Source organism: Ochlerotatus camptorhynchus, unplaced genomic scaffold (assembly GCF_037179485.1).
Source record: "Ochlerotatus camptorhynchus isolate MF236.1 unplaced genomic scaffold, CSIRO-AGI_Acam_v1.1 ptg000020l, whole genome shotgun sequence".
Lineage (NCBI taxonomy): Eukaryota > Metazoa > Arthropoda > Insecta > Diptera > Culicidae > Ochlerotatus > Ochlerotatus camptorhynchus.
Genome location: NW_027040512.1, coordinates 16,342 through 997,495, shown reverse-complemented (window position 1 = coordinate 997,495; position 981,154 = coordinate 16,342). Strand labels below are relative to the sequence as shown.

The 981,154-nt window shown below is 39.8% G+C and overlaps 18 protein-coding genes and 1 long non-coding RNA gene across 23 annotated transcripts; 9 read left to right on the top strand and 10 right to left on the bottom strand.

The window, feature by feature from the left end:
* Positions 1–61,965: 61,965 nt before the first annotated feature.
* LOC135703295 (26S proteasome non-ATPase regulatory subunit 10-like) lies at positions 61,966–62,535 on the bottom strand. Its single transcript, XM_065224477.1, has one exon. The coding sequence runs from the start codon at positions 62,533–62,535 to the stop codon at positions 61,966–61,968; it is 570 nt and encodes a 189-aa protein (XP_065080549.1).
* A 1,084-nt stretch (positions 62,536–63,619) lies between these two features.
* Positions 63,620–81,047, bottom strand: LOC135703270 (uncharacterized). Its single transcript, XR_010517739.1, has 3 exons — positions 80,879–81,047; positions 80,656–80,814; positions 63,620–65,351 (listed from the first exon to the last, which is right to left on the bottom strand). It is a non-coding gene; the product is annotated as an uncharacterized LOC135703270 (long non-coding RNA).
* Positions 81,048–140,201: 59,154 nt separating this feature from the next.
* Positions 140,202–140,907, top strand: mRpS24 (mitochondrial ribosomal protein S24). Its single transcript, XM_065224280.1, has 3 exons — positions 140,202–140,289; positions 140,368–140,548; positions 140,608–140,907. The coding sequence occupies exons 1-3, from the start codon at positions 140,263–140,265 to the stop codon at positions 140,895–140,897; spliced, it is 498 nt and encodes a 165-aa protein (XP_065080352.1). The 5' UTR covers positions 140,202–140,262; the 3' UTR covers positions 140,898–140,907.
* A 17,131-nt stretch (positions 140,908–158,038) lies between these two features.
* twin (CCR4-NOT transcription complex subunit 6-like twin) lies at positions 158,039–662,098 on the bottom strand. Its single transcript, XM_065224368.1, has 7 exons — positions 661,141–662,098; positions 652,040–652,592; positions 651,797–651,972; positions 175,798–175,866; positions 160,008–160,114; positions 159,731–159,936; positions 158,039–159,669 (listed from the first exon to the last, which is right to left on the bottom strand). The coding sequence occupies exons 2-7, from the start codon at positions 652,342–652,344 to the stop codon at positions 158,889–158,891; spliced, it is 1,644 nt and encodes a 547-aa protein (XP_065080440.1). The 5' UTR covers positions 652,345–652,592; positions 661,141–662,098; the 3' UTR covers positions 158,039–158,888.
* Positions 470,443–927,850, top strand: Gs2 (glutamine synthetase 2). The gene is made up of 6 exons (XM_065224379.1): positions 470,443–470,454; positions 893,446–893,477; positions 911,264–911,445; positions 926,477–927,009; positions 927,070–927,313; positions 927,384–927,850. Exons 3-6 carry the CDS (start codon positions 911,265–911,267, stop codon positions 927,530–927,532), a joined length of 1,107 nt encoding a protein of 368 aa, XP_065080451.1. The 5' UTR covers positions 470,443–470,454; positions 893,446–893,477; position 911,264; the 3' UTR covers positions 927,533–927,850.
* On the top strand, positions 665,447–668,570 carry IleRS-m (Isoleucyl-tRNA synthetase, mitochondrial). The gene is made up of 3 exons (XM_065224266.1): positions 665,447–665,671; positions 665,738–668,009; positions 668,070–668,570. Exons 1-3 carry the CDS (start codon positions 665,498–665,500, stop codon positions 668,510–668,512), a joined length of 2,889 nt encoding a protein of 962 aa, XP_065080338.1. The 5' UTR covers positions 665,447–665,497; the 3' UTR covers positions 668,513–668,570.
* LOC135703232 (zinc finger protein 37-like) lies at positions 676,167–678,281 on the top strand. The gene is made up of 3 exons (XM_065224357.1): positions 676,167–676,404; positions 676,475–676,629; positions 676,693–678,281. Exons 1-3 carry the CDS (start codon positions 676,270–676,272, stop codon positions 678,119–678,121), a joined length of 1,719 nt encoding a protein of 572 aa, XP_065080429.1. The 5' UTR covers positions 676,167–676,269; the 3' UTR covers positions 678,122–678,281.
* LOC135703287 (zinc finger protein 761-like) lies at positions 678,460–680,377 on the bottom strand. The gene is made up of 3 exons (XM_065224465.1): positions 680,102–680,377; positions 679,900–680,045; positions 678,460–679,834 (listed from the first exon to the last, which is right to left on the bottom strand). The coding sequence occupies exons 1-3, from the start codon at positions 680,234–680,236 to the stop codon at positions 678,460–678,462; spliced, it is 1,656 nt and encodes a 551-aa protein (XP_065080537.1). The 5' UTR covers positions 680,237–680,377.
* On the bottom strand, positions 697,478–700,009 carry eIF3d1 (eukaryotic translation initiation factor 3 subunit d1). The gene is made up of 4 exons (XM_065224305.1): positions 699,803–700,009; positions 699,564–699,683; positions 699,339–699,486; positions 697,478–699,277 (listed from the first exon to the last, which is right to left on the bottom strand). The coding sequence occupies exons 1-4, from the start codon at positions 699,879–699,881 to the stop codon at positions 697,678–697,680; spliced, it is 1,947 nt and encodes a 648-aa protein (XP_065080377.1). The 5' UTR covers positions 699,882–700,009; the 3' UTR covers positions 697,478–697,677.
* On the top strand, positions 716,604–732,777 carry peng (Pumilio and CPL domain-containing protein penguin). The gene is made up of 5 exons (XM_065224346.1): positions 716,604–717,099; positions 717,162–718,267; positions 718,328–718,527; positions 732,253–732,426; positions 732,498–732,777. The coding sequence occupies exons 1-5, from the start codon at positions 716,699–716,701 to the stop codon at positions 732,669–732,671; spliced, it is 2,055 nt and encodes a 684-aa protein (XP_065080418.1). The 5' UTR covers positions 716,604–716,698; the 3' UTR covers positions 732,672–732,777.
* dod (dodo) lies at positions 732,853–733,686 on the bottom strand. Its single transcript, XM_065224392.1, has 3 exons — positions 733,465–733,686; positions 733,286–733,359; positions 732,853–733,214 (listed from the first exon to the last, which is right to left on the bottom strand). The coding sequence occupies exons 1-3, from the start codon at positions 733,523–733,525 to the stop codon at positions 732,870–732,872; spliced, it is 480 nt and encodes a 159-aa protein (XP_065080464.1). The 5' UTR covers positions 733,526–733,686; the 3' UTR covers positions 732,853–732,869.
* Positions 737,935–853,183, top strand: Evi5 (ecotropic viral integration site 5). Of its 5 annotated transcripts, none has more exons than XR_010517734.1 (12): positions 737,935–739,027; positions 825,798–827,812; positions 827,874–828,038; positions 828,104–828,298; positions 828,368–828,526; positions 828,591–828,827; positions 828,999–829,022; positions 838,286–838,459; positions 838,519–839,109; positions 839,386–839,484; positions 840,012–840,441; positions 852,321–852,405. XR_010517734.1 is itself a non-coding variant. In XM_065224316.1 (12 exons), exons 3-12 carry the CDS (start codon positions 827,183–827,185, stop codon positions 852,537–852,539), a joined length of 2,493 nt encoding a protein of 830 aa, XP_065080388.1. In that variant the 5' UTR covers positions 737,935–738,383; positions 738,658–739,027; positions 825,798–827,182; the 3' UTR covers positions 852,540–853,183. The 5 variants fall into 5 exon arrangements, 3 of the variants coding, with proteins under 3 accessions (XP_065080388.1, XP_065080394.1, XP_065080407.1); XM_065224316.1 differs by lacking the exon at positions 840,012–840,441 and having other exon boundaries at positions 737,935–738,383; positions 738,658–739,027; positions 852,321–853,183; XR_010517735.1 differs by lacking the exon at positions 828,999–829,022.
* Positions 835,180–837,307, top strand: l(2)34Fd (lethal (2) 34Fd). Its single transcript, XM_065224256.1, has one exon. It carries the CDS (start codon positions 835,259–835,261, stop codon positions 837,305–837,307), a length of 2,049 nt encoding a protein of 682 aa, XP_065080328.1. The 5' UTR covers positions 835,180–835,258.
* On the bottom strand, positions 915,061–920,372 carry LOC135703170 (uncharacterized). Its single transcript, XM_065224294.1, has 8 exons — positions 920,315–920,372; positions 917,466–917,704; positions 917,138–917,283; positions 916,995–917,085; positions 916,072–916,257; positions 915,848–916,009; positions 915,542–915,787; positions 915,061–915,336 (listed from the first exon to the last, which is right to left on the bottom strand). Exons 1-8 carry the CDS (start codon positions 920,370–920,372, stop codon positions 915,061–915,063), a joined length of 1,404 nt encoding a protein of 467 aa, XP_065080366.1.
* A 15,917-nt stretch (positions 927,851–943,767) lies between the features above and the next one.
* parvin (beta-parvin) lies at positions 943,768–945,907 on the bottom strand. The gene is made up of 5 exons (XM_065224244.1): positions 945,750–945,907; positions 945,008–945,369; positions 944,761–944,945; positions 944,341–944,696; positions 943,768–944,281 (listed from the first exon to the last, which is right to left on the bottom strand). The coding sequence occupies exons 1-5, from the start codon at positions 945,868–945,870 to the stop codon at positions 944,205–944,207; spliced, it is 1,101 nt and encodes a 366-aa protein (XP_065080316.1). The 5' UTR covers positions 945,871–945,907; the 3' UTR covers positions 943,768–944,204.
* Positions 945,908–947,319: 1,412 nt separating this feature from the next.
* On the top strand, positions 947,320–949,004 carry LOC135703129 (uncharacterized). Its single transcript, XM_065224234.1, has 2 exons — positions 947,320–947,517; positions 947,583–949,004. The coding sequence occupies exons 1-2, from the start codon at positions 947,383–947,385 to the stop codon at positions 948,831–948,833; spliced, it is 1,386 nt and encodes a 461-aa protein (XP_065080306.1). The 5' UTR covers positions 947,320–947,382; the 3' UTR covers positions 948,834–949,004.
* Positions 949,005–960,194: 11,190 nt separating this feature from the next.
* Dbp80 (putative ATP-dependent RNA helicase Dbp80) lies at positions 960,195–962,634 on the bottom strand. The gene is made up of 5 exons (XM_065224223.1): positions 962,357–962,634; positions 962,045–962,277; positions 961,119–961,977; positions 960,780–961,056; positions 960,195–960,713 (listed from the first exon to the last, which is right to left on the bottom strand). Exons 1-5 carry the CDS (start codon positions 962,426–962,428, stop codon positions 960,574–960,576), a joined length of 1,581 nt encoding a protein of 526 aa, XP_065080295.1. The 5' UTR covers positions 962,429–962,634; the 3' UTR covers positions 960,195–960,573.
* Positions 962,635–975,777: 13,143 nt separating this feature from the next.
* LOC135703113 (uncharacterized) lies at positions 975,778–977,191 on the top strand. Its single transcript, XM_065224218.1, has 3 exons — positions 975,778–975,849; positions 975,923–977,050; positions 977,127–977,191. The coding sequence occupies exons 1-2, from the start codon at positions 975,842–975,844 to the stop codon at positions 976,773–976,775; spliced, it is 861 nt and encodes a 286-aa protein (XP_065080290.1). The 5' UTR covers positions 975,778–975,841; the 3' UTR covers positions 976,776–977,050; positions 977,127–977,191.
* Positions 977,192–977,381: 190 nt separating this feature from the next.
* LOC135703104 (GDNF-inducible zinc finger protein 1-like) lies at positions 977,382–978,546 on the bottom strand. The gene is made up of 2 exons (XM_065224211.1): positions 978,490–978,546; positions 977,382–978,426 (listed from the first exon to the last, which is right to left on the bottom strand). The coding sequence occupies exons 1-2, from the start codon at positions 978,510–978,512 to the stop codon at positions 977,472–977,474; spliced, it is 978 nt and encodes a 325-aa protein (XP_065080283.1). The 5' UTR covers positions 978,513–978,546; the 3' UTR covers positions 977,382–977,471.
* Positions 978,547–981,154: the final 2,608 nt, after the last annotated feature.

Sequence of the window (981,154 nt, the reverse complement as noted above, 5' to 3'; positions counted from 1 at the left end):
GCTTCCATTCGTGAAAACTCTTTTGAAGCAACTAGCTTCTAGGTGGTCCTTCCTTGCATTGATCATATCCTTTGATGGATAATTTTCCGAATGAGGTCGGGGATATGATCTCTGTTCTTCAGTGGAACTGTAGAAGTCTTATACCGAAACTTGACACATTCAAATTTTTAGTTCACAACTCACTTTGTGATGCATTTGAGCGGTTCCACGAACAAGTGGGAAATTTTTCCAGTTTTTATTTTTTGTATTTTTTGATTTGCATGAAACCTTGCATACAAGTTTTTGGGGAAGAAAAACGCCGTTTTGCATACTTGGTTCGCCATTTTGAATCTAGCCTTACTCATGAGAAGGGCCTATGAAAAATGCACATGATATCTTCAAAAAATTGTATCTCGGAAACGGTTTGTCCGATTGGTTTGGTGCCTTGGGCGAAGTTTTAGACAATTGTTGGTGTTATATGGAAGAAATATGCACGGTAGAAAAAAAAGTTTGGTATTTGTGTTTTGAACTAGAATATAAATTTTCCCTTTAAAGCGACATGTCAATATTTTTTTTATTATCCTTATGTTATAGCTGATTAAAAATGCTATCTAATGCACAGTAGGTTGTTCTGGAGAAAAATAGGTTACGATGAAAAAAAATGTTTTTTAAAAAAAATACAATTTTCAAAAAAGCTATTAAGAAAAGTCAAAAAAGTTTGTCACCCTAATTTTATGAAAGTACATCAAATTTGCAAACAAAAAGTACTTCGGTAACATTTTTCTAAGATGCACCGTTTAGAAGATATTACTGATTTAATATTGTTTTTTTTTTTGATAACTTAATAAGTTTTGGCCCTTTTCGGATGTACTCCGTATTTTTCCAGTTTCAAAAGTATTTTTTTCGGAAAGATTGGAAAATTTTGAGTTAAAATGACACTGACAGCTTAAAGATTCGAGTGAAATTCTCTGCCTTAAAAGTATTTTGAAAAACAAGTTACAAAATCCCACTATCATGAACAATGATTTCTTCAAATGATTTTTGGTGCGTTGTGCTGAAAACGTGCTAACAAGTATTAGATACAGGTAATCAGATACCAGTTAGCTGTACTACGTACAGTTGGTGATTGTAAACATGGTCTTTGTTGGAACTAGTCCACCATGGCCACGCTGGCCATAACGAGGCTAGCTCCGTCGTTGACCGTTCCTTAATAATAAATAAAAAGAACGGAGTAGTCACCTTCCATCAAACTAGAGGGCTGCTGACTGATACCTCAATCAACAACCGCCGCACTCTTTATTCATTCCAGGTATATACAATTTACAATCTTCTTCAATAACAATATACCTACGCCAGCAAATCTACCTCGCTCCAACTCTCCAAACTCGTACCTGAAGGTTCGACGATACCTGTGCGTTCAACTCTACCTATCTTACAACAGTCTTTACCCGGCATTCTATGATTTCTACCCGTGAGCTGTATAATAATGTCTGACTCGGTTCTGAATTCATCCAGTATCTACTAGGGAAAACCAAACAGTAAATGCAGAAAGGTTGCTAGTAGCATAGTGATTATAGTCATTTCAGCTCATAATCCTGTGTTTTTGAACGAGATCCAGTGTTGTTTGATAACATAATAATTGTAAAGGAAAGTGTAACACGTTTTGGTGCAAAGGTAAGTTTTAAATACACATTTTAATTATATGTTTTGTGATATTTTCGTACAAAACTAACAATTGGAAAATATTTTCTATGTTACAGATTACAAAATGAGTAAAATAAGATGTATTCGCCCATTCAAAGACATTAAGTGTTCGAAAGAGCTGCGATATCTCACGGATGGTATCATCCAAAAACTAAAATCAATTGGAGTTTCCAAGGTATCCACACTGAACACCAAGGATTTTCGTGTTTGTTCGTCTTGCCGTCTACATATTGATTCAAGAGCTCACCTCACCCAAAACGAGGAACAAAGCGTAGCCGGCGGCTCAAGGATGCCAACTGTTGAAAGTTTGGTCACGATACCATCAGAGTAAGTAAGGCTAGATTCAAAATGGCGAACCAAGTATGCAAAACGGCGTTTTTCTTCCCCAAAAACTTGTATGCAAGGTTTCATGCAAATCAAAAAAGATGAAAATTACTCGTTGCTTTAATGATATGGAACCGCTCATTTGCTCTTTGTGAAACATGGCTTTCTTCAGACACCGATCTCCCTTTCCACGATTTTAACATTATTCGCCTTGATCGAGCAGATTCGTATGGAGGGGTGCTTCTCGGGATTAATAAGCTCCATTCCTTTCATAGAATCGATCTGCCTTCCGTGACAGGCATTGAAGTTGTCGCATGTCAGGTAAATATTCGAGGTAAAAGCCTCAGTATTGCCTCAGTATATCTTCCTCCAAGAACTGCGATTTCTCGCCAAGGTCTCTCAGATATCTGCTCAGCTTTATCTGAGCCTCGGTTGATCTTAGGAGATTTTAACTCCCACGGTACAGGCTGGGGGGAACTGTACGATGACAACCGCTCAACCCTGATATACGACCTTTGCGATAACTTCAATATGACAATCGACTGGCAAAAATTCGCGTCCGCGGTTCTCGGTGGTACTGATTCGGTTGAGATACTCCCTCCGCTGGATGAGTACTCCTTTTTATCGCGACTTATCGTTGACTGCGCTCTTGAAGCACAGACGAAACGCGTTCCGGGTGTTTTCGTTCGCAAACGACCTCTCACTCCGTGGTGGGATAAGGATTGCACCGACGCGAACAGCGAGAAGTCCGCCGCGTTTAAACGCTTCCGCAAACACGGTAAGGTCGGGGATTTTGAGCGGTACACCGACCTCGAGAAAACTTTTAAGGGCTTGATTAAAGCCAAAAAACGCGGTTACTGGCGTCGGTTCGTCGATAGTTTGTCGAGAGAGACTTCCATGAGAACACTCTGGAATGTCGGCAGGAGAATACGAAACGCGTCATCACCGGTCAACGAAGACAAGGAGTACTCAGACAGTTGGATATTCAGCTTCGCGCAGAAAGTTTGCCCGGATTCGGTGTCGGTTCAAACCAACGTTCGTGATAGTCCGTCGGGTAGTAACGAAATAGATTCTCCGTTTTCGATGGTGGAATTCTCACTTGCTCTCCTCTCATGTAACAACTCAGCTCCAGGAATGGATAGAATCAAGTTCAACTTGCTCAAAAATCTCCCAGACGTCGCGAAGAGACGCTTGTTGAACTTATTCAATCAATTTCTGGAGCACAACATTGTTCCGGATAATTGGAGGCAAGTAAGAGTTATCGCCATTCGAAAACCCGGTAAACCCGCGTCGGATTATAACTCGTACCGTCCCATCGCGATGCTGTCCTGTATACGGAAATTGTTGGAGAAAATGATTCTTTTTCGTCTAGACAAATGGGTCGAGTCGAATGGTTTACTTTCAGATACGCAATTTGGATTTCGGAGAGGCAAAGGAACGAGCGACTGTCTTGCGTTACTTTCAACTGAAATTCAACTGGCCAATGCGCAAAAACAGCAAATGTTTTCAGTTTTCTTGAACATTAAGGGGGCTTTTGATTCTGTTTGTATCGATGTCCTTTCGGATAAACTCCACGATAGTGGGCTTTCACCAATTATGAACAACTATTTGAGCAACTTGTTGTCTGAGAAATATATGAGCTTTTCTCATGGAAACTCGACAACTTCACGAATTAGTTACATGGGTCTCCCCCAGGGCTCATGTTTAAGCCCCCTTCTTTATAATTTTTACGTTAAAGACATTGATGGTTGTCTTGATGAAAATTGCTCGCTAAGGCAGCTTGCAGATGACGGCGTTGTGTCCGTTATAGGACCAAGTGCACCGGACCTGCAAGGACCATTGCAAGATACCTTAGACAATTTGTCTACTTGGGCTATGAAGCTGGGTATCGAATTCTCTCCGGAGAAAACTGAGTTGGTTGTTTTTTCTAGGAAGCATCATCCTGCACAGTTACAGCTTCAACTAAAGGGTAGAACAATCACTCAAAGTATATCTTTCAAGTAGTTCGCAGTCCGCATCGTGCTCTCTTGCCGTGCGGATCTATTTGCTTTTTGCTTAAGGAAGTGTTACTACTACCTAAAGCTACAACAAATTTAAACAGCACTTTTCAGTGCTCAACCTGTAAAAATTTTCTACCTTGTTCAACTCCTCTTATTCCTCTTCGATCCTTGTTTGGACCCTACCCGAGGTAATCCTTCTTGGATATCGATTTGGAAAATTCCTCTTCGATCCTTCAGATTCTTATAGTAATCTGCTTGGAAGTCGATTTGGATAAAAAATTTACTGCCGCCATGGCGCCTAAACGCAAAAGAAAGGGGCAAACTCTTGACCCCCCTTCTGAAGAAATTAATTTGAGCAATCAATTTGATTTGCTCACGGATGATGAGAATGATCCATCATCCAGGAAAAATTCTAATAAACTTTCCCGGCTTAATGCCAAGAAGGAAAAGATTCCCCCTATTGTTATAACTACTTCAGATTTCCATGCTCTTCGCATGGAACTTTTGAATTTCGTGAAAGTTAAGTTTTCACTACAAATTGGACGTCGGGGTGAATGCCGTGTATTGACTGAAACCTTGGACGGATTTAAATGTCTTCTCAAGTATCTTACTGAGAAGAAGCACAATTTTTTTACTTACGACACCAAAACTGAACGTGTGTTCAAGGTTGTCATGAAAGGACTGCCCAGTGGTGAATCCCTGGATCAGATCAAAGATGAACTAGCAAAATTATTTGGAGTTGTGCCACTCCAAGTAATCAAAATGAAAATGAAATCCCGTCCTGGCGATTCGCGCAACGGGATTTGTAATGATTTTTATTTAGTTCACTTCAATTCTAGTGAACTAAACAACCTTAAGGCCTTAGAAAAAGTTAGCCTTATGCTCCATGTCCGAGTGAAGTGGGAACACTTCAGGAAGACTGGAGGAAATTTCCAAAACCTCACTCAGTGCCGTAAGTGCCAGGGATGGGGTCACGGAACTAAAAATTGCTACATGCCAGCTAAATGCATGAATTGAGGTGATTCCTCTCACGCAAAGGACGACTGTCCTGTGAAGGAAGATCCTAAGAAATTTAAATGTTCAAATTGTGGTGAAAACCACAAATCCAATTTTTGGGAATGTAAGACTCGCAAAGCGATCCTACAATCTCGTTCTAACCGACAGGTAGGAAACGCTCCACGTTTCCGACCAGGTACAAATTCCTCTGCTGTTAACAACGGTCAGCGAGGAACAAATTCTACATTCGTACCCGTAGGTACAAATATCACCCCTGCTTCAAATGTTTCATCTGTACCTACTCCTCTCGCTGCTAACAATGTTCCTATGCGGCTATTGCAGCGGGTAGAAATCAAAATACTAACCAACGTTCTAACGGAAATTTTGACAATTTTGACTTAGGAAGCATTACTGCCCCTAAAATGGAATTTTTACAGAAATCATTAATTGACATGATTTCTGATATGCTTAAATCTAACTCCATGTTTGATGCTATTCAAACTGGAGTAAAATTTGCTAATAATATTGTCATGACTTTAAAATTCAGTAATGGATTTTAAAGCATTAAACATTTTAAATCGGAATGCTCGATCTCTTAAAGATAATGAAGACGAGCTATTTAATTTTTTGAGAGTTCATAACGTGCATATTGCCGTTATAACTGAAACGTTCCTTAAACCTGACCATAAAGTTAAGAAGGACGCAAATTACTTGATTTATAGAAATGATCGTCTTGATGGACCCTGTGGTGGCGTTGCCATCATTATTCATAGACGAATCAAGCATAAAATTCTTTCTTCATTTGAAACCAAAGTTTTTGAAACTTTGGGAGTTTCTGTTGAAACAAAATTTGGACAACTTACGTTTATAGCTGCCTATTTGCCATTCCAATGCGTAGGCCAGCAAAAGAATTTTCTCAAGGGTGACCTTCAGAAACTTACCCGTCATAGGTCTAAATTCTTCATTATTGGTGATTTTAATGCAAAACACCGCTCATGGAATAATGCTCAAAGCAATTCCAATGGTAATATTCTGTTTGATGATTGTTCTGCAGGTTATTACACTATTCAATATCCAAACAGCCCAACATGCTTTTCTTCAGGAAGAAATCCCTCAACTATTGATTTGGTCTTAACTGATTCATGTCATCTTTGTAGCCAATTGGTTACCCATGCTGACTTCGGTTCTGATCACCTTCCAGTAACTTTTGAAATATCCCAAGAAATAATTTCTAATCCCAACAGCTTTACTTTCAATTACCATAGGGCTGATTGGGAGCAATATCGAACATTTATGGAATATAACTTCGATCCAAACATTCCTTTGCAAACCAAAGATGAAATTAATTATGCTCTTGAATCACTGACTACTTCTATAGTTGAAGCAAGAGCTGCCTCAGTACCAAAATGCGAGGTTAAATTCGATTCAATTATAATAGACGATGATCTTCAGCTCTTGATCCGTCTTAAAAATGTCCGTAGGAGACAATTTCAAAGAACACGCGATCCTGCCATGAATGTTATCTGGCGGGATTTGCAAAAACAAATTAAAAAGCGATTCTCTGCCCTGAGGAACAAAACTTTTGAAAATAATGTTTCTAAATTAGACCCGAGTTTCAAACCCTTTTGGAAACTCACAAAAATTTTGAAAAAAACCTCAAAAGCCAATTCCAGCGCTTAAAGAAGGTGGTAAAATTTTGATCACAAATTTGGAAAAAGCTCAGAAACTTGCTAAGCAATTCGAGAGTTCCCATAATTTCAGTTGGGGTCTTACTAGTCCTATTGAGAATCAGGTTGCTCGGGATTTTCGGAATATTTTCTCTCGGGAAAATATTTTTGTAGATTCCTGGGGGACTGATTTGGACGAAGTAAGGTCTATAACTAAAAAAATTCAAAATATGAAAGCTCCAGGTGATGATGGAATTTTCTATATCCTCATCAAAAAACTCCCAGAGAGTACCTTGTCTTTCCTGGTAAAATTATTTAACAGATGTTTCCATTTGGCATACTTTCCTGATAAATGGAAAAATGCAAAAGTTGTTCCAATTTTGAAGCCGGATAAAAATCCAGCTGAAGCTTCTAGCTACCGTCCAATAAGTTTGCTTTCTTCAATAAGTAAACTTTTTGAAAAAATAATTTTGAATAGAATGATGCTTCACATCAATACGAACTCAATTTTTGCAGATGAGCAGTTTGGATTTCGCCATGGGCATTCAACTACTCATCAACTCTTGAGAGTTACCAATTAAATTCGTTCAAACAAATCTGAAGGCCACTCAACTGGAGTTGCTGCTTTAGACATAATAAAAAGCATTCGACAGTGTTTGGCATGAAGGTTTGATTGCTAAATTGAAAAAGTTTAATTTTCCACTTTACATTATGAAATTAGCTCAAAATTATTTAACTGACAGAACTCTGCAGGTAAATTATCAAAATTCCAAATCTGATCGACTACCTGTTAGGGCAGGAGTTCCTCAGGGTAGCATTCTTGGGCCTATATTGTATAACATTTTCACTTCGGACCTCCCTGATTTGCCTCAGGGTTGCCACAAATCTTTGTTCGCTGATGACACAGGCATTTCCGCTAAAGGAAGAAGTCTTCGTGTTATTTGCAGCAGACTGCAGAAAAGTTTAGATATTTTCTCTTCTTATTTACAAAAATGGACGATTTCTCCCAAAGCTTCCAAAACTCAACTTATAATATTTCCACACAAGCCTAGAGCTTCGTTTTTGAAACCTAGTAGTAGTCACATAGTCACTATGAACAGAGTTCCAATTTCCTGGTCAAACCAAGTGAAATATCTTGGATTAATACTTGACCATAAATTAACTTTTAAAGATCACATTGAGGGCATTCAAGCCAAATGTAACAAATATATAAAATGTTTGTATCCTCTTATTAACAGGAAATCCAAACTTTGCCTGACGAATAAACTTCTAATATTTAAACAAGTTTTTAGACCGACCATGCTTTACGCTGTGCCAATATGGTCAAGTTGTTGCACTACCAGGAAAAAAGCACTTCAAATGATTCAGAACAAAATTCTGAAGATGATTTTGAAGTTGCCTCCCTGGTACAGTACTACCGAAGTACATAGAATTTCGAATGTTGAGACTTTAGTACAAATGTCCAACAAAATAATTAATAATTTCCGGCAAAAATCGTTACAATCCTCAATTGCAACGATTAATTCCCTTAATACTTAGATAAGATTTAGTTTTAGTTATTTAGTTTTAAGCTATCAATTGTTATACTGACATGCAGGTTTAAAAAACCTGTTTAAAATACTGAATTGTCAAGACACGAACAATGTAAAAACACTTAGATATATATCATAACAATTAAGGCTGGTAAGTTACTGTAGTAACTGGAGCACCTAGGTTAAAATGAAATGTAATTTATTTTGAATTTGGAACAAATAAAGAGTTAAAACAAAAAAAAAATATCTTTCAAGTATTTAGGTGTCTGGTTTGATTCCAAATGTACATGGGGAAAACATATTGCGTATCTAAAACAAAAATGCCAACAAAGAATCAATTTTCTTCGTACAATTACCGGAACTTGGTGGGGAGCACACCCGGAAGATCTGATCAGGTTGTACCGAACAACCATCTTGTCGGTTCTAGAGTACGGTAGCTTCTGCTTTCAATCCGCGGCGAAAACACATATCTTGAAGCTGCAACGAGTTCAATACCGTTGCCTCCGAATCGCGCTTGGCTGTATGCACTCGACGCATACGATGAGCCTCGAAGTACTCGCGGGTGTTCTCCCACTGACAGATCGTTTCGCTGAGCTGTCTTTCCGGTTTCTCATCCGTTGTGAAGTACTGAATCCTTTGGTAATAGAACACTTTGAGAAGCTGCTCGACCAAAATCCTCAAACAAGATTCATGAGTTTGTACTATGAGTACATGACGCTGGAGGTTGGTCCTTCTTCATTAATCTCCAATCGTGATTGCTTTCAAGCCTTCTATAGTTCCTCTGTAAATTTTGATCTGACCATGATGCAAGAAATCCATGGAATACCAGATCACCATCGGTCGATGGTTGTTCCCTCAATTTTTGCAATCAAGTACCACCATGTAAGTAACGATAAAAGATTTTTCACAGATGGGTCAACCATAAATGCTTCCACTGGATTTGGTGTATTTAATCAATTTCATAGCGCCTATTTTAAACTGCAGAAACCATGCTCAGTATACGTTGCGGAACTCGCAGCTATATTTTACGCAGTAGAGCGAATTGCCTCACTACCTTCTGACCATTATTTCATTTTTACGGATAGTCTTAGCTCATTGGAGGCTATTCGTTCAATGAGGCCGATGAAGCACTCCTCGTATTTCCTGCCTGAAATACGATCTAAACTGAGTGCTTTATCTAACTGCTCCTATACTATCACCTTAGCTTGGGTCCCATCTCATTGCTCAATTCCGGGTAATGAGAAAGCGGACTCATTGGCTAAGGTGGGCGCTATGGAAGGCGATATTTTTGAGCGACAAATCGCCTTCAACGAATTTTTCTCCATTGCTCGCCAGCAAGTCCTCATCAGTTGGCAACAAAAATGGAATGATGGTGCATTGGGAAGATGGTTACATTCTATTCTCCCACAGGTGTCGAACAAACCATGGTTCAAAGGGTTGGACATGAGCCGCGACTTTATACGCGTTATATCAAGGCTTATGTCCAATCACTGCTCGTTAGACTCGCACTTCTATCGAATTGGGCTCTCAGGCAGCAATTTATGTGCGTGTGGCAGTGGTTATCACGATATCGAGCATGTTGTTTGGTCGTGTACCTTACACCGTGTTGCCAGATCTGAGTTATCCACATCCCTCAGGGCCCGAGGAAAACAACCCGCGATACCCGTTAGAGATGTCTTGGTGAGCCGAGACCTTGACTATTTGAATTTAATTTATGTGTTTTTAAAACGGATAGATTTGAGGATTTAGAAGTTAGTGTCATCTTGTGTTCTCCCAAGTTGTTAGCTACCCATCGGTGTACCCCCATGTTTGTCTTTTTCATCAGAGTGTCGCCTAGTTCGAGATCAAGAGCACGTTGCTCTCCAAACCTTGTGTTCACAATCCCTACCCTGCCATCCATTTGTTACAATTTGTTACCCCTAACCTCGAGATAGCCGCGAGTAATCGGCCCCCGCTTTACTAACGTTAGTTTTAAGTAATTCTGTTATCTAAACAATGAATATCGGCTCCGCAAAGCTACAGCAAATGAGCCTGGAAAAATAAACGAATTATTAAAAAAAAAAGACATCATCACCTTCAAAGAGGAAATACAGATATTCCATATTTGGTGTCAAAAAAGCCTGCTACAATTAAATATAAAAAATGTAACTTAATTACCATTAGTAGAAAACGAATCCTACCCGATATAACAATCACCAGATCGTAGAAAAGTGTGATAGAGTCAGGGATCTAGGTGTTAATTTGGACTCAAAACTTGCTTTCACCGATCATTATAATACAATTATTAACAGAGCTAACAACATGTTTGGTTTCATAAAACGTTTCTGCTATAACTTTCAAGATCCGTATACGACAAAAACATTGTACATTGCTTATGTAAAGTCGATATTAGAATAGTGCAGCATAGTTTGATTTCCTTTTTCAATCACACATGAAGAAAGAATAGAGTCCGTTCAAAAGCAGTTTCTATTGTATGCACTCCGCAAGTTAGGTTGGACTGTATTTCCTCTGCCATCTTACACAGCTCGGTGTATGCTAATAAATATCCAAACATTAAAAGAGCGTCGTGAATTTGATATGATTTCTTTCGTAAACGATATCGTATCACATCGCATTGATTCTATAGAACTATTGTCATCCTTAAATTTATATACACCATCTAGGCATTTACGAAATAGAAATATATTTGCTACAAATCATCATCGTACGAATTATGTCAAATTTGGAACCTTGAACTGCGATAACATTGACTTTACAATGACAAAACCCAAATTAGAGCAATATTTTAATTCCTCGCATAACGTCAGCCAGAAATAATTTTTCTTTTAACTTGTTTTCAAGACATATTGTAAAATATATATACAAATACAAAATTGTTAAAATAGCACTTAAGACAAAAATTGTAAAACGGTCCACACTGATTGACGACCAATAAAATAAAATAAAAATTAAAAACTTGGGATTACATTTGAAATGCAGTAAAAATCCAAATTACTGAAAGAATGCTTTGTGCAACATCAAACTAACAGAAAAAAAGGTTTTCTCAGCTTAATATGAAGCGTACGGATTCGATGACTTTTTGTGCCTGCTTGTTATCTAGCAAGATAAACAAGAGATAGTGTTGAATGGAATTCGGAATGTACCGAGTGCAGACCCGAACCTTCTAATCAGTGTTTGATAGAAAAATATAAATTCATTTCTTAGAAAATGTTATCAGTAGGCTAAAATTCCCCGTAGTATAATCATTAATGCCTTAGGTGTAACTAGGATGTTGGGCTAAGGGGAGGCACACAGTAGTCGGAGATGGCAAAATCACAAAATTAATTGATTTAATCATATCGTCCGGCCATTTTCCAAAGATAAAAATTCCCATATAGAAATTGAGAGAAGTGGGAATAATTCGCTTTCGGTGCATATTCAGGTAAAAAAAAAGTGAACGACAACCTAAATTAATTAGTCAGGGACTTTTTCGTTCAGTTTTTCTCTGAATTATTGTTAAACAAGCTACAATTTATGAAGAGCTTTGCGTGGGTTGGTTTATTTCCATTAAATTCCGTTATAATTGCTTATCTTTTGACAGATACGCGTATTTCGTCTACTACTTGCAGACTTCATCAGTGCCAAGTACTCAACACCATTAAATAAAAATTATTTTTCCCCATACAGTTTACAGCAGGTGCTTTACTTCCAGTCCCCAGAGAGCCAAACAATTCTATTTCTTAACATGCCATTTATTTTGATGACACTCTATTCGTGGTTTCCCTTTTATAGACTTCAATATTGAGTACCTGACACTGCAAAAGTAGTAGTAGTAGTAAAATTTACGTTTTTGCAGGTTTTTTTTTATGTTTTGACATTTGGTTTTACATTTAAATTGGTTAGCCTTTGGATCTTCATCTTTGTTCTAGTTAAACGGTTATTCTAATGTGATGATTGCGTTTAGCGATAATATACAGGAAAACCCTTTTAAGGGCTTGATTCCGATTGAATTTAAAAATTTGATAACCTACCTACTTGAGCACAGGAACCTACCTAACTACTTGAACTAGGTTGCCAAATCACAAATGATCTGGTGGTTTGATCGCATAAGTCGACTCTGAACCTTTCCAGCGTGGACGTCTTTCGCTCCTCGAGTGTTTGAAGACCGGCCAGGTGGTGAATCTCAGAATTACGGGTTCGCAGTGTACTGTTAAGTGCACCCCACACGACAGAAGTTTTGTCAATGTTTCCATCAATAATTTCATGTCAATATTTTCTACAATATTTTCGGGGGTTCATCAATACAGGGTCGCTCCTCACTAGCATTTATGTATCCGATGGAATATTGCGAGTCAAATCACAACCACCTTGACAAAAGTTGCCAAGAAACAGGCACCATCTGCTGCTGTATTCAAACAGAAGGAGAAAATGAGGGGAAATATTGAAACATGAAATCAAACTTTTCTAATTTTACGTCAATATGTTCATCAATATTTCCGTCGTCAATATTTGTATCAATATGATTGTCAATACTTTAAGCAGAGCGTAAAATTATTGACTGCCTAGGCTGAGTGTGAAAGCACGGCACTATTCAATCCATTGCTCTGTGCAGACCGTTTGTACCAAACGGTAAAGGACGAGGCAATGAAAGAGCCTACAAAAACATTCAGTCCTTCACGAGCAGGCGACGCATACCGCTTGCCTTCGCTCACACAGCATGTCTTCTTCTTCTTCTTTCCTTTATTTAACGTCGGTCTCTGTTCCGCAATCTAGTGCCAATCACCGACGGACATCGATTGCCATCCATTGACGGCAATCGAATGTGCAGGACCAGGAAGGTAGCTTCCACACCTGCGTAGGATATCGCACCCATTCAACACACATGGGCCGGGACCAACGGGTTTACTTCCCTTCCGAAGGAAGACGTGACCAGAGATTTTTATGCCTCAGAAAAATCCCACCGACCTCGGCTGGGATTGAACCCAGACCCATTGGGGTGTTAGAAAGCAGTCACGCTTACCACTACACCACCGGACCGGCCAAGACATACACAGCATGTAATTGAGTCATTTTTCCATGGAAAATGTACGCTCAGTCATTCAAAACAAATATTGGGTACCATCAATGCAGAATAAACGTGTTTACTGAGCTACTGACTGAGTGCTCGGCTGGCAGTGACTCGTTTACGTCTCAATCATTCAGACTCTCACGAGGTAGTGAATGATGAAGCAAATGGCAGTTCATATTCATATCAAAATGACTCAATAAACCTGACTGTTTTGCGCACTGCTGTTAAGGATCATTCTGAGGATCTGAAAGCACCTCTGATGCTTTAGGTGGTGGAACTTAGCACAACTCTCCCAGATTGGAATACCATACTCAATAGCCGGCAGAATGATCTGCTTGTGGACAGCGAGCTTGTTTTTGAGGGACAAGGTGGACTTCCTGTTTATCAGAGGGTAGAGCAACCTGATCAAGATGTTACACTTGGTGGATGTCTTGTCTACATGGGATCGGACGGAATAGCAATTTGCTATCGAGGGTGGGACCAAGGTAGACTACTTCACTCGACCATTCAATGGGAGTGCTATCAAGATGGACCTTGACGTTAGCAGATGGAACAAGCCGAGGTGAATTTGAGTGTGGAAACAGAATGGTTCCAGCTCTTCAAATAGTCGGACAGAACATCCAAGTCTGATTGTAGTTTATTTGCCAGAGCACGGATCACTCGACCCTTATAGATTATGGAGGTGTCATCTGCGAACATTGAGAGGATACCACCACCCGGCAGGAAAGGAACGTCTGACGTGAATGATGATTAAATAGGATAGGCCCAAGCAGGCTACCCTGAGGGACCCCTGCATCAACGTTGAACGTATCAGAGGGGGCATTGCTCAAGTAGACCTGGAATGATCTTCCCGACAAGTAGTTTTTGATGATCTTCACGAGGTAGATCGGAAAGTTGTATCGATGCAGCTTGTACACTAGACCATCATGCCAGATATTGTCAAACGCCTTCTCAACGTCATCCTGGGATTGAACCCAGGCTTGCTGGGGTGAAAGGTAATGACGCTTACCACTACACCACCGGCACCGCTAATTTGCTTAATTTTCCTGCCATAATTCTTTTTTAAATTTGTCAATAAGACAAAATGCATAATATGATGCGATATCTACTTTTCAATTGACATTAATTCTTTTATTTGACATCGAATTGTCTAGGTCAACATTGTAACCTCATTTACTTGGGATTACATTAGAAATGCAGTAAAAATCCAAAATTTCTGAAAGAATGCTTTGTGCAAAAACAAGCTAACAAAAGAAAAATGTTCGCTCAGCTGAATATGAAGCCTACCGATTCGATGATTCAGAACTGACTTTTGGTGCCTTCTTGTTATCTAGCAAGATAAACAAGAGATAGTGTTGAATGGAATTCGGAATGTACCGAGTGCAGACCCGATCCTTCTAATCAGTGTTTGATAGAAATATATAAGTTCATTTCTTAGAAAATTTTATCAGTAGGCTAAAATTCCCCGTAGTATAATCATTAATGCCTTAGGTGTAACTAGGATGTTGGGCTAAGGGGAGGCACACAGCCCAAGTAACAAATCTAGAGCTGCTTGGCTATATTCAAAATTTATAAAGGTTTTATTGCAGCTGCAACCATTACCTACAGCTTTATCACGGTCATATACAATGCAAGTCATGAAACATTCTTATAGCTATCTACAAAACCCCTATAAAGCTAATTAAAAAACCAACTGATGCTTATGCTATTTTCACTTATGAAAGGTTTTATGATTGCTTTGAAGTATACAAAAAAGTAAAATGAATTGCCCTTATAAAACCAAAAAATAAATCCTTTCGTTGCTTTATAAGTAAGCGCAATAAAACTAGTTGGCCATGAAACAGTTATTTTAAAACAATTATAAGCATTCAGTTGCGACTTGTCAGAAATGTAAATAGCTGGTTTATTTTTACAACATAGAAAAGAATTAAAACTTTCCGGTACTTCCAAGCGGAGCGCAAAGAAAATCAACAAAATTGCTAGCATGAGCATGAAAACATTTCGTGTATACGTATACGCGACGTAGTGTGCGTAAGAAAAACGTCAGCAATCTCCATGATTCTTCCGTTCTCGCTCGCATATACATGGGGTGACACGGTCGAATCTTGGTCGAAATGGTGACAGTCCTAGGGCAAAAAGGTTGAAATCACGCATAACTTTTCATAAAGATTAATGTACCATTACAAACTAAATGTTTGTAAAATTCATCGGTTGCACCCGTAGAATAGGAATATACATTTGCCCTCAAATAAAAAAAATGAATTCAAGCTGAACATTGCATTAGGTCCTAAGTAATATTGACAGATTCGCTTCGTCAACTTTCTCTTTGCATCCCCACGGTCATGTAAAGACATTCCCAGGTATTTTCAGCACATAAATCGATAAAAGAAGCTTTTATCTAGCATCCAATACGACAAATACATCAAGAAACGGTTCTGTGAATAAGTTATTAACTAAAGAGAAAGTCGACGAAGAGAATCGATCAATGTTACTTAGGACCTAATGCAAAGTTCAGCTTGAATTGCTCTTGTAAAAAGAAAATAGTTCTCGTAATAAAATCATGCATTATGCTTTTCTGTTCTGCTTTCATCCCATGCACACTGGGCCAGGAAACTCCGAAACGAAGCATTTCCGCGAGTTAGTGTCTTCGGCAAAATTTCTCGTCATAATAAGGACCATCTATTGACATAAACAAAAAGTTCAAAACTCTTCCGCAAAGATGGTGTCACAATCTAACTTCTTTCTCTGACGTTTTGGAAACTTGATGTCTTCGGCAAAGTTGTTTATCTTGACAAAATGAACAGCTCTTTCAATGACGTTAAATTTCCACAGTCTACTGGTTCCAAGTTATATGGAGTTAAAGAAAAAAATGTCGAAAATATGGTTTTTTTCTGTTTCGGTTTTTTTGCTTACAGCTTTATAATGTTATATTTTTCTCTTATGCAAATACATTAAATAAATAGCTTTTGTGAAGAAACATACTGGATTAAGTTTCAAATTTCAAAGATATTGTTGAAAATACGAGAAAATAAACATAATTTTTGAACATTAATATCTCCTAAAGCGCAAAAAATCGCAACCTGACATTTTCAGCAAAAATTAAGCAATACTCGATAAACAATATATCAAAATTTTAGAGAGGTATATTTTGGTGTTTTGTAGATTTCTTCATTTTAATGGAACATTATTTTTTTCTATAACTTTTTTAATGCATTAAAATGGCGTTTTGAAGACTTGACGACTTTGGCAAAATTGTTTATCTTGATAAAATAAACAACTCTTCTTAAGACGTTAAAACTTCACAGCCTACTGTTTTCGAGGTAAATTCATTTAAACAATATATTTAAAATTAAAACACTTATTTTCACATTTTTTCTGTAATTTCACATAACTCGAAAACAGTAGGCTGTGAAGTTTTAACGTATTTAGAAAAGTTGTTTATTTTATCAAGATAACCAACTTTGACAAAGTCGTGAAGTCTTCGAAGCACAAATTCAAAAAAGTTATAGAAAAAAATCAAAAAAGTTATAGAAAAAAATCATGTTCCACTAAAATGAAGAAATCTAAAAAAAAACACCAAAATATACCTCTCTCAAATTTTGATATTTTGTTTATCGAGTATTGCTTAATTTTTGCTGAAAATGTCAGGTTGCTATTTTTTGCGCTTTAAGAGATATTAATGTTCAAAAATTGTGTTTTTTTTCTCGTTTTTTCAACAATATCTTTGAAATTTGAAGCTTAATCCAGCATGTTTCTTCACAAAAGCTATTTATTTAATGTATTTGCATAAGAGAAAAATAAAACATTATAAAGCTGTGAGCAAAAAAACCGAAACAGAAAAAAAACCATATTTTCGACATTTTTTTCTTTAACTCCATATAACTTGGAACCAGTAGACTGTGGAAATTTAACGTCTTTGAAAGAGCTGTTCATTTTGTCAAGATAAACAACTTTGCCGAAGACATCAAGTCTCCAAAACGACAGAGAAAGAAGTTAGATTGTGGCACCATCTTTGCGGAAGAGTTTTGAACTATTTGTTTATGTCAATAGATGGTCCTTATTATGACGAGAAATTTTGCCCAAGACACCAAGTCGCGGAAATGCTTCGTTTCGGAGTTATTAATTTTGCTCCGCTAGGTTGCATTCCTGACCCAGTGTGCAATGTAAGCATTAGACATTTTAAGAAAATGCGCTTGGTGTTTTTCTTGTCTGCTGTCCTCTGTCGCCATATTGTCATTATGAAAATGCCATTAGCCTTGGAATAAAATCCAAGGCTAATAAATAAAATATAAATAAGAGATCTGAAATGATTTCCAGTGTGCATTGGTATGAATTTATGTATTGAGATCAATTTTCTGTAAAATTAAGGTAATTCCATCAAATTCATTTGATTTCTGAAACAATCTTTTTTGTTAACTTGAATTATTTTGGAGGCGCATTTATTTAACGCTCATATTATCTCAATATACACGATAACATTTCAAGCGCATATGTTTTGGAACTTCTAAAAAGTAATATATTGTCTTTAATATTTTCACTAATTTCGCCATGAAACAAAATTGATTGCATGGTGATCTTGACACCAACACTCAAACCTATTTTTACCGCTAAAGATTTCCATTTGGAAAAAAACAAGTTTCAGCAGAACAGAACAACAACAAGCTAGTTTATGGCGGTTGCTTTGAATTAAATTGGCTTTATAACTGATTTTCACCAAAGCGTAATAAAACTGCTTGGATACAATATTACTCTTATAGAAGCTATGAGAACCTTTTGTAGAGTATGAGGCTTCCTGACAAAAGGTTTTAAGAAAGCTTTATTGTTATTCTCAAACATGCTTTATAAACCTTATCAAGAGTGGTCCACTAAGCTGTATGACGATCTTATAGCGGTTATCAAAAGGTTGTGCTGGAGCTATTAATTTTATTGGCGGTTTTATGAAATTGATCTCAATAACCACTAATAGAGTGCAATAAAACAAGAAATGCTACTTGGGAGTGGTCGGAGATGGCAAAATCACAAAATTAATTGAATTGTTAGCTAAAGTCGCTGCGCTTCGGGTGCAATGACATAAAAGGGATATCGACTTATTACCACTACCTGCTTCTCTCCCTTCAACTCTTTATTTTTTAACTCTTTTCACTTAAGATTACATTTTATTTTAAGCTAGGCTACTACTACCAGCCTTAATTGTTATGACTTATAGCTTAGTGAGTTTACATTGTTCCTGTTTTAGCAATTCAGTATCTTGAACAGATTTTATAAACCTGCATAGCAGTATAACAATTGACATCTTAAAACTTGAAGCTTAATCTTATCTTAATTTAAAGGGAATTAATTAATTAAGGAGGATTTCAAGGATTTTTTCCAGAAGATAATAATTATTTTGTTGGACATTTGTTCTAAAGTCTCAACATTCGAAATTCTATGTACATCGGTAGTACTGTACCAGGACCAGGGAGGTAACTTCAAAATCATGTTCAGTACTTTGTTCTGAATCAATTGAAGTGCTTTTTTTCCTGGTAGTGCAACAACTAGACCATATTGGCACAGTGCCGAACGAAGTAGTCTTCTCTCTTCTCCACTGGACTTGGTCCTGAGTCAATCGCTTCCAGTCGCCACGAACGTTTAGCAACCTGATGTCCTCCTCAACTGCAAAAAGCCAACGTGTGCGACGTCTACCCCGGAGTCGACGACCTCTACCGGGTTCTCTGCTGAATATAATCTGTATTTGTCGTTCTTCCGGCATCCCAGCACACCGCCCAGCGCACCATAGTATGCCGTGTTTTATAAGCTTCACTATATCAGTACCGTTATACACTTGGTTCAACCCGTGATTCAGGCGACGCCGCCAGATGCCATTTTCTTACGCTCGAAGACACCAAATGCTCTCCGGTCAGTCTCCTTTAACGTCCACGATTCATGGCCGTAGAGGGCCACCGGTAGTATCAGCGTCTTATACAAAGAAAAATTTCATTTCGTTTGTAAGCTACGGGACTTTAGTTGGTTACGTAATCCGTAAAGGCCCTGTTTGCAGCTGCAATACGTCTCTTCACCTCGCGGGTAACATCATTATCACATGTCACTAGTGTTCCAAAATACACACATTCTTACACTACCTCAAATTGTTCACCATCTAACACCACTTCCCTACCAAAACCACTATTGCTGCCACGCTGACTACCGGCTACCATGTACTGAGTTTTGGAAGAACTCTACTTCATTCGACCATTCAATGGGAGTGCTATCAAGATGGACCTTGACGTTAGTAGACGGAACAATCCGAAGTGAATTCGAGTGTGTAAACAGAATGGTTTGTGTTTTAACAGCATTGATACAAATCATCCAGCTCTTGAAATAGTCGGACAGAACATCCAGGCCTGATTGTACTTTACTCGCCAGAGCACGGATCACTCGACCCTTATAGATAATGGAGGTGTCATCTGCGAACATTGAGAGGATACCACCACCCGGCAGGAAAGGAACGTCTGACGTGAATGATGATTAAACAGGATAGGCCCAAGCAGGCTACCCTGAAGGACCCGCCTGCATCAACGTTGAACGTATCAGAGGGGGCATTGCTCAAGTAGACCTGGAATGATCTTCCCGACAAGTAGTTTTTGATGATCTTCACGAGGTAGATCGGAAAGTTGTATCGATGCAGCTTGTACACTAGGCCTTCTCGACGTCCAACAATGCCATGGCAGATGTATTGGAAACGGACTTGTTCCGCTTGATGATGTTAGTAATCCGTGCGAGTTGGTGGATTGCTGTTTGAGAAAGATGTTATTATCATTTGAAAACACCGACAGACGGCTGAGTATCAACTTTTCGAATAGCTTCGAGATGGAGGACAAGAGGCTGATGGGGCGATAGCTTTTGGCACTGGTAGGATCTTTGCCAGGCTTGTGTATTCAAATCACTTTGGCTAACTTCCAGCATGCTGGGAAGTAGCCAAGCTCCGAACATTTGTTGAAGATAACGGTAAGATGGTTGAAGAGGTCAATACTCAAGTTTTTCAACTCAAGGTTGACTACACCTACACTACACTGCAAAACATGTATGGTACCTCTATATTTGTATTTTTATTAACATCCGTAGTCCCTCCTTTTTTACATATTGTTGTGTTAAATGGGATCGGTTCCAGCACTTGGTTCGACACCGCCGTCGACTACGAAGTACATCCGGACGCCCCCCAAGACGTTGACCAATGCCTGCGTTCCTTGGAGGAGGCGATATCCCGAGCCAGGGAACAACACGTGCCAGTATCTAGACAGGTGAGCAATACTCTGAACCATCACACTTAGAAATACCTAAATTTACACGTGACGGAATCCATCTTTGACATAAAGAATGAGACGTAAACAAACATGTCATGTAAAATTAAGTGCTCCGAGACTGAAAACTTCGAAAGTACGTTTGATTGAGCTGAATTTCGTGTCTATTATGACTCAATTTTATGTCAAAATTGACGCACGTATATGTCAGTCTCAGAGCACTTAAATTTAAATCAATTTTTCTAAGTGTGTTGATATTCCCACTAAAAATCTTATCAGACTCCGTAACACCATGCGTAGGCAGTACCAACGCACTGGACTGCCTGGACCGTCTAACAAAAATTATCCAAGCCAGCATGGTGGACCTCAGAAATGAGGACTTCAGTAGCAAGATGAGCTCTCTCCCAGATTGTGCTAAGCCCTGCTGGAAGCTAACCAAGAGAAGGCGGAAGTTAAAGGTCAAAACTTCGTCAGCTCTCATAATCTCGGGCTGAACATGCCTAGTCCATTCGATACTGCAGTTACGGTAAATGCAACCAACCTCCATCGAATTCCCCACAACTTTCCTGTGGAATCCGAGGTTACGGCTGACGAACTGTTGGCCTATACTAAATCATCTAAAAATAAGAAGACTACCCAACTAACAATTTTAGCTGCAGATTAGCTTATACAGCCACAAATTGGCTTATACAGCTAATTTTTGCCTGTATAAGCTAGTCTGCAGCTAAAATTGTTTATTGGGTACTGGCTACTTCCGCTCGTGCTAAAGTCATCCCCATTCGGAAACCTGGGAAAGATCCATCCTCTCCTTCAAGCTACTAACCCATCAGCCTTCTCTCGGGGTTATGCAAGCTGCAGGGTTCGAAAGAGCAGTCTACCATCGACTCCTGGCATCTGCTAAGGAAAACAACTCGTTGCTCGAGGAGCAGTTTGGCTTCCCTAAAGGTTGCTCGACGGTTCACCAGCTGACTCGAGTAACAAACATTCTCAAACGAAACAAGTCTGTATCTAAAACATCTGCCATGGCATTGTTTGACGTTGAAAAAGCGTTCGACAATGTTTGGCATGATGGCCTGGTCTACAAATTGCGGTCTTCCAATCTTCCTAGTGAAGATAATTAAAAATTACCTCTCGGACAGAACATTCAGAGTCTCTCTCAATGGCATCACATCGGATGCTTTCCACATCGGTGCCGGTGTCCCACAGGGAAGCATCCTTGGCCCCATCTTGTTCAAACTGTTAACCTCCGATATGCCGGCTCTCCCTGATGGTGGATCGCTGTCTCTGTTCGCAGATGACACATCCATCTTCTTTAAGGGTAGAGTCATCGAAACTCTGACCGCCAAACTTCAGAGAGGCCTAAATGTCCTGTCAGAATATTTCAACAGCTGGAAGATCCGTTTCAACGCAGCAAAGACCCAGGTCATCACCTTTCCTCATTCCAAATCACCCAGACTTGTTCCGTCTAAGAATAATAACATCAACTTGAACGGCACAGTGATGGAATGGTCAATAGAGGTAGTGTACCGACAACAAGCTGCTTTTTAGGGAACACATTGACAAAACAAAAACCAAATGTAACATCCTGATGAGGTCCTTATATCCACTCATCACCAGGAGATCCACTCTGTCCCTGGAAAACAAACTTGCTGTCTATAAGTAAATAATCCGGTATGCCCATCTGAGAGAGTAGCGCAAACTCCCATCACCTTATATTACAAAGGGTTCCAAACAAGTTTTTGAGTATGATCCTCAACAGTGCTCTACGAATGAGGAACTCTGAGGTCCATTGCCTGGCTGGCCTTCAGACGCTGGAGTTACGGAGAACAGCTACCATCCATAAGTTCGGAAATTGCTGTAGATAATCCGATAAGCTGATCATTATGAATCTGGCACGTTTGGTTAACCTTTAGATTAAGTAGGTAGGTTATCAAATTTTTAAATTCAAACGAAAACAAGCCCTTAAAAAGGTATCCTGTAAATTAGCGCTAAATGTAATCATCACATTAGAATAACCAATTAACTAGAACAAAGATGAAAAGCCAAAGGCTAACAAATTTTACTACTTTTGCACTGCACTGTCTTGGGCTGGTGTGCAAGCTGCAACGATACAATTTTCTGATTTTCTTAGCGAAAATCATTAAACATTATTTGTTGGCCAGATCATTTCAGGTCTCGCTGTACAATACCACCTCTGACACATTCAATGTTAATGCTGGTGTACCAAAAGGCAGCATCCTTGGCCCTATTCTTTTTAACATCTTCATATCCGACATGCCCATCCTTCCTGGTGGTGGAAAGCTGTCTCTGTTTGCAGATGACACTGCTCTCATCTACAAGGGTCGCGTCATCAGAGCTCTCACCAATCATCTTCAGCAAGGCCTGGATGTTCTGGCTGACTATTTTAACAACTGGAAAATTTGTATCAATGCGGCGAAGGCCAAGTCCATCATATATCCTCATTCTAAATGCCCTAGACTAGTTTCGCCTGATGATGTGAAGGTTCGCTTAGGAGGCTCTGCTACTGAATGGTCCAGGAGGTAATCTATCTTGGTCTCACTATAGACAGCAATCTTATCTTCCTGATCAGGCAATTGTATCCACTCATCAACAGAAAATCCAAACTGAGCCTGAGGAACAAGCTTGCTGTTTTCAAGAAAATCATCCAACCAGTAATTGAGTATGGGCTCCCTGTCTGGGAATCTTGATCTCGATCACACAAGCTCAGACTTCAGAGAATCCAAAACAAGATTCTGAAAATGATTTTGAATCTACGTCCCTGGACCAGAACTATTGATGTGCATGATATTGCTGATATGGAATTCCTCGAAACTAGATTTCAGAATGTCATCCAGTCCTTCCGTTCGAAAGTCTCCCAAGCCTGAGCGTGAGCATGCAATCTTCAGAAACCAAGTTTAATTCCCAAATATTTCTTATTCTATTTTATTTTTATTTTTTATTGTACTTATACTAACCTCGAATCACCACGAGTAAATGGTAAAGTCTTTTACTAACACTACAATCAGCAGGTCTCCTCATATAATGAATGCAGAAGCTTGATAAAATGATTAATTAAAATATTCATATATAGCTTGAGTTTAAAGAAATTAAGTGACTCAAATCAAAGTTCTTTGTATTTTGTTATATTTTACTATTTATATAATTATTTATTTGACATGTATAAAATCTCATTACATACTATATTTACATTGGATATGGGACGGGAGGGAGCATAAGAGCATCATTGAAGTTGCAATTGGAGTGGAGTGTAGGAAGGAATGTACACTATCATTTTCTTTATCCTACGATTCGTGTGCATTCTACTCCAACAGTTACGCCCTTCTCAAACAAACCATCCCGTGGAAAGTTTAACTAGTATTTCAAATTTCGTTATTCGTTTTGTTGGATCATAATGTTTGGAAGGAGATTCTCTTATTCCCGCGGGTTTCGCATAAGTGTCTCTGCTTACGGGTCCGCTCAACCCATTTTGGCCCTTCATACAGCAATATGTTGAATTCAGACAGATAACGAAATTTGATCTTTCTGTTAAAAACGAACACTGCGCAATATAAAATTAAAAAAAATCCAATGATATTCAGGAAATATTCCTTTAAATTGAAAGTTTATGAGCCAATAACCCAGATCAATTTCCATATGGTATTTTCAAGACAGCGATAAGTAATGATACTGTGTCTTGACTAACAAAGGCGATGTCGGTAAAGAAGATAAACGAATGTGGGTCTTATTGAAAAAGGTACCATTAAGGACCCACCGGAATGAAAAAATCAGAAACCTGACTTCATTGCACGTTTGTGCATGAATTTCAAAAATCATGATTCTCATTGTAATAAGATATAGTCTATTCCCTAAATTGATACCTAAGGTTAATTTGAGCCCAAATTCATGGCTATCTGCCCACTCATGCAAAAGAAACTCTCTGGAGAAAACTAGTGAAAGTTATTTTTTTTTATTTTATATGGGGAAACCATACCCCGCTTCCTTGTAACGGTCATAAAACCATAATGGCTCAAAGGATCACCTAATTCCCTATTCTATACCATAAGTTTTAATCGATTATTAAATGTTCGAGCATATTCGCAAAGAATTTTGAGAAACTCACGAATGAATTTCAAATATGAATTTATAAAAATCATAGCCATAATGGCAACCATGCGGCAACATAGATTTGTTGCTTGCACAATGTGCTTACCATAAGATTTAGGTCTAAATAAATATTTATTCCCAGTTTGAAAAATATGCTGCACATATTCATATATATTTGATACCCTTTCTATTGAAATACTGTTAGAATACTCAAAACTAATTTTAGAAACATTATGTATCAATGAAAAGTTGAAGTAATGTTTCTTATTGAAACGTAATAATTTTGACCATTCATTTTTCCGATTATGTAATGTGCACATTTTATTGCTTCACCGTTAGACAAAACATTTGTAGTGTTCACAATACACAAATATGTCACTCGAACATGTATATGCAAAACTCTAAACTAAAAACATACATGCAGGCGTTTCGGAAGGACTGTTGCTTTCGGCACTATTTTCCTTTTATCCTTAGATACTAACTCGTTGATCAGTTGAAAATGATAAGAAAAGTGATTATAGTATGCCTTGATTTGTCTCTATATCAATATGCAGCAAAATACTGATTTTTAATATTTCAGGAGGGCATTGATTCAGTGGTCACCTCACCCTGTGGATGATCCGTATCATCCGTAAAAAGTATTACTTTATAGTTTTATTGTAGTATGCCAGGATTAGTCTCTATATCAAAAGGTAATGTAGCAAACTGCTGATTTTCCATATAGTAGCTGGTAATTGACTCTGAGTGGTCACCGGAATTTTATATTTAGATTGTGGTATGCCTTCATTTGCTTCTATAACTGTAGCAAAATGAAGATTTCTGATTTATCAGCTAGTCATAAACTCTGAGTGGTCACCGGATGGTCCCTTGGAAGAACCGGAACATCGGTAAATTAAATATTTCTTATTTTTTATTAGAGTATGCCTTTATTTAAATTTTGATTGTTTCAAATTCAAATTTGATTACATTTCATTCTAATCTAGGTGCTTCAGCTACTACAGTAAGTTACCAACATTAATTATTATGATATATATCAAAGTGTGTTTACATTGTTCCTGCTTTGGACATTCATTATTTTAAACAGGTTTCTTGTACCTGCATGTAAGTCTAACAATTGTCATCTAAAAATTAAAATCCAAAATTAAATCTTATCTAAGTATAAAGGGAATTAATCGTTGCAATTGAGGATTGCAACGATTTTCGCCTGAAATTATTAATTATTTTGTTGGACATTTGTTCCAAAGTCTCAACATTCGAAATTCTATGTACTTCGGTAGTAATGTACCAGGCAGGTAACTTCAAAACCATCTTCAGAACTTTTTTTCTGAGTCCTTGGAAGTGCTTTTTTCCTATTAGTGCAACAACTAGACCATATTGGCACAGCATAAAGCATGGCTGGTCTAAAAACTTGTGTAAATATTAGAAGTTTATTCGTCAGGCAAAGTTTAGACTTCCTGTTTATAAGAGGATACAAACATTTTATATATTTGTTACATTTGGCTTGAATGCCCTCAATATGATCTTTAAAAGTTAATTAAAAAAACAAGTCCAATATATTTCACTTGGTTTGACCAGTAAATTAGAACTCCGTTCATAGTGACTATGTGACTACTACTAGGTTTCAAAAAGGAAGCTCTAGGCTTGGAAATATTATAAGTTGAGTTTTGGAAGCGTTGGGAGAAATCTTCCATTTTTGTAAATAAGAAGAGAAAATATCTAAACTTTTCTGCAGTCTGCTGCAAATAACACGAAGACTTCTTCCTTTAGCGGAAATGCCTGTGTCATCAGCGAACAAAGATTTGTGTCAACCCTGAGGCAAATCAGGGAGGTCCGAAGTAAAAATGTTATACAATTTAGGCCCAAGTATGCTACCCTGAGGAACTTCTGCTCTAACAGGTAGTCGATTAGATTTGGAATTTTAATAATTTACCTGCAGAGTTCTGTCAATTAAATAATTTTGAACTAATTTCATAATATAAAGTGGAAAATTTTTAATTAATTTTTCAATTTAGCAAGCAAACCTTCAAGCCAAACACTGTCGAATGCTTTTTCTATGTCTAGATGAGTAACTCCAATTGAGCAGCCTTCAGATTTGTTTGAACGAATTAAATTGGTAACTCTTAAGAGTTAATGAGTAGTGGAATGCCCATGGCGAAATCCAAACTGCTCATTTGCAAAAAATTGAGTTCGTATTGATGTGAAGCATCATTCTATTCAAAATTATCTTTTCAAAAAGTTTACTTATTGAAGAAAGTAAACTTATTGGATGATATCTAGAAGCTTCAGCTGGATTTTTATCCGGCTTCAAAATTGGAACAACTTTTGCATTTTTCCATTTATCAGGAAAGTATGCCAAATGGAAACATCTGTTAAATAATTTTACCAAGAAAGACAGTTTTTTTGGTGAGGATTTAAAAAATTCCATCATCACCTGGAGCTTTCATATTATGAAACTTTTTAGTTATAGATCTTACTTCGTCCAAATCAGTAAAAAAAAAATCATCCCCCAGGAATCATCAAAAAAAATTTCCCGTGAGAAAATATTCAGATAATCCCGAGTAAACTGATTCTAAATAGGACTAGTAAGACCCAAACTGAAATTATGGGAACTCTCGAATTGCTTAGCAAGTTTCTGAGCTTTTTCCGAATTTGTGATCAAAATGTTACCACCTTCTTTAAGCACTGGAATAGGCTTTTGAGGTTTTTTCAAAATGTTTGTGAGCTTCCAAAAGGGTTTGCAACTCGGGTCTAATTTCGAAACATCATTTTCAAAGTTTTGTTCCTCAGGGTAGATAATCGCTTTTTAATTTGTTTTTGCAAATCCCGCCAGACAACTTTCATGGCGGATCGCGTGTTCTTTGATATTATCTCCTACGAACATTTTCAAAACGGATCAATAGCTGAAGATCGTCATCTATTATAATTGACTTGAATTTAACCTCGCATTTTGGTACTGAGGCAGCTCTTGCTTCAACTATAGAAGTAGTCAAAGATTTAAGAGCATTATTAATACCAATTGGTATTAATACTAATTGGTTCGCAAAGGAATATTTGTATCAAAGTTATATTCCATAAATGTTCGATAGAGGTCCCAATCAGCTCTATGGTAATTGAAAGTAGATCTGTTGGGATTAGAAATTATTTCTTGGGATATTTCAAAAGTTACTGGAAGGTGATCAGAACCGAGGTCAGCATGGGTAACCAATTGGCTACAAAGATGACATGAATCAGTTAAGACCAAATCAATAGTACAGGGATTTCTTCCTGAAGAAAAGCATGTTGGGCTGTTTGGATATTGAATAGTGTAATTACCTGCAGAACAATCATCAAACAGAATATTACCATTGGAATTGCTTTGTGCATTATTCCATGAGCGGTGTTTTGTATTAAAATCACCAATAATGATGAATTTAGACTTATGACGGGTAAGTTTCTGAAGGTCACCCTTGAGAAAATTCTTTTGCTGGCCTACGCATTGGAATGGCAAATAGGCAGCTATAAACGTAAGTTGTCCAAATTTTGTTTCAACAGAAACTCCCAAAGTTTCAAAAACTTTGGTTTCAAATGAAGAAAGAATTTTATGTCTATATACGTCTATGAACAATGATAGCAACGTCACCACCGGCTCCGTCAAGACGATCATTTCTATAAATGAAATAATTTGCGTTCCTTTTAACCTTATGGTCAGGTTTAAGGAACGTTTCAGTTATAACGGCGATATGCACGTTATGAACTCTCAAAAAGTTAAATAGCTCGTCTTCATTATCTTTAAGAGATCGAGCATTCCAATTTAATATATTTCATAACTTAAAATCCACTTTCGGGTTGGAAATGTTCTCGACTTCCCTGGGCATAGAGTATCATTGTGCTTGCCACACAATATACAAATTCATGCATTGGTATTGGCATCGAAAGCTCTCAATTAATAACTGTGGAAGTGCATTTAGAACACTAAGTTGAGAGCACGCAATAAGTTAATATGCGCTAAGCAATAAGCTTGAAATGCGAACAAGAAGAAGAAGAACTTAAAATCCATTACTGAATTTCAATGTCATGAAAATATTGCTTGAAAATTTAACTACAGGTTGAATAGCACCAAACATGGAGTTAGTTTTTAGCATATCCTTAATCATGTCGATTAATGATTTTTTGCAAAAATTCCATTTTGGGAGCAGTAATGCTACCTTAGTCAAAATCATCCAAATTTTCGTTAGAATTAAGGCGATTAGAAATTTGATTTCGATTTCCACCCGGTGCAATAGCAGCATAAGTAGCTCCATTTCCTTGCTGAACATTGTTAGAATTTGAAATAGGGGAGCTATTTCTACCTTTGGGTACGAATGTAGAATTTGTTCCTCGCTGACCATTGTTAACAGCAGAGAAATTAGTGACAGGTCGTAAACGTGGAACATTTCCTACCTGTCACTTAGAACGAGATTGTAGGATCGCTTTACGAGTCTTACATTCCCAAAAATTGGATTTGTGGTTTTCACCACAATTTGCATATTTAAATTTCTTAGGATCTTCCTTCATGTGAGAGGAATCACCACAATTCATGTATTTAGCAGGCATGTAACAATTTTTAGTTCCGTGACCCAATCCCTGACATTTAAGGCACTGGGTGAGGTTTTGAAAATTTCCTATAGTCTTCCTGAAGTGTTCCCACTTCACTTGGACTTGGAGCATAAGGCTAGCTTTTTCTAAGGCCTTAAGGTTGTTCAGTTCACTAGACTTGAAGTGGACTAAATAAAAATTATTAGAAATCCCGTTGCACGAATCGTCAGGACGGGATTTCATTTTCATTTTGATTACTTGAAGTGGCTCACGTCCAAGTAATTTTTTCAACATATCTTTGATCTGATCCAGTGATTCACCACTGGGCAGACCATTCAAGACAACCTTGAACAGACGTTTAGTTTTGGTGTCGTATGTAAAAAAAAATGTGATGCTTCTCAGTAAGATACTTGAGAAGACTTTTGAATCCGTCCAAAGTTTCAGCCAATACGCGACAATCACCCCGACGACCAATTTGGAGTGAAAATTTGAATTTAACGATATTTTCTTTTTTATTTTATGCAATTTTTTAGCAAGACACAATTCTTGGAAAACAAAAATAATTTCTGGAAAATTGTTTTTCCAGTTCTTTGTATGTTTCCTCCATAGTGAAAATTTGTATGGGAAATTAGTATTTTTATTTATTGCTGAAATAATTTCCTTCCTTTTCATAATGACGCAGTTATAAAGCAAGATCAAGGAGGCTGCTGGTTTCAATTCCTGGGATGTTCTTGGTATGTTTCGGGTTAAAACATTTCTCGACTTCCCTGGGCATAGAGCATGATTGTACTTGCCACACAATTATATTAATGCATAAATGGTACAGACCTCGATAGTTCTCAATTAACAATTGTGGATGTGCTCAAAGAACACGGTGTAATGTAGGGACGCAATAAAAAAGCCAAAGAAGAGAATCATAAAATCAGAAAAATTGAACTGAAAGTTTGCAAGCTGTTAGAGAGCATTTAAATTAATTTTTAAGAATTTGAATAGCTAAAAAAAAAGGTTATACCTGTTTTTCTGTGTGATCATCGTAAAAACTAATATTCATGTTTTTTTTTCTGAATTGCTGAGATAAATAACTTATAATTTCACTTCAACAGTTTCTTCCTACGATGTTTAGTTCCAAAGGTATGAATTTTCAAAGTTCGTGTTATCCGGGAAAATCTAAAAACTTCAACTTAAATTTTCTGGGAAAATTAACCACCCCTAACTTTTTTGATTTTTTTTTTTGTTTTAATAATCATAAACTGTAACTGTTGGCAAAATTTCATAAGATTCTGATACCCTTTGGAAAGAAAATCCATTATAGTTTTTAGTGTTTCTTTATTAATTATATTGTTTTTACATTGTGTTACTATAAGTTTTATTGTATTAAAATATTACCATAAAACTTATTGTTTAAATATATACATATCGCACGAGTGAAATGTCTGATTATCTACAACAAATGCTTCGTATTGGTCTCTTGCATTATAAAATAAATTTTTTATACATTTATCAAATAATTTCATATAAATGTTACGAAATAACATATAAATTTAGATCAATATTTGCCAATGAATCGCATAAAATAAATAGAAGTTTCATTGATAAAATTATATTTATGAGTTACTGTATGTATGGTAGAAACAGTTTTCAAAAGTTTCCCGGCTCTATAAATTTACAATTAATTGATTGTTAGCTGTACGTTTTATAATACGTTAACAATTTAGCCCATAAACTGTATCAAGTTTTGTAAATATCCGGGTTGAAACCAGCCTCATTAAGCATCGTCTTGCTTTATAGTTATATTTCCCAAATACCCCCAAATCCCAAATAATAGAATTATTCCATAAATGGTACTCTGAAGATGTCGTTAAGTTAAATAACCATACACATTTTATTGGGGCACTTTTATGTATTGATCAGATTGATAATCCAGTATTAGCGTACACCCAAAAATGGGGAAAACAAAAACGAAAATAAAAAATAAAACAAATTACCTTCCATGATCCACACAAAAACAACAAAGGACACACAACTAACAAGTTATTTCTCACCGTTCTCTCAAATATAGTCCAATTTATTGCTGGTAAAAGTACCGTAAAACATGGTAACATTGATTCTAAATATTTTTGCAGCATTGTATGTTTTCCAAATTTTATATTTTTAAAACATGTACTCAGGTTTCTAGAGTCAATTCGTTAGTAATATGTTTAACGGAAATTATTGCATTCGCACTATTGTTTTAGTCTTGTGACCGACCTCAATATTTTGACTAGGGGTTACTTTGATAATGCTCCAAAATCATAAACATAAAATACACGATTTAATAGATTAATTTAATGTTTTTATTACTATATGTTGTTCATTCTCACAAATATCATTAATAATGTATTGAATTATTTATTGATTTCACTCCATATAACTTCCCTATTGACGATGCAGTGGTCCATTTGCTACTTGATCAACATTATAATCATGAATTTTTGGCATAATTTTAAATAATACCGCATTCAGGAGTGAACAGCACCTTTTAAAATCAAATCGTTTTAAATTCATATATACGTAAAAATTTATCACTGGGTGTATATATCAAAATATGACAGGCCTGCTGGGGTGAGAGGTAATCACGCTTACCACTAAACCACCGGCGCCGTTACGCTGCACATATTTATGAAGATTTGATGCCCTTTCTATTGAAATATTGTTTGAATACTCAAAACTAGTTTTAAAAAATGAAAAGCCGAAAAAAATATTTATAGAAACTTTATCATTACGACCATTCATTTATTCGATTATATAATGAGCACACTTTGTTGCTTCACGGTTAGACAAAACATTTGTAGTGTTCACAATACACAAATATGTCACTCGAACATGTATATGCAAAACTAAACTAAAAATCATACATGCAGGCGTTTCGGAAGGACTGTTTGTTACTTTCGGCACTATTTTCCTTTTATCCTTAGATACTGACTCGTTGATCAATTGAAAATGATAAGAAAAGTGTTTTAATCTTTATTTTAGAGATTTTTAGCCCAAGGCTAGTTCATCTCTAATCCGTAAAACTTATTACTTTATAGTTTTATTGTAGTATGCCTTGATTTGTCTATATATCAATATGTCATGTAGCAAAATACTGATTGTTAAAATATCAGGTGGTCACAGACTCACCGAATGGTCCTAGGAACATCCATAAAATTAAATACTTTCTGTATTTGGTTGTGATCATTATGCAATGTAGTAAAGCACTGAATTTATATTCATCAGCTGGTATTAGACTCTGAGTGGTAGATTAGATTGTAGTATGCGTTGATTTGTATCTGTAACTGAAAAGTATAAAAATGTTGATTTTTGAGCTGGTCATACAGAGTGGTCACCGGATGGTCTCCTGGAAGATCCGGATCATCCTGAAAATTAAATACTTATTGTATTGGATTGCAGTACACCACAATTCGTCTCTTTGTAAATAAGAATGTAGCAAAATTTTAAATTTTTAAACATTAGCTGGTCATAGCTTCTGACTGGTCACCTGATGCTCTCTTTCAGTGATATTTGGGTTGGAATATATTTAATTTTTCAAACGTGGTTTTCAGTATTTTTATGACCAACAGAACCCTCAAAATTTTAATTTTTATTGAAATTTTAATGGACCATCTGCACTTATATTTGGGATTAAATAAATTTAATATCAGACAGCGAAAGTTTTGAAATTGTGGGTGTTAGCATTTTGCAAATTGTGGTTCTTAGCACAATTCAAAAATTGGTGCGGTCTGAAATCATTTTTTTTTTTTATTTAGATGCAAGAGGACGCAGGCATGTTTTCTACAAATTTAATGGCTTTTCTGATCAAAATCCAAATTCAAGTGGAACTGAAGGGAAACATTTTCATGAACAGAAATTGGGTTTTGAATGAAAAAAAAACTGATTTTGACATTTTTTTTTGTGCTCAGCACGGAAAACAAAATCGGCGTAAAATAAATCCAAGAAAAAACAAACATTTTTCCTCACGAATTAAATTATGAATGCTGTAAAGAAAAATTGTATGAGGCTCTCGGGCTGTGTGCCGAACTGAAATAAGGTATACTGAAATGGAGCCGCACCCATCAACCAAAAGAATTTCCAAAGTATCCATGTACCATAGAGCAGGTATATGATCTTCGAAATGTCTTTGGAAACATCCCTGATAAACGTACATTTGCGGGAATTTCTAAAATAAATGGTTGGATTTTTTTGATTGTTAGCGGTTTTCAGAATTATAATTAACTAATCAAACATATCCAGATACCACAGTGCAGGTCTATGATGTTGGAAAAAAAACTCATAATCCTTCTTTCTTGCGAGAATATCTAAGAGTCATGATTTAATTTATTGAACAATTAGAGATCATCGGAATGATTACAAATCAATCAGGAAAATAACCAAAATATTCAGAGACCATAGTGCTGGATCTTCTGAAGGTCTTTGTAAAAATAAATCCTGATCAACCTACTCTTGGGAGACTTTCTAATATACATTGATTGATTTATTGAACAATTAGAGGTCTTCCGACTATTAAGTAACTAACCATAAAAATCAAGACGCCATAGTGCAGGTATATAACCTTCTTAAGTTCTTTGGAACAATTTCTGATCAACCTACTTTCTTGCGAGAATAGAAAATAAGATTAAGATACAAGATTTGATTTATTGAGCAATTAGAGATGTATAGAGTAATTACTAATCAACCAGTGCAGTAGAATTACCATGATAATAAGAGAACATAACACTGGTCTATGGTCTTTTAAAGGTCTTTGTAAAATTTATGATCATCAACTCTTGGGAGAATTTCATAATTTATAAATAACCTACTTGCATGCGAGAATATTTAAGAGAATATATATTGAACAATTAGAGATCTTCAGAATAATTAGGGTGGAACACTTCTTCGGCTTGGTGCTGGTCTATGATATTCTGAAAGTCTTTGGAAACATTCTTGATCAACCAACTTTTGCGAGAGAGTGAGAGAGATATTAGATTAGATTAGAGGTCTTAAGAATAATAAGTAAATAACCAGAAATATAAAAAAATACCATAGTGCAGGTCTATGATCTTCTAAAGTTCTTTAGAATATAACCTTTTTTCTTGCGAGAATGTTCTTTTTCTTCGCATTTCAAGCTTATTGCATATTGCATATTAGCTTATTGCGTTCTCTCAACTTAGTTTTTTAGATGCACTTCCACAGTTATTAATTGAGAGCTTTCGATGCCTGTACCATTTTCGCATTAGTATAATTTTGTGTACCATCATACTCTATGCCAAGGGAAGTCAAGAAATTTTCCAACTCGAAACATTCTTAGATCGGACCGGGAAATGGAACCAAGCCACCTCCAGCATGGTCTTGCTTTGTATTGCACTTTTACTGTCTGAGCTTAGGGAGGCCCGTTTCGAGAATATCTTAGTGTCATTATTTGATTTATTGAAGAATAATAGATCTATGGAATGAAAACCAAATAACCAGAAAAATTGCCAACATATTCAGAGACCATCAAAATATCCAGAGACCAGGCCAATGAATTTCTGAAGGTCTTTGGGAAAAATTCTGATCAACCTTCTCTTGGTGGATTTTCTTACAGTCCTGGTGTGATTTATTGAGAAATTAGAGGTTTTCAGAATAATTAATAACACTTGGAATATCCATAGACCTTAGTGCAGATAGATGCAGATCAGGAAGTTCTTTGTAATAATTTTGATCAATTTTCTTTGATGCTAGTATATCTAAGAGTCAACATTTTATTTATTGAACAATAAGAAATCTCGAGAATATATACCTAAACATCCAGGTCCATGATTTTCTGAAGGTCTTTGAAACAATTCCTGTTCAATTTATTCCAGATATAAGGAGGAATCATCAATCCATCAACCAGGAGAATTTACAAAATATTTAAAGACCATAGAGCAGGTGTATGATCTTTTGAAGGTCTTTAGATGCATTTCCTTCCTTTAGATGCAGATCAACCTACTCTTGCGAGAATTTCCAAGAGACATGACTGGATTTATTGAAAAATTAGAGTTCTTCATAACTTACTAACCATAAATAACCAGAGACCTAGTACATGTTTATGATCTTCTGATGTTCATTGTAATAATAATTGCGGATCAACCTACTTTCTTGCGAGACTAGGGATTGTTCAAGTTATAGAATGAAGACTGGTAGTGCCCCAATTTTTTTTTATTTGACTACTTAGTTTAATGCTTTCATCGGCAAGTTTTAAACTCTTCTTATAAGCAACATAGCAACAATAATATACTATATTTTGCAGAATGCAGGTTTATGATAATCTGAAGTTCTTTAAAAAAAATGTTGATCAACCTTTATCCTTGCAAGAATATCTAAGAGCCATAATATCATTCAGGCTTGCAGCCATTCGTTTGCTATAAAACAAATGTTTTTTTTTCGGATTTATGGAGTCATTACATCATATGATATGATGTATGATGTAATGATATTATGATATTTTGCACATACGAGAAACAAGATGAGTTTGTAAAGTATGTGTTTTACACATGAAACCTGTCAATTTTGCTTTCAGAGATTCATAATTTGATAATCAATGATTATTAATTATTCATGAAGAGTGAATATTCACCGATCATAAAATTGCTGATTGTGACTCTCTAAAAGCATGATTGAAAATATTCATGCGCCAAATATATAAATTACAACTTCTTCTTGTTAGTTACAAGCATAAAATCAATTGATTTCACAATGCTGAAAAACCAGTTTTTATAGAAAACGAATGGCCACAACCCTGGTAAATATGCTCTCTTCATGAAGAATGAATGTTCAACGATCATAAAATTGTGCCTCTCTGAAAGTGAAACTGACAGGTTTCATGTGTCAACCACTTATTAAACAATCTCTTCTTTTAACTGACAAGTGCAAAATATCTTCTGAAGATTTAATGATTTCATAACACCCACAATTTTTTTTTTATAGGAAATTAATAACAAAACCTTAGCCAATATGTTACTACAAAGCCACCTAGTTATTGTTTACATGGTTTTCTGAAATATACAGATCGATCACTTCCTCCATATGGTTTACCAGCCATTATCCATTGACCATGCCTGTCACGTCAGAATCAGGAAATGGGATATTAATCAATATGATATTATAACATCCAATCTCTTATGTAAAACATGGTTCATAAGAATTATCGCATAACCTTAATATGTCTGTATCTGTATAAAGGTATGAATTTTGAAACTTGAATCCCCCATCAGCCATAATATTCACCCATCACTAAATTCCCAATATATGTTTTACCCCCGAATGTATATGCAAATATGTTAGTGCAACATGTAGATAATCGCACTACATGTCGCAATACATTTCCTTGATGCCAGATGATTTTTTTTACAAATTCACCAATTTTCTCATTCCGGTGGAGCCTTAAACAAAATAAAAAAGCACTAAAAACAGCTGTTTGAGCAATATATATGTCACAAAAGAGCACTAGAAAATGCACTATAAAGGTAAAAAAATACCCAAAAAGCACAATGAATGTCCCAGGGAAAATTTCAAAAACGCTCACCAAAAAATAAGAAATGAGCAAGAAACGTATGAAATTAGCACCTTGAAAAATAAATTGTATAATAATTTATTAAGTATAATTAGTAATTTTATAGGCCATGAAGGTCACTAAGAACGAAAACAATATCTTTTGAAAACCTGCAAATCTTCATCGAACCACAGACAAACAGACATTACACTCTTCTTTTTTTTAATTCGCCTATAAGGAAAAATGTATAATATGATGCGAAGGAAACTGTACTTTTCAATTGGCATTAATTATTTTATTTGACATTGAATTGTCTAGGTCACAATTAAAGTAGCTCATTTACTTGGGATTACATTTGAAATGCAGTAAAAAGCCAAATTACTGAAAGAATGCTTTGTGCAAAAACAAGCTAACAAAAAAAAAATGTTCGCTCAGCTGAATATGAAGGCTATCGATTCGATGATTCAGAACTGACTTTTTGTGCCTTCTTGTTATCTTGCAAGATAATCACTATCTTGAATGGGATTTGGAATGAATCGAAACCTTTTAATCAGTGTTTGGTAGAAAAAATATAAATTCATTTCTTAGAACATGTTATCAGTAGGCTCAAATTCCTGGTAGTATAATCATTAATGTCTTAGGTGTAACTAGGATGTTGGGCTAAGGGGAGGCACACAGTGGTCGGAGATGGCAAAATCACGAATTTAATTGAATTGTTAGCTAAAGTCGCTGAGCTGCGGGTGCAATGAAATAAAAGGGATATCGACTAACTGCTTCTCTAACAAGGATTTTAAATGGTTGATTTCATATAATTATAACAGTCGCGTTGCGAGTGGGATAAAAAAAAATATTTATTTCACAATCACTTAAGTTAAATTAAAACTGAACTGTTCACTTAGAATTCTAACTAACAACTGAGTGCATTCTTCGTTTGGAGTGAATCCAGTTGAACTATGGACTGAACTATTGTAAAGTGCTATGGCTAACAGTATGATTTCTTTTGTATCTAGGTTTGGGAACTTGTGCTTATTCGTGTTTATTATTTCAATGATTGTAGAGTGGGTTCGTTCTACTTGACCATTACTTTCTGATGATGATGCGTATTTTAATGCTGTGCCTATGCTGTCTAGATAGCTTTTTAGTTGAATGGATCTAAAAGTTGTTTCATGATCAGTGATGATTTCTGCTGGAATTCCGAAAGAACTAAAATACTGTGCCAGGGCATTCTTGACATCTATTAGATTTTTCGTTTCGATATAGATCATTTGAGCATGTTTGCTAAAAGAATCCACTAGAGACAAGAAACTATTTTTATCTATTGCAAAAATATCCATATGAATTCTATCCATTGGTTTGTTAGTTATTGGCCTAGATAGACCTTTATATTATAAGGTTTTCGCTCATATTTGTGTGAATTGCAAATTTGGCATGTGTTAATAAAACTTTTAATTTTTGAATGCATTTTTGGAAAGAAATGGCTTCTTTTTATTTGGTTTTCAACTTCTATTATGCCTCTATGAGCCCTTTCGTGTTCTCTAGCCAATATGCTGTTTTGTAAATTTTCTAATTTTACATCTTCCACTTGGAATTGAGAGAAAACGAACTGAGAGGAGTTGTTAAAATGTTTTTAAAATACTTCCTGAATTAAGTTGATTATGGATTCTGGTGCCTTTATTGCACATTTTTTATTATTGTGGAAACGTTTCAAGGCGTCTAAGATAGAGTCTTCGTCAAACTGTTTTTGGCATATGGTTGCCCTATGATAGTTTGTGAAAGGAGTTTCAGTAATCGTCGTTTCAATGTTTGCGATTTTAAATATTATTTGATACCTAAAATAATTTACTGGTCTTTCTGTAAAATGAATGAAATAGTCGTCAGATGTATTAGCGGAATGTATCGTTTGAGAGTCGGAAGTTTCGTCGGCGTCTACGTCCTCTGCAAGTGCAGGGTTGTCTTCGTTAGGATCAATTTCTTCTCTTGAGTTGCTGTGTGTATCTGGAATTGAAACATTTTCGTTATTATTGATTATTACGGAATGTTGCGTCTCCTTATTGGTTGTGGACTTCATTAGGTAATTTGACGTATCTGAAATTGAAATGTTTTCGTTATTAATGATGTCATTATCAATTTTCCTGCTGAGTGCATCAGCTACCACGTTAGTTTTTCCTTGGCGATATTGGACGTTATAATCAAAGTTTTCTAGGTCAAGCCGCCATCTCAGGATTTTTGAATTTTTCATGGAGTTTTTTATGAAGGTTAGTGGCTTGGGATCGGTCATTAGAGTGAATTTATTACCATATAGGTAAGCTCGGTATTTATCCACTGCCCACATAATTGCAAGGGCCTTTTTTTCTGTTGTGGAGTAACTTACCTCCGTTTTGTTAAGCGTTCTGCTGCTAAAAGCAATAGGTTTCTCCACATTGTTTTGTATCTGAGATAAAACTGCGCCTAACGCGTAGTTACTGGCGTCAGTGGTTAATATAAAGGGATGGGTAAAATCCGGATACGTAAGAATCTGATCGGATGTTATAATTTTCTTTAACCTCTCGAACCCTTTTTTGTATTCTTCGTCATTATAATTAATTTGTCCGTCTTTCTTCAAGTACTTCGTAAGGGGTTTGGCTAATTTTGCGTAATCCTTTATAAAGCGCCTGTAGTAGCCGGTAAGTCCCAGAAATTGTTTAATTTCTTTTTGGGTAGTTGGAATTTTCCAATCGAGGATTTTTTTTATTTTGTTAGGGTCTGGCTTTATCCCTTGAGGTGTAATAACGTGTCCTAGAAACTCTGTTTCTCTTCTCAAAAATTCACATTTATCAAGCTGTATTTTGAGATTGAATTCAGAGAGCCTTTTTAGTACTTTACCTACATTTTCTAAATGGTTTTTTAGATTGTATCCGATGATAATATTATCATCCAAATACACGTAGCATATCACGCCAATGAAATCTTGTAATATTTATATTATTCATCGCACGCTGGAATGTCGCTGGTGCGTTTTTTAGACCAAAGGGCATCCTTGTAAATTCGAAGTGGCCTTGGTCCGTTGAAAAAGCTGTCTTGAGTTTGTGTTTAGGGTCCATTTCGATTTGGTGAAACCCAGCTTTTAGGTCAAGCGTAGTGAAATATTCTGATTTTCCTAGCCTGTCTAAGATTTCCTCAATTTGTGGAATTGGGAATTTGTCATCTATCGTCTTCTCATTGAGTTTACGATAGTCGATGACAACTCTCACTTTTCGTTTCCCTGATGCATCAGGCTTCTTGGGAACGACCCATATGGGAGATGAAAATGGGCTTGTAGGAGGGCTAATTATGACGTTTTGTAGCATTTCATTAATTTGTTCGTCCACATCCTTTTTAAAATGGTGTGGGTATTTATAAGATTTCGAATACGTAGGTTTATCGTCCTTGGTTGGTATTGCATGTTTTATGGCTGTTGTAGCTGTAAGTTTTTCGCCGGTTTTTAATAGCACTTCCTGGTTGTTCAAAATAGTTTTAGTTAGTTCCTGTTTTTCTAATTCTGCTAGATGTTCCATTCTGATTAAGCTCATTATTGTTTCTTCGTTTAATTCGGTATTATCTGTTATTGGTATGGGGGTAAGGGTTTCAACATTATTTACTTTTATATTTAATTCTCCGCTCATAGTTGGTAGTTTGGGTATGTTGGTGAGGATTTTCACGGTTGTTTTATTATTTTGAGATCTATAAAGCCCCGGTTCTATTATTGATGATTTATTAAGTTTTTGGAATGTTGGTACTAGCCAATCGCCGTCTGATGTTGTATTAATTTCGAGTTGATAAGAATGCAATTTTTGGCTGGAAAATATTTTTTGTATGGTATGTCAATGTTGCCAATTTCTAATACCTCCTTTTGAACGTCAATTTTTGCTTTATTTTTGGCTAAAAATTGGGAGCCAATAATTCCGTCAAAAAATTCGTGAAGTTTTATTCCATAGTATGTTTGAGTGGGAAGGTTAGGTCCAATGAGGTTCGCTTTCCCTTTTTTATTGATATTGTGATTTCCAGAAATATTTTTAATTTTTGTGTTTTTGCTCGGTCTGCTATTTGTAAGGATACCTGGACGGATGACATTCTTGTTCGCACCTGTATCTATTAATAGTTTTATAATTTGGTTTGTTTTAGTATTCTGGCTAGCAATGTATGGGAGTTAATTTAGGTTGGAATCTGGTTTGCTGGCGCCCAACAAAAATTTAAATCGATGTTTTCTTCTTCATTTTCGGAGTCTGAAGATTTTTCATCGTCTGTAAGTTCGGTATTGTTAATTTGTTTTTTATTGAGGGTTAATCTAGATCTTGTTGAGCCAAGCTCCATAGGTTGCGAAGAATCACCATTGTTTTCTGAACGCTCTGGTTTGTTCTTGAAGTCTTGTTGGTTTGATAATTGTTGATGTGTTTTCGAATATTTGTTATCATAATTTTTGTTTTCAGACTTCAACTCTCTGTTGGGTTGGAATCTGGTCTGTTTAAAATTGTCCATGTTAGAAGCTGTGTTCTCCTTGCTTCTGAATTTGCATACGAAAGCGTATGTTGCTTCCATGTCCTCTGGGCCTGCTGCTTGGGCATACCCAAAGTATGGTTCTTTTAGCCCTGCGAGGAAGGCTGCTAGGGCGTCTTCCTCTATGAATGCATTGATCGCATCCCAATTATTTTTATATTTTGGTTTTTGTTTTGCAAGGGATTTTATGTTTTGTACTACCTCCTTGCATCGATTATAATATTTATGGACTGACATGTTGTCCGTCATTTTAGTTTGGCACAGTTGGCTTTTGTAATATGTGAGCTTTTGACGGTCGCCTAAGGCATTTGTCAAAATCTCCTTGACATTTTTGGAAGTTTTGAGGATTTCCAGCGAGGCAAACAATGTCCTTCGCCTTTCCTTCGATGTTATCAATAATGGCTGTGGTGAATATTGAAAATTGACAGTCCGATACTAGATCTCTAAACACATTAAGTGTATTTTCTGCTGTTGTCAGTCACGCAGAAAGTTGTTTGCGATTTCCATCAAAGCGTGGAATTGCTTTGATTGGGTCGGGGATTTTAAATAAATCCTCCATATTCCCCGTTGCTTGAGGTTGCAGCGGTGTAGCGGTGTTACTCGTACCTGTGCCGTTTTGTTATAAGGTATCGAGTGTAACTTGTTGTTGATTTTGTGTATTCTTCATAGCCTCCAGCACTGCTGCAAGGCTGCTAATTTAAGCGGCAAGCTGATACATGTTATTTTTTTTCGTCTCGTTCTTATTGTCTAAAGGCAAAGAAGTCAACTACGGAATGTCTGATTTTAAGGGTACGTGTGCGTACTCTTCTGAACAGTCGGATGAGGTGTCCTCTTCTTCTTCCGAATGCTGTACAGTTAATTTGAATAGCTCCCTTGCTTTTCTCAGGACAGACTTTTCTTTTGAAATTTTCGGCATTCACAGATTGATTTTTTAAATTGATTCGTGGGTTCTATCTTGTAGTTACCCAACGATATATAAAAAAGTTACACCTATCTTATAGTATGTCACTCTTCTACCTGGGAAGCCTATCTTGTAGTACTTCCAAGGGACGTAAGTTACACTTTTCTGCGAATTTATTGCGGTTTACTGTGAGCACCTATCTTGTAGTATGCTTTACAAGTTCACTGAAGCGAAAAAAAAGCAAAGAAAGTGAAGATTACTTACGATTTTTTGATGGTTCCGGGCAGACGATGCTGGTGCTCCAGGTGTAGTATGGCGGGGGATCATCGACTCCTAAAACGACGGTTTTCAACACAACCTTTGGTGTCGCGGATGCTTTCACTTCAAATAATTACTAGCGGTCACTAATATTCTTATCTTCAGTGATTGCGGGGTCGCTTCTATGAACGGTATTAATCATTCACTTTTTCACTGATTTTCCACACTTTCACTCAGCCCGTTCCCGTAGGCTGCGCCAATTATAACAGTCGCGTTGAGAGTTGGATAAAAAAATATTTATTTCACAATTTGTTACATCAAATCACTAAAGTTAAATCAAAACTGAACTGTTCACTTAGAATTCTAACTAACAACTGACTGCATTCTTTCCTACTGGTCATACTTATGCCCTACTTATGCTGATCATGCATTAATTCCTGCTGACGTCCTGTTTCTCGATGAACCTTGCTCGATGCTGTTGCTATCCGATTGTCGCGTGGTGTTTGCCTGTTGAATTGATGATTCCGCGGTTTCACATGGAAGGGTGTTCCATGATTATATATTTTAAACAAACAAAAATTGCAATCGAATAAAACCAATAAAAAGTAATGTTTATTTCTTGATTAATAAACACAATTAGCAGGTACATCAGGGCAGAGTAGGATCGCACCATTTAACTCGTAAGTTTTCAAGAAACATCGGTACCTAACGTACACTGTATTCATAATCTGCTGTAAATTGGATTTGATGGCTGCAGAACCCGGACTGTTCTCGAACACCGGATTATTCATCGAGTACGCAGCAGCTTGAGATGGATTTCCTCCGGCCGCGGCAGCACTGTTTCTATCTGAAGCGATTTCCTTCCACACGGATTCGACATAATTCCCGGATTGATTCGGATGCTGCTGTTGCTGTTTGCTCCACCGCCTTCGTCACCTTTTTGCACGTTAACCGAGAATGCTCCGGACTTTTGCTGCCGGCAGGCCCCCTTGGTAGCGTTCTGTGACGTAGTAGATTGTAGGAAACTTTGAGAAAAGCTGTTGAAAATTGTGCTTTTAGTGGTGCCAAGCAGACTTACATCCTTTTTTGAGCTCCAATTCGTCCGGTTTCTGTACGGGTAGAGAGCTACGTAAGTGGCAGGTAGTTGGGGATGTGGATAGTAATCTAACATCATTGGCAGCGTACGAGCTCTGATAGTTAGCATATCGGATCGATTGGACTGTGGTAGATGGTCGGAAGAAGATCTCGCCGCCGTGATTGGTGTATGTGTTGATAGCTGTTATTGTCTCTTCACGTCGGAAGTGTTGAGAATCTCGGTGGAATGGCTGGAAGGGAAATCGTTAGTTCTAGTTCCGTTCGAATAACGCAATTCGCAATACTTATTAAGTTTCCCACAGGATGGTTTGTTAAGAAGGGTCCGTCAATCTCACTGAAACTGAAACTTTTGATGACCATGGCTTCACTAACATGTTTCGCACTATTTCTGCTATGCTCTTCTATCATCCAGAACAACAAACGTATCAATGAATGTGTTTGCCGTCGAGTTATTAACGAAACAGAAAGTCGATGAAAAGAATCACTTGCATCCCTGCTTCCAAGTTTGGTTACAAGATTACAACCAGGGTTGCTTCCACTCACTTGCTATAAAAAAATGATTTCCTGAATTTTGAAATCATTGGATGTTATAATGATATTGTGTACTTGTTAGATACAAGAAGAGGTTGAAAGGCAAGTGTTTGACTCATAAAACCTGTCAATTTCGCTACCAGAGTGTTACAATCAGCGATCTTATGATTCATGAGCGTTCACTCAGAGTGAGCGCTCGCGAGTCATAAAATCGCTGATTGTGACTACCTGAAAGTGAATTTGACAGGTTTCATGTGTCAAACACTTGCCTTTCAACCTCTTCAAGTACAAAATATGATTATAACACCTAATGATTTTAAAATTCTGAAAATCATGTTTTTATAGCAAGTGAGTGGAAGCAAGCCTAATAACAACTTTGTGTGGTCCCTCCCTTTGGCTAGTTTTTGCACCTTGCTGTTCGTGGGCGGGCTTAATTTCATGCTTTATAGTGGAGTGTTGGAGACGGTAGGTTTATGGCTACTAAGCTTCCCCTCTCTGATAAACCACTGCATGAGAGAACCAAAGATCTAGTCTAGCAGTGATAGTATCACACTTGTTACTCCTTTAATTGAGAGCCGCGTCGTAGTACGCTTACGTATAGGCCCTGACGTTGGGTGTGATACTGGCGGGTTTTGCCGCAAATCACTCTTATTTTATTTATTTTTAAGCAGATAGATTTATTTGGGTTTGCAAAGGAATTATACTATTAAAATATTTCAGAAAGTGCCCAACGGTGCTCCTTCTATTTGCGTGAAAAGCTTTCATTGTTGTTTTCATTGAAGTATTACTCAGGAAACAATGTTAAACATCATTTTTGTACATGGTATTGTAACTAATCTTATATGTGCTTCAGTTTTGATTTGGGATAAGTGTTTGAACCATGGACCCAAAGGATAAGGACCTCCTTCACGCGATTTTTTTTTGGTTCACCTAGCTGTTTTTTTTTTAGTGTACCTGGTGCACCCGGTACTAGAGCAAAAGACAGCAATTTGTACCAGAACAGGTGTCAAAAGTGACACAGACAGCACAACTGCCAGCAAAAGCGCCAGCAAAAAAAAGCGCGGTACCCGCTGCCGCCCAGAAGGAAAAATGTTAGCGTTAGACCAACGTTAGACGTGACCATGATGATCGATCTGCATGACTCGGGTCAAATTATGCTCGGGCTACATGACTCGAGTCGGCTTTAGCTCGACTCGAGTGTGTTCGCAGCTCTGTAAGTCTTAACTAGAAATCCATCTGGGGATTTCTACTCTTTACTCCTATGGTTAAATCCCATAAGAAAACGTCAGTCTGTGCGAAAACATTGCGGACATCGTACTATCCTTGCACTCAACTGAAAATGCTCATAAGAATCTGACAATCTCTGACAATAGAAGATGATTTTCTACGGTGCCGTCAACACCAATTAGTTTGCTTCGTAGTTTCCCGTGAGTACTTCCTTTTTTCCCTCGGTTGTTTTCCGTAAAATTTGTTCGGAACCAAAATCGCGTAAATCCAGCTTAAATTTGTTCGCCGAAATGTTGTGAATATCGTAAACAGCGACAAGGAACGAGGGTGATAGTTAGTAGATCGGAATCGTGAAAAAGCTGGGGGTTAGTCGGGAAAAAAGATTCGGAAAATGTTGCCCTCTGTTGAAGAAGGGAAGAAAAAAAGTGCCATGATTTTGTTTCAACCACAACGACGGAATAAAGGATAATGAATCTGTTCCAGATTTTACCGGCCCTGGCATTGATCGCGTTGTTGGTAGACACGGCATTGGCTACCAGAAATGGACCAACCGTTGCAGCTGGTTTAGTTACGGACGATGCGTCGGTGAGCAGGCAGAATCAAGAGCAACAGCAGCAGCAGCAATCGATGTCCTAGCCCCAGTCAGAAATGAAATTATGTCCACGCATGTTCCAGCATGTCTTCGTTGGATATGTTCCAAAGGATGAGTGAGGGTTGCATTGCGAGGGAAAAGGAAAACAGCCTCCCGAACAACGACGGATGGAATCAGCGGGAAATCGTATCTGTTGCTGAGGATTGCTTTGAATTCAGTAATTTTATGTGTATTTTACTCCAGCAGAGACAGTGATGCTCACCAACTGTTAGCTAGCAGCCAGTGGATGGCTTGTTGATAGTTTATCGATTAGTTAAGGTTGCTTACGTTTGGGTTGAGCACATCAGATGGGTTTAATTTTGCTTGAAAGCAGTTGATTGTGTGTCCACTATCAGTGCTACCATGTTGAATTATGTATTTTTATTATTTATATAGAGGATATTTTTATTGATTAGCATCCAGTATGTTAGCATCCCCAGTCCCAATGGGGATTCCGTAGACGGATCCCGATGGGGATTCCGTAGATGGATCCCGATGGGGATTGCGTAGACGGATCCCGATGGGGATTCTGTAGCCGGATCGCGATAGGGAATCGAGGTTCTTGGAAGTTATTGAGATAGGGAATCCAAAACCTATCCAAAGGGGTAGGATCCAGGGTTCCGATTACGAATTCAAAGCCAGATCCCGATCCCGATACCGATAGTTCTTGGGAACGTCTTGGAGCTCTGTCAAGAAGTTCAGAGTTCTTTGAATAACTTAATTTTAATTTAACATAAACTAAACATTAACTTAATATGAAAATAAATGTAGCTTAACTTTGACTTAATTTTATCTTAAAAATAACTTCCAAGAAGTTGATGCCGATAGGGATCATTCCGGCGATAATGCCTACTGCTTCCGACGAGATTATTCTGTACGCACTGTGTATAGGCGTATGCGTATGTGTGTGTTTTAATATTTTTGTAACAGTTTGCTATTTTTTAGTTCATCAACAATCCAAAGCCTGATCCTGATCAGGAATTCGAATCTGGATCCCGATAAGGGATTCGAATCCGTATCCCGTTAGCGAATCCGAAGCCAGATCCCGAAAGTTAAATTCATGTTGGTGTAAAGTTAAAGTTAAATTAAATTAAAATTAGTTAGTTAAAGTTTTTTAAAAGATAAAATCAAGTTGAGTTTCAATAAAGATAAAGTTAAGTTAAAGTTAATATATTATTTAGTAAAGGTTAGGATAAGGCTAAGTTAAAGATATGTTAAAACTAAGTTATTTTAAAGTTAAGTGGAAGTTATGTTAATGCTTATGTGTCTTTGACTTAGAGTCAATTTAATTAATTAGTTTAAGTTAAGTTAAGGATATGTTAAAGTTAACTTAAAGCCATGTTAAAGTTAAGCTAAAGCCATGTTAAAGTTAAGTTGACGTTAAGTTAGATTTATATTAAACTAGCTGAGTGTGCCCGGTCTTGCTCGGGATTCAATATTAGCTTGAGTTTATGCGCCGATTAAAAAAAAAGCATGCTATATTGTACGTAGCCCCCCCCCCCCCTATTATCTAAGGGGCTACCCCCTATGATTATCTCATTATACACCCACACTCGCCCCAACATGCCTAATTTGGTTCCATTTGTTTGATTAGTTCTCGAGTTATGCAGAAATTTCTGTTTCATTTGTATGGGAGCCCCCCCTTACAGAAGGGGGAGGGGTCTCGAACCATCATAAGAACCTTCCACGGCCCCAAAAACCCTTTTATACAAATTTTCACACCAATCGGTTCAGTAGACAGAAATTCATTTTTATATATATAGATAGATTAATTAGATAAGGTTTAGTTAAATTTATGTAAAAATTAAGTAAAAGTGAAGTATATTTTATGTTAAATTAATTAGGTAAGGTTTAACTATGTTATGTTAAAGTTAATTCAATGTTAAGGTAAATTAATGAGTTGAAGTTTTATAAAACTAAATTAATGTTTATTTAAAGATAAACTCAAGTTAAGTCAAAATAAAAACGAAGTTATATAATAAATTAGTTTAAAGTTAAGTAAAAGTCAAATTAAAGATAAGTTAAAGTTAAGTTGAAGTAAAGTTAAAGTTAAGTTGAAGTAAAGTTAAAGTTAAGTCAAAGTAAAGTTAGTTTTATTTTAAATGAACTAGATAAGAGTTTGTTGGAGTCATTTGAGGATTGGAGCAAACGGAACTTACTGGAACTGTGTGTAACGAAATGCAACACTATTTCGTTTTCCAGAAAACGTCATCCGATCATCTTCCACTATCGTCTTGCTGGTCATGATCTAGAACGGCTGAATCAGGTTAGAGACCTTGGTGTGATATTGGACTCTGAACTTAACCTCCGGACACATTATGCTGATGTGATTTCAAAAGCGAATAGGCAGCTTGGATTTATCTTTAAACTTGCCGATGGATTCCGTGACCCTCTGTGTCTGAAATCACTGTACTGCGCCTTGGTTCGCTCGATCCTTGAATCTGCTGTAATAGTTTGGTGTCCGTACAGCAGTATATGGGTTGACCGTATAGAATCGGTTCAAAGAAAATTTGTGCGCCTAGCTCTTCGTTATCTACCTTGGCGTGAACATCTAAATCTACCTCCCTACGAACATCGATGCATGCTGTTAGGAATTGAAACACTGGAGAAACGAAGGTCTAACATGCAAGCGGTTTTTGTCGCCAAAGTATTAACTAGTGAGGTTGATGCACCTGCCATTCTTGCCGATATCAACGTTTATGTACCTGAACGCCCCCTTCGTCGGCGTAACTTCCTGCATTTGGCATCCCGCAACAGTCGATACGGGCAACACGACCCAATACGGTTCATGGCCTCTCGCTTCAATGATGTATCTGAGCTTTTCGACTTTGAAGCTTCTGCAGCTACTTTTCAACGCCGCCTAAGTAATCGAATGTAAAGCTGTTATGTGCATGGATTGATTATGAGCAGGTGAGTGACTGTCCATCCCCTGATGACTGTATGAATTGTGCTACCTGTTTTCATTTTTGTTTCCGGTTGCTTTCGACCCTTCCACGAGGACTTGACAATCAATGACGATGCTGCACTGTTGCTGACACACTTTTATGACACTGACCGCATTTTAACGTTTTTAATTTACACTGTAGTAATTATTGTATTTTGCATTGTTTTTGCTGTGAACTGTGTAATTGTTAATGTTTAGTTTCTGTTTCTATGTACTTAATTTAAGAAAAGAAACAGGGTTTTTATGCCAATTTGAGTTCACCATGACTCAATTTGGCTTTTCCCTGTCCAACTTCATTAAGACAACCTTGTCAGATGGAGGAATACAAATAAACAAATAAACAAATTTAAATTTATGTTAAAATAAAGTTAAAGTTTTGTTAGTTTTATGTTATGTTTAGCGTTACTTAAATTTACGTTAAATTTAATTCAAGTTTATGGTTAATTAATGAGTTGAAGTTAAATAAAACTAAATAAATGTTTATTTAAAGATAAATTCAGTTTAAGTTATAATAAAATCAAAGTAAAGTAAGTAATAAGTTTAAAGTAAAGTCAGAGTAACGTAAACGTAAAGTTAAAATTGAGTTGAAGTTAAGTTGAAGTTAAGTTAGAGTTAAGTTAAAGTTAAGTTAAAGTTAAGTTAAAGTTAAGTTAAAGTTAAGTTAAAGTTAGATTAAATTTAAGTTAAAGTTAAGTTAAAGTTAAGTTAAAGTTAAGTTAAAGTTAAGTTAAAGTTAAGTTAAAGTTAAGTTAAAGTTAAGTTAAAGTTAAGTTAAAGTTAAGTTAAAGTTAAGTTAAAGATAAGTTAAAGTTAAGTTAAAGTTAAATTTAAGTTAGTTTTATGATAAATTAATTAGATAAATTTTATTAAAGCTATGTTAAAATTAAGTTAGAGTTAAGTAAAAGTAAAGTTATAGTTAAGTTAAAGTTAAGTTAAAGCTAAGTTTTGTTAAGTTAAAATTAAGTTAAAGCTTAGTTTAAGTTAGGTTAAAGTTAAGTTAAAGTTATGTTAAAGTTAGGTTAAAGTTAAGTTAAAGTTAAGTTAAAGTTGAGTTAAAGTAGAGGTAAAGTTAAGTTAAAGTTAAGTTAAAGTTAAGTTAAAGATAAAGTTAAGTTAAAGTTAAGTTAAAGTTAAATTTAAGTTAATTTTATTATAAATTAATAAGATAAATTTTATTAAAGCTATGTTAAAATTAAGTTAAAGTTAAGTAAAAGTAAAGTTATCGTTAAGTTAAAGTTAAGTTTTGTTAAGTTAAAGTTAAGTTAAAGCTTAGTTAAAGTTAGGTTAAAGTTAAGTTAAAGTTATGTTAAAATTAAGTTAAAGTTAAGTAAAAGTAGAGTAGAGCATAATTTGACCCGAGTCATGCAGATCGATCATCATGGTCACGTCTAACGTTGGTCTAACGCTAACATTTTTCCTTCTGGGCGGCAGCGGGTACCGCGCTTTTTTTTTGCTGGCGCTTTTGCTGGCAGTTGTGCTGTCTGTGTCACTTTTGACACCTGTTCTGGTACAAATTGCTGTCTTTTGCTCTAGTACCGGGTGCACCAGGAACACTAAAAAATAACAGCTAGGTGAACCAAAAAAAAATCGCGTGAAGGAGGTCCTTACCCTTTGGTTCCATGGTTTTACTGTTGGTTTTACCGTCGAGAAATTTGTTAGCGTTAAATTTTTATTTTTCCTTTCTCTTACATTTACTGTCTATATAACGTAAAATAAGTTTGTCATAATAAACTAGAGAAAACCTACTCTTTTTTGTAAGAACGGCTACTTTAGTGCCATAGATAAGTGCTGGAGCTAATACTGTTTTATATACACTCAGGTCTTTTTTTACACGGGGGATACGTACCGTGTAAAAAAAAACCGTGTAAAAAAAACCTACGAGATTTTTATTTTTCGCATGCTTAAATGTTTTTAAAAAATCGGATTTTGCTGCCATTTGTAATTAAAGCATGATATGGTCCATATAGACATATATTAAAAATTTCTGTATTTACACCAAAAATTGTGATTTTTTTTTAAGTATGTCATTCGATTACCTATAGCTTGAAACGGATAATTTGATTGGATTCAAGTCGATAGGTTGTATCGTTGTCGAGAAATCGTTAAAAACGTACCGTGTAAATCGTGGAAAACCGTGTAAAAAAAAACCATGTAAAAAAAACCGCGTAGAAAAAAACCGTGTAAAAAAAGACTTCAGTGTATAGTCTTCCTCAACTCCCAACTCGGATGAAAGTGTTTACAAAAATCTACTATGTACCATTCAGCTAGTTTTCAAGGCATTCCTACACCTGTCTCTATTAGTTAATTTTCTATTCAGTTGTGCTGTTAGACATACTCCAAGGTATTTAATGCGGTCCTTAAACCTAAATGTTTTTCCATTTAATGTAACCTGTTCTGGGGGAGTTTTGCTTTATTGTTGGGATATCTAAACATAATCTGGCGTTTATCCTAATTTATACTCAAGCCTACTTTCTGCAACTCTTTTGTGATGATTTTCAATACTGCCTCCATCTTTCTTAAGTTCCTAGCAATAATCAATAAGTAATCAGCAAACGCCAAAATCAAAGGAAGTACTAAACAGCCAAAGTCTAAAAGTTTTAATTCAGGAATTTCTTTCGAAACATTGGTCAAACCTTCCTGCGTCGAATAATGAAAGAGGGCAGCCTTGCTTAATGCCTTTACCACGTTTAACTTCCTCAGAGTATTGAAATTCCCAAAATACCCTAGTAATTTCGTCTTTAACGCACATCAGAATTCTGTCCACTATTCTTGAGGGAGCATCTAAGCCTTGAAGAATATCCTTAACTGTATCGAAAGTTTTTCTTATATCTAGTGCTAAGACTATCAGGTCGTTACCGTTATTCCAATGCTCTTCTTGTGATCATCAGTTGATCTTTTCGTTGTGAAGGCAGCTTGATGCTGGCTCTCCCGCAAATTTCATGAACTGCTTAGCAATCCATTTTACATAAATTTGATATGCAACATTACACAACGATATGCTTCTGAAATGATCTGCCTCCGTTGCTCCTGCCTTCTTTGGTATAGGGATTTGTGTTGTCCTGTACCATTCTTCTGGCATCTTATTCTCTATGTAGATCTTCGTCCGTGCCTTTCATAAACTCCATAAAAACTCGATCTGATCCTGCTGATTTTCCGTTGCATGAAAACTGAATGGTCAGTGCTGGTCAGTGGATTTGGGAGTGGTACTTGATCATGTTCTGTACACAGTTCTATCTCTGGACCTTCGCTTTCCTTTGGTATATTTCCCCATGTTTTTGAAGTGATCTGTGCAACCTTTCTCTTTTTCTGCTTCGCAAATCCTTTCAAAGAGTTGTATGCTTGTCTTAGTCTCTGACATACATCAAAATCGTTCAAATTTCTAAAAAAAATCCATTATTTCCTTCTCCTTGTGTTTCTTAACAGCTTGATTGTATTAGTGCCTACAATTACCTAGCTTGTACTTATAATTCAAAACAACAAAGTTCTTGATGCTGCCTTCTTCATCCTATAAGCTAAGTCTTCGTGACACTCTTCTACTGTGTTCCTATTAGTATCAGTTTTTGAAGCTATCTTTTGCAGCTCATCTGGATGTTTTTTAAATTTCCTGTATCTTTAATAACTCTGTTAATTTTTGTAGTTTTGAGATCTTTAAGAGTATTTTTTGTCTTTTCTTTTTGACTAGTATAAGCCCTACAATGATCATTTTATGATCAGGTTTTATGTGAGTCCAAGCTCCTTTAATAAACCTTATTTTGAATGTCGTTACTTGTGGGCCTTTTGACTTTCTTTGTTGGTGCTCCCCACGTTATGTTAGTGTTGAAGCCTATCTTAGAAGAAACATTCTTCAGACTTGCCATGTGCAAAAACATTTTAAATATAATCGTTATCCACTTTTTGTTTTTTATCCGTATAATTTCAACTCGGATGTTTCCGCTTTAAATATCATCCGGATAGTGGATAATGGATAATGGATAGAGATAAATTTGATAACCGCGCCCAAAATCAGTTTCGTGGATTAACCACTCTTCCAGAAGACCGTTCCGTTGTCTCCATGATCCATATATAGGTAAATAATAATAATATAATAATATTATATTAATAATTAATAATATAATATTAATAAATAATAAGTTTGTAAACTTATAACAATGTTGACTATGTTTAACAAGTAAGCTTTTCCATTTATTTATTTAGTTATTTATTTGCACAGAATTCCTATTATACAATTTTCACATTTAATTATATTGCATGAACGTTCGTTTTTTACAATTAAATTCATAAATGTATTCACCGCCAAGGAACGTATATAGTATATAGTTACACTTGTCATACAAAAACCAACTTGTATGTTCCCGATACGTTCAGCTAATTCACTCCATTTGACCCGAATACGCTACCTTTTCGTTAAAGTCCGGGGTTCGAATCCGAACCGTTCTCTCTTATAAAAGAATAACCGAAAATAGATTGGAGCAAGATAGTACACTGTATACTGAAATAAAATGTTCCATTTGCAAAATAAAAGCTTTTTAAGATTGCACTCGTATACCTCACCGTGTAAAATTTTGAAACCATCATCACTCTCATAGTTCTTCTATTCTCCACGAGTGCCAACTTTGATTTGCCAATTCGAGGGTTCGATTGGGAATTTCCGCACCATATCAGTCCGGAGTGCAATGTGCAACACCACCACCGTTTGAATAGGCTGCTACTTTGCCGACCTCACTCCGACAAAGGGATGTTTCTGTGCCGACACGGATGAAGCAGCGACGACAATGACTACCGTGAGCAAATAAACGCATGCGAATCTCCACACACACGAACACATGAGCTAGAAAAAACTTAGCAAGTTAGGCTAGCCACTGCTAGAACCAGATCAGGATACCGCACACACGTTTAGGGAGAGCTTGCAAACAAACGAACAAATTGGCAAATCAAAGTTGGCACTCGTGGAGAATAGAAGAACTATGAGAGTGATGATTGTTTCAAAATTTTCCACGGAGAGGTATACGAGTGCAATCTTAAAATGCTTTTATTTTGAAAATGGAACGTTGAATTTAAATCTGGTTGTTGCTACAGTTGTAGAAAAGCTGAAATCTATGCATACACCTAAAAATCTGAAAAGAAATTAATTTTTCTATATTATATATCTACTGAGTAGTCCTTAAGTTTTCTACTAACGTAGCATCAACCAAATTTAAATAAAATGCTCAATTTGCAAAATAACGGCATTTTAAGATTGAACTCGTATACCTCACCGTGTAAAATTTTGAAACCATCATCACTTTCATAGTTCATCTATTCTCCACGAGTGCCAACTTTGATTTGCCAATGGGAAAGGAACAAGTGTCATGAATAAACCTAGGTTAGGAACACGAATAAATCATGAATGATTTCCGTTATTTAGCCATAAAATTAATGTTGTTTTCGTAAAGTAAAAGCTTTCTCCATAATTGTTGGTTGTTGGTTAGATTCTTCATGTTTTGGTCGTTCTATTTTGCGTTATTTTTTGTTGCAGTTGAATTTACTCCAGGTTGGACTGCCTGGAAAAACAGTCTCCGCACCCACGTGTCAGGATCGGGGGAGGAAATCTGAAAGGGAAAGTTCCTCCAGTGATGATAAATGTGAGTGGGGTTTTTGTGTTACGGTAGAACGACGGTTAACTTCAACTTTCGCTTAAGACCGTTGGAAGCGGCCTCTGTTTGTGAGGATCTCAATCCCTCATGGAATTTCAGTCTGCTGAATCGCTCTTAAACTAAATTTCGGTCTCTTCAATTCATAAACCCGCCCTGAGGTTGGGTTTCTTGCCGGGCAAATCAAACCTTGACGAGTGGTCCTCTTCGGAGGTGCGCTTAAGCCACTCGTTTTAGAGACAGGAAGCGTATTCGGTGGTCGAGATCTCGCAGGCTGCGATGCGTGCGTTACAATGTGATAATGAGCGCATTCACTCGACCCCTGCATCCGGCCAATGCCCATGAATAACCCAGTGTAGCTTTTCCCAGTCTCTTGAGCTAGAATTCATGGATTTTCTTTCGGAACAAACGAAATCTTTTCTGATTGTAATGTTTATTTAATAATCTTCCCTCCTGTACATTGGTGACAACATGTTCTGATTGTTTGATCTTTGATGCTCGCGATCATAATTCTACCTTCATATGCTGCCTGCCACAAAAACCCGGCCGCTCTTATGTTAGCTTAAAAATTATTTGAATACCTACGGATCGTTCGCTGTGCGCTCCATTAATCGAGTATATATCAGACATCACCAATTATCAGGACATTAACTGTCGGGAGGCATAGCAACACTATACCATTAAAAAGCTAGCAATAATAAATTGAAAAACAACCGTTTTGTTGGTTAATAATAATTAAAATTGACTTCTTTGTTTTTATTGCTCACTTTTTATTTATTTTTGTGTGCTTATTTTTAGTTTTTCATTGCTTCTTTTAGAGTTTTAATTGGAAACTCATCAACTTTTCATGGATCATTCAAGGTTTTTTATTGCTCAAACATACATTTTCTATTTTTTGTAAGAATTTTCTGTTGCAACTTTTCATTTATCTGTTGTTTATTTATTTATAATATTTATTGTTTTTTATTTTCTATTGCTACTTTCCACTTGTCTATTGCTCATTTTCAAAGTTAATTGCTCCTGACCAAGGTTTTCTGGTAGTTATGAACATTTTAAGTGCAAGATGTGCATTTTTTAGCTGTCGTTTATATTTATGCCTTGCTTATTCCAAGTCCCAGTTCTTCAAATATTGTCTACGCTCTTAATCATAAAATTTATCTGAGTACCCAAATTTAAAAGAGCTTGTGATCTTAAAATCAGCATAAAGTTTAGGATCCTAATTTATATTTATTAGAGATCTGAAAACAGATTAGGATTAAGATGTATTTGATAAACTGTAAAATATTAACAAAATTAAAATTCAAGATCATTTCATGCATTCAATATCCATTCTCAAATAAAAATCCTGAAAATTTCACAAAGTTACATTTGCAAGAAAAACTAATTTCAATCTTTCACTTTTGAAAATTCGCCCTAATGACTACAAGAACGTAAAAATGTATATCTTCATTAGGGTGCCAATGAATGTATGGGAAAAAATGACCCATGTGCAAAATGTTTATGGCCTCGTAAAAAGACCCTGTGCGATATTTGGGCTCAATCGGACGTGATTTTAGGTGGCGCAAAATTGTTATTTTCTTTTGCTATTCGGCCTGGAACTGTTTGTAATGATGAATGATATTTTAATCTAGGTTTAAAGCTTTAGATTGATCCTGAGTCACTCGGTGAAATAAACGAAGCGCTTTTTTACGTGGGTATTACAAAGTTTTATTCGATGTATCATCACCGGTCACATAAATAACGCTTTGAACAATATGAGAAAACGATCTGCAACGGCATCATTTTTGTGTCGAGTCAACTCTCAGCTTGATTTTTTGCACGTTGTGAATAGTCTCACAATATCAAAGGAGCTTGTAAAATCAAATATCAAGCATGATATTTTGTTCCAATATCACGCATGATGTTTAGAGCGTATGAGAGCGGAAAAATATCATTTGATTGATGATTTTACCAACACTGCACGGAACTAATCAATTTGTTGCGTTCCTATTTTTTTTTTTTTTTTGTAACTCTTTATTTGTTCCAAATTCAAAATAAATTACATTTCATTTTTAACCTAGGTGCTCCAGTTACTGCAGTAACGTACCAGCCTTAATTGTTATGATATATATCTAAGTGTTTTTACATTGTTCATGTCTTGGCAATTAAGTATTTTAAACAGGTTTTTTAACCTGCATGTCAGTATAACAATTGATATCTTAAAACTAAAAACTAAAACTAAATCTTATCTAAGTATAAAGGGAATTAATCGTTGCAATTGAGGATTGCAACGATTTTCGCCTGAAATTATTAATTATTTTGTTGGACATTTGTTCTAAAGTCTCAACATTCGAAATTCTATGTACCTCGGTAGTACTGTACCAGGGAGGCAACTTCAAAATCATTTTCAGAACTTTGTTCTGAATCCTTTGAAGTGCTTTTTTCCTGGTAGTGCAACAACTAGACCATATTGGCACAGCGTAAAGCATGGCCGGTCTAAAAACTTGTTTAAATATTAGAAGTTTATTCGTCAGGCAAAGTTTGGATATCCTGTTTATAAGAGGATACAAACATTTAATATATTTGTTACATTTAGCTTGAATGCCCTCAATGTGATCTTTAAAAGTTAATTTTTGGTCAAGTATTAATCCAAGATATTTCACTTGGTTTGACCAGGAAATTGGAACTCTGTTCATAGTGACTATGTGACTACTACTAGGTTTCAAAAACGAAGCTCTAGGCTTGTGTGGAAATATTATAAGTTGAGTTTTGGAAGCGTTGGGAGAAATCTTCCATTTTTGTAAATAAGAAGAGAAAATATCTAAACTTTTCTGCAGTCTGCTGCAAATAACACGAAGACTTCTTCCTTTAGCGGAAATGCCTGTGTCATCAGCGAACAAAGATTTGTGGCAACCCTGAGGCAAATCAGGGAGGTCCGAAGTGAAAATGTTATACAATATAGGCCCAAGAATGCTACCCTGAGGAACTCCTGCTCTAACAGGTAGTCGATTAGATTTGGAATTTTGAAAATTTACCTGCAGAGTTCTGTCAGTTAAATAATTTTGAACTAATTTCATTATATAAAGTGTAAAATTAAACTTTTTCAATTTAGCAATCAAACCTTCATGCCAAACACTGTCGAATGCTTTTTCTATGTCTAGAAGAGCAACTCCAGTTGAGTGGTCTTCCGATTTGTTTGAACGAATTAAATTGGTAACTCTTAAGAGTTGATGAGTAGTTGAATGCCCATGGCGAAATCCAAACTGCTCATCTGCAAAAATTGAGTTCGTATTGATGTGAAGCATCATTCTATTCAAAACTATCTTTTCAAAAAGTTTACTTATTGAATAAAGCAAACTTATTGGGCGGTAGCTAGAAGCTTCAGCTGGATTTTTATCCGGCTTCAAAATTGGAACAACTTTTGCATTTTTCCATTTATCAGGAAAGTATGCCAAATGGAAACATCTGTTAAATAATTTTACCAAGAAAGACTCTGGGAGTTTTTTGATGAGGATATAGAAAATTCCATCATCACCTGGAGCTTGCATATTTTGAAACTTTTTAGTTATAGACCTTACTTCGTCCAAATCAGTCCCCCGGGAATCATCAAAAATATTTTCCCGAGAGAAAATATTCAGAAAATCCCCAGCAACCTGATTCTCAATAGGACTAGTAAGACCCAAACTTAAATTATGGGAACTCTCGAATTGCTTAGCAAGTTTCTGAGCTTTTTCCAAATTTGTGATCAAAATTTTACCACCTTCTTTAAGGGCTGGAATTGGCTTTTGAGGTTTTTTCAAAATTTTTGTGAGTTTCCAAAAGGTTTTGGAACTCGGGTCTAATTTAGAAACATTATTTTCAAAAGTTTTGTTCCTCAGGGCAGAGAATCGCTTTTTAATTTGTTTTTGCAAATCCCGCCAGATAACCTTCATGGCAGGATCGCGTGTTCTTTGATATTGTCTCCTACGGAAATTTTTAAAACGGATCAAGAGCTGAAGATCGTCGTCTATTATAATTGAATCGAATTTAACCTCGCATTTTGGTACTGAGGCAGCTCTTGCTTCAACTATAGAAGTAGTCAGAGATTCAAGAGCATAATTAATTTCATCTTTGGTTTGCAAAGGAATGTTTAGATCGAAGTTATATTCCATAAATGTTCGATATCGCTCCCAATCAGCTCTATAGTAATTGAAAGTAGAGCTGTTGGGATTACAAATTATTTCTTGGGATATTTCAAAAGTTACTGGAAGGTGATCAGAACCGAAGTCAGCATGGGTAACCAGTTGGCTACAAAGTTGACATGAATCAGTTAAGACCAAATCAATAGTGGAGGGATTTCTTGCAGAAGAAAAGCATGTTGGGCTGTTTGGATATTGAATAGTGTAATAACCTGCAGAACAATCATCAAACAGAATATTACCATTGGAATTGCTTTGAGCATTATTCCATGAGCGGTGTTTTGCATTAAAATCACCAATAATGACGGGTAAGTTTCTGGAGGTCACCCTTGAGAAAATTCTTTTTCTGGCCTACGCATTGGATTGGCAAATAGGCAGCTAAAAACGTAAGTTGTCCAAATTTTGTTTCAACAGAAACTCCCAAAGTTTCAAAAACTTTGGTTTCAAATGAAGAAAGAATTTTATGCTTGATTCGTCTATGAATAATGATGGCAACGCCACCACAGGGTCCATCAAGACGATCATTTCTATAAATCAAGTAATTTGCGTCCTTCTTAACCTTATGGTCAGGTTTAAGGAACGTTTCAGTTATAACGGCAATATGCACGTTATGAACTCTCAAAAAATTAAATAGCTCGTCTTCATTATCTTTAAGAGATTTAGTATTCCAATTTACAATATTTAATGCTTTAAAATCCATTACTGAATTTTAAAGTCATGACAATATTATTTGCAAATTTTACTCCAGTTTGAATAGCATCAAACATGGAGTTAGATTTAAGCATATCAGACATCATGTCAATTAATGATTTCTGTAAAAATTCCATTTTAGGGGCAGTAATGCTTCCTAAGTCAAAATTGTCAAAATTTCCGTTAGAACGTTGGTTAGTATTTTGATTTCTACCCGCTGCAATAGCAGCATAGGTAGCTCCATTAACTCGCTGAACATTGTTAGCAGCGAGGGGAGTAGGTACAGATGAAAAATTTGAAGCAGGGGTGATATTTGTACCTACGGGTACGAATGTAGAATTTGTTCCTCGCTGACCGTTGTTAACAGCAGAGGAATTTGTACCTGGTCGGAAACGTGGAGCGTTTCTTACCTGTCGGTTAGAACGAGATTGTAGGATCGCTTTGCGAGTCTTACATTCCCAAAAATTGGATTTGTGGTTTTCACCACAATTTGAACATTTAAATTTCTTCGGATCTTCCTTCATAGGACAGTCGTCCTTTGCGTGAGAGGAATCACCACAATTCATGCATTTAGCTGGCATGTAGCAATTTTTAGTTCCGTGACCCCATCCCTGGCACTTATGGCACTGAGTGAGGTTTTGAAAATTTCCTCCAGTCTTCCTGAAGTGTTCCCACTTCACTCGGACATGGAGCATTAGGCTAGCTTTTTCTAAGGCCTTAAGGTTGTTTAGTTCACTAGACTTGAAGTGAACTAAATAAAAATCATTAGAAATCCCGTTGTGCGAATCGCCAGGACGGGATTTCATTTTCATTTTGATTACTTGGAGTGGCACAACTCCAAGTAATTTTGCCAGTTCATCTTTGATCTGATCCAGGGATTCACCACTGGGCAGTCCTTTCATGACAACCTTGAACACACGTTCAGTTTTGGTGTCGTAAGTAAAAAATTTGTGCTTCTTCTCTGTAAGATACTTGAGAAGACATTTAAATCCGTCCAAGGTTTCAGCCAATACACGGCATTCACCCCGACGTCCAATTTGTAGAGAAAACTTAACTTTCACGAAGTTCAAAAGTTCCATGCGAAGAGCATGGAAATCGGAAGTGGTTATCACAATAGGGGGAATATTTTCCTTCTTGGCATTAAGCCGGGAAAGTTTACTAGAATTTTTCTTGGATGATGGATCATTCTCATCATCCGTGAGCAAATCAAATTGATTACTCAAATTAATTTCATCAGAAGGGAGGTCAAGAGTTTGCCCCTTTCTTTTGCGTTTAGGCGCCATGGCAGCAGTAAATTTTTATCCAAATCGACTTCCAAGCAGATTACTATAAGAATCTGAAGAATCGAAGAGGAATTTTCCAAATCGATATCCAAGAAGGATTACCTCGGGTAGGGTCCAAACAAGGATTGAAGAGGAATAAAGTTGAACAAGGTAGAAATTTTACAGATTGAGCACTGAAAAGTGCTGTTTAAATTTGTTGTAGCTTTAGGTAGTAGTAACACTTCCTTCAGCAAAAAGCAAATAGATCCGCACGGCAAGAGAGCACGATGCGGACTGTTTGCGTTCCTAAAATACTGATTAACGAATCAGGGGTGTCAATCAATAATGAACTGACTTTCGAAACTCGTTCTCTTCCACAACCCAACCATTTTCCTCTTCATCCGTTATAGCAAAGTAGTTCAGAATTTACTTACCTGGCGGCAGCTTTTGCATACAGTGTTTTTAAATTTTAATTCAATGAAAATATTGGATTATTTTCAAATTGGATATTTTGATGTGCAGTTATTCCAATTATAATGGACTTCTCTTTTTGAAAGGCATGCTTGTTGTTGGCTGGTTGGGAGCAGGGTTGCTTCCACTCACTTGCTATAAAAAAATGTTTTTCTTAATTATAAAATCGTTAGATATTATTATGATATTTAGTACTTGTAAGTTGAAATAAGAGGTTGCAAAGTATGTGTTTGACACATGAAACCTGTCAATATTGCTTTCAGTGCGTTACAATCAGCGATTTTATGATTCGTGAGCGTTCACTCAGAGTGAGCGCTCGTGAGTCGTAAAATCACTTATTGTGACTATCTGAAAGCGAATTTGACAGGTTTTATGTGTCAAATACTTGCCTTTCAATATATTCTTGTATCTAACTAGTACAAAATATCATTATAACATCTAATGATTCCAAAAATTTTAAAATCATTTTTTTATAGCAAGTGAGTGGAAGCAAGCCTGGTTGGGAGTGGATTCTGTCTGCTCCAAAACTCGTCTACCGAGAGACTGGAGGGAGATCTTCATACATACCTCGCGAATGCTTCTCGTTGACGAGCTGAGCTGAATGTAGGTGTTGATTATGCTCTGCTAAGAGTTTTCAAGATACCTCGCGAATGCTTCTCGTTGACGGGCTGAGAGTACGTGTGGATCCTACTCCTGCGGTAGTCTAGTCAAGCCCTGAAGACCTCTAAAGGTCGATTTTCTTGGATAGGTTCGTGACTATTGTTGTTTGTTCGTTGGTTATTGTGAAAAAGTGAAATATGAGTTTGATAAATTTGTTTTTTTTTATTTCACTGTATTTAAACGAAATTCCAAGACACACAGTGGAGAGGTGTTCTTTATTCTTCATCCTGATAAAGTTCAACCATTTCTAGATGCCCATTTTTACTTGCATAGTGGAGATGTGTTTAATTGTTTTCATCTTGATGATCAACGATGGCAGATCGATGGCGGAGACGATTAACAATATCTAGATGCCCACTTTCCTTTGCATAGTCGAGAGGTGTTCTGTTTTCTTCATCCCGATTATCAACGATGGCAGATCGAGCGAGGAGAAGTTCAACAATATCTAGATGCCCACTTTCACTTGCATAGTGGAGAGGTGTTCTTTTTCCTTCATCCTGATGATCCACGTTAGCAGATCGTTTGAGAAGATGTTCAACAATTTTTGCATGCCCACATTCACTTGCATAGTGGAGAGGAGTTTTATCAGTTTCATCTTGGTGATCAATGATGGCAAACCGATCGAGGAGAAGTTTAACAATACCTAGATGCCCACTTTCACTTGCATAGTGAAGAGGTGTTCTTTTTTCTTCATCCTGATGATCCACGGTGGCAGATCGATCGAGGAGGAGTTTAACAATATCTAAATGACCACTTTCACTTGCATAGTGTAGAGGTGTTTGTTTATATTCGTCCTGATGATCCACGTTGGCAGATTTATTGATGATAAGTTTAGCAATTTCTAGATGCTGCATTATAATTGCATACTGGAGAGGTGATATTTTGTTTTTATCCTGAAGATCTACGTTGGCAGATCGATCGAGGAGAACTTTAACAATATCTAGATGTCCCCTGTTAATAGCAATGTGCAGCGAACTTCTATCAGTCCATTCATCAAAATATAATTCATGAACCATGGCCATCAAATTCGCATCTATGCCATAATCAAGTAGAAATAAAACCATCTTATAATGACCAGCACGCGTCGCAGTGTGTAATAATGATCCGTGTTCTTTGTATGTTTCAGTTTTGTAATCATACTTTTGTAGTAGCCCCTTTACTACGTTTAAAGCATTTGCTTCACATGCCCAGAATGCAACCTCAGGTTTTGCTTTACAAATATAGCTCAGAACAATCATTTGCTCTGATTGTTTTGAAAACTGTTCTTCAGTTAGCATAAAGAAAAATCTTCGAACTGTTTCATGATCACGAAGTGTTTCGTACAAAATTTCTTTGCATTTTTGGATATGATCAAATAGATACGTTGCAACGAAAAATTCAGCATAGGATCGGTGTACGAATCTAAGATTGCCTTTGGAAATATTAAATAGAGGAGAGTACTCTTTTCCGTCTTTGATTCGGTTTTGGAGTAGGTTGTACTGACTTTTGTGTTTACCCGATTTGATTATTTCCTTATGTTCATCCACAAAAATCTCGTGCCAAGCAGCTATTTGATGCTCAATATTAAAGGTTTCCCACAAAGAGAGCTCTTCCTCATCACTTAGCACGTCGATAATTTTGTAAGCATCTTGGTTTCTTTTTTTCTTCCATTTGATTTGAAACGAAAATTCTACAAACTTTTTAAACAATGAGAGAACATTAAATTTTTCTTTCGGGAAAATATCTTGTGCACGTTTATCTGGAACAGTTTTTAAATATTGTTGGAAATCATCAGAATATACTTCCGCCAACAATCGAATTATAAGTGGAATACCAAAGAATTCAGAGTCATAGCTTTTTATGTCCGAGTTGAATTTTTCGAGCAATTGAGTTGAATAAATTTTAAATTCCATTGAATCATCGGAAGCTTCCCATGAATTTTTCAAAACCATAATTTGTTCATCATTTTCAAAGGGAAACAATCTGATTGCCCTTGCTCTAAATTCTGTTTCAAGAATATCTTTGACATGATATCTACCACTTACAATCACTCGAATATTCTCGTTTGACAAAAATTGCCTAAATACGGCGATTGCCTCGTTATGAAAAGTGATCTCATCGAACCCATCAAACAGGATTAGAGTTCGATTTGCGTTGCTTTCTAGATTGTTTTTCAAAATTGTCAAGCTGGTTTCTGAAAGAGCCGATTGCAGAATTTTGTAAACCTCTTCTAAGTTTTCACAGCCTGCTTCGAGCCTTTCCTTTAAGTCTTTCAAATATATCAAGAACACATCAATATCGGATTTCTTTTGAACTTCGAAGGCAATGTATTGGAGGATAGTTGTTTTTCCCATACCAGGCTCTCCAATGAAGAGAGAAAAATTATTTAGTTGGTTGTGTATTAATTGTTTGATGAAATCATGGTCGCTAACAATGAGATTGTAATCAATTAATTTTCTTACTATGTACGAGCTTCCAATATATTTACGTTGTGATAATTTACGACTCAGTTCCCTGGTTATTTCTTCGACACAAGAACGTCCCTCCTTATAAGATAAGTAACTCTTTTCTGGCTGATTCTTTTCGGTATCCTTGTAACTTTTAGAATTGATCCACTTTTTAAAACATTCATCAAATTTATTGAAATGTTGTTTTAATTTTACTTTGCCAAGATGGTCCGGTGGAATCCAATCTCTCATCCATGAGCGAAGATCATTGCCAATCGTTCTTATTAGATCACTTGGTTGGTTTACACAGAAAGTTAGATGCTGAAAGAACTTGCTCACGCTATGTTTAGTTAAATACGTTGGTAGTTTAGTGTCCCTAGATTTACCTTTCATAAATAATGTAATCGCTTCATTTTTTGCCTTCTTTTTCTCGCCAATCTCCTTTAGTAGCTCATTGCACAACCAATCATCCTTTCTGGTTGAGACAATATCTTTGAGCTTTAGATTTTCATTTGAAACTTCCATGATCTTCTGCAACGGTGTTTTGTAGTAGATTAGTAAGTCCGAAACTTTTCCACTTTTGAAGAGTTCAATGATCGCATCCCTAATGGCATGTAGTTCGGTGTTCATCAACTTCAGTAAATCTTCAATTTTATCCTTTTTTGGTCTGAATCTTTTGTAGCAATCGTCCGATTCAGCAAATTTCATTATTGGGTTCACTTCACTTTGTTCACAGACCTCGATGTCCACCAACTCTCTAAGCTGACTATTTCTATCGGCTAATGATTTATTGGTTAGTCTATTGTCTAATGATTTATTGGTTATGCTATCGTCTAATGATTTATTGGTAAGGATAAAAAATCGCATCTTGAACTCCTTGAACTCATCTTTTTGAATAACGTCTAAATACGACTGTATGTACTTGATAATAGCAAAATCACCCTTACACGTATTTGGGAACAAATCGATGAACAATATTGGATTTGAACCATCTGAGCTGTCATTGTGTTTGGCTTGGAACAACCACACTTCCTTCGGTTCTTCAAAAAATATGACCACATCATCGAATTTTCCAGCGTCCTTCATTTCAGAGGCCAGTTTGAATTCAGATTTCCGCAAAGATGCTCGCTCAAACAGCGCAAATGCTAAATCTTCTTCGTATTTGTTGCCATGATTGCCAGTATTGCCACCCCATGCATAGCTGCCTCTGACGACTGTTTCCTTGGTGGGCTCCATTATTTTTCCTAAAAAAAAGCACAATCTATTAGTAACATTAATCATTAGTATTTCATGTCTATTCATTGAAACAAATCTGAAGGCTACTCAACTGGAGTTACTCTTCTAGACATAGGAAAAGCATTCGACAGTGTTTGGCATGATAAAGTTTATTTTTCCACTCTATATTAGGAAATTAATTCAAAATGATTTAACTGACAGAACTCTTTAGGTAATTTATCAAAATTCCAAATCTGAACAAATGCCTGTTATAGCAGGAGTTTCTCAATGTAGGATTCTCGGGCCTACATTGTATAACATTTTCACTTCGGACTTCCCTGGTTTGCCTCAGGGATGCCACAAATCTTTGCTCGTCGATGATACAAGCATTTCCGCTAAAGGAAGAAGTATTCGTGTTATTTGCAGCAGACTGCAGAAAAGTTAAGATATTTTCTCTTCTTATTAACAAAAATGGACGCTTCCAAAACTCATCTTATAATATTCCCACATAAGCTGAGAGCCTTCTTTTTGAAACCTACACAGTTCGAAAAAGTAGTGTAAATATCTGTTCAATATGATGCACATAAATGGAGCGTCACATATCATATAAGTTTACATTTTATATCATGTAAAGCTCTGACACATTTCATGCAGTGTAGCAAATACTGTATACAAAAGCCCATCTTTGTAAACAACATTGCTTACAAGTTGCTCGGTTGTGTGAAATGAAATACAAGTTTACGAGAATGAATGTTTACATGACAATTAAAATTCAGAATTTGTATCTGTGTAGTAGTAGTCCCATAGTCAATATGAACGGAGTTCCAATTTCTTGGTCTAACCATGTGAAATGCAACTTGAACATAAATAACTTTTAAAGATCACATTAAGGAGGACATCCATGCCAAATGTAAGAAATATATAAAATGTTTGTATCCTCTGATAAACCGAAAATCCAAACTCTGCCTGAAGAATAAACTTCTAATATTTAAACAGGTTTTTCGTTAGACCAGGACAAAAACACCTCAAAGGATTCAGAATAAAGCTCTTAAGATGATTTTGAAGTTGCCTTCATGATACAGTACTACCGAGATACCTAGAATTGATTGGCAATCCTCAATTGCAATGATTAATTCCCTTTACATTTAAATAAGATTTAGTTTTAGTTTTAGTATTTTAAGATGTCCATTGTTATACTGACATGCATGTTTAGAAAACCTGTTTAAAATACTGAATTGCCACAGCAGGAACAATGTAAACACACTTAGCTATATATTATAACAATTAAGGCTGGTAAGTTACTGTAGTAGCTGGAGCACCTAGATGAAAATGAAAAGTAATAAAAGAGTTAAAACATAAAAATTGATGGTTCATGTCATTTTTGATAAGAGGGAAAATGCAAACCGTCGATTAATTTCAGAGTGCCTTATTAATATTTGTTTGGCGGCGATGAGGACGATGATGGCGTGACTCTTAGAGTGTGAGAATGAATATAAGGAATAATTCCACAGGTTTGGTGTAATTTTAGGGAAGAAAGGTGCTCAGCGATCCAATAAAGGAAATCGTTGAAGTTTCTTTTCTCGAAAAATCTAACGGCAACTCCTAGGATTATCAGAGCAACAAACAAAATTTAAATAAGATTAGTTGAGATTCGCATTTATGATCAAACAAACCTAGTTTTCTAGATTGCGTTTTCAAAATGTGTCAAAACATGATTAGGGTAAGTGTACCAGTTTTGACCAAAGACGAATTTCGCACCAACTCGTCACCAAGTTTTCTGGATTAATTAGGACTATAATTTGGTGGATACGAATAGTTCAAGTTTTGGGCGCAAAGATGGGACAGCGATACAAACTTTTTAATTTCGTTAGATAGAGGTTTGATTTTTTTTGCAGCTAATAGTTTTTCGCCATGCCATGTAAAAATCCTAATTGTAATTGAAATGTAGTTGAAATATAAAAAATCAGTTTAAAATCAACTTTCATCGAAACGACCAATCCATTTTTTTTTATATAATTACTTTATTTGTACAGGCTCAATCGAATAAACTTTACAGAGCCGAGTTATCCTTTGCGTTATACATTATTACTGTCTTATATTTAAGGTAAAAGGAACTGGACCGAGTACTCGCGGTTGTCTCGAGGTTAGTGGAGATTTACAATTTTTTGGATGAGAAAAGGGAAGAAGGAGGTTTGAAATGTGGTTAACGATACAACTATTTAATTAATCCTAAAGCATGAAATTATTTTTATTCATCTTGAAAACAAACATTGAAAAAAAAACCACACGTACAAACTAAACACAAGGTTAATCAAACTTACAATCTAAGGTTAATATCCTTAAACTAAACATATATGAGTTTCATAAACTCCAGATCGCATCAAGCCAAAATATCACGAACTGGAACATTAGGTTGGCACCAGACTTCCAAAAAGTACAGCCTCCTCGCGACAGTTGGTTTATACCTGAATTGACTGTTGCTTTGTGTGCTTTACTACCGCTTGCTACCGTACGTTCAGATCTGAATTCGAAGTGTATTGGCAACAGCGCACGCACGAACGAATGAAAGCTGTATTAGAACAGTCGCATCTATACCCGCTTTGCTAAAATCATCGTGCTTGGAACGTAGTGAACCGAATGGGCTGTATTTATACATTTCTTTATGACCAGGTTCTCAATGTTTCTGTCGTCATAACAGCCTTCACAAACCGACGACATCCCTCAGCTTACCCAAGTGGCTGTCACGAGACATTATATACAATTAATATACGGCAGTAGAGTATGGAAGAAACCCAGAAGAATGATCCCGAACAGATATGTCGGCCCGATGTCGGATCAATGTAAGGTCAATTTACGGTTGACGTCGGCCAAATGTCGGGTCGATGTCGGGTCAATTATGTGTTTATGTCGGGTCAATGTCGGGTCAACATCGGGTTGGGGTTTGGTAGAAGTCAGGTTGGTGTCGGGTAGGCTTATATTTTTCGCCGGAGACCGTGCGTTTTAAAAAAAAAATCGGATGAAAATTTTGCAATGGGCAGCACGAACGTGATATCAACCGAACGAGCTCCGGCGCCACACTGGTAGTGTAGTAGCAGTCTTACGACACACAAACAAAATTTCAAAGCCAGCAGCAACGAATCGGCAGTTTGACGGACTGCTTGTTGTATGTAGTTACGAGGCACGTTACGAATGACCATCCGAGGCTGTCATAGCCGAACGAACAAAATACATGACTAAGAACGAGCTGTCGTGTACTGCACAAGACGGCAACGTTGCATGTCGTATAACAGCCTCACTGTGGGCTGTCGCTTATAGCTCAATCTCAAGGCTGTCGTAGGAAAAAGAAAGCGACAGCCGTTGGAATACTGTCATGAGGCGGTACTTTTTGTATGCCTGGTTGTCACCTCGAGCCCGAAGGGAATCATAAAAATGTGATCTGACTCCACGATACTCCTGTAGCATACCATGTTTCCATATCATGTTCTTACTTACTTACTTAAGTGTCCTGAGCGCCATCCCTGGCGCAAAGGGCCAACGTGAAAGATCTCCATCCTGGGCGATTGTTTGCTTTCGCCTTGACCTGGGCCCAGGTCAAATTCCGGTCGACTTGCTTAATCTCCTTGTTTAGGCTTCGCCGCCATGAGCCCCTGGGTCTGCCTCTGCTGCGATGTCCGGCTGGATTCCAATCCAGCGCTTGTTTGCAGATTTCATTTCCGCTCTTCCGTAGAGTGTGGCCAACCCACCTCCACTTACGTTCCCGAATTTCTGTCGATATCGGCTTCTGGTGACACCGTCGATGGAGCTCGGCATTCGAAATCCAGTTGTGAGGCCGCCAAGCACGAATTATATACCGCAGGCATCGGTTGATGAACACCTGCAGCTTCTGTGTGATCTCCGCTGATACGCACCATGTTTCGCTAGCGTACAGCAGTACAGATTTCACGTTAGAGTTGAAAATTCGGATCTTCGTGCGGAGACTAATCTGATTTGACTTCCAGATGTTTCGTAAACTCGCAAAAGCAGCCCTTGCCTTCTTGATCCGTGCACCTATGTCACTCTTGGTTCCGCCATCCGACGCTATCTGGCTGCCAAGATATTGGAAACTTTCAACCTTCTCCACTTCCTGACCAGCTACCGTAAAATTGGATGGATTTCCCGTGTTGATATCCAACGATTTAGTCTTGCTGACGTTGATGTTGAGACCTGCCGCTGAGGAGCGTTCGGCGAGATCGTCGAGCTTACTCTTCATGTCAGAACGCCGTTGTGATACTAAAGCAACGTCATCCGCCAAATCTAAGTCGTTTAGATGCTCCATTGTAATAGGCTGCCAGAGCAACCCACGGTTCGGCACACGGTCGATCGCACCAACCATTATCTCGTCGATTACGATGAGGAACAGTAGCGGTGATAGAATACATCCTTGCCTCACTCCAGCGACTACCCGAATAGGGTCAGATAGGGCTCCGTTGTGCAGCACCCTGCACGTGAAAGCCTCATACTGAGCTTCGATGAGGTTGACGATTTTATCCGGAACTCCCTTGCGCCTTAGGGCGCCCCACAGGTTTTTGTGGTTGAGTCGGTCGAAAGCTTTTTCGTAGTCAATGAAAACCAAGTAAAGGGACTCTTGGAATTCGTTGACCTGCTCCAAGATTATGCGGAGCGAGACAATATGGTCCACACAGGATCTTCCAGCACGGAATCCCGCCTGCTGCCGTCGGAGAGTCGCGTCGATCTTCTCCTGTATCCGGTTGAGGATAACTTTGCATAGAACTTTGAGAACACAACACAGTAACATAATGCCACGCCAGTTATCGCATACAGTTGGGTCCCCCTTCTTTGGGACCTTCACTAAGACGCCCTGCATCCAGTCAGCCGGAAAAGTCGCGGTGTCCCAGATATTGCAGAATAGTTGATGCAACATTTGTGCAGATAGCATGGGGTCAGCTTTGAGCATCTCTGCTGATATGCGATCGACCCCGGGAGCCTTGTTGGATTTCATGGTTCGGATAGCAGCTTCGATCTCCGGTAGGGATGGCGCCTCAGAATTGACGCGAGTGATGCGTCGCACTCTTGGCGGTTCATACCGAGATGTTGATGGCTGGTTGACCGACGAAACTTGTAGAAGCTGTTCGAAGTGTTCAAACCAGCGTTTCAGCTGATCAGTGGGGTCGGTGAGCAACTGACCAGTCGCGTCCTTCACTGGCATCCTAGGATTCATCCTTGCTCCACTCAGGCGTCGTGAGATATCGTAGAGGAGACGGATATCGCCTGTTGCTGCGGCTTTCTCACCTTCATCGGCTAGGGAGTCCACCCACGCTCGCTTATCCCGCCTACACGAGCGCTTCACTTCCTTCTCGAGAGCCGAATACAGTTGGCGGGCCTGGTTCTTCGCTCCTCTGGTTCTCGCCCGCTCTATCGCGGCTTTTGCATTTCTCCGCTCCTCTATCTTCCTCCAGGTGTCATCCGTGATCCACTCCTTTCTCTGAGCGCGCAGCTCGCCCAGGTTGTTTTCACTCGTTTCAGTAAAGGCATCCTTGATCGCCGTCCATTGCTCTTCTACGCTGCCACCATCAGGAATATCCGCAGCTCTGGTCTCCAGTTCCTCGACGAATGACCTTTTTACTGCTGGATCTTCCAATCGGCGTGTGTTGAATCGCCGTCCGAGCCGCTCCTCCCGCCGCTGGACAAGCGCGATACGAAGGCGGATCTCTCCAACGAGGAGATGGTGGTCAGACGCGATGTCGGCACTGCGTTTGTTCCGAACGTCAAGAAGGCTCCTTCTCCATTTTCGGCTGATGCAGATGTGGTCGATTTGATTTTCGGTATGTCCATCACGGGAAACCCACGTGACTTTGTGCACTGGTCGATGGGGGAAGAGCGAACCCCCGATCACCATGTCGTTATTGCCACAAAACTCTGCCAACAGCTCACCGTTTTCGCTCATTTCGCCAAGACCATGGCGCCCCATGACACGCTCATAATCCGTGTTGTCGGAGCCGATCTTCGCATTGAAGTCGCCGATGTAGATCTTGATGTCACCTCTCGGAATTTTATCCACGACTGCATTCAGTTGACTGTAAAAGTTCTCTTTGTCCTGTAACTCGGCAGCATCGGTTGGCGCATAACATTGGATTATGGTTAGGTTACGAACCCGCGTTCTGAATCTGGCAACGATTATCCTCTCATTGATAGGTTCCCACTTGATGAGCGCCGCATTTGCTTGGGCGCTAAGCAGGAAACCAACTCCACGGTGGCGGGGAGCGTTTTCACCTCGAATACCAGAATAGAGTAGTACCTGTCCCGACGGCAGCTTGTGTTCTCCAAAGTTTGGCCAACGGACTTCGCTTAGTCCCAGGATTTCGAGCTTCATGCGTCGAGCCTCGCTGGCGAGTTGTGCCAGCTTCCCCTGTTGGGCTAGCGTTAGTACATTCCATGTTCCAATTCTTGTCCGTTGTTTTGCGCTAAAAGTCGTTGCCGTAATATCAGTCCGTGATCTTTCTCTATTGGTTTCTGTAACAGTTGTAAAGTTTCGGGGACAGTAGGTAGTTAGCCTAAGGTCTCCTATCCGCCGTGATGGGGCTGCCATCTTGGGTATAGCTTTCGGGGATAAGCATTTCTTGTTTCAGCCGCTGGATGCCAGGCAGACGCTGTTTGAGCCGCACCTCCATGGTGAACAGACGCTCAGGCCGTGTAGGCCGAACCCGCTAGGGGCCCCCTTCCCTGTCAGCATATGACCAAAGCTCCCACCGGGGTTGGTTACCCGATCTTCGCTAAGGTTGCTCATATCCCAGGAGACACCACGAGGAGGTAGGGATAGGAGTTACTGGGTAAGAGGCTAATGGACCACTAATGGGGTCTATTTTATCCTTCAAGTACTCGCGGTACTGGTGGTACGCATTACCCAGTCGTTTGCCCCGCTGGCCAATGGCCAGCGGTGATGAAAAGAATATGATACTTTTACATCATCCCCCATATCATGTTCGAAGATCATAAATTAGAGATCTTGACGTTTTCTAACGGAACAATCATGCAGCTCAATTTAAGAATGTTCCCACGCGCATGTTGGATGCGCTTTCTTCACATTCATTCAAGTGTCATGTAACAATTCCATGAACTCATTTGGACCACAATGTTCCGTAGCTAATAAATTCCTTTAGGTGACATGAAACATTTCTAAGAACTAATCTTTTACACTCATCGATTTCCATGCCACACAAATGTTTGCAACTTGAGCAATGCGCTTGTTTTCTTCAATAACAGCATGACTCATTTACGATCCCTTGTATTCATATTTCATGCCACTCAGAACGCTAAGCAATTATGTTCTCTCTTTCACACAACTTATTTATTTCAAAGCAGTCAATACGAACACACCCTTCGATATGACTTTGTATACGTATTGGTAATTGTCTTTACGATTTACATTCTCCTGATTGGTAAATTAGTAAATTGTTGTTCCTAGCTTCTCCCACCATATACAGATAAAGCATAATGAGAAATAACGAGGTACTAGAATTAAGAAGTGTCCTTCTCCATAAGAATGACAATAAACGGTTTACTTTCCCAACCACGAATCGAATCGCATCTTCAATGGTGAGAAAAGAACGAAGCCCAAACTCCGCACAAGACCAAAGGATATGATCAGCGTCCTGGTAACCTTGTCCACATTCACAGAGATTGCTGTCTCCCAACCCCACACGGAACAAGTGAGCGTTCAGACAATAGTGATTGGACATGAGACGAGACATCACGCGTATGAAGTTTCGACCCAAGTCCAACCCTTTGAACCATGCAAACTTCGACATTTCAGGGATAATTGAATGTAGCCATCGTCCCAAGCTCCCTTCACTCCATTGATGTTGCCAGCTAACGAGCGACTGCTGACGATAAATAGAGAAAAATTCACTATAGGCGATTTGTCGATCATAAATGTCGCCTTCCATAGCGCCCACCTTCGCAAGTGAATCCGCCTTCTCATTGCCCAAAATTGAGCAATGCGAAGGGACCCACGCGAAAGTGATGATGAAAAAGCGCACGGAAAAGTACTAAGCAGTTCTCGTATTTTCAAGAGAAAATACGAGAAGTGCAGAACTGAGACTATCCGTAAAAATAAAGTAGTGGTCTGGAAGAAGTGAAGCAATAGTTTCCAAAGTGTAGTGAATTGCTGCCAGTTCAGCCACATACACAGAACAAGGAGCTATGAAATTCATTAAATACACCAAAACCAGCGGACTCCTCTATTAGAGATCCATCTATGAAAAACGTTCTTGCAGAATCAACATGGCCAAACTTTGCAGCGTATAATGACGGAGCAATCATAGGACGATGATGCTCTGGAATTCCGTGGCTTTCCTGCGTCATAGATAAATCAAAATTCACTGAATTGCCGAAATCGGAGAAGACTACACGATAGGGAATATTTCTTGAAGGGCTGACATCCTGTGTTAAATATAGGTAGTACAAAGTCATAAAACATGTTTGAGGATTTAGCTCCAGAAGCTTCTCAAAGTTTTCGATCACCAGTGGGTTCATAATTTCACAACGGGTGAGGAGCCTCAGAGATAACTCTGAAAAACGGACGGATAGTGGCAACATGCCCGCCAGCACTTCGAGACTCATAGTATAAGTCGAGTGCATGCATCCTAACGCGATACGAAGACAACGATACTGGATCCGTTCTAGCTTGATGATGTGGGTTTTAGCTGCCGACTGGAAACAAAAACTACCGTACTCTAAAACCGATAAAATCGTTGTCCGGTACAACGTCAGAAGATCTTGTGGATGGGCTCCCCACCACGTTCCGGTAATTGATCGAAGGAAATTGATCCTTAGTTGGCATTTTCGTCTCAGATACTCAATGTGGGATCTCCAGGTGCATTTTGAATCGAACCAGACCCCAAGATATTTAAAAGACATGGAATGAGTGATCGGTTTACCCAAAAGTTGAAGCTTCGGTTGTGCTGGGCTATGCTTCCTAGAAAAAATGACCAACTCAGTTTTCTCCGTGGAGAATTCGATACCTAGCTGAATAGCCCAAGTAGAAAAATTGTTCAAGGTATCCTGTAAGGGTCCTTGCAGGTCAACCTCTTTTGGCCCTGTGATAGACACTACCCCAAGTAACACTTGCAACATCTTGCATGAAAAATAAAAAAAATTCCAGTTGTAAATAAGTTATATATTAATTGCTTCTAAAACATCCTGTTTTAGACGCGACAAGCACTTGTTATCTTGAAGTTATAATTTGATATTGCCTGTCTCAATTACCAGTTTATAACACATTTATAACTGATTGTGTTTGGTGAAAACTGGCTAGCCTTATATACAACATGTTTTCATATTATGTCATTATTAGAAACATGAATACATCTGAGATATAATTTATTTATAACATGTTATTAATTAGTTATATTTCAGTTGTACTCATGTTTCCAAAAATGACATATGAAAACCTGTTGTATATATGGCTAGCAAGTATTCATCAAACACAATCAGTTATAAAAGTGTTATAAATAGGCTATTGAGAGTTTCCATACCTAATTATAACTTCAATATACGATACAAGTAATGTTCTTGTTTGTCGTGTTATAAACATGATTTGATAACAATTATGAAATTTCTCAATGCATTCTACAAACTGCACTACAATATGGCTGACCAATGAAGCAATGTATAGAATGAAAAAATCATTTAATTTGTGCTTCCAGCATCACATGTACGTTTTGTAACAGAGAAAAGCAAGATAATTGAAAAAGAAAGTTGATATTATATTTGTTTTTGTTTTTTGCAATGTTGGGGAATTTTATCCAGGATTTTTTATGCAATTCAATTTATTATTTTAAGCTTTTTCTAAGAGCCAATGAGTTTTTTAGAAGTAGAATGTATAGATTTACCATAAACTTGTAACCGCATAAATGTTTGCAGTACGGAATCTCAGTTTAGACACTTTATTCGCACGATAAAATTCCTCAGAAGAATAAGTTGTGTAAATTGATGATAAACAAATTCCATTCGTAGGAAGGATGAAATTAATTTACAACATGTTCAATATGTTATATATCCCATATCCCACCTCTTGCGCTTTTTTCGGTATAAATAAGTTGTATATAAGTGACTAGACGTAAATGTTTACCGCTGATATTGTCATAAATAAGTTTTGTAAACCCGTTTATGACAAATTGTGTTGCTTGGAACGCCGTCATCTGCAAGTTGTCTCAACGTGCAATTGTCACTAAGACAATTGTCAATTTCTCTAACGTAAAAATTGTACAAAAGTGGGCTTAAACATGAGCCTTGAGGGAAACCCATGTAGCTAAATCGAAAAGCTGTAGAGTTTCCATGAGAAAAGCTCATATGTTTTTCTGACAGCAAATTGTACAAAAAATTATTCATTGTCTCCATTAACGTGGAGTTTCTCTGAAAGAACTTCAACGGATACTGAATCAAAAGCCCCTTGAATCCAAGAACACAGAAGCCATTTGCTCTTTCTTAGCAAAAGCCAACTGAATTTCCGAGGAAAGCAACGCGAGACAGTCGTTCGTTCCCTTACCCCTACGGAAACCAAATTGAGTATCTGAAAGAAGGTGGCTCGTCTCAACCCATTTGTCGAGGCGAAAAAGGATCATTTTCTCCATCAATTTCCGAATGCACGACAGCATCGCGATGGGCCGATACGAATTGTGATCCGACGCGGGTTTATCAGGCTTTTTAATGGCTATCACCCTTACTCGTCTCCAATCGTCGGGAACAATATTGAGCTCCAAGAACTGATTGTACAAGTTCAACATGCGCCTCTTAGCGACGTCAGGGAGGTTTTTCATTTTGGTGCTGAGGCAGCTCTTGCTTCAACTATGGAAGTTGTTAGAGATTCAAGGGGATAATTAATTTCATCTTTGGTTTGCAAAGGAATGTTTGCATCGAAGTTATCTTCCATAAATGTTCGATACTGCTCCCAATCAGCTCTATGGTAATTGAAAGTAGAGCTGTTGGGATTACAAATTATTTCTTAGGATATTTTAAAAGCTACTGGAAGGTGATCAGAACCGAAGTCAGCATGAGTAACCAATTGGCTACAAAGTTGACATGAATCAGTTAAGACCAAATCAATAGTTGAGGGATTTCTTGCTGAAATAAAAGCATGTTGGGCTGTTTGGATATTGAATAGTGTAATAACCTGCAGAACAATCATCAAACAGAATATTACCATTGGAATTGCTTTGAGTATTATGAGCGGTGTTTTGTATTAAAATCACCAATAATGATGAATTTAGACCTATGACGGGTAAGTTTCTGGAGGTCACCCTTGAGAAAATTCTTTTGCTGTTCTACGAATTTGAATGGCAAATAGGTAGCTATAAACATAAGTTGTCCAAATTTTGTTTCAACAGAAACTCCCAAAGTTCCAAAAACTTTGGTTTCAAATGAAGAAAGAATTTTATGTTTGATTCGTCTATGTACAATGATGGTAACGCCACAGGCTATAAATGAAATATTTTGCGTAACTTTTAACCTTATGGTCAGGTTTAAGGACCGTTTCAGTTATAACGGAAATATGCACGTTATGAACTCTCAAAAAGTTAAATAACTCGTCTTCATTATCTTTAAGAGATCGAGCATTCTAATTTAAAATATTTAATGCTTTAAAATCCATTACTGAATTTCAAAGTCATTATAAAATTGTTTGCAAATTTTACTCCAGTTTGAATAGCATCAAACATGAAGTTAGATTTGAGCATATCAGTAATCATGTCAATTAATGATTTCTGCAAAAATTCCATTTTAGGAGCAGTAATGCTTCCTAAGTCAAAATTTTTAAAATTTTCGTTAGAATTGCGTTGGTTAGTATTTTGATTTCTACCCGCTGCAATGGCAGCATAGGTAGCTCCATTAACTCGCTGAACATTGTTAGCAGCAATGGTATAGATGAAAAATTTGAAGCAGGGGTGATATATACGAATGTAGAATTTGTTCCTCGCTGACCGTTATTAACCGCAGAGTAATAAGTAAATGTTCGGAAACGTGGAGCGTTTTCTACCTGTCACTGAGAACGAGATTTAGGATCGCTTTGCGAGTCTTACATTCTCAAAAATTGGATTTGTGATTTTCACCACAATTTGAACACTTGAATTTCTTCGGATCTTCCTTCACAGGACAGTCGTCCATTGCGTGAGAGGAATCACCACAATTCATGCATTTAGCTGGCATGTAGCAACTTTTAGTTCCTGGACCCATCCCTGGCACTTATGGCACTGGGTGAGGTTTTGGAAAGTTCTTCTAGTCTTCCTGAAGTGTTCCCACTTCACTCGGACATGGAGCATAAGGCTAGCATTTTCCCAGCCCTTAAGGTTGTTTAGTTCACTAAACTTGAAGTGAACTAAATAAAAATCAATGGAAATCCCGTTGCGCGAATTGCCAGGACGGGATTTCATTTTCATTTTGATTACTTGGAGTGGCACAACTCCATGTAGTATTTTACCAGTTCATCTTTGATCTGATCCAGGGATTCACCACTGGCAGTCCTTTTATGACAACCTTGAAAACAAGTTCAGTTTTTGTGTCGTAAATAAAAAAAATGTGCTGCTTCTCAGTAAGATACTTGAGAAGACATTTAAATCCGTTTAAGATTTCAGCCAATACACGGCATTCACCCCGACGTCCAATTTGTAGTGGAAACTTTACTTTCACGAAGTTCAAAAGTTCCATGCGAAGAGCATGGAAATCGGAAGTGGTTATCACAATAGGGGGAATCTTTTCCTTCTTGGAATTAAGCCGGGAAAGTTTATTAGAATTTTTTTCTGGATGATGGATCATTCTCATCATCCGTGAGCAAATCAAATTGATTGCTCAAATTAATTTCATCAGAAGGGGGATCAAGAGTTTGCCCTTTTCTTTTGCGCTTAGACGCCATGGCGGCAGTAAATTTGTATCCAGATCGAATTCCAAGCAGATTACTATAAGAATCTGAAGGGTCGTAGAGGAATTTTCCAAATCGATGTCAAAGAAGGATTACCTCGGGTAGGGTCCAAACAAGGATCGAAGAGGAATAAGAGTTGAACAAGGTAGAAAATTTATAGGTTTATTGGGCACTGAAAAGTGCTGTTAAAATTTATTGTAGCTTTAGGTAGTAGGGTAGAGAACTACTTCATAGTAATCGCCCATTTCCGTTCTATCGATCAGAAAAGATCGATAATATCAATGATTTCACCATGCACAAATCAATAATTGGTTTGTGCCGATGCGTTAGTTCATTAGCTACAACGTAAACCCTGTTAGAGCGCATTATATGAATATTAACGCTCATTGTTCTCAAAACAAAAGAAGCGCTCCAAGCGAATCCCCTTTTCCTATGTTTATCCGTAGGACGAAGGAAATATAATGGCGTTTCAATGCGTTAGGTCGGAATTGAAACTCATAGAACGAATTTAGAATCAAGAAGCAGTATTAGATTTTAAACAATATCTCAACAATTTGTGACTCTTTATCAAATCCAACGGTACGTATGGAAAGGTGAATAAATTTAGAAATCATCTTTGACAAAAATATTCCATTTTTCGTTCAAACTCGTTCAAAAAAGAGAGATAAAGCGTGGGTTGTGCTTAGTATGACGGAAATTAAATCAAAACCCCTAGTATCACTTCCTTCAGCAAAAAGCAAATAGATCCGTCCTAAATTGAAACGCCATTAGATTTTCTTCGTCCTACGGATAAACGTAGAATAAGGGGAATAGCTATGAGCGCTTCTTATTTTTTGAGAACAATGAGTGTAAATTTTCATAAAATGCGCTCTAATGGGATTTATGATGTAGCTAATGAACTAACGCATCGGAACAAACCTATTATTGACTTTTTTTTCCTTTGGTTTGTTTTTTCCGTCGATCTTGTTTTCCGTGCTGAGCACCAATGCTACCGACGTGCCAGGAAGGCAGCTCCCACACCTGGACCCTACCTATCGACCCATCAAACTCATGAACCGGAGACCAACGGCTTTACTTCCCATCCGAAGGAAGGCGTGATCAGAGATGTTATGCCTCAGAACATCCCGGCGGCGCTGACTGGGATTGAACCCAGGACAGTTGGGGTGAGAGGTAATCACGCTTACCACTACACCACCGGCGCTGTTCTATTATTGACTTGTGCATGATGAAATCATTGATATGATTGATATTTTATGATAGATAGAACGGAAATGGGCGATTACGAGGAAGTAGTGCTCTACCCTACTTGTAGCGTGAGTAAATTTTTCGTCGATTTTTCTCATATTCGAAAAGATTTATGAGGCTCGGAAAATTTTACTCAGTCTACAAGTAAACGACGTTTTCTAGAGTTTGAGTAATTTAATATTAAATTTGAGTCGATCTTATATGCCATGTAGTGTGGAAATCCGTAAATTACTTAGTACTGGCCTTTTGCACGCCAGCAGCGGGAGAAGGAGCATATGTTAGTGAGAAATTCAACTTTCCACCACCTTAATATGGAGAAATTGACAATCAAAAGAGCGATTTACAAGCATATTAATACGATTCTAAACACTTCGTGCTAAAAAAAATGTTGATGAATAAGAATCAGGGTTTGATTTTTCCCGATCGGAATTATGGTTCCGAAGATATAAACAAAAATGAGAATTCCAGATTGCACTGGGAAATTCGCAAAAGATTGATATATCAAAAACTCATCATGCGACACCTCAAATCACATTAAAATTTTACTATAACATCAATGGTGAACATATTCAGACCCAATGATCACAATGGCAAAGAAAGATGTACCAGGTACCCCCGGAAAGTGGACAAATTCTGACAAGCGCCGAAATGCATCGTACGGTACCTCAAATCACATGCTACTCAATTAGTGAAAGAATTTATTTTGATTTTCCATAAAACCTCATTGAAATTTATTTATTTGACTCCAAGGTCACCCAGGGGTCATATCGGTTGTAAAAAAATGTTACATGCAGTTGAATGTAGACCAAAAACAATAGAAAAATCCCTGACAATGTATGGTTTTTTCATCTTGTTAAAACAAATTTGTGACATAGGGGAAATGGATGTAATTTCGGCCTAAATGCCCCTAATTTGGGCCCATACATAAATTCAGCATTCGAATAAATTTTCAATAGCAACCAAAAATATCCATTAGTACCGCCCCAATGACGCAATAATCTAGATAAAATTGATAAATATTAGATTTTTAGCGATGGGCCCAATATTAGATCCATGGGCCCAATATTAGAGCTATTCCCCCTCCTTCGTTTTTGTTTAATATTTTTTTGGATTTCCCCCTTAAGGTCACACACGCTGATTGGGCCGCTACGCATGATTAAATTTTAAATTTAACTTACGTGAACGTGGTACGTAATGGTGAGCGGTGGAGCGACTTGAACTCGGACCAGCGGTATTGACAATTGTCGGGCTATCGGTGGCTGAACTTGGCCCAGATTCGGATCGACTCAGACCAACAGTCGATGGTGGCGCAGCAGATTGATTTGAACCATCTGAGTCTATAAACAAATGATACAAATAATAAAATAAACGTGGTTCTAAAATACAACTGTATACACTTACGGGAGCCGCCTGCATGATGATAGTCAGATTGTGAAGTTGATTGTGGAGTAACGGATTGACTTGGACCACCGGTAGATTGACTTGGACCACCGGTGGATTGAATCGGATCATCGATGGATTGATTCTGACCAGCGGTTTTGGATAAAGCATCGGAACCAGCAGTGCCTACACAAATTTAATGCTTAGACTCAGAAATTAAACAAACATAACTTATAGCTTACCTGATTCTTCGGAAAATTCGCTCTCTTCGATTTTTCTCCTTTTTATCATCATTTTTACGACTCTTAGTCAGGTACAAAACGGCGAAAATGGCTATTTTGAAAACTGCATTCGGTGGTTGAATAAAAAGATGGAATAGGATGAAAACAAACCGTCAAATCGTATGGAAAAAAATTAAATGTTCGTATGGGACACAACATGGAAGCACATTGACAGGTCTCTAACTATGACCGTCTATAACAGTGACAGCTCGTTCGTGTGGTGGATTTGAAAACGCGCGAATTTCTAATGCGTGAAGATGTCAAACAGTGTAACCAAATAAATTTAAAAAATTCCCTTGATTACAAAAGACTGTAAATATCTGTGAAAAAACTAAAAAGTCTGCAAATGTCTGTAACAAAAAAAAAAATGTCTGTGAAAAATAAAAGTCTGTAAATTCACAGACATGTCTGTAAATCTGGCATCTCTAGCCCCAAGTACATCGTTGAACGTACCCCATTCTAGTCAAAATTTTAGTACTACAGGGTGATTCAGAATAACTATCACCGATTTCACAAATATGCAATTCTCAATGGGTAAAATGGGTATATGTTCAAGTATTTTTGTTTTAAAGTGTGAACAAATATCAGCTTGTATTGATAATAGGATTTGAAATTTCATTCGTTTTTGATTTCAAGCAGCCATGAACGTGAAAATGAAGCATGTTATAAATCTGTATAATTTTGTGTGTTATCTTTTAGAAACTGAAATCTCTTCGAAAGAATTAAACATTTATTTTTCACATCGTTAAAGAAGTAAAAAGCGACCATGCGTGGAAAATCTGTTCAATATCAGAGCTTAGACCCATCGCCAGGACTCCAAAAGTGCTGGAACTAAAACGTGCGTGCCAGCCGTGGTTCATTTTCGAGACAAAAGTGGCTGGTAATTAAAAGTAAAGGGAGAGAGATTTGAATTAAAGTATGCTTACTTGAAGGTTATATATGTAGTATATCTGGAATATACTGATATCTAAAATTCATGCAAGCGTTCAATCGTTATGAACATTTTTAAAAGTGACAGTTATTCCGAATCACCCTGTACACTATGTTTGTTTTGATTCGCTATGAAATTTTGACAAATAAAATGAGGGGGTTCGTGGAATTTTCTATGCTTCGAGGGGTGCATCGATTAGCTTGGAACCGAAGAAAGTACCAGAGCTGAGCCAAAAAGTTGAGCACGTTTCTTCGGAACCTTCTGGTCTTAGAGTTGCCTCTATGGTACTACTATGGTAATATAAGAATATTGATTCATGTCAACTTTGTAGCCAATTGGTTACCCATGCTGACTTCAGTTCTGATCACCTTCCAGTAGCTTTTGAAATATCCCAAGAAATAATTTGTAATCCCAACAGCTCTACTTTCAATTACCAAAGAGCTGATTGGGAGCAATATCGAACATTTATGGAATATAACTTCGATTCCAACATTCCTTTGCAAACCAAAGATGAAATTAATTATGCTCTTGAATCTCTGACTACTTCTATAGTTGAAGCAAGAGGTGCCTCAGTACCAAAATGCGAGGTTAAATTCGATTCAATTATAATAGACGACAATCTTCAGCTCTTGATCCGTCTTAAAAATGTCCGTAGGAGACAATATCAAAGAACACGCGATCCTGCCATGAATGTTATCTGGCGGGATTTGCAAAAACAAATTAAAAAGCGATTATCTGCCCTGAGGAACAAAACTTTTGAAAATAATGATTCTAAATTAAACCCTTTTGGAAATTCACAAAAAATTTTAAAAAACCTCAAAAGCCTATTCCAGCGCTTAAAGAAGGTGGTAAAATTTTGATCACAAATTTGGAAAAAGCTCAGAAACTTGCTAAGCAATTCGGGAAAATATTTTTGATGATTCCTGGGGGACTGATTTGGACGAAGTAAGGTCTATAACTAAAAAGTTTCAAAATATGAATGCTCCAGGTAATGATGGAATTTTCTATATCCTCATCAAAAAACTCCCAGAGAGTACCTTGTCTTTCTTGGTAAAATTATGTAACCATTGTTTCCATTTGGCATACTTTCCTGATAAATGGAAAAATGCAGAAGTTGTTCCAATTTTAAAGGCGGATAAAAATCCAGCTGAAGCTTCTAGCTACCGTCCAATAAGTTTGCTTTATTCAATAAGTTAACTGTTTGAAAAAATAATTTTAAATAGAATGATACTTCACATCAATGCGAACTCAATTTTTGCAGATGAGCAGTTTGGATTTCGCCATGGGCATTCAACTCTTAAGAGTTACCAATTTAATTCGTTCAAACAAATCTGAAGGCTGCTCAACTGGAGTTGCTCTTCTAGACATAGAAAAAGCATTCGACAGTGTTTGGCATGAAGGTTTGATTGCTAAATTGAAAAAGTTAAATTTTCCACTTTACATTATGAAATTAGTTCAGAATTATTTAACTGACAAAACTCTGCAGGTAAATTATCAAAATTCCAAATCTAATCGACTACCTGTTAGAGCAGGAGTTCCTCAGGGTAGCATTCTTGGGCCTATATTGTATAACATTTTCACTTCGGACCTCCCTGATTTGCCTCAGGGTTGCCACAAATCTTTGTTCGCTGATGACACAGGCATTTCCGCTAAAAGGAAGAAGTCTTCGTGTTATTTGCAGCAGACTGCAGAAAAGCTTAGATATTTTCTCTTCTTATTTACAAAAATTGATGATTTCTCCCAACGCTTCCAAAACTCAACTTATAATATTCCCTCATAAGCCCAGAGCTTCCTTTTTGAAACCTAATAGTAGTCGCATAGTCACTTTGAACGTAGTTCCAATTTCTTGGTCAAGTCAAGTGAAATATCTTAAATTAGTACTTGATCAAAGATTAAATTTTGAAGATCACATTGAGGACATCCATGCCAAATATAACAAATAAATAAAATGTTTGTATCCTCTCATAAACCGAAAATCCAAACTCAACCTGAATAATAAACTTTTAATATTCATCTCGATATTCATACAGGTTTTTAGTTATACCAGAAAAAAAAACACCTCAAATGATTCAGAATAAAACTCCGAAGATGACTTTGAAGTTGCCTTCGTGGAACAGTTCTCCCGAGGTACATAGAATTTCGAAAGTTGAGACTTTAGAACAAATGTCCAACAAAATAATTAATCATTTCAGGCAAAAATCGTTGCACTCCTCAATTGCAACGATGAATTCCCTTTATACTTAGATAAGATTAAGTTTTCGTTTTTAGTTTTAAGATGTCAAGATGTTAAGCGTCTGTTCACCATGGAAGTGCAGCTCAAAACGGCGTCTGTTCTCCATGTTAGGAGCGACTGATCAATGTCCTAGTGCCAGCGTGGGACTCTAAACAGAGCTGTGCACGATGGTCCCCCGGCGAGACAGGGGGTTGGGGCAGGCCGAACAAGCCACCCTGGAAAAACATAAAGTTGCAAATACCGAAGAAAGAAATACGGATCGGAACAATCAGCTCATACCTACGCGAAGAAATAAGGACTACGATTGGAAACTCGGAACATGGAACTGCAAATCGCTCGGCTAGGTTAATCTATGACGAGCTTCAACCACGCAACTTCGAAGTCGTAGCACTGCAGGAACTTTGCTGGACGTGACAAAAGGTATGGAAAAGCGGGCATCCATCGGCTACTTTCTACCAGAGCTGTGGCACCACCAACGAGCTGGGAACCGACTTTGTAGTGCTGGGTAAGATGCGCCAACGTGTGATTGGTTGGCAGCCAATCAACGCGAGGCCGTTTCTTCAACTACAGCATCATCAACGTGCACTGTCCACACGAAGGGAGACCCGACGACGAGAAAGAAGCGCTCTATGCGAAGCTGGAGCAGGTGTACGACGGCAGGTAGGACGGGAAGTAATGTACAGACCAAACAGACTGCATGCCGTATCGAACAACAACGGCCAACGATGCGTGAAATTTGCCCCCTTTTCGAGGTATGGTAGTCCGAAGTACATTTTCCCCCGCAAGGATATCCACAAAGCCAACTGGAGATGACCTGACCAACACACAGAAAACCAAATCGATCACGTTCTAATCGAGGAGAAATTCTTCGCCAACGCAGTGCGAACATAGATTCGGACCACTACCGAGTTGCAGTATGCATGCACTCAAAACTCTCGACGGTTCATAACACCCGTCAAAGTCGAATGTTGCGACCCAACATTGAGCAATTACGGGACGCCGAAGTTGCCCAGGACTACGCGCAGCAGCTGGAAGTTACATGACCCACGGTAGAACAGCTTGGCGCAGCTACTCTTGAAGATGGCTGGAGGAACATACGTTCCGCCATAGGTAGTACTGCTGCAACGGTACTAAGTACTGCGATCCCGGACCGAAGAAATGACTGGTTTGACGGCGAATGCAAACTGTTAGTAGAGGAGAAGAATGCAGCACGGGCGAGAATGCTGCAACACCGCACGAGATTGAATGTGGAGCGATACAGACAAAACTCGGTTTTCCGAAGGAAGAAGCGTCAGCAGGAAGACCGAGATCGCGAAGCGATGGAAGATCTGGAAGTTCTACGAGAAGCTAAATAGTTGCGGAAAAGCTACGTGCCGCAAGCCGATATGTGCAAGGACTTGGACGGTAACCTTCTCACGAACGAGTGTGAGGTGATTGAGAGGTGGAAGCAGTACTATGACGAGCACCTCAACGGTGAAGCAGCAGAAAACGAAGGTGGCACGGCAACAGACCTTGGAGCACGCGCAGAAGACGACAGGCTACCGACCCCTGATCTTCAAGAAGTTGAGAAGGAGATCGGTCGGCTGAAAAACAACAAAGCATCTGGTGTAGATCAACTACCAAGTAAGCTATTAAAATACGGCGGTGAAGCAGCTAGAGCGCTGCACTGGGTAATTGTCAACATTTGGGAGGAAGAGATATTACCGGAAGAGTGGATGGAAGGTGTCGTATGCCCAATCTACATAAAGGGTGACAAGTTGGATTGCTGCAACTACCGCGGGATCACACTACTGTGCGCCGCCTACAAGGTACTCTCGCAAATTCTATGCCGCCGCCTGTCACCATTTGCAAGAGAGTTCGTGGGGCAATACCAGGCGGGATTCATGGGGGCCCGCGCTACCACGGACCAAATTTTCGCGATTCGGCAGGTTCTGCAGAAATGCCGCGAATACAACGTGCTCACACATCATTTGTTCATCGATTTCAAATCCGCTTACGACACAATCGATCGAGATCACCTATGGCAGATTATGCACGGGTACGGATTTCCGGATAAACTGACGCGATTGGTCAAGGCGCCGATGGATCGAGTGATGTGCGTTGTTCAAGTATCGGGGACACTTTCGAGTACCTTTGAATCTCGAAGGGGGTTACGGCAAGGTGATGGACTTTTGTGTCTGCTAGTCAACAAGAAGTTAGAAGGTGTGATCAAAAGAGCTGGGATAGACACGAGTGGCATGATCTTCAGAAAGTCCATCCAGCTTCTTGGCTTCGCCGATGATTTCGACATCATGGCACGGAAACTAACATCAGACTGAAGGCTGAAACTAGGCGGATTGGACTTGCCATCAACGCATCAAAGACAAAATACAGAAAACAATTATAGCATCCCACCCCGAGTTCAGATTGACGGTAATGAAATCGAGGTGGTCGATGAGTTCGTGTATTTGGGCTCACTGGTGACCACCGAAAATGGTACCAGCAGAGAAATTCAAAGACGCATTATGGTAGAGAATCGTGCCTACTTTGGACTCCGAAGGACGCTCCGGTCTAATAAAATTAGCCGCCGCACGAAGTTGACTGTCTACAAGACGCTGATTAGACCGGTGGTTCATTTACGGTGGAGTGCAGATGGATGACGGAACGTGGAGGAGGCGTATTCACATTAGACCTGTGCGCCGGTGCTTTAATCGGCGGTGTGGAATTCATTTTTGCCTCGGCGGCGGTGGCGTGATGGCGTGACGCCGTGGAATTTGGTCAGTGGCGGCAGCGGTGGCGTACATCGGCATATAACTATGCTGGCTGTCAAATTGTCACACATCAAACTTTCATTTAGTCTAGTCTAGTCTAGTCTAGTCTACACATACACAATTGTCACACATCAAACTTTCATTTAAACCAAAATGTTGTATTTCTGTATATGTACCGTTGGAAACTTTTAACTTATTTTTGGATGAAAATCATAGCAACCTGCGCTGCCTTCGATGCTGTCATTTGTGTGTGCTCCGTCGCATTCGTTCATGCTCCATTATTGCATTCGATTGATCGTTAGGTTATTTTCACTCAATGGATTATTGATCAGAATTACTCAAAATTTAGTGTTCATCATTAATTTAATTTTACCTAGCCGCACACGGATAGAAATTTCCTTATACCTTTTGGCAAATTTCTATTGCTGATTATTCATAAAATGTATAAGTCAACTAATAAGCAGGCGCCTTGTAAAAAGTTAATGAAGATCATGTGTCAAATGAAATGTATAAGCGGTGACACATACCTTTTATGCATTCTTATTCGACCTATGTGGTTTGTCTTATGGAATGTATAAGGTTGATGTTTTGGCAAAAATGTATAAGTGAAACACATGAATAAAATAATTGATTTTCGTTTCGTGCATGGAAGCCACATGATGAGTGAAAGTGAACTAAATTTTTATATTAACTTCAAAGTACCCATTATTGTGTAAAAATACCCATTTTAAAGAAAAGTGGCTTAACTCATTAAATTAGCAATTTTTTTACCGATTAATGAGTATCTGCATCACTTACTACACAATTACTCATGACTGGGTAAAATATCCTCATAAATTGGTAGAAAAAAACTACTATTATTTTCTTCGAAAATGACCTATTTTTACTTATTAATGGGTACTTTCAAGTTAGCGTGTTGGGTACCTCGTTCCCCAGCAACATGTGTCAAATGTAAGCAATGCATTTAAACGTCGGTTATTCCCGAATTGCAACATGAACACTCAAACTAACTATATCATCTGATAGAGCAAATTATCTCTCAGATGCTGGAGTCGGTTTGCCAGATTGAATCTATATTCACGAGAAATCAACGCTTAAAGTCATTGTTTACATTTGGTAAATATGCCTTTTTTATATGTTTCTCTAGTTACTAGCTTTCTCTATCATACTTCAAAACCATAATAGGTCCTAACAAAAACGATAAAGTTGAGTGTTGTGGAGCCCAATCTGAGTAAGCCTACTTGTCGGATTGAAAACAATTTAGAACCAAATCGACTACGGTTATGCATCTTGATGTCATTTGTGACAACTGTCAAACTTGCCACTTCCGCCCACATTGCGTTTGGGCCTTTACTCTATTCCATGCGCTAGATGACAGCGAGGTTAGAACAAAAAAGCGTACAAATTAAGAACGGTCAGATTACCAGGGATCCACGGTACTGCTGAAAATTTGACAGCTAAGGAACTACCGAATGCGAAGCTACCAGCTAGAAGTTCCCATGTAAAATTGCAGGTTTTATCACGGTTTTATAGCATTCTACAAGTCTAAATCATGGTCTACAGAACCCTCATAAAACCAAAATTGTTTCTTGGGTTGGTAAGTATATTTTAAACTGTTGAACTTTAAAAATCTTTTTAATTTTCAACAGTAGTGAATTTCCGGCCAATGTTTATAATTGGTTGTGAACCAATTTACAAAAATCATTCAAAAGCACATCTATGATTAAGCATTTGATAAGATATCCCTATTGCATTGTTGAATTCCATTTCGAAAACTCATGATTAATAGAGCTTACACGGTAATTAGCGTAAACACATTAATGTGTAAAATTTAACACATTCCGTGAAAAAACGCCTGGTCGATTTCCCAAGTGTTGACAGACGAGTGGTGAAGACACAGGCCTAATAATCGCAACGTTCATGGTTCGAGCCCCTCAGTCTGTTTCCTTTTTTATTTTTTTGATCATCATTCATTCCAGTCAATCAAGTAATTTCTATCGATCCAAGCGCTTTGATGCGAGTACTTAAAATTAATTATATGATTTGAGTAGTAGCTATGCTGAAGATCCGAGAGATGTCGCCCCTTCATTGGTAGGAAAATCATGTTTGCATTGTTGTGCATCATATCTCATAAAGACGATAATGAATAAATTTTCATACATTTCCAAATGATTTCCTATCATTCCCATACATTCAAAAGTGCAGTCACAGCCCTCTGGATGTGGATGATGTCAAAAACAACAAAACATTATTAATTGAGTACATGGGACATTACTTACTTTTGGCTTCCCACACTTTAGTACCTATTTGGGTGGAATAAACTTTTATCCCTTGATTTGTTTTCCGTACTGAGTACCAATGCTACCAACGCCAGAGAAGCAGCTCCCACACCAACCCTTCGTGATCAGATATTTTATACCTCAGAAAATCCCGGCGGCGCTTGAGATATAAACTTAATTTTGGGTATTTTCTTTCTTACCATATGAGTAAAGTTTTACTCTACTGTGAGTTATTTTTGATAGCCTTGTTACGCTCAATTTACTTTGTACTACACAGAAAAAAAAAGTTGTTGAATATTACCTCCAAACAGCTGCACAGAGGTCATTCCGCCGGTTGTGTAATATTACGTTGTACGATGTACATCGATTTTGCGAACAAAATTACATCTATTGATGTAATATTGTATCTGATTTTTGCTATTACATCATTATTGCATACATCAGCTTGAATTACGTTGATCGATATTACATTTTATATGGCTGTGTAGTCACCTTTTGCGTCACTAGAGCCGCTAGTATCGGGAAAAATCGTGTCTTGGGGATAATAGAAGAGTGAACCATACTGTTAATTTATAATATTTGGAGATAGCATTGATCCTGAATTGAAGGGTTTTTAATGTAACTCATGCTAAAAAAAAACAATGAAACCGATACTAAAAAAACAACTGATAAGTGTAGTTTGAACTATTTGACATGGTAATGGAGCATGTCGTTTCAAATTTTGTAAATTTAATTATCTGCTTTTGCATAACATTTGTATGAAAAGACGATAGAAAATTCACTGATGAACTTTGCTACATTTATTGCATGGTGGTCTAAGAACAAACTTAATATTTATTTATTTTCTCATCTAACATCCAATTAGACCACTGCGCCACCCCGCCACGCCGCCGCCAATGAAATTGAACTGAAGCCGCCGAATAAATTTATGTCACGCCGACGAAAAATCCGTAGCACCTTTTCGGTAAAATGCATCTTTAACGCGTTGAAATTAGAACTTGTGTGCGATTGTCATTTAGTTTTTTGACATATGTTTGCACTTTCTCGATCTAGCGCACAGGAATGAATCATTCGGATCGGATTTACATAAAGGTGAATAAGTGGTGAATAAGTGAGTTTGCAGGTCCTAGTTGTGCGGGATTCTACGTATATCCGAAATACATCTTCAAATACATAAACAAAAAGTTATATACGTGGTCATTCAAATATGTATCAGAGTAATACAAGCATATCATTTATCGCTGTCAACATATTAATAACGTGTAATGCTTAATAAATGAAAGAATTCCTAGGGCCCATTAAAATGTTACGTAATGCAACAGATTGCTTTTTTATACTATGTAGGGGTGGATAACGTACTTTTCCTATACTTAATAAAAGGATTGTAGCACTTTGCCATACGACTCCACCAACAAGCACTTGACATTTTTTTCCTCTGTTCGGGACCTAGCACCACTGCGTGCAGTAATTTGATCTATTATAGTATATCCCGTGTCCTTAGTCAAGGTCAAACTTCACTACTTCAAACCTAGGGAACAACGAATAGAAGATTAGGAAAAATATAGATGAAGACTAAGTAACTCATTTTTTCCTTGTTTCAAGATCCTCGGTGGACAAAAGCCGTGTCTTGTCACTATCAACAAGGCATAAAAGTAACAAGGACTAAGATGTGTTCCTTGGATTACTGAAAAATCCTGTCCCCCTAGTTTGAAGTAGTCAGGACTAGGAATCGGTGGTAGATCTTACATCCCGTAACGTACAACGAAAAGATGATCTACCCACGTTACGGGGCAGCACTTGACATACTTTTCTAAACAAATTCCTCATGCTCGGCCAATGAGAACGACTCAAAATTGAGTTAGAGTTACTCATATTTGAGTTCAGGTTACTCAAATTCACGAAAACGTAGGTCACTCATAGAATGAGTAAATTTTCCGACGCTTTTCCGAGGAAAACTTCTTGAATATGAAGTCTGTATACTAGTGCATCTGTGTACAATTATGTCAATTTTTCGCCATATTTGATTTTTTTATTTTAATATCGCGGTGTTGTCAACAAACTACGTAACATTACGTCAGATTATTGAGGAAAACGTCCTCTTTTAGTTTTATTATCTGAAACTCATATTGTGGAAACTGAAGCTTTTGATCAGTATAGTATTCCGGGATATATTGTTGCTGCTTGTTTATCACATTCTAGACACATTGGCGATGTTGCTATTTATGTCAAAGAATCAGTTCAATTCAACCTTTGTACGAACGAAGTTATTGATGGCAACTGGTTCTTGGGTATTACAGTTGTGCGTGGCATGAAGATGGGTAATTATGGTGTTTTGCATCATTCTCCCAGTTCTACTGACCAGCGTTTTGTTGAAGTTTATTCCCCGTTCACATTACAGCCTATATCACGTAATATAGGCTGTCTTGCAATGAGCACTTATACATAGGATTTCCAGTGAAAACAAGATGTATGAGTGCTCATTGCAAGACAGCATATATCACGTGATATACGCTGTAATGTGAACGGGGTATTCAGAGAACTGGTGCGAGATATTCCTTGATTCTAGTAAATTAAATATATTAGCTGGTGATTTTAATATTAGTTGGCGTGATAAATCTAATTCGAATCCTTTGAAGCGTTTAGATGATTTCTCAATTCAAAGTAAACGGAAGATGAATATACGCGTATTTCCAGGCACAGTAGAACTTTAATTGACCACATTTATTCCATAATATCAATAACAACGATGAATTGGTAAAATTAAACCGCTGGCTGTTTTAAAACTTGTTGAGAGGAGCGTGGATTTTCCATTCGCGGCCGGTAGCTCAGATGAATCTACAGCTGTTCTTAATAACGCTTTAAAAACGTGTACCAATCAACTAGTTGAGCAGAAGTTTTTTGTTTCTTTTAAAAACTCGAACAGCTGGTACAATTTGGATCTTTTGCGTCTAAAAAAGGGATAAATGGTACAACAAGTGTTGCAATAAGTATTAACAATCGACAACGAAAAATTCGTTGAGAATATGTTCAGAGGAAGATTGTTCAGCATCAAAACAACAGCAAAGAATTATGGAAAAAAATTAAATCTTTATTAAAACCTAGTAATTTCAAACCGCGGTCCATAACATTTAATAGCTGTTTTCTTGGATCTTAAACGCGCATTTGAAACAATTTCTAGGCTCTTATTGTTAAGACCAATCAAGCGCTTTGGAATTACGAGTACTGCATATAAATGGGTTGAAAGCTATTTGTGTGACAGGACTCAACGGACTGTTTTTAATGATTCTCGTGGGGAATATCCATGGAGTGCCCCAGGGAAGTGTATTAGGGCCCCTGTTATTTATTATGTATATTAATGACTTGTGACGTGCTTTACGATTTTGGGACATTAATCTTTTTACAGATGATACTGTGTTATTCATTGCAGCTAAGGATTTAGATGATGCCGTTTTATACTTGAATGAAGATTTGCGTTCTTTAAGTAGATGGTTGAAGTATAAGTAGTTGAAATTGAATACAAGTAAAACTATAGTTATGGTAATTACGCGGAATCGATTAAATGAGAACGTCTCTGTTGAAATTGGCGTGATTATTGATCACAAACTGAAGTTCAACTCCGCGAATTCTTTGTCGACTAAAAAACCATTTAACTATTACCAATAAAATATAGCTATACAAATCAATCATCTCTCCGCATCTAGACTTTTACCCTTCCATTTTATTTCTGGCCAATGAAACACAAATATCGAGATTACAGCGCTTGCAGGATAAAATAATGCGTTTGATTTTGAGATGTAATAGATTCACTTCCTCAACTTTGATGCTAGATGCCTCACAATGGTTGTCGGGGAAGCAAAGAATGGTATATTTGACTGTGGTGTTCATTTTTAAAGTAAAGGGTGATACGGTCAAAATTTGGTCAATATCAACTTGACGTATTTCTTTCAATTTTGCATTTAAAAAACCTGAACACCCCTCATTTTGAAGGTGTGTGTGTGTAGAATGTTGTTCCTATTTTGATTTTGGAATTCACTCTTCAGTTGTCAAAATGCCGTCCAAGCAAGAAGAGCAGCGTATCAAAATTTTGCTCGCGCATCGCGAAAATCCGAGCTACTCGCACGCAAAGTTGGCAAAATCGCTAAAAGTTGCCAAATCAACCGTTACAAATGTAATTAAAGTGTTTGGGGAACGTTTGTCGACAGCCAGGAAGTCTGGATCGGGGGGAAATCGAAAACCGGAAGCCGCTGAGACGACAAAGAGAGTTACCGGTAGTTTCAAGCGAAACCCTAACCTCTCTCTCCGAGATGCCGCAAATAAGCTGGGTGTATCGTCTACAACCGTGCATCGAGCCAAAAAACGAGCCGGACTATCGACTTACAAGAAGGTAGTGACTCCAAATCGCGATGATAAACAAAATACGACGGCCAAAGCGCGATCCCGGAGGCTGTACACGACGATGCTGACGAAGTTTGACTGCGTGGTAATGGACGACGAAACCTACGTCAAAGCCGACTACAAGCAGCTTCCGGGACAGGAGTTTTATACGGCAAAAGGAAGGGGAAAGGTAGCAGATGTTTTCAAGCACATGAAACTGTCAAAGTTCGCAAAGAAATATCTGGTTTGGCAAGCCATCTGTACCTGTGGCTTGAAAAGCAGCATTTTCATAGCTTCCGGGACTGTCAACCAAGAAATTTACGTGAAAGAGTGTTTGAATAAACGTCTGCTGCCTTTCCTGAAGAAACACGGTTGTTCCGTACTGTTTTGGCCGGATTTGGCATCTTGCCATTACGGTAAAAAGGCCATGGAGTGGTACGCCGCCAACAACGTGCAGGTGGTTCCCAAGAACAAGAACCCTCCCAACACGCCAGAGCTCCGCCCAATTGAGAAATACTGGGCTATTGTCAAGCGGAACCTAAAGAAGACCAAAAAACTGCTAAGGGCGAGCAGCAGTTCAAGGCAAACTGGCTTTCTGCGGCGAAGAAGGTGGACAAGGTGGCTGTACAAAATCTGATGGCAGGGGTCAAGCGTAAGGCCCGGCAATTCGGATTTGGAAAAGCGGAAGCCTAACTGAATATTTTTCCTGAATTTTATACTAATTGAACTTGAAAAAGAAATTTAATTTGATTTTTTAAATAAACGATTTCACCGATTTACACGCGTTTTCCCTTGACCAAATTTTGACCGTATCACCCTTTAGTTGACGGTTTGTTGCCTCGATATTTGTGTGATCGAATTGAAAGAGGAAGTGACTTTCATAGATATAATACTAGAAACGCGGTTGAAATAAGAACACCACATTTCTTGACTTGTGCTTCACAAAATTAATTATATTATAAAGGAATAAATGTTTTCAATTCGATGTCTAGACATATCAAACGTTCAGCTACACTTGCAGAATTTGCATTTCACACATTAAAATTGTGTTTTGAACAGTTATTCAGTGATTTTTTTTTTATGAATTGACAAATTATGTATCTTGACGAAGTTATCTCTAACGGATTATTTTATATGGATAGCTGTCATAATGACTTTTTAATAATTAAACAAAAACTATTTGTATTCGCCACGATGGTGATGATGGATTTTGAATATTTGATTTAATAGTAGTAGATTAATTTTAAAAAGTAGTCTGCAAAAGTATGAGCCTAGCGTGCGTTTTACGGATATAGAGGACTGAGTTTAAAATCTGATGAAAATAAATGCAATTTTGAAGCTTATTTGGAAGATGCCTTGAGTTAGTAGTAAGTTTGCTGGCGAATTTTGGTGGTTCGTGAACATTCCAAACATTGCTTTTCCTTTTTATTTAACGTCGGTCTCTGTTCCGCAATCTAGTGCCAATCACCGACGGACATCGATTGCCATCCATTGACGGCAATCGAATGTGCAGGAAGGCAGCTTCCACACTTGCGTAAGATATCGCACCCATTCATCAACACACATGGGCCGGGACCAACGGATTAACTTCCCTTCCGAAGGAAGACGTGACCAGAGATTTTTATGCCTCAGAAAAATCCCACCGACCTCGGCTGGGATTGAACCCAGACCCATCGGGGTGTTAGAAAGCAGTCACGCTTACCACATTCCAAACATTGCTGAAAATTATGATAGCATCAGATTGCGGGGGGTTAGCGGTGCCGGTGGTGTAGTGGAAAGCGTGATTACCTCCCACCCCAGCAGGCCTGGGTTCAATCCCAGTCGGCGCCACCAGGATGTTCTGAGGTATAACATCTCCGATCACGCCTTCCTTCGGAAAGGAAGTAAAGCCATTGGTCCCCGGTTCATGAGTTGATGGGTCGATAGGTAGGGTCCAGGTGTGAGAATTGCCTCCGGCTTCGATAGCATTGGTGCTCAGCACAGAAAACAAGATCGACGGAAAACAAATCAAGCATATTGCGGGATTAATAGTGTAATAGGGTGCTTTGTTTATTGTTCATTAGCTCTTGATCGCTTGTAATACATATGATTATTTTAGGTGGACAAAAAGGCGAACTTTGAGGTGGACGCCTGAGCTTTTCCAAATTTATATCACTGTAAAACAGCTGTAAACTATAGAAAGAATTTATATCTGTAACTGTAACCAGTTAAATTTTGTTTGCTAACCTGGAAAAAATGTCATATTTAATTATCTTAAAGATTAATCGTCCTCCTTAAACCTTTGTAGAGGCATGAGATGGGACCATCATCATCATCAGAAGTTTTTCCCGGGAAAGTGTCGGAAAATTTACTCATACTATGACGCCACCGCCGACAGAAAATAACATATCACCCGCCGCCGAAAATATTTTGATCGACGCACAGGTCTAGACTTGGAACTGGTTCCAACCTAGATAATAAACAAATTCGCTAATAGTAATGAGTACAATTGGCAAAACTTAAAAGTGTGCCAACATGTGCCCTACGTGCCGAAAAGTGTGCTATGCTGTGTTTCGGCACAGTGTGCAGAGTTGATTGCCTCTTGTATTTTCTTAAACTTTGCCAAAGATTTATCTTGAATATGAAATATTTAAATAAAAATAATGTTTGATTGGGGATAAATCATTGATCTGTCAATTTCAAAAGAAAAGAAACTTTCCCGAAGACAACACTAGTCAAAAATGCACGATTCACGAGATAATGACGTTTGCCCGTCTTTTCACAGTTCTGGACCACTGTGTGGCGGTGTTCAAATACAGTACGCAGTGCCGTGTTGTGTTTGGACATGCCTGAATTGAAACTTAGACCATCATTAGTGGAGCGATGCCACCTCATTGACGATTTTGAAATTTGAATACTTTGTCCTCTTGAAGTTCTCCATATGTGAATAATATACGATGATAAATTATGAATATGGTTACTCATGAAGTACTCGAAAATGTCGAGTTGACATTCTCAAGATCAGGAATAATTCACTCACAGAGGGTCATTGCCACCTCGTTGATAATTTTGCCATTCTAATCCTTCGTTCTTATGAAGTTCACGATATGCAAATATTTGCAATATCGCCTACATGAGATCTTAAAATTCTTATGCTTCCTCCTCATGATGTTATTGACATTCTTATTTCAGGAATATCTCGCTTCCAGAGGACCATACACACTTAGAAATAATTAATTTTACACGTGACGGAATCCATCTTTGACCTAAAAGATGAGACATAAACAAACATGTCATGTAATATTAAGTACTCCGAGACTGAAAAGTTCGTTGCTCGACGAAAAGTACGTTTGATTGAGCTATATTTCACGTCTGTTATGCCTTAAATTTATGTCAAAATTGACGCTCGTATATGTCACTCTCAGAGCACCTAAATTTACAAGCATTTTTCTAAGTGTGTAGCCAAATCATTGATATTTTTGAATTTCTAATAATTCGTCCTTACGAAGTTCTCTTGCTTATCCAATGCAATATCGCCCTTATGTAGGATTTTTGTCATACAGATAATTTCTAAATTATATTGCTTCAGCCTGGTGAAGCTCTCGATTTGCACATCTTTTGAAATTGCGACTTACCTGTTATTATTTTACAATCACTCGTTCGTCAATGATCCTGCAGAGCAAAAATAAAAATTAATATCACGTCAAAGAGGATGCAGTACAACCGTGGTGATAAGGTGAAAAGAGAATTAAGTGATGAATCGTCTACATCTAAAATACAGATATTTTTCTTTTCACAAAAAAAAACATCGTAGCATCGATAAAATAGCAGCGCATGCCGATTTTCATACAAAATTGTCAACTTTGACATTATGTAACTTATGATCAATTGAGCTGAAACGTTCACCAAAGAACTACAAATATGTTCAATTTCATGATTACAAAATATTAAATTTTTGGAAGCACCTGCCGGAAAGTGAGACCCAGGTACAGTTGTTTAAAATAATAGCAGTAGTAATAATTTTCATTTCAGCTAAATTTTGAGATTTTAAATTTTATATTTCTCAAAATTCTAACAATCCCCACCCAATTAACATATGTACATAATAGCATAATAGACATAATAATTAAAAAATTTAAAGATATTTGCAGCACCCAAATTTTCAAATAAAAAACTGCTTTTATTTTGATCAATTTTACCTGCTGTCTCACTTTCCGGCAGGTGCTTCCAAAGCTTTAATATTTTGTAATCGTAATTGTGGTTGACTATTTTCACTTTTCACCATAAAATTCTCCGTCGGATGACATTTTTCCCATGATTTTGAAAAATATGCGTTTGAAATTAGTAAACTGAGTAAAAATGACAAAAAATCACTCAGTCCAGGAGTAGTACCAATAGAATGAGAGTATCCAATCTTTACTTTTCCCATATTTGAGACTTTTTCCTGGAAAACCCTATCGCTAAGATCTTGCACTTTTTACGAATAGTAAACTGAATTCAAATTTGCGCTGATTTCATTGGCCGTGTAGTAAAAAAAGGCGTAGCCTGTCGTAAAAAAAAAAGAAGACCAAACACAAAAATCGCAAAATGCCTACCTTCACTTATCTCGGCACGCTAGTATACAGCGTGTGGATGGTGGTGACGACGATCTTCGTAAGCTAATGATGGTGACGTGGCTGTGAACGGCTGCTTGAATCACCAACAAAACCTTGATCACTTTTAATCACTATTAATGTATTTCTTGAACCAAAAATTGAACCAGCTTGGCCCAATGCTCGACTGAGAATGAATGTGAACTAGTTGTAAAACGTAAATTAATATTAAAAAGACCAGATCAGCTAATCTATTGATATCAGCAGCAAGCAGACGGGCCAGATAAGCGAATCAATTGATAACAGCAGCAAGCAGTAGCAACAGCTTCGCCCAAGGTGGATAACCAGTGCTGTGTTCCTAAAATTTGAGCTAAGTAGTCGCACCCACCTGCACCCTTAAAATTTAAATTTGCGGATGTTGTTGAGCTTCCGGACGACGGTCCCATGGCTATCTAAGTACATGTTTATGTCACGACCACAAATTCATTCTTATATTACAGTTCCTAATTTTTTGAAAAAAAAACTGCGGAGCTCTAGGATCAGTTTCATTGATTGACCTCTTTTACTGATGTTTTGGACTTACCAGAGGATGGCACCATGGCCATTTGGGTCCATGTTTATGTCATGACCCCAAATTCTTTCTTATATCGCAGTTCCACATGCTTTCGAAAAAAAAACCGTGGAGCTCTAGGATCAGTTCCACACATTGACCACTTCGGTTTTTTCGGATCTTCCGGAGGACGGTTCGATGGCCATCTGAGTCCTTGATTATTTCACGATCCCAAATTCATTGTAATATCACAGATCTTACATTTTCAAGAAAACCACGGAGCTCTAGGATCAGTTTCGTGAATTTTCCACTTTCACGAATGTTTCGGATCTTCTGGAGGACGATCTCATAGCCATCAAGGTCCATGTTTATGTCACGATCCCAAATTAATTCTATCATCTCAGTTCTTAGTGTTTTTCAAAAACTGTGGAGCTCTAGGATCAGTTTCATGGATTGACCACTTTTATGGATGTTCCGGATCTTCCGGAGGACGGTCCTATGGACATCCAGGTTCATGTTTATGTCACAACCCCAAATTACTTCTATCATCACAGTTCCTAATGTTTATAAAAAAACGCGGAGTTTTAGGATCAGGATCGTGGATTTACTACTTTTACGGATGTTCCGGATTTTCGCTGGACGGTCCAATGGCCATCTGGGTCCATTACCCAAATTCATTCTTATATCACAGATCCTAATGTTAAAAAAAACGCGGAGCTCTAGGATCAGTCTCCAGGATCCATATATAGGAACCATGACTGTTTTCTGGCTAATTGTGAACATTTGTGCCCATTAATCTAAATTACAGATCTTGCGCCACTTGCAAAACCCTACAAACACACTTTTCAAAAAAACGTGTAACAACTCTTTTCGCTTTTTAAAAAAGTAGTCGACTCTATTTTCAATATTTTTGCAATCAAAATCATCTTCATACCCTAGGAATTCTAATGGTACCACAATTTTTGAAATTCATTAAGAAATGGCTGAGTTTTGCCATTGCAAACTTGCCGTTACACGTTTTTCGGAGGCATCGTATTCGGAGTGTTAATAGGCCATACGTTTACTGTTTCAGTTCCAGGTTTTTACGTTTATATCAGGGTCTTGTTCTAGACTTTCCTAAGAACTCGTGACATTACTACCGAAAGTGTTAAATCAGTTCAGAAAATTTAACACTTTCTGAAGTGAGTCTACCCAACAATCAATTAGAGTTGATCAACAGCTGAATAAGCTATTTTTTAGCTGAAGGAGCATGTTTTTACATGGATAAGCTCTTATTCAACGCCCGATGTTTGTTGGATATCTTTGAGTGGTTCAACATTTTCCCTACTGAATTCAAGCTTTTCTGAAGTTATTAAATATTTTATGAGCCGAATACACGGATGCAGTGTTTGCAATTTTTCCGAAGTGATTCAAAACTTTTGTAAAGTTCAGTACTGTTCGAAGTTATTCTGTAAGTGCTATTTTTTCTGAAATGGTACAGTACTTTCCAAAGTGATCCTAAGCTTTTCTCAAGTTTTTCAACACTTTCTGAAGTGATTCTGAACTTTTCCAAAGTGATTCCAAACTTTCCTAATTTAATGTAATGTCAGTATAGACAGATCTCGTTTTTGGAAACGTAACTACAGTGCACTCTTTATAACTCGAGTTATATAATTATCGAGTTATAGAATAACAATCCCATTCAAAAGTCGCAATCGCAGTAGCCATGACACTCATTTTTATTATGGTTATATAACTCGGTATCGAGTTAGTGGACATCGAGTTGTGGAGAGTTGACTGTGCTTCATCTACGTTGCCAAAATCGAGACCTTTTTCGATGTGTCACAATTGAGTGACATAGCGATAAGAATCAATACTCCCTTAAGGGAATCCTGTTGAAAAACTATTAAAAAAAATCGTGGAAGTGAGGAGGAGCCAGCACTGTTAATGTGAGATCACCAGTTTTTACACAATACAGATGCATGCTAGTCCAACGCATCGTTTGTTGCTTCTCTGTCAGGTAATCTGGTAATAACGGAGTAGCAACCGCGAGCAGTTAATCATTCTCATGCTCAATTATGTCTGTACTATCTGAAGTGATTCAGCACTTTCGGAAGTTATTTTGCAGTAATTCATTACTGCCGGCGCCGGTGGTAAGCGTGACTGCTTTCTAACACCCCGATGGGTTTGGGTTCAATCCCAGCCGAGGTCGGTGGGATTTTTCTGAGGCATAAAAATCTCTGGTCACGTCTCCCTTCGGAAGGGAAGTTAAGCCGTTGGTCCCGGCCCATGTGTGTTGTGAATGGGTGCGATATCCTACGCAGGTGTGGAAGCTGCCTTCCTGCACATTCGATTGCCGTCAATGGATGGCAATCGATGTCCGTCGGTGATTTGGCAGAGACCGACGTTAAATAAAGGAAAGAAAGAAGAGTAATTCATTACTTTTCAAACTGATTCCGAGATTTTTTAAAGTGTTTAAATACTTTCAGAAGAGATTTGGAACGTTTTTTTAAGTGATTATGTGCTCCTCAAGAGAGAATTGAAGTACTTTCTGAAGTTTTGTGAAGTTGTTTAGTTCTTTCCGGAATTATTTAGTTAAGTCATTTAATACTATCCGAAGAATTTCAGAGCTTTTCTGAAGTGATTCATTACTTTCAGAATTGATTCCAAACTGTTAAAAAGTGATTCAATTTTTTCTGAAGTGATTCAGTACTTTCGGAAGTGATTAAAAACTATCTGGAATGATTCAGTACTTTTGGAGTGATTCCAAACATTTCTGAAGTGATTCAGTACCTTCTGAAATGATTCATTGCTTTCCGAAGTGATTATGGACATTCTGAAGTCATTCAATATTTAAAAAGTGATTCTGAACGTTCCTGAAGTGATGTTCCATTCCTAAGTCATTCAATTATTTTCAAAGTGAACTTTCCGCAATGTTTCCGTACTTTCCAAAGTGATTTCGAATATTTATCAAGTGTTTCCGGTCTTTTCTGAAGTAATTCAGTACTGAGTCCAAACTTTTCTGAAGTGATCTCGAACTTTTCATAAGTTATTAAGTGCTCTCTGAAAACATTCAGTACTTTCCGACAAAAAAAAATACTTTCAGTGTATATTTATTTTTCGAGTTTCGCAAATTCATTTGGGTATGGATACTCGCTTTGCTAGATTTTATTATGTTGTAGAATATCACCTTGTTCTTTTGCAGAATGTTCACATAAATTGGTACTAGACTACGGCATTCCAGGTCCTTGAAATCTGATCAGCCAGTTTCAGTTGTTGAAAACGGATTTGGCAACTCACTAGGTAAGCTGCCTGTAATCTGATTGTCTTGTTCCAGTCTTGTACCATTTTCAGTGGGTCGTTATCCAACATTGTTCCGATGTGCCCAGCCCTTTTGTAGTCGCCAGATTTTTGCATTCGATCTAAATTTCTCAACTTACAAACCTGCTGCAATGATACTTAACGATTCAATTCTTTTCTACAGTGATTCAACAATTTCCGGGCTAAATCCAATCTTTTCAAAATTGGTTTAATATTTTTAGAAGTGAGACCAAATCAGAAACGATTCTGGAAATTCCTAATTGAGGAGACATTTTTTAAAGCAGATTCAAAACTGAGGCTGAACTTTTTTGAAGTGAGTTCAAACTTTCGAATAAGTCATCAAAATTTTTCTAACTGAGTCTAAATTTTTCTGTTATGTTATTCAATCCTTTTAAAGTTGTCAAAGCTTTCCTGAAGTGATTCAGCATATCCCGAATCCAAGTTTTAAAGAATTGATTTCGCATTTTCTGAAGTTTGGGAGACAACATTAGCTGATTTAATCCCTTTCCTAAAAGAATCCAAGGTTTCCTGCATTAATTCAACTTTCCCCGAACTGAAACCAAACTTGTCAGAGCGGGTTTGACGTTTTCCTAAGTGAGTTCCAGATTTGGCAAGGACACAATCTTGCTTAGGTCATCTAGCTTTCCTAAAAGTGTAGAAAGTTTTCCGAAGTGAACTGACACTTATTTCAGCTTCAATTTTCCAAATGGAGTCAAACCTTTTGTGAAGTGTTTTAATACCTTCCTTAGGGAATCGAAACTTTTTAGTTGAGTGATTGAATTATATTCAAGTTAGTTTGAGCTTTCCTGAATTGATTAAACTAATTTTTAACGTAGATTCCGCTCCCCTAGGCCCCTTCCTCGTTATTGTGAGATTCACAAGCTATGAAAATTAGGCTGAGGTTTTCAAGAATAGACCTTCGTGTGTTCATACCTGATGAAGCAAGCACAATTGTTAAGAAAATTGAGTTTACATTCACAAAAGTACCTATTTTTATAGAAATTGGGGCTTCTAGATCATCCAAGTTGGATTTTGGCTCCGTCCTTTGAAAAACAGACCTTTGTGAGTTCATACGTGATGGTAGATTTGTTTGATGCCAGGTTGGATTTCGGTTCAATCGTTTGAAATTTTTGCTTGGATTTTATGGAATGGAACTTGCTGAATACCGGAACGACGAACCTGGTTAATATTCACAAAAGAAGGTATTTTCATAGAAAATTTATTTTTTTGTTTTGCCGAACTGGATTTTGGCTCCTATCTTTGAAAAATAGGCTTGAGTTGTGTAGAATAGAAGTTGCTGAATGCATACGTAAGGGTTGAATTTACCAAATTTTTGAGAATACCGAGTTTAAATTCTCAAAAGTACGTATTTTAATAAATACTTTTATTTTCTGTTCTGCCAAGTTGAATGTTGGCTTCGATCTTTAAAAATAGACTTAGATTTTATAGAATGGACCTTGCTTAATCCAAACGTGATGGTACATTTTTTGAAGCATGCACAATTTTTTAGAAAATTTGATTTGAATTCTCAAAAGTACGTATATTTATAGAAATTTTGGTTTCTTGTTCAGCCAAGTTGAATGTCATCATTTGAAAAATAGGCGTGGATTTTACAGAATTGATGAATCCATACGTATTTTCATAGAAATTTGGTTTTTCAGTTCTGCTAAATTGCATTTCGGCTCATATATTTGAAAAATAGGCTTGTGTTTTATAGAATGGACCTTGCTGAATTCATAGGTGATTAATATTTTTTTTAAGCACACACAAAGCCAGGTGTAAATTGATAGAACTACGTATTTTTGTTAAAATTTGGTTGTTATGTTCAGCCAGGATAGATTTGGCCTCCTTCCTTTGAATATTACGCTTGAATTTTATTGAATAGACCTTCCTGAATCTATACCATGCGAAGGAAACTCTACTTTGCAATTGATATTAATTCTTTTATTTGACATTGAATTGTCCTGGTCAAAATTAAAGTAGCTCATTTACTTGAAATTACATTTGAAATACAGTAAAAAGCCAAATTACTGAAAGAATGCTTTGTGCAAAAACAGGCTAACAGAAAAAAAAGCTGAATATGAAGCCTATCGATTCGATGATTCAGAACTGACTTTTTGTGCCTGCTTTTTATCTAGCAAGATAAACAAGAGATAGTGTTAGCGGCGCCGGTGGTGTAGTGGTAAGCGTGATTGCCTCTCACCCCAAAAGGCCTGGGTTCAATCCCAGTCGGCGCCGCCGGGATATGTTCTGAGGCATAACATCTCTGATCACGCCTCCCTTTGGAAGGGAAGTAAAGCCGTTGGTCCGCGGTTCATGAGTTGATGGGTCGATAGGTAGGGTCCAGGTGTGGGAACTGCCTTCCTGGCGTCGGTAGCACGGAAAACAAGATCGACGGAAAAAAAATCAAGGAAAAAAAAAAGAGATAGTGTTGAATGGAATTTGGAATGTACCGAGTGCAGACCCGAACATTCTAATCAGTGTTTGATAAAAAATATTAATTCATTTCTTAGAACATGTTATCAGTAGGCTTAAATTCCTCGTGGTATAATCATTAATGCCTTAGGTGTAACTAGGATGTTGGGCTAAGGGGATGCTCACAGTGGTCGGAGATGGCAAAATCACAAAATTAATTGATTTAATCATATCGTCCGGCCATTTTCCAAAGATAAAAATCCCCATATAGAAATTGAGAGAAGTGGGAATAATTCGCTTTCGGTGCATATACAGGTAAAAAGAGTGAACGACAACCTAAATAAATTAGTCAGGGATTTTGTCGTTCAGTTTTTTCTCGGAAATTATTGTTAAACAAGCTAAAATAAAATAAAATAAAAGATTTTTCTCCATACAGTCTTACCAGTGATTACCTACCTACTTGAGCACAGGAGTCTACCTAACTACTTGAACTAGGCTGCCAAATCACGAATGATCTGGGGTTTGATCGCATACAGTCGACTCTGAACCTTTCCAGCGTGGACGTATTTTGCTCCTCGAGTGTTTGAAGACCGGCAAGGTGGTGAATCTCAGAATTACGAGTTCGCGGTGTACTGTTAAGGATCTTTCTGAGGATCTTGTTTTGGATCCTCTGATGCTTTAGGTGGTGGAACTTAGCACAACTCTCCTAGATTGGAATACCATACTCAATAGCCGGCAGAATGATCTGCTTGTGGACAGCAAGCTTGTTTTTGAGGGATATGGGGGACTTCCTGTTTATCAGAGGGTAGAGCAACATGATCAAGATGTTACACTTGATGGATGTCTTGTCTACATGGGATCGGAATAGCAATTTGCTATCGAGGGTGAGACCAAAGTAGACTACTTCTTGTAGTGATCAAGACAGACCAACAATAACAAACCAAGTTAATTTTGACAATTGAATAGTCAGAATTCGAAGGTCCGAGTCAGCTGTCAAAAATACATAGAATATGGATATGAGCCGACGTTAATAAGAAACATTACAACGTCACAATGGAGATTTAGGTACATATACGGTTGATATGATCTATGTAAGTTTTTCGAAAACTGGGTATGAATATTCGCTACAGTACTCGCATGTATATTTATATACCGATAGAAAATAAATACTATTACAATGTTGAGATTTGATTGGATTATCATTAGATTTAATCGTGTGATGGTTTCTACATATTATTTCAAGAGCAAATTTTCATTATGTCGTAAGTAACATTCGCACCGATCCGAGAAAAATAAAGTTTTGTTTTGATGACCGAAAAGTTATTCCTATTTCCAATTAAACACATATAATCTCATAGTGATAGCAATGTTTAACATATTAAGCCGGGTTTTAATCATACAAATGCAAATCGCTAGCATTCATGCTAAAAAATACCTGTTTTTGAGTCAAAAGATATTATACGTCGTTTGGTGGCCCCTATTGTTACTTGAGTCAAAGTGTATTTACCAGGATATACGGGAGAATTATCAATTACGTCTCCTTACGTGCAGCCCATTCATCATTTTAGGACCACCGAAATCATCTAAGCAACAAACAGTTCTATTTATTCACTTTAATATTGAGAAATCGAAACGACGAACGTACACTTTTCACTGGTTTATCTGTGCTGTTACTTAAGGCAAACGGCATCTCCATAGAAATCGGGTGACTTAAGTAATATCGAAAACTATTTTGATCGGAAGGTGATTACGTCAAAAAGCAATTTGACTGGTAAATAATTTTAAAAATGGGATGTGATCCTATATTCAGACAGTATATTAGTGTAATAGCAGAAGCATCGATTGACACTGATAGCTCGACTTTGTTTACCTTTGTTACATTCGACGTAATGAAAATTTGCTCTTGATGTATAAGCTATTTATTTATATACGAATGTAAATTGATAGAAAAAAACATTATATTCAACGAATAATAAAATAGCAATAATAATTGATATTTCATTCAAGTTAGATCGATCTATAATAATAATAACAATATTAAAAAAAACATTAATAATATTAATAATACAAATATGACATTTCTTTAAAATACAATCAGTGTATATTTTATCTGAGTGTAGTTCCATGGTTTCGAACGCAAACGAGCGATGAAAAAGAAACGCAAAGTAAACGGAAGTGAAGGGGATCTTGAATGTGTGTTTGGAGGAGAAAAACTGTAGGGAGCTCAGGCGTCATTCTGTGAACTAGTCTTGTGGAAGCAAGTCGAGCTTTTAATGTGGAAAAAAAAATCGAGGATACGACATGGCGTGGTCGGCAGGTAAGTAGGAACAACGGTATGGTTCAACAAAATTGAACTGTAGAGTGGAATCTAGAGTATAATTTGAGAAATAATTGTGTAGAGCGAACAGGTCTCTACGAAAATCAAATATAAAAATAAAACAAAAAAATAGAGCGAGCAGGTCTCTAAATATATGAATCTGCAGCGAGCAGGTCTCCAGATCAAAAAAAGAAAAATAATAATAGAGCGAGCAGGACTCTATGGGTTATACATTTGCTAGAGCGAGCAGGTCTCTAAATATAAATCTCATCTGGAGCGAGCAATGTTGGGCAAAGCTTAAAAAAAAATGGAGCGGGCAGTTCTCTATAAGAATAAAAAAAGAAAATAAAATAAAATTAAGTTAGACGATTGTGTGAAGACAAGTTTAGTAAAAGATATATTTTGTCGTTTTCCTACTTGCGTATAGGAAAATATGTACGAGCACCGAAGGAAAAAGTGGACGCACAGGATTCACAAGATTTAGTTAAAGAGTTGGCTGATGAAAGGGCTAAAAGTGCAGATCTGGCTGATGCATTAGAGCAATCTCGTAGGGAAAATGAACTCCAGCCGGTCATAATGGAACTAACAACGGCAACACTCCGAACCGCGTTCTTGAACTGTTCGACCAGAATCGGTTCAGCAGTACTCGTCACATGGCATCCACTTCCAGCTTGGAAGAATCCAAATTAATTTCTTCTATGAACCAACTTTCGGTGGCGTCTATCAACGTTCCAGAATGCAAAGCATCGGATGGTGATGAAATTCATCGTCACTACGAAATTTGGAAGGACTTGCTCGTTGACTCTCTAAAATTGGCAGGAATTGAGGATGAGCCTACTATGTTCACGGTTTTCAAGGTAAATATTAATTATTTGCTGTAAGGGATTTGATAAATGTACAAATTCGCAGGTGGACGCTCCATTAATATTATTATTATTACTGTCATATAAGAAATAACTTAGAATGTACCGTTTTTTTAAAGGTGAAAGCCGGGCAACGTCTGCTCGAGATTTTCAGAAACACGAAATCTCATGCTGAAGCTACGAATCCCGATTCAGCACCATTTTCTAATGCTATGCATCGTCTGAAGACCTATTTTGGTTCTGGATCGGATGTGATGCTGATGAGACGTAGGCTAGCACTTTTGACACAGAAACCTGATGAGTCTGATCTAAATTTCATTACAAGAGTTGGCTCAACAGCACGTCTATGCGAGTTTGACAAAGGAAAAGAATTCGAGGAAGTAGTGGCTACAGTTGCTGAGCATGCCAGAAACCGGGATGTGCGAACCACAGCTTTAAAAATGCTCAGTCGTAAGGCTAGCTTCACGGATCTTGTAGATAAAATTCGTGGAATAGAAGCGATCAGGCTCAACGAAGAATTTGTTATGCAGAAACATGGAAAGCAGACACAGGCGTTGATTGCACCAGTCCGATCATCACCTAACTGGGATTCAGGTCGTCAACAACGAACCATGGAATACTATGATTCTCGTGGAAGTATGCATCCACGCGGCTATCCGTCTCGTCGAGGTAGTTGGCGTGCTCCGAGAGGTAGGCAGTCATACATCAGAGGAGGTCTAGGGGGAGATCCTCATGTTTCTCCACAGAGTGGTGAAAGATGTTAGCGTTGTTATAGCGTGTATCATTCGGCAAACAACTGTACCGTTAAAGATAAAATTTGCAACGGTTGTGGACGTGTTGGTCATATCCACCGGGCCTGTCGTTCTCGGAAAACATTCAAACGACCAGCCCAGGAATACTTGGAAGCACCTTCAACCAAGATTGCATTTGTTGAGAAGACAGAGGAAGCTAGGGAAGAAGAAGAAGAAAAGGTAAGCGAGAATACAGATGATTGATTCCTGTATAACTGAGTTTGAATATGAGACAAAAGAGAATCTGCACAAGAAGAAAACAAAATTTACTTAAATTTTGATTTTGTTTACGAATGATCTTTAGAGAGAACCATGTAATTCATACTGAAACTGAAATAACAATAAAAATAATGATAATAATAATAAACAAACAAATCATTCCTAGTTGAACACTCAGTCGGTTAACAACGTCCCGGTCTCAGTCACGCGGCATCTAGTTTTTTTCGGTGTTTTTTCCGCCCGAGCGGTTTTTTCACCCCCCATTGGGTGCCCCAAGTGACCAGTGTGCAACAGAGGAAGTGTAATTCCATGGGCCGAGCCCCTTGGAGTTGCCATCCAGCTTTAGTTCACCCCGGTAATCCATCCGGTCGTCAAGCCATCATCGTGCCGACCCACCAACACCAATCATCACCACCACCAGCAGCAAACGGACCATCTAGCTGCAACGGCTGATAGGTTGTTTACAACCGGCATAAGTATTAGACAATACATTTTGCAAGTCCATTGCCTCCCTATTGTAGTTTAATTTTGCCTCGTGGCGCGTGACTCTGTCTCTCACCCCCAGTAGGGGAGTATGGGTCATAGTGAGACAACTTTTTGCAAGTAGATATAAGTTTTTTTTTTTTTTTTTTTTTTCGATTTTTTTTTTCTTTTTGATTTGTTCGTACGTCGGGCAAAAAATTTAATTACTAGTAATTAAAATTAATTAATTAGTGAAGGTTTTAAATTTTTTTTCCTTCTTAAGTGGTTGCGCACCGCTTTTGCACAACACTTATGGCATCTTCCGATGCCTACGTTACGCGAACCAGATACTATGAACCGTCTTCGAAAGGACCATGGGTTGTCTTTTTTCGGCCCAAAAATAAACCTTTGAAAACTCTCGACATAACGAGAGATTTGCTGCGTAAGTATCCGGGAATCTTGGTACACAAAGAAAGATTCAACAAACTGCGTGTAGAAGCACCGACTTATGATGTGGCAAACAAAATTGCTGATCACGAGCTTTTTAGTGTTGAGTATAACATCTACATCCCTTCTCGAGATGTGGAGATAGAAGGCGTGGTCTCCGACGCGAGTCTGACTGTCGAGGACTTGAAACATGCCTCGGGAACTTTTAAAAACTCGACATTCGCTACCGCGCTAGTGAAGATACTGGATGTAAGGCAACTGCATTCAGCATCTTTGCTAGACGGTAAAAAAGTTTATCAACATTCAGACTCGTTCCGGGTGACTTTCGCTGGTTCAGTTCTCCCAAACTTCGTTAAAATTGATGGTGCTTTTTTTCCCGTGCGGCTTTTTGTACAGAGGGTATATAATTGTACCAACTGCAAAAGGCTGGGACACTCGGCCAGCCATTCCGGCAACAAAACTCGTTCTGGCAAATGTGGTGAAAACCACAAAGAGGATTCTTGCCACAAAGAATCAGTAAAATGCGCTTACTGTGGCGAGAATCCTCACCCCTTGCAGGAGTGCCCGATGTACAAGCAGCACTCCGATAAAGTGCAGCGTTCAATCTCTGGACGCTCCAAGCAGACATATGCTCAAATGTTGAAGGCTGCATCAGCCGTCCAAGATGCAAACCAATTTTCGATTTTGTCAGCTGAAGAATCGGACTCTGACTCATCGGATGAAGGTGATTCTACGGTGGTACACGCACCTTCAAAAATGGACGGATCCTCAAAAAGAAAATGCCCCTCCCCGAAAGTGCGCCGTAAGAAAACTAAAGTCACCTCCAGAAGATTGCCAAATTCCCAGGGTAATGGGGATGAAAAAACAAAACCGAAGGCTCCTGCTGATCCAATCCCTGGATGCAGCAAGAATTTTCCGCCATTACCCAACAAAGATAAAAAAAATAAAAAAAGCTGCTCCTCAAACTTCTCAAAAGAAATCCAAGTCCGAACGAGGTTTGCTAGCTTTTTCGGACATTGTGGAATTCATATTAAACATGTTCAACATACAAGACCCTCTAAGAAGCTTAGTTTCTGCCTTGCTTCCAACGTTAGAATCATATCTTAAGCAATTGACTGTTTCATGGCCCCTCCTTGCATCAATCATATCTTTCGATGGATAATTCGTCGAACGAGGTTGAAGATATGATCACTGTGCTACAGTGGAACTACGGTAGTCTAGTGCCTAAACTAGACTCGTTCAAATTTTTACTTCACAATTCTGATTGTGATATATTTGCTCTCTGTGAAACATGGCTTTCTTCCGATAAAGAACTCAACTTCCACGATTTTAACATTATTCGCCTGGATAGAGACGATTCTTATGGAGGAGTACTTTTAGGGATCAAAAAGTGCTACCCTTTCTACAAAATTTCCCTTCCTGCTCTATCAGGCGTCGAAATCGTCGCTTGCCAAATAAATGTGAAGAACAAACACCTTTGCATAGCTTCAGTTTATGTTCCACCAAGAACCTCCATTAGCCGTAGTCAACTCTGGAATCTAGTTTCGATTCTTCCATCCCCAGTATTAATTCTGGGTGATATGAACTCCCATGGTACTGGGCGGGGCGATCTATATGACGACAATAGAGCGGCTATTTTTTACGATTTATGTGACGATTTCAATTTGACTATTTTGAACACTGGTGAAGCGACACGTATAGCAAAACCTCCGGCTCGAGAAAGCCGACTCGACCTATCTTTGTGTTCAAGATCGCTATCATTGGATTGTCAGTGGAAGGTTATCAATGATCCCCATGGTAGCGATCATTTGCCAATCATCATTTCAATAAAGTGTGGCCCTCACTCTGCAGAACCATCTCGGGTTCCATTTGATCTTACAAGGAACATCGACTGGCAGAAATATGCAACGGCGGTGACAATCGGTGTCGAATCAATAGATGCGCTTCCACCATTGGAAGAATATCGATTCCTAGCCGATTTGATTTACAAAAGCTCACTGGAAGCACAAAAAATAAAAGTTTCAAGTGCACCCTTTAAAAGGAGACCAGCCACACCTGGTTGGGACGAAGAATGCACAAAATTGTATGTAGAAAAATCTGATGCTTTCAAAGCTTTTCGTAGACACAAAACCTCCACTTACTTCGAGGAATATTCAAAGCTTGAGACCAGGCATGGAAAATCATTTGCATTCATTTCGTACATTCATTTACATTCATTTGCCTCTAACTTTTTTCTTCAACAGCACTCCGCAAAATGATGTATAGAGCTTTTGTAGGTTTTGTTATCAACTACAACTTTTGTTAACAAGTCAAATCCGTATCTCTTATGCATGACGAAGCAGAGCGAACAGAAGCCACCACTATTTTTCAGTGAATGTATTTTACATTCACTGAAAAACAGTAACAAGTTCTGCCCGCTCTAGTTCGTGATGCATAAGAGATACAGATTTGAGTTGTGAGCAAAATATGTAGCTAATAACAAAACCTACTAAAGCTCTGCACATCATTTTGCGGAATGCTGTTGATGAAAAAAGTTAGAGGCAAATGAATGTAAATGAATGTATGAAATGAATGCAAATGATTTTCCATGCCTGCTTGAGACAAAGCTGAAACAATTAATCAAAGCAAAAAAACGCGGTTATTGGCGCAATTTCGTCGAGGGACTCTCACGAGAAACCTCAATGAACACCTTGTGGAGGGTGGCTCGCAACATGCGTAACCGCTCATCTTTCAATGAGAGTGAAGAATACTCCAACCGATGGATATTCGATTTCGCTAAAAAGGTCTGTCCGGACTCAGTTCCAGCACAAAATATTCTTCGAGAAGCGTCTCCTAGCGGCGGCTCTCTGGATAGACCATTCACAATGCTGGATTTCTCTATGGCTCTTCTTTCATCGAACAACTCCTCACCGGGAAGCGATATGATTAAATTCAATCTTCTGAAAAATCTCCCAGATATCGCTAAAAGACGCTTGCTAGATTTATTCAATTCCTTGCTAGAAAACAACATTGTACCGCCTGAATGGAGACAGGTCAAAGTAATAGCCATTAAAAAACCTGGCAAATCAGCGTCTGACCATAACTCATACCGTCCGATTGCTATGCTTTCGTGCAGATATTCAACTGGCCTTTGCGCACAAGGAGCAATTGGCTTCAGTATTCTTGGACATTAAGGGGGCTTTTGATTCAGTTTCCATTGAAATTCTGTCAGACAATCTGCACAGATGTGGACTTTCTGGAATTTTAAATAATTTCTTGTACAATTTGTTGTCAGAAAAGCAAATGAACTTTTCTCTTGGACAACTGACAACTTCCAGAATTAGTTACATGGGCCTGCCCCAAGGCTAATGTCTCAGCCCTCTTCTTTATAACTTTTATGTCAAAGATATCGACAACTGTTTGGCAGAACAATGCACGCTAAGACAACTTGCAGATGACGGTGTGGTTTCCGTAAGAGGTCCACATGCCGTGGACTTGCAAGGACCATTGCAAAATTCCTTAGATAACTTGTCTTCTTGGGCTATGAATCTAGGGATCGAATTCTCACCGCAGAAAACTGAACTGGTAGTGTTTACTCGAAAGCGGTACCCAGCCCAAATGCAGCTTAATCTTTTGGGCAGAAACATTACCCAATCATTGTCTTTCAAGTACCTTGGGGTCTGGTTTGATTCAAAGTGCACTTGGAATGCCCATATTACGTATTTGAAGCAAAAATGTCAGCAGAGGATCAACTTTCTCCGTTCAATTTGCGGCACATGGTGGGGTGCTCATCCGGGAGACCTCATAACGCTTTATAAAACAACTATTCTCTCTGTTCTAGAGTACGGCTCTTTCTGCTTTCTCTCGGCAAGAAAATGTCACCTAATAAAATTGGAACGAATTCAATATCGTTGTCTGCGTATTGCTCTAGGCTGTATGCACTCAACGCATAACATGAGTCTCGAGGTTCTGGCAGGAGTAACACCCCTCCAGAACCGTTTCTGGGAGCTCTCTCTCAGAATACTAATCAAATGCGGAGTGACGAACACACTTATAATTGCTAATTTTGAAGAAATTCTTGGGCTGAACACACAATCTCGATTTATGAGAATCTACCACCACTACATATCATCAGATATGTGTCTTCCTTGTTATACTCCAGACCGTGTTCACTTCACCAATCGCAGTTCCTCAATTGAATATGATCTGACCATGAAACAAGCAACTCATGGGATTCCCGATCAACTTCGACCTATTATTATTCCGCGTATTTTTACTGAAAAGTACCAACAAGTCAATTGCATGAAAAGATATTTTACAGACGGGTCCCGTCTCAATGGATCCAATGGCTTCGGTGTCTTCAATGAAAACTCTAGCGCCTTCCGCAAACTTCAGGAACCTTGTTCCGTTTTTGTTGCTGAGCTGGCAGCAATCAACTTCGCATTGGGGATGATTTCCAACATGCCCGCAGACCATTACTTCATCTTCACGGATAGTCTCAGTTCGATTGAGGCTATTCGGTCGATGAAACAAGGTAGGCACTCATCTTATTTCCTTTCAAAGGTAAGGGAGCAGATGTGTGTGCTGGTCGAAAGATCATATATGATTACCTTTGTATGGGTCCCCTCACATTGCTCAATCCCAGGCAATGAGAAGGCGGACTCTCTCGCAAAGGTGGGCGCGCAGGAAGGCGAATTGTATGACAGGCAAATTTCACACGATGAATTTTACCATTTAGTGCGTCAGAGTACCTTTTCGAGTTGGCAAACCGATTGGGACACTGGAAATCTTGGACGGTGGTTACATTCAATTATTCCTAATGTTTCTTCGAGAGCGTGGTTTAAAGGCTTGGGCTTAAGTCGTGACTTCATTCGCGTGATGAGTAGACTTATGTCCAACCACTACTCGCTAGATGCTCATCTCAATAGAATAAACCTCGTGGACAGCAACATCTGTCGGTGTGGAAACGGTTACGATGACATCGAACACGCTGTTTGGCAATGTACGGATAATGACGCCGCCAGAGAGCGACTTTTGAATACCCTCGAGGCCCAAGGAAGACAACCCTATGTTCCTATCAGAGACGTGTTGGCAACCCGCGATCTCTGCTATATGCAGTCCGTTTATGTTTTTCTTCAAATGTCTAGTATAAGAATTTAATTCCTTTTGTCTTTTGTCTCTCTTTATTAGTTTTTGTTTGTCTTGTCCCCCCGTCTCGATGAGTCTCATCGTCGCCCACTGGTCACCATAGCCGGTCGAACTCCGGACGAAGCCAGAACAGCACTACCGTTCATACTGGCGACAACGCTCTGATGAGACAACAAAACCCTACCCCAAGCTCCTCCCCTGATCCTATCCTTCGAAAATGTACCCTTCTAACCTCGAGTAAGCCGCGAGTAATCGGCCCAACTCCTACTAGACATAGAATTAAGGAAATTTTGTTACACACAGTGAACAATGAATTATCGGCTCCGTAAAGCTAACGCGATTGAGCCTTCCAAATAAACGAACTAGATAAAAAAAAATAAACAAACAAACGATAACATTACAATTATATGCATATGTATCACAGGAAATGAATCCAGTCCGAGCAATCCTAACAGAAGAAACTTCTTGTCAGCCATCTACGAGTAAATCGAATTCAATGCCGTTGATGCGTAGAGTGAAATCAGATCTTTCTGATGCATCTCCTATCCAAGTTGGAAACGCCGAGTTTGTTGGTCCGTCAGATGCATCGGCGAACAAGAATCCCGTTACTGAAAGTATTGGTACCGTGAGTATTAGAAGATTTGATTAATAGTTTACCTAATATTGAATTGCTTTATTTTTTGTGTATCAGCTTCAATGTTCATTTAAAAACTCAGTTGTTTCGGTCTCGCATGTATGGAATAAATCATCTGACGAAGGAACCATCATTGGTGTGGTTGCTGGATTGCGTTGCCCCTTCTTAATTGATTCCGGAGCACAGGTCAATACTTTCACCGAGGATATGTTCTGCAAGCTGATGTTGGTACCTAAATATAAGAGTGGAGTATTCTATGTGAGGAATCAAACTGATAGACCTCTAAAGGCGTATGGTTCTGTTGGAGATATCAAAGTATCTGAAACATTCCATGCGTTTTTATACGTGTCAGACAATAGACCAACATTCCTGGAAAAATTTTATGTGGTCAAAGAAGCTCGTGCCCTTTTGGGTAGAACAAGAGCTTCAAGGTACAGTATTTTAATGCTCGGTTTGAAAGTTCCTGTTGAATCACAGAATTTCGATGTCAGGAATGCGCGGTACGCTGGTGGGATAGCAGCTATTTCCCCGAATGAATTTTTCCCTAAATTCAATGTTCCTCCGGTTAAGATTCACTACGATAAGTCGAAACCCCCATGCCGAAATATTTTCCTTAATATTCCGTTGGCAGCAAAACCTTTGGTTGAAAAACGGATTCAGGGACTGTTCAATGCGAGTAGAGCAGATGATTTTTTATATATTTTAACATCAATCCAAAAATATGTTACCCAAAAACCATGTTAAAAAGTTCAGTTCATACCCTTTTTAGTTTTTACCCTAATGGGTTATTTTGTAACAAGATTTGACGGTTATAACAATACTTGTTATATTCTTGATAGTACGTAGAAGATTTCTTGTTATATTTTTTGTTATTTTAACTACTAACGGTACATGTTTTATAACAGACCATGTTACGAATAATTTTATATCTTAGTAACACAGTGTGTATTATTTCTGATACTTCCTTCTGATCGAGGGGGGCGACACATCTAAATCTCAATTTTAGATGCTCGAAAAATCTCATACTAGCGAATCAATCTTCGAAAAATCTTCTTGCATTTTTCGCATACATTTGCATCGCGCATCAGTTTTTTGCAGGAAATCTTCAGAATCGTCATCAATCTTCTTTCTATCTACTCAGCGTGCAAGCAGCTAGCCACAGCACAACACAATCTTTCCTGCAGCGTAGATAGAGTGGTCCCCCTCGCTTCTGATCGGGTTTGCTTAAGTTTCCATAAATGCGAAGGAACTCTACTTTTCAATTGACATTAATTCTTTTATTTGACATTGAATTGTCTAGGTCAAAATTAAAGTAGGGGAATTTACGTATTCTCGTCAATCTAAGCAGCTTCCGCACTTCTATTAGCTTTTTCTCAGTGTCACGCACACATATGACGTGTCTGTTTGTTTACATTCATCTGCTTCTAGCTATTCTATTCATTTCAATCAACAAACCTGTCCAAAACGGTTTGAAAACGTTTTCAAGGCGCACTAAACTTCTCAGGTGAGTGTGACTATTCTAGATAAACATTTCAAAAGGTCCTATCTGCATTGATCGATTCTCTTCATCGACTTTCTCTTTCGTTAATAATTCAGCTGCAAAACCTTTCCCTTTTGTATTTGACGTTTTGAATGCTAGATAAGAACAACCTTAATGAAACTATGTAGGGAAATTAGCGCGAAATCTGTTTGCTTAGCAGTGATTATCAAAAGAGAAATTCGATGAAGAGAATCACTCAAAGCAGATAGGACCATTTGAAATGTTCATCGAGTATTGTCGGCAGCCTCTTTTACTTCGGCAACCTTTCTGTTTAAACTGCGTGTAAACCAGCTGTTCTATGATCGGCAACTCGAAATCAGCCGTATTTTGATGTGCTTATGTTTCTTTTGAAGAAACACCTGGCATAACAGGTTTGCTCAGTCGTAAAAATGTATTAGGATGGAAGCTGAACGACTAAGGAATCGTTTAAATACATTCAGCGAAGTGTTTTAGTGAGAAAATACATCGAAATTAACGCTTAAATTGTGGTTGCCGAAAACAGTCGATGGCTGCCGAAGCCATTATTTACCCTAGCTAATTTACTTGAGATTACATTTGAAATGCAGTAAAAAGCCAAATTGCTGAAAGAATGCTTTGTGCAAAAACAAGCTAACAGAAAAACGGTTCGCTCAGCTGAATATGAAGCCTATCGATTCGATGATTCAGAACTGACTTTTTGTGCCTGCCTTTTTATCTAGCAAGATAAACAAGAGATAGTGTTCAATGGAATTTGGAATAAAACGAAACCTTTTAATCAGTTTTTGATAAAAAAAATATAAATTAATTCCTTAGAAAATGTTATCAGTAGGCTAAAATTCCCCGTAGTATAATCATAGAGGTAACTCTAAGACTAGAAGGTCCCCAAAAAGTCAACTTTTTAGCTCAGCTCTCGTACTCTCTTCGATTTCAAGCTAATCGAGTCACCCCTCGAAACATAGGAAAAACCAATAACCCCTCATTTTATCTGTCAAACTTTCATAGCGAATCAAACAAACATTGCGTAGTACTAGAATTTCGACTAGAATGGGGTACGTTAATCGATTTGCTTGGGACCAATAGGCTAGTCAAGTAGTGAGCCAATTTAAAATCGTTAGTTTCGTATTGATTGTTGGTATAATCATTACTGCCTTAGGTGTAACTAGGATGTTGGGCTAAGGGGAGGCACACAGTGGTCGGAGATGGCAAAATCACGAACTTAATTGAATTGTTAGCTCAAGTCGCTGCGCTGCGGGTGCAATGAAATAAAAGGGATAACGACTTATTACCACTACCTGCTTCTCCCCCTTCCGCTCTTTATTTTTAACTCTTTTGTGGTTCCAAATTCAAATTAAATTACATTTTATGTTAAGCTAGGCTACTACTACCAGCCTTAATTGTTATGACTTATATCTAAGTGAGTTTACATTGTTCCTGTTTCGGCAATTCAGTATTTTGAACAGATTTTATAAACTTGCATATCAGTATAACAATTGACGTCTTAAAGTTTAAAACTTAATCTTATCTTAATTTAAAGGGAATTAATTAATTGAAGATGATTACAAGGATTTTTTCCAGAAAATAATAATTATTTTGTTGGACATTTGTTCTAAAGTCTCAACATTCGAAATTCTATGTACTTCGGTAGTACCATAGAAGTAACTCTAAGACTAGAAGGTCCCGAAGAAACTTGTTCAACTTTTTGGCTCAGCTCTGGTATCTCTTCGGTCCCAAGCTAATCGATGCACCCCTCGAAACATGGGAAAATCCACGAGCCCCTCATTTTATCTGTTAAACTTTCATAGCGAATCAAAACAAACATAGTGTAGTACTAGAATTTCAACTAGAATAGGGTACGTTAATCGATTTGCTTGGGACCATAGGCTAGTCAAGTAGTGAGCCAATTTAAAATCGTTAGTTTCCACCGGTTGGCAGCCCTAATAAAAATTGTATGGTTAATTTGCTTAACGACGTGTTCTGGGTATCATCCAAACCATTTGTGGAATAGTTCAATGATTTGGGTTATCGTTCGTTTATGGTTATTTTTTATTAGGGAGTACTGTACCAGGGAGGTAACTTCAAAACCATCTTCAGAACTTTGTTCTGAATCAATTGAAGTGCTTTTTTCCTAGTAGTGCAATAACTAGACCATATTGGCACAGCGCCGAACGAAGTAGTATTCTCTCTTCTCCACTGGACTCGGTCCTGAGCCAATCGCTTCCAGTCGCCACGAACGTTTAGCGACCTGATGTCCTCGTCAACTGCAAAAAGCCAACGTGTGCGAGGTCTACCCCGGAGTCGAGGACCTCTACCGGGTTCTCTGCTGAATATAATCTTTACTTGTCGATCTTCCGGCATCCCAGCACACCGTCCAGCGCTCCGTAGTCTGCCGTGTTTTATAAGATTCTCTATATCAGTACCGTTATACACTTGGTACAACCCGTGATTCATGCGACGCCGTCAGATGCCAGTTTCTTACGCTCGAAGACACCAAATGCTCTCCGGTCGGTCTCCTTTAACATCCACGATTCATGGCCGTAGAGGACCACCGGAAGTATCAGCGTCTTATTCACAGCAAATTTCAATTCGTTTGCAAGCTACGGGACTTTAGCTGATTACGTAATCCGTAAAAGGCCCTGTTTGCAGCTGCAATATGTCTCTTCACCTCGCGGGTAACATCATTATCACATGTCACTAGTATTCCAAGATACACAAATTCTTCCACTACCTCAAATTGTTCACCATATAACACCAATTCACTACCAAAACCACTATAGGGAGCTGTACTTTTTTGACATCTGGCAGTGGTTTGTTTACATGGACTTAGAAAAAAAGTTTAAAAAATTTATTATTTTTTTTTTAGATTTATTGGAGGGGAATATTTTTCAAACGAACATAGTCGGATATCATATCTTTTAATTCTTTTTATTTAAACCCTCAAATCCACTTGAATTTACTTTACGGTTTAGCGACTTTGCAGTCAATTTAATTGTTTATAGGAAAGTTTGAACATACTGAGAGGTAAGCACATATCATCGGCAAGAGACATGTGTGTGAGAAAATTTGCGAAAAAATCTAAGGGCACCGGTGGGATTCGAACCCACAATTCCCATTCAGTACACGGGTGCATTGCCAATTATACAACGGTGGACCTATGGTCTACGGATGTATTTGGCTAATGACATTTGAGTTTTGAATCCGTTCCCCACCCTAGTCTTTTTGCGCAAGCGTTCTCTGATACATACCTCTCAGTATGTTCAAACTTTCCTATAAACAATTAAATTGACTGCAAAGTCGCTAAACCGTAAATCAAAAAGTAAAAGTAATTGATGTTCATCAACTACGGCCCGGTGGTCGGAGGTGAGGCCGGCAGCTCAAAATGTTATATTCATACTGCACTGGACATATTTCAGCATGTAAGATGTACAACAAAAATGAGCTGTGTTTGTTCACATCGACTGATACTGAGTGGTTGCGGTACAAGCACATATCGTCGATAATAGACGATTGTTGTGTATCAGAGAACGCTTGTGCAAAAAGACTAGGGTGGGGAACGGATTCGAAACTCAAATGTCATAAGCCAAATACATCCGTAGACCATAGGTCCACCGTTGTATAATTGGCAATGCACCCGTGTACTGAATGGGAATTGTGGGTTCGAATCCCACCGGTGCCCTTAGATTTTTTCGCAAATTTTCTCACACACATGTCTCTTACCGATGATATGTGCTTACCTCTCAACTTTCCTATAAACACTTGAATTTACTAACAAACAAAGGTAAACAAACCACTACTGGATGTCAAATTGATGAATTCGGGTGCATCGCGTTCATTCGTGACGTCAGCGTGCAGCATCCTATTGCTGCCACGCTGACTACACGGGAAAAAATCCGATTCCAGTTTCATGAATAAAATCATGAAATGAAAAAATCCCATGAAATCGTAACAATGATTCATGATTTCGTCATGGAAATTTATGGTTCCATAATGCAGTGGAATCAAGACCGCTACAAGCGTTACACGTACTTGGCGAACCGTGTTCATAAACCGCACTATATAGGTATCTCTTATACGCCTGTTGTCTTCCAACTGATACAAGTACTAATAGTCTAGTGGTGAAAGTATGGGTTTAATTGTCTCAAGGTTCTTGGTTCGAATCCAGTTTGATGCTTTATTTTATTCTTTTTGCATTTTTTGGTTAAAAGTTAAACCCATGATTTCAACTCGGATGATTCATGATTTTGGGAATGTTTGCTGCGTTACGCAAAAGTTGCTCATGATATCATGAATATTATTCATGGTGTATTTTCCTAACATGAAAATACGCTGTGTTCATGAAATCATGAGTCATTTTTCTCATTTCGAAGATCGGATTTTTTCCCGTGTACCGGCTACCATGTACTTCGTTTTGGAAGAACTTACACTGGCGTGCATAGGGTGGGACAAGATGGGGCAATTGCCCTCTTTTATAAATAAGATTTTGATTTCCACATTTACAAAATTATGATATAAAATAACTGGATTTCTTGATAACTTGATTGGAAGGTGAAATAACTTCATTTCATACTATAAGGGCACTGAAAACCTTTTATTGCGTCAATTCATGATGAGATGGTGCCTGAAAATTGCACCCCAATGGTGCCTGAAGGGACAAACTTCAATGAAATTTATTGGTCAAAAAATTGTCTCACAGTGGTGCATACCAAAAAATTCTGGTGTAATTTTTTTTTTTTTCAAGCTGTTTCATGGAGGGTTAAAAGAAGAAGGTACATCTACAAGGTTGAATCCTTTGTGGTGGTAAAGCGAAGAAAAAGATTGTTATTGAATATTTCTGGTGTAAAAATATCATCAAGGTTGTGCATGGAGGGACTAATCAAAATGAATAACTCTGGTGGAAAAATTGAATAACGCTCAATTTGCTGAAAATTTGTGGTGGAAAGTTTGCAACACTGTGGTGAATGTAGAAGCAAGGTTTATTCATTTTACTGGTGCTTAATTTGCATCGTTCTGATGAAAGCAAGCTTCATTGAAAATTTATGGTGAATGAAAAGGCAAGAAAGCTTAACCACAAAGGTGCATGGTTAAACATACTTCACTGACAATTTTTGGTGTACCGTTCTGATGAATGGAGGAGCAGGCTTTATTGAAAATTTCTGGTACAAAATTTGCATCGCTCTGATAAATGAAATGAACAGAAAATTTCTAGTCTAGTCTAGTCTAGTCTAGTCTACACATACACAGCCAGTACTTGAAAGAATCCTGGAAAATGATACATCTATCATTTTTCTTGTCATTATTAATGCCTGCTGCACATCAAGGATGTGAAACAAACAATAAAGCGGCCAGGCCTACTGTGTAGCGTTTAGTTAATTTTTGTGGAAGTGAATGTTTACCATGTCTACTTAATAAGTATAGACAGTGGTTAACATTTAATCCACAGGTAATCAAAGAGCGGGGACATACCGTACCAACCGCTCCGTATGCAGGATTTGAAAATAGGCTATATAAATCGTTGGGAGTGACAGAGCTAAGAAAGTTAATGTACACTCCTTGGTTGTCCAATCTCCTGGGATGGAACACAGGTATTTACCCCTTGTGTTCGAGCGTACAGTCCTCCCTCCGTACAAGCGTGGACGGCACCGCCAACCCACTGCCATCCCTCAATCGATCCAGCCGACCTCAGTCGAAGGACAACAGAGAGCGGTGTGCGGACGTAACCTATACGGAGGGAATGCTGTATTCGCCTAGGTTATAGCGCCCTTGCTCGCTACCATTTTCTTCTAGCGGTTGGGACCTGAGCACTAACTCTTGTCCTAGCCCTATATGGCATATGGTTATAGCGCCATTACTCGCTTTCTGAAAAGAGAAGAAGGGAAGGGAAGGAGAGGAAAAGGACTTGGGAAAAGGAAATGCGGAATTCCTTTCCTCATTAGTATTTGTATCGTCAACTTTTATGAAAACCATATAAATCATTTTTCCTTGGTCAGAGGTATTATTACGACATTTGAATAAGATTGTCTTATCATTTGTTATTCAAAATTTAATGTTATAATGATCAACATAGCTTTGGATCATCCAATATAAATCGGTAACACTGTCCTGCAACCGATGATTTTTCTAATCCGAAAACTAAAAGTTACGAAAAAGCACTTAGGCCTTCATTAAGTTCCACTTTCACGCGATGTTCAATGTTTCGCGGTTTGCTCTTTACGCATTGTTCAGGCTATCATAACAAGCTATGACCGACGTGACGATTGCTTAAGCCCTGGTTAAACAAGTAAACAAGTTATTAAAATGAAATTACGTTCCAGAAAGCAATCAACAATGTATCTTAAACCGGATCAAGCGTGCGCCCTATTTTTCTTAACATTCTGACGCGTTCCGCCCAATATCTATCAATTACGTTTTTCTACAATAGTAGCCTGGGATAAATCCTAATTCGACCGACACGTGTTTGTTGAAAAATTATATTCTGCCTAATATCAGTAGTCAGTAGTCATTAGGAAACCTGTGACTATATTACTTCACGGGGCGAAGGGCGTTGTTGTTAGTAACAAGTATGAATTAGATTTGAATTCATTTTGGAAAATAATGCGATCTTTAAAAACACCGTATCGTTTTGCCCGAATTATATCATTAACGGTTTTCTATAATACAGACCCAGGATTGATCAACTCAATAATGCAAATAGGCTTGAGTGCTAACCCATAATCTTCTGCTCAGTAAGCAAAAACGCCTACAATAGGACTACAATAGATCAATTTACTGGTCGCAGTAGTGTTTGGTCCCGAACAGAGAAGCAAAAACGCTACGAAAGACGATATTTGAAGTTCTGATAAAAAGCTATTTGAATAAAATGACGTTTCCGAAAGCAGTTAACAATGCTTTTCAAACCAGAGTTCTATCTGTAACGATTTTCTAAAATAACGGCCTGGGATAGATATATAATATCTTAATATATTTTCCTCCCTCTTTTCCCAGGCTCAAGCATCTGTTTGAATATCCTACCCTAGCTAAGGAGCTGTTCATAAGCTACGTAGACCGATTTTTAGAGGTTTTAGACCCTCCCCCTCTCCCAACGTAGACAATCGACCATACATTTTTTGAAAATTTGTATGGACCGTAGACATTTGTTAACACCCCCTCCCCCTGTAAAGAGTCTACGTAGTTTATGAACAGCCCCTAAGTATATGAAAAAAAAAACAATTAAACATGAGTGAACTCACCAATTTAGTTGACTGCTGGATGCAACTTGTCCGTAAACTTCACGTGGAATTCAAAACCTTTGCTGCACATGATTCGACACACTGAATTTTCACCACAACATTCGTAAAATTAGTGAAAGGAAGCCGCAGTAAAAACAAAACACGTCAGTTTTACAGCGCGACCTGCTTCGATCAATGAAATGAACAGAAAATTTCTGGTGAAAAACTTGCACTGGTCTGGTAAATGAAGGCATAAGCTTTATTTAAAATTAAGCTATATTGAACATTTCTGGTGGAAAATCTGCACCGTTCTGGTGAATGGATGGGCAAGCTTTTCGGAAAATGTTTGGTCTTAAATTTGCACCATTCTGTTGAAGAGAGAAACAAACTTTACTTATAATTTTTGATGTAAAATTTTCACCATTCTGATGATTGGAGGGAAGCTACTTTATTGAAAATTTATGAATAAAAATCTGAAAATAGGGGCAAAATCTGCAAAATTCTGATGATAGGAAAAGCAAGCTATATTGTAAATGTCTAGTGGAAAATGTTTTTATTGAAAATGTCTGGTGAAAGATTTGCAACAATTTGCTGCGTTCCATGGGCAAGCTGAATTGAAAATTTCTGATCTAAAAATTGCACAGTTCTGGTGAATGGAGGGGCAAGCTTTATTGAACATTTCTGGTATAAAAACTACAACGTTTTGGTGAATGGACGGACAGCTTAAACTTGACTTCCGAAAAGAACCTCAAGCGTATTGAATTCTGAGGCCAGTTTCAAAGGATTTCTGGGGAGTATTTCAAGAAAATTCTGCGAATAATTACTAGTGAATCCTGCAGATAGTTCTAAGATAATTCCGAAAAGAATACCAAGAAAATTAAATTTTGAGTGACATTCCAAAGGGATTTTGAGGGAAATTTCAAGGGAGTACCGATAAATCCTAGCTCATTCCGGGAATAGTTTCTGGATAATACTGAGGAAATTCTTTTCACACTCTAAGATCGAGGTGTGCTCTGCTTCTGGACGGACGCGAAAAATTTCCGAGTGTCAAATTTACGGTTTTAGTTTTTCTTGGCGTTTTCTAATTTTAGTGCAAGAAAGTGAAAGTGATCGGTTGGAAATGCATTCGAAAGTGTTTTCGTTTATCATAATCCTTTTCATCAGAACTTTTATTAGGCGATTGGCAATCTGGTCCGATGATTCTGATTGGAGACAGTCTTTCAATTATTGCACAGCAAAAAAAGTTGTTGAATATTACATCGAAACTGATGCAACCAGGTCAATCCATCGGTTGTGTAATATCACGTTGTACGATGTACATCGATTTTGCGAACAAAATTACATCCATTGATGTAATATTGTATCTGCTTTTTGCTATTACATCATTATTTCATACATCAGCTTGAATTACGTTGATCGATATTACATTTTTTTTTGCTGTGTGGCTTCACGTTCAAACCATCGTTCATTTGGTGAGTTCGTTCCTGTTTATTTGTTCACTTGTTTCAATACCATCTATCAGTTTTCTACAATTTTGTCTTGGACATCTTTTCGAAGAGCCACGTTCATGCTGTAATTTGTCGAGCGCACAATTTTCACATGTTGAGATCGAGTGGGAACGTCAAGATAGTCATCTAAGTGCTTTTGTTTCTGGTTTTAGACGTTTGATGTCTTGTAACCAGTTGGTTACAATCCGTGGATTTTCGTTTGTATAAGTTGTTGTTGTTTGGAAAATTCACGTTTTGTTAAACCTAAAACAGTAGACACACACAAGAGCGAGAGGGTTTGTGCCGCTGCAAACAACAACGTAACGTTACTGAAGGGAGGAATATCTTGGCTTTAAAATAACAATGGATGCGCAAATTGGATGATGAATAGCTAGCCATCTTAGATTTGAAAGATTGGGGAGAAGTAATCAGGCGTCCGTGTAGACTGGTATCGTGAAGTGTAGTGCATATTTAATACCCTCCTCCCCCTTGTGGGGGTTTGGGCTGGAAAGCCTACCTCCGTTCAGGACCTCTTGTGCTTTTGTACATTTTGTACACCTCGTACCGTAAACAAAACGGTTTTACACGGCTCAGCTCGGAAGTCAAGATGGCTTCCGAGCCTAATAGTAAATGATCCTCGATCGTCCGTCAGGGACGATTCCCTCAGGCCGGTGGCCTTAATTGCCAAGGAGGGTCCCGTCTCAGCTCGACCAAGGTGGCCATGCCACGGTCAGCCGATTTTGTCAACGACGGAAGACGCCTGCCAGCCAAACGAGCCAGCAACGCCTGCTGAGCCGTATGTGGCTGATGAACGCCACCAGATCCGCCATTCTCCCAAAGCTGCAACAACACTGTCACACAGATCCCGCTGCAGCAGTGAGTACAGTGCAAATTTTAAACCCTCGCATACACGCCACATATATGTAAAAACCCACACCCACACGTCACAGAATAGGGCAAGTAAATGTGTTATAAAATGTGAATATTCCTGTGTTTCATACTTTGTCCGCGGAGCCCCTTCGAATACCCAGTAACATGCCGGCCCTGCGACACAGTTCAGGGGTCTCATGCTACTGAGCTAGTCACCCGGGAGTGTCTGGTCATGCCATAGTCACAGTCTTCAGTGATGTTTTTGTACTTTAAGGTTCTACAAATGGTCATTATTTTGTTTACTTCTTCTTTTTGAAATATTCTTCGATCATCATTTTCTAAATGTATTGGTAAAATTCATTGAAAGTGCATGTCCCCACGCCATTTTTCATAAATATCAACTGGTCTGGTGAGGAAAACTTAACCATCTCTTTTCTTCTTTCATTTCAATACAACAGCAAATGTGATGTCACACTATCTAGTGGATAAGAATGTAGCAGACAAAACATAAGCACTGCCAGACTGCGCTGTATGCAAGTTTGTTTACACCCCTGAGCGGGAAAGTGTATAACAGGCTACGTGCACTGCTGCCATTAACGCTGTTAGTGTTGAATTCAATCTTCTGTGACTTTTTTTAATTGGACCGGTAAAATGTTTAAAATAGTCATTTATGTTTTATTTAATCAGTTTTTGATATTTATCCACCATTAAATACATCCACTCTTCTATGTTAATAAGGCAGACTTCGTCATTAATTGTTTTAATAAACTTAAATTCATTGCTAGAGGCAATACATTTGGCACCGCTGTTTCAATGATACTTTCACGATTGCTAGCTAGGATTGGGCGATCTTCAGAGAAAGATCGATCTTGACGGATCGATCTTATATTTGGCTCTAGAATCGATCCACTGATTAAATCGGTACCAAAGAATCGATCTTTGGTAGATCGATCTTTTGATTTTTTTTTTTATAATACGCTTCACGCTAAGATAAGATTACCTAAAATTAGGTTTTAATTTCACCTAAAATTAGGTTTTGATACTAATACCCAGAATATATGTAAAATTTACCGATAAATAACGTTACTTTTTATTTATATTATGAGTAAAGAGCGTTTTCAAATATTTACTTTATTTTTTACCTAAAATTAGGTGAAAATTTAGTCAATATGCAACGAGCAGCAACGCTGATGGCAAGTGTTTGTGTGAATTGTAGTGAAAGTTACCAAAGTTATGTGAAGACGAGTGTGAAGAATTTTTGAATGAAACCGAAATTCAAATAATTCAATTAAATTTCAACGACGACTTATACGAATAGTGAGTATAATTACCTATTAATAATCCTAAGCAAATAACAAAAAATGACTAGTGCTGCAAACAAAAACTAACCTCACTTATGTGTTCGAACCAGAGTTTGTACGCAAGACTATCAAATCATGGTAAAATATTTTTTTTTTTGCTTATATTATCCAATTCTAGCTATCAGAGGTCAATCCCACCTCAGCATCCCGCAGGCACCCGTCGTGTCTTCTTGCTGGCATCTCAAGTGCTTGTTCCTGTATCTGCTGCTGCAATCCTTCCGGAAAGGTACTCGAGTTGTCGACGGCTTGCGAAAACCAGCCAGGAAAGCAGAGTGGTCGATCAGTGATATTCATGACCAAACGACCGTTAATCAAAAATCACAATTAAAATGTATTTTGCAACGATTTTGAATATACTTGCGTGTTTTTATAATTCTGAGTGGGTACAAAATGCAACATCAAATCCGAAAAATATCTTAAACATAGCATCTGCAGCGCTCGAGATTGCATTGCAGAAAACAATAATACAGAAAAAAAACGTAATTTTCGGTAAAAAGTAACGTTACAAAATAGGTAATTATTAACGTTAACGATTCTCAACCATCAATACCTAATTTAAGGTAATCGATGTTTACCGATTATTTAGGTATGTGCACTTTTGTTCGATTATCGTTATTTTTTACCGACTTTTAGGTATTCCTGTCTTAGCGTGTTGATTACATTGGTACACCAAGAAATTCTTTCCTTTATTGGCAAATCAAAGTTGGCTCTCGTGGAGAATAGAAGAACTATGAAAGTGATGATGGTTTCAAAATTTTCCACGGGGAAGTATACGAGTGCAATCTTAAAATGCTTTTATTTTGTGAATGGAGCATTTTATTTAAATCTGGTAAGTGCTACGTTAGTAGAAAACTTCAGGACTACTCAATAGACATATAATACAGAAAACATAATTTCTTTTCAGATTTTTAGGTGTAAACATACACTTCCGCTTTTCTACCACTGTAGCAGTAACCAGATTTAAATAAAATGCTCCAATTGGCAAATCAAAGTTGGCACTCGTGGAGAATAGAAGAACTATGAGAGTGATGATTGTTTCAAAATTTTCCACGGAGAGGTATACGAGTGCAATCTTAAAATGCTTTTATTTTGAAAATGGAACGTTGAATTTAAATCTAGTTGTTGCTACAGTTGTAGAAAAGCTGAAATCTATGCATACACCTAAAAATCTGAAAAGAAATTAATTTTTCTATATTATATATCTACTGAGTAGTCCTTAAGTTTTCTACTAACGTAGCATCAACCAAATTTAAATAAAATGCTCAATTTGCAAAATAACGGCATTTTAAGATTGAACTCGTATACCTCACCGTGTAAAATTTTGAAACCATCATCACTTTCATAGTTCATCTATTCTCCACGAGTGCCAACTTTGATTTGCCAATAACGAGCAAACGAAAACAAAAAGGAAATGAACGTCACACTTGCTCACTGTCAATCTGTGTGTCAATTTAGTTCGGTTGTCAACAAAGTACACGGAGAAACAGAATGATACATTAATGATTTAAATTTAATCATTTTCGAGAAAAACGGGACAGCTCAGAATAAGGATAAATTTTTACCATATTTGTGTAGTTTTGAATCATTAATGATTAATAAATCAAAATGTATCATTAGGGGTATTAACTATGCGCATTGTAAACATATACACTATCGTAAAAATACCAGGGTCAATTGGAGTGTAATGGAAGTTTACACATTTACGAAGGTGTATACGTTTACGATGCGCTTTGTGAATACCCCTATTCTGTTTCTCCGTGTAAACAAAATGTGACGGCAAGGAGCAATGAGCACAGGAAGGAGGTAATACAAACCTTCAAATTTTGTTGTATCCGTAAATATTGGAAACGCAAATAGTGACGTCATTGTAATCCAGCTAATAACATTCGGAGCGATGCTGATGTTGATGTTATGTTCGATAAATTTACGTGTGAGTAAATCGTTTTTTCGATGTAAATACACCTTTAAAAAATGAAAACCTACTTTTTTAGAAGATCGAAAGACAAAATCGATTTTTTCGATCTTTTCATGGACAAAGAATCGATCCAAAAAATCGAAAATCGGAATTAAAAAGATCGATCTTCCAAAGATCGATCCAAGATCGCCCAATCCTATGCTAGCAAAGCAGTAAAGTAGAAATGGTTTTCTTTGTGATGAATTTTGTTCACCAAGAGTTTTGTGAAGCAGTTGTTTTGTATTTCGTGTATTCGATTGTACATTCAATTGTGCTATACTTCGAAGAACACAAGTAAATAAATACAGTGAATGTGTTTTACCCAGGAAATTTTCGATCTATGATCACGAAATACATGTTTTAAATTTTCGTATTCATAATATATGAATGTATGTGTAAACTAATGATGATGATTTTATGATATTTAAAAAAGAAGAAGAACAGAACATTACTTACCCTTTGTAGAACCTTAATAGAACTTCTTTGATGAAATCGGCTGCTTCATGCAGACTGAGCAATTCTGATTATAGTATCAGATTTGTTCTGTATACAGAGGGATTGGGAGGGCTTATTAGAAACATCTCACCAATAAAGTAATGATCTTCTAGTAAATTTTGCATATCATTTTATTGATATTTTATATTTTATTATTTTTGTTACAGTCAATTAGAATTAGCATACGATACAAGAGATTTAATATTACTTGCTCGTTATTGCGTTTAATAATCAATATTTATTTTACTTGCAATTACTTTTGAAAGTTTTTTTCAAGTTTTTTTTTGTGATCTGAAAATTTTCCTAGTTTGGTTAGAAGTTTCGAAGCTAATAGCACAAACGAAGTGACAGACGACTAACTGGCGAAGAAATCCATTAAAATAATGTGGTTCACTGTAATAGAATTTTCTTGGAAGCTTGTGCCATCATCCACCAGATGGGTTAGTTTTTTTGTTTTGATTTGAACAAAGTTGATTTCGTGTACAATGATTCTTTGACAGTGTGCAAAGAGTGCGTATCATTTTGTCATTTTTTTATGCATTTCAGTTTTGAGTAGAGTGAAAGAGATAGAACCAAAACATGCTAGTTCAATCCAGTAGTAGTGTTGCCATGTGGTACAATCCAGTAGTAGTGGTGTTGCCATGTGGTACACTGAAAAATTGCAATAGCAGGTTAGTCACCAAAGTTTTCGAGCCGCTCCGTCTGTCACTTCGTTTGTGCTAATAGTACGTTCAGACTACAGAGTTATAACATGTTATAACGCTATCTTGATGGTGGTTTCTGTGTTGTGATTATTTGACAACCGTTATAACATGTTATAACTCTCCAGTCTGTACAGCGTTTAACGCATGTCCATAGGCCCAATACAGGGGGTAAGTCACTCTGCCACCTTGTGACTGTGCTGATTGTGTTTCTTGTGTGTTTTTGGGTGTTTCTGTGTCGAACGAGCTGTCAAAACGTCAAGCGGCAACATACAATGTTTACTGGCAACCATGACTTCCACATCACTGAAAATGACAGATCCCCCTGCGATCGTCGTTGTTTATTGGCGTTGACGGTGACTCTGTAGCTCTTTACTCCTATGGTAAAATCCAATAAGCAAACGTCCGTGATACATGGCGGAATTTGTACTATCCTTTCACTGCACCGAAAATTTCCATAAGATTGGCGTTGACGGCACCGTCGAAAAATTTGCTCTTTCAGCAAATATAGACAGTTTCTTATGGGAATTTTCGGTGGAGTGAAAGGATAGTACAAAATCCGCCATGTTTCACGCACAGTCTGACGTTTGCTTATGGATTTTCTCATAGGAGTAAAGAGCTACAGAGTCGCCGTCAACGCCAATACTGTCGTAAAAGAAGAGACGATTTTTCGACAGTGTCATCGATGCCAATTTTTCGGAACAAAACAACGGGCAGGAGGATTCTCGAGTACTTTTTCAAATGGATGTAAGTGACTTTTGACACGATCTGAGAAAAACGGGTTTGATGTTTCATGCGGAAATGTTTAAATCTCATTTTAAAAATATTGGTTGAATTCCAATACCGTTTCCACATGCGAAACATTATTTTGACGCGCTATAATGTAGCGTTAAAATTTTACACGTTTGTTGCGTGTATCATACTGTTACTGAGAAATAATCTTCATACGCCCTTTTGCTTTCGCAACTATTACTTACGCTCCCTCAGATTCGTCGTTTTGACATTTATGTTGTGTGATACGTCAAGCCAGATAAGACTGTTTATAATTTCTAAAATCAGTTACGTCGTTAGGTTTTAGAAATTTGTGTGGCCTAAAAACATTGAAAACGGTGGACAAAAAGGTGAACAAAGTGGTGAACGCCTAAGCTTTTTCACATTTATATCACTGTGAAGTAACTGAGAAGTGTTGAGGGAATTTATACCTGTAATTGTAATCAGTTCATTTTTGCTTGCTAATCTGGTTAAAAAGTTGTACATAATTATCTTAAAGAGAAATCGTCCAGCTCAATCCTGTGTAGGGGTAAGCAGTGGGACCATCATCATCATCAACCACTCAAGTGCAGTTCAATCCTGGTCGAATTCGCCGGCAAAAATTTCGGTCAACATCCGGTTACTTCGACGACTGTCGGATTATCTTATTCGATGCTGCAATCAATAGTTTGTTATCTAAAAAAGATAAAAGGGAACACAGACTGCACTTCCAATTCCTGCTGGACACAATAAAATCTGTCAGCAAACACTCCAATCACAGACAAACAGATGAAATAAAGAACAGAGTAAATCTAGATGGACAGAGCGTAATCGCATATCTTTAGCCGACCAATTATTGTGCATTTCATTCCAAACTGAACAAGAAATATTGCAACAAATAAAAAATTGTCAAATAAAATTAAAACATGTAACAAAAGTGCGCATTTCCGTCTAATCTTATGTATTTTTGGGGTAGTCTAGTTTCAAATGCAATCAGCAATAAAACAGTATACATTCAGGTTTCGGAATCAACAGATTGTTGTGTTTAATAAAATTATGTTGGTACAGTTAATGAGCATCATTTTATTTTCTCAGCATTTTCCTTTGACATATCGCTTTCATTATGACTTATTTTTTCTTAATCTCTTTCTGGCGGATCCATGTCACCTTCGAAATCATCCACTTGATTTGATTTGGGTTTTCGACCACGTTTCGATGGAACAAGAGACTTGAGAAAGGTTTGATAAAATTCCTTGTTTTTAACGAATGGTAGCAATGATTTGAGATCTGCCAATTTGGCGTCTGGCAACATGATGGGTTCATCTTCTATAGTGTTAAGTTTGATTTGTTCAAGCTCTACGCCGAAGATGATGTTCATGTGCTTGAATTCAGCATCCCCCACATCGTGCTTGTAAAGAACAGTTCCAGGACTATTGGTAGAGTAGCGGAAGACCATGATGTCGGTAATCTTAATTGATTCCCCAGTTTCATTCTTTTTAGGAATGCAATATCGGACCGACAAATCCTTTAAGGCACAGAAATCGCGTTGCTCCATCTCATCTACGTCAAATGGGACAGATCTTCTTATGGCAGAGATGAGCACTACCCAGTCGTGCGGTGTTTCAATATCGATTGTAGTTTTTTTCTTCGCTTTTTCGATGGCAGAATGCACAGTGTCTACCTCCATATGCGAATGGCCAGTGCGCATAAACTTATGTTCGATTATAAGTTCTCTGCCATCTCTTGCAGCAAGCTCGACATAGTAGGCAAACGTAAACACTACGGTCTTATTGAGGTTCTGACCTACGCAGCGGTCGCTGTAATACGTCACGTGGCGAATAGTAAGAGGCATCTTTTTAAGATCTCTAAGAAGGCAGGAAGCCACTTCCTGAGATCCTCTTTTGGCTTTTCTTTCATCCCACAACATGCAGGTAGCTGTATTTTTGTCGAGATAGGATGAAAAGAAAGTTAAATTGTACGTATACAATTGTCTCGCATAGAAAGCCTGTCCACAGCGAAGGTGCGGTGTTGGTAATTGCTTCTGCAAGTCAAAAGATACGGTTCGATATCTTGAATCCTCTTTGGTCTGCTTCCTATCTCTGCGCTTTTCCTCGTATACGCGCTGCGCTGCTTGTTGATGCATCTCGTGAGCAGCTGTCAAGGCGATCTTTGTAGGGCTGTCCAGTTCTCCTTTGAAAGCAATCCTGTATTTTTCACACTCCCCACACACATCCACTTTGGGCTTTCTGAATGACAAGTTCTTCTCTTTGAAAATGATCCGATAGGTATCGTAATGTACGGGTATCCACGAATTGTCCCTGCTGCATTTTTCTTGGTACAACTAATACATAACCTTAATGTTGAGATCACCCGACAGATACCGCTTTTCGGAACCCTCACGAGAGTAGTGGCTGGAGTAAGCAGGAAAGCTATCAATGTGTTTTTGTATGTATTCGATGTGATCTTGGCTGACTTTTTTATTTGTGGAATTGAATGCCCGCTGATCATCTTCTGCAACGCCATGTCCAGCCATTTTTTTCGCAGCCAGATTTCTCAGCTTCCGATCCGTGATGTCAAACGATGTTATGAACATGACCTTACAAACCTTCACCATACCATTCACCCCTGGAAGCCTGTAGGACCTGGAAAAAGTACGCCTGGAGTTGACAACCTGGAAGAGGAAAACAACACTTATTATGTAATGATAATAGAAGGTACACGTGAATTGGTTGTGAAAAATGAGGATGAAATAAGGTAGAAGAGTAGTAACTGGCTAGTTTTAATTAACGACATATCATATTGTTTGAATCAGAGAGGTACAGCTACAGACAAACAGACGTAACTCTTTAAATAAATATTCCTTAAAACATATCGTCGTGGAACTCATAAGCGACATCTTGCGAGGTATTCGCGGAAATAAGTTTGCTTGCCAAGTGTCAATCAATGCTGCATACAAGTTTGATAAAATGTATAAAAACGTCAAAGTGATGAACGTTAAATGCGTGTACGATGATTACGGATAAATAGCTACGTCTGTTTGTCTGTGGTACAATTAATAACTCATATTGAGTAAGTTGGAACTGGTTACACTAGAGTGCCAGAATCAAAATCCATAAAATACTCTTATTAGATACCTGTGGACGAGCTGTTTTAGTAATAATCATATGGTTAGCAATGAATTGGTTTTGTCCGGACAAGTTGAGATCCAAAATATTTTGAAGCAGTTGTTTTCGGACAGTGTCAGGGTATTTTTCGGCACATTTCATTTTGCAATCGCATCCTTTCTTAACAGAACGTGCGGGTACTACGGTTCCATCAGGCCTAGTGTATGCCATCCCTTTCTGCCTAAGCAGTTTGTTTACCTTCCTCAACGACACTTTTTTCACTTTCGCCTCATGTAGCTCTTTTTCAAAATTATTGTGGGTTGTATTATTTGTTTCATTCTCTTTTTCTTCCAGTCCTGTCCCATTTTTCCCAAGTTCATCTGTAATTTAGAAAAAAATAACAATATTATCACACATTATAATATTCATTCCATGAAAATCAGACCATGTTCAACGGTAATTTTAGATTTTGGTTTTCCGCTTCGGCGTCTCGGTTGAAAATCATACTCATCGTCTGAATCGGGAAACTCCTCATCATCGGTATGCATGTTGCGGTATTCTTCAAAACATTCGTAAATTGAAAACTCGTTCAGTAGAATAGGGTCTCCTTCGACATCTTCTTCTTCTTCCACCTCGTAAATGTCATCAACATCACAGGCATTGTTGATGTTATCCGAATGTTTTGCGACGCGCAAGTCCATAGGTCGATAAGATAAATTCAATGAGTTGGGTTTTTGGGATATCGCAAGATCAATAGGCATGTCTGATTCAACACTAATCCTTGAAACTGACAAATCCAGAGGTGTCTCATCAACGCATAGTGCTGACGGTTTTGTGTTTTGACGTGTCGGCAACGGCGTTGATGTTGCAGCTCGCAAGATAGATTTATAGAACGACGGGGAAGATACATCACTATCCTGGTGGGAAGTTCTTGAGACGTCGGGAAGATTTCCTAGAAGGTGTATAAAATGCAAATTAAATCCCCTTAAAATGTTATTGTGATGTTAAAAATACTATTTTTTTTTTGCCAGTAGCCATACCTACCAGAAACGTTGGAAACATCGAAACCACGTTCATAAACATCATAACGCACGGGATCTGAATTACCTAGCCGCTGGAAAATGCTGGAATGTGCAGAACGGTCGGAGAAGCCACTTGCCTTTCCCTTAAATTGCTTCGTAGAGTGCAGAGGATAGGGTGAGATCCGTGATTTGGACCGATCAACAGGAGCTGGTAGCTGCAGCTTCAACGAGGATGAGGTCCAAGGCTTGGGTGGATTATCGGGAACTTGTAGTCCTGCTCTACTGACATCTGGCCATGGCATGCCAGCCCTTTCTTGATTTCGTTGAATCCAGGGCAAGGAAGAGGGGTGGTTAGTGGGATCTGATCGTAAATAGAGTAATACATTGACAATTAATTTGACATTATAAACCAAACTTAATTGAATACGAAAGAAAATACTTACTAGAATCATCGGAAAGTGCAAGACGTTTGGTGGAACTACTTCCTACCCGAACGGGCTCAACATCACTCAAAAGACTGTCAGACTTATCGGGATTGATCGAGAAAGCACTAAGCGTTTCCGATACTGCAAAAGAGGTTATGCTGGTATTTGTGTCCATGATACCCAAACAAGCTCCGGTGCTGGAAGTCGACGGCTCCATTGGTAGAGCATATCGGTGGTCATGGCCTGGATCGTGATAAGTATTCTTCACTTCGAGTTGTATGGCGGCATCTACAAAACAACATTATCACTTTAATCGTGTTTTCACAATCACAATTCCACTTACCCAGCAGCAGTTGAAAACCAGAACACTTTCCTCCTTCTATTTTCACCTTTCTCTCCATTTCTTCCTGAATAAGAAAAGAACTTATCAGCAACACTTTTCCACACGTTTTTTCCACGTTGTCACTCGCGTTTTTTTTCCACAGATGAAAAAAAAAATGGCGTATGTCGATTTGGTGCAAAGATTTTTTTATACATCACTGATGACGTTTTTGTAAGTGCGTATCTGCACTGTCAATCAATTTGACAGAAACGTCGATTTGAAACCAAAAGAGCGTATTGGCAATAATTCCAAAAAGTGTAAATAAGGATGTTAAGTCGTTTTGTAAACATTATTCAAAACACTTAAATAATCGATTATCACAAATTTAATCAAACTAGTGGGCATATTGCAAATTTTTAAATCATATACAATAAAAACCCGGTTTGTTTACATTTTGCGACTTACGTCCATTTGAAAAAGTACTCGAGGATTATTTAATCCCAAAAATACAACCGCGGTCTGTGGCCACCATCCGGTCTGTTTTCGGAGGTAAGTGTGGTAATGATTTAATCGACGTGCGAGATTTAAAGTCGAAATTGATTTTTTTTTTCTTTGTTTTCAGCTGCGTGGGCCTGCAGACCGAAGAAAATGGGAAACAGACGGATTGATGTTGCTGCCTAACGCCTCCACGATGCTGCTGCGCTGGATGGCCATGTAAAGGATGATACTGCTGATGGTGATGTGGATGGCTTGTGTTGGTCCATCAGCTGATTACCTGCCGTCTGGAACTGTAACTGTAATTTCACCGGTAGACCAGGGTCAACCCGACCACTGCCAATGATTGGAGGGAACGTTAGTACAACGTGAAGAATGCATTTAACGAGTTCAAGGGCCGTGAACATGAAAATGATTACAATATTCTACAGGGGATTAATGACTGTCTCCAAGATAGAAGTGATCCAACCTGCAACAATCGACAACACTGTCCTGGTCACATTCTTGCAATGTTCCAACAAGTAACTATGCTGCACTTTTCAAAGCCCCCCGAATCCCAACATCCCACAGGTGAGTGTCACCTTTAACGCTCTTGAACATTCCATCCTGCGATACCTATACGGTCAGATTCAGTTCACCCTTGAACCCATTTTTCTGCGGAGCGTTGTGAATGCAGCCATCATCTTTGCTTCTGTCGTGTTCCCAATCGCAACGCACCCACCGTGTCGAATATGTTCCGGCGGTCGTCAACCATCGTACTTATTGGGCCACAGTGACGACAAAAGTAATGATAGATTGGATCAGGGAAGCGTGCGAAGAAACACAGGTTAATGACCCAGCATGTGTTTCTCTTTTGAATACTTCTAGTAACTATATCTTCGAGTTCAACGAGGGGTTCCTGATCCAGATCGTATGTGAAATCAATCTTGTCGTACTTGTGTTCCCGTGGCCAGTCGTCATTTTTGTGAGGTTTTATCTCTACCATCGCCATCAGTCGATGTTTCTTCTCAATTTCTTCGTTGCGTTTCTTGTTGTCTTCGGTTTTCGTGACTCTGCACTGTGATTTCCAGGAAACAGATTTAGATAGGAATAGAGGTGGAAAGATAAAAATGGAAGTGAGATTGTAAGCTAAGCCGATATATCGATAATCGCATATCAGTCTCATATGGAAAAATCAGGCATTGAGAAAATGGCTTGGAAAATGGCCGTTGAAGTGCAATGCCCAAGTAAATATTTGAGAACATCATAGTAATTGTTTTGATAATTTTTCAAGCAAAGACCAAACAAGCCGGGTTTGGGTTTGATTCAACAGATGAGTTCTTCGCAATGAGGTAAGCATAACAGTTTTTGTCTTTAGGGCTATTTGTGATTATATTTACTATTTGTAATGGTATTAAACGGCCTAGTTATCAATAATTTTTATTTCTTAATGGAAAAGCATAAAACCGAAATTAAAAACGCAATATATTAAAATATGCTAAGGTTTCCTCAGACAAAAACCCGCTGCTTGTTGGATGGATGGATGAGGGACGGAGCTCATCGGTAAAAGCGATGTATACGTTCCTCATCATCTTCAAATATATGGCTGTTCCCATGCTTCCAGCGACGGTCTGCTTCAAATGCTGGATTAAATCCGTTGCCATCAGCTTCAGTGAAGGATCCAATTTCATTTTGTCGTTTGGGATTAAATCTGATGGATTTAATCGATGAATTCCTTTGCAGCCTTGCTGGACCATTTAATGCACAACGGTGACCGATACGACGAATTGACCTACAAGTGATGTACAATGCGATATTACATCTTTTCATACCTATTAATAGGAATTAAACGTTTTACCTAAACATATCACTTCGGGTCTAGCAAATCGTGACGTAATTTGTTAACGAGGTGTACCGTTTCTTGTATACACACTGGTTCACCGGTGAGGTCGGCGGCAAAGTGCGCCCATACACCTTACTAGCAAAGAGGCTAGGTACTCTGACCTTTCCTTCATCACCTTCAACAGTCGTGTATCTCCATCTGATGAAATGCTGACCACCGATATTCCTACTTTTTGTAGCTCGACTTAAGAAAAATATTCGGAACTACTTTAAAATAGCAATTGATAATACAGAACAGGATACAGAATATACTAACGGATTAGAAAAATGTTCCGAAATCTTTAGCCGAAGTCTGCCAAGCGCATCGGTAGCGGATTCGTGTCTGAACTGTCCATGTGAACGTTTCCCGATTTTCCTCACCGGACGGATAAACGTCTTGACCCCATGAGTTTGGATGATGTTCACTAAGTCCATTAGGCATAAAATCTCCCCCTCGATGAATTTAAATTGATGCGGTCGGCCTGCAAACCGCCCATATACGCTTTCAAGCGAGGGACCACCAGCATGCGCTTTTGCGATTACATCCTCCGCCATCTGATATCCTGGATCACATGAATAAACCAATCGTTCTAAATAATTTGGCAGGTTAGATTGGTTTGTTTACTCATTTGAGAGGTTCAGAACAATAAAAAGCAGATCATACTGTCAAAAATGAATGATAAAATCAGATCATGGATTGGTCTATTATAAACAACACATGATGTAAACATTCTTGGGAGTGGTGCCAGGATTGATGAAAAACTATCTGTTATGTGGTGGCTGCCTGTGTGACAAGGTGTTTGGAGTGTGTTTTTGTGGGTGTTAACACAAGGTGGCAGAGTGACTTACCCGGCCACAACAAACCGAGTTTACGTTCAAATATATCAAATATTTTTGTTTCAACAATATTTTTTTCTGCGTGTACAATCCACCCAGATCGGTCAAAACTGAACCTACCCAAAAATCAGTAAACTGTGTTGGGAGTGACAAGTTGACAAATGAACAACATTGACATGAATCCGATCGACATTTTTCGTTTGTCAACTTGTCACTCCCAACACAGTTTACCAGTTTACGATTGTACCCAAATTTGGGTAGTTTTGAAATAGCGTGCAGTAAAACATCCAGCCACAGGGACATCCGAACTGCACGATATCACCCAGCCCTACTTTAACAAACAGAAGCGAGCAGCGTGAGAATCGATGAAACTGAAACCAAAACAATCGATCAACAGTAATGACAGTCCTCGCTCGCTCTTTTCGCGAGATGAAAAAAATCTGAAAGCAACACCACCATGAGCATGTTACAAAACATCCGACTGGTAATTTATCTTTTTGTTAATTTTTCATTATTTTGCTATAATTTGGGTTTCTCAATAACAGTTTTTTTATGATTTTAGCTCCCCATGACGACGGCGACGCTGGCAGCTCGTCGCTCGCTGCATACGACAGCCGTCAGCGCCAAAGCCCAATCCGGCCGGTACAAAATCTCACCCAAGGGCGACCGGCCACTCACGTACGAAATGGCCAACCCGCCGCACCTGATTGCCCATCGGAAAGCGTGGAACTCTTGGAATACTTGTGGGTAATTAATGCCGGGATTTACTTGTTTTTCATAAAGATTTGTTGACACTTTGTAGCCAACCTGGAGGGTGAACTGCGGCCCTCGCAAACGATGCTGGAGGATGAGTTCATCCGGCGCTTCATGACTGGCACTTGGCACGGGCTGGTCCTGTCGGAAGTGATCATCAAACGGCAGTACAACCACGTCCGGATAGCGGCCATTCTGCGCCGGGGCATAACGCCCCGGAAGATGTACTTCCTCGTCGGGTACTGCGAGGAACTGCTGGCCTACTGGTTGCAGTGCCCGGTCACGCTCGAACTGCAAACCACCGACGACCGGAAGGATGTAGTATTCAAGTATATCTAGAGCCTGCTGGCAATAAACACATAGAACGTTGAACGAAATTAAAAGGAGACTTTCTTTCCAAATGCGCAACGGAATGGCGGTTTTAATTTTTATCATTTATTTATATTTTTTGTTTTCTTTTCATTACTTTTGTATGATTTTCTCCATCTCTCTTCTTTATCAGGGGTAAAGAAATAAATTCTATATTTCTTTTAATCCATCTAGGGGTTCCTCCATCAACTACCTGCCACCTCCTCCATTTTTCTATTACATATTCACCGTTTTTTTTTTTTTGATCTCTTGGTTTTATGTTCGCTTTCACTAAAACAGAAAAAAAAACATCATTCTGTCTGTTTTTCTAGTTTTGATTAATTACAATCATTAGTTTTCTTCATTTTAATCCTTGCTAAAATCATTGCAACTAAGGGGTTGGTTTATAATTCATTCGTTTTTTTTTTAACTGTATATCTGTTTGTGTTCGTGAGGGCATTTTACTTGTATTTGTGACAGTAACAGTTACTGTTTCAATCGACTCTATACTGTTACATGTTATGAACGGTTTCTGTTAAAGTTATTGTAAATGTAAACGAGAGAGAGATAGAGAGGTTTTTTGTTTGCAACCGGAGGCAGAAATTCAAACCAACCAAAAGTTCACCAAGTTTGCAAAGTGTTTGATAATTATGGTTGATGTGTGAGAGAGTGTTGTTCACATAGTATAAATTGGTGCGACGGAAATGCTTTGTTTTAAAACTTATCATCTGCCTATACGCACATACACACGGGCGCGCACACACACACACACACATACACGCGCGATCATCGATCATAACTTTGTTTGTATGAGTGTAAGTTACTTTTGGATGAGTTTTGCCTTTGCGTTGCTGGGGTTGCTTTCAAAAATATATAATTCTCAATCTGAGTGGGTCATTTAAGGTTTTACTCTGTTTTTTGTTTGTTGTTATATATCTTATTTCTTTACTGTATTTACTCGTTTGTAACTTGTTCTTTCTTCTGCTTATCAGCTTTATCATTTTTTTTACAAGGGTTCGTCGTAATCTGTTGCTAACTTTGTTTCGTTTTCTACAGCTCGAACAGAGATTAACCACCATGATATGATGGTGGTGATGCTATCTACAGTACCTGTAAGATTACAGCGCATTTTTTCCTCATTGAATTGTAATTTATAAGCAATTTCCACTTTTCCACTCATTTTCTGTTGTTTAAACAGGTTTAAATTATTTTAAACTCGTACAGTGTTGAACGGAATTAATTGGTTTGTTTGATGGTGAAAATCAGATGCGTTTCGCGCGTGGCGCGGTGACTTTTTAAGGGTAGTATTGTCGCGCTTATGTTAAATTCTCATTTGGTGACGGTCGAAGCGCGCCGCTCATAAGCGCGATGCAACGGATGCAACCCCGCTCATAAGGATTATACACAGGTGTGTAACTTTGATAGTATTTTATGACCGCGGCAATGGGCGCAGTCGTACGGCTATAAACAGAAAACAGGTAGGTAAGGGATTATACCATCTGATACCTGCCACACACAATACCATCTGTTTTCTGATTAAGGCCGTACGACTGTGCCCATTGATTTACCACACGACGGCTCTTTATCCAGGATTCGCTCCTCAAGCCGCTGCCATAACATACTATCAAAGTTACACACCTGTGTATAATCCTTATGGGCGTGGTTGCATCGCGCTTATGAGCGGCGCGCTTCGACCGTCACCAAATGAGAATTTAACATAAGCGTGACAATACTATAGATTAGATTTCAGGACGAAAGCACAGCTTTTCGGGAATAAGATTTTGCTCGAAAGAAAAAGGAATTCAATAAAGGGCAATAACTTCTTCTTCCTCGTCTTCATTCCTTTATTTAACGTCGGTCTCTGTTCCGCAATCTAGTGCCAATCACCGACGGACATCGATTGCCATCCTTTGTCGGCAATCGAATGTGCAGGAAGGCAGCTTCCACACCTACGTAGAATATCGCACCCATTCAACACACATGGGCCGGGATCAACGGCTTTTCTTTCCTCCTGAAGGAAGACGTGACCAGAGATTTTTATGCCTCCGGAAAATCTCACCGATCTCGGCTGGCATTGAACCCAGACCCATTGGGATGAGAAAGCAGTCAATACAATTGGAAGATTGCCGTAAAAGCTCAACGCAGATGTCTCCACTGCATGATGATGATAATGTTGACAGACTGCATATAAAATTCGTGAAAATTAGCGTTTAATCATAATTTTCATCAAGCCTGTGTAAAATCCTTCCAATATAACATTCGAATTGAAAAAGAAAACGTTTTTACGATCAGACTGATGTGCATCTTTGACTTTTCCAATTGAACTTTCATAAGATATATTCATTTCATTTCGCGGCTCCATCAATGCTGCATCGTAAATATGATGGTAAACAAAAGTAAATTGCTCAATTACTCAAAATAAAGATGATTTGTCATCTTGTTATCACTTTGAAGACCATCTAGCACCATTTTATAGTATGGTGCGTGTTGAGTAAATCAAGCTCCGGTGCGTTTTTCGTCAAAAATTGTGAGTATCAATATGTTTGCTTAAAAAAGGCCAAAATGAGCATTTATTGAATTTTGGCGTCCCATACACCCAATTCTCTATTGCCACCAGCATGATACAACCTTTCCTAAGTAAATTCACTTAATTTCCACTTCCATCTTAGTGAAAATCGCACATATTAACCATTTTCTGAAAAATGCAGCTGCGCAGGAGGTAACCTCTCCCTGTGGGTGCAAACTTGTTATGCATAATTTGCCATGAAAACATCTCTGATCCATACCAAAATAATAACAAATAGTTTTCAAACACGTTTTCTTACACGATTCAAGCAAAAGTTTCCACGGGAAATTATTAGTTTTTCTTTATGGACCGATTTGCCCCAAAAAGCGTTTATTTTGCTTGGAAAATTTGGAAACTATCCTCCTTCTAGTAGTTCTCACTTCGAAATGTAGGTGGCGAAAGCTTGGAAAAGTTTCTCTGCAAGACCACAGAGAACAGACATTGAGGCTCGAACAAAATTTCTCTAAAAACTTGTGTAAAGATTCCTATTTGACTTAAGCGCCACTAACGGCGACTTTCCCACTTAAAACCAACCCGGGGGCAACTTGACAAGTCCAGTACATTTCCAGTGTACTCCGAAAATTTGGTGCTGGTGGTTCTGTCAATCTCACAAATTTCAGAAGTGTTATCTGAATAGGGCGAATGCAGATATGTAAATAAAGTAAATAAAATACTGAACATAAAAACAGATAACCTCATCTGTTTCTTGAAACTTCAAGTTGGTGGGGAACAATGTTAATTAAACGGACGGGTGTAACAAAAGACAATCACTGAAATTTATTCGTATTAGAAGCTCATTATGAATATCTTTTGTTGAGAGACGCTTATTTTAATTTATTTTATTTATTTCTTCATGTTTGAATGAATATACGAAATGTTAGTGTTCACACAGCAAACCTGCTACTCACCGCGAATAAGAATCAATTTTGTATTTTTTTTCACCCCTCAATAGAAAGATGGGGAAGTAAACTGTTTTTAATAATACGGCTTTTTATTGCAAGTCTTCACCGCACAAGTATGCTCAGAAACATTATTCTCAAGACTGATAATATTCAAGAGCAAAATATAATAGAATCAACCAATGTGTTTTTATTTCTATTTGATTATATAAGAAAAACTTCCATCAATCTGTTCCAATTTGTTTGGATTTATTTCATTTCACCACGAAAATCATAAATCGCTCTTTTCACATGGCATTCTTGCTTGTTGCTTGACATCCACACATGGTGAAACAAAAAGTTGCCTTCCCATAGAGAAATACCATTGCGGCGGTGAAGGGCAGTCCCTTTGTTTACGTTGTGTGGCGACATCTACTATTTGCAAGTGGGTACGTGAAACTAAGATTATCTGTCACCTTGCCGGGGAGTTGCTTAAAACCCTCTTTGACAACATGATGGCGCTGGCGTTGCAAAACTTACACTAGACACTAAGTGCTGGTAGCGCCAAGTGGCTATTTTGAACAGATAATTTATCGATACTAGCGCCCAATTGATCGAAAGTGATAAATTTTTAGAGGAAATCAGGAGATGCTAGCGGTACGTAACGGCGACGTTTCCACTTAACTTTACACAAGTTTCTGATCGAACTTGAACGTCTGTTCTCTGTGGCAAGACGCCAATACGCCTTTTTAATGCACCATTAACGTAGAGTGCGCCACGCGTGTTCGAGAAGAAACGTCAACCAAACCGTGTTTTCTTCCAACGCTGCAGCACAGAGAACAGACGTCCTAGTTCGATCAGAAACTTGTGTAAAGTTAAGTGGAAACGTCGCCGTTACGTACCGCTTGCATCTCTTGATTTCCTCTATAAATTTATCACTTTCGACCAATTGGGCGCTAGTACCGATAAATTCAGTGCCAACATTTCAAAGGGGCGTAATTGCATTTGTAAACAATGGCTGTAGCCGACGATTTCTCGTGAATAAAAGCTCACTCATGAAAAATAATGACTCCAGCAGGTAGAGGAATGTTTCCTCTACCAGTTAGCATTGTCATTTTGGAGAGGTAAGATTTCATTCGCGAGAAATTGACGGCTAAAGTCATTGTTTACAAAAGCAATTACGCCCCTTTGAAATGTTGGCACTGAATTATCTGTTGAAAATTGCCACTTGGCGCTACCAGCACTTAGTGTCTAGTGTATGTTTTGCAACGCCAGCGCCATCATGTTGTCAAAGAGGGTTTTTAAGTGGGGAAGTCGCTGTTAGTGGCGCTTAAGTCAAATAGTAATCTTTACACAAGTTTTTAGTGAAATTTTGTTCGAGCCTCAATGTCTGTTCTCTGTGACTGTAGTGCCGAGATGAGTGAAAAGAACTTAATTTTGGGTACTTTTTTTCTAACTGTGTGAAGTCAAGGGGGGGAGGTGGCTGTCAAATACGAACAATCGTCGCCTACCTCGCATAACTGGTTCCAAACGTAAACAAGCCATAAGAAACCTACAGCGTTTGTTTACGTTTGGAACCAGTTTCATAAAAGATGATCAGTAGGCTGATTTGACAGCACGTCCCCCCCCCCCCCAGTGTGAAGTAGGAACATTTACGTCGCCTTTTCAACTTAACCGCTTCGTCCCGTATCTTGACACCTTGGCCACCTCTAACTGTGCATCCGTATTATCCCAGTCGATGGTTGACATCGATATCGTGACCCCGTTCCAGCGGTTGAAGATTTCGGATGCCATAAAGATGCGCTTTGATGATGTCTTTGCCGTGCTCGTTGTCCTGCGGGCGGAGTAACTCGATCACATTCTTAAGGGGGACCTTCGGTTTGGCCAGTTAGTCCGGTATCTGCTTATCCAGCTTGGGTGGCTCTGGGACATCGTCTTGGTTAGGATCTGGGATAGGATTCCACTGCTTGTTGGTTTGTTTCTTCAAAACAAAACAAACTGTACAATATTAACCGGGTTGCCATTATTCTTATAGTGAAGGTCCCAAAGAAGGAGGACCTGACTTAAAGCCCTACAGTAAAAGTATATTCATTTCATCACGTCTGTCAAAAGCTGTTCCAATCGTTCCGTCAAAATGCACCGCTTTGCTCGATTAGAATAACAGCTTTTTTCAGTTTTGTGGTGACAGTCTTCCATACTTTTACTGTAGGGCTTTAATCTGACTGTGTGTGGAACAATCGATTATCTGTCAATGCCATACACGCTATTTCAAAACTACCTAAATTTGGGTAGGATCTACCCAGATCCCTCAAAACTGAACCTACCCAAAAATGGGTAAACTGTGTTGGGAGTGACAAGTTGACAAATGAACAACGTCGATCGGATTGATGTCAATGCTCGATTACTTTTTCGAAGGGACGTATCAGCTTTTGTAAACAATGCACACAGCAAAAAAAAATGTAATATCGATCAATGTAATCCAAGCTGATGTATAAAATAATGATGTAATAGCAAAAAGCAGATACAATATTACATCATAGGATGTAATTTTGTTCGCAAAATCGATGTACACCGTACAACGTTATATTACACAACCGATGCACAATGGGGAAAAATGAACGAAAAACTACATTTTATTTTGTAGCATTTCCGAAACTCGCAGAAACAAAGATATGGTTCATATCATTTTTGTAGGTAAACAACTTGCGGGATCGAATGAAAATGGTTTCATCCTGGGGAGAATACAGGAATTTTTGCTTTTTCATCCTAAAAAAAAATTTCCCTTGAGAATAAAAAAGCAAAAAACTCACACTTCCTGTATTCTCCCCAGGATGAAACCATTTTCATTCGATCCCGCAAGTTGTTTACCTACAAAAATTATAAGAACTATATTTTTGATCCAGCGAATTTCAGTGATACACAATTAAATGTATTTTTCCGTGCATCTTTCCCCATTGTGCGATGGATTGACCTGGTTGCAGCAGTTTGGATGTAATATTCAACAACTTTTTTTTTCTGTGCATTTGATCGTCGATTTGACGTAATTGGTAGCTCGCCCACGCATGCTAACACTACCATCAGATAGGGGAAATTTCCCCCTACCTTATAGTGGTATTAGTATACACAGCAAAAAAAAAAATTGATATCACATCAAAGTGGATGCACTACAATCATGTCGAAAATTTCATGTAATTTTTATGACCACATAAATAAAAAAATGCAGTAAAAGCAGCGTAATGTCAGTTCATGCATTGTATTAATGATAATTTTGTCCTTTTTAGCAAGTAATATTACACCATATTTTCGACATGATTGTAGTGCATCAACTTTGACGTGATATCAAAATTATTTTTTTGCTGTGTACGTCGGTGAGCCACCAGTTACGCCAAACCAACGATCAAATGCATTGTTTACAAAAGCTGATACGTCATTTCGAAAAAGTAATCGAGAATGTTGTTCATTTGTTAACTTGTCACTGCCAACACAGTTTACCCATTTTTGGGTAGGTTCAGTTTTGACGGATCTGGGTGGATTCTACCCAAATTTGGGTAGTTTTGAAATAGCGTGTAGAAAAGTTATTTCAATCGAACAGAAGACCTGTCAATTGGGTAAGGTGTCGCCTCTTTACCCAATTCAGTCTCTTTACATGTTACATTCCTCGAACAAGGCTATGGACACAGAGAACTGACATTGAGGCTCGAACAAAATTTCTCTAAAAACTTGTGTAAAGATTACTATTTGACTTAAGCGCCACTAACAGCGACTTCCCCACTTAAAAACCCTCTTTGACAACATGATGGCACTGGCGTTGCAAAACATACACTAGACACTAAGTGCTGGTAGCGCCAAGTGGCAATTTTCAACAGATAATTTATCGGTACTAGCGCCCAATTGGTCGAGTGATAAATTTATAGAGGAAATCAGGAGATGCAAGCGGTACGTAACGGCGACGTTTCCACTTAACTTTACACAAGTTTCTGATCGAACTTGGACGTCTGTTCTCTGTGCTATGGATACAACACCCTTATGTGATCGCAGTCCCATCTGGTGAGTGCACATTAGACTGATGCAAAATTTGACTTTTTCGCTCCACAGTGCTTAAATGGTTTCAAATCGGGTCCTGATTAGCCTCCCAAAGTTACAACTCATTTGGTTAGAAACAGACTTCGCACAAGCCATTTGAAGTTTACATGTAAATTACTATGGGAAATCTCAACTTTTTGTTCATTGCCTTCTAGTCTTTTTCCATATTGAGCTGCGAAACAGTTCGACAGCCATTCTTATAGAAAATTTTCTCAGCTACAACTTTGCTGAAGATCGTTTCTATGTAAAACGAGACAGGAAAAGTTATTAATTATTTAAGAGATTGCTAAACTTATGACATGATCAAGCAGCTGCTCTGTAGGCAACACTGTATTTTGCAGTGTGACATAGTAGTCATGATTTTTGTGTCCTATTCAACGCCCCAGAAACACCAATGTTGCCTGCTGAGCAGTTGATTGAGCATGATCATAAGACATCAGCGCATTGAACCATTGATAACTTTCGATTCTTGCATTTAATCAAAAAGTGGTCTTCAGCTAAGTTGTAGCTGGGAAAATTTCTTACAAGTACATTTGAAAGCTTTAGAAGCAGACCGGTATGGTGAATTATTAGATAGACATGAACAAAAATCTTGGTTTTACCATAGTAATTCCCATACAAACTTCAAATGGTTTGTGCCATCTCAGTTTCTCACCAAATGGGTTCAAATTTTGAGAAGTTATTCAGGATCCGATTTGGAATCGTTTAAGTACTGTGGAGCGAAAATTTCAAATTTTGCATCACTCTAGTGCACATTGAAACTGTTGGGAGTCTCCTGCCAACTTCACCACCAGGGCTCAATAAATGACAGGTGTCAGTATGACATATGCCACCGCGGACGTTGATGATCAGCCGAGGGAAGAGGATGATCGATGTCATCATCATTATATCACCGACAAACCGACATGAAACTTAAACTTAACTCTTGATCGAGAATCCATAACGACGGATTCAAATGTGCAGCGATCCTATCTGTCAAAACCATAGAAATTTGCTATCCAGATAAAAATAATTTGCCCGGAATAGATTAGACAAGAACCAACACATACATTTTGTATGCGTGTTCGTGGCTAGGATACACACTTTTCGCGAACACGACGGCAGATGTCAGTTTTGTGCTTTGAAATCAGAAATTTGATGGTACCTTGTATGGTCATTCATGTCGGTTTGTCGGTAATTATATTGCTATAACAAGATTCTCACTTCGTTATGGGGGGAGGTTGTTCATTGAAACTTCCGGTCCGCTTCGTAGCATAGTGCATGCTAAGAGGTGCCAGGTGGTAACCCACTGATTACCTGACGATCGGCCAAATTTGGAAGACGTCTGCATTGAATTGTCTCACATTGTAATATTCCGCCCACTATATCACAATCAATTAATCATGTTTTGTTGTTTTTGACATCATACACATCCAGAGGGCCAGTCACTTTCGAATGTATGGGAATGGTAGGAAACCATTTGGAAATGTATGAAAATTTTCAGTTTTTATTCATTATCGTCTTTATGAGCAGTTTTAGATGCACAAAAATTGCACGAGTACATTACTATGGTGATAAGGTAAACACTCGTTTATTTATTTCTTTCTGTGAAAGCATGTTTAATCACAAATCGTGGATTTTCTGATATTCTCCATACTACAAAAATGATTTTCCTACCACTGAAGGGGCGACATCTCTCGGATCTTCAGTATAGCTACTACTCAAATCATATAATTAATTGCGAGTAGCTGAGCGGAATAGAGACAAGGAAAGCATTTGGTACAGGACCAAGTCTCTCCCGGCTGGTGCCAAAACAATGAACTTTTAAGCAACTGGATCAAGTTGTCATGGGTGCCCAAATGATCCTGTTGCATGGCTTGGAGCTGTTGCAATCGTGGAAAGGGGGGGGGGGGGGGGTTGGTGCTAATGTTTGATTTGTTTTTGTATATTTTCAGGTGTTAAGGTGGCTCGCTGCCTCTGGATAGTGGGTTTGACGGTGGTTCAGCAAGAATAATATTGAGACATACGGGAATGCAACAAACGTGTCAAATTAACTGCATTGGTAACGAAAACACAGAGGAGCGTACACCTGATGTCACACACTAAGGTGATGGTAATAAGGTCGGTGATAATATGACATTTACACAAAAGCGAAGATCAAATCATTTGGTCAACGTACCAAAATTCGAAACTTCGATTAAAACGTGGAATCTGTGCAGCACCTGTGGAGAACACTCAAAAGTTGCAGGTCTCATCAACCGCTGCCTGCGGTATATAACTTGTGGCTGGTGGCCTCACAAATGGATCTCAGATGTAAATGTCATCAGAAGCCGATAGCAATAGAAACGAAGTCTGCAGGCAAGCATTTGATTATGAATTAAATCCGCCAGAACATCGCAGCAAAGGCAAATACTAAGGCGACGGAGCGTCAACAAGTAAATTAAGCAAGCCGATAGGAATTTGACTTGGGCCAAGCAGCTGCCCAGAATGGAAGTCTTTCACGTTGGCCCTGTGCACCTCTGGATGTTCCCAGGTATTTGAGTACGACGACGATGGACGTTGCCCCTTGGAACGGAATGAAAGCGAACAAACTTGATGTTGCACAACAAGCCAACGTGTTTTTTTTTTTCAGCAAAACAACAACATCCTCTATCTCTCTTCTTTATTCTTTTAATCTCTTACTATCCCCTAATCGGACGCTAGTGGGACCAAAAAACCTGCTAGTGAAAGGAAAGACGTTATGCTATACGGTCTAGCATAGGCCACGACTAAATTTCCGTAGGTTCATGCCTGGCTTAAGTGCAGATCGGTAGGCAGTAGCCTGCCAGGGTGTGAACTGAGCAATAACAATAACAATATAACAAGATTCTCACTTCGTTTGGTTGCATCGATTTTCAATCATTACCACGTTATACGCATCAGAAACGCTTGAGAAAACAATTAAATCTAATGTCACATCATGATGGGCTTGTTTCTGCTTTCGAGTGAACGAGTTTCCAATATCACCACCGGCATCAGTAAGATGCAAATGCAGATACTTCCCATCGAAAAAGTAATCGAGATTTTATGATTTATGAAGCTGTTGCTCAACTTAATCTTTATAAACATAGAAGTATACATGGAAAAACGCAACGTATCGAAATCATTGCAAAACAAACGTAATCAAATATGTTGTCTTCCATGACCAACGCTGCATGCTATTGGCTGTTCAAAAATTACGTTGTAATATTGATTACTTTTCTATTTTATAACGAAGGTATTTTTCAATGACTGCAAACTGAAGCTGCCGAAGCTGAGTGATGACACCGCTCCGTGTTTTGATTTGCGCTGCACCCTACTCCGCTCAGTGGTGTGGGTTCGTACATATATGATGGTGTGCGTGTTTTCTTCCAACGCTGCAGTTCAACGTTGTACCGTCACAAACCTATTGGCGCTGTTATCTGTCTCTATGAATTCCAAAGAGTGAAGGGGGTCTGCGGTTATGCCAGACTTTGACATCGGAGGGGTGCGACACATCTACATCTCAATTTCAGATGGTCAAAAAATCTGCGAATCAATCTACAAAAAAAAAAATCCTGTTTCATCTTTTGCATCTAAATCCATCTACAAAATTTGTCCTACATTTTAGATAGAGTCGCCCCCTTGTCTAAACCTCTGGGGAATTACAGAGATCTTATGGGCAGTTCCAATAACTTCAGAGATGTAGAGAGAACTTAAAGAAAATTGTGGACCCCAAGTACCTACAAACTAAGATTTTTTTGCCGAGATGGGCACCACCGAGCAGCTCAGCATTTTATTTTGCTGGAAAATCAGCAAAAAATATGTTTGTTAGCTGAGATCTCGGCAAAATTCCCGTTTGTTAGCTGAATCTCGGCAAGTTTTTCACTGAGATCCAGCAAAATAAAATGCCGAGCTGCTCGGTGGTGCCCATCTCGGCGAAAAAATCTAAGTGTGTAGGTCTAGCTAGCTAGCTAGGAAGCTAGGTCTAGAGATCTTTGGGGAATTACAGAGATCTTATGCGCAGTTCCAATAACTTCAGGGAAGTTCCGAGAATTGCAGGATAGTACATACTTTCCGGGAAGTTTTTAGCGTAAGCGTAAGTTCCGATAAATTCAGAACAGTTCCAAGAACTTCAGGAACATTTCGAGAACCCTAAAAAAGTTTCGAGAATTTCAAAGTAGTTCAAAGATCTCCAGAGAACCTTAGAAAACTTCATTGAAAATTCTGGCACTTCAAAAAAGAGCCCAGCGAACATCAGGAAAGTTTAAAGGATTTTCATGGCAGTACCAAGAACTACCGGAGAATTCAGAGAACTTTGGGGGTACTCCGACATTATTCTGACAAGGGCAGTTAAAATACATTTCAAGCAAATTGCAGGAACTTCAAAGAAGTTCCGGGAAATTCAGGGAATATATGAAGTTCATTCAAATTTTGGAAAGCAACATACACATCAGGAAATAGTGAGAAGTTTTGAGGGAAATTTAAGAACTTGGGGCAACTCCGGCTTAGTGTTTTGCATCCATACCTAAAAAAAAAACAACTTCAAAAAGTAGCAGAACTACAGAAGAGTAAACTTCTAAAAAGTTTTGAGATTTTTGGGCAGTTTCGACTACTTCAAGGACGATCAGAGATCTTCAGAGCAGTTACATTAATTTAAGAAAAATTTCAGGAAGTTTGATGGAGTTCCAAGGAATTATGTTTACGAAAAATTAAAAATTTGTATTTTTTAGGCGAAGTTCTGCGAGCTTAAATTAACTTCAGTAAAATTACGGCGAATTTTAAAATAGTTGAATAAAAAAATGTGTTATGAAATTATGGAAAAATAAGATATTATGATGATATTTTGTATGTGTAAGTAATAAGAAAAGATTGTAAAGTTTGTGTTTTACACATCAAACCTGCAAATTTAGCTTTGACAGAGTCACAATGAGCGTTTTTCTGATCGCCTCTTCGCGAAGAGTGAAGAGCGAAGAGTGGGTGAGATAAATTACAAAATCGCTTATTGCGACTCTCATGTAGCAAAATTGGCAGGTATTATGTGTCAAACACAAACTTAACAATCTTTTCTTGTTGTTTACATAATCAAAATATTTTCATAATATCTTATTATTCCATAATTTCATAAAACATTTTTTTAGTCAAAACGAATGGAAGGCACCCTGAACTCAGGGAAGTCTAGAACACTCAAGGCAAGTTCTTTCTGGTTGTACGAACATAAGTCAGTAATTGCACGTAAATCGTACACTAACACCAACCGGTGGAAACTAACTATTTTAAATTGGCTCACTACTTGAATAGCCTATTGGTCTCAAGCAAATCAATTAACTTACCCCATTCTAGTCGAAGTTCTAGTACTACACTATGTTTGTTAAGATTCGCTATGAAAGTTTGACAGATAAAATGAGGGGTTCGTGTTTCTAGGGGTGCATCGATTAGCTTGGGACCGAAGAGAGTACCAGAGCTGAGCCAAAAAGTTGAGCACGTTTCTTCGGGACGTTCTGGTCTTAGAGTTACCTCTATGCTAACACAAAGATCAGGGGGTCCCGACGAAACATGCTTAATTTTTTGACTCAAGTAGTACCAGATCTTCAGTTCCAAATTAATATCACCCTTCGAAACATAAGAAAAATCCACGAATTCACGCTGTCAAATTAAATTATTAAGGCGAATACAAAAAACACAAACTTTGACCGGTTCTAGTACTAAAATGGAGAACGCTTATAGATATACTTGGGACCAAGTCATGTAATGAGCCAATTTTTTTTTTTCATTTGGTTTGTTTTTTTCCGTCGATCTTGTTTTCCGTGCTGAGCACCAATGCTACCGACGTGCCAGGAAGGCAGCTCCCACACCTGGACCCTACCTATCGACCCATCAACTCATGAACCGGGGACCAACGGCTTTACTTCCCATCCGAAGGAAGGCGTAATCAGAGATGTTATGCTTCAGAACATCCCGGCGGCGCCGACTGGGATTGAACCCAGGCCTGCTGGGGTGAGAGGTAATCACGCTTACCACTACACCACCGGCGCCGTTTAAAGAGCCAATTTAAAATCGTTAGTTTCGTATTGATTGTTGGGTAAATTTCAAGGACACAAAGAAGTTACAAAAAATTCAAAACTTCCAAAAAACTCAAGGGAAGGTTAAGCAATTTGAGGAAAACTGCGAGAACTTCATAGAATTCCAGAGAACGTCAGGAGATCAGAAAACTTCAGAGAAATTCCTAAAGAAAAAATGTAAAATCATTTGAAAAGAAGTTCCGTAAGCTTCAGGGGAGTTTTGAAAATTTAGAAAACGTCACGGAAGATCGTTGTAAATCTATTAATTTAAGAAAAATAGCGGGAAATTTTAAAAAAATGTTTTAAAAGCTTCAGAAATTTGATGGGAACTTCATTTGAAGTTCGGAGAACTCAGAAAAACAAGTTCCTATAGAACTTCGGGGGAGATCATAGAACCATAGAGGTAACTCTAAGACTAGTAGGTCCCGAAGAAACGTGCTCAACTTTTTGGCTCAGCTCTGGTACTATCTTCGGTCCCAAGCTAATCGATTTACCCCTCGAAACATAGGAAAATCCATTAACCCCTCATTTTATCTGTCAAAATTTCATAGTGAATCAAAACAAACATTGTGTGGTATTAGAATTTCGACTAGAATGGGATACGTTAATCGATTTGCTTGGGACCAATGGGCTAGTCAAGTAGTGAGCCAATTTAAAATCGTTAGTTTCGTATTGATTGTTGATAGAACCACAAACGAAGTGACAGACGGAGCGGCTCGAAAACTTTGGTGACGCATCTGCTAATGCAATTTTTCAGTGTACCACAAGGCAACACCACTACTACTGGATTGTGCCACATGGCAACACTACTAATGGATTGTACCACATGGCAACACTAAATGTACTAGAGTGTTTTGGTTCTATCTCTTTCACTCTACTCTAAACTGAAATGCATAAAAAAATGACAAAATGATACACTCTTTGCACACTGTCGAAGATCATATCACAAACGAAGTGACAGACGACTAACTGGCGAAGAAATCCATTAAAATAATGTGGTTCACTGTAATAGAATTTTCTTGGAAGCTTGTGCCATCATCAACCAGATGGGTTAGTTTTTTTTGTTTTGATTTGAACAAAGTTGATTTTGTGTACAATGATTCTTTGACAGTGTACAAAGAGTGTATCATTTTGTCATATTTTTATGCATTTCAGTTTTGAGTAGAGTGAAAGAGATAGAACCAAAACATTCTTGTACATTTGGTGAAAATGCTAGTACAATCCAGTAGTAGTGTTGCCATGTGGTACAATTCAGTAGTAGTGGTGTTGCCATGTGGTACACTGAAAAATTGAAATAGCAGGTTAGTCACCAAAGTTTTCGAGCCGCTCCGTCTGTCACTTCGTTTGTGGATCATATTGTACACAAAATCAACTATGTTCAAATCAAAACAAAAATACTAGCCCATCTAGTGGCTGATGGCATAAGCTTCTAAGAAAATTCTATGACTGCGAACCACATTATTTTAATTGATTTCTTCGCCAGTTAGTCGTCTGTCACTTCGTTTGTGATAGAACCTTAGGACAGTTCCATAAATTTCAGGGAAATTACAAAAAAAAAAATTAAAGAAGTTTTGAGAACTTCTTGGAGTTTTGCAGACTTCAGGCCGCTCCTAGAATTCCAGAAAAATTCCGGGAACTTCAAAGATGATACATGATCGTTAGGGAAATTGAGTGAACTTTAGGGAAGTCCATAGAAGTTCAGGGAAATTTAAAGACGTCATGGGCGTGGGAACCAGAGTTTTTTTATCGAAAACTTCGGAACAACTCCGCGGCAGTTCCATTAACTTCAGGAAAATGGTGTAGCATTTTAGAAGTTCTAAGAACTTCCAGTGCACTTCAAAAAAGTTTCTTAGCGCTTCGAGGAAGTCTAGGATTTCACTAATGTTTACAGATATTTAGGGCAATTACGTGAACTTCAGCACAGTTCCGAGAACTACGTCTCAGATAATTTTGTGGCGGCTGAAAGCAGACAAGTCTCAGTGTACGTTTGTGGGAACTAAATTGTATGTACTTGCAGATATACACCCATACTCTCGTTTTCGTTCGAACCGTATTTTCCATACAAATTTTTTTTTTTTTTTTTGTATGGAAAATACGGTTCGAACGAAAACAAGAATATGGGTGATAGACTTCTCTGGATCGGGTATCAAGATTGGGTTTGCTTGTTTTATGACAAACATCAGTTTGATCGTTTGTTTTTAAAACCTACCGCAGATTGAGGTTCGCACTGACAAAAAGTTCGGTTTCGCACTGGGTTGGAACTGGTTTCAACCCCGATAATAAACGAATTCGCTAAAAGAAATCAGTGAGTAACCGGCTATAAATGTACCATGAATTTAAAGTTGATCAAGCAGTTACCATAGCCTTGACCCGCTTTTTGGCAGCATTTAAATTTAGAGTGCATGGTGTTTGGTTTGTTTTGCTTGCATCGATCAGTCTGTCAGTCATTCCATTCAGCTTAGTTGATCAGCAGATCCTAACTTACCGCAATACTTTTCGTTTAGGGAATTGAACATATTGAGAAATATTCTTCCGCAATGCATTTCGGTCGAGTAAGGTAGGTTCCAATTCTTTTCCCCCTGCAAAGAAAGCGAAAACTGTACCGCAAACAGGTGCGGAGAAAGCCGGTTCAAGTCCAAACGCGGTTTTCAGATTAGTGAGTGAATTTCGCAGAGCTACAATGTGCTACATTCGAATTTCGGTAAAGCAACGTAGTCGTCAAGATCGTGACCATCGGACGGGCAGAGAGAGATGGAGAGATTATTGTTTTAACTCGAGAGAAACGCCCTTCACCGACCGACAATTCCGCGGGCGCAAGTTGCTGAGTCGACAGATGTAATTGTTCTTCCTGTATATTTGTGTTTTTTTTTTGGTAGCATTCATTCGATAAATTTACAAACAAAGTGTTTCAAACCTTACAGGCTAGAGCTCTCTTCCGATGATAGTAAACTTTGCCTATTCCAACAAAAATAGAAAATAATAACTAGCGCGCGCTAAGACCTAGCTATATAACCAATAAGATCCCCTTGAGTGCAGAAACGATGATGACGCAGGTGGTGAGTGAGTAGATCGGTTACAATTTCATTACAGGACTAAAATTAAAAACACAATGAGTAAAGCTTTTTTTCCCCTACTAAATAGTGCGACAAACACAACGAAAAAAAAATTAAATGATTTCTTTTCCATTTAGAAACAAACAAAAACAGCGTACTTTTCAATTATCATTCCTTTGCTTGTTTTTTATCTTTTTCTTCTTCTTCTTCTTCTTCCTGCTGCATTATTGTGAATCTCAATTTAAATGACTAACCACACACATACATTAATGCCTGTTTGTTTTCATGCCGGAAGGCTTGGCGCACCGCACCATTTTCAGTGTAGTACTAGAATGAAGCGTTCCTTTTGCTGCTGCTATTGTTGTTGTTTTTTTTTTGGCGTTGATCAGAGTTCGAGTCCCGGCTGTATTATTTTTTCGTGATAAATAAATCGATGAATGCGTGCTTGCGTGATCTGTTTAGTTTTGTTTTTGGTTGCAATTTTTTGTGACGTTTTCGTTCATTTTACGTTTGCTTTGCTTTTTTTTGGTAGGTGTACATAATTTATAAACGAGTAAAAAAAATCCTAAGTAAAAAATAAATATCACAAAACGATTCCAGTGACCAATGTGTGGATGGAAGATACACACAAACACAAAGAAAAAAAAAATACTTGTTACGGTCTCTACACATAATCTGAGCGGGATTGGTTGCACTTTTTGGTTTCCTAAAAACAATAGGCGCCCTTATGACCTTCTTAGTCTTCTTCTTCTTCTTCATCGCTTGTTCGTTCATTCATCGATTGTTCTGCGGTGTTGTTGTTTAGCTGAGATTCAAACCTCTCTGTCTTTTGTTGATGTAGTTTGATTCGATACCTAGTTATAAATTTGAGGCGGGGTGGGTTCTAGGATTTGTCGTTTGGCTTTGGGGTGTTGTTGGTTACTGATGATGGCTATTGAGGATGATCTTTCCAGTATACTTTGCCGAAGCGGCAGCAGCCTTGCCTTTCCAAACATGGTGGAAGTGAGGTGGCTGATGTTTGATTGTGTGCCACCGTAGTTGCACTGCCTTCTTGCTTGTTGCTGCTAGTGGTCATTGCCATTGTCTCATTCTTGGTCGTCAAGGTCAAATCGTTGTTCATGGTGGTGCCAGGAGGGGTGGCCCCGTGGGAGTCACCTTCCAGGCCATCCTTGATGTCGCTAGCGGTGCGGTGAGCCTTACTGTGGGTAGATTTGTTGTTGCTGTTGTTGTTGCGTCTGCTTCTACTATTACTATTACGTCTACTAGTCGCTGCTGTTGAGTGATGATGATTCTTATTGTTTTTTGTTTGTTGTGGTTGCTCGTGTTGCTGCTCTGCTGTTGCTGGTTGGGCGTGAGTTTTATTGCTACCTCCGGCCGATGAGTCCGTTGGGGGGCTGAGTACTACTCAGGTGAATAAGCTCCAGCTCTACCAGCAGCGGAAAGTGATCCGACGGTATGTGCGGATGGGGACAGCCGGCCACCTTGTTCTCCCGCAGCCAGTCGGCCGAGATCGGACCGAGCAGACCCAGTGGGATCATACCTTGCTTCGAGTAAAATACATAATCAATAATACCTTTAAAATCGAATGTATAATTTGTATATGGCATTATATCTTCACTGTACGCAGACGCTAGCTTAAAGGAATGAGTAAATTCATTTGGTGTATCACAATTTGATATACGCTGCAGGCAGGATTTGTAGCCCAGCTCCTTGAAATCTTGATGGTCCATTGATACACGTCCGGCACTGAGAAACTCGATCACCCCGGAGTCCGGCAGCGAGTTGAAGTCACCGCACAGCACCAGCTGCACGTTGTTCACATCGAACTTGTATCCCGGCCGGAAGCTGTGACCGGCCTCGTCCAGCATCGTCTTCAGCTCGTTGCTCAGCATCATCGTCTGGATGAGCTTGACGTCACAGAACTCCGGATCCCAGTGAATGTGCGCCGTACACACCAGAATTGGCTGCGAGGATGCAGTCTGCTCCGGTGGGACGCTTTCCCATGCACTTTCCTTCACTTTAAGCAGCGCCGCCAGCCCGATGTTGTCCTTGGGCATTACCCGATTAAGCATATGGTCCGACCCTTCCGAGTTCGCCATCGCAAGCTGGTTGAATTCGATCAGGCTTTCCTTAATGAGGGAGAACCTACAAAAAAAAGCCGTCCATCAATCCAAATTCCCCGAAGCCGCAAATTGCTGGCACTTACTTGGACGACCGGAAGAAGATTGCACACCCGTCGACGTACTTCCGATCCGACTCGGACATGGTCTTGGCCCGGGACTTGGGCGAGAAGATGCCCTCGTAGCCGTCGTTCTTCAGTTCCGGTTTGAAGAAGTTGAAGAACTGGTCCGTCTCGACCTCCTGCAGGCTGATGATGTCGGCCGAGTAATGCCGGATCTCGTCCAGGATTGCCTGCAGAGAATGCGAAAAAATGGGTCAATCAGCTGAAGTCAACGGGGCTACTTAGAGATAGAGGCTAATACCTTTTTTCGATACTCCCAACTCAGCGCCCAGCTGGGGCAGTAGCCGTACATCTGTCTGGTGGCGTACTTATCGCACAGCACGTTATAGCACATGACGGTGAATATGCCTGGAACGGAATGTGAATTCATAAAGGGGGAAAATATGTTAGTTTTATTTATATTGTGAAGTTGCCGAACTGGGTGCACTGAGACTGGGTTTGATTTGAGAGATGTGCTGAAGTACTAGAATATAATCAACGAGAAAAAGCGATGTCTGCGAAGAATCAGGTTTCTTGACGTTGAATTGAAATCTTCTTCGCGCGAGTCTAATGCCTTGTTCAGACTACAGAGTTATAACAACCGGTGGAAACAGGTGGAAACTAACGATTTTAAATTGGCTCACTACTTGACTAGCCTATTGGTCCCAAGCAAATCGATTAACGTACCCCATTCTAGTCGAAATTCTAGTACTACACTATGTTTGTTTACATTCGCTATGAAAGTTGGACAGATAAAATGAGGGGTCCGTGGATTTTCCTATGTTTCGAGGGGTGCATCGATTAGCTTGGGACCGAAGAGAGTACCAGACCCGCATAAACGCGAACCATAACTTGACCTTACCGAAAATGATTAAACATTGTTTATAATCCCTGCCAAACTTTAACTGAAATGGTCATGAAACTTTACATGAACGTTTGTGTGATAAGGTTTCAACCTTATGTATTATGGTTTTTTGGAAATTTACCTTACAAATAATTTTCTCCATACATTTTCGGAAAAAAAAACTATATTAGACTAGTAGGATTGGGCGATCTTAAGAGAAAGATCGATCTTGACGGATCGATCTTATGTTTGGCTCTAGAATCAATCCACTGATTAAATCGGTACCAAACTCGCACACTTGTGTAATTGTGTAATTTTCAAGTGCTTAGTTTGCTATCCTCACTTTCGCTCTAGCCAAAAATGTTGGTTTGTTATTGTTATCCTCACTTTCGGAACATCAATACTCTTGCATTAGAATGGACTTTCTATTATAAGATTAAATTAAATGATGTCGTGACGGTAAGGAGCAATGAGCACAAGACGGAGGTAGCTAAAACCGTCAAATGTTGCTGTATTCTTAAATCTCGGAAACGCAAATAGTGATGTCGTTGTAGGGAGCGATGCTGATGTTTACGTTATGTTCGCTTAATTTACCACCCAGTCTGGGGTGAGAGTAGCTCGTTTTTTCGATGTAAATACAATTACAAAATTTAACGCCTATTTTTTTGAAGATCGGAAAGTTCGAAATAAGAGATCAATGTTTTCGATCTTTTCGTGTGAACAAAGAATCGATCCAAAAAATCGGAAATCCAAGATCGCCCAATGCTAGTTCCATCCTTTTCACGAATATTCTATCACCGCTCTTTCGATTTGTTTAATATGCGTTGGGTCCCGTTTTCGTTAATTTTTTTAAGATAAATATCTGGATGGAAGATAAATTAAACATATTACGTGTAATCTTCAAGTGTTTTCACGTGATAAATGTTTTAAATATATATTTTAATTTTCCGTCACATTCCACATGAAACCTATGTTGATGTGTTTCACAAAACACGAAACTATCAAAGTCGAGTGCTCTTTCGCTTGTCCGCTTCACCGAAGCTTGAAATCAGCCCACATCGTGCTCTCTTGCCGTGCAGATCTATTTGCTTTTTGCTGAAGGAAGTGTTACTACTACCTAAAGCTACTTCCAGTTTACACAGCACTTTTCAGTGCTCAACCTGTAAAATTTCTACCTTGTTCAACTCTTATTTCTCTTCGATCCTTGGTTGAACCCTACCCGAGGTAATCCTTCTTGGATATCGATTTGGAAAATTCCTCCTCGAATCCTTCAGATTCTTATACTAATCTGCTTGGAAGTCGATTTGGATAAAAAATTACTGCCGCCATGGCGCCTAAGCGCAAAAGAAATGGGCAATCTCTTGATCCCCCTTCTGATGCAATTTATTTGAACAATCAATTAGATATGCTCACGGATGATGAGAATGATCCATCATCCAGGCTAAAATCCAGTAAACTTTCCCGGATTAATGCCAAGAAGGAAAAGGTCCCTCCTATTGTGATAACCACTTCCGATTTCTATGCTCTTCGCACGGAACTTTTGAACTTCGTTAAATTCAAGTTTTCACTTCAGATTGCCTGCCGGGGTGAATGCCGTGTATCGACAGAAATATTGGACGGATTAGAACGTCTTCTCCAGTATCTTACTGAGAAGCAGCACATTTTTTTTACTTACGACACCAAAATTGAACGTGTGATCAAGGTTGTCATGAAAGGACTGCCCAGTGCGTGGTGAATCCCTGGATCAGATCAAAGATGAACTGGCAAAATTACTACCACTCTAAGTAATCAAAATGAAAATGAAATCCCGTCCTGGCGATTCGCGCAACGGGTTTTCTAATGATTTTTATTTAGTTCACTTCAAGTCTAGTGAACTTAACAACCTTAAGGTCTTAGAAGAAGCTAGCATTTTGCTCCATGTCCGAGTGAAGTGGGAACACTTCAGGAAGACTGGAGGAAATTTCCAAAACCTCACCCAGTGCCGTAAGTGCCAGGGATGGGGTCACGGAACTAAAAATTGCTACATGCCAGCTAAATGCATGAATTGTGGTGATTTCCTAACGCAAAGGACGACTGTCATGTGAAGGAAGATCCTAAGAAATTTAAATGTTCAAATTGTGCTGAAAACCACAGCTGATCCTACAATCTCGTTCTAAGTGACAGGTAGGAAACGCTCCACGTTTCCGACCAGGTACAAATTCCTCTGCTGTTAACAACGGTCAGCGGGGAACAAATTCTACATTCGTACCCGTAGATACAAATACCACCCCTGCTTCAAATGTTTCATCTATACCTACTCCCCTCGCTGCTAACAATGTTCAGCTAGTTAATGGAGCTACCTATGCTGCTATTGCACCGGGTAGAAATCAAAATACTAACCAACGTAATTCTAACGGAAATTTTGATAATTTTGACTTAGGAAGCATTACTGCTCCTAAAATGGAATTTTTACAGAAATCATTAATGAAATGATTTCTGATATGCTTGAATCTAACTCCATGCTCAATCTCTTGAAGATAATGAAGACGAGCTATTTAACTTTTTGAGAGTTCATAACGTGCATATTGCCGTTATAAGGCTTGTCCTCGAAAAAAATTCACAATTTTTATTCGTATGTAACTTTTTTATCCGTGGGTAAAAATTGATGAAAATCTGGGTATAACTAGTTTGGAGTGAATTGTTTACATGTGCAAAATTTCATAACAATCTTTTCAGTGGTTATTGAGATGTTATCGAAACAAGAAGAAAATCACCGGAGAATTTTGCGCGCCGTCATGGAAAATCCGACGGCGACCATGACAACTGGGAATCACCCATACAACTGTGTCTCGGGTGGTAAAATCGTTTAAGGAGTCCCAGACGACCGAGCGGCGGGCTGGAAGTGGAAGAAAATCGAAGACAGCTGACCCTGTGAAGGCCCGGAAGGTGTTGGATTATTTCAAGCGTAATCCGAACCTTTCGATTCGCGACGCGGCTCTGAAGGCAAAGTGTTCCGCCTGGTTCGTTCAGCAAACCATGAAACGAGCTGGGCTTCGTGTATTCAAGGTCCGGAAGGCACCGAACCGGCGTGGTCAACAAAACACGGCGGCCAAATCCCGCGCAAGGAAGCTGTATCGAGAGTGGTTAACGAAACCGATGAGTGTGGTTATGGATGACGAAACCTACATCAAGGTAGACGCAAAACAGATACCGGGGCTGGAGTTCTACGTTGCCAAATCACGGTTTGATGTTCCGGAAGACATAAGGAAGAAGAAAGTGGACGAATTGGCCAAAAATTACTTGCTCTGGCAGGCCATATGCCAATGCGGTAGACTGAGTAAACCGTACATCACAATGGGTACCATCTACAGCGAAATTTACCGCACCGAGTGCCTCCAAAAGCGTCTGTTGCCCTTCCTGCGGTCCCACGGCGGCGAGACATTATTTTGGCCGGACCTGGCATCATGCCAAAACGCGCGATCGACGTTGGATTGGTACAGAGACAATAACGTTGTTTTTGTACCAAAAACCGCCAACCCCCCAAATTCACCAGAGATTCATCCGGTGGAAAGATTTTGGGCCATAATGAAGGCCAAAGCTCGGAAATCGTCCAAGGTGTTTAAGAACGAGCTGGAGTTGAAGAAATAATGGATAAAAGTGACCAAAAAGGTCGGCTCCACCATTGCACAAAATGTAATGAGTGGTCTTAAGGGAAAGGTGCGGGCTTTCAGCGATGGAAAGGAAATTAAATACAGTAATTATGCAGAAACATAATCCATATGTATTAGTTCATTCCCTGAAAGTTTCAAGAAAATCCGACTTAAAATAAATTTTTGGCGAACACTTTTGTCTGGTGCATTTTTTTCGAGTACAGGCCTTAACTGAAACGTTCCTTAAACCTGACCATAAGGTTAAGAGGGACGCAAATTATTTCATTTATAGAAATGATCGTCTTGATGGAGCCTGTGGTGGCGTTGCCATCAATTTTCATAGACGAATCAAGCATAAAATTCTTTCTTCATTTGAAACCAAAGTTTTTGAAACTTTGGGAGTTTCTGTTGAAACAAAATTTGGACAACTTACGTTTATAGCTGCCCTTTTTGCCATTTCAATGCGTAGGCCAGCAAAAGAATTTTCTCAAGGGTGACCTCCAGAAACTTACCCGTCATAGGTCTAAATTCTTCATTATTGGTGATTTTAATGCAAAACACCGCTCATGGAATAATGCTCAAAGCAATTCCAATGGTAATATTCTGTTTGATGATTGTTCTGCAGGTTATTACACTATTCAATATCCAAACAGCCCAACATGCTTTTCTTCTGCAAGAAATCCCTCCACTATTGATTTGGTCTTAACTGGTTTTCTTTTCACCTTCCAGTAACTTTTGAAATATCCCAAGAAATAATTGGTAATCCCAACAGCTCTACTTTCAATTACCATAGAGCTGATTGGGAGCAATATCAAACATTTATGGAATATAACTTCGATCCATACATACCTTTGCAAACCAAAGATAAAATTAATTATGCTCTTGAATCTCTGTCTACTTCTATATTTGAAACAAGAGCTGCCTCAGTTCCAAAATGCGAGGTTAAATTCGATTAAATTATAATAGATGACGATCTTCAGCTCTTGATCCGTCTTAAAAATGTCCGTAGGAGACAATATCTAGCGGGATTCGCAAAAACAAATCAAAAGGCGATTATCTGCCCTGAGGAACAAAACTTTTGAAAATAATGTTTCTAAATTAGACCCGAGTTCCAAACCCTTTTGGAAACTCACAAAATTTTTGAAAAAACCTCAAAGGCCTATTCCAGCGCTTAAAGAAGGTGGTAAAATTTTGATCACAAATTTGGAAAAAAAAAAGCTCAGAAACTTGTTAAGCAATTCGAGAGTTCCCATAATTGCAGTTTGGGTCTTACTAGTCCTATTGAGAATCAGGTTTTCTCTCGGGAAAATATTTTTGATGATTCCTGAAGGAACATCCAGAGAAAGAAGAAAGAAGCTCTTCTGGACGAAATTTGAGGAAAATTCTAAGAAAAGTTAGAGAAACATCCGGGAACTACCAAGACAAGAATTGAGAAACTTATAGTGAATATTCAAAGAAACTATTGAAAAAAAAAATCGGATGTCACATCAAAAGGAAGCCAGAAAAGTTTCGGAAAACGGAAGTAAATTCCAGAAGTAACCAGTTCTAGGGGAAGCCAGAAGAAGTTCGGAAAAACCTTCCAATAAAAGACGAAAACCTATGGCTTATGGACACACTTCCAGAAGAAGACGGAAGAAACTTCCTGGAGAGACTTCCTAAGGTAGATTGCAAGAAACTTCTGGAGATATTTGGACGCCAGAGCGCCTACGGAACAGTCAAAAGAAACAAGGACATAATTCCGGAAGAAAGAGATTTCAGGGGGATGCTCTAATGATCCAGCAAGTTTTCCTGAACATTCCAGAAATGCACTTAGGAATATTCCATAATTCCACGGAATTCCTTAAAAGTTGTTGTAATTTTCTTGAAGTTAATAATGGGCCTGTTTTAGAGTTCTCTGATCATCCTCCAAGTACTCGGAACTTCCCTGATTATAATGAGGCTACCAGAATATCTATAACCATCTTTGAAGGTATCTGGACTTTCTTGAAGATTACGAAATTTGTCAAGTTCTCTCACAATTTTCTTGAATTTATTGTATCATTAGCATTGAAGATCTCTGATAGTCCCGATTTTTTAAATTTTAATTCTTGGCGCTGCCATTAAAAAGCACGAAATTTCCCATAAAATGTTTTCGCAATGTTCTTATGTTTATGCAACTTCCCTTACGTTTCCTAAATTTGTGCCTGAGTTTCTCGGTAATCCTTTAAAATATCAGCATTTCCTTGAGATTAATTGATCTGTCCTGATGTTCACGGAGCTTCCCTAAAGTTCTCTCAATTCTCTCATACAACTGGAACTGTTCTGAAAACCATTAAATTTCCCTGAAGTTCTTTGAACTTGTGAAGTTTCCAAAATATTTCTGATGTTTTCGTAAGCTCGCTGGAGTTCGCTGGACTTTCCTGAAATTTTCGGGTTTTGGAATTTGAACAGAAGTTAATGAAACTATCTTTAGGAATTTACTCAAAAGTCTAGACTTTTCTGAAGTTTCAGAACTTCTTAAAAGTTCCTGCAGCTAGTTTTAATCCGCAATAAAAATCTGGAAACATCCCTGAAGTTCGGGGTAAGTTTGAAAAAAGAAAAACTGGTGGGAGAAGACGGAAGAACCTTTCGAGCGATGGCTGAAGCAGCTTCCTAGGAAAGCTGAAATAAGTTTTCGGGAGGAATCGAAAAATAGGTTTTAGTAAGGGGGAAGAAAATTCCAGGTGAAAGTTGAAAGAAAATTCAGGAACTAAAAAAATGAACAAAAACTTTAGGAAGTTAAATAATATTTTACAAGTATTTCACAATTCTCTAGGAATAACCGGAAAGAGACATCGACAGTTTCTTGATTCATGGGTAGCCAAAAACGGCGAAGAAATGGAAACATTAGTCAAAAGAGTATCAAGCATATGACATTTTCAAAGATGATTTTTTATAAAGAATTTTAGAGGGCTCAAAAAATTGAGTTATTCAAAAAGATACTTAAGTCTCTCACAGTAATTTTAAATAATATTATAAATAATCTTCGAAATAATATATAAATAATCTTCGAAATTCGGGCGCGGGTAGGCAATAATAATTTTGATCATTAAAAAAACGGTATAAATCGGTGTACAATTTAAGAAGGAGGAGTCTTATCTGTATATCGGTATCTAGTTCGGAAATCGGTATGAATACCGATTAATCGGTAAATCTGACAACGCTGCTTCCTTGTTACATCACCAACCTACCTTCTCGCTAAAAACATGGAAGATTTCCAACCATTCCATGAGTGGCTGCTTGTTTTTACTTCGAACATCTTAAATCGACTTTTAGGTGGCCATATGGCTCTATGATTGTTGTTTTGAGTGCCATTTGCCATATTTCGGTCATGTGGAGCCATAATCCGCGATATCCGGAACCGGTTCTACGGTGTGGCCATAAGTCTTCTGTTATTGCTTAATAGAGCTATTTATCATATAATGTCGAGTAGATGTGATTTGACATGTCGTTTGATATGTTTAACATCAAATTTAACCATTTAGAACCATCATTCTGAATATCTGGAACCTGTTGCAGGGGGGTTGTTGTTTGAGTACCATTGGTCATATTTCGTCGAGAAGATGTGATTTGAAATGTCGCTTGATATGGTTTTGAAAGATGCAAAATTTGACCATGTGGAACCATAATCCGAAACATCCGGAACCGGTTCTACTGTGACCATATGGCTCTATGGATGTCGTTTTGCATGTCATTGATCATATCGCGTCGGATAGATGTGATTGGATATGTCGCTTGAAATGTTTATGAGAGATATCATATTTGACTATGTGGGACCATTATCCGGAATATCTAGAACTGGTTCTACGGTGAACACAATGTTCCGTGGTTGTTGTTATGAGTACCATTGGTCATATTTCGTCGAGAAGATGTGATTTGATATGTCGCTTGATATGGTTATAAAAGATGTAAAATTTGACCATGAGGAACCATTATCCGGAACATCCGGAACCGGTTCTATGATGGTTGTATAGCTCTATAGATGTCGTTTTGCGTGTCATTGATCATATCTCGTCGAGTAGATGTGATTTGATATGTCGCTTGATATGGTTATGAGAGATACCAAGTATGACCATACGGAATCATAATCCGGAATATCCGAAACTGGTTCTAAGGTGGCCATATGGCTCTATGGTTGTCATTTTGAAAGCCATTAGTCATATTTCGTTGAGTAGATGTGATTTGATGTGTCGCTTGATATGGTTATGATAGATAATAAATTTGACCATATGGATCCATACCCCGGAACATCCGGAACCGATTCCAAGGTAGACATGGGGTCTTATGATTGTTCTTTATCATTTCCGGGAGCACCAAGAGAAGAAAAAAAACAATTTGTTGTCACAGTGATAGGTAAGACATATGATAGAGATTGAAAAAACACCCCCGTGCCAACACATTTTTGAATAGGGAAGAGTACCACCCAACAGATACAGTAAGAACCACTCACCGGAATGATGTGTAAAAAAAAAATTATCGGCCATGGCATCTCTGAGATACAAATCTTGGAAATTATAAATTAATCCCGGGCTTTGAAGGGTAAAATTGAATATCGATGAAAATTCTAAGAGAATCAAATTCTGAATATATAGGGGACATGGATGTAATGTCGGCCTAAATACCCCTAATTTGGGCCCATACATAAATTCAGCAATAGACTAAATTTTCAATAGCGTTCATTTAGATAAAATTGATAAACAGCAGATTTTTAGCGATGGGCCCAATCTTAGATCCATAGGCCAACATTAGAGCCATTTCCCCTAGCTAAAAAAAAGTCTTTGCAGAATTTCAAACTAGCGCCAAGAATTTCGACTGAATTTAAGGGAATTTCCGAGAGGAGTTCAAGGAGGAGTATTCAATAGAATTTTGAGCATTTTTTTTTCCACGAACAAAATAGGAATAGCATTCCGGGAGATTCTACAGAAATTTCCAATTCCAAGGAAAACTTCATGAGAATTCGTAGAAAATTTCAAGGGATTCTTGAAACGAAATTTTGAGAATAGTTTTAAAGCAAACTTGCTGACTTCTAAAGGAGATTTCTGAGAAACATTCGAAGTGAAAGTTAAGGAAAGCTAGGAAGAAAAAATTTAATCATGTTTTTGCGAGAGTGTAGGAAAATCTTGGACGATCTTGGACTTATAAAATGTTTAAAACTCTGAGACGTGGCTATTTACTTTAGATCTCAGACTTGGTTTTTGGTATCCTATATTTAAGAAATAGTTCAGAATTCTGAGCTTGAAGAAATATTCAAGATTAATCAACAAATACTCAAGATTAATTATAATATTTTGAGATACCGGACTTAGAATTTGTAATATCAGAAACTAAATTACAAGGGTATAAACAAATACATTCCAAGGCTCCAAACAACTTTCCGGTTGTTTTCGATTCCTGATTAATTACCGGTTCTCCCAGTTCAACCCGGAAAGTTAACATAACAAGGTAAAACTTTGCGTATCGACTTCAACATGAATAATTTCTTCTTCTTTTTTCTTGATTTGTTTTCCGTCGATCTAGTTTTCCGTGCTGAGCACCAATGCTACCGACGCCAGGGAGGCAGCTCCCACACCTGGACCTATCTGACCCATCAACCCATGAACCGGGGACCAACGGCTTTACTTCCCTGTCGAAGGAAGGCGTGATCAGAGATGTTATGCCTCAAAACATCCCGGCAGCGCCGACTGGGATTGAACCCAAGCCTGCTGCTGGGGTGAGAGGTAATCATGCTATTCAAAATGTCACTCAACCACAGTTCCATGCCAAATGAATTCTCCGATTTGCATAAAACTTTGTATAATTATGTTTTAAGGGCAATCATTCACATACACACTTAGAAATACCTAATTTTGCACGTGACGGAATCCATCTTTGACATGAAGGATAAGACGTAAACAAACATGTCATGTAAAATTAAGTGCTTCGAGACTGAAAAGTTCGTTACTCGACTAAAAGTACGTTTGATTGAGCTGAATTTCGCGTCTATTATGACTAAATTTTATGTCAAAATTGACGCTCGTATATGTCAGTCTCAGAGCACCTAAATTTACATGATTTTTTCTAAGTGTGTATATACAGTGGTGACCCGATTTTGTCAGCCCCCGATTTTGTCTACCCCCGATTTTGTCTACCCCCGATTTTGTCTACCCCCGATTTTGTCAGCTTTTTGACCCGATTTTGTCAGCCTATATGATTCAATTAGTTTTGGTTGAGGTGGACTGTTTTGTACAGTCGTATTCGTATTTTATTGATTGTCTAGCTCAATAATGGCATTTTTCGAGAATTAAATGTGCAGTGGTGGCAAAATCAAAGCAGGGGAAGGGGGGTTGAGGGGCTAGTTGAAAATTATGTACGTTATGCATGTGTTTTTTGTTTTCTTTTTTTATAGTAAGGTTTAGGAAAGCTTCAAGAAGCCTAGCCTGTAGTGAAGTTGGCACGGTGTGGTATCCACTAGTTGCCTAGTACAGCTCCACTAAAACCCATTCCTTACTCTCTCCTCTGCCTGGATCCCCCCGGGACCACTGTAAAGCGACTACTTCGAGGGGTGGCTGTGCTCATGCACTTGTCGTACTCTCAGCGCTAGCTGGCGTTGCTAGATCGCTGCTCTTCTCTCCATTTAGGCTGCAGCTCCGACATAATCTGCGTGACTGCCCTGCTGACGGCATTCTAAGTGTCCTCCTCTCGGCACAATCAACGACATTCTCCACGTTAAGAACGGGCATCTCCGTTCGCACCTTGGACAGTCGAAGACCACATGCTCGGGCGTTTCATCGACGTTGCCACACTCCGGACAAAGGGGTGACGCTGCGTGTCCGAACCGATGCAGGTATTTCCTGAAGCAGCCGTGGCCAGACAGGAACTGCGTTAGGTGGAAATTGACTTCTCCGTGTTTTCTGTTCACCCAGGTCTAAAGAATCGGTATTAGTCTTTGTGTCCATCTACCGTTCTCCGTCGTGTTCCACTCCTGTTGCCACACTCCACTCTCACAACTTTCCGTACTCTTCCGGCTTCTCTCCGCCTGTAGCACTCGCTGTCCTCCGCCAGGGTTATGCAGATTGGGATCATACCGGCGATAACGCATACTGCTTCCGACGAGATGGTTCTGTACGCACTCACGACTCGCATGGCTATGAGCCGGAACGTACTGCTCAGTTTCCTTTGGTTCTGCTTCGTTTCCAGCGCTGGAACCCAGGCTGGACCTCCATATCTCAGTATCGATGATGACACGCTGGCCAGAAGACGCCTCTTGCTACTGCTGGGACCAGCGTTGTTTGGCATGATTCTAGCTATCGCGTTGATAGCCTTCGAAGCCTTCTCACAGGCATATTCGACGTGGCTGTTGAAGTTTAGCCGGTCATCGATCATCACTCCCAGGTATTTTAACACACGCTTCGAGGCTATGGTGTGCTCCCCGACGGTGATTTCTGCCCGCTGTACCGCTTTACAGTTACTGACCAATAAAACTTCCGTTTTTTTTTTTTTATAGGTATCTTTATTAAGGAGACTTTTAGCCGTTGGCACTTCCGTTTTGTGGTGGGCTATCTGCAGCTTCGCTCCTTGCATCCAGTTACCAATCATGTCGATTGCCTCGGTTGACAACACCTCCACCTCTTACAGCGTCTCGTCTGTTACCGTCAAGACGACGTCGTCCGCAAAGCCAACGATCTCAACTCCTTTGGGCAGTTTCAGCGTTAGAACGCCGTTGTACATCCCATTCCAGAGCGTTGGACCAAGGATGGAGCCTTGTGGAACTCCCGCTGTGATCATAATCGATCTCAGTCCCATGTCTGTCTCGTAGACCAGAACCCGGTTCTGGAAATAACTCCTCAGGATCCTGCACAGGTAGTCAGGGACCCTCATTCCATGCAGTGCTTCGGCAATGGCCTCCCAGCTGGCGCTGTTGAACGCATTCTTGAGGTCGATCGTAATCATGGCCCAATATCGATCTCCTCTCCGCTTCTGTTTAGACGCCTTCTCAGCTCTCTCGACCACTGTCCGAATTGCATCCACCGTCGACCTCCCTTTCCGGAATCCGAACTGCCTCTCCGACAATCCGTGCTCACTCTCCGTGTATTTCGTCAGCCTGTTTAGGATGATCCTCTCCAAGAGTTTTCCGAGTGTATCCAGCAGGCATATAGGCCTGTACGATGCTGGATCCCCCGGCGGTTTTCCTGGTTTCGGCAGCAACACTAGCTTCTGTATCTTCCACCTGTCAGGGAAGTGACCCTCGTTCAGGCATTTCTGCAGCACCATCTTGCACATGTCCGGGGATGACTGGATCGCCGCTTTCAACGCTACTTTGGGGATTCCATCTGGACCGGGAGCTTTCTTCACCTTCAATCCTTTCGCCACTGCTACGAGTTCCTCGTTGGTGACTTCGATGTTATCTCTCTCTCCTTCTCCGTACGGTGTAGGTGGCCAGGTTGTTGGGTCGTGCTTTGAGAAAAGTCCTTCCACGATGACTTTCAGCTTCTCTGGGCACATTTCAGCGGGCATCGTTGGACCTCTGATCTTCGCCATCACGACTCGGTATGCGTCGCCCCAGGGTTTGGCATCAGCGTCTCGACACAGTTCGACTTGCTCTGCTTAATCTCTCGTTTAAGTGCGGTCCTGGCCGCTCGAAACACTTCTCTTCGTTCCTCTCTGTCTGCTTCCGTTCTTGCTCTCTAAACACGTCTTCTGGCTCTGAGACAACTAGCGCGGAGAGTGCTAAGTGCCTCGTTCCACCAGTAGACTGGACGCCGTCTGTTATTTGGCTCCAGTTTCCTCGGCATGGTCGTGTCACATGCTCTCACTAACGTTTCTGTCAGCTCGTCCGCATTTAGATCTGCGGGACTCCTGTCCACACGAAGTGCCTCAACGAACAGGTCCTTGTCGAAAGCCTTCGTCTTCCACTTTCGGTCACAAGTTCTAGTAGAGCCTATAGCAGAAAATGCAGAGCAAAAGAGAAGAGTGCGACAGTGGAGAGCAGAACCATTTATTTTGTGAACAATTCCTCGAATTTCGTTGCTCGAAATGTTGGTAGCGTAGTTTGGGACGATTTTTGCCCATGAGATGAAATGGTCAATTGATTATTTAACCATATTCAATAACTTTATGAAAAAAAAATGTATGTGTATGTGTGTGTGTGTGTGTGTGTGTGTGTGTGTGTGTGTGTGTGTGTGTGTGTGTGCGTGCGCGTGTGTGTGTGTGTTTATGTGTGTGTGTGTGTGTGTGTGTGTGTGTGTGTGTGTGTGTGTGTGTGTGTGTGTGTGTGTGTGTGTGTGTGTGTGTGTGTGTGTGTGTGTGTGTGTGTGTGTGTGTGTGCGTGCGCGTGTGTGTGTGTATGTCAAAATCTCTACAAATTTCATTCAGAGAATTTTAATATGGGGTCCATGGGACATATGCAAGTCTTTATTATGCACTATGTATTATTATTGTTGTCCTTACTGAAAATGCTTAACAACATATGCATTGAGTGGCCATTCAATTCTTACCTAAGTTCATTTAGCCCCCCCCCCCCCTCCCCTTCCACACCATCAATGTAAGAATGTCTTTCCTTATAAGACACTTACGAAAAGTTTGAAATTCCAGCTCCCCCCGCCCCCCTAAATGGGCTTGTATATATTGAATGATTCCTAAAACATAAATCTTGCATTATCAAACAGCATTTAAAGATATTATGTTAAAAAAATTAAGCGAAAAAAAATGTCCCGATTTTGTCAGCCCTAAATTCATCAGGGGGCTGACAAAAACGGGGCATTACTGTATTAAAATTCGACCATTTTGGATATTGTATTTTTTTAGGAGTCTTTGTAAATTTTCATTAAATTGTTGCACAAAACGTCACTTCTGACCAAAATAACGTCTGAGACAAAGTTGTAGTAAAAAATAAAGTCTTTCTGGGAAAAATATGCATTCAATTTTTTTTAGTAAAACATAAAAAAAAAAATTAAAAACTCAAATAGGGGAATTTACGTATTCTCGTCAATCTAAGCAGCGTCCACGCTTCTATTAGCATTTTCTCAGCGTCACGCACACATATGACGTGTTTGAGTGTTTACATTAATCTACTGCTAACATCTCTATCCATTCCAATCGACATAATTGTTCAAAAATGTTTGAAAGTGTTTTTACAACGCACTAAACTTCTTAGGTGAGTGTGACTATTGTCGGCAATCTCTTTTCATTTCAACTGCTTGTTAACCAGCTGTTTTACTATCGGCAACTCGAAATCAGCCACATTTTGCGGTGCGTAGACTTAATTTAAAGAATACAATCATAATCCTTTATTTTTTAACGTCGGTCTCTGTTCCGCAATCTAGTGCCAATCACCGACGGATATCGATTGCTATCCATTGACGGCAATCGAATGTGCAGGAAGGCAGCTTCCACACCTGCGTAGGATATCGCACCCATTCAAACACACATGGCCGGGACCAACGGCTTTACTTCCCTTCCGAAGGAAGACGTGACCAGAGATTTTTATGCCTCAGAAAAATCCCACCGACCTCGGCTGGGATTGAACCCAGACCCATCGGGGTGTTATAAAGCAGTCACGCTTACTACTACACCACCGGCACCGGCGTGTGACAATCATAATCATCAGTCATAAAAATGTAATCATATTGAAGCTGAAAGACTAAGGAATCGTTTGAATACATTTCGGGAAGTGTTTTGAAGGGAAAATACAGTCGACATATAAAGTTTAAATTTTGGTTGCCGAAAACAGTCAATCGGTGCCGATGCCCCCTCATTTTTTATTATTTTTTTTAAAGCTCATGAAACATGCAAATTTTTGAAATATTTAAAACCATGGACACTTGAAAATTTACAAAAATCGTTGAACAGGAACTTCAGGTAATTTTTTTAAACTTTTTGCTAGTATTCTTTTTTATGTAATTTATACAAAAGAAACAATCTTTGAGACACTCTAAATCGCCGTCTGTGCAAAAATAACATAAAAGACCTAGTTAACAAGAAGTTAAAAAATATTACCAAACGTTGATGTTCTACGATCTTTGTAAATTTTCAAGTGACCATGGTTTTAATTTTAGAGATACTTCAGTTATTAAAACTTTTGAATATTTGTTACCAAAATTACTATACTTTTCTTAACAACTTTGTCTCAGACGTCATTTTGATCAGAAGTGACGTTTTAGTGCTAAAATTTACTGCAAAAAATGCCAAAGGCCCCCTTTTTCAAATTGGCTGAATTTTTGCAAAAATGTCAACGATTGCCCATAACATATAATTATGCAAAGTTTCATGCAAAGCGGAGAAGGTCGAGTCTTATATTTTTATTTGTTTATCCTATTTGGTCTGGAATGATCATTTCAAAATATTTCAGCATTGGGCAATCATTGTTAAGACAAACTGTTTTAAGGTGAATTATGTTCTTTTTTATCGGAAGCCTTCATAAGAGCGTTACCTTAACAAACCATAGAAATCCCTTTTAACCTTCAATCGCTAACCCTTTTCACATAAACTAAGCTCTGTATGCGCGCACCGCACAAATTGCTGTCTGTTCGTCTACCAATTCATATAATAAGACTCCAATTTTATAACCATAATAAGCTACTTACATGCACCCCTGGTTCGATTTGGCCTCGCTAAAGGAATCCAGGGACGTTGCGGCGGTGGTGCTACGGTCACTGCAAAGAGAGAAAGAAAAAAACGGAATAACAATTAGCACCGATTCCACGTTTAATGTGCGATTCGATCGCCGCACATACAAATAAATGTAAACATAAAAAAATAACAATGCGCATCTGTGGATCAATTAAAATTCTTCCTTATTCTACGGATCAATGAAAATCTGTTTTACGACTTTTAACCTGAATGCGGTGTCTTCTTTACTCAGTAGCGCAGTCTCGTGACATTCACTTGTGCCAATTTACTCTCGGAAAGTGAGTGACAGGATTAAGTGAAGTCATTTGGATTTCATCACCTCTCTGTCGATACAATGATGATGGATGTTGGACGCACGCACGATCGACTGGGTTGGACTGTGGAGGTGGAGGTGAGGAAAGTGTGGAGGCTAGGCCTATTTGCATAATCAGTTTGACGTTCATACGGAGGCATATGATTTACCGGTCAATCTGGCCACAAAGTAGATCGATCGCACGCTGCTCCTCCTGCGACGGTGGTGGTCACTTTCTACATGTAGATCAGGCTAAGCAGTTGGACACACAATGACGAAGGGGTGACCTCGAAACCGAATCTATCGTTAGCTCTTGTTCCGAAGGCTTATAAATCTTTCATTTTTTTTCCTCCGTCGTCAGAGTCAGTCGCGTGGCGGAAAGGATGCAAATGTTTGTGCATAATACAATTTAAACTCTAAACCGATTCCGTCCCTTCGCGTGTCCAGGGCCAGACGCCGTGGCCACCCCCATGTTTTCACCAGACACATTGGTTCCGGATGGGATGGAGTGTGGTTAAAATTCGTTCCGGACGACTTGCCAAAAATGTGTAAATTCTGAAAACAGACCTGTTCTTCTATGTTCCAAAACATGGAACAACCACATTCGCAGCCATCTTTGCAGACTTGACTGATTATCTGTCAAATGTGCCAAGATAGATAGATTTATAAAAAAGATGCTAAATCAATCGTAAGCTCTGGAAAATATGGAACAAGTACCATTGACTTCTGAACATTAAGATTTTGTAGTAAAAAAATAAAACTGAATTGAAATGGCACAGCTCTATTTCACCCTCAATCTCCGATCTCGCCCACCGTGCCCCGGTGAAGGTGAAACCGATTTTCGAAGATAACAATCCTCGACGGCTCGGCTTTACTGCGCACCCAACCAGCCAACCAACTGAGCCTGACACAGAAGACTATTTTCGGTTCAACTTTCGCAGGAAACACAATTGATTCGCCCATCAAGTCTCTTTCTCCGGTTCTCCGTTCTGAAGGGCGGGCGACACGACGGCAGTCTCGACTCGATGAAGGAAAGTGCCACACTTTTCCCTCTCTCTCTCTCTCTCGTGCGAACGAAACGAAACTAGAGTCTAGAGCTAGAGGGAGAAGACAATTAGCGAAGGAATGGACGGACGGACGGACGGATCCAGGTCTATGCGCTCGGGTGGAGCTTTGCCCAAGAGCGCGCGCATTTAGTTGGAACTGGGGCACGCTAATAACCCCGGTAATAAATCAGCAAAAGTGCATCGCCAAGATAGGTTGCATGCCTTGCCTGTTGTTCTTGCGCGCAAGAGTAGAGGTCGCTCAGGCGTTGTTGGAGGGAGCCAGAAGGCGTTTCGAGGTCAAGCGCAGGGTTTGGGCATCAGAAATGGAATAAATTGGCCTCAAACTTGGCTTAAACAACGTTCACAAGCTTGCATGCAGGTTGTAGAAATTGATAGGAATTTTTCATAAAGTTTTGAAGAATTATTCTCGTAGTAAGATAATGCTCAAACATTTAGTTTTAAACTTCTTTAACAACGCTTAATACAATTTACATCCCGGATGAGCATGATTGAGCACCCGAGGATGAAACTCGGTTATTGCCAGTTCAGCTGTAATTACACAGAGAACCAATAGACGTTGCTTGGGACTACAAATCATCCTCAATGTGTAAATACTGGTGATCTTTAACTAGGCAATACCAGCGCCGGCCACGTGCGAATGCTGGTCAAGAAAGGAATGGGTAGGAATATGTTGACGAAATACTCGCTTTAATGAAAGCCGGGAACACCTCTGCCCTTTCACTGGGATGTTGGATAAAAGGGTTGGGTTTGCAGCAGGATTCGTTTTGGTGATGAACGGTCTTCCGCTTAGTAAGCAAAATCGGTCGCCACTAGGCTACCGAGCTCCTTATGACACGCAACAATTACGATCAAGCTTCTGGTCAACTTGTTGGTACTAGATTTCGGTCCCGGTGGCGACCTCACCGACGACAATAACAACTACTCATGACAATGATTTGTTATAGGTTTCCGGTCAACACGTCTTTCCTAAAACTCAATTGTTATTTCTTTTATGTACTCATTCCTTCACCCGAATTTTAATCTCATATTAAGGAAAAAACCGATTTACACTATAACCGAAGACTACAAATCAAGAAGACTGGCAACTGTTCCCTTCTCCCATACAAATGTCAAACGTCACTGATAACAGCGCCTCTGTCAATCAAAGGTGGAACTTTGAAGCACAACTGTTAGTGAGACTGCTCATTAACAGTGACTGTGTGTGTGACCTAATGTTACCGAAACGAATAATCATAACACGGTACTCGTTGTTGTTTTTGTTTTGCTCTACAAAATTTCACGGCAAATTGTATCCTAATCCCAGATGGTTTTCCAACTCCAAACCGAAAAACTTGTCATGGTGGATCAAGTAGAGGATTGAAACTCGGATAGCGTAGAGCACTACTTCGTCGTAATCGCCCATTTCCGTTCTATCGATCAGAAAAGATCAATAATATCAATGATTTCACCATGCACAAATCAATAAAAGGTTTGTTCCGATGCGTTAGTTCATTAGCTACAACGTAAACCCTGTTAGAGCGCATTGTATGAATATTTACGCTCATTGTTTTCAAAACAAAAGAAGTGCTCCTAGCGAAACCCCTTTTTCTACGTTTATCCGTAGGACGAAGGAAATCTAATGGCGTTTCAATGCGTTAGGACGGAATTGAAACTCATAGAACGAATTTAGAATCAAGAAGCAGTATTAGATTTTAAACAATATCTCAACAATTTGTGACTCTTTATCAAAGATGAATAAATTTAGAAGTCATCTTTGACAAAAATATTATTTTTTTTTCGTTCAAACTCGTTCAGAAAAGAGAGGTAAAGCTTGTGTTGTTGTGTTGTGCTTAGTAGGACGGAAATTAGATCAAAAGCCCTACCTAGTGCAAGTAACTTTTAATTGTGAACGAGGAACCGAAATATTGTTTATTTTGCCTGTTGGAAGCAATCAATTATAAGGCATTGGCAGCTGTTGGCACCACCTGAAGCTGCTAAAAATTCAAAGATTTCAAAAAGAAGAAAGATCTGGTACCTACATCACGATCCAACGGAAGGCGTTGCAGGATCTAATGTTGGAGAAAATGAAAATGAAAGGTTCAAGGACAATACAATCCCAAACGGTACGTATTGATAAAGAATATATCAGTGCTAACATTTGAAAACGGCGCAAAAGCCATTTGTAAACAAATGGTTTGTGGGCCCTTTACTCGCTACCCGAAGAACGCCCACGCAAACCAACAGCATCGTCAGGAAGGGGAAAATTTCCCCTACCCGATGTTGATGTTGTGTCGCGTGGGTGTACTTCAAGTAGTGAGTAAAGGGCCCACAAACCATTTGTTTACAAATGGCTTTTGTGCCGTTTTCAAATGTTAGCACTGATATTTCCATTTTAGATGTTGTCAGAACATGAAACCACTGGATAGTGGTCCTCTGTATGCTTTAACAATTCTTGGAATCGACCGACCCCTTTCAGAGAATGATAACAACAGTGTCGGATTGGCCAGTGACATTCAAATGGTCAGCGAGTACTGTGCCAAGCTGCCGAGCGTCACAACTTAACTGCTCCTGCTGTGGCCAGGTGCCAAAGCCGTGCGGAACGGGCATGCATTTTAATAATGCACCATACGAATGCCAATAAATGCATCACTAAAGGGCTTAGGAAACGTGGAAGATAATTCTGAGATAGCAAATTAATGATCGAGGAAGGTCCCACCATCATAGCCATAGTTTTGATTTTATAAAATAAATTTACTTTCGCATAAAGTAAAGAAAGAACCGTTTCACTTTTTACGACAATCATAACAAAACCAATAATTGACAGCTATTTATTTCTACCCATGTGTGTGAATGCACTCGTGAATAAACACACACCATCATACACAGGTTCCACTTTTGCTCAAAAGAGGCGTTGCCGTTACTGTCTCCTGATTGTTGGCAGAGTTGCCAGTCTTCTTGATTTGTAGTCTTCGCTATAACTCTATAATGTGAAGAAACTTGAGATTGAACCCATGATTGTTTGCTAAGTAAGCAAAATCGGTCGCTACAAGACAAACGAGCTTCTTATGTCACAAAACAGCTACGATCAAGCTCCCGTTCAATTATTATTATCCCGTGTTATTAGATTTCTGTCCGGATGGCGACAACAACAACTGCTCTTGAGAAGGATTTGATATGGCTTTCCGATCAACTCGACTGTCGTAAAACTCGAATATTGTTTCTTTTGCGTTCATCCAACCGAATTGCAATAAGCGTTATCTCATATTAAGATAAAATCCGTTCAACGTTCAAATCAACTTGCTGTTACTATTTTTCAGTCCCGACGGCGACGACAGCAAAACACTTTTCTTATAACTCGAATATTAACTCTTTTACATAGGGGAAATGACGGCTTCGGCATGCCAGACTATTTTCGGCAACCCAAATTGAAACACTATTTTCACTGGATTTTCTTACGAAAACACTTCGCTGAATGCATGCAAACGATTCTTTATGCTTTCAGCTTCAATTTGACTATATTTTTACCACTGAGAAAAAGCAATCTAGCAAGGTTTTCTTGAAATGAAACACACGCACTACAAATTGTAGCTGATTTCGAGTTGCCGATAATAGAACAGCAGATTTACATGCAGCTCAAATGGAACGGTTGCCGAAGAAAAACTGGTTGCCGACAATACTCGCTCTCACTAGAGAAGATTGGAGCTTTGTAAAAGCGTTTCAAAACAGTTTTTGACAATTCTTTCGACTGAAATTGTTAGAGCAGCTGGCAGCAAAAGATTGTAAACAAACCAATACTGCATATGTGTGCGTTCCTTAGAGAAAAAGGCTGTAGAAAGAAGGTCGCTGCTTAGGTTGCCGAGAATACGTAAATTCCCCCACTTGAATACCATCACGTTTTATCTCATCCTAAGAAAGATAGCCGATTTACACTATTATGTGTTTTTATCTACACATACATTTTGACTTCTTAGTCTTCCACAAGTTTTAATGATTGAAAGAAAAAATGGTTACCTGATCACGTCCAAGGCTTCGATCGATGCCAGCTTTGCGAATAGCATCACGGAAAAAAACGCTGCAGAAAATTTCCCATTGGGTATTTTCTCTTGCAAATTTGGGTAGAAATAGTTTAGAGTGTATTTTTTACACGGTGGGAAAGTCACGGCAAAATACGGTGGGAAAGTCACGGGCCCGGTACACCCAGATGCTGACGAAGCCTCATTGTCTCATCATGGATGATGAGACTTACGTCAATGCGGACTTCCGGCAGCTTCCTGGACTGCTGTTCTTCACCGCCCAGCACAAGTTTGATGTTCCGGAGGAAGTAAGGAGCAGAAACTTTCAAAGTTTGCCAAGAAATAGGGGAAAAGTTGGTTTCGGAAATACCTTAACCTATTATCGTCAGGGGGTAAACAAAGTCCTAGAGCACTCAAATTTGGCCAATAGTTGCTCTGAAACACAATGTATCCACATGCCAAAATTGAGCTCTCAAGGACGATAATAGGTTAAGGTATTGCCGAAGCCAACTTTTCCCCTACATGATTTGGCAAGCGATCTGCTCATGTGGCAAACGGAGTGCGCCGTTCATGACTACCGGGGAGATCTACATCAGAAGCGTCTGCTTCCTCTGTTGAACCAACACGAGGGCCCTACGATCTTCTGGCCGGATCTAGCTTTGTGCCACTATTCAAATGTTGTCATGGAGTAGTACGAAGCCAACGGTACGAAAAATACTGGGCTATTATGAAGCAGGCACTACGGAAGCATCCCAAGGAGGTCAATTCTGAGGAAGACATGAAGAAAAAGGGGGTTTCTGTACAGAAGCAGCTGCAGCCAGATCTTATACAGAACCTAAGTTAAGCGTAAGGTGCGAGCGTACGATTATGGTTTTGAAGTTGTATGAAAGAAATATTCCAAAAGCTAATAGGGGAAATGTATGTAATGTCGGCCTAAGTGTCCCTTATTTGGGCCCATACATAAATTCAGCAATCGACTAAATGTTCAATGGCAACCAAAAATATCCATTAGTACCGTCCCAATGACACGTTCATTTAGATACAATTGATAAACAGCAGATTTTTAGCGATGGGCCCAATCTTAGATCCATAGACCAACATTAGAGCCATTTCCCCTATATATTTTATTGTCTGAAAGTTTTAAAAGGATCGGTCAACTACGAAATTGTCTATAGCGTTTTTTTCGTGGTGCAATTTTTAGGGCACCCTTCATTGTAGGGCACTTATATTTTTTTTTGATTCCAAAATGGAGTCAAACATTAATTTTCAGTCTCTACCTTTGATTGTGTTGTTTTGTTTCCTTTTAATTGGAGGCGAACCAGCCTAAGGCTGAAAGCCTCCTAAATAAAGCTAAATAATAATAATGTTTCCTTTTAATTCCATTGAAAATCTTTTGACAGATACGCGTATTTCGTCTACTACTTGCAGACTTTTTTAAATAGTTCAAGCATAATTTTTCAAAAGGACGTAAGTCGCAAAAATAAACAAATCGATATTTTGCATCTAACCGAATATAAAATACATGCTTTTTCTACGAGTTAATGAAAAACAAGGTTTGAAATAGTAATGCATTATGGAAAATATATTTAATGAACGCCCTATGTGACCTTCTTTCATTGTTTTTAAAATGGTGTTGATACACCCTTTTAATGTCAACATGACTTAACTGTTAAAAAATGATGATAACACAAAAACTACAGATACGCTCACAGTGAAGCGTCGTATGTGAAAAAACAAAGCAACCACTATCAATCAGCAGATGCGTCAAGTTGTTTCTAAGTAGATACAAAATGGATTTCAACGGGATTCAGCTACTGCTATGTATGTTTTATTAAAGCGTGGGATATTTCGAAGAAGTGGAAAAAGTTCCGCAAGAAGGATTGCCTCCAAGCCTAGATCTAAACGTGCACGATGATGCTTCTAGTAGTTCTAGTAGTGATTTTTTTTTGTATAACGTTCCACTCGAGCACAGAAATACTACCAACGAAAGGAATCAAACGGCCAGAGATGTCACAAAGCAACTCTGTCCCAGATAAGTCATTTTCCTCTTCTGCTCTTCCCATTATCTTCTTTCCATTCTGATAATGATGCTTCGTGGCAACCCGATACTGGTTGTGGGTTTAATCATGTAGGATAACATCCGATTACGATGAAGTCTCTGTTTGAATCCTGCTAAAAAAAAGTTATGATAGGTTTGTTTTTGTATTTCCGGGAGCAACATGTTTATTATTTCAAATGTATTCTTTTAAAATATGCACTTTTATCTTTACTTTTAAACTGAACTTCACATACCAATCGGATCAGCGCTTTCCCAAGTAGCATTTCTTGTTTTATTGCACTCTATTAGTGGTTATTGAGATCAATTTAATAAAACCGCCAATAAAATTAATAGCTCCAGCACAACCTTTTGATAACCGCTATAAGATCGTCATACAGCTTAGTGGACCACTCTTGATAAGGTTTATAAAGCATGTTTGAGAATCACAATAAAGCTGTCTTAAAACCTTTTGTCAGGAAGCCTCATACTCTACAAAAGGTTCTCATAGCCTTTATAAGAGTAATATTGTATCCAAGCAGTTTTATTACGCTTTGGTGAAAATCAGTTATAAAGCCAATTTAATTTTTATAGGCTTCAAAGCAACCGCCATAAATTAGCTTGTTGTTGTTCTGTTCTGCTGAAACTTTTTTTCCAAATGGAAATCTTTAGCGGTAAAAATATGTTTGAGTGTTGGTGTCAAGATCACCATGGCATCAATTTTGTTTCATGGCGACATTAGTGAAAATTTTAAAGAAAATATATGTCTTTTTAGAAGTTCCAAAACATATGCGCTTGAAATGTTATCGTGTATATTGAGATAATATGAGCGTTAAATAAATGCGCCTCCAAAATAATTCAAGTTAACAAAAAAGATTGTTTCAGAAATTAAATGAATTTGATGGAATCACCTTAATTTTACAGAAAATAGATCTCAATACATAAATTCATACCAATGCACACTGGAAATCATTTCGGATCTCTTATTTAGCCATTATTTTATTGAAATTTCTTGGATTTTATTCCAAGGCTAATGGCATTTTCATAATGACAATATGGCGACAGAAGACAGCAGGCAAGAAAAACACCAAGCGCAATTTCTTAAAATGTCTAATGCTTACATTGCACACTGGGTCAGGAATGCAACCTAGCGGAGCAAAATTAATAACTCCGAAACGAAGCATTTCCGCGACTTGGTGTCTTCGGAAAAATTTCTCATCATAATAAGGACCATCTATTGACATAAACAAATAGTTCAAAACTCTTCCGCAAAGATGGTGTCACAATCTAACTTCTTTCTCTGACGTTTTGGAAACTTGATGTCTTGGGCAAAGTTGTTTATCTTGACAAAATGAACAGGTCTTTCAAAGACGTAAAATTTCCACAGTCTACTGGTTCCAAGTTATATGGAGTTAAAGAAAAAAATCTTGAAAATATGGTTTTTTTCTGTTTCGGTTTTTTTGCTTACAGCTTTATAATGTTATATTTTTCTCTTATGAAAATACATTAAGTAAATAGCTTTTGTGAAGAAACATACTGGATTAAGCTTCAAATTTCAAAGACATTGTTGAAAAAACGAGAAAAAAAAACACAATTTTGACATTTTCAGCAAAAATTAAGCAATACTCGATAAACAAAATATCAAAATTTGAGAGAGGTATATTTTGGTGTTTTGTAGATTTCTTCATTTTAGTGGAACATGTTTTTTTTTTCTATAACTTTTTTTAATGCATTGAATTTGTGTTTCGAAGACTTCACGACTTTGTCAAAGTTGGTTATCTTGATAAAATAAACAACTTTTCTTAATACGTTAAAACTTCACAGCCTACTGTTTTCGAGTTATGTGAAATAACAGAAAAAAAAATTGCTTCGTTTCGGAGTTATTAATTTTACTCCGCTAGGTTGCATTCCTGGCCCAGTGTGCATGGGATGAAAGCAGAACAGAAAAGGATAATGCATGATTTTATTACGAGAACTATTTTTTTTACAAGAGCAATTCAAGCTGAACTTTGCATTAGGTCCTAAGTAACATTGATCGATTCTCTTCGTCGACTTTCTCTTTCGTTAATAACTTATTCACAGAACCGTTTCTTGATGTGTTTGTCGTATTGGATGCTAGATAAAAGCTTCTTTTATCGATATATGTGCTGAAAATACCTGGAAATGTCTTTACATGACCGTGGGGATGCAAAGAGAAAGTTGACGAAGCGAATCTGTCAATATTACTTAGGACCTTATGCAATTTTCAGCTTGAATTAATTTTTTTATTTGAGTGCAAATGTATATTCCTATTCTACGGGTGCAACCGATGAATTTTAAAAACATTTAGAAAAGTTTTGAATGGAACATTAACCTTTATGAAAAGTTATGCGTGATTTCAACCTAGGACTGTCACCATTCCATGTATTTCGACCAAGATTCGACCGTGTCACCCCATGTATATGCGAGCGAGAACGGAAGAATCATGGAGATTGCTGACGTTTTTCTTACGCACACTACGTCGCGTATACGTATACACGAAATGTTTTCATGCTCATGCTAAAAATTTTGTTGATTTTCTTTGCGCTCCGCTTGGAAGTACCGGAAAGTTTTTATTCTTTTCTATGTTGTAAAAATAAACCACCTATTTACATTTCTGACAAGTTGCAACTGAATGCTTATAATTGTTTTAAAATAACTGTTTCATGGCCAACTAGTTTTATTGCGCTTACTTATAAAGCAACGATAGGATTTATTTTTTGGTTTTATAAGGGCAATTTATATTACTTTTTTGTATACTTCAAAGCAATCATAAAACCTTTCATAAGTGAAAATAGCATAAGCATCAGTTGGTTTTTTAATTAGCTTTATAGGGGTTTTGTAGATAGCTATAAGAATGTTTCATGACTTGCATTGTATATGACCGTCATAAAGCTGTAGGTAATGGTTGCAGCTGCAATAAAACCTTTATAAATTTTGAATATAGCCAAGCAGCTCTAGATTTGTTACTTGGGTTATTAATACGAAAAACGCAAAACGTATAATATCTGACAGCAGATAATGCGATGACCCTCTCATATCCGCTTTTCACATCGATTATTTCACAACTCTGGGTAGTTATGTAAATAAACCAACCAACCGACAATTCCTCAATGCTTTTCGAGCTGCCGACGTATCTTCACTGCAAAACAAAACCGGTGTATCTGATTTGACGTATGTGAAAACCCTTCTGTCAAATAGACGAATCATGCAGGGTGTATGTAACAATCAAGGTGTGATACCGACTAATCAATCAGGGTGTATGTGAGTTGTACAAAAGTAAAAGGTGTATGATTTTGTTTTATCAAAAGTCTTGTCCATGTTTGTAAAACTCGACATTTTTCACAATTCTCTTAAACGCAATCCCTTTATCCAACTAATAGCACAAACAGATTTAAAAAAAAAGCATTAACTTTTAAATAGCATTTAATACTCTCATATAGACATTGTTATCCAATGTTTCTAATTTCCTATCCAATGTTACATACGTCCTTTTGAAAAGTTATGCTTGAGTTCGTTTATTTACTAGGCTCAGTCGTGTGTAACACTTTGCGGAGCCAAAAATCAGTAATGTTTGAATTCACATTTCACAGCAAAAAAATTATTTAAATATCGTATAAAAGTGGATACACTTCAATCGTGTCGAAAATATGGTGTAATATTACTTGCCAAAAAGGACAAAGTTATAATTAAGAGGAAGCTTACCGGCCCGAAAATAAAAAAAAATATTTTCCGCGCGTTTTTATTTTTCTAAAATTATTGGGAAAAATATTAAAAATCCAAGAAAATCAGCTTCTTTCTTAGATTTTTGTCAAAAATTACATGTGGGTAGAAATATTTTTCCTATCTCATCTTAAAAAAATTGGACTCTCAGAAAAACCAAAAAGTCGATGTTTTGTGGTTTTTTGAGTCCAACTTTATGCCATAATGATTGTTTTTGCACGTGAATTTTTAACAATAATATGATTTTTTTAGATTTTTGATACCTTTTTTAAATGTTTTTAGAAAAATCAAAACGTAATTTTTTTTTCCGGAGCGGTGAGTTTTCCCTTAATAAAGGGTGATACGGTCAAAATTTGGTCAAGGGAAAACGCGTGTAAATCGGTGAAATCGTTTATTTAAAAAATCAAATTAAATTTCTTTTTTAAGTTCAATTAGTATAAAATTCAGGAAAAATATTCAGTTAGGCTTCCGCTTTTCCAAATCCGAATTGCCGGGCCTTACGCTTGACCCCTGCCATCAGATTTTGTACAGCCACCTTGTCCACCTTCTTCGCCGCAGAAAGCCAGTTTGCCTTGAACTGCTGCTCGCCCTTAGCAGTTTTTTTGGTCTTCTTTAGGTTCCGCTTGACAATAGCCCAGTATTTCTCAATTGGGCGGAGCTCTGGCGTGTTGGGAGGGTTCTTGTCCTTGGGAACCACCTGCACGTTGCTGGCGGCGTACCACTCCATGGCCTTTTTACCGTAATGGCAAGATGCCAAATCCGGCCAAAACAGTACGGAACAACCGTGTTTCTTCAGGAAAGGCAGCAGACGTTTATTCAAACACTCTTTCACGTAAATTTCTTGGTTGACAGTCCCGGAAGCTATGAAAATGCTGCTTTTCAAGCCACAGGTACAGATGGCTTGCCAAACCAGATATTTCTTTGCGAACTTTGACAGTTTCATGTGCTTGAAAACATCTGCTACCTTTCCCCTTCCTTTTGCCGTATAAAACTCCTGTCCCGAAAGCTGCTTGTAGTCGGCTTTGACGTAGGTTTCGTCGTCCATTACCACGCAGTCAAACTTCGTCAGCATCGTCGTGTACAGCCTCCGGGATCGCGCTTTGGCCGTCGTATTTTGTTTATCATCGCGATTTGGAGTCACTACCTTCTTGTAAGTCGATAGTCCGGCTCGTTTTTTGGCTCGATGCACGGTTGTAGACGATACACCCAGCTTATTTGCGGCATCTCGGAGAGAGAGGTTAGGGTTTCGCTTGAAACTACCGGCAACTCTCTTTGTCGTCTCAGCGGCTTCCGGTTTTCGATTTCCCCCCGATCCAGACTTCCTGGCTGTCGACAAACGTTCCCCAAACACTTTAATTACATTTGTAACGGTTGATTTGGCAACTTTTAGCGATTTTGCCAACTTTGCGTGCGAGTAGCTCGGATTTTCGCGATGCGCGAGCAAAATTTTGATACGCTGCTCTTCTTGCTTGGACGGCATTTTGACAACTGAAGAGTGAATTCCAAAATCAAAATAGGAGCAACATTCTACACACACACACCTTCAAAATGAGGGGTGTTCAGGTTTTTTAAATGCAAAATTGAAAGAAATACGTCAAGTTGATATTGACCAAATTTTGACCGTATCACCCTTTACAGTGCATGAACTGACATTACGCTGCTTTTACTGCATTAGTTTATTTGTGTGGCCATAAAAATTACATGAGATTTTCGACATGATTGAAGTCAATTCGTCCAGCAATGAAGCGGACCAGACTTCATGTCTTCAAGGCAGGCCTGATCGTACTCATAACAGCTAAAATACTACTTTTCGAAATTATTAAACTATAAGATATTATAATAATAATTTGTATATGTAAGATGCAAGAAAATGAAGTTAAGCTTGTGTATGACACATAAAACACATAAACTTTTCGGTTTTTCTGAGTCCAATTTTTTTTTCATGATGAGATAGAAATAATATTTTTACATGTAATTTTTGACAAAAATCTAAGGATTCTGATCTGAAATCTGATTTTCTTGGATTTTTGATAATTTTTCCCAATATTTTTAGAAAAATAAAGACGCAAATCTTCTGAATATTTTTTTCAATACTTCTGGATGATCAGGCATTAATAATCCAGTAATTCAAATCACGTCTCCCAGATTTTTTTTATGACACCAGGTTGCTCCAAAATAATTCCAAGGACCTTCGGGATTCAGGATTCAGCAGAGTCTCTGAATATTTTTCAAGATGTCAGGATGATCAGGCATTATTCTGAAGATCTAGAACTGCCCAAAAATTCAAATCCCGTCTCAGATATTTCTGCGCCTTTTGAGCTAAGAGAAACCCCAAAACAGGGGGCAAGAAACGGTGTGATTTTTCTGAGGCATAAAAATCTCTGGTCACGTCTTCAAGTACCATGGAGTTTTCCTTAGAATTCAGTTTAAGTTCTCCTTATAAATACGTTGAAAAGTCTCATCAAAAGTACTTTGCAGTTTTAGTCGGAACTCTCTTTGGATTCTCTTTGGAATTGTCTTGGAATGCACCACAGAATTCTCTAGTGAATTTACTTTGAATTCTACTCAGGATCATAGCGGCGCCGGTGTTGTAGTGGTAAGCGTGATTAGCAGAGGAATCGGGTGCTACTCTATTTTTTGCGGGTAAAACACACGCTGTTGCGAGGCTGCACTTTCATTTCCAAAGAGACGTGAAAGAGCATTTTAAATCGTGCAGCACATTTCATTCTTCATGTGTTGGAGAGCTGCCGCTCCAACGGTGTTAAGTCTCTTTTTCTCTCTCTCTTTGTTTCTCCGGCAGTGTACTTTCTCTGTAACTGTGCATCGTATCGTAATAGCATCAGTGCTGTTAATTTTCATATCATTCGATTGAAAATGAACTAATAAAAATATTACATCCATTCTGTGAAAAAAAAATCTCTTGTGCCCATCATTTGAAGAGCCCCTTTCTTATTCGAAGCTCATTGTCACTGTCAATTGAGTCACCCACTATCATGTGATATATGACAGTGGAGTGTGGAAGAAACCCAGCAAAATGGTCCCGATGTCGGATCAATGCAAGGCTAATTTAAGGTCGATGTCGACCCAATGTCGTGTTTTTGTCGGGTCAATTTGGGGTTTATGTCGGGTCAATGTCAGGTCAACATCGGGTTGGGGTTTGATAGAAGTCAGGTTGGTGTCGGGTTGGCTTAGATTTTTCGCCGGAATGTCGACCAGAGCTAACACTCTTGTGAAGAAAATTACACATCGATCTTAATAACATCTCTTTAGGAAAAGCATCAAAATTTGCATTTTCCTACGCTTTTGAAAACCATACCAATGCCATTCCTGCAACATATATTATATGAGTGTAAAAGTATTCTGCACCCAGCCATTTTTGTAAATCTCTAAGCCATGTCTCTCCCGATTGAAAAGTGCGACTCCCGCCATAACACCGTGCACTACTCAATTGTGCTACATATATGCAAGTAGCACCTGAGCTGTCCAACTACTCTCTCCTAAATATGAAATCTCTCTCTTCTTAGTCTCTTTCTCCTTCCAAATATAAGGGACGCGCTCCCTTATTTTAGAGTAGCACCAGTGTTTTTTGCACCACTCTGAGTTTTTAGTCGATCCCTGTTAGCAGGTCTAGGTTCAATCCCAGTCGGCGCCGCCGGGATGTTCTGAGGCATAATATCTCTGATCACGCCTTCCTTCGTTGGTCCCCGGTTCATGAGTTGATGGATCGATAGGTAGGGTTTAGGTGTGGGAGCTGCCTCCCTGGCGTCGGTAGCATTGGTGCTCAGCACGGAAAACAAGATCGACGGAAAACAAATCAAGGAAAAAAATACTCAGGATCATGATTCCTTAGGAATTCTCTTAACATTTCACCCGGAGTGTGGAGTATCTCTGAACTAATGTGAAAGGAATTCTCAGATTTTACCTAACAAATTATCCTCTGATATTTTCCTGAATTCCCTAGACATTATTCCTAGAGATCCTTAGACATTCTCATCAAATTCATTGAAATCGGAAAAACTCCATCTTCTCCGATTTGCATGAAAGTTTGCATAAGTGTGTTATGGGAAATACAGTGTATCGCAAAATTGAGCGTACACCCTAATGTATTTTTTTTTTTGAAACATTTAGGTTATTTTTTTCAAATCTTGTTTTTTCAAATAAGGTTTTTGATCTAATTTCCGTCCTACTAAGCACGACCCGCACTTTACCTCTCTTTTCTGAACGAGTTTAAACAAAAAATGGAACATTTCTGTCAAAGATGACTTCTAAATTTATTCACCTTTCCATGCGTACCGTTAGATTTGATAGTCACAAATTGTTGAAATATTGTTAAAAATCTAATACAGCTTGTTGATTCTAAATTCGTTCTACGAGTTTCAATTCCGTCCTTATGCATTGAAACGCCATTAGATTTTCTTCGTCCTACGGATAAACGTAGAAAAGGGGATTCGCTAGGAGCAATTCCTTTGTTTTGAGAACAATGAGCGTAAATATTCATACAATGCGTCTAACAGGATTTATTTTATAGCTAATGAACTAACGCATCGGAACTAACTTATTATTGATATGTGCACGGTGAAATCATTGATATGATTGATGTTTTCTGATCGATAGAACGGAAATGGGCGATTACGACGAAGTAGCGCTTTACCCTATTTATTGATTTTTCACTATAGTTTTGGACTTTATTGGAAGAACCTGTATGAAGTTAGATTTATTTTAGTAAAACGCTCGATTTTCAACTTTTTGCCTAGTGGATGAATTTTAGAAAAAAAATAGTGGAATATTAATGATCTTTATTATGACTAAAAATGAGCAAAATTAAAAAAAAAAAGTTCATTACATTTCAAGATATTAAGGTATTTTGAAAAAAAACCCGTTTTTCTCAAATAGCTCTTACTTGTAATAAACGCAACCAAATAAGCTCTATACTGTACCAATAATTCATAAATGTAAATGATTCAGCAGCCAAAAGTTCCAAAAAATGCCAAACGTAGGGGAAATGCAGGTAATGTCGGCCTAAGTGTCCCTAATTTGGACCCATACATAAATTCAGCAATCGACTAAATTTTCAATAGCAACCAAAAATATCCATTAGTAACGTCCCAATAACGCGTTCATCTAGATAAAATTGCTAAATAGCAGATTTTTAGCGATGGGCCCAATCTTAGAGCCATAGGCCAACATTAGAGACATTTCCCCTATCTCTTTAAATTGGGCTTTTACAGCTGTTTTTTTTCTTCTAAAATTTAATGACACCTGTACGCTCAATTTTGAGATACACTGTAAATCATTTTGGATTTTGTAAAATTTTATATATTTCAAAAAATTGTAGCACGGAAACGGCACTTCTGATCGAAATGACGTCTGAGACAAAGTTGAAAAGAAACACAAATTATACTGGGAAAAATATTTAAAAATTTGTTTTTAGTAATTTCATGTGAAAATTCCATAAACATGTGAAGAGTTGGATCGAAGGAGCAGTTGATTTCTGTAGTTAAGAACATGTTTACCCGTTATCAATAACTGAAATCTTTATGTAGTATTAAACCAGACTTCCTACTGAACACACGTCTTTCTCTAGAGGTTATGGGCCCAGTTACGTTCGGCCTCTGAAGTTGAAGCTAATTGATTTGAAGATTCCAGAAGTCAAGTCAAGCGCGGCGAAAGTAGGAATAGTCCAGTTTGCTGGTGAAGGATACGACATGTGGAGGTTCCGGGTCGAAACGCAGTTGTCGGCTCACGGCGTGAAGGAAATGATCACGAAGGATGTACCAGCTGACGAAGCGCAGAGGAAAGCTTTTCAAGAAAAGGACGAATAGGCGAAGGCTCTTCTAGTTGCGTAAATCGCGGATTCTCATCTGGAGTACGTGCGTGACAAGAACACTGCGAAGGAAATAAGGAACTCCCTGGCAAGCACGTTCGCGAAGAAGGGTTTTGCAGCGCAAACATACATTCGGAGGTCCTTAGCAACGCTGAAGATGGAAGAAGGAACACCGTTAAAGAACCACGTACGATATTGTCACCACGGCTATGGAGAACCTGGGAGATGATCAGTTGAAGTTGGACACGGTAAAGGCGCGTTTGCTGGCCGAAGAGCAGAAACGAATGGGAAGAGGAGACAATTCATGTGCCAATGGTGTCTCGGATGGATCAGGATCAGCGTTTGCAGCGAAGTCAGAAAGAAGCAAGGAAAAGTCCAAGTTTCAAGGAAAATGCTTTGTGTGTGGTGAACAAGGGCACAAGAAGGTTGCATATCCAAAGTTCAAAAAGCGGTATGATCGAGCTCAAGTAGCAACTGTTTCCGTAGACAGAGAAGTGGCGTTGATGATTTCCCAGAAAGCGATCTACAAGTCGAAATTGGACATTGAATTTATATTGGATTCGGGAGCAAGTCGTCACATGGCCAATGATGAGCGGTATTTTCACGAGTTCAAGGAGTTCGACAGACCGCTGGTAATTGAAAGTGCCAAGCAAGGTGAGAAACTTATTTCTAAGAAGGCACAGTGAAAGCGAAGACGTTCATGGGTGAGAACAGTCTGACATTGTCCTTGGGAAACGTCTTATTTGTGAAGAACCTCAAGTTCAATTTGCTGTCATTGTCGCGGTTGCTGAAAGCAGAAGTCCAAGTGGAATTCCAGCCGGATCGAGCAGTGTTGTCCAAAAACGGTGAAACAATAGCTGTGGCGGAACTACGCGGGAATCGATTCTACCTGACGATGCAGCGTTATACGTCAGATTCGGCCATCCTTGCGAAAGGTGATGGTTATGAGTTGCAGCTATGGCACAAACGGTTTGGTCACTTGAGCTTCAAGAATGTACGACGGCTGAAGCAGAGCGAAATGGTAGATGGAATCGGGGAAATTAAAAATGAAGGTGGATTTTGCGAGTCCTGTGCAGAGAGCAAGATGACCCGATTGCCATTCAACAAGAGTCGACCGAGCACAACAAGACCATTGGAGCGTGTTCATACGGATGTTTGTGGCCAGATAACACCGAAAACAGTAGATGGGTATCAGTACTTCGTGTCGTTTATCGATGACTATACTCATTTTGCTGTTATATATTTGATAAAACGGAAGGACCAAGTGTTTGATTTCTTCAAAGTATACGAGGCCATGGCAACGGCAAAATTCGGGAACAAGATCGCAAACTTGAGGTGTGACCTGGGAAGAGAATACTTTTCGAATGATCAGCTTGCGTACTATATGAAACAAGGAATTCAAGTTGAATCAACCGTTGGCATAACGGAGTAGCAGAGAGGTTTAACCGGACCATTGTGGAAAAAATGAGGACTATGCTAGCTGAATCTTCATAGCCTAGTCAGTAAAGGCACGGTATTACCAAGCCGGAGGCGGCGGGTTCGATTCCCGGTCCGGTCGAGGGAATCTTTCGGGTTGGAAATTTTCTCGACTTCCCTGGGCATAGAGTATCATTGTGCTTGCCACACAATATACAAATTCATGCAATACCAATACCAATTGGCATCGAAAGCTCTCAATTAATAACTGTGGAAGTGCATTTAGAACACTAAGTTGAGAGCATGCAATAAGCTAATATGCGCTAAGCAATAAGCTTGAAATGCGAATAAGAAGAAGAAGAAGCTAGCTAAATCCGGAGCACCGAAATCTATGTGGGGCGAAGCAGTATTGAATGCAGTGTACACAACAAACCGAAGTCCAACTGATGCGTTGAAACAAAACTGTACCCCGGCTGAATGTTGACACGGTGAGAAACCAGATGTTGGGAAACTGAGAGTGTTCGGATGCCAGTCTTTGCATGGGTTCCGAAACAAAGGAGGAGCAAGTTGGACCCAACCGGTTTGCGCATTGTGATGCTGGGCTACGCACCAACCGGTTATCGTCTGTGGAATCCAAAAACGAGGAAAATGTTAGATGTGAAATTCGACGAGACAAGTTTTCCGTTCAAGACACCAGAGAAATTGCTGGAGGATGAAGTAGCTTCGAAGATGGTGATTCCTGAAGTTGAAGAGATCAATACAGATGACGTGCAGCCGACGAATGAATTTGAAGATGACCATCAAGAGCTGTCCGAAGATGAGTTTGAAGATGTTGACGAAGTTGCTGACAACACTAATGAAGAAGGCGCATCGGCGCTCCCACCACACTCGAAGAATGGGAACAACTGTGAGGAGTGTGTTCCGAGGTCTAGTGATCGGGAGCGCAGGACCCCAGGTTGGTTAGCTGATTTTATTGCCCCCTATAGAGCCCTTTCTGCTGCTGATGAATCCCAACAGGTTCCGCAATGTTACGATGAGGTTGACGGTCATCTGCACGAGACGGAATGGAGGCAAGCAAAAGCTGACGAGCTAAGGTCTTTGAAGAAAAACCAAACCTGGACGTTGGTGAGGTGCCCTGATGCAGTGAAGCCTGTGCCAAGTAGATGGGTGTTCACGTTGAAGACCGATGCTGACGGGAATCCAGTGCGCTACAAGGCCCGCCTGGTTGCCAAAGGGTACATGCAGCGGAAGCACGTGGACTATGAAGAAACGTTTGCTCCAGTGGCAAAGCTTTCAACTATACGGACGATTCTGGCGATTGCGACGAACCGAAACCTGAAGATACATCAAATGGACGTAACAACGGCGTTCCTAAGCGGTGTTCTCCAGGAAAAAGTGTACATGCGTGTTCCAGAGGGGGTAAGCAGTCAACCGAATGAAGCATGCTTGTTGAAGAAATCGCTATACGGTCTCAAGCAATCACCTCGCTGTTGGAACGGTCGCTTTAATGAAGTTCTGAAGTAATGAAGGACAAGGAAATCAAATCGAAGCACTAATCCGAAAAATACTAATACGTTTCGGAATGGACGGCTGTAAACCTGCCCACACACCCCCTGAAATTAAGTTGCAGCTTCGAAAGACCACTGAAGGATGCAACTATCCGTATCGAGAACTGGTTGGCAGTCTTATGTTCCTGATGCTGGGCTCAAGACCAAAGCTGTGCTACGTCGTGGGCTATCTGGCAAGATTCCAAGATGCTGCAGAAGAGGAACACTGGAAGCATGCCAAACGAGTACTGCGTTATCTTCAAGCGACAAAAAAACCTAAGGCTGATCTTTAAGAGGAACCCGCATGAACGACCGGTCGCTGTGTTTGGATGTACTGTCGTGTGGTTGTCCAAGAAGCAGCGCACGGTAGCAATGTCATCCACAGAAGCTGAGTACATCGCATTGAGCTCATCTGTTAGCGAAACGATTTGGCTTACTGGGCTGCTATCCGATTTTTGTGAATCAAACTTGTATCCTGTACCAATCTACGAGGACAACCAAGGCGCTATAGCTATGGTAGAGAAGGAGGAGACGAAACGTGTCAAGCATACAGATGTCAAGTTTCATTTTATTCGAGAAGCGGTTGCAGACGGAAAGGTGAAACTTGAATATGTACCAACCCAGAAGCAAGAAGCGAACATTCTTACAAAGTCACTTCCAGCCCCGGCTTTAACACTTTTGAGAATGAAGATAGGATTGGAGACCATCAACTGAGAGGGGTTGAAGAGTTGGATCGAAGGAGCAGTTGATTTCTGTAGTTAAGAACTTGTTTACCTGTAATCAATAACTGAAAACTTTATGTAGTATTAAACCAGACTTCCTACTGAACACACGTCTTTCTCTAGAACATGTTATAAACCTAAGTATCCCAAAATGTGCATGTCCGATGTTTGAAACCGAAAATTAAAAAAGCGCACGAAAAATGCAAACTTTTTGACTGTTTAAAGTTGACAAAAATCGTTTAGCAAAAACTTTTGGTGAAATTTATGAACTTTTTGTTAAAACGTTTTTTCATGTAATTTATGGTCAGAAAACAATGGCATTTTAAATTATATTCTGTAGAACAATACACAAAAAAAAACATACTCACGAACAGTTGAAATTTTTACCGTAAGTTCTTTTTCTTTTTTGTCAGTTTTAAACAGGTCCATGGTTTTAAACATTCCAATGTTGGCATTTTTAAAAATTACTTTTTGAATAAAAAAATTCCAAAAACGGGCAAAAATATTTCGAGATATTTTTTTTATTTTACTTGAAATAAATAACAAGAAAATTTGTTGTTTATTTTCTCCACACCTTTGCCTCAGGCGTCATTTCGATCAGTAATGCCGTTTCCGTGCTACAATGTTTTGAAAAATTTCAAGGACGCCATGTTGAAAACTTTACTAAATCCAAAATCGCCGAATTATATCAAAAATGTGAATCATTGCCCATAACAAACAATTACGCGCAATTACTTTTCGCTGTTTTGCCTGGAGCTGCTCTAATGTACGATACAAAGATGATTAATCGTATTTAAGTTGAAAATTTGTGACATAGGGGAAATGGCTCTAATGTTGGCCTATGGATCTAAGATTGGGTCCATTGCTGAAAATCTGCTATTTATCAATTGTATCTAGATGATCGCGTCTTTGGGACGGTACTAATGGATATTTTTGATCCCTATTGAAAATTTAGTCGATTGCTGAATTTATGTATGGGCCCAAATTAGGGACATTTAGGCCGACAATACATCCATTTCCCCTATAAGATTAAACTTGAACTTCATGCGATAATTTTTGATTAATCTAAAGTCGTTTAAGGTTATTTCTGTACATTGTAATTCGAGGGCCACCCTTAGCTCAATCGGTAAAGGCACATCTACAAAGTAAGACCATTCTGGAGGTGGCTTGGTTCGATTCCCGGTTCGGTATAGGAATTTTTCGGGTTGGAAAATTTCTCGTCTTCCCTGGGCATATTTAGAGTATGATTTTACGTGCCACACAATGCAAAACATGGTACAGGCATCGGAAGCTCTCAATTAATAACTGCGGAAGTGCATCTGGAACACTAAGTTGAGAGCACACAATAATCTAATATGCGATAAACAATAAGCTTGAAATGCGATGGAGAAGAAGAATGTAATCCGACTTCTTTTTCATTTTTTTTCCTCGATTTGTTTTCCGTCGATCTTGTTTTCCGTCTGAGCACCAGGAAGGCAGCTCCCACACCTGGACCCTACATATCATCGACCATGAACCGGGGACCAACGGCTTCACTTCCCGGCGTGATCAGAGATTTTATGCATCAGAAAACCCAGGCGGCGCCGACTGGGGTTGAACCCAGGCCTTTTAGGGTGAGAGGCAATCACGCTTACCACTACACCACCGGCGCCGCTAGAATCCGACTTCTATAAATTCCTAATTTCCCACAACAGCATCAAACCTTACGCCACAAAAAGTTTTTTTTTTCTACTTTTGAAATTACCCACGTCTTTCGAAAGTCCCCTGAATCTACCCCACGAAGATTGCTGAAACCGCCGAACAACTAGACCCTTTGTCACACGACGTTCCACCTTTCTCCGAAGACACAACTATCTCTCCCATTGCTTGTTACAGTCACTTAGCCCGCGTGTGTACTGCATTCACTTTTCCACTTTGGATTAGAGAGCCCTTTGATTGACATCCGCGCGACAAATAATAGCACATTTCACGTCCGGTCTAGATTCCGTCCCCCTCTGTGCCAGGTGGGGCCAAGAGAAGCGACGATGACGAACGACAGACAACTCGTACAAAGCTCGTCTACTCTGGAAAGAACGATTTCCACCAAGCGCATTACTAACTATGTATTACAGAAACCCACTCGCTTCGTACAATCGAGTTATGGTCTCTTAATTCAATTTCCTCATCCTGCGTCCACCTCCACCGGTTATCCCCACCATGCCTTGATCTCTTGTCGCGCAAAACAATGGCAAATTTCGCTTGCAGTTTTATTGCATCGTTCGTTGCACAAATTTCGCCTCCTCGCGACATCACTAACTAAATCAATTGTCGTCATTCAAAGTGCCCATTAGAAAGGCCCCTTTCCGTACTGGACTTGTTGTTGTCGTCCGTTCACATGCCGAGGGGGGGAAGTTATTTTTATTGCCTCGCACATTTGCAAGCAATTATCGTGACAAACAATTGCGGATTTATTTAAATTTATGCTGTCACTACGTGCTCTCTTCCCGGCGTTCTTACCACCAGAGATCCGTAGGACGAATGACTGGAGAGGCTTAGAACCAACGGAATCTGCGTGATAATTTGTCGACTTGGACATCGCGAAAGGCGATGGGGGAATTAATTTTTACCTAGCAAGGATTACACGACATGCACCGATTGCATGTCGTCCGAGAACTTCCTGGGAGATTTCGGAAATGCTCAGCAGGTCTCGCTGTTGAAACCGGTACAACGATGACGACAAATGCGCACGCGTAGGTCACTAAACGGGTGAACCGTTACTACAAGGCAACTGAGGGGCGGCTGAGCAGCGACAACCGCCCATGCCATGTTCGTAGACTGCATTCAAGGCCTAGGCAGGACAGAGGCTCTCACCTCCAGTTATATTCCGGATAATTGTAAGCGTAGGTCTTTCACACTAGCGGAAAACAAATCGTTCTAGACAGCTCGGAGGCGCTCGAAAGAGTGCTGTTCTACGAAATGTTGTGGAAATGAGCACGACCAACCAATCACCACCGCACCGAACTTGAGTGGACACAATCGTTACAGCTGGTTTGAGTTAGACATGACAATGCAACTAAAACATCTGGTAAAAAGGTAAATGAATCATTAAACAATGACGATGTTCCTTATTAAGTAAAAAAAATCTCCTTAAAATAGATCGGGTTGCTCCTTAAATGATTGATCAAAATACGTTAAAAATCTTAAAATGCTCAGTAAATATTTAAAGTACGCTCCTTAAAATAGAGAAAACTGTACATTAAGCATTTGAAAATGCTCCTTAGTATGCACTGCTTTGCACCATTTTGAAGTGTAATTGTACCATATATAATCGGAAAAGCTGCTGTAGAAAGGTTAATAAGTACCATGAAATCAGCTGAAATGTTCAGCATTTTTGCACAAATGCATACAATGATTTACTGAACATTTCAGCTGATTTCATGGTTCTTATTAACCTTTCTACAGCAGCTTTTCCGATGATATATGGTACAATTACACGTCAAAATGGTGCAAAGCGGTGCGTACTAAGGAGCATTTTCAAATACTTAATGTACAGTTTTCTCTATTTTAGGGAGCGTACTTTAAATATTTACTGAGCATTTTAAGATTTTTAACGTATTTTGATCAATCATTTAAGGAGCAACCCGATCTATTTTAAGGAGATTTTTTTTACTTATTAAGGATAATTTCATCTGTTTTATTGAGCAAAAGTAGGGCTGCCAAAACATCTGAATACACGAGATTTGCGGCAGGTAACAATTTTATTACGATTAGATTTTTGGTGCGATCCATTAAAAATCGTCGCTTAATTCCAAGCCACCTTTCCCAATGCTGACCCAATCTCAAATTTCTAGAATTTAACTAAGTCAGAAATCTCCATAAATTTCACATGGTTTGTCTATGGGAAAGCTTACAAGTTTCGGGGAATGTTAGAAAATTAGGAATTATTAGGAGGATTTGGGAGGGGTTCAGAGTAATTCTTGAGACGCACAGGGAGCTGTTGTAGAGGTCTTAGAACTTTGGCGAAGTTTACTAAAGTTTGGAGGTGTTCAGGAAAGCTTCGGGAACTTGCAAAGCTGAACTTTGTAGAAAATCAGGAAGAAATTTTTGAGAACTTCTGGAAACCTTGGAAAAATTCCTAACTTTTGATAAGCAAATTAAACGAACTTAAGGAAACATTAAGCCCCCATTGAAGAGGCCCTGATCTTTTGATCAGTTCAGGAAACATCAGAGGAGTTTATGTCAGCAGATCAGAAAACTTTTGGAGACATTCAGATAATTTAGGAGAAGGTCTGATTACTTTGACGATGCTTAGTAGACTAACGGCGCCAGTGGTGTAGTGGTAAGCGTGATTACCTCTCACCCCAGCAGGGGGTTCAATCCCAGTCGGCGCCGCCGGGATGTTCTGAGGCATAACATCTCTGATCACGCCTTCCTTCGGATGGGAAGTAAAGCCGTTGGTCCCCGGTTCATGAGTTTGATGGGTCGATAGGTAGGGTCCAGGTGTGGAAGCTGCCTTCCTGGCACGTCGGTAGCATTGGTGCTCAGCACAGAAAACAAGATCGACGGAAAAAAACAAACCAAAGGAAAAAAATGCTTAGTAGACTGTGGAGATTCTAAGGGAACTTTTTAAGAAAAGCTCAGTAAGGGAAAGCTCATGTAAAATTTAGCATTTTTTGAGATGCAGAACACATTTTGCGAAAGTTCCGAAAAACTTTTAGGCCACTTGAAAGAACTTTAGGACATTTTAAGCAACTTTGGACAAATTCAAGAAACTTTGTTCGGCAAACTTTGGAGATGTTAATTCAACTTTGGAGCCGTTGAAGGAATATTTGAGAAGCTCTGGGATCGTTGGAGAATCGAGAAATAATAAGATGATGTTTTTTTTTAATTATATATATTTATTAAAATGCAGGGCTGTAACAATATTTTCTAAATTTGATCCGCGAAATTCGCGATTTCTCAAAAGAAATCCGCGACTTCATATACTAATCCGCGACAAAAAAAAACTGTTTTCATTACCTAAAAATACCATTTGTATACAGGGGGAGGTAGCTCATCGATTCTTCCGGTTCGCCTCCTAGCATCGTGCTATAAGGTACCAGGCGATAACCAGGGTAGTTAATCGATAGCTCGATGACGTCATTTCGTTGGTGTCTGCAATGGGAAATTCTCATAGCAGGCGTTGACGATGGGACGTTGTCGAGTTGTTGAATAGCAACTATCGTGGTAACTCACCGATTACCTGTCGATCCGCCAAATTTGGAAAGACGCCTGCATTGAATTATCTCATATAATAATATTCCGCCCACTATATCACAAGAAATTGCGAGTAGCTGAGTGGAATGGAGATAAGTTAAGCATTGGGTACAGGACCAAGTCTCCCCTGGGTGGTGCCAAAAGATGAGCGCAATAGAATCATCAAGTTGCCATAAGGCACGGAATGAGACTATTGCATGGCTGGGTAGTCAAAGTCTTCAATTCGTTAGTCATTTCAGGTGGATTAGAACAGGTTTAGGTTTAGGGTGGGCGTTGGCCAGATTTGGATAGGATAGGATAATCCTAAATAGGACCTAGATTATTTAATACACTAGTAACCTCAACTTCTGTCACAGTGTTTCATTGTGACTAATCAACACGCAATGGGTAAAATATCAAATTTGCGGTAAATTTGAAAAAAGGGAACTTGGAGTGTAGAGCGCACTGCCCACTGGACGATTCTGAAGCCTCACCAAGTGAGTGGGTTACGGGTTTATTTGATTGTACGTCATTTCCAAGTTATATATAGATACATTCATACCATTGGCATTTTGTATTTGAGATAAGACAGAGACAGATCGTTATTACATTTTTTTTTTGCTGTGCACTACACCACCGGAGCCAGCAAAGTTCAACAATCCATCGTTGCTTATGCCTTTGTTGTCGTTTGGAACCAGTTTTGCGAGGTAGGTGACGATTGTGCGTATTTCTCGCGTAACTTTTGAAAAGGGCCTATTTATAGCCTGAACAATACGTAAAGAGCAAATTGAAACATTGAACGTCGCGTGAAAGTGGAACTTAATGAAGGCCTAAGTACTTTTTCGTAGTTTTTAGTTTTCGGATTTGAAAGATCGTTGGTTACAGTGGCCTGCTTACTGAGCAGAAAAACGCGGTCCCAGGTTAGATTTATGGTAAAATCGCTTGTGTATCGTGTATTTTGCGAAACTCATTGTTGTCGTTGGTTCCGGATTTGAATGGATACACAAATTTGAGCAACGGTATTATGTGATATGAGGGGCTCGGTGGCCTTAGAGCAACCGTTTTTGCTTACTGAGCAGAACATCATGAGTCTAACCTCAGGCCCATCCACATTCAAGATTCGTCAATCGTTTTATTTGTTAATATGACTAAATGGTAATAACAGCAACTCGGTGATTAAAAAGGTGCTCGTCTGCCACTAGCAAACGTTTTTACTTACTGAGCAGAAGACCGTGGGTTTAGTCCCAAACTCCTTCGCGTTATATGATCGTTAGGACATCAATTCAGCTTATCGTTTACCAAAACGAACCCTGCTGCAAACCCAACCCTCTTATCCAACATCCCAGTGATTCCTCGTGGAAGTGCAGAGGTGTTCTCGGCTTCCATCAAAGCGAGTGTCATGTCAACACAATCCTTCCCATTCCTTTCTTGACCTGTGTTCGGGCGCGGCCGGCGCTGGTATTGCCTAATTTAAGATCACCAGTTTTTACACATTGAGGATGATTGCTAGTCCCAAGCATCGTCTATTGGTTCTCTGTGTAATTACAGCTGATCTGGCAGTAACAGAGTAGCAACCGTGGGCGGTCAATCAAGCTCAAGCTCAAGCTCAAGCTAAAAATACCATTTGTATACAGCTACATGGCATTTCATGCTTATTGTTTATAGCATATTAGATTTTTGCCTGCGCTCAACTTAGTGTTCTTTGAAGTACCTTCACATTTTAATTGAGAGCTTTCTATGCCTGTACCATCATATGTCCAAGGAAGTTTAGAAATTTGCCAACCCGAAAAATTAATAGACCGGACGGGAATCGAACTCAGTCGCCTCCAGCATGGACTTGCTTTGTAGCTGCGCCTTTACCGACTGAGCAAGAGGAGTATCGTATGTAACCTTTGAAAAAAAAATCAGTTATTTATGAATGTTTCTATTGAATAATACAGGCCTAGATTTGATGAAGCATTATTTAAAAAAATGCATTTTAATTTTAAATGCAAATTTTCTTGAAAGTTAACCTTTGCGTCTCTGACGTATTTTGCTGTCCTAAATGTTTTATTTAATTTGGCTCTAGTTTTCTCAATTTTTGACCGATTCGAACCAAACACCCTGCACATAATCGAGAAATTACCAGAGTTTCATAAGTCACACTTGTTGGTCACGTCGCGATTCTGTATTTACACGGATATTTCTTGGAGTCTGTCCAATGGTGAGACATTTACATGATTTTTTTATTTCTAATATGAACCTTTTCGTTGTTAAATCATAACCGAATCATATATATGTGACTTTGTGGATCATGCACGACTTATTACTATGTGTACTGGAAATTATAGGTTTTTTTTTATAATGTCTGTAGTAACGAAAAATGTCCAATCAGATTCAAAGTGTCTATGTGGATCATGCATGATCTATTTCCGAGTAATCCAGAGGTTGTAGGTGCTTCAAATCGTCCTGGAGTTCAGATAATTTGATCTACTAGATCAACCGAGATTGGGACAATGTCTTTAGTATCGAAATATTTCCAGACAGATGCACAGTGTCTATGTGGATCATGCATGAACTATTGCTAAATATACCAGATATTTTAGGTTCTCCAAATCGTTCTGGAGTTCAGATGATTTTTTTTCTACTAGATCAACCATGACTGGGATACAGTCCGTAGTATCGAAATATGTCCAAACAGATTCATAGTGGCTATATGGATAATGTTTAATTATTTCCACGTATACCAGATGACCTAGGTTCTCCAAATCGTCCTGCAGTTCAGATGATTTGTTTTACTAGATAAAAAAAGACTGAAATAATATCTGTAGTATCGAAATATCGAAATGGAAATCCTTAGGAAATATTTGGCATACACGAATATAGGTTGGCATGATCCACATTGCACATAGACACTGCAAATTTGTTTGGACGCTTCGATACTACAGATGTTGAATAAAGCTTGGGAGATCTAGTAGAAAAATAATCTGATCTCCAGAATGATTTCAGAACCTATAACATCTTGTTTACGTAGCAATAGGTCGGGCCCGATCCACATAGACACTTTGAATCTGTTTGGACATATTTCGATACTATAGACATTACTGCAGTCTTGGTTGATATAGTAGAACAAATCAACTGAACTCCAGGACGATTTGGAGAACCTAGAATATCCGGTATACATGGCAATTACCCGCATATATACGATTCGTTTATGATTTGACAACGAAAAATGCTATGTTCATATTGGAAATGAAAAACACATGAAAATGTCTCACATTGGACAGACCTCACGGAATTTCCATGTAAATCCGGTGTGACTTAAGGAATTGAGATCACTTCTCGATTATTTGCAGGGTGTTTGAACAACAAAACTTATGACAGCAAAACAATCCGGGACGGAAAGGTTACAATCAATTCCATAATTTTTGTGACAGCACATCAGTTCCTTCGCGATTTTCGCGACATCATTTAATATTTCCGCGATTTTCGCGACTGAAAGTTCAAATCCGCGACAAATCCGTGAAAATCGCGAAATCCGCGAGATTCGCGAAATCTGCGCCTGTTGTAACAGCCCTGAAAATGTTAACTTATTCACTTCTCTCGAACAATCCAGCATTAAGCAGTTTTAATCACTTAATTTTAATATTTCGATTTTCCGTAGAAGGTATTTGATTCCCACCAGGAATTCCAACTTCTCCAAGAAATTTATTCCAGCTACTCCCGGAAACTCTTTTTTATCTTTCCCCAGCTTCTGCTGACTTCTCTCGGGATTTTTTTAACTCCTTTTTTAACTCGAAACATAATTTCTACTAAGCGATTTTCACATTCAAAGGAAACTCCGAAAAATTTCACTCTGTTTCCGATAGACTAATAATCAATGAAAAACTCAAATTATGTATGGAGAATTATAGGAAAATAAATTATGCACTAAACAAAAACACACAAAAACACATTTATTAAAACACCATTCGAAATGCAGGAAAATCCTCTGTATTAGGCCCTTTCAAATGTTAGGCTAGATTTTTGTTTTAAGCACGCCCAGATTATCAAAAGGTCAAAATCTTTATGCTCATTAAGTTTCAACGGATTTTAATAAGGTTGTGCGCGTATTACTATTCGACTTTGAGTGAAACACGCTAAAAAAAAATTAGCATGAAAAAGTTGTTGTTCGAACAACTTTTTTTCCTTAAAAGCGCCCACTTTGCGATGTATGAAGAAAAGTTAGGTAATTATATTGCCTTTCATGAGAAAAAATATCAAGCAAATCTGAGGGGTACCATTTTTGGGAAAATGACTTTTAATTTTTAAATATATTTTTTTAGAGTGTAGAAACCTATTTTTTAATTTATTTAAACTTTTTTTATAAAATTTCAGATTATTTGCTAAAAGTTCGCCATACATCACTATTTTGTAGGGCTTGTCATTTTTAAGCTATATCGATTTGAAAAAAAAATCGACAAAAAACTTTGACCCTTATCAAATGTTAGGCGAGATAAATTTTGAAAAAAATAAGTACTCAAAGTTGCTTAAAATTGCTAAGTCTCCACACCCACAAAGTTTCATAAGGTTCTGAGAGGGTGCTGCCAACTCCGAAGACGAGTTGGCGTGAAATCCGTCAAGTGTCAAATTAGCTGCAAAACAGCACGTGCAAATGATAAAATTGTTTTATCAAAGTAAGTGTTCCTTGCGAGCAACGTTCCGAGCGCATTTTACGGTCGCAATGTGGTGAACAAATTCGAGGAAACTGGTTCGGTGAACGCTCAACCACCACCCGTACGTCAAGGCCTGCCGAGAATATCGCCGCTGTACGCAAAAGTGAAAATGACTGGAATACGCATGGGAAAATCTAGAACCTCTCTCGGGAAGGTCTGACATTCCCGTAGGGAACGTATTCTATTTTCGTTGAAAACGTCTTTAATCTTCATTAGAAACGTTTGGAATCCCCGTTGAGAACATTTGAATACCGTCGGGAACGTCTAGAATCGTCGTTGGGAACACCTGGAATCCCCGTTGAGAACGTCTAAAATTTTTGAAATCCCCATCGAAAACGTTTAGAATCTCAATCAGGAACCTCTGGAATCCCCTTCGAAAATATCTAGAATCCCTGGGGGAACTTCCAGAACGTCTGGAATCTAAGTTGGAAACGTCTGAACTCTCCGTTGAGAATGTCTGCAATGCACTCCGGAAATGTTTGCAATGTCCGCTGGGAACTTCTGAAATTTATGCCGGAATCGTCTGCAATCATCTTCTGAAACATCTGGAATATTCGTATGGAACGTTTGAAATCCCCATCAGGAACGTCTGAACCCTGCATCTGGAATCTCCCCCGGAAACGTCTGTAGTATGCGCTAGAAATGTCTGCAATTTCCCCAGGGAACATCAGGAACCTCCGTCGAAACGAATGGAATCTTCGTTGGGAACGTCTTAAATCCCCATCGAGAACTTTTGGAATCTCCATCAGGAACCAAAACCATGCTTGGAAAATCCGTTCAATATCAGAGCTTAGACGCAATGCCACGACTCATAATGCGCTGGAACTAAACCGTGCGTGTCAGCTGTGGTTAATTTTCGTGACAAATGTGGCTGGTGTTTAAGGTACAGGGAGAGAGATTTTGAAAGTTAAAGTTATTCCGCATCACCCTGTATTTACGACACAGTCCTTATATGGGGTTTGATCCATTCTATTGGGAGTTTAATATGCTGCGATGAAACAATCAAATTGACATTCCATTTATTCAATTACAACGTTTGATATTTTGTAGATTTTTAACTATGCGCAGGACGAGATAAAATGAATTTAAATTAATTTAAATAAGTTGCATTTGAAAGCCACAGACAATGCCATAGTTTTGCAAAATAAAGATTTGTAATATCAGGAGCACTTTAATTTCTTAAGGGGGTATTCCCAATCTTTTGCCTTTTTTCGGCCTGTTTTTCAATTATTTTTTTTAAGGAAAATGAATAGTAATGCGCCTAACTCTTTGGGATTCTTGTTAATTGAACATTAAAGTTTACAAATAAATTTTTTTCGACACAAAAAAAGACATTATTGACGTCACAAAATGGCGGCAAACAGACCCCTGTTCGCCGCAAACGCCTGGACGGGCGAAGACTTTTCTCTGGAACGGCTTCATCTGAAACAGATTTCGTGATGAAATTAATAATCTGCATAAGATTCTCTGGATCTTGCAAATTAACAAAATGGCGGCCAGATGAAAAAACAGGCGATTTTTAGCCCGCTTTTTTGCAGCTTTAAGGTGCTTCAAACAATGTTAAATGTTAATATTTTTGGCTGAAAGTGGGAGAAGCTCCAAAGAATTTAATAAGGAACAAAATGCGCAAAGATTCAAGTCAATATCTCTTATAGTTTCTGAGAAAAATCTTCGCCCGATAAAAAAAATGTGGTTTCGAGAAAAACGCGTTTAAAGTTTTGACTTTAGTTAAAACCATTTTGGGGGTTCTTACCATTAGTCAGCTATGCCTGGACACCGAATTCGCTGATCGGAAAACGGCTTGGGGGGATGAAAGTATATAGTCTAAAGTACAAAAAAACGTGAAAAAAAAAATTTGATTTTTTGTACCCCCTTAAGTTGTTTTGCTATGACAAACATTAGTAACTTTCTGAAAGGTGAACATGTTTGGAACATAATTTTGAATTTTTGATTTACGGTTTAGCGACTTTGCAGTCAGTTTAATTGTTAATGAGAATGTTTGAAAATACTGAGAGGTTTGCACATATCATCGGTAAGAGACGTGTGTGTGAGAAAATTTGCGAAAATATCTAAGGGCACCGACTGGGATTGAACCTGGGTCTGCTGGGGTGAGAGGTAATCACGCTACAGAGAACAATCTATAGAATCTTGTGGACAAACCCTAATTTTTTTTAGTATAATTTAAAAGTATTCAAAGTGTTGATTTCAAACAAATATTTAGGAGGATTCCTTTATAATTTTCGAAGAAGAAGTTCTGAGCAGAATTCCATAATTATTCTGACATGAAGTCCTTAGATATTTTTAGATGAGTTTTAGGGATTTCTGTGGAAAAGAATGCAAGTTCTAAATTAAATTCTTAAAAAATTTTAGTTTGAAACCTTCTTAAATTACCTAAGAATTTAATTTAGAACTTGCATTCTTTGTATCGTAGGAGTTGTGAAAAAGTTTAAGGAAAATTCCAACGTGATTCTGAGAAGATTAGTATGGGGATCGTAAGGAAAATGACAGATAAATTCGAAGAGAATTATTATGAGAATTCAACAAGAAACAGAGTTCTATGAGTGTTCTGGCGATACTCAAGTGCGAAAGATTAATCACAAAACTAAAAAAAATTATATGATTACTGAAAAAATGCTGATCTTTAGAAAAAAAATCTAAGCACCAAGGGGTTCCTAAAAAAATTGCGAAGGATTTCTGCTGTTTTGAATAGAGTTAAAAGAAATTTTTTAAAGGAATTTCAAAGGAATTAAAGTCTCTGAATAGGTTCATGAGAATTCTAAGAAGGATTCCAATCAAATTCTTAGAAGAGGTTTCAAGGAAATACCAAAAAGAATTCAACTGTAATTATTACGCGGAGTGTTTTCTGGTTTATTTCAGAAGAATTCTATGAAAATTCAGAGCAGAATTCCAAGTTAATTCTGGAATTCATATCATGAGAAACCCTGGAAAAGAATAGTTCAGTTTCGGCTTTTACAAATATTTGTTTCCAAAGTTCAGAATCTTCAATATTTTCTTTTAAGATCCGTGCACATTACATCTGAAATTGAAACGATAAAAATCAATTTGAAATATTGCTGAGTAATTAGATTCTAAAAACAAAGACTAAGACGGGAAACCGAAGAAAATTATGCAGCAAACAGAGCAAGACATTCATTTGGTAAAGAATTACTACGTTTTAATGGTTTCTTCTGAAATTCTGGTGTAAACATTTGTTCCTATGGTGTGATTAATTTATTTTTCCCGGTTCTCTCGTCGAATTCCCGGGTTTTTTCCCGGTTTTCCCGCTTACTTTTCAAATTCCCGGATATTTCCCGGTTTGCTGGCCACCCTGGAGTTAAATTTCTAAACTATTTATTTTGTTATTAATATAATTGAATGCAGTAGAACAAATAATCTCGTAGTCCTACGTCAACAATGCGGGTGTGCTTTGGACACAACCCTTTTCCCGTTGCCTTGAAAAGGTTTACAACAATGATATTTTGTTTCAAACTCCATTTTAAATAACTTTACACTTAGACTGCTCAGGAAGATACTTCTACTCTGATGTTTTTTATTTGAATTATAAACCTATTTAGATGAACACCTAGGTGCAATATATATTTGCTACCAACACCAAAGCCCATTGTTGAATAGGTATGCATTAAAATAAAATAGCTGTTTTAGTAAACTAACCCTATGGAATATTTTCTGTATCTACCTAACCACTATATGTCCACACAGACATCAAACAACAAATGCTTTATAATATGGTGTAGTTTATATGGAGCTGGAAGCTGAAAGTACAAGTCATTCTAGAAATGTATCGATAATGCACTCTTTAGAACCTTCTCCAGGGTGGGCCAACTAGACAGATTCTAGTCTTAATGAGGTTTTGGTGGATGTATTTGTATTTGTATTTAAAATAATTCATCTGTTCGTTGTTCCCAGACATGGTTCGGTGAAAACTTGGTTGCAGTAGCGTTGTTTTCCGAAGAGATCTGCTCGGCACACGAAAGTTCAACATCGCCAGCAGAGGCATCAGTTTCACCATTCATCAGCTTAGCAATAAGCAACGATTGCTGTACTTTCCGTCGTTGTTCCAGTGTGTCTATGCCCAACAGTGTAATAAAAGCAAAGCTATCTTGACCAGGGTTTGTTACACTTTTCGAAGTTATGCCGACAAAAATCAGCTTTAAAATAAAACCACATCACCAACGCAACATCTTAAACCCTTCCTCTCGCACGGCGCCACTGCATTGATCCATAGGAATGGATTTATCCCACTCTTGCACGGTCGCACCTAGAGAACAATCAGTCCGGGATGGGACAATAGAACGGCATTGTACCGTTTGTGAAGCTGGCCGGTGGTAGGAGGAATAAAAGTGCCTGTGCAAAGTGCCCACAAATCGGAAATTATCCCAAATTAAAACTGATAGTGGCTTGACGCATGAAGGGACCAGTCCAGGTGATCGCCAGCATTTAAGATTCACGGACCAGGTAAATAGCATTAGTTTTCCCTAATCTCTGATGACTAATACAGTCCCATCCACCACTATCTGCCGAATTAGGGACGTGCGTGACAAATTCGGAGGAATCCTGAAAATCCACCCAAATAGTTTGAATAGCCAGAGCCACTCAACGGAACAGTATTCGGAGAATTCCAATCCTACAATTGGACAGCGATCGGTTCAAGCGACCTAACGCCACCATTGGTAATACACCTTCGCATTTTCCAGTGCAGGTGTTACACTCGTGCATCGGGCAACGTTTCACTTTACGACGCACATCTACAAAAGGCTCTCAGAAGGTAAATCCAATTATAAGCGGTTATGAGAACGTCTGGCTAACGCTGTGCCACCTCAGAAGAGGGCCTTTTATTGCAGTTTCCATTTCCCGTGCAAAACCGATGCGACGACGATCGAACTAGATCGAGAGGACCCACGCGAGCCGTTCCAATCGCACCCACAGTCATCCTCGTAGTGTCTACGAATCCTGGGCGGTTGCCATTGAACGTAGCGAGCTGCGGTGCATCGAATCGGCCAAGTGCAGCGTGCAACATCCATAGGCGGGGCGATAGTATCGTGCGACTCAACGGTGCAACGTACATGGTCAGTGAGACATCACCGTGCGGCCCAAGGGTGCAACGTGCATAGCCGGTGCGACACTACGGTGTGAAGCGACATCGCAGATGCGGCAAGTTGTGGCTGTATGATACACGCTGCTACACCAGTGCAGTCAAGTGACGGAGGCTAGTGAAGCGTGCGGCAATTGCATACCGCGCACAGCAACAGCGTGGATTCAACGGTGCATCAGCGCAACAGTGACGCAGTAGATCTACGGTGCAACGAAGAACAACGACCTGGTAGAGTTCGTGCGATCAGCGATGCATCAATCTGCATGCTGGTGAGACAACATCACGGGGCCCCCAACGACAAGCGCAGTGAAGAACAAACACTGTGAGAGGAGTTTAATGTATGTATGCAAGTAGAAAATAGGAATGAGATACAACCTGTACCATTAAGCAGCAAATATTATTTTACGCTATCGTTTTGAGATTGAGTAATTTCTTTTCAATGAAATTCACTGTATTTCATTCCCGGTAATCGATTGTTAGTGCACGTTATTCACTGTTAGTGACTAGCCGACCTGAATAAGAGTTTGAGCGGTGTTTTTACACCTAAGGAACCCTTTTCTCTTATGTGGTACCGATTCCGTCATTAGCACTTTTGATTGACTTGATCGTTCAAATATTCGACAATTCTCCATTTCTAATCGGAAATTGTCACAGGTTTTATGAATGTTGTTTTATAGAAGCCTTGTAGTGCTTCATAAAACGTTAAATGTTACTTGGGGTGACTGTAATACCAATATCCATTTGATAACACATGCGGGGCTTATTGTGAGTGAAAGTGACCTCGGAATGGGCGTGACTCTCCAGACATTCTGAAATGGGTAGCAGGATCTGCAATAGAGCTACTACCTACCTAACTCCCGGACTAAAGCGGTCTGCAATCACCGTAAACGAGAAACTTCAGATGGCTTTCTTCCATAATACCACTGCCGGCCAGTGGGGGTTAGATTGAATACACACTAGACTGATGCAAAATTTGAAATTTTCGCTCCACAGTACTAAAAAGGTTCCAAATTGGGCCCTGATTAGCATCCCGAAATTTGAACTTATTTAGTGAGAAACTGACTTGGCACAAACTATTTAAAGTTTATATGGGAATTACTATGGAAAAAGCATAATTTCGACTCATATCTATCTCAAAATTCACCAGTTCAGTCTACTTTGGGACCATTCAATAATTACGTAAGCATTTAGGGGGGGGGGGTTTCAAATTTCTTACGATCTCTTATAATGGGGGGAGGGGGGGTTCATAAAAATCTTACGTAAGAAAAAGATTGTTAGTGCAGCTTTCCAAATAACAATTCTAGTATTTCCTAGAATTGCGTTTAATGTTCAATTTGCTGGTCCGTACTTCTGACAGTAATCACCATTACCCGAGCAGGAGAAAATAACTAATGAATACCTAATTCCGATCTGGTACCAAAATTTGGTATTGACCAGCATGACATAAGAGGAAAAATACCAAAGAATAATACCAAAAATAGTGGGGTTGTGTACAAGACACGACCGCAGGGTTGACGTAGACTACGTTAAGCTGTGTAGTGAAATTCTCGTGCATTTTTTCTAGATATTGATTTAAAATACAGTAGAAGTAACCTATGATTTCGGTCCTATGTACATATTTTGGATTTCCTACTTAGTAAAACTTGGTTAAATTCAGGACCTCATAAAAATGCGAATACATATTCTATTTCATTTGGTTCCTAAATTACAATCAGATATGAGTAAGGCTTTCTTCAGGTGATTCATTGAAGCGTCCAACAATGACCGTCATGATGGCTGATATTCCCTATCACTTCAAGATTTCTAGGACATAAATCTTGGACGGTTGTGACATCACTCATGAAATTGATACTCCTTGTGTACTGGACTGCAATAAACGTGAAGTTGCAGTTTCTTTGTTATAAGTTTTGTGAGAGCTGATATCTGTACTCTTGAAATTTTTCTATGGTAATGAAATTGATCCTCAGCGATTCAACTTCAAAACGCTAAAAATAAATGCACACACAAAAACGGAGTGTCTGTCAGAAATAAGTCTGCTGGAATAGCAGGTTTATGTGAAAAATTTTCCATCTGTCAAATTTAAGTAAAAATTCACCAGATGGAACACAGCCTTAATAACTTGAGCACAGGATCGTTTCTTGTTGTGTTTGTCGTATTTAGATGCTAGATAAAAACTTCTTTTATCGATATGTGTGCTGAAAATACCTGGGCCGAGTGGATTCAAGGAGAAAGTCGACGAAGAGAATCTTGTCAGTGTTACTTAGGACCTAATGCAATGTTTAGCTTGAATTGTTTCGCTTAGATGTAAACAGAAAATTGATGAAGAGAATCGAACATTACAAGTAGGTCCTTTTGAACGATCACTGTCGAATTTCAGAACCTAGTACTGAAAAAAAAACTTGACGGTACCTCTATTTATGCTAAGAGATAAGCATTCCAAGTCCCTCCTACTTGAAGAATTATGCAAAAAAACTGGGGTTGTATAAACCGTTCCATAGCATAATTTTCCAAGTAGGAGGGACTTTCATAGCTAATCTAAAAGCATAAATAATTTATCACATTTATCCTTTTTATCACCACAGAAACACCCCGTCCCCGTGTTCTTATGCAAAATAATGAATGTGCGTTCACAAAACGCACGAAATCTTAAAAAAACCGTATTAAGATATAATGAGATATAATCGTCTTTTCAAGTCGGGTCGGGGATAAGATATAATCTCATTGTACAGGTGTTCCACTAAGATGCCCACATTCATCAGGATTCATATTAAGATTTTTTTAATTCCATCAATAGATTAAAGATGTACTGAGAATTAAATGGAGGGATTTCAAGCTAAAATGTTCTGATCGCGAAATATTGACTACCAATACCAAAATTTCGCATGAAGGTCCAACCTAAAGAGCCTGAATTTATAAAGAGGCAGCTAATTTTACTTCCCAGGCTGTGTCGCAATGGGTGAGTTGAATTTAACTCGTGGTTAAAAGTGACAGATGAGTTATCGAATAACCCTGCTATACGAGCGTGGTTATTTCGGACTGACTGACTAGAAGTTAAATTTTGGTACCCGTGGCTGAGTTCTGTTTGAAAACTGATCAATTTCCGGCATTTTCGAACATTGAAAATAACTTACGAAATGTCATGTTTAACCACGAGTTAAATTTAACTCGGCAATTGGTACACAGCCCAAGAAGTATTTCTCGATTACTTTTTCGAAGGACCGTATCAGCACAAACGAAGTGACAGACGGAGCGGCTCGAAAACTTTGGTGACTAACCTGCTATTACAATTTTTCAGTGTACCACATGGCAACACCACTACTACTGGATTGTACCACATGGCAACACTACTACTGGATTGAACTAGCATTTTCACCAAATGTACTAGAATGTTTTGGTTCTATCTCTTTCACTCTACTCAAAACATAAATGCATAAAAAAATGACAAAATGATACACTCTTTGCACACTGTCAAAGAATCATTGTACACAAAATCAACTTTGTGCAAAACCAAAACAAAAATACTATCCCATCTGGTGGATGATGGCACAAGCTTCTAAGAAAATTCTATTACAGCGAACCACATTATTTTAATTGATTTCTTCGCCAGTTAGTTGTCTGTCACTTCGTTTGTGGTATCAGCTTTTGTAAACAACGCATTTGATCGTCGATTTGGCGCAACTGGTAGCTTGCCCACGCATTCTAGTACTACCATAAGTTAGGGGAAAATTTTCGTAAACTGTTAGCGGTGTTAGTATGTGGGGCGAGCTATTAGTTATGCCAATCCGACGATAAAATGCGTTGTTTACAAAAGCTGATATGTCCTTCCGAAAAGTAATCGAGATTTGTAGTTATCATTCAGGCAAGGAGCGCTTGCGCCATCGAGGTGACGCCGCTACCAGCAGCCAATGATCTCGACGGGAATGACGCGCACAGTTCGAGGTGCAAAACTCGAACTCTGCGCGCTTGACAGGAACCGCCTTCCTACTGCTGCTACTGCTGCTGCTACCTGCTTACCCGCCGTCCGAAACGAAAATGAGTTGAGGCACATTAGCAGCACTGTTTTATAACTTTTCTGTTTCAAGCAGCACGATGTGCAACCAAATTGTACTTGATTATGAGGACTGGGTTTGGGGAGAACGGTTATTTCATGAAAACAGTGATAAAATTATCACTTTTTATTTGTCCATTTTTAAAACAGTTTTTATGAAAAATTGAAAAAAAAAGTTTATTGCAACAGCTTACGAGAGGTATTTCCTATCGATTGGTGTATTCGGATTTTAATTTCATCTAAAAATGACAAAGCTTATAGCGTTCAAAAAATAACACCTTTTCGTGACGGTCGCAATTTTAGTTTTTCGATTTACCCCCAGTACCTTCCCGTAAGACGTAGTCTACGTCAAAAAAAAAACAAAATATATTTATTTTCTCACCGCAAGAAGCAATATTTGAAGAGACATCGAAGATACCTATGTAAAATTTGAATATCCTCACTTTCGCCATCAGCTTAAGCGGAATTAAGCTTACCGCCATCGCCGAAAAATTCACGATTATATTTTTCTAAAAATATTGGAAAAAGATACCGAAAATCTGTAAAAACATCAGTTTTTCTCCGCAAAATTCAAAGGAAATTGATGTATTACAAATTTTTTTTCTGTATCTAAAAAAGTTGGATATAAAATATCGAAAAATCAGATTTTTTGAATTTGTTTTGTTTTTTTTTTTTCTTTGAAATCTACGAACAAAAACGGATGTTTTTGAATTTTTGATATCTTTTTGAAAGAATTTTAGAAAAAATAAAATGCGCGTCAAGGTCGATTTCTACGGACCCGGCGGTAATCTTCCCGTTAATGGATCGTTTATTAATAATGTCATCCACTCTTCCAGTTTACCAATGCTCTAAACAATACTTCAATACTGAATACCAATACGTCAAGGACTATTACTATTATAAATCTTTTTTTTTTCCTACCTGGTATTTGATTTTCTAAAACCTTGCTCGAAACTGACTGATATCATAACAATATGGCTATTGTTTTATTGGTTACGTCGAGAGTTGCAAGTTGTTTTGGTGTGATAGAAATTGATCGATTTAAGTACATAGTTTTGTAATTTCCGTAATTTTTAAAACGTTTTTGTCTTGTTATCGTTTTTTAAACGGTATGTCTAAACAAGGGGACCTACACATCAAGCTGCAGCGGGCTTTTAAGGAAGCTCATTCGGAATTTTCAGCAGCTGTTGCACAACAAAAAGCGAATGATATTTGGCGAGAAATCAAAGAAGCCAATAAATCGTTTGACGACTTGCAAAATGCAGTCAGTATCAAAATTCAAAAATTTGATGCAATGAAACTGAGAAAACGCAGCAGTTATACGTTATTTTTCAGTAAAGTAAGTAACAACACATACATTTTAACATATCTCATTTACCTTATATTGTACGTTTATTTTAAATCAGGCTGCTTCAACTGATCTGTGAAGTTCTTTTTGTCTTTTAAATGGTTGTTTAAATAAAAAAGTGTTGTTTTGATCACCAAAAAGCCGATTCTTTCGAAATACCGATTTAAGAAAAAAACAAAGTTGGTAAGATCTTACAGGGGGGAGGGGTGGTATTGAAAAATCTTACTATGTCTTACAAGGGGGGAGGAGGGGGGTCTGAAATATTGGAAATCATGCTTACGTAATTATTGAATTGCCCCTTGGGAAAATAATAGCTGAGCTTGTTGAAAATTTTCTCAGCTACAACTTTGCTGAAGACAACATTGGTGTTTATAGGACAAATATCATATCGTAGAATATAGGACAAATATCATGGTTACTATGTCACACTGCAGAATACAGTGTTGCCCACAATACAGTTGCTTAATCTTGCCATAAGATTATCAATCTCTTAAACAATTAATAACTATTTAATTTGACGTTTGGCTGAAAAACGATGTTCTGCAAAGTTATAGCTGATAAAAATTCCCATAACAATAGAAATAGAATTTGTTAACAGTGTAAAAAAGCTAAAAGACAATGAACAAAAAGATTTGTTTTCCCATAGTAATTTCCATATAAACTTCAAATGGCTTGTGCCAAGTCAGTTTCTTATAAAATGAGTTTAAACTTTTGGAGGCTAATCAGGAACCGATGTGAAACCGTTTGAACACTGTGCAGCGAAAATTTCAAATTTTGCATCAATCTAATACACACACACACCTTGGATTTGAGGAGCGCATGTAGATCGAAATGTCTGCGCCCAAAAATCATTCTTTGGAGCTGGTTACTCATGGTGTAATCATGAGTAACCACCGTGGCCGGCCTGTCGTTTGAACTTGCCTCCGGAATCTTTTAGACTTGCCTCGAGGGATTCATTCGAACTTTGCACCTCCACACACCATTCTGTAAGGAAGTAAGGCCAGGAAAAAAACCGACGCATATTAACGAATAATTGCCATCGTCGTATAAAGCTCTCGCTCTCTGAGATTGAAATCCAAAGGCGGAAGTACTGGATCTACACGATGTGCGATCCAATGAATTCAAGATTACCATGATTCAACCTAAGCCCCTTTCACCCGACCACGTGACTCGCCAAGTCATGCCCTTACCAACTTCCGCTGAGCTAGGGCGCTAATGAGAACCCGCTCTGGCCACTTATGCACTTGTGTAATAGAAGAAATGATGAAAGTAGCTTTGAAGCATTACCGCCGCTCTGCATTTTCTGCATTGTCATCCAAAGCGCTGGCTGGATTTCAATCTTGTCAATCATCGCTAAAAAGGTTCTACGTGGAGTGTAACACTTTCCTCGTTCTACTGGAACGCCATTATACGGCGTAATTTAATTCAACCACTTGCAATGACTTTAATCTTCCAATTAACATTTTCCAGATGACAGACAGATCTCCTCCCGAGTGGTGTTGACTTTGCGTGCAGCACCGCTCGGAGGAACCGTTACTCCGGCTGAAAGTTGTTAGTCCTTGAGAGAGGCATTCTAGGCACTGTATCTGTTTGCAATAAAATGCCCCGCTACTGGTCGCCAGTCGTTTAGCGCAGTGCATAAGTCACACACTTGCGTCACACGAGACTAGAATGTCAGCTAGCAGCAGATCTCTGGAGTAGGCGTACGGATGCGTTTTAGATTGGAGATCAGTGAAAAATGATTCCTTGATCATTGATTCATTAATTATGGGGTCCGTCGTAGGACGGGGGACACTCCTTCATCCCCAGGACAGGCGAGTTCTAATTAACTCCACCTCGGTGATAAATGGCCTCCCAGCAAGATGATTGCAATCCATGAGGACGACAATGTATTTGCAAGGGACTCAACTATGCGGAGGTGCAGCAGTCCATGAACAATCACCGAACGCGATCGTTTTCTCTCACTCTATATATAGTAGGATAGGATTTAAAAAGCCGTTGATTAACTGCAACCGAACGTTTCGTGTAGAAGATCTGGAAATCTGACGCAAATGCACATTATGATGATTGCCCTGCTCGGTCGCCGCCTCAATTCCGATTTGATGTGTTGTTTCCATGCATAGAAAAAAAAAGTTTGACCCGAACAAAAATTGACATTCGTTTGTTATGATCTTGCTCCAAGAACTTATATATTGCATTCAGAATGTTTAAACGGGAACCCTTTAAAGTCACATCGTATCGGGGTGTGATACGGTTCGTTGAGCTTGTCATTACCGTGTGCCGGCCGGGGCCGGATACATGAGACGGAGACGCCACGCATCACTTCAGAACTTCAGGCGGCCCAGCAGAGTGCATCACGAACTCGGACTCGCCTAAAAAGGCATCACGAAGGGCACTCCTCACACGTAAATTATCGCGACTCTGCGCCAGCACGAGTCGCCTCGCTGACAGACAAACACAGGACAGGATAGAGGGCACTTGGGGTGTTCTATTCTTCCGCGTACGGACCTATATGATGACGATGATGGCATGATCGTCAAAATTGTAATAAAACTTGTCTCGATCGGTATTATTATTGCTGTATTATAATTCAAGCCATCGTCAATTGTCTCCGCCGTCGTCGCTGCACCGTGAGAGAGAGAGAGACTCGATTTCGTATGCACTGCCAGGCCACAACAATGGAACTATAAAAGTATGAACTGGTGCAACTCTGGTGGCGGAAAGACGAACGACGATGACGACTCTTCCAGTTTTAATGTCCTCCATTATTGAGAATTTAAATTCATCCGAATGGAGAAAGATCACGACGATGACGACGACGACGATTGATTCGTACGGAGTACAATTAGCATTCTTTTCTCCCAGCTATCATCGGCGTGGTTGGCGGGGATCGGATTTGGGTCATTGAACCGTCCCCACCCATCTAGGAAATAACACAAACACAGAAATATGGGCGTTGTTCAACAAATGCGGGCGACGGGATTGAATTGAATTGCGTTGTCAATCAGTATGTTTCCTCTTTCCTTTCAGCTTCAATCGTCGGATCAACCATGTTTAGGAGAAAATTGCAACTCAAAATCTGTCTATTTGGCGAATCAAAACATATTACAATACTGCCCATTGGTGAAAATAAATTGAATGCGAGTTATATTGAATTCGCTGAGACCGTAATTAGGAGAAGGAGGTTTGAAATATTATTTACCTTTTTGACGTAGGACTACGTCTTTGATTTCTATATGGGGGTACACTTTTTGAAAACCAAAAATGGAACATGCAACATATTAAGAAAGATTTTGAACGTTCATAACTCAGCTGCCCCTGGTCCAATTTCAATAATTTTATCACCAATCGATTAGAAATATGGCTACGCATCGATAACAATGCTTCCGAATGTTGACTTTCAACATGAAACTATTGAAAAACTGGTAAATGTCCAGCATTGTCCAAAAGGGTCGAATTAACTAACAAATCCACTAATTACCTACATGCATATGCAGTAGACTGATGCAAAATTTGAAATTTTCGCTCCACAGTGCTCAAACGGTTCCAAATTGGGTCCTGATTAGCCTCCCAAAATTTGAACTACTTTAGTAAGAAGCTGGCTTGGCGCAAACCATTTCAAGTTTATATGGGAATTACTATAGGAAAACTTATGTTTTTGTTGATATCTATCTAACAATTCACCACATCATTATGCTTTCAAAAATGATAGCAGTGACTGTGGCAAATTTTCTCAGCTACATCTTTGTTGAAAACCACTTTTCAATCAAATGTAAGGAACAAAAGTTATTAATGATTCAAATCACTGATGTCTTATGATTATGCTCATTCAACTGTTCAGCAGGCAACATTGGTGTTTCTGGTGCGAAGAATAGAGCACACATATCATGGCTACTATGTCACACTGCAGAATACAGTGTTGCTCACAGAACAGCTGCTTGATCATGCCAGAAGATTATCAATCTCTTAAACAATTAATAACTATTTAATTTGACATTTGACAGAAAAACGTTATTTCGCAAAGTTGTAGCTTAGAAAATTTTCCGTAAGAATAGTTATAGAACTTTTCAAAAAAGCAATATGGAAAATGGGTAGAAGACAATGAACAAAAAGTTTAGTTTTCCCATAGTAATTTCCATACAAACTTCGAATGGTTTGTGCCAAGTCAGTTTTTTACCAAATGAGTTTAAATTTAGGGAGGCTCATCAGGACCTGATTTGAAGCCGTTTGAGCACTGTGGAGCAAAAATTTCATATTTTGCATCAGTCTAATATGCAGCTTCTCCAGCAAAGTCGTCAGAGAGTAGTAAGTAGACGAAACAAGTCGAAGTGGCATTCGCCTCCGATCCTCGGGCGCGTGCGAATAGGGAGGATGGAATTGCGTAATATTTTGCACACTCATCGCCATACTCAGAACCACACGCTCCCAACGACCACACCACTGTGTGGTGGTGTTCGGTCGTCGAAATTAGTAGCAGCAGTAGCAGCAGTAGCAGTGCTTTCGGCGTGTGGCGTTGAAAATTGTTCTCCAGTAACAACGAAAAGCTGCCTGCAAGCAGCGAGCTGCAGAACCTAGATAAGCAACCATCAAAGGAGGAAGAAGCTGCACCGCTAAGCTATGGATCGGAATCAGTAGCTCTTCGTGAGTCGCTGCGGGTCGGTCATCTATGCCAAGCGTGTCACCCTCGCTCCAAACGACATACAGCTTGACAGCCTCATCCGTGTTGAACACCCAGCTTAGAATTACTCAACCATCACTACAAAACGGTCCTTTTCAGGGCCACCCAATATTTGTTAAAGGGAATTATTTGAACATTGGTCAAGGTCATCCGTTCAAGGCTCAAGGCTCAACCTGTCTATAGAAGGTGTGGAATTGTTGGCCTGAATATATTGGTGCAATTAGTTTTTCCTCGGCTTTCATTCCGCACGATTCGTTTCTTTCGTTTAATCAATCACCCTTGTAGTGACGTCGAAAAGGTTGTTTCAATCGGCGCTTACATATGAAATTTAATGTGGATTATAGAATTTTTTGCATGTTACCAAAATTTATGAATGGTTTGCCACTAAATGTTGAGATTTTTTTGATTATTGAATTATCACACTGTATACCATGGAAAAGCAGCCTATTTGTGAGTTTTGCCTGTTTTCAAGTAAGGAGTTATCATAAAAAAACTAATCGCCAGCTGGTATTTCCCGGCGACTTTACAAATAAATAAAATCAAACAAAATCATCATGCAGAACTAGCTAGGATTTGTTTTACTTCATATTTCACAAAATTGCTTTCGAGTGTTAAGACATCGTCTCCCGCAAAGTTTACATTTTTCCCTCTACCAACACATATATCAGGGCTAGATAGATCTCCACAGGATCTATAGAATCCACGCAATTTAAAAAAAAAAACAAAATGCACAGCATTACGAAAAGAGGTCAGGCTTCGATAAATAGCAGATAGATTTTAATTCTAAACAAGCCAAACGATTGGAAATTTATTTACCAATCTGCTAAAATGAACACTTAGTTAATTTTCAATAGGTCACAATTGAAAAATACCAAATGTCCAACTGTTGCAATGGTGATCAAAATTATCACCGAATGTCTGAAAACAGCGCATTCCCTAACACAGACTTGAAATCGAATTCGATGCGGTCCCACTGAACGGTGCTCATTCAATCACCGTAAGTGGTGGTGTCCAGTCCAGCAGCAGCAGGAGTGCTTTCAACAACACCACCAACAACAACAACAACAACAACAACAACAACAACAACAACAACAACAACAACAACAACAACAACAACAACAACAACAACAACAACAACAACAACAACAACAACAACAACAACAACAACAACAACAACAACAACAACAACAACAACAACAACAACAACAACAACAACAACAACAACAACAACAACAACAACAACAACAACAACAACAACAACAACAACAACAACAACAACAACAACAACAACAACAACAACAACAACAACAACAACAACAACAACAACAACAACAACAACAACAACAACAACAACAACAACAACAACAACAACAACAACAACAACAACAACAACAACGAAAACAACGAAAGGCTGCCTGCAAGCAGCGAGTTGCAGAGCTCATATGAGCAACCATAGCACAGAACAGAAGGGGAAGTGCAAACAATCGATGAATAAAAAAGTGGTTCGTTGTTCTGCTCAACCAGCAATGTGTTGTGGAAGCGTTCTACACGGGCTTTCTATGTGCACTCACACTATCATAGCATGCTGCCTATCTTAACTGCAGGCAGAAGATGCCTTCTACCGCTAGGTGCGCTAGTGTTCGCAAATGACAAGTGGAGCCACTTTCTGATCCGAAGTTCCACTCCTGTGAACCATAGAGAAGGAGGAAGAAGTCCCACCGCTAGGCTAGGTTCGGAATCAGTAGCTCGTCGTGCTCAGCTCAGCATTACTCAACCATCACTACAAAACGGTCCTTTTCAGGAGCACCAAAAATTTGTTAAGAGTATTATTTGGACATTTGTCAAGGTCATCAGTTCCCGCAAGCAGCTAGCTATCAAGGCTCAACCTGGTCTCTATAGAAGGTGCGGAATTGTAGGCCCGAATGTATTGGTGATATTAATCATCGTCCGACCATTTTCCAGAACACGCTGGTAGGAAGTGTTAAAAATCCATATAGAATTTGAGAGAAGTGGGAATAATTAGCTTTGGGTGTATATTCAGTCCCCAGAAAGCCAATAAAATCACATTTGTAAGAATATTAGCTCTCACGAGTTCAATCGCTCGAAGTCCCTCCTTTTTTACATATTCTGCACAAACGCCCCGCCCCATTCATATAATTCGGAAGGAAATCCTGTGAGGGGTGAATTGAATACACTTTAATACCAAAATGCACAAAACTTAAAAATTCATAAATAACAAAAAAATCAACATACTCCTTTTAAAGTCGGATAGATGAATCGAAAATACTCAAGTTGACAGTCCCTTGGATTCTCTTCATCAACTTTCTCTTTGAAATAAATACTAAAAATTTGATATGCTTACAAATAAAAAACGGAAAGAGTTAAGATAATTGATGATTGATCAATTAAAAGAACTAAATGTTCACATTTGTTCCGTCCACTAGCGGTCCTACGTCAAGCTTCCGTTCGTGCCCCTAAGCACAGACCCTTCTACTTTTTTTTAAATTAATCTACTACTATTAAATCAAATATTAAAAATCCATCATCACCATCGTGGCGAACAAAAATAGTTTTTGCAGTGCTATAATAATTATTAAAAAGCCATCCATACAAAATAATCCGTTACAGATAACTTTGTCAAGATACGTAATTTGTCAATTCATAAAAAAAATCACTGGATAACTGTTCAAACGACAGATTTAACGTGTGAAGTGCAGTGTCTTTTAAATTCTGTAAGTGTTGCTGAACGTTTGACATGTCTAGGCATCGAATTGAAAACATTTATTCCATTGAAATATAATGAATTTTGTGAAGCACAGGTCAAGAAATGTGGTGTTCTTATTTCAACCGCGTTTCTAGTATTATATCTATTAAAGTCACTTCCTCTTGCAATTCGATCACACAAATATCGAGGCAGCAAACCGTTAACTACTTTAAAAATGAACACCACAGTCAAAAATACAATTCTTTGCTTCACTTACAACCATTGTAAGGCGTCTAGCATCAAAGTTGAGGAAGTGAATCTATTACATCTCAAAATCAAACGCATTATTTTATTCTGCAAGCGCTGTAATCTCGATGAAGAAAAAAATAGAAGGGTAGAAGGTGGCAAGTGACTTTTCTTTTTGAAATTCCCGGCTTTTTCCCGGTTTTCCCGGTTCAAATCTTAAAAATTTCCCGGTTATTGACATTCAACAAAAAACGAAATTGTACGCATTTTTTTAAGCGTGGCCAACTGTAAATTAACAGTGATTATTTGTGGGAAAAATAAAAGCCAAATTACAGAAAGTGTTTTCTAAAGCTATAGGAAAAATTCAACTCTATGAGTCACTTAATGTATTCAAAACAATTTTTTGATCTTTCGAGATACTTTGATAAATCGAATTCTACCACTTTTTATGCTCGATACATCTTAGGATTTCTAAGCCCTATAATTTATTGAATGACAGAGATTAAGGTCACTGGGCCAAATGCTATATGGATTAATAGGTTATAAGACAGAATTGTGAAGAATAAGAGATTTAATAGAAAAAAATGTTTCAGAAGAATGAACTTATACAAATGAGAATTAGAGCAACTTGATAGTGCTATCGGATAAAGAAAATTTGTATTCACTCCATTGTCTATAGGGTAGATAGGGGCAATATGGTCCCCCTAAGAAAAACACATCATAACACATGAAAAACATTCATAAATGTATGATAGCTGTGATCATGTTCATGCTTTGGAATATGTTAGATAATATACAATGTTCAAAATATGGATAAAATATGATAGACTCAATAAATTATTATTATATTTGAAAAATTTCAGTTTTTGCTCCGATCAACAATCATACGGGGCAAGCAGTTCTAAATTAAATTATCTAATCTAAATTGAAGAATCCCAAGAGACAGACACAGAGTTTTTAAGAGTGTTCTGGCGATTATTTCAACCCTAGTGTGAAAGATTCATCAAAGAGCTCCAACAAAATTTATTGCAAAAAAATTGCTAATAATTAGGAAGAAATTCTTTAAAATACTCCAAGGGGTTCCTAAATAATTCCAATTTTCGAAAGATTTATGCTGTTTTGAATGGAGTTAAAAGAAAATTTTGAAAACGATTTCAATGAAATCAAAGTCTCCGAATAGGTTTAAGGGAATTCCAAACAATTTCTTAGAATTTGTTTCAAGGAAGTTCCAAAAAGAATTCAACGGTAATTATTACGCTGAGTGTTTTCTGGTTAATTTTAGAAGATTTCTATAATAATTCAGAGCAGAATTCAAGTTCATTTTGAAATTCATATCATGAGAGTTTTGAATAAAATTAAACCCGAGAAAAGAATAGTTCACCCAACAAACAATTTGAGTTTATTAACAGCTGAATAAGCAATTTTTTAGCTAAGGAAGCTTATTTCTGCCTGAATAAGGTCTTATTAAACATTCAATGTTTGTTAGGCAGTTTCAGTTTTTAAAAATATTTGTTTCTTAAGTCCAGCATCTTCAATATTTTGTTTTAAGGCCCATGCACTTTACATCTGAAATTGAATCGGAAAAATCAATTTGAAATATTGCTGAGTGATTAAATTCTAAAAACAACAAGGCGGTAATCTGAAGAAAATTATACAGAAAATAGAGAATGACATTCATTTGGTAAAAAATCACTCTGTTTTAATAGTTTATTTTGAAATTCTGTTGTGAAAATTTATTCCTATGGTATGGTTAATTTATTTTTCCCGGTTCTCTCACCCGATTCCCGGGTTTTTCCCGGTTACTTTTCAATTTCCCGGTTCGCTGGCCACCCTGAAAGTCTAGATGAGGAGAGATGATTGATTTGTATAGCTATATTTTACTGGCAATAGTTAAATCGTTTTTCAGTCAACATAGAATTCCATACTTCTTGGCAATTTTCTTGATGACATTGTCAATGTGAGAGTTGAACTTAAGTTTGTCATCAATAAGCACGCCAAGATATTTAATCTTCCGAACGCGATCAATAGTGTCATCATAAATTACAACAGAGACGTTCTCATTTACTCGATTCCGCGAAATTACCATAAATTTAGTTTTACTTGTATTCAATTTCAACTGCTTATACTTCAACCATCTACTTAGAGAACGCAAATTTTCATTCAAGTGTAAAACGGCATCATCTAAATCCTTAGCTGCAATGAATAACACAGTATCATCTGCAAAAAGATTAATGTCGCGAAACCGTAAAACACGTCGCAAGTCATTAAGATACATAATAAATAACAGGGGCCCTAATACACTTCCCTGGGGCACTCCAAGGTTATTCCCCACGGGACTGGAAACAGAATCATTAAAAACAGTCCGTTGAGTTCTGTCAGACAAATAGCTTTCAAACCATTTATATGCAGTACTCGTAATTCCAAAGCGCTTGATTGATCTTAACAATAAGGGCCTAGAACTTGTTTCAAAAGCGCTTTTTAGATAAAAAAAAAACAGCAACAATCGTATCTTTACACTCCAAATTATTTTTCCACTTCCGCTAATACGAAATTCAACGCGGTTTCACAAGAATGACCTTCCCGATATCCCGATTGTTCTGGTATCAACAAACTATTACTATTTAAATACTCCAACAGCTGATCTTTAACAACAAGTTCTAAAATTTTCTCTAATGTGTGCAACATGTTGATGGGACGAAACTCTTCGGCTTTAATCGTTGCAGCAACTTTTTGAATAGGAACCACTAAGGATTGCTGTCAAATTTGTGGCACAATATTTATTGATATATTTATCTCCACGGCCGTTTAATGGCTATTTTTCGACAATTGACCATCAATCTCGACAATTGATCTATCTCGAGATGACTGGTGATTGTTTAAAACTGCAACGAAACATAAGAAGACGGGCTTGGGAAGGGACAACGATGAGGGAACAGAAACTAAAATTGATACACAAAACACTACCACATTCTCAAACGATAGTAATTTTAAACGTCAAACTTGATGATCCGCAATACTGCTGTTGCGCAATTTAGAAGCTAGTCGCATCAAAAGTGTATTCAACATTGGAATCATCAATACAATAATGTTCCTCGTGGAGTCAGACATATTCAATATTTCGAGAATGCCATCTACAAATCCAGAAAACGTGAACATGGCCGCTTGTTGTCCTGGCTGTGGAACTGGAATAGCCTTGGAAGAAGCATTAAAATGGTATGAAACCCGGTGGAGAGGCTTTCGGAACATTACCGCTACTTCCTAGGTTCTTCAAGATGACTCGATGTTCAATACGAGAGGCCTGTTGCGTGATAATTTTAGATCGCTTCCTACGTGGAGCTTTGAAAACGAAATGACTTCCCTTGCCAACACTAGGGTCAGAGCCCTGGTCATACACTGAGGGAAGGTCCAAGGGGTTCCCGAGCAGAGAATGAAAACAAAATGGTAACTAAATTTAATATTTAGATATAAGCGTTCGTGATAACATATTTGGTCGAGTTAAAAGTAATCATTACAAAAATGAGATTTACATGATAATAAACGGTGTCCACGATGAAATTGCCACACTATGAAATTGCTCTAACTTTTTAACCGTTGGGTAGAATTTAATGAAAATTTGGGTGGATTTAGTTCATAGTGCATTATTTACATCCTGCAAGTTTTAAAGTCCTGTGATCAAAACTCGCGGAAATGGAGTCGAAAGAACAGCTCGTGCTTTATAAAATCTTGCGCATTCATCACGAGAACAAGGATCTCTCGCATCGTTCCATCGCTAAAACGTTGGGAATCGCGAATTCCACGGTGTCGCGAGTGATTAAGCGGTTCGAGGAACGGTTGACCACCGATCGGAAGCCCAGAAGTGAAGGAAAAAGTATTCCGTACAACACCAAAAATCACAACCGCGTAGTTGGGGCCTTCAACCGAAATCCGAACGCCTCCGTTAGGGATGTGGCTAAGAAGCTGCACCTAAGCCGAAGTTTGGTCCAGAAGGCCAAAACTAAGGCTGGGCTTCGAACGTTCAAGGTACAAAAGGTCCCTAATCGCGACGAGAAGCAGAACAAGTCCGCCAAAACCCGTGCCAGGAAGTTGTACCTCAACATGCTGACGAAAGTTGAATGCTGCATCATGGACGACGAAACATATGTGAAGGCCGACTTCAAACAGATCCCCGGCAACCTGTTTTTCACGGCCAAGGATAAGTTCAGCGTTCCGGAGCATGTCCGAATTTGCGAAGAAATTCCTGGTTTGGCAAGCCATCTGCACGTGCGGGAAGCGGAGTGCACCTTTCGTGACCCAGGACACGATGAACGGACAGGTGTACATAAAAGAGTGCCTCCAGAAGCGGCTGCTTCCTCTCCTGAAGGCCCACAACGTCCCAACAATCTTCTGGCCGGATTTGGCCTCATGCCACTACTCCAAGGACGTGCTGAAGTGGTATGCGGACAATAAGGTCAATTTCGTGCCGAAAATGTTCAACCCTCCCAACACTCCGGAGCTCCGCCCCATCGAGAAGTACTGGGCGATTATGAAGCAGCACCTTCTTAAACGACCTAAGGTAGTGAAGACAGTCGAGGAACTGAAGAAAGTATGGGTTTACATGCAAAAAACGGTTGATTCACAGGTTGTGCAGAATCTTATGGCCGGGGTTAAGGCCATGGTGCGGGCATTTGCGTATGGACTGTAAATAAAATACGAGTAAAATGGTAAAATGAAGTTTAATAGTTATTTCTCAATCCCTGAAAATTTAATGGCAATCGGATGAAAACTCGAATTTTGCGAATCAATTTTGTGTGTGGCAATTTCATCGTGGACACCCTTTATGAAGGATATTAAAAAGATAACAAATCCATGTATGCGTTTCGATATTAGTAATTTCGTTAATAATAAACAAAATAAGTCATCAATATGTCATTATAACCAGGGCCCAAAAAATGTCACTTTCAATCGAAAATCTTCAAGTGAAGATGAACCATCACTTTCAATTGAAAGTCACTCTGTCTTCTCTTCGAGCAGGTCCCCGTCAACATCAACAAAACCACTTTCGATCGGTTTTCATGCTGTTTGTTTTGGACTGACTCGTGTTCATTTCTTCTTTCATTCTCAAGTGAACTTACTTTTGCATTGAAGCGAAGCTGTTCGATACAAATTCGTGCAGTTTTTATGACTTTTGTTGATTGTTCACTCGGTTCATTTAAGCGTAGATCTGGGCACGTGGTTGTAAAATGGGTACTTTTTTAATCGGGGTGACGTCTAGAGATCGAAAATTGATATGCGATGCCATTTTTAAATCCAATATGGCGGCTTCCAGTTTAAGAAAAAGTGGGAAATGCTGTCACATACTTATCAATAAAGGAATTTTTGGAATCGGGATGATGTCTAGAGCAGGGCGTCACAATATCAGCTTCAATCGACCAAATCGATGCGACGAAGAGACTGCTGGCTTTCTTTTTCTGTTGAAGTCGAACAGCTTCGCAGCATTCTTGAATCTCAGTCGGCGTGCACAAACAAACGTTCAATCGCTTGTCTCTCTTTCTCCCGTCGCTCCGTTGGTATTCCTTTCAAGCTAAAAAAAATTAACGAAAACGGGACATAACGCATTTTAAACAAATTGAAAGAGCGGTGATAGAGTATTCGTGAAAGGGGATTGAAAGCCATAATGAGGTTTCGTTTAACTAGAAAATCAACATTACTTACATTGAAAGCGATGAGCAAAGCAACGACGAGAAGATCCACAGCCAGCGTTTCCTTCTAAGTGTGCTTCTTTTCCATTATCATTTCTTGCTGATAGTCTAGCTAGGCGTTATAGAAATGAAGCGTTGAACACGTTTGTATGAAAGAAACAAAACTCGAGTTCATTTTAGAGCTTCGAAAATGTAGAGCCCTGGTCTAGAGGATGAAAATCGATATCCGACGCCATTTTGAAATCGAAGCTTTAGATTTACGAAAAAGTGGAAATACAGTCAAATGCAATATTGGTATTTTTGTAATCGATATGAAGTCTACGGATCGAAAATTATTATCCGACGTCATTTCGAAATCCAAGATGGTGACTTCCGATTTCAGAACAAGTGAGAAATATTGTCAAATACCCATCAATGTAGGTATTTTTGGAATCGCGATGACGTCTAGAGGCCGGAAATCAATATCCGACGCCATTTTGAAATCCAATATGACGGCTTCCTATTTCAGAAAATATGAGAAATGGGTATTTTTAGAATCGGGGTGACGTCTGGAGATTGGAAATCAATATCCGACGCCATTTTGTAATCCATCTAATACCCATACAAACGTTTTTTTTTAGAATCCGGGTTACGTCTAGAAGCCGGAAATCGATATCCGACGCCACGGCGGCTTCCGATTTGCGGAAAAGTGTCAAATATCCTAAAATATGCACAGTTCGAAAAAGTAGTGTAAATTTCTGTTCAGTATGATGCACATAAATGGAGCGTCACATATCATATAAGTTTACATTATATATCACGTAAAGTTCTGAGACATTCCATGCAATGTAGCAAATATTGTATGCAAAAGCCCATTGTTGTAAACAACATTGTTTACAAGTTGCTTGGTTGCGTGAAATGAAACACAAGTTTACGTGAATGAATGTTTACATTACTATTTAAATTCAGATTTTTTATCTGTGTGGGTATTTTCAAGATGGGGATGAGACGTAGATGCCGAAAATTGATGTCACGCCGTCTTTAAACCTAAGATAGCGGCTTTGGTTCAGAAAAACTGTGAAATACCGATCAATGTGGGTTTTTTTAATCGGGCTGACATCTAGAAGCCAGATATCGATGTGCGACACCATCTTGGAATTCAAGATGGAAGCTTCATATTTAAGAAGAAGTGTCAAATAGCCTACAAATGGCATCGAATATCGATTTTCAGCATCTACACGTGGTCCCCGTTCCAAAAATACCCAGATCTTAGGGTATTTGACACTTTTTGTGAAACCCGACGGCCGCCATATTGGATTCCAAAATGGCATCGAATATCGATTTTCGGCATCTAAACGTTGTGCTCATTCCGAAAATACCCATATTGTAGGATATTTGGCACTTTCTGAACCCTGATGGCCGCCATATTGGATTCCAACATAGCATCGGATATCGATTTTCGGCAGCCACGCGTTGTCTCCGTTTGAAAAATCCCCTTTTTTTAACTAGTTCATTTATTTACTAGGCACAGTCATGTGTGACACTTTGAGGAGCCAAATATCAGTAATGCTTGAATTAAAATTTTAAACAGCAGTAGTTCTAGGTTAGTATTGGGTATCAATTACTCGTGGCGGGCTCGAGGTTAATGGGTAACAATTTCGATTGGAAGGAGCTAGGTAGGAAACTGGTTTCTGAAGCCTCCTTCAGAACTCTCAGACGGTTGACCAAATCCTGGCTGGGCAGTAGACTGATGCAAAATTTGACTTTTTCGCTCCACAGTGCTTAAATGGTTTCGAATCGGGTCCTTATTAGCCTCCCAAAGTTACAACTCATTTGGTTGGAAACAGACTTCGCACAAGCCATTTGAAGTTTACATGTAAATTACTATGGGAAATCTCTACTTTTTGTTCATTGCCTTCTAATCTTTTTCCATATTAAGCTACGAAACAGTTCGACAGAGCGGCGCCGGTGGTGTAGTGGTAAGCGTGATTACCTCTCACCCCAGCAGGCCTGGGTTCAATCCCAGTCGGCGCCGTCGGGATGTTCTGAGGCATAACATCTCTGATCACGCTTTCCTTCTGAAGAGAAGTAAAGCCGTTGGTCCCCGGTTCGGGAGTTGATGGGTCGATAGGTAGGGTCCAGGTGTGGGAGCTGCCTCCCTGGCGTCGGTAGCATTAGTGCTCAGCACGGAAAACAAGACCGACGGAAAACAAACCAAAGGAAAAAAAAGCAGTTAGACAGCCATTTTTATAGAAAATTTTTTCAGCTAGAACTTTACTGAAGATCGTTTCTATGTAAAACGAGATAGGAAAAAGTTATTAATTATTTAAGAGATTGGTAAACTTTTGACATGAGCAGTTGATTGAGCATGATCATAAGACATCAGTGCATTGAACCAATGATAACTTTCGATCCCTGCATTTAATCAAAAAGTGAACTTCAGCAAAGTTGTAGCTGAGAAAATTTCCTACAAGTACAATTGAAGGCCTTTGAAGCAGATCGATATGGTTGATAGATAGAATTGAACAAAAATCTTGGTTTAGCCATAGTAATTCCCATACAAACTTCAAATGTGCCATCTCAGTTTCTTACCAAATGGGTTCAAATTTTGAGAGGTTAGTCAGGATCCGATTTGGAATCGTTTAAGTATTGTGGAGCAAAAATTTCAAATTTTGCATCACTCTACTAGGCAGGGACAAATAGCACAGAAACAGAAGGATAATAAGACTGGGACACAATGGCACAATGGCCATATCTTAGGGTATTTGACACGTTTTAGGAAACTTGATGGCCGCCATTTTGGATTCCAAAATAACATCGAATATCGATTTTTCACACCTTTATGTCGTTCTCATTCCGAAAATACCCATCTTATAGTGGGATATTTGAGACTTTCCCTGACCCCGATGGCCGCCATCTTGGCCGTCCAAGAATGGCCTCGTTAATTTAATTTTCATTTAATATAAAATAAGATATTATTACTACACATAATCTGGATGCCTTCCCTATCGGCAACCTGTATTGTGCGGATACTATCCGAATACTAAAGGGTGATACGGTCAAAATTTGGTCAAGGGAAAACGCGTGTAAATCGGTGAAATCGTTTATTTAAAAAATCAAATTAAATTTCTTTTTCAAGTTCAATTAGTATAAAATTCAGGAAAAATATTCAGTTAGGCTTCCGCTTTTCCAAATCCGAATTGCCGGGCCTTACGCTTGACCCCTGCCATCAGATTTTGTACAGCCACCTTGTCCACCTTCTTCGCCGCAGAAAGCCAGTTTGCCTTGAACTGCTGCTCGCCCTTAGCAGTTTTTTTTGGTCTTCTTTAGGTTCCGCTTGACAATAGCCCAGTATTTCTCAATTGGGCGGAGCTCTGGCGTGTTGGGAGGGTTCTTGTCCTTGGGAACCACCTGCACGTTGTTGGCGGCGTACCACTCCATGGCCTTTTTACCGTAATGGCAAGATGCCAAATCCGGCCAAAACAGTACGGAACAACCGTGTTTCTTCAGGAAAGGCAGCAGACGTTTATTCAAACACTCTTTCACGTAAATTTCTTGGTTGACAGTCCCGGAAGCTATGAAAATGCTGCTTTTCAAGCCACAGGTACAGATGGCTTGCCAAACCAGATATTTCTTTGCGAACTTTGACAGTTTCATGTGCTTGAAAACATCTGCTACCTTTCCCCTTCCTTTTGCCGTATAAAACTCCTGTCCCGGAAGCTGCTTGTAGTCGGCTTTGACGTAGGTTTCGTCGTCCATTACCACGCAGTCAAACTTCGTCAGCATCGTCGTGTACAGCCTCCGGGATCGCGCTTTGGCCGTCGTATTTTGTTTATCATCGCGATTTGGAGTCACTACCTTCTTGTAAGTCGATAGTCCGGCTCGTTTTTTGGCTCGATGCACGGTTGTAGACGATACACCCAGCTTATTTGCGGCATCTCGGAGAGAGAGGTTAGGGTTTCGCTTGAAACTACCGGCAACTCTCTTTGTCGTCTCAGCGGCTTCCGGTTTTCGATTTCCCCCCGATCCAGACTTCCTGGCTGTCGACAAACGTTCCCCAAACACTTTAATTACATTTGTAACGGTTAATTTGGCAACTTTAAGCGATTTTGCCAACTTTGCGTGCGAGTAGCTCGGATTTTCGCGATGCGCGAGCAAAATTTTGATACGCTGCTCTTCTTGCTTGGACGGCATTTTGACAACTGAAGAGTGAATTCCAAAATCAAAATAGGAGCAACATTCTACACACACACACCTTCAAAATGAGGGGTGTTCAGGTTTTTTAAATGCAAAATTGAAAGAAATACGTCAAGTTGATATTGACCAAATTTTGACCGTATCACCCTTTATATTTTGATGCCTGCGTTGTCAGGTCGTGGCAAGTCGAATGAACGCCGAATTGAAGTGAAAGTGTAAAAAATGAAGGAAGCAGTTTCCGAGTCATTCATTGCGTCAATTGAAACAAGTCTTTGCTTCAAATGAAATGAACTGAAGCACTCGACGAACGAAACAAGTGATAGTCCAGTCATGTCTGAAAAGAGGAATGTTCATCGTGACTCGATAACAAGAAACACGATGACTTACACGAAAATGATATTGCTCGAAATGAAGCGATTTTGCGGAGAGTTAATTTTCTTATCTTTGTTTCGAAAATACAGAACCACGATTATAACTATCGTTGGAAAAATAAATAAAAAAAAACTAAATTGATCGACGTTTTAAAATAGCATATTTTTATTTTTTTTAAGAGGGATCGGCGCCTGATCAGAGGTCGATCCAACTTTAGCACAATCAAATCGTTCATTCAATATTTTAACCCAAAATGAGTAAATTCTATTAATTTTGGATCACAAAGAGGTCGATTTCAATTCTGCATATTCTTGTGATCACTTGGCGTGGAGTGACCCATATTTTGCAGTATATTTACCCATGCATTTTTGCGGAGTTGTCAATCTTCTTGATATGTTGTCTTCGACGTTAAGAGCCAAAAATTAGTCCGTCCGTCAGAACTGTTGAATTGCATCGCTTCGCGCATGATTCATTAATTGCCAAACTGATTTGGGCACCGAAAAATCGCTCCTTCCCAGACCGACGTTGGTCCGGTCTTTCGTAACTCCACCATCGTGTTGGCGACAAAATCCATCCGCCCGACCCGAGGAGCTTGCTTGCGCAGTGTCAAGAAGGTCACCGCTCTCGGTCTTGTAAACGCAAAAACAGAGTTTTCCCATGGACCATACCGTCGTCGTCTTGTGTCGTCGGACGGCTGCTGCGTGTTGTAAGCTCATTTCGTCAACCGAACAAAGTGGTGGCGTTGCGAAAACAAAAATCACTCTTGTAAATAAAGGCCGGACGAGTTCAAAGTGCGAAATAGAAGGGCCGCACTACTCTCTTCTGCTTCGCCTTCTGACCCGGCCGAGATGAAATCAGTTTGGGAAAATCTCGGTTTATGAAATGGAATAAGAGGTGTTGGAGTAGCTTCTCAGAGGCGTTCGGAAGCAGGTCAATAGAGTAGTAGTGATCCGCTAGAAATTATGATGTTTGTACAGACCCTTCTCCCAAAACCATGTTTCCGAGAAGTACTACCAACCTAACCCAATCAACACATCTCACTCTGCCGTCGTCGTTGTTGTTGCTACTGTTGCTGCCTACCTTTCCTCACAGCAGATTTCACCGGATCGATAAGTTGGCCTGTGCTGCGGTGTGCTACCGTGGCCTTTGGAACCTTGAATCATCTGGTTCTCACACTGACACTTGCGCAGCTGGGATTTATCCTCGTCCCGGGTTGGGCCTCTGACGTGCCGTACATGTCCCCACAGAGCACGAAATGTTTCTCAACAAAGACGACGACGACGACGACGATCTCGATGGACAGCTTATGTGCATAAATAATAACATACCTTGCCCAGTCCCCCAGTGTCGACTATAAACACAAACGGGTAGTGTAATAATTCTGAGATGAAAGTTGCATCACGATTTCCCCATGAATGAATTCGCTCTTTACCGCTGACGCTGTTGAGCCCTAAAGCCAACTGGGGGAAGTAAATCAGATCAACAAGCTTGGTGCTGCTGTGTCTCATGAAATAATTGCAATATCAACAAGATGCCACGAGGGTGCTTTAGTTTTAAATGGATCTGTCAGCGAGTCCGTCGTCGCAGAGGGAGCGAGCACCGAGGGAACATTTTCACGAACAATCCCCTCCTCATCCCCGGTGTGGCAGAATTGACCGACACTTTTCTGCAAGTCTGCCACTTGTCAAGATGCTGGTGGTTAGCCCAGTGAACTACTTGTTCCGTGTGTTGTGTTGCTTATCCACTTAACCGAGGGCGACACACGATGCGACGGCGACCAGAACGAAGGGAGTCATCGGAGGCGATCATGGACCATGTTGCCTGTTAGCTCTATTTAGTTCTAGGTTATTCCACGTTTAGAGTGCGGTTTCTATTTGCTCTGGTGAAGATTCACCGTTTCAACCTCCTCCGCCTCCGGGTGATTAAGAGGACGAACGAACATCGTGAGAAAACCAAATATGCTCTTAGGAGGATGGCTTTCCGGAACAGTCATGTATACCAAAGCTGTGACGCCTCCTGTCATTCATCCTTGAAGGTTTACGATTTGCGATGACTGGTGCTGTTGACTACACGCTCATTCATGAACTATATGATCGAGAATTTAAACCCGCTGAGGAGCATATCATTAAATGAAGAGTAGCAAATCGTGGGGATCTAGGATAGCGACATACAAACAATAATCGCTTTTCGTTACCTGTGGAGGTGAGACTGGCTCGTTCAACGGAGCCTCCACACAGGTGGGTGTTTAACGATTGTTTGGGTTCGATATCCTGACTTTCTGCGCTTGTTATGCGAGCGGTTTGGCTGCTCTCAACCTTTTTTTTTCCTCTGTTCGGGACCTAGTAATTTGATCTATTGTAGTATATCCTGTGTCCTTAGTTTAGTGCATGTCGTATCACTCCATAACTATTGAGAAATGATGATTTTTTTTCGATTTTTTTTTACAGTTGTCATTCTTGCATTTATCGCAAGGATTCGACTCTAATTGAAAGGTCCCGCTATTTATACCCTTCGGAGTGATGGAAACCCTCCAAAGGCGCGTCAGTCAAAGTTGGATTCCTTAACAATAAAATTAAGGAATGCATCAGAACCCTAGTCTTAACCACTTCAAACTAGGGAACAACGAATTCAAGATTAAGAATCACATAGATGAAAACTAACTAACTCATTTTTTCCTTGTTTCAAGATCATCCTCGGTGGACAAAGCCGAGTCTTGTCACTATCAACAAGGCATAAAAAGTAACAAGGACTAAGATGTGTTCCTTTGATTACGGTGGTAGATCGTACATCCCATAACGTACCACGAAAAGGTGATCTACCCACGTTACGGGGTAATGCTCTCAACTTAGTTTTACTCGAAGCACTTTCACAAGAGCTTTCGATGCCAACCAATGTATGAATTGGTATATTGCGTGGCATTGAAAATGTGATTGAGATAACTCGAGAATGACAAATCAAGAACAACATGTGAAAAGGGCATACAAGCTTTTTGTAAACAAACCTTCTTATGCCCTTTTCTCGCCACCCACATGACACTCACGCAAACTATCAACATCGCCGGATAGAGGAAACTTTCCTCTTCCCGATGATGTTGTTGCTTTGCGTGGGTGACCCTCGGTTGGTGAGAAAAGGGTATATAAAGGTTTGTTTACAAAAAGCTTGTATGCCCTTTTCACATGTGGCTCTTGAAATAAAGTAAAATATGCCAATTGAGTCCGGGATTTTCGGTACTGGAGAGCTCCCGAATTCGAAGCAAATTAGATTCAATTGACATATTTCATCACATCATCACATTTGGATGTTTTAAACTTTTTATATTTGAATTAAAAACAATACTAGGGTAGAGCACTACTTTGGCCTAATCGCCCATTATGGGCCTATTGAGCATAAAACATCTAACAAATCCATTGTTTCAGAGTTAACAAGTCAATGATGCGTTTGGTACGATACTTTAGTTCAAAAGCTAGCCAATGAGAACGCGTGATATGAATGTTTACACCGACTTTTCTCAACAACAAAAGAAGCGCTCCGACCCAACGAAAAGCAGATTGTGCCCTCCGCGTCTCTATTATTTTACGGTCATTTTCCGAGCCGAATTTTTCGCCGAGTGCATACAGAAGCAAGAACAATATTGTACAAAGAAAAAAAAGAGAAAAATTGTTTTATTTCAATATAGAAGTAATAATTTAGTGGATAAGTGCGCGAATGAAGTAATTGCGTCGGGTGTGCGGAAAAGGAGTGGAAGATTGTTAAACCATTTTTTTTCTTTGAATTGGTCGAGAGTGTCCGCACTCCCTCCCGCAGTAACGAGTGATTGGTGTGTCGTGTGTGAGTTAGAGCGAGAGCGACGAATCGAGAAAAAAGTAAGCTCCCCGCACAATGATGATGTTCTATATGCGCGCTGTACGGCGGCTGCTCCCCAAAAAGTTCGAATTTATTCAGGCGGCAGCGGCAGCAAAGTGTGTGAGCGCGCGCGCTTGCATTAGTGTGTGTGGATAATCGTCAGAGAAAAGAAGAGTGAGGAAAAGCATCGGGGCGGACAGAAAAAAAGTTTGACATTTTCTACGGCCTGCTTGATGAGGGTGCGGCGGCGGTGGCGACTTGCTCGTTGCTCCGGCAGATAGCTAGCAAGTAGAAGCGGTTTTCGGTGGACTTCGTGTCGCTCGTTCGTTCGTTTAGCTGCCCGCTCCTTCTCTCGCACACAATATACGCACACCGAAAAGTGAGGAAGGGAGAAAGATAAGCATCACGAATGCGCTCCCGGATGTATTGATTTGGTGAGTATGTTCCAGTTGAAGATGTCTGCTTTTGTGGGCAGTGCGTTTGGTTGTCGGTTTGGTGTGGTTGGTGGCTCGCCCGCGCGCTGTGGCGCCGCCATCAGGTAGGGGAAAATTTCTCCTATCTGATGGTGGTGTTGGCATGCGTGGGCGGGATGCTGGTTGCGCCGGATTGACGATGGGATGCATTGTTTGCGGGAGTGGATGCGTTCCTTCTGGGGAGTATTCGAGATTTATGTATGTTCATCGTTCATCGTTTCATTTGTCAGAGTGATGACCACGGTCGCATGATGCATGTTCCTCGGCTTTTTACGGTTAGGTGTATACGAATAATTCACTATGATTTTATTTCCATCTTGATATAGTTTGAGTTTGAATACATCCTAGGTCCTATTATATTATTATTAAATATTCATTGATAAATATTTATAACAGGGTCAAAACACAACTGGAAGAAGCAACGTAACATCATTTAATTTTCTCTAATGTATGTTTAACGTTTATATGACAGTGAAATTAACCATTTAATTTTTCCTTTCCAGGAGAGAAAGTTACATAACTTATTGATATATTTATTTGCATAATTGTAAATACTTATTTAATCAAATTCTGAATATGAGTGATGAGGAAGCTTATTGTGTTCGCGAGCCCTCCGTTTAGGCTGGACGCATTGATTTAAATCTTTAAGTTTATTTTCAGCTCTTCGACATTTTTAGATTAATATTATAATGATTCACTATTTTCAGCCTTCGTTCAGGAAAATACAAAAAAAAAACATTGGAATGCATGATAACAATTGCATAAAAACTGTTAACTGTCCAAATAACCTCGATTTTTCTGACTATTGATGCATTATGAAAGTTTACCAATATTTTAAAAAAGCATTCCATATTGCGTTAAGAAATTCCATGGTGCATAATAGGGTGTTTGTTTCAATTACAATAAAATATCAGAAGTTGAAATCAGTTGAATGTATTGAGGTTAACTGAAGTCGAGCTTATTTGTATTTTGTAATACTTGTTTATTTAACCTTATTTTATATATTGCATGACTAGTAAATTAGTTTTATTTCACATTTTTAAAATCTCATTATATCACTATATAACTATCATTATATAACTATCATTATATAACTATAATTTTCATTTCTAGAAAAAGTTGTCCTATAGATCCTGAAGGACCAGAAGGTGTATCAAATAGCTTATCATTGTTATTTACTTTTTATTTTATTATAATATTATATGAATTTGGCCGGTTCCTTTTGGTGCAGCTCCACTTGGTTATTTGGCTGAGATCATTCCTTTTTATTTATTTATACAGTAACCCCTCCCTATCGTTTAAACATCAATTCAGCTTATCGTTTACCAAAACGAACCTTGCTGCAAACCCTACCCTCTTACCCAACATCCCAGTGACTCCTCGTAGAAGTGCAGAGGATTTCTCGGCTTCCATCAAAGCGAGTGTCACGTCAATACATTCCTACCCATTCCTTTCTTGACCTGTGTTCGGGCGCGGCCGGCGCTGGTATTGCCTAATTTAAGATCACCAGTTTTTACACATTGAGGATGATTGCTAGTCCCAAGCATCGTCTATTGGTTCTCTGTGTAATTACAGCTGATCTGGCAATAACAGAGTAGCAACCGTGGGCGGTCAATCATGCTCATGCATGCTTTTTTTTTTTTTTTTTTTTTTTTTTTTTTTTTTTTTTAACTCTTTATTTGTTCCAAATTCAAAATAAATTACATTTCATTTTTAACCTAGGTGCTCCAGTTACTACAGTAACTTACCAGCCTTAATTGTTATGATATATATCTAAGTATTTTTACATTGTTCCTGTCTTGGCAATTCAGTATTTTAAACAGGTTTTTTAAACCTGCATGTCAGTATAACGTGCTCATGCATGCTCATAATGCCAGCCAATGTTGCTGCATAAGAGTCACAATGAGCGATTTTGTCATTATCTCACTTACTCTTTGCTCTTCACTATTCGCGAAGAGGCGATCAGAAAATCGCTCATTGTAGCTCTGTCAAAGCTGAAATTGCAGGTTTTGTGTGTCGGACGCGGGCTTTGGGATCTTTTCTTGTACCTTACGCATGTGGGAAGCCATCGTGTTGTCTTATTGTTCCAGCGCTAGGCGTTGATTTATCTAAACGTTGCTTGATAACAATGCATTTACAGGATGAGAAAAGGAAGGCACCATTTTATTGTTCACTTGATGTATTTTATTGTATTGTATTACTCATATACTTCAAAATTAAGCAGATGACAACAATAATACAACATTATATGCATATAATTATTATACAGGTCCCCTTTTTAGACTAGATGCTACCAACGATCAATGATTTATAAATAACAAAACTATTTTTTTTTTTTTTTTTTTTTTTTACATTGCATGATTACTATTACCTTAATATTTCAGTAACCCAAGCAAGTCATCGAAATTAATATGAAGCTGATGAAGCAGAGGAAATAACAACATTAAATAATATTATATGTATATAATTATTAAGCAGGTTATATCTCGTCATGTTAGTTAATCATCACAATTTTTAGCATTATTGTTAGTATCATTCGAGCAAATAGATTTAATTGCATTATATATCCTATACATTTCAGTGTTGCATCCACCCGCCATTGTGAGCTGAGGAGGTATAGAGCTGCATCTTATTATATGTAAAATACTTCTTCATTGCAGTAGCAACTATATTATCCACATAAATGTATTTCATTATGCCATATTTTGATGTTCTGATATATTATTTCTCCATTGCATATATTTTCATTATATAAATAAATACTGGGTTGGGAGGGAGCATCAGGGTATCATTCAAACTGAAACTGGACGATGGTATGATTGACAGCTGGAGTCTAGGAGAGAATAAACACTATCATTTTCTTTATCCTACCGATTCGATTGTGGTGATGTGAATTCTACTCCAACAGTTTCAGGGAGATTGACGCGCCCTTCTTAACAAACCATCCAGTAGGAAGCTTAATAAGTATTGCGAATTGTGTTATTCGATTTGTTGGAGCGTATCGTTGGAAGGAGATTCTTAAATTCCCGTGGATTTCGCGTAAGTGTCTCTGCTTACGGGTCCGCCCTTCCGTTTTTGGCCCTTCATACAGCGATATTGTGAATTCAGATCGGTAGCTCAAATTGATCTTGCTATTAAGTGGAGCTGCATACAAGACAAGTCTTGAAAGGATGGTGGCTACCTTACATACATACATACATACAACAAAAGAAGCGCTCCGACCGAATCGATTTTTATCTTCATCCGACAGGCCGAAGTGAATTGAAGAAGTTCGCTTTGAGAATCGTTTGAGAACGGTTGTGGTTATTTATTTTTTGAGTTCGGGCTGCCTTTGTGCTGGCGCGGAGTTTTTCGGTGCTCGCATTTGATTAGTTTCTGTGTCTCGGGCGCGATTATTTGATTTGGAATGGTTTGTGCTGATGTTTTCCTCCCTGTTGCTTAGGTGCTTGGTGTGTTCTCGCTTCTCTTTGTTGCCGGTGTGACTTGACCGCGCTGATCTACTGTTAGGTTTTTGCGATGTGCATTGCGTTTGAACGCAGAGTGAATTGAAAAGGAATAGTGATATCTAGTTATTGTGTGGATGGAATCTCAGGAGGAAGTTGTCCTAGTTCGCTATTCTAATATCTATATACAATCTTCACACTGCCGTACTCTAACGGAACTATCAACTCTATGCTTTCATCTCCTCCATCTATCGTATAAAAATTACCACTACAGTCTGTTATTTGAAATTAGCATCTTCAACTATAGGAAGAATTGTTTTAAAATGACGTGGAAGCATCGAGAATGCGCTCCCGGATATATTGATTTGGTGAGTACGTTCCAGTTGAAGATTGTTGTTATACATTTCACGATTGCATTTTCGAGGGGAAGTGTCTGCTTTTGTGGCTCGCCCGCGCGTGCTGGCGCCCCTATCAGGTAGGGGAAAATTTCCCCTATCTAATGGTGGTTTTGGTATGCGTGGGCGGGATGCCGGTTGCGCTGGATTGGGGATCGGATGCATTGTTTGCGGGAGTGGATGCGTCCCTTTGAGGGAGTAATCGAGATTTATTTTCATCGTTTCACATTTGCCAGAGGGATTACTTCGATCGTGTGAAGCATGTTCTTCGGTTTTTACGGTTAGGTGCCTACGAATAATGCATTACGATCTTTTTTTTATGTTGAAGCACTTGACCTGATTAGTTTTTGATGTGTTGTCAGGTGTGTCCTTAACACGATCATGAGGGCCGTGGATGAAGACTGACGGTAGTCACGGCAGGTCGTGTTTGATTGTGTGGTTTGATAGTTTTGATGCGGTAGTTTGACGCACAATCGGGGCGGCCCGGTGACATATGAAGGAGAAAACAGTCGTTTTAAAACGCAATAGAGTTCGGTTGATATACCATACAAGATGAGCAATATTTGTACGCTGGTAAAATCGTCGCGTCAGCCTTAGTTTACTTTGTGACTTCACATGGTAGCCCAAAAATGTGAATGTTTTATGGATTCTGTTCCTTTCTTACGTAAGGACCAAATCGAAACGACGAACGTCGCGTAAAAGTAGAATTTAATTAAGGCACAAGCGCTTTTGCGTAGCTTTTTTTGCCTCTAGGTTTAAAAGATCATCGGTCGTAGAGGCTTATTCTTGTATAAAGGGCACCGCCGTCGAGTTTGAGTTTGCATAAATTACAGGTCCTATCATATTAAGGAGACTTATAGTAACATCCCTTGATTATCGTGTGTTTTGTGCAACTTAACGTCGTCATCAACGTCACCGGCGGGGCTGGTTTTGAATGGTTGCAATAGCAACGCGATCGTAGCTTGTATGATGTGATATGAGGGGCTTGGTGGCCTTTGAGCGACCATTTCTGCTTACTGTGTAGAACAGCATGATATTAATCTCAAGCCCCTCCACAATCAAGATTCGTTAATCGCTTTATTTGTTAATTTGAAAACATTGGAATAACAACAAATATGTCATTTTTGTGTTGTAATAAAAGGAGCTCGTTTGTCTAGTGGCAAACGTCTTTGCTTACTGAGCAGAAGACCGTGGGTTCGATCCCAAGCTCCTTCACGTTATAGGATCGTTAGGATATCGATTCAGCCTATCGATTACCAAAACGAATCCTGCTGCAAACCCAACCCTTTTATCCAACAGAAGTGCAGAGGATTTCTCGGTTTTCAACACCCTTTCCTTTCTTGACCTGCGCTTGGGCACGGCCGGCCCAGTTTGAGATCACCGATTTTAACATATTTAGGATGAATGCTAGTCCCAAGCACCGTCTATTTTTTTTTTGGTATTAAGGACATTTTACATCTCCGCGATGCATTCATGTCCGTTCGATTTGTTGTTTGGTGTACTGTGTATGGTGTGCAAGTGTTTTTGTTAGTGTAAGTGCTACAATCCAGTTGCTTCTCTCTTCTTTTCTTCTTTGCTTCCAAACAATTACTTTTCTCCTTCGCTTCACTTCATACTACTCTCCTACTTCGCTTTTCTTCACGAATTGCTTCATCTTTCTACCATCTTTACCTGTGTAATTTGTTATTCTAGTCTTCTACTTCGTGTTGCTTAATCTTTTTTTCACCTGTACAATTTGTTATTCTAGAGCTTTTTATACAAATCCGTTTCATGTAGGAAATTAAGCATTCGTGTTGTTCTTTCTTCCGTGTTGTTCAGAGCTTAACGTAGACTGGTGCTGATGTCATTTTTCCTTCTCTCTTCGTCGTATTTCCTGCACTCAAGAATGATGTGCTTTACATCCAACACCGTGCCACAACATTCACACACCGGTGGGGCTTCCTTCTTCAGAAGAAACGTGTGGGTTAGTCGCGTATGGCCGATTCTCAGACGTGTAAGCATACGCTGGTCGGCTGAACTTCCTCGTTCCGTCCATCTGTGCGTGTCGAATTTCACCTCCCTCAGCTTCGATTCTGTTGTGCTAAACCACTGCCTATTCCACTGACCACGTATCGCATGTTTCACCGCTTTTATCGCATCCTCGCTTGGAATCGGTACGTCGATGGCTGGTTGTCTTCTAGCCTCATTGGCTAGTCGGTCAGCTTCAGAGTTTCCCCTGATGCCGGCGTGTCCAGGGATCCAGTAGAAACGGATGATTTTGCTTTGCACGATTCTCTCTACTTCTTGCACCCAAGGGTGCCGGGAAGTTCCAGCCTACAAAGCCAGTAGGCAGCTTGCGGAGTCCGTGAGAATAACCAACTCATTTAGGGATGGTGGTGGCCATTTCAATAGCGTAGGCCTCCGCAGAGAAAACACTACATTCCTTCGGAAGACTGTAGGTCCTAGATAGCCCTTCGTTGAAGAATGCAGCTCCTACCGTGTCTTCACACTTGGAGCCGTCCGTGTAGACGATGGTTGAACAGCAGGTCTCCAGTAATTGTCGAACAACTGGACGAACTTTCTCCGGTGGGTCTCCAGCGCGTATGCTTCATTTCACATCCCACACTATCGTCGGTTTTCGTGCGTGCCACAAGCGATTGCTCTGCCTCACGAGTGAACCGACCGGTTAATTCTTGGAGGCGATTTGAAGCGCGTGTAATCAGAGGTAGTGTGCTGCTGTTTGGATTCTTTGCAAGCATTCGGATGGCAATGCGTACTGTGGTCTGTGCTGCTAGCAGTTCGAAGGGTAGAGTTCCAGCTTCGGCCATCACCGAGTTAATCGGGCTCGTCACGAATGCTCCGGAAGCGAAGCGAACCATTTTGTTGTAGGCAGGAGCGAGAGTCTGCAAGGTTGCTGGCCCTCCTCGACTAACAAGTCCAATTACGTAGAGCAGCTTCGCAGTAGCTATGGCTGACCCAACTTGCAGCAGAGAAGTCCGATTGCCACGTGGAAGTTTTGCACCGATCATCTGTAAAATCCGTAACCGAGATTCGCATGCTTTCTTAACCATATTGCAGTGAGGTTTGAAGGTTAACGTTCGGTCCATGGTTACACCTAAAATTCTCAGCCGGTTGGTCTTCGGCACGGGAGTTCCCTCGATAGAGATATCCCGCACGGGATCCCACCGTGCGTTCGGACTGCAGTAGAAGACATGTGACTTTGTTGCCGACACAGTGAAACCAACGCTTTTCGTCCATTTGTTGATGGCTTTGACGGCGGCCTGTAGTTTTCGGTGTAAGCCTTCAGTTTTAGCACCTCGCACTGCTAAGAGGCAGCGAATCCAAACATATAAAGCAACCAACGATACAGACAAAACGGTTGCTGCGACTACCATGACAAACTCGTTCTGTAACATAGCTCGATCCGAATGGTAGAAGGATAATGATATATTGCTTGCCTGCTTTGTTGCAATATACACGGGTGAGGACATAGCTTGATCTGAATCGATAAAAGACATAACAAAAAAAAAATCCCATTAACACACGTGTATCATCTTCGGCTTTACTTCGTGAAGCAGCTTGCCAACAATTTGCTCGTTTCCTTCTACCGAACGAGTGAGTTGCGTCGCACGGGCTGCTTGTCATGAAAAAGAACGTAGAAGATTATATCATTATTGCTTTCCACTTCTGACATAGCTTTATTATTCGGTTCGTTGATCGCTTGTCATTTTGTCATTTGGAGATATTTTTGATTCCTTGCTAAGAGGATATCGTCCGCGTACAAAAGAATGAAGACTCCGTTGGGCACTACTCGGAAGATGGGCTGCATCGCGATGAGGAACAGCGTCACTGACAGGACAGAGCCCTGCGGAACTCCGTTTTCCAACGGATACTGGCGAGACATAAGCCCCCCTGATACCTGGATCGTTCGCTCCGAGGGGAAGCTTTTCATCATGTTCAGCATCCGACCACGTATTCTCCATGACCTCAGAGTGCGGATTATGCCGCGCCGCCAGGTGGTGTCGTAAGCCTTCGACAGGTCCAGGGATGCTATCAGACAGTGCTCGTCTATTGCCGAAGTGAATTCAATGACGTTTGAATGGCGTTGTAATGAGTACAATTGAAATGACACGTTTTAGAGTTAGTAACTGTGTTCTGCTAGATTGCATTCCTGGACCACTGTGCACTGGTAATTTCAAACATTTTACCATATTTAAAAAAATAAAATAATTGACATTTCGATCAAAGACCAATCATGCTTTCTCGTTGAAGACAACAATCTTTCCAACCCTGATATATTTGAAAATTGATATTGAATTCTATTGAACGTCAATGAAATAAAATTGATAATTATGCAGAAAAATCTACTTTTTTGTAACGAGAAACTCATTAAAGCTACCATTGGAGCCTCGTAGTGAAATGCTGTGCAAAAAACAACAAATTTTACTATGTTGATCAATCTTTCCCCGGATCACAATAGTTACATTTTATTTAGTGGCGAAATATAGATTCCATATTTTTATTTGATTTTCTTATGATTTTTAAAAGAAAACTTTCAGTTTTTTTTCATATCAAGAAATGGACGAGGAAAAATACGATCGCGCATTTTAAATTCAAACTTCGAAACCGGATAATATAGGACCCCCCTAATACCCCGGACAGACTATGGCTTATATCATGTAATATAGGCTGGCTTGCAATGAGCACTCATATATTGGATTTCCAGTGAAAACTAGATGTATGAGTGCTCATTGCAAGCCAGCCTATATTACATGATATAAGCCATAGTCTGTCCGGGGTATAAGGATAGCTGCCCTGGGCACCTCAAATCCTAAATCCGGCAATATTTCCATACCGAGCGGGGTTTGTTGTTTTTCAAGAATTTGGCCTGACATTTCCTCCACATATAGGAAAACCTATCTGCTAGATGTGTTCCGAAACGAAAATGACTTGAGCATATGGTTCATAACACCCAAACCAAAAATATATTACATTAAATGTTAGTTTCATTTCCTATCATCCTCCGCAGCGAATGAAAAAAGTTGACCTTGCAGACAAACACCCCTATTCTGTATTTCGTTTCTAACGAAATTCTCATACAAAACATATTTTTTTGTATGAGAATTTCGTTCGAAACGAAATACAGAATAGGGGTGAAAGTAATGAAAGTATACCAGCAAGTTTTTTTATTTATAACATTGTAGAACGACGCACACACTTGCCACGATTCTCTCCAATTCCCGTTTAGCAGAAAAAGCACACGATAAGCGGTGCCGGTGGTGTAGTGGTAAGCGTCATTACCTCTCACTCCAGCAGGCTTGGGTCCAATCCCAGTCGGCGCCGCCGGGATGTTCTGAGACATAACTTCTCTGAGCACGCCTTCCTTCGGAAATGAAGTAAAGCTGTTGGTCCCCGGTTCATGAGTTGATGGGTCGATAGGTAGGGTCCAGGTGTGGGAGCTGCCTCCCTGGCGTCGGTAGCATTGGTGCTCAGCACGGAAAACAAGATCACCGGAAAACAAATCAAAGGAGAAAAGAAAAGAAAAAGCACACGAATCCGCATATGAGAGGGAATGAGCGCTTCTTATTCGCTTTTAGCCTACCCATATTCCGAAGCATGAATAGAGCGGTGGAGAAAGCACAGGTCTGATAATCGAATCGCTCGATTCATTTCACTCACTAATACACTCCACATTATTCTTTCTCCATTTTCTTGCATTGGACCGCAGGCGCAGCTCGGTATATCTCATCCTCCGTTCATGCGGTCTCCACTAACATCCTGCTAAGATGAATCCCTCCTAATTGTAAGCAAATATTACATCACCTGGTTGGGTGTGGATATGGCAATGGCTAGGTGAGTGACTACACACTTAGAAAAATTCATATACATTTAGGTGCTCTGAGACTGACGACATATACGAGCGTCAATTTTGACAACATTAAGTCATAATAGACGCAAAATTCTGCTCAATCAAACCTACTTTTCGTCGAGTAACGAACTTTTCAGTCTCGGAGCACTTAATTTTACAAGACATGTTTTTTTACGTCGATAGATTCCGTCACGTGTAAAATTAGGTATTTCTAAGTTTGTAGGACAGTTTGAGCATTTCAGTCGGAAGATCACTAGATTATATCTTAGTACAGAGATTATTCGCCAACCAAACGAATTATGTGTGCTCTTTACGCACCGTTTTGAAGGGAGTTCAAGGAAGGCCCCATTATAACTTACGGTATGTATCAGAAAAAAACGGGAACAAAGAGGGAAAAATGCTTCCACAATATTTCTCATGGCGAATTTAATCGATGCACTCTGTGAGATCTCAGCTCTAAAAACAAAGTTGACCCTCCCCACTACAAGCCGCTTTAAGCAAACACATGTCTCCGATTGTCGTGTGTAAATTTCCCAAATGTAGTCCTTGGAATTCATAATTGTGACACCTTCGCCAAGCGATTCCCGAGATCATGATTGCCAATTACGGTTCGACTTCAGCCATCGTGCTCAAAATTTCCCAACCACTCTAATCCCGCAGTTTCCCATGTACCAAACACACTAAGCGCACTTCCCGCTGCCGTGCCGCACGCTGACAAGTTTACCACCGGTGACATGATTGCGAAATGCGTGGGTGTTTTTCTCCATTGAAATCGATCCGCCAGGCTCCGCTTAGAACTGCTGAGCCAGTTCCATGAAGCCATTCTTCTAGCTTCATAACCAGCTGCACCAAAACCGAACCTCTACTCTAAGCACCTTACCAGCAGGTTTGCCTTGAACTGACTCGGAGCGAAGAAACATAAACGGAGCCGGGCTTAAAAGCTACTTGCTAATGTTGACACGGTGATGGCGACGACGGTTGAAGCCGTGTGACTTCCAATTCGAGCTCAGCATAAGTGAGTGCTCTATGCGAACAAAAGCGCACCTCAGAGATTGACACATTGACACCTGGAGGCAGATGGTTTTTAGTGTACCTCAGGCGACGACGATGACGACGACGTTTGCATTAGAATTCTGGGGATAATCGATTTCTCAGCTGATTGGTGCGATCACAACACACGCTTTCAAGTTGTCAACTGTCATCTTATGTAATCGTCGTCACCCGTCACAATCCCGCCGGTTGATGATGGTTGATGTATAACGGAAATTCCACTTTATTCAGGCGGGGATTTTAAACCGGTATCAATAAGGCACTTGGAGGAGTCGTGATGATATTTCAGCCCCTTGAACAGAATAGAACTTTACTTTGTTATTCAATTTGTCAAGCGTACTAAGTCCAAGCTCGTTAGCAGCGTTGTTTTTTTTATTGCCTGCAGAGGATCTTTCCCGAGAACAGATAAATCACAACCAAGCGGTAATTCCCATTACACCGGGAAATCGACGTCATTAGAGTCATAATTCAAAGGTGCAAATCACTTGGATTGTATCCAACTAAACGCTGCTCAATCCGTCGGAGAATCCACCTCTTATTTCGAACCGGGCCTGCTGAGCACGGATCTTGCATCAAATCGAAAACTATACACTGAATGACACTTGACATCCATGTACCTTATGGGAGAAAAAAGTGAGTAAGCTCTACAACAACGGGCGACAATTGGTGGCACAAGCAGCAGAGCGAATGACTGATGTAGAAAGCGAAAGTTTGTATGTCAAAAAAATATGTGTCACGATGAGAGGCCAACGGGCTTAAACGGCTTCCTTCAAGATTTTCGACCTTTCACCGCGATGATAGGATGGATGAAGAGGTCGCGATGAGGCATCCTTCTACTCTGCACATGTCAACAAAAGATTCGAGTCATTTGTCACTACGGAATGGTACACCCAAACCAAGCGTCCAATAAGGTTTCTTACGAGAAATGAGAGACTTTTGATTTTACAGTTAATTTACATACAACACCGTACTCAGTTGGTGGCGAGGTTGAACCAGAAGTTGATGGAAGGGCGATACAATTGCGTCCTTTTTTAACATAGTTATAGACGGATTTCACGCCAACTCATCCAGTGGTTGGCAGCACCCTCTCAGAACCTTATGGAACTTTGTGGGTGTGGAGACTTAGCAATTTTAAGCAACTTTGCGTACTTATTTTTTTCAAAATTTATCTCGCCTAACATTTGATAAGGGTCAAAGTTTTTTGTCGATTTTTTTTTCAAATCGATATAGCTTAAAAATGACAAGCCCTACAAAAAAGTGATGTATGGCGAACTTTTAGCAAATAATTTTATAAAAAAATTTAAATAAAATAAAAAATCGGTTTCTACACTCTAAAAAAATATATTTAAAAATTAAAAGTCATTTTCCCAAAAATGGTACCCCTCAGATTTGCTTGATATTTTTTCTCATGAAAGGCAATATAATTACCTAACTTTTCTTCATACATCGCAAAGTGGGCGCTTTTAAGGAAAAAAAGTTGTTCGAACAACAACTTTTTCATGTTAATTTTTTTTAGCGTGTTTCACTCAAAGTCGAATAGTAATACGCGCACAACATTATTAAAATTCGATTAAACTTCATGGGTATACTTTTCGATAATCTGGGCGAAATCTAGCCTAACATTTGAAAAGGGTACAGAAAAGTTACCTGCAAATCGTCCAATAAGAGTTCAGAACAAAACGTTCTAATGAGGAACAGCCATCTCAGCATGGTTTGCACTTTCCTGTGATGGATTGTATTGTAATATATGCATACACTGTATCCAACTTCTATAAAACCACCCTCAAATTGTTCCAAATCAACAGGTAAACTAAGTAAAAATCACTTAGTATGTTTTATTCATGAAAAGATTTCAATTCATGTATTTGTGATTAATTTAATTAGAAAAATAATCATTCATTTATTTTTATGTATTAGGTGTGTCCATTAGTAAGCAATATGCATATATGTTTATACCTCATCTCTCAAGTGAATACATATAATAGCGCAGGTAACTTAACGATTATTTAAGGCATGCCTAAAATAATCGTTAAGTTACCTGCTATATAGCAGTTATATAACAACGCAGGTAGTCACATGAGAGATATAAGGTATAAACTTAAAGCACCGCAGTCTGTTTCTACCGACATAATCTAATATTTAAGTTTGGTGATATCACAACAATGCTCATAGTTGCTGTAGTGCATAGTTGTTGAAAGTGTAGTGCTGCAAAGTTGTTGAAACGAAAAAGTGTTTATATATACAACAATGGAAAAATCTGCTGAATTGATTATTAAAAGGGTGCAATGTAGTGCCAACATAAACAATCCCAATTGCAGCCGCAATAATTTACGTAATTTATCATCAAGTCTCATAGAGAAAATACATTCATGGGGCTTTGATCATCAATTGGATGTAACAATGCGTATTTGTGAATCGTGTCGTGGAATTTTAGTGCACAATAGGACACCTCTCCCGAAAAAGAGGCGATCGGATGGAAAAGAATCAAGCCATGCTCGGAAGTTTGAAGAGCCGCAACCATCAACAAGTCATCAGCAATCAGAACATCAGGAATTTGATGATACACTAGGTAAATAATAATAACTTTAACTGTTTCAACTGTGTGGTTTAAGGATTGTACATCGAAGATACAACTTCATTTTCAACATTTTTTTAGAGCACGAGCTGGATGAACCGCTTATCGTACAAATTTGATCGATTGGTAGGCCAACCTCGGTGAACAATCTATCAAATTTTCACGACTGTACGATATGCGGTTTATGCAGCTCGTGCTCCACAAACATGGGGAAAATTCAGATGCGGCTTCGATGTACCGTAAACGGGGATGTCTTTGATAATGGAGGTAACTTTGATAATGCAGCTAATCCAAAAAGTTATGACTTAATGCTCTTCGTATTCATTATTTTGGAAGGGAACATCGGTTTCCTATCCAAAATATTGCGTACGATGTGCCTTAAGTCATAAATTTTTGGCTTAGCTGCATTATCAAAGTTACCCCTATTATCAAAACCACCCCCGTTCATGGTACTATCACCTTAACAGCGTTATATATTAATGTGTGGTAATATTTTTTTTTCTTTTCTTTAATTTTACAGATACAGATCCATCGCTAGAATCAATCCCATCAGCGGATCAGATCCAAGGTCCATATAATGTGGAACAATTCAATTGTATAGCTTCAACCTTACAGTTATCACCAATTTCATCGAGAAGTATGAGAAGTATGAATTATCGTGTTCAAAAATCTGCAGAGATCACAAAGGCAGTGCGTAAAAATATATTTGGGATGGATTCAGACGATGTCAACAAATCAAATGATTTTGACGAAATGATCATGCAGTTAAAGGAGAAATTTAATTTGCCTTCTACGAGTACAAATGACAAATTAAAAGTGTTATCAGTGCTCCCTAAATCATGGTCAGTGAATCAAATAGTTAATGAGTTTAATGCACCCCATCATACAGTGAAACAGATGAAAAGGCTAGTCAGAGAACAAGGTATTCTTTGTAGTAAGAAAGCAAGAAGTGGTCATGGATTTAATGATACTGAAAAACAAATTGTTTTAAATTTCTTTGACAGTGATGATATTAGTAGGCCTATGCCAGGAAGTAATGATTATGTTTCTGAATATCGAAATGGATATAAAGAGCATGTTCAGAAACGTTTATTGATGATGTCTCTTAAAGAGGCTTTTATGATTTTTGAAGAGAAATACAAAAGTGTTAAAATCGGATTTACTTCGTTCACTCAGCTCCGACCAAAGTATTGCATACTGTTGGATAGTACAGGTACACATAATGTATGTGTCTGTACTATACATGAAAATGTTAAATTGATTATTAATAGTGTAAAATTTGATTCATATAAAGAAATTGCAGACAAAATACTTTGCAGTAGTCCTATTAGAACCATAGATTGTTTTTATCGTACATGTGAAGAATGCATTTCCACAGATAGTATCGTGAGGGAACTTACATCAGTATTAGAAGCAGATGATATGGAAGAAGTTTTATTTCAACAGTGGTTGACTACCGACCGTTGTAATTTGGAAACTATTATTAAACCTGCAGATGAGTTTGTTCAATATTTGACGGAAAAAGTTGAAAAGCTCATAACCCATGATTTTATTCATAAAGAGCAATCATCTTACCTAAGTAATAAAAAAAATTCTCTTCAAAACGGTGAAATTTTAGTGATTTGCGACTTTTCTGAAAATTATTCATTTATTATTCAAAACTCAGCACAGGGGTATCATTGGAACAATAATCAAGCTACGATACATCCTTTCGAAATTTACTACATAAAAGAAAACAAGTTGGAAAATTTAAGCTTTATTATTATTTCAGAAGTATTGACCCATGATACAATAGCAGTTCAATTATTTATATCAAAATTGTTAGATTTCATTAAACAATCTATTAGTTTCACAAAAACTACTTTCATGTCAGATGGAGCAGCGGCTCATTACAAAAATAAAAAGAATTTTGCCAGTTTGTGCAACTTCAAGTCCAAGTATGGATTGGAAGCAGAATGGCACTTCTTCGCAACGTCTCATGGGAAAGGCCCATGTGACGCAATTGGAGGAACTCTCAAACGAATGGCAAAGAGAGCAAGTCTTGCTCGAGATTATGGAAACACAATCACAACTCCACAAGAACTGTATGACTGGGCAGTTAAACAAACAGATACAAGCATAACAAAATTGAACTTCTGCTTCATATCAAATGATCAATACACAAAGATGTCCGATGAACTCAAGGAGCTGTTCAGTCATGTAAAAACTATACCTGGTACACAAAAATTTCATTGTTTTGTACCTATTTCTCAAAACATAATTTCTACTAAGCGATTTTCACATTCAAAGGAAACTCCGAAAAATTTCACTCTGTTTCCGATAGACTAATAATCAATGAAAAACTCAAATTATGTATGGAGAATTATAGGAAAATAAATTATGCACTAAACAAAAACACTAGAGTTTTCATTTATTAAAACACCATTCGAAATGCAGGAAAATCCTCTGTATTAGGCCCTTTCAAATGTTAGGCTAGATTTTTGTTTTAAGCACGCCCAGATTATCAAAAGGTCAAAATCTTTATGCTTAACACAGGATGTCAGCCCTTCAAGAAATATTCCCAATCGTGTAGTCTTCTCCGATTTCGGCAATTCAGTGAATTTTGATTTATCTATGACGCAGGAAATCCGCGGAATTCCAGAGCATCATCGTCCTATGATTGCTCCGTCATTATACTCTGCAAAGTTTGGCCATGTTGATTCTGCAAGAACGTTTTTCACAGATGGATCTCTAATAGAGGAGTCCGCTGGTTTTGGTGTATTTAATGAATTTCATAGCGCCTCTCGAAAACTTGAAGCTCCTTGTTCTGTGTATGTGGCTGAACTGGCAGCAATTCACTACACTTTGGAAACTATTGCTTCACTTCTTCCAAACCACTACTTTATTTTTACGGATAGTCTCAGTTCTGTCGAGGCTATCCGTTCCATTAGGCCGGTAAAGCACTTCTCGTATTTTCTCTTGAAAATACGAGAACTGCTTAGTGCTTTATCCGTGCGCTCTTTCATCATCACCTTCGCGTGGGTCCCTTCGCATTGCTCAATTTTGGGCAATGAGAAGGCGGATTCACTTGCGAAGGTGGGCGCTATGGAGGGCGACATTTATGATCGACAGATCGCCTATAGTGAATTTTTCTCTATTTATCGTCAGCAGTCGCTCGTTAGCTGGCAACATCAATGGAGTGAAGGGAGCTTGGGACGATGGCTACATTCAATTATCCCTAAGGTGTCGAAGTTTGCATGGTTCAAAGGGTTGGACTTGAGTCGAGACTTCATACGCGTGATGTCTCGTCTCATGTCCAATCACTATTGTCTAAACGCTCACTTGTTCCGTGTGGGGTTGGGAGACAGCAATCTCTGTGAATGTGGACAAGGTTACCAGGACGCTGATCACATCCTTTGGTCTTGTGCGGAGTATCGTGGAGTCAGATCACATTTTTATGATTCCCTTCGGGCTCGAGGTAGACAACCTAATGTTCCAGTTCGGGATATTTTGGCTAGACGCGATCTGGAGTTTATGAAACTCATCTATGTTTACTTTAAGGATATTAACCTCAGATTGTAAGTTTGATTAACATTGTGTTTAGTTTGTGTTTTGTACGTCTGGGGGGGTTTTTTTTCAATGTTTGTTTTCAAGATGAATAGAAATAATTTCATGCTTTAGGATTAATTAAATAGTTATATCGTAAAACACATTTAAAACCTCCTTCTTCCCTTTTCCCATCCAAAAAATTGTAAATCTCCACTAACCTCGAGACGACCGCGAGTACTCGGTCCAGTTCCTTTAACTTTAAATATAAGACAGTAATAATGTATAACGCAAAGGATAACTCGGCTCTGTAAAGTTTATTCGATTGAGCCTGTACAAATAAAGTAATTACAAAAAAAAAAAAAAAAATCTTTATGCTCATTAAGTTTCAACGGATTTTAATAAGGTTGTGCGCGTATTACTATTCGACTTTGAGTGAAACACGCTAAAAAAAATTAACATGAAAAAGTTGTTGTTCGAACAACTTTTTTTCCTTAAAAGCGCCCACTTTGCGATGTATGAAGAAAATATCAATCAAATCTGAGGGGTACTTTTAATTTTTAAATATATTTTTTTAGAGTGTAGAAACCAATTTTTTAATTTATTTAAATTTTTTTATAAAATTTCAGATTATTTGCTAAAAGTTCGCCATACATCACTATTTTGTAGGGCTTGTCATTTTTAAGCTATATCGATTTGAAAAAAAAAATCGACAAAAAACTTTGACCCTTATCAAATGTTAGGCGAGATAAATTTTGAAAAAAATAAGTACTCAAAGTTGCTTAAAATTGCTAAGTCTCCACACCCACAAAGTTTCATAAGGTTCTGAGAGGGTGCTGCCAACTCCGAAGACGAGTTGGCGTGAAATCCGTATAGTTAATGTTAAAGTCCGGTTAGTCAGTACTCTTTCACACTAGTAGAGCCAGCCATGTCCTCACGGTCATCGAGATGGGGAATGATTGTTAGTTTGGCATCCGTTTTTACTACCTACACTATCCCAAGCTAGTTTTCACCTTACGTCAGATTTTGACCAAAAAGCATCTCTTTAAAAGCCTTAAAAATGATGAAGATGTTCAAAATTCATGGTCACTATCAGTATCTATTCCATATCAATCAAGGTTTTGACGTCTTTGTCGACTATACTGGGGTACACATCATAAAATATGTGTGGCGAAATAGTGTTAGGTTTTGAACGTTTGTAACTTTGTCATTTATAGATGAAATTAAAATCCAAATACGCCAATCGATAGGGTATTACGTAACGAATCTGTTGAAATAAATACTTTTCCAATCTTTAATCAAAAAACTTTTGAAAAAATGCGCAAATTATAATTTTATCACTGTTTTCGTGAACTAAACGTTTTCCTCAAACCCAGTCATCATAAACGAATACCACTTGGTTGCACATCATTCCGCTCATTGCCGCTTCGAACAGCAAGCAGGACTAAGTCAGCGGATAAAGGTGGATCACGGCGTGATCACCTGTCACATAATGATTAATGAGACTTGGATATGTAAAATACCCCTGCCCCCCGTCTATAACGTCAACTTAAAAAAGATATGGATTTGACGATCACTTTTCTTTCGGGAAATAAATTTTAAGCAAACTACAATTATAAGTAAAAACAAAAGCCAAAATTTTCAAAACAATAATACATCCGATGATATTATCTTTATTATCAACAACTGACTGTAAAACATATCTGGTACCTCTATATATGCAATTAGATTAACATGCAAAGTCCATCCTTTTTTCCATATTCTGCACAAAAGATACGGGGCGCCCCATTCATAATAATAAGTATAATAGTCAAAAATGCATGACAAACACCAATTTTGAGTGGTTCTACGTCATACTTTGTTGAGAACGTCGATGAACATGATCGTGACTTTGGTAAAGTTGATTATGACGCACTCAACTCTATGCTTCCTCAAGTTGATTGGTCTACTGTTTGTCGGTGTAGCAACGTAGATGATGCTGTTAGTTGCTTCAACAGTATACTGCGCGATTGCTTCACATTCTGTGTTCCGTTGTCAAGACCTCGGAGAAAACCTGCTTGGTCCAATTCTCGCTTACAGTACCTTCGACGTATTCGATCTAAGATGCTTAAACGCTTCTCGGCACGCAAAAATGGCATCACAAACTGGCGTTTGCACGACCTAGTCGCAACTATCGGAGCTATAACCGTTACTTGTACGGCAGATACGTAAGACGTGTTCAGGACAATCTGCGAATAAATCCTAAACAGTTCTGGAATTTTGTAAACACTAAGCGAAATGAAAGCGGCCTTCCATCTACCATGCGCATGGAAGATCATCCTGCCTCCACCGCAGAAGCCAAATGCGAACTATTTGCTGCACGATTTGCGAGTGTTTTTCAGGCATCAACTGCGCCTCCATCGGATGTTGAAACTGCAACAAGGTCCCTGCCCGTGGACGCATTCGACATTGATATTTTCGATGTTAATCAGACGATGGTGGAGAATGCACTGAAGAAGCTGAAATCATCTGTATCATGTTGATTACACCTCTGCAAGCTATATTCAACCTCTCTCTCTCTTCGAAACCAGCAGTTTCCAATCGCTTGGAAGATGTCATACATGAGTTACCCACTGAGTTGCACTCACCGCTTTTTCTCGGCGGATTTTTTGCATGTGAGTAGGGTCGATGGAGAACTTCACTCGCAGAAAATCAGAGCGGTTGGTTGAAAACCCATCGAGACAAAGCGGTGGGTAGAACTCAGTGGTTAACGCGTTCTTCGGGGGAATGCTGTAAACAAGATATTGAGATATAGCAGCACATAATAGTCAGACCTCATACTTTGCTCTAATTCACTATCGTTGGATTGCACGCGGAATGTGATCCAATATCCCCACGGTAGTGATCACTTGCCGATCAAAGTTTCAGTTGCCAGTGAGATCAATCCGTCGGAATCCAATCTTACCCGTAATATCGATTGGGCAAAGTTCAAGACTGTTATGTTGTCCACCGTCGGAGGAATATAGCTTCCTCTCCAATCTGATCTTGGACAGCGCGGTTCAAGCTCAAACTCGGCCGGTCCATAACCGGTCTTCAAACAACGAGAGCGAGGAGTACTCGGATCGTTGGATTCTCAAGCTCACGCGAAAAGTATGTCCTGATTCCGTGCCGGCACAGATGATTCCTCGCGAAGCGACGAATTCGGTAGACGAGATCAGTCAGCCTTTTACAATGCTGGAGCTCTCACTTGCGCTCCTTTCGTGTGGCAATTCGCCACACTTGTTGCAGAACCTCCCAGACGTCGCTAAGAGGCGCATGTTGAATTTGTTTGGTCAGTTCCTGGAGCACAATATTGTTCCAGATGATTGAAGGCGGGTGAGAGTTATAGCCATTAAAAAGCCTGGCAAACCCGCGTTGAATTACAACTCGTACCGACCCATCGCGATGTTGTCGGGCATGCGAAAATTGTCGGAGAAAATGATCCTTTTTTGCCTGGACAAATGGGCTGAGATGAATCACCTACTCCCAGATACTTAATTTAGTTTCCGTAGGGGTAAGGGAACGGATGACTGTCTCGCGTTGCTTTTTATAGAATTTCAGTTTACTTTTGCTAATAAAGAGCAAATGGCTTCTGTCTTCTTGGATATTAGGGGGCTTTTGATTCAGTATCGGTTGAAGTCCTTTCAGACAAACTCCACGCTTGTGGCCTTTCTCCATTAATAAATAACTTTTTGTACAATTTGCTGTCAGAGAAACATATGAGCTTTTCTCATCGAAACTCTACAGCTTTTCGATTTAGCTACATGGGTCTCCCCCAGGGCTCATGTTTAAGCCCCCTATTGTATAATTTCTACGTCAGAGAAATTGATAATTGTCTTAGTGACAACTGCACGTTGAGACAACTTGCAGATGACGGCGTAGTGACTGTCACAGGGCCCAAAAGGGGTCGACAGGATATCTTAGAATGAAGCTTCAACTTTTGGGTAAACCGATCACTCAATCTATGTCCTTCAAGTATCTTGGGGTCTAGTTCGATTCAAAATGCCCCTGGAGATCCCACATTGACTATCTGAAGCGGAAATGCCAACTAAGGATAAATTTTCTCCGAACAATTACCGGAACGTGGTGGGGAGCCCATCCGCAAGATCTTCTAACGTTGTACCGGACAACAATTTTATCGGTTTTAGAGTACGGTAGTTTTTGTCTCCAGTCGGCGTCTAAAACTCACATCATCAAACTGCCGGAGACGAACCAACCCAGGGCTGAAAGTTTCCTTAATAAAGATATAAAAAAGTAAGAGGTTGACACGTAAGACACAGTAAGACAACCGTAGGATTACGTGCTCGGTATCAATATTCGGCGACTGTGTTAGGGAAACCACTTTTTTTTTTCATCACGGAGACGCCTCGTTTTCTGATGACAAAATTACGCTTTTTCGTGCACAAAACGCACGGAATTTTTGGTTTATTCAAGAGATAATAAAAAAGCGAAAATTGATAAATGGATCAATCATATAAATTCGAGATTTTTTTTTTTGCTTTTATCTAGCGTCCTGGAGAAAACCTGACCTTAATTTGAAATGTTTCTGGTTAATTGACAAAGTCATGTGCGAGAATTATGTACCATTTTAATACTGTTACGGATTTGACCACAAACGTTTGGTTGCTGGGTACATTATCAAAGAGCTTTGGGGGTGATGTGTCTGGCAGCAAGGCGCAAATTATCTCTTAAACAACAATAATTTATGGTGGTCCTGAAAAGAACCATTTTGTCTTGATGGTTGAGTAATGCTGAGCTATTAGGGTGTTCAACACAGATGAGGCTGGCGAGCTGTATATTGTTTGGAACGAGGCTGACCCACTTGGCATAGATGGCCCACAGCGACTCACCAAGAGCTACTGAATCCGATCAGTAGCGGGGCGGCTTCTTCCTCCTTCTTCGGTGAATCGAGGGCGCTTGAGGGCAGCCTTGATAGCTAGCTGCTTGCCTTTTGTTGTGTACTAGAGAAAAATGTACAACGCCACGCACCGAAAGCACTGCTGCTGCTGCTGATGATGACCACTGACCGGACACCACCACACGCGGTGATTGAATAAACACCTTTCGGCAAGACCGGATGGAATTCGATTTTGAAATATGTGTTAGGGGAAGCGCTTTTTGCAGGCAATCGGTGATAATTTTAATGATCATATGTAATGTAATTATCGTAAATAATAGTTATTCAATAAAAGATAATTCAGTCATATATAGAAGTAAATTCGATCATTCGGGTGAGACCCTTCCATTTTGTTTGTTTACATTTTATTTTAAACAGGATTGAAATTAATATTGGCTAGCTTGACCGCTACCGCATTTGCTTACGGAGTAGAAGATCGTGGGTTTATTCCCAAGCGCCTTCAAAGTAAAACAATTACTATTGTCGCACCCCCTGCTTACACGAATCCAGCTATCCAAATCCGTAGCACCTATGGGGGCTTTAAAATACATGGTATGTTAGATTTAAACTTATGGGAACTGACATCCGAATGTCCAGAAAATCCTCTTTAATTTATGGTGGTCCTGAAAAGGACTGTTTTGTCGTGATGGTTGAGTAATGCTGAGCTATTAGGGTGTTCAACACAGATGAGGCTGGCGAGCTGTATATTGTTTGGAACGAGGCTGAAGCACTTGGCATAGATGGCCCACAGCGACTCACGAAGAGCTACTGAATCCGATCAGTAGCGGTGCGACTTCTTCCTCCTTCTTCTTCCTTCTTCGGTGAATGGACGCTCATGTGGGCTGCAGTTCGCTGCTTGCGGGCAGCATTTCGTTGTGTACTGGAGAATAATGTTCAACGCCACGCGCTGAAAGCACTGCTGCTGCTGCTGCTGCTAATAATGACCGACCGGACACCACCACACACGGTGTTGCTAAATTTTACATAAAATATGGATCATATTGATATTTTTGCATAAATCATGCACACTTTTTAAGGGATTCTCGCTGGGATGGTATGGATAATTTGGGCGTATTTTTTTTTTGTGGATCGTTTTATCAATTCCAAAGGTGCATACTTAGGGCTGCCATTCCGATCGACTATACAGAAATAGAGGTAGTAAAATTCAATGCTCACCAACCAGGATAAAATCGGTACGTACATTCGTAGCAGAATCTTGCATTTCCCACCTGGGTGTCAGAAATGAATCGGGAAAACATGCTTCAATCTGCAATTCAAAATTTTGCTCACGCAAAAACTGAATCTCACCAACGGGCAAATCACCGAACAATCCTTTTGACAGAAACTCCATTGTTTTCTGAAATGGTTGCCGATTGACAGCAACGAACCACCAAAAAAAATCATCTATTAAGAAGCGCGCGCGCCCACCCGGCCGCGTCAATTACCGATCTGTCATTCGTCACACGTAGATACACCGCCAGCCACGACGACGACGACGATACAATTGATCCGCGGGCGACGCTGCTATGCCGCGGTGCGGGAGTTAAATGGCGAGTGATGATGCGGTAATTGTGGCGATCACTTTTAACGAGCCGCTCCCTAGCTAGGTCCAGACAGGTGGTAGTAGTAGGTGGTAAACCGGTGGGAAAAAAACTGACTTAGTAGGAAAAGGGTTGATTCATGTTTGAGGGATCGTTTTTCCAAAGAATTCCGGTTGCGTCGTAGCCGTCAGTTTTTTTTTTTTTTTTTTGCGGTTGGACGTAAACAAATGAATTGTCGGGGCTTTCAAGTTGACCGCGTTCAAAACACGGCAACGACTGCGCACTCGGTTCGCGTCGGAGGAGGGATGTATTTATTTGCTCGTTTGGAATTATGTAAGAATCATTCGCAAAGAAGATTGAAGTTCTTGGAAGTGTTGGATAATTTGGGTACTAAAGTATTAGAGCATTAGGACTTTTATGAATATCCAAAAATTGTCCACCTCGAATAATCTCGAACTAAGAAATCTAAGATTACACTAGTTTACAAAACAACATAAAAAGTGTGAACTTTAGTGGTTGACCAACGTTTCTAATGCAAAATCCTACGCTGAATTCAATGCCGTGGTCAGAAAAAATTAAAGTAGAGCCATTTTTGAGATATATAAAAAATTTGATTTTTTGAATTTTGGACAAAAGTACGATTACTAAAATGTCAATATCTTTGGAACTAGTGCACCAATTTTAAATATTTTTTTTATGAAAGTGAAGCTAAATAAATTTGCTATCGTTCACTAGAATATTATGTCTTAATTAAAAATTTAATTTTGAAGTCATTTAAAAATTTTCAGCATTTTTTTTTTATTTTTCCTGCGAATTTTCCATAAAAATCTTGTTTTAATCAACATTTTTAATGGGATAAAAAGATTCAAAAAATCATTCCATAATTTATTCTTAAAGTCCATTAAAAACTGGAGAAAATGAGCCTTTAATGGATGAAATCGGTTGCTGTAAATTTTTAAATGACTTCAAAATTAAATTTTTAATTAAGACATAATATTCTAGTGAACGATAGCAAATTTATTTAGCTTCATTTTCATTAAAAAAAATTAAAATTGGTGCACTAGTTCCAAAGATATTGACATTTTAGTAATCGTACTTTTGTCCAAAATTCAAAAAATCAAAATTTTTGTATATCTCAAAAATGGCTCTACTTTATTTTTTTCTGACCGCGGCATTGAATTCAGCGTAGGATTTTGCATTGGAAATGATCATCATCTTACCGAGTTCAAAAATGCTGTAAACTAGTGTTATTATGGACTTTAGAAACAGCGGTTTTCAAACCTTTTTTTTTAATTGAAACCCGCTTTGATATAACATATAAATATTATCAGTTCGCGACCTGCCAATAGTGAATACAGATGTTGTAAGGCCAAAATTACCTTAAAGTTTCCAAAATTGCTATAAAACGCCTAAAAATACATTCAAACTGTGCCGTAATGGTCTGTTTGGAAGATGCTTTGAATTAGTAGTTTAGACCTAGTTTAACTTGGAAGGATTCTTTGGAGCAAGACAAAAAAGATATAGAGAATTAACAGAGAGAGATTGGATAGAGATAGTTAAAGATAGAGAAAAACTGAAAAAAGCAGCTGGAACAATTTATAAAGATAGTTCAAGCGAAATGTCAGACGGGGAATCTACGGATGAAAATGAGAGTGAAAGAGATAAATACAAACATTGCAAAAGAAAATTCAAGAGGAAATGAGGGCAAGATATGCAAGAGGATCAATAAACACGAAATTCAAGTAAAACTATGTAGAGATAAAGGTAAAATGAACAAATAGATGTGAATTTCATACCAGTTAATACAAAAAATAAACATAGACTTGGGCTGCACACTGCTTACTACATTGTTCAAAAATGTTGCTATCAATAAGGTAAGTGACTGTTATATAAATATACTTTTAAATACATATACAAAAAGGAAGGGAGAGTCCAACAGGGCAACCAATTGAAGCGATTTGGATAAGGAGAGTGGGATTGCTAACTTCCTGATGCTACCATTTCGTGGATAGAGGACGGGCTCTTCTCCACACTCATAGACCATCCTTCAGGACGAGGGCATGTTCCATTGTGAATTATATGGTTTTGGTTGTTGAAAGGAGATTCTTATTCTGTTCCCGGTGGGTTTCGTGTGGGTGTTTCTGCTTACGGGTCCACCCCTCCATTTTTGGCCCTACATACAGCGCCAAGCTGAATATGATTTGTCAGTCGGACTTGATTCAGTCGTCCAGATTGGATTGCCCATTGCTATGTGCAGGCCCTTTCTACATGAGTGGCAGTCTCAATTATCATCATCAAGATATTTTATAGCAGACTTTTCCTCTCCATATAAAACCAAGTTTTCAGTTTTCGAAAAAAAAAACTCAGAGTTATTTAAAACGTATAATAAATACGTATATTAGATTGAATCAATTGATTTGTAATTTTGGGCTCTGCTTCAGCAGCCATCTTTTTTGTTTGCCCTTGGCTGATCTCTTTACGAATTTGATGTGCCTCCGGAACTATATCAAACAAGAATATGAACATTTCCTCTGTAACGATACACGTCCAAACTAACGCATAGAGGAATGTAAGATCTACCACCGATTCGTAGTCCTGACTACTTCAGACTAGGGGAACAGGATTTTTCAGTAATCCAAGGATTATCTTGTTGTTACTTTTTATGCCTTGTTGATAGTGACAAGACTCGGCTTTGTCCACCGAGGATGATCTTGAAACAAGGAAAAGATGAGTTAGTTAGTCTTCATCTATGTGATTCCTAACCTTCCATCGGTTGTTCCCTAGTTTGAAGTGGTTAAGACTAGGGTTCTGATGCATGGTAATTATCGGTATCATTCCTTAATTTTGTTGCTAAGGAATCCTATTTTGACTGACAAAGGGGCGCACCTTTGGAGGGTGTTTCAACACTCCAAAGGGTATAAATAGCGGGACCTTTCAATTAGAGTCGGATCCTTGCGATAAATGCAAGAATGACAACTGTAAAAAATCGAATACTTCATCGTTTCTCAATAGTGATGGAGTAATACGACATGAACTAAACTAAGGACACGGGATATACTACAATAGATCAAATTACTGGTCGCAGTGGTTCTAATTCGATTTTTTACAGTTGCCACTCTTGCATTTATCGCAAGGATCCGACTCTAATTGAAAGGTCCCGCTATTTATACCCTTTGGAGTGTTGAAACACCCTCCAAAGGTGCGCCCCTTTGTCAGTCAAAATAGGATTCCTTAGCAACAAAATTAAGGAATGATACCGATAATTACCATGCATCAGAACCCTAGTCTTAACCACTTCAAACTAGGGAACAACCGATGGAAGGTTAGGAATCACATAGATGAAGACTAACTAACTCATCTTTTCCTTGTTTCAAGATCATCCTCGGTGGACAAAGCCGAGTCTTGTCACTATCAACAAGGCATAAAAAGTAACAACAAGATAATCCTTGGATTACTGAAAAATCCTGTTCCCCTAGTCTGAAGTAGTCAGGACTAGGAATCGGTGGTAGATCTTACATCCCGTAACGTACCACGAAAAGGTGATCTACCCACGTTACGGGGCATATTTTTTTTAGATACACTGTATACTATCAATATTTTTTGGTAGTGAGAAATCCGTATAAGACACATAAAGTCTGGAACGCGCAAAAATTGGTCAACTTCAATGTGGTGTATTTCTGTTAAAAATGCATAAAAAAAAACCTGAAATGCTGTATTTGGAAGACCACTACCCTCTTAACAGCCCAGAACTCCGCCTTATCAAACGGTATTGGACCTTGGTCAAACGGAATCTAAAAAAAACCAATAAATCCATGGAAAAGGAGCAGCAGTTTAAATCTAACTGGCGTTTGGTGGCGAATAAGGTCGATGAGACCACTGTGCAAAATTTAATGGAAGGGGTTTAGCGGAAGGCACGGCAGTTCGGATTTGGCAAACCAATAGATGAAACGAACATTTTTTCCTTTAAATATATGAAAAAATACTACCAAAAGAAAAATTAGAAGATTTTTGTGATATGAATTTTGACTGAAAGAAACGATTTTTTTGTCGATCAATTTTTGCGCGGTCCAGTCTTTAGAACTTCAGATACAAAGAGCGAATTTTCAAATCGCTGTAGTGTTCCAGTAATAGTGGTGTACCTATAGTTGCGGTATGGAGGTTATGCCGGAATAGTGAGGAGGATCCCCATCTGGATTATTTTTCATCGGTAGCTGTCCTAAAATTAGCCCAAAAACAACGGAAAATCATTAATTTTCCTTAAGATTTTCACTCCTCTGCACCTATAGTTGCGGTAGTGTTCCTATAATAGTGGAACCCATAAGAAACTAACGCATTCCACTATTATAGGAACCAAAGTTAGCAACTACCACAACTACTGGAACAGTGATCCTATTAATGGAGGATGAGTTTTCTAAAATTGTATGCAATTTTATTACAGTGTAATATTTTTCTATCAAAATAGAGGTTGAAAGCTATAGATTGACGTATGACAATTGTGTGCACATCGTATATTTATTGTTTAAGGGCGTGTTCATAAATTACGTAGACAGTTTTTTGGGATTCTTGACCCCCCCTCCCCCTGCGTAGACAATTGCCCATACAAAAATTTTAAAATTTGTATGGGCCGTGGATGATTGTCAACCCCTTCCCCACTAAACTGTCTACGTAGTTTATGGACAGTCCCTAATTAATAAATTGGCTTAGTGCCTCCACTACTGGCTCACCCACCCTATCTGCTTTCGCAAAAAAAAAGAGATTTAAACGTCAATTTGGCGAAACTCTAACCTCGACCAAGCAAACTAACACACCACCGAAATGTTGGAAAATGTTTACGCTACCCGACGGTGCTGTTAGTTGGCGTGGACGAGCTAAGAGTTCGGACGAATTGACGTTTGAAACTTTGTATACAAAAGCAGATACCGCAAATTGAAAGTTCACTCTTGATACGATCGCCAGCGTTTTTCAATCTATGGGTCGCGGGCTACACTCAGATGGTCATGTTTTGAAAATTTCGTTGAATTTAAAATTTATTTGGGATAATCCAAATTGATATGAAAACAAACTATTATAATTTTTTTCCCTATTGTTTCTCAAATACACAATACATGCATTGCAATTTTCATAAACTAATTGAAACCTTTAACGAGAATCTTATTATTTTCAATATTTTGGCGTTTCGAAATAATTTAAAAAGTTCCAGTCCATTTTTGCGATTAATGGGTTTATTGAGCAAAAATCTTATGTCAGAACAATCTAGCCATTTTGAAAAAAAAAATATTCAGGTCAATGTGGAACTTCAAAGCCAGTTTCGAAAGTTTACGCCATTTTGACAATTTTGGACCATTTCGGTTCCATTTTTCTCGTTTTTTGAGTCATTTTGGAATTTCAAAACTAGGCTGGAAAGTCTAGGCCATTTTTACATTAAATGTGTATTTTTGACGTGCTCTGGACCAGCGGGTTTAGATTATTGTGAAATTTCAATGGCATTTTGACATTTCTGCCCAATTTTTGGTGTTTTTTTTTTCTTCAAAATTTCAGGCCGATTTGGAATTTTAAGGCCAACTTCGAAAGTCTAGGCGTAATTTTTCTCGTTGTTTTGAGAAATTTTTGGCTTTTCCGGGTCATTTTGAAATTTTAAATTTCGTCTGGAAAGTCTTGACCAGTGCTGTTAATTTTCATATCATTCGGTTTAAGATGACCATTGCCAACCATTCAATCAATTATGTGCAAACGAATTCTCACATGACCATAATTTGTCAATTGAGTCACTCACTATCATTTGATATACGACAGTGAAGTATGGAAGAAACCCAGCTAAATGGTCCCGAGCAGACAGGTCGACCCGTTTTCGGATCAATGTAAAACTTATTTAAGGTCGATGTCGACCCAATGTCGTGTTGTTGTCAGGTCAATTTTGGGTTCATGTCGGGTCAATGTCGGGTCAACATCGGGTTGGGGTTTGGTATAAGTCAGGTTGGTGTCGGGTTGATTTTGCTTTTTCGCCGGAATGTCGACCACAGCTCCGTTTATGTGTAGGTTACACTCAATTGAATGATATATAGCGTTTCTCAAATGAGAATGATCCAAGCATTCGTCAAATGACTAAGCAACTGATATCACCCATTCAAAGGAGGTCCCCTTTGATAGCGAATAGCTACTTTTCTCATTTTCATCAAAAATGTTCAAATGATTTTGAGAATTTACAGCACTGGTCTTGACCATTTTGACATTTTTGAACATTAGTTTGAGTTCGTTTTTTTTGCCATTTTGCCAATAGTTAAATTCTGGCCATTTTGGACTTCATGCCAATTGAAAGTATATGCCATTTAATCATTTTTGGTACTTTTTTTTAGCGGTGATTTTTTTTTCTATTTAAATACGTTTTTTATTGGGGTTAGAACATTTTGAAATTTTTAGACCGTTTTGGAACTTCAAAGCCAGTGTAGGTCACTTTGACATTTTTGTACCATTTTCTCGTTTTATTGGATAACTTTTGGCAATTTCAGGTCATTTTGGAATTTTAAAACTAATTTGAAAGCCATTTTAATTTTTTTCTTTTTTCACAAGTTGGGCTGTTTAGGGCCATTTTTGGTGTTTTAAGACCATTTTGGAATTTTTGAGCCAGTTTTAAAAGTTTGGGTCATTTTATCATTTTTGAATTTTTTTTGCGTGTTGTGCCATTTAAATATTTTTTTTTGGCTTTTTTTGTGGTTTTAAGCGGGTTTAGATCATTTTAAAATTTCAAAACCAGTTTGGATAGTCTTCGTTTGGAGTTTTCTTCGTTTTCAGGACATTTTGGATTATCAAAGTCTGTTTCGAAAGTCTAGGCCATTTTGACATTGTTTGACATTGACCATTACCTTTTTCTCGATTTTTGGGTTATTAGCGATTTCAGACCCTCTTGGAATTTTAAAACTAGTCCGGCAAGTCTAGGTAATTTTGACATTTTTCACTATTTTAGGCGATTTTTGGACCATTTCTGGCATTTCAAGGCTATTTTGATTTTATTCTATTTTTAATTTTTGCGTTTTTAAGGAGGTTTGTATCATTTTAAAATGTCAAAACCAGTTTGGAAAGTCTAGACCATTTTGACATTGTTTGATCATTTTGACATTGATTGACCATTATGACATTGTTGGACCAATTTTGGCGTAAAACAGCAAAAAAGGTTATCTTTTATTTAATTCCACTTAATTAATTTTGGTATCCATGACAGATACGTATTTCGACTACAATGTGCAGTCTTCATCAGTTTGATTCCTACTAAAGAACTTTAAAAAAACCTAACCTTTTTTGCTGTTTTATTTAAAGCATTCCGCTAACAACCCAATTTTATTACTTCACAATTTTGGCGGTTTGATACCCTTTGGCATTTTTGGAACATTTTGGCTCATTTTTTCTCGTTTTTGGGTTAGTTTTAAATTTTAAATTTCAAATCCATTTGGAATTTTAAAAGTAGTCTGGAAAGCCTAGACAATTTTTTAATTTGTATTCACAATGTTGTGCCATTTGTGGCATATGTTAAGGCAAATTTGGAATTCTTAAGGCAGTTTGGAAAGTTATAATTTCTTTCCGGTTTTGAAAGTTAAAATTTATAATTTTTGGTGCATTTTGGGCCAATTGAGATTTTTTTTACCATTTAAGTATTTTTTTCGACCTATTTTTGGTGTTTTTAAGCGGGTTCACAGTCAGACCAGCCAGTTTGAAATTTTAGGCGTTTTCAGGCCAATTTTGAAAGTCTAGGTCATTTCGAATTTTTTTGTCCAATTTTGGCACCATTTATCTGGTTTTTTATTGCGGTTACAGATCATTTTGAAATTTTAAAACTCATCTGGAAAGTCTGGAAACCATTTTAACATGTTCAACAATTTTGCTCGTTATTTTGGACCATCGTGACATTTTTTGATCCACTATTTTTGGCGTTTTTTTTTTGGGCCATTTTGGAATGATACCAAAAAATTGCATCCAAAATACTTTTTAAATAACAAAAAATGATATTTGGATTTCAAAAGAATACCTGTGTTCACGGTGTCGACTCAACGAAGAGAACGAAATTCCCTGATATTCCCCGATTTTCCAGTAATTTTCAAAAAATTTCCAGATGCAGAACCTACCCGGTTTTGGCAACACAACCCCATAAGCTATAACTTTCCTCAGAATATATTAGTGCTTCATGTACATTGTTTTTCAAAAATACCTCACGGACCTCTAACCCATGAAGCGCGGTCCAGTATAACTTCAAATTAAATAAAGCGTTCCATACATTTTATAGATTGCAAAAAAGTCAGAAATCTCATGTTGCCAAAAAACGGAAAGGATCCCCATTCTACCCAAGGGGCATAAATTCATCCAAATCTCCAAATCATCTTCATGGTGACCAGCAAATCTCGATTAGCAATTTTCTCGTTTTGCTCCCAGAATGTTAGGAATTCTCGCAGCTTGGGTATATTAATTTAACACAAAACTGAAAGCGTTGAAGCCGACGGTTAAATGGGTAATTTCTAAGACAGCAGCACCTTTGCTGGATCTTGAATTTGGATCTGCGACAGGTTCGAAGTCTTCACAATTTATGTACGAAAATTTCGTTCAAAACTCTACAGGCTTTTATTTGCTTGTTCTCAAGCCTTTCCTTTAGATTAATTTCCTTTCACAGAATTCTTTCTCTGGAATTCTATCTGGAAATCCCTTGAAATTGTTTATATAATAGCACAAAAATTCTCTGTAGAACACACCAAAAAATCTTAAAATTCATTCTTTCTTCGAGTTTTAGACTCTTTCTAAGAATTCACTGGAGTTTCAATTTTTGAAATTTGCATGAAATTCTCCGTAGAATTCACCTCAGACCTACAATTAAAAAGAGTCTATTAGCTTTTGTGAGCAAAACTTGTAATCCCCCTTCCCTGCATTCCCGCCGAGAATTGTCTTCAAATTTTGCTCAGAATTATCTTGGAATGCTCCTCTCAATTCTTCTGAACTTTGCATGGAATTTTCATTAACATTCTCTAGAAATTCCTTTCGAAATGCGCTTGGAATATACTCGGACTATCCTTATAGATCTTCGCATAATTATTTTGGGTACAAAATTCGCGTTCCTTGAAATTTTTCAATATTCCTGGAATCCTCTTCACTCTTGGGAGATCTAGTAAAAACTCTCCTAGAGGTTTTCCTAAAGCTACCTAGAAATTATTCTTTGAAATACCTTGGTGTTAGCTCTAGAATTCATTCTAAAATCAGCTCAAATTTGCTATGGAAAAAATTCTAAAATCCACTTAATTGTTCAATCTAGACGAGTTCAAGGGTCTTGAAATCTTATTGTTTTCAAAGAGAGGACGAGGTATATTTTTCCAGATTTGTCGACTTTGGGATTTTCCCAGTGGCTTCAAATTCCAGCTTTTTCCGGTTTTCCCGGTTCACTGGTCACTCTGCGTTTCACATATGAAACACTTGTTTTTAATCCCATTATATTTGTTTTGCCTTGAGCACATTTTGAGACCCAGCTCTGTAAGAAAATAATTCCGGAAAATTATTATACATATGCTTAACCAAAAGCTAATTCGCGGGCGGATTCCTCCGATGGGAAAAAGTAGAAACAACGCTTTCATCTCCAAAGTTCTGTAAGTTAATCCATCTAAATTACAATAGCAGCAACATTACCATATTAAAAATTTACTGTGCAGTTAATTTTACGAGCTAACCCGGTTTACAATGAAGACCTAGAATACTTTGAATCATTATTCAATCATATAAGTGCTACTCCAAGCAAAAAAACTCCCAAGCAAAACCATTATCCTAAATTCTCATTTAGTTAGTTCTCTGAGCTAATCAAGCTGTTAAGCACACAATAAACAACAAGAACTAGAAGTATTCAGAAAAAAATCATTATCTTCTCTTAAACCTGGGTTTAGACAAGGCAAGTCAATTGATCAACGCAGTTGAATTCAACTGACTTGAGCGTGTAAACTATGCCATTTAACTGACTTGAATTGAAAAAAAGTTGAACCAGCTGAATTTATAATAGGCTTAAAACCATCGGAATAACCTTTTATTTGAGTATCTTTTACTCCACTTGCAAAACTGCAACATCAAGAGTTGAACAACCACACTTTCGCAACTCTATTTAAAATTTGAAATTGAAAACCATCCTCAAACTACCACGAGTAATTAAGTTGTTCGAAACTAGCCAAGTTAGCCATACTTATTAATATGTTTCTGTCATAAAGAAATATTTCCCTGACTTTGAATGAAATTCCCTGACAATCCCTGATTTTCCAGGTCCAAAAAAAGAATTCCCTGATATTCCCTGATTTTTCAGGTAGTCGACACCCTGTGTGTTGTATTATTTTGGTATTGCATTTGCATTATTTGGCATTAGAATGGTATTGTGAGAACATTTTTTTTGTATTATTTTTTTGGTATTTTGATTCTTATGTCAGGCTCATTTATACCAATTTAATTAAGGTTTCGAGATAATCGTTCCTGCTCGGGTTTTGAACCATTTTGATTTTTTAAACCATTTTAGGCGTTTTTAGCGAGTTCAGCCCTATTTAAATTTTCAAAGCCGATTTTTTGGGTCACTTTTGACAATTTCAGGTCTCTTTTTCAGAATTTTAAAATTAGTTCGGAAAGCCTAAGCCATTTTTACATTGATTGACGATTTTTCCCAAAATAAGTTATGCCATTTTGAAATTTTTCACTATTTTTGGCGTTATAAGGCCATCTTAGAATTCTTAAGCCTGTTTGGAAAGTTTAGGCTATTCTATCATTTTTGGTGTGTGTTGAGCCATTTGCGCATTTCCAGGCCAAAAAAAAAAATAATTATTTTAGACTTGACCTTCTCCTGTTTGGAAGAAATTGCTTAATCGTTTGTTATGATCATTCATTCTTATTTGAGCAAAAAGTCGGCCATTTTAAATCTCGTAAAACACTTTGAAATGGCGTATTCGAGATTTTTCCAGAAATCCTTATTCGGAAACATCACTTCTAATCGAAATAACATCTGAGACAAACTTGAAGAAAAAATAACTTCTTTTCAGGAATAAAAAAAAATTAAGGAAAATTATTCAATACTTTCTAAAAAATCTAAAACAAGTTCAAACATATGTCCAAAAGTTGTTGTTCAAGGATTTTTGATTATTTATTCTAATTTTTCTATTTTTCTGTTCATTATATTTATTCTATTCATTCTACTTATACTGGTTATTCAATTGATTCTATTTCTTCCATTTATTCTAGTAACTTACTTTATTTATTTTATTTATTTCGGTGTTTGCAAGATTATTTTGCGGGTATTCAAGGGCGTTTGAAAATACAAGGGACAGCCCAATGGGGTTGTACGAACAGTTGACGTAGGAAAACGCTCACAAGGAACAGCCCTATGGGCCAAAACATAATTTTTAACAAATTTATGGTGGCCCAGAAAAGGACCGTATTGTCGTGATAGTTGAGTAATGCTGAGTTATTAGCAGGCATGGAAAATCATTTACATTCATTTCGTGCATTCATTTACATTCATTTGCCCCTAACTTTTTTCATCAACAGAATTCCGCAAAATGATGTATGGAGCTTTTGTAGGTTTTGGTAGCAGCTACAACTTTTGTTAAAAACTCAAATCCATATATCTTATGCATAACGAACCAGAGCGAACAGAAGCCACTACTGTTTTTCAGTGAATGTATTTTACATTCACTGAAAAACAGTAACAAGGTCTGCCCGCTCTAATTCGTGATGCATAAGAGATATAGATATAGAGTAATAGCTAATAACAAATCCTACTAAAGCTCTATAGATCATTTTGTGGAATGCGGTTGATGAAAAAAGAGTTAGAAGCAAATGAATGTAAATCAATGTAAATGATTTTCCATGCCTGGTTATTAGGGTGTTCAACACAGATGAGACTGGTGAGCTGTATGTTGTTTGGAATGAGGGTGACGCGCTTGGCATAGATGGCCCACAGCGACTCACGAAGAGCTACTGATTCCGATCAGTAGTCCGAAGCGGTTTCTTCCTCCTTCTATGGATGCTCATGTGGGCTTCAGCTCGCTGCTTGGAGAACAATGTTCAACGCCACGCGCCGAAAGCACTGCTGCTGCTGTGCCTTTTGTTGTGTACTGGAGAACACCACCACTCACCACGCGGTGATTGAATAAAAACCGTTTGGTGAGACCGGATAAAATTCAACTTTGAAATCTGTGTAAGGGAAATCACTTTTCGCAGGCAATCGGTGATAATTTAAATTATCATAGCAACAGTAGCACATTGGTGTAATTTTCAATAGTGGTATGTTAAAAAATGATAAAGTTTTAGTTTGAACAGATGCGTAGAAATGTTTCTGATCGATTGGTGTTAACATTATTGAAATTGGTCCTGGGGCAGCTGAGTTGTTAACGTTCAAAATCTTTCATAATTTCGTTACAAGTTCCATTTTCGATTTTCACAAAGTGTACTCCCATAAAGAAATCACAGACGTAGTCCTACGTCGAAAAAAAAACGTTTCTGCATTTTTTGATTTGTAAGGCCATTTTGGCGTATGTCGTAGTGATACTAATTATGCGTTTCGATTACTCTTTCGGTGATTTCGGATCATTTTCGAATATACAAAGCCGTTTTGGCAAAATTTTGGCGTATTTATCTGTTTTACCTTGTTTGTCATTTCGTTTCCATGCAATGCTGTGTTTGGGTTTCAGACAATCATGAATTTTAAAGATTTTTTATATATGCAATATTGGTTGTTTGAGAACCGCTGGAATAGACTGCACTTATCAATAATCTGGATCCCACTTATCATAACGTAGCTAATAAAGATCGTAAGTTTTTTAGCCGATAAATTTTCGGACTTTGATGGACTGAGCGAGTGATAAATCTGCCCTTTTATTTTTATTCCAAACAGTTAACTTCACTAGATACAACTTTGCTGAAGAAGGTAGCTATCTGTTTCAATGTGAACTTCACCCCCGTACTGTATTGTACTGTAGTGGTACTTCTGTACAGACACGAGACGTGGATAATACTGGGCCTTCAAGGACTGAGAGTTATAGAACGACACGTGCTTAGGACCATCTTTGAAAACGGTGTAAAAATAGATTCTCTTCTAAATAGTAGGGTTCTCAAATCAGTTATTTTGGTTGCTGATAGCTGAATGCGGTAAATCCGACTAGTTTCGAAAAATTTCTCTCACTAATTGAGCATAGGAAATGGGCAATCGATATGTCAAAGTCTTCTTCAAAGCGTTGCGCCGGCGAAAGCCCCAGCCTTATCTAACAATACATTGGCGGTCAACGTTGACGCCATTCGCGCCTAGAATTATCCACCAATCCAATCAACCCTTTTGACAGCTGATAAATTTGACTTAATTCACATTCATTTCCCGAAACCATCGGTTATGAGGCTGGGAACTTATTTTTCAATTGACGCTCCGAACCGAATCCCACCGTTATGCAACCGTTCGAACAGTCAGCAGGAAAAGGCGCCTCGATGCCTTCCGCCGAGAAATTGATGCTTTCCCAATCGCATAAATCCGTTGTATTCCCGGGAGGAGGGTAGATTGGCACATAATTGATCCCGGGCCCGGCACGCCGGAATCGAAGCGAGAATTCTACCCGATTTCGGCTCCATTTCGGGTCGTAAAAATTAATTTAATCACCACAGGCCATTTCCCCCGGCTGACATCGACGACGGACAAGTTCCACCATCGGATCCTAATCTCTCACACACTCCACAGTTGGTCTCGTTGGTTGTTGTGTGTGTGCGTGTTTAATGCGATTAAAGCCTCTGGACGCTGGAGAAAGAGAATGCAAAATGCTGGAAAGATGAACTTCGGCGATAGCTTGCGACGACGACGGGTAGACTTACTGCCGCCCAGTTCTCCTCAAAACTGGTAATTAGAGTATTAGAGATAGACCGGCGGCAGAGAGGCCAACCAGCGAAACAAGTTTACACACACGTCATAGAGATTTGCGATTTGGTTCCCGGCGCAGTTTGTTTTCGCGCACAATCTTCTCAAACGACTTTTACAACATTCGGAAGGCTTCTCAATCGGCGGACTAAGTAGCTTTTTATGGGCGAAGTTCGGAGAGCCCACCGGGAGAGCAATAGCAACGAGCCTTTAATTGATACGAATTTATGTGGTCATCGAGCGAGCGGGAGAGATTGCGAGGCGGGAGCGTTGAACTCACTTGCCAGACCCTGGGAAATTCTTCTCCAGTGATATAGATTCCGGAGAGAATGGGACCGTAAAACAGCTTCCTGGAACTCGGCGAGTTCTGACTCACATCGTACCGTGTCGACAACCTACAATGTTGCTACCACTTTCCCGGCCGGCAGGAATCCTTAGGAGAGTTCTTCGCGGGCCCCTAGGGGAGAGATGCCAATTAACGAAACGAACGACATTCCACGTCCACACGTTTTCGCAGCCGCTGTAGTTGAGCGTGGGATCTCCTCGAACGCCGCCGCAATATATCCCTAACGAAACGAAACCAAAAACGAAAAAAAATCTAGCTCGCGTGAATGAAGTTGTCCGGAAACTGTGTCACCAGGCCTTCCGTAGGCGCGCAGGCTAGCGCACTCTTCAGTTCTTGTTGTTCAACGGCGAAACAAACAAAAAAATGTGACTCGGTCGTGTGTGTATTTATGATAGTTACACCCTCCTCCTCTGCCTCCTTATTAAGCAACCACACTTGTATGTGAAAGACCTATTCTTGGCTTCCTTCTGACAATGTTTGCACGGTAGGAGGGACGTCAGAGGTGTGCACGTTGAAGGCTGACACAAGGGGATTATTTTAATAATCGGACAAAATGGGCCAAAGAGCCGCAGAATTTTATGACATTTTGCCCACAGGTAGAGTTTATGGTTTATGGAATGAAACTCAAAAAAACCGGGGTGGCTGATGTCTGATAGAGCAAACTTCCTTTATCGCTTAAAGCCATTGTTTACGTTTGGCTGTTCCGCCTATTTCATTTGTTCGTCTAGAACTGATAGCATAAAATGGCATCTTTACTAAAAGGGAACAACTGAGCAAAATTTCAGCTAAATCGGAGCTGAAACGTCACTTCTGATCGAAATGATGTTTGACACAAAGTTGTAGAGACAAATTACGTCTTTTTGGGAAAAATGCACGCTAATTTTTTTATAAGTAATTTTGAATATAAATTCCAAATATCTAAGTGTAAAAAATTCAAATATCTCAAAAAGGCCTTGCACAATTTTTGTTTTTTTAAAGCTCATGAAAAATGCAAACTTTTGGAATGTTTCAAGTTATGGCAGACTGGCCAGTAAATTTTCAGTTTAAATTTTCCGGTTTTCCCGGTTTTTATTAATCTGTTAAACACAATCATTTTGAAAAAAAATAAATATCGCGAATCGCGACCGCGTGCAAATTTTCGAAGTTATTTGTATGTAAATCACCAGTAAATCTACAGGAAGCACTGGCGAGGGGAAGGTTAACACCTCATCCGTGGTGTTAACTTTCCAGGGGACCAGCTTTCCGGAAACGGTTAAGTTTGGTCTCCTCAGCATTAGGACCCGAGCGAACTACGCCTTGCCCTTGCAGTGTTACAACTGCTATGGGTATGGGCTAGGTCGCGCGGGTTGCAAGAACAAGACCAGGTGCAGGGTCTGTTCAGGGGTCCATCCGGTTGCTGAGAAATGTGGAGCAAAGGCCTTCTGCTCCAATTGTCGAGGCAATCATCAGCCGACTGGTAAGGGTCAGCAGGGGCTCTTTTTACCTCCCAAAGGTAAGAAGAAGAAGAAGGCCAAGCAGGTAGCTGCGAAATCGAACCCTCAGGGCAAGGGTACAGATGGAGCTTCATCTGCTAAGGGTGCGAAGACCGGTAAAAAGGGGACTACCCAGTGCAAGAGTACTGGGGTTGGTGCTAGTCCACCTGCCGGTCTTGCGCGAGTTGCTACCAAGAGTGGAAAGGCTACTGGTAGGGAGGGCAAAGTGCTAACCCAAGAGGTTGGCACCGACCCCTTGCCTGATGCCGAAACACCAACCGAGAAGGACAAACAGCTCCTCGAAAAGTTGGTGGAAAGTCTGCGTAAGGAGGTCGCCCTTGGCAAGGGGAAAATCAAACTACTTAAGGAGTCGAAGACTCGCCTTGAGATGGAATGTGCTTCCCTTGTTGGACAACTCGAAAGAGTTGGCATTAACCTCGACTCTGATGAGAGCGAGGTTACTGCTCCCGTGACCCGTAGGAAACGGAAGCAGACCGCCGGCCTCGAGGACTCTCGTGGCCAGAAAGCAGCACCTTCTCCCCCTATGGCCTCGGTATCGAAGCGCGAAAGCGATGCTGTTACCGGTAAAAAGTAGTTACCATGTCTGATGTCCCATAACAGAATGGTAAAGAGCCATCGAACGTAATACTGTAATGGAATGTCCATGGGTTGCGATCAAAGTTATCTGAGATCCAGCTATTGACAAAGAAACTGAACCCTTGTGTCGTCGCTCTCCAAGAAACGATGGCCAAGGTAGCAGATCTACCTCCAAACTATCTCGGTGGTAGATATAAGTGTATATTAGCCTCACATTAATGCCTACATCCACGGCACTGGATTGGCTATTGAAGAAGATATACCACATAAGGTAGAGCAGTTGGATACTGAACTGGAGGCCACCACGGTCACCATTCAGTTTCCGTATAAGCTGACTGTTGTTAGCTTATACATCGCTCCGAGGAATAGGGTTGGCAAAGAAGTGAACGTCATCGGCAAACTACAAGATCTCATCTCGCAGCTGCCTGTCCCTTATGTGATAGTGGGCGATCTGAATGCGCATCACCCCTCCTGGGGATCACATAAGACTGACGTTCGTGTGACAAGACTTAGATGGAACCTTGAGAAGGCAGATTGGGACAGCTTTGGCAAAGAAGTCTGTCGCCAACTGCCTAGTGATGACACGATATTGAGACCAGGTGACTGGACCCAAATCTTGAGTAAGGCCTCTCATCGTCACATCCCAAAGGCTGGAGGGAGATGAGGTATGAAACCTGTCCCTTGGTGGGGGACAGAAGTTCATACGGCGATTTAGGCTAGACGTAAATGTCTAAGGGCACTGCGTAGGTTGCAGCTTGATGATCCTTCTAGGGCCGATAGATTGAGGGAGTTTCAGCTTGCTCGATCTAAATCTAGAAGCGTAATCAAAGCTGCAAAGCGGGATACATGGTCTGCTTTCACCGCGGACATATCGGAAACCACTGGCTCTGGTGAGCTATGGCGAAAGGTAAAGTCTGTCGGTGGTAAGATCAGACATGTTGAAAGGGTGATAAAGTTGAATTGTGATTACACGAAAGACCCAGGACTTATCAGTGAGGCCTTTGCTGATCAATTTGCCAAGGTGTCGGCAAACAGCAATCACAGTGATGAGTTCCTGCGTGTAAAGTCATTGGCTGAGGGGGAGTACCGCTACTCCCGTGACAGGCAGTGTAGTCTTGTTAAAGACTACAACAGGGTATTCGAACTTGAAGAGCTCAACTGGGTCCTGCGCCGCGGCATTGGTAAGGCTGCGGGCCCTGACGACATTGGGTATCCCTTGCTGAGGAGATTACCTCTTGTCGGCCGATTGGCTCTTCTTGACACTATGAACGAAGTCTGGCTTTCTGGCCAGATACCGGACGAGTGGAAAGAAGGGTTGGTTATTCCTATTCCCAAACCTGGGAAGGATAAAACCCCTTAACAGATGGTTATCGACCGATAACCTTGCTGAGCTGCATGGGAAAAACACTCGAGCGGATGGTTAACCGTCGTCTGTCAAATGAGGCTGGAGAGGCAAGGACGTATCCACCCACAGCAACACGCATTTCGATGCGGCTATGGATCGGAGACGTTCTTCTCTGAGCTCGATCATTTATTGGACAAGGCCTCGTCGGAAGATTTGCTTGTTGGAGTAGTCTCCCTCGATTTGTCCAAGGCATATGATATGACATGGAAGCTTCCTATCTTGACTTCGCTCAAGAGCTGGGACTTCCAAGGATGTATGTTTGACTACGTAGAAAACATTCTACAGAACCGTAGGTTCCGAGTATTGAACGCTGACGCAACCTCTTCCTCGAGGTTGCTGGAGAATGGCATCCCGCAAGGGTCTGTCCTCTCGGTTACACTGTTTCTCATTGCGATGAACTCAGTGTATGAACGCATTCCCAAGGAAGTATACATTATTGTATACGCCGATGATATTACCCTTATCGTGTTAGGTAAATACGGTAGGGTGGTTAGGCACAAGATGCAGGATGCAGTGCAGTCTGTCGTTGACTGGGCAGATGGTGTTGGGTTTGTGATTTTTCCCGAGAAGTCCAAACTGCTGCACGTCTGCTTTGGTCATCATCACAGACCGAGCCTGCAATATGTTAGTATCGGTGAGCATGCGGTCAAGGCCGTACGCGAGATGAAACTGCTTGGTGTGACTATTGATAACAAACTCCGATTTGTTAAGCACGTTAAGTTGGTGAAGGATAACGTCAACAACAAGTTGAATATCCTTCGGACCCTAAATGGTCGCTTCTCTGAAGCCTCTCGTAGTACATTGACCAATGTTACTAGGGCTCTGGTTGTCCCTAGCATCCTTTACGGGGCGGAAACTGTGGAGCAGATTCTGGAACCTCAGTACAATGAGGCGTACAGAATTTGTAGCAGAGCGCTGAGGTCTTCACCGATAGCTTTTCTGTTGGTGGAGAATGGAAAGGTTCCTTTGGTGAATGTTGTCACCGAAGCCCTGGCCACCAAGGCGCTGAGGCTCCTAGAAAGGGATCCCATTCTCAATGACAGGCCCACGGTTGCAAGGGCGAGAGAATGGTGGAGCGACTTGACGGGAGTAGATTTTCCCACGTTAGCCCAGCGAGCTAGGCTGTGGCAACGGGCATGGGACGCTACTGCCCCGAAAGTTGATTGGAGGGTTAAAGCTGTGTGCGGTACGGTGGCCAGCTCTGATGTGGCGAAAGCTGCATTTAGAGAGGTCGCTGCCTCATACGAGGGAAGACCCAAGCTATATACGGACGGTTCATTAATCGAAGAGGAAGTTGGTTATGGGGTGTCTGGGGAGGACATAAGCCGCTGCGGCCGATTACCCGGTCTCTGTGGTATCTTCTCAGCTGAGGCCTATGCTCTCCTGCAAGCTTGAAGGCTAGCAAATGGGTCTCAGGCCGTTGTATTCTCTGACTCTGCGAGTTGTCTCTCTGCCCTTGAGCATGGGCAGGTTGGACACCCGTGGCTGTTAGAGATGCAGCGGTACGCTAACATAACCTTTGTATGGGTACCTGGACACGCAGGTATACCAGGAAACGAGGCTGCTGATAAACTAGCTAACCAGGGTCGTCTTGCTCAGCTAGAGGTCACTCCGGTGCCCTATAGTGACGCTACCCACTGGGTGAAGCAGACCTCGCAATACGCATGGAATGTGTCTTGGCATAACAACCGTGATGCATTCCTGCGTAGAATCAAGAATACTACACAAGAGTGGAAGGATGCACCTAATTCTCGAGATCAGAAAGTTCTGACTCGGCTGAGGATTGGTCATACACGGCTCACTCATGGACCTCGTTTTAGTGGCAGTGTGGCCTACTGCCAGGGATGCGGTGCGGTTTTAGCCCGGCAAGAGCACAATTGAGGGAAGATATGGGTTTTCGTTGGTTCAATCCGAGAGGTATTGTTCAACGACAGGAGTACAGAACAAACTGTACTCAACTTCCTGCGGGCGGGCGGTAGACTTATACGATACGATATAAGCATGAGTAAGTTGAAGTGGCATTGAAAAGAAAATGACTGGTATAGTCATGCCACTTCATTCGACAAGAGGTAGTCTTTAAGGTCCTAAAGACCATGGTGTGAGGGAGGACGACCGACCTAATGGGGGACGATGATGAAACAGCTGCAGTTTGAAACCCGTCTCGAATGAACTAAATTCTCCTCTTACAGGGGAACAGTTTAAAGAGACGTTAATAAACTTAGCCACTTAGCCTTAGCTACAGGAAACATTATTTAGAAGTTGACAGTATATGGGATATAATGTATATATCCAAAAATAATAAACCTCATGTTTCCAAAGCGCCAGAATTTACTGACAATTTTATGGTCACTAGTCCGAATCAGTCTTGTAAGCGGTCACCGTAGTCGACACATTTTCTGTGATAATCGGCTGCCTTTGTTTCCGACACTTGCAAAATCAGCTATCAAATTACAGCACCAAACTAAAATGTCATATGACAGGTTCTACCATACGACACTGCCGCCGAAGACCGTCACGAATGTATGTATTTCAGTTTTTCCCATAATGAAAGCTGCTGATGTTGTGCTTGTGTGAATTCTGAAAATAGCAAGCAACGATGTCCTAGTAATAACATTTCTGATCAGAAATGGTTTAATTCACACCAAATTGAGGAATTAGAACGAAATTACACATGTCATATGATAGTTATTTGATAATTTTCTTTTTGCTCGAATCTTGTTGTGCCGTTTATGTTGTGTAAGAGAGGCGACGGTAGAGCATGCTTGGCATGCACAGTTGTACACACGAACTGCTCATTTGTTAATAACTTGTCACTCAGTTGTTGAAAATTTGTTTTCTTTAAAGTAATTGATAGATTAGGATCATAGTTTACTGTAGACATGCAAAGAGTAGGTAAATCTTATCATTTGAATCAACACCAATGATTTTTTACACTTAAAGTCCGAGATGTGCAGCGAGCATTTCTCATTTCATTTTTGCAATGCAAAATCAAATACAGTTTATTACTAGATTTAAAATCTCCTTTTTTACATATCCATAAAAAGCTTAAACTCTATTCTATCGCCTGCTTCAAACAGAACTATGTTTCGTCAACTCTGTGCAAAGTTATTAGCAAATGAGCAGTTCGTGAGCAAAACTGTGTATGCCAAGCATGCGGTAGAGCATGAGAGTACGAATAAAAACTGACTGTCGCGCATGACAACGAAGCAAGTGTCGTAAAAAACGTCAACAGTTTCAATCCCTGGTCCGAATACTACCGGACTGAATGGGTTATTTGACTAAATTGTAAGCAGTGAAAGGCTGGATTTAGAAATTGTTCTAGAAATCTTGAATTTGATTACAAATGAGATCTAGGAAAAATTCGAAGCAAGGAAATATGTAAACATTGCTTAGTCTGAGAAATCTTAAAAATTTTGAAAATTAAAGAAAAACCTGATTTTTAAGCTTTGACATTTGTTTGAGTTCTTCTACGTGAAAGCTGTTATCAATCAGCTGTTTGTTGTCTTTGTTGTTAGTTGATTTTTTTAAGCTCAATTTTGCATATTGAGAAAGTTGGCCTCTGATTGTCTCGCTGTTCGGAACCTTCAGAATCACTTCCAGATGCTTCTGGTAAACGGGCGGGTAGCCCTAGATTAGTAGGAACGAGGTCGGATAACAAAACTCGATGGCACAGTTGATCCATAGACATTATTTCACCGACAAACCGACAATGACACTTAATTCTGACTTATGCCCGAAAATCGTAAACGACCGATTTAAATGTGCAGTGATCCGAACTGTCAAAACCATAGGATTTTTTGATCTAGATAAAAATAATTTGTCCAGAATAGATCAGACACGAACCAATTCATAACTTTTGCATGCAGGCTCATGGCTTAGCTAAATATTTCCCACGAACACGGAGCCAGATGTCAGTAGTGTGCTTTGGTCAGAAATTTTATTGTTTTTGCTATGGTCCTTCATGTCGGTTTGTCGGTGATTATTTGCTGGTGGAGTACTACGCGCCATGGGTCAATATGACCAACGACGCTTATTCACGTGTTTTTTAAACAAATTTAATAGGTTTTCACGCAGAATCCCTCCATAGAAGAGCTACTGAACTATCATCTTTTTTTGTCCGGCTTCAAAATTGGAACAACTTTTGCATGTTCCCATTTATCAGGAAAGTATTCGAAATGGAAACATCTCGCAACACGAGAAAAGCTTACATCATCTTCTGTCGAACTGTGCTGTGAGCTTAGCGAGAAATTCGTTTATGTTGCCTCGGTAAACCAAAGAGAAAGTCGATGAAGAGAATAGATCAACGAGGATAGGCCCTTTTCAAATGTTACGCGAGACATAATTTTACCGGGGGCGACCCCGGCGTAGTGGTTAGCATCCATACCTCTCACGCCAAAGTTACAAGTTCAAATCTCACCCCCGGACAAGTCACGAATGACCCAAGAGCGTTAAAGTGACTATAATTAAAAAAAAAAAAAACCGAGAAAGACAAGATTCTGTCTGGGAGTGTTTTGATAAGGATATAGAAAATTTCTTCATCACCTGGAGCTTTCATATTATGAAACTTTTTAGTTATAGATTTTACTTCATCCAAATCAGTCCCCCAGGAATCATCAAAAATATTTTCCCGAGAGGAAATATTCGGATAATCCCAAGCAACCTGATTCTCAATAGGACTAGTAAGACCCAAACTGAAGTTATGGGAATTCTCGAATTGCTTAGCAAGTTTCTGAGCTTTTTCCGAATTTGTGTTGAAATTATTACCACATTCTTTAAGCGGTGGAATAGGCTTTTGATAAATTTTTTTTCAAAATTATTGTGAGCATCCAAAAGGGTTTGGACCTTGGGTCTAAGTCTTTTGCAAATCCCGCCAGATAACTTTCGTTGCAGGATCGCGTGTTTAAGACATATCCCAAGTTTCTTTTCAAGCTCAAGCTTTCTAAAATAATTTCTTACTAGAATCATTCACTTTTCAAAATTCAACCGTGTTAACTACCCGAGCAGAGAATGAAAACAAAATGAAAACTACAAATGAGATCTAAATGGTATATGAATTATATTAAAAAGATAACAAATAATGTTTTCTTGATAACAAATCCATGTATGCGTTGTGATATTAGTGATATTAGTAATTTCGTTAATAATAAACAAAATGAGTAATCAATATGGCATTATAACTATGGTAGGAAAACAAAAACAAAAATTAAAAAAACTAAATTAGTTATTATTTTGATATCATGAACTGCTGATGTAGAACAATGAGGAGGACCACACAATGGTTGCTGCCGAGGAAACAGACGATCGCGTGACACACATTGAGAGTGGTCTGCTTCTGTCGACAGCCGAGTGAACACTCAATCTGAATGTTTTGAAATCTATTGGTTGCTATCAAGATTCAAAATCAAAAAAAAAATTATCATTAAGTTTTCTTCTATTTGAAAAAAACAAACCTATATTTCAAGCAGTTATATCGGTTTGTAAGTTCACAGGAAGATTAATATCAATAAATGTTGTAAAATATAACTTTAAACATCAAAATTGTCTTTGTGATGTTCATAAAGAAAACAGCAAGCATCCAGATTGACTCGTAAGAAAAAATGTAGATTCCAGTGTTCTTTTCATAAAATATCAAATTTTGTTTTTAATTATATTTTTTAGAAATATCAGAATGGTATCAAAATATTAAATATTATATAAATTTAAAAAATAGTATATCAAAATATGTTATCGACATGATTTTAAAAACAAAATTAGATATCATTTTGATAGTATTTTGATAGCTAACTTTGCTCGGGTATGGCGTTCAGCGTGGTAGCCTTCGGATAATTTTCATTGTAGCTCGGAAAATATCTTAAGTTTTAATGAGGCCTTGGAAATGAATCGAGATATTCATCGTCAAAATATTAACTTATTGTAAGAGCTCATAGGGTCCGTTACAGTTTTATAGAAACAATATTTTTAATGATTCGTGATCTAAAAGTTTTTTTCAAGTTCTGAAAAATTATGATTTGTTATTGATGCAATTATGAGTAAAGTCGCTAACTAAAATCTAGACTAACATTTGAAAGGGGCGGAAGTACCAAAATGTAAACAAACCATATTTTGCCACATATAGAGAGAACAGTTCACAAACTACTACAATTTTCAACTCTATGATGCATCTGGTTGTTACGCCTTGCACCAAAACTACGAATTTTATTGTTTTAATATGCCAAACGTACTGATTCTGTAGTATCTAGTCACTCCCGATTCATTTGAAATGCATTCGATTGATATTTCATGTGTAAACAACAAACAAGAAGAAGACCAAAAAAAATCTCTGGGCGTAATTCCACTCTCACAAAATTTGCGAACGAAGAACCAAGGCGGAACAATAAACAAAAAATCCCAAGGGTGTATTTCCACGGCGTATCACCAGTGTTGGCAGTACACAGGGTTTGAAGTTTTTAGTAATGCACGATGATAGATTACACTATTTACTATATGTCAAGCTAATAAAATCATCCAGAAAATGGGCATTCGTGAAATAGGATTAATATTTAGATCATCAAAATTCGGATGCGATTTTCTCGATATGGTAATTTTGGAATTACGCCCTTTTCAAATGTGAGTCTAGAAATATCCTCGAATTGCTTAAGCTTTTCTCCCTTGACTGTTTCGCGATCTCTTACTATGGTGCTGAGTGTGACCCGCACTGTACCAGGGTGGCCAGTGAATTTTCGTTCTGAAATTCCCGGTTTTTCCGGATCAAATCTTTACAAATTCCCGGTTTTTAATATTCAACAAAAACGAAATTGAACCTAATTTTAAGAAAGGGCTGGAAGGAATTTACTGAAAGGATAAAAAAGGGATTTAAGAAGATTCCCAAAATGCTGGGGCTTTAAAATTTGTGTAGTCTGAAACTAGAACTTTTTTTTTTTCAAAATTTGTGATTAATAACAATCTTTGTGATGCAAGATTTGGAGTAAAATTAATTAAAATGTGAGATTTTGAAAAATTTTAAAGATCACAGAGTTGAAAAAATATCACACTTATGAGTCGTGGAGTCATAATTGTCACGCTCTGAGACTTGGAAGCATTTTAAGGGTTATAATAAATTACATAAAAATCTATAGAATATAGCGGACAAAACCTGGCATTTTTAGTAAAGTTTGAAAGAATAACAAATATTGAGAATGATTTCCACACAGTTTTCGAAGGAAAAGTTCTGAGCATATTTCCAGAATTATTCTGACATGAAATTGTTAGATGAATTTGGAAGGTTTTCTGTGGAGAAGAATGCAAGTTCTAAATTACATTGTGAGCTAATTTTAGAAGATTTAAAAAGGAGTTGTGAAAAACAAAACATTGCGGAAAATTCCTACGGGATTCTGAGGCGATTTTTTGTATGGGGATCGCAAGGAAAATTACAGATGAATTTTAAGCAGAATTTCAAGAGAATTATGATCAGAATTCAACAAGAAACTGAGTGCTTAGAGTGTTCTAACAATAATTTCAACCCTATTGCGAAAGATTCATTACAGAACTCCAACAAAATTGATTGCAAAAAATTTGCAGATAATTATAAATTCTTAAAAATACTCCAAGGAGTTTCTAAATAAAATTTCGAAAGATTTCTGCTGTTTTAAATAGAGTTAAAGAAATTTTTGAAAAGATGTCCAAAGGAATCAAAGTCTCCGGATAGGCTCAAGGGAATTCTAAGAAGGATATCAATTAAATTCTTAGAAGGGGTTGCAAGGAAATTCCAAAAAGGAATTTAACCGGTAATTATTACGCGGAGTGTTTCCTGGTTTATTTCAGAACAATTTCAAGATAATTCAGAGCAGAATTCCAAGTTAATTCTGGTATTTATATAATGAGAATTTTTAACAACGAAAAATTAAAACCCCGGAAAAGAATAATTCAGTTTCGGTTTTTGCAAATATTTGTTTCCAAAGTCCAGCATCTTCAACATTTTCTTTTAAGGACCATGCGCTTTACATCTGAAATTGAGACGACAAAAATCAATTTGCAATACTGCTGAGTGATTAAGTTCTAAAAACAATATGACGGGAAATAGTGCAAGACATTCATTTTTCATTTTATTCTGAAATTCCGGTGTATAAATTTGTTCCCGGTTCTCACGCTGAATTCCCGGGTTTTTCCCGGTTACTTTTCAAATTCCCGGATATTCCCGGTTTTCCCGGTTTGCTGGGCACCCTGCTGTACGTATAAACATTAGACTGATGCAAAATTTGACTTTTTCGCTCGACAGTGCTTAAATGGTTTCAAATCGGGTCCTGATTAGCCTCCCAAAGTTACAACTCATTTGGTTAGGAACAAACTTCGCACAAGCCATTTGAAGTTTACATGTAAATTACTATGGGAAATCTCAACTTTTTGTTCATTGCCTTCTAGTCTTTTTCCATATTGAGCTGCGAAACAGTTCGATAGCCATTCTTATAGAAAATTACAACTTTTCTGAAGATCGTTTCTATGTAAAACGAGACAGGAAAAAGTTATTAATTATTTAAGAGATTGGTAAACTTATGACATGATCAAGCAGCTGCTCTGTAGGCAACACTGTATTTTGCAGTGTGACATGGTAGCCATGATTTTTGTGTCCTATTTAACGCCCCAGAAACACCAATGTTGCCTGCTGAGCAGATGATTGAGCATGATTATGATTGATAACTTTCGATCCTTGTAATTTAATCAAAAAGTGGTCTTCAGCAAAGTTGTAGCTGGGAAAATTTTCTACAAGTAAAGTTGAAAGTTTTTGAAGCAGATCGATATGGTGAATTATTAGATAGACATGAACAAAAATCTTGGTTTTACCATAGTAATTCCCATACAAACTTCAAATGGTTTGTGCCATCTCAGTTTCTCACCAAATGGGTTCAAATTTTGAGAGGTTAGTCAGAATCCGATTTGGAATCGTTTAAGAATAGTGGAGCGGAAATTTCAAATTTTGCATCAGTCTAATAAACATGCAATACGGCCCACCATATGTCTCCAGTTGAGCACCACTGTTCTAGGTGGTCAGGAGCATTATAAATGAGGCAAAACAAGATATTGCTTACAATCGGTAAATTTTTGAACTAAACTATCTAAACCAAATTATTGGGTTTGCAGCAGGGTTCGTTTTGTTAAACGATACGCTGTTTTGAAGAGGAGCTTGGGATTGTATCCAGGATCTTTTACTCAGTAAGCAATAACAGTCGCCACTAGGCCACCGAGTCTCTGTATGATAATTTGATTCGACCGATTGATAGGCAGTGTGTCACAGCAAGCAGATTAAACAATTCATCTTTGTTATCTCGAAACCGATTTTGGAGGAAAAAAAAAAACAAGAATATGACCCATCTTGCCACATCTCTAACCTTATCCTATAACAATTTTTTTTCTAAGGTTAAATTCTTATAATTAATTGAAAAGTCTTCCTCTTACAACAATGGAGCATTCCCCCTGTGAAGCACCTAAACACGCTCATGACCGCCAGAGATTCATTAAACCCGACACCACCGCAGTCGTCTCCTCCGGACCGGGGGAGGGAAACGTTCCTTTCCGCAGAGTAGTGTGTTGAATTCCTACGCGCCATTTATGTTTCAATTTTTTTTTGTCACTTCTTCGCCTTCTCGGCGCTTATTGTTCTGCACAATCGCCTTCCCATGGCGTACAAGTAATGCACACTACAACGCCCTTTCACTACTGCCACTGCAAGTCGTCGTCGTCGTCGTCGTCGGGAATCTGGGTCCACACAATTAGCCGATTTCGATAATTATCGATAAATAGTGAGAACGTACGATTGGCTGTCAAATCTGTCATACTTTCGCCATCAAGATCGAAAGGGCTTAGCAGAATCGTGTTACAACAAACAAGTGCCCGCCATGCAAGGGGGCGGAAGTACACGCTTCTTCCGAGCCCATTGTTGGGCAGTTAGTGGCCAGTTCAATTACCGCCATAGCCAGCAAACCCGCATTCGTTCGTTGCTTCATGATCGAGGTTTGCAACAATGTTGCACTTCTTTCTCTGGCAGTATCGGGCTTTCGTTCTGCTGCAGAGTTGCAAAAGGTGTTATCGACACATCATCGGAGGGTAGGTAGCATGGCGCGCTCTGATGATGTTTTACAACCACACGACCAAGTCCCAGGTCAGGATCTAGATCTTGTGTCCGGTTGTTGCGTTGGAGCCATAATTGGATTTTCTCTCCGCTTATGAATGGGTAGACAGCATCGTCGTCGTCGTGTTAACACGATCGTTGTTCTTGGCTTTTCCACAACCGCGCGCCGTGCTCCGATTCCATTTCTTCCTTCGGATGAATCATTTAGTCTTTAATGCGAGATTTATTGCTTTATTATCCGATTTTGTAGTTCTACATAGACACCCCAACCGGCACCGATCGGCGTGACGGATTTTCCGATAACAAAGTCGGTTGACCCCAGTCGGAGCTACGACTCGGTGAAGGTGGGTCAGGACGAACGGTTGATTGTAGGTTTGTAGTTCAATGGAGCAAAATTGGTACGGCGGAACATGTTGATCGAATTTGCAATACTTTAACCGCTATTACGGCGAATTTGAGTAAATTATATGGATCAGTTGCGGTTGAAATTGTATTTTGACCTTACAGCATTCGATTTTGACCCACAAAATTGCTATCAGTAAGCAATCGATCGAGATCAGCTATGGCAGATTATGCACGAATTAGGATTTCCGGATAAACTGACGCGATTGGTCAAGGCGACGATGGATCGAGTGATGTGCGTTGTTCGAGTATCGGGGACACTCTCGAGTCCCTTTGAATCTCGAAGGGGGTTACGGCAGGGTGATGGACTTTCGTGTCTGCTGTTCAACATCGCGTTAGAAGGTGTGATCAGAAGAGCTGGGATAGACACGAGTGGCACGATATTCAGGAAGTCCATCCAGCTCCTTGGTTTCGCCGATGACATTGACATTATGGCACGGAACTTTGAGATGATGGCGGAAACGTACATCAGACTGAAGGCTGAAGCTAGACGGATTGGACTTGCCATCAACGCATCAAAGACAAAATACATGAAAGCAAGAGGTTCTAGGGAAGACAATGTTAGCCTCCCACCCCGAGTTCAGATTGACGGTGACGAAATCGAAGTGGTCGATGAGTTCGTGTATTTGGGCTCACTGGTGACCGCCGAAAATGATACCAGCAGAGAAATTCAAAGACGCATTATGGCAGGGAATCGTGCCTACTTTGGACTCCGGAGGACGCTCCGGTCGAATAAAATTCGCCGCCGCACGAAGTTGACTGCCTACAAGACGCTGATTAGACCGGTGGTCCTTTACGGCCACGAGACCTGGACTATGCTCGTGGAGGACCAACGCGTCCTTGGTGTTTTCGAACGGAAGGTGTTGCGTACCATCTACGGTGGAGTGCAGATGGATGACGGAACGTGGAGGAGGCGAATGAACCACGAATTGCACCAGCTGCTGGGAGAACCATCCATCGTCCACATTGCAAAAATTGGGCGACTACGGTGGGCTGGGCACGTCGTAAGAATGCCGCACGACGACCCAGTGAAAATGGTTCTAGAAAGCGACCCAACAGGAGTAAATACATTTTAAGTTGTGGTCAGAGAACTTCTGACAAGGTGAAAGCAGTTCTGAGAGGAGTTTCATCAAGGTTTTAAAGCATTCTTCAAGTCTGAATCAAGACTATGATAAAACTCAAATTGTTACTTGGGCAGGAACGTTCCGATACTCGCTCTTTAAGCCAAGAAGACATCGAAGTACCTCTCTGAATTATGATTTTCATCGAAGTATTTCCTCAAATAGCTTATTGATAACTACTTCTGCTTTCACCTCCGTAATGCTCTTCTTTGAAAGTTACTGGTGTCTCCCATAAACAACATAATCATTGTCATTCTCAGGATTGTATGTCTTCTAAGTCGTTCAATAGTTCAGATAATATGATCAACAGGATCTACCATGTTCTTAGCACCAAAAAAAATGTCAAATCAAATGAATAGAGTATATTGGCAAAACCAAAAGTACACCTAGTTTTAAGATCCTCAGTTACAAAAATGATGATGTACTAAAAAATATCATCCAATTAATCATTTTGTCAAGCTTCTGCATTCATGTTCCATCAGATGTCACTGCTGTTGTTTGCGGTGACATCTATCGGAAACTACACACACAGAGACCGTGCAGTGTGCAGTGCAAATCATGTCTGGTACCTCTATATATGCATTTTGATTAATATTCGAAGTCCCTCCTTTTTTACACATTCTGCACACAAAATAACGCACCCCTCACAGGATTTCCCGCCGATTTTGTGCAGAATTTGTAAAAAGGAGGAACTTCAAATGTTAAACTAAATTCAATTTATGACATTCAAATGTATCGAAGCATACTCAAAAAAGTAATTGCTGTAAACAGATTTTATGACTTAATATTTTACTTTTTATTTTTAGGTGCATATGACCCACCGTGTTTTATAAAAAATTGTAACCGTAGAATTCAATTTAAATGTCGTTGAAACTATTGTTAGACTATATGTATGCTCCAGAAAAAATCACGAGTTTATTATGAATGTGAAATAATTCGGCGTTAATGACACTAGTTTACAGCATTTTTGAACTCGGTAAGGTGATGATCATTTCCAATGTAAAATCCTACGCTGAATTCAATGCCGTGGTCAGAAAAAATTAAAGTAGAGCCATTTTTGAGATATACAAAAATTTTGATTTTTTGAATTTTGGACAAAAGGACGATTACTAAAATGTCAATATCTTTAAAACTAGTGCACCAATTTAAAATCTTTTTTTATGAAAATAAAGCTAAATAAATTTACTATCGTTCACTAGAATATTATGTCTTAATTAAAAATTTAATTTTGAAGTCATTTAAAAATTTACAGAATTTTTGTTTTATTTTTCCTGCGAATTTTCCATAAAAATCTTGTTTTAATCAACATTTTTAATGGGATAAAAAGATTCAAAACATCATTCCATAATTTATTCTTAAAGTCCATTCAAAACCGGAGAAAATGAGCCTTTAATGGATGAAATCGGTTGGAAATTGTCGAAGTTATGAGCATTTTTGTAAAACACTTAAAAATGTTGCTGAAATACAACAGCTTTAGAGTTCCTTTTCTAGGTGTCGTAAGCATCCAAATCGCATGTAAAGTTTTCATGGGAGATTCTTTTCTCTACATATCAATTTGATTAAGGCATATCAGGATTTAAAACCGAGTTGATACAAAAGAAATTTATTTAGGTTTTATTAAAAATGATTGAGAATCGAATGACTTTGTCTTCGATGTTTTGAACTTGTTTCTCGAATCAGAAACCAACAATAGTCACCCATCATTGCTTCATCCCAAAACCCTTGGGAACGACGTTCCATCATCTTTATTTGTTGGTGAAAACGTTCGCCGTGCTCATCACTCTCCTCACCAAGATTTTCCGGGAAAAAATCCATGTGAGAATGTAGGAAATGTATCTTCAAAGACATATTCACACCTGTGTTCAGTGAAATAAAAGGATTTGAAATTAATTATATGTAACAAACACAATATTTTTGATTTATACCTATTTTCTCATAATTTTTGAGCAATTCATCGACGGCTTCCTCATAATCTGGGCTTCTGAAATTTCCCGATTTCCACGCTTCTTCCTCATCTGGTGTCAAAACTGTATTGAATGCGGAATCATTGAGCAGTTTTTTGATCTGTGGGCCAACAAATACACCTTCCTTTATCTTTGCGTCAGATAAATTTGGAAATACTGATTTCAAGTACTGGAATGCTGGCCCTTCTTTTTGCAACGCTTTGACGAATTTTTTTAATAGCCCAAGTTTTATATGTAGTGGTGGAAGTATTATGCGTTCTTTTACCACAAGAGGGTCATTTTTAACGTTGTCTTTACCAATTGTGAAATTATCCCGTTTTGGCCAATCTTTTCGGACGTAGTGTTCCTTACGAGCTCGACTGTCCCATTTACACAAAAAACACATATATTTTGTGTATCCCTGTTGCAATCCAGTCAACATGGCAACCACTTTAAGATCGGAACAAATTTTCCAATTGTGTTGAGCAATAGAGCCATTGATTCATACGTTTCCTTCATATTAACGGCATGAGCTAATGGAATAGAAGATTTCTCATTCCCTTGATGCAGTAAAACGGCTTTCAAGCTCAACTTGCTGCTATCGATGAATAAACGCCATTCAGCTGGATCATATGGCTCACCAAACTCTTCAAACAAGCCGTTTACGTCATGGCAAAAACATGCCTTGTCCTTTGTAGAATAATATTTGTCAAATTTCTTGTGACGATTCCTGTGACAAGAAATTTTGACCTCCTTGCTCAGCATGTTGTGTTCTTTCAAGCGTGATGCCAGCAATTCGGATTTCTCCTTCGATAAGTCGGGATCTCGCACCAAATCATTAAATTCGGATTGTGTAAACAGTTTTGGGTTTCTTTCCAATTCCACCTCGAAGTCTTCCTCGCATTCCTCCTTGAATTCCTCCTCACTTTTTGTAACGGTCGATTCAACAGAGGGCGCTCGTTTCCGCTTTGGATGAACAGGATACGGGACCGAACTTGAATGTGGAACAGGTTTTGTCATAGAAGCCACTTGTGGATACTCAAATGTCCTTGTTGCTTAACTTTTGTCAAGCAGAAATAACAATCCGTTGCATGACAAAACGGTCGACGCCATATGGTGGGGATGTCAAAGGACAAATAGCGACTGACAGATAACAAATAAGTGAGTTAGTAAGTAAGACATTAACACTTATCAAAAATAGATGAAGTAAGATAATGTCGATCAGGAAAGAACAAAGCACTACCATGCTGTACATAAATTGTTTATATGAAAGTTATTCAAAAAATCAATTTACCTTGCGCCTGACATCCACCTAGCCAAGCACGTTTTGCACGAACTACATAATACTTTTGGAATCCACGGTTTGTCAAAGTCTCCAGGATCAATTTTAAAATAAAGCCTGTTTGCAGTTTGCAACGAAGCAGTGAAATTGACCGATTTTGTAAATATATAGTTGCCACACGCGTAACAAAACTTTTGAGGATCATTTTTACACTTGAATTCACGTTTTGTCGTATACATCGTTAAGCAATGTTAAAGAAAGAAAGCTGTCAAATTGAGTTGGTTGCGTTAGGTTCTCGCCGAGCGGTCTCACAAACACTAGCGTAAATTATATTGTTGAAAATATCCCATTTAATTTTGCGTGACAGCTGGTAGTGTTAGTGAAATGCACCGTATGCGTACACGTCCGCAGAAAGGCTTACTGGAAGTGGTGCATGAACCTAGAAGCGGGACAACGGTCAATCTTGGAACATTCAATTTCCATGATTTTACAAAAAATTTCATAACTTCGACAATTTCCAAAACGATTTCATCCATTAAAGGCTCATTTTCTCCAGTTTTTAATGGACTTTCAGAATAAATTATGGAATGATTTTTTGAATCTTTTTATTCCATTAAAAATGTTGATTAAAACAAGATTTTTATGGAAAATTCGCAGGAAAAATAAAAAAAAATGCTGTAAATTTTTAAATGACTTCAAAATTAAATTTTTAATTAAGACATAATATTCTAGTGAACGATAGCAAATTTATTTAGCTTCACTTTCATAAAAAAGATTTTAAATTAGTGCACTAGTTTCAAAGATATTGACATTTTAGTAATCGTACTTTTGTCAAAAATTCAAAAAATCAAAAAAAATTATATCTAAAAAATGGCTCTACTTTAATTTTTTCTGACCACGGCATTGAATTCAGCGTAGGATTTTGCATTAGAAACGTTGGTCAACCACTAAAGTTCACACTTTTTATGTTATTTTGTAAACTAGTGTGATTGAAAAGCTGCGTGAGCTCAACTAAATGGCCAAAAATTCTTATTTTTCGAATCTTCTGAACGATCGGCAGCTTAGGTCACACTTTGACATTAGCTCTTTTGATATGATTCGAAACGCTGAATGAAGATCACGTGACCATTAGAGGTTCTAAATATAGATCGCTCTTCGATATGAGCTCCTTCAATGCGATTGTGGATGGCCATTCGTGGTCCAAATGTGGGTCATACTTATTAGCTCTTCATCCACCAATTGCACAAGAGCGATGTCAGTCTGGCACGGAGGGATAATGCAAAGGGGGAAAGAGTCCACTCAAACGAAAATCCCACTCTCTCCTTACAAACTTTCCGATCGGTGGTACCTCACATTGTCTCTCACGGAACCTGCTCCCAATTCCAGGATCCACGATTGGAATCAGATTACCCCTCCATCAGTGCAAAGCTAAAGTGTTCCATAAATCCTTCGCGACATCAGCTCCATTCCTAGAATCCATCAATTACCAACCAGTAGGTTGATATACCTTTGATTGCACCAACCGAACGTGCAACTATGTTCAGCGATTGAAATTCATCACTCGCCATCAGGATCTTGCTGCTCAACCGGCGGTTGATTGTCGTGGTCAAGAGTTATTGCCATTTGATTCCCGTGCAGATCCTTCATTCTCCAATATTCAGACAGCAGCAGATCACTTCATTCCGATATAGGTACGTACCTGCGAGAAAAGGGGAAAGAGAGAACAAATTGAAAGGTTAATTAATTGCTTCTGACGGATGATGCTGTTGCTGTTATTATTATTGTCTGTCTGGCCGAGCATCGAACGAAATTGGCATTCTGAAAGGAGTGTGCGAAAAGAAGTGAAGGGATCCCATTTATTTGCGCCCCGCTGTTCTTGCTGCTGTTGTTGTTGTGGTAAGTGCCCAAAGTGAACGCGATTCGCTAAATTAGGTGTTTAATAATGTAAATGATTTAATTGGGCAATTTAAAAATGCAACGTGAGCGCCGCATGCAGGAATCGCGAAACATTTGAGTGGATCGCAAGACGAGAGAACCGGAAAAAATGAGAACACGAACAGGTTAACTCTTCGATTAATAATCGGAGGGGGCGGCCGGGGGGTTCTGCGTGAATGGGTCAGTTTGCGAAAAAAAGACGTGATGGTTCCATTTTGGAGAGGTGATTCGATGGTCGAATGATCGGGATGGTATGCGTTAATCGGAGTTCTCAGTGCAAAGTTCAAAGCACAGGAAATTTGATTAAAACGGCATGGTAAATGGTATTTGGAGTATGAGCAAAGTCTGGCAGGCCGCCACCGGGCATCGAGCAAATTGATGTAAATGCAGAAAATTGTTAGAATTATCGTAATTACAGGCTATTAATGACAGCGATGGCGGTTGATAGATTGTGAAACTGCATGATTCATGATGAAGATGATTCAAGCGGTGTTAGTCACATTCAGTTATATGTATTTATTTTCTACAATCAGAAGTTCTGTTCTTCATTCAGTTTTCCCACTCTTGGATTTGGCTATTTTTCACTCTTGGAGTTGACTTCTTCTTCACGACATGAGCAGTTCTTTGGAAGACAAAAGCCATTAAACACTTCAACTGATAATGCTCGAACTTTTCCATCATAAGTTATAATATGAGCAGTTCTTTGACAGATTAGAGCTTTAACATTTTTAATTCTCCTTCATTGTTTTGGTTGATTGCATAATTTGGGCAGGCGAATAAACTTTACAGAACCATGTTTTCATTTTCATAATATGTTACAAATAGTATTAAAAGTAGAGTTAAGACTCAGCGGTACCGAAGGTGTAGTGGTAAGCGTGATTACCTCTCACCCCAGCAGGCCTGGGTTCAATCCCAGTCGGCGCCGCCGGGATGTTCTGAGGCATAACATCTCCGATCACGCCTACCTAAGGGAAGGGAAGTAAAGCCGTTGGTCCCCGGTTCATGAGTTGATGGGTCGATAGGTATGGTCCAGGTGTGGGAGCTGCCTCCCTGGCGTCGGTAGCATTGGTGCTCAGCACGAAAAACAAGATCGACGGAAAACAAATCAAGGACAAAAATAGAGTTAAGACTTAAACTTTATAAAAACTGCTTTATCCTCCGCAACCCGGTAAGTTGCTTCCATTAGGACAGAACTCACATTATTATTGGCAATCTCGCCAAAAGTAGCCTTCATTGAAGAAATGGAAGCAAATCGTATTGTTCGCATCAACACACATCATGAAATGTTTGATTCCAAGGTCAATGAACAAAGCACATCAAACAATAGCTGCTATGGAATATAGAGACGATCTACACAAGGTTCACATCGAGATGTATAACTGCTACTGCCGGTTTCGTCAACAGCTGAGCGCAAACTGTATCCTTCTTCATAACATGAGCAGTTTTAAATGGTCTATTTTAACCTATTTAAATACTATTACGCTATTAGGCCGAAGTAGACTGATGTTGAGTAAAACAATACGAAGCATATGTTGGGTGCTTTTGGAGCCTTTAAAATAAGACGTCCACTCTTAAGGGGGGAGGGAATAGTCGAATTTCTAAAAGTACGGATAAAATGCGTGACACAAGGGGCCCCCCTTGTCTAAACAAAATCGCACCTTTTCCCACAAACAAATGTTGCCCCTTGATATTTCAATAGAACTTTTTTCCACTAGACTTCTTGTCCTTTTCGCACTTTTGTCCATTTGACCTTTTTCGTATTTGAACAGTTCCAGGTTAAATAACAAAACATGATTTGGTTGTTATGGGAAACCATTCACAATTGTGCTGAAATTTGGCAATTTTGGATCTTGCATTTATTTTTTCAAAATGGGTTTTTTACATTTGTCAATAACGAGCACGACAAACATATGGTGACATCAAGGTGACTATCGGCAGCCCTGCCACCTAGCGTTTTCAATTGTCGATGAACCTGACCGCACACGTTATCACCCTTTGTAGAGTTGGCAATCTCGAGCATCGGTCTACTTCAACCACGCCATGGAATGTCACGTGGCCCCTGGCTTCGTCGTACGTCTCCTCGATTGGCACCTTCATAGTCAGCCACTGGTCTTCGGGCTGGTACCGGAACGGTGCACCCAGTCGCTTCTCAGATCGTTACCTCGATGCCATATCGTCAGAACGTCCGCCATATTCTGTTTCGTGTCAGCTCCAGTATTTCTCCGATCCTGAACGCTACAAACTGTTTGTACCAATATTGGTCAGACCGGATCCAACTCCACAACATCCGCGAATCTGTCCACAGTAAGCATCGGTCGATTTTTAGTGAATGCGTGGCGATCATCGTTTGGCTCATTCGCGCTCCAAGTACAGCCGCCATCAACACCAGTCGCGGTATTGACTGGAGCTTCAACGGTTCCACTTTCGATCGAGACATGGCTAGAGTACACCGCACAGCTCCGTCGATGACTATGACAACACATCTCCGAGATAGCAACGTGGAATACGAATGTTCGCTACTTCCGGTAGTACATCAATCCAGCGCTTCCACATCTCCCAAAAATCGACGCTGTTTTCGTCGTCCCAATCGCAGTCACTGTGCCATAAGTGCTGCACGATGATCTTTCCATGGATCGTGAACGGAGAAAGTAAGCCCAGCGGATCGAAGAAGCCCATGATGCAGCTCAACACCGCACGTTTCGTTGGCCGTATGTCTCCGCGCGTTCATGCGACATTACTTTGTGGACAGTTGAAACCGGGTTTTGCTCGCCGAGGCTCTTGAGTACTTCCGGCCCAGTCTAAACGTGCGATGATCTTCATCTTCCACGCAGATCACCACCTACAGCAATTCTGTATTCCCGAAACCAAACGACCACAGTCACTAGCGGCACAAGCATTTCAGGCCCTTTTAACAGCTGTGAATTGAGGGAGACACCTTGCACCGTTGCCGCAGCATCCCACACGAGGCGTACCTTACCTGGTTTGTTGGTGTTCAGTACCACGTTTAGTGGGTGCTTACGTTTAGTGCTTACAAACGTTCACGCGAAGTTCTGGATTCTTCTCTAGCTTCTTCTCCAACTGTTTCAGCCTTAGCAATGCCATCGGGAACCTAGGCTCGTCCATTTTCCACAATAGCCCAGTCTCGAAGCGTTCACCGATTCGTCTCGTGGTCTTCTCGATGATCTCGCGAGCTCTCTCGTCCTCAGCAGACTCCCGCGGTACACCAACGACCGATTCTTTCAGCAGCTTATGAAGGTCTTCGTTTGTCACTTCCTGGTAGATCCAAGATATCCACTGCTCGCTTCGACAGCATTCGCCTGCTTCGGTCCATAGACCGTCCATGCGAGCTTGCAGCGCACGGCCATCGGATCAACCACTGCACCGACCTCTGCTTGAATCGGGGCGATGTTGTTCAACCCGATGAGTATTTCCGGCCGTCCGTCATACGAGGAGATGGGCGATCTTCGCATATACTGCCGCAAAAGCTCCGCATCAACATAAGCTCGCCAAAAAATCATTTTACTATAAGTTTATGTTTTACGATTTTGGTTAATGTTAAAGTGTCCAATATCAGAAAATTTAGCATTTTTGATAAACTTTCAAATAACTGACCTTTTCTCCGGAAACACCTGGAATATATCTGTCTAACTGTCAACTTACTCGGGCCACCAGAACATATCCGGGTGTTGAAAATGTGGTCCTGGGCACTCCACATGACCAGCATTGGTCTTGTTTTCAAATTTCTATAAGATTGATGCGTCGTATAATGGACTTAGCACTTTCTTGGTCCTATCTGGTACCAATATTCACCGGAGCTTGTAGTGGCCGATTTCTTACGAGACCAAACAAGATAAATGACAACCAAATCGAGTGTCCAGGACCACATTTATCACACCCAGCCATGTTCTGAGCAACCCCGAGGAAGTGGCCAGTTCCTGACTAGCACCAAAATCCATCAAATTACATCAGAATTCTAAAACAAGATCCTTGTCGAAATGGGACATATCAAGTGCCCCAGACTACATGTGGCACAGTGGTCCAGAATGGGAGTTTAGCGTTCTAGCGACGTTTCATCACTACCGCAGACAGAATATGAGCTAAGAAGAAATACTTCATGGCATTAATGGCCCTTCGCTCATTTTCAACTTCTATTCAATTTTCATACTACCGTACACTAGCGGAATTATCTACATACCTACCCTCTTCAGACCTTTCTCTAGCTAATAAATTATCACACTAAAGCTTCATGTTAGATAGCAACCAACTCGGAAAATCGTAAACTTCACGTATGAAGTAACATAAAAACACTTTGAATATTTGTTTTGTTTGCCCCAACCTGAGATATCAACATATAAACACGGCGTATTTTTATAAGAAACACGTCAATAAGTCTTGATCGGTTGAATGTATCGACACATTCTGTACGGCAAAAATTGCGTCTTCAAAAGTTTTAAAAGTTATCACTTGACCACTTTGCTGGGAAATTTGCAATAAGAACAAAATAGAATAAATAAGCTGATTTTTTAGAGACACCCTAAGTCAATTGAGGAAAATTGCTCTAAGTCGGTCAATTCAAGAGTTACATAAAAGTTTGCTTGAAATTAGCTGAGTTACAACTTTGCCCGAGAATGTATAACTTTATTTCTCCAAATAATTAAAATAATTAAATGAAGTTAATTTCTTTATTTCACCCTAGTATTAGTTGACACCAAAATGAGGACTTAACTGCTTAGGAACAACTTTGTAAATATAAGACATTTTTATATAATGGTTCAGCTTCAGGCTCTAAATGCATCTTTCCTGCTAAATGCCCATTCTGGACAACTGTGCACCAGTGCAATGACACTCTCCCAAGAAACATTGCAAGATTTATCGAGGTTTTAAAGCATTCTATAAGTCTGAATCATGGTCTACAGAACCCTCATAAACTAAAATTGTTATTTGGACTGTACCCAAGGAAGTCCATAATTTTATCAGGAGGAAATGTGAAGCCTATTTGACATATTTAAGCCTTTTGCCGTTCTTAAACCTTTTCTGGTGTATATTTGGCGTTTTGTATTGTTTATATATCTTTTATAGTGATTTTTAGCCTATTTGGCTAATTCATCACCTGCGTTTTGTTTTGACAAATAAGGTCAGAATGTTCTTGCTAGTAATGATGTGGCCTTCCGTTATGTGCCAAATTTCGAGATTCTGGGCATCTGGAAAGTTTTCTGACTGCATCAAAGATGTTCAGGTGACCAAAGCCTTTCAGATAGTGGGCAGATTAGTAGTTCAGAGTTCTCTCACTACATGGCTTCTTCTACTTCCTTTTTGGAGCAATTTCTAGCGATCTTGATCATAGAGCAAATTGCTGTCTTTTGCAAAGCTGTTCAGCTGATTGAGGATTTCGGATGGAAGACAGAATAGTATGAAATTCTCTTGACTAGTTTGAAGTATAAACGATCAAATTTGAACGTTTACAGGGCAAACGATATAAACCAAACGTCAAATCATATATTCGCTACAAGAAACTCAGCCAGATTGTGGCGTCCATAAGCGCTCGTAAAATGCTGGATAGCCTATATCTCGACATCCCGATCTTCAAGGAAATTTCTGTCTTCGAGAATGTTGATCAGGTGACTCAGGCTTTTCAGATTTCCTGTATACAAGGAATACTAAAAATAATTGCTTTGAAGTGTTGTTAATTCGTCAAATATTGTCCGACTTTAAATCTATTAGAAGCATTCGGCTGGAAAACTAATCTAGTTTACACCAAAGTCGGAAAAAAACCATGGTCACCGGGGATACTGGAAATATTCCAGTATTCCGGAGGGTATGCCTAACTTTCTTCTCTTTCCACATGGTTTCTCAACAATAGGCTTTCGAAAGACTTTAAATGAATCATTGACCATATTGGCCGTTCTTTGTACCACCGGAAGGCCCTTGAAGGAACTATTTCATTTTTACACCAAAATAAGCCGTGTGACAGCTCTCGGCGATTTATATAAGGGGTTAGAGGGGTTAGATTTTGATAAGTTTTTAGTGGGAATGACACTGATACATACTGCACATTGTAGTAGAAATACGTATGTGTCATGGATACCAAAATTAATTGAGTGCAATTAAATGGAAGATAACCTTTTTTGCTGTTTTATTAAACAAAAAGTATTTTCGTTCATTATAATCGCTTTTTCACTGGAAAACTTGTGCAGTTGACCAAAAAATGTCCATGAACAGCATCTTTGCCGAGGGGGCGACACTTTGAATTGTTAATGTTAAGATTCTTCAAAAATCTCGTGCTAGCAAAACAATCTTCAAAAATCAATTTTTCATTCATCGCATCTACATCCATCTACTCGCATTGCACACTCCACCTTTTTACAGGATATCTTCAGAATCTTCATCAATCTTCTTACTGTATATCTATCTATCAATCTATTGGAAACGCGCACTTTTGTCATGCTTGTTGCACTTTTGGGGTAGCCCATTTATACCAAATTACACAACTAGTGTAATCCGACCAATATTTTCCGTGTAAAAAGCGTACACCGCTCTGAAATGCATTGGATTTTTGTCACTTTCACTTTTTTTCACGCGAACTTCAAATTAAAAGCAAATTCACGCCCTAAGATGTCTGATAACAAATCCACGTCTAATCCGTGAAAATCCGTGAAAATCGCAAAAATCACGCAATCTACGTTGTTGTAACAATCCTGCACTTTTCGAACCAAAGCTTCCTTTCATTGCTGATAGGCGTTTTAAACTTAATTTTGCGGCTGGAGCTTTGGATTCAACAGACGGTTCGACCCCAAAGCCTATTTTCACCGCCAGTTGACCGAAACGATAAAGACCTACTGTAATTGGCGAGTCATGAATTATTATTTACTCGACAACGTGGACGGGTGCCACCAAGAAAAGAGGAGACTCGGATTCGGGTCTCATCTGATAGAAACGAATAAAAATTCCTTCCTCAGTCGTGACAAAATTTCATCCGCACTACGCACCTACGTGTTTTGCAAAGTGGCGCGATAGTTTTGCGTGGTCAAGATCTTAGGATTAAGATATTTCCGCGCGAAGATTCACGATCGTCATAAATTGGTGTGCATTTGGCTGCGAAAATTGGGCTTGCTTGAGCAGGAATATTCATTAGTATTAGCATCTGGTTAATGATTTATAGGACGTGTCACAAAAAGTGACGCTAAGAATGATGTTATCAATTATTTATTCTTCAAATAACGGTAATACAGTAATGGCTCGATTTTGCCAGACACCTTTTTGAAAACATTTCATAATGTTTCTACGAAATCCCTGCGCCCTTTCAGTGGTCTTATTGCACCAAAATGTACCTTAAACATCCATCTTAAAGATAAAGTAGAAAGATTTGGAATTACGGTTATGTGAAATGCAGGGCTGTTACAAGATGTTCAAAATTTGATCAGTGAAATCAGCGATTTCTCAAAAGAAATCCGCGACTTCAAATACTAATCCACGACAAATAAAAAAAAAATATTTTATTTATATTACTTAAAGGGTGGAACGGTAAAAAATTGGTCAATCATGATTACTACAAAATACAGGAAAATTATGTCTTTAGGCTTCCGATTTTCCAAATGCGAACTGTCGGGCTTTTGTACCACTGTTGTATCAACCTTATTTGTGCTGAACGTCAATTTTCTTTGAACTGTTTCTCATTTTCAACTGTTTTTTGAGTTTTCTCGAGGTTCCGCTTACCGATTGCCCAATATTTTTCAATTGGGTGCAGCTCCGGCGAGTTTGGAAGGTTTTTGTCCTTGGGTACGACTTGCACGTTGTTGGCGGTATACCGTTCCTGAGTCATTTTCCCGTAGTGACAGGAAGAACGGAACAACTGTGTTTCTTCAAAAAAGGCAACAATCGTTTTAGCAAACATTTCTTTTCATAAACATCTTGGGTGACCTTGCCAGTTGTCACGAAAATTTCGCATTTCAGCCCACAGGTGTAAATCGCCTGCCAAACCAATTATTGTTGCGGGAACTTCGACAACTTTTTTGTTGCTTAAACTTATCGTGAACCTGTCCTTTTCTGATAGCCGTGTAAACTCTTGATCTGGGAGCTGCTTGTAATCTGCCTTGACGTATATTTCATCGTTTATTATAACGAAGACAACAAATCAAGAAGACTGGCAACTTTGCCAGAATCCAAGCGACAGATACAATGGCGCTGCGCTTGAGAGAAGGTGGCAGCAACGCATAGAAAAACGAGCAAATACAAAAACCCTTCTTCTGAGGATGTAATCTTTGCTATCAAATTCGTTCGAAGCATTTACCTTTGAGCGGCAGATTACGCGATTGTACCTGTCTTCTTGATTTGTTGTCTTCGATTATAACGTAATCAAATTTCTGACGTAATAAATCTGCGTGGGAATGATTTGAATTTTGCGAAATTTTGATACGCAAAATGGCAAAAACAAGCCGACCAATTTTTGACCGTTCCACCCTTTACATGGCATTTCAAGCATATTAGCTTTTTGACTGCTCTCAACTTAGTGTCCTTTGAAGCACTTCCACATTTTAATTGAGAGCTTTCTATGCCTGTTGTACCATCCTATGCCCAAGGAAGTCGAGAAATTTTCCAAACCCAAAAAATTAAAAGACCGAACGCAAATGGGAATTCTGAGCAGAATTAAAAAGGAATTCCTATGGGAATTTCAGGAGAATACTAAGTGCATGCCGAGGAGAACTCCAATTGTTTTCTTTTTTCAAGAGTGGTTTTCGGGAAATTGCTAGAATTATTATTAATATGAAGAGCATAGCAAAGTCAATTCAAAGAGTGTTCTGCAGAAGATTTTCAAGAGTATTATCAACAAGCTATATTATCTTGGCTCATTACTTGACTTGGCCATTGGTCCTAAGTACATCTATAAGCGTATCCCATTCTCGTACTAGAATCTATCAAAGTTTGTGTTTGTTTTGATTCGCCTGATATACTTGACAGAGCGGATTTTCTTATATTTCGAGGGGTGCTTCAATTAGCTTGGGACCGAAGATCTGGTACTTCTTGAGCCAACAGATTGGGCATGTTTCTTCGGGATCCTATGGTATTAGTGTTAGTCTATGGTGTTATGGAGGATATTATAAGAGAATTAAATTTTTCCCTAAAACATTTAGAGATCCTGGACACAGAAAAAGGATCAAGATTCAAGGTTTGGGCAAAAATGGAAATTCTGAAGCTTAGATTTTTAAGCTTTCATGCTTTGAAAACAATATGATCCATAAAAATTTTCAAGGTTCAGGGTGATTTATTTAAAATAAAATATTCCGTATATAAAGGGGGCAATTAGGGAGAACATTATAGAGACAGAGAGAGAGTGATTAGTGAGAAATTTTAATTTCCAAAAATAGCAATAATATTTGAAAAGCCGAACTTTGAAATTAAACATGGAAATTATCCAAGAAGTTATGGAAAACCCCAAAAAAATCTCGATTTTTTTTAGCAAAATGAGTATACACCCTGCAACCAGTTTAAATGTTATCGTAATCCCTGGTGCTAAATTGATTACTGGGGAGAATTTGCTGAAAATAAGTTCATTTTTTGAAGATTTATTATTACAGTTATTACTAAGGCACGTTTTACCAATATTTTTCAATAAGTTAGTTAAAAATCATTGATAATTCTACATTAATCTGAGATTCTTTTTTGTTACCACATTTATGGTTGATAATAAACATATTTTCAAACATATAAATTATATGTATGAGCTGTAATTACATCAACTCACATTCTGCAAACATACTGTGAGTCAAAAGGATTATAAAATAGCTGCAAGTTCCAAACCAGTACTTTCAAATTTTCGAACAATAATTATTCAAAAACCAAGGGATAAGTGTGCCGACAGTTGATTTGGAACAGCGTGGGCACATCCATCGGCACAATCTCGTAGGCATTGGTTTTTTTATCAAATAAAATGGGAGCACTGCTGGACAACTGTCATTGAAGTTTCACAACATTACGTACCATACCAGAGAAACTTATACCAGCAGTTCACTTATAGATTTAAATCCGAAATGTAGGCTCATGCAAGAGCTCTAGAGTAAGAGACAGTTAATCAGACCCCAATAGTACCCGTAATTCAAATAATGATGCAACACACACAAAACAAACTACAGAAGTCATACCCATCATCCTCTATATTCGGTCTCGAGCAATGTTCACCTCCGGTTCCAACTCTTTCCGGCCGCTGATAGATCGATGCGTTTCACATCACGAAAGTCTGGGTATCTGGTCTGCATTTGAGGGCATTACAAAACCCTAATACACAGGACTTTTATTATCCCATGAACACAAGCAAAATTCCACACACCTACCACTTCCCGGGTCATCCTCAATAGGCTGGCGAACGAATATTACGAATTGGCGCTTCATCAACAACCGATCACATAGAAGTAAAATCAGGTCCGATCAGTTCCTATGAGGCAGTAACTACATTTATGGGAACATTTTTTTCTTCTCATACGTCCGAAAGCGGGTGCTCCTTTCTAGTATATTCCGATATTATTTTCTTTTATCGACATTGGATTGCTCGCTGACAAACCAAAACATTCAAGTTGTAAAAAACACCAGGTTGCCATATACCATATTTTACAAACAATCGCAGCTTGCTCTACGACCGGCACAATAGGCACACTGAGAAAAAAGTTGACACACCTACTTACCCCTTGATTCTAATTTAAAAAAAACGTAAATAATTTAACAAATCAATCTACTAGGTTTTGTACTCGTTTGTACCACTACTAGTTTAAATAATAAATAAATAAACTACAAGTGAAGAAAATATGTACATATTACTGAAAATCATGATAAATTTGTGCCCGGTCTAAGGTACTTCAATTTAATTCAATAAATTCACAAGAGAAGATTTCAACCTGGAAAATTTTCAAATTATATTGGTAGATAAACTATAGAGAATTATCATCAATATTGACAGCAAGATTTGAGATGTTTCCATTGTTCTGAAACTGATTTGTTCTGACATGTTCTCAACATCAGTTAGGTTAGGTTTGGTTTGACATAAAGTTATGTTATCTGTCATTATACCAAACTTGCAAAATACGTGTTGATGCTGTGACACAGCACGCCCGTTGTCGTGAAGCGAGCTTGATCGTCATTGCAGATTTAAATTTGGATATTTTAGTTCAATTAAATACTACATTTCCTGATTTCAATTCCACTAAAAAGTTTAAAGTGTAAGCATTTTTATTATTCTGTACAGTGGGTAATGCCTTGTTGAGACTACAGAGTTATAACATGTTATAGCGCTATATTTTTATGGTAGTTTGTGTGTTGCAATTATTTGACATAACATGTTATAACTTTGTAGTCTGAACGTACTATAAAACTGGATGAATTCTGGAGAATCCAGTTGGCATCACTGCTCTGTACATCATAATACACGATACAAAGAAAATCGTGATTATTTTCTTAAAAATTACCATAAACAATTCTCATCATTAAAATTAATTCCGCAATGTCCATGATAGCACATCAGTCCCTTCGCGATTATCGCGACATCATTTAAAGTTTGATGTTGTAACAGCCCTGGAAATTATTGATAGATAAAAGTCTGATGCGGCAAAGTCGGGTCATTACTGTACTGCCGAAATACTTCGTCAATTTGGCACCGACTTAAGAACAATCTCCTAACTGATCAAGTAGAACTGTTTGCCGAAGAATGTTTGTTCAGCGAAATGATTGTTCAAATTTGAAGTAAACAAACAAATCGTACGGACGATGACGGCCGGCAGTTTCGGACATTATGACATAACCTCAACCAACAGTACCCGGTAATTTCTTTCACTTTCACTGCCCTACTGGATGGACAGGCTCGAGCGCGAGTTGAGCGAAAGACCTAGCGGTTCTTGTCACAGACCGTTTGTAGGATTACGAAACGGCTTCTCTTCCGAGAGTCATGCACAATTAGTCCAACGTAGTCAAATTTACGCTTCGTCATCAAAAGCGGAAAGTGTCTCAGGGCAGGTACACTCGACTCGGCAATGACTGTTTAAAAAGTTGCGATAAGCGATGGAGCAGTGCGGAGAAATGCGCAACCGACGACGACGGCGGCGGCTTGCGCGTAATAATGCTTTAAAAATAACCATTACGTGTGCAGTGCGCGGATTAAGCCTGACAAATGCATAACAACCATGGCGGCGGCGGTGACCAACCATTACCTTATGCCATAGCAAATGAATTGTGGACGAGTTTTCATTATTATACATTCGTACACAAATGGAACTCCACACTCAGTTCTGATGGTTTGTTTATGCGCTCTCGGTTGCATTTGTCGGTAATGATATGTTTAGCGAATGAGTCGCTGGAGCTACTGGAGGGTCGTAATGAGGGCTTTCCAGTGTGGACTCTGGGTATGAGGTAATCTCAATAGTTGCTAGAAATTGAAGGAATTAGGTTCTGTTGTCACGTTGGGTTGGAGTCCTGATGTGTTTTCGAACAAGGGTTTGGTCTTGACAAAAGCTAGGTTCTGACCAGTTATCGATATTATCGGATCGATATCGATGGAAATGGTATCACTCATGCCATCGCCAGAGAAACAAATTAGTCATCCTGGGATGTTACTCGGAAAAAAATCCGTTCCCGAAAACGGGAACGGACCGTGAACTAAAAATCACGGCCAGCTATCCAGAACAAAATTTTCTCAAATATACACCGTGAACTATGGTTCACGGCTGTGGTTCACGAATATGGGAACTCTTTTTTTCCCGTGTACGAGATTGCTAAATGCGATTTTTTTTCAGCTGCCCGTAAAGTCGGAATAGGCGGCAAAAAGCGAATCAGGAGAGAAACTGAGAGAATGTGAAAAACGTTCCGAGTACAAAGCCCATGGAAAGCATCAAAACCTCTATGTTTAGCGGCTTAGCAATAGAATGTAATAATCTATTTTTCAGCAATTTTAATTGGTTGGCGGGATTCTTTAGTTGATTTATCTGTTAATAAATAAAAAAAATCTCCATACTCATGAAAATACCACAATTGAAGTTTAAGGCTGAAAGGTAAATGATTGATTCTCTCTACCATATGCTTACTTAGCTGTTGAAAACGAATGCATTTTTGCCTCAGTTGTAATTTTAGTACAAAGTTATCCTGTCCGAGGATTCAACGAGGTGTAGTTAGTTAATATTTACCTAAGCTAGAAAATAAATATTTAAAAAATATTTTAAAAAGATATGTAATTTGAGTAAACATCTCAAAAGAGCGAAAATTGCTCAAATTATGCGATAAGTGAATTTTAACCTACGAGTATCTCGAAAATAACAACTTTGTGCAATTTAAACATTATGAGCTTCTTTGTTGTAAATTTAATGTGCTTTAATATTAACACTATTTTCAAGATATTCGAAAACTGTAGGTGGTATTTTGGAAAATACTTATTTTTTCAATAATTCATAACTATTTTGTTTATGATTTGCCCAGCACAGTATGTAGTAGGTAATACTTTATCTAAACTACAAAATAAATACAAAAAAATAACTTTGAAAAAATATGCAATTTGAGTAATTTTATTTTTTTTTTGATAATTTTGATTTTTTTTTTTTTTGTAAAAAAACAAATAATTTTTTACAGTGTATATTGTTTCTTGGAAGGCACAATACTTGTCCGCAACGTCGCCCAAGACACCATCTCGATGAAACAAATCGTTCACGAGATATATATTTTTCTATTGATGCGTTTAATTTTTGCAAAAGCCCTTTTCAAGTGTTAGTCGTGTGCAACACTAGGGAATCATATATGTAAAATGGCATGTAGGGCAATAACAAACAACTGTGCGAAGTTTCATCATAATCGCAGAAGGTCGATCCGAAACGATTTGCGAATCTGTGTGGAACTGTTCAGTTCTGTGTGTTCTTCAGAAGTTCTGTAAATTTTCCTAAAAATCTACAATGTTCCTGAATCCCTGAAGATTTAAGATCCTTGAAGATCAACAATTATCTCTGATGTTCACAGAATTTCTAATAATCCACAAACTTCTCCAAAGTTCTGTAATTTTCTCTGCAGATTTTCATGATTCAATGAATATCTGCAAATATCTCTGAACACCTATACAATTTTCTAAAGAATTGAAAGATTATCTAGAAATTTTTTAGCTTTCCGGAAGTTTGTATTCTGAAGTTTTTCTAATTTTTCTGAAGCTGTGCAAATATCTCTAAAGATTAGCGAACTTACCTGAAGCTCTGTACAAGGTTGCAAAGACTCATTTCAGCTAAAACAATGTTTTTCTAAATTATGAAATAATAAGATGCCATGATCAAATTTTGAATTGGTAGGATACAAGAAGAGGTTGCAAAGAATGTGTTTGACATATTAAACCTGTTTATTTCACTTCATGAGAGTCACAATCAGCGATTTTTCACAAACTCACTCACTCACTCACTCACTCACTCACTCACTCACTCAGCGATCAGCAAATCGCTGATTGTGACTCATAGAAAGCAAAATTTACAGGTTTTATGTTTCCAACGCATACTTTGTAACCTCTTCTTGTAAGTTACAAGTAAAACATGCCATCATACCATCTTTTGGTTTTATTATTCCGAAAAACATTATTTTAGCTGAAATGAGTCTTTGCAACCTTGGTTCTGTAAATGTCTCTCAAAATCCAAGAACCGCAGTAAAATTCTGAAAATTTATGTTTAAATCTGCTAATTTTTGAGTAGATTTACGATCTACCCTCTGAACTTTTCTGAAGTTTCCCAAAATTTATTTCAAATTCTGTAAAGTTTTCTGAAGCACTGTATTCCTGCTCTAAAGATCTACGAACTGCCCTGAAGTTCAATAAATTTCACAGTAGATCTCCGAACTTTTAAATTCCGAAAGTTCTTTAAATTTCTTTGTGGATTCTTGATCTAAAGATCGGCGAACTTTCCCGAAGATCTGTGAGTTTTGTTGAAGTTTTGCAAATTTTTCTAAAAGCGTACGAACTTTCTCACATTCTACAGTCTTCTCTTAAGGTCTACGGACTTCTCTTAAGCTCTACGGACTTCCCTGAAGTTCTTTAGATCTATCTATTTCCGACTTCTATGGAGTACTGCAAAATATTGTACTTTTGTACTTCGCTGCGATTTGCTTTTGGAATTGAGGTGCTTTTCTGACATTTAACGAATTTTTCTGAAGATCTCACATTTGTGTGAAACTGTGAAAGTTTCTGTCAAATTCCTGCAAATATCTTTAAAGTTCTGTAAAGTTGTCTTAAGCTCTTAAGACTAATCTACAAAATAAAAACTTGAGGCTCAATAAATTTCTCAGTAGATCTGCAAACTTCTCTGATGTTTTGTAAATCTCTCTCAGGTTACCCTGAAGATTTGAAAATTTCCTTGAAGATTACCTAAAGTTGTCAAAATTTATCTAAAAATGTTTGAGCTTCCTTGAAGTTTTAAATGTTTCTCTCAAGATCTACAAATTTTCCTGAAATAGAGTAAATATTTTTTTAAAGCGCCGAACTTCCCTGAAGTTCTGCAATTTTTACTGAAGATCCATTAACATTTCAGAGATTCTTGTGATTTTTTCAGAACTCTTGTATTTTTTTTTCAAAGTTTTGTAGCTCTGTTATGAAGATCTACGAACTTTTCTGATGTTGAATAATGTTTCGAGAATCTCCAAACTTCTATGAAATACTTTATAATTCACTGTAGATTCTTGGACTTGTCTGAAGTTATGCGAATTTTCCTGAAGATTTTCAAAATTTCGCTTATTTGATTTGAAATTATTTTTGCTTGCTTGAAGTTTTGAAAATTTCTTTGAACATGAAGATCTACGACCTCTTTTGTGATTTTGTTTTTATGAATTTCTGTTAATTACTTTTAATTTGTTTGTAGTTCTGTTCTCAAGATCGACGAACTACCCCGAAGCTCAACAAATTTCTCAGTAGATCTCCGACCCTCTCTGAAGCTCAAAACCATTCTATGTAGGCTCTCAGACCTTCTGTCTGGCATGCTTATTCTTATACAATACATGCTTCGTATGCTTCCTTTTGACGGTTGCCAGTCTCTCTTCTATTCGGCTGTTTCCTTTTTACGACGATTTTGGTCCTCCACATACAAATCAGCGAAGAGCGAGCGTGACAAAACTCTCTGAATGAACTTGACTCGTTCGCACACGTTGTCTTAGCTGTCAGATGCTTGTCAAGTTCAGTGCCCTTAAGAAACGTTTCGAGAAACTGAACGAAAAACTTCTTTTGAATTACGAATGAAGTGATAATTGGAAAATTCCCTGAGTGGAACCAAAATTCCCTGAATATTCCAGGTTTTTCCAGAAAAAATAAAATTCCCTGTAAATTCCCGGTTTTCAAGGTAGTAAAATACGGTGGTTAAGCACTGGCTAGAGCGCTGCAATGGGTAATTGCCAGGATTTGGGAGGAGGTGATATTACCGGAGGAGTGGATGGAAGGTGTCGTATGCCCAATCTACAAAAAGGGCGACAAGAAAGATTGCTGTAACTACCGCGCGATCACACTGCTGAGCGCCGCCTACAAGGTACGCTCCCAAATTATATGCCACCACCTGTCACCATCTGCAAGAGAGTTTGTGGGGCAATACCAGGCGGGATTCATGGTGACCGCGCTACCACGGACCAAATTTTCGCGATTCGGTAGGTTCTGCAGAAATGCCGCGAATACAACGTACCCAGACATCATTTGTTCAAGGATTTCAAATCCGCATACGACACAATCGATCGAGATCAGCTATGGCAGATTATGCACGAGTACGGATTTCCGGATAAACTGATGCGATTGGTCAAGGCGACAATGGATCGAGTGATGTGCTTTGTTCGAGTATCGGGGACACTCTCGAGTCCCTTTGAATCTCGAAGGGGGTTACGGCAAGGTGATGGACTTTCGTGTCTGTTATTCAACATCGCGTTAGAAGGTGTGATTAGAAGAACAAGGATAGACACGAGTGGCACGATATTCAGGAAGTTCATCCAGCTTCTTGTCTTCACCGATGACTTCGACATCATGGCACGAAACTTTGAGACGATGGCGGAAACGTACATCAGACTGAAGGCTGAAGCTAGACGGATTGGACTTGCCATCAACGCATCAAAGAAAAAATACATGAAAGGAAGAGGTTCTAGGGAAGATAATGTTAGCCTCCCACCCCGAGTTCAGATTGACGGTCACGAAATCGAGGTGGTCGATGAGTTCGTGTATTTGAGCTCACTGGTGACCGCCGAAAATGATACCAGCAGAGAAATTCAAAGACGCATTATGGCAGGGAATCGTGCCTACTTTGGACTCCGGAGGACGCTTCGCCGACGCACGAAGTTGACTGTCTACAAGACGCAGAGTACACCGGTGGTCCTCTACGGCCACGAGACCTAAACTATGCTCGAGGTGTTTTCGAACGGAAGGTGTTGCGTACCATCTACGGTGGAGTGCAGATGGATGACGGAACGTGGAGGAGGCGAATGAACCACGAATTGCACCAGCTGCTGTGAGAACCATCCATCTTCCACACTGCAAAAATATGACGACTACGGTGGGCTGGGCACGTCGTAAGAATGCCGTACGACGACCCAGTGAAAATGGTTCTAGAAAGTGACCCAACATGAACAAGAAGAAGAGGCGCGCAGCGGGCAAGGTGGATCGACCAAGTAGAAGGCGACCTGCGGACCCTTCGCAGACTACGAGGCTGGCAAAGTGTGGCCATGGATCGAGTAGAGTGGAGACGACTTCTTCGAACAGCAGAGGACAACAAGACCTTAGCCTGATTGGTAAGGTAAGGTAAGGGGCATGCACTTAACTGGCGTGTACCCATTAATGGGTAAAAATTTAACCCATTTTTTATTGATATTTGAAGCTGTCAAATAATGAGTGAATGTCAATTTCAAATAATAGAATAGACAATTCAAAATTTGGAGCGATATAAACAGAAGCGAAGACAGCAAACTGGAACAACTGTATTGTTCACAACAGACCCGCAAATTCTACAAGAAACTCAACGGATCCCGTAAAGGCTTTGTGCCGCGAGTCGAAATGTGTTGGGATAAAGATATGAGGTATCTTGACGGACAAACGTGAGGTGATCGAAAGGTGGAAGCAGCACTACGATGAACACCTTAATGGCACAGAGGTGGAGAGACGCATTCCCCCTTATTCTGCGAGTCACGTGACTCTCTGTCACCGGTGAGGTGACAATTGTCACCTCGTGTGAGGTGACTCTTCATGTAAATCAAATGGAGAGTCACCTCACACGAGGTGACTATTGTCACCTCACCGGTGAGAGAGAGTCACGTGACTCGCAGAATAGGGGGGATTATTGCCGGAAGTCTAAGGTCGGGTAAACTTCATGACATGGACTTCATGAGACATAGACGATGCACAAGGAGGACCTGCAAGCACTGGGAGTTTTCGAACGACGCGTGCTTAGGACCATTTTTGGCGGGGTATATGAAAACGGTGAAGAATGAACCACGAACTGGCGCAACTCTATGGTGAACCCAGTATCCAGAAAGTCGCTACGTAGTGTGCACCTTGGAATTCTTCTCTGAAATATATTGGTTTTTTTTTTCCTTTAATTGTTTCCATCGATCTTGTTTTCCGTGCTGAGCACCAATGCTACCGACGCCAGGGAGGCAACTTCCACACCTGGGCCCTACCTATCGACCCATCAACTCATGAACCGGGGACCAACGGCTTTATTTCCCTTCCGAAGGAAGGCGTGATCAGAGATGTTATGCCTCAGAACACCCCGGCGACGCCAACTGGGCCGCTCATAGCCTTAAACATAAATTCTAAAACAAAAGCCAGCCTAAAACCAACCATAAAATGTCAAAATGGATTGGAAATGTTGTCAAAGTTTGAGGTCCTAAAAAATGCTCCTATGCCAATTGCCAAGATTTCGAATCCAAATTCTGAGCTGAACATTTGGTCAAGACCAACATCTTGAAAATTATCCTAGCTACTACACGTAGTACTTACTTGTATCTACTTAAGTGCTCCGTGAATAAAACAGCTTGAAACCCCCTCGATTGGCATTCTAATTGGCAGTATAATTTCATTATCCCACAAAACCTAGGAAGCAGAGCGAGTGCGCGCTAGTTACATGGGTCAAGCTTGTCCAAGGAACTTAATTCATTCTGCCGTCGAGTACGCATATTTTTTACGGTATTTGCGGTCGCGGAAGCACCCACCTAGATTCGACCGATAGCCACCAGATTAGATCGTTTATGGTTGCAATTAGCCACCGAACATAGACTCCCGGAAGCCTCATGTTTACCCAAGCATAGATGGATTAGGTACCTACTTTACGTGTGATTAATCTTCCTTATCGACGGAGAACAAAGTTGCTACAACCATTTTCGGCATGTCCTCAGGCCCAGGCCATTCGATCCACAGCAGACAGAGCGGATGGATTTCTCAAATGAGCGTTGACCTTTGGGCCCAAACCAGAAAGACTTGTCATGCAGCGGCAGATCTTCAGGGATGTCCCTGAGCTTAACTACCCGAGACCAAGTGAAGCGCGTATGAAAATAAAGGTACGCAAATAATTTGTTGCAAGTCTTCTCGACGACGACGACGACGACGACGACAGCAATAATAAACCGAACAAACAGCCGGGCAAAGTTTCCAGCGTGCTGTAATCATAACAATATCACTTAATGACGACCGAACGCGTTAAGCGCAGACTTTTCTCGCCCCGTCCCGCTGTCGCACAGTTCAATGGTATGCAAAGCGAGGTCTCATTTGGCATTCAATCGTCAGCGTCGTCCGGGAGGATGAGAATGTCCTTCGCCATCTTCCAACTAAATCGCTTCCCATAAATCACGCAACATGATTGTTAGACTGCGACTTAGAACTTGGAGGTGGACACAACTCTGGGTTGTCAACGACGACGCCGAACGACACATGGTACTTATTTTGGCCACGGCCATTCGTTGCGGTCTTTATCACCTTTGCTGGGGTTGAGAGGTTCCATCTTTCAGGTTCATTCCAATGCCAATCCAGGAATCTGGACGACGGCAACGACAGAGCTCTAATGTCACCACGACCACAAGCAGCAGCGAAGGCGGAGCGTGTCGTTTGTGGAATTTATGCAGCAGACCTTTATGGGACTTGACTCCGACGACGACGACGGTGCGGAGGGCCATTAACATAAGAATAGAGATAGTATCTTCCGTTTCTCGTCTGAAGATCATCGTGTGTGCTAATCTCGAGGAGGCAGCAACGCAGCGCGTGATGCTTTGACAGAAGGTTTGAGCGATGCTGCTGTTGTTGTTGGGGCCGCAAGACTTAAGATCTAGTGCCGAAGACACTTTTCGGGAGATTTCTGCAATAGAGGGAAAGAGTCGATAACCTCAAAGTTCGTTTTTTTTTTACTCCACCAGCACTAGGAAACCGATGCGATGCGTGGTTGACAGCATAATAAGTCACAATTGATTGAGCCATCCGATTAGAAGAGAGGGCTTTCGAGCAGGCGGCAATTTTGAAGAATTTGTCATTGTGAGTGAGGTTCTTTGAGCGAGGCAAGAGACGCGCGCCCTGCTCGATGGGAAGAAATTTATGTATCTAGGTTCCAGCGCGGCATAGAGAGCTTAAGTTTATGAAAAGTAGCCATTGTACTCGGCAATTCTCGCCGGCTCAAAGAGGACGAGGTTTTTGCGAAAACTGACACACACACAAAGTGCGCCTTTGGGACTCACAATAGGTTCTTCAACGAAGTGACAGAGGTCCGTCCGCGTCTGATTCTCCCGCGTTTGCATGCGAAAACACACAATCAATCCGATTCAGAACAACTGAACTCTTGTGCTGATGTAGAGGGATCTATTGAATCGCCCGACGGTCGTCCCACAGTTGCCCTCAGAGAATGGAGCAACTTAAGCTGGAACTGGTTGTTGTTTGGTTTGATTCGATTTTAATTATGATAGATGATGCCGCGCTGGAAAAAGACATCGCTTTTATTTTCGGCTCTCAGTCAGCATTGTACTTGTTTCCTGGAACCTAGCTGCGCCTGCACGCCCGGATAATCCATCAATCAAATCTCGCTAGGAAGATAGGACCGGCGTTGGGCAGCAGCAGCAAAGATCTTCACGAACCAAAGATCCCCCGCGGCCATCACCGTGTTTCCATTACAGTAAGCCCGCAACATTCTAACCCCGGCAGGTCGGTTTCCTTGTTTGGCCCCGATTACAAGATTCCACCACTCATCGGACAATCAATCAAATATTGACTTCTGTTTGCATTGGTATGCTCTTTCGAGATATCCGAATCCAATTATCTTTCTCGCCGAAAAAGGGTGGGGGCGACGAGAAACGATCGATCCGAAAATGCCCAGGAACCTTGGCGACGTCGACGACCGTCAACCACCTTTGGAGGTCGACGAAGTTTCGCACGCACGATCCACCAATACCAGCACCCATTTGGCCGTGATCATCAGCCAGTCAACACGACACGCGCGGAGAAACATTAATTAGCCGATCGCATAAATAATTCATTTATTTACGCACATATTAAGGCATATTTACACGCCTGCAGCCCCGTCGTTGCTACCCCTCGGGTATGGCTACTCGTCTTGTGTGGAGGTAGGCCGGTTTGCTTAAACGGAGGAAAATGTGATGTGGCTGTTTGTCCAACAATATGTTCGTCATAATATTTGTGCACTTGATAAGTGCTTTCTTACCCAAAATTCAGCACCATTCTGCAGAAATGGCCATACATGAATGTTTTCTTAATTTTGATGCAGTAGTTATTCTAAAGTTTTATGAACATTTGTTTACAGAATGACTTTATCTAATGGCAAAAATTTAATTCCTGATGTTTCCCGTCTTATTATTTTTAGAATTTACAATGTCAGATGTTAAGTGCAAAATATTGAAGATGGAAACAAATATTTGTAAAAACCGAATCTGAACTATAGTTTTCAGGGGTTCTAATTTTTTTTTATTATGTATCAAGCTGAAGCTGCGTGACAGCTTAGTTTTCAAGACTAGACCCAATTGAATAAAATTTGCTTCTATCTTTGGCAATACAGCAGAAGGACTAGCCTATGTTGGCCGCTTGAACACTGGATTCCGTATGTATTGTTTCAAGATAGTTATAGAAAAATGCTGTGACGTGTGCGCGTAGATACATCCGCGTAGTAAACCGATTGAATAAGTAAATCTGTTTCGAACGAAATATCTAAAGTTACGAAAATCGAGCGAATTCCGAAAGCCGTGCGAGACAACCGAAGCGAGAAAAAAGGCTTATTATCATTTAAAGAGTGCCACCAAAATAAATGTGATAGCCTATGTTGGCAAGTTGATTAATTTTGGTTTCCTCCCTAGATATTCTACTTATTTACTACTGAGCTATGTATCAAATTAGATAATTTAAAGAACGTATCAATCATTTCAGGTCGGTTAATGCTGGGTAATGCGCAATACAGATCCCACTGAGATCACTAGCCGCTTCCCAGCAACTCGTATCCCTACCTCCCCGTGGTACCGGCCGGGAACTGTGAGCAACCTTAGGGAAGATCGGGTAATCAACCCCGGTGGGAACTTTGGTCATAGGCTGACAGGGAAGGGGGGGGGGGGGGGTTTGATTTGGCAAACCTGAGCGTCTGTTCTCCAGGAGGAGCGGCTCACAACAGCGTCTGTTCCCATGTTAGGGGCGGCTGATCTACGTCCGAGTGCCAGTGAAGGATTCTAAGCACAACTGTGCACCCTGGTCCTCCGGAAAGTTAGGGGGTTGGTGTCAGGCCCTGCGAGCCAGCCGTAAAAAAAAGCATTGCAACGGAAAATCAGCAACAGAGGAATACGAACCGAGACCAACGGCAACGACCCCAGCGACGAAATAGGACTTGCGGTTGGAAACTCGGCACGTGGAACTGTCGATCCCTCAATTTCATCGGGAGCACCCGAATACTCGCCAATCTACTAAAGGACCGAGGATTCGGCATCGTAGCCCTGCAGGAGGTGTGTTGGACAGGATCCATGGTGCGAACGTTCAGAGGTAATCATACCATCTACCAGAGTTGCGGCAACACACGCGAGCTGGGCACAGCTTTCATCGTGATGGGCGAAATGCAGAAGCGCGTGATCGGTTGGTGGCTGATCGACGAAAGAATGTGCAGGTTGAGGATCAAGGGCCGATTCTTCAACTTTAGCATAATCAACGTGCACAGCCCTCACTCCGGAAGCACTGATGATGACAAGGACGCATTTTACGCGCAGCTCGACCGCGAGTACGATCGCTGCCCAAGCCACGACGTCAAGATCATCATAGGAGACCTAAACGCTCAGGTAGGCCAGGAGGAGGAATTCAGACCGACGATTGGAAAGTTCAGCGCCCACCAGCTGACGAACGGTAAGGGCCTACGACTCATCGATTTCACCGCCTCCAAGAACATGGCCATACGTAGCACCTTCTTCCAACACCACCTCCCCTATCGTTACACCTGGAGATCACCACAGCAGACGGAATCGCAAATCGACCACGTTCTGATTGATGGACGGCACTTCTCCGACATTATCGACGTCAGGACCTATCGTGGCGCTAACATCGACTCTGACCACTACCTGGTGATGGTCAAACTGCGCCCAAAACTTTCCGTCATCAACAATGTACGGTACCGACGCCCGCCACGGTGCAACCTAGAGCGACTGAAGCAACCGGATGTCGCCTTAGCATACGCGCAGAATCTCGAGGCAGCGTTGCCAGAGGAGGGCGAGTTTGATGTGCCCCCTCTAGAGGACTGCTGGAGTACAGTAAAAGCAGTCATCACCGACGCAGCCGAGAGCACCATCGGGTAGGAGTGCAGAGCGATTTGGAAACACGGAAGTTCTACCAGAAGCTCAACGCATCCCGCAACAGCTTCGTGCCGCGAGCCGAAATGTGCAAGGATAAGGACGGGAGCCTCTTGACGGACGGACGTGAGGTGATTGAAAGGTGGAAGCAGCACTTCGATGCGCACCTGAATGGCGAGGAGAACGTAGGCACGGAAGACCAGCGCAATGGAGGAAACGACTACGTCAGTGCAGCAGAGGACAGAACTGACCCAACTCCCACGCTGAGGGAAGTTAAGGACTCCATTCAGCAGCTCAAAAACAACAAAGCAGCTGGTAAGGATGGTATCGCAGCCGAACTCATCAAGATGGGCCCAGAAAAGTTGGCCACCTGCCTGCACCGGATGATAGTCAGGATCTGGGAAACAGATCAGCTACCGGAGGAGTGGAAGGAGGGGGTAATCTGCCCCATTCACAAGAAAGGCGACCATTTGGAATGTGAGAACTTCACAGCGATCACCATTTTGAATGCTGGCTACAAAGTGCTATCCCAGATCATCTTCCGTCGTCTATCACCTAAAATGACCGAGTTCGTGGGAAGTTATCAAGCCGGCTTCATTGACGGCCGATCGACAACGGACCAGATTCTCACCGTACGGCAAATCCTCCAGAAATGCCGTAAATACCAGGTCCCAACGCATCATTTGTTCATCGACTTTAAGGCGGCATACGACAGTATCGACCGCACAGAGCTATGGAAAATCATAGACGAGAACGGCTTTCCTGGGAAGCTGATCAGACTGATCAAAGCAACGATGGACGGTGTGCAAAACTGCGTAAAGGTTTCGGGTGAACTATCCAGTTCATTCGAATCTCGCCGGGGACTGCGACAAGGTGACGGACTCTCATGCCTACTCTTCAACATTTGTCTAGAAGGTGTAATGCGACGAGCCGGGCTCAACAGCCGGGGTACGATTTTCACGAAATCCGGTCAATTTGTGTGCTTTGCGGACGACATGGACATTATCGCAAGAACATTTAGAACGGTGGCAGAACTATACACCCGCCTGAAACATGAAGCAGCAAAGGTCGGACTAGTGGTGAGTGCGTCAAAAACAAAGTACATGCTAGTAGGCGGAACCGAACATGACAGGATTCGTCTAGGAAGTAATGTCACGATAGACGGGGATACTTTCGAGGTAGAGGAGGAATTCGTTTACCTTGGATCCTTAATGACGGCTGACAACAATGTGAGTCTTTTTTCTTTTTTTTTCTTTTTTCCGTCGATCTTGTTTTCCGTGCTGAGCACCAATGCTACCGACGTGCCAGGAAGGCAGCTCCCACACCTGGACCCTACCTATCGACCCATCAACTCATGAACCGGGGACCAACGGCTTTACTTCCCATCCGAAGGAAGGCGTGATCAGAGATGTTATGCCTCAGAACATCCCGGCGGCGCCGACTGGGATTGAATCCAGGCCTGCTGGGGTGAGAGGTAATCACGCTTACCACTACACCACCGGCGCCGTTAACAATGTGAGTCGTGAAATACGAAGGCGCATCATCAGTGGAAGTCGTGCCTACTACGGGCTCCAGAAGAAACTAAGGTTAAAAAAAGATTCACCCCCGCACCAAATGTACCATGTACAGAACGCTAATAAGACCGGTGGTCCTCTATGGACACGAGACATGGACTATGCTCGAGGAGGACCTGCAAGCACTCGGAGTTTTCGAGCGACGTGTGCTAAGGACGATCTTCGGCGGTGTGCAGTAGAACGGTGAGTGGCGGCGAAGAATGAACCACGAGCTCGCTGCACTCTACGGCGAACCCAGCATCCAGAAGGTGGCCAAAGTCGGAAGGATCCGGTGGGCAGGGCATGTTGCAAGAATGCCGGACAACAACCCTGCGAAGTTGGTGTTCGTTACTGATCCGGTTGGCACAAGAAGGCCTGGAGCGCAGAGAGCACGATGGGCGGACCAGGTAGAGCGTGATCTAGCGAGCATTGGGCATGACCGAGGATGGAGAGCGGCATACGCAAACCGAGTATTGTGGCGTACTATTGTTGATTATGTCTTATTTTAAATGTGATGTTGTACAAATAAATGTATGTATGTATGTATCAATCATTTCAAGATTTCGCGACCGCACCGAACAAATTCTACATAAGCTCAAAAAAACTTTTGGTAAGCTCAACCGAATTGCGAATCACTTCTGCGTAAGCTCCGTAGACGTAGGCGCGTTGATTCCGACAGCCGCGAAAAGTTAAACATGCATCAATACCACATAAGGAAAGATCGATTTTACGTATGGTTTAGTTCATAGATTAACATTGACTGCTGTTTAAAAATGTAAGTACTTGAAATAAGTTAAGTCAAATGCTTTAACCGCATATATAAGAGATTTCGCGTATTGAGAGAATAATATAGTAATCGAGTACAACAAACCCAGGGGAATACAATACCTCCAAAAGTTTAAAAGCTATTAATTGTCACATACTTCTTCTTTTACTTATTTTCTAAACTATTCCTCTCCTTGTTAATCTGCTTAATGCTATTGGTCTGCCTGCGTTCTTTTTAAAGTTCAAGACTAAATAAGAAGATTTATTCTACAGCTTTAAAGGTTAGTTGCCTCCCTAAGCGGATGCGGGGGGCATCCTAATTCTTTTGTTAATCTACTTAATGTCATTAGACTTTCCGAAATTTCTTATTTAAGTTCATTTGATGATTATGATATCTCATTAGTCTAATTTAATAAATTATTAAAAGCTCTAATTCACCTAATCAATCATAACCCATGCTTTATTTAGTACCTGCACTTGTGCTTGTAATCTAAAATTAAACGTGTTTCAAGTACTTTTGATTTAAGCCTATACCTATTTATTATATCTTAGTTCAACCCAGGTTAAACCTTCATGTGACTAAAATGCTTCATTTTGAAGTTAGTTTCCTAGCTGATTTTTAAATTATATAGGGTATATGTTCCAATTACGCCCTCACGTTTCCACTATGTCGCACCACAAAAATACATATGGGTATGTCACAATAGAAGCACACCACAGTGGAAATCCCGAGCCATAGTTCAAACACTTATCCCAAATCAAAATGAATCACATATAAGATTAGTACCATGTACAAAAATGATGTTTAACATTGTTTCCTGAGTAATACTTCAATGAAAACAACAACGAAAGCTTGTCACGCAAATAGAAGGAGCTCCGTTGGGCACTTTCTGGAATATTTCAATAGTTCAATAGTTCAAACACTTATCCCAAATCAAAATGAAGCACATCTGGAATATTTCAATAGTATAATTCCCTTGCAAACCCAAATAAATCTATCTGCGTAAAAATAAATAAAATAAGAATGATTTGCGGCAAAACCCGCCAGTATCACACCCAACGTCAGTGCCTATACGTAAGCGTACTACGACGCGGCTCTCAATTAAAGGAGTAACAAGTGTGATACTATCACTGCTAGACTAGATCTTTGGTTCTCTCATGCAGTGGTTTATCAGAGAGGGGAAGCTTAGTAATCCCCATTGGCTGCCCATGACGCCATTCTATCGCGGCATGAGCCTGCAACGCCGACCATTAACCTACCGTCTCCAACACTCCACTATAAAGCATGAAATTAAGCCCGCCCACCAACAGCAAGGTGCAAAAACTAGCCAAGGGGAGGGGGTTCTAATTTTTCGTTTTCAATTCGAAAACAAAATAACCATGCAATTTTAGACTAAACCTGGAATTCTGCTCTGAATTACCATGGAATTCTTCTGAAATTAACCAGAAAATACTCCGCGTAATAGGGGAATTTACGTATTCTCGTCAATCTAAGCAGCGTCCGAACTTCTATTAGCGATTTCTCAGCGTCACACACATACATGACAGGTTTGTTTGTTGACATTAATCTGCTGCTTGCTATTCTACCAATTCCAATCGACAGAATTGATCAAAACGGGTTGAACATGTTTTTACAACGCTCCAAACTTCTCAGGTGAGAGTGACTATTGTCGGCAGTCTCTTTTTCTTCGGCACCCTTTCCATTTGAACTGCGTGTTACCCAGCTGTTCTATTATCGGCAACTCAAAATCAGCCGTATTTTGTAGTATGTATATTTCATTTAAAGAAAAATATGGTATAACAGGAATTCGTAAAAATGTAATCAGATTGAAGCTAAAAAGGTAAGAAATCGGCTTAATACATTCAGCGAAGAGTTTTGATGGGAAACTACAGTGAAATAAACGTTTCAATTTCGGTTGCCGAAAACAGTCAATGGGTGCCGAAGCCATAATTTACCCTAATTACAGTTGAATTCTTTTTGGAATTTTTCTTGAAACTTTTTGAAATTTCCTTGATAGAATTCCCTTGAACCTATTCAGAGACTTTGATTTCTTTGAAATTCTTTTCAAAATTTTCATTTAACACTATTCAAAACAGTAGAAATCTTTCGAAATTTTATCTAGAAACCCCTTGAAGTAGTTTAATGAATTTCATTCTAATTACACTGTGCAACAAATCTGAACTTTTTTTTCTATGACTGAGAAAGTTGACCATATTTGACTATTTGTGGACCCTTGAGTAAAAGTCCTGAACATACCTATACAGTGAATCCAAACACATAAAGCAACCAACGATACAGACAAAACGGTTGCTACGACTACCATGACAAACTCGCTCTGTAACATAGCACGGTTCGAGTGGTAGAAGGATAATGATATATTGCTTGCCTGCTTTGTTGCAATGTACACGGATGAGGACAAAGCTTTATATGAATCGAAAAAAGGCATAACAAAAAAAAATCCCATTAACACACGTGTATCATCTCGGGTTTACTTCGTGAAGCAGCTTGCCAACAATTTGCTCTTTTCCTTCTACCGCCCCGAGTGAGTTGTGTCGCACGGGCTGCTTGTCATGAAAAATAACGAAGAAGATTATATCATTATTGCTTTCCACTTCTGACATAGCGTTATTATTCGGTTCGTTGATCGCTTGTCGTTTTGTCATTTGGAGATATTTTTGATTCCTTGTACCTATACCCTAACACGTCCTAGTTTTTTGGTACCGCCCTCTTTATGAATTGTGGTACGTTGTCCCGATGTCGGTTGTATACTGCCTAGCCTAACTAAAGCATGTTACGACATTGCCGTCCAAGAGTTTTTTTTTTGTAGAAAATAACTTGAGAAACATTTTTTTAGAACATTTGAAAACGATATCTCGTTGTCTTACCCCTCGTCTGGGTGATTTTTTTTTAATTGGGTACCCCCCTAAAAATCTAGAATTCTTGTAAATTTACTGTAAAAACCATAGTATGTGCTGGTATGTTGAGATTTCCATAAATTAATTATTTTAACAACCCAAAAGAATGAAAACACTCTCAATTTGATGATTTTAATCATACTTTATTGTTATTTTATTCAATTTAAAAATATTATTGGTCTTTCCTGTAAGCAAGTAATTTTGAGTTACATGATAAATATTTATAACACGATTAAACATTACCTTACTTACGAATATCTGTAAACAGAACAAATCTGTTACTATAATCAGAATTGCTCAGTATGCATGAAGCAGCCGATTTCATCATGGAAGTTTAATCGTTTGAGGCATACTGAAACATTATGCAGGTAATATGTTTAACTATGGGAAATCATCATAGTTGCAAATATAAAGAGACTGAACATAACCCTTAAACAAGTACCGTCAACCGCCATGTCCATGGGGAGGAAACAAATACAACCAATGGTTTCAATAAAAAATCTAAAATTTTTAAAATCATCAATTTTCCCTAAACATATTTTTGATTACCTTTCATTTGATATTTTGATCTTTGAAATCGGCGCAGTGATTGCTGGAAAAAAATCAATTTTTTGGACCACCCTAACATGGAAATGGTCACCCTGCGATTGAATGGCTGTATTTCTATGTGGCCTGGAAATGCGCAAACTTGTATTCGTTTTATCATACCGGTAGAGTAAAACAATTGGTTCGATTTGACAGCTTGAAAATGGTTCGGACCTCAACTCCGCATCACCCAGATTAGAATTCACGTTATCGCATGCCAATATTTAATCTGCTCTTATGTGTCCAACACTTTCCGAACTGCCCAGCTTGAAGCAAGCACCAAACTTCAAAACCAACGACACAATCCGAACCGACCGAACTCTCAAGTGAGTGACATTAAGTCCTTCATCCGAAAGATGGTCAGAGTCTGATGATCGATCAAGTGTGCAAAAAATAAACACACCACCAAACTCGATAGCTCTTGTCGAACCAAGAACTCGAGAACGCACGCCTTCGTGCGGAGAACTTGATCCACAAAAAGGGTTCCGGCGAATGCTGCGGTTTCAAGTTCCTGCTTTTTTGTTGCTGTTGTTGTTGTTGCTTCGATTAATTCGTACCACTCGCAAAGGAAAACACTCGAGGAACGAGTCAGCAAGTTTTCCAACGCTGCTGGCTGTCCGGTTGATCAATGAAAGGGGGAGCAGGGGGGTTACTCCAATGACCAGTGTGAGTTCGCACTGAATTGATCTTATTTTCGGCGGGAAGAGCTCTTTGTTGGAATACTGCGTACCTGCCTGATTGAATTAGCTCGTAACTGGCTGGATGATGTTTGATACGGCGATCGAAGGTGGATGATGGTGCGAGAAACAAGCCCGTGCTCGCGGCGAGTGAACTTAATTTGAATATGTGCTCCAGCTGGAACCACAAGAACCAGTGTGAGAAGGTTCTTTTTGGGAATAATAACAAAAATACGATTTTTTACGATGAGATCGATTTTTCAATCGAATTAAACAAGCCGAAAGCAAGTAGTGCTTCTTCGCTGTCAGAATGAGTTTGGATAAAAAGTTAAAGTATAAAAAGTAGTGGGAAGGGTGTTGCGAAAACAGGTTAAATAAATGCTTTTTGTGGTTATAAGCTCAGACTTAAATGAGCATGAGCGTGTAGCTGAAGTGTTGTTGGTACTTGAAATTGGAACTTTTTCTTGCCTTACATAATTTGCAACAGACGTGACCAATTCGGCCTTCAACACTCAGTTTCTGGTCGTCAGTGTTCAATATTAAAGAAAAAAATTATTGAAATTCGACACTCATTATGGTGGGACTCGGATTAAATCATATTTGGTCGCTTTTTGCTAGCCAAGAAACGAAGAAGTAGGTGGAAGTAGTCAAGTATTGTAATTCAATCCTCAAACATCGAAAGTAGGTATCTTCAATTGCACCTGCATGGGCGATCCAATCATCCGATCGAAATGCCCCGATAGCACTGCCCTTCATAACAATAACCACCAATGACGACGCCCGCCCTAAACAAGTCTGGCAAGCAGGAAAAAGCCAGAAAGACGACCCACATTATGTGCGTGCCCAAAATAGGTAACCCTGAACAGCCATTGAGCGGTAGCCCATCTGCCGACGCGGATCGATGCGGATCTTATCGGAGCTTCGGTATCTTCAAACAAGTTTGACTTTGACCTAGATCTAGGGCTCCGCCGGATCGATCCGCGGCAGTCAGTGCAGTGGTTTATGGAGGTCAGCGCCGAAATTTCCCCTCCACTCTGCGGCTGGCGCATAAATCATCCGGGGTATCGATGATGACCTATTGAAGTTGTGTGCCAACCGGTTGATGAATGCTAAGCAGCTGCCACAGTGTTCCACTTGTTACCGGGCTGCTTAATAAACTCTCTGCCGCTCATGGATTTATGATGGAATTGTTTGTGTCAACGCGGGCGTGTCGCATGGGATGTTTGTTTCAATACCTGCCGGTTCATTAGCGTTGCATTCTTTTACAGATGTTAATGTTTGCGACTTAAGGTCACACCATCTTAATGCACGCCGTTTTATGGCTTTCGAGTAGACAGCCGTTGCGATAAATGCCTGGACTTCCACATTTTACGGAACGCGTTGTGTGCGAGTAGAACCTGAGTGCGTTTTGGTAGATTATCATATACGGGTGCATTGCACCCCCATATTGTGGATCGACGACGAAAACCAGCAGGTGACCTCCCGTGACTGTGTGTGAGACGGCCGGACCGGTTCACCTCGGACACTCGGAGTTGAGGGAGTCACGCACGCAAAACCACTCGTCGCGGCGCGCATTAATATAATCGACGCTTTGCGATTATTTCAAATATTTTTGCACGCAATCCAGCTCGAATCGGGAACCGGCTTTGGTTCCACTGTTGGTGCCGGTCAACAGTTCCATGCGCGGTCACTTGAAACGACGCACTATCCGTGTGGAGCAGGGTCCCACGTCATGAGGAAATTATGTGATGTTAATTAGTGCCGTTCGATCGGTCGTCGCAGTCATTTTCTGCTGCAGCTGTTGCAGCAATCTCAAAATATGATCGTTGTATTTTAATGTTGATTAGAATATTTTCAATCATTGCAGGGGATTGCTCTTGTATGGGCAGAACTGCCTAGGTCAGGGTGGCCAGTGAATTTTTATTTAGAAATTCCCGGTTTCCCCCGCTTCAAATCTAACAAATTAAGGTGATTCCTTGTAGCGCCCATTTTCGCATTCCTCTTCGCCATTTTACAAGCCAAATTACTGCTTATTGCCTTTTTTGAAGACAGGGAAAACTAAAAAATCCTTTCAGCCGTCGAGAAAGATCCCAGAATCCAAAGAGAGGTTGAAGATGGATGGATGCTTATGGTGCGGTCAGCACTCCAATAAAGTACGGGAGCTTCGCTTTTCTTTGACGTAGAAACTACTGAATTGTGACATGAATAGGTCAGCGATTCCCTCCGCACAGGGCTGGTAGTGCTGATGCGATATGATAGCAGTGACTTTATTGACTAAAATTACGGAAATAGTGACCAAATAGTGACTTGTAAATACTAAATAAGTAACCATTTATATGGTAACTTAGAAATTCAAATACGGTTTGAAATTGAAATAAACTTTTTATGTCATGGAACTTAAAATCAAATTTCATAAATTCCTCTAATCCAATCGAATCTCACAACGGAATCTCCTGTGAAGAGCATTTGAAGTGATTTGAATAATTTACATTTGCTTACGTTATACATGATGATTAGCAAATAGTAATTCCCATTTGTTTATGATCTTGAAATCGATTCTGAGTTCGATATCTTTAAATATTTGATATATCTAGGTAGATAACTTTGATAATTCGCTAAGAACTTTTCACAGCTTTTCTTCAGAATGATATCAAGAACTTTTTTAGAATAATTCCCCTTCTCTTGAACTTAGAGGCAAATAAGCTTTTACAAAAATAATATTGCATTCTTGAAATTCTTTGCAGAACAATCAACAAACTTCTTGGAAATAGAAAATTTTCGTAGTTGGAAATGCTTAACATCAAAAATCAGAATTAAAGTGGACATTTTATAAGATAGATGAGGAGATGAAAGTAAAGAGTTGATAGTTCCGCTATAGTGTGGCAGTGCGAAATTTGTATATAGAAAGTAGAAGGCGAACAAAGGACAATTTTGAGGAAGTTACGAATAGGGGAGAGCTTCTCTTTTACCAAGCTCATCCGTTAATGGGGGATGGTGAGGGGTGTTTCCCCCTGCCACCACTGGCAAAAGGGATGATCGCCGATTTGCTCATGTACCTCTGATGTGCGGAAACAGTTCTATCGATTGTTTCACACTCAAGTCGTCATCTGACGTAAACAACTACCCGATTCGTACTTACCAGTTACCAGTCAGGCTCGATCCATGGCCACAGTTCGCCAGCCTCGTAGTCTACGAAGGGTCAGCAGGTAACCTTCTACTTGGTCGATCCACCTTGCCCGCTGCGCGCCTCTTCTTCTTGTTCCTGTTGGGTCGCTTTCTAGAACCATTTTCACTGGGTCGTCGTGTGGCATTCTTACGACGTGCCCAGCCCACCGTAGTCGCCCAAGTTTTGCAATGTGGACGATGGATGGTTCTCCCAGCAGCTGGTGCAATTCGTGGTTCATTCGCCTCCTCCACGTTCCGTCATCCATCTGCACTCCACCGTAGATGGTACGCAACACCTTCCGTTCGAAAACACCTCGAGCATAGTTCGGGTCTCGTGGCCGTAGAGGACCACCGGACTCCCTCCGGAGTCCAAAGTAGGCACGATTCCCTGCCATAATGCGTCTTTGAATTTCTCTGCTGGTATCATTTTCGGCGGTCACCAGTGCGCCCAAATACACGAACTCATCGACCACCTCGATTTTGTCACCGTCAATCTGAACTTGTCTTCCCTAGAACCTCTTCCTTTCATGTATTTTGTCTTTGATGCGTTGATGGCAAGTCCAATCCGCCTAGCTTCAGCCTTCAGTCTGATGTACGTTTCCACCATCATCTCAAAGTTCCGTGCCATAATGTCAATGTCATCGGCGAAGCCAAGGAGCTGGATGGACTTTTTTCTCACACCTTCTAACACGATGTTGAACAGCAGACACGAAAGTCCATCACCTTGCCGTAACCTCTTTCGAGATTCAAAGGGACTCGAGAGTGTCCCCGATACTCGAACAACGCACATCACTCGATCCATCGTCGCCTTGACCAATTGCGTCAGTTTATCCGGAAATCCGTACTCGTGCATAATCTGCCATAGCTGATCTCGATCGATTGTATCGTATGCGGATTTGAAATCGATGAACAAATGATGTGTGGGCACGTTGTATTTGCGGCATTTCTGCAGAACCTGCCAAATCGCGAAAAATTTGGTCCGTGGTAGCGCCGGCACTTATGAATCCCGCCTGGTATTGCCCCACGAACTCTCTTGCAAATGGTGACATGCGGCGGCATAGAATTTGGGAGAGTACCTTGTAGGCGGCACTATAACGGAACTATCAACTCTATAATTGAATCTCCTCACCTATCGTATAAAATCTCCACTTTATGTTTGATATTTGACCTTAAGCATCTCCGACTATGTAAATCGTTAAATTCACGCATGAAGTAAAAAGACATGATTAGTTAAAGTAGATTATCTTCGATTTTTTATTGATTCTTCTAGAAACTCCCTGAAGGCTCCTTCCATAAATCCATCCTTAGAATTTCCATGCAATTAACCGCAGAAATTTTATAAATTTCTGCTTAGAATAATCTTGGAAATTCAATTCGTATTCTCCTTAGAATCCCCATAGTATTTTCTCAGAATTCTCAAAACAAAAATCCATCACAAATTTTGAAACTCTTCTCAGAATTCCTTTGAGATTGAACCCTCAAAATTCGATTCCATTGGAATTTTTCTCGGAATTTATTTCGAACTCTTTAGAATTCTCTCGGAAGTATCGTCAGAAATCCCCCCGTAATTCTTTTAGAACTATCCGCAGTTGGAGTTGACGGGATTTTCATGGAGTTTTTTTTTCAGAACAAATTTTGAATTCTTATTAGAATTGGACCTAGAATCCTCATTCAATAATCATAATCTCAGAACTCTCGTTGAAATGCACTCACGAATTATATTAGAATTATTTCCAAAATTGTTTCGGATCTGAATTTTGCGTCTCTAATAATTTAAATAATAATCAAAAGCGACCCTCGTATTTATTTAATTAATTAAATCTTCAACATAATGTTGTACAGATATTTTCTAGGCTAGGTGTCGAATTCTATGTCTGTAAGTAGATTAACTAATGTTAAAATCATATACATCAAACGTTTCATTAAACACACGACAGCACAAAGTCCACGGTTCGTTGAAACCATAGTTAGTCCGATGGGTTGGTTGCCACAGAAGCGTGTAATTACGTAGAACTCTTTGAGGAGCATTGATGTAGATTTGGCTCACAAGAGAGTTGCAATCCACGTCACCGTTAAGCAATCCAAACACGAAGAGTCGCTGAAGTAGTTTCCTCCTTACTGCCAACGTGTCCAGGTCAATCAGCCTGCACCGTTCGTCGTAAGGCGGCAAATTTACCGAATCGTTCCAGGGCAGAACACGTAAAGCGTATCTTACGAAGTTTCGCTGAATGGCTTCGATTCTGTTAGCTTGAATAGCGTGAAAGGGTGCCCACACAACAACAGCATACTCTAGAAGACTGCGGACGAGAGCACAGTATACTGATTTCAGCGCGTAGATGTCCTGGAATGCGTTTGTGTTTCGTTTCCTTCCTTTGGTTTGTTTTTTTCCGTCGATCTTGTTTTCCGTGCTGAGCACCAATGCTACCGACGTGCCAGGAAGGCAACTCCCACACCTGGACCCTACCTATCGACCCATCAACTCATGAACCGGGGACCAACGGCTTTACTTCCCATCCGAAGGAAGGCGTGATCAGAGATGTTATGCCTCAGAACATCCCGACGGCGCCGACTGGGATTGAACCCAGGCCTGCTGGGGTGAGAGGTAATCACGCTTACCACTACACCACCGGCGCCGTTATTTGTGTTTCGTTTCAAGAAACCTAATGTGGCGAATGCTTTAGCAGTTATCATGGAGATGTGCTGATTGAATCTGACTTTAGAGTCGATGATAACACCCAAATCCTTAACTGAAGGAACGAAGAGCAAACTACTGAGTCCTATCCTATCCTAGTCATGTCGTAAGGGCTCGCGTGAACGGCTAAAAGATATTGCGCAGCATTTTGTGACATTAACCTGCATACCGTTCAATGTACACCAGCGCAAAAGGGAATCAATATCCTTCTGGAGTGCGCAGCAGTCAAGTCTTGACTTAATTGTACGAAAGATCTTTAAGTCATCGGCGAACATAAGTTTCGAAGAACACAGTCGACTACACAGATCGTTCACGAACAGGATGAAAATTAAAGGCCCCAAATGGCTACCTTGGGGAACACCAGAGGGTATCTCGAAACTAGGCGAATTAACACCGTTAATGCTCACATAGGCTGAGCGGTCAGTTTAGTAAGACTGTAGCCACTTCGTGCCCCAATTAGGTAATCCCATACACCTCATTTTGTCCACTGCAAGCACATGTGGAACCCTATCGAATGCCTCACTGAAGTCCACGTAGATCGCATCAACTTGTCGTCGTTTTTCAATGGAGTTGATCAGCGAGTTGGCAAACACCATTAAGTTGGTTGTTGTAGAGCGTTTCCTCACGAAGCCGTGCTGATGTTCGGTAAATATTGGCCTAACCGCTTGATATACGACCTCATATATGATCTTCTCCAGAGCTTTTGGGAGACAGCTTAGAATCCAAATTCCGCGATAATTTTCAACATTGTGGATGTTTCCAGCTTTGTGAATAGGTGTGATGAACGCAACCTTCCACATTGTGGGGAAAACACCACTAACTAGCGAACGATTGAAGATAATCGACACAGGTGAAGCGAGAGATGCAGAAAATTTCTTACTGAACGATGGCGGCAAACAGTCTGGACCAGGGCCTTTAGAAGGATCTACAGATGAAAGAACTTTCATCACCTCTTCAACAGTTACATCCAACTGCGGCAAATGCAAGTTGTAATGAGCTATGCTGCTCATCCAGTCACGACGATCATCAGCTTAGTTTAAATATATAGGTAAACCTGGCTTAAGATTTAAGCGGAGAAGAAGAAATCAGTCCTCAGAGAACTTTACATGAGACTTTCGTAGTCTGTACTTTGACATTCTTCTCTGATATATCTTGGTGTCACCCTAGAATCCTTTAAAATTCTCTTAAAATTTACTTTGTTTTTTTTTTATTCTTAATCATCCTTGAAAGACTTTTGAAAATCTATCACAGACAAACACCTTTGGAAAGTTTCTAAGGTTTACATTTATTTTTTTTTTCTGAGGAGGTATATTTCTCCCGATTTTTAAACGAAATTGTTTTCCTGGTGTTCTAAAGTTTTGCGGTTCACTGGTCACCCTCGTTAAAATTTTAAATTTTTTAACAGATATGTATATTTTGTTAAAACTACTGTAGACTTTCTTAGTGCCAAATACTCAATTAAAACATTTTGTTGGTATTTTTAAATTTCACTCTATTTTAGTGGTGAAAAAGTGACTAGTGACTATTTTTAGGGAAATAGTGACTTTAGTGAATTTTTTGTGACTGGCTTCACTAAAAAGTGACCTGCTACAAGCCCTGCCTCCGCATCAAACTCTTCTCGATCCGTATTGTACATGGTAGAAGGTAAGCCCGATTCTTTCCGTTGGTCGTTCACATGATTCCAGAAGCTTGCAGAAGGATTTACTTTATGTTTAGTTTGTAGATGGCGCTAATATGCTTGATAAAGCTGTTTGTTGATCCGCTTAAATTTTTTTAACGAGGTTATACTTCCTCTTAGATGCCTCCGTTCGAAGTTTACAAAATTTCTTCAGGCCGAGGTCGGTGGGATTTTTCTGAGGGCTAAAAATCTCTGGTCACGTCTTCCTTCGGAAGGGAAGTAAAGCCGTTGGTCCCGGCCCATGTGTGTTGAATGGGTGCGATATCCTACGCAGGTGTGGAAGCTGGCTTCCTGCACATTTGATTGCCGTCAATGGATGGCAATCGATGTCCGTTGGTGATTGGCACTAGATTGCGGAACAGAGACCGACGTTAAATAAAGGAAAGAAAAAATTTCTTCAAGGCAGCTCGTTTGGATGACTTCAGTCGCTTGAGTCGGTGGTTGGACCAAGGAGGGTTACTAGATCATGAGTGGAGTTGTCATGGGTACAAACGGATCGATCGCATAGACAACAATATTCGAGAAAAGTCACGATCTCGGAGTCATAAGAAACGCTGTCCACGGTAACCCGAAAAGTGTAATGATAACTGCAGAGGTGACTGGTGTCTACAACGCTTAACTAGCGGTTTGGGTGCCTCTTGAACCGAGCCATTAGAGGCGATTTCATGGGTAAGGAAACATAGATCAAGCAGTCTATGATTTTCATTGGAGATCCCGATCCGTTGCAGAAGATCAGCAGTATTGTAGTAATCTAGGAGAGATGCTACTAGAGGTGTAATATATGAGCCATTAGAGCGAGGATGAATCCTGCTTCGTTCGATGACCAGTTAACTGAGGCAGGATTGACATCACCAACAACAAGGATCTCGTCAGTCGCATTTATCTTAGAAACAACCCAACACTGAATCGCCAAGTCGATCCGGGGGGTAAATAAAACACGCAAATGAAGACCACTTTTAATGGTAATGTAACAGCCACCCACACCTGTTCGACACTTGAGCTACTAGGTGGATGAAGTAACCGAGAGTTAAAAGTAGAACGAACTACTAGCAAAACTCCACCACCGGAAACTTTGATAGACCGTAAAATCCGAACTAAATAAGGCCTGTACTCGAAAAAAATGCACCAGACAAAAGTTTTCGCCAAAAATTTATTTTAAGTCGGATTTTCTTGAAACTATCAGAGAATGAACTAATGGATTATGTTTCGGCATAATTACTTTATTCAATTTCCTTTCCATTGCTGAAAGCCCGCACCTTCCCCTTAAGACCCCTCATTACATTTTGTGCAATGGTGGAGCCGACCTTTTTGGTCACTTTCATCCATTCTTTCTTCAACTCCAGCTCGTTCTTAAACACCTTGGACGATTTTCGAACTTTGGCCTTCATTATGGCTTAAAATCTTTCCACCGGACGAATCTCTGGTGAATTTGGGGGGTTGGCGGTTTTTGGTACAAAAAACAACGTTATTGTCTGTGTACCAATCCAACGTCGATCGCGCGTAATGGCATGATGCCAGGTCCGGCCAAAATAATGTCTCGCCTCCGTGGGACCGCAGGAAGGGTAATAGACGCCTTTGGAGGCACTCGGTGCGGTAAATTTCGCTGTAGATGGTACCCATTGTGAGGTACGGTTTACTCAGTTTACCGCATTGGCATATGGCAAATATTTTTTGGCGAATTTGTCCACTTTCTTCTTCCTTATGTCTTGCGGAGCATCAAACCGTGATTTGGCAACGTAGAACTCCAGCCCCGGTATCTGTTTTGCGTCTGCCTTGATGTAGGTTTCGTTAACCACTCTCGATACAGCTTCCTTGCGCGGGATTTGGCCACCGTGTTTTGTTGATCACGCCGGTTCGGTGCCTTTCGGATCTTGAATACACGAAACCCAGCTAGTTTCATGGTTTGCAGAACGAACCAGGCGGAACACTTTGCCTTCAGAGCCGCGTCGCGAATCGAAAGGTTCGGATTACGCTTGAAATAATCCAACACCTTCCGGGCCTTCACAGGGTCAGCTGTCTTCGATTTTCTTCCACTCGCTCGGTCGTCTGGGACTCCTTAAACGATTTTACCACCTGTCTTCCGATCCATCTCATGGTCGCAGTCGGATTTTCCATGACGGCGCGCAAAATTCTCCGGCGATTTTCTTCTTGTTTCGATGACATCTCAATAACCACTGAACCGATTGTTATGAAATTTTGCGCATGTAAACAATTCACTCCAAACCCAAGTTATACCCAGATTTTCATCAATTTTTACCCACGGATAAAAAAGTTACATACGGATAAAAATGGTGCCTTATTTGCTAAGAAAGTGTGTTGCTGTTCAACCAAGTTTCGATGAAGGCGTACATATCGCAACAAGCATTCATGTATTAATTTTTTTGTAAATTTATTTATTTATCGAGGCTCAAATGCGGAAGCTTTACGGAGCCGAAATTCATTTCATTTCATTTCAATCCTGAAGAATGTGGGCGTCTTAGTGGAATACCTGTATAATGAGAGAGAGAAGGATTAGTATTTTCCATTTAATTCCACTACTTTATTTGCTTATCCTTGACAGATACGCGTATTTCGTCTACAATGTGCAGACTTCTTCAGTGTCTTGTACTAATACTCGACTGAAGAAAAACATCGCATTTACCGAATATATATTAACACAGGTACATTTTCACTTAGAAGTTTACCTAGTTTCTAAGTGAAAATGTACCTGTGTTAATATATATTCGGTAAATGCGATGTTTTTCTTCAGTCGAGTATTAGTACAAGACACTGAAGAAGTCTGCACATTGTAGACGAAATACGCGTATCTGTCAAGGATAAGCAAATAAAGTAGTGGAATTAAATGGAAAATACTAATCCTTCTCTCTCTCATTATTCATTTCAATGTTTCTTAACAATAGAGTTAGTACAAGAGGTGTCCGAATACTCGCGGCTTACTCGAAGTTACAATATATTAATAGGTAGGGAAGGGATCAAGAACAAGGTACACAAGGATGCGATTGATATATTTATCTCCACCGTCGTTTAACGGCTGTTTTTCGACGATTGACCATGGGAGGTGCAGTGAGGTGACGGGAAAGTGCTCTTGATCTCTCTCGAGATGACTGGTCGTTGTTTACAACTGCAACGAAACATAAAAAGAGGGGCTTGGGAAGGGACAACGATGAGAAAACAGAAACTAAAATTGATACACGAACAGACAAATCACTATCACACTCTCAGCGCTAGTAATTCTAAACGTCAAAGTTGATGATCGACGAAAGCACTGGCCATTTAGAAGCTAGTTGCTTCAAAAGAGTATTCAACATTGGAATCATCAAAACAATACTGTTCCTCATGGAGTGGAACTGGAATATCCGGAGCCTTGGAAGAAGCTGGAAGCCCCGGAAAGTCCCTATCAACATCAAATGGTTTGAAACCCGGTGGAGGCCCTAATAAAAAATTACCATAAACGAACGATAACCCAAATCATTGAACTATTCCACGAATGGTTTGGATGATACCTTGAACACGTCGTTAAGCAAATTAACCATAACATTTTTATTAGGGGGGGCTTTCAGAACATTACCGCTACTTCCTGGTTTCTTCAAGATGACTCGAGGTTGTTGTGTGATAATTTTGGATCGCTTCCTTTGAATGCGAAATTACTTCCCTGGTCAACATTAGGGTCAGAGCCCTGATCATCAACCGAGACAAGGTCGACGGGGTTACTACACGGAGGAACTCGGGAAGATGTAGTAACTATGCGCGAGCCTTCAAAGACCGCTGGAGTTTTTCTCTCTGCTGTTGGCATCTTAGACAATCAGTGAGCGCATGCGGAATATCCAAACAATAAGGACATTTTGGGGAGGTACGACAAGAACCCTCCGTATGTTTCGCCCCACATTGATCACAGCGTGACTTGTTAACACAGAAAGCCGCAGTGTGCCCTAGTCGCTTACATTTTAATAGGATCATCCCTATCGCGACGTAATCTGGTAGTACTGACCCAGCGAAGGTCACACGAAACGAGTCCGAATGCGTGTAAGTTTTCTTCGTTCCAACGAGGGACACTGAATGCATTTGAATGCAGTCTAGTATTTTAATTTCCGGGAGGTGAGGGTTCTTGAAGACACCAACCCCACCTTTCAGGAAATCATCGCGAGTTATACTCGCTTCGGTAACAACTCCCTCGATTTCAACTTCTTTACTTGGAATATACACTCGATATTCCAACAACAAAAAAAGCTCAAATACAACAATTTTGTTTGCCTGCACACGATCGCTAAAGGTAACACGTAGTTTAGTTGGTCTTACCATCAAAATCACGGTCACGGCTGAAAAATATTTAATCAGATCCTTTGAAATCTGATGAACATTCAAAGCCTTTTGTTTGCGTTGAAAAAAGGCAACCCACGGACCTTTGGAGTATTCTGGGTAAGCCTTAGAGGCAGGTTCTCGGGGTTGGAGAAGGTGGCTGTGGAGATCGTTTCACCTTTGGATACGCTCCGGTGTACTTATTGGTGGCTGACCCATCACCAGCAGAGGTATTCATAGCCTCAGAAGAAGGAAAATCCAGCAGAGAATCATCGTCGGAGAGTGAGATCCCCCTGCCATCATATAAAACATCCATTCCGGGTACTCACGTACCACCGCTACAGATTTACCTCAACACAAATAAAAGGGAACGAAAATAAAACCTTTTTCCTGTGGAACAGGACGAAAAAAAAAACAAAACTGCTATCTTCAACTTATCTCGGCACCAATTGATTGGTACACGTTTTCAAAGCTTTAGTTAGAACAGCTGTAAATTAATCTAAAGGGTGTCCACGATGAAATTGATTCGCAAAATTCGAGTTTTCATCCGATTGCCATCAAATTTTCAGGGATTGAGAAATAACTATTAAACTTCATTTTACCATTTTACTCGTATTTTATTTACAGTCCATACGCAAATGCCCGCACCTTGGCCTTAACCCCGGCCATAAGATTCTGCACAACCTGTGAATCAACCGTTTTTTGCATGTAAACTTGCTTCATAATCGCCCAGTACTTCTCGATGGGGCGGAGCTCCGGAGTGTTGGGAGGGTTGAACATTTTCGGCACGAAATTGACCTTATTGTCCGCATACCACTTCAGCACGTCCTTGGAGTAGTGGCATGAGGCCAAATCCGCCCAGAAGATTGTTGGGACGTTGTGGGCCTTCAGGAGAGGAAGCAGCCGCTTCTGGAGGCACTCTTTTATGTACACCTGTCCGTTCATCGTGTCCTGGGTCACGAAAGGTGCACTCCGCTTCCCGCACGTGCAGATGGCTTGCCAAACCAGGAATTTCTTCGCAAATTTGGACATCTTCTGAGTGCGGACATGCTCCGGAACGCTGAACTTATCCTTGGCCGTGAAAAACAGGTTGCCGGGGATCTGTTTGAAGTCGGCCTTCACATATGTTTCGTCGTCCATGATGCAGCATTCAACTTTCGTCAGCATGTTGAGGTACAACTTCCTGGCACGGGTTTTGGCGGACTTGTTCTGCTTCTCGTCGCGATTAGGGGCCTTTTGTACCTTGAACGTTCGAAGCCCAGCCTTAGTTTTGGCCTTCTGGACAAAACTTCGGCTTCGGTGCAGCTTCTTAGCCACATCCCTAACGGAGGCGTTCGGATTTCGGTTGAAGGCCCCAACTACGCGGTTGTGATTTTTGGTGTTGTACGGAATACTTTTTCCTTCACTTCTGGGCTTCCGATCGGTGGTCAATCGTTCCTCGAACCGCTTAATCACTCGCGACACCGTGGAATTCGCGATTCCCAACGTTTTAGCGATGGAACGATGCGAGAGATCCTTGTTCTCGTGATGAATGCGCAAGATTTTATCACGCATGAGCTGTTCTTTCGACTCCATTTCCGCGAGTTTTGATCACAGGACTTTAAAACTTGCAGGATGTAAATAATGCACTATGAACTAAATCCACCCAAATTTTCATTAAATTCTACCCAACGGTTAAAAAATTAGAGCAACTTCATAGTGTGGCAATTTCATCGTGGACACCCTTTAAATTACCGGAATGGAAAATCCACGCGTCTCTCAACAAGATTTGAAACAGCCAGTTTCAAAAAAAATTCCAACACTTCGATTTGACAAAATCCTCGTATTGATATTATCTAATACTTTAATCACTCGGTTATTTTTAAATCAATTTCCGTAACTGAACAAATGGAATCAAAATTGGAATAAACGTGGTCAATTAACGTTCTACCGAAGACAACAAATCAAGAAGACTGGCAACTCTTCCATTTTCGCATACGAACGCTATTATACAGGTACAATCGCGTATTTTGCCACTGAAAGGTAAATAATGATTTGAACGAATTTGATAGCAAAGATTTCATTCTCAGAAGAAGGGTTTGTGTATTTGCTCATTTTTCTATGCGTTGCTTCCATCTTCACTCAAGCGCAGCGCCATTGTATCTGTCGCTTGGATTCTGGCAAAGTTGCCAGTCTTCTTGATTTGTTGTCTTCGGTTCTACTGTGCCTGAAAATACGCGTATATTCATCTACCGTTTGTTTTAAATTGAAAAAAATCAGCTAAATGCTTCAAATGATTCGAGTTATAGTTGTCACGCCAATTAATGTTAAAATCACCAACCAATATATTGAATTTACTACAATTAAAGCCAAAACTTCAACAAAACACTGATCACTAGAACTGGGAGAATGATACAAAACACCTTCATGCTCAGTTGAAATGCCCAGGAACGTGTATACGAAGGTCGAATTGATTTGATTCTTTTACATAAATAGCAACACCGCTTACCAGATATACCGATTTATCGGTATTTATACCGATTTTCAAACTTGATACCGATATACAGATAAGGTTTCTCAAAATACCGATTTATACCGATTTTTATTAATAATCCAAATCATTACTGCCTGGCCACACTGAATTGTCAGAGGAAACTATTGTGACAGACTTTTATCTTTTTGAAAATTAACATTTTTCCTCGCCATTTTTGTTTACCAAGGAGTCGAGAAACAGCTAATGGGTCACCCCAGTAATTTCTGGGGTGAATACTTCTATTCAGTGGAAAAATAGGTCCATAAAAACGTTAATTTTTGAACTTCCTGAAACTTTTTCAATCTTTCCTTTCCCTAGGAATTTCCGTCCACCTTAGCCTGTAACTTATTTTCCTATTGCTTCCGGAAAGCTATTTCGACTTCCCCCGTCTCCTCCCGTCAGTTTTTTTCAACTTCCCCGGAACTTCAGAAATGCTTCCAGAGTTTTATTGCGGTTCCATTAGTTTCAGGAAAACTTCAGGAACTTTTCAGAAGTTATGAAACTTCAGAATAGCTCAGACTTTTTGGTAGGTTCCGATAAATTAAAGACAGTTTCATTAACTTTTGTTCAAATCCGAGAACCCGGAAATCTCAGGAAAGCCCAGAGAACTCCAATGAACTTAAGGAAACTGAAATATTTTGGAATCTTCACAAGCCCAAAGAACTTCAAAGAAATGTAATGGTTTTCCGGATAGTTCCATTTGTTTCAGGAGAATTGAGATAACTTTAGGGAAGCTCTGAGAACATCAGGACATATCAATTCAAGGAAATTTCTGAATCTTTAAATGAGTTTCGAGAAACTCAGGGAATTTCCGAAAACTTCAGTTAAGTTCCGAGAGGTTCATGAAAATTTTGGAAACGTAAGGAAAGTTACATGAACATTAGAAAATTGTGAGAACATTTTAAAGGAAGTTCTGTGTTTTTTATCGGCAGTTTACAGAACTTTAAAAAAAAAATAAAAAATCGGGAAGATCAGAGAACTTTAATGCTGATGTTCATTGATTAAAAAAAATAATGCCCTAAAGATGTTCCAGGGACTTTTAAAGAAGATAAGAGATTTTCCGGTAGTTCCATAATAATCAGGGAAGATCCGAGTACTTCAAGGATGATCAGAGAACCTCAAAACATCCACATTAACTTTAGGAAAATTGCAAGAACTTTCAAGGAGTTCCGAAGAATTATGGGATATTCCGAAGTGCAATTCAGGAATGTTCCGAAAACTTCAGGAACATTGTGGGATTTTGATGGATGTTTTATGAATATCAGAAAAATTGCTGGATCAATAGAGCATATGAGTAACTACAGCTCGAACTACAGGGAATATTGTACTAACATCCCCAAGAAATCTAAATATTCCAGATATTTTCCCATCTTCTCCTTGAATCATCTTTCGACTGTTCCGTAAGCCCTCTGGCGTCCGACTTTTTCCAGAAGTTTCTTCCAATCTACTTAACGAAGTTTCTCCCAGTGTCTTCTGGAAGTTTCTTCAGTCTTCTCCAAGAAGTTCAATTAAAGTTCTACCGGATGCATCTATCGAGTTCTCCCAGAAGTTTCTTTCGTCTTCCTATGAAAGTTTCTCCATAAGTTACTCTCCGTAGGTTTTTCTCGACTTGTTGGAAGGTTTTTCCAAGCTTCTCCTAACTTCCCTAGGAAATGGGTCCTCCGGGATTACTTACTTACTTAAGGGTCCTGTGCACCACCAGCGGTGCAAAGGGCCAACGTGAAAGACTTCCATCCTGGGCGGCTGCTCGCTTTTGCCTTGACCTGGGCCCAGGTCAGATTTCTATCGACTTGCTTAATTTCCTTATTGAGGCTCCGCCGCCATGAGCCCCTGGGTCTGCCTCTGCTGCGATGTCCTGCTGGATTCCAATCCAGCGCTTGCTTGCAGATTTCGTTTCCGCCCCGTCGAAGTGTGTGGCCGACCCACCTCCACTTTCGCTCTCGAATTTCTGTTGCTATCGGCTTCTGATGACATCGACGATGGAGCTCGGCATTCGAGATCCAGTTGTGAGGCCACCAGGCACGAATTATATACCGGAGGCATCGGTTGATGAAGACCTGCAGCTTTTGAGTGTTCTCCGCTGATACACACCACGTCTCGCTGGCGTATAACAACACAGATTTCACGTTCGAGTTGAAAATTTGGATTTTGGTGCGTTGACTTATCTGGTTGGATCTCCATACGTTTCGTAAACTCGCAAAGGCAGCCCTACCCTTCTTGATTCGTGCACCTATGTCGCTCTTGGTCCCGCTGTCCGACGCTATTTGGCTGCCAAGATATTGGAAACTTTCGACCTTCTCCACTGCTTGCCCCGCTACCGTAAAGTTGGAAGGGTTGCCCGTGTTGATATCCAACGATTTGGTCTTGTTGACGTTGATGGTGAGACCCGCCGCAGAGGAGCGTTCGGCTAGGTTAATGAGCTTACTCTGCATATCAGAGCGCCGTTGTGCTAGTAGAGCAACATCATCAGCCAAATCGAAGTCGTTGAGATGCTCCATGGTGATAGGCTGCCAAAGCAGCCCACGGTTCGGTACACGGTCAATTGCACCTACCATGATCTCGTCGATTACGATGAGAAACAGTAGCGGTGATAGTATACATCCTTGTCTCACACCAGCGACTACCCGGATAGGGTCGGACAAGGCTTCGTTATGCAGAACTCTGCACGTGAAAGCCTCATACTGCGCTTCGATGAGGTTGACGATTTTATCCGGGACTCCCTTGCGTCTCAGGGCGGGGCACAGATTCTCGTGATTGAGACGGTCGAAAGCTTTTTCGTAGTCAATGAATACCAAATAAAGGGACTCTTGAAATTCATTGACCTGCTCCAGGATGATGCGGAGCGTGACAATATGGTCCACACAAGATCTTCCGGCACGGAATCCTGCCTGCTGCCGTCGGAGAGTCGCGTCGATCTTCTCCTGTATCCGATTCAGGATAACTTTGCACAGAACTTTGAGAACAATACACAGTAACATGATGCCTCGCCAATTGTCGCACACAGTCAGATCCCCCTTCTTTGGGACCTTCACTAAGATGCCCAGCATCCAGTCGGCCGGAAAAGTCGCGGTGTCCCAGATATTACAGAATAGTTGATGCAACATTTGTGCGGATAGCATGGGGTCAGCTTTGAGCATCTCTGCTGATATGCGATCGACCCCTGGAGCCTTGTTGGATTTCATGCTTCGGATAGCTGCTTCAATCTCCTGCAGTGATGGGGCCTCGGAATTGACGCGAGTGATGCGCCGCACCCTAGGCGGATCATGCCGAGATGTTGATGGCTGGTTGGCCGTCGAAACTTGAAGAAGTTGTTCGAAGTGCTCAAACCAGCGTTTCAGCTGGTCAGTGGGGTCGGTAAGCAATTGTCCAGTCGTGTCCTTCACTGGCATCCTCGGGTTCATCCTTGCTCCACTCAGGCGTCGTGAGATATCGTAGAGGAGGCGTATATCGCCAGTGTTTGCGGCTTTCTCCCCTTCGTCTGCCAGGGAGTTCACCCACGCTCGCTTGTCCCGTCTGCAAGAGCGCTTGACTTCCTTCTCTAGAGCCGAGTACCGTTGACGGGCTTCGTTCTTGGCTCCTCTGGTTCTCGCCCGCTCTATCGCGGCTTTTGCTTCTCTACGCTCCTCAATCTTCCGCCAGGTTTCATCTGTGATCCACTCTTTCCTCTTGGTGCGCAGCTCACCCAAGTTGTTCTCGCTTATTTCTATAAAGGCATTCTTGATGGCCGTCCATTGTTCTTCTACGCTGCCACCTTCTGGAACGTCCGCAGCTCGAGTCTCAAGCTCATGAACAAAAGACCTTTTTACCGCTGGATCTTCAAGCCGCCCGAGTCTCTCCTCCCGTCGCTGGATCCGCGCCATGCGTAGGCGGATTTCACCGATTAGAAGGTGATGGTCAGACGCGATGTCGGCGCTGCGTTTATTCCGGACATCAAGAAGGCTCCGTCTCCATTTTCGGCTGATGCAGATGTGGTCGATCTGATTCTCGGTATGTCCATCACGTGAAACCCACGTGACTTTGTGCACTGGCCGATGGGGGAAGAGCGAGCCCCCGATCACCATGTCGTTATTGCCACAAAATTCTGCAAACAGCTCACCGTTCTCGCTCATTTCGCCGAGACCATGGCGTTCCATGACACGCTCATAGTCCGTATTGTCGGAGCCGATCTTCGCATTGAAGTCGCCAGTGTAGATCTTGATGTCACCCTTTGGAACCTTATCCACGACGGCATTCAGTTGACTGTAAAAATTCTCCTTGTCCTGTAGCTCGGCTGGTAAGGTTACGAACCCGTGTTCTAAATCTGGCAACGATTATCCTCTCATTAACAGGCTCCCACTTGATGAGCGCAGCTCTTGCCTGGACGCTAAGAAGGAGACCAACTCCACGATGGCGGGGAGCGTTTTCACCTCGAATACCAGAGTATAGTAGTACCTGTCCCGACGGCAGTTTGTGTTCTCCAAAGTTTGGCCAACGAACTTCACTCAGTCCCAGGATTTCTAGCTTCATGCGTCGCACCTCGTTGGCGAGTTGTGCCAGTTTACCCTGCTGGGCTAACGTCAATACATTCCATGATCCAATTCGTGTCCGTTGTTTTGCGCTAAAAGTCGTTGCCGTTATATCAGTTCGATGTCCTCCGGGATTGGCTTTCAATTTCCAAACTTTTCGGACTTCTGGATGTTTCCGAAAGTTTCTAAAATATTTTTGCCAGATGGTTCTCAATATTTGTCTCGCAAGATCTCCATCGGATGTTTTTTAGATATTTTTTAGAACTTCTTTCAAACTTCCTCCACAATATCTTCTTTACTCTGCCTCTAGAAGTTTAGTCGGTACCATTAAGAGACTTATTCAAATATTTCCCAGAAGTTTCTTCCGACTTACATGAAAAGTACATCTTTCGATTTTAGCCCAAAAGTTTGAAAAAAAATTAGAATTAATTAAAATAGTGAATACCGATAAATACCGATTTTTTAAATCATTTAATCATTTGATACCGATAATCATGAAAACAATCTGGCAACGCTGACCACCAGCGCAGTATGTCTAGAAATACTGGACTAGTATACTGATTAAAAGCTTCAATTTCTACAATATGAGTTCCAGCTAATAAAACTAAAAGTTGACGGTTTTCCTCAACAATCGGACGTAATCCTTCGTAGATTGTTGACATCCCCGCAATATTCAATTACAAAAAAAATGGATTTGATTCACATTCCGGGAACTTGGCTGCTATTTATTGAAACGCAAGCTGCTTTTTTCTGTTCAAAAAGTCTTTTATAGAGCAAACATTGAGAGCAAAATGCGGCATGGTTGACGTTCAAAAGTTCATTTTACGTTCTTTATTCATTTTTCAAGTAAATTGCATATTCTCAAATCTATGTGAATTAAACTTTATTTTGGGTAGAATATACTTAAGAGTAGGTATTTTTTTTGCCGATGTTAAAAGGAAACTACTGTATGCGATTTACTCAAATTGGGGTTATTGGGCTGAACCCCGGAATTGAGGGAAAAGTACTTAATTTTGGGTAGTTTTCCATCTCCGTGTACCTCGCTTTTTACCAACACTGTTGTTAAAACTCAACTCATCAAAAGTCCCATACTGACTGGGTCTGCCTGGGCCCCATAATTTTCCGGTGACCAATTTCCAATTCCCATACAGTCACCGTCGCTCGCCCGCGTCGTCATCGATGTCGTCTGCTGACTTCAACAACGACCACCGACGGTGAACTATCTTGTTTGCACGCATCCCCCACGGACAAGTCGAGGCAAGTTTCGACGCGACCCATGTACCTTCCACGAAAAAAAAAACCTCAGAGTGCAATAACAATAAAATGACACACACACACACAACTGCACGAATTTCACTTTCACGTGGACTCCCGGTAGTGGCGGTTTCAGTCGCTGTCTCGGTGATACACATAGTTGCACCAAAATCACCGCGGCGCTGTATGCAAATTAGAGTGGGGACTTTAACCCCCTCCCCCCCTTTCCCATGCACAGGACGACAGCGAGCAGCGGCTCCGGCCTCTTGCACAATTAATGCTTGGTTTGTTGCTTTACACTTTTTTTTCTCTATTATTTGTTAATTTTCGATTCCATTCCATGCTTCGTCTGCTTCTCCTCCGTCTGCGTTTCTCCGAGTAGTGGAGACAATCATCCAAATCCGGTGCAGTGCTACCCGAATGATGGTGTGACTCATCGCCGACGGCGACACCATTTAGTAGAAAACAATGATGCCATCGGTACAAAAATTGGTCAATAACTGACTAGGTGTGAACACTTCTAGTTGCAACGCAGCTGCAACTAAAAATGGTACCACAACAAAACAAAGAAATAACCTTTCGCCCATTCCACCAACTAACCGATCCCACTATGCCCGACAAAAAAAAAAATAGGAAGTCATTAGCAAGATTCGATCCGCGGCGGCTCCCCCTCGTCCACAGAAGGAAAGTGTGCACCGGTTTTCTCACCAACAAATAATCATGAGCCGATGTGATCGAGCCTCCGCGTGTTGCATAAATTGGTCGTCGTCGTCGTCGCGTCGGTTCGCCTTTTCATTTCTGCTAACCATTTTCGGGCATGATTATTCAATCTCAGTTCCGGTTTGGCTCGGTGCAAAAAACCAAAACCAACGAGACACAACGACAGATACGGGAGAAATTGGTTATGTTGCGTTGCGCTGGTCGTCGTCGTCGTCGTCGTCGTCGGCGGCGGTGAAACTAAAGCCGGAGGTCGTTGCGAAATCACACCGACGACCGACGACTGCCGAAGATTTGTGCGGAATTGGTAATGTTAAGCGAAAAGGAAGGTGGTGGTTTTTGGCTTTTCGGGGAAATTGGATTCGAATGCGCGGCTTTGGTTTCGCGGCCTGATTGAGGATGACACAATTGACCGAGTTAAGAGACCCAGTGTTTGGCTGATTGGGTTTTGGAACAGCGAACACGGGTGGGGAAAGTTGTAGGTCTGGTGAGTGGACGTGTTACGACATCACGATGTTGGCCACGTCCGAGACGGACCGGTGTGCTTTCGAAATGCATTGAACGATAATCGGTTCGTGTGAACGCGTATGCATTTTGTAAGGTGTTTTCTCTGACTATCCCTGAACGTTTGAATAGTTCCCATGACTAGCGTACAGTGATCCAAAAATACAAATTCTTAATAATAGGATTATGAGTCATCTATCAGAGTTCTTTTGAATAGATATTGGAGGACTTACGGATTAAGTTTCATTCCTGACCACGAGACCCCTGTAGTTGACCCATAAGACCTCTGGCGTTAGCCTAAAGCCTTTCTCAAGTTAAGCTTTGACGCCTTTAAATGAATTCAGTTCATACGTGTTTCGTTAATTATTGCAGGAATATTTAAAGTGGACCTTTAAGTGCCTTAAAGACTCATAAGACGCCTAGATATAACGCGTAACAATCTGGAAGAAGTTGACCCCAAAGTAACTTAAAAGATATTAAGAGTTGATTCTAGACTTAGCCAAGCCTTCCGATATCGACCTACCCCTAAAGCCAAAGAAATCAAACCATAAAGACATATAAAGCTTTTGGAATTGATCTAAGAAATATCTACAGAAATATCTGCAGATGAAGTCACTGATGCTGATTTTTGAGTCTCTGAAGTTGATTTATCCGTTCCGTTTTTTCCGATGCTTATTTTAATGAGCATTTAACCACTTTTGTTAGAATTTGGTTAAATAAGTACAACAATGAATGGATTTATCGAAAGTATTTTTTTAGACCTAGGGTCTTCCAAATTATTCTGGTGTTTTTATCCTCATATTTTCAGGTTCAACAGAGATGTATAGAATGTGTTATCGAAAGATGTCTATACAAACATTCTCGTAGAGTTTAATCACACCATATGGCATACTAAACAGCATATGCGCTAGGCATAATAAGTTCTCCAAAGCATTCTGGAGAATTGATCTTGAGGTTCTACTTGCTAAATGAAACTATCCTCGATGTCCCGACTAAATGAACGAGTCCGTAGAACTTCGTAAGAATATCGTGAGAGATTTATAACATAGATATAATCACAAAACATCTTCGTTTTTCCAGATCATTCTGCAGTTTAGATCTTGATGTTCTACAACCAAAATACTGATTGACAGTTTTTCCTGCAAAATTTGATCCATGCGAGCCATTGAAACTCGACAGATTATTATTTTAACGGTTTAGAAACAATACATTTTGAAATACTATTTTTACTGTAGTCAGTAAATAATAACGCTGAAAATTCACAAGAAACGGTACAATCACTATTTTACTTTAAATTTCATGCTACAATATAGGAAAAACCACATAGGACTAATCAAGTTGTACGTCGGACATGTTACATTGGCCGATTTTTCTCAATTACATAATCAATGAGTGTTACATTGGACGTTCTGTTCTACATAATACTAGATTCCCTTTCACAGATTTCAGAGTAGAGTACCTCACTTTATTTATTTCCATTTCGTCAAGCCAGTGTAGACTACATACAATGATTATTACAATGTTTACTTACATACTATGCATTAATTCTATTCTGTTTTAGCTTAGTTTTTATTTGCTGCTTGGACATAGTGATGTCAATAATTCCGCAATGCAAATGATATAGGCGCATCATTCGATTGATTGGGCTATTTTTTGCATAGTTTGTTCTGTACGATGTTTCTGAAAATAAATTCCGTGTTCTAAGATATCGACAAGGTGTGTAAAAATTAGATTGGCCTCGCCTTTAGAAAATGAGTACCAATCATGTTGGGCAGTCCAAATGACCGAAGTAATAATCACGTACCCATCATTTCAAACTGTTTAACCTATGATTATCCTAAATAAATGAAAGTAAATTTGGATGGGTGTTCGTGTATCACATACAATAATAGAAGAGCAATAGTTTGTATCGAGTAACTCGATTTGTTAACATTTGTTACTAAGGACTTTTTGAAAAGTTACGCAAGAATCGATCGTTGCCGCTATATGTCAAAATTTACACGAAACGAAGACATCAACCTCGGAAGCAACATGCCATAAAAATAGGCTTGTGTGCGTAGCGGCGAGATTAATCTTACACGCAGACATTCAAACTTTGCGTATGTATGAGTGAAAGCAGATTCACCAATACATACAGATCCATCTGTCAAAGGTGCAGTCCCAACACGGCGAATGAGAACGACCCAAATTTGAGTTTAGTTCACTCATAATCGCCAAAAGTGCAGGAGCTCAGCGATGAGTAAAATTTGTCTCATGTTGTCCCAGGTTTTTCCAGGATTTTCCAGGGAAAAATTCCCGAATTTGAGAAAAGTAAAGATTGGATTTACTCAGTCTATTGGTACTACTCAGAGACTGAATAAAATTTTCGTCAATTTCCTCATTTTCCGGCAGATTTTTTAGGTTTTCCGCAGGAAACCATGCGACAAATTTACTCATCGCTGAGTTCCTGCACTTTTGGCGATTATGAGTGAACTAAAGTCAAATTTGGGTCGTTCTCATTCGCCGTGAACATCATCAGCAGCAATTTGTTTCCAAAATCGTGGAGAAACAATAGAAAAGGGTCTGTTGCGTTTAACTCCTGGTTTCATTCACTATCAACTTTCATTTTCAAAAATTCTACTGAATTCAGGGTAGTCTGGAAACTTCAAAAATATTCTGTCAACTTCAGTGAAGTTAGCGTACTTCAGGAAAAATACTGGCAACTTCAGTAAATTCTGCGTATTCCATGAAAAATCTATGAACTTCAGGAAATCACAGAGAATATCAGGAAAGTCTGTGAACCTAAAAAAAACTGCAAATTTCATAGAAAATTATGAACTTCCAGAACGTTCTCCAAACATGCGAACAATTTTGCGAACTTCAGGAAAATGCTGAGAACGACATGAAGATTTATTAAACTTCAGGGAACTTTTGTGAATTTTAGGAAAATTCTGCGAACTTCGGAAAATTGTAACTGATTTAAGAAAATTTTATCTTTAACCAAACAGGCACCCATAACTAACCCATAACATGTGAATATCTTAATTAGGTATGATACCTTATTTTGGTATGCTTGTGGTATAAAACCTTGTTTTGATACTTTTCAGTTATTGAGATCTATATATATATCTATCTATATATATATATGTCTGTCTGTCTGTCTGTCTGTCTGTCTGTCTGTCTGTCTGTCTGTCTGTCTGTCTGTCTGTCTGTCTGTCTGTCTGTCTGTCTGTCTGTCTGTCTGTCTGTCTGTCTGTCTGTCTGTCTGTCTGTCTGTCTGTCTGTCTGTCTGTCTGTCTGTCTGTCTGTCTGTCTGTCTGTCTGTCTGTCTGTCTGTCTGTCTGTCTGTCTGTCTGTCTGTCTGTCTGTCTGTCTGTCTGTCTGTCTGTCTGTCTGTCTGTCTGTCTGTCTGTCTGTCTGTCTGTCTGTCTGTCTGTCTGTCTGTCTGTCTGTCTGTCTGTCTGTCTGTCTGTCTGTCTGTCTGTCTGTCTGTCTGTCTGTCTGTCTGTCTGTCTGTCTGTCTGTCTGTCTGTCTGTCTGTCTGTCTGTCTGTCTGTCTGTCTGTCTGTCTGTCTGTCTGTCTGTCTGTCTGTCTGTCTGTCTGTCTGTCTGTCTGTCTGTCTGTCTGTCTGTCTGTCTGTCTGTCTGTCTGTCTGTCTGTCTGTCTGTCTGTCTGTCTGTCTGTCTGTCTGTCTGTCTGTCTGTCTGTCTGTCTGTCTGTCTGTCTGTCTGTCTGTCTGTCTGTCTGTCTGTCTGTCTGTCTGTCTGTCTGTCTGTCTGTCTGTCTGTCTGTCTGTCTGTCTGTCTGTCTGTCTGTCTGTCTGTCTGTCTGTCTGTCTGTCTGTCTGTCTGTCTGTCTGTCTGTCTGTCTGTCTGTCTGTCTGTCTGTCTGTCTGTCTGTCTGTCTGTCTGTCTGTCTGTCTGTCTGTCTGTCTGTCTGTCTGTCTGTCTGTCTGTCTGTCTGTCTGTCTGTCTGTCTGTCTGTCTGTATGTCTGTCTGTCTGTCTGTCTGTCTGTCTGTCTGTCTGTCTGTCTGTCTGTCTGTCTGTCTGTCTGTCTGTTGAATGAATTTTGATTTAGAATTGAATTATCCACTTAGGAAAGTTCTTATGATGGTTCGACACCCCTCCCCCTTCTGTAAGGGGGGGCTCTCATACAAATGAAACAGAAATTTCTGCATAACTCGAGAACTAATCAAGCAAATGGAACCAAATTAGGCATGTGGGGGCGAGTGTGGGGGTATAAGGAGATAATCATAGGGGGTAGCCCCTTAGATAATAGGGGGGGGGGGCTACGTACAATATAGCATGCTTTTTTTTTTAAATCGGCGCATAAACTCAAGCTAATATTGAATCCCGAGCAAGACCGGGCACACTCAGCTAGTATATATATATAAATGAATTTCTGTCTGTCTGTCCGTCTGTCTGACCCTTATAGACTCGGAAAGTACTGAACCGATCGGCGTGAAAATTTGAATGCAAGGGTTTTTGAGGCAGGGAAAGGTTATTCTGATGGTTCGAGACCCTCTGTCTCGATCCCACACAAATTAAACAGGAATTTCTGCATAACTCGAGAACTAATCAAGCAAATGGAACGAAATTTGGCATGTGGAGGTCAAAGGGGTAGCCTCTTAGACAATAGGGGGGGCTACGTACAATAAAGCATTTTTTTAATTGGCGCATAAACTCAAACAAATATTGAATCCCGGGCACACTCAGCTAGTGTCAAATAAATACCAAAATAATCTTTCAGTTTTTAAGCAACAACACCTAAAAGAGTTATTGGAGTGGTATAAGCAGACCTTCTAAATAACAAATTATGACATTATGTAATAACTAAATTATGAGTTCGTTTTTCGTAGAACATTGTTGAGGCATAACTTTTTGTATTCTACCTCTTATGTCAATCTCGCCAATACCATATTTAGGTTCCGAGTTATGCTATTTCCATATCTGAATTTGGAATTAATAAGCTCAGGTGTAAATTACTGAAAAATTATTCAAAATTAAAAAAAAGACTTCAAAATTACTATGGCAAAATTCCTTTTAAAAAAATCTGTGGGTTGCCAACAGTACAGTACACAACTGCAAGAAAATTCTCAAAGTTATAATAAAATATTGTAAGCTTCAGGAATATTCTGCGAACTTAAAAAAAAAGCCAGCCCGCTTTTGGAAAAATTCTGCAAACTTCAAGGAAATTCTAAGCCTTCAGAAAAAATTGCGAAGTTAAGAAAAATTCAGAGATCTACATGAAAGGTCAACAATTTCGGAAAAACTCTGGTAACTTCAGGGAAGTTCAGCGAACTTCAGGGAAATTCAGGAGTATTCCGAAAACTTCTGACCACTTTAATAAATTGCTGAAAAGTTTTGAAAAATTCAGAAAACTTTTAATAATTCGAATAAAATTCTGCGTGCCTCAGGAAATTTCAGCATATTTTTGGAAAGTTCTGCAGACTTCAGGAAAATGTCAGGAAAAATCTGGGAAGTCTGGGAACTTAAGGGAAGTCTGTAAACTTTTTAAAACAGCGGTGCCAGTGGTGTAGTGGCAAGCGTAATTATCTGTCACCCCAGCAGACCTGGGTTCAATCCCAGTCGGCGCCGCCAGGATGTTCTGAGGCATAACATCTGTGATCACACCTTCCTTCGGAAGTAAATCCGTTGGTCCCCGGTTCATGAGTTGATGGGTCGATAGGTAGGGTCCAGTTGTGGGAGCTGCCTCCTTGGCGTCGGTAGCATTGGTGCTCAGCAGGAAAATTTCCGAACCTATGCGAAGTCCGCGAATTTCTGGGAAATTCTGCGAACTTCAAAAGTATTCTGCCAATTTCAGTGAAGTCGATGAGCTTCGGGAAAATTCAGCGAACTTCAGAAAATTTCAACGGACTTCTGGAAAGTTATGACATATTCGGTATAATTTCAAGAACTCCAGGAAAATTCTGTGAATTTCAGGAAATTTTTGGAAAATTCGGAAGATTTTCCCAAAATTTTGCAAATTTCAGGAAAAAAATCTGGGAGTTTCAGGGAAGTGTGTGAACTTCAGGAAAATTAAACTTAATTCATGAAAAACTGCGAATTTCAAAAATATTCTACCAACTTCAGTAAAGGCGTCGAACTTCATGTTAATTCTGAGAACTCTAGTAAAGTCTGCTTCCACCAGGAAAATTCTGCGGACTTAAGGAAATCTCTGCAAGTAACAGGGAAGTCTGCGAACTTATTTTTTTTTTTTAAATACCGGATCAACCTGAGATTTTGAAAAATAAAGTAAGAGGTTGTATCCAAGACACGACCGTTGATTTGACGTAGGATTACGTGCTCGGTATCAATATTCGGCGACTGTGTTAGGGAAACCACTTTTCCCATCACGGAAACGTCTCGATTTCTGATGATTTTTTGCTTTTTCATAGCGTCTTAGAGAAAATCTTACCTTAATTCGAAGTGTGGTTCTAAAAAGAGCCGTTTTGTCGTGATAGTTGAGTAATGCTGAGCTATTAAGGTGTTCAACACGGATGAGACTGGCGCTGTTATCTTGGAACGAGGGTGACGCGCTTGGCATAGATGGCCCACAGCGACTCACGACGAGCAACTGAATCCGATCAATAGCGGTGCGGCTTCTTCCTCCATCTTCGGTGAATTGACGCTTATGTGGGCTGCAGCTCATTGCTTGCGGGAAGCCTTTCATTGTGTACTGGAGAACAATGTTCAACGCCACGCGCCGCAAGCATTGCTGCTGCTGCTGCTGATGACGACCAATCGAACACCACCTTACGTGAACCGGATGGAATTCGATTTTGAAGTCTGTGTTAGGGAAGCGCTTTTTGATGGCAACCGGTGGTAATTTTGATCACCATTGCATTAGTTGGATATTTGTGTAGTTATCAATAGTGACCTATTGAAAATTAATAAAGTGATCATTTTAGCAGACTCGTAGAAAAATTTCCAATCGATTGGTTTGTTTAGAATTGGAATCCATCCGCTATTGACTTAGTTATAAGCGGTCAAAACCTGACAACTTTTCGTAACGCGGTTGATTTTGGTTTTTTTTTTTAATTTGCACCCCCAAACGTAGATCAGACTGACGGCTGAAGCTAGACGGATTGGACTTGCCATCAACGCATCGAAGACAAAATACATGAGAGGAAGAGGTTCTAGGGAAGACAATGTTAGCCTCCCACCCCGAGTTCAGATTAACGGTGACGAAATCGAGGTGGTCGATGAGTTCGTGTATTTGGGCTCACTGGTGACCGCTGAAAATGATACTAGCAGAGAAATTCAAAGACGCATTATGGCAGGGAATCGTGCCTACTTTGGACTCCGGAGGACGCTCCGGTCGAATAAAATTCACCGCCGTACGAAGTTGACTATCTACAAGACGCTGATGAGACCGGTGGTCCTCTACGGCCACGAGACCTGGACTATGCTAAAGGAGGACTAACTTGGTGTTTTCGAACGGAAGGTGTTGCGTACCATCTACGGTGGAGTGCAGATGGATGACGGAACGTGGAGGAGGTGAATGAACCACGAATTGCACCAGCTGCTGGGAGAGCCATCCATCGTCCACATTGAAAAAAATGGGCGACTACGGTGGTCTGGGCACGTCATAAGAATGCCGCACGACGACCCAGTGAAAATGGTTCTCGAAAGTGACCCAACAGGAACAAGAAAAAAAGGCGCGCAGCGGGCAAGGTGGATCGATCAACTAGAAGGCGACCTGCGGACTCTTCGCAGAATACAAGGCTGGCGCAGTGTGGCCATGGATCGAGTAGAGTGGAGACGATTTTTTCGAACAGCAGAGGACAACAAGGGCTTAGCCTGATTGGTAAGTATGTAACCCAAATGAACGTTATTGTGGTCCGAGAGAACACTATTGAATATTTTTGTAATCGGTGAACTGGCTCCGGAGATATGTTCGAAACATGTGAATACGAGTCGTGAGTCTAGAGACAGCCTGAATTATGTTAAACCCATCGTGTGACATCCCAAATCACATGAGAACTCAAAAAAGAAGATCAATGGTGATAATGTTGTGATGAAATTGGCCACATCCGGACATGTTCCGGGTACCCGAGTGGAAGTGGCCAGTTTCTGATTCGGACCAAAACCCATCATGCGACATATCAATGCGATATGTGAGCAGGGTCAGATCTCAATATAGGTGGATTAATTCAGGTTTGTATTCCAAAATTACCTGGGTGTCCATTTGTACTATTTATTTGTTTATACCATCTTTGAATAATCAAAGCCTAACTTGTATGTTCTTAACGCAAACGACTCCACATTCACACTTCGAACAGTCAATGTCAGCCGCACTTACATCCCTAACAGAGGATGACACTGAGATCAGTGATTCAACGGTTGAGAATTTTTGTTTTTCCGATTTCGTACTTGGCACCTCCCTAATTCGGTCGCTCCTTTTGAACAAAAGTTATTAACACCTACCCGAACCTCCGCGACACCGACTGTAGTTAACCCGGTTTGGACCACGCGCGCGCGGGATGTCAAGTCATCCTTTCGCAAGTGCTATTTAGAATACAAATTAGCGCATGCCGTTTTCAGTCAGTCTCTTGTTTGAGCGCAAAACAATTATCGAATGGCAAATCTGCTCGTTGCAAGCCTTAATCTTTTTGAATGGCACTTAACCCCTTTGTCTCATCTGTTGCCAGTAGATTCTACAGTAATCAGAATGGCAAATAGCTAATTCCGTCAAGTGTGTCGCGTACTTCAAAACTGGCGGCATCAAGCACCGCACACAAATAGCAACATTCCAGTATGTACCTATCTGAAGACTGGCAAACAAATTACGCAATCCATCACGTTGAATCCGGACGGACAAGCACCGGCAACGAGAGAGTTTACGAATTCTGGAATATTTTATGCGTGACCACCCGGGTTGGTAGTGGTTGTGATGATCTTCTTTTAGTACCTCGTTCCATGTTGACATCCACGAGCGGAAGAGATCAGAAGTCGCGAATTCCCCTAGCGGACTTGGGTAGTCTTTCTCGCCCTGAGCAAAAAATGAATACAGATTTGCATGAAACAGTTTGATCCCAATACCCGAGTTCTGAGAAAAGAAAAAAGCGTCATAAACACGCAAAAACCCATAAAAAGGAAATTTTCGCGTCCATCCCTCCACGTAGGTCCAGGCCGGGAACAACGGACGGACGGTTACATCATGTTTATGTTTCCTTGCGGGTTTCGGCTAATTATTGGAAAACATCTCGCGGCACAAACTATTAGCGCGTAAATTAGCACTGAACTCGCCCGAAGACGACGACGACGACGACGACAATGGGAATGAAAATACAGAGCTGCGGGTCCGTTGGGGGGAAGGTTGTAAAACTTTATGGAATTTTCGGGATGCGGACGTTTTGGAACGAAGTTCTGGTCGATTTTTTTTTCTTCAAAGGTAGAATGGATCCGTCCACGGCGTGTGTGTGTTCGTTTTTTTTTTTGATGGATTTGTGAAAAAAAATTATGACTTTGAGTGGGCATCAAATCGGTTGGAACGATGGACGATTGGAGGCTTTTGTGACTAATGATTGAAATCGTTAATTTGAAAATTTATGACGGCGTCTCTAAACCTTTGAATGCATTAATGAGATCGGCACCGTTCAAAATTGGTGCTTTGAAAAAAATTGATAGACAGCGAGCGAAAGTCAGATCGACACAATCGCGAATTTTGCAGCGCTCATAAAACGAATATTTTTCTGCGAAAATAGGCCTGCCTCCGTTGAGCCGGTCTTATTGCCTAGTGGCATAATCATTTGGCAGAATTCGTAGCACCATGAACAAAGATGTCGCTAGTGGTAAATTTTCTACCACTATTGGGACTTCTGATCGAAATGACTTGTCTATGACAAGTTATAGTTAAACAATGTCTTTCTGGGAAAAATATACATGTTTTGTTATGTAGGGGAAATGGATGTCGGCCTAAATGCCCCTTGTGTTGGGCCCATACATAAATTCAGCAATCGACTAAATTTTTAATAGTGACAAAAAATATCCATTAGTACCGGCTCAATGACGCCTTCATCTAGATAAAATTGAATGTCCGCTCATGGACACTGGAAATGGTGTAAGTAATCCTCGGCTCGGAGGATCCAAGCTGTACGGCCAATTCCGTCTTCAAGGGGAATACCAAAGGTATGGATGGGGTTACGAAATGCTCGACTTGCAGGAACTATCATATTGTGAGTCTTGAGAAAGGCTGATTGTTTTCGGCTTGTCACGGAAAAGGAGAATGCGTATTTGTTCAGTTTAAAACTTTGTATTAAATTATTCGTTCGATACAATGGTTGGTACACGTATGTGCGCTTTGCGCGAAAGGTGGCTACTTTTATATGCTAAATTCTTCTTCTTCTTCTCCTCGTCTTTTGCTATCGTGGCTGCTATTCTAAGCTATGAAATCCTTCTAGTGGGAGGAGCCAAAGCTTGCGGCAACATGCTCACTTTGGGTAGTGCGTGTGTTGAAGTCGAAAAGGGTTGAAGTTAGTGGGATGACCGATTACCCGCGGTCGGCTCGGGGTTAATGGATGGGACTTTGACAAATAATATGAGGCGGAAAACGGGGATCAATCTAATCAGCACAAATAAGAATAAAATCACACAAAACGTTCGCTTCGTGCGCGAACATTGATAAATAGCCGATTTTTAGCGACGGGCCCAATCTTAGATCCATAGGCCAGCATTATAGCCGTTTCCCTCTTTTTAGGTTTTTTTGTTTCTTCTTAAAACTACTGAAAATGTTTTCAGAAAACACGTTTTTTCTCTACACCTTTTTCTCAGTCATTTCGATTAGAAATGCCGTTTCCACGCTACATTTTTGAAAAATTTGAAAGTCGCCATGTTGTAAATTTTACAAGATCCAAAGTGATCGGATTATCATGGCTGACAGCACTGTTAAGCAATAAAAATAGGGAATTAGTAACCAAATTCATTTCAAAAAGTGACTAAAGGGTGATACGGTCAAAATTTGGTCAATATCAACTTGACGTATTTCTTTCAATTTTGCATTTAAAAAACCTGAACACCCCTCATTTTGAAGGTGTGTGTGTGTAGAATGTTGCTCTTATTTTGATTTTGGAATTCACTCTTCAGTTGTCAAAATGCCGTCCAAGCAAGAAGAGCAGCGTATCAAAATTTTGCTCGCGCATCGCGAAAATCCGAGCTACTCGCACGCAAAGTTGGCAAAATCGCTAAAAGTTGCCAAATCAACCGTTACAAATGTAATTAAAGTGTTTGGGGAACGTTTGTCGACAGCCAGGAAGTCTGGATCGGGGGGAAATCGAAAACCGGAAGCCGCTGAGACGACAAAGAGAGTTGCCGGTAGTTTCAAGCGAAACCCTAACCTCTCTCTCCGAGATGCCGCAAATAAGCTGGGTGTATCGTCTACAACCATGCATCGAGCCAAAAAACGAGCCGGACTATCGACTTACAAGAAGGTAGTGACTCCAAATCGCGATGATAAACAAAATACGACGGCCAAAGCGCGATCCCGGAGGCTGTACACGACGATGCTGACGAAGTTTGACTGCGTGGTAATGGACGACGAAACTTACGTCAAAGCCGACTACAAGCAGCTTCCGGGACAGGAGTTTTATACGGCAAAAGGAAGGGGAAAGGTAGCAGATGTTTTCAAGCACATGAAACTGTCAAAGTTCGCAAAGAAATATCTGGTTTGGCAAGCCATCTGTACCTGTGGCTTGAAAAGCAGCATTTTCATAGCTTCCGGGACTGTCAACCAAGAAATTTACGTGAAAGAGTGTTTGAATAAACGTCTGCTGCCTTTCCTGAAGAAACACGGTAGTTCCGTACTGTTTTGGCCGGATTTGGCATCTTGCCATTACGGTAAAAAGGCCATGGAGTGGTACGCCGCCAACAACGTGCAGGTGGTTCCCAAGGACAAGAACCCTCCCAACACGCCAGAGCTCCGCCCAATTGAGAAATACTGGGCTATTGTCAAGCGGAACCTAAAGAAGACCAAAAAAACTGCTAAGGGCGAGCAGCAGTTCAAGGCAAACTGGCTTTCTGCGGCGAAGAAGGTGGACAAGGTGGCTGTACAAAATCTGATGGCAGGGGTCAAGCGTAAGGCCCGGCAATTCGGATTTGGAAAAGCGGAAGCCTAACTGAATATTTTTCCTGAATTTTATACTAATTGAACTTGAAAAAGAAATTTTTAATTTGATTTTTTAAATAAACGATTTCACCGATTTACACGCGTTTTCCCTTGACCAAATTTTGACCGTATTACCCTTTAAAAAGCGACCAAAATGTAAGTTAAAAATTATCATAACACTTTCGGAAATAAGGACTGTTCATTAAAGAAAGTGGACACCTGTTTATCGTTTAGGGTTAAAACGTAACGAAACATTGTGAATTTTCGTTCAGTGTGTAAAAACATTGTTTATTTTGGCAATACACCTGAAAAATAAAAATAAAGTGAGAAATTTGGGTCGGATCAGCTTATCAACTCGCAGATTAATTCTGCACAAATGGTATTCCAAAAAGTTGTCGTATCGAGAAATGACAAAAAGCGTGAAGTAAATCTACAGTGTTCAAGATTGTTAAGAAGTTTGGAGAAACGTGTTCTCTTGATGATTTACCGAAATCTGGGCGCAAAACCAAAAAAAGAGCTGACAGTTATACGCCTTTTGAAATCGCATAAACCGTGTTCCGTTCGCGAAATTGCCAAAAAATTGGACATTAGCGTCGGAACTGTGCAGAATATCAAAAAAGTAGAAGGGTCTGTGCCTAGGGGCACGAACGGAAGCTTGACGTAGGACCGCTAGTGGACGGAATAAATGTGAAGAGCATTTAGTTCTTTTAATTGATCAATTATCTATTATCTCAATTCTTTCCGTTTTTGGATTGTAGGCGTACCAAATTTGTAGTAATCTTTTTCAAAGAGAAAATTGATTAAGAGATTTTGGGTTCCTGTGGAAAACCTAAAAAATCTGCCAGAAAATGAGAAAATTGACGAAAATTTTATTCAGTCTCGGAGTAGTACCAATAGATTGAGTGAATCCAATCTTTACTTTTCTCAAATTCGGGAATTTTTCCCTGGTTAATCCAGGAAAAACCTGGGAAAACATGAGGCAAATTTACTCATCACTGAGTTCCTGCAATTTATTTCTTATTTCTGAGATAACTAAACTCAAATTTGGGCCGTTCTCATTCGCCGTGATATCACCTTAAAAGATATCGGCGCCGGTGGTTAGCGTGATTACCTCTCACCCCAGCAGGCCTGGGTCCAATCTCAGTCGGCGCCACCGGCATGTTCTAAGGCATAACATCTCTGATCACGCCTTCCTTCGGGAAGTAAAGCCGTTGGTCCCCGGGTTGAGTTGATGGGTAGATTGGTAGAGTCCAGGTGTGGGAGCTGCCTCCCTGGCGATTCAAAGTTGTTCAAGGTTGATCAAAATAATTTATACCCCTGCTTCCAGTTTGATTACATGAGCATTTTGTGTGATCGTTGGTTCTGAATATAGACAAACAGGCAGATGAATTCTATTCCTACTCTTTACTGTAATAAGCTTGGTGGCCCTGAAAAGAGCCGTGTTGTTGCCAAAGTTGGTGATGATTTAACCTCCGAAACCAAACAGAATGCGTCTCTGACACTTCAAAAACGTAGATGAAATCCATGGCCGCTTACGCTTGGCGTGTTTAGTGTAGGTGACAGCATCACGGATCTCATTTTTCAGAAACACCTTCAGCACATCTCGTAAATCAGACCGGAGATACGTCGGACACCGCCACGGCGAGCCAGACGACGGATATCTCGAAGAATTTGCATTTGGTTCTGAATATGGCGATGAGTGTGTAACATATTACGCAATTCCATCCTCCCTATTCGCACGCGCCCGAGGATCGGAGGCGAATGCCACTTCGACTTGTTTCGTCTACTTACTTCTCTCTGACGACTGTGCTGGGGAAGCAGCATATGCATGTAGGTAATTGGTGGATTTGTTAGTTAATTCGACGCTTTTGGACAATGCTGGATATTTACCAGTTTTTCAATAGTTTCTTGTTGAAAATCAACATTCGGAAGCATTGTTATCGATGCGTAGCCATATTTCTGATCGATTGGTGATAAAGTTATTGAAATTGAACCAGGGGCAGCTGAGTTATTAACGTTCAAAATCTTTCTTAATTTGTTACATGTTCCATTTTCGGTTTTCACAAAGTGTACCCCCATATAGAAATCAAAGACGTAGTCCTACGTCAAAAAAGTAAAAATATCAGAACCTACAAGAAGCAAAAAGCACCCAAAAGGAAAGTATCACAGAAAGCGTCTTCGAAAATACGATCATGGAACTTGTACAACGTTCTCCTTCAAAAGCCGTACCAATGCATTTTGATGGACGACGAGACGAACGTCAAATTGGATACCAGTACACTTCCCGGGCCGCAATTTTTCAACGCTGAGCAGAAGGCAGATGCATCCGAACCGAAAAATTTGGAGAAAAAAAAGGTTTTGGTAAGGCAAACCAGGTGGCTTGAAGAGTTCTTCGTATTTCACAACGGGCACAATCAATGGTGAAAATCACAGAACAGAATGCATCAAAAAACGGCTTGTACCCATCAACCGAAAGCATACGGAGATCTATTGTTTTGGCTGGATCTGGCATCTGCTCACTATGCTTCTGCTACGTTGGAGATGCTCAAGAAGGAAAAAGTCGATTTCTTCGAAAAATTCCAAAATCCTCCAAACTGCCCTGAACTGCGTCCTATAGAAAGATACTGGGCAATAACTAAACGGCATCTTAAGAAAGATGGAAGAGAAGCAAGCTCTGTTGACTGTTTCAACAAAATTTGGTCTGCAGCACAACGAAAAGTTGAGAAGAAAGTTGTGCAGAATCTAAAGGGCGGCATCAAGAGAAAAGTCATCTGTATTTTGATTATCATACAAAAAATGCTTTAACTACCTACGTGAACGTCCTTAAATCATCTTTACCCTGTTAGCATAGGTACAAAGTTGTCATACCTAGCGTCAATACTACATATACCTGTAAAAGATGCTTATGGTACCTACACGCAGAGCAATGATTTTTAAATTCAAATGGATATATTTTGGCTGAGGGCCTAATATATTTTTGGCATAGATTCAAATATATTTAATTCAAAGGCAAATATTTTTGAATCAACAAACCGGTTGTAGAGTCAATAATCTGTTTATTGATGAAGTAATGAAATTGGGTTGTTAGCGGAATGCTAAATAAAACAGCAAAAAAGGTTATCTTCCATTTAATTCCACTTAATTAATTTTGGTATCCATGACAGATACGTATTTCGACTACAATGTGCAGTCTTCATCAGTGTCATTCATTTTTACTGTTTATTGATTCTAAAAACTATTTTGTTTATTCAAAAATATGTATTGTTGAAATAGTGATACAATATGTTTGAATCAACAACAAAATACATTAGGCCGTGAACTTTAAAAACAAAATACATTAGGCCAATTTTTCTGCGTGTAGGCATACATTTTCATCATATTAATAGATGGATTCCTTCTCAAAACCACAGGGCATATATCATATTAATAGATGGATTCCTTCCCAAAACCACGCGTATTTCGTCTACTATTTGCACACTTCATCAATGCAAAGAACTCAGCAGTTTTTTCTTGTATGTTGTTTAGTAATTTTTGCGTGCCTTTCTGGATGGTTCCATTTGTAAACTGCGTAATATATTCCGTTCTATAATACTAATACGGGTGTTTGTTTAATTAAAGGTTCTTATGAAACGGGAGGATACATTTGGAAGTCATCTACATTGGAATCATCCCATTTTTTGTTCATACCAGCTCGAAAAAAAAAGAGGTGAAATTGACAGGTAGGAAATTAGATCAACACCCCTATTAATTGTTTTATGTTTAAACTACCTACATAAACATAGCCATGTTTAGAATAGGTACAAAGTTTTACAATCCCTTATTTCCATACCTAGTCTGAATACTATATATACCTGAGCAAGATACTTACGGTACCTAGACGTCGTCGACGTCGACATTTTATGATATAAATAGCTGGGTTTGTTCCTAAAAGCAACATACAGAGTTTCAACTTCTAACTGAAATGTGTCTTGTGTCTGATTCTGCTTTCTAAATTTTCTATTAAATTTGTACCTATATTTACTAACTGACTTACTTTGGAACTGTTTCGACATACTATTTTAACTTTATAAAGAAAGAGAAAAAGATTAGTATTTTCCATTTAATTCCAATACTTTCAATCTTTTAAATTTGTCGAACCTCTTAACTGAATCCCTTTATGAAGAGCTTTTGAGTATGTTGATTTATTTCCTTTTAATTCCGTTACAATTGCTTGACAGATATGCGTATTTCGTCTACTACATCAGTTTCCAAATACATCATAAAGAGTTTGAACTTCTATCTGAAATGTGTCTCAAGTCTGATTCTGCTTTCTGAATTTTCTATTAAAGGGTGTCCACGTTGAAATTGCCACACACAAAATTGATTCGCAAAATTCGAGTTTTCATCCGATTGCCATCAAATTTTCAGGGATTGAGAAATAACTATTAAACTTCATTTTACCATTTTACTCGTATTTTATTTACAGTCCATACGCAAATGCCCGCACCTTGGCCTTAACCCCGGCCATAAGATTCTGCACAACCTGTGAATCAACCGTTTTTTGCATGTAAACCCATACTTTCTTCAGTTCCTCGACTGTCTTCACTACCTTAGGTCGTTTAAGAAGGTGTTGCTTCATAATCGCCCAGTACTTCTCGATGGGGCGGAGCTCCGGAGTGTTGGGAGGGTTGAACATTTTCGGCACGAAATTGACCTTATTGTCCGCATACCACTTCAGCACGTCCTTGGAGTAGTGGCATGAGGCCAAATCCGGCCAGAAGATTGTTGGGACGTTGTGGGCCTTCAGGAGAGGAAGCAGCCGCTTCTGGAGGCACTCTTTTATTTACCTGTCCGTTCATCGTGTCCTGGGTCACGAAAGGTGCACTCCGCTTCCCGCACGTGCAGATGGCTTGCCAAACCAGGAATTTCTTCGCAAATTTGGACATCTTCTGAGTGCGGACATGCTCCGGAACGCTGAACTTATCCTTGGCCGTGAAAAACAGGTTGCCGGGGATCTGTTTGAAGTCGGCCTTCACATATGTTTCGTCGTCCATGATGCAGCATTCAACTTTCGTCAGCATGTTGAGGTACAACTTCCTGGCACGGGTTTTGGCGGACTTGTTCTGCTTCTCGTCGCGAATAGGGGCCTTTTGTACCTTGAACGTTCGAAGCCCAGCCTTCTGGACAAAACTTCGGCTTAGGTGCAGCTTCTTAGCCACATCCCTAACGGAGGCGTTCGGATTTCGGTTGAAGGCCCCAACTACGCGGTTGTGATTTTTGGTGTTGTACGGAATACTTTTTCCTTCACTTCTGGGCTTCCGATCGGTGGTCAACCGTTCCTCGAACCTCTTAATCACTCGCGACACCGTGGAATTTGCGATTTCCAACGTTTTAGCGATGGAACGATGCGAGAGATCCTTGTTCTCGTGATGAATGCGCAAGATTTTATCACGCACGAGCTGTTCTTTCGACTCCATTTCCGCGAGTTTTGATCACAGGACTTTAAAACTTGCAGGATGTAAATAATGCACTATGAACTAAATCCACCCAAATTTCATAGTGTGGCAATTTCATCGTGGACACCCTTTAAATTTGCACCTATATTTAGTAGCTGATTTACTTTGGAACTGTTTTGACATTGTGTTTTAACAATTATAAAGAAAGAGAAAAAAATTAGCAATTTCTATTTATTTCCAATACCTTTAATCTTTTAATTCGCGAACCTCTTATCTGAAAAAAAATGTGTCTGATTCTGCTTTCTGAATTTTATATTAAATTTGAACCTGATTTACATACTGTTTTAACTATATAAAGAAAAAGATTAGTAATTTCCATTTAATTCCAATACCTTCAATCTTTTAATTTTGTCGAACATCTTGAAGAGTTTTTTAGTGTATCCTTTTAATTCCGTTACAATTGCTTATCTTTTGACAGATACGCGTATTTCGTCTACTACATCAGTGCAAAGAACTCAACAGTTTGTTTCTTTTCTGTTGTTAAGTAATTCTTGAGTTCCTTTTGTAAACTGCGTAATTTATAATCCGCTTTATTAATAACTATATGACGTTTTTTTCCCTTTCAATTCTACTGCTTTTGCTACTGGGTTTTCTTTAATTCTGTTGTTTAGTAATTCTTGTGTTTATTTCTTGATGGTTTCGTTCACTTTTTTAACTGGTTGTCGTGCAATTTTCTTGTATGCTCTGATTCACATTTTTTGCAACTTTTACTTTTGTAAATGATGGAATGAGCCTTGACATGACACGTATAAAGTCACGGCTCATGTCCAATCCTTTGAACCGCGACTTGTTCGATACCTGTGGGAGAAAAGAATGTAACCATCTTCCCAGATCACTCTCATTCCATTTTTGTTGCCAGTTGGTGAGGACTTGCTGACAGGTAATTGAGAAAAATTCCGTAAAGACGATTTGACGATCAAAAATATCGCCTTCCATAGCGCCCACCTAAGCTAGCGAGTCCGCTTTCAAACTAAGGTAATAGTATAGGAGCAGTTAGATAAAGCACTCAGTTTAGATCGCATTTCAGGCAGGACGGACGAGGAGTGCTTCATCGGAACGAATACGAATAGCCTCCAATGAGCTAAGACTATCCGTAAAAATGAAATTATGAGGCAATTTGCTCTACTGCGTAGAATATGGCTGCTAATTCCGCAACATATACGAAACAGGTTTTTTGCAGTTGATATGAGGCGCTATGAAATTCGTTGAATACTCCAAATCCAGTGGAAGCGTTTATAGTTGACCCATCTGTAAAAAACTCCTATTGTCAACCATCGACCGATGGTGATCTGATATTCCACGGATTTCTTGCAGATCAAAATTTCATCAAATTCAATCAAAACTGAATCACTCTCTGTATAAGATTCTGCTTAAGTCAGCATTTTGAATCAAATGTTACTACCGCTGCATGGTGAGTGAATTCTGAACTAACTTCACTGAATATAGAAACCTGCTTTCTGGCCGTGCTGTCAAGTTAAACAATGGAATTTGATGCAAATTGCACACTGAGTTTGACTGTTCTGGCCAAGATTGCAAGTTAAATACGGAATAAGTCTCTTTTACGGATTCGTGTGGAGATTTTTTTTCAAATCGTATGCTTTTTCCATGCGTTGAATAACCTAAAAAATTCATACGAATGAGTAAAAGTCACTCACAACTCAGTAAAAGTTATTCACTCTCTGAGTTTGTTTCGTTTTCAGTGTGCATCGCTACACCCCTGTTTATCACTCGGCAGCCAAACGATGACTGCAGTCAAACATTCTACGTTTCGCTTACTTTTTACTTAAGCATTTGGATTATCTTTCAATACCCTGTATTTAGCTGATGTAGATGATTGAATAGAAAAAAAATGCTACGATGCCCACGCTGCAGCGGACAAGTTCAAGGTCGACCAACGTGCAACGATGAATGATTATGCGGCATCGGCTTGTGTTTTTAGGGACCAACTTTCTGATGGCTGTGTTAGGGGTAAGCACCTTGCGGTCGAAGAAAATGTATGAGAAATTTGAATGCTTCCATATTTATTAATTTTAAAATCTTATAAAACTACCGAATCGATCAACATACAGATCATCAAAATCCATTGATTATTATAACAATATCTCATCAATTTGTGACTTTTTATTAAATACAGCGGTTCGTATAGTACAGGAGGATATATTTGGAAGTCATCTACATTAGAATCACCCCATTTTTTGTTCATACCAGCTCGAAAAAAGAAAGGCTAAATTAACAGGTAGGGAATTAGTTCAAAACTCTATTAATTATTTTATTTTTTCACTAATTACAACAACGTATCCAGGTTTAGAATAGGTACGAAGTTTTACAATCCCTTATTTTCATACCTATTCTGAATACTACATATACCTGAGCAATATGCTTACGGTACCTTAACGTCTATTTTTATGATATAAATAGCTGGATTTGTTCCCAAAAGCATCATACAGAGTTTGAACTTCTAACTGAAATGTGTCTTGGGTCTGATTCTGCTCTCTGAATTTTCTATTAAATTTGTACCTATATTTAGTAACTTGTTTAGTTCTGGATGATGAGCTACATAATATTTCTTCAAAATAATGGTTGAAATATTTTTCGAATGAATATTTTCGAAGACAATGAAGCATTAAATTAATATTTTCATGGATGGTACAAACACAAATATTGCAATGCTTTGGTTTTAGTGCTGAAAATGAACTAAATCCAATGCTATTTTTACTAACTTTTTGACATTTAATAAAAGCTTCTCGCAATGTACAAACTAAAAGTCGCTTTTGAATATGAATCTTAGCTATTGAATAGCTCAATATTATGCGTCCTAGAAAATTGTTGCTCTCCACTATCCTGAGATGATGCTGTTGTTATTGACGTAGTTGATGGTATTTCTTCGAGGCCATGTCGAGATGTAGATGGCTGCGGCTCCATGACTAACGGTTGCACTTCTAGTTCCAGATTTTCAGCACATGGTTCGATTCTATTTAAATTCAAGCGACACGTATCACAGATTGATAGAGATGTATCCAAATTAAATTTCCAGTCTAGGAACTTATGTTTTTCAATCAAACTTTCGGATAATTTACGAAGCTTTGACAAACACCGTTTATTAGGAAACGGCTTGCAACACTCGACCTTCTTGAATTCCATATTCAAATTTTACTTGTTCACTCAAAAAGATTTGTTTAGTGATGCCTGTTTTCAAAAGGATGGTCATGCTTAACAAAAGTAGGTACAATTTGAATATTCAGGTATAAATATTGTTTTGGTATTGAATCCACTCTAACACAGAAGAGGTTTTTTCATGAAAAATACCATGGAAGACATTATAATGTAACTTAAATAATAAGATGGATAGGTACATCAATATTAACAACTTAAATAGGATGAAACTACGTTTGATAATGAAAATAAGTGCAACTTGTGTTGGTTTCTATATTCAAAATAATAATGTTTTCATTTCCCCTGTAAATTCTAAACGGGTTGTCTGATCGTTCAATCGTCAAAAGACAAATTGAAGGTAAATATATCTGTATCTTGCTTAACTTATCAATGCTGATGGAGAATCACGATTAACTTATGAAAATGGCTTATTTTCTACAAAAAATTGATTATGATGAAAGTAAATTTGAAATATCTCGAAAACGGTTACATTTAGGAAGTTTATCGATATGAGCACTATCGTTTGAAATGATTTTTATAATCATATACTAACATCGAACTGAACATTTTGCCGTAAATAATGAAATTTTCAAAAATACCTCAAAAGTTGCTCTTAGAAAAACTTTTTTATTGAAAGTTTGTCCATCCTAGAGTTGTTTTCAAAACTTCTGCTTTCTATTCAAGTTTTTATAAAAAAAAATATTAAAAAAATCAAAAACACGTTTTTTTTTGTTATTCGAATTTTGAGGTTTATTTTTATTTTTTTTTTGTAAAAAAAAACGAAAAAAAAAATTCCGTGTATATTTTTTTTATAAAGCCTTATAAGTTTCCTACAACTCCTTCTTAGTAAATTTTTTTCTACAACCAACTGTTTTCGAACTACATTTTTTTTTTAAAGTATGTGTGCAAACACACATAGGCCCTTTTCAAAAATTATCATTGAGTCAAAAGGGTCTCCTCTCCTGCGGAAAATACTTGGTCTATCATACTGAAAATATGGGCAAAGTATCATCCAAATCGAAGATGGTCGAGCACGATTTCAGGTTTTTTCAGCTCATTCTGGATGGAATCCCTTATGAATTTGTTCGAAAATAAATATTGTCCTTTGAGGAACAGGTGTCTACTTTCATTCATGTACAGTCCTTACATATTATGACACATAATTAGATAATTTAAGACAATTAGACAATTTTGTGGAAAACTTTTTTTTTTATTGATCTTACTATCACTTCGTCTCTTGTCCGCTACCCTCGCTCTCGCTCAGGTCTGAATACACATTTATGCGATATGCAAACTTGCAACGCAAAGGAGCTCCGCGTGCAGAAGACATTGCCTAATTATTAGAATTATTTCCAAAATGAGGAACGAAGCATATTGTCCCGTAACGTGGGTAGATCACCTTTTCGTGGTACGTTACGGGATGTAAGATCTACCACCGAATCGTAGTCTTGACTACTTCAAACTAGGGGTACAGGATTTTTCAGTAATCAAAGGAACACATCTTAGTCCTTGTTACTTTTTATGCCTTGTTGATAGTGATAAGTCCTCGGGTTGCCTGTACCGAGGATGATCTTGAAACAAGGAAAAAATGAGTTAGTTAGTCTTCATCTATGTGATTCCTAATCTTCTATTCATTGTTCTCTAGTTTGAAGTGGTTAAGACTAGGGTTCTGATGCATGGTCATTATCGGTGTCATTGCTTATTTTTATTGCTAAGGAATCCCATTTCGACTGACAAAGGGGCGCGCCTTTGGAGGGTATTCCAACACTCCGAAGGGTATAAATAGCGGGACCTTTCATTTAGAATCGATTCCTTGCGATGAAGGCAAGAATGACAACTGTATCAACACCGAATACTTCATCATTTCTCAATAGTGATGGAGTAATACGACATGCACTAAACTAAGGACACGGGCTATACTACAATAGATCAAATTACTGGTCGCAGTAGTGTTATGTCCCGAACAAAGGAAAAAAAAAAAAAAAAACGAAGCATATTCTACACAAATGACCTAGATACCCAGATCTAATTTTTGCATTGCTGGAAAAAATATTGTTTTCTAAATAATGCTAAAAAGCATAATTCTTCTACACCAGGAGTTGCTGTTCATTCCATTGGGCCGAACATCTTAAGGCCGAATTGGTCATTAGGCCGATTATGGGAAAGCGACATCATTAACTAATAAATTGTTTTAAACTGGTAAAAAATAGAATACGACATGATGAGTAAAAAATCGAGTGATCGGAATTGTTTATGAAAGATCCTAGGAATTGAAAAAAATCCGTGAACTTCATTTCACAAGATTCCAGACGAGATTTTGGAATATTTGAAAGTGCTTTCATTTGCTTCTGTCTTCACTGTTTTCGTTCTGCTTTACATCATCAGCAGCGAGTGTTACGTTTTGCCAGTGAGCAGCGACCATTACTTGTGATTGTTGTTTGCCATGGCTCTACCACTCCCTGCGTGACAAAACGTTCTACAGGGTGGCCAGTGAATTTTCATTTTGAAATTCCCGGTTTTTTTCCGGTTTTCCCGGTTCAAATCTTAAAAATTTCCCGGTTGTTAATATTCAACAAAAAACTGGATGGAATTTACTGAAAGGATAAAAAAATGTGATTTATGGAGATTCCCAAAATTCTGGGGCTTTGAAATTTGTGTAGAGTCTGAAACTAGAACTTTTCTTCAAAATTTGTGATAAATAGGACAATCTTCGTGATGCAAGATTTGGAGAAAAAATAATTAAAATGTGAGATTTTGAAACAATTTCAAGATCACAGATTTGAAGAAAAAAAAATACTTATGAGTCGTGGAGTCATAATTTTCAAGCTCTTGGAAGCATTTAAGGGTTATAAAAAATTACAGAACAATCGCTAGAATCTTGCGGACAAAGCTTGGAATTTTTGGTAAAATTTATAAGAATTCAAAGTGTTGATCTCGAACATATATTGAGAAGGATTCTCACACCGTTTTCGAAGGAGAAGTTCTGAGCAGAAGTCCAAAATTAGAGTCCTTAAAAATTGTTAGCTGAATTTGGAGGGATTTCTGTGGAGAAGAATGCAAGTTCTAAATTAATTTTTAGGTAAATTTAGAAGATTTCACAAGGCGGCTTATTACGGATGTCACTTCACGCTGAAAACTTGTCACTTGTCGTCACGGTGAAGTGATTCCCATTTGATTTGTACGGCAATCACGGCTCTTATTCTGAGTATCACTTTCTTATCACCGTGTAGTGACACCCGTAATAAGGCCCAAGGATTTATGAAAAACAAAACTTTAAATCGTGAGGAAAATGACAGATGAATTTAAAGAAGAATTCCAAGAGAATTATGATCAGAATTCAACATGAAACAGAGTTCTAAGAGTGTTCTTGGGATAATTTCAACCCTATTGCGAAAGATTCATCACAGAGCTCCAACAAAATTGATTGCAAAACATTTGCTGATAATTAGAAAGAAATTCTTTAAAATACTCCAAAGCGTTTCTAAATAAAATTTCGAAAGATTTCTGTTGTTTTGAATAAAGTTAAATTAAAAAATTTAAAAGATTTTTAAAAGAATCAAAGTCTCCAAATAAGTTTAAGGGAATTCTAAGAAGGATTCTAACTAAATTCTTAGAAGGGGTTTCCAGTAAATTCCAAAAATAATTCAACGGTAATTATTGCGCGGAGTGTTTTCTGGTTAATTTCAGAAGAATTCCATGATAATTCAAAGCAGAATTCCAAGTTCATTCTGGAATTCATATCATGAGAATTTTGAACAACGAAAAATTGAAACCCCGGAAAAGAATAATTCAGGTTCGGTTTTTACAAATATTTGTTTCCCAAGTCCAGCATCTTAAATATTTTCTTTTAAGGACCATGCACTTTTCATCTGAAATTGAAACGACAAAAATCAATTTGCAATATTGCTGAGTGATTGAATTCTCAAAACAAAAAGACGGGAAACTGACGAAAATTATGCAGCAAATAGAGCAAGACATTCATTTGGTAAAGCATCACTCTGTTTTAATGGTTTATTCTGAAATCCTGGTGTAAAAAATTGTTCCTATGGTATGGTTAATTTATTTTTCCCGGTTCTCTCGTCAAATTCCCGGGTTTTTCCCGGTTTTCCCGGTTACTTTTCAAATTCCCGGATATTTCCCGGTATTCCCGGTTTTCCCGGTTTGCTGGCCACCCTGGTTCTATCAGCGATAGTCGGTTGATGCGTTGACGAGTGTCGAGTGAGTGTCATGATATTTTACATCACTGCAAATAATTGATTGTAGCGTAAATCGGATGGTTTGGACAATGGGAGGTAGCTCATTATGCCCCATTTTCCCCAAATGTTGTCAAACATCTGCATCTTGTTTCTAATCCTATTGCCTTTGGAAAAAAAAATCCAAAACAAAAAGTCCGATTATATTCGTGAGGGCCAATTTTCTATTTGTTCACGTGGTTTATGAAGTGCCCCAAACTTACCACCAACAATCAGAGCAAACGCGCAGCCATCTGTGCTGTTCGGTAGGAATTCGTACGTACCTGAAAGAATAGTAAGGAATATAAAGAGCGATTAGTGAACTGATCTACTGTGGATTCAAAGGATTGCAAGGGAATTGAAATCAGTTGAACTAAAATTTATCAAAATTTCATACTGCTTTTCATCATGAAATCCTTTCATGTTGGTTTCCATATACAAAGAAAAACAGACAATTTCGACCCATTACGCTTAAATTGTTGACGAAAACATATAATTCATTTAGGTGACTCCACTATAATCTATTGACATATTTGAAATATATAGATTTTTGAAAGCACATCCAGCAAGCATTGGACGATTTTGAGGCAAGAATCGATTTTAGCGAATCGAATCATTTTTCAAAATGGCACAAAAATGTTTCAACTATAACGGATCATAGGAAAGTTGGTGCAAATTAAGCCAAGTTCAGTCTAGAGTTGATATTACGTTACATAAGCTATCTTGTTATGGCATTTCACCTATAATAGTCATTTAGTGTGATGATTGATATCATTTAGAAATAAATTGTCTAGTACGTACGCAATGAATGTTGGGAGTGTAACATACATTACTGCTGGTCATTACAATAGGTGAAGGCATAAATGCGAAATTTTAGGTTATGTTCATTCAACTTCATTTTATTAGACTTTAAAGTTAAGCTTTTGATAGTGTAATATAAATTAAGTAATTGCACGAGAAAACTCAAAGTTTAAACAGTAAATGACTCACTCATTAGAATCATATATCAAATATGCCTAGTCAGTGAAATAGGTGTGTAGCATAAAACTATAGTATAGAAAGCTTGAAAATAATCGCATAAGTTTTATTAGACTAATGACGCTGTGCCTTCCATTATTAAGTAGAACCTCAATCTTCTAATCGATAACAAATGAATATCTTAATGTGGCATGATACCAAATTTCGGTATGCTCGTGCTATAAAACCTTGTTTTGATATTATTCAGTTATCGAAATATTTTTTAAAATATCAAATGAATACAAAAATAACAAAATGTGATCTTTCAGTTTTTAGACAATAACAGCTAAAAGAGTTATTGAATTGGTATTAGAAGACCTTCAAAATAACAAACTATGGTATTCTGGCATCTAAAAAAGCGTATGTTATCCGTTTGTTATTGTAATAACTAAATTATTTATAAGTTCGTTATTCGTGGAACATTTTTGAGGTATTATTTTTGGTATTTTACCTCTTATGTCAGCCTCACTAATACCATATTTAGTTTGCCAGTGCTATTTTCATACCTGAATTTGGTATTAATAAGTTATTTTTTTCCTGCTCGGAATACCACTCTTTTTGAACTGTGGTCCATAGTTGATCCTTATTTGAAAATGCTTGACCAGATAACTTTCTTTTAAGCTCGTTCCATAAATTTTCGATGGGGTTGACGTCAGCATATTGGCTAGGCCATGAAATAACCGACACTTTGTTTGCACGAAACCATTCCTTAACATACTGTTTCGGTTCGTTGTCTTGCTGAAAATGCCATATAGGAGGCATGTTCTCTTCTGCATAAGGGAGGATAACCTCCTCCATGATTTCTTTGTATTGAAATCTGATCATGATGGAATTAATAGGGAAAATGGGGCCTACTTCATACAAAGCTAAAAACAGCCCCAAACCATGATGCTACCACCTCCATGCTTTACAGACTTTACCGTGTACCGCGGATCGAGCTCTTTACTTGATGAAATTTGATGAAAAATGACTATTTTGATTTCATTTGCCATGTGGAAGTTTTCGCTCAGAATTCTTGATTAGGTAAGTGATTTAACAGGTTATAATATTCGTTTTATTGGTATTAAATAAACGATTTAAGACACTAAAGATTAACTTATGAAACAAAACGATTAGATGGTCGGAGTGCAAAAGCAGGTAAGTACGGAAAGTACTTAATTCAGATATCCCAAAACTTATCCAAGAGGGATCCCAAGAAAGCTAATTGAGCCATGCGTTTTGCATTGAGCCGACATTGATTCTATGTGGCTTCACCAGTTTTGAAGAATACAGGGTGGCAAGTGAATTTCCATTTTGAAATTCCTGGTTTTAAAAATCAGGTATTTAAAAAACAATTTTTAATAAAAAATATCCTGAATCCTTGTACCATAATTCTTTGCGCAATGCGGAATTTCACAAACCAAAATAGGTATTAAGGTTCTTGAGAATGCCCGTGAAATCTTCATCTGATTGTTTGCTGTAAAGAAACTAGTAGGGAGCCGCGCTACTTCGTCGTATCATGGCGCCTATTTCCGTTCTATGTGCTAAAACTAAGTGTTTTCACTCATATTTTTGCAAAAAAACATCTTTGCTTACAAGATTAATTACGATTGACACTGAAACATTTGCGATAACCCGTAAAATGAGCGATTTTAGGGGTGTATGACGAAGAAAAGCTGAGATACGACGGACTAGCGCGGAGCCCTTCTAATGTCTGATATTTAATAAGCCCCTAAATCTTGAGATTTCTGTTTTTTAAACTGCGATTTTTTTAACTTTATTATTGAGATTTTTAGCCAACGGGCTAGTTTATCTCAAGGTGAAATTGCGAAGTGTGATATGAATTAGGACTCTTTAAACAAACCTTTGCTTCTAACAATTTTAAGGATTTCCAGTTTGTTTAAATTGTCCGCAAATTGTCAACGATTAAGGATCTTATTTAGCGGAATTTTGATTACAACATGATTTCAAAATCATATATTAAAAGATTTCATTTCGCTGGTTCAATAATTCTTATTATTAACGAACAAGTTCATAGAAACTCCCTAAAGTTCGTAGAACTTCCCTGAAGCGTTAAGGTCTTTCCTGAAGGGTTCATTGAAGTTTGTATTGCCTGGATTTCATGGGACTTCCCCGAAGTTCGAAGGACTTTTTTTAAGATCTTAGGATAGGATTTCCCTGAAGTTCGGAGTTTTTGAAATTCATAGGAATTTCTTAAATATCGTAGAAGTACCACGAAGTTCTTAGAAATTCTCAGAAGTCCGTAAGACTTCCTTCAAGTTCGAAGAACTTTCTCGAAGATCTGAGGACTTTCCTGAAGTTTGAAGGACTTAACTGAGGACCCTAAATTTAGAAGAGCTTCCCTGAAGTTCATAAGACTTTAAATATCGAAGCGTTTTCTAAAAGTGTGTGGGTCTTTCCTTAATTTCTTGGAAATTCCCTGAAGTTTGGAGAGCTCCCATTAATTTCGTAGGACTACCTGTAGTTCAATCGACTTCTCGGAAGTTCTAGGAACTTTTTTTAGCTTGGAGAACTATGTTAAGTTCAGAGGACTTCCCAAGGGTATTGAAGACTTCTCTGAAGCCCGTTAAAATCCATAAGTGTCATATGATTATCCTTAAGTTTTAAGCAATGCCTAACCCAAGTAACAATTTTGGTTTTATAAGGGTTCTGTAGACCACGATTTAGACTTGTAGAGTGCCATAAAACCGTGATAAAACCTGCAATGTTACTTGGGAAATGTCGTAGAAGTTACATTAAATCGGTAGAAAATTCTGTAGAATTCGTAGTTATTCCCCAAAGATTAAAGGACTTCCCTGAAGTTCGTAAGACTTCTCAGAAATTTGTAGAACTTCTCTGAACCGTCGTAGTTTCCTGAAACTTGTAAGGCTATTCAGAATTTTGCAGAACTTGCATGAAGTTCGAAGGCCTTATCTGAAGTTTTTAGAAATATAACTTTTTTATTGAGCATGTTGAACAGGTACTGCAAAGTAATTACACGTCGGCACTGCTTAAGTCTGCTATCAATTAAGCACAAATAATACATGTAATTGATTCGAGAAAAAAATTAAATTAAAAATAAATACAAAATATATTTACTAAATTCTCAAGGTAAAATTTGTTCATCAATGTTTAGTTGTGTGAAAGATTTAGCTTGAACAAAATGGTTAGTTTGACCTGATTATAAAAAGAAACTTTGACATACATAAAATTTAAAACCTATTTAAATTATACAAACAAGATTATTTTCCTGGTGGACTTATGAAATTCCTGGTTTTTTCCCGGTTTTTCCTGGTGAAAATAAATTCCCGACTTTTTCCCGGTTTTCCTGGTTTTCCTGGTTCACTTGTCACCCTGAGAATAGCCTCTCTGACGGAACAATTGTTACCATTCTTGATAAATAGTCTCGAGCAATGGGCCATCATCGAAAAAGATCGACAGAACATGGAAAAAGGGCTGAGGCAAGAAATTTTGTAATTCTGCCGATATGCCCCCATGGCGATCCAGTTCTGACATAGCAGAAGACTGATGAACCTGAAATATGTCATAAGAAGTGAATGTTTGCACATATGTAGATTAATAACTTTCTTTACCGTTTCGTTATGAATATCCTACAGGCCTCCGGCTAACTGCCCGAGCGTGAGCTGAAGACTCCAGGTACAGGTCAATACTAAATTGATAAACAAAAATCGAATGAAAAGGATCGATCCAGTCGATTTTTGTCGCGTTTGAGATCGATTCAAAAAACCGATTAATCGAACCAAAATAATCGCCCAATTAGCTCAATCGAATTCAAAATTCACCAAAATTTCATGCTGCTTTTCTCCATGAAACTCTTTCATGTTGGTTTCAATATTCAATGAAAAACAAACAATTTCAGCCCGCTTAGATATTAATATGCTGCTTTGTTTAAAATGTTGACGAAAACTTATAATTCATATATACGTGTGATGTTGAAATTAAATTCCGTGTAGAAAGACACTAATGTTGATCAATTCACAATGGACCGTTTAGTTAGCATTTAGCTGCTGCGTTTGAAATCTTGACGAAAACTTTGCTTGAATCCAACCGACAGACACAGTAGCGCTGCGCTCGAGCGAAGGTGGAAGCAATGCATAGAAAAATGAGCAAATACACAAACATTTCTTCTGAGGATGGAACCTTTGCTATCAAAATAGTTCGAAGCATTTACCTTTGAGCGTCAGATGACGCAACTGTACTTGCCTCATAGCAGTCGTTCGAGAAAATGGAAGAGTTGCCAGTCTTCTTGATATGTTGTCTTCGAGCTTATTTAGGTGATGTTGATATTCCATTCCGTGAAGATATACACAAATGTTGATCAATTCACATTGAACTCTAGTATGCTCTATTGACATATGTATTTGCAAAATATCGAAAACCACAATTTCTTTAATCAAACTACGCATGATTTTTGAAAGCACATCCAGCTCAATGGGATCAATTGCTCCTGCATTAACACCTTTCCCGCACCTGATTGATTCACTGACCGTCAACAGTTTTAGAGCCGATAATTCCAACCATGAGTCGCCTCCCGGCAATGGCAACGCATTAGCTTAAGTGGTGGGTCTTCTCCCTGCAGACGCCTTTTTCAACGAACAAGTCACATCCGAAGATTTATTACCACCCGTCGTCGCCGTGGTCGATCGAAAGCGAAAGGTGAAAATGGCTATCAGGGAATCTCGGGGACCGTCGTCCGTAGCTCTGCGTACCTTGTCTCTGTACCCCCGCCGACGGACGGACAAGTGCGTATCGTTCGACCGATTAGATGGATATAGAGAGAGAGAGAGAGAGAGTCACGCAACCGAGGGATCGTAAAAGCGTAAAAGCAGAGCAATAAATTTGCTTGCAGAAAGTTACCCTACGGGTTTCGCTAGAAAGGTGGATCCGGTGTGTCTGTGAGTGCCCAATATGCGCAATGATGCAAGATCTGGTAGGTTGGCCAATTTACCTATTATTCAATTTTGCATACATTTAATTGGTGGTGATTTCACAACGATGATTTTGCTGTTGTTGTTTTTTGCTGATCATACACAGAGAAAGGGAGGGAGCATCGAGTGTAGTGTGGTCAGGTCTATGGGTTTATCCGTAGTTCTACTGATTTTTAAATTAACTACAGATCTACGGATCAACCTTAAAATTACACGGATTTTTCCAATTTGTAGGGATTAAAAAAAATCAAGATGAACTTTAAACTATCTAAACTTTATGATTTAAAAAATCATAAAATTTGGTAATTATCTCTGCAGGAGGAAACACATTTTCCAATCTACGGACCGTACTCCGTAAAAAACCAACAGCACTGATCGAGTGACGTTTCAGTCACGATTGGTGTCTCAACAAGCGCAAACGAAACGAGGACAGCTCAATATTGTGCCCATCGAAATGTGGGTCTGCATTCCCTTTAGACCTATAAATGAGTTGAAATGGAAACTAAAGCTAACTTTCAACATTAGGTCTGGTTGGTAATTGTTTTTAGGTTATGACGAAATGGAACCGACAGACGTAAAACACCTGCAAGTTCACTGTTCCCCTTGGAGTGGCGCGCCGTCGAAGTCGTCATCTCTCTTTCTATCTGGTAAGGTAAATATTGGATCATTAGAAACTGAACGCGCGCGCCACCGCCACCCTTTCGGGGATCGAATGGAGGAGGAAAAGAAGCAAGCCCGAGTAGAGTGGCACTGGATTACTGTCAGCTGTCAGTTTTGATCTCACAACTACTGACAGCATGGCGCCACCTTTCTATGGGGAAAAAAGTAGTTCGTAAAAATAAGGCATGAAATACCAAAATTTTTGCAAAAATGCAAAAAATATACGATTTGACCTACCATTTCTTAAAGCCCCATTAGGCTTATGCAAATTTTATTTTTAAATTATGGGGCAAATTGAAGGAGCAAAAACATAATTTAGCCTATTCAAAATCGATTTATTAAATAATCAATTATTGAGTTGTTATAAAAAGAAAATATTATTTGCATCCGTCTTTAAGGTAATTTTATAAAAAAAAAATGGTAGGTCATGCCAAATATTTTTTCGGTTTTGAATTACTTTCAGCCGTTCGGTTAAAATTTAAGCAATTTTTTATTCGATAAAGGTACTTCCAAATTTCCCGGTTTTCCGCATACAAAATAAATCGCCGTAACTTTTGTTGTTTACTAGCGACATCTGTTGCGAAAATCAACCCTGCTGCTAATCCATCCGCAAAGCATAATAAGGGCTTGCTGTTTGCTTTATGGTCTCGTTAGCAGTCACTGCTCGGAGGCACGCTGCTGGCGGCTTCCACACGATCCCCAACAAATCAGTGTTGACGCAAATCGTCAATAAAAGCAAACCGAACAAAAGATTGCATTCAATTAGAGATGGGTTTATGTTCGCGTAGAGCCACCCCAAAAAGTGATTTGCATGTACTAGTCCATCTTTCACTTTTGGTTTGTGCCCACCATGATCGAAACGTCCCATTCAATTAGGACCCCCGGGCCCAGTCTCAGTTGGATCACAGCAAAGTTTCACCGCCCCTTTCGACGCTTTAGGCCTGGGCACAGCGATGACGAATGATGACGTCGTTGTTGGTTGGTTGGTTGACGGAGCAGTTCACTACGGTCGTGGTTAATTTCTTAATTTTTTTTTCTGCTTTGATCCGATTGATTGGATTGCGAGCGATTGATGATGCACGGTGATTGCTTTGCTTTGCTTTGCCGAAAGGCAGGCGTATCACGGCTCGCTAGTTCGATATTAATTTGGCGCTTTCCTAATGGGCGGTTTATTGCCCACGGACTTTCGTTTGAAAGTGGATCAACGAAGTCGTGCATTTGATGGGAGCAGAATTTTATTTCTATTGGAGGATGCAGGCAGCAGTGGAAGGTTACGAAGCACGAACGTGAAATCTTCTTATTTGGTTCACGATCCAAGGCAGTAGGACAGATCCAGTAGATCAAGTAATCTGAACTCCAGGACAATTTGGAAGACCTGGCACATCCGGTACACATGAAATTTAAACTTAAATCATATGCATAATCTGTAAGTACCAGTTTATAGATTATTCGTTAATAAGAGCCTTGTATCAGAAATAGTTGATCTGTAAAATCATTTGATCTGAACTCCAGGATAATTTGGAGAACCTTGAGCATAGTGTATACATTAAAACAGATTGTAAATTAACGGTATAAACTTTCTGAACATGCTATATAATATAATAATAATAATAATAATAATAATAATATAGCTGTATTGTCGCTGAATAAGCTGGTATTATTGACTACGACAGCGATTTCGTTCAGCGCGTCAAACCTTCCACAAGCAGCATTCGCGACTTGCGAATTCCACCCGATGTCCCTTCTCTCCAGATCAACGAAGCTCTTACCTTCCGGGAGGTTCAATTTGCCCTCGGCAGCAGTAATGGTAAATCTGCCGGGCCGGACGAGATTGGATACCCGGTATTAGAAAACCTCTCCCTCAATGGAAAAACGAGGCTACTCGCCCTCTTCAACGATCTATGGCTCACTGAGTCGTATCCGGACCTCTGGAAACAAAGCTTGGTTGTGCCCATTCCGAAGAACAACACGGCGAATGAAGAAGCCTCCTCTTTTAGGCCGATTGCGCTCACTTGCTGCGCGGCAAGTGATGGAGAGAATGGTAAATCGTCGTCTTAAGCAGTTCCTGGAGTCAAACGGCCTCTTTGACGAACGGCTGCATGCGTTCCGGCATGAACATGGCTCCTCCAGTTATTTTGCAGCCCTCGAGAAAGTACTTAAGGAAGCCCAGGACAATGGTCACCATGCGGAGTTAGTCTCCCTTGATATTTCAAAGGCGTTCAACAGGACATGGACACCTCGTGTCATTAGGCAGCTCATCGGCTGGGGCCTGGAAGGTCACATCACACATTTTGTACGAAATTTCCTCCTTGATCGTACCTTCCAGGTGACTGTCGGGAACGCTCGCTCGGATCCGTTTTTCGAAGAAACTGAAGTGCCCCAGGGGTCCGTCATAGTGGTAACGCTATTCCTGGTGGCAATGAACGGGGTATTCAGCCGATTGCCCAAGAACCTACACGTAATCGTTTATGCCGACGACATACTCATCGTCGTAACGGGACGAACGACTAAGCGGACCAGGAACATAGCTCAAGCAGCAGTCTCCGCCGTCAGCAGGTGGGCGCTTTCGGTTGGTTTCCAGCTCTCCGCTCCGAATAGTGTACGGTGCCATATCTGTCACTCGGGCCATCAGATTCAAGGACCACCGATCACCATCCAAGATCATTCGATTCGGCTCAAGAGAACAGTGCGTGTTCTGGGGGTAGTATTGGATCGCACCCTAAGCTTCAACCAGCACTTCAGGATGGTGAAAGAAAACTGTCGTACCCGCATCAACATAGTCAGGACAATCTCCCGCCCGCATCGCTCCAGCAACCGTGAGATCCTCCTTCGTGTCGCTCGGGCTGTTATCGACAGTCGACTTTTCAACGGCCTCGAAATAACCTGCTTAGCCACCGAGAAGCTCAACCACACCCTCGCTCCGGTATACAATACCTACGTACGCATCGTATCCGGCCTTCTCCCTTCCACGCCTGCAGACGCCGCATGTGTGGAAATCGGAATCCTTCCTTTCCGCTATCGATCTGGTGCAGCCATTGCTACGAAAGCCGCGGCCATCGCTGCTAAGACATCCGGGAATGAAAGGGTCTTTCTCCTCAACGAGGGGAACAGAGCCCTCCGCACTGCAGCCAACCGTGACCTCCCCCGGTGAACAGGGTCCACTGGCATGGAGAAAAGAGTTGGTGATCAAACGTCGTCAAAATAGATAAGCGGATTAAGAGTGGATTCCAAGCCGGAGATAACTCTGTAGCTTTGAGACGTTCTGTTGCAGAGCTTCTCGGGTCGGTTTATCCGGGGCACGTTCATCGTTTTACGGACGGATCGCGGTCTCGGGCTGGAGTTGGACTCTGAGTGGCAGGACCGAACACTGCAACGAGTCAAAGTCTACCGGAGGAGTGTTCCGTCTTTTCCGCTGAAGCCACAGCAATTCTAGACGCAGCCATCACTCCGGCAGATCAACCGATCCTCGTATTAACTGACTCACACAGCGTCATCCAAGCGTTTGGAAACCGAAGCCCCGAGCCACCCCTGGATACAAGCCATTACACGGTACGCCCCACCTTCAACCGTCTTTACGTGGACCCCCGGACACTGCGGTGTTCCCGGAAACGAGGCTGCGGACAGACAGGCGGGATCTGGCGCATCCCGTCCCCGCTACACCAGGAACGTACCCCTCCTCGACGTCAGGCAGGCGTTGGATTGTGAATACCATTATGGAAGCCTGGCAGCAGGAATGGTTCCAGTCGCGGACCACTTTCCTGAGGATGATCAAGGGAACCGTACGCTCCTGGCCGGACAGCCAAAAGTACAAGGACCAACGGATCATCTCAAGACTCCTGACCGGCCATGCGAGGATTTCCTGTAATTTCGGTGGGACACCTTTCCGCAAGGTCTGTTCAATCTGCAGCATCCCCGCCTCGGTGGAACACGTGCTGTGTGTCTGCCCGGAGTTCCAGAAGCTACGCGAACAACATGGACTTGGTTACGACCCCTCGACGTTGGCAGCGCTGATCGTCTTTCTGAAAGAAGCCCACTTGTATGACCAAATCTAGCCCCCCGTCGGTGGCTGCACTGATCGTGTGTTCCTCACGTTTCTATTTTTATTTCTGCCGTCGGGGTTTCTCCGCCGGACCGGGCGCTGTCTCCTACGGAGGATCTCTACCTTGTTCGCGCACCCAGTCCTCACCACAGCCCCGATGAAATCCTCACCTTACATTAAGTTTTTAAAATGTTGTCTGTCTCATTCGTTGGGTAATTAGAGTTATACGTCACGTTCATGTCAAATTGAACCTATTTTTTAGGCATGATCTAGCCTGACTATCTGCTGTATAACGTGATGAACTAGCCTACGGCTAAATAATAAAAAAAAACTGGTATTATCACTGAGGACATCTTGCAGGCATTGGTTGATTCAGTAGATCAAATAATCTGAACTCCAGGACAATTTGGAGAACCTAGAACATCATATACACATGAAATTGAAACCTACATGATGTGCATAATCTCTTCATGAACCTGCTTGGAGATGTTTCGTTACTGAGGGCCTTGTATCAGTCACGGTTGACCTGGTAGATCATTTGATCTGATAGATTATTTCATCTGAACTCCAGGATAATTTGGAGAACCTTTAGCATCCTATATACTTCAACGATTATACATGATGCGCAAAAACTATATGAACATGTTTGGACCGGAGTTGTCACTGGGGACATCTTGCAGGCATTGGTTGATTCAGTAGATCAAATAATCTAAACTCCAGGACAATGTGGAGAACCTAGAACATCATATATACATGAAATTGAAACCTACATGCGTAATTTCTAGGAACCTTTTTGGAGATGTTTCGTTACTGAGGACCTTGTATCAGTCATAGTTGATCTGATATATCATTTGATCTGATAGATTATTTGATCTGTTAGATCATTTGATCTGATCTCCAGGATAATTTGGAGAACCTTGAGCATCGTGTATACATTAAAATAGATAATAAATTATGTGTAAAAACCCTACGAACATGTATGGGCAGGTATTGTCGCTGGGGACATCTTGCAGCACTTGGTTGATCCAGTAGATCAAATAATCTGAACTTCAGGACAATTTTGAGAACTTAGAACATCATATACACATGAAATTGAAACCTAAATGATGTGCATAATCTCCATGAACCTGCTTGGAGATGTTTCGTTACTGAGGGCCTTGTATCAGTCATGGCTGATCTGATAGATCATTTGGAGAACCTTCGGCATCCTATATACTTCAAAACTGATCATACACGATGCGCAAAAATTACGCAATAGAACTTCATATACACATGGGTCATTCCAGCTCAAGTGGGTACAGAATTTAAAAAAGTTTTGGTCGATGTCACCGATTTGAGCCAAACTTAGCCAAAACGCTTATTTTGGCATTCTGAACAAACGCCCTTTTTTGATTTTGCTCTAAAGTGCCTAGATCCCTGTATTTCCGAGATTTAAAAAAAAAATCAACTTTCAGAAGAGATTACTCCACAACCAAATAAGCTATTCGTGATCTTAGAACGCCAATTTGAAGGTTTTATAATGTAAGTTATTATAAATGTACAAACATTTTGTTTTTGTTATAGTAACTACAGTAAACAGACTGATTACTGGCAGGTATCCAAATTGTCAAAAAATAGTCTATTTTAAGCATGGGCGGGATTTTTTATTTCTTTGGGCTCAAATTTTCACCACACCTTGGAAAACTCTTGTACTTAATGTGTTTCCAAGGGTAACAATGTATCCTATGGGAACATATTTTTCACTTTAAGGATCATAATTAAATTATGGACATAAGTATATATGAGGTAGTTATGCTTTCATATATTGAGAATTCTGCCCAGAACATGTGAAAAATAACATAAGAATATGATTGTGCTATCGGCGTGAAGGAATTCAAGAATGAAAGGGCATTGATTTTCCACCAAAAAAGCTCAAAACTACCACTCACTCATCTGGTCATATCTCAAAAGCTATTTGTCCAAATCATTTACCCTTGAAAACACATCAAGTTCAAGAGTTTTCCAAGGTGTGGTGAAAATTTGAGCCCAAAATTTAAGAAATAAAAATTCTCGCCCATGGTGACAATTTGGATACCTGCCGGTAATCAGTCTGTTTACTGTAGTTACTATAACAAAAACAAAATGTTTGTACATTTATAATAATTTACATTACAAAACCTTCAAATTGACGTTCTAAGATCACGAATAGCTTATTTGGTTATGGTTCTCGAAAATACAGGGTTGTAGCCCAGAAGGATCTAGGCACTTTAGAGTAAAATCAAAAAAGGCGTTTGTTCAGAATGCCAAAATAAGCGTTTTGGTCAAGTTTGGTTCAAATCGGTGACATCGACCACAGGTGGTGTACCCACTTGAGCTGGAATGACCACATGCAATTGAAACTAAAAAGATGTGCGTAATCTCAATAAACCTGCTTGAAGATGTTTCGCCACTAAGGGCCTTGTATCAGTCATGGTGATACAGTGCTGACAACGCTGTCCCGCAAGTGACAAAAGCATCGCCTGCATCTGTCTGGTTGCATGGTTGCCAACAGCGGAAAAAATAATATTTTGAGCTGAAATAAATCATTTTCTAAAGTAGAGTGAACTGGTGAATTTTGAGATAGATATGGTTTCCCCATAGTAATTTCCATACAAACTTCAAATGGGTTGTGCCAAGTCACGTTCTTACAAAATGAGTTCAAATTTTGGGAGGATAATCAGGACCCAATTTGGAACCGTTTGAGCACTGTGGAACGAAAATTTAAAATTTTGCATCAGTCTAGTGGTCAATGAACCTCAGTTCAGTTGAATTAACTTAACTAGACACTCCAGGGAACTCCAGAGAACTTCAGATAAGTTTTGAGGCAATTTTATAATTTTCAGGGATGTGCGGATTACTTGAAGGTTGGTCCGAGCACTAGAGCAGTTCAATTAGTTAATAGTTGAACCTTCAAAGAATTTTCAAGGATTTATGGAAAACTCCAAGAATTTCAGGAATGTTCAAAACGTTTCAGGAATATTTCGTACTCTAGTTTTGTATACACTGCACTTAATTACATCTATGGGTGGGTGCTTTAAAGGGGCGCATGGATTCAAGGTTAGCGGGAGCACACATATGCTAAATCAGTGAGTAACCAGCTTTAAATTTACCTTTGACAATTGAAAAAAATTTAGTAGAAAAACAGAAAAAGAAAAAAAAAAAGGAAGAATAGGAGCCATTTACCACATCTGCAGCGATTTTTATTTATAGTTTATGAGAAATCAGACCTACCTATACTTTGGAAAAACAAATTAAGCTTCGTACACTTTTTGCTACCCCCTCCCGCTAAAAAGGCCCCTAAGAATCCTTAGTAAATTGTAGGCATCCAAAGAAATTCTCAGGAGAATTCAAAGTTTCAGTCCAGGGGTTATTTTGAGCAGAGTTTCCAAGAGCTTTCCTAAAAGAATTGCATGATAATTTTAGGGGAGAATCACAAGCCAATTTTGAGGAGAATTGCGAGGAGAATTTCAAGATTTCTAGGTGCTAACACATATTTTAAGGTTACCATAAAATTCCTGTTATTTCCATGTCATTTCCAGTCAACAAAAATGTCAGCTGGGCATGATTTGCTTTATAACCGCACTTTCACTGATTAGCACAGGAGCGAAAATTCATGGCTTTTGCTAATTACTGCAAAGTTGATTAACACCATCTGCCCTTTTCGAAATTATGTTCACAAAGCTGAGCTCCAAACCAAAGTCCAGGTCAGCCGAAGATATTTGAACAGCTTTGAAAGTCGAATGATTTACACCTCCGTTTTTTTATGGTTACGTGAGTTGGATTGCTCCAACAGCTACATCAAGAAATGCCCATCTATTTTCCTATTCCCAAACGCAAATGTTCTCCTGCTTTGTAAGAAGGTGCTGTTTTGATTGCTGCAGTCGAATTTCCTCTTCCACTTAAGCGCACTTAGCACGTTTACATATTTGATACCCAGCTCAGCTCACCTCTGATACCCGATGAGAGGGAGGCTTGAGTGCCATTCACTTACATATCTCCGTATCAAATTGCGTTTCAAGTTCTCGATCCTCTATCTCCTCCCCCGCCCCTACCACACCGGGATTGGGAGGGGTATTCATTTCAATCGAAGCATTAAACTCTCGCGCGTAAAAAGGTGAGTACAAAGAAAACAACACCTTCATTCGAGAAATTCAATATCACAAAGCACCTTGAACCCTTTCCTCCTTCCACACACTGCACTACGTAAAAGACCATGGACGTCGTCGTCGTCGTGTAGGGGGGGCACTCGAAACTTGAAAAATTTCATACTTTCCTTCTCGTTTTCGGTGTCTTCTTCACGCATGAATTCCGGAGGTGGTGGCGGCGGCGGAGGCGGCGTCCGGAACCAACGAACCGAACTGGGATGGATACATAGTTTCCATTAATTAGAGTTGAGAATTGCCGGTGTATGTGTGTTTGTGTATTATGCGGGTCTCTGGGTTCTTTCGATTATTCACGCATGATGCGCCGAACTCCGCACTCAGCGTTCAAGGGAAAACCGAGTCAATGGAACCAACGACCAGCACTCGTCTTCGTCTCGTTTGCTCGTTTGCCTATACCAATCCAACCAACGATTTGAAGATGCGCTAAGGTCTCTAGCTCCCGCATCAAAGGCAGCTGCAGCAGCAGCAGAGGTCGGTGGGAAAGGAAAATTTCTCTTTCATCAGAGACGAAGGTTGCCGTGAGCAGCGATCCGTGGCGTGATGATATGCAGAGATGAGACGGCAGGAATGTATTGGGATTATGAGTTTTGGTTCGAGATGACCTCGGCGATAAAAAAAGGGGTTGCTTTTGCATGAGAGACTTCAAAGTTCGAATCCAATTTGTAAAAGTGATTTTTTTTTTCGAAAACAATTTAACTATTCAATTCCAGCACTTTCCACACAAGTGGATGTCGATAGCAGCCATGCCTCATCACCGATCCCATGACAGAAAATCAATCAATCGATCGTCTCGATCAGGTGCAAGCGAGAAACAGAGAGATAGAGAGAAGTTTCACTCCAATAACTTCTTCGTTCGTTGCAACTAGGGTTGTCAGTACCGGATCCTTTTAGCGAGTACTGGTATTTTGGTACTGAAAAAAAAAAATCAGTGCCAAGCAACTTAAAATAAATGGAAAATAATAAAGTTTCGAAATTTATCCGAAGTTCATTGATAGATCCGGAAGTTCCTAAATTTTCCTTAAGTTTTCGAAACTTAAGGTGTTCCATGACCTTAAAATCTCTTAGCTTACCTGTACTTGTTTTTCTTTTTCTTTTTTATTATAGTCACTTTAACACTCTTGGGTCATTCGTGACTTGTCCGGGGGTGAGATTTGAACTCGTGACTTTGGCGTGAGAGGTATGGATGTTAACCACTACGCTGGGGTCACCCCCGCCCTGCACTTGTCTGGACTTACCCGAAGCTTTCGTCCCTCCATGACAATGTTCCCTAAATGATCAAGAAGTTCCTTAACTTTCAAACAATTTTCCTAACTTCCGTCTCGTAAGTTCTTGAGAACTGACAACTTTGCTGAAGTTTTTGAAAATTCCCTGAGATTCTAGTTACGTTAATTGAACTGCACTGAGGTTCTCTGATCTTCTCGGATGTTCTAGAGGCTATTCGTTCAGTTCTTATAAAGTTCTACACCTGAATATTTTGCCCTGAAAATATCTGGACTTCTGTTATGTTTCCAAATCATGTATCAGGGCTGGTAGCGAGTCACTTTTTAGTGACTTGGTCACTTTTTTCGAGCCAATCACTTAAAAGTCTCCTTTTTTAAGGCCAAGTCACTAAAGTCACTTTTTCTTGTAATCAGTCTCTATTTTAAACTTTTTTTTAACATGAATTTATTTCAAGGGTGATCATTCTTCTTTCAGTGTGTAGGATAGGCCTACATTTTGTCCTAATTTTTGAACAATTTGAAGTGTCCACTCAGTTCCCTGGGTTTTCCAGGGTTTTCCATAACTTTGGCGAATAATTTTTATAGTAGGAAAATTATTTATGAAAAGCGTTAAAAATGTTTTTTATGTAAAACAACAACAACAACATCAGTTTTACAGCTTTACTTCATTTTAGTAAGTCTAATATCACAACATTTTTAATGTCTTGAATTTTCGTACTAGTAAAATTGTGGAAACTTTTAAGAAGTTCTATTTATCTCAGATCTAGAGATCTTTCGAGAATTCCAGCGATCTTAAGGGGAAGTCTTCGAAATTTTAACTCAGACTATTGGATTGGTTTTAAAATCTATAAGCGTTAGTTAAGACAAATTCTGGATGGTTCCATGATGTGCTGAAATGAAATCAAGAACCCTTAAGATGTTCCGAGAGTTTCAGTACAGAGAACTTCACAAAAATCTAGAGAATTCCAGGGAAGTTTAAAGGTGTTCACGAGAATTCCATTTATTTTAAAGCAGAACCGAGATCTTCATTAGAATTGAGAGCTTTAGGGAAGCTCCAAGAACGTCTAGACAGATCATAGAATTAAAGGGCAATTTAAAAAAATTAAGGAAATTGCAGAAACCTTAAAGAAGTTTCAAGAAAATTTCTGGGAATTTCCGGAAACTTCAGTTTGCTCAGGGAAAATTTCTGGAACGCAATAAAAATTATACGAACATCCGGAAAATGTGAGTACTCTCACTTATATCATGGAAATTTCAAGATCTAAAACATTTCGAAAATTGAGCTAAGTTGCTAAGAGAACATCAACGAAGTTCCATTAATTTAAAGAAAAAGATAACTTTTAGCAAGCACCGATATTTTCAAGAAATTCCAGAGAACTTCCAATAAATTTAGATGTTTTAAGATTGTTTCATTATATTCAGTGAAGTTCCGAGTATTTCGAGGACGATGAGATAACATAAAAAAAATCGATCAGATTTCTCAGATGACTTACAAGGAGTTCCTTGGAATTATGGGATGTTCCAAGAATTCTATGAAAACTGAAAACTTTAGAAGATTCAGGGAATTATAAATATATATATCAGAAAATTTACCGGAACATTTGATCAATTTAGAGAACTTAAGGTAAGTATAGAAAACTTCAGGGCTGGACTTTTCAGGGAAAATTAGTGATTTAGGGCAAAGTTCCGTGAGCGTTGGAAAATGGTAGAACTTAAAGGCAGTTCAATCAATTCCAGTAAAATGATGGGTTCTTTTAAAAAAATACAAAGATATTCAGGCCAGTATAGAGAATTTTAAGGAATTTAAGAAAAAATTTGGCCAGTTTTAAAAACATCAGGAAACTCTAGAGTGTGGAAAAAGTTATGAATTAGTTTTGATAATTTGAACTTCAGACAAATATTGAGAACTGCAGTGAAAATCGTAAAACTAGGGGAAATGGCTCTAATGTTGGCCTATGGATCTAAGCTTGAGCCCATCGCTAAAAATCTGCTATTTATCAATTGTATCCAGATAAACGCGTCATTGGGACGGTACTAATGGATATTTTTGGTAGCTAATAAAAATTTAGTCGATTGCTGAATTTATGTATGGGCCCAAATTAAGGACACTTACATTGCATACATTTCCCCTATATTAGTTATTTCGTTGCGGGAGCTTAAATAAGTTCCTGAAATTTCAGAATAACTTCGAAAACTTCACAGAAGTACAGAGATCGGCAGAAACATTTCGAGAACTTAATAAAAGTCTATGGAACTTAACTGAAGATCCGAGAACTTCAGGAACTTATATGGATATTTCGGAAGCATTTCAAATAAGTTTAGTAAAGCTCAAACAACAAGGCGAATTTCAGGGGTTTTCAGTTCCATTAGTTTCACTAAATTAGCGGTAAACTTCAAGAAGTTCCCAGATTTTCAGAGAACTTTAGAGATGTTAAGAAAATTATTGAGGTTTTCACATAAGTCCAGAAGTTCACGGAAGCTTAAACATTTTTAGAACAGTTAATTAAATTCAAGGTAGTACAACAAGCTTCATGAGAACTGCAAACATTTAAGAGAAGTTTCAAGAACTACAAGAAAGATATTGATCTCACTAATAAAGCACATAAACAAAATTTCAAGAAAGAACAGATATCGTCAGAGCAGCGAAATTACATAAATTTAAATAAGTTTCGATAAATTTAGTGAATTGTTGAAACTTTAGAGAAGATTCATGATCGTTAGGAAAATTGTGGAAAAAGTTTAGGGAAGTTGAAAACATTGATGAGAAGTATTGCGAGCATCAGGCTAGATTCGCAAACTACAAAAGAACTTCAAAGCAATCTCATTTACTTCAGGAATATTTTGGGAACTTTTGTTCGGAAGACCTCAGAATTGCCCATTACATACTAAACGGAGATATTTCATGTAAATTCGCTTGAAGCTCGCCTTATCTTACGCTCGTATGCTTCCGAAACTCTCATGGAATTATTTCAGAAATTCACTTGGAACGCTTTTCTGAATTCTCTAATATCTCAATAATATAGTTCGAATACTTCTCACAATTCCATTGAAATATTCCTCAAAATTTCGTTGAAACTATCCTTCGATTTTTTTTTTTAATTTGCCTACGGATTGCCTTGAAATTTTCCTCAGTAAGAAATCTTATGGAAAGATTCTCAGATTTTTCATTGAATTCATTTCAGATTTCCATTTTATTCCCACTCCTTCCCTTGCAATTATACTCACATTGAAAGTCTCATCATAATTCCTTTTCATTTCTCCTCACAAATTTCTTAGATTTCTCCCCTTAATATGTTTGGCAATCTCTCCTGGAATTATTTTCCGAATTTCTTTGAAGATCTTCTGGAGTTATTCTCAGATTTAATTGTAATCCTCCTTTTAGCATCCCCTTCACCACCTAATTATTTACCAAGAAAAAATACGAGGATTTCGTTGTCTTTCACAAACTTCATGTAATTATCCTCTGAATGCCCTTGGAAGTTTCCTCTGAAGTTCAGAGTAGGAGAAATCCCTATGATATTACATTAAAATTTACTTTAAATTCAATTCCGGGTTTGCTTGAAATTCTATTCAAAAACATCTCAGGCTTCACATGAAATCTAAAATTCTTTAGAACTACCATGAAAGCGGATTGCACTTGATCATCATCATATCATAGATTTTTTTTTCCAGAGCTCCCGTGGAATGAGGTTTTTAGAAAGTATAATAAAATTCTATGAGCCTTAAAACTGTGTTGACTCTGTTCAGCATTTATAAAAAATGTTGGAAATATACATATTCTAGAACCATAAAGGGGCTATAAAGTTCAATATGGGAATGAAAATAACTAGGAATATTAAGTGTTTTTATATTAAAATGCATTATTTTCTTTGGAATATCCTTAGTAAGAAAATTTTAAAATTTTCTGAGAATTTCCGGTTTTTCAGGTTTAGTCATGAACTTTCTATTAAATCTTTCGCTTTGAAGGTTCCTATCGTACATATTCAAGTGTTTGTGCGATTCTAATTGAATAAGTCTAAAATATCAAACATTTATTTGGTATGCCATCAGAACGACTAATTTTCTTCCCTTAGGTCACTTTTTAGTCACTTTTCCACAACTATAAGTCACTATTTGGTCACTTATCTTCTTCAACATGGTCACTAAAATCACTATTTTTGACAGCATTGATCGCTACCAGCCCTGATGTATGAAATTTTCTAAATTTCTCAGGACTTAAATTACTCAGGACTTAAATTTCTTGAACTTTAACCTAGAAAATCAGCTATAAAGTTTCCTAGAAAGCTATCCTGAATTTAAAGAATTCATCCTTTACAGATCGTTAACTTCCGCCAAAGTCTGCATTTCCTTGAAGTTATTGGGACTGCCCTTAAGATCCCTGAGCTTGTTTGAAGATCTCAAGAACTACTTGTCTGAGGTTCTTGGAATTTCTGCAACAACCATTCCATAGAAAAACAATATAGTGGTTCCCAGATTTTTTTTTTTTTTTTGTGCAAAATATTAAACTTGCATTTTTTTGTCATTAGGATGACCATGTCAGGATGGTCCGAAAAATCAATTTTTTTCGATTTTTTTCAAAAATGACTTTTTTTCAAAAATTTATAACTTTTATTTTTTAGAAGTTATCAAGTTTTGGGTTTTCAAGCCTATTACAGCAGAAGCAGAAAATAGGTATAGATTATGTGACTATGTTAGTTATGAATTTATTTAAGCCTTAAAAAATATAACTCAAAAACGAAAAAAAAAACACATCGCTGATTTTTTGATATGTTGTGTAAAAAGCCTTAATTTTCAACGAGAAATATAAAAACATATTGCACCCTCTGTCTACAAACCATGAAAACCATAAAAAGAAAACAAATTCAATCAATGTTTTTCTAAACAAAATCCCAATTTTTTTTTAATATTGAGCAATTCCCTACGAATTTGCATATCGGTTTATTTTTGTATTGGATGAGACTATTTGAAAAAAAATATGCACTCCAAAAAATTTACTCAATTTTTTTTTTTAATTTCAAATTAAATCTTAAAAACATTTTTTCTTAAAAAGGATTTTTTGTATTTTTTTTTTATTTTTGATATGTTTTAGGGGACAAAAAATGCCATCTTTTGACCTATAGGTCAAGATGTAGAAATGATGGACAAAAAAGTTATGATATAAAAAAACTCAAGTTTTTGGAAAAATATTCAAAACTTGCTCCAATTACTTTTTCGACTTTATATAATGAAAGTACACCAAATTTACACTAAAAAAGCACCTGGGTAAAATTTTGCTAAGTCGCACCGTTTTCGAGATGTAGCGGTTTGAAAGTAGATATTTTTAAAATGTTGGTAATTTTTGGCCATTTTTAAATGTATTTTACGGTTCCGACAATATTTTTTTCGGAAAGATCAAAAAAATTTACATTGAAAATGCAAATTTTACATCTTAAATATATCTACTTTCAAACCGCTACATCTCGAAAACGGTGCGACTTAGAAAAAATTTACCTCGGTGCCTTTTTATTGTAAATTTGGTGTACTTTCGTTACATAAAGTCGAAAAAGTAATTGTACCAAGTTTTGAATATTTTTCCAAAAACTTGAGTTTTTTTTTTAAAAAATCATAACTTTTTTTCCATTATTTCTTCATCTTGACCTATAGTGCAATAGATGGCATTTTTTGTCCCCTTAAACATATCAAAAATAAAAATAATTCAAAGTATCCATTTTTAAGAAAAACTGTTTTTAAGATTTAATTTGAAATTAAAAAAAATTTTGGGTAAATTTTTTAGAGCGCATATTTTTTTTAAACAGTCTCATCCATTGTCTGCAATATTTCCCAAGACACCAAACCGATCGGGCAAACAGTTTTCGAGTAAAATTTTTCTGAAGGTATGCTTGATGTTTTTTTTCTACATGCCCTTTTCAAAAATAAGGCTGGATTAAAAATGGCGATATGAAGATGCAAAATGGCATTGTTGGTCATAAGGAACGTTTCGGCAAAAATTCAACATTATCAAAAAATAAAAAAAAAAACCGATTTGCGAATGCAGGTTTTAGTCGAAACATTAATTGGACCAAGTTTTGGATATTTTCCCAAAAACTTGAGTTTTTTAAAACATTTTAACTTTTTTGTCTATAATTTCTCCATCTTGACCTATAGTGCAATAGATGGCATTTTTGTCCCCTAAAACATGTCAACAAATAAAAAAAAATACAAAAAATCAATTTTTGATAAAAAATGTTTTTTAGATTTTATTTGAAATTGAAAAATAAGTTGGGTAATTTTTTTAGAGTGCTTTTTTTCAAATAGTCTCATCCATTATCTACAATATTGCCGAAGACATCAAACCGATCGGGCATACAGTTTTCGAGTATTTTTTTTCTGAAGATAAGCTTGATATTTTTCTACATGCCCTTTTCAAAAATAAGGCTGGATTCAAAATGGCGATATGAAGATGCAACATGGCATTGTCGGTTATAAGGAACGTTTCTGCAAATCAAAAAATACAAAAATGAACCGATTTGCGAATTCGTAGGGAATTGCTCTATGATTATATTCTTTCCTAAGAAGGTTCAAAAGTTATGTATTTTTGTAAAAAGTCATTTTTTAAAAAAATATTATTCAATTTTTTGGACCACTTTAAACGGAAATGGTCACCCTAATGACAATATAAAAAAAAATACAGGTCTAATATTTTGCGATAAGGAACAAAACTACCAATTATGTACTACGAAGTTCTGAGAACCACTATATCGTTTTGCTATGAAATGGCTGAAAAAGCATTTACAAGTTTTTGGGACTTTTCTGAAAATTCCTTGATTTCCCTAACGGTCCTAGAACTACTTAAAAGTTCCTGCAGTTTCCAGGAAGCTGATGAAACCACCTTGAAGTGCCCAAAATGTGATAGAAGTCCTCAGTTTTTCCTTATTAACCCGCAGCATGTCCATGAAATTTTCCCAAAATCCCAAGTATTTCCTTTCATTCTTCGGATCATTTTTAAAGTTTTTTTTTAATGTGAACCTTTCTGAAGTTCTATAACCTATCCTGAAGTTCTAGTTTTCTTCGGAGGATGTTTTTGGGACTTCCCTGAAATCAATGAAACTGTGCTGAAAATCTCTTAACATCGCGACGTTTTTTGTAGTTCCTTGAATTTATTTGAGCTTCTGTGATGGTGGAAATTTTCAATTTTTCCCTTTATTAGAGAGATATATGGAAATTTTGCAGTAAGTTCTTTTAACTTCCCTGAATTTTTTGAACTTCTTGAAATTTCTCCATATTTTTTTTTTTAATTTCAACTGCCTTTAAACTCTCGAAATATATTTAAAGCTGTCAGAAGTTTCTTGAAGTTTCCGAAATTTTCCTGTTATTCATGGAACTATATCAAAGGTCTCAGAACACCCACAAAGTTCAAGTAGCTTCCATTAACATATTTTAACTCTATTGAAGTCATTTAAAATATTTAAACTTCTAAAAGGTCCCTGCAATTTTCCTGAATTTAATGAAACAGTCTTGACATTTCCCTGAAATCAATGGAAAATTAATCAATGAAATTCTCAGAACTATAATTCCTGCAATGCATCTTATGTTAAGAACAAGTTTAAAGACCAAAAAAACTGCGTTTTGATTTTTCTAAAAATATTGAAAAAAGATATAGAAAACCTAAGCAGACAGTTTTTTTTTAATATGTTTCTAAAGAAAATTTACCTGTAAAAACATTTTTTTTCTTCGGCATCGACGCAAACAACCGCAAAAATCAACCAGTCGATTTTGTTTAGAGTCAAAACATTCTTCATAAAGGGATAGAAAAAAATATGTTTGCATATAGTTTTTTAGGAATCGAATCTAGAAATTCCAAGAAAATCCGCTTTTCCTTAGATTCCTGGAAAAATTTACATGTAAAAAATTGTTCCTATATCATCATGAAAAACAAAAACTGGTCTCTTAACAAAACCGAATGGTCGATTAAGGCAGTTTTATGAGCTCAACTTTTTGGTTTTAGATCGTTGATATCATTTTTCTAATATTTTTAGAAATATCAAAAAAATCGGGCGGTAAGCTTTCCCTTAATGGAACTAACATAGGGTTTTCAGAATTTTCCTAAAATTCTCTGAACTTCATTAAAGATACCGTAATTTTTCTGATGTTCATGAAGCTCCCAACTTCGTTGAAGTTTTCTGGATATTGTTCTTGAAGCACCTGTAAAGTTTCCACAGTTTTTTTTACGTAAGACTAGGGTAGAAAACTACTTCGGCCTAATCGCCCATTTCGGGCCAATCGAGGAGAAAACTTTAAATAAATCCATGATTTCAGAGTTAACAAGTCAATTATGCGTTTGGTACGATACTTTAGTTAATAAGCTACGGAATGAAGTCAATGAGAACGCGTGATATGAAGGTTTGCAAACATTATTCCCAAAAACAAAAGAAACGCTCCGACCGAATCAATTTTTATCTTTATCCGATAGGCCGAAGTGAATTCATTGGCGTTTCAATGCGTTAGGCCGAGTTTAGAATTCGTAGGCCGATCTTACGGTACGTACGGAAAGGTAAATAAATTTGGAAGCCATCAGTAATAATAACATTCTGTTTGGTGCTTAGCTGCGCTAGATAAAGCAAGACTAAGTGCGGGTTGTGCTTAATAGGCCGAAAATGGGGTAGTTAACCCTACGTATTTGTGGACTATACTGGTGTGCAAATAAAAAAAGTGTAACGAAATAGTGTTAGGTTTTAAACGCTTATAACTTGGCCATTTATTGATGGATTTAAATTCTTTTCCTCACACCCTTTCATCCCAATCATACCAATCTGCAGTTTGTTGGTTCACGACGTTTTAAAAAATATTTTAAAATCAACACTCGTTGACAGTACTTAAACTTAAACTTATACTTAAAAATATATTTAACATCAAAAATTTAAATTAGCTTTAGCATTTTACAAATGATCAGTACCGAAAATACCGGTTTTTTCACATACCAATACCGGCATGTTGGTGCCAGAAAAACACCCTGCATTACCGGTAAACCGGTATCGGTACTACCCGTACTACAACCCTAGTTGCAACTTGCTCGCTACGAACACCTACCGACCGCCATACCGGAGGTTCCAATCGAACTTACTCATTTAGTTTTTACAAGATTTTTCACCGCTCGTCTGCCCCGCACAACTTACTCCTCCCAATCTCTCGTTATAACCTACGCCGACTGTTTCGTACCTTATAGATATAGATAGATATATCAATTAATAAATTCCACGGCTGACAGAGCAACAACACGGAGGCAAAATGCACTCTTGGCCGCCGTCGTCGCTCGTAGATTAGAGAGGAGAAAAGGTGCGAACGAACACTCGAGAGCTTCCTTCGGGGGCTCCAGTTGTAAAAGCAGCTACTAAACTGGTCCAAATCCAAACCGAACGATCTCCACCGACCGACACCGACGACCTGGGGAATGTAATTAATCGTTATCGCGTTACTAGATTCAACAGCGGAGCAGCAGAGCCCCGGCCAGTCCAGCATGTGTTCAGGCGATGCATTTTGTCGATCATGATCGAAAGGAGCTGATACTGGGTTTGTAGAGGAACGGAAAGCGTAACACGTGGTTGAACAACCGGCAGCAGCAGCAACCGCCGAGGCCCAACCCAGGTTGAGATAATTTAAATTGCAATATCGATCTAATGAAAGCCGTTGTTGCTGAACGACGACTCCGGGAGGCAGTTGATAATTACTTACAACAAAGACTCCCGGTTGGTGTGCAGCACAGAAAAAAAAGGGGGAGTGAAAGCTTCAACATGTGATTTCAGTTAATCATTTCTGAGTGAGTTTTAATTTAATTTGCTTCCTTCGAAGGGTACGAGGGGGGCGTGGGATGTTTCATGTATTACAATGCAACGGAAGAAGTGGACTGCATTCACTTACCGTTGCAATCCGATTGAAAAGTCAACCTGCCACCAACCACAGCAAAACAAATACCCGTGCCGCATTTGGGAACATTACATTTGTTTAGCTAGTCGGATTTGTACGGATTTCAATTCGACATTGAGCTCTTGCGCCGAAAATTTAACTATCATGACAAAAGCAACCTGAATTCGATAGAAAAGAAGCAAACGCCCCGCCTGAAGCTTTTGGAGGAAATTGATCCGATTTGTGTGCCGGTTGGTCAACAGAGTTACTGTGTCACAAATCCGTGGTTACGAGAGCTGATGGGGTAAACAGAGAGGACGGGGAGGGGATGAATCGAACGCTCGAAGTAGGATTGGGTAAGTGGTTAAGTTTGTCAAATTGATGCTTTCAAGACTGGTAGCATGTCACACATGCGCGTATTTTGTTTACAATTTGGATTAAGTGGAATTAAATGGGCAATAGGGTAACGGACGGCATCGGCACCCATAGACTGTTTTCGGAAAAAGAAAAACAATATTTTTGCTGATTTTGCAGCGGTTTTTTAAAAACTTGCGACAGGATTGGGGTGTTCGGCCATTTGACCGAATGTTGTTTGGTCCAATTCCATTTGACCGAATGCCATTTGGCCGAATGTCGTTTTGCCGAATGGGTCGTTTGGCCGAATACTTGGATACTAGATTCCTAAATGGCAGCCCTAATAACGATCCATAGCTGTAGTTCACTACACTATTATCTCCCCGCTTATCCGACACTCGACAATCCGACGACTCAAAAATCTTCACCCCGTTAATCCGGAAAATGCCGGATTGAAAAACACTAACACGCATTTGAATACAACGTGCCGTCAGTTTTCAGATTTATGCTATAAGCATGCTGTCTGTTTGTTTTGATTTTTAGTATGAACAGTCAGATTAACTAGTCAACACTCGATAATCTGACTATGATTTTGTCGGATGATACTGTATAGTAAAGTCAAACAAAATCTAAAATTTTCTGATATACCCGTGTTTTTTTTTTTAGTTAGAGGAGCGCAGCGACGGGAAAGCGTCTTCTATAAGTTTCTGTAAAAGTTTTTTCATAAGCTTGTTTCTCAAACAGCTTCTAACAGAATTTTTTTTTAGAAGTTCCTAGAAGACGCAGAACATAAAAACACGAGCAGAATGGGAAATCTGAGAGCTACACAGTGGAACATTCATTCAATTCTCTTGATGTTTCAAAACTCTTGCTTCACTGTAATTTTGAGATCCCAGATCCAAAGCTGAGTATAATGTGAACTTTTTTATTTTCCACAATTCTGGTTTTATAACATTATAAATATGGGATTTTTTTTGTTAAATTGTATATTGTGTAAAACTGAAATTTTATATTGTCGATGGATTCATTATTCTTTTTAAAGATAAGCTTTTAGTAGTGTAAGTAATGTAGGTGTTTTTAGCCACCCTTTTAAACATGAGCAGTTCTTTGGAGTTTGTTATTCTAGTTACCTGTATGATGTGTAAAAAGTTTGCTTGGAGTTGCATTGACTAACCCTGATGGCGACATCAAAGCAGCCGGGTATTCTTCATCGGGATTTAATCCGAGTATAAGACCAGTTGAAGTTTACCACCATAAAATGTTTTCTCGTTACTCAATGTACTAAGCGTGTGAAAAAAAAATAAAAGTACATAAATCTTCGTTTAACAATCATCAAATCAATCATCGAATCAAACCAATTAGTATTCGTCCAAACGGCTTTCGACTAAACGGCATTCGACCAAACGGCATTCGGCCAAATAACTCGGAATCAGGATTGGAGTGATAGAAATGAGCAGTTCCACGCCAAATGACAAATGAGCATTTCCAGCCCAAAACGCGAAAAAAAAAGTCATTTCGATTTGAATGAAACATTGCTCACATGTGCGCTGCTACCAATGGTTGCATTTTTCATCTATGTTTGTTTTTTTTCTCAATAGTAACTTTTGAAAAGGACGTAATCAAAAAATTAATTCTACACTTTTTAATCATAACACGATAATGATTGATCTGATGAAAATTACATCTGAGAAGAAGATGTAGGTAGTTAAATTTTCTTTGAGAAAAATATACACTGAAAGAAAAAACTCAGTAAATTGATAGTAAAAAAAGAGAACATAAAACGTTCATTTTCTCAAAACACCCCTCCTTCGATTTTTATATATTTTTTTTTTTGCAAAGCGAACTCTTAAATTTGAGAAAGAATGTAAGCTGAAAGCTTGCTTCAAAAAAAATCCGATATTTTTTTTCAATTTTAGTTTAGTTTTATAATCGCATATTTCTTAGTAAAATAATAATTTATTTGAAATCTACGCATCATTTTGATAAATTTGCACATATATTTTTTTTCCTAAGTCCAGTCTAGTTAATGCGAATTTAAAACATTATAATGCTCAACATTTTAGGTCATTTTCAAATATTAATCGCGATGTCCAGCAACAACATTTTTTCCAACAAACTATTCATTCTCAGACATGATGACTGTCAGACTCACCCATTTCTATCTAGGACATTTTGTAGTTGGACATCGCAACTAACATTTGAAAATGGTTAAAAATGTACACACTTAGATTTTTATGCCGAGATGGGCACCACCGAGCAGCTCGGCATTTCATTTTCTCAGTAACTTGCAGAGATCTCAGCTAAGAAACGGGAATTTTGCCGAGATCTCAGCTAATATACATAAATTTTACTGAATATCGGCAAGTTTTTCACTGAGATCCAGCAAAATAAAATGCCAAGCTGCTCGGTGAGGCCCATTTCGCAAAAAAAAACTAAGTGTATTGAAATTCATTAACTAGAGAACGGCTGGACTTAGTAAAAAAGGATATGTATGCAAATTTATATTAAAAATATACAAGGAATTATAATTTTACTAAGAAATATTCAATTTCAATTAAGAAAATAGAATGTTTTGAAGCAACTCTTTTTTTAATAATGCGTTCATTTTTCCAGACTCATTTGCTGTAGCTTTGCGGAGCCGATATTCATTATTTAGATAACAAAATTACTTAAAAGTAACGTTAGTAAAGCGGGGGCCGATTACTCGCGGCTATCTCGAGGTTAAGGGTAACACATTGTAACAAATGGATGGCAGGGTAGGGATTGAGAACACAAGGTTTGGAGAGCAATGTGCTCTTGATCTCGAACTAAGCGACATACTGATGAAAAAGACAAACATGGGGGTAGTACACCGATGGGCAGCTAACAACTTGGGAGAACATAAGATAACAAAACTATTAAATCCTCAGATCTATCTGTTTTAAAAACACATAAATTAAATTCAAATAGTTCACCACCCTTTGAAACATGGTTTGTTCGACACCTGTGGGATAATAGAATGTAACCATCTTCCCAAATCACCATCATTCCATTTTTGTTGCCAACTGATGAGGGCTTGCTGACGAGCAATGGAGAAAAATTCGTTGAAGGCAATTTGTCGCTCAAAAATATCGCCTTCCATAGCGCCCACCTTAGCCAACGAGTCCGCTATCTCATTACCCGGAATTGAGCAATGAGATGGGACCCAAGCTAAGGTGATAGTATAGGAGCAGTTGGATAAAGCACTCAGTTTAGATCGTATTTCAGGCAGGAAATACGAGGAGTGCTTCATCGGCCTCATTGAACCAATAGCCTCCAACGAGCTAAGACTATCCGTAAAAGTGAAATAATGGTCAGAAGGTAGTGAGGCAATTCGCTCTACTGCGTAAAATATGGCTGCGAGTTCCACAACGTATACGGAGAATGGTTTTTGCAGTTTATAGGAGGCGCTATGAAATTGATTAAATACACCAAATCCAGTGGAAGCATTTATGGTTGACCCATCTGTGAAAAAACTTTAATCGTTACTTACATGATGATACTTGATTGCAAAAATTGAGGGAACAACCATCGACCGATGGTGGTCTGGTATTCAAAGGATTTCTTGCATCATGGTCAGATCAAAATTTACAGAGGAACTGTAGAAGGCTTGAAAGCAATCACGATTAGAGATTAATGAAGAAGGACCAACCTCCAGCGTCATGTACTCATAGTACAATATCATGAATCTTGTTTGAGGATTTATTACTTAACAACGGATTCATTACTTCACAACGGATGAGAAACCGGAAAGACAGCTCAGCGAAACGATCTGTCAGTGGGAGAACACCCGCGAGTACTTCGAGGCTTATCATATGAGTCGAGTGAATACAGCCTAGCACAATACGAAAGCAACAGTATTGAATCCGTTGCAGTTCAAGGATGTGTATTTTTCCTGCGGATTGGAAGGTTGGAAAGGATGGTTGTTCGGTACAACCTGATCAGATCTTTCGGGTGGGCTCCCCACCAAATTCCGGTAATTGTACGAAGAAAATTAATCCTTTATTCAAGCAACTTACACTGTTTACAAAATATTAGGGCATTACTTCAGCTTTCTTTACAATTTTATTAAAAAAATCGAAATGGGAGTATTTTGAGAAAACTAACGTTTTATGTTTTTTTACTATGATGTTACTGTTACTGTTACTGAGTTTTTTTTTTTATCAGTTCTCATATTATGATCCATTTTTTTTAATACGCCTTTTTGAAAAGTTATTCTGGAGAAAAACATCATATTTCAAACGTTCAAACAATGATTCACAGTTTTGCTAAAATTCGACCATTTTGGATCTTGCAAAATTTTAAAAATGGCGTCAATGAAACTTTTCCAAAAAATGTGACACGAAACGGCACATCTCATCCAAATGACGGCTGAGACAAATTTGTAGAGAAAAATAATGTTTTTCTTAGAAAACTATAGATTTTTTTTAGTAATTTCAAGTAAAAATTAAAAAAAAAATATAAATCCTAAATATCTCGGTAGATTTTTTTAATTTTGTAACAAAAAAGCTCATAAAAATGCAAACTTATGGAATCTTTTAAATTGACAAAAATAGCAGAACAAGAACTTTTGTTAAAATTTTTAAACTACTTTATTATGTGTGTTTTCATGTATTTTTTATTTCATTGAAAATCATTTTTAAAAGTTCAAAAAATTTACCAAAAGTTCTTGCTGTACGATTTTTGTCAGTTTTCAAGTGTTCATGGGTTTGAATACATCAAATCATGCATTTTTCATAAACTTTCATTTGCATTTATATATATTTTTTCAAAAATTGCCCTAATAAAAAATAACCATAAACAAACGATAACCCAAATCATCGAACCATTCCACAAATGGTTTGGATGATACCCAGAACACGTCGTTAAGCAAATTAACCATACAATTTTTATTAGGGTGGGCAAGGACATTTTGAGATATTTGGTTTTTAAATATTATTTTACATTTTCACTTAAAAAAAACATGTTTTCATTCGTCTCAAATGTCATTTCGATCAGCAATGCCGTTTCCATGCTACTTTTTTTTTTAATTTCAGTGGCGTCCTTTGATAATTCTACAATATTCAAAATGGCCGAACTTAAAACAATTACACAAAATTTCATACAAATCCGAGAAGGTCGACTCGGATTTGTATGAAATCTTTAGATAAAGATCGATCTTGACGGAAATACACTTAAAGAATTTAACATATATTCTTTTGAAGATCGAAAAGATCGAAAAAAGCAGCGAATCTTAACACATAAAGCAACCAACGATACAGACAAAACGGTTGCTATGACTACCATGACAAAATCACTATGTAACAAAGCTTAATCGGACTGGTAGAATGATAATGATATATTGTTTGCCTGCTTTGTTGCAATATACATGGATGAGGACATACCTTGATCTGAATCGCGAAAAGACATAAAAAAATCCCACCAACACACGTGTATCATCTTCAGCCTTACTTCGTGAAACAGCTTGCCAACAATTTGCTCGTTTCATTCTACCGCCCCAAGTGAGCTGTGTCACACGGGCTGCTTGTCACGAAAAATAAGGAAGAAGATCATATCATAATTGCTTTCCTCTTCTGACATAGCGTTCGGTTCGTTGATCACTTGTCATTTTGTCATTTGGAGATATTTATGATTCGTTGGAAAGAAGAGATCGATTTATTCGATCTTTTCGTGGACAAATAATCGATCCGAAAAAGCGGAAATCCGGATGAAAAAGATTGATCCAAGATCGCCCAATCCTAAATCAGTTGACCACAGTTCGCGTTTGACTCCCGGACGAAAAGTGCTAGTCAAATGTTGTCGCCGTCGTCGTGTGTGTGCGTTGAGGTTGTGTTCGAGAAATGCAATCGAAGTGTGCCGTGGCCACTATTAGACGCGTTTGTATTCGGTCACTGGACTTGCCGGTTCTGATTTCGGCGCTGGTCACGTGTTGATTCGTGAGGAACTGGTACTGCGTCTTACAGACTCTGTACTGGCAAACTGCAGCCGTTGTGTCACAAATGACTGGTGATTGGAAAGTGGACGCAGCTCTTTTTTATCTCTGCTGAGGTCCCTCTAGTTGGAGCTGCTAGAGTGTGTTTCGTGGTTGATGGGGGGTTTACGCTGCTGTGTGAGGAACAAAAGGCGAGAGTGCACCGGTTAAAGAAGTAGCAACAGCATATCTATGGGAGCTCTTCGAAATTATCGTGATGTTATGGATTCTTTTGCAACACATCGGGTGAGATCTTTCCGTTATGTTTCATTTAACTTTCATTTCATTATTATATGAAACATTAAATACTGGATACGGGACAGTCTACCAGGGCACCCCATTGAAGCGAAATGGATGGGGAGAGTGGAAATGCCAACTTCCTGTCTTTAACATTTTGTGAAAAGAGGGCCTGTTGGATGGCCTGTTTTTGACCGATTGTATGATCCATTTGTTGCAAGGAGATTCTAATTTATCCCGTGGATAAACGTGGGCGATGTTGCCCACGGATTCACTCAAACCATTTTTGGCCCTTCATACAGTGAGTACAATTAGAGGTTAGTAAACTTGATCAAGTCGAACCGCGAGGATAGTTCACAGTCTACCGACAGTTGTGTGGTAGTTCCATATCATCATCATAGCCGGAATCAGTTGACCCATTTCAAAAGATCATCTAACTTTTCATTTGGAGGTTGTTGATTCCAATTCGGTTTAGTGGTTGCCGAGAAGCTCGTCTCATAAAAAATAAACATTCTTAGCTTAACTTGCTTTATTGGCCAATGTCTTCGCACCACCAATGTTTTATTTCAAAATGATGTTTACCCACTTCATTCAGTGCAAACACCAAAAAGTTTTCGTGCTCGTAAATTTTAATGAAAACTCTTAGGAATTTCTGAGGAGCACAACTCCTGTGAACTTCAGAGGAAAATTCCAAGGGCATTTTGAGGATAATTTTATAAAGTTTGTGGTAGAAAACGAATCCGGAGCATAAGTCATTGGAATTAGTTTTAAAATACTAAAAGGGGGGTTACAATTAAATCCGATAATAACTCCAGGACATCTTCAAAGGAATTCGGAAAATAAATTCAGGAGAGTTTGCCAAACAAGTAATGAGAAGAAATTTAAGTAACTTGTGAGAAGAAATGCCAACGAATTCTTGGGAGAATTACAATGTGAGTAGAATTCCGAGGGAAAGAGTGAGATTCAACAGGAAACCTTAAAAAAACATCAATGAATATTCGGAGAATATTTCTTTTGTGGAGAATTTCAAGGTAATTCCGAGAAAAACTAAAAGAAAATTGAATTCGAAAAATAGCTTCATCGAAATTTTGAAGGACATTGCAATGGAAATCTCCGTTGAATATGGAATGAACTATTCTGAGGTCTTCAGTACTACTTGAATGTTCCCAAATGTTTCCTGATTTTAATGAAACTGCCTTGAAGTTCTTTTGTAGTTTGAGCTACTAGCCTGATGCTCACAATACTTCTCATCAAAACTTCACTGAACGTTATAGGAATTCCTAAAGTTTCCTCAATTTTTCTAACGATCGTGGATCTCCTCTAAAGGGGTTTAACAATTCGCTGAAGTTCTCTAAACATCTTTAAAATTTATGTGACTTTTCTAATGTTAACGGAACTGCTCTGAGGTTCCCTGCTCTTTTCTGAAATTCTCAAAACTTCTCTAAAGTTTTTGCAGTTCTCATAAAGCTTGTTGTACTGCGTTGAATTTAATTTAACCGTCCTAAAAATGATTAGCCTTCAATGAACTTCTGAACTTATACGAAGATCTCAATTAACTTTTTAACGTTTCTGAAGTTATCTGAAAATCTGTGAACTGCTCTAAATTTCCCACTAGTTTTATGAAAGTAATGGAACTGATGTCCCCCTGAAATTCCTCCAATTTTCGGAGCTTACTAAACTTCTTTCAAATACTCCCGCATTTTGCTTATGTTTGTGAAAATTCCTGAAGGTCGCGGATCCCCCCATTAACCTTCATAGATTTCTATGAAGTTCTTGAAATGTTTCTGACGATCACTGTCCTTCTGTGAAGTTTTTCTAAATTTCTGGAACTTTAGTGCTGCCGCAATTTTCTTGGAATAAGAACGAAATAATTATTATAGTTCTATAAATTTCACTGAAGTTCTTAAGATTTTTCTGAAGTTCATGAAACTTCCCTTAATTTATCGACAATAATTTAAAACTTCTTCAATAGTCTAGACTTTCCTGGTGTTATTAAAACTATCTAAACGATTTAAATAAAACTTCTATAGACTGCCCTGAATTTATCAGGGCTCACTAATTTTTCCTGAACTTATTTATAATAATCCGATAACTTTTCTGATAGGGGAAATGGCTCTAATGTTGGCCTATGGGTCTAAGATTGGGCCCATCGCTAAAAATTTGCTGTTTATCAATTTTATCTAGATGGACGCGTTATTGGGAAGGTACTAATGGATATTTTTGGTCGCTATTGAAAATTTAGTCGATTACTGAATTTATGTATGGGCTCAAATTAGGGGCATTTAGGCCGACATTACATCCATTTCCTCTATATATTCATAATTCTCTGACGCTTCTGACGTTTTTGGATCAATCGTAGAATTCTTGGAATACGCCATAATTCCACGGAACTCCTTGTAAGTCGCCGCAAATTTGCCTAAGTTAATGGGATTATTCTGAAGCTATCTGATCGTCCTCAAAGTACTCGGAACTTCACTGAATATCATGAAACTATCTAAAAATATCTAAATTTATTAGAAGTTCTCTGGAATTTGATGAAGATATCGCTGCTTGCTAAAAGTTCTCACTTTTTTTAAATTAATTTAACTTCGTTGATGTTCTCTAATAAACTTATCTAAATTTTCGCCTTTTTAAGTTCTTTAAATCTCCATGATATAACACCCTTAAAATACCCTCACATTTTCCGGATGTTCATATAATTTTTTATCTCGTTCTAGAAATTCTCTCGGAGCTTTGCTGAAGTTTCCGGAAATTCCCTAAGTTTCTCGAAACTTCTTTAAGCTTTATATGATGTCCTTGACATTTTTCGAACTGCCCTTTGATTCTCTGATCTGTCTTGACGTTCTCGAAGCTTCCCTAAAGCTCTCAATTCTGTTGAAGATCTCCGTTCTGCTCGGAAATAAATGGAATTCCGATAAACACCCTTAAATTTCCCTGAAATTCTCTGGACTTATGTTAAGTTCCTGAAGTATGTCTGAAGTTTTCATAAATTCTCTGAAGGTCTCTGTACTTCCCTGAAAATCTCGGAACGTCTTAAGGGTTCTCGATTTTATTTCATTTTTCAGCACATCATGGAACCATCCTGAATTTCCAAAATACGATTATACATCTTTAAACTGCTCCAAAAGTCTGGACTAAAGTTACGTTAACTGCTCTTAGTATCTGAAATTCCCCAAAGATCTTTAGAACTAGCTTTTCTGAGGTGCTTTGAACTTCTTAAAAGTTTGCACAATACCCCTAAAGTTTTCTATATTTCTCAAGACACCTGTGAAGTTCTCTGACATTCTAGGACCTTCATAAAAGTTCCTGAAAATTTTCGGATGCTAGAAGAACTGCTTTGAGGTTCTTAAAGCTTCCGGTAAGTTCCCCATATTTTCAGCGTGTTAACTTACCTTATGTTCCTGAAGTTTGATCATGGAGCTTCACTGAAACTCTCAGCATATCCTTTGTGAAGTTAAATGAAGATCTCTAATCTTTCATAAAGCTTATTACGAACTTGAAATCATTTATTTTAACCTTAATTCTTACAATTTTAAAATTTTCAATACCTTGAACTTGTACATGGAATACGAAACTTCAAGACATTGAATATTTTTGGATCTCGAAATTACTTTAATTAAGTAAGTTTTTTTTAACTTTATTAAAGTGAGATATTAAGTGTTAAACTTCAACATTCAATGGATTTGGTAAAGCTATTTCTTTAAAACTGATTATCATGTGTTAAAAACGATCGGGTTAATTGCTGTTGCTTTTGATCTACCAAAAAAAAAGCATATTTTTAAAGCATTTAAATATCAGTTTTCCTTTTATAAGCTTGGAATTAATTAGTTTAAGTTCTAAAAACCTGGAAATAGAGAAAGACGATTAAATGTCACAGAGCAAAGAATGATCAATCTTGAAATAAATGCACGGTAATTTTTTTTTATAAATAGTTACTGATTACAAGAAAAAGTGACTTAAGTGACCTGGCCTTAAAAAGGATACTTTATAGGGACTGGCTTGATCAGATACACGTTCTTGTGCTCGTCGGTCACGTCTTTTACCGGAAGAGAACTAATATACCGGTTGGTTCTGGAATTTGATACGGGATCGAAGGTAAACAAGCTCTCGCCGATGAACAAGATTCGCTTAGGAAGCTCAAGATTTTCTTGCATCGTTCGAATCGTAGCTCCCGGATGCGGTTGGTAATCATGTGAGTTTTTTTTTCGTGCCCTCGACTTCGCCGCGCAATCTTCCTTTACGATCTTCCGTGCCGTAAAGTCACTAATCACGTGTTCCTTTGCCATTTTCCTTATTGAACGCACTGGATTCATCCGAATCTTCCTTTTGATAGCAGCGATAACCCTCGGAACCCGAGCTGACCTCGCACGACCTGTGGCCACCTTCACGGATAGTTGTCCTTTCTTATCTCGGTCTAAAACCCTTTTGACGGTCCACGGGACACTCCCACGGCGATTGAAATGTCGTTTTGCAGCATTTGCGCGTGGGACAAATCACGAATACGCTGTCACTTCGTCATGGTGCAACTGTCAAACTAAGTAAATCATTATCTTTTATACACAGCCTACTACGGTATGAACTTTAGGTTACGCATTGTATGCACAGGTGAAACGGGGACCTTATTTATACGATGGTGCAAACATTATCACGCATACGGTACATCTTACATATGAAACACTTGTCTTTAATCCCATTATATTTTTTCGCCCTTCAGCACATTTCGAGACCCAACTCCGCAAGAAAATTATTCCGGATAACGCGCTTAACCAAACGCTAATTCGTGGTCGGATTCCTCCAGTGGGAAATCGTAAAACACAGCGCTTTCTTCTCCAAAATTCTGTAAGTTGATTCCGTCTCAATTGCAACAGCAGGAACATCGCAATACTAAAACTTCACCGAGAAGCTAATTTTCCGAGCTAACCAGATTTGCAATGAAGACCTAGAATACTGAAACTTTACTATTCTTGCATTTTCTCAAAGGCTCTCAAAGGACACAGCTGGATCTAACAGATGCACCAATCTTCTCGAAAGTTAAATTTTGTCAGCATTGAGCAACAACAATTTCGCGACTCTTTTTAAAATTTGGAATGAACAACCATCCTCACACTACACCGAGTGATTAAGTTGTTTGAAACTAGCGAAGTCAGTCATACTTTTTAAGAAGTTTCTGAGACTAAGAAATATTCCCCTGAATTTGAATGAAATTCCCTGATTTTCCAGCCATTTTTGATAACTAGCCAGTATTAAAAGTTAATCCCATTTGGACACTTTGGTGTAGTTTGTTCAGCGTTTTATGGATGCTTTGAAAGTTTGAAGGCCATTTCCACGTATTTCCACGTGGGTATTAAAAAAGCTTCTAAAACCTTTTACGTGCTCTTTGTTAAAATTAGGTACCAGTTTTACAAAGCTCATTTAGACACATTTAGGTGCACCACATATCTGAAGAAGCTATGATTGATGCAATATACAGCATACCATCATCGACAACCGAAATCCGTGACGGATCCCGTTAGAGAGAGAGAACAAAAAAAAAAACACCGAAACAAACTTATCAGCCCCCCCCCCCCCCTCTCACTCCTCCTGACCGGGGCAATCAATGGATGCTTTAAACACGACATCGAAAACAGCTCTACAAGTACAATGATCGGAAACCGACAACAAGTCCGCCGTCAGTCATACCTTTCATTAAGTTCAATTATGATGAAAACGAAACACAACGCGCGGGCCCTTGGCGTTTTCCAAGCTTTCCAGCCAGCCCTCCAAAGTAACGTTACAATCAATAAAAAAATTTCTCCCCTTTGTCTTGGCTGCGGTGCCTTGACTTGGTTGGTGGACTGATGGACACACCTTTCACCTGCAGCTGTTCTACTTGTACCATCCAAGAAGGGATAACAACCGACTTCCGCACTGCAATCGCTGGGCCGTGAAATTGGTGCACTTTTGGGTGGGATCACTCAATCGTTCACTCCGTCTCGAAGCCGTCTCGAAACGGTGATCGGAGGGGAAGTGCATCGGATTTGGATCCGTTAGGTTGACATTATGATCAAACTCATCTCACTGTATAATTGGTCAACGTCAAAACACACATTTTCGGAAAAGGTCACCGTCAGCAGATTGCAAATAGTCATGTTGTGGCGGCATCCTTTGAACGAGAGCACGACAACCATCGTAGAATCGATAATTGAGCGCTACCTCTTCCTTGTTGCGGTGAGCGTCGATCCAACAAAAGAAGCAAATGGTCATCTGCCAAACCGACGCCAAGGTCATCGGTATATGCACGGGGCTACTTAAATTAGGCTCGAATTACTCTCCGAGTGTGGTTGATATGGAGGAATTCGGTACGCATGGCATTTCCAATCGTTAGAGCTGAAAAGTACTTAACCCCTCAGTATCGCTCAGAAAGGCTGGCGCGATCTTGATCTTGGACAGACTGACAGACTTCTCTCGAAGCGGACGGACGAAGGTTTGGCGGAAAACGGGTTTTAAATGGGTGTAAAGGAACAGAAGTGAAATATCATTTCGACGACGACCTGACTGCGGGAACTCTGGTGTCCATGTCAAGTATCGATACCCGTTGTTGATCTACACAGCACCAGCAGCACGCATTTCGACGCGATTCTTTGCGCGCCATTAAACGGTCTTTTCAGATGTGATCGTTGAGTGGTTGGATAGTCGTCGGACTGCTGGAGTGCGTGTTATTGTAATGTAATCTCCCGGAGAGAACTACTCGTCAGCTCCCGGGGGCAGGAGCGCTTGTCATAATTGATAAATTGTTGAAATGATGAGAAGCCCTTTTCCTTCGCGGGTTCAATTCGACGCTGGAATCCTTGAACTCGATGGTGCTGCTGCTGTCTATTCGGTGTACGTACAGCACACGTGAGTCGTGACCGATTTCGGTAAAATCCACTTGATCTGGATGATTTCAATGCAAAAATCAACCATGATACTATGAATCGTTTTGAATGATTGGCAGAAATTAAACAGCTGGAGGAGGGGTTTGTTTCTGACCACGAAAAGGTTTATGTTGCTTGGTTAAGGAAGTGATTTTTTTTTCTCGGAGATCATTATTGGGTTAACTTTATTAAGAGCATCCAATATCTTCCTAGGACCACAGAGAATGGGAATATGCTGAATGATCCTTTGAACTTTGAATTTACTCTCATGATTATCTTATATCAAGTCATTAGCATATGAAGTTCATCGGAGTAGTTCGCTGCAAAAAAAAAGGAGCAACTTTAACTGCTGTTGATGCTACAGAGTCTTTTTAAGAGTCAATATGGGAGCTTGAGCTTGATTGACCGCCCACGGTTGCTACTCTGTTACTGCCAGATCAGCTGTAATTACACAAAGAACCAATAGACGATGCTTGGGACTAGCAATCATCCTCAATGTGTAAAAACTGGTGATCTTAAATTAGGCAATACCAGCGCCCGAACACAGGTCAAGAAAGGAATGGGAAGGATTGTGTTGACATGACACTCGCTTTAATGGAAGCCGAGAACACCTCTGCACTTCCACGAGGAATCACTGGGATGTTGGATAAGAGGGTTGGGTTTGCAGCAGGGCTCGTTTTGGTAAACGATAAGCTGAATTGATGTCCTAATGATCATATAACGCGAAGGAGCTTGGGACTAAACCCACGGTCTTCTGCTCAGTAAGCAAAAACGTTTGCCACTAGGCAGACGAGCACCTTTTTAATCACCGAGTTGCTGTTATTACCATGTAGCCATATTAACAAATAAAACGATTGACGAATCTTGAATGTGGATGGGCCTGAGATTAGACTCATGATGTTCTGCTCAGTAAGCAAAAACGGTTGCTCTAAGGCCACCGAGCCCCTCATATCACATAATACCGTTGCTCAAATTTGTGTATCCATTCAAACCCGGAACCAACGACAACAACGAGTTTCGCAAAATACACGATACACAAGCGATTTTACCATAAATCTCTTTGATATGTAAGGAGTTGGGACCGCGTTTTTCTGCTCAGTAAGCAGGCCACTGTAACCGACGATCTTTCAAATCCGAAAACTAAAAACTAGGAAAAAGTACTTAGGCCTTCATTAAGTTCCACTTTCACGCGACGTTCAATGACAGGGTCCTATCCAGGATTACATCTGAAAAATCCAAATCTGGCCAACGCCCACCTAAACCTGTTCTAATCCACCTGAAATGACTAACGAATGGAAGACTTTGACTAACCAGCCATGCAATAGTCTCATTCCGTGCCTTATGGCAACTTGATGATTCTATTGCGCTCATCTTTTGGCACCACCCAGGGGAGACTTGGTCCTGTACCCAATGCTTAACTTATCTCCATTCCACTCAGCTACTCGCAATTTCTTGTGATATAGTGGGCGGAAGATTATTATATGAGACAATTCAATGCAGACGTCTTTCCAAATTTGGCAGATCGACAGGTAATCGGTGAGTTACCACGATAGTTGCTATTCAACAACTCGACAACGTCGCATCGTCAACGCCTGCTATGAAAATTTCCCATTGCAGACGCCAACAAAATGACGTCATCGAGCTATCGATCAACTACCCTGGTTATCGCCTGGTACCTTATAGCACGATGCTAGGAGGCGAACCGGAAGAATCGATGAGCTACCTCTCCCCTAAGAGTCAATATGGGCTACAAAAACAAAACAAAAATGGCTAGAAGACTGTTATCCAGTGCACAGTACACTGTGGTCCGTAACGGCAATTTAGTGGGAATAAATTATTTACTCCCTTTCTATTAATTTTAGAGGGTTAGAGTCTTCTTAGAAATTGTTTATAATTAAATGGGGCTTGACAGATCGATCTTATATTTGGCTCTAGAATCGATCCACTGATTAAATCAGTACCAAAGAATCGTTCTTTGGTACATCGATATTTTGATTTTTTTTTAATACGCTTGCTTACGTTGGTATCCCAAGAAATTCAATTCTTTATAACGGCCAGATTTTTTTCATTGAATAAAATGCGTGCAAAGCAACGAGCAAACGATATCAAAGAGGAAATGAACGTCACACTTGCTCACTGTCAATGTGTGTGTTAGTTTTGTTTGGTTACCAACAAAGTACACTGAGAATTATAATGATACAATATATATATTTTTTTTTCGAAAAAAAAAACGGGACAACTCACAATGAAGAATAAATTTGAATCATTTTTGTGTAATTTTGATGAATCAATCAAAATGAATTATTCTGTTTCGCCGTGTATACAAAATGTGACAGCAAGGAGCAATGCGCACAGGAGGGAGGTAGCCCAAACCTTCAAATGTTGTAAACGCAAATAGTGACATCATAGTAATCCAGCTTATAATAATAATAGCGAAGTTCGTTAAATTTACCACGCCACCATCTGGGGTGAGAGTGAAACGTTTTTTTCGATGTGAATACACTTAAAAAATTAACACCTAATTATTTTTTTTGTGGATCGATATTGAAAGACAAAAATCGTTTTTTTTGGATCATTTCGTGGACAAAGAATCGATCCGAAAAATCGGAAATCGGGATGAAAATAATCGATCTTTCAAAGATCTTTCAAAAATCGCCCAATCCTAGTTCAGTTTGTTTTCGCTCCGTTCACAGATCCGTTTAAAGAGTGCCCCATTCCAAAAAGATCATGTCAAGATAGAGCTGGAATTAGGGCGTAACAGCTTTTGTAAACAATGACTTCTCTCGATGATTTATAAAAAGTCAAGACTCGCCCATGTAATCTTCATCGGATAGGGGAAGCCTTACCCTACCCGATGGTTTTGTTGGTTTGCGTGGTTCATCGCAAGAAGTGATTGTTTACAAAAGCTGTTACGCCCTAATTCCAGCTCTATCTAGAAGTATTAGTGCTTCATGCAGCCAACGACGCCCTTCAAGGGAAGCAGCCGTTCACAGCCGCATCGCATTGTTGTGTTTTTACCACTATCTACATCGGCATCATCATCCACACTAGCGTGTCGAGATAAGTTGAAGATAGTAGTTTCGGTTTTTAGTTTGTTTATCTTTGTTTTTCGTCCCCTTCTTCCTCCTTCTTCTTTCCTTTATTTAACGTCGGTCTCTGTTCCGCAATCTAGTGCCAATCACCGACGGACATCGATTGCCATCCATTGACGGCAAACGAATGTGCATGAAGGCAGCTTCCACACCTGCGTAGGATATCGCACCCATTCACAACACATATGGGCCGGGACCAACGGCTTTACTTCCCTTCCGAAGGAAGACGTGACCAGCGATTTTTATGCCTCAGAAAAATCCCACCGACCTCGGCTGGGATTGAACCCAGACCCATCGGGGTGTTAGAAAGCAGTCACGCTTATCACTACACCACCGGCGCCGGCTTTCCCCTTCTTCCTGTACGACTGGTTTTATTTTCGTTCCCCTTTTCTTTGTGTTGAGGTAAATCTGTTGCGGTGGTACGTGAGTACCCGCAATGGATGTTTTAGATGATGGCGGAGGGATCTCACTCTCCGACGATGATTCTCTGCTGGATTTTCTTTCTTCTGAGACTATGAATACCTCTGCTGGTGATGGGTTAGCCACCGATAAGTACACCGGACCGTATCCAAAGGTGAAACGATCTCCACGGCCACCTTCTCCACCCCCGAGAACTTACCCCCCGCTGTAAGGCTTACCCAGAATACTCGAAAGGTCCGTGGGTTGTCTTCTTCCAACGCAAACAAAAGGCTTTGAATGTTCATCAGATTACAAACTTAACGATCCTGCGCACCTCCAGGGGTGCAAAGGGCCTTTGTGAAAGATTTCCATCCGGGGCGATTACTAGCTTTGGCCTTGACCTGTGTGTCCTTAATTTCACTGTTTAGGCTCCGGCATCACGAGCCTCTAGGTCTGCCGAATTTCTGTCTCTATCAGCTTCTGATGGCACAAGCGATGAAGCTCGGAATTTGAGATCCAATTGTGGGGCCACCAGGCACGAATTATGTACCGCAGGCATCCGTTGATAAACTCATGCAGCTTCTGAGTGTTCTTCGCTGATACACACCATGTTTCACTGGCGTATAACAGCACTTCGACTTTCTCCACCGCCTGCCCAGCTACCGTGAAATTGGAACGGTTTTCCGTGTTGACATCCAACGATTTGGTCTTGTTGACGTTGATGGTTAGACCTGCTTCAGAGGAGCGTTCCACAAAGTCGTCGAGCTTACTCTGCCTGTCAGAGCGCCGTTGTGCTAATAACGCAACATCATCAGCCAAATTGAAGTCGTTGAGATGCTCCATGGTAATAGATTTCCACAGCAACCCACGGTTCGATACACGGTCAACGGCTCCAACCATGATCTCGTCGATTACGATGAGGAACAGTAGCAGTGATAAGATACATCCTTGCCTCACATCCGCGATTACCCGAATCGGGTCAGACAAAGCTCCGTAGTGCAACACTCTGCATGAGAAAGCCTCGTACTGCGCTTCGATGAGGTTGACGATCTTATCAGGGACTCCCTTGCGTCTCAGAGCGCCCCACAAGTTTTTGTGGTTTAGTCGGTCAAAAGCATTTTCGTAGTCAATGAATACCAAGTACAGGGACTCTTGCAACTCATTGACCTGCTCCAAGATGATGCGGAGCGTGACAATATGGTCCACACAGGATCTTCCAGCACGGAATCCTGCCTGCTGTCGTCGGAGAGTCGCGTCGATCTTCTCCTGTATCCGATTGAGGATAACTTTACAGAGAACTTTGAGAACAATACACAGTAACATGATGCCTCGCCAGTTGTCGCATACAGTTGGATCTCCCTTCTTGGGGACTTTTACCAAGACGCCCTGCATCCAGTCGGCCGGAAAAGTCGCGATGTCCCAGATATTGACGAATAGTTGATGCAACATTTGTGAGGATAGCATGGGGTCAGCTTTGACAGCTGCAATGATGGAGCTTCAGTGTTGACGCGAGTAACGCGCCTCACCCTTGGCGGATCATGCCGAGATGTTGATGGTTGGTTAACCGTTGAAACTTCGAGAAGTTGTTCAAAGTGCTCAATCCAACGTTTCAACTGGTTAGTGGGGTCGGTGAGCAACTGTCCAATCGCGTCTTTCACAGGCACAGGCTCAGGCGACGTGAAACATCATAGAGGAGACGGATATCGCCAGTTGCTGCGGCTTTCTCCCCTTCATCAGCCAGGGAGTCCACCCACGTTCGCTTGTCCCGTATACAGGAGCGCTTAACTTCCCTCTCTAGAGCCGAATACCACTGATGGTCCTCGTTCTTGGCTCCTCGGGTCCTTGCTCGCTTTATCGCGGCTTTTGCTTCTCTCCGCTCCTCGATCTTCCTCCAGGTTTCATCGGTGATCCACTCCTTCCTCTGAGTGCGCAGCTCACCCAAGGTTGTTCTCGCTTGTTTCAATAAAGGCATTCTTGATGCTCGTCCACTGTTCTTCTACGCTGCCACCTTTCGGAATATTAGATTTCAAAGGATCTGATTAAACATTTTTCAGCCGTGACCGCGCTTTTGAAGGTAAGACCAACTAAACTACGTGTTACCGTTAGCGATCGTGTGATCCAAGTAACGAAGTTGAAATCGAGGGAAATGTTACCGAAGCGAGTATGACTCGTAATGATTTCCTGAAAGGCAGGGTTGGTGTCTTCAAGAACCCTCACCTCCCGAAAATTAAAATACTAGACTGCATTTAAATGTATTTAGTGTCCCTCGTTGGAACGAAGAAGACCTACACACTTTCGGACTCGTTTCGTGTGACCTTCGCCGCGTCAGTACTATCAGATTACGTTGCGGTTGGGATGATCCGATTACCTGTGCGCTTGTTTGTACCAAAGGTAATGAACTGCACAAAATGTAAGCGACTAGGGCACACTGCGACTTTCTGTGGCAACAAGCCACGCTGTGATCAATGTGGGGAGAAACATACTGAGGGTTCTTGTTGTGCCTCCCCAAAATGTCCTTATTGTTTGGAAATACCTCATGCTCTCGCTTTAAAGTACAAACAGCAGGAAGAGAAACTCCAGCGGTCTTTGAAGTCTCGCGCGCAGCGTTCCTTCGCGAAAATCCTAAGCTCAGTTACTCCATCTTCCCGAGTTCCTCCGTGTAGTAACCCCTTCGACCTTCTCTCAGTGTTATAATCTGGGCTCTGACCCTAGTGTTGGCGAGGGAAGTCATCTCGTTTTCAAAGCTCCACCTAGGAAGCGATCCAAAATTATCACGCAACAGCCTCAGGGGGCCTCTCGTTTTGAACATCGAGTCATCTTGAAGAAACCAGGAAGTAGCGGAAGTAATGAGGGGCTCACCGGGTTTCAAACCATATGATGTAGATAGGGGCTTTCCGCGGCTTCCAGCTTCTTCCAAGGCTCTGGATATTCCAGTAACACAGTCAGGACAACATGCAGTCGTGTTCATGTTCATGAGAAACATTATTGTATTGATGATTCCAATGTTGAATACTCTTTTGAAGCAACTAGCTTCTAAATAGTCATTGTTGTCGCGGATCATCAAGTTTGACGTTTAAAATTACTAACGTTTGAGAGTGTGGTAGTGCTTTGTCGGTTCGTGTATCAATTTTAGGTTCTGTTCTATCATCGTTGTCCCTTCCCAAGCCCCTCTTTTTATGTTTCGTTGCAGTTGTAAACAATTACCAGTCATCTCGAAAGAGATCAAGAGCCTTTTCCCGTCACCGCACTGCATCTCCCATGGTCAATCATCGAAAAACAGCCATCAAACGGCGGTGGAGATAATTATATCAAAAGCATCCTTGTGTACCTTTTTCCTTGATCTTTTCCCTACCTTTTAATATATTGTAACTTCGAGTAAGCCGCGAGTATTCGGACACCTCTTGTACTAACTCTATTGTTAAGAAACATTGTAAAAAGTAAAATGAATTTCGGCTCCGTAAAGCTTCCACATTTGAGCCTTGATTTTTTTTATTTTAATTGATTTATTTGATAAGGCTCAAACGAATTAACTTTAAAGAGCCGAGGATTCTTGGTCACTATACAATACATCTTAAAACTATAGTCAAAAGGTACAACACAATAAACACTTTATCTCCCGCTATCCAAAAAGCCTCCTCCATCAGAACTGGAGCCGCTTCCAGTGGTTTCATTGTATGGCAGCTACGCCAACGTGGGTCAGAACGCTTCCATTGCAGCGATGGACGCAAAACGTGGTCAGCACTCACACACTCATCACTAAACGGTTGCTTTCCAAAGTCGACGACACGTCGACCGAAAGAACTGCTGATGAAGAACAATGAGGAGGATCACACAATGGTTGCTGTCGAGAAAACAGACGATTGCGTGGCACACATCGGCCTACTTTTGTCGACAGCCGAGTGGATGGTAACATTCGCTGATTTTGTAATTCTGAGCATGTTTTGAAAATTTTAAAACTTCCCTAAGAATGAAGTTTACCCAACCGGGAAATGGACGATTGTATTACAGATTTGCATGAAAAGTATGCAGAATTAGCATGGTTTCGCGACATGAACAAATTCTGTAATGTGGACGCCGGAAGGTTTTTAAAATAATTTTGTAATTTTTATGTTAGCTTTTTTATTGAACAAAATTTGTTTCCCCAGTGCTTTGCGTCTACAAAATCATGGCGTGACACACAAATGATCCTTCTAGAAAAACTTGCTTATTAGCTGCAGTCCATTGCACGAACTGCCATTACATTTGTTGTATGAAATTTGTTTTGCGTGTTGACAACATTGTATGCGTTAGTGGCGCTGGTGGTGTAGTGGTAAGCGTGACTGCGTCTCACTCCAAAGGGCTTGGGTTCAATCCCAATCGGTGCCGTCGGGATTTTCCGAGGCATACAATCTCTGATCACGCCCTCCTTCGGAAGGGAAGTAAACCCGTTGGTCCCCGGTTCATGAGTGGATGGGTTGATAGGTAGAGCTGCTTCCCTGGCGTCGGTAACATTGGTACTAAGTACGAAACAAGATCGACGGAAAACACATCAAGGAAAAAAAAAATCGTTGTGTGCGTTGCCAATAGCATTAATGGAAACTTTTATAATTTATAATTTATAATCATTTCTAAACAAAACTCAACTTTAACACTCTCATTGCTCAACGCTCTCAGCAAGCAGTAATCAAATATATTTACATTTCAAGCTCCTGTCGCCCTCATAGTTTTACGATCGTTTCTCACTTTGTAGTTAACACAATTTTACAGGACCCCTGGCCTGGTTCCCAACTTTTCGGCAAAAGTTTCCCCAACCAACCAAAACAAACCACACACACACACACAAGAACCTAGACCCGCAGCCACTTAACGTACTTCCAGCTACTGACCACTCCCGGGGCTTTGTGCCACACACAATGGCAAATAATAATAGAAATGAAATTGCATTTTTATAGCCGTTTTCCAACTACCTACCTACTGACTGACCAGATCTTCTCTTCACTCTTTCTCAAGTGGTTGCTACCATCACCGTCATCGTGCCATAGAGCCCCCAAGAATCAACAGCACAAATCTTCTCCGATGAGATGCATCATCACCTCGCCCCGCCGGTGCTAACTATTGTCCGTCGTCGTTACTCACTCGGAGGACTGGATATTCGCATGAATGGTCGGAGTTTGCCGGACGCGCCATGGCCGTATATTTCTGTTTTACTATTATGATAGGCCACTGCCATAACTCTACTCGGCAGCAGCAGTGCCTGCAGTGAACCTATCAAAATCGAATAAAGAAGCAAACAGAATAATGCACACAATAAAAAAGTAAACAAACCAGGAATGGTAAAAGGGCGAAAGATGCGTTCGTTAGCTATTCATGGCACGGCGTCGTCGCATCGGGCTCGTTTCTGCTGCGGAGTGGAAGGATGATGATGATGGCGATGATCTGCAACCTCTGATCTTCTCTTTATTTTACTCCATCAATGAGGAGGGGCGTAGATCTACCACTACCGGCTAGTGGTCATACAATTGCTACGATGGTGGTGATAATGGGAAAAGTGAAACATCGTTCACACGTTTTCCCTGAAGGGATTAAGCGGGCGCGGTAGAATGGTTCGGGAAATGTGTGGTAAGATGAACGATGACACAGAAGAATGAAAAGCTGCGACATTTTCGACAGAGATGTTCTACCATAACTCTCAATGAACACTTCAAAAGGTCCTATCTGCTTTGATCGATTCTCTTCATCGGCTGACTATCTCTGTAAAATGTAAAATACAACAGGGAAAGCTTTTGCAGCTGAGTAATTAACGAAAGAGAAAGTGGACGAAGAGAATCGATTAATGCAAACAGGCTATTTTGAAATGTTTATCTAGAACTCAGTGGCTGTGGTTCATGAACCAGTTCAGCACTCCGCTAATTCCCCGAAAAGTTATCGATCACTTTACCCGCCTTTCCAAACATTCGCCCCACGATCGCAGTTCTCTATTCATCCTTCTCCGCGGAGATCACGACAGGATCACGGTCCGGTAATGCGCACGCGCACCCATCATGATGATCGCCTTTCACGAAGCCAGTAGTATATAAGCGAAGCGAAGGTACGGGGCAAATCCGGTGGCTAGTCACGATTTCGGTGAAGAGGTGATCCCAATCTGGCTCCCGGGAGTTTGCCGCATTTTCGGCCGAATTGAACGATAAATTGAGCTTGCAGTCCCGTCCGGCTGCCATCGGCGGTGCGCCGTGGTGAAAACGATAGCGCATTTATCAATTTTGCCTACCCGCCGCGCCGCAACCACCCGATTGACCATCACGACTACGACGACCGCCGGAGCAAACGGTGCAATGAATTGAAATGTATGAAAGTTCGCTTGAAAGTTGTTCGGGCAATTATCGAGCAAATGTTGACATATATCCACTGGGTGTGGGCCAAGGGAAAACCAATTTAGCAGGCACGGGCAAAGTGGCCGAGTAAGTCACGGTCACGCGGGGCAAGTGCTTTATTTCAAACATCAGGGTTTAAGCCGATAGAATTCGAATTGAAGCTTAATATGTGTCATTTTGACAGCCACCATAGTAAAGGCTCCTTCACACCGGGGGAATTTATTCGCGGCGGCAGAGGTAGCGAATAAATCGAGTTTGCCGTGGCAACGAAATTCGCGCAGGTACCCACATCTGAGTGGCAGTTTCGCCGCTGTGTCACCATCGTGTGCAATGGATTCGTCAAATGAAGTGGCACTTTCCTTGTTTAGTTTGCAAGCAGAGGAAGCTCCATGGACGTGATATAACATTATCATTTCAATAATATAATCATTGCCTCATGGGATTTGAGTTGTCGGATTTTCTGGGCCGGAGCATGACCAGGTGTAGCCGCATGATGGATTTTGGCTCATGTAAGGTTGTTGGCACATCCAGAATAGTACCCGGAACACAGAGCCTTGTGTTAACGTTAACTGGGGCCCAGAGCCAACCATATGTGAAGACCCATCGAGTGCACCAATTCCGATTATTACCAAAATCAACTGTCCAACAATTCAAAGGTTGCTGATCTGGCCATAACCAGGCCCATGAGACAATTTCTAGCTCCTCATTCTAGTTCCCTATTGTTTGCCGCTGAGAAGCTGTTCCGAAGCCAGGCAGAACCTCCACGAGGCGTCCCATCACTCGTCCCATTATTAGTTCCATCATTCGTTGAGTCGCAGCGTTGAAGCTGACTATTGGCCACGAAAAGGCTTGCCAATGCGCATCAAAAATCGACTACATACATCCGAACATTTGTTTATCTCAAATCGAAGGAAGACATTCCACGCAACTATCATAAACCGGACTAGTTCACGTTGATCTTCGTCAAGCTTCGTCAACAATTTGAAATTCTTCATCAACACATGTCAGGCAGCCTTCAGGTTCAATTGGCTAAACTTGGTGAGTTCGTTCGTTTTTGTAAATTGTTATCTTTTCAAACCAGTAACGTTGGGAGATCTCCTTTTTGTGGTGCGATCTACCACCAAACCCTAGTCGTGACAACTTCAAACTAGGAAATCAGGATTTTACAGTAATCAAAGGATCACATTTTAGTCCTTGTTACTTTTTTTGACTTGATAATAGTGACAAGACTCGGGTAGTGACCACCGCGCCATTATGCATTTCTACATTGTATATTTCAAATCAAAAATATTGTTAATAGATTTCACATAATCCTTTTCCCTTTGTCCTTCTCCTTTTCCTTTCCCTCTTCTCTTTTCAGAAAGCGAGTAATGGCGCTATAGCCATAAGTCATAAAAGGCTAGGACAAGAGTTAGTGCTCATGCCCCAACCGTCAGAAGAAAATGGAGCATCACTTAACCTTTCTAGCTTTGATGCTTCCAACGACCAACCAAATCATATAATTACCAAAATCAGAACGTACGGTACGAGATGTCCACGATTCATCCAATTATTGAATTCTGAAGCACCGTGTTTAAATCTTCCATTTAAACAGGCCCGATGTTTTCTGAATCATCTTGCCCCTTAAATGCTGCACAGTAGGCCTGGCCGTTTTGATATGTGTGACGCATCTTCGATGTGAAACATATATCAAATAGACAAGAAATATGATGTAGATATATAAATCATTTTCCAGAATGCTTTCAAGAACTGACTGTGTTGGTGTTAGATAAGAGATAAGATAAGATAAGAAGCAGTGTTAGATTTTAAACAATATCTCAACAATTTGTGACTCTTTATCAAATCCAACGGTAGGTACGTATGGAAAGGTGAATAAATTTAGAAGTCATCTTTGACAGAAATATTCCATTTTGTATTTAAACTCGTTCAGAAAAGAGAAGTAAAGCGCAAGTTGTGCTTAGTAGGACAGAAATTAGATCATAAACCCTACCAGCTAACTCAGACATTGTTCCAAAGACTTTCAAGTGATTGAGCATTTCAGGATGATCAGGTATTATTCAGTCCAAAAATTCAATTCACGTCTCTAAGATTTTCTGTTATGATACTAAGTTGCTCAAAAATTATCCCAAGGACCTTCAAAGACATTGATGAAGATCGCTGGAAGTTTTCAGGATGATCAGGTATTATTCTGAAGATCGTCAACTGTCCAACATTACAATAAACCTTGGATATTCTCTAGCGATTCCAGGTGGCTCAGAAAATATTCTGCATATTCTGCTTGTTATTCTGAAGATGTCTCTATGACATTCTTGCAAGAAAATAGGTTAAACTGGAATTATTCCAAAGACCTTCAGATGATCAATGACGTGCATAAAGTTTTCTGGATAATTGCTGAATTGAAAATCTTTTAATCTTTAACTGTTCAGTAAATCGTGTCCGTTCGATATTCTCGTATCATAGCAGCTTGATCAGGAATAATTCCAGAGACCATTAGATGATCAAAGACCTGCTTGCTGCCGTTAGACCAGGAGTATTAAAATCTACATTTCAACGCCGGGCAGCATGTTCGGCTACTTGAGCATCCCTAGTACACACACGATCAACAACCGTAAGCACACCAAACGCAAACTACACTACACACCTTTGTACGACAGACAAGAACAAGAATAAGACATTGACGTAAAATATTTCTAGCGGACGAGTCGCGTTTTTTCTCTTCTGAGGGCTGATAGCAGTGTTAAACAATAAAAATAGTGAATTAGTGACTAAAATCATTTAAAAAAGTGACTAAAAAGTGACCAAAAGTTACCAAAATGTGACTTAAACATTATGAGAAAACTTTCAGAAATAGAATCATGCAAATTTGATTTGTCAGCCATTCAAAAAAAGGTAGGCATCGATTTCATTATCTGTACGCATTCGTCAAAAGTTTATATTGCAAGATCTAGCACAACTAGATTAAAAACTAACAACACTGTGTAACACGACTTTCAAAAACAGAGATATTTTACAATATTTCAAATTCTTATGGTTTCCTGAATTAAAGTCTAGAATGAATCTATTCTCTAACACGTCACGCCATTTAGATATGAACTATGATGATCTCTATGCGATCTGCGAACTTGCATCACGAAGGTGCTCCGCGTTTGCTTGAGTACCTAATAATAACTTACCTTACTTACTTACCAATCAGGCTAAGGCCTTGTTGTCCTCTGCTGTTCGAAGAAGTCGTCTCCACTCTACTCGATCCATGGCCACAGTTCGCCAGCCTCGTAGTCTGCGAAGGGTCCGCAGGTCACCTTCTACTTGGTCGATCCACCTTGCCCGCTGCGCGCCTCTTCTTCTTGTTCCTGTTGGTTCGCTTTCTAGAACCATTTTCACCGGGTCGTCGTGTGGCATTCTTACGACGTGCCCAGCCCACTGTAGTCGCCCAATTTCTGCAATGTGGACGATGGATGGTTCTCCCAGCAGCTGGTGCAATTCGTGGTTCATTCGCCTCCTCCACGTTCCGTCATCTCCACCGTAGATGGTACGCAACACCTTCCGTTCGAAAACACCTCGAGCATAGTCCAGGTCTCGTGGTCGTAAAGGACCACCGGTCTAATCAGCGTCTTGTAGACAGTCAACTTCGTGCGGCAGCGAATTTTATTCGACCGGAGCGTCCTCCGGAGTCCAAAGTAGGCACGATTCCCTGCCATAATGCGTCTTTGAATTTCTCTGCTGGTATCATTTTCGGCGGTCAACAGTGAGCCCAAATACACGAACTCATCGACCACCTGGATTTCGTCACCGTTAATCTGAACTCGGGGTGGGAGGCTAACATTATCTTCCCTAGAACCTCTTCCTTTTATGTATTTTGTCTTTGATACGTTGATGGCAAGTCCAATCCGTCTAGCTTCAGCCTTCAGTCTGATGTACGTTTCCGCCATCATCTCAAAGTTCCGTGCCATAATGTCAATGTCATCGGCGAAGCCAAGGAGCTGGATGGACTTCCTGAATATCGTGCCACTCGTGTCTATCCCAGCTCTTCTGATCACACCTTCTAACGCGATGTTGAACAGCAGACACGAAAGTCCATCACCCTGCCGTAACCCCTTTCGAGATTCAAAGGGACTCGAGAGTGTACCCGATACTCGAACAACGCACATCACTCGATCCATCGTCGCCTTGACCAATCGAGTCAGTTTATCCGGAAGTCCGTACTCGTGCATAATCTGCCATAGCTGATCTCGATCGATTGTGTCGTATGCGGATTTGAAATCGATGAACAAATGATGTGTGGGTACGTTGTATTCGCGGCATATCTGCAGAACCTGCCGAATCGCGAAAATTTGGTCCGTGGTAGCGCGGGCACCCATGAATCCCGCCTGGTATTGCCCCACGAACTCTCTTTCAACTGGTGACAGGTGGCGGCATAGAATTTGGGAGAGTACCTTGTAGGCGGCGCTCAGCAGTGTGATCGCGTGGTAGTTGCAGCAATCCAACTTGTCGCCCTTTTTGTAGATTGGGCATACGACACCTTCCATCCACTCCTCCGGTAATATCTCCTCCTCCCAAATCTTGGCAATTACCCAGTGCAGCGCTCTAGCCAGTGCTTCACCACCGTATTTTAATAGCTCACTTGGTAGAGTTGATCTACATCAGTTGCTTTGTTTTTCTTCAGCCGATCTCCTCCTCAATTTCTTGAAGATCAGGGGCTGGTAGGCTGTCGTCTTCTGCGCGTGCTCCAAGGTCTGTTGCCGTGCCACCTTCGTTTTCTGCTGCATCACCGTTGAGGTGCTCGTCATAGTACTGCTTCCACCTCTCAATCACCTCACACTCGTTCGTGAGAAGGTTACCGATACCCTCGAGGCCCAAGGAAGACAACCCTATGTTCCTATCAGAGACGTGTTGGCAACCCGTGATCTCTGCTATATGCAGTCCGTTTATGTTTTTCTTCAAATGTCTAGTATAAGAATTTAATTCCTTTTGTCTTTTGTCTCTCTTTATTAGTTTTTGTTTGTCTTGTCCCCCCGTCTCGATGAGTCTCATCGTCGCCCACTGGTCACCCACCATAGCCGGTCGAACTCCGGACGAAGCTAGAACAGCACTACCGTTCATACTGGCGACAACGCTCTGATGAGACAACGTTACCCTACCCCAAGCTCCTCCCCTGATCCTATCCTTCGAAAATGTACCCTTCTAACCTCGAGTAAGCCGCGAGTAATCGGCCCAACTCCTACTAGACATAGAATTAAGTGAATTTTGTTACACACAGTGAACAATGAATTATCGGCTCCGTAAAGCTAACGCGATTGAGCCTTCCAAATAAACAAACTAGATAAAAAAAAGAAGGTTACCGTCCAAGTCCTTGCACATATCGGCTGTAGCCTTTGCGTTAACTATTTAGCTTCTCGTAGAACTTCCGTGTGTCGTTTACGCGGCACAGATTTTCCATCGCCTCGCGATCTCGGTCTTCCTGCTGACGCTTCTTCCTTCGGAAAACCGAGTTTTGTCTGTTCCGCGCTTGTCTGTATCGCTCCACATTCAATCTCGTGCGGTGTTGCAGCATTCTCGCCCGTGCTGCATTCTTCTCCTCTACTAACAGTTTGCATTCGCCGTCAAACCAGTCATTTCTTCGGTCCGGGATTGCAGTACCTAGTGCCGCTGCAGCAGTACTACCTATGGCTGAACGGATGTCCCTCCAGCCATTTTCAAGAGAAGCTGCGCCAAGCTGCTCTTCCGTGGGTAGTGCAACTTCCAGCTGCTGCGCGTAGTCCTGGGCAACTCCGGCGTCCCGTAGTCTCTCAATCGCGGCGTTCGACTTCGACGGGTGTTATGAACCGTCGAGAGTTTTGAGCGCATGCATACTGCAACTAGGTAGTGGTCCGAATCTATGTTCGCACTGCGGTACGTGCGGACGTTGATAATGTCGGAGAAGAATTTCCCGTCGATTAGAACGTGATCGATTTGGTTTTCTGTGTGTTGGTCAGGTGATCTCCAGGTGGCTTTGTGGATATCCTTGCGGGGGAAAAAGGTACTTCGAACTACCATACCCCGGGAGGCTGCAAAGTTCACGCATCGTTGGCCGTTGTCGTTCGATACGGCATGCAGGCTGTTTGGCCCGATTGCCGGTCTATACATTGCCTCCCGTCCTACCTGAGCGTTCATGTCGCCGATGACGATTTTGACGTCCCGTTGCGAACAGCCGTCGTACACCTGCTCCAGCTGCGCATAGAACGCTTCTTTCTCGTCGTCGGGTCTCCCTTCGTGTGGGCAGTGCACGTTGATGATGCTGTAGTTGAAGAAACGGCCCTTAATCCTCAACTTGCACATCCTCGCGTTGATCGGCTGCCAACCAATCACGCGTTGGCGCATCTTACCCAGCACTACAAAGCCGGTTCCCAGCTCGTTGGTGGTGCCACAGCTCTGGTAGAAAGTAGCCGCTCGATGCCCGCTTTTCCATACCTTTTGTCCCGTCCAGCAAAGTTCCTGCAGTGCTACGACTTCGAAGTTGCGTGGTTGAAGTTCGTCATAGATTAACCTATCGCAACCCGGGAAGCCGAGCGATTTGCAGTTCCATGTTCCGAGTTTCCAATCGTAGTCCTTATTTCGTCGCGTAGGTCTGTGCCGATTGTTCCGATCCGTATATCTTTCTTCGGTATTTGCAACTTTGTTTTTTTTTCAGGGCGACTTGTTGGGGCTGCCCCAACCCCCTGTCTCGCCGGGGGACCATCGTGCACAGCTCTGTTTAGAGTCCCACGCTGGAACTAGGACGGTGATCAGCCGCTCCCAACATGGAGAACAGACGCCGTTTTGAGCCGCACCTCCATGGCGAACAGACGCTCGGGTTTGGTGAAGCATTTCCTCTATCACCGTACTATGGTTACCGTGCCAGTGTTCACGTCGCACCTCTTCACTTTGCTATTGCCGGACTGGCAACATTGCCCATTACCGGCGTATGAGCGTATGATGAAATTTCATAAATCAATGGTTCTCAAACTTTCATTGATTTAATCACATTGGCATTTGAATTTTGGCACCAAACCCACGCGGTCGATGTCGTGGCTCGCGAGACCACTTTCAATGAACTGACCAAACCGATCCTTCCTGTTCAAATTGAAATTCAATCCTAGCCACACTTGTTACGAGCAACCGAAAAAAAACCCATCAACCGGCTAACCTACTCCAAACAGCAGTTAGCCAATCCCGAACAATCGATCGATCATCTTCAACGCAGTTCACGCGTCTCGTTTTCGCCGAGCCATTTCCGGATATCGAAATCGAAAGCGCTCCCCGGGCCGGGAGAGGTGAAATTAAATCAAAGCACATACTCCTCAAGCACTTACTAACAGACAGAGGGATGGGAGAATGGAGGGGTCGCGGGTGGGGGTGGATGCTACTGCTTAGAGTGCAGTACCTACTTAATAGCAAACAGCAGCCAGTCAGTCAGCCAACCCAGTAGTCGCGCAGGTACTTACCTCTTTCTCTGCCCGAGCATGTTGCGTTGGAAGCCAAATTAGCCCTAATGGTGGCTCGTTTGGAATGTTAAGTTGTGCGCGCGCGGTTTGAATGAAATCGAAATTTGAACCAAAATCATCACCCAAATGGGCCAGAGTAGCATTAGTACCACACAGCCAGCCAAAAAAAAGGGAAAATCTCACTTCCCACCCACTGAAGACTAACTGTGTGGAAAAGGTTTTTGAACTTCCCCCCCCCCCCCCGCATCCCGAAGGGTGGGTTAGTGAGTGACGGTGAATAGGTAATTTATGGGGCAAGTGGTTGTGTACCTTTTCTAAACAAACATTGAGGCGCCTTCGGCGCCGATCGCGAAGTCTTCGTTGTTGCAACGCTATCTGACGGCGAGAATCTCTGACATTTATGCCAACCTCATCAAAGGAGAGAACTCTACGGCAGGAATCTTGTGACATTTAAGCTCCAACCAGGCTCGGGGTGGAAGAAGTTACGAGTTGCGTCATTTCTTTGTGCAGCAGTTGGGATTTATTGCGCGGTGAACTGAATTCGGGACGAACGCGGAGCTCAGATCGTCTACGGGTTGTTGAATTCGATTAACTCCCTGGCCTGGTTTCGCGCGACCTGCCTATGATGGGTGAGGTCTAACTAATATAGGTAACCGCGCGGTCGGTCATGGGTCGTAAATTTTAGCAACTTATTTTACAGCACATACACTCTTTTCCAGCCGTCCGGTGTCTTTTGGGATTGGATTCGAGAACACGTGGAACGGATTGGTCATGCTCAGGCCCAGATGAGAAATGGTTCATGATGGTCCAATTGACTAATCTGCGATCGACCAGCTCAAAATGCCAGACGACTCACGGCTTTCCCGGTTTTCTCGGGCGCAACCTTCGGTTGGGTTGAACGTTCACTCACCTGCAATGAAAGAAGAGAAGAGAAATGTTGTGTTACCATAATAAACAAAACAAAATCAAAACACCGAGTGGATTTACGTGCAAAGCACGCATAAATTAAAAAAAATATATATATTCAATGCAAAAACGCTCATCGTCAGCTTTCAATTGTAACAACAGCCCGAGGAGTGGAAGAAGGCGCTTAAGTGCATGACTTTCTCTTTCTCCGCTATCGGGCTTCGTGGATCTCCGACCGCTCTTCTGTGCTTCTGTTGTGATGCAATTCTGGCCGCAAGCCCTTTCGGAGAGCTGCATAGCTACTGGAATGGACTGAACTGAACCGAAGAACGATGATATCTCCCTGAAACGCTATTCAAGAGCAAAGTGCGGTCCATTGTGCGATCCTGTATGACCCCTGAAGGGGCTTGAGTAAATTATTTCATCCCGATGCGAACGGAGATCGATCCCTGCTAACGGCCTGTTGTGCTTCAGAACTATTGTTAACCAGAACGTCCTGTCTGCATGTAGATGAATCCGGAATGAATAATTTGTGTGAATAGGGAAGTTCCTCGTCAAATGACGAAACGAACGGACTCGACCTTCACCCGATTTGCATTACTGTTTGTTATGGGCAATCATTCTCATTTTTAGGGCTGAGTAGTTGGTATGTAATATAATAGTAGTGAGCAACAAAAATAGTGACCAAATAGTGACTTCAAAAAAAAAGTGACCAGTAGTGACATTTATTGATCGGAAAGATATGGTTTCAATACTTCGATGATTGCGAATTTTATATACTCATATATTTTATAAAACAAATGGTTTAAACATCCTAAAATTTTCCCTCAAAAATTATTAATTGATTAAATATGCTTCAAATAATAATTCTATTTATTGAATTAAAAATTAAACGAAATATTGAGGTACAGAGAAAAATATTCTAAGTCTCGGACATAGATCAATTTTGATAATTTTAAGACAATCGGATATAGAAACTTTTGTAACACACTGACATAGACAAATGTTCATTTTTCTTGGACCTACACAACCTTTCTAGATGGCAGTCTTAGAAAAACCTCATTATTCTGGAACAAGGAAAAGCTTCCAAGATGGAAAGATCACGGACATAGACATTTTTGCATGCGTATAGGACTTAAAATAACGATTAAAAAAAATTCCGGGATACATTTTAGAGATTTTGATATAGACAATATAGAATACCAATGCTACCAACGCCAGGTTAGCAGCTCCCACACCCAGACCCTACCTACCGACCCATCAAGTCATGGACCGGGGACCAACGGCTTTACTTCCCTTCCAAAGGAAGGCGTGATCAAAGATTGTATGCCTCAGAAAATCCCGCCGACTGGGATTGAACCCAGGCCTTTTGGGGTGAGAGGCAATCACGCTTATCACTACACCATTTTTTGACCACTAACAGTCGTCATTTTTTTTATCTGAGATCTTAAAAGGTAAGGTACTCAAAATTTTAAAAATTTTGAAGTCTGAATCTCAAAAAGTTAAAAATGTAAAAAATTGTTAAAAATTGATATGTAACTTGGACAAATTTCAGAATACTGAATTTCGAAGCATTTTAATTTTCAGACTCGAAAATATGATTTGGGAAAATAAAAATTAGGGAAAATAAACCAATTTTATGCTGGAATTCGGTTATTTTGGCTCTAGCCTAAGTTTTGACAGTAGCATATGCAATATTTTCAATAAATCATAGCATAAAAATGGCTCATCTAATCAAAATGACGTCTGAGACAAAGTTGTTGGAAACTGGATTATCCTTTTAAACCTCAGAATTTGAGCATGAGCATGAGCATGCATGAGCATGCATGAGCATGATTGACCGCCCACGGTTGCTACTCTGTTATTGCCAGACCAGCTGTAATTACACAGAGAACCAATAGACGATGCTTGGGACTAGCAATCATCCTCAATGTGTAAAAACTGGTGATCTCAAACTAGGCAATACCAGCGCCGGCCGCGCCCGAACACAGGTCAAGAAAGGAAGGGGTAGGAATGTGTTGACGTGACACTCGCTTTGATAGAAGCCGAGAACACCTCTGCACTTCCACGAGGAATCACTGGGATGTTGGATAAGAGGGTTGGGTTTGCAGCAGGGTTCGTTTTGGTAAACGATAAGCTGAATTGATGTCCTAACAATAATATATAACGCGAAGGAGCTTGAGATTGAACCCACGGTCTTCTGCTCAATAAGCAAAAACGTTTGCCACTAGGCAGACGAGCTCCTTTTTAATCATCGAGTTGCTGTTATTACCATGTAGTCATGTTAACAAATAAAACGTTTGACGAATCTTGAATGTGGATGGGCTTGAGACTAGACTCGTGATGTTCTGCTCAGTAAGCAAAACCGGTTGTGCTAAGGCCATCGAGCCCCTCATATCACATTATAGCGTTATTCAAGTTTTTATGACTATTCAGACCCGGCACCGACGACAACGAAAAGTTTTACAAAATACACGATAAACAAGCGATCTTACCATACATTTTTAATATGAAAGGATCTGGGATCGCGTTTTTCTGCTCAGTAAGCAAGCCACTGCAACCGACGATCTTTGAAATCCTTAAACTAAAAGCTACGAAAGAGGCCTTTATTAAGATCCATTTTCACGCGACGTATTTATTCATTACAACATTTTTGATTTTGTTTTCCAGTGGGTATTTTTTCTTCTGGAAAGACAACATGGTGTGAATCAAACTCCGTTATAAACTTGCTTCATTGCTCCTAGCGAATAATTATGCGAAGTTTCATAGAAATTCGAAGAGGGTTAAATAAAATCGATTCGTCAGTTGGCGTGGAATTGCTCTGATAGGTAAAATCTGAAATTCGTTCATTCTGCCGTTATTTGGCGTGGATTTGTGCTCACATCTTACATTTACCTCCCCATATTTCTCAACTCACATCTCATTTTTTAAACTGCCACATATATTACTCACTTCCTCACATTTCACATTTTCCTTCTTATTTACTCACCTTTCCTCTTAACGAGAAGAACTAACCAATGGGCTAAAATCTCGCTAATAAAAAAAAAGTTTTCCTCCTTACTTCTCTCATCGCTTGCATCCGTTTGGCACTTATTTATTTTCACTTCGCATTTATCACACATCACTCTACATTCTTTACTAATTATTTTCTTGCTTCACGTTTTACTTCTCACATCACACATCTCTCTATTCACTTCTCACATCTTACTGCTCACTCTTTCATTTCGCACTAGCTCTCCACTTCTTTATATCATCCATTTCATCTTACTCCTAACTTTTCACATTGCTTTCTCTTGGGGTCAATTTGACCCCAGGCCACTTTGAGATGCTGTAACTTTTTTATTGAATAATTAATTTTTCTTAAAAAAAAAACATGAAACATCATCTCTTGCAAGAATTTGTTTCAAAAAATTACGTTGTATGACCCTGGGGTCAATTGTAAAAGTGTACCTATGAAGTGGACTATTTCGATGTTAGAGATGTTTATATTACGAGATCCTAACCGAAAGATGTTCAGGGATAGTAGATGTTCGAAAATATGGATAGTGTAATACATAATTTACACACAAGATGGCGCTAATGCGAAAATAATCAAATTATCGCTATCTTATATTTCAGATCCTGCTCTTATGGAAGCTTCTTGTCTTCGACAAAGTTGTTCAGATAGACAAGACCTATTTTAAGGTAAACTGTTCAGCTAATAATTCACTCACCAGGTGGCGCTAGTGCCATATATTTTTAATTTTCTTTTAAAAACTTAGCATCTTGACAAGATAGAAGGTTTCTATCATTGGCAAAGTTGTTCAGATGAACAGGACATCTTCTAAGGTAAACAGTTTCGTTTAGAATCCACTCACCAGGTGGTCCTAGAGTGCCATTATTGTTAATTTTCTTAAACTTAACATCTTAACTAAGGAGGTAGGTACCGGTCTTAGGCAAAGTTGTTCAGATGAACTGGACCTATGGTAAATATTTGTACAGAATTCACTCACCAGGAAGCGCTAGTGTGCCTTTACTTAGGAATAGAAAGAAGGTTCCCGTTTTCGGCATAGTTGTTCGTATAGACTAGACCTTTTCTATGGTAAACAGTTCAACTTTAAAGTCACTCACCTGAGGTGGTGCCAGTTAGCCATTAAATGTTCAATTCTTTGCTTCTACTTAACATCTTGACTAGATAGAAGGTTCCCGGCTTGAGCAAAGTAGCTCAGATGAACTAGATCTATTCTATGGCACACAGGTCAGCTCAGAATTAACTGATAGATGGGGTACGGTATTGGTGTAGTTTTGGAATTATCGCTTAGAAAGGGAGGATCGATCAAAAATGCTTTTTGTTGCGGATAAAGTATTTGTGACAAAATATCTATCTAGTCAAGATGTTAAGTAGAAGAAAACAGTTGAAAATTTCATGGTGAGCTTGCGTCGCCTGGTGAGTTCTGAACTGAACTGTTTACTTTAGATCAGGTCTTGTTCATCTGAACAACTTTGCCAAAGATGGGAACCTTCTATCTAGTCAAGATGTACAGTAAACGCAAATCTAAAATAAATGGCACCTAGCGCCGATCGGAGGGTAAATTATGAACTAACCTGTTTACCATATAATAGGTCTAGTTAATCTGAACAACATTGCCCAAGATAGGAACCTTCTATTTAGTCGAGCTTTTAATTTAAAAGAAAATAAAAAATGGTTGGCAATAGCGCCACCTGATGAGTGAATTCTGAGCTGAGCTTCTTGGCCATCTGAACTGAACAACTTTACTCAAGACAAGAAGCATCCATATGAGCAGGATCTGTAGATATAACATAGCGTAACTTGATTATTTTCGAATTGGCGCCATCTAGTGTGTAAAGTATGTATTACACTATCCATAGTTTTGAAGACTTTGTACTTCTGAACATATTTGTCGCGATTTAGACCCTAATTAAGGAGATTAACGCGATTGAAGGTTTCGAACCCCCAAACACCTGTCAAATCGCAATTTAGGTCTTAATTAGGCTTAGCTTAGACTTACTGTACATGGTTCCTACTCCGAGATTGATCCGATCCAGTGAAATTGCACAATGAATCAACTGAATGACTGACTGGGAATGGCCGTTCATTCTCACTGTACAATTTTCATGATTCCAAATATTTAAGGATCAATAAATTGATAATGAGAAGGGAATGTTAGAGCATGATCTTTGCTGTAATGGAGATGCGAGTATACCTCTGCAGCCCCACAAAGATCACGGGAGGGAAACTTTGTTAGAGGGCTAGGTTTGTATGATCGGGATTCACCTTGATAAGTGATGTGATTATGGTTTTGATTCAACGTGTAATATTGGTCGATAAAAATAAATTCAAACGCACTTTATCGCGATTATTGAAATTTGATCCGCGAAAAATACTAATCCGCGACAAATAAAAATCTTTTTTCATTGCTTAAAAACACCATTTTTATTACTAGTACATGGCATTTCAAGCTTATTGGTTATAGCATATTAGCTTTTTGTATGCTCTTTGAAGCACTTCCACATTTTAATTGAGAGCTTTCTGTGCCTGTACCATCCTATGCCCAGGGATGTCTAGAAATATTCCACCCAGAAAAATTAAAAGATCGGACGGGATTCGAAACCCTGCTGCCTGTACCGACTAAGGGAGTATCGTTTGCATCGTGCCCCAAGGAAGTGTATTAGGGCCCCTGTTATTTATTATGTATATTAATGACTTGCGACGTGTTTTACGATTTTGCGACATTAATCGTTTTGCAGATGATACTGTGTTATTCATTGCAGCTAAGGATTTAGATGATGCCGTTTTACACTTGAATTAAGATTTGCGTTCTCTAAGTAGATGGTTGAAGTATAAGCAGTTAAAATTGAATACAAATAAAACTAAATTTATGGTGATTTCGCGGAATCGAGTAAATGAGAACGTCTCTGTTGTAATTGATGATGAGACTATTGATCGCGTTCGGGAGATTAAATATCTTGGTGTGATGACACACTTATGTTCAACTCTCACATTGACATTGTCATCAAGAAAATTGCTAAGAAGTATGGAATTCTATGTCGACTGAAAAACGATTTAACTATTGCCAATAAAATACATCTATACAAATCAATCATCTCTCCTCATCTTGACTTTTGCCCTTCCATTTTTTTTCTGGCCAATGCAACACAAATATCGAGATTACATCGCTTGCAGAATAAAATAATGCGTTTGATTTTGAGATGTAATAGATTCACTTCCTCAACTTTGATGCTAGACGCCTTACAATGGTTGTCGGTGAAACAAAGAACTGTATATTTGACTATGGTGTTCATTTTTAAAGTAGTTAACGGTTTGCTGCCTCGATATTTGTGTGATCGAATTGAAAGAGGAAGTGACTTTCATAGATATAATACTAGAAACGCGGTTGAAATAAGAACACCACATTTCTTGACTTGTGCTTCACAAAATTCTTTATATTATAAAGGAATAAATGTTTTCAATTCGATGCCCAGACATATCAAATGTTCAGCAACACTTACAGAATTTAAAAGACACTGCATTTCACACGTATTTTGAACAGTTATCCAGTGATTTTTTTTATGAATTGACAAATTATGAATCTTGACGAAGTTATCTCTAACGGATTATTTTATATGGATAGCTGTCATAACGACTTTTCAATAATTATTGTAGCACTGCACAAACTATTTCTGTTCGCCACGATGGTGATGATGGATTTTTAATATTTGATTTAATAGTAGTAGAATTAAAAAAAGTAGTCTACAAAGATTTGAGCCTCGCGCGCGTATTACGGATATAGAGGACTGAATTTAACATTTGATAAAAAAAAATGCAATTTTGAAGCTTATTTTCAAGACACCTTGAGTAGTAGTAATTTTTTTGGCAAATGTTAGGGGTTCGTGAGCATTCCTGACATTGCTGAAAATTATGATAGCATCAGATTGCGGAGTTGCTAGTGTAATAGGATGCTTTGTTGATTGTTCATTAACTCTTGATTGCTTGTAATACTTATGAATATTTTAGGTGGACAAAAAGGCGAACTAAGAGGTGGACGCCTGAGCTTTTCCACATTTATATCGCTGTGAAGCAACTGTAAACTCTGGAGGGAATTTATATCTGTAACTGAAACCAGTTCGATTTGGTTTGCCAACCTGGTTAAAATGTCATATTTAATTATCTTAAAAATAAATCGTCCAGCTCAAACCTTTGTATGGGGTAAGAGGTGGGACCATCATCATCATTTCATTTCATTTCATCATTTTCAGTTATTTATAATCTTTGTAGTATAAATTCTGAGTATTTAGTGAACATAATAAACCATTCTTAAAATAGCGGCCTAGCTTTTCTGAAAAATTATTTTAAAACATTTATGCTTTTCATTTGAAATGTACTTGAGAATAATTGAAATCCAAATCCCAAGGAAAAAAGGGTTCATACTATAACATGCAATAAATTTAATTTGGGGATTTAATTTTAAAGAAAAATAATACTGAAAATAATTCTTCTTAGAAGCATGCCGAAAGAGTTTTAAGGAAAATTTTAAGAAAATTCCAAGGAAAGTTCAAAGAGAATTAAAGTCTGATTTCCGAGGGTAGTTCCAACAAAATTTCGAGCAACATTTCTAAGGAATGGTAAGGAGTATTCCAAGGATGTTCCGGTGATAATGTTTTTTTAATTCAAAAGAGAGTTCCAAGGAAGTTATGAGGACCATTTCAAAGAATCAATGTGAATTCTTAGCAGAACTTAAAATGAATTCATATGGTAATTCCATGGAAATTTCTGGAGAATACTAAGTACATGCTGAGAAGAACTCCAATTGATTTTTTGTGACGTAGCATTACGTCTTCCGGCAACATATTGGGGGTGCAATTAAAAAAAAAACAAAATCGACCGCGTTACGAAAAGTGGTAAGGTATTCATCACTTATAACTTTGTCAATAGCGGATGGATTTTAGTTCTAAACAAACCAATCGATTGAAAATTTTTCTACGAATCTGTAAAAATGAAGACTTTATCAATTTTCAATAAGTTACTATCGAAAATAACAAAAATTTCTAACTGTTGTAATGGTGATCAAAGTTATCACCGATTGCCTGCAAAAAACACTTTCCCTAACACAGATTTCAAAACCGAATTCCATCCAGTCTCGCCGAACGGTGTTTATTCAATCACCGCGTGTGGTGAGTGGTGGTGTTCGGTCGACATCAGCAGCAGCAGCAGTGCTTTAGGCGCGTAGCGCGTTCTCCAGTACACAACGAAAGGCTCCCAGTAAGCAGCTAGCTATCAAGGCTGCCCTTAAGAGCCCTCGATTCACCAAAGAAGGAGGAAGAAGCCGCACCGCTACTGATAGGATTCAGTTGCTCGTCGTGAGCCACTGTGTGCCATCTATGCCAATAGCGTCAGCCTCGTTACAAACAATCATCACGACAAAACAGTTTTTTTTTCTGGACCACCATAAATTTTTGTTGTTTAAGAGTTAATTTTCATTGAAAGTTCGCTCGCCTTGCTGCCAGCCACATCACCCCCAAAGCTCTTTGATAATGTACCCAGCAACCAAAGGTTTGTGGGACCTCCCTTAGCTCAGTCGGTAAAGGCACAGCTACAAAGCAAGACCATGCTGGAGGTGGCTGGGTTCGATTCCCGGTCCGGCCTAGGAATTTTTCGGCTTGGAAAATTTCTCGACTTCCCTGGGCATAGAGTATGATTGTACTTGCCACACAATTATACTAATGCAAAAATGGTACAGGCATCGAAAGCTCTCAATTAATAACTGGAAGTGCATCTAGAACACCAAGTTGAGAGCACGCAATAAGCTTGAAATGCGAAGAAGAAGAAGAAGAAAAGGAAGAAGAAGAAGAAGAAGACGAACCAAAGGTTTGTGGTCAAATGCGTAACAGTATTGAAGTGGTACATAAAAATTCTCGCAATGACCGACTACCACACGACCTTGTAAATGAACCAGAAATAATTCGAATTAAGGTAAGATTTTCTCCAGGACGCTAGAAAAAAGCAAAAACTTCTCGAATTTATAAGATTGATCGGCAAATTTTAGCAAGAAATTCCTCCAATAAATGTTCGCATTTTTTTTTTATTATCTCTTGAATAAACCAAAAATTCCAGGCGTTTTGTGCACGAAAATGCGTAATTTTATCATCAGAAAACGAGGCGGTTTCCCTAGCACAGTCGCCGAATATTTGATACCGAGCACGTAATCCTACGTCAAATCTACGGTCTTGGATACAACCTCTTACTGTTTTTCTCGACTTCGCTACATTTTCGCACACAATAGAAAACGAGACCCAGCTGCGTGGGAGACACAGTTTTGTATCGTTTGGGATTTCGCTGTTTCCTGGCTAATTACCGCATATATTTGAAGTTTTTAGTATGGAATCAATAAAAGCAAAAATATAAACAAAGTGCCACTCCAGCGATCCCTGAGGAATGAATTCCAAATTATAATGATTACCATATAAGCGAAGACAACATATCAAGAAGACTGGCGACTTTGGCTGAATTCAAGCGACAACGCATAGAAAACTGAGCAAATACATAAACCTTTATTTTGAGGATGGAACCTTTGCTATCCAATTCGTTCGGAGTATTTACCTTTGAGCGACAGATGACGCTTTTCTGCCTGTCTCATACCGGACGTATGAGAAAATGGAAGAGTTGCCAGTCTTCTTGATATGTTGTCTTCGATATAAGGCAAGCTGTCAAGTGAAACTAAAAAACTCGATACAACGTGAAGCAACAGTGCGAACTGATAAGTAAACTCTGCGTTAAACTGTGTACTATCGAAAAGGTCTAGTAGATCTGAACAACTTCTAGTCAAGATGTTAGGTAAGGGCAAACAATTCAATATGAATGCTACAAGATAGGTTTTGTCCATCTGAACAACTTTTCTCAAGACGGAAACCTTCTATCTAGTCCATCTGAGGACAAACAAGTGAATTCTTTACCTAAGAATAGGTCTTGTCCATCTGAACAGGTTTACCCAGGACGGGAACCTTGACCATGTGGTCAGTTAGGGTAAACAATTCAAAATGAGTGTCACACTACCCGAGCAAAGCCGGTTAACAAAATGAAAGAAAATCGATATTCAATTTTGTTTTAACAGTGTAAGGTTTTGCTCTCATTTTTGCTGTGTTAACCGTAAGTCAACCAAAAAGAGATTATACTACAGTTACATCTTAACAGAAAATTTCGATTTCGATTTCAATTTGATCTCCAGATTTGCTCGGGTAGCGCCCCCTGATGTGTGAATTATGAACTAAACTCATTACCTCCGGATATGTCTTGTCCATTTGATCAACTTTGCTGCAGACGGGAAACATTTATATAAGCAGGATCTGTAGATGCTGAAATACTTTTCGACGCTTGTTTTTTTTTTTTCCACAAATAACCTTCGCACAACTCAATAAGTTACTAATGTTTCACTATTTTTTGCTGCTCAAATGAATAGGACACGACCGAACCGTCCCCGGACTTGATAAAAGTGTTCCAAAGCTCTCTTCAGGACCACCAAGTGGGCTCCTCGCCAATTAGAGATCTGAGAAATAACAACATTGTCGGATGCACCATCGTGACTGTAGTACTGTAGTAGCCTAAGCAGCAGCTCCCCGAGTAAACCCAGCCAGCATCCCATTATAAGGTTTAATTTGTCGTAACGAGCCTCTGTCAGTCGTCTGGCTACCTTATTTGGTATCGCCCATCGGACGAGGAGAAAAAAACCGTGCTGCAGCAGCACCCGGACCGGAGCCGGGGCCACACACTGGTTTTTGGATAACTACCTATTGCTCAACCTAGCCGCTATGCAACACACACACATACGACGAGTGCATTAGATAGATCCGCAATGCACTTCTTCGCTGAGCAGCCGAGCTGAAAAGCGCATGATGGTGATTTCTCTCGCAGCTCGACGACGACGACGACGCAATGCTTCCGTATTTCACACCCCGAGAAAGTGAGAGTGAAAGCTCCCGCCACCGCCACCGCCAAAGATGGGTGGATTGAGCGGCAAACCCGACTTGGCAGCAGATGCAGGGGAGCGCGGGTGGCAGGATTCAATGAACTCTCCTCCGTTTGGTTTGGTTGGTTGAAGGCGATTGCGTGAATTCGAACTTTGGCGTCGGTTTTGAATTGTATGCAAAGCTGCTACCCCCAAACGAGGCGGTTCTTGGGCTTAGGTGGGCTTGGCAGCAGAACTCAGAACGGTGCAGCGGCGGCAGTGTGGGAAAAATCAACATTCCGACCACTTGTTGTTGTTGTTGTTCTTGAGCAGGTCACACACAGACCCAGCAGTACGGACGGAATCAGGTTCTGCGCTACAGTAAATCGCGCACAGGTAGGCAAATTAAACTATGCATAAATTTGCAAATTAAACCTGTTTGTTACCTCGAGCCACCACCGGAGCGGCCGGCCCCGTAAGCGTTCACAGGTTGTCAAGAATTATTATCGCAGTTTTGAGTTGGCGAAAGAAGGGTGGTGGCGGTGGCGCGGTAGTGTGCGATATGGCGTAATAACTTCGCGCGGCAGCCAAACCACAAACAAATTGCGGGAAGTATTCGTATTCTAATTAGCTAGTCAGCCGTCCGATTTGAATAGAGAGCTCGTTGACCAGCAGCGCACCGGTAAGACGTGATACTAAAATCTAGTGTAGAGCTCGCTAACTAGCAGCGCTGGTGGTTGGAAAAGGGCGAGGTTAGACGCGTGAGAAGGTTTTCGGCCAATAGAAGGACAGGTACGAGCTCAGTGTGTAATTAGTTTTGTAGGTCATAGCGACTCCTATTTTGAGAACTTCCTTAGCAGAGGCAGCAACGACGCAGCCAAACATAATGCATGTCCACTTTCAAGTTCGTTCTAGATTAGCTGGAAGGACAATGGAGCACAACAATTGCTATTTGCTTGTTATTGAAGATCCTAAACATATTTGAAACAGTGTTGGCAATATCAATTGGCAATGATATTTTTCTGCTCTCATACGCTCCCAATATCACGCGTGATGCCCCCGTAACGTGGGTAGATCACCTTTTCGTGGTACGTTACGGGATGTAAGATCTACCACCGATTCCTAGTCCTGACTACTTCAAACTAGGGAAACAGGATTTTTCAGTAATCCAAGGAACACATCTTAGTCCTTGTTACTTTTTATGCCTTGTTGATAGTGACAAGACTCGGCTTTGTCTACCGAGGATGATCTTGAAACAAGGAAAAAATGAGTTAGTTGTCTTCATCTATGTGATTCCTAATCTTCTATTCGTTGTTCCCTAGTTTGAAGTGGTTAAGACTAGGGTTCTGATGCATGGTCATTATCGGTGTCATACCTTAATTTTGTTGCTAAGGAATCCGATTTTGACTGACAAAGGGGCGCGCCTTTGGAGGGTGTTTCAACACTTCCAATGGTATATATAGCGGGACCTTTCAATTAGAGTCGGATCCTTGCGATAAATGCAAGAGTGGCAACTGTAAAAAAATCGAATACTTCATCATTTCTCAATAGTGATGGAGTAATACGACATACACTAAACTAAAGACACGGGATATACTACAATAGATCAATTTACTGGTCGCAGTAGTGTTAGGTCCCGAACAGAGGAAAACAAATCACGCGTGATATTGAAACAAAATATCATGTTTGATATAGATTTTACAATCACCTTCGATATTGCGAGACTATTCACAACGCGCAAAAATCAAGCTGAGAGTTGACTCGATACAAAACTGATTCCGTTGCACATCGTTTTCATAGAAAGAGAAAGCATAGTTTGCTATCTCTTTTTACTGTTCACCGATGGCAGATACGAAGTGGTTGCTGCCAGTCGTTATTGAATTTTCGGTTGCGTTCGGGTGTAAAGCAATAATCATGAAACTCAATCTCACCACAGTTGGTAGAGATTTGCAGCTGGTGAGTTTTGTTAGCTTGATATTCCGAGCTGCGGTATCACATATCAACCGCAGTTGTTTGCTTGTTGATTTTCGTCTACGAAAATCAAGCCTGATTTTGGGCATTGGTGAGATTTGATTTTTTGATATTTTCCCAACACTGATTCGGAATATTGCTTTTATGTGATAGGGGAAATGGCTCTAATGTCAGATTGGGCCCAGCGCTAAAAATCTGCTATTTATCGATTTTATCTAAATGAACGCGTCATTGGGACGGTACTTATGGATATTTTTGGTCGCTATTCAAAATTTAGTCGGTTGCTGAATTTATGTATGAGCTCAAATTAGGGGCATTTAGGTCGACATTACATCCATTTCCCCTATATGACCAATTTCCAAAACATTAAAAATATTACCATTTTCGCCCAAAAGATCAATTCTATTGCAAATGGGCAGTATTCTCGTGATTTTGAACACATAAAAACCTGACTTTATCCACCCAAAGATATATTTATTTATTGCTGAAGGAAGTTTTACAACACTGTACTTCTCAGTGCTTAATAATACCTGCAAATTTCATACCTTTTTCGACTCTCATTCCTCTTTGATCCTTGTTTGGACCCTACCCGTGGTGATCCTGCTTGGATATCGATTTGGAAAATTCCTCTGATTCCTCGGATTCAGATAATAATCTGCATGGAAGTCGATTTGGAGCACATTCTTCTGCCGCAATGGCGCCTAAACGCAAAAAGAGCAATCTCTTGATCCCCCATCTGATGAAATTTATTTGAGCAATCAATTTGATATGCTTACGAGCAATCAATTTGAGATTTCCCGACTCAATGCCAAGAAGGAAAAGGCTAGTGTGATAACCACTTCCGATTGCAATGCTTTTAGCACGGAACTTTTAAACTGTTAAATTCAAGATTTTACTTCAAATTGGCCGGTGAGGTGAATGCCGTGTATTGACTGAAACCTTAGACGGATTCAAACGTCTTCCCTAGTATCTCACTGAGAACCAACACACATTTTTTAATAATGACACCAAAATTGAACGTGTGTTCAAGGTTGTCTTGAAAGATCTTCCCAATGGTGAATTTTCGATCAAAGATGAATTGAATAAATTGCTTGGAGTTGAGCCTGTCCAAGTTATCAAAATGAAAATGAAAGTCCGCCCTGGCGAATCACGCAACGATATTTTCAACGATTTTTATTTAGTTCCCTTCAAGTCTAGTGAACTAAAGAACCTTTAAGACCTTAGAAAAAGCTAGCCTGTAAACAAAACCTCACCCAGTGGCGTAAGTGCCAGGGATGGGGTCACGGCCAGCTAAATGCATGAATTGTGGTGATTTCTCTCACGCAAAGGACCACTGTCCTGTGAAGGAAGACCCTAAGTAATTTAAACGTTAAAATTGTGGTGAAAATCATTTTTTTTTTGGGGACGTAAGACTCGCAAAGCGATCCTACAATCTCGTTCTAAGTGACAGGTAGGAAACGCTCCACGTTACCGTCCACAGGTACTAATTGTTCTGCTGTTAACAACGGTCAGCGAGGAACAAATTCTACATTCAGCTTACAAGCAAGGAAATTGAACTATCTATGCAGCTATGGCAGCTGGTAGAAATCAAAATCAAAATTCTAGTCATAATTCTAACGGAAATTTTGATTATTTTGATTATTTTGATTTAGGTAGCATTCACGGTGTCGACTCAATGATGAAAACCAAATTCCCTGATATTTGCTGATTTTCCAGTAATTTTTGAAAATATTCCAGGTACCCGTTTTTGGCAATACGACCTCATCAGCTATCACTTTCCTCAGACATATATTAGTGCTTTCTGGAATTTTTTTTCTTGAAATAGGGAAATGGATGTAATGTCGGCCTAAATGCAGGGGTGCAAGTGATTTTGAGCGATTCTCTTCATCGACTTTCTGTTTCATTAATAGCTCGACGGCAAACACATTCATTGATACGTTTGTTGTTCTGGATGATAGAAGAGCATAGCAGAAATTGTGCGAAATAGGTTAGTGAAGCCATAGTCATCAAAAGAGGAAATCGATGAAGAGAACTGACTTTCACCCCTCTGCTTCTAAGTCCCTTGATTCAGTCGTCGTCATAGCAATGGAAACTAGCATCGCACCGCTTTTGGTTCTTGGGTTACACTTGCTGGTTGCAATTCTGCTGTTCGACATTTTCGAAGGACCACCAAAAAACATGAAATTACACTATTTTCTAGGGATGCTACTAAAAGTACATTCATTCGATTAACGATTAATCGTAAAGATTTTTCCAGCTATTCGATTAAATATTTATCGAATTTTCAATTATTCGAGCTCGTAACCGATATCCCTTCTTATTTTTACACATTTAATTTAGCGCAGTAGATAAAATAAATAAAAGTACTAATTTATCAGAACAGGCATAGAGAAGAACCATAACGTGCAACAGGATCGTAAATTCATCGGAAAAAGTGTTGAGCGTCTTTCTGCTAAAGGCTAAGATTTACCAACTTGTTTGGAGAAGGAGTTTAACGAGAAAAACTAAAAAGAGGAGGAGCTTTAGCTGGATGGACACTGATATTCTACCGGCTGTTTCAATACAATGCATAATTTAGTGTAGAAAGGCACAGCAGATGAAGTGTATGATAAAATACCCAAAATGGGAGGGGCATGATTTTCTATCTTTCGAAAAATGCTTATTTTTGCATGTCCGTTTGACAACTGACAAAACCGTCAAAAGAGGAGGAACTTCAGCTGATATGCCTATAATTGTTACTTTCGTCCATACAGTAGCTGACTCCCATTTGGTGATGTCGTTAGCATCTAGTGTTTCGTTCGATGTCCAGAGACGTATAATTTATTGAATCACATCACAGGCTTTCCCTGAAGTATCTTCCCGAGCAGGAACAAATATCTTGATACCTTAAATTGGTATGGATTAGCCTGACATAAGAGGTAAAATACCAAAAAATAATACCAAAAAAATATTCCCACAATACCATTCCAATACCAAATTTTGATAATCCAATACCAAAAAAATATTTCCCAGGTATTCTTTTGGTATCCAAATATCAATTTTTGGTATTTACAAAGTATTTTCCATGTAATTTTTTTGTATTATTCTTTGGTATTTTACCTCTTATGTTATGCTGGTCAATATCAAATTTTAGTATCAGATCAAAATTAGGTATTAGTTAGTTAGTTAGTTTCTCCTGCTCGGGTTTGCATCTCTCAGGTTAATCACACTTCATCGTCATTATTATCTTCAAAATTTTGAAGACCGCAACTATGACTCGTCGTTCGAGAGGAAGCCGTGCTCTTGTCAATTCTAGTTCCTGCATTTCCAGGCATCAAATTGCCACTCTTATGGGGTCTTCTATGGACAACCGTTCGAGAGGAAGCCGTCCGCCTGCCATTTCTGGTTCCTGCAATACTTACTTACCAATCAGGCTAAGGCCTTGTTATCCTCTGCTGTCCGAAAAAGTCGTCTCCACTCGAATCGATCCATGGCCACACTTCGCCAGCCTCGTAGTCTGCGAAGGGTCCGCAGGTCTCCTTCTACTTGTTCGATCCACCTTGCCCGCTGCGCGCCTCTTCTTCTTGTTCCTGTTGGGTCGCTTTCTAGATCCATTTTCACTGGATCGTCGTGCGGTATTCTTACGACGTGCCCAGCCCACCGTAGTCGCCGATATTTTGCAATGTGGACGATGGATGGTTCTCACAGCAGCTGGTGCAATTCGTGGTTCATTCGCCTCCTCCACGTCCCGTCATCCAACTGCACTCCACCGTAGAGGGTACGCAACACCTTCCGTTCGAAAACACCAAGGGCGCGTTGGTCCTCCACGAGCATAGTCCAGGTCTCGTGGCCGTAGAGGACCATCGGTCTAATCAGCGTCTTGTAGACAGTCAACTTCGTGCGACGGCGAATTTTTTTCGACCGGAGCGTCCTCCGGACTCCAAAGCAGGCACGATTCCCTGCCATAATGCGTCTTTGAATATCTCTGCAATTACAAGCAGCAAATTGCTGCTCTAATAAAGGCTGATAGGACAGAACTACTCAGAGTTTGTTCAATTGACCGAGTAACTCGATTTACGTCAAAATATGATTGATAGTTCAGAAATGCGCAGCTAGAAACCACCTGTTTGTAATGACAATACTTACTGGCATTGTCTGCAATTGTGACCGCAAAAGGACAAATATTTTCTACGGCGACCACAAGAGGAAGCAACCAAGTTTCTAATCCTGAAGCACTATTCTGAGTACCCATTTCTTGTAGCGAAGTTGAGGTTTCCTTCACTGCGCCTTTCCAGCCACCGGGTCAACCTGTGTCCAGCAGTAGCCAGGCCGAGACTCTTCCAAGTGTCCATTCGTCGTTGAGGTATCCTTCACTTCCAACCGGTCGGAGCCACCTAGACAACCCATGTCCAGAAGTAGCCACGCCGACTCTTCCGATTGCTCATTCATCATAGCAAGGTTGAGGTTTCCCTCACTGCGGCCTTCCAACCTGTCACATACATCAGTTCAACCCCTGTCCAGCAGCAGACGGGTCGAGACTCTTGCGAGTGCCCAATCATTGAACCGAAGAATATGGGATTGTCCGGTCCGATTTGCTGATCCAGCTGCCTAAACGTCATCAAAATTTTCCAAAGGCCTGTACTACCATCGGCCCTTTTCAGGGCCACCAAGATTTTCCAAAAGAGTTAAATTTCTGAGCATGTCCCAACTAAAATTCATATCAAAAGGTTCTTTTCAGGGCAATCATAGTCCTACTAAAGAGTATAAACAGAGGAAACTCCGCTCAAATTCATATTCCTACATTTGAATAACATTTATTATATAAAACCACGTAGTCCTACGCAGGCATGGAAAATCATTTGCATTCATTTCATACATTCATTTACATTCATTTGCCTCTAACTTTTTTCATCAACAGCATTTCGCAAAATGATATATAGAACTTTTGTAGGTTTTGTTATTAGCTACAACTTTTGGTCTTAACTCAAATCTGTATCTCTTATCCATCACGACCTAGAGCGGACAGAACTTGTTACTGTTTTTCAGTGAATGTAAAATACATTCACTGAAAAACAGTAGTGGCTTCTGTTCGCTCTGGTTCGTCATGCATCAGAGAAACGGATTTGACTTTTTAACAAAAGTTGTAGTTAATAACAAAACATACAAAGGTTCTATACATCATTTTGCGGAATGCTGTTGAAAAAAAAAGTTAGAGGCAAATTAATGTAAATGAATGCACGAAATGAATGCAAATGATTTTCCATGCCTGATCCTACGTCACCATTGCGAACAACCCCATAGGACTGTGTTTTGTAGTTTTTTGTCCATAATTTTTCCATCATGACCTATAGTGCAATAGATGGCATTTGTTATCCCCTAAAACATATTAAACAAATAAAAAAAAAATCAAAAATCCAATTTTGAGATAAATAATTTTTAAGCTTTTATTTTTAAGTGGTGCAGTTTTGTTTAGAGTGTACATAGTTCTATCAAATTGTTCCAGCCATTGCCTAAATCAGAAGGCATTAAACCGATATGACAAATAATTTTCGAGTAACAATTTTATTTCCGAAGATAGCTTAATGTTTTCTATAGGCCCTTTTCAAAAATAAGACTTGATTCATAATTGCGATTTGAAGATGGAAAATGGTATTTTTGGGCAAAAGCAGAGCTGGTAGCGCTGATGCGATATAATAGTAGTGACTTTAGTGACTAAAAGTACGGAAATAGTGACCAAATAGTGACTTTTGAATAATAAATAAGTAACCAATACTTACAATTTATATGATGACTCAGAAGGTCAAATAAGGTTTAATATTAAAATAAATTGTTTTTGCCGTAGAACTTAAAATCACATTTCATGAAACTCTCAACGGAATCTCCTATTAAGAGCATTTGAAGTTCAATTTCCGGATTTTCCCAAAGATTTTTTTAATGTTACTGTTAAATAACCCTATAAATAGATCATTACAACGACAGCATTTTTTTTCGAAGATCTTGAATTTGATTCTGCCATTGAAATCTTTAAAATTTTGATATAGTTTTGATAATTCGCTAAGAATATTTCATATTTTTATTTTTTCAGAATGATCTCAAGAACTTTTTTAGAATTATTCCACTCCTCTTAAACTTGCTTCTAAAACAAGCTTAACAAAAGTAATATTGCATTCTGGAAATTATTTTCGTAGTTGGAGATGCTGAACATCAAATATCAGACTAAAGTGGACATTTTAAAGAAGTATTGAGTTGATAGTTCCGTTGTACTACGGTAGTGTGAAAATTGTATTTAGAAAGTAAAAAGCATGCTTAAAACAATTTTGAGAAAGGTACGAATCGGGTAGAGCATCCCTTTTACCAAACTCATCCGTTGATGAGGGATAGTGAGGGGTGTTTCACCCCGCCACACTGGCAAAAGGGATGATACCCTTGAAACTCTTCGAAGAATTCCTTTGAGATTGAACCCTCAAAAGCCGATTCCATTGGAATTCTTCTCGGAATTTATTTCGAACTCTTTAGAGTTCTCTGAATTGAATTCTGATTGAGACTGACTTCAAAATAGTGACAAAGTAACTAAAAAGTGACCTGCTCTCAGCCCTGCAAAAGGAACGTTTCTGAATATTTTCATTCAAATAAAAAAATACATGAATAAATGGATTGGCTAATTTGTATGGAACCGCTCTTCATCAATCTGTAAACTTTTGGTCAAATGTTTGAACATTTTAGTACAACTTTGAGACATTTTAAACACAAACACAAAAAAGTGCAAACACAAAACGTCCAAAAGATCTTGTTTTACGATGTTTGTCAGTTTGCAAGTGTCTGTGGTTTTGAACATTTTAAAAGTTTGCATTTTATAAAAGCTTTTAAAGAAATCAAAACCGGGCAAGGAAATTTCGAGATATTTGGGTTGTAACAATTTTTGTTAAATGTTTACATAAAATAAATATTTTTTGTTTAATTTTCCTAGTAAGACATTATTAGTCTCTAACCAATGTCGCAGACGTCATTTCGATCAGAAATGCTGTTTCCGTGCTTAAATTTACTGAAAAATTAATTGACGTCATTTTTAAAATTTTACATAACCCAAACAATTTCGCAAAGTTTCATACAAATCGGAGAAGGTCGATTCAAATATTCATTTTTTTCGCTATTTTGCCTGCAGCTGATCTATATTAAAATATATATTAAAAAATCTCCGAAGAAACAATTTACCTACCACTTTGGGACCATTGCAAAATGTAGTTCTGGACACTCGATATATCCCATTTCGACCGGGATCGTTGTTTTCCAATTCTAATCTGATTTGAATTTGTCGTTGCGTGAAACGAATAGCGTTCTTACGAGTCGCAGATTTTCTTACAAATTCTGTCCCTTGGATCATAACTTCCTACAAACTACAACCGAGCGCAAATATATTTGCACACACACACACACACACCATCCATCCCAAACACTCTTCCGAATGGAAAAAAAAACCGAAAAAGCCGAAAGCCATGATAGATTTGATTTATGATCTACCCGGGTTCGGTTCGGTTCGCACTCGTCCAGTCCACTTTCCCTCGTGTCTCATTTGGCATGCACCAGCAAGTTGCCCATGGTAATGGCCACCCTGAGGGGGCGAACTTTCCCAAATGTGCCAGCGAAATACTCAACAGGAAGATCCAATAACACTAGCAGCAGCCATACCGGAATGGAGATGGATGTATGAGTTCATTTACACCGGTCCCGGCTTTGTTGTCGTTAGGTCGATCGGTCGTCAGATCAAGTACACTCGCAGCATCAACGACGGGGCTATTGTCATTTGCATTTTGCGCTGCACTTCTTACACCTACGCTTGCATGCCGTGAATCACCTTGTCTGAAGATCATCGTCTCCCATCAACACCCGCTTACGGACGGTGACCACGACGACCACGTCAGAATGGGCCCAAGCTGCTACTATATTGCTTTGGTTGCTGCGGAGGTGGATCTTTGCGATGATGAGATGGATGGGACGACGAGCGTTGTACGCCTAATTGAATTTCTATTAAGGAATGGAGGTTTTTTGTAGTGTGTTGTTTATTTGGTTGACAAGTGGTTCGCAAAGTCGCTAAAATGGAAGTTGACACACGCAAGCACACCACCGAAGCCGGGAAAGTATGGATTTTTGTGGACCTACTTTCGGGTCGACCTAGCTAATAGTTTTTGCGGTAGCATGTTCTTGTTTGCGATGAAGCTATATAATTTGCCGGTAGGTAGCAAAAATATGAGTCGTCCCGGTGAAAATGTGAACCTTGAATGGGGATAACGGTTTCGGCGTAAGTGAAATTAAGTACTTTCGGAAGAGGGAACGACGATAGACTTTGGGCGATGAGGTGACATTTGAACAGACTTGGGTTTATCGGACGATGAGAAAAGGAAGCGATTTGATTGATATTTACAACGGAATAAAGATTGAACCATCGATCAATTCGAATTGTTCGTTTTTTGAGAGGCCCCCTTTAGCTAACTTGAGGTAAAGTACACGGCTAATTAGTAAAACTAATTGTTTGAGGAAATAACCCAATACCTCAACGGGGATATTGAGCACATAGGTCATTTTCAGGCCAAATGCAAATACTCCGATTTGCATGAAACATTGCATAATTGTTTACTTTGGGCAATGATTCACATTTAACCTAAAATTCACCCATTTTGGCTCATGTAAAATTTTCAAAACGGCCTCAATTTTTTTTTTATTATTATTATTATTATAGTCAATTTAACACTCTTGGGTCATTCGTGACTTGTCCGGGGGTGATATTTGAACTCGTGACTTTGGTGTGAGAGGTATGGATGTTAACCACTACGCCGGGGTCGCCCCTCAATGCACACTGGGCCAGAAATGCAATCTAGCGGAGCAAAATTAATAACTCCGAAACGAAGAATTTCCGCGACTTGGTGTCTTGGGCAAAGTTTCTCGTCATAATAAGAACCATCTATTGACATAAACAAATAGTTCAAAACTCTTCCGCAAAGATGGCGCCACAATCTAACTTCTTTCTCTGACGATTTGGAGACTTGATGTCTTCGGCAAAGTTGTTTGCCTTGACAAAATAAACAACTCTTTTCAAGATGTAAAATTTCCACAGCGTACTGATTCCGAGTTATATGGAGTTAAAGAAAAAAATGTCGAAAATATGCTTTTTTCTTTCTGTTTCGGTTTTTTTGCTGACAACCATATAATGTTATATTTTTCTCTTACGCAAATGCGTTAAATAAATAACTTTTGTGAAGAAAAATACTACAAGTCTCCAAATCGTCAGAGAAAGAAGTTAGATTGTGGCGCCATCTTTGCGGAAGAGTTTTGAACTTTTTGTTTATGTCAATAGATGGTTCTTATTATGATGAGAAGCTTTGCCGAAGACACCAAGTGGCGGAAATTCTTCGTTTCGGAGTTATTAATTTTGCTTCGCTAGATTGCATTTCTGGCCCAGTGTGCAATGGCCTCAAATATTTTCAATAAATTGTAACACGAAAACGTCACTTCTGATCGAAACGACATAAGAAAAAAAAGTTGTTTAGAAAAGTAAAGTAATTCTGGGAAATATATACAATGTAATTTTTGTTTAGTAATTTTGAGAAAAAATCAACAAAGTGTTAATAACTAAAATATTTCAAAAAGTATATCGTGAATTCTTATATTTTTCAAAAAAAAAGCTCATGAAAGATGAAAATTGTTGGAATATTTGAAACCATGGACACTTAAAAATTTAAAGTAAATCGTAGAACACGAACTGCGCATTTTGTATAAAAATCTACCTACACATTATTTAATATAAACTTTTTTTTTTAAATATCTACGTATTTTTCGATGAAAATCGTTTATAAGTTTCCAACAAAATTAGTTAACAACTTGATTCCTTTGGTAAAAATGTGCGCCATAATATCTTGAAAAATGATCTAGAACACACAATTTCTTAGAAATATTTTTATTAAAAAAAAACTGTCGAAAAATAGATTTTCAGGGGCCACCCTATTACTAATTAAAAATCAGTATAAATTGTGACCCATTAGAGATATAAAATTGCTTCCTTCAGCAAAGTTCGGAACATTATGCTGGTCTATCTTGAATAACTAAAAAGTTGATGTTGTTTGTTTGTTTGTTTGTTTGTTTATTAAGGACATTTTACATCTCCGCGATGCATTCATGTCCGTTCGATTTGATGTTTGGTGTATTGTGTATGGTGTGCAAGTGTTTTTGTTAGTGTAAGTGCTACAATGCAGTTGCTTCTCTCTTGTTTTCTTCTTTGCTTCCAAACAATTACTTTTCTCCTTCGCTTCACTTCATACTACTCTCCTACTTCGCTTTTCTTCACGAATTTCTTCATCTTTCTACCATCTTTACCTGTGTAATTTGTTATTCTACAGTTCTTTTAATTTGTTATTCTAGTCTTCTACTTCGTGTTGCTTAATCTTTTTTTCACCTGTGCACTTTGTTATTCTAAAGTTCTTGTAATTTGTTATTCTAGAGTTTTTTGTACAAATCCGTTTCATGTAGGAAATTAAGCATTCGTGTTGTTCTTTCTTCCGTGTTGTCCAGAGCTTCACGTAGACTGCTGCTGATGTCATTTTTCCTTCTCTCTTCGTCGTATTTCCTGCACTCAAGAATGATGTGCTTTACATCCAACACCGTGCCACAACATTCACACACCGGTGGGGCTTCCTTCTTCAGAAGAAACGTGTGGGTTAGTCGCGTATGGCCGATTCTCAGACGTGTAAGCATACGCTGGTCGGCTGAACTTCCTCGTTCTGTCCATCTGTGCGTGTCGAATTTCACCTCCCTCAGCTTCGATTCTGTTGTGCTAAACCACTGCCTATTCCACTGACCACGTATCGCATGTTTCACCGCTTTTATCGCATCCTCGCTTGGAATCGGTACGTCGATGGCTGGTTGTCTTCTAGCCTCATTGGCTAGTCGGTCAGCTTCAGAGTTTCCCCTGATGCCGGCGTGTCCAGGGATCCAGCAGAAACGGATGATTTTGCTTTTCACGATTCTCTCTACTTCCTGCACCCAAGGGTGCCGGGAAGTTCCAGCCTCCGAAGCCAGTAGGAAGCTTGCGGAGTCCGTGAGAATAACCAACTCATTTTGAACATTAGGGATGGTGGCGGCCATTTTAATAGCGTAGGCCTCCGCAGAGAAAACACTACATTCGTTCGGAAGACTGTAGGTCCTAGATAGCCCTTCGTAGAAGAATGCAGCTCCTACCGGGTCTTCACACTTGGAGCCGTCCGTGTAGACGATGGTTGAACTATGGAAGCGGGTCTCCAGTAATTGTCGAACAACTGGACGAACTTTCTCCGGTGGGTCTCCAGCGCGTATGCTTCTTTTCACATCCCACACTATCGTCGGTTTTCGTGCGTGCCACAAGCGATTGCTCTGCCTCACGAGTGAACCGACAGCAGGAAGCGTTGAACCGGTTAATTCTTGGAGGCGATTTGAAGCGCGTGTAATCAGAGGTAGGGTGCTGCTGTTTGGATTCTTTGCGAGCATTCGGATGGCAATGCGTACTGTGGTCTGTGCTGCTAGCAGTTCGAAGGGTAGAGTCCCAGCTTTGGCCATAACCGAGTTAATCGGGCTCGTCACGAATGCTCCGGTAGCGAAGCGAACCATTTTGTTGTAGGCAGGAGCGAGACATCTTCTACGACCTTCTTCGTAACGGTCAGATCAAACCCAGTACCGGAGCACCAATTTTGCAGAAGACCGCCCTGGGTTGGGTAGTTTCAGGGAAGAGTCAGACGCAGGTACCTTCTACACTAGTCGCTAATGTCGCACACGTTTCGAATAAACCATCAATCGAGGATCAGCTGGCTCGGATCTGGGAAGTAGAGTCTTGCCACATCAAGAGTACGTATTCCATCGAAGAAGCGGAGTGCGAGGAATATTTCAAACAAACGACGAAAAGGGATTCATCTGGTCGTTTTATCGTCGCCCTTCCAACTAAACCTGCATTAATCTCGATACTTGGGAATTCAAGGGACATTGCCGATCGTCGGTTCTACTCCTTGGAACGCCGACTCAACGCTAGTCCAGCGCTAAAGGAGGCATACTCTGCGTTCATACATGAGTACGAACAGTTAGGCCATATGAAGCTAATAGATGACTCACTTCCTAGTTCGGGTGCCACCTACTACTTGCCTCACCATTGCATCATTAAACCAGATAGTATGACCACTAAATTGCGTGTGGTTTTTGATGCCTCTTGCCCAACTGATAGTGGTCATTCTCTCAACGAGGCACTGTTGGTTGGTCCGGTTGTCCAGGACGGTCTTTTAAGCATTGTTCTTAGATTTCGCATACCGCAGTTCGTCATCATAGCCGACTTTGAAAAAATGTATCGGCAATTCCTTGTACGGGAGTCCGAGCAACCACTGCTCCGCATCCGATGGAGGGATTCTCCGTCGCTTCCACTGCAAACTTTCCAACTCACAACGGTGACATACGGGACATCTTCGGCTCCGTACCTCGCGACAAGATGTCTCAAGCAACTTTCTGAAGATGGATCAGAGAGTCATCCAGCTGCAGCTTTAGTTCTTGGTCGTGACTTTTACATGGATGATATGCTCACCGGCACCGATAGTGTTGAGGAAGGTCAAAACCTCTGCGAGGAACTAATCGAGCTTACTAATTCCGCTGGTCTACTTCTTCGCAAGTGGGCCTCGAACAATTCTGCTATTCTAGCAAGCGTCCCGCCTCATCTAAGAGATGAGCGTACACTTTTCGAACTCGATTCGGCTACTGCTCCCATAAAGGCACTAGGGCTTCAATGGGACGCCTCAACGGATGTATTACAGTTTCATATTCCAAAATTCAACACACATGCACCGATTACCAAGCAAACTGTGCTCTCGGACATCGCCCGCTTGTTTGATCCTCTAGGTTTGGTCGGACCGGTGTTGGTTCAAGCAAAATTGTTCCTTCAAGATCTATGGCGAGAAGGTTGTGAGTGGAAGGAGCCACTTACCTAATCTCGTCAACGTTTGTGGATAGAACTTCGAGACAGTTTGTGTCATTTACCAGACCTGAAATTTCCTCGATGGGTCATAGAAACGTCGGGCGTTGCGTGTCTTGAGGTTCATGGGTTTTCTGACGCGTCGGAAAGAGCGTATGGAGCTTGCGTATATCTCCGTGCAATATCGTCCACTGGTAGCATCCATGTTAACCTGCTTACCGCCAAATCCAAGATTGCGCCGAAGGGGAAATCGAAAAAGGGTGAAATCATCACTCTCCCTCGTCTTGAACTATGTGGTGCTCTTTTATTGAGCCACCTGTTCGAAAAGGTCGATTCCAGTTTGAAACTCAAGGCCAAAAACTTCTTCTGGACAGATTCGGAGATCACTCTATACCAAATAGCTGCTAACCCATCGCGCTGGAAAACTTTCGTTGCTAACCGGTGTTCGGAAATACAGCGAATTACAGCCAATGGTATGTGGTCCCATGTACCAGGTTCGGAGAACCCCGCAGACATGATTTCTAGAGGGATGTCTCCAGCACAACTGCGTGACTGTTCAGTCTGGTGGAAAGGGCCAGATTGGTTGGCACAACCGTCTCGCTTTTGGCCGCCACTTGGGTGCCCACGCAACAGAAGTTTCAGTTCAGATGAATTGGAAGAACGAACGGTATCTCTACCTGCTCAAATAAAACCAACAAACGAACTATTCGCACTATACTCATCGTACACCAAGCTCGTCCGGATTGTAGCGCTGCTTCGAAGGTTTTCACATAACACGAAGGCAAGGCTTCCCACGGAACGTCGCACTGGATTCCTATCTACCATGGAAACCAATGAAGCAGTGCAGCTACTAGTGAAACTGGCTCAGAAAGAATGCTTCGCTCAAGATTTAATGGAGATCACGCGCCATGAACAAGTCAAACCTAACTCTCGCCTAAATACTCTCTCTCCGATTCTTGTAAATGGAATACTTCGCGTCGGTGGCAGGCTGCGCCACGCGCCGATTTCTTATGACCAACGTCATCCCATGATTTTGCCGGACAAACATCTACTTACGGAACTTATAATAGTTCATTATCACCAGAAACTTCTACACGCTGGACCGCAACTTCTCACAGCTGCTGTGCGGGAACGTTTCTGGCCGATTCGCATCAGAAATCTTGCTCGTCGAGCCGTTCATGCCTGCACCAGATGCTTTCGGTGTAAACCGAAGGTCTTAGAGCAATAGATGGGAGAACTACCTATGGAACGTGTCACACCCGCATTTCCGTTCTTACATACCGGAGTGGACTACTGCGGGCCGTTTTCTTGTCGACCCACCCGGAGGGCGTCGGCTATCAAATGCTATGTGGCTGTGTTTGTCTGCCTTGTGACAAAGGCAGTCCACCTAGAGTGCGTTGCAGACTTGACTACCAACGCGTTCATCGCTGCCCTGCGGCGGTTCACTGCGCGTAGAGGCAAACCAACCCTGATTGAATGCGACAACGCCCTGAATTTCCGAGGAGCCAAACGGGAGCTCCAAGAATTAGCCCGTCTATTCCGATCCCAACAGCATCAGGATCAAGTCACCCGTAGCTGTTCTCAAGACGGTATCTCTTTTAAGTTCATCCCTCCTAGATCCCCAAATTTTGGAGGACTCTGGGAGGCAGCCGTCAAGTCGATGAAGCACCATCTACGCCGAACAGTGGGAAATGTGATTCTCTACCAAGAAGACTTTTTGACTCTCCTTACCCAGGTTGAAGGTCTACTCAATTCTCGTCCATTGACACAGCTAACATCTGACCCAAATGACCTAGAGGTGCTCACGCCAGGGCATTTCTTGGTCCATCGCTCGCTAACTGCCATCCCGGAGCCCAGCCTCGCAGCCATACCAACCAACCGACTGGATCGGTATCAGCAAACCCAGGAGTACGTTCGTAGAATATGGCAGCAATGGCAAACCGAATACTTGTCCGGACTGCAACCTCGAACTCGGTGGACCCAAAGGCGTAACAACATCGACGTTGGCACGTTGGTGTTAGTGAAGGAGGAGAATCTGCCCCCACTGAGGTGGAGCATCGGCCGTGTGACGAAAATATACAAGGGTGACGACAATTGCATCCGAGTTGTCGATGTGCGGACAAAGGACGGAGAATATCGAAGGGGCATCTCCAAAATCTGCGTGTTGCCCAACCAACCCGACAGCGGCGGTGCCGCTGAACAACACGAAGGAAATTAAGGTCCTTCCATCGATCGCAGTGCTTCACTGCGCAACACCGGGGGGTCGTACGACCTCCCGTTCAAGTAAGTCGTTCTATTAAACTGATTCGCAAAAAACTAATAGAATTTTTCGTCTCCTTGCGCTCGCGATGTTGGTGTTTACACCTTCCAACCACTACGAGAGAGGCTTGAGCTGGCTACTATTCAATGGTCTGTAGCTACCCCTACGCATAGTAAGTAAGGACCTAGAAGACAAGCCCAGCGAACACCTGATGTCGCATCACCCATTGAAGGAAGTTTCTTTATCCAACCCTCCGTCAATTCATAAGCCTGGTGCCATTCAACAACTTGGATTCCATTCACGCACAAATACGCTCAGTATTTCGATGCCAACGATCATCGTCCTGTTTCGGACCCGTGGAGGCCGGTAGCCTCCGTCCCAGTTAAGTAATTGTTTTTTTTTTTCTTTGATTGTTTGAAAAAACCGCCTATGTTTATTCCCAGAATAAAGAATCAGCCCGAGGGCAACCCAGCCCTTCGCACCATGAGAAGGATGAACGAATTCGAACTACCTAGACAAGTCCAGATAAGTCAACTACCACAACAACGATCAGCTGATCGTCCGAACCCGGCAGCCGAGTAGTCACATGGTCACGATCCTGGTTAGCCCGACGATGGGGCAATACGTAGCACGTGAAGGAGTGTATACATCAACAGAGCAGCGAACGCAGCCGAGTCAACGGAGAAGAAGAAGTAAGAAGATTATCACATAGAAAAGGAAGACCCTCTACTGTGACGTCAGAAGTCGAAGAAACGGAAAATTAAATAGTTAGAATTGGAAAGAAGCTGAATTGAATACGTAGTTAATAGATTAGGGTAGACTGATAAAGGCTTAGCTTACTTAACAGGTCTGTAGTAAATTAGAAATAATTGAATGAGTTAAAATTGCATTTTCACGGTTTTCCGGCATGTTACCGCGTAGCGTAATTTATGGAAGGTTAAGACTGCTCGAATTTATTATCAGTAGTCATCTCGCTTTTGCTCATGCATCCCTTATCAGACCATCGCAGTTTCCGATCTATGAGCCGATCGTTATCGCACATTACTACTTTGACCATCTTCCCGCAGATCAATAAAACCCTATAGCAGTAGAATTTGAAGTTAAGTTGCCAATAAACATCCTATGGCATCACATCTGAATATCAGCGAGTATACTCAGTGGAGCTCAGAAATAAAGTGTCGTTCTTTCGCCCAAAAATCGAAGCACATCTATCCAAATTCGAAATATTCTACATATAGAATCTTGCGGACAAACCCTAGAACTTTTATTAAAAGTTAAAAGTGTTCAAAATGTTGAATTCAAACAAATAATAAGGAGGATTCCCACATAATTTTCAAAGGAGAAGTTCTGAACAGAATTCCAGAATTATTCTGACATCAAATCCTTAAAAATTGTTAGATGAATTTGGAGGGATTTCTGTGCAGAAGAATGCAAAATCTAAATTAATTTCAAAACGAGTTGTGAAAAAAAACGTTAAGAAAAATTCCTACGTGATTCTGAGGAGATTTGTATGGGGATCGTGAGAAAATGACAGATGAATTTTAAGAAGAATTTCAAGATAATTATCATGAAGAAACAGAGTTCTAAGAGTGTTCCGGGGATAATTTTAACCCTAGTATGAAAGATTAATTAGAGAGCTTTTTGCATTGCAAAAAAATTGCTGATAATTAGAAGAAAATTCTTTAAAATACTCCAAGGGGTTTCTAAATAACATTTCGGAAGATTTCTGCTGCTTTGAATAGAGTTAAAAGAAAATTTTGAAACGAATTTCAAAGGATCGTTTCCGAACAGGTTTAAGGGAATTCTAAAAAGAATTACAATCAAATTCTTAGAAGAGGTTTCAAGAAAATTTCAATTAACGGAGTAATTTCTGGTTAATTTCAGAATAATCCCATGATAATTCAGAGAAGGATTCCAAGTTAATTCTGGAATTCATATCATGAGAATTTTGAATAACGAAAAATTAAAACCCCGGAATAGACTTTTAAAACAAGTTCAGTTGATCCTAAAATGTAGGGAAGCTCAGATGACTCTATAAGCCGCCGAAGATATGTCCAAAGAACATTATGATCAAGTCCTTCGGCCAAGCTACAGAGGATCACGCCGGGGTGCACATACGTACAGTCAGCACTAGATAAAATTACTTTGAATATTAACACGACTGACGTCGAGGAAGACAAATCAGACTGAACTTTTAAAGAAACCTAAGCTTAACCCAATAAGGAGTATAGATCAAAATGCACATCTCTGCAGCACACTCATCAATAAACCTTTCCAAACCCGTCGATCAAGAGCTCCACCTGAAGAAAACAATGACGATCCCGACGCAAGGTTACCACCACCACCTTTCGCCGTTCAATAGCTTCAGGCGAGGTCACAGCTGGGGTTAATCGTGAGGCCATCCCCCCACAGCTGTTCAACCCGTACTCATCATTTTCCCTTTCGTGATCTACTTTCACACAGTTGATCTTCGATCTGCAATAAAATGTTCGACGATCACGATTGATCACTTCCGACCGTTCATCTCTGACAAGACAATGGGTACCAATACTCGTCCCCTGCCCTGCCCTCCTTGCCCGGAACCATTCCGGTATTGTTTGTTGTTACCAGCATTCAAACAGCCGACACCTTCCACAATTCCGAAGGGGTCGCCTTTCGCGGTTTCTCCATCCAACCAACCTCCCACCAAGTAGGAGACAGACGACGAGAGAGTGCAAATTCACGACCAGGGAGCATCAATTAATCACCTTCCCGCGCGCATCTCTGTCTACCACCAGGGTTCCCGAGATGTAAACAACGACCGGGGGAGAAAGAAAAAAAAGTGAAGACAATTCTGCCGCTTTCACGTTCAAGATGTCACAGAGCAGAGCACGCGCCATCCGCCGAGGGAGGCCTCTGCTGCGCTCTGCAATCAACAGAAACGACGACGACGACGACGATAAACGACGATAAGATGAAAGGGAAAATTGTAGTTACACCCTTCACCACCCTCTTTCGCCCGGAACGCCAGCTTTGGGTCACTAGACAATGGGGTCAATATCTTCCAATCGCGGAACGGAACAGATCAAGACGATGATGATGATGATGGTGCAGACGCGGAAAAACGACGGCAATAAAAACAAAGTGAAATAGGCTGTAGCCGAGCTATTATGGTTTGCAATATAAATACCTACTGGCCGAAGATGACGAACAAGAAGACGACGCATTGCTAATGACGGGACGGTGGGGGGTTGTGGGAGAACTCGTTGCGAAAGGGCTCATAATTCTTCAGGAATGGGTTGATGAAAGGTTGGCGTCAGCACAGACACGGATTCACTTTCACTTATCAGCTGGATGGTTATCGGAACTCGCTGGGGTTTTCGTCGCACCTGAAATATGGGTTGATAGTGGCAGAATGTGCCTGAAGTTGGCCTTGAAGAACCGTGGAGTTGTCGTTGAAGTTCTCTGGATTTTAACCGCAACGACCTCTGTAGATTACGGTTCATCGGCTTCTGGATCTAGTGTGGATGGTTGGACACTTTGTTCTGCAAGACCTCTGGATTAGTCGTTGAACTTCTGTCCACATTGTAGAAGATGATAGACTTTTCCTTGAAGATCTCTGGACTTGCGCTTGAAAGTCATTTGACTTATTCCTGAGGTGCTCTTAAAGCGCCATTGAAGGATTCTAGACTTACCCTTCCTTGACACCTTCTGGACTTACTGTTGATGATCTTTTGATTTTTAAAACCTTTGGACACATCATTTGAAGTCATTGGACTTTCCCTAAAACTTATTTTTGAAGCTCTGGGATTTATCCTTGCAATCTTCTGATCGCTGCGTTGAACAACTCAGTGTGGCCATGATTTATTCATGAGAAGCTTTTCAGATGTTATTGCAGGTCTCAGGAGCTTTCCCTTGACACACCCTGGACTTTCCCTGAACTGGATATTGAACTTGGCTTTTTTATCTTCCTGGCCTTCTGTGACCTTTAATCCCAAGACTTGCTTTGATTTATTCCTGAGAAGTTTTTAAAGTGTCATTTGAAGGTCTCTGGAGAGCAAATTCACGCCAATGATTCGTCAATTCAAACTTTACCCTTCTCCGAATTTCATGAAACTTCGCATAATTGTTCGCTACCCTAATAAAAATGTTATGGTTAATTTGCTTAACGACGTGTTCGGGGTATCATCCAAACCATTTATAGAATTGTTCGATCATTTGGGTTATCGTTCGTTTATGGTATTTTTTTTATTAGGGTAGTGGCAATAAACCAAGTTTGCGGTGGAATTCGACCGTTTTGACTAACGCGTAATTTTCCAAAATGGCGGATTCGATGTTTTCCAATAAATTCTACACGGCGAATGAGAACGACCCAAATTTAAGTTTAGTTAACTCATAAATCACATAAAGTGCAGTAATGATGAGATGAGTAAATTTGCCTCATTTTTTCCAGGTTTGTCCAGGAAAAACTTCCCGAATATGAGAAAAATAAAGATTGGATTTACTCAGTCTATTGGTACTACTCCAAGACTGAGTAACATTTTCGTCAATTTTTCTCATTTTCCGGCAGGTTTTAGAGATTTTCCACAGGAAACCATGAGGCAAATTTACTTTTCGCTGAGTTCCTACACTTATGTCGATTATCGAACTAAACTCAACTTTGGGTCGTTCTCATTTGCCGTGTAGCACGAAAACGGCTCATCTAATCGAAATTACGTCTAGGACAGCGTTGCCAGATTGTTTTCCAGCTTATCGGTTTCAACAGTTTGAAGAAATCGGTATTTATTATCATAATTAATTTATGTATTCATGCGTTTTTTATGGCGAAAATTCAAACTTTTGGACTAGGAACGGAAAATTTGCTTTCCAGGAGAAGTCGGAATTAATTTCCAAGCAATGTTTGAACTAGCTACTGAAGGAAGCCGATAAAAATTCCAGAGAATGAATAAAGCAGCTCTGCTAGGAAGTTTGAAGAAAGTTCTGAGAGAAGTCGGTAAAACTTCCGGGGAACTTCCAAGAGAAACATTTAGAAACTTCTGGTGACAATTTAAAGAAGCTTTCGGAAAAAAAATCGGATGACACATCCAGAAGGAGCCAGAAAAGATTCGGAAATCTGAAGAAAATTCCAGGGAAAGTCAGAAGATGCTCAGAAAGACCTTTCAATAGAAGCAAAAAAAAAACCTACAGAGAATGGCTTATGGAGAAAGTTCCAGAGGAAGACGAACGAAATTTCTGGGAGATACATATGGTAGAAGTTTAACTGAACATCCTGGAGATGCTGGAAGAAACTTCCTAACGTAGATTGGAAGAAAGTTCGAGGGTCAGAGGGTCGGATCAGTCGAAAGAAACTTCAAGGAGAAGTTGGGGGAAAATTCCGGAAGAAAGAGATTTCTTGGAAATGTTAGCACAACATTTCCTGAAGTTCCTTACATGTTCTAATGATCCTGAGTAATTTTCCAGCAGGCCTGGGTTCAATCCCAGTTGGCCACGCCGGGATGTTCTGAGGCATAACATCTCTGATCACGCCATCCTTCGCAAGGGAAGTAAAGCCATTGGTCCCCGGTTCATGAGTTGATGGGTCGATAGGTAGGGTCCAGGTGTGGGAGCTGCCTCCCTGGCGTCGGTAGGATTGGTGCTCAGCACGGAAACAAGATTGACGGAAAACAAATCAATGAAAAATAAATAAATAAAACATCCTTAGTTTCCGGAACATTCCTGAAATGCACTTCTAAATATCACATAATTCCTCGGAACTCCTTGAAAGTTCATGCAATTCTCCTAAAGTTTATGGGGCTGTTTTGAAGTTCTCTGATCATCCTCGAAATGCTCGGAACTTCCTTGATTATAATGAAACTACCGGAAAATCTCTAATCTTCTTTGAAGGAATCCGGACTTTCTTGAAGATTTCGGAACTTCCTGAAATTAATGGAACATCAGCATTGAAGATCTCTAATCTTCTCGATTTTTTTTATAAATTTTAAAAGTTCTCAAAACTTTCCTTAATACGATCTCACAATTTTCTTATCTTCATGTAACTTCTCTTACGTTTCCAAAAATTTCATGAACCTCCCGTAAATTTGCTCAAGTTTTCGGAAATTCCCAGAGATTCTCATAACTCCTTTAAGGTTTCAGCAATTTCCTTTGAATTAATTGATCTGTTCTGATGTTTTAGAGCTTCCCTAAGTTCTAATGCACCCGGAAAAAAAAATGCAAGTCCAGAAAACCATTAAATTTACCATTTTATAAAGTTTCCAAAGTATTCCTGATGTTTCCTTAGGATCGTTGGAGTTCTCAGGACTTTCCTGAAACTCCCGAGTTCTCAAGTTCTAAAAGAATTAAATGAAACATTCTTTAATTCATCGGAACTTACCCAAAAATCTGAACTATTCTGAAGATTCAGAACTTCCTCCAGAAGTTCCTGCGGTTTTCCTGAAGCAAAAATGGAACCGCAATAAAACACCTTAACTGACATGACCCCAAGGCTGTAAAATGCGTGTCGATGCATGTTGACAAGGCTGATTCTCGGCAGTGAGATGATCAAACATTTTGATTCATTATCACGTAGTTACCCGATTGGACCTATGGTTCACCAGCCGGAACGGAAAAACCCGGATTCAGATTCGGGGAAATGGACAATTTCTGAAAGTAGACCTAGAGATCCGCGATTTTCTCTAAATTGTATACAAACATGAGCATAAAGGAAATATGCCATCACCATAGCAATTATACTACCGGGAGGCCAGAAAACGGTCCTCTGGATATCCGGAATCACCGGGAAAATGGTCAATTCCTGAAAGTAGACCTAGAGATCCACGATTTTTTCAAAATTGCATGCAATCGTGAGCATAAAGAAAATACACTGATAGGCAAAATAAAGTGCCCACCCCATCATTTTTTGAATTTCTCTCATTTATTTGGTTCAAATTAAAGTAAATACACTGTAGTATTTTTTATATCTTATTCTTTATATTCTTTTTAAGTTTCACTTATAGAATACCAGATAAAAAGAAGAGACTGACTCGAAGAAAAAAAAATCAAAATGGGTGTAAAAAAGAACAGTGACAAAAAAAAGTGCCCACTGCATTTTAACTCCAGAAAACATAAAATAAAGTAAAAGAATACCAGCCTAATAGTTAATGTGTCCTCCTTTGGCCTTCAGGACCAGCTGCAGGCGCTTCGGCATGCTCTCCACTAGATTCTTCAGGTGCTGTGGATCTAGTTCTTCCCAGGCGCGCTCCAGGGCTTCAAAATAGTTATTTTTATTGGTAACACCAGTTTTGTCAACCCTGGCATCGAGAATCGCCCACAAATTCTCGATGGGGTTGAGGTCCGGGCTTTGTGGAGGCCATTCCAGTGGTTTAATTCGACATGACCGGAAGAAAGACTTAGTCTTCTTGGCAGTATGCTTCGGATCGTTGTCCTGCTGGAATACGAATTTCTCCTCAAGGCCCGTCTGGATCAGCGAAACTTCCAGATTTTCCCGCAGGATGTCGATGTAGGAATCTGCCGTCATTATCCCGTCGATTTTCACCAGGCTTCCCACTCCACCCCACGAAAAGCACCCCCAGACCATCACATTTCCTCCTCCATGCTTCACCGTGCCTTGTATGTGGCGCTCCTGAAGCTCCTCACCCGATCTACACCACACACGAACCCGTCGCTTCCGGTTGAACAGTTCGAATTTTGATTCGTCCGTCCAGAGAACCGTTTTCCAGAACTCTAGGGGCTTATCAGCATGCTCCTTAGCAAACTTAAGCCGTTTGACTTTGTTTGCCTTGCTGATAAATGGGCGCTTCCGAGCAACTTTGCTGTTCAACCCCTGTGCTACGAGACGGCGACGAACAGTTCGACTGGAAACTGTTAGCTGAAGAGCCTCCTGGATCTCGCGGACAGTTACCTTCGGGTTCTTCTTCACTTCACGCATGATCTTGGTGTCCGTTCTCGCATCCGTTTTGCGCATCCTGCCTCTGCCAGGGCGATCCACCACTGATCCGAACGATTTCATTTTCTGCAGAATTTTCCCGACCGCTGTTTTGCTGATATTGTACTTCCTAGCGACAGACCGGTGCGATTCACCGTTTTGCACATCACGAACAACCAATTTTCGGATACACACGGGAATTGCTTTCGAAATCACTACGTCCTCCATTTTTTTCAACTGATTCAAATGCGATCACGTGTACAAATGCACCAGTTCCACCCGTTTGCTTCAATACATGTCAAACTTTCAAAACAAAAACAATCGAGGGGTTTTCCGATGGAAACTTATCGAAAACATACCGATTTTTGAAGTGGGCACTTTTTTTTGTCACTGTTTTCTTTTTCAATCCAAATTGATTTTCTTTTACTTCAAGTAAAACTTTATATTTTCAGTATTCCATAGGTGTAACTTTAAAAGAATAATAAAGGTAAGACATCGAAACAGACTACGGTGTGTTTATTTGAATTTGAACCAAATAAATGAGAGAAATTTCAAAAATGATGGGGTGGGCACTTTATTTTGCCTATCAGTGTATGCCATCACCATATCGATTCTGATACCAGGTGGCCAGAAAACGGTCCTCTGGATATCCGGAATCACCGGCAATATAGTCAATTCCTGAAAGTAGACCTAGAGATCCACGATCTTTTTTCTAAGTTGCATACAATCATGAGCATAGAGGAAATATGCCATCACCATATCTATTCTACTTCCGGGTGGTTATAAAACGGTCCTCTGGATATCCGGAATCACCGGCAAAACGGTCAAATCCTGAAAGTAGACCTAGAGTTACGCGATTTTTTCGAAATTGCATGCAATCGTGAGCTTAGAGGAAATATGTCATTATCATAGCAATTATACGACCGAGAGGCCAGAAAACGGTCCTCTGGATATCCGGAATTACCGGCAATATGGTCAATTCCTGAAAGTAGACCTAGAGATCCACGATTTTTTCGAAATTGCATGCAATCTTGAGCATAGAGGAAATATGCCATCACCATATCGATTCTGCTACCGGGTGGCCAGAAAACCGATCCTCTGGATATCCGGAATCACCGGCAAAATGGTCAATTCCTAAAAGTAGACCTACAGATCCGCGATTTTTTTCGAAATGGCATGTCATCATGAGCATAGAGGAAATATGCCATCACCATATCGATTCTGCTACCGGGTGGCCAGAAAACGGTCCTCTGGATATCCGGAATCACCGGCAATATGGTCAATTCCTGAAAGTAGACCTAGAGATCCACGATTTTTTCGAAATTGCATGCAATCGTGAGCATAGAGGAAATATGCCATCACCATATCGATTCTACTACCGAGTTGTTAGACAACGGCCCTCTGGATATCCGGAATCACCGGCAATATGGTCAATTCCTGAAAGTAGACCTAGAGATCCACGATTTTTTCTAAATTGCATACATTCATGAGAATAGAGGAAATATGCAATCACTATATCGATTCTACTTCCGGGTGGCCAGAAAACGATCCTCTGGATATCCGGAATCACCGGCAATATGGTCAATTTCTGAAAGTAGACCTAGAGATCCACGATTTTTTCGTAATTGCATGCAATCGTGAGCATAGAGGAAATATGCCATAACCATATCGATTCTGATACCGGGTGGCCAGAAAACCGATCCTCTGGATATCCGGAATAACCGGCAGTATGGTCAATTCCTAAAAGTAGACCTAGAGATCCACGATTTTATTTAAATCGCATACAATCATGAGTATAGAGGAAATATATCATCATCATATCGATTCTACCATCGGGTGGTCAGAAAACTGTCCTCTGGATATCCGGAATCACCGAGAAAATGGACAATTCCTAAAAGAAGACCTACAGATTCGAGATTTTTTTTCGAAATTGCATGCAATTATGAGCATAGTGGAAATATGCCATCACCATATCGATTCTGCTCCCGGTTGGTTCCTAAAAGTTGACTCGGAGACACATGATTTTTTTTCTAAATAGCATACAATCTTGAGCAAAGAGGAAATATGCCATCACCATATCGATTTTGCTTCCGACGGACCAGTAAATACCCTTCAAGATAATTAGATGTGTATTTTGCTCGGGACTTTTAAGGGGTTTTCCGTTCCAAATGGGTGATTCATATGAAAGTAGATAGCCATACCTTTCGAATGGTAGCTGAATCATATCGATTGATCATTGCATTGTTGATAACCATTCCCATGCCAACCATGAATTGACACGCATTTTGGTACTTTGAGGAAGTTTTGATGGCTTGGGATTATGTCAGTTTAGCATCCCTGAAGTTCCGAGGAAGGTGAAAAAAAACTGGCGCGAGACGGCGGAAGAACCTTTCAAGCAAATCCAGAAAAAAAACTTCCAAGAAAAGTCGAAAAAGCTTTCCCTTAGAAAGCGGAAAATAACTTACGGAGGAAGGTGCAACAAAATTCCAAAGGAAGATTGAACAAACTTCGGGATGTTTAAAAATTAACGCTTTTTGATGGACCTATTTATTCACTGAATAAAAATATTTTCCGATTCCCATGAAATACCGGAATAACTCATCGGTTGTATCTCGATTCCTGGGTAGCCAAAAATGGCGAGGAAATGGAAACATTAGTCGAAAGAGTGCCAAGCATAAGACGTTTTTGATGAATAATTTTTTGAGCAGGCTGTAAAAATTTGAAATATTTAAAAATATCAAAGTCTCTCACAATGATTTCCTCCGACAGTTCAGCGCGGACAGGCAATCATCTTGATTATTTAAAAAAAATCGGTATTAATCGGCATACAATCTAAAAATATGTATTCTGAGAAACCATATCTGTACATCAGTATCATGTTCTAAAATCGGTATAAATACCAATAAATCGGTACCCAAGTAACATTGCAGGTTTTATCGAGGTTTTATAACATTCTACAAGTATTAATCATGGTCTACAGAACCCTCATAAAACCAAAATTGTTACTTGGGCATATCTGGCAACGCTGGTCCAGAAAAATATCACAAATTTTAATTAAAAAAAAACAACTGTTAAAAACTTCAATAACAAAGAACAGAATATTAAAAAAATAAAACTAATGTTTATTTGAAATCTTTTCGAAAAAAAAAACTTTTCTGATGCCATTTGTAATTAGGTATAGCATGCTATGGTCCATATAGACATATTTTAAAAATTTCTGTATTCACACCAAAAATTGTGATTTTTTTTTTTAAGTATGTCATTTGATTACCTATAGCTTGAAACGGATAATGTGATTGGAATCAAGTCAATAGGTTGTATCGTTGTCGAGAAATCGTTAAAAACGTACCGTGTAAATCTCGAAAACCCGTGTACAAATACCCGTGTAAAAAAAAAACAGCGTAAAAAACCGTGTAAAAAAGACTTCAGTGTAGTTAAATTTTATTAATAAATTGATGTTTTACGATTTTTGTCAATTCTAAAGCGTTCATTGTGCAGTTTCACGCCATATGACGAATCTGAAAAAACTTGACCTTCTGCGATTTGTATAAAACTTTGCATTTTTTTTTTTTGTTATGGGCAAGGTTTATCGGATTTGCTCAAATTAGGCCATTTTGGATTTTGTAAAATTTTCAAAATGGCGTCTTCGAAATAATTTAAAAAATTGTAGCTCGAAAACGGCACTTATGATCGAAATTACGTCTGAGGCATAGGTGTAGAGGAAAATTATGGGAAAAATATACAAACAAATGTGTTTCGTAATGTCAAATAAAAATTCAAAAAAATGTTATAAACCTAAATATCTCAAAATGTCAGATTTTTTATTTAATTTTAAACGCTCAATGTTCAAAATTATGGACACTTGAAAATTGACAAACATTGCACAACATGAACTTTTGGTCAAATTTTAAACTTTTTGGTTTAAACGTTTTTTTTTTCTTCTACGATACGAATTTCTAAGATATTGATAAGTTCAGGTTATTTGTTCCGATTTCGAGTTTAGAAAACTTCTCTTAGGGCAAATTTGGCAAATATCTAGGGTATACTTAGGAGCTTCCAGGACCAGAAATTTCCAAGGAAGAAACTGCTGAACCACTTACAGAGCTCGTTAATCGCCGCTCCCTGAGGCCACTTTGAAACATTCCGCTTTCTGGTACACGTCGCATGTATTTCACGTCGATTTTGTCGCCATAAAACAGCTAGTTAATGAACTGCTCCACCTTTCCTGCTCTGGCTCGAAATTCGCCCCAACGATTTATGGCTGTAATAAGTAATGTTACCATGCAGCACCAGCTGTTTCCAAGACACTCTAATCAATTTCATTCCATCTCACATTAAGCATCGCGTACAACTCGCATTAAATCTCAGTCTAGGAAAAGCTCGCCCTTTTGATGGGTTGGGTGCGCTTCTCGGAGATCACCCGACCCGAGAGCATCGTTATTGTCATCATTTCGAAAGAAGGAAATGACGGAAAGATTTAAATAATCATAAAAGTTATATTGTACCCGCACACCCAGCCCCCAGATGATGGATGTGTAATTACAATTGTTGGCAATCCGAGAAGCCCACTTTAAGAAAGGCCTTTTCGTGTGTGCAACTGTGACATGTAAAGTTTCTCCCCCAGCCTGTTTTCTTGCCTTGGAGATTGGAACATCTACAAGAGGCAGCGGATGCTTTTGGCGTGACACATGTCTCTTCTGTGGGTTACTGGCACAATCACAACAGACACACGCACACGAGCGGCTCAAAGTTGACAGTCATAAGTCTAATTTTGTTTAGGAGATGTCATTTCTCAACTCGGGAGATCTTTTATGAAGTTGAAGTTGTTGTTCTAGTTTGTGGTCTTTTGTGAAATCTGTCTTCCTGTTTTTTTTTTCTTCTGACGCTGAAAGCCGTAAAAGTTCACCTCTTCGGAACCTCATGGGAGAACGGCAGTTGGGCAAGCTGTCCCTCAAAATCTCCACCGAGCGGCGACGTGACCTGGAAGCATACGCAATTAGCTCGAGGGGCTCGTTCGCTTGAGATTGAATGCTGCGGGTGCGTGCACGCCCATATGTATATTTCGGGGATGGACGAAATTCGAACGACGATGGGAACCCGCAGAGATTGACGATTCCCCCAATTAGAGGGATGAGATGATTTAGCGTTGTCGTGCCCGTCGTCGTCGTCGTCGTCGATCGTTGAGATGCTGAACTAGTAGTGGGCATATGAATGCAGCTCGTGGGAACCACCAGCCTACGCTGGGGATTGAATTTTGAATGGGAGATTGAAATCTCGTGCTGACATGTAATTTGAATTATTTACAAATATCCAATCTTCGACTTCGAACCGGATTGACTACCATCGAAGAGATCGTATCGTTTTGAGCAAATGTGTCGAATACAGCAACTTCCTATCAGATTCGGATCTCGAGCTTGAGCTCATGATAGGGAACTAGATTGGTCACCGTCGAAAACATCTTACCTACATAAGGAAGTTTGGCGAAGACAGCAAGCTTCTATCTGATCGGGATCTGAAGATTGAGCTCAGTATAGGAAGGAAAATCCCACTAACGCCACCTAGCGGGTACATTCTAAACTAGATTGGTAACCGTCGAAAAGACTAAACTACCTGAGGAAGTTTGGCGAAGACAACGATAGAGCTCAGCACTATCTTCTAGATAGAACTCCATATCGCCTGTTAGCGCCGCCTAGCGAGTGAATTCCCGATAAAATTTACTACTACCAAATAGACGGGACAAGGACATTTTGAGATGAATTTTTGCTTAAAATAATAAAAACATTGTAGTTAAAGGTAATTCCTGTCAGTGTTTTCTAAGCAATTGTAGTATCAAATGGGTTAATCACATACATGTCTGCATATTTTTTCTTTTAGAGTGTGTTCAAATGTCAACACGGCATGCAAGTTCGTTTTGAATTTTCATTCGTTTGATACTCGTGATAATCATGGACGCGAAAAGGGAACTCGTGATAATCCTGTTTGAAGCATCATAGTCCGTGTTCTATTTTGAAGACGCTGAAACCCCTCGGAATAAACGAAAGATTCATCTTTCGCACCATTACACGGTACAAGGAAACCGGTTCGTGGAAAATCCCTCGCAGACCAGGCCGAAAACGCGGTGTCAGGACTCCGGAAGTTATCAAACGAGTGAGAGAGCGAATTCGGCGGAATCCTTGTAAGTCTGGGCGTAAGATGGCCAAAGAACTCGGAATGTCGCAGCCAACGATCAGGAGTATTTAATCGATAATGTTTTGAAGAACCACTTGCTTCCCTTCGTCCAAAAACATTATAAGAATGCACCATACTGCTTCCAACAAGACTCTGCACCGTCCCATCAGGCAAAAGTTGCACAGGCTTGGTGTGAGGCCAATTTCCCGGATTTCATTTCGTCGAAAGAGTGGCCTGCCTCCTCACCCGATTTGAATCCTCTCGACTTCTTTGCATGGGGCTACATATTAGGTGAACTAGGGAATACCAAGGGACAAACCGTGGAAACTTTTAAGCAACGTTTGGTGAAAATGTGAGACGAAATGCCTCAAGATATCGTGCGTGCCAGCTGTAACGACTTTCAAAAACGGATGCGGCTCGTGATTAAAGGAAAGGGAGAAAGATTTGAATTGGACTAAGTTAAGACAGATGTAGATAAACGAAACAGGAAATACACTGAAAATTACATTACACGTCATCTTCTCAATTTTATGATCATATACTTTACTGACAGGAATTACCTTTCACTCTGTACACATGTTTATTTTTTCCCAGAAAGACGTTATTTGTATCTACAACTTCGTCGCAGACGTCATTTCGATCAAAAATGCATTTCCCGTGCTACATTTTTTTAAACTTCTAGCAAGCCATTTCTTAAAGTTTACTAGATACAAAATAGCCGCATTTTAGCAAAAATGTGAATCATTGCTCATAATAAACAATTACGCAAAGTTTCATACAAATCGGAGGTCGATTAAAAAAAATCACTGTTGCATGGAATTGCTCATTTCTAAAATGTTCTGTCCAGAATTTTGAAACTTTCATACCGGACAGTATTATCAAAGATTATTAAGTGCAATCCTGGAAGTAAAAGTAATTCTGAAGCCATTTTGGAATTATTCTAAGCTAATCCTTGAGAAATTTGCAGAGATATCCTGGGATAAGCTTCAAACAAATGATTTAGATAATTCAAACGTGCACAGAAATTCAAGATCCAGAATTCACAAACCTCCAGGATCAATAAATCTCAAGATTTTGAAACTGCGAATGAGAACAAATTTCAAGATCTTGGCATTAGAAAATTGTCCTCAAAAGTGTAACGGTGAGGTAGGGTAAATTATGGCTTCGGCACCCATTGACTGTTTTCGGCAACCGAAATTGAAACGTTAATTTCACTGTATTTTCCCATCAAAACTCTTCGCTGAATGTATTAAGCCGATTCCTTACCTTTTCAGCTTCAATCTGATTATATTTGAACGATCGAGCAATCCAGTAATGCTACATTTTTCTTCAAATAAAGCATACGCACTACAAAATGGGGTTGATTTCGAGTTGCCGATAATAGAACCGCTGGTTAACACGCAGTTCTAATGGGAAGGTTGCCGAAGAAAAAGAGGCTGCCGACAATAGTCACACTCACCTGAGAAGTTTGGAGCGTTGTAAAAACGCTTTCAAAACGTTTTGAAAAATTCTGTCGATTGGAATGGATAGAGAAGCAAGCAGCAGATGAATGTAAACAAACAGACACATCATATATGTGCGTGACGCTGAGAAAATGCTAGTAGAAGTGCAGACGCTGCTTAGATTGACGAGAATACGTAAATTCCCCTATGTGAGATATCAAACTTGGAAAAATTCTCTATGAAGGTGCATTCAATAACCTGAAAATGGCGAGATTTTCTGAGAATCTATGACAGGAAAAATCTCCAAGGTTCTAATCACAATATTCAAAATGCCCAACACTGGGACTTTGCTATATATTTTTTTTAATCTCAGCATTTATTTTTAAAATCCTGTACTATGGAAGAGCAAAAAAACAAACTTGAACAAATATTCAAGATTCTATGAATGATCGGACTTGGAATATTTAGAAACAGAATTCGATTAACTTTTGCGTTCCTAACATCTAGATTTGGATAGATTTAAAAATTCAATTACCTCTAAAATAATTTTCTTCACAGCAACCGTTGGGGTCACACTGGTTGGGCATTCGGATTGACTGATCTGTTATAGTTGTAAATACGGTAAACATAATGTTGTCTTACTCAAATTATGTGATTGGCGGCTCTACCAATGATCCACGGTCACATTTATCATTCCGGACATGTTCCGGTGCCCCCGGGGAAGTGGCCAATTTTCGACAAGAACAGAAACCTGCAATGCGATATATCAATCTTTATGATTTTTTAAGACTGAGAGTCCACAGCCACATTGGCCCACCCGGGCATTCTCCGGTGCCCCAGGGGAAGTGGCCAATTCTCGACAAGAACCGAAACCTGCCATGCGACACATCAATCTTTATGATTTTGCAAAACTCAGCCGTCATCCAGGCTTATTTAGAATCCAAGGACACAATGGCCCTCCCGGGCTATTCTCGTCAAGAACAAAAACCTGCCTTGTGACATATCGAAAACTTCATGATTTTTCAAAACCCAACTAGTGAAGACCATATTGATAGTCCATGGAAACATTGGCTCTCCTGGACATGTTCCGGTGCCCTCGGGGAAGTGGGAAATTCTTAACAAGAACCGAAACATGCCTTGTGACATATCAATCTTCATGATTTTTCAAAAATCGGTTAGTAAAGGCCTTATTTAGAGTCCGTGGGCTCATTGGCCTTCCCAGGCATGATCCGGGGAAGTAGCCGATTCTTAAAAAAAAAAACCTACAGTCCAATGGGGTTGTACGAACAGTTGACGTAGGACTACGCTCACATATGTTAACTATTTTGATCGAACGTTATTTAAAAATTCCCGATATTATCATGAAATCCGTTGATTTCTTCCGAAGCGTAATAATTGATGTGTCCATTTTCCGTTTATTACTAATAAGATTCTTTTTCAGTTCATGTGTAATTATTCTTGTGTTAGAACATATTTCAAACTAAACTCTTTCTTTGAAAATTATGGTGGCCCTAAAACGAGCCGGTTTGATGTAGAAATAGTTCAAGATCTCAGGAATTACTATAGCAAACATTATTCAAGGTTGCTCATTTTTAATGATCATTTGGACATGATCGACATAATAATTTGAGCGTTGTGTGTCCGGTGTATGAGCTACAATTACAATTACAGGAATCCCCGAATAGTGTGGTGGGTGGTACCTTCTACCCAACACAATTTCTCGACTGTCCTCCATCCAACTGAGCTGATTTTATTGTATGTGATTGGGTCAACCATAAACTTGTCACCTACAGAAAAACAGCCCAATTGGCTAGAAAACAGCAAAGAAATTGCGGTGGATGGACGACACCTCCTACTGGGCTTTTCGGAGGATTCTTATAATGGTTCATTATTGTGCCCGATCATCCAACATATCTATAAGTTCAATCAGGCAGATCGACTGCCCGTTCGGCTTCGGCTTGTTTCGTTCTTCGGCATGACGATGACGCGCTTGATGAAGATGACCCACAGTGGTGTTTTTTCACGATGAGCAACTGTACCTGAAGCGAACAGTAACGGTGTCGCTTTTTCACTACTTCTCTGGCTAGAGCGCTCATGCAGGCAGCCTTGGTAGCAAGCTGGTTGCCGGGAACCTGTCCACCGGTCCACATGGCGTGTGTTAGGCGATCGATATGAACACGTCCAAAGTTCCAAAGGCAATTCGGCTTCGGCTTTTTTCGTTTAGGACCAACTATGTGATGACTGTGTTAGGAAAGACACCATGTGGATTAAGCATATGCATGGGAAATTTTAATGCTACAAATTTTAGTTAAACTTCTTAGCTGTTTAACTATTTTCATTATTTGTACTACATGTCACAAAATTGCTTATTTCATATTGTAATGTTCGGATATATTTCATTTCTCCATTACATATATTTACTTCATATAAATAAATACTGGGTTGGGAGGGAGCATCAGGGTATCATTTGACCTGAAACTGGACGATGGAGTGGTATAACAACCGGAGTCTAGGAGGGAGTAAACACTATCATTTTCTTTATCCTACCGATTCGATTGTGGTGGTGTGAATTCTACTCCAACAGTTTCAGTGAGATTGACGCGCCCTTCTTAACAAACCATCCTGTAGGAAGCTTAATAAGCTGCCTCCCTGGCGTTGGTAGCATTGGTGCTCAGCACGGAAAACAAGATCGACGGAAAACAAATCAAGGAAAAAAGGCCTTATTGAGATTTCGCGACCACATTCGCCTACCCGGGCAAATTCCGGGTGTCTCAGAGGAAGTGGCCAATTCTCAAAAAAGAACCGAAACTTGCTATGCGACATGTAAAACTTCATGATTTTGTTAAACCCAGGCAGTAAAGGGCATATTGATAGTCCCCGGCTACATTGGCTTTCCTGGGCATGTTCTGGTGCCCCCGGGGAAGTGGCCAATTCTCCAGAAGCCTGCCATGCGACATATCAAACTTCATGATTTTGAAAAACTCAGCCAGTGAAGACTAAATTCAGGGCTGTTACAAGATTTTCTAAATATGATCCGCGAAATCCGCGATTTCAAATACTATTCCGCGACAAAAAACTGTTTTCATTGCCTAAAAATACCATTTGTATACTACTACATGGCATTTCAAGCTTATTGCTTATAGCATATTAGATTTTCGCCTGCTCTCACCTTAGTGTTCTTTGAAGTACCTTCACATTTCAATTGAGAGCTTTCTATGAATTTACCATCCTATGCCCAAGGAAGTAGAGAAATTTTCCAATCCGAAAAATTAATAGACCGGACGGGAATCGAACTCCGTCGCCTCCAGCATGGACTTGCTTTGTAGCTGCGCCTTTACCGACTGAGCTAAAGGAGTATCGTTTGTAAACTTTAAAAAAATAACAATGTATCATCTTCAGTTGTTTATGTATAGTATAAATTCTGAGTAATTAGTGAACATAATAAAACACCCTTACATTATTTAAAAAAAATGTTAACCTTTGCGTCTGTGACGTATTTTGCTGTCCTAAATGTTGTAGTTAATTGGCTCTAGTTTTCTCAATTTTTGACCGATTCAAACCAAACACCCTGCACATAATTGAGAAATTACCAGAGTTTCATAAGTCACACTTGTTGGCTAAGTCGCGGTTCTGTATTTATACGTGGGGTCTGTCCAATGGTGAGACATTTTCATGATATTGTTTTATTCTAATATGAGCCTAGCACTTTTTCGTTATCAAATCATAACCGAATCGTATATATGTGACTTTGTGTACCATGCACGACTTATTAATTTGTATACCGGAAATTATAGGTTTACTAAATAGTCCAGGACATCAGTTGATTTGTTCTACTAGATCAACCAAGACTGCAATAATGTCTGTAGTATCGAAAAAAGTCCAATCAGATTCAAAGTGTCTATGTGAATCATGCATGATCTATTTCCGAGTAATCCAGATGTTCAAGGTTCTTCAAATCGTCCTGGAGTTCAGATAATTTGATCTACTATATCAACCGAGATTGGGACAATGTCTATAATATCGAAATATTTCCAGACAGATGCACAGTGTCTATGTGGATCATGTATGAACTATTGTCATGTATACCAGATATTTTAAGTTCTCCAGTTCTGGAGTTCAGATGATTTATTCTACTAGATCAACCATGACTGGGATAAAGTCTGTAGTCTATAGTGTCTATATGGATAATGTTTAATTATTTCCACATGTGTATACCAGACAATCTAGGTTCTCCAAGTCGTCCTGCAGCTCAGATGATCTGTTTTACTAGATCAACAAAGATTGGGATAATATTGGTAGTATCGAAATATCGATTTGGAAATCCTAGAACATTTGGCATACACGGAAATACGTTGGCATGGTCCACATAGACACTGCAAATTTGTTTGGGCATATTTCGATACTACAGACTTTGAATTAGTCTTGGATGATCTAGTAGAAAAATAATCTGATCTCCAGAAAGATTTCAGAACCTATAACATCTTGTATACGTAGGACGTATAGGTCGGGTACAATCCACATAGACACTTTGAATCTGTTTGGACATATTTCGATACTAAGACATTATTACAGTCTTGGTTGATATAGTAAAACAAATCAACTGAACTCCAGGACGATTTGGATAACCTAGAATATCCGGTATACATGGCAATTACTCGCTTATATACGTTTCGTTTATGATTTGATAACGAAAAATGCTATGTTCATATTGGAAAAAGAGGAAAATTTCTCACATTGGACCTCAGGGAATTTCCGTGTAAATCCGGTGTGAATTATGGAGTTGAGATCATTTCTCGGGGGGCCTCCCTTAGCTCAGTCGGTAAAGGCGCAGCTACAAAGCAAGACCATGCTGGAGGTGGCTGGGTTCGATTCCCGGGCCGGTCTAGGAATTTTTCGGGTTGGAAAATTTCTCGACTGCCCTGGGCATAGAGTGTGATTGTACTTGCCACACAATTATACTAATGCAAAAATGGTACAGGCATCGAAAGCTCTCAATTAATAACTGTGGAAGTGCATCTAGAACACTAAGTTGAGAGCACGCAATAGGCTAATATGCGATATGCAATAAGCTTGATATGCGAAGAAGAAGAAGAAGAAGATCATTTCTCGATTATTTGCAGGGTGTTTGATTTGAACCGGTAAAAAATTGAAAGCCAAATGAACAACAAAATTGATGACAGCAAAATAATCCGGGACGGAAAGGTTACAATGAGTTTCACAATTTTTGTGACAGCACATCAGTCCCTTCGCGATTTTTGCTACATCATTTAATGTTTCCACGATTTTCGCGACTGAAAGTTCAAATCCGCGCCTGTTGTTGAGAGTTCATGGTCACATTGGCCATCCCGCACATGTTCTGGTGTACCCAGAGAAATGACCAATTTTCGTCAAGAACTGAAACCTGCCATCAAACTTCATAATTTTAGAAACTCAGCCAAGGCCTTGTTGCGAGGCCAGGATCGTATAAGCCATTTACATTTACTAATTGAATTTTGAAATCTTTCCAAATCTAGACGTTAGATACGCAAATGTGAACCAGTTATGAGCAAAAAAAATTACTCTTCCACGACAATATGACTGTCCGGCAGGGCTGGTAGTGCTGATGCGATATAATAGTAGTGACTTTAGTGACTAAAATTATGGAAATAGTGACCAAATAGTGACTTGTAAATACTAAATAAGTAACCATTAGTATGAAATAAACTTTTTATGTCTTGGAACTTAAAATCAAATTTCATAAATTCCTTTAATTTAATCGAATCGCACAACGGAATCTCCTGTGAAGAGCATTTGAAGTGATTTGAATAATTTACTTTTGCTTAAGTTATTCATATATTTTGAAGACTAGCAAATAGTAATTCCCATTTTTTATGATCTTGAATTAGATTCTGCGTTTGAAATCTTTAAAATTTTGATATATTCGCTTAAAACTTTTCACATAATTTCTTCAGAATGATCTCAACAACTTTTTTAGAATAATTCCTCTTCTCTTATACTTAGAGGCAAATAATATTGCATTCTTGAAATTCTTTGCAGAACAATCAACAAAATTCTTGGAAATAGATTATTTTCGTAGTTGGAAATGCTTAACATCAAATATCAGAATTAAAGTGGACATTATATACGATAGATGAGGAGATGGAAGTACAAAGGACAATTTTGAGGAAAGTTCGAATCGGGTAGAGCGTCTCCTTTGCCAAGCTCATCCGTCAATTAAGGATGGTGATGGGTGTTTCTCTCTGACACTACTGGCAAAAGGTATGATCGCGAATTTGCTCATGTACCGCCGATGTGCGGAAACAGTTATATCGAATTTTTCACACTCAAGTCGCCATCTGGCGTAAACAGCTACCCAATTCGTAACTTCCTCAAATTGTCCTTTGCTCGCTTTCTACTTTCTATATAAAATTTTCACACTCCACTTTAAGTCTGATATTTGACGTTAAGCATCTCCGAAAATGTAAATCGTTAAATTCACGCATGAATTAATAACACATGATTAGTTAGAGTAGATTATTTTCGATTTTTTATTGATTCTTCTAGGAAATCCCTGAAGACTCCTTCCATAAATCCATTTTAAATTTATTTGAATTCTACCTAGAATTTCCATGCAATAATCCTCAGAAATTTCATAAATTTCTGCTTAGAATAATCTTGGACTTCTCCCCTGCATTCAATTTGAAATTCAATTCGTATTCTCCTTAGAATTCCCATGGTATTTTCTCAGAATTCTCAAAACAAAAATCCATCACAGAATAACTTTGAAACTCATCTCAGAATTACTGAGATTGAACCCTCAAAACCCCCATTGGAATTTTTCTCGGATTTTTTTCTCGAAATCTTTAAAATTCTCTTAGAAGTATCTTCAGAAATTCCCCCACAATTTTTTTAGAACTATCCGCAGAGACCATCTGTAGAGTTCACGGAGTTTTCATCAGAGTTCTTTAAGCAAAATTTCAGAACTAATTTTGTATTCTTATTAGAATTTGGCATAGAATTCTCATCCAATCATCATAGAATTCTTCTTAGAACTCTTGTTAAAATGCACTCTCAATTATATTGGAATTATTTCCAAAATTGTTTCGAAGCTGAATTTTGCGTCTCTAATAACTAAACAATAATCAAAACCGACGCTCGTATGTGTTAAGCCAAGTTTAACAATATAGGAAAACCTGGCTTAAGATTTAAGCGGAGATGAAGAAATCGGTCCTCAGAGCACTTCATTTCACATGAGACTTTCGTAGTCTGTACTTTGGTATTCTTCTCTGATATATTATGGTGTCATCCTTAGAATCCTTTAAAATTCTCTTAAAATTTACTTTGGATTTTTTGAAGTTCTTAATCATCCTTAAAAGACTGTACAAAATTTATCACAGACAAATACCTTTTGAAAGTTTCAAGGTTTACAATTTATTTTCTGGGAAAGGAAGTATATTTTCCCAGTTTTTTAATCGAAATTGAAGGCATTTCCCAATGGTGTTCTAAAGTTTTGCGGTTCACTTGACCCTGGTTAAAATTTTCAATTTGTTTTAAAATATATGTATATTTTGTTAAAACTACTGTAGATTTTCTTAGTGTCAAGTTCTCAATGTAAACTTTTTGTTTATATTTATAAATTTCACTCTATTTTAGTAATGAAAAAGTGGCTTTAGTGACTATTTTTAGGGAAATAGTGACTTTAGTTAATTTTTTGGTGTAAAAAGTGACTTTTTAGTGACTGGCTTCAAAATAGTGACCAAGTCACTAAAAAGAGACCTGCTACCAGCCCTGCTGTCCGGCCACTGTTGAGAGCTCGATCGATACTGGAGGTAAATTAATCATTGACCCGAGTAAGCCGAGACGCCCTTTTTTGCCTTGATAACGTTCGGAGAAAAAAAAAACTCTCCCCAGAAGCAAATCACAATAAAGCGCGTGACCAAGAAATTGCCACCGATTATAGCAATTACCCCGCGTGTGAGTATCGCCCCGCTCTCTACCTCGATAAACTGTTGCTCACGATCTGATCCGATTTACACCCTCGCTTTTGCGTCGGTTGGGACCCCTTCGGAAGCGAACGTTTTGCATCAGCAAAACTAGTATCCCTCGAATGTGAGTGAGAGTGAAACTCAGCCATTCGGACATAGCGAGCGCAGCAATCCTTCCTACTGTCAAAAACGAGATCGATTTCCTGCGCCCTGATCCGCGGTCGAGAAAGTGATCCTTGCCCGTGGGAGATTCGACTGAAGTTCGAATTCGGAAGGTGGATTAGGGAGAGGAAGATCAGAATCCCTTTTCGCATAATATTTTTTTTTGTGAAAGATGACCCAATTTCGCCACTTTGGACCTTTCCTTCGTCCAGGCAACCAGCGGCGTTGGGGGGTCTCAGCGGAAGATTGAAACAAAAAGAAGTCGGTAGCAGTTGCAAGCAATCAACATCTTGTGTGTGCGAGGAGTTTAACGGACCCAGACGGAAGAAGTTTGACCCAATAAATGGTTGAGGGTTTTTCGCAGAACTTTGGCACATGGCACTCGGAGGTCTCGGCTCTGGGCTGGGCGGGACCGGTACTAATAAATGGTTTAATGGGTTTAGTTGTGTTCGGTTGTTTTTTTTTCGGTTCGGCTGTGGCCAAAACCGGGGTGGTACGAAAGACTTCTGGAGTTTTTTTTATTGTACATTCTTCAATTTTGTTATTCGGTGAAAGAGACAGAAATAAAACAACAGCAGACAAGCATCTGCTGAGATGGTCTCCCGCGTCGCGTCGTTGAAAGACAGGTACTGTCAAACGTAGTAATTAAAGTGCCGGATTTAATTACGCACCCGAGCGAAATGGCAACTCCAACAGCTCCGCGGGGTACAGTTAGCAAGTTGAGCAAGTTGATTTGAATTATTTTTTAAGGCAGCATTGGAGGCCAAGTTACACATTAGAACACCTGTTTCAGTAGGATTGGCTGTTGACCCTGTGGAAAAAATAAATAAAAATAGTTGCGCGAGAAATTTGGATGAAACTTGAAACTGATCATTGGCCCTCGATCTGAGATTGAAGCAACGCACGAAAGAAAATACAATTAACAACATTTGTTCGTTTTGCGATTTGTCCGGACGGTAGTTGTTTTTTTTTTATAAGTGTTACACCAGAGGTTTTATAACGCTTCAGTTTGAACAAATTGAGCCATCTGACTCAGAATTTGGTGAGATCCATCGATTTAAAAAAAAATTAATTAATTCCAGTACATAATATGAAATGCATTTATAAATGCAGCAATATTCAAAAACTAGAACGACAGGGCATCGTATGCTGGCTGTTACCGCGGGAATTGTGGATTTTCCAGGTACCCAATTTAAGCTTCAGTTGGCTGTGGTGGCTCTTCTTTTCCCTCTATCCCTGAATAGATAGTGCGAATAAGGGCCTCTATGTGATGTTTTGCTGTACCTGTTGTGGACATTAGTACATCCTTTTCCTTAAACTTGTTGAGGATGCCTTGTCTTACCTCAAAAGTTATCCTTTTTAAAGTACTGATATTTATAACATAAAAGACAGCATTACGGAGCATTCCCAAGTAACATTTATTGCGGCTTTATAGCATTCTACAAGTCTAAATCATGGTCTACAGAACCCTCATAAAACCAAAATTGTTACTTGGGATTAGATTTGATCAAATTATTCGCAGTTCTATTGGTCAAACGCTTCCAGCTGGGTTAGGGGTAGAGGATGACACACACACACAACTTTGCATTGGCTCTCGATGCAAGGGAACATGAAGATATCATTTTGACATAAGCTTAAGATTTTAAAAGGGCCTATGATGCTTCATAAGCACCATCAGAGAGTGAAACATTAAACTTCATTCGTCCACTTCCTCGTGTGATACTTTTTTTTTATTAAATAAAACTCCATGGCAGCTGAGTACTTATCCAGTTATGCAGTCCGCACTGACACTTTTAAATTCGTGGAACACTAACTTCTAGTAAATCTTTGAACTATATTTTCGAGCAAAATACAATTAGTGAACCGGGGAACAACGGCTTTACTTCCCGAAGGCGTGATCAGAGATGTTATGGGAATAAACCCAGGCCTGCTGGGGTGAGAGGTTATCACGCTTACCACTACACCACCGGTACTACTATCTACGATGTTTGTCAATTAAAATGTGTCCATTGTGTCCAGATTTAGAAAAGTTTACATTTTTGATAAGCTATAAACTGTTATAAACTGTTAAAAAATAAACTTTTTTTTGTTATTGAAGCTTTCAACATTTTTTTTTTAATTTTTCACAAATTTTTTTGATTTTTTTCAGTGTGTATTTTTTGTTGGAAAGGAAAACCAGTTTCCAACAACTTTATCTCACAAGTCATTTCGATTAGATGAGCAGTTATCGTGCTATGATTTATTCAAAAATATCGAATAATCAATTTTAAAACCATAACCCCGTGTCAAAAGGCCCGAATTCTAATGCACAAAGTTGGGATATTGTTCCCAGTGAAGAATTATGCAAAGTTTAAAGGTATTCTGAGAGGTACAATCTGAAATCAGTTTATTTTATTTTACCTATTTGGCGTGGATTTGCTCATGATTAAATACAATTCGAGTTGCAGGCAGGCATTTTACTTAAAATTTGGTTTATTCAGAGAAGTTGGGAGATCTTCCAAATAAGTAGATTGTTCAGTGATATTCATGTAACTTTCTTTACGTTACCAAATTCCGTGAACCATTTTTTTCAGTAATAACATGTACATAATCACATTTCCAGCCCAAAATGCACATACTTACCTTACAAATCAGGCTAAGTCCTTATTGTCATCTACTGTCCGAAGAAGTCGTCTCCACTTTACTCGATCCATGGCCACACTTCGCCAGCCTCGTAGTCTGCGAAGTGTCCGCAAGTGTCGCCTTCTACTTGGTCCATCCACCTTGCCAGCTGCGCGCCTCTTCTTCTTGTTCCTGTTGGGTTACTTTCTAGAACCATTTTCACTGGGTCGCCGTGCGGTATTCTTACGACGTGCCCAGCCCACCGTAGACGCCCAATTTTTGCAATGTGGACGATGGATGGTTCTCCCAGCAGCTTATACAATTCGTGGTTCATGCGCCTCCTCCACGTTCCGTCATCCATCTGCACTCCACCACGAGCATAGTCCAGGTCTCGTGGCCGTAGAGGACCACTGCTCTAATCAGCGTCTTGTAGATAGCCAACTACGTGCGGCGGTGAATTTTATTCGACCGAAGCGTCCTTCGGAGTCCAAAGTAGACACGATTCCCTGCCATAATGCATCTTTGAATTTCTCTGCTGGTATCATTTTCGGCGGTCACCAGTGAACCCAAATACACGAACTCATCGACCACCTCGATATCATCACTGTCAATCTGAACTCGGGGTGGGAGGCTAACATTGTCTTCCCTAGAACCTCTTCCTTTCATGTATTTTGTCTTCGATGCGTTGATGGCAAGTCCAATCCGCCTAGCTTCAGCCTTCAGTCTGATGTACGTTTCCGCCATCGTCTCAAAGTTCCGTGCCATGATGTCAATGTCATCGGTGAAGCCAAGAAGCTAGATGGACTTCCTGAAGATCGTGCCACTCGTGTCTATCCCAGCTCTTCTGATCACACCTTCTAACGCGACGTTGAATAGCAGACACGAAAGTCCATCACCTTTCCGTAACCCCCTTCGAGATTCAAAGGGACTCGAGAGTGTCCCCGATACTCGAACAACGCACATCACTCGATCCATCGTCGCCTTGACCAATCGCGTTTATCCGGAAATCCATACTCGTGCAAAATGCACATACAAATGACTATTTTGTATCGATCTTTCCGATAAACTTTGAATGCTATATATAATTATTTTTCTCAAAAGTAACTTTTTAAAACAGCGTATCTAAAAATGGATTTTACTTTTCCAAAAAATATAACGATTTATCTGATCAAAAAACATCTGCAAGTTTTGAGATCAGTAAATTCAAGTCTAAAAATAAAAACGTTGAATTTCTCGGAAGGCATCTTTCGATTTTCGTAATATTTTGTGTGAATATAGCTGAAGCTATATCCTAATAGTAGGTAAAAAGTTTTAACCGGTAATTTGCGAACTATTTTATTTTTATTTTTAATGAACTTTAGAACTTACTTAAAATGCGCATTTTTTTTAGTAAAATAATACCAAAAATTGACTCTGTGCATTAGTTTTAACAAATTATCATAAATAAAAGTTTTGCCGAACTCCAGCCGGTCTCAAGTTATTGCAAATTTTACTAAACTAAAACATTTAGCAACTAAATGTAAATTCCATGATTGATTTTGAATTAACATACAATTCAATCGCAGATGGTTGGATTTAATTTACTAAAAAATGTGCAATTTAAATATGTTCAAAAATTCAATAAAATATATACATATTTAAACAAATTACCGGCTAACACTTTTTATCAACTTGACATAACTTCAACATTATTTAAAAAATATACTACGAAAATCGAAGGAGGGTCCTCTTCATGTCTATATTGACATGAATTTACTGATTGTTTCCTGTCAGTGAATTTTCGCTCAAAGAACATTTAATTACAACTACTTCTCAAATGTCATTTTGATCAGATAAGTCGTTTTACAGTTATGACTTTTTGAAGAAAATAAATCCATTTACAGATACGTCGCGTAATATCCAATTCAATAACATAGGGGGAAGCGGGGTAAAATCAGCCATACCTTCATTCACAGAGCCTTGCGGTGACTGAGACTACTTCCTTTCGATTCCCCAGAGATTTTTACAAAGGATTATCCCCATGTTATCGAACGTACATCCCTCCGAGCTAAGATATCTATATGTATAATTCAATAAAATAAGAGGAAGCAGGGTAGAATCGGCCATAACTTCATTCGCAGAGCCTTGCGGTGACCAATACCACTTCCGTTCGATTCTCCATAGATTTTCACATAGGATTCACAAAAAAATTTTCGAACATACGTGCTTCCAAACCAAGATATTCATGTACAATTCAATAAAATAAGGGGAAGCAGGGTAAAATCAGCCATAACTTCATTCACAGAGCCTTGCGGTGACCTAGACTACTTTCATTCGATTCTCCAGAGATTTTCACATAGAGTTAACCCTATTTAATCGATCGCACATCCCCCCGATCTAAGATATTCCTGTATAATTCAATACAATAGGGGGAAGCGGGAGTAAAATCAGCCTTATAACCAAACTAAGAGTTTCGTGCGGTGAACGAAACTACTTCCATTCGATTCTCGACAGAACTTTACTTAAGAAAAAGCCATTTTGTTCTAATTTTGCATTACTCCGAGCTGAGATATTGAATTTATTCGCGTTTGGCGTACGTTTCAAAAAATTACGTCGTTTTAAAAAAAAATACTTTTGGGAAAAATAATCATATTTAAATGAAAAATTCAACAGCAAAACAATCCTGTCTAACCGGTTTGCTGTTGAGCGTATAAATGCTCATAACAATCCCACATCCGAGTTCGGTTGCTCGTTAAAATTCTCCAAAAAACTTTTACGGAAATTTAGTGCCTTTTTCGGAAGCTATTTGCCCCGAAATTTTCGTGAATTTCTCGGAGAGTACGCGAATTTCTCAAAAGTTCAGAGAACTAGTCGGAAGTTTTCTTTAAGTTCCTGAAGAATATTCAGTGTGCTTCGGAGAAAATTCATTTTTTATCTAGCTCGTTTATTTGAAAGGCTCAATCGTGTTTGCATTACGTATCCGAAAATTAATAGTACATTTTCAAAGGAGATGATGAGGGGAGTAAGTTCAAACTTGCCTTAACTTCTCTAAAGCTACTTCGAAACCATGCCTGAAGTTCTATTGAAACTTCTTTTAACCCACTGCCCCCCTTTTGGCAGGGTAAATTTATAGAGCTGGGACCACAAAAATAGAATGTTTAATAAAATATATTGTGTCCATTAGGGTGCATCAAGTTTGTGTGCTGGATCACAACCCCCTGTTCCCCACTACTCGTCCGATGTATATTGAGGTCCTCAATAACGATGTGAAATTTGAAACGAAGTTTTTTTTTATGATTTGGGGAGAATTTTAAATGTATGGGAAACGAAACGAACCTAGTCAAAAATTATAATATTGGTCAAATTTCACCAAGTTTTGAAAATAGATTGGAAATACTATGCAAAACAACTTTGTCGAAGACTGCAAATCTATTAGACTTCTGATAAAAAAAAAGATATTATTATATTAATTTAGGCCTATTGCTCTGCGCAGAGGTAGGTACGTACGACGTATATATGAGCTTGTAGGCAGTTGATCTAAAGTGAAAGATTAGAAAACATTTTTTTGTTTAGTATTCTCAATCTAAGTCCGAGACTTGATGAAGTATGAGCAATATTTGGATTTTTGGTACGCAAATGCCTAGGATCGTTCCAAATATGCGTGGAAGCATCAGGAATGCGCTCCCGGGTGAAGTGATTTGGTGAGTACGTTTCAGTTGAAGATTGTTGACAAGTGTATTTGTGGTGATGCAAATTATGGTTTAGATGACGCATGGCTTCACACATTTTGTGTATCCAAATAAAACATATTACATACTATATACGCACAGGGCATCGTCTGCTGACCATTGCCGCGGGTATATCGTGGGAGTCCCAGGTACCCGGTTCAAGCATTAGTTGGCGGCGGTGGCTCTTCTTGACCTTCTATCCCCTGAGTAATTAATTAATTAATTTAGCTTTATTTAGGAGGCTTTCAGCCTTAGGCTGGTTCGCCTCCACCCCCTGAGTAGTTAGTGTGAACAAGGGCGTCTATGTGATGTTTTGCTGTACCTGTTGTGGACATCTAGTGCATCCTGTTCCCTTAACTTGTTGAGGACACCCTGTCTTGCCTCAAAAGTTACCCTTTTTGAAGTACTAGTCTTCACAACATAAAGGGCACCATTACGGAGCATGAGATTTGATCAAATTATTCGCATTTCTACTTGTCCAACGCCCCCGGCTGGGTGAGGGATAGAGGATGACACACACACAATGCCTAGGATCGTTCCGTTTCCCATACATTTTCCCATACAAAATTTAAAATTCTCCCGCAAATCAAGATGGTAACCAAACTCGTTTAAATTTTGCACAGTTGTTGGGGACCTCAATGCGTATTGAAAGAGCAGTGGGGAACAGGAAGTTATAAAGATAACCCACCCTAGTGTCCATTGCACAATGGTCCCAAAGTCGTATTCATGAAGACAAATCTCGATGAACATTTCAAATGGTCCTATCTGCTTTGATCGATTCTCTTCATCGACTTTCTCTTTTCATAACCACTGCTATGCAAACAGATTTCGCGCTAATTCTACCACATAGTTTGATAAAGGAGGTTCTTATCTAGCGTCCAAAACGTCAAATACAACAGGGAAAGGTTTTGCAGCTGAGTTATTAACGAAAGAGAAAGTCGATGAAGAGAATCGATCAAAGCAGATAGGACCATTTGAAATGTTCATCGAGAAATATGTTTGCGCTTGAACCTTTAGTTCTAGGATTGTGATTTCTTGAATAAAGTTTATATCTATTGTTTGGCCAATTTTATTATGTAGGAGAAATGAATGTAATGTCAGCCTAAATGCCCCTAATTTGGGCCCATACATACAATTCAGCAATCGACTAAATTTTCAATATCCCAATGACGAACCAATGGTCCCAATGACGCGTTCATCTAGATAAAATTGATAAATAGCAGGTTTTTAGCGATGAGCCCAATCTTAGATCTATAGGCCAACATTAGAGCCATTTCCCCTATGTAAAATTAGGGTGTTCCCTATGGTTAAAGAGTTCAAAATACCAGCGCAATGTTCTACAAAATTTTAGAATAATTAATTTCTAAAAAAGGTACCCTAAAACAGCAGGCTTTTTACATTAACATTGTATACATAAATTTTTCGCAAATTATTTTTTCTAGGCACTTTTAGACCTTTTGATGGCGCATGTTTATGCATCATTAACTAAATTGCTATCGCTTTCTGCTGAAAAGTTATGAAGGATTTTTGTTGAAGAATTAGCAATTTTAAAATGTTGATAACTCAAGAAGGACCCAATAGATGTTAATGCTGTTGGCTGCATTTGAAGGATCGTGCTTTCATTGATATATAGCGAAAAACCTACGAGATCGTATTTTATTTAACTCACTTACTTAACTTTTAAATAGGTGTTATTTTTCACGAAAATTATTAATACTATTTCAACTAAAAGAAGTAGCAACTTGATTGCTGCAGCAAACATGTGTGCCATCGAAAGATCCAAAAGTATCTAGAATTAACCTTTTGCGAGAAATCAATGTATAAAATGTTAATTATAAAAATAACATTTTTCAGAGATCATCCTAAGTTAATTATAAAAACCAGTATTTATTTCTCAAATTTTAAATTGAAAATAGGGTAGGCCCCATGGTTATTAATTTGAGATAGGCCTATTTATTTGAAGTAATATTGCTGAAGATAAAAAATCTTTTCTCTAACGGTTCAAGTACTGGTTTGTGTAAGTAGCCTAAGGTGACCTCTGAAAAATCGGATTTTTTAAATTAACTTTTTATACATTGATTTCTCGCAAATTACTTATTCTGATAGTTGAAGACTTATTCTGAATTTTTAAATGGCGCACATTCGTGCTCAAGCAATCAAGTTACTTATTCTTTTAGTTGAAAAGTTATTAACGATTTTTGTGAAAAAATACGCCTTTTTTAGAAGTAAATTAAAGTCTCTTGAAGTTTCTTCACTATCTATGAATGAAATCACGATCTTCAAATGCAACCAACAGCATTAAAATTCATCGGCTCCTTTTTGAGATATGAACATTGGAACATAGCAAAAATCATTTATAACTATCGAACAGAAAGAAATAGCAAATTAGTTAATTAATCAAAAACATGCACCGTCAAATGTTCGAAAAGTGTTTAGAACAAATTATTTACGAGCAAGCAATATATAAAAATGTAATGTAAAAAAATGATTTTTAGGGGACACCCTAAGTTACATAATTAAAACAAGTTATAACGAGAACCATTAGAGATTTAAAATGTGTATGTTCAGCAAAGTTGCTTCAAATTAATTGTTCTAAAACTTAGTAGAACATTAAGCTGATCTAACTCCCTTAACCATAGGGACCACCCTAATTTCACATGCATTAAAAACTTGGCCAACAAATATATAAAAAGTTTCTCCACTACACCGTAAACGCAATCTAGCGGAGCAAAATTAATAACTCCGAAACGAAGCATTTCCGCGACTTGGTATCTTCGGTAAACTTTCTCATCATAATAAGGACCATCTATTGACATAAACAAATAGTTCAAAACTTTTCCGTAAAGATGGTGCCACAATCTAACTTCGTTCTCTGATGTTTAAGACGCTTGATGTCTTCGGCAAAGTTGTTTATCTTGATAAAATAAACAACTCTTTTGGAGACGTAACATTTCCACGGCCTAGTGGTTCCGAGTTATATGGAATTAAAGTCGAAAAAATGTCTTTTTTAAGGTTTTTTTGCTTACAACCATATAATGTCATATTTTTCTCTTATGCAAATGCCATAAATAAATAATTTTTGTGAAGAAACATACTTGGTTAAGCTTTAAATTTTAAAGATACAAAAAAAAACGAAAAAAGCAACAATTTTTGAACTTTAATATCTCTTAAAGCGCAAAAAATCCCAACCTGACATTTTCAGCAAAAATTAAGCAATACTCGATAAACAAAATATCAAACTATGATATTTTGGTGTTTTTTAAAGATTTCTTCATTTTAGTGGAACATGTTTGTTTCTATAACTTTTTTTAATGCTTTGAAATGGCGTTTTGAAGACTTGAAGTTGTTTATATTGATAGAATAAACAACTATTCTCAAGAAGTCAAAACTCCACAGCCTACACAAAAAGTTTACCGAAGACACCAAGTCACGGAAATGCTTCGTTTCGGAGTTATTAATGTTGCTCCGCTATATTGCATTCCTGGTCCAGTGCGCAGTGAGCAGTTCCAGGCCAAATAGCGAAAAAATCGATTTTTGAATCAACCTTCTCCGATTTGTATGACACTTTGCGTAATGATTTGTTATGGGCAATGATTAAAATTTTCTCAAAGATTCGGCCATTTTGGATCTTGTAAAATTTTCAAAATAGCGTCCAGAAAATTTTCCAAAAAATTGTTTTACAGAAACGGCATTTCTGATCAAAACCTAAAGATCCCAAAATGTCCCTGACGTTTTTTTTTTTTTTTTTCCAGAAATAGCTCATTAAAAATGAAAACTTTTGGAATGTTTAAAACTATGGAGGACTGTTGAAAACTGGCACAAATCGTAGAACAAGAACTTTTGGTCTTTTTTATAGCTTTTGTATTTGTTGGTACGCATTTTTGTGTATTGATTCATTTATTTCATTTATTTCAACTTTTATTTGTTCCTATTTTTTAACATTCAAAAAGATTGCATGTTGCATGAGCTTGTTTTTTTAAAGGACAAGAACATTTTGAGATAATTAGGTTGCTAACATTAAAAAAATACTTGAGAATTGTTGTTATTTTTTCCAGAAAAAAAAACATCGTTTTTCTCCACAACTTTGTTTCAGGCGATCATAAATGCCAGTACCGCGCTTCAATTTTTTTATAAAAATTTCAAAGACGCCATTTTAAAAACTCTACAAGGTAGAAAATGTCCGAATTTTAGTAAAAATGCTAATCATTGCAAAGTTTCATACAAATCGGAGAAGGCCAAGTCTATCCGAGTCGACATTTGGTGTGGAACTGCTCTTTAGACAAAATCGGTTAAAAGTCATTCTTTAAAAATATACCCAGGAAAAAATGTCATTCAAAAATGCTCTTTAACTTCAAAAATAAAATTCCATCGCAATGACATTTAAACTGAAAAGATGCGACTGGCCAGTATTTGCTCAGGAGTTCCAGTTTCAGCTGGTCAAATTTTACCAAATCGTGAGTGAATTGTAAAAGTTAAAACCCCATTTTTTTTACAAAACTGCTCCAGACAAGCCTAATTGATCTATTTTTTCATACTTGAAGGCCTTTCGAAGGGAGTATCTATTAATTACGTCACACTCTAAGGAGAGAGGATGGGGAGGGGTTGGTAAATCGGTGGTAAGCAATGCATAAGGTATAGGAAACACATGATGTACGGGGGGAGAGGGGATTGGTTTTCCCTAAATTTTTCGTGACGTACTTAATGCATGCTCCCTAAGAACCTCTTGGAACTTCCCTGAAGTACCCCCTTAACTTCTCTGAGCGCCCTCGGAACTTCCTGAAGTTTTCTCGAAACTTTCCTGAAATTTCTGATACCTACTTGGAATTCCCTCAGAGCCTACCCCTCGAAATTTACCTTGCTTCTTCTTCTTCTTCCTCCTCCTCCTCCTCCTCCTCGAATTTCAAGCTTATTGCTTATTGCATATTAGTCTTTTGCATGCTCTCAACTTAGTGTTCTAGATGCACTTCCACAGTTATGACTTGAAAGCTTTCGATGTCTGTACCATTTTCGCATTAGTATAAGTGTGGCAAGTACAATCATAAACTATGCCCAGGGAGGTCGAGAAATGTTGCGACCCGAAAAATTCCTAGACCGGACCAGGAATCGAACCCAGCCACCACCAGCATGGTCTTGCTTTTGTAGCTGCGCCTTTGAGTAGTGGTGTCCGGTCGTCATCAGCAGCAGCAGTGCTTTCGGCGCGTGGCGTACATTTTTCTCCAGTACATAACGAAAGGCTCCACGCAAGCAGCTAGCTATTAAGGCTGCCCACAAAGGCCCTCGATTCACCGAAGAATGAGGAAGAAGCCGCACCGCTACTGATAGGATTCAGTTGCTCGTCGTGAGCCACTGTGGGCCATCCATGCCAAGCGCGTCACCCTCGTTCCAAACAACATACAGCTCAGCTCGCGAGCTTCATTCGTGTTGAACACCCTAATAGCTCAGCATTACTCAAGCATCACGATAAAACGGTTATTTTCAGGACCACCATAAATTATTGTTATTTTAGAGTTAATTTTCATTTAACGTTCGCTCGCTTTGCTGCCAGCGACATCACCCTTAAAGCTCTTTGATAATGAACCCAGCAACCAAAGGTTTGTGGTCAAATGCGCAATGACCGAATACAACATGACCTTGTCAATTGACTAGAAACACTTCGAATTAAGGCAGAGGTTTTCTCCAGGACGCTAGAAAAAAAGCAAAAAAATCTCGAGTTTATTTGATTGATCGCGAATATCTCGCGATTGTAAAATTTTAGCAAGAAATTCCTCCAATCAATTTTTGCTTTTTTATTATCTCTTGAATAATTTTGTCATCAGAAAACGAGGCGTTTCCGTGATGGAAAAAGTGGTTTCCCTAACACAGTCGCCGAATATTGATATTGAGCTCGTAATTCTCCGTCAAATCTACGGTCGTATCTTGGATACAACCTCTTACTTTTTTAAAAATTTTAACATAGAAAGCTATTTCCGAAAAAAAAACCTTCTGAGAAAAGCGTCTTCCATCAACCCATGTGATTTATTTCTCTTGAAATTGTGAATTGTCTAATTAATAAATCACTCTGACCTTGCTTCACGATGCCTTCGCATGTTCCTCGAATTAGTTACCTGTAAATAGAGAGAGAAAAAAGAAACCAATTTTAACCAAAAAAAAATTAACGGTGAGGAGACTGAGTCGCGAATCCCTGTTTTAAATATCCAATCTGGAAGCAAGTTAATGGAAAATCTGCAACCAACTATAACATTCAGCACCGCAAATTGACACCATTCATTCCAAAAATACCTTCAATCCCAGCTCCCAGCAGTGCAGAATCGTATTACCACAAAAAAAAAAAAATCCACACCCCATAAAAGCACCCGGAAGCCATTAACGTGTGAAAGTGCTTCCTTTCCCGAACCGAGAAAACAAAATCAGACCAATACCCAATCATGACGTGGTACAAAACCGCACAAGGCTAGTTTCGCGATCAGTTTCATTTTCATCTCGCCTAATTATTTGCATTGGTGCTCAGGTAGGTACATCCTTTCCTTCGTATACATAGTAGGTTCTACCCCTGGGGGGGGCAGCTTTTTGGGCCTCATTTGCAACCAAATCACCCAAGTGACGCAATTCCAATTCCCGGTGATGATCGGGCATGTTTCGCCCGGCCAATCTCATCAGGATACCCCCCCCCCCCCCCATCACCGATCTTACGTCAGTCAGTCAGCAGATCAATGCCGCCCACCCCAGATCCAAATTCGCAATCTCAATCGCGAAAGTTCCCGATTTCCATCTCAGTTGGCCCGTCGTCCATCGTCCGTCGGTTCACTGAACTCCGTGTTTGATTGGGATGATGGTGGTATTGCGGTGCGTCTCATTAGCGATGGCACGATCGGGCCCGCTCGCTCGCCGAGAGACAAATGGTATCAACTGCAGCTATCAGCCTCACACACACACTCCAAACATGGCTAGCAGTCATGATAGAGCGGAGCAGAGCTCAGAAAAAAGTCATTGACTGCAACTTTCTCTAATCATCTTCTTCGCCAACGCCTTCAGCAGCAGCAGCAGAGACTGCGGTGCAGCAGCGTGCAGTGTGGTGCAACTGGGCTTCATCTCACGTTTTCACGCTTTCGCAAATGCTGCTATTGAGATGCAGTTCGAATGCAGCGTGGCTTCTTTTCGCACCCGGGCCCGACCACCGCCAAAGCCCATAATTGTCTCAGATCTAGTTGAAGCCTCGTCGTCGCGGTTGGAAGGGGGTGAAGCCGTGAGGTTGACGTCTAATAACATCATTAAATGGATGCGCGCCCGCATTCGTCGTGAATGAACATTTACTTGCAAACCACAAACCATGTGGTGGTGGTGGTGGTGGTGGTTGCAGTACTTGTCGATAGTTCAATTTCGATATATTTTTTTTAAAGCGCAGTTCGGTGGCATGTGAAACCATCAAGAGGACGAGTTTGCTCATCGAGTGATTTGCTGAATGTCAGATTAAATGGATGAATGCGGTGATTTTCATTCGTTTGGGAAGGTAATTGAAGCAGTATCAGCAGGAGGAAGCACTGCTAACTTCACTTGGAAACAGTACGGGGATGATTTTTTGTTTGCTTCACTTGAAATAAATGTTAGCTTCAGATAGATTCAGTTAAAAATAGCACCCAGTCTCACAAGGTGGCATACTATACATTTGGCTATGAATCACGGTTTTATGCACTTCGAAGCATTGTCAAACTTCACTTGTCTCACTATAAAACAATGCTAGCTTCATTTAGGAGCATTGTTATTTTAATTTGAAAGCAATTCCAGGGTTGTTACGAGAAATTTGAAATGAAAAAATATTGCTTCACGCACCATCTAGCGTTGAAAAAGGTCATCAACAATCATTCAATTACAATCGAGGGGTGCGAATATAGCACTTATTACAAAAGTAAGAGTCACATTATTTTCATTTATTACATTGTGTATATTACTTTAAAATTTGTCTGACATGTCACTGTTATCATCAAATAAAATAATATGCTGAAATACATTCATTTGAAATATTAAACAAATTTTCATTTGGTTTACCCCTCGTGACGATAAACAAATACATTGGTAGCCTTTTTGGCCACAGAGGTGCTTTCATCGATAAAAATTTGGTTCGCCAGCTAAGCGAAAGAGTGGATCACATTGTTAATATATTATATATGATGTTAGTAAAGGAGCCTTCTGCATTTCCCGGTTGTTAATATGTATTCAACAAAAACACGAAGTTGAAAAGTTATTTGTGGGAAAATTGTCTTCAGAAGCAAAACTAGAAACTAGAAGTATTTTAAAAGCTGAATGTATAATTCAATTATAAGAGTAAAGTAAAGTAAAGTTTTCAAAGTCCCATAATTTAGTGAGTAACAGAGTTATGGATTAGGATAAGTAATAGATTTTTCTCCTTTAGTTTACTTAAATCTTAGGTTTTTATTAGTTAGGTAGGTTCCTATTCAACACATTGTAGTTTCATTTTTATACCTGTGATCTTGACTTTTATACCTAAAGGATGAGTACTTAAGGGGATTAGATTTTGACAAGTTCTTTAGTGGGAATGACACTGATGAAGGCTTCACATTGTAGTCGAAATACGTATCTGTCATGGATACCAAAATTAATTAAGTGGAATTAAATGGAAGATAACCTTTTTTTTGCTGTTTTATTTAAGCATTCCGCTAACAACCCAATTTCATTACTTCATCATAATTAAAGGTCCTGAAAACATAATAGGCCAAGGCTCTGAGACTTGGATTAATATAGAAGCTTATAATAAATTACAGATCATTCATTCTACAGAAATGTTATGTAAAATTTAAAAATGTATGAAAGTGTTGAAACAAATACTGTGAAGAATTCATACATTATTTTGAAAAGAGAAGTTCTGAACAAAATTCTAAAATTATTCTGCGATGAAGTCCTAAGAAATTGTTGGATGAATTTGGAGGGATTTCTATTCTAGGTTCTAAATTAGGTCAGGGTAGAGGATTTCAAAAGGAGTTGTGAAAACTTCAAAATACAGATGAATTTGAAGGAGAATTCATAGAATTCAACAAGAAACTGAATTTAAAGAGTGTTTGGATATAATTTCAAAGAGAACTCAAATAGAAATTTTGAGAACAATTTCAAATGAATTGAATTATCAGAATATGTTCAAGGGAATTCTAAGAAGAATTTCAATCAAATTTTTAGAAGGCGTTTCACGGAAATTCCAAAGGAGTTTTGAAAAAAAAAATGATTTTAAATAGATTAAATCACTTGGAAAAGTAAAATATAAGCAGATACAGATAAAATCTTCTTGGTTCAGAGATCATGGGGATGTAAGAAGTTTAATTGGACCCTAATCAAAACCGAAACATCGATGGCTTGTGGTTTTTTGAGTCCAGCTGTATGCCATGATACTAACCTTACCAATCAAGCTAAGGCCATGTTGTCCTCTGCTGTTCGAAAAAGTCGTCTCCACTCTACTCGATCCATGGCCACAGTTCGCCAGCCTCGTAGTCTGCGAAGGGTCCGCAGGTCACCTTCTACTTGGTCGATCCACCTTGCCCGCTGCGCACCTCTTCTTCTTGTTCCTGTTGGGTCGCTTTCGAGAACCATTTTCACTGGTTCGTCGTGCGGCATTCTTACGACGTGCCCAGCCCACCGTAGTCGCCCAATTTTTGCAATGTGGACGATGGATGGTTCTCCCAGCAGCTGGTGCAATTCGTGGTTCATTCGCCTCCTCCACGTTCCGTCATCCATCTGCACTCCATCGTAGATGGTACGCAACACCGCGCACCGATATAATCAGCGTCTTGTAGATAGTCAACTTCGTGCGGTGGCGAATTTTATTCGAGCGGAGCGTCCTCCAGAGTCCAAAGAAGACACGATTCCCTGCCATAATGCGTCTTTGAATTTCTCTGCTAGTATCATTCCCGGCGGTCACCAGTGAGCGCTAAATCATGAGATGTCTGTTTTTGAAACTACGATTGTTTTTAACTTTATTATTGAGATTTTTAGCCAACGGGCTAGTTTATCTCAAGGTGAAATTGCGAAGTGTGATATGAATGAGGACTCTTTAAACAAACCTTTGCTTCTAACAATTTTACGGATTTCCAGTTTGTTTAAATTTTCCGCAAATTGTCAACGATTAAGGATCTTATTTAGCGGAATTTTGATTACAACATGATTTCAAAATCATATGTTTTTAACTGACTGCTGAAGTTCATAGAAACTCCCTAAAATTTGTAGAACTTCCCTGAAGCGTTAAGGTCTTTCCTGAAGGGTTCATTGAAGTTTGTATTGCCTGAATTTCATGGGACTTCCCCGAAGTTCGAAGATCTTTTTTTAAGATCTTAGGATTTTTTTGAAATTCATAGGAATTTCTTAAATATCGTAGAAGTACCACGAAGTTCGTAGAAAGTCTCAGAAGTACGTAAGACTTCCTTCAAGTTCGAAGGACTTTCTCGAAGATATGAGAACTACCCTGAAGTTTGAAGGATCTTAACTGAATATATGAGGACCCTAAATTTTGAAGAGCTTCCCTGAAGTTCATAAGGCTTTAAATATCGAAGCGTTTTCTAAAAGTTTGTGGGTCTTTACTTAATTTCTTGGAAATTCCCTGAGGTTTGGAGAGCTCCCATTAATTTCGTAGGACTACCTGTTGTTCAATCGACTTCTCGGAAGTTCTAGGAACTTTTTTTTAGCTTGGAGAACTATGTTAAGTTCAGAGGACTTCCCAAGAGTATTGAAGACTTCTCTGAAGCTCGGAAAAATCCATAAGTGTCATAGTATTATCCTTAAGTTTTAAGCAATGCCTAAATGTCGTAGAAGTTACATTAAACCTGTAGAAAATTCTGTAGAATTCGTAGTTATTCCCCAAAGATTAAAGGACTTCCCTGAAGTTCGTAAGACTTCTCTGAAATTTGTAGAACTTCTCCGATGGTTCGGAGAGATTTCCTGACCGTCGTAGGTCATCACAGTAGTTCACAGGATTTTCCTGAAGCTTGTAAGACTTTCCCGAATTTTGTAGAACTTGCATGAAGTTCGAAGACCTTATCTGAAGCTTTAGAAATAGAACTTTTTTATTGAACATGTTGAACAGGTACTTCAAAGTAGTTACGCGTCGGCACTGCTTAAGTCTGCTATCAATTAAGCACAAGTCATACATGCAATTGATTCGAGAAAAAAATTAAATTAAAAATAAATACAAAATATATTTACTAAATTCTCAGGGTAAATTTTGTTCATCAATGTTTAGTTGTGTGAAAGATTTAGCTTGAACAAAATGGTGAGTTTTGACCTGATTATAAAAAGAAACTTTGACATACATAAAATTTAAAACCTATTTAAATTATACAAACAAGATTATTTTCCTGGTGGACTTATGAAATTCCTCGTTTTTCCCGGTTTTTCCTGGTGAAAGTAAATTCCCGACTTTTTACCGGTTTTCCTGGTTTCCCTGGTTCACTTGCCACCCTGTATCGATAAGTACAGTCCCAATGACGCGTTCATCTAATTAAAATTAAAAAAATAGCAGATTTTTAGCGATGGGCCCAATCTTAGATCCATAGGCCAACATTAGAGCCAACTCCCTTAAATATTGTTTTCAAAGCGGTAAACTTTATAGAATTTTCAAAAATGAGTCGTAATGAACGTAGCCCCAGGCTATCATCTAAAAAAAAACCTTATTTCCAAAATTCTCACGCATCTTATCGTAGAATGCAATTTCACCCCAAAACAGACACATCCCTTGTCGATTGTGCATCATAATTTGTCAAATTTTCCCATCCATTCTTTAACGCAAAAAAAACACAACCTTGGAAACGTCCACAATTATTCAAAGCCTAAACTTCCCCCGAACTTGAACACCAAAAACTAAAAATCATCACCACGAGCATGTTCCAGTCGATGAGAAGCGAGAAAAGGTAAACAATTATCCGCTAATAGATTTCCAGTTTCGCGTGCAGGCATCTTCACAAAACAATTAGCGACCTGCTCTCCTCAAAACACAGAAAAATCCTCTTCCTAGGAGGCAAAAACGCGCTGACGCTTTTGTTCTGTATGCTGAGTGAGCTGCTCGCGTGTGAGATTTTACGCTTATTACATTTAAGAAAACAATTTTCATAATCAGTGAACCGATTGTTGTCGTTAGTCGTCGTCGTCGTCGTCGTCGTCATCATCTGCGCATCAAAGGAGGACACTAGTAAACGAGAGGAAGGACCCGGACACACGTATGTTTCCCCTTGTGCTGCATTTGGCTATGGAAACAGATCGCATGTGCATCGCCGTTGTGATGCGAGATTTGACGCGGAAGAAGAAATCCGAACGCGTAAAGCCTAGATCTGGTTTTGAGTCACATCAATTAAATTGGCAATTGTGTTACGGCGGCGGGCGCTTCCTGCTCTGAGGAGTTAGCTAGGGTATAACTCGACTCGACTCACTCGTCAATCGTGTTCGTTTCGATGTGGATAATGAGTAAGAGTGTGGTAGACGCTCATAGCAGCCCGGTGTAACGAGCTTTGGTTCGGTTTGGTTTCCCTGAATGGTTAATGAGCGAATTATAGGCTATGGCTGTTTGTTGGTACCGGCACTGTGGCAAGTGGTGATTCAGAGCAGGGTCGTCGGAGATCAGGGGCGAGTAAAGACACTACTGTTGATGGATTGGAAATCTTGGTCGGGTAAAGATCGAATTTCGCGAGACCTTTTCACGCCATGAAGGTGGCACTAAAACGCATTCCGGACAAACACGCGTTCTATAAATCGAACGGAACAGGTCAAGAATGTTCTATGGTTGGATACAAGAATAAGTGCTTTCTGTATAAAATCCAAAGGCATCCAACAAACCCTGGAATGATGGTACAATTGATTTTGATCTAAACAAAAATGGAAACGAACATTAAACATAACCTAGTTCCTCGTTTTAGTCATTTCGAAATCCCACTCACCAATCTCATCCAACGTTCGACCCGCAACCCTGTACGGGACAACTTTCGCAATCTTGCGCTCTGACCGCAGAAAATCCTTACACTGCAACCAACCGGTATATTAGCTCATATTTCAACTGCGCTTAATAGGGACATTTAGTGCTGCTGCACACCGCTCGCCGATCTCATGGGTGTGCTGAAGCAAATGCCCTTCTGACACCGTTTCTGTTCTGCTCCTGCTTCTCCCCCTCACTTCCAGCACTTCAACTTCGTGACAACCCGATCCCGAACCCATCGCTATCTCACGCTGCACCCATCCCCGTCCCCGCCGCTCCCCTCAAATATTATACAATTCCCGCCAATTAGTAAGTCGTAAAGTCCGCGACGTGGAATGACGGGACTCCTGCTTTCGGTAGGCAGTTGAAACTATTTTTATGGATCAAGTGCTGTAGACAACAAAAGACCCTAAAAAGGGAGAGCGGGCCCATAGCAAATCTCACCCCAGTTATGATGGGCCCTGGGACAGAAGCTCGGCCGACGGTGGCAGCTTTATGGTTGCATGGTTGTTTTTCCTCATTCGACCAGTTTCAAATTTTTCGATTAGGCGTGATCTCCGACTCACGCATCTTCTTGTCAGTGCCCGAACTGCGCGCCGCAAGATGTCAAGATCCCTATCTGGAGAAGTAGTTAAAACCCAATCACAAATTCCTTCCCATGCCGTCATCAATCAACTTTCACACCCGGATCGCCAAATGTCAGGCTGGAGATCAATCAGGAGCTCGGAGTCGGCATAAGCCCTATCAGTTTCAACACTTCGATTCGATTTTCGGACGTGATGATCGAATGAAACTTTCCCAAGGTAAAGGTGGAATCTCTCTGTGGGCCTGGGGATAGAATTTTCTCAGCGACAGACTGTCAATCAAAAGCTCACATTCACGCCTATCAGCCGCGGTTGAGTGGTTTTCTGATACTAAGCTGGGAAGATTTGAAGAGGAATCGTTTAAAGTGAGTTGCTCTGCGCGGGGGTGGCGGCAGTCGGGAAATGGAGGGAAGATCAAGAACTGGATTATAATTGCAGACTGGAGCAATTACAGGTACAGTACAAGTCACAGGTCTTTTCAGTCCGAGAAGTTAAATACATCTTAATCACGTAATAAGGGCTGTTGCCTTGGTTGGATGTGCGAGGGGACAGTGTTGTCAGATTTTGGGAGCAGCATGCAGCAATCAAGGATTGATTAATGAGAAACTGGCATCGAGAGTTAGAACCAAGGAATGGAAAATCGAGAATTTGAGAATCCAAGATTTTTTAAAAGTATTCAGAGGTCTCTATTTAAGCTAATATTGATGATTTATCTAGGCTCATTCAATAAAATCCAAGCCTAAAGAGTGGAGTTGAAATCCATCTTGGCAGAACAGGCAAATAACATTTCCGTGAAAATAGGTACTTTTCTGAATTTAAAGCCGTTTTTCTCAACAATTGGGCGTGCTGAAAAAAAAATCAAGCGTCACATATGGATTCAGCAAGGTTCTATTCAATAAAATCAAAGTCTAACATTCAAATGGCAAAATTCAACTTGGCAGAACACGCAAACAAAATTTTCATGGAAATACGTAATTTAATTAATCTGCAGAATTTCCGCGAATACAACGTACCCAAACATCATTTGTTCATCGATTTCAAATCCGCATACGATACAATCGATCGAGATCAGCTATGGCAGATTATGAACGAGTACGGATTTCCGGATAAACTGACGCGATTGGTCAAGGTGACGATATATGGATTTCACCTCAGCATTCTTCTCAAAATGACCTTTAGAGGAACTCACCTTAGTATTCCATTTGAAATTTCTTCAAATTCTCTTGGAGCACTACTGAAAGTTTCTTTGAAAATATACTCAATATTTCTTGCAAAATCCTACCGGAAACTCCTAAACTATTTCAAGAATTAGATTTCTCTTTTATTGATCAGCATTTAAGAGATTTGCAGTCGTAGGTGATAATTAGGTGTAGTTTCAGGATTGTAGTCGTGTAGTCAAGTTTGAGAGAAAGAGGCTTCTAATCACCTTAGAATGCGTTCTGAAATTCCATTCTGTTTGCTGTAGAGTTTTATAGAACTATATTCATAATCCTTATAAAAGTCTCTTCAGAACTGCCTTAAAACTCACCTAAAGTTCTTTTTATTTTTTCCATAAGATTCTTCTCAAAGTTACCTGAAATTTTTAGTTAAATTCCATTGGTATTCTCAACAGAGTTCCTTTAGAATTATCCCTAGATTTCCTCTATTACTATCCTAAACACTCATTTGGTATTCTAGTGTCATATCAGAGAATCGGGAATTGAACATGATGGTAGTATATAAAAAAAAATAACCTAGAATTCGAGAATTGAGCATCGATAATTCGATGAGCGATCGAAAATTTGGATACGAATCTGAATTCAAGAATCGAGAATTCAGAATTTGAGAATTGAAAATTGAAAATCGAAACTGAAGAACCGAAAATACAGGATTGAGATTAAGAACCACGAACCCAGAATTCAGAGCTGAGTACCAGGAACGAGCATATTCCAAACTTTTCAAACTCGGTTTACAACTTCTGAATCTCTATTATCAAAGGCCAATTTCTTAATTCCAAATTTTAGATTCTCTATTCCAGAGTCTCGATTTTAATTGCCAATCTGGATTTGCGGGAGAATTTCAAAGTATAAGACGCGGGAAGAAAATATTAATTTACCTATCACGAATTCCCATATTACTCAATATACTATGCAGAACAACTTTGCCAAAGACCGCAAATCGATTCGACTTTTGTGCCAATCATATGATAATGATAGTATATGACTTATTTATGGCCAAGTGCTCTGCGTGTACTTACATGGCGTACATTAGATCAGCGAGCTTGCCCTTGGGGTGCCCAGGTAAATGCTGAATACTAAATAGTTTATAGCTGTGTGCACAGAAGTCGAACCAATTCACGGTCTTGGACAAAGTTGTTCTGTATAGTTTGCCCAATCGAAGCGTACTGTTTGGTCAATACTCAGCAATGTTTAAATTTTAGGCAAGCAAATGAATTTTTCGATCTCTTTCCCAGCCACACTTCAAAGTTTTCCCAAAAATCCAGATCGCAACCAAATTTATTCCAATTTACCATATTTGGTGGTGCATTCAATACAAACCGAAAGAGGATTGGAAAGTAGGGGTTTGTAAAGTTGACCAACTCTCCTACGGACGACTTGTAGATGATTCGGTCGTCTTACAAAAAACAAACTTAAAAAAAATATATATTTTAGCGATCAATAACTTCTATATTTAATTTGTTTTAAATTTTCATTTTATAGAAAATTATTAAAGTTCTGCTATTTTCAACAAAATTTGTGAAGGTCTTTTATAATTTCTGAGCTATTTTTTGTAAAAAAAAATCAGCACTTTTTAAATGGTAGTCTAGAACTGAAAGTGCTAAGTGAGAATTGAAAGTCAAAAATTTCTAATCAAGAACCGATAGTGGAAATATCACAATTTACGGTTAATGTGGACATTTGTATTCGAGAAAAAAGCATCTAGAATCCATATGGAGAATCGATATTCAACAAACAATTGAAAATCAGGAATTAGGCATCTTGAGCATGAGCATGATTGACAGCCCGTGGATGCAACTCCGTTATTGCCAGATCAGCTATCATCCTCAATGTGTAAATACTGGTGATCTAAAACTAGTCAATGACGCAATACTCGCTTTAATGAAAGCCGAAAACACCTCTGCACTTCCACGAGAAATCACTGGGATTTTGGGAATGCAGCAGGATTCGTTCTGCAAAACGGTTTACTGAATTGATGTCCCAACGATTCAATAGCGCGAAAGAGCTTAGGTTTGAACTCACAGTTATCTGCTCAGTAAGTAAAATCAGTCGCCACTTGGCCACCGAGCTCCTTATATCACAAAACAATTACGATCAAGTTCCCGTTCAACTTACTGTTACTCATTCCTTGGCGGCGACCTTACCGACGACGACAACAACTGCTAGAATATGAGTAGAATTTCTAAGGAATTCTAAGAAAAATCACCATGCAGTGAGGTGAAGTCCAAGAAAATTTTGAAAGAACACTTTATAAATTCTAAAAGGCATACCAAAAGATTTCGGAGAAATATTTCAAGGGAATTTTTAGAAAAATCAAGGCAAATTAAAGTATATTCTCTCGAGAATTACAAAGAATACGAAGATAAATCCGTGATTTAGAATCAAGCAACAAGATTTAAAAAAATCGAAATGAAGTATCGAAAATGGTAAAACAAAATAAGAATGAAATTAACCATCGAGAATATAGAATCCAAAATTCGGAATCTAGAACCAAGAATAAATAATCAAAAATCTACAACCGATACTCTAGATCAGGACTGGCAAATGTAGTTTTCAATAAAAGATCTCTCACTATATTTACAGAGATACTTCTGTCACTATCTTCTGATGAGAAAGTGATGATTTGCTTCAAAAGCTCATCGATTTTTTTGTCATGACAGATCGTGATAGCGTTGTGAATATGATGAATTATTCTCATGTGTGCTTGATCATTGGAAAATGACAAGAAATCTCATGATAGGTAGTTTCGTCTCGTGATGCAAAACTTAGCAGTATAAAGAGCCTGGGATTGCACCACCGATGGCAAAAACGGTCGCAATTAGACCACCGAGCTCTGTACATCATAGGAGACTACTGCGACCAACTGTAGTTTAAGCCCCGCGACAATGAATAAATCAACTATATTTTCGAAGACGGATTTAGTATTTACATTCACACATCACATTTCACCGAAAATTCCACTTTTGTCAACGCAGGCCGACCCAGTTCTACCAGTAACAAATGGGCCACGATCTTCTGCTCAATAAGCAAAAACGGTCAATATTACGCCACCTAGTTAGTCACTACGAACGACGATCGTTCAAACCCACTCACTACAATATGAAACAGGCAGGAATTGATCTTTTGCTCAGTACGCAAAAACGGTCGCCAATAGGTTTCCGAGTCCCACAAATCACTAAAAACCACTAAGAGCATTATGAACACACCGATTAACGACGACTGTCGTGCAAAATGAAACTTCTTTAAGAAAACGACAGCTGCCAAGTCATTAACGTAGAATGATCTCTTCAAAAGGATTTAAATTTTATTTTTATTCAGCAACAAACGGTCATTTGGTTGAACAGTTCAACATTCATAGAACATTTAAGACGATCGTGAGAAATAAGCTCTGTTCTTTAAAGTGAGCAGTTCTAAGGCAAATAGCGACATATTAAATTAGTTAAAAAAAACTAAAATGGACAGCCCCTATGGGGCTGTACGCAATGGTGATGTGGGACTACGTGGTCTCTGTTTACGCTCTTTAGTATGACTATGATTGCCCTGAAAAGAACCTTTTGATATGAATTTTAGTTGGGACATGTTCAGAAATTTTTCTCTTTTAGAAAATCTTGGTGGCCCTAAAAAGGGTCGATGGTAGTACAGGCTTAAAGCCTTTGGAAGATGACGATGACGTGTAGGCAGTTGGATCAGCAAATCGGACCGGACAACCCCATCTTCTTCGGTTTAATGATTGGGCACTCGCAAGAGTCTCGGCCCGTCTGCTGCTGGACAGAGGTTGAACTGGTGTCTGTGACAGGTTGGAAGTCCGCAGCGAGGGAAACCTCAACCTCGCTATGAAGAATGGACTACGTACATTTAAGCATGGGCTACTTACTGGAAGACAGAACGTTATGAGCAAGCAGGATTACTGTGCTCTGGTTCACAAAACGAATGCTGAACAGAGAGCTCTTGTACTACAAGTCATCGACAACCTGCATTGTTTTGATGGCAGTAGAAAACCTCTTCAGCTGTTCTTTGCTGGATGCGGTAAAACGTTTACGCTCCATATCCTGATGGAGACATACCATCGTTTTAGCCAGCAACACAATGCACTTGATAACGCCTATGTCGCCTGCGCTTTGACAGGAAAAGCTGCCGTGGCTATCAGAGAAACCACTGTCCATTCGGCGTTCCACATAGCCATGGATCGAAGACATCATGGGCAGCCTCGGTTTGAAGTCCTACAGCTATATCGACAAACGTTTGCCAACATCAAGCTGATAATAAGCGATGAAATTGGCATGGTCGGAGCAAACATCTTTAATGCGGTCCACACGCTGCTTCAAGGCTTCAGCTTCCTCCGGTGAATGCGAGACCCGCTTTTAAATCCGCGAACAACTCCATCGGTGGTGTAGCACTATGGGAAACGCTGAAGTGATGCGACAAACCGATGTTGAGTTTTCCTCCATACTCACAAAGATCGGAAATGGTGAGCGGTTGTCAGATGATGAGACCAAGCTGGTGGAAAGCAGGTTCCGAACAGGCAATACAGTTATACCATCGCAATAACGCTGTTGTAGCGCATAATCAGCATGCCTTGAGCAACCGTGATGGATGGGATTGCACTGCCGAGGAATGTCATACATGATAACGACCAACGTAGAAGTAGGGGACGGTCTTGTCAACGGAGTAATCGGCGAACTTAGGTACATTGAACACACCGATGATGACCCCCAGCAGTCGGCGTGTCGCTTGTGGTTCAAGTGAAATCCAGGTCGCTTGTATTTTCAAAACCTGGCGTACTGCAACAAGACTGGACACCGATAAACAATCAAATGCAATTTCCCATCGTTAGTGCCTGTGCGTTGACGATTCACAATTTCACTTTCGCGGAAATTGTTATCGATTATGACAAGAGCCAGGATCAGCAGTTGGTATACATTGCCATGTCATGCCATGTGAGCTCAGTGCAGGGACTCTACCTTTCAAACTCCGCCAATTCATTCGTGTTTCATCACGGTATGGGCAGCAACACCCCCAAGATGAAGGAACTCCGTGATGAGATGCAACGACTGGAAAACCACAAATTGGCGACACTCAGTGACGAGTTCATCGCATTCTTCGATACCGCTGATCACTCTGTTATAATGATGACCCTGGACATCCAGGGGATGTGTTGACTGACCATGTCATGGCCAGAGCCGACTTCTTGGCGCTGATTAAGACATAGATGGACGGCAATGAGGTTTCGGAAATATCAGGTAAATGAATTCTTTCAATTCTTTGACTTGGTTGGTTGCCCATTTTTCGAGAGCTAGAAGATCATGCCCCACCTATGTTGGGTATTTCATCTGCTGTGCCTTTCTACAATAAATTAAGCGTTGTATAGAAACAGCCGGTAAAAAGCGATGCGATGCTAGTTTTTATTGCTATGACGACGACTGAATTAAGGGACTTAGAAGCAGATTTCCTATTTTGATGACCATGGCTTCACTAACCTATTTCGCACTATTTTTGCTATGCTCTTCTATCATCCAGAACAACAAACGGATCAATGAATGTGTTTGCCGCTGAGTTATTAACGAAACAGAAAGTCGATGAAGAGAATCGATTAAAATCACTTGCACCCCTGCTTCCAAGTTTGGTTACAAGATTACAGTTCTGGAGAGCATTTTGGGTGGCGATGAGCAAAATTTTACGCAATTGCATCCTCCCTATTCGCATACGCCCGAAGATCGGAGGCGAATGCCACTTCGACTTGTTTCGTCTACTAACGATTCTCTGATGACTGTGTTGGGGAAGCAGCATATGCATTAGAGTGATGCAAAATTTGAAATTTTCGCTCCACAATACTTTAACGATTCCAAATCGGATCCTGACTAACCTCTCAAAATTTGAACCTATTTGGTGAGAAACTAAGTTGGCACAAACCATTTGAAGTCTGTATGGGAATTACTATGGTAAAACCAAGATTTTTGTTCATGTCTATCTAATAATTCACCATATCGGTCTGCTTCAAAAGCTTTCAACTGTACTTGTAGGAAATTTTCCCAGCTACAACTTTGCTCAAGACCACTTTTTGATCAAATGCAAGGATCGAAATGTATCAATGGTTCAATGCGCTGATGTCTTATGATCATGCTCTATCAACTGCTCAGCATGCAACATTGGTGTTTGTGGGGCGTTGAATAGGACACAAAAATCATGGCTACTATGTAACACTGCAAAATACAGTGTTGCCTACAGAGCAGCTGCTTGATCATGTCATAAGTTTACCATTCTCTTAAATAATTATTAACTTTTTTCTGTGTCGTTTTACGCAGAAACGATCTTCAGCAAAGTTGTAGCTGTGAAAATTTTCTATAAGAATGGCTATCGAACTGTTTCGCAGCTCAATATGGAAAAAGACTAGAAGGCAATGAACAAAAAGTTGAGATTTCCCATAATAATTTACATGTAAACTTCAAATGGTTTGTGCGAAGTCTGTTGTAACCAAATGAGTTGTAACTTTGGGAGGCTAATCAGGACCCGATTTGAAACCATTTAAGCACTGTGGAGCGAAAAAGTAAAAAAATGCGTGGAAATATTTCTGATCGATTGGGGATAAAATTATAGAAAATGGTCCAGGGACAGCTGAGTTATTAACGTTCAAAATCTTTCATAATTTCGTTATATGTTCCATTTTCGGTTTTCACAAAGTGTACCCCATATAGAAATCACAAACGTAGTCCTACGTCAAAAAATAAATTCGCATAATTGTTCACTAGGGGTAGTTAACCAAGTTTTGCTGGAATTTAGCTACTTTGACAAACGCCTAACGATATTTTGAGTAAAAAAATTAATATTTCAAAATCCCCTGTTTGAAAATTTTGAAAATTTTATTCTAAAAAGGATCAAAAGTTTTGACCAAAAATTGATGTTCTACGATGTTTGTTTATTTTTAGGTGTCCAAAATGTGTACATTCCGAAGTTAAAATTTACCATAAGTTATTTAAAAAATCAAAAGTATTGAACAAGGACATTTTAAGTTATCTAAATTTTAGTCACTTTTTAGAATTTTTTACCCAAAGTTACAAAAGAAAATACCGTGAATATTTTTCATAAAAAGACTTTTTATTTTTCCTACGAATAGAAATTGACGTTTTCGTGACGATTTATTAAAAATGTTTTGATGTTTTGAAACTTAATTGCAAGATTCAAACTGGCCGAATAAATGGCACATATGTGAATGATTGTCCATAACAAACCATTTTGCAATGTTTTGTGTAAATCGCTATTTGGCCTGGAACTGCTCAGCTGTTTTTCACTTACAGCATTCTACAGGAAGGCAAATCTCACTGTTTTGAACATATCTCCGGAACCAATTGTCCATTTCGTTTGCATTGAAATCGAACAAAGTTCTTTGTGACTAAATGGAACCGGTAGCACTGGTATCTGTGGAATATCTAATGAGTAACACACTCACTCATATTATTTAGTCGTTCTCCCGTTACCCGATAAGGAACGAATATCACGATACCTTAAATTGGTATGGAGTAGCTGACATAAGAGGTAAAATACCAAAAAATAATACCGAAAAAATGTTCCCACAATACAATTCTAATACCCATTTATGAAAATGCAATACCAAAAACAATAGCACAGAGGTATTCCTTTGTGTGTGTATGTCATCCTATACCCCTCACCCAGCTGGGAGCGTTGAACAAATAGAACTGCGAATAATTTGATCAAATCTAATGCTCCGTAATGATGCCCTTTTTGTTGTGATGATTAGTATTTTAAAAAGAATAACTGCCTCAAGACAAGGCGTCCTCGTCCCGATTCACATATAATCCCAACCGAGTTATTTCAGTGGTCGTCCCGAACTATTTGTACGAAGAAATCGGTGACATCACTCAGACTGTATCGGTTTACCAGAGGTTCCTCGACGGCTGGGCTTGGTTGCTGACTTCCTCAATTATATTTTGTCAGTGGTCGTCCCGATCCTTATTTTAACTACTCCGTTCTACCACAATCTACCATCGTCCCGATTCCTCCAGTGGTTTTCCCTATGTTTCCTAAGACAATGTGCAATGTCCAGTTTAGCTCGATCGTAGAATATGACACCAGCAGTCGTCCCAAACTCTGTTGAAACTACTTAAGTGCATTGAATAAATACCGTCTGGATCCGCCGGAATTATTTGTCCGCGGTGGTCGTCCCAATCCCACCCAAGTTGAAGCACTTTTCTTTTTTTTTCTAAAAAAAAAACCCCCGACAAGCGCTCACAAAACATTCCACGACAAGTGAGTCAATAATTTTTCGCCCAACCAGTAAAAGTGAAATCACTTTCTATCACACTCCAGTGCGAATTGCTTTCAGCTCAGCCTAACCTTTTCGAGATGGAAAAATCCAAACTTCCGCATTTCTGGATCTCGCCAGCAGATGGCCCGGAAATTTTCCTCGCAACTAATCACGAAATCAAACAACAGCCGAAAACTTGAACGAACCCAGCGGACGTTCATTCGCCGGCACGCTCACAATGTGTAGATTTATGGTAAAATTTTCCAGCGGACATTCAGCGCAAAAGCTACTCGGCCACCAACTGCTGGCCGGAAAACCACACACGAATCGGTTTTTTTTTATGCAATTGGACCTAGTTTGGTCGTCCCCATCCATTTGTGCCAGTTCCGAATCCGACGACGGCGACGACGACGACGACAAAGCGCGATCGGTGTTCTCGATACTCTAGATACTCTAGAAGGCACGTTACACTTTTACACGTATTGTTGTTTATTTATTTTAAAACCAACAAAAACAACAATAAGACTAAGGTGCACGCGCCTAGCGAAAAAAAAAGAGAAACCTATTTGTGGGCTCTGGTTTCGCATTGGTATGATAATCGTTATACAACAACATAATTACCATCAGCCTCTGGAGCACCGTGCGCGCTACTCAGAGGGCGATTCTCTTGTTTGCCCTTTTGGAATCGATCGTGGCGTCCGTCGTTGGGAAGTGGTGCCAGGCGGTCTGAGTGAGATGGGAAATCTAACGACCACTACCGATTCGATTTTGTCCATCACCGGTTGGGTGTTGAAACCCGGTACTTATCGCATTGCTGTGGTAACTGATCTGGTTGACATTTGCAAGCGGTTCAGAACCGATTCGAAATAAGAGACGAGAGTAGGGGTTGGTGTTACAGTCGTTATAGCCGTATAACCGTTTCGATATCGAATCGGTAATTGAAATTTATCTACCTTGCGTTGCAAACTTAAGTCAAAATTTTATTTTTGATGATTCCAACCACCTCTCCAAAATTGAAATACCTTAGCTCTCCTGAGGCCACCTCAGACCAATTATGCATACCTGTAAAAGAAAAGAAAAAAATACCAATGTTAGATCTTCTTTACTAAGCCACACAACCTTTTCTACATTTGATGTAACAGGGTTGACCTTTTTCCTACCGCAACCAACATTTAACAGAGACGTGTCGTGATATATCACTCACGAAAACAACAAAGAACCCACCCTCTCTCTCTCTCATCCTCTTTTCCCACTTCCATTCACAGCCAAAGACCGCTGGATGAACCGTTTTTTTTTCGGTTTCATAACACTTACAGCGGCATCACAGAGCCGCAGCTCGGAGCAGATGGATCAATCCATGGCCCGAAACCTTCGAAAATCCGACAAATCAATCCCTCCTGACAGCCTCGAGAGACGCGCTACGAGTCTAAATTACAGCTCTTTTCGATTTTTCGCTGCCAATACCAGGCAACCGCAACCAACCAGGTCTAAACCCACATCGTCGTTGTTCACCGTGAAGCTGTGAAGAGGCAATCGATTGCCACCTCTGCCCAGCTACGAGGGCTCGGAGCAGTGAAGCCTTTCACTCACGTCGTCGTCGTAGTCTCCGTCCGGACGCGATTGGCAAAATGCAAAAGGCTGCTGCTGCTCCAACAGCTCCGGTTAACAGGTAATAACTCGACTGTTTATTTGTATAATTTAGAGAAATTGCACACTCACATATCATTCAAGATAAATACCACCCGGACCCGGTGGCGCAAACATTGGATCTGCAAGGGACGGATGGAGTTATGGATAAGTTGGTAATAAATGCTCTCCTAATCGGTGCCATTTGCTGGCGATGGTGGTACCCCCGCCGTAGGGTAGCCAGACAAGGCAAAGTGCATTTTAGTAAAGGGAATTCTTATATGTGCAAACGAATCGTGATACGCTTTGTAAGCTGACGAACTTAGTGGGATCAATGCGATAGTATGATCAGTGGCGCCGGTGGTGTAGTGGTAAGCGTGATTACCTCTCGTCCCAGCAGGCCTGGGTTCAATTCCAGTCGGCACCGCCGGGATTTCTGAGGCATAACATCTCTGATCACGCCTTCCTTCGGAAGGGAATTAAAGCCGTTGGTCCCCGGTTCAAGAGTCGATGGGTAGGGTCCATGTGTGGGAGCTGCCTCCTTGGCTTTGGTAGCATTGGTGCTCAGCATGGAAAACAAATCAAGGGAAAAAACCAAGTATCGTAGCCATTTAACCATAAACTCTACCTGTGGGCAAAATTCCATACAATTCTGGGACCCTTCGGCCCATTTTGCCCGATGAAAAAAAATTCCCTGCTGTCTTCCGAAACATTGTTCAGAAGCTTAAGGCCTTTCGAATGGTAGCCAGTTAAGTTTGCAGTTGTTCCTATACAACGCTGGTGCGGATTTGGAACTCCCTGTACACACCGAACTTCGAAGTTAACACAATCTAGAAAAGCTACTGTTTTTACGAAAATTCTCCAGAATTTCCACAGGCATCTCTCCATATAGGGACCAAAAAAACCGATCGAGATAGCGAAAAAATTTGTCACATATGGAAATTTTAGGAATAGCAACGGATTCAAAGGACCGTTGAGCCATTTGGGTAGTGTTCTGGACAGCTGGGAGCGTTGGACAAATAGAACTGCGAATAATTTTATCTAATCTAATGCTCCGTAACGGTGTCCTTAATGTTGTGAAGATCAATACTTTAAAAGGATAACTTTTGAGGCAAGACCCCGTCCTCAATAAGTTTATGTAAAAGGATGTACTAAAATCCACAACAGGTACAGCAAAACTACACATAGACGCCCTTATTCGCACTATCTATTCAGGGATAGAAGGAAAAGCAGAGCCACCACTACCAACCAGGGCTGGTAGTGCTGATGCGATATAATAGTAGTGACTTTAGTGACTAAAATTACGGAAATAGTGACCAAATAGTGACATGTACATACTTAATCAGTAACAAACATAGAAATTAAAATACGGTTTGATATTGAAATGAACTTTTTATGTCATGGAACTTAAATTCAAATTTCATAAATTCCTCTAATTTAATCGAATCTCACAACGGAATCTCCTGTGAAGAGCATTTGAAGTGATTTGAATAATTTACTTTTGCTTACGTTATACATGATGGCTAGCAAATAGTAATTCCCATTTGTTTAGCATCTTGAATTCGATTCTGCGTTCGAAATCTTTAAATATTTGATATATCTAGGTAGATAACGTTGATAATTTACTTTGAACTTTTCACAGAATTTCTTCAGAATGATCTCAAGAACTTTTTTAGAATAATTCCCCTTCTCTTAAACTTAGAGGCAAATAAGCTTTTACAAACATAATATTGCATTCTTGAAATTCTTTGCAGAACAATCAACAAAATTCTTGGAAATAGAAAATTTTCGTAGTTGGAAATGCTTAACATCAAATATCAGAATTAGGGTGGACAGTTTATACGATAGATGAAGAGATGAAAGGAAAGAGTTGATAGTTCCGTTATAGTGTGGAATTTGTATATAGAAAGTAGAAAGCGAACAAAGGACAATTTTGAGGAAGGTGTGGAACAAAATAGTGACCAAGTCACTAAAAATCATAGCGCCTCTTATAAACTGCAGAAACCATGCTCAGTATACGTTGCGGAACTCGCAGCTATATTTTACGCAGTAGAGCGAATTGCCTCACTACCGTCTGACCATTATTTTATTTTTACGGATAGTCTTAGCTCATTGGAGGCTATTCGTTCAATGAGGCCGATGAAGCACTCCTCGTATTTCCTGCCTGAAATACGATATAAACTGAGTGCTTTATCTAACTGCTCCTATACTATCACCTTAGCTTGGGTCCCATCTCATTGCTCAATTCCGGGTAATGAGAAAGCGGACTCATTGGCTAAGGTGGGCGCTATGGAAGGCGATATTTTTGAGCGACAAATCGCCTTCAACAAATTTTTCTCCATTGCTCGTCAGCAAGTCCTCATCAGTTGGCAACAAAAATGGAATGATGGTGAATTGGGAAGATGGTTACATTCTATTCTCCCATAGGTGTCGAACAAACCATGGTTCAAAGGGTTGGACATGAGCCGCGACTTTATACGCGTTATATCAAGGCTTATGTCCAATCACTGCTCGTTAGACTCGCATTTCTATCGAATTGGGCTCTCAGCAGCAATTTATGTGCGTGTGGCAGTGGTTATCACGATATCGAGCATGTTGTTTGGTCATGTACCTTACACCGTGTTGCCAGATCTGAGTTATCCATATCCCTCAGGGCCCGAGAAAAACAACCCGCGATACCCGTTAGAGATGTCTTGGCGAGCCGAGACCTCGACTATTTGAATTTAATTTATGTGTTTTTAAAACGGATAGATTTGAGGATTTAGTAGTTAGTGTCATCTTGTGTTCTCTCAAGTTGTTAGTTGCCCATCGGTGTACGCCCATGTTTGTCTTTTTCATCAGAGTGTCGCCTAGTTCGAGATCAAGAGCACATTGCTCTCCAAACCTTGTGTTCACAATCCCTACCCTGCCATCCATTTGTTACAATTTGTTACCCCTAACCTCGAGATAGCCGCGAGTAATCGGCCTCCGCTTTACTAACGTTAGTTTTAAGTAATTTTGTTATCTAAACAATGAATATCGGCTCCGCAAAGCTACAGCAAATGAGCCTGGAAAAATAAACGAATTATAAAAAAAAAGTCACTAAAAAGTGGCCTGCTTTTTTTAAAGCTTCATTACGCAGATTTTTAGCCAACTGGCTAGTTCATCTCAGGGCTGGTAGCAATCACTGCTGTTAAAAATAGTGATTTTAATGACCATGTTGTTGAAATAAGTGACCAAATAGTGACTTATAGTTGTAAAAATAGTGACTAAAAAGTGACCTAAGAGTAGAAAAGTAGTCGTTATGATGGCACACCAAATAAATGGTTGATGTTTTAGACTTATTCAATTCGTATCTTATAAACACTTATGTACGATATGAACGTTTAAAGCGAAAGGTTCAAAAGGAAGTTTATAGCCATACCCACGGTATTAGTCACCCTGACAGTCTACTAACTGCAAATACCTGGAAAACCGGAAAGCCTTAGGAAATTTTATTTTTGCCTCAAATACAGTGGCGTTTCCGTAACCTCAATCTACCTGTGCACCAACTCTCAAAACATAAACAATTATCAAAATATTGCTTGCAATGGATAGATATCGAGTAAACTAGAAGATTAAGCGTATTTTTCAACCGATTCGAGTAAGAACATGGCATTAAATCTGGTTTTGAAAATTGGTGCACAGGTAAAAAGTGAGGTTACAGGACGCCACTGCTCAAATACCTGGAAGTGTCAAAGAATTTTGTAACTTTCTTACTAAGGATATTTTAAAGAAAATAATGAATTTTAAAATATCAGCATTTATTTTTTCTCGTTATTTTCATTCACACTTTGAACTTTCTAGATGCACAGTGGATTAATCTTCAGTAACAAAAAAATTTAAAAAAACAAAGGCTTGAAATGTTTTTTTTTTTGGTTTTGGAACATGCATATTTTCTAGAAATTTTGAATTTGAACTCGTTCTGGACTTAAAAGCTATAATACTTCAAGAAAGTTTCAAGTACCTAGTCAAATCCCATGCACAGTTTTAAAGGCTCGTGGAATTTTATTATAATTTCTAAGGACCTCATTAAAAAAAAAGAATCTTGGAGAAAACATCAAGTGCAAGTGCTTTCAAGGTAGTTCTGAGGAATGTTAGATTTCAATTGAAGCCTGTTAGTTTTGAGTAGAATTTTAACCTACTACCTACTACCTACTAAGAAACCCTGAATTGAATTAAAAGCAAATTTTAATGAAAACTCTTAGGAATTTCTGACAAGCACAACTCCTGTGAACTTCAGAGGAAATTTTCAAGGGTATTCGGAGCATAATTTCATAAAGTTTGTGGGAGAAAACGAATCCGCAGCATAAGTCCTTGGAAATTTTAAGAAGATACTAAAAGGAGTATTACAATTAAATTGGATAATAACTCCAGGACTTCTTCAAAGGAGTTCGGAAAATGAATTCACGAGAATTCATCTAAGGAATTTGTGAGGGTAAATGCCAATGAATTCTTAAGAAACTTTAAATGTAAGTAGAATTCCAGGGGAAGGAAAGAGATTCAAAAGGAAATCTGAAATGAATTCAATGAATATTCGGATAATCATTCCAAAGCGTTTCTAATTGTGGAGAATTTCAAGGTAATTCTGAGGAAAACAAAAAAAAATGAATTCGGAGGATAGACTCATCGAAATTATGAGGAATATTTCAATGGAAATCTCTCCGTTGAATATGGAATGAACTATTCTGAGGACTTGAGAACTAGGGGAATTTACGTATTCTCGGCGACCTTCTTTCTATAGCCTTTTTCTCTAAGGAACGCACACATATGCAGTATTGGTTTGTTAACAATCTTTTGCTGCCAGCTGCTCTAACAATTTCAGTCGAAAGAATTGTCAAAAACTGTTTTGAAACGCTTTTACAAAGCTCCAATCTTCTCTAGTGAGAGCGAGTATTGTCGGCAACCAGTTTTTCTTCGGCAACCGTTCCATTCAAACTGCATGTAAATCTGCTGTTCTATTATCGGCAACTCGAAATCAGCTACAATTTATAGTGCGTGTGTTGCATTTCAAGAAAACCTTGCTAGATTCCTTTTGCTCAGTGGTTAAATTATAGCCAAATTGAAGCTGAAAGCATAAAGAATCGTTTGCATGCATTCAGCGAAGTGTTTTCGTAAGAAAATCCAGTGAAAATAGTGTTTCAATTTGGGTTGCCGAAAATAGTCTGTCATGCCGAAGCCGTCATTTCCCCTACTTGAAAGTTCCCAAATTTTTCCTGAAGTTAATGAAACTGCCTTGCAGTTCTTTTGTAGTTTGAGAAACTAACCTGATGCTCACAATACTTCTCATGAAATTCTGAAACTTCACCGTACTTTATAGGACTTCCTAAAGTTTCCTCAATTTTTCTAACGATCTTGGATATCCTTTAAAGGTTTAAAAATTCGCTGAAGTTCTCTAAACTTCTTTAAAATTGATGTGACTTCTCTAATGTTAACGGTTCGTATCTCTGTTCTTTTCTAAAATTCTCAAATTTCTATATAAAGTTTTTGTAGTTCTTATGAAGCAAGTCCTAGAAAATTTTAAGCTTCAGTGAACTTCTGAACTTATGCGAAGACTTCAATTGACTTGTTAAGGGGGTAGTACACCTTGAACGTCCAAACAGTAAGGCATTTTCGTTAATTTTTTTAAGCAATAAAACACTCAGGGAGGGCAAATATGTTATAACCCATTTATTAGCCATCCTTCGAACTACAATTTGTATTTTTTTGAACTCGATTGGCGTCTCCCCGTGGCCAGTGTACCAGGTCGCGCGGGCGTCCTCGCGCGGAAGTCGGAAAACGGCGTGGGAAAATACTCCTTTACATGTGATCCTGGAACATAAATCGAACAAAAATCCTGATTAGTAATGAAATTTGGGTTAGAAATACGTATTCCGATTTTTTTTAAATTAATTTTTTCAAAAGTTGTGGCCTTAGGAAAAAAAAGTCCATTTTTTCACCCTAAAAATGCTTACAAAATCGTGAATTAAAAATCCGTTTTTGACAAAATCGAAAATGTGGATACGTATTTCTAAGCAGAATTTAATTCTGAACAGGAAAACCTAGGCGATATCCAAATTTGATGATAACTGGTTAGAGTTATTTCCCACGCCAGTTTGAAAAACCCCGTTTCGAGATAAACGCGTTTAAAGATTAAATTGCTCTCTCAGCGCGCCGGTACATGTTTTAGGAAATCGCTTCGTAAAACGGTAAGGAATATTCTGGCGGACTTGGAGTCTTTTCTAAATTAAAGTATACATCCCAAGGAACATTTTAAGCCAAAAAAAATGCATTTTTTTTTTTTAAAGTCAAAGTGTACTCCCCCCTTAACGTCTCTGAAGTTATCTGAAAATCTGAGAACTGCTTAAAATTTCCCATAAATTTCCTGAAACTAATGGAACTGAACTTCCCCCGAAATTCCTCGAATTTTCGGAGCCTACTTAACTTCTTTGAAATGCTCCCACATTTTGCTAATGTTCATAAAAATTCCTGAAGTTCGCGGATCTCCCCTTAAGCTCCATAGATTTCTATGAAGTTCTCGAATTGTTTCTGAAGACCATTGTCCTTCTGTAAAGTTTTCGAAGTTTTACTAAATTTCTGGAACTTTTATACTCCTGCAATTTTTATGGAACTAGAACGAAATAATTAATATAGTTCTATGATTTTCACAGAAGTTCTCACGATTTTTCTGAAGTTCATAAAACTTCCCTCAAATTATCGACATTATTTTAAAACTTCTTCAATGATCCAGACTTTCCTGGTGTTATTAAAACTGCCTAAACGATTACTGAATTTCTTTAAAGTTCTCTGGACTGCCTTGAATTTATCAGTATTTTTTAAGAACCACTTACCTGAAGTTCGGCAAATTTTCTGATATATATGCATAATTCCCTGACGTATTTGGATAAATCATAGAAGTCTTGAAATACCCCACAATTCCACGGAACTCCTTGTAAGTCGTTGTAAATTCGCTTAAGTTAATGAGACTATTCTGAAGCTATCTGATCGTCCTCGAAGTACTCGGAACTTCGCTGAATATCATGAAACTATCTAAAATATATAAATTTATTAGAAGTTCTCTGAAATTCCTTTTAACATATCGCTGCTTGCTAATTGTTCAATAAAATGAGAATTTTTCAGTCATATAGCTAGTAAAAAAAATTGCAACTAATTCAGTATTTTTTTTTTATTAAAAACATAATGTATATTCTTCAAAAAAAAAACGTCAATGAATATTGGAGAAGGGGCCCTGGCCAGCCATACGACGCAACTCCCCACCACGACGCGATGCTCTCACAAGAGCGCTGAACGGCACTGAAATCATTCTCATTTTTTATTGAACACCCGTTAGTTCTCGCATTTTTTAATAATGGCCCTTCGTTGATGTTCTCTAATAAACTTAGCTAAATTGTCGTATTTTTTTTGTTCTTGAAATCACTATGATATAACACCCTTAAAATACTCTCACGTTTTCCGGATGTTCATATAATTTTTATTGAGTTGCAGAAATTCTCTCGGAGCTTTGCAGAAGTTTCCCGAAACTCACTTTGATTCTCAGATCTATCTTGATGTTCTCGATGCTTCCCTAAAGCTCTCAACAGTGTTGGGAAAATATCAAAAAATCAAATCTCACCAACAACCAAGATCACGCATGATTTTCGTAGACAAAAATCAACAAGCAAACAACTGCGGTTGATTTTGCAAGCTGTGATATCGCAGCTCGGAATATCAAGCTAACAAAACTCACCAGCTGCAAATCTCAACAAACTGTGGTGAGATTGACTTTCGTGATTTTTGCTTTACACCCGAATGCAACCGAAACTTCCATAACGGCTGGCAGCAGTCATTTCGTGTCTTCCATCGGTGAAGAGTAAAAAGAGATAGCAAACTATACGAGTCAACTCTCAGCTTGATTTTTGCACGTTGTGAATAGTCTCGCAATATCAAAGGAGCTTGTAAAATCAATTTCAAGCATGTTATTTTGTTCCAATATTACTCGTGATATTGCGAGCGCATGAGAGCGGAAAAATATCAATTGATTTCTGATTTTGCCAACACTGGCTATTGAAGATCTCGTTCTGTTCTGCTCGTCAATAAATAGAATTCCCTTAAACACCTTTAAATTACTCTGAAATACTCTGAACTTCGGTGAAGTTTCTGAAATATTTCTGAAGTTTTCATAAATTCTCTGAAGGTATCTGTACTTCCCTGAAATTCGAGGAACATCTAAAGGGTTTTCGATTTGTTTTTCAGCACATTATGGAATTATCTAGAATTTAACTAAATTTACGATTTTAAACTGCCCAAAAGTCTGAACTATAGTTACGGGAACTGCTCTTAAGATCTGAAATTTCTCGAGGATCTCTAGATCTAGCTTTTCTACGGTGGTCTTAGAGCAACCGTCTTTGTTCAATGAACAGAATATCACGGTTTCACTCTCAAACTCAAATAGTTCTCGGCTTTACTGTGTCTATTTTGCAGGGGTCTTGAATTAATTTCTTCAAAAGGTTTAGAGGTTTGATGACTAGAAAGGTTCTTTTATGGAGATTGTGGTGATACATTGGCAGGGATCGGAAGCTAACAAAAGTTTTAAGTCAAAGGTGTTCGATTTGTTACATAAACAATGCTGAAAATCTGCTCTCTAAAAGAGCACCTAGAAGATCCCACAACAGTTTTTCAGAGGTCTTATAAAGTTTTACCTAGTTGGTCAGGAATTGATAGTCCTGAACATTTTAGAGAACTCAAGTCTTCTGTATTCTCCCTCGAGTCCAGCAAATTTGCGGTCCCAGTTACAAAAAAAATCGTACGTTGCACCTCCGCAAACCAGTCTGGGAACCCTACAGTCTTGATACCACATATCAGCAGCAACCGGTCCGGTGGTGCAATTGCCATAACCTACGCACAAATTGGTTACCAGCTATGCCGCCTATACCTACATCATCACGAGTGATGCGCGAACTCAAAACAAGCAAATACTGAGCAATCACTCGCACTGACTGGTGCAGTACCCTTTCAACATTAAAAAAAAAGCGAAAGTGAAAGTAACCCCAACCGACGGGCGACGGACGACAGACGACAGACCTTCTGCCTGAGTCCTCCCTGAGGCCCCTGGGTGTCCTCCCCACACAGCACACGTGTTTTTCTCAGCTGACGCTTGTGATATTAACAAGCTTGTTGTTTTGATATTTCTGGTCCCAACCAACCACCACCAGCACGTTGAAAGCGAAAGTGAAATCGTCCTACCACCTTACCCCCACCCACCCTTCTACTCTTCGACGATGTCGGTGGCGTGAAAAACCAGACCTTTTCCACAAGGAGACTCTGGCGCAACACCACAGCAATATGTCTCACCGACAACAACCGGTCACGACGACGACGACGACGACGACGATTGAGATGATGGCATTTCGAAACATCTCCGACGCGATGCTCCGCGATGCGGCGGCAAAAGAATCTTCAATTTCAATTCCTTCGGCCCGGGACGCGCGCGATCTATCACGCGATCGTGACTTACGAAGAAGTGGATTTCAAAATCCGGAGGAGCCCTTTCGATTTCCCGTAACTCGTTATGGGCCATATTTGGATTTTAATGGGCGCGAATCTACACTAGAAGAGCAATGGCCCTGGCGACGACGGACACGACGACGCTCGATCGATAGATGCAGGCGATGTCGCTGCCTTCGCAGCTGGAGCGCAATCGATTTCCATTTCGAAGCATGCAATTTGAAGAGTTTGTGATGGGGTGCGCGCGAGTGAGGAGGAGGGCCCACAGAGTGTGTTGCAACTCTCGTTAGTCGTTACCGGTTGTTACATGAAAAATGAACTATTTTAGCTCGAGACGCATCACGACTCCAATCTCGACGAGCCATAACCGACGGAGAACGAGTTGGGAGTCAATTGGAGCGAGCTTGCTTTAAAGCTTCTGTTAGGATCACTTAGGAGCACATTTTGAGACCTTTTGAATCCTACTTCAGGATTGCTTGAATTGCAATTCTGTCCAAAACTACTTGAGTCCCACTCCAGAAAAGTTTGAATCTCGCTTTAAGGGTCGCTTGAGGCTTCAGGATTGCTTGAGTGTGCATCAAGGATAGTTTGAATCACAATCCACCAATGCGTAAAACTCACTCCGGAATTGCTTGAGTTTCGTTCTAGGACTGTTTGAATCCCACTTCTGGAGCGTGGGACTTTCCAAAAATTTCAAAAACCTCCCATAAGTTCCGAGAGCTTTCCAGAATTTCCGAGAACCTTTTGGAAGATTTGCAAATTTCCTAGAAGATCCGAGAGTTTACTAGAATTTCTGAGCACTACCTAAAAATTCTGAGGACTGCCCAGAATTTTCGACAAATTCCCAGAATTTCTGACATATTCAAACAAGATGCATGCACTTTGTAGAACATTCGAAAATTACTCACAATTTCTGTGAGCTTCCTTCAAATTCCTTCAAAGAACTGTTCAGATCCATGAATTTCCCAAAAAAATCCGCGAGCTTTCCAAAAGTTCCGAGAACTGCCCAGAAGATCGGCGAATTTCATATAAATTTCAAGAACTTATCAGAAGTTCCGAGAACTGCCCAGAAGATCGACGAATTTCACATAAATTTCAAGAACTTATCGGAAGTTCAGAGAACTTACCAAAGATTCTGAGAACTTCGCAGAAGATCTGCAATTTTTCTAGAAATCCTAAGAACTTCTCAGAAGTTCAAAGATCTTTACAACAATTCAAAGAACGTCCCAGAAATTTCAAAATATTCCCAGAAGATGCCGGAACATTCCAGAAGTTTCGGGGAATAGCCAGAATACTACTAAGAAATTCCAAGAACTTCCCACATCTTCCCAGATCTTCCCACAGTCTCCAAGAAATAACCACAAGATCCGAGAACTTCTCAGGTTTTCCCAGAATTTTCATAAAAATATAGACGATTGTAGAACTTTCAAGAAATCCCAAACTTTCGTATGGGGAGGGGGGGGAGTGTACAAGTCCTGAGGAATTGTGGGGGCACATCCAGATTCAGAGAACCTTTGGAACAACTTCAGGAGACTTTGGTGAATTGCCCAAACAATTTGTATGGCAAGAGCTGACTACTATTAGGGAGCAAGTCCTTAGGAATTGTGGGGATAAATCCAAGCTTTTAGGGTGAATTTAAAAGGTGAGACAAATTCAGGGAACTTCTGGGACAAATTCAGAGAACCTGTGGAACAACTTCAGAAGACTTTGATGAATTGTCCAGAGAATTTGAGTGGCAAATGCTGACTACTATTAGAAGGCAAGTCCTTAGGAATTGTGGGGATAAATCCAAGCTTTTAGGGTGAATTTAAAGAACTTGTGAGCAAATTCAGGGTGAATTTAAAGGACTTTTGGGACAAATTCAGATCACCTGTGGAAGAAATTCAGTTTAGTGAATTGTCCAGAGAATTTGAGTGGCAAATGCTGACGGCTAGTAGGGAGGCAAGTCCTAAGGAATTATGGGGGTAAATCCAGGCTTTTAGGAAGAAGTTAAAAGACTTGTGGTACACATTCAGGGAGCTTGTGCGACTAATTTAGGGAACCTGTGGAACAACTTCAGAAGACTTTGGTGAATTTCCAGACTATTTGTATGGCAAATGCTGATAACTAGTACCCCCAAGTACTAAGGAATTGTGGGGGTAAATCTAGACTTTTAGGACGAATTTAAAGAACTTGTGAGCAAATTCAGAGAACTTGTGGGACAAATTCCGAGAACCTGTGAAACAACTTCAGGAGACTTTGGCGAATTGTGGCGGTAAATCCAGACTTTTAGGGAGAATTTAAAGAACTTGTGAGCAAATACAGAGAATTTGTGGGACAAATTTTGAGAACATGGAGATGAAATTCAGAAGAGTTTCGTGAATTGTCCAGACAATTTGAATGGCAAGTGCTGACGGCTATTGGGTAAATCCAGAGCACTTCCGGGACAAATTCAGATTGACAAAAGACACCAAGGGAAAGTCCTAACGAGCTTTTGAAGAACCTGCAAAAGAAGTTCAACAGAATTCGGTTGAACATCCAGAGAATTTATGATTCAAGTCTTGGGAACTGTGGGGGTAAATCTAGACTTTTAGGACGAATTTAAAGAACATGTGAGCAAATCCAGGGAGCTTGTGAGCGAATTCAGGGAACTTGTGGGACAACTTCAGGAAACTTTGGCGAATTGTGGCGGTAAATCCAGACTTTTAGGGAGAATTTAAAGAACTTGTGAGCAAATACAGAGAATTTGTTGGACAAATTCAGGGAACCTGTAGAGGCAATTCAGAAGAGTTTCGTGAATTGTCCAAACAATTTGAATGGCAAGTGCTGACGGCTATTGGGTAATTCCAGAGCACTTCCGGGACAAATACAGATTGACAAAAGGCACCAAGGGAAAGTCCTAACGAGCTTTTGAAGAACCTGCAAAAGAAGTTCAAAAGAATTCGGTGGAACATCCAGAAAATTTATGATTCAAGTCTTGGGAGTTTGTAGGGTAAGCAGCGATTAGGATATTACTATGGAAAATGTGTACAGGGCTTCAGGGTCATGTTCAGAGAACCCTTAGAAGTAATTAAGAGGGTCTCTGGGGATCGTCTCGTGGGGAAAATTTAGAGGACTTCCGGGACAAATTCAGAAGACAATTGGCACAAGTCCAAGGGACTTGTAGGGCAAGTCTAGGAGACAAGTAGGTTAGTATAATGATAAACAGCTTTTGAACAATTCTACAGGACTTGTGTGATTATTCTAGAGAACTTGTGGTGAAAGTCTAGAGGGTTTGTGGGCATATCCCGAAGACATTTTTTTCCATGATATTTATATGGCAGGCTCAATGTCTCTTGGAGCTAAACGGAGCCGAGGGAATATTCAGAAGACTTGTATAGTATCTGTTAAAAACGTTGAGAGTACTTTTGAGGACTGTCAGGAGTGTTTATGAGTCAAATACTGAGAATTTACGCAACCAGTTCAGAGGACTTGCCGGATGAATTCAAAGAACTTTTATGCATATCAAGAGGGCAAGGGGAGAACCTGTTAGAAAAGTTCAGATGACTTTGGAATATCCAAAGGATTTGTGATTCAAGTCCTGAATGGGGCAAATTCGGAAGACTTGCAGAGTAAATGCGAATGACTTGTAAGTTAAGAGGACTTGTGGGATAAATATAAAGCATTTGTCAAGCAAACTGAGACGGCTTCTAGAAAACTTATGGGATAATTCTAAAAGATTTGTAGAGCAAGTTCAAAGAACTTGATTCAAGTCCTGAGAACTTGCGGGGTGAATTCAGAAGACTTGCAGGTCCAACACATATTGGAAGTAGAATAAGAGCATAGTGATATGTTTCTTCAGCTAAAAAGTTGCTTATTCAGCCTTTAATCAGCACAAATTGTTAGTTGGGGGTGGACAACTTGGAGGTGGAAGTCTATGGAACCCGAGGACTAAGTCAAATATAGAAAACTTGTAGCACAGCTTATTGTTTATCGCTTATAAGCTTATTGCGTGCTCTCAACTTAGTGTTCGAGATGCACTTCCACAGTTATTAATTAAGAGCTTCCGATGCCTGTACCATTTTTGCATTAGTATAATTCGAAGTCGAAAAAATTTCCAATCCGAAAAATTCCTATTCCGGACTAGGAATCGAACCCAGCCACCTCCAGCATGGTCTTGCTTTGTAGTTACGCCTTTACCGATTGAGCTAAGGGAAGCCCCAAGGTTCTACGGACTTGTTGAGCAAATTAAAAAGCCTTAAGGGATTATTCTACAGGACTTGCAGTGCAAGAGTAAAGGCCTCGTGGAAAACGTGGGATTATGTGTCAAGTCCAGAGGATTTCCGGGCAAGTTTCAATTCCAGAGAACTAATTATAACTGCATGGCACTTCCTCAGTAATAATAGAGTAAGTCCTCATTGTATTTGCAGCAAAGTTGTATCCAAGTTAGTTTAGATAGTTTAAAGATTTAACGAAAATTCAGAACTTACTCATAACTCCCAAATACCGACCGTATCTGAATCGATAATGGAACCAACAGTAGAGTCATAACATATATCGTCAACAATCCTAAAGCATCATAATCGTAGAAATCAAATTTTAATGACTCTGTCACACCTTCTATTTTCTCTAGATTCAAGCTTCTACCGAGATTCAACCCTGATAAGATCGCCAATGTTATTTGTGTTCAAACACGGCTTTACGCTGTGACAAATTTGGCCACTTAATAACCATTCTACACGACACCCGCCACGACCTAGGCGACAAAAATAGCAAACCAGTCGCCGAGTGCCGAGTGACTCATCCTGATACCTAAATCGCCAATCTTTTGGCGCATTAGTATCAATTTATGTTAATTTGTCGCGACGGCGACGAAAACTGGTTCCCCGGCGATCGCTTCTCTCTGTTTTGAACATTTGTGTTCTACGTTCTGTCCATAAATGTGTTTTCCAAATTATGATAAACAACCAAGGCGTGTATTTGCTTCTCCATGGCCACCGCCGGATTACGGAAGCGCGTCTGAAAGGGTGTGACGTTAGAATCTTGGAACTTCGAGGAGAGTGAAAACTTCAGAAAATTCACACCGTGGTGGGAAAAATGCTTTCTATTTCAGTTTCCCTCACCCGCTGCGAGCCAAGTTACGACCCAAGCGTGTGCGCGCGTTGTAGGTGGTAATTGGATTCTATGTTAATTGGTGATTTCACACGGCGGCGCGACCACGACGACGACGGTGGGTTTCGTGTCGCGCTTTCTGGTGTAGTAGATGGAACTTTGGTGTTATTGTGTTGCAATTTTAATGGTTACAAAGTTTTACTACAAGCGAAAAAAAAAATGCTAAGTACAATATGGGAACACTTTAATTAATCCCGCCAGCGGCTTCGGTAACGGCGGCAGCACTGGGAAGTACGCGGATTCAATGCTAATGATGACCAATTTGTGAGATTGAAATCGGAAGAGGGGTTAGTGCCCCGTGGAGTTTTGCGCTACTGAAGTTGCGAGTGTTGTAAAGATCGTTGATTACAATTACTTTTGACACTTTCGAACATTTGCGCTTACAATCGGATCAAGTTTCAGATGTTGCAATGAAGAGTTTTATGGTGGTGTTGAGGCTCACTGGGCTTGTTGAGAGCTAGCGAGCTTGCAACGACATTGGCGCATGGCCCTAGTTTATCTGGTTATCGACCATCCCTAACTCCGTCTACAGTGACAGTATAATTCGTCTAAAAAGCACCATCCGGCTCACCGAGAAGACCACGTCTTAGAACTAGAAACTGAAGAACTCTACCACAAGCCAACGATTCAAAAACAAACCGTCTTCAGCGAAGTTTCAACTGGTTTTGAAAGAGGTTTCGGAAACCCTTTTCGAACATATCTTAAGAGATAGATATAGTTGTAAGATATTATCCGGAGGGGCTTCCGAAGATCATTTACTATTTCTAGGGAAGAATTTTATACCTATGAGCGTGACTTTGAAAAATAGCATCGACAATTGTTAGAGGTAGTAAACCACGTGGAGAACTCGGATAGCCAAGACTTCAGCCCACTTTGAAAGGTCTTGCAGAAGCTATTTGAATCTCAATTCCAGATCACGAGGTTTGGAGTGAAGTCAGGGGGATGTTCTGGAAAAGTCTCGCAACCTCATAAGTCCTCAGAACTTTACAAAGTATTTCGGAAGTTTCTCAGAACATTTCGAAAATATCTCAGTTCCTCTTAGTACCGACTCAATAATTTACATTCAACGAGAGCCTATTCACTTCTGCAGAGCTTCCCAATGACAGGTTTTGGAAAGAGGAATCCTAAAAGATCTTTCTAGAACTCCCCTAAAATAACATGAGATTCTCTCCGACATTTTTTTGACGTAGACAACGCCCTACGGGAAGGTACAGGGGTAAATCAAAAAAACTAAAATTGCGACCGTCACGAAAAGGTGTTATGATTTGAATGCTTATAACCTTGTCGTTTAGAGATAGAATTAAAATCTAAATACACCAATCGATAAGAAATAATTCTACAAATCTGCTGAAAAAATACTTTCCCAATTTTTCCCAAACAATTTTCTCGCAACGGACGGCATAATAAAAATCTTTACGGAATTTTTAGAAGAAATCCAAATGATTCCTGACGAGAATTTCAAGTGAATTTTTGAGCTGAATTTTAAGGGAATTTCCAGGTAAAATTCAGACAAGCATGATAATTCTGTTTACCTTTCCAATATGAACTCCAAGGAATATTCCAATAGTAAATTTACAAAACGGAAACTTTTTTGAGAGAATTGTGTAGATACATTGAAGTACATTTTCGCTAGAATTATTGTAGAATGAACTTTAAGAGTTACTTAAAGGAGACTGCAAAAGTGGTATGCAGATAATTACGAAAGCTGTCATTCGAACATTTTCAAGGGAATGGGAACTCTAGAACCTACATTTCGAACAGAGAACTGCTGGTCTGACTTCCTCTGGTATATTCAATTAAAGGATGTTCCTGAAAATACAGTCAAACAGCACGTTATATTGTGAACAACTTCAATGACAATTGTCCAGCAGTGCTCCCATTTTATTGAGAACAATCCAATGCCTACGAGATTGTGCCGAAGGTATGTCGAAGGTGTGCCAATGAATGTGCTCAAGCTGTGCCGAATCTAATTTCGGCACAATGTGCTGAGTGACTTACCCCTTGGAAGTAGCTCATTTTGCCCCATTTTCTCCAAAATTCGTTATTTAAGGGTAATTATTAACAGTTTTGAAAACTGCAGCTAGATTTCAGACATATCACACATAATGGAGCACTTCCCGGTGTCTGCGCAAGATAAAGCGGAATTCGATTCCCAGATTTTTTTACATAAGAATAGGTATCTCAAACCTCCTGGAAACAGCGGCACGAAATAACCACACTGGGTCGGTTTTTGCCCACTGTGCACCGGTGGATCGCGAGCTGCCCATTAAGTGGGTCGCAGGAATTACAATTTTGAAAATTTATGGAATCAGAATTGAGCTAAAATTTGCACTTATTTGTTTATAACGGCTTAAATTTCGAATTAAAAGAAATTTGAAACCAAACTAATAGAAAGCATTTCTATGGCCACTAGATCATTTTAGCGATTTCAGCGCTTGTAAGCCGTTATGACGATTCTAGGTCATGTTTGCGTTAATACGGCGATGATTTAGGTACATTTTTGGCGTTTTAAACCATATTTGCTAATGGCGGCAATTTCAGCGTTTGTAAGTTAATTGGTTAGCGCAAAAAGCCATTTTGACGTTTCTAAAAAAAAAAGTTGCCAAGCTGTTTTTATGGCCATTTTGGTGGCTCTAGGCTATTTTAACGTACTGTAGACTACTGTTAAGCTTTCAAGGGTGGTTTTTGGCAACTTTTGTTTTGCGTTTACGAAGCCAATTTTCATGGTAGTTTTTAGTGGTTCTAAGCTATTTTGGCATTTCTAATGCCATTTTAGGTGTTTTAAGGTAATTTTAACGTTTCAATGCCATTTGCCGTTTTTAAACCGCTTTGAATATTTGTATGGCAACTTGGTTCATTCTGGTCATATTTTTTGCGGTTTTTGGGTAATTTTAGCGATTCTAGAGCCCACTATTTTTGCGCATCTCAGGCCATTTTTCGATGTTTTCAAAAGGAGATGTTGACCATTTAAGAGCCTTTTTGCCGATTCTAGGTCATTTTGGTATTTGGGACCATTTTGGCAAGACAATATTGGTGGGTCGCGAGTTTATTTAATTTCTAAAAGTGGGTCGCAGTCAACGAAAGTTTGAGAACCTCTGCTTTAGACCGTTTCAATGAGCTTTGGTAATGAATTTGCGTGAAATGAATTGGTCTGAAGCATTTTTTTTTTTAAATCTTTGAAAGCATGTATAGTGAACTTCCTAGGAAGTTAGTTCTGAAAACGTCGAAAGTAGACCACTTGATAACGAATTCTATTGTATTTTCTAAAATTCTTTGCCCTAAAGGTTCGTTGGAGCTCAATCGTAAATCATTTGAATTTACAATCAGGAGTAGATTGTCCAGAGAATTCCTGGGGTTAATTCTGAGAACGTGTTTAGAGGACTTGTGGGGTATGTTCAGCAATTCAGTGGAACGTCCAGAGAATCCATAATCCGTCCCTAGGACTTGCGGGACACACAGCGCAACAAGTGCATTAGAATAGTTAGCATGCTCAGAGGCGGACCAGATGACCAACTTCAGAAGACTGGAGTTTTCCTCAACTTCAGCTAATGAGCTTTGAACTGGGCGTCCTATGAAGTATCCTTCGTTCGTGCCAGCTAACGATTCTCAACTTCAAACTAGCGTTATGCTCGACGTACACAAACACTTGCAGCAGGTCACAATTAGGATCGAATCACCAGAACAACTTGTGCACTTTTTGCACTCATTTATCAATCAAAGGAGGTTCAAGTGCCTGCACTTGATTAAGATGCCCGGGAATATTTTTTTGCCGTCATCCATCAGGCAGTCCGTAAATAATTGATTCAAGCTCGACAGCTCGGCAAACAAACGATCCGTAGAGAACCGAAGTCTGCTTCAATTCCCTTTGTGTCACGACGCTACAGGTTCTGGACAAAAAGTGCTTCTCGCTTTTAATATAATTAATGAACATGCATTTTTTTTTTTCGGGACATTCCATGATGCAGCAAATCTTCCGTTGGACACGACTCCCCCACAAGACGCCGAGTGCTGCCTTTAACAATGCACATTCTTGTCCAAATATGTAAGTGGACGATGATCGATGCGCCGAGTGTGATCTCCTGCGACCCCCGAGAGCCGCCCCAAGGTTAAACGTTATTAATCGTTTTATCTCGGTGGTGTTAGCAAATCGCCGCCACCGCGCACTTAAAAGTGCATTATCATTTGGGATTGTATTCTTTTGCTCCGCAGAACTCGTTTCCAGAAGCGCTTTCATCTTTTTTAATAGACCTAATAAAGATTAACCATTTTTTCGCCTTTGGTCTTGGTTGCATTTGGTTCCTTCGAGCCTGGCCGTGATTACAATACTTCCCCCTGCCGCCAAAGAATCACTTGGCGAACAAGAGAGCGAGAGGGCGTGAGGGCCATTTTTACGAACAGCGAAAAACATAATTATCATCAACTTTAATCGCTACCACTCGGAGACTCCGGCAACTGGTATTGTGGTGAGATGCACCTGCTTTTCGAGGCGAGGCAATGCCCAATGAACTCTGCGACGCCCACCTTTCTGAGGCAGCACTTTCGGGGGGGTCCACCATTTTCGGAAAGCCGCTCCACCTTCCGCCCGGCACCCTCTTCGCGAAAGCAACAATACACCAACCAACTAACCTAAAGTGCATCTCTTCTCATTATGATTTTCCTCTCGATTAACCAAACTTTCTCCTCTGGTGCTAGTCACTAGTCGCTAGTAGCTTACATAGTTAAAATTTTCACTCTTCAAAAAAGTAAACACGGCACGGTAAAAACGCCGAAGAAGAGAAGGCCTCTAATGGTGATGGAAAACAAACAGACAATTAGACTGATCCGATGGTGCCATAGAGTTGAAATGACGTGGCGGCAGCGGCGGCGGTGGCATTGTGACGACGATCTAGATTCTCCCGCAATCGCTGGCAGCTGTGGCAATTACCGCGACGATGACGGCGACGGCGACGGCGACGGCGACGCACCGGTTGTGGCTGGAAGTCACGCAAAGGTAGGTTACTGGAGCTGCCAGGCTGAGGTTTTGGGAAAATTGTTTCTTCGAGAGCGAAAGTAAAAGCCTATATTTGGTTCTGATGAAGGTTAACCCCTCTTCGGATGACGAGAACGCGAACGTTTGTGCTAAAGCGAAGCGAGCTTTCAAGGTCTCTCAAGAATTAGGAATTGCTTTGAGCGGTTCCATACCGATTTGCAAATCGAATTATTTTTGTATTTTTTATTTATTTGGCTGAAAATTTGTAGAAACGTTTTTTTTTTTTATAATTAGACCAAGTTATGGATATTTTTCCAAAAACTTAAGTTCTTTTAAAAATCAATTTTGTCCATCACTTCTCCATTTTGACCTATAGTGCAATTGATGGCATTGGTTGTCCCCTAAAACATGTAAAAATACAAAAATCTATTTGTGAGACAAATTATTTCTAAGTTTTTACTTTAAATTAAAAAAAATGCAATTTTTTTTTAGAGTGCATATTTTTCTTCAAAAAGTCTCAGCCATTACCTACAACATTTCAGAAGACACCAAACCGAGCGGACAAACAGTTTTCGAGCAACAGTTTCATAAGCTTAGCATTTTACTATAGGCCCTTTTCAAAACTAAGACTGGATTCAAAATGGCGAACTGAAGATGCAAAATGGCATTGTTGGTCATAAGGAACGTTTCTGAAAATTTGCAACCAAATAAAAAATATACAAAAATAACTCGTTTTGCGAATTGGTATGGAATCGCTCCATTACCAAATATGGCCGGATAGGGGCCCAATCGTAATTCGAAATCATGTGGAATTCGAAACCAAGGATGATGAAAAATATGCAAACTTTAGGATCTAAAGTCTACTATTCATTTGATTGGAAAAATAATATTGCTCAAATTTCTCCAAATTTATAGAGATTGGGAATACTATGCTGAGCAACTTAATTTAAAACTACAAATCGATTAGACTTCTGTGCAAAAAGTTATGCTTACAATAATTTAGACCTTTTGCTCCATGCATACCTACAGGCGTACCATATGAGCTTGTAGGTACGTGTGGAACACTTGGTCTGTGAAATGAAGGATCAATAACTTTGTGTACTAAGATCAAATCAATTTGCAGCCTTCGACAAAGTCGTTATGTATAGTATTCTCAATATGAATCTAAGATTTGGTGAAATTTGAACAATATTTGGATTTTTGGTAAGCAAATGAAAAGAATCGGTTTCCCATACATTTTCCCATACACAATTTAAAATTCTCCTGCAAATCGAGATTTTAACCATATTCGTACACTGATGACCATAAAATTCAGGTAACATTGCAAGATTTATCATGGTTTTAAAGCGTTCTTCAAGCCTAAATCATAGTCTTCAGGACCCTCATAAAACCCAAATTGTTACTTGGGTTTTACCCCGTAATTTACCAAGCTCATCGAAGTTTGAACAAGGAACCAAATCAATGGGACTTTGGGATTAGTAACCCATTATAAAAATCAGGTGAATCAGTATTTTCAAGATCAACAACGGGGGCTGATCATCAGGGTTGTTAGATTGACAGGCATCGTTTCTGGAGACCGATAACACCTCTGCATCTCCATATTAAATCATGGAATAGCTAGCGAATCACGATTCACCAAACCGAGTGATGTGATCGTATGCTTGCACAAAACAACTCTACAAGTAAAAACGGTCGCCACTAGGCCACCGAGCCCTTACATTAAAGTCTCCGATTGAGGTACTGCTATCACTGTTCAATTACGCGGGCGGCTTAAATGACGGCGACTACGACTGAAGCGTCAAATGAAACACCAGTACGAAAACAACAACAAAGAAGGCATTCCAATTGGACGGGACCTGGAAGGATCTGAAAGGGTTTAATAACACTGCACCACAGTGGTCTAGGAATGCAATCTAGCGGAACAAAACTCCAAAACGAGCCTTTGGCAATGCTTTTTTTTCATATAAAAAGCACCACCTTTAAGTCCAAAAATAATTGTACTAAACGTGTAAAGGGTGATACGGTCAAAATTTGGTCAATATCAACTTGACGTATTTCTTTCAATTTTGCATTTAAAAAATCTGAACACCCCTCATTTTGAAGGTGTGTGTGTGTAGAATGTTGCTCCTATTTTGATTTTGGAATTCACTCTTCAGTTGTCAAAATGCCGTCCAAGCAAGAAGAGCAGCGTATCAAAATTTTGCTCGCGCATCGCGAAAATCCGAGCTACTCGCACGCAAAGTTGGCAAAATCGCTAAAAGTTGCCAAATCAACCGTTACAAATGTAATTAAAGTGTTTGGGGAACGTTTGTCGACAGCCAGGAAGTCTGGATCGGGGGGAAATCGAAAACCGGAAGCCGCTGAGACGACAAAGAGAGTTGCCGGTAGTTTCAAGCGAAACCCTAACCTCTCTCTCCGAGATGCCGCAAATAAGCTGGGTGTATCGTCTACAACCGTGCATCGAGCCAAAAACCGAGCCGGACTATCGACTTACAAGAAGGTAGTGACTCCAAATCGCGATGATAAACAAAATACGACGGCCAAAGCGCGATCCCGGAGGCTGTACACGACGATGCTGACGAAGTTTGACTGCGTGGTAATGGACGACGAAACCTACGTCAAAGCCGACTACAAGCAGCTTCCGGGACAGGAGTTTTATACGGCAAAAGGAAGGGGAAAGGTAGCAGATGTTTTCAAGCACATGAAACTGTCAAAGTTCGCAAAGAAATATCTGGTTTGGCAAGCCATCTGTACCTGTGGCTTGAAAAGCAGCATTTTCATAGCTTCCGGGACTGTCAACCAAGAAATTTACGTGAAAGAGTGTTTGAATAAACGTCTGCTGCCTTTCCTGAAGAAACACGGTTGTTCCGTACTGTTTTGGCCGGATTTGGCATCTTGCCATTACGGTAAAAAGGCCATGGAGTGGTACGCCGCCAACAACGTGCAGGTGGTTCCCAAGGACAAGAACCCTCCCAACACGCCAGAGCTCCGCCCAATTGAGAAATACTGGGCTATTGTCAAGCGGAACCTAAAGAAGACCAAAAAAACTGCTAAAGGCGAGCAGCAGTTCAAGGCAAACTGGCTTTCTGCGGCGAAGAAGGTGGACAAGGTGGCTGTACAAAATCTGATGGCAGGGGTCAAGCGTAAGGCCCGGCAATTCGGATTTGGAAAAGCGGAAGCCTAACTGAATATTTTTCCTGAATTTTATACTAATTGAACTTGAAAAAGAAATTTAATTTGATTTTTTAAATAAACGATTTCACCGATTTACACGCGTTTTCCCTTGACCAAATTTTGACCGTATCACCCTTTACTAAACTGCTATTCAAAATATATCTTTTTAATTCTTCATTTTGGAGGTTTCGTGTCTTCGAGAAAGTTGTTTATTAGTCAAATATATGAAATTTTTACGAAGATGGCAAAATAGTAACTGTCTTAGACTTCAAGATTTTGATTTTTTTTTTTAAATTGAAGTCTCAAAAAAAAATTGTTTTAAAAGAAGTAGTTTTTTTATTTAGTACATTCACATGTTGTATTTTTTATTTTATTTTTTCAATAAACTGTAGCACGAAAACGTGATTTATGATCGAAATAACGTGTGAGAAAGGATGTAGAGCAAAAGTATATCTGGGGAAAATTTACTTGGTTATCTTTTGTAATTTTGAGTTAAAAATCCAAAATAAAAAATGTTAACAAGTCAAACATCTCAAAAAGTATAATTTCAAATATTTTTTTTAATTTAAAATGCTCATATAAAATGCAAACTTTTGGCATATTCAACCGTGTCGATTTGAAGTGACGTTTTCGTGCTACAATTTATTAAAAAATGTCAGAGACGTCATTTTGAGAAAAAAAAATACAAGATCCAAAATAGCCGATTTTTTGCAAAAATGTGAATGATTATGCAAAGTTTTATGCAAACCGGAACAGCTCGAGTCTTATTTGGCCTAGAACTGGTCTTCTGACTGTGAATGTTTCAGGTGAGACACTTACAAATTAACAAAAATCCTTAAAACAACAACTTTTGGACATATTTTTAAATTTTTCGTTTGAACTTTTTTAATGAAATTTTGCACAGAATACGATTTTGGAAGACATGTTTTCTGGACAAAATTAACCAAAAAAATTAATTGTATATACAAAAAGTTTAAAAAATTGACCAAAAGTTGTGTTTTAGGACCTTTTTTGAAAATTTCCTTCCTTCACTTATTAACAAAAATTACTGGAATTTTTGTACCGTGTATATTTTTCCTGGAAAGGAATTGTATTTTTCATACAGCTTTTCCTCAGATGTCATTTCGATTGGAAGTTATGATTTTTTTGATCTTGACTTCGCCAATTCGAATTTATTTGTGAGATTGAAAATGGCAGAATATTGGCAAAACTGTGAATGATTGACCATAACAAACAATTATGCAAATTGGAGAAGGCCGCTTCAGACCCATTCATGTTATGGCGTGAAACTGCTCTACTGCCATGGTAAGTTTAGACAACACTTGTTTGCAATCAGCTCGCCATAAAACAAAAAACTGCTAAAATTTCGGGTATTGGCTTTTCAGTTAAACGTGGGATCAATAAACTACGATGTAAAATGTCCGAAATTTAGATGTTTAAACTTAGCCTTCTTAAGGGCATATCAAGTTGTACCCTCTTTTATGTAACAGAAAACACTTTACGGGGGCGACCCCAGAGTAAAGGTTAGCGTCCTCTACGCCAAAGTCACGAGTTCAAATCTCACCCTCAGACAAGTCACGAATGACACTTTCTTCTTCTTCTTGTTCGCATTTCAAGCTTATTGCTTAGCGCATATTAGCTTATTGCGTTATTAATTGAGAGCTTTCGATGCCAATACCAATGCATGAATTTGTATATTGTATGGCAAGCACAATGATACTCTATTATGCCCAGGGAAGTCGAGAAAATTTCCAACCCGAAAGATTCCCTCGACCGGACCGGGAATCGAACCCGCCGCCTCCGGCTTGATAATACCGTACCTTTACTGACTAGGCTATGAGGCCCCATACGAATGACCCAAGAGCGTTAAAGTGACTATAATAAAAAAAAACACTACGATCTAAAACTAAAACTATCCCTGATGAACAGCGTAATCCCTGCATCGAAACGTTGGCCATAATAAAACTGTAATCACCACTGTTCTTGAAGACTTAAAAGTCGAAACAAATTACTAACTCTTCAAGAAATTTAAAGCATTCAGTGCATCTTTGGAGTTATTGGAACTGCTCGAAAGATCTCTGAATTTCTCAAAACTTTTTAAAGTTCCCGCAATTTTCCTGAAGTTAATTGAACAGGCCGTTATGAAGTAGTTTTCGAAACTTATTTGAAGCTCATGGAACATCCCTTAGAATCTCAAAATTTCTCTGGATTTCTCGATCGAGATCCCTGAGCTTTTTGAAATTTAATTAAAATTACCACAATTTTGCTCTGAACAATCTGAACTTCTTTGAAGTTTTCTTAACGTACCTGATGTTCTCTTAATATTCATATAGATCTTACAATTTCATAGAACTTCTTAAAAGTTTCTGCAGAAGCTGATGGAACCACCTTGAAGAGCTCAAAGTTTCCCTTAAGGTCTCGAAATGTTATACAAGTTCTTCGAACTCCCCTTATTATCTCGCCGTCTGTTCATCAAACTTCCTTGATATTTGCGCTCATTCTTCGAAACTTCTATATGGTTGATATTCATGGTCTGCCCTGACAACTAAAGCTTGAGTCATTCAATATCTGGACGCCCTGTTTATTTTTCTGCAGTGCTCCTGGCGGTCGGATCTGTAAAGTTTTGGCCTACTTTGACAAGCGCCACTACAGCGGAGAAGTTCAACAGTGGGGTAGATTTCTTCGAAAAGCACATCAATCCACCAAACTGCCCTCAATTCCGCCCAATTGAGAAATATTGGGCCATTTTCAAACAGAAGTTGAAGAAGAGTGGAAAGGTGACTCGGGATGCGACAGAGATGAAGAGATGGTGGAACAAAACGGCCGCTCAGGTTAGCCCAACAGAGTTTCCAAAATATGATGAGTGGTATTCGAAGAATAGTTCGAGATTTCATCAAAACATAGTCGGAATAATTTTTCCGCTATTTTTCCTATAAAGTGCAACAAATGACCTTCATTTTGAGTACTCAACATTTTTAGATGTTTCCGAGAGACACCCTTTATTTTGCGTCCAGATATTAAATGACTCAAGCTTTACACCACATTATTTGGAGCAATCCTGAAATTTATAGATTTTTCATAATTCCCCCGAACATTTTGAACTGCTTTGAAGTTCTCTAATATTCTTTGAAGTGCATCCGTGTAAAAAATAAAACTGCCTAAAAACCTCAACTCTCTTTCTCCGAAATTCTTTGGATATCCATGAAGACCTCGAAACTTTACTGAAGTTTTCGGAAAATCCAAGAACTTCTTTAAAATCCCTGCAATAATTTTGAAGTAATTATTATTTTTTTCAATCTTCATCAACGAGATTTTTTTTTGGGGCCTCATAGCCTAGTCAGTAAAGGCACGGTATTACAAAGCCGGAGGCGGCGGGTTCGATTCCCGGTCCGGTCGAGGGAATCTTTCGGGTTGGAAATTTTCTCGACTTCCCTGGACATAGTGTATCATTGTGCTTGCCACACAATATACAAATTCATGCATTGGTATTGGCATCGAAAGCTCTCAATTAATAACTGTGGAAGTGCATTTAGAACACTAAGTTGAGAGCACGCAATAAGCTAATATGCGCTAAGCAATAAGCTTGAAATGCGAATAAGAAGAAAGAAAGAAGATCAACGAGATTTTTAACCATAGGCTAGTTCATCTCGGCTTGAAGTTAATTGCACTTCTGAAGTAATTGAAACAAAAGAAATTGTCCTAAAATTCTTTAAACTTCCTTGAAAAAAACCCTGTACTTGAAAATCCCAGGACTTTGCAGAAATTTCCAGAACTTCATCTTTCATATTTCGGAAATTCTGAACTTTTCTGAATCTATTGGAAATGCCCTTCAGGTCTCTGAGGAAAATCTTCAGATCCAACTTCTCTGAGGTTTTTGGAATTCAGTTAAAGTTTCCACAATTTTGATCAAGTTCTCTGAATTTCTTTGAAGTTTTCATAACATTCCAGAAGTTCTTTGAATATGTATGAAGTTATTAGAACTTCTTTAAAGTTCCTGCAGATGGGACCATCTTGAAGCGCTCAAAGTTTTCCTGAAGTTCCCGAAATTTTATAGAAGTTCCTCGAACTCCCTCTTACTATTCCGCCGACTGTTCATCAAACTTCCCCGAAAACCTCGGGATTTGCTTTTATTCTTCGAAACTTCTTTACGGTTGATATTCATGGTCTGCCCTAACGACTACACCTATTCCTGTTTTTCATTGGCATTCCTAAAATTCATGGATTTTTCATAATTCTTCGGAACATTTTGAACTGCGCTGAATTTCTCTGATTTTCCTTGAAGTACTAGGAACATCCCTGTAAATAATTAAACTACCTAAAAATATTAACATTCCTCTTGACTTCTTTGGACATCCTTGAAGATCACGGAAGTTTACTGAAATTTTAGGAAATTCCCCGAATTTCCTGAAACTTCTGTAAATTTTTTGCAAAGTCCTTGAAGTCAATTGAACTACCCTGAGGATCTCCGATCTTCTGTGATTTTTCTGAAGTTATTGAAACTGTCCAGAAATAAATTAAGTTATCCTGAAAATCTCTAAATTTCCTGAAAGTTTGGACTTTCCTGAACTTATTGACACTGCCTTTAACAGGGTATCTATTGATTTGGCTAAATAAAGTTCCCTGAGCTGTTTTTAAATGAAAAAAAAATCAATGTCTCAATGTTTCGAAATTCATGTCCAAGTTCTAGATTCTGAAAATGTTCGTGCTAGAAAGTTAAATGATTTATTTTAAGATCAAAATATTTGAAACAACCAAGTTAGGCATTACTAATATTTCTGTTGATATTGGAACTTGACAAATTTGAAACTTGAAATATTCTATGAATTCCTTTTTAGTTCTGGTTAGGACTCCTATAAATTAATTGAAATCCTCTGAAATCCATTGGAACTCTCTTTTGAATACTCTAAAAAAAATCACCAGAATACTCCTCGGAATTTTCTTGAAATCTCTTAAAATATCATAGGGTAGAGCGCTACTTCGTCGTAATCGCCCATTTCCGTTCTATCGATCAGAAAAGATCAATAATATCAATGATTTCACCGTGCACAAATCAATAATAGGTTTGTTCCGCTGCGTTAGTTCATTAGCTACAACATAAATCCTATTTGGGCGCATTGTATGAATATTTACGCTCATTGTTCTAAAAACAAAAGGAGCGCTCCTAGCGAATCCCCCTTTTCTACGTTTATCCGTAGGACGAAGAAAATCTAATGGCGTTTCAATGCGTTTGGACGGAATTGAAACTCGTAGGACGGATTAAGAAACAAGAAGCAATATTAGTTTTTAAACAATATCTCAACAATTTGTGACTCTTTATCAAATCCAACCGTACGGTACGTATGGAAAGGTGAATAAATTTAGAAGTCATCTTTGACAGAAATATTCCACTTTTTTGATCAAATCCGTTTAAAAAAGAGAGGTAAAGCGCGAGGTGTGCTTAGTAGGACGGAAATTAGACAAAACCCTATCAGAATTTTCCTTGGAACAACCTTCAAATCATTTGGAATTATTCTCTTTGACAACCTTCAAATCATTTAGAATTATTCTCCTTGAATTAATTTCATAATTTATTTTGAATTTAACTCCATCCCTTGGAATTCTACTAATCTCGTTGGAACTGTCCTACTGTCTCTTACAGTTCTCCTCACAAATTTCTTAGATTCAGAACTCTCCTGGAATTCTTTTCCGAACTCCTTTGAAGCTCTCCTGGAATTATTCACAGATTTAATTGCAATTCTCAATTTAGTACACCCCCTAAGTATTTTCCGAATATTTCCATGGAATTCTGCTTCGGATTCCTTTTATACCAGAAACTTATTAAATTATCATCAGAATTCCCATGGATTTCTCCTTCGAATTGCCGTGGAGTTCACCTCAGTTTTATTATGGAATAATCCTCAGAACTCTTTAGGAATTAACCTTCCTATGAACCAATTTCAATGTCCGGCATCATGAATATGTATCTTCGTTCCAGATTCTTAATTATTTTTCCAAGTATAATTGTTTGTAGTAAGCCCAGTATTTTAAGTTCAATGAGTGAAAAAATAACGAAAAATTCTTATGGCCTCTTTCTTCACTTGAGCTTAAGTCTTAGGGCCCCTAGTGAGAGGATTTGAAAATGCTCTGAATAAATATATCAGATTCCCTGAGAATTCTAGGTTTTTCAAGGAAAAATAAAATTCACTGATAATATCCGGTTCTCCACGGTTGTCAAGGCAGTCGACACCCAGATTAAGGTTTCTGAGCTTCCCGGAAAATCTCTAGATTTAACTGCCTTGAGGTTTTTGGAATTTATCAAAAGTTTCCACAATTTCACTTAAGTTCTCTGAACTTGTTTGAAGTTTTATTAACTTCCCTGAAGTTTTCTGGATATTTCTGAGGTTCTTAAAACTTCTTAAAAGTTCCTGAAATGATTGGAACCAAATCGAAGTTCTCTGATGTCCCGGAATTTTATATAAGTTCTACGTAGTCCCCTTATCATACAACCGTCTGTTCCATGAAACTTCCCCAAAAACATCGATATTTCATTCAATTCTTCGAAACTTCTTTATAGTTCCTTAACATTTTGAGAACTTCCTAGGTGTTCTAGAAACATCCCTGAAGCTCTCTCGTAACCCTTCTGATGATGTTCCTTAAATTTCCCTGAAATTGAAATAAAACTACCTTAAAACTCTTTAAACTTCCAGAAGTTTTCTGCTGTTCCGTGAATTTCTAGAAGAATCTGTGAAATTTCCTATTTTGGTTTTCTCAAGTTTTCTAAGCTTCCCTGATGATCTCTGGAATATCTTTTATTTTTGGAACATCTCACTATTTTGCTGAATTTAATGGAACTGCCTTTAGTTCTTTGAAGTTCCCGTGAAATTATCCTAATATTCATGGAACTGCCCCAAAGTTCACATAACTTTCCTTAAGATCATTGAACTCAAATGAAATTTTGGATACTTCTGCAAAACTCCTGCAATAGCCCTGAGTTCAATGGAACCGCCCTGAAGCTTTTTATCTTCACTATAGTTCTCGAAATTTGCGTAAAATGTATGGAATATGAGGAAACGTGCACACTTAAAAATAACTAATTTTACACGAGACGCAATCCATCTTTGACGTAAATTATGGAACGTAAACAAAATGTCATGTAAAATTAAGTGTTCCCAAACCGAAACAACTCGACGAAAAGTACGATTGATTGAATTTATTTTCTCGTTTCTTTCAACTGATTCTTATGTCATTTGTGCCTTGCACTTGCATGTTTCGGTCTCAGGGCACGGTTGGTTTTGGTCAGATAAGGGGCTGTCCATATGCCACGTGGACCCTTTAGGAAAAATGGCTGCTATTAGGTAATAGACAATCCATAGACAAATGGATGATTTTGGAGTTTAGATTAGATTAGACACAGATTAGAAACATCTAGAATCCAAAATCCAAAATAAAGTGCAACTGTTGAAGGGTACTCTTATTTACCGAAATGTCCTGGTCATGGGTAAGACCCCACAGGAAGTTCGTCCAAAACAATAGCTTTCAGTTTTACTAAAATATGGTAAACCTTAACGAAATTAATCGCGCTTCACGAGTATTTAAGGAAACCTTTGAATAGATTTAGGGGTCGTAAATGACAGTTCTGGATTCGAAACGTTGTAAATTCAGTGCTGTGGCTCATTGTTAACGGTTAAGTAGGTGAATTGCGATCCTAAACGCAGTGCAGTGTTCTTTAACATCAAAGATCAATTCTAATGGAACATTTGAAAAGGGCCTATCAGCTTTTGGTAACAAAAAATGGCATCCTTTTATCGCGAAAATCGAAGCTTGCCTATGCAAACCAATATCGTCATCTGGTAGGGGAAAGTCTACCCTTCCTGATAGTGTTGTTGGTTTGCGTAGGCAAGGTTCGGTTCACACAAAAAGGGCATTGCAAGTTTTGTTTACAAAAGCCGATAGACCCTTTTCAAATGTTACGTGAGAATTATTCTACTCTCTTGAGGTCCAAAGACTCCATTCAATATTAAATTATTCCAGCACGAATGACATGTTTCGTGAGGTTCGAAGTGGCTTCGATCAGATGATTGAAATAGTCGATAATGGTGGCATCCAGCTTCAATAAAGAAAACAAAATAAGTTCCATTTGAATAATAATCCATTTGAAAAATAAAGATTGTTGGAGTTCCAAATGACGGAAATATATGTGTAAGTGGTTATTGAAATTGGATTCCAATTCCACAATTTGGAGTTATTTAAAAATGAGAGTGTCTTAGGACTCTCCAAGGATCCGAAATGTCCGATACAAGACGGTTGTTCGAAAGAATTAATTCTCACTGGAATATATTTTTCTGACAATCTAAATCAGATCGCATCACTGGCTTTCAGTTGAAAACTCAAGATTTGGGGTCTCAAATGAGCAGTTCCAGGCAAAATAGCGAAAAAAGTGTAATAAATTCTTGAATCGATTTGCATTAAACTTTCCCTAATTGTTTGTTATGGGCAATGATTCATATTTTTGCAGAAATTCGGCTATTTTGGATCTTGTAAAACTTTCAAAATGGCGGTCTTAGAATTTTTCCAAAAAATATAGCACTTGAACATATGATCGAAATGACATCTGAGCCGTATTTGTTTGCACTTAAACCGTTTGTTTTAGGTGTATAGTGTCTTCGGGAAAGTTTGTATATATGTTTCAACAATTTGTTGAGGTCAGTGACATTAGGGTGGTCCAAAAAATATATTTTTTGTTATTTGGCATAGACCAGCGCAATGTTCTACAAAGTTGTAGAACGATTCATTTGAAGTAACTTAGCTGAAGGTGCAAATTTCTATCTCTAATGATTCTCATTTTATACTGGTTTTTAAAAGGTAACTTAGGGTGATCCCTAAAAAGTAGGGTTTTTACATATACTTTTTATGCATTGATTTCTAGCAGATAGTTTGTTCTATACACTTTCAGAACATTTGATGGCGCATTTCTATGCTGAAGTAACTAAGTAACTATCTCTTCCTGTTGGAATGTTAAATATGATTTTGATTGAATAGTTTGATATTTTCAAATGAAGATATCTCAAAAAGGAGCAAAATGTAGAAAATTGCACTGGTCCATCTCAAATAACAAAAAAAAAATATCTTTTGAACTCCATAACCATAGAGACAGCCATAATGTAACTGACATCGAAATACGGCTTTGGAACCATTGTGCAAGGCTCCAGTTTTATGACCCCACTAGTACCTCAATCGTTGAAAACATAAGATTGTTGGGGTCTCAAATGACGGAACAGTTTAACAAATTAGTTTGCAGAATCAATTTCACAAGATGCAGAAAGTTAGGGTCCCAGAAATTTTAAGGATATCAGGGTTCTAATCAGCGGCGCCGGTGGTGTAGTGGTAATCGTGATTGCGTATCACCCCAAAAGGCCTGGGTTCAATTCCAGTTGGCGCCGCCGGGATTTTCTGAGGCATAAAATCTCTGATCACGTAAAGTCGTTGGTCCCCGGTTCATGAGTTGATGGGTCGATGGGTAGGGTCCAAGTGTGGGAGTTGCCTTCCTGGTAGCATTGGTGCTCAGTACGGAAAACAAAAACGACGTAAAAACGAAAACAAAAAAGTTCTAATCCTATGTAAGCGATATAGGGGTCGAAATGGAAAATTTTAGATATAAGCTGCCAATTTCCTGCCGCAATTGATGAACGAGAAATGCAAGAGTTGGACTCAACGGGCTATTTTTCAGATTTACAAAGTAAAAAAAAATATTCAGTGATTCAAAGTGGGAGATTTGAATAAGTTGATTTCATCTTACTTAAGGGTCCTAAATAATTAGCAATAAAACATAATTTTCTTTTTAGTTCCGTGTTCAATGAAATAAAAGACAAGAATTGATTGTCCTTTAGTAATTTGAAGTAATTAGAGGTTCCTATTAATTGAATCAATTGTGGGATTCTAAGACAAACAGGGGTCCCAAATGGTTAAAATGGATGATACAAGAACGGAAGATCAGGAGTCCAGGGGTTCAAAATGGCACACTTGAATGCAATCTGGTTAATCCAAACAGGGAATTCTTACTAAAAATAACAATTTAAACAAAAAAAAAACAAATATGATTGGGGTCCAAAACAACTGCAATCAGTCTTAAAACGGTTAGTGTAAACGAAGAAAATTATCGCATAAATTCCAGGGATTCTAGGGTTCTAAGTGAGACCTATAGGGGTCCTAAATGGAAATTACAGTCCGATGACAGTAGAATCAGGGAATCGGACGTTTCAAGGATAATTGCACAGTTTAAAAAATAATAAAGGTTAGTCAGGGTTCCACAAATTCAAAACAGTCGGGGTCATTTCAGGGGGTCCTAAATGGTGAAAAAAATTATTTTCTTTCAAATTCCGTCGAATGAAATAAACGACCAGTGTTTCTTTTTTCATAAACTTTTCAAATTAAGAACATTTTTACAACTTTATTTCTCCGCTCATTCATTCTTGTGGCTTGACCCCTAACAACGGTTTCAATGTGTGTGTGTGTGTGTCTATGTATCTATGTGTTTGCATTCATGCGTTTTTAACTTCTTTTTCCGGTATTTGGGCACATCATGATTAAGGCATGAATAGGTGCGCACGCGCAAGCGTGTGTGTGTATGTGTGTGTGTGTGTATGTGTATGTGTGTTGGTGTTGAATAAAAACTCGATAATCGATGTAGTCGATAATAAGGATAATGATAATAATAATAATAATTAGAATAATAATAATAATAGTAATAACCACGATTAACACACTTATCGTTTCTGTCACATGAAGATCAATAGAGTAATCGTAGCGTGTTTGACAATAGTGATAAAATGGAAACATTAAAACATTTATATCATAATCAAAGTAATAGTAATCGTAATGATAGCTAAATGGAATGTATGCGTTTTCTTGCGTGACGATAAAAAATGGTGAATCCTCTAAAGATAATAATAATTAGTTGAGTGTACAAAAAAAAAAACGATAAATTATTTCACAATTTATATTCTACAATGTCTAAGCCCCCTATCAATAGATATCCCTAAACCGCTCGGAATCGGTATTTAAAACAATACTTTGTAGGATGCACAAACGAGAAATCAGAGCAAGGAAAAACTCAACCCGCATTGACAGGAAAACGATAAGTTTTGTTACGTTCAAATGTCAAGCGCTTTAAGCGTGCCGTTTTCATGCTTGCTCTTCGCGTCCCTTATCGGAGAACAAAAACGAACATCAAAATGGCATTTGGCGCAGCTTTTTCCCTTCTGAATGAAATGTTTACGTTTGCTTTTCTGTCTATTTCTCTCGCTCGATCGCTTTTGATTATGTATTTATGTATCTTCCTTTTGTGCCTCTCTGAATTGAGTTACAGATCTTGCTCCTCGTTCGTCGCTTGATTGCCCCCGTAAACCTACCAATTAGGCACTACACTACAGCTGCTGCGATATGTACGTTGGATTGTTCCAACCGAGAGACCCACTGTTTTTCGACTTCACGTTGTTACCCTAGCTTAATCACTGTAATTAAGGTATGGTTATGTCTATCTATCATACAGAAGGAGAAGCCTGTTCATATGTCAGTTTTTATCGTTTTTCTCGGTTTGCAAGAATCGGAGACGAACTCGTTCGCGCGGGCTTTGCGGGAACTCGTGGGAGCCCGTTTCACGAATTGGCGAGTCAATTTATTCTTCGATTGGCACGCCAATTTTTCACGACCCTTCGGGGGGAGTGAGTACCGCGCGTGGTTTCTTCTCCGATCCTGGCACCCAAATGATTGTCTGCCATTACATTTCCAAAAACCAAAAATACTATCACTTGACCTTATCACCATTAACACTAATTAACAAACAACCGCGCTAGTAGGAAACTAGTTCTCCTCGAGTTCGAGGCAAGGGAAGGGGAGAGCCATCCGTAGAAGGAAAAGGAAAGTTTAACGAGAGGTATGTGAACATAAACAAAGCAGCCACCGCTTGCAGGCCTAGTTCCCCAAATTGTTCCGTTGATGCTCATGGCAGAAAATCCCATAAAACCCCGCCGAACGCGAATCGGCAAACCGCAGCTAAATCCAATCTTCCCCTTCGAGCGCGCCGAAACGATTATACCGAGGGAGCTCGCAGCGATCGATTTGCAGCGTAAAGAACGGGTGCGCGCACAAGTGAACAACTACGTCCTACAGGGAAAACGGGTGGAAATTAGTCTTCAACTCTTTTCCCGCTGCCGCCCGATGAGCGCAGAGGAAAGACCTGGGGGAAGAATGCCGACGGAATAAGGTGGAACGCGCAGTAATTGGATGGAATAGATTCACTTTCTGTGCTTGCGCCGCCTGGCAGCTGTCTGCCAGCTAGCCGGTGGGGACTGCCATTCCCATTCCAGATTGGTTGGTAAGAGCGATGGATTATTTAGTGAAAGTGCGTACGCTTGAACACAACGGAGCTAACCTTGAACTTGATTGGAATCCGAGGGAAATTGGTTCTGATTTTGGAAGGTACGTTTGGTTGGAATCGGTAAGAATGGTTCTCGTATTTACATGAGAAGCATTCGTTTTTAAGGGCATCGTGTCAGTTAGATTCCCTTTTGGTTTTTTACTAAGCTGTAAGCATGTGCTTTGAGAAAGTTTGATTGGCCAACATTGAATTCAAATTTGGGTCGAAAACGTGTTAAGACGTTTCTTCTAATGTGATTGGGATCGAGGTTAGACAGTCAGAAGAAAATTCAACAACCTTTATTTATGCTGTATCGTAAAGAAGCACTTCGATAAAAAATACAAAACGATTTGAACAGTTTTGACAAAAAAACAAATCAATATTCATTTCATTTCAAGCGTTTCATAATGATCTCCACAAAAATCTCTCAAATAGCGTGTTTCTAGGTTAATTGTCGGTACATTATTTGAGTGTTTTGGTTATTTGTTAACGAAACCGCACACTTGTGATGTTAAAATAAGATAAAATGTCTTATACAAACTAAGCTAACAAATCACCCATACTCATATTTTGACCTTCTGAAGCCCTTTAACGCTGTTTTTAGCTTCAGACCCAACAGGAAAGCATTCCTGGTGGCACAGCGATTCCAAATCGATCAAAACCCATAATGCGTTACATGGCGTTACCATGCGTTACATACCATAAAAACTTCGTTTACTACCCCAGCATGCATTCCCCATTGAAACCGAAAGCCTCCGACGACTAAAACCATCAATATCTGACAAATTTTACCGGAAGATTGCTACCACCGGATCATTTACAACTGCAGCAACAGGCCATTAAAGTGTGCAACATTATGAGTCTTATCCACTAAGAAAGCTAGAGCCGTAGGCACGGTAGCTCCCTCAAGATCGTAGCGATCAATTTTGTTTCACTGTTACAAGTCAAGCATCATTTAAAAAAATCGTCAGTTCATCTCGTAGACGATTCAAAACGTTTCATAATCATGTTTGTATGTTATTTTTCAATTGAAAGCGTTGAACATTGGATGAATCCATGAATAAATTTCTTTAAAAAAGCAACATTCTATTCAAATTAAATAGTGCTGAAACTAAACATCGTTACAATGCGCTCCTCAATTTCCGTCATGCTCTTTTAGGGAGACCAGGATTTGTAAAAAAAATATTCATCCTGATCGACAGCAAGTTTCATTTATCCGACGGAACAGTTTCCCTTCGCAGCCTTTACAAACCGTTTAGCTAACAACGAAAATTTTAATTTTCATAGCATATTGCAAACGAAGCATTTCATAACGATTTGAGAGCCTGCATTGTCAAGGCGACGTTACAAAGCGTTTCTATTCAAATTAACAGACCTGTAAATGCAGATTAAATCATTTCAGAATAATTTCCACGACTGATGATTTCAAGAACTTGCATTATCGACGAATGTCTTAGAGTTAATCTAGAGAAGACATCAATGTTACAATTCGTTTCACAAATATATGTAACACTTTTTCAACTGTAAAGAAATGGTCATAAAGTAGTTGACATGAAATATTGAAATCAGAAGCGATTTAATTTAAATACATCTATAAAGCATTATTACAACGCGTTTCTAAACATTGCAATGGCCTAGAAATTCAGAACATAATATTGGCAAACATGTAAAGAGAACTTCAACGTTACAAAGCGTTTCACAACCATCTGTAGCACTGTTTCAAGTGCATAAAAGAGGTCACTAAGTAGGATAAAGCAAAATGTTGCAATCGGGGAAGCAATTATTGATTCGATAAAATACCATTACAAAGCATTTCTGAAAAAATCCAGAATTTGAAAATATTTGAGGAAAACTTCATCGTTACAAAACGCTTCACAACCATCTGCTTTAAATGGTTATGAAACTAAATTAAATCAAAACGTTGCAGTGGAAGAAGATTGTTATATCGGTTAAATACAGCTACAAAGCGTTTCAATCCAACTTAACAGACCTGAAAATGAAAAACAAATGTTTCAAAGCGTTTGAAATTTGTTTTACGACTAAGGAGCATTTCAAGGACACTGCACCGTCGATGATTGTCTCAATGTGTTTGACGATTAGCAATTTAGCAGTTCAAAGTCAAGATTCCGGACAACAACAAAAATTCTCAAATGAGCAAGGTTTAGTCATCAGAATATGGTTTCAAACAACACATTTAAAGTAGAAATACTCAGAGGGAAAGGTAGGCGGAGAAAACAAAATACAATTCAACAGCAGGGTTTTGTATTTAAATTATCTTGCAACCCTGGCAAGAAGCTAGCATTTCACATGACTTTTCTTTCCGATTCGATGTTAATATGTTACACATTTCTTGTTGCCATTAATCATCCAACACAGATCAATTAATCAATAGAGTTAGAATATTATGTTTGATTCTAAAAACTAGTTTAATTTGAGAAGCATACGAAAAGTAAAGATGATTGAATTTCTAATTGATTACAATACTCTCTAATACAGCGGCGCCGGTGGTGTAGTGGTAAGCGTGATTGCCTCTCACCCCAAAGGGCCTGGGTTCAAGCCCAGTCAGCGCCGCCGGGATTTTCTGAGGCATAAAATCTCTGATCACGCCTTTCTTCGGAAAGCCGTTAATCCCCGGTTCATGAGTTGATGGGTCGATAGGTAGGATCCAGGTGTGGAAGCTGCTTTCCTGGCGTCGGTAGCATTGGTGCTCAGTACGGAAAACAAGATCGACGGAAAAAAATCAAGGAAAAAAATACTAATATGATCTAGTAAGAATAAGAAACCCTCGGAAAAAATCTAATGGGAATGTTCGATTGGTTCACAACGTCTCACTATTAAATAAATCACAGTTACAAAGCATTTCAAAGTTTTCCAATAAAATTCCAATGAGCAAACAAGGTACATGGAACAACCAAAATCTCTCTGAATAGCAGGATTTAAAAAACACATAAAACGTGTTTCAATACGTTTCAGAATGATTGATACGGTCAAGGGACGAACTCAAACAACGCCATATGTTTTAAAGCGCGATACAAATCTTTTCGCAGCTGGGTTTTCATTTTTTTCAAGCCGGATCAAGTTTAACAAAAAAAACGTTACAAAACGTTTCATATTGGTTTTAACTGAATTACCTGGTCAAGAAAAAAAAACATTATTTCAATAAATGAATCCATGCAAAGGAACCGATCATTTTCAATTATACTCCTAGCGTTACAAAGCGTTACACCCATGAAAATCGGTAAACTCCATCCCCAATCACCTCACCTGCTCACGCCATTAATTGGGTTACCGTGCCCCTAATTTCACGCTTTCAGGACGGATTAATTACGGTGATGTAAAATCATAGCTAGAATAACGCAAAAACCTTTACGCTCCTTCTTCGAATCCAACGGCCAAACATCGACGTCGTCATTACATCATAAGTGTAATTTCGAATGTTCTACTGGCCACCACGATGCGATAGAAAGGTGAGATAATGACCAGGCAATGTCGAAAAATCCGATCAGCGAACAAGAGGCAGAAGAAGACGACCGAAAGTAATTACCTCGAATCCGGACTCCGACCGAGCTCGCTGCTGTTGCACTGTGCGAGTATGGTGTATGTGTGTGAATCTCGTCGGGGTGTCGATCGTGTCCAAGTGATTGGAAGCTTTTGATTATGCAACAACATTATGCTTCGAATCTCCGCCGAAGACGACGCTGCTGCTGACTGGGTGCAGCAATTGTTGTAGTAATGTGAGAGGTGAAGTGGTTTTGAATTTTCGGCTTGCCTCGGTAGGGCAAGGCGTTCGTGTTCGAGGGGGGCTAATTGAGGAGTATTTATCTAATAAACAGCCCTTCGGATTCCGACGGTGCTCGATGATGGTGCGCATGGGCGAAAATTACATTAAATTTTGGCAGAGGTGCGCACATTTCGTGGCCCTTTGTAGTGCTTATGCCCACATAATGACCCTCTAGGGGAGGCCTGATGGCACTCTGGCGTCGCGTTTTGAAGCAAGAAAAATACTTTTCAGCGATTTGGGGTCAAAACTAGACGCATTAGTCAAACATCTAAAAAGCGTTACAAGGCGTTACCTTTTGATTTTATTGGATTGTGAGCTCAATGGGATTGCAATTTTCGTCGAACCAACGGTACTTACGAATCCAGCTGATTAGCACTGTCTACATCTCAATGCAAACAGGAGAAGGATCAACGAAAAGGCAAATAGGCAAAATTTAAAACGTGAAAGGGTGGATAAATTTGAACTCGCGACTGGCCTCTCTTGCGAATGCTGTGTGTGATGTTAAATGATGACGATCATCAACATCATCTTCTCGTTAGTCCGTTCGTTTGTTTGCGATTTGATGTTAATGTGAGATCTGTGTCATAAGATGTGGAGCTCGTTTTGTTTTTAGGATCCACCTTTATGGACGACGATGTCGGCCAGGCCCAGGTACAGGTTGAATTTTTGAAATGCGCGATCTTTAACCTGCCCATGTGGCGAGCGCACATATGATCGGTCATCAATCTTTGATGCTGATTTTTTTTATTTTGCGGCCTATTGAGGTCCCGTCGTCAGTGGGAAAGTGGCACAAATTGGCAATTTCGGGAATGATGGTATTCGATGAAATCGAATGATAACGACGAACGGGATTGGCGATAGATTCAATTGCAACGCCCTGTATAATGAGTGTGATTCAATCGAAAATCCATTCCCAGCTGTAATCCCATCAATCATCACTCAACCGCTACGCAAGCGTTACCCAGTCGGAACGGCCCTTTATTCCTTGCAATTGCAACTGCTATTACAAATTATCGATAATTTAGAGTCGGCCCAAGCTCAGCCGACTGCAAGTGCATTCGGAATAATGCATGAATAAAATTCCACGTTCGTCCGAGTTGGACGGCAGCCAGCGCTAACTTGTTATTCGACGCGGCGCGAGACAGGCTTCCCAAACGAACCAACGAGACTGTTAATTTACGATCGCATGTCAATAATTATTGCACATTGCTCAATCGCACAGTGCTTTTTTTATTGCTTACCTCTCCTATTGATGGCAGCGAGGAGCAGCCAAGGGACCCGGACCCGTACGGGCAAAAAAAAACTATAAATTTCATTAAAAATCAAAATAAGCTTCGAGAAAACATGAACACAAACTCTCTTCCTCGCTCTGATGAGCATTCGAAAACGTTCGCGTTCAAGTCAAGGGAAGAAAAAAAAATCGGAGCTTGACTGGGTGAAAGCGCGTCGGTCGAGTTTGGAATTTTCCTGCACCTCCAGCTCCAGCTGCTAGTAAAATTGAAACAACGCTGTACTAGAGCTCGCGTACAGAAAATCGCGAGAGTGTATCTAACGCCACCTCTAACGTGTGAGCGAAAGGGAAAAAAAAACTAAAATTTGCACCGATCGTGAAATGAGTGAGGATCCACACGTCAGTCGACTAGTGTGCTTTTTCGGAGAGGTTAATGGACTGGATCGAACGCAGTTGCATCAGCCGAGCGAAATTGATGGCTCAATGACTTGGGGTGATGAATCACACACGCGTCGCAGCCTATGTAATGGATTTGCGCCGGGAATTGTTTACGAGCTGTTCCGCCGTTGAAATTTTTAAGAGAGTGCTGGCGATCACCGCATCATCGCGATCGTTTGAATTGAACGCAACAACGGTGAAAGGCATTTGAAAGACGTGCATTGATGAAGCCATTAGCTGGAGGTGACGTTTAATGGGATTGTTTGCACGAAATTTATGGCTTTCGGGCGATACAATGTTGCCCCTGAAATGGGTCGTTCGGATTTGAGTTTTACCTCATATGTTGACCTCCTGTTGCCCTACAAGATCGTTTTAAGCTTCAGACCCTATAAAAACGCATTCCTAATGGCCCCAAGATGCGAAATCGATAACAATCCACCAGGCGTTACGCGGCGTTACATATCGTCAAATCGCTTTTAATTACCCCAGAATGCATTTCCAACCGAAACCACAGGTCTCCGGCGACTAAAACCATCGAAATCTGATAAAACCAAACGACCGATTGCTTCCACCGGAGCATTTCTAACCGAAACGACAACCTTTAAAGATTACATCTAACACTAAGCTTCTGCGGCGAGTTTTATCTCCACGAAACGAGCTATCCCGCCTCCCACAACGAAAGCCACAGAAGCGTGGGAGCCCATGAAGATTGCAGCGATCGATTTTGTTTTAATGCTACAAGCCAGGAATCGATCACAACATCTCGCCAATCTATCTTCTCCACTTGCACACACACACACACATCCACCGCACCACCGAGCGCGCATTTGTGTATTATGATGAAATGAATGAATAAATTCTGTAATTATACTTAATTAACTTAACATTAATTGAATTATTAAAGCAGACGAGGCATAAAGAATAACCTGCTTCTTCGGTTGGTTACGGCCTCGGTTAGACCAAAAGAGAGCCTCACACTTTGCCTGTGCTTGTGCTAGAACTTCAACAACTACGACGGGTAGCGGGCGAGCCCATTAATATTAATGCAATGGCAGGCAAAAAGTCAATCCCGCAAAAAAAAAACCTCGAGGCTGTAACAACCTAGGATAAGGGTGTGAGCCAACATGCAGGTGCGCAGAGCGAGCGCGAAACAGGTTCAAAACGCTGCCTAGTTGAAGCCCAGCACCACACCGCGAAATGCCATCATACTCTCGGTGTCGGACGGATGATGTTGCAATCGCGCACATGAAACGGGTTTGGTTTGTCAGTCAGTCAGCAGCGTGCGGACCTCAGGCCTCGATTTATGTATGCGCATACATGTGCACAAGGTACGACCGAACCGACCGATTGCGGTCGGATCGTCTCTGGAGTAAACGCAAGCGCGCGCGCGCGGAGATCTAAGCACACTCGGTGGTTGGTCGATCGTAATAAAACGTGTAAATTTGTGATTAACGACAGAATAATAAAATCGGTTTGCTGCATCGAGCGGATTGGAGCGATGGTTCAAGGTGCGTTTAGAGCACACTAAAATCGCGGCGGATTGGAGACGGATATTCGATTGGATCTTCAAGGATTCAGGGGATCCCTGATCTAAATCAACATGTGTAGTCTATCCTAATCTTCGATCTGTTAATGTTAGGAGAAAAAAAACGACGCAAATTCGAAACGAAAGATGGAAGCTCGCCGTTGTTGATGCGAACGCTAAAGTAGGGATAATAAATTGATGGATTCTGATTACGGGAATCATTAAAAAGTAATTTTATAAGCTGCAGAACCAGCCTCCCCGGTACTGTGCGGCGAGGTTAATGAGTCATGAGTCGGTGGTTCAGTTCGACTGTGGCCGGTGGTGCGCGTGCATGCGGTCTGTGACCTCTGAGGCTCCATTCGGTAATCTAGGGTTGCACGAGGTTCAAGGCTGGAATTGCGAAAGGTGTGTTGAATACTCGTACAGGGCACCTTCCCCTTTGTAATGCTTTGTAACGCTTACGTTATGAATTGCTGTTTAAGATTTCAGCAAGGAGCAGCAATTCGAGATTTCTCCATCAACGAACATTACCCTCAACTCAAATTAGGGTGTTATAGGGTGTTTATGTAAAGAAAATATGTTGCGTGGCTAACGCCGTACAACACAAATACACCTCGTAACGCCTTGTAACGCAATTTTTTAATTCTTTCTCGCGCATTACATCTTAAACGGTTGGTTGTAATTCACGCCTGGAATTAATGACGAATTTATTAGAACAAATTAATCCTGGCGTTACAAATTGTTACGCAGTCAGGTTTCTCACCAACAGAATAATTTTGAACGTAAATAGTTTCAAGAACACCGGAAAATTATTCCAATTTTTTTTTTATGGTCGGGATACAAGCTGATTTTGATCCTGATCCTAACTGGAATCTACATCAACATCACAGCCTAATATATTATGTTTGACCAGTTGTTTGTTGTTTAATAATTCAAAGTGATCTAAGAACTAATTTAAATTATATGGAAACGAAGCAATATGATACAAATGATTTAACTCAAGAAATGTTACGGACCGAAAGCAATCTAAAAGCACCTTAGACATGATCTTCATAGAAGAAAACATTGAAATTATATTCATTTCTAATGAGAACCTAGTTAGTCATTCCAAGATTTTATGTTGTTTTGTTATGTTATGTTTATGTTATGATTTTATGTTATTTTATTTCGAGCCAAAATAAAATTCAACCATTTTTCAACGATTTAATGCGTTATACAGCACGAGACGAATACATACTGGACGCAAATTGATTAATTGAGTGTGTGGCGAAAATTAAGTTCAATATGATCTAAACAGGTTTGCTCTACTAGAACCCTAAGTAGCCCTATCTAAATTCGACCAGCGTTCATCGTAATACCTTGAAAGATCCACTTAAAATACCAAAAGCGAAATGTGGGATCTTTCCAAGAAATGATAAGCATTTACATCAAGTTAGCGCTTGCAGAGGGCTTTGAAAGTGACCTAAGTACTTATTTTCAGCCTTGATAACAAGATTACAAAGACTACCAGATAACATGACTTTTGGAAAGATTCACATACGATAAGTAATTTAAAATGAATTAAACCGACTGAAAGTGATCTAGAATCAGTGGTCAGAAGTCGTCGCATAATCTTACAATTCTGAAAATTTTATTTAGAGTCATGTTCAAATTCAAAGCAGTTCCAAAAGGGACAGGGTCTTCTAGTTTCGCTGATTTGTATCCATTGGAAGCAATATGTTTTGAGATCTATTGAACAGGTGATTTGAATGATGAGACAACGAAACCTCACCCCAAGCTCCTCGGGTAAGCCACGAGTATTCGGCCTAACTCCAAACAATGAACAATTAACTATCGACTCCGTAAAGCTTACGTGATTGAGCCTTCCAAATAAACGAACTAGATAAAAAAAAAACAACGTGGATTGAGGTTAAGGCGACGCCACTGACTAAGACAATTTACAATTATATGGGAACGTAGTAATATTATAAAAAATATTCAACCCACGAAATGGAACTGACCGAAAGCAATCTAAAAGCATCTTGAACCTGATCTACATAGAAGAAAAATTGAAATTACATTTATTTCAAATAAAAAAAAATATAATTGCAATTATATTACAATGATCGAAAGTGATCTAAACTATTTGAAAATCATCTGGAAAAGGAACAATAGGATGAAAGTGACTTTACCTGTCAAGAATGGATGATTTTTGTCGTTGACCAAGCTATTTGAGCACAAATAAAATTTCTGAAATCAATCTAAAATTATCTAAGACCTACTAAAATAGGCTTCGAAATTATATTAATGTAATAAATAAGATATTTGTAGTGGTGGTCTCAATGTCATTTAAGGACTATTTTTTAGATGTGATAAGAAGATTTGCAAAGACTGATAACGCATAGTTGAACTAATTCGCGCTAAATAGCAAATACAAATAATAATAAAAAAATGAAACGATGATTGAAAATGATCTAACCGAATTGAAATCACATATTACCAAACTAACGTATGATTAAAATGATCTACGAGGAATTAAAAAAAAATCTGAACGCAATCTAAACCCATTTCAAATCTTATCCAAATTACTTTTAAATAATAACTTAACAGCGGTAGATGACTTTCAAATTGATCTAAGGACTAATTTTCCGATTTGATAACAAGATTAAAAGCATTCAAAGTGTTTTTTATGTTACTTCATACGCGAAGTTAACGATAGCGTCTATCTTGAAAACTGTCGCTTTAATGGCCCTTCGCTCATTTTCAACTTCTATTCAATTTTCATACTGCCGTACTCTAACGGAACTATCCACCTACACTCTTCTAAAGATCATTCTCTAGCTAATAAATCATCACACTAAAGCTTCATGTTAGCATTTCCAACCAACTCTGAAGATTAAAAGGATGAATGCAAAACTGATTGTCTGCTGTCCAACCGAATTGAAACTGATCGCAGAAGATAGGGTAAATGACAGGATCGACATGACCTTTATCCATTATCGTCAACAATGTACTGGAGCGTTACGTTTTGGCCAAACGGTGCTCTGAAACATTTGTATCCTGATGTAGAAAATCAGCGTTGAATGTAGTTTTTTGTCAAAATTCGACAATTTAGTGTGTAGGTAAAGGTGCAGCCATAAGTTCCCCTATTAAAATGAAAACAAGGATTTTTGTAACTGAAAGATCTAAAGAAAATAACAATGAACAAGTACAATTATCGAAAGCAATCTAATTTTTTCTCTAACCTGTACCCAGAGATCGTTAGAAGTTTTCGATTAGCAAGTGTCTCAGCGCGCAAGAGTAGAGAACATTTTGACTCTTTCGTGCGTCTCTTTTGAATCGTTTGCAAGGATTGACAATACCCCACGTGCAGAAAATCACGTTTTTCTCTAATTAGCATGTTGTCCTGTAAACCTTTAGACTGTCGGACGTGGAAAATCAGACAAAATTTCAAATTTTGGGGAGCAATTCGCCGAACCAGAGTACATGAAAGGAGAGTGCACCACGTTATGCTTGTACGCTACGCTCCGAGTATGACTGGCAGAGATGAGAGTAGCACCCAATTCCCGCTCTGACAATGAAAATTGGGAAGGTCTCTCAGTTTGAAATCACTTCTCTCTGAAGTAATAGTTCTTCAAGAATGAATAAATTAAAAGTGATAATATGTAAAACAATTCTGGCTGAAATTGACCTCAGATAAGAGCAAATCGATCGTAGTAAAGAAAGGGGATTTGTAATTTGAAAATCAGTTCAGAAAGTTGTACTTCAGATGTATGCTAATTTTGTATAACTTCCTGTACCACAGAAAATGTAGGCACAACATGGTGAATGTGATCTAACGAAGTACTTGAATGTTTGTCGTTCTTAACTTAATTCCATCAACAACCCTAAAATGATCTATAATCGACCAACATTCATCAAAGTTCCTCAAATCAACTGATTAAATCTGATCTTCTACAAAGCGTGATACATTTTCTTGTTATAACAATAATTCACTTGAAATGTGTATCTGAAAATGATCTATATACTAGTACCAATGGCTTATTACGCTTCGTTTAATAGATTTGCACTAAATCGACCGGTTCAACAACTCTCAAAACGTAAGCAAATAAAAATGTATTGCTCCCAATGGATACAAACCAATGAAACTAAAAGACCCTATGCATTTTGAGACCGATTTGAACGTTAGTATGGCTCTAAATTACGTTTTCAAAGCTGTTGAAAAGCTAAAAAGTGAAATTACGCGACGTCACTGGATTCGCATAAGATTAGCCATTACAAGTAATAATAAATGATTAAATGGATTGAAAGTGACCTAAAGCAATAAACTATCTAGAAAGGTTTCAAAATTATTGGAAGTATTAGTTGACAATGAACGAGCTTAAAATACTTTTACAATCTAAAATTGTATTAAACCTGTACAGCCTACAAACTGTGAGGATCTCTCTGTGCCAAATCGGCAGTTGAAATGCTCTTGGCAATCACAAGATTGTAGAAATCGTTACACGCAAAGCGGTAATATATAATATATACAACAATCTGAAAGTGATCTAATTCACGCTAATCTCACCAAAACTATTGGAAACCACTAGAAATCGGTTCGAAACGAAGTACTTTTAATTCAAGGGTTATTTCTTTTCCAGAGCAAAGAAATTTTGTAAAAATATGCAAAAAAAACTACGAAGCTCCGGCGAAAGACGTTTCAATGCGTAACGTAATCGATAAATGTTATATATTTTTTTACTCTATGATTCTGGAAATAACAGTATCAGCAACTTTGAAAGTGATCTAAACCCAACGAACTTGATTCAAATGAGCAACATTCATTAAATCACTTCAAACGCCTTGCTTAACTACAGTTTTTGACATTGAACGAGTGCAAAAAAAAAGTTTACGGACATTTAGAAAACGATCTAAGATGGTATCAAACCTGTGGCGCATAAACCATGAAAACCGTGAGGATCTATCTGTACCCAATCGTCCGTTGAAATGCTCGTGGCAAAGCGGCACATGTAATGCGATAGTGTATAATATCATGGTGAAACAATCTGAAAGTGATCTAATTCATGCTAATTTTACCAAAAACATTGGAAATCGCTAGAAACCGGTTCAAAACGTTACGTACTCTTAATTTAAAGAGATAGCAAATCAGTCCAGAAAGATCTAAGTTTTATGTTAGAGAAATATCTAAGTTTTATGTTTCAGCGTTTCAAAGCGTTACATAATCGATAAATTTTCATGAAATTTAGTAGTGTTCAGTATATTCAGTAAAAACCAATAGTGTAACCAACCGTTACATAGTTTAACTAACCGCTAAACAACGTTAGATATGCTAGAATCAACACATACTCAAGAATCGTTTCGCATTTTTTTTAATAATGAAAATGTTGTCTTGAGATCACTCAAAAGTGAACATAGAGAGATGAATTTTCTAATATTTTAGATTCCTAATGACTCATAAAGACCATTGGCCGTTCATCCGTAGTTAATGGCTCTTTAAACACGTACACGATGAAATAAGAATCTCCCACAGCAACAACAAAAACACACACGCAAAGACCCAGACAGGAAATCATCCATAAAACCCCTTAATTCGACAGCCAGTATCTCGAATCACCGAAATCAATTAGCTACCCTTGCCCGGCGCACTCGATTTCATTTTCATCATCGACCACTTCGGAAACAAACGACTTGAACGACTCGTCTTGTAAGGAGCGCCAGCGACGAACCCTATGACTAATTCTCTCCGATAGTAGTTGTAAATTCTAGGCGAACCCGGCAAGTCAGGGGGTTTGTAATTAAAATTGCCATCACGATGATGAACCTTCTTTTTTTCTTCAACTGAACGAGTCCGATCGAGGGATCAGGTGTTTGGATGGTCATTACGAAACTCAAGCGCTCAAACTCGATTAATCTTCCGGCTAACTAGAAACTCTAGCATAGTTCCAGCAATGCACCGTTTTTTTTGTTTGTTTCTGAGAACTTGGATAGCGAAATCAACTCGGGCGCTTGATTAATGATGATGCCTTCTGGTTCCCATGAGCTGTCCGCCGGCTGCTGTGAGCGCTTTCATTTAGCTAGTGACCATAAATTTAACAACTAACCATTCGGATAAAGGTATCATTGTGGGTTTTGTGATTGCAAATATTGGTGTGAAATTAACCTGAATTAATACCTTGACTAGTGGCGCCAAAATTCTCGATTTTAGAATGGAAATTCATCAAAGATTAGACACGTTTTCCGTGATTTTAAAGTAGGAAAACGATTTTTCAACCAGAATACCCGCCAAATTTAACCACTCGCCTTGATTAATCATCTCAATCGACACAGAAGACCCCTGTCAGCGAATTTCTTCAAGCTTTCAGTCGAATACAAAGTGCCATACCGGGGTCCAATGCGATCCATTCGAATTTGATTGGTTTCGGACAACATTGGATTGGATTGAAGGTGGGCTGGACTGGACTGAGGCAGCCTCAGCGTCACAGCAGAAAAAAGCGTGGAGGAATTTTCTCAAGGCTAACAAGCCGTGTGAGTTGATCACGCCAGCCTAGGAGAACTGGATCTGCGAGCAGTGTAAAACTGCGTGCATATTTGTCTGTGGCTTCGTGCGCGCTCGAATGCAGTCGGGGACGGCCAAGCAAAGCCATTGTCGTGGTTTTAATTATGTTTGAAATGTTGTAAATGAGTTTTTTTCTACTCGGGCGCTTGGACTCATCTCATCATCGTCAGTTTAAGCAGTCTCAATCTCAGCGCGGTGAATCAGCCGTTTCTCAGCCGTTCGATGCGTAGTCAATTTGTGAGAAAGCGATAAAAATTCTTCCCAGGTAATGGACCCACTTCGAGCTAGAACGCACCACCGGTGACGGAGCGTCATTGAGAGAGCGTTCTGATGTGTGCAGTGGAAGTGGAGACGATGGAATGATGATGCTTCCAATGGATCCCTAATGGCACCACCACTAGCGACCGACAGCGGCTGGGGGGCATTGAATTAAGCTGTTCCGAACCTCCCAAGGGCTCGTCAAAACGTGTGAGAATTTGGCGGTGGAAAATAGAGTGGCGGTGATAGGCAAATCTCTCTGGAAGGGGCGAGCGGTAGATCTTATTTTGGTTATTAAAAAAACATATTCGATTCTCATCGTCGCTCTCGAATGGAGTCGGTCAGGAACTTTTCTCCCTAATGAGATAAACGAAAAGTCATTGCGCGCGCGCGGCTCTACGGGATTAACATGTGAGAACGATTCACAAAGTTCAACGACTTGCTGTGACCCGGACAGGTCGGAGAAAGCTAGTAGCATTAGTCAATAAGCTGAAGCGTTACACCATTACGAGGTCCATTTGCAGCTCATTTTTTTTCGGGAAATTTTAAAGCATTCCCTATGTATTTCCTACGTATCGGATAAAAAGTAACGTGTGGTAGCGCTTATTAACTGTTTTGGATGATTTTTAAACTAAAAAATATGGAAATCGTCTTGAGACAATGATATGGTCAAAACCCTTTTTTAAATAAATATTATCATTGAAACCGTTACAAAGCGGTTCAATGGATGATGGATGGTGGTTCAATCAAGCTAAATATTGTCTTCTGTGCCATAATTGATCCAGGCAAAGTCTGAAAGTCTCTTAAATAAAGAAACAAACCAACCAACCATAATTGATTGATCTGTATAACTGTCCTAAAAAAATAAAGACAAAGATTTTTTGGAGAGCTTCAGCTCTTAATCGTCAACAATAAACGGCAAAATCTAGGGTTAAGGAACCGAAAAACATCCGATAGCAGGTGAGCATAGCTAAACGACTAATAATGCAAGGGTTCAATTTGATAACCCAATAACCTCAAACATTGAAAGTGATCTAAACCCATAGAATTTGATTCAAATGAGCAATATTATTTAAATCACTGCAAACGCCTCGCTTAATACATTTAGATATTTAACATACTATGTTTAGGACTAAATGATGGTCAAAAATAAGTTCAATGAGATCTAAATCACATTATATAGCTTCATTCTGCTAAAACCAATACAGTACCACAAATTTCACCAGAGATTGTCAAACGTTCAACATACATTTACAAAAACATTGAACATCATCAGAGTTGGTTGGAAATGCTAACATGAAGCTTTAGTGTGATGATTTATTAGCTAGAGAATGATCTTTAGAAGAATGTAGGTGGATAGTTCCGTTAGAGTACGGCAGTATGAAAATTGAATAGAAGTTGAAAATGAGCGAAGGGCCATTAAAGCGACAGTTTTCAAGATGACGCACATTTTTGCCTAGCCCGTACGATGTACGCGGGGACTTGAAGTATGTCTCCAAGTCCACAGGCAAAAATGTGCGTCCCTCTTGTTGCTCATAAACTGACTGCGGCTGTGGAATAGTTCTAGCGACGTTTTCATCACTACCTAAAGCCCCACGTCGCGAGAGCATTTCCAGTCATCATGAACATCATACATTCATCAAAAAATCTACTTTGGCAACTTTACCAAATGTCGACTCTAGTGATTGAAACTGATCTAGGGACTGTACTTCAGACTTATCAAAAGACTACCAAAGACTGGAAACGCATAGATTTATAGAGAAATTCACGTACGATTAGCAATTTCAAATAAAAATGAACGCAAAATTGGCTGAAAGTGATCCAAACATATTACAAAATCATAGCATGGATTTTTTTAATATATGAAAATACAGTAAACTCTCCCTTACTCGATATTATCCCCAAGTCGATTGAAATCCAGGCTGCTACTACCATTTTTCCGATTCAAATTTCCAAAACGCCTTACTCAAAAGCCTCCCTAACTCGATGGTCCTTTCAATATCGAGTTAGGTACAGTTGACTAAAGCAGCTGCTTCAACAACTTTGAAAGTGATCTGAAACCAACGAACTTGATTCGAATGAGCAACATTAGATAAATCACACCAAACGCCTCGCTTAATACATTTAGCTATTAAAGATACTAAGTTTAAAATAGCACTAAGTCATGGTGAATGGAATCTAAATTACATTAAATAATTTCATTCTGATTCAATAAAGTCCCACAAATTTCAACAGAAATTGTCAAACGTTTCAAATACATGTACTAAAACATCTGCCTAGAACATCGTATACTCATGAAAACACCTACTTTGGCAACAAGAGTTTACCAAGTGTCGACTCTAGTGGTAGATGATTTTGAAAATGATCTAGAGACTAAAACTTCAGACTTATCAAAGGACTACCGAAGACTGCAAACGCATCGTTTCATAGATAAATTCACGTACGATTAGCAATGCAGAATTTGTTGAAAGTGATCTAAACATATTAAAAAATCATAGCATGGAAAGAAAACAAAAACAGTACACTCCCTTACTCGATCTTTCTCTCTCTCTCTCTCTAACTCTAACTCAGTATGTTTAATGAGATCTAAATTACATTAAATAGCTTAATTCTGCTACAACCAATAAACTCCCACAAATTTCGACAGAAATCGTCAATCGTTCCACATACATTTATAACATCATCTGCTATACATTTACTGAACCTTAAACTGACAAGAGTTTACCAAATGGCGACTCTAGTCGACATCTATCTAGCATTTTGAAAATGAAAAATTTATCAAAAGACATCGTTGTATACATCAATTCACATACGATTGTCAATTTTAAATAATGAATGCATAACTGGTTGAAAGTGATCTAAAAATATTAACTTAGACCATTTTTCCCATTAAAATTTCCAAAATTTACCTCCATGACTTGATATCTTTCCTAAGCCGACGGTCCCTTGAATGTCGAGATAGGGAGAGGGCTTTTATTGAAAAATTTAAAAACGTTATCCGAAAGCATATAAAAACTACCTCAAACCTGTTCACCAGCGGAGAAAAAATACTTTAAATATTTCCATATTTTCAAGTCAGAGTAATGCTAATGGAAAATTTTCTACACAGTTAAAAAACGAATCATCTTGAATATTTATCAAAGTGATCTAAATTGGCAGATGAAGATATTTTGAGTTAAACAAAATCAAAATCAGTTTAAAAAAAATACTAAAACCCATCGATACGAACGGTAATGAGTAAAATGTTGCATTCATGTCCACAAAGCTAGATGTAACTTGGTTGATTAAAATTCGTTTAAGTTCCTTATGCGAGTACAAATAACATTCGAATTTCATCTGGAGATCAACTGTCCCGCTTTAAAAGTTATTTTTTTTTCTTCAGATTTTAAGCTGCAAAACAGTAGTTGAACATGTTCTAGGAAATAATCAAAACTTCCTAAATCGATTAGAATTATCAGATAATAACGATAGTATCGAAAAAGGAATCCATGTTTCAGCTACTACTACTAATAAGACCAAAAACAGCTCATATTTCTTAATTTTTCAAAATTTACTTCGCTTAAGAAATGCTAGAAATTGAGCCACTAACGTACTTGACTTGACAAATATCACTAAAATAACATTTTGAACGAACATAGCCAACATTCGAAAGAGATCTAAAATTACCTATGTGTCTGTTTTTATAATTTTGGGATGTATTGATTGAGTTTTTTCAGTAGCCCAAAAAATTACAAACCGTTTCAAAAAATATTAGACGTTTATAGATACTAATTTAATCCTGCTGACTGGTTTAATAATTTAAATTAATAAAAAAGCGCTGCATCTCGTCAAAATTCCCTACTTCCAACCTGCTCCTCTTAAAAACACATCTCCTCTGTTTCAGAAAACCATCCCAATCGCGTCCATTCAGTGTGCTTCAATCAAAACCCCGCTTCAAACCGATCTTCCACAATCTCAAGTGCCCCAAATCTCTCAAGGTAGCACAGCTCTGCATCCTTCCTAAGAACTACTTTCGCCGCTGAACAAAAAGGGCCTACCACAGTTCTTCCAAGAAATGTTTTCTACCTAGAGCGTCCGAAAAAAAAAATAAAACAAAAACTTCCCCTTTCATCCGATTCTTCAGAACTAATCTTCAGATTTAGTCTTTCTCTCACGTCAAAAAAAAAACAAATCCGAGAGCTGTTGGATGCAGCTTTCAACCGACATCAAACCTCGAAGCAACAACAACAACAACAAAACGAAAACCGGTACATCAGTTTCGGATGATGACGACGACGGCGACAATCAAGCCGAGGACGCCCCATACTATCCGTCGCCTGATTGTAGTGAAGGCGTTTTTCTGGTTCAATGAATTCTCAAAGACATCCCCGGTCGTCGTCAGCAAACCGAAACTGTTGAACTTTGATATTTTCCTAGCTGGGCAGTCCGAAATTCTTTCGCTTCGAATTCCATAATCAGGATTCGGAGGCTCACGGATGATAGTAAAAGTCACATCAAGCCACTTGCGAAGTGGAGGAATTTTTCGGTTCGTAGTTTATTTTTTCCGATCCAGAGGAGCAGATAAGCTACCCTGCTGCCTAAGTCATGTTTCATGCTTAAGTATGTGGAACTCTGAACGGAAAATTATGCGAGAAGACGTCGCCGGCGTGACATGCGAGCGGAGTGCGTGAGTACTACATTAGCTATTCGGTATTGTTTACACGCCGTCCGTCGCTCGGTGATCAAAGAGAAGGTGGAGCGACGACGATGGCATAATCCTCGTTCGGCGATGAATTGGAAGACCGACGGCTACGCCGGGGACAACGCGGAGGCTAATGACTCGGCGGTTTCTATTTTTTTGAGGATTCGGTGGGATTGAACCCATTTGGTGACGGGTGGGGTGAACAGGTTTTTTTTTCAAAGAACTCAATCCCAACAAAGATTGCACTAGGGCTGAAACGGGTTGTAACGCTAGATAAGGGAGGGTTCCTTTAATCATTTTAAACCCAACCTTGAAGAAAAATATAACCTGATTTTTTCAGGTTGTTTTAATTGACATTTGACGCCTCTGAAGGAGCTGAAATGGGTTGTAACGCTGTTTTACAAATGATAATTATGACGAACTCGTTGGATTACGCAGTACGATTGCAATTAAATTGAATGTGCAGTTGAAATAGTGATGAAAAAAACCAGTTTTTTAGAAAAGTTTTGGACAAAAATCACCGCAAGATGCGCTGAAAGTAATCTAATAATTGTTACATTTAACAATTATTAATTGTTAAATCCTAAGAACCCTCCTTATTTGAAGGAAAAATAAATTTTCATTTGAATTTGAAAGATTATCAAACATATGAAATAAAGTATGCAATGGACTTATCAATAAAATGAAAGTGATCTAAACGTATCCAAGCATACCGTTTTTACCGGCTGAATCCATTCGCAAAAAATGTGAAAAAGAACATAGTTTCCTATAGGCTACTGGTTTGAAATTCTGGTTTGAAATAATAAAACCATTGCTCGTTCAATATTCGTTCGCATCATATTCGAACTGAGGAACAAATTACACAATATCGATACAGTTTAAAGTGTAATTGCCATTATGATGAACAGGTTCTGTTTATTTTAACGATTTTATGCCCAGAACTGAAAGTGAACTAAAATGACTAAATTCAATCCTCACGAAATTGAAACGACACATTGCCTAATAAAATATAGTTTCCTACAGAAATTTACGGTTACCGATGACTGAAACGGTTTGTAACGCTATATCATGAAAACCATAACTCGTAAGATATTCGTTTTATTCGCACCAAATTGCCATACAAGCTCAGAACTGAAAGTCTCGGAAGGGTAGTTTCATCAAATCAGTTTTAAGACAGTCATGAAATTTCGTTGAAATTTAAAAGACTACTAAGCCAAAGAGCTCAAGGTCGGACATATTTCAATAAACTGAAAGTGATCTAAAATGGTCCAAATATTAAATTACTCGTAGAATGTATTCAATCCTCACGAAATTGAAACGCAACATTGTCTAATAAAACATAGTGTCCCAAATAAATTTACGGATACCGACGACTGAAACGGTTTGTAACGCTATATCATGAAAACAATAACTCGTTCCATATTCGTTTTATTCGCACTCAAATCAAACATCTTCGATATGGTTTAAAGTGTAATTGCCATTATGATGAACAAGTCCTGTTTATTTGAACGATTTTATGCAATAACAAGCCCAGAACAGAACGGAAAGTAATCTAATGGTAATTTTGGAAGAAATTCCCAATCTCGGACGGGTAGTTTCATTCAAATCAGTTTTAAGAGAATCAGATAATTTAATTGAAATTTAAAAGACTACTAAACCGACAAGCTCAAGTGTCTTTCGGACGAACTGCAATAAACTGAAAGTGATCTAAAACTATCCAAGCATTAAATTACTCCTCGACTAAACTAAATCCTCACCAAATTGAAACAAACAACAACAAATTCGAGTTGTGGAACAAATTTGGAGCCTCCATCGCAGTACCAAGCGGTACAAATTGTAAAACATCGTCAAAAATTCTATGATTACTTTAAAAAAAATCAATTCTCCAAACAAAAATCACCATTTTTCACCAAACTCACCGACATCACCCGGCTCCGAAAGGGTCGGGGAAGTCGTCCGTTTACAATGGGAATTCAACGTACACGCCACAAAGCCGCACCTGTCAGACGATTTACGATCATTAGAACATCGCACGTCGCGGGGTTAATTGTTCCGAGAGCAACAGGCAAAAAAAAACCAAGCCTCTTTGCTTTGCGATCCTATCGCAGCGTTCTGATATCTTCTATCTCGGGTTTATTCACCACCACCGCCGCCAAGAACGACGGCATCGGGTAGACCAAAACCACCCGGTGTCGGCGGGGGAAAAAAGGGAAAGTGAAGCCAATTTTGCGCGCGCTATCCCCATCTATGGCAAACCGCAACGAACCGCAACCGGCTTCACTTTCATTTTTTGCGCCACCTACCTCTCGCGGTTCGTTCGCTGAAATTTTGCGCGAGTCGGTATTGTTTGCGACGATATAAATTACGTGAATGGGAAAATTGGTGAAAGAAGATCACGCCCGTAATCGCGCGCAGTCTTGTAGGTTTCGCGTAATCCAACCACAGCCCAAAGAGAAGGGGCTGCGTTTGAAAAAAAAAAAACTTTGACAAATCAACAACCGAACCCCACCGTCTTCGGCGTCTTCGTCTTTGTCGAGTAGGCAGTCGGCAGTAGAAGGGAATCGCGGGCAGCAAAAACTAGTGCGCGCTCAATGTCAATTAGGGATGGTTGTTAGTGCAGACGAACGACCGAACGAGAGAACCAGAGTTTGCCCCGAAGCAGAACTCGTCCGTCCATCGTCATGGCTCCACAGTCAGTCAGTGAGTAGAGTGTGGTATCATGTAATCGTGAGCAATTTGCGAGTTTTTTTTTGGCCCTGCTCGGCTTCAGAGTTTTGTTTGGGGTGATTATTTTGGAGGTTGACTACCACACACATCGCGGGATTTTTTCCCTCGCATTAGAGGTTTTTTTTTCCGTGAAGTGAAACGCCTTGTAACGCTATGTTCTCAATAGGATTACTCGCGATGTATCGGTGCGAAACGTGCCAAATTTTGACGGGGAATTAGTAGAAGAACGTTCGCAGCCTAAATGCCGATCTTTAGGATTTAATTGTACGGCGATGACTCAAGGATTTTTCATCTTTAGAAATGGAATCGATTCGGCGGAGGAACCATGGCAAATGCGCCCTTTTTAAGAACTCAATTTCATTCCGGTCGATATTGATAGAAAGAGAACGAAACCGAGAACCGAGAAAAGTGAAACCACTTCCTTGAAATCGATCCAAACGGGCAAAGGGTGGTTTTGCTTGGGTTTTGGTCATGGGGATTGAATCGAATTGCGATGCTGGACGGGACGAAATTCCCACCGGGCAAAGCAGTTCAAGGTTGTGGCTTGGAGGTTCGCAAATAGGGTGCGAAAGGATGAACCGATTTGAGGCGTTACGAAGCGTTTCATGCTTATAAAAATTAGATGCATTCGCTGGAAAAACGATCGGGAACGGGTGTCGACTTGAGTCAAAACAGACTGGACAATTGAACTGCGATTGAAAAAACACGGTAAATTCAATATACATAGCTAAAGTACAAATCTTCAATTACCAATACCGATACAGAAATGTTTAATGCAACAAAAAATAATATTTTAGAATGCTGGTTTTTACCAAAACACCGTTTCAAAGCGTTACAATTTGTTTTGTTTTTTCTTCTAGAAGCGCAGAACTTTTCCTTAAGAAGCGCTGCCTAAACTGGTAGATCGAATAGCTTTCGGAAGCTTTACAGAGCGATAGAACCTACAGATCTGAAGCATATTTTTTTTTCGTCAAAATGAAGTAGTACACCGTTACAGTGCATTTCATTCATTTAGTTTGCGTTTAGCTCCATCAGTTATTGGTCTGAACTGGCACTAATCGATTTTAGTAAAAGTTTCAGTTGTTCAAAGTATGAATGTTTGGATTTGGAAAAAGTTTCAGTTGTTCAAAGTATGAATGTTTGGATTCAAATAAACGGTCCAGGCTGGGCCGTCGAAAGTGCTTTCTCCGTAAACTGCTACAAAGCATGTCAATCATATCCTCACTGTAATAATAATAGTCAGTTTGCTGGGATTGTTAAGACAGTCGCTCTATTCCACCGCCCAAGTAATAATTTTGGTTTTATGAGGGTTCTGTAGACCATGATTTAGATTTGAAGCATGCTTTAAAGCCACTATAAAACTTACAATGTAACTTGGGCGTTTCTTAATGTATGGACATTGTCCTCAGATGGGTCCTAGGAATTAAGCTGGATTGGAGCTGTTCATAATCTACGTAGACCGATGTTAAGAGGTTTTTGACCCCCCCCCCCCCGCGTTGGCGATCGTCCATACATTGTTTTTGGAAATTTGTATGGACCGTAGATATTTGTTAAACCAAACCCCCCCCCCCTACAGAGGCTACGTAGTTTATGAACAGCTCCATTATAAATTAAAGGTGGGCCAAATTTAAGCTATTGGGTTTTGATTTGTAGCTACTTAAAATGGCTTGAATTTCAAAATATTGAAAAGCTTAATTTCAATGCCATGTTTTCGGTTCATGAGCTGTTTTGTCGATTTTAAGGTTATTTGGTGGTGTAGTTTGAGCTGATGTTTATAAGCCTTAATGCCTTAAGAATCATTTTGCCATTTTGGAATTATTATGATAAGAATATTCAATCTGGTTGAAATTGATGGTTTTTCAAAAGAACGCATCTGCTTTTTTAACCCTTTCGAGCCCGCGTAGTCAGATATGATATGAACTGATTGCTACACTTCAGTAAAGTTGGTTAAACTATATACGAAAAATATGAAAGCACCACTTTGTGGAAAATTCAAAGGCCTAGATTTTCAAAACCTCATGACGTTTTGATGTTTACGAATACAGACTTGAATCTGGACAGCGACGATAACTTTATAACGGAAAATGCAACAACATGTTAATTAAACGGAATTTGTCAATTCAAGCCAAATTTCATGTTCTAAGTACTCCAAATTGTCCTGAAGTTCAGAGTATTTGATCTACTGGATCAATCAAGGCCTGTAAGTTGTCCTCAGCGACAAGTCTTGTCAAAAAATGTTCAAAGAGTTTTTGCACATAATTTATAATCTATTTTGATGTATTACGATGCTCAATGTTCTCCAAATTATCCTGGAGATCCGATGAAATGATCTATTAAATCAACCGTGACTGCTACAAGGCCCTTGGTAACGAAACATCTCTAAACACGTTCTTAGTGATTATGCACGTCATTTACGTATCGAGGGCATGTGTATAGGATGTTCTAGGTTCTCCAAAATGTTCTGGAGTTCAGATTATTTAACCCTTTGTCTGTATATTGGGGTCAATATGACCCCAGGCTATTTTGGCCATCTTGCTTATTCTAAAGAACGATTTTTTCTCTGACATTTTTGCATGCTAAAGTCTTCTTGATATGCCTGCCTCTTAGTTGAGACATATTTCGAATTTTATTTCATACCCGTTCTGAAGGATTTTCGCAAAGAACTTAGCTCTATTATAGACGTACAGAGGAAGGATTAATCTACTGGATCAACCAAGGCCTGTAAGTTGTCCTCAGCGACAAGTCTTGTCTAAACCTGTTCATATTGTTTTTGCGGATCATGTTTGATCTATTTTTAAGTATATAGAATGTTAAAGGTTCTCCAAATTATACTGGAGTTCAGATCAAATGATCTATCAAATCAACCATGACTGGCAAGGCCCTTAGCAACGAAACATCTCCAAAAATATTCATAGAGATTATGTACGTCATTTAAGTTTCAATTTCAGGAGTATAGGATATTCTAGGTTATTCAAATTGACCTGGAGTTCAGATTATTTGATCTACTGGATCAACCAAGACCTGCACAATGTCCCCAGCGACAATTACTGCCTACACATGTTCAAAGAGTACTTACGCATCATGCATAAACTATTTTAATGTACATAAGATACTCAAGGTTCTCCAAATCGTCCTGGAGTTCAGATCAAATGATCGACCAGATCAACCATGACTGATACAAGGCCCTTAGTAGCGAAACATCTCCAAACAGGATCATAGAGATTATTCTCATCATTTACGTTTCAATTTCATGTGTAATATGATATTCTAGGTTCTTCAAATGGCCTCAGTGACGACACCTGCCCAAACATGTTCAAAGAGATTTTGTGCATTATATATAATCTTCTAGGCCATTTTGGATTTGAACCTTTTAAAATTATGTTGGTGCTATAAAAATGGTTTCCGGGTCGGTTCGGCGTTTTTAAAACAATTTAAGGGGCTCATTTTTGGGATTAGGAGCTCATTTTAGTGTTCATGGACGTGGTTTTGTTGTTTTTAAAACCAGTTTTGTCGATTCCAACCATTTTTTATATTGCATTTCTAAGATCATTTGCAAGTCATTTTGGCGGTTCCCAGGCCATTTTAGCGATTTAATTTCTGTCCTTGCTGCGATTTGAAGGCATTTTTTAAGTGTCTAAAGCACCTTTGATCATTTGAGCTACACTGGCGTTTCTGTTAGTGTTTCTATGACCATTCTTTTTAAAGCCAATTTGCCGTATTTAAGACTATTTTGGCATTCGAAAACGGCTCTAGATTTGGGTTGTTTTGGTGTTGTAAATAATATTTTGAGGGATTCCAGATTCCAGAATGGCATTTTTATGAAAGCGATTGAGTACTTTTCTTTTTAGATCATTTTTATTTATTCCTATTTAGACAATTTTGGCGTTTCATAGTTTTTTTTTTGTTTCTAAACTAATTGTGCCTATTTTAGATCACTTTGGCGAACTTAAATATCTCGAAGATCAGATTATTTAGGTACATTCATGATTATTTTGAGGAATCCATTGCCTATTTCCCATTTGAGAGCTCCCAGGCCGGTTTGGCGATTCAACGCCATTTTAGCGATATGATTTCTGTTCTAGCTACGATTCGAAGTTTTCAAAGCACCTTTCCTCTTATGGGAAATTTTAGCGTTGCTAAGGTCATTTGTTTTGCGGTTCTATGACCATTTTTGATTCGTTTGTTTTAAGCCAATTTGGCGTCCTTAAGACCATTTTTGCGTTCCAAAATGGCTCGAGGTTCGGACTGTGTCGGTAATTTCAATAATATTTAGATTGAGGCCAAATTGGCGTTTCAATGAAATGTTGACGATTTGAAAGAGATTTGAGATATTTTTTTTATATAATTTTTTTTGTTTTAATTTAGGGAATTTTAGCGTGTCAATTTTTTTTTTTTTTTTTTTTGCATGTCTAGACCAATTTTGCGTACTTCACTTTGGCGTTCTTAGATACCTCGAAGATCAGAATATTTTGGTACATTCAAGATTAATTTGACGAATTCATAACCGATTTGACATTTGAGGGCTTCCACAGGCCGGTTTGGCGATTTAATGACATTTTGGCGTTTTAAACGCCATTTTGGCGATTTGAATTCTGTTCTTGTTGCGATTTAAAGGTAGCTTTGAAGATTTTACAGCAGCTATCCTCATTTGGGAAACTCTGGCGTTTCAAAGATCATTTTTTTAGCGTTTCTATGACCATGTTTGTTTCGTTTTTGAAGCCAATTTGGCGTTGCAAAATGACTCGAGGTTCAGGTTGTTTTCGAACTTTCAATTATACTTAGATTGATTCCTGGCCAAATTTGCATTTGAATAGAATTTTTACTATTTCAAAGAGATTTGGGTTTTTTTAAAGGTTCGAGGTAATTTTTTTTTTTCCTATTTTAGGCAATTTTGCCTTTTCGTATGTAATTTTTTGCATTTATAGACCAATTTTGCGTACTTTAGATCACTTTGGAGTTCTGAGATTGCTCGAAGACCAAATTATTTTAATGCATTGAAGAGTATTTTAAGGAATTTATAGCCGATTTGACATTTTAATGCTATTTAGACGTTTCAAAAGCCAATCGCTAATTAAATGCCATTTTGGAGTGTTCATAGCAATTTTCTCAGTTTTGGGCTACTTTTGACGTTTCTAAGGTAATTTATTATTAGGTCAATTTTGGCGTTTTTAATTCATTTTGTCATTCAAATATAGGTCGGGGTTCCGTTCCTTGAGGATTTCCTGGTCGTTTAGGCATTTTAATACCTTTTGACGTTTCGAAAGTCATTTTTAGAGTTCGTTAGAGTTAATTTTTTTGAATGCGATTTGAAAGGTCATTTTGGGGTGTTATAAGCAGATTTTCATATTTTAGGCTATTTTTAACGTAGCTAAGGTAATTAATTTGCGTTTCATATTCAATTTTTGGCGTTTTATTTTAAGTCATTTTGGCGATTGTATGCTATGCTTGTGGTCTAAAAGCCATTTTAACGATTTGAGTTCCTTTTTTATTGCGTTTAAAGGTCATTTTGGATTTAATTTGACCTATTTTTCCCATTTTAGGCTATTCGTAACGTTTCTGAGGTCATTTTTTACGCTCTTAAGCCATTTTTGGTCATGTTAAAGCCAATTTGGAGGACTTAGGAAAATTTTGGCGTACCACAATGGCTCGGGGTTAGGTTTTTTATACTATCAATAATATTTTGAGGAATTCAAGGCCAGATTGACATTTTAATTACAATGTTGACGTTTTAAAAGCGATTTAAGTTCTTTAATTTTTAAGATTTGAAGTTCATTTAATTTTTCAATAAATTTTTCCTATTTAGGAAATTTCATAAAAATTTTATTTGTGATTTTTGACCAATTTTGCACACTTTAGATCACGTTGGAGTTTTTGTATTCTGTTTTTTGAACGTTTCCTGGCCGGTTTGGCGTTTTCATGCTATTTTGGCGCTCCAAAAAACATTTTAGTGATTCTTTTTTTTTAGGTTCATAATTTCCAAATTTTCCCTAATTTAGGCAATTGTTGACGTTTCTAAGGTGATGTGTTTGCCCTCTTAGGCCATTTTTAGCCATTTTAAAGTCATTTAGGCGTATTTAAGGTCTTTTAAAGCGATACAAGATGGCTGATAAGTCAGGTCCTATTGGAACTTTTTAGATTAGGCCGGCTTGCCATTTTTATGCTATTTTGATGATTTAAAACCATTGTAGCGATTTAAGTTAGTTATTTTGAAGATCATTTTTTAGTTTTTAAGCAACTGTTTATTTGAGGATATTTTAGCGATTTAAATGTTAAGCTTTATAAGTAATTTTGGCGTTTTTAGATCATTTTGGCGTTCAAATATGGATCATTTTGATGGTTTCTATGCCAGTTTAACGTTTTGATTCTTTTTGGTGTTTATACCATTTTTCCAATCCTAATAAAATTTTGGAGTGATTGAAGATTTGTTGTTGTCATTCCTAAGACCATTTTTGGCGTTGTTTTTAGACAATTTGGTCTATTATAGATCATTTTGGCGTTTCAAGATGGCTCGGAATTTGGGCTATTTGGTGCTTTCGAGATTATGTTGAGGGTTTCCAAGCCGGTTTGGTGTTTTGATGATGTTTTGGCATCTTTTAAAATCGTTCTAGCGATTTAGGTTAGTTTTTTTTATTAGGAGGTCGTTATGGAGTTTTTAGACTACTTTGGCGCTTCTTAAGTTATATTGGCGTTCAAAATAACAGCCGATTTAGTGTTAAAAATGTTAAAAACCCATATAAAAACTCTTCTACCAAGCATTCCAAACCACTGTCAAATGCTTGGCAATTTCCTGCCCTGCAAAATAAACGATCCACAGACCTACAATTTGCTCGCTCATCCCAGAATGCGTTTAAGGTGAAATTTACCGGCCCTTTCTTCCTTCTCTCACGTTCCAAGAATAACGACGACGACGACGACGACGACGCTGCAATTGGCCAAATGGGCAATAAATTTTAATTCGAAATCATGTTTTTCGTTTCGGCTCTGAAGTTTGGTCCGGACAATAAAACAATGCATTTCGGAGCACTGAGCAAAAAAAATTGCAGCCGTCGTCGTGTCCTAGGGCTACAGAAACTGGTTTCAAGGCACCCAAAAAATTAAACGTGTGCACCAGGCTTCGTCTTTCTCCGTCGGCACGAGAAAGGGACCTCCGAGAGAAAAGAAAAAAAAAAAAGCGATAAAACCGGAATTGGGGTCAAGTAAATCATCCGCCCGGACTCGGTCCGGAATCGAAAAATCGAAAATGGAGACCGCACATTCGAAAGGGACTTCTCGTCTGCGTCACCAATGCGTCGACGTCGCATGGTAATCCTAGACACCTGGCCGTCACCGTCTGGCCCTGGTCCGTCTGCGGCGCAAACATGCTTTCTTCCCCCGACGGCGATACCTTGGACAACAAGTTTATCTACTTTCACTCATCACCGTCGTTATCCACCGGTCCGGCGACGACGGCGGCGGAAACCAACCAGGCGATAGTAGTACATTATTTGCGCCCCTCGTGTTGCTACATCGATCGATCGTCGTCGACACATTTGCCAACTGGGGAGCGACGCGAGCTCCAACACTCTCACCTTGAACTTGAAACAACTTGAAGCGGAGCGCTACGCACGTGACGGACGGACGGCGACAACTCCTAGGTGCTTCGTCCGATCTATCTGGAGCATCGTCACCAGCAGCAGCCGAGCAATTAAACATTATTACTGTCGCACCTCTCAACAGGCAAGAAATCACCGATTTCTATATTAGCAGCATAGACTTGAACGACAACGACGACGACGTAATTGCAACTCTTTCGTCGATTCCAAGCACGTCGTCGTCGTCGTTTTTTTCTGCTCTTCACATACATTACACGCCGTTTTCCCCGCCGAATAGTCAGTCGGTTTAATTGAGCGGGTCGGAATCGATTAAATCTCTCGTTCGTTAGATATTCGTTAATTGCACCTGTTGTGCGTGGATCGATCGGTCGTCGGGGTGTCCAAAAATGGCCATCGAATCACCTAAAAGGTGTCCCATTAGCGCGAAATTTGACGGCCGAAGGACACAACCGCCATCGGTGGAGTAAGGCCGATCGTTTGACGGTTAGGCGTTACGAGGCGTTACAAAGGGTTGTATGGGTACTGTTTGAAATGAAAGTAACGCCAAATGGATGAAAGATGAGATTGAATAATTTTGCTTGTCTAATTTGAACGCGAGTCGTTTGTGAAAGAGTGTTACATGGCGTTGCAAAGCGTTACAAACGACTGAGTTGGAACGTTGGGGTCTCTAAACGGTCAAGTAATCGGAAAATAATAATAAAAAAAAAAACATCCATTTAATCGATCAATCTCTTATTAAAATGCCTCTTTGAACTTTGGTTCATGAAATTATAACCGAATTGGTCACATAGGGTTAATGTCGGCCTAAGTGGTCCCTAATATTGAACCCATACATAAATTTCGATTTTTTGCCAATTTTTCACATGCATCCAAAGATGACGCATTGTTCTTATAAATATTTAAGAACAGCAGATTTTTATCGATAGGTCCAATCTTTAGATCCACAGGCCACAGCCATTTCCCCTATCATCGATTTTAAAAATGGTTCAAAATAGCCAATCGGTGTAAACACAAGATTAGGCACTCAAAATGACCATTTTATCACAAAACTTCGATACGTAAAATCATACAGTCGATATTTTTTATCTAGTTCGTTTATTTGGAAGGCTCAATCGCACAAGCTTTACGGAGCCGATAATTCATTGTTCTTTGTTTGTAACTAAATTCACTCAAGTCTATGTCTAGTAGGAGTTGGGCCGAATACTCGCGGCTTAGAGAGTGGTACATTGTCGAAGGATAGGATCAGGGGAGGAGCTTGGGGCGAGGTTTCGTTGTCTCATCAGAACGTTGTCGCCAATATGAACGGTAGAGCGGTTCAAAATTCGTCTGGTTTTTTAAAGCTTTATTATGAAGATTTTTAGCCACTTTGAATAAGAAAAATTGGACACTTGATCAGATGGTCACTAAATGTAGTGGTCACAATCTATGTATTGTCCAATTTCGAGCTTCCTGTCCATGTTTATTCAATTCTGTTACAGTTGGAATAAGAAATTTTGCTCATCTAGCTACAAATTAACTAACCAAAATTGGGCATTGAAAATGGCCATATTATCCACCTTTGATGACCTTTTTCTGACCTGGTTCATCCAAAAACACAAAACTGACACTCCAAATAGGATGTCATGTCGTAATAGACATGTTTTCCCTCTTTAGATGAGGGGTTCAAAATGACCAATTAGTTTTTTTTTTCTTTGGTTTGTTTTTTCCGTCGATCTTGTTTTCCGTGCTGAGCACCAATGCTACCGACGTGCCAGGAAGGCAGCTCCCACACCTGGACCCTACCTATCGACCCATCAACTCATGAACCGGGGACCAACGGCTTTACTTCCCATCCGAAGGAAGGCGTGATCAGAGATGTTATGGCTCAGAACATCCCGGCGGCGCCGACTGGGATTGAACCCAGGCCTGCTGGGGTGAGAGGTAATCACGCTTACCACTACACCACCGGCGCCGTTTAAAATGACCAATTAGTCTCCTGGTGATACGTGGCCAATTTTTTATTTAAGATATGTAAATTGGCCATAATTTCCACATCCAATGAGTAGATTAATATGGATAATTGGTTTAATTATGACGTTCATCCAAATCCACGAAACGAACAACCTGAATGAGCAATTTGTCATAATATTTAATTAGTAATGAACATGTTTTCCGCTATCGATGAGTGGATGAGCGTGCCCAATTTGTCCAATTTAAAACAATTTGGTCACCATTTTTGCCTGAAAATTGTGACCAAATTGGTCATGATTTTCACACTTAATGAGTAATTTAATGTTGGGCAGCTCCACGCCATCTGACGAATAGATTTTTTCCTTCCCTCTCCAAATCCATTAAACTTCGCATAATTGTTCACTAGGGCCAATCAACCAAGTTTGTGCCGGAATTAAGTCATTTTGACGGACGGTAAGATCTAAAATTTGTTTATTTTTTCGCTTTTTGACCTGGAACTGCTCAGCAACAAATACTAAACGGACACTTTGAAGGATCAATTTGTCATGAATTTGGGCATGCTTTCTCCTTTGGATGAGAAGTATGACCAATCAGTCACTTGGTAGTGCGTGGTTCTAATGCTTTCAGGCTTCAATTTTGTTCCGAAAATTGTGACCAAATTGGCCATGATTTTCACATCCAATTGATGAATGAACATGGAAATTGGTCTAATTATGAAGATCATCCGAAAATACAAAAATGGACACACTAAATTATTATATGCACAATGAAATATCGTTCTAAATGGTCATATGTTCAACTCATATTGAATATGACCGATTGGTTACTTGATTTTGTTCGGAAAATAGTGACCAAATTTGTCAAACATTTGCACATCCAATGAGTAAATCAACATGGAGAATTGGTCTAATTATAAAGCTTATACAGAAATTTGAATTTGATTATTACTGGAGAAAATCGCTGCTTTTTCAAAATGGACGTATTTTTAAACCATTTTATGAATAAATTTGGACACCGAAAAGGGGTAAATTATGGAAAAACTTAGACCAAAGCCTTGATTTTTTTTTACATAAAATTAGTAGCGTAATAATGGAAATTGGACTGATTATGAAGTACATCCAAAAACACGATAAGGCCACGCCAAATGATTGTCATTTGGTCTGTCAAAGAGCGGTGTGTCCTATTTTTAAATAGATATAATGAAGACCAAAGTGTAACTGTAAATTGGTGTTGCGTGGCTTCAAACCTCTAACTATCAAAATATAGTTTCCATTTGAACATCCATTTCTTCTGAAAATTATGCACAAATTGACCACGGCTTTCACATTAAATCAGAAGCTTATTATGGGAAATTAGTCTGATGTCAATCATGCTTAAGCTCAAAGTTGGTATTATTTTTATGTCCATCTAAAAACACGAAACGGACACTCTCATTTTGACAAAACAAAAATTAATTAGTTTTGGGTATGTTTTCCACTATCGATCCAGGGGTGTGTGTGCACGGTTCCAAATCTTCTATGTAATGGTCATATTTTTCACTATTAAAGAGCAGTCCAACTTGTAATGACCAAAAATTGGTTCCCAAAAAGAGTGGAATTTTCAGTAACATTATGACCAAGGTATACTTGAAAATAGTTATTGCGAGGTTCTAAAACCTCTTACGACCAAAATTTGGTCACCTAAATATTTTTTTCAGTATGACCAATTGTTCATTCAATCCAGTAGCTCAACATAGAAAATTGGTCTGATTATGAAGTAAATAAAAACACAAACAGTGCACTCCAAATGATTAGCAGATCGTAAGGTTTTGTTCGCAATGGCCATGTTTTCTACTTTCACTGACTAGATGAATGTGACAAATCAGTCACTTGGTTTGGTTCTAAGAGCTTCAATAATCCAAATTTGGTCCCCATTTGAAGATCAATTTTTTTCGGAACATTATGACCGAATTCATCAGGATTTTCAAGAACAAGGATCAAAAACGAGCCTCCAAGGAAGCATTTGCTCGGCAACAACGACGCATAAAAAAATGGTCCCCTGAGTGATAAATTCAACAAGTTTTTTTTTTTCAGCTGCACTACAAATTAATAAACAAACAAGTTCCCTCCAGTTTCGGCATTCCGGACTGCAATCAATCAATAAAAACTGCCGACAGCGATCGAGCCCTGACTTGCAACTGGAAAGATAGATTGCTTTCCAATTTCCAAAAACCTACCTTGCCAACCGAAAATCGACGGAGACGGACAAGGTGAAGAGAACAAACTTATCATTAGATACAGCGGTTATCCCCTCGAGGCTCTACAGGCCTTGTACCTGGGCGATCTAATTTCAGTGCATACGAACGCGGCGAACGCAACGTTACGCAAGTTCTTTTTGCGGGTTTGGCCTTGCTTTGGCTGTGCCCAAGTGACACCCGAGACGTCAAAGTTGGTTCAAGTTTCACTGCGCCATTGTTGGTTTGTGAGGTTAGAGTAACAGCTCCAGTCGAAGCGGGTATCGAATTTCCCAGGGCTCAAAACAAAAACCGACGATTGCATCCGTCTAACAGTACCGCCGACCAACCGCAACAATGGCCCGAAAGCACACACGGTAGCTAGCTGTTTCTTTGTAACGAAAGGTAAACAATCAAACATGTAACCTGTCTGGTTTTGCAACGCACGCTCGAGCCCGCACAACCGGCAGACACAAAGCGATAAAAATATGCGTATCACAACGACGTTCTTACGCCACCAGCAGCAACGGCAACGGTGGCACAAAATATGGCATGAATAGGAACATAAATCACACTTGGACCATAACTATTTATTAGCCTGCCGAAACAGTGTCACGAGCTCCAGTCGAACCTGGGTCTAGCGCGCTGTCGAGCTGACTGCTCGTATGTTTTGGGTTTTTTTTTAGTTTGGACTCCGACACATGGCTCGAATACAAATTAGTACCGAAGGGAGGCGCGTGCGCCTCCAAGGGGTCTTCCGAAGCACAAAACCGGCCAAAAAATGGGCTCAGAAACGATCAGAACGCCAAAGGAACGATACCAACGTCCGTAACTCGAAGTGAGCAATAATCTGCGCTAATAAAACGATAAGCGTTACGCAACGTTACGAAGCGTTACATCTCCTAGAATGACGAATTTCCACCAGAAAAAGTGTTACAACCCATTCTCGATTGGTTCCCAGTCACCTAAACACCTTTTGGTCACCCCTCAATGTCCGTTTGTGTTCCGAAACTAAACAAAAACAACACCCGAAAATAAGCGGGCCTTCACCCAAAAGGGAGCATAATGTTCCGTAACATAATTACTATTCATATCGCCCTGCGCGGTTGATCGCACCGTGACCATAATCGTAAAAGCCAAGAGGTAGGAGAGAGAAAATGTGCCGCCGTGCATACGTAATGAGCGGCAGCGAAGAAGCGCACCGGAGAAATTTCTCCGAAATCCAAAGAGCCGCACCAAATTCAGCTGCAACTGATTAGGTCTCCTCACCAAGCCAATTAGTTTCGGGAGATATGGGCGTTAGGAAATGCACTTAGCGCCCAACGATTAGTCTCCTTCCATCGGGCCCCCAAACGGAGGTGATGGAATTTTCTTAGGGGCTACGCCCCTTATTAGCCGACAGGCTCCTCATTAGCCTTCGTTATTTGGCGCAATTTGATTGCCAAAAAAAAACAATGTTCTAAGCCCGTGATTTCACACGAGAACTGATGATCATCTCTTTCGAAGGAGAACGAGAGGCTGCTAAGTGGAAAGAACCCAATAAAGAGGCTGCGTAAAAGCGGTGGCTCCGGAGAAGTAGGGAAAGAGGATGACTCTAGCCTTTATGCACACGACGATTGGCGAGAATCCGAAAGTGAGCAGCGAAATGGAATAAATATTTACACAAACCCGCGACTGAAATCCGCAAGAGGAGTACGACCGCATTCAAAGAAAAAATGCTAAACGATTCATTGCATATTTCGAAGATTTCAATGCGAAAAATGCAAGATTTAAAAACACTTTTTGCAATTGAAATAGTTCAATGCAAATCTCGCAAACACAAGCTCGAGAACGAACCAGCCAAAAAGGAAAAAAAACGTGTGAATAGGCGAGATTGAGTAAGGGCTATTCCTAATTTTGCTGATTATTTCGATTCTCTCATTCTCCTCTTGCGGACACAACAATTCGGCAGGGACGACCCCAAATTACCTACATCTACCTAAAATCTACCTACTGTGGGTTGCTCTCTCTCTCTCTCTATGTCTTTCTTCCGTTTTTTCTTCTAGAATCCTAACAATGTTAACTAGAAGCGAATCAAAATTTACGAGATGGGTTTTCTTCCCATTTTTTCTGCACGCGATCTTAATTTTCGTTCGTTCTTGGATTAATCTACACACTACGGCTGCTGCTACTCCTCGACCGGAAGCAGTTTACGATCGTTACTCCAAACCATATCGAAGCAGTTGAGCACTTCACAGCCACGGTCCACGTCCGGGACGCCGAAGATGAACGACGACGCCTGATGATCGCTGAACAAGCTGGAGGAGTTGTTGTTGTTGTTGTTGTTGTGGTTATGCAGTTGTCCGGGAATTTGCGACACTCCCGTCGACGACGAGGGCGGCGGCAAAGAGTTGGCGGAAGCCGACGGCGGTGGTTGTAGATTTTGGCCCCGGATATAATTCACACCGTTGTTGTTATTATTATGGACCCCCTGGCCCTGACTACCCATCACTAGGCCCGGTGCCGTTAGGCCGTCGTCAAACAGTAGGTTGCTTAGCTTGCTGATGTTATTCACACTGAACAGGTTGTTTCGCGAGATCGCATCGAAATTCACAAACAGATCGGCCGCCGTTCCGCTGTTCGACGGAGATCCTTCGGAGGATCCTCCGGCGGAAGCACTACCAAACACACCACCATCGGAAAACACCGACGACGACGATCCACTGTCGGACGAACCCGACGATCGTCCACCGAGATCCAGACCTTCGTTCAATTTCTTCGTCAGCTCACTTATCAGCAGCAATTCACTGTTGTTATCACCGGAATTCACCGAATCACTTGCACTAATACTGATGTTGTTGTTCACTATACTTCCGCCGCCGCCGCCGCCACCTGGTGCCGTCGACGGAAACTTGAACTCCTTCCCGGTATCCACCGGTGTCAGGAACAGCTCCCGGTTCACGCTGCCGAGAATATCTTCCGAGCAGAACGTCAGCCCGCTCAGCAGATCACATCCCGAATCGCCGGAATCGCTGAAGCTTCCCTTTCGGCTCGAACCGGATCCAAAGTCCTGTGACTGCTGCAGCTGCTGTTGACCAAGCCGCTGCTGTTCATGCTGCGACGCTTGTTGCTGTTGATCCAACGAATGCGGCGAACTGCGCCACTCGCTCCGGAACGAATTGCTCCGGTTGCTCCCGATCACCCCGACGTCCTTGGCTCGGTTCAGCTCGATCTCGGCGCTGTTGTCCGAACAGGACCGCCGCAGCGGGAACGCCCAGATCTTCCCAAACGGATCACACAACCGACAGGAGCACGCCAGGCTATTGATGCCCGAATCACTTGAATCGCTGTTGCTACTGCTAAAGTGTTGCGTGGGTTGTTGCTGTTGCTGCTGTGGGAACTGCTGTTCCCGGATCAACGAGAGTCCACTAAAATCGAAGTGACCGCCAGCGTTCGCGATGAGGGCGATCTCATGCAAAAAGTCCCGGGTTGTTTCGTCCAGTAGCAGAGCATGATTCGGTGCGAGTTGACCAGGACCTAGACCTGTCGGAACGGAGTCGATCGTCATTGACGGGGCCGACGTTGTCAGCGTAGCCGAGGTCACCGTCGACGGGTTCACCGAGGTCGCATTCTGGACGTTCGGTTTGCGATCCTTCTTCCTCCGTTTGCGCGGTTTGATAATCCGCGGAAGGCAGGTATCGGACGTCGTGGAGGAAGACGAAGAGTTTGTCGTTCCGGGACTACTTTCATCGCTCGCTACCGAGTGATTATCGTTGGGATGCGACGCCACCACGGTATACTGGGCATTCGTCGAGTTCTGGGCTAGTTTCATGTGGTGGTGGGGATGATCGTCACGGTTTGAAGGCACTTGTTTGGGCTTGTTGGGCCCGGACTTGTTGTTGTTGTTGTTATTGTTGGAGCGATAGCGATTGTTCGTCAAGATCAGAGGGGCTCCGTGGGCATGCAGCGCCAACCGAGACATGGCGTTCTCGTCGAAATCGACCTTGTTGGACGGTTGGTAGTGATTGACGGCCACATTCTGAACGGTTGATTGGAACTTGCGTGGCCTTCGAGCTGCGGTCGAGATCAGCGGAACTCCGGTCCAACCATTGGCACTGTTGTAACAGCCTACCATGAAGTTGTGCGGTGGTGGCCCATGACCCTGGACCTGCTGCTGTTGTTGAACAGCCTGCTGTTGTTGCTGCTGTTGCTGTTGTTGTTGTTGCTGAAGAAGCTGATGCTGGTAGAATCCATTGGGATTCTGTGCAGCAGCGGCCGCCGCTGCAACCTGCTGGTTAAGCAACTGCTGATGCTGCACTTGTTGTTGTTGTTGCTGCTGTTGCTGCTGCTGAACCGGATGCGGTGGCACTATATACCGATTCAGATATCGATCCATGCATGTTGACGGGATTGCGCTGTTCATCTCCGAATCGAACGCATTTGGTTTTTGATTCAACGTCGCCAAATTTCACACATAAGCACAACCGGGGTTTGGAAACAGTCCTTGATTCTCACTTCACAAAACGGTTCATCATAGTCCGTTCTTCGAAAATCGTTCCAATCGCGAGACCGCGACTAAATTTCCTCCTCTGCTGGGGGATAATTCGATTAAGGGAACCCGAACCAACGAAAACACGATTGCACAACAAACAACACGACGCTCTTACCGCAACGAAAGCCGGCGAGCAACTAGTTGAGCCTGCCGTGATCAAAACGGCACCAAACGTGTGTGCCTCACTGCAGTTTACGGTAGCTCACCGAAAGCCGAAGCCGAATCCGACCGTCGTCGTCACTCACTCTCGCGAGTGCCGGTGGCGGAAAATGTAAACAATCCACTTTTTTCACGGGGGGTAAATATTTAAACTTTTTCTTTCATCGTGCAAAGCGGCAAAGCTCTCTCTCTCTCTCGCGCGCGCTGCGACGCTGCGAGCAGCACACGAACGCTCGCACAAAAGAAAGATGCAAAACCGTGGGAGGAACTCACACAAAGTGGAGGTAAAGAGAGTGAGTGGGGGCAGAGCACCCTCCCCGGTGGTGGCATAGTCGAAGAAAGCGTGAACGAAGCACACGAGAAAATTACGTAAGAAAGCTCTTGTTGCCTTTTTTCCACAGTTGTTGTTGTTGTTGTTGTTGATGGAGGTAAAGTTGTTTTGAAGGGAAAAGCGGATACCTCTGTTTTATTGATGCAGCAGCCTCCGCACTTCTTCTCTCTATTCCATTTAGTGATTATTTTTTCGCTCCTTTCGCGCGAGCGCGCGGCAAGTTTGATGGACATTTACCTTTTTTTTCACTTTCGAAAGTGAGTGCGCGAACGTTGGATCAAGACATGACGTGGGGAGGGTGCAAGTTCGTGGTGGGTGTGAAGCTGTGATGCGGCTGGTGACTCGTTTGCAGCTACATAAGGCACTTGTTGCGTTTGATTTTTATGATCATGTTTGGTAGATTGGATTTGGGCACTCAAAACGGAACTGGATGCAAACTGGGTGCAAAAGTCGCATGATTCCGATGCATTTGAAATCGTTTGAAAACCGTAGATTTACGTTTGTTTCAAGTGCAGTGCAGCTGAATAGTTTATGTAATTCAAAAATGGGATGGCCAAAGGTCAAATCAACGAATTAAAACAATAAAAGAATGTGGCAAGACAAAGTCTACCGGGGTTTTACAGTGAGCTTCAAGACTAAATCAGTCTATTTGAAGAAAAGATTCACAATTTTGACCAAACGTTCTTGTTCTATGATTTTTGTTAGTTTTAACATGGTTTTGAACATTCAAAAGGTTGCGTTTTTCGGTAGGTTTCATGTAAATAAGTCGTGTTTCTCGACAACCAGTGAACCGAATTAGACGCAACAACCTTCAAATGCAAGGTATCATGGTTCCATAGAATGCTATTTAATAGTTTTGGAATAGATCATTCGGTTCCGGGTGAATACAGCTCGTAGTTCCGGGCAGCCACAAAACCGAATTATATGCAACAGCCGTAAATTGAAAACTACTAAGGTCCCATAGAACGAATATGTTTGGAATCGGTCATCTGGTTCCGGAGATATGGCCGGAACATGTTCTGATTTGTATGGGCCATTTGACTAAAACGAATAAAACCCATAATGCGACACATCAGATGAGATGAGAATTCAAAAACCAGTTCAATGATAGTCATTTGGAGTGGCCAAGACCACATGGGTCGCATGTGAACATGTTCCGGAAACCTCCGGGGAAGTGAACACCTTTTTGATTGATCTATATCTGATTTCAAATCAAATGAAACATCAAAAACCAGTTCAATGGTAGTAATTTCGAGTGCCCAGGAACCCGCTGATCAAATCCGGTCATGTTCCGGGTACCCCCGGAGAAGTGGCCAATTTCTGACTAGGATCCAAATCCATCATGCGATAATGTAAATCACATGAGACTTCCAAAACCAGTTCAATTGTAGTAATTTGGAGTGCCAGTCCACATTGGCCACATGCGAATATGTTCAGGGAAATCCCCGGGGCAAAAGCCAATTTAGAACTAGGGGTTAAAAATTCATCCACCTCAAATCACATGCAAATTCATCCATCACATCACATCATGTGAGCACTTTTGCAGGAATTTCAATTAGTAAGAAGGGTGAGATTTACCATAGGTGAATAATTCAGGATTTTACTTATTATCGTCAGAAGTAGTGGAGACAATTTTAAATGGATTTAAATGGAAATTACAGTAATTTCGAAAGTAAATTTCAAAAAAATTTGGCCAGTCGAACAAAACTAGGAATCTCAGTGGCGTCGCCCTAACCTCAATCTACCTGTTCAACAACTCTAAAAACGTAAACAAACCAAACAATATTGGTTTCAATGGATAAAAATCAGTGAAACTAGAAGACCCTATGCCTTTTGAAACTGATTTGAATGTAAACATGACCCTAAATAACGTTTTCAAAGTTGTTGAACAGGTAAAAAGTGAGGTTACGCAACGCCACTGAGGAATCTATTAGCTTTCCCCAAGTCTCAAATGCTTTCTAAGGCCGGCACTTTGACAATTTTAGTACGTCTGAGATCCACTGAAAATTTTCCATAGTTCGAGCTCGAGATCTCCAGAGTTTTTCCAAATGGGAAACTCCATCAACAGTATGACGTCATTGGCTCCATGGAGTTTCCTGTTTTATCGCACTCTCATGTAAACATTTAGAGGTCTATCTCACTTACCCCGCGTTCTGAAAAATGTGTGCATATCTGGGAAATCAAAACAGTATCTTAAGACCACGAATTTGTATCCTAGTGACTGAATCTTAAATAAGTGTTTAAGTCCGAGATTAAAAAAAATCCAGATCTGTCCGAGATTTGGAAAAAAAAGTCCCAGAATTTTGGGATCTCTAAAATCTTTACATGAATCTGAATTTTACAAAATTTGTTGAAATTTATGTGACATGGGCGTGACCAGAAATTAATTATGCGAAACAAATCTTAGTTTTTAATTTCTTATTTTTTTTCCAATTCTTGTATAATTTATCAACTTATCTTTAATTTTTTTAATTTATGAAAATTTATTATAATAAAAAAAAATCAAATTATATCTTTAAATAAAAAAAAACATATTTAGAGGGGGATTGAAATACTTGAAGTCCTCGGAGCTACCCCATAGTTTTTTGGAACTTATTTAAAATTCATAAAATTTCCATTAGATTCTCAGTATATTCCGACATTTTTTTAATAAAACAAACAAAAAGTTTTCAAAATTTTCCATAAGTGCTCGGAACGTTACTAATGGGACTCCCAACTTCCTTGAAGTTTTGTGGACGATTTTCTTGAATTGTCTGTAAAGTTCCTGTCATTTTTATGAAGTGAAGGGAAGGGAAGGGACCAAGTTCTCACAATTTACCAGTAGTTTTCGTAACTTTCCTCAAATTTCTACCATTTTCCGGATGTTCATGAAACTGCCCTGAAGTTCATAGAATTTTCCTGTTGCTCTCTGAACTATGATAAAATCCAACAAGGCTCCCGTTTTCGATCGCATATCAGCAGAGATGCTCTCCGCACAAATGTTGCATCACCTATTCTCTAATATCTGGGACACCGCGACTCAAAGCTCTGTGCAAAGTTATCCTGAATCGGATACAGGAGAAGATCAACGCGATTCTCCGGCGGTAGCAGACAGGATTCCATGTCGGATGATCCTGTATAGACCATATTGTCACGCTCCGCATCAGCCTGGAGCAGGTCAACGAATTCCAAGAGTTCCTTTATTTGATACTAGCTGAGTGTGCCCGGTCTTGCTCGGGATTCAATATTAGCTTGAGTTTATGCGCCGATTTAAAAAAAAAGCATGCTATATTGTACGTAACCGGGGGGGGGGGCTATTATCTAAGGGGCTACCCCGTATGATTATCTCCTTATACCCCCACACTCGCCCCCACATGCCTAATTTGGTTCCATTTGCTTGATTAGTTCTCGAGTTATGCAGAAATTTCTGTTTCATTTGTATGGGAGCCCCCCCCCCCCCCCCTTACAGAAGGGGGAGGGGTCTCGAACCATCATAAGAACCTTCCACGGCCCCAAAAACCCCTGTATACAAATTTTCACGCCAATCGGTTCAGTAGTTTCCGAGTCTATAAGGGTCAGACAGACAGACAGACAGACAGACAGACAGACAGACAGACAGACAGACAGACAGACAGACAGACAGACAGACAGACAGAAATTCATTTTTATATATATAGATAGATTCATTGACTACGAAAAAACTTTCGACCGAGTCAATCACGAAAACCTGTGGGACGCCCTAAGACGCCAAGGAGTCTATCACCGCTACTGTTCCTCATCGTTATCGACCAGATCATGGTAGGTGTAGTTTCCCAATGCCAGCGGTATATAATTCGTGCCTGCTGGCCTCACAACTGGATTTCGAATGCTGAGCTCCATCGTCGATGCCATCAGAAACCGATATCAACAGAAATTCGAGAACGTAACCCGAGCAGGAACCGATAGCTAATCGATAACAAATTAATATCTAAATGTGGTATGATACCAGATTTCGGTATGCTTGTGGTATAAAACCTTGTTTTAATATTATTCAGTTATCGAAATATTTTGTTAAATATCAAATGAATACAAAAATAACAAAATGTGATCTTTAAGTTTTTAGACAATAACACCTAAAAGAGTTATTGAATTGGTATTAGAAGACCTTCAAAAACTATGGTATATCCCGAACAGGAACGAATATCTCGATACCTTGAATTGGTATGGATGAGTCTGACATAAGATGTAAAATACCAAACAATAATACCAAAAAAATGTTCCCACAATACCATTCCAATACCAAATTTTGATAATGCAATACTTAAAAAATACCACAATGGTATTCTTTTGGTATTCAAATATCAATTTTTGATATTTATAAAGTATTTTACATGTATTTTTTTGGTATTATTCTTTGGTATTTTACCTCTTATGTCATGCTGATGAACTACAAATTTTGGTATCAGATCAGAATTAGGTATTCATTAGTTATTTTCTTCTGCTCGGGATTCTGGCATCTAAAAAAGCGTATGTTATTGTAATAACTAAATTATTTATTAGTTCGTTATTCGTAGAACATTTTTGAGGTATTATTTTTGGTATTTTACCTCTTATGTCAGCCTCACTAATAACATATTTAGGTTGCCAGTTATGCTATTTTCATACCTTAATTTGGTATTAATAAGTTATTTTTTCCTGCTCGGGAAGTGGAGGTGGGTTGACCACAAACTACGAAGGGGCGCAAACGAAATCTGCAAGAATGCACTGGATTGGAAACCGGTAGGACATCGCAGCAGAGGCAGATCCAGGTGCTCAACAAGGAAATAAAGGAAGTCGACAGGAATCTGACCTAGGCCCAGGTCAAGGCAAAAGCGAACAGCCGCCCAGGATGGAAATCTTTCACGTTGCCACTTTGCAAAAGATCTTTAAACTCTGCTGTAGATTCTTGGAGTTTTTTTGAAAAATTCCTCAAATTTTCCAGAAGTTAGTGAAATTGACGTGCAGTCCTATGGTCATCACCGAGGTTCACGCACATTTCCTCAAGTTCATGGAACTGCAGTTAAGATATCGGAACTCCTCAAAGTTCATAGTTTTCCTGTACCCAGGTAACAATTTGATGCTTAACAATTGTTGGTTAATCGATTGTAGCCTTAGATTGAATAATTGTTGTACATAGACCACGCTAACCTTTGTTCAGCTTTTAAACATCTAAATCTGGTGATTTTAATCAGCCAAAAGCTTAACAGTAATATACATTATAAGTTTTTTAAGGCATTAAATAAAAGTCTTTTCCAACCCTTGTTCAGCCTTCTAATTTTATTTCAAAAATAATGAGGGAAGATCGCTTCATATCTTATGCATTTATGTGGAAATGCTTTTATTTGGTTGCTGACTAATATGATTTACATATTTATATTGTTAGTATAAGTCTAAAAATTACCTTTTCATTTTGGGATTCGAACCGGCAGTCGCTGATTCACAGGCATCAATCACACCTACTGGACCACTTAAGCATATGTGTAGCAAAAGGTATGATCATTGACTTGAAGCACGTCAAATTTAAGTTGAATAATAGCAACCGGAAGAGTATTATACAGCAATGCAGAATTGTAAACAACAACTGGTGACAGTAAAACATTCCTCTTATTTTCAAGTGCGGTTAACACAATGTGGACACAAGCTTGAATTGTTACTTGGGTAGTTCTAAAAACTTTCCCATAGCTTTTGAAATTTCTCTGATTGCTTCGGATATTCCCTAAAGTTCTTGGAACACCAATGAAATTTCTGAAATTGATCTAAAGAGCGCTGAAATCCCCCTTCAGGAGTTCCTATAATTTTCCTGAAAATAATGGAAATATCCTGAAATTCTTAGATAGGTATGTAAAATGTTTTGTTCTTTAATTTCAAATTTAAACATTTAAGGGCGCAGATTAAAACTATGTTACTTTAGGTATGTCTATAAACTTTGCGCAGTGGCGATATCGTAACCAATGAGGTACAACTAATAGGCATGTTTGCAGCGTAAATTCGCTACTATGATCGCATAGTTCTATATGGGCGTTCGTAACGTCTATTAATCATTTTGGTGTACAGATTTGATAAGAGAATCAACCATGTTTGTGCTGTCATTCGGCAATTGCGCCTAATTTTTCAAAATGACGTGTTAATTTTTTTTTTCATAAATCATAGCTTGAAAACGGCTTATCCAATCGAAATGTCGTGTGAAACAAAGTTGTAGGAAATTGGGTTGTCTTTACAGAAAAAAAAATACAAACTGAAAAAAAAGAAAAAAATAATTGTCAAAAATTATAGAAACTGTTAAAAACTTCAAATTAAAATATGGTATTATCTAATTTTTTAAACCTATGTTTGTAAGTTTGAACTTCTTTTACACGTAATATCTATGTAATTTGTGCATAGGAAACGATTTTCTGAAAAATCAATAAACATTCGTTGTTAAAAAATAAGTTCAAAATGTTTACTTAAAGTTGACATTCTACGATTTTGGTAAGTTTTGAAAATTCCATTGTAATAAAATCAGAAAATTTAGCATTTATAAACTTTCAATTAACCATTAGTTTAAAAATCTTAAATTTGTTTTTTTTTTCATTGAGATTTTTAAACTTTTTTTTTTACATAATTTTTTAATTTTTGTTTTCAGTGTGTATGTTTTCTTTTTCAAGAGACAATCCAGTTTCCTACATTTTTGTCTCAGACATAATTTCGATTTTGAAAAAATTAGGCGAGAATCTAAATGTCCGAATTAGCGTTAGCGTTGTTATGATATACTTCGTAGATTGGATACTAGCGACACTCACGTCTCTTCTGAAATTCTCAGTTAGACTACTTTCAGGAATAATGCTGGGGAGTAAACATTGGTTCCAATCTAAACAAGAGTAACAGAAGCATGACTGTCGCTATTCCCGGCCACGCCCATCTTTACCATAACTAGGGATAGGGAAGGAAATGTTGATGTAGTACTTACTTAACGAGAGGCCACCGACTTAGCGACAGCCTCATAAGTGCTACGGAGTTGAGGGGTTGGGTAGGGTATTCGGTTAGGATTCACCTCAAGTTCTTTATTTAATCTCTCGATAGCCGGCTATCGAAAGAACATATTCATTTTGTTTAGTGATCATGAATTTTAAGAGTCATGACGGAGAGCTTGAGATTAAACCCATGATTTCTGCTCAGTAAGCAAAAACGATCCCTCCAGGGTCATCGAGCATCTCAGAACCATAACGCTCCACGACAATACAGGACTACGTTTTCGCTTGATATGCAAATAGTTTCCGAGGTTAATGTTCAATATGAAATATACAAATGATGGTGGCGATTTATTGTGCTGTGGAAGAGCTTGGGGTTAAATCCATGATTTTCTGCTCAGTAAGCAAAATCGATCCCTCCAGGGTCATCGAGCATCTCATAATCCACAACCAGGAATGGCCGAATTCCAGCACAAACTTGGTTTATTGCCCCTAGTGAACAATTATGTGAAGTTTAATGGAATTCGGAGAGGGTAAACCAAAATCGACTCGTCAGTTGACGTGGATTTGTTCGAACTGCAAAGGTCAGTTCGAAGGACTTAGGGGGTTTTTCCACGAGGAAGTTCGGAGATGTTGGAAGCTAATATTTAGGAAATTCAGAGTACTTCCAGAGAAAGCTCGATAGAGCTACAGTTTTCTAGAACATGGGCAGCGTATTTCGAAATAATATTCGGAAAGACATCTGAAGGAATTGCAGAATAATCACAAGGCATAATCCAGAGGCAATCAAGGTGAACTTTGGAGATCGCCCAGTTTAATTTTAGGAGAACCTGGAAAGCCAATTTGAGACGTCCAAATATCATCCAACGATCCAGCACAGGAGGCGCAGCGCTCCATTCTGTGGAGGAAAAGGGAATTTTGGTAAAGCCAAAGAAAATTGGGAAATCTTCTAGAATAAAGTGGGTGAGATTCAAAGACCCTGAAAAAGTTTAAACAATTTCCGAATGAAGTTTGAAATTAGGAGAAATTTGTGAAATATTTTCAAAAGAACTTTGGAGTAGATGGTATTTGAAGAACTTCACAAATAAGTAGGGAACCTCCGTCAGCCGTATGGGAGGGAAGAAAGGTATGACGAGTTTTATCGGACTGCTTGCTTTTCCAGGAGATACCACCATTTTCTGAGAAATTCTAAATCATCTTAGGAGGTCAGATTTCAGTGGACTTCAAGGAGAACATTTCAGAAATGTAACAGTAAAATGACGATGACTTGCCCGGGGATGAAATTTGAACTCGTGACTTTGGCGTGAGATGTACCATTACGCCTGGGCCGTTCCCTACTTATTTCAGTAGTCCATGAAAGTTCCTGAAAATATTCAGGTAACTTCTTGAGAAAGTTCAGGGAAATCCTAAAACATGTAGACAATTTCCTGAGGATAGTTCGGAAACTTTCTTGAGATGTTAAAAAAAATCCTAGCATTGTTCCAGGTACTTCCTGAAGTTATTGAGAGGACTCCTTAAGTATGTTCAGGAAACTTTTTGAAATTATTCAAGGAACTTCTTAAGAATTTTCGGGATAACTTCCTGAGGATGTTCAAGACATCTCATGAGAATATTGTGGAAAGCTTCTGAGAATATACAGGGAACTTCCTAAGGATGCAAAACTTCCTGGGACTGAGACCTTTTGAGATATTCCTTTAGATGTTCAGGGAGGTCCTAAAACATGTAGGAAATTTCCAGAGAATTATTGAGTAACTTCATTGAGACGTTAAAGAACCGTCCTAGGATTGTTCAACGAACTTTCTGATAATGTTCAGAAAACATCTAGAAGAAGTTCTGGTAATTGCCCCAGAATGATTAAGGAAGATTAACAGTAATTAGGAAAAGTCTCAATGCGAAAATTTAGAAGGAGCTCGGAGTGTTTCATGATGACATTTGAGGACCACCAGGAGGTGCAAAATTTCCAGCAACTTTAAAATGAATTTTGCAAGACAGTTTCAACAGTAAGTTTGAGAACCATTCAGGGGAACTTCTGTTGACTTTCAAGAAAGCTTCTGAACTCAGGAGAGTTCAAAGGACCTACCGGAGTAATTCACAACAACCCTTCCATGGATACTAACCGTACAAGAAAGTAACAGTTCAGCAGCTAACGACTCCCATCAACCCTTCGTAACCTTCCCAGTTCGTTAACACCTCTCAAGCCTGTGCCTTCCATGTGCTGCACTTAAACCAAAGTGCATCGTAAACTGCAATATGACAGATACGAGCGTCTGGTGCTTGTAAGACTGATAAGCAGCGACTGTGTCGTGCGGTGAGAGTGAAAAGTGCATTCACTCTTTAAACAAAGCGTAAATAAAAATAATAATACTGCAACGCGAAGAGCCCACCACGAGGGGAACCAAGGAAAGCAACGATCGACAATTAAGAGGAGGAAAAAACTGTGTCACTCGCTCCGGCAGCATCCAGCCGGAATTCGTTATCAGTTTGTTATCATTCTCTGTGAATTCTTCTGTCCGTCGTTCCCAAGCTCGTGTTGTTTGGCTTGCGATATTTATTGACTCTTGTTTTCTTTCTGCAAAGTCGTCTTGTTATATTTATGTGCGAACTGTTCGAGAGCGAAAGTTGACTTTTTTGCTGCCGTCTCGAGCATGGGAATCTTCTGCGGGCTGCAATTTGGTCGGACCCATCTTGCACAAATCCACAATTTTGACGAGTTACGACATAATGGACCTTCGTGGTTTTGGCTTTTTCCTTCGCATGCCAGAAGAGTCTTGTCGTTTGATGAGAGTTCCTCTCGGTGGAGGATTTTTGAAACTCGAGAGCGCGTACTACTTCAGCATAAAAAAAGACTGCTGAAACCTACTACTGAAATCAATTCACACAAGAAAACTAGCCATTAGAAACTGCTTCAGTTGAGGTGAGTCGTCGAGACGCTGGTCGTCGGTCCGGCGAGTGATGCTGGTAATGTTCAATTTCGTTTTGATTGGCCGAGCTCGAGGCCTGAGTTTAGTGAAAGTGACACTTCTTGTTAACATAGGCCGGGTGCCGGGCAAATTATCGCATGTTATCTGTGGCGATGCTGTCGTCGTCGTCGTTGATTTAAGTGGGCACAGGTGCGTTAAGGTACGCCGCACCTTCTTGATGGGAAAAAAAAGGTTGAAGCTATTGATGCACGTCGCTGAGATTCGATTCAGGTGCAATTTAAAACTTAACGAAACTTTTCCGAAAGTTAACGAAAGTTTTAAAAAATTAACGAATCTTCCAGTAATTTAATGAAGTTCAAATCTGATAGCATAAGGGCTCCGGTATTGATTGGAAAAATTGGAAATTGAATTTATAAAATCAATCATTACTGTTAATATCCGATCATTGGATCTTTAAAATCCATAACGATTGATATGTCCTTAGAGAGAATTCCAAGGAGCAACCTGAGGATGTTCAGGATGCTCAGAAGATTTCTGAATGTCCTAAAAATATTTACGAGACTGCCTTGAATTTCTCAGTATTTTTTTTAAACAACCCGCAATTTTACTAAAATCAGTTGCGATTCCACAATTCTCCTTAAGTATGTATTGTAAACATTATAAACACTCACGGAACTTTGCCTTAAATCATTAATTTTCGCTGAACTTATCTGGGCATCCCTGAAGGTCTTTAATGCTCTTTAAATTTGAGAAGTTTTCTGGTCAATCATAGAACTCTCGGATTATCCCATTATTCCACGGAACTTGTAAGTCGCTGCAAATTCCCTTAAGTTATGGGATTGTTCTGAAGTTATCTGATCGTCCTCGAAGTACTCGGAACTTCGCTGAATATCATGAAACTATCTAAAAAATATCATAATTTCCTAAAAGTGCTCTAGAATTTCTTGAAGATATCGGTGCTTGCTTAAAGTTTTGTATTTTGTTTTAAATTAATGGAACTTCGTTGATGGCCTCTAACTAACTTAGCAAGATTTACGCAATTTTTAATGTTCTTGAAATTTCCATAACATAACATCCTTAAAGTACTCACATTTTCCGGAAGTTTTCGGAAATTCCCTGAATTTCTCGAAACTTCTTTAAGGTTTCAGCAATTACCTTTAAATTATTTTAACTGCCCTTTGATTCTCTGATCTGTCTTAATGTTCTCGGAGCTTCCTTGAAGCTCTCAATTCTATTGAAGATCTCGGTTCTGCTCTGAAATAAATTGAATTTTCCGTAAACACATTTAAACTTCCCTGCAATTCTCTGGTCTCTTGTGAAGTTTTCATAAATTCACTGAAGGTCTCTGTACATCCCTGGAATTCTCGGAACATCTTTAGGGTTCTCGATGTGTATAATTTCAAAGGAATTCAAAGCGATTGTTTCTTGCGAATCACGAGGAGGATTCCAAGAGACTTCTAAAGAGAATATCAATGAACTTCTGGAAACATTCCAAGGAAACTTTTGAAAAGAAACTCGTTGAAATGATTAAAAATTCCCATTCCACTGGACAATTCAAAGTTAATTCTGGGTATAATAACTGTTATGAAATTACAAAATACATTAAACTTCTTTGAAATGTTTGGTCAGTCTGCGGGCATACATTCCGCAGACTGAACGCATGCCACGGGCTACACAAATCTTACTCGGCGAGCACCACTGATCTAGTCGATGGTTTTGAAATTGCAACTATAGACTGTTCCAGAAAGTATAAACCAAGGTTGCAAAGACTCATTTCAGCTAAAATAATGTTTTTCGGAATAATAAAACCAAACGATGGTATGATGGCATGTTTTACTTGTAACTTACAAGAAGAGGTTACAAAGTATGCGTTGGAAACATAAAACCTGTAAATTTTGCTTTCTATGAGTCACAATCAGCGATTTGCTGATCGCTGAGTGAGTGAGTGAGTGAGTGAGTGAGTTTGTGAAAAATCGCAGATTGTGACTCTCATGAAGTGAAATAAACAGGTTTAATATGTCAAACTCATTCTTTGCAAACTCTTCTTGTATCCTACCAATTCCAAATTTGATCATGGCATCTAATTATTTCATAATTTAGAAAAACATTGTTTTAGCTGAAATGAGTCTTTGCAACCTTGGTATAAACACACTTTCAAAATAACAAAAAAGTCATGTTTATTAAGTTTTAATAATTTTATTTGGCAAATCATATTTGTATTTGTATTTCAAATGATATTTTACTCTCGTTTAATCAACATATTTAATCATAGCCAAGACTCCTAACTTTTCCTCGAATATGACCCATTAGCTTCTGCACAGTGGTACTTCCCACCATTTTGACCACTTTTGGTCAATCTTTTTTGAATTTTTGGATGTCGTTCGCTGGTTTTATTAATTTTCGAAGTTTTGCTTTGGTTAAAGCCCAAAAAGTCTCGATTGGCCGTGCCTCCGGGCAGTTCGGCGGATTCATGTCTTTCGGCACGAAACATACATTTTGACTTTTGCATCATTATAAAGTGTCCTTTGCGTAATGACATGACGCCAAATCAGGCCAAAATACTACTTGACCTTCGTGCTGCCGGATCATCGGCAACAATCGCTTCTGGAGACATTCCTTAACGTATTTCTGAGTGTTCATCGTCTCCGTTGTGATGTACGGACTAGATGTTTTACCACACCTGCAAAATCATAACCTTCTTACCGAATTTTTCGGTAAAAAATGCCTTCTCCGTTTCGAGGATGTCCTTGCCTTCGCTTACAGTATAGAATTGTGGTCCGGGAAGCGTTTTGTAATCTAGTTTCACGTACGTTTTGTCGTCCATTATTAAACACCCAGAATTCCGACACAATAACGAATCGTAGAGTTTGCGGGCCCGTGGTTTCACGGACGCGGCCTGTTTTGGGTTCCTTTTGGGTTTTTTCTGCTTCCGGTATGTTTTTAGCCCAAGTCTTTCTTTGGCACGCATGACGTTACTCGACGAGGTCCCTAGTTTTTTCGCAACATCCCGAACGGAAGTCGCTGTTTTTCGTTTGTAGGCATCCCTGATCTTTTTATCGATATCCGGACTTACAGGACCGGATTTCCGGCCACTCTTCGGTGCATCTTCAAACGTACACTGTTCTATATATTTTTAATCGCAGTTCGTACCGCTCCGACGCTTACACCCTCTTCCTTGGCCAATTTTCTAAAGGAAAGTCCGCTGACAGTGCACCATTTGTGCACGATACTTTTTCGTTGTTTCGGAGTAAGACCACGCATTTTGACAGGAAACACAAAACTGAGCACTTTTTTGATGCTATGTCCAGGGCGTCACAATATCAGCTTCAATCGACCAAATCGATTCGACGAAGAGACTGCTGGCTTTCTTTTTCTGTTAAAGTCGAACAGCTTCGCAGCATTCTAGAACCTCAGTCGGCGTGCACAAACAAATGTTCAATCGCTTGTCTCTCTTTCTCCCGTCGCTCTATTGGTCTACCTTTCAAGCTTCGTCGAAACGGATGAGCGAAAGAGCGCTCGACTTTGATAGTTTTCTCTTTCATGAAACACATCAACAGAGGTTTCATGACGTATATGACGGAAAATGAAATAACACATTTAAAGCATTTCTCACGTCAAAACACTTGAAGATTACACGTCATATTTTTAATTTATCTTCCATCCATATATTTCTCTAAAAAAAATGATCGAAAACGAGACATAACGCATTTTAAACAAATTGAAAGAGCGGTGATAGAGTGTTCGTGAAAGGGGATTGAAAGCCATAATGAGGTTCGTTTAACTAGAAAATCGACGTTAGTTACATTGAAAGCGATGAGCAAAGCAACGACGAGAAGTTCCACAGCCAGCCTTTCCTTCTAAGCGTCCTGCTTTTTTATTTTCGTTTCTTGCTGATAGTCTAGCTAGGCGTAATAGAAATGAAGTGTCGAACACGTATGTATGGGAGAAACAAAACACGAGTTCATTTTAGAGCTTCGAAATTGTAGAGCCCTGGCTATGTCATTTAGAAATGAGCAAACAAAAGGACGCAGCCAAAACATGTTGAAATATTCATTATATTCAAAGTAACCTTTAAAATAAGGTGTGCTTATACTTTCTGGAACAGTCTACACTGTTTTCCTTTAACACTGTCTGTGCTCCCGTCATCGTCAACTTAACGATAAAACCGTTTCCGCACATCGGAGGTACATGAGTGAATCGACGATCGTTCCTTTTGCCAGGGGTGGCGGGTTGGAGCACTCCTCACCGTCCATCATCAACAGATGAGTTGGGTAAAGGAAATGCTCGATCCGATTCGTACCTTCCTCAAAATTTTCCTTTGCTCGCTTTCAACTTTGTATATACAATTTTCACACTGCCGTACCATAACGAAACTCCTCATCTATCGTAGAATATGTTCACTTTAAATTCGATATTGACGTTAAGGATAGTTAACTTCTCGCATGAAGTAATAAAAACATGATTAGTTGAAGTGAGATTTTACAAATCAGTCACCCCCGTTAATCGGAACGAAGCATTTTTAATTTGAACTTGATTGATTCTGGTAGCCTTATTTGCTGTTTCGCTTTGATTCTGCAATCCGTTCCGCATCGTTCCATTTCTTCTGCATTCCACAGGTCACACGTCTAAGTGGAAAGATGTGTAAACAATTGACTACAAATCAAATTTCGTCATGATCAGCAACTGCCCAAACAAATACTGGCTTGTTCATTTTTTTTTACCCACCAAAACCAGCGCCGAAGGTGATGTTTTTAGAAATCCCAGCACATACCTGCAAAGAAATGAAAAAGAAACAAAATGTAAATAGAGGTGTAAAAAATCAACAAATTTGCTTACGTCGATCAACACTGACAATGAACAACAACAACGGTGAAATAACTTATTCAATCAATTTCCCGACACTCGGAACCGACTATACTTATGTGAGAAGCATGGCCAAATTACGATTGGTAACACTTTCCATGCAGGAGGTGTGTATAGCAAATAATGGTCAGTAGCAGCAGCAGCAGCAGCAGCAGTAGGAACGATCGACAACAACAATAAGAAAATCAACATTTGCGCGTTTTCAGTGGAGACCCAACAAAGAAACGTCACGGACGTCTCGCCAATTCAATCATCTACAGACTTTGCTATTTTTCTGTGATTACGAGAGAGAAAGAGACTGCAATATCATTGCAAAAGGTGAAAATTTATCAATTGAGAATTGAAAAACTGATTCAATTGAACAACAAAATTAATTTTCAAACATAGACCAGTTGAGAGTTGAAAATTTACCAGTTCATACTTGAACAAAGCAATTGAACAACACAGAGATGTACAGCTTTAAAAAAAAAACAGAGATCGCATTTCACTTACGTTGAATTGATCCACTTTTTTTAGGCTCCGCTAGTAGCCAGTATGGTCTTTCACTCAATACAAGCGACAATTCAGGCATAGAAACACACGAGGCATGAAATCAATAAAAGTTCATTCGATCCACTACCACCCCCCTCGCATCTCGCCTGAGACCCCTTGAGCCCACCCCACCGGAAGATTTGTCAAGATCGTACTTCGGATAGGTTTGATTGCAGTTCCTCCTTTCACGTCTTCGTTGCGCCCACCGCGCGCCGCCCGGAAGATTGTCATTCATCGATCACTACTAAAAGGCGAATCAACAACAGCAACAACCGGCAGCATAGGATAGCCATCAACCGATCGCGCAATTATGATCATTATTTTATTAGGTTTTCACTCACCGCGAGCGAGCGCGGGCCCCAATTGCTCGCCAAACACAAAAATAACAAAGCGCAGCGCTGGCTGGCTGGCTTACCGAGCATTCATATTTCTGCATTATTTTGCGTAATTTGGTTGATTAGAAATTTTCTGCTTTCCGCGTGAAATAACACAACGACGGCGAACAAAGGCTTCGTGGAAAATGTGCTGGCAATGACCTGTCCGCTCTTCTCAGCGCCGAAACTTCAACAGCCGAACGATTGTCCTCCTTTCGATCGACCTGCCGCGTCGAGATGAGCAAGAGCTTCTCCGGTAAGAACCGATCGGTGGTGGATGGCACAGAAACCCATCTCAAGGATTTCTCTGAGCACATCGCAGTGCAATTACTAGCGACGAGGTTTCTTTGTGTCGATCGGTTGCAGTTGACTATCGGCGCTACCGGGCCACTTCAAGAATTCAAGATCAGTCGCTGGCTGCTGGTTGCTACCATTGTTGCCGCTGAACATCTGGTGGTCGCGATCACGATCGCGGCGGGTAGTACAATGCAGTAGAGATCGTGTTTGATCTAGAACTCTGGGCCGGCAGCAATTGAGTGATCGGCGACGATGGGTTGAATAGATTTCCGATCCGATCGTTGTTTGCGAATCGAAGTGGCTAAGTGATGTGTTGTCGATCTATCTTGAATCCTGAGGTCAAACTAGATCCGGAACAAGTTTGCCGGATGATCACAATTGCGGTATTCTTGCGGAGCTACAACGATGAGGTCAAAGGGGTTGGAAACGTTTTTTTATTTTTGCGATTTGACGCTTTGTTGTTGTTTTTTGAGCCTGTTTTATTTATTCTAATTTCAAGCTTTTTTTGTTTTGGTGTTTTTTAGTATGTATTTTCGTTTTGCGTTTTTGCGGTATTTTCGACCTTTTACAACCGTTTTTGGCTATTTCAAAATTTGTTGGCGTTTTCAACATTGTTGGTTATTGAAACTTGAAGCCGCTTCTTCCAATCCAATCGAAATGACGTCTGAGACAAAGTTGTAGGATAAGATAATGCCTTTTCAAGAACAAATGCACATGGTAAGAAATTTCAAGTAATTTCATAACAGTGTTCGAAACTTAAATAACAACAACTGACCCCCTTGAATATTTTATGGATATTTTTCATTAAATAACTTGTGAAAAATTCAATCGGCTGGAGAAGATAATGTTAATGCTAGAGTTATTCAAGATTGCTTTCATGTCATTGGCCACATCTTGCTGGACCTTATTAATAAATCATTGCAAACTGGACATGTGCCACAAATTTGGAAGGAATCCTTAGTGGTTCCTATTCAAAAAGTTGCTGGAACGATTAAAGCCGAAGATTTTCGTCCTATCAACATGTTGCACACATTAGAGAAAATTTTAGAACTTGTTAAAGGCCAGCTGTTGGAGTATTTAAATAGTAATAGTTTGTTGATACCAGAACAATCGGGATATCGGGAAGGTCATTCTTGTGAAACCGCGTTGAATTTGGTATTAGCGAAGTTTTTTTTTTCTTTTCTTTGTTACCTTACTTGGATGACTTGGATGACGCTGTGTGAGTCAGTTAACACGAGGATCGGTTGATCTGCCGGAGTGATGGCTGCGTCTAGAATAGCTGTGGCTTCAGCGGAAAAGATGGAACACTCCTCCGGTAGACTTTGACTCGTTGCAGTGCACAGTGGTCCAGAATGCAGATTTAGGTGGAATGATATGTTTTGAGCCTGAAATTAAAACTTTAGACTAAAAGTCTCTTCTACAAAGTTGTTTCTTATAGTTAGGCCCTCATTTTTATGACAATGAATTCTAGGGTGGTTCCTATTATCATTAAAATCAAAAATCTAACTTTTTTGTTTGAATAAATTAAGATATACATTCTTCCGCAAAGTTATAGCTGAGCTAATTTCAAGCAACTTTGTACAAAACAACTTTTTTGTATCTCTTAAATTGGCCGATTTAGAATTTCTCAGCAAAGGTGTCTGTAGATAACTTTTAGATCCTAAGAAGGCGCAAATTTTTGCTGCACAAAGTTTGTCGAAATCTTTCGCCGATCAAGAGTTATTGACGTTTTTATACTAAAAATATGCACTTTTAAAATGTTAATATCTCTGGTTGGGGCAAACAAAAAAAAAGTTTTCTTACGGCATTTGAAAGGGCGTATGTTATTCTCAATAATATGACAAAATTGGAGGTATGTTATTTTTTAAACTCGTATGAAATCAATTTGAATTTATTCATATTTTTTATTAGAAGAGATACAGGCAACAAATTCAGCTATAAAACATTCGTCCTAAAGAGTTTTAAAATTCTCTACAAGATAACTAAGTCAACTCCGAAAAATTACTTTAAAATGAGAACGTTAAGAGATAGAAAAAAATTTCTTCGACAAAGTTGCTTGCAATTATCTTAACTACAACTTTTTCAAACAACACATGTTTTTATTTTGTAAAACAAAAAAGTTAGTTTTAAAAATTCCTTAATTTGAGGACCACCCTGACGTTTGCAAACACCAAAAGAAGGGAATTTTTAAGAACAAAAACTTTTTCGAAGACACTTAATTTCCAAATATTTAAACAAATGTACTAGCACATTTTATATAAATTTGTCATTAGAGTGGTCCTATGAAATCCATCTTTTGTCAATAACTTTTTTATTTGTAATTTATCATGAAAGTCATCTTCTAGAGACTTTTAAAACTCTTTAAGACGAATGTTTTATAGCTGAATTAGTTGCCTGTATCTCTTCTAATAAAAAAGATATACCCAAATATAGTAAAAAAAATGAATAAATTCAAATTGATATAGTTTAAAAAATAACATACCTCCAATTTTGTCATATTATTGAGAATAACATACGCCCTTTCAAATGCTGTAAGAAAACTTATTTTTTGTTTGCCCCAACCAGAGATATTAACATTTTAAAAGTGCATATTTTTAGTATAAAAACGTCAATAACTCTTGATCGGCGAAAGATATCGACAAACTTTGTGTAGCAAAAATTTGCGCCTTCTTAAGATCTAAAAGTTATCTACAGACACCTTTGCTGAGAAAATCTAAATAAGAAAACTAGAGCAAAAAAACTGTTTTTTTTTAAGAGCCACCCTAAATAAATTCAAGAAAATAGCTCTAAATTGGCCAATTTAAGAGATACAAAAAAGTTGTTTTGTACAAAGTTGCTTAAAATTAGCTCAGCTATAACTTTGCCGAAGAATGTATACCTTAATTTATTCAAACAAAAAAGTTAGATTTTTGATTTTAATGATAATAGGAACCACCCTAGAATTCATTGTCATAAAAATGAGGGCCTAACTATAAGGAACAACTTTGTAGAAGAGACTTTTAGTCTAAAGTTTCAATTTCAGGCTCAAAACATATCATTCCACCTAAATCTGCATTCTGGACCACTGTGCAGTGTTCGGTCCTGCCACTCCGAGTCCAAGTCCAGCCCGCGACCGCGATCCGTCCGTAAAGCGATGAACGTGCCCCGGATAAACCGACCTGAGAAGCTCTGCAACAGAACGTCTCAAAGCTACAGCGCTACAAAGCTACACCGGGGGGAGGAGGAGGATGCAACGAGCTCGTAGGACTGAATCTCGGGAGGGACGCCGTGTTGCTCTTCGAGCGGCTAAGGCAGCCCTCAATAAAGAGATCGCCACACGCAAGCGCACGTGCTTTGACAGCCTATGCCAAAGCGCTAACACGAACCCATGGGGGGATGCCTATAAAGTGGTCATGGCAAAGACCCGCGGCGTGACGGCACCCCCGGAGAGATCACCAGCGGTACTGGCTCCGATCGTCGGGTTCCTGTTCCCGCGTAGGGACGTAGACTCCTGGCCGCGGATCCCAGGCGCGGATCAGGGAGAAGTGTCTAGAGTGACGAACAGTGAACTTGGCGGTATTGCCAGGTCGCTGGTGGTGAGCAAGGCCTTGGGCCCAGATGGGATCCCGGTTGTGACTCTGAGGGCGGCCGTTGCGGAAAATCCAGACATGTTCCGTTCTGTTTTTCAGACTTGTCTGGACGTAGGCATCTTCCCAGATGCGTGGAAGCGGCAGAAGCTGGTGCTGCCTCCGAAGCCAGGAAAACCCCCTGGGGACCCGTTAGCATACAGACCCATCTGTTTGCTGGACACAACTGGGAAACTGCTCGAGAGGGTCATCCTCAACAGGTTGTCGGCCTACACCGAAGGTGTAGACGGCCTGTCAAGCAGCCAGTACGGGTTCCGTAAGGGCAGATCCACGGTGGACGCCATCCGCGACGTCATCCAGACGGCAGAGGTGGTCCACCGGAAACGAAGGGACATTCGCTATTGCGCGGTGCTAACCTTAGATGTGAAGAACGCGTTCAACAGCGCGTGCTGGGGGGCGATAGCCCGCTCGCTACACCAGCTCCAAATTCCCGGAGGGCTGTATAAGATTCTGGAAAGCTACTTCCAGAATCGTGTGTTGACGTACGACACAGAAGATGGCAAAAAATGCGTTAGAGTCACCGCAGGAGTGCCACAAGGCTCCATCCTGGGCCCGGTGTTATGGAACGTCATTTACGATGGACTGTTGAGGATAAAATTCCCGGTAGGCGTGAAAATTGTAGGTTTTGCCGTCGATGTCACGCTGGTAGTCTGCGGGGAATCCTTCGAGAAGGTAGAGCTGACAGCGGCCCACTGCGCCAGGCTTGTGGAGGAATGGATGAGAACCAGGAAACTGGAGCTCGCCCAACACAAGACGGAAGTGGTCGTAGTCAACAATCGCATGTCAGTACAGCATGCGACGTTGACAGTCGGCGGAAGCACAATTAGGTCTGTGCGCCCTCTAAAACTCTTGGGGGTTATGCTCGACGATAAGCTCAGTTTCGGCTGCCACGTCGAGTACGCCTGCAAGAGAGCGTCTATGGCTGTGGGGGCATTATCCCGTATGATGTCAAACAGCTCGGCAGTGAATGCCAGTAAGCGCAGGCTCCTCGCTGGGGTCGTAGTATCTATCCTCAGATACGGCGGCCCTGCGTGGGCTGCGGTACTGGATATTGACTGCCACAGGCAGAAATTAGAGAGCACACACAGGCTAATGTGCTTGAGGGTGGCCAGTGCATACCGCACTATCTCGAGAGAGGCCGTCTGTGTCATAGCAGGGATGATGCAAATCAGCCTTATCATTAAGGAGGATGTGGTGTGCTATGACGCGAGGACCGTTCGAGGGGTGCGCAACAACGCGCGAGTTGTGTCGACCGCGAGATGGCAATCGGAGTGGGAAAACTTCACAAAGGGGAGGTGGACTTACCGCTTGATACCTTCCGTATCAAGCTGGGTCAACAGGCGCCATGGGGAAGTAAACTTCCACCTGACACAGTTCCTGTCAGGCCATGGCTGCTTTAGGAGCTACCCGCATAGGTTCGGACATGCAAGTACTCCCATCTGCCCCACATGTGCTGGTGTCGAGGAGACCGCCGAACACGTTGTGTTCGCCTGTCCACGTTTCGAGCCAGTATCGAGCGCTATGCTAGCGATATGCGGAGCGGATACCAGTCCGGATAACATCGTTTCTAGGATGTGTGGTACCACCAAGAACTGGAGCGCGGTGGTGACTGCAGTCACCCACATAGTCTCGGTATTACAACGACAGTGGCGAGCCGAGCAGCAGTTACCTACTGCCCGACTAGAACGTTAGAGTATTGCTAGAGAGGCGCCATAGCGCTACAGCGGCCCCTCCCACGAAGTAATGCCTTCGGGCGGTTCCGGGGAGGTCAAGGGCCAAGCGCACAAGGTTTAGTGGGTCGGGAGTGGTGTCTGTGAGCAGATTCCCCCCTGTATGAAAAAAAAAAAAAAAAAGAAAAAAACACCGTGGGGAGGCACCGTTGGCTGCAGTGCAGAGGGCTCTGTTCCCCTCATTGAGGAGAAAGACCCTTTCGTTCCCGGATGTCTTAGCAGCGAGGGCAGCGGCTTTCGTAGCAATGGCTGCAGCAGATCGATAGCGGAAAAGGAGGATTCCAATTTCCACACATGCGGCGTCTGCAGACGTGGAAGGAAGAAGGCCGGATACGATGCGTACGTATACCGGAGCGAGGATGCGGTTGAGCTTCTCGGTGGCTAAGCAGGTTATTTCGAGGCCGTAAGAAAGTCGACTGTCGATAACAGCCCGAGCGACACGAAGGCGGATCTCACGGTTGCTGGAGCGATGCGGGCGGGAGATTATCCTGACTATGTTGATGCGGCTACGACAGTTTTTTTTCACCATCCTGAAGTGCTGGTTGAAGCTTAGGGTGCGATCCAGTACTACCCCCAGAACACGCACTGTTTTCTTGAGCGGAATAGGATGATCTTGTGTATGAGTATGTCGTCGGCATAAACGATTACATGCACGTTCTTGGGCAATCGGCTGAAATCCCGTTCATTGCCACCAGGAATAGCGTTACCGCTATGACGGATCCCTGGGGCACTCCAGTTTCCTCGGGGAACGAATCCGAGCGAGTGTTCCCGACAGTCACCTGGAAGGTACGATCAAGGAGGAAATTTCGTACAAAATGTGTGATGTGACCTTCCAGGCCCCAGCCGATGAGCTGTCTGATGGCATCAGGTGTCCATGTCCTGTTGAACGCCTTTGAAATATCAAGGGAGACTAACTCCGCATGGTGACCGTTGTCCTGGGCTTCCTTAAGTACTTTCCCGAGGGCTGCAAAGTAAGTGGAGGACATGTCCATGCCGGAACGCATGCTGCCGTTCGTCAAGGAGGCCGTTTGACTCCAGGAACAGCTTAAGACGACGATTTACCATTCTCTCCATCACTTTTGCCACGCAGCAAGTGAGCGCAATCGGTCTAAAGGAGGAGGCTTCTTCACTCGCCGTGTTGTTCTTCGGAATGGGCACAACCAAGCTTTGTTTCCAAAGGTCCGGATACGAGTCAGTGAGCCATAGATCGTTGAAGAGGGCGAGTAGGCTCGTTTTTTCGTCGAGGGAGATGTTTTTTAATACCGGGTATCCAATTTCGTCCGGCCCGGCAGATTTACCACTACTGCTGCCGTGGGAAAATTGAAGCTCCCGGAAGGTAAGAGCTCCGTTGATCTGGAGAGAAGGGACATCGGGTGGGATTCGCAAGTCGCTTGTGGAAGGTTTGACGCGCTGGACGAAATCGCTGTCGTAGCCACTGACAGCAGACAAGCCGGCAAAATATTTTCTTAATTCGTCGGCGATGTCCTTCGGTTCTGAGATCGAGGTGCCGTGAGCTTGGATAGTAGGTGGAGTAGACCGCCGCTTGCCACTCAGAGCGTTGACGCGATTCCACAATTCACTCGACGATTGGGATTCGTCGATTGAATCCAGGAAATCCATCCAGCTAGATCGCTTTACGTCACGGATCACCTGTCTGCACGAGAGATGGCATTCTCGGTAAAACTTCAGCGCTTCCTCCCTACCAGGGCCGTCTAAGCTTTGCGTCGCGCTTTCACCGCACATTTGGTATCCTCGTTTCACCAACGTAGGGCTTTTCGCACAGGTACGCTACCCGTCCTTGGGATAGATACTGTTGCAGCTTCGTAGAGTACTTCCGTGAAACTCAAGATGTCGTTCGGATCGCGTTGCTGAAAGAGAGCGTCGGATTTCTTCCTGAAGGCGTCCCAGTTGGCTTCCTCGTAGCGCCATCTGGGTCTCCGAGTCGTTGGAGGGGGCCACGCCTACGTTAAGCTGTATGCGGAACGGGTAATGATCACTACCATGCAGGTCGTTACTGATATTCCACTGTGTCCTGTTCGCGATAGATCGACTGGCAGTGGCAATGTCGATCGCGGTGGTGGCAGTGGAAAAATAACTTGGAGTGTAAAGATTGTTGCTGTTGTTCTTGGATCTTAAACTCGCTTTTGAAACAATTTCTAGGCCCTTATTGTTAAGATCCATCAAGCACTTTGGAATTACGAGTACTGCATATAAATGGGTTGAAAGCTATTTGTGTGACAGGACTCAACGGACTGTTTTTAATGATTCTCGTGGGGAATATCCTTGGAGTGCCCCAGGGAAGTGTATTAGGGCCTCTGTTATTTATTATGTATATTAATGACTTGCGACGTGTTTTACGATTTTGCGACATTAATCTTTTTACAGATGAAACTGTGCTATTCATTGCAGCTAAGGATTTAGATGATGCCGTTTTACACTTGAATGAAGATTTGCGTTCTCTAAGTAGATGGTTGAAGTATAAGCAGTTAAAATTGAATACAAGTCAAGCTAAATTTATGGTAATTTCGCGGAATCGATTAAATGAGAATGTCTGTGTTGTAATGAATGATGAGACTATTGATCGCGTTCAGGAGATTAAATATTTTGGTGTGACTTATGTTCGACTCTCACATTGACAACGTCATCAAAAAAATTGCCAAGAAGTATGGAATTCTATGTCGACTGAAAAACGATTTAACTACTGCCAGTAAAATACAGCTATACAAATCAATCATCTCTCCTCATCTAGACTTTTGCTCTTCCGGTTTTATTTTTGGCCACTGCAACACAAATATCGAGATTAAAGCGCTTGCAGAATAAAATAATGCGTTTGATTTTGAGATGTAATGGATTAACTTCCTCAACTTTGATGCTAGACGCCTTACAATGGTTGTCGGTGAAGGAAAGAATTGTATATTTGACTATGGTGTTCATTTTTAAAGTAGTTAACGGTTTGCTGCCTCGATATTTGTGTGATAGAATTGAATGAGGAAGTCACTTTTATAGAAATATAGAAATATAGAAACGCGGTTGAAATAAGAACACCACATTTCACAAAATTAATTATATTTTAAAGGAATAAATGTTAAAAAAATTCGATGCCTAGACATATCAAACTTTCAGCAACACTTAAAAAATTTCAAAAACACTGCATTTCACACGTTAAAACTGTCTTTTGAACAGTTATCCAGTGATTTTTATTTATGAATTGACAAATTATGTATCTTGATGAAGTTATCTCTAACGGATTATTTTATATGGATAGCTGTCATAACGGCTTTTTAATAATTAGTGTAGCACTTCAAAAACTATTTCTGTTCGCCACGATGGTGATGATGGATTTTCAATATTTGATTTAATAGCAGTAGATTTAAAAAAAAGTAATCTACAAAGGTTTGAGCTTCGCGCGCGTATTACGGATATAGAGGACTGAATTTAAAATTTGATAAAAAAAAAATGCAATTTTGAAGCTTATTTGGAAGATACCTTGAGTTAGTAGTAAGTTTTCTGGCAAATGTATGGGGTTCGTGAGCATTCCTGACATTGCTGAAAATTATAATAGCATCAGATTGCGGGGTTGCTAGTGTAATAGGATGCTTTGTTGATTGTTCATTAACTCTTGAACGCTTAATATTTCAGGTGGACAAAAAGACGAACTAAGAGGTGGACACCTAAGCTTTTCTACATTTATATCGCTGTGAAGCAACTGTAAATTCTAGAGGGAATTTATATCTGTAACTGTAACCAGTTCGATTTTGTTTGCTAACCTGGTTAAAATGTCATATTTAACTATCTTAAAGATAAATTGCCCAGCTCAAACCTTTGTAGGGGTAAGAGGTGGGACCATCATCATCATTTCAACTTCACCGTAAGTGGTGTGTTGTGATATGAAGGGTCTCAGACAGCCGTTTTTGTTTCAAAATCGTCGTTTTCGTCGGTGCCGGGTTTGAATGTCTACAACAACTTGATCATAAGTGGAGTGATGTGATATGCGGGGCTCGGTGGCCTAAGAGGTACCGTTTTTGCTTACTGAGCAGAAAATCATGAGTTTAATCTCATGCCTCTGCACATTCAAAATTCGTTAGCCGCTTTTTTTTTATTGACCTGCTACCAGCCCTGAAAATGTTCATCATTATAACAGTGGCGTTTTCTTAACCTCAAGCTACCTGTGCACCAACTCTCAAAACATAAACAATTATCAAAATTTTGCTTGCAATGGATGGATCCAGTAAACTAGAAGATTGAGTGTATTTTCAACCGATTCGAGTATGAATATGGCATAAAATCTAGTTTTTAAAATTGGCGCACAGGTAAAAGTGAGGTTATGGGACACCACTGTATTATAATAAGGTTAGATTAGCTTTATTAATTTGACTTTCAGACGTGGACCGGTTCGTCTCTTATTATAATAAGAATCACTGCAGAAGACACCAAGTCTCGAAAATGTTTCGCTTCGGACTTACTAATTATGTCCCAACAGTGACGTAAGCGGTCTTACGAGAATTAAATAACAACAACGAAACTCTCATAAAAGCTTTGTGAACAGTATTTTCCTTCGCGCTAAACTATCACCTATGCTAACCAATCTAATCAACTTCCCCATAGTCATCGCCGCCGCCACTGCCACCGGGTTCGTCACTACGAGTGTATTTTGAAAGAGTCTTCTGTTCGCACATACATATTAGCATCCTTCAGTCAACCAAAGAAAGCCGCTGCTAAATGCTAACTTAGCTCAATAGATTTTGTTATAGTGCTTCTTCTTCCCCTCGCTGCGCTGGCCACACCGCAAATGAGGACCATTCATTAGAGTGTTTTCACGAGCAAAAAGAAAGACTCTCCCTCCCCGAGGGGGTGTTTTGTTTTGACGGCGGGTATTTGCCGAAAATTGTATACAGATCGCCAACAGCCAGATCCACTCGATGATGCGGCTGCTGCTGCTGCTGCTGCTTGATCAAGATCGGTTACATCCGTTTCTCGAACCCACAGACGGGCTGCTGGCTCTACCAACGTCGAACCCAACGTTCCGCAAACAACATATTCGTACTTGTATTAATAATTTATCCCATATAAGTCATTTTGAATTTTATTCGATATGCACTGTAATGATGAAATCTACGATTCTATCCGTTCATTGCTATACGACTTCTGGTAAGCAGCTCCCTTACGGTTCACCTGAAGAAAAACAGACCCCAGAGCTCACGAACCAATGAGTCATTGGCTTCTCCCCATCACCCGGCCCGGCTTGGAGGAGGTTTGCCACCAACCAACCAACCAACCAACACCATCAGCAGTGGAGACTCGTTGGTGAACTTTCACTTTCACTTTCGTGTGTGGTTGGTTTCGCTTTGGAGATCGTTGCGCTGATTCCGGTTGTGCAGCGCGCGACAGAGAAAGAGCCTCGCCAACGACGACCACGATGGACGGTGTGGATGATGATGATGATGATATTGATGATCATGGTGGGTTAGGCAATCGTGCTCTGCATATAGGCTGATGCAGCTCTTCTCATGTGAGTGTGAATGTGGAAAATATGATAAATTACTTAACAATAATTTCGCCAACCGCACGTGGCCGCTCCTATGGCGATTGAGGCGCGCGTGAGTGTGTGTGTTTGTGGGTACAGTCGGTGGCCATTTGATGGTGTTATGCCACGGTTGGGTATTGTATGGAGTATAGTTACGACATCGGCTTGAGTCCCGGATTAAGAGGATGGCTCTTTGTGGGTGACTTCTTGACCTTTTTCTCGAGCTTGGATGATGAGCTTCCTTGACGTGATGCGAGCTGAATAGACAATTTGAGGAAACTTAAAGGTCGGAAGCGTCAAGCCAAATTTGGAATACATTTAACGACTGCACGTCGAATTGATGGATTTGGCATCGCCCCGGAGTATATAATTATTGGGTATCAGTCAACGGCCGTCCTACGGTTGAATTGAATTAAAGTTAGAACTTTAGCATAGGGTAGGAAGTGAAGAACTGCAGGGAGCGGTATGACTGACTACCCCGAGAAACTACGATAAGATGATAGAGCATAAATGTGACAACTATATAGGACTACCACGAAAATTACAGAAGTCTTTAGGAAGAAATGCAAAGACTTTCAAAACAACATTCAATGTCCCTTAAGGACCATCCATAAACGAGTTAGTATATTTTTGCCCATTTTAGACCTTCGTAGCGTATTTTGCTATAGTTAATATACTATAGGCTACTCACAACTTCTGACTCCCCCTCCCCCCTAAAATGCTACCTCTTTTATGCATGTTCCCTTATCCAAGATATCCTCAGAGCTTTCCATAGGGATCGAACTTAAAATTATGGTCCCCGGATTTCTGGATTTACTATTCCTAAGGCTCCAGGGCCCCAGGCGCTCTGGATGTATTCCTTTCTTGGAATTTCCTCTTGTGAGTCATTAGCAGTGTTGTAAATTCTCAAATCAATTGAACATTTTTGATAAAAACGAGAAAAGTAGCTATCCGCTATCAAAGGGGATCTCATTCGAATGGATGATATCAGTTGCTTAGTCATTTGACAAAAGCATGGATCATTCTCAATTAATCATTTTGTCAAGCTTCTGCATTCATGTTCCATCATATGCAGCGTTGCCAGTATTCCAGATTTATCTGGATTTTCCAGATTTTTAGTCACCTTGCCAGATAGACAGACAGACCACGTATATTTCCAGATTTTTTAAATATGTTCCAGATTTTCCCAGATTTTTTAACCAACGTTGGACATTATTGGAATTTTAAGGTAATTCTGAAAATAGTTCACAGTTAACTGTGAGACGAATTCTTTGTGAAATCAAAGGAGAATTTCAAGCTTATTCTGAGTTGAATTACATCCATCTTTGTAGGCTTCGGGGTCGTGCGGCGTCATCCATCATTTAGGCATATTGTGAGTGCCACGAAGTGAGGGTTCGATTCCCGCTCCAGCCGGTGAAAATTTTGGCAACCTGAAAATTTCCCTACTGGTCTAATAGGTGTGGTGTGTTGTCCGTTGTCTAGTGTTAAATATTCAGTCTGTGCAACCTCTGGTTGAAGACGGTGTCAATTGTCTTGTCAACTCTGATGAAAATTGCATGGAGATTTTGACACTAAAGGAAATACAATCCGGAAAAGAAATCATAGAAAATTCTTATGATGAAACTTAAGGGGTATGCTGATACGAATCGTGAGAATAATTTCAATGGAATTCTGTCCAATGTTTCTAGGGAGATTAATTTTCATAAAATTTTAAGCACAGTTTCTGGTAGACTTTCAAACCCATTTTGGCAAAGTACTTGAGTAGTTCGATAATACTGAAAAGGATTTCAAAATAATTAAATAAAATAAATAGGTAAAACAAAGCAGTTCGAAGGAAATTATCGGTTAAGTCTGAGAAGAATGTGACAGTCATTGTGTACCAAGGAAATTGTTAAGAATATTTTAAGAATTTCATAGAGAAAAATGGACACAAAATTGAGCCAATTCTTGCCAGTTTGAGGGAGCAGTGGAATTGGAGAGTGATTTATAAGAGATTACAAGAGGTAATGCTAAGAACTCTTAGAATGTTACTGGAAAAGTTTAGATATTTTCAAGATTATTTTAGGGGAATATAGAAAAGAAACATGATTGCATTCGAGGATGACTCAAATTGAACTAAAAATAAAAAAGGCGAAAAAAATTATTCTTTGGCATAAAATTATTCGTCTTGGTCATGCGAAGAGTGGAGTTACCCGTAGTTTAGGTAAACTGTGTGTGAGTTCCGCGATGTTAGGCTTTGATTCCCACTTCAGCCCGGTGAATTTTGCTTCAAAATAAAAAATTGCCTACAAGTCTGCTGGGTGTTGTGTGTTGTATTATGTTAAGAATTAAACTGTTAATCTGATCAACCTCAGAGTAATATTAGAATTATTTAGAACTAATAAAATCTTTAAATTCTGGTACTGCATCAAATAGTAAGGACTCCAGCGACTATTAGTTCAAAATATCCATCCCATCAAATTTCCTTGATTCTTTGCTTCTCATTCTTTTTTTAAAAAAAGTTATAGTTTAAAAAACAATTCTAACCATATTTTCTGCTGTTTTTTACCCACATTTAACTCAATTTTTGAAATGCTGCGTAATGGATATTTGAACTTTTTGGGCACACTGTGTCAATACTTTTCAACTTTTGGATGATTTTAGCAATGCTTACAAGTTATTTGCTTTATATAATTTATTTAAACATGTAATTTATAACCATTCTAGTACTTTAAATAAATTCCAGATGATCATACTGACCTATTTTTACGGGAGATTGGTACATCACTTTGATTTCAATAGCATTATGTTAAATAGAGGATTTTTTGTGGCATTCCAGATTTTTCCAGATTTTATATTTTACCAGGTCCAGATTTGTCTGAAAATGACCTGGCAACGCTGCGTGAGAGCAAATTCTCTCTCTCAAATTTGAATTTTTTGGCTCTCTGAGAACTGGTAGTAAAGCAGGTAAAACTGTATGGGGAAAAATCATTTTTAATTAATTGTAGCTTGTTTAACAATAATTTCCGGGAAAAAACTGAACGACAAAGTCCCTGATTAATTTCCTTAGGTTGTCGTTCACTTTTTTTCACCTGAATATGCACCGAAAGCGAATTATTCCCACTTCTCTCAATTTCTATATGGGGATTTTTATCACTTCCTACCAGCGGAACAGCGCCATCTCTGTGCAAAATGGTCGAACAAAATGATTAATTGAGAAACGCTTGATATCTTTCAATTGAGTGAAACCTACACATAAACGGAGCTCTGGACGACATTCTGGCAAAAAAGCTAAGCCAATCCGGTACCAACCTGACTTCTACCAAACCCCAGCCCGATGTTGACCCGATATAAACCCAAAATTGACCCGACAACAACACGACATTGGGTCGAGATCGACATTAAATTTGCCTTACATTGATGCGACATCGGGTCGACCTGTCTGTTCGGGACCATTTTGCTGGGTTTCTGTAGTTTATCAAATGATAGTGAGTGACTCAATTGACAGTGACGATGAGCTTCGAATGAGAAAGGGGCTCTTCAAATTATGGTCATGTGAGAATTCGTTTTCACAGAATTGATTGAATGGTTGTATTGGTTCATCTTCAATCGAATGATATGAAAATTAACAGCACTGGTCGTAAGTGAGTTATAAATCTCATTTCAATGTGTGACAAGCAAGTTTTCATTTTGAAATTCCCGTTTTTTCCCGGTCACAAAAATTTCCCGGTTGTTAATATTCACCAAAAAACAAACGTTTTCAATGATCACATTTTTAAAAAACATGATCAAATACAAATGTTCGATGTTTTTATTGAGAAAATTGTCTTTAATATTAGCAAAACTAGAGGAAGCATCTCTTAAAGTAGAAAGTATAATTCAACCAAATAGGTCGCTTGGTATATTTAAAAACGAACCATCAATATTTATGTTTTGATTTATTATGTACCTTGTACAGTTATCCCCCAATTAATAATAATTACCAATCGTTCAGTTCAGGGTGTGAGTCAACTGGAAGTGATCCTTAACCATTTATAAAAAATAGTTTTAGTTCCAAGGATTTTTGTTTCAAAAAACTGCATAAAATATGCTCAACCGTTATAAAATAAAAACCAATTCCTGGCCGATTGTTTCATCTAAATCGGTCAAAAAATTACGAAATGAGAGCAATATCTATGTTTTAGGCGAAAAAGCTTGGGTACTCATTAGTTAAGCTGGATTTAATTAGGAAATTATTTTAGAAATCATGAACATAAAACAAATGAGATCTTGGGAAAATTGCTGCAAACCTTGGAGCCAGAAAGAATTTAAGAAAATGTAATCGATTCTGAGGCTTTGACATTTCTAGGAAGAGCAGGAATTAGGGCGTAAAAGCTTATGTAAACAATGACTTCTCTCGATGATTTCTAAGAATTAAAGGCACTCTCACGTCGGGTAGGGGAAGTCTTCTTCTATCCGATAGTGATGTTGATTTGCAGTCATTGTTTACAAAAGCTGTTACGCCCCAATTCCAGCTATATATAGATTTATTTAGAGTCTAAGGGAGCATCCAATAAGTGCGTCACGCTCTAATGTGCAAGAGGGTTTATAAATGTGGGACAAGTAATGTATTAACTGTAGTTTTTCGAGATTTATGACTTATACAAATTTTCCTGATCCTAGATTTATAAAACAAAAACGGAATCATACATTTGTTTCACAATCTGCGACTGAGAAAAATACTCAAAATGAGATATTTTGGAAAATGTCCAAGACCCTAGATTTTAACAAAACAATCATTATAATCGTCTCTGGAAAATTTCCAAATCTCTGGGACTTGGAAAAAATTTCAGGTTTCATAGAAGAATCTAAAGAATTCAGACGCGAATACCTATGGAATTTAGAGGAAAATTTTAAAAAGAATTTGGGTGTTAATTTAAAATAAATACTGAAAAGAATTTCTAACAAATTCTTGGAGATATTTTAAGAAGTTTTTCGAAGAATTCCAAAGGAATTCCGAAGCAATTCTGAGATGAATTCCAATGGATTTTGGGGGAGAAGATAGTTAGTTTTAAACAGAATTTCTATGATATTCTTAGAATAATTCCAAGGGAGTTGTAAGAAGAACTTCAAGGAGGGATCTTGAGGAAAACAGCAGGTTAATTTTAGAGTATCCCAATTTTTTCGGCGTGAAAGTAATAACTTTCGATCATTTCTATTGAGCATATTGCTTTTTCGGCCTTTTAGTATTTTTATTTTTTGATCCACAAAACGTGATTAGATTTGACATTTTGTCCATTTAGACCTTTTTCCATTTGGCCTTTTGTCTCTTTTAATTTCATTCAACCTTGCTCGACGATTCGACCCTCGTCCATTCGGTTTTTTGTCTTTTTTTAATTTCATTGTGCATTCCATATTTTGTCCCATCGACCAAACAGTACAGTTAATTCTTACTTGCGCGATATTCGCTAGCTTAAGTTAGGGAGAATAATAACAGGGCTGGCAGCGATCACTGCTGTCAGAAATAGTGATTTTAGTGACCATATTGAATAAATAAGTGATAAAATAGTGACTAATAGTTGTGAAAATAGTGACTAAAAAGTGACCTAAGAGATGGCGCATCAAATAAATGTTCGATGTTTTAGACTTATTCAACACTAATGAACGATATGAACCTTTCAAGCTAAAGATTCAATAGAAAGTTTATAACCAAACCCACGTGTAGTTTATTAGTTTATTAGTTACTAACTTCAAAAATCTGGACAACCGGGAATCCTTAGGAAATTTCTTGTTTCCTTAAAATACCTGGAAGTCTCAAAGAATTGAAAAAATCTTACTAAGGATAATTTAAAGAAAATAATGAATTTTAAAATACAACCATTTAATTTTTCTCGTTATTTTCATTCACACTTGGAACTTTAAAGATTCACAGTGGATTAATCTTCAGTAAGAAAAAAATTTAAAAAAGAATTGCTTTCTGGAGACCACTGTCCTTCTGTGAAGTTTCCGAAGTTTTTCTAAATTTATGGAACTTTTGTGCTCCCGCAATTTTCATGGAATTAGAACGAAATAATTAATATAGTTCTACGATTTTCACTGAAGTTCTTAAGATTTTTCTGAAGTTCATAAAACTTCCCTTAAATTATCGACACTAATTTAAAACTCCTTCAATAGCCTAGACTTTCCTGGTGCCTAAACGATTACTGAATTTCTTTAAAATTCTCTAGACTGCCCTGAATTTATCAGTATTTTTAAGAACCCGCAACTTTAATAAAATTAATTAATTTGCCTTGAAGTTTCGAAAATTTTCCATAAGTATTATAACCATTATTAACACTCGCTTTTCCCTGAACTTATATACCAGCATAGGCTTACCTGAAGTTCTCTAAATTTGTTTAATATTCCAGCAAATTTTCTGAGATATATTCATAATTCCCTGACGCTTCTGACGTTTTAGGATTAATCATAGAATTCTTGGAATACAATATAATTCCACGGAACTCCTTGTAAGTCACTGCAAATTTTCTTAAGTTAATGGGATTATTCTGAAGCTATCTGATCGTCCTCGAAGTACTCAGAAGTTCGCTGAATATCATTAAACTATCTAAACATATCTCAATTTAGTACTCTGGAATTTCTTGAAGATATCATTACTTGCTAAAAGTTCTCGCTTTTTTTTTATTAATGGAACTTCGTTGATGTTCTCTAATTAACTTAGCTAAATTTTCGCATTTTTTTAAGTTCTTGAAATCTTCATGATATACCTTTAAAATACACTCACGTTTTCCGGATGTTCATAAAATTTCCAGGAATTCTCTCGGAGCTTTGCAGAAGTTTTCGGAAATCCACTGAGTTTCTCGAAACTTCTTTAAGGTTTCTAATATTTCCTTGAAATTATTAGAACTGCCCTTTGATTCTCTGACCTGTCTTGATGTTCTCGAAGCTTCCATAAAGCTCTTAGTTCTAATGAAGATCTCGGTTCTGCTCGGAAATAAATAGAAGTCTCATAAACACTCGAGTTTTCTAAATTCTCTGAAGGTCCCTGTACTTCCCCGAAATTAAGGGCTCTCTTCATCATGTAACTATCTTGCATTTATCTAAACTTACGATTAAAGATTTTTTATCTATCTAGCTTCTCTGAGGTCCTTAGAATTTCTTAAAAATTTGCACAATATCTCTAAAGTTTTCTAAATTTCTCAATTTCGCTTGGCACCTGTGAAGTTCTTTGAAATTTGAGGAACTTCTTAAAAGTTTCTGAAAAGTCTCGAATGCTAAAATAACCGCTTTGAGGTTCTTACAGCTTCCACTAAGCTTTCCATACTTTCAGCGTGTTAACTTCCCTTGTGTTCCTGCAGTTTTTTATAGAGCCTAATTGAAATTCTCAGCATTTCCTTTCATTCCTCAGAACTTCTCCAAAGTTCCTACAATTGTTGTAAAGTTAATGGAACTCAATTGAAGATCTCTAGTCTTTCATAAAGTTAATTACGAACTTGAAATAAATCATTTCTCGGTTACTTTTTCAAAGGGACGTATCAGCTTTTGTAAAGAATGCGTTTGATCGTCGATTTGGCGTAACTGGTAGCTCGCACACGCTTACTAACACCACTAGCAGGTAGAGGAAAATTTCCCCTATCTGATTGTAGTGTTAACATGTGTGGGCGAGCTACCAGTTACGCCAAATCGACGATCAAATGCATTGTTTACAAAAGCTGATACGTCCCTTTGAAATAGCTATCGAGATATTTTTTTTTGTTACTTAATTCTGGCACCTTGAATATTTTCAATATCTTGAACGTGTATATGGAATACGAAACTTCAAGACATTGAATATTTTTAGATCTTGGACTTACTTACTTGGAAAACTAAGGTAATTTTATCCAGAAAAATGAAGAGACATCCTGTATATATAGAAAGACGATTAAACGTCACAACGCAAAGAATAATCAATTTTGAAATATGTAAATTCACCCTAAAAAAGTTGAAAATAGTGACTTATTACAAGAAAAAGTGACTTTAGTGACTTGGCCTTAAAAAAGAGACTTTTTAGTGACTGACTTGAAAAAAGTGACTCGCTACTAGCCCTGTAATTATAAAACACTGAAGTCTTTTTTTTACACGGTTTTTTTTTTAACGCGGTTTTTTTTACACGGTTTTTCGCGATTTACACGGTACGTTTTTAACGATTTCTCGACAACAATACAACCTATCGACTTGATTCCAAGCACATTATCCGTTTCAAGCTATAGGTAATCGAATAACATTCTTAGAAAAAATCACAATTTTTGGTGTAAATACAGAAATTTTTAAAATATGTCTTTATGGAACATAGCATGCTATATTGACAAATGGCATCAAAATCCGATTTTTTAAAAACAATGTGAAATATCAAAATCTCGTAGGTTTTTTTACGCGGTACGTATCCCCCGTGTAAAAAAAGACCTGAGTGTACTTCGCTTTGACAATGTTTCGCGTACAGGCTTCGAAAAATTTCCATCGCACATTCGATATGAACTGATATGAAATCGAACTAGAGAGAGCTGACTGTACATTCGCTTATGGCAGCTAATTATCCACAGACGTATGTAGACAATTTGTCTATTACGAAACCTTCCAAATCGCGGCAATTAATCAAAAGCCCCCAAAAGTTGAATGGAAGTGTCGTAACCGAGGAGAAATTTATAACAACACCTCATCATCAACCGGAGCCTGACTCACGACCGGATCCCAAACGCTGCCGCTGGGTGCGCGACACCTCTTCCCCAAGAGAGTGGATAATTTCTCAACAACGAGGTGATTTAAAAGTCACCGCAAATAACGAGGGTTCACGAACCTCGCCCCTAACCTAACCTATGCAGATAACAACCGCTCGAAATGAATATGTAAAAAAAGAAGAGTCTACCCTCACTCAGTCACTCATCACTTTCACCCTTCAGGTAAAAACAGCAAGCATCAACAACGGGACCGACGGGTGATTGCTGGGGAAGATCGAATTTTGCACTGTCATTTTGACAGCCCTCGACCCCAAAAAATAATATTGTCCGATTTCATCACAAATGTGCAAGATTTCAGGACCTGATCCGCTGAAAGCCCGCGAATCGTCATCGCCACTTCTTTCCACGTAAATATTTCACTTTCTACCACGAGTACACATGCACACACCTCACCGATCGCGCACGACCCATCAATTGAGACCGATCGATCCGTTGGTTACGATGACGACGACGCGGGGTTTCGTCAGACGAAGCGTCTTCTTTGTTTCGTTTTCTCTTGAATTGATTCCGATTACAAACCGGCGCGCGGCCGCAAACAATTTGACGGTGCTAATGAATGTGTTGTGTTCATCGGAAGTTGGTGTTGGGTAATCGCTTGTACACTGGACGAGCATGCAGACGAGAGAGAGTGAGAAAGACAACGGCGTGGCGAAACGATGGCGTAATCGGTTAGGGCATCTCAAATCACGATCGGAACTGTTCCGCGGTGCGGAAGGGGTCTCCGGATCGAAACTCGGCTGAGGTGAAAGTTGCTTTATTTATTTACAGTTTCTTTTTTACAACCTAGTTCAAAGTGACCTTTCGGTTGGCTGGGACTGACATTTATCACTTCCAGCCGACAGGAGAACGATGGAATGTAGGTTTACGTAAAATGATCGCTCCCAGTCACTTCGATGGAAGTCACAGGCGGTATTCTAATTGTAATGCAAATGCTGCTTCCTAGAATGAATCACCAAAATGTGAGACTGGAGCTTGCCCTTCTTGGAGAGCAGCATAAACAGATTCACACCTACCGCTCCTTTTTTGCAAGGAAGTAGGAGTGATTCATCTGGCCATGCATGCTAATTAGGACCCGAAGCGGCAAGAGTAATCCAACTGTGCACGATTAGGCCTTGAGACTTTGGAAGTATAGTTTTTTTGCTTTTTTGAAAAATGATATCCTTCTTCTTGGAAGTGCAGGGTCGCGTTGAGGCTGCATCCGTGATGCAGTTAGCAGTCGAGCAACAACAACAACAAAAAGACGGTCGATGATTGCCGGTTTGAAATCGAAGAATTGATCACGATCGAATTTATGCAACTGCGGCAAAATGGACGGGCCCGTTTTGTGATGTATGTATGAATGGCTGCGTTTTGACACGGGTAGCCGACGAATTGGCGTCGATCATAACATAAAAGTGAGCGTTGATTGGGGCTTCTGGGAAGTTTGCTGCTAATGGTTGATGATTGAAAATGGGACTCTATCAATCATTTGCTTCCTAGCTTTAAACACAAATATGATACTGGTGTTGATATGCAGCTTAGTTTAAGGAGATAAAATAAATCCAAATGGGTAGAACCTGAACCAAAGACGAATCACTCGCTGATTTTATATCTATTCCTTAAGTTTCTCGCCTGTTTCGTTGTACTGCTATCAGTTCGGATTTTATGTGCAATCATCTGCTTGGTAGAATAAACACTCTTCAATTATAATTAAGCGTCCAAGCATGACTATTTTGCTGCTCGTGCAAGTGAATGAATTTGTTATGATTGCATTCACTCTTATTTATTCAAAATCGATTAAAATGCTTCTTCTGCGAACATCTTGCGCAACTTTCATAGAAACAGTAAAATGATAACATAAGTAAGAGTGAAAGTTACATTACCTTATGATTTCATTTAAAAATACTTTAATCCCCTCATTATGACTGAAGTTTATATGAACTCTAAAACATCAAAATTTGTTTGTTCGAAGTAGATTTTAGGAAACTTTTATGACTTTATACAGAATCATCAAAATTTACCGGGGCAGAAATTTTTGTCGAAAAAATAAGATTTTGGACCTTGAAAAAGTTTCAAGACCCGTTTTCACGATACAGTCACTTTGAAGAGCTAGTGAGAGAATTTTCAGAATTTTTTGAAAAGCAATTTAGGTTTTATTAATATATTTGATAAGGCTCATCCAAATTAATTTTACAGAGCCGAGGATTCTTGTTCACTATACAATACATCTTAAAACTATAGTTAAAAGGTACAACACAATAAACATTTCTAGATAGAGCTGGAATTAGGGCGTAACAGCTTTTGTAAACAATGACTTCTATCGATGATATCTAGGAGTTCAATGCACGTCCACGCAGACCAACCTAACCATCGGATAGGGAAAGTCTTTCCCTACCCGATGGGGATGTTGGTTTGCGTGGGCGAGCCTTAAATTTCTAGAAATCATCAATTGTTTACAAAAGCTGTTAGGCCCTAATTTCAGCTGTATCTAGATTTTATCTTCCACCATCCAATATGCCTCCTCCACCAGAACGGGAGCCGCTTCCAGTGGTTTCAGCAATGGACGCAATACGTGGTCAGCACTCACACATTCATCACTAAACGGTTGCTTTCCAAAGTCGGCGACGCATCGACTGAAAGAACTGCTGATGAAGAACAATGAGCAGCACCACACAATGGTTGCTGCCGAGTAAACAGACGATCGCGTGACACACATTGAGAGTGGTCTGCTTCTGTCGACAGCCGAGTGAACACTGAGAAAAGCAATTTAACACCAAGGTATTTCAGAAAAATGTCCTGGGGAGTTGTGTGAGCTCAGAGTGATTGGTTTAACTAGCTCAGTGGGAAAATCCATGGCGATTGTCAAGAGGATTCCAGGATCCGTGAAAAATTCCACGGAAATCCAAAGGAATTGTGCGAAGAGTTTTACGGAAATTTCGAGGATAATTTCAAGTGCATTTCGAAAATAGCAATATTATAAAACAATTCTAAATTCCAGGGCTGTTACAAGATTTTCTAAATTTGATCCGCGAAATCCGCGATTTCTCAAAAAAAAACCGCGACTTCAAGTACTAATCCGCGACAAAAAAAAACTGTTTTCATTGTCGAAAAATAGCATTACAAGCTTAGTGCTTATAGCATTTTAGATTTTTGCCTGCTCTCAACTTAGTGTTCTTTGAAATACTTTCACATTTTAATTGAGAGCTTTCTATGCCTGTACCATCCTATGTAGTTAATTTTGCTCTAGTTTTCTCAATTTTTTTTTCCGATTCAAACCAAACACCCTGCACATAATCGAGAAATTACCAGAGATTCATAAGTCACACTTGTTGGTCACGTCGCGGTTGTGTATTTACACGGATATTCCTTGGGTTCTGTCCAATGGTGATACATTTTCATATTTTTTTATTTCTAATACGAACCTAGCACTTTTCGGTGTCAAATCATGTTCGAATCGTATATATGTGACTTTGTGGATCATGTACCACTTATTACTATTTACCTATACCGGAAATTATAGGTTTTCCAAATCGTCCAGGACATCAGTTGATTTGTTCTACTAGATCAACCAAGACTGCAATAATGTCTGTAGCCTGTAGTATCGAAAAATGTCCAATCAAATACAAAGCGTCTATGCGTCTATTTCCGAGTAATCCAGATGTTGTAGGTTCTTCAAATCGTCCTGGAGTTCAGATAATTTGATCTACTAGATCAACCCAGATTGGGACAATGTCTTTAGGATCGAAATATTTCCAGACAGATGCACAGTGTCTATGTGGATCATGCATGAACTATTGTCATGTATACCAGATGTTTTAGGTTCTCCAAATCGTTCTGGAGTTCAGATGATTTATTCTACTAGACCAACCATGACTGGGATAAAGTCTGTAGTATCGAAATATGTCCAAACAGATTCATAGTGTCTATATGGATAATGTTTAATTATTTCCACGTATACCAGATGAACAAGGTTCTCCAAATCTTCCTGCAGTTCAGATGATTTGTTTTACTAGATCAACAAAGACTAGGATAATATCTGTAGTATCGAAATAACGATTTGGAAATCCTAGAACATTTGGCATACACGGAAATAGGTTGGCATGATCCACATAGACAGTGCAAATTTGTTAGGGCATATTACTACAGATATTGAATTAGTCTTGGGTGATCTAGTAGAAAAATAACCTGATCTCCAGAATGATTTCAGAACCTATAACATCTTGTATACGTAGCAATAGGTCGACTACAATCGACATAGACATTTTGAATCTGTTTGGACATATTTCGATATTACAGACATTATTGGAGTCATGGTTGATCTAGTAGAACAAATCAACTGAACTCCAGGACGATTTGGAGAACCTAGAATATCCGGTATACATGGCAATTACTCGCATTTATACGATTCGTTTATGATTTGACAACGAAAATTGCTATGTTCATATTGTAAAAAAGGAAAATGTCTCACATTGGACAGACCTCAGGGAATTATAATCCGGGACGGAAAGGTTACAATGAATTCCATATTTTTTGTGACAGCACATCAGTCCCTTCGCGATTTTCGCGACATCATTTAATGTTTCCGCGATTTTCGCGACTGAAAGTTCAAATCCGCGACAAATCCGCGAAAATCGCGAAATCCGCGAAATTCGCGAAATCCGCGCCTGTTATAACAGCCCTGAAATTCACCTCGAATTGTCTTAAAATATTGCTATTTTCGAGATGCCCTTGAAATTATCCTCGAAATTTCCGTAAAACTCTTCGCACAATTCCTTTGGGTTTAATGGACATGGACATCAAGGAACTAAGCAAAATTCAAGCGAATTTAGGAATGAAGCTTCAGTGAATTCTTAGACGTTTAAAATTTGAAGAGAATCGAGTTTCATGCATTTTTTTTAAGTGTTCTGCAGGGAATTTCTGGAGTGTTATAAAGAAATGTTCAAGGGACTCCCAGAGAGAGTCTCACATTTATCCTAGTGGAATTCTGAACTGAACTCTGTGAATGGAAATGATTTTAACCCTCCGTTACTCACGCTGTTGTACTTTGTACAACACACATGATTTTTCCATTGCCATTTTGTTGCTGAGCTACCAATCGATCTGAAACCAACGAGTATTCCTCAAAAAACTTGTTTTGATCTAAATAAGCTAAACTTTGATTACAGTAAACAGATAATAGGGAAAATGTAAATTGAAACCGCGTAAACTGTAGCCATACTACGTGGGATTTGACTTAATTGATTACAACATGGAATATATCGAGATCCTGACCAGATAGAAAGTAACTGTCTCTGACAAAGTTGTTCAGAAGATCATAGCCTTGTCGCTGGCGGACAGTAGTTCAGAATTTTCTCACTACGTAGCGCTAGTATACACGTTAAATTCTCATATAAAATATCTCGAGTTCCCAACCAGATAGAAAGGTACTGTCTTCGGCATAGTTGTTCAGGAGATCAAGGCTTTTTTTGCAGGTGGACAGTAGTTCAGAGTTTTCTCACTTTGCGGCGCTACTATACATGTGAAACTCTTGCATATAAAATATCTCTAGATCCTGACCAGATAGAAAGTAAATGTATTCGGCAAAGTTTTTCAGGAAGGCAAGATCTTTTTGTTGGGTTACAATAGTTCAGAATTTTCTCACTATGCGGTGCTAGTATATACGTGCCTTTCTCGCATATTCAATAGTTCGAGATCTTGATCAGCTAGAAAGTTTCTGTCTTCGGCAAAGTTGTTTAGGGGGTCAAGTATTTTTGGCTAGTGAACAGTAGTTAAGAATTTTCTCACCACGTGGCGTTAGTATACATCCACACTTCTCGCATATGCTATATCTCGAAATCCTGATCAGATAGAAAGTTGCTGTCTACTACAAAGTTGTTCAGGAGGCCAAGGTCTTGAGCCAAAAGCCAACTTTGTTGTAGACAGTAACTTTCTATCTGATCAGGATCTCGAGATATAGCATATGCGAGAAGTGTACATGTATACTAACGCCACGTGGTGAGAAATTCTTAACTACTGTTTACCAGCCAAAAAGGCTTTGACCTCTTGAACAACTTTGTCGAAGACAGTAACTTTCTATCTGGTCAGGATCTCGAAACAAGCCACATGCGAGAATTTCACGTGTATTCTAGCACTACGTAGTGAAAAAATTTTGACCTACTGTCCACTAGCGAAATCTATCTGATCAGATACTCGGGATATTTTACATGCGAGAATTTCGCGTGTATACTAATGCCACGTGGTGTGAAAATTCTGAACTTTTGTGTACCAAGCAATAGGCATTGACCTCATGAACAACTTTTTCGAAGACAGTAATTTTCTACCTGTTCAGAATCTCGAGCTTAGCATACGCAAGAATTGTACACGTGTACTAGCGCCTTGTGGTGAGAAAATTCTGGGCTACTGTCCACCAGCCAAAAAGTTTTGACCCTCTGAACAAGTTTGCCGAAAACAGTAACTTTCTATCTGCTCAGGATCTCGAGCTATTGTATATGCGAGAATTGCATGTGTATACTAACACCGAGTAGTGAGAAAATTCTGAACTACTCCACCAACGAAAAGATCTTGACTTCCTGAAAAACTTTGCCAAAGACATTTACTCTCTATCTGGTCAGGATTTAGTGATGTATCACATGCGAGAACATAACATGTATACGAGCACTACCTAGTGAGAAGATTCTGAACTACTGTTAACCAGCAAAAAGGCTATGATCTCCTGAACAGCTTTGCCTAAGACATTAACTTTCTATCTGGTCAGGATCTCGAAATATTTTATATGAGAATTTCACGTGTATACTAGCGCCGCGTAGTGAGAAAATTCTGAACTACTGTCAACCAGACAAAAATACTTGACCCCCTGAACAAGTTTGCCGAAGACCGTAATTTTCTATCTGCTCTGGATCTCGAGCTATTGTATATGCAAAAATAGCACGTATATACTAGCGCCACGTAGTGAGAATTTTCTGAACTACTTCACAAACGAAAAGATCTTGACTTCCTAAAAAACTTTGCCGAAGACAGTAACTTTTTATATGGTAAGGATCTAGAGACATTTTATATATGCGAGAATTTTACATATATACTAGCGCCGCGAAGTGATAAAACTCTGAACTACTGTCCACCAACGAAAAGGCCTTGACCTTCTGAACAACTTTGCCCCAGACAGTAACTTTCTATCTGGTCAGGATCTCGAGATTTTCTATGTTGTAACCAATTAAGTCAAATTCCACGTAGTACGGATACCGTTTACGCGGTTTCCACTCACATTTTCTCTATTATCCGCATTTTGTGGGGGTTAACTGTGACAAAAGTCAAGTATTTACACTGAAAATAAAATTTCGTTTATACAACGAAATCGCTCGTTTGTTCTACGAATTTATTCGTTGTTTTCTGCAACGAAATGGATTTGTAAATTGTATGAAGCTAGTTTCGTTAGAACTGCCATACTCGCTATCGCTACACCCAACCAGCGGGCCACAAATGTTCAGTCTCGTACTAAGATAAATTTGGACAATTTTAAGACTATCATTTTTAAATATTTTGGATAAAGAAACACTTCAAAAATACTGGATTTAGAACTAATTGTAAGATTCTAAAAGAAGACAAAGGGAATTCTGAGTCTTAACAGATTTTCGACTTTGAAATATGAGGCAAATCCTAAACATAGAATTTATTTTTCAAGAATCTAGGACCTCAAAAGTTCCAAATTCAATTTGAATAACCTGAAATACCGATTTAAAAAAAAACGTGGACAAATTTTTAAGATCCTGAACAGATCAAAACATTGAGTCACTTCAAAACATCATCACGATCCTGAACTATAGTAAAATTTCAAAAAAAAAATTAGACCTACATAAACTTTCAAAATAAATTAATTTAAGGACGCGTTCAAATTCCCGGTTATTTCCCGGTTGTTCTCAATTCCCGGTTTTCCAGTTCTGTGACCACCCTGTATTTATGTCCTGGAAACGTGGAATATTTGGGCCTCCCTTAGCTCAGTCGATAAAGGCGCAGCTACAAAGCAAGACCCTGCTGGAGGTGGCTAGGTTCGATTCCCGGTCCGGTGTAGGATTTTTTTTATTTGTCTTGATCAAGCTTAATAACATCTGATTGTCCTCAATATGTCGCTGTATGAAGGGCCAAAAACGGATTGGGTGGATCAATAGACAAAGTTGCCTATACGCATCTACGGGACAGTATAGAATCTCCTTCCAGCAACATGATCGCACAATTGGTCAAAAAGACGAGCCCCCAAGCAGGAAGATGTCCCAATGAGTGGGGAGAAGAGCCCGCCCTTTATCCACGAAATGTTATCAACAGGGAGTTGGCATTCCCACTCTCCCCGTCCAAATCGCTTCAATCGGGTTTCAATGTTTATGTTATGTAAATGTTATATAATGAATCATCACTTATGCCATGCGAGTCGATTGTTATGATTATTGTCAATAATGCTTTCATTTCGCTGAAGATTATGCTACCTATTTTACCTATTATGTGATACTTATCATTGCAGAATTCAACTTTGAATCGTAGACCAGGTTCATTAACAATACACTCGTTCCGGGAAGGGGCTCATGGTACCACTCATCCTGTATAGTCATCTTCTTTAAAATTTTATAAAGTGATATATTGAACTTGGACATTTACTTAGAAAACAATAAGATCTACGGTATAACGTAAGTTTCGAAGATTATATGAGAATTTAGATATTTTGAGACTAGGTAAGTTTTTCACACTCTTGAACTTTTAGATATTTCAGAAACTGAAAATGTAAAATTTCAAATCTCCATCAGATCTGATGCCTTTCCAATCATCTTATGAGTATGTCCAATCAACCAATCCAACCGATTTCAGAGATCTTGGGTCGGATTCATAAATCCTGATAGTCTATCTAGAATATCTTGTGGCTGACTTATGAGATAACTCTGGAGACGTTGAGCCTTACAAATCAACGTCAAACGATCCATAGTTTTAGCCTACAAATTTTATGGATGTCATGAGCATACAGACTAATTTAAGACATCTGTTATGGGTCAACTCAAGAGGTATTTTATGCCAGTAGGCTTGTTGAACGTGTCCATATTGAGCGAGGCTATAGATTGGGTACAGTCTATTTCTGAATCTGGATCATCTTGAATCTTCTGGTGCTGGTAGGACTTTTAAAATATCCTACAAATCCCATGAACTAAACATCAAAGAGCATGGGATTATCTTCTCCAAACGTCTCTTTGAAATACAACTAACCTGATGTAATTTACCGTCCAGATGAACTTCTGAAGGTTTCACGGATTTACCTCCAGATTCTTCTGAAGCCGCCCCGAAATACGCCTAGATTTTATTTGGAGTTCACTCGGGGGCTCCTCAAGCTTTGCTTCTTCAGACTTCAACACTCACCATTGGAGGCTCATTGAACCCACTGCTGGGACCGTTGAACTTACCTGTAGGGTGAATTAATCGCTCCCATCTTCTCTGAACAGTCTTAATTTTGTGCGCTAACCTCAACCAACCTGACGAGATGGACCCAAGCCGTACCTTCGGATACTCGTGCCGCAAGTCTCGGTCGGACCCAAAGGAAAGTGAAACCTAGCCCAGTTTAATAACCCGGTATCGATAGGTGTATAAGCACAGGTCTCCGCGCAGCGGTGGTGGTGGTGGTGGCGGCTAGAGACCTTCACTGTCATTTCGCGGCCAGCGGCTTCTACTGCGGTCTTCTCCGCTCAATCTACTACGATTGGATAATTCCGATGCCCGGCGCGGCACACGAAGAAGAGTGTTCGAATGATTTCGCTGATCGAAAATGATTGATTTGATTTTCCGGTTGATGTTTTACATTCAATCAGCGAACGAGAAAGATGCTCAAGATAGTCAAATTTCTCCCCGATCTGCGTGCATGACGACGACGAACCTCGGCCGGTGGTTGGTGGAAGATGGCGCTTATCTGATTAGCGCCTCTTTGTTGCTTCCTGTGCACTGCACGGCTAGTGAACAAGTACAATGACGTCGGATCGTTTAGCCCATTTACCCGTCTGCCGCAGAGGTAAATTACGTCCGATTGTTGGCCCACCGGCCTCACCGCGCCGGGTATGTTACTGAACCCGTACGGGGTAGACAAAAGCGGCTCGAAAACTCCATCAATTGAAGATAAAAATTTCAATTAAAATATAATCTAAATTGGGGAGAAAAGCGCACCCAAACGATTTTTCCTTCTTCTATTTCTGCACGGTGCGGGCTTTTTGAAGTGTGTCTATATTTACTCGCTCGAAGCAATAAAAACATACAACTATTATTGTAAGGGAATATACAACATGGTCATGGGGCGCAGCGCCCAAACTGCGCCGAGGACTTTCTCTTTCGTTTTGGTCCGAAATGTGGTGGGTTTTTCGCCAGTCGACCACATCGGTCTGGTACTAATGGTAAGGTGCGCGGAGTTCGTGAAAAAAAGGTGTGCTGAGTTAATTAATTTTGAATCAACGTGCGCCCGTTTAACTAGATTCACGATTTAGCGGAATCGAACTCGAACCGAGTTCGTTGAATTGTGATCGATCTGCGAGTTGGCTTTTGTTTGGCTGTATGAAATCGTTTACCTGAAGGTAATCGGTAATCGTAAATCTTTGAAGTAAGGATTGGTTGATCTCTAGAATTTCTAAAGAGAAAATCTGACGCCGATTTTGATCAGGATTTACTAGCTCCGAGAGATTTCTCCAAGACTAAGCAGAAGACTTTTCAGAGAACTTAAAAATACCTACAGAGAAGCCTAATCAGTCTAGCTTAAAACTGGTCGGGGCGGATCCAGATGTGACCAATGTAGTCTGGAGCACTCGATGTCTTCTTCTTCTTCTTCGCATTTCAAGCTTATAGCTTATGGCATATTAGCTTATTGCATGCTCTCAACTTAGTGTTCTAGATGCACTTCCACAGTTATTAATTGAGAGCTTTAGATGCCTACTACCATTTTTGCATTAGTATAATTGTGTGGCAAGTACAATCATACTCTATATGCCCAGGGAGTCGAGAAATTTTCCAACCCGAAAAATTCCTAGATCGGACCGGGAATTGAACCCAGTCAACTCCAGCATGGTCTTGCTTTGTAGCTGCGCCTTTACCGTCTGAGCTAAGGTAGGCCACACTCGTGTGTCCCATTTCAAACAGGATTTTGTTTTCAAATTGTGATTTTAGTAAGGAATTGACCACTTCCTCGAGGGTACCCGGAACACGGCCGGATGTGACCAATTTAGACCTCGGCAGTCGATTTGGCTGTCATTGATTTTGTTTTTGCCTTCTGATGTAATTGTATGTGTCGCATGATGAGTTTTGGTTCTACTCAGGAACTGGCCACTTCCTCGGAGGTACCTAGAACATGACCGGATGTGGCCAATGTGGTCCTGGGAACTCGAGTTGGATGTCATTTTATTTTTTAATTCTAATGTGATTTGATTTGACGCATGATGAGTTTTGGTTCTAATCAGGAACTGGCCACTTCCTCGGAGGTACCCGGAACATGGCTGGATGTGGCCAATGTGGTCCTGAAAACACGATTTAGCTGCCGTTGATTTTATTTTTGAATTATGGTGTAATTTGATGTGTCGCATGACGAGTTTTAGTTCTAGTCAGGAACTGGCCACTTTCTCCTGGGGTATCCGGAACATGGCCGGATGTGACCTATGTGATCCTGAACACTCGATTTGGCTGCCATTGATTTTGTTTTCAAATTCTGATGTGATTTGATGTGTCACATAATGGGTTTCGGTTCCAGTCAGGAACTGACTATTTCCTTTGAGGTTCCCGAACATGGCTGAATGTGGCCAATGTGGTCCTGGGAACTCGATTTGGATGTCATTGATTTTATTATTGAATTCTAATGTGATTTGAAGCGCCACATACCCATCATCTGGTGTTATTCAGTAACTGGCCACTTCCTCTGAAGTACCCGGAACATGGCCGGATGTGACCAATGTGCTCCTGAGCACTCGATTTGGCTGTCATTGATTTTACTTCTTATCTCTGATGTAATTTGATGTGTCGCATGATGAGTTTTGGTTCTACTTAGAACCTGGCCACTTCCTCGGAGGTACCCGGAACATGGCCGGATGTGACCAATTTGGTCCTGAGCACTCGATTTGGCTGCCATTGATTTTATGTTTTAATTGTGATATAATTTGATGTGTCACATCATGAGCTTCGGTTCCAGTCAGGAACTGGACACTTCCTCGCAGATACCCGAACATGGCTGGATGTGGTCAGTGTGGCCCTGGACACTCGATTTGGCTGTTATTGGGTTTGTTTTAGAATTCTGATGTAATTTGATGTCGCGCATGATGAGTTTTGGATATAATCAGGAACTGTTCTCTTCCTCGGAGGTACCCGGAACATGGCCGGATGAAGCCAATGTGGTCGTAGGTACTTGATTTGACTGCTATTGAACTTGTTTTTTTTTTTTTTTTTATTCTGAAGTAATTTAATGTGTCACATGATAGGTTTTGGCATTAGTCAGAAATGGGCAATTTCCTCGGGAGTAATAGGAACAAGATGTGGGAAATGTGCTCCACGGCACTTGATTTGGCTGTCATTGATTTTGTTTTTTGAATTCTGATGTAATTTGATGTCTCGCATGATGAGTTTTGGTTCTAGTCAAGAACTTCCCAATGCTGTCCTGGGAACTCGATTTGGTTGTCATTGATTTTGTTTTCAAATTCTGATGTGATTTGAGGTATCGCATCATAGGTTTCGGTCCTAGTCTGGAACTGGTTACTTCCTCGGGGGTATCCGGAACATTTCCGGATGTGACAAATGTGGCTCAGGACACTCGGTATGACTACCAATGAACTTGCTGTTAAATTCTCATGTGATTTGATGTGTCGCATGATGGGTTTTTGGTAACCTCCGCTCTAGTAGCCCATACTCACCGGAACATGTTCCGGCCATATCTCCGGAACTAGTTGACCGATTCCAAAAATATTAATTTGCGTTCTATAGGGTCATAGTACCTTTCATTTGGCGGTTGTCACATGTTTAACATCTCTAAACTCAATCGACCAACAATAACTTTTATACAATGCACACTTGGAGATGTGCAGTCTTGAAAATATCTACTACAGTTGTCTCCAGCAGAGCTCTACTGGATTTGACCTTGAGGTTACAAAAGATCGTGTCCACTCTAGCCTATCGTTGAACTTCACTTATACATGCTTTCTATGAATTTGCCATGCCAATGTTCTGGGCGTTCTTTGGAAGGTTTCTGGAGTGTTTGGGGAACTACTCTGGACTTGTATCCAGAATCCTTTGAATCATCCGGACTTGGCTCCAAAGTTCTCTTCAAACATCCTCTGTTGTTGGTTTCAAGAATATACCCTCAAGTTCGCTGAAATCACCCATAAGTATTTTGAACCCCAACATATTTTATACCGTCCAGAAAACTTCTAGAATCGTCTCCAAAATACCGAAATTTCTTTTGAATTAGTTCCAAAACCACTTGGACCTATTCCAATGATCCTTATAAATTGTATTCTTTAACAATTGTTTACAAAACTTGTTGGAATTGAGGCAAATTTAATAATGACCTTCGACGGCTTGTCTAGTAGACTTGCATATCGATCCGGAACATCCCAGATGATTCAGATCCTGATTACCGCTTATGAAGTCTACAAACCCCAACCTCCAAATTACCCAAGTAATCAACAAGCCCGCCAATTGCTACTAATACCAATTACTCTTAGTACATATTTTGAACCGTAAATTCGTAAGAGTTACTAAAAGTTTATGTTTTACGATTTTGCACAAATTTGAAGTGTCCATTGAGTCCACACAAACTTGGTTCATTGCGAAGTTTCGTGGAATTCTGAGAGGTAAAATCTAAAATTTGTTTACTTTTTCGCTATTTGGCCTGGAGCTGCTTTCCTTTCCTTTGCTATGGACTAGTACCCAGAATATTCTGGACTTGTCACCAAAATCATCTGAATAAGTCCCGCAAGACCTCCAAAACTTGACTCCTAAATTATATGCTCTAAATAGCTCCCTACATACCCTAGAATTCCTGCAAACTTCTGCCAAAACGCCTTATAAATTGTCTCCAAAATCCTCCGAACTTGTCTCTTAAACCCTTGGGATTTGATAACACAATCCACAATTAAATTCTCTGGACATATTAAAATCCAGTGACAGTCATCAGAAATGTTCCCCAAAGTGCTCTGAACATGTCTTCAAATCCTCTCTCTGTACTGCCTTGATACTCATAAGTGCCCTATCGCCCATACGGATTACATGAAACATGAGACAATTATGCGTATAACGGCAGGGTACTTGTATTACAGATCTGTGAAATTGTCTCCTGGAATTGCTTCCAAAATACTCTACACCTGACTCCAATGTTCCCTAAATTTGTCCTTATAAAAATACCTTGAGAATGTCTCCGAAATCCTCTGAACAAAATATCTTCAGGACGTTGTTTCCAAAATCTTCCACACATGTCACCAAAATCTTCTGCACTTTTATTCCAGAATATTCTACGTCCGCCCCGAAAATCAAAACTGGACTGGTTTACAAAGCCCTTAGAACTTGAAACGTGATTTAAAATTGATTCAAAATAAAAGACTATTGAATCAATTTTCTTCACGTTTCTAGTTCTGAGGGCTTTCTAAAGCAGTCCGGTTTTGATTTCTCAGTTCTCAAGTCCCCTCCATCTCCAAAATGCTATACGTCTACTTGTGCCCCATTTTCCAATTGATCAAAACAGGTTGTGGTAAAATCTAGAAGATTTGTGGTAATCGAACGTGATGAATTCTGCGGAAAAGTGATGTAAATGGCACCGTTTTTGCCTAGGGGCTCTTCATTAACTACGAAGACCCCATTCAGTTCATTCATTGTGGAATTTCGCTGGTTCTGATCAATCACAGAGTAGCAACCATTTGACATGTGCAGCCAGTCTAAGCTAAGCTAAAACACATTTTCAGTTTAAAAAAACTTTCCGGCGTTTTCCAATTTGGCGTTGACAATTTCTTTTCCAAAAAAAAAACGGAACACACCTGATCATCGTAGTAGATCACCGGGAACAAACTGCCTCTAATGACTGCAAATTATCGACCTACCGACTCGTACCGACTGCCAACCATTTCGCGCCCGGCATCGGGACGCGGAGAGTTGCGGTGGCGGACATGGTCGTAATGACTTGCTGCTGTCAGCGCTTAAATCTTCCGCTCCCAGTAAATGACCTTACAATGCGAACCGAACGCAGTCCACGGCCGGGTCGGGGGCAGAAAATGAATATCATCTCGGCGGGGACGGTGAAAGATCTTGATCGATGTGTTGCAGTCAACAAGGGCAGATAGGTGGGTAATAACAGGCCAGGGCTAGATGGAGATGGTGCTAAAATTGTAGGGTTTCCATTTCTGATCAAAAACGGTCTTTATCCGGTGGGAAGTGGAAGGAAGGGAGGATGGGGGGGGAGGGGGTGCAAAATGTGGGGTGTAGTTTAAGCCATCACTTTCGATGACGGGGGGCGATGCTTTCGTTTGGGGGCGTTGATTTCGATCTGAGGGACTGTTATTTTTGGTATGTTTTTTATTACGTTTTAAGGAAAAAAAATAACTTTCATTTGCGCGAAGATTACAATGAGGAGAAATTGATCAGAAGTGAAACTTTTACAAAATCATGAAGTTATTGGCGTCTGAATTAATGAATTTGGGATGAATTTTTAAGAGGAGATTCTTAAAAGAGTTGATATCGGAGGAAATCTTAAGCCTTAAGTTAAATTCAGAGGTTTATTTTTTTTCAATTACAGTCAACTCTACATATTTCGATATCAAAGGGATCCTCAAGATATGGAGAGATCGACATATAGAACAAGAATAGCCTCACAGAACAGAAGGGGAACTGCAAACAAATCGGTGAATCAAAAAGTGTTTCGTTTTTCTGCTCAACAAGCGTTGCACACGGGCTTTCTATGTGCACTCACACTATCATAGCATGCTGCCTATCTTAACTGCAGGCAGAAGATGCCTTCTACCGCTAGGAGCGCTAGTGTTCGCAAATGACAAGTGGAGCCACTTTCTGATCCGCAGTTCCACTCCTGTGATAGCCTACTAGACCGTTTGAATGGACCGAGATAACCATCGACTTATAGAAAAAAGTGGTAACAAGGTACAAGATCGAGATATAGTATAGTATATAGTAGTATAGTCACTTGAACACTTTTTTGATCTTTCATATTATTTTAAGACTTTTATCAAGGATGAGATTTGAACTTGTGACCTTAAGATTGGAAGACACGTCAAACCTAACTGTGAGAGTTTTGTTGGTTGAGTATTGCTGATCCGCAGAAAACTTCTCATTTGGCGGAGTAGTTAAGAAGAAGAAGAAGAAGAAGAAGAAGAGTCAGTACCGCAGCTGTCAAACCCCTGTGCACTAAAACAGATCTCAAATTAAAATCGAACACAAACTTTAAATAATGTAATATGTTAAATTAAATTGTTAAATAATTAATATTAATTCTAAAATTTTAAATTTTGTTTTTTTTTCAAATGTTAATCTTTTAAATGTTAAAATTTTTAATATGAAATGTTAAAATTTTAGATTTTAATTGTATATTTTAAATTTTGAAATTTTGAAATTTTAAATGTTCAATTTTAAATTTTACACCTGAAGTTTTCTATTTTACAAGTTACAAATTTGGTACCACAATTTTATATTAAATTCTGAGCAAAATTTACAAAAAAAAATATTGATGCAATATGACCAATTTGCAATGTGTGTTAGACTTCTCTTATGAAATATATTCAAAAAATATTGAAGAGAGTATTTTTTTGTTATTTAAGTTTATTACTTATTGGATTTTTACCCATATACACTGTCCGGAGGCCGCCATATTTGATTTTGGTCCGCCATCTTGGATTCCAAAATGGCGGCGGATGTCGCTTTCTTACTTTGACTGTAATACCAGGGTATTGATTTTCCGTTTGGTGATTTTGTTACCTCAAAATCAGCTATGGTTAAAATCAGCTCTGATTTTCTGTTTGTGATTTTGCTGATCTCAAGATCAGCAGTGATTTTCGGCCGTTTATGATTTTGGATTTTTTGGATTTTTTCCATCACTGCTCTCTTCAATATTTTTTGCATATTTTTCAAAAGAACGCTTATGAAAAATGCTAAGACTTGTACTCGAAAAAAATGCACCATTTTTATCCGTGTGTAACTTTTTTACCCGTGGGTAAAAATTGATGAAAATCTGGGTATAACTAGTTTGGAGTGAATTGTTTACATGTGCAAAATTTCATAACAATCGATTCAGTGGTTATTGAGATGTCATCGAAACAAGAAGAAAATCGCCGGAGAATTTTGCACGCCGTCATGGAAAATCCGACTGCGACCATGAGATGGATCGGAAGACAACTGGGAATCACCCATACAACTGTGTCTCGGGTGGTAAAATCGTTTAAGGAGTCCCAGACGACCGAGCGGCGGGCTGGAAGTGGAAGAAAATCGAAGACAGCTGACCCTGTGAAGGTCCGGAAGGTGTTGGATTATTTCAAGCGTAATCCGAACCTTTCGATTCGCGACGCGGCTCTGAAGGCAAAGTGTTCCGCCTGGTTCGTTCAGCAAATCATGAAACGAGCTGGGCTTCGTGTATTCAAGGTCCGAAAGGCACCGAACCGGCGTTATCAACAAAACACGGCGGCCAAATCCCGCGCAAGGAAGCTGTATCGAGAGTGGTTAACGAAACCGATGTGTATGGTTATGGATGACGAAACCTACATCAAGGCAGACGCAAAGCAGATACCGGGGCTGGAGTTCTACGTTGCCAAATCACGGTTTGATGTTCCGGAAGACATAAGGAAGAAGAAAGTGGACAAATTCGCCAAAAAATACTTGCTCTGGCAGGTCATATGCCAATGCGGTAAACTGAGTAAACCGTACATCACAATGGGTATCATCTACAGCAAAATTTACCGCACCGAGTGCCTCCAAAAGCGTCTGTTGCCCTTCCTGCGGTCCCACGGCGGCGAGACATTATTTTGGCCGGACCTGGCATCATGCCAAAACGCGCGATCGACGTTGGATTGGTACAGAGACAATAACGTTGTTTTTGTACCAAAAACCGCCAACCCCCCAAATTCACCAGAGATTCGTCCGGTGGAAAGATTTTGGGCCATAATGAAGGCCAAAGGTCGAAAATCGTCCAAGGTGTTTAAGAACGAGCTGGAGTTGAAGAAAGAATGGATGAAAGTGACCAAAAAGGTCGGCTCCACCATTGCACAAAATGTAATGAGGGGTCTTAAGGGAAAGGTGCAGGCTTTCAGCGATGGAAAGGAAATTGAATAAAGTAATTATGCCGAAACATAATCCATATGTATTACCTAGTTCATTCTCTGAAAGTTTTAAGACAAACAATAAATTTTTGGCGAATACTTTTGTCTGGTGCATTTTTTTCGAGTACAGACCTTATGTAAAGTTTTCAAGCTGGACACTCGAAAATTAAAAAAAAATAATAGAACAACAACTTGCGGACACATTTTGTAACGTTTTCTGCATACCGTTTTATGTTATTATTCAAACTATTATTAATGCAGTGTAACCAATTTGCAATTTGTACTATGATTTTTCTTATGAAAAATATTTAAAAAATCTTCAAAGAAATTCGCAGAACTTCAGACAAGTCCAACAATCTACAGTAAAATGTAAAGGATTTCCCAAGAGTTTTGGATCTACTGAAAAATTATTGAACATCAGAAAAGTCCGTAGATTTTTTTTTATTATAGTCACTTTAACACTCTTGGGTCATTCGTGACTTGTCCGGGGGTGAGATTTGAACTCGTGACTTTGGCGTGAGAGGTATGGATGTTAACCACTAGGCCGGGGTCGCCCCCCAAGTTCGTAGATCTTCAGAGCAAACCTACAGAACGTTAAACAAATTTACAGAACTTCTGTAAAAATCACAAGAATGGTCATAGATCTTCAGATAAATTTGAAGACCTTCAAGAAAGTGTGCAGATTTTCTGATACATTTTTGAACCTTAGAAATTTTAATGGATCTTCAGTGAAATTTGCAGAACTTCAGGGAAGTTCGGTGATTAAAAAAAAATTACATACGATTTCAGGGAAATTTGCAGATTTTTTTTCCGTCGATCTTATCTTCCGTGCTGAGCACCAATGCTACCGACGCCAGGGAGACAGCTCCTACACCTGGAACCTACCTATCGACCCATCAACTCATGAACCGGGGACCAACGGCTTTACTTCCCTTCCGAAGGAAAGCGTGATCAGAGATCTTATGCCTCAGAACATCCCAACGGCGCCGGCCAGGCCAGGCCTGCTGGGGTGAGAGGAAATCACGCTTACCACTACACCACCGGCGCCGCTATTTGTAGATTTTGAGAGCAACATTTAAAACTTCAAGGAAGCTCAAATACTTTCAGATAAATTTTGAGAACTTTAGGTAATTTAGAAGACCGTCAGGGTAGCCCGAGAGCTTACAGAGGAACTTACAAAACTTCAAAGAAGTTTACAGATCTACTGAGAAATTTATTGAGCCTCAAGGAAATTCGTAGATCTTGAGAATAGAACTACGGAGCTTCAGGAGACAACTTTACAGAACATTAATGGTATTTGCTAACGCTCTGATGAGACAACGAAACCTTACCCCCAAGCTGCTCCCCTGATCCTATCCTTCGACAATGTACCGCTCTAACCTCGAGTAAGCCGCGAGTATTCGGCCCAGCTCCTACTAGACATAGAATTAAGTGAATTTTGTTACAAACAAAGAACAATGTACCTCTCTAACCTCGAGTAAGCCGCGAGTATTCTGCCCAACTCCTACTAGACATAGAATTAAGTGAATTTTGTTACAAACAAAGAATTATGAACTATCGGCTCCGTAAAGCTAACGCGATTGATACATAAACAAACTAGTTAAAAATTAATGGTATTTGCAGAACTTCAGATGAATAGACAATAAACGAAATCATCTGCAGAACTGCAAGGTATTTTGCAGATCTTCGGAGACATTCAGTGGTTCAGGAAGCTCAACAGTTTCAGAAAAATGTGAGATCTTCAGAATAATTCGTAAAATTTCAAAAAAGTACTTTCATTCCAAAAACAAATCTCAGCGAAGTACGGAAGTCCAAGATTTTGCAGAACTCAATGGAAGTTGGAAATAGATAGATCTGAAGAACTTAAGAGAAATCCGTAGGCCTTAAGAGAAGTCTGTAGAACATCAGGAAGTTCGTACATTTTTAGAAAAAATTGCAAAACGTCAGGAAAAGTTCGCCGATCTTTAGAAGGATTTACACAACCTCAGAAAAATAAGTAAATTTTCAGAGAAATTTCTAAACTTCAACGAAGTTCAAATATTTTCAGATAATTTGTAGAGCTTTCAAAGAATATCAGATAAATCCGCAGAACTTTATGGAAGTCCAGGAATCCACAAAGAAATTTACAAGACTTTGAAAAAAATTATTGAACTTCAGGACAGTTCGTAGATCTTCAGAGAAGAAATACTTCAGACAACTTAACAGAATTTTACAGAAATTTTAGGAACTTCAGAAAAGTTCAGAGGGTAGATCGTAAATCTAGTGAAAAATCTGCAGATATCTAAATATTTTTTTCAGAATTTCAGTGAGGGTTTTGGATTTTAAGAGAAATTTACAGAACTTCAGGGAAGTCCGCTGATCGTTAGCGGTATTTGCACAACTTCAGAAAGGTTAGCAGTTCTTCAGAGACCTTCCTTAAACTTCCGGGAAGCTCAAAAAATTTTAGATACATTTTTTAAACTTTAAGGAATTGTGTAGATGTTCAGAGATATTTGCAGATATTCATTGAATCCAGTGGCGTCGCGTAACCTTACTTTTTACCTGCTCAACAACTTTGAAAACGTTATTTAGGGTAATTAGGTTGATACAATCTAATCAGTTTCAAAAGGCACAGGGTCTTCTAGTTTCATTGATTTGTATTGATTGATACCAATATTGTTTTATTTGTTTACGTTTTGAGAATTGTTGAACAGGTAGATTGAGGTTAGGGTGACGCCACAGATTGAATCATAAAAATCTACAGAGAAAATTACAGATTTTTCGAGGAGTTCGTAGATTATTAGAAATTTAATGAACATCAGAGATAATTGTTGATATAGGGGAAATGGCTCTAATGTTGGCCTATGGATCTAAAATTGGGCCCATCGCTAAAAATCTACTATTTATCAAGTTTATCTAGATGGTGGCTATTGAAAATTTAGTCGATTGAAAATTGCCGACATTACATCCATTTCCCCTATAAGGATCTTAAATCTGCATAGATTCAGGAACTTAGTAGATTTTTAGAGAAATTTGCAGAACTTCAAAGCAATCTACAGAACTACCGAGAAATTCGCAGATCTTCAGGAAAGTTCGAATGGAAGATATTCTACGAGAGAACAGAAACTTCAGGGACGTTCGAAGGTCTTCAAATAAATATGCAGAATTGAGTTCTCAACGAAAAATTTCAAAACTCAAGGAAACATGTAGATCTATTGAGAACTTTTCCAACTAGCTTGTCGAAAGTTGGTATCGACATTCTGGTAGTTTTGAAATCCTTTTTCGTCTTCATATCGCAGTTCTTGATGGACAGAACATTTACGACGAAGCGTCAGTTTCATTTTCACGGTTTTCATTGCCTCCCAGGAGGTCGGTTCACCGTGTTTGGATGTCACGCTTTCGGCGTGTACACAGAAAAAAAAATTCTGAATTTTAACTAACGCGTAAAATTTCCCTTCGTTTAATTTTGAGCTATACTTGGCATAAACAGCGAAATCGTTTACACGCTTGCATACAATATTGCTAATTTATGCGATATTGCGCTAAAATTTACACGAAATATCGCATAAATTTATGCCAAATCTAGCGTCTTTTTATGTGCGCTATATCTCGCAGAAATTTACATGAATTTTTCGAGCAGTGTTACAGTAGTTCTATCGAGAGTCTCGTCACCGCGGTTTGAACACGGTCCGGTTGGCAAATTAGCCGGGGAAAGTGCTGATAATGTGTCCGGCGCGAGTTTTGGTGGTGATTCGACGTCTATTTGCCGTGCATCAGCAAGTTTACGGCTTGCAAAAGTGCTCGTCTGCTGGTCTCTCGCCAGTGTCGGAGATTGTGAGCAATCTGAAGAATACTTCGCTGGATACGCCCAAGACTGGACAGGCGGTAGCTGGTAGCCGTGAACGGTTCCTGGGGCAAGCACTAGACGCGAACCTCCTTCCTTTCGTTGAAGGAAGTATTACAACAAAGGTAATTGCTATTAGCTATTTTTGCAAACAGTGACAGATAGCAGACATGAAGCCGGGCAAAGGTTATATCCTAGACAAATGGTAAGTTACAAATTCGCTGTTGTCGTCGTCGTCGTAGGCGCCGTCGTATTCGCCGTCGTAGTCGCTGTTGTAATCGCCGTTGTAGTCGCCGTTGGCAGTATCGTTAGTATATTTAAAATTAACCATCAGCCGCTGAAAATATATGAGTTATCGCGTATCTCTGGTGTTCATTAAATACCAAGTGAAAACTTAATCATATTTTGCCGTGGAGTGTTGTGGTTTTGAAATGCTCGTCAACCCTAGATCGGTTTTGTTAATGAGTAGAAAATCATGGGTTAATAAAAGAAATTGAAGGATCGATTCAGAAAAGTAATAAGTATATTTAGACCAAGCCTGATCCGATTTGCAAGACATTGCTAACTACTTTGGAGGATTTCATTTCATTGTAATAGCTTCTTGTAACCGATAATGAACGATCGTCGGTCGTAGCTCGTTGTGATGTAAGGGGCGCTGTGGCCTTAGAGCGATCGTTTTTGCTTACTGAGCAGAAGATCGTGGGTTAAAACCCAAGCTCTTTTACATTACTGAATTGATAGGGTCCTGATACAGTTTTGTTTTAAAATCTAAATTGACAGTTCCTTCGACATGTTCAAGCAGTGTGAACACCAGCAAACAGGGAGGTTCGACAAAGTGTGTCAAAAGTAAAATCGAGCAGATTTTTTACTATGGCGGCGGTCAAAATCAGACCAAGAAATCAGATAGTTTGAACGGACCTTAACAAATAGTTGAAAATTTTGACCAATAGTTCTTGTTTTACGATTTTTATCAGGTTTCAACTGTCCATGGTTTTGAACATTCCAAAAGTTTTCATAAGTTTGTTTTATTTAGTTTTTATCAAAAATCGCCATACATATCTTGAGATACTTATTATGATTACTCAAGCCATTAGCCCAGAATAGACATACATGTTCTTTGAAGATTACTCGAAGTTAGTCTTTTCTAGTTTAATCGAAAAGATATCAAAAATTGACCCATAATGCTTCTGGATTTGACTCATATCCTACAGGCTTTTGAGTCCCCAAGACTATTCAATAATAACGGAAACTGACTGATAAGTCCTCTAAGGTCTTTGAGCTTAATCCATAAGGCCTACGAAATTGACTAAAAAAACTTTTATGTTAAGTCACGCTCTGGGTCTTCTGATCCAATCTAGAAATTATAAAGGCCTCTAGACTTAGCTTTTTGAACCTCTGAAGTAGACCTACAGGGGATAGACAAAATGATCGGGACAGGCAAAAGTTGGTCAAAGTACAAATGGCATTAAATTTTCGAAAAGAAACCCATTTTGATGAAACCGGATGCATGACGAGAAATTTATAGCAGTTAAAATAAACCATTTGAAAATTTGTGGCGGCCAGTGGATTTTTACTGGGGGTGATTTTTACTGTCGCTTGTATTTTTTGTCGTATGAACATTTATTAGAATTCATATGTTTTTTCCTATATATATATATATTTTTGTTTCTTAAATCATACCTCATATAAGAAAATTTGAAAATTAATTGAGCAATTATGTAATTCCCTGAGAATTCCAGGTTTTTCAACGAAAAAATATAATTCCCGGTTTTTTTCAGGTAGTAGACAGGGTGTACTCTTCAAGGCGTCTGCCATGAGTTCCATAAAGGCTTCCTGAATTCCTCTTGTAGCCTCTCTTCTCGACATTTCCTTCGAGTTTTCCTGCTGGATGTTTTCAGCGTAGAATGGATGAATTTGACATCTCTCTAAAGCTCTTCTGACGTCTTCGTATAATGTTCCAGATGGCCAACTTAATTACTTGGATGTCCTTCCAAAATTATGAACTTAAGTCGTCTGGACGTTTCCCATAAAAGTCCTATGGATAGCTCGTTTAGTTCTCTAGATTTGAAGACATTAAGACGCTTCCCATAAGTGGTCTGAAGCTCTCAGTGTTCACTCGGCTGTCGACAAAAGCAGGCCACTCTCGATGTGTGCCACGCGATCGTCTGTTTTCTCGGCAGCAACCATTGTGTGGTCCTCCTCATTGTTCTTCATCAGCAGTTCTTTCGGTCGATGCGTCGTCGACTTTGGAAAGCAACCGTTTCTTGATGAGTTTGTGAGTGCTGACCAAGTTTGGCGTCCATTGCTGCAATGGAAGCGCTCTGACCCTCGTTAGCGTACAACAATTTGCCATACAATGAAACTACTGGAAGCGGCTCCAGTTCTGATGGAGGAGGCTTTTTGGATAGCGGAAGATAAAGTGTTTATTGTGTTGTATCTTTTGACTATAGTTTTAAGATGTATTGTATGATGACCAAGAATCCTCGGCTCTGTAAAGTTAATTCGTTTGAGCCTTATCAAATAAATTAAATTAATAAAAAAAGTGGTCTGATCTAGTGTTTCCTACCCGGGACATACCGGGAAACCATTTTTCTAGGAATGTTACAAGAGGCTTCTGGGAGAATTCGAAAATACTTTCTTGGACAAAAGAAACTACCAAGGGTAATCGCAAAAAAACCTCCGCAAGAAGTCCGAAACAAAATCGGGAGCAGCTAAAAAAATAAAATTTCGGGGATGGGAGCGAAAATATTTCAATCCCAAGTAAGTTGAAATGTTACTTGGGTTCTGTGGTTAAACTATTCTGTACATAATAAATCGTTCGACAGAAATTAAAAAAATAGCCGTTCTAATGAATTAACGTAATGAATTCAACTCAATACTTTTCTGGTGTCTGAACTAAAATATTTTCCGATTCTCGGGAAGAGCCATCAACTATTTCCCGCTTCCCGGGCCAGGAATTGAAAGCACTAGTCTGACTACCTGTTCGTGATTTCTTCTAGACCGAAATGCTCTGAACTTCTCTGGACGCTCACTGTGAAGCCCTTTTGACGTTCCCCTTGGACGCTCTAGATGTCCCAGTTGATTAATCTTGATGATATTTTCCAACAATTCTCTGAAAGCCTCTTCTACTGGTCTAGATGTCATGTGTAAGTTCCCTTTAAAGTACTTAGATGTTCCATATCAAAAAGTCTCAAGGAATTTTCCTGAACATACTCTTTTGATTCTCTGATCGTTCCCGTAAGGCCGGGGTCTTTTCCGGAAATCTTCTTGGGAGTGTCCCCAGAAGTCCTTAGGATGTCCCACTATAGCTCGCTAAACATCCCCTTTTATTTATCTGAACGCTTACTCCAGTCCCATGAGCGTTTTGAAGAAGCCTTCTCAGGACTTTTTCAAGAAAATCCTTTGGGCGTCTCTCCTAAGCTCCCACGGAGGTTTGCTAAAGCCGTCTGAGCATTGAAGGTCCCTACCCTTGTAATGCTTTAGTTCTTACGTTTCGAATTTCTTTCGTGATTTGAACTGCTATTTCGCCACTGCTCCCACTTAGTGTTTCCATTTCCCGGCTATTTCTGGCTACCCGGGGGAAGCGGGAAACAACTTATGGCTCTTGCCGGGTAAGTTATCTGAATTATCAAATTGATTATTTTGCACGATGAGAGGAAGAGCCGTACTTAAATTTTTTTGTGGCGGTCTCATTTTTGCGCCGTCCTCATCTCCTTGCTCATGTCCTCGATCACATTTCATCAGGGTAGGGTAAAAGAGAAAGCGACATCGCAACAAACTCTCTCTATCATACCTGTTTTCTCTGACATGGAGTGGGAGTTGTTCCACCCACGACCCGACGAGACAGTTCATTGAAGCTACAATAAAATTAAAATCCTTGTTCATATCTCCGGGATTTCGTAGAACTTCAATGTGGTGTTCTTAGAAAAACAGAAACTTTCCTGACATTTGAAGAATTTATTTTATTTTTGTTGAACTTTCCTGGAGTTTGAGAACATTCCTGGAGAGCTGCAATAAAGCTCATATAATTTTCCTAGACTTCACAGAAGTCGTTTTAAGTTCGTATAATTTACCAGGAGGACAAAGAACTTCTCTGAAGCTCACAAAGCGTTCCCGAAGTTCGTAGAATTTACCTGAAGATTGTAGAACTTCTCTGAGGATCAAAATATTTCCCTGAAGTTTGCAGAACTTTTCTTAAAGTCTGAAGAATTTATCTGAAGTTCGAAGCTCAGTCTTTGCAGTAGGCAGTATTTTTTCTGAAGATTGTAAAACTTCCCTGAAGTTCAATGATCTTCTCTGAAGGATGTTGAACTTGTTGTTAAAATTTTTCTGGAGTTCGAAGATCTTCATTGAAGTTCGTAGGATTTTCCACAAGTTTGTATAAATTCTTGAGGATGAAAATATTTCCCAGTAGTTTTCAGAACTTTTCTTAAAGTTTGAATAATTTATCTGAAGTTTGAAACACAGTCTTTAAAGTTTGCAGTATTTTCCTGAAGTTAGTAGTGCTTTCCTGAAACTAGCAGAACTTCCCTGAAGTTCAATGATCTTCTTTGAAGGTTGTTAAACTTCGCTGTTTCTCGAGAGCTTGCAACAGTTTCCTGCGGCTCGCAGAACTTTACTGATAAAATAAGATCTTCATTGAAGTTCACAAAATGTTCCTGAAGATTGTAGAACTTCTTCGAGGATCAAAATATTTCCCTGAAGTTTGCAGAACTTTTCTTAAAGTTCGAAGAATTTATCTGAAGTTGTTGAACTTCGCTGTTTCTCTGGAATTTGCAAGAATTTCCTGGTGCTCGCAGAACTGATAAAATAAAATTTTCCTGAAGTTCGGAGATCTTCATTGAAGTTCACAAAATTTTCCTGAAGATTGTAGAACTTCTTCAAGGATCAAAATATTTCCCTGAAGTTTGCAGAACTTTTCTTAAAGATTGAAGAATTTGTCTGAAGTTCGAAGCACATTCTTTAAAGTTTGCAGTATTTTCCTGAAGTTTGTAGAACTTCCCTGAAGTTCAATGACCTTCTCTGAAGGTTGTTAATCATCGCTGTTCCTCTGGAGTTTGTAAAAAAAAATCGTGGGGCTCGTAGAATTTTCCTGGAGTTTGTAGAACTTACATGTGTTCGCAGAAGTTCCTTCAAGTTCACAAAAATATCCTGAAGTTCGCATATCAAAACAATTAAGGCTGGTAATTTAGTTAAGTAACTGGAAATCCTGAAGTACGCAAGAACGCTCATAAGGTTTGCAGAACTTTACTGAAGTTTAGAATTTCGCTTAAGTTCAAAGAACTTACCAAAAAAAATGACAGACCGTCCCTAAAGTTTGAAGCAGTTCCCTAAAATTCTCAGAACCTGTTTAAAGTTCGCAGAGCTTGACTGGAGTTTGTAGAACTTCAATGAAGTTCGTTTAGTGTTCTTGAACTCGTAGAACTTTCCGGGTGTTTACAAATATTTTTCTTGAAATTCAAAAAACTACGCTGTAGTTCCCAGAACGACTTCAAAGTTTGCAGAACTCTCCTAAAGTTCACTGCAGTTCCTTGAAGTTTACTGACCTTCTCTATAGTTCGCAGAATTTCCTTGAAAGTCGCAGCACTTTCCGGAATGCTTGCTTAGAAAAATTACGGTAATTGCCGTTGAAGCTCTGGCAGTCACTCAAGGTGACGGCTACCTAAACTCACTGGGCAAGAGTAGCTAAGAGTAGCTAATGTCAGATTGAGGACTTTTATTAAGTCTGTGCTCTGCTATCATGTCGGTTTGTCAGTTATCGGTTGTTCAGTTTCTTAGTGACAGTTCAAAAATCAACCTCGAACATTCCTGTATTATCCGATAGATTTTCGAACAGAAATTCGTCATGGTTGCCAGAATTTATTTTCTTGCCGTTAATTGAATAGATCTCTAGGGCAGATGCACCATCTCTTTACATTCCTATTATGGTGTGTTCCAATTATGGAGTATGGGAATCCCTAGATCATAATAGAAACGTATAGCCATAACTGGAACATCTGCCCTATTTAGCTTTGTAAAATCCATGCAATTTTTCCGCCATCCTATACGGTGCAGATAAGAGGACATCAGAGTCATCTGATGTTCTTAGAATGTCTCTCTGCAGTTGGCAGAACAATAATTCTATAAATCCTTTAGCTATTTGAATGTTCCCTTGAAGTCCTCTATATGTGGGCCTGAAACGTTTTTCTTAATTCTCAAGTAAGGAGTACTTCAAACTTCTCTCAGCAGTTCTGGACTAGCCTTGTAAAGCCTTTTTTAATGATCTCTTGCATAGGATGTTCCGTGTAATAGTATACTTGAAATCTTTCAAAAATTCCCTTTACTCGTCTGAACGTCCCTCCTAAGTTCTGTGGAGTTTTACTTAATTCATTTGGAAGTCCTGGAAACCTCAAAACTTTCCTCTAAATCAGACAGACTTTCTCAAGTTCTTGGGAAGTCCTCCTGAAATCTAATAAAATACCCCCTTGTATCCAGGCCGTCCGGCCCTCGATACTCCTGAAACCCTTAGTCATTATGGATTTCCCCGTAACAGTCGTATGAACGTCTTTCTATCACATATTTCTTTTGGATAACTTCCGGATGAAGTCATGTGAGCGGACCTTTTCAGTTACTTAGAAGTATGTCTGAAGTCACCCAGCTGCTGCATGAGGTGTTGGATGTAAGCCTGTAGGAATCAAACGATTATTGAGAGGAAGCCGACAGTGGAATAATCGTGCAACGTCTGTCCGACAACTCAAGCCACCTATCCTATCCGGTTCGGTTCATCCAACAAAGGCGACCGTCGGACTCGATAAACTGATATTAACTCATAGTCAATGTTTCTGCTGTTCTTCGAGATTTGCGAACATGTCTACGGGGTGGAATGGAATTAGATTTATATACGGCACGAATCTGGCACCGTTTGATGTTATCAATAATTCACCAAAAGCAAATATTTTACATCAATCACAATGCCAAAAAGGACTGTGAATTGTCTAGTGTCGACTTTCGAAGTATCAAATGCATTTCATACATACTAGGAGAGATCTTCGAATGGTACTTCTTTTAATACGGATCCCAGGAATTCCGTGGTCAGGCTCCAGGATGAAATCTTTATGCTATTCGATTATTTTAATCAGGAAAAAAGCACCTTTTCCACTCCGGTATACAAAGATTCCATTGATAGGCACAAAAAGCACTTGTTTTTAAAACCATCATAACAAGCTTTTCCATTCTTTCACGACGATTCAAGCCATATTCCCTTACATTATCCCCCTAATAGCCTTCCCTGAACCTGTTCACCGTCCCACAAAATCTCTAACATTCTTACGATCAATATATTTGCACCTACCTGACAGATTATCCAGCATGTACGTGAGCAGCTTCTGCGTTCCGTTGGGCTCGTTGTAGATCGACATCACGTCCTTGCCGAGCGGGTTACCGTGCAGCCCGAGCACGTGCAGATGGAACAGCTTACCCAGCTCGTACGGCAGCACACGCAGCAGGTTGTTGTTCAGCAGGAGCTCCCTAAAAAGGCAATCGGTTAGCGGAGCTAAATTAAATCCAAGTAAGGTCCCGAATGGGACTGACCAACCTCAGATGTATCAGCTCGCCCAGCTCGGCCGGCAGGCTGCGCAGCTTGTTGCTGGACACGTCCAGCGTGCGCAGGTTGGGCAGCTGACCGATCTGGTGCGGCAGCCGCATCAGACAGTTGTCGTTCAGGTAGAGCGCCGTCAGATGTTCAAACTTCCACAGCGTGGGGCTGAGATTGCGCACGCTGCCCGTTATCTCGACGCCGTGCCAGCAGGTCTTCTTGCCGGCCGCAATGTCCTCCGCCGAGAGAAAGGTCTGCTGCCGCCGGGGGTTGTTGTTGTCGTACTTGTCTTTATTGCGGGACATCTTCTTCGGCAGCGTTGTCTCCGGATGGTGCTAGACTGACTTGCGTTCGCTTCGCTCGCTTGGCGGCGCCGATGTTGCCCGGGCGATGATGACGATGATGATGACGGTTGGAGGAGGAGGCGCGTTAGCGTTAGATGACGGCTGCGTTGCAGCAAAACTGGGTGCGGCTCGTCTAGCGAACCACGCTTGGCGGCGCAGATGGTGCCGGTTGCTTTACAACGTACTTTGGCTAGCGCGGTAGATGGTTCCTGCGGATGGAGGGAGAAAAAGGCGGAATGTTAGTTTTGTTGAGAAATCTATTGCACTGAATTTCCCGCTTAGCTATCGGTGATTCTGATTAAACTAAATGACCTTCAGTTGATCAGTTATTTTAGTCTATTGATCTGTTTCGTTTCCGGTCGTTCGATATGTCCTTTCGGACCCTACCTGATTTCTAGTCGAACTGTTAGCTGTTTGGTTCGGTTGTTAGTCTTCCAGTCTGTCTACCTTTCTAGTTCGCATTTTCAATCCACCTATCTGTCTTTCTAGTCTATCTACATACCATTTCAACATATCTACCCATCTTTCTAGTCTATCGTCTATTTACGTATGTTCAGACTATTTATCTGTTTTCTAGTTCAACTTTCTGCTTGATTAGGATAGTTTCAGTCTTTTTTTTTTATTAATTTAATTTATTTGATAAGGCTCAAACGAATTAACTTTACAGAGCCGAGGATACTTGGTTATCATACAATACATCTTAAAAAAAATATAGTCAAAAGGTACAACACAATAAACACTTCATCTTCCGCTATCCAAAAAGCCTCGTCCATCAGAACTGGAGTCGCTTCTAGTGGTTTCATTGTATGGCAGTTGCGCCATCGGGGGGCAGAGCGCTTCCATTGCAGCAAGGGACGCAAAACGTGGTTAGCACTCACACACTAATCACGAAACGGTTGCTTTCCAAAGTAGTCGACGCATCGACCGAAAGAACAGCTGATGAAGAACAATGAGGATGACCACACAATGGGTGCTGCCGAGAAAACAGACGATCGCGTGGCACACATCGAGAGTGGCCTGCTTTTGTCGACAGCCAAGTGAACACTCAGTTTTAGTCTTTACTCCGAATTAATTCTTGGAGTTCAATTCCCTTGAAAATTCGCATAATACCTTTAAAATTATCCTCAGAATTTTCATTGAATTAATTTCAGAGTTGCCTTTTGCGTACTCAAAACTACCTTGGAATACTCCTTAGGTTTCATCTAGAATCTTAAGTTTCTCAAAACTAACTTGAAAGGAGAAGTTCCTTGGAATTTTCCCTCACATTTCCTTGAAATTATCTCCATTTTTCCTTGAAAATTCTCATCAGATACATTCATCAAAGTCTAAGGAATTCTCTATACAAGGAGGTGGACAAAGATATTGTCTTGCTTCATTGTTTGGTATGTTTTGTGTTAATATGTGTCTACTAGATTTTTCAAAATGTGCTGGAGTTAAGATCTTGATGTCCTATTGACTCAATGTGGTATCATAAGCCCGTTTTCGACGTATTCAACACATCATCAGAGCCCTAAAAAGCTGTACGTCTTAGAATGGTTGCAATAAGATATTTAATGTTCAATGAGCAAACCATTCTGGAGTTCAGATCTTGAGTTAGATCGGCTCAATAAAGGTTCAACGAATCCATATGACTTCAAGAAGTTCAAGATAACCTTTAAGTTATTAATATGATTTGGCATTGGATGATATCAATAGGATACTTGTTCCTCTCCAAAGTACTATGGAGATCAGATCTTGGAGATCTAAAAGAAGTCTTGCACAATGTTTTGAGAGTCTTTATGAGTCCGGTTCAACTGAACCTTCTGTCAATATGCACATCATCGAATGGTTTCCATAAGATATTTAATGCTCTCCAAAGTATTCTGAAGTTCGGATCTGGAAGATCTACAGGCTTTATGAAAGGCTTTATGAGTCAGGGAAGTTCAAGTGAGCCATGCATATTAAGATTGAATGGTTTCAATAAGATATTCCCAAGTAACCAACAAGCCCGCTAATCGCCCTTTTTGCAATATAAGGCTGATATACGACTGATATAAAGTTCGGAAACCCTATATTTACCTTGTATCGCAAAAAGGGCGATTATCGGGTAGTTAGTGGGCTTGGTGGTTACTTGGGTATAATGTTCTCTAAAGTAGGAGTTCAGATCTTGAAAATCTGCAAGATCAATGAAGTCCTGAACAATGTCCTGAAAGTCTTTATAAGTCTGGGAAGTTCAAGTGAGCCTTCAGTCAACATGCACATCATTCAGTTGTTTTAAATAAGATTCTTAATGCTCTACAAAGTATTCTGGAGTTCAGATCTAAAGGGTCAATGAAGTCTTGAACAATGTCCTGAAGGTCTTTATGAGTCCGGCAAGTTCAAGTGAGCCTTCAGTCCACATACACATCATCGGATGGTTTCAATAAGATATTTAATGCTCTCCAAAGTATTCTTGAATTCAGATCATGAAGATCTAAAGGGTCAATGAAGTCTTGAACAATGTCCTGAAAGTCTTTATGAGTCCGGTAAATTCAAGTGAGTCTTCGGTCAATATGCACATCATCGGATGGCTTCAATGAGAAATTTAATGCTCTCCAAAGTAGTTCAGATTTCAAAGATCTCAAGGCCCAATGAAGCCTTGAACAATGTCCTGAAAGTCTTTATGAGTCCGAGAAGTTCATTAAACCTTCTGTCATCATTCCAAAGTATTCTGGAGTTCAGATCTTGAAGATCTACAAGCACAATGAAGTCTTGGACGATGTCCTTAAAATCTTTACGAGTCCGGGAAGTTCACGGGAGCTTTTTGACAACATGCACATCATTTAATTAGTGATATTTAATGCTATTCCACAATGCACTGTGCCTACACTTTTTATCCTATGTTTATGTAAAATGTTGGTGGATGACGTCTCTGTCGGTGGAGTGTAAGTGTTATCTGTATCCTTGAAAAAAATAAAACTTGCCATTCCATTGTGTTAACGTCAAACTGTAAAGCAGGGATGCCAGATTTGAAGACATGTCTGTTTGAAATTCTGTGAAGACCTTTGAAGACCTATGAACTTATGAAATTATTGGATAGCTATTCAAATAAGTTGTGAAGCACACAACTGTAGATTTTTGCAAGGCAAGTGAAGATTTTGCCATCACCTTTTGAACAATTTGAATCAGCAGTAATCAGGTTTTTAAATAGATAGAGGCATAGTCATTAATAAGTTGATCATATTTCAAAGGAAGATATATCTGCTTTGAAACGTCATTTCCTGGTCTTGATATCTTGAAAATTTCCCAAACAAATGTAAGCTCCAAGTTCAAAGAAATCTCATAAGTTTGATATAAAATAAATCGTAGCGTATGAAAGTCCAACGCTTCTAATGAATCTTGAGATATTCCATATTTCAGAATCTTGAAAATTTCTCCACCATCACGATATTGATTGAAAATCACATTTCTTTTTTCAATTCCACCATGCCAAAAATATTTGCCAGGGTGTTGAAGATTTTTCTTCGTTTAGAATCGTAAAATCTCTTGAAACTTGCTTTTTTTTAACTCTGAATCTTTTTTTTTCAAATCTGTGTTTTTTTTTCTGTATCTATGATCTTGAAAATTTGTTTATGGGTAAGGATTTCTTATCAAATTTCTGATAACAATCGTTGAAGTATCTTAAGTTTCTCCTGAGACAGGGTGGACACTGAACTTCCATTTTAAAATTTCAGGTTTTTCCCGGTTTTTTAAATCACGGTTTTAAAAAGCATTTGACAATCTGTTATACTAAATTTATATATAGCTAACAAATTAGTTGGAAATTGGCTTCAATTATCCGCAAATTTATATCGCAAATAATAATTTAAAAATCCAGCATTTTTCAAACACTGCAATTTATTGAGCCCCTAAGAATGTTGTTGGATCTGTATAAATTATCTAGTACGCTAAAATCCCTTAAATTTAGTTCGGTGAAGCCAATTTTGAATTCTTTAAAACAAAATTAAGTCATAACGAAGGCAGTCGTGGATCCCTGAGGGCACTTAAGTAGAATCAGAAGGTATTGCGAGTTTCACTATTACTTGAAATTATTATTGTTACTGTTTCCATGAAAGTTATGACAACAATTGTAGCACTTTTTGTTTTGGAAAAAATAGCATTTTAACTGATTTTGAGTGAGAGAGATAAATTAATTAACTAAAAAAACAGCAAAATTGCCATCCTTGGATGCAGTGGCGTCGCGTAACCTCACTTTTTACCTGTGCACCAACTTTCAAAAACAGATTTAATGCCATATTCATACTCGAATCGGTTGAAAAATACACTCAATCTTCTAGTTAACTTGATATCTATCCATTGCAAGCAATATGTTGATGATTTTTTATGTTTTGAGAGTTGGTGTACAGGTAGATTGAGGTTAAGGTGACGCCACTGCTTGGATGCGAAAGAAAACTGAAAGAGTGTTAATTCTAACAAGCAGATGACTGCACATATACTCAGAACTGACAGCACTAGAACGAATGAGGGGAGAAACTGAAAGAATATGAAAAACGTTCTCAGCGAGTGCAAACTCGAAAATGATAGATTAAAGTCTGTCTACGATTACAGAGTTGGGAGAAAATGCTATACTAATAATAACCTGAAGCTTTAGTGCGATAATTTTTTAGCTAGAAAAAGCTCTTAAGAGGATAGCTTGAAAGTTCCGCTAGAGTTGAAATTGAGCGACAATACTAATCAAATAGTGAGGGGACTTTAGGTATTTCCTTAAATTCACAGGCAAACGAGTCTGCGGCAGAAGATTAGTTCTAGCGACTCTTATAACTACCTGAAGCCCCAAGTTTCCGAAAGCATTTCCAGACGATGGTGTGTTATAATCCAAATCTTCTTTACCCAACTATTGTTTGCTTCTCTCGTCATGACCAACGTAGTCATCTCAACTGCTTTTCTTCCACCTATGTAATCGTAAACTTCACGTATGAAGTAACAAACACTTTGATATAATGTAATAACTCAGTACAACCATAAACAATGCTGATGATGGTACAGGAAATACCTCAAATCCCCTCACCCATCAAGTGTGAGCTAGGCAAAGGAGTGCACAGTCGATTAGTATTGTCGCATCAATGGCTTCTTTCTTCTTCGCATTACAAGCTTATTCCTTATCGCATATATGCTTATTGCGTGCTCTCAACTTAGTGTTCTAGATGCACTTCCACACTTATTAATTGAGAGCTTTCGATGCCTGTACCGTTTTTGCATTAATGTGGCAAGTACAATCATACTCAGCCCAGGAAAGTCGATAAATTTTCCAACCTTGCTTTGTAGCTGCGCCTTTACCGACTGAGTTAAGAGAGGTCACATCAATTGCCCTTCCCTCAATTTCAACTTCTGCTAAATTTTCACACTGCCGTACTCTAACGGAACTATCAATCTATCCTCTTCAGAACTTTCTTTAGCTAATAAATTATCGCACTAAAGCTTCATTTTGATATAAGTATAGCATTTTCTCCCAATTCTATATTCCTTAGATCTTTAGTAGAATTGTACTCAGAGTTTTCTTCGAATTCTTCTCAGAATTCTCCTGAAATTAAACTCAGATATTCCTTGATTTTCCCCTTATAATGCTCCTTAAGATTCTCCTTTCAATTCCTTTGGAATTCCATTTAGAACTACCTTGTAACTCTCTTCAGAGTCCACCGGTAATTTTCAAAAGTATTCACTAAGTATTATCCTAAAATTTCCATGAAATGTGGCTTCGTTCTTGCGCAGAATTTCTGCTCAGAATGCTCCAGAAATTGCCATGCGATTTCACTCGAAAAATGATGGGATGTAATCTTTTTTTTTAACTATTTGAATAATTACTTCTGAATTCTCTTGGGATTTTCCTTCTTAGAATTCATTTGAATCTCTCCTCACAATTTCATAAGATTTTTTCACAGAACTAGTTTCAAGCTACACCAGAAATCAGCAGGTCCGCAGAATTGCCTTGGAAACAGACCTTAGATTTCACTGCAAGTTCTCCTAAAATCAACCATTTTCCTCAAAATTAAAATTGAATACTATTCACAAGAGAGTTGTAAGCAGTTCCAGGCAAAATAGCGAAAAAATGAATTTTTGAAACGATCTTTGTATGATACCTAATGATATGCCTAATTGTTTGTGATGGACATTGATTTACATGTCTGCTAAAGTTCAGCCATTTTGGATCTTGTTAAATTTTCAAAATGTCGTCTTGTAATTATTTCAAAAAATTGTGGTACGGAAACGGAATTTCTGCTCGATACCCCTCACTATCTCTCTCTCACGGGGGAGTTTGGTAAAGAGAGATGATCAAACCGATTTGTACCTTGTATTTCAAGAAGACCCTGAATTGAATTCTAAGTAAATTTTAATAAGAATTTCTGAGGAGCAGAACTCCTGTGAACTTCAGAGGAAAATTCCAAGGAAATTCTGAGGATAATTTCATGAAGTTAGTTTGTGGGAGAAAACGAATCCAAAGCATCAGTTTTTGGAAATTTGTAGAGAATACTGTGGGGGTGAGGGAGATGCTAAAAGATGATAACAATTAAATCTGAAAATAACTCCCGATTTCAACGGAATTCGGAAAAGAATTCCAGGAGAGTTTTCCAAACAAATTATGAGGAGAAATCTAAGGAATTTTTGAGAAGTAATGCAAATAAATCCTTAGCAGACTTTCAATGTGAGTAAATTGAAATGAAATGAAATTTTGAGAATCTTTCCAAAATGTTTCTTACTGAATGCGGAGGATACTTCCAACAAAATTTTGAGGAAAATTTCAATGCAATTGCAAGAAGTATTCTAAGTATATTCTGGTGATATTTTTTTAGATAATTCAGAGAAGCGTTCCAAGTGAATTTCTAGAATAATTCCATGATAGTTTCTGGAGAATACAAAGCTAATGCTAAGGAGAACTCCAAGTAAATTTTCATGAAAAATCTCCGTTGAATATAAGATGGACTATTCAGAGGTCTTCAGAACTACTTGAAAGCTCCCCAAATTTCCCTGAAGTTTATTCTTCTTTCCTTTATTTAAGGTCGGTCTCTGTTCCGCAATCTAGTGCCAATCACCGACGGACATCAATTGCCATCCATTGACGGCAATCGAATGTGCAGGAAGGCAGCTTCCACACCTGCGTAGGATATCGTACCCATTCAACACACATGGGCCGGGACCTACGGCTTTACTTCCCTTCCGAAGGAAGACGTGACCAGGGATTTTTATGCCTCAGAAAAATCCCACCGACCTAGGCTGGGATTGAACCCAGACCCATTGGGGTGTTAGAAAGCAGTCACGCTTACCACTACACCACCGGCGCCGGCTTACCTGAAGTTTATGAAACTACCCTTTTATAATTTGAAAAACTAGCCTGATGCTCACAATATTTCTCATAAAATTCCCTGGACGTTTTCGGACTTCCTAAAGATTCATTAATTTTTCTAACGATCATAGATCTTGCCTAAAGTTTTAACAATTCGCAGAAGTTCTCGAAACTTCTTTAAATGTTATGAAATTTCTCTAATGTCAATGATTCTGTACTGTCCTGAATTTGATTGAACTTATGTGAATACCTCAATAATTTTCTTAACATCTCTGAAGTTATCTTAAAATCTGGGAAATTCTGGAAATTTCCGCTAATTTTCTGAAACTAATGGATCTGAACTCCCCTTAAAATTCCCCTTATTTTTTGAGATCCTATTTTTTTAAATGCTGCCACAATTTGCTAATGTTCATGAAAGATCCTGAAGTTCTCGGATCTTCCCTTAAGTTCCATATACTTCTTTAGTGCTCGAAATGCTCCTGAAGATCCCTGCAATTCTGTGAAGTTTTCCAAGTTTTTCTGAAATTTCTGGAACTTCTTTAGGATCCCGAAATTGTCTTGGAATCAACACGAAATAATTAATATAGTTCTATGATTTTCCCAGACAAATTCAAGGCTCAAATTTTGGTACAAGTTATAATCTTCTGATACTGTTTTTCAGCTTTCTAACTTGTGGTCTAACAAAACTTTTCAAAAGAGCATTCATATTTTGAGTAGGGTTAAATACCCCATTTCCGGCCTACTAAGCACAACCCGCACTTTATCTGTCTTAATCTAGCGCAGTTCAGCACCAAACGGAATGTTATTATTACTGATGGCTTCCAAATTTATTTACCTTTCCGTATGTACCGTAAAATTTGATAAAGAGAAACCAATCGTTGAGATATTGTCAAAAGTCTAACACTGCTTCTTGACACCAAACTCGGCCTACGGATTCTAAACTCGGCCTAACGCATTGAAACGCCATTGAAACGCAAATGAATTCACTTCGGCCTATCGTATGAAGATAAAAATTGATTCGGTCGGAGCGCTTCTTTTGTTTTTAGGAATAATGGGTGAAAACCTTAATATCACGCGTTCTCATTGACTTCGTTCCGTAGTTTATTAACTAAAGTATCGTACCAAACGCATAATTGACTTGTTAACCCTGAAATCATGGATTCATTTGAAGTTTTCTGCTCGATAGGCCCAAAATGGGCGATTAGGCCGAAGTAGCTCTCTACCCTATTCATACCGTAATGAATAATTAAACAAGCCTTTCACAAACTGCGCGTTATACAACATTAATAAACAAACAATTTTGACCACCCTGCTACCCCCACTGTCTCACCCGCCTCGCATCAAACCTTCAAAAAAAAAGCATTAAATATATTCAACGAAATCACCCCCGCAAATGTGCCGTCAGTTTCCGGCGAGAAGCGCTTCCATCTTTTCTTTTCCCGTGGAGCAGGGCTTCTTACCTTCATCTACTTCCGGGGGACACACACGGCGCTCTTTCTCCGGCAGCGGCGACAGCAGCAGCCAGCCAACCAGCGGGCAAACGGAAGAATGCTGCGCCCGTAGGGAATCCGACGACGGGAACGAAAACACTCGCGAAATTTCCCTTCTCTGCTTCACACAATCACACCCACACACACAAACTCACACACGCACACACACCCACCCACACTGCGAACTGAACCTCCAGCAGAGTAGGTACACTCGCGGCGAAACGAAATTTCCCACTTTTCCGATCCCGTCTAAGAACACTTTTATTTTCGATCACCAATTCCTTCCTCGAGGGGGACACACGCGCGGCGATTCCGAAGGGCAGATTCTAGAATTCACACCAACACTTCCGGTCCCGCTGCGAACGAAAACAGCGCACAACAATCTTCACCTTTCTAGCGCTCGGCCCCGCTTTTGCTGGAACCTTTGGAGGAGTCGGGATGCCTCTCCTCTTAGCTCTTCCCCGGGATTGCGGGTTGTTGTTTGCAGAAAAACAATGCTCACGGACAATCGCGTGCACACACACACACAGAGAGAGAGCTTCTTCCAGCTACTTAGGCAGCGATCGAGCGAGCGGACGACAAACAAGCAGCTGTAGCGGACGATAGGAGGGAAGCAAGCAGGCACCACTCTTCTTTTGTCGCGGAAGATTTCACGACGGCGACGACGACGAAGAATCTTCGACCGAACTCTCGTACGCAGATTTTGCACGGAACGAATTTGCGGGCGGACACGAACGGCGCGCGGCACACGGACACGACACACGGGTTTTCTTGGGACCGAATCCTTCCGCTGCACCAATCTTGGCGAAACTTGCGACGAAATTTACCAGGAAATATTGATCGAAAATAGAGGCGCTTCCGAAATTTTTGCTGCGTTTTTTCCTTCTCTCTACATGTACACCGATAGGATATGATGGATGGCTGGCTCGATCGACGACTGTCGATTCTCGCTCGGTCAATCTAGATAGGGCACAGCTCTGCTTTTTTGCTTTGTGTTGTGCTTGGACGGTGTTGGGTTAGTGAGAGCGATGGCTGAATCGGCGAGTGTGTGCGTGTGTCGTGGGAAAGAATCGACGAAGCCAGCGCTGTTTGACGTTTTGGAGCATTGACAGTCGTGACGCATTAGCTGAAAGGGCCTGACGCACACCGATTTCTCGAGGAAGAAAAACTCGTCATCCCAAAGAGGAAAAAAAGTGAAAAGTTTTTTCTGCGACCGGCAAGGGGCACACAATACAAAGAATCGGTGCGTTGAAGTAAAAATCTCGATTAAAATGCAATCAAAAGTATTTAAAGTAATTAATGCGTTTTGAAGTAGTACTGACGGAGAGGCATTAGGTCCTAATTAACATTGACAGATTATCTTCGTCGACTTTCTCTTTCGTTAATAACTTGAGCACATAACCGTTTCTTTAGTGCTTGTTGTATTAGATGCTTCTTTTACCGATCTGTGTGCTGAAAATACCTGGGAATGTCTTTACATGGCCGAGGGGATACAAAGAGAAAGTTGACGAAAGGAATCTGGAGAAGTTCCCTACTATGTTACCTGACTTATGACGAATATACGTTGTATACGAGTGCCCCGAATACAACGTATAGTTCGTCTAATTTTACATGGCAAATGCTATGCAAAATTAGACGAGACATACGTTGTATTCGGGGTACTCGTATACAACGTATATTCGTTATAAGTCAGGTAACACAGTAGGACCTAATGTCTCGCATAATGTAATGTAATGTAATGTAATGTAATGTTGCTTGAATTCAAGCTGAACAATGCATTAGGTCCTAAGCAACTTGAAAGTTTCTATTCGTCAACTTTCTCTTTGTGTCCTCATGGCCATGTTAAGACATTGCCAGCTATAGCTATAAATTTTCAGCACACGGATCGATGAAAAAAGCTATTGTCCAGCTTCTAATACGACAAACACGTTGAGAAACGGTTCTGTACCCAAGTTATTCTCGAGTTATTAACAAATGATAAAGTCAATTAAAAGAATCGATCAATATTACTTAGGTCCTAACGCATTGTCCAGCTTGAATTGTGCAGTAAGGTGGCGGCCAGGGTAGACGCGACACGCGACGCAACTCACGCAAGAAGTAATAATAAATAACAAGATTCTTTCAAATTGGTCCTAAGGTCCTTAGGTCCTAAGTAACATTGAAAGATTCTCTTCGTCGACTTTATCTTTGTATCCCCATGGCCATTTTAAGACATTCCCAGGTATTTTCAGCACACAGATTGATAAAATAAGCTTTTATATAGAATCTAATACGACAAACACAATGGAATGAGAGATGAAGAGAATCGATCAATGTTACTTGAAATGTCGTATAAACTAAAAAACAAACATTCGATTTAAAAGTTTGCATTGGTTCTTTCAAAACCCAACATTCAATTCAAAAGTTGTTCGATATTTTTTAAAGTTAAAACTTTCAAAATGAATTGTAGAACTGTCAAATTAAAAATCATCAGCCTTCAATTTCTACACTGATACACATTTCATTTAATGAAAAGTGTATCAGTGTTGAAATTGAAGGCTGATTATTTTTAATTTAAAACTAATTTTTGACTTGAAAATGTGGCATAGTTAAAATTAGATTTATTTTGGTTTTAATTTTAGTAGGTAAATATCTAATATTGTTTATTATTATTTAACAAGAAGATAATAAGATCCAAAAATACATTTTGTACATTGTTATTGTTATCGTGGGTGATGTTTACGTTATTCTTTACGTCTTGGAGCTATTCTCGCTTTGAGTAAATCTGATATAGCGACAGGTACATGGCCTGATGCACACTGAATAATAACTGTACTATTTATTATTACCACTTCTGTTCAAGTTTTGTTCACACAAATCTGAAAAATCTGTTCAACTACAACATTAAATTGATAGGTGTTGACTCGGGTGTTGATTAACGTAATTGAAAAACATTAATTCAGGCATAACATTTGATAACGGCACAAAAGCATTTGTAAACAAACATTCTAAGGCCCTTTACACGCGAACTAAAGTACGCCCACGCAAACCAATACCACTTACGGAAAGGTGATAGTTGCCCCTATGCGATGATGTTGTTGGTTTGAGTGGGCGTACTTTGGTTCGCGTGTAAAGGGCCTAAGAAGGTTTGTTTACAAATGCTATTGTGCCGTTATCAAATGTTATGCCTGAATTCAACTGTTCATCGTTGAAAAATCCCAATTTGCCCAAGATTTCGTTGGTTCAGCTTTTAATAAGCTTCAATGCTATTTTTGTAATGCTTACTTTATATGACAGGCAGGATGTGTCGCCCCCTCGACTTCCCTGAGAGTTTCCAGAACATGCCCGGAAGTGGCCAAGGTGGTCTTGGGTACTTTATTTGATTACCAATGATTTTGTTTTTGAATTCGCATGTGATTTGATGTGTAGCATGATAGGTTTGCCATCTCCAGAACCGGTTGACGGAATCCAAAAGTATTCAATAGTGTTCAATGGGACCACAGTACCCTTTATTTGGCGCTAGTTGTGTCCAATTCGGTGCAGCAGTTGCTGAGAAGCATGAGCGTATTCTTTTCGTTACACACATGAACACACACATACATTTTACGATGTCGTTGAGCTGAGTCGATTAGTATGAAAAACTCGGCCCTCCGAGCCTCGGATCAAAAGTTGTTTTCCCAAGCGGTATATATATATACCCTTCAAAAATAACATAAAAAATCCTGCAGAACAGAAGCGTCCGAATGTTTCCCTTGTGATCCTTTCGCAGCTGCGACAGCAGGGCCGGCAGCAACAGCAGTACTGATAGCGCGATCTATCGCTCTAGCACTAGCTGGAACTACACCAATGTCAACAGCAGTCGATTGTTCCGCCCACGTTTCTTAGAAAATCGAGGAACTAAATCGGTTTGTTTTGCAGAAAAAAAAACCTCAAGAACGAAACAAAATAACACAAAATCTCGAGTGCGACAGCTGTCAAACTAGTTTGGAACAGTGCGTGCCTTGATCCAAATTCAGTTCAAAATAGATCGAGAATTATACTGGTTTAAAAAAATTACATTTTAGAACTAGTCTAAAACAAAATATAGACCACCAGTGCAAGGGCTCGGTCTGGGTCTGTTCCAAAATTTTACCAAACCGACCAATTGGATCGCCGCTAAAGATGCCCTTTAACGATTTTATTTTTTTATCCAGCCCCAACTGCCCTTCTATATAAATCTTGAGCGCCATTTGGTCGCCCTATTCGGAAAATCCAAATGTAAACAAAGACATCAAAATCTAAACACGCGAATGTTTTCCTCCCGCACCGGTTCTCGTTCGGATCGGCATTTCTCTCGTCGCCGGTGAAAATGCTTCGTAGTGGCCACAAATTGGGACTGACCCGCCTGATCCGGAACCTATCATCGAAAAGTGCCCCCAAAGAAGAAATCAAATTCACCAGCACGATTAATTTACCGAAAACCAAGTTCCCCACGCGATTGAGTGCCGACAAGCGCTCGGCGGTGCAGGACCGATTACGAAAGGTGATGATCATTCTCTGTTTTGTAATCGCCAGTTGGTGTGGAGTGAGCTAAATTTCAAATTTTAAGACTTGTTTCAGTGAATTGTACGCCTGGCAGCGGGAGAATTTGCCGGAGGGGAAGGAGTTTGTGCTACACGATGGTCCCCCGTATGCCAACGGAGATCTGCACATGGGGCACGCCGTCAACAAGATACTGAAGGATTTAATTCTGAAGCACAAGATTGTGGCGGGGACTAAGGTGCACTATGTTCCCGGATGGGACTGTCATGGGTTGCCCATAGAGCTGAAGGCGTTGGAGGCGTACGGTAGGAAGAAAAACGGTAAAGGTGAGCGACTGGATCCGTTGAAGGTCCGGGAACTGGCAAGGAAGTTTGCACTGGAAACGATCGAGAAGCAAAAGGAAGAGTTTGAGCAATGGGGCGTGACGGCTGATTGGAGCAGAAGAGAGTCCTGGTATAGGACTCTGGATGTGGGTTACATCTCGGCGCAGTTGAGATTGTTTCGGGAGTTGTTTGAAAAGGGATTGATCTATCGGGATGTTAAACCGGTGTATTGGTCTCCCTCGTCGCGATCCGCGCTGGCCGAGGCTGAGCTGGAGTATGATGAAGCCCACAGGAGTCCTTCGTTGTATTTGAAAATGAGAATCAGCAGAGGAGAAGGTTGTCCTGAGATAAAGGCCAAGTTGGACTCCGGTGTGCAGATTTCGGCGGTTATTTGGACTACAACTCCTTGGACCTTGCCAGCTAATCAGGCAATTTGCTTCAATCCAAATTTAGACTACAGTTTAGTTCGATCCGAGGGTAGCGAAGAATTGCTGCTAGTTGGTTCTGATTTGATTCCATACCTTTCGGAACAACTTCAAACTATACTGGAAAAAGTTGCAAGCGTGGGGGGCTCTCAGCTGGAGTCAGTGCGGTATCGACATCCTATAATTGGAGAAGAGCTGCCGTTCCTACCTGGTGATCACGTGAAAGCAGAGAAAGGAACGGGTTTGGTTCATACAGCACCAGCGCACGGTCCGGATGATTTCCTAGTTTTCCTCGAACACAAAATTCCCATCAAGTCGCTGATCGACGAAGCCGGTTGCTACAACCATCAGGCTCCGGACTTTCTTCGCAGTAAATTCGCTCTGACGGATGGAAATCGGCTGATTTTGGATCGCCTCCAGGACGACACGGTGACCTGTGGCAACATAGAACATTCCTATCCCATCGATTGGCGAACGAAGAAACCGGTCATGCTTCGAGCCAGCGATCAGTGGTTCATCAACACGGATCGGCTGAAGGAATCTGCCCTGAAGGCGGTCGAGCAGGTCGATATCTTTCCGCACACTTCGGCCGATGTTAGCAAGAAGGTGCTTCGAGGACAACTTCAGAAACGTCCCTACTGGTGCATCTCGAGACAGCGTGCTTGGGGAGTCCCGATTCCCGTGGTGTACGAAAAGCGTTCCAAGAAGCCGATCGTTCACCCAGCGATAGTGGAGAACCTCTGTGCCATGCTGGAGAAGACGGGTAGCATCGATTTCTGGTGGAAGTCCGATGTGGCAGAACTCGTTCCTCCGCAGGTACTGTCTGAGTTGAACCTCAAACCGGAGGATCTAGAGAAAGGAAGCGACATCCTGGACATTTGGTTCGATTCAGGAATCTCGTGGCTTAGCGTCTTGGGAAGGGATCGCAGGGCCGATCTCTATCTGGAAGGGCTGGATCAATTCACCGGATGGTTCCAGTCTTCGCTGCTGACGAGTGTGGCCGCCAGGGATGAGAGTCCCTATCGTGCGGTGTTCGTCCATGGTTTCGCAGTAGATGAAAAGGGAATGAAAATGTCCAAGTCGCTGGGGAACATCATCTCTCCGAAGGACATCGTCAAACAGTACGGATGCGATACCCTACGCTGGTGGGTGGCCGCGCATGCCATTCAAAATACGTCCATTCCCGTTAGCCACAAGCTGTTGGGATCATCGGCTGAGAGCTTGCAGAAAATTCGCGGGATCATGAAGTACCTGCTCGGAGTGACGGCCGACCGGGAAGAGCGAAAGATTAACCCGTCCGACCTGGCACTCGTTGATCAGTACTTCCTGCACCAATTGCAGCAATTTCATGACGCGGTTTTCAGTCTCTTCGAGTCCTATCAGTACAACAAGGCGTCGGCCAACATCCTGACCTTTTGCGTATCAACGCTGTCCGGTTTCTATCTGCACCTTATCAAGGATCGTCTCTACTGTGGCTCCGATGAACAGTACCGCAATCTTCAAGCCATCATTAACCAAACACTGGTGGTGCTCTGTAAAGTCCTTTGGCCCATCGCACCTTTCCTGGTGGAGGAAAGTTGGTCATACCATGGTAATTTACCCCACTCATGTATTTGCGGATTCAAATTTCTAATAACCATTTTCCCAACAGCTTCCGAACCATTCTTCAAATCCTGCCGAGGGCGGACGCACTTTCCCCAGCTAGAAGACAACGCATCATCGGCGGCCATCATCGAACAAGCCCTCGATCTCAAGCGGCAGGTGTTTCAGCAACAGCAGCTTGACGTGAACACGTGGCTCCTGGCGGTGGAAGCCACGGTCCCGAAGGAAAACCTTTCGTTGCTACGAAAGCTTCACCCGACCACCTTAGACCAATCGGAGGCGAATTCTGAGCTTTGCGAAATTCTTCAGGTCGGATCATTGACCCTTCGGGAAGGACCGGTGGATTCCGAGCACCAACATCGGCTAGTGAAGGTTAGCAAATTGGAACGACAACTGTGCGCCCGGTGTCGACGGTTCACGGTGCAGCCGGGTAGGGCGGGGTCGCTTCTCTGTGATCGTTGCGAGACGGTGCTAAAAGCAAAGACTGCGTGAATGTTGCTGTTGTTTGATGTTCAGGTAAGTGTTGGTTGTTATAGTTAATAGTAATACAATGTTGCGGATTTATTGGAATCGATTTTTCTCTAAAACTATTCGAAGATCTCCCGCACGGTTTCCACATTATTGGGTACACTCGCTGCACAATTATGTAGGTATCGTGACTCGATCTTGAGTTCACCTGCTCCATCGACCTGTTCGAGGTCGGACTTGCTGTATTCGATGTCAAGTCAATCGAACGCCGACTCCTGCTGAATCAACTCACTTGAACAGTGTATGTGCGGGCCTTTGGGTTCCATACGCGAACGATATCTGAAATGGTGCAACCATGGCACGATATCACGATACTTCTTTTGGTAGACACTTCTTATGGTAATCTAATGGCTGTAAGGTTATTGGTCGAAATACACAGTTCAAATGAGGGGGTTAGAAGGAAAGGGGTGTAAGTGATTTTGATCGATTCTCTTCATCGACTTACTCTTTCGTTAATAATTCAGCTGCAAACCCATCCCTTGATTCGTGTGCCATTCTGGATGCTAGATGAGAACCTCCTTTATCAAACTATGTTGCAGAAATAGCGCAAAATCTGTTTATAAAGCTGTGGCTATCAAAAGAGAAAGTAGATGAAGAGAATCGATCAAAGTCACTTACACCCCTTTCCTTCTAACCCCCTCAAATGAGTTGATTCAATTCACCTCTGATCGATTGATCTTGAACGTCGACATGAGGGCAGTTACTGCGAAATGGACAATCAACATCGACCAGCATTCTGAATGTTCATTTCGTAGTTCAAGTTCAGATTAAAGGAACTTTCGAAGGAAAGTTAAAGGAACTTGCAATGGGAACTTTCGAAGGGTAGTTCCATGATCTTCTGAAGGGAAGTTCTAGAAACTTTCGAATGAAGGCATAAGGACATCTGGAGGAAATCAAGAGGACTTCTGGAGAAAGGCAATCGCACATCTGGAGAAAGTTCATGGGACTGCTGGAGGAAGCCCATCGAACTTCTGGAAGTTCCAGAGGAAGTCTATAGAAAGTTCTAGGCGAATTTCATATGATGTTCCAGAGAAAACCATATGATGCTAATATGAAGTTCCCAGGGGAGACCATATCATGGCCCATACGATGTTCAAGAGAAAGTGTCCATATTAACTGACAAAACCCCAAGGCTGCAAAATGCGTGTCGATGCATGTTGACATGGCTGGTTCTCGGCAGTGCGATGACCAATCATTATTCAGCTTCCATTCGGGTATGGCTATCTACTTTCATTTAGAACAGATTGGACCTGTGGTTGGCCAGTCGGAACGGAAAAACCCGGGAAATTTGTAGCAAAATGCGTGTCGATTCATGTCGGGAATTTGGCTGAGCCACTTTTTGAAAGCTATGACCACAGACAAACAGACATAACATTCGCAAGTTGTTCATCGAACAAGCATTTAACGGACAATTTAAAAGTATTGTAGTTGGTAGTACCACCACCCGTGGCGCGCCTAGTCAATTCCCTTGCGTTTGACGTTTACACACTACCGTCATCTGTTCAGCGTAGTGCCCACCACAGTGTACTCAACAGATGGCGGTAATGTTTTAGCGAGAATGTTTTACAGTGAGCAACATTCAATGTGTTATGTCTGTTTATCTGTGCTATGACTATCTACTTTCGAACGAAACAAACAGGAAACCAGTTGGACCTTTGGTTGGCCAGTCGGAACGGGAAAAGCCGTGAGAAGTGGCTCTGCGGAGATTCTGATTCACCGGGAAAATTATCAATTCCTGAATGTAGACCTAGAGATCCGTGATTTTTTCGAAATTGCATACCATGGCCAGAAAATGGTCCTCTGGATATCTGGAATCACCGGCAAAATGGTCAATTCCTGAAAGTAGGCTTGGAGCCATTTGGGTTATCGTTCTTTAAGATATTTTTTATTCGCCTTTCGTTCTAAGCGTGCTTTTTTCATGCCCATTGCGAGCTAATATCAACAATCAATACGAAACTAACGATTTTAAATTGGCTCACCACTTTAGTAGCCTATTGGTCCCAAGCAAACGATTAACGTACCCTATTCTAGTTGAAATTCTATTACTACACTATGTTTGTTTTGATTCGCTATGAAAGTTTGACAGATAACATCAGGGGTGTGTGGATTCATGCAGAACATGCAGGGGTGAGTGAAATAGCTTGGGACTGCTTGGGACCGTTGTTCTGGTACTGAGTGAGCCAAAAATAATAATGATTTTCTTCGGGACCCAGTGGTCTTAGAGTTACCTCTATGCTAATATAGCCTAATATAACCCGGCTAGGCGTTATAGAAATCTATAGAGCATTGCACGCAAAAGCTAACCTCAGCCAAAACAAACCCGGGAGAACCGTCAACTTCTTCAAGAACTTCCTCTGGAGCCAAGGGGTTGATCACTCAGCACAGTGTATGTATGTAAAGGAAACCACTAGTTGTTGCAGGCACAACCATTAGACAGTGGACAGTCCACCTCGTACGACTCTATCAAGTACAACACCTGATTGTATTCAATTTACCATTGTATGAAGGGCCCAAAATTGAGGGTAAACCTGTAAGCAGAGACACTTACGCTTAGTCCGCGGGATCAAAGAGAATCTCCTTCCAACAATAAAATCCTACAATCCGGTAATGTACAAGCCATCGCACGAGGGGATGTTCCAATAAGTGGAGAAGAAGAGCCCGCCTTCAATTCACGATCTGTTAACGACAGGAAGTTGGCAATTCCACCATAGAGGTAACTCTAAGACCACTGGGTCCCGAAGAAAATCATTATTATTTTTGGCTCACTCAGTACCAGAACAACGGTCCCAAGCAGTCCCAAGCTATTTCACTCACCCCTGCATGTTCTGCATGAATCCACACACCCCTGATGTTATCTGTCAAACTTTCATATACACGCTAACTTGAACGTACCCATTAATGGTTGAAAAAGACCCATTTTGAAGAAAAGTGGCTTAACTCATTAAATGAGTAATTTTTTTACCCATTAATGAGTATCTGTTACCCATTAATGAGTAATTGTTAATCATTAATGGGTAACAGATACTCATTAATGGGTAAAATTGTTTAATCTTTTCTTCAAAATGGGTCGTTTTTTACTCATTAATGAGTACTTTCAAGTTAGCGTGTATGAATCGCAAAAAACTCTTTTATGACTATAAAGTACACATATTTGAATAAAAACGGGACTACCTACAAAATGAGTAAAATTTTACACATTTATGAGTAATTACTAGTACAAAAATGAATAAATTTTATGCATTTATGAGTTCCAGATACTCATAAAATGTGTAAAAAATACACACATTTTAGGTGTAGTCCCGTTTTAGCCGATTATGCATACTTTATAGTCAAAATTGAGTCCTTTATAGTCATTTTTGCGTATTTTACGGTTTCCGTGTAGCGAATCAAAACAAACATAGTGTAGTAATAGAATTTCAACTAGAATAGGGTACGTTAATCGTTTGCTTGGGACCAATAGGCTACTAAAGTGGGTGAGCCAATTTAAAATCGTTAGTTTAGTATTGATTGTTGGTACTACAGTATGTTCGTTTTTATACCGCTATGAAAGTTTTACAGATAAAATGAGAAGTTCGTTGAGTTTTGAGAGGTGCATCGCCCGCATAAACGCGAACCATAAATTGACCTTACCTAAATTTTTTTTTTTTTTTAATGCTTTATTATAGAGATTTTTAACCATAGGCTAGTTCATCTCTTCCTTACCTAAAATGGTTAAAAATTGTTTATAATCCCTGCTAAACTTTAACTGAAATGGTTATGGAACTTTACATTAACGTTTAATGATAAAGTTTCAACCTTATGTATTATGGTTTTTTGGAACTGGACCTTACAAATAATGGGTTGTTAAGAACCATTACCGTTCCAAATTCTTGTTTTCTCCATACATTTTCGGAAAGAGAACTATATTAGAACCTTTTAACTTATGGTTTGAGAACTTTAATGGTAATGGTTATGGTAGTCAGTAAGGTCCACGAATGGTTTTGTAACATCGATCAACTTTATGTGGAATATATCGCGAATTGGTTGCCTGTAATTTACTGATTACCAATTCACGATATATTCCACGTAAAGTTGAGCGATAATACAAAACCATTAATGGACCTTACTGACTACCATAACCATTACCATTAATGTTCTCAAATCATAAGTAAAAACGTTCTTATATAGTTCTCTTTCTGAAAATGTATGGAGAAAACAAGAATTTGGAACGGTAATGGTTCTTAACAACCCATTATTTGTAAGGTCCAGTTCCAAAAAACCATAATACATAAGGTTGAAACTTTATCATTAAACGTTAATGTAAAGTTCCATAACCATTTCAGTTAAAGTTTAGCAGGGATTATAAATTTTTTTAACCATTTTAGGTAAGGTCAATTTATGGTTCGCGTTTATGCGGGCGATTAGCTTGGGACCGAAGATAGTACCAGAGCTGAGCCAAAAAGTTGAGCTCGTTTCTTCGGGACCTTTTGGTCTTAGAGTTATCTCTATGGTGGTACTGTTTACGTGGACTTGTCGATTTTTTCTTGGGTAGATTTTCTCGATAATTTTTCAGACTGCAGTGAGCTCGGCAGTGAGATGTAAACCACACTTCTGCAATGTCCACGAGAAACATCCTTTCACAAACATGTGGAAACTAAAGGCCCAAGCGTAATGACAGCGGAAGCGGAACGGCAACGGAAAAGCCCGATCTGAGTAAGCCAACTTGTCGGATTGAAAACTTGTTGGAATCAAATCGATTTCGGTTTGGCATCTTGATGTCATTTGTGACAACTGTCAAACTTTCCGTTTCCGTTCCGCTTCCGTCCACATTGCGTTTGGGCCTTAACAATTTTAAATTGGCTCACTACTTGACTAGCCTATTGGTCCCAAGTAAATCTATTAACGCATCCCATTCTAGTCAAAATTCTAGTACTACACTACACACTAAGATTATTTTACAGATTTCTGTAAAATTTTACCGAAATCTCAACAGCTGAACGTTCGGTAAACAATTTTACAGTTTTCCTGTAATTATTTACAGATATCTGTGAAAAATTCACAGATATTTGTGAAATATTACAGGAAATCTGCAAAACTGTTTACCGAACGTTCAGCTTTTGAAATTTCGGTAAAATTTTACAGATTTCTGTAAAAATTTCTAAGTGTGTATGTTTGTATTGCTAGTCAAGTAATGAGCCAATCTAAAATCGTTAGTTTCGAATTGATTGTTGGTACCACCAAAGATGAATACTAATATGAAACTGTCGGAAGAAAAACTTTCAATTTTAGTGTCTTCTTTCACGGTCCCTTTCATCCAATGAGAACCCCCCGTATTCAAGGTAATTTTGTGGTTTTGCTGCCCCCTCGGAAGAGATGAAATTTTGCACTCATTTTTATCAAAACAATCACACCAAAATCAGAGATGTCCCATTTTTTAATTACTCGATTAACAACTAATCGATTATTTTTTGTTCGCTGTGCTGCCGTGCTGATCCTGTGGAGATGTTAATGCCTATATCGGCATGATCTAACCGATTATAAATAGTTTACTTTTCGGTTCGTTAATCGGTTAAACGATTATTCGAATGAAAATCGGACATCACTAGATGAATGTGAAACGTCATTTCAAATATAAGGCCGTTCATAAATAATGATACAATTTGAAAGGGACCGGGGATAATCACAAATTACGTCTCCATGGTAACTGAAATAAACACGAGTGTTCACCGGTTGGTACCACTGAACACTGTCATCAGATAGAGGTTAACCCCGACGGTGAAAAACCTTATAGAAATTAAATATTTATGAGCATCCAGTTTCAGGATGTTTCAAGTTTTCATGTAGATGTTTTCAGTTATTTCTAGATAAACATTTCAAAAGGTCCTATCTGAAATTTGTAAACAAATCGAGTTTAATGCTTCTCTGTACTGTAGAGCTCACCATCTCTAAGTATTGTTTGTTGAAATTTTAATCATCAATATTCTGAAAATTATAAAAATATGTGAAAAAACGTCCAATTTGAAAGTTTTTATAATATCGCACAGCTCTCTAATTGGACCTTAAACGCCTTAAACATGTTTACAGTCCAATCTGTCATTCAACCAAAAAAAATGACAAATGCTATTAGGACCTTTGTTTCGTCTCGTGTTTCACGTGGAATAGAACAACTAAAACTCATAATAGTTAGTTGGAAATGCTATACTAATATCAACATGAAGCTTTAGAAAGTTTTATGGATCCAACATCTAACTGGGAAGTGGGATATGAGAAAATTTCATTTACGATGCCTGTAATCAATCGCTCTGGTTCTGGTATGGAGTTGACGAATTAATTGCGATTCCAGGAGTACATCAAGGCAAAAGCTTATTCAAAATTCTGTCAAATCCGACATGCGATATTACAAGCGTGGATTTGGACGAGGTTTTGGATCCAATTGCGGATCAACAACTTGAATTGCCAAGTGCTAAATTGGACGATTTACGCAAACTGATGCCATATGTCAAGCAAAAAGATTATTTTGCAACATTCCTCAAATACTTAGTTCCAGAAAAAGCAGGAAGAAGAACAATAATACCGTTGTAGACCACTTTGATGTGGATTTCGCTCGGGATCTCGATCCACTGGAGGACAGCGATGTAGATTTGATCGAATAACATGAATGGATGTAAATTATTGATGAACAGCTTGAGCGAATAAATGCAAAACGAATCATGTAGAATGCAAAAAACAGTTTGTTTATAAAAATATACCGAATATTTAAAAAATATGCAAATTTTCCACACACTTACATTTTTCCTGCATACATCAGAAAAAAATAATGGACAAGTTCTTATTATAAACGTTGTTTACTTAATAAATTGGCAGAATAGTAGTTTTAAGCCCATTAACAATTACAAATAATATTGTAGTTGTAATTATCTGACCTCTAAACCGAGGGGGGCGACTCTATCTACGATGCAGAAAAGATTGTGTTTTGCTGTGGCTAGCTGCACGCACGCTGAGTTGATAGAAGGAAGATTTATGTCGATTTTGAAGATTTCCTGCAAAAAGATGAAGCACGATGCAAGTAGATGCGAGAAATGAAAGATGATTTTTTGAAGATTGATTCGCTAGTGTGAGATTTTTCGAGCATCTAGAATTGAGATTTAGATGTGTCGCCCCCCTCGCTCTAAACCGTATTCTTACCAAGGTTTTAAGTAACATTAATCTTTGCAATCAGACCAATTTGACAGGTCCTAACTGATACTGAAAAAAGCCAAAGGTCCTATGTAACAAAACCACTAATTAAACCTGAAAATTATGAATAAAACGAAAAAACATACACTTCAGTCGAATTCTATGTGTTTCCTATGCATTTGAGAAAACAAAAGATTATCGTTTTATGTCGTAATTAAAAATGGCATTTAAAAATATATTGCAAAAATTCAAATCAATTTTTCTCCAAAATGACTGATAGGACCTTTTGAAATGTTTGTCTAGATTTTTGAAAAATCGGCCCCGACTCACTAGATTTTTTTTAATTTCCGTGTAGTTTAAATATATATAGATCTTGGGCGTCGGCATCACGGGCGCCTAGCATCATGAACCATCATCGTTTGTTTTGCCTGCCAGTCTGAAGGATCATCAGGATCTTGTCGGCGACGGTGAGCTGTTTCGGTGCGATAAAAAATCGATTTTTTTTTCGCACATCAAAATAAAACTTAATTAAACAGTGTTTGCATTCACTTCGACACCAAGCGGAAATGAGCTATCTGAACGTGAAGAGAATATGTCGCCTTTGCTGCAAACAAAACAGCCGTATGCGTTCCCTGTACGAACAGCAGCAAGAGCATCCACTTCCGGTGCGGCAGATGATCTACGCTGTTGCCCAGCTGGAGGTAAGTAGACAGCACAACCGAACAGCGGGCTAACGCCGTAATAATTTGTTGGATTTATGTTGTTGTAAAGGTGGATCCCAATGACGGGATGCCCCAGAAGATTTGCGTGACCTGTACCAAAACATTGATAAGGATCTACGAAACAGTGGAAATTTTCCGGACCAACGATTTGAAGCTGCGAAAGCAGCTTACCAGAACGATGCACTTCGAAATCAAGGACATTCTGTAAGTTATTTTTCGGAGGGATTCCTGTTTTCTTGATTCTTATAATTATGTATGGAATTTCAGGGAAGTGGATAATGTCTGCGTCAAACAGGAAGTTCTGGAGGAAGAATATCACGAGTCGTCGCAGCAGAACGAGCAAATTGAGACTGTTGATGATAAAGCTGATTACAAGTGGACTCCGGTAGGACAAAATATTGATGAGGCAGAGGTAATACCCCCTATGGTGGTTTCCGACGTTAGAAGTCAGCTTGTTGAGACTGTTGTTAAGATAGAGAATATAGCCGGTGATGACAACATGGTAGAAGATACAGGCGAGGATGGAAATAATGCTGATGATGATGAGTGGAGGTCCGAAGCGCAGGATAGCACTGAAGAGCAGAAGCAACCCCTGAGGAAGACTAAACCCAAACGCCCCCGCTATGCCACCAAGTATGAAAATATGTATCAACCTCATTTGCACGACTTTAAATGCTACATTTGCAAAAGCGAATCTCACGGATCGACCGAAGCCCTGGTGCAGCACATGAGTGCCCACATGGATATTCTGCCATTCACGTGTTCCGAGTGTACGATGGAAAAGGTTGTTTTCAAAGGGGCACTAAGGGTCAACGCCCATCTGCGGGAGCATTTGAAGCCGGAAAAATGTCCACATTGCGACAGGCGATACGACAGCAAATATAAGGTCGCACTTCACGTGCAGAAGCAGCACGCCCCGGTGGCTGACTATATCCAGCGTCCGTCGAAATGCAAATACTGCGTCCAAGAGTACCCTTCCAAGGTCGCGCTGCTACAGCACATGAAGCAGGTGCACTCTGCCGAAGCAGCGAGCTGTGCATTTTGCGGGGAAATTTTCAAGGAAAGGTATCTACTGCGCTTGCACATCGCAAAGAGCCACGAGCCGGACAAGAAATTTGTGTGTGACATTTGCAACAGGGAATTTGCTGCGTTGAAAAATCTTCAAAATCATACGAAAACATTCCACTCGAACGAGACGTTCGAATGCAGTTACTGCTCGAAGAAATTCAGAATGGAAATCAGACTGCGGGCTCATGAGAAGAGGCATATGGAAAATCCCAACTACGTACCGATGAAAGATTGGAGCGAGTACTACACCGTCCTGCAGGGAGAAGAATCCAAACCTGGCGATCTAAGGAAGAAAAGATGCAACATCTGTGGAGTGGTTGGCGCGAAATGGCTGACAGGTCACATTCAGAACGTACATTTCCCCCGCAAGTACGATTGCGATGTTTGCGGTTGGAGTACCAAAAATAGGGAAAACTATAGGACCCATATGCGGGTGCACGAGCAGGGAAAAACCGAGCAGTGTCCGATCTGCGAGCGGCGATTTCCCGACAGGCGGCAGCTGATTGTCCATCTGCGGGCGAAGATGCACCGAGGTCACCCACTGGCCGAGTCGCTGGACTGGCTAGGTGACAAAAGGCAGAAGCAATCGGATGGAGACAGCGGCAGTGATGTACGGGAAAAGGCTTAAGAATACTACCATCCACTGGGCAGCTTAATAATTATGTAAGATGTACATGGATGACAATATAGGATCATCATACCTTTACGTGGAATATGAATTAACTTTGGCTTTTATGATAAACTTTTAAAAGTGTTGATTTCGCATTGTAGCAAGTAAAAGATGTCTAATAAACATTAATTCCAACGACTGAGTTAAGCTGGCTATTTAAATTTCCATTTTACAGTCCTCCACGGCTCGCTAAAATCGGCAAGAAACCCGGACACTTCGGAATACATCTCGCACACGTTGGTTATAGTACTTGAAATTTATTTTGGTAGGTAACTTTAACCTCGTCACCGAATTACTCAACGAACTTCAGCGTCCGCTTCAACCTCCTCTACCTTGCACGATCTCTGTTCCTCCGGTTTGTCGTCGTTCCCTTGTTCGGTCTCCAACCCGATCAGCGACCTGGTCCGACGGAATGGCTGATCCCGGTGTTTCGTCCGCTTGTGATGAACCAGTTGTCTCTTGTTGGCGAATGTCCGTTTACAGATCGGACACTGGTGGCTTTTCCCATATTCGTGCGTCGTCAGATGGTGCTGATAATTATTCTTCAGTTTGAAGCTCTTACCGCAGATCTCGCAACCGAACTTGACTGGGAAATGTATGCTCCGTAGATGTTCGGTAATTTTTCTCGTAATCTTCCCACAGATGTGGCATTTACATTTCTTCTTTTTCAGACCTTCTTCTCCCTCCAAGGGGGTGTAATACTGCGTCCAATTTTGTTTGGCCTTATAGTTCGGGTTTCGGGTATGTCTCCTTTCGTGAGCTCGCTTCGACGACTTCGTACTATACGTTTTCGGGCAGTAGCTGCATTTGAATTGGTGACTCGAGTTCGAATGAAACGTTTGTAAATGGCATTGTAGAATTTTCAACGAAGTAAGTTTCTTCTGGCAAATGTTGCACTCAAACTTTTTACTCTGACCATGTTGCCTTTGAATGTGGGAGCGTAGTTTGGCCCTTCCGTGGAATACTTCACCACAAACCACACAGCTTACCGGGGCTGGAGCAGTATGCACGCGTTTCACGTGCTGCATCAGCGAAACCTTGGAAGGATACTCTTCGTCACAGTGATCGCATTTCGTCGGACACTGAGCGTTGTCATCTTCTATCGAACCATGCTGCTGCTGTATGTGGATAGCGACTTTATATTGGGTAATATAGCGCTTGTCACAATATGGACATTTTTCCGGATTCAAATGCTGCCGCAGATGCACGTTCAGAGTCAGTAGGGTTTTTAGGACCACCGTCTCCATAACACACTCGGAACAAGTGAATGGCAGCAGATCCTTATGCTCACTATTTAGATGCGCCAAAAGGGCTGCGGCCGTCCCGTGAGACTCGCTTTTACAAATGTAACATTTGTAATCGTGCAATTTGGGCCGGTTTGGATCTTCAACTTTGCTGCGCGGTCGTCCTCGTTTCGGCTTCGGGATTGGTTCCCTTCCTTGAACAGCAGTCGGCTTCCAATTATGAACAGTCACCATCTGGGTTGTAACAGTAGCTTGGCTTTCCTCGTCGTGTTCATCCAGAGGCTCGTTTTTTATACGGATATTTAGTTCTGTTGATCTGCTTCCATCATCATCATCAGCAGCAGCAGCAGCATCTTGTTTCAGTGGTTTCGATCCAGAGCCATCATCTTCCACGACTTCCTGTTTAAGGTAGTTTTCTTCAACTTGCCTAAAATGTAAAACTACCGACATCAGTACTCCCAATATCTCGTTTTCGCCGAAGGGATTGCTTACACCGTATCCTCTTGGGTTGGTCGGTTAAATTGCTTCCTTAGCTTCAAATCATTTTCCCGATAATTCACGATAGTGTTGTACATCTTCATCAGGCTGGTGACGCACAGTGAGCAAATTTTCTGGGGCATGCCATCGTTGGGATCGACCTAGAAAAACACAAAATTTGTGAAACTGAAATCATCAAGAATCTCTGTCCTATTACCTCTAGCTGTGCAATAGCGTAGATCATCTGGCGCAACGAAAGGGGATACTCTTGCCGTTGTTCGAACAAGGGTCGCATACGGCACTTTATGGTGCAGCATAGCCGGCATATTCGTTCCACATCCAAAGCACTCATTTTTAGAACACTCTTCTTATCCGCTTAATTGTGCTTGTTCTGCACCGATTGTGGTAAAACGGTTATTAACTTTTGTATTTTTACCGTGAACCGATAACATTGTTTACAATGTTTTACATTATGTTGGCGAGCATAAACACTCTTCTCACCGCAAGTGATTTCAGAAGGCCAACATAGTACGGTTCAAGTGAGTTGATTCGACTCACCCCGGATCTGGTAGTCGGCGTTCAATTGACTTGACATCGAACAGAGCAAGTCCGGTGTAGACCAGCTTTCTGGACGTCCCTTTCGTAGTTTAGTTAGCATTAGTAAGCAGTTTCACTACTACAGCAGGTTTCGTGGTGAAAATGGAAAACAAATCGATTTTACACGGCTATACACTAGCAAGGTTGTATTGGTGAGATCCTGCGGCGAGAAGTCAATGCATGCACGGCTAAACAAAACAACCCAACGCACGGGGAAAAATTGACCCAAAATCGCACTTAATTAGACGGCGCAGGGTAGGACGAAGGAGTCCTGAAAAATAGCTCATGAGCATTTCTAGCTCAAATCGTTAAAAAAAATGTCAATTTTGTCTCGACCCCTTCTGATTTGAATGAAACATTGCTCACGTGTTCGCTGCTACTAATGGTTGCATTTTTCATTTAAATATGATTTTTTCCTCCAGAGTAACTTTTAAAAAGGGCGTATAAAAAAATGGATTATTTTTTTTCCAAAAAATCATAACTTGAAAATTATTGATCTGATCAAAACGGCATATGAGAAGAAGTTTTAGGTTATTAAATTATCTTTGCGGAAAAAATACACTGAAAGAAAAAAACTTCGTAAATTAGTATTAAAAAAACGTAAAACGATGATTATCTCAAATCACCCCCCCTTCGATCTTTATAATTTATTTTTTTCAAGAAAATTGATGGAATACCCTTAAATTTCGTGAAAAGTGTATGCTGGTAACTTTCTTAAAAAGAAAGCTATAATTTTTTAAATTTTTGTTGATTTTTATCCAGCTTTCCATGCTCGGTAATGGCGGCCTGTTTGTATGAATACATGTATCCTTCACTGTGCTTTTTGACACTAACTGGAGGGCGTATGTTGTTCCATTTTCTTCTGTTCCTGGGAGAGGGAAAGGGAAGGGGTTGAAATTCGAACATCCAGATAGTGTCAAAAAGCACAGTGAAGGATACATTTATTCATACAAACAGGCCGCCATTACCGAGCATGGAAAGCTGGATAAGTTGATGAAAATGCATGTTTTTTTATAAAATAATAATTTATTTGGATTTTACGCATAATTTTCGATAACTTTGCATATTGAAACTTTTTTCCTAAGTCCAGCCGTTCTCAAGTTAATGCGAATTAAAAAAATATAATTATAACAATTTTCAACATATTAGGCCATTTTCAAATGTTCGTCGAGATGTCCAGCAACGAGATTTTATTTGTGATTGTGATTGTATATTAAAAACCAAACAATTCATTCTCAGATATGGTAGCTGTCAGACTTATCCGTTTCTATCTAGAGGCAGCGGAAGAGAAGCACGTTGATGTGGTCAAATGAAAGATTTGTTGAGATACCCTAATAAAAATAACCATAAACGAACGATAACCCAAATCATTGAACTATTCCACAAATGGTTTGGATGATACCCAGAACACGTCGTTAAGCAAATTAACCATACAATTTTTATTAGGGTAAGTATATACAGTATATATTTATTATTTTATTTTACAACTCATATTATTTGAATACATTGAATAATTTGGGTGTATCGTTTGAATTGGAGAATATCTTTACTGCAATTTGGTTGTTTGAAACTGGAATATAGCAATGATATTTTCGAGTTCCAGGAATTGGTTTCACTTTCTTAAAAATTGGATCAAATTCCGTGTTCTTTACGACTATTTGCCCAGTCGTACAGTTGTTTAGGGTTCGTTATAGGGTGCTCGTGTTGCTTAGCTAAACTTGCTCTGGTTGCCATTCTCTTAAGGGTACCGCCAATCGCATCACAAGGACCTTTGCCGTGTGAAGTTGCAAAAAAATGCCATTCCATTTCTACATTATGCTTATCTTTAAATCCACAAAGGCTAGCAATTTTTTTATGTTTTTGTATTGTGATGCTGCTCTATCTAACATAAAAATACACTTTTGGACTGTTATTTGCGACTTTAAAAATTCTAATAATTTTGAGATAAACAACTGAACTGCTACTGTGTCATGCTTTGAAATTGATTTAGGTAGAGGTTTACAACACTTGAAATTGTTATCCATCGTAAAAAACTACTTGCTTTTTAACTTGAAACGCTAAGAGAGATGAACTGAATGGAACAGGTGAAGAACTTGACTTAAATGATCTTTATTTCTTGTATTGTGTGGTTTACATGTATACCTTATCAAGTGACACAGATGCGTCTTTTCAGCTTTAGTTCCTTTTCAATTAAAATTATTATTAATTACAGTTCCTAGTCCTATCAGGCCTGTTTTAAGAATGACCACCTTGGTGGGATTGGTTTGTTTAAAATTTGAAAAAAGGAGACTACTTACAACTACTATTTACAACTACAACTAACCTACAACTGCTATATACATGTTCTGATAAAATACATTTTTGTGCAAATTTAGTCTTAATTTCGTTAATTCGGGAATCTATTTTGGCAATGCCTGCCTCTTCATGTAAATTTGTTATTCTAGTGTCGAAAGGACGATCAAGAACCATCCTCAGCACTCTATTCTGAGTGATTTGGATTTTGTTCCTGTGAGTCTGTGCACATGATTCCCACACCGGAGCTGCGTAGAGGATCGCAGGTGCTATGATTTGTTTGTAGACAGCCAGTTTGTTCACCCTTGAGAGGCGGGATCTGCGGCAAATCAGCGGATACAGAACAGGTGAAGAACGTCCCAATATATATATATATATATGTAGCAGAATAATTACAATGTTGACATTATACCTATCTTCATTAGGTACAATTGATTATAGCAAACTTTTTTAAGTGTGAGTGTAAGAAGCCTCCACGGGGTGCCTTTTTATGTAGTTGTGATATCGCGGGATGGCACAATGTGGTATACGTCAGAGAAGTACCTAGAGAATTTATCTCAATTACAGGTTTAATAACATATTTGTTTACCTGTTTATGTTTTGAGCCTCTGTTATGACATACACAATTCTATTCAGGTATACAACTAATAGAGGACAGAAAAAAGGTACATGAGTGTGTTTGTTGATTATTTGGGTATATTTGAGAGTATTTACTTATAAACTTGTTTCTTTTCTGCTGCGTCTAAATAGAAACGGGTAAGTCTGACAGCTACCATATTTGAGAATGAATTGTTTGTTTTTTAATATATATTCATGGAAAAACATCTCGTTGCTGGACATCACGACTAACATTTGAAAATGGCCCAAAATGTAGAAAATTATTATAATTATTTTTTTTTAAATTGCATTAACTTGAGAACGGCTGGACTAAGGAAAAAATTTTTTTATGCAAAGTTTTTGAAAATCATGCGTAGAATCCAAATAAATTACTATTTTACTAAAAAAATATGCAATTTCACCAACTTGTAAAAACCAACAAAAATTTCAAAAATTATAGATTTTTTTTTAAGAAAGTTACCAGCATACACTCTTCACCAAATATTAGGGCATTTTTTCAGTTTTCTTGAAAAAAAAATTATAAAGATCGAAGGGGAGGTGTTTTGAGATAATCATCGTTTTACGTTTTTTAAATACTAATTTACTAAGTTTTTCTTTCAGTGTTTTTTTTTCCGCAAAGATAATTTAACTACCTAAAACTTCTTCTGATATGTCATTTTGATCAGATCAATAGTTTTCAAGTTATGATTTTTTGAAAAAAAAATAATCCATTTTTTTATACGCCCTTTTCAAAAGTTACTCTGGAGGAAAAAATCATATTTAAATGAAAAATGCAACCATTAGTAGCAGCGAACACGTGAGAAATGTTTCATTCAAATCGGAAACACTCATGACCAACCGGTTTGCGTTTTGGGCTGGAAATGCTCTCATGAGCTGTAGCTTATGTGAAAAAATGTGCAGAATTGAATGGTGACGGTGATTGTCCCATTTATTAGAGCAGACCTCAGAAAGTGGTTCATTTTGCCCACTTTCCCTCTTATTTTGGAAGGAAAATTTGGATTAGCATCCAGAAATTGAGCATATTGAACCCTAGGGGGCAAGTCACTCTTTCACATTGTGCTAACACCTACAAACCCGCATAAGCGCGAACCATAAATTGACCTTACCGATAATGGTTATAAATTGTTTATAATCCCTGCTAAACTTCAACTGAAATGGTTATGGAACTTTACATGAACGTTTGTGTGATAAAATTTTAACCTTATGTATTATGGTTTTTTGGAAGTGGACCTTACAAATAATGGGTTGTTAAGAACCATTGCCATTCAAAATGCTTGTTTTATCCATACATTTTCGGAAAGAAAACTATACTAAAACCTTTTAACTTATGGTTTGAGAACATTAATGGTAATGGTTATGGTAACCAGTAAGGTCCATGAATGGTTTTGTAACATCGATCAACTTTATGTGGAATATATCGCGAATTGGTTGCCTGTAAATTACTGATTACCAATTCACGATATATTTCACGTAAAGTTGAGTGATAATACAAAACCATTAATGGACCTTACTGACTACCATAACCATAACCATTCATGTTCTCAAACCATAAGTAAAAACGTTCTAATATAGTTCTCTTTCCGAAAATGTATGGAGAAAACAAGAATTTGGAATGGTAATGGTTCTTAACAACCCATTATTTGTAAGGTCCGCTTCCAAAAAACCATAATACATAAGGTTAAAACTTTATCACACAAACGTTCATGTAAAGTTCCATAACCATTTCAGTTGAAGTTTAGCAGGGATTATAAACAATTTATAACCATTATCGTTGTTGATGAACAGAATCGATCAAAATCACTTGCACCCCTGCTTCCAAGTTTGGTTACAAGATTACAACTCTGGAGAGCATTTTGTGTCGGTCGTTGGGGCGTGTGGTTCTGAATATGGACAACCAGGTACAGATAAATTCTATTCCAACTCTTTACTGTAATAAGCTTGTTGACCGTTTTGTTGCCAAAATTGGTGATGATTTAACCTCCAAACCGTACAGAGTGCATCTCTATCGCTTCAAAGCGTAGATGACATCCATGACCACTTACGCTTGGCGTGTTCACCTCGGAGATACGTTTGACACCGCCACGGCGAACCAGACGACGGATGGTGGTTATCACGAAGAACCTTGCGATGACGCTTGGCGCCTTCTTTACCAACCCTAATAAAAAATAACCGTAAACGAATGATAACCCAAATTATTGAACTATTCCATAAATGGTTTGGATGATACCCAGAACACGTCGTTAAGCAAATTAACCATACAATTTTTATTAGGGAAGACCTTTTCCTCCTTTGCCACGACCAGTCATTGTTGCTTGTTAGGTAGAAGAGCGAACTACCTAACCTGCCACCACCTTCCTACTGCTGCCTGCCCACCTCGCCGTTCGAAGCGAAAATGAGTTGAGGCTAGCAGCAGCGCTCTTTTATATCTTTTCTGGTCAAAGCAGAATGATGTGCAACCAAGTGGTACTCGATTATGACGACTGTGAAGAACGTTTATTTCATGAAAACAGTGATAAAATTATCACTTTTTATTTATACATTGGACAATGCTTAACATTACCACCTTTTCAATAGTTTCTTGTCGAAAATCATCAGTCGGAAGCATTGCTATTGATGCGTAGAAATATTTCTGATCGATTGGTGATAACATTGTTGAAATTGGTCCAGGGGCAGCTGAGCTATTAATGTTCAAAATCTTTCATAATTTTGTTACATGATCAAATGCATTGTTTACAAAAGCTGATACATCTCTTCGAAAAAGTAATCGAGAAATATTGACAAATACTTTAACTAATCGTGTTTGCATTACTCCATGCGTGAAGTTAACAATTTACATAGTTGGAGAAGCTTAACGTCACATATCAGACTTAAAGTGGTTATTTTATACGATAGATGAGGAGATGAAAGTATAGAGTTGATAGTTCCATTCCATTGAGGAAGGCACGAATCGGGTTGTTCATCTCTTTTACCAAATTCCCCTGTTGGGGAGGGACGGTGAGGGGTATCTCCCCCCGCCACCACAGGAAAAAGAGATGATCGCCGATTTGCTCACCTACCTTCGATGTGCGCAAACAGTTCTATCGATCAGAGTCAGAGTGTAAAACAACCAGCTTATCCTTGCACGGTTTCTTCCTGCACCTCGCTAATTGATCTAGACACGAAAACTAGGGATCTGCCCACGCTAAACCTGTCTTCATCATGTCCGTGAGATTGTCATTTGCAGATGTCTGACGAGATAGATTAATTCGACTACTTTTATATCTTTTGTGGCATCTTTCTCCAGATTGTTCATCTACGAAGTTCATCGTATAAGGCTAAAACAATAAATAAATAGCATTATTGATAATTTCGCACGTTCCATGTAAAAAAACGCTCAACATTCACTATTCTAACATCCCCCTTAAGCAGGACATTATGATACGCCGAGTATTTTTATATCTTCGTTTTGCTTCGGTCCTCCTGGGTCACCGTTGATAGGGCCATGTACTCAGCTTTAGTGGTCGAAAGTGCAACGGTAGATTGCCTCTTCGAATTTATTGATCAGCCGTTGCTATGGATCTGCTTGGGCTGGGCCCATAACCTTAAAGCAGAGCGAAAGTCGACTGATCAGGTTGAAGGGCAAATATAAAGTGATTTTATTAAACATCAAAAGCTCAACGCTTACTATTCTAACAGACCGCAGCCGCCAAGTATCCTTTTCCCAATCTGGAGACGAGGTGGAGGTGCTTCATGATCTTTGCCCAAGGTTCCAAAAGTTGTTCTTTAGCATACTTGGCAATCCCATCGTACTTCCGTTTGCTGAGACCCAAACGTATCTTCAGCATTAGTGAGCTCTCGACGAGATTTCCGGAACTTCCCGCATGACTTGAGAAAACAAGAATTTGGAATGGTAATGGTTCTTTTTTGTTTGTTTTCCGTTCTGAGCACCATTGCTACCGACGCCAGGGAGGCATCTCCCACACCTGGACCCTGCATATCGACCCATCAACTCATGAGCCAGGGACCAACAGTTTTACTTTCTTTCCGAAGGAAGGCTTGATCAGAGATGTTATGCCTCAGAACATCCCGGCGGCGCCGACTGGGATTGAACCCAGACCTGCTGGGGTGAGAGGTAATCATGCTTACCACTACACCACCGGTGCCGCTAGGTAATGGTTCTTAACAACTCATGATTTGTAAGGATCACATCCAAAAAACCTTAACATTTTCTCATAGGACTCTTGCTTCGCTATGAGCCGACAGTGGTTTTCCCAAGGGGTAAGTCACTCAGCACATTGTGTCAAAATTATATTCGGCACATCTTGGGAACATCCATCGGCACATTTTCATCATACCTTCGGCACAATCTCGTAGGCATTAGATTGTTGTAAATAAAATGGGAGCACTGCTGGACAACTGTCATTGAAGTTGTTCAGAACATTACGTGCTGTTTGACTGTATGTTCAGGAACATCTTCTAATTGAATATACTAGAGGAACTCAGACCAGCAGTTCACTTATAGATCTAAATACGAAATGTAGGTTCCAGAGTGGGCTCAAGAGAAAGAGGCAGTTAATCAGACCTCATTAGTATCCTTAATTCAAATAATGCTGCAACTCCCACAAAACAAACTAAAGAAGTCTGTTGAAGAACTTAATAAGTAGGTGAACACTGTTGAAATTTGTATCCCATCATTAGAACCCCATTAAAAATTGAATTGTTATACCTCCAATCAATAATGAGCCAAACGATAAGATACGAGAGTAGGTAGACTAGCTTATCACTCTATATCATTATCTCCTTTAGATCGGATCGCTTCACGATCGTGCCAAATAAACCCCGAACTCAACCAGTTAGGGAAGATAATGATCGGTTGACCCTCTTTAAATCAGTATTAAATTGGTCTTTATCGAAACACACACAAAACCTTTCTCGTGTTCCTCACTGCATGGAAGAAAAGTACTCCACGAATTGTGCCACTAGTTGCCCCGTTTGTTCCTGCTTCGCTGACCACTGGTACTGGTTTCGTTCCTGCTTTGCTGCTGCCGTGTCGACCGCCACTTCATCCAGGTTCACCAACAAAGTCTATTCATCACCCTCTATAGTCGGTCTCCAACAATGCTCCCCACCGGCTAGGTTTGTGGTCTGCCTTTGAGGGCATTATAAAACACTAAAACACAGGACTTTTATTACCCTATGGATCCCGAAACACAGAAATTTCGCACACTCGCCACTTCCCGCGTCATCCTCAATCCGATTTATCATTGCGATTTCAAACCAAAACATTCAAGGTGTCAGAAATACCGGGTTGCCGGGATGGGTGTTTTACAAACAATCGCAACTTGCTCTATGACCGGCACACTGACAAAAAAGATGACCCAAGATTGCTGTGCGGAGTGACCTACCCCTTGGGTTCTCCTATGTTCGTTTTGATAAATCATGGCCCACTTAGTAATGGAACAACATCATTTGGGTCTATTTCGGATTTGAAAACGGTTTTCACTCAAGTGCATACTACTCCTTATATTTTAAGAAAAAAAATACGAAACAAGTTATTCGTATCGGTTTCGAAGGAATTCTCGAACTTCTCCCTTAATATGACCCATCAAGCGGCGCACAACGGTCTCGTCCACTGTTTTAGCGATTTTATCCCACCAATTTTTCATCTGAGCTGACGTTTTGATGACTGTACCTTTTACCTTCAGTTTCCGCAGTAGTTTTCAATGGGCCTGAACCGGGGACAATTGGGCGGATCGAGGGTTTTCGGTGCAAACTGGACTCCGCTGTTGTTGTACCATTTTTGTACCGGACCATCATGTGACTGGATGAAGGGCAGAATTCGCTTCTGGAGACATTCGGTTTTGTAAACCTCCGAGTTCATCATTTTCTCAGTGACGAAAACCTTTGTCTTCAGGCCGCAGCTGCAAATTCCTTGAAAGATCAAATATCTGAAATTGCCAGGGACACCTCCTCGAGCCTTCACCTTGTAAAAGTTTGGTCCTGGAAACTTTCCGAAGTCGACCTTTACATAGGTTTCATCATCCATAAGTATGCACCCACCGGACTTGGTCAGCAGGTTGCCATACAGCTTTCGAGCACGGGTTCTAGCTAGAATTCGTTGCACTGTACTACAAGCGGCATCATACTTTTTACTCAAATCGGACATACCTGGGTTGCTTCTGATGGATCTCACGACTTTTTCACAAGGGGGGGGAGGTGGCTGTCAAATACGAACAATCGTCGTATACCTCGCATAACTGGTTCCAAACGTAAACAAGACATAAGAAACCTACAGCGTTTGTTTACGTTTGGAACCAGTTTCATACAAGAATGATAAGTAGGCTGATTTGACAGCACGTCCCCCCCCAGCCTTTTTATGGAGCTGACGGTTGCCAGTTCCACCGTTTCACTCCGGCCTTTGAGGCTTCCAATTCATCGTCAAGGTTTCCCTGTACGTTTTGAGCACGCGCCATATAGTGTTTCTAGGAAAATTCAACACTTTAGCCAGTTTGGACGTTTGGCGCACGTTTTTTTTTGTACGCTCCTCTTGCATGATGACTGTCTTTAAAACAAGAGCGTTTTATTGTAATTGTAATTGTTCAGTGCATAGGCTGTGCCTTCCGCTAAGAAGGCTTATCTAGGGACCAACCCCCTAGTCTATACACCTACTGTCCTTCCCGTTGCACTCGTCAGCTCGTGCGATACTCTAGACACACATGGGTGGTCGTATCCGGGTCCTCCCCTGGGTAGGCTCGTGTCCGTCCAGGTTCTGGTACATTAACTTATCTATATGCATGGTAATTATACTTTTTAAAACTCACCTTTTGATTAAAGGGTGATACGGTCAAAATTTGGTCAAGGGAAAACGCGTGTAAATCGGTGAAATCGTTTATTTAAAAAATCAAATTAAATTTCTTTTTCAAGTTCAATTAGTATAAAATTCAGGAAAAATATTCACTTAGGCTTCCGCTTTTCCAAATCCGAATTGCCGGGCCTTACGCTTGACCCCTGCCATCAGATTTTGTACAGCCACCTTGTCCACCTTCTTCGCCGCAGAAAGCCAGTTTGCCTTGAACTGCTGCTCGCCCTTAGCAGTTTTTTTGGTCTTCTTTAGGTTCCGCTTGACAATAGCCCAGTATTTCTCAATTGGGCGGAGCTCTGGCGTGTTGGGAGGGTTCTTGTCCTTGGGAACCACCTGCACGTTGTTGGCGGCGTACCACTCCATGGCCTCTTTACTGTAATGGCAAGATGCCAAATCCGGCCAAAACAGTACGGAACAACCGTGTTTCTTCAGGAAAGGCAGCAGACGTTTATTCAAACACTCTTTCACGTAAATTTCTTGGTTGACAGTCCCGGAAGCTATGAAAATGCTGCTTTTCAAGCCACAGGTACAGATGGCTTGCCAAACCAGATATTTCTTTGCGAACTTTGACAGTTTCTTGTGCTTGAAAACATCTGCTACCTTTCCCCTTCCTTTTGCCTGTCCCGGAAGCTGCTTGTAGTCGGCTTTGACGTAGGTTTCGTCGTCCATTACCACGCAGTCAAACTTCGTCAGCATCGTCGTGTACAGCCTCCGGGATCGCGCTTTGACCGTCGTATTTTGTTTATCATCGCGATTTGGAGTCACTACCTACTTGTAAGTCGATAGTCCGGCTCGTTTTTTGGCTCGATGCACGGTTGTAGACGATACACCCGGAGAGAGAGGTTAGGGTTTCGCTTGAAACTACCGGCAACTCTCTTTGTCGTCTCAGCGGCTTCCGGTTTTCGATTTCCCCCCGATCCAGACTTCCTGGCTGTCGACAAACGTTCCCCAAACACTTTAATTACATTTGTAAAAGTTGCCAATTTTAGCGATTTTGCCAACTTTGCGTGCGAGTAGCTCGGATTTTCGCGATGCGCGAGCAAAATTTTGATACGCTGCTCTTCTTGCTTGGACGGCATTTTGACAACTGAAGAGTGAATTCCAAAATCAAAATAGGAGCAACATTCTACACACACACACCTTCAAAATGAGGGGTGTTCAGGTTTTTTAAATGCAAAATTGAAAGAAATACGTCAAGTTGATATTGACCAAATTTTGACCGTATCACCCTTTATAATGTCGAAAATGCTGAAACTAAATAAAGGTTAGCGATCCATATAAGGTGTGTGCTGCGACGGAGTAGTAATTGAAGGAAATGAGGTTCTGATGTGAAGTATAGGTATTTCTAAAATAGGTAAATCAATTAATCATTAGCTGCTAACAGTTACTAATAAATGGGTACGATAAATCACTCATCAATGAGTACTGCCACTCCCACTGAAAAATGGGCAAAACCTTAATCATAAATGGATATTCGATTCCTACCGTGTATTTAAAGTAAAGTTAGGATCTTATCAAGCAAGCACACACCTTTTACGATTCTTATCCTACTTACGGTTTCCTGCACATACGACTTTTCCTAGATACAAGCTTCGTCCAGTATACATTGGCTGTCTCCAACCGGCATGATCCTTTCTGTCTGCTTCCTCTTGCCGGTGCAAGTTTAATTCTTCTTTTCTAGTTCAAATTTTCTTTTTCTCCTATTGATCTTCTGGTCGTGTTCCCATTTGTCCTCAGGCAGTCAATATTAGTACATGATAGGAAGAAAGAAAGAAATAGAACAAGTTAAGTGTGAGCCGCATGCATTGGTTACCTATTTGGGTCATGGTGTTGTCTTCCCTATTTACTCGCCTCTATTCGCTCTCATATCGCAACGTTTAACTCTGGATCAACAATAGAAAAGGGCCCATCAGCATTTGTAAACAAACCGCTCCAAAGCCCCCACCCACAAAGCGAAGGCCACCCACGCAAACCAACACCATCATCGGATAGGGAAAACTTCCACCTACACGAAGATGGCGTTGGTCTGCGTGAGCAGCCTCCGATCTGTGAGGAATGGGCTTTGGACGGTCTGCCCACAAAAACCGATGGGCCCCCCTCCACTGCTGATCCAGAACTCACCCCCTTCCCCCACACTATTATGGTCGGAAAAGAGAACCCATATTTAGGAATCTATCGCGAACTGCGATGCAGAAGATATTAATAGCAAACTAATTTGGAACTGGCCTAAGATATATGACCCAGTGAGTATTGACACCTCACACTGTTGTGAATGAGCACGGACGCGAGATTTACTAGAGTATTAAATGCAAAACGCAAATTCAAAATAAAACTTGACAAGTCATCGTCAATCCTCTTATTCTTGGGCAGGGTCTGACGATGTGAATCTGATTTTGATCAGTGAACGGGCCCCATATGGTACATTTTCTCACTATGAACATGTCATTTCCAGCCTATCTGAACTATTTAATAAATGGAAACCATAACATGGGTTACGCTTCCCCTAAGCGGGCCCTCCGCATCCTATCTCTGTCTTATCTCAAATGCCAATGGTTGAATGTATCAATATATACATTGGAAATGACGTTCAATCAAATAAACCCATACCCCACTCACTTGGCCAGGCTTCAGAATCGTCCAGTGGGCAGTGCGCTCTACACTCCAAGTTCCCTTTCTTTCAAATTCACCCCAAATTTGATATTTTACCCCTTTGAGTGTTGATTAATCACAATGAAACATTGTGACAGAGCACGGACTTGAGGTTACTAGAGTATTAAATAATCTAGGTCCTATTTAGGATTATATCTGAAAAATCCAAATTTGGCCAACGCCCACCCTTTAAAACAAGAGCGTTTTATGAACTGAAAAACACACTGTTGTTGATATTGTTGTGGTCAACACATAGACGTCAAAAGCTTTCAAAAATGTCCACATGGAGCGCTGTAATAAGCAAAAGAGTTTGTTCAATTACTACGTGGGCCGTTTAGGCTCGTAACTGATATGCTTAACTGATTTAGACTTACTAAACGGCAGATAGTTTTTCAGTCGTGGTCATGAAGTTTTTTTAACTCCAGTCCTTTAGAGTTAGACACATCATGGAACAAGCTTCTGCGTATTAATATGCGATCGTCCTCTTTGATTTCCGACATTCGGATTCTGGCGTTGAAATAACCCATGATGATTATGTTCCCTTTCATGCTTTCCGCGAGGCTCAGGATTTACGTTAATATTTTCCTCAATTCTGAGCAACCACTATCGCTTCCGATTCTGCCGTACGAAGAAATCGACAGTGAGCATGCATAAGGGCCTATACGCGATGATCGATTCTCTTCGTCGATTTTCTCTTTCGTTAATAATTCGCTAGATTGATCGTTTATCGGGGCGTTTGCTGTTGATTTTAATAGCCAATACAACCTGTTACTACTCTGCATTGAACAAATTCTAGAAAATTGTTTCGCTTAGCTGTAGCAATGCAAAGAGAAAATCGATGAAGAGAATCGATCGTCGCGTTCGTGCTACGTTTTTATCAAATACATTCAATAGATATACGCACGATTCCGAACTGATCTTTCTGAAACGATTGCTCTTACACCAGTGTTTGGCTATTAAGTGAGCCGTTCCTCCTCCAATGCGATCACGACCGTTGTGTTCTGTACGTTGAACCAGAAATAATTACTTATTTCGATAGTACACTCGACCAATCGTGTTTCCTTTAGAGCAGTAATGATGCAACTACATTGGCCGAAATATTTTTCAATATCCTTCCGTTTATGTTCCTCCGAGCAGCCACGAACGTTCCAAGTAAGCATTGAAAAGTTGGCATAGTGCATTTCGTTGTTAGATAAACCACTGCATTTAGGATTCGCGCTCAATTGCGAGCAATTAAGTAAACCGTTCCTTTGTAGCTCCGCAATTCCCGCATAAACGCAAACCATCACTTGACCTTACCGATAATGGTTATAAATTGTTTATAATCCCTCCTAAACTTTAACTGAAATGGTTTTGGAACCTTACATGAACGTTTGTGTGATAAAGTTTTAACCTTATGTATTATGGTTTTTAGGAAGCGGACCTTACAAATAATGGGTCGTTAAGAACCATTACCATTCCAAATTCTTGTTTTCTCCATACATTTTCGGAAAGAGAACTATATTAGAACGTTTTTACTTATGGTTTGAGAACATTAATGATTATGGTTATGGTAGTCAGTAAGGTCCATTAATCGTTTTGTATTATCGCTCAACTTTACGTGAAATATATCGTGAATTGGTAATCAGTAATTTACAGGCAACCAATTCGCGATATATTCCACATAAAGTTTATCGATGTTACAAAACCATTCATGGACCTTACTGGTTACCATAACCATAACCATTAATGTTCTCAAACCATAAGTAAAAACGTTCTAATATAGTTCTCTTTCCGAAAATGTATGGAGAAAACAAGAATTTGAAATGGTAATGGTTCTTAACAACCCATTATTTGTAAGGTCCGCTTCCTAAAAACCATAATACATAAGGTTAAAACTTTATCACACAAACGTTCATGTAAGGTTCCAAAACCATTTCAGTTAAAGTTAAGGAGGGATTATAAACAATTTATAACCATTATCGGTAAGGTCAATTTATGGTTCGCGTTTATGCGGGTTTTCTTCAGAGGCGGTCGCAACGTCCTCCACCATGTCATTCCTAGGATTTCGAACTCCTCTGTTGAACAATATCTTCTGAACCACACTGTCGTAGTGGTTGCATTTATGCATTTCTGGAGCTTCTTGCTGTCAAGTGATATGCTGCTCTTAACACAATATCCTGCGAATCCTTCGAAGAAATGCTTCAATTTTATCCGCTACCAATGAACCACCAAGAAGCGTCCTCTTCTCTATGGTATCAGCGACACATGGAAATTATAAAAAAAAAATATTTCTTATGTGGTCCACCACTCTTTGTCGAAGGATCATTACGTTTTCATAATGATCTGCTGACCCTACTTCCGAATTGTCGTATTCATAAACCAATGCCGAAAACAGGCATTCTTCTCACCATTACTGATCCCTCGTCGTAGAATGTGTTCCCTTCTAGACACTATTAAATTCTTATCTCAGTTGCTCGACTTTATTGCTAACTCTAGCCTTGCGTTTACTTTGTGGTTTCTTTTCAATGTTGACAGTGTTGTGTTACTCTTCGCCATATTGAGCAGTGCACGGGCCTTAACCTCACTTTTTGGTCTTTTTGGTTCCAATCATTTTGTCTCTGAGTAAAAGAGATGGCAACGAATGGGAACCAAAACAAACCACCCAAAACTGTCCAAATTTACGGGTGAGAGAAGAGAGCAGCAAATCTTCGTGCACACAGAAAAACAAAACTACCCACCGCTTGGGTTTTTTAAACTCAAATTTGAGTTATTTGACCTCTGCCCGTTTCATTTCCTCTCGCTATTGTTGTCAAAAATAGAACGAAAGATTCGACTCAACCGTCTAGTTCCGTACGAGAAGCCAAAATTGAGTAATATGCAATATACCCAAATTTGAGTTAATTGAACTTAATTTTGGGTAGAAAAAATTGAAAATAACTTAGCGATAGGTAATTTTATTTGCCGGGCTTAAATGCAAACTACTTTGAGCCGGTTTACCCAAATTTGGCTTATCGTACGGAACATGGGAGATGAGTGAAAAGAACTTAATTTTGGGTTGTTTTGAATTTCTGTGCACTGATCTATCGACTGGCAGCAAGCGCTGTCAAACAGTATTATGCAGCTGGCTGGCATGCCGCCATGTTATTGAAACTAGAGTCGGTGTATAATGAGTCACGCCAAGAGAAAAACAGTTGAACTCGCATCACGATTTTCGAAAGATTCCCTTTCTTTTAACTTGGCAACAGAGGACTTCTATATCAACTTCAAATGACTTCTAGCGAGAAAAAAAAATAGCGGTTGTAGTAAATCATTATATCAGTGATTCAGTCAAATTATCTCAACCAAAAATAGAAGAAATTCTCATAAGTGATCATTACCAAACGTATCCCATGTCAATTTATTGCTCACTGCGAGTTTATGATCATTTCTTCGATTATATTTTATATTTTATTGCAATACCTTTCGTGGACCTTTCATAGCATCGTAAAGTTTGTTTACTCTGCACGATAGGTAGCCGGTTTGACAGCTCAATAGGTAGACTTGGCTTCACTCTTGGCGTGACTCATTATACACCGACTCTAATTGAAACCAACATCTGAAACGTCACAATTCCAGTGTGAACTGCAAAAATGGCGTGACTGAATTGTCTTATTTTTATCAAATGAAATTATTTTCCCTTTTATGCCATATAAATGGTTGACTTCGTGGAAGAAAATCAGAAAATAATATTTTATGAGTCCTAAGTTTATTTTTCACAAAATGTAAGCAACAATATTAAGAATATCCATAATATCAGTCACGCCTTTTTTGAAATTCTGGCTTGAATCTTCTATTTGTTTACAAATTATGAGCTGTCAGTGGGGCCCGCAATTCGCGGGTCCGCAGCGATGTTAGCTCTTTTCAAGGCACACTCTAACTTGAAAGTACTCATTAATGAGTAAAAAAAGACCCATTTTGAAGAAAAGTGGCTTAACTCATTAATGATTAAACAATTTTACCCATTAATGAGTATCTGTTACCCATTAATGATTAACAATTACTCATTAATGGGTAACAGATACTCATTAATGGGTAAAAAATTTACTCATTTAATGAGTTAAGCCACTTTTCTTCAAAATGGGTCTTTTTCAACCATTTATGGGTACTTTCAAGTTAGCGTGCAAGGCAAACAAGATAGGGATGCCAGGTACCTGGTATTATGCGTATTATGCTTAAAGCTCAACCGTAACTTTTCGATAGTTTGTTTACGTTCACAAATGATTAGAAAAAAGCCAAATGAATAAATTTTTGATGAAAAAAAAAAAGTTTAAAAGTTATTTTGATACATTTGAAAAAAAAAAAACATCTCGTGATTTGAGATAAGCTCGAACATTTCAATATTGATGGTCGTTTCGTCACACCGGGAGGGTAAAAATTTGGTTCGCTTTTGGGGTCCGTTTTCGTATCACCCAGGTTTTTACATCCAGCATTCCAAACTATTTGCGTTCCACTGTGACTGGCTTTCGGAAAATTGAACACACCTTTTGGTGGATTTTTTTTTTGGTGTCCACCCAGCGGTTCGCCACCATGCGCGCAGCCGACCACCACTGGACGAACTTTATTGTTTTCCATCGAACCAATTTACTTTCCGTACTTCCTCTTTCCGTCTAAACCGGATGTCTAAAGAGCAAAAGTGTTGTTAATTTCCTTAGTTGCTTAGTAGTATTTGAATGATTATAATTATATAAGAGGCTGCTGTTTCTTCGCTAAACTGGGTTTGGGAGGGGATGCTCTCCACTTTTATCATAGAATATTGTTCAGAGTAATGAATGATCTTACTTTTGTGCCGCCGCTGGGGCAGTTGTTTTAGGAGCAGCAGCTGCAACAGCAGCAGCGGTAGTAGTTGGGGTGGTGGTGGTTTCAGTAGCAGCAGCAACTTCAGCAGTAACCGGTGCAGTCGTCGATGCTGCTGAAGCAGCAACAACAGCAGCAGCAGTAGTAGCCGCAGTAGTAGCCGCAGCAGCAGCAGTGGCAGCAGCAGTAGCCGCAGCAGCAGCAGAAGCAGCCGCTGCTGCGGTGACTGCGGCAGCAGCAGCTGTGGCAGCCGCCGTCGTAGCAGCAGACGGTCCATACGCGTACGTTTGGAAGGCCTCTCCGTCGTCGCCTTCCTCTTCTTCTCCGTCCGACTCGAACGTATGGTCCGGGATATCGTATAGTCGGATCATAGGCTTGTTGGGATCCTTCATGATCAAATACTTGCCATCCTTCTGCTTCATACAGATGTCGATGATGCAACGCAGAATACCCCAGGCGTTGTCCATGCTCAGATTGATCTGGTTGGCGAATTCCTGCGGTTTGAACTGTTGCGTTCCGAGGATAACATGTCGCGAGGAGTCACGCACATGGGCACGAGAGACATATCCGAACTTGATCTGATCGGACCCGGCCAGCAGGGCTTGCACGGTCCACTTGGCTAGCTTGCAGGAATTGTTACGCAGCTCGTTGGCCAGTACGGCACCACGTTGGGTGTCTAACTTCTGACGCCACTCGACACCGTTGGCCACCTTCGAGTCCCACTCGTTCAGAGCCTTTATCGTGAGGAACTGCGTATCTCCCTGGGGCGTTAGAAGGACGGCATCGTGTTCGCAACGTGCCACCAACTCGATACCGTTGTTCAAGTCCCACTTCCTGTAACGATAGGCAACGCTGGCAACTTCACCGTCTTCGTCGTCTCCGATGAATGGATTCGGGTCGCCAAACTTGAATTTAAGCTCCTTCTCACCGCTCTTCAGCACTTGCTGACTGAAGTTGTGGTTGATGAAGGTTGCCTCGATGGCCAGATTCCGCGGCGAGTTAAGAGAGTTTCCATCTTCATTCGGAGGTTCGATCGCAGTCTCGTTGACAGTCAGCAAATCAAATTCAGTGTTATCGCGCTTATCCATGAACAGCTTGTCACCAATCTTCTCAATGACAATATCCCACGAATAGTTGGACCTGGAACAGCACATAATCGTAGCCAGGATGGCATCCGTAGCGTAAACGTTTCCGTGCGTTTTCGACAACTGGCGGATGATCGGGTCGTCGGTGGTCGTAACGGTATGGAAGATTCTGTCCACACGCTGCAACGGTTTCTCGTTCTTGACGTTGACACGATCGTAAACCTTGTCGTAGTATTCCAGCGTTCCGCAAGTGGTAATATCCTCACCCTTCTCAACATTCGGAAGCGAAAGTTTGCTCAACCGTGGGAAGTCCATTTCCTCCACGGTGACCCAATCCGGACGCACGGCAACCGATGCATCGCGAATTTTTTGTGGCGGACGAGCGCCCCATTTACGGGTAGTTCCGCGACGCTGATCACGTCCTCTATTAGCATTCTTCGAAAGGTTCGTCATGCCGCCGGCTTGAACTCCACCGCGTCCTCCGCGTCCACGACCGCTGTAGAACAAATTCACAAGTTTCAATCAGTAAATCCAACCGCATTTTACCCCACACTCACCGCTGGTTCCTCATATTGCCACGGAAGCGACCGCGCTGGTGCGGTTGCTTCTGGATCCTGGCACTGTCGACCAGATGGAATGTCGTCTCGTCCTCTTCATGGTAGTACGCATACTGGTTGCCACCTCCGAATTGCGATGCATACTTATCTAAAAAAAGGAAGTATTTACTACCAACCCATTTTACACAAAAATCTTTGAGGTTATACTCCGCGGCTGTAACTTACTGGGATACTTCTTGTCGGTTTGAGCCGTACCGGTCCAGTCGGAAATCTTGCCCATACGGTCGCTCTTGCTGAACGGTTGGTATGGGATGTCCTTAAAAGCATCCGGAAGCTCACAGGGGCCTGAAACGTCACAGAAACCATTTCCATATTATATTCAACGTCACTCACTCCTCTGCTCCCGGCTGGGAGGGATCAACAAGAACAATAAGAAGCCGTGATCGGCTTACAGCGAAACTTACCCCATCCTTCTTCGTTGAACTGAAGCTGCGGGGCTTCGAACACCACCGATTCCGGCGTACAGGCGATGGTCTCACTCATCGTCAGCAGGGTTACGGACTTTAATGCGGATTATATCCGGATTTTGGATGATTTTTGCACTAGCAGATACACAGGAAAAAATTGCCGAACGTGGCTGAGCTGGTGAAAGGGCGATTTGACGGCTGTCAAAGTTGGACTTGGGCTTTTCGTTGCCGTCAAGTTGGCAGCGTGGGATTTGAAGGAATTATTCACGGCCGATGAGACTCCCGCAGGTCGGGTCACTTATATACTCAAATGAAACTCGCGTAGCTTTTCAGAGCAACCGTAACGGTCGTTGTTATTTGCGCGACTATTTTAACAGCGCACAGCGCTCTCATTTTAGTTTAGTCGCTCTTCCCTACACCGGTCGCTACTATCGTGGTTATCAATTTACTCGCCGTAGTCCGTACCGGTAGTGAGCATTTTTACATTTCTACGAATAGCAACCTTTCTGCAGCGCTGCTATCATAGAGGTAACTCTAAGACCACTGGGTCCCGAAGAAAATCATTATTATTTTTGGCTCACTCAGTACCAGAACAACGGTCCCAAGCAGTCCCAAGCTATTTCACTCACCCCTGCATGTTCTGCATGAATCCACACACCCCTGATGTTATCTGTCAAACTTTCATAGCGAATCAAAACAAACATAGTGTAGTAATAGAATTTCAACTAGAATAGGGTACGTTAATCGTTTGCTTGGGACCAATAGGCTACTAAAGTGGTGAGCCAATTTAAAATCGTTAGTTTCGTATTGATTGTTGCTGCTATCGCGCTGCTAAATTTGGTAACGCGCTTCTCACCGAGAAGCCGACTGCTATTTTTTTTAAGAGATGAACTAGCCTCAGGCTAAAAATCTCTATAATAAAGAAAAAAAAAAAAAAAAAAAAAGACTGCTATTTTAGTTACTCGTATGGCAACCCCCGATACGGTAGCTGCGCTATGATGAGGGCTGCTAAAATGAGTTTAGCAGCGTACCGTTACGGTTGCTCTCAAAAGGCGAAATAATCACTCAAAAGATTTTCAAATGTAAATAGATTAAAAGCTACGCTAAATCGCAACACTCCTGACCGACGCATAAGTTTGTATAAAAAGAGAGAATACATACTAAGTATAAAAGCGGTTTATACATAGATAGTATAAACTGCATTTATTCTTCCAATGTAAACCTGGCCTTTATTTGTGATTAGATTTTGCTGTCCCTTTCTTTTGCTTTTTTTGTTTTGTAGCTCAATAAAAAAAACATATATGGAAAAAAATTGTACACAGAAAAAAAAAAGTTGTTGAATATTACATCCAAACTGCTGCAACCAGGTCAATCCATCGGTTGTGTAATATAACGTTGTACGATGGACATCGATTTTGCGAACAAAATTACATCCATTGATGTAATATTGTATCTGCTTTTCGCTATTCCATCATTATTTCATACATCAGCTTGAATTACATTGATCGATATTACATTTTTTTTTGCTGTGTATTTCCTCTAAAGTTGGAGTAGAAACTGCATAAATCAACGTCTGAAAGGTGAATGGCAATGATCCATAGCGGCTGGTAGGGATTCGGGGAACACAATGGCCCTTGTGCACCACCCCAGACAGATGGTACAACTAGTGGTGCAATCCTCCGTGCAGAAGTCCCGTTGATGGAATATTGATGGTGAGACGAAGAATCCGTTTTGGCCGTCTTGCATTCGTACCTCAACTATTGTGACTTTGGGACAAATTTGTGTCAACCCAATCTCCATCCATGCAGTGAGTACAAGCACAAGTCGCTCCCGTTGGGACAATGCTGGTCTTCTCGTGAGCTGCCTCATATTGGTCAGCTTTTGCATCATTCGCGTGAGATAAGTGGCAATCTTCTACTTCTAGCAAATTTCAACGAATGGATTGGAGCCTGTAGAAAAGTGTTAGATGTTATGGATTTTACCTTATCGACAATCAAATATTCATGGTTCTTTCCCGGCGATAAACGGGTCCACTCAGCATTCGACTGGTTTCAGTTTTGCGATAATCAAGATACATCATATAGATCAGCACTTTGGCCTTCAACGGATCGTCGTAGCATAATAAACTGCTATATTTAATAAACAAAATTGAACATTATAATTTGCTCGTAAACGACGCGTTTTGCAGTTAGGCTTGACTGGCAACGTTGACCTCTTCTAGGTGATTAGGCTGCAATCTTCGCATATTTCCGGATTTAAGTCAAAGGAAGTTCAGCCAGTTCCACCTGCAAACCGTGATTAACCTTCACTATGTTGTCACTTCCCAACTTTGCTTGTCGCACCGGAATTCACATCGTGATGGGTCTTGATTCGGAAATTCCTTCGTACAAATCAAATCAACGATACTCATTCACAATAATCAATATCTCAATAAATACTAGAATATTTTTTTTTTGTTTTACCGAACTATTTAGTTGGAGTTAAAATAACGAAAATGACGATAACAGACTTTTAACCTAACGGAATCACGCAAGTTACCAAGTGAACTTGTTATAAACGATTTTCGCTCTGTTATTCGGAGTTAGAAAAATTTTGAAGAGAAATTTTAATCGGAACAATGTATAAACGATGCATAACCATAAAATGTTTAAATTTTAATCTATCATTGTTTAGTAATATTTTTGAGTGTACTTTTGTAAATGATTTCAGTCTAATACCACAGACAGACATACAAATTAGTACCGTTGTACTCCTTTAATCAAGTACCTCAAAACGTACAATTTGTGGTACTAGCTTAAAGCAGTACAACCATAGAGGTAACTCTAAGACTAGTAGGTCCCGAAGAAAATCATTATTATTTTTGGGTCACTCAGTACCAGAACAACGGTCCCAAGCAGTCCCAAGCTATTTCACTCACCCCTGCATGTTCTGCATGAATCCACACACCCCTGATGTTATCTGTCAAACTTTCATAGCGAATCAAAACAAACATAGTGTAGTAATAGAATTTCAACTAGAATAGGGTACGTTAATCGTTTGCTTGGGACCAATAGGCTACTAAAGTGGTGAGCCAATTTAAAATCGTTAGTTTCGTATTGATTGTTGGTACAACGGTAGTACAACAGTGAACTTTGTATGTCTGTACAAGGTATAATTGTTACATCGACAAATCCATCGCAGTAGAAGGCTGGAACGAAATCGCTCAATGCTACGTAGAGATCTGTGGCTTGACTCGCAGTGGAATCCGCCATTTTGCAAAAGTGTAGTGAACAGGAATCACGTTGATTATATTGCGCATATTATTTTCCTTTTATTATTATTTACGTTTGGAAATAAGGAGAAACTAAAATGTAAGATCGATGTTACAAAACAGAACTCATGTAACTAAATTTTGTATTTTCTTAAATATAGCTTTGAAGCAACTCCAACCAAAACTATGCGAGTTTGACTAAAAGCACTCCAGAATTTCCAACAATCTTCAAAGATTTTAAATAAGGACCAGTGGATACTACACGGAAATGCCATCACGAAGGAAGCAGGCAATGGAGACATCGGTTGCACAGGGGTATAGCTGTGCCGGATGCGACAGACCGGACAGTATGGAAGACATGGTTGCATGTGATCGTTGTGAAAAATGGTTTCATTATTCATGTGCATCAGTCAACGTTGCTACGGTGCAAACCGATGACTTTTTTTGCGATGATTGTAAATCAACCGTGGCCACTCGGAATAGTCAGCGAGGTAGCCATACGGGACCTGTTAGCAGCGTAAAGAGTACGGCTTCGTCCACACGGTCTGAAAAGCTTCTTCTAAAGCTTCATCAACTGGAAGAAGCACAAGCATTACGGCTGAAACATGAACAGCAACAACGTTCATTTCGTGAAGCTCGTTTGAAATTATTGAAGGAGGAGGAACAAGAGCAGCTGCTAAGCATCCAGGAAGAAACGGAGTATCTTGCGCAGAAACACCAGCTTGAGCTTGCGCAAATTGATGAGCAAGAGACGGATGGGAGGAGCGGAAGAAGCAGGAGCTATGTTAGTGTACGGAGTAGCCGTAGCAGAGTCGAGGAATGGGTAGTAGAACAAAGTCAGGCTAGCAGTGAAAGGACTGATTTGGAGCATCAGGTAGCTGCAAAGTCTGGAGGATTTGTTGAACAGATGCCTTCCTTGGATTCTGCTCACCCGGTCAATCAACAAAGTACTGCGATCTTGGAATCACGTTATCAGCAAGCCAGTAAACAGGTGCAAAGTCGAGAGCAGCAGCAGTTGCATCTGGGAATTCATTCGTCGAAAAATGTGCCTCAAGTATCCATAGGATTAGACAAATCAACAGTGAGTACCGTTAGTGGTAGTACGAGGTACTCGTCTTTGCCTCCTGCAGGCGATCAACTAGTGCAACAGCGTTTCCACTCGAATATTGATCGTATGCCGAAACTGAGCCTAGCAGATCGAAATAAGGTATCAAGGAACCAGGCAGCCACCTATGTGCAGCTACGGCAGAATGTACCTCGAACAACAATTGGCGCGGATCATCAACCAACGGTGAGTACCGTTAGTGGTAGTACGATGTACTTATCTTTGCCTCCTGCAGGCGAACAGCTAGTGCAACAGCATTTCCATTCGAATCTTGATCGAATGTCGAAATTGAGCCTAGCAGATAGGGATCTGGAACACACACAAGTAGAGCCTCTTACCACTACACGAGCAGTCGGAAGAAACCACTATTTAGCAGGTCCTACCGTTACTAATCCGATGCCATTGGAGCGCATAGACCAGCAGCGAGTTGAGTTGACCCGGGATAAAATTGCTGCTCGCCAAGTTATGCCCAGGGAGTTGCCTGCATTTGATGGCAATCCAGAAGAGTGGCCAATGTTTCTGAGCTGTTACAAGATGACTACCGAAGCATGTGGATATTCTGACGTGGAAAATCTTATGCGATTGCAACGAAGTCTTAAGGGCATCGCTATGGAAGCAGTACGTAGTCGGTTACTGATACCATCGGCGGTACCATCCGTATTGAACACCCTTCAGATGCTGTTTGGCAAACCGGAACTTGTGGTAAATACGCTGTTGAAGAAGGTACGAGAAGTACCAGCACCGAAACCAGAACGCTTGGATATGCTAATTACGTTCGGAATGGCAGTACAAAATCTGTGTGATCATTTGGAAGCAGCGGAGATGTCGTCGCATCTGTGCAATCCAGTGTTATTACAGGAGTTGATTGAAAAATTGCCAGCTGGGTACAGAATGGATTGGGCCCGGTATAGGAAACAGTATTCAACAGTGAATCTTCGGATGTTCGGTGATTTTATGGAAATCCTCGTCCTGGAGGCAAATTCGGTGACGCTGCAAGTATTTTCGGAAGTGAAGGGAACGAGAGTAGATAACCTGAAACAAAAAGGTAAAGCATACGTCAACGTACATGAAGCCAGGAATGATTCATCAAATCAGTCACACATCGAGTCTGTTAATTTCTGCACTGGGTGCAAAAACGAGGAACACGGTGTAGCAACTTGTGAAAAATTCCAGAAGTTGTCAGTACAGGATCGCTGGAGAATGGTATACAAGCTGAAACTTTGTAGGCAGTGTTTGGGACGTCATGGCAAAATTGAAGGAAAATGGACTTGTCCCAGCGGAGAGGACTGTGATGTTGATGGTTGTTCAAGAACACATAATAAGCTGCTGCATTCTAAGCCATTTTCAAGACCGTCGGAGCACGAAACAACTGCGGTAGTTAATCATCACCGGATGTTACATGCAGCGTTATTCCGGATTATACCAATCACACTACATGGAAAAAGTTCAGTCGTGCACACCTATGCCATGTTGGATGATGGATCGTCGGTTACCTTATTGGAAGAGAATCTCGTCAAACTGTTGGGTATAGAAGGTGAAGCTGACCCATTGTGTTTAGTCTGGACAGCAAATAGGACCAGGACTGAGCCCAACTCTAGAAGGATGAATCTGGAAGTGTCTGGATATGACGCCAAAGATAAGTACCCTCTCATCAACGCCAGAACAGTCTCGGAATTGGTACTTCCTAAGCAGACAATGCAGACCGGAAGCCTGGTTGAGGCGTTCCCACACCTGGATGGAATTCCGATTAAAGGTTACAAGGATGCTATTCCACAAGTTTTAATTGGATTTGACAACGCGCATCTTCTGGTTCCGATGAGATCTAGAGAAGGTCATATTGGTGAACCGATAGCAGTAAAAACCCGTTTGGGATGGTCCGTATATGGGGGTTCTTCGAGCAAGCAGAATCTGGTGAGCTATCATGGGGTGAGGTTGTGCGACTGCTGTTCTGACGAGCATCTACAAGAGCTAGTGAAATCGTATTTTGCAGTAGATGCCATAGGCGTAGAAAGTATTCGCCCTGAATCGGATGATGAGAAGCGTGCACGGAAGATTCTACAAGACACGACGATTCGAAAAACAAACCGCTTTGAAACTGGACTTCTTTGGCGCTATGACGTGTTCGAGTTTCCGGCTAGCTACGACATGGCAATCCGCCGACTGCAGTGTCTGGAACGAAGATTGAAAAAGGATGAAAATCTCTATGAAAACGTCAGAAAACAGGTCGAAGGATATCAGCTGAAAGGATATGCTCATAAGGCTGCGGTTGCAGAGTTGAAGGAAATGGATCCAAAACGAACTTGGTTTTTGCCTCTTGGAGTCGTCGTAAGTCCAAAGAAGCAAGGCAAGGTCAGACTAATTTGGGATGCGTCGGCCACTGTTAATGGTGTCAGTTTGAATTCAATGCTGTTGAAGGGACCGGACTTCTTGACTCCCTTGCCAGCTGTAGTAGGCCGCTTCCGTCAAAGGCGTATAGCTGTGGTAGGTGATATTCAGGAAATGTATCACCAATTCCTCATAAGACACCAGGACAAGTCAGCACAGTGTTTTGTATTCCGAAATTCATTGGACGAGGAGCCCGACACGTACATCATGGATGTCGCAACCTTCGGTTCATGTTGTTCACCAAGTTCAGCACAGTACATCAAAAACAAAAATGCTGAGGACCACGCCGAGAAGTTTCCGAGAGCGGCTGAAGCAATAATTAAAAGCCATTATGTCGACGATCTTCTTGATAGTTGCGATACCGTCGATGAGGCTGTGCAATTGATGCTGCAAGTGAAGGAGATTCATGCTGCTGGAGGTTTTCACATTAGAAACTGGATGTCGAATAGTGTGGAAGTTCTCGAACGGGTCGGGGAAACTTGTGCTGAACAGGAAATGCCTGTTGTTTTTGATAAAGCTGAAACGACAAGCGAAAGGGTATTGGGAATGATTTGGATCCCAAAGGATGACGTGTTCACTTTTTCCAAGGAAGTGCGACCGAATCTTCAAGATGTGGTTTACGGTGAAAAGGTTCCAACGAAGAGGGAAGCGCTTCGATGCGTGATGAGTGTTTTTGATCCACTCGGTATGATCGCCTTTTTCGTGTTCTATGCCAAAGTAATTCTACAGGATATTTGGAGATCCGGAATAGGATGGGACGATACAATTCCAGAGGATATTCTGGATCACTGGAGAATCTGGACGCGACTTTTCAATCAGCTTGACTACGTGAAAGTGGACCGTTGTTATTTCTCCGTTGCACAGCAACCAACTGCAATAGAGCTGCATGTATTTGTTGATGCAAGCGAGTTGGCATTCGCATGCGTCGCCTACTTCAGGGTTATTATAGATGGTAAACCAAGGTGTGCATTCGTGGCGGGAAAATCAAAGGTTTCCCCTCTGAAGGCGATGTCAATTCCGAGGTTGGAACTTCAGGCTGCAGTATTGGGCACGAGACTGGCTAAAACAATCGGAGAAACACATTCATTGCCAATAACGAAGCGATATTTCTGGACCGATTCACAGACAGTTTTGGCTTGGATCCGTTCAGATAGCCGGAGGTATCGACAGTTCGTCGCATTCAGAATCGGCGAAATTTTGATGAAAACTGAAGCTAATGAGTGGCGGTATGTTCCGTCAAATTTGAATGTTGCAGATGACGCCACCAAGTGGAAGAAGATACCATCTTTCGAACCTGAGAGTCGTTGGTTTACAGGGCCGAATTTTTTGCAGCTGTTCGAAGGAAGTTGGCCAACGCAGGATGTTCTAGAAAAAGACTCAAATGAGACAATAGAAGAGCTGAGAGCTTGTAATGTACACCAAGTGGCTGGTTATTCTGAGATTGTGAATTGTTCGCGCTTCTCTAAATGGGAGCGTATATGGCGTGCAATGGGATATGTCATCCGGTTCATTGAGAATTGTGAGAGGAAGTGCAAGAAGATACCAATGCAAGGAGGTCCATTAACTCAAGATGAACTCGAAAAGTCGGAAACCCTCCTTTGGAAAATGGCTCAAACAAGTAAATATCCGGATGAAGTGGCTGTTCTCACACGTGACAAAATCAAAGCTCGAGGACACATGGTTGAAAAGTCAAGCCCCCTTTACAAGCTGTCACCATTTGCGGATGAAGATGGAATTATTCGATTGGACGGACGCATCAAAAACGCACCGACAGTGCCGGAGCATACCAAGTTTCCGGTGATACTACCTAGGGATCATGTCGTCACATTTTTGATTTTGGATTCCTATCATCGTCGCTATCTACATGAAAACAAAAACACTGTTCTGAACGAAGTGAAACAGCGTTACTATATACCGAAACTGCGTACTTTGATCGACCGAACAATCAAGCAATGCGTCTGGTGCAAGGTATATAAGGCGCTACCAACTACTCCTAGGATGGCAGCTCTTCCTGCAGTTAGACTGACTCCAAACTTTCGACCATTTAGCTTTGTTGGGGTCGATTACTTTGGACCAATCTTGGTTAAGGTAGGACGAAGCAACGAGAAAAGATGGGTCTGCTTATTTACCTGTTTGACAATAAGAGCAGTACATATGGAGGTAACACATTCGTTGTCAACAGAAGCGTGCAAGATGGCAATCAGAAGATTTGTTGCTCGGCGAGGATCACCCTTGGAGTTTTATTCGGATAATGGAACTAATTTTCATGGCGCGAATAATGAATTGATGTCACAGTTGGATCAAGGGGATATAGCTGAATCGTTTACCAATGTGAATACTAAGTGGATATTCAATCCTCCTGAGGCTCCCCATATGGGCGGGGCATGGGAACGAATGGTTAGGTCAGTAAAAACCGCTCTGGAAACCATGCCTGCGTTTCGAAAACCAAACGATGAAACCTTGACTACAGTGCTAATTGAAGCAGAATCCATAGTTAATTCTCGTCCACTGACATTCGTTCCTTTGGATTCGGATGACCAAGAAGCAATCACACCTAATCATTTTCTGTTGCTCAGTTCGAGTGGAGTCAAACAACCTTCGAAAGCGTTCACAGAGGACAAGCTTGCTTTGAAGAGAGACTGGGAGCTGGGACAGAACTTGGTGGATTATTTTTGGAGGCGTTGGGTACAAGAGTATCTACCTTCACTTACTCGTCGGACAAAGTGGTTCGACGATACTAAGCCTGTGGAGTTGGGTGATCTTGTGGTCATTGTAGGTGAGAAAAAGCGGAATGATTGGATAAGAGGACGAATTGCTAAGGTGATCACAGCTGCAGATGGACGAGTACGACAAGTAGAAGTACAAACAAACAATGGTATACTAAAGCGCCCGGTTTCCAAGGTAGCAGTTTTGGAAGTTCTGGGTAAAACTGGAGCAGGGAACCAGTGTTACGAGTCGGGGAATGTTACATCGACAAATCCATCGCAGTAGAAGGCTGGAACGAAACCGCTCAATGCTACGTAGAGATCTGTGGCTTGACTCGCAGTGGAATCCGCCATTTTGCAAAAGTGTAGTGAACAGGAATCACGTTGATTATATTGCGCATATTATTTTCCTTTTATTATTATTTACGTTTGGAAATAAGGAGAAACTAAAATGTAAGATCGATGTTACAAAACAGAACTCATGTAACTAAATTTTGTATTTTCTTAAATATAGCTTTGAAGCAACTCCAACCAAAACTATGCGAGTTTGACTAAAAGCACTCCAGAATTTCCAACACTAATAGTACGTTCAGACTACAGAGTTATAACATGTTATAGCGCTATCTTGATGGTGGTTTCTGTGTTGCAATTATTTGATAACCGTTATAACATGTTATAACTCTCCAGTCTGGACAGCGTTTAAGAGGAAGAGGAGACAACTGGCCTCTTGCTCTTTTATCTTTATCTCTATCTCACCCCTGTATTGTCTCCTCTTCCTTTTAGATTTTAGTCGTCGATTTCTCGCGATTAAAAGTTTGCACATGCAAAATAACAACATCATCAAGTAGAGGAATGTGTTTTATAACAGCTGGTGTGTTCAGTTTGCAGGAGTGAGCTTTTATTTGCGAAAAATCAGTGGTTCAAGTAATTGTTTGCAAAGCAGGTTAACCCTAAGGTTGGCATCGAATTAATCTTTTATTTACTGTCGAACTTTACCGCAGGCGAGGGGCAATTCACTGCTGTCGAGTAATAAAACGAAAATATGCGAATGAAAAAAATACACAAAAATTCATCATTGCTCGTGAATTACTTAAAAAAAAAATGCAAAAAATACAAAATTCGGGAAAATACACAAATATTCGACGATTAATAAAAAATACACGATAATTCATCATTTGCACGAAGAATTCGAAAATATATACAATCAAAATGCTGAATTCGAACACAATGCGTTAATTTATTATTTTGTATTTTAATCCGAGCTCGAATGCCCGAATCATAAAACAAATTTTATTATTTTTTAGGAAAAGTGCCTTAAACTTGTGTCTTGCTTTTAGAATACCTATTATGAATTTAATTGCCGAGGCATAAGCTGCCCACTACCAACATCAAAATCACAAAAAACCTGCTTCGCCAAGAACGCGAGACAACTCCGTCGAAATTCCGTAGAACCTCCGTTGGCAGCATCGGAAATCTCCACCGGAATCATGCGGAAGCTCCTACACCAAAAAACCTGAGAAAATACCGTACAGATATCCTGAAACTTCCGTTGGCAGCACCGAAAATCATCACCGAGAATGCGAGAAAACTCCGACGAATCTGGAACATCCGCTGGTAGAATCAGAAACCTCCACCAAAATTGTGCAGAACCTCCTCTACTGAGAACGCGTGAAAACTCCGTTAAAATTTCCTTAAACCTCCGTTGGCAGCATCATAAATCTCCACTGAAACCGAATGGGACCTCATCCACCAAGATCGCAAGAAAACGCCATCGAAATTTCGCATCTTTTAATGGGCCATGTAATTGTAATTTATTTATTTATCAACATCAACAGACAACAGACTTGGGGCTACATTTAATGTATGTAGTAAAACAGAGTCAAACGTAATCCTGGTGGATGAACTCTTTATCAGGGCAAGACAAAGTTCCTAGAACCTTTGTTGGCAGTCTTCGAAATCATGCAGGGCCTCTTCCACCTAGAAGGCAAGAAAAATTCGTTTAAAATTCCAGAAACTTCCACTGGCAGCTTCCAAAATCATCGAAATCACGTGGAAACTCGCCCATCGACAACGTGCGAAAACGCCGTCGATGTTCCTTGGAACTTCCATCTGCAGCATCCAATCTCTTCACTGGTATCGTGCAGAACCTCTTTCACCGATAATGCGTAGAAACTTCGTCGAAAGTCTCTGGGAACCTTCGTTGGTAGCATCTGAATTTTCGCGGGGAGTTTCGGAGGAGTTTTAACATAGAGGTAACTCTAAGACTAGAAGGTCCCGAAGAAATGTGCTCAACTTTTTGGTTCAGCCATAGAGGTAACTCTAAGACAAGTAGGTCCCGAAGAAACGTGCTCAACTTTTTGGCTCACCTCTGGTACTATCTTCGGTCCCAAGCTTGTCGAATCACCCCTCGAAACATAGGAAAAACCAATAACCCCTCATTTTATCTGTCAAACTTTCATAGCGAATCAAAACAAACATTGTGTAGTACTAGAATTTCGACTAGAATAGGGTACGTTAATCGTTTGCTTGGGACCAATAGGCTACTAAAGTGGTGAGCCAATTTAAAATCGTTAGTTTCGTATTGATTGTTGGTTCAGCTCTGGTACTCTATTCGGTCCCAAGCTAATCGATTCACCCATCAAAACATAGGAAAATCCACTAACCCCTCATTTTATCTGTCAAACTTTCATAGCGAATCAAAACAAACATTGTGTAGTACTAGAATTTTGACTAGAATGGGATACGTTAATCGTTTGCTTGGGACCAATAGGCGAGCCAATAGGCTAGTCAAGTAGTGAGCCAATTTAAAATCGTTAGTTTCGTCTTGATTGTTGGTATTCTCGCGTTTTAAGTGGAGAAGACTCTGCAGGATTCCAGTGGAGATATCTAATGCTGCCACCGCGAATTTCGACTATTTTTTTCCACGTTTCTCGGTCGAGGAGCTTCTGGAATAATTTTCTCAAGCCAGGAGTGTGGAACCGAAGAGAACAACAAAAAGGACAAAACCCTTCATATATACAAAAGCTACAGAGCGAAAAAAGCACTGAGAAAATGCATTAATTTTTTTTTGTTATAATAAATGAACCACAAGTGATCTGCCCTTACACGAAACGAAAATCAATTATTTTATTCTTGTGTTTGACTTATACAGTTTTGCCAAAACATCAGCCGTATACATTCCATAAGACAAACCTCATAGGTCCTATAAGAATGCATACAAGGTATTTGTTACCGCTTATACATTTCATTTGACACATGATCTTCATTAAATTTTTGCAAGGCGTCTCCGTTCGCAATGCTGTTGTATCTGATAAGGACTGTTTCAATTTGAAATTTGCAACTGCTCGACTATTCTGTTTTATTCAGGAAGATCTTAGCAGGAGACAAATCTTTCTAGGCTCAAACCCCTATATAAGGCAAATTTTGTACTTAATAAATCGAATGTTTTCGTTAGTCTTAAAACGTCTGTCGATCTGTTAACCCAACTAACATTTTCAGCTTTGTAAGCCAACTTTTCCAGCGTTGTGCTGTAAAGTAGCTGAAAAGAAGCTGCAGATACAGCTACACACAAAAAATAATCGTTAATAAATTTAAAAAAAACCATTGGTAAAATTAAAAGTTAGCGTTGGTTCTTTTTGGTAGAAAGTATTTAGCATTCAAAACTAAAGTCCCCTAACTGTCAATTCAAAAGTAGCTCTCTTTCTACTTTTAAAAGTTGAAACTTTCAAATCGAATTGTAGAACTGTCAAACTGAAAACCTATAGTTTTTAAATTGACGTATAACAAATTTTAATTCAAATGATAAGCATTTTAATCGCAATTACATACGTTTTTATCTTAAATTTGAATAAATTTTAAATCAATTACTTTTATTTTTTAAAAGAAATAACCAAGGAAATTCCTTTTATTCTAATTTATTTTTTATAGTAATTATATTGTCCATTACAAAGCAGCAGAAGTGACGCTCCCGATGCTTTTACAGTATGAATTGTATTATTTTAAAGATTGTTGATCAAAGCTGGAATAATTTACTCCTGACGGACTCGGTTTGGGGGTACTTGAATGAAAGTGGCATCTTGATGGGGGTGGGAGTCGAGGTGGGAGTAAGGCCGTGGCCAGGGTAGACGCAACACGCGACGCGATGCGATGCGACTCACCCAAGGAATAATAATAAATAATAAGATTCTTTTGAATTGGTCGCGTCGCGTCTACCCTGGCCGTACCCTAACCTTCCTTTCCGGCAAGACTGAGGCTGCTGAAAATTAAAACATCTCATTTAGAACAATCGGAAATTCATTGAAAATTATACCAAATTACCGTCAATTCCAGCACGCCATCATTGTCTCCATGTTATGATAGAGTTTATGTTTCATCTAACATTGCTTTCCTCCGTTGGCTGCTTTGACGATCACCTGCAATCCGATGAAAATGAATTAGCGGTGGCGTACCCTTTTTTGGGAACCGATTCCAGTTCGAAAGAGATACCGACGGAAGAGTAATGTGGAAACGTAGAAAACACAGCAATTGGCAAATCAAAGTTGGCTCTCGTGGAGAATAGAAGAACTATGAAAGTGATGATGGTTTCAAAATTTTCCACGGGGAAGTATACGATTGCAATCTTAAAATGCTTTTATTTTGTGAATGGAGCATTTTATTTAAATCTGGTTAGTGCTACGTTAGTAGAAAACTTCAGGACTACTCAATAGACATATAATACAGAAAACATAATTTCTTTTCAGATTTTTAGGTGTTAACATAGACTTCCGCTTTTCTACCACTGTAGCAGTAACCAGATTTAAATAAAATGCTCCATTTTCAAAATAAAAGCATTTTAAGATTGCACTCGTATACTTCCCCGTGGAAAATTTTGAAACCATCATCACTTTCATAGTTCTTCTATTCTCCACGAGTGCCAACTTTGATTTGCCAATATGGTTTATTTTTCACGCTTTCAAATTAAGCGGCAAACGAAGGTCAAGTGATGCCAAAATCTTCGCAATGACGAGGAAGTTTTGAAAGATCTGCGACTTTTATTTTAAAAAATTAACTTTTGAAATTACAAGTTGAAATTGAAAGAAACACTTTTAATCCGAAAAAAATGTTTTGATTTTGAATATTTTCGTTGTTAAAACTATGAAATTGGAGAAACTTTTAAATTGAAATTTCATTATTTTTATAGGGACAATTTTTGTTCTTTGTATGTACAAGCAAAAGCTAGCAAAATAGTTTTGGAGGGCGTTTACTCAACTTTCTCACAACCATTATTCAATTTGTCAGTCGCACTGAATAACATCAGCCAATAAACGCTAATGTCACTTCTATACACTCACTAATCAACTTTCAACTTGTAGCTGCAAAACAAAGCTAACAAAGTGAATATATTACTCATTTGATGGCTTCTAAACAACCAACCACTCTTGCTGAATAACATAAACATCAAAAGTGCTTTTTCAACAACTAAACAACCTGTACTCAGCTTATAAACTGTGTTAGAGCAACTTCGGAAGCATTGTCACAGTCAACTAGGTTTATTTTTAGACGTGTGCAGTTTTACAGCTTTTACTCTGCTCTTTTATAACTAGTCGAGAAAAGTGATTCGTGTGCACTATTATAAAGTTTCTACTGAGCGATTTTGTTGTAGAAGGGAATGTTGATTTGTTTACATAAGTTCAAAGTGTTGGCGTAGCACAGTTGGTAGTGTCAAGGTTTGCCAATGAGGTCGTCTCGAGTTCAATTCCAGGTTCCGGTGCAGGGTAAATAATTTGGTGATGATTTGTGTAACTAATTTCGATTAATTTGATTCACAGCAAAATAAACTCAATAAATTTCTTCATAAAAAAGCGTAAACAGTATTTAACCCGGCTTCAAGAGAAAGCTGTGTAGTGATTATTGGATAACCGGGAAAAGGTTGAATAAGCGCCTTTCAAGTTCACACACAACTAAAAAGCAGGATAACAGCTGTATAGAAGCGTTAATGGATATGCAATAAGAGCTTCTCCTGACCAAGGTTGCAAAGACTCATTTCAGCTAAAATAATGTTTTTCGGAATAATAAAACCAAAAGATGGTATGATGGCATGTTTTACTTGTAACTTACAAGAAGAGGTTACAAAGTATGCGTTGGAAACATAAAACCTATAAATTTTGCTTTCTATGAGTCACAATCAGCGATTTGCTGATCGCTGAGTGAGTGAGTGAGTGAGTGAGTGAGTTTGTGAAAAATCGCTGACTGTGACTCTCATGAAGTGAAATAAACAGGTTTAATATGTCAAACACATTCTTTGCAACCTCTTCTTGTATCCTACCAATTCAAAATTTGATCATGGCATCTAATTATTTCATAATTTAGAAAAACATTGTTTTAGCTGAAATGAGTCTTTGCAACCTTGCTCCTGACCGTTCCAACAGCCATGAGTAGCTGACTAAGTTCGCCAGATTTGCTTGTATAGAGGTTGAGTAAAGGTTTCCTCATATCGTATAACGTTTGAATACAGCTTGAGGCTATATAAATGAAATGAGTAAAGCGTTTACATTGTGAAAATTGTTAGTTGGGAAGATCCGAATTCCTTCCAGCCAGTACCTTCATCAGGTTTTAAACTAAGATTACTGATGAGACCAGAATCTCTAATTTAGTGAGAAGTTCAGTCCTCAGTCTACAATCAAAGTCCAAACACCTGATGCTAAAAGCACTCCTTTTCTTTCTATCAAAATCTGAACCACGCTATTGTAACAGTCTCTTAATTTAGTAGAGTAACTGTCTTAGCGTCTTGAACAGTTTTTTGATAGAATCGAGAAAAAAGGCACTCGCTCCAGCAGTCCCGGCAGGGCAACGGCGTACCATCCAAACCGTTCGGCGTGGTAAGTAAACCTTCGCGTGATTAAACAAAGCGCGGGACAGCTTGTTTTAACTCCTCTGCCATCCGTGCCGATCAAAGAGCTTCACAAAAAAAAAAACCCTATGAACTTCATAGAGAATAACAAAGTTTATGGAACTTGATGATTACAAATATCTTTTAGAACTGTGCATTGCGCTGATCGTGTTGCAGTTTTATTTTTGAAAATTTCAAATTATAGAATTGTCGAGTAGTTTAAAACAATTTTGAAACTCAGCATTGCGAACGGCCTAAATTAGTTGACTTTTGACTAGAATTGGACTCAATTTTAGGAACTCTCACCGGCCGTGTAACGTCTGTAATTTTTCTTCTGTGAGCATAAAACTTCACACAGAACTTCACACTAATTTTGCAGCAGGGCACGTTGTTTTGATTTTGTTCTTAATCCTTCTTTTTCCTCTTTTGCTTCCAAACGTTCCAAACGCGGAGAGAAATGGGAACTGTCACTTGGAAAAACGTGTTTGTGTTGATTTGTTCTGCCGAGTGGTCGTCGTATTATTTCACCCGTTTAGTGCGCGCACATTGTTTTCCCGTTTGAAATTTGCCTTGAAAAAGTATGATCGGAACCAAGAAGCGTTCCGTATCCAGCGATGGAGCTAAAGTGACCAAGAAACCAAAACTTGAAAAGCCCAACGACGCCCCCGCAGCAAAGTCGGTCAAGAAGAAATTCACACCCAAAGCGAACCATGACGGCGGCGATGATAAGAAAGGTAAATTCCAGAAGAAGCTAACTCCGGGAGGCAAAAAGGATGGATTCAGGAAGGATTTTAAGGGAAAGGATAGGGCTGTGGAGGAGAAGAAGCCGTTCGTCGAGAACACACCGGAATCCAAGCGCGAGTACTGGAACAGTTTGAAAACGAAGCAGAAGGAACTGCGAGACCAACGCCGGAAGTCCAAGACCAAGGATCTGTACGAGTTGAGCGTGGGTGCGAAGAAGATTTACGAAACACTGAAAAGGTAAGGAGGTTGGTTGGGTTGTTTACTGCGGTTGGAAATAATGTGGATGTTTATTTGAATAGGAAATCAACGGAAAACAAGGAAAAGCTGGTGTCGGAACTGCACGAAAAGCTCAACAAAGATAACACATACAGCAGGATCGCAACCAGTCACGACACGGCCCGTGTCATTCAGTGTATGATCAAGAATGCTTCGGAGGATCTTCGTATGCAGATAGCGGAGAAGCTGATCCCGGAAATTTACGAAATATCCACCTCCAAGTATGGCCATCACTGCATTACCAGCCTGCTGAAGAATGGTTCCAAACCGCTGTGGGCAAAGGTCGTAGATGGAATCATCAAGCATGTCGTCAAAATGGCAAGCCATTCCTTTTCCGCTGCAATCATCGACTCGGTGTACAACGAACATGCGACCAACGAACAGAAGGCATTCATGAGACAAGCTTTCTATTCGGAAATCTACAAGCAAACCAAGGATAAAAAAGTCACCTGTATGAAGGACACTTGGGAGACTAACGCCTTTATGAAGAAGACGGTCATTTCAACCGTCAAGGGTCATCTGCTTCAGGCCGCCAACAAACAACTGACAGACAATGCCCTGCTTCACTCGCTGTTGTTGGATTTCCTCCAGGAAGCCGGAGAGCTCGAACGCACCGAAGTAATCGAGTTGTACCTGCCCCATCTGGCTGCCATATCCAGCACCAAGGACGGTACTTCAGCTGCCATTTTCTGCTTCCTCAATTCTGTGGTAAAGGACCGACGAGCTGCCCTGAAAACCCTCAAGCAGTACGTGACGAAACTGACCGTCCACGAACACGGCCACCGGCTGGTGCTGTGCATCCTCAACTGCTACGACGACACGGTCATTTTGGGCAAGCAGCTGGTATCGGTCATCCTGGAGCACGTGGAAACCGTTGTGGCCAGCGGCGAGTGGGGCCGGAAGGTGGTCGGGTGGATCTTCTCCCCGGCCGATAAGGACCTGCTGCACCCGACGCAGATCGAAATACTGGACGGCTATCTAAAGCACAGCAAAAAGGACAAGGAAATCCGGCGGAGAGAAGTTTTCGCCTCGGCAGTGGAACCGTTCTGCACGGCGGTCGAGGGTAATGCGTCGTTTTGGCTGAGGGGAGGCCACACGACACTGCTGACGGCGGCGATCGTGAAAAATCGTACGTACTGATTTTTTTTGGGTTGTTGTTTTTTTTTATTATCTTGGATTTAATTTGCAGTTACGGGAGAGCACCTGGGAAAAGTGCACCAGGCACTGGCGAAGGTGGTGTCCGATCCGGAATGGCAGATTCAGGAGAATGAAGTCAACCTGCAGGGGCTTCCCATGGTGGAGGAGAAGTCTAAACCCGCCGCGGCTGATGGCAAGAAGGGCCCGGCGAAGATTAGGAAGATCAAGAAGAGTCCGTTTGCAGAGGAAAAGGTAAGTGCGGGTTTGAATGGCTAAGATCTTCGGAGGTGATCCACGGAAGCTGCATAAGGCATCTGTATGTAAATGACTAAACTATGATGTGAACTCAAGATTTTCGCAGTTGATCATAGATCTCTAGACAGAACTCAAGAGGGAAACGTTCCTGTACCTGATCTTGTCGTTACTTTGCATTTATTCACGGGAATTCGACGGCTAATGCCATTGTTTACAACAGCAGTTTTTAAGGGTTGGTACCGATTTGGCGTTTTCTTGCCAGGCCTTCAGAATTGGCCCATAAGACGTTCTTATGGAAACCCCTAGCCCTAATCAAACTTAAGTGGCCTGTGTATTAAGCATAAACTATTTCGGACTTCCATAGGACCTTTGTTGTTAAGATTTCATAAGACCTCCGAAGATGGCAAGGGACATGAACTGAACTTTTCAGCTCTCTGGAGTTGCCCCGAAAGAAATCTCGGTTGTCTCATGAGGCCTCTGAAGCTGGTCCATTTCTGGAGTTAACATATAAATCCTATCGTCTTAGAACGGAAGGTCTCTGAAGGTGATCACCCTAGGCATTATTAGAGTTTTTGTTTTACAGCCACTGAAGTTTACTCAAAAGTAAGACAGTAGTTGACTAATTTGGTTCATGGAGTTGAAGCATTAGCCTTCTACAGTCATTCCGCAAAGTTAACCCTCAGGTCTCTAAAGTTGGCTTGAGGCCGGAGAGAGCAAAGTTGTTTCTTACTGGAACCACGGCGGGACAGGCTATTCGGTTTATGGTTCTAAGAGAAATCGATTGTTTCGATTAATGGATTGTCCGACATGTGGCAGCTAGTTTTGAAACTCCGGAACAGCCGGTTTTCAAATTCGTCGATCATTTCTACATTTGAAATACGGTGCAGGTTTTCGGTTGGATGTCATGGATCGAGTTTTTGAGGAGCTTATTTTGCGTCCTTTGGAGACGGACACGATGAGTCTTTGCACAGTTGATCCAGGTTGGAAATCCGTAGGTTAGTATAGGACGAAATACACATTTGTATAGCAGCAGTCTGTTGTGAAGCTGGAGGCGATTTTCGATTCACCAGAGAGTGCAGAGATCGGGTCAGTCTCGAGAACTTTGCAAGCGTTTGGTTAATGTGTTTGGCAAAAGTAAGCTTGGAGTCCAGGACTAATTCTGAATATTTAGCGCCGTCGGACCATGGAGCGTCTTAACCACCGACTTTCACACAGGAGGCTGGAAAGTGGTGTCGAGCTCTTTTGCGGGTGAAGAAGACGGCTTGGGTTTTAGTGGGATTGATGTTGATTCTCCATTTGTCGTAGAACTGCTCAAGGGCGATTCTGTGCTCTGAAGTTTAACCGTTACGATTTCTGGATCTTTGCCCGATACGAGGTAACCGGTATCATTTTAACCAGATATGACGGGAAATTTGCTATAGCAAGTTTTTGAACCATTGCTTCCTGCCACAGCATCGTAAGCCTTTTCCACGTTGAGCATGACCATGCCTGTAGACTTCTCCGAAAACCCTTTTTTAATCTTCTGAGTGATCCGGACTCATTAGTGGTTAGTCGAATGATAGCGCTTGAATCCAAACTGTTCGTAAAGGAATTGTTTGCGTGTTATCCAAGTGGCGTTGCATACGAGAAAGGACAACTCTTTCAAGAATTTTACTGAGCGAACTTAGCAGACTTATTGGACGATAATTGCCTGGTTGGGTAAAGTCCTTGTTCGTCTTCGGGATGCCTACTACTAGCGCGGGCTTCCATGTTGTTGGAAAATAGCTCAGTTCTAAACAACCGTTGCAAATCTTGGTGAGAGAGGCTAGTCCTTTTCTTGGAAGCTGCTTCAGTACCTCGTTTTGAAAGCCATCTCGACTGTACTCGAACAAAAATGCAACAGACAAAAATGATCACCAAAAATTCATTTTAAGTCGGATATTTTTTAAACTCTCAGTGGATAAATAAACACATATTATGTTTTTGCAAAGTTGGTTTATTCAACCTCCTCTCCTAGGCTAAATGCCCGCACCTTGAACTTAACGCTACCCATCAAATCCTGTGCAACACTTGCGCCATCTTTCTTACACACTTTCATCCACTCTTTCTTCAAATCCTTGTAGTTTTTGAAGACCTTCCCTGTTTTCCGGAGCTTGCCTTTCATAATCGCCCCGAGTTTTTCCATTGGGCGAAGTTCTGGCGAGTTTGGCGGATTTGCCTCCTTCGTTGGCTTCGTACCACTCCAGTACCGGTTTCGCGTAATGGCACGATGCCAGATCCGGCCAAAACAGAGTGTCACACCTTCGTGGGACCGGAGGAAAGACAGCAGGCGCTTCTGGAAGCATTCGTCTTTATATATTTGGTCGTTGATGGTGCCCGTCGTTATGTACGGCTTGCTGAATGTGCCGCATCCACAGATCGCCTGCCACACTAAGTACTTCTTGGCAAATTTGTCGACCTTCTTCTTCCGTAACTTCTCCGTAAGATCCACACGGGACTTGCCGACGAAAAACTCCAAGCCGTCCAGCCCCCAGCGTCCGCTTTAATGTACGTCTTGTCGTCCATTACGATGCATTTCAGCTGCACCAATCACTTGCGTATTCTGTTTATCGGTTCGATACCCAGACAACCAGAAGTCGTATAATAATGTACAGACAGTATCGTAAATTGCTACAGTTTTAGTCAAAATCGCATATAAGAATGGCATACCTCGCATTATGTTTAAGTTAAATCGTATAGAATGCAAATTTCCGACCAATATGCGATGAATCATTTTTCCATCGTACTGTATCACAAATTAAATCGGATTACATCGTAAGACTTTTCAAAATGAATTTGTTATTACAGATTAAATCGTATATGATGTTAAATCAACTCGTTTAATATTAAATTAAAATATGCACGTATATGGCCTCCACTTTTGTACGTATAAGCCATTTCTTTGCATTATATACGAATTGTTTGTTTGTATATATGTTTGTATATCACGAAAACAACTTTGAATATACGTGCATTCTGGTTGTCTGGGTAAGGCGCCTTCCTTACCTTGAAGACATGAAGTCCGGCCCGCTTCATTGTCTGCTGGACGAACCATACGGATGAATTGACCTTCTTGGTCACGTCCCGTGTTGAATGGAATAGAACGGCCGACTGAGGTTCGAGAGCGTATATTTAGTAGCGCTTCAAAGCTGGAATTGGACCAGAATTTATCAAATATAATCCACCAATAACCAATCATAAGAACTTACAATTCAATTTGTCTTACTCAGTTCCTCAGTTTCAACAATCCTTGCCAGCTTCAATCCTGTCCAATAGTTACAATAGCTCCTTACCTTAATTATGATTTACTTATAGCATCTACAGACCACTATTACCTTGCGAAACAATCTACACCTCACTCTACACTTCAGACCAATCCGTAAACGTAAAACTAGTAAATTTTGATTATTTCTCAATCTAAAATACACAGGCTCAATTCTCTTCGAAAAATAGAATAATAGAAAATTATGTTGAATGCCGAAACCCAAGCGTCGTTTGGTCCGTTTGACATTTATGCTGAAGGTCGCCCGTAGCAATGGGCGCTCCCGTTACGATCAAGGGGTAAGACAGCTCCTTTTTTTTTAATGTGTTTATTTTTCCAGGCTCATTTGCCGTAGCTTTGCGGAGCCGATATTCATTGTTTAGGTTACAAAATTTCTTAAGACTAACGTTAGTAAAGCGGGGGCCGATTACTCGCGGCTATCTCGAGGTTAGGGGTAACAAATTGTAACAAATGGATGGCAGGGTAGGGATTGAGAACACAAGGTTTGGAGAGCAATGTGCTCTTGATCTCGAACTAAGCGACCAACTGATGAAAAAGACAAACATGGGGGTACACCGATGGGCAGCTAACAACTTGGGGGAACACAAGATGACACTAACTACTAAATCCTCAGATCTATCCGTTTTAAAAACACATATATTAAATTGCAATAGTCGAGATCTCGGCTCGCCAAGATGTCTCTAACGGGCCGCATGGGTTGTTTTCCTCGGGCCCTGAGGGATGCGGATAACTCGGATCTAGCAACACAATGTAGGGTGCATGACCAAAGCACGTGGTCGATATCGTGATAGCCACTACCACAAGCGCACAAATTGCTGCCTGCGAGCCCGATTCGGAAGAAATGCGAGTCTAACGAGTAGTGATTGGACATGAGCCTTGATATGACACGTATAAAGTCACGGCTCATGTCCAATCCTTTGAACCATGGCTTGTTCGATACCTGTGGGAGAATAGAATGTAACCATCTCCCCAGATCACTCTCATTCCATTTTTGTTGCCAGTTGGTTAGGACGTGCTGACGGGTAATTGAGAAAAATTCCGCAAAGGCGATTTGTCGGTCAAAAATATCGCCTTCCATAGCGCCCACCTTAGCCAATGAGTCCGCTTTCTCATTACCCGGAATTGAGCAATGAGATGGGAGATAAACTAAGGTGATAGTATAGGAGCAGTTAGATAAAGTACTCAATTTAGCTCGGATTTCGGTCAGGAAATACGAGGAGTGCTTCATCGGCCTCATTGATCGAATAGCTTTTAACGAGCTAAGGCTATCAGTAAAAATAAAATAGTGATCAGATGGTAGTGAGGCAATTTGCTCTACTGCGTAAAATATGGCTGATAGTTCCGCAACGTATACGGAACAGGGTTTTTGCAGTTGATATGAGGCGCTATGATATTCGTTGAATACTCCAAATCCAGTGGAAGCGTTTATAGTTGACCCATCTGTGAAAAAACTCTTATTGTTACTAACATGGTGGTACTTGTTTGCAAAAATTAAGGGAACAACCATCGACCGATGGTGATCTGGTATTCCACGGATTTCTTGCAACATGGTCAGATCAAAAAATACAGAGGAACTATAAAAGTCTTGGAGGCAAACACGAGAGGAATTGAATGAAGAAGGGCCAATCTCCAGCGTCATGTACTCGTAATAGAGACTCATGAATCTTGTTTGAGGATTTCTGTCGAGCAGCTTCTCAAAATTTTCTATTACCAATGGGTTCATTACTTCACAACGGATAAGAAACCGGAAGGACAGTTCCGCGAAACGATCTGTCAGTGGGAGAACACCCGCAAGTACTTCGAGGCTCATCGTATGCGTCGAGTGCATACAGCCAAGCGCGATTCGGAGGCAACGGTATTGAACCCGTTGCAGCTTCAGGATATGTGTTTTCGCCGCGGATTGAAAACAGAAGCTACCGTACTCTAGAACCGACAAGATGGTTGTTCGATACAACCTGATCAGATCTTCGGGGTGTGCTCCCCACCAAGTTCCAGTAATTGTACGAAGAAAATTAATTCTTTGCTGGCATTTTTGTTTCAGATACGCAATATGTTTTCCCCATGTGCATTTGGAATCAAACCAGACACCTAAATACTTGAAAGATATACTTTGAGTGATTGTTCTACCCTTTAGTTGAAGCTGTAACTGTGCAGGATGATGCTTCCTAGAAAAAACAACCAACTCAGTTTTCTCCGGAGAGAATTCGATACCCAGCTTCATAGCCCAAGTAGACAAATTGTCTAAGGTATCTTGCAATGGTCCTTGCAGGTCCGGTGCACTTGGCCCTATAACGGACACAACCCCGTCATCTGCAAGCTGCCTTAGCGAGCAATTTTCATCAAGACAACCATCAATGTCTTTTACATAAAAATTATAAAGAAGGGGGCTTAAACATGAGCCCTGGGGGAGACCCATGTAACTAATTCGTGAAGTTGTCGAGTTTCCATGAGAAAAGCTCATATATTTCTCAGACAACAAGTTGCTCAAATAGTTGTTCATAATTGGTGAAAGCCCACTATCGTGGAGTTTATCCGAAAGGACATCGATACAAACAGAATCAAAAGCCCCCTTAATATCCAAGAAAACTGAACCCATTTGCTGTTTTTGCGCATAGGCCAGTTGAATTTCAGTTGAAAGCAACGCAAGACAGTCGCTCGTTCCTTTGCCTCTTCGAAATCCAAATTGCGTATCTGAAAGTAAACCATTCGACTCGACCCATTGGTCTAGACGAAAATGAATCATTTTCAATTTCCGTATACAGGACAGCATCGCGATGGGACGGTACGAGTTATAATCCGACGCGGGTTTACCGGGTTTTCGAATGGCGATAACTCTTACTTGTCTCCAGTCATCCGGAACAATGTTGTGCTCCAGAAATTGATTGAATAAGTTCAACAAGCGTCTCTTCGCGACATCTGGGAGATTTTTAAGCAAGTTGAACTTGATTCTATCCATTCCTGGAGCTGAATTGTTACATGAAAGGAGAGCAAGTGAGAATTCCACCATCGAAAACGGGGAATCTATTTCGTTATTACCTGACGGACGATCACGAACGTTGGTTTGAACCGACACCGAATCCGGGCAAACTTTCCGCGCGAAGCTGAAAATCCATCTGTCCGAGTACTCCTTGTCTTCGTTAATCGGTGTAGACGCGTTTCGCATTCTCCTGCCGACATTCCAGAGTGTTCTCATGGAAGTCTCTCGCGACAAACCATCGACGAACCGACGCCAGTAACCGCGTTTTTTTGCTTTAATTAAGTCCTTAAAAGTTTTCTCGAGGTCGGTGTACCGCTCGAAATCCCCGACCTTGCCGTGTTTACGGAAGCGTTTAAACGCGGCGGACTTCTCGCTGTTCGCGTCGGTGCAATCCTTATCCCACCACGGGGTGGGAGGTCGCTTGCGGACGGAAACACCCGGAACACGTTTCGTCTGTGCTTGCAGCGCAGAATCGATGATGACACGCGCGAGAAAGGAGTACTCGTCCAGCGGAGGAAGTACGTCAACCGATTGACTGGCATCAAGAACCGCGGCCGCGAATTTTCGCCAGTCAATGTTTTTCGTAAGATCGTACGCGATGTCGACCGAGCGAGTAGAAGATGAACCATTGGTAATAGAAATTTTGATTGGCAAATGGTCATTACCGTAGGGATCTTGAATTACTTTCCACGAGCAATCCAACGATAGTGAACTCGAACAAAGTGAGAGGTCTAATCTGCTTATTTTTGCTGGAGGTTTGGCTACTCGTGTTGCTTCCCCGGTATTCAGAATTGTCATTTTGAAGAAGTCGCACATGTCGTATATCAAGGTTGAGCGGTTGTCGTCGTACAGTTCCCCCCAGCCTGTACCGTGAGAGTTAAAATCTCCCAAGATCAACCGTGGCTCTGGCATAGCCGTGCAGATATCCGAGAAACTTTGACGAGAAATCGCAGTTCGCGGTGGAAGATATACTGAGGCAATACTGAGGCATTTACCTCGAATATTAACCTGACAGGCAACAACTTCAATGCCTGTCACCGAAGGCAGATCGATTCTGTAGAAGGAATGGAGCTTGTTGATCCCCAGAAGCACCCCTCCATACGAATCTGCCCGATCAAGGCGAATAATGTTGAAATCGTGGAAAGCAAGATCGTTGTCTGAAGAGAGCCATGTTTCACAAAGGGCAAATGCATCAGAAAGTAAATTGTTAACTAAAAATTAAAATGTGTCAAGTTTTGGCATAAGACTTCTACAGTTCCACTGAAGAACAGAGATCATATCCCCGACCTCATTCGGAGAATTATCCATCAAAGGATATGATCGATGCAAGGAAGGACCACCTAGAAGCTAGTTGCTTCAAAAGGGTTTTTCACCATTGAAGACAGCTCCTAATCATGAGGAATTTTAGAGTTGCTTTTGAGGCACCTCGAGTAACTCACATTGCTCAGTGAGCAAGATCACTGTCATATGCATTCTCACTTTTCACATCACAGCAACATATGAAGATGCTAAGCCGAAAAGCTGCTGTCAAGCAAAATAACAACAAATAACCGGCTTGATGTGGTACAAGAACTCGATCCGCCTGACCAAATACTCCAGATCCGGCAAATTATACGTACCCCGCCGTCCTCCTATACAACTATTATTCATTATATTCCGAGCATGTTTCGTTCTTCAGTTTCTCGTCAGCAAAGTCTTTAGCGATGATCCTGTGCTTGGTTGGATCGGATTTACTCTTGAGAATCTTCAGATCACCAAGAACCCTTTCCTTCCACTCTTTCTGAACCATCTGCAGTAGCTTGGAGCGAACGCAGAACATTTGTTCTTCGCCTTCCTCACCGGTTTTCACTTCAATTTCGTCGATTAGATCGATGATGGGTTTGAAGTCCGGATGAGGATCTTACTCACCGAAAATATTGGGAGCTGTGTCTTCATCGTCCTCCTGCTCTTCGACTTCAGCAGTGTCAACTGTGTTGATGCCCTGGCTGAACATTATGTGGTAGCTGGCAGCGTTTCCTTCGGAGCTCGAATTGGGAATCGGATGTTAATCGGTTTTTATCCAACAGGGAAGATATTTCCTATGTATTCCAGTGATTTCCCACAACGATTTCACGTTCTCCTCGGTGGACATCTGAAAACGATTCCTGTGGTTATCCGTTTTGAAACGGAGGAATACGAACAAAAAGCACTTCCAGAACAATAACAGCAGCCAATCGGCGCAGAGAAGTAGATGAAAATCCACGCCAATAAGCCCTCTTTCGAAGCTTTTCCAGCATCGTTCAAGCCATTTTCTGAACAAAATCTGGAATCCACATCGTTCCAATGGCCGAACAATTCTATTTTGTTTACAAACAAGACTTACGTCTAATATGTGAAAGGGATAAACGGAGTAAGCCAAGGAGTAACCAGACTCAGAGTAAAGCTGTCTCACCCCTTGGTTACGGTCGGTCGGCAGTGCAGCCAACTATCGACTAGTGACCCTTCGATCTTGAATGGTGGATTGTATTTGATCCTATTACGAACAAGCTTGGAAATTTTCCAGAACTTGTAAGATCCTGTACCGTTTCGCCAAAGTTTTTAAAACGAAAGCTACACTCTGAAAAATCTTCACGTCCGATTGACGTGAAAACATAGGTGGTTTTCGTCCACCCTATTTTTCACGGAACTTTTACCGGAATTGCACGTAGCCGATCAAAATTCAGCTTCAATTATCTACGTGATTAGTCAGGTAAATAAGACCTGATTTCCACATACTGCTTACGTGAAATGGGGGTGAAAACTACTGGACATCTGGTAACTTTTACGTGACATTCCGTTTGGTTTAAAATGCTTTTTATGTCATTTATATGTGAATTTTCAATGAGAATAATCGGAAGTATATATAGAACCAGTCAATATTATGTATTTTTTTCGGGAAGATAAAATTGGAACATATTGACTAATTGATTATTATAAGGTAGAAACGTGTATGAGTTTTTTTTTTATTTCTGACAAAATATTAACACTTGTTGCAGACTCAAAATGCTGATGTCACCGTCTGAAATTATAAAACTAGAAAAAACGTTACATATAATCATAAATAAATTAATATCAATGAACCTAATTACCGTCCAACATTTGCAATTAAGCACTGAGGAATTTTGAATCTTTGAGGAGTTCTTCCACAACGCTCGGTGACGCCATATTGATTTTTTTGCGTACCTGAAAATCACGCAAATCTCGTTTCACGGAAATATCGAAGTCCCAAACACACAAACACAAATACACTAAATCTGTTTACGTGAATATACGGTCAATTTCACCAACATTTTTAGTGGACATGACGTGTTATGCAGTTCAAAGTTACTAACGTCACGTAACATTTGAGATTTCCTAAATACAGATCAGGTACGTGATATTTCACGTAAATCGCACGTGAAGATTTTTAGAGTGTAGTACATTCTGTCTGTATTCTACGATACCGAGAATCAACAATGACGTGAAAATGGTATAGTCGCTATATTCATAGTCTGGCGGATAGAATCTCGGGAACCAATTGAGCTGTCAAATAGCGGAACCAATCGAGCAAATCACGACCAACAACAGAAAAGAGCACATCAGCTATTACGAACAAAATTTTGGAAACCGTTTTCTCGTGACTAAAGGAACACCTACACAAACTAACGCCATCTTTAGGTTGAGGAAAATTTCCCCTATCCGATGATGCTGCTTATTTACCGTCGATTGGTGAGGAAAGAATAATCAACGTATTGTTTATAAAAGTTGATAGTACCTTTTTAATTGTTGGTCTACAATTTATTGAAATGGTTCCGCTTTTTGATAGATCGAAATTCTATCCGCCAGACTATGAATATAGCGATTATATGAGATAGGGGTCGCGTGATCGAATGTACTGTCGTCGTCTTATGTTGCGGAGGCGAATAAGCAACCCAGTTTGTCCGATCGTAAAAGGCCACCCACATTAGATCCGTTTGCGTTGCGTTGACGTACATTTGACAGTTAGACAAAAGATTTAGCTGTCACTTTGCCGCAACAGCGAAAGCGTTTTGTAGAGGGTGGTACAGGAATGAATGTCAAGGTTACAGGTAGGTGGTCGGAGGAGAGTTCCACGTAAGCCACGGTAATAGACATGTTGACCAGATTGTTGGACAGCACTAGATCAAGTGTAGATGATCGCGCAGTCCCATGCGGCACAAACGTTGGAGTTTCTGGAGCATGAATATAGAACCCCGAAGAGCGAAACAGATTCATCAGAATGTTACCAGCCTGATTTGCTTCCAAGCAGTTCCACTGCCTGTGACGGGCGTTGAAATCACCAACGATGAAATACGCCTCCCTCTGCCTTGCTAGTGCCATGAAGTCTCGTTTAAAGTTCGTCAGATCTGCTTTATTGCGATCCCCGGGGAAATACGCTGCCACTGCACATGAACGCCCTTTGCTTCGACGGAAATCACACATGGAAATCCATCAACAAAGAATGAGATGCACTGTTGTAGTCAAGTCTCAGCGATCACAGCCACATCTATCTCATGTGAGATGAAGAAGTTGCGGAGAGTTTTAAGAAAATTCTGAGAATACTTTCAAAGGCATCTCGAAAATAATTCCTAGATACTTTTAAGGAGAATTTCAAGTGAATTTTCAGTGGATTTTAGAGAAAAACTTTAAGTTAATTCTGAACAACATTTTAAGACTATTCTGAGGTGAATTACATGGGCATTCTATGGAGAATTCAAGCGAATTAAGCAAAAAATAAAGGAATTCTTAGAAATGCTTAAAATTTTAAGAGAATCTAAGGACGAATTTCATAATTTGTTTGAGTGATCTACAGAGAATTCTGAAAAGAACTCTGTGAAGGGAATTGATTTGAAATGAAGTGCTTGCGAACAATTAATTAAATCCTCTAAAATTTGGAGCAAATTTTCATAGACAAATTTTGAAGATTTCGAACGCAAAACCAAATCCAATATCTAGGAAAAATGCTGCTGTATTAATAAGGACCCATTTAACCTAGCGATCTCTTCGGCTCAGTCGCATTCGATTTTGATATGATATGGAACTACCAACAATCAATTCGAAACTAACGATTTCAAATTGGCTCATTATTTGACTAGCCTATTGGTCCCAAGCAAATCGATTAACGTACTCCATTCTAGTATAAATTCCAGTACTACACTATGTTTGTTTTGATTCACTATATAAGTTTGACAGATAAAATGAAGGGTTCGTGGATTTTCAAATGTTTCGAGGGGTGCATCGATTAGCTTGGGACCGAAGATAGTACCAGCTGAGCCAAAAAGTTGAGCTCGTTTCTTCGGGACCTTCTGGTCTTAGAGTTATGTACCTCTATGGAACTACCACTCATTGTAGCTAGACAACTGTCAGTCAGTACACACGCTGTTCGATTTCATCAAGTTTAATAACCTCTAAGTGTACTGAACCCAAGGGGTTGGTCACTCCGCACAGTGTGTCAAAAACATAGTTCGGCACACCTGGGCACACTCATCGATACTGTTTGGCACTCATGGATAGGCATCTGCACCAAGGTGACTACATATAGGTGTTCTAATGTGAGACATGTTGGAGTTTTGTATGGGACAGCGACCGAGTTTGGTTACAATTTGATATATGATATGATATGGAACTACCACTCACTGTAGCAAGACAACTGTCGTTAGACTGTGGACTTTCCCCTCGCTGTTCGACTTGATCAAGTTTAATAACCTTTAATTGTACTCAACTTGCCTTTGTATGGAGGGCCAAAAACCGGTTGGGTGAATCTGTGGGCAACATCTTCCATGTGCGTCCACGGTATAAATGAGAATCTCCTTCCAACGACAGGATCGTACAACCGTTCAAAAAACAGACCATTCAACAGGAGAATGGGTACAATAGCTCGACTTCTATTCACGAAATGTTAAAGACAGGGAGTTGGCATTTCCACTCTCCTCATCAATTTCGCTTCAATCGGGAACCCTGGTGGATCCTCCCGTACCCTCATTTAATGTTTCATATAATAATGGAATGAAAGTTAAAAGAAAATAAAGGAAAGATCTCACCCGATGTTGTAAAGGAATCCATGACCATCACGATGATTTCGAAGAGCTCCCATAGATATGCTGCCGCTACTTCTTTAACCGGTGATAAAAACAGAACTCTCACCTTTCATTCCTCACACAGCAGCGGAAACCCCCATCAACCACAAAACACACTCTAGCTGCTCCGACTAGAGGGATCTCAGCAGAGAAAAAATGCTTTTGCTTTATACAGAATCTTACAGAATAGCAAGTACGGGAACAGAACTGATGTAGCAACCATACATAGGTACAGGCTCTTTTATAACCTCGCAATCAGCTCGTTCGTCTCTCTATGTTCTCCCGATAGGCATAGCAAGCAAGCAAGTAATTGGTTGATTGCTGCCAGTTTGATAAATTTCCAATATTCCAATAGTTTACTAATGATAAATTACTATTATCTTTATACCAAATCTTACATCAAATCTGAATCAAATTGTGTAAAAATAATTGAAATGCATCAATAAATGGCCGAGATGCAAGCGTTCAAAACCTGACACTATTTCGTCACAAAGTTTTTTGATTTGCGCCCCCCAGTACAGTCCACAAAGACATAGTCCTGCGTCACGGTCATCGGTCGCAGGCACACCGTGCCTCACTTGACATTCTACTAGACTCGCGGAGCCTAAACCAAAGTAAGTTCTTCAGAAGTTAGCGATCCGTATCCAAATGGGCCTCCGCAAGAAGCATCACAATAGCGGGTCGGTAAACAGCAACTCTCTCAGCAGCGACAACCGAGTGCGCCTCGCCATTCCTCGCGAAACCGGAAAGCTATCATGACGTATTACCCATATACTCACTACCAGAAGGGGGAGGTGTTGGAAGGACCACCCTAACCTTAGTCAGCACTCAGCCTCAGTGGCTCAACATCTGACAGCCGTCAGAGCGATAGACGTTTTAACTACCTTACAAATTCGCTCAAAATTCGTTACAGGAATTCATTGGAATGTTCACAAGCATATCCTTTAGAGTTTCTTGAACATTCCTTTGTTACAGTTCAGAAATACTCTGCAGAATACTCCAAAAAAATCAACCTTAGTCACACGACTCGCAGAATAGGGGGAAGTGAGTGTTTGTGAACTTTCCCATCTCTGCTAGCTAGTTCCAGAGTAAGTCCCAGGTGGCGCTGAATATATTAACTATCTTTTATTTAATGAGATTGAATGTTAAGGTCTTATAGCAAAGCTATTGATGATCATCTTTAGTTATTTCAGAACGAATCGGTACTGTAATCAACCAACGTTTGAATGCTCTAACTTGATCCGTACAAATGTTTTCTAGTGACCCAAAATCCGCCTCCCAATCGCTTAGATCTCTTATATTACTAACGTTAAAACAAACCAAAAAACCCTAATCTCAAACTTCCATTCCAGGAAAAAGCCCGCGAAAAGCAACTCGCTGCCAACCCGCTCATCAACGGTATTGAACACGCCGGAGTACACATTGCCTTGAAGAAGATCATCAAGCTGGATCAGGAAAAACGCCAAGAGGACGCCAGTTCTTCCCAGTTCGGCAGTGCAGTGTTGGATAACCTTACCGAAGAAGTGGTGAGCGTCTTTTTTTTCCGACGCTGTTCAACTAAACCCGTCCTCTAATCGATCGACAAATTCCTTTTCAGATCAAATCCTGGATCGTGCAGAACCGGCCCTGCTTCCTGCTGTTGCTGATATTCGAGAACTCGTCCGACCCGGTTCAGAAGCAGCTCAAACAGAAACTGAAATCAGCCAAGCCGGATCTGAAGAAGCAGACCCACACGGGGGCCAAACTGTTGGTGGAAAAACTGAAACTGTAATAATATAAGCCAACCCAATCCAAGGCTTTCTCTAGGTGTTAAGTCGATGCGAAATATATCCGAGTTGAACTGTTCTTCTAATATCAATTAGATCCTACACAAATCCCATTGATGTTTTTGTTTTACTTTATTCCATAATTCAATCTCAAATCCCTTACGCCTCTTATCCTCCCGCCACCGCTTTCTTTTCGATCTACTTTACTTGAGTCTCAAAATCAAATGCACCCCGGAATCGGTATCCACAACGTCGGACATTTCGCCGACCTTCAACGCAAACGCTGCCTCCTCGAACGGTTTCTGCATCATACCTCGCTTGAACATGCCCAGATCGCCGCCCCGCTTGGCCGAGCTACAGTCCGAATACTGTTGGGCCAGTGCCGGCAGGGTGGCATCACCGGATTGAATTTTCTTCCGGTAGCCTTCGAGAATTTCCAGCGCTTCGCTCTTGCTGCGTGTTATGTTGTCCTCCCGCCAGGAACTGGGTCGCCGCGAGCCCTTGTGTTTGACCAACAGATGAGCGCACTGCACCTCGGCTGTGTCCTGCTGTGAAAAGGGAAAAACAATACCACCGTCTACATTCCATTTTCTACTGGACAAGGACAAAGCTGAAGTACCTCTGGACTTGCCGGCTTGGTCGGAAGATCCCACTGTGATTCTTTGGTGTAGATGTTCAGATAGTAGGTCATTCCTGCGGATTGAATTCTAACTTTAGTATCACGGTTCCTTTTGTTTATAACATTCTCGTGGGTTGTTGGATGGTTGCATCTGCCGACCGAATGCGTTCCTCGCTTACCTGTAGACCGGCTGGTGCGCTTCTCCCAGCCTTCGGGAACATTTTCCTGTCCGTCAGACATGTTTTTCAAACTTTAGATGCAATATGTAGAAGGGAACGACAGCAAAATGCCACAACTTTTCCGTAAATATCGCGTTCTCGAGTCGAGTCGATTTCCGCACAGTAAAATGCTGGAACAAAAATGCGAGCGCGCAGCTTCCGAGATTTTGTTTGGAAAGTGACAGATTTGCACGCACACAGCCCGCGCTCAACGGTGCTCGCCCCCGCATCAAAGTAACGTCTGAAGGCGTTACGATAATGGGGGATTTCTGCCTCATCGGTCAATAACGGTGTCCGCAAGGTACTCACGGAAATCAAAAGAAACCTAAAATTAAGTTTGTTTCACCCCCGTGCGCGTATACGATAAGCTAAAATTTGAGTATATAGGGCAGACCACCCTAACCATTGAGAAGGGGAAGTTTTTTCCTGCCTGATGAGGATGTTGGTTTGCGTGGGCGAGCCTTGATTTCTAGAAATCATCAAGAGAAGTCATTGTTTACAAAAGCTGTTTGGCCCTTATTCCAGCTCTATCTAGATATAGCTTAAAGTATGTAGTTTGCAAGATTTGTTTTTGTTACGACGGGTAGGATCTAAGGTAGGATTAAATTGATTCAAATTTTTTACGATTTTTATTTAGGGACGAAGTTAACATGTTTATCACTCTCTGGTTCGGCCGATTGGTGGCTCTCTTGTTGTGGGGATGTCTGAAGCTCTACAACAGGCAATGTAAGTGAATGTTTTTGCTTAAAAACCAGTGAAATATCTAGAAGTCGATGCAGGAGTGCGTAAACTGCCCAATTCCGTGGCAGTTTCAGCACTCCTGCATTGTCTTCCAGATGTTTCACTTATTTTCACCTTGATTTTCACAAAGCATTTTTCGAGGGTTTTCTATTAGCACACAGAGATTTCCGAGGTGAAGTGCGCGAGGTGAAACGGAGAAGGATGACGAAAGCAAGTTCACTTACTGGTGGGATCAGCAATTTTGAAATTTCGTTTGATGTCTGTTCAACAAAACATAATGCATACTGAAAACTAGGTACTCTTTTTTAGTTACCTCTATGGTAGAGCTACGGAGCTTCAGACAACTTTACAGAACTTCAAAAGAATAGATATTAAGACAAAATCTGTAGAACTGCAAGGAGCTTTGCAGATCTTCAGAGAAATTCAGTGGTTCAGAAAGCTTCACAGTTTAAAAAAAAAATCGTAAAATTTTTAGAAAAGATTATGCAGAACTTCATGGAAATTGGAAATAGATAGATCTGAAGAACTTCAGAGAAGTCCGTAGACCTCAAGAGCAGTGGCGTTTCCTTAATCTCAATCTACCTGTGCACCAAGCAAAACTCACAGAACTTCTGGAAAGTTCGCCGATCTTTAGAAGTATATACACAACTTCAGAGAAATTCGGAAATCTTCAGAGACATTTTTAAGACTTAAGCGAAAGTTAAGTTCAAATATTTTCAGATAATTTGTAGCGCTTTGAGGAATTTCAAAGAATTTCAGAAAAATCTGCAGAACTTTACGGGAAGTCCAAGAACCAATAAAAAAATTTCAGACCAGAAGTACAGTACTTCAGAAAACTTTACAGAATTTTAAAGAAATTTTAGAAACTTCAGAAAAGTTCAGAAGGCAGATCGTAAATCTACTGAAAAATCTGCAGATGTTTAAATACATATTGAGGTTTTTGGATTTAAAGAGAATTTTACAGAACTTCAGGGAAGTTCGCTGATCTATAGAGATATTTGCATAACTTCAGAATAAAAAAATATATCTTCAGAGAATTTCCTCAAACTTCCGGGATGCTTAAAAAATTTTAGATAATTTTTTAATACTTTGAAGAATTGTGTTGTTTGCAGATATTTATTGAATCATGAAAATCTATAGAGAAAATTACAGAACTTTCAAGAAATTCGCAGATTATTAGAAATTTAGTCAACATCAGAGATAATTTTTGATATTTAAGGATCCTAAATCTGCAGGGATTCAGGAGCTTTGTAAATTTTTAGAGAAATTTGCATAACTTCTGAAAAACACACAGAACTTCAAAGAAATCTGCAGAGCTACCGAGAGATTTTCAGATCTTCAGGAAAGTTTGTTGATCTTCAAAGATATTTTACCAGAGAATAGAAACAGAACTTCAAGGACGTCCAAAGATTTTTAGAGAAATATCCAGAATTGAGTTTTTAAAGGCCCACGCACATTACATCTGGATCAGACGCGTTGCGGCAAAGTGACAGCTAAATCTATTGTCTAACTGTCAAATTTACGTCAACGCAACGCAAACGGATCTAATGTGGGTGACCCTTAACAGATACTTTCATAACGCAAGGAATCGGTTCTAAAACATTCCCCAGAAAACCATTTCTCAGAATTCCATTCCCCAGAATGCACCATTCCCCAGAAAAACATTCCCCAGAATGTACCATTCCCCAGAAAAGATGATGAAATTAGTAATTTTCACTTTTCTTTTTTTAGTATTGATAATACACTATGTTTATTTTTATGGAACTATGTATTCATCAATTCCAAATCATTTTATAGCTCTTTAGAAAATCACAACCTTCAAGTTTTTGAGCACTTCGTTCATTATTTAAAAAGTCAAACGGTCTATTATGCAATCCAATTCAACCAGTCGGAAACTGTTAAACCTTATCGAAGAATTGTTCGACCTGAGTTGAAGAATTTCTCGTGATGGATTAAAAAATCGGTGCATGGAACGTTGAACTACCGATTACAAATTTATAACATTATTCCACACGTTATTATCCCGAATGGGCATTACCCCGAATCCCTTGCGAAAAACTATTGATTATATATTTTCCTTATATATTAGGAGAAGGGAATATTCCCTTCTTTAACATATATCCAAAGAATTATTTATGTCCTTTCGTTATATTTTCAAAGAAAGAAAATATTCCCTTTTTTATCATATATTTAACGAATTAATTATGTTCTCTTTTATGTATTAAAAGAAGGGAATAGTCCCTTCTTTATCGTATATCCAAAAAATTAATTATTTCCTTTTGTTATATTTTCAAAGAAGGGAAAAGCCCTTGATCCATTTAGAAGTTTTTCTCTTCTTTTTATATACGCGAAAGAAGATGCCAGGAGTGACTATATTAAACAAAAATAGTCAATCTTATACATGGCATACTTTTCTCGGGAATGGTACATTCTGGGGAATGGTACATTCTGGGGAATGGTACATTCTGGGGAATGGTTTTCTGGGGAATGGTTCATTCTGGGGAATGCTTTTCTGGGGAATGGTGCATTCTGGGGAATGGTTTTCGGGGGAATGGTTTTCTGGGGAATGTTATAGAACCCAAGGAATCATGTAGATCTATAGAGAACTTTTCCCACTAGCTTGTCGAAAGTTGGTATCGAAATCCTTTTTCGTCTTCATATCACAGTTCTTGAAGGACAAGATGAGCCAGATTCCTGCCAGTGTTCTCTGAGCAACCATTTCCTACTCATTAAGTTCACCTTATCCTTCTCATTTTATTTAAAATAATAAGATCAAATACGCCTGCCGAAGCTAGAGAAATTTTGCGGTAATTCATTATGGAAGTATTTACTTTCGATTCCTGATACAGTTTTGTTTTGAAATCTAAATTGACAGTCCTCTAGACATGTGCAAGCAGTGTGAACACCAGCAAACAGGGGGGCTCGACAAAGTGTGTCGAAAGTAAAATCGAGCTGATTTTTCTTCATGGCAGCGGTCGAAATCAGATAGTCTACAAGGACCTTTAGGTAGTTTATATTGGAGTCGCCCGAGGAGTCGCCTATTAGGTACTGCAGTGTGACGTCATAAATGAACTCATTGTTAATCGGCTGAACCTTTTTGACAGTTCAGTGGTACTGTTAACAAGCATTTAGTCGTTTTTTTTCGAAAAAATTGTCGAGGAACAGCGCGGTGAAGGGATGTTGCTCGTGGACAACCCTAATAAAAATAACCATAAAAGAGAGCTTAAGGACGTGTTCGGGGTATCATCCAAACAATTTGTGGGATAGTTTACCCATCCGGTATAAAGTTCGTTTATGGTATTTATTTATTAGGGAATGCAGACATGTGGTTTACATCTCATTGCAGTCTGAAAAACTATCGAGAAAATCTACCCAAGAAAAAATTGACTAAGTCCACGTAAACAGTACCACTGAACTGTCATCAGATTGAGGTTAACCCCGACGCTGCAAAACCTAATTGGAATTTTTATGATTATTTTTATCCGGGCACCCAACCACAACCACTTTCGTGTCAGATTACCGAGTATCCACTGTAAAAAAACCTCATTGGCAAAACTTATCGCCAATCGCGAAGCGTAGCGCCTTCATTTTTTGACAGAGCTGTCTGTTCGATATCGTTTGCGTCGTTTTCCTGCTGATGGTGTGAGTGTGCATTTTTTAACTCTGCTTGCGCGACGTCGTCGTCGTGTCTTGTTTTTTCTCCCTCAACCCAACCATCCAGCGAAGAAAAGAGTGGAGTTTGGTTTGCAGAGGATTGGATTGTAAAAGTGCCAGCAGAAGCAGAAGTGTACAAGAGTGTAGTTCACACAGTCAGTCATCAGCAATCGTCGTCGCCGTCGTCGTTGTAAATCGAGGGAGTGAAAATTTTCATTCAAGCTTCCTGACTGGCACTGAGTGGCCACTCTTTTGGGCGAGTCTCGCTGGTGAAAAATTCGATTGATTCCGCGCGGATCGGGTGACGAATCGGGATTAGGTGGTATCTTTCGCTCAGGTGCAGGAAAAAGAAAAGTGTCCGAACAAGCCCGAAAGTGGGAGGATTGCGTGTCGCGAGCGACGAGGAAAGTTTCGCCAGGCTTTTTGTAGGCCGCCGCAGAAAGAGGAGAGCGGTAGAGGAAAAAAAGTGCATAATAGAAAAGGCTGTAAGTAAAGTGCATTACCACCGACTTGGGGTGGGCAAAAGCGAGAAAAAAGGGGAAAACAAAAATTGCCATTGGTTCCAGTGATAAGCAAGTGCAGTGCAGGTTATTGCGAATGGTGTGGTGTTCTCCCATTGTGGACGGGAATATAGTGTGATTCGGGAATAAAAGTCAGGAAGTGTCTGGATAGTGTGCAATCGAAGAAGGTGGGAGTGCTTTGCTTGCTTTTTCTTTTCATAATCCATCATCACTGTCTGGTTTTCTGTGGTGCGTCTAGAGTTGGATCATTTTTTTCGTCATCGAAATATTGTGCTTTTCCATCGATAGCGAACGACCCTCCACATCAGCTGTGGTGGAGCAGTTGAAAAATCATCGCCAGGAAAAAATAGTGTAATCGAAAAAATAACAAACGCAACCCCGTACCGAAATCATCATCAGCAGCAGCAATAAGCGAAGAAACAGCAGCAACAACAACCAACGATCAGCAGCAGCTTATAATACGTGTGAAGAGTACATAGAGGAGCAGAGCCAAGAGTTTCTCTTCATTAAAAAATCCACCTCTTCTCTTCTTCGGTGCGGTCGGTCGGTGGCATCGCTCTTTCAGTGTGTGAATGTCGAAATATGACGTATGCTGCTTTTTGACTTAGGTAAGTTTCGGAGGAAAAAATATGGCAAATACCTAGGTAATGCCAAAAAGTCATAAGAAAAACAGGGAAAAGTTGTTAGAGAAGCTTTGCAATCAGCACTTTACAACTTGGTAACGATTGATAAACAATTGAGTCGTGTTATCGAAAGTTGTTGAGGTCACTGTACTTAAGAACATCTTAAATATTGTTAACTTTTAAAATCTCTGTTCAAACCGTTTGGTAGGTCTTTAATTCAAACTTCAATCAATTAACACTAATTTTCTCATTCCGCTCGCAAGTGGTTTGGTATAAAGACTGGAGACCTTGAAGAGTGCATTTTCAATTTCTTGTGGGTGGACTTGTGAAATACCCCTAATATTCACTAGGAATTCCTTGATACATTCCTGTACAATTAGCTCAAGAAAATTTCTTTATGGAAATTCCCGAAAATTTCTTAGAGCAGTCCTCTCAAAATTCCTGGAGTAATTACTTATTAAAATACTTTGCGGAAGTTCTCCGGAATTCCTGGTTGAATTGCTCCAGAATTCGTGGATAAATTCCCCAAGATTTCCTTGAGATATTTTTTCCAGAATTCCTGAATGAATTCGATCAAAATTCTTTCTTGAGAAATTCATCCCACATTACTTCACTCATTGAACAGTTCAATTTTAATAGAGGCTTAAATTGTTTTTTATAGGTTCTAGAACTGGAATATTGTTGATAGATTTTAACTTGATTTTTTTTTCTTTTGCAAGAACTTATGATGTCGGACATTGAACATTTTCCAAGATCGCAGATTTGAAACAAAAAATTAAGATTAAGCACCTTCCATAATTTGGTCATGAAATTTTAAGAAGGAAGGATTTATAAGGAACAAAGAAACAAGGGAGTTCTGGGCTCGGTTCTGGGAAGAACTGTGGGGAAAACATCAAGTGAAATCTGCTTTCAAGGTAGTTCTGCTGATCTCCAGATTTCATGTTGAACCTAAGATGAATATCAATGTAGTTCTGTGTAGAATTTCAAGTAAACGCTCAATAGGATTCAAAGGAAATTTAAATATAAATTGATTGGTTAGGTGAATTGCTAACGAAATCAGAAAGAGCTTTGATGAAAAATCTGAGGATTATTTCATGATAATTCTGAGAAGTATTCCGAGGCAATTCAACGGAAAATCCAAGGGAATTCTGAGCATAATTTCAAGAAGAGTCCGAAACCTAATTCCATGGGAATTTTCGGAGAAAACTTAGGGGGTATGCTTAAATGAGGATAACTATTCAGTCTGAGAATAATTCCAGGAGAATTTAAAAGGAATTCGGAACTGAATTCCAAGAGGCTTCAATGTCAACCAATTTTTTAGGAAAAATCCGGAGAAATCTAAGGGAATTTGTGAAGAGAAACTGCAAGTGGATTCTGAGGAGAATTTTAAAGTTGTGAGTGAAATGCCAAGGATAGGAGTAATATTCAAAGGGGATTGTGAAATTAATTCAAATCAAATTCTGATAATAATTCCTAAGGATTATTCCAAAAGAATCCTGAGGAGAAAATCAAGGCAATTGAATGCCGAGGATAACTCCAACGAAATTTTGAAGACATTTTCAATATAATTCCGAGAATTATTCCATAAATATAGGGGGGGGGGGCTCTGGCAGTTTGGCTCTGGATCTCCAGCTGCATGATACAAATCAACTGGTAGTAGGTTCAATATCATTATGATATTGATCGATCCTACCACCAAACAATTTGTTCCAAATACCGGAAGTCCAAGCTGGTGCACGGGATGTTCACTATGCCCCTCTTATCCCTATCGGTGATAATATTTAGAGAATTTAAAGGAGAGTTTCAAGGGAATTCCGAAGACCCGAAATTGTGAGAAGAACTAAAAGGAAACTCGAAGTGACTTATATTGGTAGGTACCCGAGCAAAGTCGGTTAACAAAATCAACATCCTGCAAATCGATATTAAAGTTTGCAGTTCCTATCATAATGAAAACTTATTTTGATTTCAATTGTCGAGACATAAGTCTGATATCATATTGTGCTTTCATTATGCAGTCAAGCCTTTTTAAATTAAAGCAACTTAACTTGAAGTTCTGCTGTTAACGTCTTGTTTAAAAGTTAATTTAAGTTCATCTGTCTATTGCGAACGGATCTCAAATTCGTTTTGATGAAACCATGACTGCCACTCGGCTCAATTTCCGGAAGACCGATTTCCGTTTGCTGAGACGTTCCTTGTCCCGGATCAACTGGAACGTGTTGAATGACCTTGATATCGATACAGCAGCCGCCCGCTATAATAGCCTTTTGCGCGACTGTGTTTGTGCTTCAGTACCGAAGTGCCAACCTCCAAGAAAACCGTCTTGGTCTAACGCTACTCTCCGCAACCTGAAACGAGTGCGATCTAGAGCTCTCCGTGCTCTCACTCATCGACGATGTACCCTTACCAAGCGAAATTTTTCAATTGCCAGCAATGATTATCGCCACTACAACTTCTTTACAAGAGGTATGTAATTCGTACTCAACATAATCTGCAATGCCACCCCAAGGGATTCTGGTCGTTTGTGAATACTTAGAGGAAGGAAACTGGACTGCCGTCAAAAATGTTTCTCGGCAATGACGTAGCATTGACAACTGAGGACAAATGCAGGCACTTCTTAAGCGTCTTCTCGAATGACTCCCCATCGCAAGCAGAAATTGAGCGAGCCGTCCGTGATGTGCCAACCGACGTCGTAAACATGGATGTTTTTGCCGTAGATGTACAAATGGTTCTCTCTGTGATGAGTAAAACCAAATCATCATTTTCACCAGGTCCGAGTGTTATTCCATCTGCAGTCCTAAAAAAATCCTCGGATATCTTAGCTGCTCCGTTGTCCTTGCTCTTCAACCTGTCACTTCGTCAACAGAAATTTCCCGCACTATGGAAACGGTCTACTATGTTCCCTGTTTTCAAGAAAGGAGACAAACGCAATGTGGAAAACTACCGTGGGATTACCTCGCTTGGGGTTGAATCTAAGGTGTTTGAGTCGCTGATAAATGAGAGATTGTTTGCTTCCTGCAAGCATTACATAAGTACATGTCAACATGGTTTCTTTCTTGGCCGCTCCGTGGAAACTAATCTCGTCAGCTTTACGTCGTTCTGTATGGAAAATGTATGCAAGAAACTTCAAGTGGATGCCATCTACACTGATCTTAAAGCTGCGTTTGATAGAGTTGTGCACGACGTTCTGCTAGCAAAGCTTGAAAAAATTGGATGTTCTGTTTCCTTCTGCAGCTGGCTTAGATCGTACCTCGTGCAACGTGAAGTTACTGTATGCATTGGAAACTACTCATCGTACTGTTTCTCGAACAGATCAGGAGTTCCACAGGGTAGCACTTTGGGACCAATGCTCTTCTCTTTATTTGTGAACGATGTAACGTTTATTCTACTACGTGGAGGTAAATTGTTTTTTGCCGATGACTTGAAGACTTATCTAGTCGTTCGAGGCTATGCCGACTGTTTAGAACTAGTAAACACACGTTTACTGGGTTTGGATACTCTTGCTAAGCGACGAAACATATCGCAGGTCGTCTTCGTTGCTAAAGTTTTACTCGCAGAATATGATGTTCCTGAGTTACTGGCCAAAATTAATCTGTATGCTCCTGCCCGAACACTCCGTCCGAGAACCTTGCTACATGAAGTAGTACATGCAACCAACTATGCTGCAAACAGTTCCTTTGTCGCCATGATTCATCAATTCAACGAAGCCTCTGACCTATTTGACTTTGACATCAATGCCTCGAGGTTTCGTCATCGTTTGCTGTTGGCCAATTTTTAATTTTTAATGAGGGACTACATTTAGATTTAAGTGTTTTATTGAGACTATCAAGTCAGATGGACTATAATAATAATAAATAAATAAAACAGTGTAAAATTATGCTCTCATTTTTGCTTACTTAACGGTTAAGTCAACCAAAATGAGATCAACTGGAGTATTCAAAATCAAATCATCATAACAGCAAAATTTGATTTCAATTTGATCTCAAACTTTGCTCGGGTAACGCTGGTAAAAATATTAATAATTTGAAGAGCATTGCAGAATTTATTTAACAAATGTTCTGCAGCAGATTTTCACATTCTAAGGTGATAGGTCCATGGGCCCATCGCTAAAAATCTGCTATTTATCAATTGTAACTAAATGAACGCGTCATTGGGACGGTACTAATGGATATTTTTGGTTGCTATTGAAAATTTAGTCGATTGCTGAATTTATGTATGGGCCCAAATTAGAGACACTTAGGCCGACTTTACATACATTTCCCCTATCATGCAGAGAAAATTGTATAATCGTGAATTTAGAAAAATCATCAAGATTCAGGGAGTTTTGTTTTAAATTCAATATTCCGGACATGGAGCAATATCCAAGAAGCTAGAACATGTTGATAATAGTATTTTTGCTCCATTTCTTCCCAACTCTGAGATTCGCAGAAACCTTTCAAAGTCTTCTCAGAAGTTCGGAGAAGTTCACAGATATGCTGAGATCTTGGTAGAATTGAAACTTAATGAACTTGGAACAAGTTCAGGAAACTTCCAAGAAGTTGAACATTTTCTAAAAGTTTAGGTATTTAACCGAACATTGTATGAATTTCAGGACATTTGGATAAATGTAGCAAACTTGGTTAGAACTTAAGTGAACTTCGTAGATGTTTAGGAAAGTTTGTATAAGCTATGGAAAAATCCAGTGGCGTTTCCTTAACCCCAATCTACTTGTGCACTAACTCTCAAAGCATAAACAATTATCAAAATATTGCTTGCGATGTATTTTTCAACCGATTCGAGTGTGACTCTGGTTTTGAAAGTTGGTGCACAGGTAAAAAGTGAGGCTACGGGACGCCACTGGAAAAATCATAGAAGTTCATGGAACTGAGTTCAAGTTCAAGAAACCTTGTGGAAGTACAGAAGCTTTCGTAGAAGTTCAGGAAACTTCATAGAATTTTAAAGAACTTCGTTGATATAGATGGATTGTCGATAATGATAGTGATAGATAATGATTCATCTAGATAACTTTCAAGACTCTGTTATTATTCTGAAGATCTGCAACTGTTCAAAAATTCATATGTCCTCTCAAATATTCTTCCAAAACGACAGATTAATCAGGGAGAATCTCCAGCTGATCGAAGATTTCAGTTCAGTCCTCTGTATATATTTTTCTATACTTCAGATTGATCAAGTATTATTCTGAAGATCTTCAACTGATTGAAAAAATTAACGTTGGTTAGATATTCTCCCACGATTGTGAAATTATCATATGATTTTGTTCTGGTTATTTTTTCAAAACTTCAGGTTGATCAAGGTGACGATCTGAAGATCTGAAAATAGGTTTAAAAAATCAAATGGCGTCTCTCAGATGTTCTCCCTAGATGGCTAGTTGGTCAGGAGTATTTAAAGATATCCATCTGATCGATGATTTCAATTATGTTCCCCGGGGTTTCCGAGATTTTTTCAAGACTTATTTATTAGCTAGAGAATGGTCTTAGAAGAGGGTAGGTAGATAGTTCCGTTAGAGTATGACAGTATGAAAATTTAATAGAAGTTTAAAATGAGCTAACGGCGACAGTGCAAATCAAACGCACACTCTTTGCCTAACCCGTACGATGTACTCGGAGATTCGAAGTATGTCTTCAAATCTACAGGCAAAAAGTGTGCGCTAAACTTTGCTCAAATAATTTCTGCGGCTGTGGGTGACTGAAATCTTTACCCTGGGAGCCACAGAGTGCTTCTCCGGAAGATCCGGAATAACCGTAAAAGTGATACTCATCCTAGAGCGCTGCGAATTTTTAGGAATTGCTTGTACATGTATTATCAGACCAAATTTGGACTTGAGATCGGAATATGGACCTGGGAACCACCGAGTGGTCGTCTGGAAAATCCGGAACAACCGTAAAAGTGGTCAATTCTGATACTCATCCTAGAGCGCTGCGATTTTTTGGGAAATGCTTGTAGATGTATTATCAGAACTTGAGACCGGAATATGGACCTGAGAACCACAAAGTGGTCGTCTGAAAAATCCGGAACAACCGTAAAAGTGATCAATTCTTAATACTCATCCTAGAGCGCTGTGATTTTTTGGGAAATGCTTGTAGATGTATTATCAGACCAAATTTTGACTTGAGACCGGAATATGGACCTGGGAACCACAGAGTGGTCGTCTGAAAAATCCGGAACAACCGTAAAATTGGTAAATTCTTGAAACTCATTCTAGAGCGCCACGCTTTTTTGGAAAATGTTTGTGTTTGTGTTTGTCAGACCAAATTTGGAACCCTGGAGGTCACAGAGTGGTCCTCTGGAAGATCCAGAACGACCGTAATAATAATCAATTCTTGATACTCATCCTAGAACGCTACGATTTTTTTGGAAAATACTTGTAGGTGCGTTATCAGTTAAAATTTGGACTTGAGACCGGAATATGGACCTAGGAACCACCACAGAGTGGTCGTCTGGAAAATCCGGAACAACAGTAAAAGTGGTCAATTCTTGACACTCATCCTAGAGTGCGAGCGAGTTTATTCTGAATGAGATTTGAGAATGATTTTCCGAACACTGCTTACGCGCAATCTTTTCGCCGTTGTTCTTACCACGATAGCTTAAAGAGTAATTATTTAAAACTTCTTTTGAAGTCAGATTCATGTCAACACAAAAATGTCCGATCCCAAACTTCGTGAGATGGATTAAAAATTCATTTCTACACTTTGTGCGAACCAGGTACACAGCAAAAAATCAATTTTAATATTACATCCAAGAGAATGCACTTCAATCATGTCGCAATGACTCTGGACATCGGCCCCTCCTCGTTCAACGCCAATCGCGCTGTCTCCTATCATTTCAGTTGTTCTTCCGTGAGATTCGATCTCACAATGAGGCAGGAGATTCAAGGAAATCCAGAGCCTCACCGTTCCCTGATTGTCCCAAATATTTTTGCGAACAAATACCGCCACGTCACCACCGAGAAGAGATTTTTCACAGATGGGTCGGTGATAAATGCGTCCACTGGTTTTGGAATATTCCACGATCTTCATAGCGCCTCATACAAGCTTCAAAAGCCGTGTTCGGTATACGTTGCTGAACTAGCAGCTATATCGTACACGTTAGAGCGTATTGCCTCCAGGGCTGGCAAATGTCATTTTCAATGAAAGATCTCACGCGATATTTACAGAGATACTTCCGTCACTATCATTGGATGAGAAAACGATGATAGAGATTTTCTTCAAAATCTCATTGAATTTTTTGTCATGACAGAACGTGACAGTGTTGTGATCATCGTAATTACTAGCTCATTTAATGCTTTTAAAGCTACTTGTACCGAAGAAATCTTAGTAATATAATCACTCTACCGATTAAATACGATTGTTTGCTTAAATTCCTCTAAATCAGTTAGAAATGGTGATGTTATAACCACATAAGAATTATTCTCATGAGTGCTTGATCATTGAAAAATGACAAGAAAGCTAATGATAGGTAGTTTCGTCTCGTGATAGTGAGAGGACCTGTTTTCTCATCGTCACATGACGGACGTGATATTTACCAGCTCTGATTGCCTCACTTCCACCTGACCATTATTTAATTTTTACGGATAGCCTAAGCTCCCTGGAGGCTATGCGGTCAATGAGACCGATGAAGCACTCGGCGTATTTCCTCCAGGAAATACGATCGTCATTGAGTGCTTTATCAAACTGCTCGCATATCATCACCTTGGTATAGGTCCCTTCTCATTGCTTTATCCCGGGCAATGAGAAAGCGGACTCGCTGGCCAAGGTGGGCGCTATGGAAGGCGATATTTACGAGCGACAAGCGCCTACCACGAATTTTTCACGATTTCTCGTCATCAAGTCCTCGCCAACTGGCAACAAAAGTGGAATGATGGTGATCTGAGAAGATGGCTACATTCTATTGTCCCACAGGTGTCGATCAAACCCTGGTTCAAAGGGTTGGATATGAGTCGTGATTTTATTCGTGTTATGTTCAGGCTCATGTCCAATCACTGTTCGTTAAACGCCTCTTCCGTATTAGGCTTGCCAACAGCAACTTGTGTACCTGTGGAAACGGTTATCACGACATCGAGCATGTTGTTTAGTCCTGCTCCTTGCATCATGAGGCGAGATCCGTTCTGTGTGATTCCCTTAGGGCCCGAGGAAAACAACCCTTTAAGCCAATTAGAGATGTCTCGGCTTGCCGTGATATCGACTTTATGAAGCTTATTTACGACTTTCTTAAAGCTGTTGATGTGTGTGTTTAGGCATCCTTTACGTTTAAGTTTAAAATTAGTTCAAAATGCTTTCCCTTGTTCTCCCTCCAAATGATCAATAAATGTAATCCCTAATCTCGAGTAAGCCGTGAGTAATCGGCCCCACGTTCCACTAACATTAGTTGTAAGAAATGATATTCACTCTGTAAAAATCACCAGTATGTAAACACAATCATGTAAAAAATATTCGGCTCCGCAAAGCTAACGCATTTGAGCTTTGGCAAATAAATGGATTATAAAAAAAAATCATGTCGCAAATCTCATGTAATTTTTATGGCAACAGAAATGAACAAATGCAGTAAAAGCAGCGTAATGTCAGTTCATGCACTGTATTAATGATTATTTTGTCCTTTTTGGCAAGTAATGTTACACCATATTTTTGACACGATTGAAGTGCATCCACTTTGATGTGTTATCAAAATAATTTTTTTGCTGTGTACACAAAATAAGTCAGGACATCGTAGAACATCGTGGTTGGTCTGTAGTTTATGTTCTACAGACCAACCACGATATTCTACGATGTCCTGATTCGAATTCACACCTCTCACACCAAAGTCATGAGTTCAAATCTCACCCAGATAAGGCACGAGAGTGGTAAAGTGGCTGTAATTAAAAAAATAAAGATCTGAACTCCAAGAATTTTGAAAAACCTAATAAACCAAACCTATGATATAATGAGACTTCACGAAGGTTTACACATTATATCATTAAGTCGAATTATCGTAAACCTTGTTTAGTCTGCAGAGCTTCAAAATCAGATATCCGGGATTATTTAGACAATCCAACAATGATATTTTTAAACACAATGAGAGTCTCCGTGAAGTGTATAATGCTTATAAATTCTGAGTGGACGTTGAGCAAGATTATGATTAACCTGTGAAATATCTCCAGGACCATTTGTAGAATAATACATATTTTGGTAACACATCTTTGCAGAGGCGTCGCGTGCCTCATTTGTTTACTTGTGCACCAAACTTTGTTCGTTATAGCTTACATACACATAGGGGAGCTGGTCTGGAGTAAAGAAGCACAGCTATAATGTGACCATAAAATCTATAAAAATCTAAAAGCATTTTTTTTTTTAATTATTTACACCTGTGTCGTGCACAAGTTGCACATGTGGGTGCGACGCCACTGCATCTTTGCATTCCACAAAATGTTTCAAGGCTTTTCAAGATCTAAGCTACACGAAAATTTGATAAACTTTTAATTCTGCGTTTCTCCTGCTCAAGTCTCTTGAAATGTTTTTTTTTTATCTACTTATTTTATTTGGGAGGTTCAATCGCGTTAGCTTTACGGAGCCGATAATTCATTGTTCATTGTTTTTAACAAAATTCACTTATTTCTATGTCTAGCTGGGCCGAAAATTCGTGGCTTACCCGATATTAGATGGGTACATTGTCAAAGGATAGGATAAGGGAAGGAACTTGGGGTGGGGTTTCGTTGTCGCCAGTATGAACGGTAGTGCGGTTCTAGATTCGTCTGGAGTTCGACCGGCTTAGTCTCTTTTCGACATACCAAAACAACATTTAGCCTCAATTTTTGCCGGTGACTCTTTGATTTTAAAGGAATTCATGATTCCATGAGATTTTGGAGATCTAAAGCATCAACATGTCTATGTAAACCTCATTTATTTATTTTTTGCTTCAAAGTAGACGTATTGTAGAGTAATTCTGCTGAAAAAAATATGATTACACGGAGAACAAATTATAGCAGACGTAATTATTTTTCCGGTCAAAATAACTATATTGTTCAATTGTTTTAGAGATAACCCGAAACTATAGTTGATTTGACTATATATAGAGGGCAACAACTATAGTTCATAGTTGGCTCCTCGGTTGGCTCAACTATATTTTTCAGTAGATGAACAAACGCCAAACTTCAAAACACAACTATGCTTTAGTTGATTCAAGAAAACTATTGTTAGGAAAGCAAAATTTTACAATGTTTATTAAACAAACTGCTCTTCATTATCGACATATTAAGGAAGTTTGTTTTGCTTCTTTATCGATCTCAAAAACACAACTGCAAAATCATAAAAAAGTGAACAAGAACATTCAACTTAGATTTGAACCGTGCTCATCTGCGTGAGAGCCAGCTATCTTATCGCCTGCTCTACGCATCACAAGTTAAAAGTATGTGGATTTATGATGATCAATTGAAAACAAATTGTTATAATTGATCAAAGTTATAGTTGAATTGAGTATAAGATGAACAGTTGAATCTATTAGGTAGATATGATTGAATTGACGGTCAAATTAATGTTGGAATAACTATAGGTTTCCATGTGAAAGTAAGTACAAGGATTGTTATCTTAACTTAACGAATTTGTTCTCCGTGTATATCTAAACGGTTATTTTGAATGCTTTTTTTTTGTTTATGGCAAGGGTGATGTTTGGGTTGGGTTTTTTTTATAACAGGGAAAAAAACGGGAATTGAAAAATTGGATTTCAATGGACACCCTGGATAGTGTTATTAAAATAATAGAATGCCTACAATGGTTTCCTGTAATTTCCTTAATAATTTACTTTGTAATTAAAACAATAAAGTAATAATTGTTCAGTAAAGTATTGTACAAAAACTGTCGATTCACGTATTAAAACTTAACTTATTTTCTTTATTTATAACACTCGAACCCTGTCAGAAAAACGACTGGAAAATCAGGGAAATCATTTTCCATCTTTAAATTGACAACATGAAGATATTCTAGGTTCTCCAAATTTTCCAACCATCCTATCTTTCGAAAAGAGTGAAAAACAGATAGATTCACTAATTATCCAATGTTTCATTTATCTCCAGACGCATACCATCCAAGAAACATTGACTTATCATCTGGTCGCGGTCATTTTAGCGCTAAACGTTATTAATAACCCAAAAGATGATCCTACTTTTCACTGACAATAAGCATGTGCATTCGCGAATTTCCTCACAAAACCATCAGCGAGGGGGGGAATGTACATACATGAGCACGCGTGTGACATCATTTCGAACAAAGCCCATCGTCGTTCGGTCAACCAAGGAGGAACTCTTCAGCCTGCCTGCCTGCCTATATAAATAATAGCCATACACACACACCGACCGACCGACCGTATGGGCAATCATCGTCATCGTGCAGTTCGTGTCAGTTTTGTTGTTCAGTACATAGAGGTGTACTGTTGGCGAAAAAAAGTGAAAAAGAAACGACCTTACAGCCAGCCAGCTGAATCATTCATTCAGCATTTCATTTCCTTCTGCCATCCACCTCCTCCCACGCGGCGGATGGAAGCCACCATACGACGATCGCCGGCGATTACTTAAATGGGTCGTGTGTTAGTATAGTGCCAATTGGTACACCACCGTCGACCAGCTCACTCTGCTGCACACAAATATGCGCCCGCGTGTGTAAACAAAGATATCGAAAAGCCAATCATTAGCAGTAGCAGTGAGATTGCTAGTCTGACTTAATTCGTCAAAAATAGTGATTGCTCTCGTTCGCTCCATAGATCATGTCATTTCCCCCTCCCTCCCGCCGGTGGTGTTGTCTCGGATCGTTGCGTTCAGCATATGAAGGTGTATTTGTTTTCCATTTACTGCACATTCGATCAGCATTTGGTACTGGTACAACTCAGCAGCTGGTTTACCTATTCTCCTCGAATTGCTGAGATTTTTCCACCGATGGACAACCGAACGGCGGCAGCGGTGGCAGAGCGTCGGCGTTTTATTGCTTTTTTCGCTTTCGACTAGACAAACCTGAATGCTGTACTGCACCGGTTGGCGGTGTTGCCACGATCGATTTGGATTGCAAATCGATTGATAATTTGCTTTAATAATAGTGTAGCATTCTCAGAACCTTCACCAAGAAGGGACTTTCCCGTTCATTTTGAGACTATTACGTACTAAAATGTGGCATGTCTTTTTGTATGAAAAATAAAGGAAAAATGTTTCATTGAATTTCATAAAATTTCATGGGAAATTCCGCACTGATATCCGTTAAGAATTCCTGCAGATTTCATAAACGAATTTTCTCATAATTCCCTGAATATAGTTTGAGTAAGTTTTCCACATGAGCGAAGATGTATGCTAAAGCGACATTATTTCAACCATAATTTTCAAGTTCCTGATATGACTCGTTTTGACTGGGATGCATGATGACTGAATATTAGTCCTGCATCAGTAATTTTCTATACAGATGGATCGAAACAAGATAATATGGTCGGGGATGGTATTACCGGCCCTGGGGTTAACTTCTCGGTGTCCATAGGAAAATGGCCAACAGTATTTCAAGCCGAAATATATGCTGTCTTAGAATGTGCAACGATTTGCATAAAAAAGAACTATAAAAATGCGAATATTTGCATTTGTTCAGATAGTCAAGCGGCGGTGAATGCTTTGAAATCAAAAACACACGTCAAAACTGGTGTGGGAATGTACTAAACTGTTACAGCAACTGTCCTGTCAAAATACGGTTAACCTTTATTGGGTACCTGGTCATTGTGGAATCGAAGGGAACGAAAAAGCTGATCAATTGGCAAAAATAGGGTAATCCACGAAATTCATTGGTCGTGAACCATTTTTTGGACTTTCTTTTTGTGCTTTAAAAATGGAGCTAAAAACCTGGGAGAAAACAAAGGTAAAGTACAACTGGACCAGTACCTTACATTCTCGGCAATCTAAACGTTTTATAAAGCCGAACGTTTTGCATACACAAAAATTACTTAATGTTTCTAAAAAAGATTTGAGTACATACGCTGGTTTGATAACAGGACACTGTCCTTGTAAATATCACCTGAAAATCATTGGTAAACTTCATGAAGATAAATGTCGCTTTTGTAACTTAAAGAGTGAAAGCTGTGAACATTTGTTGTATGACTGTGTTGCACTATTTCATAAACGATGCAGATATCTTGATAAGGGTCTGATGAGATCTTGGGAATTCTGGGCTGCTGCTCCCAATAAGGTAATAAATTTCATAAGGAATATATTACCTGGTTGTGATAATTGCTTACAACAGTAGTGGTAGTTACTCAAACAATAGTGGCTTACTACTACGTTATGGCATAAATAAAAAGAGGATACACCACAATAGATCAAAGTAATGGTGGCGGTGGTATTACGCCCCCAACATAGGGAAAAAAATAAAAAAGTTTTCCACAATTCCTTAAAAAAATCCCGCACAATTACTATAGAATTGTTTGAGGAATTCTTCCAGAATTCCTTGACAGTTGTTCCCAGAACAATACTAAGAATTCTTTGATGAATTCTTCCAAGATGAGGAAATTCATTGGATAATTACGTGAGAATTCAATGATACATATCCCAAGATTATCTTGAGAAATCTTCAAGGAATTTCTCAACAGCTCCTTAATAATTCCTTTAATTGTTCGGGCTCAATTTTTCGACTCAACATTTTTTTTAATTGGGTATCAAGCTGGAGCTACGTGACAGCTTAGTTTTCAAGACTTAACCCATTTGAATAAATTTTGCTTCTATCTTTGACAATACAGCAGAAGGACTAGCCTATGTTGGCAGCTTGAACAGTGGATTCCGTGTGTATTGTAACAAGATAGTTATGGAAAAATTTTGTGACGTGTGCGCGTAGATACATCCGCGTAGTAAACCGATTGAATAAGTAAATTCGTTTCGAACGAATTTGTATCTAAATAATGTGAGTTACGCAAAACGCGCGAATTCTGAAAGTCATGCGAGACAAACGTAGCGAGAAAAAAGGCTTGTTATCATTTAAAGAGTGCCAACAATATAAAAGTGATAGATAGCCTTTGTTGGAAAGTTGATTAATTTTGGTTTCCTCACTAGAATTCTACTTATTTTACTATTGAGCTTAAGTACTTGAACACTAAGAAATAAGTTAACTCAAATGCTTTAACCGTCGTTAATTGTCACATACCTCTACTTTTACTTATTTCCTAAACTATTCCTGTCCTTGATAATCTGCTAAATGCTATTGGTCTGCTTGCGTTTTCTTATTGAAGCTCAAGACTAAATAGGAAGATTTATTCTACAACTTTAAATGTTAGTGTAGGGTTCCACCTATCCGGAGAAAAGCCTGATTGTCCCGAGGTATGGTTTGGTGTCTGTTGTGGGAGTTCTCCGGAGAGCTTACCTATGCGTCCATACGCGGTCGTGGTCCGAGGGCAAAGAGGTCGAGAGACGATGCGTGTTCTCGTTGTCACCCGTCGCGTCTGCTGAGGAGTGCGCAGGGTTATGTGCGTGATGGATAGTGGGCGGCTCGCATCTCTATGCGGAGGGTATTTGATACCGCACATTCCCCTATTACAATTAAAAAGAAACATGTTAATTGTAAATAAAAATGTGATGTAAATAAAAATGTGATGTAAATAAATGATATTCATAAAACTATCCATCTAAGCGTTCAGTGATTCACCCAAATTTGGGTACATTCAGTTTACCGTGCAGTTCACTCATATCTTGGGTTTGTTCAATCGTTAAACATTACTAATATAAAGTTTTGCACCGTCGGGGTTAACCTCAATCTGATGACAGTTCAGTGGTACTTTGTTCCTTGTCAATAACGGATAAGAGGAGATCATATGAGCAAAACCGAATAGGGTTCGGAGAGTACTCCTGGAAATCTTAATTTTTCCTTTCATGTTAGGGTAAAATACATCGAATTCATACCTGAATCCTTTGTCCAACCATGTGGAAGATGATCGCGTGGATTTTGCTCTCCTGCATCGTATGCTTCAACTCTCGTAGCTGCCTGCACGACATAGCTCGCGTCGTGTCCGTATGTCCTAGCAGTCATTGCTAGCTTCCGGTTTGCCATGCCGAGCAGCTGAGTAAGAATAAAACACGCTTGGTCGATCGTGCTGTAACCACAGAGTCGCACTTTCTGGGTCAGTCTGGCATGGAACGTAACGATTGATCCGCCTTTCATTTGACGCATTGCTTGGAAGGCTTCATGCTCCGCGGCCGTGTCAGTCATCGACCTGAAGTAGGTGCTTACCTTTGCTGCATTAATTATGTCCTAAAGATTTTTTTCCCCATCGAGAGGTACAACAATTTAGCACGTTCTGATGACCCAGTGAAAGTGGACAACGACGCTGCTATCTCGAAATTTTCGAAGAAACTTTGCCAATATTCCCATAGTTTACGGAATGTCCTTAGGAAATTTAGCGATAAGATCCCAACGGATATTGTATCCTCTTTCTGCAAGGCCAGCGTGGAAATATGGTTGGAAGTAATTTCTTCCGCTTCGGTCAAGATTGTCCGTCACTGGCACAGTTATAGGCGAACGATTTTCCGAAAAAAATCCCACCATTTCCTCCAAACGGCGCAATCTTTCATTCGTATTCTCACCGGTTTTGTAAGCAGCAACCTCCAGTTCGTCTGCGTGATAAGATGATCCATCAACCTGTTCTACATTCAACTCATCCACCGAATTGTTGCAAACGATCGGGGTTAGAACATATTTTCCTTCGTCAAACATTCCGTGTTATCTACCAAATGGAAAAATGGAAGGGATTTTCACACTTTCCACATTCCTTCAAAAAATGCCATAAAACTAAGTAGAGTTTCAACTTCCTCTACCGCTTTACTCCGGTGTTCTTCCAAATACATCATGATCTACTTTCGATCAATGTTCCGGTGGTCTTCCAGACGCACCTTGGACCATTGTAGGTCACAAACCACTGACACCAATATTCTGACGGTCATCTAGACACGCTATCGCATTTTTAGGTTATTTCGATACTCCGATGGTCTGCGAGACACATCCATATTTCAGTCAAGAGAAAAAAAAATTAAATCCGATAGTAGTTCTCCGGATAGTAATCCTCCTGGCAGTATCGCCAATGTAGGGTTCCACCTATCGGGAGAAAAGCCTGATTGTCCCGAGGTATGGTTTGGTGTCTGTTGTGGGAGTTCTCCGGAGAGCTTACCTATGCGTCCGTACGCAGTCGTGGTCCGAGGGCAAAGAGGTCGAGAGACGATTGCTGCGTGTTCTCGTTGTCACCCGTCGCGTCTGCTGAGGAGTGCGCAGGGTTATGTGCGTGATGGATAGTGGGCGGCTCGCATCTCTATGCGGAGGGTATTTGATACCGCATAGTTAGTTGCCTACCTAAGCGGATCCTCCGCATCCTAATTCTTTTGTTAATCTACTTAATGTTATTAGACTTTCTGAAGTTTCTTATTTAAGTTCATTTGATGATTATGATATCTCATTAGTCAATTTAATAAATTATTGAAATCGCTAATTCACCTAATCAATCATAATCCATGTGCTTGTAATCTCCTGTGGACTTGGAGACATACTTCAAGTCCCCGCGTACATCGTACGGGCTAGGCAAAAATGTGCGTCATCTTGAAAACTGTCGCTTTAATGGCCCTTCGCTCATTTTCAACTTCTATTCAATTTTCATACTGCCGTACTCTAACGGAACTATCCACCTACATTCTTCTAAAGATCATTCTCTAGCTAATAAATCATCACACTAAAGCTTCATGTTAGCATTTCCAACCAACTCTGAAAATCGTTAACTTCGCGTATGAAGTAACATAAAAAAACACTTTGAATGTAACAACTCAAGGCGGGAGTAGCCGTCAACAATGCTGATGATGGTACAGCACGCAACAACCACCCTACTGCTTTCTCTCTGAGATGATCACGTTGGTCATGACGAGAGGAGCAACACAATAGTTGGGTAAAGAAGAACTGCATTATAACACACCATCGACTGGAAATGCTCTCGCGACGTGGGGCTTTAGGTAGTGATGAAAACGTCGCTAGAACTATTCCACAGCCGCAGTCAGTTTATGAGCAACAAGAGGGACGCACATTTTTGCCTGTGGACTTGGAGACATACTTCAAGTCCCCGCGTACATCGTACGGGCTAGGCAAAAATGTGCGTCATCTTGAAAACTGTCGCTTTAATGGCCCTTCGCTCATTTTCAACTTCTATTCAATTTTCATACTGCCGTACTCTAACGGAACTATCCACCTACATTCTTCTAAAGATCATTCTCTAGCTAATAAATCATCACACTAAAGCTTCATGTTAGCATTTCCAACCAACTCTGTGTTTCAAGTACTTTTGATTCTGACCTGTACCTATTTATTATATAGTTCGACCCAAGTGACACCTTCAAGTGACTAAAATGGTTCACTTTGAAGTTAGTTCCTAACTGATTACTTACTTCCTCCGGAACATCAAACTTGTGCTGTGCGGTGAAGAACAGTAGCCCTGGAAGCTGCCGAAAGCCGGCCTGAACGTAAGTCTCATCATCCATGATGAGACAATCAGGCTTCGTCAGTATCGGGGTGTACAGTTTCCGGGCCCTTTCCCACCGTATCTTGCCGTTCGTCACGATTTGGAGCCTTCTGCACCTTGTACGGATGCAGTCCCTCCCGGTCCTTGGTTCTCTGAACGAAAGACTTGGACAGATTCAACTTTTTGGCCACATCCCTGACCGAAGCATTGGGATTCCGCTTAAACGCTTTCACGACACGCTTGTGATCCTGAACACTAATAGAACATCCATTCTGACCGCATTTCTCCTTCCGTTCGATGCTCAGAGTTTTGTAGTAACGTTTAATCACACGACTCACCGTTGACTGCACGATTACGAGTTGTTTTCCGGTGTCCCGATGAGAGAGTTGAGGATTTTCCAGGTGCTTGCGCAAAATCAATTCACGACGTTGCTTTTCGGGTGACGCCATATTTTTTCCAACTTTCGAAAAACTGACAGCGATAAAAATACAGTGTAAACAATACACTCTAAACTACTTCTACCCAAATTTTCCAGAGAAAATACCCAATGGGTAATTTTCTACAGCGTTTATTTTCAATCGGGGAAAAAACCGGGAATTTTAAAATTAAAAATCACTAGCCACTCTGAGATACTTGTCTTGTAAGTCTCGACGTCTGCCATCGATCATTTCTAATCTTTAAAGAAAATCATCACAATAATATGTAGGCCAGGTTACTGACCTCAATACCCCTAGGATCTCGAGATGCTAGTGATACACCATCGGAAAAAAAAACATGCCGCAGGTATTCTCATTAGTACGGTCATTTCCATGTTCCGAAACGAATATCTCCCCATATCTCTTCTATTGATGGAGGAAAAATCAAAAAAGCCCTGCACCACTCCACTCGACTGCTGAGGTAAAAATGTAAACACAGAAACCAGACACTCTTGTTATGGAACTCGAACCGACCGTCCCTCCGTCGCCGTCTTCTTCTACCTACGGGAACGCACCCGGCTTCTAAAAGCGAGCGAAATCGCATCTCGAGTGTCGGGCGTCGGATGCTTCCATTAGGAGGGGCCACTACCTTTTCCGTCTTGGATTTGAAAGAAGAACAGAAAGATACAGAGATAATAGGAACACATTGCCCTCGGAAGAACCAACCGAGCCGGGAGATGAATATTGATGGTGTGTATATAGCGTACTGAAATCCATCACCGATCGATGAGGGTTCCGTCCGTCCGTCTGGGTGTCCCAATGGATATGCTTAAAACACAGACCCAACCCCTCCCCAAAATCGTAGATTATGTCAATACATATATCTAGGTCAATATTTGTGTATGCCAATTTGGATCGAACTGCGCCGGGTGGCACTCTTGCATCGCATCTCGAGGGAATCGACGACGTACTGTTTCACAGATAAATAGAAGAAAGCGATCGTGATATACGATTATGGGCGTACCGACTGTCAAATAATCGATTTCAAACTGGTTATTTTAACGGTTATGTCTTCGCTCGGCATGGCATTGGTCATCGGCCGGCACAGGTTCAGTTCAGTGGACGATGGCTCGAACGAAATTGCCGGTACGGTTACATAAATGATTGCCGCCGCCGCTTCGGTTGATTTGTTATTGAGAGCTTCGGGATTTATTTACAACACAGAATGTACTGTTGTAAACTGGGTGTTTACATTTTCTGTTTTAGTCATTGCTTCCAATGTTTGCAGAGACTTATGTAGTTTTGAATTTAGAAGTTCTTTACGAAGATGTTTTTGCTATTCAAGTATTAGTTTAGTTTAGATAAATATGCAAAGGCATAAAGTGTGGCTGAGTTTGAATCCTAAATGAAGCTTATTTACTGCCAGGGCTGTAAAGCGGGAGCCGAAAAAAAAATCTGACTCCGACTCCGAGTGTTATGAAAAATAATGTTAAACTAGAATGTTCCGAAAGTTGGTCCACGTGTATGTGTCATCCTCTACTCCTCATCCGTTGGACGTTTGACAAATAGAATAACGAATATTTTGATAAAATCTCATGCTCCATAGTATTGTGAAAATCATAACTTTAAAAGGATAACTTTTGGGGCAATTTAAGCTATTGCCAACAAGTTTCAGGAAAAGGATGTAATAATGTCAACACAGGTACAGCAAAATCACATAGACGTCCTTATTCGCAGTATATATTCCGGGGTGGAAGAAAAAGAAGAGCCACCGCAGCCAACTGAAGCTTGAACCGGGTATCTGGAAAATGCCCTGTCGTATCTAGTTTTCAAATAGCTGCATTTCATGTTATGTTACTTACCTTACCAATCAGGCTAAGGCCTTGTTGTCCTGTGCTGTCCGAAGAAGTCGTCTCCACTCTACTCGATCCATGGCCACACTTCGCCAGCCTCGTAGTCTGCGAAGAGTCCTCAGGTAGCCTTCTACTTGGTCGATCCACCTTGCCCGCGGCGCGCCTCTTCTTCTTGTTCCTGTTGGGTCGATTTCTAGAACCATTTTCACTGGGTCGTCATGCGGCATTCTTACGACGTGCCCAACCCACCGTAGTCGCCCAATTTTTGCGATGTAGACGATGGATGGTTCTCCGAGCAGCTCGTGCAATTCGTGGTTCATTCACCTCCTCCACGTTCCGTCATCCATCTGCACTCGACCGTAGATGGTATGCAACACCTTCCGTTCGAAAACACCAAGGTTTTTCAAGGAACATAGTCCAGGTCTCGTTGCCGTAGAGGACCGCCGGTCTAATCAGCGTCTTGTAGACAGTCAACTTCGTGCGGCGGTGAATTTTATTCGACCGGAGCGTCCTCCGGAGTCCAAAGTAGGCACGATTCCCTGCCATAATGCATCTTTGAATTTCTCTGCTGGTATTATTTTCGGAGGTCACCAGTGAGCCCAAATACACGAACTCATCGACCACCTCGATTTTTCTAGAACCTCTTCCTTTCATGTATTTTGTCTTTGATGCGTTGATGGCAAGTCCAATCCGCCTAGCTTCAGCCTTCAGTCTGATATACGTTTTCGCCATCGTCTCAAAGTTCCGTGCCATGATGTTAATGTCATCGGCGAAGCCAAGAAGCTGGATGGTCTTCCTGAAGATCGTGTCACTAGTGTCTATCCCAGCTCTTCTGATCACACATTCTAACGCGATGTTGAATAGCATACACGAAAGTCCATCACCTTGCCGTAACCCCCTTTGAGATTCAAAGGGAATCGAGAGTGTCCCCGATACTCGAACAACGCACATCACTCGATCCATCGTCGCCTTGACCAATCGCGGAAATCCGTACTCGTGCCATAGCTGATCTCGATCGATTGTGTCGTATGCGGATTTGAAATCGATAAACAAATGATGTGTGGGCACTAGACTGATGCAAAATTTGACTTTTTCGCTCCACAGAGCTTCAAATGGTTTGGTTTCAAATGGTTTCAAATCGGGTCCTGATTAGCCTCTCAAAGTAACAACTCATTTGGTTAGAAACAGACTTCGCACAAGCCATTTGAAGTTTACATGTAAATTACTATGGGAAATCTCAACTTTTTGTTCATTAACTTCTATTCTTTTTCCATATTGAGCTGCAAAACAGTTCGATAGCCAAACTGTTCTTATAGAAAATTTTCTCAGCTACAACTTTGCTGAAGATTGTTTCTATGTAAAACGAGACAGCAAAAATTTATTAATTGTTTAAGAGATTGGTAAACTTATGACATGATCAAGCAGCTGCCTTGTAGGCAACACTGTATTTTGCAGTATGACATAGTAGCCATGATTTGTGTGTCCTATTCAACGCCCCAGAAACACCAATGTTGCCTGCTGAGCAGTTGATTGAGCATGATCATAAGACATCAGCGCATTGAACCATTGATAACTTTCGATCCTTGCATTTAATTGAAAAGTGTTCTTGAGCAAAGTTGTAGCTGGAAAAATTTCCTACAAGTACAGTTGAAAACTTTTGAAGCAGACCGATATGGTGAATTATTAGATAGACATGAACAAAAATCTTGGTTTTACCATAGTAATTCCCATACAAACTTCAAATGGTTTGTGCCATCTCAGTTTCTCACCAAATGGGTTCAAATTTTGAGAGGTTAGTCAGGATCCGATTTGGAATCGTTTAAGTATTGTGGAGCTAAAATTTCAAATTTTGCATCACTCTAGTGGGCACGTTATATCCGCGGCATTTCGGCAGAACCTGCCGAATCGCGAAAAGTTTGGTCCATGGTAGCGCGGGCACCCATGAATCTCACCTGGTATTGCCCCACGAACTCTTTTGCAAATGGTGACAGGCGGTGGCATAAAATTTGTTATGTACTGTGATTAAATAAAAAAACAATTTTTCCAACATCAATATTATAAGATCACTGGTAACGCTTAAAAAGTTCATTCAACAATAACAGCACCGCTCTTTAAAAAAAAAACAAGTTGTGGCAAATCCCCATGAAAAAAACTTTAACCTTCAAGGAAATTTGTCGCTGACTCCATTTTAATTAGAAATCGGGACGGGCTAGGCACGCAAAGGAAGGTTATGGACAATGAGGTTCTCTCTAATTAAACAATGTTACCTTAACTTCAACGTTCCCTGAATTCCTAAGAAATTCCCAAAATTTCTACCATAGTTTTCCTGAACCTTTATGTAGTCCCTGAAGTAAGATAAAAATCCCTGTACTTCAACGAAGCTCCCCGAGCCTCTAAAAAAATCACTTAATTTCTCTAATGTTTGCTTAGTTTCTACAAATTTCGATTAAGTTCTTCAATGATCACTGAACTTCTAAAATATTCGCTGAACTTTTAACAAACGCGCTGATCGCTACAGAATTCGTTGTACTTCCTAAAAATTGGCCGAACTTCTACAAAGTCCATTGAAGTTCAGCAAAGTTCGTTAAACTACTGCAAAGTTAGCTGAACATCTACAACATGTGCTGCAAATCTTAAAAGTTCCCTAAGCTTCTACACTGTTACCTGAAATTCTATGAAGTTTCCTGAATTTATATGAAATTCAATTAATTTTCCTGAAAGTCCATGAAGTTTTACAATGTTGCCTGAGCCACAGACAAACAGACATAACTCTTGGAAGAAAATTCTTCAAACAATATCGTCAAGCGTATTTTGCATGCACACTAGCATCCTCTATCATGCACATTCTCAGGCATTGTTTTGCAACCGGAGCATCCCTCGTTCATGCAATTTTTCACTAGTTGCTTTTCCCTCATCCTGGCAACGCGCAAGCGGAATGAGCAATCGATTGTTTGGGTGTAATATTCAACAACTTTTTTCTGTTTAGTATGTGGTATAGTAATGACCCGATTTTGCCGGCCGCTCCGCGCATCAGACTTTTATCATTAGATAATTTCATTAAATCGTAATTCCAAATCATTCTCATGCATCTTCAAGATGGGTGTTTAATATCCACTTCGAGGGCTTATTGACCTGCTTGTTCCTATAGTCGGAAACTACTTCAAGCAATTGACTGTATCATGGCCCCTCATTGGTGAATTCATATCTTTCGATGGATAATTCGTCGAGTGAGGATCAAGATATGATCACTTTATTACAATGGAACTGTCGTAGTTTAAAACCTAAATTAGACTCGTTCAACTATTTGATTCACAATTCTGATTGTGATATATTTGCACTCTGTGAAACTTGGCTTTCTTCTGAAGATGAACTAAACTTCCACGATTTTAACATTATCCGCCTGGACCGAGATGATTCATATGGTGGCGTACTTTTGGGGATCAAAAAGTGCTACTCCTTCTATAAAATCTCAATCCCAATAACTTCAGGCATTGAAATTGTCGCTTGCCAAATAAATGTGAAGAACAAAGATCTTTGCATAGCTTCTGTATATGTCCCTCCAAGGACTTCCATAAACCGCCGTCAGCTTTGGAGTTCAGTTAATATCCTTCCATCTCCAGTTCTAATACTGGGCGATATCATACGGTTGGGGCGAATCATACGATGACAATAGAGCGGGTATTTTCTATGATTTGTGCGACGATTTCAACTTGACTATCTTGAACACTGGTGAAGCAACACGTATAGCAAACCCTCCTGCTCGAGAGAGCCGTCTTGACATATCTTTGTGCTCTAACTCACTATCATTAGATTGTCTGGGGAAGGTTATCAATGATCCCCATGGTAGATCAGTCAATTCAAGTTCCTTTTGACCTCACGAGGAACATTGATTGGCAAAAATTTGTATCGGCGGTAACTCTTGGTATTGATTCTACCGATCCTCTACCACCACTGGAAGAGTATCGTTTCTTTACCGAACTAATCTACAAAAGCGCATTAGAAGCTCAGAAACGACGTGTTCCAAGTGGATCCATCAAAAGAAGACCCGCCACCCCTGGATGGGATGACGAATGCACAAAGCTGTATCTTGAGAAATCCGATGCCTTCAAAGATTATCGTAGACATGAAAGATCTGAGCTTTTTAAAAAGTATCTAAAGCTTGCAAAAAAGCTTAAAAACTTATTAAAAGCAAAGAAACGAAATTACTGGCGTACTTTTATCGAGGGACTTTCTAGAGAAACCTCGATGACAACGCTTTGGAAAAAGGCTCGCTATATACGAAACCGCTCATCTTCCAATGAGATATTCGACTTCGCTAAAAAGGTTTGCCCAGATTCTGTTTCAGCACAACCAACTTTACGAGATACAGTCCGAAGTAACGGTTCTCTGGATGAACCATTCACAATACTGGAATTTTCAATGGCACTTCTTTCATCGAATAACTCTGCTCCGGGAAGCAATATGATCAAATTCGACCTTCTAAAAAACCTCCCCGATATCGCTAAAACAAGATTACTTGACCTATGTAATTCATTTATGGAATTCAATATAGTTCCACCAGCATGGAGACAGGTTAAAGTAATAGCTATTGAAAAGCCAGGGAAACCAGCGGCTGATCACAATTCTTACCGTCCGATCTCTATGGTATCATGCCTGAGGAAATTATTAGAAAAAATGATCCTATTAAGACTTGACTACTTTCAAATACGCAATTTGGTTTCCGGAAGAGTAAAGGAACAAACGATTGTCTAGCGATGCTTTCATCTGATATTCAACTGGCCTTTGCGCACAAGGAGCAATTGGCTTCCGTCTTTTTGGATATTAAGGGCGCATTTGATTCGGTTTCCATTGACATATTGTCAGACAATTTGCACAGTAGTGGATTACCCGGTATTTTGAATAATTTATTGAATAATTTGCTGTTAGAAAAACAAATGACCTTCAATCTAGGTCAACTGACAACTTCTAGAATTAGCTACATGGGCTTACCCCAAGGTTCATGTTCAAGTCCCTTACTTTATAATTTCTATGTCAAAGATATTGATAACTGCTTTGATAATCTATGCACGCTTAGACAACTTGCAGACGATGCCGTGGTTTCCATGAGAGGTCCACGTGCGGAAATCTTGCAAAGACCATTGCAAAATTCCCTAAATAATCTGTCTTTCTGGGCAAGAAATTTAGGGATCGAGTTTTCACCGCAAAAAACTGAATTGGTAGTGTTTACAAGGAAGCGGTTTCCAGCCCAACTGCGTCTAAATCTTTTGGGCAGAGACATTACCCAATCTTTAACCTTCAAATACCTTGGAATCTGGTTTGATTCAAAATTCACTTGAGGTACCCACATTACAAAAGTGTCAACAAAGGATCAACTTTCTACGATCAATTTCCGGGACATGGTGGGGTGCTCACCCGGAAGACCTCATTAAACTATATAAAACGACTATTCTTTCAGTTCTTGAGTATGGCTCTTTTTGCTTCCTATCGGTAAGAAAAAGCCACCTAATCAAATTGGATATCGTTGTTTACGTATTGCCCTTGGCTTATGCTTTCAACACACAATATGAGCCTAGAGGTCCTAGCGGGCGTAAAACCCCTGCAGAACCGTTTCTGGGAGCTCTCATTAAGAATATTGATTAAATGTAGTGTCAGTAACAACCTTGTGATTGAAAACTTCGAAGAAATGCTCGAATTGAGCATCCAGTCTAGATTCGTGCGAATCTATCTTAATTATATGTCATCGGATATTAGCCTTCCTTGCTATAACCCCTCTCATGTATGCTTTACTAGCTACAGTTCCCCCATTGACTATGATCTCTCCATGAAACAGGCTATTCGAGGAGTTCCAGATCAACTTCGACCTATCTCAATTCCCCGCATTTTTGCTGAAAAGTACCAACAAGTCAATTGCAATAGAAGATTTTTCACTGATGGATCACGCACTGATGGATCCACTGGCTTCGGCGTCTTCAATGAATACTCAACCGCCTTTCGGAAACTTCAGGAACCTTGTTCCGTTTATGTTGCTGAGCTAGCAGCAATCAACTTGGCATTGGGGATGATTTCCGATATGCCCATAGACCATTACTTCATCTTCTCGGATAGTCTCAGTTCGATTGAGGCTATTCGGTCGATGAAACAAGGTAGGCACTCATCTTATTTCCTTTTAAAAGGTAAGGGAGCAGATGAGTTTACTGGTCGAAAGATCATATATGATTACCTTTGTATGGGCCCCCTCACATTGCTCAATCCCAGGCAATGAGAAGGCAGACTCTCTGAGGCAATGAGAAGGCAGACTCTCTCGCAAAGGTGGGCGCACAACAAGGCGAGTTTTATGAATTTTTCCCATTAAAGACTGGACTCGGAAAAAATGCGACACATTGTTTTGGGTGTAACTTTATATCGCGTGGGTAAAAATTAATGAAATTTTGGGTAATACTAGTTTAGAGTGTTATGAATATGTGTGCAAAATTCACGATCTGTCGATCTGTCAAGTAATTTTCAAGATGCATTCGAAACAAGAAGAGCTACGCCAGCAAATCTTGATCGATATACCTGGTCAGTCGCACAGATGGATCGGCAAAAAGCTTGGAATCCACCATTCCACCGTTTCCCGCGTTGTGAAGATGTTCTAGGAGACGAAGACCATCGAGCGGCGCGCTGGAAGCGGCCGAAAACCGAAAATGGAATACCCAGAGAAGGGGCGGAAGATAAGGCAGTACTTTAAGAATAACCCGAACCTTTCCACCCGAGACGTGGCCAAAAAGGTCAATTCGTCGAAGTGGTTCGTCCAGCAGACCATGAAGCGGGCTGGACTACGTGTTTTTAAGGTCAGGAAAGCGCCAAACTGGACTGACAAGCAAAACACGGTGGCCAAATTGGGTGCGCGGAAGCTGTACCGTGAGTGGCTGGTCAAGCCAGGCTGTCTCGTCACGGACGACGAGACATACATCAAGGCGGACACCAAACAAATCCCCGGCCTCGAGTTTTTTGTCGGTACGTCCCGCATGGAGGTTCCGGAAGAGAAAGATGGACAAATTCGCGAAGAAGTACCTGTTGTGGCAGGCGATCTGCGAGTGCGGACGGTACAGCAAGCCGTTCGTTACAACCGGCACGATAAACGGGCAGATTTATCGAGAGGAATGCTTGCAGAAGCGCTTGTTGCCCTTCCTCTGTTCTCACCGTGGTCCCACGCTGTTCTGGCCGGATCTCGCTTCATGCCATTACGCCAAGCCTGTAATGGATTGGTACGAAGCGAAGGGCGTTAATGTGGTCCCGAAGGAGGCGAACCCGCCAAATACATCAGAACTTCGTCTGATCGAAAAGTTTTGGGCGATAATGAAGAAGAAATTGAAGAAAAGCGGAAAAACATTCAAAACCGATGAAGCTTTGAAGAAAAACTGGGAGAAATTGTGTAAGGAAGATGGGCAAAGCCTCGCCCAAGATCTCATGAGCAGTGTTAAGAGAAATGTACGAGCATTCAGCTTGGGGGAGGAAATTCAATAAATAAATTATGCCAAAACATAGCTAATATATAGTTATTTAATCCCTGAAAATTTGAGAAGTATCCGATTTAAAATGAATTTTTGGTGATCATTTTTGTGTGTCTCATTTTTTCCGAGTCCAGTCTTTAGTACGTCAGAGTTCTCTTTTAAGTTGGCAAAACGATTGGACAAGTAATTCTCTTGGGTGGTGGTTATATTCCATTATTCCAAATGTTTCTTCGAGAGCGTGGTTCAAAGATCTGGATGTAAGTCGGGATTAATTCGAGTGATGTCAAGACTTATCTCCAACCACTACTCGCTAGACGCACATCTCTATAGAATAAACCTCGTTGACAGCAATATATGTAGGTGCAGAACCGGTTATGATGACATCGATCCCGCAGTTTGGTATTGCCCGGGTAATGACGCCTCCAGAGCACGACTATTGGATACCCTAGTGGCTCGAGGTAGACAACCCTTCCGTGAAGTAAGAGATGTATTGGGAACACGTGATCTTCCCTACATGCAAGCGATCTACGAATTCCTTTGTTTGTCTGATGTTAGAGTTTGATGTGACTATCCCCTCATTTCCAAACAATTTCCCGTTATTGTGTCCCAGTCTTATTATCCTCCTGTTCCTGTGCTACTTGCCCCTGCCCAGCCAAGATTTGGTCAACCGTCCGAGAGTAGTATCTGAAGGAGGCTTCAGAAACCAGTTTCCTACCTAGATCATTCCAATCGAAATTATTACCCATTAACCTCGAGCCCGCCACGAGTAATTGGTACCCAATACTAACCTAGAAATACTGCTATCTAAAATGTAAATCAAACATTACTGATTTTGGCTCCGCAAAGCGTCACACACGACTAAACCTAGTAAATAAACGAACCAGTTTAAAAAAAAAAGATGGGTGTTTAAGGTATACTTTGGTGCAGTAAGACCACTGAAAAAGCGCAAGGGTTTCATAGAAACATTAGAAAAGATTTTCTAAAAGGGGTTTGTCAAAATCAAGTCATTACTGTATATGACTCCAGTAAGATGCCTTGGCCCCCTTATCATTCTCAATAACTGAACTGGCATCACTGATAAGTTCGAAGTGTAGTGACTTGCTTAACGCTTCAGTGACGCCACCATGACAAATGCGAGCACATTCCCAACTAAAGTCTGATTATCCCGGGATTGAATGTGATTGTGAGAATTATGTCTGTTGGTCTGTGCCTTAACGTCACTTCTGTTTTGTCACTTAGTTTTATAAATCAGAAATATTGAGCATAGCCCCCCCCCCTTCCCCATCCCTGGTCGCATATTGGAAAAGTAGCATTGAAGACATGTGAGGTGAGGACATTTCGTCCATCTCGTATTTTTATTCTAATTACACCTGGCATCCCTGCTCAAAAAGTAAAGTAGGACCCAGGTAACAATTTGATGCTTAACAAGTGTTGTTCAATCCATTTTAATTCAGCCTTAGTTTGAATAATTGTTGTAAATAGACCACCTTAACCTATGTTCAGCTTTTAAACATCTAAATCTGGTGATTTTAATGAGCCAAAAGCTTAACAGTTATATAAATTATAAGCTTTTCAAAGCATTAATTAACAGTCTTTTCCAACCCTTGTTCAGCCTTCTAGTTTTATTTAGAAAAAAAATAATTGCAGACTGCTTCATATCTTAAATATTTTTATGGGACTTCAACAAGATGCTGACTAACTAATTGGATTTACATATTTGTATTGTTATTATAAGTCTAAAAATTACCTTTGCATTTCGGGATTCGAACCGGCAGTCACTGATTCACAGGCATCAATCATACCTACTGGACAACTTCAGCACATGTGTGGTAAAAGGTTTGATCATTTTAAAGAAACACATCAAATTTAAGTTGAATAACAGCAACCGGAAGAGTATTATACAGCAATGCAGAATTGTGAACAACAACTGACATTAAAACTTTCCTCTCATTTTCAAGTGCAGTTAACACAATGTGGAAACCAATGCGCGATTTATTTCGATCGTCATATGGAAGCTGTTTTAGTGCCATAATTGAGTTATATTTTTTGGATATCTGTCTGAAAATTCAGTGCAATATAGCAGTTTATACACAGAAATACAAATGTTAATGCTTCCGACGTCGTCGCAGCCCACTTCTACCAGGAGCTATTCCTAAAACGCTCATCTACCTTGTCTTTACTGCTGCCGCTGCTTGGGATTAGAAAGGTAGGCAGTGAATATAGAAGAACTAAAATGCCGGAAATGCAACGAGTGCAGCTGACTACATTTAACAAATCAGGCTATCACAATATTTGCAGTACATTGCTGATTTGTGGAGTAGTATTAAGCTAAAATAAGGCTTGTTCAATCTTTAGATCAGCTAACCTATTGAGGTTGAATTATGGGGATACAATTAGCTTCACGCACTATTAATCAACTATATATTCAGCCTGATGTTATTCAGCTTTTTACTTCTTAAATCAACCAATAATCAGCTTCTGATCTTACTGTTCAGCTTGAATTGTTGCTTGAGGAGTCAACCTAAATATTGAGACATATCTTTCGAGCATTTTCAGATGGAGTTTACAATAGCTTTCAACTTGGCCTGGTAACCCATATCGGCCAAATGGAACAGACCATAAACAAGAACAAAATAAAAACAAAAACTACCGTCCCCCTATTTCAAAACCTTACTACGTTAATGCACCTCAAGATACCGAACATAACGCGTGTGTTTTGATTCGTTCGTTCGATATGTTGCGTTTGTCAGAGAATGAAAAAAATCATTTGAAATGTTCTCAAGGAATGAACGTCCTTATTGCTAACACTCGTCGCACACCCGACGTTGGTTTTGAACAGCTGGATGTTGGACGATTCGGAATATCAGTATATTTTTGAAACCTTGCTGAACACCCCTGTATGACCCTTTAGAGTTCATAACACTTTACGGTTCAGGATTCCGAAAAACTCCACCGTAAGCCGTAATGTTTGTCCGCTATTAGAGATGCCCAAAATAGAGAACGATCTTTGATCTTTTCAGTTCTACTTGTTTCTGTCTGTGCAAAACTGAATGGGGGTCACGGTAGCTAATACCGCTAATGGCACAGAACTCCCAGATCGAGCAAATCGCGCACCGGTCTCACTGGCATTGCGACCGAGCAATAATTGCGGGTGCCTCACGTTATTAGCCAATGTTGTGCGATGTGCCGTTGGATTTTTTGCTTTGCTTATTGCTCCTCTCAGTCAGTCAGTCAGTCATTCAGTATGGTACAAACGGCACAACTAGGTATCGCATCAGTACGCTAAGCAGAAGAGACTTTCTTTCTGCCTCACCAACCAACCAACCACCACCGGATCACCGTACTGAGAGCATTGACGGAGTCGTTATGTATTACATGATTCGGCGGGCTATGGTGTCATCACACGGGCCAGACCAGACAGATGTGCAGCCAGTGAACAATGGGCAACTGCTGTTGAGTTTTGTGGTCGGAATTTTGAGAAGATTTCTTCCGAAATGCAGAAAAGTTCACTAAGGATTCGTTCAAAATCCTTAGGACCGTACACCTGGCTGACCGTCGATTTAAGCAGGCAAGTGACGATAAGGCTCCTGAGCAGATTCTCCCACTGTTCGGCCCTGCCGATTCCATGGGATTTACCCACTGCGCTCTTAGGATGCACCACGAGGGGATAATTGAAAAAAAAATTGGCCACCTCTTCGCTTCTCCCTCGAAAGACCATGTAACCTATGTTCCAATGCTCGTGAGCTGGCTGCACAGAATGGCACTGAAGAGTAGTTCAAAATATTGTAAATACACAGACAGCAACGACGAGCAGCAACGAGAGTTGAGTTGGAGAAAGACAAAAAATGTTTGATGGAATGAGAAGAAGAAGTTGCCACGATAATTGGTGTTAATTAATTCAGCACGCTGGAATTGCTTCGCATTGAGGGTACGGAGGTAGGTACTGGATTCGACAGCCAGCCAGTGCCATGCCGCGTTGTCCACTGCCTCAAGCTTTCCACCGCGTCGAAGCATGATAGCGTGCTCTACTGGGATAAGCCGACTTGGTTGGAGAGGAGCAAGCATTCTCGCGAGGTTCACTACTTTCACTCGAGAACTCGGTGTAATAAAGATATTAGATTAAATTGTCAGCTGCACGGAGTAATTGATCCATCAAGGTTGGATGCGGTTAGAAGTAATCTGTCATCGGGAAGTGAGGTATGACGGAACAGATGGTGAACTAATTAGGCGCTTATTAGTAGGTGTTCATTTTTGCAATTTTCTAGAGAGTTTGAAAATAACACAGTGATGTTGGATATGTGCGGGTGACCAAAACATGCTAATCGCCAATGAGAGCTAGGGCACGGTTTGCCTTACGACTTACGTAAATACCTACATCAAAAAGTTACTACACGGGAAAAAATCCTATCTCCGAAATGAGAAAAATGACTCATGATTTCATGAACAAAGCGTATTTTCATGTTATGAAAATACACCATGAATAATATTCATGATATCATGAGCAACTTTTGCGTAACGCAGCAAACATTCCCAAAATCATGAATCATCCGATTTGAAATCATGATCTAAAATTCATCGGTTTAACTTTTACCAAAAAAATGTGAAAAGAATAGAATAAAGCATCAGACTGGATTCGAACCAAGAACCTTGAGATTATTAAACCTATTCTTTGACCACTAGACTATCATTACTTGTATAAGAAGGAAGACAAAAGGCGTATAACAGATACCTATGTAGTGCGGTTTATGAACACGGTTTGCCAAGTACGTGTAACGCTTGTAGCGGCCTTGATTCCACTGCATTATGAAATCATGAATTTCCATGACGAAATCATGAATCATTGTTATGATTTCATGGGATGGCAAGTTTTTCCATTTCATGATTTCTTATTCATGAAAATGGAATCGGATTTGTTTCCGTGTAGCTCGCCAGCTATCTACGGATTTACGCGGCGAGTTATATGGTCTATCATTATAGAGCTTATAGCTAGTCTGCATTATTTTATGTCTCGTTACCGGATAGTGGCAATTGAGAAAGCAGTTCAGAGGGTTCTGTTCGAGGTGGGAGTATCGTGGCGGTTGAAGGTGTAGGCGTGTGATGATGGATGCCTCCAAGACAAGGTTAAAACTGCTTTGTTGAATCAACTGGGCGTACGTAGGTGAATGAATCTTGAGTGGAAACAGGTTCGGATGGGTATAAAGCCTGTTCCAGTGGCAGTCGACGATAAATTCTAATGGAATTACGGCAGAACCCAGGAAGAAAAAGTTGCTCTGATTTTTGGTGAATTGATGTATGAAGGATTGTGACGATTCTTTTTAAACTAATAAATCTGTAATATTTCAAAGCCTCATGGATACATACATGATTCGACGACGTTTCGTGTTGGTATCCGTTTATCATTAGCGCAATTTGGGTTCAGAATTCCGGCATAAGTGGCACTGTGAAATTAAATTTTTCTGTTTTAAAGATAATAATTTCATTCCACTCACAAAGCATCTAACCGCCCATACACATGCTCAAAAAAAAAACAATGTCGATGCAGCCGAAAGGAGGAATAAAACCCTCAAAAAACTGTCTACGTTAAGAGGTATTCAACTCTTCACACCTTAATTCGTGCTGAGAGATTTAGCTGTGCCAAAGGTATCGAAGTGTGCTAATTATGGTGTTGATATCCCATGATTTTGGTAACCCTGAAAGTTAAAATGACTCTTGAAATTGAGTTTATTTATTTGATTTGTCGTCAATCAGTGTAGTCCGTTTTACAATTGTTGCCTTAAGTGCGATTTTTTACAATTTTGTCTTTGTTATATAAATCTTAGTATGTCTTGAGAACAAATAAAAATACTACTACACCCAACCGAGGGATGTAAGATTCGCTTACAATTATGTGGGATTCATCATCAAAGGATGTTAGTGGAGACCGCATGAACCGAGGATGCGATATACCTAGATGCGGTCCAATGCAAGAAAATTGGAGACCGAAAAATGTAGAGTGTATTAGTGAAGTAAATTAGTTATGTCGAAAAAAAATAGGAATCCGATTGCCGACTGGACTCGAACCAAGAACGCTTCGATTATTAGACCTGTGCTTTCTCAACTGCTCTCTCCATGCTCCTGAATATGGATAGCCTAAAAGCAAACATGAAGCGCTCATTTTCTCGCATACTCGACTTCGTATGCTTTTTCTGCTGGAGAGATTCGAGGCAAGTGTGTGCGTCGTTCTACAATGTTCTACAATGTGCGTCGTTCTACAAGCTTACTGGTATAGTCGAAAGCGTAGATAGAACACGAAATGAAAAAGACAAAAAACCATTACATCGCCTGTAAGGTCAACTTCTAACATTCGCTGCGATGTTCATGAACAGAGGATTTTAAGGAAACAGAACTAACATTCATTGTAATAGATTTTTGGTTTGCGTGTAGCTGATGTTACGCAAGGAATTAAAATATTGCTTTAATTTGATTTTTGTCATTGTAAAGTTATTGCTATCGCACCACCATCATTTGGTTCAAGGGTACGATGGTGGTTTGTAGCAAATATATTTCTATTTCGCAGATGCCTAGATGGTGTATATAAATTTAAGGATGACAATAGTTCTATTGAATCAATGCGATGTGATACGATATCGTATAATCATAGAAAATTCACGACGCTCTTTTAATGTTTGGATATTTATGAGCATTAGACTGATGCAAAATTTGACTTTTTCGCTCCACAGTGCTTAAATGGTTTCCAATCGGGTCGTGATTAGCCTCCAAAAGTTACAACTCATTTGGTTAGAAACAGACTTCGCACAAACCATTTGAAGTTTACATGTAAATTACTATGGGAAATCTCAACTTTTTGTTCATTGCCTTCTATATTAAGCTGCAAAACAGCTCGATAGCTATTCTTATAGAAAATTTTCTCAGCTACAACTTTGCTGAAGATCATTTCTATGTATTTTGCAGTGTGACATAGTAGCCATAATTTTTGTGTCCTATTCAACGCCCCAGAAACACCAATGTTGCCTGCTGAGCAGTTGATTGCGCATGATCATAAGACATCAGTGCATTAAACCATTAATAACTTTCGATCCTTGCATTTAATCAAAAAGTAGTCTTCAGCAAAGTTGTAGCTGGGAAAATTTCCTACAAGTAAAATTGAAAGCTTTTGAAGTAGACCGATATGGTGAATTATTAGATAGACATGAACAAAAATCTTGGTTTTACCATAGTAATTTCCATACAAACTTCAAATGGTTTGTGCCATCTCAGTTTCTCACCAAATGGCTTCAAATTTTGAGATGTTAGTCAGGATCCGATTTGGAATCGTTTAAGTATTGTGGAGCGAAAATTTCAAATTTTGCATCACTCTAATGAGCATACATACAGCTGTGTAAGATGGCAGAGGAAATACAGTCCAACCTAACTTGCGGAGTGCATGCAATAGAAACTGATTTTGGACGGACTCTATTCCTTTCAATCATACACGAAAAAGGAGACCAAACTATGCTGCAATATTCTAATATCGACCTTACATAAGCAATGTACAATATTTTTGTTGTAAACGGATCGTGAAAAAATTGTAATTGAAATCAAGTATGTTGTTAGCTCTGTTAATAATTGTGTTATAATGATCGGTGAAAGTAAGCTTTGAGTCTAAGATAACACCTAGATCCCTGACTCTATCACACTTTACTACGCTTTGATTTACTAAAGTAATGGTTATATCGGGTAGGATTCGTTTTCTACTAATGGTCATTGAGTTACATTTTTTACATTTGATTGTAGCAAGCTTGTGTGACACCAAGTATGGAATATCTGTATTTCCTCTTTGAATGTGATGATGTATTTGGCATCTTTTATTTCCAAAAAAAGTTTAATGTCGTCAGCATAGATTAAAACTTTCAATTTCTTAATAATGAAAGAGATGTCATTGACAAATAGAATAAATAAAAGAAGTCCTAAATGGGAGTGACATCAATTGGATTTGATGTCTTTCCTTTGTATGTTACTATCTGATGGCATTTAGTTAAATAAGTTTCAAGCCATTTGAAAAGTGCGAAATGAATTCCCATTTTTTGAAGTTTAAAGAGAAGCATGGGTATGTTAATCCAATCAAACGCTTTGCTGAAATCTGTATACACAACTTTTACATGGTTTCCGTTTTCCATTGCATTCAAGGAGTAATTAATGAATTCGAGCAAATCCGTAGTTGTTGAACGGACTTTAAATAAGCCGTATTACATAGTAGTTATTCTGTTATTAATTTGAAGAAATAGTTTTTCATTTACAATCACCTCGAAAAGTTTCGAAAAGATAATGGCTATACCACGATAATTACGTATGTCAGACTTTTTGCCCGATTTATAGATAGGCTCTAAAAACGAGTTTTTCCATATTTAAGGGAAGTTTCCGGATTTCAGTGACATAAGGGAAATGGATGTAATGTCGGCCTAAATGCTCCTAACTTTGGCCCATACATAAATTCAGCAATCGACTAAATTTTCAATAGCGACCAAAAATATTCATTAGTACCGTCCCAATGACGCGTTCATCTAGGTAAAATTTATAAATAGCAGATTTTTAGCGATGGGCCCAATATTAGATCCATAGGCCAACATTAGATCCATTTCCCCTACTTCCGAGTTCTGACCTATATCCTATCGTCCAAATGCATCTTTGAAGGGAAATTGCCACGTAATAAAAGAAGTTCCTAGGACAAGATATTATTTGGAATTCAGTTTTTAAATTATACTCCTCAAATGCCATATTCACGGCCGAATTTAACTGATCGCAAATGTCCAAATAGTATGCCAAAGTTTCTTCACTATTATATGTTTTATAAAATTTGTGTGCTTTTTGCTTTCGATTTTTTTTTAATTTTTTTATTTCCCTGTTGTACCAAACCGTATGTTTTGCATGACTTTGACGTCTTCTTCTTTTTGTTGGCACTTCTTCAAGTATTATTTCAAACAAAAGGTTGTAGAATACGTCAACTGCACGTTCAACATTTCCCGCAGTTCTTAATATTGCTTGCCAATCGACAATGTTCAATCTATTTCTAATTTTATCATAATTTGCTGAATTGTAATCAAAGATTTCATCAAATCCGCAGTCGTTGGTTCTTTCATTTTTGTGAACGAATAAAGAATATTATATTGCTGTGTGAAACATTTCATTTCTCCATATGGGACTTAACGATTCAGTCACACAGAAACCTTCATTAATATTTGATAATAATAGGTCTAAATAACAATTTTGTTGATTCTTCAGATGGTTAATTTGATTGAGTCCTAAATTTGCAATTTTATCGAAAATGAAATAGATTGTTTCATTTCCCCCAACGACTGCGAGTAAGATGCTTTCATTGTCCACATCAGAAATAAAGACAACATTGCGTTGGTTAAAGTCTCCATATATATGTATTTTTACTTCAGAAGGTAAGGCATGAGCATGATTGACCGCCCACGGTTGCTACCCTATTATTGCCAGATCAGCTGCAATTACACAGAGAATCAATAGACGATGCTTGGGACTCCTTGGGCAATCATCCTCAATGTGTAAAAACTGGTGATCTCAAACTAGGCAATACCAGCGCTAGCCGCGCTCGAACACAGGTCAAGAAAGGAATGGGTAGGAATGTGTTGACGTGACACTCTGCACTTCCACGAGGAATCACCGGGATATTGGGTAAGAGAGTTGGATTGCAGCAGGGTTCGTTTTGGTGAACGATAAGCTGAATTGATGTCCTAACGATCATATAACGCGAAGGAGCTTGGGATTGAACCCACGATCTTCTGCTCAGTAAGCAAAAAAGTTTGCCACTAGTCAAACCAGCTCGTTTTTAATCATCGAGTTAATGTTAGTACCATGTCATATTAACAAATTAAGTAATTGACGAATCTTGAATGTGGATGGGCCTGAGATTAGACTCATGATGTTCTACTCAGTAAGCAAAAAAGATCGCTCTAAAGCCACCGAGCCCCTCATATCACATCATATCTTTACCTTTATCTTGCTTTAACCATTCAAACCCAACACCGACGACGACAAGTTTCGCTAAATACACGATAACCAAACGATTTGACAATATTTTTTTATTAAAGGACCTGGGACCTCGTTTTTCTGTTCAGTGAGTAAGCCACTGCAACCGACAATCTTTCAACTCCGAAAACTAAAAGCTACGAAAAAGCACTTAGGCCTTCATTGAGTTCCACTTTCACGTGACGTTAAATCTTTCGATTTGCTCTTCACGCAGGCTATCGTGCATCTTACATCATACAAGTTATGACCGACGTAACGATTTTTAAGATCCTGATTAAATAAGATATTAAAATGAAATTACGTTCTCGAGAGCAGTCAATAATGTATCCTAAATGAGTCTTGATTACTCCCCCGAAGGGACGCATCCGCTCCCGCAAACAATGCATCCGATCCCCAATCCGGCACAACCGGCATCCCGCTCACGCATGTCAACATCACCACCAGATAAGGAAAATTTTCCCCTACCTGATAGCGGCGACAACACGCGCATGCGATCCACCAGCCACACCAAACCGACCATCAAACACACTGCCCACAAAAGCAGACACGTCCCCTCGAAAATGCAATCGAGAAATGTATAAGAACAATCTTCAACTGGAAGGTACTCACCAAATAAATATATCCGGGAGCGCATTCCTTCTCCAGCGATTCCAACCACACAATGACTACACGAAACGAAAATCAATTATATTATTCATGTGTTTCACTTATACATTTTTGCCAAAACATCCATAAGATAAACCACATAGGTACTATAAGAATGGATAAAAGGTATTTTTTTGCAAGGCGTCTGCTTATTAGTTGACTTATACATTTTATGAATAATCAGCAATAGAAATTTGCCAAAAGGTATAAGGAGATTTCTATCCGTGTAGATAGGGGAAATGGATGTAATGTCGGCCTAAATGCCCTCTAATTTGGGCCCATACATAAATTCAGCAATCGACTAAATTTTCAATAGCGACCAAAAGTATCCATTAGTACCGTCCCAATGACGTATTCATCTAGATAAAATTGATAAATAGCAAATTTTTAGCGATGGGTCCACTCTTAGATCCATAGGCCAACATTAGAACCATTTCCCCTATCACTTTTCTTTTTCAAATCACTCTGTGCACAAAAGCAATACACATCGCACAAACCTAACAATAGATCAGCGCGATCGAGTCACACCGACAACACCAAGCACCGTATCCGAAGGGGTTCAAAACTGCCATTTTTGTACTTTTACTTCAGGGGGTAAACTAGACAAAATTTCTTTCGTTTTACCAAAAAAAACTTATCATACGTGTCTTATATCTCTTAGAGTATATGTCTTTAACAATGCTTATGAGCATTTTCTGGAGAAAGTATACCGAAGCAAAAACATGTGTTTCCCCTGCCACTAGCGCTTTTACCCATACATGCTCGAATTCTTTAAATTTAGTAGCCATAATGATTTCTGAATTCAATTCGGTCGAAATCATTATTAATACTCTACCTCCTGATTTTTTTTATCCAGACCATTGAATATTGCGGTCGGCTCTATAAACGTTATAATTATCACGAAAAACTTCTTCACTTCTTACAATATCATCTCAACTTGTTTCATTAACCATTATTACAGTGTAAGTAGAACTTAATATATTATTGTTAATTTAATTCATTTTACTGGTGCTCCTTATGCGGTTAACATTTTGGCAATAAACCAAAAGTTCTGTAGTGGTCTAAAGATTGGATAAAGCAGTCGATGGCAAACGAAATGTGTTTTGCCGAACTGGCTCCTATCTTTGCAAAATAGGCTTGTATTTTATAGAATAGAACTTGCTAAATCCATACGTGAGGGTTGAATTTCAAAATTTTTGAGAAAACCGAATTTACATTCACAAAAGTACGTATCTTCATAGAAGCTTTGATTTTCTGTTCTGCCAAGTTGAATTTCGGCGCCTTCCTTTGAAAATAGTCGTTGATTTTATAGAATTACTGAATCCATACGTATTTTCATAGAAATTTGGTTTTTCGGTTCTGCCAAATTGCATTTCGGCTCATATCTTTGAAAAATAAGCTTGTATTTTATTGAATGGACCTTGCTGAATCCATACGTAAAGGTTGAACTGGGTTTGTAATTCGAAAAGTATATTTTTAAAAATTTGGGTTTTCTTTTCTGCTAAGTTGGATTTTAATGCCGTCCTTTGAAAGTTATGGTCCTTGCTGAATTCATACGTGATGATTATTTTTTTAAGCACACACAAAGCCAGGTCTAAATTGACAAAAGTACGTATTTTTGTTAAAATTTAGTTTTTTTATGTTCAGCCAAGATGGATTTTTGCTCCTTCCTCTGAATATTAGGCTTGGATTTTGTTGAATAGACGTTGAGTTTAAATTCACAAAGTAGGTATTTTCATATCAATTTGGGTCCTGTTCCTGTCCTGTTGAATTAGGAAGAACTATCGAAATTAGAATGTTTTTTTTTTATAAGAACTATCACGTTTATGGTATTCCGCTTGATGGTTTGCCCGGAATTTATCAAAACCCTAACATCACACTTATGCGCGAAATGTTTTGTTGATAACCCGAGTGTTGCACATAATAATGTCAACATTTGTGGCTTCTGTTATGCATTATTGTCAAAAATCACGGCTTCAAAGAAGTATAAGACTAAAGCAAAGGCTAACAAGTAATGTAAACGCTTGAAATATACGATTTAGATGTGATGTAAAGTATCAAAACAACTTATGAAAAAAAGTATAAAGTATCAAAACAACTTATGAAAAAAATGCGAAGCAAAATTCCATGCAAATCGGAGAAGTTCAACTTTTTCCGATTCAGCATTTGGCGTGGAACTGCTAAAAACGACTGGAAAATCAGGGAATTTATGTTTCATCATTGAGTCGCCACCCTGTTCGAGAAGCCAAGATCTTCTACACAGTAAGCAAAAACGGTCACTGTAAGGCCACCTGGTTCCTCATTCGACAATCACAGTGTTGGTATCACCGTTCAAACCTAGTAACGTCAACGACTGTCATGCTAGCACCATCTCTACACTATCGGGGGTCTTGGCCATGGAATGGCTCTGAATGGAGCCCCTATGAAACTTATCATATGATCTGTGAACACAAAAAGTTATCCAAGCGTTTCGCAACTTTTCTTCGAGTTTCCCAGAAACCATAAACTATTATAAATGCCAGCTTCATACCTGTTATCGTCAGGGGGTAAATGAAGTCCACGAGTGCTGTTTTTTTTACATGAGGATGTATCACTTTTCAGTTCATCGCTTGGCCAACGCTCACGACGATAATAGGTAAAAGTATTGACGAAGTTGACGTGTACCCTGAAAACGTTTTGGCTTTTGGAGCTCTAGTACAACTTTTTGCCAAGTTCGAAACAGTGATGTAGAATGGAATTCTATGCAACGCTACTAATTTGAACAACAACTTCAGAAATGTTCGAGGAAGAAATTTAATTTTTACTGTCAACTCTTAACTGAAATCTTGTGAAATATCGGCATTTCCGAAAATGATCTCTTTCTATTTTTCGGCTTTCCTATCAGAACAAAACTATCCACCCGCAACTGCATAATTTCTTGGAAAACTCCACTAGTATAATCCGTTTTTTCTTTCTATTTAATGCCAACTACAAATGCTGAAAGTGGTCGACGCTGCCTCATTGAGCTAGGTGTACCTTTATTTAAGTGAATTTTTCAATTGTTTGGTTACCTAAATCATTCCTTGACTTGTACGAAGAAGGAATTTGAACTAGGGCCACACCGCTTCCTGAGGGCTGTGCAAGATGTAACCATTGCCATTCGATTCTCCGCATTTTTTTTTACAAAAAGATAATCTAGATAGATAGATTTCACGATTGGTGCCAAATATGTTTTACTTGAAAGCCGTAGATACCCCATCTACCTATTATGGAGCATCCATTACGCACGTCAAGCATTCAAGAAAATTTATACTCCTCTCCCCGTACCTTCACTGTTTTTCCTATACCCGATGGCATTGCTTGTCACATATTTCTGCAACTCGCCCCTTCCTACCTTAGAGCGTGACGTACTTAATCCATCACCCTTTATCAGATGGTAAGAGGGAGAACTGCAACTGCATTTTCGTTTCAAATCCTAATAAATTGAATTCCTCAATCTCATCTTCTGCAAAACAAAACAAAAAACAGAGGAAGCAAATTCGAGCAAGATTTTCACTGTACGTAACACTAAGCCGTGTCTACTGTTTACCTTTTGCAGCAATGTTTGCTGCACTCCAGTGTTGCTTATACAACAATGTAAGAGGCAATACAGTTCAAAACACCGACTAAATTAGTAGCTCCATAACTACGGTTCGACATCAGAGAAAAAATAGTCCCAGCCAAGCGACTGCATTTAGTGGCACAGAGGCATTCAGACATGGGAAAGAAAGAAAAAACAAGCGCACAAACAAAAACGGAATCAAACACATTTTACTAACGACTCAGGTGCTCTATTATTGTTGTTGTTGTTGTTATTACTGTTGCCGGTGGAGCCTTTCTTATCGGTTGCTTATTTGCTGAGCGTGGAGTTTCCGACTTCGAGTAGGGAGTGGTTGGGTGCGCTGGATCGTAGTGTGTTGTGAATTGGAGTGTGCGCTTGTGGCTCAAGTAGATATTTGGGTGAACGTAAGGCCACGGACATCGTGCGATCAGAGCCGCTGCCTGCTGCACGCTCTACAGTACACTATGGGCCATAAATTAAATTTTCACGACAAAATTACAAATGTTTTTTTTTAACTACTCAATCAATCTTGATAGGTTTCCGAAATCAATTCTGGGGTCATTTTGACCCATTAAGGTGAAAGTTAATGCTTTTCCGTTGATACTGACTCCACACCCAAGTTCAAAATGCACCAATACCAACAAGCATTTCAAGTTAGCAAAATGGGAAGTAATGAAATTTTGACCATATTCATAAATAAAATATTATTGTATAATTATAGTAATTCTACTGCTGAAATGACTACTTCAATTCCAAGATTCCAAGTTCAGGAAAGGCCTGCCGAAGGACAGGGAAGTCCTACTGAAGTTCAGGGAAGTCTTGCCGTAGTTCAAGGAATGCCTGCCGAACTTCAGGGAAGTACTGACGAAGTTCAGGGAAGTTCTGCCGTTTTTCAGGAAAGTCCTGTCGAAGATCAGAGAAGTTTTGCCAAAGTGTAATATTTTTGCATAGAATATCCTCAAATACTTGTGAAACAACTAAATTTTTATGATTATCTTGAAAAATATCCAGATATATCAGAATATTTCCATCAAAAAGGCTAAAAGTTTCACAGAATATCCTGAAATACTTGTGAAACAACTTGTGAACATTGAGGATCAATTTGGTTTAAAAAAATATTTTATTTAGTAATGGCAAATGTGGGTGATTTCTAAAATAGTTGAAAATATAGTTCAATTTATCTAATTAACTTTAAAAATATTTCGAATTTCTAAAATAGTTCAATTTATTTAAATTGTCTCTAAAAATAATGATAAAAAAATTGAAAATTAACGGATTGGACTTACCTTTCGCCATCATCCGAACTCGTTACGAACGATCCAAAGGAGCTGTTTTGCTGCTCCTCTTCAGTTTCGAAACTTTCCCCTATTTGGCTGGTTTGTCTCGCAAGGTCCTGGAGAGGATCCTGCTTCGCCCTGTGGTAGTGCCTGTTGCAATTCTTCGTCATTCAGCTTCTGTTTCTTCGGGTGGCTAGCACCAGAAACACTGTTTCACTTTCGAGGAGCCTTCGCAACTTCCGGTGATGAACCACCATTTTCACTATCATGATCAGTGAATCCAAACACATAAAGCAACCAACGATACAGACAAAACTGTTGCTACGACTACCATGACAAACTCGCTCTATAACATAGCTCGATCCGAGTGGTAAAAAGATAATGATATATTGCTTGCCTGCTTTGTTGCAATATACACGGATGAGAACATAGCTTGATATGAATCGAGAAAAGACATAACAAAAAAATTCCCATTAACACACGTGTATCATCTTCGGCTCTACTTCGTGAAGCAGTTTGCCAACAATTTGCTCGTTTCCTTCTACCGCCCCGAGTGAGTTGTGTCGCACGGGCTGCTTGTCATGACAAAGAACGAAGAAGATTATATCATTATTGCTTTGCACTTCTGACATAGCGTTATTATTCGGTTCGTTGATCGCTTGTCATTTTGTCATTTGGAGATATTTTTGATTCCTTGATCATGATTCAGGTATGGGACCCGTTGTTAAATTAATTTTTTGCACCACTCGATAATCGAACTATGCTTTCGGTTCTTGAAGCCCATTCTCGAACTATGCGCTTTCACTTTAGCTTAACTTCTAAACCAACGCTCATTTTTTAGCAATTAGCTTACGCATACACACACTCGAATAGTTTTTATTATTTCACAAATACACGCGTATCCACATGACTTAGGAATACTCTCAATTTAGCAATATTATTACTTTTTATTTTCAAGCGCTTTCATCAAGGAGTGCTAGTGATAGCGCATAGATGACATTGCCGAATAATTATGACGAAAAACGTCGCGCTTGATCATGCTCTCGGTGCTGATAGTTTTCCTTGCTATTTCATACATGGATCACCCCGTCGTCATGCATTGATCACTTTTACGCGTGTTCCGGATCATCCAAGATGGCGACCATCGATTCAAGAAAAACTGTCAAATATCCTACAATATGAATATTTTCGGAAAGGGGATGACGTGTTGAGGCCGGAAATCGATTCAAGTCGCCATTTTGAAATCAGTTTGAAATTATGTTTCCTACTACTCGAACATTGCCGTAGAACAGTATTTAGGGTATAGGGTATTATTTATGCTACGCTCGAAAAATCTGGAATTTGTTATTTAATTTCTTTAAAATCTCTCGTAAAAGCTCGTCCCAAAACTGCTCGATGGCATCGATTTCTGGCCTCAACACGTCGTCCCCTTTCCGGAAATGCCTATATTATATAGTATTTGACAGTTTTCATTGAACCGATGGTCGCCATCTTGGAGTTCAAAATGGCATCTGGCATCAATTTCCGGCCTCTACACGTCGTTCCCTTTCCGGAAATACCCATATTGTAGGTTATTTGACAGTTTTTCTTGAATCGATGACCGCCATCTTGGATGTTAAAATAGCGTCCAAAATCGATTTCCAGCCTCTCTACACGTCACCCCTATTCTGTATCCTGTCCGCACATTGCACAGCAACTTCTTATATGGACAAGCTTTCCAGACATAATACGTCACATTCGGAGCCGTTTATGATTTTTTTTTTTTTTTTTTTTTTTTTAACTCTTTATTTGTTCCAAATTCAAAATAAATTACATTTCATTTTTAACCTAGGTGCTCCAGTTACTACAGTAACTTACCAGCCTTAATTGTTATGATATATATCTAAGTGTTTTTACATTGTTCCTGTCTTGGCAATTCAGTATTTTAAACAGGTTTTTTTAAACCTGCATGTCAGTATAACAATTGATAGCTTAAAACTAAATAACTAAAACTAAATCTTATCTAAGTATAAAGGGAATTAATCGTTGCAATTGAGGATTGTAACGATTTTTGCCGGAAATTATTAATTATTTTGTTGGACATTTGCTCTAAAGTCTCAACTTTCGAAATTCTATGTACCTCGGTAGAATTGTACCATGAAGGCAACTTCAAAATCATCTTCAAAGCTTTATTCTGAATCCTTCGAAGTGCTTTTTTCCTGGTTGTTGCACAAGACCATATTGGCACAGCGTAAAGCATGGCCGGTCTAAAAACTTGTTTAAATATTAGAAGTTTATTCGTCAGGCAAAGTTTGGATTTCCTGTTTATAAGAGGATACAAACATTTTATATATTTGTTACATTTGGCTTGAATGCCCTCAATGTGATCTTTAAAAGTTAATTTTTGGTCAAGAACTAATCCAAGATATTTCACTTGGTTTGACCAGGAAATTGGAACTCCGTTCATAGTGACTATGTGACTACTACTAGGTTTCAAAAAGGAAGCCCTAGGCTTATGTGGAAATATTATAAGTTGAGTTTTGGAAGCGTTGGGAGAAATCTTCCATTTTTGTAAATAAGAAGAGAAAATATCTAAACTTTTCTGAAGTCTGCTGCAAATAACACGAAGACTTCTTCCTTTAGCGGAAATGCCTGTGTCATCAGCGAACAAAGATTTGTGGCAACCCTGAGGCAAATCAGGGAGGTCCGAAGTGAAAATGTTATACAATATAGGCCCAAGAATGCTACCCTGAGGAACTCCTGCTTTAACAGGTAGTCGATTAGATTTGGAATTTTGATAATTTACCTGCAGAGTTCTGTCAGTTAAATAATTTTGAACTAATTTCATAATATAAAGTGAAAAATTAAACTTTTTCAATTTAGCAATCAAACCTTCATGCCAAACACTGTCGAATGCTTTTTCTATGTCTAGAAGAGCAACTCCAGTTGAGTGGCCTTCAGATTTGTTTGAACGAATTAAATTGGTAACTCTCAAGAGTTGATGAGTAGTTGAATGCCCATGGCGAAATCCAAACTGCTCATCTGCAAAAATTGAGTTCGTATTGATGTGAAGCATCATTCTATTCAAAATTATTTTTTCAAAAAGTTTACTTATTGAAGAAAGCAAACTTATTGGACGGTAGCTAGAAGCTTCAGCTGGATTTTTATCCGGCTTCAAAATTGGAACAACTTTTGCATTTTTCCATTTATCAGGAAAGTATGCCAAATGGAAACATCTGTTAAATAATTTTACCAAGAAAGACAAGGTACTCTCTGGGAGTTTTTTGATGAGGATATAGAAAATTCCATCATCACCTGGAGCTTTCATATTTTGAAACTTTTTAGTTATAGACCTTACTTCGTCCAAATCAGTCCCCCAGGAATCATCAAAAATATTTTCCCGAGAGAAAATATTCAGAAAATCCCCAGCAACCTGATTCTCAATAGGACTAGTAAGACCCAAACTGAAATTATGGGAACTCTCGAATTGCTTAGCAAGTTTCTGAGCTTTTTCCAAATTTGTGATCAAAATTTTACCACCTTCTTTAAGCGCTGGAATTGGCTTTTGAGGTTTTTTCAAAATTTTTGTGAGTTTCCAAAAGGGTTTGGAACTCGGGTCTAATTTAGAAACATTATTTTCAAAAGTTTTGTTCCTCAGGGCAGAGAATCGCTTTTTAATTTGTTTTTGCAAATCCCGCCAGATAACTTTCATGGCAGGATCGCGTGTTCTTTGAAATTGTCTCCTACGGACATTTTTAAGACGGATCAAGAGCTGAAGATCATCGTCTATTATAATTGAATCGAATTTAACCTCGCATTTTGGTACTGAGGCAGCTCTTGCTTCAACTATAGAAGTAGTCAGAGATTCAAGAGCATAATTAATTTCATCTTTGGTTTGCAAAGGAATGTTTGGATCGAAGTTATATTCCATAAATGTTCGATATTGCTCCCTATCAGCCCTATGGTAATTGAAAGTAAAGCTGTTGGGATTAGAAATTATTTCTTGGGATATTTCAAAAGTTACTGGAAGGTGATCAGAACCGAAGTCAGCATGGGTAACCAATTGGCTACAAAGATGACATGAATCAGTTAAGGCCAAATCAATAGTTGAGGGATTTCTTGCAGAAGAAAAGCATGTTGGGCTGTTTGGATATTGAATAGTGTAATAACCTGCAGAACAATCATCAAACAGAATATTACCATTGGAATTGCTTTGAGCATTATTCCATGAGCGGTGTTTTGCATTAAAATCACCAATAATGAAGAATTTAGACCTGTGACGGGTAAGTTTCTGAAGGTCACCCTTGAGAAAATTCTTTTGCTGGCCTACGCATTGGAATGGCAAATAGGCAGCTATAAACGTAAGTTGTCCAAATTTTGTTTCAACAGAAACTCCCAAAGTTTCAAAAACTTTGGTTTCAAATGAAGAAAGTATTTTGTGTTTGATTCGTCTATGAATAATGATGGCAACGCCACCACAGGGTCCATCAAGACGATCATTTCTATAAATTAAATAATTTGAGTCCTTCTTAACCTTATGGCCAGGTTTAAGGAACGTTTCAGTTATAACGGCAATATGCACGTTATGAACTCTTAAAAAATTAAATAGATTTAAGCATATCAGAAATCATGTCAATTAATGAATTCTGTAAAAATTCCATTTTAGGAGCAGTAATGCTTCCTAAGTCAAAATTGTCAAAATTTCCGTTAGAACGTTGGTTAGTATTTTGATTTCTACCCGCTGCAATAGCAGCATAGGTAGCTCCATTAACTCGCTGAACATTGTTAGCAGCGAGGGGAGTAGGTACAGATGAAACATTTGAAGCAGGGGTGATATTTGTACCTACGGGTACGAATGTAGAATTTGTTCCTCGCTGACCGTTGTTAACAGCAGAGGAATTTGTACCTGGTCGGAAACGTGGAGCGTTTCCTACCTGTCGGTTAGAACGAGATTGTAGGATCGCTTTGCGAGTCTTACATTCCCAAAAATTGGATTTGTGGTTTTCACCACAATTTGAACATTTAAATTTCTTAGGATCTTCCTTCACAGGACAGTCGTCCTTTGCGTGAGAGGAATCACCACAATTCATGCATTTAGCTGGCATGTAGCAATTTTTAGTTCCGTGACCCCATCCCTGGCACTTACGGCACTGAGTGAGGTTTTGGAAATTTCCTCCAGTCTTCCTGAAGTGTTCCCACTTCACTCGGACATGGAGCATAAGGCTAGCTTTTTCTAAGGCCTTAAGGTTGTTTAGTTCACTAGACTTGAAGTGAACTAAATAAAAATCATTAGAAATCCCGTTGCGCGAATCGCCAGGACGGGATTTCATTTTCATTTTGATTACTTGGAGTGGCACAACTCCAAGTAATTTTGCCAGTTCATCTTTGATCTGATCCAGGGATTCACCACTGGGCAGTCCTTTCATGACAACCTTGAACACACGTTCAGTTTTAGTGTCGTAAGTAAAAAATTTGTGCTTCTTCTCAGTAAGATACTTGAGAAGACATTTAAATCCGTCCAAGGTTTCAGCCAATACACGGCATTCACCCCGACGTCCAATTTGTAGTGAAAACTTAACTTTCACGAAATTCAAGAGTTCCATGCGAAGAGCATGGAAATCGGTAGTGGTTATCACAATAGGGGGAATCTTTTCCTTCTTGGCATTAAGCCGGGAAAGTTTACTAGAATTTTTCTTGGATGATGGATCATTCTCATCATCCGTGAGTAAATCAAATTGATTACTCAAATTAATTTCATCAGAAGGGGGGTCAAGAGTTTGCCCCTTTCTTTTGCGTTTAGGCGCCATGGCGGCAGTAAATTTTTATCCAAATCGACTTCCAAGCAGATTACTATAAGAATCTGAAGGATCAAAGAGGAATTTTCCAAATCGATATCCAAGAAGGATTACCTCGGGTAGGGTCCAAACAAGGATCGAAGAGGAATAAGAGGAGTTGAACAAGGTAGAAAATTTTTACAGGTTTAGCACTGAAAAGTGCTGTTTAAATTTGTTGTAGCTTTAGGTAGTAGTAACACTTCCTTAAGCAAAAAGCAAATAGATCCGCACGGCAAGAGAGCACGATGCGGACTGCCGTTTATGATTCCTTCTGGCGTACCGCAAGGGAGTAATCTTGGACCGCTGCTTTTCTCATTATTCATAAATGACATTGCCTTTGTGTTGCCACGTGGACAGCGAATATTCTATGCCGACGATGTTAAGATCTTTCTGATCATCACGTGCATGAGGATTGCTTGGAGTTGCAGAGGTTATTAGATTTGTTCGACGACTGGAGCAAGCGAAACCTACTCGATTTATGCATAGCCAAATGCAACACAATATCATTCAGCAGGAAGCGGAAGCCAATCAATTTCAACTACAGCATGTGTGGACAAACTCTCAAGCGCTTGTATCAGGTTAGGGATCTCGGTGTGATATTGGACCGCGAACTCACTTTCCGACCGCATTACGAAGACGTGATTGCAAAAGCCAATAAACAGCTCGGCTTCATGTTTAAGCTTGCTGATGGATATCGTGATCCTCTCTGCCTGAAGTCCCTTTTCTGTGCACTGGTTCGATCTATTTTGGAATCTTCCGTGCTGGTATGGTGCCCGTACAACAGAAACTGGATTGAGCGTATCGAGGCGGTGCAGAAAAAGTTTGTGCGCCTCGCTCTTCGGCACTTACCCTGGCGTGATTCGTCAAATCTTCCTCCATATGAACATCGTTGTATGCTGTTAGGCATTGATACTCTGGAGAAGCGAAGATCCAATTTGCAAGGCCATCTTCGTCGCTAAGGTAATGACCAATGAAATCGATGCCCCAGATATTCTTGCTGAATTGAACGTATATGCGCCACAAAGACCTTTGAGGCAATGTAATTTCCTGCACCTTGCTACCCGGAACAGCCGTTATGGTCAACACGATCCTATCAGGATAATGTCTTCTCGGTTTAACGATGTTAGTGGACAATTTGACTTCAATGTTTCTGCTGCCACTTTCCAACGCCGCCTCAATGCACAGCGGTGAGTATCTGTTCAATCACTGCTACTTCGAAAGTGTGTATTACCTGCTGTTTTTTTTATTACATGGTCCTTCTACAACACTACGCCGAGTTTCCAACCCTCCGACGCGTGAGCTGCGACGCTTTTGCAGATTGTTGTGTTTAATTATTTTAGATTATTGACTTAGCTTTTAATATGTTTGTCATTTGTATTCAACGTATTCTGTGTAAATATTGACTATTTGTAATTTTATTTATTGTTATATGTATGAAAAGACATGGGGTTTTTACGCCTCTTTGAGCCAACTGAATGGTTTACTCAAACAGGCTTTTCCCCATCCTAGATTTCATTAAGACTGAAAAAAGTCAGATGAAATAAGAATAAATAAATAAATAAATAAATATTATAACATATTAAGGAAGTTCATGTGCACACTAGCGCCACGTAGTGAGAGAGATCTTAAATAATATGACCACCATTCGAAAGAACTTGGTCACCTGAACATCTTTGCTGAAGACAGTAACCTTCTATATGGCCAGGTTCTCGAAATACAGTTTATAAAGGAAGTTCACATGCACACTAGCGCTGCGTAGTAAGAGAGTTCTGAACTAATATGAACACCATAAAAAATAACATGATCACCTGAACAACTTTGTTGAAGAAAGTAATCTTCTATATGGCCAGGATTTTGAGATACAGCTTATATAGGAAGCTCATGTGCACACTAGCGCTGCGTAGTGAGAGAGTTCTGAACTAATATGGTCACCATCCGAAAGGACTTGGTTACTTGAACAACATTGCTGAAGACAGTAAATTTCTATATGGCCAGGATCATGAAATATTCTATGTTGGACCTAAGATTCATATATTATAGCGCCCGTCATAAGAAACAGAAAAGTGAAGCGCCGCTAGCGGCGTAGTTTCCAATTAAACCTGAATCCAATGCCACAGACTTGTTGGTCAACTTTGTTGAAGACAGTATATATTTATTGAAATAAATGAGATAATCCACCACAGCCCCCATTAGTGAAAATCCCATAAGCTATGGGTATCCTTATTCGCGGTTCCTTATTCACACCCCCGTTACCCGGCAATAAGGATTCCTGACTGTATTTACAATCAAAATAATCTAAAGACGCTGAGAATTATAGTGGTACTACAAGTTTTGAAATTCATCAAGAAATGGTTAAGCTTCTCTTGGTTTCTCGGAGGCACCGTGGGAGTGTTTAAAACATCTTAATTCAATCTCTCACTAATACAATTCGGTCTCGATATCGTAAAGAATAATGGTTTGATATATGCATTAATACATCAAGCGAACCATGTCAGTTTTTAAAAAAGCTTCCTTCACCGAATATAATTTTCCCACAAACAACTTCTATGTTTTACACTTGCTCACGTTGTCAGTTGTCTGGGCCTCCCTTAGTTCAGTCGGTAAAGGCGCAACTACAAAGCAAGACCATGTTGGAGGGGGCTGGTGGGTTCGATTCCCGGTCCGGTCTAGGAATTTTTCGGGTTGGAAAATGTCTCGACTTCCCTGGGCATAGAGTATGATTGTACTTGTCACACAATTATACTAATGCAAAAATGGTACAGTCACCGAGAGCTGTCAATTAAGAACTGTGGAAGTGCATCTAGATAGAACACTAAGTTGAGAGCACGCAATAAGTTAATATGCGGTAAGCAATAAGCAAAAAGCTTGAAATGCCAAGAATAAGAAGAAGAAGGGTAAGTGTGCCTGTTATTACACTAGTGCTCTAGTTTTTGGCCCTAGTGACTGCTCAAATTTGAAATAAATTTTCATTTGCGTAGATATAGGTTCTTGTCTTGCATTAAATTAATGTGACGGCAAACCAGTCCCAGCCCCTGAGTAAATAAAACTTAACTTAACTTGCATTAAATTAAGTTTGGTAAAGAATGAATAAAATTTAAATTTTGAAATAGAGCCAATTTGGGAACTGGCACAGTTACCCAAGTCATTAAACATTTACATTTTGGGAATTTTTTTTTTCAGATTTCTACCGGGAATTTTCTAAATGAAAATTCCCTGTCCACCCTGTTCGAAGGCACCAACCCAATGTGTCGTTTTGGAAATATTAGGTTTGTCGTCTGAATTGCATGTATGGCCCACTGTACAGCAGAAGAGAGAATCGATGCGTGCCACACACTGTAGGTATCGTAGGAGATACTGGGGCTGATTTATTCCCGTTTGCTCCATCACTCCATGATGATTGTTTGCAAATTCGAGTTTTGTACAAGCGATAAAGATGTGTGCTCTCAAGCTCCCCTACAACTGTAGCTGTGATGCCGATTGAAAATAAAAACCAGACGCACAGACACACGTAATTTCTGTTGCCCCGGGGGGTTATTGACACTTTGCCTACGGCTTCTCCTCCGATGATGTTTACCACCTCACCAGAGTGAATTGTTTACGCTCGCTGACGTGCCGCTGTTGGATGAGCTGGCTTCTGTATGGCAGAAGTGATGCTGCATCGCTTTCTGGAGAACCGTTTACGAAAATATATGAAAAAGTATAGGAGGTTAGCACCAACTACTAAGCTGCGAATTCTACTCAGCAACGAAACAAAGGTGTGGGCAAACGTTTCACGCCTAATTAGACTAATTTGTCAATATTTAGACAGGCAAGTGAAATAAAAAAAAAAAAACGGGAAAGGTGAAGCGTGCACGTTCAAGCCGGAAAGTGTAAACACGCAAACGTAGCGGTTGATGGTGATATGAAGAACCTTTGCTCTGCCAATACAACCTATAATACTAGATATTGTGCGAGCATAGATAGAAGTTCGGGGTTGTTGGGACCGAGACCGAACGAGCGGATGTCCTTGCGGTAGCAATAGTCGGGCGTGGAAAGTTGTTGATTATTTTACACACTTTCTGGCGAAATACAAGGCTCTACACCACTCAGACTTTGGTACCGTGGGCACGGGGGCAAGAAGGTTGCAACTTCAACAATAGCTAGCAACGTTTTGGTACATTAGACCATGTTTTTTGCTTCGTTCGATTGATTTAGGTTTGGGTTTCCAATTCGAACCAATTAGAGAATGCCGGTTGGTGTTTTCTTCTGAAGAGTTTAGAACCGGTTTGGATTTTCAATATTGTTTGTTATGGCATTGTACATGGAACACGTTTTAAACTCATGATATAGTCGTGTTTTAAAGCTTTCGAGACATTTGGTGTGAAAATAACATGCTTCTTTTCAATTTGATCCGACAGCTAGGGTTTGGAATGTACAATAGCATCAATTATTTTTCCATCAGTAATTATCGTGGGAATCACCAGTCGTTTAAGCGTGTGCTACATAGTGATGATTCTATCCCCGCTCCAGTCAGGGAAATATTTTGTTATCAAAATCCTTGCTGTGAAACCTATAATTGAAAAATCTGTGAATTGTCTTGATATAAGCACATACAATGCGTGAACGAAGATCCAGAATGAAGATTTATGTCTGTGATATAAGTGTACATATACAAAAGTGTTACAACACGGCTGGCTACAGTTGCCTGATAATTAGATGTTAAAGCGTGGCAAACATAGATAATAGGTATTCAATTCAGTTCAAGAAGATCAGGATGCCACACGTTGTGGAACGGATAGATCACACTATAGCAAACGCGATTAAAAGTGGCTTGAATCTCAATATAATATATGATGTCTTGAGTAGATATATGAGATTTCGGGGCAAAATAAGCTCCAAATACCATGGCTGGTAGCGAGTCACTTTTTAGTGACTTGGCTACTTTTTTCAAGCCAGTCACTAAAAAGTCTCCTTTTGACGAAGGATTACGTTTTTCGGCAACATATTGGGGGTGCAATTTCAAAAAACCAAAATCGACCGCAATACGAAAAGTTATCAGGTTTTGACCTTATATAACTCTATCAATAGTGGATGGCTTTTAATTCTAAACAAGTCAATCGATTGGAATTTTTTTTACGAATCTGCTAAAATGAACACTTTATTAATTTTCAATAGGTCACTATTGAAAACGTCACAAATTTCCAACTGTTGCAATGGTAATCACAATTATCAATTTCTCTAACACAGATTTCAAAATCGAATTCCATCCGGTCTCACTGAACGGTACTTATTCAATCACCGTGTGTGATGATGTGTAGTAGGTCGTCATCAACAGCAGCAGCAGCAGCAGTGCTTTCGGCGCGTAGCGTTGAACATTGTTCTCCAGTACACAACGAAAGGCTGCCCGCAAGCAGCGATCTGCAGCTCACATGAGCGTCCATTCACCGAAGAAGGAGGAAGAAGCCGCACCGGTACTGATCGGAATCAGTAGCTCGTCGTGAGCCGCTGTGGGCCATCTATGCGTCACCCTCGTTCCAAACAACATACAGCTCGCCAGCCTCATCTGTGTTGAACATCCCAATAGCTCAGCATTACTCAACCATCGACGGTTCTTTTCAGAACCACCATAATGTATTGTAGTTTAAGAGTTAATTTTCATTTAACATTTGCTCACCTTGCTTTCAGGCCACATCACCTCAAAGCTCTTTGATAATGTACCTAGCAACCAAAATTTTGTGGTCAAATGAGTAACAGTATTGAAGTGGTACATAAAAATTCTCGCAATGACCGAATACCTCATGACCTTGTCAATCAAACAGAAACACTTAGAATTAAAATAAAATTTTCTCGAGGACGCTAGAAAAAAGCTAAAAAATCTCGAATTTATATGATTGATCGCGAATGAAAAAAAAATTAACGAGAAATTCCTCCAATCAATTTTAGCTTTTTTTTTATTATCTATTGAATAAACCAAAAAATTCCGTGCGTTTTGTGTACGAAAATGCGTAATTTTGTCATCAGAAAACGAGGAATTTTCGTGATGGGAAAAATGGTTTCCCTAACACAGTTGCCGAATATTGATCTTGAGCACGTAATCCTTCGTCAAATCTACGGTCGTGTCTTGGATACAAGCTCTTACTTTTTTAAGGCCAAGTCTCTAAAGTCTAAAGTCACTCATTCTTCTTGCAGTGTGTAGGATCTGATCGTCCAATCGATGAGTACATTTTGTTGTAATTTTTGAACAATTCGAGCTTTTTGACGTTTAATCGTCTTTATCTATCTACTGGGTGCCTTCTCATTTGGCTGAATAAAATTCCCTAATTTTCCCGAGGGGGGCGACTCTATCTAAGATGCAGGAAATTTGTTGCTTTGCTGTTGTGAGATGCACTCGCGCCTAATAGATAGAAACACGATTGATTATGATTTTGAAGATTTCCTGCAAAAAGATGGAGAGCGATGCGAGTAGATGGGTTTAGATGCAAGAGATGAAAAAAGATTTTTCGTAGATTTATTCGCTAGTGTGAGATTTTTTACCATTTAAAATCGAGATTTGGATGTGTCGCACCCCTCGGATTTTCCAGGTTTGTAATAAGAAAGCTATTTTTTAAATGAGTTAAAAATATGGTTTTTTGGTAAAACAAAAACAACAACAACAACAACAATTAACGCAAACGTTTTTAAGACATGAGAATCTGTTTTAAAAAACACCTTTTCAACAAATACATTAAATGTTTAACACTTACTTGATTTTAGTAAGTTTATGATCTCAAAATATTCAATGTCTTGAAGTTTTGTATTCCACAAGTTCTAGATATGGAAAAACATTAAAGTGCTAGAATTAATGAAAAATATTAAATGATTTATTTCAAGTTTCTAATTCACTTTATGAAAGATTAGTGATCTTCAGTAACGTCCCATTAACTTCACAACAATTGTAGGAACTTTACAGAAGTTCTGAGGAATGAAATGAAATGCTGAGAATTTCAGTGAAGCTTCACAAACAAACTGTGGGAACATAACATCCGGAAAATATGATAAACTTACTGGAAGCTTAAAGTGGTTCTATTAGCTTCCAAAAAACTGCATAAACTTGTAAGCCTTACTTAGAATTTTAGAGAACTTCGCCGGTGTCAAGAGAACTTCAGAAATATAGAGAACTTGAGTAAAATTGTGGAAACTTTTAAGAAGTTCTAAGTACCTCAGAAAAGCTAGATCTAGAGATCTTTGGAGAGTTTCAGAGGTGTTAAGACCAGTTCCCGTAAATTTAGTCCAAATTTTTGGAGTAGTTTTAAAATCTATAAGCGTGAGGATAGTTTCCTGATGTGCTGAAAAAAAAATCGAGAATCCTTCAGATGTTCCGAGAATTCGAGGGAAGTACAGAGACCATTAGAGATAATTTATGAAATCTACAGAAATATTTCAGAAACTTCACAGAAGACTTTCAGGGAAGTTCAAAGGTGTTTAAGAGAATTCAATTTATTTCAGAGCAGAACCGAGATCTTCAATAGAATTCTCGGAGCATCCCTGAAGCTTTCAAGATAGATCAGACAATCAAAAGACAGTTCAAATTATTTCAAGGAAATTGCCGAAACCTTAAAGAAGTTTAGAAAAACTCCTGAAATATCCGGAAACTTTGGCAAAGCTCCGAGAGAAATTCTGAAACGCAATCCTAAAAATTCAAAATCTTAAAAAATGCGAAAATTTCGGTAAGTTGCTTAGAGAACATCAATGAAGTTGCATTAATAAAAAATGCGAGAACTTTTACCAAGCACCGATATATTCAATTAATTTCAGAGAACTTCTAAGAAATTTAGACGACTACGATGTAATCCGCCCGAATATTTTGGAAAATATTGTTCCCTTAAAAAATGCCACAACCTATGGCCGAAACGTGAAAATTCCCCTCAAGTCCCAGTCGTCTCCATCCATCCATCAGGAATTTAGATATTTTTAAATAGTTTCATGATATTCAGTGAAGTTCCGAGTACTTCAAGTACGATCAAATAACTGCAGAATAATCCCAATAACTTAAGGAAATGTGGAGCGACTTATAAGGAGTTCCATGGAATTATTCCAAGCGTCAGGTAATTTTGAATATATATCAGAAAATTTGCCGGGTTAGGTTAGGTGTCTTTATTAACACTCCCGAACACGATGACTCCGGAAAATGTGTAACGTCAAATTGGCAATATTTGAAGATGCTAATTTCAAATAACAGACTAAAGTGGTAATTTTTATACGATAGATGAGAAGATGAAAGTATAGAATTGATAGTTCCGTTTAGAGTACGGCAGTGTGAAAATTGCATATAGAAGTAGAAAGCGAGCTAGGCAACTTTAGGAAGGTACAAATCAGTTTTATTATCTCTCTTTACCAAACTCCCCCTTTGGAGAGGGATGGTGAGGGGTGTCCCCCCACCACCACTGGCAAAAAGAGATGATCACCGACCCGCTCATGTACCAACGATGTGTTTGAGACAGTTCTACCGATTTTTACCGCACTCCAGTTGTTATCTGAAGGAAGGCATCCAGTTGTAGGTTTTGAAATTGCAGCTGTTCACCAAAAAAAAAATCTTTATAGTCTGTAATTTAAAATGGCGCCAATAGATTTGACATTCATCAATAAGTGGCTGAGCTATGATTGATCAAACATTGCAAGTTTGCAATTACACATTTTACCGGAGGCATCGTGTTCGAAGTGTTAAAGAATAAACAAATTTAGACGACTTTAGGTTAGCATAGCAAACTTCAGCGATGACCGGATAAGTTCAGGGAAAGTTAGTGATTTGAGGTAAAGCTCCGTGAGCGTTTATAAAGTTTATAAAACTTTAGGAAAATTATGGAAACTTTAAGGCAATTCAATTAATTACAGTAAACTTACAGGTTCCTTAAAAAAATTCTGAGAAATTCAGGGCAGTCTAGAGAACTTTAAGGAAATTCAGAAATCTTTTGGCCAGTTTTAATACAGGGTGTCTACTGCCTGAAAAAAAAAACTGGAAGATCCTGTACAACTTGTAATATTCAGGGATTTTTTTTACCTGTACCACCCTGAATTTATAGAGAATTTTTGAATTCGTTTATCAAGCAAATTTTTAAGAATAAAATATGTTGAAATAGGCCAGAGAATTTTTTCAGGAATTCTTTTTTTTTTACCGATACGAGAAAACAAGATCTTGTCTTCTGGTACAGAACACAAGTTGAACTGCGGATCAGTGAGTGGCTCCACTTTTCATTGGCAAACACTAACGCACCTAGTGGTAGAAGGCATCTTCTGCCTGCAGTTAAGATAGGCAGCATGCTATAATAGTGTGACTGCGCATAGAAAGCCCGTGTGGAACGCTACCACAACACATCGCTTGTTGAACAGAAAAACGCACCAATTTGTTTGCACTTCGGTTCTGTGTTTCTGGTATCGTTTTCAAGAAAGTAGAAAATAGTTTCACTCAGCATTAGCCATTTACCTTAAAATTCCTCAGGAATCTTTAAATATGTCATAATTCAGCCAACTTTATCTTCCTCGTTAGTTACTCTTACTCTTGGAACATAATAATTTTGGAGTGGAGTTAACAACATAAGTCCTTAAGCTTGAATTGTGGTTTTGTAAGGTTCTGGAACATGGATAATTTCTACTGAGTTTAAGCCGAGACTATTTTTTGAAATCGTGGACCTGATGAAATCAAATTTGGAGACATTTTCAAGAAACTGGAACGAACATAAATATTCAAGCTACGGACACAGAATGAGTTCCAATAATCCAGAAACAAATTTGCAAAAGTATCAAAGCTTATGAATTTTAACGAATAAATTTGATGAGAATTTCCTTCAAGAATCTCTAGGAATAATTCCAAGGGAATTCAGAGGAGAATATCGAAGGATGAATTTTTAGGAATGTGAAATCTGAAGTTAAGTTCTGAAGAACTCCAGACTCCAGGTGAAACATAAGGAGAATTCCAATGTAGTTCTGAGTAGAATTTTAAGGGAATCGTGGGCAGCATTCACAGTAAATTAACAATAGAATTCTGTGGAACATTCCAAGGCAATTCCACAGAAAGGTCTAACTAAAACTGCATAGTTATTTTGAGGAGTAACGGTTTTTTTTAGAACTGAAATTGAATTCTATAGGAGAACTCTACGGAGAATCCACTGAAAATTCTGAAGATAATTCCAAAAGTACTCTTAGGAGTATTTCAAAGAAGTTTTGAGGAGAGTTTTAAGGAAATTTCCATCGATGTTTTGAGGTGCATTTCAAAAGAATGTTTCAATGTTGTTCCTGTAATCATCTTTAGAGAGCTCAAAGAAGAGTTCCTATGGAATTAACCACTTCACTCGAGCAGTTAAGATGACGTTTGCTACTAATTCGAAATAAAACAATATTTTATGTTTTTTCTTCTATAATAACGAGAAAAGTAACCAAAATTTGTGTGAAACTCACGCATAAGCTGTTTGACAAAGTAGTTTTTTTTATCTTTATCATAGAGATTTTTAGCCGAAGGCTAGTTCATCTCTTTTGACAAAGTAGTCCATTCTAAGGACCATTTAAATAAATTCACAGAACCACAGACTCCTTCCTCTCTATAAAGGGGGGGGGGGGGGGGGCTTTCATACAAAGAAACAGAAAATATAGCATACTTTTTATTAATCGGCGCATAAACTCAAGCTAATATTGAATCCCGAGCAAAGCCGGGCATTCTCTTCTAGTAGAATATATCTCAGGATATTTTTGCAAATTTCTGAAGGATTTTGTTGGTATAATTTCAAAGTGTCACCAGAATTACTTTTCTTTCAGGATTTCCCTCAATGATCTCATGATTTTGTCGAATATCTGGATTACGCCATATTATCCATAAAATCATCGGAATGCTGTGCAAAATATTTTAGGAATTCACTACAGGAAAGAAAATCTCGGAATTCACCCTAAATTTATCTCTGTATTCCTAAACATTCTCGCAAGAATGCGCTTTAATTTCTCGTCATTATATTCTTTACAACTCTCTTGAAATATTCCTAGAAATCGCTTGGTATGCCATTTATAATTTAGAAAACTATTATCTCAGAATTTCATTGTTCCAGAGTTCCATAAAAAAAAATCCACAGAGCTTCTTTTTGAAGTGCTTCTCAAACTGCATTCTCTTGGATTTTACATGGAATTCTCTGGAAACTCTTTTAAAATTTCTTTTTTATTTATTTATTCAGAATCTCCTCGAACACTACACAGAGTTTGAAAATATGCTAAAAATGTCCTGCTAAACCCTCCCGGAAACTTCTTTAAATTCCCCAAAAATTTCTTATGGATTCTCTTAAATTCTGCAAATATTTTTTTGAATTTTATTAAGAATTAGAATCTAACAAAGAAACTCGCTTTTCGCTTGTGCTTTGAACACAGAATCGACATACATTTTGCAAGTTCGGTATTATGATACTTATGTTTGTTTTACGATTATTTCACTTTAAATACTCTTCAGAATTCCTTTTGAATGATCTTTGAAATTCCTTCCGATTTGCTTTACAGTTTCCTAAAATTCTACTCATCATGCCCATGATGAAATCACATGTAGTTCTCCTTACACATTTATTTAAATACTTGCAAAATTACCTCAAATTTCTAGTCCAATTTCATTTAAAATCACCCCAGCAATCCTTCATAATTATCCCTAGAATTCGTCTACGTTCCCCCTCTACTGATAGGGCATTCTCAACTTAATTATCTGTCAATGCTTTGAAGTGTCAGAATCCCAAAAAATGTCCTAGTCCAAGATCCATGATTGTTTTTTTTTTAATTTGAGATCTTTAAAATAGGCCATATTTCAAGTCAAAAATCTCACAAAGTCCAAGAATGTGAAATACTGGCCTTGAATCAAAATATTAAAAAAAGGTTGATCCGAGAATTGGAATGTTATTCCGTAGATTACGTTTTTTCTTAAAAGAAGAGGGAGAAGGTTTCTACGGTTTTGTGCATTTGAATTGTTGAATTTCATCAATCGCTGAAAACTCATGCTGGAATTACCTTCTTACCATATTTAGCTGTTTCTATTAAACCGGGAAACATATGTTGGGCAGGTGGGGAAAACCAAGATTTTAATTTCAAAATTAAGTGGTTACCCTGATGCTGCTATGACAAATAAGTATCCCATAGAAAAACATAACACATTAGTAGATATTTGGTTGTAAATAACACCTTGCATTTCTGTTAAAAATTGAAATATTTAAAATTTAGGAATAACTTAATAATGAAAATGATTATTCAATTTGTGCACCATTAATGACATTTTTTCTTTTCCGTTTTCCTTTTTTTTATTTTCACTTTGACATTATTGGGTCATTCGTGACTTGTCCGGAGATGAGATTAGAACTCGTGACTTTGGCGTGTGAGATATGGATGTTAACCTCTACGCCTGGGCTGTAGTACAATTTCATATGTAAACTGACGCTCCACTTATGGATCACTCAAGATCATCATGCAAAGATAATGGACGTCGAAATATCTTAGAATACATGAGAAATAACATGACTAGTAGACTGATGAAAAATTCGACTTTTTCGCTCCACAGTGCTTAAATGGTTTCAAGTCGGGTCCTGATTAGCCTCCCAAAGTTACAACTCATTTGGTTAGAAACAGGCTTCGCACAAGCCATTTGAAGTTTACATGTAAATTACTATGGGAAATCTCAACTTTTTGTTCATTGCCTTCTAGTCTTTTTCCATATTAAGCTACGGAACAGTTCTATAGCTATTCTTGTAGAACATTTTCTCAGCTACAACTTTACTTAAGATCGTTTCTATGTAAAACAAGGCAGGAAAAAGTTATTAATTATTTAAGAGATTGATAAACTTATGACATGATCAAGCAGCTGCTCTGTAGGCAACACTGTATTTTGCAGTGTGACATAGTAGCCATGATTTTTGTGTCCTATTCAACGCCCCAGAAACACCAATGTTGCCTGCTGAGCAGTTGATTGAGCATGATCATAAGACATCAGCGCATTGAACCATTGATAACTTTCGATCCTTGCATTTAATCAAAAAGTGGTCTTCAGCAAAGTTGTAGCTGGAAAATTTCCTACAAGTACAGTTGAAAGCTTTTGAAGCAGACCGATATGGTGAATTATTAGATAGACAAGAACAAAAATCTTGGTTTCACCATAGTAATTCCCATACAAACTTCAAATGGTTTGTGCCATCTCAGTTTTTCACCAAATGGGTTGAAATTTTGAGAGGTTAGTCAGGATCCGATTTGGATTCGTTTAAGCATTGTGGAGCGAAAATTTCAAATTTTGCATCACTCTAATGACTAGTAGTGATGCAGAGAATTATGGCTCATATGCATACAAAACAATGCTGGGATTGGGAGGGACCAATCAGGGCACCCGATTAAAGTTATTTGAACGGGGAGATTGGGAATGCCAACTCGCTATTGATAACATTTCGTGGATAAAAGGCGGGCTCTTCTCCCCGCTCAGTAGGGTATCTCTTGTTTGGAAGCTCGTGCGATTATGTTGCTGGAAGGAGTTCTATGCTGTCCCGTAGATGCGTATAGGCGACTTTGTCTATTAATCTACCCATAAGAAAATAAGGTAATAGAATTAAATGGAATTTACTAATCCTTCTGATTTCAAGTACCTAAATTCGACCATGAAATCAAACTTCCCTGACACAGACATTAAAGCTGAAGTAATAAAATCATGATTTTCAATTTCCTTCCTTTTCAATATTTTTATCACATTTATTAAGGAGACTTTCAGTCCTGGGTTGGTTCGCCTTCGGATTTAATCAAAATGGCTTACGGTACCCACTGCAATAGTACATCGAGTAGATGTACAATCTCGTGACTTTGTGGACTTGGGTGAAGTGCACCTTTTTCGATGCGATATCACAAAATATGGTTTACTATCAGTGAAAGTACTCTTACATACAACACTAATTTGAGTGACAGCCTAGAAGCAGAAGAAAAATTTTGAAAACCTACCACAGTACCTGCTGGGCTTAACAAAATTCACCATCTGTTACCAACCAAAGTCCACACGCTATTCTCTGGAGTAACTAAACTCACATCGCTATAGGCACAAACAGAATCGCCGACACGGTGCTGCTAGCCCTTATGATGAGTGCACGGCACTTGCCTCTATACGTCCAGCGGCGCGGAGTACTCTGACGATGAGCGAAATGTTACATCCGCACACACCGAACGGATAGAGCACTTCAATCCCAATCCAATCTACGGCCCTACCTGTTGTGTTACTTGTATGGATGAGTAATTCGGAGTCTCTCGCCTCGCCTCGCCTCGCCGCAGTATACCACCTCTTCGTTCGTCGTGCCTATTGTCGTCATCATCATCATCCGCAGCAGCAGCAGCAGCAAGCCACCGACCGCCACATCACGCGAATTTGATGCTCTGTGGGTTTTGCGGAGCAATTTGTGCTGATGGTATACAGAGTAGAGGAATGTTACACGATTATCATCATTAAATCAATGTCTACCTTGCCGCCCGAAAGAGAAGGCACGGGGTCGGTAGTCTGTTAGATCATCATCACCGTCATTACACCGCTACTATATACTATACTGCCTCTGCTACCTTTGTGGCTTTACACCATTTTTCACGGCCACACCTCTAACGGAGCATATCATTCAATGTTTGAACAACATTTTTTTTTTCGTGCTGCTCCATCAAGGCTAAACGATTACCGCTCCACATTTCTTTCGAGGTGACGGTTTTTCCTTCTGTTCGGTTTAGTTCTCGGTTATTGGTGTTGTTGTTATTGCTGGTGCCGTAGCATTTCACAAAACCCGGGCACGTTCGGTGAGTAGCATAGATCCAAATTTGTTTGACCCAAATCGAGTTCGTTTCGGGCCTGAAGGTTCATCGATATTCCATCACCAAAAAAATAATAACACTATCGATGGGCTTCACCGGATCCAAGAATGGAGATGGCTGTGCAGCACCGCCCCGGAATCGAAAGACGGAATCACACCGAATGCTACCGAATTTGGGTCAATCGAATCACTCAACTCGGTCGGTACTTCGTCGTACACACATCATAAAAATGATATCGTGTAGCCTCGAATGCTTTTTTTATGAGCACGTACAGAGCTCCGAAAATTGAGCGTAAGTATGTTTGTTTTATTGTTGACAACCGTCCTCGGTGGGTCGTTCTTCGGTTTTTTTCAACTACCGATTTATAGGGAAGGCGAAGGAAGTACTTTCGCTCGCTTTTGATAAGCTACCCACCCGGACCCCGGTCCCGGGCGTTCGTCTTGAGTCGTTACGGTTCGGGGCAAACGAGGGACAACCAACGCTAATAAGCCTCGCAAAACAAGCAATCGAACAAGTGTAAATTACTAAATTCGCATTGCTTCAGTGTCCGTTCTGCTTCGTAGAACGTCTCGAATCGCTGGACACGGCGACGACCAAACCTGAATTTTAAGTTCATTAGAAGTGATGATTCAGAAAACCCCTAATTCCGGAACCCAATCGGAGAATGTATGATTTTCTTACAGTTTTGTGTAACATAAGAATCAGTCAGGCAAAAATATAAACGGCACTTAAAGAATTCACACATTGCACTTAAATGATTCTAAATGCCAATAAACTCGCTTGCCCAGCACTCAGGAGCAATAAATTAATGAAAATAAGCAGTTACCAAAAGGGAGTTGACATCTTCACTCTCCCCATCCAAATCGCTTCAATTGGGTGCCCTGATGATCCCTTATCATCCCGAATTTTTGATATATAGTAATATGTAATATAATAATCAGATAATCAGAAGCATAACGTCTACACAAATATGCGAGTCGATAGAAATCTGCCGAAAATAAATGAGGGCCAAGTTGATTCTTAACATAGAAGTATAGATGCACAGGTAAAGATAAGTGAAAGGAGAGTGAAAGGTGTTGGCATGCAGAATTAGAAGTCGTCGAGATTGAATGCGCATGTTTAAAGATCGTTGATCCAGTTATCTATCTAATAAATTTGCATTTCATCTAGTTATGATTATTGTCAATAACACTTACATTTCGATGAAGATGGTGCTACCTATTTTACCTTTTATGTGATACCAATCATCACAGAAGCCAACCTTGTAGTCGTAGACCAGGTCCATTAACAATAAACTCGTTCCGAGAAGGGGCTCCATGGTACACCTCATACTGTATAGTCATCGTCTTCTTCTTCAGGTTTGCTCACCACTCGAAATGAACGCTCCATGCATCATAGATTTGATATGGTTAGTAATACCAAATAGTGTTACATGCAAACGAAAAAGGGATACAACCAGTAAGTTTTCCCTTCTTATAGTGAGCGTTTATAAGGCTGTCGAATCAGTAATAAATCATCACAGATTATGTAACAGGGTGGCCACTGAACCGTGAAATTGATGTGATCCTTAAAATATGTTTGTTTGTACCTTTATTAATCGAATTCTATTAGTAAATTTCATCAAACTCGAAACTCGTCACTTTCCCTTAGTACGATATACCGAAAATTAAATCTGAGATCTAAACAAATGAGCAATGTCCCATAATTTCATAAATTTAAGCATAAGACCTTGTAATCTCTCTAAATGATTGCAGTGAGAATAAACTCAGACACTTGAGTTTTGGTTAACTTCGATATCTCAAAAGTTGTCTGATGTCCTTTTTCCGGCAGTTTCAATAACTTTGTAACTTTTAGAACCTTGAGAATTTTTTATGTCATAGAATCTAGAATACTTCTTGATTCCTTACGGTGGAATTCCCCTCAGAATTTCATAAAAGTTTACCTCAGTATTTTCTTTAAATTCTTATCATAATTATCTTGGAACTATTCTCAGAATCCTCTTGCTCTTGGAATTCTTCCAAAGTACTGTCCCAAAACAGGATGTCGACTACCTGAAAAAAACCTGGATAATCTGGGAATATCAGGGAATTAGCTTTTGCACCTGGAAAATCAGGGAGTCTCAGGAAATATCACTCCAATTCAGGGAAATATTTCTTAATCACAGACACTTATTAATAAGTATGACTGACTTTGCTAGTTTCAAACAACTTAATTTCTCGGTGTAGTTTTAGGATGATTATTCATTTAAATTTTTAAATAGAGTTGCGAATTTGTGGTTGTTTAATGTTTGATTTTGCAAGTTGAGCAAGAATTTCACAAATAAAAGGGTATTTTGATGATTTTGTGCCTAATATAAATTCAGATACCACTGGGTGTTGAGACATTCCTGAGTTGAACTGAGATCCTGAGGGTTGATAAAACATTATTTTCGTAGGCACTAGACGTTGTTAGTTGTTGCAAAATTGAGCCTCCAAATGGATCTGTACGTCTCTCAGAAGATGTTTCACCAAATTGCGTCTGAACATTTGTAGTCCTTGTTCCTTATTGTGTTCTTAACAGCCTGATTTGCTCAGAGAATCAACTAAATGAGAATTTAGAATAATGGTCTGGCTTGGGTGGATTTTTTCTTTGATTGCTTGGAGTAGCACTTTTATGATTGAATAATGATAAAAAATGTAGACAAGGATTGCCTCGACAGCATAGAGTGGCTTTATTTAGTATTCTAGGTCTTCATTGTAAATCTGGTTAGCTCGGAAAATTATCTTCTCAGTAAAGTAGTATTGCAATTGCGATGAAATTAACTGGTGAAAGCGCTGTTCTTACGATTTCCCATTATAGGAATCTGGCCGCTAATTAGCGTTTGGTTAAGCGTATTATCCGGAATAATTTTCTTGTGAAGCTGGGTCTCAAATTGTGCTCAAGGGAATAACAAAAATCTAAAGGGATTAAAGACAAGTGTTTCATATGTAAGATGTAGGAGAACTGGATGAATTTCTGCCCTTAGCGTTGAGTTCGGAAACAGTCAGCAGGGTTGAAAAAGTTCACGATATTTCACGAAAAGGGAAAAGTTCGCAAGCCACAGTGAGTTTTGGTGAATATTTTCAACACTGGTGAGAAAATCGCCATGCCAAGGACCTCTTTTCATATCATGGAGTAAATCGAGCAAACTTTCTGAAAACTTTAAGCGATTAGGCAAGCCTTGTTTGTGGATTGCTATCGAGATGGTTGCAGTTTCCTTCACACATCGCTATTAATCATGAATTAAACTGGCGCTAACCACGATTAAAATATTTGAATTTAGTAAAAAATACGGTGCCTGTTTTTTTGCATTATAAAAAATGTATCGAACGCTTTATTCCATTGAAGATTTTACTGGATCACTCTTCATGGGTTAGAGTTCCACGTGGTATTTCATGAAAAAATGTCCAGAAAGCGCTACCCAACTAACAATTTTGGCTGCAGACGAGCTTATTCAGCCAAAAAATGCCTTATGCCGCTAATTTGTATCTGTACAAGCTGATCTGCAGCTAGAATTGTTTGTTGGGTAGTACACAACTGTACCTGGAAAATCAGAGAATATCAGGGAGTTTAGTTTTCTAAGAATTATCTTGGAATTTACATCAGAATTCCATTGGATTGTTTCTCAGAATTCTCTTGAAACTCTTCTTAAAGTATGTTAAAATAATCTCTCAAAATTTTCTTGGAACTATTCTGAGAATCCGCTTCCCTTAGAATTCTTCTCGAAATGCTCATGGTTCTTCTCAATCTTCCTGGAATTTTACTCAGAAATCTTTAGAAATTTGCTCAAAAATCTCTTTGAATTGCTCTAGATTTCCCTGGAATTCTCCTCACAGTCCCCGAAATAGTCTCTTCAGAACTACCTACCTTAGAATTAACCTTTATTTCTCCTTAAAATTTTCTCGAAATTACCTGGAACTTCTCCTCAGATTTTTTATAATTATCTCTAGAATATCTGAAACTTATGTCCAAGCGATGTTTTTTTTTTAATAAAATCTAAAATCTTGAAAACTAAAACGGAAAACTGGCCTAGTCTCAAAATCTCGAAATATTTCAGTAAAAAATTCCAATCAAATTCCATGGATATCTTTTTTTCTACATCAATTTCGAAGTTCAGTATATGATTCTGTCCAACGACCCACTCAGCTTCCGAAAAAATGTAAGGGAGGTATACACTAAGGTAAACAAAACTTTTTTATGTGTTGTTAAAATTGATGATCATCTATGAAAATATTGTAGATGAAGTCATTTTAAGAAACTTTGTTCAAGGCGTCAATTTTCCATCCCTCAAGTGGACGAAGTTATGGGGTGAAAATGGAATACAAACGGTAGTAATAATCGTTTTTTACCATAACTTTTTAGTTTGACTTTTTCAATTTTTTCAATGTTGTACAAAGTTGAAATATGCATTTTTGATAAGCTTTCAAATGAACATAAGTTTAAAAATCCTAAAAATGTACTTTTATTGTTATTGAAGATTTAGACAGTATTTTTTTAATTTTTGACAAAAAACTTGTAATTTTTTTTTCTAAAATAGGCAATTTAGTTTCCTACAACTTTAACTCAGACCTAATTTTTTTTAGGTTTGAAAAATAAGTTATATCGAATAAAAAAATATATACACTGCATGTTGTGCCTAATTGAAAAAAAAAAATAGTGTGTTAAAAACTGTGAGTGTGTGTGTAGGTGTTTAAAATAAATAACAAATCATTCACTTTCACTTCCTTAAATGTAAACTTCTTAAGTTTTTCACCCTGGCAAACTTCCTACATCCTTGTTGATATGTCCCATTGTCGAAGAAACTCAAAATGCGTACATCTTCGGCGAAGGGTCCCGCTCCGTTTGGTTACCGAAACATCTAGCAGATAGTCCCAGAGGCGGTGGATGCCTGGTCGGCATTCCCGGTGTCAGCGGAGTCACGGGTAATCGAAAACTGGAACCATATGTTGCACAAAATTAAGGGGCGCAGTATCACCGCCGCCTTCGGCCAGACATATACCAGTCTTGTTACCTGACAGAGAGCTGGTGTCCTACCAGACCGTAGACCCTATGATGAAACCCAAAGGCGATGGATGTCTGGTTAGATCCTAGGTGTAGCCGATGATTCCAGAGTTGTTTGATGTCTGTACTGCTATGTCGGTGACGAAAGAGTTTCTCGATGTGGGGTTTACAATTTGTTTTGGTGAACTAGTCATAGGACACAAAAAGTTTGCAGGCAGTGGAATTGGTAGATTTGCACCCCCAGTGAGAATGGATCTCTTTGAAAGGGATACGATGCTGGTTAACTTTTAGTTACTGAATTCATTTAACGTATATACTTCTGAAGCCACAGTATCTTTGAGCTTTTTAAAGTTTCTTTCTGCTTTTATCGTAAATGGAAGAGTGTTGTACTGCTTTTTCCATAGTATGAGAACGCTCTGAGTTCTGGTGAAGTGACTATGCGGAGCTTGCTGAAACAGTTGATTATGATGCGGTGAAGTATTCCACTGGATATTATGCATTTGAACTAATATTTGCTTTTCACGTAGTGCGGCTACAGGTAAAATTGATATAACTGCCTCTTGAGACAAGCTGAGTGTAGAATGCAAAGGTGGTTTCTGGTAAACTGCTTGACAACTAAAGCAAGGTTTACAGGTGGTCTAGACCGGGCGGATTCGAAAATCATGTACTTCGGTTTTTCATATGTTGTTTTCAATTAGACGATCCGTTTTTGTGCTATGATTTATTGAAAAATATCGAATACGCAGGGCTGGTAGCAGGTCACTTTTTAGTGACTTGGTCACTATTTTAAAGCCAGTCACTAAAAAGTCACTTTTTTCATCAAAAGGTCACTAAAGTCACTATTCTTTAAAATTTAGCCACTAAAGTCACTTTTTACGACCAATGTTGAGAGTAAAAAAAGAATACTTTAAAACTCACATCAAGTCACAGATTCATTTGTTAAAAAATGTGTGTTAGAAAGATTTATTAAAAATCAGTGTAAATTCTGACGGACAAGAAAAGTTGCGAACAGACGTAAATGTTAACTGTAAAATTGATGTTGACGAAATCACTAATATTTTGATTTTTTTTATCTCGAATTGGTTATAGACCTATCACAAAATGTCAGAGGTTTCGAAAAAAATTTTCTAGACCCAATAGTCTGGCTATTTTCCTTCAAGATCTTGCAAGTGTTCCAAGCCTAATGTCAAAAAATAGTCTAGAAAAGTGTTCAAGCTCTCGACATTTTTTCAAAGGTCAGAAATTTGATTAATGTCTGACACCTGGTAGCTTTAGCATTTGTCCAAACACCGAGAAAAAATCATGTCACAGAATTAGGAGTTCCTTTTTAAGTCCATTAAATTGTATTGCATTTTTTCGTACTAATAATCCGGTGTTACGAAAACAAATTTCCAGGTCCATGTTTTAGAAAAACGAAATATGTCCAAGATCATAACATATTTTCTATGTTTCAGAAACCTTTAAATTGTTCAAGGACTGTTAACTTACATTCTATATGTACAAAATATAGAAAATTATTTCAGGCCTTACCATTTTCTCAATTTGGTTGTCTTAGAGATCTTGAATTTTTAAGCCCAGCAATAAAAAAAAATGGTCCAAAACTCTAAAATGCATCCCTAAATCCCTAATTTGTCACGATCGAAGCACATTCAAATTTTGTTCGGTAAGATCCTTCCACTGCATTATTTTATGATTCTTCAATATTGCACAAATATTTACACATTACACACAACTACACATAGTAACTCGGAGCGTTTGGTACGGTATGTCCACGCATCCTTCAACCCCTGTAGATTCAAGAAATGTTCCCATTCATTTCCAAGAATCATCTTTGCACAGTAGGCCTGGCCGTATTGATGTTTATATCATATCTCAGATATGCTGCAAACATCAATTAGACAAGAAAAATGATTAGACCTCATCTAATCTAATCATTTTCCAGGATGCTTTCTCAAACTGGCTGCGTTTGTATTAGATTAGATTAGATTAGATTAGATTAGATCGCGACACATTCAAATTTTGTTTTATGTCCGTGATCTTTCCATCTGGTATAATTTTCTTCGTTCCATAATAATGAGATGTTCTTTTAAAACTGCGATCTAGAAAAGTTGTCTAGGCCCAAGTCTAGGTCCCACAGTTATGAATTTGTTTCTATGTGTTACAGAAGATTCGCTTCTTGGAATGAATGGAGGTGACCAGTGCGGCTACAAAGAGGAGATCTATTTTTTTTTACTAAAATACTTATCGCTAATCGCATCGCTTCATCCTAGATATTTAAAATTGACTGTCCTAAAATTGTCAAAATTTGGCTAAATCTTTGAATTTGAACATTTTTCTCTGTTCCTCAATTTTGCGATCTTATCATCAATGTGTGATTTGTATCTAATATCAACTTAGTAAATAGTTTGTTTAAAAAAATGCTTATTCAATTCATTCTTATTTTTGTTTTATTTTTTAGAAACATGAAAAATGCGCATGATTGTTTTGTGAGTTTATATAATTTCTCGAAGTGGCAATCGCAATCAACGGGAGATTGAAAACAAGGTTTTTCTGATCAATCAATGTCACTATTGGTCACTTTTTTATTGTTTAAAAGTCACTATTTAGTCACTATTTTCGCTATTTTAGTCACTAAAGTCACTACTATTGAATCACATACTCACTACCAGCCCTGAATACGCCATTTTGAAAAATTATGCGAGATTTAAAATGCCCAAATTCCGGCACAAACTTGGTTCATTGCCCCTAGTGAACAATTATGTAAAGTATCATAGAATTCGGAGAGAGACCATAGACGCTTTCAGATGAAATTCGTCAGTTCCAAATTCGTTCAGATTTAAACTTGAGGCTTAGGTAGTGAACCGAAGCCTTGGTGCGATAAATTTCGTCACGACTAACATTAATATTTTATTCGTTAATCCGATGTTCATTCAACTGATAATCGCTCAAGAACTAGCTTGGTGAATAGATTAGAACCATACCTAAAACAAACCGTGGCAAACCAAACCAGTGCACGAAAACGGTGGATGGTCCTTACGAAATCTCGCGGTTCATCGAAATAAACACGGTTTGAACTTTTGCAGTAATATTTAAATGTTTGGTGTCTTTGGTGAAAGTTCCTCCTTTTGGTGGTTGTGAACATTAGGGATCTTTTTTTATTTTTAAGAATAAAGGCATATGTTGTAGCTGAGTTCATTTCGAGCAGCTTGGTGGAGGAAACATTTGTCCTATCTCTTAACGTTCTCATTTTAAAATACTTTTTCAGAATTGAATTAGGGGTACTTTAAAATGTAGTTTTACAGCTCTAAATCTTTTGATTAAAAAAAAAAGAAAGCATTTTAAGTTTGAGTTAATTTTCGTTGCCCATTTGAAAAAAATCGCACCATCTAAAAGTTTAACATTTAAAAAATCTTAAACTAAGGACGTTTTCTTGATTCTAGATTATATCCAACGACTTTGCCATTGTTATTAATTTTCGTATAAGCGTCTGCCGTCAACAACCATAACCCAAATGTTCTGTTAGTGGGCCAAGAACCCTGTAACGATCATAATAATACAAGTCAATTGCCTTAATTTGATTGGTTCGCTTCAAGTACAGCCGTTTCAAGGGTCAAGGAAATGCCCCAAACACAACTCGGCATATCTGAATGTATGCCACGAAGAACTCATCGCGTTCCAATACATACAATATGCATGTAACTCACCTTATCTTCCACAACTGAAAAAAATAAATAAGGTCAAAGACACACACGTGTCCCACGAATGCGGTACCTTCTACGTAGGTAATGCTGGAACACAATTAATGGCTCGCCCCCTCCCGCTCGGGCTGGGTGAAGTTAATAAAATTTATTGAATGTAGCCGTCGTCAAAGTACAAATTCCCCGGAACGATTCGGTGTCTCGTGTCGTGACGCTTGGGAAATGGTTCGTCGTCAAGGTTCTAGTTCCAACTATCTAACTGCAGTAGTACCAGAAACAGAACAGCAGGTCACCACCTACCTAGTACAAACAGCAAAAGCGCACCTTTCTTCTTTTGACAGGCTGTGCCGCAGCCATCCGTCGTCCGTTCATGTGGTGTGTTTGTTTATTCATGATACGTACTCAATTATCGGAAATAAAAACCGAATCCAAACGGGGAAAGAAGCTCCGGCGGCTGCAAATTTTATCGGTGCCGTATCAGGGTAGGTAGTTGTATACGTTGTTGCATTATTTTGAAAGATTTAATGGTCTCTGTTTTTAGAACTTGTTGGCTTGACTTGTTCGAATTTGTTTCAACTCTATTAAATCCTTGACCGGTTTCCAGTTCTTCTTCTTTTTCTTCTTAGACTAGTTAGAACATCGTGCCTATTATCAATTATGTGACTACTTTCACAGCTGTTAATTGGGAGTTGTATAAGTCTTTACAGTTTTTGCATTAAAATTGGTACAACCCGAAACAATCCATGACTGGACCAGGAATGGAATCCGCTGCCTCCGACATGAGATTTACTGGTTAAGTTACCGAGAGACTTCACTCAAATCCAGTATGATAGGCTTTATGACTGTAGCGGACGTTATGGTTGTAAAAATTACTTTTTTTTTTATCTAGTTCGTTTATTTGTAAGGCTCAATCGCGTTAGCTTTACGGAGCCGATAATTCATTGTTCTTTGTTTGTAACAAAATTCACTTAATTCTATGTCTAGTAGGAGTTGGGCCGATTACTCGCGGCTTACTCGAGGTTAGAGGGGTACATTGTCGAAGGATAGGAAAAGGGGAGGAGCTTGGGTAGGGTTTCGTTGTCTCATCAGAGTGATGTCGCCAGTATGAACGGTAGTGTGGTTCTAGATTCGTCTGGAGTTCGACCGGCTATGGTGACCAGTGGGCGACGATGAGAGTCATCGAGACGGGGGACAAGACAAACAAAAACTAATAAAGAGAGACAAAAGACAAACGAATTAAATTCTTATACTAGACATTTGCAGAAACACATAAATCGACTGCATATAGCAGAGATCGCGGGTACCCAACACGTCTCTGATAGGAATATAGGGTTGTCTTCCTTGGGCCTCGAGGGTATTCAAAAGTCGCTCTCTGGCGGCGTCATTATCCGTACATTGCCAAACTACGTGATCGATGTCGTCGTAACCGTTTCCACACCGACATATGTTGCTGTCCACGAGGTTTATTCTATTGAGATGCGCATCTAGCGAGTAGTGGTTGGACATAAGTCTACTCATCACGCGAATGAAGTCACGACTTAAGCCCAAGCCTTTAAACCACGCTCTCGAAGAAACATTAGGAATAATTGAATGTAACCACCGTCCAAGATTTCCATTGTCCCAATCGGTTTGCCAACTCGAAAGGGTACTCTGACGCACTAAATGGTAAAATTCATCGTGTGAAATTTGCCTGTCATAAAATTCGCCTTCCTGCGCGCCCACCTTTGCGAGAGAGTCCGCCTTCTCATTGCCTGGGATTGAGCAATGTGAGGGGACCCATACAAAGGTAATCATATATGATCTTTCGACCAGCACACTCATCTGCTCCCTTACCTTTGAAAGGAAATAAGATGAGTGCCTACTTGGTTTCATCGACCGAATAGCCTCAATAGAACTGAGACTATCCGAGAAGATGAAGTAATGGTCTGCGGGCATGTTGGAAATCATCCCCAAAGCGAAGTTGATTGCTGCCAGCTCAGCAACATAAACGGAACAAGGTTCCTGAAGTTTGCGGAAGGCGCTAGAGTTTTCATTGAAGACACCGAAGCCAGTAGATCCACTGAGACGAGACCCGTCTGTAAAATATCTGTTCACGCAATTGACGTGTTGGTACTTTTCAGTAAAAATACGTGGGATAATAATAGTTCGAAGTTGATCTGGAATCCCGTGAATCACTTGTTTCATGGATAGATCATATTCAATTGAGGAACTGCGATTGGTGAAGTGAGCACGGTCTGGAGTATAACAAGGAAGACACATATCCGAGGATATGTAGTGGTGGTAGATTCTCATAAATCGAGATTGTGTGTTCAGCTCAAAAATTTCTTCAAAATTTGCAATTATAAGTGTGTTCGTCAATCCGCATTTGATTAGTATTCTGAGAGAGAGCTCCCAGAAACGGTTCTGGAGGGGTTTTACTCCTGCCAGAACCTCGAGACTCATGTTATGCGTTGAATGCATACAGCCAAGAGCAATACGCAGACAACGATATTGAATTCGTTCCAATTTTATAAGGTGGCATTTTCTTGCCGAGAGAAAGCAGAAAGAGCCGTACTCTAGAACAGAGAGAATTGTTGTTTTATAAAGCGTTATGAGGTCTCCCGGATGAGCACCCCACCATGTGCCGCAAATTGAACGGAGAAAGTTGATCCTCTGCTGACATTTTTGCTTCAAATACGTAATATGGGTATTCCAAGTGCACTTTGAATCAAACCAGACCCCAAGGTACTTGAAAGACAATGATTGAGTAATGTTTCTGCCCAAAAGATTAAGATGCATTTGGGCTGGGTACCGCTTTCGAGTAAACACTACCAATTCAGTTTTCTGCGGCGAGAATTCGATCCCTAGATTCCTAGCCCAAGAAGACAAGTTATCTAAGGAACTTTGCAATGGTCCTTGCAAGTCCACGGCATGTGGACCTCTTATGGAAACCACACCGTCATCTGCAAGTTGTCTTAGCGTGCATTGTTCTGCCAAACAGTTGTCGATATCTTTGACATAAAAGTTATAAAGAAGAGGGCTGAGACATGAGCCTTGGGGTAGGCCCATGTAGCTAATTCTGGAAGTTGTCAGTTGTCCAAGGGAAAAGTTCATTTGCTTTTCTGACAACAAATTGTACAAGAAATTATTTAAAATTCCAGAAAGTCCACATCTGTGCAGATTGTCTGACAGAATTTCAATGGAAACTGAATCAAAAGCCCCCTTAATGTCCAAGAATACTGAAGCCAATTGCTCCTTGTGCGCAAAGGCCAGTTGAATATCTGAGGAAAGCAGCGCTAGACAATCGTTTGTTCCTTTGCTCTTGCGGAACCCAAACTGTGTATTTGATAGCAAGTTATTTGATTCGACCCAGCGATCGAGTCTCCGAAGGATCATTTTCTCCAACAATTTCCTAATGCACGAAAGCATCGCAATCGGACGGTATGAGTTATGGTCAGACGCTGGTTTGCCAGGTTTTCGAATGGCTATTACTTTGACCTGTCTCCATTCAGGCGGTATAATGTTGTTTTCTAGTAAGGAATTGAATAAGTCTAGCAAGCGTCTTTTAGCGATATCTGGGAGATTTTTCAGAAGATTGAATTTAATCATATCGCTTCCCGGTGAGGAGTTGTTCGATGAAAGAAGAGCCATAGAGAATTCCAGCATTGTGAATGGTCTATCCAGAGAGCTGCCGCTCGGAGACGCTTCTCGAAGAATGTGTTGTGCTGGAGCTGAGTCCGGACAGACCTTTTTAGCGAAATCGAATATCCATCGGTTGGAGTATTCTTCACTCTCATTAGAAGATGAGCGGTTACGCATGTTCCGAGCCACCCTCCACAAGGTGTTCATTGAGGTTTCTCGTGAGAGTCCCTCGACGAAATTGCGCCAATAACCGCGTTTCTTTTCTTTGACTAATTGTTTCAGCTTTGTCTCAAGCTTTGAATATTCCTCGAAATATGTGGAAGTTTTGTGTCTACGAAAAGCTTTGAAAGCATCAGATTTTTCTACATACAATTTTGTGCATTCTTCGTCCCATCCAGGTGTGGCTGGTCTCCTTTTGAAGGGCGCACTTGGAACTTTTCTTTTTTGTGCTTCCAGTGAACTTTTGTATATCAAATCGGCGAGGAATCGATATTCTTCCAATGGTGGAAGCGTATCTATTGATTCGACACCGATTGTCACCGCCGTTGCATATTTATGCCAATCTATGTTCCTTGTAAGATCAAATGGAACTCGAGATGGTTCTGCAGAGTGAGGGGCACACTTAATTGAAATGATGATTGGCAAATGATCGCTACCATGGGGATCATTGATAACCTTCCACAGACAATCCAGTGATAGCGATCTTGAACACAAAGATAAGTCGAGTCGACTTTCTCGAGCCGGAGGTTTTGCTATAAGTGTCGCTTCACCAGTGTTCAAAATAGTCAAGTTGAAATCGTCGCATAAATCGTAAAAAATAGCCGCTCTATTGTCATCATATAGATCGCCCCACCCAGTACCATGGGAGTTCATATCACCCAGAAATAATACTGGGGATGGAAGAATCGAAACTAGATTCCAGAGTTGACTACGGCTAACGGAGGTTCTTGGTGGAACGTATACTGAAGCTATGCAAAGATCTTTGTTCTTCACATTTATTTGGCAAGCAACGATTTCGACGCCGGATAGAGCAGGAAGGGAAATTTTGTAGAAAGGGTAGCACTTTTTGATCCCTAAAAGTACTCCTCCATAAGAATCGTCTCTATCCAGGCGTATAATGTTAAAATCGTGGAAGTTGAGTTCTTTATCGGAAGAAAGCCATGTTTCACAGAGAGCAAATATATCACAATCAGAATTGTGAAGTAAAAATTTGAACGAGTCTAGCTTAGGCACTAGACTACGGCAGTTCCACTGTAGCACAGTGATCATATCTTCAACCTCGTTCGACGAATTATCCATCGAAAGATATGATTGATGCAAGGAGGGGCCATGAAACAGTCAATTGCTTAAGATATAATTCTAGTGTTGGAAGCAAGGCAGAAACTAAGCTTCTTAGAGGGTCTTGTATGTTGAACATATTTAATATGAATTCCACAATGTCCGAAAAAGCTAGCAAACCTCGTTCGGACTTGGATTTCTTTTGAGAAGTTTGAGGAGCAGCTTTTTTGTTTTTCTTATCTTTGTTGGGTAATGGCGGAAAATCCTTACTGCAGCCAGGAAGTGGAGCAGTAGGAGCCTTCGATTTAATTTTTTCATCCCCATTACCCTGGGAATTTTGCAATCCTCTGGGAGTGACTTTAGTTTTCTTACGGCGCACTTTCGGGGAGGAGCATTTTCGTTTTGAGGATCCGTTCGTTTTCAAAGGTGCGTGTACCACCGTAGAGTCACCCTCATCGGATGAGTCAGAGTCCGATTCTTCAGCTGACAAAATCGAAAATTGATTTTCATCTTGGACGGCTGATGCAGCCTTCACCATTTGTGCATATGACTGCTTGGAGCGTCCAGAGATTGAACGCTGCACTTTATCGGAGTGCTGCTTGTACATCGGGCACTCCTGCAAGGGGTGAGGATTCTCGCCACAATAAGCGCATTTTACTGATTCTTTGTGGCAAGAATCCTCTTTGTGGTTTTCACCACATTTGCCACAACGAGTTTTGTTGCCGCAATGGCTGGCCGAGTGTCCCAGCCTTTTGCAGTTGGTACAATTATATACCCTCTGTACAAACAACCGCACCGGAAAAAAAGCACCATCAACTTTAACAAAGTTTGGGAGAACTGAACCAGCGAAAGTCACCCGAAACGAGTCTGAATGCTGATAAACTTTTATGCCATCTTGCAAAGATACTGAATGCAGTTGCCTGACATCCAGTATCTGTACCTGATCTCCGATTTTCGAGTTTTTGAAGCAACCCGATGCTCGTTTTAAGTCCGCGACACTCAGACTCGCGTCGGAGACCACACCTTCTATCTCCACATCTCGAGAAGTGATGTAGATGTTGTACTCAACACTAAACAGCTCATGTTCAGCAATTTTATTTGCCACATCATAAGTCGGTGCTTCTACACGCAGTTTATTGAATCTCTCTTTATGTACCAAGATTCCCGGATACTTACGCAGCAAGTCTCTTGAAATGTCGAGAGTTTTCAAAGGTTTATTTTTAGGCCGAAAAAAGACAACCCATGGTCCTTTTGAAGACGGTTGATAGTATCTAGTTCGCGCAACGTAGGTATCTGAAGACGCCATAAGTGTTGCGCAAACGCGGTGCACAACCGCTTAAAAAGGAAAAAAAAAATACTTCAAAAAACCTTCACCAATTAATCTACTTAACTACTAGTTGTTAATATTTTGTTGCCCAGTGTATGAACAACCAAGCAAAACAAAAACAAAATTACCAAAAAAAAAAAAAAAAAACTTTTTACTAGTTGCAAGAAGTTGCACCACTATAGCCCTCACAACCCTATCAGGGGAGAGGGCAAAGCCACGCGCAAAATTCAATAACAAAAGCGCGGCAATGGGCTAGAGAAAACTATTGTATAGTAGGTATACTTAACACCGGCCGGTGCCGGCTGTGTGAGCTGGTGCAGCCACTCCGTTTGCTGCTTTGTTGTTGTTGCTTGCTGCTTTGGAGTGGTGATGAGACGATGACGGTGAGATGATAGTCCACCTATAGCGTCGCTAAAGGTGGCTACTTCCTCTGCTGACTGCGGTTGCCTTGGGCACTGAACTTCGTCCACGGTAGGTAAAACGCGCGATATAAAAAAACCACTATGGTGGGGAAAAAAAACTCCACCGGCTACGAAACCAATACCCGCAACGGAGACACGAACAAACTACGTCCGGCTACTTCAAGCTATCGGCGAGGAATGGTAAAAATTACTTAAACAATGTAAAAAAAAAAAAAACAATCTGATCCGAAAAGGGAAGATAGCTAAAATACACAACTTTGTCAAGTATAGACGTTGTGTAGTAAGAATAATCGGATGAAGGGCGGAGAAAACAAAATGCAATTCGTCTGCAGAGTTTAACATATTAAATATCTTGCAACCCTTGCCATAAGGTAACCTACTTTTCGTTAATTAATAAATCAATAGAGTATGGGATTATTTTTGAATCCAAAAATAAGTTGAATTTAAACACCACACAGGAAAAGCCCGAGAATTAAAAAAAAATAGCCCATTACCTTTAAACAAATTCAAGACCCTTGGACTGAACCCTTTACAGGATACAGTCACTTTGATGATCTAAATATTAAGAGTATTTTGAAGAGATTTTAGAATGAAATCTGGAGATAACAACAATGTATTTCCTAGATAAATACCAAGATACCAAGATATTCTTTTGAAGAACTCTAAGAGAGATTTGACTAAGTCAATAGTGTGAGTTCAAAGTAGAATCTTTGGATTATTTTTTTTTTATTAATTTATTTGATAAGGCGCAACCGAATTAACTTTACAGAGCCGAGGATTCTTGTTCACTATACAATACATCTTAAAACTATAGTCAAAAGGTACAACACAATAAACATTTTATTTTCCGCTATTCAATAAGCCTGAACCAGAACGGGAGCCGCTTCCAGTGGTTTCATTGTATGGCAGATTCGCCAACGGGGGTCAGAGCGCTTCCATTGCAGCAATGGACGCAAAACGTGGTCAGCACTCACGAAACGGTTGCTTTCCAAAGTCGACGAGCATCGACTGAAAGAACTGCTGATGAAGAACAATGAAGAGGACCACACACTGGTTGCTGCCGAGTAAACATGTCACGACGATTGTAAAGAGGATTACATTTCTAATGAATATTCCAAATAAGATCTGAGAAGAATTTTAAAACAGTCGTGATGACAATTCCAAGAAAATTCCGGGCGTATTGAGTTCTTAGAAAATTTGGAAGATAATTTCAAATGAATTCTAAAAAGAGTTGCAAAGAAATCCAGCGATACATACCAAGGGGATCGAATTCCAAAAGAATTCTGAAAAGAGTTTTATTTTATATTCCGAGAATAACTCCAAGGGCATCTCGTGACTAATGTCTTTATAATTTTATGAATAATTTAGAGGATAGCTCCAGAATAATTATGAGCAGAATTGTAAGACAACTCTGAGGTAAATTTCATGGAAATTCTAAGGACAATTCAGACTAAATAGAATCATGAAACGAAGCTTCAGAGAATTCTTTCAAAGCGAATCTTAGGATTTAAAGACATGTTCAAGGGACTCTAAGGGGATTCTGGGAAGGGAAATGATTCTAAAACAAATTTAAGAAAATTTAATAAAAATCCTGTAAAGAGTTCTGATCGATCTTTTGACGTAGGACTACGTTTGTGATTTCCATATGGGGGTACACTTTGTGAAAAGCGAAAATGGACCATGTACCGAAATTATGAAAGATTTTGAACGTTCACAACTCAGCTGCCCCTGCACAAATTTGAATAATTTTATCACCAATCGATCGAAATATTTCTACGCATTGATAACATTGCTTCCGACTGTTGATTTTCAACACGAAACTATTGAAAAAGTGGTAAATGCCAAGCATTGTCCAGCAGACGGACCGAGACTCTTGCGTGTGCCCAATCATCGAACCGAAGAATATGAGATTGTCCGGTTCGATTTGCTGATCCAGCTGCCTACACATCATCATCTTTCAAAGGCTTTAAGCCTGTACTACCATCGGCCCTTTTCAAGATCACCAAAAGAGTTAAATTTCTGAACATGTCCCAACTAAAATTTATATCAGAAGGTTCTTTTCAGGGCAATCATAGTCATACTAAAGAGTACAAACAGAGAGAACCCCGCTCAAATTCCTATTCCTACACAAAACACAAGCTCCTGCTGCAGTTAACAGATAACAGACAGATTAACAGACCACGTAGTCCTACGTCACTATTGCCTACAACCCCATAGGGTTGTCCGTTGTAGTTTTTTAAGGTAGTTAAAACATAGACACATTTTGACGGCTTGAAACGCAGAAACAAATGGGTTTTTTCCGGTATTTTGGTAATTTTCCCGGTTGTGCGATATGCATTTAAATTAAGTATATAAACGATTGAGCTGAAGAGATCACTCGGTTAAATGGGTCATTACTTAGCCATCAGATTATTTTCCTGCATGAAGATAACCGGGAAAATTACCAAAACTCTCGAAAAAACCAGGAAATTGTTAATCGAAATTTTCTGGTTCACGCAACTGATTTTTAACAAATGTCGATCAGACGAGTTTGCCATCACTTTTGCAACCGGGAAATAATTGTGATTTATATCGTGAAAATTGGGAAAAATATTGGAATTTCTAAAAGGAAATTCAGTGGCCACCCTGCAAGTGACTTCAGGCCAAATGACCTGTACAACCCTTTTTATTATGATATGGCCAATTTGAAGCATTTTGTTTCAAATAATAGATCTACAGTAATAGAGACTAAAACCTTTACATCCGTATTAAGTTCATGGACATTTTGCTTGATAAGAATGATCAATTCAATTCTATTAGCTTAGCTTAGACTGACTGCACATACCAATGGTTGCTACTCTGTTATTGATCCGAACCAGTGAAATTGGACAATGAATCAACTGAATGTCTGACTGGGAGTGGTCGTTCATTCTCACTGTACAACTTTCAGTGATTCTTGCTATCAAGTGGGAATGAGAAAGGAATGTTAGAGTGTAATCTTTGCTGAATTAGAGACCGGTTATGTCTCTGAATCCCCACAAAGATCATGGGAGAGATATTGTTTTAGAGGGTTAGGTTTGTCTGATCAGGATTCATCTTGATAAGTGATGTGATAAAGACTGGACTCGGAAAAAATGCGACACTTTGTTTTGGGTGTAACTTAATGAAATTTTGGGTAAAAATTAATGAAATTTTGGGTAACACTAGTTTAGAGTGTTATGTATATGTGTGCAAAATTTTATCGCGATCTGTTAAGTAGTTTTCAGGATGCATTCGAAACAAGAAGAGCTACGCGAGCAAATCTTGGGCGCGGTGATCGATAATCCTGGTCAGTCACACAGATGGATCGGCAAAAGGCTTGGAATCCACCATTCCACCGTGTCCCGCGTTGTGAAGATGTTCCAGGAGACGAAGACCATCGAGCGGCGCGTTGGAAGCGGCCGAAAACCGAAAACGGAATACCCAGAGAAGACGCGGAAGATAAGGCAGTACTTTTAGAATAACCCGAACCTTTCCACCCGAGACGTGGCCAAAAAGGTCAATTCGTCGAAGTGTTTCGTCCAGCAGACCATGAAGCGGGCTGGGCTACGTGTTTTTAAGGTCGGGAAGGCACCAAACCGGACTGACAAGCAAAACACGGTGGCCAAATTGCGTGCGCGGAAGCTGTACCGTGAGTGGCTGGTCAAGCCAGGCTGTCTCGTCATGGACGACGAGACATACATCAAGGCGGACACCAAACAAATCCCCGGCCATAGAGATTCTGGAAATGTTCCGGATGAGAAAGATGGATAAATTCGCGAAGAAGTACCTGTTGTGGCAGGCGATCTGCGAGTGCGGACGGTACAGATTTATCGAGAGGAATGCTTGCAGAAGCGCTTGCTGCCCTTCCTCCGCTCTCACCGTGGTTCCACGCTGTTCTGGCCGGATCTCGCTTCGTGCCATTACGCCAAGCCTGTAATGGATTGGTACGAAGCGAAGGGCGTTAATGTGGTCCCGAAGGAGGCGAACCCGCCAAATACTCCAGAACTTCGTCCGATTTTAATGCAATGAAATGCAATGTAATCTTTGATTTACCTGAATGAAAGCTGAAAAAAGTGAATCGTTAAATAATAAATCTAATAATGTTCCATCATCGAGGAGCTGAACATAAATTTAAATAATTAGAATAATTGATGCAGCCTGATCGAAGGCTGAAAAATATGAATCATTTTAAAATAAATCTGAAGATGTTCCTGCTCGAAGAACTGAAAATAAGCTAAAATAATTTTAAAGAATTCATTCGGATGAAGGCTGACAAAAGTGTTTGTAGCCAATTGGTTACCCATGCTGACCTCGGTTCTGATCACCTTCCAGTAACTTTTGAAATATCCCAAGAAATAATTTCTAGTCCCAACAGCTCTACTTTCAATTACCATAGAGCTGATTGGGAGCAATATCGAACATTTATGGAATATAGCTTTGATCCAAACATTCCTTTGCAAACCAAAGATGAAATTAATTATGCTCTTGAATCTCTGACTACTTCTATAGTTGAAACAAGAGCTGCCTCAGTACCAAAATGTGAGGTTAAATTCGATTCAATTATAATAGACGACAATCTTCAGCTCTTGGTCCATCTGAAAAATGTCCGTAGAAGGCAATATCAAGGAACACGCGATCCTGTCATGAAAGTTATCTGGCGGTAGTTGCAAAAACAAATTAAAAAGCGATTCTCTGGCCTGAGGATCAAAACTTTTGAAAGTAATGTCTCTAAATCAGACCCGAGTTCCAAACTCTTTTGGAAACTCACCAAAAATTTGAAAAACCTCAAAAGCCTATTCCAGCACTTAAAGAAGGTGGTAACATTTTGATCACACATTCGGAAATTTGCTAAGCAATTCCTATTGAGAATCAAGTTGCTCGGGATTATCAGAATATTTTCTCTCAGGAAAATATTTTTGATGATTCCTATAACTATTTTTTTTAAATATGAAAGCTCCAGGTGATGATGGGAATTTCTATAACCTCATCAAAAAACTCCTAGAGGGTACCTTGTCGTTCTTGGTAAAATTATTTTACAGATGTTTCCATTTGGCATACTTTCCTGATAAATGAAAAAAATGCAAAAGTTGTTCCAATTTTGAAGCCGGATAAAAAATCCAGTTGAAGCTTCTGGCCACCGTCCAATTAGTTGGCTTTCTTCAATAAGTAAACTTTTTGAAAAGACTATTTTAAATAGAATGATGCTTCACATCCATTCGAACTCAATTTTTGCAGATGAGCAGCTTGGACTTCGCCATGGGCATTCAACTACCCATCAACTCTTAAGAGTTATCAATTTAATTCGTTCAAACAAATCTGAAGGCTGCTCAACTGGTGTTGCTCTTCTAGACGTAGAAAAAGCATTCGACAGTGTTTGGTATGAAGGTTTGGTTACTAAATTGAAAAAGTTTAATTTTCCACTTTACATTATGAAATTAGTTCAAAATTATTTGACTGTCAGGTAAATTATCAAAATTCCAAATCTGAACGACTATCTGTTAGATCTCAGAGTTCCTCAGGGTAGCATTCTGCGGCCTCTATTGTATAACATTTTCACTTCGGATTTGCCTCAGGGTTGTTACAAATCAAATCAATACTGCGTAGTTTTCGACTGACCTCCAAAAAAATAAATAGTTAAAAATAGTCAGTTTCGTATACTGCTGGCATGAAAAACCTTTACAAAACCCACTGCAGACCATTGGGTAGTTATTGCGTCGTAGTTTTTAAGATCGAACCATTTTGCCTCGCGATAACTCGTTCTTTCTGGTGGAGTACGTAATACAGTTCACACGAGTATTTGAATTTATAGAGTTTGTAAGTAATTGAAATTTTTGAAACAAATTGGAATTTGATAACGGCTAACAGTAAATCAGGTAAGCCTCAGTGATATCAATTAGAATTCGTATTTGAACGGAGTTAACGGTCCTTCTTTTGGAAAGGTGGCGCTTAAGCCGTTTGCTTTAAGGAACACAACGGAATGTTACAACTACAGAAAAGTTTAGAACGTTACGACTACAGAAAAGTTTAGATATTTTCTCTTCTTATTTACAAAAATTGAAGATTTCTCCCAACGCTTCCAAAACTCAACTTATCATATTTCCACATAAGCCTAGAGCTTCCGTTTTGAAACCTAGTAGTAGTCACATAGTCACTATGAACGGAGTTCCAATTTCCTGGTCAAACCGAGTGAAATATCTTGGGTTAGTACTTGACAAAAAATTAACTTTTAAAGATCACATTGAGGGCATTCAAGTCAAATGTAGCAAATATATAAAATGTTTGTATCCTCTGAAATTTTCAAATTTTCAGCCAAAGATACGAAAATTCATGTAGGGGAAATGACGGCTTCGGCAACCCAAATAGAAACACTATTTTCACTGGATTTTCTTACGAAAACACTTCGTTGAATGCATGCAAACGATTCTTTATGCTTTCAGCTTCAATTTGACTATATTTTTACCACTGAGAAAAAGCAATCTAGCAAGGTTTTCTTGAAATGAAACACACGCACTACAAATTGTAGCTGATTTCGAGTTGCCGATAATAGAACAGCAGATTTACATGCAGTTCAAATGGAACGGTTGCCGAAGAAAAACAGGTTGCCGACAATACTCGCTCTCACTACACGTAGAAAAATTGATTTTTGTTTCAGGGCCTAATGTATTTTGTTATTGATTCAAAAATATTGTATCACTATTTCAACAAAACATATTTTTGAATCAACAAAATGGTTTTTAGAAACAACAAACAGATTATTGACTCTACAACCGGTTTGTTGATTCAAACATATTTTTCTTTGAATTAACCGAATAATATATTTGAATCAATACCAAAAATATATTAGGCCCTGAGCCAAAAATATATCCATTTGAATTTAAAAATCATTTCTCTGCGTGTAGAGAAGATTGGAGCTTCGTAAAAGCGTTTCAAAACAGTTTTTGACAATTCTTTCGACTGAAATTGTTAGAGCAGCTGGCAGCAAAAGATTGTAAACAAACCAATACTGCATATGTGTGCGTTCCTTAGAGAAAAAGGCTATAGAAAGAAGGTCGCTGCTTAGGTTGCCGAGAATACGTAAATTCTCCTATTAGCAAATAATTCGTCTGGAATCACTCCAATGTATCATAGCAAGCTGCGATACTGGTGTGCGTTTATTTTGACTCGTTCTTGAGCAAATAAGCGCATGTCAGTCTCGTTCCAATTGAGCTTGCGGGCTTAATAATGAACGAATTGCATGTAAATATTTTTACTAATGCATGTTTTAACTAATGGGATGCATATCTGGATCAATAATAGAAAAGGAATTTGTAAACAAAACGTTCCAAAGCCCTTTACTCACAAAGCGAAGACTACCAAACCAACACCATCATCGGATAGGGGAAACTTCTACCTATACGATGATGGTGTTGGTTTGTGTGGGCGGTTTTCGATTTGTGAGGAATGGGCTTTGGAACGGTTTGTTTACAACTGCTGATAGGCCCTTTTCTATTGTTGATCCAGATATTTCTAAATTTCGCTTTAAAATTAACTCAATAAAAAAGAAAATGTGCGGTAGATATAACTGCGTTTTTCTCATTTCAAGTACTGGCTGTGTATGTGTAGACTAGACTAGACTAGACTAGATATAACTGCGTTTTTCTCAGCTGAATGTTTTTGTTAGTGGGACTAACATACGTTTATGGGAAGTATACCTAATGCATTGCTTGTCACAAATTTGTAAATCCGCCCTCCACACTTAGAGCGTGACGTACTTAATGGATGCTCCCTGTGAGTCTTGAGTATCACTCGAGCCGACAGATGCAATGGGAAGAAATACAACTGCAACAGCTCCCATTTCCAAATTTGGTTGTTATTTGTGCAGCCGTTCGTCCAAAAAAGGCATAACACTCGAATTGTAGATGTACAACGTCTGTAAATACAATTGCGAAAACACTCGCACTTCAAAAGTGAACACCTTGCACAAAGCGAAACAATCATCAGAGCAAACAGTTATCTAACACAATTTTCTCTCTTCTTCTTTCATCTATCCAGGAAACACAAACATCACACTGAAAGGACTGCAAACTGCCCACTTGTGCAACGGCATCAGCATCGCGAACAGCAAACCAGCACACCGTATAAGGACTCATCACAAACCACCACCACCACCGTTATCGTCGTCAGCATTGTTATCGCCACGCCTCGCTAAAATACGAAGGAAAAAGCGAAAAACCTCAGCACTGCTACCGCCGCCACCACCACCCACCACCAGCATCATCATCATCATCATCATCCGTCATTCCAACTCCCACCAAACCTCCCACATTCGGCATCTCTCGGAGGAGCACAAAAATCTCATCGCATCGCTTAAATCCCGATTAAGATAAAGCCGAGCTGGAAAAGCGAGCACAACAATAGCCACCGAAAAGAAGAAAGAGCTCGGAATCTCTCGCCGCAAAAAGAAAGCTGATTTCTGCTATAGAGCTAGAAACTGAAAGTATTTGCAAACCGCACCACCCCCGCCCCCATCACTGGCAAACAGCATTGTTTGAGGTAGTCGCGCAGCATCCACAAACGCGCACATACACACACACATACACATATATGTATACTTAAACGCTTGGGAGTTGAGAAAAACAAAAAAAGAACTGCGGCGGAAAAAGGCTACTTATAGTGTTCAGAGACGGTCGCCTGCCACTACTCTACCTACTACTTATCGCACACTCACACTTGAACCCACCACTCTCGATAGCAGTGGGTCCCGCGTCTGTTTTCCGTATTAAACTCTGGTATTATTTATTGTGTACATCTCATTTACTTCCTACTTGTTTACATACAACCACGCATCCCGTACTACTGCTTATTAGTTCGTAACTGCCACCAGGTGCTTAGCTGCGTTTTTTTGGGCTAGCCTTAAAGTATTATTTTTCATATACATATTGTTTTGTTTTTTTGGTTCAGTACTCTTAAGCTACAGAGATAAACAAAAAGATGTTCTATTTATTATTTATGTAATTGTTGTCCAAGTCTTTCATGTTGGTATCATTTATGGATGATACTGCTGCTGCGGCAGTTTGGTTGCAATCGCTATTTATAGTTTTGTAAGTTTATCGTGCAAGCAAATTTTTTTTACCGAAGTGGTCTCCTACTCAAAGGGAGCCTTCTTCTAAGTACGTGTCTGTGTTAGTACATTCCTCACCCACAAGTCAAAAATCCTTAAAAATCGTGTGCGTGTGAATTACCACCCCCCTGGAATCCCTATCGGCAAAAACCGCAAAATCTCATCCCTTCATCCACCAAACGGGGAACGGAACGTCCCATCCCATTCCTAGTTTAATGCAACACTGAATCGGTGTGATCGCGTCCGCCTGCCTTTCGCCTGGCCTCCCGACCTCTGACCTCTGTGTGTGACCACTCTCTAGTAGTAGCTAGTAGTAATGACATTGACGGTGTCGGAATCGGACAGCAATAATCTGCGCACTAACCACAACCACCACCCAAGTCCCCAGCCGGATATGACCGAATCTCTACCAAGTTCTGAACTCTCTCTGCTAGCAAAACTGGAGGCCGCCAACAAGCTGATCGAGAGTGACTCGAAGAGTCTCAACTCTCTGCAAAGTTCCGCGCATAGTCGGAAGAGCTCCGACACCAGTCAGATTTCGCTCAACTCCGGTGCGTCCTCGGTGGGCGAGGAGGACATCTGGTCGACATGGGCCGGCATCGTAGCCGACTGGGAAGCCGGTCAGAAGCGCAAACAGCCCACGGTGAAGGAACTGGTCCGGAAGGGCATTCCCCACCACTTTCGGGCCATCGTGTGGCAGCTGCTCTGCGGTGCCACCGAAACCGACAAGAAACAGTACGCCGAGTATATCAAGGCGACCAGTGCCTGCGAGAAGGTCATCCGGAGAGACATTGCCCGGACGTATCCGGAGCATGATTTCTTCAAGGAAAAGGACGGCTTCGGACAGGAAGCGCTGTTCAATGTGATGAAGGCGTACTCGCTGCATGACCGGGAGGTCGGCTACTGCCAGGGTTCCGGATTCATTGTGGGGTTGCTGCTGATGCAGGTGAGTTTGCTTTCCTTACCACAATCGGAAAATTCACTAATTTCCTATATTCTCCCGCCAGATGCCCGAGGAGGATGCCTTCTCGGTGCTGGTGCAGATCATGCAACAATACCGCATGCGGGACATGTTCAAACCATCGATGGCAGAGCTGGGTCTCTGCATGTACCAGCTGGAAAGCATCGTTCAAGAGCAAATTCCGGAGTTGAACCTCCACTTTCAATCACAGGTAAAGCTACCACGTTTATGTTTAGATTTTACCCTTTAACCAGAATTGCCCGAATTCCTCCACAGAGTTTCCAAACGTCAATGTACGCTTCCAGTTGGTTCCTCACACTGTACACCACCGCTTTGAACCTCACGCTTAGCTGCCGGATAATGGACGTGTTCCTGTCGGAAGGCATGGAATTCATCTTCAAGGTCGCCATCGCACTGCTGCTGATCGGCAAAGATACCCTGCTGTCGTTGGATATGGAAGCAATGCTGAAGGTGAGTTAGAAGAACCGAACCAACCTCGAAACGAGACAGATTTCAAAACACAGTAACTTCCTTCAACAGTACTTCCAAAAAGAGCTTCCCCAAAAGGTCGAACAGGACAGCGACGGGTTGTTCAATCTAGCATTCCAGGTGAAAATCAACACTAAAAAGATGAAGAAAATGGAAAAGGAGTATGCCGATCTGCGGAAAAAGGAACAGGAAGAGATGGTCGAACTGAGGGTAAGTGGTTTTCAATTTTCACAAAGACACAGTTACTAACACTTTCCAACCCGACTCAAAACAGCGGTTACGGAGCGAAAATCGATTGCTAAAAAAGCGCAACGAACTGCTGGAGGCGGAAAGTGCCGAACTGGCCGACCGGCTAGTGCGCGGTCAGGTGTCCCGAGCCGAAGAGGAAGAAACCAGCTACGCCATCCAGTCGGAACTGCTGGCGCTGCGGCGGGTACACCTGGAGGTGTCACACCAGCTCGAAAATGCCAACGAGGAAGTGCGTGCGCTGAGCCTGCGGCTTCAGGAGAATGTACGTACCTAACCTACCTACCCTACATATAAGATCGATAAATGGCAGTAATTATTTCCATCTGCTGTTGCAATGCGCTGCTTGCCTATATAAGTGACACGTAATCTCTATATTATTATTATATTATATCATTAACACTTTTACTGTCTTCTGTATCTTGCCGGCCAACAGAATGCGGATAATTCGCTAGAATCTGTAAGTTGCAAAATTCCCTCTCTCGCTCACACTCACACATTCCCCCAGCCGATCGTTTATTTACAGCGCCATGTAGTAGTTTCATGCTTGATTTATTTTCGGTTGAATCACTTTTTTGCATGCCGAAATCTTTTCAAAATGTTGAGTTTCTTAAAATTTTACGTTACGTAGCCTCATGTAAATTATGATTCATATTTCTCTGTTCGGTTTTCCTGGCTTATGGTGGATCAAACCTAAATATTGTTTGAATGATAACTGAAGGCTAAGAATGTGAGCTTAGGTAGAACGTGTTTTTGTGAAATTGTCAAAATGGTGGGAATTTACCCAACACACCTTTTTAGAGGATTTTAAACATAAGGAGAATGTCTATGGATCCAGGAAACGGTGTTTGTTATACGTCAGAGAGACTTGGTGTGAATCAGCAGAGATCACTCAAAAGCCTTCATCACCCGATGTTTGTGCGGTACATAATTTGTGTCTGGTGGCTTCTCAACTGAATCTGGCATGCTGAGCTCCATCGTCGATATCATCAGAAGCCGATATTAATAGAAATTCGTATACTTTAGTGGATGGGACGAAATCGAAATCTGCAAGCAAACGCTGGATTGGAAACCGGCAAGACATCGTAGCAGAGGCAGGATTATTACACGTTATAACTTCTTTATGTTTTGGTGTAAAAACTATTCAAATATCTTAGGACCTTGTTATACCCCGTACAGACTATGGCTTATATCATGTAATATAAGCTGTCTTTTTCCCTTAATTTGTTTGCCGTCGATCTTGTTTTCCGTGCTGAGCTACCGACGCCAGGGAGTCAGCTGCCACACCTGGACCCTACCCCTTATCGACCCATCAACTCATGAATCGGAGACCAACTACTTTACTTCACTCCCGAAAGAAGGCGTGTTCAGTGATGTTATGCCTCGGAACATCCCGGCGGCTCCGACTGGGATTCCAGGCCTGCTGGGGTGAGAGGTAATCACGCTAACCACTACACCACCGACGCCGCTATATAAGCTGTCTTGCAATGAGCACTCATACATAGGATTTCCCTAGGGGCAAGCCAGCTGTACTCAAAGTTAATATTTTTGCTCAAATAAATTTGAGTAACTCATAATTACTCAAAAATGATCAAAGTAGTCTGGCCTTATATCCATCAATAAATACAAACTAAAGTGTAAATCAACATTATGTCAAGCTGAACATTGCATTAGGTCCTAAGTAACATTGATCGATTCTCATCGTCGACTTTCTCTTTCGTTAATAACTTGAGCACATAGCCGTTTCTTGTTGTGTTTGTCGCATTACGTGCTAGATAAAAGCTTCTTTTAACGATCTGTGCGCTGAAAATATCTGGGAATGTCTTATCATGGCCGTGAAATACAAATAGAAAGTCGACGAAGACAATCTGTCAATTTTACTTAGGACCTAATGCAATGTTCAGCTTGATGTGGCAAAGGAAGAGGAGAATTAGAATTATTTTATTATATTCTTGTTTAATCTATTGATTCTATTGAAATCATTACCAGCATAAATCACACTGATAAGCGGAATCTAAGAACTTTGCTTTATATAAAGGCGAACAAGGTAAAAAATGCCATATCCGAAGATGGCCTAACATGAAAAATGTATCCTTATCACCCGGCAAGACGTGATTTATGAAACTTTATGTGCTTGGAAAAGCAGAGGTTCTTCATTTCAACACATTACAAATTTCAGCATCTCAAATAAACATGAATATGTAGATGGATGGGAGCTAAATTTGGTTTGATCGAAACATACAATTTTAAAGTTCTGCCCTAATTCTTGGACATTCAGGCAAAAGTCAGGGAATACTATTACAAAGCAGTAGGCGTAACTTTCATACCTCTAGAAGATTCAAACTGCGGTCAATTTAACGAAAAATATACTTCAGCAAATTGCTCATATTTTGAATCGGCAAATGCTATGGACAACGTCGACCGATAACAGGCTGCACTAGATTCGGATGAAAACGGCTTACAAAGGATTGGCACGAAGAAGTAGGAAGGTCATGGGATCTATGGATGGTTATCCAGTGTAAACCACCTTTTGATCTCTTTATTTATACAGGTATTCAAATAAACGACAGCGCCATCAGGTTGCCAAAGAGGGTTTTTAAGTAGGGAAGTCGCCGTTAGTGGCGCTTAAGTCAAATAGGAATCTTTACACTAGTTTTTAGATAGATTTTTTTTATTTGTTTTCCGTCGATCTTGTTTTCCGTACTGAGTACCAGTGCTACCGACGCCAGGAAGGCAGATCCCACACCTGGACCCTACCTATCGACACATCAACTCATGAACCGAGAACCAACGGCTTTACTTCCCTTCCGAAGTAAAGCGTGATCAGATATGTTATGCCTCAGAACATCCCAGCGGCGCCGACTGGGATTTTTGACGTAGGACTACGTCTGTGATTTCTATATGGGGGTACACTTTGTGAAAACCGAAAATGGAACATGTAACGAAATTGTGAAAGATTTTGAACGTTAATAACTCAGCGGCCCCTAGACCAATTTCAATAATTTTATCTCCAATCGATCAGAAATACTTCTACTCATCTGTTAATTTTAAGATTTTATAATTTTTCGAAATGTCACTATTAAAAATAGAACGAATGTGCAACTATGATTATTAAAATTATCACCGATTACCTGCGAAAAGCGATTTCCTTAACATAGATTTCAAAGTTGAATTCTATCCGGTCCCACAAAGTGGCGTTTATTCAATCACCGCGTGATGAGTGGTGGTGTTTTCCAGTACACAACGAAAAGCTCCCCGCAAGCAGCTACACGAAACGAAAATCAATTATTTTATTCATGTGTTTCACTTATACATTTTTGCCAAAACATCAGCCTTATACATTCCATAAGACAAACCACATAGGTCATATAAGAATGCATAAAAGGTATGTGTGACCGCTTATACATTTCATTTGACACATGATCTTCATTAACTTTTAGCAAGGCGTCTGCTTATTAGTTGACTTATACAATTTATGAATAATCAGCAATGGAAATTTGCCAAAAGGTATAAGGAGATTTCTATAGTATAGATTTCAGTGTAGTCAAGCAGTGAGCCAATTTAAAATCGAGAGTTTCGTATTGATTGTTGGTTGTCGCCGCCAAAAGCTACTTTCTTCTCCGGTTAGGGAGAGTCTTTCGCTTACTAGGTCAGACACTGTTTCTCGATTCTAGGAGCTACTTTTTTCTCCGGTTAAGGAGAGAAGTTTTCACTTCCAAGTCAAGAGTTCTTCTAGGAGCTACTTTTTTCTCCGGTTAAGGAGAGAAGTTTTCACTTCTAGGCCGAAAGTTCTTTCGGATTCAAAAAGAGAAGAATCTGGAGTAACCTACGAAACTTAATTTTATTCAACAAATTTGTACAAAGTGATCTTACGGTTACGTGTTGCATTAGCAACTTATAATTATGTAAAACTTTTACATGATTTGTCCAGGGTTTAACATATCCCTTTCAATATCGAACTTTAACCTAATTTGCCTATTCTAATTAGCTAGGATTCCGATCGCCTATGAAAGGGTAAATTTGTGTTGTTTAGGCCTTATATACTATGCCCTCTCAGATCTGGGATTTCTCAGATATCTTGTAAGTTTATTTATTTTCGTAACTCAGATCTGATATGGCTCTACAAATAAGAATGATACATTTGTAACGTTTAAACATTATAATTATATCCTTCGTTAAGGATAAACAGAGAGGGAAAGCTAAACGTAACCTAGATGCGCAAGCATGCCATGCGTGGGCGTGTTTATCCTACTTGAACGCAGAAACGTTCCTAAGTAAATACTGCAGTTAGATTATGTAAAACGAGCTCTCGCTCCTTTTGCCCTACTTTTCATTTCATATTCTTGGCCTTGGTATCAACGTCAGCTAGGACTATGCAAACGAGATGGAACTATGTGGGTATCTTATGGTTTTGGTTTTAAATTAATTGCCTAGCGGTAACATTGGTATTACTCTATCACTATTGAGAAATGATGAAGTATTCGATTGTTTTACAGTTGTCATTCTTGCATTTATCCCAAGAATCCGACTCTAATTGACCACTTTGTCAAGCAGTTTTGGCGTGACTTTCTACCAGCGATTTCATAAAACTGAACCAAATAGGTTCTAGAAGAAAAAATCTCAAAATAATGTTTTATTTCAAAGTTCGAGTGGTAGTAAACGTCATTTTAAGTGCTCGAATAAAGTGGTTAATTGACCGCTTTGTCAAGCAGTTTTGGCGTGACTTTCTACCAGCGATTTAAAAAAAAACTGGACCAACCAATTTCTATTTTTTATGAAACGCTCAAATGTTGGTTACTTTTCTCGTGGTTCTAGAAGAAAAAATCTCAAAATAATGTTTTATTTCAAAGTTCGAGTGGTAGTAAACGTTATTTTAACTGCTCGAATGAAGTGGTTAATTGAAAGGTCCCGCTATTTTCAACCAGGCTTGCTGAAACTCCCCAAACTCACTGGAGGTTTGAAAACACTCTTGTCCTGCAAGATTAGCGGGAAGTAAACGAAAACTGCTCGAAAGAGAGGGAGAGTGAACTTTAGTGAGAGGATGATTTGACGTGAGGTACGCTTTTCGAGACTCCGGATGACTTTTTTGTTCGACGCAAGAAGGTCTAACAGAGTGAGAGTAAGAGCGTGTGAACGTGTGATAGAAAACTTGAACATGAATGGCAGCAAACCTCACTCTCATTTTATCCCCTTCGCTCACAATCTCTGAAGCTCAGTGAAATGATTTGGCAGTAGGTATTTTACTCCTCAGAAAAATACTACGCTCGGCTCATTTTAAACTCGCGAGCGAGGCTACATCAAGCCTGATTTATACCCTACGGAGTGTTGAAACACCCTCCAAAGGCGCGCCCCTTTGTCAGTCAAAATTGGATTCCTTAGCAACGAAATTAAGGAATGACACCGATAATGACCATTCATCAGAACCCTAGTCTTAATCACTTCAAACTAAGGAACAACGAATTGGCAAATCAAAGTTGGCACTCGAGGAGAATAGAAGAACTATAAAGGTGATGATGGTTTCAAAATTTTCCAGTGCGTACACCTTAAATTCTAAAAAAGAAATTAATTTTTCTGTATTATATGTCTATTGAGTACACAGCAAAAAAAAAATGTAATATCGATCAACGTAATTCAAGCTGATGTATGAAATAATGATGTAATAGCAAAAAGCAGATACAATATTACATCAATGGATGTAATTTTGTTCGCAAAATCGATGTACATCGTACAATGTGATATTACACAATCGATGGATTGACCTGGTTGCATCAGTTTCGATGTAATATTCAACAACTTTTTTTGCTGTGTAGTCCTTAAGTTTTCTACTAACATAGCATCAACCAGATTTATATAAAATGTTCCATTTGCAAAATAAAAGCATTTTAAGATTGCATTCGTATACCTCACCGTGTCTACTCACTATCAACAAGGGAACAAAAAAGTAACAAGGACTAAGATGTGTTCCTTTGATTACTGAAAAATCCTGTTCCCTTAGTTTGAAGTAGTCAGGACTAAGAATCGGTGGTAGATCTTACATCCCGTACCGTACCACGAAAAGGTGATCCACTCACGTTACTGGGATTGAACCCAGGTCTGCTGAGGTGACAGGTAATAACGCTTACCACTACACCACCGGCGCCACTTTAGAGAAATTTTGTTCGAGCCTCAACGTCTGTTCTCTGTGGTCAAGTTGGACACCGGAAAATCTCACACGCGACATTCGATTTTACTCTCGATCTGTATGTTAATCATAACGTCGGACATAGTGCACAATACAGTGCACTATGTTTAACGTACAAAACAAGAGTAAAATCGATTCTCGCGTCTGGCGTTATCAACCGGTCTTCAACTTTACCGATAATAGTTATTTAAACTATTTAATTGAGCGAACCAAAACCGCGTTTCATTTGCATCGACGGCAACCCTGCTGCTGACAGCATTCGTGCGCATTATCAAACTGACAGCAAAAGGCGTGCGCACCACCGTCCGTCAAATGACGTTTCCCTTCATTATTATTGTTTCGTTCGCGAATCGCGTGTTTTTTTTTTTTTTTTTTCCTTTGCTTGTGTCAAAGACTTGGCTAAGACCGGGTTCGGTCCATCTCGCCTTTCGCGTGTTTAGTGCGGAATCGAATTCAAGCATTCGGAAAAGTTATTCCATTTTTTCCATGTAAAAGTCGTCTGAAAATCCTCGAAAATGTTAGTAACCGACGTGGGTGATGTGAAAATCTACAACTTGAGTGCGGGAAAGGCACTCCCCGATTGGATTTCGGACAAAAAGCGCCGCGAAGCGCAGCGCAAAAATGTCGACATCAGCAGACGAATCGAACTGATTCAGGACTTTGAGATGCCCAGTGTGGCCACCAGCATCAATTTGTCACCAGACGGGCAGTACATTCTGGCGACGGGAACGTACAAACCACGGATCAACTGCTACGACGTGAACAATCTGTCGCTGAAGTTTGAACGATGCTTCGATTCGGAGGTGGTGAAATTCAAGATTCTGAGCGAGGACTACAGCAAGGTTGTGTTTTTGCAAGCGGATCGATTTGTGGAGTTTCATGCTGCACACGGTAGGCACTACCGGTTGCGCATTCCGAGGTTTGGAAGGGATTTGGATTACCACAAGCCGTCGTGTGATTTGTTCCTGGTGGGGGCGTCGTCGGAGATTTATCGCCTGAATACCGAGAGGGGTCAGTTTCTGCAACCTTATAGCACTTCTGCCAGCAGTATCAATGCGTGTGAGGTAAATCCGGAGCACCATTTGCTTTGCGTAGGAACTCAGGAAGGAACGGTGGAGGCTTGGGATCCGAGAGATAAAAGTCGTTGCGGAGTACTGGACGTAGCCGCCGGTGTACAGAACAACGAGAAGTTCCCTTCGGTTTCGGCCCTGAAATTCAAGAACGGTTTGCAGATGGCAGTGGGAACCGAATCCGGGCACGTTTTGCTGTACGATATAAGAGCAAAGGATCCTTTGATAGTCAAGGATCATCTCAATCAACTTGCTGTTAAGAAGATCGATTTCAACAGGGAAAATAACGCAGTTTATTCACTAGACAGTGCTATGTTGAAAATCTGGGATGAGACCACTGGCAAGCAGATAGCTTACATCGAGTCCAATAGTAATTTCAACGATTTCACAAGCTCGCCCAAGAGTGGCCTTCTGTTTTTTGCCCAAGAGGAGCCGAAAATGATGACCTACTACATTCCCAGCCTTGGACCTGCCCCACGCTGGTGTTCGTTCCTTGATAATCTCACCGAGGAAATCGAATCTGAAAACGTACAGAACATCTACGACGATTACAAATTCATCACCAAAACGGAACTGGCCGAACTGGGGTTGGATCATCTGGAGGGAACCAGTATGTTGCGAGCGTATATGCATGGCTATTTCATCGACATACGGCTGTACAACAAGGCCAAGGCCATTGCGGATCCGTTTGCCTTCCAGCGATACCGTAAGGAGAAGATTGCTCAGCAGATCGAAGAATCGCGCCCTGCCCGGTTGCAGCTCAAGACTAAACTGCCGAAGGTTAATGCCGAACTGGCTGAGAAGTTGCTCACCGAGCAGGAGGTGGGAAGCAGCAGACTTAAGACGGCGGCTAGCACTTTGCTGTCGGATGATCGATTTAAGAACATGTTTGTGGATCCTGACTTCGAGGTAGACAAAACGGCCTTCGAGTATCGGTTGCTGAATCCGGTGCTGACCCGTTTGGATAAGTCACGGTCGCAAAAGTTGAAGGCTAGAGAGGAGTTCGAGGCAGCAGCCGCCGAAAGACGGGAAGACGGCGAGGAAGGTGGCAGTACGGATGAGGATTTGTTTAGCGAAAAGGACGAAAGCTCCGACGACGATCAGGGTTGGACGAAGCAGGTTAAGAAGGAGTTTAAGAAGATCACTTGGGAGCAGAAGCGAGAGCGACAGATGGAAGTGGATCGGAAAGAGGAGCAGGATGATGACGATGATGATGGAGGTCCGTCGATAGCGGTGCATGAGAAGACGGATTTCAACATCAGCAACACGGGCCGGAAGATAAGCAAGGCCGGACTGGGTAAACGGTTAGCTGCCGGCAAACCGATGGAGGTGAAGACGATTGGAGGGCTGGGAAATCGCCAGATGACGTTCAGCACCGAGAGGAAGAACAGCGGATACGATAAGAAACGGCAGGCGGAGTTGAAGAAGCACCGGGAAGAGCGGAAGAAGGTGATACGGCCAACTACCAGTTTGAAGAGAATGTCTAAAAAGTGAGGGTGTTACACTCTTGTTTAATATCTATTAATTATTAGAATATGTTTGTTCGTAAGGTATATTTCCAGGAAATGCCTGTGTAATTTAATAAAGAATATTTAAATAACAAGAACTTTTAAGTTTGTTAAGCAATCCGAAAATTTCTTTGACAACCAAGAGGTTACACTTTTCTTCACAATTCTTCAGGATTTACGTCGCAACCGTCTCCAGAGGTTTTCTTTATGATTATAATTCTGGAAACCTGTTGGCAGCCCGGAAATAATAATTGTTAGAGAGTTGGGTGGAAATGTTTTACTAATATCAACATGAAGCTTTAGTGCGATAATTTATTAGCTTGAGAAAGTTTTGAAGAGGGTAGGTTGACAGTTCCATTAGAGTAAGAATTTGATGTTGAGCGAAGGGCCATTAATGCGGCAATAATAATCAAATTCGCACTCCTTTGTCTAGCTTGAGGTTCCTTAAATCCATCGGGAAATACTTCAAAACACCGCACCTATCACGTGAGTTAGACAAAGCAGCACGAATTTGATTAGTATTTTCGCATTAATACTATCAACTTTCAATCTATCCTCTTCAGAACATTCTCAAGCTAATAAATTATCACACTAAGGCTTCATGTTGATATTAGTATAGCATTTATTTCCAATTCTGATATCGTAGACTTCAAGTATAAAACTTTGATTGAATGAAAATAACTGTTTCTTTACCATCGCTGTTTTTTTTTTTAGTGAAGCCGAATCATTAGTCTTCTATTGCTTGTGTTCATTTGTTAATCTCGCTAGTAAAAAGAGCCTTTCACTAGCGACCTATTAATTGTTTTCCTTAAGTTTGATGCTATTTTTGCTTGTATCCTCCTTCATAACTCTACCGCCAATCCAAGCATGTTCTCTTTCTCGAACCTTGAAACCCTCCCCCCGATCATCCACCTCATACGTTCATAATGCATGCCTGCCCATTTGTCTCCCCTTTCGCCCGCAGAACAACTCCCGCCAGAATTCGTTCGACGAGCTGATCATGAAGGAGGAAGCCCTCAAGCAGCGGGACGAAATGGTTTCCTGCCTGCTGGAGGAACTCGTCAAAGTGCGCCAGAGTCTAGCCGAAAGCGAAGATGTGATACGAAACCTTAAGACTAAGATCCAGGAATTGGAAGAAGTAAGTGGTGGTTCGCTTTGCGATTGAATCGAAGTTAAAATTATGGTTCTTTTTTCTAGGACAAGAAGCGCCTCCGGGAAACGAGCATCGACAACTCGGTGGCACATCTGCAAGACGAACTGATAGCCAGTAAGCTGCGGGAGGCGGAAGCTAGTCTATCGCTGAAGGATCTCAAACAGCGGGTCCAGGAGCTGAGTACCCAGTGGCAGCGGCAGCTGTCGGAGCAGCGAAACGAAGCTGCCCAGAGCAGCGAGTCCGGCGCTAAGAAGCTACTGTTTTGGGAGTCATCGCGCACGCAAGACATGCAAAAGCTGGAGGAGGATCTGATGACGACTCGGATCCGTGAAATGGAAACGCTAACCGAGCTGAAAGAACTTCGGCTGAAGGTGATGGAGCTGGAAACGCAGGTTCAGGTTTCTACCAATCAGCTGCGCCGGCAGGACGAAGAATCGAAGAAGGTGAAGGAAGAACTGGAGGATGCGCTGGCCCGGGAACGAGAACTGTCGAACAAGGCCCGCGAACAGCAACACCGGTATTCGGATCTGGAATCGCGCATGAAGGACGAGCTGATGAATGTGAAAATCAAGTTCACCGAGCAGAGCCAAACCGTGGCCGAGCTGAAGCAGGAGATTTCCCGATTGGAGACCAAGGTAAGAAAAGGGTTTGTTGCATCGGAATAGAATCTTGCATCATGACTGTGATTCTGATGTCTGTGTTGGTGAAATTTAATTCGGAGTAGGGTGGTCCTAAAAGCTCCCTTCAATCACAAACCAATAAATAAAGCTGAAAACAGACATCTGTGTCGGTTGAAATTCAAACGTGTAAACCATCATCAAATAGTACAAGAAATAATTATCGAGTCAAGTCTTAAACGTTAATTAGTGCTTCATTATACTAACAATTTCCTCCCTTCAAACTGTCCACAGAACTCCGAGATGCTAGCCGAAGGCGAACTGCGGTCGAACCTGGACGAGTCGGATCGGGTCCGCGATCTGCAGGACAAGGTCGCCGAGCTTAAGGCCGAGGTAGGTGCACTGGATTCCACTGGTCCAAATCATCGTCGTCGTCGTCGGATGATTGTAAATACACCGGCTGCAGCCAAGGCGTTGTAACAATGATAACACTGCACACGATTTGTCACTACTTCAATTCATCACACGCTATTAACAAACACACACATACACACTCAAACACTCATGATGGCGCTAACAGCAGAGTGTTGTACAATTACAGTATTTCTTTTCGTTTTCTTGGTTTACCTAAACACAGTAAGCAGCGCGCAAAAGTGGCTCCTCCTCACCCAAACTGCTCAGTGAATAACACATTGTACAAGTAACTCACAGATTTCCCTGCAATTGCAACGCTTTTACTAGTCACTTACGCGCCTCATGTAGTGCAGAACAGTGCCATCTAACAGACATTCTTTTTTCAGTTCCATTGATTTATTTTTTACGGTTCATGGGGGAAGTACCTTTATAGACGGGAGACGGGTCTGTTACCTACCAAACGCAATCATCTTTTTTCTTGTTGCACATTTACCTCGTTTTTGTAGTTCCCTACACCGATCACCAGTCCGGAAACTGAACCGTGGAAATGGATCTCCTAAGATAACTCTAATAGCTCTTCATCCAATAGTCGCATCGTTCTGGCACATTTGTTTTTGGAAACACGGAAAAGTTCATCATCATCTACTTAAAAAAAAGAAACTCATACTACTGTTAGAATCGTCTAATTACAACATTTGGGTGTGCATTTACTGGAACGATGATGGTACACGGATATTCAACTGTACTTTTAGTCTTAGACCACCACTCGTGAAACATTTCTAGTCATGTATCCGTGAGAGAGAAAGAAAGGAAGGAAATTCAGTATTAACACATTATGCGATAGTCATCGGATATCATCGTCGTCGTCGTTTGATCGGAAGAAGCGTGATGTGGCAACCTTTCTCGAGGAGCAATTAACGTAGCATTAGCGTTCAGGTTATTGTCTTAATTTTTGTGTCTGTTATGCATTCATAAAAATAATATTTCTATATTTAGAATGTTATCAAATTCTTGCATGGTTCAATTCATATCATAATGCATGTCATATTTTATTGTTGGTTATCCATTTTGTTTTCTTACAGAACTTTTAAGAGAGTGGCAACCTGTTGGTAGACATTTTCCGGTGCCTACATCGTATTTTTCAACTCTCAGAAGAATTTATTCGTCAATATGAAATTTCTCCTATCATCGCCACCGCAGCCTTAGATAATACCACGCTCTCTGGCGAATACCATGTATTTAGCCTTGAATGATGCGCATTTCTGAAAGGCAGTTAAACCTTTTCTATTCACTCACTCCCTCACACAAATATCCTAAGAACAAGTGATGAATCGTTCTTTTGTGACTTTTAAATCTCCATATCAAAATTTCCGCATCGCAGTGAAAACACAGAGTGTGGCTCTAAGGTGCAGAAATGCTGCATTTTGATAGGGAGATTAATAGCATTAATCTATCCATCTATAAATGACGTAACATATTTTAGACAAATTTAAGACCCCCTCCTTTTCATAGCGTATTTTACCATGCCTAATACATGGCCGGTCACAACTTCTGAGACCTCCTCCCCTCTGAAATGCTACGTCATTTATGCATGTTCCCTAACTATAAATTCAACTGGATTTTACGTTAGCGTTCTATAAGAAATGAAAAGCCCCAAAAGAGCGATCTCCATTTTTGCTGTAATATTTAGACGTTTAATGTCTGAAGTTTTTTGTGCTTGAAAAAATTTCTTCTTTTAGTGGTTTTAAACATTAGGGTGGCCCTCAACATAATCGATATTCAAAAACTAAATTTTTTTTAAACTTCCTAGTGCATTAGGGTCTTTTTTGACAACAAGCTGTAACTTTTTAACGAAATATAATAGAGACCGCAAATTTCCTGACAGTTCCTAAAATTTGGAAACAAACATTTTGCTGTTAAAGAAGTGTTCAGCGACCTCTAGGAGTGGCGCTACAAAAAAAGTGACACATTGTGCATTAGCGGTTCAAAAACGACCCACACTGTAACTCGCTCCCAAAAATCAACTTTTGAACCGATGAAAATGATAGGTTCCTAGAATGGCACCTAAAATAAAGGTTCCTAGAATGGCACCCTGCCCAGGATTTCTTGCATTTGGCTAGTTAGCTTACCTGGCACCTGTTCCGATAGGGCACAAAATGACATTTCCAAAACCTCATGTACTGGTACCATCCAACGGTTCAAAAGTTATGATTTTGCATGCAGAACTAAATAGACATCATACCGTGGACCAACAGGTAGATCTGGCCACATCCGGATACCCAGAACCAGTTTCGAAAAATATTTTAAACTATCGATTGAGATACATGCGTTGAATTCAATCTGACTTTTTGATGACTTCATCTTGTGTGGCTTCGATAATCAATAGACACGTGTCATTATGGGCAAACAACTTAATAGTGTGGGCTCTATTATTATACAATCAATTCAGTACCAACATTTCAAAAGGGCGAAACAAACTCAGTTTTTTTATAGAAATGGATAGCAAGTGATCCAATACTATGAACAATTTCATAAAATTTTACAAAAAGAAACATGTTTTGTCACCCTAAATTAAAATCAACAAAATGGCGTAACTGATTTTTTGTAGGTTACTATAGTGAAGTTAATTTCGCCCCTCGGTTTGCTAAAATGCATTATTTTAAAATGAATATCACAAGATTGCCTACAGCTAAAATTACCTTAAGATTGGAAACCCCAGGACCCGATTCGGTTATGTTGCCTTCGCGGTTCCAAATTAACGATCGTCGTCCATCAATCGTCGCAAATGGAAAACTAGTTGGGTCATTTTGCTGGTATCGACGTACAACAGGACCAGCTGATTTCTGATGGATGGATCAAACATAAAACCAACGCAATCAGCATCATTTCCTTGATCCTTTCTATGGCATATCCGATGTTGTACCACTTAGAAGCAATTTCTTACTGAAAAGTACCCGTACACAAGTGGCCTCCGTTTGATCTTGCTGGTTCAGTTTATATAATTTTTGCGCGTTCATTCTGGGAAATAAAATTAAAATTTTGACAATTCCCTCAGAGATGATGGTGATGATTTCTTTGTTTTTGTGTTCACAACCATTCAAATTTTGCATTTAATTTAATTAAAGAAAACTAAAGTAACCTAAGATATACAATTTGGGAAAACTGACTGCGCCTAATTTGTTTTGGTTTTCAATAGCACCCTTTTGCCGATTGTCAAACAAAAGGTATACAAAAACCAAAGGGTGTTATCAAAATTGATTAATATAAAGGGCAAAATCTGCACTGCTTACTGATTTAAAATAAATCCATTTTTTTCGTTTCCAAAACTTTGACAGCGTTTGTCACAGTTCGACATCATTGTTAGTTTCACCCTTTTGAAATGTTGATGCCGAATTTTTGAGTCGACCAAACCGTTTGTTTATTTTTTTTTTCCTTGATTTGTTTTCCGTGCTGAGCACCAATGCTACCGACGCCAGGGAGGCAGCTCCCACACCTGGACCCTACCTATCGACCCATCAACTCATGAACCGGGGACCAACGGCTTTATTTCCCTTCCGAAGGAAGGCGTGATCAGAGATGTTATGTCTCAGAACATCCCGGCGGTGCCGACTGGGATTGAACCCAGGCCTGCTGGGGTGAGAGGTAATCACGCTTACCACTACACCACCGGCACCGCTAACCGTTTGTTTACATCAGAATACGCCTTTTTAATAGAAACTAAGCGATTGATTCAACCTCTGGTGGTGAATAGGAGAACGTCAAAAAAGTGTTGTGAGCAGAAATTTTTGCCGTGAGACATGATTGATCAGATAATTGGGTTGTTTAACTTCGAAAAATATACCATTTTTTATACATCATCTGATAGAGCTTCGTTTTCTGAGCACAACGATATTTTTATTGATCCCGTAGACATTCATCTAGATTTTTAAATCAAGATTTAAATTTTTGATCGTTGACACACGGCGAATGAGAACGACCCAAATTTGAGTTTAGTTCACTCATAATCGCCAAAAGTGCAGGAACTCAGCGATGAGTAAATTTGTCTCATGACTTCCTGTGGAAAACCTAAAAAATCTGCCGGAAAATGAGGAAATTGACGAAAATTTTATTCAGTCTCGGAGTAGTACCAATAGACTGAGTGACTCCAATCTTTACTTTTCTCAAATACGGAATTTTTCCCTGGAAAATCCTGGAAAAAACCTGGGAAAACATGAGTTCCTGCACTTTTGGCGATTATGAGTGAACTAAACTCAAATTTGGGTCGTTCTCATTAGCCGTGCACTGAATCTAACTTGCTAACAGCTCACACAAAGTCCCACCAAAGGGCACCAAGATGGTGATTTTTGCTAATGTAATCATTTTTCATTTTCATTTTCAAGCACAGAAGGGGGTCATAGCAACAATCAATACGAAACTAACGATTTTAAATTGGCTCACCACTTTAGTAGCCTATTGGTCCCAAGCAAACGATTAACGTACCCTATTCTAGTCGAAATTTTAGTACTACGCAATGTTTGTTTTGATTCGCTATGAAAGTTTGACAGATAAAATGAGGGGTTATTGGTTTTTCCTATGTTTCGAGGGGTGATTCGACAAGCTTGGGACCGAAGATAGTACCAGAGGTGAGCCAAAAAGTTGAGCACGTTTCTTCGGGACCTACTTGTCTTAGAGTTACCTCTATGGTCATAGGGCCACGTCTCCAGTAAAACATCACTGTCCATACAGCACAAGGGTAGAGGTAAAGATTTGGCACCACAGAATAATAATCACAGGGATCAATTGAATCCTGCTTAAGATGCCGGATAGGGAGGAATACTGTTTCAAGTAGGGGACAGTCGGAGTAACAGTAGTATTAGTAAAAGTTGGAAAGTAAACGTACAGAGGACCATGTTTTTCAATACCTGTAATTCTTGTTTTATGATTTCAGATGTCCGGAGTCGAAAATCCTTCGAATTCCGACAATCGTACATCATCTTCCGTGTTTTCCGTGCTAACGGAATCTTCCGAATCTTCATATTCAGACTCGATAAATGCGTTGAATATTTTCTTTGTGGCCGTCTTGTATTCGCCACGGTTGTATGCCAATTCCCTCCAATGCGCCGCTATTGTGTTGCTTCTTTCGAAATCCTGTTTGAGACTCGTTTTCCACGTGAAGCAAGGTCGTTCTAGTTTCTTTTTTCCATGCACGCGGTAATTGAGAGCTTTCCCTAGTATTCCTTGGGATGTGTTCCTTACCACATGTCCAAAGTAGTTTAGCCGCGCCACTCTAATTTTATTGTTGATCGTGTGGTTCCCCAGTTCTCTGACTGCAATATGTTGGGACTGCCTTCTTGCGCTTTGTGAGTCATTGATAACAGTTAGTGGCGGTTTTTCTGGGCTATCATTGGTGAATGCCTCAGGACGCTATCTTGCTTCAAAACTAAGAGCCTTTAAGAGCTGCGAGCATGGTGGTTTCCATTCTACGGAGAGAATTTCTGTTGCTTTTGAGAACTGTCGTAACTTCCATTGAGTAAGTCACGATCGGAGTTAATATTCTTGAAATACCTACTTGACGTATTGAATGGCACATTGTCATTTCCAGACTTCGTGTTGTTAGTTTTCTTGAAGGTCTTGTGCTTAATGGTTGATTTGTCTTTCGCTTCGTATTTCTAAGAATCAACTCTATAAATAGATAAAAAAAGGAAAACAAACACAACGCTTCCCGCCCACAAGCTGTAGACCGAGTGCAGAATCTTTGTGATGATACTTTCCAAATGTGCAAATCCATAGAAATAAATCCAATAAAGGATTGATTTCCACTGCGACTAAATCCAGCATTCCTACTAAAATATCAAATGCTGTGCTTAATCATTTATTATTAGTACAGAGCAATAAACAATGTACGGTGATTATTAATCTGTTAATATGCTTTAACAAGCGGGTTAAAATGCACTTTTGGTAAGCATCAACACTGATCTGGCAACACTAGTGTGCATCTTTCCAATGCGGTAAAGATCCAGATCAGCCCTGGGACCTGGTAGGCTAATTAAACTACCTCAAGGTTTTGCCAAAGCCCAGGGAAGATGGTGATTTTTGCTAATGTAATCGTACTTATTTAAAATAGTTCCAGTGTACCAAAATTGATGAAATTTTGGATTTCGGTTCCATTTTTAATGCAGATACGGCAGATACCGAATATGTATTTACCTCAACAACCCAATTATTCCGCAAGGAAAGTGAAATTTAAACCAGAATGCGCCACCTTCATGTCGACCACCATACGATCTTTCCTATACCGATTTCTTTTTTTATTTATTTATTTATTTATTTACTTGTATACTTGTAGAGTAAGAGTTTTCTCTTATAAATTTCTACAATCGGTTTCTTCGTTGTTCACACCACAAATGTAATTCAATCCACTTTAACAAAAAGGTTCAAAACATAACTTAATATAATACAAAACTACTTTTAAGTATATGCTATTCCAAACCTCAACCCTTTGCTCATTCCATTCCATTCAATTCCCTCCTCTGAACCAGTTCAAACTCTCACGGTAGAATCCTGCAGCTGATTGTATAGATTGAATGTAAGTAGGAAGCTGATTCCATAGTATAATTGCACGAACAAAAAAGGTACTACCGTAATGAGAGGAGTTATGCTGCGGTACTACGAAGTGTCTTACTCGAGCGCTTCTGAATGGTTGTAATTTTTCATGAAGATAGTTTGGGCCATGATGTATAATTTTGAATAAGGTAGCACAGCTTCTCAGTTTAAAGAATTCATAAAATGGGCAGCCCAAAAGCTGCCGTTGTAAGTGTGTTACTCTAGCGTATCTGGACAAATTGAAAACCCAACGTACGCAGTGATTTAAGGCAACTCTTAAACGATCCAAAGCATTAGCAGAAGCATTTAAAATCAGTTCAAGTCCATACGAAAAATGTGGTTTCAAAAGAGAGCTGAAAAGCTTGATTTTGGTTGATACCGATAACATAGCAGCCGTTAGCCTTAAATGTCGTAATCTAGCATAAATCTTTCCACATTGGGAATTTACTTGAGAATCCCATTCTAAATCATTTTGTAATATTATACCGAGATTAGAAGCCTTGTTAACAAAGTCAATAATATCATTATTTATAAAAAGATTTGGTAACTCAATGCGTGTCTGCCGTCTGGAAATAAACATCGCTTTTGTTTTAGATGAATTTATCGGAAGCAGATTTCTTGAAGACCATAGCGATACACACTTCAAATCATTATTGATTAGACGAGCCATTTCTTCTACAGATGCATCAATTGAACAGAGGTATAATTGAACATCATCCGCAAACATGTGGATCAAACAGACTTGCAATACTGACGGAAGGTCATTGATGAATAATGAAAATAAAAGAGGACCCAATACTGACCCTTGGGGTACACCTGATAATATATTAATGGGAGCCGAAAGATTACCTTCAATATCCACCACTTGAGTGCGAGCACTTAAATACGAATTGATCAAAGAAACAGCTTCACGACAGAATCCGAACTGGTGTGATAATTTCTTCAGTAGTTTGACGTGTGAGACCCTGTCAAAAGCTTTAGAGAAATCAATCAAAAGTAAAAAAGCAACTCCTTTTTTATCAATTAATTTATGGATATCATCATGCACCTTAAGAAGTGATGAAGTTGTACTGTGCCCTGACCTAAAACCTGATTGGTAAGGGCTGAGTAAGTTAAATCGGTTAATATACTCTTGAATCTGAGATTTAAGAATCTTTTCAAAGGCTTTAGATAATGAACATAGGATACTGATTGGGCGAAGGTTATTCAAGCTAGTGCCTGCAGGCTTTTTCCGAATTGGAATAACTTTTGCGGTTTTCCATGCACGAGGAAATCTAGCGGTCGAAATGAACAAGTTGAACAGGTAGGAAATCGGAGTTATTACGAAGGGTAAAATCAATTTGATGAATTTTAAAGGAACACCATCCATACCAATCGCGTTGGATGAAATTGATAAAATTGCAGACAAAATTTCCAAATCAGTGCAAGGAGAAAAACGGAAACCTTCAGGATTCAGTGGTGGTATCGTCGGTAATTCAGGATCTATCGTAAAATTTTCACCAAAAAAGGCATTAACTTCATCACTAGTATTATGAATCTTCACACTGCTATTAGAGTTTCCGGCAACATTCAAATGTTTAAGTTTTTCCACAGCTCTTTACTAGAGTTAGCAGCTGCCAAGCCACTGCTCAAAAAATTTGATTTAGCCTTATTTATCAGACTGGTTACCCGATTACGAAGTCTTCTAAACTGAATATGATACGATTCAATTCTACTTGATATCCAAAGTCGATATGCAATGTCTCTCGCAATCATTGCATTCAATATATCATTGTTGAACCACATCGCATTGGGATTGGACCGCACAGATTGCAGAGGAACGAAATTTTCGAAAAGATCAACTATGTGTGCATTCTTGAACTCGAGTGCCAAGTCAGAATCACTAATACTATATAACGGGGACCAATCAAAATTTGTCAACGTACTTTGTAGTAGAGGGTAGTCAATACGATTATAAGCCCTAAATAACTTAGGGAGATCCAACTGTCTACGAGATATATTAAGTGATGAAAAAATTATATCGTGTTGAGAAAAACCAGGAGCAGCAACTTGATTGAAATTTAGAACAAAATCAGTATCGTTAGTTATCAGTAAATCAATCAGTGAACTTCCACCAGAGTAAAAGTGCGTTGGTTCTTTGTTGACAATGTTTAATCCAAAATTTTCCAAAATAACATTCGAATAATTAAGTGACAGTTCGGAAAGCTTTTGATCTAGCAAACTAGAGCAGTCAACTCTAGGTGGCGAATAAATAGCACCGAGGAGGAATAATTTATTGTTTACTCGAACTTCAATAAACATATAATCGGTTCGATTACAGTCTTCCAATTCCGTTAGAGAATCAGAGACAGCAATAACTCTGCAATCAAGATCTAGTTTGTGATAAATACAAATGCCCCCCCCCCTCTGCTGTGATCTTTCCTTAAAACTCGGTAACCATCCACGGCAATTAAATTATCGTCAATACTTTCATTTAACCAGGTTTCAGATACGCAAATGATATCAACTTTGCTACTAGCAAAACAATGCGTAAATTCGTTGAATTTGCTTAATTGACGAGCACACAAACTTTGCACATTCATATGACATACGTTCAAGCAATCATCCAGTAGGGCCACATTCATAACAGCTCGTGGGATATCAGCAATACCTTGTCCTGTCCGTGCAATATTAATCTGATTAACCGACATCGAGAAACAGAAACATGATCAACAGTGAGAGCATGAACCGGAAAAGTAGATTGAAGGAAGGCAATGGAAAGAGCATCGAGTCAAAGAACAAAACAACATACATTTCTATCGTTTTCGTTAATATTCTACTCATCTGATAATGTGATGTACGATCGCTCACTCAATTGAAGTCGATAAAACGCAACAATGTCTGCTTCGGCGGTGACTATGGTGATGGAGTGAGACAACGGGAACAACGGCAGCAACAGCAACAACAGCAACAGCATCAGTTATAAACAACGCCCATGATGAAGATTTATCCGAGGTCCAACGATGTCTGACTTTTAGGAGGGAAGATATCAAGGATAATTGTAGGAACGGAGTCATGGAAATATCAATGAAGGAATAAATGAAATTCGTAGGAAAGGGTTTGGTATAGACGGCTTTAATGATGTTGATGTTTGATCGATCTTTTCAACTGCGTACTGGGTCAAGAAATGCTAAGGAAAATTAAATTTCTTTGGCTTTGCGTGTCCTATCCCGTAGCACGTAGATAAATCAATTTATCAGCATAAGCACAGAGAATAGACGTTGAGGCTTAGGGGCAAGACAGCTCCTAATCATGCGCAATTTCTGAGTTGCTTTTGATGCACCTCGAGTAACTCACATTGTTCAGTGAGAAAGATCACTGTCGTTTGCTTTCTCTGAAGGTGCACCTTCTTGCAAAGCCAAAAAGCTGCTGTCAATCAAAACAATTAAAAAAAAAAACATGTTCACAGAACTCAATAACTCAGCGAAACTCGGAGACACTTAAATTGATTGATTTGATTATCCTGCATCATCTCTGCTTAATAACCTTCGTTCAACCCTTACCAACTGTGAACGTGAACGGAACCTATTGCTCGTACTACAATACTCGTCGAAGGAATCTCGTTCCCATGGCTTGACAAACTGCCGCTGGATGAAACTGAGAACCGAGCTCTGAATTACCACTGTGCCATTCTACTGACGGTGGACATCTATCCTTCCTCTTATGCTTCTGTTGTGCCTTCCGGATGATCGTGATATGGTCCCGTTTCTGCGATACACCACCGTGAACATAGAACATCACTACACACGTGTGTTCTTCGGTTTCTTGTTGGCAAAGTCCATAGCGGCCCAGGTATAGAATTCCATCTGTTTTATGAACAGCACTGACGATATCGAGTGATTGGTAGCGATCTTGTGATCTTGATCACGTCTCATGACGATCCTGTACTTGGTCTTAACATGGCCGTGGGAATGCAAAGAGAAAGTCGACGAAGATAATCTGTCAGCTTGATGTGTTCTTCGCCTTCCTGACCGGTTTTCACTTCGATTTCGTCCGGTTGATCGTTGATGGGTTTAAAGTGAGGACGAGGAACGCACTCACCGGAAACATTGGTAGCGGTTACTTCAACGTCCTCCTCCTCTTCGGCTTAGGAAATTGCGGCAGCTGCTCTGGCTGAACATTCCACGGGAGAAATGGTTGGTAGCGTTGCCGTCGGAGCTGGAATTGGGTGTTAATCGGTTGTTGCCCCACCGGGGAGATTTTATTGGATGTGCTGTGATGGAACCTTCACGCTAAAACTAACTTACATGGTGCTAACAAGAAGGGGATCGGAGTTAGTTTTTATCATTTTCATTGGGACTGCTGTTACGACTACTGGATCATTCGTGCTGAGGGGATCGTTGCATTATAGGTGAAATTACAGATGTTTAGAAGAATAGCTGTTTGGACAGCTTGTTTGATCAGCGATGATCCTTTTGAAGTGACAACTGGGACTGGCTGCTGGGGAGGAAGAGCAACTGCTGAAAGCTGGCTGGAACTGTAACTTCTTGCTGGTAGTAAGCTGACACCGACGCAGGTTCTTCCATAATATTCAAGCTATTCGAAAGCCTCAGGATACACTTGGGCTTACTTTGTTTTCTAACAAAACTGACGTCTAATATGAGAAGCATATTCTTAAAGGGAGTAAACGGAGTAAGCAGAGAAAAAAAATCGATGAACGTCGATTCAATATTGAGGTACTTTGAGTTACTCCCGAGTTACTCGCTGCAAAAAAAGCATCCACGCAATCTAACACCAGCATCTAATAGAGCCATAGAACCTCCTTTATAGAATGGCATTGCTAGTTTGCGCGGGTGTGTTTTGATTATCGGGAAATTTGCTATTAATGCCATTAGAACAGTTGCTGATTGACCACTTTGTCAAGCAGTTTTGGCGTGACTTTCTACCAGCGGTTTCACAAAACTGGACCAACTAAATTCCATTTTTTTAAGAAACGCACAAATGTTGGCTACTTTTCTCGTGGTTCTAGAAGAAAAAATCTAAATAATGTTTTATTTCAAAGTTCGAGTGGTAGCAAACGTCATTTTAACTGCTCGAATGAAGTAATTAATTGCCAAAATACACGGTTAAAATGAGTTGATTCCAGGGGCTTGACTGGAGGCCATGTTTTTGATGCTATCATCTGCTCTTGTCCTTCTGCTTATAACACGATTTTCCATCCCTTTTCACCACGTGTACGTCAGGCGGGTCGTATTTAAATAAGGTCATCGATGTTGCCTACTGTCAAACGTATAGAATTGATGTAGGGATGTCAGCTTTTGTATACAAAAGCAATTACGCCCAAATCTCAAATCACTCCGGAAATAAGTTTCTATAGCCTATATGCGACAAGCGTGTTACTCGATAGAGCAAGTCCGACATCGACCAGCTTATTAGTAGCTCATTTAGCGTTTTAAGTGAATTGAACGCCCAATTGAATCATCTAAAGCGTCGTCAACGCAAATTGCCTCAAGTTTAGTTTAACTTTATAGTACGCACACAGACAAAAAGACGTAACACTTCATTGTGTATCTTCGTTTACGCATTTAACGGTTGATTTGAATATTATCATTTCCGCGAACTACTCGCCGCAGCGCTGGTATCGGATCACTTTGTCGTTTCTATGCATTCTATTGAACTTTTATGCAGTATTGTTTGCGAGTTAGCGAGCAAGCTTGTTTTCCGCGAGAAAACCGAGAGATGTCGTTACGGAGGTCCTATGTTTTGAGATACTATGTTTTCAAGAAAAACTTTTTCAAAGAAATACGTCTGTTTGTCTGTGGTACGCACATCATCAACAAATTCATTTAGATTTGCATTCAAAAATTTCGTTTCTTTTTATTTAGTACCTACACAAGATATCACATAGCCGCGAAGTGGTCAGTTTCGCAGTAGACGCTATCAAGAACAAACTGAAATATTGATTTGGTTGGATAGAAACACTAGATGTAGGCTTTCGCAGGTCTTGTAAGTTGGTGTTTGAATTGTTTCACCGTTGCCATATTGTTTGTTTGTTTGTGTGTAAATATTAGTACAAATCCCCTATCGTTGTCGAATGAGCTTCATAACTGCATGTTTCGCATGGTGCACCTTACTAATCTTTAATTCCTCTAGTTCCTCTTTTTTTACTGTGATCAATCTTTGTCCCGCAAAAGGATACTTTTTTGTTCCATTTCAAACACTAACGAACTATTTCACAACCCGATGACCAACAGCTAACGGCGATCAAGTGCCGCGGTACGAACCTGAACCTGCGCATGATCAAGAGCACCTCGATCCAATCGATTGACTCCACCAACGAGATCGATTTCAGCGATATGCATCTATCGCGAAAGGATATTATCACCAGCAACAGCACTCCTCCTATGCAACAGCAGACGGCTGTCACTTCCACATCGGCGGCGACGTCCCCGTCGTCATCATCGTCGTCGTGAAACTTAGCGTTTAAGGCAATAGTAGGGATAGAAGTAGCAAGTAGTGTAACTTCATTGTCAGAAGCCGTTATTCACTTACATACGACAGTTATCTAGTAGTCATTCTACGGCAAGAAGATCATAATTTACAACATGGAAAAACAACAAAAATCACGCAGAAAAAGAAGGAAAGACGCAGGATTAGTACTATTTTCTATTATAGTAAATAGAGTATTGTATTGAGGTGAAAAAAAAACCGATAGTAGAGTCTAAGGGTTGTACTGCAAGAGCGAAAGGGAAAGAGAGAGAGAGAGAGCTAGTTTGAAGAGTATGACTGATAATAACCCTACCTACGAGACGCTGTTCTTATGATTTATGTATTTTGTGAAATATGTGTTTAGAATTTTTGTTTGTATTTTCTGATCCGCTATTCTCTGTTTACTACTTATTTACACTACTTATGCAAAGTTTATCAATGAAGTCTATTTAAGTTGCTATACTGAAGAGAATGTAGGATGATGCCAAGTATAACCGACGGCACATTATTTAAAGGCGCAGAAGCAGAGGCTGAAAGCACACGCGCGCGCAATAAGCTTGCAACACTGGATGCAATCTTCATTTATAAATAACTATTATTATTATTATTATTATTATTATTATTATTATTTGTGTTTTCGTTCCGTGGTTTTAGTTACTGTATATTTGTTTATTTTTTTCGAGCAAAGCAAAAAAGTCGGACATAGCAGATGAGAGTTAAACTGTCATATATATTGTTTGTTAGTACAGCGATATAATGGTGAGCGAACCGAGAAGGATGAAATATTAAGAGTATTTTCATTGTTTGACGAGTCTACAATGTATACATTTAGGCGAAAATTTCCGTTTAGTTTTGTTTCCGTTGTCCGTTCGATTTAAACGCGGCGTCTGCATTTTAATTGAAGTTGGTAATCGCACGGAAAGTGATTTGTTTGGAATAACATGCATGCTTGGGGGGGGACCGTTTTGCAATGGCAATTGCTACACAGTATGCTAAAGTTGAGATCATAAGTTTTGTTAAGGTACGTTTTCCAAAAGTTCAAATACGTTTTTTTTTCTGATTGTAAAAAGCAGTCGAATAGATCAGGAAATTCCGTAGAAGCTCAGAAAACTTTGTACTTCAGGGAGCCTTGCAAAAAATCAACGAAATTCTTCACAGTTCGGGAATCTTTGTAGAAGTGCAGTGATCTTCATAGTAGTTCGGCGAACTATGTAGAAGTTTGGCGTTTATTCCTTTTGTAATTTTGCATAAGATGACGACAGCTTTTTGCTATCTGAATTGATCTGTAGAAAAAAAAACTAGGTTTTAATATATTAGAAAACGTTGTATCGTTTTAACCTTTCCATGCTCTTCCAGAATCTTGATTAAAATAGGAAATTCTTGGAAGCGTGGGTATCTCCAAATATCTAAATGGTCGTTGTTCGAATGCTCATGGGATTAAAGTTTCCTAGTCTTATGCTTGCAGAGTCCCTCGGTACCCTTGCTAGGAGAATTTAAACGAAATCTTGAGGTTTCCAAAGAAAATTATTACATTCAGTCGATTTCCCATTATTGATCTCACGTTACGGGGGGGTAGCTTTTGAGCAGAGGAGTTCTGAAGTCACAATTCAAGTATCTGATGGGCTCCAAAAGTGCGTCTTCATTTCCACATTTGTTTTAGAGTATCAAGGACTAGAATTAGAAACTGTTAGAATTCTTCGGAGCTTTTGTCAGGAAAATTATCCAATTTCATGTCTCATCAGGAGTCGTCATAAAGGAAAAAAAAAACATAATTCCTCTATTCAACCGGTTTTCCGCAATGAATAAGGAACTCCAAAAGAGTTCTGTTGAAGATTTAGGGTTTTAAATGTATGAAATTACAATTCAACGACCGTGGTGTTTACGCTAGACTCCTGGCGTGAGTTTTCGCAGGTGTTGTTGAGTCTAAAAAAATTCGACAAGCGGAGGCTTCTTTCAAGGCTGAAAATGCTTTGAAATCACCGACCATTTCAAATACAGACCCCGAATAGGCGCTATTTGCATGCTTTTGAGTAATTTGAAACCAACGCTGCCGGATCTCATGTTTCCAGAGTCCATCGGTACTCGTAGAATAATCTAAGGTTGAAAGCATTCAATCGATCCAAAGTTCTAAGGGCCTCAAATGTCTTGAACAGAAAAACTCATTGTCCTGAGTCTCCAAAATTCAAACAAACAAATCTGTTCATCATTATCTCCAGTTCTCTTAAGGTCGTGGGACCATCATTTTTCGAGTCATATGACTCCAAATTTTTCTCAATCAATTTCCAATTTTAAGGATCGCAAACAATTGGAGCATTTGGAAACATTCTGGCAAATCTATGACCTTCAAACACTTTCACAATTCGAACGATTTAGGGGTGGGGGGCCAAAATGTGCCAAGTCATATGATTTCAAACTTTTGCTCAATCAATTTCGAATTAGGAGGGTCTCTCACAACTTTTTAGTAGAGGGGTCCTAAAATCACATGGTTATTCCAGGAGTAACCAACTCTGAAACCCAATTATTTTCGTTATTCTATCGAAGCTAATTTTGACCCAGAACTAGCGATCTACAGGCGCTTCTCATCTAAAAGCTGTGACGTTACTGCCTATAATCCCATATCAGTCCCATATGGGAAAAGTAGGCATTGAGAAATGCCAGTTGAAGTTAAAATAATCCATAATTTTGTCAAGTTAAAATCAGTTGCAATGAAGCTTGCATGATTTGTTATATCAGCGAAAAATATGGCGATTCAAAGCAGAACTCTGTAGCTTCTGAATAATTTAATTGCATAATGGCACTGATATACGATTTCTTTGCTTGATGATGATGATGAACTGACTTGGTTGTTTTCACATTTTTCATGATCAAAGTCCATAGTTTAATCACGTAATATGAAAGTAGATGCCAATTGATAGTGGATAACGTTAGTATCTTAAAATTGACGAAAATCCATATGGGACTGATATGCGATTATAGGCAGTATATTCCTAGTGATTAAAACAGATAACTTCTGAAGATAACAACAGGAAAGGCAAAACTTTGTGAAAGTTTAATGATCTAAGGGTAAGTTCCGACACCTTCAGGGTAGTTCCATCACCACCAGGATAATTTCGTGAACTTAGATGAGATCAGAGAACTTTATGACAGTTCCATTAACCTCAAAAACATTTCAGGATATTAACAAGAACTTTGAGAAACTCCTGAAAACTTCAACATCTCAGGGGCTGTTCATAAACCACGTAGACACTTTAGGGAGTTGGGGGAGAGGGTTGGCCCCTGACTGGTCAGAAAGCTTCGTGATAGTTTCGAGAACTTCAGGGCAGTTTCATGGATATCCGAAAAGTTGTGGGAACATTAGGAAAGTTCCGAAAACATTTGGAAAGTTTTGATAACTTCAGGGCCGTTTGATTAACTTTAGAAAATTGCAGGAACTTTCCACGAAACAAAGCCCAAAAAACTTCAAAGAATTTGGGAGTCCCATGATTGTTAGGAAAATTGCGAGAACTTTAATGAAGTTCCGAGAACATCAGGAAAATATTGAAAACTATACGTTAGGGTAATTGTGCCAGTTTTTGGCCCTAGTGATCCTCTAATAGGCCCTATCTTATGTTCCACAGTGTTTCATTCTTTACCAAATGTATTTCCATGCAAAGCTAGGACAATATTAGAAGGTTGAAAAATATTTTAAATTTAATTTAGGCCCTAGTGCCAAAACTGGCACACTTACCCTAGAATCAAAGAGCTTCATGACAGTTCCATGTAATTCAGAAAAATTGCAGAAACTTTATAGAATGGTCAGAAAGCTGGACAAGTTCTGAAAACTTCAGGGCAGTTCCATGAATATCCGAAAACTTGGTGAAACTTTAGAGGAGATCCGAAAACTTCTGGACAATTTTGATAAATTCAGGGCCGTTTGATGAAGTTTAGGAAATAACATGAACTTAGCAGATGTTACAAGAACACAGTCCAAAAAACTTCAAATTTAAAAAATTGTGAGAACTTCGGGAAATGTGCTAGTTTTGGCCCTAGTGATCCTCTAATTGGCCCTATCTTAAATTTCACATTGTTTCATTCTGTACCATTTTTTCCATACAAGGTATAATTGAAAACTTATTTCAAATTTGATTTAGGCTCTAGGAACTTCATGGAAATTCCAATAATTTCAAGGAAGTTCCGAAAAGTTTAGAGTTGTTCCGAAAGCCACAAGAACGTCCAGAACAACAGGGAAGTTTAAACATCCTTTATATAAGGGTTCATAGATTTCAGGGAAATTTCTAGAACATTAGTGGAGATCAAAGAGCTTGATGACAGTTCCATGCAATTCAGAAAAATTTCAGGAACTTTACAGATTGATCAGAAAGCTTCGGGAAAGTTCTGAAAAGTTCAGGGCAGTTCCATGAACTTTAGGGAAGTTCCGAAAACATTTGGAAAATTTTGATAACTTCAGGACCGTTTGATTAACTTTTAAAAAAAGTTGTAGGAACTTTACAGATATTCCAAGAACAAAATTTAAACAGCTTCAAAGATGTTGGAAGTCCCGTGATAGTCAGTTCCGAGAACTTCAGGAAAATATTGGAAATTTTATGTTCCATTAACATCATAAAAATTACCTTCAAGAAGTTCTGAGAACTTCATGGAAATTCCAAGAATTTTAAGGAAGTTCCGAAAAGTTCAAAGTTGTTCCGAAAGTTACAAGAACGTCCAGAACTACAGATAAATTTAAAGATCCTTTATGTCAGGTTCCATAGATTTCCGGGAAATTTCGAGAACATATCCGGATGTGGTCCTGGGCACTCCAAATTACTTTTTTCGAACCGGTTTCTGAATGCTCATGTGATTTGAGATATCGCATGTAGGAATTTGACTCTGGTTAGCAACTGGTGACTCCCCCGGGGTATCCAGAACCTATCCGGCTGTGACCAATGTGGTCACTCAGGAACTCTAATATACTTCCATTGAACTGGTTTTAAAATTCTCGTGTGAGGTATCGCATGTTGGATTTTGACACTAGCCACTTCCCCGGGGGTAACCGGAACATGTCAGGATACGGCCAGTGTGGTCTTGGGTACTTCAAATGACTTCCATTGAACTAGTTTTTGAATTCTAATGTGATTTGAGGTATCACATGGTAGGTTTTATTCGTTTCTAGTCAGATTTAGTCTCATGGCCTATACAATCCGGAACATGTTCCGACTATATCTCCGGACTGTGGGGCGGTGAACCCGGTAGCGTGACCAAAACCTCTAGCACCGTGGGTATACGTTCTACAGGTTTGCAGTCTTGGACAAAGTTGCTCAGTTTATTAAGGACCAACTTTCGGTGTTTTCTGATTAGTTCGTATTCCTGCCGCATAGGTGGCGCTCAAATCTATATTTTGAACGGAAGGTCCTAGAAGGATGGTTTCTTCGGCAATGTTGTGCATTTTACAGTTCTGAGGAACGTTGTCAAAGGCATCAAAGACCTCAGACCAAAGACGCCACCTATGCGGCAGGAATACGAACTAATCAGAAACCACCCACTTTGTAAACTAAACACCTTTGTCGAAGACTGCACATCTCTAAGATGCATACCCACGGCACTAGAGGTGGAAGTGGCCAGTTTTTAACTAGGGTCAAAATCCATTATGCGATACCTCAACTCACATTAGAATTTATATATGATATCACATCGTACGAGCCTTTTGTCGGAATTTCTATTAGCAAGAAGGGTCCGATCTCATCATATGTGGATTAATTCAGGTTTCTTTTGCTTAATCTGAGATCATGAAGATAACGCCAGATTCAAAATTTAAGGTTTTTTTAAAGTCTGAAATCTCAAAAATTTCAAAATAATGAAAAAACTGTCATAACCTCAAATTTTCTCATATGCGAAAATTTGAGGTTATGACAGTTTTTCATTATTATGAAATTTTTGAGATTTCAGACTTCGAAAATTTCAAATCTGGTGTATGTACAATCTTCAAAAAATTATATGCAACTATGTTTTTAAAATATTTCAAATTTCGGACTTAAATTTTTTTTGAATTGTTCAGTATTTATTGTTTACTATATTTTGCTGTTTATATGACCGCAAACATATGTTGGGCACCCGGGAAAAACCAGGAATTTGATTGCCAGAAATCCAGTGGCCACCCTGCAATGTTCGTTGGTTAGTTGGCGAAGTCCTACGGAAACCTTGTTACGACTTTTACTTTCTCTAAATCATCAAGTTCGGGCAACTTCAGCGAGTCAAATGTAATACCGAGGGACTAGCAAATGTTCACCTTCAAAGACCTCACTAAATAATCCATCGGTAGTAGCGACGGGCGGTGTGTACAAAGGGCAGGGACGTAATCAATCCTAGCTAAATGACCAGCACTTACTGGGAATTCCAGGTTGATATGGACCATTAAATTTCAATCCATAATCCCGACAAAATGAACACCGTAGCTTGGATAAATGTTGTTAGGCAATTACAGTTGGTATTCGAGACAGGCAGACTAGTGCCTTCCAATGGAGCTCGGAGTCTGATAAGGTCTTCGATATGATGGATAAGGTTCAGAGTACTGCTCACCTGTTTGAATACTAGAACGTGTTGATCCCTGGCCTGGGATGTCGCCTCATTGATTCTCTTCGCGTATTATTCGAGAATGGTTCCATTCCAATGTTGGAAGCGTTGGATGATACACTGAAATAAATTACACATTAGAATAGTATGAAGGGCCAACAGCGAACTGAATGAGCTCGTAGTAAGCAAAGAAGAAACCTACGCTCAGGGGTTGAAACAGTTGACGTTTTTTACTACACTCGCTCCGTTGTCGTGCGCGACAGTCTGTTTGTATTCGAACACTCATGCTCTACCGTCGTCTCTCTCACACAACACGAGCGGTAGAATAACATTCGAGCTAAAAGAAAATTATCAAAATAGCTATCATATGACATGTGTGATTTCGTTGTAATTCCTCAATTTGGTGTAAATCAAACCATTTCTGATCAGAAATATTATTACTAGGACATCATTGCTTGCTATTTTCAGAATTCACACAAGCACACCATCAGCAGCTCTTATTATGAGAAAAACTAAAATACATACATTCGTGACGGTCTTCGGCGACGGTGTCGTATGACAGAGCCTGTCATACGACATTTTAGTTTGATACTGTACTATGATAGCTTGTTTTGCAAGTGTCGGAGGCAAAGGCAGTCAATTATCACAGAAAATGTGTCGACTACCGTGACCGCTTACAAGACTGCCTACGCTAAATCCACAAAGAGACTGTCCATGTACAACGTGGACAGTTGAGGGGAGGTGGAAATTGCCGAATTTCCTCTATATGGATAATTGTCCACGTAGAGGGAGGAATGTGGAATGTGGACAGCCCCTAAGGGATAAAATAATCTACCTCTCGCAAAGGGACGTTCTCAGATTTGCATGAAACTTTGCATAATTGTTTGTTATGGCCAACCATTCACATTTTCGCTAAAGTTCTGCCATTTTGAATCTCTCAAAAAACTTCTAAATGGCGTATTCGAGATTTTTCAACAAATTATAACTCGACAATTTCATTTCCAAGCGAAATGACGTTTGGTGCCAATTTGTCACACTCGGGAGAACGAAAGAGATGGCAAATTCACTGAGCCTCACATATTTACATCTCATTGATGGATGTTATAACTCTGTAGTCTAAACGTACAATCGTATGAAATTTTTAGAGCGGTAGGAATTGTGTCAAATCACACCACTGCCGCTATTCGTATAACAGGATGTGAATAGAAATTACATTTGATACTGTGATTGTTATACGAACCAGGGTTGCCAGGTATGTTTTTAAAATATCAGTAAACCTAGTGATACAAAATCAGGATTTATCAGGATAGGCATTTTGAATATCAAGTGTATTAGAAACACTCTAGTCTTCCACTCCGATACAACATACGTCTTCAACCGCAAATTTTAAAAGTGGTTTGTCGGGGGGTAAAATCAGAGTAAATCGGGATGTTTTTAGAACATCAGGAAAAATAAGGGGACACATTTAATCAGGATGGGCCCAACAAATCAGGATAGGTACCAGGCAACGTTGATACGAACAGCGATCGACTGACAACTTTAAGAAAACATTCATCATTTGGTCAACCCAAGCATGCTGTGCCCAACCCCACGCAGAGCTGTCAACTCTGACCGCTCTGCTCAGGGCTGTGTTTCAACGAATTGCAACTTTCCACGACTTCCCAACGGCTCGCAAGTACATTTCCATTAACATAAAAAGACGGTATTACGAACAAAAAAAAAGTACATTTTAGCCTATAGCCTAGCCAAAAGTTGTTTCCTTCAAATAAAGAAAAAAAAAGCAAATTGCAATCCTACTCCAATATGTAATGCATAATTTAACCAGAAAAAAAAAACGTGTTGATTGTTCCAAATTTAGCGAAAATTTTCCTAAACCCATTAGCGCTAGTCCCAAATCTCGCATTCGAAACTCAGCAGAAACTTATCCGTTAATTCTTGCAAATCTCGTAGTGACAGTTGGTCGTTTACCGAACCTAACAAAACATGAATAACAATAGAAGACAAACAAAAATCAAACTACTCTACTATTACTAAAAGTAGCGAAAGCAGTAATAGATTTGTATGTGTGTGCGTGTCTGTGCATATTCAGCAAAGCGAACCGAAACAGTAGTAGTAACAGTACCAGCGCTGGTAAGTAATGTGGCAAAGCAGTAGCAGTAGGGAAACGATTAGTGATACAATATATTTGGAATAACTTTCTTACAAAGCAAAACAAGTACACTTGACATATTCTGAGAAACATACACACACACACACCCCCACACTGACACATGTCATTGATATTTATTTTGAAAGTGTGCGTGTCATCTGTGTGTGTGCGCGAGTGAAACAAAAGCACAGTGCCAAAACCATTTTCTTCAAGCGGGTTGATTTTGTCGTTTTGTGTGGAGTTCGTGTGAGCGGAATGTGTACAGAAATTTATCCGTTGTTCTTACCGGAAAAAAGGGAAATTGGCACAAGAATAACACACATTTGATGGTTTTTGATATTGGAAGGATGAATCAATTTTTTTCCTTTAGTGATAATTTGTTTAAGGATACCAGATAACTCAGAAAAGTATTGAATTTGCTGTTTTCCTTTATGAAAAAAAAAAAATGTATTTAAGCACAAATTTGGTTTGATTTGAAATTGAATGGTTTTACCTCCATCAGGTTGAAAGCAACACTCAGAATACTCAACGAAGTAATTGATTGAAACGGATATTTAAAATTACTTTCAATCACATTCACTAACACAGTTTGATAAAGTTGAAATTTAAGCGAGAGAAATGACGGAAAACATAATCACAAGAACCAAAATAATCCATAGCATTGCGTAGATACGTAGGTGTACTTAAATCAAAATAACATAACCTATAACCAATTGACACACACACACACGAACACGCTCACGCGAGTGACGAAATAAATGAAAAAAAGAGAAACCAATATCGAAACACCGGGGTAGGGCGAGAAAAAAAAACGTGAATGGAACTTAAACACACACAATTATAACACACAGGGTAACACATACAAACAGTTTTGTATATCAAATATACAAGGAGAAAGCCACACATAAGCGTGCGGAAATTTTTGTCAAATGCCCACATTTTAACAGCGTTCATCAACAACAACATTAAACGAAAAGGAAAAAAATGCGCCAGCAACAAAAAAAAACAAGGAAAAAGTTCCACCAAAACATAGACATAACAATAACAACAACAACAAAAAACGCAATGGAAATATCGAAGCGGAATAAAAATAAACAAAAATTTGAGAAAAACGAGACCAACGGTGTTCGACTGTGGGTTGGATTGCGTGCCGAAATTCCTTTCATGTCCGTTAAATTGCGTGCGAAAATTAGTGTCATTAGCTTTTCGTGTGATGGGGGAACTATTGTGATCGTGACGGTAATTAAATTGTACAATCATTGAATTGTTTTTGGTGGTAATTTATCACTGCCAGTGTCCAAAGTCACGTGGGTTTCCAGCCGAAATGGAGACGGAGCTTTCTTGATATCCGGGATAAATGCAACGCCGACATCGCGTCATTACAACCCCAATTAAAAAAAATACCATAACCCAAATGATGTGAACTATTCCACAAATAGTTTGGATGATATCCTGAACCCGTCGTTAAGCAAAATAACCATATAAATTTTATTAGGGAAACCAGGGGGGGGGGGGGGGCTACGCACAATATAGCATGTTTTATTTTTATTGGCGCATAAACTCAAGCTAATATTGAAACCCGAGCAAGGCCGTGCACACTCAGCTAGTAGATATTAGAAATACTCAGAGGGAGAGATAAGCGGAGCCAAATGAACTGTCAAAATCTGAGCCAATCGAACATTCCCATTAGAATTTTTCCGAGGATTTCTTATTCTTACTAGATTAAATTTGAGAGTATTGCAATCGAACAGAAATTCAATCACCTTTATGTTTCGTGTGCTTCTCAAATTCAACTAGTTTTTTGAATAAAAAATAATATTCTAACTCTATTGATTAATTTATCTTACTTGGTTAATTAATGGCACAAAGAAATGTGCAAAATATTGCGATGTAATCAATTATTATTTTGCACGTAAACCGAAGAAACAGTCATGTGAAATGCTAGCTTCTAGCAAGGGTTGCAAGATTATTTAGGTACAAATTCCTGCTGCCGAATTGTATTTTGTTTTCTCCGCCTATCTCTGCCTCTGAGTATTTCTAGTAGATATATACAATATTAGAAATGATGTGATATAACCACTACGGGATGGCGTTTCAGAATGGTACAACGGATGTGAAATGAGGGAACACTTAAATTTAACACGATTTAAAGTATTTCAATGCAACATTACATTTGTTAACTAACAATTAACACGTTTTTCAATATGTAATCCCAACTAAATTCCGGAAGAATTTACTTGTATTTTATACAATTAGTATCAACCCAACTAACAATTTTCATAATGTAAACGCTTTACTCATTTCATTTATACCAGTGGCGTTTCCTTAACCTCAATCTACCTGTGCACTAACTGTCAAAACATAAACAACTATCAAAATATTACTTTCAATAGATAAATATTTAGTAAACTAGAAGATTAAGGCCCTTATTACCGATGTCACTTCACGGTGAAGTGACAACTTATCACTCACGGTGAAGTGATTCCCATTTGATTTACACGGCAATTACTTCACCGTGAGTGAGAAGTGGTCACTTCACGTGCTTTTCACCGTGAAGTGACACTCGTAATAAGGGCCTAAGTATATTTTGTAACCGATTCGAGTATGAATATGGCATTAAATCTGGTTTTGAAAGTCGGTGCACAGGTAAAAAGTGAGGTTACGGGACACCACTGATTTATACAGTCTCATGCTGTATTCAAACGTTACACGATATGAGGCAACCTTTACTCAACCTCTATATAAGCAAATCTGGCGAACTTAGTCAACTACTTATGGCTGTTGGAACGGTTGGAACAAGCTCTTATTGCATTTCCATTTACGCTTCTAAACAGCTGTTATCCTGCCGTTTAGTTGTGTGCGAACTTGAAAGGCGCTTATTAAACATTTTCCTGGATATCCAATAATCACTACACAGCTTTCTCTTGAAGGCGGGTTAAATATTAATTACGCTTTTTTTGTTGGAGGAATTGATTGAGTTTATTATGCTGTGATAATCAAATTAATCGAAATTAGTTATAAGCACACCGCCAAATTATTTACACTGTACCGGAACCTGGAATCGAACTCGAGACGACCGTATTGGCAAAGCTTGACACTACCAACTTCGCTACGCTAACACTTTGAACTGACGTAAACAAATATATTAGGTGGGGTGAAAAGTAACCTCCTTGGAAATGATTTTTTTTTTTTATTAAATACTAGCTGAGTGTGCCCGGCCTTGCTTGAGATTCAATATTAGCTTGAGTTTATACGCCTATTAAAAAAAAGCAAGCTATATTGTACGTAGCCCCCCCTCTTATCAAAGGGCCTACCCCCTATGACCATCTCCTTACACCTCCACATGCCAAATTTGGTTCCAGTTGCTTGATTATTTAGTTCTCGAATTATGCAGAAATTTCTGTTTCATTCGATGAGATCCCCCATTACAGAGGGGAGGGGTGGTCTCGAACCATCATAAGAACCTTTCCCGGCCCCAAGAACCCATGCATACAATTTTTACGCCGATCGGTTCAGCAGTTTCCGAGTCTAGAATCAGTCTAAAGGATCAGACAGACAGACAGAAATTCATTTTTATATGTATAGATAGATAGGTACCTAGTCCACTTTTAGCTCTATACACTTATTCCAGCGATTTTCCAACTTCATGATTCCGTCCGAAAAGAAATCTTCCGGAAGATCTGCAAAATACTCCTCCGCAGCGTCGATGATTTTTTCACGTGAGCTGATTTTTTATTGAAGAGCTATCTTTTGAGGTTTGGGAAGAGATAATAGTCTTATCGAGCCAAATCGGGTGAATACGGTGCATGCGGAAGCAATTGGAGCCTTAAGTCATTGATTTTAGCCGTAGTTGCGATGCTCTTGTGCACCGGCGCATTGTATTGCAAAAAAAAATCGCTTCATGTGAGGCCGTTTTGCAGCGATTTCGGCCTTCAATCGCTCCAATAATGCACAGTAATACTCGCTGTTCATGGGTTTTCCTTTTTCAAAGGTAGTCCACGAAGAGTACGCCATGACTATCCCAGAAAATCGACGCCATAACCTTTCCGACCCATCGAGCCTCCCTCGGCCGCTTCGGAGCACTCATGCCGGCTTCAGTCCATTGCCGGGCACTCATTCTGTTCTCTGGGGTGTAATATTGGATCCAGGTTTCATCAACAGTTAGCAATCGACGCCAAAAGTTCACCCAATTCCGCATCAGCAAGTCCAAACACTCTTTCGAAGTGCTCTCGCGTTCATGTTTTTGGTCAGGAGTGAGCTTGCGCGACACCCTGCGGCAAGATAACTTTTTCATATGCAAAATCTCGCCCAAAATATGGCGTGTGCACTCAGTACTAACAACCGGTGGAAACTAACGATTTTAAATTGGCTCACTACTTGACTACACGGATAGAAATCTCCTTATACCTTTTGGCAAATTTGCTGATTATTATTGCTGATTATTCATAAAATGTATAAGTCAACTAATAAGCAGACGCCTTGCAAAACGTTAATGAAGCTCATGTGTCAAATGAAATGTATAAGTGGTCACACATACCTTTTATGCATTCTTGTAGGACCTATGTGGTTTGTCTTATGGAATATATAAGGCTGATGCTTTGGCAAAAATGTATAAGTGAAACACATGAATAAAATAATTGATTTTCGTTTCGTGTAGTCTATTGGTCCCAAGCAAATCGATTAACGTACCCCAGTCTAGTCAAAATTCTAGTACTACACTATGTTTGTTTTGATTCGCTATGAAAGTTTGACACACAAATCAGGGGTTCGTGGATTTTCCTATGTTTCGAGGGGTGCATCGATTAGCTTGGGACCGAAGAGAGTACCAGAGCTGAGCTAAAAAGTTGAACACGTTTCTTCGGAACCTTCTGATCTTAGAGTTAAGTCTATGGTACTAATCTTTGCGGTCAAGGTTGCAAAGACTCATTTGAGCTAAAACAATGTTTTTCTAAATTATGAAATAATTAGATGCCATGATCAAATTTTGAATTGGTAGGATACAAGAAGAGGTTGCAAAGAATGTGTTTGACATATTAAACCTGTTTATTTCACTTCATGAGAGTCACAATCAGCGATTTTTCACAAACTCACTCACTCACTCACTCACTCACTCAGCGATCAGCAAATCGCTGATTGTGAATCATAGAAAGCAAAATTTACAGGTTTTATGTTTCCAACGCATACTTTGTAACCTCTTCTTGTAAGTTACAAGTAAAACATGCCATCATACCATCTTTTGGTTTTATTATTCCGAAAAACGTTATTTTAGCTGAAATGAGTCTTTGCAACCTTGTTTGCGGTACCTGCTAGCTCGCGCACCTTCACTTTCCCGTCAGCCAACACCATTTCATGTATTTTTTGTTATTGTCCTCTGTAACCGCATCGGAGGGCCTGCCACTGCGGACTTGATCGGTAGTGGAGTTGCGGCCACCACGAAACTCTTGAAATCAATTTTTGACGGAGCATTAGCCCCATAATATTTATCCAACTTTTCTTTTGTTTCCTTCGCCGTTCTGCCTCTCAAAAAACAATGTTTTATGAGAGAACGAAAATCATTTTTATCCATACTCAACATGATGCCAAACACGTCTACAACAATCAGCTGTCAAAACAAAACTAAAGACAGTATCGCACTGAAATTTGGCATGTCTGCCTACTGTAACATGTGCATCGCACATATTATGAAATCCTTTCAGTGTGGCCCAAAAAGACCACACCAGCAGTATCCATTTCTAAGAAATATTTGTTCCTATGCCATCGAACTGCCTATGCAATAAAATGCAAATGGATGCATAAGCATGGTCGATGACTCCCAACAGTTCCCAATAATTCTGACAAGACACAAATGTGTCGTACTCATATTTCACACGTAGACAAGCGAACTTGGTGCATCGTTGTCAAGCGAGCTTGTTGTTAAGAGCCTTCTCCACATTCTCTCATTTTCTCTCTCTTCGCTCAAAAATAGTATCGATCACTGATTGGTGATCGAGTAAATAAGCAACATACATAACTGATTCCCACTACCTCCTTAGGCTAAGCAGGGTAGCTTAAAACAATTGAATAAACATTCTTAACCAACGATCAGTTGAGTACGCACGTATTTTTACCACTGCCGAGTGATGACAGCCGTCTGTGCTACAAAGTGTTAAGCACCATAATTACACTACTAAATATGAACGGACTACAAGCATAGAGGCAACTCTAAGTCTAGAAGGTCCCGAAATAACGTGCTCAACTTTTTGGCTCAGTTTTAGTACTCTCTTCGGTTCCAAGCTAATCGATTCACCCCTCGAAACATAGGAAAATCCAATAACCCCTCATTTTATCAGTCAAACTTTCATAGCGAATCAAAACAAACATTGTGTAGTACTAGAATTTGGACTAGGATGGGGTACGTTAATTGTTTGCTTGGGACCAATAGGCTAGTCAAGTAGTGAGCCAAATTAAAATCGTTAGTTTCGTATTGATTGCAGTAGCAGCGCATTCTGGCGGTCAAGGAGGTTAGTTTTCACCCCACCCAGTACATGACTTTCTTCAAGAATACCGTTGAGTAGATGTTTTATAATAGTGCACATGATTCACTTTTCTCGACTAGTTACTTCAGCTTTGTAAAGGAGCAGAGTAAAAGCTGTAAAACTGCACATGTCTAAAAATAAACGTAGTTATAGAGGTTTTCACGTCTGGTTGTATTGGTAGGATATATATGAGAGCGTGTTAGTGAATATCCGAGGAAAATACATAACAAACCGATGTCAAACTCATTTTGACAGATCTACTTACATACATTTTTTAGGTTAGCCAGAGGAAAATAATAAACAACTTTACACTGCGCTGCTCCCGCTAGCGTGCGTGCGTTAAACGTCACTAATATCTATAGATAGAGCTGGAATTAGGGCGTAACAGCTTTTGTAAACAATAACTTCTATCGATGATTTCTAGGAATTCAAGCCACGTTCACGCAGACCAACCTAACCATCGGATAGGGGAAGTCTTTCCCTACCCGATGAGGATATTGATTTGCGTGGGCGAGCCTTTAATTTCTAGAAATCATCAAGAGAAGTCATTGTTTACAAAAGCTGTTAGGCCCTAATTCCAGCTATATCTAGAGTTCACTGTAAAAATGCTTCCAAAGTAGCGCTAACATAGTTTAAAGGGTGATACGGTCAAAATTTGGTCAAGGGAAAACGCGTGTAAATCGGTGAAATCGTTTATTTCAAAAATCAAATTAAATTTATTTTTCAAGTTCAATTAGTATAAAATTCAGGAAAAATATTCAGTTAGGCTTCCGCTTTTCCAAATCCGAATTGCCGGGCCTTACGCTTGACCCCTGCCATCAGATTTTGTACAGCCACCTTGTCCACCTTCTTCGCCGCAGAAAGCCAGTTTGCCTTGAACTGCTGCTCGCCCTTAGCAGTTTTTTTGGTCTTCTTTAGGTTCCGCTTGACAATAGCCCAGTAATTCTCAATTGGGCGGAGCTCTGGCGTGTTGGGAGGGTTCTTGTCCTTGGGAATCACCTGCACGTTGTTGGCGGCGTACCACTCCATGGCCTTTTTACCGTAATGGCAAGATGCCAAATCCGGCCAAAACAGTACGGAAAAACCGTGTTTCTTCAGGAAAGGCAGCAGACGTTTATTCAAACACTCTTTCACGTAAATTTCTTGGTTGACAGTCCCGGAAGCTATGAAAATGCTGCTTTTCAAGCCACAGGTACAGATGGCTTGCCAAACCAGATATTGCTTTGCGAACTTTGACAGTTTCATGTGCTTGAAAACATCTGCTACCTTTCCCCTTCCTTTTGCCGTATAAAACTCCTGTCCCGGAAGCTGCTTGTAGTCGGCTTTGACGTAGGTTTCGTCGTCCATTACCACGCAGTCAAACTTCGTCAGCATCGTCGTGTACAGCCTCCGGGATCGCGCTTTGGCCGTCGTATTTTGTTTATCATCGCGATTTGGAGTCACTACCTTCTTGTAAGTCGATAGTCCGGCTCGTTTTTTGGCTCGATGCACGGTTGTAGACGATACACCCAGCTTATTTGCGGCATCTCGGAGAGAGAGGTTAGGGTTTCGCTTGAAACTACCGGCAACTCTCTTTGTCGTCTCAGTGGCTTCCGGTTTTCGATTTCCCCCCGATCCAGACTTCCTGGCTGTCGACAAACGTTCCCCAAACACTTTAATTACATTTGTAACGGTTGATTTGGCAACTTTTAGCGATTTTGCCAACTTTGCGTGCGAGTAGCTCGGATTTTCGCGATGCGCGAGCAAAATTTTGATACGCTGCTCTTCTTGCTTGGACGGCATTTTGACAACTGAAGAGTGAATTCCAAAATCAAAATAGGAGCAACATTCTACACACACACACCTTCAAAATGAGGGGTGTTCAGGTTTTTTAAATGCAAAATTGAAAGAAATACGTCAAGTTGATATTGACCAAATTTTGACCGTATCACCCTTTATTAGCTGAATACAGGTTGTTTAGTTGTTGAAAAAGCACTTTTTATGTTTATGTTATTCAGCAAGAGTGGTTGGTTGTATAGAAGCTATCAAATGAGTAATATATTCGCCTTATTAGCTTTGTTTTACAGCTACAAGTTGAAAGTTGATTAATGTTTGCATAGAAGTAGCTGACATAGACGTTGAAGGGATAGTGTACGGTGTTTGGTGAATTCCCTCGGCTTTGTTTCTGAAGTTCAGTCGACGCAATTCACTCGTATGCCATGGTATGAGGATGAATCTTTTTCGGAAATAACATATGCCAAGGCATTGGAAATAGTTTTAGTGGCGGACTCAATTTCAACGGTGTCCAATAAGTCATCCCAAACTAAACTGGAGAGTAGCTCGGCGATACTACCATGGTCAGCGTTGAGAAAATCGTAGCAAACGGTGGCAGGTTAAATAGTAAAATCATGCAGCATCTTAGTACTTAACGTCATCAGTAGTGGCGGGGGGTGCCGATCCAGTCGCACCAGAGATGTGGGCGCCTCGCACTATGTCAAAGATCCAAACTGCGGTTGTTCTGGTTAATAAGGTGATCCAAGAGACGTTTCTCAGTGGAACTGACAGCTAGAAATCAAGAGTGTGTGAGTGATCTGGTGTTAATGGTGCTGATTGTAAACATAAACAAAGCAGAAATTCATATGAGAGTGAACTGTCAGTTCTACTGCGATCTGTCAAAATTTCTTGGTAAACAAAAAAGTCAGCTGATCGCAACTGTCTCGTGGACAGCCTTATAACATGATTGATTTGAGAAAGAGTGGCTGAGCTGTAATTGTCCAAAAGGAGCGAAGCGTAGGAATGGATGACAGAGTGATCCACATCAGGATAGAGGAATCCGTTACGATTTTTTCCATGAAATCCTCGGAAGATTGAAGTCATCAAACACAATAACTTCATCGGTATACAGATAATAACTCATGCTCATGCTCATGCCCATAGCTTATCATACAAGTGTATCCGTAGCATAACAATGCAACTAATCGCGCTATACTAAATCGGATTTTTTTTTCCCACAAAATGTTTTTTGTTAAATTCGCTTCGTAATTCTGAATTGTTACAACAAATGGCATCGTGGCCGTATACACGGCTCTGAAGATTGCTTGAAATTAAGAAAAATAAGTTTTAAGGAGATGGCAAAAAAACCCTCAAACTAACCTCTTTCAAAGTCAAACAACCACTTTTCCAAAATGTATACCCTGACGACTGATAGCGTAGAGGATATCAAAAGGTTTTTAATTGCAAACGTAGTAAATTTCATTCGCAAGATCAAAAGCTCCAACCGCACGCCATATCAACAGCGCAAACCAGAAACTCGTTTGTTTATTATGGCTAATTCCGTTTTGCTGATTTTTGCGTGAATAGAATAATTGCAATTCCGTTGTCACCGCCTTACGCTTGTAATTACCTACCTCAACACTCCGCAACACTGCTCCTCTTTCATGCATGAATCACGTTTGCTCCACTCCACACTATTATAGTAGGTTGATCTCGCTTCCCGATTTCCAACCGATCATCCCGCGAAGGTTTTGTTTAGCTAATTTGCTTCGTATAGATATTGTCATCATGTGTTGTTGTTTTGTTGAAACTTTATACGTACCTTGTTGTTGGCGTTGGGTGACAACAACTACCCAGCAAACGAGCATTGCGTGATCAACCGATCGCTCCTCGTGCGAGACCCCTAGATCTATCCATGGGGAGCGCCTGCGTTGGTGGATCTCTAATTTGCCCTGACCTTGAACCGCGTCATCGCGTGTCACAGTCGCCAGCCCTCGGAACCAATTTTCACAGAACAAAATTGAAAGGGAGATGTAATCTCATGTCAATTACACATTCTACCCTCCTGCTCTAGTTCTATTCCCAGCCGGGTATTTTCAATTTCAAGTAGCACTCTCTCAACCATGTCAATCTTGATTTATGCTACTTATGTGCTTATAAGCGTAATAAGGGTTTGTCTCTGTGTATTCGTTGAAGTCATCCGATGCAACCGTCTTGCTTGTATTGCTGCGTTACAGGTGCTATACAACTTCGTCAAGAACCCAAACACGAAAATCGCAATCGCTATGCAAATTTGCCCTTAACGATAGTGCGTTGATGATAGGTGCTTTCCCCATTCGAACCCTATCGTATAGATTTCAAAGCAATTGAACTTGACAACGGGGTGCGATCGGGGGCCCTTGAATTTGAATTGACGCAAAACCGGCAGAGCTAATTTGCAAGCTAAATTTGCGGTATTATGAGTGAGTACGTAGACATCATAACAAGTTTAGATTGCGTTTTGCAATGAGCATCAGAGAACAAAGTGAATGATCGCATAAACACAATAACGAAATGTGACCAGGCGGTCACCAGATGATGCATGTAGCTATCCAGTTGAGGGGGATTCTCAGTATAGGAGAACATGGGGTAAGACGGCATAAACAAGCGATTTGACCATAAATCTCTTTAATATGAAAGGACCTGGACCACGTTTTTTTCGAGCATCTGAACACCCATCTTTTCGCGATTAGAGCCATATTTACGGAGATAAATCGATTTAAAGGTTTGGTAGGCCCACCAGCCGATAAATAAAGGATTTTGGAATATTTTATACTGGGAAATCCGGGTATGAAAATTTCTAGCATCTGAACATCCCTCTTTTCGCGATTAGAGCCATATTTACGGAGATAAATCGATTTAAAGGTTTGGTAGGCCCACCAGTCAATAAATAAAGGATTTTGGAATATTTTATACTGGGAAATCCGGATATGAAAATTTCGAGCATCTGAACACCCCTCTTTTCGCGATTAGAGCCATATTTACGGAGATAAATCGATTTAAAGGTTTGGTAGGCCCACTAGCCGATTAATAAAAGGGTATGAAAATTTCGAGCATCTGAACACCCCTCTTTTCGCGATTAGAGCCATATTTACGGAGATAAATCGATTTAAAGGTTTGGTAAGCCCACCAGCCGATAAATAAAGGATTTTGGAATATTTTAAACTGGGAAATCCGGATATGAAAATTTCGAGCATCTCAACACCCCTCTTTTTGCGATAAGAGCTATTTTTACGGAGATAAATCGATTTAAAGGTTTGGTAGGCCCACCAGCCGATAAATTAAAGATTTTGGAATATTTTATACTGGGAAATCCGGATATGAAAATTTCGAGCATCTGAACACCCCTCTTTTCACGATTAGAGCCATATTTACGGAGATAAATCGATTTAAAGGTTTGGTAGGCCCACCAGCCAATAAATTAAAGATTTTGGAATATTTAAACTGGGAAATCCGGATATGAAAATTTCGAGCATCTGAACACCCCTCTTTTCGCGATTAGAGCCATATTTACGGAGATAAATCGATTTAAAGGTTTGGTAGGCCCACCAACCGATAAATAAGGGATTTTGGAATATTTTATACTGGGAAATCCGAATATGAAAATTTCGAGCATCTGAACACCCCTCTTTTCGCGATTAGAACCATATTTACCGAGATAAATCGATTTAAAGGTTTGTTTGACCAACCAGCCGATATTTAAAGGATTTTGGAATATTTTATACTGGGAAACCCGGATATGAAAATTTCGAGCATCTGAACACCCCTCTTTTCGCGATTAGAGCCATATTTACCGAGATAAATCGATTTAAAGGTTTGTTTGACCCACCAGCCGATAAATAAAAGGGTATGAAAATTTCGAGCATCTGAACACCCCTCTTTTCGCGATTAGAGCCATATTTACCGAGATAAATCGATTTAAAGGTTTGTTTGACCCACCAGCCGATAAATAAAAGGGTATGAAAATTTCGAGCATCTGAACACCCCTCTTTTCGCGATTAGAGCCATATTTACGGAGATAAATCGATTTAAAGGTTTGGTAGACCCACCAGCCGATAAATAAAGGATTTTGGAATATTTTATACTGGGAAACCCAGATATGAAAATTTCGAGCATCTGAACACCCCTCTTTTCGCGATTAGAGCCATATTTACCGAGATAAATCGATTTAAAGGTTTGTTTGACCAACCAGCCGATATTTAAAGGATTTTGGAATATTTTATACTGGGAAACCCGGATATGAAAATTTCGAGCATCTGAACACCCCTCTTTTCGCGATTAGAGCCATATTTACCGAGATAAATTGATTTAAAGGTTTGGTTGACCCACCAGCCGATAAATAAAGGATTTTGGAATATTTTATACTGGGAAACCCGGATATGAAAATTTCGAGCATCTGAACACCCCTCTTTTCGCGATTAGAGCCATATTTACCGAGATAAATCGATTTAAAGGTTTGTTTGACCAACCAGCCGATATTTAAAGGATTTTGGAATATTTTATACTGGGAAACCCGGATATGAAAATTTCGAGCATCTGAACACCCCTCTTTTCGCGATTAGAGCCATATTTACCGAGATAAATCGATTTAAAGGTTTGTTTGACCCACCAGCCGATAAATAAAAGGGTATGAAAATTTAGAGCATCTGAACACCCCTCTTTTCGCGATTAGAGCCATATTTACGGAGATAAATCGATTTAAATGTTTGGTAGACCCACCAGCCGATAAATAAAGGATTTTGGAATATTTTATACTGGGAAACCCGGATATGAAAATTTCGAGCATCTGAACACCCCTCTTTTCGCGATTAGAGCCATATTTACCGAGATAAATCGATTTAAAGGTTTGTTTGACCAACCAGCCGATATTTAAAGGATTTTGGAATATTTTATACTGGGAAACCCGGATATGAAAATTTCGAGCATCTGAACACCCCTCTTTTCGCGATTAGAGCCATATTTACCGAGATAAATCGATTTAAAGGTTTGTTTGACCCACCAGCCGATAAATAAAAGGGTATGAAAATTTAGAGCATCTGAACACCCCTCTTTTCGCGATTAGAGCCATATTTACGGAGATAAATCGATTTAAATGTTTGGTAGACCCACCAGCCGATAAATAAAGGATTTTGGAATATTTTATACTGGGAAACCCGGATATGAAAATTTCGAGCATCTGAACACCCCTCTTTTCGCGATTAGAGCCATATTTACGGAGATAAATCGATATGGTCACAGAAAAAGTACAGTTGGAAATATGGGAAAAGGTATCAACAAACGTCAGAAAACATTGTTTTTTCATCAAAAAATAAAATTAGATAGTGAAATTGTTTTGACGTTTCGTAAGTTCGGGAGCGACAAAAGGTGTGTTGATTCGTCTTTTCCCATCGGACATTCTTACCCCCATCTTCCCCTATGAGATAAAACAATCTCTGCCACCGCCCATGGTTGCAAAGGGGGAAGTGCATAATTTTCCAATTTGCTCGTTTTATTTTCACTGATCACGCGATTGGTCGACCAGTGGGGGGCTTGGTGATAGCAAACAATTTTTTCGGCTTTCTATTTTTGATCTCTGCGATTCATCAAATTAACCCATACGTACATATATTCTACGTCTACGATTTACCGCAAAGACAAGAGGTTGATGATTAACAATTATTTTGATACCACTTGGAACACTTGTTGTAAACAGTCTACCAGATCGACTAGCTGAAGCATGCAATCCACTGCCGGCCACAGAATGTAAACAACACGCAACAATTAGCCGATCCCAGCAGCTTTTTCCCATAACAGGCACATCTGGCTGATCACCATGCGCGAATAAATCCGTCGCCGCCTGATACGGTTGACCAATTGACAATTTTTGAAAATTTACAAATTGAGGAAAACATCAATTTCGGTGAGCTGATCGCGTGATTTGATAGTCGCAAATTTTAGTTGTTGGGAGGACGCCCATTATTTGCGACTATCATTTGGAGTGGTTTACGTGGCGAGAAATTGCGCTTTATGTTCGTTTAGCTAGTTATGTTTATGCGTTTGGTTAACATTGTTTGCGGCCGTTCATCGCTTGCAAAACTACGTAGATTGTTTTGAACTTTTCATCCTTGGGCATTGGCACATTGGGTTAGTGCCGATGAGGGATACATTTTAAATTTGATTTACAGTGTATCTCAAAATTGATCCTACACCCCCCTAGAGGGCAATTTTTTGAAACATGGTGAATAGATATGGGTCATTCTAGCTCAAGTGGGTACACCACCTGTGGTCGATATCACCGATTTGAGCCAAACTTGGCCAAAGCGTTTATTTTGGCATTCTGAACAAACACCTTTTTTGATTTTGCTCTAAGTGCCTAGATCCCTCTCGGCTACAACCCTGGATTTCCGAGATTTTTAAAATTTAATATTTCAGAAGAGATTCAATTTGAAGGTTTTTTTATTTAGATTCTTATAAAGTTCGATTCAAAGTAAATCTGGACGCACGGTTTAATACACCACCGCGCCCCTGGTGGTTGGAACAAAAAACGTTTGACAGGCATTTGTTGATGTTTCATTGACGAAGAAATTGGTGAAAAGTTTTTCTCGATTGATCGACGCATCCCGAAATTACGGACCATGGAACTTGAGAAAAGAAAATTAATTGTGCACAAACATCTAGAGAATCCTTCGTGGTCTGCCTCAAAAATAGCAAAAGTGTTAAAATTCCCAAAGTCAAACGTTAAAAGGATACTCTGAGTGTGGATAGAGCACAACGTATCTATCATAAAAGTGGCACTAGGGACAAAGAGCTGAGGAGCAAGGTGAAAAGCAACCCAGGTGTCTCCATACGTGATTTGGCAAAGAAATACGATTCCAACTTTTCCACCGTGCGTAACATCCTTTCAAGAGAAGGATATAAGTCTTTTTGTGCCAGTAAACATCCGAATCGCTCCCTGAAACAAAATTTAGTGGCCAAAAAGCGAGCACGATTGTCAAAATGGATTATAAACAAATCCCGGACGAAAATGTTACCTGGAAACTGGTCGTGGTATAAATTTGTTTTTGCTGATAAGTTTGCTCGGAAACTAATGATTTGGCATGGAATCTGCGGTTGTGGCCTTAAAACCAAGGTTTTCATCACATCTCACACAATGACGTCGAAGGTTTACATTGAAGAGTGTCTAAAAAAGCGGATTTTACCCTTCATTCGGCAACAGAAGACCAACGTTATGTTTTGGCCGGATCTAGCCAGCTGCCACTACTCTAAGGAGGTACTAGAATGGTATGCTGCAAACAATGTTAATTTCGTCGCCAACGAGATTAATCCTCCGAATTGCCCTGAGTTCAGACCGATCGAAAAATATTGGGCAATTGTCAAACGAAAACTTCGAAGATGCGGTAAAGAAGTGACAAATGCACAACAAATGCGTTTAAAGTGGAATAAGTTCGCCGGTACAGTGTCACCAGCGACTGTGCAGATCATGATGGAATCGATCACAAGTAAAGTGCGACAGTTCGTTCGAAACGGTGAAATGTAATAACTTGTTATATATCGTTTGAAAGCTGAATAAATACCCTTTTATTTGTCGTTTCGATCAACCGTGTATGTTGTTTATTTCTTGAGTTATGATCACTTGAATGCGTCCAAATTTACTTTAAATCGGTCATTAGGTAATTTTTTTGAAAATTTGGCTACCGGCCGGTAAACAGTCTGTTTACTGTAGTTACTTTAACAAAAACAAATGTGGTTACACCTCTAGAATCTACATTAAAAAAACCTTCAAATTTACGTTTTAATATCACGAATAGCTTATTTGGTTGTGGAGTAATCTGTTCTTGAAGTTGAAGTTGAAATTTTTGAAAATCTCGAATATCCAGTATTGTAGCCCAGAAGGATCTAGGCACTTTAGAGAAAAAAAGGCGTTTGCTCAGAATCCCAAAATAAGCGTTTTGGCCAAGTTTGGCTCAAATCGATGACACCGACTACAATTTTTTTTTAAATTATGTGCCCCCTTAAGCTGGAATGGCCCATATATATTTTTAAATCGTGGCTGGTGGTTGAACAAATGTTTATTGATTTATTGCTATAGTTTTGGTCTTTATTGGAAGAGCCTGTATGAAGTTAGATTTATTTTAGTAAAACGATCGATTTTCAACTTTTTACCTAGTGGACAAATTGTAGTAAAATTAATGACATATGAATAATCCTTACTACGACTAAAAATAAGTTATAATCATTTTATTTCAAGAAAATAAGGTTTTTCAAGGAAAATGCATTTTTCTTAAATTGCTCTAACTTTTTTGTAAAATCAACCAAATATGCCTAATACTGAGACAATAATTGATAAATGTATGCTGAGTCAGCTGCCGAAAATTCAGAGACGCATCTTTTTAACTTATGCTTTTAGAGCCGTTTTTCTAAAATTTAAATACGATAAATTTTGAGATACACTGTAGGTGCTTCGCAGTGCTTCTGACAGCATTTACCAGCAGAGGGCGAGCACTTTCGATTAGACCTGTGCGCCGATCAAAATATTTTCGGCGGCGTCGTTTGCTTTCGGCGGCGGCGTGGGTCGGCGTGAGTTTATTTTTAATGATTAAGAAAAAAATACTTTCCAAACCAATCGCACATGGACAAAAAATGTTACCCACATTTGAGTTCAGATCACTCAAAATCGCTAAAACCTAGGTCACTCATAATTTTCCATTACTTTGCCGGGGAAAACTTCTCGAATATGGGGAAAATTTAAAAAAAAATGTACATAGATTAGAAGTGTACTAGTAGAAAGACTAAAACCACAATCAGTTTTCGACATATTCGAGAACTTTTCCTCGGAAAATCGTTGGAAAATTTACTCATTTTATTGACCTACGTTTTCGCGAATTTGAGTAACATGAACTCAAATATGAGTAACTTTTACTCAATTTTGAGTCGTTCTCATTGGCCGTGCATGCAGAATTCGTTTAGAAAAGTATAATGAGAGAGATGGATTAGTAATTTCCATTTAATTCCACTACCTTATTTGGTTACCCTTGGCAGATACGCGTATTTGGTCTACAATGTGCAGACTTCTTCAGTGTCTTGTACTAATACTCGACTATTAGTACAACACACTGCAGAAGTCTGCACATTGTAGACGAAATTCGCGTATCTGTCAAGGATAAGCAAATAAGGTAGTGGAATTAAATGGAAATTACTAATCCTTCTCTCTCTCATTTTACATGTATTCCACTAAGACGCCCACATTCATTAGAAAAGTATGTCAAGTGCTTGTTAAGATTGCAGGAGGTAGAGTCAACAATCAATCCGAAACTAAGGATTTTAAATTAGCTAACTAAATTTTAAATTGGCTAACTACTTGACAAGCAAATCGATTAACGTATCCCATTCTAGTCAAAATTCTAGTACTACACAATGTTTGTTTTGATTCACTATGAAAGTTTGACAGATAAAATTATGTGCACGTGGATTTTCCTATGTTTCGAGGGGTGCATCGATTAGCTTGGGACCGAAGAGTGTACTAGAACTGAGCCAAAAAGTTGAGCACTCTCCCTCCATGTACACCATCGACCTTGCAAAATTTTGGAAATTTGCATGGTTCGTAGATAATGCTTACCTCCCCCTAAAGTATCTACGTGTGACACATGATAGAACATATTGTTTTTGATATTCAGTAATCGAAATATTTTGCTGTGGTTAGCTGCGCGCACGCTAAGTAGATAGAAAGAAGATTGATGACGATTCTGAATATTTCCTGCAAAAAGATCATGCTACTTGTATCGCGAGAAATGAAAGAAGATTTTTCGAAGATTGATTCGCAAGTGTGAGATTTGTTGAGCATCTAGAATTTAGATTTAGATGTGTCGTTCCCCTAGGATAAAACATGTTTTAAATATGTTTCACATTGACATATGGTGGTTTCTTAATTTTTGGGCTATTACTAGCTCAGAATGCAATTATTTAAGTAATCTTTACAGGAAAATGTTGGTTATTCTTTTATCAAACGATCGATTACAATACACCTATCAACCATGTAAAATCTACAGTAAAACTAGTAATGTATGTATGTATGCAAGGTAGCCACCATCCCTTCGAAGATCTTGTCTTGTATGCAGCTTCACTTAATAGCAAGATCAATTTGAGCTACCGATCTGAATTGACAATATCGCTGTATGAAGGGTCAAAAACGTAGGGGTGGACCCGTAAGCAGAGGCACTTACGCGAAATCCACGGGAATTTAAGAATCTCATTTCAACGATACGATCCAACAAATCGAATAACACAATTCGCTATACTTATTAAGCTTCCTACAGGATGGTTTGTAAAGAAGGGCGCGTCAATCTCACTGAAATTGTTGAAGTAGAAATCTCACCACCACAATCGAATCGGTAGGATAAAGAAAATGATAGTGTTTATTCCCTCCTAGACTCCGGTTGTCAGTTCCAGGTCAAATGATACCCTGATGCTCCCTCCCAACCCAGTATTTATTTATATAATGAAAATATATGTCATGGAGAAATGAAATATATCAGAACAGTAAATATGAAATAGTGAATATACAATTATATAGATAAAATAGTTGATATTCTGCAATGAAAATAATAATTATTTTACATATAATAAGATGCAGCTCTATGTTTCTTCAGTTCACAATATCAAGTGGATGAAACACTGAAATTTCAAGGTTATATTAAGCTAATATATATTTTTATCTCTAATTACTAATAATGTAAGGATGTAAATGTAAAGTGTGATGTATAACTAACATGACTAACAATAAAATGGGATTACGAGAAAAGTAATGGAAAGATCTCACCCGATATGTTGCAAAGGAATCCATGACATCACGATGATTTCGAAGAGCTCCAATAGATATGCTGCCGCTACTTCTTCAACCGGTGTTAAAACAGCACTCTCGCCTTTCGGTTCTCACACAGCAGAGCAAACCCCATCAACCACGAAATACACTCTAGCTGCTCCAACTAGAGGGATCTCAGCAGAGAAAGAACTGCATTCACTTTCCATCACCGATCACTCACGACGCCAGCTCCTCACCGGCCGAATCAACTCGCGACCAACGCCGAAATCAGAACCAAAAGCTCCAGCGGCCGAAAACCCACGCGTCTAATAGCGGCTACGACACACTTCGATTCATCTACAGAAAAACTAGTAATGCTCAATAATTGGATCGCTTTAGGACTTTTGATCTTGGATTACTGTCTATAATCTGGTACGCAGCTGTAAAGTAATGACGTTTCTACGTACTAAGGGATAGGACACGGTATGCTAAAGAAATTACTTCCCTGAACCATTTCTTGACCCAGTACGCAGTTGAAAAGAAATCGGTAAAGGAAAGATCGATTACACTCGAAGGTGGCGCATTCTGATTTAAGTTTCACTTTCCTCGCGGAATAATATTATCTGATCAATTATTCCGTTTCGATTGTATTGACGATTGTTGCCAAACTGAGGTTTTGGATGCATTGTAGCAACATGAAAACTAATTATCGTTGAGTTTAAAAATTGCCGACACCTTGCTATGATCTCAAAATTTAGCAAAAGACACCTCCCTATAGCTGTCCAATTTTCTTTTGGGACACCCCTAAAATCGCTCATTTTACGGGTTATCGCAAATGTTTCAGTGTCAATCGTAATTAATCTTGTAAGCGTTTTTACAAAAACATGTGTGAAAACGCTTTGCTATTATAGTTTTAGCACATAGAACGGTAATAGGCGCCATGATACGACGAAGTAGCGCGGCTCCCTAATCCTCAAAAATTCCTTTTCCGTTTTCTTTTCAGCTGCGTACTAGGCTTGTGGGGATAACGCCTAAAGGTATGCAACGTTTCATATAAAACAGCTGCTGCATATATTTTCCTTCTATTGTTGATTGGTTCAATCAAATGAATAAAATTGCTGATATCGTAAGGGTATTGTACTTACAAAAAGTTACGTTTAATTATTCAACAGAATTCTTGCTGAAAATCTAATTCTAAGATGCCCTTAGCCATATGTTATGGGCAGGCTTAATGGAGCCTCGCGAGTTTGAAATGAACTATGCGAACTAGCGTAGCATTTTTCTGAGAAGTAGAATGCCTACTGCCAAATCATTGCGCTGAGCTTCAGAGCTTGTGAGCGAAGGGGGATAAAATAAGAGTGAGGTTTTTTTTTTCTCCTTTTTATGGCACAGACCTGAAGAGTGAGGTTTGTTACCATTCATGTTCATGTTTTCTATCACACGCTCTTACTCTGGGTGAACTCTGAGTTTCTTGCGTCGAACGAAAAAGTCATCCGGAGTCTCAAGAAGCGCACCTCACGTCAAATCTTCCTCTCGCTGAAGTTCACTCTCCCTCTCTCGAGGAGTTTTTGTTTACCTCTTCCATATTCCTACCGCCACTCACTCGAGGTGAGGGCTGGCTAAACTCGCAAGACAAGAAAATTTTAAAACCTCCAGTGAGTTTGATGAGTTTTAACAAGCCTGGTTATGGGTATGCAAAGATTAGATACTAAGTGTACAACAATAGAATTTAAAAGCCAATGATGCGTGCAAAAATCGGACTCCGAGCCGAGGCACATTCAAAATTTTATTATACGGAAAGTTTTTACGACTATAAATTGCTGACGAGCTCTGGAAATACATCATGAATCACATTCAAATAATTCTTGAGAAATTCTTACTTCAAAAACGTTTTCAACATCTTAACAACGCAAAATAATAAAGAGCCCGGGCTTATCTGTGCAACAATTGGCAAATTACCCTATATGTAGGAATTTTTTAAACTAAAGTAGCAATGCGATTTTCTGAAAATCTTCATACTGCTCCAGAGAACTGAAGCTTGTTTGAATTCTCCGGATTATGTTCAAGGAATCCAACAATCTTGCAGAACGTGCTTGAAGATTTTCAACTGCAATAAAATGTCAAGCTTAAATCAGAGAAATTTCAAAACCTTTTGGGTCACGCACTTCTAACTACTTCTTCCAATAGTAACCTGCGACAACTGTCCATTGAAGTGTATTTTGGGTATCAATAATTGACTACTTACACTCACCGGTTCGCCGGTCAATATTTTTTATTCCATGTACATCACGAAAATAAAGCAAAGGGCGTTCAACTTTCAACTCCAACACAAATTATTTCCCAGCTCACTTCGAACCTAGTTGTGCTTGGTAGTTGACATCACGGAAGAATCTTGTGACACAGAGTAAGTACAGCCGGTACTGCCATTTACTTACTGGTTGTCCTTCTCACGCAATATCACACGCCACATCCCTCACCAGCAGTCCTCACGAGGAAGAAGATGTAATTGGAATGCATAATTAATTAATCAGTTGAAGAAAAAAAAGTAATCGGGAAAAGCCTTCTCGATCGAGTAGTGAAAATAGGTTGAATGCTTGCGTAATAGAGGATTGGATTAGACCGAATCGCAGAGTTCAAGGCAGGTGATATCGATGCAAAGCACAATGCGAGATTTGTCTCAACTGATGCGCGTTCGTATCGTGGGATCACTCAAAGCTCGACCGATACTCTACTCGTCTCCGTTAACAAGCTTTTACCACGAGGAATTGTTGGAGATGAGTGTTGAAATAAAGAATACACTGCCAGGGTGGTAGCTCAAAGTTCAAATAAAATTTCCTGCGTTTTCCAGGTTTTCCCGGGTACCAAAACTGAATTTCCAGGTTCACATAGTATGCTGGGTTTCAACTAAAATATTTCCGAAAATAAAAATCATGTACTGTGACATTAATTCATTAACTAGCCTGAACATTTTCAATCTTTTAAATTTGTCGAACCTCTTAACGGAATGCTTTTATGAAGAGCTTTGAGTGTGTTGGTTTATTTCCTTTTAATTCCGTTATAATTGCTTATCTTTTGGCAGATACGCGTATTTCGTCTACTACTTACCGACTTCATCAGTGCCAAGTACAGAGTGGTGTTGAGTACTAATAAGCTAATATGCGATAAGAAATAAGCTTGAAATGCGAAGAAGAAGAAGAAACATATTTTCCTCCACAATGCGATATGTACCGATTATCTGCACGGGATCCGCGTCAAACGCTATCACGGAATTTGCAATTGCATCCACAGATGGTCTCGCCGAGCCATGTGCAAAGTTGAACCTAATCGTCAGCTTTATTCCAACGGACATCTTCAGTTGTTTGCTTCCAACGGGGCAACGAAAAATGGGGAACGAACTTCAAACAATGAGCAAGCACCGAAACAATGAGTTACTATCCAAAAACAGACTATCGCGTGACTCACACCGAAAAAAAACACACAGCTGCAAGGGGTATTCAACTCTGCACACTCTAACCTGTGTCGATATCTGTGCCAAACGTGCCGAAGTAGGCCGAACTGTACCAATCAAGGTGTCAATATCTCATAAGTTTGGCAACCCTGAAGTTATAGTGACTTTTGTGATTGTGTTTACATTTTCAATTTGAACATAAACGGAGCGGGCAGTGGAAGAGGAACTGAAGGTTCATTCAAATTCGAACCGTCCAAAAGAAACGTGTGCAGAAACGAAGGTGTAAAGGGTGTCCACGATGAAATTGCCACACTATGAAATTGCTCTAACTTTTTAACCGTTGGGTAGAATTTAATGAAAATTTGGGTGGATTTAGTTCATAGTGCATTATTTAGATCCTGCAAGTTTTAAAGTCCTGTGGAATCGCGAATTCCACGGTGTCGCGAGTGATTAAGCGGTTCGAGGAACGGTTGACCACCGATCGGAAGCCCAGAAGTGAAGGAAAAAGTATTCCGTACAACACCAAAAATCACAACCGCGTAGTTGGGGTCTTCAACCGAAATCCGAACGCCTCCGTTAGGGATGTGGCTAAGAAGCTGCACCTAAGCCGAAGTTTTGTCCAGAAGGCCAAAACTAAGGCTGGGCTTCGAACGTTCAAGGTACAAAAGGCCCCTAATCGCGACGAGAAGCAGAACAAGTCCGCCAAAACCCGTGCCAGGAAGTTGTACCTCAACATGCTGACGAAAGTTGAATGCTGCATCATGGACGACGAAACATATGTGAAGGCCGACTTCAAACAGATCCCCGGCAACCTGTTTTTCACGACCAAGGATAAGTTCAGCGTTCCGGAGCATGTCCGCACTCAGAAGATGTCCCAATTTGCGAAGAAATTCCTGGTTTGGCAAGCCATCTGCACGTGCGGGAAGCGGAGTGCACCTTTCGTGACCCAGGACACGATGAACGGACAGGTGTACATAAAAGAGTGCCTCCAGAAGCGGCTGCTTCCTCTCCTGAAGGCCCACAACGTCCCAACAATCTTCTGGCCGGATTTGGCCTCATGCCACTACTCCAAGGACGTGCTGAAGTGGTATGCGGACAATAAGGTCAATTTCGTGCCGAAAATGTTCAACACTCCGGAGCTCCGCCCCATCGAGAAGTACTGGGCGATTATGAAGCAGCACCTTCTTAAACGACCTAAGGTAGTGAAGACAGTCGAGGAACTGAAGAAAGTATGGGTTTACATGCAAAAAACGGTTGATTCACAGGTTGTGCAGAATCTTATGGCCGGGGTTAAGGCCAAGGTGCGGGCATTTGCGTATGGACTGTAAATAAAATACGAGTAAAATGGTAAAATGAAGTTTAATAGTTATTTCTCAATCCCTGAAAATTTTATGGCAATCGGATGAAAACTCGAATTTTGCGAATCAATTTTGTGTGTGGCAATTTCATCGTGGACACCCTTTAACCTAATTGATGGTGAACGAAATTTCCTCCAGCTCCCCGTCAAAATCAAAACCAGATCTCGAACGGGCGAAAGTTCAATCCCAACAACATCCTCGAACCAATTTATCTGATTGACTCAGAAGTACGTGACCAAAGACAACACCCAATCCTGCCACCATCCAATTACACACGTTCAAGCCTACCAAGTTCACGGTCTTATGTAGTTGTGGTGCCTTCCGTATTACCAATGAAAACCATCAAACATCAGTCATACTTCGGAAATGGTTTGTGATCCAGATAAGCTTCGCATCTACTGCAGGCAGGACTGTGGTTGTTGTTGTTCATCAGCACGCCCATGGGCTCTTGCCGATCAACAAGTTGCGTCGCGAATCGATTTTTAGAGATTGAAAACTAACCTTACACGAACTGATCGGTAGGCCACCCTTCGCATCGGGGCCTTTTGAGACAAACTAGTTCAACAGAAGGATAATTTCAGAGATGCTTCTGCAACATGACCGAATCGTTGATACTTGGTATGTGCATGATGTCGAACTCACGGAACCGACTGTAATTGCATTGATCTGTTCCTATAAATCCTATACTATTGCGCTAAGGCGACCGCATATAGATCCAGTTATGATGGAATATTTGAGGTTACGTATCGAAATTTCCCAGCTACACAGGCAGTACAGAGACTTCTATGGACATCCTTATAAAATTCTGTGGATTTCCCATCGAAGTCCATACCCAATTGAAACCAATGACTGACGAAAAACGCAGGGAAAAACGAGAAAATTTTCATCCCGCAAGACCCTGGGCAAGATCGGATTTTGAACCTGCACGACACCTCCCCCCAACTCCTAATATGGCTTTTGTTTTGCATAACAAATTTATAAAAAAAAATCCTTAGCCTCCACAATTTAGTCGTTTTTCAGAGGGTTTTCGTCCATACAGTTTGCCGATCGCATTCCATACCGTATCGGCGTCGTATTGGACGACCACATCTTCCAGTAATTTGACGTCGGTGGAAGTTTCAGTCGTCTTGACTGCCATTTCTCAAGACCTTCTCTACCGACAATAATTTGGAAGAATTCTGTTGGTGTGAGGCCCGAATAGAAGCTGTTCTGGACGAAACCACGAGCTGCTAGGAGTTTCGCTAAGAATCGGATGAGATTGGTTGGTTTTGACGAGATTCATGGTGCACTCTGCACACCTTAATCTATGCCGAATGATTTAGCTGTGCCAAATGAGCCGAACTCTGTCAATCAAAGCGGCAATATACCATAAGTTTGGCAACCCTGAATTAATAATCACTATTCTCGCGTCACTTTTCAAATAGACCCATCTACATTGATCGATTCTCATCATCGACTCTCTCTTTCGTTAATAACCCGACTCCAAAAACATGTTCAGCTGTTCTTATCCACCAATACGCTTAACAATACTTTCTTTTAACAGACTATGTAGAAAAATTAGTCCGAAATATGAATGCAGCCTAGTTATTAACGAAAGAGAGAATCGATGAAGAGAATCGATCAATGTAGATTGGTCTATATGAAAGGTGACGCGAGTATTATGCTTGTTTATGTTCACAACGGTTACACAAAATACTCTGAAAATTTTGGCAGCCTTCCTCAGGAGAAATTTAATTACGGTAAAATTGAAAGACTGCCAAAAAAAAGCCAAAATATTGGGCAATTAAAAACCTGCGGTTTGAACTCGGCAAACTTCTAAGCCGAAACTCCAATTATTTTATTTTATTTAAGTAATGATGTAATTACTATTTTTCTTTGGAACTACGAGCTCAATTAAAACAATGTTTTTTGTCTCCGATTTTACAAGGCCTTCCAAATGACACGATAACATTCTCCCGACCGCGAAGGATGCGTATGTCTTGAAGCTAATGAACCGAAAAGCGTTGCATAAGGATTGTGAAGCGAAACGCGTAGAGGAAGTTCGCAAAGCATCTGAAAAGGGACTTAAGAAGGACGTGACGGCGTTTGTTCAACGGGAAATCAAGCCGGTGGATATGTTCCACGCCGTTGGGGAAAGTTTTCCGCCGTCTAGCACCAGCAGAGGAAGCTCTATTAAAAGTATTTGGAATTGTCGAACATTGGATATAATTGTCCTTCTGATTTAGTTGGATCTTGTGATGCTAGACGAGAAGAGCCGGCGGGAAAGAATCGGGAGAATACCAATTTATTCGTTGTACAGTACAATCCATCCAGTGCGTAGCCATATCAACAGGAATCATGTTGCCCTAATCCGTGTCCGTCCACCAAACGTCTTGAATATTATGCTATATTTTCCCTGCAATAGAACCGGCAGTGCTACAGTAGACTGATGCAAAATTTAACTTTTTCGCTCCACAGTTCTTAAATGGTTTCAAATCGGGTCCTGATTAGCCTCCCAAAGTTACAACTCATTTGGTTAGAAACAGACTTCGCACAAGCCATTTGAAGTTTACATGTAAATTACTATGAGAAATCTCAACTTTTTGTTCATTGCCTTCTAGTCTTTTTCTGTATTGAGCTGCAAAACAGCTCGATAGCCATTCTTATAGAATATTTTCTCAGCTACAACTTTGCTGAAGATCGTTTCTATGTAAAACGAGACAGGAAAAAGTTATTATTTATTTAAGAGATTGGTAAACTTATGACATAATCAAGCAGCTGCTCTGTAGGCAACACTGTATTTTGCAGTGTGACATAGTAGCCATGATTTTTGTGTCCTATTCAACGCCCCAGAAACACCAATGCTGCCTGCTGAGCAGTTGATTGAGCATGATCATAAGATATCAGCGCATTGAACCATTTATAACTTTCGATCCTTGCATTTAATCAAAACATGGTCTTCAGCAAAGTTGTAGCTGGGAAAATTTCCTACAAGTACAGTTGAAAGTTTTTGAAGCAGACCGATATGGTGAATTGTTAGATAGACATGAACAAAAATCTTGGTTTTACCATAGTAATTCCCATACAAACTTCAAATGGTTTGTGCCATCTCAGTTTCTCTCCAAAATGGGTTCAAATTTTGAGAGGTTAGTCAGGATTTGGAACCGTTTAAGTATTGTGGAGCGAAAATTTCAAATTTTGCATCACTCTAGTGCTACAGGTCACGTTAAACAAAGTAGTCAACCTTAGCAGCGATTGGCAAAACGTCAACACTCGACAGTGATGCCGTTTTATATTAAATTGATTGTGTCCTACTCGTCAATGTGTACACAGCAAAAAAATAATTTTGATATCACGTCAAAGTGGATGCACTACAATCATGTCGAAAATATGGTGTAATATTACTTGCTAAAAGGGACAAAATTATCATTAATACAATGCATGAACTGACATTACGCTGCTTTTACTGCATTTGTTTATTTATGTGGTCATAAAAATTACATGAAATTTTCGACATGATTGTAGTGCATCCACTTTGATGTGATATCAAAATTATTTTTTTGCTGTGTACCCTAGCGTGCCGAACAGTGTGCCATACTGTGTTTGGGCACAGCGCGCAGAGTTGATTACCCCTTGCACAGCTGCTTGTGTCGACAGCTAAGAGCGAACGATATTGAAATAATAAGGTATAGTCGAAAATAATATCGAGAAATTGTGGCAATATGTGATAGAGACCCGAGGGGGGGTGGTTAATTTTGGGTAACTTTGCGTAACATAAATAATTAATGAACGCTCGTCCAACATGCCAAGGCAAGAAGCGGTCTAAAGTCGTTCAATAAGTAGAACGAACCGAACCGAAGTCAAAAATAGGAGGCATCCTTCAAACCGGAGGCTGGAAAGTTAAAGAAATGAATCATCCTAAATGTCAAGAGACTAGAGATGGGCGAACGCTCACGAACCGCTTATTTGATCCGGTTCGAGAAAAAGAGCGAACGAACCACGGTTCTACAAAATTGAACCGCGGCTCTCAAACGAACCACAGCTCAAAATTGAGCAGCACCTCTCAAATGAACCGCAGCTCTCAAACGATCCACAGCTCAAAATTGAACGGCTGCTCACTATGGCCGACAACATAGTAGAAGCGATTCGAAGCGATTCGATTCGTTGGCAATAAGCGGAGCGCTTGCGTGAAAGCACCCTCTATGAGCGTTCTATGGGAATCGCCCAAACCAGCCATAGTGAAAGCGATGCGAAGAGGTGTAAAGCGTTCAGCAAAGCGACAGAGCTGTTCGTGTTGTGTTTTGACGCCTTCGAACGCAAGTGGACTGATTCTAGTGAGGAATAACAAATTTGAACAAATATTTTGCACTGCGCGCTCGACTGTAATGTTTTCAAAAACGCTTTCACTATGTCATAGGTTGCTTCGCTTGCCGCTGCATTTCGCTTTGCCAATTGCTATCTCATCGAATCGCTTCGAATCGCTTCTACTATGTTGTCGGCCTATGAGAATGACGCACGAACCACGATTCAAGAGCCCCGGCTATAGCAAATTAAGCCGCTGCTGTCAAATTCTGATTTCCCATTCGCTGATGTTCGCTCTTTTCTTCAAGCGTCTCTCTCGCTTATGCCAACCAGAAGAAAATATTCACTCATTCTGCAGGTACCTGTTTTTTGTTTATGTCTCTTTTTTCTCTTTTCGTTTTCACTCGTGGGAAGAAAAGAGCTAGACGAAAAAAAGCGACTCGTAGATGAATGAATGCTGCTGTTTAAAATCTCGTTTGTTTGGTTTGCTTGTGCGAGTATAGTCCATTCCATGTGCGCGAGTATTGATGGTCCGAAAGCGAGTATAACAATAACAAACCAACATTTTTTTTTTCTTTGGATTTGTCTTTTCAGACAGGCTAAGACCATGGCTGGTCCATCTAGCCAAAACCAACATTTTTGTCTGGAGCGAAAGTGAGGATCACAAAGTTCACACTTGAAATGGGATTACGCAAGTGTGCGTGTTGGACACGTCAGAAAGGTCAATTGCAACTCGGGATACGTAAGAGCAAATCGACAGTGAGCATTCATAAGGGCGAATACGCGATGATCGATTCTCTTCATCGATTTTCTCTTTGCATTGCAACAATTTTCTAGAATTTGTTCAATGCAGAGTAGTAACAGGTTGTATTGGCTATCAAAAGCAACAGCAAACGCATCGAGAAACGTTAAATCTAGCGAGTTATTAACAAAAGAGAAAATCGACGAAGAGAATCGATCATCGCGTATAGGCCCTTATGCATGCTCACTGTCGAAATCTCTATTTCTACGCAATCGAAAGTGTGAGAATTTTTTTTTTTAACAATAATTTGCAATTTTAACCATTGTCCTCTTCCTTAGGGCCATGTTAATAATGAGTACAAGTGCGATTTGGTATCACTTTGTTCGGAAAGACAACGGCAACATGCCGCTACTGCAAAAAAAGTCTGGCGTTGTCGGGAGGATCGACGGGAAATCTGAGGCGGCATCTATCCACGATTCATCCAACAATTTCCATTGACAGAGGACAGTCAGCTCCAGGTGGAAGGTTCGAATCCAGTGCAATACAGGAATCAACAGAGACTCATGAAAATGTTGCTACCGTAAGGGCTTCATCATCTGTACCATCGCCCAACATCTGTACCATTGCGCGTCCAAAATCGGTTCCTCAGTCGTTAATAACGAATTTTGTTGAGATTACCAAACCAATGTCTGTCCAAAAAAGCAGATCATTTGACATTCAATTGCTCAAGATGATCTGCAAGGAATTTCACCCCTTCTCACTTGTCGAAGACACAGAATTCAAAAAATTTGTAGGAATGTTATGTCCTTCCTATAAACTTCCCAGCAGAAAAAACACTCACAAATAGCCTGTTACCGACTGTTTATAACGATCTCCTATCCGCAGTGCAAAAGTTACTCGAAGATGCTCCCGCAGTTTGTATTACATGTGATGGTTGAACCAGCATGAATAACACAAGCTTTTACGCGTTAACTGCTCATTTTTTTGACTCTAAACCGGTGCTCAAATCTGTTCTCGTAACTGATAATGCGTCAAATATGAAATCAACCGCCACACTTCTCGATGTACCTCGTTTAGGGTGTTTTGCACATTCGCTCAACCTTGTCGTCCAAACTGCCATTACAACATCTATGAAAGCTGTTGTTGATAAAAGCAAAGCAATCGTGCAATACTTCAAAAAAAGTAGCCATGCTCTTAGCAAGCTCCATGAAATGCAGCAGAAACTAAACAAGCCGCAATTAAAGTTGAAACAAGACGTTCCAACTCGTTGGAATGCCACTTACGATATGTTGGATCGAATCCTACTAAATAGGGAGGCTGTCGTGTCTGCTTTGGCACTTTTGGAGTCTAACTTGTCCTTGGAATCTGACGATTGGATAGCGATCGAACATTCAGTTAAAATTCTCAAAGTATTTTACGATGTAACGGTTGAAATATCCGGGGAGAAAACTGTATCGTTGTCTAAAACTGCTGTGCTTTCGCGATTAATGACCCGACATGTTCGACAGTATCTGGAGCGGGAAAAAAGAATTCCGGAGATCATTGAAAAGCTCTGTAATCAACTGACTGCGGGACTGGAGAAGCGTTTTTCCGGTCTAGAGTCAAACGAGCTGGTAGCGCAATCGATACTACTGGATCCTCGCTTCAAAAAGCAGGGGTTCGGAGATGACAGCAAATACAACTATACATACCAGTCGTTGATAGAGAAGTTGAGAATGACAGACGTAAAACCGACGTCTTTGGAACAACCAGATAAAACCAGTAGTGATGAAGCACAGTCATGTGTATGGGAGGAGTTTGACGAGCTGGTCGGGAAACTACAAGCCGCGCATGATCCATCAGTAGCTGCAATCGTGGAGGTGGATAAGTACCTAGCCGAACCACACTTGCTGAGGATGAGCGACCCATTGTTATGGTGGGAAGAAAGGAAATCTATCTATCCTAGACTCTACCAAATGGTTTTGAAAAGGCTGTGCATTCCGACCACTTCGGTTCCTTGTGAAAGGATTTTTTCAAAAGCGGGACAGATCTGCAGTGATAGACGCAGCAGACTTACATCGGGAAACATGGAGAAAATTATGTTCATAAATCAAAACTTACATTGAAATACTATGTAATAGACATGTATTAGAGAAATCACATCAATAAACACACATGTGTGTTATTCTTTTCATTAAATACTGACTTAAACTTCATCTTACTTGTCTCTTCCTTTATTAATCGATCCGAATTTACCATTTATTTAAAAAGAGCCGGTGAGCCATTCAAATGAGCCGGTTCATTAAATTGAACACATGGTTCTGAGCCGCTCACTGTAATGAACCGTTTTGCCCACCACTACAAGAGACCAGGCCTATCGAAAGCTTTTTTGCCATGTGAAATGAATATCTCAGCGAATTAAATCGAACAATAATAGGGACTGGAAAAATGTGGCCAAAACAAACGAAAAGGAGAGTGCGACTCCCTCATAGTGGTTAGCATACATACCTCTCACGCCGAAGTCACGAGTTCAAATCTCACCCCCGGACAAATCACGAATGACCCAAGAGCGTAAAAGTAACTATAATTAAAAAAAAACGACGCTCTAAAGCTCCAGGGTGTAACGTCAGATTAAAATTTTGGTTCTTGACGTACGAGTGACATAAAATCGCGAACAAATTTCATCCAATTGCAAGACCTGCATGAAACAATTGAACAAGAAGTGTGTTTATTTCAGTATCAAACCGTGCTTACACTTTCTGACACTCCTTTTATCCCTATATGCCGTTACAGCAGTGCATTCATTCTACAAAGTAAGCAACTACACCTGAACACAGCGAGTACTCCTAGCACGTCATCAACATCATCGGTATCAGCGTTCATTATTGAACAGCTTGTACCTTGTCAACCGACTACCAAGCGGCCGCGTCTAATTCAACATCATATCATCCCATACTAGACTACGCTCGCTTCGCTACCCCTAAAGTGGACCAGAGCGAGAGGGAACCTGATTCACCCCGAAAAGCAGTATAAATGCAGCGCGCGAGGTTCGCTTCCGAACAGTTATTCGTCAGTCGTAGAAACTATCAATCGCGTGTGTCCTCTCCGCTTGTGTGAATCAGCTGGAAAAACGGTTTCGAGCTGAGTCGGTTCTTTCTTTGCAACTTCGAGGAAAATTGTCGCCGTCGGTTGTGCGGGTGTAGTCTGAAGGATAATAACAACATCCTGCTGTGTTTGCGGAAGAAGTGCACAACGCAAGTCTGTTCCGACGAGATCGACACGTTATCGTCATCAACATCAGTAGACAAGAGCCGTTTGATTCAAATAGATTGAAAAGTGAGTGTGATCCCTTTCTCATTTCCTTTGCTTGCAATTTTCTACCCACTTTGTACGCATCGCACAATTTACATAACCGAAGGAATTAGTAAGGTCAGTGAAATGAAAACCTATTTTTGCAACCGGTGCCAATAGTGAGAGTGTCGGTAGTAAACAAAAACAGAGATGATCGTCGGGACTAAAAATATGGGGGAAATTCGACGACGACGACGACGACATTGCGATCGATTTAAGGCAGCAGGAAATTGCATTCTATTTGGAGAAGTGCCGAGCGTAGGCTTTATCTGTCGTTCGCCCTGCCGATAGGGTGTTCCAGTCCCGGAGATGTGGACAAAGACGATTAGTGTTGTGACAATGTGTGCAGTGGACAAACAAGTAAAAAGAAAGGGTCTTAGCCCTCCGTCAATATTGTAATCGGTGACACGTAGTGAAATGAGTCACCCATGGCACTGTGGTACCGTAATCCAGGGACAATTCGGTCACCGGGGTGAAATTGATCATTATGCGTTGGGTTTTTTAGTTGTGATTTGTAAAATTTTCGATGATAGATTTCAAGAGAAATTTTGGTAGCATTTCATCGTAAGACTCCAATGATTGCCTTGATGAGTTTCTCATAACAAAAATGTATATTTTACTGAAAAAAAATTCAAAGTTCTTTAGCTGGCGTTCAATTAAATATTTGCATTCAAACAAACGTTCAAACTTGAATGTTGTGTTTTTCATTGAACCAAGTGGAACTTTGAAATTATTCAAATATTAAGAGATCAACGGTTTCTCGCGAAAATTCCAGTGATTGTTTAATAAATTGCCTACTTTTAGGCGCTACTGTGCATTCTAAGAGATCTTTTAAAATTTCTGTTGAAAATTCACTGCGCACAAGGGTTTTAGCATCTGATTCAGAATCAGGGATCTCAAATTTTATAAGAACAAGTCCTAAAAAGTAAGTCAGAAGCAATTTAAGGGGTTGATCAATTTCACCCCATATCGATGTTTTAAAATTAGTGATTCCAAAAATGTCCCAAAAATTAACAAAACATCCTATTTGAAAAGCAATCTTGCAGAACGATAGAGTACTCAAAGCTACTAATTTTAACATCCTAATGCATTAGGATCAAAAAAGATGTTTGAACCGATTCTTGATCTATTGGCCTCAAATGAAAGATGAAGGTTCCTAGGATGGCACCCTGCCCAGGATTTCTCCAATTTGGCCATTTAGACTACCTGGTACCGGCTCCGATAGCGCACAAAAGGACACTTCCAAAACCTCATCTACTGGTATGGTATCGTCCGACGGCTCAAAATTAATAACTTTTCATCCAGAAGTAAATAGAAATCATGCCATGGACCAACAGATTGATCAGGCCACATCCGGATACCCGGATACCTCATGTAGTGGTACCGTCCAAAAGGCTAAAAATTTGCCATTTTTCACCCAGAAGTAAATAGACATCATGCCATGGACCAACAGGTGGATCTGGCTACATCCAGAAACCCAGAACCGATTCCGGCAGGGCCCCAAATAGGACACATCCTAAACCTCATCAACTGGTACCGCCCGACGGTTCAAAAGTTATGATTTTTCATCCAGAAGTAAATAGACAGCATGCCATGGATCAACAGGTAGATCTGGCCACATCTGGATACATGGAATCGGTTCCGGAAGGGCTTCAAAAAGGACACTTCCAAAACCTCATGTATTGGTACGGCTCAAAATTTATAATTTTTCATCCAGCAGTTAATAGACAGCCCAACAGGTTGATCTGGCTACATTCAATTCCGGTTCCAGTAGGGCTCAAAAAGGACACTTCCTAAACCTCATGTACTGGTACCGTCTGACAGCTCAAAATTTATGATTTTTCATCCTGAAGTAAATAGAGCTAATCTTCGAGTTTTACACTACTCATCTGGAGACAACAGAATGGTTTCTAATTTTTGATGATCTTGACCGGGCGTTGGAAATTGCCATTTTTCTGTTAGAAACCTATCCTGTGACAAATAAAACAGTTCATAATTTTGTTTTTATAATAGATACTATAAACTTGTTTGCCCAAAATGACACGTGGCCTTTGATAATCGTTGCCAAAAAAGATGTAGTCGCAATCACCAAAAAGCCAACAATAAATAGATTTGAATTCAACGCATGTATCTCAATCGATATTTTTAAACATTTTTCGAAACTGGTTCTGGGTTCCGGATGTGGCCAAATCCACCTGTTGGTCCATGGCATGATGTATTTTTACTTGTGGATAAAAAATCGTAAATGTTGAGCCATCGGACGCTTCCAGTACATGAGGTTTTGGAAGTGTCCTTTTTGTGGCCTTACCGGAACCGGTTCCGGGTATCCAGATATGTTTATATCAACCTGTTGGTCCATGGCATGATGTCTATTTACTTGTGGATGAAAAATCATTAATGTTGAGCCATCGGACGCTTCCAGTACATGAGGTTTTGGATATGTCCTATTTGGGGCTCTACCGTAATCGGGTCTGAGTACCGGATGTGGCCAGATCCACTTATTTGTTCGTGGCATAATGTCTATTTACTTCTGCTTGAAAAATCATAAATTTTGAGCCGTCGGACGATACCAGTACATGAGGTTTAGAAAGTGTTTTGACGTAGGACTACGTCTGTGATTTCTATATAGGGATACACTTTGTGAAAACCGAAAATGGAACATGTAACAAAATCATGAAAGATTTTGAACGTTAATAACTCAGCTGCCTCTGGACCAATTACAATAATTTTATCACCAATGGATCAGAAATATTTCTACGCATCTGTTAAACTGAAGACTTTATCAGTTTTCAAAATGTAATTATTGAAAATTGCTCGAATGTGCAATTGTTGCTATGACAATTAAAATTATCATCGATTGCCTGCGAAAAGCGATTTCCCTAACACAGATTGCAAAGTTGAATTCCATCCGGTCTCACCAAACGATGTTTATTCAATCGCCGCGTGGTGAGTGGTGGTGTTCTTCAGTACACAACGAAAGGATCCCCGCAAGCAGCTAGCTATCAAGGCTGCCCTGAACCGCTGATCGGATTCAGTCCAATCACCGTGTGTGGTGGTGTTCAGTCGTCGGCATCTGCAGCGGCAGTGCTTTCGGCGCGTTGCGTAGAACGTTGTTCTTCAGCACACAACGAAAGGCTGCCTGCAAGCAGTGGGCTGCAGCCCACATCTATGCTAAGCGCGTCACCTCCATTCCAAACAACATACAGCTCACCAGCATCATATGTGTTTAACACCCTAATAGCTCAGCATTACTCAACCATCACGACAAAACGGTCCTTTTCAGGACCACCATAAATTTGTAAAAGAGTATTTTTTTGAAATTTATCGGATGTCAGTTCCCATATCAATATAGAGCTGGAATTAGAGCGTAATAGCTTATGTAAACAATGACTTCTTTCGACGATGTCTTGAAAGTCAAAGCTCGCCCAGGCAAAATCAACATCACCATGAGGTAGGATAAGACTTCCCCTACCCGACGGTAGTAATGTTGGTTTGCGTGGACGCGCCTTGAATTCCTAAAAATCATCCAGAGAAGTCATTGTTTACAAAGGCTGTTACGTTTGCTATGAAAATTAAAATGATCACCGATTGCCTGCGAACAACGATTTCCCTAGCACAGATTTCAAAGTTAAATACCATCCGGTCTCACCAAACGGTGTTTATTCAATCACCGCATGATGAGTGGTGGTGGTGTTCTCCAGTCACAACGAAAGGCTGCCTGCAAGCAGTAAGCTGCAGCTCACATGAGCATCCATAGAAGGAGGAAGACGCCGCACCGAGATCGGAATCAGTTGCTTTTCGTGAGTCGTTGTGGGCCATCTAAAGAGTATAAACAGAGAGAACTCCGCTCAAATTCCTATTCATACACAAAACACAAGCTCCTGCTGAAGTTAACAAATAAGATTTATTATTTAAGACCACGTAGTCCTACGTCACCATTGCGTACAACCCCATAGGGCTGTCCCTTGTAGTTTTTTTTTTTGTTCCTGCTGGAACTGGTTCCGGGTATTCAGATGTGACCAGGTCCACCCGTCGGTCCATGGCATAATGTACATTTACTTCTGGATGAAAAATCATAAATTTTGAGCCGTCGGTCGGTACCAGTACATGAGGTTATGGAAGTGTCCTGTTTGGGGCCCTGTTGGAATCGATTCTAGGCATCCGGATGTGGCCAAATCCACCGGTTTGTTTGTGGCAAGATATATATTTACTTCTGGATGAAAATCGTAAATGTTGAGCTATCGAACGCTTCCAGTACTAGGGTTTTGTAAGTGTTCCAGGTATCCAGATGTAGCCAGATCCACATTTCGGTTCATGGCATGATGTCTATTTACTTCTGGTTGAAAAATCATAAATTTTCCGCCGTCGGGCGATTCCAGTAGATGAGGTTTAGGATGTGTCATATTTGGGGCTGTGCCGGAATCGGGTCTTAGTACCGGATGTGGTCAAATCCACCTATTTGTTAGTGGCATGCTATCTATTTACTTCTGGTTGAAACATTATAAGTTTTGAGTCGTCAGACAATACCTCCCAGGTAACCAACAAGCCCGCTAATTCGCCTTTTTGCAATATAAGGCTAATATGCGGTTAGCCTTGTATCAGTCTTATATTGCAAAAAGGCGCTTTAGCGGGCTTGTTGGTTACTTGGGCAGTACATGAGGTTTTGGAAGTGTCCATTTGTGCCCTATCAGAAGCGGTGCGAGGTATCCTAAAACGCCAAATTGGGAAAATATTGGGCAGAGTGCCATCCTAGGAACCTTTACCTTTCTTTTGAGGCCAATAGATCAAGAAACGGTTCATTAATTTGATTTTTTGAGAGCGAGTTGCATTCTGGGTCGTTTTAGACCCTAATGTACAACGTGTCACTTTTTTGTAGCCCCACTCCTAGAGGTCGCTGAAAGCTTCTCTTGACAGCAAAATGTTCGTTTTCAAAAGTTAGGAAAAGTGAGAAAATTTCGGGTGTCTATCAAATTTCCACAGACAAACAGACGTAACACTTCATTATGTATCTTCGTTAACGCATTTAACGGTTGATTTGAATACTATCAGTTCCGCGAACTACTCGCCGCAGCGCTGGCATCGGATCACTTTGACGTTTCTATACATTCTATAGAACTTTTATGCAATATTGTTTGCGAGAAACCCGAGAGATGTCGTTACTGAGGTCCTATGTTTTGAGATACTATGTTTTCAAGAAAAACTTTTTCAAATAGTAATGTTTGTTTGTCTGTGATATTTCGTTACAAAGTTACAGCTTTTTTAAAGTTACGTTGGGTCAAAAAAGACCCTAATGCACTAGAAAGGCTAAAAAATATATATAATTCCAAAACGAAAAGAAGCACATAATTTTTTTAAAAAGAGCGATTCATAGAAAATTATGGGATTTTTCATTACATAAATATCATTCCTACACTGAAAGAAAAATATTTAAAAAATTAAAAATCATTTTTCTCAATAACTTTATTTTAAAAAAAAATATTATTTTTGTTTAGAAAAAGACAGATGGATACTTTTACAGGAAAACAAGGTATTCTAACAAAAAAAAAAACGTGTTGGCACTGAATGAATTCTCAGCAGATGAATTTCATCCCAAAGCGGATAAATTCCATCCAGATCCCTTCCAAATTAGAATAAAACATTGTTGGTGCGTAGACTTTGGCTAATTAGGCAAGTTAAGCTAAGTAGGGGAAATGGCTCTAATGTTGGCCTATGGATCTAAGATTGGGCCCATCGCTAAAAATCTGCTATTTATCAATTGTATCTAAATGAACGCGTCATTCGGACGGTAATAATTGATATTTTTGGTTGCTATTGAAAATTTAGTCGATTGCTGAATTTATGTATGGGCCCAAATTAGGGACACTTAGGCCGACATAACATACATTTCCCCTATACTTTGACCTTTTTTTCAGTGCAGAAATGAAAAATTAGAAAATTTTGTGAGACGTGTTTCTCGGAAGAAACTGATGAAGCGTTTATTAGGGATATATCTTCTTGTTATACCCCATTCACACTATAGCCTGTGTTACGTGATATAGAGTATCTTGATTTCAAATGTCACACATCATATTTTCCGTGAAAACTTGATGCATGGATTCTGATACCAAGATAGGCATAATATAGACTGTAATGTGAATGGCGAATGGGGTATTATGGAACTTGTTGGGTGACGTCCACGATCACAGACTAGAAGTCGAGCTTTTCATCAGAACCGACTTCCTCAAAAATGCTCTACCATCAGCTATTGCACGGAATGTCGATGTAACACTGTCCGGCCGTCACATTTTAATATAAATTACCGTTCAAAACTGCATTGTTCTTTATTAGCATTTTCCCAGCACCTATTTTATAAGGAGAATAACTCGTTCGGTGATAAATCATCCCGTGGCCAGATCACTACTTCACGTTGCACGTTGTTTGCTCACAATTTAGTGAGTGCGCAGCGACGAGCGGATGATGCGATTCGAAAATTGCGTAGGGTAAGTGCACCAGTAATGGCCATAATAAATCACAATCTTCGTGCGTTTTGTGGACGATATGTGCGTGTACCCCCATGAATATGATTTGAATCAACAATCTTAACAGAACTCAAGAGCTCAAACATGTAAAAAAACGTTAAATATCGCCAAAACATGGCCAATATATGTGCCTTTCCCCTATTTCGCCTTAGCTCAACGAGTGTGCTCTATCAATCTATCAGGTGCCTGTCACGCCACGAAACCAGTCGGTGAGATATGGGACTAAAACTGCATGCTAATATTTTTTTTCCTATTCTCTATGCATCAAACACACCTATACACCTATACCTATGTGATGTGCAGTAGTAGGCGAAGTTGTTTAGGTTTTCTCATATATGCCTACTCGATCGAAGCTGGCTGGTGGTTGTGGCTATGGGGGATGACCCACGAACGACGACAAATGGGTTTGATTGTTGTTAAATGTGCGGAATATTGGATTAGATCTAGATCTTTAGTAGTGGAAGTTAATTGCAGTGCTCGAGTTCGCTTGTTGCACGAACGAGCATGCATTTTTATTTTTTATCGCATCACGCGTGTCGTTTGTTTGGAAGAATGCGGAAGGGAAATGGAAGCGACAAGGGTTGACGGTTTGTGCAGGTGGTCGGAAACCAGTAGGCACTCAGAACGTATCGTCATTAGGCAATTAGATGGTTGTTGGTAATTGAATGGCATTCGTCTGGGCGTATCGCCGTCAGGTTCGTTATATCTTGGGATAGGTTCCGAACTTGACCTTGTCACAGGATGAAATGGCGTGTCGAGAAATGGAAGGCGGCTGTCAAGGTTTTGATAGTGATATTATTCATTTGATATAAAGAAATGTTTTTCGTTATTTTAAATCATTAGATGTTATGATGATATTTTACACTTGCAAGTTACAAGAATAGGTTGTCAAGTATGTGTTTGACACATGAAACCTGCCAATTTCAATTAACAATCAGCGATTTTATGATCGGTAAATATTCACTTTTCATGAAGAGTGAATTGATGAATTTACGCGAAACTGCACCAGTGCATGCCACGCCTAGGTTTGAAATTCAAAACCACAAAAATGATGATGCACTAAAAAATATCCCATACGATTTGACAGGTAGCAAAACGTCATTATCATTTTCACATCATTTCCATTTGCTGATCGACCGTAACGTAAATTCATCAATATTCACTGATCATAAAATTTTGACTGTTTTAATGCAAAAATTACAGGTTTCATGTGTCGAATACCTACTTTACAACCTCTTCTAGTAACTTACCAATATAAAATACTATTGAAACATAATGATTTTATAATTCAAGTTGAACAATTCATTAGGTTCTAAGAAACATTGACAGATTCTCTTCGTCGACTTTATCTTTGCAACCTCGCGGCCATATTAAGACATATCCAGCTAATTCCAGCACACAGATCGGTGAAACAAGCTATTAAAGACTGGAACGCGCAAAAATTGGTCGACAAAAAAATCGTTTCTTTCAGTCAAAATTCATATCAAATTCGAACTGCCGTGCCTTCCGCTTAACCCCTTCCATTAAATTTTGCACAGTGGTCTCATCGACCCTATTCGCCGCCGAACGCCAGTTAGATTTAAACTGCTGCTCGTTTTCCATGGATTTATTAGTTTTTTGAGATTCCGCGTTTGACCAAGGCCCAATGCCGTTCGATAGGGCGGAGTTCTGGGCTGTTGGGAGGGTTGTGGTTTTTGGGTACCACAACCACGTTGTTCGCATCGTAGCACTCGATTGCCTTTTTTTCCCATGGTGGCACCTCGCCAAGTCCGGTCAGGACAGCACAGGTCTATTATGTTGCTTTAGGAATGGTAGCAGCCGCTTTTCCAGGCACTCCTGGACGTAGATCTCTTGATTGATGGTTCCCGTAGTAATGAAAATGCCACTTTTTATACCACACGTGCATATGGCCTACCAGACGAGATATTTTTTCGGGAAATTCGATAATTTGATGGTTTTGAAAATTTCAGCCACCTTTCCTTTTCCTGATGCGGTATAAAACGCCTGTCCCGGAAGCTGCTTGAAATCCGCCTTCACATAAGTTTCGTCGTCCATGACGACACAGTCGAACATTGTGAGCAGATACGTATACAGCTTTCGGGACCGCTACTTTGTCGACGTGTTTTGTTTGTAATCTCGGTTCGCCACCTTCACTTTCTTAAACCTCGACAACCCGGCTCGTTTTTTGGCCCGCTGCACAGTAGTATGGGAGACATTGAGCTTGCCAGCGACGTCCCGGATGGGGAGGTTAGGATTCCGCTTATATTTCACCGCCACCTTCTTCGTCGTCGCTGCCACGTCCGGATTACGATTGCCGCCGCTTCCAGGCTTCCTGGTGGTCGACAGACGCTCCCCGAACACTTTTAAAACGTTTGTCACGGTCGATTTGGCCACATCCAGCAATTTTGCCAACTTAGCGTGTGAGAACGTTGGATTCTCTTGCTGCGCGAGCAAAATTTTATTTTGAAAACTGGAGAGCAAACGGTGAAAACTCATCATAGCAAATATTGTATATACATACACTCAACTTCCAAATGCAGCATTTCAGGTTTTTTATGCATTTTTAAAAGAAATACACCAATTTGAAGTTGACCAATTTTTGCACGTTCCAAACTTTATCCTAGCATTTTATACGACAAACACGGCAGGAAACGGTTCAGTAACCAAGTTATTAACGAAAAAGAAAGTTGATGAAGAGAATCGATCAATGTTACTTAGGACCTAATGCATTGTTCAGGCTGCATTCAGATAAACATATTGTCACAGATAAACATACATAACACTTGCATGTTTGTCATGGAACACGCATTTAACTTTATTTTTTCTTAGTTGGTAGCACCGACAAACCGACATGAAACTTAAATTTAACTCTTGAATCGAGAATCCATAACGGTCGATTCAAATGTGCAGCGATCCCATCTGTCAAAGCCATAGAAATGTTTAATCTAGATAAAAATAAATTGTCCGAAGGCAGATGTCTGTTTTGTGCTTTTATCAGAAATTTCTTTGTAATTTGTATGATCATTCATGTCGGTTTATCGGTGTTGGTAGTACCGCTGCCTGCGGCGCGCATAGTCAATTTCCTTGCGTTAGACGTTTACACACTACCGCGGTCTGTTGAGCGTACTGCCCATGACAGTGTGCGCCACAGATGGCGGTAGTGTTTTAGTGACGATGTTTTACAGTGAAACATATCCAATCTGTTATGTCTGCTTGTCTGCGATTTTTTTTGATTGCAAATCAATGGCAGCCACCCACATCAATTTCGAGTAACTTTATTGGAAGAATTTACACTTGGGGAAATGCAACGTCATTTATGCATCTTCACTCAGCAGCCGAGGATGGCTATTTTGTTTATGTGGTGCTCGTGCGAGTGTATAAATTTTCCCATACTTTGGTCAACAGAAAAAAAAATTATTAACGAATCTTGATAATACTTAGGAACCCATTTGTTCTAGATTAGGAAACCTCAGAGAAAGTCGTAGAAATTACAGGAAATCTAGAGAACCTGTGAAAAGTTCAGGGTACTTAAGAGTTGTTTCAAACAGAAAACAAATATGATTTCAGAACACCTTGTATGGTGTTAAAGTAGTATGTCAATATATAAAGGAAACCACTCATTGTTTCAGGGCACAGTCATTAGACAGTGGAATGTCCTCATCGTTTGACTTGATCAAATTTTACACTAGACTGCATTCACTTTACCATTGTGTGAAGGGCCAAAAACGGAGGGGCGGACCCGTAAGCAGAGACACTTACGCGAATCCCGCAGAATGTATGGGAATATCCTTCAAATGATTCTGTAAGAAGCTGCAAAACGAGCCATCGTACGAGAGGATGTCCCAATGACTGGGGAAGAAGAGCCCGCCCTCAATCCACGAATTGTTAACGATAGGAAGTTGCACAGCAATTCCACACTCTCTGTTCAAATCGCTCCAATCGGGTGCCCTGATGGTCCCAGCCAATCCCCGTTATGTAATAAGTTTGTTAAATTAATACCAAATAAGGAGTATGCAGCTGTTGATTGTTCGTCTTGATTGACCATGATTTAAAACAATTCCTCCGAAGGAATATTGACATTTGCATTATGTTGGTACTATTGGCATTTGCGTTATCACTATTTGAATTTTATCTTGAATTACAACAACGTGTGATGTGTAATGCAAACAGCTGAATACTCCTCTAAACCAATCTGTCTGTCTGTCTGTCTGACCCTTATAGACTCGGAAACTACTGAACCGATCGGCGTGAAAATTTGTATGCGAGAGTTTTTGGGGCAGGGACAGGTTCTTATGATGGCTCGAGACCCCTCCCCCTCTGTAAAGGGGGTTCCCATACAAATGAAACAGAAATTTCTGCATAACTCGAGATCTAATCAAGCAAATGAAACCAAATTTGGCATATGGAGGTCATAGGGGGTAGCCCCTTAGATAAGATTAATTGGCGCATAAACTCAAGCTAATATTGAATCTCGAGCAAGGCCCGGCACACTCAGCTAGTATATTAATAATAAAACGATCTCACCAAATGTTGTCCTTTTAAAACTACTTGATGAATTACGCAATAAAACGCCTTGCCTCTGTCCCGCCACCATCAGCAAAAAATCCGGGAAATTATAAGCCGTTCCATAGCATAATTCTCCAAGTAGGATAACCTTACATAGCTAATCTAAAAACAAAAATATAAGTATCGTCTGATAATTTCAGTGTTTGGTACTGAAATCTGTAATCTGCCGTAGACGGATTTCACGCCAACTCGTCTTCGGAGTTGGCAGCACCCTCTCAGAACCTTATGAAACTTTGTGGGTGTGGAGACTTAGCAATTTTAAGCAACTTTGAGTACTTATTTTTTTCAAAATTTATCTCGCCTAACATTTGATAAGGGTCAAAGTTTTTTGTCGATTTTTTTTTTCAAATCGATATAGCTTAAAAATGACAAGCCCTACAAAATAGTGATGTATGGCGAACTTTTAGCAAACAATCTGAAATTTTATAAAAAAAATTTAAATAAATTAAAAAATTGGTTTCTACACTCTAAAAAAATATATTTAAAAATTAAAAGTCATTTTCCCAAAAATGGTACCCCTCAGATTTGCTTGATATTTTTTCTCATGAAAGGCAATATAATTACCTAACTTTTCTTCATACATCGCAAAGTGGGCGCTTTTAAGGAAAAAAAGTTGTTCGAACAACAACTTTTTCATGTTAATTTTTTTTTAGCGTGTTTCACTCAAAGTCGAATAGTAATACGCGCACAACCTTATTAAAATCCGTTGAAACTTAATGAGCATAAAGATTTTGACCTTTTGATAATCTGGGCGTGCTTAAAACAAAAATCTAGCCTAACATTTGAAAGGGCCTAATACAGAGGATTTTCCTGCATTTCGAATGGTGTTTTAATAAATGAAAACTCTAGTGTTTTTGTTTAGTGCATAATTTATTTTCCTATAATTCTCCATGCATAATTTGAGTTTGTCATTGATTATTAGTCTATCGGAAACAGAGTGAAATTTTTCGGAGTTTCCTTTGAATGTGAAAATCGCTTAGTAGAAATTATGTTTTGAGAAATAGGTACAAAACAATGAAATTTTTGTGTACCAGGTATAGTTTTTACATGACTGAACAGCTCCTTGAGTTCATCGGACATCTTTGTGTATTGATCATTTGATATGAAGCAGAAGTTCAATTTTGTTATGCTTGTATCTGTTTGTTTAACTGCCCAGTCATACAGTTCTTGTGGAGTTGTGATTGTGTTTCCATAATCTCGAGCAAGACTTGCTCTCTTTGCCATTCGTTTGAGAGTTCCTCCAATTGCGTCACATGGGCCTTTCCCATGAGACGTTGCGAAGAAGTGCCATTCTGCTTCCAATCCATACTTGGACTTGAAGTTGCACAAACTGGCAAAATTCTTTTTATTTTTGTAATGAGCCGCTGCTCCATCTGACATGAAAGTAATTTTTGTGAAACTAATAGATTGTTTAATGAAATCTAACAATTTTGATATAAATAATTGAACTGCTATTGTATCATGGGTCAATACTTCTGAAATAATAATAAAGCTTAAATTTTCCAACTTGTTTTCTTTTATGTAGTAAATTTCGAAAGGATGTATCGTAGCTTGATTATTGTTCCAATGATACCCCTGTGCTGAGTTTTGAATAATAAATGAATAATTTTCAGGAAAGTCGCAAATCACTAAAATTTCACCGTTTTGAAGAGATTTTTTTTTATTACTTAGGTAAGATGATTGCTCTTTATGAATAAAATCATGGGTTATGAGCTTTTCAACTTTTTCCGTCAAATATTGAACAAACTCATCTGCAGGTTTAATAATAGTTTCCAAATTACAACGGTCGGTAGTCAACCACTGTTGAAATAAAACTTCTTCCATATCATCTGCTTCTAATACTGATGTAAGTTCCCTCACGATACTATCTGTGGAAATGCATTCTTAACATGTACGATAAAAACAATCTATGGTTCTAATAGGACTACTGCAAAGTATTTTGTCTGCAATTTCTTTATATGAATCAAATTTTACACTATTAATAATCAATTTAACATTTTCATGTATAGTACAGACACATACATTATGTGTACCTGTACTATCCAAATGTTAGGCTAGATTTTTGTTTTAAGCACGCCCAGATTATCAAAAGGTCAAAATCTTTATGCTCATTAAGTTTCAACGGATTTTAATAAGGTTGTGCGCGTATTATTATTCGACTTTGAGTGAAACACGCTAAAAAAAAATTAACATGAAAAAGTTGTTGTTCGAACAACTTTTTTTCCTTAAAAGCGCCCACTTTGCGATGTATGAAGAAAAGTTAGGTAATTATATTGCCTTTCATGAGAAAAAATATCAAGCAAATCTGAGGGGTACCATTTTTGGGAAAATGACTTTTAATTTTTAAATATATTTTTTTAGAGTGTAGAAACCGATTTTTTATTTTATTTAAATTTTTTTTATAAAATTTCAGATTATTTGCTAAAAGTTCGCCATACATCACTTTTTTGTAGGGCTTGTCATTTTTAAGCTATATCGATTTGAAAAAAAAATCGACAAAAAACTTTGACCCTTATCAAATGTTAGGCGAGATAAATTTTGAAAAAAATAAGTACGCAAAGTTGCTTAAAATTGCTAAGTCTCCACACCCACAAAGTTCCATAAGGTTCTGAGAGGGTGCTGCCAACCACTGGATGAGTTGGCGTGAAATCCGTCCGTAGGGAAATCACTTTTTTCCCACCACAGAAACATTCTGTTTTCTTTTTCAAAATAATGGATGTGCCTTCACAAAACGCACGAAATCTCAAAAAAGCAATAGGGGAAATGGATGTACAGCCGGCCTAAGTGCCCCTAATTTGAGCCCATACACAAATGTAGCAATCGACTAAATTTTCAATAGCGACCAAAAATATCCATAAGTACCGTCCCAATGACGCGTTCATCTAGATAAAATTGATAAAAAGCAGATTTTTAGCGGTGGGCCAAATCTTAGATCCAAAGGCGAACATTAGTGCCTCCTATTAAGAAAATATTGGTAATATTTTTAACTCAATCGGTAGATAAAAGATATACCGAGAATTTATTGAAGGTATTTCAAGCTAAAATGTTCTGATCGCGAGATATTCATGATCAATTACGAAATCTCACATACAATAGAAAATGAGCTGAGGCCTGAGAGCAGAGCTGCTGTATAACTTTTCAGATTCAAGCAGAACGATGTTCAACCAATTGGTACTCGAATATGACGACTGGGTTTGGGGAGGACAATTATTTCACGAAAACAGTGATAAAATTTTCACTTTTCATTTGCATATTTTTAAATTTTTCGTTTTTTTTAATGAAAATTGGAAAAGTATTTATTTGAACAGACTCATAGAGTTATTTCCTATTGATTGGTGTATTTGGATTTGAAAGTCATCTATAAATGACAATGTTATAAGCGTTCAAAACCTAACATCTTTTCGTGATGGTTGCAATTTCTACATCAAAAAGGCCATATATCACGCAGCCACTCCCAAAGGATCTGCGATGGACATCGTTGGGTTTTCAATCAAATATTCATTTGAATTGATGTGTCATATCACATAAATCGTCTATTCCAGTGGTCAAGTACGATCACAGCAAGCGAAGATTATTTGATGTTGTTTGCTACTCAAGAATTTCAAGAATATCCAATAAACTAGTTGGCCTTGGTCAAATATATTTGTCAAATATATGACGATTTGTCAAACAGTGTGATATTAGCTTAAGGAATCGTTTGAATACATTAAGGTGATTCCTTGACGAGTCCTAAAATGGCCGTCATTATGGCTGATATGCTGTACCGTATGCGTGATAATGTTTGCACCATCGTACAAATAAGGTTCCCGTTTCACCTGTGCATACAATGCCTTGGGTTTCTTTGCATACACGTAACCTATAGCTCATGCCGTAGTAGGCTGTGTATAAAAGAAAATGATTTACTTAGTTTGACAGTTGCACCATGACGAAGTGGCAGCGTATTCGTGATTTGTCCCACGCGCAAATGTCGCAAAAAGACATTTCAATCCCGGTGGACCGTCAAAAGGGTTTTAGACCGAGAAAAGAAAGGACAACTATCCGCGAAGTTGGCCACAGGTCGTCCGAGGTCAGCTCGGGTTCCGAGGGTTATCGCTACTATCAAAAGGAAGATTCGGGTGAATCTAGTGCGTTCAATAAGGAAAACGGCAAAGGAACACGGGATCAGTGACTTTACGGCACGGAAGATCGTAAAGGAAGATTGCGGGGCGAAGTCGAGGGCACGCAAAAAAAACTCACATGATTACCAACCGCATCTGGGAGCTACGAGTCGAACGATGCAAGAAAATCTTGAACTTCCTTGAGCGAAAAAATCCGGTAATCGTGTTCACCGACGAGAGCATGTTTACCCGTCGATTCCGTATCAAATTCCAGAACCGACCGGTATATTAGTTCTCTTCCGGTAAAAGACGTGACCGACGAGCACAAGAACGTATATCTGACCAAGCATCCTGCTAGCGTTATGGTGTTTGGATTGGTGGCTTCCGATTGCAAAAAAATGGACCCGGTGTTCATTCCAGGTCAACAACAGAGGTATACATCGGGATTTTAAGTAAGTATGTTCTTCCGTGGATCAAATAACAGTACGGTCCGAAGCCAAATGTTGTATTTCAACAAGATTGGGCTCCGTGCCACACCTCGAACCGCACTCAGAAGTGGTTGCAGGAACATCTTCCGTTCTGGGCCAAGGATATGTAGCCGCCATCCAGCCCCGATCTTAATCCGCTGGATTACTAAATATGGCTCGTCATGAAGGCCAAGGCCTGTTCTAAACGCCACCCGAGTACAGCAAGCCTCAGACAAACATTGACCCGTACCTGGAGAGAAATGGATCCAGACTACATTATTAGAACCTGCCGTGCATTCCGGAAGCGTGTGGAGGCTGTAATTGCAGCAAGTGGAAACTCGATCGATGATTTACATAGTTTAAGACTCTGAGAAACATCCCCCCTTTGAAGAAATAAAAAAAAAACTCGAAAACGGAATGTTTGAGATTTTTTTTAATTTTGACATTGCTCAATGGTGCAAACATTATCACGCATACGGTATCATTTAAAGTTATCTAGAGCACAAATCTCGATACTTGCTGTGACATCTTTCATGAAATCGGATCTTCTTGCTTCCCAAATATGAAAAATTTGTATGGGTAAGAGTCTTCTAAAGACGATATTCCGGTATGATGATGATTAAAGGAAACCGGTTTTACAGCCCTAGTCACGATCTAAGACAAGTCAGGACATCTAGCTTCTTTTTAGTCTCCTTCGCAGGTTCTTAATTCGCTCGTGCAGTCCCTGTTGAACAGTATCCGTGCTAAATCAATACAAACAGTTCCGACAGTAATTTTGTACACATTTTAAAACGGAAAACCAATCTTCAACTTGAAAATCAACCAATTAGTGACTGTATCATCCAAATCTATGCCCCAGTTGTCTCCCCCTAGCTTGTATGTGCAGCAAAGGAAAACTGGCCTGGTGCGGTTAAGGCCTTAATAAGCCTGTATGGGCAGGAGCAGTGCTGCAAAATTTCGACAATACACGGTGATACTCAAAATTCTGCTTTGGTCACTCGTTTGAGCTAACAGTCATCGTCAAGGCAAACCATGTCAATTGTCAGTAGCATTTTTGTCAGTGACGAACATGTGCTGATTTGTTTATTAGCTAAATTTGAAATGAAATTAAATGGCTTGAGCGAAACAATTACATGGAGCCATTAAAGTGAATAAGCATCTACGTCCTGAACCGCTTGGATAACAATAATGTGTCTCAAAATGCAAGAAATTACACTTTCTGTTACCAGGTGAATCTTTGTCATTGACGAAAAAATGAATGAGATTTTGACAAAGATTTTTTTGAGGATCAAGTCTATCATTGACTATGTGAAAAACAATTTTGTCAATATCGCGCAAAAGTCTGTCAATGACAATGACAAATCTCAGCACTGGGCAGGAGAGAGAAGTTTTAATTGATCACTAAGTCCAGCTGTTTTTGGACTAACTTCTACTAGAAAAATTACCAAAAACGAGATTATAAATTGCATCACGCGGTGAGAAAACCCGAATAATGTGATCAATTAGTGTAAAACGATATAAGCTAAGAAAAGCAAACGAAAAAAAATACGCTAATTTGCCAGACACGAAAGCCGCCATCGGTCGCTTACTGCTGTGAAACTTTACGATTTTAGAACAAAATTTAGCTTCGTTAGTTTAGTATTGCCAAATAATTCGAAAGTTAGCGTTTCGCTAAACCAGTAAAAATATCAACCCTCACTGATCAGCTTAATTAGCGAATTCGAAAAATCGCTTAAGGTAACTTAAGTGTGATATCAAATTTTAGAAACAAAAAAATACCTTCTGTTCCTCTTCAGACGTTAATGAAGTAGAAGCCAGTGAGTGTATTTTCACACCATAACGCTAAGTTACTTAAAATAGTTATAAAAGCGTACCGTCCCAGGCTTGATCAGATTCAGTACAGTGCAAACTGGTGTTAAGAGAAGAACTGCTTGTAGGTACTAGAAAGTATTTTCATCAAATTTGTTGACAACCGGCAACCGTTAAAATGGTGAATCAGGTCAGGTGGGTGGTATAAGTATAATGAAAGTGAGAGGAGGCGTGACATCTTAATCAATGTGCTTGCATCAGCAATCTAAGCACACCATATTCACACTTTGCCCCCTTACCCATCCCTTCCGCAGGATGTCGAAAACCCTCGAGGAATCTCCCAATGCCCACATCAACAAGACCCTGCTGGACAAGTACATGAGCCTGCCGATGCCGGAGGGCAAGATCCAGGCCACGTACATCTGGATCGACGGCACTGGCGAAAATCTCCGCTGCAAGGACCGAACGCTCGAATTCATTCCCGAAAAACCCAGCGGTAAGTCAAACTTTCAATTACAGATTTATTCAGTTAGTTGAATCGCGATCTGGCGAACAAAACCCTATAGTCATCGTCGTCGTGCTCAAAGGCAAGTTTTACGACTTGCTAAGTCGCGATCTCCAACCGCGGACTGTGAACGTTTGCAATTAATTTTCAAGATCAAAGTCAATGTTGTTTCCCTGCAAAAACCTGCTTTGCCGTACTAGCTCATTCGCAGTAACGGTACCCCAGGCAGAGCGCTAGTCGTAAATTGACACTAGTGGGAGGTACTAACTAGTTAAGCTAGTGTATGCGTTAGGGTGGTTCAAATTATCGATTTCGCTCCACACTGCTCTGTCGATTCCAAATCAGGTCGCAGAATAATTCTCCCAAAATTCAAGCTCATTTGATTGCTCCTTCTCATTAATATACTAGACGGTCGCTAATTGAAACAACGTTCAAATTGTTCACTACAAGTTTTTCTTCTACGATTTTGGTCAATTTTGAAGTGTCCGTCGTCTCCATTAGGGCGCAAATGAAATGTACGGAAAAAATAAACCATCGATTTTTTGAAAAATGTTCATTGAACCGAAAAAAGACACTTTGCAAAACCACAATTTTAAGACCAAAAAAATATTTTTTTGGATTTTATATAGGGGAAATGGCTCTAATGTTGGCCTATGGAGCTAAGATTGGGCCAATCGCTAAAATTTAGCTATTTATCAATTGTATCTAGATGAACGCGTCATTGGGACGGTACTAATGGATATTTTTGGTCGCTATTGAAAATTTAGTCGATTGCTGAATTTGTGTATGGGCCCAAATTAGGAGCATTCAGGCCGACATTCCCCTATCTTTTTCCAATAATTTTAGAAAAATCAAAATGTTAATGAAAAAACTTTTTTTGCTGTAAACTTCCCCTTAAAGTGCTTTTTATTGAAGTTATCTTTCAAATAAAAACTTGAATTGATCCACCATTTACAGTGTATAATAAACATTTTTTTTTCAAATATATGACTGATATTTAGGAGCCGTCTATAGTGCAAATAGCGATGGCTTTACCATACTGTAATTCGCACTAAACATGGTAACATGGCACTTGAGGGGCATTTATTGTTACCATATTCTAGATTTAAATGTAGTAGAGCCCGGTGCCGATGGAGCGATCGAACATACTCCGCCCCAAAACTAAAGTTTTGAATTACCACGATGATGGCGAATAAGGTGACGCTGCGGTCCGAAGTGCGTACATATGGGGAGTACAAGGTGAACAGTGGCAGTCCAACGGAACGAAAGGCGATTCGGTAGGGATTCAGACGGTCCAACAAGAACACTGGTGATCTAACAGGGACGCAAAGCGATCCAGCAAGGGTACAGGTGGTCCGATAAATTGAGGCAGAGCTCCGATAAATGACGCATGTTATACAACGGGGATGCGGGTGGTCCAACAGCGACATAGATGGTCCAACGGAGACGCTGGGGTTCAGCAGACGACTCGAGACATCCGACACGGACAATGGCAGCCCCGCATTAACGCTGCTCTTCGAAAGGGAAAGAATTTCCAGCGGAAATTCTGTGCAATCCGATGGGAACTTTCCAATAAAATGGCGTTCTACTCCGGTATGCAGCAGACTGGACAAAGGAGCAATAACGAATACTCCAATGGCATTGTGAACGAGCCGTCTCCGAGCACCATCCTGGTCACGGCACCAATGGTTCGGCCAGAATGCCACCCTACGCTGTGTTGCGGTTGATTCATTTGACGGTGGAGGATTGTCTGATGTTTCGGAGCAGCAGAACAAACACTTTTCATACTTTAATCGATACCTTTTATTGCCTCCGAGCCTGCTCGGAGGAAGAACGAATAACTTAAAACGAACATCTATAGTGCGAATAGCAATGGCTGTACCATACTGCAATTCACACTGAACAGATCGTTACCATGGCACTTCGGGGGCATTTATTGTTATCACATTCTAGGTATATAGTACAGTCCGGTGCCGATGATGTGATCGAACAGGTGGAAATGTTGGGGACCGAGACGATCAACCCTGGATGCAAGGAGCGGAGCTGCGATAGCCCATCACAAAACGAATGTGCTATTGATCAGTAACTGCAAAGCGGTGCAGTGTTCAGAAATAACCGTCGGGAGCACGCCATTATTGCCTTGAAGCGCGTGGTGAAATACCTTCAACAACCATGTCGAATATGCCTGTTAGAATGCTTCGAAGGCCATCAACGCGATAGGAAGAATCATGCCGAACAACTCTGGTCCCAGCAGTAGCAAGAGGCGTCTTCTGGTCAGTGTTTCGTCGTCGATACTGAGGTATGGAGCTCCAGCCTGAGTTTCAGCACTGGGAACCAAGCGAAACCAAAGGAAACTGAGCAGTACGTTCCGTTTGTGAGAACATTCTCGTTGGAAGTAGTATGCTGTATCACCGAAATGATCTCTATCGACATCACCCTGGCGGAGGATAGCGAGTGCTACAGGTGGAGAGAAGCCGGAAGAGTATGGAAAGTGGTGAGAGCGGAGTCGTTGGCTAAGTGGCAACAGGACTGGAACACCGATTCTTTCGACCTTCAGGAAATACCTGCATCGGTTCGGACTAGAGATGGCGAGCCCTACCACAGCTGTTCTAAAGATCCGATTCACTAAAGTGAGCTGATGACCCGCAGTTCATTTTGTAAGAACTGGAGCTCATCAGATCACTGATATCACAAGTCAAAACCATACAATCCGACACTTACAGCCAACCCAGTTCATGAAACTGGCGAAAACATCAGGTGATCCATAACATATTTAAGCTCCAACCATGTAACATTAAATGCGGCAAGGTGGCAACAAATGTAATGCCTTCAAAACCATTCTTACCTTCCCGCAATGGGCAATTAAAAAATGATTTAGTTGTTTTCGAATTGACGAGCACAATTTGCATGAATCATACTTTCCTATAACGTTATCTAGAAAACTCTATCTATTTTCCGCAACGCGGCGCCACATGTACCAAGCTTAATCATAGAGGAAAAGGATGAGCTGTCAAATTAGCACCAGAGCACCAGAGAAATTTGGCTTCACTCGAGTTGTTCGCAGATGACAGGCGTTGCAGTCCTGTGCTTACAGCGGGACTTTTCTAAAAAGGACTCATTACTCCACTTACGCATTGAACAGCCACCGCGTAATGCAAGATGTGCGCGTAATACAACATGTGCTCACGATAGCATTAACGGTAAAAGCAAACATCCAAACGACTGTATGGGAGAGAAAGACACATATACATGTGTTAAACGTTCACACTTAGATTTTTTTGCCGAATCTCGGTTTTATTTTGCCGAGATCCGCACAGCCGAGTGCTCGGCAATGAGCTCGGCAAACAAACTGTTGCCGTTAATCTCGGTTTAGAAAAAAATGACAGCTTGTGCGGTTTACCGAAAATCTCGGTTTAAGAAAACTGATTGCTCGGCACAGTAAAACTGAAATCTCAGCAAAAAATGTAAACAATCTCATATAAATTCTACCGAGATTTCAGCAAATCTTAATAAATTCAAATAAATTTGAAAACTTAACTGCATTTTTCAATCAACCATCATTTATTTCTCTGTTCTTGTTCACATCAAAAATAAAATTAAAATCAATTAATTTAGTTGGCTTACAAACTTATTGCCAGTGGTACTCAATGCTTCGATTTTGAAACAGTATGCATAAAAAAAAGAATAAAAAATCTTGTCCGATGGGCAGCATTTTACATTAAATACTGTAAAAACTTGCAACAGTAGAGTGAAGGCGCCCAGTAGATTGTTTCCGACAGGAATTGAGATGTCCTTCCAAATAATGTTGCAGTCACCATCTTCAAATAATGTTGCTGACACGATGATAAGCGGATCTTCTGTGTTAGGTAATTCCATCTCCGGCTAAAAAAAAAATTTGAGAAAAAAAAATATAAAGTCAATGAATAGGAAGAGTTTGTTTTATTTGATTTTATATTCAAACAAGCATTTCCATTTGAGGAATTTAATTTAATCATTAATCCAAAAGTTAAATGTATATTTTCCATGCCCCTCGGCTTCTTTCCGATATTATTATATGTTTTGTAAAACAGCGTAAGAAATTACTCACATCAATCCAGTCGATGATACCATGCAACGGATTAAACTTTCGTGCTTCTTTTTCTTTGTCCGGTCGTGGTCGTTTTGCTCCTCTGGTTGGATTTTTTTCACGAACTACGGCTAACGCCTTGATCATATCGTTTTTGATATATCTGTACACATCTCGGTATTGATCCAGAATTTTTGGTTGGATAACATTCCATACATCCTCGAACCGTGCCGCATTTGGCCTCATTGACTCAAAGTCAAATGAAATCTGAAACATAAAGACAATAAATTAATAAATTCAGAAGTCCTTCCATATTCCCATATATACCAATGCTCCTCCAAACGCTGTAGCTACCGGAAAGTCTTTCATGAACTGCAAAAATGTTACTTCCTCACGAATGTTGTTACGGAATCTCAACGTTTGTTTCCATAAATGCATAATTCTTGATTTTGATTGTTCCGTGGGTACAGCAAATTGCAGTTCTAGTACCTGTGAGAAACAGATTCATTATAACAATAAATTCGAGAAATATTTTTCATTGTTTGTTTTACCAGATCATCGATGGTTGCTTCGTCTTGATCGTATTCTGATACTTCTGAAGCTCGCAATGTTTGGCAGTCATCGGAGAGTCTGTGGAATACCCGTTTGTCTGATTTTTTGGCAAGAAACTCCATCCGGTAGTGAATTTTTCCTGAATGGCGCCCACTACCGCGACCGTTTTTGTAAAACCACAGTGCCTGCAATAGTACAAATACAAAAGCACGTTTTCGTTCATTCACAGCAGATATTTTTGACACACAGTTCGATGAAAAAAAATATATATGATCCAGCATCCAATACGAAAAATACGTGAGGAAACTATTTTGTAGTCAAGTTATTAACGAAAGCCAAATCGCAGAAGAGAATTCAAGCTGAACAATGAATTAAATCTTTAGGAACATTGACAGATTCTCTTCGTCGACTTTCTCTTTCCATCTCCCCGTGTATAAATATTCACAACTATTTTCATGGGGGAGGGGGGACGTGATGTCCAATCAGCCTACTGCTCATTTTTGTATGAAATTGGTTCCAAACGTAAACAAGCCCTGTAGGTTTCTTATGGCTTGTTTACGTTTGGAACCAGCTATTTGAGGTAGGCGACGATTGTTCGTATTTGACAGTCACCTCCCACCCCTTGCTATTTTCAACTCACAGATCGATGAAAGAAGCTATTTTATAGTTCCTAATACGACAAACACGACAACAAATGGTTCTGTACCCAAGTTATTAACGAAAGAGAAAGTCGATGAAGAGAATCGATCAATGTTACTTAGGACCTAATGCAATGTTCAGCTTGAGATACACCGACTGGGCTTCTTTATGTTTACGTCAGTTTCACAGAAAACAATACCATAAAACTTGTTTGTTATCTTGTAGATTTCTATGATAATACGAAAAGTGATAATGTACATATAGTGAAATACCAGCAACTTACATGAGGAATGTCAGATGCAGTTGAAGCTAGTACTGGATACGTCTTGACCAAGGATCGAGCTAGCATTTCCTTATAGAACGTAGATGGCCTCCTGAAGCATTGGATGATAATGAAAAGAACTTTGGATTTCTCATCATACTTACTCGCCGTAAGCAGATACCAGGTAGTCGCAGAGGATGTGGGTGATCTGTTTGGACACCTTCTCAGTTGGTTTGTAACCTTCCACCAAAAACTCTTGAATCTCTCGTCCTGTTTGGGTTTTTGTGAATATTTGATCGACGTTGATTTCCTTGAAACAAGAGTGATATTTTGTTTATCTATTCGCATATTCGCATAACGCAAACGAAACTTTAACTAAGTGAAAATTTAACACAGGTGCTATGAAAAGTATGATGTATATGATGTAATTACTATGGAATTTACTATAACAATAATGATTGAAATAAATTAATAGTGCAAACAACACGTTACTTGCTCAAGATTGAACGAACGATCATCATTTTCGGCGTTCGAGTTTGTTCCAACGTCATCTGCATGAGTTTCGATTATGTCTTCAATATGGTCTTCCAGTTCTTCAACTACCAAATCATTTTCCAACAGTTTTTGAAGTTTTTGAATGGTTTTTACCATTTTCGTAGAAAGTTTGAGCCGTGTGAAATCATCGTTGTCAAGTAGTGAAAATGTTTCCAGGTCCGTTATCTCCTCTCGAACTGTAACAAAAATATTATCAATTAGAAATTACTTACGCAGCAATGTTTAAAGGTGATATTACTTTTCGTCAATAATCACGGCAATAGTTTCTTCTGGATATAAATTTAAGATTACTTCCATAAGGACTCCAGAAAAAGAATGTTGTATGCGAATGAATTTGGTCCATGGAAAACAGTTTTTCGCTTGATTCTAATACTACTTCGTATGCCTCCAAGAATCTGTTATACGTTATAGTGTTGCATAATTTCAACAATAAATGTATACTGCTATCAACCACAACAATTTCAGCAATGATTCCATATGATGGGTAGTATTCGTTGTCGTAGTTTCTGATGCACACTATCAGATTCGATCGGAATTCTATTCCATTAACTGTGACTCTCTTAGGCACAAACACATGCGGAATAGTATCATGTAGGAACGGCTCACTACGGCAATGACCCCGCTGAACAATTTTACCTCCACTGAATGAGATTTTATCCCTGAATGGATTGTCAAGGATATCAATGACCATTTTGAAATTCTGGCGTTTAGCGAGGCTTTTGCAAATATTTTTGAAATTCCTGCACGTTGCCGACTGATTTTTGGTAGGCTTATTCTTCTGCTCAAATACCAGGCAATTGAATTGTTTCATGTTGCCGCTTTTTTTAATGCATAGTATGTAATGGTCAAGGTGATGATTTTTATTTATCCGTCGATTGAATTTCGCGTAAAACAACTCTTCGTATAGCCGTATATGCTCTTCTAGTGATGCCAACATGTGATCCGATACTATTGTGGACATTAATATTCGTGTTATGTTGATCAAATGTCCAATCATGTGCATATATTCGCAGTCATCGGAAATTTTGTGACCAAATAGAAAAGGAAACGCCCTTAATAACAAAATATTTTGCGCAGCTGTTTGTTTCAGTTTGTGGGATGTGGGTTTAGAAAGCATCTCGTTTGTGAAATTTGCTGAAGGTCGATTTTTTTTGTCGATATATCCATAGGCAAAAGAATGTATACGATGATTAATAAATTCTACATTCATTCCGAGTTCTTTATTTTTATAATAGTAGCTCAATACTAGCTGCACAGTTGTAGGTACCAAACCTTCTGCTATATCATGCATTGTGTCAAGGGCAAAATTTTCAGTTATGTGGAAATTATTCAATTCATTCAACACGCATCCATTCCGTTTCAAACCACAATCCGATGGGCTTATTTCTCCAGACACAACTTTACTCAAGTTCTGTTCATACCACTCCTTTGTTCGTAGGGGGAAATGTTCAAACGGGTTCTGGTGAAAAGCTGGTCTTTGTATTGTGCAAAGTCTGCAAAAATATGTCGCCATAGGTCCGAGAAGACCAAAAACCTCATGCACAGCCAACGTATCGCCACAAAATATGGTTACTACTGCACGGAGTGTGAATTTTTCCGTTCCGTAGCAAACTGTCACTCCTTCTTCCAGCTTTTTGAGGTCACTTATCAGAGGTTTGAGGATTTTGTTATATCCGTGCTTCTTAGCATCTATAGAGGTACAATACATAAGTGGAAAAACGGTTTTCGGAGAACTATTCCATTTGTCGGGGAAATTTTGAATTTTGAAATCAATAACAGACACTTTGTTTATTCCAGCTCTTGAACTTAACGCATTTCCCAACTCTACGTCGTCTTGGTACAGACTCAGACGTACAGTATCAGGGAATTTTTTTGAAATATTTACTCTTTTTGTATGTCTCCCCAGATCGAAAGCTTGTATACTCTTTGATCGTTGCGTTTTCTGGTTCAGCGTCGTTTAAAAGATCTCTGTTTTGAGGGTTTCTGAAGTCTCAATGTTTCAATAATTGGTGTATACATGAAAGTCTCATTGACTTTAACTTTTTTGGAAGTGCCATCAGTATGCCGGATGTCATCTCGTGTTTGAAGCATCTTTTCTGACGGGTTTGGAATGCCTTCAGCTAAAACATTCAAAAACTTGGTTTGCTTTGATAGGGTTGACACGTCAGTGAACAAATCCGGCAAATGAAACTGATTAAGAAATGAAATAGTTTCTGGAGAATCCAGGTTAATGTCGCGGCCGTTCAAAATTTTTTTTGATTTTTCTTGAAAATAGTCTCCAAGCATTTGAACCAAAGTTTCGCATAGCTTGATCATTTCTGCAATTTTTGATTGTGGTAACGAAACATCTGATGTTAACCGACAAATACCAAGTGCAATAGCTTTTTTGATTTGCTCCAAGGAAAGAGTATCATTTGAGATTATTTCATCAATTTCATCCGGTTGGATAGGGCTACTATCAATTTTAGGCATTTTGAGGTTAGGTTCCCGCAACTCATTCAAATTAATTTCTCCTTCCAGTGATTGAAGGAAAGGTGAACAAGGATGTTGCTGCATAATATGCCTTTTTAATGACTTAAAATGATCATATCTGGACCTACATTTAGGAACCAGACAATCATAAAACACTGCATCCGGGGCAAATTGTTTGTTCCGGATATGATTATTAATATGCCGCTGAAGCTCATCGACATAACCCACAACTTTTTCATAGCAGAAAAAGCAGGTTAAGCTAGATGTAATTGGCTGAAACGAAATATGCAAATATGTAATTAAATTATACTTACCGAAGATTTCGAACAGTCTTACATCTTCCTGCTGGAGTACTCCAAGGATCGGTTCCATAATTCTAGGTTCTTCCTGTATACAACATACACTATACACAGTTTTTAACAAAGCTTCCAAACACTCAAATTTTTACTAGCGCTATGAAAATGGCGGATGAAAGCTGAAATGCCGAATGTCGGTAAACAAGCGCTGCCAAAACGAAATCTCGGCATATCACATTACCGAGATCAGTGAAATCATTGTTTACGTTTGCGCTCGGCATCCAGTGTTGCCGAATTTCGGAAAAATATGAAACAAGCCGAGATTTCAGTCTACAGTGGTGCTGAATCTCGGCTTAAACTGTTTTTTTTGCTGAATTCTCAGTTAATTATGATGATACCGTGTTGGCTCGGTAATATGTATTGCCGAGCTCGAGAATAATTTTTAAGTGTGTTGTTGAATTTCTACTGGTAATACCATAGAGGTAACTCTAAGACCAGAAGGTCACGAAGAAACGTGCTCAACTTTTTGGCTCAGCTCTGGTACTCTCTTCGGTCCCAAGCTAATCGATGCACCCCTCGAAACATAGGAAAATCCACGAACCCCTCATTTTATCTGTCAAACTTCCAAAGCGAATCAAAACAAACATAGTTTAGTACTAGAATTTCGACTGGAATGGAATACGTTAATCGATTTGCTTGGGACCAATAGGCTAGTCAAGTAGTGAGCCAATTTAAGATCGTTAGTTTTCACCGGTTGGTAATACTATCCAATTTATTTACGTACTCGGCTTTTATAGTTGATGTTATTCCTCCAGAATGTGCTCTCACCTCCAGGTATGCAATCATTTACATTCGTTTCATTTACATTCATTTGCCACTAACTTGTTTCATCTACAGAATTTCTTAAAATTATGTATGAAGCTTTTGTAGGTTTTAATATTAGCTACAACTTTTATCAATAACTCAAATCTGTATCACATGACGAACTAGAGCGGGATGAACTTGTTATTGTTTTTCAGTGGATGTAATTTACATTCACTGAAAAACAATGGTGGGTTCTATTCGCTCTGGTTCGCTCATGCATAAGAGATACTGTTTTGAGGTACAGACAAAAGTTGTAGGTAATATTAAAACCTACAAAAGCTTCATACATCATTTTACGGAATTCTGTAGATGAAAAAAGTTAGATGCAAATGAATGTAAATGAATGATTGCACGAAATGAATGTAAATGATTTTCCATTACTGCTACCTCTCCTCTTATCATTCTCTGGACGAGCGGAAGATCCGCACAACAGCGAACAACCGAAAAGCGAAATACAGCTCTCAGCTCAGCCGAATCATCGCCCCGAATGATTCACTGAGAGCTGTTTAGAATGACAGCTCTCGGGTGCATCCTGCTCTCGGACCCGTCCAGCTCTTCAGCTCTTTTGTTCTCTCGATTCTTCATGATTCCGCTCTGCAGATGAAGCCGAATCGTACGGGTCGTCGGTTATTTGCTTTTGCGTGGATCTACACCCTTTGCCAGATAATAGTGAGTGCAATTCTGAAATAACATCAGCAATAAAATCTGTATGTAGACTCGATTGCACCGCATGAGATGTCAATTATATCATCACGTGTGATATAGGTCTAACTCTCTCGCATGAATTGTTTGCTCTTACTGATGATGTTGTTGGCATATTTTGTATTATACCTGCATTTTGGGTTAACCGGTGGTTGTTCACTTGCTGCGTTAAGTTGTAAGCTACGGGTTTAATGGTTTAGACTACTTTTACGATGTGTATGCAGTTTTAAAATTATATAGCTCCATTGGTTTAGGGTCACTAAAACCATTTATTTCATTTCCGATTTTTCATTTTGAATCTGTGTCAAAATTTCTATGATTTCAATGCTGAAGAGCTGTTCAAAAGAATCGGCTCTTAGAGAGTTGAACAGGTCAGATCCGCTCAGCCAGATGAGCTATTTTGCCAACCTCTAGTTTTAACATGTGAAATTCAGTATCACTTAAATTCTGTAAGTGTTGCTGAACGTTTGATATGATTAGACATAGAATTGAAAACATTTATTCCTGTAAAATACAATGAAGCACAAGTCAAAAAAATGTAATGTTCTTATTTCGTCCGCAGTTCTAGTATTATATCCATGAAAATCACTTCCTCTTTCAATTTGATCACACAGGTATCGAGGCAGGAAATCGTTAACTATTTTAAAAACGAACACCATAGACAAATATGCTATTCTTTGCTTCACCGACAACCATTGTAAAGCATCCGGCATCAAAGTCGAAGGAAGTGAATCTATTGTATCGCAAAATCAAACGCATTGTTTATTCTGCAAGCGCTGAAATCTCGATATTTGTGTTGCATTGTTTCGTTGGTGTTTCGGTGGCCAAAAACAAAATGAAAGAGTAAAATTTCAGATGAGGAAAGATGATTGATTTGTATTATACTAGCAATAGTTAAATCGTTTGTCAATCGACAAAGAATTACATACTTGCTGGCAATTTTCTCGATGACATTATAAATGTGAGAGTTGAACTTAAGTACGTCATCAATAATCACGCCAAGATATTTAATCAATCGAACGCGATCAATAACCTCACCATCAATTACAACAGAGACGACATCATTTACTAGATTCCGCGGAATCACTATAAATTTAGTTTTACTTGTATTCAATTTCAATCGCATAAACTTCAGTCATCTACTTAGAGAACGAAAATCTTCATTCAAGTGACAACGGTAACTTCTAAATCCTTAGCTGCAATACATAACAGTATCATCTGTAAAAAGATTATTGCCGCAAACTCGTAAAACACGTCACCAGACATTAACATACATAATCAATAAAAGGGGCCCTAATACACTTCCCTGGGGCACTGCGGGACTAGAAATATAATCATAACAAACAGTCCGTTGAGTTCTATCAGATAAATAGTTTTCAAACCATTTATATGCAGTACTGGTAATTACAAACGCTTGATGGTGCTTAACAATAAGGGCCTAGAAATTGTATCAAAAGTGCGTTTCAGATCCATAAAAAACAGCAACAGTCGTTTCTTTACGCTCGAAGTTGTCTTTCCACTTTGCTAAAATCAAATTCAACGTGGTTTCAAAAGAATTACCTTCCCGATATCCTGATTGTTCTGGTATCAACAAAGAGTTGCTATTCAAATACTTCTTTAACAACAAGTTCTAACATTTTCTCTAATGTGTACAACATGTTGATGGGACGAAAACAGGCGATCGAAATTCTCGCTCAGCTGCATCACTAAAGCTGCTTTTCGCAGAGCTGAGAATAGTTTCCTCTCTCATTCTTCAACGATTATTCATTTTCCTCTCCCATTCAAACCAAGAAAATATCGCTCTCTCAAATTCAGTGAGAACACTTTTTCATCTCTTATTGGGCACCCGACAATATTCGAAAGTGCGTGTTGCTGGAGTCCGAGCAGAAGTGCAGCATTTGAGCGTTTGAGCCCAATGTAATGTAAACAGATGAGTCGATATGAATTTGTCGGCTCTTTTGTTCGCCTGGTGTAAATGTATGACGGAGTTTAATCATAGAGGTAACTCTAAGACTAGAAGGTTCCGAAGAAACGTACTCAAATTTTTGGCTCAGCTCTTTTACTATCTTCGGTCCCAAGCAAATCGATGTACCCCTCGAAACATAGGAAAATCCACGAACCCCTCATTTTATCTGTCAAACTTTCATAGCAAATCAAAACAAACATTGTGTAGTACTAGAATTTCGACTAGAATGGGGTACGTTAATCGATTTGCTTGGGACCAATAGGCTAGTCAAGTAGTGAGCCAATTTAAAATCGTTAGTTTCGTATTGATTGTTGGTTTAACGTCACACTCCGTCAACCATTTAAACAACGGGAGAACATTGATAGCAAAACACATAGTCCATTTTACGAAATAACAGAAGCCAGTTTGCCTGATAGAATTTGATATTAATGTTGCTTCTCCTCTCAAAGTTTATTCATAAATTCAGGCATAACATTTGATAACGGCACAAAAGCATTTGTAAACAAACTTTCTAAGGCCCTTTACACGCGAACCAAAGTACGCCCACGCAAACCAATACCACTTTCGGAAAGGTGATAGTTGCCCCTATCCGATGATGTTGTTGGTTTGCGTGGGCGTACTTTGGTTCGCGTGTAAAGGGCCTTAGAAAGTTTGTTTACAAATGCTTTTATGCCGTTATCAAATGTTATGCCTGAATTGAAAACTCAGCTGATCAGAAACTTCTCATAAAATGCTATGTTGATTTGAGCCAACTAAGGACCAAAACAAGAGAAAAAGAAGAAGTCACTGTTTTCTTTCTTAAGCAATATTTCTAGCGAAGTATTCCACAAATGGTTTGGATGATACTCGGAACACATGTATATGTATATGTGGCATCTCTGAGTACTAGTTGTCTTTCTCATACCGCCGTGAATCACGTACGACACAAGCTTGCTTTTGTCTAAAGACAGCTTAAAATCGCGTTCTCGGCAAGGGTGAAAAATTATAATCACTGAAATTTTCATGGCTACTTATCTCGAGAGAATTACTTTGCTTGAACAAAGTTCTCTCTTTATTTTAACTTTTCATTCTCTGTACCGGTGAAAAGTGCCGTTTCTCTTATCACATCAGTGATAATTTCGATCTCTGGACGAAACTCTTCGGCTTTAATCGTTCCAGCAACTTTTTGAATATGAACCACTAATAATTTGTTCCAAATTTGTGAAACCTGCTCATTCTGAAATGATTCATTAATAAGGTCCAGCAAGGTGTGAGTAGCTCTAGCATTAACATTATCTACTCCAGCCGATTTTCCTGATGAAAAGCAAATAAATCTAAGTTCATCTAATATTCTTTAACTGAAACATTTTTCAGTTACCGGACTTTCAGCTAAAAGACGTTTCAGTTAAACGTATTTCAGTTAGCGTACGTCTAGTGTACTACATTGACTCTTTGAAGTTTATATGGGAATAACTATAGAAGTTAAAACCAATAATTTGAACCACCCTAACATGCATGCGAAGCCGATGCATTCGTCAATGAATGCATTGCGAGCAATGCACCGCATAGAACGGATTCGTGAGCTTGTACCACCAGTATCTATGGTGTACGTTAGTAGCTCGTAATAGAAAAATTACACTTGTTAGTACACCCCCCTCCCATCACTGCTACTTGTCGTCAGGGACGACTATTTTTAGCTCATTTCCGACGAGTTTCTCCAAATGGACGAAATTGCCAATGTCACGAAACGTAGGACACGGGATTTATTAATATTAAACTGCGTACTACAGGACAGTCGCTGGCCCAATCAATGGCACTGTTTGTCCGGAAAATTATTTGTTTACCCAACGTCGACGATAGTGTAACTGAATAGCCACTTCAAATTGCACAGTTGTAGCTATCAAGTTATCCACAACATTTTTTGCATCATCAATTCGTCGCAGAATTCCCGGTATTCTGCTGCGCTCCCACACTTATCATCATCTTGGTTGGCTTGCTCGAGTGGTTCACCGGACGAGAAACACAATATTTACACGGCGGCGTGTGAACGGCTTGCGAGCGCGGTCTGGCCGTTTGCTAATTACCGTGATCGCATCGCGCAGTATTCACGTGTGCACTATAGGACAATAAGCGACATACCAACACGTGATTGGTTCGTGGCAGAGCAGGCTTGATTTGCGCTTTCTACCTACACTGCCTATAACCGCATATCAGTCCCATATGGATTTTCGTCAATTTTGAGATAACAACGCTATCCACTATCAATTGGCATCTACTTTCATATTATGTGATAAAACTATGGACTTAGATCATGAAAAATATGAAAACAACATCAAGTCAGTTTGTCCCATCAAGCAAAGTAATCGCATATCAGTCCCATCCTGAAATTCAATCGTCCATAGTTCAAGTTAAAGTTCTGCTTTTCGAATTGCCATATTTTTCGTTGATATAACAGAACATGCAAGTTTCATTGTGACAGATTTTAACTTGAAAAAAATATCAATAAATTTACTATGATTTTTCAAATATTTACATGAGAATTGCACTTCGTAACTTCGACTGCCATTTTCTCAATGCCTACTTTTTCCATATGGGACTGATATGCGATTATAGGCAGTACATGTGTTAGACTATCGATTTTTTGTAAACCAATCATCTTTTCGTTTCAGACCTTCCCATCTGGAACTACGATGGAAGCTCGTGCTACCAGGCCGAGGGACACAACTCGGATGTCTACCTGCATCCGGTAGCGATCTTCAAGGACCCATTCCGACGAGATAACAACATCTTGGTCATGTGCGAAACCTACCGGTTCGATGGGACGCTAACCGAGTCGAACAAACGCCGTACGTGTCGTGAAGTCTGCGACCAAGTGACCGACGAAAAACCCTGGTTCGGAATCGAACAGGAGTACACACTGCTGGACATCGACGGGCGGCCCCTGGGATGGCCGAAGAATGGCTTCCCGGGACCACAAGGACCGTACTACTGTGGAGTAGGCGCAAACAAGGTGTACGCTCGGGACATCGTCGATGCCCACTACCGGGCGTGTCTGTATGCCGGTATCAAGATTTGCGGTACCAACGCCGAGGTCATGCCGGCCCAATGGGAATATCAAGTGGGACCATGCGAGGGCATCTCGATTGGTGATGAACTGTGGGTGTCACGCTTCCTGCTGCACCGGATCGCCGAGGAGTTTGGCGTAAGTTCCCAAATTTGCTCGTCTTCGCAATTATTTTGCTTAACAACATTACAACCGTAGATTGTCGCCACTCTGGATCCGAAACCGATGGAAGGTGATTGGAACGGTGCCGGTGCGCATACCAACGTGTCAACCAAGGCCATGCGTGAGGAAGGTGGAATAGTCGAAATCGAAAGCGCCATTGCTAAGCTGTCCAAATGCCACGAGCGCCATATCCGGGCTTACGACCCACGCGAGGGCAAAGATAACGAACGTCGCCTGACAGGCAGGCACGAAACCAGCTCGATCCACGACTTCAAAGCCGGTACGTTGCAATTTGACGATTATATTCTAGAATTAAATTTTAACAATCTTTCATTTTTCAACTTCACCAGGAGTGGCTAACCGTGGAGCTTCGATTCGTATCCCGCGTGGGGTCGCCGACGAAGGCAAGGGCTATTTCGAAGACCGACGGCCAAGCTCCAACTGTGATCCGTACAGCGTTGTGGAAGCCATTCTCAGAACAATTTGCCTGGACGAATAATGGAATTGTTTCATCGTTAAAGTTCATATTTATTCATAAATCTAACACACAAAGAGCAACAAACACAAGAAGAAAAAAAGATAAAACGGTGCATTCAATTGTAACTAACTTCAAAGTTTATTTTTCTGTTTTAACATATGATTTTTGTTCTTTTACATTATGAGAATAGATGAAGAGATATATTATATTAATATTCCACATCATAGACACACATCAATCGATATTAGCCGGGCAAAAGAGCCTTCTGTGCAACGTAGAATCTATCGTCTACTGCTACAGTGTTGTACTGTTTTACTGTTGTAATAAACGTATGAAAAATAATAAGACCAACGCAATTAAAACCAATTAGAAAAAGAAGAGAAAACCAAAACAAACCACAAACTATAAATGACGTAGGCACAAGCTGTGACATAAAAATAACCTACAATCATCGTTAAATCAAAACTGCAGTACTGGTTATAAGCGAATGAGCTAATGAGTAATGCTATTTCAATACCTGACCTAGCAAGAGAAAAAAAAACAAAAACAATCAACGGTCATCAGGGAGTGTTTTGCAATTTTACGTCGCAGACGTGCTATTTTGTTGTCTGTAAACAAATTCGACGAATTGAGGATGAGATCGAATCGTTATCTCGATACCATATTGCCTCCACCTCCAATTCAAGTTCAAGAGTCCCGTGCAAAGCACACGTTTTCGAATATCATTATTGTTGCAGTTGAGTTTTGGAACTTCTCAGCAAAATTGCATTGTTCGGAAAATAATTAAAGGGTGTCCACGATGAAATTGCCACACACAAAATTGATTCGCAAAATTCGAGTTTTCATTCGATTGCCATCAAATTTTCAGGGATTGAGAAATAACTATTAAACTTCATTTTACCATTTTACTCGTATTTTATTTACAGTCCATACGCAAATGCCCGCACCTTGGCCTTAACCCCGGCCATAAGATTCTGCACAACCTGTGAATCAACAGTTTTTTGCATGTAAACCCATACTTTCTTCAGTTCCTCGACTGTCTTCACTACCTTAGGTCGTTTAAGAAGGTGCTGCTTCATAATCGCCCAGTACTTCTCGATGGGGCGGAGCTCCGGAGTGTTGGGAGGGTTGAACATTTTCGGCACGAAATTGACCTTATTGTCCGCATACCACTTCAGCACGTCCTTGGAGTAGTGGCATGAGGCCAAATCCGGCCAGAAGATTGTTGGGACGTTGTGGGCCTTCAGGAGAGGAAGCAGCCGCTTCTGGAGGCACTCTTTTATGTACACCTGTCCGTTCATCGTGTCCTGGGTCACGAAAGGTGCACTCCACTTCCCGCACGTGCAGATGGCTTGCCAAACTAGGAATTTCTTCGCAAATTTGGACATCTTCTGAGTGCGGACATGCTCCGGAACGCTGAACTTATCCTTGGCCGTGAAAAACAGGTTGCCGGGGATCTGTTTGAAGTCGGCCTTCACATATGTTTCGTCGTCCATGATGCAGCATTCAACTTTCGTCAGCATGTTGAGGTACAACTTCCTGGCACGGGTTTTGGCGGACTTGTTCTGCTTCTCGTCGCGATTAGGGGCCTTTTGTACCTTGAACGTTCGAAGCCCAGCCTTAGTTTTGGCCTTCTGGACAAAACTTCGGCTTAGGTGCAGCTTCTTAGCCACCTCCCTAACGGAGGCGTTCGGATTTCGGTTGAAGGCCCCAACTACGCGGTTGTGATTTTTGGTGTTGTAGGGAATACTTTTTCCTTCACTTCTGGGCTTCCGATCGGTGGTCAACCGTTCCTCGAACCGCTTAATCAATCGCGACACCGTGGAATTCACGATTCCCAACGTTTTAGCGATGCAACGATGCGAGAGATCCTTGTTCTCGTGATGAATGCGCAAGATTTTATCACGCACGAGCTGTTCTTTCGACTCCATTTCCGCGAGTTTTGATCACAGGACTTTAAAACTTGCAGGATGTAAATAATGCACTATGAACTAAATCCACCCAAATTTTCATTAAATTCTACCCAACGGTTAAAAAGTTAGAGCAATTTCATAGTTTGGCAATTTCATCGTGGACACCCTTTATCAAATTTCATTCATTGAGTCCTTCTGAGAGAATAAACTCATCTGTGAATCTGCAAACAAATATCAGTCACAATGCCAACATATTATTCCAGATTATCATTATTATTTCTCAATTTAATTTAGTTTTAGTTTTCAAATTAGCAAATCCATAATAGGTTAGTAGTTATTGGCATAGAGATTTGAAATTTCCTTACAATCAAAGGCTGAATAAAAGTTAATTGGTATGCCCCTCGTGCGCCGCTGGCACGCCTCTAGTGTTTATAATCGAAAATCGTTAATAGTGGTTTGTTTACACTTCTATAGAGAACATCTGGTGCAAGTTTGATCGAAGTAGTCGATCGCGTTCAGAAATAATGTCAAATAGAACTCGAAAGAAGAAAAAAAAATTGTGCACAAACCTGGAAAATCCGGAGTGGTCCGGTTCAAAGCTGGCTAAAGTGCTGAAGATGCCGAAAACAACAGTTTGTCGAGTGATCAAAACCTACAAGGAAACCCTGAGTGTGGAAAGGAATCAGCGGACCTACGAGAAAACTGGAATTCAGGGATCGTCAGCTGCGCAGCAAGGTGTTGAGGTGCGTTAAAGCCAACCCCGGTCTTTCGATCCAGAGAATGGTGCCAGAGAAGGATACAAGTCGTACGAAGCCAGTAAACATCCGAACCGGCACATGAAGCAGAATTCCGTGGCCAAAAAGCGTGCAAGACTCTTGTACGACCGTGTTTTGATGAAACACAAGGGCTACAGGGATCGATGACGAAACATACGTCAAGCTCGATTTTAAGCAGCTTCCCGGTCAAAAGTTTTACGTCGCGACTGGACATGGGGATGTGCCGGGAAGATTCAAGTTCGTGTTTGCCGACAAGTTCGCGAAGCAAGCCATGATTTGGCAAGCGATTTGCAGTTGTGGTCTGAAAACGGAACCATTCGTCACATCCTCCGACGATGACATCCCAAGTTTACATCGAATAAGGCCGTTCGCAATGCTGAGTTTCAAAATTGTTTTAAACGACTTGACAATTCTATAATTTGAAACTGTCAAAAATAAAACTGCAACACGATCAGCGCAACGCACAGTTCTAAAAGATGTTTGTAATCACCAAGTTCCATAAAATTTACTGTTCTCTATGAAGTTCATAGAGTTTTTTTGTGAAGCTCTTCGAAACATCTTTAAATACATACAGAAATTTGAAACAGAGTTCCATTCGTGTTTCAAACTCGCTCAGAAATAAAACAGAATAGTCGAGCAGTTGCAAATCTGGTGCAAAATAGTGCTCGAATAATGAAACTGCAACTCAGCATTGCGAGAGGTGCGTTTCTGTTCTAGTTTCAAATTGAAACAGTCCTTATAAAATACAACAGCATTGCGAACGGCCTAATGCATGAAAAAGCGCGTATTGCAAGGGGTAGGTATTCAACTCTGCACACCTTAATCCGTTCCGATTGAGCTGTGCTGAAAGCTGTGCCAAGCGCTATGCCGAACGTGGTTTCAATCAAAGTGTGCCTATCAATATCTCAATATTCCATGAGTTTGGCAACCCCGAGAGTTATGACTTTTTTTTATTGTGTGTAAATTCTCAATTTGTAAGATGGATCAAGGCAAGCATTCAGCTTCCCTTCCTTCTCATTGGTGCGTTTGCGGATCGGGAGGTGGAAGAGGAAGTGGAAGCCATCAAACCTGTACGGTGTTCAACCCGTCCACCAGATTCCGACTCGATGTCCCTGCTGCTGATTCCTTGCAGATGTACAGAAACAAAGGCGTAACTCGATCGATGATGGATGAAATTGCCACCTGCTCCCTGTCAAATTATTCCCGACTAAAATAACTAAGAATTCCAGCCTTGGAGCAACATCCTCGGGCCAGTTTTTAATAAAGCCTCAAATCAAATTTTCAGTAATGAGCAAGGCCTTACAGTTGACCGATCGGTAGACCACCCATCGTTATGGGAACCCTTGATACGAGCAAGTTCTACAGAAGGATGATGACAGAGATGCATCAGCAAAATTACCGGAGCTGGTGAACGGGATATGCTTGATGTCGGCCCCGTGGAATAGAATGTAATTGCATTTTTAACTGCAATGATCCCTTCCTATAAATCCTATACTATTGCATTAAGGCAATCATACTCCGATCCAGGTCTGATGGAATATGTGAGGTTAATACCTATTGACTTCCCCCAGCAGTACTGGGTCCTGTGGATATCCCATCGCAGCCAATATCAACTGAGACCAATGACTGCGAACGTGTATAAACTGACGTTCATTGCCTCCAGGTTTGTTTTTGATTTTCCAACTAGTTTGTACCATATGTAGCTTTTGACCAACCATCGGTCGCTGGAGGTAACCGGTTTCAGCCGTCTTGACTGCCGTATCGACAAGATCCTCTCAACCGGCCATGGTGTGGATGAACTGATTGAAGTCAATCCCGAATAGAAGCTGTTCTGGATGAAATCACGAGCCAATGGGATTTTTGCTGTGAATCGGATGAGACGGACTGAGTTTTGCTAGTTTCACGGTTCAGAGAATACTTACAGATTTTTTCGGATCGATCCTCGAAACCGGTTTGTCGTTCTTAAATTCTTGATTCAATCGTTGTTTTCCTAGTTTTATATATGACAGTGATGTAATATAAAATTATATCGTTTGTGTGCTACTAATCAAAGTGTGCCCTATCGTGCCGAACAGTGTGCCGTGCTGTGTTTTGGCACAGTGTGCAGAGTTGATTACCCCTTGGTGTATAGCCGTTCATCCGCAAGCATAGGGGCAAAGTCATCTTTTGGCCCGATTTGGCCAGCTGCCACTACTCCAAGGTGGTTCTGGAGTGGTATGCTGCCAACAAGATCGATTTGTCCCCAAGCTATTTTTTTTTCCTTTATTTGAGAGATTTTTAGCCATAGGCTAGGTTCATCTCTTCACCCCAAGCTAATGAATCCTAAGAATTGCCGGGAATTTTGACCAATCGTAAAATGCTGGGCAATTTCAAAGCAGCGACTTCGACAAAACGGCGGGGCAGTCAAGGACATTCGGCAAATGTGGGCAAAATGGAAGAAATGCGCTGATTCCGTGTCTGTTTCCACTGTGCGGGCGCTGATGGGCTCCATCACGAGGAAGGTTTGAGATTTCGTTCGAACTGGAGAAATATAACCATCTAATGCTGTAGCTCTGAAGTTTTAATGAAAATACTGTGAAGCAACCATTAATGGACTTTTTAAACTTACTGAATCACGAATTACAGGTCTTTTTGTGCGTTCCAATTTACTTTTAGTCAGCCTTTATATCACCGTCAATTCGCCACAGCGGTTGTTTTTTGTTTGCTTTTGATTTGTTTCAAATTCAAATGCAAGTACAGTTCATGTTAACCTCCAGTAACTTCCCAGGTAACGATTTGATGCTTAACAAGTGTTGTTTCAACGATTTTAATTCGGCCTTAACTTGTGAAAAGAACGTCAGTCGCAAAAAAACCAATCGATGTTTCGCTTCAAACCGATTATAAAATACATGCTATTCCTACGAGTTAAGGACTACGAGTCATAAGGACTAAACCCAGTTTGTTGATGTAGAACCAAATAAACAAATAAACATATGACGTTTCACTGTGAGCGTATCTGCAGTTTTTGTTTTATGATAAAATTTTAACAGTTAAGTCTTGTTGACAATAAAAGGGTCCACATAGGCGATCATTAAATATATTTTTCATAATTTATTAAAAATTTAATAAATTATGAAAAATATATTTAATGATCGCCTATGTGGACCCTTTTATTGTGCCCTTTGTAGCCCATTGATAGCACCATACGAACTATAGTTTGTACGACGAAAAGGTATCCTCAGCATTGCGTTGTTACGGAGTGCTCGTTAACGTCGATTTGTTGTAGCATAGAAGGACAATCGATTCTGCCCTGTAGAATGTCTGCCACAAACAGGGTCCTTGTCGTATCTCTTCGACTCCACAAAGGATCCAGGTGAATTAACTGGCACCGACTTTCGTAGTTAGGAAGGCGATGAGGATCCCTCCAAAGCAATCGACGAAGGGCAAACCAGATGAATCCCCAAGTAACAATTTTGGTTTTATGAGGGTTAGACCATGATTTAGACTTATAGCATGCTTTAAAACCTCGATAAAACTTGCAATGTTGCTTGGGTCCCCGTTGAATAGACTCTACTCTTTGTACACTGTTTTGGTAATTTGAATTCCATACAAGGTAAAGGGTGATATGGTCAAAATTTGGTCAAGGGAAAACGCGTGTAAATCGGTGAAATCGTTTATTTAAAAAATCAAATTAAATTTCTTTTTCAAGTTCAATTAGTATAAAATTCAGGAAAAATATTCAGTTAGGCTTCCGCTTTTCCAAATCCGAATTGCCGGGCCTTACGCTTGACCCCTGCCATCAGATTTTGTACAGCCACCTTGTCCACCTTCTTCGCCGCAGAAAGCCAGTTTGCCTTGAACTGCTGCTCGCCCTTAGCAGTTTTTTTGGTCTTCTTTAGGTTCCGCTTGACAATAGCCCAGTATTTCTCAATTGGGCGGAGCTCTGGCGTGTTGGGAGGGTTCTTGTCCTTGGGAACCACCTGCACGTTGTTGGCGGCGTACCACTCCATGGCCTTTTTACCGTAATGGCAAGATGCCAAATCCGGCCAAAACAGTACGGAACAACCGTGTTTCTTCAGGAAAGGCAGCAGACGTTTATTCAAACACTCTTTCACGTAAATTTCTTGGTTGACAGTCCCAGAAGCTATGAAAATGCTGCTTTTCAAGCCACAGGTACAGATGGCTTGCCAAACCAGATATTTCTTTGCGAACTATGACAGTTTCATGTGCTTGAAAACATCTGCTACCTTGCCCCTTCCTTTTGCCGTATAAAACTCCTGTCCCGGAAGCTGCTTGTAGTCGGCTTTGACGTAGGTTTCGTCGTCCATTACCACGCAGTCAAACTTCGTCAGCATCGTCGTGTACAGCCTCCGGGATCGCGCTTTGGCCGTCGTATTTTGTTTATCATCGCGATTTGGAGTCACTACCTTCTTGTAAGTCGATAGTCCGGCTCGTTTTTTGGCTCGATGCACGGTTATAGACGATACACCCAGCTTATTTGCGGCATCTCGGAGAGAGAGGTTAGGATTTCGCTTGAAACTACCGGCAACTCTCTTTGTCGTCTCAGCGGCTTCCGGTTATCGATTTCCCCCCGATCCAGACTTCCTGGCTGTCGACAAACGTTCCCCAAACACTTTAATTACATTTGTAACGGTTGATTTGGCAACTTTTAGCGATTTTGCCAACTTTGCGTGCGAGTAGCTCTGATTTTTGAAGAGTGAATTCCAAAATCAAAATAGGAGCAACATTCTACACACACACACCTTCAAAATGAGGGGTGTTCAGGTTTTTTAAATGCAAAATTGAAAGAAATACGTCAAGTTGATATTGACCAAATTTTGACCGTATCACCCTTTAGCAGTATTCTAACACCAACGGGACGAGGGAGCAGTAACGCGTCCGTGAAACTTTTAGCTATCCTGAAAATGAAGCCGAGCGTTCTGGACTCTGGAGGCCTTGTCGATCACGTACGAGATATGCTGGCTGTATGTTAGTAGACAATCTAAGATAACTCCCAGATCCTTAATGTGATTCACACGATGTACGTCAACGCCTTCTAGGATATAACTGAATGTAATTCCGGAGAACTTTGAGATTTGGGCGTAATTGCTTTTGTAAACAAACACGTCAATCGCCGATTGCTCGCGAATAAAAGCTCAATCTCACAAACAAATTGTACCAAATGATAGAGGAGTCATTTCTCTACCGGTTTGGGTTGCTAGTTTTCGAGATTGAGCTTTAATTAGCGAGAAATCGGTGATTGGCGTGTTTGTTTAGAAAAGCAATTACGCCCTAATGTCGAAGTTTTCCGGAATTGGATGGTTCTTCCGTGAGAACGTGATTACTGAACATTTTGTTGGATTTACAACCATGTGGTTCAGTTGGCACCAATTAGCAAAAGCGTTGAGTTGGAGTTGGAGCGATGGCTCGGATTCGGAGTTAGATTTTCACTTCGTCTGCGAACGACAGTCGTGGACCGTCGAGGACGAAATTGACGTCGGTGAAATACACAAGAAATATCAACGGGCCGAGGTGGCTACCTTGTGGAATACTCGAAGTGGCAGGGAACGAAGGAGATCGGCAGTCGTCGATTGCAACTTCCAACTGACGATCAGATAGATAGGATGCGAACCATCGTAGGAGACTGCCGTTTATACCGAGACTATCCAGTTTTGCGATTGCTAACTTGTCGAAGGTTGATAGGTCAGTGAAGATGACATCTGTTTGCATATGGTCTGTCAACCGAGTTGAAGAATGTATCAAATCGGTCAAAGACGAATGTGCAGCGAAATTTCAACATCACGACGCCGCCTTGGACTCGCTGAATGAGAGAGTGGACAGTGTGTCCCAGAAAATCGAGGCCCTACAAAACCGGAACGAGCTCATCATAAGCGCCATCCCTTTGCGTATTGGTGAAAACCTGAACTCAACGCTCAAGGCAATCCGAAGGCACCTATCTGTGAAGGACACGACCACCTCGATGGCAGAAACCAGACGGATAAAATCCAGCAGCAACTCGGACAATGACGGCCTTATCGTTGTGGAGTTTGCACTGAAGACAACGCGAGACGAGTTCTACAGTGCATATTTACGAAAGCGAGACCTCAAGCTGAGACACATCGGATTGGATTCTGACCGCCGGGTGTACATCAACGAAAGCCTGACCATCGAAGCGCGGAAATTGAAGTCGGCGGCACTACACCTGAAGAAGGCGGGTAAGCTGGCATCGGTGTACAGCAAGCAAGGAGTCGTCCATGTGCTAGTGTACGTCAGTCCCTGCTCGAACGAGACTTGGCGTACAAGGACTGGTTGCAAGCTACAACGCAATTGAAGGACGTAAAGCGACAGCGGTATAAGGTGCTGAGGAACAGTGCTAACATGAAAATTGTTCAAGCCAAACAGCAGTAGACCGTTTCTTGGACAGCAGAACTCCGTCAAAAACCCTTTGGAAACGGGTAAAGAGCCTTGGAGTCGGCAAGGATAAATCGTCACCTCCATGTGAGTTTGATCCGGACGAAGTGAATCCAACATTCACAGCCAACTTTACAAACAGCACCCGAGTAGCAAGAGCTTCAAGATCAGCACCTCCTTCACCGTATAGCTTCTTTTTCCAACCTGTGCGGTACTTGGAAGTTGTCAATGCTATCTGGGATACTAAATCAAACGCCATTGGGATGGACGGTTTACCGATAACCTACTGTTTGTCCTGCAACACATTACTCATCTGTTCAACATGTTCATAGAAACATCTACCTTTCCCGATTGCTGGAAGCACGTAAAAATGTTGCCTCTGAAAAAGAAAGCGCATTTAAACGATATTACCAATCTGCGCCCAATCAGCATACTTTGCGCGTTGTCGAAGGTTTTTGAGAAGCTTCTCAAACAGCGAATGTCCTTGTACAACCTGCTGCGTGGAGACCAGAGTATCAAAACTGCGGTTCTTCGAGTGCACAACGACTTAGGAGCCATCGTTAATAAAAAAGGTGCTGGTATACTGCTACTTTTGGACTTCTCCAAGACTTTCGATACTATCCCTCACAGCAAACTATTAGCAAAGCTGGAAGTACAGTTCAACTTTTCCTTTGGTGCTGTAAACCTGATGGAGTCGTACCTTCGTGGAAGAAGACAGACGGTATTCTGTGGTGATCCGGTGCCGTCCGGCGTACCTCAAGGCTCAGTCCTTGGTCCTCTACTTTTCTGCTGCCATATTAACGACCTACCGACGGTGCTGCAGTTCTGTTCTATTCAGATTTTTGCCGATGATTGTGCTCGTGAGTTGGTCAGGATGGTGAATGCAGATCTCGAACGAGTTGCGGATTGGTCGCGTCGAAGCGACCTTCACGTGAATCCAGCAAAGAGTAAGGCGATGTTCACCACTAGTCGGCGTCGCAGAGCCAGCGGCTTTGTTCCACCCGTACCGGGAATTGTGATGGACGGTCAGAGCATCGGATGGTCGGAAAGTGCGAGCAACCTAGGGTTCATCTTCCAAAGTGATCTGCAGTGGGATGGCCTGATAACGCAACAGTGTGGAAAGATCTACGCTTGTCTTCGCTCGCTATACTGCTGTACCTCCACCGCGCCGACTGAAACCAGATTGAAACTCTTCAAATCCTTGATCCTACCACATTTCTTGTTCGGCGATGTTCTACATATCCGTCCTAGTGCAAGCTGCTTCGACCGATTACGTGTGGCGCTAAACTGCTGTGTGAGATATGTCTATGGATTGAGCCGCTACGACCATGTGAGCCACCTGCAACAGAACCTCATTGGATGTTCGTTACAAAAGTTCTACGCATATCGCTCCTACATTTTCCTGAGAAAACTGCTATCAACACAGCAACCCAGCTATACTTCATGGCAGACTCATCCTAGCTCGAGGTCGTCACTTGCAGAACCCAGTAATACCAGCTAACAACACCGCAGGTTACGCCAGTTCACGGTTCGTTCGAGGTGTGGTAAACTACAACTCGTTACCACCTGCGGTAAAGCGCTCTTCGTCGGAAGAAATTTTCAACACGGATAGAAATCTCCTTATACCTTTTGGCAAATTTCCATTGCTTATTATTCATAAAATGTATAAGTCAACTAATAAGCAGACGCCTTGCAAAAAGTTAATAAAGATCATGTGTCAAATGAAATGTATAAGCGGTCACACATACCTTTTATGCATTCTAATAGGACCTATGTGGTTTGTCTTATGGAATGTATAAGGCTGATGCTTTGGCAAAAATGTATAAGTGAAACACATGAATTAAATAATTGATTTTCGTTTCGTGAAGAGTGGCTGCATTCATTTTTGGTCCTAAATGAATTAGAGAGTTTTATAAATTGAATATGCTAGGTAGTAATGACTAATTTAATTTGTAATATTTTTGATATTTGTATCCATTGCTAAACCGGAGGTAGTAATTTGAAAAGATATGTATCTTACGCTACTGGACAATAAACAAACAAACAAACAAACAATACTCTCCGTGATGTACGAGGTGAGACACATAAGGTTGGAAGTAGTCGACTGCCCTGCCATGAAACCATGCTGGTCTTCGCTCAAGTGCTGCTTGAAGTGAGAGACTAATGGTTCCATAACGACCAACTCGAACAGTTTAGATTTGTCGATGTTTCTTTTGCATCCCTTCTTATGCACTGGAAACATCTCAGTTGATTGCCAGCAGGAAGGAAACACCCCACTGGAGGAGGACATTTCGAACAGAAGGCAGAGAGGTGCCACCAGGCTATCGATGTGTTGCTTGAGAAAGACGGAAGGAACTCCGTCAGGTCCAGGCTTAAATGAAGACTTCAGTTGCGAAGCCGCCCTAGTTATCATAGCGAAGTCGTTTTTTCTTTGATTTGTTTTCCGTCGATCTTGTTTTCCGTGCTGAGCACCAATGCTACCGACGCCAGGAAGGCAGCTCCACACCTGGACCCTACCTATCGACCCATCAACTCATGAACCGGGGACCAACGGCTTAACTTCCCTTCCGAAGGAAGGCGTGATCAGAGATGCTATGCCTCAGAACATGCCGGCGCCGCCGACTGGGATTGACCTCAGGCCTGCTGGGGTGAGAGGTAATCACGCTTACCACTACACCACCGGCGCCGCTAGATGCGTCAAGTTATTTCTAAGTAGATACAAAATGGATTTTAACGGGATGAAGCTACTGCTAAGTATGTTTAAAAAAACATAAATATTATAAATATTTGTATAGATGCAGCCACTCAGCTTGATGAGTCACAACAGTTTGCTTTTGCGCATATTCCGCAAAAGCAAGCGGAACAGATAGTATCGTCAATCCTTTCCGAGCTACCGACGTGTCTTCGCTGCAAAACAAAATCCGGTGTATCTGATCTGACGCATCTCCTTTTTCGCGGTGTTTAGTGAAGCATCGCCCGACCTCAACATGGGAAAACCGCCGTATGTTGACGCGACTGCTATTCCAGCCGGTAAACGATCCCGATCGGACACCACCAGTGCACAACTGGCATCGAAGAAGCTGTTGGCCAACAATCGTTACGCCATCCGGGAAAACGGCGATAAACCGAAGGTGGAAAAGAAGGAGAAAGTTCCACCGTTCTTCGTAAACGGATTCCCGGAAGGCTTTTGGGGGAAACGCGACTTTTACATTGGTAAAGGTCTCAAGTGCACTGAAGGCATCAAACTGATGGTTCCAGCGATGAACCCCTACAAGGTTGGAAGTATCCTTGGGCCCATCCTGTTCAATCTATTCACCTCCGATATTCCGGGTCTCCCTGATTGTGGATCGTTGTCTCTGTTCACAGACCACACATCCATCGTTTACAAGCGTAGGGTCATCGGATCTCTGACTACTAAACTCCAGAGAGACTTGGATGTCCTGTCTGAGTATTTCAACAGCTGGAAGATCCGTATCAACGTGGCGAAGACCCAGGTCATACTTTTTCCACACGCAAAATCCCCAGGGAGCCCGTTGACAAAACGAAAACCAAGTGCAACATCTTGATAACCTCGTTGTATCTACTTATCAACAGGAAGTCCACCCTGTCCCTGAAAAATAAGCATATGAAATTCTGAGGTCCACCGCCTGGCCGGTCTTCAGTCTCTGGAAGAGCAAAGAACGGTATTCTTGGAAAGGTTCAGAGACACCTGTTTGAGATCAGATCATCAGATCATACGCGATCTAGCACGTTAGGTTTATACTCGCAGTTAGGTAGGTTATCAAATTTTTCAATTAAAACCTTTGTTAAGCTTTTAAACATCTTAATCAGATGATTTTAATCAGCCGAAAGCCTAACAGTAATATAAATTACAAGCTTTTTATGATATTAAATAACAGTTTTGTTCCAACAATTGTTTAGCCACAGACAAACAGACATAACACTCGCAAGTTTTTCATCGAACAACCATCTAAGGGTCAATTTAAAAGTATTTAAAGGTATTTAAAAGTGAGAAACATTCAATGTGTTATGTCTGTTTGTCTGTGGTTTACCATTCTAGTTTTATTCTAAAAAATGACTTGGGTTGATGGTAAGCCCAATCCGCCTAGCTTCAGCCTTCAGTCTGATGTACGTTTCCGCCATCGTCTCAAAGTTCCGTGCTATGATGTCGATGTCATCGGCGAAGCCAAGAAGTTGGATGGACTTCCTGAAGATTGTGCCACTCGTGTTTATCCCAGCTCTTCTAATCACACATTCAAACGCGGTGATAAATAGCAGACACGGAGGTCCATCGCCTTGCCGTAACCCCCTTCGAGATTCAAACGGACTCGAGAGTGTCCCCGATACTCGAACAAGCGATAGCGGTAGTGCGGGCACCTATGCAGGCTTGTAATTGCTCATTACAGCTAAACTGCTATTTTTCGTTATTATGAAACAGTGGGATACTATGATGATAATTTTTATTTGTAAGATGCAAGAAGAGGTGGTAAAGATTGTATATAAGATATAAAATTTGTCAATTTTGCTTTCAGAAGGTCACAACTAACGATTTTATGATCGCTGATTGCTCGCTCATCGTGTTGCTCATCGTTACAGCTAATCGCTAGTTGTGACATTCTGAAGGCAAAATTGACAAATTTTATTTGTCATATACAATCTTTATCACCTCTTCTTGCATCTTACAAATAAAAATTATCATTATAGTGTCCCATTGTTTCATGATAACGGAAAATAGCATTTTAGCTGTAATGAGCAATTGCAAGCCTGCACCTATGAATCCCGCCTGGTATTGCCCCACGAACTCTCTTGAACAAGGTGACAGGCGGTGGCATAAAATTTGGAGTACCTTGTAGGTGGTGCTCAACAGTGTGATCGCGTGGTAGTTGCAGCAATCGAACTTGTCGCCCTTTTTATAGATTGGGCATACGACACCTTCCATCCACTCCTCCGGTAATATCTGCTCCTCCTCAATCTTGGCAATTACCCAGTGCAGCACTCTAGCCAGTACTTCACCACCGTATATTAATAGCTAACTTGGTAGTTGATCTACACCAGTTACTTTGTTGTTCTTCAGTCGACCGATCTCCTCCTCGACTTCTTGAAGACCTGTCATTTGCGCGGTGCAGATTTTCCATCGCCCCACGATCTCGGTCTTTCTGCTGACGCTTCTCCTTTGAAAAACCAAGTTTTGTCTGTTCCGCGCTTGTCTGTATCGATCCACATTCAATGCGGTGTTGTAGTATTCTCCACTACTAACAGTTTGCATTCACCGTCAAACCAGTAATTTCTTCGGTCCGGCATCGCAATACCTAGTGCCGGTGCAGCAGTACTACCTATGGTGGAACGGATGTCATCCTTTTATGGGTAGTACAGCTTCCAGCAGCTGCGCGTAATCCTCGGCAACTCCAGCGTCCCGTAATTGCTCAATGCTGGATCGCGGCGTTCGACTTTGACGGGTGTTATGCACCGTCAAGAGTTTTGAGCGCATGCATACTGCAACTAAGTAGTGATCCGAATTTATGTTCGCACTGCGGTACGTGCGGACGTTGATAGTGTCGAAGAAGAATTTCCCGTAGATTAGAACGTGATCGATTTGGTTTTCTGTGTGTTGGTCAGGTGATCTTCAGGTGGCTTTGTGGATATCCTTGCGGGGGAAAAAGGTACCTCGGACTACCATACCACGGGAGTCTGCAAAGTTCACGCATCATTTGCCGTTGTCGTTCGATACGGCATGCGGGCTGTTTGGCCCGATTGCCGGTCTGTACATTGCCTTCCGTCCTACCTGAGCGTTCATGTCGCCGATGACGATTTAGACGTCCCGTTGCGAACAGCCGTCGTACACCTGCTCTAATCACGAGTTGGCGCATCTTACCCAGCACTACAAGGCCGGTTCCCAGATCTTTGGTAGTGCCACAGCTCTTGTAGAAAGAATCCGCTCGATGCCCGCTTTTCCATACCTTTTGTCTCGTTCAGCAAAGTTCCTGCAGTGCTACGACTTCGAAGTTGCGTGGTTGAAGTTCGTCATAGATTAACCAATCGCAGCCCGGGAAGCCGAGAGATTTGTCAATTGTTCCATACCTTTCGAATCTGAATCAAGCTGAATCATAACGATTGATCATCGCATTGTTGATAACCCGCCATGACAACTATGAATCGACACGCATGTTGCAGCCTTGGTATTTTGAGGAACTTTTGATGGCTTTGGTTTCGTTCAGCTAATCAAGTTTTTCGATTGCAGGATTCCGTTGATTGTGTCGTTGCTAAGTCGATTTCGAAGTTTTGTTTTATTGTTGTTATATTGGGGAAAACCACTTTACGGTTGCTGGGGAGCGAGGCATTATAAGAATATTATACACAAGACGCCCAAGCGCTGGAAATGCATAAGAACCGTAAATTCTTTTCAAACATGTGATTTTTGTCGATCAATCCTGCACATGTGTGTTTTCTACAACTGTGATTTCTTTACGGAGCAATTTCACTTTTAACGCATGGTTTTCGTTTTCCAACTCTTGTTAATCTCCATTGTAGAAACTTGGAAACGCGCCCAGTACCAAATTGGAAAAGTTTCTGGGATTCAACATTGCAGCGAGATTCAGTTTTACAGTTTCAGACCTCGAAAAACTCTGTGCCAATCTGTATTTTGTGACTAAAATCTGTAATCTGTATCGTACAGAATCTGTATAAAAAATAGAAACATCTGTACTTCCCAGATAAATCTGTACATGTGGCAACACTGCTACCAATCCTTTTCCTCCCCTATGACAGAAAGGACGTGGCCGGTGCCGTTATTGACCTTGAAAAGTATTGATTCACCGGATTGCTAATCCCAAGCCAACCGCAAATTTCGCTGGATTTGGTCAGTCACTGAGTTTGACTGACGTTTGCCAGCTAACAAGCTGATCCTATCTTGATATCGATCCAGGTGTTGGAACTGAATCAAAAACAAACTCCATTCCGCATTTTTTACAGTGATATGAGCTTAGCAAGGCATCAAGCAACTGTAATTCCAGACTTACCTTTTCTTAAGGGGCCAAATTGCACATTATCGCCGAAGAGGTTTCCGCCTCTAACAGTTCTTTTGTACGTTCTTGATTCTATCATTGTTCAGTCGCCAAGCATCCTGTAAAAGAAACAGACATAAGGGAGCGTTCTTTCACATTGAATTTTTAACCGTGAGTTACGTTAGATTTGCTTTTATACTATTGAAGTAAATACTCTTTGAGAATTTGTGTATAAGTTAAAATGTTAGCGAAACAAACAATCAATCGCTATTAATAAAATAAGTAAATAATTCTCTTGTTTGATGACTACCTAGTATACCTACGACGAAAATTAGTTCCGAAAACAGACCAAGGAAGTCGAAAGAGGAAGGGAGATAGTACGCTACTAAACATCTACTACACATATAAATGACATCATTCGATTTAGATTGTTACTTTAGCGGTATTGATTAGAGGATGACACTTTAAAACGCGTTATCAACAACATAAGTTTCGTTTTCGATTGTAAGGACATGTGCGTATTGTTTCTTCGCTAGTAAAATACTATTAAAATTACCATTCAATCCATGCTTTTAAGGCACTTAACCGTTTCCAATGAACACCTGCCAGTGATTCAGGAAATGTTGCGATATTTCGTAAATAGTGTGTACAGGACACGAAGTGTCGATTTCAAATCCATATTCACGATGTCTGCAAAGAGTCGAAATTAGAAGCTACAGCAACGAACCACTAAACCAGATCAACATTACCTTCCGGTCGCGCCTTCGGCTTCAATCCCTGGTCCATCATGAGCTCGAACGCAAAGGCCACATTGTGCACCATGTGATCCGGATCCTTTGGCGTCAGGTGAAACTCGTGCAGCGGGACGAAGAAGCCTCCCAGCAGTCCCATCAGCAAGCACAGGTACACCCCGTCCTTGAAGTCGCAGCTCAGATCGGCCGCCTCGAAGTTCAACTTGTTCAGGTGCTTGTTGACGAATGTGATGAGCGATTTTTTCACCACCGCGAGCTTCTCCGGAGCGTGATCGAACAGCGTATCGAAGGCATCACGCTCGCAGCGCATTCCTACGTCGTCGTACTGCTGGGTGATTTTCTCCTGGAATTGTCTGGGTGGGTTTTGGGGAATGATTAGTTTGGATTGATCGCAAAGCCAAGTCAAGTCAACCTTACTTGCTCGTCAGCTTCCCGTTAACTTTCTGGGCCATTACGACCGTGACGTGGACATTCTCCGGAAGACGAATCGGTGCCCGAAAGTGACGAACCAGCGCAACCAGCAGATGCAGAATCGAGACGATGTTCTTCGTATGAATGCTTTCCACCGACCATTTCGGAACGTTGTGATGGAAGCCCAGTGTCTGAAATACAGAACATTCTTCATTATCCTAAAACTCAATCAAATAGCCCAGTTTCAACCTACGTGATTAACGGCGTTCAGTACGACGGCCAACTTCTGGCGTTGTCCCTCCGCGGACTGAGTAACTTCCGGTACGTTCAGCTTGTGACCGGTCAGTTTTTCGAACAACTTCTGCAGAACCTGCCCGTCGTACAGGTCCTCCTCGATGTCGGTAACGATGATCCGATCCTCGACCAGTTCGTCGTTGATCCACTCGATCAAGACTTGCAGCAGCTCCCGGACGTGCGGATGCTGCAGCGATGCAGGCTGAATGATCGAGCGCGACTCATTATCCTCAAGGTTGTAGTCTTCCGGGGGGATCTCCGGGGCGTTCGGATTTCCCGGTGAATCGATGGCAATTTTGCCTTCCTCTTGAACTTCTTGCACTGAAAGTAAAGAAGCATAGCATGAGATGTGCCAGCAAACAATCAATTTGTTTATATTTACATTCAGCAACAGCTGAATGACGTCACGCTTCACTTGCCCCCACACGAAACGAAACGGAGCCAAAGTGATTCACCCACACGCCTAAGAAGACTTAATTCTCAAGGCGATTCTAGATTCTGGATTATCGGCGCCAGCTGTTCATAATTTTCTACATTCCGACCATCTTCTTACACCTCACCGCTCTAAACGCCACCACCAAGCGATCCGAATCGCGAGCGAATTCGGTTCCCCTTTCAAATGCCCATAAATGGCAGAAATTCCACCGAGTCCGCCCTGCGGAGAAATTTCGCCCCCTCGACACAAAACTACCTCAACCTACCTTCCTTGATGCGCTTCTTCCGACCGAGGGTGCCGATTTTGTCCCAGAAGCTTTCCTCCTTGTCGAAATTTTTGCCAGAAACTGGCGTCCGCGGAGACTTTGGCCGACTCAGGGTGCTCATTTTTGTGCGATTCTGAACTGAACTGAATGATGGTGACTTTGTTCGTGTGTTGCTGATGTTGTGACGTCTTGTTTTGTTTGAAATCCGCCCGCAGTTGTCCCGCATCTCGTCACACGCCACGCTCTCCCCTACAAAAGAATATGCCAAAATAGCGGAGGCACACACCGACGCACGGAAAACGAAAACCAATCATTAATCATTTATATTTAATCATTTTCAGAAAAATGTCGGTTATACTTGTACCACAGACAAACAGACATAACACTCGCAACTTGTTCATGGAACAAGTATTTAACGGTAAATTTAAAAGTATCGTACTTGGTAGTACCGCCACCTGTGGCGCGCATAGTCAATTCCCTTACGTTTGACGTTTACACACTACCGCCATCTGTTCTGAGTACTACCCACCATAGTGTACTCAACAGATGGCAGTAATGTTTTAGCGACGATGTTTTACAGTGAGAAGTATTCAATGTGTTATGTCTGTTTGTCTGTGCTTGTACCACTTGTACCTACAATCAATACGAAACTAACGATTTTAAATTGGCTCACTACTTGACCAGTCTATTGGTCCCAAGCAAACGATTAATGTAATGTAATGTAAAGTTGAGCACGTTATTTCGGGACCTTCTGGTCTTAGAGTTACCTCTATGCTTGTACGTCGTATAAATTATAATAATTTTTGTATTGTGGTTTCTATGAATATTTAGACTTTCTTGACGAAATGTGGAAGCTGCCATAATCTTCTATGGCTTTTGAAACTCTTAAGGCCGGCGCACAATGGATACGTTTTCAAGTTTTTTTTTAAAGTTAGCCAATGCATTATCTGTTAAAAAACCCGAAAACGTATGCATTGTGCGCCAGCCTATACCATTTCAGCGTTTCCTTGTCGTTTTCACGCGCAAACAGGTTCACCAGCTGGATTAGTTATGAAAACATGACCTGCTGTAAGTTCGAGAACAAAGGAGTCAAAAGAGGTCAAAAGTAAACATATGGAAGAGGATTAACCAGCTGGTTTGGGACAAAGGAGTCAAAAGTAAACATCAGAAGAAATGTCATGGAAACCAAGCATTATACATGATCCAAGGTGGGATTGGTGACGCCGACGCCTGTGGTGTAGTGGTAAGCGTGACTGCTTTCTCACCCCAATGGGTCTGGGTGCAAACCAAGCCGAGGTCGGTGGGATTTTTCTGAGGCATAAAAATCTCTGGTAACGAATGAGTAAAAGTGTCTCACTATTTGAGGAAGCTTCGTTTGCATGTTGAGTGATCTCATTGGCCGTGTGTTCGTTTCATCATGGTTCCAATCCTGGGAGCTTTTGCTACTCGACGTCAACACTGCCGAAAGAGCGCCACTTTTGTTTTTATTTTTCATTCCGTTTTTTGATTCGCGCTTTCTGCGGGACGTAAACAAAAACTGCGCAGATGTTTCGCTCGTTTCGTTGGGACGAAATTTCGTCGTTCTCCATCTGTTTCCTTCCAGTGTAATTATTGCAATTGAATATTGTTCAGAATGAAACCAATGAAACAATTGTTCCTAAAGTTTGGCTTGTTATGTTTGTTGCTTCACGAAAATGCCGAAGGAGTTCAAAGATTCGATGACGAGATTTCCATTGCCATTGGGGAAAAGGGCAAAAAACAGCTGAGGGTAAGTAGCTAGGGATAATCTTCCAAACCATAGACCACGATGCCCAACGTCACTTTTACTCGCAGGAACTGGAGGAGAAGAGCCACCTACCACGGTACGGCGAATGTTGGCTTCATGCTTTGGAACACCTCCGGGATGGGTGCCGAATGTTGACCGATACAATACAGGTAGATTTGGCGTTACACTTCACCAACTGCTTCATGGAGATGTCCGGTCAGGAGCGGCTGGATTGCGTGTCAGAGCGAACCGAGGCACTGAAACGGCTCTGCATGAGCGAGATGAGTGACCGGGCCTTCGCGGTGTACACGGAATTTTTCACGCAAACGCAAAATATGTGCTTCTTCCTGCAGAACCAACGGTGGCAAGTGCTAGCGGATCAGACCATCGATAGGTTAAGCGTACGGTCCAGGGATGTTAGCGAGCAGTTGGAGGTAGCCAGTAAGGTCCAGAGAACAGTCTTGGAGCAACAGAAGGAGGGAATGAAGATGCAGGGGGAGATGCTGCAGTTGGGAGGGCATTTGGCGAAGACACTGAATGGGTCCCAGGAAGTGCTAGATAGATTGACGATGGATTTGAGGAATTCTACCACCGAGCATCGGGCTGTTTTGAAGGAACTGTTTCACGAGTTTTATCTGCTCCATAGTTGGATCGTTGGGAGGTATGCTTTCGTAGATAGGATCGTCTTCTATTTCAGCTTTCTGGCGGCGGTGATGGTGGCTTCTTCACCAAAGAGGACGAGTAAAGCTCGATCTTATTTGATTTTGAACGTGATGGGGAGTGCAGTGCTGGAAGTAACTTTGCCGCTGTTGTTCCCGTCTTTAGATGACATCCAGAAAGATCGTATCCATTGGACGATTCGAAAGCTGTTTGCCCTAACTGGGGCTGTTATATTCGGATTCTACTGTTATCGCTACCAGGATGAAAATGCCAAACTGTTGAACGAGATCAAAGAACAAAACCGCCAAATCATGGAAAGCATTCTTCGAATGAAGCTGGAACCTCCGGTTGCATTGAGGACTTCCCCGAAGCAAGCAGACCAAGACCAGCAGCAGTCTGCGTTCAGTAGTCACGTTTCACATTCCCACGAGAGCTATCGGACGGTGGCTCGAAGTTTACTCTCGCCTTCCACCGTGGCAGAACCGGATACGACCGATAACGAAAAAGAAAACAGTTCAAACGAACGCCGTTCGGTGAGCAGGTCCCTACGGTTGACACCGGAACGGAAAGAGCGGGCGGCGATAATGAGGGAACCGTCCCGTACATCGGAATCGAGTGTGTCGCACGCTTCGCGGTATAATTTGAGAAGGAAGACTTAAATTTTTTTTTAGGTAAGCTATAGCTATAGCATTCATGGTAGTCTGGGTTATAATGTAACATACCGATATCCCGACCGGGGTTTCGATAACTGTACTGTCGACATTTTAAGTGATTGATTTAATTTATAACTTATATGATTAAGCCACCATTGTTACATTTGAAATAACATCACGTTTTACAAGTTAACATTCCAAAGCTATCGGTTGATTCCAAACCAAATAACCTAGTTTTAAGTCGTTTAATCATTTCTTATCTTATGTTTTATTTATTTATTTATAAATATTCGTTAGTAAAAACAATTTCAAAGGAAAATATTGAAATAAATTACATTTATTGATGATAAACTTCCAAGGGGTAAGTCACTCTGTCACACCCACAAAAAAAAACACTTTCCGCTATAGTCGCTATATTTATAGTTTGGCGGATAGAATTTCGATCTATCAAAAAGCGGAACGATGAAAGTGATGCTACTTATTTTACCTTTTATGTGATACTTATCATCACAGAATCCAACTTTGAATCGTAGACCAGGTAAATTAATAATACACTCGTTCCGAGAAGGGGCTCTGGTACCACTCATCCTGTATAGTCATCTTCTTCTTCAGGTTCAGCTTGACAACGACTCCATTTCGCTCACTGCCTTGAAGCCGATTTGCAATTAATTAACCACTTCATTCGAGCAGTTAAAATGACGTTTTCTACCACTCGAACTTTGAAATAAAACATTATTTTGAGATTTTTTCTTCTAGAACCACGAAAAGAGTAGCCAACGTTTGCGCGTTTCATAAAAAAATAGAAATTAGTTTGTCCAGTTTTGTGAAATCGCTGGTAGAAAGTCACGCCAAAACTGCTTGGCAAAGTGATCAATTATTTTATTCATATGTTTCACTTACACATTTTTGCCAAAACATCACCCTTATACATTCCATAAGACAATCCACATAGGTCCTATAAGAATACATAAAAGGTATATGTGTGACCGCTTATACATTTCATTTGACACATGAACTTTATTAACTTTATGCAAGGCGTCTGCTTATTAGTTGACTTATACATTTTATGAACAATCAGCAATAGAAAATTGCCAAAAGGTATAAGGAGATTTCTATCCGTGTAACATGTTATAACGCTGTCCAGACTGGAGAGTTATAACATGTTATAACGGTTGTCAAATAATTGCAACACAGAAACCACCATCAAGATAGCGCTATAACATGTTATAACTCTGTAGTCTGAACGTACTATTATAGTTGTAAAAATAGTGACTAATACTACGTTCAGACTACAGAGTTATAACATGTTATAGCGCTATCTTGATGGTGGTTTCTGTGTTGGAATTAGTTGACAACCGTTATAACATGTTATAACTCTCCAGTCTGGACAGTGTTTAATAGTACGTTCAGACTACAGAGTTATAACATGTTATAGCGCTATCTTGATGGTGGTCTCTGTGTTACAATTATTTGACAATCGTTATAACATGTTATAACTCTCCAGTCTGTACAGCGTTTAAAAAGTGACCTAATAGTACGTTCAGACTACAGAGTTATAACATGTTATAGCGCTATCTTGATGGTGGTTTCTGTGTTGCAATTAGTTGACAACCGTTATAACATGTTATAACTCTCCAGTCTGGACAGCGTTTAATGCCTTGTTCAGACTGGAGAGTTATAACATGTTATAGCGGTTGTCAAATAATTGCAACACAGAAACCACCATCAAGATAGCGCTATAACATGTTATAACTCTGTAGTCTGAACGTACTATAAGAGAAAATAAATGTTTGATGTTTCAGACTTATTCAATAAGTATCTCATAAATGTAGTATCTACCCTGTTCAGAGTAATTAATGATTTAGAGTGTAATCAATCAAGATACAAAAAGAGACTCGAGATGAGAGTCCAGAATAAAGAGCTAGGCGAGTCTAGCATGAGCCGTTGAAAGAGACGGAGTTGAATCCAATCTGCATCGTTGAGCTTTTATTTAAGTTAAGAAGAAAGATTGATTAACACTAGTTAATCCTTAATAATTAATCAAATCACATAGTAGTGATCAGTTACCGTACATAACAGTGGCGACGACGGAAAATTGGTAAAAAGTTATAGTGAAAAGTACAGGTAGCTCAAACGGAAGGTACTTCCAGTGTGAGTCAGCGTAAGTACTTGTAGAGTTTCCTTGAGCCTAGCAATTCAAGCGACTTGTAAATCGGCAGACGGGTTTTACTTGATAATTGTTTTGATAAAAGAAGCAATTAGAAAGCCTGTTGAGTCATTTAAAAGGCGAAATTCGCTACGAATATATATATATTAACATTGAGAAATAGTTGGATTTATCAGATAATCATAGCGTGGTTGTAACACCATTTTGTTTTTCATTTCTTTTATTTCACAGATTGTAGTCAGAACAACGCGCTTTGTTCTCACGATCTTCGCTGCATTGCGCTCGGTGTACCAAGTCAAAAAAAATACTTATACAAAATATCAAGAAGAACGTGAAGCGAACCCCACACGGTTAGAAATATTGTCAATACTTACAAGTATTGACAATAATATTGATGATGTGAATACAGAAATATTGTCAATACCGATGTATTGACGTCAATATAGAATGTATTGACAATACGATTATTGTCAATACAAACAGTCGTGTAGGGTCCACTTGAGAGTTGCTGTTGCTGCTGCTGCTGTTGTTGTTTTGTGTGTTGCTAGTGCTTTGGTGAGTTTGCTGCTATTTTGCTACCATCCGAGAGAAAGTGAGTGAAGCAGGCATAGGTGAGAGAAACTGGTGCGGTCTTACGAAGTGAGAACTTTTGAAGTGAAAATCTTACTCACTACTCACATTTCAACCTGCCAGTTGTGAGAAGCACATCGCAGCAACCGGTGATTGACTACAGCACTAACAGCAGTGATTCTAATTAGAAATTGAACAGGGCATTTGGATTGTCGTGAGCCTGGAGTTGGAGCGTTGATTTAATTTTAACAGAAGTAGACGACCGTCGTCGTTGTAGCTTCAGTTGCACGTTTGAGGAAAGAGGTACATGCTGGAAGCGTCAATCGTTTTGGAGACGAATAAAATATCGAGACTTCGTGGCTAAGTACTCGGTGAGACCAATCTGCAGCAACCGTGAGTAGAGTTTTGATTTGTTTTCTTTTATTCTGCTAGCTACAGTAGAGGCATCGAAATGAGTACGCCTGGTATGATTGGGTCGATTGACCAGTACCAACGGCATAAATCTTTTACAAATTATGTGGAGCGATTTGAAATTTTGTGTAAGCTGAATAAAGTGTCGGACGAAACTAAACAGTCCTGGTTTATTTCTGTGAGTGAAGATGAAGTTTTCGAAGAGGTTAAGTTAATTTTTCCAAAAAAAGAAGTAAGCACAATACCGTATGATGAGATGATAAAAAAATTAAAAGCACGTTTAGATAAAGTGGAGCCGGCTTTAATGAATCGCTACGAATTTTACAATCGTTTACAAAAACCTAATGAGTCAGCTGAGAATTTTGTGCTCGCGGTTAAACTTCTTGCAGAAAATTGTAACTTTCGGGAATTTAAGGACGAAGCTATTCGTGATCGTTTAATTATTGGCCTGCGTGATAAAGAATTGAGGAAAAAATTACTTATGGATGATGATGTAAAATTAGAGACGGTGGAGAAAACAATCATCAGCAGTGAAAAGGCAGAAAATAGGGCTGAACACATGGATGATTTTGGTGAGTCGAGCAAGGTTCTATCGGTTAGGCAGCGATTAGGCAGAAGACCCAACGATTATGATCGTAGGAGAGATAGTGACAGACCTCGCAATCGCAGCTGGAGTCGTGATCGCAGTAGGAGCAACAATCAATACGAAACTAACGATTTTAAATTGGCTCACCACTTTAGTAGCCTATTGGTCCCAAGCAAACGATTAACGTACCCTATTCTAGTTGAAATTCTATTACTACACTATGTTTGTTTTGATTCGCTATGAAAGTTTGACAGATAACATCAGGGGTGTGTGGATTCATGCAGAACATGCAGGGGTGAGTGAAATAGCTTGGGACTGCTTGGGACCGTTGTTCTGGTACTGAGTGAGCCAAAAATAATAATGATCTTCTTCGGGACCCAGTGGTCTTAGAGTTACCTCTATGGTAGGAGCAATGAACGTAGTAGGAGTTACGATCGTAATAGAAATCGTGATCGTGAGTGGGCTAGGGATTACCGCCAAGATTATCATGAGAATCGAGTCAAGAACATTCATACTAGTGCAGTGTGTAATTACTGTAAGCGTAAGGGACATATCCGCAAAAATTGCTACTTTCTGCAGAACAACAACCGGGGAAAATCCGTTAATTTCGTAGAGAAAGAGGAGATAGTAGAAACTTCAGTTACTGATAAATTTAACAGAATTCGTGTTAACGAATCCAGTGAAGAAGATTCTGAAATCAGTTGCATGATGATTGGTCACATTAACAGAGTATCAGAAGCATGTTTAGTCGATGTTGTGGTTCAGGGCATTAAACTATCTATGGAAGTAGACACTGGTTCAGCAGTAGCGGTTATCAGCGAAATCCAGTACCAGCAAGCTTTTTCTGCGATTCCGGTGTCTAAATGTGACAAAACGCTCGTGGTAGTTAATGGTTCAAAAATCGCTGTAGTTGGAGAAATTTTAGTTGAAGTCGTTTTGAATGGACTTAGCACTGAAAGGAAACTGATTGTTCTAAAAACATCTAGGGATTTTACACCGCTTTTGGGTAGAGATTGGATGAAGGTGTTCTACCCTAACTGGAAGGACCAATTCATGCAAACTTCAGTAAACAGTTTGGATATCGCTGGAAATTCGGAACAGGTTTTAAGTACGATAAAGCAAAAATATTATAAGGTGTTCAATAAAGACTTTACAGAGCCAATTATAGGTTTTGAAGCGGAGCTAACTTTGAAATCAGACCAACCGATTTTCAGAAAAGCGTATCAAGTGCCATTCAAAATTAAGGATAAGTTTATGGAACATTTGAACATGCTGGAGAATCAGGGGGTGATCACTCCCATTCAGGCTAGTGAATGGGCTTCTCCGGTCATAGCTGTAATGAAAAAGGATGGAGAAGTTAGAATGGTAATTGACTGCAAAGTATCGTTAAACAAAATATTGATCCCAAATACTTATCCTCTTCCTCTAGCAGAGGATATTTTTGCTTCTTTGGCGGGTTGTAAAGTTTTCTGCTCTCTCGACTTAGCCGGTGCATATACACAGTTGAAATTGTCTCAACGTTCAAAAAAGTATGTAATCATAAATACAATTAAAGGACTCTACTCTTATAATCGATTGCCCCAAGGCGCTAGTTCTAGTGCAGCTGTCTTCCAGCAAGTGATGGACCAGGTCCTCAAAGGACTGAATGGGGTTTGTTGTTACCTTGATGACGTGCTCATAGCTGACAAGACGCTCAAAGAATGCTTGGACAAGTTGGAGAAAGTTCTTGAGAGACTCTCCAATGCAAATATTCATGTTAATTTTAAAAAATGTAAATTTTTCGTTACCTCTCTACAATATCTGGGGCATTTGATTACAGGTGACGGATTGTTGCCTTCACCAGACAAAATCTCAACTATTAAAAAAGCAAAATCTCCTGACAATGTAACAGAGTTAAAAGCGTATCTCGGTTTAATCAACTATTACAACAAATTTGTGCCAAATGCTTCCAGGAAGCTAAAATGTTTGTACAACCTTTTGAGGAAAGATGTTCCCTTTGATTGGACCAATGAATGTGACAAGGCTTTCAGAGAGAGTAAACAAAACCTGTTGAAGGCCAACCTTCTCGCTTTCTATGATCCAAAAAAACCTTTAATAGTTGTCACAGATGCTTGCACCTATGGTTAAGGAGGAGTGTTAGCACAGACAGAGAATGAAATTGAACGTCCAATATGTTTCACTTCATTTTCATTAAATGCGGCGCAAAAAAAGTACCCAATACTACATTTAGAAGCTTTGGCTTTGGTGTGCGTTATCAAAAAATTCCATAAGTTTCTTTTTGGTCAACAATTTAAAGTATTCACTGATCACAAACCTCTAATAGGTATTTTTGGAAAAGATGGGCGCAACTCAATTTTTGTAACAAGGTTACAGCGCTACGTGATGGAACTTTCAATCTACGATTTTGTGATCGAGTACCGTCCCGGTTCTAAGTTAGGGAATGCAGATTTCTGTAGCAGATTTCCACTTGATCAAAGAATACCAAGTAGTTTGGACCAGGAATACATAAAAAGCTTAAATTTTTTAATGATTTACCCATAGATTTGGCGTTAGTTTCGAAAGAAACTCAAACGGACAAATATTTGGCTGAAATTATAAAATTCATTACATTTGGATGGCCGAAAAACGTTTCAACGCAATATAGGGACTTTCATGCGCAAAAGTCAAAATTAGAATTGGTTGATTATGTATTGATGATAGAAGATAAGGTTGTAATTCCTTATTCTTTGAGAGAAGGTGTTTTGAATTTATTGCACACAAACCATCAGGGAATGGTGAAGATGAAAACTTTGGCCCGGAGGACAGTGTATTGGCCAGGACTAACCTCGGACATAGAAGATTTCGTTAAATCCTGCGATTCCTGTGCTAAAATGGAATTGGTTACGCAACCAGAGGCAACTGGGTCTTGGATATCAACTACTCGCCCTTTTAGTCGTCTGCATGCAGATTTCTTTTACCTGGCAGGAAACAACTTTCTTTTGGTTGTTGATAGTCACACTAAATGGCTTGAGGTCGAATGGATGCGTACAGGTACGACTGCAAGAATTGTAAACAAGAAATTCGCTTCAATATTTGCAAGATTTGGTCTACCTGATGTGGTAGTCACCGATGGTGAACCACCATTTAACTCACATGAATTTGTTGGATTTCTGGAGAAGCATGGCATTAAGGTATTTAAAAGTCCTCCTTACCACCCCGCCAGTAATGGTCAAGCTGAAAGGATGGTGAGGGTTGCTAAGGAGGTTCTTAAAAAGTTTTTACTTGACAATAAAACCAAGTCTTTAGAAATTGATGACAAACTAAATTTATTTTTAATAAACTATAGAAATAGTTGTTCTGGAAAAGAGGGTACATTTCCTTCCGAGAAAATGCTCTCATATAAGCCTAAAATGTTGCTGGATTTGTTTAATCCAAACAAAACGTACAAACACTATATGAGAATTGCCGAGCAAAATTCTAAAAATCCTGTACTAGAAGAAGAGAAACAAAAAGCACCCTCAAATGTACCTCGGAATGATTTGGATAAGCTTGTGGCAGGGGATAAGCTATTTTATGAAAATGTTAATAAATTTCCGAGATGGCTGGAGGCTGTATTTGTAAAACGAATGTCTGATAATGTTTTCCAGATTCTGATCGGTAAGCACAAGACGAACGCGCACAGACAACAGTTGAAGGCTGCTTACGAATCCAAGCGAAACAGAGCTGTGGTACGCCTTCCAACCAGCACAACGAACAAGCGTAAGAGGGATTCGATCGAAGATGAAGAAGATTTCCACGGATTCTCGGACCTCCCGAGACCAGAAGACATCCACGAGAGCAAGAAGATCAGACGAGCTAGAAGTCCCATCTGCACGCGGTCGAGAACTGTGCAACTCAGCTAGGCAAGACAAGGCTGAGGCTGCATCTTCAACGAGTTGAATTCGATGTGTTAAAATGAATTGGATTATTGAATTGTTCAACAAAGTTAAGCAAGAACATGCTGCAGCTGCATCATCAACGGAATTGAATTCGAAGTGTTTTGAATTATTGAATTCTTCGTGTTTATTTATGTAATTGGAAATTTAGACTGTTTGTTTTTTCTTAAGAAGGGAGAACTGTAGTATCTACCCTGTTCAGAGTAATTAATGATTTAGAGTGTAATCAATCAAGATACAAAAAGAGACTCGAGATGAGAGTCCAGAATAAAGAGCTAGGCGAGTCTAGCATGAGCCGTTGAAAGAGACGGAGTTGAATCCAATCTGCATCGTTGAGCTTTTATTTAAGTTAAGAAGAAAGATTGATTAACACTAGTTAATCCTTAATAATTAATCAAATCACATAGTAGTGATCAGTTACCGTACATAACAATAAACACCTTTGAACGATATGAACCTTGAAAGCGAAATATTCAATAGAAAGTTTATGGCCAAACCCACGGTATTAGGGTGTCTACTAACTGCAAAAACCTGGAAAACCGGGGATTTTATTTTTCCATAAACTACCTGGAAGCCTCTGAGAATTTAATAATTTTCTTGCTAAGGATATTTTAAAGAAAAGAATGAATTTTAAAATACAAGCATTTAATTTTACTCGTTATTTTCATTCATTTTCATTTCCTAGAAATTTTACATTTGAACTCGTTCTGGACTTAAAAGCTATAATACATCAAGAAATTTTCAAGAATCTGGATTCAAAATCCATGCTCGTGGAATTTGAATATAATTTCTAAGGACCTCATTTCAAGGAAGTTCTGGGAAAAAAATCTTTCAGAAAAAACATCAAATGCAATCTGCTTTTAAGGTAGTTCTGAGGAATATTAGATTTCTTGTAAAGCCTGAGAATTTCGAGTAGAATTTCAAGAAACCCTAAATTCAATTAGAAGCAAAGTTTAATGAAAACTCTGAAAATTTCTGAGGAGCATAACTCCTTCAGAGCAAAATTCCAAGGCCCTTCTGAGGATAATTTTGTGTTTGTGGGATGAAACGAATCTGGAGTACAAGTCCTTGGAATCTTTTTTGAAAATACTAAAAGGAGTTGAAGATGCTAATTTCAAATAACAGACTGTAGTGGTAATTTTTATACGATAGATGGAGTAGATGAAAGCATAGAGTTGATAGTTCCGTTAGAGTACGGCAGTGTGAAGATTGCATATAGATATTAGAATAGCGAGCTAGAACAACTTTTAAGGAAGGTACAAATCGGTTTTTTCATCTCTCTTTACCAAACTCCCCCTTTGGAGAGGGATGGTGAGGGGTGTTTAAAAAGTAATTAAAAAATTGGACACCTCTGATTTTGGTGTGATTGTTTTGATAAAAATGAGCGCAAAATTTCATCTCTTCCGAGGGGGCAGCAAAACCACAAAATTACCTTGAATACGGGGGGTTCTCATTGGATGAAAGGGACCGTGAAAGAGGACACTAAAATAGAAAGTTTTTCTTCCGACAGTTTCATCTTAGTATTCATCTTTGATTTAATTGAACCGCCCTAAAAGCATAGAGGTAACTCTAAGACCAGAAGGTCCCGAGAAACGTGCTCAACTTTTTGGCTCAGCTCTGGTACTCTCTTCGGTCCCAAGCTAATGGTGAGCCAATTTAAAATCGTTAGTTTCGTATTGATAAATAAGTAAATAAAATAATTGATTTTCGTTTCGTGCATAGAATTCATAGAATACCCCATCATTCCACGGAACTCTTTGTAAATCTCTGCAAATTTGCTTAAGTTAATGGGATTATTCTGAAGCTATCTGATCGTCCTTGAAGTACTCGGAACTTCACTAAATATCATGAAACTATCTAAAAGTATCAAAATTTATTAGAAGTTCTTTGGAATTTCTTGAAGATATCACTGCTTGCTAAAAGTTTTCGCATGCTTTTTTTAAATTAATGGAATTTCGTTGATTTTCTCTAATCAATTTAGCTTAATTTTCGCGATGTTTTAAGTTCTTGAAATCTCCATGATATACACGCTTAAAATACTCTCACGTTTTTACCACAGACAAACAGACATAACACTCATAAGTTGTTCATCGAGTGTCGCCCTTTAATTTTCTAAGGAACGGTCCCCTTTTTGCGAACCACTCCCGGGCCCAGGCGTCTCGGAGGGATGCTTTCACCCATTTTTTTACGTCCGGACTGGGTACAACTGTGGTGGCCATCCGGCCGGAGCGACCTGTGGCAGCGAGATTATCTGCTTCACAGTTGCCCCGGATACCGCAATACAAATGAGGTGTTCGACGGCGCGGCCTTTTGGATCCCTTGTATCCAGGGGTGTCTGGATGTTGCTGAATTCAAGACGTATAAAACGCTGGCGGAGTCTGTTAGGACATTGGCGGGTGTCGTGGTGGCGAAATGGATGGCCGCAGCCTCCGCCGAGAAGACGGAGCACTGATCGGGTAGTCGAAAGAAGTAACTATTGGATACATCCGCTACTCCGAATCCGACTTTCCCCACGGCCTTAGATCCGTCCGTGTAACGGTGTTGAAAATTTGCGTATTTGCGCTCCGCTACGTGGGCCTGCATGGCACGGGAGTTGTTACCTGCCTTGAAGCGCTTGGCAATTGAAAGGTCAACGCGTATGGTTGGTTCTGTCCATCATCTGGCTCCGTTCCAGTGTACCCTGGACACGGGTGGGAGCTCCTGATGGACCAAGTTTCCGAGAGCTCTGTTCCCCTCCCTAAGGAGAAAGGCCTCGTGGTTCCCGGTGGTCTTTTCCAGGTAGCTGGTCGTTCTGCAGCTCAGCGTTTCGGCGACTTGGTATTGGGCCTTATTACGGGTGTCACTACACGGTGATAAGGAAGTGATGCCGTACAAATCAAGTGGTAATCACTTCACCGTGACGACAAGTGACAAGTTTTCACCGTGAAGTGACATCCGTAATAAGCCCCAATGAAACGGTAATACACCGAGTTCGACGCATGCCGATTCAGCCGGTGTTGAAGGCAGAAGTCCTGATTGCCTGGTTATACGTTGGGCCTAGTCGTGTGGTAAGAGAGGTCGTTGGAAAGGCAGAACAGTTCGATCCCGTAGAATAATCTACTGTTTACGGTGGCTTTGGCCACTTTTAGTAGAATCTCTCTGTTACTGCTCCGGTGTGGTTTGGAAAGTGTCCGGAGGAGGTTTAGCCGCGTGCGGCAGTTGGCTTTGCTCTCATTGAAATGTGCGTCGAACCTCAGCTCCCGGTCCAAGCGTACACCAAGAACCAGAATGGTCTTCTTGTTGGGTATTGGAATATTGTTCGCAATGATGGCTGTTGGTAGCGGGCGATGACGGGAGTGGCATAGGTGGGAAACCACGCTTTTTTCTGCGGATAATTCAAATACAGGCCCATCTTGTGGTGGCTGATACAGCAGCTTGTAACTTCCTTCGCAAAGCCTTGAGGGTGCGATGTCGTTTGCATATACAAATATGTATATTCCTTTTGGTAGAACCCCAAAGACTCCATTCATGGCGACCAAGAAGATGGTGACCGCTATGACGGATCCCTATGGGACTCCAGTTTCTTCTGCCCGGGTTGAGGAGCGGTGGTTCCCGATCATCACCTGAAAAAAAGTGTGTTGCCCCCCTCTGGCTACGCCCATGCCTTCCGCTAACATATTGGATACAGAAACGCACACAAAATGAATGATTCAAATCGAATGGACGTCGTTAAGATGTCTATATTTGTTCAGCTCTTATCTATCCTCTCCATTTGTTATCTGCAATAAATTTAATCTGACATTCGGCATAAATGAAACGGGTGAAATCGTTTAAAACTTTCGTTCTGCATAGTTTTATAGTTCCTTGCTTCAGTGCAGTACTTATGCCATTTGATAACTAATCAAGGTCGATCTTTCTGAATGTGTCATTAGAGGGAGGAAAAATGCAAATAGTCCAATTGAATCGTCCCAACTGGCACTCAAGCAAGTTGTAGTAGGTAAAATATAAACTCTATCTAACCGCTCTTGTCATAGGAACAGATAGCCAAAAATGAATTCGTAGGCGCTTGGGAACATAGGATTAACCAAAAATAACACGGAGCAGTACGGAGAAAAGCGATTAGGATCCGATCTTTTCGATTTCGTCCGAATTCTCCGCATCCAGCAGATGGATCTTCTTGTGGAAATGTCCTTCGATCGCCCTACAAATCGACATGCTCCTATCGCTATCGACCAAGTTGATGGCGATACCGTTCTTGCCTGTTAGGGAGAAAGGGGTTAGGATCAAATTTCGCATGTTCAATCGGTTTTGCGCCAACTACTTACCGAATCTACCGGTGCGTCCGATACGATGCAGATAGGTTTCGCAATCCGCCCGACCGTGCTGGTCCATGGGTAGGTCAAAATTGACCACGATGGTAACCTGCTCGACGTCGATACCCCTAGAGAGGACGTTCGTTGTGATCAGAACCTTCTCGAGTCCAGCCCTGAAACGGTCCAGAACAGCTAGTCGCTGTTCCACCGTCAGCTCACCGGAAAGGACCGCAACCGAGTGGCCGTCCTGGGACATCTTGCCGGACAACCAACTGGCCGTTTTGCGAGTCTGTAATGTTAACACCGTAATTCGATTTTCCGATCTTATCCACCCACCCCCCGAACACTTACGTGACAGAAGATGATCGCCTGTCCGACGGTAATTACTCCGTAGATGTTCGAAATCGCCTGATACTTGTCGTCCTGATTGCGGCACTTGACGTAGTACTGTTTAATGTTGTCCAGCGATTCCTGTTCCCGAGCTAAGCGAATCACAATCGGATTTGGTACGATGTATTCAGCAAATTCCATCACCTCCCGCTCGTACGTGGCCGAGAAGAACATCATCTGACATTGCGACGACAGCTGCTTATGTATCCGAATGCACTGGTCCTGGTGGCCCTGGGTAGCAATCATCACGTCCGCCTCGTCCAGCACGAACACCATAATCTTCTTCAGATCGAACGCCCGGAACTTGATACCCCAATCCATGAGCTTGCCCGGCGTCCCGATAATGATGTGATCGGTCAGTTTGGCTCCCTTGGCAATTTCCTCCCCTCGGACGGCGTAGCGCAGCTTGATCTCCGGACAGAACTTTGCCATCTTGGCCGCTACCTCTCCGGTTTGAATGGCCAACTCGTACGTCGGCGATAGACAAATCACCTGAGGATAGTTCTTTCGAGGGTCCACCCGACTGAGCATGGCCAACACGAAGGCAGCCGTCTTACCCGTTCCCGATTGACTCTGAGCAATCATGTTCTGCGGTGGATCGGCCAACAGAGTTGGCAGGGCCGTTTCCTGAATCTTGGACGGCGCATTGAAACCCATAGCGTACACTCCCTGCAGCAATTCCGGTTTCAGGTGCAGAGCTTCGAATGTTTTTACCGAATACAGCGGCGAAGAGGGATCCTTTCGCTGTACTTCCAGGTCCAACTTCGATTCCACCAAACCTTTACGAATGATCTTCATCAGCAGACTCGCATCCGCTGGACTGAAAACAACAATACCATCAACTTTCCTTCCCAAAAAACACTCCAATCCCTTTAATCACAACTCACTTGAAAGCTTCCGCATCTTCACTGGAGGGCACGGATTCTCCATTTTCACTGGTAGCTGTTTCCTCTTTTACCGCTGTTGCCGGCTCCGATGGTGCAGCAGTAACCGTAACAACTGTGCTGGAGCCCGTCGCCTCTGTGGTCGCTGTTTCTTCGCTCGCTTTCTCCGCCGCAACCTCCTTCTTAGGACTTTCGACGACTTCCTTCTTTTCCTTATCAAGGTTTAATTCGTTCACCTGAACCGAAAAAAAAACCGTCGTCGTAATATCAAACCAACAAATCCACCACCCAGAAAAGACCAGAACAACCACTCACCAGAGTCGAAATTTCCTGGTCCTCCGCCTTTTTGATCCAATCGGCTCCTCCGACTGCAGATGTGTCCGCCATCCTCTTTTTCTCTTGTGCTATTCTCGTCCAACGTAACAGGAACCCTGCTTCGAACAAAATACTACCGGGAAAACGACCACTACTTCCTACAGGATTAGAAAATCGCAGTTTCTCTCGGTTTGGCGAGCAGGTTTTGCAATTTTACTCCGCCGCAAAAAAAAAAGTGGTATCAATCTTCTTCGGTCGGTGTGCGTCCGGCGGCCTTGCGAGAAATTTAATGCTTTTGTCTTTCTGATTTCCGATGACACTGCCAAAACATCAAAAATCGTCCTCGTCGCTCGATCGAGAGCCGTCGAAGGAAGAAAAGAGAAAGAATGATGTAAATGACGTTCGGCTCGCGGATGAACCGGATGAACACACCGGAGATCGTGAAACGATGAGGGGCGCATCGATGAAGAAAGACGAAAAGTAAGATAATTCGAGCAGTTTCATGACCAGCACAGAAAAAAGTTTTCCCAAATGTGTTCAATTGACCACTTTGTCAAGCAGTTTTGGCGTGACTTTCTACCAGCGATTTCACAAAACTGGACCAACAAATTTCTATTTTTTTATGAAACGCACAAATGTTGGCTACTTTTCTCGAGGTTCTAGAAGAAAAACTCTCAAAATAATGTTTCATTTCAAAGTTCGAGTGGTAGTAAACGTCATTTTATCTGCTCGAATGAAATGGTTAATTAACCACTTCATTCGAGCAGATAAAATGACGTTTACTACCACTCGAACTTTGAAATGAAACATTATTTTAAGATTTTTTCTTCTAGAACCTCGAGAAAAGTAGCCAACATTTGTGCGTTTCACAAAAAAATAGAAATTAGTTGGTCCAGTTTTGTAAAATCGCTGGTAGAAAGTCCCGTCAAAACTGCTTGACAAAGTGGTCAATTTTTTTCGTGAGTTCATTCCGTGCATTGGTCAATAGGCCTTATCACTGGACTGGATTTAAATTAACAAATCTGCTTTACACTCAAAGATAAATTAAATCAAAAAAGCTTAACAAGTACACAGCACAAAAAAATTAATATCGGTCAATGTAATTCAAGCTGATGTATGAAATAATGATGTAATAGCAAAAAGCAGATACAATATTACATCAATGGATGTAATTTTGTTCGCAAAATCGATGTACATCGTTATATTACACGACCGATGGATTGACCTGGTTGCAGCAGCTTGGATGTAATATTCAACAACTTTTTTTCTGTGTATGCAGATTCCCGCTTCACCTTATTGAGTCCGAGCCATGATTACCGCGGCAGTAGTCACATAGTGTCGCCGCCAAAAGCTACTTTCTTCTCCGGTTAGGGAGAGTCTTTCGCTTACTAGGTCAGACACTGTTTCTCGATTCTAGGAGCTACTTTTTTCTCCGGTTAAGGAGAGAAGTTTTCACTTCCAAGTCAAGAGTTCTTCTAGGAGCTACTTTTTTCTCCGGTTAAGGAGAGAAGTTTTCACTTCTAGGCCGAAAGTTCTTTCGGATTCAAAAAGAGAAGAATCTGGAGTAACCTACGAAACTTAATTTTATTCAACAAAATTGTACAAAGTGATCTTACGGCTACGTGTTGCATTAGCAACTTATAATTATGTAAAACTTTTACATGATTTGTCCAGGGTTTAACATATCCCTTTCAATACCGAACTTTAACCTAATTTGCCTATTCTAATAAGCTAGGATTCCGATCGCCCTTGAAAGGGTAAATTTGTGTTGTTTAGACCTTATATACTATGCCCTCTCAGATCTGGGATTTCTCAGATATCTTGTAAGTTTATTTATTTTTGTAACTCAGATCTGATATGGCTCTACAAATAAGAATGAGACATTTGTAACGTTTAAACATTATAATTATATCGTTAAGGATAAACAGAGAGGGAAAGCTAAACGTAACCTAGATGCGCAAGCATGCCATGCGTGGGCGTGTTTATCCTACTTGAACGCAGAAACGTTCCTAAGTAAATACTGCAGTTAGATTATGTAAAACGAGCTCTCGCTCCTTTTGCCCTACTTTTCATTTCATATTCTTGGCCTTGGTAACAACGTCAGCTAGGGCTATGCAAACGAGATGCAACTATGTGGTTATCTTATGGTTTTGGTTTTAAATTAATTGCCTCGCGGTAACATTCCGGAGCCCGTAAATCCTTCTAGGTTTACTTATATATGATCGTTATTCCGCGAGTGTTTCGTCATTTACTTTGTGTATCATTCCCACAAAGCAATCTTTTTTAATGCTAGTTTCAACATCTTGGTGTTTCAACACCCGTTTTGATGCTACTTGTTCTTTTTTATTGTCTTCATTTGAAGAAGCTTCGCCTGGCGGCTCAACATCCATAATAGCCAATTTGACTACTGGTCGAGTGTATTCTCCAGAGGCTGTTTTCACAACAGCCGATCTTACCTGACCATCCTTGCCTACATGTGTTTTCAAAACAACTCCCTTTTTCCACTTTGCCTTTTGATCATCACCTATCATAACGATGTCTCCTTCCTTTACATTTTTCACAGCTTCCGACCATTTTGTTCTTTTGGCTAATGAAGGAAGGTATTCGTGTAACCACCTATCCCAGTAAGTTTTAGCCATAGACTGCACTTTCTTCCATTGTTGTCTAGTGGCCTCTGCCTTCGACACATCATTCAATGATGGTTCGGCACCGCCGGCACAACCAATTAGGAAGTGGTTTGGAGTGAGTGATTCGTCATCCGTGGCATCTAAAGATATTTTCGTCAAAGGTCTACTATTTATTATATTTTCGATTTCTGTTAATAACGCACGGAATGTGTGTTCTGGCATAGTTTGATTTGGTAAAAGACTTTTAACTTCTTGAACCAATCTTTCCCATGCTCCACCAAAGTGTGGAGATGATGGAGGGTTGAAATGCCATTCAATTCCTCTTGACGCAAGTCTGTGCTGAATCTTTTTTAGTTCATTGTCAGCTCCTACAAAATTAGTACCGTTGTCGCTATAAAGGAATTTTATTCTGCCTCGTCTGTTCTGCACTGAGTTCAAGCATAATAAAAATGCATCTGCAGACAGATCATGGGCTATTTAAAGATATACTGCCCTTGTTGTCATACATGTAAACAATGCTCCCCATCGTTTTTCTGTTCTTCGTCCGATGGACACATTGTACGGCCCAAAGTAATCTACTCCGGTATGGGTGAATGGTTTCACGAACGGTTGCAATCGACACTCAGGTAGAGGTGCCATTTTAGGGGTATTTATCTTCGCATTTTCATTTTTACAATGTTGACATTTTTTTATTGTCCTCTTCATTCCAGCATCTATTTGGATAATATGATATTTTTGTTGCACTGCTGCTATCGTAGCCTTAATTTTTTATGTTTAAACTGTTCATGTTGATTTTTCAATATTAAATCAACTACATGATGCTTTGCTGGAAGTATGTAAGGATATCGAGCCGCATAAGGAACGCACTCTGCATCCTTATATCGTGTTTCTGATTTTATTGTACCATTTTGATCTAGGAATGGTGTTAGCGTTCGTATTTTGCTAGATTTGTCAACCGTCTGTTTAACATTGAGTTCCGTTAACTCATCTGGAAATGCATCCCATTGAGTTTTCAGAATCAGCAAAATTTCTGCCCTTTCCATATCAACAGCACTGATGGTCTTATCGAATCTCAATTCTTTGTTTGTTTTAGACCTAAGCCACTCTATGTATTTTATTGTAATGCATACAGACCTCTTTAAACGGTCCCAATCCGAACACCATTTAACGTTCAGCCAATCTAAATTTGGTTTGCTTATGCTCTTTATTGAATGTACGGGACGTAATTCTTCATGACTTAAGTCTGAACTATGATTGTCCCCATTCACGGATGGCCAATGTTTCTCGTCCAGCTTCAAAAACGCGGGTCCTTCAATCCAAGACGATTTCGATTGCCTTACTTTAGTTCCTTCATCAGCCGGGTTTGCTGCTGAACTAATATATTTCCATTGTGATTCAACGGTGCTTTCGAGGATTTCACTAACACGGTATTGAACGAATTGTTTGAACTTTCTTAATTCAGATTTGATCCAACTTATGACTGTTTTTGAATCGGACCAGTATATAACCTGGTCTATTTGTAGTCTTAATGCTCTCTGTACTGTATTAGATAATCTTGTCCCTAATACAGCAGCTTGTAGTTCTAAACGAGGTATTGACATTATTTTCGTGGGAGCAACCTTTGATTTGGCAGCAACAATCGTTACATCAATGCCGTCTTTGCTTACTGTTCTCATATATATAACAGTAGCGAAAGCGTTCAGTGAGGCGTCGCAAAAAACATGAAGTTCTCGACGTATCACGCCTTTAAAATAAGAGTAACATCTTGGGATTTTTATCTTAGATAAGGAAGACAATCTATTAATCCAGGTTTGCCAAGTCTTATTTATGTCATCGGGAATTTTATCATCCCAGTCTATACCACGTCGCCATAAATCTTGCATTATTATTTTAGATTCGATTGTTATATGTGCGATTAACCCAAGAGGATCATACACACTCATAATAAAAGACAACACTTGTCTTTTTGTCGGTTCCAACATTACTAAATTGGGAATGTTGATTTTAAATGTAAGTTTATCGTTTTGCGTGTCCCAATACATACCCAGGACCTTTTCATATACATTTTCGTTATCATCCAGTTTCACTTCCTTTATTGGAGAGATTCTATCATTTGGTAATTGCTTCAAGCAGGACTTCGAATTTGATATAAAATTCCTTATTCGGAAGTTGGCTTTATCATGTATCTGAATGATGTCTGATACAGTTTTTACAGCTTCTTTCACTTCGTTGAAGCTGTCTAAATAATCATCTACATAGTGATTTTTAATTATAGCCTCAACTGCTTTAGGTCTTTCATTTATGAATTGTTTAGCATTTTCATTCTTGACAAATTGCATACAAGCTGGTGAGCAAGTAGCTCCAAAGGTCATTACTTGCATTTCATAGATGTCCAATCTTGTATTAGGTTGCTTTCGAGATACCATTCTTTGTGATTCTCGATCTTCTTTTCTGATTTTCACCTGATGGAAGGCCTCCTGAATATCCCCGGTTATTGCTATTGGACCTTCTCTAAATCTCATCTTTATATCAAGAGCTGACTCTGTCATGTCAGGTCCTGCTAATAATTGTGAATTTAAAGAAACTCCATCAATCTTAGTTGCCGCATCAAATACCATTCTTGGTTTAGGCGGTTGTTTACTTTGGTTGATAGTTATAAAATGAGGTATGTAAAAGGTTCTCGCAGTCTCAATCATATACTCATCAGGACTTAACTTTTTAAGATATCCTTTCCTTACATACTCATCAATTTGTGTACTATACCATTCTTTTAAAGAAGAATCCTTCTCTAATTTCTTTTCTAATAACAGAAAGCGATTCAGAGCCGTAGAAAAACTATTTGGAAATTCGACCTTATCATTTTTCCACAAGAGACCGATTTCGTAACCCTTATCAGTTGGTTTCCATGTTTCTTGCATAATTTTTAGAGCGCGTTCGTCTAATTTTGATATTAATTCGCTCTGAGGTACCTTTACGCCAAAGGCTTCTGTAGAGAAGTAATCTGCCATTATCTCCTTCATTGTTTTTTCTTCTTCATTCACCTCATTCATTACAAACACATGATTTTTGTTTTCGGTGTTATTTCGGCTGGTACCGAATATAACCCATCCCAACTTTGTTTTCTTGGCAATAGGTTCAGAAAATCCACGCGATCTTTCTTCAATACCCTTAAAGAGATATGCATGTGGTAATCCTAATAATATCGTTGGGACTGCCTTATCGTAAGATTGCAGTTCTATGCCCTTTAGATATGGGAACTGTTCTTGTATTTGTTTTGAATCAATAGATTGCATGGGTAAAGCCAGTTCATTAATTGTACGTAAATCCTTAAGCAAAAACGATTTCCCGTTTTCACCTTTAATATAGACTTGAACGGTCATACTCTTATACCCCGTTCACATTACAGCCTATATCACGTAATATAGGCTGTCTTGCAATGAGCACTCATACATAGGATTTCCAGTGAAAACTAGATGTATGAGTGCTCATTGCAAGACAGCGTATATCACGTGATATACGCTGTAATGTGAACGGGGTATTAGTTTCTTCTTGGACCTCTCCGTTTGTCCAAGCTATAGTCATAGCACAGACAAACAGACATAACACTCGCTAGTTGTTCATCGAACAAGCATTTAACGGTCAATTTAAAAGTATCATAGTTGGTAGTACCACCACCTGTGGCGCGCATAGTCAATTCCCTTGCGTTTGACGTTTACACACTACCGCTATCTGTTCAGCGTAGTGCCCACCACAGTGTACTCAACAGATGGCGGTAATGTTTTAGCGACGATGTATTACAGTAAGAAATATTCAATGTGTTATGTCTGTTTGTCTGTGGTCATAGGCTTATTAAATCCTGAAATATTCAATCGTTCAACTACGCTATTATGAATTAAGCTTACCGATGAGCCTGAATCGAAAAATACGTGAGTTTTTAAACTGTCTTTTCCGTTGTTCAAGGTAACAGGCAAAATTTGATAATACACCATGTTGTGTTTTTGTACGTGACAGTTTACTTTGTCAGACGCAATAGTGGTTTCAGAACTTTTCCTTAATTTTTCTTTTTTATCAGTTCTTGGATGTAGCAATCGATTATGTTTACTGGTACATCCGTCAATATTGCATGGTCGTGCTACTCTACAATCCTTTAATAGATGATTTGGATTGCAACATGAAAAACAAAGTTTCTTCTTCATTATAAACTGTCTTCTTTCTTCGGAAGACAATCCTCTAAATTCATTGCATCCTGTTAATCGGTGATTTTGTCCACACTTAAGGCACTTAGGATACCCTGTACTGTGGTAGTTCACTCTATCGGGTCTTTCCAATCTGGAAAACTTTTCATTTTTAATCCTCTTATCAGCTATCAACATTGTAGCCAGTTTTTCTTGGGGCTTTAACCATTCATAGAAATCACTTAGCGTTGGAGCGATAAATGGATTTAATATAGTTGACAATGTCTTATTTTCATTTACATGCATCAACCATTGTTGATGCAGCCCATTGGGTAATTTTCCCGCCAGATCTCTAATTAATCTTTGATCATTTAGATATTCCTTATGATCAAGACACGTCATATTAATTACCAAATTCCCAATTGCAGAGATGAAATCCACCATTGTTTTTGGGGTTTCAAAACGAGGATTTCTAGTTGCAAGAACCTCTTGCAATAATCCAGAATAAACCAATTCTACACTTCCAAATTGGTCCTCTAATTTTCGTATTATCAAATCCACATTATCGGAGTCGAGAAGAAGTGCGCTAACCGCGCGCAATGCATCTCCTTTTAGACTTTTCTGTATACGGTGTAAATTTTCAAGGTCCGAAAAATTTCCCCGCTGTGTGGTTTCGAGGTATGTTTTTTTAAATCTTGGCCAAGCTTTGAAGTTTCCATCAAAATATGGCAACTCCAGTAATGACTGTCTTAAAATGTATTTTTCCGTTGTGTTTTGTCCGCTAGCATTGATACCATTAATTTTTTTAATGATCGCTTCGAAAGCTTCTACTTGGCTATCTGCATTAGTCTTGTATTCTTTCCTGTTTTGAAGAGTTTGTATTTGCTCTTCCTGTGTAGCCAAATGGACTCTAATCTTAGTACATTTTGTACATGTCCAAGGCTCTTTTTTCTTCGGTATGTGATCTAATCCTACACAGGTCAGGTGGAACCAGCGATCGCAATCGTCGCAGGCCACCATGTTATCACTGTCGTCTTTCTCAAAACAAAGACGACAGTGTCCGTTTTTATTAACAACAAATTTTTCACTCATCTTGTTTTTTTTTTTTTTTTAATTTATAAATTTCTACCTGATAATATAATAGCGTCAACTCTGATTTTACTCACACTTTAATTTGAACTTTGTTGATATTAATGGCCTAGCAGCTCGCCATTGGTCTGCTCCTTGCCACTGGACGTCCTTCTAGGATTTCGGTTGGCCTATAGCTTTTGTGATATTTTCGGCCTTCAGCCGTGGGAGTCCGGATTTGATGAACTGGTAGCCTGGTTGCTTGTGGTCTGCTTCTGGCCTTCAGCCGTGGGAAAGTGCGGCGTTTTATTACTCTGGCTTGAGCTACTTCTTTGTGGCGTGGTGTAAATTGAATTTGCTAATATGTTGCCGGAACACTTTTTCTTTATCGGTACCGCGCCACAAGGTCACTGGAAACACTTTGCTTACACAATACACTCCCTTTGGAAAGGGTTCATTTAGCCACTTTTTATATTTCTTTACTTTTTTTTTATTTTGCAACCTGAATGTCGATTTCGTTGAAATACTCGACCAATTCATCAATTTCTTTTTGCAAATCGTTCATGTCCACTTCCACCGATGTCCGGATTTTCTGAAACTTTTCAGATCACTTGGCTATAAGCCTACTTGGCTTTGACGAGCCCAAATGTTCGAACTATCTGACCTTTGTCAGATTTGACACTTTGACTTAACGGCCCACTTGGCTTTGACAAGCCCAAATGTTCGAACTATCTGACCTTTGTCAGATTGACACTTTGGCTCAACGGCCCACTTGGCTTTGACAAGCCCAAATGTTCGAACTATCTGACCTTTGTCAGATTTGCACTTTGGCTCAACGGCCCACTTAAAACGCCAACTTTGCGGTTCTTTGCAGTCAGAACTCGACTGACTGCTATTTGGCTTAACGCCACACTATTTGGCACAAAGGCCCACTGAAACTGCTAACTTGCGGTTCTTTACAGTCAGATTTCGACTGACTGCTATTTGGCTTAACGCCACACTATTTGGCACAATGGGCCCCTGTAACTGCCAACTTGCGGTTCTTTTACAGTCAGATTTCGACTGACTGCTATTTGGCTTAACGCCACACTATTTGGCACAAAGGCCCACTGGAACTGCCAACTTGCGGTTCTTTACAGTCAGATTTCGACTGACTGCTATTTGGCTTAACGCCACACTATTTGGCACAAAGGCCCACTGGAACTGCCAACTTGCGGTTCTTTACAGTCAGATTTCGACTGACTGCTATTTGGCTTAACGCCACACTATTTGGCACAAAGGCCCACTGGAACTGCCAACTTGCGGTTCTTTACAGTCAGATTTCGACTGACTGCTATTTGGCTTAACGCCACACTATTTGGCACAAAGGCCCACTGGAACTGCCAACTTGCGGTTCTTTACAGTCAGATTTCGACTGACTGGAAGTTCGCGGGCTCAAAACGTCGGAAAACGTCCTCCAAGATTCCTCTCTGGAGCCACCATGAAATGTCGCCGCCAAAAGCTACTTTCTTCTCCGGTTAGGGAGAGTCTTTCGCTTACTAGGTCAGACACTGTTTCTCGATTCTAGGAGCTACTTTTTTCTCCGGTTAAGGAGAGAAGTTTTCACTTCCAAGTCAAGAGTTCTTCTAGGAGCTACTTTTTTCTCCGGTTAAGGAGAGAAGTTTTCACTTCTAGGCCGAAAGTTCTTTCGGATTCAAAAAGAGAAGAATCTGGAGTAACCTACGAAACTTAATTTTATTCAACAAAATTGTACAAAGTGATCTTACGGCTACGTGTTGCATTAGCAACTTATAATTATGTAAAACTTTTACATGATTTGTCCAGGGTTTAACATATCCCTTTCAATACCGAACTTTAACCTAATTTGCCTATTCTAATAAGCTAGGATTCCGATCGCCCTTGAAAGGGTAAATTTGTGTTGTTTAGACCTTATATACTATGCCCTCTCAGATCTGGGATTTCTCAGATATCTTGTAAGTTTATTTATTTTTGTAACTCAGATCTGATATGGCTCTACAAATAAGAATGAGACATTTGTAACGTTTAAACATTATAATTATATCGTTAAGGATAAACAGAGAGGGAAAGCTAAACGTAACCTAGATGCGCAAGCATGCCATGCGTGGGCGTGTTTATCCTACTTGAACGCAGAAACGTTCCTAAGTAAATACTGCAGTTAGATTATGTAAAACGAGCTCTCGCTCCTTTTGCCCTACTTTTCATTTCATATTCTTGGCCTTGGTAACAACGTCAGCTAGGGCTATGCAAACGAGATGCAACTATGTGGTTATCTTATGGTTTTGGTTTTAAATTAATTGCCTCGCGGTAACACGTAGTCATGCATAATTAAATTCGGAATAATCTTTCCAGTATTAAATTTTATTCTTTTCGATACTGATATGGTTGACGTTTGTGTTATCGAGAAGCAAATGGCTGTTTTGCAGCCACACCGAAGCAAGAAGAATCACCACACTTTAGAATAAAATTAGCGTTCACTATATGATCAAATTGAAAGTTTTCCGCGTTGGGCTCACTCCTCGTTTGCCCCCTGAATCCGTCTCGACGTACAGCGGGAATTAATAACCGTGCCCTCGCTTGTAACGAAGGTAAAAACACTATTCAAGGCAATCCGCGTCTGCAGGTTACCGTACTGTCGGTGTGTATGGAACAGAGGAAGGGAAACCTCCGATCGAGCCGATTAAGCAAAAGTTCAAGTTCACGGCAGCACAACATTCCATACTGCGAATGGCAGACGTGTCGTCACAGAAAACAGCTGTTTCGTGTAAAAATATAAACATTGCGATGAAATCTAGACCAACAATAGAAATAGGCTGAACAGCCGAACGTACACGGATAGAAATCTCCTTATACCTTTTGGCAAATTTCCATTGCTGATTATTCATAAAATGTATAAGTCAATAAGCAGACGCCTTGCAAAAAGTTAATAAAGATCATGTGTCAAATGAAATGTATAAGCGGTCACACATACCTTTTATGCATTCTAATAGGACCTATGTGGTTTGTCTTATGGAATGTATAAGGCTGATGCTTTGGCAAAAATGTATAAGTGAAACACATGAATTAAATAATTGATTTTCGTTTCGTGTAGATAGTGGCTTTAAATACAAAATTCTAGAGAATCAAAACAATCCCACGCAAACAAATAATGTCATTCGATAAAGCTTTATAGAGCTGGAATTAGGACGTAGCAGCTTTTGTGAGCAGGGGCTTCTCTCGATGATTTCTCGAAACTCAGGGCACGTCAACGCAATCTGTTCGGCACGGATGGCAGAGGAGTTAAAACAAGCTGTCCCAAGCTTTGTTTAATCACGCGAAGGTTTACTTACCACGCCGAACGGTTTGGATGGTACGCCGTTGCCCTGCCGGGACTGCTGGAGCGAGTGCCTTTTTTTCTCGATTCTATCAAAAAACTGTTCAAGACGCTAAGACAGTTACTCTACTAAATTAAGAGACTGTTACAATAGCGTGGTTCAGATTTTGATAGAAAGAAAAGGAGTGCCTTTAGCATCAGGTGTTTGGACTTTGATTGTAACTGAGGACTGAACTTCTCACTAAATTAGAGATTCTGGTCTCATCAGTAATCTTAGTTTAAAACCTGATGAAGGTACTGGCTGGAAGGAATTCGGATCTTAACAGATCGACAAATGTTTTAAGACTAACGAAAACATTCAGTTTATTAAGTTGAAAATTTGCCTTATAAAGGGGTTTAAGCCTAGAAAGATTTGTCTCCTGCTAAGATCTTCCTAACGTAATGTTGATAAGAACGAAAGAGACAAAAAGTATTCCTGATCTAAACTTATCCATCGTTCTCCTTTAAGATCATGTGATGCATTTTGGGACCAACGCAATCCTTCCAGAATAATCTCACATGTATGCATACGTCTAGGATGCACTTGACTCCTACGCAGCGCCTATACCAAAGCTAAACTGGTGAAAGCGTATAATTTCCCTATACTGAGTTTATTGCGTTGTACATCCTACGGAGCAAACGAGAGTGTACCGCATATGCGTTTTCTTATTACATAGAATTGACCTATAATATTGTGTCATTTTCGTTGCTCTCGTGTTCATTGAACCTGACTAAGCGAAGGGATGATGAAACAGAACAGCTGTTTATATTTGATTTTGAAATTTTACTTCTTTGCATCGTCTTGGGTGATTCGAGAACATTCTTCAATTATTGCTAATTTATCGCATTCACAACACAATCCAACGGGAAGCCGAAGACTTCCCCTATCCGATAGTGACGTTGATTTGAGTGAGCGAGCCTTGGCTTTCTGGAAGTCGTCGAGAGAGGTCATTGTTTACGGGTGCTGTTACGCCCTAATTTCAGCTCTATCTTCCTTTAAGGAAGTTTTTGCTATCAGAGAATGGTGTTAGATTATACCCCGTTCACATTACAGCGTATATCACGTGATATACGCTGTCTTGCAATGAGCACTCATACATCTAGTTTTCACTGGAAATCCTATGTATGAGTGCTCATTGCAAGACAGCGTATATTACGTGATATACGCTGTAATGTGAACGGGGTATTACTTAATTGTGCTTTAATTCTCAGGGTATTGGCGTTTAAAGCCATTCCACGCTTTCTTCCTTTCCCTTGATCTCAGGTTGTGGAGTGGTTTCAGATATTCATTTCCGACATCACTTGACTCCTTGAAATCCTCTCTGCGGCACATGCTGCGCAGTTGGCCTGGCCGTTGACAAGAAAAATGGCGGATTCGTGAAGCCGTCATTTTCCAGGATGCTTTCAAAGTATTGGCTGCGTTAGTGTGAGATTAGATTAGAGATTAGATTAGATTAGATTATTCTTTTCGATACTGATATATAATCAAAAAAGATTAAAATTCAATCAAAAATTATTAAAATAGAATAAAAAATGATTAAAATTTATTCAAAAAAGATAATCTCCAATCTAATCAACCATGATTAAACTGGGATTAATAGCAGATGCTTATTTTTTTAAAAAAAGAGTATTAATTTTTAATCATTCGATATAATTAAACCAGGCCTATACCAACAGCAGCGCTTGACAGTAGGCAGCATGTCCCGGGCTCAAATCGTTTATTTTACTGTGCTGGACCCGCCTATGTTGCCTACGCGCCTGCCACTGGACTGGATTAAACTGAGTTTAATGTCAAACTGATTAAATTTCAAGCAAAATGGGAATAGTTTAATTTATCGGTGTATTTCGGTATCTAGTTCTAAAAGCGGTATATCTGGCAACGCTGCGGGAGACTACTCGAACGAATGGTTCATCCAGATTTGTATGCTCTTTTTCGTTTTTTGCGGTGTCGTGTAACTACACTGAAATAGTTCAGGGTATAAATGTCGGATGAACCTTTGTTTAAAAACAAATGATGTCAAGCTGACAACGACTCGCGTTTAATGCCGCTTACACTACACCGGTGCAACACCGCACAAACGACATCTGATTCACTCGATTCACTCGCGGAAGCGAAAAGGTTGTACACTTCAAGAGAAAGCTTTGTTTATCAAATTTTGTTGCTGTTTTCGTAAACACTGGTGTTGTTCCGACGCCAAAGGCTTCGATTTGTTTTCAAATTTAAATCAAAACCCGTGAAAGCCCGATGCAAATGTAAGTAATAATTATATGGCACTACTGAATGTTCATTAATCTAATTTAATCCCACGACATCGTATTCATTCAGCCCCAGCGTAGATCCGACCGGGTATTGCCGGTTGTGCTTCTCCCAGCACCAACTGCGATGGCTCCTGCAATCCAGCGATAATCCCATGGTGGCCCAAATTCAGATCTGTCTCGGTGTAGCGCTTACTCCGGAAGTGGATTTCCCCTGTACCGTATGTCGACTGTGCTCGGCTGCGCTCGAAACATTTGAAGCCCTTCGGGAACGGGCCCAGGTTTGCGATGCAATTTTAAGCAACAGTCGGGTGGGAGAGTCACCATCCTTTGATTCCGATGTGGTTGAATGCAAACAGGAATGCGCCTCTCCGGAACCGGAATTGCTTATCGAGGAAGTTTTACCTTCTTCCGTGGCTCAGGAGGAACCTAGTGTTAATGCTGACTTCTTGAGCAGCGGTAATACAATCATGGTCGGTGATATCAAAGTCGAGCTGCTGAACGTTCACTCGGAGGGCAGCAATAGCATCACGACCCAATGGAATGAAAAACCGACCAAGTCCAAGAAAACTCCCCGAAAAATTGAATGTCAAGTTTGCAAGCTGGCATTTGTCAAGGAGTCAAACCTCGAGAAGCACATGAATTTGAAGCATTCCTCAAAACACGACGCCGATGCTATGGCTGCAGCCGTGGCCGCAACACGGCTGAGACACCCACAGAAGCGGCCAGGAGAATTGAACCCCATTTCTCCGAAGGATATTCGCAAACAGATGAACATGTACATTGGGTCGGAAAATCCGACTCACTACTGTTGTAATAGGTGTAATGCTCAGTTTCGCCAGTGGCACACATTTCAGCGTCACAGAAAAACCCATGACGATGTAGACGGAGGAAGTAATTTACAAAATGGGACTTCGTCGTAAACGTTTAAGCATTTCTTTATTTAAGAAGCTTTACCAAACAATATTAAGAAAATAAACATGACTCAACAACCCTTTGAGTAATGCGTCTTAGAAAACTTTGCAGAATTGGTAAATTCTCAAATAGCAGGGTTCCTTCAGCGCTGTTTGATCAGCTGCCTTGTTCCATTTTGATTAAATAGTAGAATCCTTTGTTCGATGTTGTTTTGTACGACCATTATAATTGAAGACCTTCGCTTTTCTCATCAGTGTACACCTTTCGAGCGAAATAACAAGATGTAAGTCTGAAGCAAACATTATGTACTATTTGAAATACCTAACTCTGGATAAATTTGATTTCAACTTTGATTACAGGCTCACTGCATTGAACAGCATTCCTGGAGGAGTTGCGGCTGCACCAGTGCCAGAAGTTCCCCTGCACCTGGCCAGCAAGAATGACTCAAAGCGATATCCCGAATTCGTCAACTGTACCATTGGAATTCCTCCCAAGTTTGCCCGCGAGAAAGTCCACGCCAACGCCATGAACGACGTCGCCAGTGACGATCTACGTTTCTCCAAACAGAAGCCAGCTGCGGAAAAGTAATAACAAAAAGAACTTCAATACAGCTGCTAACATTTTGTCTTTATTATATTGAATATTCAGTCGAAATACATATTTTGTACAAATCGCTACCCTAAGTGCCTAGTTTGAATCCCCCCTCAGTGATCTGCCTGTTTATGGTAGTACAAGCTTTCCTCCGTGGGAAACGGCCTCCGGCAGATCTCGCATTCCACCATCGTGCATCCGTGGCGTGCATTGTAGTGATACTTGAGACCCGTCCGGTTCTTGAAATTCTTCTTACACGCCTCGCACCGATAGACAACGGATTTAATACTGTCGTGGGCATAATACAGATGCATGGAAAGACTTATGGCCGTGGCAAACACCTTCGCACTGGGACACTGAGTGCATATGAATTTGGATGGCCGCCCAGAGCAGCTTTCCTTGTGTGAATCCAGCTTCTGCTTGCTGTTGTAGGACATTCCACACTGGTCGCACCCATGACACAGCCGATGCTCCCGCACTACGTGTTGTGCCAGCATCCGCGAACTGTACAGCTGTTTGCCGCACTCCGGACAGTCAAACTTCTTCAATGGGATATTCATTTCCACCGGATGCTGCTCCATAACCACCATTTGCTCACACATCTGCCCCTCCATCGATCCGGCTACTCCGTTATTATCGCTCACACTAATTGTCGATTCTTCGTACCGGACTTCCTGCACTGCGACCACACCCTGTGACGCTGCTATCGCCGCCGGTTCCATCCCTGAATGCGATATCAGTGGTTTATGTTCCGTCGAAGAATCTAAATCACTATCAACCACTAGCACCGGTGTCGGCGCTGGTGGAGGTGCAGCCGAGCGTTGACTGCGGAGGTAGAAATCACACTGCTGGCAGTTGTACCGGAACTGGCGGATCGCTTCCATCGACATCGAACACGAGTGGCAGATGGCCAGCGGGAAGTCTTCCGTCACGGTGAGCCATATCCCGAGGCATTCGCTGATGATGTTGAGCAGCGATTCGTTGGCTTCCTCCGGCGATTGGACGACGATTTCGATCGCGTCGGTTTTAAGGCACAGTCGACAGAAGGTACCACTGGCGGAGATGGCACTGGAACAAAAATAAGGGCGGTGAGATTTCGAGGGTGGTATTTTACTTACGGACGGAACTTACTATCCATGTTTTGTAGCGTCCATTTTCCGGGTAACAAACACTAACTGCGATGACAAGGACAAGATTCTTCTTTGTTTTTTGTTTACCTGCAGGTTTGCACGCTAAACAGGGACTACACGTTTCCCCAGAGGAATTGGACCACTTTGCTTGCTGGCATTATTGATGAATTTACACGAAACGAAATTTAATTATTTTATTCATGTGTTTCACTAATACATTTTTGCCAAAAAAACAGCCTTATACATTCCATAAGACAAACCACATAGGTCCACAAGAATGCATAAACGGTATGTGTGACTATTTATATATATCATTTGACACATAATCTTCATTAACTTTTTGAAAGGTGTCTGCTTATTTGTTGACTTATGTCTTCGCTTATACATTTTATGAAGAATCAGCAATAGAAATTTGGCAAAAGGTATAAGGGGATTTCTATCCGTGTACGTTACGGTCGACCAGCAGATGGAAATGATGTGAAAATGATAATGACGTTTTGCTACCTGTCAAATCGTATGGAATATTTTTTAGTACATCATCAGTTTTGTGGAACTTTACATGAACGTTTGTGTGACAAAGTTTTAACCTTATGTATTATGGTTTTTATTTTTTGGAAGTGGACCTTAAAATAATGGATTGTTAAGAACCATTACCCTGAACTTACCACAATTTTCCTGATATTCATGGAAATTCCCTGAAATCTCAGAACTGCTCCAAGGTACGTCACTTCCCTAGAGATCTTTAATCTCGACTGAAGTTTTCGTAAATTCAGTAATTTATTTAAAAGTTCGTGCAATTTTCCGGAATGGAATTGCCAGAAGCTTTTTGATCACCAGTGATGTTCTCGATGTTTTCCTGCAATATTTGGAATTACCCTGATGTTTTCGGAACTTCCTTTAAATTCTTCCAACCACTCGTTTACGGCAAGTATGAACTCGTCCATGTGAATTCAACTGTTGATCCGCCACTTCGTTTCAGTTCATCTTCGCTTATGGCCACCACTTCGAGCCTTTCTACGTCAGGTGATCTTTCGCTGCCTGATAGTTCACCGTTCTCTCGTGCGGATCCTGGACAAGTTATCATTGACACGGCTCGCACTGAACCCTCTAGCGGTTTACGTGTCTACTATCAGAACACCAGGGGGCTCATGACTAAATTGGACGATGTTTATCTGGCTGCGCTTGACGGGGAATATGACGTTTATGTATTCACGGAAACTTGGCTCGATGGGAGGATCAATTCAGTGCAACTGTTTGGTGACTCTTTTACTGTCTACAGATTAGACCGTAATTCATCCAACAGCATTTGTACTCGCGGTGGTGGTGTGCTCATCACTGTTTCCAACGAATTCGCCTCCTGCGTAATCTCCAACGAACTATTTACTACAATTGAAGCGGTTTGGGTTAAGGTCAGCCTCACTTCGCAGAACATCCTCATTGGAGCGGTGTATATTCCCCCTGAACGTCGACATGACTGCACCACAATGCAGCTTCATCTGGATGCTACAGAATTTGCATCGTCCATGGCTGATATAACGGATGTGCTTCTTCTGCTTGGTGATTTTAATCAGCCTGGGCTTAGCTGGTCACCCTCAGGCCAGGGTTATGCGTTTCCAGATCCGATTGCATCTTCAACTACTCCTGCCAGCGCGAACGGATCTGAAATTCGTTTTGATGAAACCATGACTGCCACTCGGCTCAATTTCCGGAAGACCGATTTCCGTTTTCTGAGACGTTCCTTGTCCCGGATCAACTGGAACGTGTTGAATGACCTTGATATCGATACAGCAGCCGCTCGCTGTAATAGCCTTTTGCGTGACTGTGTTTGTGCTTCAGTACCGAAGTGCCAACCTCCAAGAAAACCGCCTTGGTCTAACGCTACTCTCCGCAACCTGAAACGAGTGCGATCTAGAGCTCTCCGTGCTCTCACTCATCGACGATGTACCCTTACCAAGCGACATTTACGATTATCGCCACTACAACAAGCTTCTTTACAAGAGGTATGTAATTCGTACTCAACATAATCTGCAATGCCACCCCAAGGGATTCTGGTCGTTTGTGAATACTAAGAGGAAGGAAACTGGACTGCCGTCAAAAATGTTTCTCGGCAATGACGTAGCATTGACCTCGGCATTGACAACTGAGGACAAATGCAGCCTATTTGCTAGGCGCTTCTTAAGCGTCTTCTCAAATAACTCCCCATCGCAAGCATAAATTGAGCGAGCCGTCCGTGATGTGCCAACCGACGTCGTAAACATTGATGTTTTTGCCGTAGATGTACAAATGGTTCTCTCTGTGATGAGTAAAACCAAATCATCATTTTCACCAGGTCCGAGTGTTATTCCATCTGCAGTCCTAAAAAAATGCTCCGATATCTTAGCTGCTCCGTTGTCCTTGCTCTTCAACCTGTCACTTCGTCAACAGAAATTTCCCGCACTATGGAAACGGTCTACTATGTTCCCTGTTTTCAAGAAAGGAGACAAACGCAATGTGGAAAACTACCGTGGGATTACCTCGCTTGGGGTTGAATCTAAGCTGTTTGAGTCGCTGATAAATGAGAGATTGTTTGCTTCCTGCAAGCATTACATAAGTACATGTCAACATGGTTTCTTTCCTGGCCGCTCCGTGGAAACTAATCTCGTCAGCTTTACGTCGTTCTGTATGGA

Bases quoted from the DNA above. Each gene is read 5' to 3' on its own strand.
- LOC135703104 (XM_065224211.1), bottom strand. From the start codon at position 978,512: ATGGACGCTACAAAACATGGATA. The intron at 978,427-978,489 runs GTAAGTTCCGTC...TTTTTGTTCCAG, and splicing joins GACGCTACAAAACATGGATA to TGCCATCTCCGCCAGTGGTA.
- mRpS24 (XM_065224280.1), top strand. From the start codon at position 140,263: ATGAGCATGTTACAAAACATCCGACTG. The intron at 140,290-140,367 runs GTAATTTATCTT...TTATGATTTTAG, and splicing joins TGTTACAAAACATCCGACTG to CTCCCCATGACGACGGCGAC. The intron at 140,549-140,607 runs GTGGGTAATTAA...GACACTTTGTAG, and splicing joins GTGGAACTCTTGGAATACTT to CCAACCTGGAGGGTGAACTG.
- IleRS-m (XM_065224266.1), top strand. From the start codon at position 665,498: ATGCTTCGTAGTGGCCACAAATTGGGACTGACCCGCCTGATCCGGAAC. The intron at 665,672-665,737 runs GTGATGATCATT...TCAAATTTTAAG, and splicing joins TGCAGGACCGATTACGAAAG to ACTTGTTTCAGTGAATTGTA. The intron at 668,010-668,069 runs GTAATTTACCCC...TTTTCCCAACAG, and splicing joins GGAAAGTTGGTCATACCATG to CTTCCGAACCATTCTTCAAA.
- Dbp80 (XM_065224223.1), bottom strand. From the start codon at position 962,428: ATGGCGGACACATCTGCAGTCGGAGGAGCCGATTGGATCAAAAAGGCG. The intron at 962,278-962,356 runs GTGAGTGGTTGT...TTTTCGGTTCAG, and splicing joins ACCAGGAAATTTCGACTCTG to GTGAACGAATTAAACCTTGA. The intron at 961,978-962,044 runs GTGAGTTGTGAT...TGTTGTTTTCAG, and splicing joins GAAGATGCGGAAGCTTTCAA to TCCAGCGGATGCGAGTCTGC.
- LOC135703232 (XM_065224357.1), top strand. From the start codon at position 676,270: ATGAGCTATCTGAACGTGAAGAGAATATGTCGCCTTTGCTGCAAACAA. The intron at 676,405-676,474 runs GTAAGTAGACAG...GTTGTTGTAAAG, and splicing joins ACGCTGTTGCCCAGCTGGAG to GTGGATCCCAATGACGGGAT. The intron at 676,630-676,692 runs GTAAGTTATTTT...ATGGAATTTCAG, and splicing joins TTCGAAATCAAGGACATTCT to GGAAGTGGATAATGTCTGCG.
- LOC135703170 (XM_065224294.1), bottom strand. From the start codon at position 920,372: ATGGAACCGATCCTTGGAGTACTCCAGCAGGAAGATGTAAGACTGTTC. The intron at 916,258-916,994 runs GTAAGTTGCTGG...GTACTATTGCAG, and splicing joins CTGCATCTGACATTCCTCAT to GCACTGTGGTTTTACAAAAA. The intron at 915,788-915,847 runs GTATATATGGGA...TTTATGTTTCAG, and splicing joins CAGCGTTTGGAGGAGCATTG to ATTTCATTTGACTTTGAGTC.
- dod (XM_065224392.1), bottom strand. From the start codon at position 733,525: ATGTCTGACGGACAGGAAAATGTTCCCGAAGGCTGGGAGAAGCGCACC. The intron at 733,360-733,464 runs GTAAGCGAGGAA...TTCAATCCGCAG, and splicing joins GCGCACCAGCCGGTCTACAG to GAATGACCTACTATCTGAAC. The intron at 733,215-733,285 runs GTACTTCAGCTT...CCCTTTTCACAG, and splicing joins CCAAGCCGGCAAGTCCAGAG to CAGGACACAGCCGAGGTGCA.
- peng (XM_065224346.1), top strand. From the start codon at position 716,699: ATGATCGGAACCAAGAAGCGTTCCGTATCCAGCGATGGAGCTAAAGTG. The intron at 717,100-717,161 runs GTAAGGAGGTTG...TTATTTGAATAG, and splicing joins ATTTACGAAACACTGAAAAG to GAAATCAACGGAAAACAAGG. The intron at 718,268-718,327 runs GTACGTACTGAT...TTTAATTTGCAG, and splicing joins GGCGGCGATCGTGAAAAATC to TTACGGGAGAGCACCTGGGA.
- eIF3d1 (XM_065224305.1), bottom strand. From the start codon at position 699,881: ATGAGTGAGACCATCGCCTGTACGCCGGAATCGGTGGTGTTCGAAGCC. The intron at 699,684-699,802 runs GTAAGTTTCGCT...GTGACGTTTCAG, and splicing joins GTTCAACGAAGAAGGATGGG to GCCCCTGTGAGCTTCCGGAT. The intron at 699,487-699,563 runs GTAAGTTACAGC...TCCTTTTTTTAG, and splicing joins AACCGACAAGAAGTATCCCA to ATAAGTATGCATCGCAATTC.
- Gs2 (XM_065224379.1), top strand. From the start codon at position 911,265: ATGTCGAAAACCCTCGAGGAATCTCCCAATGCCCACATCAACAAGACC. The intron at 911,446-926,476 runs GTAAGTCAAACT...TTTTCGTTTCAG, and splicing joins CATTCCCGAAAAACCCAGCG to ACCTTCCCATCTGGAACTAC. The intron at 927,010-927,069 runs GTAAGTTCCCAA...TTACAACCGTAG, and splicing joins GGATCGCCGAGGAGTTTGGC to ATTGTCGCCACTCTGGATCC.
- twin (XM_065224368.1), bottom strand. From the start codon at position 652,344: ATGTCCCGCAATAAAGACAAGTACGACAACAACAACCCCCGGCGGCAG. The intron at 175,867-651,796 runs GTAGGTGCAAAT...CTCTCTTTGCAG, and splicing joins CATGCTGGATAATCTGTCAG to TGACCGTAGCACCACCGCCG. The intron at 159,670-159,730 runs GTAAGTGCCAGC...TTTTTTTTGTAG, and splicing joins ATCTTCTTCCGGTCGTCCAA to GTTCTCCCTCATTAAGGAAA.
- LOC135703295 (XM_065224477.1), bottom strand. From the start codon at position 62,535: ATGCAGCATCTAGAAATTGCTAAACTTATCATCAATAAATCTGCCAAC.
- parvin (XM_065224244.1), bottom strand. From the start codon at position 945,870: ATGAGCACCCTGAGTCGGCCAAAGTCTCCGCGGACGCCAGTTTCTGGC. The intron at 944,946-945,007 runs GTAGGTTGAAAC...TCTGTATTTCAG, and splicing joins TACTGAACGCCGTTAATCAC to ACACTGGGCTTCCATCACAA. The intron at 944,697-944,760 runs GTAAGGTTGACT...AAACCCACCCAG, and splicing joins AACGGGAAGCTGACGAGCAA to ACAATTCCAGGAGAAAATCA.
- LOC135703129 (XM_065224234.1), top strand. From the start codon at position 947,383: ATGAAACCAATGAAACAATTGTTCCTAAAGTTTGGCTTGTTATGTTTG. The intron at 947,518-947,582 runs GTAAGTAGCTAG...TTTTACTCGCAG, and splicing joins AGGGCAAAAAACAGCTGAGG to GAACTGGAGGAGAAGAGCCA.
- LOC135703287 (XM_065224465.1), bottom strand. From the start codon at position 680,236: ATGAGTGCTTTGGATGTGGAACGAATATGCCGGCTATGCTGCACCATA. The intron at 680,046-680,101 runs GTAATAGGACAG...GTGTTTTTCTAG, and splicing joins ACGCTATTGCACAGCTAGAG to GTCGATCCCAACGATGGCAT. The intron at 679,835-679,899 runs GTAAGCAATCCC...TTTACATTTTAG, and splicing joins CCAACCCAAGAGGATACGGT to GCAAGTTGAAGAAAACTACC.
- Evi5 (XM_065224316.1), top strand. From the start codon at position 827,183: ATGACATTGACGGTGTCGGAATCGGACAGCAATAATCTGCGCACTAAC. The intron at 828,299-828,367 runs GTGAGTTAGAAG...TTCCTTCAACAG, and splicing joins ATATGGAAGCAATGCTGAAG to TACTTCCAAAAAGAGCTTCC. The intron at 838,460-838,518 runs GTAAGTGGTGGT...TCTTTTTTCTAG, and splicing joins AGATCCAGGAATTGGAAGAA to GACAAGAAGCGCCTCCGGGA.